Consider the following 1,121,096-nt stretch of genomic DNA (forward strand, 5'->3'; position numbering starts at 1 on the left):
AATTTGCTGTATCAGATCAGTGACATCATCATCTAATTAACTCCTTTGTATTTCTGCTGAAGCAAGTGCTCTTTCATTTATTGGTTGTACCTAACTATACGTGTCACAAGGCGGTAAGTTTTTACATCAGCAATTTGTCCACCTGAATGAAGACCATTTGTGAGCATATAGTTCACCAATGCAGTTACAAGATGATAGTGGAAGGATATATTCCAAAAAGTCATATTCCTGAAAGCCAGTGTTATCACATTAATCAGTTGATTCAACCTTGGAACAACTTATATTATTCCGTGAGCCTCAACTGGATTCTTGATATTTTCATTGGTTAGTTACATCAAATGTAACAGGATATCTCAGCAAGGTATGAACCAATCACCTCTTTCACATCCCCTTCCCAGTGGTGCCGCTGTGATCAAAAACCTTTAATTCTACCTCTCCCATTATTGTCACTTCAGGATTTCTTCTTGAGCTACTTCAGTTTGCACCACTACATTTTGAACCATTCTGTTGTTCTGTGCTCATCACTGTCTCTTGTATTTATTTTTACCATGTATACTGTTTACTCTGTGAACTTCACGCGAACAAGGAATTCCATTGCACCCTGGTGTGTATGACAATAAACTCATCTGAATCTGTAATGTCGAAGGTACAAACAAAGTTACAAGGTATCCAACCTTTAGGATCAGGACAGTGAGTCCACATGATGTAAGTAAATGTGAATCTCGTACTATAAAAATGCGAGACTTATGTTGGACAAATGAGGATGTTTTCTCTGGAGCAGCAGAGGCTGAGGGGAGACCAGGTAGAAGTTTATAAAGTTATAAGAGGCATAGGCAGGGTAGACAGTCAGAATCAGTCAAGTACCAGAGGACATGTATTTAAGGTGGAAGGGGCAAGTTGTTTTACAGAGAGAGAGTGTGGTAAGTGCCTGGAATGGGTTACCAGGAGTAGTGGTGGAGGCAGATACGATAGTGGCCTTCAAGCGGCTTTTGGAGGGAATGGAGGGATATGGATCATTTGCAGGCAGAAGGGATTAGTTTAATTTGGCATCATGATCAGCACAGAAATCATGGGCTGAAGGGCTGTTCCTGTGCTGTACTGTTCCATGTGCTATTTCTAAAATTAGTTTCTACTCCTCCCCTCCAAAAATCGAAGCCTCAAGTGCACAACAAATTTGTTTGCTTGTTCTTCCCACAACTGCATTGTTCGTGGTTGTGATTTGTTCCCCATTGCAGCTGCTTCATTCTTGTCAGCTGCTGTCACAATCCCACTACCGTGACTCTGTGACCTCCAGCTCTGTGTCCACTGCTTCTGAGTTTGTGCTGTGACATTCAATTGCTGCAAAACAATGGCCTCAGGTCCTTAAAACCAATGTGCCTCAGTTCACCTCCAACTCATGATATCTCCCTATTCAACCCCATCCACTTCCTTCCCCCTAATTTTACAGTGGTCTAGGGGAACATGTTGGTAGTGAAATGTATTATGTCTCAATCAGCAATAACTTTCCGTAACCTTATAAGGCCAACAAGTTTAAGCAACCAAAGATTAATGTTTTCCCATGTGTTCATTGACGTAGATAACCAGAGTCTTGTTCCTTGAGTGAGGGAGTTTAATCGAAAGGGCATTGGGTAGAGTCATGGTTATACAGCATAGAAGCATGTCCTTTGGCCCACTACATCAATGCCGAATATCATTCCAATCTAATCCCACTTGCCTGCAATAATTCTATATCTCTCTATGCTTTGCTTATTCAACTACCTGTCCAGATGCCTCTTAAATATTGTTATTCTTCCTGCCTCCATCACTTACCCTGCCAGCTCATTCCAGATGCCAACTAATCTTATATGAAAAGTTTACTCCTCAGATCTCCTTTAAACCTCCATCTTCCCACCTTAAACCTATATCCTCTGGTTTTAGACATCCTTACCATAGGAAACAGACACTCACTGTTATACTTCAGTTATACACCTCGAGCATGTCACCTCTCAGCCTTCTTCACTCCAGGGAAAATAGACCCAGCCTATCTGATCTCTCCTTATAACTCAAACCCTCCAATTCAGGCAATTGTGTATCTTTACTGCACTCTCTCCAGTACAATCACATCTTTCCTGCAGTGTGGTGACAAGAACTGCACACAATACTCCAAGTGTGGTCTCGCAAATGCTTTGCACAACTGTAATACGACATCCCAACTCTTGTACTCAATGCCTCAGCCAGTGAAGACATTGCCATCACCATCCTGTCCACCCGTGTTACCACTTTCTGGGAACTATGTGCTTGTATCCTAACGTCTCTTTGTTCCGCAACACTCCCCAGGGCCCTGCCATTCACTGTGTATGTTCTGCCCTGGTTTAACTTCCCAAAATGCATCATGTTACACTTCTCTAAGTTAAATTACATCTGCCATCCCCTTGCCCCCTTTCCCAGCTGATCAATATCCTGTTGTAACCTCACACAACCCTCTTTACTGTGCACTGTACCAAAGATTTTGGTGTCATAAGCAAGCTTACTAACCACTGCCAACTATATTCTCATCCAACTCATTCATATATATGACAAACAACAGAGGTCCAAGCTCCAATCCCTGCAGCACACCACTGGTCAGTTTTCCAATCTGAAAAACAACCCTCCACTAGCTCCCGCTGCGTCCCACCACCAAGCCACTTTTGTATCCAATTGATCAGGTCACCCTGGATCCCATGTGTTCTAATCTTCTGGACCAGCCAACCAGACAGGACCTTGTCAAAGGCATCGCCAAAGTCTATATAGATAATGTCCAGCTCCCAGCCCTCGTCAGTCTGCTTGGTCACCTCTTCAAGAAACTCAATCAAATTCGTGGGAGATGATTTCCCAAGCACAAAGCTTTGCCAACTATTCTTAATCAGTCCTTGCCTTTCCAAATGAAAATAAATCCTGTCTCTCAGAATCCCTTCCAATAACTTTCCCACAACTGACGGAAGGTTCACTGGCCTGTAGTTCCCTGGCTTATCCCTGCTGCCCTTCTTAAATAAAGGCACAACATTAGCTAACCTACACAATGCTAAAAATAATCTTAAATGGCAGGCAACAGAGTTAAGTGATCACACAACCAATGGATCAGATCAAAGCTCTGCAGTGCTGCCACAGCTCGTCATGAATGACTGCAGACAGTGAAATAGATGTCATTAGTTTAAGCTGAGAGTAGAAAAACTTAAGGGTGATCTGAGGGGCTCATTTTTGATACAGAGGATGATGGTTATATTGAAGGAGCTGCCAGAGAAGGTGGTACAGGTAGATACAATTACAGAAGTTTAAAGGCATTTGGACAGGTATTTGGATAAGAAATGGGTAGAGGGATATGGGTATAATGTGAGCAAATGGGAATAGTGCAGATAGGGCTCACAGCTGGCATGAATGAGTTGGGCCAAATGGCCCATTTCAGTGCTGTATAACCCTGTGATTCTGTGAATTCAGTTTTACTGAGATGCTTTGATGCTCCACTTGGTCAAATGCTTTCTTGAAATCAGTTGCAGTCACTCTCACATCACCTTTGGAATTAGACTCTGTAGTCCATGTTTCAACTAATGCTTTGATAAGATGTGGAGTCAAGTAGTCTTGGGGTGAAACTCTTGGGAGTTTACTGCACCAGACATCAGGCAAAACCCATGATACCATATTTTAACATGAGACAAACATTCCAGTATTTGGAAGAGATGAGGGTTTAATGCCTTTCATTACATATTAGCTTTCACAAATGTAACTGAGGATCATGGACCTGAAATATTAACTCTGTTACTGCCTCCACGTATGCTGCTTGACCTGCTGAGTAAAGCATTTTCTGCTTTCTTTTTGACTTTCTGCATCCACGGTACTTTGCTTTTGTCATATAAGTTTTCATTCAGGAACCTGAGGTCAGTAAAATATGTTGTTAAGGAAGAGAGGCACAAGAGACTGCAGATGCTGGAATCTGGAGCAAAAAAAAACAAGCTGTTGGAGGAATTTAGTGGGTTGAGCAGCATCGGTGGGAGGAAAGGAATTGTCGACAATTCCTTTCCTCCCCACAGGTTGGGTGCCAATCTCAATTTGTCATTGAAAAGCAAACAATGAATCGATCCTTCTTGAAGCATAGCAGTCCATGTGGTAAAGGTTTTTATTATGTGCCATTTGGTAGAGTTTTAGTATTTTGACAGAGCCATGACGAAGGAATGGTAAATGTAAACTGCGCTCCTGAACCAGATCACGGGCACCTAAGAAACCTCAAGTAAATGTGACAGGAAATAGTTGAGATTCCACTTAATCATTCTGGAGCTCCATAAGAACATTAATGCAGGTTCTTAACCTAAGGCTAGAGGAGAGTAAATATTATTCCAATATTCGGAAAGAAGTGATATATAACCTTGGGAATCTTGGATCTCTACAGTTAACAGTTTTGGAAAAATGCTCAAGAGCATGTCAAATTTAAGCAGATGTCAGCAAGGATTCAGAATCAATGACAAATTTGCTGAATTTTTTTTTCAGGATGAAAGATAACAGCGTGAAGTTAAAGTGCTGAAGTCTGTTTCTGTTGCTTGTGGTAAAGTGAGATCGGTGTGTCTGAACCTTTGAACGTGCAGGTGTGCTAATGATCAGCCATAATTTCTGGCAGTGGAGTTTTGCCAAGGAGTGTGCTTGGCACTTTTTCTCTTATGTTTGCAATAATGAGTGACCTAATCTTGAAGCTTCTTATTTATTTTGAGTTGGATAAGAGCTATTTTTACTGTATCTTTTAGTTTTCATATTTGCAGTTGAGTTTCATTTGTATTTGCAGTTTTATACAAGAAGACAGGACACTTTTTTCCTTCCTTCTAAATACAGGTGATATCTGCATTGCATTGTGTTGCAGAGAATTAAGTATGAAATGAAAAACCTCTTTACTCAGCATGCAGATGTGCTGGAAGCAGGTTCCATTGTGGCCAAGAGGGAATTGGATAAATACACGGTGAAGAAAAATTTGCAAGGCAATGGAGAAAGAACTGGAAGGTCAAAACAACTCAAGTCAACAAGTGAGTTGCTCTGGTCAAAATCCAACACAGACAAGAAGGGATAAATAGCCTTCTGTTCTGTCATCATTCTGTGATTCTATTCCATGATTCTGTGTTCACATCCATCATATTTTCTGACATCACTGTAACTTATACCTGTTTGTCTATTTGCTTCTTGATTTTGTAAATATTGTTTTCTCTCATTCGGCTGCCTCTTTCCCATGACTTTTGAAATTTTTATTTGATGACAATGGTAAAACGTAGGTCTGAATTACATTGGCCAGTTGTCTGAGCTGATGGGGATGATCAATAATATCCTGTGGCAGTTCATCAGCAACATTTGATTTTCTACTGAACTAAGTTCCCAGGACAACAGTCAATCCACTATAAGCATCCAAGGAATATAAAGGGCAATAGTTAGCCAAAAGCAGATTAAATCTCCTGATAATCACACAAGAACACAATTTATATCCTTCCCATTCATCCACCAATAAGACACCGACTGCTTGAGCATGATGGTCTCCGTTGTTGAACAGTCTTTGAGTCCTTATTGTACATGGTCAAATGAAGAATACCACACGAGGTCTTGAGAAGTTAGAAGGTCTTTTTATTTATTGGAAACTTTGCTTTGGGGTTATGCCAAATTCCTATCTTCTCAGAGCCCTGCGAATGGAAATCATTTCATACCAACGTCAAACAAAATACATCACACAATGCAGAAAAATAGTGAACTATATTATAACATCATATTCATTTTCAGATAAAAGTTAAGAGCTAACCATCTCAGATGTCAAAAAAATGAAATAGGATCAGAATATGAAGTCAACAAATATTAACAATTACCAGAAATAAAAACACAATATTTAAATAACCAAAAAAATTATGTCTGTGAAGCGAACAAATTGTTTCTCTTGAACATCTGTTGAACACTCACTGTAGACCTCATGCAAGGAGAATGCCAACTAGCTTGAGGTGCCAGTGAGCTGCTGGAGGTTCTGGAACCACATATGAGTTAGTGCTGGTACCAAGAGCAAAGTGGGCATTGGGGGAACAGAAGAAAATCACTTCAGCAAAGCACTGGAGATCTGCAAACACTCGGGTAGTCCAAATCTGAAATGAACCGCTGCCTTTGGGACAAGAGAAGTAATTCATAAAAGCTTGGAGGGCTGTGGTGGAAAGAATGACAGAATGTGCCTCATGTTCTAAAACCACTGATTATTATTCTAATTGACTATTTCTGCAGCAGTAAAACTAAACAATGATTCTACAGAAGAAATGTGAACGGGTTGTGTAAAAGATGACAGATTTTGTCAGAAAACCTTCCACCTGTCTCTACGACCATCAGAAAAAAAGAGTAACATCACTCTACTTTGTTCTTAAACAAAGAAATTGGTGATCGTAATAAAAGTCTGCTCAGCATGTACATCTGTCGAAAGTGAACTCGACAGATGAGAAGGGATCTCAAATATCAACCACACTCAGAGCCTAATTCTGGTGATTGCATACACTCAGTTGGAAAAACTGCATTCCTTAATTGGTATTCTAAATGCTTGAAAATCTTAAACGTTCCAATGATTAATGCATACATTTATAAAATAGAATTTAAGATTTATCAGCTGGGACAGGATGCAAGCACAGTGTGTTCAAGGGCAGCACTTTGGTTATATTTTCAACAGAGTTTCGTTTTCTTTCATATAAATTAAATAATATCAACCAGTAGATCTGTGATTTTCACATTAATTCAACAGAAACATTATTCCATTAGAGTATAGGTATCATGCACAATATATTTATCAGAGCTTCTGACTTCGAGTGACCAAAGAAGATGAATCATTATTATATACTCAGTATCCCAGGAATTTACTTTTACAGCTCCTCAGTTTTCTGTAAAACTGACCGGTGGCCTTGCCTATTCAGTTCTTATATACATTAATGAATAGTGTTTCAGATGTATCCAATTGCCCTTGTTTTGATTACTTATCTGTTTTAAAGCTGAAGATGGGCAGTAACATAATATGCAATGAGGTAATATGCACTGTTGTGGTGAGGAAGTATGATCAGGGAAACAAAGGATTGTAGATGCTGGAATCTAGATGTAAAAACAACAAGATGCTGGAAGAACTCAGCAGGCCTTACAGCCTAACAGCATGAAGATCGAATTCACCGACTTTAAGTAAACTAAAATCCCACCCCTGCAAACCATGCCTCTTCTTTTCTTCCCTTCCCTAGCCTATCTCTCTTTTCTTTCCTCACCTATATTTTTTTTCTTCCCCCCCCCCTCCCCCCCACCCCCCATGGGGCACCTGCCTCCTTATCTTTGACCCATCCGCTGGTGGATCTGTTCTCCCCACCTCCCCCGCACCTGCCTATCACTATCTCTTATCTGCACCTACCTCTCACCACCTTGTGCCCACCCCACCTCCCCTTGTTTGTTCACCTATCACTGCTCTGTTTTACCCTCCTATACTGTATATTGGGCTTTCCCTTTTCCTATCTTCCGTCCTGAAACATTGACCGTCTGCTTTTCTCCATGGATGCTGCCTGGTCTGCTGAGTTCCTCCAGCAACTTGTTGTTTCTTCAGGAAGTATGATCAGTTGTACTGTGTGAGAAGAAACTTTAAGCTTTGGCATCATGGTACAATTGTCAAATATTTGCAGCTTTGCTCCTGCTGTATACGTGGCCCAAATTCCAAGCCACAGCACCGACCACATACCTGACGCACATCTCCAACTTCTAGTGACCCAATTTTGGTAACTACCGAGGGGTCTCCCCACTGTCTGCAACAAGGAATGTCATCATCCTGGGTCCTCCTCAACAGCCTCCTCCCAGGAGCTGGAGTGCTGCTCCCTGAATTGCTGAAGGGATTCTGACCATCAGTCAGGAGAGGGGACATGATCTTCATCATACAAAGAAATCTACTTTATTGCTAATCTGGTAAAGATCCATGTCAAATGAAGCTGTGTCATTGCTGGGACACTTTTCTCAAGTTATCTCATTGCGATGTTGCACCTCACTTCCAACAGATTTCCCATGGGAGTGGAGCTGATCATCAGAACTAATGGAAAACTATTCAGCCTAATGTTACCACACTCCAGAACCAAGGTCACCCAAATTTAGTCAAGACTGAGCCCCAAGCCAATGTTGACTGAATCATATGGGAGGATGAGCCTAACACCCAACGCCCACCTGACAATTGTCCCCCATCAACCTACCTCCGTGACAACACACTTCCCTCCCACAAGGAAAATTCATGCTACGACCCTGGAAAACATGGGCCACTTTCTATATTGTGGGTCTCTTCTCAGGAAAGGTGGACATCAACAAGGAAGTTCACCACCTGCAATGTGCCAGCACAGCCTTTGGTTGACGAAGGGAAAAAATGTTTTTTGAAGATCAAAATCTCAGAGCAGGCAAAAAATATATGGTTTACAGGTGATCCCTGCCATCCAAAAGTTCTGAGTGCTGGATTACTTACATCAGGCACCTCAAGGCACTTTAAAGATACTCCCAATGTTGTCTCTGCACAATCATCTGAATTCACTGGAAGGACAAGTGAATCAATATTCATGAAACTTACATTCTGTCGTGAGCTCTGTCACAAAATAAGATCACCAGGAAGACGGAAGAAGGATAAAAAAAACGAGGATGCGCTCAAAATCTCCTTGACAAATGCAACTTCTCCACTGATTCTTGAGAATACTTGGCCCATGACCACTCAAAGTGGAGAAGGAGCAATCAGGATAGTATTGAGAATCTTGAGTTCATGCATTGTTGTGATGAGGGTGTATGAAGCAAAGTGTAAGTGGTGGAAGGAGTGCACCATCTCATAAACTATTGCCCCCAACCCTGTCCACCCTGTCAGCCAGCTCCTGCTCCACCTGTGACAGAGTCTGGAGTGCCCACGTTGGCTTCATCAGTCCCTTCAGAACCCACTGAACTGAAGCAAGTCATCCTTGATCCCAAGGGACTGCCTGAGAAGAAGAAGAAAAAGAAGAAGAACAATGAGAAGATTTACATCTTTGAGGTGGAGATCTTGGAAGTTAAAAAGAAAAATCAGAAAAATGACATTTGGGATTATCTCAATAGAGCATTCATTATATCTCTTCGCAAAGGGGTGGTCAAGGTTGACGGCTTTGTTTGGAGTCTGGGATCACTCGTGTTGCAAATTCACCAGAAATGGTTTGGAGTCTCCAGAAGTTATTGATTAACCTCCAGGATGTTGCTGGCAAATAACCCAGAGAAGAATTATAGAGGTAATAAAAATGTTTTTTAAAAACATTTTTCCTCAGTCATAAAAATATCAAATATGGTAATAAAAGGTAGTAACTGTGAAGAAACATCTAATCGGTTTATAGGAAGGAAAACTACTGTCTGTTTAGAAGTTAGGAAATAGTCTAACATGAGCATAGACATGGAGTAACCAGTGGTGGGATTGTGAGGAAGATCTTTGGCAGTAGATGTTTGTGTGTTGAAATCTCCATGATAATGTCCACTCAGAGTTGGAAACAACAGGGAATGTTGTTATTTGAGTTGTTATCGGATCAAATCAAATCTGAATTACTTGCCTTGTGTTTGGTTCATGGAAAGATTCAGAAATTCTCTGACTCTGGAATGCTCATTAACACAGGACTGCTTTTTTAAAAAAATATAGACTTTGACTTTGCTCATTCAAAAACAAATCAGCAATTTTTGCAACTTGAAAATTGGCTGCTTGTAACCAACATTTTCCACGAAATGGCTGAAATGACTTGGCTGGTTATCGGAAAATGTTCTGAGTCAACTTTTGGCAATTTATTTCCAAAGCAAGTTTTTTAGTATTTAAGTTGTATATTTAGCACTTAGCAGTTGTGTAAATAGTGTTTAATTATTTATGTATCTTCAATTTACAGATTTGTAAAATGGGACATTTTTCCTCACTTTTTCAACTTGATGCACTTCTAAAATTTGAATTCATGAACTTGAAAGTTTAGCTTGAAAATAAACAAGTTCACTGTCAGATTTGTATCCAAATAATTTTCAAAAATGTGTGGAGAGAGCAAACCAGTCACAAGAGTGTGGCTGAGGGTCTTCCACAGAAAGTCTCATATTTCAGTGATGACGGTGTTGGAAAACCTGAGCCTGTGATTATATTGTTCATCAGAGAGGTCCAGATATATCTGAAGACTCTCTATGAGTAGCCTCTTCAATGATGGACAGGTCTTTTCCTCTTGCCCAAAACTCCCCAACTCACATGAGTAGCTGCCCAGAGCCAAAACAACACCCTGGGTAATGAAACGCTGCCATTGGTGTCATCATTGAGGCATCCATGGAATAAGCATCCCAAAAGTTAAATGCTGGAGAGAGTGTTCAGTGTTTGCTGCGGTGCACTCTGTGAACTTAGGAAGGTGTAGGTGCAGCCTGTTGCTTTGTTGGCAGGTGGCCAGTTGGGTCACCCGATGTCAGCAGAGTATCCCTTTAAATAGCGGGAAAAAAAGCAACAACTTTGCTCCTTGTTTGTCTGATTCTGTATCATAGTGGTCAGTGCAGAATCTGGAACTCCAATTTATGTCAGTACAGGCAGCTCTGGGTTTTATACAAATAACTGCATTATTAGGTATGTGCCTGTTGGTGGGAAAATGTCGGGCCTGCTAATGTGAATAGCACATGAAGTGTTTGGTGTAGCTCTGCATCCAGCACAGGTTCACTTGGAAATGAACGATAGCACAATCTACGCAAAATTGGATTGCATGGTACCTAACAACAAAACACCATATGATCTACTTTCTGGGCAATATTGTTTGATTCAGCTATGATGACTGACCTATCTCCATGCAAAATCAGAAATTCATCTGTTAATTTACAGCAAAGGTCATATTCCTAAGATCTGTATTCAGATGCAGAGTATTTTAAAATTTAGTCTCTCCAGCTTGGGCTTTTTCCCCAGCATTCCTTCCAGCTCTTCCATTTTGGTACTTTAGTGACATATGCTCACATACATGTTCTGGCTGTCAGGTTGCCTCCAGCTGAAAGGATAACATGTCAGGGCAACAGTACTGAGTTGAAGCCCATAACTTTCAAATAAATAGTCTTCACATAAAAATATCAATGAAACTGGTTCAGAGACAAAACAGTTGGTTTGCAATTCTTTATTTTGATTGTAAAATATCTAATTCTTAATTAGCAACAGCCCAGAATTTTGATGGAGCATTGCAGAAAATTGCAATGTCATTGTTGCTCAGGACACAAACAACCATTTTGGTCACAGGGCCTGTGCTCCAATCCTCTGCAGTTTCAGAAGCATACAAGGCACCAGAATCGGCAATGCTCTTTATTCTCTGTGCACTCCACAGCAGATGAAGGAAAGCTTTCCATCCAGGACTGAGGATGGGCCTGGAGGACAGAGAGGCCCAGCAAATGTAAGTTGGATCTGGTCAGGCATCAGAGATTGATGCTCGTGTGGGTAGGGAAATGGTCAGACATCTTGGATTGGAACAGAGGGCTTGACATGTGGAGATTGGGATCTCTATTTGGAGCATTGGAAGGATTGGCAATTGAGAATGTGATGGATAATGAAAATGTCTTTTTGGCAGTAATACTCCATCCACTCCTCAAATGACTCCGGGTGTGTCAGAACAGCTGCATCAGTATCTGCAAAGCAAGTTTATGTGGGTGTCTGTTTATCAGGCACAAGATTACAAAACCAGCCAGATCCCAAGAAAAAGATGAGAAGCCCATCAAACCATCCACGGCACTTCTTTCATGTCTGCAAAAACAAAAATTACCACTTGCATTTATATAGCAATTCAATGTAGGAAGGTGCTTCACAGGAGCATTATCAAAAAACATTTGATATCGATCAACATAAGGAAATGCTCATAGAATTGTTGAATCATAGAATTGTACAGCACAGAAATGGGCCCTTTCAGCCCATCTCTTCCATGGAAACCGTGACACCTGTCAATATTAATCACATTTGCTTGCATTAGGCCCTATCGCTCTGTGCCTTTCTTATCTACGTACCTGTCCAAATACCTTTTAAATTTTGTAATTGTATCTGCCTCTATCACCTCCACTGGAAGCTTATTCCCGGTGACCACCAACCCCTGTGTGAAAAACTCCGATCTATTCCCCTCAGAATTGTCTTAACATCTATAAGGTCATCCTCAGCCTCCTACAAGAATAAACCCAGGCTATCCAATCTCTCCTTATAACTGAAGTTTTCCATTCCAGGCAACATCCTGGTGAATCTCTTCTGCATTCTCTCTCTTGCTACCACATCCTTCCTGTAGTGTGGTAACCAGAACTGAACATAATATTCCTAGTCATAGAATCATCGAGCCATATTGCTCAGAAAACAGGCCCTTTGGCTCAACTCGTCCATGCCGACCAAGTTGCCTACCTGAGCGAGTTCCATTTGCCTTCATTGGCCCATATCCCTCTAAACCTTTCCTATCCATGTACTTTATCAAATGTCTTTTTGGCAATAGTACCTTCCTCGACTACTTCCTCTGGTAGCTCGTTCCATGCAAGCAGCACTCTTTGTGTGAAAAAGTTGCCCCTCAGGTCCCTTTTCAATCTTTCCCTTCTCACTTTAAACCTATGCCCTCTAGTTTTAGATTTCAATACAATGGGGAAAAGACTGTGACAATTCACCATTTCTATGCCCCTCATGATTTGATAAACCTCTATAAGGTTTATGTGCAGTTGTTTTGTATATATAGTATATGAAACTATACAATGTTTTGTGTAGTTGCAACATGATGTCCCAAGACTTGTACTCGATGTCTCAGTTTATGAAGGCAAGCATACCAAATGCCTTCTTCACTACCCTATTCACCTGTGTCACCAATTACAGGTAGCCTAAGGTCTCCCATCCATCGCTACCCTCTACTTCCTATCATCCAGCCAATTCTGGATCCAGTTTGCCAACACACCTCAGATCCATTGTGCATTAAACTTCTGGACTAGCCTACCATGCAGGACCTTCTGGACTAGCCTACCATGCAGGACCTTGTCAAAAGCCTTACTGAAGTCCCTGTAAACCACATCTACCACTCTGTCTTCATGAGTTTTCTCTGTTACCTCCATCGGGACAGAGTACCAAAACCAGAGTACCAATTTTCAGAGGAAAATTTTAGAAGATGTCACAAAGAAGATGCGGTGAGGGAGGCAGAAAAGTTTGCGAGGGAAGGCAGCTGGATGTGGGTCACCAAATTGGAGTGTTAGAATTTGGCTGCAAGAAGAGATTGGAGTATTTTGTGCAATTCTGGTCGCCCTATTACAGAAAGAATGTGGAGGCTTTGAAAAGGGTGCAGAAGAGATTTACCAGGATGCTGCCTGGATCAGAGGGCATGAGCAATAAGGAGAGGTTGGATAAATTTGAGTTGTTTTCTCTGGAGCATCAGAGGCTGAAGGGAGACCTGATAGAAGTTTATAAAGTTATGAGGGGCATAACTTTATAAGGTTATGGGAGGGTAGACTGTCAGAGTATTTTTTTTCCAAGGTAGAATTATCAAGTACTAGAGGACATGCATTTAGGGTGAGAGGGGGAAAGGTTAAAGGAGATGTGCAGGGCAAGCTTTTAACACAGAGAGTGGTGAGTGCCTAGAACAGGCTGCCAGGTGTAGTGGTGGAAGCAGATACAGTAATGGTGTTTAAGAGGCCATTAGATAGACATATGAATATGCAGAGAATGGAGGGATATGGATCATGTGCAGGCAGAAGAGATTTAGTTTAGTTTGGCATCATGTTTGGCACAGATGTTGTGGGCCGAAGGGCCTGTTCCTGTGCTGTGAGAGATGTATATAAAAGATCTTAGATGGAGTTGGTCTGAAGAAAGTTCGAGGGATATGGAAAGGTTCAGACAAGAAAATTTTAAAATTTGAGAGAATGTCAAACTTGGAGGTCATGCAAGATGATGGTGAAAAATGATGATGATCATGTGAGTCTGCCTATAATTTTGGATGAGCTCAAGTTTGAGGAGGATGCAAGGTGGGAGGTCAGTAGGTAGACAGAAATGGAGGTAATCAATGCATTGCTCAGGACTTCAGCAGTGGATGAGTTGAGAGATAAGGCCAGAAGTTAATAATATTATGAAAGTTGAAGTACGCTGTTCTTGTGGATGAGAGAAAAAGAGCTTGGAAGCTCAGCAGTGGATCAAATGCAAACCGAAGGATTGGGATGGTCTGGTTCAGGTTCAAACAGTGGTCAAGGAGAGGGATGTTGGTGTTCAGGAAACATAGTTAATGGTGGGCATAGAAGCCAATGAAGTCACCTTGTAATAACTTCACTAAGTTAGTCTTTACCTCAAAACATGCTGTTTGGGTAAAATGGCAATTAAAAATATATATTTGAGAATGAAACAGAGGTCAGCGTTTGAGGATCTTTCTGAAAGATTTGACAATCATTTAAAAAAATTAGAATATGTTAAAAGACTGAATAGGAAGAAATCATTTCCCCTTTTGAGAAGTCAGTAAGACGTGGGTGGGTCATGAGCCAGATATTAGAATTGCAGAAACTTCAGGATCTGGAAGGAAGCCATTTGGCCCATCGTGTGTGATAGTCAAAAAAGGGCTACCCAACCTCATCCCACGTTGCAGCACTTGGTCTGAACCCCACCACTCACGCTCTTCAGATACACCTCCAAGTACCGTTTGCCTTGGGTATTTCTGTCCCCAACTGCAATACCCTTCCTCCATTTTGTACATCCAGCTGCAAAATAAATGTCGACTGTCTATTTCTCTCCATAGATCCTGCCTGACCTGCTGGGTTCCTCCAGCATTTTCTGCTTTGCTCCAGATTCCAGCATCTGCAGCCTCTTAGGTTGACAAAATATTCACGATGAACCCTGCCTTCGAACTCTGCCTCAACACATAGATTATCTTTTTGCATAACTTCTCAGTTGAATAAGATTGGCTTTACCCGTATTTAGAATTTTCACTTTTTTTTTGTGTTATTTTTCCTTAACTCCCCTAAATCACAAAAGTTCTCCTTCCAGTCTTATTGCTCAGGGCTAAATCCAGTACCCCCAATTCCCTCCATGAGGTTGCTACATGCTGGATTAGAAACTTGTATATATCTCAACACTTTGGATTCTTGGAACATGAATTGCTCTGTACAGTTGACAATGAAGATATTGCATCCAGTGTGAAGATGCGTAGTAGAATCTGGAGTCACTTGAGGGGATTGTGGGGAGTAGAAAATGGGATTAGTGGAGGTGGGTGGTGAGGGGCACGTTTCCGCGCTGTATGACTCTAAACTGCTGGCACGGTAGTGTAATGGTTAGCGTAACACTATTACAGCGCCAGCGACCTGGGTTCAATTCTAGCCACCGTCTATAAGGAGTTTGTACCTTCTCCCCATGTCTGAGTGGGTTTCCTCCAGGGTCTCCAGTTTCCTCCCACATTCTAAAAAAATGTATGGGTTAGGAAGTTGTGGGCATGCTATGTTGGCGCCGGAAGCGTGGTGACACTTGCGGGCTGCCCCCAAAACATTCTACGCATAAGATGCATTTCACTGTGTGTTTCGATGTACATGTGACTAATAAAAGTATCTTATCTTTTCTTATCTTATATATTTTCCAGTGGTCACTGCATAAGCAACAATCTACAGCAAAGAAAGGCACATTTATTTTCCACTGGGTCAGGATGCTGAGGCTAAACATCTTGTCTATGAAACCATCCAGCACGTAGGCTGGGGGAGGAGGACTTTGGGCGGGTCGTAACAGTAAATCTGGCCAAGTTAATTTTGTTAAATCTGCTCCCGAGAGTGCAATTTTGTTGAATGTGTCCCAGGAGTGCGGATTGTCTTCGGCGAAGGCTTGGGGGCTGGAAATACTTCGCTTTCATGCGCTTGGCGTTGGGAGGGTGGCAGTACAGGGAACGGCCAGAGTGCGGAGACACTGGGTGGCGCCTTGTCCGCTCCCTCGGCTCAGGCTCGCTCTCTGTGCGGGAACACTGCGCTCGGTTCCCACAAACAGGAACAGGTGGCCGCAGACGGGCAGGCAGAAGCGCCGAGCGTAGCCCGCTCGCACACTCACCATGGACCCCGCTTCACAGCACACGCGGAGGGCCAGAGTGGAATAAACACAGGCTTTGCTGCCCCCCACCCTGCGAAATCAAGAGAAAATTGTTCTTTATTTTATTGGAGGGGCTTGGATTTACGGTCCGAAGCGACCTTGCAGATTTATATATTATTTATAGCTACGTTGCTGTGGAAAGGGGGAATGAAAGTGACCGTCTGCTTCGCGAGAACCAGGGTGGTTGTCCCTTGCGGAGATGGAGCCATCACCGTGCACAGCCTCATCCAGCAAGCCGTCACCAGGTACCGCCGAGCCATCGCCAAGGTGAGTGCGGGAGGAGAGAGGTGGCCGGACGGAGCGGCTCGGATCCGGCTTCGACACAATGTAGCGAACGGCCGCCCGGGCGGGTTCCCTCATGTATCCAAGGAGCAGCCGGGAGCAACATGGCGCTCCTCGATAGTCAGGCTGGATACAAGGTTTCAACACTTAAGGACGAGTGGAGAATTTGGGGGGGGGGGGGGGATAAAAGTACAAACTGTAGCTTTTAAGTCTTCTTCCCCCTCCCCCCCCCTCACCACCACCTTTCCCAGCCAAGTTTAAGGCGGAAAGTTTTTAGTAACTTTGTCTCAAGGCTGGTTCTCCGTTTGCCCCTCCGCAACTCTGCTTTGTGAGTCTTTTGAAGTGTGCATTTTTGTGAGGTGAGCTGTGTGGTTTGAGGATTGGGAGTTGGAAGCAGGCTGACTCAACTCCAGCCCGAGGCTTTCCCAGGAATGGAGGCCGCGGAGAGTGGCTGCCAAGTGTTTTGACAAGAGTTGCTGGCCTGAACATTTTCAGGCGAATTATTAACCCTACAGGTCAGGCGTAATTGTGAGTTAAATCAAATTGCGCGATGCCCATTGTAATTACCGAGAGGAAAGAATGTTTTCTTTCCCATTTCGAAGGAAGCTTGTCACGGAGCCGATTAGATTAGCTGGACCTCCCAATCTTGTTTCTTGGGGTTCCAGGGCCACATTTTAAAGCGTGAAGTAAAATATTAAGCGAAGGTTTATCCTTGGCTGGCAACAAAATAAAGTCCTTGACGTGCTGGTATCGATTCGTAATTTACATTCGTCCCAATTATCTTAAGTTGATTATCAACATGAAGGAGAACCCTTTCAATGTGTGCTGCTGCAAGCATTGTAGGCCGGGGTCCACTTTGTAATTTCAAAAGTATGAAAAAATAAACGTGTACACCTCATTTTCACGTCCGTTAACAGACCATAACTTTTGTTCCAGTTATGAGATTTAAATGTTGTGGCTATTTCTTAAAAATGAAATGCATTTTTAAACCAAAATTGTACACCAATGTATGTTCGTTCTGGTGTAACCACGGCTATATGATTAGCTTCAGTAAAGCCCTGACGAATGTTGCATAATTTTCATGACCCTGTGGATTATTTTGAAACACTCTGAAACGTTGTGATTTGATATTACCATTATGTGCATTTTTTAAATCACTTGATGAAATAATAATAAATTTGGGCAACGCTTTTGCTTTACCATTAACGGCAATCTTGTGTTTTTGAGGGAGAGATCGGTGAGTTGGAGAAAGGAGGATTTTTTTTTGCTGACCAATCGAGTTCTTAATTTGACAAGCTGAGCTTGATATTGAGTTGAACTGGTTGAGGTTTGGGTTAGGATGCATTATTCATTAGTGGAAAGAATTAAATTACTTTATGAATGGTATAACATTTTGATCAATAGCCTAGATCCATAGGAGACTATAATCAGATAAGAGTAGAAGCCTGATGTACATCTTCTGTGTCACCGTAACAGTCCAAAAATAAGTTAATTAGCAAGCAGTTATGTCCCTGGATGAAAACTGTGATTAATTTTGTGAATGTTTGCATCTATGATTGCAGCTATTCCAGACTATGCTCTATAACCATTAAAACATTTACCTGTGCAAGAAACTTGTCAAAAGATTTTTCAATAATTGGCTGTTCTTTCACACCAAGTCTCATTGAAGGGCATATAACAAAAATTGTGTTTAATGTGGTCCATGAACATTTGAAAAGTAACTGCTGTTAAGGAAGAAAAAGGGGTTTCAAATCTAGATTTTTAATGGATGATAAAAGCTAGTTATAAAGAACAAATTGATTCCCAGGGTTTATATGTAAGGGCAATGAAAATAAATGGAAGGAGATGATAAATTGTGCTTAATATTGGTGGGGAAGGAAGGAGCTTGTTAAAATGTAATCTCTACATAAATACAGGTCTCCTGGGATGATTCAAAAACATTTTACCAACATTATTACTTTTGAAGTACAGCCACCATTGATAAGTTGGGAATGGTGGCAGTTTTGTGCACAACAAAGTCTCTCAAAATAGTGAAGTGTGCAATTTGTGGTGGTGAAGTTGATGAAGCGCTTTTGGAAAAATATTGGTAATGTCATTATTGAGGTTTGATTATACAGACTCTCCCACCTGAAAGTGATTGGTTAGTTGGTTACAGTAATTAACAGCAGCCATTGCAAGAGTGAATAAGTTGCAGGGCTACATGGAGAGGGGGAGTGGAAGTTGTGGGATGGATCTGCTGGGCCAAATCGCTTTCTCCTTTGTCACAAGTGACTCGCTCTTCTGAAAATGACGTCCTCCATTAATGCCATTCCTGTAATCTTCGTCTGGACAACCCAGAACGTACCAAAGGGAAGGCTGGGCTTTCAATAACTGACATGAGTGGAATACAATGTGCATTCTTTGTTACCATATTCTATGAAATAATTTGATCTCTGAAATAGATTCAGCTTTGATTCACTGGAGTGTCATTCAATTTTGAAACTCGGGGGAGGGGGCAGTCCAGTTGTTTCACTGGAATAAGGAAGGTTGCATGAATGTATAATTTTTTATGTAAATAGTGAAAGGCAGTTTCCTCTGACGAGTGAACTTGTAAGAGTGAAATAGTATTTTGAAATGGGGGGTGGAGTGAGTTTACATTCTGTATTCTTCTGAAGGAAGACCAGTCAGATTGACTGCTGCGCACTGTTGTTGCTTCCCTCTAGTTTCATCTGACATTTCATCTCACCACATCGTCATTCTCTTCAAGATGTTTAAACTGTACAATACTTTGCCACAAAATAGATTTTGACATCAATTCAGTGTCACCATTTCAGGGAAAATTAGACGAATGCTTTAAAACAAAATGAAAAACATTTATCTCCGTGTGATATGCAATGTGTGCAAGTAGTTTACCAGCACTCTCCAAGGCTAACTTGGGTTGATATCAGCTCACTACCAACATTATCAGAGAAATTGCTCAACAGTGGAGTGCCGTGCTTGATACTCATTTGAAGAAAGTTAACTTGAGATCAGGTTATTTGGATAAGCAGCAGAGGTGATAACTAAATATATACTCTCTGTTAAATTTTTTTTGTGTGAGTACATGTATGATCTTAACACTTTTTAAAAAAAAATCTTTTGTTGTTGGGAGCATAACTGTTCGCTAACTTGGTTTAAATGGCCAAAAACATAGCAAGCTATTCTTGTCAGCGTGGTGGTATTTTCCGGTTGCTAGGCAGTCCTAAAGTAAAATGATGCTTGTATTTGTATAATTGGCATCCAGAAGTTGAAACCCAGCTCTCTGCTAAGAATACATAATTCATCTCAACAGATTTGGTTTACTTCATGAAATGCATGATGACGTGATACCTGAACTGAAGATCCTTGTTCATGATGTATTGCTTTTATCTCTCTTTTGATATTAACTATGCTTGAAATTGCAGCTCTGCAATATTTATTCATGGCGGTTTCAAACTGCTCTCTCTGCCTGCTTTATTTTTACATTCCACGGTATCTCGTAACCAGGCATTTAATTCTAGGATGCAATACATTCATAGAGTTATCTTCTTGCCTCTTTATTTTTTGCTTATAATACCTTGGCTTCATAAAGCCAGCTGGTTGTTAAATGTACACTTCACCTGAAAAGTTATTTGACAGTGTAATGTGTGGATCACTCTACCAACAGATCTGTGCACATGAATTACACTTTACTTGCTTTGAGACTTGCTCCTTTCTCGAATGAATTTCTTCATTGTTAAGTTAATTTGTTTTCTATTAGTTGGTTTCAAAGCACATAGGTTATTTTAGTCTCCTAATATCCATCAATATATATTGCACATAATCAATATCCATTTTACACTATGCACTAACTGCTTGGAGTTGTATTCCAGTCCAGAGGGAAAGCCACAAGGCAAAATGACTTGTTGCCAAGTGGCTGCAGACCCACAAGATGGAAGAGTTAGTTGCCGTTCCATTCATTGGGGTTGCTTGTTGGTCATTGGAAGAAATAGAAGTGATCAGCACAAACTCTGATGCCAAAACTTGTTTCTGTTTTGCCTTAATATAGAGTTCAGTTATTATCTAACTGGATGGAGAACAGGCTGACTGGTGAATTCCTGTTCCCATATTCACCTCGTTGACACTGCAGTAACCAGAATGATGTTTTAAATCACAATGATGGGTGAAAAAATAGTTCCTTTTAATATTTGAAAGAATAACCAATTATTAATAATATGGATATTTTGAAGGCTTTATTTTGTTCCAATTGCATGAAATTTCTTGGTATATACTTGGGCACATAATTGTGGAACAATGATCCTATTGCTTTCAGTAAACGTGTCTAATTTCAACCAAGTGCTCTATCCACGTTCATTAAGTGTCCCAAAAGCCTCATTGAACTCCATCTCTATTTGTAATGATTTTGTATCTCGATACTCTCCCCACCCATCCTCCATCCGTCTACTCCTCAACCCAATCGAGACGCTTATTTTCCAAAAATTCTTCATTCGTCCCACTAAAATGCAAGCCCTCAGACTTGCATATTTTAAAGCTTATTTACCAATTGCATGCTTATTAATAGATATCCTTATTTTATCATAGTTATCCATGAAAAGATAAATTGAATTAAGCTAATTAAAACAACACACGTTACCAGTTAAAAATCAATAAGTAAAAAATTTAAGCTATATCCAACAATTCATTGAATAAGCATAGTGAAGTGTTCAAATACTGACCACATTTCTGAATCATTTTAATGGTATACTTGAACCGTGTTTCAAATCAGGAAGTAGAGTTAAAGGATAAACAGTCCAGTGGTCTTCCAAAGAATGTCAACTACTTTTTGTTCCTCCCTTTTTCATGTTTTGAGTAATTTGTGCACCTTTAATGGCTGTTGAGGTCTTGTTTCCACAGACAGCATGTTTTAAGAGGTGCAGTTTTTCCATTACTCCTATATATTATTTAAAAATGTTTAATAACTATTATAATGCAAATATATTGCCAGTAAAAAAATGTTGCTTGCATCTTCATGGGCACTGTTCATAAATCACTGTCTCAGATGCATTACAATGCATAGTATTTTAAAAATTAAGCAGTCTAAGTTGGCAACTACTAGATATAACTTCATATGGTCATTGGAGTCGTTAAATGCAAGAGAGGCAATTCTCTTCCTGCTTTGCTGTATCTCCTCATTTTCTCTCAAATGACTTTAGATTTTGTCATGTATATTGTTGATGGCTACAGGGAAGGAAAGAGTTTTTCTCTTTGGGTCACTTTAGTCATCATTTTTTGTGAGTCACTCATTTGCTTAGCATAGGCCACGTACCAGTTCGTGATCATTGAACACTGTCAGTCCCAAAAAGCTTATTCTGTGCCATTTTGTGGAGAGGCTGTTGCAAATCATGTTTGATGCATCGTTATATAATCATCAAAAGTACTGCGCAGTGGGAGGCTATTTGGCCCTTTGTGACCATATTGTTGAGGATTAATTTTGAAAATCCAGTTCAAATGGATTTGTTGGGTAAAAGAATTAGCCGTGAACTTGGTTGCATTGGAGTTAAAATTTTTCAATAAACAGTGTTTAGAGCAAACAGTATGAGCAGGAAAAAATACGTATGATGAAGATGCTTTTAATTCATGTACATATGTACAGTTGGAGTTCTGTGAGCGAGCAGACCTCCTCAGCAGTGTAAGCGGAGCTCAAGTTGCTAATGAAGACCAGGTTGTGCTGCAAAATTGCACTTACAGACTTAACTCTTTCCTTCCTATTTGCTGTCGCACGTAGCTGGAAGTTCAGTCAAGATCATTAGTTTAGATTACTCAACCATGAGTAACAGTGAAGGATTGTATTAATACTGCTTGTGCATTTTTTCTATCTAAACACAATTATCGCTATCTTGCTTTCTGTTTCCCCCCACTTGGAGAGAACGGCCTGGTTTCAGCTCTGTGCTGACCCTAAGTAACATGGATAAGGAAGTTAAATGTTGCTGAACAATGCAGCACATTCATGTGGACAGCATACTATGCCAAGAGTATTTCTTTATTATTATTGTTTGTCTTTTAATTAACCATTAAGATTGCAAATTGTGTTATCTTGTTGCACTGGGGTGTCAGTAATGTAGTTTGGCAATCTTCTGCACTGCATATGATGTATGTGCTCCTATGACCAGTTCCACCCCTTCCACAACATCCACAGTAATTCCAATGTCAGGAAGGCATCAACAGGTTGTGAGGCCGATTTTCCAGAGAATGAATAAGAAAGCAAAGGGGAATTTGTATATCATTCTTTGTGACTTTCTGAGAGATTCGTATGGCATAATTGTTTATCCTCTGACTCAAAAGTGTGAGAAGAGACATGTCTGGCATTGAATAGGGTGTGCAAATTGTTCACAATCATGGAAACAAAATTAGCTTGTAAAAAAAAAAGAATGCATCTGGCCAATGTATCACTAACGAGATAAGGCAAATGTTTTGAATTTGTATGTTGAAACCATAATGCATTGCTCAAAAGCTGATGCTTTGACTTTAATAATTCTTGTTTAAAGAATATTTTCATTCAAAAGCAGAATATTAATCAATTCTATTTTCTGTTGAATTAATATTTGAAAGCTGAATATCTGAAAAAAAGAACCATTGTTTGAGTATTTCATAAACCAAGCTGGTAGCTGAAACATTGCTGGTTTCATGCATTTTAAGGAAATCTTTTTGTTCTATTAGATTGAGATTTTATAATCATTATACCACATACGTAGAATATTTGTTTTTATGTTTTGTAGTCAATATTTTTGAAAGAGAGGGCAGTGGACCACTTCTCAGTTATCTGGTTAAGCAGATTGCCTCTCAAAATGACAAACAGAATTGTTGCTCAAATTTACTTTCGTATTGAAATATTGGTCTATGAATTTGTCACCAGGACAAGAGAGTTAAATTTACTCATGTACAAACCACTCACCTGAAATTTCAACTAAAGCAATAGTAGACTAAAAAGAAGCTCAGCTTATTTTATCTTGGGTGCATACAAGTTACCCTTTTGTTAACACTGTGTTTAAAAATAGAATTTGCATAAAATGCAACTGCTGGAGAAGAGTCTTCCTGGTTGTGCATTTGCCTGAAGCATGGTACACAAGGGATGGAGAAAGAACCTAGAACATTACGGCACAGTACAGGCCCTTCGGTCCCTGATGTTGTGCTGCCCTTTTAACCTACTCGAAGATCAATCAAACCATTCCTTCCCACATACCCAATCATTTTTCTATCATATTTTAAAAGTAGACTGCAGAACACTTTGAGTTAGGATTGTTGGAATATGTACTTAGCCACAGGAAACCTGTTATTTATAAACTTGCAACTTTTTAGTGGGCTGGTTCTTCTCACTATAATAACAAAATTGTGAGGGGTTTAAAAGGAATCCTGTTCAGGAATTCAAGTCTAAGGATTAGGAAGCCAAATTTAGCAGTTGAGAGCTTGAAGAATAGGCATCAAATGTACGTCATGGAAGGATCACCAATGATGTCTTTAGATGATGTGCTGTCTGTTGCTCAGTTGGAATTAGACCAGCACTACTTGGCTTTAGACAAAATGGCAACTTGAATCAAAACATGGATACAAGAGTTTATGCCTGGAGGAGAGGTGAGGATACCCATTCTCAATCAGAAAACAGGATTTGACTGAGAGTATCCTTTAGGGGCCCAATCAGAATAAAATGGGAAAACTCTAATTGGAATTGTATCCAATTCATGAAAAGCTGGTTTTGGTTGCTGGAAGTTGGTCATCATAGACCCAGGACATCAGTCCAAATGGCACTGCCTCTCTCCTTGACCCTGCTACCTTCAGTGCAATTGTGTTAGGAAGAGTGTTGGTGTGTCTTGACTGCTCAGCTTTATTCACAACCCCACCCACTATAATGTAATGTGTCTGAGAGAGCAGGATGGAGATTGAGTGGCTCACCACCTAATCTTGAGTGACTCTCTGCCTTCCACAAGTATTGAAGATTGGCTTGGTGCTCTTGTAACAATACTTGCGTAACTGGAAACAGCACTTTGCCGCTGTGTGAACAGTCATCAGCTCGTCAAACTTAATTGGACATGGTGAAGAGCAGCATCGCCATGGGAATGCTGTCACCTCCCTAGCTATATTGCCACACCAACCAACCAGGCTTCTATATTTATGCCAGTTTATTTGTTATCATTTGTGGAATATATTCTTGCTCTTTGTTTTGGTCACTTTTCTACAATATGGACCAAAAGTGCAGTTGTTAAAAGAGAAGGTGCACCACACACACCTCATGCCTAATCCCTGAGAACAATTATCTTTGGAAGTGCTGTCACCCTCAGTAACATCTCTCTAGTCATTCAGACAGATGAACCACAGCCGGTATTTCATTGGTGTGTACGACAGAAGCAACAAATGGCAAATTTTTGGATCAGCTCATCTTCCTTTCGCTGGCTTTTCCTTTATCAAGGGTCACAGTCTCGTCTTTCTGGCAGTGCTAATCTGCCTGAAGCCATTTGAATACTGAAACAGAAAATGCTGGAAACTTTCAGCAGGTCAGACAGCATCTGTGGAAAGAGAAACTGTTAACGTTTCAGGTTGAAGACCTTTAATCGGGAACTGGAAAATTGGGAAAGCAAGTTAGTTTTAATGCACAGAGAGGGTGAGGGAGAGATAGACAGGACAAACAGAAAAGCTCTGATGGGGTGGGGGGGGCGGGATGGCTCAGATTACCATGGTGATATGCTCTTATGAAATCATTTGATTGAAAGATTAATGACAAGAAGAGGGAGAGAACAAAATAACATGTAGAAGCTGTGAAACACAGGTCAGAGCTGTTGGATAGAGCTCAAATTAGAAGAATGTTGGAAATTCCCAGCAGAGTAGGCAGCTTCCATGGTGAGAGAAAATCTTAGATGGATAACCTTGCAGCAGGAACTGCAAGGTGGGATTGGTTTGGGTAACTCTTGAGCATGGACACAGTGGGTGGAATAACCTCATGTTGGAAGTTTGCTATGATAGTCCAATTAATTATCTGTCAGCTGCTGTGATTTTTCAACATCACTATGGCATGGAAATTGTAACTGAACCATCTTGCTGATGGCGGAGAGTGTAGATTTTGAATTTTAAAGCTTTTTGATGTCTCTTTATTGGTTTCCTATTTTTATTTCAGACTTAAGGCATCTGCATTTTATTGATTTTGAAATCTTAAACCTTTTTAACACTTGGTAGTGGCTTGGCTCCCTGGCAGTAGGCTGTACCTAGTTATCAGTTCGACAGTGACTATGACAGTGCGTTTAAATATATTATCTCAGAGGGAGAACATGAATAGTAAGTCCAAAAGACAAACTTCGAATTTGGTTGCAGTAACAAATATAAATGCCCTCTTTCTCTGTGCCTACTTGCACGCCTCGATCATTGTTTTATCTCTCTGGAAGTTAAGCCGACAAGAAGTTTGTGTTAATACATTGTAATTTCAGCAGAAGAGGTTGAGAAATTGAGGAACAATGTTACTATTTATAAGAACACTGCAAATCCTTGGCAGAATTTCTGGCAGATAACTGGGAGGTGCTTCATTGAAAATGGCTTTTTCTTTGCTCCCTCCTGCTTTTTGCACTTTTTTGCCCATAAAATAGAGTAGCAGAATTAATCTATTTGGCCCATGAAGTCTGCTTCGCCATTCAATCATGGCTGATCTTTTTTAATCTCCTTTCTCCCCATAACCCTTAACCCCCTTACCAATCAAGAGCCTATCAATCTCTGCCTTAAATATACCAAATATACCCCATGACTTGGCCTTCACAGCCCCTCTATGGCAATGAATTCCACAGATTCACCACCCTGTTCACATCAAATGTTTTCCATCTCCATTTTATTGGAAGCATTGACGATATGTAATGCAACGAGCACCATGTGATCAGATGACACTGAGTGCCCGTGAACTGTCTCAATGTGTAAGTCAGTCCAGCTGTAGTTGAACATATCCTTAGCAAAATTATTTCGTGAGTTTGCTATTCCATCCAGCAATAGCTATTGGAATTAAATTTCAAATCTGTAATGTATAAACTATTAGCACAGTATGTTTATCTTAACATTTTAAAAATAAAAATGTCTTTAATCATTTCTTGGCAAGAAGAGCATTTATTTATTGAGCCTTTCACAGTCTGAAATGTCCCAACCTTGATGTCAATGAAGTAAAAATGAATCATTTTTGTATTCCTCAACCTGTTTTTTTCATGTATCATAAAATATTCCCAATGTTGAGGTAATTAATGATTGTTAGGTCTGGATCTTAAATTAGATCATCCCAATGGGGACCTGCAGGTGTGTAGATCAGGCAATGTAAGGTGGGATTGGTTTTTGTAACAATTCTGTCAACATGAATCAATGTGATGAATGGCTTCTTGTGTTGCTATTTTTCGTAATGATTGTATGATTTGTTGACAGTTACATTGATGTGATTTCCAGTGTTACTAGTGCATGGAACTTGTAATCATGATCATCTTTCTTCCTGAAGTTATTTCATATTTTGATTAAAACTGATTTAGCACCAAGTGAAATATAATAGGAATAGAAGGCATTTAATCAGTGTGGAGACTATTGATGATGCACACTGCACTGTATAATACATTGATGATTATTGATATTGGTAAAGGAAAAGACTGAAATTTATTTTGTTTGTTTCATAACACAGCAACTGAGTGCTTTTGGACCACTCTTTGGATTTGGGGAAATAAGGCTGTCATTTGCAGAGTAAGATCACATAAACAATGGAAATGATATCTTGGTGATTTGGATTGAGAAATACAATGGCCAGGATTTCAAAATAGTGCAAAAGCATTACAGTATTTACGTTCACTTGAGAGGGTAGTTTAATGTCCCATATGAAATTAGAGAGAAACACTCCCTCAATGTCAGCTAAGGTTATTTGCTGAAGTATCTGGCACATGGCTTGACCCCACTATTTTTGATACTGAGCTCAAGATGACACTTTACACATTAAAAAAAAGTTATAAAACCAAGTGATTCGAGTGCCCTGACAAGTGATTCCCATCTTATTGCAATGGAGGGAGCATTGTTTTCTGCAGAGAGAGACAAGGAAAGACTTGATTCAAAATAAAGGTACTGATCGCTTAATGTTCTGGAATTTGCTTCATTATTTTGAGAATTTCTTAGGGCCAAATTAAATTCCATATTTATTGCATATGAACGATGTTACGTGACAGGGAAAGGACGGACTAAAACATGTTCAATATTTATCAGCGGTGAGATTCTGCAGTGTGTTAAATAATTCATTAGTCAGTTCATTCCAGGTGCTCTCTAGATTGGCATACATTTTGCTTTTGTATCAGCATGGAAGAAGGAAATAAGTTTAAGCTCTCTTGGTAACAGAAGGTCTTAATTAACCATATGTCAGTGAGATTTAAAATTAGTTTTTTTTTGGCCTCGGGCTAGGTCAGAATAATTTTGCTGCAGCTAGAATTACTTCATCCACAAATACTCAGGAAAGTTGTACATAATGAATTTGCCTGAACAAGTCTTCAGTTTGGGAGACAATTATAATAATATTTATGATTTTGCTTGATCAAAAATGCAATTTCGGATTGTGTTGTATTTATACATGGAAGAGAAAATACAAATGATTCCCTTTGTTTAGTAAGACAAGAAGAATCAATATTTTGACTTCAAAATAACTAGATTACTTCAAAGGAAATAGGATGTTTGTATTTTTGAATACACCATCTATGTCTGGCAGTTTCATATGTTGCAGATACACGCTTTGAATGCTCAAGGTATTCAGTGAGTAATTATCCAGTCCTAAAACTGAGCTTAAGCAATTGTATTTTACAATGAAACGACAAAATGATTGTATGTTTTACCCAAATAGACATTCATTTCAAACAGGACCATTATAATCTCTTTAAAGTACTGTTGTTAAATTTTTTTTGCTTGTGTGTAACTTTAAAGAAATTTGATTTGCAGATAAATGTGCACAGCGAATAGCTTTGCTTTGGTTTTAACTTGTGTCTGCTCCCCTGTGGAGCACCTTGGAATGTTTTATTATGCCAAAGGTGCTATAAAATGAAAGTTTCTCTAAGGGTTATTTCATCAAAGAAGAGCATTGAAAAGCTTAGGATATTGGACGAAGCTGACGATACATTAAGGTGCTTCCTCCCAGTGTTGCTTTCTCCTTTCAATGAGATTGTGAATTGTATAAGGTAGATAAAGGAGGGTGGTGAAGAAGACCGATGGCTTGCTTGCCTTGATCGGCCATGGCATTGAGTACAAGATTGGGACACCATGTTACAACATAGTTTTTGTAATTTTACAGTTGGTTAGACTGCACTTGGAATATTGTGTGCAGTTCTTCTCACCATGCTATTGCAAGGATGTGATTAAGCTAGAGCAGGTGCACAAAAGATCCTCAAGGATGTTGCCCGAAGTGGAGGGCTTGAGTTATCTGGAGAAATTGGATCAGCTGGGACTGCTTTCCCTTGAGCAAAGGAAGCTGAGGGGTGACCTTCGAGAGGTGTAGAAAATCATGAGGCGCATAGATAGAGTCAATAGTCCCGGTAATTTTCCTGGAGTAGGCAGTTTAAAACTACAGGGCATAGGTTTAAGGTGAAAGGGAAAAGATTTAAAGGTGATTTGAGGGGTAAGTTTTTCACACAGAGGGCAGTGGCTATGCAGAAAGAGGTGGGTACATGGATAGGAAAGGTTCAGAGGGATATCAGCATTCAGATGGGATTAGTTTAGGAAGGCATCTTGGTTGGTCTGGATGTGATGGGCTGAAGGGCCTGTTACTGGTCTCTCTCTCTCTTTTGCTTGCCCTCTCTCTCTCCTTAATTAGTAAGGTGTGTGATATCCAAAAGCAGATATCTGATGTTACCCAATGATCAAAATAAGTTAATGTGGCATTATGAAAAGTTAATCATGTTTGACAAATTTGCCTGAGTTGTTTTAGGATATCGTGAGCAGTGTCAATTGAGAGGAACCTATGGACGTGTTGAACTTGAATTTCAGGGGTTGGAGAGACCACAGCTGGAGTACTATGGTCTCCATAATTGAGAAAGTGAAAAGAAGCAATCTGATAAGGATTCACTTGGTTAATTTCTGGGATGTGAAGGTTGTCCTGTCACAAGCAGCTGTGGACATTAGATCTATATTCTTTGGGGCTCAGAATAATGACAGGTTACCTGAGTGAAACATACAAGATCTTAAAGAGGGCATGACAGGGTAGTTGCTGAGATCTTCCCATGTGGCAGAATCTCAAATGAGGGGAAGTAGTTACAAAATAAGGGGGTTGGTCACTTAAAACTGAGATGTGTAGGAACAACTCCTTGCAGAGGGTGGTAAATTCAAAGGGGGTATTTGAGGAGGAGGTAGATAACTGCTTGAAAGATCAGGGAATTGAGGGCTATGGGGATCTGGCAGAGAAGAGGAAATGAGGCTTGGGGCATATCATCCATGTTCATATACAGATATGGGGCAGGTTGGACGGGCTGAGTGGCGTTCTCCTGCTCCCATTTTCTGATGTTAAATTATTTCTATTAAATCCATTAAGAAAATTTAGAGTTGAAACTTGTGCCCAGAATTACAAAAGCTGCATTATGATTTGAGGTATCAGGTGGAAAAACTCCATTTGATATGGTCTGAATTATGTGTTGATGAACCATTTGTTGTTTAACTTTGGAATCTGTTTGTGACCTGGTACTAAGTCCATGAATGGAAAAATAACCAATGTTGTCTTGCCTGTCAGTCTTGGGCTTTGGGTGGCAGAGTATCTCTGTGGCAGCGCAGCTGTCTAACCTAGGTTTTATTCTCTTCTTGTGCTATATCTGGGGATTTCACGTGTTTTCCTCGTGACCATGTGGGTTTGTCCCAGGTGCTCCAGCTTTGTGTCAGCTCCCAGTGATATGCTGATTCTCGGGTTAATTGACGACTGTGGATTGTCTCTGTTGCAGCTGAGTGTTTGGGGAAAATGAATGGCATGTTAATAAAGGTGTGAGAGAATAGCTTGCAGGGAAAGAGAAGTGGAAATGGAGTTGGTAGGATTTCTCTGAAAGCTGGTTATAGACTCAATGGCCCCTTCTATGTCATAAGGGAATACATGAGAAATTCCTGGGTGTAGCCAATTCCAGCCTGATGTGAAGCTTTGTTTAAAAATTGTCAGGAAGTTTCTCAAATCTCCTGCCAAGTTGTCCAATGAAGTGCCTCATTTTCTTAAATGAAATCAGAGCAGTGATGGCCTCTCCTGCTCTCTTGTAATTTAAGCGAATGGAACGCTGTGTGTATGTCAAGTGTACACGGGGAACCTGCTTTTGATGTGAGCTGAGTTCAACCTGCAGCCAGTGGTTTAATTTGAATCTGTTGACAGCACATTGCAGCACTGTATATAGATATCATAGCAAAGCTGCCATCAGTAAGATAATGGCAGCTGTAGACACACACTCAGATGGAGGTAATTCCAACAAAAGGTCTTGATATAGTCTTAAACTGCAAAGGATAAAATAAGAATGCTTTAGAAATATCCTTGTAATCCGTGGATTGAATTACAATCTTACACTCAGTTCATTGTAAATGTCCCCTGCAGCGCAATCAGCTGCTGAAACCAGCTTGTGTGGAATATTGCAGGGTGTGCTGTTATGTGAGATTGTTGTAGAAGTTTGTAGTTGTGGAGTGCATGTATGTTGATGGAATAGTGGTAGTATAATTTAAGAAGCTATGAATGATAACTGTCCCCTGGTCAGGAGTCTGCTCAGCTGCAACGATGAGGTACTTGGAGTAGGTACCAGAGACTGGCTCACAATCATGAATTGTACCTCGACATCAGTCAGAGGATAAGAGGAAGTGCAAGGTGGAGGGAAGATGGGTGTGGTGTGAGGTGCAGATGAATGTTTAGATTATCCTCTTGATTTGGTACTGTGATCTGCTGAGTCATGGATTGTCAAAGTCAGTGAATGGATTACTACCACATGTATAAACCCAGAGAGTATAGAATCAAATAATGTCATTGCAAAATTTGTTCAATACACTGTTTCTCTGGTGGCTGTTTGGAAAGATGTTACTGTTCCTGTATTTCATAAAATACCTCAGCTCTGCTCTCTGTCACTCCAAAACATGTCTTTTTTTTTCTCTATTCTGTCCCACCTTTTAATATTTTTCTACTTTTGTTTCCTCTTTTTTATTGTTTGTCTGTTTTAAGTGCATTGTCATTGCCCTTCATTTCTATTCTTGTCCAACCATTTATCACTTATGGGAACATAAGCTGAATACATAAACTTTGCTCTCTCTTGAAAATCTCCCATTGCCTGATTCCACAGCACTTGGGTTCTTTACAGCTGGTTGAAGTTAGCCCTCCTCCAGTACTTGGTATTCTTCGATTGTACTTTCCTACAGCTACTCTCAGCCTAATGTTATGATTCCTGTTTCTTTTCTGCTTCAACATGTTCCATTCACCTGACTTCAGTTCCCTGGAACTAGTTTCAGCATCAATTCCTCCTTCATTGAGCTTGAAACATTGATCAAGAAACTTCTTGACACATTACAGGAATTGTGTCCTCTCTTTGGCCCAAGATTTTGTCAATTGCATGATTGATAAGATAAGATATCTTTATTAGTCACATGTACATCGAAACACACAGTGAAATGCTTCATTTGCGTAGTGTTCTGGGGGCAGCCCGCAAGTGTCACCACGCTTCCGGTGCCAACATAGCACGCCCACAACTTCCTAACCCATACGTCTTTGGAACGTGGGAGGAAACCTGAGCACCCAGAGGAAACCCATGCAGACACGGGGAGAATGTACAAACTCCTTACAGACAGCGGCCAGAATTGAACCCGGGTCGCTGGCGCTGTAATATCATTACTCTAACCGCGACACTACCATTGTCACTGCTTATTTCTGCAGTTTGCTCATAAGTGTGCTCCTTGATTCATGTGCCATCATTTGATGTCCAGCAGAATGTAGCTAGCAGATCAGCTCCTCTGATGCTTAATTCTAATCAAGTTATGAATTGAACTGTTGTGCACTGTTCTTATTTGAATGCTTTCTCATTACTTTAGACTCATTCCATTATGTCCGTCTTTTGCTGTGAGCTTTGCATGTTGACGATAATTTGAGTGTCCATTCCTCCCTTTGAACCAATGACCAAATAGAAAGAAGATAAATTGGGCTTTTTAATATAATTGAAGGCAGGGATTTAGAGCCAGCTTAATAGTTATAAATGCTTTTTTCTTTGCTTTTTTACTTCATTTCCCTGCATCAAATGACCAATATTTTAGTTCCAGCATTGTTAAATTTTGACTGCTCCAGTGAATTTGTAGAGAAGACATGATTTGCCACCTCACATTGATACAACATAAACAAAGGGATTCATTCATGCATAACTTCCTGAAATGTAACTAGGGTTTTAATGTGCCAAGGCCCCAAGCATTAAGTAACATGGGTATTATAGGAGTAGTTTGAAAGCATGAAGTCTTGTTCTTCTAAATGTTGTGGGTGGCAGGGTGGGGTAATATCACTAATGAAAGAACCAGTCTTCTATTTCTGTATTTTGTTATTCCCCACCATAAGCGGCGACAAAAATGTTGATGTTGATTGAACATCTTCGTGTAATGGAGCAATCAAAAAGAACCATCTGTAACCATCTGCAGCATGCATCAGAACACTTTCATTTCTGGAGCATCTTTCACACTTCATGCTTATGTCCATGTGCTTCCCAATCACTGTTGTACTTGTTGACATTTGGTACTGCTGTACTGCATGGAGCAAGGCACTCAATTTTGCAAATTGACTGAAAGTGGCCACACAAGTTGAAAGGGTGGTAAAGAAGGCGTATGGCTTGCTTGCTTTTGATTAGCTGAGTCATTGAGTTCAAGAGTCAGGAAGTTATGTTGCAGCTTCATAAAATTCTGGTTACGGTGCATCTGGAGTATTGCATTCAGTTCTGGTTGTCCCATTATGGGAAGGATGTGGAGAATTTGGAGAGGATACAGAAGAGGTTTACCGGGATCCTGCCCGGATTAGAGACCATGTGCTATGAGGAGAAGTTGGACAAACCAGGATTGTCTTCTCTGGGGTGGTGAGGCTGAGGGGAGACCTGACAGAAGTTTATAAAAACATGAGAGGCGTAGATAGTGTAGACAAACACTATCTTTTTCCCAGGGTTGAAATGTCTAGTACTGGAGGGCATACATTTAAGGTGAAAGGGAGAAAGTTCAAAGGAGATGTGCGGGGCAAGTTTCTTTTTTACACAGTGGTGGGTGCCTGGAATGCACTACCGGGGTGGTGGTGGAGGCAGATATGACAGAATGGAGGGATATGGACCATGTGCAGGCAGAAGGGATTAGTTTAATTAGGCATCATTAGCTTAATTAGTTCGGCACAACATTTTGGGCCAAAGGGCTTATTCCTGTGCTGTATTGTTCTAAAGCAGTCTTCTGCAAATATCAGAGTGAAAATGACCTGCTATGTCTTTGATAGTGAGTGATGGATAAATATTGGCAAGGACATCTGGCATAATTCCCCTGACATCAAAAATATTACCAGTATTTTTAGTCAAAATTATATTTTGATGTGTCTACAAATAAATTGTAGTTTGTTTTAGATCTTCTTGGAGATTATTATCGCAGGCTTGAAACTTGGTATTGAATAGAGACCAATTATTTTCTTGGCTAATCCTTAAATTAGTTCATTAGAAGAAAATGTGCAAGTTTACAAAATGTGTAAAGTATTAATGAAGGCTTAAATTTATATCCACCCATTCATTGCCTGTTGGGGAATGATGCAACGAGTTGTCCTCAAACGAATCAAGCTGTCGTTTTTTCCCTAACGAGTGCACAGCTTTCAGTCAGTAAATTGAATGATTCAAATCAACAAATTGACATTTCAGGTTGTCTCGTATGTCTTTTGAATGCTATAGAATTTGACCATGTGCTCATTGTAGCCAGATATGCACAGATTTTAATACAATTAGATTTTGGGGAGAGTGCTGCAAAGGCAGGTCATCGTTCCTTTCCCGATTCCATAATCCTCATGATTGGAGATGAATATAGTCTGTGCAGATTTCAGAATCGTAGGAGACTTCAGTATCAAGGGAAGTTTATAATTGGTGATGCGTTGCTGCTGTTAATTTCCCCACTGGAGTTGTCTCGAAGGCACATTTCCCTGCTGTGTTCCTCTTTTTTGGAATTATTTTTTATCTTGCTGTTATCAGTAAAGATAATGAAGACTCCGCTTCACTGTCCACTCGGGTTGAAAACTTTTATGTTTGGCCAATTCACGGTGGACTAGACCTGCTGCCTGGAATGGTAGTCACGATCCCCAAACAGCTGCATGTACCTGGGCTGGTTGTGGAGGGTCTGGTTGGTCCTTTCTGCACTAAAACCAGTGGTGTTTTACAGATGCCAACTGGGCTTCTGGCACTGCTGTGGAAGACTTGCTTGAAATGCTCTGTATGGCCTTTGACAGTGACAAAACTGGAATTGGAGCTTTGCCAATTTTGAAACTTATAAGTCATTTTAATAGTTTATACATCTCTGGTATTGAGGTATTTGAAATTGAGGAACATAATCAAAAAATATTAAAACTCTTTCAGAGTTAAAAAAAACTTAGAAAGCTACATTTAAATAATTTAAAACATTGAAGGAAAAGAATTTTCTTGCTTTTTGCCTCCAAATCTGTCTGTTTACAGTCTCCAATTAAACCAGGTGGTTTTGTTCCCATGTCACATGTGAGTGATATGATCTGGCACTGGATCTCAGAGTTAATTCCCCACAGTAAGTGGTGGGGAATCCCAAGAAAACAGAACTGTTGTTGGATTCCCTGGGGAATTTGGTGCAGGAGAAAATGGAAAGATTTGCCCAAGCCTTTGTGTTTCACAGGACACGTATGCAAATTTGTTGCTCAATGGCCACTTAAGTAGCTGAATGTCAGCAGTTCTGGCAAAACTCTGTGCAATCTATCCCATTGGAATAAGAAAGCAAATAACTTTCGTGTTCTTTTCATTTTTTTTGGACTTCCCTGAGAAGTTTACATCAATTATTTGCTTTCACAACCACTGACTGTTAAAAGCCAGGATAATATGGCAACTAAAGCAGAAATCTAAAGAACATGTGAATCTGGTCAATGATTTTTCAGCAGTAATGTAACTAAATATCAATTATTGGAATTGGTTTATTGTTGTCACATGTACAAAGACGCAGTGAGAAGTTTTTGTTTACATGCCATCCAGTCAGACCACCCCATACACAAGTACATTGGGGTAGTAAAAAGGAAACCAGAATGCAGAATATTGAGTTAAAGTTGCAGAGAAAGTGCAGTGCAGAAAGACAAATAAATTGTAAGGGCCATGAAGAGGTAGATTGTGAGATCAAGAGTTCACCTTTTAGCATTTGAGAGGTCGCAAGATGATGATCATTTGAAGAGATGGAGGATCTGTGGATCTTTTGCTCGGTAATGATTTGGAAGATAATTTTGACCAGGATACCTGGCAAACCCCGGTTAATTTTTAAATTTATGAAGCCTCACTGAGTAATAAAGTCTCTTTGATAACTTGTATCTTTCTTGCCATATAAAACGATACCTTGAAATATCCATTTTTAATTTCATGAGCTTTGCAAATTGTCACACCATCTTATAATCTTGCTCACAATGTGAACAAGTGCACAAGATATGGAAGCAGCCCCTTGCACTTGCATAGCCATTCAATAATAACTGACATTCATAGTCATACTGCACAGAAATGGGTCCTTTGGCCCACCACGTCCATGCCAATCTTTTCTCCCGTTTACATTAATCCCATTTGCCTGCTTTAGGTCTGTATTCTTTTATTCCTTGCCTATTTAGGTGTCCATCTAAATGCCTCCTTAAAAATAGAGATTGTATCTGACTCCACCATCTCCTCTGGTGTTAGTTCCAGATCTCAACCTCACTCTGTGCAAAACAAAAACCTTCCATTTAAGTCCCCTTTGAAACTTCTTCCTCTCACCTTCAAGCTATTTCTTCTTGTTTCTGATTGCTCAACCTTGGGGGGGGGGGGGGGGAATAATTTTGACTATTGACCCTATCTATTTCTCTAAAAATTTATGTACCTTTATCATATACACCACTAAAAAAAAGTTATATACCTCTATATTCCTCCATTCCCACTGTACCATTGTCACAATGACATACGTGCAGTTTGCATCTGCATTTATTGCATGTATTGAGATGCTAATGCATATGAGTTTCCATTCTTGTCTCAGAACTTCACTAAATGCTTTGACAGTCTTCAAAATATTATTTTGCAGTTTCATTGTCTGGAGTATAATCTTAAGAACCATAGGAAAAGCAGATCAGGATTCCCTGGCCAAGATCCTGCTTCGGAAACTGTTCAGTTGCAGTTCTGTGTTTCTCCTGCTTTATCATCTTTATTTCTGTGTTGTAAGGTAGTTCAATTCTCCAGAGAAGAAAAGTGCCCATTTTGCATTCATGCATGTTAAAATAGTTTGAAACTTTCAGACATAAATACTTAAAAATTCTCAACACTAAATTGTCTATGTTGAGCATGGCATTGCTGATTAGTTGTTTTTGTTTCTCTATCAATTTGGAATTACAGTTGAAACTCATTTTGGCATAAATGGTGGTTTTCTGTGTTCACAGTGAGGAGGAATAATGAGGGGCAGCCCATGAGATGTCTGGGGCAAATAGTCTAACAAAGCTGTTATGTTCATTCTTGTGGCTCCCAATTCGGCAAATATTGTAAGTGCCAGATCCGAATCTTTGGTAAATACTTTTCCACGTGTATGCCAATGGCAGTGATTTAGCAGCTAAAATCCTGAATCGCAACTGCAAACGTATATTAATGTGTAATACAAAGATGAATATTTCTGATAGGTTTTTGCATGAATAACTAGCTGAAAATCTGATGGCATATTAGTTTACCCTGCATGGACCACAAGATGAATTACTTATGGCAGTATTTGATTTGTGCTGTGTATCACAGTAAATTAGGATGGTGGTGCAGAAACAGCAGATTAATTACTTGTCATTCTAAAGGGGCTGTAAGTGAGGCCTCCAACAGTGTTCAATAAACGAGACAAATCATAATATCTGGAAATGACATATTAATCCCATTGGTAAACACAAGTATACGCCTCAGCATTGAGTAACCAGATGATGCAAAATTGTACTGATGTTTAATACTTAAAGGATTTAACGTTCAAATCTGTTTTTTTTTGCTTCCCAATATATTAAATGTATGCAAAATTAACTTGACGCTTAGATATAGGTAAGAAGAAATAGGTGAGATAATTTACAGACAGGTGGAGAGAAGCAAATGAGGGTTCACACCCATGTTCCCTCATCCTTTCATAGTCTCTTGCCTCCTTATTTTAAATAATTTGGCCTTGGTTTTCCAAGGTAATTGTAAGCTGGCCTTCAGATCCCTTCTGAGATTTGTGGATTCTGTCTTGGTAATTTTCAAAATTTAGCTGAGCGACACTGACAAGTCATTTGGGAGAGGTGATTTAATTTGCAAAATGTCTGGTGACATGACAAAGGCTATCCTGATTCTATAATAAGCACTGCTGTACCAGAGTGGCGAAACAGAGCAAGGAGGAGAGAAAACATGATCAATTGTGCTAAAAGAATGTACTTTCTAATTTTAATATGTACTTTAAAACTGGAGAATTGTTCCTTGTTACACCATTTTGTAAGCTATTTTGGAGTAATCCTCTTAGAAAAGCCAAATCGTATTCAGTTGCTGTATATTTTTAGCTCCTTTTATTGTCAGCATGCAGTTTATTGTGTTGCAATTTTAAATTAATGATAAGGCATTGGAGTTAGGTGTCCATGTTTTTCTTGCTTTTTTTTTCCTTTGTGTCATCAGAACCCCTCAGCAGATGGATTTACTCCAAACAGTTCTGACACTTTGAGACCCATCACTGAGGTTCAGAGAAGTGACCTGCACACTATAGCTGCTGGCTAGTTGCAAGGCTTTAAATGAGAATCAAAACAATGGTGATTTAAAATAAAATCCCGTCGTGTTTTGGCGAGATGAGGGAAAATTAATATTATTTGCACTGCTTAATTTAAAAAAAATAGTGGGGACACTGTATACAGATTCATATTCAAAAATGGATGAGCTGCAAGAGGGAACTGCTGAATTGGAAAAGGGATTTTTGGATCAGAAAACAATGTGCTGATATTGTGCTGGTTGCACTCACATGCTTTTGAGCCACTCAAGTATGTTTTCCATTATAATCAAGGAGCGAAGTACGATGATTCTGTAGCCAGCTGTGAGCTGCCAATTTATGCACTGCAATATTCAACAAACAGTGCTGAGATAAATGAGCTCTTTGGGTTTAAAGTGTCGAGAGAACGTTGGCCAAGGCACTTCCTTTGTCCTCCTTTAAAAGTGCTGTGGAATCTTCTCCATTCATCTGAGTAACAGCAGTTTTGCATGCATGTACGCTTCTATGGAGCAGAACATTATCAAAAAGTTTGATGCTGATCCTCAAAAGTGGGTATTGTGACATAAAATCAAAGATAAGTTTAAGAAAAATGGGTAGAGTTGAATAGTTTGGGGTATGAACTTCTCGAGCTTAGAGCCTCAGCTGTTGAAATCGTGGCCACCAGTTTCAGGGCAATTAAACTGGGAGATGATTGGAGGCCTGTATTATTTCATGGTTGTTTCACAGAGTTACAGAGTTGGACAAAATAAAAGATCTAATGTGGGGTAAGCTTAAGCAAGGATTTGGAAGTGTGGATAAGAATTTTTAAAGTGGAGGCATTATTTAGTCCAGGAGCCAATGGGAACTGAGCCAACACGCTGGTCGTGGGTGAATGGGATATTGCAAGGTGGGAATCAATTGCAGTTTTGGATGGCTCCTTGCAGGCAAAAGTGATTTGGAGTATTAGGGCTATAATGAAGAAAGTTGGAACAGTTAAGTCTTTTTAAAAGATGATTCAGTGCCTGACCTACTGCTGAAAGTTATCTTGCAACACAATCTCCAACAAAGAAAGACTCTGCTGGACACCTGGAAACTGCATTGTGTTCTTTTCGCCAAGAAAGTTGGCATGGCACCAGAGTCCGCATGTGAGATCTGTCCTGGAAGACTCTGTGGTATTTGACCTGTACGACCCAAGGTCCTAATGAGATTATCTGAGACCAAGAAGCACATCAGTGGAGTTTAAGGTTTTATTTGTGCCTTTCTTATTGAGGAACAGAAGGTGGTGGTGGTGAAGCTGCTGAAGGCACAAATGCAGAACCAGAAGTCGAAGTGAATCATCTAATTTTGTAAGGACATGTAAGTAAAATGCTAATTAAGAGGAATAAAGGTAAAAGAGACTATTTTAGCAGAGGATGTACAGAGGTAGTGACAGAGCTGGTTGATGTTTTGAAAGTGGACTGAGTGCATTGATGCAGAATAGTTGGTGCAGCTATGTGGTCCAAAGCTCATGTTGAGTTATATGACGTTGCAATAATCTGGAATTGTTTCATGCAGTTGTCACAGAGAGGGATAAAGTTATTGCCTGGGAAATGGGATGTGACAGAACAAGAATACAATGGCTTGGGTCTTTCTAACATTTCGTTGGAGGAAATTTCTGATCATGAAGTACAGGATCACTTTGGAAATGGAGGAGTGGTTGGGAAAGGGTTAAGTGAGATTTGGGATGAGTCTGAGGCTGGTACTTACACACAATTTAGGAAACTAAGTTGCGATTATTTGTTGATGTTTCGGAAGGGGTGTGTGATGAGAAATGGGTTCACCAGAGATCAAAGTGCAGGAATGGAAAAGGGGAATTGAAAGTGATTTTTTGGGTTAGAGCTTGGATCAATTTTAAAAATGGACCAGGAGATGATAAAGGTGAAAATTGGTGGTGAGCCATTGATGCAGAATAGTGTGGACCACTGAACCAAGGATGACTTGCTACATAGCTCCCTAATGTTGCTCTGTATTGGCATTTGCAGTGCCTCAAAAAGTCTGCTTTTTAACCAACAGGATTATGTGCATGGCCTTGTCCTTTTCTGACTGGTTCATTTAGTCACTTGAATTCTTGTCTGTCCAGGCACTTATTCTGTGGTTATAAAGTAAAGGCAAAAACAAAGCTATGTTTAGCATTGAGCAGATGCGGCAATTTAATGTTCTGGTAAGTTGAGCCATCAAACTGAATATTTGTAATTTAATGAAAATTGAATTAATGATGGGCCAGAAAATGAGTACTTTGATGTATTAGATCATTTACTATGCATTCCAATTTATGATTGAGTTTGAAGATTTTATTGTGAAATTTCAAATTTAAGGTAGTTGGGGGGGAAACTGATATCTCTTTTGGGGGGGAAAATCCATTCAATTAATATGATTTTAGTGAAGTCACTCTTTGTACATGAATGAATAAAAGTGCCTTTGCGTCACAAAACTAATGGCCCATTTATGCAAATAATCATTTAATAATGCTGATCCATGTTTTTGTTGCTGACATTAAATGAATTTAAAATGGGATCAGATAATCAATTAAACAATAAATACTACTTTGAGCCTGTACACTGGTTTCATAGTTTGCTGAAGAAGGATGGAATGTAGTGAGACTGTAATCCCTTGATGAATTTGGGTGCATTGGCATCTTATTAACAAGGAAGGCCTTTGGAGATTTAACTGGTTAACCAACTTCAACTGCACATCTCAAAACACCGGACCACTTTTGATAATGCTTGTGTTAAAATTTCCTGAAATTGCTTATCATTGTTTCTTCAGGTTTGCATTCGCTAATTACGTGAATCCAAATTCTCCTGACAAAAGCAGTTTTAAACCAGTGCATCTGAGCTCTGAATATTACATTAACTCGCAAGTCTTTCATTTTGATTCAGTCTAAGGCCACACAAACAGAGATGCTTATTGCCTTGGGAGAAATTTGATGCAGAGCTGTCTCCTGAATTCTAAATTGGGTCCATGTGATGGTGCATTATGCTGTTTTTATTCTAAAGGTCGTGGTGTTTTTTAAGTGCTAGTGCAGTAGATATCCATGGATTGTTAGCGATAGCGTCTCCATTTGGTGCTTGTAAATTATTTCAATCAATTTTGAATAATTCAGAACAATTATAACTGCACTTCTCCCTTCTTCACTCCCCTCCCCACCACCACCACCCACCCACAGCTTAATGGTGATAGATTGGGGAATTTGGACCTTGACCCAGTTTTCTTAATTTGAAACGGTTCCCTGAGATGCTTGCCAGACCTTTTTCTGTTACTTTTTCCATTTGCAGTACTCCCAATATTGTCTGAAAGTTTATCATTTACTCTGTTATAATTTCTCCCCTTGAGTTTTCATGTTTTTATTTAGGATTTTTAAAATCCCAGGCTTGCTGTTACTGAACCACAGTTATTTTGTTTACTTTGCCTGGATTCTATTTAGCCTTGATGCTATCCTGCATGAGAAGCTCGAGTTGCAGGTAAAAATCAAGTGGAAAACCATGGTTTTGTGCTGTCACAAGAAATAGGATATGGTAAATGTTATATGTTCAATAAATTATATTTAAATTGTGCGAACATGATTGTTTTTGTTGTGATTTTGTTCTACAGTGGATTAACATGAACTACTTATAACTGAAGCTTTACTGAATTCTGGACTTCACAGGGAACTTAAGCACGGACAATGTTACAGTTGTAAGGAAATGACAGAAATAGAAAGAATGAGTTGAGGTTGAGGACTTGCTCTGCAGCACCAGTCAACATATTAGAAAAATAAAACGAGTACAAAAGATCTGGAAATCTGCGAAGAATAACAAAGTGCTGTCGGTAGTCACCAGGTCAGTCAGCATCTGTGGAGAGAGAAGCAGAGTAAATGTTTTGGATTCATTGGAAAGATCTGCTGTAAAGTGTTTACTCATGTCACTCTTAATTCTCTTTATTTGGTACCTGTGATTTTAGTCTTCATTCCCTTCACCAATGGGACAGCCTCATACTATCCAGACGCATGTAGAAACTTGTTTCAAATCTCCCTTCATACTTCCCTAAAGAAAACAGTTCCAACCTTTCTAATCTACCCTTTTACCTGTAGTCCCTCATACTATTGATAAGGGAATTGGAAGTCGAATATGAGAGGTCTCGTGAGAAATACTTAAAAACAAGACCACGAATGCTTCAACAGAAGTGCAAAAAAGGGAATTCCTTTTGCTTATAGAATGGTTCTCACAGATGAGATGACAGCAAATGTAAACCCACTATTTCAGATGGGAAGAAGAAAGCCAACACTGAAGTTTCCACCAATTTTGACCAAATGCGGACAAATGGGACGAGCTTAAAGGGAATCTTGGTCAGCGTGGAGCGGTTGGGCCGAAGGGTCCGTTTTGTGCTGTATGATTTCGTGACTCTAAGTAGTCTGAATTTAGGAAAGGGAAAATGCTGAAATAAAAATGGTTATGTGGGATATAGTTAGTGTAGTATTTTTGGACTTGAGGCACCTCATGGAAGGCCTTCTTTAAAGGATTTTGAAACAAAATTAGAGCATTCTGCTGGGGGGATGATATATTGGCATGAAATAAGGATTGATTAACAGACAAAATAGCAAAGAACACACACCAATCCTCATTCAGGGGTCAGCGGTGGAAAGAGTGAGCAGCTTCAAATTCCTGGGCGTCAACATTTCAAAGGATCTATCCTGGGCCTAACACATTGATGCAATCATGAAGGCATGCTAGCGGTTCTACTAAAGAGTCTGAGGAGATTTGGTATGCCACCAAAGACTCTTAGGTATTTCTATAGATGACGGTGGAGAGCATTATGATTGGTTGCATCACAGTCTGGTCTGGAGCCTTCAATGCACAGGATCACAAAAGGCTACAGAAGGTTGTGGACTCAGCCAGCTCCATCACGGGCACAACCCTCCCCACCATCGAGGACATCTTCAAGAAGCGGTGCCTCAAGGAGGTGGCATCCATCACAAAGGACCCTCACCCTCTGGGACATGCCCTCTTCACATTACTGCCATCAAGGAAGAGGTACAGGAGCCTGAAGACCCATTCTTGATGATTCAAGGACAGCTTCTTCCCCTCTGCCATCAGATTTCTGAATGATTCATGAACAGTACACTATTATTCCTTTTTTTTGTGCTCTTTATTTATTCTTGTAATTCAGAGATTTTTATGTCTTTGCACTGTACTGCTGCCTCAAAACAACAGGTTTCATGTCTTACATCACTGATAACAAATCTGAATCTGATCAGAATAAATGGATCATTTTTGGGCTGGATATCTATAAATAATAGAGTGCTGCAGAAACTTGTTCTTGGTCGCTGGCTGTTAACAATGGTTGAGGGGTTCAAGTATAATATATCCAAGTTTGTCACTAACAGAGCTACATGGCTGTATGGATTGTGAAAAGAATGCAACAGAGCTTCAGGGGATATCAACAGATTGAAATTGCAAAGGCGTGTGATGGAATATAGAGAAATAGGATCTTACTCATCCATGCTGACCAAGGTGTAAACCTGAACTGGTCCCACTTGCCTGCATTTGGCCCATATCCCTCAAAGTCTTACCTGTCCAGATGTCTTTTGAAACTTTGTAATTATACCTGTCTCCATCACTTTGACAGCTCATTCCATATACCCGCCACCCTCTGTGTCGTTAAAAACTTGCCTCTTGGGTCCCCTTAAGTGTTTCCCCTCTTGCCTTAAACCTACACCTATTCTGGGGAAAAAGACTGTACCCATTCACCTTATCTATGCCTCTTTATTATTTTCTATACCTGTATCAGGTCATCTCTCAGCCTCTGACGGTCCAGTGAAAACAATCCCAGCCTATCCCATCTCTGCTCATAACTGAAGCCCACCAGCCCCAGCAACATCCTTGTGAATCTTTTCTGCACCCTCTTTAGCATAATCACATCCTTCCTGAGGGTATCACAACTAGAACTGCACACAATGTTTCAGGTGTGACCTCACTGATATTGGGTTCGGCTGTAACGTGACAACCCAATTCATTGACTTAATGCCACGACTGATCAAGGTAAGCATGCCAAATGCATCCTTCACCACTCTATACCTGTGTTACTGCTTTTGAGAAAAATGTGCTTGTACTTCTAGTACTCTGTTCTATTGTAATCTCCAGGGCTCTGCCATTTACTCTGTATCCTGTCCTGGTTTAACTTCCTAAAATGCATCACTTAGCACTTCTCCAAGCTGAAATCCATCTGATATTCCTTGGCCCACTTTCCCAGTTAATGTAGATCCTGTTACAACATTGGACAACCTCCTTCACTGTCTACCACACAACCAATTTTGGTATCTTCTACATATTTAGTGACCATGCCACCTACATTCTCACCTAAATGTTAATATATGTATATACATATACGACAAGCAACAGGGGACCCATCACTGATCCCTGCAGCACATCACTGGTCACAGGCCTCTAATCTGAAAAACAATCCTCTGACTTCTTCCACTAAGCCAATTTTATATCCATTTGGTGAGCTTGCCCTCGATCCTGTGTGATCTTACCTTCCAGACCAGTCAAAAAATGTTGAACCTTGTCAAAAGCCTTGTTGAAATCCATATAGACAACATCTACATGTGTAAATTAGTGCAGGAAAGCACAGATATTGTTAATGAATGGCAGAGCAAGCATTAGGGGGTGGGGGCTGGATAAATGGCTTGCAGATTCTATTTCTTCTGTTCTTTGATGTCCATGTACAGTGACACCCAGATCCCCCCAACACATTTCAATCTCTCTTGATAAATTTTTTAAAGTGTCGATTCTGTCCTTTTCCAGGATTCAAACATGGGCATTGTTCACTGGAAAGCAAATAGGAGTAGGAAATCTTGATTGATTTGTTTCTTTGTTGAATTATTCTTCCCGGAGGGTCACGGAAGGCAGTTTTCAGCCTGAGCTGAAGTAATCAGTTTGATAGTTAAATGCAGACCAGAGATGCCCTGGTCTGAATACTACACATCACTCAGATTCACAAACTCAGTATAATCCTGAATATTTGTTGCCAGATGAGACCTTTTAAACACTTGCACCAGACTCTGGTTCAGCAGTGAAATTGCCTGAAGCTATTGCCAGGCATGCTTCTGCAACATTTGAGATCACATGAGACAGCTTGTTCTTAATGGCAAGAGTTTCTGGTTACAGGTATGAGTGCTTCTGAGCCGATTCCAGGGGAGTATAGCAGCTGACGATGAGAAGTGATGGAGCAAGGTGATTTTTAAAAAAAAATCCAAAGATGTTTTGTAACAGATGCCCCAAGTGACACTGAGTGGAGGAGGCCAAGGCAACAGTAGCCTGCGGCATTGAGACAATGCTCTGCAGTAGGTGTGAAGACCTTAAAGACGCTTGAAGGTTGTTGCTGTATTATTTTGGTCCTGGTTTTAAGTGGAAATTTAGCAATGGTGATAGAAGGCATCTGGGGAAAAGGCTGTCAGTACTAAATGGGCCAAGCAGCATCTCTGGGGAGAGAGATGGTTTATGTTTTGGGTCAGTGGCGTTTTGCCCAAGCTCTATTCTGAACCCAGTCACAGAGTCATACATCATGGAAACAAGCCCTTCGGCCCATCTGGTCCATGCCGACCAAGATACCCATCTAAGTGCAACCTATTTGCCTGCATTTTGGTGCCTATCCCTCTGAACCTTTCCAATCCATGTACCTGTCCAAATGTCTTGACCAAAGGTTGTTCAACACGTTTAAACACCTCTCTCCTCCATAAATGTTGTCTGACTTGCTGGATATTTCCAAAACTTGCCTGCTTCATTTCACTTTTCCAGAGTCCACTCCATTTCATTTTGTGCACCTGAATGCAGTTTGGCTGTGTTGTGCAGTGCGGTCCAACTCCAGCTTGATATTTCATTGGTGAAGTATTGTTCCCTGTCAATTTATTTTCACATTGTGCACTCGGAGTTGCTAAAATCATTAGAGGTCTGTAGGCAACAAAATAAAAACACAAAATGCTGGAAATAGTCAGCAGGTCATGCCGCATCTTTGGGAAGCGAAACAGAACTAACTTTTTGGGTCGAAGACTCTTTGTCAGAATGTAGACCCTTCAGGGTCACAATCTGAAACCTTAGCCAAACCTGCTGAGGATTGCCAGAGTTTTCTGTTTTTATATCTGATTTCCAACATCTGCAGATTTTTTTATTTTGTCTTAACTGTGCAGGGAGCGATCTTCCTCAGTATAGAGAGTCTGATGTTTGGCTTGATGTTACTTATCAGTTCAGTGTATAAGTTGTAACAATTGGGTGAGGGCCACAGACTCATGAACTGTAGGACTTGCACTGAATATTGGTGCTCATGTTGCTGTTGAAACTCCTGTGTACCACTTTGCTCTGGCCCCACCCCTTACCTATTTATTGACTCTTACTCTTGCAACAGGACAGTGTGTCACTTTTAAATGCGATAAATTTGTAGAAGTTGCAGGACTGGTTTTTCCTTGTGTATTGAGGTGCCACCCCAACCGAGAATAGTGGAGGTGTGAAGCTGAAACTTTCACACAGCATAAAGAATTGAAGTACATGAGCCACAAGTGCAGCTTTGGAGGATACACTGGATGCTCCTCTTCTGCCTTGGCATTTATATATTGAGGGGTTGAAAAGGAACAAATTGCTTTTAAGTCTGAAGCAACATTTGTTGGGCAAGCTACAGGCACAGCTGGCTTTTATTTTGCTTCCTTTTGAGGTGTTGATGATGGACATGTTTTTAAAAAGTTGCAAAAGACACCATACGCCACATAAAACTTCGAGGTGTAAGTGTATAAACTGTATTAGATGCAGCACAAAGAGTGAGTTCAGTGTCTGATATGCAGTGTTTTAGTCAAACCTTTTGAGCTGTGCAGTTTGCCTCCATGTTCCATAGGGGCAAAGGATTCTTGTTGCCAATTTCTATTCAGTTGAAATGTGTTCGACCATAATGTGATGCGCAGTGAGCAGTTTGATGAGCATTATTGGAACTGTACTGCTGTGAGGATACTATATGCAGGAGAGGAGTGAGAAAGAAGCAACTTGCATTGAAATAGCATCTTAAAATGATCACACATTTTATGTAGGCACTGTAGCAGACGAATGTGCACAGGCAAGTTCACACAAAACAACTGAGATGAATCACCAGATAATTATTTTTAGTGGTATTGGTTGAAGAAGGAATGTTGGTCTGGGTAAGGAAACTTGACTAAAAGGGTTTAGGGATAAGTAAATGAAAGCAAATAGTTCATTCCAATTTCTGAATTGCATTGTTTCATTTAATTATCTGAAAAAACAGAGGTATGAATGTTCATGCTTAAATGGTAATTATCTAATTGACTTTAAGTGGCATTTAAGTTTACTGCAATGAATTTTTGATAAAATGCAAAACCTTTCTGTAAGTATTCAGGTTCAACCAAGGGGAGAATGGGAAAAAAAATTACTGTTTTCATGGCCTTTTAGGACTAAGGGGATCATCGCTCGCTGGTAATTTCTCAGAGTAGCCAGTGATCAAACAGAATAAGTAGCAGTAGGTTTGATACCTGGTGTGGAGGAAGCTCTACAATAGGACATGATGTAATAAATACTGTATGTTGACTCACTTTCTTCATTTGAATTTTAATTGGAGTATCAATTTATACAGCTGTAAATTGTGTACGCTGGCTTTTCACTGCATACCTTTGGAATGCAGTGAATACTATCATGTTGTTTCAGGAAATGTTCATCTCCTTTTGTATGGCAGGCACGGTAGCATAGTGATTAGCATAATTTTATTAAAGTGCCAGTGACTAAGGTTCAATCCGGCCACTGCCTGTAAGGAGTTTGTACGTTCTCCCTGTGTCTGTGTGGGTTTCCTCCAGGTGCTCCGATTTCCTCCCATATTCTAAAGGCATACTGGTTAGGAAGTTGTGGGCATGCTATGTTGGTGCTGGAAGTGTGGTGACACTTGGGGGCTGTCCCCAGAACACTCTACGCAAAAGATGTTTCTCTGTGTGTTTTGATGTACATGTCATTCATAAACAAATCTTAATCTTAATGTATTGCTTGTGTCTATTGCAAATCATTTCCCATTTCTAAATTTCAACTTGGATTTTTGGAAATTGAATACAAGAGAACAAAGGTTAAGGAGAATATTTGAAGCCCAGCTTTTATGAATAAATTAAAATTGTTTTTTCTATGTGCATTTTTTACAAAATTGAATTGGAATTGGTGTAAAGAAGATAACCTTTGGCACATGCAAATCTGCTAGAAATATGTTCACAACTTTTTGAAGTCAGTTATATTTATTTTGAAAACTGAAACAATTAACTGAACTTAAATACTGGAAACATTTTAGAGCACAGATTTTTGAAAAACACTCATGATTTGACCTCCACCTCTTTAAACAGCTGCAGATTTATCTTGATCAGTATTTTAAAAAAAACATGCTGGGCTTTGCTTTCTTGTGTTCTTTTAATCTGCATGTTTTATTTTGCTGGTACACTTAAACTATTGCGAGGTTACTGTCAATTGGCACAAAGTACCAAGATTCTAGTGCACACAGAAACATGGGCTGTGGCTTTCGCACAAAAAAAGTGAAAGATGAACCATGTACTGGCAAATAGGATTGGAAGAGATGGGTTTTTGATGGTTGGCATATGTGCGATGGGCTGAAGGACCTGTCTACGTCCATGGTGCTAAATTTTAAGTACCCAATGATTTGCATCCCAGGGCTTTATAGGTGCTCTGAATATTATATTCCAAAATTCTACAGATTTTAGTTTGTGGATTGGAGGGTAGTCAATGCAACACCCACTATTTATGAAAGGAGGGAGAGAGAAAATCTACAAGCCTACCTCTCAGTGTGACAACAGCAGTAAGTGGAACCCATTGGTGAAGGATATTAAGAATTGAGCACGAACGTGAGCCGAGCCAGCAAAAAAAAAATCGGGGCGATAAAATGTAGGGCTAATCTGTTTATTCAAGGAGATGATGAAGGGGGAAACCAGGGAATGTGGTGAATTTGGAATTTTGCAAGGCTTTTTATAATATGATGCTGAATTAAACTAATTCTCTTCAGCCTGCACATTATCCATATCCGTCCATTCCTTGCATATTCATGTGTCCATCTAACAGAGTCTTAAACGCCACTATTGTATCCGCTTCCACCACTACCCCTAGTAGACTGTTCCAGGCACCTACCACTCTCTGGTAAAAGAAAAACAACAATTTGTCCTTGAAACTTCTCCTTTAAACTTTCTCCCTTTCACCTTAAATGCATGTTCTCCAGTACTTGGTATTTCTACTCTGGGTTGGGGGGAAGATTGTGACTGTCTATCCTATCTATGCCTCTCATAATCTTAGAAAATTCTATCAGGTCTCCCCTCAGCTTCTGATGCTCCAGAGGAAACAATCCATTCCCTCGAAACCTCTTCTGCACCCTTTCCAAAGTCTCCAAATCCTTCCTGTAATGGAGCAAGAATGTAATGTAAAAGAATATAGATCTAATTTCTTTAGCCATTGGAGACAGGACAACTCCGTCATCCAAGCCAACAGAATCTCTCCTGGACTGCTTCCAATTTCAGTATATCCTTTCTTAAATAAGGGGACAAAAACTGTACATAATACTTAAGGTATGACATCACCGACACCTTGAACAATTGTAACAATACTTTGCGATTGATTTTGCAATTAAGGTCAATATACTATTTGCCTCTTGAACTGCATCTGTTTGTTAACTTGTGTTTCATGTACAAGAACACCAAGATACTTGTGTATTCCACTCATTTGCAATCTCCCTCCATTTAGGTAATAGAGAAGTTGAGTAAGTAGGCAAGAATATGGCAGATGGATTATAATGTGGGAAATTGTGAGGCCATCTGCTCAGCTGAGCACAACATGAAAGTGGAGTATTTGTTGCATGATGATAGACTGGGTAGCATTGATATTCAGAAAGACCTTGGTGTGTTAACTGCTGAAGCCCAACGTGTAGGTGAAGCAAGCGATTATGAGGGCAAAGGGTATGTTAGCCTTAATTATGAGAGGATTTGAATACAGGAGAAGAAAGTGAAATTGCAGTTATCCAGGGCCTTGGTGAGGTGGCACTTGTGAGTTTCAATGCCCATATCTAAGAATGCACTTGCTATAGAGAGAGAATGCAGTGAAGATTCTCTAGAAAAATTCCAGGGATAGCAGTAAATAAAAATGGAGTACAAACTGCAGATACTGGAAATCTGAAATAAAAATGCTGGACCCCAACAGGTCAGGCACCGTTTGTGGAAAGAGAAACATAGTTCATGTTTCAGGTTGAAAATCCTTCATCAGAATTTAATTGACGAATTTTCTGGCCTGTTGAATGTTTCCAACATTTACTATTTTTATTCCAGGGATGGCAGGTTTCCCCTGCAATGAGAAATTGAGTAGACTGGAACTGTATTCTCTAGTGTTCAGAAGAATGAGAGGTGATCTCATTAAAGCATACAATATTCTCGAAGGAGTTGACAGAGAAGATTGCTCCTCAGCCAGGGTTAACTTGGTCCAAAGGGCACTGTTTCAGAATCAGATGAAAGATTGAAATGAGGAAAATTTCTTCATTCAGAGTGTGGGAAGTTTTGGGAATTCTCTATCCTGGCGGGCTGTGGAGGCTTGGTTGTGTTCATTTAAAGAAAATTGATAGATTTCAGGATATTGAGGAAATCAAGGGTTATGGATTAATGGTGGAAAATGGTACTGAGATGGAAGATTCGCCATGAGTGGCTATGTAGGCTTGAAGGGCCAGTTAATGTAATCATGTTCCTACTTCTGATATTCCAAGAAGCAGAAAATACTGGAAATGCTCAACACTTCAGAGCATTTGCGAAGAGACAAAATGAACAGATGCTGGCAGACCTGTCAAAACTGCGAGCATTTCTATACTTTTATTTAAGTTTCAAGCATCCATAGTATTTTGCCATTTATGTCTTGAATTGTTGGTAGTTTTCTGATGAGGGTTTTCTGATGAGGGTTTTCTGTACTCTGGACCTGAGCTACAATTTTTGTGGTTAAAATGTCTCTCTTCCACTTCGCTCTTGTGAATATAATTAAGAAATCCAATCTTTTTCTTGTCTTGTTCAAATGTTAACACTTCCAACCATTGTAGATCTCTGTGTAGGTCATTAAGCCTTGCTTTGGTATCAGTTATGTCTTCTGCTTGTGTCACTCTAGAACTGACTTTTAGAACATACAGACAGAAGGATGCCTTGGGGAAAATTTATTTCAAAGATTGTGTCAATAGCCTCGAGTACTCTTCTGGACATGGAGTAGGAGGAGTTTGTTCAGATTGTGAGACGTGAAAGCAAGCTGTTGCCGTTCACAGTTGTGTGAATTACATTGAGTGGAATGGCATAGACAATAGGCTTCCTGATTTTGCTACTTGGTAGACAGCTCTCACTCTACTTCATCACGCCCCATCATGTTGTTCCAGCGGGAAAGATGCGAATCTAGGCATGCTATGGAACGTGAATGGATTGGTGGGGGTGGAGGAAGGCTTGCAAGTTACTGTGGTTGCTGGAGTTAGACATAGAAAATGCTAGAAATGCTTTGTTATGATGGAAGTTGTTAAATCTGCTGCTTATTCTGCAGATACGTCCTGGTCTTCTGAGAACTGGCAGCTATTTTTCCTTCTATTACAGTTAATGCTATGGCACTGAGGGTGCACATTCAATCCTTTCTGTATTAATAGGCAAAGATTTGATGGGCAAAGTTGTCTCTGCCAATGTCTCTCCAGAGTTGTAACTCAGATATTGCAGAGTATTCTTCAGTTCCAGAAATAATTACCCTGTGAATAGTTCTTGTGTTTTAAATTTGATATCTATTCCTATATTCTAAACTTAATTGCTGTTTTTTTATTTTTGCTACATTATTAATTGCCATTCTGAAAAGCTATAGATCATCTTGACAGAATAGAGAATTTTATATATTTTGTAAACTAAATTGAACTGATTTTGTTTCATTCAAATCAGCGAATTAGCTGCTGAGTGCCCTTTTATTCAAACTTATTTAGCACATAACACAACTCAGGCATGATGTCATCTTCAGTGGTAAAATATCTCTCTGGAGACTCTAGAGATGCAGATGCTGTAATCTGGAGCAAAAACAAACTACTGGAGGAACTTGGTGATTCAGGCAGCATCTGTGGAGGCAGAGGGATGGTTAATATTTCAATAAATGGATTTTCTTAGTTTTATAACCTATATTAAGAAATGAGCCATATTAAAACATAGGTGGCTAACGTTTATTTTCTGATTTTTGTGTTGTGCCAATGGAAGTGATTCTTCAGTGAAAAGATGAATTATTTTCCTTGAAACTTAAGAAATACTGAACTTTTCTTTCTATCAAGAAAACTGTTTCAATAAATCATTCCATGAGATGTTAAATTGTTTTGGTTGCTTAGCGTTTCCTTTGGAAGAGTTTTGAGCTCTGGATGAATTGGGTTTGATGCTGTCCATGTGTGGCACTGTATGACTGTCCATTAAATCCTTCAAATCTATTGCTTACCAAATTCTGGGGAATACATTCCAGAAGAACATGTAGACAGTTGCAGACTGATGCTGATTTTCTTTAGAAAACTGGTGATGTGAATTTAGAGCATGACTTTGTAAAAAAAAAACTGGCAACGGTTGCAGCAAGTTGATATCACTTGAATGAAATTTTGTATTTTGTCTTTAAGCAGATCTGGTTAATTTCTTTTTCCTCAAGTATCTTCTGGTGTGTCCTGCCATCAGAGATTAATTAAGTTTACCATGGTCTTCGAGTATTTTCAACATGACAGCCAAAATGGCAAGTTTTGCATCAAAGAAAATTTGGTTTCCCGTGAAAGTGGTTGTGTAGCTTAAAGCAGAGGGAGAAGGTGTCGGCAGTGAGAGAAGGCCAAACCATTACTGTAACCTGAATGCTCTTTGGGTCAAGTTGTGGGTTTACTCAAATGTATGAAGGATTGGGTTAAAAGGTTTCCTTTCAAGAACCATTTTTTTTACTTAAGAACCTTTCTCCAACAATTTTTCTGAAGTACCTTTTTATTCCACTCATTAGAGTTGAACCAGTTTTGATCTGGATTTGTTATGTTTAACTTGTATTTTTCTGCACTGGATAAATACTGACAGATAATTCTCAGGAACCGTTCACATCCCAGCCTGCCACATGTTCAAGACTAACAAATACAAGGAAAAATGGTCAGTTTTATTGGTTGGTAATGACAAATACTGCTTATGTTACTGAATGTAAACTAACTTGCAATTAGGTTAAAACACTGAACTGTTAAATATGGTAAACTGTTAAAAATATTTCAAGATTGTGTTGCAAAAATTAATGAGCTTCCTTGAGCTGCCAGTTCATTTTAAGTGCCATCATAAATAATACTACACCAGTCAGATCTATAAAAGATTGAATACATAGATTGAACAATTTCTCTCTCACCTTTCATACATGGCAAATTCAATAGCTCAGTTGGTGAGAGGCATCCCAGTTGAGACAGGTTCAAAATGAAGCTAATATTAATTAGTTCTCATTACGTGGATAGACTTGGAGCAGGAGACGTTCAAGTATGTTGTCCTTTGTTGTTTTCTAAAATCTGCATTTTAGTTTCTAAAATGTAGATTTGTATTATATCAGGGGCAGAGTCATGGGGGTGTCAATGTACTGATTGGGAGATAAGCACTTTACCAGGACTACCCAAGGACCAATCATCTTTTCTAAAACCTAAAAATTGCAAATAAAAACAATGCTGTAAATAATCAGCGGGTCGGGAAGCAGCAGTGAAATGTTATCTCTGCTTCTCTCTCCACAAATACTTGCTGATCTGAGTATTTCCATTACCTTTTAGTTGTTTTGTTTGTTTTGTTGTAACTGCCTATCAGTCAGAAGTTGCAGGTCTTGCACTAGTCAACCAACTTGTGCACAAAGAAAAGATCTGGCACCCCAGTGCATTGCCAATGGGGTGCTGCTTTGTGAGGATACCATCTTTTGGTGGTGGTTTGGTTAATATTTATTCTTGTGTCAACACAACCTCAGCAGATTAACTGGCCATTATCACATAGCTGCGCAGAAGCATGTAAGAGATTGTAAAGTGCTTTGGGCATCCTTGGATCATGAAAGGTGATATGGATAATGCATGTCTTAATCTTCTTTGTCATTTGACTTTTCTTGTGACATACAGATGAATGTTGATACCATTTGAAGCTGATGAAAGCTGCAGCAATGAAGTGCCAGCATGCTGATTATAAAGAACCATTCTTCAGTGGGAGAATTTAATTCTGTTCCTGGGTGTCTAGTGTCTTTTTCTCTCGATCGTGTGATGTAGATAATTTCTAATGTGAAGTTGCTCCAAATGGTTTGGCAAGACCAAGGATTCGGATACCTGCAAAAGAACTGTGGCCTTTTGACTTGATTCTGAAATTGTAATGCTGTCATTGACAGAAACAGTGTAAATGAAGACAAAATTTGATTTTTCATATATGAAAAATCATTCAGTTTTATCTAACTGCCTTAAAATCACAGTATGTGCTGATAATCTGTTGGCTAGTTCTGAGTAGATACACAGCCTTAAATGGAAGTGCAGTATGCAATAACATCCAAGATCAGTTGCTGCAGTTCAGAAAAGTCTTGGCTCTACAAGCTCTTCATGTGTGTGCACTAAGAATGCCATCAGTTTTGAGACTTCGCTTTTTTTTATTCATGGAAGTTGCACAGCTGGTGATCAGCCAATTTCTGACCTAACTCTGGTGAATCATAGTTCAACTTTGTGTGGATAATATTTCACGCTGTTAAGCAAGGAATAAAGAGTTTTTCATTTTACAAGTATACAAATGTCAAACTGATCTTTTCAAATTAATTGAGTTGCTGAAATGCTAACAGAAATGCAACAAATGCATAAGCACCCGCAACTCAAATGCTAGATATACTCTTGGTGGAGATAATTTCTCAAAAAAGAGAGATTGAACTGTGTTTAACAAAGGGGCAATGATAATGGGCATATGATTGCTGACCAGTAAGTTTTGGTGCCAGTACAGAGACTGATATAGCACAGAAACAGGCTCTTAGGCTCAACTCATTCATACCAACTGTGTTGCCCAGTGAGCTTGTCCCATCTGCTCAGATTTAGCCCATAGTCTTCAAAATCTCTCCTATCCATGTACCTATCTAGATGACTTTTAAATATTGCTCACGTGCCTGCCTCAACCACTATTTCTGTCAGCTCATTGCAAATATGCACCACCCTTTGCATGAAGACGCTGCCCCCGATATCCCTTTGAAGTCTCTTGCCTCTGATCTTAAATATATTCCCTGCCCTGGGAAAAAGACTGTGTGCTTTCACCCTCTTTATGCCCCTCATGATCTTGTATACCTCTATCAGGTGACCCCTCAGTCTCCTGCGTTCCAGGGAATAAAGTCCTAATCTATGCAAACTCTCCTTGCAAATTGGGCCTCCTAGGTCCAGACAACATCCTGGTAAATCTTTTCTGCTCTTTCTAATTTAATAACATCTTTCCAAAAAGAGGGTGACCAAAACTGAACACAGTACTCCAAGTGTGGCCTCACCAATGTCTTATATAACTGCAACATAACTTTCCATCTCCTATTACTCAATACCCTGACTGACAAAGGCCAGCATGCCAAATGCTCTCTTCACCACCCTATCCATCTGTGACTCCTCTTTCAGTGAACTATGCACTTGAACTCCTAGGTCCTTCTGTTCCATAACACTCCACAGAGCCCTACCGTTCACTGTATAAGCCCTACCCTGGTAACCATGAAAACCATGTTCCATGCTTTTGTATTCTGATAATGTACTTGCTTGTACAGGCACATTATAAATAATCTACACCTCATAACTTTGTGCATGGGTGTGTACCTGTAAGCATGTGTGGGAAATGCTTTTAGTTTTCCTCCTGTGGGTGCATGAATAATTCCCATTACCTTTTAATTTTGCAAAAAAGAGATTAAAAGAAAACACAGATTGGTGGAAGAGACATTTCCCTGAAATGTCGACCTGTTATTTTTGTCCGGTATTTGCTCTGCACTTTTTTTGTTATATTTCAAGTTTTATTTTGAATTTGATCCCACCTGCAATATTTGGAATTCAATGCATCTCTGTTTCATATGACTGAGGAATGTTCTGTTGTTCATCTTGAGCCAATGAATAAAAATGCCAAAGTGGTAATTTTTCTGAAGGATTGTTTGTGTACAGTTAAAATGCTTAACTTTCCCTTCAAACTAATAAGAAAAAGGTTGTATTGAGCAGACCGAATTCTAACTTGTCATAATTTGTTATATTATGGGTCCCCGTTGTTAGATCAGTGAGTCACTGGGGTTTACAAATCAGGTGCATCCCAATTTACAAATCTGCAATTCTGGCAGATGTTGTGGGGGCAGATATATTAGGGACATTTAAGAGACTCTGAAATAGACAAATGAATGATAGAGAAATGGGGGGCTACGTGGGAGGGAAACGTTAGAGAGATCTTAGAGCAGGATAAAATGTCGGCACAACATTGTGGGCCGATGGGCCTGCACTGTGCTGTAACGTTCTAAGTTCTATGAGTGCTGAGGTAGCTTGGTTGGTATTTTATCATTCACATCAACAACTCTGACCAAGAAAGGGACCTAAAAGCCAAGTTTCCCCACTTCAGGTTTGCTGCGTAACGACCTTTACAAAACCCTATTATCGCTTAAAGGTGAAGTGCATGGAACTAAAGCAACAGACAGAACACACGGATCAACTTCACAAAATCTCTTTGGCCTATGCTGATAAGGTGACGATGCTTGACTGCTGATAACTTATTGTTAAAGCTCACACATGAGGTATGACCAATAGGTCAAAGTAGCAGAAGTTCAACAGACTACCATAGTCCCATGCCTAAATCTAGTGCTCTCAGTGATGTTTTAAGTTACTTCAACGAAAGATCACCCTTCTGTTCCACAAAAACATGATGCTGCAGTTGTCTGATATTAGAAGTATAAATACAAAACAGTCAGAGTCAGACAAAATCCAGGGAGGAAGGAACACAATGAACTCCATCAGAACAGGAAAAAAGTTGGTGCTAAACAAATTTTTAAGATGCTGAGGAAATGGAGAGAGGAAAGAATCAAAATTCGAATTCTGTGCTTAAATAGAAAGTAGTTGTTTTAAGTCTGCAAGCATGACCCCATGCTTCCGGTCGCCTGTCACTTTAATTCTCCGTCCCATTCCCATTTTGACCTGTTGTTCCTCTGCCTCCTCCACTATTCCTTTGAGAGTTAATACAAGCATGAGGAGCAACCTCTCATTTTTCAACATGCCATTAACAGTCTTCGCAATCTTAACGCTGAGTTCAACGAAATCACATAATGATTTGGCCATTTCGATTGGCACCTCCTCTAAATCTATCTCTTGTTCCCTTATTTCTGCCTTACGCGTTGCAACTTTTTCCCAATTGTCATTGAGTCATACAGCATGGAAACCAGGCTCTTCGGCCCAACTTGTCCATGCCGACTGTGTTGCCCAGCAAGCTAGTCCCATCTGCCCAGGTTTGGCCCAAAGCACTGTGAACCTCTCCTATCCATGTACTTATCTAGATGGATTTTAAATGTTGCTAACGTGCCTGCCACAACCACTATTTCTGGCAGCTCATTCCAAATATGCATCATCCTTTGCGTGAAGAAGTTGCCCCTGATGTCCCTTTTAAATCTCTCACCTCTGATCTTAAACCAATGCCTGCTTGTTTTTAGCACCCCCTCCCTGGGAAAAAGACAATGTGCTTTCACCCTGTCTATGCCCCTCATGATCTTATATACCCCTATCAGGTCACTCCTCCACATTTGATGTTCCAGGAAATGAAGTCCTAATCTATGGGACCTCTTTTTGTAACTCGGGTCTCCAAATTCAGGCAACAACCTGGTAAATCTTTTCTGCACTCTTTCCAGTTTCATGATATCTTTCCCATAACAGGGTGACCAAAACTGTACATAATAGTCCAAGAGCGGCCTCACTAATGTCTTTATATGACGGCAACCTAACTTCCTAACTCCTATGCGCATTGCCCTGACTGATGAAGGCCAGCGTGCCAAACGCCGCCTTCACCATCCCATCTACCAATGACACCATTTTCAGTGAACTGTGCACTTGCACTCCGAGGCCCCTCTGTTCCATAGCATTCTCCAGGGCCCTACCATTCACTATATAAGTCCTACCCTGTTTTGATCTCCCAAAATGCACTACCTCACATTTATCTGGATTAAAAACTGTTTGCCAATCCTTTCCTGTTTCCATGGTATCATAAACCTTCCATTTTGCTGATAAATAATTCTAGGAAAGGATATCAAGTTTTGATGGACAGTCTTGATTTGGAGTATTTAATATCATTGAGACGTATTTCTAAGTCTGTGAAGAATTAGTAATTTTGATAGTTCAATGCCAAGAAACACTTAGGGCATTTTCTTGTACATTGCATTGTATTAACAATTAACCTAACAGTGTATTGCACTGTATCATTTTTAACACTTGCATTTGGTGGATAAAATTGGAAACATTTCTTCAGGAGGTTGAACAATACACAGATTTGTCCTCTGTATGGTCATTAATTTGGCTGCATATTTTGACTTCATATTTGTTTTGATCTTGATTCATCTGTTTGTTTGACTTCAGTTTAATGCCTATTACCTTGCAATGTAGGCTATGTTGCAAGTCATAAAATAACATGCAAAAATAGAAATTACCTTGCAATTTTCAGTGAGAATAAGCATTTACTCCATCTTTGATCTGAAACCCTAAGGGGTAGGCATTGCAATGGATGATCTATAGTTTTCTATATGTTTATTAAATCATATAGATTCGTTATTTTCCACTTTAAGGGTTGGAACTTCATGTGATGTCTTTGTATTCCTTTTTATTGTACTGAACGCAGGGTATAATTTTAAATAACCACTTAATTTTTTTGTATAGACTGCGGTGTGTAATGTCTTCCAATACTGAATCATCCTCTCAGATAATTTGAGTATTAACGCACAGATTACTGTTGATTAGGCAAATTATGGGGATTTTCATCTCTTCAGCTTTGCCAGCTAATCAGATACCAGTCGCCAGATGGTGAAATTTCCTCTTTGGTACTTTGTTTTTAAATGCTTAAAATTCTGACCAAAGAGCTTTAAACCAAAATAACTTCTGTGAAAGTGTACTAATTACTTCTTGATCGGAACTGCAAAAAATGCAGTGGATTGAACAATTTTGAAGTGCATGAAAGTCATAAATCCCTTTACCCCCTGATGTGACTTCAATCTTAATCATGTCTCTCTTCCCAACTCCAAACTATCTGAATGAAATTAATCCATGCAAATTAATCCACCTCTCCCCCTGTCAGCACTATTGGGGTGTGAGGTGGAATTCTGATTATTTATCTCATTGTCTCTTGCAATACACAGCTGTGCTTAAATTGATGGCTTCTGTCACCCCACAGATGAAAAAATACCATAATTCAGAAGTATTTGAGTTCTGGTATGATTTGGGATGTCCAGAGGATCTAAACACTTAATGAACAGCAGTTCTGTTTTTTTTTTGCTTGCCTCTCAACACCTTTTTCAGATTGGTGCTCAAACCCTGATAATCATAGAGCCTCTGAGTTGATAGGTGTCTGCCAAAAGACTCCCTTCCTCATTAGAACCTGGTAGCTCTTCTCTTTGCATTTCTGGTTTGGCTGCAGCAGGAGCTCAGAGTCTCAAGATGGTCAAATTTGAGTTATTCACAACCAAGAACCTCAAAGATTTCTTCAATCTCAGTCTGATCGCCTTCCCTGCCCTTCTGCACCCCTCTCTTCCTGGTTTCAGTCTTGGGAAATCTTGATCATTCTGCTGGACCCTGTATAAATGGAGCAGTGGCTTAAAGCCTTATTGGTCCATTTTTCATGAACTGAAAAATACGACACTTCAATAAATCTTTTTCTGAAGACTGTATAAATAGCATACAAAATTACAGACTCAAATCAAAAGAAGATTCATTAAACATTTATAATCTTGAAAAGAGATCATGTGACCCACAATGTGTAGCAGCTTTGATTAAAATTTGTTTTTTAAAAAAGCAAAATTTAGGTGACTAATGGCATAGAACATAGAATGCATAGTTTTGTATGTAATAAATTGGTATGCATGGATTTCTGAAGTTCAGTGTATAAAAGAAAACGGAAATGGGGGGAAAAAACTGGAGCTGTGAAAATTATCAGTAAGTAGTTGCAATAAGAGAGCATGGGTATCTTTGTCAGTGTACAAAACATGGGGAAATTGGCTTATATTGGAAAAGAATTAGATCTTCATTATTTCTACCAGATCAGTATTTATCTAAAGCAGAGGCTGCCAGAATATTATTGGGATGTGCACTCTTGGGATACTTGAAATACATCTGGAACCATACATGGGGGAAATTGCCTAATAGTAGATTTTGCTAATTACGGGAGAATCACCTGGAATTTTCCATTGATGGTGAATTCCTGTTCAATCAAAAACAATAGACTAAATTTTGGGTCCAGATGCAGCAGAGTTCTCTGAATTGTCAGACTGTCTGTTAAGTTTTCCATAGTTTCCCACAATTTAGGATGAAGGTATCTAACTTTTTTGTAATCACTTCGTCGGATGAAGGATTACTTGCACACTTGAGTAGAAAGCAACTTGCAACTCAAATTATTAACCTATGATTATCCAAACGATGTCATCCATCATTTCAAAGGCAAGTGGTCCTCTTTGAAGTATCATTATTTGAAGTTGTAACATTTTGTACAAAATGACAGGCCACTGATGGAATTAAAATATTAAACATACATAACGGTTGGAGAATATGGGCAGGACAGGAATGGGCAATAAATGATGTTTGAACATGTTTCTTCTAAGATATCTGTTTAAGAACCAACACTGAATGATCCAAACAATATGACATCAACTCACAGGGAGAGGTGTTTCTACCTGCAGTTTGTTTTGGGTTGGATTGGTATTTTTTGCATTGGATGCTGCCGCTGCTCCTTGTTAGTTGGGCAATTTAGGCATTTTATTGGCTATAATAAAATCCTGTTCTGATAGGGCTCAAAGCTAAGCATGAACTGTTTTGTTTTCCACAGATGCTGCCTGTCCTGATGAACATTTCCAACATTCTGTTTTTATTTCTGATTCCAACATCTGTAGTTTTTTTTAAATGTTCAATTTATCCATTGTATTGTGCTTCCTCTTGTTCATCCTGTGTTATTCATGAAGGATATTGCTCCCTTCTGCTTTCCATGTTCATGTGCACATTTAAATCAGATGCTGAGAGTGTTTCAGTCAAGTTTCTTGAATCAAAGGGAATAGAATCATTTGCAAATAGGGTAAGTGCACGGGAGATTTGAATTTGGCTTCCTTCTGAGGTGGTGAACATGTCTGATATGATGTTCAAGGAAGTATGGAAAAAGGAAAATCAAAGGTATATTTGAGAAAATGTCTAATCAAGGAAGATTAATCTAAGTAACTTACTAAATGACTTGGGTTTCACTTTTTTCGAGTGCTGAGCAATGAGATTTCAGCCATTGGACAACCAAAGAGGAGCCTGAGGCTTCATCGATCTGTATTACACTTGCCTATAATTATCGTGTTTAGCTCTGAGAAATTGCTTGCCTTTATTCTTTGACCTGTCAAACTGCTAAATCTTTGGCGTATCTTGTGACTGGTGATTTCAAGATTTGCATTTGTTCCTGAGCAAATAGGAGATGCCTTTCTGTGGATGTTGGGTGGATGAAGTATATGGAATAAATGGAATACTGAAGTATTGAAATTCACGGACTTGATTCTCTTGTGCTGCACAAGAGAATTGTTTGTTTAATAATTTAAATTGCGTTCCAGCAGATTACTTTGTAAAATCACAGAGTAATTTTCCAGAAAGCAGCTTAACTTGTTAGCAACAAAATTGAAACCCCAGTCCAAAATCGCTGCAGTGCAGGAACAGTGCATTTTTGGAAGCATTTTTAACCAATGGATCTCTTAATACTATTTAAAGTCGAATTTGTTCTATTTGTTTTCTGCTCAATCTGGTTTCATTCACTTGATTTCCAGAACTGATCAGTTAATTATTTCTGTAATTTCTGTGGACGTGATCTCACTATAAGTTTGCTTAAATCATGTAGATGACAGGACTGCAAAAATAATGGATGCATTCTGAAACTCTGAAGCTCTATGTTCTATTTTTCTCTTGATTCTGTGTTGGCAATAAGACAAGTTCTAATCGAATACAACCATTTCTTTCATTTATGCTTCTTACTCTCAGCTCGACAAATCAGGATTTACTTTTGCAGAGCAGATATGTGGAATTATATCCATTGAGACAGTAGTTAAAAATTAGACATGCTTTAATTCCATATCTCTAATTATAGAACTTGTAGTACAATTATAGATATTCTGACAGCTGAAATCTGCTTGGATTTACGGAGCCATTATAATACTGTGCCACAGTGATGGGCATTGGTCAATGCTGTTGGCATGTATCTTGGAGTTAACTATGACTTTGTTGATATTTTTACTCGAAGAAAGGAACATCTTTTTGTGTTTTGGATTTGTTTGCTTTGTGACAGTTAAGGATCATGCAACAAAATATTGAACATTGTTCAGTAACTGATTATGTAATGTAACTTCATGAAAATAGTCTTTTTTGCACAACAGTATAACTATTTTTAGCATGTGAACAAGTTGGCATTGACCAATTCACACGCAGTCCGCTCCATCTCCACTTATATTCTGGGGATGTCATGTGCTTATTAATCTGAACAATACTGCATCTATTCTCGTACTGATCCTCATGCTAAGTTTGCATCAGATTTTCTTCAAATAATAACTTGCTCTGCAGAGTTTCATTTTGTGAAGGTCGAAAATCAGTCTACGAGGAGGCAGAAATAGGTGTGTCAGCATTAATGATAAAATAAAAGGCGAACAAGCCTTACTCATTAGAACGGGATGTTGAGATTTGAGTTCTGACTTGTTGGTTTTGGTCCATGGTGTTTTGAAATGTCACAAATATTGGATATTACATGGAGTAATACAGCGTGGAAGTAGGCCCTTGGCCCAACTCATCCATGCTGACCATAGTGCCCACCAAGCTGCTCCCATTTGCCTGCATTTGGCCCAGATCCCTCTTCAACCCCTGATATCCATGTACCTATCCAGATGCATTTTAAATGTTGTTATTGTACCTTCCTCAACCACTTTCTCTAGCAGCTCTACGTGAAGATGTTTTGCCCCTCAGGTTTCTTTTTAAATCTGTCACCTCTCACCTAAACCTATGCCCTCTGGTGTCCCTCCCCTGGGAAAAAGGCTATGTGTGTTCACCATATGGAAAGCCCACCTGATTTTATATACCTCTGTAAGGTCACCCCTCATTCTCCAATATTCCAAGGTTTAAAGACCAAGCCTGGCCAACCTCTCCCTCTAACTCAGGCCCTCGGGTCCGGGCAGCGTCCTCATAAATCTTGTCTGCACCCTTTCCAGTTTAATGATGTCTTTCCTGCAACAGGGCAACCAAAACTGTACACAATACTCCAAATGCATTGTCACCAATGTCTTGTCCAACTGCAATACAACATCCCAACTCCCTTACTCAGTGTCCTGACTGATGAAGGCCAGCGTGCCAAACACTGCCTTCACCACCTTGTTTACCTGTGGTGCTGCTTTGAGTAAACTGTGTACTTGTACTCCAAGGTCCCTCTGTTCCACGACACTCCCCAGGGTTGGACCATTTACTGTCCACAGGATCCCCTATACCATTCCCCACACTCTAAAGATGCTGTTTTTCACTTTGGGATTGTGATGTTGGAGACGAGATGGAAAGATCATAGATATGCATTTCTTGATTTAAAGGCATGAGAAATACATTAAAATACTCCCTCTATAATGCAGTTCTTCCCAGCCCATTCTTAAGTGTATCTGCTGCTGTAATCTTCATTCATGCCTTCAGTACCTCAAGTCTTGACAATTTCAATGTACTCTTGGCCATCATCCAATCTTTTTTCCTCTGTAAACCAGGAGCCTGCCAAAACTGTGATCTAATTCAAGTCCTTTTAACTCCTGCTCTTGTGTTTAATGACCTGTATTGAATCTTGGTTAAATAGTGCACTGCTTTTCAGATTTCTTCATGGTGTTGTGCCTCTCTATCTACTTCTGACACATCTATGCGACAATTCTGATTGCTTTTACGCGCAACATGAATAACTCTGTCATCATGGCTATGCCTTCAGTTGATAAGGCTCTAAGTTGTTGAATTCTTTCACTAAACCTCTGTCTCTCCATTTCAGTTTCTTTTTAAGACCCCATAAATTGTATCCTTTCTTATCATCTTGTCTGTCTTAATGTTGAATTTTATTTAAAATTGTTTTGGAATTCTGACTAAAGGTCATTAATATAAAATGTTAATGTGGTTTCTCTCCACTGATTTGCCTGACTTGTACAGTTCCAGTATTTGGCACAATTCTCAACATAGCTCTTCATTGTTTGTTTGCTGATACTGGTGTGAAGCTCCTTAAGGCCTTTTAGTACGTTAAAGATGTGATTATAAGTTTAGTGTCAATATTATTTCTCAAATTTCAATTATGGAAATTGCCTTATTGGAACATTGAACAATACAGCACAGGAACAGACCCTTCGGCCCATGATTTTGTGCCAAGCTAATAAACGTAGTAATTAAATATCTAACTAAACTAATCCCTTCTAAATTTAAAAAAAAAATTATTTACAGCATGGTAACAGGCCCTTTCGGCCCACTGAGTCTGCGCCGCCCATTTTAAACCCCAAATTAACCTACCCGTACATCTTTAGAATGTGGGAGGAAACCCACGCAGACACGGGAGAACATACAAACTCCTTACAGACAGTGACAGGAATCGAACCCTGATCACTGGTGCTGTAATAGCGTCGCGCTAACCGCGACGCTACACAGTGTCCATATTCCTCCATTCTCCACACATTCATGTGCCTATCTAAGAGTCTCTTAAACACAATTGTATGTGCCTTCACCGCCATCCCTGGCAGCATATTCCAGTCACCCACCACTTTGAACTTGTCCCCTCTCACTTCACTGTGGTGATAATTTTGTTTTTCTGTTAGACACCTCAGTTTTGCTTATGCCATTCTCAAAGGCAAAATAGCGTTTCCTGATGATTTAATGGGCTTATACTTTATACACATTTGTTAAGTGTGGGATGGATTTTTGTCTTGGTTAACGGTGATTCAGTGACAAATGAATTACATAATTTCTGTTGGGTGGTCAACTGTCTTTGAAATAACTCCAAAGTGAGCTACTTAACAAAACAATTCAAGAGAACCATGATAGGAACTCAACTGATAGGTTAACATTTTAGACATATATTGGATCATACTCCTGTTACTAGGACTGACCACACATGCTGCTGCAAATGCCTTTGTGAATAAATCCATTAGTTTCTTCCATTGCCAAAGCAATATGGCCAATAATCATTCTGAGATTGAGCTATTTGATGCATTTTGTTTAATCTGGTGGCAAATAATTTATCCAATTTACCTTAATCTGGATCATTTTATGTATTATATCTCCATTTGTAGTTAGTGTAGTCTTACCTGTGATGGGGGTGGGTGGGAGAATGGAAGTCTCTGAAGAGAATTGAATTGGTAGGTCCTCTTGATTAGTCATTCAAAATTAATTATTTAAGGGAATATTTAATCTCCATTGTTAACTTTGTTATTTCTTTTCTCACTGCATTTTTTTTACTAGTCCATAGGGATTGTTGTCTATGTTATAGATTTCAGAGCAGGTTAGTATTCTAACCCGTCTACAAATATTGAAAATGTTAGGGATAGAACTGGACCCATTCCTATCACGAGGGATGTAAAGCAGGGTTGACCCACTTTCCTCTATTTTATTGTGTTCTTTGGAAAGGATGGTGCAGATTCTATTAAGGGTTATAGTGTTATTTATTGTATCTCTTAGCCTTCACTGACAACAATGCCCTTGAGTGACTCTCAGAGGCATATTGAACAACCTTAAGCTTGTTGAGAAACAATCTTGAACTCATTGATATAATGGCCAAGAACAAGATGGTTGATCAAGCAGCTTGTTTGAGGATCAGTGGAAACTTTTTGGCAGAACACAGAACAATAGCATTTGGTTATTTCTCTTCTAATGCGACACTCAAATCAGTGAAGATTATGTAAGAGCACCAACGCAGTATAGAAGAAATCCCAACTTAAAAGAACATGCAACAGTGACAAAGGCAGTGGGTAAGAGTATATTTGAACTCTAGGTATTCCAGGGTAGTGGTTGGAATTGTTAATAACAGATGGTTGCAATTTTGCAGGTTCCCAATCTATCATTTTTTTTTAAGGATGCAGTGAGTACTCCTTGCATTTGTGAGTGAACAAGCTTTCTAATGGAGTTGAATCGAAACTTGTAGTGGGGAGCAAGTCAACCTGTGTCACATCACTCCAGAGCTAATGTACCACAACCTTGGCAGTCAAATTGCAGTGGACTGATAGTGTTTGCTTATGTTCAGCTTCAAGTCATCATGAGCTGTTCAGTGAAACATCCAAGAGGGTGGTCCTTTTTCTTGATATCCATGAAACAAAGTCCTCTACCAACATTCTCCTTCAACAATACGAGTCTGAGACCCTGGAAAATGTGGCCAACCAGGTGGCAGCCTATGTATATTTCAGGTCTTTGGAGAACTTGTAGCAGGCAGCTTAAAGCACTGGAATCAATCAGGTTTATTATCACTAAGATGACATGAAATTTGTTGTTTTGCTGCAGTACCATGCAAAAACAATTACTATAAATTACAAAAATAAAGTAGTGGAAAAAATTGGAATAATGAGCTAGCATTCATGGACTGTTCAGACATCTGACAGCAGAGTGGAAGAAACTGCTCCTGAATTGAGTGTGCGTCTTTAGGCTCCTGTATCACTTCTCTGATGGTAGTAACTAGAAGAGGGCATGTCCCAGATGGTGAGGGTCCTTAGTAATGGGTGCCGTTGCCTTGAGGCACCATCTTTTGAAGATGTCCTCAATGGTGGGAAGAGTTGTGGCTGTGATGGAGCTAGCTGGCTGAGTCCAGAACTCTCTGTAGCCTCTTGTGACTCTATGCATTAGAGCCTCCATACCAGGCTGTGATGCAACCAGTCCAAATGCTCTCTACCATATATCTGTAGAAATTTGTTCATCTTTGGTGACATACCAAATCTCCTCAAACTCCTTATGAAGTAGAGCCACTGGTGTGCCGCCTTTGTGATTGCAACAATGTGTTTGGGCCCAGGACAGGTCCTCAGATGTTGACAGAGATCAAAGATAGCTCCCCAAAATTCTCTAGAATCAACTTGCAAGATTAATGAACCAAAATCAATATCCCCTTCCAGGTCAATAAGCTTCATTGTTCAGGTCATGTTGTCATGCCCAATGAAAGACTACTCAAACTGACATGATTTGGAGCTCTGTTGTGGCAAAAGATTGCCAGGTGGATCAAAGTGTCAAAGAATTGCTTTTGCTGGCAAGATCTAATTTTACTTTGACCATTCTATTCTGTCCTTCTTAAGAGAAGCCTTGTCTTGATCATAAAATAAGAATAGAAAATGCTGGAGAGACTCAGCAGGTCTGGCTGCATCTGTGGAAAGAGAAACAGTTAATGTTTTAGTTCAAAGACTATCTTGGAGTCAAGAGTGCAATGAAATACTCCCACTTGCTTAAGTGCAACTCCAACAACACTCAGTTTGCTTGAATAGCATTCAACTCATCACACTCCATAGAACACTACAGCACAGAAAACAGGCCATTCGGCCCTTCTAGTCTGTGCCGAGAAGATATTCTACTCGTCCCATTTACCTGCACCCAGTCCATAACCCTCCAGACCTCTCCTGTCCATGTATCCTTCCAATTTATTCTTAAAACTCAAGAGTGAGCCCGCATTTACTACATTAGAGATGGCAGCCTGTTCCACACTCCCACCACTCTGAGTGAAGTTGTTCCCTCTAATGTTCCTCCTAAACCTTTCCCCTTTCACCCTAAAGCCATGTCCTCTCCTACTTCTCTCCTAATCTAGGTGGAAAGAGCCTACTCACATTAACTGTCTATACCCCTCAATTTTGTAAACCTCTATCAAGTCTCCTCATTCTTCTGCCCTCCAAGGAGGAAAGTCTTAACCTTTTCAATCTTTCCCTGTAACTCAATGCCTGAAGACCCAGCAACATTCCAGTAAATCTCCTCTGCCCTCTTTCAATCTTACAAATATCCTTCCTATAGTTAGGTGACCAGAACTGCACAATACTCCAAATTTGGCCTCACCAATGTCTCATACAACCTCACCATAACATTCCCAACTCCTATACTCAATACTTTGATTTAAGAATGCCAGGATGCCAAAAGCCACCTTTACAACCCTGTCTACCTGCGATGCCACTTTCATGGAATTATGTATCTGAACTCCCAGATCCCTTTGTTCCTCAGTGCCCTACCATTTACTGTGTATGTCCTACCTTGATTTGTCCTTCCAAAATGAAGGATCTCACTTGTCTGCATTAAGTTCCATCTGCCATTTCCTGGCCCATTTTTCCAGTTGGTTCGGATCCCTCTGCAAGCCTTCCTCACTGTCCACTACACCTCCAATCTTAGTATCATCAGCAAACTTGCTGATCCAATTTACCACATCATCTAGATCATTGATACAGACAACAAGCAACAAAGGCCCCAGCACAGATCCCTGAGGCACACCACTAGTCACGGGCCTCCAGTCTGAGAAACAATCATCCACCACCACTGTCTTCTCCCACACAGCCAATTTCAAATCCAGTTTACAACCTTTCCATGGATGCCTAGTGACTGAACCTTCTGAACTAACCTCCCATGTGGGACCTTGTCAAAGGCCTTACTAAAGTCCATGTAGACAACATCCACAACCTTTCCTACATCTACTTTCTTGGTAACCTCTTTGGAAAAACTCTACAAGATTCATTAAACACAATCTGCTATGCACAAAACCATGCTGACTATCCTTAAGCAGCCCTTGGTGGTCCAAATACTTGTATATCCGATCTCTTAGAACACTTTCCAATAACTTACCCACTACTGATGTCAGGCTCACTGGCCTGTAATTACCTGGCTTACTTTTAGATCTTTTTTAAAAAAAAGATAACATGAGCTACCCTCCAGTCCTTTGGCACTGCACCCGTGGCTAAGGACATTTTAAATATATCTGCCAGGGCCCCTGCAATTTCTACACTAGTCTCCCTCAATGTCCGAGGAAATATCTTATCTGGCCCAGGGGATTTATCTACCTTTATTCGCTGTAAGGCAGCAAGCACCTCCTCCTCTTTAATCTCTATAAGTTCCATGACTCTGTTGCTTGTTTCCCTTCCTTCCATATCCACTATGCCAGTATCCTGAGTAAATACTGATGCAAAAAAAAAATTGTTTAAGATCTCCCCCATCTCCTGAGGCTCCACACAGACGACCACTCTGATCTTCTGGGGGACCAATTTTGTCCCTTACTATCCTTTTACTCTTAATATACTTGTAGAAACCCGTCGGGTTTACCATCATGTTATCTGCCAAAACAACCTCATGTCTTTTTGCCTTCCTGATTTCCTTTAAGTATTTTCTTACTTCAAGTACCTCATTTGTTCCTAGTTGCCTATACCTGCTATACACCTCTTTCTCTTAATCAGATTGCCAATATCCCTTGAAAACCAAGGTTCCCTATGCTTGATGACTTTAACTTTAATCCTGGCAGGAACATGCAAACTCTGCACTCTCAAAATTTTGCCTTTGAAGGCCTTCCACTTACTGAACACGTCCTTGCCAGAAAACAACTTATCCCAATCCACTCTTCCGAGATCCATTCTCATTTCCACAAAATTGGCCTTTCTCCAATTTAGAACCTCAACTAGAGAACCAGACCTGTCCTTATCCATAATTAACTTGAAAATAATGACATTATGGTCACTGGGCCCAAAATGCTCACCTACACATACTTCTGTCACCTGACCTGTCTGGTTCTCTTATAGGAGATCAAGTATTGCATTCTCTCTTGTTGGTACCTCTATATATTGATTTAGAAAACTCTCCTGAACATATTTGACAAATTCCAAGCCATCCAGCCCTTTCACAGTATGGGAGTCCCAGTCAATGTGGAAAGTTAAAATCCCCTACTATTACAACTTTGTTTCTTATATTGGTCTGCTATCTCACTACAGATTTGTTCCTCCAATTCTTTGACTATTGGGTGATCTATAATACAACCCTATTAGTGTGGCCATACCTTTCCTGTTCCTCAGCTCCACCCATATGGCCTCTGTAGACGAGCTCTCCTGTCTACGCACAGCTGTGATATTTTCCCGACTAGTAATGCCACTCCTCCCCCTTTCATCCCTCCCCTTATCACATCTGAAACAACAGAACCCCAGAACATTAAGCTGCCAGTCCTGCCCCTCCTGCATCCAAGTCTCACTAATAGCCATAAAGTCATAATCCCACGTGCCAATCCATGCCCTAAACTCATCTGCCTTACCTACAATACTCCTTGCATTGAAATAGATGCACCTGAGAACATTTCTATCATGTACAGACCTTTGATTTGTGTCGATACCTGCAGTCCTCGCATAACCTTTTTCCTCCTCCACCTCACTATCTGCCCTAACACACTGGTTCCCCTCCCCCTACAAATCTAGTTTAAACCCCCCAGAACAGCACTAGCAAATCTACCTGCAAGAATGTTTGTTTCCCTCCAGTTCAGGTGCAAACGTTTTGTTGGAATAGGTCCCACCTTCCCTGGAAGGAAGCCCAATTGTCTAGAAACATGAAGCCCTCCCTCCTGCACCAATTCCTTAGCCACGTATTTAGCTGTATGATCCTCATATTTCTAGCCTCACTAGCTCGTGGCCGCCTCCTGAGATTGCAACCTTAGAGGTCCTGTCCTTCAACTTTGCACCTAATTCTCTAAACTCTTTGCAGGACCTCCTCCTCTTTCCTGTCCACATCATTGGTCCCTATATGGACCACAACATCTGGCTGCTCACCCTCCCTCCTGAGATATAGAGAACTCAATCCGAGATATCATGGACCCTGGCACCAGACCATCCGGGATTCTCAATCTCTCCCACAGAACCTCCCTGTCTGTCCCCCTAACTATCAAATCCCCTATCACTACTACTCTCTTCCCTCCTTCCTGAGGAAAGGGTGTCATCTCAGTGCCAGAGACGTGACCACTGCAACTTGTCCCTGGTAGGTCATCCCCACCAGCAGTATCCAAAACGGTATGCTTATTGTTGATGGGAACAGCCACAGGGGTGCTCTGCTCTTTCAGTCAATACCCCTTCCCTGACAGTCACCCAGCTACCTGCCTCCTGACTTTTAGGGGTGACTATCTGCCTGAAACTCCTGTCTATTTCTGCCTCACAAATGATCCAGAGTTCATCCAGTTCCAGCTCTAACTTGGTTAGTCAGGAGCTGCAGCTGGATGCACCTTTTACACGTGTAGTCATCAGGGACAAGTGTGCTGTCCCTGACTTCCCACATACTGCATATGGAGCACACAACTGCCCTAACTGCTGCCATCACTGCCTATTCCCTAGTTAATTAAATTAAAGTAACTTACTAACCTTACTTCTCTGGGAGCAAGCTCTTCCTCAGCCCCTGCTCACCGAAGCCTCTCAAGCCAAAGCCTCAAAGCTCCACTCCTACCCAGAGCCACTCACACACGAGCTTTTCTCTTCAGTTACTCCTCCTTATATTTGTCCCTGCCGATTAGTTCAAGTGTACACTCCCTCTAATCAACCACTCAACACTCTGTTTAACCCTTCAGTTGCCCTCCACTTATTAAGCTTTTTAAATACACTCACCAGACCTGAAAGGGAACTGCTGCTCCAACGGCTGCCAGGCTGCTTCTGTAAAATTGTAATCACAATTTTATTTTTCAGCATTGTGAGGCAGCCTGGGTTCAAAAGGTGAAATGAAGTAAAAAATGCTGGCAATGCTGAACTGGTCAGGCAGCATCTGGAGAGGGGAAACAAATTTCTCTCTGCGTGGCCTGCAGCAGTTTGTGTTTTTCAAATTTCCAGCATCTGCATTATTTTCATTTTCACAAAAATGGGTTGTCTCCCATTTAGATCAGCTTTAGCCTTTGGTTCAAAGTCTGTACTGAATGTCATGCTTCTTTCTCTGGTGACTTGCAACCACAATGTTTGCATTGTTTCTTATGTTTGTATAATCAAGTCATATAAAACCTTTTGTGATTAACAAAAGAGCTCATGAGTGAGGTTTAATTTTGTGAGCAGCATTCTTTGATCCTCCACTTGAGTTCTAAAATGTAATCAGTGCTGCAGAGTTCTGAATTCTCTCTGAAGCACGTGCATGTAACTAAAGGAGAAATGGATGCATTGTCCAATTCACAAAACCTTAACTGGCTGAACTGCATTCCATGTGTGATACCAAGCCTGGAGCTTGGATAGTTAAGAGCCTGTTCACATTTTACGATCTCCTCCGACTGTCAGCTTTGACTCATTCCAAACACTTAGTTCATCTTTCTTAGCTGACTTTCCAATTCAACACCAAAGAAATGCTACACAGTCAGTATGTTATCTTTCTGAAGAAGTTAAACTGAGGCTTCACCTTTTCTCAAGTGGATGTGTAAGATTCTGTGGTACAATTTTGAAGATGACCTGCAATGTTAGCCATGCGATATTCAAGATTTCTAAAGTAGATGGACATAAAAGCATATTCCTAGTTGTTCTCACATTGCCATTGGTATAAGTTTGCTCTTCCTGCTTTATAACAATGATTGCACTTCAGAAAAGCTTAATTTGCTGTGAAACACTTGAGAATGTTCAGAACATCGTGTGATAGGGACAACTGAAATGTGGTCTTTTTTTTATTTAAACAAAGCATTACTGCATCATCTTGGGTCTCTGCAGCAGCTATCATTAAAAAAATAAAACAGGAGCAGGAGGAAGCCATTCACCTCCTTGACCCTGCACTTGCCATTCAGTGAGATCATGGGAATTGATTCAGTCTTGACCTTGATAACATTTTTCTGTGCTCTCCCCATTCCCCTTGATTTGCTTCTAGTTCAGATTTGTGTCAATCACTGCCTTGAATGTATTCAATGACTCTCTCCTCTCAGCTTCCTTCGGGAGAGAATTCGAAAGACACCCAGAAAAGAAATTCCTCATCATTTCCATCTTTAATGGGCTTACACTTCTTCTGAAACTAGACCCCCAGTTGTAGATGCCTGCATTAGGGGGAACATCCTCTTGACATTCCTCCTGTCAGTTTCTGTTGGGATCTTATATATTTCAATAAGATCTCCTCTCATTCTTCAAGGCTCCAATGATGATTGGCCCATTCTGCTTAACTTCATACATGACCAACAAACAATCTGCAGAGGAACTCAGCGGGTCGAGCAGCATTTGTGGGAGGAAAGGAATTGTTGAATTTTTTGGGTCGAAACCCTGCATTAGGATGAGAAAGAGAGAGGGTCAGAAGATACTGATGCATGGTGGAGATTGCTGGAACATAAGACATGGAGGGAAATCTACCTGGAGAAGTGGTGAACTGAATGTACATACCTGAGGTCCTGGCTTGGACCAAATTGGGAGGCCTGGAAACAGACCTGGAAGCCATGTGGGACAAAATAATGATGTGGGGTTTTGACCTGAAACGTTGACAATTCCTTTCGTCCTGGAGTCATAGAGTACTACAGCACAGAAACAGACCCTTCAGCCCATTTTAGTGCATGCCAACCTGATCTTCTGCCAGGTCCCATCTACCTGCACCCAAACCATATCCCTCTGAACCCCTCCCATCCACGTACTATCCAAACTGCTCTTAGATGTCACAAATGAACCCACATCCACCACTTCCGCTGGTAGATCAATCCACACTCTCACCACTCTGAGTGAAAAAGTTTCCCCTAAGGTTCCCCTTAAATATTTCACCTTTCGCCCTAAACCTATGTCCTACAGTTCTCGTCTCACCCAACCTGGGCGAGAATGCATGCAGACTTTTCCCTTATCTATTCCTCTCATAACTTTGTATACTTCCATAAGATCTCCCCTCATTCTCCGTGCTCCAGGAGATAAAGTCCTCACCTATTCATCACTTCCCTGTAACTCAGGTCCTGAAGTTCCGGCAACATCATTGTAAATTTTCTCTGCACTCTTTCAAGCTTATGATATTTTTCCTGTAGGTAGGTGACCAGAACTGCGCACAATGCTGTAAATTCGGCCTCACCAATGTCTTGTACAAATTGAGCATAACATCCCAACTCCTGTACTCAATGCCCTGATTTATGAAGGCCCAGGTGCCAAAAGCTCTCTTGATGATCCTATCGACCTGTGACGCCACTTTCAAGGAATTGTGGATCTTTATTCCCAGGCCCTTCTGTTCTACTGCACACCTCAGTGCCCTACCATTCACTGTGTAAGTCGTGCCCTAGTTTGTCCTCCCAAAGTGCAACACCTCACACTTTTCTGCATTAAATTCCATCTGCCATTTTTCAGCCCATTTTCCCAGCTGGTCCAGATCACTTTGCAAGCTTTGATAGCCTTCCTCGCTATCCACTGTGCCCCCAATCTTGGTGTCATCTGCAAATTTCCTGATCCCGTTTACCACATTATCATCTAAATTATGAATACAGATGATAAGCAACAATGGACCCAGCACCAATTCCTGTGGCACACCATGAGTCACAGGCCTCCAGTCAGAGAGACGACCATCTCCACTACCACTCGGGCTTCTCCCATTAAGCCAATGCATCCTCGTTTTGCATCTCATTCTATATATTAGGCCTTTGCATTTGGAATGGTTCCAGCTGGTGGGTTCCAGCTGGTGAGTCCCAGCTACTTCATGCCATTGACAATAGTTTCACTTGCTCAGGGTGATCAACAAAATTTTTTCTTGTGGAACAAAATGGATTTCATAAGTTCTTTGGATGAGTGAAGGAGCATAATAATTCCAGATTTTTTAAGAGAAATTTTGAAACAAATATGAACAGTTATAAAATTAAAGCAGTGTCAGATCCTTTTGATATTTGAAGCAGTCCAACATATTTTGAACAGCTACAAACCAGGATTTCTTAGATTTAATTCATTAAGAGCATAATTCATATCACACAATATACTTTAAGTAACCTTTTCTCACTTGAATATTGAAGACAGCACAAAGTGTGAGGCATTTTTCAAAAATGTCACCACTTTTTGCCTTTTCCTGGATCCCGTGCTGAGGTGTTCTCAGGATAGCATCTGGAAGGGTGATGGTCCTTTTGCAGATTGTGTTTGCTACATTGGTAAAAGGTAGCAAGTGCTGGATTAGCAGTCCAAACTAAGATCCTGTGATGTGTGCCTTAAAGTGTGGCTTCCAAAGAATACCTCATTCTTGATGTTTATGTCCTTTGTGACGGTAGGAGCCATGGGCTGGAGCGATGCTTTTGCAGTAAATTTGTGTGAAATTAACTGTAGGACAATATCTTAACACCACCTGAACATTGAGGTCTTAGAGTAAGAAAACTGCTTTTGTATTTTCTCTATGGTATCCAGTTTGTTATAATTTTAGATGAACAGAAATTTCTCCAGCAGGATATTAGGAACTTTAAGTATTCCCTTGAGATTTGCCATAAGCACTATTCACAATCTACTGACTCCTTGGCAACTGATCTCCTTGGTAACTATCTCAGGATGGATGAAACTTCAAGGCACCTTTTTGTCTCTGAAATTAAAACAGAATATATTGGGATTATTCAGCAAGTAAGGAAGCATTTATGAATAAAGAAACAGAGTTAGTGTTTCAGATAGATGACCTTTCGAAAATTTCCCAGTTGAGTTGTATCTGACCTTGGTTTGGATTTTGTCTGTGTTTCTGTCATTGATTTGATGATGCTGATCATTCAAGTGGTGTCTTTACGGTTCTGCAGGAGGTTTTAGATGAAGAAGTAGTCTGTACCGTGCATTGATTTGTTTGAGGCAGTTGTCTAGACTAATATAAACACTCGGTAGATTTAAGGTGTAAATGTAGTATACTAGACAACTGAGCTTCTTGAATGTTCAATTTACTATTCATATTTTGGTACATCCAAGATGGATTTAATTTGGCCTCTTTGCAATAACTTGTACCTTCCTTCTGTTATTCAAAGCCTGGACCTCATGGAATGTTGATGTGTTGTCTATTAAACAGTCCTGTAGTTGGTATGAGGTGTGCGAAATGGTTTGGTAATATATCAATATGATGCAGCAAATCCCATTGCTTTGTAATCAGGAGGCCCTGCTGCAGGATTATATATTCTTCCTTGATAACTGTGCTTTCACTAATGGGAGAACATTGAATGAGGGTACGTAGTTAAGAGATTTGGGGACAGCCATTTAAAACAGAGGTGGAAAGGAACATCTTCACACAGGGGTTGTTGAATCTCTGGAACTCTAGCCAGAGGATTGTGGAGGAGAGATCGTTTAAATATTTGAAAGATTAGTGTCTTGAGGTTTGTGGTGAACTGGCACAGAAAAGGAGATGAGGCATGATCATATTGAATGGCAGGGAAGGCTTGAGGGACTGAATGGGCGACTCCTATTTTTCTTATGAGACTCCATTCATATCACATCAAACTTTTGTGCCAGATTTTGCTTGGGATTTGATTGATTTTTTTTAAAATGACCATGTCAATGCGTCAAACAGGCTCTTTGGCCCAACTAGTTCATGCTGACCAGGTTGCTAACTTGATCTATCCCCTTTTGCCTGAGTTGGCCCAAATCCCTCTATACTCTTCCTATCCATGTACATGTTTAAATGTCTTTTAAACTTTGTTATTGTGCACACCTCTGCAACTTCATCTGACAGCTTGTTCCATTTACCCACCATTCTCTGTGGAAAAAGTTGCTCCTTTAAATATTTCCCCCTTAGACCTATGCCCTCTAGTTTTAGACTCCCCCAGTCTGAGAAATAGACCATGATCATCCACCTCATTTCTGCCACTCATGATTTTATATCCTTTTCTTCATCCTTTTTTTTAGGATGTGACTCAACACATCAATGAAGGGAGAGCAGTAGATGTAGTGTATATGGATTTCAGCAAGGCATTTGATAAGGTACCCCAAGCAAGGCTGATTTGAGAAAGTAAGGAGGCATGGGATCCAAGGGGACATTGCAATGTGGATCCAGAACTGGCTGGCCCACAGAAGGCAAAGAGTGGTTGTTGAAGGGTCATATTCTGCATGGCGGTTGGTGACCAGTGGTTCATTTTGGTAGGTCAAATATGATGGCAGAGTATAATATTAATGGTAGGACTCTTGGCAGTGTGGAGGATCAGAGGGATCTTGGGGTCCGAGTCCATAGGACGCTCAAAGCGGCTGCACAGGTTGACTCTGTGGTTAAGAAGGCATATGGTGTATTTTCCTTCATCAATCGCGGAATTGAATTTAGGAGCCAAGAGGTATCGTTGTAGCTATATAGGTCCCTGGTCAGACCCCACTTGGAGTACTGTGCTCAGTTCTGGTCACCTCACTACGGGAAGGATGTGGAAGCTATGGAGAGGGTGCAGAGGAGATTTACAAGGATGCTGCCTGGATTGCAGAGCATGCCTTATGAAAGCAGGCTGAGGGAACTCGGCCTTTACTCCTTGGAGCAACAGAGGATGAGGGGGGACCTGATAGAAGTATATAAGATGATGAGAGGCATTGATCGGGTAGATAGTCAGAGGTTTTTCCCCAGGGCTGAAATGGTTGCCACAAGAGGACACAGGTTTAAGGTGCTGGGGAGTAGGTATAGAGGAGATGTCAGGGGTAAGTTTTTTACTCAGAGAGTGGTGAGTGCGTGGAATGGGCTGCCTGCAACGGTGGTGGAAGCAGAAACGATACGGTCTTTTAAGAAACTTTTGGATAGGTACATGGAACTGAGAAAAATAGGGGGCTATGGGTAAGCCAAGTAATTTCTAAGGTAGGGACATGTTCGGCACAGCTTTGTGGGCTGAAGGGCCTGAATTGTGCTGTAGGTTTTCTATGTTTCTAAGGTCACCCTTCAGCCTCCGACACTCCACGGGAAATAAGCCACAGCCTATCCAGTTTCTCCTTGTAATTCAAGCCCTCTAGTCCTGATGACATCCTTGTGAATGTTTCCTGCATTTATTCCACCTTGTGCTGGGTATATTGGTTCTGAATGCCTCAATCCCACTATTGCATTAATGTGGGCCATTATTATTCGAATGTTAGTATGTCTCTACTAGATTTATGTTATTTGTCAAACTAAGATCAAAGTCATTAATGCACTTGTTACTTTGTAGAAAGGGAACTTTTCCTTGCAACTTCATTCCATCTTCTCTCTTCCCTCCTCTAAATCTCACCTGGTGAACCTATTTAAGATAAGTTCCATCAGATCTCTCTCATTTGGCTGTTCTAAGAGCTTTGACAGCTTCGGTTGATATAGAGCAGTTTGTGTTCTCTGCAGAATGATTGTGCCTGACAGCAAAATGTGCTGATTTAGAGTTCTTTTTGTTTTCGGAGGGCAGGTGAGCCATGATCCTGATGGAACTGTAAAAGTTGGACTGAAGTTCTTTATCAGCAGCTAAAGATCTCAGGTCTTAGTTTGCCTTTAAGCAACCCTGGAGGAAATAAGCCAAAGTGCACAATGATTAAGTGATGAAAGTGACTAAACATCATTCTGCATGTCAAACTGGTTCGTTTGGTAATCAGTGAAACTTCTGTTGTTTTAATCTGTTTTTTTTAAGGAATAGTTAAATTATTCACCACATTCGTAATGATAAGCTGTGCCTCATGTACCTTGCGGTCTTTTGCTTTGTATGTAGTCACTGTCTAGCCTAATGATCATTTGCTACCAGGTGATAAACAGGTTCAGCTGGATTCTGCAGTTCAACTGGTCTGTCATCTTTTTGAAAAGTTTATCAAGCAAGTCCAGTGGGAGTAGCATCAACAACTAAAGGTTAATTTTAAGATGGTGGTATTATCTCCTCTATTGTCTGAATAATATCCGCTTCCACACTGGTGCAGTGCTTTAACATGTTTATACATGATCTCTTTTTCTTTATAGATGTCTCAATTAGCAGCACAAGGGAAAAAACTGATTAATCCTTTTCACCTCTGCAGCATGTACGTTCATTGCAGAGATGAAGAGTTACCACCAATTCTTGGGCAGGGTTTCAGATGTTAACTTTGAATTGCGATACTATTCAAAGTGAAAACTGTAAGAGTTTTGAAGGGAAGGTAATGTGGAACACCATGACTACTTCCCCCTCAGCCATCAGTTCTCTGAATGGCCCATGAACTCTACCTCTTCAATCCTTTTTGTTTGCGCTATTTATTTATTTTTGTCATGTAAAGTAATCTTGTCTTTGCGCTGTACTGCTGCCGCAAAACAGCAAATTTCATGTCATACAAGTCAATGACAAATCTGATTCCGAATAGTGCATAAGGGTAGAAACCAATTCTTGCAGAACTGTTGGAATTCAGTAAAATTAAGGCTAGTTGCCAATTGCTAGCTTTATGGAACTGTTCATTTTTGCTTATGATCCATAGTAAAACAGATTGTTGTTCCTGAAGAGGAAAGATGTTCTGTGTTTGCACGAATAGAAGAATGGCACGAGGAAAGACAAGTTGGTCCACAGTCCCTCCAACAGGTGGGGACAGTCTTGCACCCCAGCCTAATTTTGTTGAAATCAAACTCCACAGATGGATTTGGAATTGAACATCCATTCAATCTGATGTCTCACATTTTGAATACTTCAACGATGTGTACCATAATTGAAGATGGATTCTGATCAAATGAGAAGAATTTTACCATGGTTTCTTTAATTTACAAAGTGAAGAAAGAAAGATGCAAATATGTAAGCTGCAACTGTATTCAGCAATGTATTGGAGCAGCGAATGGTTTGCGAGCAGAGAGTGGTTGAGAAAATTTGATGATAGAACAATATAATGATGCAAGACTATGCGGCAATTGTAGGTCAATGTGAATGTTTGGTATTGCATTAATGGTAGCAACTATAGATTTAGTGCAACAAATGGCTTCCCCTTCAGCAGAATATGTCTTCAAGTTGACAGCAGAAAAAAATGACATTTTGCAGAAAATTACTGTTTCAACTTGAGGAAATATGAATTGAATTTGAATTTTGAACATTTGCAGAAAATAGCCTCACTTGACCATTGTAAATGGATTTTTTTTTGTAATTTCTTGACAAGTACAACAAAAGGATTGCGTGAATTAGAAAATGTTAATAGTTTTACTTAGACTAGACTGGGTAGTTTACCATTGCGACACATTAAAAGGTTCCTGTCATTTACTCAGTTAAAAGTTCTTGCAGTCTTATGGGAACTTGAGATGAATACAGGATAGCTATATTTTTTGGAAGGTGAATTGAAATTCGTACATGTAAAATCCATAATACTGTGTGCTTTACCAAATGGGCAATTTGAACCTAATTAAGGCAGGGTTCTGCCTTTGTAGTTTTCCCATATTCAAGTGACTTGTCAACCTTGCAGTTAAGTTGATATTTGTCACAGTAATTTGAGCATTTGAAATATAATTGCTGCAAGAGGTAATGTCACGGTTTGAGGGTGTTATCAAAGTGAGATTGGTGACTTAAGTATAAATGTGCATGTTACATGGCTAGAATCATTGAAGTCCATTAAGCTTGCATAAATTAACTGCTGGTGATTTAGGAAGATTAAGCATCTAATGGACTCAAAACACGGTGCAAAAAAGATGGCTTTGTTTTACCCTGCTTATATATTCAGACCACACATAGCATCACAAATTTTGTAAACGCTGTTTATTGTGGCTTCTTTGGAAAATTAAATAGAGCACTTAATTTCAGTACCACAATTGCAGTACCACCACAATAAATTGACTGAAACCTGAATCTGTGATCCAAGAACAATCAAGAAAACCAGAAAATAGAAGCAGAAGTGGGCCACTCGACCCTTCAAGCCTGATCTGCTGTCCAATTTAATGCATGCTGGCCTCAATTCCTCTTGTGTGTGAGTTCCCCATAATCCTCAATCCAAATATTTATTTATGTCCACCTCGAATATATTCCAATGATCTGGCGTCTACTACCCTCAAGGGCAGAGAATTCCAGAAATTCGATATCCCTTGAGAAAAGAAATGTCTGTGTACCTCAGTTTTAAGTAACCAGTCCCTTATTTTGTAGCTGTGTCCTTTTGTTTGTAACTCTCCCACCAGTGGAAAATTATCAACATCTACCCTGTCAAGACCCTCCCCTGCCTAACTGTTAGGATCTTGTAAGGTTGAATAAGGTCACCCCTCATTCTTCTTCAAGGAATATATAGACAAACTTGCCCAGCCTCTCTTGCTGGGACTGCCCTCATTATCCGCGAAAGTAGCCTGGTGCACTGGTGCATCTTATTTGGACCACCTCCAAAGTTACGATATCTTTTTTTTGATAAGGGGACCAGAACTGTGTGCAGTATTCCAGGTGTGGTTTTGCCACACTCAGTACAACTGCAACAAAACCTCCCTATTCTAAGACTCCAACCACCTGCGCAATAAAGGCCAACGTGCCGTTTGCCTCAACAACACCTCATATTCCACCTTGGGAGTCTCCAACCTGATGGCCTCAACATTGATTTCTCTAACTTCCAGTAACCCCCCCCCCCCCCCCACCATCTTCCCTTATTCCTGTGGCCCCCTTCCTCCACCCATCTCATCTCCTCCTCTCCTCCACCCTTTATTCCACAGTCCCCAGCCCTCCTACCAGATTCCTCCTCCTCCAGCCCTTTGCCTCTTCTACCTATCACCTCTCAGCTTATTACATCTTCCCACCCACCTCCCTTCTCCCTCTCACCTGGACTCGTCTATCACCTGAATTCACCTATCACCTGCCTGTGAGTTCCTCTTCACCCCACCTTGTTATTTCTGGCTTCTGGCTTCTGCCCTCTTCCTTTCCAGCCCTGATGAAAAGTCTTGGCCCAAAACGTTGACTGTTTATTTCCCTCCATAGATGCTGCCTGACCTGCTGAGTTCCTCCAGCACTTTTTCATGCATTTCTCCAGATTCCAGCATGTGCAGAATTTCTTGTGTCTGCCTTAATTTGTTGAACTTGCTAACTTTTTGTGATTCACTCACTAGAACGCCAAGATTTCTCTGTATCCAGTGAGGATATCCATTGCTTTGCCTGACATCAACAGTGAACAATTTTTAAAAACTTGAGAGGCTAAAGGATACAGGGAGGACAAATGTCCAACTGCTTGACAGGTCAATAAATTTATTTTAACATAGCATTCAAAATATTAAAGTTATTTTAAAACTATTATTTAAAAGCTGGTGGATTGATCATTACTTGTATATAAAGGGAAGACCAAGAAGAGATCTGATAGAGGTCTCAAAATTTTGAATGAGTTGGACAGGTTAGTTGTGGAAACCGTGTGTGGAGACATTGTTGGAGAACCAAGAACTTGCTGCCATAAATAGACTTGAGGGGGAACTGAAAGGCTTTTTGTTACTAATGTAATTAGAAAGTTAAAACCATTATCACAGGAAGTGGTTGAGGCGAACTGCTGAAGAGCCTTTACAAGGAAGATATTGAATGGTTGAGATGAGGTGGATGGAACGGGAAGTATAGCGTGTTAGCACTGGCACAGATCTGCCAGCCCAAATGACCTTTCTCTGAACGTGTTATACAAAATAACTTGCATATTAAGCTGCTCACATTGAAATGAAGTGGAAATGAAAACCTCAAGTTGATAGCAATTAGATGACATGTCTAGAAAAAAGTTTGTGTTTTGGATTTATGTGATATTTATAGATAACTTAGATGAGGGGGTGGAAGGCTGGGTTAGTAAGTTGGCGGACGACACTAAGATCGGTGGTGTTGTGGATAGTGTGGAGGGCTGTTGGAGCTTACAGAGGGATATTGATAGGATGCAGAGCTGGGCTGACAAGTTGCAGATGGAGTTCAATCCGGAGAAGTGTGAGGTGGTACGCTTTGGAAGGACAAACTCCAGGGCAAATGGCAAGGAACTTGGCAGTGTAGAGGAGCAGAGGGATCTGGGGGTTCATATTCACAGTTCACTGAAAGTTGCCTCACAGGTGGATAGAGCAGTTAAGAAAGCCTATGGGATGTTAGCTTTCATAAATCATGGGATTGAGTTTAAGAGCTGCGAAGTGATGATGCAGCTTTACAAAACTCTAGTTAGACCACACTTCGAGTACTGTGTTCAGTTCTGGTCGCCGCATTATAGGAAGGATGTGGAGGCGTTGGAGAGGGTGCAGAGGAGATTTACCAGGATGCTGCCTGGATTAGAGCGTATGGAATATGAGGAGAGGCTTAAGGTGCTAGGGCTTTATTCACTGGAAAGGAGGAGGATGAGAGGAGACATGATAGAGGTATATGAAATATTGAGAGGAATAGATAGAGTAGACAGTCAGCGCCTCCTTCCCAGGGCACCAATGCTCAAGACGAGAGGGCATGGCTTTAAGGTTATGGGTGGGAGGTTCAGGGGAGATGTCAGGGGGAGGCTTTTCACCCAGAGAGTGGTTGGTGCATGGAATGCACTGCCTGGGGTGGTGGTGGAGGCAGATACATTGGACAGGTTCAAGAGTTTGTTGGATAGGCAGATGGAGGAATGTGAGATAGAGGGATATGTGGGAGGAAAGGGTTAGATAGTGTGAGGGTGGTTTGATGGACGGCACAACATGGTGGGCCGAAGGGCCTGTTTTGTGCTGTATGGTTCTATGGATTTCACTGAAGGCAACAGAGAAAGTTTAGAATAAGTTAAATCATTGTTGTTCAGGCATTCTGACAATCATGAATTCCCTTTTACCAGTGTTTCATCCCAGTCATGGAGTGTATACAAGATAAACTGTTCCACCTTAGTGGTTGATGCTGGGTTATTTGTTCCACACAAACCCTCAGTGACACTCCATATAAACCCATAGGTGTTCCTTTTTGCTTCTTTTGCACCTCATGTGGGCCCTTCACTTCAGCTGGTACTTTCTGAATAAATAAGATTTTCATGATTAGCTCTGTCCTCCTCCCCCTACTTTCCAAATGAAAACTTCCTCCATATTGATTAAAACAAAAAAAGTTCTGGATACTCTTAGGTTAGGCAACGTGTGGACAGAGGAACAGAGATGACCTTTCAGGTCGAAGACACTTCATCAGAACTGACCTGCTCAGTGTTTGAACCATTTTCTGCTTTTATTTCAGATTTCCAGCATCTGCACTTTTTAAATGATAATCCTTGATGATTATCAAATGATCACAATATATTAAAGACCTTCAGGTTATGCCCCAGCCTTTTTTGGAATGAAAATTGAGGTTTCAGGCTGAATATGCTTTTACAGATAAGAATACATCCCCTTTTCTGGTATCATCCCAAAAGTATTTTAATCACCTTCCCCAATTTCCCTGTATTCTGTGTTATATCATATCCAGCATTTATAATATTGTAATTGTATTTTGTGCCAAATATAGGAAAGATATTCCATTCACCTTCACTGAAATGTGTGCCCTTGTGGACTTGATGAGAATTGGATCAAGTTCAGGAGTAAAGTTGCCTACTGCAACCCAGTCTTTCACAAATAAAGATTTGTCACTTCTCATTGCCTGTGAAACTGAATTCACAAGAAGAGACAGGATTTTTAAGAGCAAGGAGTCAAATGTTACTTGCATCATGAATGAGCTGTAGTCATTTAACTGTACACTAATGCAGTCTGTGGGAACAAAGGACATTTAACAAATCTTGACACAACGGTTTAATGAGTAAACTTCATTCAAATATAACAGTTTACTGACTTATTCATTAACTTCAAACATTGACAAGATTGATTTTTATTTCTAATCCAGCATTATTCACCTCCCATTTACTTCCAAACAAAGTCTATTCACAAGCTATTAACCTCTGCACAAGCTCTGTTGAACCAGTTAGGATATTTGTACTCTGGACTATTTTTTGTTCCCATTAATGGCTTTCCCTTGGCTTTGTCTTGCTTGTGATAACATTGCCACTTAAGAACATGGGGAGCAGCAGTGCAGTGGCTATGTTGCTGCACTATTAGCCAGCAGCCTGGATTCTGAGCCAGAAGCACAAATTTGAATCCCTGAATTTAAGCGATTTAAGTAAATCTTGAATTAATAAACTGGTACCAGTAACTGCTGCTGATATTGGTACTCACAGCTGACCTTAGTTCTCCTTGTCTCAATTAACTCTAAATTTGGTGACCCACATTTCCTTTCAGTTAAGTAGTGAGTTAATTTCAAAACTTTCACCTTTGTTTTCAAGTTTATATTCTTGCTTCTCATTATTAATGTGATATCTTCCAGCCTGGGACCCTTAAATTTATGATTTCCCTCAAACCACACCCCCCCACCCCCCCAAAAAAAATTCCAGCATCTTCCCAACATTGAGCCATTAATGACACCTGTACCTTTAGGTAGCCATGGTCCTAAACTCTGCAATTACCTCAAACTTTACTGCCCCAAAAATTCCATTTTCATCCAATGAAGTTCATTAAATTCTACCTTTTCTTTATGCATCTCTTGTTCATCTGATGTGATATCTCCTTAACTTGCCACCAGTTTTTCTTTGATCATATGTCTGTGAAAAACCTTCTGGGTGCATTATGACCATTAAGGTGGTAAGTTATGGTTGTCAGTTAATATTCTTTCGGGTATGTTTTATTTGAAAAAATATTACAGAATCACATCTAAGTTCACTTGAGTGTCACAAGAGGCCAAGATGAAAAAGAGACAAGTATATAGAGCACACATTTGGTCCAAATTGATGCTTCAGTGAGTTACTGAGAGACAACTGTGTTGTCAGGGGTGCTGACTTTCAGATGACTGTGGGCTCTGCCACATTTGTTGGCCAGGACACAGGAAAGCCAAAGGTAACATGATAGAAGTACAAGGAGTTTATCTGATACACTGGGAACACTCCTCACTCAGCTGACACAAGAACAGCACAGTGGCATAATTCATAGCACTGCTGCCTCACATCATGAATGGTGTTGCAACAGCAACTTGCACCCACTGTCAGCAAGACCAAATAATTGATTGTAGACTTCAGGAAGGGGAAGTTGGGAGAACACACACCAGCCTTGATTGAGGGGTCAGCAGTAGAAAGGGTGAGCAGCTTCAAGTTCCTGACATCAACATCTCTGAGGATGAATCTTGGGCCCAACACATTGATGCAATCACAAAGAAGGCACACCAGCGGCTCTATTTCATAAGGAGCTTGAGGAGATTTGGTATGTCACCAAAGACTCTTGCAAATTTCTACAGATGTATAGTGGAGAGCATTCTGACTGGTTGCATCAATGCCTGGTATGGAGGCTCCGACGTGCGGGGTCAAACGAGGCTGCAGAGAGTTGTAGACTCAGCCAGCTCCATCATGGGCACAACCCTCGCCGCCATTGAGGACATCTTCAAGAGACGGTGCCTCAAGAAAGTGGCATCCATCATTAAGGACCCTCACCAACCAGGTTCTTGACATTACTACCATCGATGAGGAGGTACAGGAGCCTGAAGACCCACACTCAACGTTTCAGGAACAGCTTCTTCCACTCGGGCATCAGATTTCTGAACAGCCCATGAACCCATGAACACTGCCTCATTATTCCTCTTTTGCACTATTTATTTATTTTTATAACTAAAAATAATTTTCATGTCTTGTGTCTTGCACTGTACTGCTGCTGCAAAACAACAAATTTCATGACGTATCAGTGATAATAAGCTTGATTCTGATTTCGATTTGGATTCAGTCTTGAGCACCAGTGTTGTCTGCGTGGAGTTTGCATGTTCTTGTGATTGCGTGGTTTTCCTTTGTGTGCACCATTTTCCTCTCAGCTCAAAGACGTGGGTTGATGGGTTAATTAGCCACAGTAATTTACCCCAAGTCTGCAGCTGAGTGGTGGAATCTGGGGGAGAATAAAATGGAATTGGTGTTGATGGGTGCTTGATGGTCAGCAAAGACTTGGTGGGTTGAAGAGCCTGTTTCTGTGCTATTTGATTCTTGAAATTTGATTTATTTATTTTCTTGTGTGACCTTGTCTGCAAATTGACTACCTAACAGTGACTGAGCGCAACGATTTATGTTGCGATATTTGAGCATGATGAAGTGTGATATAAATGCATGTGGCTAATTTGATTTTGGTGCCCACTATTCCTCTGGTGAAACATAGTTTGCGTGTCATGTAAATGTTTTTCACATTTGTTTTCTTTTTGTTGGTTCGCTTTGATGTCTGTGGACAAAGCAAAACAAAATTACTGGCAAAAATTCAGCACAATTTCAACATTTAAAGTGGTCTGTGCATCGAACAGGCAAAAAAAAACCTGAGGAATTCTATCTATTTTGAAGTTGAGTTTTAAACATGCCAAACAATGTCAATTTCAGGAATTGCTGGTAAAAAGCTGTTCTTTGCTTTTGAGTGATTACTTTTTGTATTGTTTGACAAACACTGAGATTAAACAAGTATTGATGAATTTGGAGCTCAGAATTATGGTACTGCAGGTACAGAGTGCTGGTTTGGATTTTCTTAAAATACAGAATAATAATTGTGTGTGTGTGTTTAGACTTTTTCATATACCTTAAAGGGTGCCAGGGAAGTCAAACTTTTCCAATTTCTCCCAGAGCTGTTCTGAGTGGCATTTAAGATGTTACCGATGGTTTTTCTCTTGCCATCAAAAGAACAAAATTGATTTTGATCTTCATGCATTAAGTGTTACATACTCCACCTTTTTGTAAAATATGGCAGTCAAAGAGCATTGCTGAGTGCGATCTTCAAAAACATCGAATTAACTTGAATTGTTCTAAATTGGTCATTGTTGAACGACTGAGTAGAAATTCTACCATCTCACTGTGGGTCAAAATGGATTGTTTGTACCCCCAATTAAGCTTTAGGTTACGTAGTTTGCTCAGTTAGACATGCTTACCTTCTACTGTTGACAAAATGTCATTATATAAACCTCATTTTCAAGATGCATAAACTCATTATTGCTGCATGTTCGGTTCAGCATTTCATGAGTAGTGGCCTTTAAATTTAAATTGCTAGTACGTGGGAGATAGTTCAGCGACTTGGAACAATGATTTTCTTTTATCTGCCTGGCTCTATTTATCTACATGGTGATTATTATCTGTGAATCTGAAATGAAATGATGTGAGAAAATGCTGGAAATACTCACCAGGGCAGACATCATCTGGGGAGAGAGAAACATTACTGTTTCAAGTTGATGTGCTTGCATCTCAAAAATACATCGTGAAATTTGTTTTGCAGCAGCAGTACAGTGCAAGACCTAAATTTCTACAAGTTGCAGAAATAAATTGTGCAAAAGAGGAATAATGAGGTCGAATTCATGGGTTCACGGACTATTCGGAAATCTGTTGGTGGAGGGGAAGAAGCTGTTCCTGAAATGTTGAGTGTGGGTCTTCAGGCTCCTTTACCTCCTCCTCGATGGTAGGAACGTGATGAGGGCATGTCCCAAGTGGTGAGGATCCTGAATGATGGATGCTGCCTTCTTAAGGCACCACCTCTTGAAGATGTCCTCTATGATGAGGAGGGTTTACCTGTTATTATTGGTGAGTGGGTTCAGAATTATCTTGAAGTTTCACTACATGCATGAATCACCATTCATTAGATGTAATGCACAGCCTTTGGGGGGTCAGTGGTCATCTGGTCTGCTTTATCCTGTCTCTTCTAATATGCTCATGTGCACATTTATCATGCATCTCAAGTCGAAGTTGAGTTTTTATCATGTGCAAGATGGCAATCAGGAGCAGGAACTTCAAGATGTTGCTTTATTTCTCCTCCTTGTTAGTTCTGGGAGATGCATTGAGTGTCAATGAAGTACCTTTGAGATCAAACCAAACACCATGTTGGAAATCTATTGAATGATCTTTTCAGTGAATAATGTACACTGTTCTACCCCTCCCCATGAAGTTGTATACAGGTTCAGACATGTAAAATGATCTGTAAAGATTGAGAACAGCTTTTACTTAAATAGAGTGATCAGTCTCTGACATTTGGTTGCTGGCAAAATTGTGCCAACAAAATGTCTGGCATCACTGATTAAAAACGAAGCTAGATATTGTAATTGATATAGTGTAGGACTTTTTGTGCAGGACTGAGCTAATTGGGTTACTGATCTTTCCAGATGGTATTTATCATCTGATTGCATTACTGAGTTGTCAACAGAGCTCATACCTATTCTGCATATGCCAGTTAAATGGCATATGTTAATTTTTCATTCGATTCACAGTTATTATCTTTTGACATGAAAAATATAATAGTGGTTCTTCAGGTGATGTAGCCAAAACACAACAGGCTAAAAGGTCCCTAGTTATGACGTTGATCTCAACTGTGTGAACTCATTACCTTTCCTTAGTTTTGTTTAAAAAAAATGTATTACTTTTAAATTTTCTTGCTTCCCTTTGTCTGCCCACTTGCTGCTAACTTTTGAAGTTGAAATTGGTCCATTTTGAGCCAAAGAAAACTGAGTCGACCCCATTGCTTAGTACAGGTAGGAGCGTGACAGATATTGGTGCTCTCAGAATAGGGATGGTGTTTTGCAAAGGTTGAATACTTTGCCTTTTATAGATGTAAAGTCTTCAAAACTCATTCTTACAGACTACTTGATTAGTTTGACCGTGCTTTCTGAAATTCCTTTCGCACTGAATTCATGTTAATTCGCATGTCAATCTATATGTTTAGACAATAGACAATAGGAGCAGAAGTAGACCATTCGGCCCTTCGAGTCTGCACCGCCATTTTGAGATCATGGCTGATCCTCAACAATCAATATCCTGTTCCTGCCTTGTCCCCATATCCCTTGATTCCCCTATCTATAAGAAACCTATCAAGCTCCTTCTTGAAAGTGCCCAGAGAATTGGCCTCCGCTGCCCTCTGAGGCAGTGCATTCCACAAATTCACAACCCTCTGGGAGAAGAAGTTTTTCCTCACCTCTGTCCTAAATGGCCTAGCCCTTATTCTTAAATCATGCCCCCTGGTCCTGGACTTCCCCAACATCTGGAACATATTTCCTGTCTCTATCTTGTCCGATCCCTTAATAATCCTGTACGTTTCAATCAGATCCCCTCTCGATCTTCTCGATTCCAGCGCGTACAATCCCAGTCTCTCCAACCTCTCGGCACGAGACAGTCCCGACATCCCCGGAATTAACCTCGTAAACCTACGCTGCACGCCCTCTATAGCCAGGATATCCTTCCTTAACCCTGGAGACCAAAACTGTACACAATACTCCAGGAGTGGTCTCACCGGGGCCCTGTACAAATGCAAAAGAATCTCTTTGCTTTTGTACTCAATTCCCCTTGTAATACAGGCCAACATTCCATTAGCCTTCATCGCTGCCTGCTGCACTTGCTCATTCACTTTCAGTGACTGATGAACAAGGACTCCTAGATCCCTTTGTATTTCCCCCTTACCTAACTCCACACCATTCAGATAATAATCCTCCTTCCTGTTCCTGCTCCCAAAGTGGATAACCTCACACTTATCCACATTAAACTTCATCTGCCAAGTATCTGCCCACTTACCCAACCTATCCAAATCACCTTGAATTCTCCTAACTTCCTCTACACATGTCGCACTGCCACCCAACTTTGTATCATCAGCAAACTTGCTAATGTTATTCACAATGCCTTCATCTAAATCATCGACATAGATCGTAAACAGCTGCGGTCCCAGCACCGAGCCCTGTGCCACCCCACTAGTCACGGCCTGCCATTCTGAGAAACATCCATTCACCCCTACCCTTTGTTTCCTATCCGCCGACCAGTTTTCTATCCATGTTAATACCCGCCCCCCAGTTCCATGAGCCCTAATTTTACCCACCAATCTCCTGCGCGGCACTTTGTCAAATGCCTTCTGAAAGTCGAGGTATACAACATCCACTGAATCTCCCTCGTCTATTTTCCTGGTTACGTCCTCAAAAAAACTCCAGTAGATTAGTCAAGCATGATTTGCCCTTGGTAAATCCATGTTGACTCGACCCAATCCTATCATTGGTATCCAAATATGCCACTATTTCATCCTTAATAATGGACTCTAGCATCTTCCCCACCACAGATGTTAGGCTAACTGGACGATAGTTCCCCGTTTTCTCCCTCCCTCCTTTCTCAAAAGCCTCTGTCTGCCCCCATTACTGCTTCTGGTTTCGATACTGAACGATCCGAGTTTGCCATTGTTGGAATGAACTTGTAACCTATGAATTCCTCCTTTTTGTTGTCATGCCACTGAAATTAATTTGGTTGCTTGCCTAACCTCTGGATCTGCAGGCACTCAAAATGTGATCTTTTGGAAGCTTAACCACTTTGCTTTTCTATACTGACAAGACTCTGGTAACTTATTGCCTTTGCAGCAACAGCTGACAGTTCATTGAACTGTCCTTATTTTTCTCGTGATGGACCTTGCCACAACTGTCTGACTCTGGAGTGTAGCTTCCAGGAGTGGTTTGTGGTGAACAAAATTTTATACAATTATTGAATGCCATTTCTGGAAACACAGCAATTTTAAAATGTCAAGTCTTGTGTGCGCAAAAGTTGCCGCCTTGTGGCAGTGCCTCCTGTAGATACTACTGATGGTGAGGAGGGATGTGCCTGTGACGTATTGGGTACAGTCCACTACTTTCTACAGCTTCTTGCATTCCTATGTACTTGAATTGCTGTATTAGACCATGATGTAACCAGTCAGGATATTTGGAACAGTACATCTATAGAAGTTTGTTAGAGTTCTCTCATCTACTCCCTCCAGGTTCTACCACTCACCTATACACTAGCAGCAATGTAAAGTGACCAATTTAACCTAGTGACCCACATGACTTTGGGAATTAAGAGGAATCTGAAGCACTCGGGCGAAACCCATGTGGTTAGAGGGGGAATGTGTGAACTCCTTGCAGACAGTACACCCAAGATCAGGACTGAACCCAAGGTTCTGGCACCGATACAGCAAGGAAAGTCCTACAGCAAGGAAATGGGCCCTTCAGCTCAACTTGTCCATGCTGATAAAGTTGCCTACCTGAGCTTGTTGCATTTGGCTCGTATCCCTCTAATAAATCTTTTCTATCCATCTACCTGTTTGTTATTGGCAAGTCAGGTCATTTAATCTTGTTGAGTCCTTAAAATCCTGCTGAGATTGTTTGTTTAGGTCAGTGCTGTGACATTGTGATGAAGCAGGCACACCGCATAAACCTCCTGTCCAACAGAATTAATTTGTTCACATAGAATGCAAAATGAACATGAACAGTAAAATTCCAATCATCCACTGTCCAGTTTTTCAGAAAACCCAATGGTTCAGCATTGGATTTATTGGGTGCTGTTTCCTGTGCTTCCTTTGTCCTCACTGGGGCTGATTGCCACAGATTTAAACTCAGTGGGGCCCAGTTCCCACACACACAAATTCACTATGGCCTCATTTCCAAACTTCTTTTAAACTCACAGGGTCCCTGTTCTCAGCACTCCTTAGAAATTCTCCAGGGCTCTTTCCCCTGCTTCCTTTAAACTTAATTCCACTTCATTCTTGTGCTTTCTTGAAAACTCTCCTGGTTCACTGAATGGTTTATTCTGCTACTGTGTCATAGCTTAAAAAAAAGAATGAAATGTGGATTGGATGATGAACAGGGAGACATGAAGTTGTCCAGTAAATCTGCTAGTCTGGCACCACCGAAGTCCTGAGGGTGCTGGATTATGGGAATTTTATTGTACATAGTTACACTACATAAGGGAAAGCAAGCAGGGTTCCCATTCTTCACTTCCACCACGACAAGCTATGTGTCTGGATAGTGATTGTGGACTTGACTTAGATATGATGTAACAAATTGGTAAAAATGTCAAAACTCGTGTTGAAATCTAAAACCTTTATCCTTTCTTTGAAACCTAGTCTGTACTTCACTGCTGCCATGCATTTGAAGTCCAAATTTGAGCTAATGCACATTTTACACTGGAGTGAAAAAGAGTGAACTGGTTAATTGGTGTTTGGGAGGAGTGGGAGTGGGGGAGGGCTTGGCAGAAGTGAGGTTGAGTTGATGGGTATGACAAAGAAAAGAGATTACTGACGAAAGAAGTGAGAGAAGGGGATTGATGGGAGACTTGACAGAGGCTTGATGGGCCGAATGGCAGCCTCCTATGTCGTATAAAAATAGCATGTGATAATTCCTCCTTCATGATGCATAACTGTCAATTTGAGGATGGAAATTGGATGGGGGGAGGAGGATGTTGAAGTGCAGTGTCTTGGAACAAAGGAAGAACTTAAATAACTCAGTTACTCCAGGGTGTGTTTTGTTGTGGTAAACATTACCTCATGCTTTCAACCATATGTTTTTGTTTAAGCTGGAGATGATTTTCTCACACCAATTATCAGCTGTAGTTTGAAAATGATGTATGCAGTACTGAGCTACAACTTTCACTCTGTGGTGCTTTGGTGAGATTCCGAACTGATAGCATTGACGGCCTACGGTGTTAAAATTTTTCTCGTGTTGAATCCTTTTGCCTTAATTTTGACTAATATAGGAATAAAATTATGTTGTCCTAAAAGTAATGCCAGTCCATTTTGTGTAACAAAAAAAAAGCAGAATTTTGCACAATGCTCAATAAAGTGGTCGGTATTGATTGAATTTCCTTCTGCTTGTTCTCTTCCTTCTTGTGCCCCAGTGCGTGCCTAATCTGGAAATCATAAGATCCTTGGAATTAACACTTGGTCAAAAGACTGTCTGACCAATCATAACTTTCTGGTGATGAGTTGAAAGAAAATTCATGCTAAGATGTGAGTCATTGGAATTCTTACCGGGCTGAGTCCTAAGGTATACGTAAGGCTGAGATTGATAATACTGCAGTCTAGTAGTCTATGATTGTGTGGATTAGTTGAGAGAATAGAGATGAGAGTAATAATCAGATTGGCCACGATGAATGACAGAGCAGATGATCTGTGGGTGGCACAGTGACATGGCGAGTGGAGCTGCTGCCTTGCAGCTCCAGCAACCCGGGTTCAATTCTATGTTGAGTTTGCTTGTTCTCTGCATGACCACATTGAGGTTCTCTGCTCTTATCTCGCAGGTCAGAGACGTTTGGGTTGGTAGTTAATTGACCACTGAATTGCCCCTAGTATGCAGGTGAGTGGTAGAATCTGCTGAGAGTTGATGGGTGCTTGATGGTCAGCATGGACTTTGTGGGTTGAGGGCTCTAATTCTGTGCTCTATGACTCTATCCTTTTTTTTTGTTGTTCTTATGCCTTTTATCTGGTGCACCAGGCCAGCATCCTTTTCAAATAATGCATGAAACAACTTATCACCACTTTGTAAGTTAAAGGGTCTCGAATTTGGATGGCTCTCAGTGAAAAGAATGCTTCTAATTTGCTCTCTCGAGCTTCTGAGGTCTTTATGATGAGCATCTATTGAATAGGGGGAGATCATTTTGTACCATCTGCTTAATTAAAACATATCATTGTCAAGCAAGACAGAGACTCAAAAAATTCTGCAGATGCTGGAATCTGGAGCAGTACACAAAAAGTGCTGGAGGAACTCAGCAGGTCAGGCAGCATCCATGGAGGGAAATAAACACATAGGGAAAAACAGGTTTGTCAAGCAATCTTATCTTAGATCACTCCTTGTTGCTACTGGAATAAAGGAGATCAGTTTGTGTTAAAATTAATCTTCCAAGTCAGGATGGTATCTGGCTTGGAATGCAACCTTCAGGTGGTGGCATTTCCATGCTTTTGCTGCCCTTGTTCTTCTACCTGGTAGAGATTGTGGGTTTGGAAGGTGTTGTCTTAGAAGTCTTGCCAAGATGCTGGAGTGCATCTGATGGTGCAAACTGCTACTGTATGTTGGTGGTGAAGTGAGTGAATGGTTGTGGATGGGGTGCCTATGAAGTGGCTGCTGTGTCCTGTGTGGTGTCAAGCTTCTTGATTTGTTGCACCCATCCAGGCAAGTTGGAGAGTTCAGAGGTGAGTTACTCTCCACAGGATTCCTTGCCTCTGACCTGGTTTTGTAGCCACATTGTCTACGTGACAACTCCAGCTTGTGGTCAATGGTTACCCGCAGGATATTGATAGTGGGGCATTCAGTGATGGTAATGCCATTGAATGCTGGATTTTTTCTTGTTGGATATTGTCATTGCCCAGAACATTACTTGCCACCTATCAGTACTGGCCTGCATATTGTCCAGGTCTTGCTGCATTTGGACATGGACTGCTTCATTATCTGAGTAGTCACAAATAGTGCTGAACATTGTGCAGTTATCAAAGAACATCCCTACTTCTGACCTTGTGATCAAAGGAATTATAGTGCATTGATGAAGCAGCTGAAGATGGTTGGGCCTTGGACATAACTCTGAAGAACACCTGCAGACATGTTTTGTGGCTGAGATGATTGACCTTCAACCATCACAATCATCTTCCTTTGTGCTAGGTATGTTTCCAACTAGTGGAAGGTTTTTGTACTATTCCCATCAAGTCCAGTTGAGCCAGGGCTCCTTGATGCCATAGTCGATCAAATGCCACCTTGATGTCAAGGGCAGCTACTGTCTTGACATTAAGGTAACATGTGACCCAAGATATACAAGAGCTTTGCAGCAATGTATTTGGGGTGAGGGTTGCAGTAAACTGAAAAAGAGGGAGTTGTTTTACTTCAAGCAGAGGAAATTATGAACGTTTCAGGTAAAGTAAACAGTTTCCTATTGCTATAAAGCACCAAGGAGATTAGTAAGAGAGCCAGAGACACCATGAGAAAAAAATTATATTGAGCTTTGTGGCATTCAGATTTAGAGTGTAGCTTATAGGGCAGTGGATACAGATTTGATTGTAACCTTGCAAAGAAAATCTCAGGATATTGTTAGGGTAAAAAGGGAGTGTTATTAAGTGATTGCCTTTGGAAAAGGCCAGGTCAGTCCTTGTTGGTCAAAGAGCCTTCCACTGCATAGTATTTTCTGATTTTTATCAAGAGTGTTGAGAATGGAGAGGCTGCCATCTGATGCATAAATGGTTTTTAAGAGGGAGGGATTAAGTTCATGATGGAGAAAGGAATAGATCTGTTGGGGCTGTTTGATGAAGAACATGGTGAAAGGCTCAAGTGAGGAATGAATGACATTTGGTTTGACAAGACTTGATTCTGCACTGTTAAAGTCTGTCCAGTTGTATTTAAATACAAGTTGTTAATAAAGATACGATGTTGTTAATAAATGCATAAAAGTTTCCCACAAAGCTTTCCTAAATTGCACAAAGGAACTGGAGAAGGTCATGAAGCAAATTAATTCTGCTCTGCCATTCAATTTAACTGAGAGCTCATCTGCACTTGTGTATTTATCTGATGATGCTCTTAAATTTCTAGAAGAGACAAGGACACCAAGATTGACAAGAAATGAAGGAGAAATTGTAATAATTAAGGGAGTTGTTTTTATGAGCTCACAGTAGGAGAAAAATCTGTGTTCGAGGAAAAAATGTCAATTCCACAAATACCTGGAAACCTGCAGAATTATGGTTACTGTTCCCAAAGTCTTCCTCCACTGACTCTTCCATCACCTGCTCAGTTTAATTTCCTAAGATAGGTTGAATACTGAAAAAAAATGGCACTGGAGAGTGGTGACTTCTTGTGTGCAGCTCCCAAGAGGATCATCAAATACTTCAGTTTTTGCACTGCACTGCACTGCTGCCGCTAATCAAAAAAATTTCACGACATATAAGTCAATGACAATAACCTGATTTCTGAATACTGCTCTTTTCCAACAGGACTATCTACAAAATGTCTCAAATTTTTCTCAGATGCATTGAATAAATTGCACCCGACCTAATCCCGGCCAATACTGGGAAAATTAAAAGTTTTGGTGTCCCTTCGTCTCTGTATAGAAGAAACCAACATTTTTGATTTCCAAAGACCACAGAGTGGGGATTAACCAGCATAAATAGGACCAGACCATGCAGGAGTCTGCTTATCCTTGTGGCTGCACTAATTGTGCTGTTGGTGGAGCTTTGCCTACATGCAGACTGCACGTGACTGTCTGCAGTGCTCCATCAAAAACAGCTGTGTGGTTTATATATAAATTTTAAAGACCTGAGTTCATTTTAAAATGTTGTCCAATTAAATAAGCTTCCTAGCCTTCAGTTGCGCCACTTTTCTGATGATTTGAATGCATATGCTTCAAGCAGTGAGTCCTGATCTGCATCCTCTTAAAGTTTTGATCATTCAACATTTCTAGAAGTTAATTAGGAAAATCAAGCAGGAATTGAAATGGATGAAAATAAATTCATACCAACATGGATGTATTTTCTCTTCGATGTTCAAGTTGTATCAGGAGCAGTGATCCAAATTGAAAAGCATTGGTTCTTCAAATGCCATTTGCTTGCATCATTTTCAGAACAAGGGATAGAAGATTTTATTGTGATTTCCTCTCTGGTTGTCTTATTTCTTCCTCTCATCACCATATTTTTCTCCCACATTCCAGGGACGTATGGGTTAGGAAGTTGTGGGCATGCTATGTTGGCACAGGAAGTGTGGTGACACTTGCGGGCTGCCCCCAGAACACTCTATGCAAAAGATGCATTTCACTAGGTAAAAGAGTAGAATGATTATAATAAATGTAATGAATAGATCTGTTGAAGCCATCTTGCAAAAGAGTTGCCAGGCTCCGGCGTCGACTTGGAAATATTGATGGGGTTGGTGGTGTGGAGTAGTTTAATTTTGTAAAAGTTGAACTGACATCAACCCAAGTACAAATTGTGTTGTTTTTACTTTGGCCGATAGTTGAAGGAGTGCAAAGAAGTGACAACATTTACCACTGTTCTCAGTCCAAGTTACCCATAAGAAGGCTGTGATTTCTGTGGTTGTCTTTCATCTTCTCTGGTTCTGTCAGATGCCAACGATAGGGGAATCTCTAACGTTCAGCATCCTTGATGTTATCAAGGTATCCAAAAGAACACACAGGTTGATGAGAAATGAGGTTGAAGTAGCAAAAATTAAGTGATTCCAAACATTTTAATAAGCTTCAGAACATTGAAGAAGGTTTGAAGGTTTTGTTGCTTAAAAGAAAAATAATATTTATCTCTAGTCAATACATGGAATCCACATTTAAATACAGGCAGACAGCAAATGATGAAGTAAAAAAGCAACACTTTCATTGAGCTTGTAAACATTTTGTGGATAATGGAATTAATATAGGAGCATACGAGATTGAGGCAGAAGCTGCAACAACAAACTTAAGATTTTAATCACAGTAAACATCCAAAGATTTGTATATGAAGTTCGAAGAACATTGTACACTGAACAGTACAACACAGTAACAGGCCTTTGGCACATAATGTCTGTGCCAAACACGATGCCATATTAAAATAAATCTCTTCTGCCTGCACATGTTCCATATCCCTCCATTCCCTTCATTTTCATGTGTCTGAGTAAAAAAAACTCCTGAATGCCACTGTCATATCTGCCACTTTTTTTTTTGAAAAAAAAACTGGCTCTGCACAGCTCCCTTGAACTTTACCCCTCAACACATGACCTCGAGTATTTGACATTTGTACCCTGAGAAGAAGATTATGACTGTCTACCCTATCAATGCCTCTCATAATTTTATTAAACTTCTCTCAGGTCTCCCCTCAGCCTTAGATTCTCCAGAGAAAACAACCCAAATTTGTCCAACTTTTCCTTATAAGGATCTGCCAATCCTCCCATGCACAATTCTTACAGGGCCAAGGAGGTTGTGAAATAGCAATTTGGCTGTATATCCGTAAAAATTCAAGTTAAAACTAGTGCAATAAAACTTAACATTTCAGCCAGAGTTCTTCGATAATAAGTGGCGAATTGCACAGCAATAAGTTCGGGTTAATTTGACAAAGCTGTGCTGAAAATTATGTTTGATCAACACAAAGTTACAGCCAAAAGTTAGTCCCACCTTACCCTTGAATTCATTATGAAAATATCATACTACATTAATGCTTCAAAGCTTACCTTGGTTGCAGTTATAGTCTGCAGGTTTTAACATGCATATTGTCACCTTCCAAACATGTCCATTTCTTTGCAAAGCATACGGTTTAATTTTGGATGACTGAACTAAGAAAGAAGAAGAAAATAACATGTAATTTTTTTCTTGGATTATAAAGTTTAACATAAAATACTGGCCTTGTATGACACCATTGAGGTGGTGATCAAGTTTCACAGGAAAGAACTTTATCTCAAACTAAATAATTAAGGGGTGAATTATTTCTTTGAAGAGGCATAATTGTATTTACAAGTTGAAGGGCAAATAAAACTGAAGCGGGTCAGGGTTTTGTCGATTGTTTTTGTATTATTGCACAAAGCAAAACCAAGCGTTTTTTGAACTTGCAGCACCCATGATCTTTGGGTTATGATGTCTGGTTCATGTGGTCTTTAATGACTTTTCCATGCAAATGTTCCTAATGACAGAGTTTCTCGCTGGTCTTTTAAGTTGTATTTGTGTTCATTCAGTAGTTTGTAGCAGCCATTTGGATTTCAAGTTGTCCTTGTTTCTTGAATTCCTGAAGGAAAATCCTTTGCAATGATTTTCACTGTAGCCAAAGTACAGAAACGGGCTACTTAGCTATTTGGTCAGGATTTGTTGAGCAGTTCTGCCTGACAAGAACGCCAATCGTTGTCACTTCATCTCAGTTTACTGAAATAACCTTCTTTTCTGCACATCATAGAAAATTGTACATGCTGGAAAACTCAAAATACTGGGAACACTCAGCAGGTCAGGCAGTACCTGTGGTATGAGAAACAATAAATGCTTCAGGTCTGGGACTCTTCAGTTAATTCTATTCTTTCTTCTTCTTGGTGATCTTTCCTGTTTTTCCGTGGATCTGTAGTCGAGAAATTGATGTAAAACGGACCATCCTCTCTTGAATGTACTGTAAGTAAGAGGGTGGTAGTATTGACTGAAGTCCTTGGGTCTGGACTTTACCAGCAGTGTTCCACAGGGGACAGCATCCTGTCCTTTGATCTTTGTAATAAATAATCACTGAAATGTACCAAACATGCTAGGTTTGCAGATGATAGAGAAATTGGCAGTGTGGTTGATGTGAAGACAATTTTCAATTTGAGCAGGAAATGGATGATCTGCTCATTTAGGTAGAAAAGTGGCAAATAGGATTTAATCCAGGGAACTGGAGTTATGCATTTGGGGAAGTGCAGAAAAGTAAGGGATTATCAATGGGCGAATATTGAGAAATAGAGGAGCAGAGGGACCCTGATGTGCATGATAATTAAAGGTAGCAAGACGGAGATCAGTACATGGTTTGAAAAAGATATATGTGGGATGGTTTCCTTTATCAGCTTTGGCATAGAATATATTTATGGGGCGTATACAGTAGAATTACATAAAGCTTGAATGCTGTGCATGGTCCTTAACACCACATGATAGAAAAATGTGATTGCACTCAAGGTATTGCAGAGGTTATCTTTAAGGATGTTGACACAATTGGAAAATTTACGATTTGGGGAAGATTGGACAGTGTGTGCTTGTGTGAGGAACATCTGAGGTTGAAGGGAGATTTTCTTGTGTATAAAATTATGAGGGATGTCCGTATTATAATTATAAGGAAAGATCTATTTTCTTGGAGTCAAAAAGCAGTGGTGGGGTTGGGGTGCTGGATAATTGGTTGAAGGAGGGAAAAGGGAAGTTTATTTTAATTACCCCCTGGAAGTCTGCCTGAAAGAATGAATGAGGCAAGGCCCTTGCCACATGTTTTTTCAAAAAACACACCTGGATGTGTACTTAAGAATAGTGATCTTCAGGGCTCTGAGTGAAATGCTGGAAAATGGGATAAAGTTGGGCGGAATGAGCCAAATGTCCTCCATTGTTGTAATTTTTCTATCTTAGGCCATTGTGTTGGAGCAAAGGATTCTGGGAGGGATAGATGCTGAGCCATTTTAGTCTCAAACTGGAGAGGATGGAAACGGGTGCAAGTTAAATGATCATCCACTTCTGCACCTGGAAGGTTGTGAACCTTTGGCAGGTAGTGGATGCTCAGTTGCTGGACATTTTTAAGGCTGTGTTTGGTTGACTTGGATTGGATTGAAAGGAAGTGAAGGATTGAGCAGGAATGTAGACTTCAGGCATAGAATCAGCTTGATCATTCTGAAAATTCAGGGATTATGTGGTTTACTATCATGGAATATGATGTTTGGTGGAGCAGCATGACGTGGGCTGTTTAAGAGGCATGAGGTTGAATCATTCAGCAGGAAGTACAAAACCTTCTGCAGTCATCTTGGATGGCATATCACATCAAGCACTTATGTGTAAAATGTTTGTAATTTGTCTAATAAACTTGAAGTACTGCTCGGCAACCGTGGTATATTAGAAGAAGAAAATGAAGATGAAGAATGCTTGTGAAAGCATCAACATACCTTAAATTGCAATATTGGCTCAACTGACAATACTCCAATGAAGTAGTGTCTGAAAGAATCAATAAGTTCGGCTTCAAGATTGAAATGTTCATTCGTTCCTTTGTTACCCCAGATTGGACTTTCCTTGATCTCTTTGTCAAGATTTTTGTCTGCACTTCTCGTTGGCTTTTGGTCTGGCAGTGCTTTTTTTTAAACTTTTCACTCAATTTTTTCTGAATCCCTTCAAAGACTCTGTCTGTGATGCCCTCCTGTCCTGTATACCTTGGGTACCTGTGCTCCTCTGAATCAAGCCTTTGTGCTTCCTCAATTTTAATCTTTCCATCGCTCGTGGTACTGCCATATCCTTTTGGACTAAAAGTCTGGAATTCTCTTCCAAAGCCCCTTACTTAAGACATACCTTTATGATTAAGCTATCTATTCTTGCATGTGACTAAGTTAAATTTTGTTGTATAATGCTCCTGTGAAGCATTTTTGGACATGTATTGTGATAAAGGCTCTCTCTATTGCTTTGTTGGAAAAGGAAGTCCAAATCTTGGGTATTGTCAGTGTTAGGTTGAAGGCAGTGTTGAACATACCACAGACAAAAATTGTTGGAATGAAGAATCCATGCAGAGTGAGAGAAGATTAGAGATGGGACACAGTGATTCTGAGCAGATGCATGAACGCAGTCAAGGAGCTTGAGATTTAGCTTTCTTGGAACCAGTGTGGGCAGTTGACACAGTGATACATGAGCCAGATTTGCTGCATACTACAGTACAAGCAGTAGAATTTGAATGATCTTCAGGCATTAGACTCATCAGCAGAATGCAGAAGGTTCAGATGTAGGTTACACGTCAGTTGAGCTGAGATGGGCTAGAGAGGAGTGATGCCACTGAGCGAGAAGTGCAGTGATGAACCAAATGTGTTTCAAAGCTTGTTTTGGGCATCTAATAATTGTCAAGGTTGCAAGCAGTCTGACTTGACCTGAGGCACTTAATAGGAAGGGAAGTGGAGCTGATGAAGAAGGAATGGGATTTAAAATGAGCACTGAGTTGTTCTTGCAGTTGTTTAATTGATGAAAATTTGTCTTGTCTCTGACTAGATTTTAGGTAAACAGGCTCAAAACACAAGTGGTGAAGGGTGTGCAGATTGGAAGAGAAGCTGAAGCTGGATCTGCAATTTTAAGTTGTCCTTTGATAAGTGAGCTTGGGGCCATGTGTATAAGAGTATTTGGGTGGCAGTGAGAAAAGCCATTGGAGGAGGTTGCCCACACTTGTTCCAAGAGAAGCCTGGAAACAGTTGAGACTTGAGGGACTTGCAGTAAGGGGAATTGTAAAGCAGGAACCTTACCAGGTCCATCTTACTTCAGACCCATCTTGGGTGCACTGAAGGCATTTGCCATAATGTTATTGTTGGAGATCAACTAAGATAGGAATGCACAACAGTGGGTCAACCAGATGTTTCTTTGTGGCCTGCCCTGGAGTCTTCAACATTCCCACTGTCAGCAGGTAGATAGCTGTTCTTGCTGATCTTGAGGTAAAGTTAAAATCCAGTGGCAGTCCTGTTCATATTCAGTGGTTCTAACTTTTCTGTTAACTTGCACATAAACTTGTTGGTCAAAACTACTTCGTGGCCAAAACAAATAAATGTGAAGTATCCATGATGGGGAGTTTGGGAGTTTAAATACTGTACCTTTCAGAGCTTTAAAGTATATAGATGTTCAATAATACTACTACAAATTCAGAAACTGAAATAGCATTAACTTTAACATAAAGTTGAGTTTTTTTGAAGTATTTTCAACAAAGAAGCCATTTGACCCAAAGATTCTTTGCTGGCTCAGAGCATTCATATCGGTTCCATTTCCCCCTTTCATTTACCTGCAACACACTCTCTTTCACCTGCCCATCAACTCTTTCTTTATTCTCCTGCTGCCCTCTTATGTGAGGGGTAATTTATAGTAGGCAATTAACTCATCAAACACCTGTGTATGTTATCTTGGTATCACTGTTTCCCATCTCTAATCTCCTTTAGGATGTAGGGATAAAACTAGATGTAGGGATTCAGAGGAAATCCAGGCAATTGCTGGGAGAATGTGTGAGTTCCATACACACAGTAGTCGAGTTTAGGATTAAATCCATGTCACTGGAGCTGTGTGGTGGTGGTAGTAAAGGCTTTTAAACAATACATTGCTGGTTGTTAACAAACGTTGCTGTTGAACATCTGTAACATAACCAATTCCTAGCTTTGCTGAAATGGCAGTGTTTCATGTGGAAAGTTCCGGAGTCTGTCTGCCTTTGTAGAGAAAGCCACTGCAAGAGACTGTGCTGTTGTAAACTTTTTAAATAAAATGCACCTGTTAGTTCAAATTAATGAGTATTTTTTAATAGAGATGCCTGGAAACATTTTTTTCCAGAATAAAACAAGAGACTGTACTTCTAAATCTGTCCCACCACATAAAAATTATATGTAGGTTCTAACAGTAAGAAATGAAAGAGAAGCAAAGTTTTAGTTTGAAGTTTTCATATTTCATATGAACTGGAGAATAAGGAGATTTTCCCCCAAATATATGGTAACAAATATAGAACAGACATTCATGTAAGAAAGTTAAACCCATCATATTTGAAGAGATGAATGAATATTTATTGAAGAATAAGCATGTGGTCAAATGTAGTAAGATAATTGAGGAGAAATGATGGTAAGAAATTCAAATATTTTCTAAAAGAATGTTTAATTTTAAACACAGTGGATATTTTAAAATTCATGATAAGGCCCTGTTGTGATCAAAGAGCTAGACTCTTAGAAGCCTCCAGGACTGGTTCGGGAATTAAAAATAATTTTCTCTAAATAATGCTGTCAAAGGCAAACAAATAATGATGGTTCATGTAATTTTAAAGGAGAAACCCTGAGTGACTGTTGTTTGCTAATAAAAGGACAGAAATCAGGCTGTAATAAACTTTAGAATTTGTCTTCATGTACAGTGCTGAAAATAGCAATTTCTGCTTTTGTGTGATGAAGTTGAGCACTTTTCATGTGAGGTGCCTAGATTGTCAATCTTGATCTTCTTGCAAAAAATTTGATGCATGATTGGGCTGAAATAGCTTTCTGTCACGAGATATCTCACTCACTGATGGCTTGGTTGATTTAACCCTGTCACTCTCTTTATAAATATATAGCTTGTCATGGTTCATTATTTTAATTTAGTTTTGTCATTCCAGTGCTTCATGGGTTCTCCTGATCTTGTTTCTGGAGTTGGCTTGACGTGGGGCTTCAAGTAAATGTAACAGTTAATTATTTGTGGTAGACACAAATGACTGCAGATACTGGAACCTGGAGCAAAAATTAAACTGCTGGAAGAACTCAGGAGGTCGGGTAGCATTTGTGGAGGCAAAGGGATGGCCGATGTTTCGGGTCGAGATGCTGCACTTGGACTGAGAGAGTAGAGAGAAATTAGGCAGTATATTGAAGTGACAGGGAGGGTTGAGGCAGAGCTGGTAGGTGATAGGTGGTAACATAAGAAAAGAAGAAAAAAAATACACAGCATGAGCCGAGAGGGGCAAGGGTAAAAACAGGCTAGTAGGTAATAGGTGGAACCAAGTCAGGAGGAACCATGAGCCAACCCTCTCCCTCGGTTCACCTTTTCCAACTGCTCAACCACCCCCCCCCCCCCCCCCCCCAACCTCATTACCTGGACATCACTTTCCCCCACCCAGTTCTATTTGCCCACCAACCACCCCCTCAACTGGTTCCACCTTTCACCTACCAGCCTCTGTTTTGCCCCTCCCTCTCGCATCTCCATACTGACCATCTTCCCTCACAAAGTATCAACCATCCCTTTGCCTCCACAGATGTTGCTGGACCTGCTAAGTTCTTCCCACAATATCATTTGACTGACAGTTAATCAGTTTACAGCTGAATGGCAAACATTGTACAACAACGTTACCAAGATATATTCACCTAATACAGTGTTGTTGAGGGAGAAACAACCCAGCAACTTGAAAATGGCTAATTTCCTGATCAACTAACAGCCATGCACTGAAGTTGTCAGTTCAACTTGGTATTTGCTTGTTGTAAAGACAGTGTACCAGAGATTTGATATATTGTTGCTAAGAATGATTTTTGTACAACTAATGACAGTTTTATTATCTGATTACTTCTATGATAGTTTTATTGTATGATTGTAATTACCTTTCATCCTTATTGCATGGATTGTTTTACTTTGGACCAGAAGAGAAGCAATGAATTGAGTTGGTTGGCCAGCCAAGTCCTTTCACAAAATATTGAAAATGTGATGGCATTTTCTGTGCATTTATTTGTTCATCCACTGTTTAGTCAAAATGCAGCAGTGAATCTTCTATTCCACCTCTTTGTTGGGTAACAAATAAAATGTGGATGCTCTATTTCCCTTGGGCAACATTGGTTAATGGCTGCATGGACATGATGAGACAAAATTATTAACAAAGTACTGCAGTTGTTATGACATCAGTTAAAATTGCATTCATCTGCCCACATTGAAAGTAATGTAAAGTAGTCAATTATAACTAGTTATTGTGACTAAGTTGTTAAACCTGCTGTGATATGCTTAAAACATGAATTGGTAATCATTGTATGAGGGGAAATGTGTCATTACGGATTGAAGATTGATTATCACATTGAAGACAGAATAAACATCTTCAGGCTCTAAGGATGTAACAAGTGAAGAGCTTTGAGCATCAGTGCTTGGCTCTCAATGACCTGGAGAAGGGGGCAGAGTGTAAGGTATTCAAGTTTGCTGATGACTCAATATTGTTGGGAAGGCATGTTATGATGGGAGTATTTAGACCCTGCGACGTGATGTAGATAGGTTGAGTGAGTGGATGAACTCTTGGCAGATGGAATTTAATGGGTGAAAGTGCAAGTTCACACACTTGAGTAACAAGAATCTAAAGGCAGATTTTTATCTAAATGGAAAGAGACAGCAAATGAGTGAGGTCTGAAGGGATCCAGGCATTTTTGTGCACAAATCATAAAAAGTTAGCACACATATGCAGTAAGTAGTCAGGAAGGCAAATGACATTATTGGCTTTTTGGTAAGAGGTTTGTGGTTCAGAAGTAGCGAAGTGTTACATTTGTGCTGGGTACTGGTGAGACTGCAACCAGAGAACTGCACAGATTTGGTCCAATTACTTAAGAAAGGATATGTGAGCATTGGAGGCAGTCCAAAAAATATTCACTAGGCTAATTCCTGGGAAGAGACTGTTGTCCTATCACCAGTGCTATATTCTTTGGTGTTTAGAAAAATGAGGTGTGATCTTACTGAAGCATTGAAGAACCTTAGGGGGCATGACAGGATTGACATTGACATGCTTCCACAAGAATGCCAAATGCAGGGACATAGTTATAGGTTTAAAACTTAGGTGCACAGAAACTTCTTTTCACAGAGGGTGGTGAATCTCTGGAACTCTTGACCCTTGGGGGGGTGTGGAGGAGAGATCATTGGAGGTATTTAAAGAGGAAGTAGATAAATGTTTAAAAGATGAGGGAATTGAGGAATTGCTATAGAAGAGGAGGCCTGGAGCAGATCAACCGTGTTCATATTAAATGACAGGGCAGCTTGAAGGATGGCCATTGCTTACTCCAACTTTATTATGCTTTTATGTTGACATTGTATGGTAGATAATTGGGTGTACTTCCTGGTTCGTTTTCATGAACATTCCCCCATCCTTCAATTGCTTCCTCCCTTTAGTTAATAAGTGGCAGATTTTACAACTCTAATGAAATTGTTATAGAGTCGTAGAGTAATACAGCATGGAAACGGGCCCTTCGGCACAACTCGTCCATGCCTTCTGCGTTCCTTTTTGATAAAGGTAGACCAGGTGACCTTGTATGTTGAGCATAAATATGATAGATGTAATGAGAACTAGAAGGTGGATGATCTCATTGGACTTTGAGGTTCATTGCCGACTTGAGAGAATATTGATGTGCTGCCTCATTGTAAGTCGCTTGGTAAAATTGGTACCAGCCTGTGTTTGGACCGAGGGCCAATCTTCACTCTTCAATTGCACAGCTGCTGCTCTCGTAAAGCAGAGAATTCTTGATCTGAAGTATTATAGATTTAACTCCACTCCATGTAGGAGCATGCAAAATTAAGATGTTTTTGCCTTGTTCATCTTTTGCTTTTGACATTGCAATCTGGAATGCACTAGCTGAAAGAGAAGTGCCAGTGTACTCAGAAACAGTTGGAGGATGGTTGGGGAAAAGCAGTGGGTTTGTGCAACTAATTGGAGAGCTCTTGGAAGAGGTCTTTCGGTGGTATGTTTTTCTATTGATGCCTCTGCAATGCCTTAGTTCTCGCCTCCACTGTTCCTGCCCAGAACACTCTTTGATGCATTTCTTTCTCCAGATGGTCCACTGGAGATGGGGCATTATTTCAACCTCACGTGAGGAAATGAAACTGGGCAGATGGGGTCCACTTTGAGAACAGTGACCTTAATTATGTGAGCTTCATGGTAGTTATAGAAAGGGATGAGGTTGGTCCTCAAATTAAGGTTGTAAATTGGGGAAGGCTGATTTCAACAGTGTGTGAAAGGTGGTTGGGGGAGGGGGGGGTGGTAGTCAGGAAAAATGGGAGAGGTCCTAAATTAATATTTATTATCTATATTCATCAAGGAGAAGTGCCAGGGCCAGTAGGACAGCGAGTTCATGGAGGGTTATATGGATAATCTGGAGCACGTCAGTGTTTAGGAGGAGGTGGTAGTCGTAAATGTTAATAAATGCTCAAGGTTGCATGAGGTCTATGCCAGGTTGCTGTAGAAAACAAGGGATAGCTGGGGGCCCTGATACAGATTTCTGAATCTTTGTTCGTTGCATGTGAAGTGCCAGATGATTGGAGAATAGCTAAGGTTGTCCTTTGGTTTAAGAAGGGCAGAAAGGATAAACCAAATAAGCTGCAGGCTGGTGAGCCTTGTATCAATGGCAGGGAAATTTTTGGAGACGATTCTCAGGGACAGCTATTTGGTGCATTTGGAAAGGCAGGTACTGATGAGGGATAGGCAGCATTGCATTGTGCAGGGGAAATCCTGTCTCATTCGTTTGAAGATGACACATGAGACTGTAGATGCTGGAATCTGGAGCAACACACTGGAGGAATTCAGCAGGGCAGGCAGCATCTGTGGAGGGAAATGGACAGTTGAAGTTTTGGGATGAGACTCTTAGGACTGGAAAGAGGGGAGATAGCTAGCATAAAAAGGTGGAGTGAAGGGGTGGAGCAAGAAGTGGCAGGTGACAGGCAGATGCGGGAGTGGGGAGAGTGGGAATGATGTCAGGAGCTGGGAGATAAAAGATGGAAGTGACAAAGAGCTGAAGATAGAATCTGACAGGAAAGGATGGTGGAGCATTTGATTGAATTTATTGAGGGGGGAATTTAGAAGATGGACAAATGATGCTGATATGAACTTCAGTAAGGTATTTAACAAAGTCCTGCATGGTAGGCTGGTCCAGAGGTTGAAGAATCATGCGATCCAAGGTGAGCTGGCTGATTGGATCCATACTTGGCTTGGTGATAGGCTGCAGAGCATGGTTGTATTGGAATGCTTTTCTGACTGGAAGTCTGTGGCCAGTGGTATCTCAGAGGGATTGGTGCTAGGAGCCTTGTTGTTTGTGCTGTATCTTAATGAGATAGATTTGAATTTTGGAGGTCTGATTTGTAAATTTGCTAATGATATGGTGATGTTGTGGAATGCAAAGGCTACAGCAGGACAGAGATCGGTTGGAAAGTTGGGTAGAGCATGGTTGAAGGAATTTTAATCCCGACAAGGGCAAGGTGAGGTCATATTGAGATAGGACTTGTGCAGTATGTGGTAGGGTGCTATGGAATCTTGATGATCAGAGGCCTCTTATTAAAGATAGGCTGGGCTTGTTTTCCCTGCAACAAAGGTCTTGATCAAGGTATATCAGAATCTGGTTTATTATCATTGACATATGTCGTGAAATTTGTTGTTTTGAGGCAGCAATACAGTGCAAGATATAAAAATATTAAAAAATTACTGTAATTTACAAAAATAAATAGTGCAAAAATGAGGTAGTCTTCATAGACCGTTCAGAAGTCTGATGGCGGAGGGGAACACCTTCTATTTCTACCTTTTAATAATGCCTGCTCTTCCTCTGTCTTGGCTAATCTGCTTTAAAAAATCTCACCTGTGCCTTTGTTAACTCCAAACTTGGTTGTTCCTGTGTATTCCTGATTGGGCTTCCTTGTTCTACCCTTCATAATTTGTCACACACAAATGTGCTTTCTGTGTCCTAATAGTCAATAATCACCTTCAATCCTGCACTTGCTGACCTGTCTTAGTTCCTGGTTAAGCAACACTTTAATTTTTTAAATTTACAAATGTCTTCAAGGCCAGGGGGATGTGGTGGAAGCAGACGTGATAGTGACATTTGGACAGGCACATGAGCATGTGGGGATTGGAGGGATATGGGTCATGTGCAGGCAGATAGGTTTAATTTAATTTGGCATCATGGTCGACACAGACATTGTGGGCTGAAAGGCCTGTTCCTGTGTTGTACTGTTTTGTGCTCTAAGAAGCTGTTTCTGAAACGTTGAGTGTGGATCTTCAGGCTCCTGTACCACCTCCCCAATGGTAGTAATGTGACGAGGGCAAGTCCTGGGTGGTGAGGGTCCCTAATGATGGATGCTGCCTTCTTGAGGCACTGTGTGTCGAACATGTCCTCGATGGCGGGGAGGGTTGTGCCTGTGATGGAGCTGGCTGAGTCTACAACCCTCTGTAGCCTCTTTCGATCCTGCATATTGGAGCCTCCACACCAGGCGGTGATGCAACCAGTCAGAATGCTCTCCACCGTATATCTGTAGAAATTCGCAAAAGTCTTTGGTGACATACCAAATCTCCTGAAACTCCAAATGCAGTAGAGCCACTGGTGTGCCACCTTCGTGATTGCATCATTGTTTTGGGCCCAAGACCCATCCTCTGAGATGTTGACGTCCAGGAACTTGAAGCTGCTCACCCTTTCCACCACTCACCCCTCAACGAAGACTGGTGTGTGGACATACACACAGAACATTACAGCACAGTACAGGCCCTTCGGCCCACAATGTTGTGCCGACATTTTATCCTGTTCAAAGATCTATCTCACCCTTCCCTCCCACGTAGCCTCCCATTTCTCTATCATTGATTTGTCTAGCTAAGAGTCTCTTAAATGTCCCTTATGTATCTTCCCTCACAACTTCTGCCAGCAGTGTGTTCCATGCACCCACCACTCTCTGTGTAAAGAAAAACACATCCCTGACATCCTCCTTATATCTTCCTCCAATCACCTTAAAATTATGTCCCCTCATGTTAGCCATTGTCGCCCTGGGAAAAAGTCTCTGGCTGTCCACTCAATCTATGCCTCTTATCATCTTGTACACCTCTATCAAGTCACCTCTCATCCTCCTCCTCTCCAAAGAGAAAAGCCCAAGCTCACTCAACCTGTCCTCATAAGACATGCTCTCCAATCCAGGCAGCATCCTGGTAAATCTCCTCTGCACCCTCTCTAAAGCTTCCACATCCTTCTTATAATGAGGCAGCTAGAACTGAACACAGTACTCCCAAGTGCGTTCTCCTGACTTCCCTTCCTGAAGTCCACAATCATTTCCTTGGTCTTGCTGACATTGAGTGTGAGGTGGTTGTTGTTATAAAATGATAAGAAGCGTAGGTCATCAAAATAGTTTTCCCATGGCATGGAAGTCAAAAAAAAAAGTTGGCGCAGGTTTAACTTGAGTGGAAGGAGTTGTAAAGGGAATTTGAGGGGAATACAGAATGGTTGATATCTGGAACGTGCTGTCAGAGGAGGTGGTGGAATTGGATACAATCACTAAGTTTAAGAGACACTTAGGCAGACACTTGAATAGTGCAGGCAAATAGGATTAGTGTAGATGGGCAAAGTGGTTGGCATGTACGTGATGGGCTGAAGGGTCCATGTTTGTGATGGAAAATTCTGTGACTCAAAAATGATAAGTTTTAATTAAAAGATCAAGACACATCAGATTAGATTTCAGTACTCGCCACATAATTACAACTGTTTAGTGTGGTATGTTGCATATTCTGTCATTTGGGATGTCATAAGTAACAGCATATCAGCAATTCTTCCTGTGGGGAAAACCCACACGACAAGCAATTGTTTCTGTGCAGTCAATTACCATTAAAAAGCATTATATATTAGACCTATTCGAGAAGTACTTGTGTACTGCTGTCCTTGATTATCCTCGTCATAATGATTTATCCTCAGCAGTATTTGGTATTGGACTTCTGTGTCTCAATCATCTGAGTAAAAACTAAGTCTAATACCATCAATTGCTGTTGAATAAGCATGTTGGTATAAAGATGTTGATATAAGCCTTCTTTGTATTAAATGCATTTGTGTGAATATTTTGGATGTTTACTGGTATGTAACATATACAAAGACCACATTTGCTATTCTTTCTAACAGTGCTATCTGTACTGGTTCGATTCTAAACCAGATGAACAACTGATAAAATGAACAAGTGATGTTCTTTTGGAGGTGTGTAACTACTCTTTGTTCTACCCTGCTGGTGTACCATGCTTGGTTGTTATTGGAAAATGTACTTCTGTGAGTGCTGCGAGGCTTGTGCTACATTTCTCCATTCACTGTGATGAGCAACTAGAGCTGAATTTTTTTTTCCTTTTATTTGGAAATGTGTTTTATGATTTTTGGAGGTGGTTGAATCTCTTTTGAAACGTGTGTTATCAGAATCACACACATGGTTAACAAAACAGTAAGTGCTTGGCTTACTTAGCAGCTTCCTGACTTTTGCGCAAGCAGTTTGCGTGTTTAAGCACTTTCAAATACTTGAGTAGATAATTTAGACGACCACTTAAAAGCAATTTCAACATTTAAGGAGAAGAAGGAAAAAAAGAGATGACAATTTAGAAGAATGCTTGCATTCATTCGACCACAGTCACCTTGAGCTTCCAGTTGTATGCCTCTTGAATTTTCTGTCCCATTCCAATACTGACCCCTTATTACTCCACTACTGCAAGGATGCCCAATATAAGCTCAAGGAACAGCATTTCACCTTCTGTCTGGGCATGTTGCACCTTTTGGGAGTTAATATTCAATTTAACAATTTTGGGTACAGTATATATTTCATCAGTTTATTTATAGGTAATGTTAGGGTGAATATTTCAATGAAATGAGAGAATTATAGCAAGTGTATATGGAGCAATACGATATGGTTTACAATTGAAACCGGACGTTTCTGACTTGGAGAAATTGGCTCAGGGACAGTTCTCAGGAATGGAACCCTTATGCAACCTGTGGACTGCCTGTACTTGTTTTCTTGCATTTCCAGTTCTTATGAGGTCTTAATATGAAATATCTACCCTGTTAATTATGAGGTGCTTTGTCAACACCCAAGGATCTAATTAGATAGAAGTAAAATATGCAGATGGTGAAGATGGTTTAAAGAAATGGGGGACGATTTGTGGGGAGAGGAACAGTTAACTTTTCAGGATGCCAGTTCATTGTCCTGTGTCGTGCATTCAAAACCATTTAACAAGTACTAAAATGGAATAAATTAGAGTTTTAAAACATTTTCAAATGTAAATGTTACCAAAATGGTACAACTGGTTGTGCCTTTCCATATTAATCCCATGTCCTGGCACTTGTTCCAGAGCTTTCAACTTCATCTTGGCACTTAAACACTGTTCGTGACTTAATTTCAACCAGTCTTGAAGGCAGTGCCTTCCAGGTACTTACCACTCTCTGGGCAAAGATGCATCTCTCCCCTCTTGCCTGAAATCTCTGTCCTCTGGTTTTATTCACCTCTGATTATGTGGAAATGTTTCTTGCAGACTACCTGAACTATACCTCAGTCATATCCCTTCTTAATGTCCCCCACTCCAGGGAGGACAGACCTAGCTGCTCCAGTCTCTCCTCATAACTGAACTACCCCATCCGAGGCAACATCCTGGTGATTCTCCTCTGGACCCTCTACAGAACTATTGCATCCTTCCCATAGCATGGTGACCAGAACTGCATGGAGTACTCCAGCTGATGTCCCCTGCTTTTTAAAGTGATAGAACAGTATAGCATAGGAACAGGCCCTTCGACCCATCATGTTGTGCTGAACTAATTAAGCTGATGGCACCTAATGCTTTCTGCTTGTGCATGATCCATATCCCTCTATTCTCTTCAATATTAATGTGCCTATCTAAGAGCCTCTTGGACATCTCTGTCGTATCTGCCTCCACCACCACCCCTGGCAGCACATTCCAGGCACCCACCACTCTGTGTTTTTAAAAAAAATGCTCCCCACATCTCCTTTGAACCTTCCTCCTCTCACCTTAAATGCGTGCCCTGCAGTATTAGATATTTTGACCCTGGGGAAAACGATGCCAGCTGTCTACTCTTTCTATGCCTTGTGATCATTATCTCTATCTGATGACCATTAATCTTTTTCCTCAGAATTTTTTCCAGTATCTTCCCTCCCACTGATGTTAGACTGACAGATCTATTGTACCTAGGCTTTTTCTTGCTTCCTTTCTTGAAAAAGGGTTCATGTTTGCTGCCCTCTGGTCATCTCATACCTCATGTGTCCAGTTAAGCCCACTGAGGCATTGAGTACCTCCTCCTCTTATGGAGATCATCTCTCCCAGTTTCATGACCTTCTTGGGTCAGGTCTGCCGATGCTGACAGAATGAGTGAGTATTCTGTGGAGGCTCCAATGAATAAGGTGCTGATTAATTATGCTGCTGTGTTCTCAATCCTGATGACTGAAGCTGCACTGAGTGAGTTGCATGAATATTCTGTTAAAAAAAAAATCGATGGCTTGAATATTTCACGTGGTAGATATGTGTTGTGGAATTGAGCTAATTTGCTTCTTTCAGAGCAGCCAGTTTCTGATCTAGTTTTGTATCCACAGCACCTGATGTGGTTGTTTATTAATGATGTGGTCTGTGGCGACCTGCTAAAAACAGGTATTCCTTGATTTAGAATGGTCTGCTTTATGAAATGTTATCATTACACCATTGACTTTGGCATGATATTCAAATTGCCAAGTTATTTTTCATTATTTTGAGTAGTGTTCCATTCTCTGAGAATAAGAATACTTTGTTTCAAAAGCACCATAATTTATTTCACTCAGCCGCCTTAATTTGCAAAATTTTGCTTCACAAAATATTTTCCAGAAACTCATTCCCACTTGTAAACCAAGAACAGCTAAAAGTTGAAAGTGGGAAATGCAATAATGATGGAACGTCTTCCTTAGCCCTCTGACAATTGGCAGTCATTTCTCCTGTCATCTTCTGCTTGACCCCTTCCTTCCATGGATAGTCCATGCACAGTGTTTTATCTCCAACCTTCCATGGTCTTTTCTATTCAGTTTCAATATCTATTGCTCAATTGTCTTGATTTATCTGTGTTGATGACATTAATTATGTTCCAGTCATAGTCGTTATTTATAGTGATTAAAAGGTTGCAGATGCTGGAAATTGGAAATAAAAATGGAAGATCTCAGAAAGACTTGGAATGTCAGGCAGCACCTATGAAGACAATCACTGTTAATTTTTCATGTTGATGACCTTTCATCAGGACTAATATAGGTTAGAAATGCATACATGCAAATATATGAATTCAGAGCAGAATTAAGTCAATTGGCCTCTCAGACTACTCTGTCATTTAATAAGTTCAAGTCTGATCTGATGTAACCTCAACTCTCCCTTAAAAATATTCAATGACTCTGCTCCTCAAAGGGCAGTGGAAAGAAATTTACATAAACACTCAACCTTCTGAAAGAAAATAAATTGGTCTTGTCTCTGTTTAAAATGGGTAACCTTTTTTTTTAAATAGTTAGCCCTAATTCCTGATTGTCCCAGAAAAGAAAACATTCTCTCCACATCTGCCTTGTCAAGACTGCTTGGAATTTTCTCCATTTTGATCGGAGCCCTTCCAATTCTTATCAGATCCAGCAGTCCTTTTTAACCTTTTCTGAAATCAAATGTGTTTTAAGTCTCAGAGGAGGACAAGGCATGGAGAGATGGCTAAGGAGATGAGAAAAGACTGAAAGGCAGCAAAAGGTGATGGTGCTGGCTGAGGGAGAATGGCTTGTTCATTGCCTTGGGCATCAACATCAGAGGGATCTATCCTGGGCCCAACACATTGATGTAATCACAAAGAAGGCATGCTGGTGGCTTCACTTATTCAGAAGTTTGAGGAGATTTGGTATGTCATCAAAGGCTCTTAAAAATTTCAATATATGTCTGGTAGAGAGCATCCTGACTGGTTGCATCACAGCCTGCAATGCACAGGATCGCAAGAGGCTGCAGAGAGTTGTAGACTCAGCCAGCTCCATCATGGACACAACCCTCCCCACCATCGATGACATCTTCAAGAGGCGGTGCCTCAAGAAGGCGGCACCTATCATTAAGGATGCTCACCACCTGGGACATGCCCTCTTCTCGTTACTACCATCGGGGAGGAGGTACAGGAGCCTGAAGACCCAAACTTAAAGATTCAGGAACAACTTCCCCTCCATCAGATTTCTGAACGATCCATTAACGCATGAATCCTACCTCGTTATTCCTTTTTCTTGCACAATTTATTTATTTTTGTAATTTATAGGTTTTTATGGGTTAGATTGATCTTGGAGCAGGGTAAAATGTTGGCACAACATTGTGGGCCGAAGGGCCTGTACTGTGCTGTAATGTTCTATGTTCTATATCTACAGTATGCACTGTACTGCTGCCACAAAACAACAAATTTCACATCACACGTCAGTGATAGTAATTCTGATTCTGATCTGTCTGTTGGAGACGCAAGGAGAGAAAAGAAGGAAAAAGTTGCAGCTTTTTCCTCCAAACCATTCTCCTATTCACATCTCCTGTCAGTTTATCTGTGATTAACAAGTCTCAACATCCCTCCTTGCCAGCACCATCACTTCATGCTCTCATTTAATGTCTCTTCGTCTCTACCCTATCGCAACCATTTGTTTTGTTCAATCCACCCTCCACCTTCTCTGGAACAAAAGCATATTTGATTTTGAAATCTGTTCTGAAGAAAAGACATTGACCTGAAATATTAACGCTCTACAGATGCTGCTTGACCTGCTGAGCACGTCCCGCATTTGCTGCTTTTATTTTGTATTGGAATCTCCTTTGTTTCAATCAAGTGTTGATATGCAGTGAACAAGTGACTAGATTTGCATTGCACAAGTGATAGCTGCTCCATATGGTTTAAACTACTATTATTGAATCAACAAGGTGGAAATTGAGATGAAGGGAATTGGATGATTAGCATTGGCAGGCACTGGGTCAAAGTTTGCAGCAGCATAAATGTTGTAGAAATGGGGTCTTTGTAATGAATTCCACTTCTTCACTACTTGCTTCCATCTCTGTTTCATATTGTACATAATGTGGACAAACAAAAGTCGAAACTCAAAACACATGGCAGTCTCAAGTTTTTGGGGTTGTGCGAACCATCTTGGGTAAATTTTTTTATAGGAGAGATCTGAATGAAAATTTGCATTTAAACTTGGATGGTCATTGTTAGGCAGATGTTGGCATTGTGAAACATGGTTCCAGAACAGGATGTCTTACACCTGAAGTGAATGCTGAGGTTAGTTTATACAGGAAACCAAAAAAACTATTTCATGGTTTGTGGTAAGTGTAATGTTTCCATGCCTTTTCATCAATTGAACATTTAAAAGGAAGTATTTTGTTACATCCCTTCATGCAAATTAAATTCTGTTCCATGATTAAGTGTGCTGTTACTGTATCTGATTAACAAAAGACCTTGCAACCAACATGTTGGAGAATGGAGGATCACAATTATACTTAAATCAATCAAAACACCCTCTTGTGCTTCACAGCCAATCAAATGATTTTGAAGTGGTGCACGACAGAATTGTTGAAATTTTCAGGCAGCAGAGTCCCACCAACAGCAATGCAGATGATTGAATAATCTGGTTTAGTGAGATAGTGCTGTATTATGGAACCTTCAGTGTCTCAGGTATAAATGGGTGATTGACAGGCAGAATAGAAGGAGGAAGGTAGTACTGAAATCTCCTGTGGCCACACCTTCTCTTGCAGCAAAATCTTGATGCGGGGTCACAACCTGAAACGTCAACCCTCCCTTTGTCTTCACAGATGGTGCTTGACCCACTGAGTTCCTCCAGCAGTTTGTTTTTTGCTCCAGATTCCAGCATCTGCAGTCTCTTGTGTCTCCTCTCTCACAGATTTGAATACTGATGGAGATGATGGCTTCCCAGGGGAAGCCAGCAGTCACCATGTTTGTGGCACCAGGGGTACCCCTCACCATTGGAGGGAAAAAAAGGATTCAGTTGCAAAGGAAACAAGTAGGTATTTCTGGAACTGTAAATAAGATTACAGGATGGCACACTGTTTCCCTAGTGCCAGGGTGAAGGATATCTTGGAGCAGCATTGGGAGGGTGAGCTGCCAGTTGTCACGTTGCATATTGGTCCCAAGGATTTTGGTTTAAGAAAAGGGATGAGTTCTTAAAAACTGAACGTGGAGAGTTAAGAGGTAAATTAAGAGCTAGGAACTCAGGTGGTTATCTCAGGATCACTACTTGTGCCATGTGGAATTGAAAGTAGAAATGGAATACATAAAGTCAGAGCAATACAGCACACATACAGGCCCTTTGGCTCAATAAATTCAGGCCAACCACAGTGCCCACCCATCTAATGCCATGTTCCTGTGCTTGGCCCATATCCCTCGAAGACCCACCTCTACGTGAACCTATCCAAGTGCTGCTTAAATGATACTGTTGTACCTGCCACAACCACTTCCCAGGCAGCTCATTCCACATACCACCTTCTGTGTGGAAAAAGTTGCCCAAGTCTTTTTAAATCTTTCCCCTCTCACCCTAAACCTATGCCCCCCTAATTTTGGACTCCCCTACCCTGGGGAAAGATTGCTACCGTCCACCTTATCAATGCCCCTCATTATTTCATAAACTTCCATGACATCACCCCTGATTCTCCTATGCTCCAAGGAACTTGTCTGGCCAGCTTCTCCCCATAAGTCCCTCTAATCCTGGCAACATCCTTGTAAATCTTTTCTGCCCTCTTTTTAACCACAACTTTCCCATAACAGGGCTTGAGACGTGTGCAAAGGGAGAAATTCGAGTTGTTGGCATGGACCCAAAGAGCGGAATGGCAGCCTCCTGTGTCATATTAAGTGTAGAACTGAGGACTTTGTGCATCTGAATGCCTCCTGCAGCAAATTTGTAATTGAAAAGCTGTTCTTGTATTTGTTGACTTGCCTAAACTCAAATTAGATTCAAACAATTAATTTGCAGTTTTTAAGTGTGCTGATTGTATCATGGAACAATTTCTTCCACGGATTACTGGGACTGTCGGTAGGAGACTTAAATTAGCCCACATCCACTAATTGGTGTCTATATTTTAGGCAGTAATAGCTTCCCAACAATTTGACCCAATAACAACTTCAAGCTTGTTTTCCCATTGATTTCTTGTGCTCTCAATAATTTGCAGTAATGTAATCAAACTGACAAAATTGGAGGAATTAAACAGGATTATAAAGTATTGGATATTTAAAATAATTAAACTGGAGCTCGTTGGCTTGACATAGAGGGACGAAGCTTTACTCCAGAATCTGAGTACATTGATCTGAGCTGACACCATGTGCAATATTTAGGCAGTGCTGCATTGTCAGATGTGCTGTATTTTAGAAGAGACATTCGACAAAGATTGATTAAAGATATGAAGTCTTGTTGACTAACATGTATGCTTCAACCAAAAACAGCAAAACAAAATGGAGTGACCATTGGATTCGTGCTGCTTGCAATGAAAATTCACTGCTGTATTTTCCAACACAACAGCATGATTACTTCTCAGAAAAATAATTTATTGAATATTAAATACTTTGGGTTCAATAGGGAGTGTGCAGGAACTATTGCAAAAAAATTGCCCTTTTTTTTGGAAGAACAGTTCCTGGCAGCACTTAAAAAAATGAGGAAGTAATATGTTTTACTTGAAAGGCTGTAATAGTTTGCATTTGTATTGTGCTTTTATAGTAGAAGCTATCTTCCCAGTGATGTAATCAGCTGTAAATGGATACTGATACAGCAAAAGATATTAGGATCTATGATCAAAAACCTGTATTTTCAGGAGAGCTTGGTTTTATAGAGTGCTTTAAACATAGCACCATTGTAAGAGGCATATTCCGCAACGTAAAGTATCAAGGCTGAAGGGAGGGTGGTCATGAAAAGGTCATCAGAAATGGGATTTAAGGAAGATTTAGCACAATTAAAGTAAGGGACTTTGTTCATGCTGGAGCCCAAGGCAATTGATGTTGTCACTACCAACAATGGGATCAAGGGTGGGTACAACAAAGCCTTGAATTGGAAGTAAGTTTGAGAGCTTGGAATAATAATATGTAACCAAACAAGTGTCGGTTTTGATTCTGATGGAAGGGTTTTGAAATATAGTAAAACAAAGGGTTAATGTTGGAATATTCATGAAGCATTAAAGTTGACAGGGCTTTGAAATAAGTTAAGGTGACACAAGGAGATTAACTATTCCTAAAAGTTAGAACAGTTAATCGCTGTAGTCTGGGCAACTTTCTATGTGAACGTATTCTTTATGACGTGAGCTTGCGAGTACAGCAGACCCTCAATCTGTCTTGCTTGACTAGTTTCCAGTTATGCCTTTCAATGGATTGCAAATCTGGTTTGGTGGATGGGAAATCATTGGGATTAGTGAAAGCCCTGCCATTTCCTGGTCCTACTGTTGGGATTCTTTGTGGCACTTTGAATTAGTTGCTTTCTTCCCTAGAGTTAGTTTTTGTTTTTCTTGTCTCCTTCAAGCCAAATGTTGTCTTGTTCAGTCAATAGCACATTATTCACATCAACTTGGGTCAATGTAACAACTATCGGAAAAGTCTTCTTTGGAATCATAGGATAAAGTGGTCACTTTGCCAAAGATTGCTCATTGGGGATATAATCAGTTTCAAAGAAGGAAATCTAAGAGGGGAGACAGAGGGTTCTTGAAGGCAGTTCCAGATTGTGGGAAATAAAATGCACAACAGTGATGGATGAAGGTATATGGAGGATCAGGAAGCCGCTTTAGAGGTGGGTGAGGATGTGGAGAGGCCAAGGCACAAAGGGATTCAGAACATGGAAAACTGTTTGGAATGTGCAGTACTGCGAGACAGGGAGCCTGTTGAATTGGTGTTCTGGAATCTTGCTGTGCACAATAATCCTGCCATGATTGCCTGCAGAACAACAGTGATGATACTTGAAGTAATTTCTTGGAATTGGAGTGTGCGATCTCTGGAAGTTTTGTGGTTAATCTAAATAGAACAGATGGCAAAGAAGTTAAGGGAGAAGGAGAAAAGAACATAACAAATAAAACCAGGAGTGGACTATTCAACCTCGTGTACTTACCCAATAATTCAATAAGATTATGACTGAATCATAGAATGAAAAAGCATGGAGACAAGCCATTCAGCCCATTTCACCCATGCTGATGTGTGAGCACCCTAAAGTATTGATCCCATCTCTCCCCCCCCCACCCCCCCAGCCTTCTGTGCCTAACTGATTCAACTGCTTGTCTTGACACTTCTTAAATGCTGTCAGCAACCCGCCTTCAACCACTCTCTCAGGCAGTGATCTATTACCTCTTGCGCCACTTTTTCCACACTAACCCGTATTCCTTGATTCACTTCAAAAATGTATTGATTTCTATTTCGAACATACTCAGCAGCTGAGACTCCAAAACTAAGTTTCTCTATTCTTTGAGTGAAAGAATTTCTTCATATCTCTGCCCTGAGTGGCTAACCACTTATTTTGAGACAGTGACCCCTGGTTTGAAGCTTCCCAACTATCCTGTCAAATCCCAGAAGAAACTTTTAAATTTCTATGAGGTCATCACTCATCCGCCTCGCCTCATGAGTGCAGACACATTCTGCTTCATCTCTCCTTAAGTAACAAATCCATTATTCAATATCCCAAATGCAGTCTCAGCAGTGTCCAATTTATGTCTTTAAACTTTTACTCAAATCTGCTTGCAATAAAGTCCAATAAGCCATTTGCAAATTTCTTGCTGGACTTACATGTGAACATAAAGTGAAATATCAACCATATATAAATTTATAACCATTTGCAAAAAAACACCCTTCTCTATTTGCTATCAAGGCAGATGATCTCTCATTTTTCCACACAAAATTTCATCTTCTCTGTTCTTTCCCATTTACTTAACCTATCTCCATCTTCTTGAAGCCCCTTTACAGAACCTGCTTGCCACCTAGCTTTGTATTATCAGTGAAGATGGATGCATTACACTTGATCCTCTTGATCATTGATGTAGATTGTGAATAGCTGGGCCCCCAGATTTCTGTGGCATTGAATTTCTCACAGAATCCCAATTCAAAATTGACATTTATTCCAACTCTGTTTTCTGTAATTGTCAGTCCATGCTAGCACATTACCCCCAATATTGTGCAGTATAATTTTCTGTAATAAATTTGTAAGAGTCATCGGGGACATGCTGTATTTCCTTAGCCTTCTGAGGAAGTATATGTGTTTGATATGCTTTCTTGGCCATGGTGTTCACGTGGCTGGACCAGGTCTAATTGTTGGTGATATTTACACCTTGGAACTTTGAAGCTTTCAACCATCTCCACCTCAGCACCATTAATACAGACTTTTTGATATCTTCGGTGTTTGACTATGAGACCCAGCAGCAGTGGCAAGGCATTATTTATAGTGAAGAAGATCTATTGTTGAATAATTCCAAAGCTTAAGTGTTCCCATAACAGAAAACAAATGGTCGACGTGCAAAGATGGATTCTTGGGATGCAGGAGTAAACTTAGTTATGACATATTGGATCTGTGCCTTTCATCAGATTGAAGAGTTAGAAACCTGAGGTTGAAGAATTTGAAGGAAGAGCAGGGTAAGAGTGTGGTTAAAGGAAATTTTCCTGATGGAAAATGGGAAGGTGGTTTTAAAATTGTATTGATGAAAATGGCACAGGTGCAAATGGAGATGGTTTGAAAAGGCACTCAAGTCCTCCTGTGTAAGTGGTAATGCTGTCGAAGATGAAAGCAGAAGTTGGGAATTAGAGCAGATGTGAACTGAAAACTGTGTGAAAGTTAAACATTATGGATCAACCTGTTGTAAGCAGAGAGTAAGAATGAGTTGACATTTTGGTCATTGATTATCGCTCTTGTTGTCCTCTGATAACTACCAATGGAAAACAAACAAATTCCAACACCCACCCCCTGCACCTCTCTGTTGTGTGGTTGTGAACATGTGCAGTTTGAGAGAACTGCAAATAAGAGCAAAGATAGATTGAAATTTTACCCCAGAGCTTCATCCAATTGATCATAGATTCTTTCCAGCATTTCAAAAATAAACTTTTCAGTTATTTTGCAATTAAAGTGTACTGTGTAACCCTTGTTGACTTTTTTTTATGGACACAGTATAAACATTATTCAGAATTGGGTCTTCAAGTACACAATTTAGGCCAGGAATTTTTTCAGTCACTGCACCTGTCTCTCTGCTGCTCAAGGCTGTCAGTAGAGTAAAAACATTCTGGAGGAAATTCTTACCCCAAGTCATTTCGGTTTTCATAATGTTAAGAATATTTGCATGATGCTGCATTCACATTTGTCACCAAAGTACACAGAAAATTGAATGTCTTGATTTTAATCTTTTTTCTTCTGCCATGAGTTTTGGCTGGAAATGAAGTACAAATGGTAATGTGATGGAAAGATGTGTCTTAGTATGAGAACTGATTGGTTTTAGCTGAAGTATTGGAGTTTCATTTGAAGAATTCACAATATATTAATTAAGTAACCATAGAGTATTGGATCCAATCTGCTTTCTTGAGTGATAGACTAGTTAATATTTAACCCTTTGTTAAGTATGCCTGCTTTATGATGGTAGATAATGTTACTTAAATACCTAATAATAAACTAATGTTGGGTTTCAGTCAATAACCAATTTCATTCATTATCAATAATTTCTCTATATACTCATAAGGTGTGATCCTTTTAGCACTTTTTTTAAGTTCCTCCTTTGGTTTGTTATGTAATTTCTTTTCTTGCTTCAATTGCCCATGCATTTCTTTTTGAATAATTACTTAATACTTGCAGTAAAATATAAAATCAGGCAACCTTTTCAATACTAAATAATTAGGAGACTGCTGATTTAATTTGGTAACAGGTGATTTGTTGACTTGGCTTTAAATGATTTAAATCTGTTTATTAACTACTTACTCCAATAACTGATTTATGAAAGAATTTGCAGATTTGAGGAATGCCTTGTTGAAACTGTGTACATGCCATTGAGCTGTTGATTAAAGAATGTGGTTATTGACTGGGTTTCTGAATTAGCTCCTCAGCTCTGTATTCATCACACTTCTGTTCCTAGTCCTTTTAATCCTTAGCCATACACTCCACCTGCCATCATAATTCCAGAATTGCAACTGACTTCAAATCCAGTTCCCCTTTTTTTTGCATCTCCCTGACTCTCTTTATGGTACTGTACCCAAACTATCGGGCACCTGTTCAGTACCAGGCTATGTCTGTCTATGAGTTTGTTCCCTGGGCATTGCAAACTCCAATGTCCATAAGAAGTTTGTGGATTGGAAAAAGAACTGGAGTGGGGGATGGGTTTATCCATTGGAGAATGACTCCAGTGGCTTTGATGTGCTGTTTTAAAAATTTTCAGTACTTGTGAAACCAGAAAACCAGAAAGTTAGTTAGTGGAGGTGACATGCATGTCACCTAAAGGGTTACTGTTTCAGTTCTCGCAGAAGACCAGAGATACTGGTTCAAAATATCCTGCAGCTGAGAAGAATCAAGTAAAATGACTTTCTATTCTGCCATAATTTTTGGGAGGAAAGACATGATTAAAGCACCAGCAATTACCTCCTACGCTACTCATTAGTATGCTGACTGGAAATATGCCATACAAACTGCACACAAACAAAAAAGAACAATTCGTTATAATGCTACACTGCCTCAGTTTTGTGCATCATTCCACAGCTTGGTCAGATTTGTATGCTAATCCATGTATACCATGTACATAGACACATTGTGACAGTGAAGAACCATCCAAAGATGATCATTTCCATAGCAGCAAATAATAACGAGTCTTCTGTATTGTGATACATTCCACTTGGGTCGATTTGTCATCTGATGCTTATAATGTTTTTATGACTTCCTTTCAGCCTTCATTGTTTAAAATTCAGCAGACGTGAGCTTAATTGACACATGCTTGCAGATTTAGACAGTGATATTTTGTGGATTCGCCTTTTGCCTTAAGAGCCCATGTTTGAAATGCTACACTCCTTGGTGTACAAAAGAATGGCAGTATTCCGCAAAATTTGAATAGATTGCTATTTGTAGTCACTTCCTCAGTCCTCTTCCTATTCTACTAATTTGCCTGGCACAGTTGGAAATTAGCCTTATTTAGTGACGAACTGTGTAGCCTGCCAAAGCAAGAGTGCATTGTCAAGTACAGTCAACAGACCAGTTAAATGAAGCAAGAGGTTTGTGTGTCATCCGATAAAGACGTTTATACTGAACAGTCAGGTGTCTAAGATGGAAGAATACTTGCTGTCACATAATAACTTGTGGGTAACATGCAGATTGGAGATAACATTACTGCCAACTGAATACAGGCAGCTAGATTTGGGTAAGTGAGAAGATCCTGGAGGGTTTGAGAGATGATAATATTGAAATTGTGCATCTGGATATGTATGAGCCAGTGCAGGCTAGTGTGCACAATGGTGACATGTGAACAGGATCTTGTGGCATGAGTTAAGGTATAGGTGGTTTTGAAAGTTCTTGGCGAGATGAGAGATTCATCAGAAGGGCACAAACATATCAGGAAGTTGTTCTCAAACAGTATGATGTGCACTCAGATTTGCTCAAAAATTGCAGAAGGGGACAGAAAAACACTTCCTTATCAATTTTCCTTGTAAACTATGCCTTACTAGATAGATCAATTGAAGAAGATGAAAACAATGAGCTTGGATTGTCTGACCTTTTGAGGAATGGTTATGGGTACAGTTGCTGGAACCTACATTTTTTTTTGTTGGGGCAGAGATTGGCTTCACCAAGCCAGCCAATCTTTGTCCCAAAAAATATCCCCAAAGACCAACCTTCCAGTCTCCCCAGATATCAGTCCCTCATCATGGTGATGGCCTCCACAAAATCTCCAAGTCTTTCCACTGGCAGATGCTTTCTCAGTGGATCTGGTCTGCTGAACAGTCAAAGCTTCTGACGAGATGAGACTCCAGAAAGGAATGGAGTCGCTGTCTGAGTTTGGGACTTGGTGGTGGACTGGTGCTTTCTGGGGGTCAGGGAGGGGAGTGTATATTTTGTGTGTTGTTTATCTTGTATGGCAGCAGCATTGCGTAGTAAAAGATGGAGAGCTCTTTGATATTTGTAATGCTTATTTTCGAGCATTTGGTGTGATGAAAGAACTCATTGTATCTGCCCAACATGGCTTCTGAGAGGGACCAGTCCTGCAGTCATGAACTGGTTGATGATAATATGGGTCATTATATGGATAAAATGTTAGTTTGTCAACTTTTTTAATAGTTCCTGTTGTTATTTATTTTGAATGTCTTAAGTGAAATGTGTGTTTAAAAAAAAGTCTGCAGATACAGTAAATTTGAAATAAAATGTCCACATATCAAGTCCTGTCCTCACACATGCTGTCTGATCTGTCTATCTCCAGCATTTTCTGTGATCTGTGTTTTTGGATGTAATTTGGATGCGGTTTGCTTACCTGCCACACTACCACCTTTGCAATTTGTATTTAAAATAAGATGATGCTTCCCGAGCTTCAGTTTACTGAAGTCAAAAAAATAAATCTACTCCTGAACCACTTGATGTCTCTCTTTTGGCCATTCTTTGTAACATAATTAAGTAATGATAATTAAATCATGTGCGTGTGTGTAGGCTGATCACCTGCGCGGCAAGGATGATGAGAGGAAAAGGAACAACACACTTTCTGGCCAAAAGTACATTAAAAAAAACTGGCAAGTGTGATTGAGACTGGTATTCTGGGGAAGAAATTGACATTCACCTGAATTGAGTGCAGATTAATTAATGGAAGCACACTCTGGTTGTTGACGGCAAACAATCTTTAACTATCTTGTTGAAATTATCTTCAGGTCATGGAAGGCTCATGAAATAATGTAATTGATATGGTGAATGTGGAATTTTGTTACATTAGATAATTTGATTGAGGAATAATATTGCTACTGTTAAAATGTTTCTGTGAATCTGGCTTCGAGCTTGCAAAAGGCTATTCAGACCACCCACACATACTTGGGTTTAGCCGCAGTCCTTTTGCCTTTGGCTGATGCCAGCTGTTGAGATGTTCAGTGATGTATTGCACATTTGCTGGCAAAGTCTTTTGAAGTGATAAGATTTTAAAAGATGTGAATATCTTGCCAAGCTCAATGACAGCTTTGAATTTTGGAAAGCTGACTTGTGAACAACTGTGGTTTCAAGACGAAGTGAGTGCCAGCTCTATGAAGCACCTGTCAGGGAGTTAAATCAACCAGGTATCATTTGTGTATGAAGTTACTTGTGTGATCAGTGGTCTTGAAAAGCACTAACTTAAATTTGTCCGATGCCAATTTGTGCATGCAGGCTGCTTATTATTCTGAAGGACTATAATAAAGGAAATAACAATGGATAGTTGTCATTAAGATGGGTCATGTGACTGGTGGTGGGGTCTCTTATATTTCCCTCTTCTCCTTTCTGCTCTTTGGTGGGATCACTCGCGTGATGATTTCCTGATCTGCTGTTCCATCTCCACCCACCACTCCCAGCCCCATGGCACCTTCCAATTGGAGGATATGCATTGCCTATCAATTCACCTCTTCCCTTCACACCATCAAGGGACCAAAGCAATCATTCCAGGTGAAACAGGGATTCACTTGCACTTCCAATCGAGTGTACTGCATCTGGTTTTCACAATGTTGCCTCCTCTCCATTGAGGAAACCAGACACAGGTTGGGTGATTACTTTGCAGAGCATCTGTGCACAATTTGCACTCATGATCCTGAGCTTCCATTTGCCTGCTATTGTAATTCCCCATCCCACTCACACTCTGCCTCTCTATATGTGGCTTCCGGGACTGTTACAGTAAGGCCCACTGTAAGCTCGAAGTCTGGACACATTGCAACCAGCAGGATTTAGCATTGAATTCTCCAAATTCAGGTAACTTGCTCTTTCTTTGTGTTTGTATCAGAACTGGCCATTTGTCCTTGCTATTCTTCTCCCTTTTTCTGTCATTTGTATACTTGGGCCTGTTCAGCACATCCCAGTCGGCCACTCTATATAACATCACCAAGATTTCATAACATTAGCGACTCATTGCGCAAACAAAGGAGCTTAATTTTCCATGCAATTGGGTATCCAGTATTTTCAGCCTCGTATAGACGTTCCCATTGTTCCACCCATTGCCCTCCCTCACTTTCTCTGTTATTTGTATTAACTGGCTTTCTTTCTCAGTTCTGATGAAGGATGTCAGATCTGTGATATTAACCAGTTTCTCTTTCCACAGACACTGCCTGAGTGGCTGCGATCTTCCAGCATTTCTTTTGTGGTTTCAGATTCCAGCACCTGCACTTTCATTTGTTTGAAACTAAAGTTGACCTTGTTGTGCTAAGCTGAAGTCCTCTACTGCAGACCACAACTGAAGCTCAGTCTGCAACTTGAAACAGCAAACTATCACAAGCAATAAAAAGTATAGAACAGAATTGGAGAGGGGCAGGAGTGGGAGTCAAATGGTTGACTTGCATGGGACAAAATACCACTGTAAATGTGATCATCAGTGCACACTCTCCCTTGTTTCAATCATTGCATTCACTCCAAAGGAAAATCTATTCCCAAGTATGTCTTAAGGTGATTTGTAGAAATTTCAAACAAAACAAGTTGAACCTGGGGCACATAACAATGAGTGTGGGCCAGGTGGGCAAAGCTGTGGTTTAAAAAAAGTAGCCTTAAAGCAGTGCCTTAAAGGAGAAAAAGGTATGGTTGAGGGTTCAAAGTGCAGAATGTTAGAGAAATAAAGGACTGCAGATGCTGGAATCTAGATGAAAAACACTATGATGCTGGAGGAACTCAGCAGGCCAGGCAGCGTCCGTGGAAAAAAGCAGGCAGTCAATGTTTCGGGTCAGGACCCTTCTTCAGGACTGAAGATAGGAAAAGGGGAAGCCCAATATATAGGAGGGAAAAGCAGAGCAGTGATAAGTAGATAAAAGAGGGGAGGTGGGGTGGGCACAGGTTTGGTGATTGGTAGATGCATTTAAGAGATAGTGATAGGCAGGTGTGGGGGAGGAGGGGAGAGCAGATCCACCAGGGGATGGGTAAAAGGTTTAAAAAAAAGAGGCTAGGAAAGGGAAGAAGAAGCAGGGTCGAGGGGTGGGGGTTGTGGGAAGGTGGGGTGGGGATTACCTAAAGTGGGAGAATTCACTATTCATGTTGTTAGGTTACAAGGTTCCAAGACGGAAAATAAGGTGCTGTTTCTCCTGTTTGCACTTGGAATTCTCCTGGCAGTGGAAGAGGCCGAGGACTGTCACATCAGTGATAGTATGGGAGGGGGAGTTGAAGTGACTGGCAATGGGGAGATGAAGATCGCGGTTATGGACAGAGCACAGGTGGTCTGCAAAACGGTCACCTCATCTGCGTTTGGTCTCACCAATGTAGAGGAGGCCACACTTGGAGCACCGAATGCAGTAGATGATATTAAGGGAGGTGCAGGTTAATCTCTGTCTCACATGATAGGACTGTTCGGGTCCCTGGATGGAGGTGGTGCAGGGGGAGGTGTTCCACCTATGGTGGGGGCAGTGGAAAGTTCCTGGACTGGGGGGGGGGGTGGGAGGAGTGAACGAGGGAGTTGTGGAGAGAGCAGTCCCTGCGAAAGGCAGAAGGGGATGGGGAGGGGAATGTTAGACCTTTGGTCCTAAGTTTTGCACAGCATAGGAATCAGTGGTGCAGAAATTGGATTGGGTTTGCACAGAAAGTCAGAATTGAAGGAATGGTGATTTGTTTTTACATAAAGCTGAATCTACATGAGCATCATCTAATTTTATTTGCATCTTAGTCCTTTCTCTCCTTGCTAATTTCGAGTCTGGACTTGGCTGATTCTGGTTGGATTTCTTCAGTTTGATTTCTGACCTATGTAACGTCTTTAACCAGATTGATTGTGACTCTGGTTTTTGTTCCAGGTGCTCTCTGAGAGGGATTTTGTTGTGATTAAGCCCACTATCTTTCCCACCACCTCTCCTGGGCCAGCTTCAAAGAACGACTTCCCCACGTTTCCATTATTCCATACCTTTAAATGAGCATATCTCACAAAATACCTTCCTCAACCAGTGTCCCTGTTGCTGACATGTCCAATGAATCTCGCTCTGACTTTTTTTTCCTTCGTGTATATGCTGCTCTTGAGAATGTAATTGGAAAATATGCATTACCTTTCACATTTGTGACAAAAGCGACTCATGAGCTTGTTGACCAATTGTCCTGTTGTTAAGAATAGTTCCATTATTTTCAAATAGTCTGTGGTGAATTGAGTGCAGTTGGTTTGTGGCTGTGTATTGGGCTAAGGATTCAATCCAGAGGTCTGTATTTAAATGGGAATCTTATTCAGTATTTGTCTGGCAACATGGAGGAAAGTTAAGAAATGTGCATGAAAGCTTTGATTGTTGACATGTTTACAAAAAAAGTTACTGGTTCACTGATACCCTTCAGAAAAAGGGATCCTCCAATATCCATTTGGTGCATTAGCCCTGCATTACCATATGTAACTTTGGTGAGGCTGCACTCGGAGGATTCAGTGCAATTCTGGTCGCCCCATTACAGGAAGGAAGTGGAGGCTTTAGGAGAGGGTGCAGGAGACCTTGACAAGGATGCTGCCTGGTTTAGAGGGTATGAGCTGTAAGGAGAGGTTGGACAAACTGGAGTTGTTTTCTCTGAAGCGTCAGAGGTTGAGAGGAGACCTGATAGAAGTTGATGAAATTATGAGAGGCATAGATAGGGTAGACGGAATCTTTTTCCCAGCGTAGAAATGTTAAAAGAGGGCATGCCTTTGAGGTGAGAGGGGGAAAGTTTAAAGGAAATGTGTGGGGCAAGTTTTTTAACACAGAATAATAGGTGCCTAGAATGGACTGCCAGGGGTAGGAGTGGAAGCAGATATGATCGTGGTGTTTAGGAGGCTGTCAGACAGGCACATGAAGAAGCAGGGAGTGGAGGGATTTCAATCATGTACCGGCAGAAGAGATTTGATTTAATTTGGCACTGTATTCAGCGTAGACATTTTGGGCCGAAGGCCCTGTTCCTGTGCTGTGTTGTTCTATGTACCAGGTAGCAGTGATCTTCATCCTCCTATATTCTTCTGAGATAGTCATAGTTATACAGCACAGAAACAGGCCCTTAAGCCCAATTAGTCCATGCCAACCAAGATGCCCCATCCAAGCTAGTCCTATTTGCCAGCATTTGGCCCATAACCTTCTAAACTTTTTCAAACCACGTACCTGCCCAACTGTCTTTTAAAAGTTGTTAATTGTTTGTGCCTCAACTTTTTCCTCTGGCAGCTCATTCCACATGGACACCTCTCTGTGTATGAAAAGTTGCCCCTCAAGTTCCTATCAGATCTGGAAGATGTGCAGCAGCCACCTGAAGGATTTGGAAAGAAACTTCCAAATTCACTCAGAAATGTCCTCAGCATCTGGGCCCTAGTTATGCTCAGTTAGCCCTCCAGCAAGGCCAGAACCTTCATGTGTCTTACCACAGACTCCTGAAATAGGGAGTATTTTCCTCTCTGTAAGGGAAAGAGATAACCAGGAAGCTGTGGGGAAAAAATTGAATCATGTGCTTAAAACCTCCCTTTATTGCAACTCCTGGGCCTCATTGGACCATGAGCACTCAGAGTGGAGAAGCATCGAGAACCTCCAGGTTATGTATTGGCAATGGGCAGAAGCCCTGTGTAAGTTGGAGAAGGAGAGCCCCTTTTTTTTTACAAGCTTTCTAACTGCCTTCCCAGTCAGGCACCTCCAGCTAAATGTGGAAGAGTCTGCAGTTCCCATATTGGCCTTAGCAGCCGCCTTGGAACCCAAAAAACTAGAGGAAAAGGAAATCTTTGCCACTCCTGAGGGACTGCTTGACAAGAGGATGTCTTAGTTGATTCTTAAAGGATTTGCAATTATATTGGTAATTGGTTTATTATTGTCACATGTATGAGATACAGAGAAAAGCTTTTGTTTGCATGCCATCCAGACAGATCATTCCATACCTAAGTACACTGAGAGTGCAAAAAGGGGGAAAAATGCAGTATATTGAGTTATAGTTACAGAGAAAGTGCAGTAGACGAATCTTGAACTGTTCAGTTTTATAATAAACTTAGTTGAGATAAGTAATTAATGCAAGTTTCCTGTTTTGCCCATATCATGAGCAAAGTTTGAACTGGCACTGGTTCCTGGAGGTCCGTGATTCTTTGTTCCTGAACAACATTTGTTCATTGAACATTGGCCATCATGTGGTATTTGCCTTTAGTTTAGTTATAGATGTTATTGTTTCAGCCACAAAGAAAAATATAATGCCATGTTGAATAAATATTGTTTGGTGAATGCAGTTACATGCTTTATTTAGATAATTGAGTTTCAGTACTTCTGTATTTTTGAATACATGGCATGAGTGCAAACCTGTAAATTTCTCAATGATATTTTTGTAATATGTACACTGGCCTCTTGAAATCAAAATAAAAGATTCCTGACTGTTGGTCACAAATGACTGATGAATATTCTGTTGCTTCAGGTCCGAAGAGAAAACCGACTGGCTTCAAAATATTTTATTATTTGATGAACGAGCTGAATATGGCCTAGCTCTCTCCATCCCCCTCCCCACCCTGTATAAACCCTCAGGAGACTATTTTCAGTGAAGTATCCCTTTGTAACTTCAATGTGATTTTCTTTTACAAAGACAAAAACATAAACATAATTTGATGAGGGTGAATAATGGAAAGGAAGGGACAGAAGTATTTTTATGCTGGTTCCAGATGAGTTGTATTTGCAAGACCGAGTGGAAGATAAAGCAGATGTGTAAATGCCTGAAATCCTCATCATATTTGCCGCATGAGTAAAGCACTTGCTCATTGAACTGCAATGATACGTTTCTGAAGTCCATTCCTGCAAAGTTGGAATAGCTTTGGATAGCCTGCAATTGCTGACTCAAATATTTTTCCTTGTTCTTCATGAAAACAAAAGCAGCTGCACTAAAGCTTCATTTTTTTTAATGGTGAGAGTGTTATCATTTTGCTGACAAACAATTCTGTTTACTTGGCAACAAATATATTTCCTTGAGAGGAAATGTCGTCGTGAAATGGTTGCGATACAAGCTAAGATACTTGCATCTTTCCAAATGCTGGAGCTGTGTTTGTACTTAGTATTTTTGTTAATATTTTTGCCCTATTTTTGAAAACTTGTACTATATTAAGATGAGATATCTTTATTAGTCACATGTACATTGAAACAGCCAGTGAAATGCATCTTTTTGCATAGTGTGTTCTGGGGGCAGCCCACAAGATTGGATGTGTGCAGAAATATTTTCTATTCAAACTATTTTTTATATAATAGAAGCAAATCATTGAAAGCAAATGATGTGCAAGTTGGACAGTACCAACTAAATGTTACCCTGTAGGTGGAAACCAAGCAGCTCATCACAGTCATTTACATGTAAATTTTTTTAAATAGTATAGATTGACAAGGCCAATGAATGCTGTCATAGATTGGAACAGGGTACGGTATAATTAGTCTAAATGTCCTTCTCTGCATGGTGCATTTTAAAGTGGTATCCTGAGAGCAGCTTTCAATTGAAACCAGTTTTTTGGAAATGAGGAAAATATTTTGGTTGAAAGAGAAAGTAAGAACTTTGTACGATGATTTACGCCAAATTATGACCTTATTGGCTTCCTTATTGTCTTAGTACAAGAATAGAGTTAGTATTTGAGGTGCTGTCGTGGTTTCTGGGTATAATTGGTTGACTGCTGCTGGGTGAAGAATGGAGATGATCTCAGCACTCACAGCATTTTAAATTTTGGGGGTGGTTGTGAGAAAATAAAAGATTGGTGACGTATAAAATGTCAAATGTTTTCCTTGTGGATAAACTTAAGAGCTCTACAGTCCTGAGAACTGCTGTTTGCCTGAATAGTTATATTGGAGTAAGTCTCCCAGTATACAACCTACCCCCCCCCCCCCCCCCCCCCCCCCGCATGCCCACGATTAACCCTGGCAAGGTGAGTGGAAGATTGATTGTGAATTTATTTTCAGTGAGTTAGACTGTTAGTGCACTTCTGATCCTAAGTGCAAATTCTGGCCTTTTTATTCCTGGTTTTCTCTGCCTGGCAGGGTCATGGAACCCAAGGTTAGAGAACAGATGTCAGTGGCTTGAGTACACAAACTGTGTGTCATTGCCCTCCATTTTGATTTCTGTTCAAAGCTTCGTGCAGTGTGAGGGGTTATTCTTTTGGAAGTTAAAGCTATGTTCCCAGTGTTTCAAATTTCCTTGTTGGACACAGTGGCTTCATTGTCGTGTACCCTACTGACTATCAAACAGATTATAAACAAAACAGTTCATTATAAATCTATCTTGTGTACTCTATTGAATACAACCCCAAATATTTAATATTCACTTCACACCAAAACATGAGTCGATTTAAGCCTTAACTCATGGTGGAACCACTTGGTCCAACACTGTGGTGTTAAACTGGTTCCTACATCCACACTTGTGCATCGGAAACAAAATTGGCACCAACACTTTGGAAAGGAACATGAATTAACCCACAGGGACATCTGAAATCTCTGAAATCAATGATGCACATGAAATATACGCGTCTATGTTCATACACAACATGACATTTTTTCAGGTTGATTTTTTTTCTCACCTTTGAATCTTTCCAGTTTATGAACAGGAATTTGTATATGGCTTTTTACTTGTCGATGCCAAATACTGGTTAATTTTGGTCTTTTTCTACTCCATTTGATCTTTCGACACAATTAGCTTCATTTAGAGCAGAGAAATGTATTTTTATTTGTCTGAGAAGTCTGAGAATCTTTAAGAAGTCAACTTGGCTCTTGATCTTAAAGAAATGCAATTGATCTCACTTCAAAGATAATGAAGACTTAAGAAATATTGTATTCTGGCAGCTTGCAGCAAGAGGTTTTCTGATGAGATTTCCCTCTGAAATAGAGAGCCTCCTGTTACTTCAATCTCATCTTTTTATGGTCAATAGAATTTCAGTACATCATGCACTGAAATTCTATTGACCAGAAAAAGATGAGATTAGAGCTTCCTCCATTTAACTGCTGCCACTAAAATTTTTCTTTCCCTCCCTGTTAGGATCCAGGTTACTGGGTACAAGTGCATCGCTTGGAGCACAGCGATGGTGGCATTTTGGATCTTGATGACATCCTCTCTGACGTTGCTGATGATAAGGACCGAGTGAGTAACAAACCAACACTCTGCTTTTCATTCATAGTTAGTTACTGTGGCACATGTTAAGGGTTTTGGGCAGTATTCTTAATGTGGAAAATACTAGAAGCCTGTGGTTGCTTTGACTAATGTGGGAAAACTTGGTTTGTTGCTCATCAGTCTTAATGGTGAGCTCTTCTTTTAATGTGGCTAGCCAGATGAGGAAGATACCATGTCCTTGAGCCTGGTTTATGCTCAGCAGTCGGCTTCATCCTGAAGTTGAGTTTGCTTTGTTTTCCCTGCAGCGCAGGGGTTAATCTGCTGGAGTTTATTTTGGGTACATTGGGTGAATAAAAAATACTTTGGTGTGATCGACTCTCAATCCTTTTGATGCACTCTGGTCTGCATCCAACACGTGAAAAGGAATTCGACTGACAGTGGTCATTCTGAGTTGGTAAGATGGAGAGGAGGATGATAGAACATCAAGGTGTGAGTGAAAATGGAAACACAATCAGGAAGGAGTACTCCATATCAGTGGCAGCATCTATGGAGTGAGGCAGGCTGGGTTAAAATTTCAGTTTATGACTTTCCCTCAACATAGCTGAACAGTGTCTGTGGAATTGAGACATCTAGTGGTGAGAAACAAGCACTTCACGCTTTTCCCAGTGGTTTGTTTCCAGTTTTGATGGTGATTTGTTTTTGCAACTTCCTATTAAATTTGTGGATGCTCATAGCAGATAGCTGAAAGAACTTTGTGTTAAAGTGCTGAATGTGGGATTTCAGATCTTCCATCTTACTCATGCTAATGTTGGCAGGTGAAGCCAAATAAAAATAATTTTTTTGAATCACGATTGATAGTTACTTGGAGATGTTAGAAAATTTAAATTTTTTTTCTGGAATGAGGTATCATGAAATCAAATTTGTCAATCATTCTCATAATTGTTGCTTTTGCTTTGCCTATGTGACATAGATGCTTGGGACTTTCAAGCTGTCAGCTGCTCTGTTGATTTATTTCTCTTCTGGATTTCTTTTCAATGTCAGGATATGTGACATGTTAGTACCATTTTTTATTTTAAATGTGCATCGCACCCAGTTTTGTATTGAAAATTTTCAGAAGAGTGGGTTTTGAGCACTGTAGCAGTATGATGGAGTACTGTTGCATTGTGGGCTTATTCTGAAAGTCTTCCACTTGAGTCTTGGACAGTGTGGGGTTGATTTCATTTTGCAAGAACACTATGAAATTAATACTTCAAAAAGTTTCTAATAAGACATGTGGATGTTAATTATATTACCTTTTGCTTCTCTTTCGTAGTGATTACCTGCTCATGCTGTCCTTCAAGGATCCTTATATTCCTCCCTTGCCCATTGCACTATGACACTTCATCCTTGGTGATTTCAGTTGTAACATTAACTCAACAAGCCAGTGCTTCCTAAATCCTACACTGTCTCTCCAAGTCACCCAATATTTGGTCAGGTGCCACTGTATAGATGAATGAATCTCACCACACAGGGCCAAGGAGGTATTGAGAAGAGTAGATGTTTGCTTAGCTGCAAGGCACAAAAATGCAAGTCACCAAGACACAGTGACAGGATGGGGCAAAGTGCAGTCTCACAAATATTAGCTTTGTGGTACTGTTATTCATAGTTTTGGTTAATGATTTCAATTTGAGAATCAAACATGCTTTTAAGATTTGCAGATAATATTAAATCAGTAGGGTTAGTCAAATATGAGGATAACTGTCACAAATTAGCAACAAGACATGAATACCAGAATGGGCACCTTATTAGCAAATGAATTCAACACTGGCTTGGAGGTGTGATTAATACGTTTTGGAGAGCTGAGGGTAAGTTTTGCATCAACTGTGGCCTTTCTGTTTCTGTCATCGTTCTCATAGGTGGGGTCATCTCCCAACATGTCAATGCAAATTTCACTTTCTGTATAACCTTGCCTTCCAAAAACGCTGTATTTTTTGTATTTGCATCCAGGGAGGGGAAATACCCTTCAAGTTGTTTTTTGACTCCCAACATTCTCCCATTTGTCACAATGAATCTGGAACTGTTTATCCGTTCAAGTAGTCAATCACCTTAGCCTTTGTCCCTGTCCCCAGCGAAACCTTCACTGTCATGGGCACCTTCTCTGTGGACTTTGTCCACACTTCTCACTGCCTCGGTTAAGCACCCAACATAATCAAAGACCCCATCCACCCAGATATTCTCTCTTCTGCCCCCTCCCATAGGGCAGAAGATAGAAAATCCTGAAAGCACATACCACTCGGCTCAAAGAAGCTTCTATCCTGCTGTTCTAAGACTATGGAATGGTCCACTAGCATGATAAGATGGACTCTTGATCTCATAATCTACCTTGTTATGGCCTTGCGCCTTGCTGTCTGCCTGCACTGCACTTTCTTTGTAACTGAAACACTTCATTCTGCAGTTTGTTATTGTTTTAGCCTGGACAACCTCAATGTGCTGTTGTAATGAAATGATCCGTATGGATGGTATGCAAGACAAGTTTTTCCACAGTACCTCGGTACATGAGACAACAATAAATCAATTTACCAAAAATGTACCAATTTACCTCTTTCTGAGCACCATGTTAATACCAAATTTGAAGTCCTAAAGAGACAAGCAGGAATGTATCCAGTGCAAGCTGGTGAAACCATGCATTTGAAAGGATTGTAATGCTCACGTACCTGAATGTGTCAAACTCTCATACTTGAATGTGGCCACACCACATTGAAGTATGTGAGCATTACAATCCTTTGCCAGAATGAGCAACTGAATTTCCATGATCTAACATAAAGCAAGATGTCTTTTAACTGGATATCTTCAATATCTTGGTGATGGATGTGTTTAAGAGGCACTCAGACAGATGCATGAACAGGCAGGGAATGGAGGGATTTTGACTGCCTGCAAGGAGAAATGCAGTTTGAATTGACATCATGGTAACCATGGACAATGTGGGCTAAAGGTGCAGTTCCTATGCTGTACTGTTCGATGTTCTATGTTTTTGGGTCATGTCTCTTCGGAATATTTGCTGATTGATGCTCTTAAATGAAGCAACTTTTATTGTTCTTTGTATGCATTGTCATAGACTTAAATTGCATCATCTGCAGACGTGCAGGTATTGAAGTGAATTGCAAATACAATCTTCAGACTGGCCAACCCCAGTTTAGAGAGATGCTTTGGTTGGCAGCAAAGAACTTAGATGTATGCAGAGGACTAATATTACTTTTAAAGGGAAGTATCCAGGCAGGCCAGCACAAGAAAGCTATGTAATCTGCTTCATTCAATAGGTTGTTAAATTTTGAAATAAGATTCCAACCCCACCCAATTCCAGTCCAGTTTTATTCTTTGTCATATTTTCAATGCAATGAAAATCCTTGGGTGAAAGGTTTGATTTCATCTCAGAAGCAATTAAATGCTGTTATTGGAATTCTTAAGGGTGCTTTTATGTGGAGCTTGAGGGAATTGTTGGATGGATCAGCAAATTTGGGCTGATTAGCCTCTCTTGCTTGTGGTTTCATGATCACTTGCATTTTCTTGATGACAAGTTGGGCTTTAGACTTCTGAGATTTTATGGGATCACTGCAGCAATGCCCATTTGTTTTCACCAATATCCAAATATGCACATTCCATCAGGGTATTGTGAAAAAAAAACAGGGAGTCCTGTTATATTTTCTGCATTCACCTTGGAAACTGAGGACAGTTTCAGAACCTCACCACATTTGATCTGTCCTGTAAAGTCGGCAAGAGTTTCTAGTGCACAATGCATTTGACAAAAATGTAAAGTAGCTTTGACTCAGTGCAGAAATTAGTGCAGAAAGTTGAATTTGCACCTATGAAAGATGTAAAAACATCTCACAGTGATGAGAGTCTTGCAATGCTTCTGAATAAAAATTGGCCAGTTTTTTTTTACCTACAGTCTTTATTGATATGTGTGTGTGCATAGATATAAACATATATATATATATATATATATATATATATATAATATGTCTGTGTGTGTGTGTGTATATATAGATATATATATATATGTATATATGTATATATATATATATATGTATATATATATGTATATATATATATAATAAGATAATGCATGTTTTCTTGGATCAAGGAAGGTAAGATGTATGTGTGAAATAATGAACTGATCTATGCTTAGTTTGTTGAAAATTCTTTGAAAAGTAAGCATTGCAAGCATTAAAATAATAATTATAGTTTTGTTTCCTGAAGAAATAGTTGGAAGGATTTATTTAAGTTGATTTTCATTTGGACATTTCTTAACAATTTCTTCCCAATTTATCATGTTTGCTGTGATGCATTTCTTGCCCAGATGTAATGGTGATTAGTAAAATTCAGTTTATCTACTTCTCACAGGACCTTTTGATAATTGTTAAAGTTATCATTTGGGACATTAACATGTTGACAATGAAAGACAAGTAGTATGATCAGTCATAAAAATAGATGGAAAGCAAAGGTTTGACATGTAACTTTCAGATGCTACAGATTCTTGCATGAAGTATTCATGTCAAGTTTGAGGGTTAACTGGGAGGCCACAAGAAACCTGATTTATAAAGCCAAGAGTACATCAAGGCTGATGTCATGGATGGCAGGCTTATGTTTTCAACGTTTAATTCAATAAATGCCCTCTTCCTTGGTACTCAGCAGACAAACAGCATAATTGGTGGTTAGGGGAAGATGTTCATAGCTTTGCTGGGGATCTTGAGTTGCATTTCAGAAGCAGAAGAGGAAGATGTGGCGCATGAAATGGCTTGGGATTGGTAGAGCTGGGCAGACAGTCCAGATCAGGTCTCCAGCTCTTCTGACCCACAAGCAGCTTAAAAATGGGCAAAGTTCTGAATTTGATACTGGCCTTTTCTGACTAACTGTTTACTCCCACTGTGGTACTGGTGATGCAAACAGCCGTTGTGTGCATGAAGTATTTCAGCACCATGTTGCCTTAACTAAGAGATTCTTTGCTTAATAATTTGTGCAACACAAAATATTTACTCTGTTACATTTCAACTGGGTTGCAGACTTAAGGCTGAATCTCTGGCAAAACAAATTAAGTTTAATTGCCTTGTGTATTCCTGGATTCTGGATTTCATTTCTACTGTACAGCTGGGTAATTTGAAGGAAAGCATTTTTGGTTTGCTCGTTTTTCAGTTGTCTGGCTCAATTGTTGAGAATGGTTTGTAAAACATATGGGATCCTAGGATTCATAAATAGAGGCAAGGACTTCAAAGGCAGGGAAATTTCTTGTCAAACTTCTTAGAATAAAGGTCAGTCCACAACTGGAATATTGTGTCCTATTCTGGCCACCTCACTTCAAAATGAATGAGAAAGCTCCAGAGAGAGCAGAAAAGGTTGACGAGGATGGTTGCAGGGATGAAGGCTTCCCGGTCACGGGCACACAAACAGCTTCAGCTGTAAGGTAGGCTCCAGGTCTTGGTGCAAGATGATGTAGTTAGCCTGGACCATTATCTAATCCCTTTTTGCATGATTGCTTTATTGTAATCAAACTTAAACATTGGTTAAGTGATACCTAATTAACCCTAACATTGTGCTGAAATGTTAAGACCATCAGGTACGATAATCAAAATTAAATGTATTGTCTTGACTGAATAGGAGCTCTTGCATCATATTTCATGCAGTTTAACTTCTGCAATTACCGTTGTAATTATCAAATAGCTTGTTCATTTTAAAGAGCTTTCCAGGACTTATTTTAGTTTCCGCTAAGCTTTGACATTCTATAAATAAACTTGTAAGACATCAGAAGATTCCCTCTGATGTTTACTCATCATGTGAGCTTTGTTGAGCAGCAGTTGGGAGTTCTGTTTTGTTTTTGCCATAGAGAAATCTTGGTTTGGGTTAAAATTAGCAAGTGTGTTTTATGTTTAAGAAGAATTAAATACATACATTGTGGGGGTTGTGAGGAAACGAGAGATGTTGATGGGGTAGATGGAGAACAATCAGTGGAAGCTTTTATGAGTGGAGGCTCTTATGGAACACAAATAGAGGCAAGCATTATTTTGTCTGACTGTTTCTTGATCATAAATTCAATGCTTCAGCAAACAGGGTGAATTTTGCAGTGCAGCAATACCGGAAGATATGGATTAGAATTCAGAAAGGCATCTCTTAAGATTGCTTCAACTAATATCAGTGTTCCAATCAACTTTCGTATCTGTTATTGTTGGGTGGCCCAATCAATTCTGACAAGATGAATTATAGATTCCATTGTGTCTTGCAACTTGATGGGGGTGGGAGAAGTAGCTAATTTGATTGGCATCCCTTTAGCCCAGGCTCTGATTCAGAGCTGGGAAAGGGTCAGCGGTCAATCAACAGACCTGCTGGGAATGAAAGACAAAGCTCTGCAGTCTGGAAGCTGGTCCGAGATGATCGCTGACAGAGACGGGGGCAGGCCAAGGCTTCCTTAAGATTAAGGCAGTCTCAGTTTAAAGTAAACTTTGTTCAAAAAATACAGGTTAGTCTGTTGGTCAGATTATTATTTCCTTTACTGTGAATCAAGTTGCACGTGTGATATTTACTAGCTTATGTTCATTTATTGATAGTAAAGTAAATGAGATTGACAGTTTATAGCTGGCCTCATTTGACTGAAGTATTGATTGGTTCACCTTTTGAATCAGAGGAGAGTCTTGTGTGTGGTTACAGTACCCAAGGATGATGGGAGTCGTGCTGCAGCACTGCTGGAATGTGAGACAGTAAATTGTTGAGTTGTTTACCAAGACTTTGGGTGGGAGACATGAAATATGTGACCAGTGTTTATACTAGTTGGACGTTTCATCAGAACAGCAGATTTACAATTATTAGATAAGCCAAATTGACTGTTTTTATGGGTACTTTGGAGACTAAATTCTCTGACTTTTTCTTTGGAAGAGTGACTTGTTGTTACACATCTGTTTCATGTTACTGAGCACTTGGGTTTTTTTTAATCCATTTCTTCTTGAGTTGATTGCTGATGAGGTCAGCATTTATTGCTCATTCCTAATTGTCCTTGCAGGTGGTGGTGAGCCACTACCTTGAGGTACTGCAGTCCTTACTGCCATTGTGCTGTTGGTTAGGGAGTACCAGGATTTTGACTGACTGACTGACAATGAAGTGTTTCAGCGTTGGCCGAGCCAAAAGAAATGGGGAAAAGATGGGGTCATGAAAGTCTTAGAGAAGAAATAATTTTTTAAAATTGTGGCATTGATGGACTGGAATCCAATGGGAGGATGATAAGCAGGAGGTTCATTGGCTTATTGTGATTGGTGCAAGACTGGACAGAGCAGGATCCTAGCAACGTGGGAGCAGTGATCCACTCAACACACTTGTTAGAGAATATGCGGTCTTTTGTATTGTTGCTTTTATTTTGGGTTGTAGGCATTTATCCATGAATTGCCATCCCGTGTTACTGATCTTGGGCATGCAGCTTTGGAGGAAGCAGCCTAAGAGGGGCAGTTATTCATCTCAAAGTAATTGTCACATGTATAAATGTGTAATTAGTGTGGCATTCTGTGTTGGTCATAACAAAATAATTATGATAAAGATAGGTGACATGCAGGTGTTTTTTTGTGGTTTTTGTGCTTGTACTTGTTTGATGTGGCCTTGATGTTAAATTACCTGTCGTGACTCGGTGGCTTTCAACCAGAATAAACCCACTTATTTCCAGCATGCTATTGTCTGCCCGGGCAAGTATTCTTCAGTTGTTGACCTCTGTTTACTATTGTGCTGGATTTCAAGTACATTCTGGAACTTACTTATCTGAACGTTGTCACTTATTAAGATTGGAATAATAGCCTGTGATTGCCACTGACGCAACTTGTGTTGATCTTTATCAATTGTGGAAAGAAATTTGAATAGTTAGTTGGTTCAACATTCTGTACATTGCGGTATTATGGATTTTAAAGTGCTAAAAGGGAGTTAGGTTTCTTAATCAAGTCACTTTTCCACTTTATAGACAGACATAAAAACAAAATATTTCAGATGCTGGAAATCCAACATGAAAACTGAAAGGTTCGGAAGCCTTGGGTAGGTGGAGCAGCATTAGAGAGAGGAAGGCAGGGTTAATGTTTCAGGTCTTGTGGATCAGCCAGAATTTTCTGTTTTCCTTCAGATAAAATGGGAAAGCCTTTTAATATTATAGAGGAACATGATATTCTTTTTGAACATTTTATCAAAATACATTTTGAAGGTGTCATGTAACTTTTCTATTTATGGAGAAAATTACATAACAGAGTGCAGAAGTGGATGCAGTCCTGCAATCCCTCTGATCAATTCGAAAAATGAATGGGGGATAAAGAACACTGTTTAATGGGCATAAAATCAATCAGAATCAAGTTTATTATCACTGACTTGCATGTTGTAAAATTTGTTGTTTTTGTGAGAGCAGTATGGTGCAAAGACATAAAATTACTAGAAATTACAAAATAAATAGTACAAAACAAAAGGAATAAGGAAGTAATGTTCATGGAACATTCAGAAATCTGATCACAGGGGGAAGAAGCTGTAGGTAAATCTTCAGGCTCCTGTACCTCCTCCCTGATGGTAGTAACGAGAATAGAGCACGCCCCGGATGGTGTGGGTCATTAGTGATGGATGTTGCCTTCTTGAGGCACTGCCTCTTGCAGATGTCCTTGATGGTGGGGAGGGTTGTGCCTGTGATGGAGCTGGCTGATGAACCCTCTGCAGCCTCTTGCAATCCTGTGCTTTGGACCCTCCATACCAGGTGGTGATGCAACCAGTCAGAATGCTCTCCACTGTACATCTATAGAAATTTGCAAGAGTATTTCGTGACTTAGCAAATTTCCTCAAATTCCTAATGAAGTCGATCCACTGGTGTGCCTTCTTCGTGATTGCATCAATGTGTCGGGCCCAGAATAGATCCTCAGACGTTGATGCCTAGGCACTTGAAGCTGCTCACCCTTTCCACCGCTGACCTCTCAATGAGGACTGGTGTGTGTTCTCTGACTTCCCCTTCCTGAATCATTTCCTCAGTCTTGCTGACATTGAGTGTGAGGTTGTTATTGCGACACAACCAGCTTATGTCTCTCACTCCTGTACACCTCCTCGTCCCCATCTGAGATTCTACCAACAGCAGTGGTGTGATTGGAGAATTTGTAGATGGCATTTGACCTTTGCTTAGCCACACAGTCACAAGTGTAGAGAGAGTAGAGCAGTGGGCTAAGCTCGCATACTTGAGGTGCACCTGTGTTGATTGTCAGCGAGGCATTGCAGTGACAATTGCTCAGCAAGGCAGAAGCTAGCGGGCAATCTGTTCAGGTATACTGACGATTCCCAAATTGGCAGGATTTACCTTTTGAATCAGGTATCCAAACAGTCTTTCCAGATAGGATGGCGATTCACTTTCAGTTCTTCCAGTTTAGTGTACTGCATTCAGTTGTTCACGATGTGGCTTCCTTTACTTTTTGTCCACAGGACTGACATTTCCTTAGTAAAAAAATAAACTTTGTTCATAAATTTTATAAAAGAAAAAGCATGACATAATTTATATTCATAGTGTTGTCCAATCTGTATATTCATATTGCTATCAAGTCAATATACAAGTCATATTACTATCGTCAAGTTGATGCATGGTGTATACAGTACACCAATGCCACTCGTGGCCCCTCTGAACAATATACCCTTTGGGTTTGGGGAGGTTGTTGCACTGGAACTGGACCTTAAATGTCCAGCGATGGAAGGTCCTTAAGTTGCAGTCCTTGCTGACAAAGCTTTTGCATTGGCTGCACCAAGCTTCAGTGTGTCCCTTAGTACGTACTCTCGTAGCCTAAGATGTACCAGGTGGCAGCATTCATACCTTGTTGTTCTGGAAGACCAACAAGCTTCAGGTAGTGTGTCTTTCACCAAGTTGACAATCTTCCAGTAGCATGATACTTGTCTCAGTATGCGTCCCTGGGAATAGCCCATAGATCAGAGAGTGCTCTGTTATGCAGCTGCTCGACAAAGACCCTTGCATTGTTTTCCAGACCTCCTTGGCAAACGCACAGTCCATAGCGAGATGGACAATAGTCTCATCCTTATCGCAGCTGTCTTGAGGGCAGTGTGCGTTGGCCTAACCATATAGGAAGGATCTAATGGGCTGGGTCCCTTTCACTGGAGCTTGTTGGCAAGTTTTGGTGATGAGGCTGTCTGAGAGTTGGTTTTGACAATGATTGGGAACCATTTAACCAAATGGTTTTGGCAACCTGCCGGACATTCTGTACAGAGCACTGCCTGACTCTGAGCCTCTGCTTGCCTGCCATTTTAATTCACCATCCCACTGCCTCTCTGAGCTCTCTATCTGTGGCTTCCTGCACTTCACAATGAGGCCCAATGTGAATTCGAGGAACAATACCTCATTATTTTTGTCTGGGCATGTTGCAGCCTGCAGGACTCAGTACTAAATTTCTCCCACTTCAGGTAACTTGTTCTTTCTTTCTGTTGTCTCAGGACCAGCCATTATGCTCATCATTCCTCTTCTCCCCCTCCCCCCCTTTTTTATTTCCCCCCCTTTTTTCTTTTATGTGTATATTCAGGCCTGCTCAGCACATCGCAGTGGGCCAGATGATATAACACCACCTAGATTTCACAACATGAACAACACATTACCCAGACAAAGGTAGAGCTGCATCATGTCATCTGATTATAGACATTTCCTTTGTTCCACCCGTTGACTCCCACCTTCTCTGATACTTAGAGGAACTTGCTTATTCTCTTTCTTAGTTCTGATGAAGGGTCTTTGATCTGAAATGTAAACAGTTTCTCCAGCAGAGGAGACACAAGAAACTGCAGATGCTGGAACCAAGAGCAACAAACAACTTGCTGGAGGAAATGAGTGGGTTGAGCAACATCTATGGGGGGTGGCGATGAAGGAACTGTTGATGTTTCGGGAGGTGGAAGATGGCCAGTATAAAGAGAAGGAGGGGAGACGGGAGTCCGAGGTGCTGCCATCCTCCACCCCTCCTTGATCCACCAACCACCCACTGGCCCCTGTGTCATCATTCTCCCTCTCCTCTGTATACTGGCTCTCATCCCTCTGCACTCTCAGTCCTGATGTAGAGTCTTGATCTGAAATATGGACAATTCGAACCCCACCCCTCCCCCCCCCCCCCCCCCCCCCCCCATTTGATGCTGCTCGACCTGCTGAGTTCCTCTAGAAAATTGTTTATTGCTCTCTCACCACTGGTGCTGCCTGATTTGCTGAGTTCTTCCAGCATTTTCTGTTTTTATGTCTCTTTTGAAGCTGCTCGATCTCCATCTCTGAAATAGATTCTAAAATTTGACCGTTTTCCTGGGTTTTGGAACTTGTAGGAACATGGAACATGTTTTAAGTTCATTTGCTCCCTTAAGAAACTTAAACAGAATTTTCCTTGAACCTTGCTTTCAGAATAAATCATCACAACCTCTAAGGGTAATAGGGAAATTCCCTGGGCTGCTTCGAATAATTACTGGACATCTTTTATATCTGCCTAATGGACAGACAAATGCCTGGTATTCTTGATTGGAAAAGAGGACCTCCAATTGATTAATATTTAGGAAGTACTGCAGAGAGTTGCTGCCCAAGGTTATTTTCTCAAATCTCTGGGCAGCTTTCTGGAATGTAATACAGACTAATTTTGCCACTGTCTTATTATTTAAGTCATTGTCAACTTGTTCACTGAGAAGTACAAGAGAATGGATCTAAAACTTAACATCAGCAAAAAAAGACCCACTGCCAACTTACTTCGGATGCATAACCCTGCTTCCTGATGGTGAAGTTCCCTGCGGAAACCCTGGAAAATGTTGGACCACTGGTGGTATCTTTGGAGCCATCTCTCATGTAGAATATGGAAGTAAAACAGAAGCTGAAAAATGCTGAAGTATTAGTCATTTGATTGACTTGTTTTGTGACAGCTATTGCTTTCAGTTGGATAGGCTTGAAGAAAAAAGTGAGCCCGTTGATTGGATTTGCAGGTGTTGCTGATATGAAATTAGCAGCATTTACCTACCTGTCTAGGTCCATTAGTTTGGTTAACTTAACAATGGTTATTTGAACTATTCAGCTGTGAATGGGATTTTGCACGTGTTGCACTTCGAAGCAGAATGTACTTTCACATACATTATGGTTATGTACCAGCTGCAAGATATTAAATTACTAAGATAAACACAAGGCTTAAACAGAATTAGTGCAATTGGGAGTAACAAAATACAGTTCATTTCAGGTTGAAGGTTGCTTTCCAGCCAGACTTCAAGAAAATCTTAAACTATTGGTTTCATGTTTTCATTGCACATTCTTTGTTTCACCGTTCTTGCAGTCGTCTTCTAAGATTTCCCCTTGTTTCTGCATTTCATTGAATCTGCTAATCAGACCCAACTGCAGGGTTATTTTGGTTGATACGGACTTGGCTTGTGCATTGTACAACAGATGAACAAAGCCTATCATGTATACCCCTCTTACAGCTGCAGTGGCTTAAGTGTGGGTCCTTGGAGTCTGGCCAGGATCCCAGTATTTTGTATCTGTCTGCTTGTCAGCTTTAACCCTTGTTTGGATGGAATGTCCTGTTGCAGCTTCTGTTTGCGGGATTAATTTCGAAACCTCTCTTTATGACTGTGGAGCCATATTGCAGAAATCTAAATTTTCCTCCTGAATTATGGATATAAATATTTCGTCAGCTCTCTGGCATCTTTTCTTTGCCTGTAGAATAAATTGTCATGGTGATTGACTGCAAGGGGAGGTCCTTCATAACCATGCCAAATCATGCACTCGCCTAATTTCCACAAAAATTTGCTTTCCAATTATTGATTAAATGAATGAACTATTGATAACAAATCTCCAATGTTCTCAAAATATTGGTTGTACATTTGCATAAAACCAAAAAGGCAGAATTCTTCTCAAAATTATTTAATTAATACATATATATTGGTTGAGAAATGCTGCAGATTTTCTCGATGTTAGAAGGTTTTCAGGATAGCTTTTGTTATGGTCAATTACCATGCAATGGGTAGACTCTGTTGCCATGAGAGTCTAATCATAACTGTTCAGCTCACTTTCACACAGAAAAGCCAGTCTGTCTAGCTCTGAGTGGTGAACCCAATCCAGCTCTGCCATTTGCTTCTAAGCAGTTTCAAAAACACAAAGGTGGTTATTACCCAGAACAAGTAATGGAATGAAATTGACGCATCTCTGAAATGTAAAGTCAAAGAAAGTGAATAACATTTCAAACACTGCTGGTTGGATATTGTTTGTTTAGATTTTGTGCGTTAAAGATGTTGGGTGCGAACATTTTTACATTAATTAGCAATAAAAGGCTATTCAGAAAATCGTCTTTGCCATTCAATTTAGATTACATTTGCTGGTGAATGAATTTAGTTTAGCTGAATCTGGGTGGATTAGCAGCATAATTTTGCAGCTGTTAAATCGGTACAGTGTGTGGAAAGTGGCCTTACCACATAAGTCTAGCTCAATAGATGGAAGGCTGTCTTGGTTGCCATGCACAAAATAAACACAGCTTACCAGATCATGTCATTTTTTATACTTGTCAGTCGATGGTGCAGGAGATGTAAGGAGAGACTGGATAGGCTGGGACTGTTTTCCCCGGCGTGAAGAAGGCTGAGAGATGACCATATAGATGTTTATAAAATCATGAGGGGTGCAGATAAGGTGGATTGTCACAGTCTTTTTTTCCCAGGGTAGGAAGGGAGTCTAAAACTGGAGAGCTTAATAGGTTTAAGGTGGGGTGGGGGTGGGGTGGGGTTAGATTTAAAGGCGATTTGAGGAGCTGGTTTTTCCATACAGAGAGTGGTGGGTACATGAAATGTGCTGCCGGAGGATGTGGTGGAGGCAGGAATAATTACACTGTTTCAAAGACATTTGGACAGGTTTGTGGATAGGAAAGGTTCAGAAGAACATGGACCAACTGCAGGCAAATGGGACAAGCTCAGGAAGGCATCTAAGTTGGCATGGTTTGGTTAGGCTGAAGGGCTGTTTAACTCTCTGACTCTATTTCATGCTGCAACATTTTTATGGAAAAATTTACTGCCCATGGTCTGTAAATTTAAGATTTCAAGTTGCTTGAGAATCCTTCACAACATAATGGTTAGTTGATCACTGCATCAGTTCTCTACTAATTGAAAAACATGCATTGAATGTGAAAGAAATCTCCTTGAAAAGTAACAACAGGTGGACGATAGCATTTTCCCCAAAGAAAAATGTGCTTGCTTTGAAGGCTAACTTATTTTCCTGCTGAACTTCCTTTGTCAGTTCAAGTTTACAGTAATATTCTCCATTGTTATTTCTCCTTTTCCACTAATGATTAACATTTCATCTCTGGATCAGTGATGGAAATAGATTTTATTTGTAGGCTTGGTTACAGGACACGGTATACATTCTGGTTCCAAGTTGACCAGGATGTCTTCGGTTTCAGCTTGTTAGCAGGGATCTTGTGATGCCAATCACAGTGTAGTTGGCTGACAGTCATGAGCAGCCCCTCTGGAAAACACAGCGTTGTGAATATTGTCTTTGTCGTCATTCTTATATTGGGATCGTAGCCGATTCTTCTGCTATCTTTCCATCTTTCTGGCCCTGTTTATTGAGGCTATTTTTTTTAAAGTCAAGTGGGTATCCTTCATTAGTTATTAAAGTAGTCATGCTTTTGGTTTGGTTTCAGCAGACCTTCCAGCTATGACGAAGACTTCCATTCTCCCTGATATGGACAAGCACTTTTCATCTGAAATAGCCAGAGAGTAATTGGGAGTCTTGCCTTTCAGCATCACTACTCCATTCATATGCCCAGTTACGCTATGATCAATTGAAGTAACATTTCCTGTCACAAGTTCATTGTAGAAGAATAAGCCACTTCTGCTCGGCATTTAATTTTGAGACTGTGATGTGATTCATACAAAAAGGAAACCAATTGTGGTGTTACCATGAAAAAGTAGGGAAAAATGAACTAATTTTGGCATTTTTTTTGGTGGGGTTGGGAAAACTCCTTTCTTGGTTTGAGCAGAGAGAACAACCATAACAAAGCACATGAGAACCTGAAAATGAGATTCTTGAAAAATAAACGACAAGACTGAATGCAGTGTAGCTTATCCTGTGTCTGCAGACTTTGCCAATGTTGAGGCATGGTTTGCAGAATGGGTGAGTACAGTCTGTCCCACATTAACTCCAAAGTAAACTTTCCAATGTAAACTCCAAACTGGTCCTTGTTCACAAACCAGACAGAATATGAAGATTGAGGGAGTGGCTGTGGAAAACTTAGCGAAAAATCATCTTGCCTGTCAGGGAAGTAAACAATGGAGTGGATTTATATTGTGATCTTTGGAAAGTACTCTAATTGCATACAATGAGTGGATTATACACAACGCAATGAAGAAGCAGTTTTCTTGACTGGATGAGCTATCATGAGTAGAGTGACAACAACTGTAATAAAACATGCATTCTCTTTCAGTGCTGGTGAGGGAATGAATCCCTTTTTTATTATTATTGAACAATGCTTTTAAGGTTCGGGGGTGGGGGGGGGGATAGTTTAAAGGTGACGTGAGGGCAAGTTTTTTTATACCGAGAGTGGTAGTTGTCAGGAATGGGTTAGCAGAGGTAGCAGTGGAAGCGGGCAGTTTGATGGAGTTCGAGGCTTTCAGATCGACGCATGAATATGAAGGGAATGGAGGGATATGGATGATGCATGGGAGCAGGACATTTAGTATAAATTGTCGTCAAGATCGGCACAACATGATGGGTCGAATGGTCTGTCCCGTGCTGTTAGTGTTTAACTATTATGTTTTGCTGCTAGCATCAATATTAGCTTGAGGAAGAACTTGTTCCCCACAAGAATCTGTCGTGAAACAGATGCAGATTGCTCTCCATTTTAGTTCTATAAGTTTTTCCACTGTCAGAAAGGAAATTTAATAATTAGTTCTTACTTGGATCTGTATGAAGCAGCTGAGCAAGTTCATTGCTGCTTAATGAAGTGAAGACATTTGGTGCCCTCTTGTGGTGAACAGAAAATATTGCGGTGGCAAACTGAAGGAGATCTGTTCAATGTTAATGAAAGCATGGTTGCCTTTTCAGATAAGTCAGAAGTATTGGATCAAAATCTGCAGCTGTAACAATGGCAAGAATCTCTATCCGCCCCCCCCCCCCTCGCCGCCGCTGCCGCTCCCCCCTCCTTGCCGCCCCCCCCACTCACCCTCCCTCCCCTGCAACAAACCCTCACTGCACTGACATCCCCCCTACATCTCTCCTTCTCCCTCTCAAATCCTACAGATGATCAGCTTCTGGTGCCTGAACACGGGCAGTCACGTCCATAAATTTCGAAGTTGGTGTTGATAACATCTGATCCTCCTTCACTTGATATGCCCAGGCCCCACGCAGTGTGATTGTTCTCTTTTCTTAATCTGCTCATATTGTATGAACCACGGAACTGCTGTATCTGGTTGAATGTGTTGTAGTAGAGCTTTTAATACAGTATAAACCACAATTCCTGAGTCCTGTTTCCACTCCCTCCCGCCCAGGAAATGGATTTTCTAATGTCTGGTGTCATTCCCTGCATTCTACAATGAATATTTTGTTGGGCTCCTACAGGTTTTCCTGGGTTTTAAGTTGCATTGGAAAAAGGGAAATTGTCACCATAGTGCTCAGGAGATCAAACATGTTAGCTTTGACATCAGCGGTGAGCTTTTGAATATCCCATTTTGAGGTGAGAAAATTGTGAAATGACAAGAAAATGATTAACATACTACCCCCAACAAAAGAAAACTGTAGGTCAAGGATCACACAAGGACGTGCCTAGACTTGAAAACCCCTCCCTCATTTTTTTTTCCCAATTTGGTCTTTTTCCCTTCTTACTGTGACAGAACTGGAGAAGAATTGCATAATCCCAGAAATGATCAGTCTAAATCTTACACCACAGTGTCTCAAGTGACAAGGGAGTGCCGTTGTAGTCATGACGAAAATTTATTCATGAGCATGGATTGAATAAAACTCTGTCCTTTCACAGATTGTATTATGAGGGTATATTGCATGTTTGTTTCATTTTGTTAAATTCAAGTTGCTCCTGTTTCTCTTGTTTTCAGATCCAACAAATACTCCATTATAATCCTGGCCCACATGATTTCTCCAAATCTCCTCCCTCCCATTGACCTTCTCCCTCCTCCTTCCTACCAACCCCTTCCTCCATCGCTCCCCCAACCAGTGGAATAAGACTATTTAATGGTTCCACAGGATTTAAAAGTTAGCCTTCAAACCATTAACAGTCTTGCTGTGTAGCCTGTCCATAGTCCTCTAGACTATGCCCAAGACTCCTACCCCACCTAAAGCCATGGAGCCATACTGCACAGAAATTGGTGCTTCAGCCCATCATGGGCCCATCTGTACTTATCCCATTTTCCAGCACCTGGTCTGTAACCTTCTGTGCCTTGGCAATTCAAGTACTCATCTGGATAGTTTTTAAAGGTTGTGACAATCTCTGCCTCCACTCCCCGCCTCCACTCCCCTCTCAAGCAATACTTTCCAAACTCCAACCACCTTCTGGGTGAAAATATTCTTGCTTGGCTCCCCTCCAAACCTATCTTCCCTGGTTTTACACATCTCTTCTGTGGGGAAAGGTTTTCTTTTGGATCTACCCTATCTTTGCTCCTCATAATTTTGTATACCGTAGTCAGCTGCCCCCTTGATCTCCTCCACTCCAATGAAAATAAACCCAGGCAAACCACTGCCCTCAAACCTGATGCGCCTCATCCCAGGTGTCACCCTGATGTACCTCCTCTGCACACTTAATCACATTCTTTCTGCAGTGTAGCAATCAAAACTGTACACACTGCTCCAGATTTGTCCTAACCAGTGTTTTGAACAGCTGTACTATAAACTCTCTGTTGTTATATCTATACCCTGACTCATGTCAGCAAGAATCCCATATGCTTTAAACCTTCTCTTCTACCTGTCCTGTTGCCTTCAAGGATCATTAAACTTGCATACCACAATGCTTCCTGGGGCCCAACCATTCATTTTGTCTGCCCTGGCCTTATTAGTCCTCCTGGAATGCATCACCTCACACTGATCAAATTCCATCTCCCTTTGCTCTGACTCTAACAGCAGCTCCAGAAGACACTGCAGCCTGAGACTACCTTCCTCACTTTGAAGAACGCCACCAAGTTTCATGTCGTCTGCAAACGTAATAATTGTACCTCCTAAAGTCACATCCAAGTCATTAAGATCTGTCACAAGCAGTCCAGGTCCTAGCACCAATTCCTGGTGACAGGCTTCCAGTTACAAAAACAACCCTTCATCACTCTCTGCCTCCTATTGCCAAACCAATTTTGAATCCATTTTACCAATCTGCCTGAGATTGCATAGGCTCTAACCCTTCAGACCAGTCCCCCTTGTGGACTTTGCATGGACTTCAGTCATGTCTTTGACAGACTGCATCAACCACAGTGGCCTCACCAGACATTCTGCTGCAACTTTGAAAAATTAGTGGATTAGATCTCCCCCTATCGAAGCCACACCGAGAAGAAATTAATCCTGTCTCTTCCCCCCCCCCCCCCCCCCCCCCTTAATTTTGTCCAATAACTTCACTAGCACTTGGTTTCGACTTGCAATGACCTGGCTTATCCCCATTGCCATTCTTGAATAATGAGACACATTTGCTGTTCTCCAGTTATCTAGCACCTCAGCTGTGCAGGGAAAGATTTAAAAATCACTGACAGAGCCCCAACTGTCTCTTTTTCTTGCCTTCTGTTGCAGCCTGGGACAGATCTGGTTTGGCCTTGGGCATTTATCAATTTTGAAGCCTGCTGAAACATTTAGCAAGTCTTTTTAATGGTAGCTTGTTCCAGAATTTCACAATTCCCTCCTTAGATTCTCCAACAACTATACCATTCTCCAAGTGAACTACTAATTTTTAGCTGGTGCTATCTTTTGCTGAAAGCAGACAAGTTTTATTTACTAAAGAAACTTTATGAAACCGGTCGACTGTATAACTCTTCAAATCTGAAACCCATTTGACATATTTGTTTAAAAAAAATGTATGTGGGATATGCCAGAGGAGATTTTTTTTTAAAAGAGAAATCTTGTTCCGATTTACTTGGATCACGGAGACCAGAGATACATTTGTGCAAATAGCTGCTTGCAGAAACGCTGTACTGTGAAGTATTTGCTGCCTAGAAAAGTGAGTAAAATAAACTGCAAAGGCTATCTGTAATTGTTTAACTTGAATTTCATTCTTCATGATAAAGTAATCCTCAACAGCAGTATTGTGTTGAATCACATTGTGGGGAATCCAGCAGTAGACAAATTGCTTGCAACTCTTGACTAAAGTCAGATAATTCTCAGCACATTGGCACCAGACTAGTGATCAGTAACTGTGGTTACTCAAGCCTGCTTTCTCTGAAGGAAAGGAGTCCAGGGGTTGGATTAGGGTCAGTGTTTTCTATTTCAGCTAACTATGTAAGTCTTTGTCATATTGAGTAAAGTTGTGATTGAGTAAGTTACTGATTAACCTAGGCCATGGATGAAAAGAGTGACAACAGGAGGAAATTCCAGAAACCTGGGTGTTTTTCTTTCCTCTTTATTCATGAATCTATTCCATGCATTGATCATTCTGTGAACAGCTTGTTAACATCAGAGCTTTTGTGCTGATTTCTTACCATGAGTTCAAAGTCTGTTTCCTTTATTGTCTTCCCTAAAATTTTTCTTTGGAGAAATAGTTAAGGTATATTTTGGACTCCTTTGAAGGCTGGAAAAACCTTGAAGGGGAAGATTTTCCATCTTCCACACTTGTTTGCCTGGAAACTTTAACTTGAAGCAGGTAAACATTTTTGTTGGTTCCTTTCTGGGCACTTGTCTAGCATGTCACTTTAGTACTTTGTCCAAATGAAATTGCATTTCCCAGGAGATAGGAAGAACTACTTAATCAACACTACCGTTCAAGAAGGATTGAGACAATGTCGAAACTTTCGGCCATTTAGCCCAGTATTGTCATTGGGGAAAATCCTGGAATCCATTATTAAGGAGGTAATAGCAGGACACTGAGAAAATCATACAGCTATCAAGCAGAATCAGCATGGTTTTATGAAAGGGAAATCGCAATTAGAAACCTGCTAGAATTCATAGAGGATTTAACAAGTGGGGTGGATAAAGGGGAACCATTAATTGTAGAGGATTTTGGTTTCCAGAAGCCATTTGAAACTGCAACTATTGCATGTGGTAAGAGTGCACAGAGTTGAGGGTGATGTACATTGGCATGTATAGTGGAATGGATAAGAAACTAAGTATACTATTTATAACTATTCATAATTCATATCTGTGGTTTGAATGAAGGGACAAAGTGCAATGCAGCTACTTTTGCTGCTGATACAAAACTAGATAGATTTCTAAGTTGTGAAGAGGACACAAAAAGCCTGGAAGGGTTAAGGATGTTACCTGAGTGAGCAAGAAGTTGATGGAATATAATGTGGGAAAATATGACGTGGAACACTTCTGAAGGAAGAATGAAAAAGCAAGTTATTATTAATATGGAGTGGGAATACAAAATGTAATACAAAGGGGTCTGAGCATATAAAACACAAATGTGATCATGAAGTCACAAGTAGTGAGGAAGGCTGATAGCTGGCCTTCATTGCGGTAGAAATTTGGATGCAATTTTTCAGGCTTCTGGTGAGAGGGTGCATGGAGTATGGCATGCAGTTAGGGTCTCCGTATTTGAGGAAGGATATGCTTGCATTGGAGGCATGCAGAGAAGGTTCACTGATGTCATATTCCAGGGATCAAAAGGTATGAAGAGAGGTTGACGAGGTTGGGGCTACATTCATACAAGGAAGAGGTCAAACTCAAGATTCTGAGGGGATTGACGGGGTGATGCTGTTATCTTTTCTCCTTGTGGGATGTCTAATCAAAGTGGTAGTTTCAGAATAAGCAGCAGCCTATTTCACCTGGATAAGAATAGAAATAATTCTCTGAGGATTGTAACTCTTTGGAATTCTACAGAAGGCTGTGGAGATAGTCATTGGATTTCTTCAAGGCAGAAGTTGGGAGATATTTAAATTGTAAGGAATTCAATATGAAGGAAGATCAGGACAGTGGTGTAAAAGTCAAGGTTGGATCGGGCATTTTGAATGGCAGAGATGCTCAAGGGATAAACTGTTCGATGTCCTGCTTCCTCTTAAGCAGATCCCATCTAAAAATTTGTTTCTTTTCATTGCATTTCTAAGTCCACCTTGCTGATCATCCTTCTCATTACTTGTCCTGACCCAATCTTGAATCATTCCTCTGTTGAGTACTGATTTCTGCCACATTCTCAAGATTTACTTTGAACCTTCATCATTTCAGCTTAACTTTGTGCACAACTTTGAATACTAAATTGAAGTCTTGCTACTTTATATTACAGGATTATTTTTTTCTCTATAATTCACTCCTTACCAAGCCAAATTTGGGAAGCTTCATCCCTCCTTGAGAATTGAAACTTAATGATGCTTAACACCTTATGTTTACTGTGTTAAAAATGATCTGCCAGTTTATTATGATGTCGTGTATTGTCTTGTAAACAATTTGCTGTGTTTTCCCTGTGTACCTTCTCAGCATTGGTTAAATATGGATACAATATTAAATTAATTGTTACAAACTTCGAGTTTCCTCAAAGAAGGAAATATCAGTTTTTCTCTAGGAAGAGGAAGTGCATGCAATTGAATGGGTTGTCACATGGTATGTGACAATGGTATTACTCCTCTTGGCATTTTTACATTGAGTTGACCATGTCTCATCAAACATAAAGTCGATCAATAATTAGTTGTTTTTCTCCCCAAGCCTGTAAGCTTCTTCTCAGTTGTACCAAGGCGCTCAAGAAAGTGGCCTATCTTCTCAGTGCACCGAGAAAGGGCAAAGTGTATTGTAAATTCAGGAGAAAGTAGGTCTACGAGCTGCCCTTGCTTTGTTCGTGTGTCAGATGAAAGTCTATCCAAGCTCTTAGATTTTAGCCAAATGTGCCAATCAGTTCATGCTTGCTGTACTCTTCATCTATTTTCATGAATTGTCCTTGTTCCAGTGGAGGTGCTGCCTCACAGCACCAGAAACCTGGGTTCAATCCTGACCATGGGAGCTGTCTATATAGATTTTGCATGTTCCCCCATGACAACATGGGTTTCCTCCCAGGTGCTCTGGTTTCCTCCCATGTGCCAAAGATGTATGAATTGGTAAGTTAATTAACTGCTGTAAATTGCTGCTAGTGTGAGGGTGAGTGGTAGAATCTGGAGATAATTGATGAGAATGTGGGGAGAATTAAAAAAAAGGGATTAATGTGGGATTAATGTTGGATAGTGTGAATGGGTGGTGATGGTTGGCATGGGTTTAAGGTCTGATTCCATGCTGTATCCCTCAGAATCTATGACAGCATGAGAGGAATTCTTCCCCTAAGTTGTTTGTATTTTGGTGCAAATCCAGTTAAATTTTCAAAACTTAAGTTGTTTATATGGTTTTATCATTTCATTGTGTCTTTGGCTTTCTGATTTGCTTTCACAGTGCTCTTAAATGTTTAAAAATACCTTCACTGAAGTTGATCCAATATTACCATGAAACATTCTCTGAAACAATAGTGCAAATGTAATGTGGTGTGGTTTGATGTGGACAGCACTGTCAAGTGATGTCTTTGAAAACCGATCTATCTTGAATTTTGGTAACCAGTGTCCAGGCTAGATTTAGGCCCAGGAAATATTGTTTTTCATTGCCCTTGAAGATAATTAAATGCTGACAGGTAATCTGTTCTTCAAAGTGACTTTGTTTGTGGACACAAGTTTGGGCTTGTGTGCAGTCTCTTCAGAATCAAGTGGCTTGTTAAAATATTGCCAATGAATACTCTCAAAGAAGGGATATCAGGCTGAGCTTCGGGAGGGCATTTGGGTGCAAGTGAAACACTGCACAGAACAAATCGATATTTCTGGATGGGTGGTGGGGTGGGGGGAGCCTTTATGCACAGCTGGTGGATGGATGGGTGTTGTGGTGGTAGGGTATTGTAGCCTCAGGATACAACACAATCTCAGCAGGGTTTTATTTGCTCAGCAATAAATCTAGTTGGCAGTTCATGGCTTAGAACAAAAGTAAATTAGTATTTTAAGCACGATTTAAATTGACATTCTGCAAATATTTTCAAAACTAAGCACTCCATTTACTTAGATGCACCTAATTTCATACAAGGCAGTTTAAAATGACCATTCTGACTTGTAGAAGAAAACTGAATAATATTGTATGTTCACTCCATGAAGACTGAGAGCCTCCTTCACATAATTTGTGTGCGAGGATTATAAATGGTAAAGGTTAATTGCCACTTTTGTTTGGAGCCTCTATCTATTGGATTAATTTTTCCCTTTAAACCTTCAAAGCTAAATCATATTTGAGAGTTGTTTTACAAAATGATTGCAAGACAATTGTGAGTGCTCTCATTTTTACTGCCATATGCATTACTCAGGATCTTTCTAATTCAATAGAGATGACTCCATGTGGTGCTGTTGGTTTTTTACAAAATGAGACCACATTGTGCTAATGACAGTCATGACATAGGAATGGATATGAAGAAACTATACATCAGTCTATCTTTCTATCTGGCTGATGCACCTGTTTGTTCTGCCAGGACAAATAAGAGAGCTGACACTTTTGCACAGACATTGATAAATGTGGTTTATCCTGGATCATGGAAAATCAAGAATTACTCAGATGTCAGCATCATTATTAAACTTGTAATAAAAATACCTCTGGCAACTTGGGATCACTGCTTTGCAGTGCAGAGTGGGTGATGGTGTTCATGACAGCAAGCATCTTAGCTGTAGCACAAGCTTCAGAACAATATATGTATGCCTCTCTTCCACCTATGTATCTGATGTGAGGCAAATTCATGCTGTTGCTAACAAAATGTCTATTTATGACATTATTCCACAAAATGTGTTGTATAAACGCAAGATGAACTATATGCATATGCCACCTAAAAGGATACTTGCAGCTTGTCTGCTCTGACTTTCTTGTTGTTTCCACTGAAGCTGATGGTTGATAGAAATCTCTCCTGGGAATGGGAGTGTTGCACATTTGTGTGTGCTGAGTTTCTCCAAATTATTTTCTCTTATCTTCAAAACAAAAAAAAACTTTCTGCGTCAGTCATTCCTGGTGAATAGTCCATATGTTGTTTGCCATGTTAAGATGACAGTCTTATGGGTACACCCTTGTTAGTTGTGTGTGGGGCTATAATATCAGAATTAGGTTTATTATCACTGACATTGTCATTAAATTTGTTGTTTTGCGGCAGCAGTACAGTACAAGACATAAAGACATAAAAATTACTATAAGTTACAAAAAGAAATAAATAGTGCAAAAGAGGAGTAATGAGGTAGTGGTCATGGATCATTCAGAAATCTGATGGCAGAGCTTCTTCATGTGTGTAGAGAGTCCAAAAATTTAATGGTGGATGGTCTGATTTGAAAAGTTTTGTTGAATGTGGAAGAAATGAGCTCTTCAAGCATTTGGCAGCCATTTGGCATTTTTGGTGCCAACAGTCTTCTTTGAATGCTTACAATTTACTTCCACGGGCAGTGGTCAATGCTGATTGTCTTTGGAAAAAGTGATGAGGAGCAGCTGTCTTGAATGAGGGCAGTCTTTGCATTGTAGATACTGCCATAGTGCTGTTGGCAGAGGTATCAAGGACCTTTGACTGATCAACAATGATCAGTGTTAAGGTTCCAAGTCAGAATTCCTTGGAAGAGGAATTTGCAGGTGGTGGCATTCCCAAACTCCTCATCCTTTTGTCTTTCATATGGACAGAAGTCATGGATTAGGAACCTATTGGCAAGGTGCTGGAATGTTTTCGATTGATCTTGCAGTATTCAGTCATAGCAAACTATTGATGGACAAAGTTGATCATTTAATTATTCAAATGAGACTTCTGATTGCTAACGTACACCATCCTTCATTCCCAAGGAATTGTAATATGATCCCACAAATGGATGAATAATCTCTTTTTTCCATCTCTCCTCCCTTTTCCCAAAAATAAAATGCCCATGGTCGAAAAATGGTCTTCTGTTGTGCAGGTAAAGACTTAAGTATGCTAGACACTGCTCCCCCTTTCTCTGATACATTAACAACTGGATGGTGCTGCATTCAGCACCGACACAGAGCTCAAATTTCATCACTTTTACTACCAGTTTCCATCTCTGAAGCTTCTCTTTCCTTGTGGGTCTCTCTGTCTCCATCTCACGAGATAGACTAGCCACTAACATACTGTACAAGCCCATAGACTCCTGCAGTGATCTTAAAGTAGATATCCACGCACCCTCCCTCCTGTAAGGATGGCATTCCTTTTTAGTACATTCTTTACCTCTGTTGTATTTGTTCCAGTGATGAGGCCATCCACTCTGGTGCCTGTCAAGTATCCACCTCCTTTCCAAAATGTGACTTTCCCTCTGCTGCAGTGGATGGAGCTCTCAAATGCATTTCCTCTATTTCCTCCGTGTCTGCTCTCACCTCCCTCTTCGGGACAGAATAAAGGTACCACATCATCCACCCCATTACCCTTGGATTCAACATACTATCATTTGCACTTTCTCTGAGCTCCAACATGCTTCTACCACCAGTCGCATCTTCACTTCTCCCCTTTCTGCATTTCACCATGGTGGTTCACTTCATGTCTCCCTGGTTTTGTTCTTCTTCCCCTCTCACCAGTTCCCCCGTCCCATGGCACATTCCCATGCAACCAGAGGAGATGCACTATCTGCCCATTCACCTCTTCCCTTCCCGCCAAGCCATGGCCCCAAGCAATCATTCCAAATGAAGCAGTGATTCAGCTGCACTTTGTCCAATGTACTGCATTCAATGTTCACAATGTAGTGTCCTCTACATTGGGGAATCTAAATGCAGATTGAGTGATCAATTTGCAGAGCACCTGTGCTCAGCCCGCAGGAGTGAGCTTCCATTTGCCTGCCATCTTAATTCTCAATCCCTCTCCTGTTCTGACTTGTCTGTCTGTGCCCTCTTCCCCTGCTATAGTGAGGTCTCATGTCAACAAGAGGAACAGCACCTCATCTTCCATCTAGATGCTTTGCAGCTCTCTAGAATGAACACTGAATTTTCCAACAGCAATACACAAAGCGCTGGAAGAACTCAGCAGGTCAGGCACCATCCATGGGAGGAAATGGGCAGTCAATGTTCTGGGTCGAGACATGCCTTTGCCTGTCTCCATATAGATTTGTCTCCCCACACCCCAGCTCTGCTTTTAAACCGCAACCCCCCCCCCACCCCCTGTCACTGACCCAAAATGTCAACTGTTTTCTCTTTCCACAGCTGCTGCTTGACTGACAATTTTTTCAGCATTTCTGCTTTTGTTACTAAACACGGAGTTTTGTATGAGAGCAGAGCGGGAAAGTAATTTGGAGCTGTAATCTAACATAAAGATAATGTTAGCGATCACGTTCTTTGTTCACCCTCTGTCCTGAATTCAACTGTTTCTTCAGATATCTACAGCTATGTAATGCTAATTTGTAAAATATAAATCAAAAAGCTCTTTGTGTTCACACCTCATCTTAAATCCATTATTCAGCATTGAATTTAGGAAAAAAACACCCCTGGAAAAGCTCGCAGCCCACGTATTCCCTCCCACTCCTTGGCTCCCTTCTCATCCAAATGAGGTGATGATGACCACTGAAGAGGTGAATCCTATTAGCCTGCTGTGTACTGAATCACCTCCTCCTAATTTTCAAAGAAAGTTGACTGGAGGATTGTTTTATCATTTGAGTTTCTTGATTGTCATGTGGTGTTCCCACTATGTGTAATGAAGCCCTGCTGTGTTGGCAGATCGCCAGTCTGCTTTCAGGCATCTTGTCAGCAACACTTTTGTCACTGATTGCTTGGAAATGCACATTAGCCCAGGGTGACTTGCCCTTTGGTCTTCTCATCCTCCCTGTGGAGATGCATCTGTCTTGCCCTTGACAGTACAGCTTGGAAGGCAGATCTGCTGCGTGGGGAGTTGAGACTGTGAACTACTTGATACACAAAGCATTATAGCTTTATTGTACTACAGCATCACCTCACCCTACAAATTTCTGTTACCTTTGTTTTGTTTCAGATTGTAAACCTGGTTTGTATTGAAACTAATTGTCATTTGAAATGGAGGATTTAGTCCTGATTTCAGCAATGTTAACAATTCCTAGTACAGGGAGTGATCATCACTGAGTGGGGGTTCTCTCGGCAGGAGAATTTTTTTCAAAAAGTACCTTTTTATCTCCAAATGGGCAACATTAACATAAAATCTGCATATGGATTAAAATCTTTGCCACTTCAGTTGAAATACCATAGTTTTTTTTAGATAGAACAAAGATATTGGTGTAGTTTGGGATGACTTGAGGCACCAAAAACTATCACTTGCCCCAGAGAACCCATTGCGCCGCACATTATTTCTACAGCTTTGAGAGCTGTTTAATTCATAAATATTTCTTTGATGTTGTGTGGCTAATTGAGTTAATTTTGTAAAGAAACTGAGCGTCATTGAAAGATGTGGAATGTGACGGTTGGAATGAGGATCAAATATGTCAAGAAAGGGAGGAGAGAAAGGCAAGAAAATGGCAACAATAGTATGGTGGAGGCTTTTGTTTAAGTGCACATTTGGACATAATCGAAAGTTGGATAGTTTGCTTGGGCACAGCTGAGAGGTGGGAAATTAATAGACATGTACTTTTCAATAAAACATTCTTATCACTTGCTGTGAAGCATTTCTAAGCCAGCTGGTCCCCACTTCCTCTTGGAACAGCAGGGGATACAGACAGGATAACACTGCATCTGTCCTATGTGAAATCAGGGTGCTTTATAAATTTAGAAGATTCAGATGTGCTTGCTTCAAGTATTGTTCATCTTGCTTTCCCTTCACAACCCAGAGGCCCCAAAACCAGTTGTGACCATTTCCTTGTCACATTTTGTAAAACGAGTGAACTTTGGATGTGACTGAAAGCTTCTTTAGGAGCTGGGCAACAGACACATTGTTTCAAATGAAGTTGTCTTGCACTTGAAAGTCAAGGTCATGATGATAATGTGATGTTGTTTATTTTTCCCCTCCTAGCCCCAAGTTTTGAACTGAGACATTGAGCTTTCGGTTACTTGATAGAATAGGGCACAAACACCTCTATCAATCTTCATTTCATGCTTGCACCCAAATATTTATTACCAAGGAGATTTATTGTATAGTTGTCCTGCAGATCTGCAACCAAATGTGTTAGCTTTTTGTTTTCTCAATGTGGGTGACGCTGGAAAGGCAATGTTTATTGTCCATCTGATACCTTCTGATTGAAGTGCTGGTGGGTTGCCACCTTAAATTTACTGTCTTTGTTGAGATGTTGCTGCTCCAGTTGCTTTGGGTAGGTTGTTCCAGGATACTGATGTAACAATGAGAATAGTAAGCCTGGTGGATTAACCTGGGAGTTAAGATACATTGCATCGAAGCATCGCACAAGGAAGATTCCAAACTTGGTCTGCACAAAATTCACTTGAGAAAGGGTGATGAAGAATGTGCCACAATTACCTTTATGGACCTCTGGGCTGCAGAGGAGAAAACAATGAAGCCAGTGCTTCCACTCCCAGTCAAGATCCAGGGATCCTTGCTGGAAGTAGTGCTCTTATTTATTTCTGAGGGCAAAGAAAGGGTTCAGTTCTCAGCAGAACACACATTCAGTAAGCACAAATTCAACAAAATTAATGGCTGTGCATCATTAATGTAGAGAACCAGCTGTTATTATTGGAACTAGCCGTGCAAAGCAAGTACAACTAGTTGGAAGTTTACATACTCAGCTGCACATTGTAAAGAGAAAAATAATACAGTTGTTTTATTCATTACGCCTCCTCTGAAAAAGATACCCTATTATTCTCTTAAATGGGGATACAGGAGAAATGATGGATTCAAGTTGCTGAATGAAAGTTGCATAATGTATGGTTATCAACAGCATAAATTTTGAATTTAACTGTATCAGTGTGGTGCTTTGCCAGTGTATGAGTAGAATTAGCATGCTTTATGAATGTATCCATCACATTTGTACACACTCCTCCAAAGGTAGGTTTAGTTTAGATTAGTTTGTAGTTTTGTTTATAATTAACAGAAATGTAGCTTTTTCTTCTCCAGCTGATTGAAATGAAGACTCAGGACACCTTTAGTGACATTGTGGGAGTCTAATTCAAAGTCAGCTATTGAAGTCTTTCAAAGAATATTCACCTTCTTAACATTAGAAATTCTGTATTATATTTTTTTCAAAAAGTCTTTAACAAATTTGGCAAACAAGTTGGGAGGATTTCATAACCTCAGTGTCCCAATGCCTTCAGAACTTTTGAACTGATGTTATTGCTGTAATGCAGGGAAATGTGGCAAACAATTTGCACAAAGGTACCACAAACATCAATGAAGTAATAAGCAATAGATCCAGCTTTGATGCTGGTTGAAGGATAAATGTTGGACGGGACACTTAGAGAACGTGTCTGTTTAGACATTGTTTTTCCAGTTTAAAGAGGAACTGAAGAGTGCTGCAACTAAAAGGGCTTTGTCTTGTATGTTGTATGATCTTCAGCTGCTGTCAGAGCACAAATGTTTGTGGTGATTTGGGTTTGGGAGACAATTTGATCGGTTGGAAGACACTGATGTTAGTGTTCATTGTTCAGTTGTAAGCCGAGCTGGTTGGTGTCCGCTTGTCACTGAGGAGAGAGTGTGGGTGGCATCACTTAGTTGTTCCATTTGATATATAGTATAACTGTTCCAACAAAATCCTGAAATATAAAGCAGAAGAGTTGTTGGGTTTTGCAGTACTTGTTAAACAATGAGGGCATTGGATACTAAATTTGGAATGTCAAGTGATTCTCTGAGCAGAGTTTTAAAAAGCTCCCTGTTCAATGATGGTGCATCTCATTAGAACCATACACAGCTGCAGACACTGTTAATAAAGGATTAATGATAATGAAAAAAATATTTCTGTTCAGAATGAAAATGTACATGCATTTTGCATGATGACACAAAGATGGTGATTGGATTAAATCTGTACAATGTGTTGTTAAGTTGTTTTTGGATCATCTTTTTCAGTTGTGTTAATAACTGATAATTAGGTTGTTTCTTTTTATTTATTGCTGTCTCTTTCTTATTCTGCTCCTGTACATGGCTGGAGAAATGCAAATAAAAACAGACCAGTAAATGTGGATGATCGTTTGAATGTGCAAAGTCACATTTTTACCTTGATGCTGTTTGCTGTGTTGGGGCTTTTCTCCTTGAATACAACAGGCTATTCAGAAACAGTTGATGTTGGAAACAAAATAAATTCATGTCCCATGTCCCATGTGTTTTCAAACAATATTCTTTGAGACACTGTCTATCTTCTCCAAGAGCTCCCTCTGGTGGAAACTTGAGATTTGTTATTGAACTGTCACAAGTCAAAGTTCTAATTTACCCTCTTTCCACTGCAATTCCATTTTCTGTCTTTGTACATTTTGAACTAATTAGATATGGTCTGCTTAATTTATCCAAAAGCAAACTTGTCGAGATTTATTTTGACAATAGCTTGGAGCTGCAGCAATGCTGTCAAATTATTTCTAAACAATCCACCTGATTGAGAGGGGAAAACGAACTACACTCGCTTGCCAAAAAAAAGCAGTCCAAGATAGTCTGTAGTTTTTCCTGTTGGATACGGTTACCCTTGTACCATTCTTAGCCAAGGGCAATGTATCCTGCCTGCCTTTGTCTCTGCTGCTCTTTTGCTCTGTTAACTCTGCCCTGAAAATTGTGTATTGAATAAAGTTGCCTGCAGGGGTAATTCCATCTGAATAAAAATTGTGTTCAGTGTTCCTGTACTTGCTAATGATCCTAATTTTGTGCCCTTTGAATTTTAATTGCCAGCCACTCATCCTCAATCTTCCTTCTCTGTCCAATCAACCTTACTACATGTGCACCAGCTGGTTAGAGCCACTTGGTGGAGCACAAGAACACCGATAGGGTTATTTGGGAGCCACAGCTCCTCTCATTTATTGAATACCGTCAACATTGTAGAAACCACCTATTTCACAGAAGTGTCATCAAACAAAAATAACACTCTGACTTGGTAAATGGAGACACAGCTCCAGTTGTGCAGCAATTAAATTTGGGAATAATCAGGAGGCCAGATTTGGAGGAGAGAAGGTGTCTTGGCAGGTTATAGCACTGGAGGGAATTTTCGGGGTGGGGTGGAGGGAGATCACACCATGCAGGGACTTGGTTTTAAAATACTCATCCTGGTTTTCAAGTCGTTGCTTAATTGTGAGCCGGTGTAACCTGTTATCATGGGTGTGATGAGACATTGTGAACGAAGCTACAAGCAGCAGAGGTTTGAATTACCCCAAGTTTATAGAAAAGGCAGCAGCCAAGACATCATTGGAGAAGTCAAGCCTAGAGGCTTAAAAAAATTGATGAGAGTTTTAACTGAAAATGAGCAAAGGCATGGTCATGACATTGTGTACAACATAGAACAGTACAGGCCCTTCAGCCCACAATGTTGTGCCGGCATTTTATCCTGCTCTCAGATCTATCTGACCCTTCCCTTCCACATAGCCCCCTATTTTTCTATCATTCATGTGTCTGTCTATAAGAGTCTCTTAAATGTCCCTAATATACTTGCCGGCAGTGCGTTCCACGAACCCACCACTCTCTGTGTAAAAAAAAAACTTAGGACGGACATCCCCCTTATACCTTCCTCCAATCACCTTAAAATTCTGTCCCCTCGTGTGAGCCATTGTTACTCTGGGAAAAAGTCTCTGACTGTCCACTCGATCTATGCCTCTTATTGTCTTGTACACCTCTATCAAGTCACCTCTCATCCTCCTCCTCTCCAAAGAGAGCCCTAGCTCGCTCAGCCTATCCTCATAAGACATGCTCTCCAATCCAGGCAACATCCTGGTAAATCTCCTCTGCACCCTCTGTAAAGCTTCCACATCCTTCCTATAATGAGGCAACCAGAACTGAACACAATACCCCAAGTGTGGTCTAACCAGAATTCTATAGAGCTGCAACATCACCTCGCAGCTCTTGAACTCAATACCCCGACTAATGAAGGCCAACACTCCATACGCCTTCTTAACAACTCTATCGACCTGCGTGGCAACCTTGAGGGATCTATGGACCTGGACCCCAAGATCACTCTGTTCCTCCACACTGCTGAGTCCTGCCATTAGCCTTGTATTCTGCCTTCAAATTCGATGCAGGATACGTATCCAAGACATCACCCTGGACATGGGCGATGTTGGTGATGTCTTGGATATGCATCCTGGATCACTAAAGTTGGGAATGGTCTAAGTTTCGAACAGTTGCTGATGAAAAGGATGGAGTCAATGGTTAGTTAACTAGGTCTGTGATGGGGACTGAAAGTTATAACTTGGTTTCCCAATATTTGTTTGGAATGCATTTCTGCTCAGCCAGTGTTGGCTGATGGAGGTTTCTACCCACATCCCAAAAATGTGCACGTTTGTAGTTTAATTGGACACTCTGGTCCTGGGTGTATAGATGAGTGGTAAAATACGGGGGGGAGAATAAAATGGGTTATGGTAGGATTAGTGTAAAAATGCTTGCCATATGATTGGCGCGGGTCCTGTGGGCTAAAAGGCCTGCTTCAATGACTCCATCTATGACTGAGTAAAACAAACTTAATTTGGAAACAGGGCAGGATGGTGGTCATCAGTCTGCAAGAGGCAGCTATGAGATCCTTAAAAAAAAACTAGGATGGGCAAGATAGACCTTTGGAAGACACTGGGTATTTTCAACTTTCTCTGTATTGCCATTTTTAAACATCTTTTACAAATTGCACTCCAACACGATTCATGAAGTAGGCACATTGGAAAACATTGCATTTTCCTTCTGAGGGAATGATAGCAAAGGAATCCAGGCGCATGTGTTTAAAACTGACTTTGGCAGCTGGAGAATTAATTTTCAATTAAAATTTAATTACTTATTCTGGCCTGAGTGGGGGAAAAAATTAGCTCATGAAGTAATGCTGACCATGAAACTGCAAACGTGTCTGGTTGGGGAAGGAAGTCGGCCTTATTGTCCTGACCCAAATGTGACTTCAGACATGTAATAATGTGGCTGACTTGCAATTGACCTCTGAAATGGGCCAAAGAGCCAGTTCAGGGAGCACTCAAATGCTGCACCCTGCAGGTGTAACTTGCATTCCACGAGCCAATTAAAATAAGAAGTGTGTGTTGGAATTAAATGTAGTGGCTAGTGAAAAGGGGGATTGACCAAATTGATGCTGGATTTTTTTCTTCTCTCAGGAAAGGATCAGTCACTACTGTTACCAATTAGGAATGAGGAGTAAAGTCTTAAGCCAGTCCTTTGGGATTTTGGGTGATTTTTCTTTCACTGTGGTTTTGTGGGGTTTGAGTTGGCTGATGAGGCCAACTGCAAACAACAGACTTCCACTGAAGGGTACTCTTCCATTGAAGAGTTAGTTGTGAAGTGGTGCACCCCATCTGACACTTAAGTAAGGCTTCTGTGGGTTCCCAATGCATGATTCAAGATACTCAGTATCATCCCAAATAGTCCTTGAGTGATCATGGGCCAGAGATTCCCAATAGTCATTAGGATTGCAATTTTTCTTCCAAGTTTTGAGCATATTTTCAGATTTTTTTTGCTCTGCTCGCTTGGTAATCTATTTCCACGATAAGACGTGCAATAGAGTTTTAGGAGTCTGTTACTGAGCATGAAAATGAAGCGGCCTGCCCAATGGAGCCAACGACACAAATTCAGGCTTCAAAACTGTAGATATTGGCCCGGGAGAGGATTTTCTTTGTTCTTGCACTAGATTTGGAAAATTTTGCAGGGACAGCATTGGTGGTACCTCTTAAGTACCTTGTGGCACTGCAGGTCATCTAAATCTCAGAAGCAAACAGAAGGACAAAGACAATTCCTGTCTGGATAGACTTGAATTCTCTGCTGGCTTAGGACTTGATCTTCAAACAAGTTTCTCTTCACTCAGCCAAAGGCTATGCTGACGCATTGAAGGTAATGATGATCAATCATTGATGTCTGCCTTTACTGAGAATTAGTTCTGAGCTATTGAAAGTGATCCATTTATTCTTCAAACCTTCATTGTCAGGGTGTAGGTGTTGTAGAGTGGAAGCAGATGAGAAAAGGACCTTTACCTTGTGGATTTTGCCCATAAGGCCTATTCTCTTGTAAGTTTTGGAGCTTACCCTCTGTGCCCAAATGCAAGCATTGAACGTACACAGTAGGTTGACCTTTGTTCTGGAGTGTCATTGTCATAAGTTGAACAGCTTCCTGTTCAGTTCTGCTGATTAGCTCCACTCCCATGGGAAATTGGTTGGAGATGAGAGGAAACCATTATGGCAAAATGATCAAGAGATGTATTGGAGCATTGATGTTCTGTTTGATATGGACCTTCACTGAAATTTGGCTCTGTGCAGACCCATTGGTTTGGATCATGGCTCAAAGCAAAAGTAAGGTGGAGGCCCATTTTTGTGGCCAGACCAATTTAAGGAGGGTGTTCCAAAGTTCTTCCTCATTAATGACTTCATCAAGGTTGAAAAAATACAAATATACAGTGGTTGATGCTGCTCTCTGCATATTTCTTGATTTGTCACGTGATGAAGATCAAGTCCACTGTGCCTCTGCATGGACATATTCCACACTGTGATTTGGGAGCAGCTTTTAGGCCATTGGAAAGGCAGGTGAGAAGGACCCCAGCAATGATTTTCCCTGTGGCAGGTGGCAGATGGATGCTACGGTCTTGAAGATGGTCACAATTATACCATTTCTGAGGTCCCATGATATATTCTCTTCTCAGAGTGGATAGTGGGGTTGTTGATTCATGACTGAAGATCTTCACTGTTGAACTTAAGAACATCAGCAGGGATATGTTCTGCTCCTAAGTCTTATTTTGTTTATTATGATTATGCTTTTCTGACTATTTATTGGTGAGGACTGGTGACAAAGTAGGGCAGGGTAGGTTGCTCTGGGATGGAGACAAAGGTAGTCATGTCATGGATCAAGTTGCTGCTCAAGGAGATCTTCAATATGTTCCTTCCAGCAGGCATTGCTATCCCTGATGAGTTCACCCCCTTTCTTAGCACTCAATTGGGTGAGACATTGGGTGTTTACACTGTGTATGGTCTTGATACTGCTGAAGAAACTGTGCAGTCAAGATTGTCTGAGAGTTGCTGAGCCTTGTATGCTTTCTCCATCTGCTATGTGTTCTATAAATCCTGGGTTTTAAGTCTGTTGAGTTGGTTTGTTTCCCCTGCATAAAGGTTGAGCTTCCAATCTAGGAATATCTGACACGTGCAGTTAACTAGCCCCTTGAGAATGGTTATTGGTTGACTGGATATTAACCAAAACAAGATGGAGGGTTGCATGGCGATGGAGGTGTGGGTTGGTGTCGGGGGGTGCGAATGGTCAGGGAAGACAGCTGAAGTGAACAAAACCTAGGGAACACATAGATATATCCCTGCACATGGAAAGGATTGAGGAAGAATGATTCAATCTGCCAAAATGAACCAGGCATGTTGGATTTCATAATGGTGACTTGTTTAAAATGTGATTTGTGAGCCAAGGTTGGCTCCACTGAATTTTATGTCTTGCTTGTTGCAAAATATTGAAAAATGCTTCATGATAAGCAATTAAGTTAAGTGATTTGACAAACTTAAAGCTGAATGATTCTAAATCAAGGTGGAGATATGAAACGAAAGTGTTCGGCATACATTTCCTTATTCACAGTAATGTTTTCTGGATATCCCAGTGTAAACCAACAGTTAGCTACCAGGAAGCCAGTAAGTATATTTACAGGTCAAGTTACAATTTATGACAAAGTCAGTTTCATTGAACTCCACACTCGCTGAAAAGCGCAAGAAAATAACTGTGTCCCAGTAGAAGGTTAGCTGATACTTCACCTTGAAAAATGTTTCTTCGAGGAAAGGTGAATCAGTGTCCATTAACCAGGTAAAGATCATCTTGAACTCCAGTGAAATTGCTTTATTCACTGATTGCTAGCGATGTTCATATGCTGCTGAGCTGCAGGTGGTGTCACAAGAGGAGTGAGGATTTCTCACTCCAAGCCCTTCATATGCAGTAAAACAGGAAGAAAAACAATTTTTTTTGCAGATATCAAGTTCTTGCTCCTTGTCTGTGTTAACAGCTCTTGGAGCGGTAATTGTGTACCAGTCTCTGACAAATATGTACCATGTAAATCCATTCTCAGTGTTAACATCAGATGCTGCACCTACAGACAACAAATCTTGGCATGCAGTATTGCACAATACAGCATTTGGAGATGGGTGTTAATCTAAACTTCGTTCTACTACACAGTCACTTAAGATTTCCCTTGCGATTGCAGGTAGGAAGTGTTCTTTGACATTTTTTTCTGCAATAGATGTGGTCCTTCAGCCTATTAATAATGGTCACTCCTCCAGTGAAGTGGATGAAAGGACAGGATATGGGAGATGTGTTGAAATTGACAGCTCCCCTTTCTGTGCATTTCTGTACTTCGGATTTTGAGGCATTTTGAATTTCTGAGACTGTGTTTTCTTCACGTTTGCAATTTGTAGCACAGCTTAACATTTGATTGAAGGATTATTTTTTTCTTGGAACAACCTTTTAGCACTGCTGCAAATTAAAACACATCTCAGTTTATTTTTTAGGCACCAAAACTAGTTTCAGTCTTGAAGCCTGTACTTTGCTGTGTGTTTAATGTTTGCAAGTCTGGTTGCCCCAAGGGCTCAGTTGTGCAGATGGTTGAGTATTCTGAGAAAATGTGGTGGAGCTTTTGATCATCACCATTTTCAGTTGGTGTAGCTGCATTGTCATATTTAATAGAAACCTTTCATTCTGACTTCACGTGGATCTTGCACAAATGTATCATCAACTTTGGATTTAGTTTGGGTGAAAATATTATGCCTTCCAATGATTGGTATTCAGAGTTTGATTCTTTGTTGTAATAATAAATGGACATAAATAATTTTGGCCTTCTTACATCCATGAGGAAGCATGTTGGGTTTGTAGTTGGAAAGTGATCTTCATTGCCCAGGCTGGTGCCATTTTCATTAATAGTGGAGAGAAGCCCACATCTTGATGGGAATGTAGAGGTAATGGAGAATTTGGACTTGAACAAAGTGCGCAGCAATATCCCTGCAACACACCAGATCTCATTCTATCCTCCCATTGCCTCAATGTAAAAAAAATACATATAAAAGACAAAATAAATATCTGCAAAGAAACTGAAGAAGCAGAGAATTTGAAGATAATTTGAAATATGGAAGGTCAATCAGCACCTTTGGGAAGAAAATTTTGTTTTTGCACTATCATCAAAGAACAACAAAAGGTTCACAGCAATATGTTTCAGCCTGTTCTGTTGGTGGATGGTTCACTTCAGCTTCCTCCTCAGGTCCCCCCACCATCAGACTTCGGCCAATTCAATTAATTCCATGTAACGTCCGGAACTACCTGTGCCTCCAATCAACCTGCACCAGTGCAGTTACAACACTGGCAATCTGCCTGACTGTGTGCTCAATTGTCCTGGTGTATCTTATTCACAAAGGGTAGGAGAAAACCAATTCAGCCAACGACTACCCAATCAGAGAAGGGTCACTCTTTAGTGAAGGAATGGTAGGTGTTGTGGACTTGCTATCAATGGGGAATGAGTCACCAATTAGCTATTCACTGATGCCCAGTTTAGGGTTTCACCACGACCAACTGACTTGAGTACTTTTATCCAAACATGAATCAAAGAGTGAATTCCAGACATGAGGTGGGAAGGACTGCCTGAGACATCAGGGCAGCATTTGACTGAGTATGGCATCCAGGAGCCTGGTAAAACTGAAATCAATGGTCAGCACGGAGAAAGAACCGATGAGGGGATCCAAGGTACCTGTACATGGAGTCCAAGGTAAAACATTTTTGATTTTGAAACCTGCTGTATCAGTTGACAAGTGCATCACTGAAGGGCAGCATTTTGACTTTGTTTTGTTGGATTCAACTTGCACAATTGACAAATGCCAATGTGGTTCCACTTTTTCTTCTTTCCTGCATTTTTTCCCAATGTTTATTAAATTTATTGGCTCTTGCCTTTTGTTTTCTTAAGTACATAAAGGGTTGTGAACTGCCAGTATTTGGACATGCACAATTATAAGTCTTTTACTTTCCTTTGGAGATTAATTACAAATAAAAGTTGGCTTGCAAAGTTGAATTTTTACAAATAATGGAGATTTTTCTTAACCTCTCTTGTGGCTTCCCCTCTCGATATTAAAAATACTTTGACTGGACCAACATCTAAGCTTCCTTTTTATTAATGTAAAACAGCAGACTGTACTGCAGTTGTCTCCATTTGCCAGCATCTGGAAGCACTATTTGTTCTCATTGAATGGGAGCTGAACAACTTTATGAGAACCAGCAGGATGCAATGTCATTAATGACTGATAGACAATTGGAAGACTTCGATCTTAATCCAGTCATTGATTTCTGGAAATAGTAATGAATTCTTTTCATCCTTGGAGTTAATGTGATGGTCTACTGCTCTTCAATGTGGGGGCCTTTACACCACCTTTCATGAGTACTATTTTCTCGAGCATTGTGCTCCTTGCATTTCTTGCCGGCGATACAATTTTGTATAGGGTACCAGACTTCTCAGTGTGTTTACTTGGAAAGTGACTGTTAGTGGCTTACTTGAATGTGGGAGTCTTGGCAACAGAAGCACAATGTAACTTTCCACCAGGAATTATTGGATACTGACTGAGGAGCTTGGTCATTTCCTTCAAACTTCAAGCTTGGCAGCATTGAGCTAAATGATGCAACTCAGCTGCACCAGCTGATCTTGGTTAACTCAGTGAAAATGTCTCAGTGAACTTCAGGATTTTCTGTCTGTGAGCAATGGAATTCTCCAATGAATCATGAGACATGCCCTTTCTGAAGCACAGTGTTTATATTGAAGTCATCCTTTTAGATTGTGGATTATGAAGCCAAGCAAGGTCAGGATTCTGGATTTGTCTCATGCAGTGGTGCACATCATTTTGCAGATGTGAAGATATTTTAAAGGCAAAATATTGCACATGCTGGAAAACTGAACATGAACAGAAAATAGTGGAGGTAGAATGTCAAGCATCATCTGTGGACAGAGAAATTGAGATGATGTTTCAGGTCAATTACCTTTATTCAGAAACGGAGAAGTGAGAAGACAAACACATCTCACGTTGCAGAGAAGGTGGAGAGAACAAATGGAATGTCAGTGGTAGGAATCCAGATGAAGCAAATGCTGTACGTGCCACCTAAGAGAGGATGGTGAAGGCTCCTCAGTCAGAGCTAAACTTGTTTGAAGAGATGTAAATGAGTGAGGACAGGAGAGAAAAAAAATTACACTGGACCAATGAGATTTGGAACATATTAGTTGCTGTAAACTTGAAATAAGAAAGAACATTAACTCTGTCACACTTGCCACCTGATCCAGTGTCTCCGGTTACTTTGCCTCCTTTTATTCAAAATCAGAAGATAGATTGATGTCTTCAAATTTGTTTTTGATTATTTTAATTAGAGAGGGTGATTCAGAATTTTGCTTTCCATTTTTGAGATACATTGCATCCTAAGCAGTTTTACTATTGGCTGTAAAAGATACAAATTACACTCTTCTTTGTGCGATGTGGCACCTTTCCACTGTGCTGGTTATTGATTGCAAGGGATGTATCAGCCCTGCTGACATGCTACCAAGTCCTCGTACTTGATTTTCACTGTTTGGTTGATGAGCGCACCACAGGATGTATATCTGAGCCCTCAGATCACAAAGGTCTCACCTTTGTTTCTTGGCATGATGGGTGTAATCGCATGTTTCAGATTCTTGAGGATAGGAAGAGGGAAGTTGGGCAGATCCTGCTCAAAAGCATGATACATTGACTTGTTGTGGAAGTGAACATGCACAGCTGTGTGATATAAACTGGGGCTGGCTGTGAAGTGATGCACAGTGGGTACAAAATCATTGCTTGAGGAATTGGTTTCCATGGATGCATGGCTCAGTCAGAAAACTTGGGGAAAATCAAGAATGGGAGTAGAATGGAAATTAAAAGTACACATAATATCCTCTGGTTAATAAGGTGTGACAAGTCCACATTTTCTCAGGTTTCTCTGAAAGATGCTGTTTTGGATATCCATACATTTTGAACTGAAGTTGTGTCATAGTCTCCTGTGAAATGTTATTATTTGAACAGGTTTGTGTCACAAAATTCAAGTTTGAGTTGTGTAATTTAGATGAAATTTAGATTCATGTTTTCAAACATTTTTTTTGTTAAATGTCACTCTATTTGCACTTCACTTCTGTTCTGTCTGGCCCTGCCCTGATTTATGGCAAAATTTTTGAAATGTAAATTGTTGATGAACTTAACACAGGAATAAGATATTTGGAACATGCACGTTTAAGGCATTGGGGCACTGTTCACACTAACCAACAGGGTGTTGGGCAAATACCAGCGTGACTGACAGCCAGGTGACAGTGATGGAACGCATTTGCATGGTTCAGGAGGTTATTGTTTTGAAGGCTGAACTGGAAAATGTAAATTATCTGGAGCTCTTTAAATGATTCCAGATTATTTGAACTCCAAGAAGTGGATTGTTATTTTCTTGTTTATTTTCTTGGTGAGATTTGAGTCCAGAAATGTGATCCTGACTTTCCACACTAAGAGTTAAGCTCTCTGTGGTAAAATGTGAAAGCCACAATGAAGTGTCAGCTCTGAACAGCTGTTCTGGTTTGGGGAATTAGAGAAAGCCATTTGGCTGCGCTTGAAAATTACAATGTGTTACTGTGGGAAGATGTCAAAGATCATGGTGGGGGTTCTCAAAGGCAATCTGTTACTTCAGTAGAAAGCAATAGCTAATTTATTTTTTTTGTGGCGAGATGATGTCAGGAGCTTTCATTGTGGAGTTCATTCTTGCCTGATGCTGATGTGTTCAGGTAAAAGGGTTAATCAACAGATTACCATTCATCTCCCCTTCACCAATAGTGCAAAATGGAGTTCTGGGGTCAGTAGGTTGGATATGGAGCAAGATGGACGGTATGTTTCATGTTAAATGAAGGCAAAGTCACAGGCATTATGGATGGAATTTAATTAAAACATTTTCTAAAGCAATTGGAGTGATACTTTTCTCCCATGAAATGGATTTGAAAATCCCCAACATAATCTAAACAAAATTCATGCAGTAGTCAATTCATTCTGGGTAACATAGGCCATAAATGAGTGATCTCCACTTCGAAAGGAAAGAAGTTAGACATGGCCCAAAGAGTCTGGACTCCTTTTTGACTGTGAGGAACTCGGTGGGTCAGTCCCTCCACAGGTGCTGCCTGATCCACTGAGTTCCTCCAGCACCTTGTTTGTTGCTCCAGAGTATTTGTCTGCTTCCCGTTGCTTACACGTTGAGGGTCACTGAATTAGTCAGAATATTGATTTATATATATCTAGATAATGCTGTAAATAGTCAGCAGCTCAGGCAAGCATCTATGATACAATGTCTAATGACAGGCCATTTACCTGAGATGCTATTGCTATATGCACAGATGCTACCCGACCTGTTGGGTATTTTTTTCATTTTCTGTTCCTAATTCTGATTTTCAGCTTCAGTAGTATCTTGCTTTAGTGATAAGACGTGGGCTGAATGTTGCCAGATGAGAAAAGGGAGTTGCTCGTGTTCAGCCATTTAAACTGAAGTAAGTCCCAGACTTGGAACCGAGTGCTGCGAGTCCATGACTTGCTGAACCTGTTTACGCTGTGCTGACAAACAGTGGTGCATCAATTTGCTGGGATTTCCTTGCATTATGCTGGGAATTTGCCACTTTGATTCTGTGCCAATTAGACTTGGCATAAAATCTGATATCCCATTGATTTTGCAGACTTCCAAGCCTGCAGGCTTGGGGGCAAAGGGGAAGGTGGGCTTTATCATTATTCTAAGTGTTTTGGTATTTTTAATTACCTTTATATATTTAAAATTATTTTATTTTGTCCTGATTATTTACTAAAATTTTAATGTCTCTGAATGCCAGAAACATGCAAACTTTCTGCACTTCATTAGCAGCTTTGACAGAGAGCGAAGTCCACACTTGATTTTGCTTTTTATTGAAGCTGATTAGGAGCACAATCTCTTGACTTAGCTGTCTGGACCTTCTGCCTAACTTGGATGTGGAGAGCCAGTGATTATGGTCGACACAGTTCTGTCCAATTAAGTGCAGATGTGCCTCCATTATGGGCTGATCCAGCACAATTTGGGTTCTTAGACTTCAGTGTAAAGGAAACTAAACCACTTTGGTCAGTCATCAGTAGCATATTGTGGACATATTTTGATTTGATGCAGGGTATTAAATTGATTTTAGACATGGTAAAAAGCCATCCGGTGCACTAAGTTACAGTCATCTCAGCAACTGAAATAGAAGACTTTGCCATTCTCACCACCTGGTCTGCCAGGAAAAGGTTTCAGTATACAAGTGAATCCCATGTTGCTCTATCCTTATCTGGTGTTTCTTACAGAAGATGTAAAGCTCCATCAAGGTCCTCTGCTCCACAAAACATTACTATATGTACAGCGTAAACAATTTCACACTTGAGAAAATAAGTGAAAAGGCAAAATGAAACAGAGACTTAACATCTATTAAATTCATGTGTGGGTTGTGCATTCTCCACTGGGATAGACATGTTCCTAGTCATTTATGGAACTGAACACTTTTGTCTTGAGTTGGAGCTTCATATGCTGGAAATATAGAGACACAAAAGACTGCAGATGCTGGAATCTGGAGCAACAACCAATCTGCTGGAGGAATTCAGTGGGTTTAGCAGAATCTGTTTGGTGGGGGGAGGGGTCAGGTCAAAATCCTGCATCAGGACTGAGAATAGAGAGAGAAGATTGGTTTAATAATGTCACGTGTACCGAGATACAGCGAAAAACTTGATTTTATGCCGTCCATACAGATTTCCTCACATCAGAGCATTGAGGGAGTACAAGGGAAAACAATAACAGAATGCAGAATGAAATGCTATAGAGAAAGTGCTGTGCAGGTAAACAGTAAGGTGTAAAGCCATAATATGGTAGATTGTGAGGTCAAGAGTCTGTAGATGGACAATGTACAGAGAAGAGCCAGTATATCTCTCTACTCCCCCTCTCCTCTTTATATTGGCTATCTTGCCTCTCCACCCTCCTGATGCATGGTTTCAACATGAAATGTTGACAGTTCCTCCCACCTCCCTCCATGGATGTTGCTTGACCCGCTGTGTCCCTCCAGGAGATTGTTTGTTATGATAGAAATATCTTGTACTTGGGTTGAGAAATAAACTTTAGGAGTTTCTCTCTATCTGTGAGGAAAGTTGCAATCACCACACTGATCAAGATTGAAATTGTTATTCTGTACCTAGTGGTTTTAGAGGACATTCCAAAACTGATTTAAAGATTCAGCATTTGTCGGTCAAGTGGCTTGCTAATGCGTGATATCATTGTTCTGATACACATATCATTTTACAGTATGAGCTCCCTGTGGTAAACTTGTAACCTACTACTGTCAGAAGAATGGGGAAGAAAGAAGTAAGCTAAGTTTAGATTTAATACTTGACTGCAAGGAGTAAAGGGAAATCCATGCTGTCAATTCTTCCATGATTTATGGAGATGTTTTTATTTTTGAGTGCTATTTCCTTTATTTGTAAGGAAGGATTGGTATCACTGTCAAGCTCCCTTTTGTCACATGGTTTTTTTGGAATTGCTGTTATAAAGAACATGCCGAAACTTTAGCAGAGACATGGTATTCTGTAGAGAAAGAGCTCATAAGGGGTGAGGAGGAGAAGAGATTTGTGTGATCCAGAACACACTCAGCATGGAAGGCAGTTTGGCAATGGTATAAAAGTGGGCAGAATGGAGAATGGTAAGCCAAGAAGTGGTTGGCATGGAAATGAGAGTGACACTGGTCACTGGTGGAAGAGGCCTTTAAACTGTACTGAGGAAGATGGAATGACTGTTGGCGTCTGAAAAGTTGGTGGCTTGGAAAGAACTGAGGACCAAACGTGGAAGTGAAGGAAAAGATTTGGTGGGTTGAATTGAAAGAACTTGTGGCTTCCAAATTTTTAAGGCTATATTCAAAACAAACCAGCATATATTATTTTGACGACAAAATCCTAATTTTGTTGGGGTTAAAATGCTAAATGGAGAATAGAATTTTCAATAAATAACAGTCAACCTTCCTTTTAGGTGTTAATGCAGAATTTCATATTTAGCAGCTTACGAATTCCAGAAGTAATCAGAATCAGATTTATTACTGACTTACATAACGTGAAATTTGTTTTGTGGCAGCAGTACAATGCAGTCTTCTTCCTCCAGCATGGATAATTTGTTCAGACTTGTACAAGTTAGTTTTATTTCTTTCCTAGAAAGTGGTTTTGGTATCTTTTGCCGGTCTTTGGGATTGACGTTTGTGTCTTTGATTAAATCACTTGTCTGTTGATATTCCGGTTAATGACTAAAGAGCAGAATTGTGATTGAATATCAGCGAGTTATTTTTCTGAACTTTGAATCAGCAAAATGAACATGAGGAGAAATACGAGTAATTAATGATCATTGGCTCAAATAATACTGGTGTGGCTCCTGTCAAGAGGTTATTGCAGTGCGTGGGGTGGGGTTAGGACATTTATGAACTAAGTGTAATGTGCCTTAATTTTTATTCATGATGAATTCTTTTTAAAGGGTGGCTGAGTTGAATTTGCCAGTTAATTTGTTACTGCAGAAAAGTAGGGCACCTAGAAACATTCTTTAGATGAATTAAATTATTAAAGAGTGGTTCTGTTGATGTTCTCTTCTGTTTCATGTTGTGCTGGATAGCACCATGGATCAGCAGGAGGTATTTCAGATACTGTCATTGAAGAGGTGATGGGTAACTAAGCCTCATGAGGGAAGCTCTCAATAAGTTAAAAGCCAATAATGTCATGAAGCTACTGAATGTCCTTTCACTCTGACAGTGTGCAGCGAGACAAGTCTAATTAGTTTTTAAAGTTTAATAAAATGTCTCTGTTGCTTTGTCTTGCTTCCCTGCTCACCTCCACCACCCCCTCACCCTGTGACATTTTTTTTAAAAGTGCTTGGAAAAAAAAATTAACTGATCACCAGCTTGCTTCTGTTGCAATTTTTATGCAGCATCTGCTCACAGATATGAAGGTACAGACACGACCTAAATAAATGAATCAGTCGATTCAGCAGGGTGTAGCTCAGACTGGTTGCTGTCGTCTTTAGAAGTGACTTATTATTCAAATTTAAGTCTGTGGCATTATCCCCTATGTACATAATTAATGGCAAAGAGAAAACAGAAGTAGCTACAGCAGTGCGAAGATCCTCATTACCAGTCATTTAATTATTGTCATTATGAATAATTTGGAAATACCTACAGTGCTCTATAGAAGCAATGAAAATAACAGACTGAGTGCTGATCATGACAGATCGATTTTGAATACTTGGGGGAAAAAAAAGGTCAAAATTATTATTTTCATCCCTTATTGGGTACTGAATTGAAAACTCCCTCCAATCTTAATCTTGCCTGCTCTCTTGTGTCCTCTTCCTTCTCTTCTCCCTTCACTCCTTCCTCTTTTGGCCTCATTCTCATCTTTTTTCAGTTCATGATTGCAGAAATTGCAGGGGGTGGGGGGGAAGAATTGTTTGAATTTTCTGGGAACTGAAGATGCATTAGCTTCACTCCAGGTTGAGGTGCATTTAGTCAATATGTGCCTGCCCATTATGGAATCCGGTTTGTACTAATGGATGATAATGCTCATTGGGAATATATCTGCGTCCATTTGCTGCTTGACTATTTATTGTGTCCTGGAGCATATAATGGCAGGGGCAAGGAAGTCTTGTTTAATTCTTGAGCTAATGAAATATTGACCTTTGATCTGCACAGGGGAGGCAAATTGAATTCCTCGATGCTTTGGGAACCCTTGTGTCAAATTTTATATTGAAAACAGCTCATTTATCATTTTGAAAGTGAGTTCTAATTATGATGCAGCAGGCTTCCTTTCCTGCAGTGTTTTAATCATTCAGTTTTAGTTACTCAGTGAAATGGAAACTCATACAAGGAATAGATCACTGTGTGGCCGTGACTCAAAGACAACAACAGAATGTCGAAGTATTTACAACTTCAAATGAATTGACTGAACTTTATCTTTGAGTGATTGTTTAAATGCATTAATGTAATTTTACCTTGATCTGCTTAACTAAGAGAATTAAGACACAAATCATTCAAATGTTTCACGTACAGAAACAACTACTCCATTCCCCAAGTGCCCCAGTTTGATTATTTACTCACTTGTGCAGATGGTCTCTTGACAACAGGGAAAGTCTATGAGTTAGCAGGGGTGAGGCAGTAGTATACTTTGGATTTAGCGAACAAAGTAAAATATGTTCAGAGGTTGAGGAAACAACTCATGACCAAAACAACAGCAATGTCTCAATAAAAGCAGGATAATTTTGCCAGGAAAAGTGTTGTGCAGTTGAAAATAGCTACGTAAAATTTGCATGCACAAAATCAATCACAGTCAGTTGTAGCAACCTGGCCAACAAACTTGATTGACTGTGTTGAGTTTTCAACAATTGGCAGGTATGTTAGTTGTAAGAATCAGCATGATTTAGTAAATGATGACAAATGAACAATTCATATTTATCTTTTTCAATGCCACAAGGAAAATATCCTAAGCTGATAAATGGTTTAAATGCATGTTGACACAAATAAGCAAAAGTCTTCAGTGACAAAATGAATAATTGAATCTGATTGTCCAGGTTGACTTCACCTGTGACTGAATTACCTTTCATAATATAAGAGTGTGGTGATGATCTGAATCTTTCAAGGCTGTTTCAGCATGATATTTGCTCTGGTTTTGAAGCTGAGATGTTTGTATCTTTAGTTGTCAGGTGTGTAGTAGCTCTGTCATTCCTTGTGATGATCTGAGAAAGATTTAATTAAAATATAACTTGCCTTCCAGACGACACGAGGGCACTATCTGCCTATTTCTACTGCTGTGCTCATCATATTTCTTGGTACATGAATGTGAGTGTTTTACCCACCAACTGTGTGCAATTAAATCTAATTAAATCCTCAAATGTAATCATTGTCAGCCAGGTGGGCTTTGTCCACATTCGTCATAATATTCAATAAGTGATTAGTTTTGATGATTACTTTTGGTAATTGCTGTATTTTGAAAACGAGCTTTGTCAAGAGGTATTTACTTCACTGCCTGCAACTTGCAACATGTAGCATTTAATATAGGTCAGATTTCAACAGTAATTTTTTTCAGTATTGCAGTATTTAAAAGTTGCTTGTTCACTAATATCTAGTATATAAGCATTAGCCCTATTTCAATCTCTGTGGTTTCTCCTATTTCCAATCCTGCCTTTGCCCAAAGGTCCCACAACCCTCTGAGATACCTCTGGTCCTCAAATTCTGGTACATTCTTATTGTGGAATATAATCACTGAGTCATTGCCTCCTCAGTTTTGGAATTGCACTTCCTTTCTCACCCCTGGCCCTCCCCTCTCCTCTCCTCCGTTGTCCATTTACATTGTTTTTCTTCTTAAACATGCTGCTTCAGATCTACTGTAAGCAACCTCTCAATCATCTACCCTTGTATGTCCTTATGTGGCAACTGGAGAGGGAAAAGGCAAGAAAAAAATTGAGCCAATATCGCAGATGAGTTTTAATTTTTTTTCTTGATCCATTAGCACAGCTTAACTTGCTATTTGTAACATTGCACACTCAGCTGCCACCTTCAATCTCCCTCTATTTAACAACTCATCCCCACAGCAACACTGGCCTCACCCTATCACAAATATTCCTTTATCCTATCCATCTCTCCCCCATGTACTCTGCTATTTAAAACTTTGTTCCCTTCCACCCCCCCCCCCCCAATTCCAACCAAGAGATCTTCAACCTGCAGAGTTACTTTTGTTTCTCCAGCCACAGATGCACCCTGATTTGCTGAGTGCTTCCAGCATTTTCTGTTTATGTTACAGGTTTCAGAAACTGCACTTTTTCTTTTCATTTACCAGGAAATAATATGTTTTGTAATCTGTTTTGGAAATTGCTATGATTAATACATTTTCTGCTTTAAGGTTTGCTTCAACGTTGCCTTTTCACATTTGAAATTTGTCCATGTTACCTGAATTTCACTGGAACCATTGATAGTCTGGCTAAGTATTTTGTGTTCTCCTGACACAATTAACAGAAATGGTATTGCGAGATGCAAGGTCTGATTTTCTTTTGAAAGAGTGAGCTGCTTTGCTTACTAAATATTGCAGCAAAGGCCCGGTTCAAATGAATGGAATTTTGGTCAACTTATAAATTGAAGTTCATATCTGTAATTTTAATTGACACTGCTTACAACTGAACGGGTGAAACAATTTACTTTTATTGTTAACTGAGATAAAACAAAAAGTACAGAGGAACTTGCTTTTTATTCATGGCTTGCCACAGTCAATATGGTCAATTAAGCACAATTTTGACCCTTTGGTTAATTGGCGAGATTACATTGTTTCATCATTTTGCATTAATACTTCAGTATTCATTTGCCCCTGTGATTGAAAATGAGTAATGCATACTATTAAGATCAGTTTAAAAATGCATTTGCAGGGAAGAGAAGTTTGTTTGATCAGTGATATTATGTGTCACTTACAGAGAAGGGTATAGAATTTCATTTCATTTTCTGAGGTAATGCCATAAGATTTCTCTTTTGGCTTTTCTCCCTACCGTCCTCATTCCGTGCCACCTTGAATTTTCTCACATCTCTCATTGGTTATTTTGCCAATATCAAACATTACCATGTAAAGAATTTTGATTTGGTTACCTTATTTTGTATAATGGGATACCAAACCATTGCCATGATTTCCACTTTTACAACTCAAATTGTAAACTAAAGTAGACCCATTGCAGAATGCTTGCAGGTCCAAATATTTGTTTCGAGATGAGCTAATATTTGCTGTAATTACCGTATTTATGATGTCAAATTTCACCACCTTCCATCTGTTTAGCTGTATTTTGGGAGTTGAAATAGGAAATGAAGAAGGCATCAATCCTAATCACTTGCAGTACCCATGTAGGCATATGTTTCCCAATGGAATTCTTTGGACATGGGTCTAATTTCACCCCCACCATTCTTTGTGATGCTTCACAGAGGAATTTAGTCTATTTAAAAATGGTCTGTGTTTTGAGTAGGAATGTGCATCCAGGAATATGTGACAAAACAGTTAGCGCTTGTTGCACCATTCAATGAGGTAATGGCTAAAGTGTGCTAATGCTACCTCCCTTTATTTTTCCATTAAATACCACCATTTAACAATAAAACTAAATTTTGGGCATAAAATTAACAACTGTTCCTCCATGAATTACTATTTGTGGAGAGAGTTCAAAACTTAGACTGTTTTTCCATAGGATTGTTCCCTAACTTCATTTCTCACTCCAATTTTTGGCCCTACATTTGTCAAGAAGCAGGATTAGTTTCCCTTGATTGGTTAAATATTTCAATTAATTCATTCCAATGCTTAGAACGTCACCTCATCTCTTCAGGACACTGGCACCCACAGCCCACATCAATGCAATTTGTAATGAGCAGATCGACTGTGTCTCCTGGGCATGATTTTTAAAATGGAAAAATAGTGAAGGGGGGAGGGGAATATAAAATAAAGATCACTATTTTCAGATGAGGCAAGGTTGGGAGCAGGTCCATAAGTGCATATTTTTAAAATGAGGCAGGTTTAAATCATTTCTCCATTATCTTATCTGGGTGGTGGGGAACAGTATGCTTGTGCAAAGGTGAGTTACTGTGCAAATGACTACGTTCGGTCAATTCTTCCCTATTGGCATTTGCAACTGCAAATGAGGTCTTTATATAACAGGTGCTCTGATGATCTGTGTGCTCCACGGCCTGTAAAAGTTAACTTTTTGGAATTAAAAATGCATGTTTCTTAATTGATCCAATCAGCTTATGTTAATTATTGTCATTATTTAATGAGGTATCTTCAATATAATAGAATCTTCAAATGTAAGTAAAATATTGCTATTTAATTTGCATATTAATTAACGTTTTGCTGGATCTTTTTTGGCAAGCGACCACAGTATTTTGTGGTTTGAAACCATGTGGAAAAGTTTTTATACTTCTGTTGCTGCACTGTGCCCCATGGCATGTAAAGAATCAAAGTCAGTTGTGATGGTGATGGCATGATGATTCAGATCAGCCACATTGGTAATCACACATGCTGGCATTAGATGGCATCAGCTTCAGCCTTCAAGTTCCTTAGTTAAACAATCTGCTCCGTATCCATTTCTCTCCTCATGTAGAGTATGTTGGAATAAGGAATATAGTGCTGTTTAATTGTTTCCTGAGACAAGATTTCTTTATTAGTCACATGTACATTGAAACACACAGTGAAATACATCTTTTTGCATAGTGTTCTGGGGACAGCCTGCAAAGTGTCACCACGCTTCCAGCGCCAACATAGCATGCCCACAACTTCCTAACCTGTACGGCTTTGGAATGTGGGAGGAAACCAGAGCACCCACAGGAAACCCATGTAGACACGGGGAGAACGTACAAACTCCTTACAGACAGTGGCTGGATTTGAACCTGGGTCACTGGTGCTCAACATTTCAGGGAGTTTGACCTTGATTAAGTGCTAAGTTTTGATTCAGCTTCATTTTTGTCCATCCTGACCAACTTTAGCTTTTCCCCTTTTGGTTTCTCTGGTGATGTAAAGAATCTTACTCAAAGGACAGAACTACATGCATGCAATATGTTGTTCAGAGATGATTTAACAAGAACATATGGCAAAATAAGGAGCAGGAATTACCCCATGGCTCCTTGAACCTGCTTCGTCATTCACCAAGATCTACTGTCCACTATCCACAATCCCCAAATCCTTTGATCCCTTTAATGTCTCGTAATCTATCATATCTGTCTTGAATAAACTTAATGACTGAGCTTCCACAGCTATCTAAGGTAGAGGTTCACCATATAAAGGTTCACCATTCTCTCCTATCAGTCTTAAACACCATACCTCTCATTTTTACACTATGCCAGTAGAGATCCACTGGAACAAAACTGTGAGATTGCACAGCAGTCTGCAATGTTATGAGGCATTTCTCTCAGATTACATGAACATAGGCATCATTATTTCAGAAACATATTGGCTCTGGCATTCTATCCTGGAATCATTATGTATATCTCCTTTCTAAATTGATTTTCCCATTCTCTGTCTGATGATGTTCCCCTCCATCTGAATAACCAGCTTTGGCAAAATGTCCAAGGTTCATTAACCTTCTGTGCAAGAAACTTTGCTTTCTATTTTCCCTTCCTGTGAGGATACTGAGTCTGAAACCCTGTTCACTATTTATCTCCTAGTGAAATGAATCTTTTAACTACTTATCAATTGATTTATCTCCACTGAGCCAGCCATAATTTATCCCTGAACCAGCACAACTGAAATAGTTAGCAGCCCCTTATAACATAACTGTTTGTTGGAACTCACTTTCTACAAATTGACAGTCATGCTTCTCGCATTCTGACAGTGGCAGATTTTCAGAAGTTAGCCATTTACCACAAAGTGCTTTGCAACGTGCTGAAAATGATGTAGATAGAGTTGTATAAATGTAAGTCTTGTTGTATATTTATTTAACCACAAATAAGCCTCCAGGTTTCACATTGTCTGTCTTTTATTTCCAGTTCTTCATGGTGCTCTATCTGCTCATCAAGTTACTGCTGCTTGTGACTCTGCATGCAAAATTGATTCTAAGATGCAAACAATACCTCACTTCTTTTGAGTCTCCACCCATTCAGTTTCCATTCTCCAAGATCATACTTTCCTGGTCTTGTTCTGTTCCCCCAGCTCCTACTTCACCCTGCTGGCTCCCAATTATGATTGGCACACTGGTCATGATATTATGGAAAGAGCAGGAGGATCTGGAGATGTGTTTGGCACTGCTATAGCAGGTTAATTCACCCAATATCTGTCAGCATCAACATGGAGGAAATGCATTATCATAGGCAATCTATATGTGTGCAATTGTAGCTTGAGATAAGATACTTGAGATAAGGTTCTTCTGACATAAATAATGCTGCGAAATGCAGTTGCATTGGGAATCTTCCTTCTTCAGTAAAATGAGAGAATTCACACAAAGCAATGTGACTGATCCAAAACTGTTCCCCTTAATGCCGTGTAATTTCTCTGAAACCAGGGCATCATTACCTGGTTGTATGACCTTTGAAGCTTCCAGCAACTAAGAGACAGTAATTGTACCAGCACTGTCACCCATGATTCTACTCCACGGAAACATCTCCAATCTCCTTGGGAGCTTCAAGATTTTGTGCTGATCCACAAGATGTGGGTGTTTGCCATTAGAATAGTCCTGTTCCAGCCTTGTTTGTGATTTTCTTTTTGCCTGATTTGTGCGTGGTTTATCTCTCGTAACTTCAAAATGAGACTGAAGATAACATTTTCATTTCTGCAAAGCAAGAATTTTGGCGTGGATGCACTGTTAGTCTCCCTTGGGCTTCGTTAAGATGATGGTGGTGGCGGGGGACTGACAGTTGCTTCATGAACCACAGCTGGCTATTATTATGAAAGTTGTTTGTTAACACACTGAACAAAAGAATCCCCCACAGCTGTACGCCTCCTTTATCTCTTCTCACTTTTTCATTTAATGAAACTTGTGCTCTTGGGACAATTGGATTCAGATATTGATGCCAGGATATTGTGGCTCTGGAATAAAAGTATGAATGTACTTAAGTAACATATTAATTTTCAAACCACATATCCCACGTACATTTGTTCTTTAATGAGGTAATTACAAACGCTGCTTCCATATCAAGTTAATGTTGAGGGAATCGAGTTGATTGTGCAGCAAGTTCATTTAGGTCTTGTGGGAACATTTTGTGTGAGATTATTAGTTAATTATATTTTTGCAGAAATTAAGAGCACTCATTTGAGTTCATTGTAAATGAGAAATTTTAGCTTTTTTAAATGAATGGGTTTATGGAGTAGTAGATGCATCGAACTGTGTAAAGTGTTTGGAGCGATAGTTTGCGAATGCAGTAATGATCCAACACAGCAATTATGTTTGGCTATGACAAAGACAATGTATGGCGATGACTGAGGGACACTCAGTCTAGTAGCTCCCACTAGCCGCCATCTCGTAAGGTGGCACAGTTGGGAGAGTTGCTCCATAGAATAGAAAACAGTCTGAATCATACTGTCCTCTGCTCCTTCACTATTTTGGTGATGTACAATAGAGACCCAAAGGAGGTTGCAGCAGAATGGTCTAATTGCAAAATAACTCTTGGAATCTATTTTTGACTCAGTGCCATGAAATCTCACAGGGATCAGAACTAATGATTGCCATGAGGTTTCTCGGCATTTGGATCAAAAATAGATGACAAAACAATACCTCGTATTCCACTTGGATAGCCTACAACCCAATGGTCTGAGCATTGAACTTTCTAATTTCAGGTAACCCACACCCCTCGTGTTCCTTTCGCAGTCTGACTGGTCTACCTAGGTTCTCTCTCCCTTTGTTTACCTTTTCCATTCCAGCTCCTCCCCTGTTACCAAGAATCATTACCCTCCTCCACCTGGTTCCATCTGCCCATCACCCACACACCTGTCCACCTGGGTTTTTTCTCCCTTGGCCTACTGTTCTGATCTCCTGCCCCATCTGGTTCCATCCACTAATCATTTCTCCCTTCGCTGGTTCCACTTAACATCTTAGAGCCTCTGTCTCTACCTTCCCTCTCCCCCCCCCACCCACCTGACTGCATCTGCCCAATTTATTTTCCTTATCTGTTTTACCCCTTTACTCACCTTTTTTATACTGTATCTACATTGTCAGCCCTGATGCAGGGTCTCGACCTGAAACGTCGACCATCTCGTTGCCTCCACCGATGCTGCTTTATCCTCCAGCAGTTTGTTTTTTTTTTGCTCTGGCTTATCATCATCTACCACCCGACAACGTTGCAAAGGTTCAGCACCAGAGTCCCGGAAACAACTCCCAAAGAGCACTTGAGTACTTTCACCACAAGGCCTGCAGCTCTTGGAAGCCAGGACAACTTTCATTGTCTTCTTGAGGGCAGTTTGAGGTGGGAGTAATTCATGTCTTTGCCAGCCATGTCCACATTTAACGAGTGAACAAATATAATAAAAAATTATAAAGAAGCATTTCACCTCCACTGGTGCATACACAGAAATAAAAATAAACTTTATTTCTCCATGTTGTGGTTATCCTCATTTGGAACATGGTACAAAGTTGAAGTAATTTTCTCAAGTTTTACTTGGGGGATTGTGTACACCAAGGAATAATTAATCCCACAATGAAATAGACATTAGCGGGCATTTAGTAAGTCATGAGTGTAATTGGATTTTTACATTTACAGCTGCATCCAATTGGTGTAAAAACACATCTCCACCCCCCCCCCCCCCCCCCCACCACCACCCTGGTACTTAAAAAGGTTGTTTTGAATAACAAAACCCATGAGCACTTGGTTTTTATTAAATCCATCCATTCGTAATAATTCCAGCAGCTTTCACTTTATTTTCTTTCTTATCACTATTTAATTTCTAATGCTGATTAGAGGCGATGCTCTGCTTAACAGGATGAAAGAGGTGAATTAACATGCAGACGGTTGGAATGATGCACACTATGAAACATGCTGTTCTGACAGTGATATCTGCTGCTGTTAATACATCTGATTCCAAATGCTCAGCTCAGTATCTAATTAAATCTATTTTGCTGATTGTTCTAAAACATTGAAAAGTATGACTAATAGAAACATTGCCATTTTAAAAGATAGTTGGTGGATTAGTGTGCTTTTTGCAGTGGTGTGTTTTTCCAAATGGTTGCAAATGGTACTCCTGCATTTTAGGATTTATTTTATTGTCCTTCGTAAACTGAAAGCAGATCTGGTCTCTAATGAAAATGTATTGACAAGCCAAGCTAATTTTTTTTTGCTTGATTTATTTCCTGGCAGATGTGGTTTTGGTGCTCAATTCTGAATTTTTTTTCAGAAGTTGAGATCATAAAGCTTCATGCTAACAACCACTTCAGTCATGCAAAAAAAAAGCAACTCAATGCCTCTACTTAAAAATGACATCTGTTGCTGCCTCTATGAATAATCCATGAGATTTCATGAAGAATATGATAATTTGTACTATCGCTAGCCTTCAGTCTCATCTGCTTATATTGCTGGGTTAAAATGAAGTTAAGACTCTCATGATTGTTCTGTAATTATTTAAAATACAATGAAGATAATTGTAGGTATATAAATATTTAAATCAGGCACTCCTCCCTGTAATTGTAAATTGCCATCTTTTGGAATTTTGAAGTTTTGGTATTTTCTGTCTGCATCAAAGGTTTTGACACCCCTATTAATTGGGGCTAAATTAGACTTGATTGAAGTATTACAGAAGCTCTGCATTGTGTTATACTGAAATATTGCTGCTTTAATTCTGAAGCACAGAAATGATTCTCGCTCAAAGTTTTGAAGTCTGTAATTCTCTTGATCTAGGATATTGTATTCCAACATCGCAAAAAACTTCAGAGTAATCATGTTGCAAATGTATGTCATTGATTTTGGTCAGTCTGGTACATTGAACGATTCCTTGATACCACAGTCAATTGAAACCTTCAACCCACATCATTAACAAAGAAGGCCAGACTATCTGATTGATATTGCATTTCCATTGGACCTTGGTATGAGGAAAATTAATGGCCTCATCTCTCTCACAGCACTGACTACACCTGGCCAGTATGTTACTGATCTGAAGCTCTTCGGTTGAGAGTTTGTGAATTGCTGATCTGTTCCTTTTGAGCACCTCAAAGCATCGAGGAGAAAATACCAACGCTAACTGCAAAATCCATCAAATTGACTGGGATGGTAAATGAACCAATGTCATTTGAGTCAGGATGAAAAGTCAGGGCAAAGTAAGAATGAATGTTCTGAGGCCCAGAGGAGACAGGGCTGGGTATAACTGAGAGCAGGCAATGAATAGAGAAACTGACGTGGAGTGACAAGGATGAGATTTTGTCTTGTGTGTCAACCAGGGGGCAATGGATGATGCACATGAAATGATACTATCCAATTGCCTCCACAGGTGCTGCCCGACCCATTGAGTTGCTCCAGCAACTTGTGTTTTTATGCAGTGTTGGTGTTCTCTCCCAGGTCAACATTACCAGCAATGAGGCCATGATTACACCCGGTCACTCTGATGGGCAGTACTCATCATTTGCGCGTCTGCCAACAGACCCCTGAAATAGGCAAATTAGTTTTTCCTTCAGTCTTGACAAGAGATAACTGCATGGTCAAATTGTATTCTCAAAGCCGCCTGGAAAAAGGGTGACGTCCCTAGCTGGCGATTGACAGACTTGGCACACTTTTTATGACACAGGAGGAGGCCATTTGGTCCATTGAGGCCATGCCAGTATTCAGTGGAGCAATTCCATCACTCCCAAACCCATTCACCTTGTCTTCCCAAGTAATCTTCAGCCAGCATATGATGTCGTTGTCTGAGAAGGGTCACCTGGAAGAATTCTGCATTCTTAAACTGTTCTTTATCTCTGGGCTTAGAACGTGAATTGGAGTAATGGTCTCTGCATAGAAACACAACCACCTATTTTCTGAATCATTCTTTCTTTGTAAATCAATATTAAATGCAGAAATTGGACCTGTAAACCTTCCTGTAAAAGTCATAACCAGACCAAGGAATTTCAGATTTCATGTACTGTAACTCAAACTGTGCATTGAACTATAGCCCCCACGTATTCCAGAAAATAAAAACTGTAGTTAAAAAAAACTGAAGCACAGTTTGACAAGGGAAAGAATGGCAATCTGCTTACAGAAATAAAGTCTTGCATTTATACAGTGCCATGTGTTATTTTTTCATCAAAATAGTGCTTTGGGATCTGTTGCGTCCATCTGAAAGAGCAGATGGGGCTTCAGTTTAACATCTCATCCAAAGATGGAACCCTTGAATCATTAGTGTGGGACTTGAACCCATAATGTTTGATGAATAGGTGACAAGTACGCTAAAACCAAGCTACACCTGACACTTGGGGAGTTGGCGGCTTTCAATTTGATTGCCTGGGTTGTGTGATGCTTTGCTGCTCTGCATCCATTATTGCTTGCTTGTTGCTTCATTTACACTTTTATGTTAACTGTAAGAAATTTAAAACAAGAGCTTTCGGATGAAAGCATTGATGATGTAGCTGTTCAGTTGGATAACTGCTGCGTTGGTGTGTTGCTTCATTCACTTATCCAGAAAACAGTAGTTTCTCTGTTAGCAGAATTTACATTGCCACGGAGATGTGAGGAATTATTATTGGTGCATCTCCAGAGTGAGAATTTGTTCCTTCTTAAAAAAAAGTACTTTTCATTAAAAAGCTGATGAAATAAACAATTGAATATTCACTGTGATATTAGATTTTTTTACAAGCTGCTTCTGATTGATTTCTCCATGTGCAGAAGCCTACACAAGAATAAGGTGTTCAACTCCAATTTGCAACTGAAAGCCAAAATTACTGCTTGCATATTTAACTGCTTTATATGTACTCAATTGATTACACATAAACTTAAGTGTGCCCTCAGTGTGAAGCACTTAATTAAGTGTCAACAGGATGTTGGCTCTCAACAGTGAACAGGATGGATGAAGCTTAGCAATTTGCTGTGGTCGCCCTCTAAGTGGCCAATTGATAGCACCAGTGAAGAAGGCCCTTGAGCAGTGACTCTTTAGGATCGTAGTTATTTTCTGCAGGCTATGGGCAACAGGCATAACAGTCATATTTAATGTCCCCATCATTCATATGAAGTGTCAAGAATGCCACACACTTATTGTCTGAAATTTATTCATATCCTTTTTCATTAAAACTCAGCATTTAAGTTTCAGATGCTGACTTTGAGGCATTAAGTGAAATCCCTTCGTGAAACCTGTCAGGTGTGTAAAGATATGTGGTCAAGGTAAGGCCTGAAGTGACATCTAGCCTGGAGTCAGGATAAAAAGACAGGGCAAAATAAGATTGAATGTCCTAAGGCACAGAGGAGACAGGACTGTATATAGTTGTGAGCAGGCAATGAATAGAGAAATTGATGTGGAGTGAGAAGGATGAGGTTTTTGTCTTGTGTGTCAACCTGGGGGTAAAGGACGACACACATAAAATGGTACTTAAGCTGCAGCTTGATGTAGATTTTTGTGACCTGTGACTGATGTCTCCCCTGTCAGTCTGCATGAATATCACAATTGCAGTAGGATTTTGCTGTAAATGCTATCTAGCAGTAGATGCGTTCCCTGCGTGTTCAAATGGCAAAGTCTGCCTCCAAACCACAAGGAAATTCCAAAATTGTTTTAGATCTACAACATCTGCAGTTTTTTTTATTTCTTTTTTCAAAATTCCAAATTCAATCTTTTGACAATTTCAAGTTAACTGGCTGCACCTGGGGCGGTGATGTGGGCACTGCAATTAGATTTGGTACTTCAGGATTGGCAAGGATGAAAATGAAAAAGGAAATAAGAATTGAAAAGCAGAAAAAAGCCACTGATGCTGGATTTCTGAAATAACAAAAAGAAATGCTGGAAGTGCTCAGGAGAACAGATAGCATCTATGGAGAGAGGAACAGGGTAAATGTTTCAAGTTCATTGATCTGAAGTGTTAAATGTTTACTCCTCCATGCAGGTTGCCTGACCTGCTGAGTATTTTAAACATCTTCTGTTTTTATTTCTTAAGGGATAGCTAGCCAGGGACACTAATTTGTGAGTAAACCTGTTGATTGAATTGGATTTGGCTTGAGATGGTGATTTGCTTGTAGTGGTCACTTTGCCTTTTAGTGGAGTATGACTATTTGTGGGAGATTGTTAGGCCAGCCAATAATCTTATAATAAGATAAGATGAGTAGCACGGAAGGATTAGTTTGCACCTTTGTGGAAGAAAATTGAGAAAGAAATTGGAAAAGGTATTGAGTACACCTGTGCATTATGGTTGTAGGCTGTGTTGACAAGTCTGCATTTATGCCAATTTCTCGTCACAATATGATGGGACTGGGTGTGTGACCTGCGCCAAACCATGTGATTTCTGACTATTCTGTGTGTATTTTTAGGGGAGTAGGAAGAGAACTTGGATTCTGCCTACCACAAACTTGCACTGAAGCATTGGGTTCCAATTGAAAACGATGTATTCAGCAAATATAAACAAACCCTACAGGCATTTATAGATTTCTCATTACTTTGAATTTGAGGCTGTTGAATGTGCTGATGGATTTTCACGCATTTCAGATAGTTGGCTGACCAAATGAAACGCCAGTTCATTAAAAATGCCATCACATTGAGGAAGGATTACAGTACGGCTTTGGCTTCAGGATTAATAACAAATAAGGAATATCTCTTTATTTTCTTGAAATTTTGTGGTGTATTGTGTTTAAGAGAACCAATGAATGATTAAGCACTTCTACCTTGATGGTAAAGAGCAGAAGTGTGCAGATTCATATCCATCTCTAGCATTGGATCTCATGCAAGACACAAGCCAAATATTGCAGACACTGCAAATGCAAAAAATACTGGACATAGTCATGAGCCATTTTAGGGGAAAAAGGTTTTTTATTTCAGGTTGATGATTTTTGGATCAGAACTCAGCAAGCCTTTGGTACTGCTTTACTGGTAGCCTTGTATCTCTTCAGAGAGGGAAAAGTTTGAAAGAGATGGATAGGATTGTGATGTGACGTGTTGTGATATTCTTCACAGTGATGTTGCCTGGCAAAATATACTGTGGAAATGTGAATGAAATTACAGTGAATTGGACAAGAGAACAGCAGCAGTGTTCTTGAGTATGGATTTAAATGCATCAGTTTTAAATTGGTGCATTTAAAACTGTACTCAGGAACACTGCACATGTGAGGAATGAAAAATTTACGAGAGGAAGTTAAATAAAGTCTCCTTGTGCTTTGTGAACTGGGTTAAGTGTTTATTACATTGTATTCCCAAATAATTTTATGTGGTGGGTCACACTGAGTTGAATGGATCAGAGCTCTGAATGCAGCCCCACAGAGGAGTGAGTAGTGAGGGCAAAGGTCACTCTACTTATGCCGGTCAGAGCTGAAATAAAAACACAAAATGTTAGGAATATTTGGCAGATCAGACAGTGTTTGTGGGAAGAGAAGCAGAGCAAATGTATCAGTTGAAGACCCTTTTGTCAGAAGTGGATTAAATGTTAACTCTGTTTCTCTTTCCACAGGTGCCTCCTGACCTGCAGAGTACTTTCCAACATATTCTTTTTTAAGTTCACGTTTCCAGTATCTGCAGTTTTTCTTGATTTAAAGTCAAAGTCCAGTTTAAAGCGAAGTTTATTGTCATGTGTACAAGTACATGTATGCACAGGTGCAATGGGAAAACTTGCTTGCAGCAGCATCACAGGCACATAGCATCATATAAGCAGCATTCACAAGAAAATCATAATTTGCAAGAAAAACAAAAATTTGCATTAAGAATTGAACTGGTTTTGAAGTGAGTTTGTGATATAAAGCTGCAGTTGGTACCCCTATGCAACACCAGAACTAGGACACCAAAACATGTAAATGCTGCATTTTAAGTAGTAAATCTGTTAATTTGTGCAAATCTTCATTTACAGCTGCTGAAAATGTGACAAATATTGTGCTTGGACAGGTTAACCAGTAGGGGTCACTGTAGGGTTATTGATGAATGGAGAGAGGTTTCTCCCAGACATAATATTCTTACAGCAGTTACTAAGCAACAGCTTCACTTTGCTAATCTTGGGCTTATTCTAACAAAATCTCAATGTCTTCTGTAATTTTCAGCTTGAAGCACAGTTTTATTGGGCTTTATTAAGCGTCCCTCAAAGTGACTGCAGCAAAGGTGTACATTGAATGATTTGGATTCAGAGAGGACCAGTAGTTGATTTCTAATCTCTGCTGATGACACGTGGGGACTGTTTGCTCTGGTATTGGGATAGATAAAAGCCACTGTCTGGAGTGTGTGTTAATTATGTACAGAAAGCCTGGATGCATTAATTGTGGAGAGTACAGGTTCAGCTGTGACTTTTCTCCCTCTGCTGTCCACCATCTCTCCCTGCTTCCCTCCCTCCCCCCAGCCTCACCCACCTAAACATGGCTGATCATGACTTCGACTAGATGCGTACATGCAAAAACTATTCACAGATAAGCCCTTTGAGATGACCAGCACTGCAGGATTGTGCCCTGAAGAATTTCTTAAGGAAACAATGCTGCGAAAATGATGCACTTGCTTTATATAACACGTTGCAGTGAAGGATGGTGATGGGGTCAGGATGAATTCAAAGTGAAATGACAAATATAAACTTTCTAAATTGTTGAAGATGTTATTTGTTTGAGGTACATTTCCCAGTTGGTTTAAGAAAAATGGGGTAAAAGTTGAAAACAAACATTCTGTGTGAGTGATATTTCATTTTTCTGATGAATGAAAATATATGCTTATTCTCCAAGGAGAGTTGTTAATTTGCTTTGTATCTTAGGAATCTGTAAAAATCTGTTGATAGATACAAAGAACTCGTCAGTTGTTCTTGTTCGGTTGTGTTGTTTCATCGGGATGGAGATGGATGTTCTGCTTTCGTCTGTGCTTCTGGTTTGTCAGAAATGTTTCAGAGCAGCTGATGCCAATTCTCCTTTCTTTTGCATAGGTACATAAATTAAGGCTTGTGCCGTGTGAAATTTGCAGAGGGATTATAGAATTGGGAATTTTCATGCTCTGTTGAACACCATTTCTGGAACTGATGACTTGTATTTCTTGGGTTACTGTGCCTGGGAAACAACTGTCACTGATTTGTTTTTTATACATCAGAAAGTGACTTGCTTAGACGGTACATGTTGCAAGACCACAGGACTTGATTTCTTTAACCTGTAACTGATGCTGCTAACATTTTAGTGACTTGGCAATTTGAGATAATTGGATACTTTTTTGCAAATTTCCAGCTGGGTTACAGATATTACTGCAAAAACTGATAATGACATTCAGGTTTTTAGGGGGATGGGTCTGAATTCTGGAAGATCGAATTTAAAATACTTGGTTTTAAATTGAGGAAAGCCGATAATGCTTTGACACTATTAACTACTTAAATCAAAAGCTCTTTGAAACAAAACATACTGAGGATATTTAACATATGGCACAGCTGCCATATTAACTTTAAATGTCCTTTCTTGTTTGTATGAAGTGAAGGCAATGGTTTGACGTGCCAGCTGAATGTCAACACCTCTCATGAAGTCAAATAAACTTGCATTGCAAACCGAAACATAATTATAATAGTATTTCAGTTGACTAATTAGAAATGTAATGCTTATGTCAAGGAAAGGACTTGGTCAAGGGGCATTTACGTTGGACAGACCAAGGCAGGTTAACAAATGGGGAAAAATACAGACCAGAAACACAGACTCATGGAGTGAATTTTGTCTTCTGTGGAGAACAGCAGAGTTGGCCGAGTCTGCTGTGGTGAAGGTTATTGATCATCTAATTTTTGTAAGAGCCTGTTACACAGATGAGTAGACCTCAGCAACCCCATTTTTCAATGTTCTGTGTCTGTCTCTCCCCAGATTAACTACAACTTTAATTTCCGTATACTGCAATCTATCAAATGTTGGCACATTTGTGAGACTCTCTGCAACCACACTAATCACACCCATCCCAGTTCCAAACGTTTGTACAGAATAATGTATTATAAGCTTCAATATGATGTGATAATATTGTGAGCCATGAACTGAAGAGCTGTGCAGTGTCTGAAATGGAAGACAGAGTTAATTTACCTTCAAAATAGAGCAGTTAACCTCGTATCTTGGAGGTCACAAAATGGAGTAGATGCTCGGGTTTGCACACAAGCTGTGCCAGATGCAGGATGTGCAATGTTCTTGAATCTGTGGAAAATAATTAGCATGGAAGAGATGGCTAGTATCGTATTTGTGTACAAGTGAGTAATTACATGATTGCACAGAGATCTGGATTACTTACATTAGGTACCTCAAAGCACTGAGAAGAAACTGCCAACATGGTCTTTGTGAAATTCATTGGAATGACAAGCAAACCAATGTCAGTGTCCTCTCCAAGACCTACACCCCCCACACAAGGTTAATTTGACTGTGTTGAGAAGGCCATGTCTGACATTTGCTCTGGAAACAAACTGTGTTCCAAGCTCTGTATCACAGGAAGAGCTTATCAGGCAGACAGCTTGAAGGATGTGCTCAAATCTCCTTGGAGAAAATGCAGCATCCTCACTAATTCTGGGGAATTCCAGATCCATCCTAGCTCAGACCAAAGGAGGAGGATTGGAAATGGTGTTGGGAATCGTGAGTTCATGTATTGGCTGTTTGCATATCACTTCACAAACCACACACTTTTCACCTTCTCCAGCAGCTCTTTCCCCATCTGTGGAAGAATTGGTTGTTCCCGCATTGGCTTCATCAGTCAGCTCAGAACCTACAAAATTCAACTGATAGCAAGTCATCCTCAATTCCAAGGAACTGTTTAAGAGAAGATTGAGAGCAGTTTAGATTTTGGCAAAGAAGGACAAATAATCAACTAGGAGAGCAAAACAGAATGGAGAGTAAACTTGCAGCGAACATAAAAGTGGACTGTAAAAGCTATAAATAAGTAGGAAGGAAAAGATGAGTGAATTCAAGTCAAGTCCCATGCACTCAGAAACAAGGGAATTCATAATGGGGAATTATGGGATTGTTTTTGCAGATTGAAGCATAACAAATGTAAGTCTGCTATTTTAAGAGAGAGAGAGAGAAAACACCAAGAGGCTAGTGAACTTTTGGAATATCCTACCATGCAAGGCAGTGGAGGCCAAGTTCATAAATATATTCAAGAAGGAGGTAGATATATTCTATAACAGCATGGGGATCAAAGGATATGGTGAGAAGGTGGAACAGTATTAAAATGGATGATCAGCCCATCTGGTCCATGCTGACCAAGATGCTTTGCTGAGCTCGTCTCATTTGCCTGCATTTGGCTCATATTCTTCAAAACCTTTCCGATCCATGAACCTGTCCAGATGTCTTTTAAACCTGGTAATGGTACCCACCTCTCCACGTCCTCTGGCAGCTCATTCCACATACCGCCCTCTGTGTGGAAATATTTGCCCCTCAGGTCTCCTTTTAATCTTGCTCCTTGCACCTTAAAACTATGCCCTCTAGTTTTAGACTCTCCTGCATTGGGGGGACAAAAGACTGTGACCATTCACTTTATGCATGTCCATTTGGGTTTTATAAACATCTGTCAGGTCACCCCTCAGCTGCCTTCACTCCAGGGAAAGCAATCCCAACCTATCCAATCTCTCCTTATAACTCAAGCTCTCCAGTCCCAACAACATGTTTGGAGGAAGTAAAAAGGACACTTTTTCTGATTTAGGATGATAGTTGGTTTAAGACAACTTGTGATTTATAATGGCTTCAATACAGGTTCTATGGTTACAAGTGACTGACTAGTTTGCTTTTTATTTTCCATGTGGTATGTTTTTCCCACACAGAAAACATTGGATGCCGGACCTTTCCCTGTATTTTTGTTCAGCTCTTGTTTGTTCAGGTAGCCAGTTTGTTTCAAACCCTGCTGATTCATCCTGAACCATCTTCTGGTGCCAACTTCCCTTACAATTATCATTGTCCCGTTGTCATTTGAGATGCAAAACTTTGTTAGATGGGTTTCCAGGCAATCTCAACTTCCCAGAGACTAATAATTTTTCCACAAGCTGTGGCTCATAATCTCAAGCAATGTGGTGCTTTCTCAACAGAGATCCTTTCCATTGGAGTGAACCTGTGACCGACATTGCTACTATTGAGTGGCACATGTGGTTTTCTGGGGCATGTTGGTAAACAATAAGGCTGATGATGAGATCAGTTTTCTTCGACAAATCTGAAAGGTGGTCCCCAAATTTGTGGGTTGCAGGAATGGCATGTGCATTTATTTAGGGTTGCTTGGAAAGCAGTGTCAGTAGATGAAATTTACAGAAGTATTCTCAAGCAAAGACTCTGAACCACACGTGGACTTGAGAGCAGGTTTGATGAATGATGAGGACATATTCAATAAATAAGAGCTTCTGAAAATATTCTTCAGACGTCTTAGTTTTAGACTGTATGCAGCAGAGATTGTACAGTTTGCCATCCATTCTGTCCTGTGATGAAATTGTCATGTTTAAGATGTTGTGCTTGCACTAATTGAAGGAGCAGTTAATTTTGGCAGCAACTTTGGTCATTAATCCTGCAGAAAAGATGTCAAATCTTGCTCAATGGTAATTCAGTGTCTATAGGCTGAAGGTTTGATACAAGAATAGCAAAAGAACAGAAAAATAAGAATGTTGTCATTGGCTACTTCAACAACATCTTGCACTTCTCTGCATTTGCTGGAAGTATGATTTGCTCACGCAGCTAAGATGTACAGTATAATTACTTACAATGCTTTTTTAAACAAAGAAAAACATTTTCTGTTTCTTTTGCTGTTCTCAGTTACTGATCACAATTTATCACATTTGAGAGCCAAACAGATTTTGCTGCCTTGTTTGCTCTTGGGTGGTTCTTGGTAGCCAGAGAAGAATAAGAGCATGACAAGTTACTCCAAGTAATTTTCTTCCTTGGGGGGAAAAAGAAATCTGCTTTAATTATTGAATGGGTGTTTGTTTTGGTCTATGCATGGCAGAGGACAGAAAAGTGTACCATCCGTTCAAAAATGTAATTTGCATTTCTTTATCAAATGTAAACAAAGAAGCCAACAAGGTGGGTACTAATCACAGCCATGCTTGAATGCATTACAGACAGGGAAGAAGTTGAAGTTTTCATTCAGATTTACAGGAGTTCATTGGAAGCTTATCTTTCAGTGTGACACACAACACACTTTGACCTTTTATTTTAGAACGACAGAATGGATAACAGAATCAATCACTTTTATAATGTTGTTATCGTTTCCATTAATAGGATGAACCAAAGCTTGTTTTTTCTATTCACGTACTGGACTGACACACTTACATTGTGGGGGAGGGGGTCAGCAAGGATGCTGACTGTATGGAGTTCCTTCCCACATGCTTTGATAGGATTTCCTTCACAAATGCAGTACATCTACTAATAGTGATTTGAGATAAACATAATGCAGTCAAAACAACAGACTCTAAAACATTGCTGTACAAATGGCACAGGGAGGAATATGGAAGTAGAATCAGAATTGGGACACAGATTTGATTCTCTGGGAGAAGGTCAAATGCCAGCCCAATTTGGGCTGATTTAACGTCTTTTGTTTTTAAATCTGAGATCCCTGCATAGAGTGGTGGGAATTTAATTTCCCTGGTGGTCTATAAATGACCTACATCAGATTTTGCTGATACTCTAAAAGGATTGGCTATCTCTTGCTGCATGTGTCCCAGTCTGCTTTGTTTTGAGACTTGAAATGAATTTTAGATAGTTTGAACTTGAACTTCAGTTAATCCTAAGAGATGATGAATTCTACATTGAAGTTTGAAGTGAGAAGTTGGATTCATATTTTGGCTTTGTAAAATGTAATGAGGAAAATTAATAATGGAAATAATTACTTTCCAGACAAAGTCAATTGAAGTTTGAATATTATTTAACCTTTTATCGAGAAACTTATATTTCTGAATTAAGGCACAAAGTGTTAAGATGTATTTCTTTTAATTTGGCCTTGTTTTAAAAAAAACATTCAAAGGCCATTCTGTTATAAACATTTTATGGCTTTACATTTCATTCTTTCTGAGGTTCAAGGTTAAATGATCTCATTTCCAAAGTATTGAGTTTCCAACGATCTTGTATTTTCCTCCATTTGTTTTCTTAACATCAAGAGATTGAAATCAGGAGCCATGTGGTTCATTTAGTAATGGCACTGACCCATACTCTTTAACCCATGTCCAAGGCTCCCTGACTGACAGCAACTGGAACGGAAGATTATGGACAAGTATTAAAGCAAATCTGTAGATGAATAATGAGATATTCCGCAGTCTGGAAAATAAAGGATATTGTTTTGGAATAATGTAATTATTTTAGCATTTAAATTTTTTTAGGCAGTATAATACTTTTCAGGCATTGTAAATCCTCTGGTTCTGTTTTATGGAGGGTGAAAGCAATATTTAATGCAAGTTATACAATTAAGATGCATTATTAGAAGAACATTTGCAATGTTGTTTTCTGTTTTCATTATACATTTATCATTTGAAATGCATTTATGCTTCTGAAATTTCTTCACACCAATGAATAGTAGTTTAACCTACAAATGTCAGAAGAAAAAAATTACAAACTATGTGACATCTCTTAAAACCTCAGATGTTGCACGGACACTTAAGTTATTTTGACTTGTTTTATCTTTTGCAATTACAAACATGGCTGCCAATATTTTCACTGCAATTTGTTGCAAAGATTGATCTGAACAAATAGGTAATGTGTCTTTAAAGTTAATTAAGGTAATAGTGTTGGCCAGGTCGGGGTGAATTCGTAGCTCCTTTTCATATATTTTTATGGTGTTCATTTGAGAGGGAAGATGGGGCTTTGATTTTAAATCTCATATGAATGATGACCAGTTAACCATGCTATCGCATCTTGAGTTCAAACAAATAGTTACATTCATAGAGTGATACAGCACAGAAATGGGCCTATTGCCTCTCCATATCCATACTGACCATCAAGTACCCATCGAAACTAATTCCATTTACCAGCACTTCGTTCATAGCCTTCTGTGCTTTGGTGATTCAAGAGCTTGTCCAGGTACTACTAAAATGTTGTGATACTTTCTCCATGATCCACTCGGTTAGTGTGTTCCAGATTCCAACCATCCTCTGGATGAATAAGTAGTTCTATTAAATACATAGAAGAGTACCACCCACAGAATCCAAGTTATTATGCTTTTATTGATTTGTTCCAAAGAAAAACATGAACCTTCATAACTGCTAATCGCAAAATTCAAGTTGTAATCTCCAGTTAAATATTTCCAAAGAATTGTTACGACTTTGTTAAAACTTTTTTTTCTGCTACTTGCAAAAGTCTTGAACAACTTTCTGTTCCTTGCTAAGTCACGAAACAGCTAGAAGCATTGTTGTTATCTTTTTGTGCAAATCAGATTTGACTTTTGATCCTTAAAAACATATTCCACATTCCGATAGCTATCCACTGATATTCTGACACTCCAGATATGGCTATTTGCCAATCTATCTTCAGATGTGATGAAGTAAAAGAACGTTTCCTGAACAAAAAGATAAGGACACAGTGGTCCCTGACGCTGCCCACAAACTACTGTTGTCAGAACAGAGAAGGAGATGCTGAAAGGTAGTTTATGTTGCACAGAGCTGAGGAGGGATGTGTAGGGCCAAGTGAATACCTGTTATTGGGTGAGGTTGGGTTGCCATGAGAATAAGTTGTCGAGGTTATAATAGTAAATGGGGGGCAGTTAGAGAGGTGGGGATAAAAAGAGAAGGAAAGCTGTGAGATGGAGAATACTCACCTCGTACCAGACAATAAAACATTAGTTGTGAAATGCAGGGCTGCAGGACATGTCCAGCACTTCAGGCTGTGCTAATGGGAAGAGAAAAACTGAGCCAATATTACAGATGGATACGACTTGCAGCAGAAATGGCAGGTTCTGAGGAAAAGCTCACCTGCTTTCTCACGTTGATGTGGTTTCAATGTAAGAATTGAATTAGTTCACTGAACATCATTTTAAGTCTCTTTTTCTCTTCGATATCATTCTTTTCCAGAAAGAATGAATGTCCTATGGTTACAGTAATCAATCCTATGTTTGCTCCACGTCATAATGGAGCCAAGCACAAGCATTATAAAATTGGGTGTGTGACTTTGAATTCTTATGCAGAAACACAAGTTCAGTATAGATCAGTGTTTTTAAATATGTTACAACACCATATAGATCACTGCTTTCTACATATCCATATTTGTTTAACAAAAGGATTTGTTTATCTATACAAATGTGAACAACTTAAAAATTGTGTGTGTGTTAGTTATTTGAACAGGTACCTTTAGAAGTGATAATCTGCCATTGATCCTTTGCTCTGCATGTCTTGGTTTGCTGTATATTTGGTGACTTGACCATGAGCAGGCAGAATGTGATGTGATCCAAGTGTGGCCATTCAGAAAATTACAGGGAAATTTCAGAAAAATAAGGAAGACATCCTTAGGTTCAACAGCTTTGTACTTTTCTGTGTCTTTGAAAGCACACATTCTTAGCAACTTCAGGCCAGTCATTTAAAATGAACAATCCTGTTACTTTATTTTCAAAGATCTGTTCACTTAAAAAAAATGCTTTCTTCCATCCCTTTCGCAAGTAGTGAATTCTTGTGGGAGATGGTGAGTCAGACTGACTGGCCACCATGGACCATCCTGGACCATCTTCAATTGTTAAATCGCCACTAGTTTGATGAGTTATTCCAAGTAACTTGGTTTTCAAAAGAGAAAACTGCATTATAAATGAAGGCAGGTAATGTTTGTTTTTAAAAAAAAGTGTCATCAACTATCTTTATAAATGTCAAATACAGGAACAGTCCATTACTGCTTGTATAGTTACTGCCATTTCTGCTGAGTTTATGATGTGCATTAAAGGTCACAATTCGTTTAGTTCATTTTTAACATGATTACTCAGCTTAAGGATGTTATGGAAATTGAATATTGTTTTTTTAATAAAAATGAATCTAGCCATGAGCATCAACATCACCAGAATGGTTTCTATGCCTTGCTGTCCCCTCATAATATATACATTCTCTTGTTATTAGTTGGGATAATTTCCATGCACCTTCCTTTTCTTCCCACTTACCCATTCTTCTGAATAGATGATGAAGCCTGTGCACCTGTTTGTTAACATTTGTAGGGTAGTTTTGTGGTAGATTTCTCTGGAGGTCCAAAGCATACACTGGTTTAACTATGAATTTGTGCTTCCAGTTTTCATTTTAAGCAGTTACAGATCTTAACTAGATGTTGATGCAAGTCGGTGAACCAGAAGCAAGCAAATAGAAATAAGTTGAGGTGTTCTGTGCATGGGGAAATGAAATAACTGAAGTGCTTTCACTGCAAACGTTTCCATTTTTGCAATGGAATCCATTCTCTGAAGGCTAGTTTTCTATATTCACACCTCAGACCTAACTAAGCGTTTTACTCTTCGTTCCCACCAATTACTGAAGATAGACCCGGATGAAAGAGTAGCTCAGCAGAATTAGAACATAACCAGTTATTATTGAAACTGGCATTGAAACAATTTAATCTTTGTAATTGGAAAGATTGGGAGGAATTTATTTAAAAATATCCTGGAGTCTTCAATATTGTACATGAAGCTTTGTTTTTTTTCCCCCTCCACTAATGTAAAATACATTTGGTAATTTCTTTTAAAAGGAGGAAGGAAAAGAAAAGGCAAGCTAATTGAAGCTGCCATGTTATGTTGTTTTGACAGTAATAGAAACAAGCTGTTTTGATTTTAAATTGCACAGGAAATTGCTCAGTAATGACAGCTAACAGTGGAAAACTTTTTCAACTTGTGTTGCAGAGTAGGGAACTCAACCTTAAGACATTAAATACTGTAGGTGTTTGCTTACTGAGAAAAGCTGAGGGGAACAATGTTTATGTTATTAAGAAAATGTTTGTTGGTTACATTCATTGCTGTCACTTTGAGCATGGACATTGATGTTGCTGTGTTTCTTGGGTTGAGCTACCTCTCACATTCAGCTATACAATCATTTAACTTAAAATATTTAATATTTTGCATTCGATTAGTACCAATACCAATGTGTGTGTTATTGAAAGGACAGCAATTGATGTCCACCTGTACTAACCATTGAGAAGCTGGTGGTGGACTACCACCTTAATTACTGGAGTCCATATGGTGGTGATGAGAATTCCACAGTTTTAACCTTGTGACCAATTCAGGGTAGTTTAAGAGTTGGACGAGAACCAGTAGGAATGATATTCTCTGTAGTTTTTGTCTAAATTGTAGAGGTTGAAGTTTAGATTGTAAAAGACCTGAGGTATTGCTGCAATACGTCTTGTAGACAATAGAACATAATGGCCACGGTGGACAGAGTTAATGCTTAGAGTGGTGGATGGGGTGCCAGTTGAACAGGCTTCCCGGGTTGGTTTCAGGCTCTTGATTTGCCAGAGCTGCATTTGATGCAGTTTGGACATGTCAGGGGATTGAGCATGATCAGAGCCTTGATGCTTGGGATGTTGACACAGCAATATTAGTGCTTCTCCGGTGCTTTGAAGTGGCCACACAGAGTTGCCCATCATTCTGATGTATAACAGTGGATCACAATTATATTGGTAATATCACAGTATGTATTGGCCTTCAAATACTTTATTTCACAAGTGACTGATACTGGCACATTTCAAGAGAGTGGTCCATTTCATCATTAATTTCTGTCATTCTTGGAAGATGCCTTCTGAGATCAGGGAACTGACCCATATTAACCAAGGTCTCTGCATGGATCTTAATGCATGTGATGTTGTGTGGCAGGGGTGGGTTGATGAAGAACCTTGGTCTTCAGGATATTTCAGAATATCTGTATCAGAATTTTTCAGTCCCAATGAAAGGTCATCAACTTGAAATGTGATTCTGATTTTCTCCTCACTGAGGCTGCCTCTCTTGCTGACTATCTCTCACATTCTTCTTTACTTTACACTTTCAGGATCACCTTATCACAGACATTTCCCTTTTCTGATGGCAACTTCAATATGTGTGGTTTCCAAGTTTTTCTAGTTTGAATGAAAGGTTGTTGACCTGAAACATTAACTTCCTTTCAGTGCAAATGCTACCTTACCTTCCGCGTATTTCTACCATTTTTGTTCTTTTTGCTCCTTTTGCTAACATTTGGCCTTCCAAACATCAAGTATGAGGTCTGTCTATGCTTTAGTGAAGGAATAAAATATGGTTAAGATCTTGACCTCTGCTTGTGCTTATGCACAAGTATTGTCTGTGTGCAGTAACTCTTACTAAAGTTGATGTGATCTTGGTTCTGAAATGATGATAACAGTTGAAAGATCTCCCATTTGTCCCACAGTTATTTTACACAAATTATGTGAACTTGGCTGGTATGATGTTCCAACGAAGATTAAACTGAAGTAGATAGCATGGGGTTGGGAATCAGTTGCTCTGTTCTTTTTCAGTCAATGCAGTATTGTAAACATTTGGTATTAACCAAACAGATCCTTAATGGTATTTCCTGTTGAATTGTAATGATAAGATTGCAATTTATGATGACTTGCATCCAGTCAGATTTGACGAAGAAAAATAGTCCGCAGTTTCATTTCAGCTCTTGTTGAACAGGATATTTGGTTAAGGTGTCAATCAGTCTGCAGTCTTAACAAGCTCTTAAAGTAGTGTGTTTTGAAACTTAAGTGAGTGATTTGTGATGTTCAGTCTCAATACCATGGCAGTAATTGTCTCCATAATAAGGCTTGGAGTCACTCTTTGTTTTTGCTGACAGTTGACACGATATATCAAGTGTTCGAGGTGGAGCAATGGTATTATGACATGTCCACCTCAGAATACTAATTGTAATCAGTTCGGTCCCGATGACTCATCAAACTGAATTACCAGATGAAAAATCACATGCAGTGCAGCAAGCAAAATAAAATTTTCATGCAACCTTGTGCATGTATGTAACCTGGTCAGAATACTCAGGAAATTATATAAAATCTTAGAGTAAATTTCTGACTGGTTGTGTGCACACTTGCATGTGTTCATATGCCTATAACTTAAGGAAAATTATCTATTTAATGATCCTTTTGCCAAAGGTAGTATTGTAGCACTATTCGAGTCATGTGATAGATAATTATCTATTGATTTATAGTCCAGAGAATATGACTTTACATACATCCCATGACATTTCAGAAACTGAATTTGTCTTTTCAAATTGAAACTTCATGTCATCAAAGATGAATATAAAGTTGAAACAACCAGAAAAACATGACTGGTTCTCTTGTTGGAAATTTGTTGAAAATCAGGCCCAAAATGTCAACTGTTCATTTCCCCGCCATAGATGCTGCCTGACCCGCTGAGTTCCTCCAGCATTTTTTGTGTTGCTCCAGATTTCCAGCATCTGCAGTCTCTCTTGTGTCTTAAGTTAGTAGTCCTAACCTGGTCTGGTCCATGTGTAACTCTGGACAAAGACCAATGTCGCTACCTCTTAACCACCCACCAAAATGCCTGAACAATATACTCAGTGGTATCAAACTATTAAAATGCACTGGATCAAAAAGACTAGCCATCAATTTTGGGAAACTGGAGATAGACATTTAACATTTGGCCTTCAAAGCATTGACCAGGTCACAAGAATAAGCATGTTGTTATGCTGGAGAGGGCGCAGAAAAGATTCGCAAGGATGTTTCCAGGACTGCAGGGCATATGTTACAAAGAAAAACTGGATCAGCTGTGTCTGTTTTCCTTGGAGCGAAGGAGGCTGAGAGGTGACCTTGTAAATCAAGGTGGATGGTCGCAGTCTTTCTCCCTAGGTAGGGGAGTCTAAAACTAGAGGGTATAGTTTTAGGGGGAGTGGGGAAAGATTTGAAGGAGACCTGAGAAGCAAGTTTTTCATACAGAGAGCAATAGGTATCTGGAGCAAGTTGCCAGGTGAAGTGGCAGATGCAGGTATGATTAAAACATTGAAAAGACATTTGGACAGGTGCATGGATAGGAAATGTTCAGAGGGATATGGCACCAATGCAGGCAAATGGGACCAGCTCGGGAAGGTACCTTGGTTGGCATGAATGATTTGAGTCAAAGGACCTGCTTCCATGTTGTGTTACTTTGCCTCTCGTATCTTTGGTTAATGAGACTGATCTTTAAAGAATGCAGTGTTTGTGATTCTAGTATTGACCCAAAAAAATCTTTGGATAGCCCAAGTGTTTGTCAAACCTTATCATTTGTTTTATTATTATTAGTATTTCCTGTTTAATAACTTTTTTTAACCTTGATGCAATTTGTGAGTGAAATATTACAGGTAGTTGATTTTTTTTTACTGTTGTCTGTACTGTACGTTGCCTGTGGGAACTTGGAAATATGCATTAATCATTTGTGATTTACAGTCTAATCCAGGAGCAGAAAGGCAAAATGTAATTTAGCTTTGAAACTGGAATTAATGTTTTCTAATGGGTAGAATGCTTGCAATAGATTTATTAGTTCCACTGCTGGAGATTTTGATAAACATAATGGGCACTTACAACTGATGGACTGATAGGAAGCAGAGCTAAAATAATGCCCTTCTGAGAAGGATACAACAGCACTTATTTGATTTGTAAGTGTGTGTTTGCTCGTGGGATCATGCTGTGGGGCAATTGTGAAAAAGCAGCCCTGTAGAGGTGTGCTTTTCCTCACAGCAAATTTCGATCATCTTAAATGTACAATAAATTTGTGATCTGACAACTCAGTGCCCTTCTGGAAATAATCCTGTTGTTTATAATAAAACAAACCTTTTTAAAATGACTTAAACATTAAAAAAAATTACAGGTTATCATCCTGGGCTGATTCTTATTTGGGGGTATTTTCCCTGTTTTCTTATTTATGAGAAATTGAAATCTTGATTTTTATCAGATAAACATGGTCTCGTATTTCATGAAAATCAGAAGAACTGTTGATGTTGAAACACTAAAAGAAAAAAGAAAAAAATGCTGGAAATACTCAGCAGGTCAGATGGCTTTTGTGGGGAGAGAAACAAAGGTGATATTTCAGGTTGAAGAGCCTCCATCAGGATTCTCATTATTTCATTGCCTCAATAAAACAATTCTTTTGGTTTCCTCAACTTTTTTGCATCAACACTGTAGGTGCAAAGAAAGTGCAATTGTGCTTTTGAACTTCCAGATGCAGATTTTGGACACCAAGGACAGGTGAGAAAGAACAAGTTCAAACACAAGTTTTCAAGTCATAAACACTCACCGGAGCTGCAGCCAGTTTCTCAAGTGATGTTTTACATTTTATAGTCCCTTGGAAGCAAAACTATTGTTGGATTTTTTTTGTATTATGAGCTCAGATGATTTGCTCCTGAATTTTGAACAACAGATGATTGGAATTTTGTTTTTATCGAGTGTTGTTTAAGTCCTTGTGTGGCTTTCAAGTATACAACATCAGACCAACAAAGGTTGTATGCAGTCTTACCAAAATAACCCTGTTGTGCATTATTTTTATTTGCTTCATAGGTGTTCAAGTTGCATACTTGAATTGCTGCATTTGTCATTGGCTTACCTCCTTTCTGTTAAATTAAAGCTATCCAGCCCTCATCAGTATTATGCAAACATGGCTTACAGTTCCTTAACTGAAAGACGATGTTACAACAATCTACATTGAAAGCCGACCTATTTTGAGACCTGTGTTGCAGTGGAAATAGATTTGTACAGGTTCTTGAGTGAAACATAATACTGTATGTTGTAGAAGATAGGAGATGCTAGACTTGGGTCACTCTTTTTAATGATTGCTTCCTACTTCTGTTTTGCAGGAAGGCCCTGAAATTAAATTTGTTTGTTGAACTAAGCAAAGACTAACTCCATTTCTTGCTGAGTATGGCAGAGCTGACAGATGGAAATGGAAGGGATGATAAGATCTGTCCCAGGCTGAAAGACTGCAGTCTGACATGTACTAGACAAGATGATAGCCCTCTCTAAAGATCATTTTTCATGCAATATGTGGCTTTATCCAATTATATTTATTTATGCTCTTTAGAAATATGGTTTTGAAAAGGAATTGGTCTTGAGAATGGGACATGTAAAATGATTAGAGTTCTTGCCGCATTCATTCTATTCATAACTAAAGTAAATAGAGGTCATTGCTTAGCTACCTTGAGGCAGTTAAAAATGATTACCAAGCCATTCTCCTGCTTTTCAATTTGAAGATGACGGTATTTGTAGCAGAAATACAGTTTATTATAATGATCTGACAGAAGTAAACCTATTAGAGTAACAAAAAGAATAAGATGCTATGTTGAGCAAAAGCACTTGAACATAAGTTATAATAAGTTTCATTTAAAAAAAAATGCTCTGCTCTGAATTAATCTGGTCTTTGTACTGAAAGGTCTTTGCGCTACTAGTGTTTTGTACCAACACAGATTTAAATGGAAAGATTTGAGGAACTCCTGAAACGGGTTTATTTCATTACAATATATTTTTGACAAGTTTCAGTTTAAAAGGGATAAGAAGAAAATTATTAATTAATCAATTACAATCCTAGGCCACTGAAACAAAGTGATGCCAACTTGTGATTTTTGTTTACAATTTAGATTTCACATTTTACTTTTATTATCCCATTTGAAGCTTCTTTCAGCATTTGTTCCTTTGTGTGCAGTTCTCCATAAGATGCTTGTTATGGCACATGAAGATCACTGCTGCATTGTCATCTCAATTACTACTCACAATTTTGTAGTAATGGTAAAACCTTCATGTAGAAACTTGTCTATCTAAATATTTATGCAGGCCTGTCGGTTCCTTTGCTCAGCTGCCAACAGTCACAAATTAGTCTAAGGCAGGTTGTGCTTTAACCTCCCAAAGTACCACAACATCGACTCTATAATGGTAAGGCCTGTTGTCCGAGAACCACAGTTTATATACATGGAGTTCCTGTCAACACAGAAGAACATAAGATATAGAAGCAGTTGGCTGGTTGGCTCCATGCACCTGCTCCACTGTTGACCGTGGCTGATTTTTCTTTCATCTCAGCAACACTTTCCTGCACTGAGCCCATGTCACTCAATTTTTTTAAAAAATTGCAAATATTTATGGATCTTTTGACTATAGAGCAGCTGAGCCTTCACAATGATTCACTGTCCTCTGGTTGAAAAGATTCCTTCTCATCTCTGTTTTCAATGGCTGACCCCCTTACTTTGAGATTGTGCCCTTGGTTTTGGACACTCCATCCAGGGGAAACGTCATCCCTGCATCTCCCTTATCAAGCCTTGCAAGAATATTTCAAAGAGATTACCCCTCTGTCTTCTAACTATAAGGGAATATTGCCTCATCTGCTTAATCTTGCCTCAAGGGTCAAGTTCAACCCACCCCACCTCACCAATTTGATCTGATGAACCATTGTGACACTCATCAGAATATATTCCTGCTTGGTCAGAGAGATCAGACTATATCCAATCTTCCAGGTCTGGTCTCCCCCAGGGCTCCAGATAACTACAGTAGGATGTCTTCACTCTGGCACTCAAATCCTGATTATTTGCTATTTCTGAACCTTAAGTTGTTGTGATTTGTTTGCACAGACACTAAGGTCTCACCACTTAAAGATTACCCCCCCCCCCCCACCTCCAAAGTGGATGACCTTGTATCTTCTTTACAATTTAGTCCATTTACATTGTCCTTGACCATTAACTGTGCCTACCCGTGTCAAAGTCGACCCGTGCTTCTGGAAAGAATCAGATGGGAGCAGAACCAAAGGACTTACCATAGAACAGTACAGGACAATACAGGACCTTCGGCCCACAATGTTGTGCTAACCTTTAAACCTTGCCTAAGACTATCTAACCCATCCCTCCCACATATCCCCCTATTTTAAATTCCTCCATATGCTTATCTAACAATCTCTTGAATTTGACCAATGTACCTGCCTCCATCCCCACCCCAGGCAGCGCATTCCATGCCCCAACCACTCTCTGGGTAAAAAACCTCCCTCTGATATCTCCCTTGGACTTCCCACCCATTACTTTAAAGCCATGCCCTACTTAAAGCCATTACTTTAAAAGCAAAATCTATAGTTAAGTGCAGACAATGTACGTCTATTTCTTTGCCAACTTCATATTTATTCACCAATGCAATGTTTTCAATAAATGCTTTATTAGCTTTCGCTAGCGGGAGTGAGAAAAATACAGAGACAGAGTAACCATGTAACTCTAACTCTATACCGAGACCCACTCAAAGAAGGCTCGGCTGCAGCGTATTTTCATACCCTTTTTCGTGGGAACGCTAGGTGAGAAACTACTCTTACACAGGCAATTGTTTACATAAAGTTTCGAACATGACGAGATATAAGTATAAAAACTACTTCTTCCCACTTGCACCTGCTATTTAAACTAAGCATAACTAAATCACACCGTAATGAAATCATTCTTTACCTTGAAAGTCCTTTCACAGTGAGAACCATACTAAAAAGCATACTATTAACCCTTACACTGCCAGTCATTAACCCTTGCGTTCCCAGCTGTCTTTCACACCCGTGACCCTTTGAATTCTCTCTGCATCCTCCCTATTACTCACGCTGTGACTCAGTTTTGTATCATCAGCACAGTTGGTTATACTAGACCTCCCCTTATCTACATGATTGCTATAGATTGTGAACAGCTGGGGCCCTAGCACTGATCCCTTCAGCAGCCTACTAATTGTAGCCTCCTAATCCAAAAATGAGCTGCCTATTCCTACTCTGTTTTCTGTCTGATAACCAACCCATAATCTACGCCTGTCCCTGTACTATCGTTATCTTTAATGATCTTTCGTGTAACACCTTATTGATGATAAAATATAGCACGTTCACCGTTTAGCCCTCATCTCTTCTGCTTGTTAAAAACCACAATAAAATGTAACAGATTTGTTGAACAATATTTTCACGACTTAAATCTGTGCAGAATAATGATTACTTCTCTCAGTGTCCTACCACTTCTTATTAATCAAAGATTCTTGCATTTCCCTTATTACTGATCACAGACTAACTGGTCTGTGGTTCCCCATTTTCTCTCTCTCTCTGTTCTGTCTAAAACAATGGGGTTATATTTTCTAGCTTCCAGATTGTGGGAACGATTCTAGTATCAGTGCAGTTTTGGAAGGTGTGAATGTTTGAATCCACTATTTTTATAGCCACCTCTTTCAGTGCCCTCAGATGCAGGTTATGAGGTCCTGGAGATTTACCTGCTCCCTCCATTATAAGTTTTCACTAGTGCTCATTACCTTCAGTTTCTCATCCACTCTGGACCTGTTGTTTGCCATTATGTCTGGGAGCTATTGTGTGAAGACAGATACAATACTTGTTTAATTACACTGATGTTTTATCATTCTCTTATATCATTTCTCTTGTCTCAGTCAGTAAGAAACCCACTTTAATTTCATTTTATTAATTTTTTTACATAGCTAGAGAACTTTTATAAGTTGCTTTTATGTACTTGCTGGATTACTCTTGTATTCTACTTTACCTTTCCTTATCAATTTCTTGACTCTGCTGAGCTGAAATCTGAATTTTTCCCAATCTTTTGGCTTGCTAGTCTTATTGGCAATGTTATACATATTTTCCTTTGATCCAATGTTGTTTTTTAATTCTATCACTCATGTACATCAACAGCTTCAGCGTAGTTTGTGATTCCTATGCATGACCAATGTAATCTCTGACTGTCAAAGAATGGAAATGATTTGGAAAACCAATTTTGAGCAGGAGATCATGGAAAAGGTAGAATTAGATATGTATCACGGGCCAATAAACTTGATTTTCTCACTTAAAGGAAATGGTGTGAATACTTTGGTTTAGGAGAAACACTGCTGGAAACGTTATGTTCTTGCCAATGGTTGTAAACCTACTTGGCAGAGATTACCAGGGCCCAGAAAATCAGAAAACAAGTTGCAGATGCTGGAAATCTAAAACAAATTCAGAAAATGCTGGAACTACTCCACAGGTCAGGCTGCATCTGGGAAGAGAAACAGAATCAATGTTTCAAGTCGGAGACATGACGGAGTTCTGATAAAGGGTCTCCCACCAGTAACGTTGACCCTGCTTCTCTTCCCACAGATGTCGTCTGACTTGCTGAGTATTTCCAGCATATGCAGTTTTTATTTAGATTACCAGGGCCTTGCTGGTCTCCTCATCAACCTATTCAGACTAACAATTTCATTTACTGCAATAAGATGTGTAGTTCATTCAAAATCTCCTGAAGTTCACCGGACATTAAACTTAAGGAAGATTTTGCAAATTGCATATTATGTACTTGCTTACAAGCTTTGGAGTTCTGGATATTGCAGCATTCTGCAATGAAATTCATTCATGAAATAGGTGCTTTTAAGCCTTTATTGAACCCTGGGTTCAATTGATCTATGTCAGGCTCCAAAAATCTTGAACAAAAAATGGAGCTTGCATGTTGGGGGTAAGCTGTGAGAAGACCAAAAGGAAAATGACAGGGAGTGGAATTATAGCAAGCAGATGAGACTCAAAATGGCTATGTTTCATTCATTAATAGGCTAAATAAATGTGTTCTTAATTAGTCAATGGGGAGAAAGTGCTGCAGTTACTTAAGTATTTTATGATTAAAAATTGAAGGAAGAAAATAGATATTGAACTCTTAGGAAACAGTAAAAGTACTGAAAGGTGTTCAGTAAAAATACAAGGAAGGAATGTTGGCACTTTGACCTGCTCAAACGGTATCGAATGGTTCATTTAACTTTCAGCTGAAATATGTATTTATGGTATGATTGTAGACATGAACAACATACAGCAAACACCTCAAGGCAATGGAAAGAAACAGTGTTTCTGCAAAACCCTCCAAATGCACTGGAAGGTCAACTCACATTAGCGTTCTCTCTCAGGCCAATTATCTCCATCAGATAACAGATATTTCATTCCAAGAAATGTGATTGGAAGAGATTAAAAAGTGGACAGAGGAAAAGATTCAGTGATGTGTGCTCAATTGCATCATCTTGACTGACTCCTGGGAATCTTGGCCACTGAGCACTCAAAGAGGAAACGCAGCACACGGGATTGTATTGTGAACCTCGAGTCCATGCTTTGGGAGTACCCAGAAGCCCAGAGTCAGCAGTGGAATGACTCAATCCAACTTTTTCCCACCCAGGCTGCTCATTTATCTCAGAACCCACAAAACTGGAATTGAAGCAAGTCATCTTTGACCCTGAGGGACTCTCTAAGAATGGTTATGTTTGTTTATAATCAGCAGGGCAATGGTTTAGATCCAGCTGCAGAAAAATGCTGCAGGTGAATATTGAGGAATACAAAATAGCATGTCCATTGTGCACTGATAGTTTCACTGAAGTTTTGTTTCTTATTGAAAGACATTTTTTGGCATTCATGCCTATTGGCCTGTCAATTGGATTTAATAACATTTGTGAACTTTCTGCTAATTCTTATCCAGCAGCATGGTTCTAAGAGGTTAAATCCTCAAACTATTTAACCTCTAACATGAATATGCTGATCTATCAGTTGTAAGAACAAGGCTATTGGATAAAGAAAATACTTTTATCTACTTAAATGCCAGGAGCTGGGTCATTGATGCCAGTTTGCAAAATCTCCAAATTAAAAGACACCAATACAAAAGCAGCTGCAGTTTAACTAGCTCAGCAAATATTGTCGGTCACATCTGGGACCCTCTTGTCCTTGGGCTTAATGTAGCATGTGGTTTGTTTTCACACCAGTCTACTGTGGGAAATGAGGTGTTTCTTGACTTAGCAGAAATCACAGTAAAATATTTGAATAATGGTTTTTGTTGTGTTTTTTTCTAATAGATCTGTGTAACTGTAGCTCATGAACTAATTGGCAATTCTAATGCCAAGCAGGTTGAAAAGACGAATTCCACTGGGTAAAAATACATGATTCTGAATGGTCAGGGTATTTTAATTGATAGCAAGAGATTCAAACTGTGCACTTTGAATGCAATTCAAAGTGTTCTTCCTGGAGATTATCATTTGGCTAAATGAAGATAGAACACTCTGTAACTTCCTGGAAGGAGGCTTTCTTTTCCTGGTACAGTACATGTTTGACAGTTCTTCAAAGATATAGTTAGTACTAAGATAACTGCAGTTTTTGTCACTATATCCAAATATTTCAGTGCTTCACAATGAATTTCTGCTTGCTGCAAATACAGTTATCTGTTGTGAGGGCAGCTATTGTACACCAGCAGTCTCTCACAAGCAGCAGTGAAATGAATGATCATTTCTTGATATTGTGTGGAGTGAATTAAATTGACTGAAGACTGGCTTCTGTGATGTTGGGATCTCAGGAGGAAGCCGAGGTGAATCATCTGTTCAGCACATCTGGCTGATTGTGGTTGTGAAGGTTTCAATCGTTAGGATGGGAATATTTTTGGAGCCTCTGACGGTTGGAATTTCAGTTGTCCACCACCATGTGGAGAGATTGAGGGGAATGTGGAGGATAGGTCAAGTGAGTCTGAAAGGATGGACAGGTAGGGCCAGGTTAATGAAAAGGGTGGCACAGATAGGCTGAAGTGCATTTATTTCAGTGCAAGGTGTATTATGGGTAACACAGTTGAACTAGGAGCCTGGGTTGGTACATGGAACTATGATGCTGCAGCCTTCACAGAGATTTGATTGAGAGAAGGGCAGGACTGGCAGTTGAACTTGCCAGGGTTTTAGTTGTTTTTAATGTGATAGGGATGTAAAAGAGGTGGGGGAGTTGCAGTACTGATGAGGGAGAATGTCACTGCAGCACTTTGAAAAGACAGCCTGGAGGGCTCATCCAGTGAGGCAATATGGGTAGAGCTCAGGAATAAGGAAGGTGCAATCATTATGATGGGATTATACTATAGACCTCCCAATAGCCCACGGGAGACAGAGGAACAGATATATAAGGTAGGGTATGGAAAGATGTGAAAGCAACAGGATTGTCATAGTGGGTGATTTTGACTTACCCAGTATTGACTGAGACTGCCTTTGGACCAGAGGCTTAGATGGGGCAGAATTTGTCAGGTGCATTCAGGATGGTTTCTTGAAACAGTATGTCAATAGCCCAACCAGGTAAGGTACCACACTAGCCCTTCAATTGGGAAATGAGCCTGGCCAAGTGATTGAAGTTTCAGTGGGGAGTTAAACCACGGAAGGACTTGGGCAGCAAATGACAGAGCTTGGGGAGTGTTGTAGAACAGAAAGACCAAGGGGTACAAGTACATGGTTCCCTGAGAGTGGCAGTACAAGTGGACAAAGAAGGCATATGGCAAACTTGCCATAATCAGATGGTGCTTTGGGTACAAGAGTTAGGATGTCATGTTACTGCTGCATAAAACATTGCTGAGACTGCACCTGGAATAAAGGATGTATACAATAGGAAAATATTCTGATAAAAATGCTGAAGGATGTCACTAAGCTAGAGAGGATGCGGAAAAGATCAACAAGGATGTTCCACTACTGGAGGGTTTGAGTTGTGAGGAGAGAATGGATAGGCTGGAACTGTTGTCCCTGGAGTGCGAGATGCTGAGAAGTGACCTCCTGGAGTTTTCTAAGGGGCATAGATAAGGTGAATGGTCAAAGTCTTTTTCTCAGGGTTGGGGAGTCAAAATCTGGAGGGCATGGGTTTAAGGTGAGAGCAGAAAGATTTAAAGGGCACCTCAGAGGCAAGTTTTTCATACAGAGGCCGGTGGGTACATGAAATGAGTTGCCAGAGGAAGTGGTAGGGGCAGGTAGAATCACAATGTTTAAAAGATATTTGGACAGGTATATGGACAGCAAAGGTTTAAGGTGATATGGGCAAGATGCAGGCAAATGGGTTTAGCTCAGGAAGACGCCTTTGTTGGCAGAGACAAAGGGCTTATTTTTGTGCTGTGTAATGCTATGACAGGTAGTCCTAAATTGCTGGTTCACTCAACTCACACTTAATCATTGCGAGGTCTGCCTGGTGCTACTCTCAGGATGTCTGTGGGCACTACTCTTTGAAACAGGATGAATATCTCGGCTTGACAGGAATGGTAGAATAAAGGATATGTTCGACAGTGAGTTTACAGATTCCAGTGAGGTACATTTCTGCTGCTTTTGATGGTCCGTTCCATCTTGTCCATTCCCAATTTTGAGCTGCAAGACCTATTCTGAAGACATGAGACAATAGATGCTGGTTTTTGTGATGGGCTGAACTGTGTCCATGAATTTATGAAATTTCTTGTAGTCTTGGGCAGAGAATTGCCAAACCAATCTGTGATGCATCTGGATAAGATGCTTTCTATGATGCACCTATGAAAATTGGTGAGAGTCATCGGGGGTATGCCAAATTTCCTTAGCTTTCTGACGAAATAGAGGTGCCGATGTCCCTTCTTGGCTATAGAGTCGACGTGGTTGGACCAGGACGACCTATTGGTGATATTTGCACCTTGGAATTTGAAGTTCTCAACCATCTCCACGTCAGCATGATTGATGCATGCAGGGGGCATGCACTCCACCCTTATTGGAATTATCCATTCGTTGTTCAATTTGTAATCTTATTACTCTAGATGCTAGAATAGGAGTGTTGTTAAATTATCTACATCCCCAAAAGTGCATTAACAGTTTACATTTGAAAGAGACATAATTTTTGAGATTGTGATAAGGAAGCCCACCTCACTCACAGGAAGCTGAAATGAAGTAAAGTATTTGTGTTGTTCTGAGGCTATGATACAATAAACATTGCTTTGCCCCTAACTGCTTTTGAAATGGAACTAATCTTCCACACCTTTTACAGTGTTGCTGCAGTGGCAGGGTAGAAAAAATAATGTTTTGCACTGGAGTGTTGACTATCAGGTTACATTGCTAGTTAGGAAGTAACTTATTGCAAGCAAGCATTGTTCTATTGCTGTGTGTAATAACTCAACTGTTGGCTCACCCTGAATTCAACCACAAAGTGAGTATTTCTGCATTCAATTAGCATTCAAATAATTCTGTAAATGTTGATGGCTTTATAGGAGGCAATCATGACATTAGAGAAAAGAGTTTGTGAGGCACTGGGCTTAATATTTTTGATGAGAAATAGCTTTACTGTAATGTTTGTCCAAGAGGCCATGACTAGAAAATCCTTGCTGGTTCAGAGACGCAGACACTGCCAGGTTGGTCATTCAACCATTCAAGTCAGGATGGTGAAGGGCACTGTTGGCTTTGTACTGTGGCTGGAAAGTCTACGAGGTATGGGGAAAATATATTGTCTGTCTACGGTGCAGTATTTGAATGGGTGCTTTGATACTTGTGATGAAATGTTAAACAGGTAAAAGAATGAAAGGCTTACGTATATGGCACTTTTATGTCAATTTCAGAACATCTTAAAGTGCTCTTTTAAAATACTTCTTAAAGTGCACTTATTGTAATGTAGGAAATGTACATAATGTGTTGGTGTTGTCTGGCTGTTGTGTTATGGAATATAATTCATGGCAGAGAATGGAGTTTTATTGTGTTCTTGTCAATGTTCCTGCCTTTATCTGCAATAAGTTTATAAGAGGCAGGGGAGAAATTCTGAGAATTATGTTCCATCATAATGCTTTGTGTGTATCATGCACATAATTATATAACAGTCTGGGAATATTTGTCAAATGTCCACATCTATTCACTATTATACGTGATGAAATTTTGAAATGCATGGTATGATTCATTTTTGTATATCATCTGTGGCTTGCTTTTGAGTCAGAAGGTTATGTGCTTAAGTCACAATCAATGAACCGAGGCTGTCACTTTCGTGTAGTTTTGGAAGAGTGCTGCATTGTCAGAGATGTTGACCTTCAGATGAGGAACAAATTGATGTTCCTCAATTTGTTCCTCATCTGACCGCTCAATGGTTTTTACACACTGTTTTAAAGATAAGCAGGGGTTTTATCATGAACCTGTGGTCATGTTACCACAGTAGAGGTTGCTCAACGAAGATTTAAATGTTGCTGTCCTTGCACAACTTGCATGGTGGGCTCTCATTTATGTGATGTATAATATCTAATAACTTATCCCACTATGGGTCAACAATTGGAAATGGTTTGTTATTGTTACTTGAACCGATGTGCAGTGAAAAACTTGTTTTGCATACCATTCACACAGGTCAATTCTTTAGACAGTGCATTGAGGTAGTACAAGATAAAACAATAACAGAATACAGAATGAAGTGTCACAGTTACTGAGAAAGTGCAGTACAGGTCATAATAAGGTAGATTGAAGTCAAGAGTCCATCTTATCGTACTCTGACAGCGGGATAGAAGCCGTCCTTGAGCTTGGTGGTACGTGCTTCCGGGCTTTTGTATCTTCTGCCTGACAGGTGGGTGGAGAAGAGAGAATGTCCAGGGTGGGTGGGGTCTTTGATTATACTGGCTGCTTTACCGAGGCAGCGAGAAGTAGAGACAGAGTCCATGGAGGGGAGGCTGGTTTCCATGATATGCTGGGTTGTGTCCACAACTCTGCATTTTCTTGCGGTCATGGGCAGAACAGTTGCCATATCAAGACGTGATGCATCCAGATTGGATGCTTTCCATGATGCATTGATTAAAAATTGGTGAGTGTCAAAGGAGACATGTCAAATTTCTTCAGCCTTCTGAGGAAGTTGAGATGCTGATGAGCTTTCTTGGCTGTGGCAGCGATGTGGTTGGACCAGGACAGGCTATTGGTGATGTTCACTCCTGGGAGCTTGAAGCTCTCAACCCTCTCGACCTCAGCATGGTTGATGTAGAAAAGTTTCTAGCAAGCAATACAGTAGATTTATAGCTTCGACAGATTGTTATTTTGGTCCAGTTGTATATAGTTTTGTTCAAATTATTTTAAATTCTCTGGACTTTGTAAATACAACGTCACACATTTATTTTACATGTTACTGGTCTACTTTAGAAGCTGAATGTAACAAAGTTTACTGTAGAGTATTTGTACTATTGCATGTGCTGCGGTTCTATAATTGTGTTGTTAAAATTCTAATTTTACTGTAGCTATTATTATGTGGACAATAGGGATGTAATTCCAATTGGTTCTGGTTCGTGATCAATTTGACCAGTGGCCCAAATGATGAGTATAATGGAGTAATCATCACATCAGGTTCCCACTGTTATTGTGGTTTAGCTGTTTAAAGTACTGATTAGTACTGATTTGGCAATGCATTTAGCATGCCAGATTGGGATTGTCAATGCAATCAAAAACATTTGCCAATATTAACAGTTGAATTGATATTTAAATCACTAATCTTAAAAAGAGTGAGTGAGTAGTTCGTTAATGAGCTGTTTCAAATGTCCATTAGAACTGAAGAGGTCTCAAAAATTGCTGCTCCGTGGTGGTGTCACAGAGTGGGAAATAGCAGAGCCATATATTTCCAGCATTTGTTTACCCATTCAATGAAAGGAGTTCGATATTAACCTGCACTGATTGGAGAAGGGGGAGGAAGGAGTCTGAATGACCTTGTATACCATTATTTTCGGCATTATACATTGATCAGTTGTTTACTGTTGAGAACTTGTTACAAACACTAAAGAAAACCTGCCTTTTGCTGGTGGTGCTTCTGTGTCATTTGATATGTTTAGGTTGGACCAGGTCTTACTGACCCAGCCTCAAGTGCAACCCTCTCTCCCCCACCCACCTCCTGAAAAGAATGCCGTTAGAGGGATGGTTACGGATGGCTGGATCTTTGGCAGCCTGAAGAAAAGACCTCACACAGAAACTGAGATGAAAGCTTTGACAGCCAGCAAAGCATTACGCTCATCTTTGCTGGCAGTAAAACCAGCGAGTGAGTTCTTTCAAAAATATATAATTTTTTTTTAAGTGTCTCTGACGTTGTACAACTGTCCTTCCAGTCATTGATGTGTGATTTCCCCAGCCATAACTGAATCTGGGCTTGTATAATATTTGGATACTTCATCTTCAGTAGTGCTTTTGCACAAACATGTTGTGTAGAATGCTTACGAGATTCATGAAAAAATACATATATTGAATATATTTCCCTTCAGGGAATGTATTCCTCCTCCAGCAGTGTGGGATGCATGCTAATGTTTAAAGAAGTTGTCAGCAATACAAAATACTATTGTTATTTTCCCACTCTCTTTGCTTCACCATTTTTTGTAACCAGTCTGTTTCTCAATTGAATGAAAGACAAATGAAGCATGTAGACATGAGATTCTGGCAGTACACATTACCATTGACTGCACCTGATAGTAATAGTTGCCAAGGAAACAGGGGAGCGTTCACTTTCAATGCAGACACAATTATTTTTAAAAGCCACCATAGAGGATGTTTAAGAAAAAACATCATGATTTATTGGGAATGATGAATCTAGTTGTTGTCAGAAGAGATTAGGAAAATCTTGACTTGTTCTGAACATATCTGCATGTGTTTGGTCTAATGTAATCAAAATTTTGAGGGAGGCTGATTTTGAGTTAATGTAACATCCTTGCACGCAGGTGATTCATGAAAATGTCAGAACATCGCACAAAATATCTCAAGTTGATTTCATTCAGAAAACCCAGCATATCAAATAATTAATTCTAGGCAAATAGTGTTTTATATTGTGTCAGTCTGCTTGCTTTTATTTTGATGCTACTGCTTCATTAGTTCTTTTCCATAAAGGAATGATCTTGTATCTATGTGGCCAAAAATTTTGTAGGTTCAGATTGCCAACTGTGATTGAATGTATTCCTGAAGGTTTTATCATATGATCTGCTTACAACTGCTCCTCCTCCACATAGACCCATTGGTTGCCTGCACATCCATCCATATGTATTGACCTATTCCAAGTCAGTTGGATAGCTTAAAAAAGTGTCTTCATTTTGAAATAGAATGATTCTTGTCTGTTCGTAAAATGAACAGAATTGTTCAAAGAAAATTTATTAAGTATGCGAGTGTTTTATCACCACAAAAATTTCTCTCCTTGACTGCTCATATCTTGGAAATTAATTTTCAGTTCGTGAAACTTTCATGTTTTTCCTGGGGTGTTAATAATTTTATAAGCCGAGGAAAGGCAGCTATGAGCAGCTACAAAGCAGAAGCTGGATGTGAAATTTTAATGACAAAGTGAAGCCAATTTTGGTTTGAAGAAAAAGATCACAATCAATTTGTTTCCTAGTATGGTTGAAACTTGATACTGGCACAAACACAACTTGCTTTAAAACATCAGAGCGAGACGAACACTTTTTTAGTCTATCTTTGCCGAATGTACTTCTATGATATAGGCGAGGAAATGGGTGGGGTGTGGAGCTGAAGAAGTATCTAGAGAGATGTTCCCACTGAAAAGATGGTAATTTTATGGAAACTGACCAACAGCTGAAAGTTCAAAAAGAAGGAACTGTTTTGCTTATCTATCCATTTAATATACATAGGGATGCATTAACTCTTGTACACTCAGTACACTGCAATTAGGTTGGAATGGCCATTGACAGTGTTGGCTGTGAGAAGAAAATTTGTTTCCATTCTTGATGCAGTACCAGTGAGATTTGCTTGTAAGTGTTTTTTTCTGGATGCATTGAGAGAGAAATTTGCAGTTATAACTCCCTTGTTAGTTTGACAACTTTGACTATTTAAGGATTGGCATAAAGATATTAGGGTCAGAGCACAGGTGAAACAGGGCTTATGAAATGTGGCAGGTATTGGTATTCCAGGGAGAGGAAGAGAGGGAAATATTACTTAGAAATGTAATGTCTCTAATTTGGAGCATGGCTTCTCTACTTGAAACCAATAGAATCTGAGTAAAAAAGGATCATCACTAACTTTCACTTGGTAATGGGCAGATAAGATCTCATCTTTTTTGGTTCTGTTGGTGAATAAACAGCTCTGATTTTATTCCGTGCTCTGTAGCCATTCTTATTGTGGTTCCTTGATACACATGACATAAAGTTGCATAATATACAAGTTGTGTAATGTTAGCATAGGGCTTTGATTATTTTTTGCCTTCAGACTGAATATTGCTTGAATTATTTGGAATTCTTTTGAAATGGCGTCATACTGAAAATGGGATCTCAGTGCAAATCAGATTGGTTTTCTGAAGGTTTGAGTGATTTCAGAATAAATGCAGCCAAAAATGTGTATCATACATTTCTCAACGACAGAGAGTGAAGTAAGTGCTTTGAAAAGAAACGAGACATTTCATCACAGCTCCCTTGTTTAGACGGTAAACACAAGACTGCAGATGCTGGAATCTGGAGCGAAAAACAAACTCCTGGAGGAACTCAGTAGGTCAGGCAGCATCTGTGGAGACAAAGGAATGGTTGAAGTTTCGGGTCAACTCCCTGCATCAGGTCTTTCGACTGCAGTCGATTGTTGGCAAAATGTTCCCATGTGATATGATCATTGGCTCTATATTAGCTTTGCTCGGAGAAAACTGATTTCAGATTGTCATGAAAAACTTTTGAGAGCAAAGGGGTCAGGATGGTAGGAAACAAGTTGCTGCATGGCTCTGCTGAAGCAGCAGAAGTTCACATAACTTCACTCTGGACATCAAACTATTTTAATTGGTGAAGTTTTATTGTTAGTAATCATTGATTGGCATAATTTTACTGCCCTTAGATAAGGAAAACTCCATGTTACATTACAGTAGTCTAGCCTGATTGGTATGTAACTGCTTGTCCCTTTTATGGAGACTGGTTCTTATTTATGTTTTTGTGGAGATCTATTGTGTCAGTGTTGCATCTCATCAGGAAAAGCATGTTTTCATTAAGATGATGCCGCTGCAATATTAGTCATGCTTCTAAAGTTTGGAGAAAATCATTCCAGTCACAGTGTGAATAGTGCAGGGCAGCCTGACATGAAAAGTCACGCTCAGGGGAACTGTGCAGATTTATCCCATGTTAGAGAGCTGAAAATTTCTGTGCATGGTCCTTGAGAACAGATGGACAAACACAAGCACACCCTCAACTTTCTTTGAGAAAACTGATCACTTCTGCCTGTTAACCAAGTTGTAGAGAAAGGAACAGGCCCTTTGGCTCACTGAGTCCATGGTCACCATCAATCACCCATTAACACTATGATGCAGGGTTTTGACCCAAAGTCCACATCCTCCCACAGATGCTGCTCGATCTACTGTTCCTCCAGCAGATTGTTTGTTGCTCCAGATTCCAGCATCTGTAGTCTCTTGTGTCTCCTGTGACCCATTTACACTAATTTAACATGCATTCCATTTTTTACTCACGTTTTCTTCTCATTGACTCACCTAGATTCTACCACGTACAAGGGGTATCTTCCTGAATCTTCTGGTAGTATTATACTATAATCTTATATTACAATATATTTCTTGTATCCTCTACACTTGGGGCAACTTAGAATCGACCATTAGCCTATGTTTGGGATGTGGGAGGAAACTGGAGCACCTGGAGGAAACCCACAGAGTCACAGGGTGAACATGCAAACTCTACACAGTCAGCACCTGAGGTCAGGACTGAACCAGAGTCTCTGGAGCTGGAGATGTTTGCCTAAGATCTTGTATTTCACCTTGGCTGAGTCTGAATAAATCCTCTTGCATATGTTTGTTTTCTTTTGGATCTGTGGTTAGTGATAATAACAAGTAGTTGGAAGGGCAGCATAATCCACGAAAGCTAAAGCTATGATTTGTGAATATAACGCAAGAATAAGTGGCAGGAATCACCAGTCTCATCCTCCAAACAGTACAGCTTCCAGTCAATTCCTGAACTTGGTTTATGGTTTGCTTTGAAATTCAAAAAGAAAATGTTGGTTTTATCAGTCTCCAATGTTAATGTGGTCTACAAATTTGTTGTCTTTTCAGCTAAACTCTTTTGGATGATGAGTTTTTATTCCAACTTTTATCCTTTGAAAACTTAATATTTCCCTTATTTTGTTTTTCCTCACAAAGCCTCCACCCAAACTCTGTACTTCCAGCCCACCCGCCAATTCATTCTTGTTCTTGCTGAACTGCATTGATTCCTTGAGTCTCTGTGCACAACTTTTATGTTCTTCCTTTTTGTATGTAAATCTCTATTGCTTCTATACTCTTCATCCTACTAGTCTATCACTTTCAAAATCTACAGCAAATCCTTTTGGTAGAACACATTTTTCCTAAATCTGTTTGGTTGCTATGTTTCACTCAAGATTTACAAAAAGACATTTTTTCAACTTTGCTTTAAGTGACTTCTGATCACTCTCCTCCTTGTTTATGAAACTTTGAGAGAATGTTTTATGATAACTGAAAAATAAAAATGTAAGCTACATAACTTAGAATCAACTGCACAACTCTGGTATGTTATAAAAGCCTCAGGCAGGAGGTGAAAAGCTCAAAGGCTATCTGCACGTGGAAAGTGCTCACAAATTGTTGCACTAAGCAGAGTCTTTTGAAGAAATACAAATGGAGTTGTGATTTTGGAGTGCATGCTAAGCCGGAATGCTGCACTGGTCTTGGCCATTGGCATCAAAGACGCATTCTGTAGAGTTTAGTAAATTTAACCAGGCAAGACAGAAATGCACTGCATGGTCAGCCAGTTTTTATTTAACCTGGAATTTGGAAACAGTTGCAAGGCTACCAAAAAAAGGTGCATGGGAGTGGGAATAATTGGATAGCTGTTGGAAAAAGGAAGAAGTATAATGGCTGAATGGACTGCAGTGATGTTTAATCCTATTCTGTGATAAAATGCAATAAAGAAGAACAGTATCAATTTGAAGTGTATGATGCACTATGTTTGCCTCCAGAAGCACAGCACGTTATGTCATGTGTCAAAAACAAATGGAACATTCAGCTATTTTGCATTAATAAGTGAATGGTATTGTCACATGAGGGAAATATACTGAAGTCTGCATTTCACTGAAGAGAGACCAAGCAGTTCAGTGGGATCCCAGTGTTAAAACAACTTGGGTTGGAGTTCAGGGAAGCAGAGAAGTTTCAGATATAAGCTAAAGTACTCAGAATGAACTGAAGTTTAGATGCTACTCCATCCTTGGAACTACCTTGATGATGAAATTTGCTGTCCTGCTACTTGTGCTTTGACACAGTGTTTGGCCACTTGAGATGAAGATGTCAAACCCAGCACAAAGCTCATGGTCCACCAAAGCAGCAATCCCCACCCTCAGTTACACTTCAAAGACATGAACAACCTATAGCGGATATCTCAAACAGGTGGCACCAATGTTATCTCCACAAAATCTTCCAAATCCAATGGGTGATAGATCTCTCATTGGTCAGCATCTCCATCGTTGGAGCGCTGATTATGCTTAATCATCTCTTACGGACAAGCCACTTTATTTGCATGCCTGACACCAGATTTCCAAATCAGGCACTCGACCTCAAGGTCCATCATGGCAAGAGATGACTGCATGAGAGGAAACTATTTGGAAGATTGCAACATCCCTATGAATCCATGGGAATCCCTGGCCCATGATGGTACTGATCTCCCTGAGTCACTGTGCTCAGCAAAAACGACAGAAGGAGTCTACCGCTTCCCACACGAAACATTTGCCTGTCCACAGAGCACCTCCTGCCTCACCTGTGGCAGGCAGTTGATCCAACATTGGCCTCATCAGGCATTTCAGAACCCACACAACTGGAGTGGAAGCAAGTTTTCCTTGACTCCGAAGGATTACCTTTGAAGAAGGTGATGAAATGTGACTGCAGTGAAGTTTAAAGACTGCAGATATTGCACAATGTGTAAAGCAGCAAAAGTCAAAACTTGCAGATGCTGGACATGTGACATTACAAGGGATAATGCTGGAAAGACCATGCAGTTTCTGATGAAGAGTCTTCAACCCGAGACATTAACTCTTTATCTTCCAGCACACTTCCTGTTAAAATGAAACTCCTGGTTGCAAATGTTAGCCTGGGCACTTCCTGCCCAGGCTAACATTTGCAACCAGGAGTTTCATATTAACTTCCACTATTCCTGGATACTCAACTCAAGTTATTAACCTGTAATTCACTCCCTCTTTGAAGTGGGCCAACATTTGTAATGAAATTAAAATTTACCATTTGTATCCAAACTTAACAGAATGTGGTTTAAGAGTCGAAAAAATCAGCAAATGTTTGCAACTTTTGATACAGTACTCAGATTTGCACTCACAGGTGCCAATCTACTATTTCCATTTTGGTTCTGATAATTAAATGTTTCAACCCTGTAAATCAAGTATATCTAGCTTCTGTAAGTAATACTGATGTTTATTCTGTGGTCACTAGTTCTTCCCTGGGAACACATGCTGAAATAAAGCAGTAAGTGTGCAACAGCCAATTGTTAAGAATTTAATCTTGTTGCTATTGATCTTATTGTTGGAGCAGTGCTAAGTTTAATTGACATTTATGTTGTTTGCACAAAATGCCAATAACTGTATGTAACCCAACAATGTCATTGATGCTGTGTAGAGGTTCTAATTCAGCCCATGCAGGTCCTGCAGCTTTTATTAATGTGATAAATAATTTTATTCTTGCATACTTGCTTGCCCCGAAGGCAGTGCTGTCTTGTTGCTGACACACATAGAATTGACCAGTTAAGAAGACCTATTTGATGCACAGATCAGCTGGAACTTTTAGTTTACAATTACTACAAAACAATTGATGGAGAAAATTTTTCATATCTTGAAGTTATTTAAAAGGTACAAATGTCTTGGGGAATTGATTTTTGACATTATCGTACTGTTCTACTCAATAAGAACAAAACTAGTTTCTTGAATTCCATAGTCAGTTTGTCCATTTCCATTTGAGACTACCGAGGCAAATTCACAAGGAAGCCTACAGATTTTCAATTTAAATTCCCCAAAGTATTGTCTGAACTGTGGAAAATGTCAAAAGAATTTCCAATTTGGCAGTGAAAGATGTCCCAAATAGATGAATGACAAATTAATAAATTGAATGTGTAAAATGCCTGGGAAGTTCATTTTAGTCATGCATTTATACCACCCCTGGCACATCTTTTTATTGGAAATGGTTTATTATTGTCACTTGTATTGAGGTACAGTGAAAAACTTATCCTGCATACTCTACATGCAGATCAATTCATTACACAGTGCATTGAAGTAGTACAAGATAAAACGATACAGAATAAAATGTAACAGCTGCAGAGAAAGTGCAGCGCAGGTAGTCAATAAGGTGCAAGGTCATAATGAGATAGATTGTGAAGTCAAGAGTCCATCTTATTGTACTCGGGAATCATTCAATAGTGGGATAGAAGCTGTCCTTGAGCCTGGTGGTATACGCTTTCAGGCTTTTGTATCTTCTGCCGGCGGGTGGTGGGAGAAGAGAGAACGTCCAGGGTGGGTGGGGTCTTTGATTATTTTGGCTGCTTTACCGAGGCAGCGAGAGGTATAGACAGAGTCCATTGAGGGGAGGCTGATTTCTGTGATGTGCTGAGCTGTGTCCACAACTCTGGAGTTTCTTGTGGTCATGGGCAGAGCAGTTTCCATACCAAGCAATGATATTTGAGATATTTCAATGTTGAAATCCAGTACTAATGGCGTGACAATTACTGTTCACAATGTGGATTGCTGAGTGAGATATATGGTGTACAATATTCTGTCAGGTATGATGTAAATGGAAGTAATTGCTAATTCAGTTTGGATTTAAAAATCTTCCCCTTTGCATCATTCTCCACTGTTGTCAATGAGCAGAGTTTTGTATCCTCTGCCAACTCTAATCCAATATTCTGAATCTGTCAGTAAGTTAGGGACTTCTGTGTCAAAGGCAGATGTTCCTGACTTGCTTCTGTTTCAACAGATAAATGCTGACTCTTGACTGCCACCATGTACCAGCAAAATGCAGACCCAGTTTTTTAAAAATTAAATGGTCTCATGGTATCCTCCCAAAAAGAGTAACTCTGTCTTTCACTTTCATACAACAAAGTTACAGAATCTTGGTTTCTTATGTCCACCGATGGTATCATAATTTGAAGAAAAACACATGCTCAAATCCATAATTCTGGAAAGAACAGAAACCTACTTTGTTTGAAATCCTGAATTGCCTCGTGAAGTGGCATATTGTTGATACATACAACTAATAATTTTATTTGAAGTCGTGACTCGTTGAAAGCTTTTGAATTTGCTTGGTTTTGTTTCTTTGAATGTGAACAGTTGCTTTGATTGGCGAGTTCTATTTTGGGGCCTTGAGAAGAAAGGGAAAACAGTTTATGGTGGGATATTGCTGGGCAAGGAAGGCAGGAGAGTGGAATTAATGGAAGAAAGTGTCTTTGGTGTTGAACTGCATGCTGGAGGATATTCAGTGATGGGAGAAGAATGGGCAGGGTGTGAAGGGATTCAACCAGGAGTTTGAGAATTTGAAATCTGATGGACTGCAGTTGAGTTGACACAAGGTCTGCAGCATTTCAAGTTAGGTAAATTCTGTTGCCTGATTAAGCTGAATGATGCAAATTGATGAAACAAGCAGATAGTATCTGCTTGTTGCTGAGCCTCCTGCCGCTGGGAACAGTTTATCCAGAATTATTCTGTCAAAACCTTGGCTGGCAATGCATTCTACATTTATGAATTGTGGTTCAGGGATCAGAAACGTAGAGAGATGAACTGAAAAGAATGACTCAGGAGACCTTAGAAAAGAAAGGAGAGAATGCCTTCCTCACCAAGTGAAATAAAAGCATAAATGCTAGAAAACTGAAGTGAAAACAAATGCTAGAAATTCTTAACAGATCAGGCAGCATCTGTGGGGAGAAACATATTTGATGTTTCATGTCACAATGGGAAGAGTGAGGAGAGTGTTTTTAGTCACAGAGTGGCTGGAGTGAAGAGAACAAGGGGGAATGATGGAGTACAGACCAAACCAAGGTTGTGAAGCTGACGCAATAATTTGAGAGTCATATATAGTCAACAGACAACACACACACACACACACACACAGAGTCATATATATGAGAGAGAGAAAACAAGAAAAAAAGTATCTGCTGGAACTGTTTATGACAGGACACTAGAGATATGACAGGACATTCAGCAGATTAGAGATCATTAGTGGAGGAATCACAGAAGTGACCCACTCGCCTGTCCCTGAAGACACCACCTGCCCTATCTGTGGAATAGTCTACGGTTCCCACATTGCATTCTGATAAAGTCGCAGAACAGGTGTCATCCTTAATCCCAAGGGTTTGCCAAAATCAAGGAAGTATCTTGTGACAAGTGACAGTCTGGTTGGAAATTTGAATCTCTCATTTTTCCCAGATGTCGAAATTAAATCTCAGTTGTTAAGTTATGAGAATGAACTTCAATGTAAATTAATACAAATATGTTTTAAATCCAGTTATCAGATAGAGAATGGCAGAGACAAAAAGGGTGTGAGGATCATTCAGAAGGGTGTGAAGAATGCAGTGTAACTGTTAAAGTAATTCTTCTCATTCCATTGTATTGACTGGTTGGCAAGTTTTGTTAAATTTATACTTAACATGCAGAACATGATGATGGAGCTCCTTGAGATTGTACCACAAAGCACCACAGCACCCCGCTGAAGACCCAATACGAGAACTGCAGAGGTGAGAAGATGAGTCTTTCTCTCCCTGCCAAAAATGGTTAGTACACTTTATCAGAGGCCTGGGAGCAGGAAACATGCTGCTCCATCAGTGAAGAAAGACCTTCAATAATGTAAAATCTATCTTTTTTTTCTATCATTTCAAAATGTCTTTAATAATAATCTCCAGTTTTCAGAATAGGGCACCATTTCCACAAGCTTCATTCACAACTCAATCAGACTGCTGTTGGAACTATTCTGTGTGCTTGATTACAATGAACGATGACATGACAGAGATACACATTCCTGTCTCAGCAAAACAATGCATTCACTAGGCAAGGTATCAATCTCTTTTGTGTTTTCTGATCTTTACATCTGAGTTATACGATGAAACTTGATTGGTGATTTTTATTGATCAGAGCATTGCCAAACACAATACCAACAGTTAATTGTTACGAGATTGATTCATCTCTTTGTATTGCTTCTTCCCAGCTCATGGACATTTGACGGAACTGGAATTCAGTGTGTCTGGCCAACTTGTTGGAAATTGAAAGCAAATCCATTGCAGTTGCTGGGTCTTGGTTTGTTTAGCAAAATTGTCCAAATTAATAACTTATGAATATGTGCATTGCATCTCCATTTTAAAAGAAGAAAATGTTTGAACTATGTGATCTCAAAGAAAAAAATGTCTGGTTTGGATGTAGATTTTCTCTGGTGTGCCTTATAAACCTGTGGCGGAGTTGTATTTGCATTATAGTTAGTCCAAAACAGCTTAGATGTCGATGTGATTTGCCTTGCTTGGCATTTGGAGATTTGGGAAAGAGAAATGAACCTGATATTATGGAATAAACACTATGATTGACAAACAAATCAAAAAGAGAGTTCAGAATGTAGCACAGTGGACACAAGGTCAAGCTTGTGAGAAGGGAAATTTAAAACTGGTATTAAGAAGATTTTATCACAGGTTTGAAGCATTCTGTCAGCTGCGGTGGTCCAATTGTGTGCCTTGACGAACAAATCAGAGAGGTGTCCAAAACTTTGATCTCATTGGCTGCCTCAGTGTTTACCATGGGCTCTCACAGGTCATTTATCAAGTTTAAGTCCATTCATTTGCATCTGCCACTTGCTCTCAAAATGAATAGAGAGGTCATTTTGGGTTTATCCATGAAGGGAATAACAGCGCTGTTCCAAGACTCTGTTGCAACAAACTAACGTAACAATGATCATGTCCAAATTCAGTGGGCAAGCAAACTCGTGGATTCTCTGGGAGGGAACAACCCCGCCATAATTGATGGCACCTGTTTGCTATTGGTGCAATGAGCCAAATGGTTTCCTGTGTATGTTAACAGGGCATAATTTAATCCATTGCATGTGAAGCACTTGGAAAAGTAACATGGTGCTTTAAAAATCTGTTAGTAATACTTACAGTTACAAAACTGACACTGTGGTTTGAAAATATCATCAAAGGAAAATGAGTGTTAATACATACTAATTTAATTTAGTTTAGAATTAATTTAATTTGAATCTCTGAGAAGTCTGTTTATTGACTGAATGATCTCAGAGTTATCTGGAGCATTAAAAGCATTTGGTTGAAAATGCAGAGATCGTTTTACAGAATGTCTGATAAGTTGGCTACATCAACAGTGCTGTAATCCTATGCAAATTCAACTCTTGGAAGTGGTGCATAGTGCTGAAATATTGAATCTCCACAAGTAATCTTGTTACAGTTAATTGAACACTTTTATTAAATAAGTTATAAATAAACCAGGTTGTTATCTTTCTTTCTCAACTCATTTTTACGGCTGATTGAGTATCAGTTTCAGAGCTGCCTCTGAGTGGGTCAAAGCTTTAGTGCCTTATAATCTGAAGACTACAGTCAACAGAGTTCCTATTGTGGAGTCTAATCACATAAGTGCTGCCCTGTTGATCTTTCCATTGACTTTATGGATGAGCTGCTGCTTCTCCCCAGAAGTTGGTCAGTGAAGTTTATTGGCATGTGCTTAACATTTAAAGACAGATGTTAATCTCTGGCACCTACAACTGTGTGGTTGAAAGGTTTGCTATCTGATAATGGATTGCCAGGTTTCAGGGATATAAGGTATGGGTACAAATTCCTTTCAGTGAGCATTCTGGTGTTTACCGGTCAAATAAAATGTTGAAAGGGACGATTGAGGAAAAAATAGTTTGGCGCTCCCATCCTCTCACGGGATAAAGGAATGGCCTCTCTATTAGCAAACAGAAATTGGAAGAGCAGCATCTCGTAGTCTGCTGGGGTAGCTTCCAACCTAATGGTTTGAATATTGAATTTTGCAGTTTTAGGTAACCCACACCTACTGTGTTCTCCTCCCACACACACTCACCCATCCACCTAGTTTTCTTCTTCTCCCTTTGTTCACCTCTCCCATCCTCCCCCATCTGGCTCCATCTGTCCATCATCCCCTCCCCATCTGGCTCCAGCTATCACCACGAGCCACCATCCCACCTCCCCCACCCCTTGCTGCTATATATTGGCTATCTTTCTTCCCTCTCAGTCATGATTCAGGGTCATGACCCAAAACATAGACTTGATCCTTTTGCCTCCACGTGTGCTGCTTGACTCAGAGTTCTTCTAGTATTTTTTTTGTTCCAGATTCCAGCATTGCGGTCTCTCTTTTGTCTTCATGCAGTTATCATGTCTTTAGAGATAGTTTAAAATAAAAGCTACATCAAAGATTCCATGTAACACTTCATATTTCTGTTCTCATCATGCTTGTTTTAGACTCTTGAGCAACCCTTCTTGTCTCCATCATTATACAAGACTGGGTCAACTCTACATTTTTCTTTGGTAGTAGCCAAAATTTCTCACCAGTTCTGCTGCTTTCCAACTTCTAGTCAGCATGAGACAGTGGCAGCAGACAGTGCAATTACCATCTGAGGTTTTGAGTTTCTCTGTTTCTCTATGGGGGCCTAATTACATAGAACATGTCAGCTCGCAGTGCGCTATCTTACTGTTAAGTTTATTCAGAAGGGAAGAAAGAAGGAGAAAAATTATTTTCACATAGTGTCTTTCAATTCCTCTTTTATGGTTTGAAGATCACAGCCAGTGATGTTTGCTTGAAGTGTTGTCACTCTCGTAGGAAATCGGGGGTGGGGGGGACGTTGCTACTCAATCAACAAAAGAAAAAAGTTAGCTGTACATCATCAAATTTCTGTTTCTGGAACCTTACTATGCAAAATTGGCTGCTTCCTAATTGCATTTTCAACATAATGTCAGGCAACCCGAGAGGGCGGCTTGTCATTCCGAAGACAGCCTCTCTCAAGGTCCAGCCTTTCTTAAATATGGTGCAGTATGTATTGGCCTGGGTGATGTTCTCAAATCTTTGAAGGTGACCTGAACTCTCATCCTCCGATTCTGAGACGACGAAGATCAGAAGGAGCACTGCACACCATTCGTGTAATTGTATTGCAGAAGATTTCACCCATGTGTTGTTGTGTTTCTGGATGACTTGATGCTTCACCAAGGGCCCAGGTTTGGTCAGAGGGAGTTCAGTGGCATCATTTGCTGGTCATACCACTGCGGTGAGATTCTCTGAGCAACCCAATTTACACTCTCAGCAAGACACTGATGTTTGAACTGTCGGTGAGAGCAGTAAAAGCTTCAGGGCAGTGTTGGCTTCATCTGCTGCATTCAGATAGATTGCAGTTTCTTCTGTGGGAACAGAAAGGGCAAAGCTTCAAGGGAGTCGTATTGATGCTGAATCATTAAAAGGGGAGGTTTGCGTAAGCATCGATGAACTGAACAACCTTGTATATCCTTGATTCTCTTCCATTACATAAAAATGGGACTCAAGTTATGTTTGGACAGAAACATCAGTTTGGACAGATTAACACATTCGGCTTTAATTCCTTAGTCAGACTTCTTGCATTTTGCAGCCTATTTTAGATTGCACTGATCAATCTGTTGGGAATGAATGAAGATGTATCAAGTTATGCAAGTTACAAAAGCTGCCTGACACCTTGTTTGTGCTTCCCTGCAGAGCGCGGATCCATTATGTTGTTCTCAGTCCTCCGGTCCGAACACACTGCAGTACATATCCCTGTATCTTTTGAAAAAAAATAAGCCTGCGTTCTGCTGCAATGACACCCTGGTGCAAATCCTTGACCTTTTGCAGTGTTCACCCAACAAAGGGTCACTATGTGGCTCAGTGGAGAGGCAGCATCTGGGGGATTGGTGTTGAGTGAGCTTGGCAACTGGCGCAGTCACTTCATGTTGAGATGTGGAGCTCAGGGCTGCAACTAGGCTGACACGGAGACCTGGCTGCCCTTGCTGGGGACTGACGGTGCTTGTTCTATGTATTGACACACTGTCTTTCTCGAGCCCAGAGCTAATGGTGCAGCCAATCACAGAGAGTGGGGGAGGCAGCAGCTTCCATCACATCCAAATGGAACTGCTGATAGAAACTATAGGAATCCTATTCAACATAGGGAGCAAGCACTGCCAGTCCCCAGCAATGACCCACATTCATTTTGGTGGCCAGGGTGCAGCTTTGAACAGGCACATCGCTAGCTCATGCCCACCAACCACCAGCCAGTTTCTCCACACTGACCTGTGGGGCAATTGATCGCTGGCTTCGTGCCAGTTTCCCAACACACCAGTGGGCAGCAGTGGGGAAGGCAGGGGTGCGTGCCAGATTCTTGGCATACCAGTAAGCAGGACAAAAGTTCGTTTTTGGGTTAGCAGTAAAGCAGCAACATCAGTAATGCATCTCTCTGGATGCAATGCTATAAAATGACTCCCTTCAGCAGTAGTGCTCTCATCCTCAGTGCTGAGTGAGATAGCAATATCATATTTTTACTAGTGAGTTAATGAGCTGCCATCAAAATGCACTGCAGATAAAATGAAAGTTTACAGAGATCTACAAAGAGTGGGACTGGCTGCGCTTCCAAACAGGATATGCAGATTTTCTGTCTTCAGTTTGATTATTGGATTTTAGTAACAGTTGCAAAAGGATAATGATGCTGCTTTGTATCTGGAAGATGTATAGCTTATTGTGTTATTTTAGCTTGCTAATGATGCTTACATTGTTGCTCTGCATTTTGAAAATGTTAAACTTTCAATGATCAAACAAAGTTTGCCAAGTTTAACAGGTTTCATTCGGCATAGTTTGTTCTGCAATTACACAAAAAAAAATAAATGCACGTAATTAACTATTTTTATTTCTCTGAAAATTAGTGTTAGAAAACGAGACCTCTGGTAGAAAGCAGCAATGTAAGTTTGGGGATCCAAAGTTTGGACTGTTTTCCATTTGCTATAAGCTTCAGTTAATGCTCGATGCACCATCCAGCTGTTATCTCATGACATGTTTTAAATTGTGTTCATATTGATAACTGATGCATCAGTTCCTTTTCCTAAACTGGTTGACCTATGTTTTTTGCATTTGGGCTTTTCATGTTAATGAAACAACAACATTGCCTGTTATTTTGCAGTGCTGAATTCAGTTTGCAAGTTATCAGGTAAGATGCAAATGCATTTTCATGAGACTGCAACAGATTTCATGACAAAATGTATGCACTGCATCGTAAGTGCACAATTGCTGAATTGAATGGGATGATGTCCAACCAGTCCTCATTAGTGATAAATTGAGCTCTCTTAAATAATTTTGTTGTTGATGACATTTTGAGTAGGAAGCAAAACACAAATTATTTCTCAGAACATGCTGGAATTCATGTAAAAAAAACAGAGCCACCCTGACCAAAGAAACGGAGAGTTAGCAGCTAAAAGCTGCAGATGCTGGAAATCCAAAACACACAATACTGGAAGCACTCAACAGGCCAAACAGCATCAGTAGCGAGGGAAACTGAATCAGCATTTTAGGTCAAGGATTCTTCAGCAGAGGTAGAAGAGTGAGATAACAAGTATGTTTTCACTTGCTCGAGCTGAACAGAGAGATGGAATGCATGTTATAGAGTGTAGACTAAGTCGTCAAGATAACAATCACTTCTAAAAGTGGGCAGAAAAGCAAAATAAAAGAAATTGAGACAAAGTTGCAGCCAAGTTCATGAAAATAGAGAGAGAGGTGTTACCTGAGGGTTGTCGCATAGCCAAGACAAAAGCTGAGGTGCTGCTTGTCCTACTTATGTTGGGCATTGTTGCAGACCTGAGTGGGAGTGGGAATGGGGATGGAGAACTGAAGTGACAGGAGACTCAAAGCTCAGCATTGCCCTTGCAGATTGAACATAAATGTTTTGCAAAGCAGTCATCCAATCAATAGTGTTTTCTCTAGTGTAAAGGAGACTGTATAATGAGCACAGAATGCAATACTCCAGATTGGAATTGCCACTACATGTGGAAGTACTGTTTGCAGGAAGGATGGCAGGAAGGAATGAAGTGAAAGAGCAGATGTTCACTCCCTGTGATTGCATGGTAAAGTGCTGGGAGAATGGGAGTGTTTGGTGGAGATGGGAGAGGGGATCAGGAAATCTTGGGTAGAACAGTCCCTTCAGAATGCTGCTAGGTATGGAGGATGAGTCAGTGGTGGAATCTTGTTGGAAGAAGTGGAAATTCTGGATGTTAACCAGTGTGGAGGATGCAAGATGAGATCAAGAGGAACTCTCCTTGTTCCAACTGGGAGGGAGAGAGCCGAACTGTGAGAAATAGATGAAGTGTTGTTGAGAGCTTATTAGCTGTTGTCAAGGGAAAGTCACGATCAAAGAAAAAAAATGTAAACCCACTGGTGTACAAGGTCTTGTCACCAGAACAGAGAGGATGAGACAGAAAACTGGGAGAATGGACTTGGAGTCTTTAGAGGAAGCAGAGTGGGAGGAAGTGTTGTTGATGTTGCTGTGAGGGTTGGTGGGCTTCCAATGGATTTTGGTAGTTAACTTAATTTGGAGACAGATGTCAACAAATGGAAGAGAAGTCATGTGGAAGCTGGTTGGAAATTAGAAAGAAAGGTAATGACATGTTTTCCAGGTCAGGATGATAGGTGACTTGCAGGGAAAATTGCAGGTCATGGAGTTCCTGTGGACCTGTTACCCTTGACCTTGGTTGTACAGGTCATGAACTTGGAGGTACTGTTGGTGAATCACTGCAATGCAGTTTGTAGATGATACAGAATGCAACCACTATGCAATAGTGAATGTTGAGGGCTGTTGATGGGGTGCCAGTTAAATGGGCTACTTCCCTATGGTGTTGAGCTTGAGAGTTTTGAGCATTACACTCATCCTGGCAAGTGGATGGTATTCCATCACACTCTTCTCTTGTGCATTGTGGATGATAAAAAAAGCTTTGGAGTATTCAGTGGTGAGTGACCTGTTCTTGCAGCCTTAGTATTAATGTGGCTCATTCAGTTGAGTTCCTGGTCGATGGTGACTTCGAGGATGTTGATGGTGGGGGACTTGGTGATGATTATGACATTGAATGTCAAAGGTAGGTGATTAAGTTCTTTGTTGTTGGAAATGGTTGTTGCCTTGCATTTTCAAGGCGCAAATATGACTTGGACTTTTTGGTTCACTTTCCCCTTCTCAAGGCACTTTCCCATGCAACTGTGGGAGATTCAACACCTTTTTAACTATTGTCGGCTGTCATCCAGGCACCCAAACAGTCTTTCCAGGTGAGGTTAGCAATTCTATTGCAATCAGTGTACATGATGTGCACTCCTCTACATTTGATTGGGTTGCCACTTTGCAGAACACTTCCATTAAATGTGCAAGCGAAACTCTGACTGAACAGTGCTGTCATTTCTCCACCCCACTTCCACTCTGAGCTCTGTCTTTGGTCTCCTGCATTGTTTCATCAACACGCAGAATTGGCTCGAGGAAAGGTGCCTCAGTTTTTGTCCCTTGCATTGGAACTAACAGGGCTGAATAATGAATTTCAAAACTTTAGGTAGCCCTCTTTTTCTCTCTTGACACAGATGTGACTGTAGCTTTCTGTTCCAACATGTTTCTTTTTTTGTGCAGTCCCCATATAACAGACATACCCCTGTTCTCTCCACCCTTCCCCCTCGCTACAACTTAAAATGCTCATCTTCTCACTTTTCAATTCTGATGAAGGGTCCTTGATCTGAAATGTCAACTGTTACTCTTCTCTTGCTTGACCTTTAGAGTGCTTCCAGCATCATCTGTTTTTTTAAGGGAGAGTTAAGCACCTTGAAATGGGACAAAACCCCATTTCCTCCAAGTTGTGTCTGGCTTTGCTGTCAGAATTTCTTTGTTTCTTTCCTCTATTGAAAAGTCAATTATGATCAGAAAGATGGTGTCTGATTTGAATGCCAATGCCAAGAAGTCATGAATTCATACTTTTTATTGAGAATGAGTTGGGGGTGGTGGAGGTGCTACCACGAAAAAAGTTATAAAAGTGGCATGTTTGAGCATGGCATGTTTGTGATGGGCTGCTTGAATGGCAGTAATGTCAATTTCTAAAGTTATAGTAGAGAGACATCTGACGGTATATGCATAAGCAGCATATTGGTGGCGGTAGTTCAAGCCTGGTCACCGTGTAAACATTGGATTCTCTTTTATGCTTTAAGTGTTTAGGGCTGTAAGTCAGCAATGAAGGAGAAAGTTTATTTTATTTGTTTAACCTGGTGTGAATTCCTGCAGTAATCTATGAACGTATTTAGACCTATGTTCCTGATCTGAGTAAAGCATACTACGACTCAAATGAGTTTTTAGTTGGGAAAAAAAATGTAAATGAGTGCTTTATTTGACATTACTGACTCTCGGGCCAGGTCTGTAACTTGGTGACACAAGAGATTGCAGATGCCAGAATCTGGAGCAAGACAAAACAAACTGCTGGAGGAGCTCAGTGGGTTAAGCAGCATCTGTAGAAGCAAAAAATGGTCAATGTTTCAGGTTGGGACCCACTGATTTCCTCGAGTACTTTGTTCTGTGTAACTTGGTCTCAGGGCATTGAACCATTGACCTCAGAAAATTGTTCTGGCAACCCAAGTATTCAGTTTTGGTAAAGAAGTATTTCCACTTGGACGCTGATGTTGCATTGATGATATTGCTCTTCAGAAGGCAGTTTAATGCTTCACGCATTGTTGATTATTTTGCTGTAAACAGAGGACCTCCCTGTGTAGCCATCTGTATTGCGCAAGTTCTAAAAATTTTGCTGTGCATCAGTGTTTAGTTTATTGTTATTGAGTGCAATGAAATTCTTCGTTCACACGAAGCTTGTAGAATAAACAGTATACATGGTAATAATAAATACAAATACGAAAATAAGTACAATGATGAGCACAAAAACAGCAGAATAATCATTAAAATCTTTGGCTTCAAATGTCTTTGACCTGCCCTGAAATGCAGTGGCTTGTTTTTCTGTAGAATATAGATCGGTGAGGTATTTATCTGAGAAAAAAATAATGACCACAGTGTGAAGTATTGCAGCTATGCGATCGGTTTCATGCTCTTGGGGTTTTATCCCTTTGAGTTTTGGACTGAACAAGATAACATTGAAGGAAGCACCTTTCCTGATGCCATCAGTTGTCTTGTGGGGGGCACAAAGCCAGTATTGCTGCATGGGTGAACAAACCTGAACTGAATTGCAGGGAGATTCACCAGGACCTTGCCTGGATTGGAGGACTTACGTTATGGGGGGAGATTGGATAGGCTGGGCTTCTTGGAGCAAAGGAGGCTGACGGTGACCTGACAGAAGTATATAAGATTATGAAAGGCCTAGATTGGGCAAACAGTCAGAATCTTTCTTCCCATGGTAGGGGTATAAAACATAGAACAATACAGCACAGGAAGAGGTCCTTTCTCCCATGGTATCAGTGCCGACCATGATGCCATTTGAAACACATCCCATCTGTCTGCACATTGTCTATATCCCTCCATTCCCTGCCTGTTCATGTGCCTGTCTAAATTCCTTGTAAATGTTGCTATTGTATCAAAAACTAGGGCACAGGTTTAAGGTGAGTGGTAGGAGATTTAAAGGGGATCTTGTGGGGAATATTTTAAACATTGGTTGATATTAAAAACATGCTGCCAGAGGAGGCGGTAGAATTAGATTCATTTACAACATTTAGGAATCACTTTGACAGGCACTTGAATAGGCAAGGCATAGAAGGATATCGACCAAAAGTGGGTGAATGGGATTAGTAAAAATGGGATTAGTGAAAATGGGCAAAAAGATTATCTGTAAATGGTGGGCCAAAGGGTGCGTTTTTGTGCTGTACAACTCTGATTCTATGAGCTCCCCAGTGGATCTGCTACACTTAACAGCTTTCTTCTCAAATACTCATTATAAAAACATCAAACAGTGCAGGTAGCCTCAAGATCTAATGAAGCTTCGAGCTTCCCATGTCATAATCCAAGAAATTGAGACTAAATATTTTGGATAAAAAGAAATGTGCATCAAGCAAAGCAGAGAATGAAGAGCAAGGACAGTGCATGGCATTATTCTTTTAACTTCATGTGGTGTTGTCTGGCTCATTGGGGATCAGATGGAGAAAGCAGCATTGTCATCTTGCACAAGTAAAATTCTGTTGCAAACTTCGAGATGAAGACATGGAGGAGAAAGGTCCTGTATATCCAAGAGAAAGAACTGGAAAAGTTATGATTGTTCCTCTAAGTTGGTTGAATTCGTTGATGCAGTTGGAAAAGAATGGGTGGAATGTTTGTGATTTTTCAAATAGTGAAAATCCTGCTCTCTTCAAGCTTTTAATATTATTAATGATCAGTGATGGCTTTAGTCAGTGAAATCAATGTGCAATATGACTTGCTAGACAGTTGAAATCGATGGAGTCTGTGCAGGGTGTATTGGAGCAACACACAAAACGTTGGAGGAACTCAGGAAATGGTAAGTTTCCCTCCATACATGCTACCTGACCTGCTGAGTTCCAGCAGCATTTTGTGCATGTTGCTCCAGATTCTCAATCTGCAGAATCTCTTGTGTCTCAGCATGTATTGAAGTGTCATGGAGACAACTAAAGTTCTCTGGTCACTTGCAGCAAAAAACAAACTGCTGGAGGAACTCAGTGGGTCAAGCAGAATGTGTGGAGGCAAAGGGATATTTTGAGTTGAGACCCTGCATCCTGATTGGACCGTGCAAGCAGTTTGTTTTTTGCTCCAGATTCCAACATCTCTTGAGTCTCCATTCTCTGGTCACTTGATGGTTCAAGATTCATTTGCCTGGATTTTGATCTTTTTCAAGTAATGAGCTGAATCATGCGAAGTCATCTAAAATATTAATTAGTGATCAAATAATGAGAAAATTATTTTTTAAGAACAGTCTGGTTCCAGCTCCTTTAGTTAGTACAGTTCTGATTGTGGAAATAAGATGCAGGTCTGGAAGAAAGTGATGGAACTTTAATTGTTACAAAATGTAAGAAAGTGAAGAGAAAAGGCTGTTTGAATTAGAAAAGCTTAATAAAGTGATCTCATTAATCTCAAAACTGAACTCATGTCAAAATTTAGACATTTGTCTTCTTAAACTGCAGAATGTAAAGTTAAACTACTCACTATGTTCTCTATACAATCACTACTGGGTTTTTTTTGAGCTCGGATGGGTTGTTTACTGCTATTTTCAATGAAACTGGCAGGTCCTGGTGGTGCTGAGGAGAGTGTGAGGGTCAATGGAGATTGTAATGCTTAAACATGTTCAAAACTGTGATTTGCTGAAGCTTACTGTAACCTTGTAAGACATGCAATGTAATACATCAGTCTTCCACTGTCCACTGTTGATGGTTGATAGTTGATCAATTGTTAATATGACTGTCAGTTTAAAAACTGCATGATTTGGTAATGAAATGTTTAATGACATTTTATGAATGTTAAAATGAATCCCAGTAACAGAATTTTATTCCCAGATTAAGAATTAGTGTTGAGGACTATTTTCAAAAGATAGGCAGACTAAAATGCAGCACTCCTATTGATGTGTGTTTTAATATTCAATGTCCTGTCCATTTCAGCTAGTCTGAGGTGCCTATGCATACACCATATGTGCAGGAATCTGTTGGGAGCATCTGTGTCCCAAAGGTCTTGTCATTCTTACTGATTTATTGTTTGCAAAGGATGCATTGGAAAAATACAAAGTTTAAAACATAGACATCTGCAGAAGCTTTATATGAAAATTTAAAAATAGGAATGAATACATTTCATAAGAAAGTAAGTGGAGCATGTATTACTTAAACATATGGTACATTAGACTGAAGTCTCAAGTTTATTGTTCAAATACCCTCCCTGTTTTTTTTCAGAAAGGCAGAACGAATTGTCAGATGAAGCCAGCACTTTGGAAACGTCTGGCTGGTTAAATTGTTCTCTGTGGGGATAAAACTCATCTAAATATTAAACATTTTAGTTGAAATGTACTTGAAATGATGTTGGTTAAAAAAACTTTTCAAGGTAATGGTGTCATATAGAAAATGTCGATTCGTATCTGACCCTTGTAATAAACTAATGCAGATATGCAACAAATAAAGAAAAAAGGTATAAAAATATGGTTTTAGTATTTTCTTACTTGTTATTTCTACTTAGTTAAATTCTACATATTGAAGAATATGAAAGATATTGAGGAATCAATGCATGAAAATTGGGCTGTTCTTAAAATTCATTCTTCACTTTATAACAATTTATGTTGAGGAGAGGGAAAACAGTAATGGCCAATGACCTACAGAGACAAGTTATTGCAATTAAGTAAGGAAAACAGTGCTTCATTCCAAATTGCAATCAATTTGCTTGCCTCTGTCACTTCTATGTTTGGTTGCCATTTACCTTCAAGTTTTGCTCAGAGATTTTGACTGGTTGGCTGATTATTTTCTGGTGATTTACAAATGAAAAAAGAAGCAACTTTCTGTGCTTGAAATAAAATTAAAAGATGTCATCGAAAAGCTTTTGTGCTGTGGTTCAGTAATATGTAAACAGTGTTTTACCCCATCTTGAATAAATTGACATTTTTGCCCCTTGGGTATTTGGTTTGAGAGTGGGACAGACATAGTTATGTTGAATTAGTACTGGTTTCACATGGCTCTGAGGCCAAGCAAAGTAGGAACGGTTCATGTCGATACAAACTTACTGGAGTTCAGAGCCTATTGAAGATTATCGTGTACAATTCTGGTCACCACGTTGCAGGAAGGATGTGGGAGCTTTGGAAAGGGTGCGGAAGAGATTTGCTGGGATGCTGCCGAGATTGGAGGGGATTAGAGGTTGGACAAACTTGAATTGTTTCCTCTGGAGCGTCGGAGGCTGAGGGGAGACCTGACAGAAGTTCATAAAATTAACTAAGAGGCATAGATAGGATAGAAATTCAGAACCTTTTTCCCAGGGTAGAAATGTCAAGTACTAGATGAGATGCATTTAAGGTGAGAGGGGGAAAGTTTCAAGGAGATGTGAAAGGCAAGTTTTTTTTTAAACCAAGAGGTGGTAGATGCCTGGAATGGACAGCCGGGGGTTGTGGTGGAACCAGATAAGATGGTGGCACTTAAGAGGCTGTTAGATAGACACATAAATATGCAGAGAATGGAGCGATATAGACATCTGCAGGCAGAAGAGATTCAGTTTAATTAGGCATCATATTCAGTGGAGACTTCATGGGCCAATGGGCCTTTTTCTGTGCTGTACTGTTCTGTGGGCTGGTGTGCAATCAATAGGACAACAACTTTTTGCCCATATTCAAACAAAATTTAAAAATGAAGCTTAAAGAAATGACTCTGCAGTCTTCTGGTGAAACTGGAGTGAGATGACTCCTTAGAGATTTTCTTTTCTCCAGAGGCTTTTCTTTTCCTTGCTGGTTTTTTTTCCCTTCTCTCCTGATGGATAGTAATTAATTTTTTTTACTGAGATATGATATCCAAGCTAATCCCATTTCACTGCATTTGGCTTATGTCCCTTTTCTATCCCTGCACCTGTCTAAATGTCTTTAAAACATTGTAATTGTACCTGCCTCTGCCACTTCCTCTGGCACTTGTTCCATATACCTACACGCTTTTTGTGAAAAAGTTTCCCCTCAGGTCCCCGTTAAATCTTTCTCCCTCGCCTTAAATCTATGTCCTCAGGTTTTAGACTTCCCTACTCAGGGAAAAAGACTGTGAGCATCCACCTTATCTTCTCCCATCGTGGTTTTATATACCTCTATAAGATGTCGCTCCTCAGCCTCCTACACTCCAGGGAAAAAAAAGCTCCATCCTATTCAGTCTCTCCTTCTAACTCAAGCCCAACAGTCCTGGTGACACCTTTGTGAACCAAAGGAAGCTGTCTGTCCTTTGCTTTCTCTATTGCTACGGAGAGACCAAACGCAAATTAGAAGAACAACATCTCATTTCTGCGCGGGTCGCTAACGAGCCGCTGAGTTATTCTAGCTTTGTTTTTTTTATTCTAGTGGATATATCTTTTGTGCCAGCTATGAAGTCTTGATCTGCAAATCCTCTTTCCCTTCGTTGACCAAAGGCTGTGCTGGTACATTGAAGATAGTGGTGAATTTCATCAATGATCTGTCACAGCAGTCACAAGCAGAAATTTGCACCCATGTTCTTCATTGCAGTTTGAAGCTATTTTTGGTTCTCTTTAAACTTCTGTATCAGTTAACAATTTGTAGAAAAGAGAAAACATTTTGGATTTTCTCTCCATGGATAAATTCACTGTGTTTGATGATAATAAAACATTTGACAGAATTCTGTTCTATTCAATTCAGTTCAATCTATGACTTCATTCTCATGCATTCTCATTTATATTGGTGTAATGCCAGAATGGCTTGACATAAACAATGATTAATGTAATTGGGTTGTAGATCTATCCTTTTATGGTAAGTTTGGAATATTGTGTGATTCAGATTTGGGCAATTTCATAATTAGTTGAAATGATTAAAGTGAGGTTTACCGCTGTGTATCCATTTACATATACAGTATGCTTAATTACTTGTGTCCAGTTTTGTTGCTGATGCTGCTTTGCTCTATAAGTTTCAGATTTTTGAATCTGAATGCTTAACCCTAGTGTGATGAATTCCTTTTGCCTTCTGCTTTTAGTAATGTGCCACGGTTCTTGATTGTTCCTATTTCTGTGTCCTCCTCCATCCATTCAACTGTCTGATGTCTCAGCATTTAAAGCTGCATCACTGGTAGATTAGCCACTCATTTTATCTTTGGAATTCCCTGCATGAACTTCACCATTTATACTCTTCTATCTCTCTTGAAAGTGCTTTTAAACCTACTGACTTGACTAAGTTTTGCTGTTCTTTTTGAAAACAGTCTTGAAAAGTCTTTAGAAAGGTAAACATGTTATAAGACCATAAGATGTTGGAGCAGAATTAGGCTGTTCGGCCTATCGAGTCTGCTCAACCATTCGATTGTGGCTGATTTTTTTTGGTGTATTAGGTGTTGCATAAATACAAGTTGTTCATTTTATGCAGTGTTACGGACTCAGTGAAAGTCCCTTTAAGATAGAGAGTGTGTGTATGTGTGTGTGGGGCGTGCTTACGTCAATATAGAAGATAAAGGACGTAATGACGTGGTTGAAGAAGCAGAAGAAGAAGAAAGAGAGAGAGAGAAGGGAGAGAGACACCAGCCTGCTAGTTTTCTCTATCGATGGATGAGAAACTATAACTGTGTCTGCCACTGAAATCCATGTGTGGAAGTTGGAAGTAGTCCGGTGGAGTTCACTTTGTTGCTGACCTGTAGACGGAAACGGGTATTTGTGTGTGGACGACCACGATTCGGATGCTTTTCGGGGTGAGGAAGTCACTACCGAGTAAACACTGAAGTGTCGTTTGGGTTCCATCGTGGAACATTTGGATTTCGTATGTACTCTCTCTCTGTTTTTCTACATTTACGTCTTATCTTCTGTCAACGGTGGTTGTTGAAGAAACCCTTGCTCATGTTTCACCTTATGGCTTGCGGAACTGAACTTTAAGAACCATTCCAGAACTGGGAGTTTTGGACTTTGCCACACACACACACACGAAGAGTTTAGTTTTGGGGTTAACGTTCAAGGTTTAACATTTTTGAAGTCTAACATACTAACATTTTTACTTTCATTTTATGTATTATCATAAGTAGTAATTAATAAAATAGTTTTTAACACTGAATCATGCTCAGTGTGTTTCTTTTGTTGCTGGTTTGTGACAGCAGTATCTATCGGAAAATCATCAGAATTGTGGATAAGGCTTGCATTTAATTTAACGTTGTTCCCAGGTGAAGAATGCTTTTGAGAGACATCTGTGAACTGCCTTACGGAATTGCTCTTCCTGCTATTGGAGTCGTTAGGCCCAGCTTCCGTGTGACATCACTGCCTAATGTTTGCTTAGCAGCCAGTGGCTGAGAATAATAAAGCAAACACCATTGTTAACTGCAATCCCACGACTTTCCCAACACCAGGAAATTAGTGTGTAGCCAAGGAATTATAGATCCAATTGTTGTATTTGACAATTTCTTTCCTACTGAGTCCTATATTTATAAAATAATTGACATTGCAGCTTTATTTGCAGAACCCACCATCAGGGACTTTGTCATGTTTAGTTTTTTTACACCTGATAAGTCTTCATTAATTTGCTCCCTGAATTGCTTGAACCATATTTTGTTGTGTAAACCTTTATCTTCAATATGTGCTTAATTTTAGCACCTGAAGGAAAAGCTTGCATTTAAGTTGCAGTTTATTGCAACTCCAAAAAAAAATGTGGTACTTTATGACAGTTATATTTTTAAAGTCACCTTGATGTAGATGGTGTGTTTCTGTTGAGCTGTATTGGAAGACTTTTTAATTTTGTTACTACTCTTTGAATAGTACCAAAAGATCTTTAAATCTGCAAAACAAAAAGACAGGTTTAGCTTGTATATTGTTTCTGATGCAAGGAAATGCACCTGCCAATATAGCACTTGATCCGATGATCTTCACGCAAGTATCAGTTTATTAGTTAATGTACTGATGTTCAGAGGTGGAATTCTTAACCTTTAAGCTACACTGACATTTCTATACAGAAGCCTGAAAAATATTGAACCATTGAATGACTAGATTATGGGCAATAAGTTTTGTCATGAGAACTTGTTTCTGTAGTTAGGACACTTTTCTGGTGGACTTAGTGTGGAGTTCTGCACAATTTCAGCATTAATTCTTTCAGCTTGTAAGATATTGTTTTGGCCAATTAGTTTATTGTTCTCTTTTGGTTGATAACCATTGCAAAATTTTATGGCATTGATTCCAGAGCCTGTAACTTTGTCTTGGCATTATCATTCTCGCCCACAAATAAGAGCATCCGATGGGCTTGAATGTATAGTCCAATCTTATGACTAATTACTATACTGAGGCAGTGCTATTTTAGCTGTGGTGTCATTTTGCAGCTGGGATGCTAAACCGAGGCCCCATTTACACACAACTGAGGATGTAAAAGATTATATACCATTATTTGAAGGTGATCATGGGAGTTCTGCATATGCCTGGGGCAGCATAAGTTGCTTAATCATCAGAAAATCCAGTCATTTTCTTAATTTGTGTGGGGAAATATAATGCGTAAAATTGGCTGCTGCATTTCCAGAAACAGTGTTTTTGTTTTGAAAATAACATTTACTCGGCCATTAAGTGGCTTTGGCTGCCCTGAGATCATGAAAACTGCAATTGAAGTGCAAGTCTTAAATTTATTGTTCTTGAGATCTTTTTCAATCTCAGTGCTTGGCTGTGTTATTGTAATCCACAGAGCTCCTCTGTTATCTAATTTTTTCATTGGTGCAGTACAAGATACTTTATAAATAAGTAATGATAAAATATACTGCAAGCACGTTACTGCACTGAACAAGCTTACTGTTAGATTCACGCACTTTCCAGATATATAGTTCGGGAAGTGTTGCCGACACGAGAACACCTTGGCCAGAACTTGATGCCCGTGCTCACAGCTGGCCTTATTTTGGATGTATGGAGTTGGGGGTAGCACATCCAGCAAGTTTGGAACTCCTGTTGTTACGGGTGGTATTTTGAGGTTCCTGATGCTTAAGTGCTGATATTTAGATGTTGAGGTCCGAGCAAGTTTGTGTCCTTGTACGTGAATTTGGCTTAAATGTGGCTTACAACCAGGGGTAAGTTAGTTTTTGGCTAAGCACCAGAGTTGCAAGGCCACTCATCAAGAGACGCGAGTTGAAATCCCACCACAGGGAGCTAGTAATTAAAAAAGCATGGAAATTAAATGAAAAACTCATTTCTTTGCTTATTACCATGAAAAATGGCATTGTCATTAAAACAAAATCCACAAAGGAAATCTGCTATTGTTACCCAGTGACCCTAGACTTACCAATGTTGTTGACTCACCATTGCCACCTCAGTTCAGGGGAAGTTAGAGATGGACAATAAATATCAACATTGACAATGATGTTCCCATCCCGTGAATCAAAATAATGACAAAGTGAGTACTCTGTTGATTTCTTTTCCAAGATCTGGAAGTTGATAAGGAGTTGATTTGCCTTCAGATGTATTTCCATGATATTGGGATGTATATTTTTATTTTAATGTGAATGAAGCACTGTGGAAGTGGAGTGATTGTTGCGATGTAGGAAGCATGCCTGATTTACCATCAAGAGGCTCCCAGAAATACAGCATGCTTCTGACCGTGATGTGTTTTAATGATGTTCATTGAAGGATAATTGGCAAAGACCTCTTTGAAATGATGCACTGAGATCTTTTACAATCATCTGAGAGAGCAGAAAGAGTCTTGGTTTGCATCCATATAACAGTGTTTCCAACAGTGCAGCAAACCCTCAGCAATGGTTTTTGTGCTCGAGTGTTTAGAGTGTGACTTTTATTTTGTGATAATTAAATGTTCACTGTTACAGTGAATATTCCTATCAGGCTTCGACATTTTTGCTGCTTTTGTCTCTTTGTGAATTCCTTACTCTTCTTGTGCATTGTGACTTCGATTATTTGAGGTAAAGGGTGTTGAATAAAGGGGTATTTGAAGATCAAGACCTCAGACCTGACACAAAACTCCTGGTCTGTTGGGTGGAGCTGATCCTTGCCCTACTCTGTGCACTTGGGATCTGTACAATTCACAGTCGGCACCTTAAGGTGCTGGAAAAATACCACTAATACTGTCTCAGCAAAATCCTCCAATTGCACTGGAAGGATAAACAAACCACTGTCAGTGTCCTCTCCGAGATGAAATCTCCAGCATAGAGGCCTTAGTTTCCATCGAGTCCTCTGTTCTCGGTGAATGTCCTCTGTCCATGTCCTTTGCATGCTTGACACCAGACTTCCAAAAGGGACACTCAGTTCCGAACCCTATCACAGGACGAGGTTCCACTCAGATGGAGAAAAAGATTGCAGGACTTGCTCCAAGCTTCTTTGAAGAAATGTGTTGTCCTCATCAACTGCTGGCAATCTCTGGCACTTTACTGGTCAAAGTGGAGAAGGAGCATTGAGGATGCTGTTGAGAACCTTGAGGCCAAAAGCACTCGAATAACACGGAAGCCCTTGTAAGCAGTGGAAAGAGCAGACCATTCTGCAAACTGCACACCCGTCTGCCCCATTGGCCTCATTTGTAGAAGAATTTGCAGCTTCCATATTGGCCTCACTACCCAGAGTGAAAGCATGTCATCCTCTGGTCCAAGAAATGCTTTAGGGAAAGAAGATGTAATGATTAACCAAAGTGGAAGGAAGCAAAAGGGTGGACACTATCAAGCTCAGAAGAAGGCCCACGTTTGGCCCATGTCCCACTAAATCTTTTTATCCATGTACCTGTCTAAATGTGATTTAAACATTGTAATTGTACCTGCCTCTGTAGCTTCCCTTGGCAGCTTGTTCCATATACTCACCACTGTCCATGTGGTAAACTTTTCCCTTTAAATCTTTCCCTGCTCATAAATTTATGCCCTGTGGTTTAGACTCCTTGAACCTGGCAAAAAGACCGTGGCCATCCACCTTATCTGCATCCCTCATGATTTTATATACCTCTGTAAGGTCACTGCTCAGCTTCCGATGCTCCCAGGAAAATGTCTCAGCCTGTCCAGCCTCTAATTCAATCCTTCCAGTCCCAGTAGCATCCTCGTGAATATTTTCTGCACCCTTTCCAGCTTAATAACATCCTTCCTTTTGCTGGTTGACCAGGATGAATGGGTTTTAGTAAACGGCAACAGTCTATTTTGTTATGGGGCTAGAATGACATAATTTATCCCTACAAATGCTTTCAAATAGCATTTTTACTCCTACCTGGGTCAAGAAGTTTCAAGTTCAAGTCTCAATCTAAAGTCATGACCATGAAATCCAGGCTAGCAATTTTTTTTAGCATTGCTGCAAAATCAAAGATATAATGTTAACAATGAATTGTTGAATCGATGTTCCATCTTGCCTCTCAGGATTCATTGGCACCATTTGAAGAAGAGTAGATGTATTCTCTTAGTATCCTGGCCAATAGTTACAATAGCTAAAACAAATCATCTGGTTACTTATCTCATTTCTATTTGCGAGACCTTGTGTGTATATTGGTTGCTATGTTTCCTTCATTGTGGTCCATTAACTGCAGGCACGTTGTGAATTGCTTGGGGATGTGATGAATTTGTGGGAGTCTCCAGACAAATTAGTTGTTTCATTTTCCTCCCACAGGAGTCAATTGGATTTGGAGAAAAAAGTTACTTTTCACTTTTCTATTCTGGCAACCGCTAAGATAGTTTCAGCATCTTTTGATGAAAGTCTACATCACGCAGCAAATATATATTCTTCATGCTTGGTGTTTGTGTATCCTAAGTTTTGAATGAATCTTGAGATCACTACACTGATTATTTTTCTTAAAAATATCACGACAAGCATCTGTCCAATCTGGACACTCCCCCCTCCACTCTCCCATTCCTGATTTTGTTTTGTAAAGCAGAAGATTATTCTGAAAGAGCATCCCTTGCAGATCTGGAATCTACACATGAAATGCAGATGAATGCAGAGCATTTTGGTTTACACTGAATCACTTGACAGATGTTATTGAATAGTGATAGATGCACAGTGAACATGAATTTGTTTTCTGGACATTTCCTCTTTTTCTGTAATTTAAGTAGTCAAAAAGCAAATCTTACCCTTGTGTGTATGTTGTAGATTCTTAGTGGAATGATCATTAAGGCACAAACAATACATTGTTAAAGGAAGTGCCTAAATCATTGGTCATGAACCCTCATGGTATGCAGCATTTTCCTTTAAACTTAATGTAAATGCACTGGTTATAACAGATATCGTTAGTACCCAGCACTTCCCTCGTGCTTATAATTGCTTGGAAGTATGTTGCTGTTTATTTATGAAGAACTTGGTGATACAAGATAAAATCAGCATTTCCTTCTGGAGAAATAAATTCCTGCATTTGTGTGTAGCTCCCTGGTACATTGGTTGTGTTGCATTAATTGTATCCTTATTTTAAAGATAGAAGGTAGCTACCATTAGACAGAAGATTACTCATGATCTTGTATTACTGAGAGTTCACCTTGTCTGGTGAACTCTCAGTAATATTCTCCCTAGAGCTATTTTATTGCTCTGTCTAAGCATTTGATTTTCCTCAACTCATATAGTTACAAGGTTGCCAACATGGCTCATTTTGGCTACTTGTGTGATTCTGCCGAATTGATGAACTTCTAAAAGGTAGGTTATTGACAGTTTTGGATGAGAGAAAGCATCTATCTGACTGCTTTTGCTGTAAACCTTTCACTGGGCATGTTTGCTTTTGAATAATAGTTATTATTGCCTGCACACACTTCAAAGGTGCATTAACAGAGAGAGTGCCATATTGTATTTGAACTCTGCCACTCACTGGAAGAGTACTAGGTTTAAAAAAAAACAAAACAGCTTTTGTGCTGTGCATTTCTACACCAGCTCAAACCCATGATTTTTTTAAAATTTGAAGTACAATGGGCAGATTTTCATTTTATTTTCAAAAAGAGTAAAGGAAAGTCTTTATGAAATTTTTGGTTGCAAGATTAAGATTGCCAGCCATTATTTAAATTATTATATTTTTGCATCCAATTTCGTAGCCATCTCAGCATTGTGGACTTGAGCTTCAAATTGAGATAGTGACGGTTATACAATAGACTGGTAAATAGCCATCCCATTAATTGCTATGAAAAAGACAAATTTACAATTAACCTGAAGCCAGGAGCAGGGTCTCGGTTCATGGAACATTCCTCATTTTTGCCCAAAGATAAGCTGAAAGCAATTGTGATTCATTTGTTTGCACTGGGTTCTAGTCAAATCTGTCTTTATAATTTATAACAGTCTGCCAAAGCATGTGATAGTTACAGCTGGTTTGAAGCTCATGGTCTGGGGTAAAGTGCAGCTTTTAAGCATACAAGAGGATTCTTTATTTCTCCAAGGAAAGTCCTTCAAGGCTGCACATATTCCATTTATGTATTTTCTGGCTGGACTCTGCCCTATAGCCTGAGGTATTCTAAGCAGTTTGTTGTGCTTGGCGGTGTGTTTAGTGCTGAATAAGGAGCTAAACTTGTCCTTGGTTAACAAGTTTCCAAAACTGAAGGAGATCTGATATTAACAAAGCTGCAATATTAAAAAAAATACTTACATTTATGTCAACAAGCAAAGGTGACCTGTTCTATGAGATTTGTCAGCAAAGGGCCTTGGCATGTAACTCTATTACAACTGCAGTCCTGCCGACTTGCCTCTCTTTTGGAGACTCTTCCAGTTGGTTGAAATGAAAAGTATGCCTGCATAAGTAGTTCATTTGAAAATTAGTATGTAGCCATGCAACAGCAGCAATAAATACAAGGCATCATTGCATTAGCATGTCCTCCCATTTGAACAGTGGGCAGATAATAGGAGGAATAGTCTGAATGCTCCACATTTTGGTCATTGTGGTATCCATGTCTGATCTGGTTGGCTGCATTTTGGCTGACACCTTTCCACAGATTGCTTAAGACTACCCACTAACATCGCGGTAAGTCAGAGTAAGGTAGATGTTTTATGGGGTCATCAGTGAGAGGTGCATCCACTTGGCCTGACTCTGTCCATGTTGTCAGTCAAGATATCTGCTGATGGCAAAGAAATGTCAGAAGGTTTGTTGGAAAATGACAAGTGCCCGAATGATGTGGCAGACTGGGTTAGAGAGAGTTATATAGCACAGCAACAGGCCCTTCAGCCCAACTCGTCCATGCTAACCAAGAAGTCTATTGGAGCTCGTCCCATTTGCCCGTGTTTGGCCCATTTTCCTCTGAACCTTTTCTATCCATGCATCTGTCCAAATGTCTTTTAAACATTCTAATTGTCCCCACTCCACAGCTTACCCGGCAGTTCATCCTATAAACGCACCACTGTCTCTGTGGAAGAAGTTTCCCCTCGGGTCCCTTTTCAATTTTCCCTTCTCATCTTAAATCTATGCCTGCTGGTTTTAGTCTCCTCTGCTCTGGGGTGGGTGGGTGGGGGGAAGACTGACCATCCAGCTTCTCTATACTCCTCATGATTTTGTATATCTCCTTCAGATCACCTTTCAGCCTCCTACACTGAAGGGGATAAAATCCCAGCCTCTCCTTAGAATTCAAGCCCTCGAGTCCAAGTAACACTCACATAAATCTTTTCTGCACTCTTTGCAGCTAAATGACATCCTTCCAAAAGCTGGGTGACCAGAACTGCACACAATATCCCAACCGTGGTCTCACCAATGACTTGTGGAGTTGCAATGTGACATCTCAAATCTTGTCCTCAATGCACTGACTGAAGAAGGCAAGCATGCTAAATGCCACCTTCACCACCTTGTTTACCTGTGTCACCACTTTCAGGGAAGCATATACCTGTACTCATAGGTCTCTCTGTTCTACAACATGTTCAAAATATTTGTTATCAGCCTGTATCTCCAATTATGGCACGAGCAGTAGTAAGACGAAAATGATGAAACAGGTTTGTGAGAAAGAAGGCAGACAATAAGAAAAAAGGAACATATGGGTCACATAGGAATGAATGCCGTTGTGCTTATTCTTGCTGCTCTACTCCTGTTTGTGGCTGTTGTTCAATCACGATTCTCTGCTCCTGCTTTAAATTCTTGTACTGCAGAGCCCTGTAATACTACATCTATGTTGTGGTGGTGCTTGTGGGACAAATCTGATCTAAGAGAATCTAAGAGAATTGGGTGTGCCACCCAATTTGATCTGGCTATGGACAGGCAGAGCTCTTAGACTGCCAGCACAGACCAACTTTTTAATACTATCATTCAATTTTGGCTTTGCTGGCCTGCATCGAATCATCTCTGCAGTCAGAAGCATTAAGTTGTGAATGCAACATGAAGCAATCATTCATGTCTAGTCTTAGGCGCAATTGGTTTAATGTCACATTATTGAACATCTGTGCAGCTGCGAAACAACTTCCAATGGCAATTGCTGAGCAATGGAAGCAAGCTAGCAGGTACAGTACTCAGTCTACATTTTTTCCGTTTCCTTGAAACGAACACAGCAAAAGATGGCTTTTTTGTTGCTTGATCCTCAGCCTCAGTTAGACAATGCCTCAGCCCCATTTACAAAGCTTTTCTTTCATTCTGGATAACCTTGCTGAAAAAATGTGCAAACTTCAATGGGCTTAAAATGTGCACATTGGTGATGGTAGCAGGGGAGCGAGGAAAGCAAGTTTCAGATTTCCGTTTTCTTTAAATGTTTTCCTTATTTTTGTTTTGACTAACCTGAATATGCATTTAGTGTAATACTTCCCTCTTCTATCAAGGAAAAGGTTGATGGGCCTGATTACAATAAGTTGCCTTTTCAAAAGCAAATTTAAGTTAAAATGCATTATTATGTTTGATTTATATTAATTTTAAATCCTAATTGCCATTTCCTTGTTGTTGAAAGTCTCCTTCCTGTTTTTTTAAAATGGTGCTTTTCCTTGACTTGTAATCATTAGCACAATCTTGGACACAAGCCTAAAGTACTGATAAGGTGTTAATTGGTGTCTGAGACTGTTAATAGAAAGGAATAATGCAGTTAAGTGAACGGGTATTTTCTGAAACCACACTAACTTTCTACATGTTCATAATGAATTCAAGTTAACTGCATACATGTCAAACTAATTAGCAGAAATCTTTTGATATGTTCCATAAGGCTTTCATAAAATAGTTTAGGTAGCAGGAGACCACTTCCGATGCCTTGCTTTTAAGTTTCCAAATAAAAATGCCTTCACAATTTGTTTACGGCAGCATTTCCTCATATTTTAGAAGTGCTGTGTTGGTTTAAAAAACTGTAATACTTCAAAAGAAACCTGCTAAGAAATCAGTTAATACTTTCTTTATTGCTGTGTATGTGAAGTTGTGAATTAAGAATGAGGACACAATGTACTTTCACTTGAATTAAAGCTTGGTTAGTTTACTTCGCTCTCCTGTCGATCCTAGATGCAAAGTATTCCACTGATAAAGTTCATGATAACTCTTCCAACATCTCCTAAGCTCTTTCAAGACATTTCTTGATATTAGCTGATTAACATTAGTCTGTATTGAATTATTTCAGATTAAGAATTGTTCTGAAATATACTAGATTACTACTACAGCACATCTTAAAATAACCTCTTTTCATCTACTTAGGGAGCTTAATGCATAATTATACTTGCAATTTAGGACAAAATTCCTTTTGAAGTATTCAAATCTTTGCCCATTTTGAGAATGTTCCTCATTTCTCTTGTCAGTTCTTGACTATCGAAGGACATAACCCTGTGTTGGTGTTTGGGGCTGCAATAAAATCCAGTAATTCCACCTGCTTCCATGGTTGCCACAAAGGATTTAAATTTATTTCTTTGTGTGTGATGCAAAATGGAGTATATGTAGACCTAATCAGATTAGCTTGCATAGCCTTTATATTCTTCTCAATTATTCTTTTGCAGTAGCAACTTGAGAATTCCATCCCTCGACCTTGTTTAACAAAAAATGTTTTGTGAAGTGTTTCATGTACTGCTGAGTATGACCAAACTGCAATTTAGTTTTTCTGTTTGTATGGAAAATCGACAGGCAATACTTATTTAGGCCAGCGTATTTTTAATCTTGTAAACAGCCGTCATATATTTTCATTCTTTCAGTTTTGGTGGTCATTAAGAAATTGTTGAAATTTTAATTGACAAACAGAAATTTATAACATCTGAGGAAAATTCTCCAATTCCTAATTAATATTTCAATTATTTCTTGTGTTAATTTTTGTCACAGTGTAACTGCAGTACTTGTCATATTAAAAGTCATGGAGAGAGGGACATGTTTGTGTTGATTGTATGGTTGGATTTTATTTTTGAAGACTGAAAATGGCTAACTTTTCCAGGATTGATTTACAATTGATATGTAGTAGCCATGCTTTGGGGAGTGGGTCATCGTAATCACTGCTATCACCACCTTATATCATGTGATGTGAAGAGCCTTGTAGTGGGAGGTCACTTGTTCATATCTCAACGCCCTTCCAGCTTTAGTTTATAACAATGTTTACAATGGAGTTTTTGATACCAAGCCAATGCTGTGTCAGTAGTTGGGTGCTTAAAATCAACCTAAAGCTTGTGTTGGGGAATGAGCAAATTGGTTAGGTAGTCACGTGAAATGGCTTTCCATTGACTCCTGGTCAAGTGCAAGTGTTTTGTCCATGGGATCCACTGAGAAGTCACCTGTGGTTGAGTAGCCTTTGAACCTTAGTCTCAGGACTCTGGCACAGAAATCAGTTACTTGGTGAGATATTGGTTGATCATTTTTGATAGAACTGTATCTACACAGTAAGTGGAGAAGATGGCAAGTGATAAGGGGATGGATTGCCTGTTAGTGCACTTTGACTGCCAATGAGATAATGAATGTTGCCTTGTTTAAATGTGAAAAGTCATCAGTTTTGCTTTTCAGTCTAGTGTCCTTCTACTTTCAGATTCGGAAACCTCAGTATGTTACCTCTGGGGGGAGAAAAGGTAGTTAAAATGTTGTTGCATCTGAGCCTGTTCCTGGCTATCGGTGGTGTGCTGCCTTAGCCTGTGCAATTTTAAGACTTGGTGAAGAGATAGAAGCACACTGGAGAGAATACCCACTATCCTCCTCTGAGTATTGCAGTGGGATCTTTTATGTTTACTTCAGAGGGCAGATGGGAACTCAGTTGAAAATCCCATCTGAGTGATGGCCCATCTAATGGTCCAGAACTGCTTCAGTACTCCATCAGGCCATCAGTTCAAATGAAATGGTAAATGTTATTATAAATTGCTTTTGGGGCCTCCTTCCTCTTAGGCTCAGCTGGTCAGACAGTGGTAGCAATCTGTTGGCTGTTTTATATGAACTATGTGCCTCTCTAAGTTCAGCCTTCTGTCAAGCAAGTTGGATTATCTTCATATCACAAAGGAAAGCACCATTCCTGATAAATTGGTGCATCTGTTGCTGCCACCTAATCCTGGATGTAAATAAACAACTTTAATGTAGTGATTTTCACCAACTCAGGAATGTCATAGAACACTTGGATAACTTGATATGAAAAAAATCTGGCAGCCATTTTACACGCAAGAAAATTTCACACAGAACAATGAGCTAAATGACCAATTAACTCGTAACAGTATTGTTAAGGCTTAAGGATGCATGTTTGCGAGATAAATGTCAACTTGCATCCTGTGGCAACTTCTGTTCTTCAAATTGTAGAGTGGAATTTTTTTTAACCTTGAGACAGCGGATGGGGACTTGGTTTTAGTACTGTACAGGCAGCTGCAACCATGCAGTAGTTATCTGGTGCTACCCTGGAGTGTCACTTTCAGTCATATGATCAGACAAGATAAGGTATCTTTATTAGCCACATGTACATTGAAACACACGGTGAAATGCATCTTTTGCATAGAGTGTTCTAGGGGCAACCCACAAGTGTTGCCATGCTTCCGGCGCCAAAGTAGCATGCCCACAACTTCTGAACCTGTATGGCTTTGGAACGTGGGAGGAAACTGGAGCACCCGGAGGAAACCCACACAGACACGCAGATGCCAGTACAAACAATGTTGTGGCCTCAGAGAATTGCCAGGCTGAGGTATCATTTGGATCCTCATCTGAAAACATTTTGTGCTGGGAGTGGTTGATGTCATCCTCCGACTGGTACTCCTCCTCATTCTCTGACTGGTACTTCTCCACATCCTCTGACAGGTGGTACCCCTCCTCATCCTCTAGATAGTTATAGTACCCTTCCTCTCCTTGCACCAAATCATTCAGTTCATTAGTGAGAGGAATGGTATAGTCCTCACACTTAGCAGAGGTGGCCAATTGAAACTTGTTGAATCTGGTAGATTACTCAGAGAAATTCTCAAACATGTTTCTTCTGATTTCTTTCTCTTAAGATTCAATGCCGATACGTATAATCTTCTGGATTGAGACTTGAGCCCACAACTTCTGTCTCAACCAAAAGAGCAACCATTCAGCCATGAGCGATACCACTGTTTCAACCTGTCCATGCCAGGGATGCAATATTCCGATTTTTGTCTTCAGTTAACTTTATGCACACAACCATATAGCAACAAAAAACTAAACCACAGTTTTAACCAGCTGTTCAGTTGGTCTGAATTCTGCTTCATGTTGTAAATGAGATATGTTCTCAGGATAAGAGCCAACAAATATATTGCAAAAATGGCTCTGTGATTTGTATCACTTAAATTGATTGGATGGCTATGATTATTGTAATTACATTTAAATCAGCAAACTGTGGAATATGAGCAGATGAAGTCAGAGTCCCTTCTGAAAATGGGTAACTCAGCAAAACATTATGTAAAATTTTCCTGAAGATATCAGCTTGGTAATTATAATTATTGGTTAGGTTTTAAACTAATGATTGCTGATAGCTTCGGGAAAATGTATCCCAAGTGCCATTGATAAAATGGGATAATGAAGACATTCTTTTCTTGTGCAGACAAACTGGAGTGAGCTTTGTTGTTGCTGTTGGTGAGACTCCATATCCTAATTGTCAAGGAGGCCTTGGATTTTTTGTGTGTAAATATTGCCCATATTTATCTTTGACACCAACAGCCACCCCTCTCCATTCAAATGAATGGAAAAGCTTTCTCAATACCAGTTCTAACCTGGTGTGGGATACTTCGGTAAATTTCAATGTATTATTGTTGGTCTATTGCCACAAAGTTGCACTTAACATTTTGATTCCTTGCAGAGCCTGATGTTAGATCACATTCTTGAAATGGACTCTGAACCATTCACAGCAAGTTGGTGGTCTTTGCATTTTTGTGGAAACCCTGAAGTTGTGGTCATCTGCAAAGGAAGCTGTTCATATTTCCCTGCAAAAATTTGGTTCTTGATGTACAAAATGCAATTTTCCCCACGAACCCTAAGCTGGAAGACATGTCTTATCAGAAGAGCAATCAGGAAATTGATGTGTAAGATGTAGAGAATGGAATGAAATATGAGACCCTGGTGGGCTTCCAGTCAATATTCGTAACTGTGACTAATTTATTTGAAATGGTTTTTGCCTTGACTTGCCTCAATAAATATGTTGATATGAGTTGCCATGGTACACTTTTATTGTTCCCTTCTTTCAGAATTGACTGAAGATCTTTCTAAACAAAGAGCCACAGATATGTTTCCCTTGGTACTTCCTTTTGAGGTGTGTTTTCGGAGGTGGTATTTTGGGGATTGCATTTTATGCAGCTGACTTGATGTTAGTGTCCTATCAGCCAAGCTTAAGCAGCCAATTTAAAACAAAAAGGTGATGCTTTCCACAAAATAAGAACACATTGTATAAATGACATTTTTTTTCTCCATTTTCTCTGCTTGGTTTAATTTTTGGCATCCACTTAAAGCCATGTGTAAAGCTGGAGATGTTTAATTACAAGAAGTCTAAAACTTGAGAGTTTGAGTTTTTTTTGCTGCACTTGTATAAATTGCTTTTACAACCATTGTAATTACTCCTTGCTTTCCTTTCTGCAATGAGACTTGGGTTTAAATATAGTTCAAATTTGATGGGAGAAGGTCCCCTCTCTCAGTGCACCAAATCTAAATGAAATGCATTCGGAGCATTTCACTTCAGCTTATACAAGGAATAAATGAAGCATTTATATTTTTCAAACATGTATAATTCAGCAATCCTGCTTTATAGGAGGCATAACAATCAATAGAAAAAATGTACAGTGGAACTCGGTCTGAGCTGGAGTTGGGGTAGTTTGTATTAAAATTACAGGATGATTGACAAACGATTCATGGAATATTTGCATCCTAAGAGGGATCAGTTTCTGATTTAGGTGAGATGTCATTTAAAAAAAATCAAATCTGAACCCACTTTCAGACTTATCAGTCAAGTTGGGGTCAGGCAGTCAATGAAGTTCCAGAAAAGGGTTGCTTAATTATGTGGTGTTGCTGGATTGCTTGCTGCAGCCCAGTATTTCAGACCACTCTGTAACCCTAATATTCTAATCCTATTGAGGACACCTCCCTGCTTTTAAGCACAGGCATCTGCTGCACTTAATTTTACATTTGTTTTCTTACAAATGATCTGTTTTAAATATTCTGATCTGACAATGATATGAGTAATTGTGTGCCCAAATACTTCATCAAAATTCATCCATCAGAAATGCCCTTTTCACTTGCTGCACCCTTGGGTTGTTCTGTTTTCAAGGTACCAACCTGGTGGTTACTTTGATAATTTTTTATTCATTCTCAGAATATGGGTGTCATCTCCAAGGACGAATCCTAGTTGCCTTGATAATTTGCTAAGCTGTCCAAGCTGTCATGGTCAGTGTAGTGATTTTTTTTCCTGTTGAAAAATAAGTTGTTTTCAGTGCCAATGTGTCTTGCTCAGCCATTTTGGAAAGCAGTTCTGAGGCAGTTTAACACCATTACCGACTAATGCTGCCATTTATTGGCCCAACCTGCCATCAATAATTGATCCCCCCCTCCCCATTCCCCTCCCCATTCCCATGTTTAACCAGTCCTGATATGGCAGGCTTACTGACCCAGTGATGTGGTTGAGGTGGTAGCAACTCCTCCAACACTACATTGTGAAGGTCCCAGCTCCAAAAATTCCCTGAAAGCTTTGACAGTTGAAGCTGTGGCATCTGCTTTGCATATTGTCAAAGCTGTGTTATTTTAATGGTTTTTCAATCCATTGAAATTTTATTGAAAATGAAGCAAATAAAAACAGTTCAGATAAATTAATGAAACTTGAAAGCAAAATAATTTTGTTAAGTTTTTAAAGTAAAATATCTGCCTACTCTTATGTATTCACAGCTGTACAATACCCAGTGAAATCAATATCATATCAGATTTGGATTTGCGGTGATTTCCCCCAGTGTATCCCTGAGAATTGTTTCCATTTACCAAGAAGTCTTGGGACATATATTCATTTAGTTAAAAAGTCATCAAAAGTTATGAGGCATCATGATGTTGAGATAGAACAATTGTATTGAATGATGGAACAGGTTTGAAGGGCTGAAAAGCCTCCCCAGTCCTCTTCCTCGTTTCTGATTCCCCGGGGTACGTGGTGGGGTTTGAATTTGTGGCCTCCTGATTGTTAGTGCAGTGAGATTACAGTAATTGTACCACATCCCAACTCTGTGTAATTTGGTATTATATCTAATGGTCCATTCTTATTGTGGAAAATATTGATGACTTCTAATTAACTCATCATTAAGTTGGTCAATTCTTAATCTGAAAGTGAAATCTGCAGATGCTGGAAGTCTGAAATAAGTAGAAACCGCTGAAAATGGCGAAGGTCTGGCATCAGCTCCGTGGAGAGAAAATGTTCATGTTTCTTGTTTCAACTTTCGTGAGAACTCTTGCTGCTTGTTAATTTTATTCATTACCTCACGAGAACACTTAGAAGTCCTTTTGAGCTTTCGGTGTTAGTAAAAGAATTTGGGACATCCCGAGATGACAAATACAATTTTTTTTCCTGTTAATTGAATGTGGTAATCATTAAGAATTCTTTTGCCCGTTTTCCTTCATAGCTGAAGAACAATTTTTACCAGTGTCCTAAATTGTTCATTTCACCACAGTACCAAGTGAAGAGTTTAAAATATTTATTTTAATTGTGCAAGATCTTTTAGTTTGTGCATTACTTTCAAAGCTAAGTATACACAAACATTGCAATTCACTTTTGAAGTGCAGATAACTGAAACTTAAGCCAATTGGGTACATTTTTCTTCTGCGTTAATACCACTATGAACAATTATATTTACACCCATGTTGTGTAGTTTGGGTGAGCTATGAGTTGATGTGCCATCTCTAATAATGCAGTTGAGTAACATAAAATCAATCCACAGTTAATTATTGCAGCTTTCAGTCATTAAGGCCTGACATAAATTTCTTCTCAACATTTGTCCTCGCTTTCCCGTCATGTTGCAGCAGCTGGCAATAGATTTTCAATGCAGATACAGTCATGCTACTGGTGGGGAGGAAAGTAGAAGGATACATATAATTAAGAGCATAGGACTGAGCAGGGCTGTCTGACCCGGAGCTGGCAAAGGTGCCATGTCCTGCTCTTTTCTATTGTGTTTTCTATTTTAATTTAAAATATGACCGCAGAACTGATGTTCCATTTAAGTAAATTATTGCTAATTAACACGTAAAGATTTGCACTAAAAGCATTTAAAAGAAAGCTGGTATTGCTGTGGAATGTTGAATAAGTCGAGCTTGAGCAATTAGGGAACCCTGTAAAAACAAATATAGTGCAGTTTTGTGCTTGCATGTACCGTCATTAGTAAGGTGTTGCATGAAAGATGCGTACAACAGCTTGGAAGTGTTCCAGCAAATGTTCATCTACAGAAAAGTATGAGCTGATTTTAATTCGATAGCAATGATAAGCTAGTTGGCACACAAAAGCAATGTTATCGATTCATTAACTATTTAAGTCATTTGAAAACCAAGATTCTCAGTTAGGGGCCTTCAATATACCCTTCATTACACATTTGTGTTTTGAGGACCAATCTCAGGAAATTGAATTTGTGTCAGAAGTGACATTTCTGTACAGTTTGCTGTAGGTGTGATCCTTAAACTAGACCTAATGAGTTTAAAGATAATGTTGCACTATTTCAAGCAGAATAAGTTCCCTCCTGTTGCAAACAACATCAAACACCATTCCTTATAGGATCTTTTGGACCAAATGAATTCTGCATTTGAGAACAAGTTGGTGTGTTTCTAAGCATGCAAACTGTTATGAGCTGTTAGGGTTGTGATAAAAGTCTGAATTTATGTATTACATAGAATACATGAAGTAATTCTTTTTTGCTGACATGTTTTTCCTTTTTCCACAGTTATTGGTCTTTAAGAACAGAAGACCCACATGAAATAGCTTACTTCCACCAGTTAGTTTAGGTTAAACTAACTTTAAACTAACTGGCATAAGTAGTTTTAATTGGAATTGCTGTAACACTGCAGTTTTTATTCTAATTTATTCAGAGGAATATAGGAGAATTACTGTGTTCATTTCATTGTGCACGTGTTGCCCAGCATCATTTCCTATGTTGGACATTAAGTTCAAAGACGTATTTAAATTTATTATAAATGTGTGTATTTTTCTGCCTCCACTCAAACATGCCAGCAGTTCCCTCCACCACCCCCTCTCTGTTTGTTTTATGGAAATTCAGACAGAAGCCAGATGTGGGAAGATTCTGAAAATTAAAATTGCAGCTGTGGGAAGTCTGAAATAAAAACAGAAAATGCTAGAAGTACTCAGCAGGTTAGGTGGCCTCTGTGGAAAGAGAAACAGGATTAACAGTTCAAGCTCAAGACCCTTGAACTGACATTTGGACAGGTTCATGGTAGGAAAGGTTTAGAGGGACATGGGCCAAATGGAAGCAAATGGGACTAGCTCAGGAAAGCACCTTGGTTGGCATGGATGAGTGGAGCCGACAGACTTGTTTCCATGCTATATAACTCTATTACTATATGAGAACTGCTGAGTGTTTCCAGCATTTTCTGTTTTTACTGGGGGCAGGTCTTGCTTCCCTCAAATGTCCCTGTGATGACACATCGCACTGGCTTTGCTGGTTTATGCATGATAAATGGCTTTTTGGCTGAGATACTGAAATACTGCCTATGTGCTTGGAACTGTCCCTCAGCATTAACCACTGCTGTCAAGAAAGATCACAAGGGGAAACTGGATGTAAAAAGCAATAAAGAGCTTTTCAAGCACAGGTTAGGAAAATACCTGTAGAATACAATAGCATGTTTTTTTGCAACTGAACACAGGTGAACCTTGTATAATGACAAGCAACCTTTCAGCTTGGTTGTTCATTATAATTAGGGAATCATGACCTTTAATCTTCAAGTTCCATAGGGATCATTGGCATAGTGACACTTTGCTTTTCTGCTCACTTAGGTTCAAAGCTGCACCAGCTCTCCTCCAATTATGTACTTCCTGATGTCAGGTCACTTTCAGATTCTAACAATTCTAATGAGACAAAGTATATTAACTGTTAGAATTTAGCTGTTCGGGTAGGAAGCCATGATCATTGTTTATTGTCGCATTAAGTCTTTTGTTAATCTCAGTTGTAAACATCTGAGGCCAGGTGTGTATTTAACACACTGAACAGTTGAAAGCATTACTGCTTAGTCATTAGCGTGCTGTCTCTTCTGGCAAATTTTTTTTGCCTTATTAAATGAAGAATGCTCCTAACTAGTTATCCCAGTTTCACTGAACTCGGTTGCTGCAACTCTGCTGGCCTGTTGGATGTAGCACTAATTTGCAGCAATATTGTGCACTGACATAAAGATTCCTGGAGGCTTTATGTAAAAATGGCCAATTTGCAGCATTTGTACCTCAGCTTGCTCAATCATTTGATATTCAGTGTAGCTTAAAGTAAAATAAATGTGATGCTATTACTTGAAGGAGAATTCAAAAGTGAGCTTTTACTAGAAGGTGTTAATGTGAGAAAGAACCACTGTCTTAAATTGAGACTTGGCTGTGATTTGATATTAAGTGTACTGAACATTGGAACATGATTAATTGAGAAGAATTGTATGCTTGAATAAGGATGATGCTTATAAGTGCTAATATATCTGGTCAGGGATTTTGTATTGCAGAAGTGACAGGGAAGGTTTATTTCATCAGGGTTGAATATTTGAATTAAATTTCCTGCAGTTTCTTTTAAATCAATATTCTGGAAATACACGATGTCTTTAAACCTATAAGGAGAAAAAATAATTCGGTGTACATTCATGAGACTTTTCAATCTTTCAGATGTCAGTAGACTCCCTATGTATTTGCTTGCAGCTTGAAACAGAAGAAGATTTTACTTGTTGACCAAGGTCTGTTGTTAGTCATTTGGTACCAAATTATGTAATGTATATGCACAGTACAACAGTAGAAAATATATTTTTTAAAAGTTTACATTTTAGTTTATATCTTTTATGTTTGTAACTTTTAAGTCTTGACAAATCATTATCATAAACAAGGTAGAAAAGCAGGAAACAGCATGTCAGACAAAATTAGTTTAAATGACGCACCGAAGTAATGTCGCATGGTAATACAGAAACCTCAATTGAACAAAGCAATAGGAATTAAAAGGCAAGTCAGAGTCTCTTGAATATGTTTGAATCTTGTCCATTCCAATAGTACCTGGCAACCAGACTGAAACATTTCCCAGAATCAAGCTGGTATCTTTAATATCATTCCCTTCTGTCTGACAGCAGGATTTCCTTTGTTACCTGTTCTCTGCTTCTGCAAATTTAAACTAGCAGTGCCACTGTATTGCGAGATGCTGTGCATTGTTTCTCTGATGTCTGTATGCAAGACCTTAAATTAGTTGGACCTTGTTTATCAGCTAGTTTCCTAAAGCCTATAGCAGCTTGTATAAAGGCAAAAAGGTGACCGAGTCTACGGGACTATGGGGGAAAGAGAATGGGACTAATCTTTCTTTTTCAATCTTTTTATTAGTTTTCAAATTAATACAGATTAATATATAACATCAATGTTTGTACATGAAATACAAAGAGATCAGGAGAACAATCATGGCATAGATAATCATAAAGAACAATAAAATATAAAAAAAATCTGTAGATCCGACGATCTCTTAGTAAATGAATATAATATAAAAGAAAGGAAAGAAAAATGATTTATTATATAAATAAAAAAAAAGGAAAAAAATCCCCAAATCAATAAGAAAAATTATTAGTCTCCGCTAACTGTATGATTGCCTTTGTTACATTAATGGCCAAACAATCCATTTTGCTTAAATGGAAGGATCCAATACCCCCTACTACTTTTCAATGGTTTTCTCAAACTATATCACGTTTAAACTTGGAAAAAATTAGGAGTGTTACTGTTGATCCTTAAATTTGAAGATATTTGGAGTCCATTTATTCAATATTTTCACATGATATAGATCCCCTTTCAGTAACTTTCCAACTTAGAGGAATGGAGTTGATGACATAATATTGCTCTGTTTCTACTGAGAAATTTTAGTCCAGTCTTTTTTTTTGAAATTTTTCTGTTCAGTTTGGTTTGATATATTGTTTATAATTTTTCTTATTGATTTGAATGGGACTAATCTGTTCTTTCAGTCATGACAATGGTCATTTACATTTATGTCATGCTTTTAAAACTGTATACTGACCCAAAGCTCTTCACAGCAATGCAATCAAACAATCTTGAAGGGCTGGTACAGAATGCCAGCCTTCTGCGCTGCATCATTCCTTGATTGTCTAATGACCAATCAGAATTACAACACTAATAGTTGAATTGTCTAAAGCATTTATAAGCAATGAGTAGCTTTTAATAAAGAAGTGGTTCACCACAGTGAATGGAATGTTCAAGCAGAATGTCAAGGACATACACGCTCTGTCCTTGTGCATCAAGGTACAACTGCTGGAGTAAGGAGCTGCACACCAGGGACTAGAAAAAAAATCTTTGAAGTTTCTCATCTTTGTCCCCGATGTGTTTTTTTTTAATTGTCATCTTCCAGCTTTGTGCATACCATTATGAACGAAGGGTGACCACAGATTGCCAAAAAGAATTGCCTCTCATTCCAACTCTAAAATTTTCAGGTTTTTTTTCAAAATATGGTGATTACAAAGATGCATATGCTCTCAGGGATTGAATATTTAAAAATTATTCAAATAACGTTAAACAGTGATCACAGCAATATATGTGGTGTTAGAATGTTAATTAATTGTACATTTTATAGTTTTGAACCAGAAACTGACTAAATTACTGAGGCAGAGATGAATGAAGTTTTGAATCAAGGTAACTAAAATATTTGACAGAGATTGGTGGCAGAGGTTGGTAGCACTGTGGATAAAAACCTGTGGTTGGTTTCCAGAATGCAACACCCACAAGTGTATAATTTAATCCAGTGTAGCATTTGAGATTAAAATCAGCGTCATTGTAGTCCCAGTTAAAAGAAGAGCAGCTGTGTTTATGCAGTGGTAGGTGTATGGTTCTATATACTTCAAGGGCATTAAAAATATCTAAGTTGTACCAAAATTTCCAAACAGTTGGAGATTCACATTCAGTTGGATCTCATGTTGTTGCTCACTTAAACTTAGATTTTTAATGGTGAGGTTTATTTTCTGGCAGAGTATTGTCAAGGCAAAAGAAAGATTTTTATTTCTGTAACACGTGATTAGCTTCCCAAAGTATATTGCAACTAATGGAAATATTTTGCAGTGCAGTTAATATTGGGCTTAACAATGCACTGATCATCTCTGCACAGCAGATAAAATGAAAGACCACCCATTCTTTATCTATTGTTAACGTTTTCCAGAAAATAGAAAAACTGTCAAATTGTACTCTCGAATCTTTTCTATCTTCCTGAATGACTGGAATGAGTGATCAGGGTTTTGATTACTCCAGAACCAAAAGCTCATTAAGTGGCATTATATTCTGAGGAATGCTTCCATGTACTGCCTTGGGATAATGGTGGTGTAAGCCATCATCTTTATTCCATTCTCCTCAAGGCATGAACTTTTTAATATATCAATACAGCTAATGTGCCCCGGCAACCTTGTGCCAATACCATACAAATCTCTTGCTCTTCATAAATCTGATGGGTACGTGGTCAATGCTCAATAAGAGCTTCATGCAGTAAAACTCCAATAAATGTTCAGAAATCCCAATGGTTCGGCACCTGGCTCATTTGGTGCCATTTCCCACTCTCTCTTAAAACTCACCAGGGCTTCTTGAAGCTTACCATGTTCACTGGAAAATGTATTATATTACTATTTGATATCTTTTTTTAAAAGAAAAATATGAATTAAAGGTGAGTTTGGGCATTAATAGGAGTAACATGCAATAGTCCAGAAAATCTGCCAGTTCAGCAGCACCAAAGTGCTAAGGGAGCTGGGTGACTGAAGTTTAACTGTACTGTTTGCATTTAACCCAAATGACAATCGAGGGAATGAAACAGAACATGTCAGGTCAGGCAGCATCTTGAGAGGGAGAAGCAGAGTTCAGGTTCCAGGTTGATGACTTTTCAGCACCTGAGTTTTGTCAAGTTTTGCACTGAACAGAACAGAACTTGTGTGAGGACCAAAGCACCAAAGGATTTCATTTGGTGTCACTGGCTTTTTTGACTTGGTATCTTGTGGCAAACAGAGTGAACTTCAGCCTCTGGGTTTTCTCAGAAGGATTTTCAAAATTCACCAAGGACACTGGATTTGGGGCACTGACAGCCAAGAAATCAAGGAAACATCAATTAAGGTACTACTAAAAAGTGTTGTCATCGATTTTGAGTGAATAATGCTAGAATGTACAAAATGGTACTCTACAGTGAGGCTTTGTGGCAGTCGGATTTCAGATTTCAAGCATCTTCAGTTTTTTTTTGATTTTCATGTGTTGATTAATTGTTATGTTAGGAAGAAGTGGGAAAATTTTATTCCCAATGGCACTACTTGATTTAAGTAGTGCATTTAATGAAGCAAACTTTTCAAGGCACTTCACGTGTTATCAAACAAATTGTAATAATTAGCCACAAGGAAAGATTGGAATCGGGCATAGTTATGTTTTAAGACCATGGAAAAAGAGATGGAGAGGTTTACAAAGGGAGTACTGTCACTTGAAGCTTCGGGAGCCAGCAGGACACCCATCTATGGTAGAGAAATTCATATCTAGGGTCTTTGAGTCAGAAATTAGGGAGCATGAAGATTTTGGGTGGTTGTGTGGCTCTAGGAGAGAAAAGAATAGCTGAGACGATGAGAGTGTTGAAAACAGGTGAGAATTTTAAGATCTTGGGCACTGGTAGATGAGGAGGCAAATGAGCATCAGGGTAATTGGTGAACAGCAAAGCCTGAAGAAAGCTGCATCAAAGATGCTTATGGAGAACTGAGATGAACTTGAAGAAAGAGCAGCACCTGGATCAGTGTAACATTGTAAAGTCCTTTGAGAGGGGAAACGTTCCTTGCAAAAATTAGGGTCTTCAAAGTTGTTTGAGTTCTGAAAACCAATTGGAAATAGATCATGGGGCTGTCTTCAAAGACAACAATGAGCACATGATCATTTTCTGATTTTTTTTCCCCTGGGAGGTGAATTCAAGTCCACGATCCATTCAAGGGAAGATAGAAACTTACTGAGCCTGTCTTCAAAGGGACATGAGGCACAGTTGTTTGTAGTGAAAAATTGGCATGTTATTTTAGCCAGTGTTTGGAGTAAAAGGCAGCTGGACAATCACCATGAAACAACAGGATAAAAAGCTTTAGTTACACAATACTACTCTTAAGTTCCCAGTGTAATCTGATGGAAGTCATTTTGATCAATTTAAGGCTATTATAAATCATTTGCCATGTAATTATTTTTGGAGACAGAAATGAAGGTTTACTGCTACAGTAATATTTGAAGAATTCTTCAAAGGCTTGGCACAAACCAGTCCTAGCAGCATTCCCATCTCAATGACTTGGGCAGTCACTAAATAAACTGATTATTTTGGAAAAGTATTTATTTTGATATGAGAATGAAGTTAATACCACTCAATAATAGGCTGATAGTTGGTCTGTTGTTTTTGTGAATATATTCAGATATTTTTTTTGTTGTCACAAAAAACCTCCACTAGCTGGCAGAGTTAGGCTGTTTGGGCTCCTGTCTTCTTGACTGTTGCTCAGTGAAAAAGTGAGCAACCTATTAGACTATCTTGTTCCCCGTAGCAAAAATCATTTGTAATTCTGATTGCTAATCAAACTTTGACACTTCAAGAGGTTGCAGTGTGCTAGTGTGTGAGCAGAAAAAATGCACACCTCTGTTCTCAACTTGAAGGCTTTGTTTTTTAGGGGAATCATGGAGGTGGAATTTGAACACAAAGTTGAATAAACTCCACTCCTCTGGCATATTTGTCATTCAAGTTTTCAGTTTAAAATTGTTGTATTTAGTGCAAGAGCTTCCTCAGGCCCAGATTTATTACCTGAATATAACTTGACTGGAATGCTTTTTAAAACAAAATATCAGCCTATGGAAAATTTAGTTGACTTCAAGGTTAAATTTATCCTGTTGTTTAACCTATAGGAATAAGGATCACTGTAGGTCAGGGCAAAGCAGATGGGTAAGCAAGGCCTGGTCATGGGGATAACTTGATAAACCCGATTTGAAGTGACAGTGTTGCAGAAACGGAATCATCTTTGATTTCTAGCATTCATGAGTAAATTTATATATCACAGAGGAAAACTGAGTCTTGATGTGTCCAACCACACCTCTGCACTCAACCTTGTGCCACTGTATTGACTATTTCTCAGTATTAGTCCACTTTCTTGTTGAACTGCATAAGGAGTCTAAAATTGAACGAGGTCTAAGCACCTTGGATAATGGTTAGGTTAGTTCTGCCTTCTGTTTTCACCCATGTTTAACCACCACTCACATCACACATCCATAATTGCAAAAGAAAGTCCAGATTTTGTTTGCAAAAACATGGTGTTTGTGGAAGTTGTGCACAGACTGGTAACAGTACTTTCAATATCAAAGAGGGACTAGATTAAAAGCTGATAAGAGTTCTGTCAAAATACTTGGGGCATCTTGGTGGTGAAAGTTTCAGCACTCTCTGGAAGGTGATGTGAACTGAGAGAGCCATGCATTTTTGGTTGGCATCCAACATGTTCTCAGTGAATCTATGGAATGAAATGCATAAGCTTGAGGAACACCTGCAAAGATGTTGTAATGAGATGGCAAAGCCTTGAATCATTCATTATGAATTTATGTTTTCATGCTGTGGAGAGGTTCAATTCAGCTCATTGGATATGCCACAAGAAGCCAAGTTCTCATTGAATGTGGAAAGTTGTGCTGCATGAAAGGTTTTCCAAAAGTTCCAGTACCAAAACAGACTATTTGGCCCAACTCGTAACTGCTTAGGGAACTGGTGAATGACTTGTGTGCAAGCTTCAAAAGTTCATCAGTTTGCTCTGAGGGCAATTTTAAAAATTGGAGGGCAGTTTGTAGTGATTCCCATTCACTGCAGTTTTGCTGCATTTGGTAGAAGCATAATAATATTGAGTTATTTAATGGGAGCTCAGAAACCATTTTATTTAGCATACCCTCTCTGCAGGCAATTTGTTTGAGTAGACTTTTATTTGTTGCAGTACTTTAGCTTGTACACATTGACAATTGATGTAATTATTTAATAGATCTCTGCTAGCAATGAATTCATTGGTGTGGGAGATTTTATTCTATTTCAGATCATTTTGTTTTCAACTGTCTGGCAAAAGGCAAGTGCTCAATATTTCTAACTTGCCTTTGGATTTTTTGCAGCATGCACAATGAAACTGCAGGTGTTGGATTTGATTTTATTGAGGTCTGATATTCCCACAGTTTCTTTGGAAGTAGCCAATAGGAAACATCTGCAGTTTGCATTAATCTAAATGCTTATAGAAGCTGACATATGCTACATCAGAATAGATGGATTTCCTGTTGCTTCATTAAAATTATAGCATGACCTTGTGCAGACAATAATGAGCCAATATGCATTTAAAATAGCCGCACAAGTCCTCTCTTTTCAACAAAACATTAGAGAAATTTTAAAATTAATAGAATTAATTAAATTGTACAGGATGTAAATTTACTGACAAATGTCCAAAGTGGTAAAATTCCAAGGAGGCAGTGCATCTCATTAAAATCCAGGCTAACAGTGGCCATGCATATAAAAGAGAACTCTCAAAGGTGTAATTAGAATGGTGATCAGAAATAAGCAGTGATATTATTGTCATGATTCATTTACTGACAACTGTCTTCTAATTAACATCACTGATAACCTAATAGAATATGTATGCTCTACAGTCTAGTATGTTGTTTATTCTGACTTGATCTAAGCACACTATAAATCCATGAGGGGGATGAGTGTTGTTCCTTATTTTATAGTGTTGACTTTTGAGCTGAGAGCTCTAGAGATGTAAACATTTGTATTTGTGTCTGCATACTTTTACATGCACTCGTAGGCCATTGTGCACTTTCTGCTTCTCAGACCCAGTTTGAAAATTTTAAAATGACTCTGCCAAGAGCTGGGATAGAACATTGTGGTTTGGGAAATGTGACTGCAAACATATTAAATGTTCTGTCCAAGTTGATCTTCAATGATGTTTATTGAAGTGTGCTTAGGAATAGAGATTCTGAAAATTAAGAGTCTGGCCTGATTCCAATCGTCAATATAAACAAGTTTTGCAATGATCATAACTTGATGTGCCTTTTGTTTGAACTGAAAAGATCACCACTTCAACCAGTTAAATAATAAATGCTGTTTAACTGTGATATCTTTATTAGAATGTCAAACCTTCATTTCCATGGAAATTCTAATTATCACAACAGTTTTGTTATATTAAGGATTTATTTTTATTTCCCTTTGTACCATTTATATTTTCGCACTGTTTTCTATGTTGGCACATAAAGATTCTTGGCAAGGTTGTAATTGCCACAGGTACTTGCACTGTTAATATATCACAGATGGTTTGTTATCATATGTGCATTCAATGTGCCATGCTCATATTTATATTTACCAAAGAATATTAACGGCCAAAAAGTTGGTCTTTTATGCCTGTCTCATCATGTTCTCACAGATGATCATGTGAATTTTGCACTTGTGTTCTCTTTGCTTCTAGGATGCTCTTTGTTTATATTTACCACATAGTATGCAATGCCATCCCACTCCCAAAGCATAAAGTCTCATTCACAACCTCTCTCTGGATTCTAGTTTTGAATGACAGGGGATTGGAGTCTGCTTGTAGCAGACTGGTAAGTAACTCTGTCAGTAGCATATTCTCTTAATTCCTTGGTTTGCTGTGCCTGTATGCACAGAATAATTGATATGGAAATAGATTTATTTTCACCTGTACTTGCACTTTAGATGGAACTGTGTGTTTGCACCTCAAATTCCACCCTTGCCTTTTCAGTGTTGATCGAGCATCGTGCAGACACCTTAGCAAAAACCTTTTTGAAAATCTGAATGTGTGGATTGTACACAGCAACAGTGCCTGTATCTGTTGTATAACTTCATCAAACATGCCTTGCTTTCCACAAACCCAGTTGTTGTCCCCAACTGACCCAGAATTTCTAATTTTATCTCAAAATATGGACACTTAAGATCTTGGCTGTCACCACAGTTTGGATGACTGAACTGTGGTGACCCAATTTTTCTTTCCAATTTTGGATAAGTAGGATCAGTTGTCTATCCTGCACTTCAAGTGTACATTTTTCTCTTGAGGGATGGAATGTGCGTCTTTTGATTTCTTCCATTGCCCTGCAGTGCATGTTGACAGTGCTCAGAAACTCTTCCACCTTGAGGTCCATGAAATTATACAAAGATATTTTCTTGACCCTTGTTGGCCCAATCTGAGTACTTGGACATTTACTTTATTGCCTGAGAAAAAAACTGCTGCTAAGTATTTTAATTCCTATTGTGTTGCATTCCCTATAATTATATTCTATTCTTTATCACTGCCTTTTTAACAAATCATTTTATTGCCTTGCAATAATCATTTTGGTGAAAAATCAGTTGCTTTATTCCCCTTTATTGCTCTTCACTTCCTTCTTACCTCCCTACAGTAATTGCTTTATACAGCATTACCTTTAATATTGTTAACCAATATTAAGTGTAACAACTGCTGCAAAATCTTGGATTTTTGCAGCATCTTTAATGCAATAGAATATGCCAAGGAGTAGTTATCTTACCGAATTTGGCAAGGTATTGAGAACGTGGAATGTGTTGCCAAATGGAGTGTATGAGACAAATAGTACCAACGTTTTCCCACATTTGCTTGGTGTGAGGAGGCTCAACTGGGGCAGAGATGTCAGTCGGGAGTGAATGGGCCTGATGCCTGTTTCTCTGCCTGATAACCTATCTAATCCTATCACCAAAGATATTGTGCCAAATGGGTGAAAGCTTGATCTGGAGGTTTTAAGGAATTTCTTAAAGGAGAAGAGAGAGGTAGTGAGGCAGAGAACACAAGGAGAAAACCCCTGTGTTTAGGGTCTCAGCAACTGATGGTATGACTGCTGGTGGTTGAATGATTGAATTCAGAGAAGTGGAACATGCCAGCTGGCAAAATGAGGATCATTCAATGCAATAGCAGTAGAGGTCTGCATAATGTTAGTGAACGGAAGGCCTTTAAAGTAAATATTTCCAGTAAGTCTTAGACTAGTTTAACCTTTCCTATTTATTCAAAGAACTCTCTTTTGAAATATTCCGTTTTTCCTGGTAGGAATATGTTTATTTTTAATTGATGTATTTGATGATTTCTTATTGACAAACTGTTCAGTTGTTTGTTTTTATTTTGCTTTTAAGTTAATTTGGACCATCTTGCTTGGTGCTGTTCCAGATTTGCTTTTAAAAACTATGCATTGAATGTGGGTTTGTGTCCTGGATTATTGTGATCTTTGAATTACAATATTTAAAGCTGTTCTATACACAGTTCAGCTGTTGATATCCTGCACCATTACTGACACTCAGTTTTGAATCGTTACTTGTCATTAATTTCTCACACTTGCACAACATTTTCCAAGAGAAGATAAGCTTGTGATGGAGACTATGTTCAGTCCTCGCAAGTGCTTGTTACAACTTCCATGTGTATCCCTGTGGCAGTTTGATCAGTATGGCTAAGATCAAGTTTGTTACCTAATGTTACCTCCCTCAAATCCATATTTTGTTTGAGAACTTTACTCTTTTTGACTTTGTCTTGTCTACCTATCTTATTCTAACCTACATGGTCTCCTTGTTTCCCAGAGGTTTTGTTTTAAAGTTTTCATACTGTTATTTAAACCTTCACAGACTTGCACATTCCTGTCCCTGATTCCGACCCAGTGCCAATTCTTCAACCTCTTCTCAGATCATTGTTCTTCTGACTTTAGGTATGTGTATGTTCTAAATTTCCTTTCCCTCCACCATCGGCAGCTGGTCCTTCAATTGGCTGTGCATTGTGTTTTGGAATTCAGAGTCTCTGTTGACATCTTGCTGTCATCAAATAAGTTTCACTCTTGGTCAGTGGAGGTGGGCTGGATCTACTCATCTTTCTTACGAAGGAATACCAAAGAAAACTGCCAACAGAAGGTTCTGTTTTAATATGGTATTCAACCATATAGTCTATGGTGTCTGCTTAAGAAGAGTCCCTGTGAACTAGAGAAAGGATGATTCCCATTCAAAATCGTAGCAACTTTTTCCAATAAGAGTATAATGACTGTTTTTAGAAAGATATCACGAGGGGATAGGTAATTGCAGATTCCGTGCGTAATTTTGTCTGCAAACATGGTTGATTAGGAAGTTAAGGATAATTAGTTGTTCCTGTTCATATGCAGAATAATCTTGGACCATGGAGTATGAGAGAAAGAGAAGATGGTGGGGGTGATTGTGGGGCAGGTAGTTGTGGAGAGGATTGTGTTGTGAAGCTGCTCAGTGGGGGTCAAGGAGATGATCTGGGAAAGGAGGGGGAAGTGGGTTGGTTGGCAAATGGATAGAAATGAGAGTCGCTGCAGTTAGGGGGATAACTAATGAGAGGCGGTTGATGCGAGACACAGTTGGGAGTGGGTTCCTGAAGACATGGTTCCCAAAATCCTTTGTTGCCAAACACCAACAATTTTTTAACCAAAGGTAGACTCCATAATATTTGCAGCTTATGGAACTCAATCTTGTGCTGAATATCTGACAAAAATTGCTGCACTTCTTTCCCCAACATATTCCAGAAGGAGATGGATGGCTGTCATGCCCATGCTCGACACCCTGAGAACAGCTGTGCATGAAGTATTTGACAAAGCAAACCCTTCTCATCATTAACCAAGTGAGGTTTTGGTGGTCACTTGAAATTCCTGGTGATGCGCATTCTCCGAATGAACTTTTGATGGTCTGCTCTTGGACCCATCTGACGGGATTTCCTTTCTCCTTTTCCTGAAGATCCTCTCAGACCACTGGTAGATTGATTGACTTGTGCACCAAGTTGGCAATCTGTACAAACTTTTCTGTGAGGTACAGCTATCACTGCCAAGCTGAAAGTAATGTTCTACAGCAGCATGGCTAGACCCATCCTTTGCAATACTGGGGACTGATGGAACCCTGGCATCTGGTGACACTTGACACTTTTGACATATAGAGTAGGCACAGTTTAATGCCTGGCCATGATGAGGGCACATTGGGTACAATTTTCTTCCCTTTCATTGGAATTGCTGATCACAGCTCCCGGACTGACCTGGGTTCAATTCTGACCTCTGGTACTGTGTCGAGTTAACATGTTCTCCCTGTGATTGTATGGGTTTCTTCTGGATACTCCAGTTTTCTCCAACATGTCATTGACATGTGGGTTAGTATGTTAATTGGCCACTGTAAAATGCCTTCAAACCTTCAGTGATTGGTAAAATCTGGGGGGAATTGATGGGGATGTGGGGTGATAAAATGGGGTTCATGAAGTATTTGTGCAAGTGGGTGTTTGATGGTCAGTGTAGACTCTGTGGGTGAAGGGTCTGTTTCCATGTTGGCTGATTCTGTGACCGCTCTGACAACCTTGACCTTAGTTGAAAGGCAGCAAAATAATTCATCTGGCGCTGCCATGGTCAAGTGAATTCATATGAGCGCTTTCATTTAATTTTTTTGGGAACTTGTGACTAATTGGAAAGTTCAGCACAGAGCTGTAGTCTGGAGCACTGACAGAATTGATGGTTCCAGTCACAGTGCCTGAGCAGTTGTTGTATTTTAGCCAGCCTTTGTATATTCTAAGTCACATATGGTTTCTCATCAAAGACGGTGCTTAAACATTAATGGGGAAATGCTAACACTGTTAAGCTATTGGCTGCTTGGCGACTTGTAGAAGATCAAAGAGGATGCATGAAAGGAGATGTTTGTATCAAAGGAGATGTTTACATTCAAGGACTGCAGAATCTCGTACAGCAGTAGTGTTTGGTGTAAGTAATGTGGAGAGGGAGCATATTTCAAAATTCAAGATAGTAGTGGTATTAAAGGCTTCTGGGATGTTCAGTGGAGCAGTACCCAGTAATTTAAGGGAATTAAGCATGAAATTCAAATCGCAAGGGAATTGTCGACTGTTTGTAGCGTCGTGTCCGACAGATTCAAAGTAGGCTATTTAGTCCCTCAAGCCTCTTTTACCACGAAATGAGATCAGGGCTGATCCCTGACTAATTCTTGTTTATTTGCCTTTTTCTCCATAATCCTTCAATATCTCTGATATTGAAAGTTTTATTTGTCTTTAAAAATAACAAATGACCTACCGTGAATTCCAATTTAAGGAAGTGAGTTCCTACCACGAGGCATTTGTTGGACTGACAAAGAGCATTGTCTGATCCATTGCATTAAATTAACCTCCAAGAACTATGGATCCAGTCTTGGAACTCCCGAGATTTGACCATCCAGAATGGCTTTCGTACTAATTTGCCCTGGGTTTAACCCTGCCATTTGCTCTCTGTGGACAGAGTTGTGGAGTCAGGCTCACAACTGTTTGCCAATTTACTGTCTCCCCTTGGCCAATTAATGTTAACTGCATAAATGCCAAGAATCAACTTCAGGGTCCTGGGTGATGGAATCACTGTTCAAAGAAGAGCAATTTCAAAAGCTTCAGTTGTACCCAAGTGTTTGGCAAACACTTAATTCTCTGCATGGAGAAACAAAAAGCATTGAAAAGCTTGGTTTTCTTATTTTGGTTGAATTTTTTTCTTTGATATAGAACATATAGAGCTATCAAATATTAATTTGAGTTCAGACACACAAAGCACTGGAGGAACTCAGCAGGACAGGTAGCATCTATGGAGGGAAATGGACAGTAAACATTTTGGGTCGAGACCCTTCAATGGGACTGAAAGACAGAGGGAAGAGGTGGAGCAAGAGCTGGCAGGTGATGGGTGTGTTCAGGTAAGAGGGGGTGGGTGATGGGCAGATAGGGGAGGGGAGAGTGGGAATGGCACCAGAAGCTGGGAAGTGAAAGGGAGAAGTGATAAAGGGCTGAAGATGATGGAATCTGATGGGAGAGGAAGATGGCGCATGAAATGAAGGGAGGGAGGTGGGGAGGGCAGATGGGAGTAGTGGGGGAGGGGAACCAATGGGAGGTGTGTGTGGGTGATGGGCAGATGGAGAGTGTGGAGGAAGTGAAAAAAGACATGGTGATGGGGGCCAGGTAGATCAAGAGGAGAGAGATGGAGGGGGAGCAGTCACTGGAAATTGGAGAATTCAATGTTTATGCCGCCGGGTTGTAGACTATGCAAGTGCTGTTCCTCTAGTTTGCGTTTAGCTTCATCTTGGCAGTAGAGAAGGCTGAAGACAGACATGTTGGTGTGGAAATGGGGAGGAGAATTGAAATGGCTGGCAACCAGGAGATCCAGACAGCCATGGCGAACGGAGCGTATGTGCTGGACGAAGCAGTCGTCCAGTCTGCGTCTGGTCTCTCCAATGTAGGAGGCCACATTGGGAGCACTGGATGCAATAAATGACAAGGAATTTGTTTGTGGAAGACTGCCTCACCTGGAAGGGCTGTTTAGGAACCTGGTTGGCAGTGAGGGGAGGAGGTGTAGAGACAGGTGTTACAGTAATGGGAGAATGCCTGGGGATTGAGGGGATGGGTGGGGAGGGTGGACCACAGAGTCACAGAGAGAGTTATCCTGTGGAGGGTGGGGAGGGGAAGATGCAGTTGGTGGGATCACGTTGTAGCTGGCAGAAGGTGTGAAGAATGCAATGCTGGATGCCTCAGCTGGTGGGGTGATGCGCAAGGATCAGGGGAACTCTATCCCCACTATCCCTGTTCTGCTTGGGGGGAGGGGTTGGGGTTTTGAGTAAGAGCAGACATGCGAGAAACAGAGGAAATGTGGGTGAGGGCTCCATCAATTGCAATGGGTTGAGGGGGAAACTGTTTTCTGAAAAAAGCACGTCTGGGCTAAATTTGAATTTAGCGGGTTTGCTGTTTTATTGTGAATTGGCAGCAAATGGCATATGTACTCTTCTGCATTTGAAGAATAGTCCTGTGCATTCCTTCTTGGAGCACATTGACATGAAGTTGAATGTTGCGTGAGATGCAAGAGGCAAGGTGGAAAGCTGAGGTTGGGGCTCAATTTTAACTCGTGAAACTAACTGAGTTTCTGAAGCTTGGTTTGGGTTGGCAGTGCGCAAAATATAAATGTAGTGTGGCTTCCGACCTGACCAGCAAAGTGCTTGGTGATCTTGCAAACACTTTTAGAACTCAACTTCATACTGCTCAGTTGTTCAGAGAGCAGAAATATTCCTTTTCCCATTTTTATAGCATTTAATTCCTAACTGCTTGGTGAGAGGCTTTGCACAGATGTGTATGTAGGCACATGCAGGCAGGGTTGTAAGAGTTCTAGGCAATGTTAACATTATTTTGCCTGACTGGAACACAAACTGCAGCTGCCAGTCTCCAAGTAGCAGGCTTAAGCTGTAGTGTAAATGCACCCTTAAACACAGGTGCAATGATCAGTGAAATATTCGTAAGAGACTTACTGTGATGTTGGCACACAATCAACGTTTCACTGGTGGTCCAGTGCACTTGTATGGATATTCTTTTAACTGCAGACATGGTGGCTGATTATCTATTAGTCAAGTGTGTGACTACATCTTGAGCCGCTTCATGCTCTTGCCCACGACCAGACTGATGTCTGTTTGGCTTAATTTATACCACACATATTTATGCATTGTTGATCAACATAAAATGTTCAGGGCAACTTCCCTTTTAGTAGAAAGCACTGCTGGTACTTCCAAGAAAATGTTAGAAGTTCTGCAGCAATTATGTCAGTAACTGATCCAATTTAAAAGATGAATTCAAATTGGAAAAATTAATTTTCAGTCTGATGTTATTTGTTCATTCAGTGATAAATCCCGGTGTGCTAAATAATGTTGAAATTATAGTTTTGGTGAACTGCAGGAAGTTCTTGAAACATGTTACAGGGGTTATGCTGCAGTTTTTTGTTTGCAAAGCAAAGGCTGGAATGTGACAACTGAGATATTCGGTTGAATTATTTTTATATTAGTTGTGCTCCTTCGCTACTTTAAACAGAGTCCCACTTTTCAACCTTCCTTCACCACTGCTGATTGACAGATAGCCAAGCTAAAGGGGACACTTCTTGACAGATAGCCAAGCTAAAGGGGACACTTAACAACTCCTGAAAATGAAATCTCTAGGTCTAGCTAGAATATAGGTAAGAATACAAATTGCTGGAAATAGTCAACAGGTCAGGCACCATCTGTGGAAAGCAAAACAGAGTTAGTCTATCAGGTTGAAGATTTTCCAATTCTAATGAAGGATCTTCAAGCTGAAATATTAACCCTTTTCTCTTTCGAAAGATGCTGCCTAACCTGCTGAGTGTTTCCAGCTTTTTACTTAAGGTTTCCAGCAATATGTTGATTCATTGAGCACATGATAGAGATTCTTGACAGTTATTTGATAGTGGTTCATTCCAATAATAGAAAAGTTGTAACACAAATGATCCACAATGGTGAATTAATTTGATATGCATTCAACATTTTTAATGTACTGTAATTATGATATTAATTATGCAGCATTTGTGCTATAATTGTTACTTTATACAATGAAGCATTTTACCCAAAATACTCTGGTTTTGACAACCTTTTGGGGGAGGGTGGGGGAAATCAGAGGATGGATTTATGCTGGTGACACGGTCAAATGCTTCAAAATACATCCAAAGTTAAACTAATATTCTGAATTTGAACTGTTGTTCTTCTTCCCGACAGCTTGTTGCCATCTTTGAAGAGCAAGACCCCCACCATGCTGGCGATGGTACCAGTGCTAGTTCAACTGGCACTCAAAGCCCTGACATGTTCAGCAGTGAATCTGCACCCAACTCCTTATCTGCATTTCAACCCTATCAAGTATCAAGTGAGATTGAGGTCACACCTTCTGTCCTTAGAGCAAGTAAGTTTTTTTGTATGCACTGGTAAAAGGATGTTTTGCATTATTTTTTAGGCACTTATTTGGCAACATTGTTATCCTGTAAATGTTTTTGTTTGATATGCCTTTAAAATTTTGCTGTTTTGTTTCACATATTTTCATTTTCTTCCTTGTTGTATGGCACTCACTTACTGTTAGGCACGTCTTTAATGTTTGCAACCAGGGATAATATTGGAGTGAGTCATAGAGTCAGAGTTGTACAGCATAGAAATGGGCTCTTTGGCCCACAACGTCCATGCCAATCATTGGACTTATCTACACTAATCCCAATTGTCTGCATTTATTTCATGTCCCTCAATGCCATGCTCATTCAAGTACCAGTCCAGGTGCCTCTTAAATGTTGTTACTGTTCTTGTCACTTTCCAGTGAATGTTGCTACTGTTCTACCACCACTTCTGGCAGCTCATTCCAGACACGAACCATTATTTGAGTGAACTATTCACCCATCAGATTCCCTTTTAACACCCTCTCTCTCGCTTTAAAACTGTGCCCTCTAGTTTAAGGTGCACCTTCCATGGGAAGTGGAAAATGACCATCAACCCTCATTTTGGATACCTCCATCAGTAACCTTTCAGTCTCCTTCATTCTAAGGAAAACAGAACTAGCCTATCCAGTCTCTCTTGATAACTAAGCCTTCCAATCCAGGCAACATCCCTGTGAATCCTTTCTGCACTATCTCTATCTTTATCACATCCTTCCTCTGGTATAGTGACCAGAACTGCACACAATATTCCAGGTTTGGTCTCAGCAACATTTTGTACAGCTGTAACATGAGGTTGCAATTCTTGTACTCCGTGCCCCGACCCATGAAGGCAAGTGTGCCATATGCCTTTTTTACCACTCTGTCTCCCCATGTTGCTGCTTTCAGGGAACTATGTACTTGCACCCCTATCCCTCTCTGTTCTACGGCATTCCCCAGGGCTCTGCCACTCACTGTGTTTGTCCTATCCCGGTTTAACTTTCCAAAATGCATCACTTTGCATTTGTCTGAGTTAAAATTCATCTGCCATTCCCTTGTCCACTTTCCCAGTTGATCTATGTCCTGTTCTAACCTGAGACAACCTTCTTCACTACCCACTACACTAATTTCGGGATCTTTTGCAATCGTGTATTCTCATCTAAATCATTAATATATATGATAAACAACAGAGGACCCAGCACTGATCCCTGCAGCACACCACTGGTCACAGGCCTCCAATGGGAAAACAACCCTTTGCTTCCTTCATTGAAGCAAATTTTGTACCCAATTTGCTAACTCACCTTGGATCCCACGTGTTCTAACCTTCTAGACCAGCCTACCATTTGGGACCTTGTCAAAGGCCTTGCTAAAGGCTGTGTAGGCAATGACTGATGCCCTGCCCTCATTGATTACCTCTTCAAAAGAAAACTCAGTCAAATTCATGAGACATGATTTCCCATGCACGATGCCATGCTGACTATCCCTAATCAAACCTTGCCTTTGAAGATGCAAGTAAATCCTGTACCTCGGAATCCCTTCCAATAACTTTCCCACCACTGATGTATGACTCACTGGCCTGTGGTTCCTTGGCTTATGCCTGCTGCAACTCTTAAATAAAGCCACAACGTTGGCTATTCTCCTGGCTTCCAGTACCTTACCTGTGGCTACAAAAATTTAAACCAAGGCCTCAGCAATTTCCCCTCTTGTTTCCCATAACATCTTACCTCACTTTGGAAAGCCCTCTTTGAGCCCAGTGTCCCTTTATTTGGAAACAGCCTCTCCGAATCAACATTCATCCAGACCGTCTGCCATCCAAATTGACTGTGCATAATCTGTGTTAGGCCCATGTCTCTGCTGCTAAATTCTGTCTAATAATTTTTGGTGGGGCACATTATAAAGCAATCACTTGACCAGAACCTGTGGAGGTTCTTAACCTAAGACATGGTTGCATAGAGAGACCAGTTAGCAAGGAGGAGTAAAGCATTAAATATTTACAAATATGAAACTGAATGATGTTTTATGATTAAACTCTGATCATGTTTTTATATTATGGTGTCCTTCTCTGATTCAGCTCAAGCACTCGGAGAAGTTCAGGTATTTAAATTCTAAGATAGCCTGTTTAAAGTTTTAACCTTTCTATCTGCAACCACAAGGGCTGTAGATTCCCTCACAGTATAATAGGAGTAACACCAACTATAACAAATGCTGCAGGAGGTATAAAAGACATTGCCGTAAACATGCAACATGTCTTGGCATTTCCTCTCTTCCCTCAACTGCCCTGCTGTCAAACATATCTTACCACATGATGGTCAAATTAAGAAAATATATATGTGGTCAATACTTTATGCCAAATTTGAGTTGCAGTGATTTCCTGAAACCATCAAGAATCCTTTACCTTGATGGTTCCAGAAATTCAATGCAGGTATCCAAATGGAACCCTGATATTTAACTTTTTTTTACAAAAGAGAATTCACAAACAAAAAAAGGAACTTCCTGATAAAGAACTATTTTCTGATTTCAAGTTATGTTTTTAACTTCTCTATGAGCTGATTTGTCTAAAAGACCTTATATTCCTGATTTTTTTTTGCCACAGGTGAATTTGCTACAATGAGCCAGACTGGGCTGCTCTTTATAATGATAGGAATGTGTTTTACAATGCCCAAAGTACCTGTTTTTACACCATTCAACTGGAACTAAATCATTTTAGTAAGGGTGTTTATAGATTCCTTGATACTTTTTTTCCAGGACACTTTTTTATCGACAAAAATAAACCAATAGTTGACTACAGATGGCTTCATTTGACATTGAGTAGTTTTGCTTGCGAGAAGCGAGATGGATGCTCTTAAAAGCTTTTGATGCTTTTGTATTTGTGGATGTTTCAGCTTGCGGGGAGGTCAGGACTGAATGCCATCGGGATAAAATGATGGTAAATCTTATTTGGGATTCAAGATAAACTTTATCTAAATTGTTTGAATGTGGAATGATACCACTTGGAGTAATTGAGACTTTTAGCATTGATATAATTAATGGAAAGCTCGGTGTTGATCTGGAAAATGGAATAAAATGATATGCTAACAATTGGTTAAAGTGGAATGAGTTTTGTGTGGAACATGATCAGTAACACAAACTGTTAAATTGAATGTTTGTAATCTTGTACAAATTGTATTCTTGAAATAGTTACTTTGACTCGATCATTTATTTTTGCAGAGTTTCATTTCAGCCTACTGCTTGGGTATATGTGCTTTGTAGCATGATATTTTTGTTTAAAACCTCCATGTGATGCAAATAATGTTTTAATATTAAATTGACACCCTTCTGGTGGATGACTTGTACTTCAGTAATGATGACTCAAAAACATGTGCCTGAACAAATGCATTTCAGTTATATAAAGACATGCAAAATAGCTATAAATCATGTATTTTTTTTTTTGCTAATTGCAGTGGTACCAGTGTACCTATTAAGAACAGTGCATTGTGCTTGTAGAAAGTTAAAATCCACTGCTGATTGATTCTTCCCCAGATAGTTGTAAATAGTGCCTTGAAGCTGAATTAATTTGTTCAGGTGCTTTCATTGCATATTCCATTAAGTGATTCACAATATCATTGCTGTTCCTGGTAGTTACTAACATTTCATGAAAATTTCAAATATGTAAGGGCTAAAGGTCTTTCAAGTTTAAGAATCATAAACAGTGGCTCTCCTTTTTTAATTTTTGTAAAGACTATGAAAAGTTTTGTTTGCAAGATAGATTCACTGATTGGAAGAGAGAATATTTTTTGATTGTGTGGTACATGACTGATTCGATCATGTGATGTGATAGTTTGGTGGTTGGCATTGTACCATTGCATCAAACTGTTCAGAAGTCATGTTTGGTAAGCAAGGTGCAGTAAAACTACAATTACCCACTATCTCACTGTTCAGGCATCCTGCTCACCTGGCACCGTTTGTATTCGCTTTAAACTCGGCACCATTCCCCATGTGGCTTTAAAGTTCACCAGGCCTATTTCATGTGATCCCTTTAAAGTATTCATGCTCTGCTTCCCACATTCCGTTTTAAATTTGCATTGTTCACTAGAAGATTTGTTGCATGACTGTGTAACATCTTCCTAAAAAAAAGTGATTTGAAACTATTTCACTATTAAGTGGGATCACGTGATAGTCTGTAAAATCTGCCAGCCTGGCATAACCAAAATCCCAAGGTTACTAGATTATCTGAGTTTAAATGCAATTTTCATTGCCTAGTGTTTGAAGACATATACTCAATTTCTTGTTTGGTGAAGTTGTATACATGTATAACCTCACCTTTTACATTTTTTTTAATGTGGTAATGGGGAGGGGCATATGCCCTTGCTTTACCCTCTCTTCCCCCATGCCCACCCCCTTTGCACATGTTTGTGAGTCATTGGGAACAGATTAATAACATGAGAAATAGAAGCTGAAGCGAACCGTTTGTTCCCTCAATGCCCATCATCAAATGAGGTTCAGAATAAGCAATGTTCAAGGCCTGAAACTTAAAGCAGTCAAACTCGACCTGCATTGATGGAGCAAACATCAAGTAATCAGCTTGATCCTGCTGTGCCATTTGGAAAGGTTGTTGCTGATCATTTATCTCAGTGCCATGTTCTTCCACAGATTTGTGATCCCTTAATTCTCTGAATATCCGAAGTTCTATCCATCTGCCTCCCCAGTCTTCCATAGCTGAGTCTCCACTTGTGTGGAGACGCAAGAGACTGCTGATGCCAGAAGTGTGAATCATTTCAGAACTCCTTTCTTTAACTTCATGTCTAATATATGATCCAGCCTTTTAACTCTCCTATTTGCTTTGCCTATTGTATTGGAGGAAGTTAACAGAAGTAACACCATTTTCTGCTGGTTCCTGCTTGGGTTTGGTTTCAGAGCACTTCCATTCTGTGCTTTTTCTCACCTGCATTTCCTCCTCCATGTTCTGTCTTGGTCTTTATTTAGTGAGACAGTAACTCTATAGTTCGAAAGAATGCAGGTGTTATATTGCAGTATAATACAAGAACAATAAATGACTTGTCTGTTATAAGTAGTTAAAGGTTGATGCATGAATCATGCTCATCTTCAGATGTTTCTTCCATAACATTTTATAAATTTACACCTTTAGTTTAACAAGTGGTTGCTGTAATTATTATGTTTGTGTTTATTATTTTTTAATTTGAAAAGTAGATTGCCAGCTCATAATCAGTTATTATGAAGTACTTTTGTGTCACTTTTAAACATAATTCTTCTAGATTGATTCACTTTGTGCAAAGGCAACATCAGTTTCTTTCCCGAGACTGTACATTATTATTCTCCAATTTGCAAGGCAGAATAAATTGTATTTTATATATATATATAAAGTAGGTTGCTACTTGGTCATACAGACTATAAATATTTCAGGTTTGGCCCTGATTTTTACAGAATTATTAACTCTGGAGTGATAATATGATCTATGGTTACCCTTAGCTTTTTCTCATCATGAGGGCAAAAAAAAAACAGCTTAAATGATGCTTCTCACTGATGGTTTATCAGCTGCAAGCACTTGCTGCCCAAGTACTTTGAAAAAGTGTGAGAAAGTTGCTGCATATTGAATTTTACTTCATCATTTCCTTAAAAAGAACCAAGTTCAGGAAGAACCTGAGTGCAGAAATCAGATGGAATATTATAGAACAATTCCCAATTTAAACAAAATTGTTCCCTAATTAGAGCAGGAGTGTTATGATTTTCAGTGCATTGCTTAAATTTGCTAAGGTACATTACTGTACATGGAAACCTCATCATATTCATTGCCTATTATAATGTGACACTGTTGCATTAGAAATTCATTCACCACAATGGACATCTCAAGTGCTGAAGGAATTCTATTTGCCTTTATTCTGAAAAGCTCAAATTGCTAACATGGTGAAATAATGATGGCAAGCAGTTCCTTTCCCATTCTGCAGCAATATACCTCCCACCTCTCATTATACTGAGATTAACAAATATCACTTTGACTGATTTTCTAACCACATCAGCACAATGTCTTAAAATCGTGTAACATGGTCCAATATTCCAAAGTGTTGCGTGGGTAGGGTCAATCAAAGTTTGAGATCAAGCTTCAAAAAAAATGATGCTGGGGCACATGACCCTCACCATGAACACTGACCTGAAGGTGAGGTTCAGAGAAGCGATTCCAAAGCTTGGAGCCGAAGAAGAGGGATTGAATTGGTGGCAAAGGAACAGACATTGTGGTGTGTGACTGGCTTCTGTTTTCCCAACATGTAATTTAAAGTTTCTTTTCATCCATTAATGGAGGTCAGCTATACAGTGTGATATGTTCAGAAAATGAGTTGGATCCAACATAACATAAAATACAGAACAGTACAGCACAGGAAAAGGCCCTTCGGCCCAGGATAACTGTGCTGAACATGATGCCAAATTAAACTAAATCTCTTCTGCCTACACATGATCCATATCCCTTCATTCCCTGCATATTCATGTGTCTATCTAGAAGCCTCTTGAATGCCGCTCTTGTATCTGCTTCCACTGCTCCCCCCAGCAGCCTGTTCCAGGCACCTACCACTCTCTATGAGGGGGAGAAAACTTGGCCCGCACATCTCCTTTGAACTTTCCTCCTCTCACCTTAAATGCAATGCCTCGAATATTTGACATTTCTACCCTGGGGAAAAGAGTCTGACTGCCTACCCAACCTATGCCTCTCATAATTTTATAAACTTCTATCAGGTCTTCCCTCAGCCTCTGTTCCAGAGAAAACAACCCAAGTTTGTTCAACCTCTCCTTAAAGCTCTTACCCTCTGATCCAGGCAGAATCCTGGTAAATCGCCTCTGTACCCTTTCCAAAGCCTCCACATCTTTCTTGCAATGGAGCGACCAGAATTGTACACAGTATTCCAAGTGTGGCCTGACCAAAATTTTATTTAACTGCAGCATGACTTCCTGACTCTTATACTCAATGCCCTGACCAATGAATATGCCTTCTTTATCACCCTATTTACATGTGTGGCCCCAAGATGTCTCTGTACATCAATGCTGTTAAGGATCCTGCCAATAACTGTATACTTATCCCCTTACATTTGACCTCCAAAAAACGCAATACTTCTCAATTGCCTGGATTAGACTCCATCTGCCATTTCTCTGCCCATATCTGTAACTGATCTGTATCCTGTTGTATCCTTTTACAACCTTCTTCACTATCCAAACTACACCAATCTTTGTGTCACCTGCAAACTGACACACCCACCCATCTACATTTTCATCTAAGTCATTTATGTTTCTCACAAATAACACTGACCACAGCACTTATCCCTGCAGAGCACCACTAGCCATGAACCTCCAGCCGCAATATTCACCATCCTACAACTGCTGTCTGTCATGTTTGGGCAAGCCATTTCTGAATCCCAACTGCCAGGTCACCATGGATCCCATGCATTTTAATCTTCTGGATGAGGGACCTTGTCAAATGCCTTACTAAAGTCTATGGAGACAACATCCACTGCCTAACCCTCATCAGTCACCTTCGTCACTTCAAAAAGAACTCAATCAAGTTCGTAGGATGTGACCTATACCACACAAAACCATGTTGACTGTCCCTAATTAGACCATGCTTTCTGAATTTTTGTAAATCCTATCCCAAAGAATGCTCTCAAATAGCTTTCTCCCCCTGATGTGAGACTCACTGGCCTATAATTTCCTGGATTATCCCTATTTCCCTTCTTGAACAAAGATAGAGAGATGGATAGAGAGTAGTTGTGCTCAAGTAGAACTGGATGTCGGTGTCATTGTGGAACCTGATGTGATTTCAAATGAATTGCTGAGGATAGATCCACGGGAGCCTTCAGAAGTTAGGATGCAGAAATGTTTGTTCCTTGGCCATGACTCCATAGAATATAATTAAACTGGGCAAGGGTCCTCCAATTTGAGGAGAGCTCTTGGAGGAGAATGGTGTGTTCAGCTGCATGATAGGTTGCAGATATATCAGTAAGGATTGGATAGCATTATTTACCACAGTTTCAAGCTATAATTTGTCATATGTGATGGAGTAACATCCTAAATGAAGGAAGTAATGCATGGCATTGTTAGTCTTGAGAGGTAAGGAAGTTTGTAGATGGGATGCCAATTAATGAGGGTCACGATTAGGAATGAGGTCAAGAGTGATTTTATTTGAGGAGAAGGATAATGTTGGCAAATTTGACAGAACAGTGGGGGATGGTACATGAGAAACAGTATTCAGTAATTTTTCTAAGTCTGTACCCAACTCTTGTCTGTGTTCCAATCCTATCAAGTATCAAGTGAGACTGAGGTCACACACCCTCTGTTCTCTGAACAAAAATTTGCATTGCTGGCCTGGAATATGCACAGTTCATGCATGCAAGAGAAATGACAGCCAGTTAATTAGCACTGCCATACCACTTTGTTTGTCGGCATTGGCCTTGTGCCCCTTGTAGAAGAAGAAAAATTATCTTTTGAGATGTTATTTCACATTGTGTTTAATTAGTGGACCACTGTAATTAAAATCTGATGTTAGTTACAATGTCTAGATGAAGTTTCAGGGGCTGTGTATTGTTATCATCCTCAAGATCATCATCTTGTATCTAAATATCTCCAGAAGATCATGCAAGGCTTTGAAGAGAATTTCAAGAGAGATGCGTCAATCAAGTTTTTGGTTTTCAGATACTTTTATGCAATTAACACATTTGATTGCATCAGTCTGTGTTGTAAAACTGTATTCTGTAGATGCTGAACAAGAACTTGAATTGGAATAAAGTCCATTTGATTCTTTTGTGGACTAGTGCAGATCTTGACCTCATTTTTAAATGATCCAGTTAATATAAAGGAAATGAAAGTTTTATGACTTCTGGGGGAGGGGCAGGGTGTGCAGCCATCAGAGTGATAAAAGTTAAACACAAGCTTAGAACTACGAAATATGAGACATGCAATTTTTTAAAAAGAGTAAAGTTAATGCTATCAGGGAACTTGTAAAATCAAGTAGTTTGGCAAAGTTTGTTCAGTAATATAATTTTGAACTAATAGTTAGATTTAAAAGTATAGAACTGAAACAACTGGATTTCGGGAGTTCCTGAAATACATAAGTGTTAGAAAAAGACATTGGCTCAACAAATATTGCAGAGAGAAATAAGAAAGAAAGAGTTCACGGAAGTGTGAATGTGAGGAGAGCCAAAGAAAAGGGGTTAATGTAGGATTAGCGTAATGGATGGTTGGACCGTGAGCATGGACCTGGTGTGCCAAAGGACCTTTTCACTGGCATAACAGAGTTTACATATCCTTTTGTGAATTTATACATTTTTCTATTTTTATTTAACTTGCCATATCCTTCATTGGCAACATCCTGGCAAAGGGGATTTCAGACCAACAAACACTGATGTTAAAGCGTGAGCCACGCACCATTTGATATTGCTGCATGTGATTGATGGTCAGCATGGAGTCGATGGGCTGAAGGGCCGGTTTCTGTCCTGTTTTACTCTCTCTGATTCGATATCTAGCCGTTTCAATGGATCAGTTGGTGAACTCCATGATATGATGTCAAAATAATCTTTTTAAAAAAAAGGATTTTAGATCTATATGGTGGTCAATCCATAGTCAAGCATTGTGTCCAGTTGTGGTTGCTGAGACAAAAGAGAGGGATTTTAAGACTGTTGATTGAACAGAGAAGAGCCTCAAGTCTAGTGCCTTATATTAGAGCAGAGTTAGAAACAATGACAGAGAATCCGGGCTTCACTGCTTGTGAAGGTGATATTTGAAACAAAATGTGGGTTGAATCTGGTGCTTTTGAACTTTATTTTATTAAGCTCATACGTGAGGTTCCTTTCAATTGAAAAAATCAGCAAGATTTGGGAAGACATGTCCTTAAAGCATTGAATAATTTGAACATTGTATCCCAAGCACTTACCATAAGTGCCTTTAAATTACTTTTTTCAATTATGTATTGGAAGTTAAACTGTTCATTGATGTTGATAGTTTTATCTGACTTCAGTCAAAGATGTCCTGTTCTTAAACTTGGCACAAACAAGATCAGTTTTTTTTACAAATTCTTACATGCATTGATAAGCTCACAAGTGTTGATAAATCCTAAAAACCTCCACAAAAATAGTACATTCAACTTTGCATATGCAAGACATGAGGGATGCTGACCCACCAGTTATCTTGCCAGCTATGAAGCTGTGACTATCAACAGATATGATGTGATGTTGTGTTAGATGCAACTTTGACAGTGCCACCACCTCTGAATAGTTAATATCAGCGCTCAAGACAGCCAAGAATTTGGGCTTATGGAAGTTGAGGAGCAATAGTTCAAGAGTGGGGTTTTACTTCATTGACGTATGAAATTCTTTCTGAAATCACTGGGCAAGGCTGGTTTCTCTTGACTGTGTGAGTTGTCTGATGTGAATTCGTCAATGCAGAAATTTGTGCTCTGGAGTATAGTCTGGGCAGTTTCACAAACGTTTCATTGACATTAAGAACCGGCATTTATCAGTGATGTGTGTACATTTTCACAAAGACCATCATATCAGGCATGCTATTGTTGAATGTCTTGCTATTTTTGTGTTATCATGGTAAAAAAAATCTTCTCGACCAGCACCCCTCTAGGTCCTGTCCTGATCCTTGCAATGTGCCATTGTTTTGAAAATGCTCTTGGAAGTTTGTTTCAATGAAGTCAGTGACAAACACTAAATTTTGTTGACAAAATTTATTGACTTGACTTCAGAATATCCCAAAGCACAAATAAAGTCACTGTTGTAAATATGGGTAAACACAGCAGCCAATTTGCACACAGCATGACCTCACAAACAGAAATTAAATTAGTTGGCAGTTAAAATGGTTTTGGTTCTGTTGGCAGAAGGACGGAAGACTCTGGCCAAGAGAGAAGAAAGGCTCCATTGATAGTGGACTGTACATGATATTAATTTGCTCTCCCTTAATGGTTGCAAAAGGCATTCAAAATATGGATGCAGATTACCCTAATTTATTAGCGATGGGGCAGGGGCAAGGAAAGGGAATTGTATTGATAAGTGAGGATATGGAATTTATGGCAGGGGCCAGAATATCGAATTTGGTCTTCCTAATGTTTAGGTGGGGAAGTTGTGTTTCATTAAATCTGGCAAGCAAGGGAGTCTGGATGAGTTCTGTCAGATGGAGACTTGCATACAGGGTATATATGGAATGTGAAACTGAGTTCTCAGATAACTTTCACAAAGAGGTAGAAAGTAATTGTGGTGAAGGAGGAGACAGTAAATGTAAGGTCTTTGGGGAATGGAGATGGAAAATGCACTATTGAAAAGCTCTGGCTACGATTAGACTGATCAAAATGAGAGGGCCCTCTTTGTGCTAAACATTTGAGGAAAGGCTTTGAAATGGGTGATGTCAAAGAGTGCAGAGAAGCTGAGAAGATTGATGGTGGATACAGTACCAAGGTCACAGTCATGGTGAACGTCCTGACATTGTTAAAAGCAGTTTCTAATAGGCATAAATCAAATTGTTGTGAGAAAAATTGATTGGATTTGATTTATAAAAGAAAGGGCTTGCGTTTATAAAATGCATTTAATGACTTCACAAAGTCTGAAAGTGCTTTATGACCAAAGAAGTACTTAGAGAAGTCATGCTGTAGTGTACAAAGTGGAATACAGGAGCTTTAAGTAAGACAGCAGTTTTGCTCAAAGCAAGGTCCAAAAATAGTAATGTGATTATGACTTGATAATATTTTTTCTTGATGTCAACCATGACAGATTTCGCTCTCTAACAAACAATGGTATTGGACCTTGACCAAGTGCCTGAGAGAACAGAGGGTCTAACTTTAATTCGATTGAGAAAGATTAAAGGATGTCACTTAAACATTTAGGAATCATGGAAAGAATGGTTGAAGTGGAACATCAGTTTTGGGATTGAGAGGTTGTGGGTAGGTATTTCCATGGTAGGGGATCGTTAGTTTTGTACAAAAGAGACATGGTATCAGAGGTGAAGGAATCAGGAGCCAAAAGGACATATCATGGGAATACAGTGGACAGAGTAAGAGAAGTGAGCCCCTTGAATAGGATGTATGTAGTTGGGACTTAAGGAGAAAAGTGAGAGAAGGACATGGATTCTAGTGCTGGCATGTGGGGAGGAAAATTGAGGGAAGTTCTGCAAGGTAGGTAAAAGGATGAATTTGGGGAAAGAGATGGGATAGATGTCTCTTAATGGTTGAATCTCAATCCAAGTGGTAACAAATTCCATTCAACTACTTACACTAATTCAATGGCACAGAACAAGAAAATTTGCAGTGAACACAAGCTTATTGTTGCATTCCTTGCTGATCCTGGAGTAAGATAAGGGATTGATATCAAGTGAAAAACAAACTGCTGGAGGAACTAAACGGGTTGAACAGCATCTGTGGGAGGGAAAGGAATTGTCGATGTTTCTGGTTGAGACCCTGCATTCGGGCCAGTGTCATCCTGATGAGCTTAACCATTGGTGCATCAGATATGCTCAAGTCTGTACCCCTTAGGTGGGAGAAAGTTGGGTCCATATGTGAAGGGTGATAATCATTGGGGATGAAACTGTGCGTTACAGGGGATGTCAGCAGCAAAGGCTAAGGTCAGTGACTAATTTTGAAGATTGGTGGCAGAAATATTGTGGTAAAGGCCAGCAATAAGGTAGATAGTTGGGAACTTTAAAAATGTTGCTTTATGTTATGTGAGAGAGAGTTATTTTGCTTGTGGTTGAGGAATTGTGGAAGGGTTATAGAGATAAGAATGATGAGCAATAGAAAAGATGTGATCAGAGAACGGGCTCATCTGCAGTTGAGCTCTGTTTATAGACCTGTTGCTTAGAATGGAAGATTGAGAGTGGCCATGAATTATACTGGCAAATTGGTGACATTGGGTCAGGGAAGGTATGCCCTCATTGTTTACACAGGGGAAGCAGTAAATGATGTTGAACAACTGAAATTTGAAGTCAGCACTTTTGAGGTAGAGGTGAACTGTAGACAGCATAGAATCAACTTTGAAAGTAGACAAACTGTCCAGACTTCAAATACTACTCTGGAAGTCGTGAGCTGCTTGAAGTACAGAGTGTCAGTGGGCAACTGATGGAGAGTTTGCAGAACAGAGAGGAGGTGTACAGAATTGACCAGAAACTACCATTGGTTGAATCAGAGGTCCATCAGAAGAAACTACTTTGTCGCCTATGTAAGTGGAAATCAGTGCCAAGGTCTGGTGGAAGGTTAGCCCATGGCAACTGTGCAGGTGAAGGAACCGGTCATTGAAACAGAGGTGTAGTGTGTGAGAACAACACAGATCATGAGCAGCATTGTGTCTTTAAGAATTGTTTCAGACCCATCCATCCAAGGGTGATGAAGGAATTCTGAGCTATGAATGTAGTCAGCGGCCACAGGAAACAAGTGGAAAGCAAAAGAACTGCCAGACAGAGGAGACAACTGAGCAGAATGAGAACCAGCAGGAACAGATCAATGCCAGCTCCCTGTTGAGTTAAAATTCCCTGGCATAAGAGCAGAAAACTGACAACATTGGAGTGCACCAATTACTAGAATAGAGGCAGTCCAGCAGAGAATATCGTCACTGTGGTAATCTTGGTAGTTCAAAAACATCACAAGATCGCAAGACAAGGGAGCAGAAGTAGGCCATTTGGCCCATCAAGTCTGCTCCAAAGAAAAGGGGAAAAAGAAAAAAGAAATGAGAAATGGGGGGGGGGGGGGGTGGGAGAGGAGTCTGTTCCATGAGCAAAAAAAAACTATTCTAACCCCCAATTTCCAGCCTCATCCCCATATCCCTTGATACCTTGACTAATTAGATATCTACCTATCTCCTCCTTAACGCCTCCAATGATCTGGCCTCCACTGCTGTATGTGGCAAGGAATTCCATAAATTCACTACCCTCTGGTGAAAGAAATTTCTCCTCATCTCTGTTTTAAACCTGTACCCCCTAATTCTAAGATTGTGCTCTCTGATCCTGGACTCACCCACCAAGGGAAACAGCTTGACCACATCTACTCTGTCCAGTTCTTTCAACATTTTAAATGTTTCTATGAGGTCCCCTCTCATTCTTCTGTACTCCAAGAGCAGACAAACGCTCATCTTATGTAAGCCCTTTCATTCTGGGAATCATCCTCGTAAATCTCCTCTGAACCCTCTCCAACATCAGCACATCCTTCCTAAGATATGGGGCCCAAAACTGTAAACAGTATTTCAAATGAGGCCTCACTAGTGCCCCGTAGAGCCTCATCAACACTTCCTTACTTTTATACACTATACCTCTCGAAATGAATGCCAACATAGCATTTGCTTTCCCTACCACTGATCTGACCTGGTGGTTAACCTTTAAGGTATCCTGCACAAGTACCCCCAAGTCCCTTTGTACTTCTGTACTTTGAATTTTCTCCCCTTCTAGATAATAATCTGCCCGTTTATTTCTGTTTCCAAAGTGTACAACTGCACATTTCTCAACATTGAATCTCATCTGCCATTTCCTTGCCCATTCTCCTAAACTATCTAGATCTCTCTGCAACCTTCCTGTCTCCTCAATACTCTCTACTCCTCCACCTATCTTGGTGTCATCTGCAAACTTAGCCACAAAACCATTTATTCCATCATCCAAATCGTTAATATACAGGGTAAAAAGAAGCGACCCCAACACCGACCCCTGTGGAACACCACTAGTAACCGGTAGCCAACCAGAACAGGATCCTTTTATTCCCACCCCTTGTTTTCTGCCAACCAGCCAATGCTCCACCCATTCTACTATCCTACCTGTAATTCCATGACCTCTCATCTTATTAATCAGCCTCTTGTGCGGCACCTTGTCGAAGGCCTTTTGAAAGTCTAAATACACAACATCTACCGCCTCTCCCTTATCCACCCTACCTGAGATTTCTTCAAAAAACTCCAATAGGTTGGTCAGGCAGGATCTTCCCTTCACGAAATCATGTTGGCTTGGACCTATCTTACCTTGCACCTCTAAGGATTCCATAACCTCATCATTGAGGATCGATTCTAATAATCTTCCCACCACTGATGTCAGACTAATAGGTCTGTAATTTCCTTTATGCTGCCTCCCACCTTTCTTATACAGCGGAACTACATTTGCGACCCTCCAGTCCTCCGTAACCATGCCGGAGTCTATCGATTCCTGGAAAATTATCACCAATGCCTCTGCTGTTTCTAAAGCCACCTCCTTCAGAACCCGGGGATGCACCTCATCCGGTCTGGGAGACTTATCAGTCTTTAGTCCATTTAGCTTTCCTAGCAGCTTCTCTATAGTAATCTTAACTGAACTCAGTTCCATTCTGTGAGACCCCTGACTATCCAGTATATTGCTGATGTCCTCCACAGTGAAGACTGATGCAAAATACTCATTTAGTTCCTCTGCCATCTCTTTGTCATCTATTATAATCTCTCCTGCACCATTATCGATTGGTCCTATATCAACCCGTGTCTCTCTTTTACTCCTTATATACTTAAAAAAAACTCTTGGTATCCTTTTGAATGTTATCTGCCAACTTCCTTTCATAATTCATCTTTTCTTTCCTAATGACCTTCTTAGTTTCTTTCTGCAGGTTTTTAAAAGTTTCCCAGTCTTCTGTCTTCCCACTAATTTTTGCTTCCTTGTATGCCCTCCCTTTTGCTTTTATTTTTTATATATTTTATTTACAGCGTGGTAACAGGCCCTTCCAGCCCAATGAGTCCGCGCCGCCCATTTTAAACCCCCAAATTAACCTACCTGTACATCTTTTAGAATGTGGGAGGAAACCGGAGCACCCGGAGGAAACCCACGCAGACACGGGAGAACGTACAAACTCCTTACAGACAGCGACAGGAATCGAACCCCGATCGCTGGCGCTGTAATAGCGTTGCGCTAACCGCTACGCTACCATGCCGCCCTCCTCTCTCGTTATCCACATTTGTGCCTTTTTTGCATTCAAAACCTTTTTTCTTGGAATATATCTATCCTGCATTTTCCTTATTTCTTGTAGAAGTTCCATCCAGTTTCCGTCCCTCCAGCTAGCTTACACTTCCAATCAATATGGGCCAGCTCCTCTCTCATGCCACTGTAATTTCCTTTGTTTCACTGAAATATCCATACACCAGTTACCAGCTTCTCCTTCTCAAATTTGAAACTGAACTCAATCATATTGTGATCACTAGTTCCTAATACAGCACCCAATCCAAAAAGCCATCCCGTAGACATTCCACAAACTCACTCTCCTGAGACCTACTGCCTTGCTGGATTTCCCAGTCCACCTTCATGTTAAAATCCCCCATAATTATCTTAGCGTTGTCACTCTGACATGCTTTTTCTATTTCTAACTGCAACTTATAGTCCACTTCCTGACTGCTATTAGGGGGCCTATATATAATTGCTACTATTGTCCTTTTACCCTTGCTATTTCTTAGCTCCACCCATAAGGATTCCACCTCTTCTGACCCAATGTCCTTCCTTTCTGTTGATTTTATATCATTACCAACCATCAGGGCCACACCACCCCCTCTGCCTACCCGCCTATCCTTACTATACACTGTGTACCCCTGGACATTTAGTTCCCAATCACATCTGTCACAAAGCCATGACTCGGTGATTGTCACAATATCGTATTTATTAATCTGTAGTTGTGCCACTAGGTCATCTACTTTATTCCGAATGCTACATGCATTTAAATATAGTACATTTAGTCCAGTATCTGCTATTGATTTTGGTGTACTTCTACTGTTCAGCAAATTATCCTGACTTTTCACCTGCCTGTCCTTCTTGCCATCCTCACTGCACACTGTCTTGGACTTGTTTCTGTATACCTCCTCCCTCACCCTAACATCTTGTATCCTAACATCCTGGTTTCCATCCCCCTGCCAGATTAGTTTAAACCCTCCCCAACAGCTAAATTAAACATTCCTGCCAGGATATTGGACCCTTTGGAGTTTAGGTGTAACCCATCCTTAGCGAATAGGTCATGCCTCCCCCAAAAAAGGTCCCAATGATCCAGAAATCTGAAGCCCTGCCACCTGCACCAGTCACTCAGCCACGCATTCATCTGCCAGAGCTTTCTATTCTTACTACCGTTAGCACGTGGCACAGGTAGTAATCCTGAAATTACCACCTTAGAGGCCCTACTTCTCAACTTTCTTCCTAACTCCTTGTATTCCTCCTTCAGGACCTCTTCTCTTTTTCTACCTATGTCATTGGTACCTACATGTACCAAGACTTCTGGCTGATCACCCTCTCCCCTCAGAATATTCTGGACCCGATCTGTGACATCCCGTAACCTGGCACCAGGGAGGCAACACACCATCCGGGATTCATTGTCGGTTTCGCAGAATCTGTTATCCGTTCCCCTCACTATAGAACCCCCAATAACCACTGCATTACTCTTTCCCCGCTGGACCACAGTACCAGGCATGGTGCCAAAGTCCTGGTTGTCGTGGTCTTCCTTTGTCGGGTCATCCTCTCCAACAGAATCTAAAATGAGATACCAATTTTCGAGGGGGACTGCCACAGAGGTACTCTCTACAAACTCTATAACTCCCGTCTATTTCCTACTCGCTCTCCCTTTGTAGCTGAAGGTCATCGAGCAGCTGCTCCAGACTCTCAACACGTTCCTTGAGGAGCCGCATCTCGGTGCACTTGGTGCAGATGTAGTTATCAGGGAGTCTGGTAGTCTCCCAGGGTCCCCACATCTGGCACTCCAAACATAAGACCAACCCCAGATGCATACTGAAGCCATACTGAACATTGAAGCCTTCGGGATTTCCTTTTTGTGAAAAACCTTGCATGTGCATTACAGCAAATTTGCTGAAATGTTAAACCTTGGTCAAAATATTTTGGAAATGAATCAGAGCAAAATTTGATCTTTTTGAATGTTTGCCTTTCAAAAAAATTGATATTTTTCTGGTATTTTATATCAGGAAATAAATAAATATTACTTCAGAACAATAATTGGCACTCCATGCATCATGGGGGGGGTCTGTTATCTCCAAACAGTCCGTAGAGCTGAGCAGTTCCCAGCAGCATCACAACACAAATGGTGTTAATGTGGCATTGGGATGGTCAGCCCGACAAGGCTTCAGTTCTGCTCTGTTCTTCCCTTGGGTACCTGTGCTCTTTCTGTTTAAAAAAAAAATTCTCTGATCACTGGAGAGAAAGATGAGTCAAACAATTTGGTTAATTTTCAGAAGGATGCCAATGTCAAATACATTACCTCATACCCTGCTTTTAATTCTCCATCAGCATGTGTTGGAGTATACTTGTCAGCAAAGCTTCAGGAGACATGAGTTGAAGTAATTCCTGTGTTGTGGTCTATCTTTTAAAATTGGCAGATTTTTCTGAAAAGGATGGCCCCTTTGCGAAATAGCTTTGTCAGTTTGCACCGTGCCCATCAGGTATGGAATGTTTTCATCTTGGTGACTGACAGTTCTGAGCATTCTGCTTGTAAGAGAGCTGAGCTTTGAGAACACTGGCAAATGGAGCAATGTACTTCAGTTAAATAAAAGAAACAACAAAGTTTATCTTCTGACCTATCTAAAGGGACATATATTTAGATTCCATATGTGTGGCATTGCAATGTGGCATGTATTTAAAAATAATAAAAAAGGCCATGAAGGCCACAATTTGTTTCAATTACCCCGTCTCCTTTCAATCTGTCAAATTGATTGTGATTAATTAATAATCTGAAACATTAGCTGTTTTGCACCTTTGAGAGAAAACATTTGGAAGAGATAAAATTAGTGCATTTGCTCCACACTTGGAGACTTACGTGAAGTGGAATATTAAATCGTGCTACTGGCTAGTTACACACACTTGTCTAAAGTCGAGACAGTTGTTGATCCATGTTAAATAGCTCCTGTAGAAGTGCAAGCCATTTATTTTCACATTCATTTGAATAAATTTGTGATTGAAACAAATCTTCCTTTTTTTATTGTCCACATATCATTTTAAGAAAATTGAAAAGGTTATGAGACAGGCTGTAGTTAAGCTGTTGTCATTTTGCTCAACCAAATAAGACAACTTCATTTTCTTGAAAATGAATGCAATGTAAATGCTTGAGAAGGTCTATGAGTGACCCTCTTGGATTGTTTTCAGCTTGGGAACTTGGTTTGTTCTTCTTTCCTTCTCTTTCTCTCTCTCTACCAACGATTTAAATCATTTTTAAAGTTTTGTTGTGCATCATGCTTATTATTTTAATCAAAATTGTTATTTCTGTCAAATAAAGTAGAATAGATTATCATAGTATTCAAGTCTTCGTGATGACCTGGCCATGGACATACACTTAATGTATTAAACTGGCAAATGAGGCAACCTATTTGCACACACAAGGGACCCAAAAGCAGCAGTGACATGAATGACCAGTCATTAATTTTCAATGTAGGATTTATGTAGATTTCCTTCTACAATCCACACTGTATCCTTTCCACTCCTACTCAAAGTCACTTAACATTTGTACTGTCAGTTCCACTTCCTAACATCATGCAAATAATTTGTAGAGTCTTTGGCTGATTTAAATAATAGCTTTGATAGGATTAAGAACACTTTGCTGCAAGCTTTCTCCTGCTTCATCCAATGTCAGATCAGAAGCCCAGCTGTGGAGGGACAATTCTTGCTTTTGCATGGGGTTCAGAGAGTTGAGTTCCCACTTCTACAATCACGATGAATCCAGTGCTGTGTGTGGGGAATCCACCTGATAAACAGCAGGACTGAAACCATTCAGCTTGCTGAACAGCCAATAAGTTTAAAGAATTGCAGGACATGAAGACAGGAAGCAAAATGCACGAATTGCAGTATTTTGTTAATGATTTGCTGAAATCAGAATTCAACAGGGGATTAAGGGAGAGACTGGAATACCTCAGTGATTTTGAAAATTTATAATTTTGAAAATCTTTGTATTTTTTGGTGTTATTTTGAGGAAATTGCATTCCTCACATGTAAAATTAGTTTCTCAGTACCAGCGAGTTTGTTTAGCACTGTATTATTGGAAAAATTCAGGAGTAAGACTTAAAATGTTATGGGGTTTTACATTGGCAATAATACACAATGATGTTCAACATTACATTCTCTCATTGTTGATTTTATAGCGAAGAATGTAGGGGCCAATAACGTACCATAAACAGGGTATAGCGAGTGGAACTTCATACTGATTACACATTTGCGGGCACAGAAACTTATCTGTTTGACAGATTAATGACATCAAATACCAACAGTTACAATTGCAAAGTTCGGACCCTTGAATATTAGAACATAAAGAAGGCCATTCAGTCCTTTGACTCTGTGCTGGTTCTTTAAAAAAGGAACCCAGTTAGTTCATAGTATTTTATCACCGTGCCTCTGTTGGTTGTTAGATTTTCCCTGCTTCCAATGTTGAGCTAACTGGTGTATTTAATCTTGCTTCTCCATCCATTTTTGTTGAGTGAAATTACATTTCCAGTTTTTGCAGTCACCACTTTTAAAATGCTTGGAAGTAGGTCAGTGGTGTGATGTAGGTAGCCCCTGCACACCCAAGGTTCATGCTTGCGTCAGTGTAGAGTGAGCCTCCGCTCCCGCCCCGACCCCCCACCCCCCACCCCCCACCACCCACCACCATTTGCCACTGCCCAACCTGCGCTTACCTGGAGTAAGCTGCTGATTGGTGAAGCCCAGTGTGGTGCAAGGCTTTCAAACTGTAAGTAGAAAACGCCAGAAATCCTTTGATGATTAGTTAAGCCACAACCCTAGGCTGATTGGCTAAACCGTATGATATTCATAAACACTGCAAATGTTTATATACAACTAAAAATTAATCATTCTATTCAACTTTTGGAATATATAAAAGTAAAATGTTTCATGTCAGAACACAAATGAGGTAGTTAAAAATAATGATTTGACTTAGTTAAAACAAAATACTTCCATTTCTCGTGGTGGTTCCTCTCCATCAAAATGCTGTTCTATGAGTCCAAGAAATGTCCTGTGTTGGAGCACTCTCATGACAGCAGCAAGGGACTCTCAGGAAGTTTGGAACAGAGTTCATATGAGTGGCCCACAGAAGTGATTCAGATTGTCCATCTGTCCCTCTCTGCAGTTGTTGTGTGCCACTGATGTAGTTAACATATCCAAGGGATTTAGTACTGATTAATGGAAATTAAAGCCTGTTTCTTCACCAACTAATATCATCAAATTTGTCTTTCTTTCTTGTCACTTGGTTACCCACTATTTCTGGAATGTTTATTGTATCTTTAACTCTGAAGACTTAAGCAAAATATTTGATGAATGTTTCTGCCACTTCCTTTCTCCTCTTCATAATTTTGCCTGTCTTTGCCTTTTAGTGATCCACTTTTTCTGAACAGAATCTTTTTGTTTTTATCATCTGTTCTGTCTTTTGTTGTTATACTCTTATATCCCATTTTCTTCATCAGTTGAAATCTTGAAATTTAAAATTCTTCAATCCTCAGCCTTTTATGAGAACATTATCAGTATCTTTGTTTAACCTAATAATATATTTAACTTCATTTAACCAAGATCAGACCACTTTCCTCAATATTTTTCCCAAGAAAGAATCTATATTTGCTGCAGGTTGTGCATTATGTTTAAAATGTTACCCATTGCTTATCTGCAGCCACATCTTTTTATCTAGTTTTTCAATCTACCTTTCCCGTGATTGGAACACTTTACCTGTAGAGTTCATAATCCCTGAAGGAGCAAAATCCTAATTCAATCTTGTTTGAATTTCTCCCCACAGCCTTTGGTCCCTTCCTTAAAATGTCTATGCTGACAGCTATTCGTAGTTAATAAGCAGCTTTTTTCACTAAGGGAATTCCACTCTTCTGTGGGAAGTGAGGACTTGTATATTTTGTACTATTTTTGTGAAGCAAAATCACTGTAGCTAACAAAATCAATGTTTCTACTGAGTGCTCAGGTAATATTTATGACTGGATGAAGAAACAGTGAATTAGCAGTTTAAATTTGTAGATGGCATGAAATCAACTGGCTACCTTAGTTGTCCCCCAAAGATCCCCTTTAAAATTCCTTCCTCTCACCTTAAAACCATGCCGTCTTATTTTTGATACCTATATCATGGGAAAAAGAATTTGATTATCTATCCTATCCATGCCTCTCATAATTAAAGTTGAACAGAGCATATAAGACATAGAAGCAGAAATGAGCCATTTGGCCCCTCGTACCTGCTCCACCATTCACTCAGATCTGTCTGATCCTTTATCTTGGTGCCACTTCCCTGCAGAAACACCATACGCCTCAACTCCCTTTAAATTCAAAAAATCTATTAATCTATCTTGAATTTACTTTGTGACTGAGTGATAGTTTTCAACTGCAAACATGAAGTCTGCAGAGTTCCAAAAAGACGATTGGTGCTTTCATCCTGAAATATCTGTGTGATAGGGCATTAACCTTTTTCAAAAAAATTACTGCAACTAAAAAAAAGTATTACAAATTTAATACTAAAAGTATAAACTGCATCTTTTACGAATTGTTTAGTCAGAAAGTTCTCAATTCCCACTCTAGAATTTGGGGTTAAATGGCCAAGATCTTGTTCTTCTCAGAGAAGCTTGGAAAGGTATTCTTGTGTCCTGATCAGCACTTCAGCCAGCATTATTTAAATATGGTTGCACACTTCTGTTCATGTAATGTCCATTGTAATCAACAGCTGCATTCCCTTCAAACCCATTAGTTGTTAAAATCACTTTGCACTTTTTCTGAAGTATGTATATGTCTGCTCTTAATTAATGGACAAAATGTTAAATCAAGAGACCCTTTGACAAGTAGAGGTACAAGCAGTGAACAGAAATTCTCCCTTGCATCTCACTGAAAATAGTAAAAAAAAAAGTTTAAATGGTCCATATCACATTGCCGTTTGTGGAATCTTGTTATGAGCAAATTGGTTGCCAATTTTACTATACATTTGAAAATTTCAAATTGGCTGCCAAACTTTTTAGGAACAGTGCTATATGGGTGTAAGTCTGTCTTATACTTTCATTGTTTTCCTTCTTTTCCCCAATTCTTTTTCTTAACCCTTTCTTTGATTCCATTTGTGTCTTCACAAATTAAGTAAATGAGGAAAATATTGTCCTGCCACTTATCTCTCTTTTTTGGTTCTCCTTTGCCACTCCTGAAGATGATAACTCCTTCCAGCTTCCACATTGGTTACTTTAGTGTATGGTATGGAACGCTGCTTAGCATTGCTTGACTGAATACTGCAGAAACATGGGTGCTTGTCTGCAAGCAATGGGCAATGTGACTACAGCAGGTGGTCATTCAGCTCTGGAACCTATTGCACAAACATGAGTGGTCTTAATGTCACTTCTATCCTGTTGTATGCACTATTTGCTTTGATATTAACAGAAACAAAATTGCATAATTACCTCCAGATACACACAATACCTCATATTGACACAATCTCTGTGTTTCCAGAGGAAAAGTCTTGCTGATGAGAAAGGTGTATGAAAACAGTCAGGACCATCATGTTGAAATCAGTGGTTTGGGCTTCTTGACGTCATTGAACTGATTATTGATTCTTTGGTATTGTAAATGAAATAGCAAAATGCTTCACCAGATTTTAATGGTATATTTTCCCTGTCATCAATCAGTATTTTTCAAGAACTTAGAGCATGTTCACACATCTTGAAAAAATATTACATCATTTTAGTTACTTAAATGTGCTAAACATGATGTTAAGTTAACAAAGTTAACAAAGTCCAAATGTTTGTTACTGCTGCAAAGCATAAACTGCTAACGTATTTTCTCAATCACATTCCTGATTGCCGAAGTGGTTTTCCCAAATCAGAAGTCTCAGAGGAGGTCAAGTGGCACTGTCGCAGAATGGTTGGTTGGATGTTTCTTCCTATGTTGCACACTTTGTGATCTCAGCTGCCAGCTTGCAGAGTGCAAGTGAAATGCTTTCTTAAAAAGGAATGTAGAAAATCTCTGTCAGTCTGTAGCCTCAGCATATGCTGCAAAATGATTGGTTACAGAGAGTGAGTTATGGTAGAAATTGGAGCCTTTCCTGTGTTACTGTGAAGAGAAGTAAATAAAAATGTGCCAAGAAATATAGAAACTCAATCTAAGTGCCTATTTAAACATATTCATGCAACTGTCACTCTCCACCTCTGTAATGTCCCAGCCAATAACTCCACCCATCCTCCCCTCATTATGAGTTTCTTATCCTCTTGGCTTTGTGCGCACTGTTGTCCCATTGATAAACAGTCATGCACTCAGTCCTTGAGGTTTTGATGTTTAATAATCCCCTCCACAGATCTACTTCCATGTTTTCTGTTTCTCCTACCTGATTGTGTTACCCTGCGTTTATCTGTGCTGAACTTCATTTGGCAAATATTTGCTCCTTCAAGTTTAATATCGTCCTATAATTTGTTGCAATTTTCCTCAGGATTAGTATTGTGTACAAATTTTAAAACTGTGTTTTTGATTCCAAATTCTAAATTGTTAATGTAAATCATGAACTGTAGCGGTTGCTACCGCGGAATAAAACAAGACTCTACTCGGAGGATTGCCAAACAGAACTGGTTTATTTCCCCGCCTTGTGCGGGCCCTTTAAGGGAGAAAAACTCCCGCCCAAAAAAACCGGCAATGACGTAAGTCCTACGTCATCAGGACTTTCCCATGCGCGGGTTCTCCCCGTCGCTCGGAAAGACGAGGCCCGCCGCCATCTTGGGCCTCGTCGCTCCGACGCCGCGCGACCCGACTGCCGAGCCGGTTCGCCCGACTAGACGGTGAGTCGCCACACAACCCCCCCCAGAACCGGCGAGACAGTCCCCAAGGTCCGTGGGCTGTGCCAGCTGCCGCTTAGGGGGGCGGCCTCTGCGTCGTGGCGTGGCAACCTCGACAGGCTGTTGCAGATCCAAATGGGCCGGTTTGAGGAGGTCCGCCGTGAAAACCTGTTCCCTGCCTCCAATGTCCAAAATAAAAGTGGATCCGTTATTCCGTATGACTCGGAACGGTCCCTCATATGGTCTTTGCAATGGCGCCCGAGGTGTGCCCCTGCGAACGAAAACAAACTTACAGTCCCGTAGTTCCTTGGGCTGGCAGGATGGGGCTTGACCGTGCCATGAGGTGGGAATCGGGGCCAAGGCGCCGAGCTTCTCGCGCAGTCTTTGTAGAACTGCTGGGGGTTGTTCCCCTTGGTCCCGAAGGGCAGGTATGAAATCCCCGGGGACAACTAGTGGCGCCCCGTATACAAGCTCAGCTGACGAAGTGCGGAGGTCTTCTTTGGGGGCAGTGCGTATGCCGAGCAGGACCCAAGGCAGCTCGTCAACCCAGTTAGGACCCTTCAGGCGGGCCATCAAGGCCGATTTTAGATGGCGGTGAAAACGTTCCACCAACCCGTTTGATTGAGGATGGTAGGCCGTGGTGGTGTGCAGCTGCGTCCCGAGCAGGTTCGCTAATGCAGCCCAGAGACTGGAAGTGAATTGGGTGCCTCTGTCTGAAGTGATGTGGGCCGGAACGCCAAAACGTGAGACCCAAGTTGTGAGCAGCGCTCGGGCGCAGGAATCAGTTGTGATGTCAGTCAGGGGGGTTGCCTCAGGCCACCTCGTGAACCGGTCCACGATGGTAAGGAGGTACCGGGCTCCTCTTGAAACCGGCAGAGGGCCGGCGAGGTCGACGTGTATGTGGTCGAACCTCCTACGGGTAGGCTCGAACTGCTGTGGTGGGACCTTGGTGTGTCGCTGGATTTTTGACGTCTGGCAGTGCGGACAAGTCCTGGCCCACTCACTGACCTGTTTGCGCAGACCATGCCAGACAAACTTGCTGGCGACCAGTCGGACAGTAGATCTGATGGACGGGTGCGCCAACCCATGTACCGAGTCAAAAACGCGTCTCCGCCAGGCTGCAGGGACAATAGGGCGGGGCTGACCAGTCGCAACGTCGCAAAGTAGGGTCCGCTGACCTGGACCAACCAAGAAATCTCGGAGCTGCAGACCCGAGACTGCGGTTCTGTAGCTGGGCAGTTCGTCGTCGGCTTGCTGTGCGTCAGCCAGGGCCGTGTAGTCGACACCCAAGGATAGGTTGTGGATGGTTGGTCTGGAAAGTGCATCAGCAACAACATTATCCTTTCCGGAGACATGTTGGATGTCAGTTGTGAACTCGGAAATGTAGGATAAATGTCTCTGCTGACGAGCTGACCAGGGATCGGAGACTTTGGAGAAGGCAAAGGACAGAGGCTTATGATCGGTGAAAGCGGTGAAAGGCCTGCCTTCTAGAAAGTATCGGAAATGCCGGACCGCCAGATACAGCGCTAGAAGTTCCCGATCAAAAGCGCTGTACTTCAGTTCGGGCGGTCTAAGGTGTTTGCTGAAAAATGCCAAGGGTTGCCAGCGGCCTTCGAGTAGCTGTTCCAGTACCCCACCCACCGCGGTGTTGGACGCGTCTACCGTGAGGGCAGTCGGGACGTCAGTCCTAGGGTGTACCAGCATCGTGGCGTCTGCCAGGGCGTCTTTGGCCTTAAAGCAGCCGCAGCCTCGTCAGTCCAGGTGATGTCCTTGCCCTTACCAGCCAGCAGCGAGAACAGAGGGCGCATGATACGGGCTGCTGCAGGGATGAAACGATGGTAAAAGTTGACCATCCCAAGGAATTCCTGTAGGCCTTTGACTGTGTCGGGGCGGGCAAAATGGCGGATAGCATCCACCTTGGCGGGTAGGGGTGTTGCCCCTTCGCTGGTGATTTTGTGGCCGAGGAAATCGATAGAGTCAAGTCCGAATTGGCACTTGGACGGGTTAATCGTGAGGCCGAAATCGCGGAGGCGGGAATACAGCTGGCGGAGGTGGGAAAGGTGTTCCTGGCGGTTACGGCTGGCGATCAGTATGTCGTCCAAGTAAATGAACACGAAGTCCAGGTCTCGGCCTACCGCGTCCATCAGCCGCTGGAAGGTCTGCGCGGCGTTCTTAAGGCCGAACGGCATCCGAAGGAATTCGAACAGGCCGAATGGGGTGATAATCGCAGTTTTGGGGACGTCATCCGGATGGACCGGGATTTGGTGGTATCCCCTAACGAGGTCCACTTTGGAAAAGATGCGGGCCCCGTGTAAGTTCGCTGAGAAGTCCTGGATGTGAGGGATGGGATAGCGGTCCGGGGTGGTGGCGTCATTCAGCCTGCGGTAGTCGCCGCAGGGCCTCCACCCTCCGGTGGCTTTGGGGACCATGTGCAGTGGGGAGGCCCAGGGGCTGTCTGACCTGCGAACAATCCCCAGCTCCTCCATGTGACGGAACTCTTCCTTTGCCAGGCGGAGCTTGTCTGGAGGTAATCGTCGTGCTCGAGCATGAAGGGGTGGCCCTGTGGTAATGATGTGGTGTCGTACCCCATGTGTGGGCCGAGAATTTGTAAACGAAGGTGCCAAAATCGATGGGAATTCGGCTAGGAGCTTGGCGAAATCGTCGCCAGAAAGGGTAATGGAGTCCAGGCGCGGGGCTGGTGGGCTGATTTCTCCCAGGGGATAGGTCCGGAGAGTGCTAGAGTGGACTAACCGCTTCCTTCGCAGGTCGACTAACAGGTTGTGGGCCCGAAGGAAATCGGCTCCTAGGAGTGGTCGGGCGACGGTGGCAAGGGTAAAGGTCCAGGTAAAACGGCTGCCGCCAAAGTGTAATTGAAGCGTACGGGTGCCGAAAGACCGTATCGTTGTACCGTTGGCGACATTGAGTAGAGGACCTGGTGGCCTGTCACGAGTGTCGCGGCCTGTCGGGGGCAAAATACTGACCTCCGCTCCAGTATCAACGAGGAAATGCCGTCCAGATTTCTTGTCCTGAACGAAGAGGAGGCTCTGTCGGCGGCCAGCTGCCGTAGCCATCAGCGGCGGCTGGCCCTGGCGTTTCCCTGAAACTTGCAGGGTGGGCGGCATCGACGGGCCTCCGCACCCCACCTCTGATGGTAGAAGCACAGCTGGTCACCCGTGTCGTCGTCTGCGTTCCTGGGGCGTGGCTGCTCGGTTGCTGGGGCCGGGCGAGGCAGGCGTTGGGCTCGCGGCCTGGTGATTTGACTGACGGACGAACCGCTCTCGCGCTTGGCCCTCCACAGGACATCTGCCCGGCCGGCCACCTCACGGGGGTTGCTGAAGTCGGCGTCAGCTAACAACAAGTGGATGTCATCGGGGAGTTGTTCGAGGAAGGCCTGTTCGAACATCAGGCATGGCTTGTGTCCCTCGGCCAATGCCAGCATCTCATTCATTAGGGCGGATGGGGATCTGTCCCCCAGGCCGTCCAGATGAAGCAGGCGGGCGGCGCGCTCACGACGGGAGAGGCCGAAGGTCCGGATCAAAAGATCTTTGAAAGCCGGGTACTTATCTTCCTCCGGAGGCGACTGGATGAAGTCTCCAACCTGGGCGGCTGTCTCCTGGTCCAGAGAGCTAACCACATGGTAGTACTTCGTGGAGTCGGAGGTGATCTGCCGAAGGTGGAATTGCGCTTCGGCCTGGTCAAACCAGACGCTGGGCCGAAGTGTCCAAAAGGTGGGCAGCTTGAGGGCCACTGCGTTGGCTGCTGCGCTGTCGTCCATTTCGCGGGTCCAAAAGCCGTTTGGACCGTCGGGGTCACCAATGTAGCGGTTGCTACCGCGGAATAAAACAAGACTCTACTCGGAGGATTGCCAAACAGAACTGGTTTATTTTCCCGTCTTGTGCGGGCCCTTTAAGGGAGAAAAACTCCCGCCCAAAAAAACCGGCAATGACGTAAGTCCTACGTCATCAGGACTTTCCCGCGCGCGGGTTCTCCCCGTCGCTCGGAAAGACGAGGCCCGCCGCCATCTTGGGCCTCGTCGCTCCGACGCCGCGCGACCCGACTGCCGAGCCGGTTCGCCCGACTAGACGGTGAGTCGCCACAGAACAATGATTCCAGCACTGGTCCTGGTAGGACACAATAATCCACCTTCTTCCACTTAGTCCCACTCTCTGCTTTCTCTCTTGAATAGCTGGCAATCTTATGTAACTGTCTTCCTCTTTGCAATTTATCAGAAGTACTCCATGTAGCAGCAGGTTTTGGCACTTCTTCATTTCCAGAAATGCTTATATATTACTCAGTCTTTTTCATTCTTTTGGTCCTAGCGAAGGAAAACACTCATTCATCTTCTATTTACTCTCTTACTATTTGAAGCCTGTTTCTTCTCCTGTAATTGTCATGTATTCCAATGGATAATCCCTTGTTTAATGTTCATAATTTTGCTCATGGTTACTCTTCCTCTGTGCCTGATGCTTGATTTCCTCATAAGGGACAGATTTTTTTAAATTCCCTCCTTTTCATGCATTTTATGGACTCCTGACCTTTATCCACTCTCTAGGATACTTTGTGCAAATCTCGTCCTGAGAAGTGGGCTAACCCATACAGAGTATTGTACATTTGTTTCAATGTCATTATTTCCATGTCTGCAGACTCTGCAGTCCTTAATGTTGATTCTTCAAGTAGCATGCATGACTTGTTAAACCTAGTTAAGTGAACAAAGCAGTGCATTCAGAAGAAAGTTTTGAATTAATCAATTTCGTATCGCAACTAAACACAGTCCATATACTAGAACAAAAAAATACAAAAGAAGTTGTGGAACAAAATTGGAAGCATAATAACCGTGTGTTTTCAGAGTAGTAGGTCTTAATGTACAGGTTCCAATTTAGTCAAGGAGTGAAACAATTATCGGTCATTTGTTTTCCTTGCATTTTGAGCATGCCATCAAAATCTCCCCGTATTTCTGCATTGTTTTTTGAAGAAACAAATTGTTACGTATGTCTGCAGTTCCCTGACCTTTTCAACCATCTGGATTGATGATATAAAATCAATTTGATTAGAAGTAAAGCATACTGAAGTGAAACAATGATTTCATATTTAATAGGCTAGTTATTTTATTAAACCAAACGATATTGAACTCTAAGTTATTGAAAAGGTTATCCAAACAATTATTTTTGCCCAAAGCTCAATCCTGTTCAATTAAAGGAATTATACAATTTCTCTGCACTGCACTTATCCCAATAAAATCTTGTATGATTGCAGAAAATCTTGCTTGACTTCACAAATTTCAAAGAAGTGCTTTTGTTTTGAATTTTTACATATTGCAATAAAGCCTACCCAGATTATGGAGATTTATCCAGAACTTTAAAGTCTTTGTCTGTTTTGAGGTTGCTAAAATGTTAACAACATGTTTGTTATATGCATATTCATGTGCCTTAACCTTATTTTTGAAGGAATAGGCCTGTCATTTTTGGCCACCCACCCTTCTTGTCACTGGAAGAATGCCGTTAACATCTCTTTTCTAACCGTCTTGTTGCTGTGATGTGTCTCATCTGCTGCCAAACAACCATGCTTAAAGAGGGTCTCTAAATTATGTTTAAAATGGTCACCTTTTTGAGTAACTTCCAGAGATGATAGTGATATGATGTTTAATTTAATGGAGTTTATGTTTGCACTTGAAAGTTTTGGAGTGTTGTCTCACTTAATGTGGGCACAGGTGCTCAGCATATTCAAACTCTGCAAGAATTTTTTTTGGAAGAAATATTTTGTCATCCTCAGAGCAGAAAAGCTGAAAATGAGTATAAATTGGGCACTTGAAAAAAATACAATAACTTCCTGAATAGGAAGTAAACAAAACAAAAGTCAATGAAATCTTTCACCAAAATGAATTAAAGTAACCAAGTAGAGTATATCTGGGTCAGTGTTCCAAGTGATGCATCTGAGATCAATTCCTAGATTGATATCTTCTGTTAAAGTTCCTATTTGTCCTCAAGAGCATTCCTGACAAAAATATACCTCTAATTTGGGAGCTTGCAGGTGACATTGTGATGTCTCTGTAAAACTTTGATGGATCCAGCACTGAAATGGCCTTTGTGTTCCTGGCCCATTTGTTACACAAACTGGAGGCATGCTGTGTTGCTCCTTCTGAAGGTGCAATATTTTGTACAGTTCTGCATTCCCTTGTTTCACTGTCTCATGAAAACCTAGTTTTGAGAAACCTGAATGTAGTCTGTCTGCAAGAGATTCCATCGGGCATTTAAATTTTTATGCAGTAAATACTTCGGAGGTTATTTGTGCATGGCTAATCATTTGAGGTATTAATATTTTATTACGTGTTCAAGCACGAGATATTTTGGGGGAGAAGCAGCATGCACTTGAAGTAATGGAAGTATCAGTGAAGTGAATACTGCTGGTTGTGAATAAAACACTAATATGCCCCAATTATATTTGTGATCAAGTCATTATCACAGCCTTTCTAAAAGAGTATCAGTTTTATCTAAAAATATTAAGTTAGTTATAAAAATTGTCTTTCTAAGTCATCAGCCTGGCTCATTAATTTGATCATCATCTCATCAAGAAAGCTGAAACTACCCAGCAGTGTCTGACTCAGTTATCGGGTAATATGGGGATAGATGTAACAGGCTTACTGTGGTGTGATTCATTTTTGCTGACCCAGCCTAAAATCTTCATTGTTGAGAAAGTGTTTGCATTAGATCTGGAAGAACTTCTTTTGCAAAATATTGCTTGGTGAAAATGAAAGAAACCTCTGTATTTTAAGGCATATATAGTTTATAGTTTAACATGGAAATCCCAGGGTTGCTGTCAAAGATTCAGTGCATCACCATGGGCTGCTATGTTTGTAGCCTTCTTCATGCACTCATGGGAAATGACTAAAGCCATTGTGAATTTAAGCTAATTATGAACTAATGCTGTGAAAAAATATCCAGAAAATCTTACAGTTAGCTACTTGAGGTCCAATTGATTATTTAATGGCATACTAAGCCATAATTACTGCTTAGCAAACTATCTGGCCCTAAGATAAACATTATGTGTAGCTAGTGTAATTACATTGTGTGAATGTTTCAAAGTATTAGGGATTTTAAATAAAGGCAATTTTTGTAAAAACCTGACATTTATTCACATTTCAGCCTCTCCTTAAATCATATGCATAATGCAATCTTTTTAAGCAATATATAATGTTTAAAAAGTTAATTAAAACCACTTAATTAAAAAGTTAATTAAATCACAGTTATTAGGCACCAGGGATCATGTTGAACTGATGCCCAATAGCAGCAGGTGGTGTTAAAGAAGTTCTATCCACAAAGATACAGTAAAACTCTGATAATTTGTCATCTGACTATTCGGAACTATCAATGGTTCACATCTGGCTCACTGGGCATGATTCCCTTTCACCCTTTGTGCTCTGATTCCCACAATCTTTTTCCATTCACCAGGGCCCTCCAGTTCCTCTGCTCCTTTTCACTCACTTGGGCCCCCGGTTCCCACCTTCCCTTTCACTCACTGGGGCTCATGTTTCCGTGCTCCCTTAAACCTTGCTGGGGCTTTGTTTCTCCATGCTGCCTTTACACGTAGCACCAAGTTCACTGGAAAATGTATTATTCCACGTTGTAATATCCAAAAAAAAGTATTTTTTAAGTATGCTGGAGTATTAAAAGAAGTAACATCCAATGGTTTGGAAAATCTGCTAGTCCGGATGCACCAAAGTCCCAAGTATGCCAAATTAATTGAGTTTTGCTGCAGTTGGGTCACTGTGAGTATCTTTCTGTGAGGTCAGTGGGGGAACCATCAGTTGACCGGAAATTCCGGGCCTTTAACACATTCATATTTGGTGTTTCAAATTTTAAAACATTGCTTTTTATCTTTTGAAGCTTTCGAAGATCTTCTGTTATCACACTCCCTTTTGCTAACACCCTCATCCCCACCATCACCCGGCTCTATTCCTGCTCCTAATCATCTTGGGACTGCTCTCACCGATTGTCGGGAAAATGAGCATGCTCCATCTTCTCCACACTACTAATGTGGCATTCTACCACAGCAACATACAAAGTACAAAGCACTGGAGGAACTCAGCAGGTCAGGCAGCATCTATGGAGGGAAATGGACAGCCAATGTTTTGGGTTGAGACCCTTCATCTGGACCCAAAACATCGACGGTCCATTTCTCTCCATAGATGCTTCCTGACCCAGCGAGTTCCTTCAGCACTTTGTATGTTGCTTCAGATTCCAGCATCTGCAGTCTGGCATTCTAACCAGTGTGAGTGCAGTGTTTAGTCAATCTGTGAATTGGTTTGTTTGGTGATGAATTATAAATAATTTGATGAGCCATTTAGGTAGTTTGATTGCATTAAATATGCATTGATGAATGGATTAGTCACTACAGTGAAGCATTGTTTTTCTATACTTAGAGGGAAAGTCCTCTATTTTTAAATAAAGTATGCTTTGATTATGCTGTTCTCCATCTTGTGTTATAAGGGCCTTGTGCATTGTGGTGGAACTTGGTATGGATTGATAAAACTGTATTTGTCCATGCAATCCTTCAGTTATGACCAAAATTGCCTTTGTATCACTAGATTCGTGCAAGCTTAAAATAAACAGTGCATTAGGGAACTTTTTATCGAATGCAAAATATTTCAATGTGAATCACTTATTTTCCTGTTCCTTCATCTTTAATCTCAATGTGTCCCGAATCTTGAACAAGTTGACTATTAATGACATATGATTCACCCTTAAGTGTTTTGTCTTGGTGATGAACCATTCAGTGTGAGCAGGTTAAAAGACTGGGAATAATCCATCCTTTTCCTCCCTGACATGATGTCCTTGTGCATTTCAGGTTGAGGTTTGGAGCAGAAATCCTGGTTAGTTTTCCTCTTGCTTTATTTTGGGATCCTGATGTCGGTTGTGAAGTGTTTTAGCTGAGACCAGCTAACTCAACAGAGACACAAGACACATCCTGGTAGTGTTCCTGTGTCCAGCATGATGAACGTAGATGAAATTTCTAGTTTTGTAGTTTGCTGTTGATGATCTGTGGCGAAACATTTCCAGTCAAGGATCTTCATGCTGCAGACCCCGTTGTGCCTAATGGCTCCCTTCTAGAACGTAGAACAGTACAGCACAGGAACAGTCCCTTTGGCCCATGAATTCTTCTAAAAGGAACATCTCCACTGATGTGGGTAACAACTCTGCAAGTGGACACCTCTTATTCTGTGGGTGTGGAATTGTGTCCTTCCCAGTTTCATATGCCAGTTGTTATAAAACTAAAAATAGCATTTGGGAAATATCCAGTACTAACGTCATTTTAAAAAGTCATTGCAAATGATTTAGGAACTTTGATGGAAATTGATATGAAAAGAAGAAAATCAAAAAACAGTAGATCCTGGAAATCTAAAATAAAAAAATGCTCAGGAGACCAGGCTGCATCTGTGGAGAAAGAAAAACCAACTCTGTTTCACTTCACTGACCCCTTCCATCAGAAATAATGGACATAAATTTGTTAAGGAAGAAGATGCATTATACTGAAGTCATTTTTCTTCTGCATTCTCGAGAAGATAGCTTACATTGTCTACAGCTCTTTGAGATCACAGAATCTCAATGTAGCAGTTGCCAGTGACTTGCTTTTGAAGTTTACTGATGGTTATTCATAGCCTTTTGCTGATTGTCGTTTTTAAAATGTTAAAATTGCTGCTGCCCTTTTCTCCCATTAGATATGCCACTCCATGTGCGACGTAGCAGTGACCCTGCACTGGTTGGTCTTTTGTCCTCGGTAACGGGACCTAATCTTAACTCGGCAGAACCATCTCGCAAGAACCCTACACGTTGGTCAACAACATCAGGCTTTCCAAAGCCTAGCCAAACATCAAGTAGTCTTGACAGAAAAAAGGTGGGTGTCCGCAACCTTCTCTTAATACTGTGTTTGGAAGTTTTGCATTGTTCAAGACCTTTCACAGCCTGATTATGTCTCAAAGCACTTTCCTCCCAATGGAGTGCCCGTTTTGAAACGCTGTCACTGTTAAAAATGTTTCTGTTGGAGTGAACGACAAGACTGGCAGGATAACGGAACCCTGGTTGACGTGGGATGTTAGGCTCTGGTCAGGAAAAAAATGGAGGTAGATGTCAAGTATAGGTAGCTGGGATCAAGCAAATCCCTTTAGAACTACAAGAAATGTAGGAGTACACTTAAGAAGGAAATTAGGAGGACAAAAGAGGCTGAGAGATATCATTGGCAGACAAGATCAAAAAGATTCTATACGTATATGAAGAGCAAAAAGGTAACAAGGGAGAGAATAGGTCCCTTTTAAGGATAATTGTGGTCATCTGTGTGTAGAGCCATAGGAGATGGGTAAGGTCTTAAATGAATACTTCTCATTTGTGTTTACCTTGGAGGAGATCATGGAAGCTAGGGATCTCAAGGAAGAAAACAGTGATGTCTTGAAACATATCGCCATTCCGAAAGAGAACATGTTGGTGGTCTTGAGGCAAATGAAGGTGGATAAATCCCTGGGGTCTGACCAAGTCCATCCTAAGACTTTGTGGGAAGCAAGGTAAAAAATTGCTGGGGCCCTAGCAGAGATTTTTGTGTCTTTCTTAGCCACGGGTGAGGTATTGGTAGACTAGAGGGTGGCAATGTTATGCATTTATTTAAGAAAGGCTGGTGAGCCTCGTATCAGTGCTGGGAAAGTTACTGGAAGGGATTTTAAGGTACATGACTTCCATGAATTTGGACTGATTAGGAATTATCAGCATGGCTTTGTGTATGGGAAAGTGTCTCTCATGAACTTGATTGAGTTTTTTGAAGGGGTGACGAAGAGGACTGGCGAGGGCAGGTGGTAAGTGTTGTCGACATGGACTTTGGCAAGGCCTTTGCTAAGGTTGATCCGGACGATTATATTACCTGAAATCCAGGGTGAGTTGGCCAACTGAATACAAAATTGGCTTGGTGGAAGGAGTTGTAGGGTGGTTGTGGAGGCCTGTTGTTCAGACAGTAGGCTGGTGACCAGTGGTGTGCTGTTGCGATTGGTGTTGGGTCCCCTGTTTGTCATATATATTAAAGATTTGGATGAAAATGTAAGTGGTATGATTAGTAAGTTTGCAGATGACACCAAAACTGGTGGTGTAGTGGATAGTAAAGAAAATTGTCTAAGGTTACAACAGGATCTAAATCAACTGGGAAAGTCAGTGAAGGAATGGCAGATGGGAATTTAAATCGGACATGTGTGTGAAGTGTTGCTCTTTGGGAAGTTAAACCAGGGCAGGATGTACGCAGTGAATGGCAGGGCTCTGGGGAGTGTTGCAGGACAGAGAGACCTAAAGGTACAAGCGCACAGTTCCCTAAAAGTTATGACACTGGGAGATAGCATGGTGAAGAAGGTGTGTGGCATGCTTGCCTTTGTCGGTTGGGGCATTGAGTACATGAGTTGGAACCTCTTGAGCACTGGAGTCATGTTACAGCTGCACAAGAGTCATGTTACAGCTGTACAAGACATAGGTGAGACCACAGCTGGAGTATTGAGTGCAGTTCTGGTTGCCGTGCTGTAGGAAGGGTATGATTAAGTTAGAGAGGGTGCAGAAAAGATTCCCAAGGATGTTGCTGTGACGAGAGGGATTGAGTTGGAAGGTGAGATGAGATAGTCTGGGGCTGTTTACCCGAGAATGAAGAAGGCTGAGGGGTGACTTTTGTCGAGGTTTATAAAATCATGATGGCCACGTTCTTTTTCCCAGGGTATTGGAAAACTGGAGGGCACAGGTTTAAGCTGAGATGGGAAAGATTTGATGGGGATCTGAGGGGCAATTTTATCACACAGAGGATGGGTATATGGAATGAGCTGCCAGAGGAAGTGGTAGCGGTAGATGTAATTACAATGTTGAAAAGACATATGGACAGGTACATGGATAGGAAAGGGTCAGATGGATTTGGGCCAGATGCTGGCAAGTAGGACAAGCTCAGGTGGGCTCCTTGGTCAGTATGGATGAATTGGTCTAAGGGGCCTGTTTCTGTGCTGTATACGACTCTATGACATGTTATGAAAGAACCATTGCCGCTCCATTTTCTTGGGCTTGAGTATTGAAATTTTAGGTGAACTCAGACTAAATAAAATTAATAGAATGAAAACACCTGTACGTATGTCCAAATAGCGTTTTGACTGAGTAAGAAAATAGTGAAGCCTGCATTCTCCAAGGACAAGGGAATGAGACCATGTAATTTACTTAACTGCAAAGACTGATTTATAGGACTGTGGCAATAAAACATTGCCTTGAAAATGGCAATATGCTAAATTGTTGTGAAGATGGTTCAGTAAAGTGATGCATATTGACCCTTTTATGATTAATTTACTTTTTAAAAATATCACTTCTGTAGTCCTGTTTCAATACATATTATCTGTCAATGCAGACTCTAATCTTGCACAATGATTATTCCCTTCACTAAATGGCTGCTATTTCTGAACTCTAATGGTGTAAACCTTTAATTCAAATTATTTTTTTTAATTTACAATCTTCTAACTGAATCAAATGCTATTGCAATGGAATGTTTCACAGTGATATTTGTAACTTAAGTAAAAATCTAATCATAAATCTACTTTAAGTGCCTTAAGCTATGTAACAAGACAATCACTGGAAATTTTCAGAAACACTAAAATTTCATATGTCTGCAGTAAAAATGACTTGAGTATTGTTATTTGGTGCTAAAATATAGAGGCTTAAATGAGGTAGTGAGGTGATTCTGAAATACTTAAGATGATTGAGTATGAACTCCATTATTTATAATGGGAGTGGGTTCTATTTGGGGTTTGGCTTTTAGTTGGTTGGAAAGAAATGTTTGCTGCAGGAGGCTGTACTGTACCCAACAGAATGCTGTAATGTTTAACTGATCAATATATGAAATATAGCTGGAAAATGATTGTATATCATTTGGACTGTGATGGAAAATGCTTTTTCATCTATTCTGTGGAGTAGTTATCCAATTGAGTTTGAAGGAAAGCCTGCCCTTGGATTGTGGATTATATTTTTTTCTAGCCTGGTTCATAACAACCTTTGAAAATGTATTACAGAAAGAGGCCATTCAGTCATGTTGTGATGTCAGTTAAACAAATGCCTAATTACATTCCTCTGCTCTTCCCTTCCTATATATTATTCTTTTTAAGATATTTAACCAATACCCTTCACGCTAAAACCTTAGCTTCTGTGGTTGCTTGGGATCAAACATTCTATGTTCTGGTAACCCTCTCTGAGAAAAGAAATTTCCTAACTTTCCCATTAATCTTCTCGTGATAATCCTCATTCTCGATCTATTTCTTGTTGATTTATCACTCCATGATAAACAATCCTTCACAGTTTAGTCTTTCAAAACTTTAATAATATTGAAAACTTGACAGATCTCCCCTCATATTTGTTTTGTTTCAGTGGATAAAAACCCAAATAATAGATTCATTTTGAGACCCAACTCATTTGTGTTGCTCTAAACAGACTGGATTATTGGATATGTTTGTAATTCTGAGGTCAGCAATATCCATATGACAGCTTTGGTGCAGGCAACCGATTTTGAGAGTTGCTCTTGTAAAGTTAACAGCCTGAGTCCCCTGCCCTCTCACATTCTTGTTGAATACATTGTGCTTTTACAATGGTTTATATATTAGTTTCTTTAACTATCTGTGCATGCAGGAAAATTGCTCTTTTTCAAACCGCCTGCTGCCCCATCATCCACAACTTCAGAAATTCGTAGAACTGAATAAATTGTCCATCATAGTGTGGTTGCAGATTTACGCATTAATGAAAATTAAGCACATCTGTAACCACACAATGAGGGACAAATGTTCATAGGATTAATTTTTCTTAACCTCATTCCCCTTTGGGAGTTGGGTAGGAGAAATTCAAATGGTAGGTCCCTTTGGGCCATAAGTTGACAGGAGGGAGGAGCAAAACAGTTGCGCTCAATGATACAAACTTTGCTCGTTTGCTCAGAGTAGCAGCTCAAAAAGTACTAAAAATAAAATGGAGTCCATGTGGAAATAAAAAATGTTGGAAGTGCTCAGAACCTCAGGCTATATCTGTGGGGAGAGAAACACAGATAACATGTATAGAACAGTGTAGCACAGGAACACATACTTACGCCCACAATGCCTGTGCTGTATCCCATACTGAATTAAACTAATTCTTTTCTGCCTGTATGTGATCCATTCCTCTCCATGCTCTGCATATTCATGTGTCTATCTAACAGCCCCTTAAACGCCTCTATTGTGTCTGCTTCCACCACTCCCCCTGGCAGCCTGTTCCAGGTACCTACCACTCTCTGTGTTTTTAAAAAAAAGATCTTTCATGAGAAGAGAAGGCAATTGATTGGTGTTTCTCTCTCCACATATGCTGTGTAACTCACTGAGGATTTACAGAATTTTCTGTTTTGTGTTTACAACATCTGCGGGATTTTGCACTTGAATAAATGGAAAGGAAGTCTGCTATTTTGACAAGGTTTTACTATATTGCACTCAGCTGCAACAGAGTAGTAAAGGATTTGTTATGAGGAGTCCATATTTATCTTTCCATGCCAGTCTTGGCTAAAAAATAGTACTCAAGCTTCAAAATAGGACAGTTGATTGAACAGAAGACAAACGTCTGCACATACAGGAAATCTGAAACAAGTATAGAAAGTAATGGCATAATTGTTATTTAGGGAAATGAAGATAACCAGTTAATTTTGGATGGTGCAACAGTGTAGAACCAAGTGATGTCTGGTATTAAAGTGCCTGTTCTCTTTGGTGATTTGGCATTGCCCATCAGCTCAACTTATTCCTCTCAGATTGTGAGATCTTTTCTTGATAGTAAGAGATTCCTGGGAAGTTCTAGGCTTATTCTGCAATCCATCTATAATTTGTGTCACTGTCCTGCAAAATACTGGCAATAATTTCTTAATTGAGAAAGTTTGCTGCTGTTGCGAGAATGAATGTGATGAGGAGAATTGTTTCTGCTTTCTGTCTATGTTGACAAAATCAAGTTCTCTAAATTTTGTGACATTCATAATTAAAGGGACAAAGAAAATTCCAGTCTGTTTGAAATTATGCATGAATTGTAATCTTAGCTGAGTGAACTTGCATTGTATTATGGCATGTGGATTGACTATTTAAGTGTCGAGAAACAAAATAATGCTGTCTCTTTCTGTCTACCATGTTGTGTAGAAGGAACTGACTCAGAGGAATCCAGTGAATGGACAGGACAACTACAGGAGTTTGCCAAGAGATGCAGGCCATTGGTCAAATCAGTTTCAACGAGACAATGCCCGATCTTCTTTAAGTGCCACCCACCCTATGGTTGACAAATGGCTGGAACGGCAGGAGCAGGTAATCTGATGAAGTATATTCTGTGTAAAGATAAACAAGTTAAACAGAAAGTGAATGTCTGCATATGCTGGAAATGTGAAACAAAAATGGAAGGCAGTGGAAACATTTGACAGTTTTGTTAACATTACAATGTTGATCCTCAATCGAATTTGAATTATTAATGTTGGCACATTACATAAATTCACTCGAGAGGGTTCAGTTCGCAAAGATGCATGTGAGAGGGCCATGATTGGTGATATCTTCAAATGCCATTTTTAGAAGTTTTTTTCCTTGAGTAGAAATCCTGGGGGAAACTTCAGCTTTGTAAATATAGAAAAAACAGCCTCTGTTGACAACATCCTTCCATTGGTGTGAGGAAGTGCTGGTTATGTTGTTTATTGTGTTATGTAACTTTATAATTCATTCAGAAGCAAACTGTGCATTAATGTCATCCTGTCCAGAGCTCATTCTTGAAATAATTAAAAGGTATGCTCATTGTCATAAAGGAAGTGGAGTTTTAAGATCTGGGTTTCTGCAGAGCTTACTGCTGATTTCACAATGTTTTGTGAGCTAGCTACTGCAATTTACTGTTCTTATTTTATAGCAATGAAAGGTTGTGGCAGACATGTCATTGATAAGGATTGCACACTTAAAAAAAATGGCTATCTTCATGATACACTACCAGGTTCAAGAACAGCTCCTTCCCTTCAACCATCTGGTTCTTGAACCAACAACCTAATCACCACAACTTGGTAACACAATGACCACTTTGTGATCACTTGGCACTAAAATGGACTTTTGTTCTAATTGTGTTCTTTCTTGTAAACAGTATTTGATTTATGTTTAACTTATGTTTTTCTTGTGAATGAATGCTGCTTATATGATGCTATATGCCTGTGGTGCTGCTGCAAGTAAGTTTTTCATTGCACCTGTGCATATGACAATAAATTTTATTTTGACTTTGAGGTACATGCATACCTGCAGACAGCATAGAATGCCAAATTGTAATTTTATGTACACATTGTCAAGGAATAAATTTGTCCTGTAACTCAGACTTGCTAACTTTATAAAGTGAAATGGTAACTCCTCCTTATTTTAAGGCTTGTTGCAAGTTATAGGAACATAAACATATGGTACCATGGCAGAAGAAGTTTTGGGTTAGATTTCTCTATTCTTCTTGTTGTAGGTTTCCTGATTTCAGCTTAGAGGCTCAGAATCTCTTTCTCAGTGTGACTTAAAATAACCTTGATGTTTTGTCTATCGGGACCTGTGTTCTTAATGAACATACTGTTTTATTTATTGTTAATCTCTAATTTACCCTGAACTGAGGTGGCATTTAGAAGGCAACTGCATTGGTGTGTGTCACATAGAGGCCAGAAGATTTAGTTCCCTGAGGGCTTTAGTGAACCAGGTAGGTTTTATAACCATCTGTTGGCTTCATGGTTGCTATTATTGAGTCAAACCATTTTTAAAATTCCAGGTTTATTTAATTACTTGAATTTAAATTCCTTAACTGCTATGGTGGGATTTGAAACCATGTATCTGGATCAAACAAACAGAATTCTGGCAAAATCACTGTGTGTACTGTACCACTGTAATGAGGCCCTGTCAGAGTTTATCTCTGAGTAAAGGAGAGTTTTTATTGACCAGGGGACCGTACTGTACAGATGGAGACCATTGTATCTCTGGGACTTTGCTGGCTCCCTCACCTTTAACTGTATTCTCTCAACCAATGTCTAATATATTTCTCCTTTGCAAAGATTTGTCCCATTTCTTTTTGAATTGTGTTCTTGTATCAATCTCATTAGCCATGGTCTGGCAAATATTGTTTCTAAAACCTTCCCTATTTCCCCTTTCCTCATTCATTTTGTCTGAACCAATATTCTCCTCTTTCTTGGAACCACTTGTAAGAACACAAATAGGAGCAAGTGTACGCCATGCGGCACTTAGAACCTGCTCCACAGTTCATCAAAATCATGGTTGATCTTCCATCTCAGTGCCATATTCCAGCACTATTACCATATCCCTTTCCATAATGCCAAGAAACATTCTGATATCTGTTCTGAACAGTTCACCATCCTTAGAGTGAAGTAATTTCTGCTCATCTCACTTGCCGAATGGCTGGCCTCAAATTGTGCCTACTGGTCCAAAACTCCTCAGTTTGGGGAAACATCTGCCCTGCATCTAACTGCCATAAAATGAAACAGATTTGTACTGTTGCTTGGCATGAAATGCAAGGCTGGACAGATGAGGAATTTGCAAATGAGGCCTATTTAAAAAATAATCCCCTTAAATGTTGCATTATGTGAATCCCCCTCCAAAAAAAAAAACCAAACCATGGAAGAATTCTCTCCTCTCATTTTTAGAAACTCAAAAGAATACAATCCCAGTCCACTCATTCTTTCCAAGTATTGTAAACCCTCCATTCCTGGGAATAGTCTAATGAATTTTTCTTTTAAGCCACATTCTCCTCCATCTATTCCTGCACTTCCACCCCCCCCCACCCCCCCAGTCTTAGACTCCCTCTCACTCTCCTAACATCCATTCCACAGTTCCCCATCATATGAAACAGGGTGCTCGCAGCAGTGCCCGAGAGATCCAATGACAGGAGGCTTTCCAGGAATCTTGGAGGGTCTTCACATTTATTGACTAGTTAGACTTTATTGACTTCACACTTATTGGGTCTTCACACTTATTGACTCGATCCAATCATGACATTAACTGAAACACTTCACTGAATTCCAGCTCCCCTATCCACAAAGCCACAGGATTATCATTCAATTCCAAGTGTAAATAATAGAATATTTAGTCCCTCTGAGCACTTACAAAAAGCCGATCAGCAATATTTTATGTTTAAGTAAGTGAAATGTGAAAAGTATGCACATTCCAAATAAAATATTTGTACAAGGAAATTAGGTGACAGTGAGTGAAACTGAATCCACAAGTGCCAATAATTGAACATAAATGAATTTATTTTTTGGCACAGAAATATTATGGCAGCCTTCAATTTTATGGATGTTTGGTTTCTTGATTGATTCCATTCCCTGGTCTTGTCAGCTACTTCAGTTGCATCACTTAATGTGAGTATTAAAGTCAGAGAAACATATGCCTTGGAAACAGGCCTTTTGGCCCAACTTCTCCATGCTGACCAGTGGGCACCATTCTGTATTAATCCCATCTCCCAGTACTTTGTCTGTGGCTTTCTATGCCTGGGCAATTCAAGTGCTCATCTAGACATTTCTCAAATGTTGTCAACCGCTGCATTCCATGGGCAATGCACTCCAGGTACTTATCATTTACTGGGTGAAGAAGGTCCCCCTTAGATCCCCTCTAAATTTCTTCCCCCTTGCTCTAACTAGCTGAAGATAGTTTCAACCTTCTGTGTGTGTGTGTGTGTGTGTGTGTGTTCCATGTAACGTAATACTTAAGAGGATTTTTTTTTACAATTGGGCCTTATTTGCAAATTCCATATCTGTCTGGCCTTGCATTTTGTGCCAAGTAAGAGTATAAATCTGTTTAGTTTTATGGCAGTAAGTTGTTCCAGCTGGTTTGCTTGGACTCGCTGACAAAGACAGCGTGGAGAAATTACACACTTAATTTTAACTGGACGTGTTGGAAGTCGATGTGCTTTTCTATCAGCTGGGCTTTGTTTGTAATGTTTGGTTCTGACCAGCTATCAGAATTGATGGTTCCTTGTGAATGAATGACAGTCTATTGTGGATCCAGTACTCGTCATTATTAATAATGTATGACAACTGCAGAGTTTCATGGCTTCAGTCTCGCTCACTGTCACTTGACTTCCATGTGCAAATATTTTATTTGGAATGTGTATATTTTCTATGTTTCCCTTACTCAAACTTAAAATATTGCTGATTGTTTTTTTAATAAGTGCTCAGAGAGAAATAAACTAAATGTTATTATTTACACTTGGAACTTAATCCTATGGTAATTGTGGACAATGGAGCTGGAATTTAATGAAGGGTTTCAGTTCATGTCATGTTTAGATCTTATGAAGCCAATACGGTCAATAATTCATAACTAAAACCAGTGAGGTGAGGGCAACCTAACTCATAGTTTAGTGTTATAGGATTGCTTATGTTATATGCATATTACCTGCAGCATAGTTTCAAAATTTAGAGCCTTATGGACATACCTTACCTCAATTCCCACTTCAACCAATTTTCTAATGATCTTCTGATCACTTCAAAATTGATAGGTCCAAGGGATGAACCTCATTTTATCTATGTGCACACTTCCTCTGTGTGGTTTATTTGACAGAGTCCTGAATTCAGAAATGATTATTATTTCATCAAGATCATTTAACGGTTATCAGCAGTGGAATTGCTTCTTTTTAAATATTGTGTTGCCTGATGCTGTATTTAATTAAAAGTTTATTCTCATTAGTTAGCCAATGACCTATTGCTGTGTGGAAGAAGGACATAATCTTCAAGGTTTGTTTTGTTTGTTCACTGGATAGGGATAAGTGTTTTCCATTCCTAATTGCACCTAATCTGAAGAATAAGTAAAGAATCAACCACATTGGTGAGTCTGGAGTCGCATGTAGGCCAGACCAGGGTAAGGGTGGCAGTTTTGCTTTGGTGAAGGAAATTTATGGATCTGATTGGTTTTTAATGACAATCCAGTACCCATTGTACTTTCAGTTTCCGTGACTAGCATTTTTTAGTTTCTAGATTTATTTAATTACATGAATTTAAATTTCCCAGCTGATATAGTGAGATTCAAACTCATACCTCTGGATCAGTGATCCAAACTTTTGCTGTTTACTCTGCAGTGCCTTACCCTTAAGCTGCTAGCTTTGTCATGTGGTTTCCCTTAAATCTGTTCATTCCGAGGTCTCTAGATCTCATCTGTGGCTGATTTATTCCAACGTTGGAAGCAGTTTTGTGTACTTGTTTGCCAAGTTAAAGTTTTTTCCCTCTAAATAAGCCAGTTTAAAGATGTACAATTTTCAAAACATTGTTATTAAACTTCACTTTTGTTCTTTAAACAGCACATTTACCTTCTGCATTTCTTAGCCCTTGCTTTGCTATTTTTGTTTCATTTTGAGTAGTTCATCAATACCTCTCTGGTGCTGATTAGGTTGGATAAGGCTGCAAAATAATGCTGGCGGAAGAACCGCAAGGAACTGACTGCACCTTCTGGGTCTCTGCAGCTTATGTATGTGTGTCTTCTTTGGATGTTGCTGCTTTGATGACAAATGCTGATAACCTTACTGCTAATACAATGACAAATTCTGGGTATTGATTGTCCAATATGGTTTTGATTCCATTGACTTTTCTCTGTGCCAGCAATCAGTGTGAAAATGTGCTTTAACTATCTTTCCCAATGAATGCCATCTAATGTCCTGTTATCAGATTGATACATTTCATGTCTGTGTCGTCTCTTTGCATGAGAGTTTATGTGATTATTGTGCTCATTGGGGAAATCTCCAAATTATACAGTTTCTAAGCTTGATTTTTACTTCTGATTTTGCCAAGAAGCACACATTTAACTTCCATAGCATGGAGCAATTTTGAGGTTTGCTTAACAACAGTGCAGGAGTTGATGTGAACAGATTTGGGTTATGTGCAGAGATGCACCTTGGGCTGCTTAAAAACTTGAAACACCAGTCCCAATACTGTTCGTGTAAGTGATCCGCATTTGAACAAGGACTGTGTTGATTCATTTGGTTAATACTTGGTAACATCCTTACTGCTTTTGGTGACCTGAAACAGTTGTTCTTGGCTTGGCATGTAAGTCAGTTCTGATAGCATGCTATGACTCCCATCTTAGGAATTTTGCCATTTTATTGAGACCTCAGTTAAGAGAAACGAAAACTACTTTTTTCCCCTTTTCATCAGTCATTCGCTCCTCAACTGCTTTTGTTTTCAGGTTGAAATAATTAGTCACATTAAGATTACATCCTTGTTAAAATGGTTATCATGGCCAGCTTTCCAAAAGGAATCCTACTTCTCAATCAGGTTTATTATCATTCTCTTATATGATGTGAAATTTGTTGTTTTGCAGCAGCAGTACAGTGCAAAGACATAAAATTACTATAAATTACCAAATAAATAGTGTAAAAAAAAGGAACAATGGGTAGTGTTTGTGATCCATGGACAGTTCAGAAATCTGGTAATGGAGGGGAAGAAACGTTGAGTGTGGGTCTTCAGGCTCCTGTACCTCCTCCCTGATGGGAGTAACAAGAAGAGGGCATGTCCTGGATGGCGAGGGTCCTTAATGATGGATGCTCTCTTGAGGCACTGCTTCTTAAACATGTCTTCCATGGTAACTCGTACATAAATGGTGGAGCTGCTGACTGTTACTGTGAATGGTTATCTTGGTGGTGGACTGAAATGAGTATTTATCACTTCATTCTAATTTGGAGATAGGGCTTTCTTTACAAAATATTCATTTAATGGGATGTGTTTAGCTGCCTCCTTGAATTGCCTCTGTCTTTCCAGTATTGGTAATCCCACAATGCGCATGATTAGGGGTTTGCATAATTTTGACACCTTACTCTGTACTGTTATTGTTTTTACCTGTACTACCTCAATGCACTCTGTCCTAACTCAGTGTTAACTGCATTGTGTAATGAATTGACCTGTATGATCGGTTGTCAAGACAAGGTTTTCACTGTACCTCAGTACAAGTGACAATAATAAACCAACACCAATGTTTCAAGTCAGGATGGTGAAGGAGAACCTACAGGCCTCTGGCATTCTCATGAGTGTTGGCTTGGTTGTTGAGTTTGCAGAAGTGCTGCCAAGTTCATCAAAGGAATAATTTAAATACAGCCCTCGTGCCACTGAATTCCAGTTCCTGCTGCCACCCAGTACAGTAAATTCAGCAACCATGCAGAATGTGGTCTGCTGGTCCATCAAATATGTTGGTTAGTCAAGAGTTAAACATGTTTTAACATGATCAGTAATACTCAAAGTTGTCAAATAAGGGAAATTAAATGCATTATCTGTTGCACTCATGAAGGAATTGGCAATCAGCATTACCCGCAGACATGATAAAAGATGAGCAATGCATAGCAGTAGTGGATGCCTGAGTGCTTGTTACTGGAAAGCACTGTTTAGTGAAGTGCCAGACAACCGAGCTTTGACTGTGTTTGGATTTGTCTTGGGTTTAGCAGGACTTAAAATATGTAAATCATTTCAAGTGAAGTCCAGATGTTGAAGTTGGTTGGGTATCTTATCAGTCCAGACTTTGTGAAAGTGCCAACCGCTTCAGGGTTTAAGTGTATACAGATGCAATCCCCTTAAAATCAGGGCTTTAATCACTACTTTCCTCAACAATGAAACAAATGCCAGGAGAACTATATGCAGCACTTCTTTTTTCATCTTGGATTGATGAGTAAGAACCACTCGTTATGCAAAGAAATGATTTCCTCCATATGAGTTTCACCAGTATACTTCATTACTGACTTTGAATGTTCTGTACCTGCATAATCCTTAACTGAATCCTCTTTCTGCTGCTCAGTTTTTGATCCAGTTTGATGCCACGTTTTTGTGTGTGACCAGAATGAATCCTCCTTCATGAATGGAAGGATTCAATGATTTGCTGAAAAACTTCCTTGAAGAAATGCAACTTCCTCATTAACTCCTGGAAATCTCAGCTTTTTGACTGCTCAAAGGGCAAAGGCACATCCGAGATCACATTTAAAACTTGAGACCGTGCATCAGGAGCACACTGAGGCCTTGTGCGAGTAGTGGCAGGAGCAGACTTTCTCACAAACTACCCACCAGCCCTCGTTATCTGTGGAAGAGTCTGTAGTTCCTGCATTGTTCTCAATTGTCGTTTCAGAACCCACAAAAAGCTGGAATAAAAGTCATCCTCAATACCATGGGACTGCTGAAGAAGTTTAGTTATACTTTAGTGTTTGAAACAAAATGGGATTGGAATGAAATGAAATTTGGTTTAGTTTAAATGTGATTTTCAGTGTGAAAGACATGTAAATTTAGAGGGCCATAAATACTGGATCCCACAATACAGGTTCAGTCACTTAGCAGCATTTGAAGAAGTGCACGTGCTTCTCCAAAGTACTGAAAAGCTGATGTTTCATTGATGCCTTATGATCCCAAAAGTTGTTTACCAATGTGCTAGGCTGTACAAGCAGCAATGTATTTACAATAAATGCATATTTGGGAATATTATGTTAAGAATGTTCTCACATTACATTATTTATATTGGACACTCTCTCCACTCTCTTGACAACCACCTCTCACCAACAGCTGCCACCAACCCAAAAAAATGGGTGAAAATCACTTCAAGCAATCCTGGCTCATTATTTAGCCCACTTGTATGTAACATTGAAAGACAAATGTGGCATTGGCTCAAATGTGGGTTTCCTACTTTAGTTCCACGTTTACCATTCCATTTTAGAATGTGTTCTTGAATATTTTCCGGAATTCTTTGTTGGATGTGAGCAGATTAGTGCAGTGGTTATTAAAAAGAAAATCAATTCATTGATCTGATAACATTGTATCCGACTATTCAAGCAAGAAAGCGTTTTGGTTATGCGCTCAAGGATGCTGTTGCGTTTGGGTGTGCCTAATGTATACCGGAAGTTGTAGCTGGTAAGACATGCTGGTCGTTTGGAATTGGTTTGTGTTTGAAGACTTGAGAGGCAAATGTTTGGGGAAAAAATATTAACAAGCAACAAACAATGTGCTGGAGGAACTCAGCGGGTCATGCAGCATCTGCAGGAGGAAAGAAATTGTCGACGTTTCAGGTCGAAACACTGCACCAATTCTGATGCAGAGTTTTGACCTGAAATGTCAACAATTTCTTTCCTCCCACGGATGCTGCTTGACCTGCTGTGTTTCTCCATATTGCTTGTTGCTGCAGAATCTAGCACCTGCAGTCTATTGTATCTCTTTAAAACAAAACTAACGGTTTGGTACCTCAGTGAAATAGGTTCAAAATGTTTTATATTGATTCTAAATTGTATACAACTTCATTGGTTCATCATCTTTGTAGGGTATGTGCAGATGTTTTGAAATGTACACATTTGAGGGCAGAGTCATGAACCAAATGATAGTGGCTGCGTCATCACATGAAAGATTTCCATAACTTTGAAAAAACCTTGTGTTTTAAAGCTACTTCTGTTTAAATGGCATGAATGTTTATAAATTTCATAGCAATGAAGGGAATCTCGCAAAATAAAATTAAATTGGATAATGATAGAAATCCACAACAAACTATTTGGTCACAAACATTCTGTTCACTTTTGATAAAAGTGGTGGCTGTTGGGATGGTTCTGTGATTTCATGTCCTGCTCTGGTGAAGAGTGAGAGTTAATGAGTCATTTGTCATTCATCATGCAAGAATGAAAGTAACATGTAGTAACATTGACAACAGTAACTATGGGTTAGTTCATCCTTTTTTGTGGGAGGTCCAGGTGACACTTACGGAGAATTTGCTTTGGAAACAAGGAGAAATCTTTAAGGGCACATTAGCAAAAGTAATCCTATTTCATGGAGGTCTGTCGACCAAATATGCAATTATCTAATATGTTTTTTCTGTTTCCCTTAATATATTCATAATTGCAATCATCACTTGCTAATCTGACAGTTGGTCACATTGGAATTAACACCTGGGTATTCCTGTACACACAGCAATCAGTGAGGCTGCATTTGTGGCAAAGGAAACAAAGTTGATGCTAATCATAGACTTGAAAAGTTAATTCTGTTTCTCTCCCCACTGAAACTGCATGATCAGCTTTGTATTTGAAATACATTCTGATATTATTTCATACATTCAGTATTTGGAGTATTTTGCTTTTGTTCAAATATTGTGAGAAGCAGTACGGAATTATATCTCAATCTTAAATAAAAGACTTAAGTAGTAACTTGCACAGACTTAATGAACTGAACTGTTTTCAGCCAATATAGTCCTTTTGGTTATTCTTGCAATTTAGGCACGGATGCAGTAATATTGGGGCTGCATCGAAGTTATTGTATTGAACTACAATGTTATTGTACAAATGCAAATGTTTGTATTATTTTTCCTTCACACCTAATTTTGATTGAACCACTCCATGCCACCTCAAGTAGGAGCAGTTCACCTTTGATCAGAGGTCCAATTTGCACCTCAATAATTTTCCTTTTTGTTGAAATCATTGAGCGTGGAACTGGGCAGTCTGACTCAAAATTGCATGACTTGCCTTGAATTGATAAAATAAAAACTTTGATGTAAGGAGCATTTTTAGATTAATTCAATCCAATGATATGGGTGTGAAATGATTCTTTGTATCTAATTGCCTTTTTCTGTTAATATTGATTTTTGTTACCACCTCACTGTATGGTAAATGAAAATATTTGCCTCAACCTACCTCTTGTTACCAGGAAAATTTAACTCATTGCAAGTACTGTGTGCATTGAGTTGTTCCTGGGCTGCGTTGGTTATTTATATTTGTGCAGAATAGGTGGTGACTGGTCTTAATGTTGACCAAATTTTCTCAAGCTACTTGAGTATTAGTGTTAGATCGACATGCCGCTCCCAGTCGTTAAAACACCACGACTGAACAACAGTTATTTAAATAGGAGGCAGTGAGGTGATGTGTGCCAATGTGGTAGATTGCATGATGCTCGCTGGGCTTGAAAATGCTGATAAAGTCAGCTTGAGTTCCTGCAGTGCAACTGTATTGAATTAATGGTAGAATGTGTATTTTGAAGCCATGTTGTTGTTTCAGTTAAAATTTAGCTTTCACTGAATCCTTGGGATGGTGATGTTGGCATCAGCAATGATGATTTGTTCATGGTCAGAAGCAGGTGATGGGAGATATCTTGTTTGAATTGATCATTGCCTGCCAATTAGATAGCGTGAGTATTGCCTGTCACTTGTTCCTGCTACATATCGACATCGGTTGTTCCTTCATTGGATGAGTTCATGTGATATGTGTTGTATGAAGCCAGGACACGAGTATTTTTGTAGTCATATTGCATTGTGTCATTTGACTTTACAGTTATGTGGATTGCATGGCTTGAGAGATGTGTAGGAGGGAGGGTGATTTGTTCTGGGGCATTTGGATTGTTCTGTGGGACCTGTATAGGGTAGATAGATTGTTTACATCTCTGTTGAGGTATAATGCCCTTGCAGGAAGATTAGCTTGTGGTTAGGAGTGGGAAGAATGTTGGCATGAATTTGGCAGGAAGTTGAACACAGGAAGATTGCAATGAAATGGAAAAAATTACACAAAGGATTGGGAGAGAGAAATTGTACCCGGTGAAGAAACAGAAAATTCTTATGCAGGACCAGACCAAGAGAGTATATGAGAAGGACTTGGATAGGTTTATTGTGCATGTTTGGAGAAGTAACAAACTTAGTGTGTTGAAGATGCAGTCAACCACATGGGATTTTGATGTTCTGGCAACAATGGAGACCTGGATGATAAAAAGAGCAGGAATTCATTCTAAATATTGTTGGATACATCGTGTCCAGGAAATTAGGAAGGGAAGAAAGGGAAAGGAGTGGCAGTATTGATTACAGGGAGCATTGCACCCCCTCCCCAAGCCCTTCACTCCCATGAGCCATTGCCATGGCACTAATTTTCTTTGCACAGGATATGAAGGAGAGGTCTCCTTCAAGGTTCACTCAGTTACACCTGAACTCTTGGGCTTAGGACTCCTATTTCCTGATGACTGCCTCATGACCAATGCTTTGGCCCACTGTATCGTAAATGTTTAATGTGACTCTGCTTGAATTTCCAGGCCAAATTCTTTCAATACGGTGCTGTGAAATCTTTCTGTGTATATCCCATTTTCTCTCTTTAAAGTTCAGGATACTTCTATCAGAATTCCAGAAATGCAAGTTCTAGTGAAGTTGAGATTTAAGTTGACTTAAAGTAGGTGCAATTGAGAAAATGTTTGTTTAACAGGCTAAATTGGCCCTGCCAAAATGTACAGTCACAATTTAGTGCTTGCTCACTTCAAAACAGTTTAAAATAGAAATGCCGAGTAATTAGGCAATGAAAACATCCAATGGGCAGAGATGGTGGAAGGAAGTTCATTATATTTCAATAAAATCTATTTCAGTCCAAGTGACTATTACAGATGTTTACATGCGGTGGTATATTGAGGTGGAAATCCTGTTTTGATGATTTTACTTTGCATTTGGATCATACTTGTGCTGGTTATCTTTGTAACTGAAGAAACGTGCAATTGCTCATTCTTTATTAAAATAATTCATTGTTATGTTTTGATTTCTGAGTCCCAGAGAGCTAATCTGAACTGTTTGACTAAGCTGCAGGAAAGGTAGTCAGGAACTGTTCAAGATAGCAGTTTGTTGAAATTATTAATAGTTTTGCTGCTCATAATTGTCCTGGAGTTTGGCAAAACTTTCAAGTAATGCAGTGGTTGTTAGAAAATATCACAATGCAAGGATACCATTGCTCATGCTTTCAAGCCTCTATAAGCTTTGTGATACAACTATGAATATGCTTTATGTCTCTTAGAAGACTGTTCAATGACTCCATATAGTTAACCATCCAGTGAACTATCTTCTTGGCTAAAATATGTGTCTGCAAAACAGAATTTATAAATTTTTTGGTGTGTGCAGCTTTGTCAATGTACCAAAACCTTAACATCATGAAGTTCTTGTGTGCATCCTTTGGCCTGATGAATGATGGGAAAAGTTGCTGTTGCCCTAGGGTGGAAAAGAGAAAAACAGATCGCTGTAGTCAAGTGTCCCATTAGCTCGTGCTGTTCTAGTGCTGTTGCCTCACAGCTCCAGGGCCCTAGGTTCGATCTTGAATCTTTGGTGTTGCCTGTCTCTGGAATTTGCTAATACTTCCTATGACTGCTTGGGTTCCTATCAGGTGGTTTGTTTTCCTCTCGTGCTGGTTGATTTAGTGACTGACTGTTACCCATCGCAGTTGGTAAGTGGCTACAGGGAAGTTGATGGGCATGAGAGAGAGAGGCTGAACACAAATTAGGAGACTACTGGGATTTCTTTACTGGGAGTTGGCATGGATTTGATGAATGAATTGCCTCCATCTGTAAATTGGAAAATAACCTGTTCCTGACTCTCTTCCCTGCTACGAGGCACCAGATGAAGGTAAATGATTTGGGTTCGTTTTTTGTTCTTTATGGTTAATCCATTATCCAGGGATAGATATGGAGGATGGTAGGAAATTCCTTGGTAATTCTTAGCAATTTGTGTCTCCAACTGAGGATTAGTTTTTTTTATCATTGCTGATTGCATCGGAGTTCACCTGCACTGTCAACCACGATCTTATTGAATGATGGAGGTGAGTCAAGCAGCCCTGTGACCTTTTCGGGTGCACTGATGTTGTCTGTACTGCTGAACGGAGCTGGTTTTGTTCTGAGCTTGTTGCATATTTGGCTCTTTTTTTGGTTGTTGAGCAAATGAAAGTGATTTGTGAAAGTATTTCACTCCAAGGTTCATGCTCTGTAGTTAATGATCACGACAAGAAATCATGCCAAGAACTTAGGAGGTCACACACCAGTGAGTGTGGGAACTTGTTCACATTTGCTGAATGTTATTATCTGAAAATGTTAATTTGGTTATTGCTTTCTATTTATGATCTTCTGGTTAAGTTGATCAAAGACAAAATTTATTGCTCCATTGAAAATTCGTGAAATTTTTTCCCAGACTGTTATAGAGTACATTTAGCTTGAAACTCGCCCAAATGTGCTGAGGGCAGTGGTTCATTTATTTTTAGAAGGCTGTCACGAACCAGCAACAAAAGAAACACACTGAGCATGATTCAGTGTTAAAAACTATTTTATTAATCACTACTTATGATAATACGTAAAATAAAAGTTAAAAAAAAATGTTAGTATGTTAGAATTCAAGAATGTTAAACCTCGAACGTTAACCCCAAAACTAAACTCTTCGTGTGTGTGTGTGTGACAAAGTCCAAAACTCCCAGTTCCTGAATGGTTCTTAAAGTTCAGTTCCGCAAGCCATAAGGTGAAACATGAGCAAGGGCTTCTTCAACAACCACCGTTGTCTGAAGATAAGATGTAGATGTAGAAAAACATAGAGAGAGTACATACGAAATCCAAATGTTCCACGATGGAACCCAAACGACACTTCAGTGTTTACTCGGTAGTGACTTCCTCACCCCGAAAAGCATCCGAACCGTGGTCGTCCACACACAAATACCTGTTTCCTTCTGCAGGTCAGCAACAAAGTGAACTCCACCGGATTACTTCCAACTTCCATACATGGATTTCAGTGGCAAACACAGTTATTGTTTCTCATCCATCGATAGAGAAAAACAAGCAGGCTGGTGTCTCTCTCCCTTCTCTCTCTCTCTTTCTTCTTCTAACTTCTTCAACAACGTCATTACGTCCTTTATCTTCTATTGACGTAAGCACGCCCCACACACACATACACACACACTCTCTATCTTAAAGGGACTTTCACTGAGTCCGTAACAAGGCACTTGAGACTACTGTATCAATTGTAACATTGGCGCACCACTTCAAGGAGAATTTGATTTTGAAGGAATCACTTTTACCAAGACCTCTTATGGCCCATTAAAGCTGCATCTTTGCTTTGCTATTGTGTGATTAGGTTAACCAAAATTAAACCAGTTGGCCTGGCCCACTGTGCTACATGAATACAGACACTGAGACTTCCTTGTTATTATTCATAAATGAAGTGGGCATTCTTGAATACCCTAGAATTTCATGCCCTTCTCTAACCAAGAGATGGTAATGAGCCCCATTTTGAACAATTGCAATCCTTGTGATAAAGGACCCTCATTGGATATTCGTGGGATTTTGAACAAATGATTGGTGAAATAGTGATGCTCTTTTTACATTCAGGAAGCTGTGCTGTTTGGAGAGGAACATGTCTGTGGTGGCATTCTCATGTGACTGCTTCTCTTGCTTTGGAGGATCAGCTGGAAGTTGTTGGTTTTGGAGGTTCTGTTGAAGAAGCCTTGATGAGTTGCTACATTTTACACTGTGGATTATAGACATCATATACACGGAGCTGTGGCGGAAGGAATGTATGTTCAGCATGATGGATTCAATGTCAATCAAGCAAGTTGCTTTACTCTGAGCTTTTTGTGCATTGATAAATCTGCTTTGATCCAGGGAAGTGGGGTCCCTGAATTGTGACTTGGAGATGGTGGAGTGATTGTGGGAAGTTGGGAGATGAGTCACTCTGGCCTGTTCTTTTAGCATATTTAGCAGAGAATAATGATTCGAATCATGTAGATGGTGGGGATTTGGGGATGAAAGACACCCTCCCATTGGAAATAGTCATTGCCGGCGTTCTAAGGTACAAATGTTACTTGCCACTTGATCAGACCAGGCCTTGACATTGTTCAGATTGATATTGATGCAGTGCTAGCCTACAGCACAATGGGTTTGTGATTGGAACAGAAAACTGCCATCATCAGGGAGCATGCACACTTCTGAGTTTATGATGGAAGGAATGTCAGTGATGAAGTAGCTACTACTCTGTTGTACCAAACAGCAAAATGTCAATGAATAATGAAACTGGATAGATCACCTGCTTTCCACTCGCGTCTAAACTGGTGAATTTTAAGGTAACTCTTCAACCACAGTCTGATGAGTTTGCACTAAAACTTAAAAGTACATTCAAAGGAGATCTGCCAATAATTTCCATCCAAAACGCCTCAGCACATGAATCAGTAATCTTCCATTTTAGAGGGCACTTAAGAGCCAGCTGCGTTACTGAGAGTTTGATATTGTGTAACAGCCACTCCAGATAAGGACAGCAGAAATCCTTTCTTGAAGGACATTTGTGAGTTATCGCCATGTTTATATGGAATAAGGTTCAAGGCATTTTCTTTCATTAGTACAAGGTTGCCCAAATTCCTGTTCATGATTTGCCCTTGTGTGTTTATTTTTCAAGGGGATATCTGGGATCTTCAAATGGTTATCTGTTGGGAAATGACTTCAAGTACTTGAGGAAAAAATTCAAAGAAGCTTAAAAATTTAAAAAAAGTGCAAGCAGTTAAGTTTCTCTTTTACAACATTGACGGTAGCTTATGAGATTAGTTGATGGATTATTACTGTAGAGCATGTATAAGGCCAAAGTTTCTGTTGAATTTTATTTCAAAATCTAAGTCATTGCAGGTCAATTGTTCATTTGGAGGTGCATCAATGTTAAAAACATGTGCATTTTAAAATGTTAAACCCTTTGGTCATTTGGCAAAAGGAAGTCCTTTACTTGTCTATTTCAAGAAGTTTTTGTGAGCCAATGCTGACGTTGTTCTGTGGTTATTACTGGGCTGTGTTCTTGCAGAAGTCAGCTCCTTCATTGGCAATGCACAACACTGTTAATCTTATGATAATTTTGGGTCTCTTGCTTCTTCAGCTGCCCATTTTTATGTGATTCTCTGTTCTCTTTATGTTTCTTTTATATAGTTTAAGTTCATCAGGTGTTTTCTAAGGATGTGAATTCACTGTTGATGAAGGAAGCCCATGTTTCATCTGTCTGCAGGTTACCAACTTTTATGTGGTATAATAAAGCACAAAATGAGCCTCTCTGTCCATCATGTTTGTTAAGCTACTTAATTTGTCCTTTTCTCAATTTTTTTTTGCCATAAATCACCAAATTTCTCTGTTTCAATTATCCATCCAATTTCCCTTTGAAAATTACAGTAGAATCTCCTTCCTTTTAGGCAGCGTTATCCTGGTCATAATATGCTGTGCATAGCATTTCTCTTCATTAAGAGATCAGTTTTATATTTGTTTTTCCATACTGATAAATTAAACATCTGAAGTTAAGTGGGTGACAGAGGTCACTTCCAAGACCTTTGCCAGTTCTCGTCTCCAGGAAGAACACTGGTTTCCTCTTGTATGGAAGCAATTTACTTTTGTTTGAACCTACCGTATTGAAATGACTAAGATTAGGTACTCAGTTGTACAGGGGACTTCAGACTGTTTGTCAAAGTAGAGGTGGGATAATAGTAAGTATTTACGGTATTCTTATAATACTTGGCCTGCTTGTATCCTTTTTCATACATGAGTGTGTCAAGGCCATGGATGGATGGAGAATTTTAAAATTGAGACTTTACTGGACCAGGAGAAATTTAGCTGTCTTCAGAATGAAATTTCCTGCTCCTTGTGATAAGGGACGATTTGTTTCATGTTGGTTTTTTTCATAATAAAATGAAAACCTGATGGCCTTTGTTTCCTGACCTTCCATGACCTTCAATTTTACTAATAGTGAAGCTGCAGAGTCATCTTTGACATGCAGACTAGCTGAAGATAGAATCTGGTGTCAAGGGATATTGTTATTCTTGACTTGTATTGTCAACTTGTACAAAGAACATTTGAGAAGGACATCAAGTTGGCAGCGCAGTGGCACTGTTTGGATAGTTACTACCTCAAAACTCTTGAGATTCAGGTTCAATCCTGACCTCCAATGGTGTCAGTTAGAGTTTTGCATAGGTTTCCTCTGGTGTTCCAGTTTTCTCCCACATGTTAAAGGTGTGCAGGTTAGGAGGTTGATTGCCCACTGTAACTTGCTCTTCATGTGTAGGTGAGTAAATTAATCTGGGGAAGTTGATGGGAATGTGGGGATAATAAAATGGGATTAATGTAAATGGTTGGTGCAGACATGTTGGCTCGAAGGAGCTGCTTCCAAAGTGTATGACTCCACAACAAATTGCATGTTTAGTTAGCTCAAAGGAAAAATGTGATTACATGCAAAATAACATAAATAAATCCCCAGAATGAGTTGTCACAAACCAGCAACAAAAGAAACACACTGAGCATGATTCAGTGTTAAAAACTATTTTATTAATCACTACTTATGGTAATACGTAAAATAAAAGTAAAAAAAAATGTTAGTATGTTAGAATTCAAGAATGTTAAACCTCGAACGTTAACCCCAAAACTAAACTCTTCGTGTGTGTGTGTGACAAAGTCCAAAACTCCCAGTTCCGGAATGGTTCTTAAAGTTCAGTTCCGCAAGCCATAAGGTGAAATATGAGCAAGGGCTTCTTCAACAACCACCGTTGTCTGAAGATAAGATGTAGATGTAGAAAAACATAGAGAGAGTACATACGAAATCCAAATGTTCCACGATGGAACCCAAACGACACTTCAGTGTTTACTCGGTAGTGACTTCCTCACCCCGAAAAGCATCCGAACCGTGGTCGTCCACACACAAATACCTGTTTCCTTCTACAGGTCAGCAACAAAGTGAACTCCACCGGATTACTTCCAACTTCCATACATGGATTTCAGTGGCAAACACAGTTATTGTTTCTCATCCATCGATAGAGAAAACAAGCAGGCTGGTGTCTCTCTCCCTTCTCTCTCTCTCTTTCTTCTTCTAACTTCTTCAACAACGTCATTACGTCCTTTATCTTCTATTGACGTAAGCACGCCCCACACACACATACACACACACTCTCTATCTTAAAGGGACTTTCACTGAGTCCGTAACACCTCCCACCTAAAAAAAAATTTTCCCAAGAAAATTTTAACCGCGCATACAGTTAGTAATGTTAATAATTATCATGCTACACAACTACAGACTATCAGATTAGTACAGATACATGTTTCCCATTTAACATCGAGAAAGACAATCAGCAATCACATTATCTTTGCCTTTAATGTGAGTTATCATGAGATCAAACTCTTGCAAAATTAAACTCCAGTTTAACAGCCTTCTGTTCTTGTTTTTGACTCGGCTCAGAAACACCAATGGGTTATGATCTGTATACACAGTCAATGGTTTCTGAGCGGTGCAAACATATACACTGAAATGTTGCAAGGCTAAAACAAGCGACAGTAATTCTTTCTCTATGGTGGAATAATTCTTTTGATGCTCATTAAATTTCTTTGAAAAGTAAGCTACAGGATGGTCAATATCATCAAGGTCACCCTTCTGCAACAACACAGCTCCTGCAGCTTCATCACTGGCATCTACTGCTAATGAAAATGGCTTTTCAAAGTCAGGTGTTCTGAGCACAGGATGGTAGCATAAAATGGCTTTCAGCTTCTTAAATGCTTCTTGACAAGAATCTGTCCAAACAAACTTTACTCCCTTCTTCAGAAGATTAGTTAGGGGAAGAGCAATATCAGCAAAATTTTTACAAAATTTTTGATAATATCCAACCATTCCCAAAAATCTTCTAACAGTCCTCGTACCTGTGGGAATAGGGAACTCAGATATTGCTTGAACTTTTGCCTGAACAGGAGCTTGCTTGCCTTGACCTACAACATAACCAAGATACGTCACAGTGGCATGGCCAAATTCACTTTTAGCCCAGTTAACTGTAAGGTTAGCCTTGGAAAGTCTTTCAAACAACCTTTCTAACGCAGAGATGTGATCCTCCCATGTATCATTCCCAGTCACTAAGTCGTCAATGTAGGCATCTGTATGTTTTAACCCATGAATCACTGAATTAATCATTCTTTGAAATGTTGCCGGAGCATTTTTCATTCCAAATGGCAAAACATTGTATTCATACAATCCAGAAGGGGTTACAAAGGCTGAAATTTCCCTTCCTCTATCTGTTAATGGAACACACCAGTACCCTTTTAATAGGTCAATCTTTGTAAGAAATTTTGCCTTTCCCACTCTGTCTATGCAATCATCCACCCTAGGAATAGGGTAAGCATCTGACTTTGTTACAGCATTCACTTTCCTGTAATCTGTGCAAAATCTAACAGTTCCATCAGGTTTAGGTACAATAACACAGGGCGAACTCCAATTTGAACTAGAATGTCTAATAATATCATTTTCCAACATGTATTTTATTTCCTGATGATCAAGTTTACTTTTTTCCACATTCATTCGATATGGGTGTTGTTTGATTGGTTTTGCCTCCCCAACATCAACATCATGGGTAATTATCGATGTTCTGTTTGGAACATCTGGGAACAGATTTTTAAATTTTAAAATTAATTCTCTCATCTGTTGTTTTTGTGAAACTTGTAAATGGTCCAACTTCGTTTCAAGGTTCTCCATGATATTTTGGTTTTTCAGTTTCGATGGAACAATATTTGGTCTAAATTGGCCTTCCTCAACATCAACATCAGGCATTCTAGAAACAACCTTTACACCATCCACCAAGGCCACAACTGAATCCCTCTCATAATAAGGTTTTAGCATGTTTACATGACAGAGTTGTGTTTTCTTGCGTCTATCTGGTGTTTTGATTATATATGTTAGATCAGTCACTCGAGATTCAATAACATAGGGTCCAGAAAAACGAGCTTGCAAGGGATTATTTTGGCTAGGGAAAAATACCAACACCTTTTGCCCCACTGCGAATGTCCTAGGCCGAGCACGTCTATCAAAATATGTCTTCATTCTTATCTGGCTTGTTTTCAGATTCTCTCTCGCTAGCTGGCAGACTCTCTCCAACCGAGTTTTAAATTTTTGGACATAGTCCAACAGACTCAAGTGAACTTCCTCATTAACCCATTGCTCTCTTAACAACTCCAAAGGTCCTCTCACCCTATGTCCAAACACAAGCTCAAACGGACTAAATCCTATTGACTCCTGGATCGATTCTCTAACGGCAAACAAAAGTAAATGGATACCTTCGTCCCAATCCTTGGTGTTTTCAAAGCAATAAGTCTTCAGCATATTTTTGAGAGTAGAATGAAATCTCTCCAGAGCTCCTTGAGATTCTGGGTGATATGCAGATGATACAATCTGCTTTGCTCCCAGCTCATAGACTATTTGTTGAAAAATTTTTGACATAAAATTACTACCTTGATCAGATTGGATTTCTTTTGGCAAACCAAACAAGGTAAAAAATTTTACAAGAGCCTTTGACACCGTCTTGGCCTTAATATTTCTAAGGGGTATTGCCTCTGGAAATCTAGAAGTGGCACACATGATGGTTAACAAATACTGATTTCCAGTCTTAGACTTTGGTAAGGGGCCAACACAGTCCACAATCACCTTCGAAAAGGGTTCACCAAAAGCAGGAATTGGTTTCAAAGGAGCCACAGGGGGTTTTTGATTTGGTTTACCTACCATCTGACATGTGTGGCAGGTTCGACAAAACATCACCACATCTTTTCTCAAACCAGGCCAATAGAATTGTTTCAAGATCTTCCCTACAGTTTTATTCACACCAAAATGACCACCCAAAGGCATACTATGGGCCAGGTTTAAAATCTCATCCCTATAAACTTTTGGAACAACAACCTGATGAATAACTTCCCATTCCTCATTAACAGGAACATGAGGAGGTCTCCATTTCCTCATTAACACTCCATTTTTGACATAGTATCCAGTTGGCACCTTTTCAATCTCCTCACATGAGAGTGCTTTTTCTTTCAATTCTGTCAACTCAAGGTCCTTTGTCTGTTCCACCATAAAATCCTTCCTTGACAAAGACAAATCTTTAAATTCAGGCTCACTATAAGGATGTTGATCCTCCAGTGAAGATAGAAAAGTCTCAGATAAGGCATCATAATTTTCTTCCTGTTTAGGACTGTCACAAGGAACCACATCAGACTGCACCGAACTGTCTGTCTTGGCTAATTCTCTAGCTCTAGCTCGAGTCACCGCACATGATGGGTAAACATCTTGATCATTCTCAGACTCATCAATCCTTGGTTTGGTTGTTAACCGTACCACAGGATCACTTTCTCCATTTGCAAGGTCATTTCCCAATAACAAAGAAACTCCTTCCACTGGCAAACTAGGTCTTATCCCTATCTCGACTGGTCCTTCTACGAACTTTGACTTTAAAATCACCCTGTGAAAAGGGACAGACATGGTCTCACCTGTAACGCCTCGTACTAGATTTACTTCACCAGTGTCACTTTCTTCACCAAAATTTAAAACACTGTCCAGCAAGAGAGATTGACTAGCCCCAGTATCTCTAAGAATTTTCACTGGCACCTGGGGTGACTCATCATTCAGTGAAACAAAACCCTCTGATACATACGAACGGAATTCCTTTCTCACCTCCTCCAACTTTTCCGCTTTTCCCTCTTGCAAGGACTGATCTTTAACAGCATCTCCTAAACCTTCTTGATTTTTAATTGCCTGAAAGCAAGCATTGGGCCCAGCTTCCTTCTTTTTCTTCAAAAGGGCACAATTAGATATCACGTGGCCAGGTTTCCTACAGTAATAACAAGTACGCTCAACAGGTTTCTCCAGCCCTGGCTTCTTTTCATCTTTTCCTTTTTGATTACCTCCCAATTTAATCTCTGGTTTACCTGGATTGTCTTTGTAACTCTTTTGAAAGGTTTTAGGTTGTCCCCATTTGGATTTATGGGTTAAAGCATAATCATCTGCCAACCTAGCAGTTTCTTGTAAAGTTTCCACTGCCTTTTCATTTAAATATGTTGTTAATTCAGCTGGAACACATCTTTTAAAGTCTTCCACTAGTATCAATTCTGTCAATTTATCATAATCCCCATCTACATTTTTAGCCAGGCACCATCGTTCAAAACATATTCTCTTTCCATTGGCAAATTCCATATAAGTCTGATCTGCAGATTTCCTCAAGTCTCTGAATTTTTGTCTATAAGCCTCAGGGACCAATTCATAGGCCTTCAAAATAGCTTGTTTTACCTTGGTATAATCAGCTGCATCCTCAACAGACAAAGCAGAATAAGCTTTTTGAGCTTTACCTTTAATCACACTCTGTACCATAAGAGCCCATCCTTTCCTTGGCCAGTTTGAACTCACAGCAACCTTTTCAAAATGTTGGAAATACTGATCAACCTGATCTTCTTCAAACGGAGGGACTAATCGAACCTCCCTGCTGGCTGAAAAACCATCATCAGAATCAGATTCCGAACTCCTACGCTTCATTTGTAACTCATGCTGCCTCTTTTTCTCCTCGTTATCCAGCTCCATCTGCTTCATTGCTAGATCAGCTTCTATCTTCATCTGAGTTATCTTTTGTTCAGTCTCTAATTTCTTTTGTTCGGCCTCTAATTTCTTTTGTTCTCGTTCAGCTTCTATCTTTAACTGGGTTTGTTCTCGTTCAGCTTCTATCTTTAACTGGGTTTGCTCTCGTTCAGCCTCTATCTTTGCCAGCTGCACCTGTGCCTCAGAAATTGCTATTTCACTGCCAGGAAACTGTTTTAACACTTCCTTCTCAAACACCTTCTTTTCCACATAATGGCCAGCTATCAATCTCTGAATATCTGCCTTTCTCATAGACTGCTTTACTTCTGTAAGGTTTAGCCTTGTAGCAATCTTTATCAAATCATCCTTTTTCGCCACCTCCAATCCCTTTTGGGTTGGTGACTCCAAAAATGCCTTAATATCCATTGCTGCTGGTTTCCACACACACAAGCCAATTAAAAAAGAATTTATCAGACCTCCCTCAAAAATCTTTGGATTGAATCCCGAACAAATCTCGTCAATCTGGGGTACAATCCCAGACGACACTCGTTAACCTTGGGAACTATCCCGGACGAGCCCCCAATTTTGTCACAAACCAGCAACAAAAGAAACACACTGAGCATGATTCAGTGTTAAAAACTATTTTATTAATCACTACTTATGGTAATACGTAAAATAAAAGTTAAAAAAAATGTTAGTATGTTAGAATTCAAGAATGTTAAACCTCGAACGTTAACCCCAAAACTAAACTCTTCGTGTGTGTGTGTGACAAAGTCCAAAACTCCCAGTTCCGGAATGGTTCTTAAAGTTCAGTTCCGCAAGCCATAAGGTGAAATATGAGCAAGGGCTTCTTCAACAACCACCGTTGTCTGAAGATAAGATGTAGATGTAGAAAAACATAGAGAGAGTACATACGAAATCCAAATGTTCCACGATGGAACCCAAACGACACTTCAGTGTTTACTCGGTAGTGACTTCCTCACCCCGAAAAGCATCCGAACCGTGGTCGTCCACACACAAATACCTGTTTCCTTCTACAGGTCAGCAACAAAGTGAACTCCACCGGATTACTTCCAACTTCCATACATGGATTTCAGTGGCAAACACAGTTATTGTTTCTCATCCATCGATAGAGAAAACAAGCAGGCTGGTGTCTCTCTCCCTTCTCTCTCTCTCTTTCTTCTTCTAACTTCTTCAACAACGTCATTACGTCCTTTATCTTCTATTGACGTAAGCACGCCCCACACACACATACACACACACTCTCTATCTTAAAGGGACTTTCACTGAGTCCGTAACAGAGTGTCTAATTTGTAAGGGTTTCCACAAAGATAAGTGTGAGATGCTGTGTTTTGGTCGGAAGATTGTACAATAATTTTACAAAGAGAATCCAATTGGGTACCTGAGCATACAGGTAGAGTACAGACTAAGTTAGTATAAGTAGCAGTGCAGGCAAAGAATGATTTTTTTTGTCAAAGAATTACATTTTTCTTCAAACTCATGTACAAACTGTGAAGAATTTCTTCTGTTCTGAGGAACCTATAAATTATGATAACATTCACTGAATTCGATTAGTGTAGTTTGAGCAATGGTAAGCTATCCATAAAATTGAGTAAAATGAATATTGAGTTCAGTTTTCACTTGTAAATGCTAGACTTTCTTGGGTCTAGGGTAAGACATCAAGGAACAATAATTGTAAGCCCTTTTGCTTAATTTGCTCTGGAATTTTTGGATTATTGACACTATTTATTAATTACCTTGGACTATTTCTGGACTGAAATGATCTGGAAAAACAACAACAATGGGAATAGGATAATTGAACAGTTGAATTGAATCAGATTTGCAACTATTTTGATGGGATATTATGTTTGGGATTGCAACCCATTGATGGGGGAAATAGTCCATCCTGTAGTAACCTTTTTACGTAATTCGGAAATTCATTTCAGTTTTATTAAGAGGATAATGATTGTAAAATCTGAATTATCTTTCCAGATTTTCCTGAAAAATGGTGACAGTTCTGTATGGTTCCATGACATTTCCCCATGTAACTAATCACAAGTTTGGGACTGTTGCATAACTGCTTAAATTCTGAATTGCTTGGGAAACTTCTGATAGAAATTTGTCAGCTCTGACTTTGGACTCGTCCAAAAGTTATGTCAACTTTCTGCAGACCACCACACCAACCCCGCACCCCCCCCCCCCCCCCCCCCCCGCAAGCAGTTATACTGAGAAATTTACCTGCTGAACCTTCATAAGATTGTTTGTTTCATCGATGAGCAATTACTGAGAGAGAGCAATGCATAATTAACGAGTCCATTTAACTGTTTTTAATTGTACTTAATTTTTTTTCCTTTTTTAATATTTTAAGACTTTTTATCAGCTTTTGAATTTGTGAGCATCAGAGACATTCAATTTATTTGGCAACTTCAACAGTTGATCAAGCTTGGGACTTAGTGAAGCATTTCTGTAGGATTTACAGTTGAATTATTGATCAAATTGGGGCCAGCTTTGGAGACCGATTTGAGTCATAATTATATAGTGAGGAAGCGGGCCCTTCAGCTCAACTCATCCATGCTAATGAAGTTGTCTACCTGAGCTAGTCCCATTTTCCTCCGTTTGGTTCATATCCCTCTAAACTTTTCCTATCCATGTATCTGTCTAACTATATTTTATACGTTGTAATTGTATCCACCTCTACAGCTTCCTCTGGCAGCTCATTCCATATATCCACCATCTTCTGTGTGGGGGAGAAACTTGCCCTCAGTTCCCTTTTAAATATTTCCCCTCTCACCTTAAATCTATGCCCTCTAGTTTAAGGCTCCCCTACCCTGGGGAAAATGACTGTGATCATTCACCTTGTATATGCCCCTCATGATTTTATAAACTTCTCTAAGGTCACACCTCAGTGTCCTACATTCCAGGGAAAAAGTCACAGCCTATTCAGCCTCTCTTTGTAACTTCCAGTTCTGATAACATCCTAGTAAATCTTTCCTGCACCCTTTCCAGCTAATGACATCCTTGCTATAGCTGGGCAACCAAAAAACTGCACAATACTCTGTGTTGTCTCATCAACGGCTTGTATTGTTGTAACGTGACAGTCCAATTCCTGTACTCGTTGCCCTGACTGGTGAAGGCAAGCATGCCAAACATGTTCTTCACCACCTTGTTTACCAGTGTCCCCAATTTCAGGAAACTATGTACTTGTATCTCTCGGCTCTCTGTTCTACAATACTCTCCAGGGCCCTGCCATTTATGTGCAAGTCCAGCCCTGGTTTAACTTACCAAGTACAACACTTTGCACTTGTCTGAGTTAAATTCCACCTGTCATTCTTTGGCCCATTTCCGCAGTTGTTCGAGATCCCGTCGTAATCTTTGGTAACCCTCTTCACTGACCATGATACCACCAATTCTGGTGTCCTCTGCAAGCTTGCAGAGCAGCTCCCAGCTCCAGGTTCTGCTGTTTATGTCTGTGCAATTTTATTGTGGACAAACCATTTTGAATACTGCCGAATACTTTTGTTTGAGTAAGGAAATTTTTTTGCAGGCAGAAGGAATAAGTAATTGTTTGATATCTGTCAGATTTTAATTTTTTGCCTCACAATAAGAAACCTAGTTGAAAGACAAACCTTATATTTCATGTCTTGTAGTAAGAAGAAAAAAATGGAACAAAAATCCCTCAGTAATGTTTAACTTAAACTGTGCTTCTGTTTTGGAGAAATGTAGGATAAGGATATAAAATGTATTTATTCAGGACTTTGGTAACCTCAGCATTTTACAGCCTTCTGTGTATTATTGAAATACAGTTATTGTAACATGGGAAATTATTGCAATCAATTTCTGCAGTTCATCCTGTAAACAACAACCTGTAACCTGTTTTAATAAAATGGAAGAAAGGATAATTATTTGCCTGGGCACCAGAAAATGTGCCATTTCCTCTTGGAAAAGAGCCCTTGTATTTTTCTTGCCTTCAGGATCTGGGACTAATTTCATAATTTAACACTTCACTTGAAAAACAGTAGTTCTAACAGTAGTGCAGGGTTCCCTCAGTACTGCACTGAAATATCATGTTAATTTTTCTGTTCAGAAGTTGGAAAGCTGGCTGGAGCCATGGCTATTTCTTTAAAAAATATAGGTGGGAAGAATGGCTTTTAGAGGTAAGGTCATCTACTTTTCAGAGAAATGTTTGGCTTGGCTGTTCACGTTGAATGTTACAGACTCCTGCTTGAGACTTGGTAATTACACTGAGTCTGAGATCTGGCAAAAGCTTAAATATACACCTCAGAAAGGTCTACTTTCTGTTTGATCATTTGCATGAAAGTCAAGATGAGATGTATCCTTCTGTTCTGCTTAATTTGGATTCTTTGTTCAGATATTAGTTGGAAAGAAGGATATTCAACACACTTTCATCTTCTGTGCACACAGCGTGGTTTGAAATATGGAGCCTTGACAAGAGTAATTTACCACATTGACTGTTCTGATATGTGGTCACCATGTTAATATTTCTCATGCCTCTTATCATGCTCAAATGTGAGGTCCAATGTATTGATATTTGATGGATTTGCAGTAAAATCTGAAGATATACTGTTGTGGAAGTGTGCTCTGAATTAATGAATATCACAATTTATGGCTCTGCCTTGTGCTTCAAAATGGATGCTCTGTGAAACATTTTCAGTGGGATGTCCAGAGAGTTCCTTGCAAGTAGGAATAAAGGAGTGGCCTTTTTACTGCAAAGATTCTGTGATTGCACGGGCATTGATTCTTCTCAATATAATTAAATGATTTGCAGAATTTACCTTTGTCAATGGCCTTGTAACTAAGGGCAAATCTGAGTCGAGGCTGATGAAGGTTCAATTCTGCCACTGTCTGTAAGGAGTTTGTACGTTCTCTCTGTGTCTGCATGGGTTTCCTCCCATATTCCAAAGACATGCAGGTTGGGAGCTGTGGGCATGCTATGCTGGCACCGGAAGAGTGACAACTCCTATGGGCTGCCCCAGCATATTCTCAATAACACAAAAAGATGCATTTCAGTGTGTGTTTTGATGTAATGTGACTAATAAGTAAATATCTTCTAATATTTTGAATCATCAAAGCATAACTCTTCACAAACTGACGATAGTTTAGATAAACTTAAAGCTCTTCTGTGCCTGGTTTGTCGTGCTTTTTTCACATGAGGCTTGACAGTTCATTGGAGCCTTCTCTGGAACCCAAGTGTTCTTTAATGTCTTTTGAAGTTTTCAATTTATAGTTTATAGAGATGTCCTTATTAGCTTGTGATGTATGTGTTTTTTGTTACGGTGGTTGTCTGGCAATGTGTATTGCAAGCTTAGCAAAGATAGAAAGTGATTTCTGATTTGCGCCATCCCTGAGTTTTAATATTAAAATCCAGTGCTGGGATGCAGCTGGGTCCAGGGATTAAGTAAAACAATGTCTCCTGGAGGTTAAGACTCATGCTGTTTAACCTTGATCCTGCACTCCATCCACCACCCTAACTACTCACTTGCCCCACAACTGAAGGTTGCGGTATGCAACACCTACAAAATACGCAGCAATTATTTTCTCAGACTTGTTCGATAGAATCATGGAAGACTTACCACTTGGGTGTAGGTGAGTCAGCCCATGGTGTCCATGTTGATGGAAAGAGAAATCCCCAATCAAATCCCAGCTTCCAGCACTTGCCCTGCAGGACACGGCTCTTCCAAGTGCACATCCAAGTGCTTTAGATGTGAGCACACCTTTTAAAAACTACAATCCCTATTGCTAAGAGGTACAATGGGAGCAAGCACATTGAAAGAACACACATTTCCCTCATGACGTATGGTATCCTGGCTTGCTAAAATATTATCATCGCATTGTTGTGTCTGGGTCTGAATCATGGAACTCCTGACCTTGCAGCACTGTGGAGTTACCTTCTCCTGACAGCAGCAACAATTTGAGAAGTTCATTTGCCACTACTATCTGAAGGGCAGTTGGTGAAGGGCAACCAATGCTGTCTTTGCAGTGTGGTTGGTTAGACCAGACTTGGAGTATTGTAGTTGCACAAAATGTTGGGTGGTCATGGAGTATTGTATGCAGTTTTGTCGCCGCACTATAGGAAGGATGTGATCAAGCCAGAGAGGGTGCAGAAAATATTCATGAGGCTCTTGCCTGGATTGGGGGGCTCGAGTTATAAGGAGAGATTGGATAGGCTGGGACTTCTTTCCCACACGAAGGAGACTGAGGGGTGACCTTATAGAGGGATATAAAGTCATGAGAGCCACAGGGCAACTAGTCTTTATCCTGTGGCAAGGGAGGCTAAGACTAGAGGGCATAGGTTTAAGGTGAGAGGGGAAAGATTTAAAGGGGATCTGAAGGGCAGGTTTTTCACACAGTGGTGGTGGGTATATGGAACAAACTGCCTGAGGAGATGGTAAAGGCAGGTACAATTCCGATGTTTTTGGACTGATACGTGGATGGGAAATGTTTAGAGGGATATGGGCCGAACAGACAAATAGGATTAGTTTAGATAGGCATCTTGGTTGGCATGGATGAGGAGGACTGAAGGGCCAGTTTCTGTGCCGTGGAACTCGCTGAATCAATGAACTTACAATGTATTCAATGTATATTCACCCAACTGAGCTTCTTGTTAAACCTGCTTGACATTAATTTAAGTTCTTATAATATTTTTAATGATTTAATGATCACACTCAACGATTCAGAAACAGCTTCTTCCCCTCCGCCTTCAGATTTCTCAGCAGTCCATGAACACTACCTCATTACCCTTTCTATTTATTTATTTATTTATTTATTTATCCACCCATTTGTTTATTTATGTGATTCATGGTAATTTTATGTCTCTGTACTGCTGCTGCAAAACAACAAATTTCACATCACCTAAGTCCGTGATAATAAATCTGATTCTGATTTTTGCAGTGTCTACATTTAATAACCATTTTTGTTGTCCCCAAATGGTAGCAAATGTATTTAAGACAATGGGAACCTCTGCCAGTCCACAATTATGTCTTTTTCTTTCTTTCTTTCTTTTTCAATCTTTTTATTAGTTTCCAAATTAATACAGATTAATATATAACATCGATGTTTGTACATGTAATACAAAGAAATCAGGAGAACAATCATGGCATAGATAATCACAAAGAGTAGTAAAATATAAAAAAAAATCTGTAGATCCCATGATCTCTTAGTAAATGAGTATAATATACAAGAAAGGAAAGAAAAAGATTTATTGTGTATATAAAAGGAAAAAAAAATCCCCAAATCAGTAAGAAAAATTATAAGCAATATATCAAACCAAACTGAAAAAGAATTAAAAAAAGACCAAGAAAAAGAAAAAAAGGAGACTGGACTGAAATTTCTCAATAGAAACAGAACAATATTATGTTGTCAACTCCATTCCTCTAAATTGAAAAGGGATCTATATCATGTGAAAATATTGAATAAATGGACTCCAAATATCTTCAAATTTAACCGTACCACTCCTAATTTTTTCCAAGTTTAAACATGATATAGTTTGAGAGAACCATTGAAAAGTAGTAGGGGGTATTGGATCCTTCCATTTAAGCAAAATAGATCGTTTGGCCATTAATGTAACAAAGGCAATCATACGGTAAGCGGAAGCAGATAAATGGCCAGACTCTATCCTTGGTAATCCAAAAATTGCAGTAATAGGGTGAAACAATTATGTCATGGTATTTTTATCCTAAACCATATCTGTAGCTGCAATGTAAATACACCCCTAAATAATTCAAGCAAGATTTCATCCGTCTAGCTGTAACCCCATGCCAGCAGCATATTCTTGAAGTGTTAGATCCAACGTCATTTGGGCTTGTGAAGTTAAGAGTTCTTAGTGACCTGAGACCATGGTTCACCAGAACCTGATTATCCAGAAAATTCAACTTTTGATGGCAAAGTATGGTTATTTTTGATTTATTGGCAGCATTGAAGATGAAAGGTTTTTTTTAAATAAAAGTTTATTTTTTTTGAAAAAGTATTTGCCTTTGACTGCCTTTGGCAGCTGTTTTCATTTCATCACGTTTATTATCATCTTGCCCCACTATGTACGAAATTTGAATAGGGGTATGTCCTGATATTTTTTCTGTGGAGCAGATTAGTGTGCCAGTGAGGATGAATGTGGTCTTGGCATTTTACTGACTTGCAATTGAACAGTGGGGCAGAGGTTTTCGTTCAGCGAAGACCAGATGCAGGGAAGCAGACAAAGCATTCCTGGGATTTTACTTTCCTCTCTCTCGTTCTAAGTTGCCTCTGGGCAAATTACTTAATAATGTCATTGGCAAAGGACTGATAGACTTGCCCATCTGTTGTCATGGCCTTTCAAAGAACATGGGAACTAAGAAGGAAATCCATTCTTCCCACAAGTGCTTGCAGTTTATTTGTATTTTCAAATACTGTTGGGTGACGTAGATATTTTTGAGATCAATCTTTCCTTGTTATGGAGTTCACCATTATTGTAGCCTATTGTTCATTAATTAATATGAGGGTTTTAAGGTGTGCGAAGTGTGGAAAGATGCATCCTGTTTGGACTTGGTCATGCGTACACACTTCTGTTTCTGCTCATCCACAAATATTACATTCAAAGAGAAAAGATGTGGAAAATGACTGGTGTTTCTCCAGTGACTCAGCAAATACTGACATGTTATTTAATTGAATCTCAGAGGAACTTCAAAAGTAATATTTACATAAATGACATTTTATTAAGTGTGATTGGGAGTTGGGCAAGATAATGTGGTTTACAAAGGTGAAAGTGGTGACCTGCTTCCTTTAATGCTATAAACATTTGTGTATGCTGTAATTGCATTGTTAGAGAAATTAATTTTGATCTGAATTTGAGAGTACTTATCCCACTTACATTTGAGTTTTCACCTTATTTGAAATTAACAGCAGTTGATTTGAAGACATGAGACTGTAGATGCTGGAATCTGGAGCCAACAGAGAACTGCTGGAGGAACTCAGTGGGTCAAGCAGCAACTTTGAAGGCACAGGGATGTTCTTTTTGCATCCACAGATGCTGCTCAACCCCCTGAGTTCCTTCAGCAGTTTGTTTTTTCAGCAGTTTATTTGAACTTAGCTATGTCTTTTAACTTAAAGCATCCTGATGTAGTGCATACATTAAATCAACCTGAATTGGTTCAGCAATGTTGAGTTTCAAATACGTTAAGGACAACTTAATCTTCTTGTTCAGCATTACGAGGGTTGAGAGAATTGTAGTGTTGATGATTTCAGGACAGGAGAAATAAGTGTATTTCACAGGAGATGAGGGAAGATTAAGATAGTTAATCTGTATCACTGCAATCAGTCAAGCACACCACCTCAGGTTGTGTCTTATTCTTTGTTCCAATAAAGGTAACACCACAGCAGACATCTGCATGAACAGATGGACCTGGAGGTCCAAAGCATATATGTTCCAACTGTTCTTAAATAGAGTACAAAATCAGGGAAATTTATTGAACCTTAAAGTTCTGGTGAGGCCACCATTGAAGTACTGCCTCCAGTTCTGGTTATCACACTTCAGGTAGGATGTAAAAGCCCTTGAGAGGATTTGGATGATTAATGGTAGAATAAATCCAGGGATGAGGGATTTTGGATAAAAAGTTAGTTTAATGAGTCCAGGATAGTTTGTCTCAGTGCAAAGATGTTTGAGAGGAGATTTGATGCATGTGTACTTAATTATTACAGATTTGTGTATGGTAGATAAAGAGATGCTGTTCCCATCAGTTGATGATTCAAGGCCCAAGGGTAGATATTGGGCTAAGGGATTCAGGGGTATGTGAGCAAAGCACCACAACGAATACTGATAGCCTAGAACATACTCCCTGTAAATGTGGTGGTTGTGGGGATGATCAATGATTTGAAAATGAAGTTGGATTGGCATTGGAACATAATAAACTTGCAGGTTCATGCTGATCGAACAGGGGAATGATGTTGACCTGATTGCTCTGGGAAAAGCCTTCATGGACTTGATTGGCCAAATGAACTCCTCCTTTGCTATTATGACTCTGTTCATCTGCAGAAATAGGATAAACGCCACTGACATTAAACAGAAGTGCCAGTCAATGATAATCTTCAATATGAGTCTGAACCACCAATCCCTGACATTCACTGGTATTATTTTGGTTGAGTTTCCAACCATCAATATCCTGGAGGGATTACCAGTGAGTAGAAGCTTAACTCAACCAACCATATTAAAACTGTAACTATGAGAGCGGGTTGAAGGCTGGGTATCCTGTCGTGAGTAATTCACTTTCTGTCACCCCAAGTCTTTCCAATATGTACAGGGCACAAGTATTAAGCATGATTGAATACTCTTTGCTTGTCTGGATGCATGCAGGTCCAACAATGATCCAGGTGCTCAGCACAATCCAGGCCAAAGCAGGCCACTTGACTAAAACCTCATCCATCACCCTGAACATGCAGTCCTTCCACTACTTGCATACTTCAGCAAGAATTTGTACGATCTAAAAAAAACTTGGGCAGCTACTTTCAAATGCATAAATGCTGCCACCAAGGAGGACAAAGGCAGCAGTACACAACGTTCACAAGAAAAACATAAATTAGCAACATAAATTAGACAAAATTATACAAGCACACTTCCAAGTCACACACCTCCCTGACTAGAAAATATTTTGTCAGTCCTTCCTTATCACTTGGGATAAAAAAAGATCTGGAACACCCCTACCCAATGGCAATGTTAGAGTAGCTTCACCAGAAGGACTGGCTACGTTTCATCACCACCTTCCCATGGGCAGTTAGGGGCCGGCAATAAATGTTAGTCTTGCCCCAATGCCTGCATTGCAAAAAATGCAGTGGGGGGGGGGGGGGAGGGAGGAGGAGATTAAGGTCTCATGGCATTATTTGAAGAAAGCCTTAGGGCTTTTGTAATTTTCTTCCCATCATCACTCACAACAAAAGAACTAATTTGTTTTTCTTTTTAACTGACTGGTGGAATCTGGAAATGTGCACATTTGTCTTCCTGCAAGTGGGGACTGTTTTCAAAGACAATTCAAAATAATGACGAAGAGCTCTCGAAGTACAAACCTATTCTTTTATCGGATCCTTCAGCTGTTGGACAGCAAATTTCAATGCCACTTTAATAAATGCATTTCCTTCCAATTATTACAATGAGTTAAACCTTTCCTCCTTGTATTTTTGCCAACTGCTTTTACATCGAATTTAATGAGTTTCTGATACCGTGAGTTCACAAAGCAAAATTCTTTGGCTGGCAAGCTCAAAATAAACATGTCAGATGCAGCATGGTTAGGTGCTGGTGAAGGCCATTGGGCTGATACTTGTTACAAAAAAAATCAAATCCATTGTTCATTGTGCTGATGCCAGCTGCGCAAGACCTGACCCATGTGTTGGTAACTGCTGGTGCAAACACCTGCCTAACGTCGATATAATGACAGCTTCAAACAAGTAATATCTGATGGAACCTCAAGTCAATTCAATGGGTCTTATTTTATACTGAATGATTTTACTGGCCCTGTTCAGTGAGGGGAGTCGGGCTGATTTTTCTTGCTGCACAGTAGCAAATTGATGTCAAGGAGCTACTGCATTTGTGGCTTCACTTGGTTCTGCCATGTGGATTTGGAAACTGAGCCAGATGATGATGAGAACAAGTGAGGTCTAGAGTAAGAACTGTAAATCATTAGCTGGGACTACTAATTTGTGGTATGACAAAAGAATGTAGTCAGGCAAATGTAATTTCCTGATGTGCACTGTGCTAATGAGAAAAGCAATCATGGAAAATTTAGGAGAAATGGAGGAGAAAGAAGTGAAGTAAATTAGGTGTGGTTGTAAGGATATTGGAAGAACAAATGAACTTGGATTGTCTGGATTAACTCCCAAAATGCACGGCTCTGGGTATATCAGTGTAAATCACTATGCATGAAGATAATCATAGGACACAGAACTTTAGGTGAGCTCTGGAGAGAATTGCTAATGTGTGTGATTGTGTTACTCATGTTAAACATGCTAGCTGTGATACACCAACCTCAAAGCAATTATATTAAACCGACTCAAAATTAAGCTGAATAAATCAGACACCAGTTCATAAGAAATGCTTTTCAAAATTTTAAAGTTGACTGATGATTGGATTATAGTGCAGATTGTTTGCCTTCGTGTCATTTGGCATCTTCTTCGTCACTTTTCAGAAGTAAATGATTGTAAAATTGACTGCTATTCTTTGTGTGAAAATAACTAATAAAAATATATTTTGATTTGTTTATCTTTAATGATTACTGTTATGTAGGCATTAAATTTGATACTGCTTGTCCACCATACTTTATGGGCAATGTTGAATGATTTTTCCAGTTGTAAAAAATAAGATCAGTTGCAGCTATGAACATTAAACAGAACCTTGAATTATATTTCAAATTGCTCAGACTCTGCACTCCAGCTTAAAGGATTTGATAGGATAGAGAGGGAGAAACTATTTGCACTGGGGCACTATTCAGGACTCGAAAGCATAACTTTAAAATTATAGCAAAGTCTTTCAGGGATGATATCACAAAATACTTAATCACACAGAGGTGTATTTGAATCTGATGAATAGTGTCCCCACCAACTGTTTGTTGGGAGTAGTTGGCTAAAGACTTAAAATGGAAATGGATAGGTTTCTGTGAAGCAAGGGAATTGCGGGAGATTACATCAAGGCAGGGAAATGAAGTTAAGATGTATATTGCCCACAATCTTATAGAATGGTGAAACAAGCAAGAGAGGTTGAAGGACTCCTAATCCTAGCTCTGGATGCAGTTTTATGTGTTCTTATCCAACTCATTTTAGATTTTGAGAACAGTTCCACTTTCACTGAGGAATAGGGTAAGAGCTTGTTAATTATTCTACAAATTAAAACTTTGTTGCACTACAGAGCTTCACTAATGACTGAAAATCAAAAAATCTGCAGATACTGGAAGTCTAAAATAAAGACAGGATAAGCTGTAAATCGTCAGCAAGTCAGGCTGCATCGACTTGAAACGTTAACTCTGTTTTTCTTCCCACAGATGCAGGCTGACCTGCTGAGTACTTCCAGCACTTTTTGTTTTTAATTTCAGTCATGAGTCTTGTCCTGAATCAATAATTGGTCTCAATTAAAAAGGTAGCCTTGTGAAAAATAGTTACATGGTACTTGGCAAAATGGCAATGATATCAGCATGTTTTACTCCATCGCCAAGACCGTTGAAGTGGACTGGTTCTGCAATAATAACTGTCTCAGCCCATTTGCTGCAGTAACATGAATCCATGTCATCGTTACCTTCAGACTCATTACTTCTAATACTATCCACATTAGCTTCTCATTTTTCCAAACTTCATAAATGCTACCAAAACTATGGTGCTCGTGGGAACCAAGTCCCATTTACTCATCACCTCTATCTCTTCCAAGGCAGTGTCTCAGTTGTAAAATTAATGAATTTACTCTGAAGTCTCTCAGTGGCCTCACCCCTCTAGTCTCTGTAACTTCCTTGTCAGCTTTGTGGATCCTCCTGTTTTAGCATGTTGCTCATGCATGATTTTCATTGTTTTGATATTTGCAGCTCTCTGTGTCCAAGTTCTGGACTTTGCAATTCCACTTCTTTGTCTTTTTCCCTTACTGTCGGCACATAATTAAAGTCGTCTTTGGTCATCTCTCCAATGTCCTTTTGTATAATTCAGTGCAAGATTTTGTCTGATATTACTGTTAAACATCTTGGGATATTTGCCACAAAAATATCACAGAAGCACAAGGTGTACAAAATTCTGACAAGGCTACATGCCTGAGGGATGTTTCCATTGACTGGGATTGGGTTAGGAACCAGAAGTCACAGTCTCAGGATATAGGATAAGTCATTTAGGACTGAGATGGGGAAAAAAATCTTTACTCAAAGGGTGGGGACTTGTGTAATTGTGGAGGCCTTATCACAATATATTGAAGAAGGAGATACATTTTAGACACAAAAGGCATCAAGAGGTATGAGGAAAGAATGGATTATGATATTGAGGACCAACCTTTATCACACTGAATGGTGGAGAAATTCAAAAGGTTGAAGAGCTGCATAGGCTACTCCTACTTTTTTTATGCTTTTACATTCTAAATGTTAGTAAAGTATAAATGAAAGGTGCCAAAGAGAGAACATCAGCTTGTATTGCACTTTCAAAGTCTTAGGAGACAATATAAGACTTGCAGCCAATGAGGTGCTGTATTTTGAAATGTCAGTGCTGTTCCAATATAGGAAAATATATCAGCCAATTTGTGCACAGTATGTTCTTGAGTGGTAATGGTGGTAACTAATCTGTTTTAATGATGTTGTTTGATGCACTCACGTTGGCCAGAATTGCACAATGTGAATCTGTAAATGTGTGGGGTAATCTGATGCTGTGGTAACTTCAGAAAAGGGATTTGATATGAACTTAATTGACATGGTTATGATCTAGAAGCAGAACTGTGGTGTTTAAAACTAGGTTGGCCATCCCTTTCTGAGCACTGGTCCAATCACCATGGGTTGAATGGAATTGATGCTCTCAGATTATATGACTCTTGGTCTTTGGGAAATCTATCTTTCCTACTTTTAATAATGCCATGTGATTACTGAATCCATGTCAGAGGATAAACCAGAATTCAGTTTAATGTCTCGTCTGACAATTACTCCCTCCTTGCCCGAGTGCACTGAAGTGTCAACTAGATTAGGTGCTCAGTTTCCTGGATTGGGTCCATTTACGCAACACTGAGGTGAGGTGCTACCATAGGGGACACTAACTTCCGATATACAGGAGATGTTTACTTTTATTAAACTTAAAATTGTTCACATAAAGAAGTCTGGTCATGATCAGTGAGCTTTTGTGAAATTGAAAGTCAATTTTACTGCATAATCTTGCACAGGTGTTGGTTAATTCCTGCTAATCTTAGGTCTGGAATATAAGAAAATTGGCAATGATTTAGAGTGTCATCACTTTGCTACGTGCTTCAGCATTATGACCCCTCTAATCTGGCATTTTTCTGCTTTGTGGATATTGTCAAGCATATCCTTGCATGTCAACACTTTTAACGAATGTTCTTGTTTTGCAAGGGGAAGCATATGGCTTCAGTGAAGAGATAAGGATGTTTACAATGACCTACGAGCTATGTATGTTTCTAGGTATTAGCCTTTTACTTCCCCATGTACAATTTAAAATATTGTTGTATTTCATAGCACTGGATTGCAGCAAGATTGTAAATCCCAAAGTCGATTTATTATAAAACCCTAATATATTTGTTATTAGTATTACAGAAAATGAATGTATATTTGGATCTTGAGACTACAAAAACAAGGGTTGAATATTTTTCTGATGCTGCGATGGGCAAGCATAAGTTAGTGCAATCAGCATGTTGCCTGTTGATTCTTGAAGTTGAATAAAACTATGTCCTGGTCTGTGTCCATCCACCTGATAAAAATGCAAATTTTAAATGAAAACTGTGGTGATACATGTTGCTGATAATGTCCCCAGCATCAGCAGTTTTATATCATGAAAATAATAAATTCTTCACTTGTTTTCCCAAAGTGTTCCATGCTGCCTTGAAGTGAACTTCGAAATATTTAAATGGCCATCACTTTTCATTTAATTTTCTCATGCACATATGCATGAACTTTATTTTATCAGCTTTGTATTGTTCAATAATGAACCTTCACTTCAGTTTTCAGCCAGTTAGTGTGTTTGTTATTTAAAATATACACAGTGGCAAATCAGTAACCTCAGCCTTCCCATAAGGGCAATGCACTGAATAGATTTTCACGGAGGAGGCGTAAAACAAGCAATGCTTGAATAACCCTGCGTTATGCACCCTGCCAGGTATTTCTGTGCCATGAAAATTAGGCTGATTTGTACAGTTGACGGACGATCTGTTATTACCTGTCTTGGGTCCCTGCTGAAGTTCAAAATATGGGCAGTGATCCAACTTCCAGCTCTTGAGGACAGAACTGTTGTCAGTTGCATAAAAAATAGGGAAAGTACTTGTGTATGATGTCATGCATGTTAGAATCAGAATGATTTGTTCTGATTATCTGGATCCCTGATCCTTGTGGAAGCCACAAATGGGTCTTCAAACAAAGCTGCTGAACGCAAGCTGTGATGGATTTTATGTTTGGCTGTTGTGGAATGCAGAGTGCCTCTCTGCATGATTTGTATGAATATATCCTTGAGATCAGCACAGAGAACTGTCATGGGGACAACAAAAAGCCAAGGCCCCAGGTTGCCAGTGTATCCATAAAAGTATTTGTGTGTTTTAGCTGGCTGAAAATCCCTCTGTTGTTTGTAAGCTGTTGCCATCCTGCTTTAAAAAACGAAGTTCCAACACAGAATAATGTTAGTTGGCCTTGTTGGTCCAAGGGGAGGTTTACCTTCCATATGAATCATTGTCATCACTCTTACCAAATTCTTTGTTTTCCTTCATCTTGCTGTCTTGTCTAACTTTGAATGCTGATAATGATTTTGCCTCCATATAAGCAATCACAGCCTTGCAGTGAATACTACAGCCTAAAACCTTTGTGTTTTTAAAAAAAATGTTTCCTGTCCTCTGCTCCAAATATTTCCTCTTTAATCCACTTGATTGATTGGTTTTTCACCCCTTACTTACAGAATAAACCTGCTTGTTGTCCCATTCTTTTGTGATTTTAAGCATTGCTCCCTACTTAGTTTTGCTCTTCTGACAAAGACCATTTCTCAATTTATCCTCGTACTTGTACTTTCTTACTGCTTCCAACAGAGCAATCCCATTAACCCTGCAGCATGAAAATTTGTGGTGTTTTAGATTGCAAGAAAGATTGTACTGGCCAACAACATGGTAGTGATCAGCAGGGAAATTGGATGGAGCAATGGCAGATGGGATTTAATCCTGACAAGTGTGAAGTGATGTGTTTTGGTTTATCATTGTCACTTGTATTTAGGTACAGTGAAAAACTTGTCTTGCATACCGTTCGTACGGATCAATTCATTACACGGTGCAGTTACATTGAGTTAGTACAGACTGCATTGGGGTAGTACAGGGTAAAAATAATAACAGAATACAGATTAAAGTTTCCTAGCTATAGGGAAGTGCATTACAGGTAGAGAATAAGGTGCAAGGTCAAACAAGGTAGATTGTGAGGTCAAGAGTCCACCTCATCGTATAAGGTAGTCAAATAAAGTAGGATGTAGACAGTAAATGACAGAGTCCTATCAAGTGATGATGAACAGAGGGACCTTAGTGCACAAGTCCAAGACCCCTGAAAGTATCAGTACTGGTAGATAGGTTGGTGAAGAAGGCATGCAGGATGCTTGCCTTCATAAGCTGGAGCATGGAATATAAGTGCAGGGATGTAATGTTACGCTACACCTGGAGTATTGTGTGCAGTTCTGGTTACCAGGCGGAAGGAATGATGTAATTACGTTGGAGTGGGTAGAGAGGAGATGGACCAAATGTTGCCTGGATTGGAGCATTTTATTTATAAGGAGGGTCTGAATAATCTGGGTTTGTTTTCCCTGTAGTGGAGGAGGCCGAGAGGTGACTTGATAGTGGTGTACACAATTGTGAGGAGGGGGAGAGACAGGGTAGATGCTAAAGATCTTTTTCCCATGGTAAGGAGGTTTAGAGTGGATCTGAGGAGGAATGGCTGCGATGTGGAACACTGCCTGAGGACATGGTGGAGGCAGGTACTCTCACAGCATTTAAGAAGCATCTAGACAAGCACCTGAATTGCTAAGGCAGAGAGGGATAATGGACTAAATGTGGTTACAGTATGGTTGACGTGGACAGAGTGGCCAAAAGGCCTGTTTCTATGCTGTGCAACTCCATGACTGTTGTTCTTTCTCACTTGCCATCCAGTGAAAGTGAGAGAGGGTTGATGGTTGAAATTCAGAAAAATGTTTCTTCCTTAAAGTAAGTAATTAAGTTATTGTTTCACTAGGTAAGTGAAGAAACTTTAAGTGTATTGACACATCACACATGCTTTACTTAGTTCTTGATCTTTTAAAATTCTGTGAAAAACTGTTGTTTGATAAGATTGAAAGTGTGATTAACTGTCATGATAATTTCTCATGTTTTCTTGAGGTGTATGATAAAAACCTATATTTGGTATTGGTATTGGTTTATTATTGTCACTTGTACTGAGGTACAGTGAAAAACTTGTCTTGCATACTGATTGTACAGGTCAATTCATTACACAGTGCAGTTACATTGGGGTAGTACAGAGTGCATTGATGTAGTTCAGGTAAAAAAAACAATAACACTACAGAGTGAACTGTCACAGCTACAGAGAAAGTGCAGTGCAACAAGGTGCAAGGTCACAACAAGGTAGATCGTGAGGGCATAGTCCATTTCATCGTATAAGGGAACCGTTCAATAGTCTTATCACAGTGAGGGTAGAAACTGTGCTTAAGTCTGGTGAGGCTCCAGTCATTTTGATTCTTTTTTCTCTGTTAAAACTTTTGGCATGCAGGATGTCCAAAATGATAAGGAGTTCACAGATAAAGCAAGATGATTTTCATTTAATTCAAGTGTCTCTGTACCTCAATGTCCTTGTAAATTGATCCTTCAGTTTCTGGAGGACTGGCTTTTTTCTCCACTTAATTCCAGGTTCCTCCCCATGACCATTTTATTCCAAGAGCCTCTCGTTCAATTTGACTAGAACACCTTTACTCACAACTGCTTCATTCCAGCACTTTTCTTAATGTCTCAATCTCTTCACCTTTTCAAAATCTTAAATAGAATGTAGATACAGACTGGAAGCAGTTAAAAAGGTTACTCTTGTTAAACAGAGTCATAGAGATCTACAGCAAGGAAACAGGCCCTTCATCCTAACTCATCCTTGTCGACCAAGATGCATTCCTGAGCTTGTCCTTTTTGCCAGCATTGTGCCCATATCCCTCTCAACCTGTCCACATGTCTCTGAAATGTTGCAATTTTGCCTGCCTCTACCACTTCCTCTGACAGCTCATTCCATATACCCACCAAACCTATGGCCTCTAGTTTTAGATTCCACCACCCTAGGGAAAAGACTGTGACCATTCACCTTATCTATGTCCCTTATGATTTCATAAACTTCTGAATGGTCACCCCTCAGCCTCCTTCACTTCAGTGAAAATGGTCCTAGTCTATCCAGTATCTTCTTATAACTCAAGCCTTCCAGTTCGGGTACCATCCTTGTTAATGTTTTCTGTACCCTCTCCAGCTTAATCACATCCTTCTTGTAGACAATATTCCAGGTGCAGTCTCACCAATGTCTTGTATAGATCTAGTGCACTGTTGCCAATTCTTATACTCAATGCTCTGTCCAATGAAAGCAAATAGAAGGCTTGGGATGAACAAAAGTAACTTCATTTTATTATAAAGTTCTTAGAGAACTTAGTATAAAAGTTTGTCACGAATAGAGACTGACTCAACTAAAATAATTACATTACAATAATAGAAAGGTGGTTGACGTGCATCCTCCACATTCTGCAGGTGACAACTGAAGTGATAACTGGCAGTTGTCCTGTTAAATTATTTAGGACTTGCTTTTCATGTCTTCAGAACATTGATCAGTAGAACTAACTTTACCAACAGCATGAAAAAGCATCCTCGCACTCCAGGTGGCATGTTGAATTCTGTTTGCCCGCAGATGAGAAAATGTGGGGAAGATGTTTCACTTATCTGGTCAGCACATGCTTTTTGCTTATATTTAGTTAATATTTTCAAACCTGGCATGATAAATAGTTGTTGATAATTCAGGTGAGATCTTTTTATCCAGTGAGTGATCAGTATGTGGACCTTGCTGCTGCATCAAGCAGCTGAAGTGAATAACATGTTGATGTATTAAATAGGTACATGACGGAAATAGAATAGCAGGATGGTTACCCAAAATGTTTCAGAAGGAATGTCATATGGTGTAAAGACCTGTTGGTCCAAATACATGTTTCTATGCTGTAAATGATTTATAATTCCCTTTGTCATTTAAATGTAGTACGGTATTTTTCTGAAGAAATGTACTTGCCAAAACCAAACTATCATTGTCACACTTCCTTCTCAGCACTCCTTGGTTCCTTCGAGAGCTGTTATCACCCTTCTGCAGAAAATTGATGACTTCTCAAATGGAGCTAAAGATGTGAAGAGCGGCTTGAAGAAAAACCCCCAAAAGCCAAAGGAAGATGATTAATAATTACAGTGCTCTCAAGATATCACAGATAATTAGAGATTATTTAATCTATTGAGGCAGCTACTTTGAATGGCAGCAGATATACAGATACCTTGGGGGCCAGAAAGCATGTGGCTGATAATGGGACCTCAGGCAATAAGACGTATTTTGTGGATCTATAAAGGTGCTGAGGAGGCAATTGCCTCAACAGTTTGCTATCCCTTTATTACAAATAAAGCTTTTTCTTTTAGAAAGCTTTGAAATTTTATTTATACAGCGTGGTAACAGGCCCTTCCAGCCCTCACCACCCAATTACACCCCTGTTAACTAACTTACCTGTATGTCTGTGGAATGTGGGAGGAAATTGTAGCACCTGGAGGAAACCCATGCAGAAATGGGGAGAACGTACAAACTCCTTACAGACAGCGGCGCAGGAATTGAACCTCGATCACTGGTGCTGCAATAGTGTCACGCTAACTGCTACACTACTGTGCCACCCAAATAAAGTTTGGGCAAGAGTACCAAAACTTTATAGACAAAAGAACTTGGAATATTTTTTTGAATATTTATTTGTGGACATGTACCTCATTTCAACTTAATGTTTTGACCTGTCCTCTGGCTGGTAAAAGGTAAAGTTGGTAGAAATTTAGAATGTTGTTCATGTCTTGGCAGTAGCAAAGGAGTTCTGAGCATACCTGTTATTAGGAAAAGGGATAAATTAGGTAATGAAGTGCCTTGTAGCTTGCTTGAAATTGCTTTCATTCAATTCTATCATGCACTAATGTTGTGGACACCCATCACCTATGTCCTCACTGACTTGCACCATGAGAAAATTCTGATTCTTTTGTTTAACTCTTACCATGTTCTCACATCTTCCCATTTCAGTACTAAACTGTGCTCGAATTCTCTTTTCCCCTGACTTGGACTTCCTGTATACCTACTATTCTTTGCTTCACTGCCTTCAGATTTGGAATTTTCATCACAGTTTCTTTCACCATCCATTTCCTTCATTCTCCTTTTATTTATGATGACTTTGACCAAATTTTCTTATCCCTGCAAACAACATCTCCTTTCCTCACTGTCATAAGGACCCTATTTTTGTTTAAGGTACCATGACATAATAATTGTGTTGTGAGTGGTAACTGTAAGAATTTCCCGTTAAAGCATAATCATACATAAAATACATGTAAATGGAGAAAGAAAGACTTGGCCAGAGTAGTTGAGGCAATAATTTCGCAAGGTAAAGGCTGTTTTGCCCTAGACTGAGACCATCCATTGCAATGCAAGTAATAACTGAGTAATCAAAATAATATGCTAAATGCAATCAGTTTCTACAACTGAAGGATTTATGGAATTCAAGTAATGATTAGTTGTAAATCCTTTTCGTCAAACATGTTGGTAACAATTGATTTCCAAACCACTTATTGTTTTTGTTTTGTGGCAGTCATTGTCCAGCCACTGATACAGTATCGTGCAATTAAGATTCAAGTATTGGATAGGTTGAATTAATTTTTGAAGGCAAGTGAAACTTGTGGATCCAAGGTCATATGATGAACTGTGTTGAAGTTAATCATGTGCTGGTTGGTTGCGAGTGCTGTGGATTATATGACACATTCAATGTCATTCTTTTTAGCATCTTTCTCAATTCATCAGGCAAAGCAGACAGTCAAAAATAGATCCCATTTGCCCACCACTTATTCTCTCTTCTCCCCCCTCCCATTGGATGGAAGATACAAAAGCCTGAAAGCACGTACCACCAAGCTCAAGGACCACTTCTATCCCGCTGTTATAAGACTATTGAATGGTTTCCTGGTATGATAAGATGGACACTTGACCTCAAAATCTACCTCGTTATGACCTTGCACTTTATTGTCTAACTGTACTGCACTTTCTCTGTAATTGTAACACTTTATTCTGCACTCTTGTTGTTTTACCTTGTACCACCTCAATGCACTGCTATAATGAATTGATATATATGAATGGCATGCAGGACAAGTTTTTCACTGTACCTTGGTACAAGTGACAATAATAAACCAATTTAATGGGCCACAATTCTGCAGCTGCCTCCTGCCATTCTTTCCTGCCTTCTGCATTTTTTCCCCACGTGAGAGTTAAAAGGATGGATTTGGTCAGAGAAGTATGTCACCACCTTAATTCATCGTCACACTCACTTAATTCTTACTGGTTAGTGTGAGAAAGAATTCCAAAATCTTGTTCTTACTTCCAAGTTCAGTACTCATTCTTCAAAAAAAAACTCATTTTTCAAGATCTGGCCAGCATTTATTGTTCATCTTTCAATGCCCATCAGAAGGTTGTGGCGAGCTGCCAGCTTGAAATTTTACCATCCTTGTGATGCTCTAGAGCAGGGATTCTGGGACCTAGACCCAGTAATACAAAAGCGCAGGGCATATATATCCAAGTTAGCATGGTGTGTGTCTTGGAATGGAATATGGTGCACCTGCAGTCCTTAACCAGGGTGGTGGAAGTTGCAATTTTGGGAGCTGCTGTTGGAGTAACCTTGGTAACTGCAGTGTGTTGTCCTGCTTTCATAATATATCATCCATTGCATAGTTATGGTTATTTAAATTTTAACCCAAAAGGTTTTGGGAATTGTGAGCGCAAAAACCAGGGCTAAAACCCCAGTGTAGTCACTGAGTGAGAACTGTGCTGTCAAATGCTCCATCTTTTTGATGGAACATTACAGAGAGGACCTCTTCCCTGGTTCTAATTTATCCCATGGCAATAGTAGAAGAGGAGTATTCTTTCTGGTGGTCTGGTCTTCAACAAACATAATTATAACAAGTCATTTGGTAACTTGCCTGATATTCTGTCTGTGAGACCTTAATGTGTGGAAAAAGCATTGCAACAATTTCAACGTTATAACAGTGACTGCATTTCACGAATATTTAGTTGTCTGAGCTTCCTCACGGGCATCAAGTAAAAGAGATCCAGAAAATGAAATCTTATGTATTTGGACAGATCTTCACTGACTTGCTGCCTCTCCATGAGTTGTACTTTATTTAAACAGTTTGCTTCGTCCCACTGAGGCCTTGTAACAACCCCTTCCTCTGTCAGGCTTATTGGCTGTCAAAACTGTCACCATTGTTGAACGTTGGCGAATATTAGACAATCACAACATTTAACATCACTTGGGAACTGTTTAAAGAAAGTTAGAAAGTAATGTTTAATTGTTTTCAAATGTGGAAGTCAAATGTATGGATACACTCAGACAAAAAAGATTAAAGCATTTAAACTTGTGTAACGAAATCAAAATAAGAACTCAACTTGCTTTTCTCCTGCCAGCCAATTTCTTCCACTCATTTTAATTAGACAGGTGGACTTGTACCAGATCTAACCTGCTGCTGGCTGGGCAGGCTGAACTTCTGGTCTGAGGGCTGTGATGTCTGTAGTAATTAGCACCCAGTCCAGTCCACCTACACAGCACAATTGTCTCAGGATCTGCATTCTCCTGCCTTCATGAATTATAAGGCCACTTAGGGCTTGTCTGTCAGCAGATTTGGGCTGATCTCATTGGAAGATCTACCCCATTATGGTGACTCAGTAATGTAGCATGTGTACAAGTGACTTCACTTCAAGAAGTTTATATTTTAAGTGCAGGGCAATAGAGAAGATCTAAGTAAATTGAAGAGACATGTCATATAAAAGCAAGTACCCTTGCACAGATATTTTTACCTTAGCATCATCTATTCAATTATAGATTAGTATTGAATCTTGAAAAAGGACAAATGTAGGTCTTAATATTTGTCTTGGTGGCTTGAGCTGCTGTAGTTGCCCAGAGGATTACATATTATCCTATCAATTCTTATCAGACAGAAAGGCTAAGAATAGAAAATGTAATGGATTTTGCCAGCTCACAGCAAAGTTAATATCATTGTTAAATTGTATTTAACCCATGTTCAACCTTCATTGGATTAGATTTTTTCCTTCAGTTTTCTCTCAAGTTTTTAATAAAAACTATTACAATTGAATGAGAAGTCATTTTATACGTGTTCCTCAACTGAGCATGTTTTTCTTTGAAAGTAATGTTCGTGTGAAAGTGCAATAGCATGTCAACTCCTGGTTGCTTTCTTGTTTCAATAGCATGAAATTTATATTTGTTATTGAAGAATTTTCTTTGTCTGAGGTTGATGGATAAATTGATTTGGCAAGCTTTTTCTTTGCTTATCATTTCAAGTGGCATGGGCCAAGGGTGCTCCTTACTATTAAACCACTTTCAAAGATGTGTAGTGATTCAAATTTGTCTTCAGTATTATTAGACAGAGTTAAATGAAAGCAGAAAATTCTGGAACTGCACAGCAGGTCAGGCAGCATCTGTGGAAAGGGAAACAGGAAACAAGTTAGCTGATGGGGGTGGTTGTGGAAGAAGGGGAAGGATGGATAGAGCAAAGGGAGTATCTCTGAGAGGGTTGGGGCCAGGGTTACCCTGCTGATAATATGCTGATGAGGCTGTTGATAGATTAATGAGGGCAATTAGATTTAGAGATAACAAAGGGATATATAAAAGTAGTGAAATGTCGCTCAAAGCTCTGGGAAATGCCCAGCATATCTGGCAGTTACAGTAGAGAGAGAGAGAGAAATTGAGTAAATATCATATGGATAATCTGCAGCAGAAATGGCCAGTTCTGATACAAACAGAGAATGAGTTATCTGAATGAAAGCTGTTTGCATTGTCATTCGAACAAATGATGGATTTTCTGTTGCTGGCATTTTTTAATTAACATAGGGTAAAATCATGCACCCACGAGTAAAGCTGCCTCCTCTTAGCTCCAGCGACCCAGGTTCAAATGCTGACTTCAGGTGATGTTTGTGTTGAGTTTGCATGTTCTCCCTTGGACTATGTGAGTTTCTTCCACGTGCTCCAATTACCTCCCACATCCGAAAGATGTGCAGGTTGTTTGGTACTCAGCCAAGGTAAATTGCCCCTCGTATCCAGGTGAGTGTTAGAATCTGGAAGAGGTTGATGAGAATATTGGGAGAATAAAACGGGATTTGTATTGGATCAGTGTAACTGGATGCTTGCTGATTGGTGCACAAGGTGGGCTGAAGGGCTTCTTGAAAGTCATAGTTCTTGCTGCTGCCATTTTACTTGGTTCTCAGTAAAAAGCAACTTTACCATTTGGAAGATGAAAATGGGAAAATAATAAATGAAAATAATTTAATACCTAAACTTCAAGCAAATCTGGGAACTTCTCTTTTCTCATTTCTGCAACCCCCATCCTCATCTCCTGATTTCTGGTGTTTATTTTATTACATTCCAAAGTAGTAATCAATGATTCAGGAGTCATTTCTGATGGGAACATATTCTTTTGGCCTTTTCTTTTTGTGGTTTGCTATTTTAGATGGCAGTTTTATCAACAATGCTGTATAATGGGAACCAATTTGAAAACCTTGGTATGTATGAACTGAAGTTTAAAGTTACCATTGTAGAATGCAGGATCATTGTACAGAGCAGATTTTAATGTAGCAAAATGGGCTTTTTGCCCAGTGAGGAGAACAATTGCTTTTGATTTCTTGTGTGGTGCTATTTTCAGATTTGTTTCTAAGTGTTCATAGCTTTGTTAAGGCATTGATTTATGGTCCATTGTTTGTGCTGCTCATTGAATGTAAGAATGGGAAGGCTAATACCATGCTTGTGGAAATAGGATTAACTGAAGTTTAGAATTTTCCCTCAAGTATCAGCCTTTTTCTATTTTTGCACCAGTGACCACTTGAATTTTATGTCATGATCAGTGACGTTATATACCCATTTATCCTAAGTGGGATAAAATATTCTATTTAGTCTATGCTGTTCATTGAATAGCTGAATTGCATCTTTTGTTTTCCAATTACAATTCCGTTCCATCAAACCCAGCAGAATCATCAGGAAAGTGGGTATGTAATTTCATCGAGCTGATTCCGCCTTGAAAAAGGGACAATGAAAAATCATATGTTTACAACTGTTCATCTTCCATCCAGTAATTCTTGCCATATGCTTCCAGTTAGCAACAGAGGGACCCTAAAATCAGGCCTTATTTATTGTTGCCCTTGTCTTCAGAAACACTTCATTTGTTGTGAAGTGTTTTGGGACCCTGAGGTTGTTTAGGGCACTACATAAATGAAAACTCCTTTCATATGAATAACAGCTTTTAACTTGACTTTGATGCTGTACAAGGTTCATAACTACTTAAAAATCATGACTCTTGCTGTTGCTACATCGTAATGTGTGTTTATAATCCCAAATTAGGCACCACACTTTGCTGGAACATCTCAATGGATTTGAGAACTTCAAAGCGTTGAAGAATAATGACTACTGATAGGATATCATGTTTGCAATAATGCAGAAGGATAAAGATGGTTAAAGTTGTTCTTTAAACAATTACTCATTCAATGAACTATCTCTTTTGTGTTTCTTAATAGCGCTCCCTGTAGTTAAAGGAAAATATCACCAAAGTTTTTGAAAATGAATTATGCAAATGGTCATTTTCTTCTCCCTCCTGTTTTTTTATTTATTTTCCTTCTGTTCTAAATCCCTGTTGAATTTCTATTCATGCTGTATGAAATGGCCAAACAGAGCAGATTGAAGAAATAAAATCTGTATTCCACCATCCATGCCAAAGCATCTCACCACTTCATTATCAAGAATTCTCCATTGCTTGTCTCCCATAAATTGTCTGCAGTCTAAGGAATTATTAATTGCCTGCTTTAAAGTGGTGCCACACTTTGAAGCTTTGCCTAATCTGCCATGCAAAGTCCCCTTGTTTTAGGTGCGCAAGTATTTTGCTGTGCCAGGCTGCTGCTTGTTATTTTATTTCAGCATCAGCTGTCAGCATCAGCTGTCAGCATCAGAAGGCATCCTGCCATTCCCAGCATTGGCATGCATTGCTGCATCTCTCAAAATTTAATGGAACTTGCGGAAGGTTGAGGCTTAAACAGTTTTTAAGAGGCAATTTAAAAAAAATATTTTGTGAGCAGCTTTAGTTGATGTCAGCACCGGTCTTTTGCTTTGCCACTGACCACAGAATCCAATTTCACAGTATTAAGTTTGCTGAGTGAACTGCTATTGGACTGACCAATTTTTAGACGTGTTCTTTGGAATTTTCCAGAGAAAATTGAGAGAGTCACTCAGAAAATACAGTGCAGATTGTGGTGTGTCGTTGGATCAGTTTGCTTGTTGAATCCTTATCTTTAAGGCAATAATACATGAGTGATCATGTCACCTTATCAAAATACTCTGCAGTTTCCTTACATTCTAATTATTTTCAGTGTTTCCTAGTTTTATCTATAGACAGAGGCCTCCGGATCTGCATCCAACACATGGGTGTGGACAGAATTGCACAGAAATATGCCACAGAGATTGGTCAGTTGGTTTGTGACCATACTTGTGCATAACATAATCATTCTCCCATTTTAATTCATCTGAACCAATTAGCAGAATCTCTTCTTGTATTTATCTTGCTTTCCTAACAAGATAAACCAAGTGGTCCCTGAAAAGAACCCTGTTGAATACTGTCACCGACACTTGTAATCATTTGGAGTAACTGCCCTTGATTTTTGCCCTTCATTTACTCCCTTTGAACCAGACATAATTCAATATAGAAAATCAAGAAACTGCGGATGCTGGAAATCTGGTCATGTTCCACAATACAAGCGTGAGGAACAGCTCCTTATCTTCTGTCAGGATACATTGTAGCCCTCTAAGCTCAATGAGTTCTCTAATTTCCAGTAACTTGCTCTTTCTGTCTATATCTATGAGAACTGGCTGTTTCTACCGATCATCATTTTGGTTCAAAGTTTCTTTTTCTACAGGGCTGCTATTAACAACACTTTACATAGACAAAGAAGCATAATCTGATCCTAATTGCTTATCCAACTGCTGTGTGAATTCATCCTATTAAGAGATTTCCCCTTGGTTCTACCCATGCCTCCCCCACCTTCTGTACTATGAAAAACAAACTTGTGTTTCTCTCTTTTCCAATTGTGATGAATGGTCGTCTTGTGGCTGTGAGAAAGCCACATGGAGGCTGCAGCTGAGAGATATGAAAAGTTTTTATTCAACACAGCAAATCTTCTGGAAAATCTACTTCTCTCCCCCCACTCAATGGGACAGTGATGTTTTCAACCCTTTGAACACAAAGACAAAAGTAAGTGATTAACTACAGTTTCAAAGGCTCTATTTACCTGCTTAGCTTCAACATTTTGAATGTAAAGAGGTAACTTGTGGCAAATAACATATTTACAATGGGAGCATATCCTAACTGGGAGAACCACTTTGAATATTCAAATACTGGTGGGTGGTCTAAACTATTCTGAGCACAAACTCCAGACACCCAAAATATACCTCTTTTGTTACAGTGTTGTGGGATGGCTCCCTGAATATATGAACAGTTAGAATATTGTGACAAAACAGACATGTCCTGAACTGTTCATGGAGTGGCAGGGATACGTCCTTAACAATATGTTAATACAGGAGATGGCCACTTAATGGCTTGCCTAATCTCATCATGGTTTCAGTGAGCGAAAATTAACATGAACAATCTATTGTCCTTCCTTGCGTAATTACAATTGTACAGAATCAGAATGTCCCACACCCAACATTGGTTTCAATGGCCTTAAAAGGTCAGTGGAAGTTGAATTGTTAATGTATTTTATTTATGAAGACCTGTGCTCATTTTAATTCGTGCTTGCTTTATCCACATAAGATATCTTTATTAGTCACATGTACATCGAAACACACAGTGAAATACATCTTTTGCGTAGAGTGTTCTGGGGGCAGCCTGCAAGTGTCGCCACACTTCCGGTGCCAACATAGCATGCCCACAACTTCCTAACCCATACGTCTTTGGAATGTGGGAGGAAACTGGAGCACCCAGAGGAAACCCACACAGACACAGGGAGAACATACAAACCTCCTTACAGACAGCAGCCGGAATTGAACCCAGGTTGCTGGTGCTGTAATAGTGTTACACTAACCGCTACGCTACCATGCCTGCCCTAGTTTCATAACTCCAGAATGATCTCACAGGTCTCAGTCCTGAAATGTAAATTGTTCCTCTTTCTGCAGATGCTGCCTGACCTTCTGACTGACTCTCTCCCCAATCCCATCCCAGTAAATTTTCCAGTCATACACCATGTGAATCCTTCAAAACAAAAATCCATGAACACCAGATCCATTGAATTGCCCTGCCCAGTATGCATGTTCAATGAACTGCACTGCATATGCAATCTTCATTGAATTTGCCTTGTCCTTTACACCATGTTCATTGTCTTTGCCAGATCTACCATATTTGAACTCCTTAACTTGCTTCTCAGGTTTTTTAAGCGCAAGTGCCTTTATGAAAAGCAAGCTGGCTGTACTTAATTTTTTTCCCCTCTTCATAGAACATAGAAAAACTACAGCACAAGTCAGGCCCTTCGGCCCACAAAGCTGTGCCGAACATGTCCCTACCCTAGAAATTATTATGCTTACCCATAGCCCTCTATTTTTCTCAGCTCCATGTACCTATCCAACAGTCTCTTAAAAGACCCTATCGTATCCGCCTCCACCACCGTTGCTGGCAGCCCATTCCATGCACTCACCACTCTCTGAGTAAAAAAACTTACCCCTGACATCTCCTCTATACCTACTCCCCAGCACCTTAAACCTATGTCCTCTTGTGGCCACCATTTCAGCCCTGGGGAAAAGCCTCTATCTACCCAATCAATACCTCTCATCATCTTATGTACCTCTATCAGGTCCCCCCTCATCCTCTGTCGCTCCGAGAAAAGGCTGAGTTCCCTCAACCTACTTTCATAAGGCATGCTCCGCATTCCAGGCAGCCTCCTAGTAAATCTCCTCTGCACCCTTTCTATGGCTTCAACATCCTTCCTGTAGTGAGGTGACCAGAACTGAGCACAGTACTCCTAGTGGGGTCTGACCAGGGACCTATATAGCTGCAACCTATATATCTCTTGGCTCCAAAATTCAATTCCCCAATTGATGAAGGACAATACACCATATGCCTTCTTAACCACAGAGTCAACCTGCACAGCTGCTTTGAGCGTCCTATGGACTTGGACCCCAAGATCCCTCTGATCCTCCACACTGCCAAGAGTCCTACTATTAAGACTATATTCTGCCATCATATTTGACCTACCAAAATGAACCACTTCACACTTATCTGGGTTGAACTGCATCTGCCACTTCTCAGCCCAACTGTGCATCCTATGTCCCTCTGTAACATCTGACAGCCCTCCAAACTATCCAGAACACCCCCAACCTTTGTGTCATCTGCAAATTTACTAACCCACCCCTCTACTTCCTCATCCAGGTCGTTTATAAAAATCACAAAGAGTAAGGGTCCCAGTACAGATCCCTGAGGTACACCACTGGTCACTGACCTCCACGCAGAATACGACCTTTCATCTTTGATATTCAGTCATTTCAGCTTTAATTAAAAATTCCAATATTTTATGAATTATATTAACTGGCTTGGAATTATTGAGATTAGCCTCCTGAAAATAGGCTGTTCTCTAAACCTTCAGCACTCAATAGGATCTTGAATTGTAATTTGTAGGGCTTCTGTTATCTACCTCTTGCTTGTCCTCCAATTTTCCTCAGGATCTTTGTCCATACAATGGTACTTCATCCTGATTTACCTTGGATTTGCAGTCTCACTTTTAACATATGTTCATTTCATAAACAATATCCTCTTTTGTAAACAGTAATCCAATGTATTTCAAAGTGCTCCATTCAATTTCTTCTCCCTTTTCTCACTCTTAACAATTTTCTTTTGCATGTCAAATACTTTTTTCTTAAAGACAGCTTTTGATATTTTCTCATTAATATCCATACTTTCCAACAAACTGCTTGTGCGCTCAACTCTCTTAACTGACCACAAATTAACAATGGGCAGGGGTGAGACTGCGTGTGACAGATTGGTGGGGAGGGTGGAAGAAGGGAAGTGAAACAACTCTCAGAGAACCATCAAGCTGTGGCATCCCTCTCCATCTCCCTTGCCCTGTCCCATATCCAAATATCATATAACTCTTTCCTTCCACTCACAATGCTTCCTCATTCTGAAATGACCATCTCCTCCCACCCTCTCCCCTGATATATACACACAGACACAGACACACACACACACACACACATACCGACACACATATTCACACACTCACATACTTCCTCCATATCTGCTTCCCAACACATCCTCCATATCTGCTTCCCAACACTTCCTCTCTGGCCTTTCCCATGCCTCCCAGCATCACATCCCCAACAACTCATTTTCCTCCTGGTTGTTATCTCCTTTGCAATATGTGATCCAGACAAATAGCTTGTTCATGCAGCAGAACCTACCAGGGCTCCCAAGGTGAATCAGACAGTTTGACCAAAAGCGGTAGGATGTTGAAGTCCATGGACAGTATTTTTATAGATAACAATGAGCAGTTTAACTCTGAAACAAGAACAGAATATGCTGGGAACACTTAGCAGGTTAAGTGGCATCTGTGGAAGGGAAATGGAGTTAACATTCCAGGTCCATCAGAACCAGAAAGGAGAGAAAATAAGTTTGTTTATATTATTGAATCCAGAAGGCTGCAATGTGCCTAGGCAGAAGATGAGGTTCTGTTCCTCCAGTTTATATTGGCATTATTATAACAGAGCAGGAGGCTGTAATCAGATAGGTCAGAGTGGGAATGGAAAGGAAAATTAAAGTGGCAAGCAAAGGGAAACTCCTGTGAACTGAATGGAGTTACTCCACAAAGCATTCACCCAATTAGTTTCTCAACATGAAGAAGAACATGCAGTGAACTTCAGTGAATGCAGTAGATGGGATTAAGGGAGCACTTCACAAGGGAATCATTGCTCAATCTGGAGGGACTATTTGGGTCTCTGGATGGTTGGAAGAACTAAAAAGTGTTATCTCTTGTTGCGTCTCCTGTGGTTACCAGGGTGTCGGTGGTGAAGAGTTTTCAGGATTTTAGATGTGTTCATATGAAGAATGGGGAATTAAGATTTATTTGTGGGGTGAGATCCATGGAGAAAATGAGTTGCCCATGATTCTGTGATTAAACATTATGTAGTTGTATTTGTGCATGTATTTCTAAAGTAAGTTAAATGATGTTGTATTTAGTGTAATTTGTAGAAAAACAGTCATTAATTTTTGCAGAACATTGTATTTTTTCTGCATCAAATTTTGGATTTTACTCTACATAATTCCCTGAAGTATTTTCATTCCCACTGCCTGGATAGTGAAGTTCTGCTGTTCTTTGGCCACTATCCATGGATTGAAGCTAAATTCGTAAATTTGAAGCTTGGTTTTGGAAGTTTTTCTAATGTTATGATCAAGATGGCAAGTTTTTCTTACTGTGAACAATTTGCCAAGTGATCAATTCCTTGCAACCTGGACCGTGAACATTCCTCAGGGAAGCCAGGGAAGTTTTGCAAACATCTTTTCAAAAGCCGAGGTCAACAAAGGTGGAAGCTACTTATACGGTGGATTTTATGCAAATTACATGGGAATTAGCCTCACTGTGATGGGGCGGGAATGGGCAAATTGTTGGAAAACATTTTGAGACCAAGTATGAGTCATTGTTTGGAAAGCTGCAAGTTAATCAAGGACCATTGGGAAGCATGTGTTAAGAGGAGGCCATGCCTTGCTAACTGGATGCTGTTTTTTGATGAGATCATAAAGAAGGATATGTTTTTGATGTAGTCCAGAAGGAATATAGAAAGTCTTTTGACAAAGTCTCAAGTGGCATGCTCATCAGAAAACGAGAACTTTGTGGGGTCCAAGGGAAATTAGTAGGTGTGGATCCAAAATCACTTGAGTGCAGGAAACAAGAAGTAATAATGTTTTGTTCACTGGAAGGCTGTGTGTAGTGAATAAGCTTTCACAGGACTCTCTGTTCTTTGCTATTGTGATTTGTATCTTTAGAAATGAAATGTTGAACCTTATGTGAGTTTGTGGCAGACACACAAAACGGATGTGAAACAAGTATGGATCTCATTGACCATGATTTTCAAAAAATTCTTCAATGCACTATTATAGCAGTCAGGTGTGCAGAAAATGGGAGTGGGCAAAAAAGCTAATGGAATATACAAAAAATGGTGGCGTATTGAGAAGTGTCAAAGAACAATAAGCTTGTCCTTGAGTCCCATAAGGCAAATAAGATGCATTGAGACATGGAATACAAAAACAGGGCAAACATGCCAAATGTAAGGACGACTCCATAGGCCATCTCAACAAAAGGCCATAGAGAGAGAGAACTGGGTGCACTTCTGGTCACAACATTACATAAAGGTCTTGGTTATACAGGAAAGGGTGTAGAGATGTATAATAATGCTGCCAGGACTGGAGAATTAAAGCTATGTGGAAAAATTAGATAGCTCTCCTGGGATTTCCCTTTGGCATTTTTACATGGAATACCTGGCATTTCCACAGGAATACCTGGCACATGACTGCTCAAATTGAGGAGCATTCAAGATGGAGGAGTACTGAAGTCCATTTGCCAGGAGCACTCAGAAGCCCTGCATAAATACTGCAAGTACCTTTTGCCTTAACTGTGGCAGGGTTTGCAGCTTCAGTCATGCCCTCAGAACCTCTTCAGAACCCATAAAATTGGAGTGGAAGCCAGTCATCCATAATCCTGAGGATTTATTCAGAAGAAAAAGATCATGGGATGTGTGCCTGTGACTTATTCTGTGACAGTGTCTGAGAAAGAAACAAGGCAGGAAATTCATCTTTGAACAGAAGCTTTTTTGTTTGAAAGAATGGACTTTAAAAAGTTCTTCATTGGCGATGTGCATTGATGAATTGCTTGAGTTTCAAAGTTGCCACGCTGACAAGTGACCACTTTCCAATGTAAATATCCCTCTGAATTCTCTTCTTTGAAATTCAAGCTCTTGTTATTTGAGGCTCTATTTTTCAGTTGAGCAACTGAGACCACCACAGTACTTAGATTCCTCTATCTCAAGGAAGGAGCAACACCAACTCTCGGTACAGAAATTTATTTCCTGTTGGCTGATTCATGCTGTGGGGATGTTAATGCAATGAATTTGCCTTCCCAGTGTCAAAGAAAGAGTGTTGACTAGAGATGGTTCAGCCATTAAAACAAGGTATTCTAAAGTCCCCCCTGCCCGCCCCCCCCCCCCCCGCCAGTTTAACATAGTTGTAACATCTTTTTTCTCCTGAGTAATCATTTAGGATATAACTAAAGAAGAATATTTGGACTGTGATGAGAGTAAACCACTTTAAAAAAAAATTCACTTTGTTTTTTTCTTAATTATCATTCAGAAACTATACGTTACAGTTCATTAGTTTTTATGTTTTGATTTAGCTTGTATCACAAAACTTGCAAAGCCAATCAACAACATCACCATCAGTAAAGGCTATTATTTACAGATGATTGCTTTTGGATCTATCACAGTTTTAACCTTGCAGTTAATCACAATGAATTAGCTTTTACAGCTGATGATACACGTGCATTTTAAATAGCGTTAACTTACTGCTAAATATCCAAAGGACATTAACACTTGGTACTTTAATATGCGTAGGTCGCAATGGAAAAACGTCACTTTGGCTTCAGTGATATTTTTTCTGAACAGGAAGATGACTTTGTGCAATTTGAGCTGCCGTCAAGACACTGATGAATACATTTGTTCCTTTCATTTCAGCCGTCTGTTGTGAAATTTTCTCACTTAATCTGAGAGCCAGGTGGCGTAAAATGAAGGGAATATTTTATTCCACATTTTCCCCCAAGTAATACGATCTTGATTCCACTGCCCTAAGTGTAGTAACTTTCAAAAGACTATTGGATAAATACGTGATGAGAAATAAATTGCAGGGCTATGGCGAAAGTTTATTGGACTAATTGGGTAGCCAACATAGGCACAGTGGATTGAGTGGCCTCTTTCTCTGCTGTTTGAGTCAGTGATTCTATTGTCCTTCACTGACATTCATCTTCATACAGCATGTGATCTGAGTTACTGCTGCCATTTTCTGGAAATTGGAGTTGTCTGTCCATTTGCAAAGAATCTGCTGGAATTAGCAAATGCTAATACAGTAAAATCTTTGTTATCCAACATGTTCTAGTAACCACAAGGAACCACAAAGAAGCATTGCTGCAAAAAAGCAGATAGGCAGCTTTTCTCAGATGGAGCCTCACAGACAACCTGTCAACTCCCAGTTTACAGGAGCCACAGAGTGTCTATTGCTTATGAACTGCCCTGAAGTCCACCTATGAAGAGACTCTTATCTTTTCTCCCAAGCAGAACTAGGACTGCTTTGTTATCGAGTCACCCAGCACATAAACAAGCCTTTTGGCCCACCGTGTCCATATTGACCATTAAATAACTATCTGTACTAATCCCATTTACCAGCACTTGGTTTATAGCCTTCAGTGCTTTAGCAATTCAAGTGACTTGGTAAATGTTGGGAGAGTACTTGTCTCCACCACCCACTTGGTCAGTGCATTTGAGGTTCTACTCACCCTCTGAATGAGAAAAAGTTCTTCCTCAGACCCTCTTTAAATGTATCACTCTTTCACCTTAATCTATACAAATGTAAGGTGATTCTGGAGTGGAAGTTCTACCTTTTGTTCAAGGGGAAGAAACAAATGTTGTAAGCTCCTGAAGGTTGAGGACCAGCAGAATTTCAGTAACAGATAGTGGATGTAGAGAACAGCTCACTAATAGCCATGTTGTGCATGAGTTCTTCAGTGCTGTGAAAACCATTTGTGATCCAAACAGCCAAGGCTTCACCTCACTGCGAATCAAGTAAAGATGAACTTGTGCTCATCAGGGACAGAGAGGCAGTCAACGCCCACTGGAAGGAACACTTTGAAGATACTTCTACTATGACTCTGTCCTTGGCTTAAAAGCTTCATCTCACAGCAATTTATGTGGGCCAAACTTGCTGGCACTCATGACCGACAAGAATTTAAGAAGATCATAGCTAAACTCAAAAATAACAAGGCTTCAAGAGCAGACCAAATCCCTGCTGAAATCCTAAAATGCAGTAGTGAAGGGTTTCGGTCACAAATCCGCAATCTCCTTATCTGCTTCTGGGAAGAGGAGGCTATACCTGGAGACCTCATAGATGCTGCATTTGTGACCATTTAGGATAGAAGTCTGTCTACAAGTCTGACAGTGGTCATTAGGTCTCACTGCTGTCTGGCACAGTGAATGTCATTGCTTGGGTTCTCAACTCCTCCTCCCAATGGCTGAAGAGCTGCTTGCCAAATTACAGTGTGGATTCTGTCCACTTGGAGACATTGAGGACATGATCTTAACTGCATGCCAATACTTAGAAAAATGCAGGAAGCAGCACTCCAATTTTGATCACACCAAAGCCATTAACTCCAATAATTGGGAGGAGCTGTGGAATGCCCTCCTCAAATTTGGTTGTCCACAGAAATTTGTCTCCATCTTACATACTTTGTACAATGGCATGTTAAGTCGTAATTCTCACCAACAGTTCTGCAGAGAATCAAAATGAAAACTAGTGTAAAACAAACACTGTATCATTGCCCCAATATTTTTCTCAATCTGTCTCACAGCAGATTGGTACTTCACCTCAAACATGTCATCCTCTGGAATTGGAGTTAATCTTCAGAATTAATGGGAAACTGATCAACTTACGGTGACTGCATTCCAGAACCAAGGTTATCCAAACCTCGCTCGCAGAGCTAAAGTACGTAGATGATGTTTATGATTGTGAATGCTCAGAGACTGAGTTCCAAGACATCAGCAACTCATTCACCAAAGCATTTGAGAGGGTAGGCCTTGGTCTTTGATCAGTCTGCTCTGCTGCACCACACTGCCTGCTGACTGTGAAGGTTGCACCCACCACAAGGTTCTTGAAAATCATGGACCACTTTTCATATCTGGAGAAACACCTGTGTGTGAAAGCGGGTATTGTTGATGAAATTCACCACTGCCTTCAATACACAGTCTTTGCTCAATTTGAAGATCATGCCCTCAGATATGGCACATAATCAGCTTTGATTGCAGCCCTCCAATGTGCTTCTGAAACCTAGACTACCTGCAGCTGACATCTCAGGACACTGGAAAAATAGCACCAGTGATACATCCAGAAAATCCTCCAAATTCAGTGCAAGACAAGCGAACCAACAGCAGTGTCAGTGACCCCTCCCAGGCCAAAGTCCCCAGAATTGAGGCCCTTGACACTCATTTAGCGAGGAGTTGCCATGCCCAACACCAGAATCTTCAAATAAACACTTAACTCTGAGCTCAGTTGCAGGAAGAAATTAAAATGCAGGCAGAAGTAAGATCCAAGTACTCCAAACTTCATTGAAGGAGTCAACATTCTGATTGGTGCATGACTGCTCAAAAGTCAGGCCACATCTGAGGAAAGAGAAACCGTTATAACATTTCAAGTCCAGACCCTTCATTGGAACTGGGAAGGAGAGAAAACAAGTTAGTTTCGGTAGCAGATACTGCCTGCTTTGTGGAGTGTTACAGGCATTTTCTGTTCTGATGAAGGGTCTTAGACCTAAAACCTTAACTGTTTCTCATTTCACAGATGCTCTCTACTGACTGAGTATTTTCATCATTTGATATATTTTTTTCAGATTTCCAGCATCTGCACTCTTTGTTGATTTTCTTTTTAAAATCCATCACTATAAATATCAAAAGAAATATTTCCAGAAATGGCTGTGAATAACATTGTCCATGAATTAACATTTTATAATGTGTAACTATGAATCAAAATCTGATGGAAGAGTGAAAAGCTTCTTCTCATACTTCCATATTATTCAAAGTATAGCATTTCTGTTTGCCTGTTCAAATCATGAATTTTTGCTTTCAAACCATTTTGCTTTCAAACCTCTTTGTGGTTTGTGTTTTTTGATTTACAAAGCTGTTTTTTCAGTATATTGAATAACACACAAGATTACGAAATGCTTGTAATGCAATTCACAATGTCTCATGACATCCTCCCATGCCGCTGTGTTTTACATAGAGATTGCAAAACTCTGCTTGTTATTGCAATTTATCACAATTTATTTTGTGCATTCTTCAAGCTGGCTTCAAAACATCATCTAAAGATGGCACTTGTGCTGAGAAATCACATCAAGCTCCAGCAATTACTTCTAAGCTGGATTTAATTAATAGTTGTAAAAATGGTGGATGTTTTCCTTGTCATGAAAGCTTGAAGTATTGATTGTGCATACAAGTTTTAGCAACGTTGACAAAGTAAAAGTTTCTGCACTGCCAGTGGGAACATTATGAGCACAATTTACAGAGGGGCAGAGATGTTCCAATGGAGGGGTGGAAAAAGGTTTAGTTAGGCATGTGGCTAAAAGATCAGAATTAGCAGCGTGTGCCCATATTTGGTGATAATTCAGGAAAAAGCGAGATCATTATGGCAAGGTTTGAAAGAGAATGAGGGGTGTGCTTGATCTTCTGAAAGTGCTGATAGGTCCATGTCAAGGCATAGCTTGTTTGAACATTTTCAAGAAGTGTGCAGACCTGCTTAATATTTGTCTTGGGCAGGGGTTTGGGGGTAACGATGGACAAAAGACAGCAAGTGCAGATTGTTTGGTGCCAGAAAATCTTTCCAAGAAACTGAAACAAATTTTCGAGGCAGATGGCTTACCTCCTCAATAAATGCTGAACACAGGTGAGGCAGGGCTCTGTTGGGAAGTATGTGCATCTTCAGTATGAGAAAACTGTTACTGCCTTCGAGGCAGTCAAACATTGCCGTAGTCCTCCTTGGAGACAATGCTGAGGGTGAAGTAAAAATAAGCCTCTCATAGTCTATCATCCAAAGAACTCGACGAAATGGACATTCATAAGCTTACCTTGGTGTGGGTTGGTGACTTCACAGAAGAGGCTGCAAACACCAACATAACATCGCCAAAACAGCTCAGTACAAAAAAAGTTATTTGAAATCAAACATGATAACCATTTTCAAAGATAATGATCCCAATGTGGAACCCAGCATTAAATGTGCCTGCCTGATAGGAAATGCCATGATTTGCTATAAGGAGATTGATCATATGAAATACAAGAAAGATGTCCAGATTTTTGTTGAAACCTTTTTAAGCCTCATTCAATAGCCTCCTTGGAAAGGCCACATGAAGAACTCTCGCCATCAAGGACATTGGCGCCATCGAGGACATTGGCGCCATCAGGCCAAGATTCACCACCACCACCATCTACACGCCTGTAATATTTCTGCCTCTCGCATTCCTCTCTGCCATTTCGACCTGCATAGCCACCACTATGTGAATAACCTGAAATAACCTGAATTAATATTTTATTATTTTACATACTTATATTGATGCATACTTATGTGTTTGGATTGTTTTGACTGAAAATTTGAGCTTGAGAATGCAACCTCAATTTTAAAATTTTTACAATTTATGAATTTTGCCTAACAAGGCATTTTCTGGTAATGCATTCTTTTTGTAAATTGAGGAATGTGAAGAATAAACTTAAAATGTCCCTCCTCCCTTGATGTTCACAATCCATCTCTTGTGTTCCGATGACCTGGTCGGATATGTAGGGAAACAGTTCTGAGAGTGGAGTGGGAAGGGAGTCTTAATGAGAGTTCCCACTGGTGCAAATCCTTCGCAGGAGGAGCCAGCAGCAGCACAGTGATATAAAAGCATTTTCAGTTAGCTTGGGGATTACGTGGACTGCCGACAAGGATGGCCCATTGTAGTTGTCATTGGTCTTGGATTATTATTGTCAAATGTACCGAGATACAGTGGAAATACTCTGTTTTGCCTGCCATCCATACAGATAATTTCATCACATCAGTACATCGAGGTAGTACAAGAGAAAAGCAATAACCAAATGCAGAATACAGTGTTACAGTTACAGAGAAAGGGCAGTGCATGCAGACAACAAGGTGCAAGGGCCATGATGAGGTAGATTGTGAGGTCAAGAGTTCATCATTAACGTACAAGAGGTCCATTCACTAGTCTTACAACAGCAGGATAGAAGCTATCCTTGAGGACGTGCTTTCAAGCTTTTGCATCTTCTGCCCGATGGATGGTGGGTGAAGAGAAAAAGTCCAGGGTGGGAGGGATCTTTTATTGTGTTGGCTGCTTTTCCAAGTAAGCAAGATTTGTAATTTCTTCCAGTCTTGGGCAGGGCAGTTGCTTTGCCAAGAAGTGATGCATCTATGAAAATTGGTGAGGGTCAACAGGGACATAGTGAATTTCCTTAGCCTTCTGAGGGCATGAAACTGCAGAGAGTTGTGGACACAGCTCAGCCCATTATGAAAACCAGCCTCCCCTTCATGGACTATCTCTACACTTCTTGCTGTCTCGGAAAAATAGCCAGTGCAATCAAAGACCCCTCCCACCCTGGACAGACTCCCTTCACCCCACTTCCAGTGCTCAAAGTTTATCAATAATGCACTCCAATCAACTGCATACATAAGGTGATAATTCTGGGCACTTTCATATGTCCAGCTGGTTTTGGCAGCCATGCCTTCAACAAAATTATTATAATAGTTAGACATTTGCTGACTATGGATTCCAATGTGCTGAATCAAATGTTATCCAAGAACTCCAGAGTGGATTAGAAATGAAAGTCCACATCGGACCTCACCACCTTGTGCAAGATTGAACTCCCTTGATGAGTGGGGTGGTGGAGCAAAAACCTGAGTGATCAGAATTGTGGAAAAAAAAAGGTGAGATATTCAAAAATTAAAAAGCAGCAGATTCTGTAAATCTACAATAAAGACAGAAAATGCTGGAAATACTGAGCAGGTCAGGCTGCACCTGTGAGAAGAGAAACAGAGAGAACTTTTAAGGTCGCAGCACTTTCATCAGAACTGGGAGGAGACAAAAGAAGCTTCTTAAGCTGCAGAGAGGGTGGGTGAAGGGGGATGTCTCTAATAGCGTAAAACTTGGGTGACCATTGGGATAAGCTGTGAACAAGGTTATCTGGTCAATGAAAGAATGGTGGGGGGGAGAGAGAGAGGAGCTGCAAGAGAGGGGGGCTGAGGGAAAGGATGTGGGTGTGATTTGTGTGTGTGCGTGCGCACTCATGCTGCATATCTCTGGAACAAAGTCTGTTCTCAAATCGGCTTGGATCTTGTTGCCATTTGGCAAAGCCACCCCATGTTCAGGATCAACTATTTTCCTGCAGACTTCAGGTTCTTGAACCGACCTCCACAACCCTAATCCTACCTCAGCAACAGAACTCTACAGACCACCTCTTGCACTACCATGGACTTGACTCTGATTGTTTTTGTTTTGCACTTTTGTCTTGTTGTTCTTAATGTCTTCTTTTCTCTTCACTCTCTTGTATAATATTCTGTGTATTGTTTGGATCTGTGTGCAAGTGATGTTGCTGCAAACAAATTTTACATTGTACCTGTACACGTGACAATAAACTTGACTGAAAGAAAAATAATGCACCAACATCTTCAAGTCCCCAGAACTTTAGTGGAAGCAGATCATCCTCAATCCCGTCAGATCATCTTCAATCCCGTCAGACTGCTTCAGATGAAGAAGATGTGTCCTGAACCTCTATATCTCCTATTATGTCCCAAACCTCTATATCCTCTATCTCCTATTTACAGAGGCTCCTTAAAATCTTGCTTTTCTCTCCTGATGCCTGGCATCCAATTATGTTCAGCAAATTTAATATGAAGCATTTTGTAAATGTAACTGCACGTTATTATTGTTGTATCACAATTCTAAGTTCTTGTTGCAGGTGATGAACTCCATGGCATCAGCACATTTGAGCAATGTTCTATTTTACACAAGGCCTTTATAGGCATATTAGAATATAATTTATAAAAATATGCAGAAAATTCTTTGTGCTAAATTATAACAATCCATTGCATAAGTGGGAGAAATGGTGGTATTACTTGTACGGACCTGGGGGACAAGCAGTCCAAAGGGAGAGAGCCCTTCCTCATGGTTATTGTTTTCTTTTTAAAAAAAATTAATTTTTTTTGATATGGCCAGCTTTCTGAGCATGAAAAATAATGACATGACTGCTTAGACTGAAGCTTCATCTGAGTTCCTACATTAGCACTAACCTTTATGCCAATCTGTGAAATACTGTCAGCGGCAGAGTTTGTGTCAGCACATAAATATTTAAGTATTATGACAAACGCATTATCAAAGTATGTCTGGCATGAATGAGTGACTAGCTTGCAGGCAGCCTTATCTTTTAGACATTGAGTGAAGACATTTGTTTAAATGCCTGATTTTTAACTTGGTGCACAGTGAAGGACTGTGATTATTTTTGTAATATTTGTTGAAAAAGCTTTAATAAAGTTCACCTCAGCATTTTATTTGGCCTATTTTATTTGAGGTTTGCACTTGTACAACTTTAAAAGCACAGTCTGACCTCCAAAAATTCCAAGTTGCTTGATTCTTTCTGCTTGACAGATGGAACAGAAATGAATGCTGGTATTCATGAAAGAAAATATCATCACCCTGAAGTAATAGAGCTTTCGTGGTTTTTTCCTTTTTTTTCCCTTTTCAGTTCACTGTCCTGATGTATAACATTGAAGAAAAAAATGGTAGCGGCTTAGTACAGAGTCTGAGTGTCAAAGGTTTTGTTCTTCAAGCTTCTCCGAGGAAATTTGCATCAGTGGTTATATCCAGTTTATTCTTTGCTTTAATATCCTCCCGCTTATTAAATATATTGTCTGTTGCTGTGTGCCTGGCTCATAACCCATCTCTTTTCATCATTGTGCTGACTGATGCCCAAGCCCATGGGTAATGCCCAGTCTAAGCTTGCTGATCTCTAAAATTTGCTGAAAGATATTGCATCTCAGCTTTTAAAAGAATGCAATGAAACGTTTTATGGGAACATAGAGCACACAGTAAACTAAGTTAGACTGAATGATTTGTTGAAAATATAAAAAACAAAATGAGCATGAAATATTGAAATAACATTTCTCTTATTAAAGTCATGAATAATTTTTCATCTGTTATTCTCATTACCAATACTGCATTCATCAGCTTTTCTTCAAAGTCCCCTTCATGTAGAAGAGTGCAAAGACATGAATTACAGGCATCTTTGCTCCTTGCAACTACTCCAGGGTCAGCTGACTAAGTATGCAGTTCAGTTGTTTCATTGCCATTGATTTTCCCCAATACAGAAGGTGACACAACACTCTGTCTGACAGCCTGGCATTCCACCTGATCAGTGGAGGATAGGATTAAGTGTTATGTATTCTTGGCTGTGTCAAAAGATTTTGTGTTTCATTAACCTAATCTGCAGAGGATCGCAGAACATTAGCATTATCAAAATTAAGTCCAGTATTTTCAATCAGTCATTTTTTATAATACTGTTTAGATATGGGACCATAACTTTGATAAAGGAAACTTGGCTGTTATTTTTTGTTAGTTGAACGATGTGAATTTCAAGGCTTCAAATTAACGTGAACTAAATTGGAGAGTAAGGATGAAAACGACAGTAATTGACAGAGCTCTTTGCATGTTTTTTAATTGATAGTTACCAAATTTCAGTTCCTTTTAGGAATAGTGAATGCAGACTTGTTATGCTGTCTCAGTTTGCGCAATGATCTAAGGATTTAATTGGGCAGAATTGTTAGAGTTTATATTGAATTGTTTGTCTTAAGATGCTGTCAGTGGTTTGTCATTGCTAGAGGGAATTTAGTTGATGAAATCTAGTTCCCTGTTTAAATGTCTACCCAGAGCATTGTGTTACCATTATTAAAGCTGTACTGAAAAAACAGCTGTGGACAATAAAATGAAAGGAGGAATTGTGAGTTAACAATGATCTTTTATCTTGACCCTGATGATTAAATCATAGCAGAAAGGAATCCCAGAAATTTTCCAGTCAGGACCTTATTTATTTTTGAGCATTGTGGTTGCACTGAAATCCTTTATTAACAATAAAATATTGAGTTTACTACTGGCTCTCGTGTACATTGTTACAAGTTCATATCAGAGATTTCCATGCATTATAAGAGAAATAAAGCTTATTGCGTTGTGGTTTAAAATGGGAACCACAGAAAAATAATGCTGTTCTTGTGCCAGCAAAAAGGTGGACCATAGTGTAAATTGTGTTTGGTGCAGCATTATATCAGAAGCATTGTGACTATATCTTTCATGCACTATGGAGAGGAATTCCACATGGACTTGGGGTGCTACCTGAGTGTGGTGCACCTTATTGAAGTGATTACTCTTGTTTTTGTGACTGGAGTTTCTTTATTTCCTCTAGGAGGATGAAGGGACGGAGGAGGAGAACAACAGGACTGAGCCAGTTATTCGTGCTGATTCTTGCCTTGAGCATGGGCAGAATTTTTCACTTGGGTACGCTCGCATGAGTAACATATCAATTATTGAATGCTCTTTTATTTATATGTTGGTAGTCCACAAAGGATCAGTTTATAATGGCCATTGTGCAGATAAGCAAATTTATTATTGGACAGTAATACCTGCTGATTCAAAACTGCCTAAATAGCAGCAAAAATTACATTGGTACTAAATCATGTTTATTTAGTACTGTAGGAAACAACAGCATACAATTGGTGGCTGAAGTTTGTGTTTCTATTGGTATAATTATTATTTGTTGGGTGATATTTTTGCTAGACTTTTATGTACATTTAGCTCTACTCAGATAAAACATTTTAATAATCTCCAGGCTTTAAAAAATGAGCAAAATTCCCCAGAAAATCCTGAAGACCAAGCCCATTATCCTGAAGGCTATGTCAAAATGAGGCTAACTTTTCATCCGAGTCCCTTCCTGACATTTTTGACTACTGATGCCTCTGCTATACAAAGCAGCATATTTTGTTTGTAATTGATACAATTGTTTTCCTTCAACCAAATTCAAGGAGACCAGCCTATTAATAACCAATTATTCTAGTGAAGAAGCTTTTCTGATAAGTTTTAATTCAACAAGGGATTTTGATCGCTGACGTTTTTCACCTTAGATTGGTGTTGTCAGATAATTTTCACATTATGTTTTCATATTTATTTTATTAATTTTTAAAAGTTTTTGCTCATTGACCATTTTTCTCATGTAATTGGATTAATACCCTGTATGTTATGCATAAGTTGTAAGGTATCTTTGTTTTTCATTTGGGTCATTTACTTCACATTATGTTACTTCATTCATCATTGTCTCACAGTGACGTGCTAAAGCTGGTTGAAGTCTCCAATGATGGAGGACCTTTGGGGATCCATGTAGTGCCTTTCAGTTCCACAGGTGGAAGGTAAAGTAACACATTCTGCATGCTTTTTTTTAGTTTTTATAATTGCATTTGATTTCAGTTAAATCTGCAGTGTCTAATAAATATTGTGGTTAAAATAAATGATACATTTGGAAAGTTCTGTGCTCGCATGTCAGAAATGATATTTGAGTGCATTCCTTTATTTCGAGTAGTGGTATTTTACTTTTAGTGTTTTTTTATGCTTTCCTGAAGATTTGTTAATCAAATTAGAAACAAGGGACAAAACAGCAATAATGTTGTTTCCACTGACATTAAGAAGGTATATACCCTTGCCTTGGGTTTGGAAAATATCCTGGGTGAAATAATAACAAACACTGCAGCTTTAAATTTGATACCCTCATGAATTCATCAGTTTCTTTGTGCTTTATCTTGGGAGCTTTTAGGTCACGCATATTATTGCCATTCTAACTCCTATGTGACAGACTGTCTGCGTCTGAACTGGCTTGAGAACATAGACATAGCAAAATGTTTTTTCCTACTCAACCCACATGATTCCTTTTAAACAGCAGTCTCTCTGAGCTTTGATCACAAGAGAAGCATTCATTAAAGCAGTCTTGAGGCAGAAGCATACAATTGATAATGTATGTCAAGTGTAAAAAATGTAGAAATATTACCAAAAGAACTTCAGTGCATGAGAATAATGTCAGAATTGATTGAATAATGCCATGCTAAGATGGATAGATGGTGCTGAAATCCACTAATAGGGCTTGTTATGCTCAGTGTTTTGCCCCTATGAGTTTTGATGTTAGGTCTTTCTCAGCTCATGAATATCAAACAAAGCTTTAAAATCAAAATTGCAATCCAAGCAAACTACCCCCACCATGTAAAATTTTGCAAAGAGAAATGTGGCTGGGAATATCATTTTCATAACAAGTGGGTTTCCTCTAACTTCTGAAGATGCTGTTGAATAGAATAACCTCATTTTGAAATTATATTCTCAGAAAAACTTTCAACTATTATACCTTGAAATACTATATTTAGACAGCAACTAAACCTCATCTGTTGTGCCAGGTTGACTTGGATGAAGTGGTTTTGGTTGATGAGTTTTCCAATTTGTAAGAAATTGTCTCTATTTGTTTCTTTGTGTGACTGAGCAAAACTGGTTTTGTAAATGTACATTTTTAGTAGTAGGAAAATATATGTTATTTGCATTCTAATAATGGGGACAACTGCAAAATAAATCTTTTCCGGTGATGCACAAGAGCTTACCACAGCTTTGATAACTGAAAGCATCTGTGCAGTTCCACAAAAGCCTGAGCCTGGTGTTATATATATGTACTGAATATTCAGATATTGGTTGTACCTTGTCATTGGTGTTGAACCTTGGAAAGGTCAGGAAAGTTATTTAGTGACAAATACATCAAGAGTAATGCAAGGCGAGCAGAAAGAAAGTTATAATCATCAAAAAGCCTTTTGCCTGTGTATAATTGTTTTTCTGCATGAAATTAGATGATAAAAAGATACAGATTGGCCTTTTATGAGTTCTTTGATTTAAAAATTTAAGTACAGTAAATTATTAGCTTTTCTTCTGAACTTCCCTTGAAATTAGAAGTTGCATGAAATTTTTCATGGGCTTATCTCTCTTTTGTCGTTGTTGGAGCTAATGTAATACAGTTTCCAGCATCTGTAACAACACTTGCCTTTTTAATGCCAAGGTTAAAACAGAAAAATGACTTAAGGTGCTTCATGAGGCATCGGAGATCGTGACAAAAGAACAAGAAAGGAATTAAGGATAAACAAAAGTGATCAAAGAAGCAGGTTTCAGGATGATCTTAAAGAAGATGGAATCCAAGTATCGAAGCCAAGGCTTTATATGATGCGGCAAAATGGATCATTGCACAAAACTAGTGTCATTGGGTTTTTGGAATTAGACGTGGGAGCTCGGAAGTGTGGGGAAATGAATCTGATAATTCAGGAGCACTGTAGACCAATGAGAGCAGGGGTGATGAGGAGCAAGATTTGGTGCAGCAGTATTGCAACCAGCTGTAAATGTTGTAGAGAATTTGATGGTTGCCGAGAATAGCCTGAAACTGTGGAATAGTTCCTTCTTAAAGTGACAAAGAAAAGGATTGATCAATCATTAATGTGAGTTAAAGGACAAAGGCAATGAGGCAAAGATGGGACTTACAAAACTATGGAATCGGAAGCTCAGCTTATGATTATATAGATTGCTATTGTTATGAGCCATCTCATTTTGCCTGAGATGATGATCAGAGAAGAAGTGGGATCATGCTATGGTGATGGAATTTGTGGTCGGTCCAGAGAAACTGGCTACAATCATCCCACAGTTAAACTGGAGGAAATTTAGTCAATTTGAATCTTTTTGTTGACCATGCACTTGAGAACGCCAGGTTGATGGAAGGTAAATAAAAGATTGTGGAAAGGTACTTTGCATATTGTACATCAAAAAGCATATTGAACCCAGACTAGCAGACTACACACACATAGAAGTGGCAGCCAAGTGTGGGGTTATACTATTAGGGGATTTCAGTTTCCCCAGCGTTAATTGGGATTTACATCATGTGAAAAGTTTAGATGGGGTGCAGTTCTTCAAGTGCATCCAAGACACCTTTTGAACCAATATATAAATAGAAGTGCAAGAGAAGGGGCAGTGCTGGAGTTAATCACAGGGAATTCAGATAGGCGAGTGGTTGAAGTGCCAATGGGAGAACATTTCAGAGATAGTGACCCAAACTCTATGTTTCAAGTTAATTATGGAAATGGATTTGAATGGTCCAGAAATTAAGGCCCTGCATTGGGGGAAGGCTGAATTCAATATAATACAGGACATGGCAAAGGTTGACTGGGAGCAGCTACTTGCAGGTTGGTCAAGACACAGCACTTGGGAATAATCCAAAAGTGAAATAGTGAGAACTCAGGGCCAATATGTTCCCGTAAGGGTGAAAGTTAAGGCCAACAGGCTAGGACTTTATTCCTTAGAGCATAGGAGACTGAGAGGTGTATAAAATCATGAGGGGTATAGACAGGGTGGATGCACTCAGTCTTTTTCTCCAGAGTTGGGGAATCACAAAATTAGAGGGCATAGGTTTAAGGTGAGAGGGGAAAGATTTAAGAGGAACTTGTGGGGCAGCCTTTTTATGCAAAGGGTGGTATGTATGTGGAATCAGCTGCCAGAGGAAGTGGTTGAGGCAAGTACAATAACAACTTCTAAAAGACTGTTGGACAGGTACATCAATTGGTAAGGATTAGAAGGTTATAGGCCAAACACTGGCAAATGGGACGAGCTTGGATGGGGCATCCTGGTCAGCATGGACCAGTTGGATCGAAGGGCCTGTTTCCATGTTGTACAAGTCTATGACACTATGAACAAGACTAAAGAACCCTGCATGCCAAGGGAAGTTAAAAGTTGGATTAAAAAAAAGGAAGCTTATGGCAGTTATAGAGAACTGAAAACAGGGGAGGCCCTTCAAGAAGATAGAAAATGTAGGAGGGAGGTAAATTAGGAGGGTAGTTGAAGAATTCATGGAGAGGATCGGTGAAATCCTGGAACATTAAGATTAAAAAAAGGAGCTATTGGAGGTTTTGATGGGCTCTGAGACCTTCAGCAGCTTTTATGCAAAGGGCAGCAACAGTTAAGTATTTACAGGCCTTTGAGTCAAATACCAGTGGTATGAAAGTTATTGGAAAATCTTCGAAGAGATTACATTATTCTGTACTTGGACAGGCAGGAATTAATCAAAGGTTGGTACAAGACAGTGCCAGTGCTGGAATTTGGAGCAAAAAAACAAACTACTGGAGGAACTCAGCAGTTCAGGCAGCAACTGTGGAGGCAGAGGGATGGTCGACGTTTTGGGTCGAGACCTTACACTCCTGTGCCATCACCGTCAAGGATCATTGGACTTGTATATCATGGTCCCTCAATACTCCCAGAGATCCACCATTCATTGAAGATCCAACACTGATTAGACCTTCCAAAGTGCATCACCTTGCACTTGTCAGGAATAAATTCCATCTGCACCATGCCTCCACAGGGCTAATCTTGAATGCTGCTTGCTCCTTCAAGGTGTAGATTTATAAAATATTGTTCCTTATAATCATTTCTATCTGTTACCTTGCTCTTTATGTCAGAATAAGTTCCTCCGATGTTACATGTCTACAAGCACCCATTTTTCTGAAGATTGTTTGTGTCACTTTCACCCAAAACAGAAGATTGAAAGTTAGGATCCTCTCCGGGCTTGGGCATGTGATTAAGACACTGGAATATTGATGGGTATTTAGTTGCATTGTCTGAGGTCTGTCTTCCAAATGAAGTGCAAATGCAAGCCTTCTTTTAATTGTTCAGGTACGAAGAAGTTTCCATGTCACCATCCTGAGCATGAAGTCCTCTCAGTTTTAGAGAATCTTTCAGCTAACACCTTTTAATAAAAATATAGTATTCCATCATTCATTTACAATTTCTAAATTTTGACCATGTTAAAATTTCATGCCTTTGTATAAAGCAGTAAATGCACTTCATTGATTTGTTAATAGTGAAATTGGTATAAATTGAAGTTACATATTGATCAGGTTATTTTTTGTTCACTTTGACAAATAAATAGTACACAAATTACACCTTTTAGGTTTGCAAGATACTTGTTTAATTTGATGAGTAATGAAGTTCAAGCACATGTACCAAACAGGTGTGCTAATCAAGTGCCAAAAGACATCATGGCCAGCACTTGGGAACAACATGTGGGTGACTATAGCTGGTTCACCTGCATTTCTACAGAATCACCATTCTTTAAATTGCACTTGACAGCCTGAATTGATAGCCATGAGGTATTGAGGTGGATTAAACTGGTAGTGATGTGTACAAATGCCGTGTTACATCCAGCTGTGCGAAACATCCCAAGTATTGCTACAGTCCCAGCTTGCAATCATTCACTGCAGTGCTCCTATCACATATCGTACTATTTACCTCGTGTCATCATTTATGAAGATGAACTGGAATCACTTTACTTTGGTTAGGCAGTTAATTTATGTGACTCGCACTTTTTAAGCCTTGGCGTCTACCTCGGGCAATTCCAATCCTTATTTAAAAAAAATGTTTCAATTTCCTGGCACTAACTGCTGTCAGCAGAAATAATTTGTGTGAATTGTTAAAAGTGACTTGATATAGTTTACACTAATTAAGCTGTAACACTAGCTGCCTGCTGCACTAGTTTAGAGTAATTTTACAGGATAGGAAATATCAACTGAATTAAGGGTCAGGACTTTTTATCTTCTGTGTAAGGTGTTCAGTGAAGTACTCAATAAGAAGGTGCTAAAAATAAATTCTTAGCTTTTCAGAAATAAAGTTATAGTTCCTTTCTTGTACTGGTCATGATGTTGCCTCTTCCTGTTTTCACAGAATCCCATATGATTGCAGTCCCAAAACAGGCCCTTTGGCCACTCAAAGCAACTCTGTGCAAGGGCAGGCCAGCTAGTTCCACTGCCCCATCCTTTGCCCAGAGCCCTGCAAATTCTTTTCCTTTAGATCTACACCCAGGTCCCTTTTAAATATTGCAACTGAACTTGCCTCCAGAACTGTACCCTAACCAAACTCCATATAAATTGAAAAAATATCCTTGTTAATTATGGTTCTTTCATTTTATATTCCTTGATTCTTGATACTTTGCAGATGGGAAGAACTTCTATACTATATATTTTGTGCAGGTATCCGTTATACATTTACTGCTTATGTTGAAAGTAATTATTTATTCTTAAGGGTAGAGATATTGCTATAAAGTAATAATTTGTCCTTCCTACCATACAAACTTAAATCTAAATGTACAGATTAGTATCCAATATATTTATTCTGAGGAATGGCTTCAGAAACACTTTCCTGTGAATGAAGTGTGTATTTTTTAAATATGCAGAAGACTGATAACTAAATTTACCAAATGAAAAAAACAAACCTGAAATGGCAAAGAAGATCATTGCTCAGATGCAATGTCTTCTGGATGTCTCCCAAGACCCTTAGAAACCATGAGTTGCACAAGTTACGGTAAATGAAACAACAAATGAAATGCCTATCTTGTTGATCCATTTTGAAGGTGTTTGAAGAAGGAATGTTATCTGAACACCTGGAGAAGCCCTAATCTTCAAACAATGCTCTTAGATCTTTTATGTCCACCTGTACAAGCAGATGTGATCTCAATTCAATTAAAAATCAGCACCTCCAAAAACACTGATTGTAAATACTGTTGTGATGTACAAGCTGAAGTTGTGTGCTATGGGCTTGGAATTTGACTTAATTAAATAGCTCTTATATTCCATGAGTCATTTATGAAGCCATTCCTCACAAGGAGTGAACTGGAAATTCTGCTGTTCTGTGTTTTTAGATTTAATTTTGTGTGATATGAAGGATTGAAATGTTTTTAACCAACTTGGCTTGAAATTCTAAATTTAAGTAAGCTGCAGAACAGCAATAATTATCTGCATCACTTTAGAACAAATAGAATAGGTTGTCTTTAACTTGAGACAGTGTTTTGGCAAAAATGGTTTTGTCACTGGTACAGCATTACTATTTTAAAGCATGTACAAAATGTAGATTTTTTCTAACTGATAACATAGTTCAATATACTTATCATAGACTGAGATGAGGATTGTGTCACATTGGAATGCCCAATCTCCCTTAATGTAACACGGTTTTCAAAAGCCAAACTGAATGTATATATTGATATATTGCCATAACTGGAGAAAATTTTGTCTAGTGTTTGATGTATTGTACATTCAAGTCTTAAATGAAGAGCTGTAATCATTTTCTTGTAGGACCCTGGGGTTATTGGTGAAGCGCCTAGAAAAAGGTGGCAAGGCTGAGCGGGAAAAACTGTTTAATGAGAATGATTGCATCGTCAAAATAAATGGTGGTGATTTGCGAAATATAAGATTTGAACAGTACGTATCTACATGGTGTATGTTTAAATCTAATTCCTATGACAAGGTAGATCCATACCTTACATATCGTTCAGTTTAATTAATTGCACCTGCTTTTATCTTTCAATATAATTTCACCTTTATTTAATGTGCATTAACTGGTACCTGACTGCTAATCTCAAAGCGTACATAAATATTAAATGTCACTTATGTAAATAAAAGTTCAATCAATTTAATATTTAGCGAGTTGGTGCATTTGCATAAAAAGCCTTCCATACTACATAATTAAAGATTGTAATTATGTTAATAATCTCCATCAAGACTGACGGTCTTAATTTGTTAATTTCTCTTCTTTCCTAAATCCAGAGCGCAACATATGTTTCGCCAAGCCATGCGTTCACATGTTATTTGGTTCCATGTGGTCCCTGCAGCAAATAAAGAGCAGTATGAACAACTTCCTTTGGGTGATAAAAATGCCAGCTATTCCAATCGAATCAATATGGATACTCAGGGCAATGATCGAAAGAGTGCTATTAATGCAAATCTTGATGAAACACCCCAGAGGTTGTCTCGAACAAGCAATGAGGCAGATCAGACTGCTTCTTATTCTCACCTACCTCACAATCAGAACTCAGTGTCGAAACCTCCAACAGGTCAGAACCTGACTCCCCAAAGAATGAGCTCCACACCTACCACAAGCTTTAGCACCAAAAAAGTTGGGAAGAAACTCAATATTCAGTTGAAAAAAGGTAAGAAACTGATAGGCGCTGTACTGCTTATAACCTCAGTATTGAAGAGATTTTGCTTCTGTTGAATAAATTGAAAGACACCCAGAGATTTTGTGAATTGAAAAACAGATGCACACTGTAAAGCTGACAAGAATCAATTCAAATGGCTGCATTAAAGATGCAATGAATGATCAGCTTTTTCTCTCACTGATTCACGGGAAGTTGATATTATTGGCAATGTTGGCATTTCTTACTCGTGTCTAATTGTCACTGAATTCTGGGGATGATTAAGAGTTAATCATATTAGATCTGCAGCCACATATTGGGTTGATGTTTTGGGTTGGTGATCTTCCATCAGAACTGGGAGAAGTTATGAATGCAACAGGTTTAAAGCTGCAAAGAAAGAAGGGCAGTTTGACTGGGGAGAGAGCAAAAGGGAAGCTCTGATGAGGGATTGAGTGTCACAGATGGTGTTGGTGTCACTGGAAAGACCCTGGTGAATGTGAGTGAATAATGAAACGTATATCTCAAGGAGGTTTAAATAGGACACAAGTAAAATCTGAAATAGCAGTAAAGGAGAGGAAAAGAAAACAAAATGCAAGAAATATATGATACAAATTTGGAATCGCTGATACCTTGAAATAGTTGAATTCAGTCTTGAGCTTTGAAGTTTGTCATGTACCCAGTCAGAAGAGGTGCTGTTCCTTGAACTTGATTGAAGCCTTTTTGGAACAGTGCAGAGGTTAGAGTTGGGAGTGGGACGGATAATTAAAGTGCTCGGAGAATAACTTAATATTATGGAGTTGGCTGTGGTAGATTAGAAAACCACATGAAAAGGTATTACAGTAAATTGCCAGTGGCTAACATTTAAAGAATTAGTGCACAGTTTGCAAGTAATACATATCCCTTTGAGGCAAAAAAGCCCAATAGGAAGACTGGTCCAGCTGTGGCTATCATGAAGGTTTAAAGATAGAACTTGATCAAAGGAAAAAGCTAATAATGCAGTAAGCCTAAGGATTGGGGAAATCTTAGAGTTCAGCAAAGGAGGACGAAGGGAAGTGATATGAATATAGGCTGGTATGAAAAATGATTGAAAGTGCTTCTGCAGATATATGTGAAAAGGAAAAGATTAACAAACGTTAATTATACTGGGGCAAATACAGAGAAATTAAGCAAATCATTTGTGCCTGCATTCATGGAAGGAGACAGAAAAACTGAGGAGGGCTACAGATCTAGAGTGAATCTGGAGGTTAAAGAAATTAACATCAGTATAAAACTAGTAATGGAGGAATTAACAGGACTGAAAAGTAATAGATTCCCCAGTACCTGATGACATGCATCATCGGCACCTCTTCTCTCCTGCTTACCTCCATCTGCCCACCTCCCCATCACCTGCCCTCCCCCCAGCCCCCTCCGCCATATCAGTTACCCATAGCCCTCCTCTTTCCTCTTTCTCTCCCACCCCCCCCATTGAAAACCTACCTCTTTCACCCAGTCTTTGTTCATCTGTCCTGTTCTCTCAGCTGCACAGTTGTTTAATTCTGTTCGTTGTTCCAGCTTTGTCATGCCAAAATATATTTAAGGTGCCATGCAAATCCATGTTTTTGTTAGAAATATGGAAGTTGGTATCCAGCTTGTCTCCTTTTCTCTGATCCTGCTCCACTTATGACCATTCGCCTTAATTCAGACCTCAAAATAACATCACCTGCTGTACAAGTGTGAGAATTCCTTTCCCCACCTGAACTGCAGTCAGAAATTGGTGCTTAATTACTGCAAGCTAGACTGATGCTGTCCAAATTAATTTCATAGAAGAACCTGGAAAGATCAGATGGAAAAGATAGTTTATCTTCTGACATTGCATTGAAATCCTGCAATATACTTGTAAACCAAAATAAATTCCAGTTGCAGCAGAATCTGCCACTGACTGAAATAAATTCAACTTGAGTGGACAGTAATCCTTGTTTAAATGCCTTCTTAATATACCTCATATCCACTTCAAACATGCTTGTTAAACTATAATAAGGACTTTGTTTTAGATTAAAACATGCTGAGCTGTGTTTGTAATTGTTATAGATGCACCATGTTTGAGTTTTTCATTGGTATTTCATGCAAGCAATCATCTTGCCAGAAATTCACATATATTTATTCTAATTATTGAATAAGGTCACTGATCCATTTCAGTCAACATGAGATGTTTACCTGCCATGATGGAGGGTAATTGTCATTCATTTGTCTCATAGAAAGGTCAGATTGTGAACTTTATAGTTTGCAGATCTTTGAGCTGTGCAAAAGCATTTGCTGTTTTTGAGTTTGTGCATCTAATACAAGTTACATAGCCTTTTCAAAAACTCGACAAAATGTTGGAATAGCTCTCCTTCTGCCTCTTCATCTTCTCCTATTCACTTCTTGCCAAATTGTTAAAATCAATAATTTGCATTTAATTTTTCCTTCAAACTTTACCCCATTCCACAAACTTAACAACTTGGATAATTCAAGATTTCTTCAATCTTCATGTTTTAGAGCACATTTGTGACTTAATCACTAACTCGTTATCTTTCATAGTTCTCGTAACTTTGTTGGGACCCAACAATGTCCAAGGCTCTTGTGCATCATCTTCCAGGTTTTTTTTTGAAGTATAACTTGATGTTTTACAATTTTGTTGACATTTGTACAGCGTGTAAAAGATGGCTGGCAGCATGCTGTGATCTAAGCCATGTGCCTCCAAAGTCTGAAAATAAAAGTCAACCACTTGCAGTGAAAAAACACGATAGTATAACCCAACAACAGCGAACAACTTTCTGCATATGTTCTGAAACTTTATTGAATTTTGCCTGAAGGCCAACAATGTACTTTCCTTTTTCCTCTCATTTAACATATAAGAGACATGGTACTAGTAAATGCATAGATTTTGTACATTGCTAAAAATTGCGGGTTTGTATTTTTCAGAGAGAATTTATGTTCCACCATCTAGAATTTATATTTTTATTCTATTATTAATGATCATTCAATCTCCTCTCCAGGAAAACATCAAACTAACATTTCTGTTTTTCTCTGTCAGGTCCTGAAGGTCTTGGATTCAGCATCACATCGCGTGATGTTCCTGTTGGTGGTTCAGCACCAATTTATGTGAAAAACATCCTTCCGAAAGGTGCAGCCATCCAAGATGGCAGGTTGAAGGCAGGAGACCGTCTTCTAGAGGTGGGTGGATGCAAAAATTCACTGCCAGATTTTTACTTCAAAGCTGATTGTGTCCCAGGAGAGCTTTAAGCATGTCCATTATTCTGTAGGTGGAGCTAATGCACAAGTAGAATGTGTGCAGAGCTGATTCTGGTATTCAGCTGCATGTGATTTGGGATGTGTTTTGCACTATATATAAAATCAACAAAAAATTTAACAGCAGTAGTATATTTTGTGTATTTTATGATTTGTTGGTTACTGTTATTATGCAGTTGTATATTGTCTTCTGTTGTTAACTTCTATTCTGCAGTTTTTTCAAAAAATAATTTTATGATTTTGTTGTGTATTTATGATGTGTTGAAATATAAACAGCATTCATATCTCTACAGTGTAATAAGATCTGATGAAAGCAAACAAATTATAATTGTATTGAATTTTTTGAAAGGATTGACTCGACTGTCAGCTTGCTTTTTGATGGTTAAAAATTATACCAACTGCTTGTGTGCTATCAGTGAGGCTCTGTTTAATTTTACAAAAGAATATGTCACTGGCAGTCGTTCTTCAGTGGTATTCTCCAGATGTGGATTACACCTATTGACCATTGTTGATTATCCTGAGAGGAATATGTTAAGTCACTCTTTTGAACCACTTTCATACTTTGACCAGGCATGTCAGAGTATATTTTAAAGATTCTCTGGGATTGGAATCAAGCTTAGTCCTCTACTGGAGTAGAGCAGAGTGAGCACTGAAAGCCTTTTCCCACTCCTGATTGATGCTGATCTGAAACCAGTGCCTGTACTGGAAGAGCATAACACAAGTTTCTAATAATATGAAACCAAAAAGACTGCAAATGCTGGAAATTTAAAATGGAAAAATAAAATGCTGGGAAAGCTGATCACCTGAGATTGTTGAATTCAATATTGAGTTTATCAGGCTGCCATGTTCCCATTTGGAGGTTGTGTTTGTGTTCTTGTAGCTTCCATTGAGCTCTGTTGGAACAGATCACAGAAAGATCTGATTGGGAGCAAAATGAAGTTGTTGCATTCCCATTCTGACATTGTCTCTGGCCTTCGACACTCAGGAAGCTAACCTACAAGTTTAGGCGTAGGACCTTATCTTCTGACTATCTACATTACAGCCAGGATTCTGTGTTGTATTTAAAATAACAATTCTTATCATTAGTATTTCCAACATTTTTATTTTGTATTTTTAGTATTTTCTTATAATTTCAGGTGGTGTCTGTTTCCCCTTTGAAGTACAGATCTCCTCCAGCCAGCTTTTTATTTTATTGCTTGTTACATACCAACCCTCTTTCACCTGGCACTTTTACCCCTTTTGTAATTTAATCTGTCCAGCCTTTCTCCCAACACAGATTTTCTCTTTTTCTTCTCTCCTCCACTGCCTGTGTTTTCATCTCTTGAAATTGTTTTTCTCTAACTTTTAACCTTTGAAAGGTCATTGACCTGCAATGTTAACTCTGTTTCTTTACAGATTCTCCCTGACCTGCAGACCATTTGAAATATTTCATACTTTTATTTCTATAAAACTATTACCTTGTAAATTATGAACCATATAAGAGAAACATATGGAGAAGAAGGCATAGGTGCTGTTGCTTTTGTGTTTGCAGCAGCCATGTTCTGGTGATAATTCTTTGAAATTGATCCACATTACTTTGAAAACAGCACGTTCTCTACCCATCTGTATTCTGCACTGGACTAGCTTGTAAGCAAGTTCATGTGACTGCACAAGATACATGGGTGAGATATCAAAAATAAGAGCAAAGAAACAAAAACACGTTGTTGGTTTCCATGGATATACTGATGGATACTAGCCCCACCTTCCCTTATCATCTCGACTCCTCCACAGGACTGCTTGTATGATATCCAGTACTGGATGAGAAGAAAGTTAGTGGAATAGCAAAGCTCTTGCTTTCAGCCCCTGTTACTTCTCTTTTCCTGCCATTTTTGAAAAATACTTTAGATCTCGGCAACATTTGTACCATAACTGGTGCAGTGAGCATCAAAGTACGTGTTCTTGGCATCACTTTAACTGATAATTTCCACACCACTAATAACTCCATCCACATTTCATCTACTCTGCCTAACCCCGAGCCACTAATTGTGACCTACGTCAGGCAATCCACAATCCCCCATGCTCTCGTATTCACCCAGTTTTTGTGTCGATCTCTTGCCTGTCCTTTCTGACTTCATAACTCTTAAATCATCTTTTCACTCATGTTTCCACAAACACTCTGCAGAGCTGGGATTATTCCAGCCCTGTCTGCTTTAGATTTTTGCCTCTGCTTGTTCATCTTTAACTTGGTCGTATTTTCTTACTTAAGTTATAAAAACAGAGACAGTAGATGTTGACGAAGTGGGTTGGATTTTGGAATAGAATTCTCCTATCCTTGAGTTTTTAATCCTTCTGGGAGAGAGATTGCAAATGAGTGCAGTATTGAGGGCTCTGTGTGTTCCTGTGCAGGACTGGTACATGATTGGCAAGCAGGTGCAGCAAATAGTTTGGAAGGCAAATGATTTATTGGTATTTATTGCAAGGGGGTTTGAGTTTGACAGTAGTGAATTATAAAGGCCATACTTGGAATATTGTGCACAATTTTGGTCCCCTTAATTAAGAAAGGATATACTCAAATTGGAGGTAGTCTGGAAGAAATTCACTTGGCTAATTCCTGGAATGACAGGATCATGAGTGATGAAACAAGTTGGATCTGTATTCTTTGGTGTTTAGGAAAATGAGAGGTGGTTTTATTGAAAATTGTGAGATCCTAATTGGGCATGACAGAGTAGATGTTAAAATGTTTTCACAAGTCTCAAATGAAGAGACATGGTGACAAAATAAGTGGTGATGTTTAAACGTGAGCTATATGGGAAATGCTGCTTGCAGATTGCAGTAGATCTCTGTAATTTTCCACCTCAGAGGCTTGGAGAGGCTAGATCATTGGAGGTCTTCAAAGAGGAGTTAGATAAAGCTTTGGAAGATTGAGAACTGAGGGCGATGTGCAACTGGCACAGAAGATGAGTTGAGGCCTGGGGCAGATCAACTATGATCATATTGAATGCCAGGGCAGGCTTGAGGGCAACTGCTGCTTCTACTTTCTTGTGTCCTTATGTAAGGGAATCCTACAGGAGCTGGGAACTATGATTACCTTGCATTGGAAGAGTCCAGGAATAGACCAATATATCAAAGGATTAAACTATTTGACAAACCTCTAACACCTCCACCTTTTCAATGAAGGATTAATTCAAAATTCTTAGGATGACAAATTTGAAATCTGATTAAATTTGGCAATTGGATTTTGTTTTGGCTGGTCGAGTTCAAATATTAATAATGAAAATACCCTGGAGTAATCACAAATAGTCATGAATTTAAGAAAATCTCAGTGAAGAACAAAAATAAAACTTTTGAATTACCAATAAATTTTCAAGGTTGAAAGACGTTGTGCAATTTTTGTTTCAATTTGGCAGAAGGTTTCTCAGTCTGTTTTGAATGAAAGATCAGTTTGTTGAGCAAAGTGCTTCCAGTCCAGCTTCTTGCTCCTGCAGTAACCCACACAGCTGGCATTGCACTTTTGCTGTTGAGATGTATTTTGTTATCTTGTCAGTGGTTCAAAATATTTTGAAATGATGCAAACAAAAAGAAATCCTGGTTATTCCAATCAAACTTCCACTTGGATGCCAATGTTTTGAGAAATCCCAGATGAACTGATATTAAGTGGAAGATAGCTTGTAGAACTAATACTAATAAGGAGGCAATGCCATAAGCAAATGCATACACTGGTTTTGTGGCTAATCTGGCTGCAACAGCTCATTTTAATTACCAACAGTTTTCAAACTGCAGTGAAAAATAGAGTCATAGAGTTGCACAGCATAGAAACAGGCCCTTCAGCCCATCGCTTCTGTCAGTGCTGATCTATATTAGTCCCACTTGCCTGCATTGACACCGTGTCCTTCTATGCCTTGCTCATTCTGGATACCAGCTACTCTTCGTTTTAATAAAGTTACCCCTTAGATCCCCTTTAAACATTCTGCCTCTCACTTTCAACCTGTGCCCTCTAGTTTTAGACACACTTGCCATAGGAAACAGTGTCTATTTCCCTTGTCTGTGCCTCTCATAATTGTATATACCTCCATCATATCACCTCTCAGCCTCCTTTACTCCAGGGAAAACAGACCCAGCCTATCCAATTTCTCCTTACAAGTCAAGTCTTCCAATTCAATATCCAGTCACTGCTTGTAACTCAAACTTTTCAGTCCAGTGTGGTGGACTAGTCAGTGATTGCTTTGAGGACTGTGACATTTTATGCCATCGAAAATTGGAAGTATATTGTAATTCTGTTTATCCCATGAGTTATTTCAAGTTAAGGAATATGTAGTTCTGTCTATTTTCCCATTTTTGTAAAATAAGACCTGTATTGTCTCCACATGCCAGATTACAGTTGTGCTTAACACAAGTACAATATTTTAATGATTGAATCAGCATAACAAACTGTGAATCACCTGTTGAGAGGTTCAGATGTGGTCAATACATGATGGAGTTCACAGATTCTGGAGTTTTGGATCATGCCTGAACCTGTTGAGTTTTCCTGCCAGATAATGTATGACTAATGGATAGCAGGTCATTAATGAAATGTGTATTGAAGCAGAAACGCGGGAATTGAAAGCTTCTTATGATGTCCTTTTTCCATTTTAGTTCTCTTTACACTAGAAATAGTTACTTTTCAAAACAAAAGTGTACAAAATTTTATAGCCTGCTATGAGAAATTCACCAATCAAAACAATAACTTATTGGTTTATGTGTCTTTGTAAATACTGGATGTGTTTACTGGCTCGTGTAATTTCAGGTAAATGGTGTTGATTTAACGGGAAAAATACAAGAAGAAGTGGTGGCCCTGCTGAGGAATACGAAGATGGGTGGTAGCGTCACTCTGCTGGTCCTCCGGCAAGAAGAAACCTTCCTCCCCAGAGAGCTGGTGCGTAGAACACCTGGTAGCTTGGAGAAATGCCAAAATATATGGGTGCTTTTTTGCTGTCTTTTTGCCTTTGCTGATTGACTGGATCCATCTCCAACCAGTGGGGGTGGGTAGGCAGCTCTCTTTCTCCTTGTAACTATATTCAGATTTCAATGTCTTTGGCATCTTCATATTCTTGAAACTATTCAAAGCAGTAATGTCTCAGTGGGTGCGAAATTCTATTTGATCGCTGTGTGTTTGCAAACTTAACATGCTGCAATGGCTTGATTTAGTCTTTCAAGTGCATGACAACAATTGAGGATGTAAACTTTTGCGCCTGGTGACTTTGTACAAATTCTAATCTAGATCAAGATTCTCTGTCACATTGATTGCTAAACTTAAATTTGTAGGACTGAGTTTTTGTCAGTCATTGACACATACTTCACAGAGATCCATAATTGTTGTCATGGTAAACCTCTTGGAAACCAACTGTTTTCTGCTAAATTAAAGGGTGGTCTAAAAGTGCTTGGTTATTGTGCAGTCAAATAAATGGCAAAAGAAGAATTAAAACATTGCATTAAGAGCATAAATGAAGCCTGCAATGTGATATTAACAAGTCAATTTCTGCAATTATTGTCAATACCCTGCTTACATTTGTTTCTTAGGCTTCATAAAAATGATGTGAATGTGCGTGCATGCTGAATAAACTCATTCCTCATGCATGTACATTATAAATTCTTGAGTACTCGTATTGATGAATAGAATTCCAGAAGCATTGCAGGAAAAAAAGCACCAATCCTTTTCATCTTTAAAAGGAATTAAGCTTTGCTTAATTGTACTACAGGGTTGGCAGTGTGTGGAAAGAAACTGTAATGCTTTTACACAGCCCCCACTATACAGTCCTTTTTCAACAGAGAGGATAGAATAGCATGCGCTAAAGATTTGTGCTTGCCACTTTCTTGTACAGTGGATGAAGGATATGCCTTTCAGAGCCTCAAATCCCCCTGCCAATAACTCCACCCCCCCCCCTTGAGATGTAGTTTTCTGGTGCTGTAAGCCACTCCAACCTGCAGCACAGCTGAGAACCAGTGAAACTTGCCCATGGGGTCTGAGATCATACATCCCAATCACAGCTGGAGTTGAAACTCTTTCTTTGGCACTGAAATTCTTGAGCTGTCACACTGAGAATGCACTTATATACTGAATTTTTTTGGATCGGTGTGCTAGTTTTATTTTGGTTGGTGAATATTCTAAAATTGCAAGACAGTTTTAATTTGTCTTATTTTGTGCCCATCACAGAATAATTTTATTATTTTGATATAAACACATCACTTGTTCTTATTAAATTCCTTACAGCCTTTTGACAATTCTTAAAGTATAATTTAGTTTTCTCTGACATGATGAGTTTTTAATTTAGTTACAAAGTAATGAGCTTCCTAATGTTAAAAGAAAGTTAACTAGTCAATTAAGTACTGCAAGTTTTTTAAGTGAATGGGAAGAAGGGCTTTGTATTTCAAGCTATTTCTGGGAGAAGAGGGTGGAATTGCTTCGGAACATCACTACAGTCTGAACCAGTTTTCCTTGCAGTGCTAGTCATAGAGTTTGTTTGGTGGGCTGAAATGAATCAGGGTGCATTTGTTATAATTTTGTCTCAGATAACCCAACTTCAAAATTTTTCTGCCCAATATTGACAAACTAATTTTAATTCCACTGAAGCCCAAGTAAAGTTATTAGTGACATATCTGATCTGGATGACTGTAGATTGTCATAAGGCCATTAAAAAATTTAAGGGTGCAATTACAAATGCAATTTTAACACAAACAAACAAATATGCAAGTGCAACTCGTTAACATTTCTAATTTAATTAAATAGAAATAGTTATCAAATAAAATCTGTAAAGCCATTTTGATGTCTGTTCAACACATATTTGAGACCATTAACCTTCAAGTGAATTGAAAAAAGGATTTTAAGATTTTGGAAATTCTTGGATCTATTTTCATCACCATAGTAATTGATCTCAGCTATAAAACATAAAGTATTCAAGGGCATCTTTCACATTCAAACACGGGTTGCCTTTGTTACTTTGTTCATCTGTGTAGCACACATGCTAGTGCCTCTTACACCATGTGTTTTTATTCTTTGTTATCTCCACTTCCAGAAAAAAGAATCAAGTCAGATGCAGGGACCAAGTGACTTGGTAAGAGTTCTGTGTTTTTAGCCACACAAATTGATGGGGAACATCTGACACTGAAGCAGAAGATCAGTTTTGCAGATACACATCCTGAATGTATTTTTCTGAAGTGTAGTCTCAATTTCTTACAGATTTTAGCACCACAACTGAAATGGAACAACTAAGGAAGTCAATGCATTCAATTTAGCATTCCTGATTAGAAATTTGTTGTTCCACATTTGACAATAGAAATCTCTATCAGATCACTCATAAGGGTGCTAACAAAAGTTGTGGGTGTAGCTGATTTTTTTTTATATATATAAAGGCACATTTTTTCTTCCAAGGCAGCAATGTCACAAGCTGCTTTGTAACTTGAACTGAAATTAGTGATTATTTATAATGCTTTGTATGTTTGTAAGGAGATGCCAGACCATTTTCAGAGTGAAGCATATTTCATTTATTTTCCAGGTATTTTTGATTTGAAATTTTCTAACTTTTCATCATGTCCATACTACTGACTACTGTGATTGTTTCACTGAAAAACAATAATGCAGTTCGTGTGGTATTTGTGTGATGCATATTAGTTCAATGGAGGTTCATTTAAGAGACTGATTTAACTGTCTGCTTTGTAAATATCATTTTGTATTATACCTTCTTGATTTGAAAATGGGTTGCTAATTACTTTTAGGTGCTTAGTTTGCAAAATATGTCTTTAATTATTTCCATTGTACAATAGACCAGATGGTGCATGAAAGTGGAGAGAGGAGTGGCAACCATACTTAAATGTTCATCATGTTTCTTTATTCCCCCCACCTCCCCCAAATGGTCCATTAGTTGAGTGAAAAATGTGCTGCATTAGGTGTTTAGTCAGACCGATGGGAAGAAATGTTCAATTCTGCTGGTAATACTTATTTGTATTGTCACTGAAATATTTGCTGAATTGGAAAATCTATTCATAGGTTCCACTATTTGATCTAGGTATAGTTTGTTTTAATTTTTAATTAAAACAAAATCACCATGTACCACACCAAAATGTACTTTCCATTGCAGTTTTTGTCCCAGTTAATCATGTTATTTTTTGAATCAGAACCCACTTGGTCATTAAAGCAAGGTGAACATAATCTCAGATATAAATGAACTATTTACCAAGTTTATTGCAAATACTGATTGGCTTTTTATGACTATCTGTTGGCCTTTTTGTTGTCTCTCTCCTGCAGAATCAATCATAGTGCAACTAGCAATGAATGCAATGTACTGAATATCCCAGCACTGTAGTGGCAAGAAACTGTGTTTTCTGTTATGCGACCATGCAATCTTGGAAAGCAGTGTAGGGTCCCAAACCAGAGTTGAGGTGCCATACATGTGGAGAAAAAAAATCCTCCGTTTTTGTTTTAACATCAAATGTTTCAAAGTCACATGAAGGAAACCAAAATTGAAAGTTATAGTTACTCTCAGGGATGTAGCACATTTGACAATTTAGTAAAAGCTGCTTCTAAAATGAGCTGATCCCTTGTAGCATTGCTGACCAGTGGTTTTGAGCACCTTGCTTGCCTGAATAGAAAGGCAGAATATTTTTGTAATGGTCAGAGTCTGACAGGTGTTGATGTTTGGAGGGATCTGGATGTCCTTCTTTACATATCATTGAAAGTTAATGTTCAACAACCCATGAGGAAGTCAAATGGTATGTTGGCTTCCATTGCCAGATGATTAGTGTAAAAGGGTAGAGAGGCCTTGCCCAAATTATGTAGATCCCTGGTAAGTATGTGGATTGATGGGTCTGGACTCCCTACCTTTGGCGGTGCAGAGTGTGCAGCAAAGATGCATCTGATTGATTGCTGGAAAGGTTAGTTTGCTTTATGAGAAGAAATGATGCAGACTGTTTTAAGTTTAGAAGAATGAGAGGTGATCTCACTGGAACATATTAAATCCTTAAGTGTAGATGCAGAGTTGAAGATTTCCCCTGGTTTGGGTGTCTTGAATGAGGAGTCACTGTTTCAAAGTAAGACGTGGGGTGTTCAGGACTGAAATGGGAAGAAATTTCTTCACCCAGCAGTTGATGAATCTTTGCAGTATTGTACCCAAGAGTACTGTAAAGGTGAGGCCACTATGTATATTCAATGCAGAGATGGATAGATTTTTAGATATAAAAGGAATGAAGGAATATGGGATTGTTGAAGGAAAGTAGTGTCAGCTAAGAGATCAGCCATGGTCCAACTTAATGGCAGAGAAGGAACAAAGGGCTTCTCCTTCTGTGCTGTTTTGTTCTTATGTCCTGTTGACAATAACAGCTGAAGGTGACCAATACAGTCTGTTGTGAATTACTGAAAATACTTTTGTACAGCATTAAGTCAAACTCTTAAACATAAATGGAAAAGCTTTTTCTGCTTTACCTTTAGTAAAACATTATGCCTGTAAATTCAGTTTCCTGTTTGGAGTCATTGAGTTGGACAGCATGGAAACAGGCCCTTCAGTCTGACATGTCCATGCTGACTGAGATGCCAATCTATGCTAATCCCATTTTCCTGTACTTGGTCCATAACCTTTCTTATTCGTGTACCTGTCTAAATGCTTTTTTTTTAAGCACTGTAATTGTACCTGCCTCTACCACCTTTCCTGGCAGCTTGTTCTGTATACCCTCTGTGTGGAAAGAATTGTCTCTCAGGTCTCCTTTAAATATTTCCCCTCTCCAATTTCTCTCTCATATTTCCAATGTCCTTTAGTTCTCAACTCGCTTACCCTTGGAAAAAGACTGTGACTATCGATATCCTCATGATTTTATAAACCCTCACGAAGTCGCCCATCTTTCTCCTGCACTCCAGTGAGAACAATGTCAGCCTATCCACTCACTCCTTGTAATGAAAGCCCTCCATTCCAGGCATCATCTTGGCGAATCTCTTCTGCACTCTTCCTAGTGCTATCTCATCCTTCCTATAGTTTTGTGACCAGAACTGCGCACACTATTCCACGTGTGACCTAAACAGTGTCTTGTACAGCTGCAATATCCCAACTCTTATTACGCTCAATACCCCCCATCTATGAAGGCAAGCAAGCAAAACGCCTTCTTCAGTACCCTGTCCACCTGTCTCCCCATTTTCAGGGAACTATGAACTTGCACCCCAAGGTACCTCTGTACATGAATGCTTCTGAGTTCCCTGCTGTTGACTGTAAATAGTGTTTACTGCCAAATGCTGGCAAATGGGACCAGCTTGGATGGGCACCTTGGTTGGCATGCACCAGTTGAACCGGAGGGCCTGTTCCACTCTGGATAACTTTATGACTCTTTGTATATATCCAGCCAATATTAGATGACTCACAATGTATTACCTCACACTTGTCTGGATTAAACTCCATCTGCCACTGATCCGCCCAGCTTTCCAGCTGATCTGTGCTATGTCCCAATGTATCCTAAGGCAAACATCTTCACTATCTCTGACTCCACCGTGTGTTATCAACAAACTTAGTTATCAGACCACAGACATTCACATCCCAGTCATTTATTTACGTATATTATATGACAAACATCAAAGGCCCCAGCACTGATCCCTGCAGTACACCACTGGTTACAGACAGCAGAAAAACAACCCTCCTCTGCCTCTATCACCAAGCAATTTTGGATCCAGTTTGACAAAACACATTGGACCACATGTGCCCTAAGTTTCTGGACTAGCCTACAGAGTGGGACCTTGTCAGAAGCATGGTAAAGTCCTTATATACCATGCCTAGCACCTTGTCTTCATCAATTTTCTTAGTAACCTCCTCAAAAATCTTAATCAAATTTGTGAAGCAGCATTTCCACTCCACAAAAGCAGGCTGACTCCACCTTTTCCTGCCCTACCAAATAATCATTAAATCTTGACCTTAAGAATACTTATCCAATAGTTTCCTTACTACTGACATAAAGCTCACTGGCCTGTAGCTTCCTGGCTTGTCCCTTTTACCCTTCTTGAATATGGGGACAACATTAGCTACTCTCCATTCTGCAGGTACCTCACCCTTGGCTAAGGATGATGTGAAAATCACTGTCAGAGCCCCTGCAATCTCCTCCCTTGCTTTCCATAACACCTTGGGGATAGATTTCAAGACACCTAGGGATTTGACGGTCCTCATGTACATCAATATCTCTAACACTTCCTCTTTCCTGATACACGTTTCAGACTAACAGCATACACCTTCCCTAACTGTCCAACCAGTATTCTTGTTGAATACTGATGCAAAGTATTCTTTCAGGACACCACACGTATCCCCTGGCTCCACAAAAAGGCTTTCTTTTTGGCCCTGAGGAGACCTACTCATTTCCAAGCTACCCTCTTCTAAAAATAATTATAAAAGGTATTGAAATTCTCTTTAATTCTGGCCAGGGCTGTTTCATGTCCCCTTTTTGCCCTCCTAACTGCTTTGTTAAGCTCTCTCCTATATCCTCTATAAACCTCAAAGGACTCATTTGACAATAATTTCCTTGACCTGACATGGACTTCTCTCTCCTGACCAAGCCCTCAATTTCCTTTATAACCAAGTTTCCCTAATCTTAACATCTTTGCTTCTTCCCCTTACAGGGACATGCAGACTCTAAACTCTCCCTATTTCGCTTTTAAATGCCTTCCACTTGTGGGATTTTGTTTTTTCCCCTCCAGCAGCAGTTTATTAAATAAATATTGAAAATGCTGCATTATGTGCATCCTGAAAAACTGACCTGTGCATTTATTATGTATATGTTCTCTTTTGTGAATAATAGTAAAACAATTAATGAGTGGGAATTTACAGTCATTGTTAAGCTGCTGAATTCCAAAATACACACACACTAACCTGATGCAATCTTCCCCAAGGGCAGATTCTTCATGACAATTGTTCATGTTGTAGGGTCTCGGAGCTTAAAGGAAATGGGGCTCATGGAATCACACCCACAAAAGGCATAAAGCATTGGCAGAAGGCTGATCTGGGCCCCTACTTGAACTAGATTCTAAATACAGAAAGACATTATTATCTGAAAGGAGACACACGAGATTTTGCAGGTGCTGAAACCTGGAGCAAAACACACAAAATGCTGGAGGAACTCAGCAGGTCAGGCAGCATCTATGGAGGGAAATAGACGGTCGACGTTTCGGGTTGACGCCCTTCATCACGACTGGGAAGGAATCGGATGGAAGCCTGAATAAGAAGGTTGGGGGGGGGAGGAGGAGGAGCACACACAGGCAGGTGATAGGCGAGTCCAGGTGAGAGGGGGAAGGTAGGAGGGTGGGGGAGGGGGGAGATGTAAGAAGCAGAGAGGTGATAGGTAGAAGAGACAAAGGGCTGAAGAAGAAGGAATCTGGTAGGAGAGGACAGTAGACCATGGAATAAAGGAAAGGAGGTGGGGAATAGATGGAGTACAGGAACAAGATTGTCTTGCTGCAGCTCTGCACAGCCATCTGGACCTTATGTGCCACTTTGGTCTCTATTTCATGCATTTTCAGGAAGGCACAGACCATGATTACTGGCTGTCGGCTCTGAGCACAGGAAATTCTTTGCATGTGTCATTTAATAAATAAATGTTTTATATGTTTGTTCGTAATTGTATGACTTGGATGAGAAGGTACCTGGTAAGAATAGTAAGTTTGCAGATGAACCAAATTGTAGATTGCGAAGAAGGTTGTCTGATGATGCAGCAGGGCATCAGCTGGAAAGTTGAACAGAGCAGTGGAATTTCATCCAGGTATGTGTGAGGTCAAATTTAGTAGGACATAAAGAATAAATGGCAGTGATTTCAGGAGCACAGGGATGCACAAAGACATATTGCATGTCTATTGCTCTCTGAAAGTGGCAACACAGATGGATGGAGTAGTTAAAAACACTGCTTTTAAAACAAAGTGTGCTTGTCTTTATAGACTGAGACATGGAGTGGAGGAGTTTGGACGTCATGTTAAAGTTGTACAAAACATTGGTTTGAGTGCACTTGGGGATTGTGCACAGTTCTGGTCACCACACTATAAGAAGGATGTGGTTGCAATAGAGAGACCGCAGAAGAGATTCAGCGGGATATTGCCTGGAATTGAGCGCTGTAGATATAAGGAGAGAGTGGGCTTATCCTCAATGGAACATGGGAAGTTAACGGGTGACTTTAGAGTGTTTTATAAAATTATGACAGGGGTAAATAGGATAAATAGATTTCCTTCCAGAACAGGGGAGTCTAGAGCTGGAAGGAATAGTTTTAAGGTGAGAGGGGGGAAAGTTAAAGGAGACCAATGAGTAAGTTTTTCACACAGAGTGGTGAATATCTGGAACAAGCTGCTGGAGGGGGTGGTAGAGACAGAACAATTACGATGTTTAAAAGGTATTTGGACAGGGACTTTGACATTAAAGGCATGCAGGCCAATGGGATTACCATAGATAGGCATCACAGTCGGCATGGACAAGGTGGGCCAAAAAGGCTTGTTTCTGTTCTGTTTCTATGATTCTCTGTGTCACCTCTTGATCAGTCACCTCTTGATCAGCAGTAGAATAACAACAATCATGGAACAGACTTTTCATGGAAAGACATAGCAATATATTCTTCAACCCACTTCTCTTGCCATCGTCGTCTGCATTTGATAAGGTTCCTCATGGTAGGCTTCTTCAGAAGGTCAGAGGCCAAGGGATCCAAGGAAGCTTGGCTGTGTGGATTAGGAATTGGCTTGCATGTAGAAAGCAGAGGGTTGTGGTGGAAGGAGTGCCCTCGGATTGGAAGGCAGTGACTAGTGGTGTCCCGCAGGGATCGGTTCTGGGACCTCTACTTTTTGTGATATTTATAGATGACTTAGATGAGGGGGTGGAGGGCTGGGTTAGTAAGTTTGCAGACGACACTAAGATAGGCGGTGTTGTGGATAGTGTGGAGGGCTGTCGGAGCTTACAGAGGGATATTGATAGGATGCAGAGCTGGGCTGACAAGTGGCAGATGGAGTTCAATCCGGAGAAGTGTGAGGTGGTACACTTTGGAAGGACAAACTCCAGGGCAGAGTACTGGGTGAATGGCAAGGTACTTGGCAGTGTGGAGGAGCAGAGGGATCTGGGGGTTCATATTCACAGTTCATTGAAAGTTGCCTCACAGGTGGAAAGAGCAGTTAAGAAGGCCAATGGGATGTTGGCTTTCATAAGTCGCGGGATTGAGTTTAAGAGCCGTGAGGTGATGATGCAGCTTTACAAAACTCTAGTTAGGCCACACTTAGAGTGCTGTGTTCAGTTCTGGTCGCCTCATTATAGGAAGGATGTGGAGGTGTTGGAGAGGGTGCAGAGGAGATTTACCAGGATGCTGCCTGGATTAGAGAGTATTGAATATGAGGAGAGGCTTAAGGTGCTAGGTCTTTATTCACTGGAAAGGAGGAGGATGAGAGGAGACATGATAGAGGTATATAAAATACTGAGAGGAATAGATAGAGTAGGCAGTCAGCGCCTCCTTCCCAGGGCACCAATGCTCAAGACAAGAGGGCATGGCTTTAAGGTTATGGGTGGGAGGTTCAGGGGAGATGTCAGGGGGAGGTTTTTCACCCAGAGAGTGGTTGGTGCACGGAATGCACTGCCTGGGGTGGTGGTGGAGGCAGATACATTGAACAGGTTCAAGAGCTTGTTGGATAGGCATATGGAGGAGTGTGGGATGGGGGGATATGCGGGAGGAAGGGGTTAGGTAGTGTGAGGGTGGTTTGATGGATGGCACAACATGGTGGGCCGAAGGGCCTGTTTTGTGCTGTATGGTTCTATGGTTTTATGCTGCCAAATCTCCACTTTCCTGCTTCTGCTGTCAGTTCTGACGACATGTTTCAGACCGAGATGCTGGCCCTGTTTCTTTTTCCACGGATGCTGCCTGATCTGCTGAAAGTGGAATAAAAACAGTATTTTCTGCACATCCATAGCTCCCTATAAGCAGCAACACAAGTGGATAGGGTGGTAAAGAATGCATGCAGCATGCTTGCCTTCATCGGTTGAGGCACTGAGTACAAAAGTTGGGAAGTCATGTTGTAGCTGTATAAAACTTTAGTTTGGCCACATTTGGAGAATTGTGTGCAGTTCTGATCGCCACAGTACAGGAAGGATATGGATGCTTCAGAGAGGATGCGGAAGTGATTCACCAGGATGTCGCCTGGATTGGAGAGTATTAGCTGGAAGGAGAGGATGAATAAACTCGGATTGTTTTCTCTGGACCATCAGAGGTTGAAGGGTGACGAAATAGAAATATATAAAATTATGAGAGGCACAGATAGGGTAGACATTCAGAGTCTTTTTCTCAGGTGGAAATATCAAATACCAGAGGGTATAGGTTTAAGGTGAAAGCAGGAAAGTTTAAAAGAGATTTGTGAGGTTAGTTTTTCTTACACAGTGAGTGGTCGGTACCTGGAATGTGCCGCCAGGGGAGGTGACAGAAGCAGATATGATAGCAACGTTAAGGAGGCATTTAGACAGACACATGAGCAGACGGGATGGAAGGTTACAGACCATGTGCAGGCAGATGGGATTGGTTAGATTGGCATCATGGTCAGCACAGTGGGCTGAAAGGTCTGTTCCTCTGTTGTACTCTATGTCCTATGGTGATGATGTCAAGGTTAGTGGTTAGTCTTTCACTTGTTGGAGATGGTCATTGCGTGTCATTTCTGTGGCGCAGATGTTACTTGCCATCCCCTGCCTTAATGTTTTCTTGGTCTTGCTGCATGCAGACATGGACTCCATCCTTTGCTGAGGGATTTCCAAATCGAATTGAACATTATGCACTGATGACTGAGCAGCATAGATTATTAGCATTGATGCAAGCACTGCCATAATGTGGCATTACAGCCAAGTGCACTGTCAGACATTGGGGAATATCGGGCACAGTGCAGTATAAACTGGCAAAGAGTTGGGGGAAAGCAGAAGGCAAAAAGCTCTTATTTAACAACAAGACAAACCATGCCTTTCCTGATTTTAGATGAGAATGTTTAAGCTTTGAGTCTGGAAGGTTATAGCCCCTGAATATATCAGGTGCTGACATAATGAAGATGAATAGATTGCTACAGTGGGCTTTACAAATTGACTGTGGCAGATAGAATTTCTGAAAGTATCAACAAAATAAATTTTGAAAAGAAAAGGCTCTCTTCTTGACCTACATTGTCGATTGATTTTAGGAGTTTAGTTGAACAGGGAAGAGGCTTTGCTGTTTATCAATAACAAAATATAGCAGCTGAATAAGTCTCTCATGTACCAGCTTATTCCACTCACATGTGATTGATGTCACAGCAGAGTGGAAGAGGTAAATTTTAAGCAGTGCCACAGCTTCAACACTGGACGTTGGTGCCCCATCCATTGTACCACAGGTGTTTTATATTTCACTCATCCTATTCAGTTCCATAGAAATATTTTGAAGTCATCCAAAATATTTACAGCTGCAATTTAAATATACTGGAAATCAACTTTATTCTTTTAATAAGTGTGCTAAGAATTTATTCCTGCAATAATTTCTGCCCGGGTGCTAGTCATTGCTGCAGGAGCTTTAATTTATCATCGTGCAGTCATGTTGTTGCAGTTCTCGAAGGGCTAATAATCAGAAATTTTTGAAGTAAAGTATACATGAACTCTGCTGCTTGAATACAAATAGGAAAATAACTTGGCTTGAGAGTGTTCGGAAGTTATAACATAATCATATCAGGTGTGACAAATAGGCTTCATTTTTCATCTAGTTCATAAAATATTCCTGAAAGAAAGGTATATTTTTTCATAAGCTGTTTGTATTAGGATGCATTAAGTGAAATACATCAGAATGGGAAAGCTATTCAAGAATGGAATGTTGACAGCACCATGATAATGAGACCTGATCTCTTGTTCCAGAAACTCATGGCGTGAAAATAGAAAATTGGGGGCCATGGCCATTGAACTATAACACCAAAATAGATCAGCTGCGGCAACTTTGAACAAAACGTTCTTACCACATTGTGGTGGCACTGTAAAGAATAATATTTCAGCCAGGCACATTATGATATATTATGCCGACTCAGAAAGATGGAGCATGTGGAAATACTCAGACTTCTATGTTTTAAACTGAAGTCCAGAGGAAAGAAAATGTGGTTATCATATGCTTAGGCAGTTTGTCTTTGGAGCTGGTGTGGAAGTTATTTCCCTTTTGTGTTCTGCATCCTGTGTGAAAACTAAATATAGATGCCATGGTAACCAGTAGTTGTTGGTGCAATTTTTCTTGTTGAAATGTTTCTATACTTCCAAACTGTTTCAGAAAAATGCTAAAATAATATAGAACACATCTGTTGAAACACCTTTGTAGCTCTAGAACAGCTGACTGAAATTGAGTTGGAACACTTTGATATGCTGCTTATGTAAGATCTGGCAGTGCCCTTAACCCTTTCTTTACATCTCTCATTCCCTGTCAAATTTTTTCTGAACTCAATGAATGAAAAGATGGCCTTGTGTGGTGAAGTGTTTTAATTTGATTAAAAAATAATACAGGCACAATGTTGAGGCCCCATTTTGTGGCTAAAATTAATCTTTCAGTGATAAATTTGTCAGGCATACCGAAAGAAGTTGATAGACTTCTCACAGCCCATCATTTCAAGTGAAAGGGGCGAAATCTGTGTTTTACCTATGAGTACAGCTTTTCCTATATTTGTGGTTGTGATGAAGTTTGCCTTGCATTTTATTTCAAACTATTAAAATCAAAATTAGATTTAATTTGAAAAATTCTGTTTGCTTCAAGTGAAGTATTTTAATTTGAGAATGGAGAAGAGATGCAGTTGCCCAATGTTCATTGTTATTAGGACTAATTCAAATTCCATCCTGTACAATTGCTGTAATGTGCAGTACAGTTTTTCATTTTTCTGTCCTTAGTTTTCACCCTTAACTTTTCTCCTGTATGAGTGGAATCCATGTAAAGTTATGGTGCCACAGAAGGAGTAGCCCTTCTGCAAGCCACTATCCTTTATTTGACAGCACAGACAATATTGGCAGGTTACTTGTGACCATGGAGGAAGGAAAATTAGAGCTATGCCAAGGGTAGTTCTCATCTGACATCCTCCAAGAACTATTTTAGCAGCAGATAGTAAGCAGGAAGGCCTGGTTCAGTTTCTGGTCTGTGCATGCTGAGATTAATTGTTGCACCTTTGCCTTTGCCCCAGATGAAATAAGCAATCCAACTGTCAATTAATCCAAAGAATTCTTCATAAACAGAACGGAAAATGTGAGTGTGCATCAGGGGCAGCATACTTGGACTCTTACAGGAGAAAGACTTGTTTGAATTTGGTGGTACCGTATATTATTTCTTAATTACTTGTTAATCTGTTAATAAATTCAGATTTGCACAAATATAGGTATGTTTTTGGGCTAGAAGATGAAATTTCATAATGGTCCACTTCTGTTTCATTTTGCCTGTTTCATAAAACTTGGGGAAATTTGAAACAGAAATTCCCTTGATGATTTTTCTTTTTCCTTTGGACTTGCTTGCTCTACATTCTCTTGTGCAAGTTAAATTAAAATGAAAATGGCTTTAAGGGAGCAGCAATAGATGTGATGAAGAGAAATGGAAATGGGTAAAATCCTTGGTAATGTACAAAGATGAGAGAAACAAGTTTGATAAGGGGGGAAAAGAAATGTAAATAAATTGTGTAGAAAGAAATCAATGCCGAGAAAATCAGAGGCTTGTGCATACTGCAGATTTGAATGTTATTTAACTGAGCTTCAATCAAAAATGTTATCATACCTTGTCGATCAGATTTGGTGCTAGCTTGCTCTGACCTAGATAAATGTGGAATTATCCATCAGAGTAACAGCAACATCAACTTATAATTGCATGTTGCATGGAACAGTGTTGAAAATGGTTAAGATGTACAAAGATCTCTATGTTGTAGTTCACAGCTCTCTGAAGGTTTATCACCAACGCAGTGTAACCACTTTCAAAGCACTTTCAATTGTGTTTATGGCAATTTTGTAGTATAAAATAGAGTGCACCATTTTGCTGTTGTTCTTGACTTTGCTAAGATACCATTTAGAATACTTTTGGGCCTCTTATTCTTTTTGGTAGGGCATGAGGAGTTAGTTTAGGGAAGAGTGAGGGGTATGCTGTTCATGAGTTTACAGTTTTTGGCCGAGTACATTTCTGTGCTGCTGATGGTTTAGAATGGCTTATGGATGCCCAGTATTGGGTTGTCAGCTTAGAAGTTTGTCCAATTAGCATATCATTAGTACTAAAACAGTGGAAAGTATCCGCACAGTGAAGATGGGAATTCATTTCCATAAGGACTCTGTGGTGGGTATTCCTGCCGGTGTTGTTGTGGATAGATGCATCTTGCAAAACCTAGATTGGTGAGAACAAGGTCAAGAAACTCTCTGTTGCATCACCAGTCTGGGAGCTAGCTCAGTCAGTGGTGGTGCTGCCAAGCCACTCTGCTCGAATGGACATTGAGCCCTTGCACAGAATACATTCTGTACTTTTCAGTAACATTCAGTGCTTTTAAGAGTTGTGGAACAATATCTCGCACTGATTCATCAGCTGTGGATTGTTGGTCAATAGTCAATCAAGAGGAGATTTCTTAGTCCATGTTTGACTTGATTCTATGAGAATTCTTGGGGTCTGGAGTCAATGTTGAGAACTATTCTCATTACATCCTCTCTGACCTGTTGGCCTCTTTACTGCCACCTATTGCTGGGTCTGCCCTTTCTGTGTGATAGGATGTAGCCAGGGACAATGATGGAGGAATCTGGCACATTGCCCAAATGTGTTTGAAGAGGACTTTGCAAGGTTACCTTGGTTGGGACTGACTTTGACGTGTTGGAATTCAGTGCGAGGTACTGGTCGTATCTTTGTTCTATTTTAACATAGCAGTGATGATACAACTCGATGGCTTGCTGGACTATTTCAGAGGGCAGTCAAGAGACCACCACTGCTGGAAGTCTGGAGTCATGTATAGGGCAGGTTGGTTAAAGATGGCAGCTTTGGTACCCTGGATGGTATTTGTGAACCAGATGGATTTTTATGACAATTTGGTAGTTCAATAGTCATCATTACAAAGACATTGTTGTTGTTTAAATTCCAGATTATTTTTAACTGAATTTAAATTCTACCATTGCCATGGACAGATTTGAATTCCTGTCTGTGGATTTTTAGTGCAGGTCTCTGGGTTACTAACATGGTAATTTAGTGACTTGCTGCCAGCCTGCGCTGTTCCAAGAGATTGTCAGTGGAATGATCAGTTTCATAGATATTTAAATTATATTCCTTCCTAATTACATTCCATAGTTTTGTCTGATAAAGAATCATGTGAGCAAATTAGATTGTGTATGCTATTCACTACTGTGGATGCCAGCTTCAATAAACTAAATGGTATTTTGCCTCAATGGAATGTGTATTTATAAGATGTAAGGCAACATCTAAATTTAACCAAAATGATGAATGCTGCATTATCTTATTTTAGAAATAATACATATATTTGCTGAGAAGTATGTAAATGTACTGTTACCCATCAAATATTAATTGGTAACATGAGGCAAGAGTGCATGTTTGTGACTTGTGATCTTATTGAACCACATAATGATCCTGTGCGATTTGGCAGAGGACATGTTCTTGGTTGCAGTGTGTAGAGCAAAGGATCACTGTCTCAAAATATGGGATCAATCATTCAGGATTAAATGAGCAGAAATTAGTTCTCCTTGGGAGAAGTCAACTTTTTGAATTCTCTGCCCAATAAAGTTGTGGCTGCTTAGTGGTTGAGCATATTCAAGGGAGAAATTAATAGATATTTGGATATCAAGTTCGTGCCAGAAAGTGACATTGAGGCAAAAGATTAATCATGCCCTTATTGAATGGTAGAGCAACTACAAGGGGCTTTCATTTCTTATCTTCAAGTTCAAATTTCTTGTCTAAGGCATACATACCCAGAGTATAAATGTCATGAAAATTAGCTTTTGCAGCAGCAGTACATTACAAACACGACAAATATGAATTGCATGAACTCAAATTAACATAAAATTATGTCATCTGTTTGCTGAAGCAACCAAAGCTAATTTCTCTTCTCTGCCTTTATCTCATGATTCTGCATGTTCTTCTGCTTCAAATATTTTAACTAGTTTTCCCCAAGAAGCTACAATGATCTCTTGTGAAAAAGCAGTCAGCACTCCAACAGACCTCTTAAGTAATTTCTTCTAATCTATTGCCTGATCTGTTTACAAATAATTTTAAAGTGATAAGTTCCTTATCATTGAATAAACAACCTAGAACAATAGTCTATCATTTTTTACCTTATTGAAATCTCTCTATTTTTTTAAGAAGCTTTCACCAAATCCCCTTTTGTTCTTGGAAGAAAAATAAACATATTAAAAGTTGAGCTTTTACTTTCATCTTCCTTAAATTACTTTATCCTTCTAGGAATGTTATTTTGGTGTACTTTATAATTCTGTTTGAAAATTTGGTGTTCTGGTTTTATGAGGGATGGGCAATAAATCTGCATCTCATAAATAATTATTAACAAGTTTGTATATCAGGATACCCACAGAAATTTTGCATATAATTTAAAATTTCTATTCACCCTGTGGAATTATAACTAAAACTTTTAATGTTTCCACTAGTGAAGATAGATTTAACCCCTTTATAGTTCAGACCTTTGGCTATGATTGCTCCATTAGACTTGGATTACCAGTAATTGGACAGGTGTGTCTATCATCTCAATGTGATAGAGGAATTGTATGCAAAACAGAAAACCTTCATTTCAGGAACAGTGCTAAAAATATATTTGCTCTATGTTGGCAAGGACCAAATGGAATGTTATTACAGGAAGGCAAGGTTTTGGATTTTGCAGTATATTTGTGGAAAGTTTATTTTCCCATAAGTGAACCAGTTGCATGGTCTACAGGATGTGAGTGTTACTGATGTGTAATATACTGGCTGATGTCATCCATTCATTTACTCTTGTGATAGGGTTGCATTTAGAATTCAAAGGTTTTACAGTCTGCCTCCAGCTGTGGCTGTCTTGATCAGAACTGCTGCTCGCTGCACTCATTAAGTGTAGTTTTGCTGGTACTTGACTGAGTTGCTTGATGGAACGCTACATGAAAGCAGAACTTCCCATTTAAGAAAGTACAAAAAAAAATTGGTGAAATCCATTCCATTATGCAGAGCACAAGTTACACTCTCTGTCATGCCATGGTGTGTGACCATGCCACTCACACAGATTCCTCCTAACTGAATTGAAGCTGAAATTACTGCTGTGTTAAAGTACTGTCATCATTTCACTAAAGGGAATGATGAATTGCAAGAGGAAAATATTTATCAACCTTTATTGTGTATAATCAGATCTTTCCAAATGTATATATGCTGAAGAAAGAAGCACATTGAAAATGGTAACCAGCAGCATTCAAATTTTTATTTTTAAATCCAGCTTCCAATGGGAAAAACAGTGTTGGTCAAAAAAAACCTAACACACATGACTGCTCACTTACGATTTTTCCAGCTAGAATAATGCAAGTCATTCTCTGCCTGTCCCATTTACTATACATGACCATCTGTATTTCTTTTGCATCTCACCCAATTGCATTTGTATTTTTCTCTTGAGACAGAACAAATATTTTCTGTTCACCAGGTTGTGTCCACTTTCAACCTTGGAGGTTTAATTATTGTGTTTGAACAGGTTTCAAGTTTTGACGTGATCTCTTTAACCACTGGATCTTTTCCAAGTTTCGGCCTCACATATTGTCAGTGGCAGAAAGATTTTTCACCATTGATCCTAAACTGATGGTGTCTTTTGGACCATAACCTCTTGTCATGGAAACTGGCTAAGATTTTCAGATTGGTTGAGAGGGCTCATTCTACTGTAATTGGTGAAACAAGCATTTTTTGATCATCTTAAAGCTGTTAATTTATTACACTTAACTACTTTTTCCTAATACATGAGTAAGTATTTGTAAATATCTCAAATGAAGCAACCTTAATAGTAATTTGAACCTTGCTAGAGAAAGACAATAGTCATGGTAATCCACTCCTGCTGTAGACATCATTACGCCAACAGTTCAGATTCCCGAAATGGCTTATCTTTACCATGTATGTACAATGCTTCTTCACCATCATCGCACATCAGGACAGTCTGAGGGCCCTCAGCTTCTTCCTTGAAACAGTTCCCCGCTGCGATCCCACTCACTTGCTAGGCTGAGCTCATTCTCACATTGAACAACTTCCTCAACTTCCTTCACTATCTCCAGAACCAAGATGTTGCTGTGGCACTTGGCTGGGTCTTTGTGTAAAATATGGGAACTCAGTGGAAGTGCATGGAGTAAAGCAGATCTCACGTAGAGGCTTTGAGGAAGGAGAAGCAGGGTATAGGGTATAAAAGTAGCAAGGTGGATGGGCTAAAGTGGATTTACTTAAATGCAAGAAGCATCAGGAATAAGGGTGATGAACCAAGAGCTTGGATAAGTACATGGAACTATGATATTGTGGCTCTTGCAGAGACTTGGCTGTCACCAGGCAGGAATGGAGACTGAATATTCCCAGATTTTAGTGTTTTAAAAGGGATGGGGTGGGGGGAGAAGAGGAAGAGGGGTGGTGTTACTTGTCAGGGATACTATTACAGCTGCAGAAAGGGTGGATAATGAAGAAGGATCCTCTCTAGAGCCAGTATGGGTGGGTTAGGAACAAGAAAGGAGCAGTTACTCTACTGGGAGTATTCTATAGGCCCCCCGGTAGCAGTAGGGATACTGAGGAGCAGATGGGGAGGCAGATTTTGGAAAGGTGCAAAAATAATAGGGTTGTTATCATGGGAGACTTCAACTTCCCAAATATTGATTGGCACCTGCTTAGTATCAAAAGTTTAGACGGGGCAGAGTTTGTTAAGTGTGTCCAGGAGAGATTCCTGTCACAGTATGTTGACAGGCTGACTAGAGGGAATGCCATATTAGATCTAGTATTAGGTAATGAACCGAGTCAGGTGACAGATCTCTCAGTGGGTGAGCATTTGGGGGACAGTGAACACCGCTCCCTAACCTTTAGCATTGTCATGGACAAGGATAGGAGCAAAGAGGACAGGAAAATATTTAATTGGGGAAGGGCAAATTATGAGGCTATAAGGCTAGAACTTGCGAGTGTGAATTGGGATGTTATTTTTGAAGGAAAATGTACAATGGTGATGTGGTCATCGTTCGGGATCTCTTGCAGGATGTTAAGGGATAAATTTGTCCCAGTGAGGCAGAGAAAGAATGCAGGGTGAAGGAACCATGGTTGACAAGAGAGGTGGAACATCTAGTTAGGAGGAAGAAGGCAGCATACATGAGGTTGTAGGCAGCAAGGATCAGATAGGCCTCTTGAGGAATATAGGGTAGCAAAGAAGGAACTTAAGAAGGGGCTGAGGAGAGCAAGAGGGGGGCATGAAAAGGCCTTGGCGAGTAGGGTTAAGGAAAACACCAAGGCAGTTTTCACTTATGTGAAGAGCAGATGGATGACGGGAGTAAAGGTAGGACCTATTAAGGATAAAGGTGGGAAGATGTGCCTGGAAGATGTGGAAGTGGGTGAGGTCCTCAATGAATACTTCTCTTCAGTATTCACCAAGGAGAGGAGCCTTGATGATGCTGAGGACAGTGTTGGTAAGGTTAATGTTCTAGAGCATGTTGATATCAAGAGAGAGGATGTGTTGGAGCTGTTAGAAAATATTAGGACAGATAAATCCCCAGGGCCTGACGGAATATTCCCCAGGCTGCTCCGCGAAGCGAGGGAGGAGACTGCTGAGCATTTTGGCTAGGATCTTTGAGTCCTCGTTGTCCATGGGAATGGTACTGAAGGATTGGAGGGTGGCAAATGTTGTCCCCTTATTCAAAAAAGATAGCAGGGATAGTCTAAGGAATGAGAGACCAGTGAGCCTTACGTCTGTGGTGGGCAAGCTGTTGGAAAGGATTCTTAGAGGTAGGATCTATGGACATTTAGAGAATCATGGTCTCATCAGGAACAGCCAGCACAAGCCTGATAGTGTTCTTTGAGGACAGACAGATTGATGAGGGTAGTGCAGTAGATGTGGTTTACGTGGATTTTAATAAGGCATTTGACAAGGTTCCACATGGTAGGCTTTTTCAAAAGGCCAGAGGGCATGGGATCCAGGAAAGCTTCGCCATGTGGATTCAGAATTGGCTTGCCTATAGAAAGCAGAGAGTTGTGGTGGAGGGAGTGCATTCAGATTGGAGGGCTGTGACTAGCGGTGTCCCACAAGGATCGGTTCTGGAACCTCTGCTTTTCGTGATTTTTATTAATGACTTGATGAGGGGGTAGAAGGGTGGGTTGGCAAGTTTGCAGACGACACAAAGGTTGGAGGTGTTGTGGATAATGTAGAGGATTGTCGAAGATTGCAGAGGGACATTGATAGGATGCAGAGCTGGGCTGACAAGTGGCAGATGGAGTTCAATCCAGAGAAGTATGAGGTGGTACACTTTGGAAGAACAAACTCCAAGGCAGAGTACAAAGTTAATGGCAGGATTCTTGGTAGTGTGGAGGAGCAGAGGGATCTGGGGGTGCATATCCATAGATCCCTGAAAGTTGCCTCACAGATAGATAGGGTAGTTATAAGTCGAGGGATCAAGTTTAAGAGCCGCAAGGTAATGATGCAGCTCTACAAAACTCTGGTGAGACTGCATTTTGAGTACTGTGTCTAGTTCTGGTCGCCTCATTATAGGAAGGATGTGGAGGCGTTGGAAAGGGTGCAGAGGAGATTTACCAGGATGCTGCCTGGTTTAGAGAGTATGGATTATGAGGAGAGACTAACGGAGCTAGGGCTTTACTCTTTGGAGAGAAGGAGGATGAGAGGAGACATGATAGAGGTGTACAAAATATTAAGAGGAATAGATAGAGTGGACAGCCAGCGCCTCTTTCCCAGGGCAACAATGCTCGATACAAGAGGGCATGGCTTTAAAGTAATGGGTGGGAAGTTCAAGGGAGATATCAGAGAAAGGTTTTTTACGCAGAGTGTGGTGGGGGCATGAAATGTGCTGCCTGGGGCGGTGATGGAGGCAGGTACATGGGTCAAATTCAGGAGATTACTAGATAAGCATATGGAGGAATTTAAAATAGAGGGATATGTGGGAGGAAGGGGTTAGATAGTCTTAGGCGAGGTTTAAAGTTAAACATATGTGGCACAGCCTTTCTTTCAGTCCAACTTGAGCCCTCTGCCTCAACACTTTTTCTGGTATATTAATTACTGCATTGGTGCTGTTTCCTGCCTTTATGCATGAAATTTGCATTACTTTTGCAGGCAATTTTCACCCTGCTAACCTTCATGTGGTCCATCTGACTCTTTCCTTCCCATCTTGGATCTTTCTTACTGCTCACCACAAACATCCATTACAAATCTACAGACTCCCACAGCTATCTTGACTATATTTCCTCCCATCTTGTCTCCTATAAGGTCTCCCAGTTCCTCCTCCACCCTGGTATTTGCTCTGATGATGAGGCTTCGCACAGGTGTATCCTGCAATATCTTCCTTATTCCTGAATTGTGGCTTTCCTTCTGCTATAGTGGACAGAGCCCTTAACTGCATCTGGTCTATTTCACACACCTCCACTCTCGCCCCTCATTTCCATGAAAGATGTGTTTTTTTTTCTATCTATCCCATACCCACCTCCGCAACTTAAAATTAACCTGATTTCTCCCCTTCCCATTTCTGACAAAAGGTCTTCAACCTGAAAGAGAGGCTGCCTCATCTGCTGCGTGTTCTTTACAGTTTCTGTTTTTGTTGTGAAGTTCATGGTATCTGCATCATTTAGGCAAATGTATGTCGTTCTTTTCTTGGGGTGAGGGCGCTGCTGCAAAAGCAGCAATTATTGCTCATTTAAAGTTGACCTGAAGGCATTAATTCACCCTGGTGGTGTGGGACTGAATTTGCACACAGGCACTTGTAGGGATATCATCACTACACCATATCCAAAGGGCATTAATGAACCGGTTGAGTTAGTAAACCAGACTTCACAGTCGTTATCCAATTTATAGAATTCAGCTTCACAATAAATTGAAATGGGATTTAATCTTCATTGCTGGTTATGCAAGTGCATTAGGGATGGGTGGAGTGATGGGTGAGAATCTACTGAAGCAGCACAAAATCTGTGAATTTTTAAAATTTAAGCTCAAGTTTCTATTATGCTTTTTTTGACTCCACTTTCCAGTCAGCTAAATCTGGTTTTATCCTTCAGATTGCTCTTGAAATTGTGAGATTGCTGGCGCTTCAAACTGTACTAATTTTTTTAGGTGCACAGCCAGTAAGATTTGCTTTTCCCCCTGTCAATAATTTGCTAAGAATGTTACTGTACATCAATACAGCCATTACATGGATAAGTGTCATTTTTATAAAGTAATTTTCTTTGATATGAAATCAGATTGCACACAAGTGGAGAATTGAGCATCATTGGTAAAGTTGCTTAATTTCGTGAATAAACCCAATGCATCTGTATTAAAAATGCAGTAAGGTCCCACGCAAACATCAAGGCATGTTCTTCAGTTGAAAACCAAATTAAGGAGTGATTGCATTCTGGTCTACTGTACAATTGCACTGATTCTGGGAAGATTTCTCCTTTGTGAAGGATCTTTCACCAAAACTTGGTGTTTTACCCGTCCATTGCAATTCCAAGTGCATTTTGGGAATTTTTCCCCAATTATATATTAAACAGAAATGTCACACAGTATTTTCCTATCGACGTTGCCTGAGTTACACAGTAGTTTCTGTGGCATTGTTGAGCATCCCTTCTCTTTCCTTGCTCAACCTTTCTTGCAGAAACCAGTGATGAATTTGTCATAATGTGACAAATCACTGGGAAGTCTGAGGCCATTATTCTTGACAAATTTGCTGACCACCTATCCCTTCTAATTCCTTTTGGCTGAGAATATCCTTCCTTGTATCTGTTTTCTAAACAGAAAAATGGGTTAGAAGTTTACTTTAGCTGGACAACCTCCCATGCATAGGCTGATTAGGGACAGTCAGCATGGCTTTGTGAGGGGCAGCTCATGCCTCACAAGCCTGATTGAATTCTTTGAGGATGTGACAAAGCACATTGATGAAGGTAGAGCAGTGGATGTGGTGTACATGGATTTTAGTAAGGCGTTCGATAAGGTTCCTTATGGAAGGCTCATTCAGAAAATCAGGAGGTATGGGATCCAGGGAAACTTGGCTGTGTGGATTCAGAATTAGCTCGCCCATAGGAGGCAGAGGGTGGTTGTAGATGCAGCGTATTCTGCCTGGAGGTCGGTGACCAGTGCTGTTCAGCAGGCATCTGTTCTGGGCCCCCTGCTCTTTGTGATTTTTTATAAGTGACTTGGATGAGGATGTGGAAGGGTAGTAAGTTTGCTGATGACATGAAGTTTGCTGATATCGTGGACAGTGTAGAAGGTTGCTGTTGGTTATGACAGCACATTGATAGGATGCAGAGCTGGGCTGAGAAGTGGCAGATGGAGTTCAACCCAGAAAAGTGTGAAGTGATACACTTAGGACGATCGAATTTGAAGGCAGAATGCAAGGTTACTGGCAGGACTCTTAGTAGTGTGGAGGAACAGAGGGATCTTGGGGTCCACGTCCACAGATCCCTCAAGGTTGCCACGCAGGTCGATAGGGTTATTAAGAAGGCCTATGGTGTGTTAGCCTTCATCAGTTGGGGTATTGAGTTCAAGAGCTGCAAGGTAAGGTTGCAGCTCTATAAAACTCTGGTAAGACCACACGGAGTATTGTATTCAGTTCTGGTCGCCTCATTGTAGGAAGGATGTGGAAGCTTTAGAGAGGGTGAAGAGGAGATTTACCAGGATGCTCCCTGGGTTGGAGAACATGTCTTATGAGGATAGGTTGAGCAAGCCAGGGCTTTTCTCTTTGGAGAGAAGGAGAATGAGAAGTGACTTGATAGAGGTGTACAAGATGATAAGAGGCATAGATCGAGTGGACAGCCAGAGACTTTCCCAGGGTGAAAATGGCTAACATGAGAGGGCATAATTTTAAGGTGATTGGAGGAAGGTACAGAGGGGAAGTCAGAAGTAAGTTTTATTTTTACAGAGAGTGGTGGGTGTGTGGAACACACTCCTGGCAGAGGTGGTGGAGGCAGATACATTGGGGACATTTAAGAGGCTCTTAGATAGCCACATGATGATAGAAAAATGGAGGTCCTATGGGAGGGAAGGGTTAGATAGATCTTAGAGCAGGATAAAATGTTGCCACAACATCTTGGGCTGAAGGGCCTGTGCTGTGTTGTTTCATATGTTCTATGACTTAGTACAGACATACCTCCCATATTGGTGACATTTTGAGGAAATTAATACAGAATAGTTGAGCAGTTTGAGTAGATTTCTGGCCCTATTCTCCTCAATGTAGACTTTTGGATTGGATTTGTGCCACTGGGTCCAGTGTCTCACTGCACTTTGCGTTGGCTTGAGAATTACAGTGTCAATTTTCCACCAAATTTAAGCTGACTGTACACGTGAATTTTTGTAGCTTCCTTATGTTATCTTCACAACTTACTTTCTCACAACTTAAATTTGCTGATGACTTAAAGTTAGCAGGCACAGCATCAGAGACTTTAACCAAGTCATTAATGCAAGTTGCACAAAGTTAAAGCTCCCACACTGTCCCTGTGGCACACCACGTATTGCATCTTATAAACCACAAAAAGATCAATTATGCCTACTCTCTCTTTCCTGTTAGCCAACCAATCTTCTGTCTACATCATTTTGTTACCACAATGCCTTTCATCTGTTCTCTTTTATCCATAGCACATGTTACTTCTTGGAAGAACTCCGAATAAATTGCTCAAACATTCCCCTTCTGCAAAGCCAGGCTGACTTTGATATGATGACACTTCCTGCTGAATTTCGGGGGGTGGGGGTGGTGAGGGAAAAGCACTCTCCACAAGGACAGGACAGTCTTTGTGGAAAGGTTGTTTGTGGTCAGTGATCAGTTCATGGAAATCCTATTGTTTTACTTTGTGAGGTAAAAACCTACCTAGCTGAGCCCCAATTATGTCAAACAAGAGAAAGCAGAGAAAGCATTATTTAAATTGTCTTTTAAGCATGATGCAAGTTGCTAAATGAAACTTGAAACATACAGATAATTAGAGGATGAAATATCGCAATGAATAATTTAAATATTTAATTTAAGATGACTTTTTAAAGTAGTCATGCAGGGAACTTAGAGTACAAGTTTTCTAAGTGAATTTTCAGAGCCAACTAGTTTACTGAACATTAGTTATAGCTTTTTCACATCATTTAGAAACTTACTAGGACCCAACAAAACTGAGCGTAACAGGATATTTTACAGCAGGACTAACTATTAAAACGCTTAAATTGCATTTATTCAAGTGAGCTAAAACAAACTGCTGGACAAACTCAGCGGGTCAAGCAGCATCTGCAGAGGCAGAGGGATGGTCAACGTCACTGATCTGGGGTCTCAGCTCAAAACGTCGACTATCCCTTTACCACTGCAGATGCAACTTGACCTACTGAGTTTCTCCAGCAGTTTATTTTTTGCTTCAGATTACAGCATTTGTAGTCTTGTGTCTTCATTCAAGTGATTTTAGTTTGATTGTACTGGAGAAGGTTACAACTAGTGCAGCCTTTGAATTAAGGCATGTTGGATCATTGAGTGTAATTTCAAGATTGATGTACTTTGTGATAATGCTGGAAAATTCCAAAGTTGATGTCAGTTGCAAGGTGTGGTGAATGTGAATATCTGGGCTGATATTTTGCTGGTTCAGGTGTTTGATGGGATATAATAGAATTGCATGCTTTAAACTTTAGTAAGATTCATAAAATGTACTCGGAAAAAAAAGGACAACTGTTTGCTTCTAGTTAATTGTTCTTCCCTTGTGGCTGTAGCTAGTCGTTGATTCATAAATGCAGGGGATTTCTGAATTTGATAAACTATTTCTTCATACTTGTGTCATAAGTGCTCTCATTTTTTTAGGATCTGAAAACCTTCATTTTAAGCTTCATTGGGCCATGAACTAATACTATGGTATGCTACTTCTGTTCCAATAGCTCTTGAAATAGTTGTTGTCTGCTGATAAAGTGCAGTATCAGAAAAGTTGTTAATCTGCAGCATTTATGTCCATGTGTGAGTCTTTATATGATAGTATATATTCTATCTTGTGGTTTTGCACAGTGTTTCAAAACAGTAGTCTTTAAATGAGGTTTGATTAGAGGGCAGTGAATAAGTGGACTTGGAGATGCAAATAGAATTCAGGCTCACATTAAAGATCCTATTTTTATACTCCCAACATAACTTCTTAAATCACATCAACCTCAAAAAGGTAACATGTTATAATTAAAACCTTGCATCACTAGTGGTGCTGCATTGGCAGTTCGACACAGCAGTGGAAATTTCAAAGTCTATTGAAATTCAGATGCAAGTGTAAAGACTTTTGAGCAGAAGGCATTCATTTTTCTTTCATCTTGACATCATAATATCGAAGGGAATAGTTGATGTGAAGCTGTTCTTTTGTCCAACTTAGATCTTCCAGAATCTCAGTTCCTGTTATTTTTGCATTCCAACATTTAGCTGTTTGCTGGGAGTGTTGCCCTCATTCACTGTTATGAGCATCCTATTTTCACAGTTGCAAATAAAGTTGTGCACATAATGAAAACACTGTCATTATTTCTATCATAAATGAAGTAGCATTTTCATTTATAAAATTAAAATGGACTGTTTAACAGCAAAGTTTATAAAATGCAAAGTACATGCATTTCATGTTTTGAATAATTATATCTCTTAATGTTAGATGTTAATTTGTTGCAGCATTGAATATGAAAGAGTGCTTTTCAGTGTCCTTTTATGATTGGGCAATGATGGAAGATCTGGTCTTGATTCAAAACTGATGCAGTGATAAACAGCAATGTTTTCATTAATATAACTTGCTTCTCAAGTAGCAACATTATGTGTCTTCTATTTTAGAAAGCAGAGGATGATGACCTGGTCCTTACACCTGATGGCACCAGGGAGTTCCTGACTTTTGAAATCCCTCTCAATGACACCGGATCTGCTGGCCTTGGGGTTAGTGTCAAAGGAAATAGATCAAAAGAGAACCATGCTGACCTGGGCATATTTGTGAAGTCTATCATCAATGGAGGAGCAGCATCTAAGGTAGGTCAATTTTGTACCTAGTCTCTGAATAATAATTATTATTTATGAGAGGGCAAATGATTTTAGGGAATAGAAGCTAAGTAGGTATTGAAGTCCTTTGATATTTTGTGTCTCGGGTCCACTTCTGTGCTTTACCTCTGTTCTCTGATTCATTAATGTTCATTATTCTACCAATCTCATCTGTGGATGTGCTGAATGATTTAGCAGTTACAGGCCTTTGAGGCAGATAATTTCCAAAGAATTTGTAACCGTTAGAGTAAATAAAGCCCTTTTTATCCCACTCCTCAGTCAGCATCCTCTAAACTTGAACTTAGCTCCCTCATTTGAGATGCTCAATCCAGGTATAGCCTCTTGGCATCTTCATATCGATCCTCTTCAGAATCTTGTGAGTTGTGTTGTGTAACAATGAGAAGTTCTTACAAAAAATAAGAGGTCAATATAGATGTTATCCTCTCTCCAGAGACCACTGACTGTCAGGTGAAAGTGAGGCAGTAGCGACTCTCTGGTACTTCACTCATTACTATCAGTCATGCATGTCCTGATAGTGCTTTTCATTTATTGAATTGCTCGGAAATTAGGCAAGGCTGGTCCTATCCTCACAAGTGATTTGTGTAAGTGTGGATCCTGTTGCAATCACTGTGGAAAGATGGGTGTTACACCCTGACTGATTTTCTCATCTATTCCAAGGTAACTGAAATCAGTTGGAGAAGCTTCATTGTTGGAAATACTGACAACAGCAATCCAGACCTTGAATCTGTATCCTATGTGGTATAATTTCTCACTGATTGAAGCAACATCACAAAATATTCCATCAGCAAAATACAGTGGATGTTAATCAGACAATGGATTAAGATGGTAGAAATCCAAACCATACCTGGCAGCTACTGTGCAATAAGCAACAAAAAAGGATGGATGTACTCAGTAGGTCAGGCAATATCTATGGAGAGAGAAAAACAAAATGATTTTGAATTTTCTGAGCATCTTGTTTCAGACAAATGAATTTTAATTGGAAGAGCCCACTGACCAACTGGTGTTAAACTTAGTGAAGATTTGAACAGTGAGGAGATCCTCCTGCGTTGGTTTAAGGATCTGTGCTTCATTATTTTTAAGTTTCATGGAATGTTTTGGCTTACTGGAGCATTTTTCTTCTTCCCGAAGGAAATTCATTATATGCCTTAATTATACATATTTAACATGAAAATGTCATGATTTTTTATCCAGAATTACAGTAAACAAATAAGAACAATGAATTAACAAGCTAGTCAGATGTGAAATCTGATATAGAAAAAAAATTACCTTTTTAGAGCCTGTAAGAAGAAAGATGAAAAGGTTCATTGGAATATGTTTAAAACATGCAGAAATATGTAAAAGATTGACTGAAAGTATAAAAGGGAAATGTAATTGAAGACACAATCTTAATAAACTCATCCAATATCAGGACAGTCACTAATCTACCAGGTAAGTGCCTTTTCAAAAAAAAAAGCCAAAAAGACAAAAATAAATGAGGATAAACATGAGAACTGGAATATGATCCAAACACATATCACTGAAATGGTCAGACAATACAAGTGGAATTATTTTGAGATTTGTCCCCAGCCAGTCGAAAAGGACTCAAGTTAAACATACAGATAAAATCTGGGGAATGAATTACATTTGTCCTTTGAGAGTATTAAGGAATTAGTAACAAAGGCCCAGGTATATCAGCTGTTCTAGGATCAATCCTATGTAAAATTATGGAATCGGTTATCATTTGATTTGGAAGCTGGTTAATGTGAGCCAACGTGGATTTAGGTTCCTCAACTTATATCAAAAATGCTTTTCTTAATGAAGTGTATGTGAAATGGTGTACTTATAGAGATTAATAGATAAATCTTTTTCGATTTAAAATTAGTGTTGTGCAAATTCTGGGATAAAACAAAGAGCTGGCTAAGAAAGCATTTCACGGGTAGGAAACTGTTGGCTTCATCTTAGAAAGGTTATGATTTGATTTGGGAAATATTCAGGGGTTTCCTCACGAGGGATGTTAGGACTTTTACCTATTAAGGGAATTGTATTTTTCTCTCTCCGGTTTCTGACCATACTGCAATGTGTTCATAAATGTTTTAAACTTATTTCAATGAACATTTTCACCTTTCTTCTTGCAAGATTTAAAATGTTTATTTTTTTTTTCTTCAGATTTCAAGGAATATGAGATTAGTGCGGGAAGGTGGCACTGAAGTGAAGTTGTTTCCATTAATGTACAGGTTTATGAATTCAGGACACAGATTTTAAATTTTCTACAAAAGATACAAGGGAAAGTTTTTTCTACACAGACTTCTGATGATCTCAAATTCTCTACCTGTGGGAGTAGTGGGGAAAAAAATCAATCGATGCCTTCAGCAAAGAGCTGTGAAAGAATAATTTGCAAAGCTGCTGCCTCCTTGTCATCCGTAACAACTGAATGATTCTATGAAACTCATCAAAACTTTTTGTTCCATTTAGGATGGAAGACTTAATGTGAATGACCAACTTATTGCAGTAAACAGTGAATCATTGCTGGGGAAGACAAATCAAGATGCCATGGAAACACTCCGAAGATCTATGTCTACGGAGGGAAATAAAAGGGGGATGATACAGTTGATTGTTGCCAGGAGGATAGCAAAACACAATGAGGTAATGATTAATGTAGAATTTAATAATTACTGAGATCACCAATTATGAATCACCATTTACTCTATTTCTTGTTTTTATATATAACAATGCACTTAATTCCAATAATTCATATTTTGTTATGTTTTTAATTCTGAAATGTTAATTATGCGCTTGTCTATTATAGATGTCACTATAGTTAGCTAGACAATATCAAAGAGTGCAGCAAACAGGCATTGGTAGAGAAATGTGGCATTCACTCTATAGCATGAATAAAATATGATTTGAAAGGCGAAGCCTGTTCCATCTTTATTGCAGATGCTAATATGCATTCAAATATAGGTCAGACGAAAATGTAGTCCCTGGGGGTGGAGTATTTTTTAATTTCCATTTTTGTTGAATGAGTTACTTTGACTGCCAATTGTAGAAGGAAGCATGAATTAAAAAATAGAATTATTCTGTTACTGTTGTTTTCTTTTCAAGCTTCTAATATCTTCACGCATGCATCTTATGGTCAGTTCTTGTTTTAATTTATTTAAAGTGATAATTAGAGTTGGCCTAGTTTCACAGAATTCACCCTAGTGTGGTTGGTAGAGTTGGTTTCACAGAATTCGCCCGAGTGTGACCTCATGATTCTGAATGTGACTAGCATTCTCTCTCATGATTTCACATCAGAGTGCCTTCTGCAGTTGGTGAATGTTGCTAACTGGTCTCCTAAGAGCATTTTAAAAAAGTGAAGCTAAGGTGTTTGCAGGGTGTACAGTTTTCTCATGTAAGTTTACAAGGCCTACTACTCAGGCTCAGAGTACTTCTGCTCTTCATGAGTTAAACTTAAAAAGGAACTGAATTTTAACAAAGACTGACGCAGAGATTCTGCAGATGCTGGAATCTGGAGCAACACACACAAAATGCTGGAGGAATCCAGCAGCATCTATGGAGGGAAATAGACAGTCGACGTTTTGTGTTGAGACCCTTCATTAGGACTGGAAAGGAAGAGGGCAGAAGCCAAAATCAAAAGGTTGAGGAAGGGGAGCAGCACAAGCTGGCAGGTGATAGGTGAGTCCATGTGAGATGGGGAAGATATGTGGGTGGGGGAGGGGGGATGAAAGGGATGATGCAAGAAGCTGAAAGGTGATCGGTGGAAGAGGCAAAGGACTGAAGAAGATGGAATCCAATTGACCATGGAATAAAAGGAAGGAGGTGGGGAATAGGAGGGAGGCAGTGGGCAGGTCATGAGGATGGGGAGGGGAAAGAGAAGTGGTGAGGGGGCCACAGGAATGAGGGAAAACAAAAGGGAGGAAAAGGGGGGTAGGGAAAAACAGAGGGGAAGGGTTACCAGAAGTTAGAGAAATCGATGTGGATGCCGCCAGGTTGGAGACTTACAAGGTGGAATATGAGTTGTTGTTCCTCCAACCTGTATCAAACTGCTATGCAATTCTGAATCCAATTCAGCAATTGGATTTATGGATCTGAGTTCTTTTGGCTTGCTATGTATAACATTAACCATCATTTGAGATTGACCATTTCTTGCAGTGGTGTAAGATTGCTGAACTACGAAGTCCCAAAGATAGAGTCCTGTACTGTGGAGTCCCTTATGTTGGATTATAGAGAGTCATCTCAGTTAAGATCTACTACTTGGCTTTGAGGAATGAAATTCATTGGCTTTCTTTGGATGAGATTTTATGTTGGCTCACGATGTGGTGGATGATGATTAAGCCCGGTGTTCTGTGCTGCTCTGCATCAGGGTATTTTATTTCAGGTCTACTCTCACCTGGGGGAAAGTGACATGCCTGTCTGATGTTCTCAGTAGAGTTATTTTGCAGCTTAGAGAGGTGTGGGAAAATGTACTGTTGCATGTGTGCTTTGCGTGCATCTCTTTTGTGAATCTTGGGCCTTCCAAATGTAATCATGCACAAACTGAGCATTGGTTCCTGCAAGCTTGTGTCACAATGACAGTTCTTAAAGCACTGGTTCCACAGCAGAACTAGTGTTTCAAATGATGGGGCTACAATGGTTAGGTTTGCCTGGGAGTGGCAAGCAAGTTCTGTTGACAGCATTGTGGATCATCATTGTACATGATAAAGTTGAGTTTTAATGTCTGCGTCAGGAATCATTTTCAGAACCTCCCACCAAGATAGGAGGACTCATTGGGGCAATGGGTGACTGCAAGACAGTCCTTGAAGAATCCTGCTCTTCTCACTCTATCCTTCTCTATGCCCTATGAAGGTTCATGGGTCTAATGTGTCCTTTATTTAATACTAGAGGAGGTCTTCACCCTCCAGTTAAGGCTCACTCATGTATCCCTGCTTCAGTATTGCAACAGTGACATCAGTTGCGCAAATCACATTGATTGAGATCATAGCTACCCACCCAGTGATCTCTGTGTAACCTGTACCTGAGCCAGAGTGCACAACATTAGCACAGATTTGCCCAGTTCCTTCAGTGAATGTTTTTAAGATAATTAGAAAAGTTTGCATTATTCTGCAGAACTGCCAGCTAGTTTTTTTTATGATTTGTTGACTGTTATTGATTGATATTGTTGTTCTAAAATAAAGGCATTATTGTCTCGCATTTTGAAATTCGTTGCCTGCAGCACTTGCCTGTTTTCCTGGCACTTGTGCAAGCCATATCCAGGACAAAACACCTTTGCTTCATTGCAATGGGTTGCCACAATCTGTGATTACCAAATGTAAAAGGAATTCTGTGCAGCTGCTGCAATTGGTTTCTTAACAGACGTGTCAGATACGACTAATTTAAAAGTGGCAGGAGGGAAGCTGAAATGAAGGCTGCCAGATTAAAGGAAAAGAGTTGATTTTGTTGGCAATATCAAAGGTAGTGTATGGAAGCACCGTTCATTGATTTTTTCTGCAAGGAGTTATCAATTGGCTTGGCTACTAAATTATGTTTTATAACTACTGATGGAGACAATCAGGAGAGGGCTCCACTTTTTCACATGCTCATAATTATCATGGTCTGTGAACTTTTTGTGTGTTTAATGAACTGCTCCTTTTAAAAATATATTTAAATGTGCAAGTTTTCTTGCACAAAGAATACTAATTAATAGTATATTGCTCATATTATGATTCATTATTATGTTATGAGAAGTTGAGCTAAAAGCAAATCATCTCAAAGCCTTCAGTGTAAAAGATAGAGCAACAAAAGGACAAATGTGATCTGAGGACAGAAATTAATATACTTTTGACTTGATTTGTTTCCCAAGGAAATGTCATTTCAAGCTTCTAATGTAACAATTGATTAGAAAAGGACCAATTTAAATATGCTTTCAGTATTACCCTATTTGTGCTGAAAATGATCCTGTCAATTCATAATTAGATCTTCAATGGCTATTATAATATTGGGTGAAAGTTGATTCTTAAAAGATGGATCTTATTCTGATTGACAAGTATAGTCTGTATCTGACATATTGTGGATGAGTTTAAATAAGGAGCTGTGCTATTTATCATTTTTAAAAAATGTGCTTTAATGTAATCTGCAGCAATGTGTCATTTAAATTAATTGTCAAAGATAGGATTGAAGACATTTGTCACCTCTTAATTCCAAATTAAACTATTAAAGAAATCTCTATTTTATGCTTTAAATCTTTGAATGTAATTAACTTAACTGCAAGCTTCTACAATATTCTTGCAGCTCTTGTTGGCTCCACCCCACCACCACCAGTCCATTCATTTGAATAAATAATGTAGGAATGGACCAGATAAGTCTACACTTTGTACTTTCATTAAATAACCTTCTTTATATTGAACAATACTTGAAACAAAAAAATATTTTTGCAAGCATGTGACCTCCCCAGACATCTGTCTCATATGTTTGGAACGTGGTATGATTTTTCATACCCCCTCGAGTGCTGATGGCATTTGGCCAACTTTCAAATGTCAGGAGGAATTAGTCCAGTGTATTGACTTCAAAGTCTTTGTCATGAAGGCTTATTTCAGTTTGCTGTTGGCCTTGCCTAGAAGCTGAAAGAGTAACTGCACTATATCACATACACTTAAGATATTTATTACAGAGACTACTTTATTGCTGTTCAGTAATGCAATTTGTTCAACATTTTTTTTAACTAAAATAAATTCATCATGTGCTGAAGGAAAATAACCCTTCACAATTTTAAGCCATAAGCTCTTGATTTGGACAACTAAAATATTAGAATATCAATGTAGTAGATATTGAACTAATTTATAATAAAAATAATATATTAATCTTTTCTCTTCTGGGCACTATCATCTTTCAGATTTCGAAATGGTGCAGATGGGCTTATCTTGACACTTTACTGTGGAATAGCATAATTGGTGTTAACGAGAATTTGGAATGATGTATCTGTGGTATTTGATTTGGCTGTCATTCTGATAGTTCAAAAGCTGCTCTCCTCTGAAACTTCTAAGCTTTACAGTGACCTTTCATTCAATATGGTACCCACCCTGTTTTGATCATTTTGAATGTGAAGGCTCCCCCCCTCCCCCTCTCATTCTTCTCCTCCTCTTCTCAGGTCAGGCTCTTTCAATTTGTTTTAATAGTTTCATTATCAGAGATTGCTGCTTATTATCATATCCAGAATAAGCTCCGGAGTAAAATTATTTTTTATGGTAGGTGATGAATAAAATTTTGTTTTTGAATGTGATTTAAATGATGTTGCAATGCTCAGAGGTTCTCAGCCTTATTTAGCTATAAAGCACTTTAAATTATTTTCTGGAAAGAATAACAATTTTGGAGCAAGTGGGTATGAAATCAGTGAATGAGGATGTAATGATTATGATGATCAGTGTTAATTTGCATGCATTCTGTTTATTTCAGCTTTCTCTCTTTTTCTGTTGAACACAGTACTTGGTATGAGGTTGAAGTGCTGTGGGTGACAGCCATCATCTAGTATTTCAGCCAAAATGGGTGTACCTCAAGTGTGAATTTGAACCAGCATTGTTAGTAATGTACTCGACTGTGGGATGGGGTGTATCAGAACTGAGTATCTGCCTTTGTTTTCACCTGATGATTCTCCCACTGTCCTGGTAGGTATACACTGATTGACTCGCTGGCAGGGTTGCTGGGTAATAAACAGGGTTTGAAATCCTCCTGTATTTGACCATTTGTCCAACTCAAAATTTGATCTTTTCAGCCACGTTTCTCTCTCCTTGAAATTCTCTTACCAAGCTCATGAATTGTGATTCTGATGCTTTATCAATGCTGACCCTGTTGAACCATTCCTGTGACTTTCATCAGATTTAGGCAGTTAGGATCAAGTGAATCCTTCAGTAAACATAAGAAGTGTAGGAGGGAAATCAGGAGGGTAAAAAGAGGGCACGAATAGATCTGACAAGGTTAAGGAAAATCCCAAGAGATTCTAGAAGTATATTAACAGTAGAAGGGTAGTTCTGGAGATAATAGGTTCCCTTAAAGATGAACAGGGCCATTTATGTTGGAGCCACAGGAGATGGATGAGGTTTTTAATAAATATTTCCCATCAGTTTTTACTGTGGGGAAGATCAGAGAAGGTAAGGAATTGAGGCAAATGAGTGATGATGTCTTGGACCATATACAAATTATTAAATAAATTGGTAAATTGGTTTATTATTTTCACATGTACCGAGGTACAGTAAAAAAAACTTTGTTTTGCATGTCGTCCATACAGATCATTTCATGACAATAGTGCGTGGAGGTAGTACAAGGGAAAAGGTTAACAGAATGCAGACAGTTGCAGGGAAAGTGAGTGAAGATGAGGTGTTGGCAGTCCTAAAGCACATTAAGATGGATAAATCCCCGGGGCCTGACCAAGTGCATCCTTGGACCTTGTGGGAAGCTTGGGAAGAAATTGCGGAGGACCTTGCAGAGATGTTTGTATCATCTTTAGCCCTGGGTGAAGTTTCCAGAAGACTGGAGGATGGCTAATGTCATACTGTTATTTTAGAAGGGCAGCAGAGACAAGTCAGGGAACTACAGGTTGGTGAGCCTGACGTCAGTAGTGAGTAAGTTACTGGAGGGAATTCTGAGGGACAGTGATCTATCAGCATTTGGAGAAGTAAGAACTGATTCGGGGTGGTTAACATGCCTTTGAGCATGGGAAATTGAGCCTCACAAACCTGTTACATCTTTTTGAAGAGGTAACCAAAAGGATTTATAAAGGCAGGGCAGTGGATATTGTTTAAATGGATCTTAGCAGGCTCTTTGACAAAGACCCACATGGAAGGCGAGTCTGGAAGGTTCGATCGCATGGGATCCAGGGAAAGCTAGATAAGTGGATACATAATTGGCTTGATGGAAGGAAGCAGAGAATGATGGTGGAACGTTCTTTTACGGACTGGAGGCCTGTGTCTAGTGGTGTGGAACAGGGTTTGGTGCTGGGCCTGTTGTTGTTTGTCATTTATATAAGCGATGCACAAGGCATGGTTAGTAAGTTTGCGGCTGGCACTAAAATAGATGGTATCATAGACGGTGAAGAAGGTTATCAAAAATTACAGGGAGATAAGGTATCTTTATTTGTCACATGTACATTGAAATACACAGTGAAATGCATCTTTTGCGTTGAGTGTTCTGGGGGCAGCCCGCAAGTGTTGCCACACTTCCGGCGCCAACAGAGCATGCCCACAACTTCCTAATCCGTACGTCTTTGGAATGTGGGAGGAAACCGGAGCACCCGGAGGAAACCCATGCAGTCATGGGGAGAACGTACAAACTCCTTACAGACAGCGGCCGGAATTGAATGCAGGACCCTGGCACTGTAATAGCGTTAGGCTAACCGCTACACTTCCGTGCCTGAGGTGATGAAGATGTTTGATGAGGCTAGGGCAGCAGATGTTGTCTATGTGGATTTAATTGAGGTATTTGACAAGGTCCCTCAGCACAGGCTAATCTTGAAGATCAAGACGTGAGATCTCTGGTGACTTGGTAGATTGGATTACAATTGGCTTGGCCATTTAACATGGAGGGTAGTGGTGGAGGGGTGTTTGATCAGTTTGGTGCATGGGCTCAGGAGTGTAAATGGTTTTCAATTCAGATAAGTGTGAGGTGCTGCATTTTGTGAAGCCAAACCAGAGTAGGACTTTCACAGTGAATGATAGGGCCCAAGGAAGTGTTGTGGAACAGAGGGACCAAGGAGTACTTAGTTCCCTGAAAGTGCCATCACAGATGGACAAGGAGGTGAAGAAGGTACTTGGCACACTGGCCTTCATCAGTCAGGGCATTGAGTGTCAGAGTTGGGATGTTATGTTGCAGTTGTACAAGACGTTGGTGAGGCTACACTTTGTGTACTTGAGTATTGTGTACAGTTTGGGTTACACTGTTATAGGAATGATGTCATGAAGCTGGAAAGAGTGTAAAGAAGATTTATGAGTATCTTTCCAAGACTTGAGAGCCTGAGTTTTCAGGAGAAGTTGGGCAGGTGAGGTCTTTAATCCTCGGAGCGTAGGAGACTGATAGGTGACCTTATGGATGTGTTTAAAATAATGAGGGGCATAGAGAGAGCTTCATGGTTGGAAGCAGAATAAGATAGGTCAGCATGGAAATAGTGGCCTGAAGGTGCTGCTTCCTTGCTCGTAGAGACTATACAGCACAGAAACAGGCTCTTCAACACACCACGTCTGTGCCGACCATCCAAGTACCCATGTACACTCTGCTGCCAGGACTCAAGGGCCTGGGTTATAGGGAGAGGTTGTGCAGGCTAGGACTTTATTTCTTGGAATGTAGGGGACTGAGGGTTGTCCTTGTAGAGCTGTCCTTACAAAATCATTAGGGGCATAGATGGGTGAACGCACAGTCTTTTTCCCAGGGAAGGGGAACTAAAAACTGGAGGGCATAGGTTTAAGGTGAGAGGAGAAAAATTTAAAAGGGACCTGAGGGGCAACTTCTTAATGCAGAGTGTGATGTGTACATGGAAAGAGCTGCCAGAGGAAATGGTTGAGGCAGGAATAATAACAATATTTAAAAGCCATTTGGACAGGTACATGGATAGGAAAGGTTTAGAGGAATGTGGGCCAAATGCAGGCATATGGGACTCGTTAGATGGGCATCTTGGATGGTGTGGACAAGTTGGGCTGAAGGGCCTGTATTACTCAATGTCTCTAAGACCTATGACACAGTTAACAGCGGCATCTTTTTCCAACACCAGTTGATGGGTCTACCTATTTATGGTTTCACTTTTATCATTATCTTTTCCCATCCTCGCGCTATCATTTCAAATGAGTTTCAAGGATTAATAGTTGGTATATTCCTTTCTAAGTCCATGTTCAATCCCTTGACAGCATTGTCCATCTTATCATCATCTGCAAAATCTGCACAGTGGCATCATTAGCAACCAGTGCCTGAATTAGTTTCACTTTACTCCGACTAAGTATTTAGAATGACAACAGAATATGTTTCAAAAACTGAGCAGGTAAGGCAACAAGTGTGGAAAGAGAAACACTTAATGTTTCAGGCTTACCACCCTTCAACGGAACTGAGAAAAAGAGAAACAAGCTTGTTTAAATGCAGAGAGGGTGGGGTTGGGGGGGTGCTGATGGGTGGAACAAAGAGAAAATTTTTGGAAGACTGAAACCATTGCCTTTTCCACTACAAACTTAACATCTACACTTACTATAGTTTGCTTAAACCTCGGAGTCCAACTTAACCATAGATCATCTCCATTACCAAGTCTGCAACATTACACGTCAGCCTCAGCCTTGGCTTATCTGACATGGAAATTTTCATCCGCATATCCCTATATAATTTTTTCAAAACTTTACCAGGTTGCATCTTATCTCTTTTTTATGCTGAAATTTCTACTCCATATTTCCCCCTGTCCAATCATTCTTGTCCTCACTAACACTCGTTGCTTCCAGTCCTCAATTTCAAACTCTACATCATGCTGCTTTTCCATTTATGTAAATTTCTCCGGCTCCAAAAGTCACTTTTCCTTTGACTTCACCATCCCGTGTAGCACCTCTCCTGTCAATGGTAGCAAAGCCTTCAGCTACCTAAACCAGATTCTGGAACTCATTCCCGCAATCCTGTTGCCATTCTACTTCCTTTCTATCCTTGAAATGCTAATTGTATCTCATTTGATTTGGATTTCTCTTTTTGTAAAATAATTTGCATTTATCATTTTTGTTAAAGTTCAATAGAATTTATTAACTTCTTAAAAACTGAGTTCATTGGTCCCTCAAAAGTGAATTTGTTGCTGTGATTTCCGATTGTTCATTTCTCTTTTTTTAGTCCTGCTCTCAAAATGGACAGGAATTTAACTAAATCCTATATGAAATGTTAATCCGCTTAGAGTGAAGTAAAAAGTGAGAGTATTAAAGTTACTCTGATTACAGCAACTGTGGAATTGTTGTCCATGACATTTAGGTGCAGCACTGATTGTCTCAGCACACAACCAGAATATTTAATGAAGCTCAAACACCTAATATATTTTGATGTAAGGAATGAAAATAGATTTATTGTTAAAATGATACAATGTGGTTATTTTTCCCTGTGAGGCATTAAGAATGAACTGATCAAATGCTTGGCTCTTGAAAATATGCTTTGGCAATCTTGTTTGACACTTGTTTGATAAATGCAAAGCCCTGATTGCAAAAATATTATTCCATTATGTAAGTTTGGAATTAGAATTACTTCTCATGCAATCTTCGTTTAGTGGCCACCATCTGTGAAACTCTCAGAGAATTTAGATTGACATCCCTTAACTGATAGTGATGCTACATATATCAAGCAGACTTCAGAGTGCTGTCACGTCCATCTGAGAGTTGATGCTTGTTTTTCCTGTTCACATTGTATCGCATGCTGTTTGTTGTAAGTGACTATTCATGGGCACGGATGTGCTACCAGTTTGTTATTGTTGTGACATTGTATGCCTATGCCCAGGACTGTTAAAGTCTGGGAAAAGCATCGGTTAATCTCTTCCTGTTCCGCTTCCCATATCCTCTTCAGATCCTCCAGGGAACAGAGTGATGGATTGCTTTGTTGCACATGTAATTGAATGACGCCCCTTTTTTTTTACAAATAGGTCGTGTTACAGCTGGAATATAATGTGGGGTTCTTAACACTTTATCCATCTTGAGCAATAACTTGAAGAGCATCTCTGCATGGGTGGTCTTAACTTTCAAGCAAGATGAGGTGAAAAGCTTCTCAAATTAAAATGGCAGTTTTCTCAAATATTTGTTTCAAAAACCTTGACATCCATTTATGGAAATCCATATAATGCATTTGGTAAACAAATAAATTAAACATGTTTTCTTTTGAGCCATAGTAATGGAGGTCTATTGAAAAACAAATAACAATTTTTGGAAGTTTTACATTGTTGGGGGGGAGGTGCATTCTAATGTTCTGTTGTCATCAAATAAAGAAATGAGCAATAGAATACATTACAATGCCTACTCCAATATCAACTGCAACATTTCATGGACAGAATCCAACCAGATGTATGCTGTTCTATTTATTGGTGAGATGCATAAAGATTTCAATCAAGTCCTCTTGAACTTTGCCTTTTGTATCCTCTCCTATCTGGTAGCTGATCCTCAACATTCAGATCCTCAAAGTGTACACTTCTGAGAGGTCTCTTGGGATGTTTTACATTGTGTGCAAATTATTGACTTCTGAACAGCCATGGATAAGTTATTTTGAGCCTGCAAAAGTGTACTTCCATTGTGGAAGTTACCTGCTGCAGAATTGATTTACTGACTGTTAGCAAGAGTTTTTCGTGTTGTTAATTTGTATTTATAGGATATATTTCAGGGTAGCTGGTACATCTTGTGTAAATGGGTATAAGGAATAAAATTTCAATATTCAATGAATGAACATTTTATTCAGACTTTTGGTTTGCCAATGAAAATATGCAAGTTTTTGTATTTGAGGTCATAACTATTTTCCGTAAGCTGTAACACTGTGGACGCATTGGACGTACATCACCAGTTTTCATTATGCTTATTCTTCACTGGATCAATGAAAATGAAGGCTACCACAGAGTTACTAAGTACATAACTACTCCAGTTACTTATACAAACCATGTCATCAGTCATATTACCAGATTCCCAAAGGTCAAACCTTTTACCAAGAAATGTCTACATCCACCTGTTTGGAAATCTGTGACTTATCCCATAATATGCATCCAACTTATTTATTGTCTTTGAATAATACCAAATAAATCTCTTGTTTTAAAACCTGTCTGATTCTTGTTAATGCTGCTATACTCACAGATACTAGCTACTGCTGACCACAATGGCAGAAATCTAATAGTAGTAAATTGTAAATGGTGATATGCATGCACAGGAGAACATTATGCCATCTGTGCAGGAATAGCAAATATCACACTTCTAAAAGGATGTTATCCTTTTGAAAACAGATGTCATTCTTTTCAAAGGGGAGAGGTCCTCCTGAATCTAATGTAATTTGAATCATTCGGATTGCTGCCAGTTCAGGGGAGAGATCTAGTGTGTTCGTCGCCCATGCCGGTTAACTATTGTATAGCTGTGAATTAAATTTAATGTAAATACAATTCTTGTGCTTTTTTTGAATTTGGATGTTCGAGTTGAGGGACTTTGTACTTCAGCCACTCAGTTTAGAAAGGAGCAGTAGGATCAGATGCAGCCAAATGTTACATTTTCTCTGTGCTTGCAATGTCGTCCAGTCCCACCCTCGGAAGAGCACCTTTGTGGCAAAATCTTTTTGCCACCAAATTGCCAAACTTTTGGTTGCAGTGAGTGAGGTGAGTTTGCCCAAGCTCATTTCATGAAGGCCTGTTGCAACAAGAAGACATAAGAAACTCTCATCCTGTTAAATCTCTGCTGGGTAACTCAGATATGAACTGCATGGGTTTAATCCACTCCTCTCATCCCTCCTGAGATAATGACATCTACAGATTGAATAGCCAGCGTCCCACTGGAAAGAGCGGCTTGCTACTTATCATAAAACTCGACTTTTAATCTAAGAACAATGATATCCTGTTGTTTAGAGTTGCATGGATTAACTTGAGTGACATATGTCAATAACCCAGAATTTTCTCAGTCCAATAAAAATAAGCCTATTTTCTGTTTCAGAACCAAGCTAAGGCAAAATTTGATGAGCTTTAAACCTCAGGAAAAAGATCAGTGTTTGATTGCACATTCTGTCTCCATTATACAGTGACTTATTTCTGAAAACAAAAATCTGTGAAACCTTGTACATTTTACAACCTTTTGCATTTCCAGTGCCTTTTTTTATTTAAAAAATTCACCGAAACAGCCAAAAGGCAGCTTTTAATTTCTGTATTCTTTCCAGTGTGTTGAAATCTGACAAGGCACCATGGGAGGTATTGTACAAAGTGGCATAGAAAGTTAGTCATTAAGCAGGACTGTCATAGCAAATTATTTTGAACCTTGGTGAGGAGTTCTAGTTCATTGGGTACCCAGTTGGGTGCAGGCCGAGGGCAACTCGTTGCATTCCCCCATGCTGCTAAATAGTCCTTCAATGTAGATTTTCTCTCTCTCTCCCTCCCCAGCTCGAGACACCTGGGAGTCCCCCTGGGCCTGAGTTGCCTATTGATGCCGTGATGGAAGACAGGGAACGAAGGATTTCACATTCACTTTACAGTGGAATCGAGGGGCTGGATGAATCACCCACTAGGAATATTGGGTTTAACAGGTCGATGGGTGAGTTCATTAACCATTTCAGCAACTTCATTCTTTGCGAAGATTGTCGCAGGATATTTGGTTTATTCAGACTTGCTAATGCACGGACATTGAAACAGGGTCTGTTTTTAGTTTTCCAGTTTTCAATGACATGTTAAAAATAACAAAGCGAACATATAGTAAAACTGAAGTAAAAAATCTTTTTGGACATGGTGAAAATTTAACTTCATGCAGCTTGAGGCAGCACTGTTGACACAACTTCCACTGGTTATTGTCACCTCCCAAGAGATGCTACAGAATGCTTAAGGAAGCATCTTAATAATAAAGGTTGTGTTAGATGTTAGATTTTGGGTCAACACTGGGCTTAGGGAAACATTTTCATTCATTAAATGAATGAGTTGCAAAACCTTTTTTTGGAAATTCAATCACCCATTAGACTTGGTACTGAGAAGGGTGTAGATACTTTACTGTTGTTGAATTGCCTTGTGCCAAGTATCCGTCTCAGGACTCATTTTTGATAAAATTTCAACTAACTTTACAAAACTCTGAAAAATGGAGGGTAAGAGTTACATGTTTAAGTGAAGGCTAGTGGAATTTCTATGACTATGGAAGTAATAATTAAGTAATCCAAATTCTGTGTTTTTTTTAACGGGGCATTTGTTTGATGTTCCATTGTTCATTTTTGCAATCAAAGAATTTCAAATTATAATTTAAAACCAAAGAGGATCTAAGGGGATCTTTTTCACCAGAGAGTGGTGAGTACTGTATCTGGAATGTACTGCCAGAGAGAGTGGTGGAACCAGTCACTAACAGCATTTGTGAGGTGTCTGGATGAGCACTTGAAGAGTCATGGAAGGCTTTGGGCCAAGTGCTGGAAGATGGGATTAATACAGATGTGTGCCCACTGGTTGGCGTGGATGTAGTGGGCCAGATAGTCTGTTTTCATACTATATGACTGACTCTAAGATCAATAAACAGGCTAAACTATATCATCAGGAGATTGTAGTGCTTTTAAGTTTTTGAATATTATAGCTGGAAATTTTGTATTTTTGAATATCAATGGATTTTTTTCATGGAAGTAAAATTATTCAGCTGTATGTTTTGAGAATTGTATCTGGCATGGGAATGGAAAATGTTTTCTGTTTACTTCCTTCCTTATTTCCTGTTGTGAGGCCTGGAGAACTTTGCCTTGGAATTCTAAATAAAGACATTCATGCAGATTAGTTTCTGACCTATTTGACAGACGCTGTCTCTGTTACTCCACATCAATTCTTTGTGCTTTGAGACTGACTATTAACTTTTGGCAAACTTCTTACTTGGATAAGTTGTTACATTCAAATTTGGCCATTTCTTCAGCAGCGATCTATACAATGCACATTCAATGGAAGGTTATTTTTTAGTGAAGAACATTTACAATGATTCACAATTTTTATTTTCCTCCACTCTGATCCCGGCATGGCCTAATTCAATTGAGTTTGGATTAGGTATTTAAATGTGCAGTTGTCAAGACCAGTGTGGCATGATACTGCATTTTGATATCTGGAATGTGGAGCGATCAGTTGGCAGCTTTGTGAAAGACTTGCAGTTATCTATTAGTTTTCATGAGCTCAGGATGCCTAGAAGCAAACTGTAGGCGATGAAGTATTTCCAAAATTAGTCACTGTTGCAGAAGCATGGTGGCAAGTTAATAACGTGCCTTTCTCAGTATCCAATTAACAGCATTAAAACCTTGGTGATTTTGGTTGGAGGATGTATGATCACACCACCAGGGATAATTCTCCTGTAGTCTTTTGACTAATATCATGGTATCAGCTGTGTTCATCTGAGAGCTCATGCATGTGAAAGATATATCTTTTGACACCGGTCTCTCAGTATTGCACTGGAGAGTCAGCTTTGAGTTGAAGTCTGAGTCTCTGGATGTGAATTTTAAACCATTTGACTCAAATGCAAAAATATTACCCACAGCACCATGACTGACATATATGGTTTCTCCTTTCCTCATCTTCCACTCCACTAGTCTCCAATTCAAATGATCATTCTTCATAATTTCCATTGAGATCCCAGCAATAGATCTGTCTTGCCTCCCCTCTGCTTTCAGTATTCCAAAGGATCAATTTCCTCCATGACTCCTTGGTCCACTTTTCCATCTCCACCAACCAGTCTCCTTGTCATTGGACTTATCCTGTGCGGATTAGATGTTTACTTTGCAAAGCATTTTTGTTCAAGCTGCAACTTCCAGTCACCTGTCACTTTAACGTCCTGTCCCAATAGTGCACTGACTTCTCTTCAACCTCCTACATTGCTACAGGGATGACCAACATCAACTCAAGAGTCAGTACCTCAACTTTCATCTGGTATATGACAGCCATTGGGATTTAATATTGAATTTAACACTTTCAGGTAGCTCCCTTTTATCTCCCTCTCCACATATATAACTCTACCTTTTTTTTGACTCCAGTGCCAATTGTTGCTGAAAGGTCCTTGATCCCTCTCTTCAACTGTTCCTTGTCTTATTGGTCACTTGACCTGCTCAACAATATGAGCATTTGCCGTTTTTGTTTTGGATTTCCATCATCTTCTCATCTCATTTGCTCGTCACAGTATGATGTTCTGTTCTCTGGAGTACAAAGTCAGTGTAGTATTGTATTCCATCCAACCATGGGGCATGTATGAACCAAATGTTCAAGAGACATAATTCTGAGCTTCCTGGTTCTTGGCTTGGTCTTGCCACTGGCTCATTTCTGTCATTCTTCTTTGGGCATTTTTCTTTGTTTGCATTCTGTTACCTCACTCATGGACAATAGCTCTTTGCTGTTGTGCATTCTGGAAACTTTTTTGTAGATGTAGGAGCCCATTGCTGTGAAGGTTTAGGCACAGCATGATAAATTCTGAAATGCAGAGGCGGTTTATGTTCCCAGTACTTGTTAAATTTTACGCTTTCTTCATTAACATAAATCCATCTCTCTTGATCTTTCTTTATCTTGCCTATAACAGGCAGTTTTCTAATTCTGCTTTTCGGTTTTTTTGGAAGTGTGGAGAAGTGGTACAGTGGATTATGTTGTCACAGCTCTGCTTTGGCATTATTTGTATTTCCAATAAATGTTATCCAAGTAAAAAAGAAATGAGTATAGTCACATTTGGTTGTGTTTGTGTTTTTTTCCTCCTATTTTACATCTCAAGAAGGTTTTATCTAGAATTAATTAATGTTGTTTATTTGAGTCTAAGTCATTTTCTTTGTTTCACTGCTGCAAACTGCTCACAACAAATGATTATTTCAAATTGAGACTGAATAAGGAAATGTCTTTGTGCTGCATTGAACAGTTATTTTCGTCTCTTTTTTAATTTGTTGTGACACTTTCCATTTCCATGGATAAACCTTTGCATAAACTGTATGAAACTGTCAGGTGGATAAATTATTTTAGCTATGGCAGTGATAAGAAGTGAATCATACTTCAGCTGCAGCCAGTCTATTTATAAGACAGTTACACATCAATATTTCACATGTTGAAGTATGACTATCATCTTTGGATTGGCTGCCTATTCGCATTTTATGGTCAGCTTTCAAAACACCGTCAGTTCCAACTCTTGAATGGTTGTCACGGCAGCCTTTGTGAACCTGAACCACTTAAGAATGAAAATGAGAATGGTTCAGCTTCCTTCACCTTGCTCTTTTACTTCAGGAAGCAATGGATTCATTCATCTCAGCACCTGGGTTTAAATAGAGGTCCCATAGGTTAAAAAAAGTAATGTTGCGTGCTTGTAGGCCATCCAGTTGGCACTCAGTGTTTAAACCTGCTAGGAAATGTATTTATTTGTTTTGTAATCATTTCTTCAGTTCTATAAATAATTAACTCTCCAACAAGATGATCATGTAGGAGAACTGTTACCACATATCTGTAACTGACCACTTAAGAGCTTCCTAAAACTAATCATTATCGTGCATTTGAGAGTTCACTGAGTTACCCCTCTCGTGTGTGAGTGCTTGCTCTCATTATTTTTTTTGAAGTATGAATGCTTTCTCTAACTGATTGCAGTGAACGATCCATATTCTCAATCTTCTAAATTTAAAGAGGTGTCCAGCCATGTGAATTTTTATATCACTTGCAGATGTTTAAATATGCAAATGTACAAAAGAGGTTTCCATAAGACTCTTTCATAAATGTGTGGTATTTATGATTGTTGTAAATATTGGGAAAGAAAACTAGAAAGGATCTTTGAACCATTGGTCAGTTTTATTTTTGTTCACAAGGAGGTTGAGAGATTGATTTCAAGTCAGGAGCAAGCAGTGTATATCAGCTTAAATTTTATTTTTATTTCTTGAAACATTTTAGTTGTTAAGTCTGAAAAATCTGACTTGTCAATTCACATTGCAAATTTTCACATGCTTTCTCCAGATCAATACTTATAATCATGTATGCAACTCCTTTGTTTTATAGAAATTTCAGGGAATCCAATGGAATTGACATTCTATAATCCAAAACCTGCAGACAATGCAACTCACTTTGATGTTAATCATAAATTTTACACAATTATAGTCAGTTTTATTTTAAAAGTGAACATTATTTTAAATAATGATTTTGCTCTGCTGGTTATAAATCCATAATCCCAAAAATAAAAATGCAACTCATTTAATTAACTTATTTTTGATTGAGTATTTGTCAAGGGTAAAGTAGAAATTGTATTGCTCTTGGTGTAGTGATGTGATTAATTGGTACATTATCAAGTTTTACCCTGGAAAGAGAGTGAACTTGGAACAGGAGTGGGGCAGCATCCATGGTCCTGTATGTTTTTTTTTGCCCAAAGCATTACCCAACAAAGAATGTATTTAAAATAAGCAGTAGTATAATAGGAAAACTGCAGTTAAACAGTGTGGGTGTCGCACAGTCTACTGAAGGAACTCAGTGGGTTGGGAAAGATCTCTGCCCTACTCCTGTCACCACAGTTTTTATTGAATGATCCAACTGAGCTTTTGGTTATTGGTGATCCAGGATGTTGTTGGTGGGGGAACCTGACATGAATTTCAGGGGTGGTGGTAGAGGTTGATGTAATAGGGACATTTAAAAGACTCTTAGATAGGCACATGGATGTAAGAAAAATGGAAAGTTATGAGCTGTGCAGGAGGGAAGGGGTAGATTGATCATGGAGTACATTTATATAGGTTGGCACAACATTGTGGACTGAAGAGTCTGTACTGTGCTGTACTGTTCTATGTTCTATGAATGTCATGGGTAGATGGTTGTCTCCATTGTTGCAGATGCTCATTATCTGTAAATTCTTTGGCATGTTTTACACCACTTTTATAAGCCCACGATTGAATGTTGCCCAGGGCTTGCTGCATGGACTGTTGGAGTCATTCGCTTGCTGAGGAGTTGTGAATAGAATTAAATATGGTGCAACCATCAACAGACATTCCCATTTCTGACATTATGATGGAAAGAGAGTCGGTGTTGAAGCAGCTGAAGGTGGTTGGGCTTAGAATTCAGTCCTGAGTAATGTCATGGGACTGGGGTGATCAACTTCGAATAACCACGACCATCTTCCTTTGTGTGAGGTATGATACTGTTTGCACTTTGGTGCCCATTAACTTCATTATTACCAATGCTCCTTGATACTTCACACAGCCAAGTGATCCTGGGGAAACCCATGCTGGCCGTCAGTTATTGAGTCATGGAGTCATACAACACAGAAAGAGGCCCTTCATGCCAACTAAGGAGCCTACCTGAGTTAGTAACATTTGCCTGCATTTTGCCCATATCCTTCTAAACCTTTCATGTACCGCTTAACTGTCTTTTTAACGTAATTGTACCCACTGGTACTACTTCCTATGGCAGCTCTTTCCATATACCCAGTACCCTCCATGTGAAAATACCCACCACCACCTGTGCCGAAAACAAACTGCTGGAGGGACTCTGCAAGTCAAGCAGCATCTGTGGAAGCAAGGGGATAGTCGACGTTTCAAGGTTGAGACCCTGCATCAGGACTGAGAGTATAAAGGGGAGATAGCCAGTATAAAGGGTGAGACAGGGGCTGGCAAGCGATAAGTGGTTCCAGATGAGGAGCGGTTGATGGACAGATTGAGTGAGGGTGGGAGGGGTGGAGATAGTGACGGAGGAGCTGGGAAGGTGATAGTCAAGATGGCAAAGGGCTGTAGATTATGGAATCTGATAAAAAGGGAAGGTGGTGAGTGGAACCAGATAAGGACGGGATGCTCAGCAAAAGGGGAACGCGGAGAGGAGGGGGTAGGGGCCTGAGTGGGTGGAGTATGTGGATTGTAGGTGGGGGGAGGGGAAAGAAACTGGGAAACCGAGAGTTGGGGGTGGGGTTGGGTATGGAAAGAAGGCGGGGTGCGAGAGGACCTGGGTGGATCAGGAGGAGAGAGAAAACAACGAAGGAGATGTGGGTTACCTGAAACTGGAGAATTCAATGTTCATGCCTTTGGGTTGTTGGCTCCCCAGGCGGAATATGAGGTTCTGTTCCTCTAGTTTGCATTTGGCCTTACCCTGACAGTGGAGGAGTCTGAGGACAGATAGGCTGGTGTGGGAATGGGGAGAGGAGTTGAAATGGCATGCAACTGGGAGCTCAGGATGGCCATTGCTACAAAGTGCAGGTGTTTGGCATTGTGGTCTCTTCTGTGAAACACCCTCTGGTGAGTCAGACACCTTCTATAACTTTGTTGTTTGAGAAGCGATTGATTGGGCAGTAATGAGCCTTATCAGTCTACTATTTCATAAGACAAAAATAATACTTCATTGATTTATTCTTTGTACCTTACAGTGAAGCCCAGCTTTCCATTAACCTTTGTGCTTGAAACCTAGCTTTTAATGACTCGTGCTTCTCTGCCACAAATCCTTTGTTCATTAATCCCACCCTCCACAAATTTTCAGATGATTCCAAAATGGCATTTTTGGATCAAATGCCTCTGTTATTGTTCTGTGTTCTTCAGAATTTTGTTTCACGTCTTCATAATTTCATGTATAAACCTCAACTGCAGACCACTTGCTTACAGTGATCTCTGGGGCACAGATGTTCCTGCTTGCTCGTTTAAACAAACAAATGAGACTAAGGTGTCAAGTTGGTCAGGTCCAAAAACTAAACCATTTATTCAGTTTTCTCTTAAAGCTTTCCTCAAGATTGAAGATGACTTCAGTGACTTGATTACATTTCAATTTTGTAGGTGATGGGTTCTGCTGTGGCTCATAAAGCCAATGTGGGATCTGCAGTGTGTGTGCATGCTTTTTCTGCCACTTATGCTGAACTTCTGTGTTCTCCCAATGAAATTGTCTCAAGGTTCTCAATGTCATCTTGAATGTTCCTGCTTCCCTTTAAGCAGCCAAGATTCCCATGAATCAATGGGGATATTGTCCTATTTCAAGGAGGCTTTGAGAACATCCTTGAATCATCTCCTTTGAGTCAATTTTCCATGTGTGGTGTAACCCAAGCCCTTTGTCATTGCAGTAAGTGATCTCTGCTCTTGTATATGCCATATCCTTTCCCATTCACTTTGCCTGTCTCGACCCATTGAAGCCTCTCCATACCACTCACAGCTCACTCTGCCATGTAGCTTTGTATCATCATGTTAAAAATGTTCAAAAATTTATATTTCAAAAAACTGCAAATCTAGTGCATGTTCCAAAATAAAATAATAACCTTGAAACTAAAATAACGAATAAAAATATAACTATTTACCATTCTTCATGGTCTGGTACGAATAAGGAATGCCCGTGCTTGCCTAGTAGATTTAACCTGGCACAGGGTGAGGGCAAATGTCTCAGCATGACAACTAGAGTGTCTGAGGTAGATTACACTACGCTGATGGACTCCTTGAGGAGTCCACTGGAGTTGCACACAGGTGGCAGCTGCACCCAGTGGGGACTAAAAGAAAGATGCCATTGCCAACTTAGGCTGATGCCAGTGCTAGATACATCTAAATGCTCTGCCATTAGCTTTGGTTTCAGAATGGAAAACTTGCTCCAATGTCAGTAAACTGGAAGTTGTGGAGAATGTCGTCGGAAGTTCACTCCAGGGCCAAAGGAGATGCCAAATTTACCAGCTGGAATTCAGCTTGAGAGTGTGACCAGGGAGAGGATTTAACTCTGTGGTGTGGATCCAGAGGCTAAGCAACTTGAATTATGCTTAGCTTGTGGCTTTAGCATGATAACCCATTCCAAGTCATTTCACAGGAGTATTATCAAACAAAATTTGATTGTTGTTCCCCTTATACCTTTTAATCAATCTCTGATCCTTTTTCAAAGCGTAGTCTGAATTTCCAGTTTTGTGTTTAATTAGTGTTGCCATACTGAATTTCAAGAATTCTTAATTACACAACTGCCAGAGGACTAGCCGCAATCCATTCGTCGCAGAGAGATAAAGCATGGAAAAAAGACCTTTCAGCCCACCAAGTCTGCGCCAACCATCAACCACCCACTTACACTTACCCAACATTAATCCTGTTATTTTTATTCTCCCCACATTCTCATCAACTCCCCCCTAATTCCACCACTCACCTACAATCTACAGACAGTTTACAGTGACCAATTAACCCACTAACCTGCGTGACTTTGGGATCTGGGAGGAAACTGTAGCGCCCAGAGGAAACCCACGTGCCCACAAGAAGAATGTGCAAACTCCACACTCTACCCGAGGTCAGGATTGAATCCAGGTGCCTGGTGCTGTGAGACAGTGGCTCGACTGGCTGCTGTGTGAGTTGTCACTTGTTCAAATAAGTTGAGAAGGTTAGATCCAAGCTGCTCAAATCCTTGGGATTTATTTGAACTGACCTCCCCAATTCAAGGTATTATCTGTATAGCTTAATAATGTTGTTTCTGTTCCAAGTCACTTATGTAACGGCAATGATCAGGGAAGGGCTGCATGGCTTATACTTGAACCTCGAGGAATGGTGTGAGAATAGGTTGACTTTTCTAGCTGTTTCTTTTTCTCTTTGGAATAAGATGGGTTGGGTAGAAATATGGCAAAAACTTTTGACAATGATTAAGATTTGGACAATTGGATGTAGTGGGTTTTACCACCGTGGACAATAGTTGAGCACATGTGAATCAAATTATGTACAATTTAAGAGACTCACAAGGGGAATTTCTCCATGACAGGAACAAGATTTCTTAATTGGGTTCAAGCTTGGATTCTGGTCAACTTCTTTGTTTTGTTACCGAAACATTGTGTTGTGATGAGCTGAATGTACTGAAGAGCCTCTTCTGCCTGAAACTGTTACTATATTATGTGTAATAACATAGATAGTTACAATTCCACTTGCACAATCAGACATGGATAAATACTTTTGTGGTTTATGATGTCAAGGAACCAGTTATGTTTTTCCTAATGTGATATGAGCTATTTACTGTTATGTTAATTACACATATAAACCTGTGGGTGATTATGATATAGTCAATTCAGTTTATAATTCTAAATGTGCCCATGAAAATTCTTGGGGGCAGGATGGTAAATGGGCAAATAACAATTTTATTTTGAGTATTTACTGCCGAGATCCTGATTATCACTGGCAGCTTGAGGAATCTTAGCACTTGTTTTGGCAATTGACTGGAAGAATATAATATGCATTAGCAACAGTGTGTTTTAAATAACTACACAGTGAAGAATATTTCTTCAGTGTTAACTTGTACAATGTACTATAATGAATGGCATGTGCATTTGCCTAATTATAAGAACTGACAGGAGTGATGTTAGGAAGACAAATGAACACCTTGTATACCTTTGAAGAGATGAACAAAAGAAACCTGTGGGAGAGGGTAATCAGGCAAGTACATAATTACAGTGAAGGAAAGAATTTCATGTGTTTTTCAGAAGCAGCAGGTTATAGTGTTATTTTCCTTGCTGAGTAATACATGCAGTATTGCACACCTCTGGATTTGCCTTTCTATTGCTGGTATGATGTTGGCAATAAGCACTCTGTGCCCATGTTGCCAACAAACAACATTCATGTAAAGGGATTGCAAAATTGTGTTTATAGGGTAGAAATCTGCAGCAAAATTATTATAGTGGGTTGAATTGTCATTTGAGTCAAGTGTTTTACATTGCTAGTTCCTTCCTGGTTCGCAGGAATGAACTTAGAATTGTCTCCAAGCAAATCTATTTTACCATTGAACCCTCTTCCACCAAATCACTTCCTATTGTGCAGTTCATATTAGTGAACTGCTTTTGGTGCCCGGGTTTACAATAAAAACAAAAAATACTGGAAATAATCAGCAGGACAGGTAGCATCTGTGGAGAGTGTCACATACCAGTAACAATAGAAACACACTGAGTCATGTACAAGTGTTAAAAACTATTTTATTAATAACTACTTGTAATAATAAGAAAATTAAAAACGTTACATGTTAAACATTAACCCCAAAACTAAACTCGAAGTGTGTGTGTGTGTGTGTGTGTGTGTGTGTGTGTGTGTGTGTGTGTGTGTGTGTGTGGCAAATTCCCAAACTCCAAGTCCAGGAATAGTTCTCAAAGTTCAGTTCAGCAAGTCATGAGGTGGAACGTGAGCAAAGGCTTTTGCAAAACCACCCTTGACTGAAGAGAAAATGTAGAGAGAATATAGAGAGAAATTACAAAATCCAAATGTTCCATGATGGAACCCCTATGACACTTCAATCACTGATGATCTCCATTTACTTTGTTCTGAAGTATCTGCCACCCCAAAGGCATTCGATACATGGCCACCCACATAAATACCTGTTTCCCACTACAGGTTAATGACCAAGTGGACTCCACTTGTTTCCTCCAAAAATCCATACATGGATTGTATGTGACAGATACAGCTATTGTTCTTCATCCATTGTTATGGAGACCAGCAGTCAGTCAGTCAGTCCCCCCCTCCCCTCCCCTCCCCCCTTGCTTTTCTTTGACTCACTGAGCAAAAAGCAGCCAGCACATAGTTATTTTGCTGTTGTGATGACACCACACACACACACACACACACACACACACACACACACACACACACACACACACACACACACACACACACACACACACACACAGCTACTCTACTGTCCAGGTGCCTTGAAGGAACATTCACCAAATAGCAACCTGGCCCGTAACAAGAGCAAAACAAAGTTGATCTTTCTTCAAGAACTTCAATATTTTTAATTCAATTTTCCAGCATTATTTTGTTTCTGGTATGCTGTTTACAAAGCCATTTGGAATCCTCAAAATTATAGCTCACAATGTAGGCATCACACCAGTGCTGCTGAAAACCCTTCAACTCTCAGCTTAATTTGCTCTTATCTCTGACATGTATTTATTCTTGCTTTTCAAATATTCGTACTATTTCCTTCCATCACAAGTTTACAGTCTCTGCTTTAGTGTTCCCTTATATTCTAAATTCTAATCATTGTTTATCTCTTTTTTTGAGGTCATTGGAGTAATTGAAGGGATTTTTGAGAGAGGAAAAGATTCCCAATTGTTGCTTAATAGGCGCAAAAAGGCATGGAATTATTGCTGCACAGAGGAAGATGGATATCAGAAAAATTTTCTTGCATAGTTTTTGTTTTAGATCTAATGTTACTTTTGAGATGCTGTATTTTCCAGTCAGCAATTGAAGGGATAGAATTTTGCTGCTGACCTTGAAGAAACCTGCCCAGAAAGCTTCAGCAATATCTAGATCTTGGATTTCCTCTTTCTTTATGTCAGTTGCTGCAAAGTCACTTCTTTTTCATCTATAGCACCCAGCAACAAAGATGAATTCTAAGGCTGTAATTTGGAACATACACGTGGATTTAACTGGATGTTGAAATATTGTAAACATTCTTAAATAGACTGCTAAGGGAATAGCAATTTTTTAAATTTGGTCAAATTTTGAAATACACACACACACACACCACACACACACACACACACACACACACACACACACACACACACACACACACACACACACACACACACACACACACACACACACACACACACACACACACACACACACACCTCACAAAACCCCCACACATGCAACCAGATTGTTTTTCATTGGTATGTTAAAAAAATTAGTTGTAGCTCATCAAACTTCACAAAGTTTTCAGTGTTTTTAGGGTGAGAATTGCACACAAAGGATTTAAGTTAATATCATTGTTTCAATCAAGTTGTTAATGCTGTATTGATTACCTCAGCAAATACTGCAGTAGGGGATTGCATGAGGAGGAAGGTATTACTGACAGCATCTTCTGGATTCAGGACACCAGAAGCTGCTGTTATTTTCACAGAATATTGCAGTCATTCAATTGCGAATTCTTGGACAGTCCCAGTTGAAATTAAGGTAGAAAGTACTTGGATATAGGAAGCTTGTAAAGAAATTGTGTAGAAGAGTTCAGGACTTGTGAAGGCACCTGTTGAACATCTAACACTTTTGCAGCAATGGTGGGCTGAATGACAGCTTCTCACCTTTCATTCTCATTTAATTTGTTCCAAAGAGTGATTGTTAGATTTCAGAAAGAATTTCTGAAAGAAGAGCTGTCTGCATCCTGACTGTACTTAATGACATCTTTTCCTCTCCTATGATTCATTTACATGTGCACCCAAGCCATTCAATATTTGATGTGGTACTTTCTGTTGATCCTCTGCACTGTGTGATGTATTGAGATATTTCTCAACATCTACTGCTGGAGTGTAGTGGCTTGATGGTGACTATTTTAAATAAATTCACCTCTTTCATTATTCTCATTTTGATGTTCTGCAAACTAAATGGAGTCATTGCTTGATTGCAGCTGAAGATGGTGTGATCATTTTGGAAGCTCAATTGTTTTTGGTTGCTAAATATCCTAGTGTTCTGAACACCTAATTGCTGAATGTATGGTTCACAGATGATACTACACATATTTATCAGCAAGCTACATTTCAGAGTTGTGTAAAGGAATGCTCATTGAGTAAATCATTATTTGCCAGGTCTGTTATGCATTTATCAGGATCCCAATATATCAAATAATATCCAATCTTGATTTGAAATATTGGTGAAGGGCTATGTGTCAATGAGATTTTGAGAGAATGGAAAATAGTAGTCAGTCCATGGGTACTGTTGTCTGTTTATATTTAAAAACTTGAAATCTTTTCAACAAATTTGTGTTTAAAAAATCATGTTTGAGATAATGATGGAAGACTTTTTACACTGTGTGTCGTGGGGTGGTGATGTAACATCACTGTCAATTTTGATCTTTATCAAAAGTGAAGCTCTGATAATCTGGCACGCTAGGGATTTTGGTGATGCTGGGCTTGCCGATTTTCCAAACTATTGGATGTTGTTCCTAGTAATACTCAAACATATTTTTATTTCAATATTTTTCCTGTATGATACACAGTACAATCATAAATTTTCCAGTGAACACTGTGGGTATACAGGGAGCGGGAAAAATACAAGACACTGGACCTCAGCTTCAGCTACAAACCTGCCCACAGGACCTATTCCTGATCCTTGTGCTCCAGACACCGACCGAGGGTCCAGTTGCAACTTGGCCCACAGTTTGGACCCCAGCTCTGGCCACACACCCCACTCAGGCTCTGGCCACTGCCTCACACTCCAAACTAATGATTGAGCCAGATGCTGAACCTGTCAGGTGGCAATTGGATGACTGATTATATGAGTTTGAAATCACTGGTCATGATCAGGAGAGGAACCTTGGTTTAGGTTGTCCGCACAAATTTAGCACACACCAGGAATAGAAAGTGTATGAGTAATTTTAAACAACAACCCACTTGTTTGTGTTTGAGGAAATCTCAAATGATTTTTAAAAGCTCTCACAGTGAGTTAGTGTTTACAGATACCTTATTCCATATTCCTTACAATTTGAAATGTCAGTTTGTCCCACCAAAGCTATCCCAGCTCACAGAGCAATCCCACTCCCCACTAATTTTTCCTGTAATCCATCCTCCCACATTCCCATCAGATCACCCTTGATTCTGCCACAAATGAGGGGAAATTTACAGTGACCTGTTAACCTACCACTTGCATGTCTTTGGAATATGGGAGGAAACTTATGTGGTCACAGGGAGAACATACAAACTTGACAAAGGCAACACTAGAGGTCAGGATTGAACCCTGGTCTCTGGTGTTTTGAGGCAGCAGCTCTGCTAGCTGTGCCCCTGTGCTACCACTTGCATGCAATACTGGTTCCATATGTGGCAGTGTGAAAGGGTCCAGTTGTTTCGTAATAGAAAATTTATGGGGTCAATTATGGAGTCCATGAACATGTCTTGATAGATTTAGGAGATGTTTGCATAGCCATGTTGGAAGCTGTACTGGGCCCTTAAAGTTTTAACGCAAAGCTGATGATTTCAAAATTACAGTTGAGTTAATATTTCTAATTATTTGGTGGAAAAACATGATTTGATCTATGTCACTTTTGTACAGTGTTAGTAGGGATGTTTGAATCACACAATGGCAGGTGATGAGTTTAAAATTCAGGAAATATGAAATAAACCTGGAATTTGAGGAAAAAGAAGTTTGTTTCCATTATGGGCATGAAGACACTACTGGATTGCTGTCAACTCCCATTTGATTCATGAATGTCCTTCAGAGGAGGAGATCTGATGCCCTTAACTGCACTGGCCCGTATTGTGACTGCAGATTCATTAATGTGGTTGATTCTTAACTGTCTCCTCGGTGCAGGAAAAATTAGGAATGAACAATACATGCCAACAATGCCAGTGATATTCATATCCTGTGAACAGATTTTTAAAAATTAATTGTTCATCATGCAGTTGTGCCCAAGAGGAGACTTGCATCCTACATTCTTGTCACTGCAAGATTTAGTAAGTGAACAGTTTCTGTGCTGGAACTGCTGGGAAATGTTTTAAATTCTATTGTACTTTATTAATACAGATTCACTTTGTCTAACTGTCCAATTAATTTTCTTCACCCCAACCTCTTGGAATGCATTTATTCAATTTAGTTTTAGTTATTTAGTGATGTAGCCTGGAATATCATCAGAATCAGGTTTATTATCACTGACTTGTATGTTGTGAAATTTGTTGTTTTGTGGCAGCCAATTAAAAGGAATTACCATTTTCAGATGATCCAATCCTGAATATGTTAATTTAAAACATGTTTCCTTTTTGCTAATTTTTTTGCTAAAAATGACAACTCACACTTGTATTGACCCTTCAATGTACTAAAATGACATAACATTCTTTACAGGAGTGATCATCAAACAAAACTTGACACCATTGGGACAAGTGATAGGGAGTACGTTTTAAAGCTGTGTCTTAAGTGAGGATAGCGGGTGCAATGTGGTTGTGGGAGGAAATTTCTGAGCTCCAGGCCAAGGCTGTATCAAGATGCAGCAGCCAATGGCAGAGCAAAGAAAACTGGGGATATACACAAGGCTAGAATTGGAGGAGCGGTATTTGTGCCTGGAGGAGGTTACAAAAACAGTGAAGCAAGGGCAAGATGACAATTTTTTTCAGCTTGGCTGGGACAAGAAATTAATTTTCAGTTTAATGGTGCTATAATCAGTAACATGTTGTATTTTATCATGCATTATCTCACTTTTTTTGGAGAGCCTACAAAAAATAAACTGAAGATCTTTATACTTAGTTGTGCATATAAGGAATAACGTGGAGCTGCCAAAATTGCATTCCAACCTGCAGGCTCTTAGGTGAGAGTTGAAAATTGTCCATGTTCTGCCAAAGTGTTAACGAGATTATAATCTGTGCTTGGAAACTCCTAAACTGAGTTGTATAAATGTTTGTAAGGCGAGCGTTCTATTAAACCAAGCTGAATGAAATCAACAGTTCAAGAGGAAACGGTTGCATTTGAACTGGAGGGGGACCATTATCCTTGTGGCGAGATTTGCTGGTGCTACTTGGGTGGTTCTAAACTAGTCTGGCAGTGGGGTGGGACCCAAAATACGGGTCTAACAGGTGAAAGTTGAAGGAAATTAACAAGTCCATTTGGCAGGACAGGCAGGAGCAGGAAAGGTAGTGAGGAAGGTCTGATATTATAAACTGCATTTACTTTAAAGCAAGAAGCCTCTTGCTTACTTTATCAGCAAGAAGGTAAGGCAAGTGAACTCAGGGCATGGATCGGCACATGGAATTGTGATATTACAAATGTGACGGAAATCTAGTTGAGGGATGGGCAGGAATGGCAGCTCACTGTTGGTTATGTCACACTCGGGTGCAATTCTGGAAGGACATGGTTAAGCTAGAGAGGGTGCAGAAAAGATTCACAAGGATGTTAGCTGGATTGGAGGGCTTGAATTATCAGGAAAAAATGAATGGGCTCAGTCTGTTTTCACTGGAGCACAATTTTTCATACAAAGAGTAGTTGATATCTGGAATGAGCTGCTTGGGGAGGTGGTGAAGGCCGGAACAGGAACAACATTTAAGAGACATCTTGACAGGTAGTTGAACGACCATGGCACACAGGGATGTGGTTAATGCAGACAAGTGGGAAGAGTGTAGATAGGCATAATGGTTGGCATAGACAGGGTGGGCTGAAGGGCCGCCTTCTATGCTGTACTACTCTATGACACTATAAATCAAGTTGGCCCAAACAAATTTCCTGATGAAAGATTCTTTAGTTGTCACAATCTTGATTTTTTTTTGCTGCAAGGTTACTGGAATTATTCTCTTTGGTGCTAACGACATTTGGAGGAGAGGAGTCTTGGTGTACAAATCATGATAGACTTAAGGTTAACAGAGTGAAGCTGCTCCCATGAGTGGAATGTTCAAGTACCAGGGGGCACAGATCTCAAGTGCTGGGCAAAAGGTACAGGGGGGTCATGTGAGGAAAATGTTGTTTATGCAGGGAATTGTTATGAACTGGAACTTGCTGCTTTTTAATGATGTCAGAACAGAGCCAGTCTTTCAGAAGGGAATGAGATGGTTACTTGGTGAACATAACATCCAGGGCATTGTGGAAAGAGCAGGTGAGTAGATTGGTGCAGATAGCTGGCATGGATTCGGGACTGAATTTCCTTTTTTTAAAACTACATTGTGATTCTGAAGAGATTGTTGCCCCCAAAATCATTTTAAGCTTAACGGTCGGGTTACACTTATTCCTACTTATGGTCTTATTTATTTCTCTTCCTTTAGAATAAGTACTGAAGTTGTCACCAATAGATGCCTTGGCATTGTTGGTACCTTAATTCCCTTCACACAGAATTGTGCTGGTACCTCATGTTCAGGGCAGTATATTTCTCCCTTGCAGCAACCTCACAGGACTCCATAAAATAGCACAGCTCTCATTTAGTATCAGGAAATATGTGTGGAATACCACTTCATTACTATCCAAACTCCTTCACTTTGAAATCAATAATTGCCAGAAGTTAGTTTCAGCTCATTTGGGTGGAATGGTCTGGCCTCATGTTTTCATGGAGTTAAATCCTCAGATTCAAATGCATTACTGTGACCCTTAAACACATGCACTACCATTTTTAAATGACAACATAAGAGGAAAGCCGGTCTCAAACCCAATAACTAAATTCATTGTGGAATGAGTTAAAATAACTAGTTCCATTTGGAAAATCAAGACAAATATTTGGGCCTTGTGCTAGAATGGAAATTCAAGCTGAAGCCTGCTTCAGGACATTTTAAGTTTGAGCATCCAGAATTTTATTTCCTTTATAGATGCCAAACAACATTATTGGCAAAGAGAAGCAAAAAGTAACCTGTTCTCATGCTGTTCCTATTATCCATGGAAACTAAAGGAGCAACTTTTTGGGAAATATTCATTTAATATTGTTTATTGGATTGGCAGTACTTAGTGTCAAATTTGTCTCCTTTCAGTGCTTCAAATAAGCTGCTCTCATGCTTTTTCTTTTTCAATGCATCAGAATTGATGAGAAAGGCTGTTTGAAAGTGATTAACTTGTTTTGGCTGAATGTAATTTGGAAACTCTGCACAATTCAACCATTCATAGAGTCATACAGCATGGAAATAGGCTCTTCAGCCCAATTAGTTTATGCTGACCAAGATTCCCATCTAATCTCGTCCCACTTCCACACATTTGGCCCATATCCCTCTAAATCTTTCCTATCCATGTATCTATCCAATTGCCTTTTAAATGTTGTTAGTGTACCTGCCTCGACCACTTCCTTTGGCAGCTCATTTCATACACAGACCTCCCTTTGTGTGGAACAAATTGTACCCCAGGTTTCTACTAAATTTCTCCTCCCTTACCCTAAATCAATGTCCTCTCGTTTTTGATTCTCCAACCCCGGGAAAAAGACTCTGCGCATTCACCCTGTCTTTGCCCCTCATGATTTTATACACCTCTCTAATATCACCCCTCATTCTCCTACGCTCCATTGAATAAAGTCCCAACCTGCTCAACCTCGCTCCATAACTCAGTACCTCAAGTCCTGGCAACATCTTGGTAAATCTCCTCTGTACTCTTTCCAATTTAATGGCATCTTTCCTATAGCTGGGTGACTAAAACTGAATACAATATTCCAAATGCGGCCTCACCATCATCTTGTACAACTGCAACATAACATTCCAACTTCTCTCCTCAGTGCCCTAACTGATGAAGGCCAGCGTGCCACATTCATGTTTGATTTATGTCGTGTAATTTACATTAACCCAAGGGGCTTTAAAGCATTGGGTCACAAGGACATGCTATTGTATTGTTGCATGCAAAAGGAGTGCCTACTCAGATAGGGGACACTTTGTCCACTGGCATTTGTGGACTAGGTGGACTCTTGACCTCACAATTTGCCTTGTTATGGCCTTGCACCTTATTGTCCACCTGCACTGCACTTTCTCTGTAACTGTAACACTTTATTCTGCATTCTGTTATTGTTTTACCTTGTACTACCTCAATGCACTGTTGCAATGAAATGATCTGTATGGACAGTATGCAACACAAGCTTTTTTCCACTACCTCGGTACATGTGACGATATCAAACCAATTTAAATTGGAAAATTACATTGGTAAATTGGTTTAGCAGAGGTTAAGAGTCCATCTTTTCATACTAGGGAACCATTCAATAGTCTTACAAAAGCGGGATAAAAGCTGTCCTTGAGCCTGGTGGTATGTGCTTTCAGGCTTTTGCATCTTCTGCCTGATGAGAGGGGGGAAGAAGAGAGAATGTCCGGGGTGGGTAGGGTCTTTGATTATGCCAGCTGCTTTACTGAGGCAGCGAGAAGTGTAGACAGAGTCCATGGAGGGGAGGCTGGTGTCCGTGATGTGCTGGGCTGTGTCCACAACTCTCTGAGGTTTCTTGCAGTCTTGGGCAGAGCAGTTGCCATGATGAACCAAGCCATGGTGCATCTGGACAGGATGCTTTCTATGGTCCATTGGTGGAAGTGAGTGAGGGTCAGAGGGAACATGCCAAATTTCTTTAACCTCCTGAGAAAGTAGAGGCACTGATGAGTTTTCTTTGCTGTGACGTCAATGTGGTTTGACCAGGACAGGCTATTGGTGATGTTTACTCCTAGGAACTTGAAGCTCTCAACCCTCTCGACCTCAGCACCATTGAATTAAACAGGAGCACGTGCACCACCCACCTTCCTGAAGTCAATGACCAGATTTTTTTATTTTGCTGACACTGAGGGAAAAATTGTTATGTCACCACGTCACTAGGCTCCCTATCTCCTTCCTTTTCTCTGACTCATCATTATTTGAGACACGGCCTACTACAGTTTTATCATCTGCAAACTTGTAGATGGAATTAGAACAGAATCTGGCCACGCAGTTATGAGTGTATAGGGAGTAGAGTTAGGGGGCTGAGGACGCAGCCTTGTGGGGCACTGGTGTTGAGAATAATCCTGGCAGAGGTATTGCTGCCTATTCTTACTGATTGCGGTCTGTTGGTCAGGAAGTCAAGGATCTAGTTGCAAAGGGAGGTGTTGAGTCCCAGGTGTTGAGCCAAAGGGCCTGTTTTGTGCTGTATGGTTCTATGGTTTAGGAGTAAGGAGATGAATTTGCTTGGAATTATGGCATTGAAGGTGGAGCTGTTTACCAATTTTACCAAGTTAATTTAAAGTACCAATTTCGAACACACCAAATGGTTTTACTCTGACATTACAGACTTGGGCATCGATTTTAACTCCGCCTCTGGAGCACTGAATTTTGAATATTTAGAACAAATGCTGGCAAATTACTCCAGTTCTGTCATTCCTGTCACCCAGCCCCCAGACACATTGAGTTACTTCTGAAGACCGTTGAAATAAAAAAAACTGTTTGGTTATGAGCCTATTAGAATTTACGAATAGAATGTCAATGAATAAATTGAGTTTTCAGAAACATGGATCAACTGCATCCTTTTTATTTTGATGTAATATGCAATATGCAGGTACATTGGAGTTTTATTCAGAACACTACCTGCTTATTACATGCAATCAATCTTAACATGGCAGGAGAGAACAGAGATTTAAAATCATCATTGGATCATATTGTAGAGAATGTATTCCATTCTGCTGACATAATATGACTTTTGCACTTTAGTGCGGCGACCGAATCTGAGTATCGCCCAAAGTGGCATCTCTCCCATTCTCAATAGGCAGGTGGTCATTAAGTAAATAACGTTGTTTATAAGGGTATAGTATTGTCTCAAGAATAATAGATTTCTGTGTGGATTCAACATGTTTGTATCTTCTGATTCCTATAGCTTCACATCTGTTGAGGAGGGAAGAGAGAGAGAGAGAGAGCATTTCCCCACATCTGTTGGTCATTTAAACCACTAATTAATTTGAATTTGTACTAAGTCTGGCATATAAATGTTTGATTTCCTCAGTTGTTTTTTCTTCAGCACTGCAGACTTGAGTATCTACTTTAACCCACCAAAACAAATGTACATAATTCGGTTGTTACAAGCCTTTTTAAATAATTGTTTAATGATTTTAGCCAATTTTATTAGCATTTAATAGTTCATGTGATATGGGCATCATTGACATCACTACTTACCCCTGAACTGAATGACTAACGGTGCCATTTCAGAAGGCAGCTAAATGTCAAGCACATTGCTGTGGTCTGGAGTCGCATGCAAGTCAAACCAGCTAAGGATATTCGTGAACTAGAAGGGTTTTTACAAGAGCCTGTTGGCTTTCGTTTTAAAAATTGATAATTGAATGTGAACCATTGCTAATATTTGCTCTTCATCTGAAATTTAATTAATAACTTGCATTTAAATTCCAAAGAACCTGTGGCAGGATTTGAACTTAGATTTCCAGAAGAGAAGTCCATATACTAGTCGTAGAGTAATACAGCAGGGAAACAGGCCCTTTGCCCCAACTTCTCCATACTGACCAAGATGCCCATCTAAGCTGGTGCCACTTGCCTGAGTTTGGCCCATATCCCTCTCAACCTTTCCTATCCATGTATCTGTCTAAGTGCCTTTTAAATGACGTTAAGGTACTTGCTTCAACTACTTCCTCTGGCAGCTCATTCCATAAATGCACCACCCTCTGCATGAAGAAGTTGCCCCTCAGGTCCCTTTTAAATCTTTCCCCACTCACCTTGAATGTATATCCTCTGGTTTTTGATTCTCTTTCCTTGTGAAGAAAACTGTGTGTATTCACCCTTTCTATGCCCCTTATGTTTTTATACACCTCTATCAGGTTGCCCCTTAGTCTCCTTCACTCCAAGGAATAAAGTCCTAGCCTGTCCAACCTTTCCCTGTAATTCAGGGAAGTCACCTGTTGGTCTATTTTTACAGTGCACCCCAGCTCCTAACTTTTTGTTTTTGTTTTTCCTTTTCCTCCCTGCGGAGAAATGTCCAGCTGCTGTTCCACAGCTCTCCCAGTAGTACACACAAGATCAAAAGTCTGGTATAAAATGCATGCAGCCTTGCCTTCATTACTACTTTTAATATTTTCAAACTGGAGAAGGGATTTGCAAATTCATTCATTGAAGGGAAATTTGTGTTGATCATCAAATGAGCTTATGAGATTCAGTACCAAAAATGTAAAGTACATTCTCATCCTTAATTAGGACACTGGGGTTTTAGCATTGCAAAAAAAGTGACGGGAATGAAGAGTAAATAGAAAATTAAATATCTGTGCATTGTAGAAATATTTTATAATATTATAATGATGCATAAAGTATAATTCATTATATAACTCTTGTGCTATAAACCTTATATTTCTGTAAACAGGTAACTACCAAATGTCCCCAACAGTGAACATGACCCAAGATGACATAGTTATTATTGAGGATGACAGACCACCTGGCAATCTTCCTCGACTGTCTAATCAGTCATCTTTGGGTTACCATCAAGAAATGAATTCTGTAACTTCTTGTCTTTGGGTGAAAGAACCTGATAAAGATAAAACAGATGGGTAAGTAAAGTGTTATTTTCCTTCAAACTATTTTACTTCTGTTCTATGTTTGAATCATGATTTGAAAAAGAAAGTAGGAACCATGAAAGCTGACCATATGTGCCAATGGCTTTCTGTGATGCTTTTTCAGTCCTCTCCCACTCCACAATAATTCCAATTTTATTTTCCTGCAAACAGGTATTGAAACACTAGTCATCAGTTACTTGTTGGTTGGATTTCTGTTCTGTGTGAAAATGCCACAGCTGAGTTTATCTGAACTATGATCTCCAGTGCACTGTACATGCTTCAGGAGCCACTTGATAGAGATCAGAAAGACATTTTGCAAACTATTATAAATTATTTGTTTTTGCTATTCCAATTCTTCACCAATGTTTGTCGATGTTCTGGTAACTCAACCTGCTAGCATTGTTCCCACTTAATTACCCAAATGGGCTAAATCAGTACAGGCTGCGAACTGAAAACAAGCCTTCTGGACAATGGGGATTATGACCACAGTAGCTGCAGCTTTTCCATAATAGTTTCATTAAAATTTGATTTTGGAGTCCTGATGAGAGGTTTTAAGCTCTGTTTTTTTTTGTTAATTATCATTTTTATTGCACTATAATGTGTGGAATTCTATGCACATTACAGATCAGCTATCGGTGTCACTTCTGACTTTTGTAGACCCTTCAACTAGCATTATTAGGTTGAATTTTACATGAGTTGTAATGTAACCACGTCTATTAAATTTTCCGAGCAATTATATAGGAAGTTGAGTTATATATCATGACTGTCTAGAACAGAGATAGTTAATTTCCCTTTAGACATCACCTGCTAATTTGGGTACATGATTCCATAAGCAATATAGTACTTTAAAAAATGTTTTTTAATATCTCTGAAACACCAAGTAAAGGCCAATTAGGTTGTGCCAGCACAGCATACTGATGCACTGGTGTGTCATAGTAGCACATTTGATAGATACTCCCACATTGTTGACTTGCTGATTTGAGACACAGTGGCCCAGTTGGTTTGAGCTGTCACATAAATGATTTTAGCTCATGATGTCAGGTTTAAAACTAGCCTTCAGCCACAAGAGCAATGTAACCCTCAGCAATGAAGCAGGCAAGGCAATGCATAATGAGATGGGCGAATAAAACTACCTCAGATGATTGCCTTGAGTCTGGAGAACATAACTCTTGACATTGTTAATTTGATTGCTTCACAATAATTTCATACTGCGTGTAAAAGAAATTCTTTACTCATCAAGCCATTGGCTATAAAGACTCAGAACTCTGAAATTCAGATGAAGCTTCATTAGCCATTAATTTCAATAAGAGAGAGATGTATTCACTTTTTAAGGCCAAAACCAGTTCTGCTGCTATACTAACAACATTCTCTCATGCCTAAGTTATGTGAAAAATGTCCATTCCTGGCTAGACTGCATGTTTACAACTAAGATGGAATTTGGCCTTCTGCTGAGATAGTCAAAATCTTATATACATAATGCACAAACTCAATTTTCAGCTAATGGCAGCTGGAAGATGAAATGCTTCAGAAAGTTTGGACTGACTTACATTTCTCAAGAACCAACCATAAAAAGTTTGATCTTCAGCTTAAGTGTGTCGATTCTGACAGGTCTCATTATAGGCTGTGTGCTTGCATTGGCTTGAGGATGATTTTTGAAACACTTGAGCTCTGCTGCATTCACAGAGGTATGTCAACTCACTAAAGAATAAATAAGCTTCACGTTCCACACCTTGCTTAACCTTAAATTGTGATGTGAAGTAAACTTGAATTCCTGTAAATTTGGGTGTGAAGCAGGCATTAGTAAATCAGTGCAACCTTGCTTGTGGAATTCCAAAATTGCAATAAGTGTGAAAAGGTGAGATCAAAGGATTTTTAAAGGATTTATCGGTGCCTGAATCACACCATGAATTCTTATCACATTTAGATTTGTTTCTTCAAATTATCTAATCCCTGTAAGCATCACTTTGTGAACCAGTTTGCATATTTTTGTATTTTTATTGTGCATTCAAGAAATGGATCATTTATAGAGTCCTACAGCACGTAAAGGACCCTTCGGCCCAACTGGTCCATGCCGACCAAGATTCCTATCTGAGCTTGTCCCAGTTGCCCACATTTGGCCCATATCCCTCAAAACCATTCCTATCCATGTACCTGTCCAAGTCCCTTCTCAATGTCGTTCATGTACCTGCCTCAACCACTTCCTCTGGCAGCTTATTCCATATACTGACCACCCTCTTGGTGGAAAAATTTGACCTTCAGGTCCCCTTTAAATCTTTCCCCTCTCACCTTAAACCTATGCTCTCTATTTCTTGATTCGCCAACCCTGGGAAAAAGACTGTGCGTAATTAGATATGGTGCATATCTAATTAGATTCATTGATGATGTTGCATGTCTAACTAGATTCATTATTGTTGGTGCCTCTCATGATCTTGTGCACCTTGATAAGATTACCCCTCATTCTCCTACGCTCCAATGAAGAAAGTCCCAAGCTGCACAACCTCTCTCCATAACTCAGTCCTTCACGTCTTCGCAACATCCTTGTCAATCTCCTGTGCACTCTTTCCAGCTTAGTGGCATCTTTCCTATAGCAGGGTGACCAAAACTATACACAATATTCCAAATGCAACCTTACCAATGTCTTGATGTCCTTTTCTTCTCCCATCCACTCTCTTGAGGATACTGCCACTTTTAAGCATCCTCTTGTGCCTCACAGCATTGACCAATTTTAAATTTATGAACCTAGACAATGAGTGTTAGCAGCTATTTCATTGTGAAAGCCATCATTGGTTTTACAAATGCTACCTTCATCTGACAAAGCAGATTTTACAAAACATGTATCTGGATAATGGAAGATTTTTTGTATCCTTTGTACATCAGGATACTGAGGACATGTCAACTATTGACTTGGCTAAGATAAACTAACAATACAGACTCGGCAATGAACAAGGAAACTTCTGGTGGTTTTGATCAGTACTACTCTAATCCCTCTGTAGAGCTGGATTTGAAAACTTAGAGCTTTTAAAAAGAATGTTTATTGGAGAGTTCACAGTCCAAAGCTTGCGAGGAATTCATAGGAAAGCTACTGTTGCTTTTAATTTCCTGTTATTAATGAAGGACATGATGAAATGAAGGTAAGTGATGGGATTTGCCACCAAGTATTGGGATAATCATGTGAATTTGGGCAAAGGGGTTAGATAAACGAGTGACATCTGTTCTAAATTTCAAGAGGAGATCGAGCCCTTCAGAGGGTAATGGCAGTTCTTTGAAGAAAATTCTTTTGTAATTAAAGAGTAAGGCCAAGGATTAATTAAATAGGAATAAATCAAAAGGAAGAAAATGATTGTAATCATGCTTCATTTGCTTAAAAAAAGAATCTGATCCTTCACATTGTGCACTTATACATTCTCACTGCTGCAAGGTTCATGTCCATAAAAATTCAACTAATTCACAGTTCAACTTAAGGCATCCTTTGCTGACATTTATATATTTTTTTATTTTCCTGTGAAGTCTTTTTATCAACTGCAGATGCATCTGCTCAGCAATACTTGGACCTCAAAATGGCAAACTGTGAAGCAAACATTTCTACTGTTACTTAAAATAAGACATCTGAAAGGAAAATGGTTGAAAGCAAGCAATAGATTGCCTGAGGTGATCAGTGATAACGAGTGTGTTGGCCCATGGTGGGGTGTTGTAATAATGGGCAGATTTTCTAACCTGATGCCTGAACATTACCTAAAGTTGAAGAATTTGATAGTTAATCCTGAAGGATGCAGCATGAGGTATCAGAAGATGAGGTATTATTCCTCAAGCTTGTGTTGGGTCTCATTATAACAGTGCCAGACACCACAAATGTGAAGGTCAGAGTCGGGGTAGGATGATAAACTAAAGCGGCAGGCAATGTTCAGTTCTGCAGACTGAACACAATTGCTCCCCAGAATTTTGCCTTGTGTTTGGTTTGTCCACTGTAGAGGAGGCCGCATTGAATGTAGTGTGCATTGCATTGGAAAAAGTGCAAGTGTATCACCAGATGGTAGGAGGGGAAGACAGGTGATTGCTTGGGAATGTGCCAAATGACAGGGATTGATAGATGAGGGTGCAAGAGCAGACCAGTGAGTAGCAAAGGGAGCGATCCTTTTAAAATGCTGAATGGCAAGTGGAATGTGATGGAATCCTTTTGGAGCAGCCAGAACTTGTGAATGCAGAGGCTGGTGAGGTGGGAGTTAAGGACCAGGATAACATTGTTCTTGCTCTGTGCAGGAGGATAAGGTTCTGAGCAAAGGTATGGGGAGTTTATGAGATATTTCACAGGCACCTCTATGGAGTGTCTTATTATTGGAGAAAATGCCCTGGAGGAGGAGGAACTTTGACAATGGAGTACAGACTTTATAGGAAGCAGGGTGGGGGGTGTGATGGGGTGGGGAAGAAGTATAATTAAGTTAGCTGTAGATCTCTGTAAATCTCTTGATTTCCTTGGAGCCAAAAATCTATTAGTCCTGATCTTAAATGTGTTTTATGATTGAGGATCCTTAGTGCTTTGGAGAAGGGAATTCCAAGCATTCATGGCCTTCTGAAATCTCATCTTAGTCCTATATAATTGACCCCTTTTTCTGACGGTGTCCCATCTGGACTCTCAAGCATGAGCAAACTTTCATCAGTTTCTACACTGTCAACTCCTCTTATCTGATTCGGTGAGATCATCTCTCACTTTAGAACCATAGAACACTACAGCACAGAAAAACAGGCCATTCGGCCCTTCTAGTCTGTGCCGAAACATTATCCCGCTAGTCCAATTTACCTGCACCCAGTCCATAACCCTCCAGACCACTCCCGTCCACGTATCTATCCAACTTATTCTTAAAACTCAAGAGTGAGCCCGCATTTACTACATCAGATGCCAGCCCGTTCCATACTCCCACCACTCTTTGAGTGAAGAAGTTCCCCCTAATGATCCCCCTAAACCTTTCCCCTTTCACCCTAAAGCCATGTCCTCTCGTACTTATCTCTCCTAATCCAGGTGGAAAGAGCCTATTCGCATTAACTCTGTCTATACCCCTCATAATTTTGTCAACCTCTATCAAATCTCCCCTCATTCTTCTGCGCTCCAAAGAATAAAGTCCTAACCTGTTCAATCTTTCCCTGTAACTCAACTCCTGAAGACCCGGCAACATTCTAGTAAATCTCCTCTGCACTCTTTCAATCTTACTGATATCCTTCCTATAGTTAGGTGACCAGAACTGCACGCAATACTCCAAATTTGGCCTCACCAATGTCTTATACAACCTCACCGTAACATCCCAACTCCTGTACTCAATACTTTGATTTATGAATGCCAGGATGCCAAAAGCCTCCTTTACAACCCTGTCTACCTGCAACGCCACTTTCAGGGAATTATGTATCTGAACTCCCAGATCCCTTTGTTCCTCTGCACTCCTCAGTGCCCTACCATTTACTGTGTATGTCCTACCTTGATCTGTCCTTCCAAAATGCAACACCTCACACTTGTCTGCATTAAATTCCATCTGCCACTTTCTGGCCCATTCTTGCATTTGGTTCAGATCCCTCTGCAAGCTTTGAAAGCCTTCCTCGCTGTCCACAACGCCTCCAATCTTAGTGTCATCAGCAAACTTGTTGACCCAATTTACTACATTATCATCTAGATCATTGATATAGACAACAAACAACAATGGCCCCAGCACAGATCCCTGAGGCACACCACGAGTCACAGACCTCCAGTCTGAGAAACAATCATCCACTACCACTCTCTGTCTTCTCCCGCACAGCCAATTTCGAATCCAGTTTACAACCTCTCCATGGATACCTAGTGACTGAACCTTCTGAACTAACCTCCCGTGTGAGACCTTGTCAAAGGCCTTACTAAAGTCCATGTAGACAACATCCACAGCCTTTCCTTCATCTACTTTCTTGGTAACCTCCTCGAAAAACTCTACAAGATTCGTTAAACACGATCTACCACGCACAAAGCCATGCTGACTATTCTTAATCAGCCCTTGGTCGTCCAAATACTTGTATATCCGATCTCCCAGAACACCTTCCAATAATTTACCCACTACTGATGTCAGGCTCACTGGCCTGTAATTACCTGGCTTAATTTTAGATCCTTTTTTAAACAACGGAACAACATGAGCTTCCCTCCAGTCCTCCGGCACCACACCCGTGGCTAAGGACATTTTAAATATATCTGCCAGGGCCCCTGCAATTTCTACACTAGTCTCCCTCAATGTCCGAGGAAATATCTTATCTGGCCCAGGGGATTTACCTACCTTTATTCGCTGTAAGGCAGCAAGCACCTCGTCCTCTTTAATCTCTATATGTTCCATGACTCTATTGCTTGTTTCCCTTCCTTCCATATCCACTATGCCCATTTCCTGTGTAAATACTGATGCAAAAAAATTGTTTAAGATCTCCCCCATCTCCTAAGGCTCCACACATAGATGACCACTCTGATCTTCTGGGGGACCAATTTTGTCCCTTACTATCCTTTTATTCTTCATATACTTGTAGAAACCCTTTGAATTTACCTTCACATTATCTACCAAAGCAACCTCATGTTTTCTTTTTGCCTTCCTGATTTCCTTTTTTAGTATTTTCCTACTTTTTCTATACTCTTCAAGTACCTCATTTGTTCCTAGTTGCCTATACCTGCTATACACCTCTTTCTGTTAATCAGATTGCCAATATCCCTTGAAAACCAAGGTTCCCTATGCTTGATAACTTTGCCTTTTAATCCTGGCAGGAACATGCAAACTCTGCACTTTCAAAATTGCGCCTTTGAGGGCCTTCCACTTACTGAGCACATCCTTGCCAGAAAACAACTTCTCAATCCACTCTTCCTAGATCCTTTCTCATTTCCACAAAATTGGCCTTTCTCCAATTTAGAACCTTTCCTAAGCCACAGTGGATATCCACCAATCCAATGCTGATCTACTTGGTTTTTCTTCATTGAACCCCTCGTTCTAGGAATCAATCTTGTCACACATCTCCAAGACAAGCCAGTCCTTCCTAAATTACAGAGACCAGAACAATTCACAGGATGAAGTCACACTAAACCCAAGACTTGCTTGACTTTATGCTCCACCCCGGCATTGAACATTTAATGTACGTGCACTTTTCTAGTTACTTGATGCAACCTGATTGTCAATTTTCCACATTTCATGAGATTGTATTAGATTTATCAAATATGATTTCCCCATTTTTTCAAAATAAAACCGTGATACTATGTAATCTTATTGAACCAGATTTTCTGCTGATAAATCAAGTCACCTGAGTTTGGCAGTTGACTGCCCCAGAACCTGCTTTCTCGTTGTGGCCCCTGGGTGCAGTCTTGTGCAAAGAAATTGACACCCAGCTGATTGAACATCCTTCTTCAAGCATAACTGACAGGTCTGACCCCAGGCTTGCTGGCTGTCAACGTTCTTGTTGGGTGGAATGTTTGTGTATATCTTTCAATGTTAAATATACTTCTGAACATTCAATCTCAAAATCACTTAAAAATTGTTTTAAAAATACTTCCAAATAATGTTAAAATTAAAACACTCATGAATGCTACAACCCAAGTCAAGTCACTAAATACACTTAATTGAACTCAAATCAGATATCAAAGGAAGTCACTGTGTCCTTCTGTCAGCAGTTATATTTCAAATTGAATTCAAAGGACTCTTTAGACTTGGTTAATCTGGTTCAAATACAGTGGAAGAATTTCCAGAACAGAGGGTGTTTTTCCCCAGCCCCCCACCCCCTCTCTTCATCATTTTGTGTTTATAATGTATCCTAGGATGGGCCATAGACACTGCTTGAGTTCTGCTAAGTTCTACTTGCTGTACTGATTGCAGAACACAGGAGCTTTGAACATCAATGTTTGTTTCAACTGTTAAAACGAAGAACGTGCTTCATACGCATATTTAACAATACATTGCACTGCTTTCCCACTTTGAAGTGGACCTGTGCAAATGGTGTTCACAGTTATGCACAGTTACTGTTTCTTCAGCTTGTTGAATGGTTTGGTCAGATGGTTTAACTTCAATCATGGACTCATTTCTGATGGTGAGGAACTTGCAACATCTTGACTTGTTGGGTTCTGTGACTCTTGAACACTAATTGACCCTTGACTTTTCAATTGATAATTGGAATAGATTAATCACTGTGCTTCATTTCATTTCCTTCAGCTATGTCTCTTGCTGTGATCATCTGATTTTGCTGTAATTTCCAATTGGATCAGAGTACTTTTTTGGGCTGCAGATTTGGACTGCTTCTCATCGCCATGTCTCATACTTTCTCACTAGTCTAATAACTCTGACTCTTTCATTCAGTTGAAATTACTTTCGCCTTCCCCAAAGTGTCATTACATTGCACAAAAGTCCTAAATAAACGTGAAGTGAACTATTGGGCATTATTTCTATCAATAATTCCATGCATGGCAAAAATCCATCTCAATTCTTCAATGGTATGTTCCATTGTTATACATGTATCTACATGTCTGACCTCTAAGCATTTTGAATGCATGTTGATGAGCAAAAGGAAATGATTTAATCTACTTTTGACTAATAACCATGGGCTCCATGGTCCTAATGATGTCTTAGCTGGTATTGCTTTGCTTTTGGGAGTTGTCCTTTGAATGTAGGATAGCATAACATCTGGCATTCTTCTTGGTTGCCATCTCCATGCAAATTGCAATCCTACACGCCGCATCAAATGTAATGGTTTTTGTTGCCTGATGGCTTCAGCTGAATTCTTTTGTATTCTTAGCCATACACAAATCTTTTTTAGAATGGATAATCCAAGAGCTCTCCAAAGTTCCAATACCCTTGATAGGTCTTTTGAGTGCACTGACATTATCATTCACTATTTCTTACAACTTTTGATTGCACAGACTCTTCACTATTTCACAAGATTCTAGATTGGGATATTCTTGCCAACTCTAGACTACCTCTGCATATGAAATATCCTCATCTTTCTGCAGACCTGTGAATTTAGAAATGAATTTTCTTTAATAATGCTATTTTGTTATGTTCATTCACTGCAGCATTTTCAGCTTTGTTTTCCAGCTCAAAAGTAATATTGGTCATGGGAAAAGAACTCCAAGTTCCTTCTGTAGGATGAGAATGACTCACTTGCCTTGTTGTACAACCCATGTTGTTTGAAGTCTGCTCGTGCTTGAGCTGCCATTTTCTTAATTTTCCTAACAAAACAGTGTCACAGTACTCATGCTCCCTGTATTTCCACTTTTACTTACAGCTGGTTCTATGATTTGAAGCCTGACATTTTCTTCCTTGCTTTAATTTTGCTTGAAAAACATTTGGCGCAGCTTGCTGCTCACTCCAAGCGAATATTTGGCTGTAGCTCTGTTTCCCTTTGATCTGACCCTGGGGACCTACATATTGTGGCCTCATTTGGCCTGTAGTCTTGAGCTTGAACCTTAAAGGTCCATTTTCTACCCCTTTTATTTGCTGTTTTCTGTTACTTTTCCACACATTTTTAAGAGTACACAAGGTCAACACTTTTTTTCAAAACTTTTTTTGGTTTTTTAAAAATCTGTTTATAAAGCTTTTCAGAACTTTGACAATTGAAATTAATCCTGAGGTGGACCTTCGATACTGATGCATTTTGATGCATTTTGCACACTGTAATAATTACTTGGAACAAGGATGTTTGTTTTAGCTTTCACACCAAGGACTTGCACAACACATGGTGCTTACATCATTTATAGTTTATGCCAATCATCGGTGATGTTACCACATCCTTTGACCACAATGACTTACTTACTTAAATCATCGTATGCACATACACGAAATATATCATTTATGTTTCTAAATGTAAAATTCACTGACTGTTCATTTGCTGACCTTGGTCACCGTGCAGCCGCATCTATGTAACAGCTGTTGGGTCAAACATGTTTGTCTCTGTTTCGGCTGTCAGTTCCATTTGGTAAAAATGCTTCATGCATTTAGATGCAATGTGTTCAGTTTTAGCTTGTTATTGTCTTTCCTTTGCATTGACTTTGTTTCCCAATGCATTATTGCCATTAAACTCTGTTCCTTCCTGTTCCACTCTGCTTATCATTATCCAAATAGCAGCTTTGTTTTATGGATGCACTTTCTATTTAAATCTATCATTTTTTCTCTAACTTTATCAGTCTGAAGTCCTGTCTGAGGCCCAAATTATCTGATGCACCAGGACATGAACTCTTGCAGAATAACTTTCTCTTCCTTGAATTCTGGTGCCAGTGTGTTATTGATTTGACAGTGAATCAGTTCAAATCAAGTTAGAACCCTTGTAATATAATTTAAAACAAAAGTATTGGGAATGATTAAAAAGCTGATATTTGGACTGGGGAGTCAGGGGAACAATCGGCCAGTGTTCCTGTCCCTTACTGCAAACTAGTAAACTTGTGTGTAATAAGTGCTTCCATACTGATTGTTATAAAAATGCCTGTTTTCACATTGAGCACACATTTACTTTGCATTGTTACCATAATACTGGCAGCATGCTTGGGCTGCCTGGATGCAGGAGAAAATCGGTAGAATGCAAGTTTGAATCTATTTTTGATCCAGTTTAGGATTGTAGAATGGTTATAGCACAATAGAAAGCCATTTAGCCCATCATGTCTATGCTAGCCCTCTACCAGAGCAACTCTCTAATTCCAGCAAACAGCCCTTTCTCCATACTGTTAATTTTTCACCACTATATTTATCAAACTCTCTCCTTTGTAGGCCAGAATAGAACCTCCAGCTTCCAATCAAATTGCAACCATGTGCTGCATGGAAAAAAAAGTTTTCTTCGATCACTCATAATTCCTTCCCTTTATTTTCTTCCTTTGTCCTCTTGTCCTTGCCCCTCCACCTCCAGCCTCCCATTGTCCATTCTTCACTCTTTTTTATTTTATATACTTAATCACATCTTCCTTTGGTCTTGTCTCCAGAGAAAACAGTCCCAGCATCCCTAATCTATACTTATTACTCTTGTCCTTCCTCCCATGAAGCATTCTTCTTTGTTTCGTACCAGCAACAATAGAAACACAACGAGTCATGTTTAAATGTTAGAATCTATTTATTAATAACTACTTATAATAATAAGAGAAATAAAAACATTAGATATCAGACATTGACCCCAAAATAAACCCAAAGTGTGTGTGTGGCTGGTTCCCAAACCCCAAGTCTAACAGTTCTCAAAGTTCAGTTCAGCAAGTCACGGAGTAGAACGATGAGCAAAGGCTTTTGAAAACCACATTAGAATGTAGAGAGAAAGTGTTTACGAATTCCACAAGTTCTGCGATGCAACCAATACGACGCTTCAATCACCAAAGATCTCCATTGCTTTGTTCCGAAGTATCTGCCACACTGAGGGCATTCGACATGTGGCTGCCAGAGATATACCTGCTTTCCAGTACAGGTTAACGACAAAGTGGACTCCACAGATTGCTCCACAAATCCATACGTGGATTTTACATTGATAGTCGCAACGGTTGTTCTTCATCCATAGATATAGAGACCGGCAGTCAGTACTGCTCTCTCTCTCTCCCCAACTGCCAGTATGCTCCAGTTATAGTCGTTTTCTGTTTCACTCGCAGTAGTCAGATAAAGCCACACACACACTACCACACTACCGTCCGGGTGCCTTAAAGGGACACTCATCAAGCAGCAACCTGGCTTGTAACATGTATGAATCCTCTCCTATACCTTCACATCCTTCCCATAGTGTGACGATCAGAATTAAGGTCCAGTTTCAGCTGAATCAATGTTTTGTAAAGGTTCAGATTTCCCTGCTTCTATACTCTATGCCTCGATTGATAAAACTCAGAATTATGTGTGTCATATTAACTGCTTTCTCAACCTCTCCTGCCACTTTAATTTAGTCCTGCACTGCTTATAGCACAGTTTACTGTATTGCCCCTCCTCATTCTCCCTCCTCTCCTATTATCTCACAGTAAACTTCAGCCATGTGTCTACTCATTCCATCAGCTTGTTTATATCCTGCTGCAGTTTATTGCTATCCTCTTCACAGTTCACAATACTGTTATGTTTTATGTTATATGAAAATTCAGAAATAGTGGCATGCACCCCCAACTCGTCTTCACAACAAGAAAGCAATGGCCCAAAACCAATCTCTGGGGAATGTCACTATTTACCTTTCTCCCATTAGGAAAATAACCATTCATCAGTCAGCTTGATATCCATGCTATCAATGCCCCTTTTATTCCATGTGCTTCACCTGGTATTTCAAACCGGTCTCTTCTATGCAGGCTTCCTTTGTTTCTTTACCATCCGGGCAGCTCTGACTTTGTTCTTCCTTTGCCCCTCATGGAATGTACATCATTTGCACCTGAACCAACTCTTCCTTAATGTCTGTCCATTGTCCTGTAAAAGGTTATGCCCAAGTCAACTCACTGTTTACCTAATTGTTGAGTAATTATTCCATAGTATTATGTATCCATAGTTTTCCGCATTAGCTGCCTGGACAAAGTCCTTATGCTCTTGGATATGTTTTTACCAGGAGGCTTACTACTGAGCACGTGAAGAATTTATTTGCTTGAATGCCAGCACTTGATGGAAGATTCTGATGGTTTATTTGTCAAGTTATGCTTTTGAATCTAATCATACCTGAATCAAAATCAAATATCATAATCAAACTTGTTCAATGCATATTATCAAAAACATATTTACCCCATGACTTTCTGTGCAAGTTTTTGATAAGAATGGAAAAATGTTAGTCATTTTAATGTTGATGGTTTTCACTTCAGACTTAGAATATTACTTAAAAGAACAGGACATGTATTGATATGTCATGTGTCCTTTAATACAATGTTTTATGTATTAGAATTACAACTACCACATGATTTGGAACCAGATATTCTGTATAACTCTCTCCCTCCTTAATTTGCGGAGTTCTGTAGTAATGAAAGGAATGGGGGTATCTTGAAGCACTTTGTGTTTATTGTGTTGCTGGGAGGAGAATCATTTGAATGGTGCGAGTGTTGTACATATTTTAGTCAGTTGATTATATGAACATAAAGCCCACTTCTTTCACAGAACGTGTAATCAACCAAATCATGTCCTATCACACTCAATTAATCAGTTGATGGAAAATTCTGCATAAATACTTGCCAGTCACTAAGGTAACTGAGCAGTTCACCACAGTTTCACACATCTCCATGATTCAACACTGGCACGCTGCATTTCTCAAATTGCCGTCCCACTCAACAAGCTTATGTTTGTCCTGAAAAGATGGATATCTGTCTTTCCTTCTGTATGCATCTCTTTTGTCTAACCCATCCTTATTGTCTGCATCTCTCTTCAGTTTCGTAAACTCTCACTCTCCCACCATCCAAACCTATAGAAGAAATGAACTGCAACTTGTGGTTGTTAGCCCCTTGAACTAAACATGGAAGTAGCCATTTATTTCTTTCAGTTGTTGAAGGATGTTCTGCGGTGATTTAATTTAAGTTTATGTTTACTTGAGCAGAATTCTTTTCACAAAAGGTCAGCGTCATAAAAAAGCATTGAATTTCGCAGGACATCTTCATTTAACGTGCAGTGACAGGATATTCTGTGATTGACATCACAAGTAATCACACGCGAATTCAAACGCAGCAAGCCACTTTTCCTGCAAAGAGTGAAAATGACATTTTCAACACTAGTTTGTGCAGTTTAAGGACAGGAGTTTGTCTATTAAATCTGGTTCACTCGGTGCTGATACCGATGAGCAGCTTCAACATTTTAATTCCTTGTCCCTTTCTGAGCCAATTTATTTGAGAAAGCACAGTATAAAAACGCTCTATCCTCAGTGAGGCAGTGCCTCTTAGGACTATGACCCCCTGCTGCTGCTCCCAAGTGTTAAGAGTTATCATACTGATTCATTGTTTGTTGTCTTTTTAAAAGGAATTGTCCTTTTTTGTTTTTCTAGCGCTTTAAATTCAGATGTCGATCCTGCCATTGCCTTTCAGCGAGAGGGATTTGGACGTCAGAGCATGTCTGAAAAACGTACTAAGCAGTTTGGAGATGCCAATCAGCTGGACTTTGTCAAAACACGGAAATCTAAGAGCATGGATTTAGGTAGAAATCACTATTTTGTATAGATGTAATTACTTTTTTTTGTTAGTAGTTCACCTCAGTATCCCTGCTTTGATCAACAGATTGGTGAATGACAGGTTTTTATGCTACTGAGATATAAAAAGACACGTTTAATTAATTATGAATAAGAAATTTATAATAATTTGCCAATTTTGAACATTTTATTGTCGTCAGCTAAAGACGATTCAGATAGATTTCCTTTGTTGGTTCACTAGAATTGTGCAGTGATGTTCTCCTCTTGTTAACCTTGTCATGGGTTTTCATTATTGACAGTGACATAACACCAGGAAACACATACCAGAAGTTGCTGCAGTCCATTAAGCATATATCAGATAGATTTTCTCACAATTGTGAAAGCCCATTTTAGGCAATGACTTCACACCTGAATGTATATGGCAAGTATACTGTAGATGATGTTGACACGTCAACCTATTTCATACAGCAGGACCCTCCGCATCAGGGCCCCGTGAGTCTTTGTGACTGTTAATCCTGCTATTGCCATTCACTAAATAAACCAAAACCAATGTGTTCACCAGTGAAAGAATCCATGACCTTGCTGGACATTTACTGGAAGTAGCAACAGTGAAAATAACATGTCTGCAGCATAACTACTTGGTATCCCGACCAGAGGATTGATGTCTGGTAGTTTGACCTGTTTGACTGCACACTACCAGGGCCACAGAATTTGCTTAAGTTCACTCAAAAAACTGAAATATCAAACATAAATGTTCAACAGTTTAATTCCACTCTCTTTTACTGCTCCCACCTCCCACTTGGCCCAGCTCTCTGTGGTTCCCTGCAATTTATAAGACCTGGAGAATTTCCAGGTCATATTGTGTACAAATAATTTTGAGTTGGGAAATATTTGTGTATATGAATATTAAAATACATATGAATCGTGTACCTTCATCTGATCTATGTAATGAAGTGTGTAGATGGCAAAGGTCTATAATACTGAATGACACCAAACAGATAAGATTATAAATTAAATTTATCAAAATATTTTGAGAGAAACATAGAAAATACAAATGGAAGTAGGCTATTCAGCCATTGTGAGCCTGGTCCACCATTCAATACGATCGTTGCTTTATCCCGCAAGCCCTAATAAAAATACCGAACATCTTTTTGAATTTATTTAATGATTTGGCCCTTTGGTTTCCGTGGAAAAGAATTACACAGGTTCATCACTGTCTGGGAGAAGAAGAGAATCCTCATCTCAGTCTTCAGTGGTCACCTCTTATCCTCAGATTGTGACCATCAGGTCCTGGACTTCCCACAATCAGGAACATCTTGTATCTAATCTGACCAGTCCTGTTTGAATTTTCTGGAATTCTATGAGATCTCCTCTCAGGCTTCTAAACTCATAAGCCAATTCTTTTTGTATGTTAGTCCTGCCACCCCAGGAATCAGTCTGGTGAACCTTCCCAAAACACCCCTCCCAACTCCCATAGCAAAATCATCCTTCCTCAGATAAGGAGACAAGAACCAAGATGCACTCTCAGCAATGCCCTGTACAAGTGCAGCAAGATATCCCTGATCCTATATTTGAATAAAATTGTACTTAAAAGCAATTTAAATAACATTCCCCAATCTATCACAGCCATCTTGCATCTCATGCCTTTATCGTTTCCTTTATTTGGATTCAAAACCCTAATCTCAAAGTCTGCTCTCTTGCCTTCCGTCTTTGTGAGAAATTCTATTCTGCTTTGATTGTAATTCCCCAAGGAACCCTGCACAACAAGATTCTTTATTATTCCTTTCTCAATGCACAGTATCCTGTCTAGGATGGCCAATTCTCCAGTTGATTATTCAAATTGTTGGACTAAAAATGCATCGCAAGTGCACTTCAGAAGTTCGTCTCCCACAGTATTATTGCTAATTTGGTTTGTACAATCTCTATGTAGATTGAAGTCACTCTTTGTTAGTTGTACCCTCAGTACACACATCTCTTACTTCCCATTTAATGCCATCCACTACTATGTGTGGAATGCCACTAACATTTCCAATCTCTTCAAGTTCCTTAACTCCACCAATGTAGATTCTACACCAGGTTTCTCGGAGCTAGTATCTCTCCTTTTTCTTGATTTCCTTTTTTTATAATGAACTACCTACTCTTCCTGTTATTTTTTTTTGCCTGCCCTTAATATCAGGTACCTTTCAATGTTCAGTTGTCATCTGTGTGTGTGTCTCTCTCCATTTCCATTTATTTACACAATTAATTTATCTACCTTACTGTGAATACTTAATGCATTGAGATACACTGCCTTCACGTTTGCCTCTTTAACATTCTTAGTCATCTTAACATTATTTTGCATAATGGCCCTGCTTGCCTCATGCCCCTAATCTCTCTGTCCTCCATCCATGCCCTTTAGTTTCCTGTCTTATGTTTCCATTCTTGTTCCCTCCTCAGTCGCACTGCTCAGTTTCCCACCAACCCTTCCCCCACCATTCTGGTTTAAGCCTAACCCAAGTGTGCTAGCAAATACCCCTGTGAGAACATTGGTTCTGTTCCTGCCCAAGTGGAACTGTTCCACTAGTACAGGTTTCACTTTCACCAGGACTACTGCCAATGTCCTGGTCATCTAAATCCCTCCCTCCTGCACCACCTTTTCAGCCACACATTGACTTGATCTGTTCTCCTGTTCCACTGCACACTAGCATGTGGAACAGGAGAATCCTGAAATTACTTGATTTTGAGGTCCTGCTTTCTGGTTTTGTTCCTGACTCTTTAAACTCACTTTGCTGCACCTCATCCTTTTTTATACCTTTGTCACTAGTCTCAACATGTACCACAGCCACTAGCTGAATATCCTGCAGCCACTCTGAGATATCCTTGACCCTGGCACCTGGGAGGCAACATTCCATCTTGGAATCTCCCTTGAATTTCCCACCATCGTAGCTCTTCCAGTGTGGATGTAAAACCTTTTAATCAAGTAAAATGACATGATAGAACTGTACCCAGTACTAGATCCATTGTAATGCAGAAATTAGATATTAGACAACAGTAATAGTTCAGTAATCTAAGCCATCCGCTTTCCTGCTTTGTGCATCATAACATAGGAGAGACGACTGACTCCCCATTAGATTCAGTTTGAGTTGCATCCTATGGGAATGGAGTCAAGAAAAAATAATGGCCTCTAGGGATTAATTGGAGTTTTCAAATTTCTGGACTTTTTTTTTGTCTATCTGGTGCAGTGCAGGCTATGAGTGGTATAAATAAATCCATCTCACTGATACTTCCAGGCAGTTACCCTCGTTGGCCTTGAATGAACCTTTTGGAACCACTTATAATGAGAGACTCCTTGTGCCCATTAATGGATTGAAGCTTTATCTCTACTCAGCATCACCTGGCAACTAATGTTGAGAAAATAGTAGAACGGGACCTCATCAAATAGTGTATTTGGAATCACTAAGTTTAATGGTTACATTTAAAGATAGATTTGATCTGAATATCTTGGATCATGTGATTCAGAACAATTGGTAACTCCATTCAGTCAGGACTACAGTGGCTAAGACAAACTGAATGGATAGTGAATTGAATGGTACACTTGAGAATGCTTGGTTCCATCAATTATGTTTCTGTTTTGCTCATAAGACTTGGTTGATATGTCAATTAACTTTAGAGAATTAGTATAGTAATCGCATTTTCCAATTTCAGGTAACGTGCACACCACTATGTTCCTTTCTCTTTCCTCTTGATCCTCCTTTTTCAACTTCCCCCACACTTCCTCAGTCCTCCATCACCCAGTTTTGTTCCCCTCCCCCACCTGGTTTAAATTGCCCATCATCTCTCCGTTATCTGGTTCCACATCACATTCCAACATCATACTCCACCTCCACCGTCCCCTACTGCAGCCTGGCTCCATCTGCCCTTCTTTTCCCCTCTCTCCTTATCTATCTGTACCTATCACCCACCAGCTGCTGTCTCCCAATTTCATCTGCCTCCCTCCCCCCAATCTGGTTCCATCTGCCCATCTTCACCTCCTCATTCCCTGCTCATCTACTTCCACCTGTCACCTACGAGTCCCCGCTTCACCCCTCCCACTCACCTCTTTATACAGACTATCTCCCCTCTATGCTCTCGGTCCTGATGCAGGGTCTTGACCTGAGACATCGACCATCCCGCTGATTCCACCTGGCTCTAGTATAGTAATTGATCTGACTCGTAGCACGAATAATCATGAGTCCTTCCAGGTTTAATGCTTCCCGACTTGAATTAACCTTTTCAGTAACTGATTAATCAGTACCTCATCCTTCTTTTGCTGCCAGTACTACTTATAACTGTTGCTCTTCACTCATTGATATCCCTGCCGCCTATGATCCAATAAACCAGTGTTCCACTTCAGTGATTTAAATCCAAAGCTTCTGAACAGCACTGAAGAAGTGGTACACACTCAAAACTTTTGGATTAGGCATTAAATTGTTTACCTGTCGAAATAGATGGAAAAAAATATTTTCAAAGAAAATCACTTCAAAGGAAAAAATGTCTATCGCTCTCCAAGCCAACATAAATCATTCATCCATTATCACTAAAACAGACCTTCTCATCTTTTACTCTTTTGCCTGCATGTGTGCATACTTACTCTCACTAGCCTGCACTCCGATAGTGTCCATGCTTTAAAACTACTTAATTGTAAATCTTTTTGGGACATGAAAGGCACTTTATGTGATACTTCATTTGACCGGTAGTTGATATCCCAGCCTTTACTCCTAAGTCAGCACATCAGTGAAGTTTAATCAGTTCCAGTGATGATGAGAGGGTGAGTTGCTGATTAATCAGTTGATTCAAGTGCCTTTCAGCACTGAGGAACCAGATAAAGGAGTGCAGGAATCCAAAACAGACTCAATCACACAGCCACACAACTGCAAAGCATAAACAGGTCACAGTGCAATTATATTGAGTGAAGTTTATTTTAAGGTAACTAGTGGTCTCAGATGCCTCTACTTTTTCCAAATGAGTTTCACAGATTTTCAACAAATATGATTGGTATCTTGTTGAGCATTCACACATTCTTTGGGCCATGGGAAGATGAAAATGGATTTTTGAAATTGTCCCCATGTTGAATTATTGCAACTCAGTGCAAATAGTGAAATGATAGACTGCTGATGTCATTGTCAAAACTACAGAGATCTGTGTGTGGCTTAAGCTTGAATAATGCTCTAACTCAAAGCCATCATTTTCAGATTAAGCTTAAAAAATCTGCAAATAATGCATGATGATGAATAAACTCCTGAAAAATGACAATTATAATCTAAATGCCTGCTTGTCAAAGGATGTGATCTGCATGTAATGTAACCTCTAGAATATCTAACTTGAAATATGGGGATTTGGAATCAAGCACGTGGAATGGGGATACTAACCTTATTAATTTTTGACCTTTTACCTTTTGGCAGTAGCTGATGAGACTAATCTTGATTCCTTGGCTGAACAGATAACCCCAGGTAAGGATTGTCAATAACAACGCAGTTGCTGTAGTGATGCAGCAGAAACATGGTTACCGTGGCTACAGCAAACAGTCATTGAAATGCTTGAGTTGTGCATTGTTTGTGTTTATCACCCCTGCCGCCTGCTGAATGAGTTAGTTCACACATACTGATTTTTCACTCATTTCAAATAAATCATAGCCAAGGGGGAAAATAAATTTCTTAAACTACAAATTGGCTTATTGATTGCGAAAGTTAAGGTAATTTTTTTGTCTTTGTAGTTTTGTATGTTAATCAATTCCGTCAAACCAAAGTACTCTCCCACTTCACAATGAAGTTTGTAGTTGACACCAAAACTGGTGGACAGTGGAAAAGGTTGTCCAAGGTTACAAGAAGATCTAGATCAACTGGTAAAGTATGCAAGGGAATGGCTGATGGAATTTAACCCAGGCAAGTGTGAAATGATGCATTTTGGGGAAGTTAAACCAGGGCAGGGCATACACAGTGAATGGCAGGCCTGGGGAGTGTTGCAAGACATTGGGGCGTAAGTACATTGTTCCCTGAAAGTGGTGAAGAAGGTGAATTGACATACATGCCTTCATCGGTTGGGGCATTGTGAATATGAGTTGGGATGTCATGCTAGAGTGGTATAATACATTGGTGAGACCACACTTGGAGTGTTGTGTGAAGTTCCAGTTGCCATGCAGAGAGAGTACAGAAAAGATTCACACAAATGTTGCCTGGACTGGAGGACTTGAGTTATAAGGAGCATTTGGGTGGGCTGGAACTGTTTCTCCTGGAACGTGGGAGGCTTAGGGGTGACCTTAAAGAGGTTCATAAAATTGTGAGGGGCATAGAAGGGGTAGATAACCACAGTCTTTTTCCCCCAGAGTGGTGGAGTCTAAAACTGGTGGGCATATGTTCAAGGTGAGAGGGGAAAGGTTCAAAAGGGGGTCTAAGGGACAAGTTTTTCCACACAGGTGGTGGTATATGGAATGGGCTTCCAGAGGAAATGGTAGAGGCAGGTCCAGTTACAATGCTTAAAAGACATTTGGACAGGTACGTGGATAGGAAAGACTAAGAGGCACGTGAGCCAAACACAAGCAAATGGGACTAGCATAGATAGACATGGATGGGTTGCGCTGAATGGCCTGTGTCCATGCTGTATAACTCCATGAATCAATTAATTCATAATAACTTAACTATTGAGGTAAAATATATACATAAGAATCATTTGTGAGCATTATATTTGTTATGAGACTGTTATCAAAGTTACCAATTTATTCATACATCCTTTGAACAAATGGGAAATTGGTGAGGTGCATTTCCTCAGGCTGTAACATTGGCACAAGTTCAGCAGAAGCTTTGTTCAAGGCTGCAACCACAGTTTCTGCCAAATCAGTGTGTCAGGGCAGGAGAAGCTCCGAGCAACTCATCTCCACAAGTTCGTTCAATAATTGGAAAATATTCATGAATGTCTTTGTCAATTCCAGTCTTATTTAAACATTGTATTTACTCCTGACATAATCTTATAATTTGGTTCCCTTCAGGATAAAAATGAAAAGCATTGCTTTTGAAATAGCCTGACTCTGTAGGATTTAGAGAAACAAAGTCGACGATTCAACCTACTGGGTTTGAGTTCTTCAAAAGGAGCTGGAAAATCAAATTTCCTGCAATTAGCATTTAACTTTATGGGCATATGCTTTGCAAGTCCTGATGAAGAACACACAGGAATGGAATAAAATTGGAGCAGGAGAAGGCCACCAGGCCCCTCAAGCCTGCCCCGCCTTTCAATATGACTGTTGCTGATGTATCTCAATTCCTCTTCAGTGCCAGTTCCCCATAACACTCAATTCCTCAATCTTTCAAATATTTATCTATTTCCACCTTAAATATATCTAATGATCTGCTCTTCATCACCCTCAGAGGCAGAGAATTCCAGAGATTCTCTACCGTCTGAGAGTAGAAGTTTCTATGCATTCTCACTTTTAAATGACCAGCCCCTTATTTTGCAGGTATGTCTTCTTGTTCGTGATTCTCCCACTAGTGAAAATAATCTCCACAACTACCCTTTCAAGCCCCCCTAAGATCTTACATGTTTAAATAAGGACACGCCTCATTCTTCTTAACCCCAAGGAATACAGACCCAAATTGTCTAGTCTCTCATGATAGAACATCCCAGGGATTAGCCTGGATGAACCTCCTTTGGACCGCCTCCATTGTTACTGTATTTTTTTTTGGATGTAAGGGGACCAAAACTGTGCACTGCATTCCAAAAGTAGCCTCAACAACACCCTGTTCAAATATAACAAAACCTCCCTATTCTTAAACTCCAACCCCTTCATAATAAAGGCCAACGTGAAGTGAGCCTTATCCACTTATTTAACCTGCTAACATTTTGTGACTTATGCATGAGAGCACCTAGATCTTTCTGATTATGACTCGTTTGCAATCTCTCCACACTTGGATAATAATCTACCTTTTGATTCCTCTTACCGAATAGCATGACCTCACACTTCCCCATGTTTAAATTCCATTTGCAAGGTTTTCGCCCAGTCACACTATCTATCTGTATCCTGTTGCAGAATCACAATGTCCTTGTCACAACATGCCCTTCCACCCATTTTCATATCATTGGCAAATTTGAAAACCCTCGCCCAGGTATTAATGTAAATAGTAAGCTGTTGAGGGTTTAGAGATGATTCCTGAAGTACCCCACTATTTATATCCCTTCAGCCTGAAAGGACCTATTTATTTGAACTCTTTGTGACAGCCAGTGTTCAATCCAAGCTAACACATTTCCTCCAATGCCTTGGGCTCATAAAGAGACACCGGCCTCTTACCAGCCAACTTGTCAAATGTCTTTCAGAAATGAAATGCACTACAATTAGAGGTTCCCCTCCATCAACTCTCCCTTACACATCCTCAATGAATTTGAGCAAGTGTATCAGATGTGATTTACCTTTCATAAAACCATGTTCATTAGGTTTGATTCCATGATTATTTATGAATAGGCTGTTTTCCAATCTTCTGGTATCCTCCCAGAATTTATCAAGTTTTGCAGAATTTGTACTAATGGGTCCACTTTCTGCAGCCAGTTTCTTTAAAACTCTTGGGTGCAGGCCATTGGATTTCAGCGAATTGTCCACTTTTAGCCCTGTGAGATTTTAATATGTTCATTCAAGTGACCTGGGCTTCATAGGCTGAGCCAGCATTTAATTGCCCATCCCTATTTGCCCCTGAGAAGGTGATGGTGAGCTGCCTCCTTGAATTGCCGCAATCCTTCAGGTGTGGGTCTGTTTTGGGAGAGATTTCTCCCAAATGCTGTTTGGGAGAGATTTCCACTGTTTTGACCTAGTGACAGTGAAGGAATGACGATACATTTCCAAGTCAGGATGGTGTATGGCTTGGTGGGCAACTTCCAGGTGGTGGTCTTCCCATGCTTTTGCTGCCCTTGTCCTTCTGGTTGGTAGAGGTAATGGGTTTGGAAGGTGCTGTCTCAGGAGTCTTGGTGGGTTGCTGCAGTGCATCCTGTAGATGGTACAAAGTGCTGCTACTGTGCATTGGTGGTGGAGTGAGTGAATGGTTGTGAATAGGGTGTCTATCAAGGGGGCTGCTATGATCTGTATGGTGTTGAGCTTCCTGAGTTTTGTTGAAGCTGTACTTATCTATGCCTTGCAATTGGGAGTTTTACAAGTTCCTCCCTGCAATTTAAAATTAGCCCATCTGTTAAGATTGAGCTATTTGTAGTGTCCTCCATAGTGAAAACTGATACAAAAAATTGACCTCACATACCTACCATTTCTTTGTTTCCTGTTAAGTCACCAGTCTTGTTCTCTAGAGGTCCCAGACATACCATTGCCGCTGCCTTCCTATTTATCTATCCATGGAAGCTCTTACTGTTTGACTTGATGTTCCACAGATGTTTGCTCTCAGAATCAATTTTCTCCCTTGTTATGAGTTTTTTAGTCTTTCAGTGCTGGATCTGAAAACTTCCCCATCCTCAGACTTAAAACCAGCCCTTGACGCTTTGTATGCCCGACTTTTCAGTTTATCGTTATCCTTGACTTCTTTTGTAAATGATAGATTGTGCCTCTTTCTCATGGAAACCCTCACTCTAATTGGGATAAATTCATGCTGAATGTTTTCAATCAACGGTTTGAATATCTGCCACTGTTCATCTACTGACCTGTCTCTTAGCTTATTTTCCCACTCCACCTTGGGCAACACCACCTTCATACCATTATAATTGTACTATTTAAGTTGAACACAGTGGTTCTGTGATGTTCACCCCTGCATCTGCAATTCTCTCATTACTGTAGTCACTACCTCCTTTGAGATCTTTAACCACAAGGTCTTTTATTCATTCTTCCTCATCACTCATGATCAAATCTAAAATAACCTGTTCCTAGGTAGGTTCCCTAACATACTGTTCTACGAAGCAATTCCTGATGCACTCCACAAATTCTTCTTCAATACTCTGGCCAGTTTGATTTGCCCAATCAGTATGTAGATTAAGATCTTCCATGACGATTGCAATTCCCTTCAAACATATGCTAGATATTTCCCCATTTATGCGCTGCCCTATTAAGAGGCCACATTTTGGGAGTCTGTAGACTATTTTCACCCAATTCTTCTTTCTCCTGCTGTTCATAATTTTAACCCAAACTTATTTAATATTACTGTCCATTGCCTCTATATCATGGCTCAACACCACTCTGATACCTTCCTTGAATAACAATGCTACCCTGCCTCCTTTCCATTTTGGCCTGTTCTTTTGGAACATCATCTGACATGGATTATTCAACACCCAGTCCTGATCACCCTGCAACCACAGATCCATAATAGCAACATAATACTCTTGTGTTGCTATCTGTGCTGCCAACTCATAAATTATTGCAAATGCTATGTCCTTATTTACATATTCATAGCAAGTCTTACAGCCTATTTTTATGTTTCTAACCAGATTACATTCATTTTCTGCTTTTGCTTTTCTTAATGAAGTCTTGGTCTGCCTTTGCTGAATCCTGAAATTTTCCACTTCTCAGGGTTTTGTTTTGGCAGCATTGTATATCTTTTTCTTATTTGTAACTGCTTTTAACTTCTTTTGATGACCACAGCTGGATTTCTTTTCCCTTTAGTTTGTTTCTGCCATTAGTTCTAAACTATGTATCAAATCTTTAAATGTTGGCCATTGGTAGGTTATTGTCTTACCTTTTAATATACTGTAGTTTCCCAGTCTGCCATTGCCACCTCGCTTCTCTGGTTACATCACTTGCTTTATTAAGATTCTTCTTTTGTATTGAAGTTAGGAATGTAAAGAGGAAACCTCTGAGATTAATTCTAAATGTGCAGAGATCAAATGAAAACCCGTGTTGAGGTAGAATGTCTATGTACAGCTCCAAGTGAATTCTTGGTGTCTCTCATCATAGAGTCATACAGCACAGAATTGTGTACTCATGTCCATGCCGACCTTTTTGTCCATCTACGCTATAATCTCATTTGCCCACATTAGCATTGTATTCTTCTGTGCCTTGCCTATTTCAGTATCTGTCTAAATGCCCCTTGAACCTCGTCATTGTATCTGATCCCAGAACCACCTTTGGCAGCACATTGAGTCGCCAATGTTGTTCCTTTGTTTAAGAAGGGAAATAGGGATAATCCAGGAAATTATATGCCAGTGAGACCCACATCAGTGGTAGGGAAGCTGTTGGAGAGGATTCTTAGGGATAGGATTTATTTCCATTTCGAAGAAGATGGGCTAATTAAGGACAGTCAGCATGGCTTTGTGCAGGGCAAGTCACACCTTACAAACTTGACTGTGTTTTTTGAGGAGGTGACCAAGGCAATTAATGAAGATATGGATGTTGTATGCATGGACGTTTGTAAGGCATTTGACAAGGTCCCTTATGGTAGGTTGATTAGAAAGTTTAAGATGCACAGAAGCGATGGTGAATTGGTGGTTTGGATTCAGAATTGGTTTGTTCATAGAAGACAGAGGGTAGTTGTGGAGGGGTGTTACTCTGGCTGGGGGTCTGTGACCAGTGGTGTTCCGCGGGGATCAGTGCTGGGACCTTTGTTGTTTGTGATTATTTATATAAGTGACTTGGATGAAAATGCAGATGGGTTGGTTAGGAAGTTTGCAGACAACATAAAAATTGGTGGTGTCGCAATAGTGAAGAAGGTCATCAAAGGATACAGCAGGATATAGATTAGCTACATTTAAATGCAGACAAATGGCAGATGGAATTTAATCTGGACAAGTATGAGGTGTTGTATTTTGAAAGGTCAAATGTAAAGGGAAAATATACAGTTAATGGCAGGACCCTTATAAAGAGAGATCTGGTGGTCCAAGTCCATACCTCCCTGAAAGTGGCAATGCAAGTAGATAAAGTGGTAAAGAAGGCATATGGCATGCTTGCCTTCAACACTAAGTGCATAAAATATAAGAGTCACGAAGTCACGTTGCATTTGTACAAAACTTTGGTTAGACTGCACTTGGAGTGTTGCACGTGGTTCTGATCGCCCCATTACAGGAAGGATGTGGAGGCTTTGGAGAGGGTTCAGAAGAGGTTTACCAGGATGCTGCCTGGATTAGAGAGTATTGGCTATGAGGAGAGATTGGACAAATTTGGGTTGTTTTCTCTGGAGCGTCGGAGGCTGAGGGGAGACCCGAGAGAAGTTTTTTTTAATTCTAAAATAAACTTTATTCATCATAAAAAGCAAACTATATACAACAATAAAACAGTGTATACATTCGTATATGGAGCCATCATTAGTGTTACCTTTTTATATAAAACACAGCACCGATGTCACTCGTGTGGCTCCCTGTGAGAGAAGTTTTTAAAATTATGAGAAGCATAGATAGGGTAGATAGCCAGAAGCATTTTCCCAGGGTAGAATTGTTGAACAGTAGAGGGCATAGCTTTAAGGTGAGAGGGTGAAAGTTTAAAGGGGATATGTGGGACAAGTTTTTTACACAGACGGTGGTTGATACCCAGAACACGGTGCTAGAAGTTATACTCAAAGCAGATATGATAGTGGCATTCAAGTGGCTTTTAGATAGACACACGAATATGCAGGGAATGGAGGGACATGGAGATTGTGCAGGCACAAGGGATTTGTTGAATTTGGCATCATGTTTGGCACAGACATTGTGGGCTGAAGGGCCAATTCCTGTGTATGCTGTTCTATATATTCCAGATATCAGTCAGATGGCTATTAAACTGACATTGACATTAAGGAAGAACAATGTGAAGTATTGCTAATGATAAACAGAGAGATTACGTGAAGGACTCAAGTATTTTTGGAAGTGAATACTATTCTTAGATTTGCAATAGGTATTTGATAAGGTGGGTCATTAAAGGTTGTGGTGTCACAGGTAATGTTTTGACCGTAAGATATAGGAGCAGAATTAGGTCATCCGGCCATTTGATCAACTCTGTCATTCCATCATAGCTGATCTTTTTTTCATCCCCGTTCTCCTGCCGCCTTCCCATAACCGTTAACCTCATTACCAGTCAAGAACCCATCTATCTCTGCCTTAAATACACTCAACAACTTGGCCTCCACAGCCCTCTGTGGCAATAAGTTCCACAGATTCACCACCCTCTGGCTGAAGAAATTCCTCCCCATCTCAGTTTTTGATGTCCCTCCATTCTGAGGTTGTGCCCTTGGATCCTAGACTCTCCTCCATTCAGGCCTTTCAGTATCCAGAAGGTTTCAAAGAGATCTTCCCTCATCCTTCTGAACTCCATCAAGTACAGGCCCAGAGACATTAAATGCTCCTCATAGGTTAACCCTTTCATTCCTGGGGTCATTTCTGTGTATCTCCTCTGGACTCTCTCCAGGGCCAGTGCATCTTTCCTTAGATATGGGGCCCAAAATAGCTCTCAATATTCCAAATGTGGTCTGACCCATGCCTTATAAAGCCTCAGCATTGCATACTTGCCTTTATGTTCCAGTTCTCTTGAAATGAATGCTTACACTGCATTTGCCTTCTTTATTACCAACTCTACCTGCAAGGTAACCTTAAGGGAATCCTGAACTGGGACTCCCAAGTGATAAGGTGAGAGCGGAGAAGTAGGAACTGAGGGGCAACTTTTTCTCACCCAGAGAATGATCAGTATATGGAATGAGCCACCAGAGGAAGTGGTTGAGGCAGGTACATTGACAACATTTAAAAGGTACTTCAACAAGTACATGGATAGGAAAGGTTCAGAGGGATATGGACCAGTTGGGCTGAAGGGCCTGTTTCTGTGATGTATGACTCTAAGTCCCTTTGCACCACTGATTTTTGAATTCTCTCTCCATCTAGAAAGTGGTCTACGCCTTTATTCTTCAAAGTGCATAATCCCACACTTCCCTACACTATATTTTGGTGTGAATAGAATGGTTTGTCAACAGGAAATGCAGAGCAGATATAAATGGGCCTTTTTCTGGTTGGCAATATGTCATTTGTGGTGTGCCATTGGGTTGGTGCTGGAGTCTGTACTTTTCACAATTTATTAAAATGGATGAAGGCACCAAACGTACTATTGCTAAATTTGCTAAATACACAAAAATAGGTAGGAAATTAAATTGTGAAGAGGACATAAGGCAGTGACAAAAGAGTATACATCGATTGAATGTGTGAGCAAAGATATGGAAAACAGTATGAAATTATTTAAACTATGGTTTATCCAGAGTTTAATTCCTCAATTCGGTTTTGGTCATCACACTATCGCACAGGGGATAATGCAGAGGAAATTTACAGGGATGTTGCCAGAGTTACAGAATGATAGTTAAAAGGTGAGACTGATTTGGCAGGGGTTTTAGTTTTGGAATATTGTACCCCCAGGAGAAATTTAATTGACATGTGCAAAATGATTAGAAATGTAGGCAGGGGGAGCATGAAGGACCAAATTTTCTGGGCAGAGAGGTTGCTAGCGAGGAAGCTAAGACTTTGGAGAATTGATGGAAGAATTAGAAGGGAGTTGTGGAAAAAGGTTTTTCACAAAAGGCAGTGGAGCACTTGAATTCTCTGCCCAAAAGGCTGATGGAGGTTTAAAGGACTAACAATGGAATTTTTTGAGAAGGTTGGTGAGTGCTTGAGGAGCCATATCCTACAAAGCTACAGACTGAGAGCTGGGAAAAAGGGAGTACTCTTAATACAATGGGCCAATTGGCCTCCTCTGTGTCATAAATGTCCAGATTTATTATATTATAGCATACAGCTACATTTGGAAAATCTTTGCCTCTGCTCTCCTGCTAGGCAGATTTATCCAAGGCATAATTGCTTTCCCTGAATAAAGAAATATTTAACCAATAGCTGCTTCAAATTTACTTTTCACTAATATTCAGTTGCCTTGTTTATTTTTTCTTGCTTTGAAGTAATAATCTTGTTTTATGCTAAATCTCCAACCTTAGTATTTTATAGACTATGAGATTCTCACATTAATTGTTTTCTTTCTTGTATGTAATGCTTGTGATTTTCTAATGTATCCTCTTTCGTTAACCTCTTGAGAACAGTGTTGCTCTTCTCTGCTACCTCTAATTCAGGCATACATTTGTTTGATGATGGTTCAGAATTAGGCCTCGTGTATGGTTAATAAAGAAGGCTGTTGAGGAGATATATTGGATGAGATGAAATATTAAAGTGGCATAAGATAAACCTGGAATGATGTTTCAAAGCAAGGCAGAAAAGTAGGACAAAATGATTTGAATATAAATTAGTGAAAAATAAAATTAAAACAGATACTTGGAAGAAGTTTTTTTTTCCAAAGAGTAATTCATGTTTGGTTTAATCTGTCAGGGATGTTAACAAATTGTCAAGTCTTAGCATAAAAGAACACTATTCTGACTATGAACTTTTTAGGTTTTCTAACTCAGTTATCTGCATTCATTATTCTATGCCTGCCACCACTTGCTAAGCCTCTTTCTAAGCCTGCCCTTTCAGTTCCACGTGTCTGCTTACAGCAGATTTTTTTTCATCTTATGTGTGATATTTTACATTTAAATTCAGTTGCTATTTGTCTCATCTAAATCCTTCACCAAATCTTTTAAGTCACATCTCCCTATTTCTCTCTTTATTTTAGTGTCTTCATCAAAATTTACATACTTGTGCTCCTGTTTGATTTCCTGTTCATTAATGTGCATTAGAAAAATTGGAGATCCAACTACTAACTCTCTTGGGACTCCACTTAATAACACCCCCTCCAACCAGTCCCTCCACCTGTCATGTCTCATGAGTACTCTTTCTAGTTTTGGTGTGCAAGTTTGTTGCTTGCACCTTTTCACTGTAAAGGACAGTTCTGTATTGAAAATTCATCATGGTTGAAGGAAAACCACTCAGAATCTGAAATTAATGAACTTTTTTGTTTCCTTATTATCAACGTTGATTTGAATGAACAACTGAAAAAAATGTGCTGAAAGCAATTTCTAAAATCCTGACTTAAACCAGTTTTGAAGCTCCATTTGTTTTATTGTTAGTAGTTTCAAGCAAATCAGATTTTCTGTTGCACATTGTAGTCAGCCATTTAAAAAATATTCTTGTACAGATACAATTTTTATTTCTTTTAAATTTAGTTGTAGTGGTGTTCAGCTGTGTGCACACCTTTACTTGGTGATGATCTTGGTGAAGCTGATTTCATGTTCAGAGTAAGCCATTCAGTGATATTTGTGTGCTGGGGCTGATGTGAAAATCATTACCAATGGCGAAGTGATTACTGTAGTGAGAATAAAATAATGGGGGAAGAGAAATGACTCTCGTGAAATTCAGTAAATATTTTAAAGGCTATAGACCAACAGAGTTTGTTTTAAAGGCACACATTTACTTATTGTATCACTTGAAAGCTATTTTGTGGTCACTCTGATATTTAACTTTGTCTCAGTGATTCTTGTACTGGTTCAAAGGTGGCTTTAGTTCCACATACAGTATGAGCAATTGGAAGAAAAATTATTTATTATTTAGTCATGTAAATCGCTAAACATCAGTCATATATGGCAAAATGTTTTGTTCCTACTAAAGTTATAGAGGGATACATCATGGAAACAGGCCCTTCAGCCCACTGAGTCTGCGCTGAACATTAAATACCCACTTACAGTAACTCTACATTAATCTCATTCTCCCTACATTCTATCAACTACCCTCAGATTGTGCTGTACATCTGCACACTAAGGGTAATTTACAAGTGGCCAATTAACCTACTGACCCACACGTTTTTTTGGGATGTGGGAGGAAATTGGAGGAAACCCACGTGGTCACAGGGAGAATGTGCAAACTCCACACAGACAGCATCCGAGGTCAGGATTGAACCAGGGTCTCTCACACTGTGAGGCAGCAGCTCTATTAGCTGCGGCACTGTGCCCTGTGTTAACAGCTGAAGCAGGAGCAGGAATCTTGCAGTTCATTTGTTAATGCGGAAGCTTTCATTTGAGTTGTGCAGGAACATTTGCTTTGAGTTTAAGAAATTATAACTGAGAAATTCACATGATCCTAAAGCACCAATTAAAAAAAATTACATCCAAAAAGCCAAGTGTTCAGGTTGTGAACTAGTCTTTTATAAGTTCTTGCCTCATTCCTTCAGAGATTTGAACTTGAATGGCCAGAGGTCATAAGCCGTGCCCTTAACCACTAAGCCACCTGTGTCTTCCAAGATAAATATTTAATTTCAGTTTTAGTTACAGGAAAAGGATGAAACAGATGTATTGCCAATTTGAACAGTGTTTTGTGCAACAGTAGTGCATCCACTATAAGAATTAAAAGACCTTTATTTGGCCCTTGTTTAATAAGTGCATAATTTTTTAATACATTGAATAAAGCACAGGTATGCAAAGCAAAACTATTTTGTAAAATTATTAAGAAAATAGTACTCTGATTTAAATACTTTTTTTCAGGAATATTTTTCCTTAATCCCTTAAATTGCCAGTTTTTTTTGAAGTAACTCCAGACAGCTTTTGTTTATTATCTTAGTGATTGAATTCTGTTTTACTTACATTTCAACAAAATGCTAAAGAGCAAACTTACTGGCACTTGAACACGCTTCATTTAACACTTTACGAAAACAAATCCAGGTGTCATGGCCACATTAGATTAGCTGTTAGATTGTTGCTTGTTTTTTCTGTGGCAAGTTTCTTTTGTGGAAGAAAGTGAGGATAAATGGGGCAGTAAGTGGGATCCACTGACTTCAGATCCACTGATTGGCACTCGTTATGGTTGAGACAGAGTCTGCTCTTGTGACAGTTAAGTCAATACGTGTGTGTAAATATTGTTTTTTTTAAACTGCTTGTGTTTAGATCTAGTCAAAAACATAGAATGAACTGTTTTCCTAGATTGTTGTTTTTGCATAAGTTACCAGCTCTCAACTTGTGGAATTTCCTAACATCTGCTGTGCACCTGAATGTAGAAGCCAAACTGCTGATGCCAGTCGTATGCAGCTTCTGTAGATTAGTTTGGCAACTGGTTCCGATGATTTGTTGACACCATGCAAAATGAAGCAGCGTTTATTTTTGTGCTGTAAGATGACATGTTAAAATAAGAAAGTACAGTGAAAAGCACTTTTACTGCTGCCCAGTGGCTCTGTGCAAATACAGATTAGCGACTTCGTAATGTTTTAGTTGAAAACTTGATATGTGAGTTTAACTTTTTAAGACTTGTGCGTGACATGGGAGTGAAGAAACAAGGCAAGCTTAAGATTTTCTGTGGTTTGTCCTTTCTATAATAAGATTTCTATGTTACATCAAAAACACTGTCTCACCTGCCTTCTAAATTCAAACCACTTGGGTCTCACTGAAATCTCAGAGTCTGAGTTCATCACGATCCATATTTTTGACTGGTCAGAAATGCAGGATTTCTCTTCTATCCTTAACTGGTTTCCTGGATTGAAGTCTTTTTAATTGATGGGAATATGCTTATTAAAGGCAACGAGGCGGGTCTGTGCTTTGTGAACTTGGCCACAAACAGGTAAATTGACCCGCAGCTAGGATTTCATCCTCAGTGAGACTGAGGTAACAGGCTTCTCAGCAAAACTTAGTTTATGGTGAGAGGATGGAAATAACTAACCTATAAGTTAAAATGACTTGATTGCTGATGTTGCTGCTGTAACCTCATAACTGAGATTAATTAACTTCCCTAATGCAATTTAATTTGGTAATTCTAATTACTGTTTATACTCTAAATATTTATTAAAATGATTACCTTTACCAGTTACCAGACATAAGGGAACATTTTACCCCTTGCTTAGATTGGACTGGAACTCAGATTCCTTTGGTCCATTTTAAAATGAGCACGTGTCCTTATTTTTTAAATGCTCTGCACGTCCAGCTGGAAATGGCACTTACTAAAGGTGGGGAAATGGCTAAAGATAAAAGTAATGAGTTGAAAAGTTTTAGAGATTGCAAAATACTGAATGGATAAACTTTCTGGTGGAAGCTGCACCTCTTTGAAGTGGAGAACATGTGCCCCTGTACTTGTAAAGGTCCATTGGGAGGTGAGAATGACATGATGATAATTTAAGTAACTGTTGGACTTGGGTAGAGGCAAAAGCAGTCATTAGAAAGATGGAAATAGGCAGTTTTTAAAATAAGAAATGTGCAGTCAGAAGAATGACAAAATACTGTATAACAAAAAGCTAAGTCGAGGATCATAGACCATTTGGTCCAATGTGCCTATGCCAGCAATTTGGAACTGCTTGATAGCTCTGTCACACACCTTTTCTTTCCTCATGGTCCTGCAAATCATTATGTTCTCATAACGTGTGGCAAGAGAAATAGATTAATAAAATGCATACAGTTTTGAATTTTTTTTTCTCCCAGGCCCTTCAAACACACATGCTCCACATAGCAAGGAGGAGATTCTGTGCTTTCCTATTGCCCCCTGTGGAAATCATCAAGTTGACATTTCAGCTCCTCTGAATGGCTGTGTTATTGAAACATTGTGTGGGAGCTGAAAACATTAACTGAATGTTGTATTGCCTGGAGACAAAAGCAAAAGATATTATCCCACATTGTAGATCTATTTTATAATCATGAAGCAGCATAAAACATCCTTTTGTATTATTCAACGTAACAATCAACTTCTCCCTTTCCTGCTGGTGCTAGCTTCAGATTTTAAGTTAACTTTTCCCTCCGCCCCCGACCACACTACTGAAGGTGCAACAAGTGGGTTAATGGAATGACTCCTTTTAAGCAATAGATGACATTTTTGGAAGCCTCTTTTAGTTGCACATGATATCAATCAAAAGTAGCACATGTAGAAAATAATTTCAGCAGGTTTCAAAGTCATGTGCCAATGTACAAATATAAAGCCAAAGCTGTTTTCAAATCTATGGTCTTGTAATGGATCAGATGTAACTGCAAGGTTTTTGAGTGAAGATGAGGGGACTTACAAATTTTGCTTGGTGTCCACATCAGGATTTTTGTAAAGGCACTGGCCAAGTATAGAATGTCCTAAAACTACAGACTGAGTTGTAATCTCATACCCTGTTAATCTTTCTTCCCAGCAAGCTGATTTCAGTTTCTCTGACATTCATCATGTGCTGCAGAAATAGTACATATGTATTTTAAGTCTAAAACTTTGTTGATCCACCTTCATTTGGGGATCCAGAAGGCAGTTTTCTGTTATACCACAGAGGAACCTCTGCCTACGACCACCCAACTACAACATTACCATGCTTACTTATATTATCCATCATTGGTTTTACTCTCTGCTGGGAGCATAAGTTCATAATCCAAATGAGTGTCCCTATAGACTACTGTGACAAGTATAAACATGTACTTTGACTTGAAGTTCATGTTCCTGGGAAACTCCAGTTACTGAGTCCTCATAATGTTTGCATGGACTTTAAGAAAACTGGTGCCATTTAACTGAGGCCAGACTTTAATGGAGGAACAATTAATAGTTCAATTAGCCAGTGGACAGGTATTTTAATGAGTAACCAAACACGAGGGTAATGTCAAAGGTTAACTTTTGCAAACTTTCCAGTGGTTTATATCTTGTGAGCAATAACTGTCAAGCTAACTTTTTAAAGAAATCTAAACAAGGACTTCAGTCCCAGTGTTCTGTGTTTGTCTGAACTTTAATGATACAGCACTGCTAAACTGTCACATTCAATGATAAAGACCCCATATCACTTCAGAGCAATGAACCTATAGAAGCCCGCAAATGAATGCAGTGAACGTTATCCGAATTATGTGTGAACAACCCCAGGGAATTGCATGTCAGTGATGAATACCAAATATCTAGACTTGGTCCTCAATTACCAAAGCAAACTTAATTAACAACTTGCATCTTGACCTCCAAGGCTCCTCGACCAGGGATGTTGGGCCTTCATTAGGGCTGAAGAAATCAAGCTCGTTAGAAAGTCTGCAGACAGCAGTTGCTGAAGTAACTTTGAACAGTGATATTCCTTTTCATCGCCCACGACCACGCATCATCCGAGGAAGAGGTTGCAACGAAAGTTTCCGGGCTGCCATTGACAAGTCATATGACAAACCAGCAGAAGATGATGACGATGATGAAGGAATGGAAACATGTATGTAATAAAACTGGTTACAGCAATTTACTCTGTAGACTAATCAGAATGATCATTAATGCTCATATCTATTTAGATCCACTGAAAGAAAAATTTTGAGGTGTTTTTTACTTGGAGTTTTAATTAGCATTACATAGTATGCTTTGTGCAAGTTATATTACTGAAGAATTCCTTGAGACAATTTTTAGTTGTCAGCTTCACATTTTGTGCTGCAAAATAGCTGGCAATTGTAAATCAGAGGTGTGGCTAAGGAGAAAATTCATTGAACACAAGCGCGTAATTGGGCAAGCAGTGTACCTGGCTTTTTCTGCTGGGAGATTGTTTGAATGTGCAAACCTTTTTGTTGGAAGCCTTTGTTTGCTGATCTTGGGGTGAAATGGATGCGTCATTCATGCTCCACCTATTCGTAGCAAGTACTGAGCAATATGACTACTCAAGCAGGAGTCTCAAGTGTCCATCAAGGACAAATATCTTCACTCAGAGAATGGTAACGGTGAATAGTACAGAGACATTAAAGGGGAAACCAGATAGATTAATGAGAGAGAAAGGAACAGAAAGTTCTGGTGAAAATGACGTAAGATAAAGTAAATGGGAGTTTGCCTTTCTTTGACATAGCAACTTGAATTTTGGGATCACTCGTTAATAAGGTTTATTCTGTGTTTTCTTTGGTAAAACTGAATAAGTAAATTAGTAACTTTTATTCCAAATTATTGAATATAGTCTTATCACTGAAGATACAATTTGTGATAATAATCATGACAGCTGAAGTTCATTTTAATGTCATTGTACACTCTGGATTGTAGCCTGGTTTTCAAAATGTAAACAAAATCATATTAGGCTGTTAGCCATAACATTGAGAGAAAAGCACTGTCACATTATTGTGCTGACAGAGTCAGTTTTAACGTAATTATTGACCGATCATAAATGTGAAGTGGCTAAGAGAGTAATTTGACCCTTGCAGTGAATTCTTGATGCCCAGGACGCATGAGCAGAATGGTACGAGAATTTTGTTGGGCTCAAAGATTATAATTTCCCCTTTCAGTCCTCAAGTGTGGATTAAATGATAATGCCACCTGTCAGTTTTGCAAAATAGACATTTTTGAAGACTTGCTCTCCAGTAACATCTGAGTGGGCAGCAAAGGAGTTGTCTGAAGCTTTAAAATATTTCCTTTTAAAAATCCTTTCCTGACTGGAACTTGTCCTTCGATTAAATGTAAAGCAGTAAAATAGATCCCATGAACTAAATGCTGTAATTGATTTTTTTTTGTATTTAATACTTATTTTGGAAAACGCTTAAAAGTTAGCATTTATGGTAAAAAGACATGTCTTACAATGAGCAGTTATAGCATGGTAAGGTTTTGAAACTAGTTGTTTGGTGTACTGAAGTCTAAAAGTTCATTGATTAAGAGGCTGTTTAAAGTAGCCAAGGAACCATGAGCATAATGTAACATTTTTAGTGGACACCAAATCTTATCCTATTGAATCTTATCCTATTGAATACAGATAATATTCTGTTTGAGTTTCACTGTTTCATTCTTTATACTGGCGGTGACAGCAGTTACCAGGCGAATTATTGTATCAAAGTAGGAGAAGTGTTTGCCCTTATACAGTACAAGAGCCCCAAGAGAGATGAGATTACAATTCCTCGCATTACTTGAGAGCAAATCATTAGGATCAAGAAACATTAGTGAGATACTGAATCATTAGGTTCTCATTTCCAAATGTTCCAAAATATGTATTAGCTGAAGCTTAAATAACATTGTACATGTTTTACTTGGTTGTGTATCCGTTTTATCAAAACAAATGAGAACCTCAGAAAAAATGACGTGTTGAAATGAAAGTGAAAAAATTGTAACTCCTTAAACAAAAAATGCAACTGGCTGAGATGCAAATCTTACTTAACATGGAATATATAAGTGATTAAATTATGAGGGTTTTTTATTCATAAACTGATGAGGGCTTCAGTTTGACAGTTTGATTCTGCCCAACCAGTGCAGTTCATTCCTATAATGAGGATTTTATATCCTTTTGATTTATTCCTCTCAAAGCAGTTTCTTTGACATTATGCTTTGGCAGTGCAGCAGGTCTGTTACTTTAAAGTCTGCGGCATTTTATTACACTTCTGATTGATTTGCCTACTTCTCACACTTTTTATGTTGATTTTTTCCCCAGTTGCATGAAACTTGGACAATGATTTGTTGCCGTCATCATCTTAAAGTAATATGTTTCTTTGCGGTTCAAAGTTAATGCAATCCTAACAAAAACCAATACTGTTTAAGACTGAAAGCTGATGTAGAGCTGAGAGAAGGGAGATCCTGAGGATGACGGAAGGTGAAGAGGCAGGGACTGCAGCTAGGAATTCCACCTGGGAAGCTGGCAATAACATTGTAAAGAGTTGCATAAAACTGGGGAGGGAAAAATGATGAATTCCAGTGCATAATTAGAGTGGTGAAGATGGTAGTTGGGTTTCAGAGATGGAGGGATGAAGGAGGGGTTGGTGATGCACTAGGGCAAGGTCAATGAGGGATTTGAAGACGAGGACAAGGGTTTTAAATCTCATGAAGAGAAAGCAAGCTGCTGGATATGAGCAGAATTTTGGATAAATTGGTGGTCAGCAAAGAGAGTATTAATAATATTTTAAGTGACCAAGAAATAATCCCTGACTAAAGGTACAAACACAAAAAATGAGATTGTTCAGCCCTCCCACCCAGTTCTCATCAGTCAAGTTGCTTTCAGAATCCAGTGCAACTTTTTAAAATCCTACCCAAACATAATTCTGTCTGCTCCCTGGTAAATCTGAAATTGATCGAATTCTCTTTTGAATGCTTCAGCAACTTGGAATTTACTGTTTTTACAGGCAGTCTATTCTAGCAGTTGATGATTGAGTGTTCAAGTTATTCTTTATTCTGTGTTTGTCTTGTAGTTTTCCCACCTGGTGCCTCAGTTATATTTGCTGCTGGTGGTATGATGACTTTCCACAACAAAATATCTTCACAGTCATCCATTTGATTCCTGACACTTGGAAAAGCTTTGATTATGCTGCTCATTTTAATCAAATTAAAGTGCACCTTCTGATGTTGGCTTTGTTTGTATCTCAGATTTTAATCACTCTATGACTCCTGGTTGTTCCCTGAGCAGCTGGGCCCAATCTCTGTAAATTTTTCCCTTTCCCAGTCACTGTCTCTCCACATCTCTCGTGCTTTTTAGAAATTCTTTAAATTCTGCCTGTGAGAGCAGGCTTTTGATTAACCTGTTTTTAATATGTCCTTATGGAGTTCAGTATCGTTTTTCTTCATTAACGTTTCCTGCAGAGCAGCTTAGATGTTTTACTTTGTTTAAGGTCCATTTATAACATTGGTGATGTTGGCTTCCCTTCCATTATGAGTATACAGAAAGATCTTCTTTTGTTGGTTGCCCTTGGCTTAGTTTTATAATGCACTTGTGCCCTTGTTTGTAACAGCTTATCACACCTGGGTCTTGCACAGCCAACTCAATCATTACTGTAAACTTATCAGGATTCTCTTGAGATCATGGTCAGGAAAATGCACCAGTGCATTGGGTCCATTATATTATTGGTTTCCCCGAAAGTTTATTTTCTGGTATTATCTGAGGAAAATTTGGGCTTCAGAAGCAATTGGCATTCAGATGTGCCCTACTGCAATGTAAAATAAGCTCTTCTGAGCCTGTACGAACACTACTTTGCTTTTGCCAGGTTAAATAAAGTACTGATATCACAGGAACAGTGTTTCAATTGCCAGTTTGTAGATAGCAGAAAACCATAGGTTGAAGAGCAGACTGTTATGAAGTATGTGTTGAAAGGATGGGTTAAGAAAGAAAGACCTTGCGGTTTTTTGGTATTTCAAGAAACTGGACCCAACAAACAATGCTGGAAACCTGAAATAAAACAGAAAATGCTGGAGATACTTGGCAGGTAAGGCAGCACCAGTGAAGAGAGAAACAGAATTATCATTTTGAGTTGATGAATTCTGATGAAAGATCATTGTTTCAGGTGTTTCCTCAGTTCTGATGAAAAGTCATTGACTTGAAATATTAATTCGATTTTGCCCTTCACAGATTCTGCCTAAGTGTTTACAGCATTTTCTATTTTATTCCAGTGAGCCGAAGATACTTGTGTTGTTAGAAAGATAAATGAGGGGAAAAATGTTGGAGAACTCCTGATCCTGTTCAGTTGGTACCACAGGATCTTTGACCTCCCCCAGTCCAATAGAAAGAGCCTCCATTTTATGTCTAATTTGAAGAGCAAACCTGTTCAGTCCTGCACACACATCCTGCACACACATCAGCCTAGACTTTGGGCAAGATCTTGAACCCATTACCCTCTGGTACAGGTCAGAGAGTGAGGCACTCGTACAGCAGAGTTGCATAGTAAATTTCAGGCCCAGTTCCCTTGCTGAATTCGCAAGGGTAGGAATTGGTCCTGAGTTCCCCAATAGGAATGTAAGTGAGACTTCCCGCTGCTGGCTATTCTGAAGTGACACTCTATGACATGTTGAGCAAGGAAAAATTTGAGTGCCCTGGGACATCCCCTTATCGTCATTTAACCTGCCAGCACCACCTTAGCAGTTTCATCATTGGTGGTTTCTGGAGCCAGTGTTTCTGAATGATCATAACTTCAAAATCTTGACATTTTCAAATGAACATGGTATTGGTATTTTTTTCTAAGTTGGTCTCAGCTTGGGTTTCAACACTTTTACTAATATTAATGTTCTACATTTCATTCACAGTGGAGGAAGACACTGAGGAGAGTTCTAGATCGGGTAGAGAGTCTGTATCAACAGCAAGTGACCAACCATCTTTGGCCAGTGGGCAGCTGTCGGGCACAATGGAGAAACAGGTCAATGGTTCAAGAACCAAGGAGGACAGAAAGAAAGAAAAGCCTGGAAAAGAGAGAGAAAAGAAGAAAGACAAAGACAAAGAGAAGGAAAAGGACAAAGAGAAGAATAAAGCAAAGAAAGGGATGTTGAAAGGTCTTGGAGACATGTTCAGGTAAAGGCACTCTCTTGTAATTAATATTGAAATGTGGGTTATTGCTTTTGCAACAAGTGTTTAGCCCCATTTCATGTATTTACTGTGGATCTTCAAGAACTGAAGTGATTTCTTTGCAATGCCCTTAAACCATACAGTGCATGGAGAAATATACTTGGAAGCACCATTAGTTGTTTGACTGCCAGGACATCAGTGAATTTTAGAGCGCACAATGGTCTGCCATTTCATTTGGCATGGAGGAGGGAAGCTAATTAATATTTACTCAATTATTCATTTTAAAAATCTATGTCCAGCTTTGTATGATAAGCGGCAGCAAGAAATGATCTCTGCAAATGGGAACTAATATAATGAAATTAAGAACTTTTTGAACCTTGCATTCTTTGATGTCACTTTTTGTCTGTCTGTATTGAGATAAGTACATGTTTATTAATATATATTATGTCTGTGTGTAACAATACTGAACTCAGAAATGCTGTCCTTCATTTACTTGATGTAACCTGCTTTGCAATTAACAGAACAAATGCTCGGTTTTCACAGATTTTATTTTTTAAATGTTTCTCTTTGATGGCTTTAGATTATGTACTGCCATTTGTTGGAAATGGTGAATGGATTTAGATTAATTCTTAAGGATTCAACAGCATTGCATATATATGATAAGTTCCAATGCTTCACAAGACTTAAGCCTTTCTATGTAGAATTTCCGGATGACTAACTTGTGTTTACTGTGGACAGTTCCTGATTGTGGTTTGTCATTTATTGGAACAGAGGAAAGCAGCGGACCACAAGGAAAGTGATTGCATTAAAACGTTGCAGTTAATGATCTATATCGAAAATTCATACAATCTTTACAAAACATACATATTCCTCTTTGTTCAGACTCTAAATATCTGAACAGCACTTCTACTATGCACTGTTAACTGGTTTATTTAGGCAAATAATTTTTTATTAATTTTTTAAAGAATTTCTTAAGATGGCTTCTAAAGGCAGAATTTTTACAACTACTAGGTTTTGGTTAGGACCTGTGTTTTGCCGAGGGACTCTTTATATAGTGATTGAATTTGACAGCTTCTATACATGCACCCACATATTGTGCTGAAGTAAGTCTTCGTTCCTCAATTAAAATCACAGGTTTTTGTGGTCGGATCTTCATTAAGTCACGGTATTAGCAGCTAAATCCCAGTAGAGGAAGCATGATACTGTGCTCCCACTTTAGCTCGGAATCATTATTGTGAGTCTCCCAGATGGATTTGCTGGAAGACATGAAGGTATAAACTTGAGAAATGATTATGCTGTTATTTTGCCATTATGATGAATTTTCAGGAAGGCATGGAATGAAGCAAGCTCAGGGGGATTGAAATTAATTGCAACCAAAAAGAAAAGCTGTATTAGACATTTTAACAACATTGCCAGAACACCTGTACTTGCCCATTATTTTCAGAAGACAAGTGATTGAAGCACTCAAGTGAGATGCAGTGAGCACATTAAAGCTTTTATAGCCTAATCTCTTCAGCGGCAGAGGACAGTGAACTGTCAGTGCAATATACATATTGCCATAAACAAGCACCGTTTAGTTTGAGCGAAGGACAGAATAAAAGCCAGGTTACAGTCATCTTACTTGGTTTGGTAAAAAATATCAAATATGTTTGCCCCCCCAGTTGCCATGTTTTTTTCCCTGTAGTTGGGATTTTCTGAGATGTTCATTGCACAATACTTCCTCCCAAGCCCCACCCAAAATCAGTGTGACAATAATTCAATGAAGGGAAGAGTGCCCACCTTGCCTTTAAAAAGATGCTCCTGGATGATTTTGCACAGTTTTGCTTTTAGAATCTCCCCCAGAGTAGTATTTTCAGGTAAGAGTTGTGTTAATCCATTGAGGTCTTGAAAATAAAAATGCATATATATCCAGCTTTTTACTAATTTTGTTGGCAGTCTTAAACTCAACTTGTTCAACAAAGAACTCTCTTTACAGTTGCAGTCGCTATTCCTGGTGAAATTTTACTATCCCTGACTAAATTGGAGCATTGTTCCAAAGTATCCAGGGTAAATGAATGGCACTTGAGTATATTGGGTACAATCTGCCCATTCGCACTGTCTGAAACTACTTTCAGGTGCTCAAAGGTATTCCTTGCTCACACACTGTCATTACTGAAGATACGTCACAGTCAAAATCCAAGTCAAGTTTATTGCCATTTGCATAAGTACATGTGTGCACAAGTGCAATGAAAAACTTACTTGCAGCGGGATCATAAGCATATGGCATGATATAAGCAGCATTTGCAAGAAAAACATAAATTAAACAATTTTAAAAGAAAGAACACAAGTATAACAAAAAAAAAGTGTTGCTCAACTGTAGGTGATTAGGATTGTGTCGGTTGAAGAGAAATAGCTGTTCTTGAACCTGGTGGTGTGGGACCAGGCTTCTGTATCTCCGGCCTGATGGTAGCTGCAAGAAGTGAATGTATAAAATTCTAATGGAAGCTAGGATTTTCCTTGTGATCACATTTTAAGATAGATTTTCAAAATATATTTCTAAGACTTATAACATTGGAGCTGTTTTAAGTGCTCTGGACAGGTGTTGATTGAAGGATAGCCTTGAACAGGGCAGGGATGCTTTTATCTTTATTGAATTGCTCCAAATTAACTCCAAAGGTGCTTCAACACCATACAACTTATGCATGCATTTCAGTTTCTTTTGTTATTGTGATACAGCTGCTCAGTTGTTCAGTCTTCTCTGACAGTACCAACTTGAAGCAGCTTGATTACTTTGATGCAAAAGGGGGAATATAGTTGTGAGTTAATAATCACATTTGTTGTGGAGCAGTTATGCTGCATAAAAGAAGCTGCTGAATGACAAGAAAAATAAATTGGATACAAAACGCATTTAATTACAAAATAATATCATTATAGCCAGGGGAACATGGTGTTCATACAGGTTCATTAGGTGTGTGTTACCAGTCCCTCTTCTGATTGGTTAAACTGATGAATATCCATGGTGATGACCAGGGTTGCCAGCTTTGACTGGTGGTTGCCATGGAAATCATGTTGATCTGGACAGTAAACTAGCTGATCAGCACGCATAGTATCTTTGTGCACTATTGCGTTTTTATTATCTTATTTCATGCACAAAGACTGCTAATTTTTCATGTGAAGTATATCCAATTAATACAAGTCTTGTCAGTGATTAATTGAGATGTTTTTAAAGGGGTATTTGTTTAAAGGATGCTTTATTTTCATACACTAATTTCATTATACTTAGCCCAGTAACAAAAAGGAAATGTGACTTTTCCTACGTTAAAGTTCTAATGAATAGGGTTCACAGATTTAAAATTATGCTACAAATAAGAGCTTAAATTTTGTGTGTAGTTTACCCACGTGTGTGTGTGTGTGTTTAGTGCATTTATGCTGATGTAATATGACCATTATGCAACCTAAAATTATAGGCCAAAGTTCCATGATGAGTACCATGTGGATACAATTAGACATACATCCATTTGCAAATGAGAAAAGTTCAAGCAATTTGCTTTTAGTTTGTCGATTAAAATATTGCTGCAATTCTGAATTGGTATTGATGAGCTCGTCTAATAGGTAGATGGTCTGAGAAGTAGTATGACTTCTCTTCCAACACAGCTCTCCAATTAACTGTCTTCAGCTCTAATTAGAATAACCCTCCTTCCTATTTATATTGGAAAATCGCCTGCACTTACTGAGAAGTATATCTTGGCAGCTGTAAACTGAAAATTTTGACTTGAAAGATGGGTTTCAGCACTTCAGAATCATATTGAGATGAAACATAGGAAAATGAGTTATTTAAATTTTCTTTTGTTTTGCTTGTTATATGATTGGTTATGCACCTTTTGTTTAAGAAGTATTTGGAATTACCCGTGTAATTATACTTGAGGTTGGGCAGAGAGGTGGTGGAGGTTGCTGCTGTCTATGATTGATTTATCCATGACATGTTAAAAAAAAGAGTTTGTTTCCAGCAATGTGGAGACACATGCATAGTGGCTTTTTATTGCTTATCTGTAGCTTCCCTGAGGATATTAAGTGTAAACCATGAGTTCACATTTAGGCCAGATCAACCAAGTCTCTGTTCCCTTCCCAAAAGAACATTAGTAAGCCAATGGGTTTTGACAGCTTTAATGGGAAATCTCCTTTGGTGCTGCTAGCTCTAGATTTATTAAATTCAGTTTTACGATTTCTCACGGTGAGATTTGAACTCATGAACCTTTGGATTGCTAGTCTAGTAATCGCTGTTTGATTATACCCACCTTTTATTTGATCTAAACAAAGAGTAGTTTCACTCAGAAGGAGAGAGGTGGCAATGAATGTTTTGAATGGAGATTCAAGCAGCAAGGAACTCTCATTCTCCCAACACTGTAAATGCTGTTTGGCATAAAACTTGATGTGGTCGATAAGATAGCATAAAATATTTTAATTTTCTTCTACTTCATCAGTTTAAAGAGCAGAAGCCTGCAGTATTCTAGTCCCACCTTTGCATTGAACATTGAGAGTAAGCTGTTGTATGTGGATTGGGCTCAACAGTGGAATACGAAGACCCAAAAATGCAGTTGTGGGAGTGAGCTTCACACATTTACTTCGCAGCAGGATGGTCATGAACTGGCACCAGGCTCATAGACTCACATTTCTGTGGGTCTGCCTTCAGCTGTTACACTTGGGAATGTGGCCAGTTGAAAGAACACTGCATGACTGCTTTCTCCTGAATGTAACAGTGTGAAAGCTAGACTCTGTAGATTCTGTGTAACAAGGAGCAGGTGGGTGATAAGTGTTGATTTAAAGAGCAAAAGGAAATAAATTAAGACCAAGAGAAAAAAGGAGACAGCTGGAGGTGGAAAGTGGCACAGATATGCTTTAAAGAAAACAAGTCAGAAATTAACTAAGGAAAGGATAACAAAATGAAAGAAAGAGCAAGCATCAGAAAACAATTGAGAAAGGAATGGTATGATAATGTATAAAGTATGTAGAACACCATGGAAAATAAAAGCTGAGAGGGAAAGCTGAGCAAGTTGGAAATATTCAAAATTAATATTAAAAATAAACTGAATAAAGGTTTCTCATATGAATGCACTTTTAATTACTTACATTAGTTGTGTGATGATATAGCGAATGAGCTTACTTCAGTTTTTCTCTTCAATAATATTCCTCTTGATATGGGAATTAGATCACTTCGGTGGAAAGCTGGTGGGAAAATGTTAAATGGGTAGTGTTAGCTGATTTTTGCATTGAGCAGAAATTGTTGTGTATTGCAAAAATAAACCTTGACCAACTGAACTGTTGACAACAAGGGGACAAATAAAATGTGAGGAAATGAAAACAGAAAGCCTTGGGTGTACAGAGAAAGAGAGGAGAGGACAGTGCAGAGAGAGAGAAAAAAAGAAAGAAAATTGTGTGGTTCAAAATCTTTCCCAGAAGTGACAACCTTTTTGAACTAAGTGAATAGAGGGAGGAAGAAAATAGGTGAAAATTGCAGGTCAAATATACTTATTATACCTCTGTACTTAGAAAGCAATTATAGTGGGCTGAATATATTGTATGAACAAAAGTAGGAATTTAGTTAAACAAACTTGAAAGAAGAAAATCTGTGCTCATTAAAGTAATAAAAAGAAACTGGGAACACTGTCTCTTCTTTTCCACTATTGAAAATGTAAGAATATTTATGTTAATGGATTGTACTTGGAACCAAATTCTCTCATAAAAGAAGAACACCGTGTAAATAATTTCTGATGAGACATTATCTAATGAGTTCAGGTAAAAAGGGTAAGGAAAATGAAGTAATAAGTATTTATGATATTACAACTGAAAGTTGATTGAAAAAGAGAGCCAATATTTACAGTACACTACTTCTATCTTTTTGACATATTTGTGCTTTTAAGCATCAGGCTCATTTTATTGCTGTTAGACCATAAAGCCTCTGAGGAGCTCCATTAACTGTTTGGAGACAGAAGGCAAAGTGCTGAAAGTTTACCTTATTTGTATGATTGTTGGGGGAGGCTTGTTTTTAATGAAGAGTTTGAAATTAAAGCTGATACTGGAGATAATCGAAGAGATGGAATCAAACTGAGGATGTGCGGAAGTCACACACAAGACTAACATGTTTCAGAGGTGTGAAAATCAGGGGAGTGAAATCAGGCCAGGTTTAGACTTGACACAATATAAAATACAAAAAATGGATCAGATTTTGAACACTTGACTTTAAAGCCTGTGGAAATGAGCAAAGTTCAAAGCTGTGAGGTTTTATTAAACTTCCTAATTGCATCATTCTTATTTCCATGAGCCAACATATATATCAAGTATGGAGTGTGCTGCTATAATGATCTGTAAATTTTGTGCTGGCTTTTGTTTCTTGCCTGTGATTCTCCTGCCATCACAACAGCAGTTCTGATGCAGGCTGAGAGGGGTTTCAATGCCAGAATGAAGTTGAACAGTTATTGATATTGGAACAGTTGTTCTTGATAAATCCAAACCACAGTTTATACTAACAGCCATCAAATGTGATTTAATTTGCAGAGACTGAAATTCCGTGTAGGATCCCTTCACTACTTAAAAATAAATAATAATTGCTATAGTGACTCTCAAACTTCATTATGAGTCATCCTATTATGGCGATCAATGTTAAATTCATAAGTCGCGGGATTGAGTTTTAAGAGCCGCGAGGTGATTGATGCAGCTTTACAAAACTCTAGTTAGGCCACACTTAGAGTACTGTGTTCAGTTCTGGTTGCCTCATTATAGGAAGGATGTGGAGGCGTTGGAGAGGGTGCAGAGGAGATTTACCAGGATGCTGCCTGGATTGGAGAGTATTGAATATGGGGAGAGGCTTAAGGTGCTAGGGCTTTATTCACTGGAAAGGAGGAGGATGAGAGGAGACATGATAGAGGTATATAAAATACTGAGAGGAATAGATAGAGTAGACAGTCAGCGCCTCCTTTCTAGGGCACCAATGCTCAAGACGAGAGGTCATGGCTTTAAGGTTATGGGTGGGAGGTTCAGGGGAGATGTCAGGGGGGAGGTTTTTTCACCCAGAGAGTGGTTGGTGCATGGAATGCACTGCCTGGGGTGGTGGTGGAGGCAGATACATTGAACAGGTTCAAGAGCTTGTTGGATAGGCATATGGAGGAGTGTGGGATGGGGGGGATATGCGGGAGGAAGGGGTTAGGTAGTGTGAGGGTGGTTTGATGGACGGCACAACATGGTGGGCCGAAGGGCCTGTTTTTGTGGCTGTAATGGTTTTATGGTTTGGTTCTAAATGCACAATGCATCTTGTAGTATATAATACCAACATTACAAGTTCCTGTCTCGAGATCAACTTGTGTTATTTACTACACAATATTTAATTACACTTCTGTTTTAAAATTGAAGTACTAATAAAGATAGTTAAATTATTTGTCAGTTTGTAGTTTAGTGTTTGCTAATTGGAAATTAAATCATAGAAGTAGAATGATAAGGTAAATGGGTCAAATGGCCTTCTTCATTAGGGTCTTGATTCAAAATGTTGATTGTCCATTTCCTTCCATTGATTCTGCCTGACCCGTTGAGTTCCTTCAGCATCTTGTTTATTGCTTCCGATTCCGGCATCTGCAGCCTCTTGTGTCTCCATCCAACTTGGATATCTATTTCACCAGGAGATTTAGTGATAGAATCACTGACATATAATTCTGATACAGAAGGACCAAACCAGCTTGCTACAATTATTTAAAATGAATCTCATGAGGAGGATAACTCCTTTGTAATCTGCTTTGACTCACTTTTTAAGTGGGGGGAAGGCTAATGTTTTGTCATTTTCTTCATGCAGTATATGAAGCAGTTTCTGAGGCTTACTTGCATTATTTACAAGATACAATGCGTTCATTCCTATTTGTTGACCTTATGATGGTATTTTGCAGCCTAACCCAGACAAAGTTGTAAATAATCTTAGGTCTGGAATCAGCTGCCTTGAGGATGCATTGTGTACTTTATTTAACTCTGCAGTTTGCAACTTAAGTTAGCATTTGTGGCTTGCAAGTATGAAAGCATTGGTGTTGCTGGTTATCATGTGTTCATTGCCATATTAACTAATGATATATGAGTACCATAGCGGCTAACATAAAGTACATTCAGCAGTCAGCCTGTGATTCATATTATGATTTCCAAAGTACTTGGTTGCAAAATAAATAAGTTACTGTAAAGCACTGAGGTTATCCATGGATGGACCTGCTTTCCACCCCTTATTTTCCCTTCACAATCCCAAAGGAGGCACTTGTCTAATTTGTTCTAATGATGGAGAAAGAAAGACATCGATGTTTGAATTTGGTAATTTGTTTAAAGTAGACCAGTATAATTCGTATAAATTCCATTTATGCATCTTGAGAGATGGCTTTCTCAAATATTATGGGGTTTTAAATAATCAAGTGAGTGAGAAGTCCAGATAAAATCCCAGAATGAGTAGAATTTGCTTAAGTGAGTTATGAACATTAATTGTCGAGTCCGTCAGCTGAGGAAAAACCTCTTACCATGTGATCTGATTTTGAGTTTCCAAATGTACCTCATGTGGATGAGAATTATGTTGATCTTGCAACATGATGTAGTTATCCATTTGACACTGGCATATAGTAAATGTGCAGTATTAACTATTTATTTATAATGTTCTTTTTCCCATTATTTCTTTGAGCAATGTTGAAAGTACTCCTGTAGTTTTATTTTAAAACTAAATGATTCTCAGTTTGTTCCTAATAGTAACTAGAATGATTTTATTGTTCCTCTTGTATCTTTAAGCATGGAACTGTGGACATGAGTGTGTTCATATTATGATCCCATTGGACAGTAGAGTCATATGCTGTACCTATCTTTCATTATAACAGTTTCACAGACAGTCTGGAACACTTGGTTTGTAGCAAGTCTTAAAGTCTCAACGTCCCAGGTTTATTTGTAAGTCAATAGTTTGCTGCCTTGCAAATAAACCTGGACCTCTTCTGGATATGTCTTTGCTTTGTTGGAATGCATTCTCAAGACAGAGCACAACTTGCCCCGAGAAGCTGGGCTGCTCACTTGGACCATTTGTCGTAGTTTGATTGAATTACTGGTTTACTTGACCTCTTGAATGGTAAATAAGAGTCAATTGGGTGGAAATCAGACACCAGTCCTAACAAGTAAAGATGGCAGGTTTCTCTCTAAAAAGTATGCTAATGAATCACTTTTGTTCTGAAGGCTTTATTCCTGGTCACTTTTTTTTGGATTTGAAAACAAAATAAGTTCTAATTCACAAACCTAGCAAGACTTAAACTTGCTTTCTCTGGATGATTGTCCAGGTCCCTGGATTATTACTTCCATGGAATAACCACTACATCGCTGGCATTTTTCATCCAATTGATGTTCATATTAATAAAAAGTAACTCCTGAGAATCTCAGAACTAGTTTATAAATTCAATCTTTTTGCTTCTGCTCTTTAACCAAAGGTCCTGGTAGGGTAGAGAGCATTTTCCATTGTAAATCCAATACAAATCTAATATAGATGTATTGGCATCAAAATCTAACAGTGTAATTGCATTTTGAGTTATTGGGGTTAGTCTCCTGGCGTTATGTTTTACTCAGTCCCGCAAAGGAAATCCTTAATTAAATTTTTGGTCTTATTTATATGAAATGGGATATACTGTCCACATTTGTGCACAACTGCTTGGTTGTGTTGAACATGCTCTGTGTATTTTAGATGGCTTTAACTCACAAATGGTCCTAATCTTATTTGTAACACTAAAATCCATCATTCTTGTTTATTTGCTATATTAGCCATCTGACATCCCCAGCTCTACTTGCGATCTTTCTGTGTAAATGCAGAAGTTACTGTGTATCTGTTGCATTATTTCTTTTGATCATGGTTTGTAAACAGCCAGTTGGGCTTTAATGTAGTAAATATTTATTATTTTGTAAATAAATTAGTTTGATGTTTATGCTGAATTCAAGCTCGATGAAGCTTAGCTTTTTTCAGCCACTAGCATTTGAATGAGTGTTAACATTATTCTGGAGCAATTAAGAGATGTCGTCTAGTATTCTATCAATGGCTAATCTTCCGGGGAGGGTGGGGGTAAAATCCCTGGTATCATTTGGGAACTATTAATCGTCTATGTTTTAGACTAGCTTTTGACCCTGTTTACTGTTCTCTTTACCTGTAGGTGAGGAGCTCTATTTAAAGATAAATCTACGCACAAGATCAGGTCTTTCACAAACTTTGCCTTGCGTGCATCAAATGTGGCAGTCTGACAATTAATACCCCACACTGCAAATTCCAACCTTGTCACATCCCTGCTCACAGACACATTATGATGAAACTGCAGCCCAGGAGGTTTTGTATCACTTTTATTACATTTGGAGTGAATGCAGTCACTTTTGTAAATGGATTAGGAGTCTCAAAACACAAATAGGGCTTTTAGCTGCAAAATAGCCTGTTAAAATTTTGTGCTAATTAAATGATTTTAATTCTGATCAGGAGTTTGGTCTGCAATATTTGTGTACATATGCTTTATATATGCTGTCTAGATTTTGCTACTTGAATCTTTCTGATGCTATCATACTGAGTTTTATAGTTTCATCTTTCCACTTAGTTTTGTGTGTAAGTGTGTGAGATGTCGTCATGCAGATGCAAACTGTTTAGCTTAAATTTCTAGCAACGTGAGAGGTTGTCAGTTGGCACTAATTTGAAGTAGTAATGCACAGCGTGTGGGGGAATGTAGAAGTAGGCGGAATTGTTTTAGACTGAGCGGCCACCCATTTAAGATGGAGGTGATGAGGAAGTTCTTCTCTGAGGATCTTGAACCTTTGGGATTCTCTACCCTGGAGATCAATGGAGCCAAAGTAATTGAATATATTCAGGCTGAGATAAGGCAGATGTTAGTCCACAGTGGACGTGAAGGATATGGGGAACAGGCAGTAGAGCTGAGCTGAGGCCAAGATTAGATCAGCCATGATCTCATTGAAAGGCATGACGATCCATATGGCTTATCCTTGCTCCTGACTGTTATGTTTTTTATGCAACCTGTGGGGTACATCTGGCCTACAAGATATTTCCAACTAACTTGCCAGTGTAGGTAGTGAATAATCTATTCTTGTCTGCTCTCCTAATGGCACTTAACTGAAACAAATTCCTAGAGCCACCTCCTGATCACAGTGTTCTGTGAAGTAGATGGCCATGTTGATGTAAATGACAGTCCATAGTTCTAGAAATGGTTTTATTAGCAGCTAAGCTACTTACCCAACAGCTAACTAGCTGTCAAAATTGATCATTACAAATTCTAAAAAGATAAAAAAAAATTAAAACACTTAAATATGCCTAACCGTTTTCAAACTAACAATTAAATACATCAGCATTAACTCAATTACGTGATACTTGGCTTCATCTGTCATAGTTGTTCAACTCCATTAAACTGATAGGAGTCATTGAACCTGTGTAGGTTCAGTGAGCAGATATGCATCACCTTTTTTATTCTGGTCTCCGCATTGACCAATTGTTACTTGGGGAGGTTGAAGTGAGCCTTCAACAAAAGTATCCTTGGGGAGGTAATGGCCACCATTCCACAACAGTCATTGTAATAACAGTCTAAGAGAGATTGTGTGCCATAGTGGTTAAGGTAGTTTGTCATAGCACGCCACCAATAAATAGAAAGATATTTGTGCAAGTAACTTTATAAAAAGAAATGAAGCAGTTTTTGAAAAGGAACTAATTTTCATTTAGAAAGGAATGGCATTTTGAAAAAGAATAGTATTTCACAAATGAACCTACGTCACTCTTTGGAATCTGTCAACTGAAGTCTCTTAACTTATATCTATTGTGCTTCGTTATCCCTTTCTGTCTTTCTGTCAATATGCTCATCTGTGTGTATGTTGTGGGGGATTGATTCATTCATTTTCTATTATTGCTTCTGTCTTTTGAGAATAATAGATTTTGAGAGTTTTTTTGCATTCTCCAATAAAGGTCACAAGTATATCCGTTCTCTCTGCTTTCTATGTCTTTTATATTTACTCCTGTTAACATACTCATGATCCTGGTGTGATCTGGACAAAACCTTCTGTTTGGTATGCCTGATGTTTGAACTTGTGTGTGATCCTCTTGGACAGGTGCTGGCAGGGCAACTTCAACTTTCTCTTAAACTGAGGACCATGAAGTGGTAATGATCATGGCAGTGTTAGTCATTGCACTGTGTATATTTTCACTTTTGGGTCTTCATTTCAGTGCCTAAAATCAGTAACAAATATTCAGTTGGTAGAACTACATTGAACTACTAAATCTGCTGTTGGTTTTCTTCCTGTCTCAATTGAAACACAAAAGAAATGCTTGATATTCTTGAAGGAATAAAATTGAAAATCCCACCATTCTTAAATCACTGGAAAAGATGCAGTTAAAGTGGCAAAATCAGTCTGAAATACGTATGGGATGGTCTCAGTGGAGGAGCAGTCCCAATATGAATGGCAAGCCATCCAAAAAATCGGCATAGTGACATGTTTGTAGATGTGAGCTAAATCCTCAGAGTGTAGTACTATGAGCATTTAAGCAACAGGCTTTCAGGTTTGATTCTTGATCTTTGATGAATTGGCTGATCTTAGCGGGCATTAGTTGAGAGAAACTACAGAGAGTTGTGGACACAGCTCAGTACGTCACGAAAACCAGCCTCCTCTCCATGGAGTCTGTCTATACTTCTCGCTGCCTCAGTAAAGCAGCTAGAAGATACAAAAGCCAGAAAGCATGTGCCACCAAGCTCAAGAACAGCTTCTATCCCCGTAATAAACCTATTTAATGGTTCCTTAGTCCGATAAAATGGACTCTTGACTTCACAATCTACCTCATTATGACCTTGCGCCTTATTATCTACCTACTCTGCACTTTTTCTGTCACTGTTGCACTTTATTCTGCATTCTGTTATTGTTTTACCTTGTACTACCTCAATGCACTGTGTAATGAATTGATCTGTATGAACTGTATGCAAGACAAGTTTTTCACTGTATCTCAGTTCGTTACAATAATAAACCAATTTAGTGATTCAAATTGAAAAGTGTAAATTAGTGGATGCATGATGCGATGGAGGTTAAACTTGCAGTGGCTTAAGGCTCCATAACCTGCTAAAATATATATTGGCACCAAAAATAAGAAAGGAGCACTTGGGTAGAATACTGGAAGGTTGTTCGCTTCCTTGAACTGCCATACCCAGCAAGAGTTGGCTTGATCAACAAATGGATACAGCAGAGGAAAGCTATTGTACTAATCTTTGTTTATCTTTAACAAAAGTCACAGTCTCCTATCTCCATATTTTACCATGCAACTGCTTTATCTTAAATTGTGTTAGGATTTTGCCTCCACTGTCTCAACGTAGAAACCTATTCACAGGTGATTAATCTTCGTGTGGAGTACTTCCTGATGTGATTAAGTTTTCTGTTTTGTTAGGTTTGAAGTAGTGCCACTGCGTTAAAGCAGTGTTCTGCACTTAGCATTTCTGTAGCTTTATGTACATCAAAGATCACCTTTGTGCACCTTCCTTTCTGTGCCTAAAAACATGAGCTTCTCTGATCTTCCTTCATAACCCAATCTTTTGACTACTGGACATTAATTTTGAGATGCTTCTGTGCATTGACTATAGTATTGAATTATCTTCTGAGTTTTGGTGACCAGATTCAAAATGATAATCAAGATGTGATCCAGTTAGAAGATATCTTTATTAGTCACATGCACATCGAAACACACAGTGAAATGCATCTTTTGCGTAGAGTGTTCTGGGGGCAGCCTGCAAGTGTCGCCACGCTTCCAGCGCCAACATAGCATTCCCTTCAACTTCCTAACTCGTACGTCTTTAGAATGTGGGAGGAAACCAGAGCACCCAGAAGAAACCCATGCAGACACGGGGAGAACGTACAAACTCCGTACAGACAGTGGCCGGATTTGAACCTGGGTCGCTGGCGCTGTAAAGCATTACACTAACCACTGCACTACCATGTAAGCTTTAAGTGATTTGGAGAATCATAGTGCCGGTGAGACTAAATTAGGAACACTTTCTCTTGCCTTTTGATGTGAAACTTGTGCACTCAAGTTCTACATCAAAGACTTGAATAGAAAAATTCAGCCTATTGCTCCAGTGTAGTACTTAAGGAATGTTACAGAAGCAAAATACTGCAATGGCTTCGAATCTGAAACAAAAAATAAAATTTTGGAAATAGTCAGTAGGCCAGGCAGCATCTCTGTAGAGAAAAGCACTTAATGTTTCAGATTGGTGACCCTTCTCAGTTTTCCCAGTTCTGATGAAAAGTCATTAACTGAAAATTAAAACTGATCTCTCCTCAGATGCTTAATATTTCCAGTCTGTTTATTTTCTTTTGAGGGGTGTTTGGATATCAAGCTGCCATTTTCCCAATAAGAAGTCAAAATGAGACTTCCTCTGCACTCTTGGGTAGAGCAAAGCCACTCCTGATCATAGTTATTCCTCATTCAATCATTTCAAAAAGAAAATTGCAGATTCAGAATCATTGTTTGTGGGATGTTGCTGAGAGCAAATTTCAGCTTCTGCATTTTGTATGTTACAGCATAACTGCCAGGATGTGCATGGGTCATGAAATGAGATGAATGAAGGCAAGATTTTATAGAATTACACAACAGTCTGTCAACTTTTTTTAAAAAAGCAAGTGCAATTTATCCAGCTTTCTGGCTCCTCTTTCACATCCCTGCCTTTTTTTCCTCATTCTGTTGTTTATCGAATTTCCCTTTAAAAGCTATTTCCGGGTCTGTTTCTACCATCTATTCAAGCAGTGCAACTAAGAGGAGCTGGAGTAATGCCATGGCTTTGGTACACTATGCCGACACAACCTCAGCAAATTGTTCAAATGCCAGAGGAAACAGACTATGGAGACCTTCCACTCAAGATGGGATAATTTTTCCAGAAGAATGCAGTGATATATTAATTATGTGCATTAAAAATCAATCAAGCTCATTGATTTATTGTGTGGTGGTCAACAAACTTGTTTGACAGGAGTATCAACTCTCCACTGGGGCTGACCATAGTATTATTACCTCATGTGACCATTTTCTCTTTTTTTAAGAAAAATGTGTCCAGTGTCTCGTTACCTTAACTAATTAGTTTGTTGACCTGTCTTGCTGCCTTTCCCCAGGTGTGCAAATTCCCCCAGGTCTTTCTGTTCTTGCATTGCTTTTAAAATTGTATTGTCTCTTGCTTTTCTTCCTACTAAAATGCATTTTATCATACTTTCCTGCATTGAATTTCACTGTCTGGTGTCTGCCCCCCCTAAGAGCCTGTATATTTTTTCTTTAAATGCATTACTATTTTCCTCACAGTTCGTAGCTTTGTGATCATCCTTGCAATTTCTCCAGTTCACACTTCTGACTATATAATTTGACAATATGCTTTGGAACCATTCCACGCTACCATATCCTTTTTCATTCGCCCTTTTCTACTCTTCTCCCCTTCCTCTGTGTTTTAAAACTTGCTTGAACTGTTTCCAGTTCTGATGAAGGGTCATCAAACTGAAGCATTAACTATAAGATTGTCTCTTCACAGACTGACCTGTGTTTTCTCAGCATTTTCTGTTTCTAATTCTCCTTTCACATTGATTTTTGTTTGCAGTGATTGCATGTCAACTTTGAGTGTCAAGTGTATTCATATCCTGCTTGCAACTTCACCCCCCTGGCTATTTTGACACCATTCATGTAACTTAAGTTACCTATGTTTTCTTTCTATGTTCCATACTTGAAGCTTGTTTGTATGGAACTCTATCTGCCATTACTGTTTCTTCACTGATCTTGTTCAGATTTGCAGACTTTTCTTCACCGGTAAGCCTGATCAATTTATGTAGAGTGTCTGAATGTGAATTTCCCCATATAAATTAGAAATTGTTGGAAAGGAGTGACAAAATCATCGGCCACTATAATCTTGTGGATTCAATTGGAGAATAATTTGCACATCTCTTGTTCACTGGACCTAATAGCTCTGGTCTCTACCTACCCAAGTACTGATAGAAACCAAAGATACCATTTCATTTTGAATTAACATGGTCATGTTGTCTCTCTTGTAATGAAGGACATGGAAGTGTAGATGAGGGACTGTTGGTCAAAGCAGTTACGGCACTATGATTTTATCCTAATCCACAAGGCAGGAAAGTAGCAGGATCAGATTGACCATCCAATTTGACATGCTGGTTGACTTAACTTTTAGTAAGTGAGGGAAAGAGAAATGGAAAACTGGATGTAACATTTTGAAATGTATGTATTGCATTGCCATCTGTTAAAGTTTACATATCTGATTAATGCAGAGTATATTTAGTGGAACAAAGTGCTCACAAAGGATAAGTACACAGGTGGCTTGGTGGTACTGTATATAAATTAAGGGAGGTTGGCCCCAAGCCAGACATAAGAGGAGGCAAGGTTGGAGCATTGTGTGTATTGCCATATGGGTTTCATTGTGTTTTGGTCGAGAGTGGGGAAGTGATAATTCTGTTACTCTTGATCTTCCTGGGATAGAGTTAGGTAATACTTCAGAGCAACTGAATGTTATGGGGGTGTGGATTCTCAGATTTTTGAGACCATTTCTTCCAGTTATACAATGCTAGACACACTCTCAGTTTATTCATGTGTTTGTCCTCTTCTTATATTTGGTAGAGGGGTATTTACAGTGGCAAAAACAAACAAGTCAAAGTTGGACTGTGGTTTATATCCAAAGGCTTTTATTGTTATGAATGGTTATCATTTAAGAACGTATAATGAAAGAAAGCGCCTTAGCTGCAGTTATTTGACATGGGGATGCATGGTAGTGTAGCGGTTAGCGTAATGCTAATACAGCGCCAGCGACCCGGGTTCAATTCCTGCCGCTGTCTGTAAGGAGTTTGTAGGTTCTCCCCGTGTCTGCGTGGGTTTCCTCTAGGTGCTCTGGTTTCCTCCCACATTCCAAAGACATACAGGTTAGGAGTTGTGGGCATGCTATGTTGGCGCCGGAAACGTGGCGACACTTGCGGGCTGCCCCAGCACATTATCACTAATGCAAAAAGGTGCATTTCACTGTGTGTTTCAATGTACAGGTGACAAATAAATAAATATCTAAATATCTGATTTTGCCAAGGTGCTACTCCAGCAGATGGACAGAGGAATTCACCAATAAGTATTGGGAAAGCAACATGGCAATTTTCTCCTAGCACTCAAAGGTCACAGGCCTGGCCCATTGCACAACAGATGTTGAGTTATTCACTAAGCAACTACTTCTGTGCCACTGGTTCCTGCCTATCAGTGCTACTGCTGTACCAATTATTTAAGGACTAATTACAGCATAGCAATCCACTATCAGAAAATGGTACAACTTTCCTTTTTATTACCTCATTGCCTATGCATGTATTGCATTTAATAAATTTGAAAATCACTTCGATTTTCTGCATTTGTACTTTTGTTTTCCATGAAATGCAGTTATCATTAAGATTTGGTCCAATCATTCAGCAAGAGAATGGCTGAAGCAAAACCTAACAAAATACTGATTTCTTCCGGGAAATTCAGTGGCCCTTTGTGGGAGAGAGGTTGGCTGGGGATCTGGTGGCTGGATCATCTGCTGTCTACATGACCAGCCTTTTTGGCAGAATACACTGGACAACAACAGGAGGTGAGGATTTTTTAATTGCTCCCAAGCACAGAGAGGCAATATACAGGAGGGAGATGTTTGTCACAATTGTACTACTGGGCCAATTGAAATCAGCTGAAAACAAAGTCGAAAGAATTGCAAAAATACAATGCTTTTCACACTCCACAGAATATTTTGCAGTCAGTGAAATGGATAAGATATTATATTTATGTATTAGTCACATGTACGTCGAAACACACAGTGAATATTTTTGAAGAGTAGTCACTGTCATCTTGCAGGAAAAGATCTGTTTTTAGTGACGAAGGGAAAATATTGACTGGAACCACAGTGATAATTCCTTTGTTATTCCGCAAAAGGTGCCAACTGAGAAGTGCTATGCTGAGTAAACTTCGAGTTTCAGTCTAGGACTTGAGGATGATATTTCATCAGTGCATTTTGGGGGATATTGCTTTTGAACTTGGCATTAAGCTGCACTTAAGTGAAACAGGACGCAAATTGGGCAACATCTGTGGAAAGAAACATGGTAAATTTTCTGGATTAAAATTGGTGTGGTGACTTTCTCTTTTATTCTCTCCAGCCCTCTGTATCCCCCATTCTCTGCAATCTGAAGCTCATTTTACTTGTGCCTTTTTCATTTCTGATGAAAGATGAGTGATTTGAAACATTACCTCTGTTCCTCTCTCCATACATGCTGCCTGTCTTGCTGAGTATATCCAGCATTTTCTATTTTATTTCAGGTTCCCAGCATCAACATTATTTTGATTTTGGGTTAAACTGTCCTTTTGTTCTGTAACTGGTGGTTGTTTAAAATTTCCTGCCCTACTTTGAGAACAAAGTTCTGTGTGTGTGCTGATTGATAATCCACCCACTACTTCTCAAAATTGCAGCCATATTCGCGATGATGCACTTAAAGTAAAATATGTGATGAAGTATGTTTGCAATGCAATGCAATGCAAATGCAAGTTTATTTGACTAACAAAAATACTTGTGAAATGTGTAGTAATGGTAATTGGAAGTATTCTTTTTGTAGAAATGCAGATCTTCGTAGAAATCTCGTTTCACCTTTGAATCCAGCATCTAAAAAAACAAATTTCTGTGATTTGTTTGAAAATATGGAACTAAATGTATGTTCCTTTTCCATCTCATTCATCCATTCTGCAGAGATCTCTTCATAAGTCTTTGAACAACATTTAAATTTCCAGGTGATACTAAGAATTATATTCTTTCTTAAACTAGGACCTCTTGTACTCCTGTACAAATAGGACATTCTGACGATCAGTAATTTTGCTTTTCCACCAACTTCTTGTTCCATGCCTGATGTGATGTGTTTAATGATATGATCACACTCTCTGTCATTTAAGTATTTGAGTGTGAGCGAGTGAGTAGATTTTTGTTCAAGTCCCATAGTTATTATATAATGAACATTTTTGTATCTTAAGGCTACACTTTGTAACCCCAAGTGCATTTTTGGCCTACTTGAAGATCCACCATTGATTCTCTTACAGCTGAGATCTCTCGTCTCTGTCTACCCATCTATGCGCTGCATATTTTTTGTCAGGGCATGCGCAGTAATTGCAGTAATAAGCAGTGAAATTTGGCATGGGCTGACTTAGGGGAAAGTGAGGGGGGTGTGATTTGATAAAATGGCTTTCTTATTGTCTGTGATAAACTAGATTCAAAGTAAGCAAAAAGTATTTTTGGCTGTTTCTGCAAACCAAAGGAAATGTGCAAATTTTTCTGGCTAATATTTATACATTTTAAGGCAAGTACGTATTTGTGTACTCCATGGATAGATTGGGTAGATAGTCAGTGTATGTTTGCCATGGTAGGGGTGTCTAAGAGTAGAGCGCATAGGTTTAAGTTGAGAGGGAGAAGGTTTAAAAGGGATGTGAGGGATCATTTCTTCACACAAAGAATAGTTGGTAAAGCTGCCAGAGGATGCAGTAGAGGCAGAGAGAGTAAAAACATCATGAGGCACAAGAGAGAGTGCAAATTCTGGAAAAATGGAGCGAGAGCACACAATGCTGGGGGAACTCAGCAGGTCAGGCAGCATCTATGGAGGGAAATGAACAGTCGATGTTTCGGGCCGAGAAATGGTATTGATGAAGGTTCTCGGCCCAAAACGTCAGCTGTTCATTTCCCTCCATAGATGCTGCCTGACCTGCTGAGTTCCTCCAACATTATGAGACATCTGGAAAGGTAGTTGATTGAGCAAGGCGTAGAGGGATATGGAATTAATGCAGGCAAGTGGGATTAGTGTGAATGGGCATGATGGTCGGCATAGACATGGTTGGCAAAAGGGCCTGTTTCTGTTCTGTACAACTTTCTGACTCTGTGGAGATCTATCTGAATAGTTCTTTAAAATATTGTAGATTCCTGAAACAAATTATCCCAGTTAACTTGAAATGCCCAAAGAAATGACAACCTGGGGTTCTTTGGGGATTCTAGGTGTAATTGTCAGCCGTGGCTGCAGTGAAGATGTGGTTAAGTCTGTGAGAGGGAAGAGCCAATAATTCTTCGTGATCCTAATGGGCAGCTCTCTGGGCATGAGCTTCCGATTACAAGTTTATGTTTGACTGCTTATAGTCTTCTTGCCATCAGTTCTGAGCCAGCAAAGGAACTGGATAAATCAATGGCACTGTGATTGTTACTTGCTCTGTAAAAAATTGAGTGGCCTCACTTTCAAGTTAAATAAATTTGCCTCCTGGACTTGTGGGAAAAAAAACACCATTAACTTGGGAAACTGAAACTGTTGCATGAAGCAGAAGTGTCCTTAATTATTTTATATATCACACTTCAAATATTAAAAGCGAGGGTGTGATTATGATATTAAAACATGATATTTTATTGAATTTGCAAAAAATTGTTCATAATATTTCAGATTTATGAAAAAAAATCTCTTCCCACACCCTCACCAATTATGTGGTCCTTTTTTGTGTATTAATTACTCGCCTCCTCTACGTATTTCTTCCTGCTCCTCACATAAAAGAGAAAATGTTAAGATATGTCAGGAACTCTGCTGTCATTTTTTCATATTGGATGTACATGTGTCAAAGGTTTCCCTTTAGTCAAAGAAAAGCACATTGAAGAATATGAGTTCAATGATGAATACTTCTGCAGTGTAAGACATTTGTGTACCTCCACATAAATGTCAATTCTCAACTTCAAATCAAATTTAGCAAAGACCAGGTAGTTTAAGCTGGAAGAATAATGAGTATTGAAAGAGAAATTCAAGGTACATTTCAAGTGTGCTGCTGTTTGTCTTTTTGACTAACTACAGCTGTCAACTACAGTTGATGCTATTTAAATTCATTGACCTGATAATTAAGTCAATTCCTCTGCTATGTAATTCTATGCTTCATTGGGTCATTTATTGTAGTTTCCATGTACAGTATATACTTGGTTGTTCATTAAATATGCACAACATTAATTTATAATATAAAAAGAGTTAAATGAATGATTTCTTTGAGCAATTACTCCTTAGCATATTGAAAGTTAAGAGCTGATGTACAGTTTTATCCTAATGATATTCTGCCAAAGTCTCTGATAGTGGACTATTGAAAAACCTATTCCACAAGCAAATTGTGAAATACTGAACCATTTCTGACTTGGTGAATGTCTCTCTCTCTTTGTTGTTTCAGAGCTAATTTTCTCCTTGACATACTCTTGTAGTAGTGTCAGTTGGGACCATTTCACAGTTTAACAGGCCATATTGCACTGAGTTTTAGCCAATGCTTCCACAGAGAAATGTTGGCTGCCTGCAGTGCAGGTACCATCAGTGTACTGACCGGTGTGCGTTAGGGGACTGGTACTGCGGCCTCAACTTTTCACAAGTTACAGAACAGAATATAAAATTGCACTTTATTTGTCCACCTGCATTGCATTTTCTCTGTAACTACAACACTATATTCTACATTCTGTTTACTTTATACTATCTCAATGTAAATATGAATGGCATGATCTGTCTGGATGGCGCGCAAAACAAAAAGCTTTTCACTGTATCTTAGTACTTGTGACAGAAATAAACCAACACCAATAATTTAGATGAAAACGCTGAAGGTATGGTTGATAACTTTGCTTATGCCACAAAGATAGGAAGTTAAATAAGTTGTGAAGAGGAAGTAAGGAGGTTACAGAGGGATATGTAGAAATAAAGATCTGGATCATGGGATGTAATGTTGGAAAATGTGAAATTGTCTATTTCAGCAGGAAAAATAAAACAAATGAAGCATAATATCTAGAGCAACAAACAATCTGCTGGAAGAACTCAGTGGGTCGAGCAGCATCTGGGAGGAAAGTACTTGTCGACATTTCAGGTCAAAACCTGCATCAGGACTGAGAATGGAGAGGGAAGGTGGTCAGTATAAAAAGTAGTAGAAACCACAGAAGGGGAGCAATGAGTGAGGGTCTCACAGAATTCCCATCGGAGACAGTTGGAAAATTTCTTCAAAGTCAGCATACCTTGAAGAGACTTTGCAGTGGAATAGTACAATGGAGACACAGAGACTATTATCTAAATGGTGATAGATTACAGTTCTCTGAGATTTGGAGGAATTTTGTTGGCCTTGTGCATGATTAGTAAAAGGCTGGCTTGCAGGTACTGCAAGTAATTTGGAAAGCTAGTTTACTTGTGCTTTGAGGAGGAAGATGTGAAGAATGGTATTCTACAAGTAGATAAATTAGCATCTGTTTGATGGTATGAGGCACTATTTTCCTACACTTCAAAAGTTCTTCATTAGTGCAATAGCACTTTGGTATATCCTGAAAAGGACGTGAAAAGTGCCATATGAATACAAATTGTTCTGTGGTAATATAGAATTAAGTTCAACTTTTTTGTCCCCAAGTATATTGTAGAAACTTGAGAGACTAGCAGATACTTTGTGCCTTTCAATGAATATGAGGTGCATTTATAACTTGTAGAAGAAATTATTAAGGGAAGTACTGACACCAAGATTCTGCAAATTTACCTTGGCACTGCTTCAGTTTAAAAGAGGTGTGATGAATCTATTGTTGACCCAAGGAGAAAACTTCCAGTCATCCATTAACAATCAGTTTACGATGTTCAATAAAATTTACACAGTGGTAAATGTTCAGCTGACATCTATTTGGGAAGCACCAAATTCTGCAGGTTTTTCAATTCATAATGGGAAGTCTTTCCCCTGGACCTATGCTAGGTTAGAAATGGTCCAAGAAAGGTTGTCTCATGAAAATGAATAGGGGAAATTCAGCCACTGGTTGAACATTTTGTTTGATTTAATTAAATTTGTGTGTGTGTGTGCGCGCACGTGTGCGTGCACGCACTTAAATTTTTTGAAATACACCAATAGTGTTCATTTTAAAAAATGTTTTCTGAGATACTTCAAGGCCTTTGACAAAGTCCTGCATGGGAGGCTGATCCAGAAGGTTAATTCACTTGGTATTCAGGATGAATTAGTCAATTGGATTCAACGTTGGCTTAGCAGGAGAAGCCAGAGAGTGGTAGTAGGTGGTTGCCTCTCTGATTGGAGGCCTGTGAGTAGTGGTGTGCCGCAGGGATTGGTGTTGGGTCTGTGGTTGTTTATCATTTATATTAATGATTTAGATGATAATGTGGTAAACTAGATCAGCAAATTTGCAGATGACATCAAGATTAGTGGCGTAGTGAACAGCAGGGAAGGCTATCAAAGCTTGCAAAGTGATCTGGACTGGACCAGCTGGGAAAATTGGCTGTAAAATGGCAGATGGAATTTAATGCAGACAAGTGGGAGGACAAACCAGGGTAAGACTTGCACAGTGAAGTGGATGGGGGTTGAATTGTAATATTTAAGAGAAATTTGGATAGGTACGTGGATGAGAGAGAGGTATGGAAGGCTATGGTCCAGATGCAGATTGATGGGATGAGGCAGACAACCAGGATGGCATGGACTATATGGGCCGTAGGGTCTATTTCTGTGCTGTAGTGCTCTATGACACTTGCAGAGGTTTCGTATGTTTTTATACACTGGATTCGTTTGTGAAAAGGCATTGGAAAAAAAATGTTGCATATTGTTTGTAAATATTAAAGACCAGAAATGGCAAATTTTCTATATGACAACAATGCTTTCACAATAATTTCTTTTGATAATCTTTCTATGGCAGAAATTAGTTCAGTGTCACAGTGTAAAGGGATGTTTGGCAAGTGCTTTGAATTCCTGTGGAGCTTTTCAGAGTTTGTTAGCAAGAGCTTTTTCACAGTTAGCCTTTCATTGTGTCAGAGCTGATGTCTTACAAGGAAAAGATGTTGCTTAGTAACGGCTGTGTATAATTTTTTTATTGGTGCAGGCATTATGTCCTTGTTTGGAGGTACAGCTGAAATATTTACTCAGCTGAGACAGTTGAATAACACATTTATTCAACGCCAGTGAAATATATGATTATAATGAGGATTTATCTGCACTTGAATTTAAATGTTATGCTTGCTGGAACTCTGAAATATAAACAAAACAGAGAAAGTGATTCAGGGGTAGCTATTTGTAGTAGAAGGAGATGGTTAGAGGTCTTCCCCAAGGAGCTGTGCTAATCTCAGCATTAATGACCAATGTCTGGAATCAAAAATACTCGTCTACCTTTATGGATGAAGCAAAAACTTCAGGAAGAGGGGAATTATCAATGCTGAGATGACTGCAACAAATTACAGGAGGACATTACTAAATTTGAAGAATCAGTAAATAATTGACAGAAGAATTTCAACACAGATAAATGCAAGCTAGTGCTGAGAAGTAGAACTGAGACATCACTTATTATGCGAATTCAGGTGGGGGTGAAAGAACAAAGGGGTCTCAGATACACCAACTACTCATGTTGTGCTATGGGTTCGCAAGGCAAAGCCATAAAATGCAAACAAAGCACTGGGTTTATATTTAGAGGTATAGAATGGAAAAGCATGGAAGGATGAACAAACTTTTTAAAAAAAATGAGGCTGAGCATCAACCAAATACAGGTCTTTCAAATTATGAATGGGTTTCATCTCAAGAGCCTTCTGCACCCAAAAAGGACCAAAGAGACAAAGAGCATTACGTCACAAACAGAACCTACAGCCCACCATGTCCATGCTGACTATCAAGTTCCTTTCTACAGTAATTTCATTTTGCAATACTTGGTCGGTTGCCCACTCTGCCTTGCCAATTCAAGTGCTCGTACTGATATTTCTGGACAAGCACTTACCTCCACCACCTTCGCAGGCAATGTGTTCCAGATTGCAACCACCTTCTAGGTGAAAAAATTCTTCCTCACATATCTGAACCTCTTCCTCTAAACCTTCTGCTCCTCCCCTTCAACCTGTGCTATCTGGTCTTGGTTAATGTCTGCCCTGGGATAAAGTGTTTTACTAACACCCTACCTATGCCTCTCATAATTTTGTGCACCTCTGTCACATTCCCCCTCAGCCTCCTCTGCTCCAAGGAAAACAAACTGAGCTGATCCAATCTCTCCTCGTAACTGAAACATTTCATCCCAGGCAACATCCTGGTGAATCTCCTCTGCACCCTCTCCAGCACATCATGTCTTTGCTATAGTGTAGTAATCAGAATTTTACACAATATTCCAGCTATGGACTAAGCAATGTTTTATAATGGCAGGGGGTCATATAGCATGGAAACTGGTCATTTGGCCCACCATGTCCATGGGCACCCATCCGTATTAATCCGATCTTCCAGCATTTAGCCTATACTCTTCTGTGCCTAGGCGATTCATGTACTCATCTCGACACTTAAGTGCCGTCAGCAACTGTTTCCAAGTACTCTCCACCCACTGGGTGAAAAATGTTCCTCTCAGATCCCCTCTAACTCTCTTGCCCCTTACCCTGAATGGACAACGGCTTCTCCAGTCTTCCCTCATAACTGAACTGCTCCGCCCCAGCAACATCTTGGTGAATCTCCTTTGGACCCTCTCCAGTGCTGTCACATCTTTCCTCTTGTGTGGTGACCAGAACTGTGAGCAGTACTCCAGCTGAGGTCTCACTAATGTTGTCTAAAGTTGATAACATATCAATGTCACCCTGTAATCTCAGTCTACCCTCCACAGTATCAACAACTCCGTCAATTATCCTGTCACTTGTGAACTTACTGATCATACCTCCCACATCCACATCCAAGTTATTCACGTATATTACAAGCTACAAGGGTTCCAGCAGTGATCCCTGCAGAACATCACCAGTCACAGGCATCCGATCACATAGACAACTCTCTACCATCACCTTCTGTCTCCTATTACCAAGCCAATTATGGATCCAATTTACCAACTTGCCCTGGATCCACTGAGCCCTAATCATTTGGACCAGTCTCTCATTTAGGACTTTGTCAAAGGCCTTACTGAAGTCCATGTAAACCACATCTAATAAACTGCCCCCATCAATACATTTTGTTTCCTTTTCAAAAAAATTCTATCAGATTGGTCAGACAGGATTTGCCCTTGACAAAGCCATGCTGGCAATTTCTGTTCAGTCCCTACCTGACCAAGTGATCATTAATCCTGAATTTTCTCTAATAACTGCTACTGATGTTAGGCCCACAGGTCTGTAATTGCTAGGAGGAACAAAATCTGCTCGAGGTATTCCAGCATCTGCAGTCTCTTGTGTCTCCACTGTAATTGCCAGGTTTTTTTCTCTACTGCCCTTTTTCAAAGGTGGGTGGAGGTCACATTTTCCATCGTCCAATCATTTGGTACCTCGTTTGTGGCCAGCAAAGATTAGAAAATGTCGGCCAGAAAATGCTCTGATTAGTCAGCAAATCAGGCAGTCTCTGTGGAGAGTTCATGCTTCAGGTTGGTGATCTTTCATCGGAAATGGAAAAGAGAAAACTGGGATGTTTTAAGTTGCAGTAGAAATGAAGGGTGGTGCAGAGATAACAGAAGGAATGTCTGAATGATAGAGACCAAGATTGTCCAGGGGAGAGAATTGCTGTTGGTGCTGCCTGAAAAAAGGGTGGTGAATGCTTATTAATTAGAGCTGATCTATCTGTAGATAGAGGAAGATGAATGTGGGCTGTAGAGAAGAAAAAACACTGAAAATGTGAAATGCAGAACAGAGCATTTGGTGGGAATACTGAGCAAATTAGCTAGCATTAATGGAGGGGAAAAACTGAGATAATGTTACAGGTGGATGATCTTGCATCAGAACTGGCTCATTGTGACACAAACAGAATGGGCCGGTCATCTGAAATTGTTCCATTCAGTAAAGTCCTGAGAGCTGCAATGTGCGTGGATGGATGATGTTTCTCAAGCTTATCTTGGGCTTTGTTGAAGCAGTGTTGGAGATCAAAGACAGAGGTAAGAGTGGGACAAAATTAAAATAGCAGCTGACTGGAAAGTCAATGTTGCTTCTGCAGGCTGAATGGAGATGCGCTGCAAAGTGGTCACCCAGCTTTGCATTTGGTTTCTCCAACGCAAACGAGACCACATTGCAAGCATTGAATACAGAATGCTAAATTGGAAGAAGTACAACTGAATGTAAAATATGTGGTCTGGTAATATGATCCACTTCAAATCTTTGTGTCAACCTTGCAGTGGTTTAGTCCTAACAAAAGAAACTAATAAAAATGTATCAGTAGACCCCTGATAATTCAGGCTGCTTGGAGCCCAATTACTTGCAGCCATCATCATCACAGCTATTCAGTTAAAGATAGTAATGGTATTATTCTTCTGTTCACTTCACGTGCTGAATGGAATGTTGCAATTTACTGCATTGTGTACCTTAACAATGAATGCGTCAAACCGGAGAAAGCCAATAATTGCAATATGAGTCTTCTGGGCAGACAAGATAATGGAAATGAGATTGTTATTTCAACTTTATTTTGGGTGATGTGATTTTATTAATAGTTGACCAAATGTTGGATGGAACACGTTTATAAGATTTTCTGAGTGAGCTTTTAACTTTTTGTAAGTTGTCTGGTATTTGTGAAAAGATGCTTTACCGGGATCATTGTAACCATTTCTGTTTTTTAAGGTTTTTTGTGGAGTCTATTGCAGTTGTAAAAAAAAGTGACTTCAAAGATTAGATGCCTGTGCTGCATGAACTCTGAGGCAGGGAATTGATCTGATATTTCCTTCTCCACACTTAAAATAACCTCTTTTCAATGACTGATTAAACATCGCAGTTGGTTCCTCTTGAAGAGTAATTCCTGGTATTTGAAGTCGTAAGCTGATATATTTTCTTGCAAAGATGGCTGTTTTCTTTTCAACGGAATGACCTAGAATTTGTTTGAGCACTGTGTGCCCAAAGAGTTTGATTGTTCTCCTGCCATTTATCTCAGAATAACTTGCGACCAATGAGATTTAGGGGTTGAGAAATAAGCAAAGGAATGAAAGAGTAGGAAATAGGGCAGTTAGAGTCAAATTGGCTACAGAGAGGATTAGAAATATTTGATTGAGAGAGAAAAGAGACACGCACGACAGAAAATTTGGAATTTTAAACATAAATTTTTTAACATTCCATTAAACATTTACTATCCAGAGGTCTGAGCTGTCACAGTTTCATTTTTATATTTCTAGGTGGAAGAGCTTGATCAGAACTGTAGGACCATTAATCCTTAAAGAGGTACTTAAACCTCGGAATTGGTTAACACCCATTTTTCATTCCAAATTGCACAAAAACTGATTTATCTCCTCAGCGAAGATCGCTCTCATGATTTCTGAGTGAAGTGGTGCTTTTTGTGGTATCAGGCACACACCTGTTGGTGTCACTGTCTGTTTAATGTCCTTTTCCGTCCTCACAAAAGTGAATGGGAACTTGGAGGTGCAATCTGCTGGGGTGCAGCATCTTTGTGTGCAGTAGAACAGTTAGTAACTTGTGCAATCCCCATCTGCTGATGGAGAAATGCAAGCTGCACATGGGCTGCATCACTGTTCCTGAAGAGCTTCAAGCAGTTTCAGCTGTATAGAAGCAGGAAATTTTCATGTGGCCTCCACAGTGTCTGTCAACTGAAGCACAGTCACTGTGTGATGGTTTCTTTCACTGATTCTCAGTACAGAAGTGCCCATGACCTCCAGTTTGAAGGTCATAGTCTCCTGCCTTCACACAATCTCCTGAGAATGCTCAGAGATGAACTCCCTTAGGCATCTTGTCACATTGAATGAAGGAGGCCTGGCAATGTGTGCACCCTATTGCTGTGTCTTCACCCTGGTGACGAGTGTGTCCCAATTGTGTCTTCGCCAGGGGTATAAATGGGCCTTCCCTACTCCTCCTGTGAGATTAGGTGAATGCAGGTGCTTAGAAGCAAATGTTTGCATGGGAGAGCAACATTTATTTTGATGTTGAGCTCACTTTGAAATATCATCAGTTGATAATTTTTTTGCACTATATTTGCTTGGTCTGTGGATTCTGATGGTAGCCCTGATTGGTCACCTGCCCCCAACCCAATTCACAAGCCATCCCACTTGCCATATATCCCACGTGAACACTTTCATGTCCATCTCTGCAAATATGGGAGCTCTCTCCTACTCCCCTGCAGCCTCTCCATCCTCCTTTCCAGGCAGTGTGTCTTTTTTCATTGTGTCACTCCATGGGGAGTGTGCCTTTAAGGGCAGGGGCCTTGCAAAGACTGCGGCACAGCTAAGTGCCAACAACATGGTCATGTCAGGAATGGTTCAAGTTGTGTTTTAACCCGTGTCCCCATGTGGTAACCATCATAATGTCATTTCAACCCTTTTTATTTTGGTCAGTGTCTCTTTTTTCTGGATTCCTGTATTAGCACTCCATGCAAAGATGGCTAAACACACCAAAGGAGGGTGAAATTCAGCTTCGAGGTATTAGACCATTTTATCACAACCGTATAATTGTCATGATCTTAGTTGTTAATTGATGAAAGAACATCAATCTGTGACTAAACAAAATTATGTTTCACAGCAGGGGAGTGTGGAGACAAGGAAAGTTGGAGTGATTGGAGACTTGATGGTCCAGGGGACAGACAGGAGATTCAGTGGCTATGAATAAGACTCTAGGATGGTATATTGCCTTCTGTGTGCCAGGGTCCAGGATGTCTCTGAGCGGCTGTACATTATCAAGGGGGAGGGGGAGGAGCCAGAGGTCAATGTATACATTGGTACCGATGACATAGGTTGAAAAAGGGATGAGGTGCTGCAGAGTGAATATGGGGACATAGAAGGTTTAAAAAGGAGCACCTCCAGGGTTTTCATCTCTGGATTACTCCTGGTGCCATATGTTAGTTACGGTAGGAATAGGAAGGTAGGGTAGATGAATGCATGGCTGAAGAGATGATGCAGGAGGGAGGGATTGAGAGGATGTCATCTGGGGCAGAGGTGACCTGTACAAGAGGGGCAGATTGCTCCTGAATAGGAAGGTGGGGGGGTGGCAATAGCATGGCAGGGAGATTTGCTAGTGCTATTCAAGAGAGTTTAAACCAGTCTGGAAGGGGGTGGGACCTAAAGCAACAGAGAGACAGATGAGAAAGTTGAGGCAAATATAGAAGTTAGAGCAAGCAAGTTCAGTAGGCAGAACAGGCACGTACAGGAGAGAAAGTGAGGAAGATCTGATCGGCTGAACTGCATTTATTTTAAGCATGACAGGTAAGGCAGGTGAACTCAGGACATGGATAGGTACATTGGAATATTATAGCTGTTGAAGAAACATGGTTGAGGGATGGGCAGGACTGGCAGCTCACTGTTGCAGGGTACAGATGCTACAGGCATGATAGAGGTGAGGGTAAGGCAGGAGGTGAAGCTGGTGTTTTGATTCGGGAGAACATCACGGCATACTTAGAGAGGATATTCATGGGGTATTGCCCAGTGAGGCTCTATAGATGGAACTCAGAAATAAGAATGGAGCAGTCACTTTGATTGGATTGTACTATGGGCTCCCAAATAGTCGGTGAGAATTGGAGGAGCAAATTTGTAGGGAGATTGAGATGGCTGTAAAAGCAATAGGGTTGTAATGGCAGGTGATTTTAACTTCTCTAATATTCTCTGGGACTGCCATAGTTCTTAGGACTTGGATGGGGTGGAATTTGAAAATTTTCTCAAGCGATATGCAGATGTCCCTGCTAGAGAGGAGGCAACACTGGACTTTCTATTGCCAAATGACGCAGGGTAAGTGACTGAAGTGTCAGCGAGGGAGCACTTTGGGACTGGTGGCCATCATTCTGTTTGTTTTAAAATAGTTATACAAAAAGGTAGGACAGGTTCATAAGTTTGATGGCATGGGGCAGGAACTTGCAAAGGTTGATTGGGAGAGGCTGTTTGCAGGTAAAGGGGTGTTGGGCAAGTAGGAGGCTTTCAGAAGGGAGATAGAGTTCAGGGCCAATATGTTCCTTTCGGAATGAAGGGCTTCAGACCTGGACCACGCACTGCGTGGAGAAGATTTTCCTCACATCATGTTTGTTTCTTTGCTAATTACCTTTATTCTATATCTTTTGGTTCTTGACCCTTCTGCTAATGGGAACAGATTCTCTCTATCTACTCTGTCCATGCATTTAATCGTATGAAATATAATTTTAAATATCAGATCCTCTTGCATTTTCTGTTCCAAGGAGGTCAACCACAGCTTCTCCATCTGCAATAGCTACAGTCCCTTATCCTAGGAATCATTTTAGTAAATCCTTTCTGTACCCTCTATAAATCCTATGCATTCAACTTCAAGTGTAGGCCCAGAACAGGACACATTAATCCGAGTTGTGGTCAAACTAGGATCATCTTACAATATTGTCTCGAGCAGCAGTAAGCCTGAGGTTTGGGAAAGTTGTAGAAATGAAGACAATTGATAAAGAGGAAGAAAGTATAATAAAAATAAGCCAGCAATGGCTTCTGTTTCTATGTAAAATGGAAGTGATCAGTTAAGGTCAGAAGAAGTTATAATGGGGAATGAGAAAATGCCTGAGAGGGCAAACGTATATTTTGTACCTGACTAGGAGTGTAAAAACAGGAAACAAAACAAGAATAGTGGGGCAAAATATTCTGTTGAGAGTAAGGAGCAAAATAATCAATGTTATCTTAGAAAAAGTACAGCAGATTCTAATAGAACAAAAAAAGCTGGTTTCTCCTCCAGATCTGATGGCCTACAGCCTATGATTTTGAAAAAAGGTACCTTTCGAGATGAGGACATTTTAGTATTGATCTTCCATAATTCATTAGGTTCAGAAACAACAGTGGGAAAGCAGCAAATGCAGCAGAACTGTTCAAGTGAGGAATTTAAAAAGGAACCGGGGTACATAACTGATCTGTCAGGAAAATGTTGGAATCTGTAATTTAAAGGTATGATTTCCAGAGAATGTTATGACAATATCATGAGGTAGAGTCAGTATGCAAGATAAATAGTGTTTGACTAGTTCAATTGAGTATATTTCTTCAAAGTATAACTGGAAGGGTAGATAAGAAGGAATTAGTGAATGTGGTATATCTGGATTATCAAAAACCATTCCTAGAAATGCCACACTCATTGTTGAACTAAGTAAGGGCTCATGGTATTGGAACTGCCATTGGAACTGTACATTACCGTGGATAAAGAACTGGTTGAAGGTCAGAAAAGAATATAGGAATAAACAGGTCAGTTTCAGGTTGACAGGCTGTTATTAATGGATTGCTATGTGCTTCAGTGCTTGGGGCCTTGGCTGTTTCCAATCTATATTAATCCGTTGGATGTCTAGTATGTAATGTAACCAAGTCTTCTGACAATGCAAAACTGAATGGTGAATTGGGTTCTGAGGAAGCAATGCTGAGGTAAATGCAGGTTAAGTGAATTGTTCGGAAGGCGGTAGATGGAATATAATGTGGGTAAATGTGGAAAAAGGAAAAACACATCAAGTGGTAAGCAACTTGTAAACACTGGTGTCCAGAGGGATCTGGGAGTGCTGGTACATGAAATACAAGTTAATTTACAGGTACAGCAAGCAATTTGGAAAGCAAATAGTCTGATGCCTTTTATTTCAAAGGAGCTCCCTTCACGTGTAAGGAAGTTGGTGCAGTTATACAGGGCTTCATTGAGACCACATTTGTGGTCCCTGAACTACAGCTGGAACCTGACTCAGATTCACTCAATTGATTTGAGGTATGTTGAAAATGTATAGTGAGAAAAGATTGAGCAGGATGGGAAGGTTCTCTCGAGTTTTGGGAACTGAGGGTATTGTTGAAGAATATGGGATCACTGAGATTTGACTGAGTAAATGCTGAGCAGCTGTTACTTTAGGTTGCTGAGTCTGGAGGTAGGCTATAGATTTTGCTATGTCTTTTTCCTAACCCATAGATTCCTCTCCATCTCGGATGGCGGTGCCCTCAATTCTGTCCATTCTGTTTGTGTTCCTCTGCTCTCATTTCTTTTCTCCTATCCCAGAATGGGGATAAAGATCCCCTTGCCTGCATTTTGCACCTCCTCAATGTTCATGTTTAGCAGATCATCCTGCACAGTTTCCCTAACCTTGAATGATACCACTGCCTGATGCATGTCCCTTTGACCTGCTTAGGATTCTGAAGCATTCCCTCCTGCATGCACTGGTTCACTCTTCTACCTCCAACAACACTCATTCTCTTCTCATACAATCATAGAACATACAACATTTGCACTTCTGCATTCTCCCTTCTCACCATCCAGGGCCCCAAATGCCTTTTCCACATGAAGCAGTGATTGGCATGTATTGTTTTCAGTTTGCTTGCACATTTTTACAATGTGCTCTCCGCCAGCCTTGGGAGACCAAATGCAGATTAGATGACTGCTTTGTGAATTGCCCTCAGTAGATCTGTAAGCATGACCATGAGGTTCTGATTGCCTGTCACTTAAATCTCCATCCCACTCCCTTTCTAACTTTCCTGTCCTCTACCTCCTGCACTGTTCAATAAACCTCAATGCAAGCATGAGAAATATGATCCTGTTGTTTGTTATGGTACATTACAGACTTCTGGCCTCATTGAACACTTGAGCTCAACAATTTCATGTAATCAGCATTTTCCATTTTTAGTTCAGGTTTCATGCATTCATTTTGCCTCTGGTGAATTCAGATAATTATTCTTCATTTAAACTTGGCCAGTCTGACCTTCTGTTCCCAATCCAACCACCTTCCACCATGCACCATCACCCCTGCCTTCCATTCTTCCCTTTGGCTCTCTCCACCTTTCTCTTTTCTCTGCATCTTAATGCATATTTTATCTTTAATTTTCCAGCTCTGATGAAAGATTATTGACCTGAGACGTCAATTCTGTTTCTGTCTCCAGAGAGGCTGTCTGACCAGCTGAGTAATTTGGGCATTTTCTGTTTTTATTTCATAATCTCAGTCAGTCAGGACATCTCTTCAGTTAGAAAACTCCGAAGGTTTGCCATTATTTAACGTAGAAGCTGTGAATGCACAGTCATTAAATATATTCAAGGCTGAGATAAAGGGTTTTTAAGGACAAAATTTGTCCTTGGTCACGTGTTAAATGACCAATATGGTTAAGGCTCTGTCTTACACTTGTCAAATTTGATGTAATTGTTTTAAGTGGAACTGAATTTCCCCTTGGATACCGAAGGAAATTGAGTAAGTCCTCCTCTAGATACCAGCACGAGAACAGGAGTTCTGCCCCAGTGGTAATCTTGAGACCAATTAAATTCAGTGCCTTTTCTCAGCAGATTCTGGGCCAGTGATTGCAAAATACCAGCCAACCACTTATGTTTTACTGAGAATGGGCGGCATTAGCTCTCTTCTTGACTTCTCATGTCTTGTAAGCAAACCCTTGCTGCTGCCACTGGTATTGAGTTGAAACTGTAAATAAAAACAGAAATGCTGGAAGAACTCAGCCAGTCAAACAACATCTGCGGAAAATGCAAGCAGTTAATATTTCAGGCCGAAGAACATTCATTTGAACCTTAGAGCTGTAACTAATGAGTAAATGCAACCTATAATTGCACCAAAACGGAAACTGCTTCGCAGGTGTCTGTGGTCAGAGAAACAGTTAACATTTCAGGTGCGGAACCTTTTTCTGTTCTTATTTCAGATTTCCGGCATCCACGGTTTGTTTTATTTTCAAATTATGCCACATTTCATTATCTCTCTTGCAGTTGCCTACTCTTTAATCCTGAATGTTATTATTTTCATTGGTGGTATGCTGAACCCTTATTCTAACAGTCAAGTACTGAAACACTGCTCATCCTGTGCCCCAGTAATATCTCTCACTTTCCTGATTTTAAACTCAATTATTTTTAAAATGTATTTTGAGTTTAAAGATAGACATTTGGATTAGCCTAGTGACAAATTGTTAAATGTTTTTACAGCACTTTATGACATAGTTCTGGGGACTGTAGATGAGGAAATGGACTTCAGTTCCAATTTTGAATAAATTATGCAAATTGAGACAAGGGAGAGATAGCGAAATACACACTACCTTCAAGTATCCACAATTTATTTTCTTAAAGCCCACCTCCAGTGTAGCATATCACCAATTGATGATGGGCTCTTTTGCTTTTTATTCTCCCCGTCTCTCCTTCTTTTTACAGTACATGTTTTGTTGTGTGTTCCTTTTAACTGTCTCATCATCACAATCTTCAAATGAACTTTTCGTGTTTTCTATCTTTCTCCCATTCAGGTTGATTTCCTTTGTTATGGATGCAAAGTCAAGACATTCACTAAGCAGAAAGCAGAAAATATAATCACCAATGGGCTCTGGAAAGAAGAAACAAAACTGAACACTGAAAACAGCTCAGTCGATCTCTGTAGAGGGAACAGCTGAGTTAATGATTTCAGTGTGTAGCCTTTGTCAGAACAGAAAGATATTACCAATTAATATGTACCAGAAATTGCAGCAAAGGGAAGGGGTGGAGAAAACACATGCATGCATGAACACATGAAGAAATTGAATGACCCTGAAGGGTTCTTGTGAAGAAAATAAAATGGTTAAATGGCTTAAGTAGCATAAACAACAGATAATAGGACAGACAGGAGAGATTAAAGACAATTATGAGAATGCATGAACAGGTGAGGATCATGGAATCCTGCAGCTCTGAAGGAAGCTAATTCAGCTCATTGTGTGTATGTTAGTTCTTTGAAAGCTACCCAGCAAGTGTCACAATCCTGCTGTTTTTCTAACAACTCTATAAATTTCTCTTTAGATACATATCATGTCAAATTATATTTGAAAGTTAGTGTTGAGTCATAGAATAATACAGCAGGCCCTTCAGCCCACTATGTCCATGCCGACCATCAAGTACCCACCTATACTAATCCCATTTACCTGTACTTAGTTCATATCTTTCTATGCATTGATGATTCAAGATCATCTAAGTACTTGTTCAATGTTGTGATTGTACTTGCCTCCACTGTGCACTCAGACAGTGGGTTTCAGATTTCAACTACCCTCTGGGTGGAAAAATTTTTTCTCAGATCCCCTCTAAATTTCTGACCCCTTACCCTAAACCTATGTCTTCTAATGTGAGACACATCTGTTACGCTTGAACCTGACACTGCCATGCTTTCAGGCAATACACTTCAAATTGTAACTATCCACTGAGCATAAGTATTTTCTCTGCCCTGGGACTTTTGAAAGTGAAATGTGACTTGAACTTGATGCAGGTTTGGACATGGGCAGCTAAGTTTTGATGACCTCATGTTTGTAGAGAGTGGAATGGGGTAGACCAGTGAAGAGTTGATTGAAATGATAATCTCTTCAAAGGTCTGAATGAGGGTTTCAGCAGCAGATGAACTGAGATAGAGGTAGAGTCAGACAAAGTTATGGAGGTAGAATTAGAAAGCTTTGACATGTAGTCCAGAGCTTAATTCATGGGCAAGTATTACATCAAGGAGGAATAGACCTCATTTTCCATTTGGGCATGTTGCAGCTTACTGGACTGAGCACTAAATTCTGCAACTTCAGCTAACTTGACTTCTCGGTCTGTATTAGTCATCCACACACGAAGGATCTTAACCCGAAATGTCGACTGCCCGTTTCTCTCCACAGATGATATCTGACCCTTTGAGCTCCTCCAGCAGTTTGTTTCTTTTATCCAGCATTTTCTGTTTTTATTTTAGATTTCCAGCATCTGCAGGTTTTTATTTTGATTTTTCACTCACTAGTGAACTGTTTCAGTTTCAGACAATTGCCACAGGAGGAATGGAGCTGGTGACTGGAGAACAAAGTATGTGATGGGAAGTTAAGATAATGGCTTTGGTTTTTGAAATGTTGCGGTAAATCTTTGTTTGTCCAGTATTGGAAGTTAGAACTCGCTGTTAACTTTCAGAGAAATATAGATACTTGGAGATATGGATCAAGCTACAGTCAAGTTCAGGGTTCCTGCATTTGCGGCAAAATGTGAAAGGTTCTGACCTTGTCATTTTTTGGCATTTTCCCAACAACATGTCTATGTTGGACTCCAGCAGCAGAACACAAAAGAGCAGTGATTCCACATCATTTACACTGAGGAAGCTGCCTGAGCATCCTGTGCCAGTTTAGAGTTGACACTGATTTTAATGGAAAGCAAGTTCTCCAAGGGACTAACTAATTTAGTTAATTTACATTTCTTTACTTGTTTTGGTTTGTTTACTTGTTTTTTTTTACTAGTCTTTTGCTCTATTTTTAATAATTTGGATATGTATAATAACTTTCAAACATTTTAGTACATTTCTGAATCTCAGAAAGGCTCAAAAAATGGTTAAATAGTTTTCTTTTGCAGCTTTGACATCTGGCTAAGCCAAAGGCATGGCATAGGTGGTTGTCAAAGGTATTTTTTTTCAACACTCACATGACAGGACTTATGCCCAGAAGGCCCTGCTACTGCGCAAGGCCTTGCTATTGAGGACAGAGCCAATTTTGTGGAGCACATTGGCCTCAAGAGATCCATCTATCTAAGTATGGATTTTTTTCTGTCAGTCAGCAGTGAGTTCAGGCCACCATATACAGTCCTCTAAGCAAAAGATGCTCTCACACACTTTACAGTAGATTTAGTAATAATTATGTGTTGTACACATTTAAAACTGCCCTGACACATATGCTCTTCGAGATAACGTATGCACAGCTTTTGCAATCTTGTCATCTTTATGAGTGCACTAAATGTTTGAGATGCAAGGGATTCTTAGAATGCTGAAATAAAAGCTGAAATTTCAGTAAACCTGTAACAAGTTGACCAGCATCTGGAAGAGAAAAATCATATTTTTGTTGGAGAATTTATCAGAACTTCCCACTGAATATTCTACCCAAAGCAGTAAACATTTTTTTTAAACCCACTGATCTGTGCATCACTGATATTAACTTTTGGCAGATATTGGCAGATTACTTCTTTCCTTGTTCTCAGTGCTTCAGGTCATAACTTTGGTTTATATTTTGTGTTTACAGAGTCATCCATGCAGGTGCTTAGTTTGTTATTAGCTTCCACATAATAGTGGTATCATCTGCCAAATCTGAATGTTAATTCTCAGCCTTTGTCCATTTCATTCCCAGATGTTTTTCATTTGTTTTTCCCCAGTATATCTGTGCTATTACAATTTAAGCACACCAGTGAAAGAATATGTTGTTGTTCCGCTACAGTTTTCCTTCAGTGTTTTTAGACCATGTTGCATTTTTAGACCACATGATTACATAGATATCTTCTGGTGGTTGGTCAGTATTCAAAATTTCCCATCAGATTGTTTAATGTATGGAGTTCATTGTTCTTATATAAAATCCAGAATGCTTCTGAAGATTTGACAGATTCTTGACTACTTGATTCTGTAGCCTGTGCTGGTATCTTCTGAATTTGGACAGGTACCGTTTTGTGATAGTTGTGTAAATGTTAAGGAATACTGAAAGTCTGATTCTCTTTCCAGAATTATGACAATGGAGTCAATTTAGATGCAATTGTGAATGGAATGTTTTGGTGAAGAAACAATGCATTCAGTTTATCAAACCTATGCTGGAACTTTTCTACTTGATCCACCTAGCCCAAACTTTATTCTCTTTTTTGCTTTCCATACCCTTTATTTATTCATGAGGGTTATTTTGACTTCTTGTAATAGTATGAAACTCTTAAGGCGAATCATCAGCTTGTTTTACATTTGTTCCTTTTTGTCTACCTCCATCAGATCCTAGAGATCGGCTTTCATAATTCTGTCATGTCCAAAGGTGTTTTATGAATAATGAACTACATTTTGAGGTGCATTTTTTGTTGGAATGTGTAACGTGGTAGGCAGTTTGAAGATCTCAATTGCAATGGGCAGTAACCTGTTAAAATATAATTGGCTGTGTGCTGTTTGTTGAGGGAAAATTCTACAGCTGTTCTTCAGAATTTTCTATGCAATAAGGCCTCAGTCTTATCTGAACGAGACCACTTTCAACACTGTAGCACTTGCTCTCGTGCCACACCGTAGTTTCAGACCAGACAATGTTTTCAGGAAATGGAGCTTAAACTCAGTCTTCTGACTCTGAAAGATGTGGTGATCTACAGAACTACAGCTGATAACTAATATTGTGCTGTTTGTGTTTTTTTTGGTCAGATAAATGTCTAATGTACTTTTGCTACTCAATCTAGGTGTTTGGAGCCATATCCAGATAATTCTCTTATTTGTATGCACACATTTTATTTTCCTTTGTTCCATCTATTTTTTTAATTCTTTTAATTCTGCTTCTGTCATAATCGCACACCTGTTTGTGCCTTGTATTTGATAGATTCATTTGTTTCCTTTAAGTGTGCAGAAGTGCAGAGACCCCTGAGGCAGGATTTATCTTCGTTCACAGAGCTCTTCCACGTAGGACAAGGTTAACTGGGGTTGCTGAATACTTGTATATTCTTCCTCCAGCTGAATCACATTCTTGAATCCTTCCTTGTTGTAACTAATGGTGAGCTTTTTTTTCAGATCTCAACTTCTATTTCTCTGTGATGTTCTTGTCCTAGAACATGCAACAATATCCTAAGTAAACATAACACAAATTCATAAATATTAATAATTGGTCTGTGGCATCCTGATATAAAGAAGGGCATGAGATATTAGTTGGCTATTCTCAGTGCAATCCTCTTGTAGAATTTTCTGATGTGTACTATAAGTGCTAAGTATTGATTCAAATGTCATGGAAATTAAACACAGAATTTATTCCTTGTTGTAAAGTTCTTCCACTACATCAAAACAAGTGGCAGTAAATGTCTTTCAAACATTAAATGCTCAATTTGACATGAGTGTCCAAACATAGAAGTCATCTTTTGGTGTCTTGAATTCTTGCTCTTACTTATGTATTCATGAAAATCTGACTCTTCCACTTCCACCGTCTCATTCACTCCCTGACTGTGGCACCTCTTCATCTCACTGCTGATTCTGTTGGCTCTGCTGGAAAGAACGATCCACCACCACCACCACCACCAGTCCTTGCAATTTTCCTGCTGACTGGCTGCTGCTGGCCTACTTGATCTGGAGTCATACAGCACAGAAAATGGGCCCTTTGGCCCATCACATTCATGTCAGCCTTTTTGCCCATCTGCACTAATCCCATTTGCCCGCCATATGTCCATATTCCTTCTATGTGTTGACTATTTAATTGTATATCAAAATGCAAATGTATTAATTGTCTCTGATTCCACTATCTCTGCTGCCAGTATAATCCAGATATCAACCACTCACTGTGTAAAGGAGCTTACCCTCAGATCTTTAAGACTCCTTCCTCTAACTTATACCTATGCCCTCTTGTTTTTGATACCCCTACCAATTCACAGCACTGAAGGGCGTCATTCAGCTGTTTATACTATTTTAGGCTAGACTGTTCCCAGCTCTCAGTCATAGCTCTGTAGGTTAAGGAACTTCAAGGCCTTACCAATTTTTTTATGAAATGTATTGAAGGATTTTGATTCCATCATCAGTTCAGGCAGTAAGTTCCACATCCTAACCACTGATTTGAAAATATTTTTTCTCAACTCAACACCAATTTTTCTACCATTTACCTTAATTTTTTTGTGTCCTGGTAGTTGACCTCTCTGCTGAGGCAAATAACAACTTCTTGTTCACCTGATCTTAAGCCTCTCATAATTTTAATTCAATAAATGCCTCTTTATCATTAAGGTTTTTAAAATTTTAAAGTAGTAGCTTCTAAACACTTAAGTCAGCAATGGCTGCAGATTGTTTGGCAACATTGACCTGCCACTCAGTTTACAGCCTCTACGTGCCATTTTAAATTTGGTTTGACTGGTGACCAAAGCTGCCCTGGAAGTCTCAAAAAAATTCCAAAGGCCTTGCCCATTTTACAAATTATTTCTTCACACCTTCAGCACAGTAAAAGTGATATTTCCTGTGGCTGACCTAAATTAGAAGAAGCTTTTTTTGGCTCTTGGTTATCCATATTTTAAGGAAGTGATTCAAGCCTAGAATTAGGTTTTCAGTTACTCTATTGAAAATACAGTCACTTGTGAAACTGTCAATCTTAATCACTTGTATCACTGTTGCTTCACAAGTTTCAAGCATCCCTTGTGTTCTCAGCTGGCAATTCATTTGGCAATCTTAATGGTACCGAGTCTTATATAAATTTATACCACAGAATGACATTGGGCCCATTGTGTTCATCCTAGCAGAAAGGGATTTAAGATTAATATATTTCCCAGCTCTCCAACAGTAGCCTTCTGTCTATAACACTGCAGTTTATTGCTCTTCAGGTACTTATTCAGATAACTTATAAACCTTCAGAGGGTTTCTGTCTCCACCATCTTGACAGGCAGTATGCTCCAGACCACCATGATTCTCTGAGTGAAATAAATGAGTCAATGCTTCTCTAATCTTTCTCCCAATTTCTAATCTGTGGCTGCTTATACTGACCACACTGCTAAAAGAAATGGGTCTTTTCTGTTAACATTGCTTTGGTCTCTTATAATTTTGCATGAGTAATGAATTTACTTTTGTCTCTGAGGTTATAACACAGCACAGATGCTTCATAGTTTTTTTGTTTTTGTTTTACTAATTGTTTATCTTCCATCTGCTGTTTTGATCATTATTTTGCACAGAATCATGTTGATTGCTAGAATAATTTCTCTTCTCATTTACTTTTAGAATCAAAATAACCTTTAAACCACTGCAGCACCTCCCTCCCTTCATTCCATGCTCCACCTTGCTCTCCTATCAGACTGTCATCTTCAGTCCTTTGTCACTTCTACCTATTGCCTCCCAGCTTCTGATGCTGTTCCCACTCCTCCCTCCCCCATCGGCCTATTAGCACCGCGCCCCCCCCCCCCCACCACAAAAAACCTGGGTCCTGCCAGGTGTAGCTCCACGCCTTCCATCCACCTTTGTATACCAGCTGTCATATCTTTATCTTTCAATCCAAATGAAGGATCTCGACCCGAAATGTCTACTATCCCTTTCTCCCCCACAGACGCTGTCTGATCTGCTGACTTCCTGCTTTTTGTGTGTTGCTACAGCACTTCACCATCTTAAAACCAGATGATTAGAAGCACAAAAATGTATCACTTAACCAAGAAAAAGAAACTCAAGTGAGGTGGAGTTCAGAATGGAAGAAGACAGTGATAGACCCACGCACAGTGATAGACTCGGTTCCATGCTGAGTTTAACTTTGTATAAAGCTTGACAGCTTTTTTAAAAAAGCAGTGGTAGAAACCTGAAATAAAAACACAAAATGCTGGAAACATTTGGCACATCAGGCAGCATCAATGGAGAGTACAACAGAGTTAATGTTTCGTATTGAAGGGTCTTCAACCTGCTTAGTGTTTCCAGCATTTTCTATTTTAGCTTCAGTCTTCATTTAAAGCTTGCCTGTGCAATGCAAAGACAATTTTTTGTCAGTTGATGTATCTCTGGGGTTCCAGTACTTCCGAGTTTGTTGTCTTCCTCGATATTATCTATAGAAGTAGAAGAATATGCCACGCAGTTGAAAGGCACAGGGACAGGCCAGAGCAGGACTTGAACATCCTCTGGCTGCCCAGGTGCACACTTGCAGTAAGGTTTGGATTGGCAGGTTGCTGACTAATGCAACCACACCATTATCACCTCCATCCTCCTGCCTTGCAGCTGTCCTTCTATGAATACTTCAGCCCTCTGCCTGGTCCCCCAAATCCAGAGCCACATGTCCCCAAGGGTAGATGAGGGAAATCAATTAATCCCTCCTCTCGACACTCCAAATTAAATGCTTCTTCCTCACACGTGTATAAGTAAGAAACGTTGAACTAATTTGGCCTTTTTTTCACATGTTATTACGTGTGGTGCACAGTGGAAATAATTTCAATGGCACTCATTTACGTATGTTTTAATATTCTTAACCTGCATCAGATTATATCAGCTTCATTAGATTCTGACTTTTTAAAATATTTTTTCTCAGTGCCATTATTATTCAGGCCATTAGTTACTGATTATTTCCCATTACTATTTCAAATAGCATGCATGCCAAGGCATAAGCTGCAGCATTGCACCAGAATCAGCCAATAGTTGAGATGCTGTAATGTGTGCACACTTTAAGTTATTACTTGCATCTCTGAGTCCGATATAAATCTGTGCACAACATTATGAAAAATCCACAAGTAGACAACATCAAATTTCTTTGAAAGCACACAGCCACAGATGTTGTAAATCTGAAACAGAAACAAAAAAATATAGGAAGTGAGCTGCCAGAAGAAGTGGTAGAGATGGGTATAATTGCAATGTTTAAAAGACATTTGGGCCAGGACATGGGTTGGAAAGGTTTGGAGAGATATGGGCCAAATGCAGGCTAGCATTTTGGTTGGCATGGCCGAGTTGGGCTAAAGGGCCTCTTTCTGTGCTGTATAACTCTGACTCTATGAAATATTCATCAGATCAGTCAGCATCCGTGGAGAGAGCACATCAGTATTTCAGGTCAATGAAGTTTCATCGGAACAGTTCAGACCCTAAACCCCTCGCCTTGGGTGCCTTGGATGATGCCAAGTGTCCATTGTCATGCTTTTGAAAATGTATATAGTAGATGAATACCATGAATAACACTGATTCCCAGAGTTTGTGTTGACCTTTACAAATGTGTCTTGTCAAGTGATGAGTCACTAGAAATCTTAACTGTAGAATAGACAGGTTTCTCTGGATGACTTTAATGTTGCACGGGTTTATTTGCTTTTACTGGGAAGACAATGTTATCATGATGTTCAGTGAAATTTGCAGTCAAAACTTTTGAATTTGTATGTGGAGCATTTTATAGTTTCTTGAGTGGAATATGATATTGGTCTTGAAAATTGCAAATTCACTCTTGGTAGAATCACTGTTGAATGTTTGGAACTGTGGAAGAACACAGGTTTGCCCCATTTCCATATTTCCCCTAATGTAGAAGGAAGCTATTTTGGACTACTAAATTGTGCCGGCTCACATTGCAATCCCATTACCCAGCTAATTTTCCCTCTAGCCTACTCTCACCACATCTCTATCAACTTTTCCCCAGATTCTACTACTCACCTACACACTATGAATAATTTACAGTGTCCGATAAATTTACCAACCCATCACATCTTTGTGACAGCCCACGCAGTCACAGGAAAGACATGCAGACTCCACACAGAGAACAATAGAAAGTCAGGATTGAACGTGGGTCAGTGAAGCTGTTAGGCTGCAGCTCTACTAGTTGTCCCACTGCACTGCCTGTAACTCTTAAGTTAATTGTTAAATCTAAGATAGGTTAGCAGAGGCAGACCTGCTGCAATTAGTATCTCATTGCCAGAGGTGGAAATATCTAGTTTGCACTCATTTTGTTTTTGAAATTTTTAAAAAAATTTTATTTACAGCATGGTAACAGGCCCTTCTGGCCCAACGAGTCCGCGCTGCCCATTTTAAACCCATATTAACCTACCCGTATGTCTTTAGAATGTGGGAGGAAACCGGAGCACCCGGTTTCTCATATTGCTCCTGCTTGAAAGTGTGTGTGCATTTTTGACAAGGATTGGATTTGAGGTTTACAGCAATTGGGGTTTACTGAAGTCAATAGTCTTGGTGCAGAGAATGTAAGAAATATCTAAGTAAAGTGCAAAAATTCATTTGGAATAATGGAATAATGGAATGAATAACTTTGGATAAACTCTGGATTTTTTTATTTTCAGTTAATAAAGTCAACTTTGTCTCAGAATGTGAAAACATTCATGGATGTCAATATTAAGTAGCTCTTTCCTTCAAAAGGATTTATTATGAGGAAAAAGAGAGACTTCTTTAGTAGGGAGACTTAGTGGATTAAACTGCTGAATATTAATATTGAACTATGAAATTTCTGTGACCTGAAGTGTTAACTCTGTTTCTCTTTTGGCAGATGCTGCCTGACCTGCTGAGTGTTTCCAGCATTTTTTGATTTTATTTGTGAAGATGCATTTTTGGGTTTATTCTGAATTTATTAAGCTTAGGTGAGATAAGGTTTGAAGTTTTCTAAATGCTATCTTACAATTGTTGCAGCACAGAAAGAAACCACTTGGTCCATGAAGTCTGTGCCAGCTCTTTGTAGAGTAATTAAACCAGTTCCATTCCCCGTGTGGTCCTTTAAGAGTTTTATTTTCCAATCCTTATCTAATTCCCTTCTGAAAGCCGCAGCTGAATTTGTATTCATCACAGTTTCAGGCAGTATTTTCCCAATTATTCTTCACTGTGTAGAAATAAAACAAAATTTCCTTGTGTCAACCATGGATAACTTGTAAATGACTTTAAATTGGTGTTCTCTGATCCTTGTATCCTTTGTTAATGAGAGCATTTTCTCTCGATTTCCCTTACCTAAATCTATCAGTGTTGGATACAAATCATCCCTTAATATTCCGCTTCAAAGAGAATAATCCCAGATTTTCTTGTTTGACCTTGTAACTTTAACTCATCATCCCTGGAACCATTGTAGAAAATCCTTATCCCTGGAATCATTCCAGTAAGAAACATCAGTGTTCATGTGGATAATGAAGGGACCAGAGAGTAAAGGATAGTGTTCAGAAGTACAACTTCTTGTGAAACCCTGATATTATGAGCCTTTGGAGAATGTGTACTACCAGATTCTGAATGGAGGAGGAATAAGTTGAGTCGCACCAGAAATCAATTTTCTGTACATTTGTTTGACAGGTTTGTGTTGCAATTTGGAATTGAGAAAATTATAATTAGTGCTTCTAGTCGAGATCTATTAGGACAACAAAAGGTCTTCCAAACCAAATTTGAAGTTTCCACAGCAGGTACCTGTGAAGATAATGAATATTATATTATTACAGTGCAAATTATGAAGGAATATTTCAATAGACGAAATGTTTCCTCAAGATAATTATTTTTCTTCTCAAATGCTGCGTTTACGTTTTAAGAGACAGAATTAATAAGTTCACTGTGCCAGCTATTGATTAACCTTCATTTAGATCATTGCATATCTTGTTCCTTTCCTTGGTTTTAGTTTTAAAATATGAGCAACACTGGGCTAAGCATTGATAAACAGAAAAGTTAATATCTTATGAAAATTCTGTCCTGCCTTTGGTAATTTCTTTGCTCTGCAGAGCTTGTGTTCATAGAGATATTGGAGCAATTTGTGGCGGAGGGGTCAGAGTGGAAATGGGAGGGTGAGGTGAAGTGAGAAAGTGCCAAATAGAAAGAAGCTAGAAGCAGGGGTCGGGAAGGAATGAATTAAGTTATTACAGAGTATTCACTCCTTGCTGTTCCCCATATTTGGATGGCTAGGTTCCAATTTCATAATACCTCCATCATTCAGCAAGTGTGACTCTGAACTTCCCTGCCCTGTTCTTGTGGCCACAGTACTTATGTGGCTGTTTCAGATGAGTTTCTGGTCAACGGTGACTCAGTGATGATAATGCTATTGAATATCAAAGGTAGCTGGTAATATTGGAACCTACATTCCTCATTTCAGCACTTGCTGCAGACAGGTATGGACTGTTTCGCTGAGAAAGAAGACTTGCAATCATCACTGAACGTCCCCACTTGAGACCTGATGGAAGGAATTCTTTAGCCAGAGGGTGGTGAATTTGTGGAACTCCTTGCCACGTACAGCAGTGGAGGCCAGATCAGTGGGGGCATTCAAGGAGGTGATAGATAGATATCTAAATAGTCAGGGTATCAAGGAATATGGGGATAAGGCCGGAAATTGGGATTAGAATAGTTTTTTTTTTCTCCCCATTCCCCATTTCTTTTTCCCTTTTCCTTGGAGCAGACTCAATGGGCTGAATGGCCTGCTTCTGCTCCCTTGTCTTGTGATCTTGTGACTAAGCAGCTGAAAATGGTTGGGCTATGGACATTGTTCCAAGGAATTCCTGCAGTGATGTCCTGGGGCTGGAATGATTCAACAACCACAACAATCTTCCTTTGTGAAATGTTCGACCAGTCATTGGAATGTTTTCTCCTTGATGTCCATTAACTTCAGTCTTATTTGGGCTCCTTAATGCCATGCTTGGTCAAATGCTGCCTTGATGTCAAGGACAAACACTCTCACCTTACCTTTGGAATTTATTTCTTTGGTCCATGTTTGGATCACAGCTGTGATGAGGTCTGGAGCCAGTGAATCCCAAACTGTGCATCGGTGAGCAGGTGTTTTTAAAGTGCTGTCTGATAGTAGTGTCCACGATACATTCCATGACTTTGCTAATGATTAGGAGTAAGCTGATTGAATGGTAATTGGCCAGATTGGATTCATCTAGTTTTTTGTGGACATTGTTAGGTAACTATACTGAAACAATTTGACTAGAGGCAAAGCTGGTTCTGGAGTGCTGATTTTCAATCCCACTGCTGGGATGTTGACTGTTCCCATAGCCTTTGCTGTACCCAGTGCTCTCAGCCATTTTTTAATGTTATATGGGGTGAATCAATGGGTGGAAGGCTGGCTTTAGAGAATATGGGAGATGGAGCATCCACTTGGAACTTCTGCATGAATGTGGTTTCAGCCCCCTCTTTAGCGCATTTGTGTGCTCAGTGCTGCAGTTGTTCAGGATGGGATACTCTTGGTTCCACTTTCTCTTGTTATCTGTTCAGTCATGATGAGGTATGGCTGGACTGCAGAGCTTTGATAAATGGGATTGCTTGGTTCTGTCGGTTATATGCTGGTTTTGCTTCAGATGAATATTTCAGATTTCTGGTCTTCCACTTTACACATTTATAGAAAGGTTACAATTGGGTTGCCAGTCTTTCTCAAGAATGTGACTGAGCCACAAGAGATGCTGGTGAGTCAGGCACATTCTCATGTTCCTATCAGTCATGTAAAAGATGCTGAAGGAAAATGTTGGTTTTCAAGTACATGTATTCCCTAAGGGTTTGAATGGCAGATGTCTTGGAGAAAATACAAGAAATCTTTCAGAATTGAAAGTTAAACTGCCTCAGAATCTTTTCACTGTTGTTTGTGCTGGAGTTCTTATTGTATTTTCCACAATGTCTTAAAATAACAGTGAAAAGATTAGAAATGGTTGTGAGGGTGACTCAGCTATCCAAGTCAATAGCTGAGAGTGGATGTCCCAGCCTATTTGAGGATTAGACTGTGTTTGCAGCTGGATTCTGCATTGATCTGTGAAAAATTGATGCCATAGAACGTTCCTCGAAGGAAGAGAGCTTGTTTAGTTTCTTGGGAACCTGAGGATGGTGCAGAAAGATGGGTGTTTATTTTGCGCTTAAAATTCACCATCAGAGATGTACAGCAGAAAAGAGAGCATGACTTACTGTCTCTTTATCTATACGGTTCATCTGGAGGCACTGCTAAACCCATCCATTAATATAAAGCATCCATGAGCTTTTTTGACCTTGAATGTTGTTACTAAATGTGACATATTTACATATAATGTTCTGACTCATTTTATATCAGAATCTCCTGTAATAGATGACCTGATTCTGTTTGCAAATATTGTGCATCTGAGCAGAGTTAAACTGATTCCTAATTGAAACTACTCTATGTTAAAGTACTAATATGGCTGCCCTTAAATGTTAGGAGAGCAATGTGGTCATCCAAGTTCCCTCTGCCTATTCTTAAGCACCTTTTAAAGCAACCATCAATCCATTTCTGTGCTTCAGATCAAAGTTGACAATGTGCTTAGAATCCAAATGATACAACACAGAAAGAGGTCAATTCAGCCTGATGTGCCCATGTTAGCTTTCTGAAGGAACCAGCCAATCTGTGCCATTCTCTTGTTATTTCCCAATACGCTAGGCCTATTCTTCTCCTTCAAAACTCATTAGTTTCTGGCTTGCAGGCTGATAATGTCTAATGAGTCATACATGGCGTCATATGTCACAAAAACAGGTCCTTTGGCCCGCCACATCCACGCTGATCAACAAGTACTCATCTATGTCCACCTGTGCTTGGTGTGTAGCTATCTTTGTCTTGATGATCAAGTGCTTATCCAGATACTTTTTAAATGTGCTGAGAGAACCTGCCTCTACCGTCTTGTGTTCCAGATTGCAACCATCCTCCGGGTGGAAAAAAAAATTCTTCAGATCCCCTCTAACCCTCTAACTCCAAACCTTAAACGTATGCCCTCTGATTTTGGATATCTCCAATTTCATTTCATGTCCTCTGTGCCCAGCTTTCATTTAGATATCCCAGCCACCTCATTGTTTAAGTTCTTAAACAATTGTTTTCCTCACTTCACCTTACCTTGCAAGTTAATCACATTCACAATGTTCCCTTAAATATATTTAATATTAAAGCGACCTATGAAATCACCAGATTGTTATTAAAATTCAACTGGTTTACTACCACCCTTTAGCCAAGGAAATGAGTCATCCTTAACACATGTTACCTTAGCAAGCTTCTCCAACTTTGTGTCTGACTGTATGACTCTCTTCCAATGCTTCTCAGTCTCACAAAGCTCCTACACTGTTGGCAGAGAGCCATCTCTGCTCTACTCTGTGGAGCTCCCTAGGTGGAGTGTATTGCCTGATTAGTTTGGAAGTCTCTCGTAAATGAGAACTTTGATCATCTCTCCTGTTCTTGGTATTGCAAAATGCTGTGTAGCATTGGGTACTACACTACTGAATGCAGGTTCCAGTGGTTAATTACAAGCTGCCAATTATTATTCCTGCTTTTGTTTGGTCAAGGATTAACTGAAATTGCATACAACTGCTTATATAAACTTGATCCTGCATTATGATGTATCCAGCTCATAAATAGCCAGCAACCGAGAAATTGTCACATTTTATTTGCATATGCACAGATTGGAATTAGTGTATCGGCTAACCTGGATGTCAAAATTCAGTGTTCAGTTTTCCAGTTCTTCCTTTTCGATTTGACGTTCAAATTCCAGTTTGGCATAGCTAGCGGTAATGCTAATCATTTGCCTTGATGTAAGGTCCAGGAACCCAGATGGCTCACAGATCAGTGGTGAAGAGTCTGAAAATAATGTAATATTCAGCACCACTGTGTCCTGGGATATAGTAGATTCCAGGCTACAAGCCTTGACAGATCTTCAGCCAAGACCTCAAGTATGTGTTTCCACTACAGAAATTCAGCCAATTGTAGCGGATTCAGAACAATACCTGCTATTTCAGATCAAGATTTTCTCTTTGGGGGGGGGGGGGGGGGGGGGGGGGGGGGGGGGGGTGGGGGAGATGAAGGAAATGCAATGAATTTTGGAATGATTTCCAGTTTCTTCCTTAAAAGGAAAAGCCTTATGATTATTAAATATCTCTTTGTATTTGTTCTTCTAAATACCTGCAGAGCCCAAACATACTTTGCTTCCAGATCTGCTCAAATTGGTTACAGTTGAATTAAATGTGAATGGAAGAAGCACTTGCTTTTATCTGGCATATTTCATATCACGACTGGCCAAATACTTATGAAACATCAGTACCATTGTTCATTATAGGAAAACAAGGAAGTCAATTTGTGCTTGGTAGATTGGCATGAACAGCAATGTGACAATGACTAAACAATCTCTCACTATTGAGGGTAATTTAAGGAAAAATATTGGCCAAGTCACCTTGTATACTTCCCTGCATCTGTATGGAATAATGTGTGAGATCTTTCGTGTGTATCTGAGAAAAACATGCACACGGCTGCACATAAAACATGGAATCTATAAAACACCAATTCCGATAAAGCAGAAGCGACTCTTGTTGCCTCCGTTGAAAGTAGTCACATTTCAGAATTGGAGGTTTGTGAGTTCAAGTTCCACCCCTGTAGATTTGAGCATAAAATGTGGTACTTCATTTCACAGTAAAGAATTGTGTAATGAGGCATGAAGTATGTGACACAGTGTAGAATATAAATAAATTTTAATACAGCTCATCATTTTGGAGTTGCGATATAAAGGATGACTCGAAAGCTGTTAAGGAAATTTATAATTGGTTAATAGTAGAAGATGCTGGAAATACTGAGCAGCTCAGGCGCAACTATGGAGAGGGCACAGATGGCAAAAGAATAATTTAGTTTTATGATAGGATAGCCATAGACTGCATTACTATCTACTCTTCATTTGGTACTACACTACTAATTCTCATTTGGTAAATTGCAGATGGACTTAATCCTGATAAGGGTGGGATGATACACTTTGAGAGGACTACTAATGGTAAAATGTGTACAATGAATGATAAAACATTGAGGAAAAAGGAGACATCAGTAGTACAAGTCCAAGGTTCCTTGAATGTGGCAGCACAAGTGGTGAAGGAAGGCAACATGGAACTACTTGCCTATCCATTAACTGTGGCCATAGAATATTTAAGCAGAGGGGTTATGGTACAACTTTATAAAACTTTGGTTAGGCCACCAAGTGGAGTGCTATGTATATTTGTGGCTATTACACTGCAAGAAGAAAGTGATCACACTGGAGTGGGTGCAGAGATACTTTCCCAAAATTTTACCTGGAATGGAGCATTTCAGTCGTGAGGATGGACTCAGTCACCTGAGTTTGTTTTCATTTGTAGCAGAGGATGAGAGGGGGTGTATGTTACATTATGAGGAACACAGGGTAGATCGTAGGAAATTTTTCCCCTCAACAGAGGTATCTAAAACTTCAGCGCATTAGTTTAAGATAAAAAGTAAGAAGTTTACATGGGATCTGAGGAAGAACTTTTTTTATCCAGAGAGAAGATGGAATCTGGAACATACTGCCTGAGTAGGTGGTGGAGACCATCACTCTCAAAACTTTTAAGAAATATCTAGACAAGCACTTAAATTGTCAATGCTTTTGTCCAACTCCTGGTACGTAGGATTAGTATCGATAGATATTTGAAGATTGGCCGAAGGACCTGTTTCCATTCTGTATGATTCTATGACTCTTTAGCTCTGGCCAATGAACTTTTATTGGTTCTGATGAAGGATCTTTGACATCAATTCTGTTTTTCTATCTACAGATGCTACCTCACCTGCTGAGTACATCTAGCATTTTCTGTTCTTATTTCCAATTTTCAGCATCTGCTGCTTCTTGCTTTTCATAAGTTAGTTGGTTGCTTAACTTTATATGAAAACTTCAAATCTAAATGATCCAATTGATAAAAACAATCCTTATTTCAGAACCAATATGCCAAGGTTCAATTTCTAGTCTATGTTGCATTAACCAGTTTTGTCTAGGCATTGTTGTAATAATTGACTCTGGCATCCTCTGAGCTATGATGGATGCAATGGGGTTTGGATAGTTGGGTTGAAGTAGTTGAGCTTTCAGCTGGGCAGAGCATACAAGTCAGTGTTCCAATTTGACATGCAATGACCCCTTGGATGCTTGCCAATTAAATTGGGTGTGCTTTGTGAAGACTTTGGCTCTACCAGTTGTGGCATACGTCACTCTTAAAACTGGGAATGTTGGCCTGGGAGACGATCCTGCCATTGATTCACATGTCCTTCCAGTGAAGTTTGTGGAGGCAGCATCTGTGGCATTATTCCAGTGCCTTGAAATGTTTGCAGTTGATAGTCCACTCTCAGAACCATGCCAGACAGCAAGGATCACATCACTGATGCTTTCACTGAAACATACTAGAGGTTGGGCCTTACACTCAACATCAACAAGATAAACTACTGTCTAGTTTAAAGCGAATATAGATAACTTTTATGCACAGAAACCCAACAGGGTCCAGTGTGCAAGTCTGAAGTTTGGGAGTATTTCAGAATTCAACAAAGGAAAGAAAGTTGAACATGCAAGTCATCTGCTGAGAAACACAAAAATCAGATGTAAAGGCTTCTGTAAATATGTAAAAAGGAAAGAAAAACTATCACAAATTAACATAGGTACCTTGGAGACTGAGAAAAGAAATTATCTTGTGTTAAGGATATGCTAGAGTGAATGAAAAGTGAAGTGAAGTTAGCAATAATAAATAACTAATATTGGAGAAATTAATAGGACTGACCTTCCAAGAATCCAATCACCTGCATCCCAAGGTTTTAAAAGAGGAATCTATGAAGACAGAGGACACATTGATTGTGAATCAGAGATTAGTGAATGCTTGGAATTCTCTACCCAAGAGGGATGGGGGTTTCTGTCCTTGAGCATGTTTAAAAAAGAGATGAATAGATTTTCAGATATTAAAGGGATCAAGTCATATAGGGCTAGTTCAGAAAACTGTTGCTGAGGTACTATCAACCATGTTCTTATTGAATGGTGCAGCAGACACAAAATGCTGAATGGCTTACTTCTGCTTCTGTTTCCTGTCATATTTTACCAAAATTACATTGAACTAGAATGGTTCCCATAGATTGCAAGGTAGCAAATGTAATTATTTTATAAATAAATATAAAGGTGGGAAAGAGAAAATAGGTAGCTGTAGTCCAGTTAGCCTGCTATTAATAACAGGGAAAATACAAGAATCTATTTGTAAAAAAGGGCACTTAGTAAATAGTAGTGGGACTGGGGAGAGGCAACATGGATTTAGCAAATTGAAGTTGTTTGACAAACTTCTTTCTTTTTTTGAGGTTGCAACTAGCAGAATAGATGCAGAGGAACCAGATGATGTGGTGAATTTGGCTGTTCAGCAGGCATTTGATAAGGAATTGCACAAGAGGTTATCAAAAAACAATTAAAGTCATGAGATTGGGAGTAATGTACCAGCTTGGATTACAGCCACATTTACTGATGATAGAAAGCTCAGTAACAATATGGGTTGTGATTGGGATGTTCTGGTGTTCAAGGCGACAAAGGTGTCCTTGTACATGAAGCACTGAAAATTAATATTAAGGTACAGCAAGCAAAGAGTGTGTTCACCTTTATTGTCAGAGGATTTGAATACAAAAGTCAAGACTATTTACCAGAATGTAGGACAGATCTGGTTAGACCAGAATGTTGTGTACAGGCTTAGCTTCCCTCTCTAAGGAAAAACAAAAGTATGCTGGAGAGAATGCAATGAAAGTTCACTGGATTCACAGATCTGAGGATAGGGGATCAGCTGGTTTGTCCCATGAAAGATTAAGCAGAATAGGCCAGTAATCTTGAATGAAAGGTGATCTCATTGAAATATGCAAAATTCTTCTGGGGTTGGTCAAGAGAGATGAAGGCATGATGTTTCTCCTTGCTTTGCGTGTCTAAACTTGGGGTTCAGTGTCTCAAAATAAGGGGCTAACCTGTCAGGATTAAGATGAGAAGAAATTTCTTCATGCAAGGGGTAGTGAATCTTTGGAATTCTTTACCCAAGAGGTCTGTGGAGGTTTGAAGGGCTGAACGTATTCAAGACAGAGATTGGTTCACTTTTGGATATTATGGCAACAACCCAGACTGTTTACTTATTTCTTCTGGCCTGTGCGTGACTTCAGTTGTGTACTGTCATGGTTGACTGGCTAGCTGAAGAAGCTACTCAGCCTGGGCATGTAGGTATTGGCAATAACTTCAGGCCTTGTTTCTGATGCCTACATCTCAGGAATAAATAATTCCAAAAAATTGTGCTGTTCCTGTTATTCAGTTAATGACTAACTTCTTTCCAATGTGATTAAGATTCATTTGGAGTTGATAATTTCCTGCTTTGTTCATTTTACACTAACTTTGAGGTCTCAGATCTGCAGAATTATATTTACCAACAGAGAATAATTTATTTTTCTAAAACAATGATAGCCGCCTTCTGGCTGATATGTGAATACATCTCGGGGGCATAGGAGGAATGAAATATCTTGTGTATTGGTGTTTGCTTCAGTTGTTCTGAGAATAGGATAACGCTTCTAGTACCATGGGATGCCCTCTGTTAAAAGATTATCTTGTTTTTCTCAAGTTATATAAGGAAAGTGTCTCACAATAGTCTACCTGTTTTCAACATAAATATATGTATACAATGTAATGGAAACATTTTTTTATTTTACCACGAATGCAAGTCTTTTTCTATTTAGTTGCACTTTTTTTTACAATTTAAGTGTTAGATTAATCTGTTTTGGCTGCTAAAATTGGCATTTATACCGACATATTAAGTAGTTACTGCAAAATACAATATAAAAGTGTTTTTTTTAATCTAAATACATAGCTGAGCTGTCAAGTGATGTAACTATACAATCTTACAGGACCTAAGGACCAATTGGTGCAGTGCGTCCTTTGACAGACTTTTTGATCAGTCTCAGACGACTGTCCTTTCACCACAACCCTAAGTTCTTCCATTGTTTGCGCATGTATGTTTTCCCCTGGTGTTTTTTTTTTAACTTTGGTGGCTAGGTAGTTTGGGGGAAAGAATTGACATATTCCTCAATTATTCCTGGCCCTTGCTGTATGTAAAAGGCATAAAGAACAATTCTATGATGCTCTATTATGCACAGAAAAGCACTTTTGCCTAAATGAGCATTCAAATGATGGAATAGCAACACAGCTATCCCACCTCAGTGATGGGCAGTTGTAACACTGGTCCATGACTCCAATGGGAAGGTATTATTAGAATTAAGCTTTTTCTTAATGAAAATGCAGTGAAGTGCTTAACTCTATGAAACTGAATCCAAGAAAGAATGCATTCAGAGTTGTATTCAAAGAGCAGTTTGGACATCCTAAAGCAATATACAACCATTTGATACACCACCAATGAAATACCTTTGACTTTTACCCATTGTTGAGGTGTGACATGAATCTTTCCATCAGCATCTTTTATCCATCAATTGCAAGAGGGTACATTCAGGAGTTTTGTAATACTTAGGTTTGTAAGATGTCTAAGCACTTAGATTTATCACCAAGGGAAAGAAACTTCGTCCCTTTCCAGAAGATGGAATATTTACTTCATTGATAAGTCTATGTAGGAAATTCAAACTTAGATGTATCGAAGCATATGAAATCCCATCAAAAAGTTCAATTTATGTACCCACTTATTAAACAAAACTGTTCACGCTTGCCCAATTTAGTCAATGGTCTTTTTAAATACAGTATAAAAAGAGACAGTTGTCGTCATCTTCCCAGGCAGTCCCTTGGGATCAAGGATGGCTTCCTCCTGCTCCAGTTTTGTGGGTTCTGAAGTGGCAAATGAGACCAATGTGGAAGTCACAGACACTTCCACACATGGGGCAAGAGGTGGCTAACAGGACAGGTGAGTGTGTAGGGCATAAGCTCCATGTGCTCTCTATGTCTGGTTGTGAGATTATCAGTACCATCTTGAATCTCCCCTCTGCCTTTTTATTTTGAATGGTCATAGTGCAAAGGTTCACCAGATTATGTGGATGTGATGCATTTCTCAAGGAAGCTTTGAATGTGTCATCAATTTTATTTTTCTCTGTCTGCCTGGAGTTCTCCTCCCACAAGAGAGTTTGGAATAGATCATCTGTTTCAGGAGTCTCATATTGAGTATGCCTGTCAACATAACCATCTGGAGTAACAAGGGGCTCAATGATGGGTATGTTGGCCAGGGAGACGATACTTAATTCTTCCAGTAAGTTTGGAGGATTTTGCCGAGATAACATCTGCAACATTTTTCCAGTGCCATGAGATGCCTACTGAGTTTGGAGGATTTTGCCGAGATAATATCTGAAACATTTTTCCAATGCCATGAGATGTCTACTATAGGTAATTCAGGTCTCAAAATTACATGGAAGGACAGAGATCACTGCAGCCTGGTCGACCATGAGTTTTCTGCCATTCCTGAGGTCTTTTTCTTCAGATGCCCTTTAATCTATCATGGCTAATGGCTGTGATTGCGTATTGAAGGCAATGATGAATTTCACCATTGATGTCTACCTTCACCAAGAGAATTGGTCCACATTTAGAAAGTGTGGTGCAGCAGGGCCAAGCTGGTAGAAGACCTTACTCTTGTGGATGTTTGTAACACTCCATTTTCATTCCAGATGAAAACTGCAAAGGGATTAATACCCAGCTTAATCTGATGACAATTTAGCAAATGATATTAAGTGCATCAACATTTTTTTGCATATTTAGTTGAAATATTTTCTGCACAGAATAATAGAAATTTTACAGCACAGAAATAGGCCATTCAGTCCATCATGTCTGTGGCAATCTAAAAAGAATCCGAAAGAAGCCTAATCCTACTTCGAACACCATGCCTGCAGCTCTGCAGGTCATGGCTCTTCAATTACACATCCAAGTAGCTTTTAAATGTAGACACAAGAGACTTGCAGATGCTGGAATTTGGAGCAACAAACAATCCACTGAGGAGTCCTGATGCAGGGTTTTGACCCGAAACATCAACGATTCCTTTCCTCCCACAGATACTGCTTGGCCTGCTGAGTTCCTCCAGCAGATTGTTTGTTGCTGTAGTTTTTAAATGTTTTGAGCATTTCTGCTTATGATAATGTTTCATTATTTCATTAATGCAGCTACATTGACAGAGATTTTGCCCTTCAATAAATGAGCTTTGCAGGTTGCCAAGAGGACCAATTAATTTATGTAATTCACATGTACATGTGGTATAAAATTTGTGTGTGTGTGTGTGTGTAAACACGCATATGAAAACTCATTGGGCATTGGCAAAAATCCCAGAAGCATTCAGTGATATAATTCTTCTAGACAGCATATTTTACAACCCAAATCTAAAATGGGATTCCTTTAATTATAGATTATGTTATTGAACAAAAGGGAGTATTTGTGATAAATCAAGTAACATCAAACTATATCACCAATTCAGAATCAGAAATAAAAACAGAATGTTGGAAATAGTCAACAAATTGGTTAACATTTCAGAAGGGAGAAATGGGTCTAGATGTTTAAGATCAATGACCTTTCATCAGAAGTCAAACCATGTGTCCCTTTAGCAAGGAGCAATTAAATGTGCCTGATTTCCAGTTCTATTTTTTTTATTTGTTAATCGTTCGTGATCTGGGCATTGTAGGCACCTTGTCCTTCTTGGAGGTTGAGTTTTCAGGTTTGGGAAGTGCTTTTTGAGTAGCTTAGGCAAATAACTGCAGTACTTTTCATATATGATGCACACTGCAGCTGCATTGCACTTGTTGGTGGAGGAATGAATATTTCAAGTGGTGAATGGGGTAGCAGTCAAGTGGGCTGCTTTGTGCTTGATGGTGTTGAGCAACCTGGGTGTTGTTGGAGCTGTACTCATCCAAACAGATAAAGGGTATTCCATCACAGTTCTGACTGGTGGAGTATCAGGTGATGAGACACTTGCCACAGTATTAATGTGCTGATCCAGCTGAGTCCCTGGTCAATGATGACTTTCAGAATATTGATGGTTGGGGATCTTGGTGATGGTAATGTCATTGAATATCAAGAGTTGGTGGTTAGACTATTTTAGACATTGTCATTGCCTTGCACTTTTGAGATGCAAATGCTACTTGCAATTTTTCAGCCCATTACTCTAGTCCCTTAAAATTGTAAAGCATTCGAAAGTGACTTCAGTGGAGCATTATTTGACTGATTCCAGGAGGGGACAGCTGGATGGGTGACCAAAAGCTTGGTTAAAGAGATAAGTGTTGAGGAGTATTTTAGGGGGAGGTATTCAGTTCTGGGTGAAAAGAACTTTCTCCCAACGAAATATTGTGAAGGCCAAAGCCACCATCTTTCCTGCCACAAGTGCTATTCCCTAGTCACTGATTCCATGTCCTTCCCAATGAAACTGCTGGAAACAGAACCAGAAAGTATTCCGTTTTGGTATCTTACGTGACCCCAGGTTGCGATTTGGACCTCAAGTTCATGCATTGATAGGTACTTACTTCTACACCATAACATTGTGTGAATCTGTCCCTGCCTCAGATGTTCTGCTGCTGAAGCCCTCATCTATCCCTTTGTTACCTGTTGACTCAGTTATTCCAGTACACTCCTGACCGAGCTCTCTGTGTTTACGAGAACTCATCCAAAATGATGTGATCTCTCCATGACCTCACCCCTCTCCTTTGTCTGCAATTTTGTTCAGCCATACAGCTTTTCCAAATAGCTGTACTCATCTAATCCTGACACTTGGAGCATTCCTGAACTTTAACAGTCCACTATTAGTGGCTGTGCCTTCAGCTGCTAAAACTTCAATGCCTTGGCCTCTTTGCCCCCCCCCCCCCCCCCCCCCACTGCTTTTCCTTCTTTAAGATACTCATTAAAAACCTCTTTTGTTATTTTTTTTGTTTGATAACGCTCCTCTGAAGCTTTGGGGAATGTTTTTCCTCTGTTGAAATGTGGCATATAAATGCAAGTATTGTTGTGAAAGAGGTACAATGGTTAAGGGAGGAAATTCCAGAGCTTGGGGCCTGGATGGGACGAGGTAGAAAGAACAGAATGAATGCAGTGTTTTTCAACAATTGAAGGCCATAGTGTGGGAGAAACTGAGGAGCAACTTGACCATGAGGATGAGCGTTCTAAATATAATGCATCTGGGGACACAAGCCAATGTGGGTCAGTAAACACAGGTGTGATGGTTGTGTTCAGATAATGGGGCCAAAGTTCTGGTTGAGTTTAAATTAATGGAAGGAGGAGATGTGAAGCTGACCTGGAAGATGAAGCTAGTCTCTATTTTGACATGTTTGGCCTTTCCCTCTGCATTTCATCCCCTAGAACTGCCTTTGGACTTCTCAGGTCTTAGTTCTTTCTTGAATGGAAGCCCACCCAGTCGCCACCAGTATCACCAACCTCTTCTTCTTCTTCTTGTGTTGACCAACATAAACTTCCAGCACATTGATGACCATGTCACTGCTGACTCATGTTCTCATCCCAAATTAGAAATTTCCAATTTCCAACCTTGCCTCATTTTCAAGTGTTGCAGCTCCAACTCTTTCCTTCCTTTTCTTAACTTTTCTTGCTCTCTCCATTTCTTAGGGTGGGCTGCCACCTAATTCCTACAAGTCCACTGTGTCTCAGAAGGCAGGAGGATAGTAAACAACAAAAGGATCCCTCCATTCCATTCTACCACATTTCTTCCCTTTCAAGCTCTAGTTCTGTTCATGCCTTCCCACTTTATCTGATCTTACAAGTTGCTTTTCTCCTACTTTATTTCAGTACCACTGGAACATTTTCCCCACAGGTGCCACCTGATCATTTGAATCTTTACAGCAATTTTAATTTTTATACCACGTATTTGACGTCAAATAAACCATGTACAAGGTGCAGTAGGCATTTTGTTCAGGTGAGGTTGTACTACAGAAAAACTGTTATATACTGGGACATGAAGGACCAAATACCACCTCACTATATGTGCTGATCAATACTGAAAACTGTATTACATTATGACTAAAGACAGAATTACATGAATGGGTCTTTCATGTATACTTTCTTTAATGGTCCCTTCACCTTACTGCAGCTCCCCAGGTAGTTCAACACTGATTGAGAAAAGGCATTGTTTGGAATGGATGCAGAAAATTTGATGACAAGAAAAGTATCATAACAGAGAGCAGATTCAATGTGCTTGATGTTCCACCCTTCTACATAAGCTTCTGGCTATCTGGTTTTCCTTTGAAATGAGCTTGTAGTCAGAAAGAGAAGGATGATTGCATTCTTGGAGTTGGTGCTTATTGCTATTTTTCCACTATTTCCCTGTAGGATTGTTAGCCCCTTTCTTTTCTTGATGACTAGTCTTTCAGTTTATTACAAGTCTGGTCTTTCATTCTGAGATTTTAACAGGCAATTATGCCAAGGGGTAATTTTCTTTGTCTCCCATTCCTGAAGTACTGCCCAACAATATCTTTTGTAAGATGTTTAATTGGCAATAAATTCTGTTTTGTAATATCTATTGTTTGTCTTGCACAAGTTGGACCTCTCTGTTGTAAAACTCCACAAAAATAACAGTTGCTGAAGAGAAAGCAATTCACCATATTTGGGTTCATACCCAATTCTTGGAAGATTAACTGGAATGGATAACTGCATAGTCCACTGCAAAAAAAAGATTCTCTGTCAAAAACCTCTGCATCCATTCCAAACAATGCCTTTTCTCAATGAGTGTTGAACTACTTGGGGAGCTGCAGTAGGGTGAAGGGACCATTAAAGAAAGTACTCATACATGAAAGACCCATTCATGTAACTCTGTCTATAGTCATAATATAATGTAGTTTTCAGAACTTATCAGCACGTATTGAGTGGTGGTGGTTGGTCCTTCATATCCCAGTATATTACAGTTACAACACACACAAAATGCTGGAGGAACTCAGCAGGTTGGGCAGCATCTGTGGAGAGAAATAAACAGTCCTGATGAAGGGTCTCGACCTGAAACGTCGACTGTTTATTTCTCTCCATAGATGCTGCCTGACCTGCTGAGTTCCTCCAGCATTTTGTGTGTGTTGCTCCAGATTCCAGCATCTGCAGAATGTCTTGTGTCTCCATATTACAGTTACAGTTTTAATCTTGGAAGTGCAATGGCCAAAATGCACACAGCAAGCTCCTTCAAGCAGCAATGGGATAATGATCAGATAATCTGCCTTAAATGATGTTGGTTGAGGGACATAATTGCCGGCCAAGACATTGTAGAATCATTGAATAAAATAAATGCATTACAAACAAGAGGAGTTCTAACATGCCAAGCAATAATTCGAATATATTGCACCCTACAGATTTGGGAAATATCGGAAAGAAGAAAAAGTTGGAAAGCTTGATCGTAAAGGGTCAAACAAGGGCAAAGTGGAAGAAACTCAGTCATCTGAGGATGAGCGGATACGAATGAGGCAGGAGCAGGAGAGGTATGGTACTATATTTGAAATGAGAATCTATTTGTTTTAATACTTCCTGTAAAAACTTCAAAAACATTTGCAGGGTTTATGAACTCATGCAAAATGGAATATCTCAAAGACAACATAGCAGGTTTTCTTGCTGTTATAATTCCCCAAGCACACAGAAAGTAGTGTGGATTGTATCCATTGTTTCATGACCATTGTACATTCTCCTCGCAATCTTTAATGGATTGGAAGAAGTAGTCACAAGGTTTTATTGCTTGTTATCTAAGGTGGCTTTCATACCTTTTCATGTCTTTTTGAAATTCCTGGATGTTGGTTCAGAATCAGATATATTATCACTGACATATGACAATTTCACAATTGTTGTTTTACAGTTGCTCATGTTGACAAACAATTAGGCAGATACTCAAATGTATTTTGGATTTCAGATTTTGAGAGACCAATTAGGATTAAACTTCCAAATAATTTCATGGAATACTCAATGGTAGTTCACATGAGGGAAGAATGAATCAGTGTTCTGTGCTCAGATCTTAACTGTATCTGAAGTGGCTTAGCAAACCATTTGGTCTCATCACCAACTTCTCAAGTAACTTGGGATGTTCGTTAAATGCTGATCTTACCAACAAAGCCTGCTTGTGAAGACACCAGGATCTACTTCAAGATATGCTTTTGTTGCCTGCCTCAAAAAGCTGATGTATATAACTCTTGCTAGCCTGTGTATTTGTTTCTTCTGACCTTGGGGAAAGTCAAGGTCTGGATTAACAAATTAACTTTGTTCTGAGTGTCTGTACATACAAACTGAAACATTTACAATTTCTTTGAAGATTTATGACTCTAGAATTGTTTTATGATGTACAACAGCTTTGGTCCTTCTGGTGACTTATAACTATACACATAATGTTATGAGAAGAGCCGGCCATTTTATCTGAATTGTCAGCTTCTTGTGTGGGTGAGGCATTCTTTCAAGGCATTTGTTTTTTTTCCCCAAACATTGTTATCTACATCAGTCAGTTGTTTCTTAAGCTTTTGAGTCTAAACAACTTGAATAATCAGAGGCTGACAGTTCTGTCAACCACATGACTTGTTTTCCTGCCTGCATGTTTACAACATATACTCAATTTGGCCAGTAATAACTAATTTGGTAAAACAGAAGATATGTCAACTCATAATTCCTCTAAGATAATATAACAATTAAATAATCGCTGAAGCCATTAGTTCTCTAACGACTTACTGCCAGCAATGAAACAACCAGCTTCATTAGTGACCTATATGGAAAATCCAAACAAACTGGATCTGCTGGTTTCATTGCCAAAAGATCTAAATTTTGGTAGGGCATTGCATGATGCCCTCATGTCATGGACCAGGATGGATCCTACCCATGAAACAGCAGAAAAGGCTTTGACAGTCAATGAAAACATAGACACCGCTGAGCCAACTGTCAAAACTATTAAGGACTTTGAAAGCTTTCAAAAGCCCTTGACATTTAGAAACATGAAAATGTTCAAAACAATTAAAATCACTTTAAAATAAGCCATTCATTCTAAAATTAAAATGGTGTCAGTCCTTTGCAGTCTAACAAATTGTAGCAAGTTCACACTCTGCTGCCAGATCCCATGCGGAATGCATGAGGGGAGATGCTCGCAAAGTATTGCCATGTGGTTTGGAATTTCTGCACTTGTGCTAACTTTTGCTGAGAAATGTTGGTGTTTCCCAGTAACTTCTCACCCACAGTTAATGCACGATATGGGTGACGTAGTTGTGAGGTTACAAAGCCTCTTTGTATTTTTACCAAGATTTTGATAAGTACTCAATTGAAATTTGTAACTTTGCCGTTAGAGAGTCGCATGTTCTGTACAAATAGTTGCAAAATTCACTCTAATGAAGTTAGCTATAACAAGTTGGGATGCCACATCTGGTCTCAGTCAGGGAATGGAAATGTCATTTGGGTTTCTTCACCTTATAACTGTCGCTAGACCCTTGCCTGAAAGTGCATCATTCAGCAAACACAGATTTAGGTGGAATTGATGTTGTCTTTATGCTTGGTATTCAGATCAAAGTTGCTCTCAGAACTCCTAGATATTCAGTATCTGTATGTATATATGGATATATGTGTTAGGAATACCAAGGTCTTAAACATATCACTGTCAAGAAAGGGGAAAGAAAATGCAATTAAGTGGTTAACTCTTGTAACGGACCCATAGGTACAAAAGACCAAATGGCTCACTTATTTAAGCCTGTTGAAATCAGCTGTTCTTGCCAGTAGATCCATGGCTCAGCAGGTGTAGATGTTTCTCAGGAGGGAAGAATAGTAATGCAAGAAAAATGAGGGAGAAATTTTCACTCCTGTGGTTCTGTTGAGTTGAGGTGTTTATTTCTACAGCAGCATTACCTTTCAGACTATCGGACAAATTTTTCAAGCACATAGGAATGAGCTTGTAATGCTCAATTCACTTTTCTTGTTCCCAAACATTCTTGTGCTCTTATGGCTGGAATAGTTTCAGTTGTTCCTTTGCCACCCACTGCTCAAATGGTTTAAAACGCTTGATCAATTTTTTCATGCATTTCAAATTTTTTTGTTTTTTTTTGTGCAGTTTTCTCACGTCTGACACCATCTGTCTGAAATCATCAAAAATAATAAGTATAGTATTTATTTTCTATTACCTGAGAAGAATTTTAAGTTAAAATCAATCTAATCAAGAGAACACATGTTGAAGGCTTATGGAAGAAAGATAGCTAATGTTAACTGATCCAGCAGTGCTCTTGGATTTTGTGCTGAGTACAATTTGGTGTTCCATTAATTACTCATCTCTAATTTTATTCTGTTTATCAGGAGTTTCAAATTATGTGAAGATCCGTAGACTTCCACTGCATTAAAAAAAATGCCCATTATTTTTACCGTCTGATCCACTTTCCGTCTATGGATTGAATACCCAAACTCACTATATTTTTCCAGATACTTCCCACTCTTTTGCAAAAGATTTTCTTTTGAAACTAGTTTTCAGTTCGTTTATACTAATCCTATTATTCTGCCTTACCTTTGAGGCTGTATCAGGATTTATGTTCATTTGATACTTATGTACTTCATTAAGGTCCCCGTTAAGTTGTTCACTTGCAGCTTCTTTCCATTTGGATTGATTCCTGCCACCCTTCAATTCTCCAAAGTTTCCACATCATTTTGTAGCATCCGTAAATTGAGAATCAAAGCCTCATTGGATGTATTCTTTGGCTAAATAAATGCAACAAATACAGAAGAGAATATTGTGTCATTCCAATTTTTTGGAAGCTGTTCCACAGGATTTACACTTCAATCACAGGATGAAGCATTATGTACAAATTAGAATTTCAATGGAGAAATTTCATCTGCATAAGTGGAAGTAAAGACAACAATACCAAATGACTCCTTTTAAAGGCAAATGTGTACTATTTTGATTTCAGTGGAGAAACCATTTTGTACTATTCATGCACATGTGTAAATTAAGCAAACTTCATTTTACAATAACTAATATTCCTCTATATTTTGCAAGCACTTAATGTGTCTTTTGAGCATTTTGAATTTGATTATTTTGAGTAATTTTAATTGCCATTTTCAAGTTGCAGAGTCATTCTAATTCCCACATTGCATCTCTCAAAATTTGTTTTGTTCACTGTTCCAAGTTTCAGGAAGAAGAGAGTCGTAGCTTGTGAATTATTTCTGAAAATCTGATGATGATTAGCCACCAACACCCCATCAAGATAGCCTGTACTTTGCTGTATTGAAGGCAACCAAACAGATGTTAAATTGTACTGTTTAAAAGAAATACAGTGGTCAAGATAACTACTAAAGTAGATGACAATTCTTCCTGTAATAAAATTACAGATTTTAGGTTAAATATTTTGCTGCAAAAAGAAGTATCAAGTGCTCCTGGGTAGAGAAATCTGCTTATGTAATAGCAATGATGAAAAATCAATCACAAAAAATTAAATACTTTGCTGGAGCTTGCATGGATTCAGATGCTCCACCAGCATTACACTCAGAAGGGTCGGCATTAAGTGCTTGTCATAAGAATGATTTTTTTTAAAGAATGGTTCCAAATGCTGGGGTAGAATTTCCACTCAGCTCCATGAGTAGTGCCTGCTCAATCCAAGCAGAATTGTAAGGGTTGGTGAAAAGGTTGGTGAATTCTAAATTCAAGTTCCATCCAAACTCCATCTGTATTTGTTTTTCATGATCTTTTAAAATGGCTCATTGTTTGATGCAACCAAAACTGACTCCACTCACCAAACCATCCATGCACATTGTCAGAATTGTGAGAAGCTGACCATCCTGAATGTTCAGAAAGTCTTCTCCAATTGTTCTCGTTTCTTAGGTGGACATGCTTTTAAGTTGATTAATTAGATGAAAAAGTGGTTACTTTTCTAATCAGCTGTCTACCATACACCAACACATTTGGAAGAGCATTAATGTCCTTTTCAGTATGATTTTCTGTACTTTTAATTTATTTCATTTTTCAAGATCTGGATGTTGTTGGCAAGGCAGGCATTAATTACCTGTACCTAATTTCTCTTGAGCAAATGGTGGTGAGCCATTTGTAACTGATTGGCTTGCTAGGTCAGTTCAAAGGGCATTTAAGAGTCAATTCCAGGGGGTGGGTCTGAAGTCACATATTGACCAAACTTGGTAAGGATGTCTGAAGGATGGGTTTTTACAACAATCCAGTAGATTTTGTGACCATCATTATTAATGACTAGTGCTTGCCATTTTTCCAAATTTGAAATTTTTGACAGAATTTGAATTGCACAGCTGCCATGCTAGGATTTGCTTCATGTACAGCCCTCTGGCTTCTGGGCTGTACATGCAGCATTCAGAATAGCTGGTCCAGTAAATTAACCACTTTGACTCCATACCACACAAAATAAGTAGTGGAGTGAAATAAAAATGTTGCTTTAAAATCCATTTCTTAGCATGTCAATAAAACTGCACCAGATTACCACTTGTAAATAAAGGAAAGATTACTTACTAATCATTGGAAGAAAGCCATCTAGCCTTTTGTCCCTGTGCCTCCTCATTATCTAGTTAATCATTTTTTCTTGTTCTCTTCTTAACCCTGCAACATTTCCCCATTCAAATATTTATCCAGTTTTTCTTTGAAAGTTATTATTCATTTTGCTTCCACCATTCTTTCAAGGATTGCATTCCAGATCGCCATATTTTACAGTCGAATAAAATGTTTTTCTTTCATCTCCTTTGGATTTTTTTTGAAGTCTTCTTTGTGCTTTGTCCTCTGGAAAGAATTTTGCTCGTTTTACTCTTTCAAAATTCGATTTTGAGCATCTCCCTTGATCTCTCTCTATTCTTTTCTGCTTTAAAGAGAATTCCATTCTTTTCACACAACAGTTTTCTCATCTGGTTCTCGTAAATTTCTTCTACATCTTCCCTGAGACCTTGACAACCTTCTTAGTTTGTTTTGCCTGGAAATGACCATCGCATTCCAACAAGGCATTTGTTCATAAAGCCAAGCTGCCCTAATAGTCATCATATCTTGCCCTTATGTCGTCAATGACCTGCACGCATAACTCGCAGGCCTCTATGTTTCTAAACCCCAGTAAAACTGTATTTGGTTTATAATGCTTCTCCTTGATCTTGTCAACAATGAATTTTTTCACACTTCTCTGAAGTAAGCTTTATCTGTATGTGCCTGCTCATTTCATCAGTCTGCCTCTATCCTCCCGAAATTTGTTACTGTCATAGAGTCATGCAGCACAGTAATAGGCCCTTTGGCCCAAATGATCCATGCTGCCTAAGATTCCCTGCTAAGCTAGTCCCATTTGCCCACGCTTGGCCCATATCCCTCTCAACCTTTTCTATCCATCTACTGGTCCAAGTACCTTTTAAATGTTAATGTACCTGCCTCAGCCGCTTCCTCCTCAGAATTAACTGCATTTGGGCTTCATTCCATTGCAAATTTTGAAATTATATCCAAGATTTTAAAGAAGAGTAGACGCAACACAGTCTGCTTAGAGGGTCCCACCCAGTTTAAAATTACTATTTCCTACTGCTCTGTGCTTTTAGTCTTTTAATCATTATCTTATCATGTAGCTACTATCCCTTTACCTCCATGGATTTTAATATTATTTATACTTTTGCTATCTGTGGTACTTTGTGAAATATTTCTTGAAAGTCCATGTACGCAACTTAAGTCACACTATCCTCATCAACTCTTCTTGTTACTTAATCAAATAATTCAATCAAGTTAATTAAAGATAATTATTCTTCAAGAAATTTCTGTTGACTTTAAGAGAACATAGAATGGTACAGCACAGAAACGAGCGCTTCAGCCCACAATGCCAGTGCCAACAATGATGCCAATTTAAACCTTGCATCTGCCTGCACGTGCCCTATATCCCTCCATCCCAACATGCATGTTCACACACCTATCTAAATACTTGTTATATGTTGCTGTCATATCTGCTGCCACCACCAAAAAAAAACAACTTGCCTCGCAAATCTCCCTTGCATTTTCCCCTCTCAGTTTAAAGCTATTATTTGACATTCCCACCCTGGGAAAAAGACTCTGACTATGTATTCTATCTATGCCTTTCATAATTTTATATAGTTCTATCAGGCGGTAACCTGTATTTTTCCAAGTGCCAGTTAATTTTGTCCCAAGCTATCAACTCTTAAAGTTTCCCCTCGGCCAATATTAGGCTGGTTGGTCTGTGGTTATTTCAGAGGAAACTGGAATTCTCTACCACAGATGAGTATTTGCTCATTTGCTCATCTGTGTATTAATGGCTGAGATTGATACATACTTAGATCGTAAAGGAATCAAAGGATGACGAGGGTGGACTTGAGGCTGAGGATTCGAGAGTCTCTCCTGTTTCTATCAAGTTTATGTACAGTTTTGTAACATTTGTGATCACATAATTTATGAGGGATTAGACTATTGTGGACTATTGTATTCAGTTTTCCTCTACCATTTGCCTCCACCAAACATCCTGGCAAGCCTCCCTTTCTTTAATGTTTCCTGTCCCATACCATTGCACAAGCTCTACTCATTCATGAAATATGCACTAATTATGCATAACAGGAAACTCTTCAGTATTTCCTTTTGTTTCAGAGACATTTTAGGTCAGTAAGCAACTGCATAGCTGTGTCAGCAGTCAGGGAAGTGCAAATGCAATTTAGAAAATTACATTGTTCGGACCAACAATAGCTATTTAGTCAAGAGTCTACTTTGTTAAAGTTGAGCATTAATAATTAAGAAATAAATCTAGTAAATCATGGAGAAGTGGTTAAAAAGCTCACCTTGGGCCTTTTATGGTTTTGAGTTGGTCCCAGTGGGGACTTGGGTCATTTCCCACCTCTCAACTGGTGTTGGTTTTCTGTGTGAAGGCATAAATGTTACAGCCATTGGTCTTCACAGAAATGTTTATTTTAAGCCATGAATGATTTGTTATTGAATTGTCATGTTTTGAATTATAACTGTCTTCAATCTGATGTTCACTGTCTAAAAGAAATTGTTTTAATCTTTCATTTCATTTTCCTTTCCTGTGTTGCAAATTAGTCTGGATTATTTCTAGAGTACAGTTGAGTGCCACATTGTGGGGCCAAACCAGTTTAGTTGACACATCCACTGTATTGCTTGGAGCTCTTGTACACCCCACAAGATCCCAAAGTGAGGAAATTTAGCAATGCTCACTAAATTGCAGAAATATTCCAGGGCTGACCAATGACTTGCTTTAAACTGTACAGTTCCTTATTCTGTAAGTAGCTATTTTGTGCACAGCTATATCAGGAACCCAGCACTGTGAGGAGTCTCTATCAATGATTTGGATGAGAATATACAAGGCATGATTTCATGAATTTGCAGATGACACAAAAATAGGTAGTGTTGTTGTCAGTGAAGATAGTTATCAGGATTTACAGAGGGATCTTAGTCAGCTGGGTAAGTGGGCCCAGGAGTGGAGTTTAATTCAGAAAAGTATAAGGGGTTGCATTTTGGGAAAACAAATCAGGTTAGGACCTTCACAGTGAATGGTAGAGCCCTGGGTAGTGTCGTAGAAAACAGAGGAACCTAGGGGTACAAATAGAGAGTTCCCTGAAAACGGCCTTGCAGGTACACAGGGTGGTGAAGAAGGCTTTTGGCATGCTGGCTTCCATCAGTCAGGACATTGAATGTCATGTTGCAGTTGTACAAGATGTTGGTGCAGCTGCATTTGGAATATTGTGTTCAGTTTTGGTCACCCTGCTATAGAAAAGGTGCCTTTAAGCTGGAAAGAGTGCAAAGGATACTTAGAGGATGTTGGCGGGACTTGAGGGACTGAGTTATGGAGAAAGGTTGAGCAAGTTGGGACTTTTTTTCCTTGGAGTGTGGGAGAATGAGGGGTGATCTTATAGAAGTGTATAAAATTATGAGGAGCATAGATAGAGTGAATGTGCAAGGTCTTTTTTCCAGGGTTGGGGATCAAGAACTAAAGGGCATAGGTTTAAGGTGAGAGGGGAGAGATTTAATAGGAACCTGAGGGGCAACATTTTCACCCAGAGGGTGGTCAGGAAATGGAATGAGCTGCCAGAGGAAGTGGTTGAGGCAGGTACATTAACAACATTTAAAAGGTACTTGGACATATACATAAATAGGAAAGGTTTTGAGGGAGATGGGCCAAATGTGGGCAAATGGGACCAGCTTAGATGGGAATCTTGGTCATCATGGACCAGTTGGGCCAAAGGGCTTGCAGATGCTGGAATCTAGATGAAAAACACTATGATGCTGGAGGAACTTGGCAGGCCAGGCAGCATACATGGAGAAAAGCAGGCAGTCAACGTTTCGGGTCAGAACCCTTCTTCAGGACTGAAGATAGGAAAAGGGGAATCACACCCTTGAATTGAGCCTTGTAGATGGTGGACAGCGTTTGGAGAGTTAGGAGGTGAGTTGCTCGCTGTAGGATCCCTGGCCTCTGACCTGCTGTTGCAGCCACATACTGTATATGGCTACACATAGAATCATAGGAAGTACAGCACAATACAGGCCCTTCGGCCCACAATGTTGTGCCGACCTTTAAACCTCGCCTAAGACTATCTAACCCCTTCCTCCCACATATCCCTCTATTTTAAATTCCTCCATCTGCTTATCTTGCAATCTCTTGAATTTGACCAATGTACCTGCCTCCACCACCGGCCCAGGCTGCACATTCCATGCACCAACCACTCACTGGGTAAAAAAAACCTCCCTCTGATATCTCCCTTGCTGCTCCAGTACAGTTTCTGGTCAATGGTAATCCCCAGGATATTGAAAATGAAATGCTTTACCTCTACATTATTCACCACCCCATTGTTTATTTGTTAGCCTGATTACTGTGTTTCACTGGTTCCTTTTTTGTTCCACTTGAAGCTGTTACTTGTTTCTTCAGTTAAAGCAGCTGAAAAGCTTGATTGACTGCTATTGCAATTAAATGAACGGAACTTGGATGCCGTTTCAGTGAGAAGTGAAGCAGAATTGACATTTCATAATCTTTGTTGCTTAGAGGCTTTTGGCCATTGGCGTGTTATATTGAATCTTTGCAGCAATAACACACATTCAGTGTTGGGAGAAGGTACGTAGATCCCAGGGATGAAAATGGATTTTTTGTAAAAATTTTATTTTCTGGTCAAGAAAGCTATCAGCCCTGGTATTTGTTAGAGTCAGTGATCGTTTCACCTTGAATGAGGACAAAACAATGCCTTTAAGGGAAAATAAACAACAACATAGCAAATGATGATGGTGCAGCTTGCATCCAGAAACCTAGATTAAAAGCCTGAGTTCAAATCCTGTGATGACAGCTGTTAATAATCTGGATATTTTATCAAAAAAGACTTTCCATGTAAAAGTGATCACCACAAAACCACTAGTTTGTCTTAAAGATCCGTCTGGTTCTCTAATGTCTTTAAGGAGAGGAAATGTTCTATCCTTACTGGGTCTCAACTGTCTGTGAAGGCAAGCTCATATTGTAGTTGACTTTCGAATGACCGAGTAATACTGTCAAATGTTGAAATCTGCTGTGTTTACAGATTCTGGATTCCTTGTGGGATTCAACTAGTTCAGCTGAGAGCAGTCCAAACTTTGCCTGAAAGCTTAGAGTTTAGCTGATGGGCCAAGCTTCCTATCCTTGGCATCCCTTTCTCCTACCTTTTGACCTTGGCTAAATCGATTCATCCTCATTTAATGCTTTGCCCAGGAAACAGATGAGGTACAAAATAGACATTCTGCTGGTGCTGGATATCTGAAATAAAAGCAGAAAATTCTCAGCAGATCGGGCAGTATCTGTGAAGAAAGATACTGAGTTAATGTTTCAGGATATGGTAGATGTTGTTGTAGTCATCTCTAAAGCTTATAATGGATTCATATGTCAAGATATTGCTGTAAAATATATGAACAAAAACCTAATCCTGGAGTTAATGGTTGTGCTCCTTTGGTAAATTGCTGGCTTAGGTTGCTTAAAAAAATCAGACACATTGATAGTATGAATGGGCTGATTTCCTTTCAATATAGTCAAATGCAATTCTGCACACACCCATTTTTGACAAGAGTTTCAATACATGACATGCTTTTGAAACTGCCTTCAGTTGTATGTCGCTGTTTACAGTGGCTAATAACGTTTCATTGTTACTGGCACACTACATTGCACTATGGAGGAACTACCTGTAACATTTGACTCTAGTGCAAACAAAAGTAGTGATTAAACTGGTGCAAACAATATCCATCACTTTTCATCTTGTGCCTAAAGAAAGCAAAGTTCTGTGAACTCATAAAGTTTGGAAGAGGCGAGCTTGTTTGTGAAAGGTATTTTCAGAACATGCGTCACAAGCTCTTTTGCTAATTTTTGCAGGTAGTGTTTCAAGGATGTTGCCAATTTGCATTGAAGAGACTTTGTATTTTCTGAATGAAGTGTTGAACTGTCAAAAAACAGCAAAACGTTGTCAAGTGCAGATTGTGTTGGAAATACTCAGTAGGTCAGACACTATTTGCAGACATAATGTTATGTTCAGCTCAATTAAAAAAGCATAAGACATAGAAGCAGGAGTTGGCCATTTGGTCCCTCGTGCCTGCTCCCCCATTCAGTAGTGATCTGGAATATCTTTTACCTCAGCACCACTTTCCTGCACTTAGACTTCATCATTTGATTCCCTTGGTATCTTAAAATTTATCGATCTAAAGATCCACATCTGAAACCAATTTTCTTTTCCTTCTGCAGATGTTGACTACCCTGTTTCCATGACTATTGTTTGTCTTTCAGTTTGTCTGCATTTGCAACATTTCAGTGAGATTTTGTTTAATGATTATTGAGAGGTTAAGTATTAGCATGTAACAAATAAACCAAAAAGACAGAGAAGTGGTAAGGTTGTTCAAAATAGTGACTATTCTCATTGAGAAGGGGATTTTTTTTCATAGAGATAAGGACACAGATGAAAAGTGAATCAGTTGAGAGTCCAGGTGCAGAATTGCTGTAGACTAAAGATGTAGCAGGGAAGTGGTGATTGATTTTTATGTCCAAGAGACAAAATTGATGAGCTCTGCTTTAGAGAAATTAAACTCGGTGCTGTCACAGTGTTGGCATTTTAGAAACTTTCGGTGAAGTAGTTTAAGTATAAATCTTAATGCCTTATGCTATTAAAGTGGAAGGGGGACCCCCACCCCCACCACCCCCCCCCCCCCAAGTAAAGTGTGCATTGCAAAAGGAAATGTTTGAAGTTGAATGAAAGCACTGGAATTTCAGCTTTGAAAATAAATGATAGAATAAAAGAAGTAGTTGAGGATATCAAAAGAAAACTTAATTGGTGAGATGATGAATAGGCAAGTGAATATGTATAACTTGTTACAAAAAATTGATATTCTTATTTTAAGTCAAAGAGACTGAAGCAAATAATTTAAGATGGTGACCAGAGAGTGAGATGACTCTACCCTTTCTTATCAACAACTGTGGCTGTATTAAAATCCGGATAATGATGGAGGAATGTTGCAGGAGGAATGTTTGCTTATAGAAACAAATCTTATGTACAAGGAGATTAAACCGATGGCCCAGAGTTGGTTGCCGGCAATGAAATAATGGTGCTATTCATTATCATTATACTTGTTCAGAGACTTTCTGTGGGCTTTTGGATGAGAACTTTTACAGATTATAAAGCCATTTCACTGCATGGCCCCTCATAGGGGATCAGTGACCTGAGGGGACAGGACCATATATCTCCTTATATAAAAAAAATTGAAGAACTAACAGAGACACAGATGGCCTCAACAACAAAGGTAAGTTTGATCATTTAATTCATGCAAAATTATAGAAGTAAAATAGAGAAAATAAAAGAAAGATGAGATGGAGAAATAGAAAAAATACATTTTGTTTTAAGAAAATTATATAACTGCAGGTAAAATCTGGAAGGAATGAGATGTCACAGTCAATTTTTAGTGCCAGAGATCCTGTAATTAAGAATAATTATTTACCCTGGAATGGACAAACCCCACTTTTTTTGGCATGTTTTTGGGTGTGTTTACAGCAATCTCACACCCTTCCATATATTTCAGTGCCAAACCTTTCTCCGGGGTCCTGGTTTCGCAAAGCTTCTGGAGGAGCAAGGAAATTTTGACAGCAACTTCCTGATGTCCACATGAGCATGTATTTGTGTGATTGCTGAAAGTTGCTGTTAAGTTTGCACAGTAATAACTAATGTTGTTGGCCTAATTGTTACTTCAACCACAAAATAAGAAGATGATATCAGTTCTGAAGTTGTTGGAAATGAGGAGGGATTTGAGGAGTTGGCAAGAATTGTTTTTACCAGAGGGGAGCAGCAGGTATTTTCAAGGAAAAATTATTAAGGGAAATTGGTTATTTAAGAAATGAGGCCACTGTGGCGACTCACTGTTTAGTTGGGCGAACCGGCTCGGCAGTCGGGTCGCGCGGCGTCGGAGCGACGAGGCCCAAGATGGCGGCGGGCCTCGTCTTTCCTGAGTGACGGGGAGAACTCGCGCGCGGGAAAGTCTTGATGACGTAGTACTTACGTCATTGCCGGTTGCTTTGGGCGGGAACAGTCTCCCTTAAAGGGCCCGCGCAAGGCGGGAAAATAAACCACTTCTGTTCGACAATCCTCCGACTAGCGTCTTGTTTTATTTCGCGGTAGCAACCGCTACATTGGTGACCCCGACGGTCCAAACGGATTTTGGACCCGCGCAATGGCCGACAGCACAGCAGCCAACGCAGTGGCCCTCAAGCTGCCCACCTTTTGGTCACTTTGGCCCAGCGTCTGGTTTGACCAGGCCGAAGCACAATTCCACCTTCAGCAGATCACCTCCGACTCCACGAAGTACTACCATGTGGTTAGCTCTCTGGACCAAGAGACAGCTGCCCAAGTTGGAGACTTCATCCAGTTGCCTCCGGAGGAAGATAAGTACCCGGCTTTCAAAGACCTTTTGATTCGGACCTTCGGCCTCTCCTGTCGTGAGCGCGCCGCCCACCTGCTTCATCTGGACGGCCTGGGGGACAGATCCCCATCCGCCCTGATGAATGAGATGCTGTCATTGGCCGAGGGACACAAGCCATGCCTGATGTTCGAACAGGCCTTCCTCGAACAGCTCCCCGATGACATCCACCTGTTGTTAGCTGACGCTGACTTCAGCAACCCCCGTGAGGTGGCTGCCCAGGCAGATGTCCTGTGGAGGGCCAAGCGCAAGAGCGGCTCGTCCATCAGTCAAATCACCAGGCCGCGAGCCCAACGCCCGCCTCGCCCGGCCCCAGCAACCGAGCAACCACACCCCAGGAACGCAGACGATGACACGGGTGACCAGCTGTGCTTCTACCATCAGAGGTGGGGTGCGGAGGCCCGTCGATGCCGCCCACCCTGCAAGTTTCAGGGAAACGCCAGGGCCAGCCACCGCTGATGGCTACGGCGGCTGGCCGCCGACAGAGCCTCCTATTCGTTCAGGACAAGAAATCTGGACGGCGTTTCCTCGTTGATACTGGAGCGGAGGTCAGTATTTTGCCCCCGACCGGCCGCGACACTCGTAACAGGCCACCCGGTCCTCTACTCAATGCCGCCAACGGTACAACGATACGGTCTTTCGGCACCTGTACACTTCAATTACAATTCGGCAGCAGCCGTTTTACCTGGACCTTTACCCTTGCCACGGTTGTCCGACCACTCCTAGGAGCTGATTTCCTTCGGGCCCACAACCTGTTAGTCGACCTGCGAGGGAAGCGGTTAGTCCACTCTAGCACCTTCCAGACCTACCCCCTGGGAGAAATCAGCACACCAGCCCCGCGCCTGGACTCCATTTCCCTTCCTGGCGACGATTTCGCCAAGCTCCTAGCCGAATTCCCATCAATTTTGGCACCTTCGTTTACGAATTCTAGGCCCAAACACGGGGTACGACACCACATCATTACTACAGGGCCACCCCTTCATGCCCGAGCACGACAATTACCTCCAGACAAGCTCCGCCTGGCAAAGGAAGAGTTCTGTCACATGGAGGAACTGGGGATTGTTCGCAGGTCAGACAGCCCCTGGGCCTCCCCCCTGCACATGGTCCCCAAAGCCACCGGAGGGTGGAGGCCCTGCGGCGACTACCACAGGCTGAATGACGCTACCGCCCCGGACCGCTATCCCATCCCTCACATCCAGGACTTCGCAGCGAACTTACACGGAGCCCGCATCTTTTCCAAAGTGGACCTCGTTTGGGGATACCACCAAATCCCGGTCCATCCGAATGACGTCCCCAAGACTGCGATTATCACCCCATTCGGCCTGTTCGAATTCCTTCGGATGCCGTTCGGCCTTAAGAACGCCGCACAGACCTTCCAGCGGCTGATGGACACGGTAGGCCGAGACCTGGACTTCGTGTTCATTTACTTAGACGACATACTGATCGCCAGCCGTAACTGCCAGGAACACCTTTCCCACCTCCGCCAGCTGTATTCCGGCCTCCGCGATTTCGGCCTCACGATCAACCTGTCCAAGTGCCAATTCGGACTTGACTCTATCGATTTCCTTGGCCACAAAATCACCAGCGACGGGGCAACACCCCAACCCGCCAAGGTGGATGCTATCCGCCATTTTGCCCGCCCCGACACAGTCAAAGGCCTACAGGAATTCCTTGGGATGGTCAACTTTTACCATCGGTTCATCCCTGCAGCAGCCCGTATCATGCGCCCTCTGTTCTCGCTGCTGGCTGGTAAGGGCAAGGACATCACCTGGACTGACGAGGCTGCGGCTGCTTTTGTTAAGGCCAAAGACGCCCTGGCAGACGCCATGATGCTTGTACACCCTAGGACTGACGTCCCGACTGCCCTCATGGTGGACGTGTCCAACACTGCGGTGGGTGGGGTACTGGAACAGCTACTCGAAGGCCGCTGGCAACCCTTGGCATTTTTCAGCAAGCACCTTAGACCGCCCGAACTGAAGTACAGCGCTCTTGATCGGGAACTTCTAGCACTGTATCTGGCGGTCCGGCATTTCCGATACTTTCTAGAAGGCAGGCCTTTCACCGCTTTCACCGATCATAAGCCTCTGTCCTTTGCCTTCTCCAAAGTCTCCGATCCCTGGTCAGCTCGTCAGCAGAGACATTTATCCTACATATCCGAATTCACAACTGACATCCAACATGTCTCCAGAAAAGATAATGTCGTTGCTGATGCACTTTCCAGACCGACCATCCACAACCTATCCTTGGGTGTCGACTACGCGGCCCTAGCTGACGCACAGCAAGCCGACGACGAACTGCCCAGCTACAGAACCGCAGTCTCGGGTCTGCAGCTCCGAGATTTCTTGGTTGGTCCAGGTCAGCGGACCCTACTTTGCGACGTTGCGACTGGTCAGCCCCGCCCTATAGTCCCTGCAGCCTGGCGGAGACGCGTTTTTGACTCGGTACATGGGTTGGCGCACCTGTCCACCAGATCTACTGTCCGACTGGTCGCCAGCGAGTTTGTCTGGCATGGCCTGCGCAAACAGGTCAGTGAGTGGGCCAGGACTTGTCCGCACTGCCAGACGTCAAAAATCCAGCGACACACCAAGGTCCCACCACAGCAGTTCGAGCCAACCCGTAGGAGGTTCGACCACATAGACGTCGACCTCGTGGGCCCTCTGCCGGTTTCAAGAGGAGCCCGGTACCTCCTTACCATCGTGGACCGGTTCACGAGGTGGCCTGAGGCAACCCCCCTGACTACATCACAACTGATTCCTGCGCCCGGGCGCTGCTCACAACTTGGGTCTCACGTTTTGGCATTCCGGCCCACATCACTTCAGACAGAGGCACCCAATTCACTTCCAGTCTCTGGGCTGCATTAGCGAACCTGCTAGGGACGCAGCTGCACACCACCACGGCCTACCATCCTCAATCAAACGGGTTGGTGGAACGTTTTCACCGCCATCTGAAATCGGCCTTGATGGCCCGCCTGAAGGGTCCTAACTGGGTTGACGAGCTGCCTTGGGTCCTGCTCGACATACGCACTGCCCCCAAAGAAGACCTCCGCACTTCGTCAGCTGAGCTTGTGTACGGGGTGCCCCTAGTTGTCCCCGGGGATTTCATACCTGCCCTTCGGGACCAAGGGGAACAACCCCCGGCAGTCCTACAAAGACTGCGCGAGAAGCTTGGCAACTTGGCCCCGATTCCCACCTCACGGCACGGTCAAGCCCCATCCTGCCAGCCCAAGGAACTACGGGACTGTAAGTTTGTTTTCGTTCGCAGGGGCACACCTCAGGCGCCGTTGCAACGACCATATGAGGGACCGTTCCGAGTCATACAGAATAATGGATCCACCTTTATTTTGGACATTGGAGGCAGGGAACAGGTTTTCATGGCGGACCGCCTCAAACCGGCCCATTTGGATCTGCAACAACCTGTCGAGGTTGCAACGCCGCGACGCAGAGGCCGCCCCCCTAAGCGGCAGCTGGCACAGCCCGCGGACCTTGGGGACTGTATCGCTGGTTCTGGGGGGGGGGTGTTGTGTGGCGACTCACCGTTTAGTCGGGCGAACCGGCTCGGCAGTCGAGTCGCGTGGCGTCGGAGCAACGAGGCCCAAGATGGCAGCGGGCCTCGTCTTTCCTGAGCGACGGGGAGAACCCGCGCGCGGGAAAGTCTTGATGATGTAGAACTTACGTCATTGCCGGTTGCTTTGGGTAGGAACAGTCTCCCTTAAAGGGCCCGCGCAAGGCGGGAAAATAAACCACTTCTGTTCGACAATCCTCCGACTAGCGTCTTGTTTTATTTCGCGGTAGGAACCACTACACCACCAATATATATATTTTCCATGTCAAAACAGCTTTATTTTTAAATAACTTTATGAAGGAAGCACTTCTAAAGTGCATAACCTTATTATACAATGATAAATATTTGGACAGCAGCTTACACCCCATCAACTTTAACTGCTGAGGGGAAAGGAATATCATGTTATGGGAACTTCCCTCCAATACACAAAAATCTTGACTTTCACATCTGTTCGTATTTTGTGTTGATGCCGGTCAATATCCATTATCCTCTACTTAGTACCATTGTGGGTGCACCATCAGCAAAAGGGCGGTATTACTTCAGGAAAAGACTCACTGCTACCTTATAAGGGCAACTCTGGATGTGCAGTAAATGTACCTGTGCCATTATTCACCTACACAAATGGGGTAGCGGAGTCACTGCCTCAAAGTGCCAGCAACCTGGGATCAATCCTGACTCTGATACTGTATATATGGAGCTTGCATGTTCTCTCTGTGACCACTTGGATTTCCTCTGGATGCTCCTGTTTCCTCCCACATCCTAAAGACTTGCAGATTCGTAGGTTAACTGGCCACTGTAAATTATCCTTAGTATGTCAGTGAGTGATAGAATCTAGCGGGAGTTGATGGGAATGAGGGGAGAATAAAAATAGGATAAATGTAAATTTCAAAGTTGGCATGGACTTAGCATTGAACAGAACAGCACGGGAGCAGGCCCTTCAGCCCACAATGTCTGTGCCGACCATGATGCCAATTAAACTGATTCGAATCTGCCTGCAATAGTCTATGTCCCTCTTTTGTCCTGCCTGTTCATAAGCCTGTCTAAATGCCTCTTCAAGCTTGCTATCATATCTGTTTCCACCAGCACCCATGGCAGCGCATTCCAGGCACCTACCATCCTCTGCGTAAAAGTAAAAAAAACTTACCTCATTAATCTCCTTTAAACTTTCCCCATCTCACCTCAAAGCTGTGACCTCTGATCTTAGATAAAAGGTCAGCCATTTTAGGCCTATGGTAAGGGAGTGTTTCTTTGCTAATAGAGTTATGAACCTTGGGAGTTCAATGACCCAGCAGACTATGATGCTTTGTTACTGAATGCAAGATTAAGATTCACAAGGATATTTCTGGGACTGGATGGCTTGAGTTACAGTATGCGAAAAGATGAGATAGACTGGGGCTTTTTTCCCTGGAACATAGGAGGCTGAGGGGGTGACCTTATAAAGATATACAAGATCATGAGGGACATTGATAAAGTGAACAGTCATAGTCTTTTTCCTAGTGTAGGGGAGTCTAAAACTACTTAGAGGGTATAGTTTTTTAGGTGAGAGGGGAAAGATTTAAAGGGCACCTGAGGGGGAAGCTTTTCCCACACAGTGGTGGGTATATGGAACAAACTGCTAGAGCAAGTCGTAGAGGTGGGTACAATTGCAATGTTGAAAAGACTTTCCAACAGGTACATGATTAGGAAAGGTGAAGAGGTAAATGGACTAAACGCGGACAAATGGGATTAGCTCATGTAGGCACCTTGGTCGGTATGGATGAGTTGGGCCGAAGGGCCTGTTTCCATGCTGTACAACTCTATGACTGTATACTCAAGGCACAGATGAGTACTTTTCATTCATTAAGGGATAGCAGGCTGGGGAAGGAAGGTGGGTCATTGATGAGTTCTGAACTGAAAATGATACTTGTATTTGTGCAAAGAGCCAATGCATGAGGAAAAGTAATTACTTACTTGATGTGCTCCTGACTACCAGAAAGTCAGAATTATTGTTGAGTAAAAGGACAAGAACATTAAACTCATAAAAGGAGTACGTTCTTGTTCGTATTATTGGAATTCAGCTCTAGATGCAACAGATGGAATCATAAAAGGAACACCAAGGTTTATAGGGATTCACTGTAGGGCTAGTTTTTCCTCTCTGTGTCATGTGAGATTGATCAAGTGTTTAAATATTAGTCTGGAACAGCTAATTAACTTCAATGTAGGGAATGGGAAATAACATTTTTGTTGATTTTGGCAGTCTGTAGACTCTTCTAATCTGGTTAAAATGAAGAGTAAAGTTAGCTTGTCTGAGCAGTGGTTGTCAGCACACTCCAATAGTAGCGGCAAAGTCCAAATGTTATTGCTGGTGACACTGCATTGGATACAGCTCAGATAGAAAGGGGACACCAGAACCAGGCAGAAAGACGGAAATTAAAAGCCTGGCAGAAAAATAATTCATTCATTACATGAAAGAAACTATTTTTAATTATAAGGACAAGGACAATGGGACAGACGTGGAGAGGTTTGAGTCCAATTTTGGGTTCACATGTTAATTTACAGGACTTGGACAATGGAACAATTCATACATAATTACATTCTGCTCTACGCATTTGCTAGATATCAACATTATTATTAATGTGCAACATTTCCATTACCTAGAAATAGTGATTTTAAAAGAGATAAGGTGAAGTGTGACCTGTTATCTCTAACATTCCAGTTTTGTTTTCATTGAACAGATAGCAGAAATTGTTAAAAACCTTGGCAAGTGGTCATCTGTAATCCATTGACCTATCTATGACCTTGCTCATCAGTAAAGGCTGAGGGATGGTGGGATTCACTACCAATTTGTATTTAAAATATGCTAAGATTGGTCAATCGTAAGGGACAAACCTGGAGATTGAACAGGGTGCCTTTTGTTAGTTACTTTTCTTTAGGGTGCAATCACCCATATGTCAACGACAGAAGAATTCTCTTTGTTACTTCAGCAACATTGGTTTGGTGTACTAATCAATGTAAAAGTAAACTGCAAATGAATATCAACACTGCAGCAGCAATACAGTGCAAGTATTCCCATATTATACACCATCCTTTTTAATTAGGTAAGCAGTGGCCTACATTGCAGTGTATGTCAGAAATTAACATCTTAAATTGATGCCAGCTTGAGGGGTCTTTTAATAAAAATTCATTGACAAGGAAGATTCGGAATCTCATTATATTTTGTGAATCGAATTTAAAACAAAACATTAAACCAGAACAAAGGTTAACATATTGTGCAGAGACTTCTCGTCAGAATAAATTCTGGCGAAGAATATTTACTGTTAAAGTTAACCCTTTTTTTCTCTTTCCTTTTGAGGTGTTGGCAGAGCTCTGTATTTTCCTTTTGATTTTTTTCTGACAGAGTCTTAGTGGGTAGTTTTTTTTGTTTGTCTCATGACTTCAGATTGATTGTAAATTGTTTTTAACATTTAAACATAAACTCGGATCCCCTGTATTTTGAGTGTATTCCTTTGCAAAATGCACCATGCAGGTACTTTGTGACCCCATAGGTCATACCAAAAGAAAAATCGAGTATAGTCTTGCACTAAGGACCATCTGGAACTACTAAAGATCAGCTGGTCTATTAAGGGTCAAGCTGCAGGAAACCCCATCAGTGTCCTTGGAAAGCTCCCTAAGAGAACCTAATATTATTATTCTAAAGTCTGTGCTTTTGTCCCCAGTGTTAAATATTATTTGAAATATAGCCACCCAGCTCAACAGTTTACAGAATCTAATATACTCTGTCCACATCCACATTCAAATTCTTTCATTTTAGTTGCAAAATCTATCCGTTAATATTATTCTTTAAAAGGAGTACTTCAATTTGAAAAGCAAATAGACAATTAATTATTAAACATAACCAAAGAACAGTGCTGTGGACAAAAAAACCTTTAGTGGCCTTAAAGATCCCAAACTCCTGTAAATTCTTGTAATGTTCCTGTTAAATGATGATGTTCTCCTCAAACAGTCAAAATGAATTGGAAATAAGAATATATTTTCATGATAGTAAACCTGCACAAAATGCCCTCTAAGAAGCTTATTGCATGCTTTGGGTAGGGAAGGCTTAGACTTGTCCAAGATGGTTCCTGCCTGCTGTCATTAAGCTGCAATTGGCCAGCAAGAAATGTCCTGAGATTGCAGCAGAACATAGGTGTCCATGCTTCACTTTAGGATGAAGCCTCATGTGTTGCCAAGCCCCACTTTCTGTGTAAACTGATGAAATGCAACTGCAGCATTTTCAGATGGTTCACGTAACTCCTGCTCTTAAACCCCTGAATATCTGATGATGATGGATCTAGCTGTTCTGTTATGCTGGATCTCAAGAATGCATTGAAAATAAATGTTACATAAAGGTGCAAAACAGCATTGTTGTCAGTGCAAGGAAGGCCTCTTGGCGTCCTTGTGTATAAAGCATAATATGACTGATCAACATGATGTTTGAACAGATAATCAATGTTTATTATGTGTCTGACTTCAACAGAATTTAGTTTCTTATTATTAGAAATAATTAAATTAACTATCTCAGTGAGAATTATTTGCTTAGTGCTTCAAATAATTTAATAGTTAAACAATGGATAATTGTGAAAAATGGATTTGAAAATAATTTTCATTTTGTTTTAGATTGCTTGCAGCTGTCCTGAGAGAACTGTGTTAATAACTGCAGAGAAAGAATCTGTAAATGAATTAGGGAGGAATATTCAAGGTGTCTTTTCCAGCCATGTGCATAAGACGTTGTTAAATTATTCTTTGGAGAATAATACAAGATTACATTCATATGACCTTTCAGGCTTGACCTTGATGGTAAAGATGTTATTTTAGATACCAGTTGTTCACATAGTTTGGGACTGAATAAAATTATGACGAGTAGCTCCTCAAAAGGGGCTATCACATTGAGTAATTCGTCCAAACAGGCAACTTCTGGTGACTGTAAGAACTTGCAAATTATGGAGGATAATTTTGCAATTCTGGTTTGTGCTTAAAAACCTTGTCCTTAACTCAGTGCAGGTGACCCCCACATTATGGCTGTTCGGGTTATGGAAATTCGCCCTCAGAAAATTCACAAATCACTACCCAAAAATTTGAGAGTAGGAATAAAATTTACTGTCATGGAGTTTATGTGCAAAAAAGTAAATAAATCAACACACAACTTTTTTTCCTCAATGCATTTCTTGATGCATGTACAGATGACACAGCTTTGCATTATGGAAAATTGTGATACGGTCTGTTTTCTAGGAACACCCCACCCTCCTGTAATGCAGGGATCCCCATAATGCATTTCAAAGAATAATTTTGTGCCAGTAACATTATTATCCTCTGTATGGTGAAGGATAGATTGGATGGGATTGCAAGGTGTTGATTCCAACATTTACTATGTATGTTCGTTTAAAAGAAGAAATAGGTACAACTTCAATTGTTTTCCTTACCTATACTTTCTGTATCACCTCCACCCTGACAACGCTTCCCCCAACCACCAGTGAGAGGTCGGCCTGTCTCAGTTTTTTGGTGACTGGCATCTGGAGTACTCCAAAATAAATAGTAGTCGATGGACTGCAGGGTTGAAGAAACCATCTTGCTTGGGATTTATATTCTTTCAGGTGATGACATTGGTTTTCATTGGGAAATACTTCTTTTTGGAGCAGAAACAGTCATAGATGATAGACAAGTTCGAATGTATGAGGCTGAGAATTGAACCTGGGTTCTTCAAGACATTGCAAAGTTCTGCCACCAATTTACCCTTGATATTGTTTTTAATAAATTAGATTTTTTTAAAAATCGGTAATGCTCTGGGCACCACAAGCAGAGTGCTTCAATTTGACATGTTTGTGAAGACAACCTACTTGTCACAAGATGATTTGATGTTCATGAATTTTACAGAATCCAGGCAAAACACCGGGAAATTCGGGAGCGGCAGGCCCGGGAACGAGACTATGCTGATCCACAAGATTTGAGCAGAACCTATGGATCTGAGGAAGACCCAACGTATGCTGGCATGAGTTGGTATGAATCTTCTGCAGACATTGGACGTAACCTGATTTTAAATACTAGACCACAGAGTGCAAGGGAGGAAACACAACCAATGGAAGCGGTTTATGCTCAAGTGAATAAACCAAGAAATGGGAAAATTCCAACTAGTGAAAGGTAATTGGATGTATTTTTATGCCTGCAACGTGCTCTGCAAGGATTCCTGCAGGATGTGCTTGCTTCCTTAGTACTTTCTAAAGTACTGAATACTTTCTAAAGTAATGAAGTTTGGTGTTAAGCTTCAAAGTACAATTCTGGTATAAGCCAAGATCTCCAATATACTTGATGTATCAATTTTCTGCCAATCCTTGGTGTAGATGATGCATATGAAACCATTATCAGAATTGAACTTGAAGATTTATAAGGCTATAAACTGGATGCACATTGATGTTTTCTGCTTTTGAAAAATAACCACAATTCTTGTGTGTTTCACAGCCTAGTTATCTTAACATTTTCCATATTAGGACACACTGGAGAATTGAAGAATCCTAATCTTTAGTTTGCTTGAAATCATAGTTCATTGGTCACTATTTTTTATTCTTGCCAGTTTTACCTCTCTCGCTCTTGTGAAGCTAAATTCTTTCCAGTGATAGAATTCCAGGTGCTGACCACTTTCCAGTACCTTGCTCAAGTGAAATGTCATTGTGTTCTTTTACTTTGGAAGAGAATGGAGGAGGATTGGGGATGTGGTGTAGTAAGTGATATTGTATCTCAGATTTTCACTCTGGATTGTTCGTGGGTAACCGAGCAACAAAATGCAGTTGCACACTTTTGGCACACATGCAAAGGAAATATCATCACAGCACAAAAAATCAGAACTGTAACAAGTATCAGGGGGTCAGATCCCTAGTGGACTTGGTTGCACAAGACCTCTAGACTGGCAATGAGTACAGTCCTCATCGCAGCAAGAAACAGATGGCTATCTTCGCATGGCTTATATGAAACAATTGTGTGGAAACACAGCATGAATTTTGCTTCTGCTTCTAACCATCTGAAGTTCTTGGATTTATTCAAATTATTTTTTCAGAATCCAAACTATTCCAGATTTGAGCCACTACAGATGCTCTCCACTCATTTTGGTCACGTACTGAATTAAACTGAATACACATCACTGAAAAATTGCTTGGTGAATATTGGTAGAAATTGGTAAAGTTCATAAGGGACTTAAGAATAACCAACTAAAGCAGAAGAAGGCAGCAAGCCAGAAGAAGTTGTAATCAACTTCGATCGTGCAATATCCAAACACTGTGGAAGTGAAATAAGGCTGTTTCTCAGATAGTATCAGGTATGGATATAGCTTATCAAATATACCACTTAAGACTCAAACTGAGGACAACTCTGTGGAGCAAAGTTTTCAATTGGTTAAATGTATGATTTTGGCCAATATCGAGCACACCATAAAGAACCATGTGCATAGCTGAACACATGGTTAGATAAAAGATTAGAGGCAAGGGCACTTGCATTATTTGCTAAACTATTACATGTTCAATGATGGGAGTTTACAAGTTCTCTCAGGATGCATGAAATCAGGTATATTGAATGGCCTAACACCTGCTTAATAATCTTGTAAAAAGGTAAACAGAAGTGCACCTTTCAAATGATGTACTATCATCTGATATTTATATTTCACTATGCTTGCTTCACTTAAACACAGGTAATACATTAGAGAAAATTACCTTAAGATTATGAAAATGTTCCTTTAAAAGGAAAAGGGGTGGAGAAAATACCAACAGACCTGTATGTTTAACTCCGCCTCACCTGGCAATTGTGATGTGAACTAATGCATGTTCACACATTTACTGTAATTATGTATGCTTTATTGATATTGTAACTGGTGATTAGAGTGTTGTTTTTTGTTAAGTTGGAGATAATTTCATGTTGCTCCCAGGATATTATAGTCAAGTTCACTTATTAAGTTAGTGCTGGGCAGGCACTCAAAGCTAGATTTGACTTTATTTCCAGAACTTTCCACTTTATTTATCCAAGTTATACTAGATGAAGATTATAATTAAGAGTTGTAGAATTTGGTTTCTGACATCCTCAATTTATGGAGTTACTTTTGGGGAAAGTGATCTTCATTTATTTATGTAATATATTTTCTGCCAAGTAACCGGAAGCTTCCTTTTTCACCTTGTGTTCTTATTTATATGTAAGCGTGCGTGCGTGTGTGTGTCTAAAAGAAAAAGGTCTAACATGAGATAATGTAGTTACTTAGAAATTCTGATGACTTGCCCATTTTCAAAAACTTAAACAATCTTTGAAGTGTTGGAGCTTTTGTTTTTGATTAGAGAGGAAGAATGCACAGGAGATGGGATTGAGGAAATACACTTCCTATCAAGGGCCATGAGACAGGATATAGGTGGGGACCCACCCAGGAATAGAGAGCTATAATAGTTATTATTGATGTCTACATGCTTGTAAACAGACATCAATTTTGCTTTTCTTTTCTGTAACCTAGTCCTATGTCTTGCAGTTTTCTCATGGACCTTTTAATACTGTGATATTTTCCATGTATAACATGCAGTGATTCCTGACATGACCTATTGAATTCTGTCAAGTTCCGTGACACCAACTTGAGAATGAAGTCCCAACCAGTCACTGTAAACTCTAGCAGTATAAAACCAAAGTTAAAAAATATGCAGATGGTTGGCTGCTCTGCCTTTACATTATTAATAATGGCAGGAGTAACGAGTTCACCAATTTTTTTCTTCCCTTTGTTTAAATAGGCTTTACTGTGCTTACACCACCGCCAGGATAATTCTGCATTGCTGACTGCAACACCAACATAAGTGCTAGTGTATAACTGTAGTAGAAAACTTATCTTCAAGATTACGGTTTATAGTTGCAGAATGTCTTTAGAATATCTAGTTTTGCGATTATCAACAACAGAAATGTCAATAGTCTTTGGAATCATTGAACTCTTTACTTTTCCCTCCAGCCTGTCAATAATTAACTGGCAAGTTACAAGTCTGTGTCAGAATTGTACAATGGGCTGTTTAATAACCTCTTTGACCTCTGATTTCAAAATGGTATGTCTAATTAATTTGAGTACTGCATTGCACTTGAAAATTTTCCAGTACTCTAATTGGAGGCAATAGTCTTCGCCAGACCAAAATTGAGAGAGATAAAATTAATGAACTGTATATTTTGTTCCTAAATTTTTGTGGCTGACCAGATAATCTAAAATAGCACCATGACATTCAATTTCAAGTGTAGGTCTATTAATAATGAGTGCAGTTAAAGATCTTCAGTCCAAATATCCATCATCCAAATAGATCCAAGATTCAAATATTCCCACATTCAGGATTCCCTCTGGAATGGCTCATGAGTTGCCAGAGATTGCCCCTCAGTTTTCTGTACTTTTGATGACTCTAAAGATTGAGAACAATTGATATCTGCAATCCAGACAGTCATACAGTTTTTTTTCAAGGAATCCAGACTGGAGGCCTTGGATCATACTACTTTACGTTTAGTGAAGGTATATTGCTAGTAAGTATATTGTTAAACTTTTTAAGTCTATATCTGAGTAAATATGCTGGTGACCATTATTTAACCTCCATTTCTCCATTTCAAGTTGCTTAGCTTTTTCCTGGAAAGAAGGTTCCCCTTCAGTTCAACAAATTTTTAAATTATTTTGTCTAGTCAAGTAATTAAGTGATACAAAATATTTGTAAGTATTTGCCTGATTTCAAATTATATTTTTCTTCAGAATTCTTTTAATTTATTGACACATTCAGACCATTCAGTATGAACTGATATTGTGTGACATTTCTGTGCTTTGGAACTGTGCTGCACAGTAGTATACCTCTAAAATGAGCCTTTGTAAACAGCACTAACAGTTGGATTAGTTCCAATGTCATTTTCCTTTCATGCCCCATCTGTTTTTTGGCAGAAGTCAGCTCTGATAAAGCCAGAGCTTTCTTTCCATTGAAAGGTCATTTTGAACCCTTCGCTTGAAAATGACATTTGTGATAATAGCTCAGTAGTGAAGTTCCATGGGGCTTTAAGTGTTAAAAGTGCACAACATCCCTGTGTCAAGTCTTGTTCGTGTACAAAGAACAGAACTGAAAGGATTTTAATTTAAAACTGTTGTGCAGGCACATTTTTGCAAAAATGTCTGTTGCTTTATTTTTTTCTCTAACGTGACAAAGCAATTTTAGATGGGCACCATAAGATAGCATAGATGAACAGGCACGGCAGCGTAGCAGTTAGCATAACACTATTACAGCGCCAACGACCCATGTTCAATTCTGGCCGCTGTCTGTAAGGAGTTTGTACGTTCTCCCCGTGTCTGCCTGGGTTTCCTCCGGGTGCTCCGGTTTCCTCCCACATTCCAAAGACGTATGGATTAGGAAATTGTGGGCATGCTATGTGGTGCCAGAAGCATGGCGACACTTGCAGGCTGCCCTCAGAACACTCTACGCAGAAAGGTGCATTTCACTGTGTGTTTTGATGTACATGTGACTAATAAAGATATCTTATCTGATCAAAGTGGTTAACTTACTGGTCTAACATCTTTAGTCCAGACATTGAGTTTGAATCTCACCATGGCGATTGAGGTTAAATAAATTTGAAATAAAATGCTACCATTCTTAACAATGGCTCTGACACTACCAGATCATTATAAAAATCCAACAGGATCACAGATACCTTAAGGGGAGGAAATGTGCCAATCTTATCCAGCCTGTATGTGACCCATAAATGTGGTTGATTCTTAACTGCCCTCTAAATTGGCCTTGCATGCCATTCAGATCAGGGCCATTTAGGATGAACAATAAATGCCAGCATTGCCAGAAACATCCATATCCCATGAATTAAATAAAATATTGTGTGACTGAGGAAGGAATAAAAAGCCATTTGCACTTAACAGTAATGACTACTGTCAAAACAATTAGGCTGTATTGTTTTCAAGGAAAAATCAACCAAGAATTATTTAGGGTGAAATATTACAGTTAACAAAATAAAATGATGTTTCAACATAGTTTTTGTTTTACATATAATTTCTAAGAAAGAGCTGTTTGCAGTGTTTGTTGCATAGAATCTTAGAAAATTTACACCACAGAATGAGGCATTTCAGCCCATCAGGTCAACATCAGTTGAAAAAGCGTAAATTCTACCTTCTAGCACTGGTTTCACAGCCCTGTAGGTCATGGCTTTTCAAATATACATGCAGAGAATTTTTCATTGTGATGAGGTTTCTGCCTCTTCCACGCTTGCAGGCATGAATTCCAGACTCCCATCCCTCTCCCTGACTCCCTCTGGTGAAAGAACCTGTCTTGCCTCTAATCCTTTATCCTTCTGCCAATTACTTTAAATTTCTGCCCCCTGGTTTTTGACTTCTCCTGAAGGAAATCAGTCCCTTCCATTTACTTCATCTGGGCTCCTCGTGATTCTCTACACCTTGATTAAATCTCTTCTCGGCTTCCTCTGTTCCAAAGCAACCAACTTCTGCCTGTCAGGAGTTGAAGTTGACTCGAGGTTAACATTTTCCCGTCCTGGTAACATCCTTTAAATTTCCTCTGCAGGCTTCACAATGCATTCACATTTTTTCTGTTATGCAGTGACCAGAAGTGCAGATCACACTCAAGCTATGGCCTAACAAGTGTTGTATGTAGATGTAGTGTAACATTTCTGCTCCTTGCTAACAAAGGAAAACATCCTTTGTTACTCTTTAAACCACCGCCATGCCCAACAGCTTGCAGGAACCAAGGAGGAGACGTCCAGGATACCCTTTTTATAAGTCCTGTTACCCTTCAGAACATGCATTCCAAGGTCACCATGGTCTTCCACATCTCCCAATATCCCCCATTCCTGTCGGTTTTCTTGCATTGTTACATTTCTCCAAATGTATTAACCCATCCTTTTCTGGATTAAATTCCATTTGGCAGTAACTCACCTCCTGGCTCCCCAAAGCCTGTCCGGCTTCGACAAGGCTCAAGTTAGATGTGTGATGGAATACTCTCCACTTGCCTGGATGAGCGTTGCTTCAAGAAGCTCGGCACCAGACAAGACATAGCAGCCGGCTTGATAGGCACCCCATCCATGATTCATTCACTCCGCCACTGATGCACAGCAGCAGCAGTTTGTACCATCTACAGGATGCACTGCAGCAACTCACCGAGACTCCTTGAGCAGCACCTTCCAAACCCACGACCTCTACCAGCTAGAAAGGCAAGGGCAACAAAAGCATGGGAATGCCACCAGCTGGAAGTTGCCCACCATCCTGACTTGAAAATATATCGCTGTTCCTTCACTATCACCGGGTTGATAACCTGGAACTCCCTTCCTTGCAGCATTGTGGGTATACCCACACCTCAAGGACTGTGGCGGTTCAAGAAGGCAGCTTACCGCCACCTTCTCAAGAGCAATTAGAGATGGGGAATTAACTGTTGGCTCAGTCCTCATCCCTTGAATCGATATTTTAAAAAAAACAAATTGTTATAAATGCAATAAAATAATTCTTTTACTCTTTTGCTTTCTTGATATCCATTTCATCTGTGAATAGTCTGAATCACTTTTAGGACTATGTAAAGAAAGCTTGTTGATTTGGGTGGGGTATGACACTGTCTGGTTCTGAAAATTCAATATATTTTTTAAGGAGTTTAAGTGCATTATTGCCATTTATTGTTTTCAATGTATTAGCCAGTTACAGATGTTAATGTAACAGTTTAGACTGAAAGGAACAGTGAACTTTATTGTTAAAAATTCTATCTTTGAGCAGTGGAGACAGGATTGCAAATAGATTTTGAGGTTCAGAGCTCAGTGGTGGATGTTTTATTCGCATATGGAATGAGCAATGTCAGGCAACAGACATGAAGTCACGCCAAAATACAATGATGCGTCACAACAGAATCCCATTGCTTTTTGCTGCTTTCTTTGCAATTCAGATATGTTCTACATGACAGTCACAGTCAAGACAGGAAAATAATGAAATCCACTGTCAGAAAAGATCTTGGTGCTTTAGGGGTGGGGAGATTGTTATCCTATCATTGTGCCCAAACCCATAAAATGAAGGCTATTGTTAATCTGTCACAATGTGCAAGATTATAACAGCCTTACAGAAAATTGATATTGGAGGTTGAGCATTGCTTTCTTAAACAGCCTCACAAATGAAGGACCATCTTCATTTGGTTTTAAGTTGAGAATTCAGAAAATACACCACCACAGCTGTAATGTTTTTGTTTGCACTGTGATGTATGTGGTTTCCAATTTCCCAAATTAAACATTTGTTTTGCTTACCAGACAGGCACAAAAATGCACATGCATCTGGCAGTGTTTGAGCTCTTTCCGGCTGCAACATTAAATAGGAAATGACAGGCCTTTTAAGATGGTAATACTGTATTAAGCTGTAATGCAATATACAGTGAAACAGTGCTTCCACAAAGGCACCAGTACAAATGGAGGACAAAGCTCTTAATGACATCAGTGAAAAACTGTTGTGCTTCTCTGTTTGAAAAAATAATTGCATTAGTGATAACTGGTGTTCTGTAGTTATTGATGGACACTAATGGCAAAATGATACCATTGGCTCTCAAGCTTTTGAAATGAGTTTATATCCTGGCCTGCCCCTCCAGGTGAGATACTGATTATATGGTTTATGTTTTTTTTCCAGATTTAGGAATCAATGTGCAGAACCAAATCCTGTAGTGTTCAGAAAAAATGAGGTGAATCATCATGTCGTGGTTAGTCAGTGTCAAGTTTGGCTTCTAGTTCTGGAATTGTAATACAGTTTCATCCAGCAGGTGTGAAAATTAGCTTGAAAGTACTAATTAAGGAGTGGAATCTGGTTAGTTTCTCCACTAAAATGGGAACAGAATAACACAGAAAATTAACTGTAAGCAGAAGGAGGACCTTGGGTATCAAATCCTAGCTGGTTTTAGAGTGAGTTTATATAGGTTTAATCTAAAGTTAAGATCTCCAAGTTCCAGGCACTTGTTCTGTTTCTTTAGTTCAACAAACTATTTGCAGCAATTGTATCTTGAAAAGCAAATGTTTTTTTAATTTTTTTTATTTTTGTGCAAATATTTTAACATCTGCCATCACTTTTACTTGGAAAGTTAGATGCTAAATGTGTTGATCTTTCCATCAGAGTTTCTGAAATCACTGCTTAAATTTCTACTGGCCATTACCATATTAGTCCTGTGACAGTTTTCCCTTAATTACATATGTAAAACTTATGGTTTAGTCTGTGAATTCTTTTCACTTTAGTATTGATTGTTATCAAATTTTCCAGTATAATTCTTTTGATATATTTGTTTAGGGTCTGTGGCATTTACCACAGGATTTTCCTTGACAAGAAGGACATTAATTAGATCTTACAGAAAAAAAAGTGGATGTGAATTTCATGGGTGCTAAACCAGAATTGTTCCTCTTATTTTACACAAAAATCAAAATTTCCACCCATTGTATGATTATTTATGGGAATTAAATCGCATAGGTTACAATGTCTTGGTGTTCACGTTACTGTTTAGGTACTAGTGGTGTCTGTACTAATGATCTGGAGATGTATGTTGAAATCCCATTATTGCGACAAGGATATTTAACTTCAGTTAACTAAATAAATCTGGAATTTATTCCAAAAAAATGGTGATGGGAATAATGGCCATGAAATTACTAGATTGCTGTAAAAGCTCATCTGGTTAAGTCAAGCCCTCAGAGTTAAATCTAACTCAGTCTGCCCGATGTGGCTTCAGACCAAGAGCAATGTGGTTGGATTTTAACTGGCCTCTGAAAGCGCCTAGGACTCCATTCATATATACCAAACAATTACCATGTTGAAGAATATAGCTCACCACCATCTTCTCAAGGGCAGTAGTAATGGGCAATAAGTGCTTGTCTTGTCAATGACACTAATATCTGATGGATGAATGAACAAAAGTTGCTAATACAACTGTGGGAGAGAAAAGAAGAATGTTCATTTCCAGTTCAAAGTTGGTGGCTGTGACTTTAAATGCAAGTCTGTAATAATTCACAAAAGAACGATTCCTGATTTTAAAAATGCTAGCCATACGACTAACAATGTGGATTAAATTTGCATTGTTAGGATAATGGTAAGATGATAAAGTACGGTATGCCCCTGAAGCAGTCTTATTTCAGGCAAAAAGAATGAGTTGTTCAGATTATAATCTATTTACAGTCAATTTGAAACTCCCGAGACAAAAAAATGGTTTGAGTTTTCAAGTAGGAGTATAGATTGATTAGGCTCCCAGAGTGGTTTTAAACCATCAAGAAAAGGAAGCACCAATAACCATAATTTACAAAGTGGTACCTTGGTTCTTGGAGTTGTAATCTAATTACTTTTATCCATGTGAGCTAGTTAAAAAGGATGTCTATTGCAGTTCTATACTGTGACACTTCATAATTTTCCTAATGTATTTGTTAATTCATTGTCTAATTGGTCTTGTAAATTTTTTTTGCAGTCTTTAATATTTGGTTTAAGGCTTTATAAAAGTAAAGAGAAAGTCCAGTACTGAATACGTTCACCAAATAGGATTTCTTATTCAATTCCCAGGCACATAACCAAATCTTTACCTAGATTTCAATGCAGAGAAGATCTGAAAAATGCGGGGAGTTGGGACTCTCTCATGGGAGTGCTCTAGCATATGAAGTTTGATGTATCTAGGCCAAAAAGTTTAAATACGATTCAGAAATATATGATGCTAGATCACCTCTTTTCAAAAACATCCCCAAAATGATTCCTCATAATGAGGTAACACATGCTTGCTAACAGAGATGAACGTCTTTTTCCATTGTTTATTTTTAACGTGCACATGGAGGGCTACTGAATTCCAAAAGGGACAAGACCACTCCTTCCATCAAATTATCTCTTTGTTCACTTGTCAACTGTTGTTTTGCGAAATATGATCTGCAGCTCCTGAATTTGTTGCAAGTTTCTTCACATTAGCAGCCATAATCCATTTGTAATGATGTGTAATGTGTTGAAAGATACCACAGAGTGACAAACCTGTATCAACTTTCCAAATCCAGGTTCAGCAATTGTGATAAAAGAATGAAGTGCAAGGGCAGTAATGTATCTACTTTTTAGTAAACACTTGTTTACATTGTCTTTAGGCGAGCCCATTGCAACGAACAATCAATTTCTGAAAGTTTCAGGAATATTTTTATTTATCTTTTAAGTCCCAATCACCAGTTTGTCACCATCACCCATTCTCAAAACTGTGGGATTACATCAATGTACTTCTTTTGAGTTCCGAAGCATCTCCTAATTTCCAAAGCACCATATTTCAGCATTGAGTATTTTCAGCTGTTTCTTTTCTCCTTTCCCATTTTGTGCAATTACTATATTGGCAATTTGGAGGTGCGCTCAGTGACTTAATTGGTCTGTTTTTATTCAATGGAAACTAATTTGGTTCAGATGTTCCCTTTCTTCGAATTCTTTCGATTATCAAAGTCAGTTTGTCACCAGGTCTTCATTTTATTCCTTTTCTATCCTCTCTGTCCATCTGCCCATTTAATATTATTTGTAACACACCCCTCTGGCATTTCCTGATTAAAATCAATGAGGGCGCAGACAGGATAATAAAACAGTTTATGGCCCACCCTTTGTGTTTCAGCACTGAATGCAGTGACTATCCAGTGATGAACCAGGTCACAAAACCATGTCTTTGTGGCGAGTATTCATTGATAGAACCATTTTGGCTGAAAAGGTGAAAGTTATTTAATCTTTGCAAGTGTCATTACTCTGATACAACTTTACAGAAAGATTTTCAAGGTGTCACAGAAACCAATCAGACTATTAGATTAACCAATATTTTCATTACTGCAATAGAAAACTTAAAAAAAAGTCAGTCTAATTAGTGAATTCATCAATTACTCTAATTACTAAATACATCCATTCATTCTCTGTAACAGGTTAGATGGTCTATAAATAATTTATGTTTGTGCATATAATTTGCTTAAGTTGTATGTTGGGAAAACAGCACCCAAATCAAAGTAATACTGCAATTCCAATCCCCAACAGAAAAGGGAAATTAACGCATTTTCCTGTAAGTCTTGCAAGAAACAGCTCCTCTGTTTCCACTGCAAATTAGGAACATTCCTGAGATTTTTCACAATAAAAGTCATTCAGAATTTTTCCTCAAAATTTAGTAACTAAACATTCAGCTAATAATTGACGACTATGTGCAACACAGTGGTTCTTACTTGAATTGATGCTTTGACTGTTGTTCTGAGAAAGGATGCCAGATTGTTTGGTGGAGTTTAGCGTTCAGGAATAAGCTCGTCAAACGATTAATGCTTTACATTGGATGAGAGTATCATAGTTCTTTTGTGCTTCATAATAGAGCACGCAAACAGCCCAATTTCAACATACCACTTTAATCCTGAAAATCCCTTTAATTCCTAAGATTTATTTACCTTTTATTGAACAATCAGTGATTAGTAATTTTAAAATACTTTAATTAAACTTCCCAGGTTAAATATACTTATGTTTTTACATCTTACGAGATGTACGTTAATGCAAATTTTGCTTTCTGTTTTGTAGTCCCCACAGATTTTTACCAGCATTTTTTAAATGAAGGTAGAACGGGAAGCACCACCAACAAATGCAATAAGTTCTTAAACGTGCAGGTTATATGGACTAAATAGAACAGTGCCTCTTTCACATTGTTGCCCAATCCAGCTCTTGAACCATCTGGCACTATTTGGAAACAAAAGACTGTAGGAAACAAATTTGCTCTCAGTACTTAAGAGTTTAAAAAAAAAACTTGTATTCTAAAAGGTATAATGTCTTCAGTGAGATGTATTGAATTTTCTCTCAGCTGCTGGGGTTGTAGAATGTGACCTCAACATCTGTCAGGTCATGTGATTCCTTTTGCAAGTTGTTTTGAAACCCCAGTAACTGGTGTTTTGTTTAGCCATCAAAGATAACTTTATTTATTGGGTAGAGTTCCCATTTAGGTTACACCAGTGCTTTAGATTCTCGCACAAGTTCAATTTGTTCAAGAACTGTATCCGTACACATGTTACCTTCAAACAGCAGAGATGCCAAGGTCAAGGCAGAGCTAGGGTGAATTTCTTTTTTGTTTGAATCTTGCTGTGTTTGCAGTGTGACTATTCATCAACACAATATGTTGCTGTTCAGTAAATATATTTAGGAACACAAATGTGTATTGCACATCATTTTTTAAGTTCCACAGAAAGTCAAAAAAACATACTTTGAATTTCAGATAGGTTTCCTACATTTTGGGTGTAAATCGTGTAAATGCATTCATTTTCCAAAGTCAGGATACATTTTACAAATTTTGATCTTCTCACACCCTCCTAAGTGCATGTGGATTTGATTTAGGATGTTGTCTCTTCTTTACAGAACTTGGTTAAATTTGCAATATAAATCATACAATTTATTGAAGGAAAATGTAGGAAAGCATAAGATGCACCATAGAAGTCTACATTATGAATCAGCCATCCATGAATTTTTTGCAATGGTTTAATCTAAATCTGTAAATTTTCTTTTTTTTTCTGTTTTTAAGATGCAGAAGTGGCTTTTAATTTGAGAAATTTGAATTTTTGCACTTCTTCAACATAATTAAGCAGTCAGTATTTTCTACTGCTTCAAACTGTTTCCAACATGGGTATTCATAATAGAAAAGGAAGCAATTCAGTCCATCTTAGTCTTAGTACTATTTCCGCTAAAACAAAACTAATCTAGTCAACTATTTCCACTCCCACCGCTCCACCTGTAGTCATCTCATCTTCATCTACTTGGCATATTTATTCAGCTCTCCCTTAAAGTTGCAATTATCTCCTGTCTCACCCATGCCTTAAGGCCAAGTATTTCATGCTCCTAAAATGCTCTGCATCACAACATTTTTCATAATCTGAAATTGATAATCACTAACTCCCCAACCAGAGGAAAGAGTCTTTCCCTACTTGTTCTAATTTTAAGAATCTCTGTTAATTCTTAACCTCTTTTCCTCCAGTGGAATATGTCTTATTACATCCAGTCTCTCCTTCTAAGAATTGTGGAATGATTCCATCCAATATGCTCGCAAATGGCTTTTTGTAAAATATATCCCATTACCCTGCTCTTTCCATGTTGACCTGAACATATTTCCCCTTCAAGTACTTATCCAATTCCCCCTTTGCAGGTTTCAATGAATCTGTTTCACAAACCCTTTCAGGTATTGTGCTCCAAATCTTTACAACTCGCTGATTAAAATCACCTCTCCCCTTCTTACCTTTGCTTCTTTAGCTATTTACCTTAAGTATCCACCAGGTATAATTCCCCCTCCTTGGAATCAGTCTGATAACTTTCTTTTCAAGATGATGCCTAACTATCTATTTAAATGAATTATCACAGTTATAAGGAAAACTGGCTTCATTTTCCATCAAAATAAACACTGAACATTAATTGATGAAAGGAAAAGTTGCCATTAAAGTGATTGGTGAGGTACTCATGTGCAACCTGTCCTCACAAAGTACAACGCAAGTACTTTAACATAAGGTTAGTACAAAATCTTACACTTAGAGCATAGTCTTAGTGTAAACAGCTGAATAAACCAAGTGAATGTTTAGCTATAGAGCACTACTTACAGTCAAATATGCTAGTGACTGTAATAAATTTCTTGGTTAGTATTATTTGTTCGCACAAACTGTCATCTGTAAACTTGTTGAAACCAAAAATATTTTTTCCCAAAATACAAAGTGACAAAACAGTTGAGAAGACATACAAGTGTGAGTTTGATTACAGGGTTTACTGACCAGAAACTGAGTATCATTTTCAAAGCTATCTTGTAATCACTTGTCTGACAACAATCAGTTTGTGAAAATGCTGATTTCCTATTTGCAAAATTTCCTTCAACTTGTTGAACTTGTTTGGAGTTTAAAATACAGTAAATGTAAGGAATGCCTGCTGCATAAAAAACATTTCCAGGTTGCCGAATTTTTTTTTATTGTTTCACCTGCATGTGAGAAACCCATTACATGTGTTTGTTTTGCTGCCATTTGGCAAACTTTTTAAAACAGCCAGTGTACTAGATAAGCATTTAAAGCCACTGAGGATACTGTATTCATCCTGCTTCTGAAGAACAAACCTCTGGTCTGTTTCCTGCTACAGAGGATTGACACTGCAACTGTGTTGTGAATTTGGCTCTCTCAAGATGGGATAGAATTAGATTAGGTGGCTTAGTGTTGACATGTCTATTGATCTAAGTTGAGAGTGCTTTCCTGTTTCTGCCACTAGTTAGATTGGTGTGTACACTAACAGAGCAGACTGGTTTATGTGAAATTTGGGACCTGGAGCATCAATTATACTGAGAAATCTATGTCATGAAGAGGTATTGTTATGCAGCCCTCTGTTCCTTTGGTCCTTTTAAAACTCAGAAATACATTTCTGAGCTTAGCGAATAATTAATCTGAGGAGCTGCACTTTGCATATCCCAAAGTGCAGCTCTTCTTCTGTATTCCCCATTGTTGCTTATAGCCACGTTTTTCTCTTACATGTCTGCTTTGAATGTGACCAAGCAATAATTTAGAAGTGTGACTGGAAAATGAGTATGTGTCACATTCCCTATTTCTTTCCACCACCTCCTCAGTAATACTGTTCCCTCACACTTGTATGAGATAGTTTAGCTTGGATGAAATATTTCTGAAAGGTATGTGTTAAATAAGGGTACAAAACCATTAATCATTTTAAATATTCAACACGTTCTTTTACACGTGAACAATCACAACCATGGGAAAAAGCTGGTAAAGATTGTGGGAGAATACAAGAACTGTTTGGGAGAAATAAAGTGGAACTTGTATTTATGTTTTCACACCCTCATGACTTCTCAAAATGTTTCATGTGCAAGGAATTGCTTTTAAGAAGTAGAGCATGATTAGGCTGTTTGCCTCATCAAGCCTTATCCACTAATAAGATCCTGCCCATCAACTCCACTTTTTGTCCCATCCCCATGTCTCTCGATTCTCCTGTATCCAAAAGCTATCAATCTTATACTTGAAAGTTCTCATCGACTGAGGATCTGAAGTCCTCTGGGGAAAGCATTTCAAAGATTCACAATGCTTTGTGTGTAGAATTTTCTCTTCATATCTGTCTTAAATGATCTCTTCCTTATCCTGAGATTATTGTTTCTAGTTCTAGACTCTTCAGCCCGGAGAATCAGCCTCATAGCCTCCAGCCTATTACTCATGCTGAGTTTATCTTTTATCTTTCCTTCTCATACTTGTAGAATCCAATGAATATGGGCACATTTCATTTGGAGGGATATAGGCTAAATGTTATCAAATGGCAAATGGTGACCACCTTGGTCGGAATGGATGAGCTGGGCTGAAGGGCCTGTTTCCTTGCTATATGACTACGACTCTAATATCCACTCATAAGGGTTATCTTAAGAGTCAATCTGGATATGTCAGGTCTCAAGTTTGCCTGCTGTATGGGCAGCATATCTTTGTATGGTTATGGAGACTAAAACTATACACAGTATTCCCAGTCTAATCACAACCAAACCTTGTATAATTGCAGCAAGATTTCATTACTTTCCTGCTGCAATAACTGAATTTATCTTCCTAATTGTTGGTTGCATCCCCATATTAACTTTGTGTGATTTGGACATAAGCATCTTTCTAAATCCCTCTGAAAGGCAAAATTTACTTGATTCTCACCTTCCTAAATAAAATTTGCATTCTCTTTCTTCCTACCAAACCGAATAATTTAATTCTTCCATGCATTATGTTACATCCGCTACTCTTGTTCAATATCTTACCTGATCTTTATTGCTTTGCAGTCTTTTTGAATCCTCCTTGATTTCTACACACAAGCTGTTGTGAATTTTTGGCATACTTCAGCTTTGCATTTGAAAACGTTACATCTTGTCCCTTCTAAGTCATTGATTCAATTGAAAACAACTGAGGTTCAAGAGCTAAATTTTATAGAACTTCACCAGTTGCATCCTGCCTTGTAAGTTACCTATCTCTGTTTGGTAACTCATTTCTGTTTATTAACTCATCCTCAGTCCATGCTGACATTTTGTTCACTCACTCCACAAACCCATATCTTCTAAAGCATTCAGAACGTATTACAATTAAGTGAAAAGAATCCAGGAAATAACAACTGGATAAGATCATTTTAAAACACCGAAAAGCACTTAGAAGTATTCTTAATATAAGAGTAAACAAAATTTAAACTAACAATTTATTCTTACCTTTCATTCTCATAACAAAATAGCTGTTAAGATAAATGGGCTTATGGATCCAGCACCAAGTCTAACCTCAGCCAGGATCCATGAGCAATGTTCCCAAGTAATTGGTGGGGGATCTCAGCAAGTTCATGTTCCCGCTGCTGGTCTCCATACAGTCCAGTGATGAAGCATACTGATGAACTCACTGGCTGGAACATGTCAGCAGCAAGTTCATATACACGTGCTGAAATCCTGCAATCACGAGCATTTGCATAAATAAATCCTAACCGTTTACTGTGGAACTGCTGCCAGTTTTCAACAAGCTTTCCCCCACCAAATCTCAAAGAGGTAATTTTAAAATGTTACCTGGCAAAGCTAAGGCAGGAAGTTGAAGACAGCGTAACAGTGCTGCTTCAGACAATTCAACACATGTTGTAATGTCTCTCAGATAACTACAACCCCACAGCTTGGTTCTGGATGGTTGTATTTGTCATGAGCACAAACGGGACTCAGTTGGTGGACAAAGCAACCTGGTTAAGATAACAATTATAATGTTGTGTACAACAAGCCACGCTCTCCACTTATGTATTATTTGCAATTTTGAATATCAGTCGTACATCCAACATCATCATGATTTTCATCTAGATTCCAACATCCTTCAATGAAAGATGTAATGGTGTACATTAAGTTCTATTTAAAAGGCAATTGCCACTCTGTTTTCATTTTGAATCTTACTCAGTTTAAATAAAGCAGACTTACATTGCTCTGGTGAACGAGACTGAAAAGAAATCACAAGACATTGCTTTCCTGCCATTGCAGCATTGAGGCAGCATTTTAGAAGTAATACAGACAGGAAAGATTGATGAACCTTTAAGTGCCGTTCCCTCATGCATTTAAATGTCTAAGACAATAACAACATCCTTCAAAGTTACTGAAGATCTGCAAGTTCATTGCCTTGGCGTGGAATGATAGTTTTTATATCTGTGATATTCATGCATCAGCGGTCATTACTCCGACTGCACCCCACCCCTTCACTGCCAGTCATAAATGATAAAAGCCATATTTGGCTATTTTTGTAAAGTTATATAAAATGATGTGAAAAATGCATTTCTCTAAATAATATTTGATATTCTGGCTCACGCAATGAAAAGAAATTCTCTCATAGTTAACATGTACTGTTTTCCTGCTACTTTTATTTCCTTGTGAAGTGGCAGTATGCACCAGAGTTTGTCCTGACTCTGGAAGGAAAACAAGTGTTAAACTCAGATAGAAAAGGACCTATGTGTTGGGACCTAGCTACTTTAAAAGTACCACCGCATTCTTTGAATCTCTTGAATACGTAATAAATGCAGACATTTATTGTTGCAAGAAAATGAATTCTTCCAACTGTGCTCTTAAATATTTAAGACTTAATGATTGAGAATGGAGCTGTCTACACTCCCATGAGAATTCGATTTGGAGCTTGGCAGTATGAAAAAGGTAGTAGTTCTGCAGCTGCTAGTGCAAGCATACCCTTGGACATCCTCTGAAACACTCTCTAGTAGTGTGCTGGCTTGTAACTCCCCTTCTAGTAAAATAATGATGTTATGGGGAGGTGAGTGAAATTAATGACTTCCCACGAAGCAACTGAATGCCCTGGTGCAATGAGAATTCTGGCACTGACATAATGGCCTAGTGAAGGGGTTAGAAAGGGCATTTTCCATTTTTTTATTGGTCTGGTTTGGCTGCTTGCCAGGACTATTAACAAATTAATCTATTCTAAAATTTCCTTTGGAAAAGTTCCATGCAGCTGCCTTTTTTTAAAAAAAAGTCAGAATACCAGACTATTCGGCAGATCCATTATAATAATTCTGGTTGCAGCGTTTTCTTCTCTTTGTTTTTAAGCTGGATCATACAAAATAAAAATAACATTTTACATTTGCCAACCCCTGTGACTTTTGATGTTGCCATGTGGCTCATTTTACAGAGAAATGGATGAAACTACGGAGTAACCTTTAGCTTGTAATGCAATCCCCAAATTAATTATCTTTCATTATTTTATTCTGAATTATTGTTGTTTATTGGGACATCTACCTGTGTTAAAAGGATAGAAATAGCATATCTGTGGCATATTGCGAGATCAGAGATCCTTTTAGTGTCTACATATGATATGCAATGAGGAACGGTGATCTGGAGGATGATAAACTTCCAATTGACAAGCTTCATAATTCATAATATGCCTGAAGCAGAGTGAATTAAAAAGGCTTGACTCACTCAGTGTTTTCTTTCTTTCTTGGGAAATTGCCATATTTAGGTGTCTCCTTTATATCAGCCTTTTCATAAAGATATACAAGTTATATGACCAAAGAAATCCAGCCATATTGCATTGTGGTGACTTATCATTTCTGATGAACTCAATTCCTTCTATGACTTCAGTACTCTGAACATAAGGTAGAATTTTTAAAAGAACCACTGCGATAGTTAAGAGTCTGTGGTGGCAGGAAGGGACAAGGTTAATCTGTCATTGGCTTCTTTTTTAGAAACTATTGTTTTTATAGTTCCTGTTGAGCTTCACAATAGCAAACTAAGTTTACCTAATGATAAATGAGACTGTGCAGGTTTGAAGCCTCAAAGCTTTGATTCTTGAATCATTCTGCATTAATTAACATCACCTATAAACTATGATAAGGACATTTAAAAATGACCTTGGTTGAACCAGCCTGTGGAAGAGGGTGGGAGGAAGGATTGTGGAAATGTAGGGTTCCAAATTCTTCCTGAATTTGTCTGCATGTGTGGTAAGGACAGGAACTGACTGAGCTTTGTTGCGCCACTAGATTAAACATCCCAAGTGCATTCACTGTTACAGCTCACACAGGGCCATAATGCAACAAAAGGTGAATGCTATCAGGGAAAGAGCTAAGAAATATGTTGAGAAAATACGTTTCTTACTGGCAGTGTTGCGGTTCAACTGCAGCTGCTTAACACCATTCTAAAGTACTGTTTGTCCTTTTAAGCATGACTTTTTGTGTGTGTGTGTATGTGACTTGTATTAATACTCCAGAGTGCAATGATACAAGTTTGATAAAAGCAGCAGATATTTCAGTGCAGAGGACAGTAAAACAATCGCACAACAGAGAAATTGTAACAGTAAATGCCTCCAAAAGAAAACTGTCAGATCTGAATACTTCGCTCATTCCATGCCTTTAGGGTGTGTTACTGTAATATTGTTCATACCCTTGTTACACAGTGTATAACATTCCCCATACCAAGCTGTGCTTGCTTTGCTTACTAGGCGTCTGGTTAAAACTTAACACTGATGTAACATTGAGTTATGACTTTAAAATGTTGGTTAATCTTGGGAACCATTGTGTCAGATTTATACACGGATGTCGAGTGGAGCTGGTGGGCAGGACAACCCTATTATTGCTTTGCCTTAGAACATAGAACATTAGAGCACAGTACAGGCCCTTCAGCCCACAAAGTTGTGCCGACATTTTATCCTGCTCTAAGATCTATCTAACCCTTCACTCCCACAGAGTCCTACATTTCTCTATCATTCATGTGTCCATCTAAGAGTCTCTTAAATGTCCCTAATGTATCTGCCCCCACAACCTCTGCCGGCAGTGCATTCGACGCACCCACCACTCTCTGTGTAAAAAAAAAACTTACCCCTGACATCCCCTTTATATATCCCTCCAATCACCTTAAAATTATGTCCCCTTGTATTAGCCATTGTCACTCTGGGAAAAAGTCTCTGACTGTCCACTCGATCTATGCCTCATCATCTTGTACACCTCTATCAAGTCACCTCTCATCCTCCTTCTCTCCAAAGAGAAAAGCCCTAGCTCACTCAACCGATCCTCATAAGACATGCTCTCCAATCCAGGCAACATCCTGGTAAATCTCCTCTGCACCCTCTCTAAAGCTTCCACATCCTTCCTATAATGAGGCGACCAGAACTGAACACAATACTCCAAGTGTGGTCTAACCAGAGTTCTGTAAAGCTGCAACATCACCTCGCAGCTCTTGAACTCAATACCCCGACTAATGAAGGCCAACACACCATACGCTTTCTTAACAACCCTATCGACCTGCAGGATCTATGGACGTGGACCCCAAGATCCCTCTGTTCCTCCACACTGCTAAGAGTCCTGCCAGTAACCTTGTATTCTGCCTTCAAATTCGATCTCCCGAAGTATATCACTTCACACTTTTCTACGTTGAACTCCATCTGCCACTTCTCAGCCCAGGTCTGCATTCTATCAATAACCTGTTGTAATCTATAGCAACCTTCTACACTATCCACAACACCACCAACCTTTATCATCAGCAAACTTACTAACCCACCCTTTCACATCCTCATCCATGTCACTTATAAAAATCACAAAGAGATTATTTAAATGTGTGGCAAAGCCAGATGAATGGCTGAGGGTCCCAGAATCCTGGAGTTTACATAATATTAGATACTAAGTTGTCTTCTGAGATGGTTTTTGGTTTTAGCAATTATGTTCATTTACACATTTATTAGAATTGAATATGGCCAAAATAATAGTGCTGAGCACACTTTCTAAACATTGCCGTTTAGACAGTAGTTCAAGGGCAGTAAGAGAGGCTTCAGTAATTTTTAAAATAATTGTCATTTTCTTTTCCAAAGTATATTAGCTCAGTTGCATTGATCGTGAGAGAATTTAACTGAGTTCTGCAAGTAAAAATATCAAATTATAAGCTGCCGTTATTTCTTTTATCCATCCCATTAATGTCTCCACAACCAGTAGTTGCATGAGCAACATTTGGTCAAATCCTACAAAAAAATGGTACAAAGATTTTAAGGAAGGCAACTTGTAGTATCCATCCTTGTCCATTGCCAAATCAATATTCTGTTTAATCTGAAAACTAAAGCTTCTTTGATTTAGAAAAGAGCTGCTGAAATATTTGTTAAATTAGCACTACAATTGGTAGCTGACCTATACTCAAGAGAGGTGGACAAACAGCTCTATATAGCTGTATATTTCTCTGTATATCTTTATCAATATCAGTTAATTTCTCTCTCTGTATATTATACATGTATTTACATATCTCAATTTCTACATAATTACATATCAAGGTATCTTTCAAAATCTGTGTAACGATAATAGAATAAGTAATTTAATGTAAGCTTGATGGACACACACACACGGATACACACACATACAGGAAGTCCCCGGCTTACGAACCGACCTCCGAACGGGCGGTTAGTACAGTTCAGGCCCTCACCCGTTCCTGCGTGGAGCATAGAAATGAGCAAATTAATGAAAACGGCCAAACAATTCCTCCAGGTATAACTGGGCGACTGTGGCAGCTTCTTCAGGGATCGCTGCATTTCACAGAAGTTCTGCCTTTGGAACAGAGCATGGCGTTTTCCAGAGGCCTCCGCTTATTCCAGTCGCTGACATTTACTCAGGCTGGTTTTTGAAGATTCCCCTTACTTACTTGATAAAGTAAAGAAATGCTAATAACTGCTCCGCGTTCGGTTAACATCATCCACGACCCACTGAACCTTAACTCGCTGCATCCCGCACGGAATAAAAAAAGAAAAGTAACGAAAACCGTCGAAATGGGTCCGTTTAACTTGAATAAATAACAATTATAAATACTGTACTGTAGTTACATTTATTATCATTATTATTACTGCATTATTATATTTATGATGTTTTAGGTAAAATATATACTATATACTAAGACAAACATTTGACTAATTGACGCTAGATGTGAACTGTATGTAACTGTTCCGACTTACATACAAATTCAATTTACGAACAGACTCAAAAACTGAACTCGTTCGTAATCCAGGGACTTTCTGTGTGTGTGTGTGTATATATATATATATATATATATATATATATATATATATATATATATATATATATAAGAGACCTTATTGGCAAAGATGTTTTAAAAATAGTTCACCTGCTCTTTTCTAAATCAAGCAAGCTGTAGCCTTCATAATTTCGAACACCTTTATCTCAGTTTATTAAAATATGTTGATTTCTGCAAAGATTTGGTTATCTTCTTCAACAGAGAAACCCTCTAGCAGGTTTGTGTTTCTCTTCCTATTCTGGGAGCTGAACAGTACGTGATATGAGACTAGAACAGCTATAAACCTCTGCCAGTCATTTAGTTTTCTTGCATGTAATACAACTGGAACTCTCTGTGCCTTGCAGTGTAAAAAAGATTACAGACCACATTTATACCCACAGAGAAAAGTGTAATAGCCAGATCTGAAATGTAACCCAGAGGAGATGAAATAACCCTTTTGGAACAGGTTTGTATCAGTGATTTTTAATGTACATTCCGCACATTGAGATTTTTTGTTCATTTGACATAATGGCTTTAAGAATGGAAGTTGTCACTGTTTTATTAGTAACAATGTTTTTCAGATTCTGTATTCAGCAAGATTGCATTACATTCCTTCTATAAAGAGTATCTTCCTCCATTTTTTAGTCTAACACAACTTTTCATGGTTTTGGCTGTTCTTAGTTCAGATATAGAAAAATAACAAATATTTTTCCCTTGATTTGGCAATTGGCTGGCAGGAGGCAGATTTTCACCTGAGGGTGCATGTGCTGAGTCTTACCCTGTCATTTTGTGTCTTGGTTCATGGCAAGTGAGCTGTGAACTAACAGGAAAGCTCATCAGATGTGTGTAAGATGGGTTGAAATGTCAATGTCTGCAAGACCTTGCACCTCTTCATTGAGACATGAGATAAGACCCTTGCATGTTCTTCTGTTTGTATAGATGACAGTCAAATAGCTAGGGTTGTTTACTGTTTACAGGCATAATTGGCTAGCTTATTAGGCCAACTAACCACTATGAACCTATTAACTGGGTTACAGTTACAAAAATTCCCATTTGGTACTGTAAAACATGATGTTATATTGCTAAGTTTGGATAGTCTCTGCAAATTCTGCCTGAAGAGGAATTGTGGAGTTGAATTCATCAGTCATATTGCTGTGCAATAAAATTGATTTAAACAGGCTTGTTCTTGGAAAGAGAAAGCAATGGTTTTACATTGAAGTGTACTAAACTGCATGAATCCCCTTAATAATATAAAAATAATTACACCATTTTGATGGAGCAGTGGGACTTGTGTCTAAGTCCAGTTTTGAGGATTCTGCATGAAGTGTATTGAGGCGGTTTCAACCTTATTATTATCTAAATCGTTATCGATTTTTCCTGTATCCAAAATGCTTTGGGAATTTGATGACTATATAGAAATACACCTTGTTGCAGACTAACAACACACGGTACCAATAATTTGACATCAAATTGATTACCCATGCTGTGATTGCCGTAAGAATAATTGATGAATGAATGGGAAAAGTTCACAGTAGTGAACATAGCTCTTAATTTAGTGTTTGAGGTGTTAAGTTTGCCTGCCATAGGACGTTTATGTTTTCTGTAATGCTATACTTAACCTGCATGTGCTTAAAGTTGACTCTGACAAAATTAAAATATGTTTATATTGGTAATAATACCCTACGTCAATTAGTAGCAAAAAGAAAGTCGTAGTAAAATAGCTGTTTTTCATTTTTTGTTGTTCAAGAAATACAATTTGAATCTGAATAGTAATATTTTTGAAATTACAGTTTATAGAGATAGCAGTGAATAAATGTAATTGTCCAGTTTAGCTGTATTGGGGATGAGCTACCATGAACAATTTACTGAGACTTGATATCATTGATAAGAGATGTTAAAATTTGGAAATTAATTTTTGTCCAAATTTCATCTCGGGAAGAAACTGATTTTTTTGCAAGACAGAGATGGATATTAACAGAGTTGATTTCTTCTGGCCAACCTCTCACTGGCTCTTGTTTCAGTTTCAAAAGGAAGTCATATTAGGGATTTCAGATTGGTTCCAGAAAGGTTGGACACCAATATTGTCTCGAGGAAAATAATTTGGGGCATTCATTATTTTTAACTTTTGAGTGTAAAAAGCATGATTTGAAAATCATCCAGAGTCTTTCTGCCAATTCTTGGGATGAAGCCAAATATATGATAGTGGGAGAGAAATAGGTTAGGACAGAAAGCAGCAGCAGCAGCAGTAACAAGTCAGTTGTTAATGCTGCAGAAATGATCCAGTCTGTGCTGGGAGGGGATGTGGCAGTGACATTGACAATGAGAGCATTAGCCCAGTGGGAGAGTGAACATTGGTGACTGATCAGTCCAAATTAATGCCAGAAGAAAAACAATCTACTCTAAATATTCTAGCAGTTTGCTTTCCATATTTGATATGTATTCAGCAAAAAAGTCCAGAAATGGCTGATTGGTAATGTAGTACATTGAAGCATGAACTCCTAACATGAAGAGAGGTAGTTCTATTTTTAATTCTCCAAGTTGCCAATTGCAGCCAAGCTGTGTTGGGGCAAGAGGACTGGGAGACTGATGTGGATTATTTGCACCAAGTGGACCAGATGGAATATTCCTTTGCAGAAACCTGGAAATGAGTTGCTCCTCAGTAGGAAATCTGTGGCTTGGGAGGATCTTAATACAGCAGGGAAAAGAAGTTGGAGTAAAAACGAGCTTAAAAGTAAAATGATCGTTAAGTAAAACAAATGTGAAAATTAAATGTGAAGTAGCATTTGTCTGACAGGTTCCTGTGTCACAAACCTATGAAGAAAAGAGTAAGGTTTCACTTTTGTGCAAGTGGTTGACATGGACATTGTGGTGCTGTACAACTCTATGACTTTAAAATATACCTTTTACTCACTGGTGTGGAGAACAGTAAAATTATCTCTCTCAATAAAACCACCAGAATAGTACCAGAATAGCGAATCATATGATTTGCTCCATTTTAATTGTTTTATTTTGGAATGTCTTAGTACTTCAAGTGGGATGGTACTTCAAGCCAGATGGTACTTCAAGCCTACCATGAAGGACTTTGTCAGAGGCCTTACTAAAGGGCATGCAAACAACATCTACTATCCTGCCCTCACCAGTCCTCTTCAAAAAAAACTCAGTTTAATTCGAGAGAGACAATTTGCCACACACAAAGCCATGCTGAATATCCCTCATCAGTCTTTGCCTTTCCAAATGAAGGTAGATCCCATCTCTCAGAATCCCCTCCAGTAACTTTCCTACCACTGATGTTAGCCTCACTGGCCTGTAGTTCCCTGGCTTGTCCTTGGATGTTAAGAAAATCATGCAGTCCTGCTGCAAATAGTGTCCAAAATTCTGTCCGTTTTTATTTATTTCCATATACACATTGGACATTGAGGGAAGCAAGGTAAGAAATTGCAGGGGGCCTGGCAGAGATTTTGGTATCTTCCTGAGCCATGGGTGAGGTACTGGAAGACTGAAGGGTGACTAATGTTGTATCTTTATTTAAGATGAGCTGCAAGGACAAGCCAGGGAACTACAGGCCAGTGAGGCTAACATCAGTGGTAGGAAAGTTACTGGAGGGGATTCTAAGAGATGGGATCTACCTTCATTTGGAAAGGCAAAGACTGATGAGGGATATTCAGCATGGCTTTGTGTGTGGCAAATTGTCTCTCTCGAATTAAACTGAGTTTTTTGAAGAGGACTGGTGAGGGCAGGATGGTAGATGTTGTTTGCATGCCCTTTAGCAAGGCCTCTGACAAAGTCCTTCATGGTAGGCTGTTCCAGAAGGTTAGATCACATGAGATTCAGTGTGAGCTAGCCAAATGGATACAAAATTGGCTTGGTGGAAGGAGTCAGAGGGTGATAGCAAAGAGTTGTTTTTCAGATTGGAGACCAGTGGTGTCCTGCAGGGATCATTGCTGTGTCCAAAGTTGTTTGTCATATATGTTGATGATTTGGATGATAACATAGGTGGCATGATTACTTAAGGTGAGGGAGGAACGTTCAAAGGAGATTTGTGGGGCAAGTTTTTTTACACGGGAGTGGGTACCTGGAATGCATTGCCAGGCATGGTGGTGGAGGAACATATGATAGAGACGTTTAAGAGGCACGTGAGTAGGCAGAGAATGGTAGGATATGGAGCATGTGTAGACAGAAGGGATTAGGTGTCTTTAGCTTAATTAGTTTGGCACAACATCATGAGCTGATGGAGAGCCTGTTCTTGTGCTGTGCTGTTCTATGTCTACGATTAATAAGTTTGCGATGACACCAAAATTGGTGGTATAGTGGACAGGGATGAAAATTGTCAAAAGCTACAACAGGATCTAGATCAAGTGAGAAAATGGGCCAAGGACTGGCAGATGGAATTTAACTTGTCTAAGGGTAAAGTGAGGCACGTTGGGAAGTTAAATCAGGGCAGGACATGCACAGTGAATGACAAGGCCCTGGGGAGTGTTCTGGAATACATTGTTCCCTGAAAATGATGATGCAGGTAGATAAGGTGATGAAGAAGGCATATGCCACCTTGGCCTTTATCGGATGGAGCAATGAGTCCAAGAGTAGGAACGTCATGTAGCAGCTGTACAAGACATTGGTGAGACCGCACCTGTAATACTGTGTGCATTTCTGGTCACCATGCTATTGGAAGGACATGATTAAACAAGAGAAGGTGCAGAAAAGATTCACAAGGATGTTGCTGGGACTGGAGGGTTTGAGTTAGAAAGAAAGACTGGATAGGCTGGGACTGTTTTACCTGGAGCTAAGGAGGGCTGAGGGGTGACCTTATCGAGGTTTATAAAATAATGAATGAGGGGCATGGCTAAGATGGTTTGTCAGTCCTTCTCCCAGGGTAGGAAAGTCTAAAACTAGACGGCATAGGTATGAGAGGGGAAAGATTTAAAAGGAATCTGAGGGGCAACTTTTTCACACAGCTGCCAGAAGAAGTAGTAGAGACATTTAAAGGGCATTTGGAAAGGTAAATGGATAGGAAAGGTTTACGGGATATGGGCAAAATAAAGGCAAATGGGACCATTTCAGGAAGACACCTTGGTCAGCATGGACAAGTTGGGCCAAAGGTCCTGTTTCCATGCTGTATAACTCATTTGCATAAACACTAAATCTGCCTTGATCAGGAACCTCTTTAAAATGTTATTTTTTAGAACTAAGATTTTTCTGCAACGTATGCTGTGATCTAATTGACTTGACGGTAAGCTTGATTAATACAGTCGAAAATCGGTGTAACACAATAAACAAGCATTTTAAATTGCAGGTTAATCTGCTACTTGGGGAGAAAAATGCAAATTTAAATGATTGAAAATGCCTTTAAAGATAGGTGCAGAGTGGTTTTCTGATTAGGATTCAGTAAAATCTTCCCCTGGTAAACATAAAACACATTCACCCAAATCCTTTCAAAGCATATCTATCACTGGCCTTGCAGCCAATGTTCCTGCTTAATACTCAGAGCCTCCTTGAAGGCTTGCAAACTAATACAATTAGCAGAAACTCCTGATTGTGTGTAATTCATCTAAGAACACAGCCAATTTTGTCATGGGAATGGGGGCAGCACATGTTGAGGTTTCTAAACCTAGCTACATGTTTTTAAAACTTAATTGTTTGTCGAGCCTGTGTACAGTTTGCTCACTTTGCAACAGTGACTACATTTCAAAGTGTAATTCATTTTGCAAAATGTCCCAAGGACATGATAAAGATGCAATATAAATACAAGTTGTTTTTTTTTCTTGTTATCAATCTATCGCCATTTCTGAATTTGTATTGTTTAATTACACACACATTTTTTATTTGGGAAAGTGAGATGGAAAATCCCAATCCCCAAACATGAATGTATCCAAACTGCTTCAAATGTCGTCTACATAGATGAAATGATTGTGGTGATGTATTATTTCCAATTACAGACATAGGAAGAGGGAACAAAGGCAGTGTAACAGCAAAATCTCTCAACCTTCATGAAGAAGATGTGATTCTGTGCATTATCACTGCCAGATTCAAGTTGACAGCTGATGTAGGATCCAAGGCAGAGCTGGGAATTTCATCTGTTTTATTCCAAATCATATTTTCATCAAGCCCAGGATCGTTTAGTTGTTGTTGCAATAACAATCATTCCAGCTATTTCTAATTCCTACTTAATACAGTTGTATTAAAGAATTGCAGTTGATTTCTTTGCAGTTATTAAGTGGTTTAAATCTTCAGGGTGACAGTACTAAACTTCCTATAATGAGGTGTCTTGACAATCCTTGCCTCTAGATTTAGATATATCTAGCATAACATAGATTCAATGAAGTAATAGCTATAGACTGAGTAGAAAATATGCTACAAAATGCAAACTGCACAATACTATCTATGGTAAGAACGTTTGATTAATACTTAATTTTTGCTCTATGTCTGTGTAATATCCCATGTGAAATGGCTTTCTGCTTGAAGTTGACTGACATCAGGATATAAATCAGGAGATTGGAGTAATTCACAAAGCATCATTAGCTCACAGCTTAAAAGCACGGCATGGTTAACAGTGGAGTGACATCGAAGCACAGGAAAACTGTTTGGGATAGTCTGGAGATCAAACAGTTGATTCTGCCTTTCTCAGCAAGGCATTTTTCCTTTAATGTGTTGCCTGCTGTTCTGCACAATGAATGGGGAAAGGGATCCGGAGAGATGGTTCTTTGGATTGGAAGCAGCTGTTTCTCTATCTGTTAAATTTCAGGACAAGTTCACTGTGAGATAGTAAACAGATTCCTTGAAATTATTCTATGCATCAACTCTTAACTCAGTTAGTAAAGAAGACAATTTTGAATTTTAGCTCAATCACTTTGATTTCTGCTGCAGATGTTCTTGGAAAATTTAATATTTTTAATTAGATTACAGAATCAAATTGGTGCAAGTGATTTGGATGTGCACTAAGGAGGATCAACCTAAGACTTAAGCAAGGCATTCAAAATGCATGAGAAGGTGCTTTGGGTTAGTGCAGGCTGCAGTGCAACTCAAAGGTACAGGTTAAATTAAAGAAAAGTCAGATGTTGCAGTCTTTTCTGATTCTTTCACAAAACATAAACATCACTGGCAAGGCCAGTATTTACTGTCCGTCCTAGTAACCCTGTACTCATCAGTTTACTTGGCCATTTTAGAGGTCAGCTATGAGTTAACCACATTGCTAAGGGTCTGGAGTCACATGTAAGGTAGACTGAGTAAGGATGTAAGATTTCATTTCCTGAAGGGTATTAGTGAGTCAGAAGGATAACTGTGAAAATCTGGTCATTTCATGGTCACCATTACTGATACTAACTTTGGATTCCAGATATATTTTATTTACTAAATTTAAATTTCTGGCAGCTAAGATGGGTTTATTGGTTTATTATTGTCACTTGTACCAAGGTACAGTGAAAAGTTTGTCTTACAAACCGATCATACAGGTCAATTCATTACACAGTGCAGTTACATTGAATTAGTACAGAGTGCATTGATGTAGTACAGGTAAAAACAATAACAGTAGAGTAAAGTGTCACAGCTACAGAGAAAGTGCAGTGCAATAAGGTGCAAGGTCACAACAAGGTAGATCGTGAGGTCAGAGTCCATCACATTGTATAAGGGAACCATTCAATAGTTTTATCACAGTGGGGTAGAAGCTGTCCTTAAGTCTGGTAGTACATGCCCTCAGGCTCCTGTATTATCTTCGCGATGGAAGAGGAGAGAAGAGAGAATGTCCCGGGTGGGTGGGGTCTTTGATTGTGCTGGCTGCTACACCAAGACAACGACAGGTAAAGACAGAGTCCAGGGAGGGGAGACTGGTGTCCGTGATGCGCTGGGCTGTGTCCACAACTCTCTGCAGCTTCTTGCGGTCCTGGGCAGAGCAGTTGCCGTACTAAGCCGTGATACATCCAGACAGGATGCTTTCTATGGTGCATTGGTAAAAGTTGGTGAGTCGAAGGGGACAAACCAAATTTCTTTCACCTCCTGAGGAAGTAGAGGCACTGGTGAGCTTTCTTGGCCATGTCATCTATGTGATTTGACCAGGACAGGCTGTTGGTGATGTTCACTTCCAGGAACTTGAAGCTCTCAACCCTCTCGACCTCAGCACCATTGATGAAGACAGGTGCATGTACACCGCCCCCTTTCCTGAAGTCAATGACCAGCTCTTTTGTTTTGTTGACATTGAGGGAAAGGTTGTTGTCGTGACATCATTCTACTAAGCTCCCTATCTCCTTCCTGTACTCCGACTCATCGCTGTTTGAGTTACGTCCTACAACGGTGGTATCATCTGCAAACTTGTAGACGGAGTTAGAGCAGAATCTGGCCACACAGTCATGAGTGTATAAGGGAGTAGAGTAGAGGGCTGAGGCCGCAACCTTGTGGGGCACCAGTGTTGGGAATAATCGTGCCGGAGGTATTGCTGCCTATCCTCACTGATTGCAGTCTGTTTGTTAGAAAGTCAAGGATCCAGTTAGAGAGGGAGGTGTTGAGTCCTTGGTCTCGGAGTTTGGTGACAAGCTTGCTTGAAATTATTGTATTGAAGGCAGAGCTGTAGTCAATAAACAATAGTCTAACGTATATGTCTTTACTGTCCAGATGCTCCAGAGCTGAACGTAGGGCCAGGGAGATGGCATCCGCTGTAGACCTGTTTTGCCGATAGGCGAGTTGCTATGGGACTTGAACTCTTGCCTCACCAGCCCAATGGAATAACCACTCTCTACCATATCCAAACCACGGGTGAACCAATATCCAATAAAAAGAGGGTTGCAGTCAGAGTACTTGGAAAATTTGTGATCACTATTTGAGTGCAGGTCAAGCACACAATTACAGGCTCCATTTTTCAATATACCTCAGTGCTGCTTAAAAACCTGGGTCAATCCACGTTAAAAAAAAGGGTTGTAATGGCTGATAATATCATTCAGATGTGAATCACTTGTTGGTAACTGGTGTGTCAATGTAGCTTAAGTTATTTCTTTAAAGCAAATGTTTCTTTTAGCTAAAATTTAGATTGAATTGCACACATCCTGAGATGTAAAGTGCCCATCTGGAGATATGCATAGTTTTGTTAAAGCATACATTTTCTAATCAAGGGTAGTGATCATGTCAAAGGAGATTCCTGCATGTACTTTTCTCCCTGATTTCACTGTTTATGAAATGATGTGCCAGGCAAGAAAACTTTCATAGTGGGGTTTGGAGTGAAATGAAGCCTTGCGACCTGAGGGACATCTCCAGTAAAATGACCTCTCTGTCAGAGACAGTCCATTCAAATAGTTTCAGCAATCAGATCAAAAGCATTTTCTGTATTAGCATCTCATGACTTTGGCTTCTTAAACCCAGATTCAATAGCAGTGTGTTTTTAATTTGTTACGATTTATTGCTCTGAGATGGTGTGAAATGGAGCACAAATCATTGAGACAGATCCTGAAAACTGAATGCTCAAGCTTGAAGTTTTTTTGTGAGCCAGACGCCATAGTATTTTGCATGTATAATCAGACTGAAGGAAACCTTTGCTGGAATTTGGAACTTTATCACTGAAGGAATCTTGCCTTTTTTCAGTGAAAAGTGTGAAACTGAAAAGAGGGAGTTCTTTGTTACATTGCTTCCAGCCCCCTAATTTAAGGTTTAAGTTCTGAATGTGAATGGCCTCTTCAGTCCTTTCCTTAGATCTAAGTGGTATCCATCTTATTTGCTTACTACTTTTAGTGTCTTTCATTACATCATTTTGACGACGCTTTTGTTTTATTTAAATAACCCACAATTCTGCACAGATGAGAGTGACATCACTCTAAGATGTTATTTAATGAGCCAGGACATTTGACACAAGGAGCTGCATGTTATGCTAATGGCCTGAGATACTGCAGTCTGAAAAATAACATTCACGTCTGTTTAGACTGGATTACTTCCATTTTTTTTAATAGATACAACACTTTGTTACGATGTGCAAAATATAAATCTTATCAATGTTTCAAGAATTTTTAGATACAATCAAATTACACCAAGCTCACATGGGTGGAATTTTCTTTGTTCAGTGTTTTAAAATACAATTTACATAAAACGGTGCAGTGTTGGGGGAGTTGATGATATATACAATATCTCAGCATATGACCACCAATGTCATTTGGCTGCAAAGAGTTGAATGTCTTTAGAAAATTCAGCTGTGTGCACTGTGAAGGTATATTTATAAATGCAAAACATTTTCTTCCCATGAAGGAATGGATATCAGAAATCCAGTATCAGCACTCAGGGTAGCTGTATAATTCATTACTCAAATAACTATTCTCATTTCTGTTTTACTGAAGCTTTAATCCTGATACTGATGGGTTGACTATAACTCAAGAGCATTTTGTGTGTGTTTGATAGGATTCCTTGCTAAAAATCACCCTGATAGACTGGCTTGGCTTTACGGGGGAACATTGCAGGGCAGGTATGAGGTAAGGTGGCCACAATTCCTAGGGTCAGAACAGGGGGAGTCTGTTTCCCAAGTTGGGTTTCAGAAGGGGTAGAAAATAAGGGGCTCTCTGTTGAGTGGAGGAAAGGGAAGCCAATCCATTGGGAAATGGGAGGAAATACTGTGTTTCTCCTGAACGACAAGTCATAATGCAAAGCTACTTGTTCTTTCTGCACAGCTTTTGTGAGAGCATAGAAATGAAGAGATAGTTATCCAACCCCTTCAAACCTGCTTTGCCATTCCATAAAATCATGGCTAATCCAATCTTTGCTCCAACAACACTATCCCACTCTCTCCCGTAACCCTCGACTCCTTTGTAATTCAAACATCTGTCTGCCTCCAGTTTGAATGACTCCACTTTGCATTTCTTTAAGGATTCTCTAAAGAGTCACAACCTTCTGAGAGGAGTTCCTCCACATCTCCATTTTAAATGGGCAACCGCTTATTCTGAACCTATGTTCCCTAATTCTTAATTCTCCACTCAGGGATACTTCCTCTCAGCATCCACCCTGTCAATCTTCATAGGCTTCTTATGTGTTTTCATAAAATCACCTCTCATTCTTCTAAATTCCAATGTATACGGGCCCAATCTGCTCAACTTTTATTAATGCCTCAACCAGTGAACCTTCTCTGCACTTCCTCCAATGCTTGTACATCCCTTGAGCAGCTTAATATCCTGAGGTGTGCCAAATCTGTTCACCAAGGTTAAATATAAATGGAAAGTTAAATGAGAGATTTCTAGACTCATTACAGTATTTAAACAAAAACCACAGATGCTGGAAATCTGCAGTTATTTAATTATCTAAATTTTTTATGACAAGAAATGCTGCAAGTAAAAAAGATGTGTATTTCTGCATTGCCTTTTTTGACCTCAAAGTCCCAATGCACTGTACAATCAAAGACATGTTTTTCAGGTTACTAACTGTTGTAATGTAGCATACTCAATAGCAAAGTTCAGCAGGAATCAGGGACTGTTTGATTTGAGTACAGTTCTTAGTTGCTATAGCGTACTGTCATTACACTCTCTCTTGTACTTATTTTCCATCACAAAATTAGAATGTTAAGAATTAAGAAATGGAGTGAATCATTGAATACTATCGCTGGGCACTTTGCTGAGAGGATTTACTATGTGACAGATACATACGTGAGGCAGTTGACCATAGCAACAGTGGATAATGCCAAATGATGTATTCCCAATTATTGAATTTAATGAGCATTCGTACAGGAAGTTCCATTGTGTAAAGATTGAATGGGTTTTCCAATAATTTGCAGAAAGGGTGGAAGGTTATGGAGTAGCATTTCATTGTAGTTCACTTTAGGATAATGCTAATAGTAAATACTGCAAGAAACATCAGAACTGCAAGAAATTCTAAGTTTAGGTTTTCCATACTTTCTGAAGAGAAGTATATGATAACAAGCAGCAGGACACATGAATTAACTGAGCCACTGAACTGTGGTTCATGCTACCTGTAGAATATAAATTGCACACCATTAACGCCTCTTTATATCCTCTTAATTCTCTTCATGTTAGTTTTGCACAGTGCAGAAACAAGTATTCCTCAGAATGCCCTCAAATGAGTGCTCATCTCTGTGGGACATCACCAAAAAGAAAGTCTTTGGATATAGTTTCAAAAAAAATGTAACAAGTTTAAATTATCTCCAGTTCACATATCTGCAATTTAGATGAAATAACTAAAATGAAGTCCATCCTCCAGTCTTAGTCCACAGGCAGGTATGCAAGCTGCCATCGCCCACAGTGGCCTGAGGAGCACCATACACATATCAATGGAAATGAAAAGTTTGAGCGTTTTGGTTTCATTTGTACCATAAGTACAAACAGACTCTCTGAAGGAAGAAGGTTTGATTTATTACAGTTAAGATTCGTGGTTTAACTGCTGTAGTCATTTCAAATTGGAAGGACCTCATTTGAGTCCGAAAACACCTGTGGAAGAAATTTTATGGTTTATAATATTTTTGTATTCTGAAGCAAAGATGATCTGCTACAATCTTACAGGAAGTAAAGCTTCACATCGTAGAAAATAGAACAAAGATAATCATGAAGCCCATTGTATCTGTATAACTGATGTTCTTTAACTGGAACTATCAAGTTTCTTCCACAGGTGTTTTCCGACTGAAATCTTTAAGGAACAATGTAGATTAAAAGCAGTACTAAATCTCATCACCCGAATGGATTAGAAGCTCAGTCAATCAATAACTTTATAATATAATTTTTTACTCAGAAGCAATAGGGGATGTGCTACAATCTTAAGGAAAATAAAGCTACATAGAACAACTGAACAAAGGTAGTCATGCAGCCCATTGTATCAGTGTATCCGATGTTCTTTAACTGGAATTATAAAGTCATTGTCCGACTTCTAATCCATTCTGGTGATAAAATGAAGTGCTGCTTTTAATCTGCTTTGTCCCTTTAAGGGTAAAAGATCTAATTGCTCAAAATACACACATGCTGAGGTTGTTTACAAGGTAAGTGTGGTCAGGCAGAATGATTAATTAGGAGCTAATGACTGCCCATAAGTACGGCATACAAACTTGTATAGAAGAGAAAATGTGATGGGCACATTTCTCTATAAAAGTATACATTGAAAATGGATATTGAATTAACAGATTTCAATGCCTTCTGACTTCAGCTTGAATTTTCTATGAGACAATGGAGAAGGAAGGTTTTGGATGTACTGTGTTTGTTATTTGAAGCAAAAGCTGCTTTTCTGGTCCTTCCATTGTCTGCTGTGTTCTCAAGCGACAGAGATCAGAGATTCCAGGCTAAATCCTCACTGGTATCAGTTGCAGTGCTATTATAGGTGCTAAACTTGTTCTCAGAGCCCATGGGCTTGGAAGGAAAAAAAGAACCAGGCAAGTCTCATGCTTTTGATCAGTATTCCCAGACCTCTCCTGGGTAGTCTCGGGTGAGGGTATGATCGGCCAAAACTACAAAGGTCTCCTTGGCTGAGTTGCCTCTCGACGCTCAAATATCTTTGCTTGCACATGAATAACATCTTGCCTTGACTCGGCTGCTTTGCTCCTGGCACTGAATCTTGCAGAGCTGCTGTTCCAAGGATGTCAGCAACCCTCTGGTACTTGGCCTAAGCCTGCTGAATGATTTCCAGAACCAACATTATCAGTTTTCACAGTGAGGTAGTTTGATGCCTTTTCAAAAAGAGAAAGGAGTGAAAATAAGTGGGAAAACTCTGTCTCTGGCAAGTTTTCAAAGGGAAGTGGGTTAACAGAAAATAAGTGTTCACAATTTTTTGGTTCGATATCCAGAGAAGTATATTGGGAGAACATTAATTGTGAGAGCACAGCACATATCATAATGTGAAACCTATTACAGGTGGTTTGTGAAATTGATGCAAGTTATTTAGGGAATATCTCAAAGAGCTGTGAACATCCCTGGAACTGTATCACTTTGTGAGTGAATCTAAAGCAAAGAAAAGGGGAGACAATTAGAGGAAGAGGAGTTTTGCTTCAGAAAAAAGGAACAGCGGATATTTGGTCAAAAAGAAAGTAAATATGACTGTGGTCTTTTATTCAGCACATAAACTACATGCATCAATTTTAAAAAGATTCATCCCTATTCCTCTGAGGTGCATTGAAAGATATTCCATTACTTTTGAGACATTTTCTTGGAATACAGTTATATTTCTTCCAATGCTAGTTGAAATATTTATCACAAGTGCATTGCTGCATCCAAATGTGTAGTTGTTAAAATCACCGATAGCAGCAATTGAGAATCCTATTTAAGTATATCGGGTACAAGAGAGTGCCCAGGGAAAGAGTGGGTCCCCTTTGGCCTAAGGGGGTAATTGATGTGCTGAGCACTGATTCAGGTGAGGTCCTAAATGAATACTTCTCACCTGTATTCACCATGGAGAAGGACATGGAAAATAGTGAGTTCAAGGAGGGGTTCATGGATAATCTGGAGTAGGTCAATATTAACAAGGAAGAGGTGTTAGATGTCATGGGATCTCATAGAGGTTGATAAAGGGCCAGATGAGATCTATTCTTGTTAGCCGCAGGTGAGGTGCTAGAAGACTTGAGGATAGCTGATGTTTTTCCTTTATTTAGAAAGGTTAACGGATGAGCCAGGTAACTATAGGCTGGTGAGCCTTACATCAATGATTGTGAAATTATTGGAGAACATCCTAAGGGATAGGTTTAATGGACATTTGGAAGGGCTGATGCTGATCAGGGTTAGTTAGTAAGGACTTCAGTAAGGCATTTAACAAGGTCCCATGTAGTAGGCTGTTCCAGAAGGTTAAGGCACAAGGGATTCAAGGCAAGCTGGCTAATTGGATCCAAAATTGTCTTGGTGATAGGAGGAAGAGGGTAGTGGTTAATGGTTTTTCTGATTGGAAGTCTGTGATGATGTCTTCACAATTGGTTGCCACACTACAGGAAAGATGTGACTGGTCACCATGCTATAGGAAGGATGTGCTTGAGAGACTGGACTGAAGGACTTTAGTTATTGGGAGAGGCTGGATAGGCTGGGTTTGATTTCCCTGGAGAGAAGGTGGCTGAGAGGTGATCAGATAGAAGCATATAAGATTGAGGAGCGTAGATAAATGGTCAAAATCTTTTTCCCATGGTAGGAGTATCAAAAACAAGAGAGCAGAGTTTTAAGGTGAGAGGAAGGAATTTTAAAAGGGATTTGCGTCTAATTTTTTTTTACATAAAGTGTGGTTGAACTCTGGAACTTGCTGCCAGAGGAGGTGGTGGGATCAGATACAATCATTACGTTTAAGAGAAATTTAGACAGACACTGAAATAGGTAAGGTGTAGATGGATGTGGACCTAATACAGGCAAATGGGATAAGTGTAAATGGGCAAAAAGGTGGCATAGATGTGGTGGGTTGAAGGGCACATTTTTGTGCTGTATGACTCTATGACTCTAATATCCTTGATAATTAATTGTTGCAAAATCCTGGCATGTTATGTGATGCTTGTAGATGCACATACGGCATTGATGAAGCTTGAAATCTTTCAACCTGAACATTTTGTCAAGAAGCATCAAAAAGCATAACCTTGTAGCAGATTATAGCAATTGAGGCTCTGTTGCACATGAATGACATTATAATTGGAACCTCCTTGTTGTTCCAAATTGCAGACATTTATGTAAAAATGTCCTAAATTAACATTTTTGGAAGAATAAATACATTCAGGGCATGCACTTTAAAGCTATAGATCTGGATTTTATTATCTGTTGTTTGTATTTATTTTAAGCAAGTGGCCTGGTGTCTTGAGTTTATTCCCCAAGTAGTTGTCTGATGTATAGAGGTGTTATGATTACAGATATTTCATGTTTGTGTTTGCAGTTGATATGTTCAGTAAGTGTCTTTTAACCTGAACAGCATTTATGGCTCTATCAGAATGGAATGTGTATCAAGTGCAGTTTATGGGATACACTTGTACAAAGTGTATTGCCCCTGATAATAATGTTTCATAGTTGGGTGAGTTTCGCCATTGTTTTGAAAAGGACAGCACATAAAACTGCATTTGAAACCAGGAACTATGTATTCCATGCTGCTACAGTTTTAGAGTTTAAAATTTAGGTCTTTTGTGTCATACTTACTGTATAAATGAAAAAAAATCATTTCTAAGAATCCTAAGAATAATCAACATAATATTGAAATATGACTGCCCAAATATTAAAAGGTAATTTCCTTGTAATAACTGCCTAGTTTAAAAGTGCCTGATGTTTAATGTGCATATGCTCGATAATTTAGGGAAATAACTTATGTAGGAATTATTCTTGTATTGAATTAGCAACATATGAGAGAGGTTATGATGGTTCTGGTACTTGTATAATAAGCTTGTACCTTATGTAATTTCTGGCTTCAGGCCCAGCAACCACTAAATCATAACAATGAAGAATAGGCTTGTGTTGCTGTTACTGGTATGTGGGTGGATTTTTATGCCGTGCATCCTTCAGTTAAGACCCTGGGGTTCGGAGATGGGACTTGCTGAAGATTTTAAAAATTACAGCTTTTTTAGTGATACAGTAGAATAAATGTCCATTTCCTGCTGTTTTATTGAGTTTTGCTAATTAGGTCAGAGTGCTGGAAGGAAATGACAGCACAGCTTCATTCCATCTACATTTAATTAGCCAGTGGAGAAAAACTCACTTTGGCAGTTGCTTTGGGTTGGTTTGGCAGAGCAGGGGGTTGTGAGGGGGACTTGCTTGGTGCTGGAAAATGAAGTTTCAAATTAACAGATTAAGGGCTAAATAATCCAAATGAATCGGTTTTTGTTTACAGAGCTTTAAAACTATTTTTTTCATGTTTGTTAAATAATCATAAAACTTTCACTCCTTTGATATTTCAATACAAGTTGCAGGCATTTTTGTGTAATTTTATTAAAAAGTAACAAATTATTTCATATCAGTTCTTGGTGTAATGTAATATTCAACTTGTTTGAGCCGTGACATTATTTTCTTTAATCACTTGTATAATTCTTATCCACAAGTCATTTAAATAGATGCAAACCTATGATAGTTATGTTAAGAAAAACTTGAAAGTTAATTTACCACTTTTTATCTGCATATAGTGTAACATTATCTAACATCTGGAATTCTGTACTTCGGTGTTCAGCTTGCTCTCTCTGTCTTGCTGCTCTGCTCTAGCATCTGTTGCTATGTGACGCTTATGGCAAGTTGTCATCTAAGTGGAACAGGTTTGTGGAAAAAATGAGGAACAGTTTTTAGATGCTGCCACAGAGCAGAAAGCTTTACTCTAGTGGTAAGTGGTTTGCTTGCCCTTATTTAAAATTCACTCTTGTCATTTCTGAATATTTCAATAAAAATGTGATATTTTTAAAGATCCAGTCCAGAGACAGGAGTTCAAATCCCACCAAAGCAGCAGGGAATTTACAGTTAATGAAATATTTTTTTTAATGGAATAGAAGGGTAATCTCAGTAAAAGTGACTGAAACTACCACATTGTCTGGAAGAAATACATGATCTTCTGGTAAAATCTGCCTTCCTTTCCAAAATTAACCAGTAAGTAACCACAGACCCAGGGCAGTGTGCTTTGCTCTTAACTGCCCTGTAAAAGGCCTCAAAAGCATTTCTGTAAAGGACGTGTAAAGGTGGCTGGTAAATCCTGGCTTTGCTAGCAATGCTTGGAACCTATGAATGAATAATAGTAAGGATACGTAAAATGTGCTTGGATCACTTGGAAATAAGGTTGCATTTCTTACCATCTACAAAATGTACTGCAGTTACTCACTTAGGTTACTCCAACAGTGGCTCCCAACCCATGTCCTTAATGGCAGAGGCTAAGGGTGCCTGAGAATGTACTGCCTGCACATTCCCCTCCAAGTCACACACCATCCTGACTTGGAAGTATATTGCCAGTACAGGTCCTCCCCAGGGAAATCCATATCACCAGTCTCCCAAATGCTTATTTATGTGCACGGGCTGCATGTAAGTCAGGCGTTCATAAGCTGGGGAGGACCCATTGTATCACTGGGTCTAACTCCTGAAACTCCTTATCCAACAAAGCTGAGGGAGTACCTTCACCAGAAGAACTGCAGTGTTTCAAGTTGGTGGCTCACCATCACCTCCCCAAGTACAATTGGGGATGGCTCAGAATCACATTGATTATCGCTGACATATGACGTGAAATTTGTTGTTTTGTGGCAGCAGTACAGTGCATAGACATAAAAATCTATAAATTACAAAAATAAATAAATAGTGCAAAAAAAAAGAAATAATGAGGTAGTGTTCATGGATCCTTCAGAAATCTGACAGCAGAGGGAAGAAGCTGTTCCTGAATCATTGAGTGTGGGTCTTCAGGCTCCTGTACCTCTACCCCGATGGTAGTAACGAGAAGAAGGCATGTCAACAGTTCAGCTTTAAATGAGCATCAGCTGGAAAATTTGTCCAGTTTTATCAAAGCAATGCAGAATTATGGCATAATGATAGATGCCACTTTCTTGAGGCACCGCCTCTTGAAGATGTCCTCGATGGTGGGGAGCATTTGTGTCTGTGATGGAGCTGGCTGAGGTTCTCATCCTCTGCAGCCCCTTGCGATCCTGTGCATTGGAAGCTCTGTATCAGGCTGTGATGCAACCAGTCAGAATGCTCTCCACCATACATCGAATGAAATTTGTAAGAATCTTTGGTGACATTGGTGACATACCAAATCTCCTCAAACTCCTAACGAAGTAGAGCCACTGGTGTGCCTTCTTCATGATTGCATCAACGTGTTGGGCCCAGGAAGGATCCTCTGAGATGTTGACGCCCAGAAACATGAAGCAGCTCACCCTTTCCACTGCTGGCCCCTCAATGAGGACTGGTATGTGTTATCCCAACTTCCCATTCCTGAAGTCCACCATTGGTTCCTTAGTCTTGCTAACATTGAATGCAAGGTTGTTATTGTGACACCATTCAACCAGCCAGAGTCCTAAAAAAAAGAATTAAAAAGAAACACAGGTTCATGTCTTTTCTGTTCTTCAAACAAGCAAGATGGTTATTTTAAAACATAAGTCGAAATTGGGAACAGTTTTCACACCATCAGTTTTTCAATCATGGCTTGACATTTTCGAAAGCAACCACAGCTTGTGGGAATGAGTGAAAATAATTCAGAGAATTACATTTCTGGCAGATTTTGAAAGAGAAGTAATGATAGTAAGTGTGTGACAGAGCTTTTAGATTGCTTCCAGAGAAATGAGTGAGAGCATGATTGCAAATTATGTGTTTTCAATGAATTTTTAACCTCTAAAAAATCCATTGTAGAGTACAGACTGATACACATGAGATGCAAGGAACTCAGACAAAGTGTGTGTGGTTAATTCAAGGGTTCTTCACAGAATGACTTTGGAACCTTCTATACATGTTGTTGCAAGACACATAACAACCCTTACACAAAAAGTGCTGGTAGTACCACCTTCTTATTCTGGCTTCTGCCCTCTTCCTTTCCACTCCTGATGAAGGGTCTCGGCCCGAAGCGTCAACTGTTTATTTCCCTCCATGGATGCTGCCTGACCTGCTGAATTCCTCCAGCACTTTTTGTGTATTGCCCCAGATATATCCGACATCTGCAGAATTTCTTGTGTCTCTGTAGCATAACACTTAGGGTGACAGCCTTAAAGCAATAATTACCTTTACAACTAATGGTACATGTACTTCATGATCTTTTGGACTTTTTAGAAAGAAGTAGGCCGTTGTGAATCCTGATTTTAAAAAAAATGCTTCCTGAAATTATGTCATTATAAGCTAAAAGAGCTGTCAATTAAATTTAAGAGTGTCAATATGCTTCAATGCATTATTGCTTGTTTTATAATCATGACAAAGTGGTAATCAATCCCAAGTTATGATATACAATGGTAAGATATAATTTTGTATCCAGCTTTTCAGAGTTGATTTCCATACCTGGGAAGGATGAAGGGAAGCTGATAAGACATTGTCATTGGGTGGAAATCTAATAGATGGATTTCTGTTGTCATTTTCATGTTACTGCAGTGGTTTCTGGTTCTTATTGTGAAAACAACATATGACACTGTAGCCTTTTCCTAATCTAACGATAGCCTCTTGGAGATGCTGTCTGATGTTATTGTGTTTGACACCTCGTGGGGTACAACTTCAGTGCAGTGTCAAATTGGATTTTAAAAATGCTCAAGTCATACATTGGATTCCTGAACAATCTATATACTTAGTTAAATGTCCTCACCATGTTAAGAAAACAAATTTATCAGCTGAAGCTTAGAAATGTATGGTTGGAAAATAAGGCTGTGCAAGTGAATGTGAAGTGCTCTTCTGGTGGTCAAAGTGTGGTTTTTAGCCAGATAACAGTAATTCAGAGATAACAGGAAGTGCTATAAACTTGAAGCAGATCAGAATGCATTTTTAGGAATGTGATATAGAGGTAAGATTACATTTGGCAATAAATTAACTGTTCCACTATGCACTTAGCTGATTTAAAATCTACATATCACATTAAGGATCATTCAATCTGATTAGTTAAGGAGGTGCATTATTGCTTGCCATAATCACAGAAGTCCCTGATCCCCTGAAGATTAGTTATCAGACATTGCAGGACAAATGTCTACAGGCCCAAGGGCAGGTGTATATTGAACAGTGAGCACTTTGGTTTTGGTTCCGGAATATGAGTAAGATATTGTGGGGGCATTAGTAGTGATCTTTCAAGAATTACTAGGTTCAGGAATAGTTCCAGAGGACTGGAAAATAGCAAATGTCACTGTACTCTTTAACAAGGGAGGGAGGCAAAAGACATGAAATTATAGGCCAGTTAGCTTGACTTCAGTGGTTGGTAAGATGTTAGAGTCCTAGTGAGGGAGTCCCTAAAGATTAACTTGCAGGTTGAGTCAGTAGTAAGGAAGGCAAATGCAATGTTAGCATTCATTTCAAGAGGACTGGAATATAAAAGTAAGGATGCAATGCTGAAGCTTTATAAAGTGTTGGTCAAACCACATTTGGAGTATTGTGAGCAGTTTTGGATCCCATATCTAAGGAAGGATCTGCTGGCATTGGAGAGGGTCCAGAGGAGGTTTACAAGAATGATCCTGGGAATGAAAGGGTTAACATTTGGGGAGCATCTGATGACTCTGGGCCTGTGCTTGCTGGAGTTTCGCAGGATAAGAAGGGATCTCATTGAAACCTACTGAATATTGAAAGGCCTGGACAGAGTGGACATGGAGAGGATAGAACAGCACAGAAACAGCCCATTTCGGCTCACCTTGTCCATGCCAACTGTGATGTCAATTTATGCTAATCCAAGTTGCATGCATTAGATCCATTTCCCTCTATGCCTTTCCTATCTCAGTACCTGATCAATTGTGTTGTATCTGTCTCCACCACCTCCTCTGGTAGCTCATTCTAGATATTCACCACCCTCTCTGTGGAAAAACTTGCTATGAATTTGCAGCCCAAGATGTCTCTGTACATCAACACTTTTAAGGTCCCTGGCATATATAGTGTGTATGTCCTTCCAGAATTCGACCTCCCAAAGTGCATTACTTCACGTGTTTGGATTAAACATGTTTCAGATTAGATGTAGCACTCACATTTACTGTGATGAGGTGCTTTGAGACATTGGTCATGGCTAGAATTAACTCCTGCCTGAGCAAGGACCTGGATCTGCTGCAATTTGCCTACCGCCACAACAGATGTAGAGCAGACGCAATCTCACTGCTCTCCGCTCACCTAGACAACACCAAAACATACATCAGGCTGTTGTTTATCGACTACAGCTCAGTGTTCAACACCATCATCCCCTCAGTACTAACCAACAAGCTTCAAAACCTGGGCCCCTGTACCTCCGTCTGCAACTGGATCCTTGACTTCCTTATTTGGAGACCACAGTCAGCACAGATCGGTAGTAACATCTCCTTCTCGTTGACAATCGACACAGGCACACCTCAAGGATGCATGCTTGGCCTACTGCTCTACTCTCTCTATACTTGTGACTGTGTAGCTAGGCACAGCTCAAACACCATCTGTAAATTCGCTGATGACATCACTATTGTTGGCAGAATCTCAGATGGCGGTGAGGAGGTGTATAGGAGTGAGATAGATCGGCTGGTTAAGTGGTGTTGCAACAACAGCCTCGTACTCAATGTCAGCAAGACCAAGGAACTGATTGTGGACTTCAGGAAGGGAAGGTCGGGACAACGCACACCAGTATTCATTGAGGAGTCAGCGGTGGAAAGGGTGAGCAACTTCAAGTTCCTTGGTGTCAATCTCTCAGAGGGTCTATCTTGGGCCCAACACATTGACGAAATCAAGTAGAAGGCACGCCAGCAGCTCTACTTGTGGACTCAGCCAGCTCCATCATGGGCACAAGCCTCCCCGCCATCAAGGACATCTTCAAGAGGCAGTGCCTCAAGAAGGCGGCATCCATTATTTAGGACCCCCACCATCGGGGACATGCTCTCTTCACGTTACTACGATCGGGGAAGAGGTACAGAAGCCTGAAGACCCATACTCAATGTTTCAGGAACAGCTTCTTCCCTTCTGCCATCAGATTTCTGAACTGTCCGCGAGCACTACCCCACTATTCCTCTTTTGCACTTTTTTTTTTGCAATTTACGGTCATTTTTATCTCTTGCACTGTACTGCTGCTGCAAAACAACAAACCTCATGACATATGTCAGTGATAATAAATCTGATTCTGATTCTAAGTTGCATCTGCCTCATTCCACTCGAAATTCCAGCTGATCTATGTCCCATAACCTTCTTCTGTATCTGCGACTTCACCAATTTTTGTGTCATCTGCAAAATTACTGATCGTACCCCCTCCATCCTCATCCAAGTCATTTATATTACAATCAACAAAGGTCCCAGCACTGATCCCTGCAGTACATCACTTGTTACACATTTCCAGTAAGAAAAGCAGCCATCCACCACTGCCCTCTCCCTCCTTTCACCAAGCCAATTCTGGATCCACTCAGATCCCTTGAGCCTCTGCCTTCCATGTAAACCACATCTATTGCTCTGTCTTCATCAGTTTTCTTAATTACTTCCTCAAACACTCAATCAGACTTGTGAGGCATGATCTTCCCAGCACAAAACCATGCCGACTCCACCTAATCAGTCCCTGATTGTGTTGACTTTAATGATATTAATTATTTATAGGTGTTTTTAAGTGATTTGCATTGGATTTAATTAATTCTTGGGTTTTTTGGCATTGGCAGTCATCAAAGTTTCTGAGCCATTTCATGTTCAGGGCTTGCTCTGCATCACAATAACTGCTCCACCCACCCCCAATCTCAACAAAGTGGCAGAAGTCATGAAGTGATGCTGTGCAGGCACTTCACCAGTCAAAGTCAAGTTTATTATCATCTGCACAAGTACGCGTATGCACAAGTACGCGTATGCACAGGTGCAATGGAAAACTGACTTGCAGCAACATCACAGGCACATAGCATCATATAAGTAGCATTCACAAGATAAACATAAATTATACACAAATTTTATAAGAGAACGTAATTAGAACAAAAAATCACAAAGTCCATTTTAGTGCAAAGTGATCAAAGTGGTAATAGGGTTATCACTGTTGTGATTAGTGTTGTGCCAGTTGGTTCAGGAACCGAATGGTTGAAGGGAAGTCACTGTTCTTGAACCTGGTGGTTTGGGACTTCAGGCTTCTGTATCTGCTGCCCAATGGTAGCTGCAAGAAGATGGCATGGCCCGGATGGTGGGGATCCTTGATGGATGTTGCCACCTTGAGGCAGCATGTTCTGTAGATAGTATGGATGGTGAGGAGGGACGAGCCTGTGATATATTGGGCGGAGTCCACTTCTCTCTGCAGCTTCTTACATTCCTGTGCATTCGAATTGCCGTACCAGACCATGATGCAACAAGTCAGGATACTTTCAAGAGTACACCTGTAAAGATTTGTTGGAGTGATCGATGACAAGCTAAACCTCTTTAACCTCCTAAGAAAGTAAAGATGCTGGCACGCCTTCCACTGTAGTCTGGCACACATAAAACATGTCACTGTGGTCGGTTGTTCAATTTTTTTTTTGCAGAACCTACATAATAGTATTCAAAGTACAGGAAGTCCCCGACTTACGAACGCCCGTACTTACGAACCGACCTTCGTGGTTGGTTCGTAAGCGGGCCCGGCCCCCGATCCTACCACAGTGGCGGTACACCTTCTTTGGCCCAACCCCGGGCCAAGTGCGCATATACGGCCAGGGAACCCCAGGCCAATTGTGTATGTGCGGCTGGGGCCATGCGCGGCTGCGATCCCCGGCCCAAGTGCGCATGCACGGCCGCAATGCACGGCCCAGGTGCACATGCATGGCCGCGATCCCCGGCCCAAGTGCGCATGCGCGGACACTGTTCCGAGTTACATACAAAATCAGGTTACGAACAGTCTCAAAAACGGAACTCGTTCGTAACCTGGGGACTTCCTGTATATAATATAAATGAATTATAATGCTCTCTACTGCAAAGGACCTAACTATTTTGGGTCTGGACTTCTTCAGCAAGTTCAGCCTTCAGGGTAAATGCACGACTAATGTGCATCTATGTGGCGTGCGTATCTAGCAAGCTGCACTCCAGGCCATTTTGCTGCATTAGCACACCACTTGCTAACAATATGCCACACTTATTTCAAGCCCCAGTAAGCACATTCATTGTTGAATGCATTTTGAACAGTCACCCACAGTTTAAGCTATTTATTTGTGTGTTGCCTTGAGAATGAACAGAAATTTTTGACCCCCCCCCCACCATAACTACTCATATGGAAGGGACTTGCAGCCTGTAAGATTTGCATTGCTGTGTAATTTTTCATTTACCATGGGTCAAGCATGATGAGAAAGCAATTAATTGCTATTTTTGGAAAAAAGCAGATGAAGGACCTAATATATCAGAATTAACAAATTCTAGAAGTAGCAATCATCCAATGTGTTGTTTGGTACTGGGATAATGGATTAAGATGTTTTTATTGAATATTTTATAAATGTTATACAGATGTGCTAATTATTAACAAGATTGATCACCTGACAGATGTTAAACATACAAGTTCCCTAATGAACCCATAGTGTACTACAGTTGGTTCATTTTAAAACATTTATAATATTAGATATGACTACATTTATGTGCATTTCCAACAGTTTTCCAAAGAAAGAACTACTTCTTCATAGTAAACAAGATTGCTTTATTTTGTGTAAACAAATCCAGTATACTCCCCAGCATCTTCAAAGGATTCAAACATAACAGTTTCTGAGACATTGGAGATGCAAAAGACATGTTTCTCACACAAGACTACATGGCATCTCCTAACGTATTCACATGGCCCACTCCTTTGGTGTGGTCAAAATGTTGCTGCAGATATTTTTGATGTAATTTGAACTCCTAAACTTGCTGCACAACTAAAGATCATCAAATGTTTCCCTCTGCAATGCATAAACTAAGGCAGCTGCCATCCTGATCATAAAATAATAAACCACTAGCAAAGCAAAGCCTTCCTAAAACATTTGATCCAGATCACCATTTCCTTCCTTCCCAGCCACTCCCCCCTTTGAAAGAAAAACCAAGTGAACCTACACACCGGCAAAGCCAATCAAGTGCTTCATGTACTTGAACCTTATTAAATTTGCAAATACTGATAATTACCCAGCCAAATCCCACAAGATGTACATCATCAAATAAGCCCACTGCCCAAATAGTACACAATTCACTGATGTGTGTGCACAGCATAACGCCTTTTGCTGTGACCCAATGTATAGCCTTGTAAGTAACAAGTAACATACGAAGGATGTCGAGGCTTTAGAGAGGGTGCAGGGGAGGTTTACTAGGATGCTGCCTGGATTAGAGGGCATGTGCTGTCAGGAGAGGCTGGACAAACTTGGGCTCTTTTCTCTGGAGTGGCGGAGGCTGAGAGATGATCTGTTGGAAATGTATAAAATTATGAAGGGCATAGATAGGGTGGACAAGCAATATCTTTTTCCCATTATTGAGCGATCCAACACCAGAGGGCATGCATTTAAGGTGAGAGGGGGTAGGTTCAGAACAAATCTGAGGGGTAAGTTTTTTTTACTGAGAAAGTGGTGGATGCCTGGAACGTGTTGCCTGATAGGGTGGTGGAGGCAAATTCATTGGGGGCTTTTAAGAGGGGCTTGGATGGGCACATGAATGAGAGGAAAATGGAGGAATATGGGCATTCTGTAGGTAGAAGGGATTAGCTATGTCGACACAACATTGTGGACCAAAGGGCCTGTTCTGTGCTGTACTATGTTCTATCTGTACAGTGATGGCACAACTTTTATTTGAGAATGCTCAGCAGGGCCATCTAAATAATAAGGAAGGTTAATGACATTTTGAGTGGGAAGCCTTCATCCTTTAATTGTTTGAGGATTATTGTGCCATTTATTTAATAAGAATAGTGGTTCATTTTAAGGTTTGTTTAAAGAACTAATCAATCATTCCTTAAAACAAATAACCAGAAATTTTTAGTGCAACAAGAAAGAAATAAGATCTTTCTTTGAATTAATCTTTCACTATTCAATAACATTCAACTAAATCTTAGATTCAATTTAAATTTGATTTAATTGCCATGTCTGTCTATTTTATGAAAAAGTGAACAATGGAGATTAAGCAGGAGTTTAGTGATAAGTAAATCTTTAATCAAACATATGGAGAAATTCTTGAAATGCGGCAAGACAATGTTTTGTTCCAAAAAAGTGTATACTGCTTTAAAATTGATCCATGCCTCAAAAAATGAAATGGAAACTTTTACCTCAGTCAAAAGAATGAAATAACAGTTGAAAATTCCTGAAGTTCCACCTGACCTGCTGGCATTTACCTAATTAACTGTATGGAAATTTGTGACATAATACAGGAGGAGAGATCATGTCCACTCCACTGTTAGCAGAGAACAATTAGTTCAGAAGTAGGAATGAATTAAGAATCACATAGTTCATCACTTGGAATTCCTGAACATCCACACAGCTGATTGCTGGAAATTCTTTGATTGTGCTTTGATGTTTAACTCCTCATGGTGTCTAACTGTGGAACATGAACTTCTACAGATTTCCCAGCACTTTCACTGGGAAATTCTCCCATTGTTCCCAAGCCAAAATAGACCTGGCATTAGAACAGAGAATTCATTCATTTGAATGGAGAAGAATAGATGTGAGAGGGAAGGGTAAATAGTCATTTACTTTTTAATTGAATTAAAATTAATGTATGCAGTTATTTGAAGGTTTTTATGATTGATTTTTTAATTTAAATTACTGGTAAAGTTTACTGGTTTTTGGATGTTTCTGAATCACAAATGTGATATCTGACAGTTAAGATAAGATATCTTTATTAGTCACATGTACATCGAAACACACAGTGAAATGCTTCTTTTGCGTAGAGTGTTCTGGGGGCAGCCCGCAAGTGTCGGCACGCTTCCGGTGCCAACATAGCATGCCCACAACTTCCTAACCCGTACGTCTTTGGAATGTGGGAGGAAACTAGAGCACCCGGAGGAAACCCATGCAGACACGGGGAGAACGTACAAACTCCTTACAGACAGCAGCCGGAATCGAACCCGGGTCGCTGGCACTGTAATAGCATTACACTGGGACATGGCTTAAGCAGTTGTCAAAGGAATTCTGTGGGCACACGTTAATACATGGTCAGAGATTTCTGCATTGTTTTGGACTTCACTGAACAGCTGTCCCAGGGAAAGTTTGCACAGGGGACTTGCAGGCAGCAGAAGACTGGTAACCATCAAGTACAATGGTATAAAGTCTCTAGAAGTCATTGTATTGGAGCAATTGTGAAATTGTGGGCAGTTCATGTAGATTTTCAAATCATTGCTTCAAACTGAAGGTTTTTAAGTAACCAGAAATCTAACAGTGGTGCATACCACATCACTCAGGATGCCTTCTTATTAATCTCTTCATTTGGATCTTTTGATTCTTATTTAATAGGTTTGGAGTGGGACAGAGCAATGGCTAAGCAGATTAAAGATATTGCAAGTGGATTTATGAAACATACAGCTGGGTGATCAGATCGCCCCGAAGAAGAAAAGACTCCTTGAAAACTTGAGCTCTTAATTCACTCTCTTGTGCAATTGGTCCCTTCTTCGAGGGAGGTTCACTTGTCCTGAGCTGAGCCATTTAAAGTGTTCTTCTGTGGTGGAGTTGCTGACAAAGGGCAGGTGGCAGACTATGACCAAAATGTATCCACTGCATAGAGCTAACAATTAATTAGGGAATAGGAACGATTTTAAAAATCAAAGATGTCAGGACTTGTCTTGTCCCATCTCCAACACAAAAAAAAGCACAAAAGCAGTTAAAATTTATACAATTTCAAAATATCTTCTGCTGCAAAAAGTTTTTCCCAGCACACATTATTAGCCAGGTTGACTACTTTCTTCAGATACACAAGGATCTGGGTCCATTCTGGTCACCATTTGTGATAAATGCAGTAGTCGGGAACATTCTGTATGTCTGTCAGGGTCAATGCTTGAAAAAGGTGTTTTATAACTATGTCTTTATTTTGTTTCTTATTGTATACTTTCAGAAATAATTGCTGTGTCCTTGGATGGTTATTATTGCAGCTTGTGCCTTTGTGATAGCCATAATGAATCTGGCAACAGAGGACTCTTTATATGATCACATTCTGACCCAACAATCATATGTTTATGTTGGATTTAGTCATTTTATTTACTTGGATGAGTTGATGAAGAAATATCAACAATCACACTGCTGTATTTGCATGATCATAAACATTAAAGTATTAGATACCAATTGAGTTAATAATAATTGCTGCCATATTGTCGGTCTCTATTAAATTAATTTAAAAAGTTAGGGTTATTTACAAATGCTGAAACTTGAAAGGTACTTTGTTTCCTTGTTACATTTAGTGGTTTTGAAATGAAGCCATTGCGGATACACTGAGGAAGTAACTCGCCACAAGCCAATGTTTTGTTTTTAGATTTGTTCGTGTGATGTGGGAGACACAGGCCAGGCAATATTTATTAAATATCCTTAGTTTGACAAGCTGGTATTGAGTCTTCTCCTTGAACTAGTTGTTCATGTATTGTCGATGCTGCTGCAGTTTGAAGGTGCAAAGCTTTGACTTGGAGATACTGAAGGAGCTGTGAGATGAGTCCAGCTCATGATGGAGGAATTCGTCCAAGTTCCTGCTATCTTTGTCCTTCCAGCTGGTAAAATTTTGAGGAACAAAGGTGCTGCCAAAAGAAGGCTTTAAAATGCTGAAATGCATTTGAAGTGCTGCAGTACATGGAGTGGACAGCGCGCAGTGGGATGTAAGTTTAGAGTGGAGAATGAGTTGCCCATCTAACTACTTCACTCATAGTGGAATTGCTAATATTGGAGAAATTGAGCTAAATAACAGTTAAAAGAGAACTAGATAACAACGTGAAGGAGAAAGGAATAGAATGGTATATTGATAAGCTGGAAGGCAACTTATATGGGACATGAATATTAATATAGACTGCTGGGTTGTAACTTTTCTGTACTTCTATGAACCATAGGAGTATCTGTTCAACCATCTTATTTGATGTTGATTGAGAACTGTGGAATATGCCATACCATGAGGTTACATTTAGTGTGGTTCAAATCTCTTCCGAATAGCCAATGGCCAAATCTAGGGTTGCCCAGATTTTCGTGGATTCAGAGGTGAGAATACTTTGCCACATATACCCATATAAGATTGAACAGGGCGGTGGCATTGATTTTTTTTTCTCTCAATGACTTAGAGTAGTAGAACAGAGTGCACATGAGAAGGTGTAAATTTGGGAGGCCATTCTCCCTCACAAGCTTCAGGAGAACCTGACTTTTTTTTAAAAAGATAACTTAAATTTAAGCCCCTGTTATCTTAACCGGGTGAAGTGCTTCCAAACTTCAGTTCCAAAATTACACCTCCCATTTTGACCTGAATTCTCTTAGCTTACAGATTGATTTAAAGCTTTAGTTTTCTCCTTTTATTCTGCTTATTGTCACTTAGCCCCCACCCCTTTTTAGAGTCTCATCTTGAGTTTAAAGAGTTTTCTTTTTAAGGTTCATCTCTGGAGCTTGGTACTGAAACTGGGATTGCGTCTACTGGCCCTTCTCTGTACTCCCTAAGGGATTTGGATATTTTCCTGATGGTGCTGAGAACTCGACGTAGTATTCAACACAGTGGCATTTTCAACATTTCCAAAACTAATCTGTTAACTTCATTAACAAATGCTCTACAATGACTGAGTATGCTTGGTAATTAGACTTATTATTTTCAGATCTCTTTCAACTTTAACTGTGGTTTGTATTCCTCTTGTATTTTTTTCAATGTTTATACGAATTTAACTTGCAGTTGTTCTGTCTCATGAAATAATACTTAATATATCTGTGAATATTACATTTTGTTCAGAATCAAACTCATTCATGTCCAAAGGGCCAGGATTGTAAAAATCTATTGGGAATGAGGAGAGAGAGAATGAAGAATTCCAGCTGATTATCACAGCTTTCAATTTAATACATTTTCCCAACTTGCCATCACCAAATAGAGCAAAGATTCTTCCTCGATTTGTTCTGTGCCTACCTTCCTCTTGTAAGGAAGTAAAATGCTCTGATCCTTGTTGAAGAGAGGAACTGAGATCAGGAGTTCACCTGGGAAATTCCATGTACAAAGTTGAATGTTGCCACTGTAGGCTGCAGTCTGGTGGTACATCTGCTCACCAAGCTAATGTGTTGCCTAAAAGACTTGAAATTGGCTTTCAATTTTGTAATTGATATCTGCTGTTCAGCCTATCTCCTTGATGAGCAATCTTTCGGGGTTGCAGATCAGTACAAACGACAACAATTTATTGCTGCCTTTGGAACAACTCTATGACTAGATGTTTCATTCTCTGTCCAAAATTGTTATCAACATAAATTAACATGTCACGCAACAATACTCCATGAAGTACACCCATTAGATCCCAGATCATTTATATCTGTTCATGTACAATAACTTAAAACAGAGAAGGTGTTTTGTAAAAGAAAGCTCTAAATTCTAAACTTGTGACTAGGAAAGAGATTATAATATTCAGAAAGGTCTTTAATCTATATTAACTGTATTTATAAATTTATGATAGAGCAAGATTAGTGAGGTGTCGTTTGTTGTCAAGATGGGTATTGTAAAGACCTCTTTCAGTCCAAGCTGTACCATTAGTCAGATGCTAAAAGCCCTTCTAAAATTAAATTGCAGCATTGTCCTTTCAAAAATTACTTTGAAAAAGCTTTTATAATTGTTGTCTTTGATCTGTAGGTTAACGCTGCATGGATCTAAAAATGTTTTAGACTTTGATAAATATTTAATTCACACTGCCTGCATTTACAGTTCTATTGAATTAATTTTAACTCTTATAAAGGGATTAAATCATTGTATCTGTTTGCAGTTGACTTGGAGCTCCTTCTTTGCATAATTTAGCTTTTGTGGCTATGGTTATGAGTTTACCATGAATAGTTAGGGGGAACTGGCTTTCCTGGAGAAATTAGCATCTGTTGTTGATTAGTTGGTACGCAAATGTGTGCAAAAGACATTTTTACATTTAGAATTAGAGCAATCAGGCCTTTATGCAAAACAGATCTGTGAAGGACATTGCCAGTTAAAATGTAAAAACTGTCCTAAGAATTAAAGAAAAATGGAAAGTGGAGAGTAGACAGAAGGAAAAGGTTTGATGTGTTTTCCTCTGAAGTATTAAAATGCATTTTAATGTGCTTTGAACACACAGTTAGAAGCAATTCCAAACAGGCTGCAAACTGGGCATATGACACCAGGAAGGTGTGTAATCTCACATTCCAGTAGGTAATCATAGAATTAATTTTCCTTTCATAATGTCTTTACACTTGTCTTATACAGTTAACTATTTGAGCTTTGCATCATATTTTGCTAATGTGATTATTTAACATGGCCCAAACTTCACTGGTAACTATGTGCCCCAATTATTTTCAATACTCTGTTCATTTTACTTTGTAATTTTTTTAAAAAAGCATCTGTTAATGATTAGGTAACATTTTTTCAAGTTCATCTAATATGAAAATGCACTGTTTCAGGCAACCTGTTAACAGTATTTCCAATACATCGTAAATAATCAACCCTGTTTTCAGTTGCAATAATTATCAGACTATGGCTTCCAATTATTTCTAAACTTTTTTTTGCTGGGAGCTGCTCTATCAATCTTGCACGTCTACATTTTCCAAACAAAGATCTTTTGCAAAATAAAAAGACACCAACACTTTCCAAAGACATGAACCTAATCGTTTGAGTAGCTGCCTCTTGTTCTACCTTGACAGTATTTTTATGTCTCGTCTGAATGTAATCTATTCAACCTGAACAGCTGTTGCAGAATAGAAAATTCACGACAACTGGAAAAAAAAGTCAGCAATTTTTTTGTAACGTTCTTCAGGAATCTGATAAAGGGTTCCACCTAAAATGTTAACCTTTATTTTTTTTTCTACAGTTCTGATATGCTTACCTTGCATTTCTATATTTTTCCTTGTGTATATATAGAGCAGCTCTGTACTATTAACAGCAGAAAGGAGATGTTTGAAACAATTTTTGGACTCTCAAGTTATTAGAAGATTGAATATGTTACTTCAAGATAATTACACCACTTAAATAAGGGCATTTATTTGGGAACTAAACTTTTGGAAAGGACATTTAAAGGGCACGAGGTAAATGCAAAGAAATGGGATTCCATTAGTTATATGAAACCACCTCTCCAGAGTTTAACACTTTAATCCAGGCTGGCACATCAGTTGAGTACAATGCAATGCATTGTTGGGTGTGTTCCCAATTATTCTCTTTCAATTATTTTCCAATTTTCAGTTTGCCTTTGCCTGTGTATCTGTGGAGATGCATTTCTCATTCATTTCACTGAGAAGTAACATCTATTAAACCCACATATCTTTTTCCAGACAGTTTTTACTGAAACAGAAGTTCGAGTATGTTCACAGTGTTGACCAATTCACTCATTTGAAACCAAAAAACAGCTTTGTTCATATATCAATGTGTCCCCATTTGACGGGTAGAGATTGGGCAGTAATGTCCAGAAAAACTGTGTGGGAGGCTGGCGGAAGTAGCATTTCAAAGACTGGTTTTAGGATCACTGCTTATTGCAACATGTTTGTTGGTGGCAACCATTAGGTACCATAATCCATTAGATTCCAGCATCTGTAATTTTTCTAAGTGTACTCCAGTTATTTAATTAAGTAACTACTGGGCAATGAATACATTACACAATCCATTCATATGCTTGGGGGTCCAGGATATGTTTTTCTCTTGGCCCGACCTTTTTAGTCCTTCAACGTTTTGTTGTATAAATATTACTGTAGTAACTTTCTAACAATTATTATTTATATAAAATACAGAGTCAATCTAATACACTCTTTAACTCAGAGTGCAGAATCATAGTATATTTTAGTGGTTAACGCCACTAGTTTTTGGCTGGGTTGCAAGTTAGTGGAATATCAGCATGTGCAATTCTATACTTTGTTGTATTTGGAGTACATTATTTGAAATTAGAGTGTGGATTGTTTATTGTCCTCCAAATGCTCTTTTTATTCCTTCTGTTTTGTCATGGGCCAGTCAGATCCAGATACAAAATCCTTGAGATCCTCTGGAAAATTGTAATTGTGGAAAAGGAAACATTTTAGAATGTTGCAACATCAAAGGAGGCAAATTGATCCAGTTCTGCTCTTTGCCACATCCTTTCCTCAATATGAGCCACTTGGCCTCATGTTTTTTTAACCGCTTCAAATATCCCCTTGAGCAAAATTTTAGACCTTGCTTCAACAACGGTGGGCAAGAATTCTACACATTAGGGATTGTCTGTGGACAGGATCCTTATATCCCCCTTAACATAGTTTGTGATTATCAGAAAATACAGTACTGTAGCCGCACGCAACGCGCTACTAAAGGAACACGGAGGCAGAGAGCGCTGAACTTAAAAATCCTTCACTGATTCCAAAGACGTGCGCTTAAATCTCCCATCCCATGGGCCCCCGCGATCTGCGGGGCGGACGTGATGTCCGACTGTCCCTGGAGGGTCTGCCCCGAGCGGGTGGTTCCAAATGCGCTATGCGTGTCTGCCCGCGGCTCCCAATGGCGGTTCAAGTCCTGCGTGTGCGGGCTGCCACACCACCTCCCCCCCCACCCACCAGAAACGTCCATTGAGGGAGTGGAGCCCCCAGTCTGTGTGGCTTGCCTGGGTGGCCGGCCTTGCTGGCGCAGTGCGGGTACCTTCACTGGTTGCTTAATGTTCAAGTGCACCGGTTTGAGGCGGTCCACTGTAAAAGTCACTTCCCGGCCACACACCTCCACGACACAAATGGATCCATTGTGCCGGATCACCTTGAAGGGTCCCTCGTATGGCCACTGTAGAGGTGACCTGTGCATGCCCCTGCGAATAAGAATGTACTTACAGACTTGGAGGTCTTTAGGGGTGAAGGATGGCGTGGGACCATGCCTGGAGGTCGGGACCGGTGCCAGGGTCCCTACCTTGTCCCGCAGCCTCATTAGCACCACTGCTGGAGTTTCTTCCGAACCTCAGGCCTCTGCTATGAACTCGCCAGGGACCGTCAGGGGGACACCGTAGACCAATTCCGCCGAGGAGGTGCCCAGGTGTTCCTTGGGGGCTGTGCAGATGCTCAGTAGGACCCAGGGAATCTCATCTGTCCAGTTGGGTCCCATGAGGCGTGCCATCAAGGCCGACTTGAGATGCCGGTGGAATCGCTCTACCAAATCATTGGACTGGGGATGGTACGCTGTGGTGTGATGCAGCTGGGTGCCCAGGAGCTGCGCCAGTGCTGTCCACAAACCAGACGTGAACTGTGCCCCTCTGTCGGAGGTGATGTCTGTTGGGAGGCCGAACCTGGCGATCCAGTTTGCAATGAGCGTCCTGGCGCAGGACTCAGTGGACGTGTCTGCGAGCGGTACGGCTTCCGGCCATCTGGTGAACCTGTCTATCATGGTAAAGGTATACCTAGCGCCCCGGGAGACTGGCAGGGGGCCGACGATGTCCACGTGGATGTGTTGGAACATCCTGTGCCTCGGCTGGAACTGCTGGAGGGGAGCATTCATGTGCCGCTGGACTTTGGCGGTCTGGCAGTGTACGCGGGTCCTGGCCCAGTGTCCGACCTGTTTGCGCAAACCGTGCCGGACGAATCTGTCCGCCACCAGGTTGATGGATGCCCGGGTGGGTAGGTGGGCCAGGTCACGCAGCGTGTCGAACACCCGGCGCCTCCATGCTGCTGGTACCATGGGTCGGGGTTTGCTGGTAGACACATCGCACAGGAATCGATCTGCAGCCGGGCCGATGGGGACGTCCTCCAACTGGAGCCCCGAAATGGCAGTGCAGTAATCCGGGATCTTGGTGTCCAACCGTTGTGCTTCCACCAGTGCTGCGTAGTCTATTCCTGAGGACAATATGCCCGCTGAATGGAGGCAGGGGCAACGACGTTGTTCTTCCCTGTGATGTGCTGGACGTCCGTGGTGAATTTTGAAATAAAGGACAGGGGTCTCTGCTGCTGAGCCAACCATGGGTCCGATACCTTGGCCAGTGTGAAGGTGAGGGGCTTGTGGTCCCTCAAGGAAGTACCAGAAATGCCGGACAGCCAGGAAGAGCGCCAGCAACTCTCTGTCGAAAGCGCTGTACTTCACCTCTGGTGGCCGTAGGTGCCGGCTGAAGAAAGTGAGTGGTCGCTGCTGGCCCTCGATGAGCTGCTCCAGGACTCTGCCGACTGTGAGTGCCGTGGGTACATCGACTCTTGGGTGCACTAGGAGGGCCGCCTTTGCCAGCGCCTCCTTGGCCTGCTCGAACGCCTCCGTGGACTCCGCGTCCCATGCCACCTCTTTGGCCTTGCCGGCCATCAGGCTGAATAAAGGTGTCATGATGCGTGCCGCTGCCGGCACAAACCAGTGATAAAAGTTGACCATCCCTACGAACTCCTGCAGGCCCTTGACCGTGCTGGGCGGGGAACTGCGCCATGTCGGTTGATTCTGTGGCCCAAGAAGTCGATCTCCGTCAGCCTGAACTGGCACTTTGCCAGATTGATTGCCAGTCCGTGGTCACTCAGGTGTTGGCAGAGCTGGCGCAAATGTGCCACGTGCTCTTGGTGCGAACTGCTGGCCACCAGGATATCGTCCAAGATGAAAACGAAATCCAGGCCGCGTCCCACCGAGTCCATGAGCCTTTGGAAAGTTTGGGCTGCATTCTTGAGACCGAAAGGCATCCTCAGGAATTCGAACAAGCCGCACAGGGTGATGAGGGCTGTCTTGGGCACGTCGTCGGGGTGCACTGGGATCTGATGGTATCCCCTGACCAGGTCGATTTTTGAGAAGATGGTCGCTCCGTGCAAGTTCACCGTGAAGTCCTGGATGTGGGGTGCCGGGTATCTGTCGGTGGTTGTGGCGTCATTGAGCCTCCTGTAGTCTCCGCAGGGCCTCCATCCTCCTGCGGACTTGGGCACCCTGTGCAGCGGGGATGCCCACGAGCTGTCTGAGCGGCATACGATTCCCATCTCTTCCATCTTACGGAACTCTTCCTTGGCAAGGTGGAGCTTGTCGGGTGGGAGCCTGCGAGCTCGGGCGTGCAGCGGCGGTCCTTGCGTGGGGATGTGGTGCTGCACGCCATGCTTGGTGTTGGCCATGGAGAGCTGCGGGGTGACTATGGAGGGGAATTCTGCCAACACCCTCGTGAATTCATTACCTGGAGGGTCACGGAATCCAGGTGGAGGGCTGGTAGCTTGGCTTCCCCGAGCTGGAAAGTCTGGAACGTCTGGAACATCCCGGCGTGGACCAAACGCCGGCCTTTTAGGTCGACCGGGAGGCAGTTGGCTCGTAGGAAATCTGCCCCTAGTAGTGGCTGTGACACCACTGCCAACGTGAAAGTCCAAGTGAAACGGCTGGACCTGAAATGCAGTGAGATAGTTCGCGGGCTGTACGTCCGAATACTGGTGCCATTTGCAGCGGTGAGTTCGAGGCCTGGGACCATGTTACGAGTGTCCATGTTCGAGGGGGGAAGTACGCTGACTTTGGCCCCGGTGTCTACCAGGAAGCGCTGCCCGGAGTGTCGGTCCCAGAGGTACAGGAGGCTGTCTTGGTGGCCAGCTGTCGTAGCCATTAGCAACAGCTGGCCCCAGCGTTTCCCAGAAAAGCACATGGTGGATGGCAGTGGCGCGCACCTGAACCCCATCTTTGGTGATAGAAACACCATTGTTCCGAACTTTCGTCTTTTTTCCCCGTGGGTCTCGATGGCTTTGGTTGCGGGGCCTGGGCTTTGGGCTGCATGCTCATGGCTAGGCCAATGGAGGCTGCTCCATGTTGCTTATTCTGCCAAAGGACGTCTGCTTTAGCTGCGACCCTATATGGGTCGCTGAAATCCTCACTCACAAGGAGGAGGCGAATGTCCTCTGTTATTTGCTCGAGGAACAACTGTTCAAATAAAAGGCATGGTTTATGGCCGTTCATAAGCGCCAGAGTATCATTCATGAGCTCAGATGGCGTGCGGTCGCCCAGACCATTCATGTGTAGGAGCTGCGTGGCCCGTTCGCGGCAGGAGAGTCCGAAGGTACGGATCAGGAGCGCCTTAAGCTTAGTGTACCTGTCCTCCGTTGGTGGCTGGCGTAGGAAGTCGATGATCTGGCCTGCCGTGTCCTGGTCAAGCATGCTGACCACATAGTAGTACCGCGTGGCGTCGGCTGTAATGTCTCTGATATTGAACTGGGCCTCAAGCCTGCTCGAACCAAACGTGGGGCTGAGTGGCCCAGAAAGTCAGGAGCTTCAGAGAGACCGCGCTGTGCGAGTTGCTCGAACTCATGGCTGGTCGCTGAGTCACTGGCTTCAGATGCCGTCTGGAGCGTCGGGGTCACCAATGTAGCCGCACGCAACGCGCTACTAAAGGAACACACAGAGGCAGAGAGCGCTGAACTCAAAAATCCTTTACTGTTTCCAAAAACGCGCACTTAAATCTCCCATCCCATGGGCCCCCACGACCCGCGGGGCGGACGTGACATCCGACTGTCCCCGGAGGGTCCGCCCCGAGCGGGTAGTTCCAAACGCACTACTGCGTGTCTGCCTGAGGCTCCCGATGGCAGTTCGAGTCCCGTGCGTGCAGGCCGCCACAGTACCATTAAAGAACCTTTTAGCCAGCCAGGTCCCCTTTACGTACACAGACCACTACCCATTTTTCTCAAGTGATTTTCCTGCCAAGTGCCTGTCCAGCTCATGCTTGAAATTACTGATTTTGTATCACTTCTCTGGATAGTTGGTTCCAAACATTCACCAATATTTGCTAAATAGTTAGAATTGCTCTGTCCATTTGTAGCCTTTCTCAGAGCCATGGGAAGCAGTTGCTCACGAAGAAACTTGTCAATATTATTAATGATCTGGAATACTTCAAGAAGATCCTTTCTCAACTATTTCTTATCCAGTGAAAACAGGCACAAATAATTTTAGTCGCTTAAATCTGTGCCCTCTTGCACCTGTCTTGTTGATGTGATAGCTGCCGCCTTCCTCTTCCTTCATCTGCCAAAGTCATGGATCCTTCCATTGGCAAATGGCTTATGGTAAGTAATGAGAACAGGATCAGCAGTCAGAAAGCTTCCATGGTTGTGACATGGATTTTAACATGATCATGTCCAAACTTAGTAGAACTCTTCTTCCAGAAAGTCCATTTAAAATCAATCCCACATTTCAGTTATCCGCTTACTAAAATAGCTTGGCTAACTTTTCTGTTTTCTTTGATTTCCTACATTTTAAACCTATATTCCATAATATCTGAACCCTGTGCACAATGGAAAAGCATCCTGAAATCAAATTTTACAAAAACATAATAAAGTTGTTAACAACTCAGCCAATAATGGCCACTCTCTTCCCCCTGCTAAGTTAGATCAGGGCACTTCCACTGACTTTGCATCTCCTTTGTTTCTGCCTGATTGCATGCTGTTTTGAATTGTGCCACTTCTTTTCATTTTGCCTGCCCAGATTATACTGAAGAAAATATTATTAATCACTTGGATCCAATTTAACACAATGAAACAAACATCAATTTTTCAGAGCATGCTGGAAAACTCAGCAATTTCGGCAGCATTTGTGGAAAGAGAAGCAGACTTAAATGGACTACATTGTTTTGGACTCTATCCCATAATGGGACAACTAAGAAAATTGATGAAGGCAGCACAGTAGACGTAATTTACATGGACTTTAGCAAGGCTTTGACAAAGTCCTGTGCAAGAGGCTGATCCGGAAGGTTAAGAGACATGATATGCAAGATGTGTTGGCAAACTGAATCCAAAATTGCCTTGGTGATAGGAGGCAGAGGGTAGTTGGTCGAGTGGTGCTTTTTTGACTGGAAGTTTGTAACTATTGATGTACCACAGGGATCTGTGTTGGGACCATTGTTGCTTGTCATGTATGTAAATGACTTGGATGATTATGTGGGTAGACTGTGATAAGTTTGATGATGACACAGAAATTGGTGGAGTAATAGATAGCAAGGAGGTTTATGAAAGGATACAGAGGGGCATACATCAGTTGGAAAGTTGGGTGGTGTAGTGGCAGATGGAATTTAATCCAGGCATGTAGGTAATGCAGTTTGGGACTTCAGGCATTAACAGGACATATGCAGTGAATGGCTGGGACCTCGGGAATGTCGATGTAGAGAGGGAAGAGGAGTCAAGTTCATAGTTCCCTAAAAATGGTGACACAGGTGGATAGGTAGTGAAGAAGGCATTCAGTATGCTTGCCTTTTATAGGCTGAAGTATTGAATATAAGAGTTGGGATGTCACGTTGCAGTTATACAAAACATTGGTCAGGCTGCATTTGGAGTTTTATGTACAGCTCAGGTCGATGCACTACAGGAAGAATGTGATAGTATTAGAAAAAGTGCAGAAGAGATTTACCAGGACGTTAAGGAAATTACCAGGATGTTAAAGGAATTCACCAGGACGCTAAAGAAATTTGGCATGTTCCTGCTGACCCTCACTAATTTTTATGGATGCACCATAGAAAGCATCCTATCTGGATGCATCACAACTTGGTATGGCAACTGCTGCCCGAGACCACAATAAACTGCAATGGATTGTGGACACAGCTCAGCACATCACAAAAAGCAGCCAACATAATCAAAGACCCCACCCACTCTGGACGTTCTCTTCTCCCCCCTCCCATCGGACAGAAGATACAAAAGCCTGAAAGCACGTACCACCAGGCTCAAGGACAGCTTCTATCCTGCTGTTATAAGACCATTGAATGTTCCCCTTGTATGATAAAATGGACTCTTGAGCTTACAATCTACATCGTCATGGCCTTGAGCTCTGTAACTGTAAGGGATGGTCAACTTTTTGGGTCAAGACCCTGCATCAGGATAAAGAATTCTTCCAGCAGGTTGTTTTTTCCTTCCAGATTCCAGCTTATGCAGTTTGTGTCTCCATTCACCAGGATGCCGTCTGGAATGGAGGGCTTATTTTATAAAGGGAGATTGGGTAGGCTGTGTTTATTCTCATTGGATTGTAGGAAGTTAAGGGGTAACCTGAAAGAGGTTTGTAAAGTTATGAGGGACATAGGTTTAGTAGAAAGTCAGAATTTTTCCAAGGGTCTGGGAGTCTAAAATTAGAGGTCACAGGCTTAAGGTGAGAATAGAGAAATTTAAAGGAAATCTGAGGGATACATTTTTCGTACAGAGGGCAGTGGTTAACTGGAACGAACTACCAGAGGAAGTGGTGGATGTAGGGTACAATTACAGTGTTTAAGAGCCATTTGGACAGGTGCTGGGATAGGAAAGGAAGAGAGGGATATGGACCTCATGCAGGCAAATGACAGGCATCACAGTCAGCATGGATGAATTGGGCCAAAGGACCCATTTCTGTTTTCCACCTCAATGACTCTCATGCCCCAGTGACCTTTGCCTCTTATGATCATGTGACTCCCTACATCCTGCTGGCCTCCCTCACACACTGTTCTGCAGGATGGAGCAGGCTGTGAGCTATCAGAAGCCTTTTCTGAGCCAGAAACAGTTGAAAAACACAAATAATTAAAAAATTAAAAAGTCAAAACAAAATTTAAAACCACATTCAACATGTAGAATTATTAAAAACATTAAAATAAAATTTAAATTAAAAAAGTTTCTCCGTAGCCTTCTTGATTTTAATATCTCTATCAGATTCCCTCGCAACCTCTGATCCAAGAAAACTATCCCAGTTGCTCTAATCTATCCATGTAACTGAATTCCCTCAACCCTGGTACCAATTTGGTAAATCTCTTGTGCTCATCTTTCCTAAAGTGTGGTGTTCACTAGACTCTATTTGTGGTGGGTCCAGTTTTTTTTTCTTAATATTCATTGTGACTTTCTTGCTCTTGTACTGTATGCTTCAGTGTGCTCTTTTCACAGCTTTCTTACACTGCCCTACTACTTTCAATCAACTGTATACAAATACTCCCAGATCCGTCAGTTCTTCTATCCCTTTTTGAATTGTGCCTTCTAGTTTATATTGCCTTTTCTTATCCTTTCTATCAAATTGCAACACTTCTCATTTCTTGACATTTGAATTTTATCTGCCACCTATCTGCCCATTCCACCAGCCTGTCTGCACTGCCCTCAAGTCTGAAAACCAATCTTTCAATACTTTTGTGTTACCTAGCCAATTTTCTATCCATATTATTACAGCCCATTTTATCCAATGGGCTTTGATCTTGATGGGAAGCCTATTATGTGGTTACCTTATCATTCACTTTTTGGAAAACCATATATATCCCATCAATAGCATTTCCCTCATCAATATCAATGGCTTTTCTCTCAGTGACCCTTTCTTGTTACTTCGTCCACATACTTTATCAAGTTGGTTAAATACCATTTGTCTCTAATAAATCCATGTTTACTTTCTCTTAAAAACGCAGTTGTCTATGTGACTGCTGATTCTGTCCCTGATTATTGTTTCTCAAACTTTCCCCACCACTGAAGTTAAGCTGATTGGTCTGCAGTTACTGAGTTTATTCCTTCACACTTTCTTTGAACAAGAATGTAACATTTGCAGTTTTCTAGTACTGAAGCACCACAACACATCTACATGTAGATGTTTTGAAGACTATGGCCAAGACATCTCTAATTTCCTCCATTACTTCCTCAGCAACCCACCTGGATCAGGTGATTTATTGTGGTTAGTATGTCATGTTCTATTTTCAGACTATAACACTATTTCCTGTGCTGACACTCCAACAGTGTTCTTCCTTAACAAATGTTGATATAAAGTACACATTTAGAATCCATGCTTCCCTGAGTAGATTTTTTTTGTCAGACCCAACTATTCCCTTATAACTCTTTTCCTGTTTATATGCTTGTAGTGTGTTTTGGAATTACCTTTAATGTTTTTTCTCACGTTTTCCACCCTCCCTCCCGCTCTCCTCCTCCCCCCCCCTCCCCTTCTCTCTCTCTCTTTATATCTCTCTCTCTTTATCTCTCTCTCTCCCCCCCTCCCCCATCTTTCTTATTTTCCTTTTTACTTCCCTTCTGAACTTTGTGTAATCTTTGTTAAAATGCAACATTTAACATTCCTCAACATGGTTTAATCTTCAATCTATCTACGCATTTCACTGGTCTGTCGACATCTCCTTGAAATCTGTTGTTGACTGACACTTGTTAAAAGCTTATATTTTCTGCACTGTTTTATATCGTTGTGGTCTTCAAGAATCTCTGCCTTTACTTTTCCTACTCTTCTTCCTCATGTCCATGTACCTCAACTGTAGCAGAAACATTATCACCTTCAGGACCCTCCTTCATTCAACTACAGTTTTGACTTGATAACATGAATAAAGCTATGCTGGATAACTTCAATGCATTTATTTTCATGTTCTCTGAAAACATTGCATTCATCAATTTCAAAATTTGATCTGATATTCTGATTACTGACCCTTTATTGCTTACAAGAATGTAATTGGTTGGCCAACCAACACCTGAGGGACATCCTGGAGGGTGATGTGTCATTTTCAAAGCGATGTGTCAGTGGCTAGCCCCGCTTATACCACATGTGTGAAGGGAGAACCTTAAGGAGAAAAAAAAAGGTTGGGAAGAGATACAGTTCAACTTTTCATTGGCGTTGCAATTATTATGTAGTTATCCTGATTAAGTACTGCCTCTCCAGCTTGTTACATTTTATGAGCATGGCTTCACCTGATATCAGTATAGCCAGTAACATCCACCCTGAGGAAGCCACAGAACCCTTGTTGGAGCATTTATTCTTGAATTCAAAAATATATTTGCTGATGATTGGGGCAATGTAGCAAACTCTCATAAGAACTCATTAAAGCAATTGCACCTCCTGTTTACCCCTTGAGGAATATAGTGTGGAGTCTGGTATCAGGAATAGGCCATTGGTCTCTCCAGCTGTTCAAGTTTTCAATTGGCTCGTGGCCAATCAATACTTGGTAAATAGCTGCAAAAGAAACTAGTCACAATAAAGGGTCTACTGAGTGCATATTATTTACATAAAATAGGAAACAGTTTATGACCTATTATGAGAAAATAATTATTCTTAAAAATTTAAGTAATGCTTAACTTGAGCTTTGAATATTTTAATTCCTGTTTTTGTCTGCAACCGAATTTTGTTTTATTAATTAGATAATTAACTTTAAATATCTGAAGTGATTGATGACTTTGTCGCTAATCTGCTGTATTGACTTCCGTGGGACACGATATACGCAAATCTTTTGATCCAGAATTGAGAGGCTTTCCAGGTGAAATGGGGAGCAAATTAAAACTGGTCCTGTTTTGTTTCCTGTGGAGAATTACTGCTTCCTATTGGAACTCTTTGGTTATGTGGTTACCTTGTTCAGCAATATTAAATTATACATATGCAAATATATCTGAGTGGTTAATTTCCCTTCACATGTAGGTGCTTTCCCTAGTATCTGTGATTGTGATAGATGGAGAGAAACTGGAAAGAAGCAGATCCTAATGACAGCCTCTTGCCAGCTGGTTCCCTCTTTACTTTGTCTGATTTACATGGCAGTAAATTAAAAGTGAAGTCTCAGTTTGGTCAGCCTTGTGGTGAATTGTATTACCTCTGCCTAATTCTGTGTTGCTTCACATATTTCAACAATTTTTACCTTTACCTTTTCTATTCCAGTAATAGACTGGCTCCAAGTAACCACGATCGGATACAGAAGCTAAGAAACGAGTTCCAGCAAGCAAAGCAAGAGGAGCTTGAGGACCGGAGACGAACATACAGTTTTGAACAGCCTTGGGTGAGTGTTTAGACTGTGACCATCTGGGGACGGAGGGCAATGAACTTTGATTAACAGCAGCATCTGCAAACATTGACGCTACCCCTGGGCTTCTATGTGGTAAAGACAGTGAGAAGTCACATTTATTTGACCACTTCACTTCTAACCTCTTATCTACATCTGCGGTGCATCATTGATAATCTCATCTCTCAATATCAACCCATCATTGCCTGATTGGCATCAGTTTGTGTGGAGAAACCTGGTACTTTTCTGATTAACTGGACTAATCCATTCTTCTTCTGGGACAAAGCTATGCTTGAATGAAGTAATGAAGCTCACTGCACTCCAGACTGGGTGTGTTTGGACAATGTATTTGTGCTCAAAGGGGTGAGGGGAGCAGAAGAGAGGAGGGAAGGAGTTCATCAGATGGTTTGTCATTTTCATAATGAACTTTGCTCACAGCAAGCATGTATGAAAGGACATGCAAATGATTTTTTAAAACATGAACTAGGCTTCTGTTACATATAATGAGTACTTATACTTTGTTGCATTACAACGTGCCTGCCTGTGCAATTGACAAATGTGATTGCTTATACAAAATAATTATGTATAAAATGTAAAGCGTGTTTCTTTATAACTTAGCCTGTATTGATTTAGGAATGCTTTCATCCAATCATGACTGTTAGTTATTTCAATGCTGGCATGATTAAAAAATAATCACTGCATGCTCACTGCTTGCTTATACTGCTGGTTCCTGCCAACTTTCTTCACTTATTACGGGATCTTTAGTTTTAGCTATAGAATTGGTGATGTCTGGAGTCAGAGGAAAATGGATGCAACCAACTTGTGATACAAAATGGCAGCTTGCATGCAAGTGGACGATTCCAGTATACATGCATGGCAGCCGATTGCCTATGATTCAAAGTGCCTTATGTGGAATGTAAGCTGTTCGTTTTCTTGCAAGACAGTAAACCAGTCCTCCTTAAACATTCCATGTCAAGCTTTGTCCAGTCCCAATGAATGAGCAGCTGAGTCAATAGTACAGTGCTGTGTCCCTATATATTCTTTAAAATGGATCTTTGGAAACTGTGATAATTATGAATTTTTAATGGTACAAGGGACTGTGTATTCTTGTTATCTTTAGAAGTTGGGTTCCAAAACCATCACTGCATTGTGTGTGTCTATATGTGTAAAATTTGTTTTTGAACCATTTTTTGACAACATCACTACAGCATTCTGACTTTTTAAATTGTTGATTGTAATGTAAGTGCCAGTATTCTGCTTTTTTTTGGATCGATCAAATTAAAGATAAAATCTGTGTTTCACTTGTTAGAGTCTGGGCTTTTGTTTCCATTGAAAAGCAACATTGTTTTCCTCAGTGGATGTCTGTGCCATTTTCCATTGTGCGCAAATATTTTGCTAGCAGATTTCCGGTTTATAAACTGTCGCTTATCATATTGGGGGAGGGAGTGGTTGGGGTGGGCAGTAGTCGGGGTGGGGGAGGTGCAGGAGAAGGAGAAGCACGTGGTCTGGGAACGAGAACTGTGAGAAAAGGTTGGACTCTGAAAGACTTGGAACTTAACCATTGTGGGTCAAAGGGCAAACCGTTGTGTATTTTAATTTTATAACAGTTATAAACAGTTTCCTGTAATGAACAGCCAAGTTTTTGAAGGACAAGGGACCCAATTACCTTAAGGGATAGAATGATTTTCCTAAATTGCAGGTTCAGTAGTTTAAAGTAGTTGGCAAATAGCAGCTCGCAATCAAATGTGAACATATTGAAACAACAAATAAATATTAAGAAAGGAACTGTTCCCAGCTCCCCATTGAAAAGAATTGTTTCCAAGACCAGACTTGACGTTTGCAAAACCTGTGTAATCTAAATGTGGTTGCAAGTCTCATGAAAATCCAGGTATTTACATTGATTAATAGTTCTATGGAAAGCATGTGATCTTATTTTGATTATTTTTGTTAAATAGTTTACATGACCATTTTAATTCATCATCCATATTTCCATATTGTTACTGTTCCTGTTACTTTGGATCTTTTTTTTTCCTCCCTCACTGGTGTTTAATTTTTTCAGCCTGTGAAAACTGGTTAACCGTAAATTGTACTCCAAGGGAATGAGTTGGCACAGCATTTTCTCATCTTTGGATTTGAGCTTTGAATTCAGAAAGAAAGAAAGATTTCTGTTTTCTGTCACGTAAGGGACTTTGGCAGGTGTTTGCTTGGAGCCTGGCAATCTTAACACAGAATTTTACATAATTCAGCATAAATGGGCACTACATTTGAAGTTGTGATAAGGCCATAGGTTAATTCTTCTGGGGTATCTCCACTGTCATTCTGTTGGCCGGGACTGCACTTGGCTGGTTTCATTGTTACCTTTCCAGTTATACACTGACATTCTCCAGCAATGGCTTCTCTTCCTATGCCAACACCATTACCTTTGTTCTTTTTGAAGGACCCGAACTTGGCATTGTCCTATTTCACCTGCACATGTTGCTCCCCAATATTGCATGAAAACCCATGCCAGTTTCCATATGTTTCTCTACCCCTCCACTGCCTCTAAATTGTCGGACTGTTGTCCAGCATGCATTAGCAGATGAGCAGAAGCTTTCTCCAACAATGTGTTAGACTCCTCCATCACAATCCTTGGGTGGGTCTTGTCCCACCAGCAGGACAGGCACCCAGAGGTCTCAGCACAGCTGTATATAGATAAAAGTGAATACTCCTTGGATTCCTTAACATTGGTTCTAAAACCCATGAAGTCTACCAAACCAATGACCTCTACCACGAAGAAAGTCAGGGACGAAACACACATGGAAACATAATCACCTGCAGCATCTCCTCCAAGTCTGTCACTATACTGATTTGGAAATAATTTGCTGATCCTTTTCATTGCTGGATTTAAATTCCAGGACTCCCAACCAAAGAACACTAATGGAGTACCTTCAAATGAAGGTTCAAGGAGACAGCTCAGCATCACCTTCAAAAAAGGAAATTTTTGATGCATTAAATGCACAGATCCAAAAAATGAATATGAAAAATTTGGGAATACCTCAACCCAAATTCTGTTCCCTAGCTACCAACTCTCCAAGACCTGTAGTCTGAAATTGCAACTTTTTCAAATTTTGACCCAAAGTTGATTTACATTTCTATACCATCATTAAGATTGTATACTTCCAACCCTGTAGCATATATCACCATTCTCTGTCATACCTGGTCTCACGTCTCCCTACCTGTCTATGTAATGTCTTCCAGTCCTATATGTCTCCTCTGTTTTCAGCCTCTTGCTTATCCGTGGGTTTAATCACTTCTGCATTGGTGCTTTTGACAAAACCTTAAATTCTGGACTTCCATACCTATTTTCCATCTCGACCTCTCTCTCATAAAATATTCTATAAACCCTGCCTCTGTGACCAGCAAATTTTTGTTCATTTTCCCCAGTATACTTTGGTATAACTTTGAGTTTGATAATGCTCCAATGAAATGTCTTGAGACAATTTTGCTACATTAGATCCTGTGTAAAATGGAAGCAGTTGTTGCTGCTGTCAGTCATGACACTCAATACAACCGGACAAATGGTAGGAGCAGAGCAAAGATTTAATAAAATGGCACTGTTATCAGAGTTTTTGGGTATGAAGGAGGTCTGAAATATTTGCTTTATTTTTGTTGGAACAGAAAAGGTTAATGAAGGATTTAATATAACTCTTTTGGAATTATGACAGATTTTAATATGTTCCAAAAATGAAAGATCATTTCCTCTGGCTGGTGATTCAGTAATGAAAGGGAACAGAATCAGGATTAGCATTACAACAGGAACAAAAAGGACGTTAGGAACATAATCTTTTCACACAGGTTATTAGACCATGAATGCTTCAGCACAAGTGGCTTTTGATGCAGAACTATAGCATAATTTTAAAAATGAATTGGATAATTTCTTGAAAAGGAAGAATATATATAAAAATGTGGGAATAGCAAGGAAATGAGGTTTAGAGTAGAGAGCTCAATTAAAGAGTTAACAATGGCAAACACTCAAAAGGCTGAATGAACTTCTGTGCTATAATTTTTGATTCAAGTTTCGAATAAATGGATTAAAGTAATTACATAATTAAAATACTTTTCGGTTTGCTTAAAACAGGATAATTATCATATCCTGACCAAAATAAATGAATGTTTGTGCCATATCTCTTCCTGTCCCAGGTTTTACAGTTTGAATGTTCTCCAAATTTTCTAACTTTTATTTTTCCAGGTCAATGTTCATTCTCATGCAAGTAAATTCATCTTTGCATTTAGAATTGATAAATATTACTTGGAATATAGATTCATCGCCTCCCTACTGTGTCCATTCCTGGCTCTTGCTCCAACACCATCTCTGTCAAGCTCGTGTCTTTGACCTATTTGTTTCTTAGAGTTTTAACCGTCTCACCGATTCACGTCCATCATGCTGAGAATATTTCTGTTTTATAATGCTTTGCAGTTTCTCAGTGTACTTTTAAGACCTTTGAAGCTGGAAATGATTTTCATAATTATGCATCACTTGTAAAATACAATGTTTGTGCAGATGTTTGTGCTCTTTTAAGGAATGTGTCATATGGGAAGGGAAAAAAAAATTCTGATTTCTGAATGTTATTGAAGCCAAGTGTATCAGATTGTGTTTCCACGGTATATTGGTCAGCGTTAGTATAATATGTTCTCATGAGAACAGCCACTTCAATACGTGTCCACAATTTCATTCTGCAGAATGTCACAACAATGCTTAAATCTGTGGTGTTCCATTTTGTGACTCCTGTAGATTTACCTTTAAGCAGCAACAGCTTAGAAATAGTCGTCCAATCAGCAAACCTATAATAACAATAAAACAGATAAATATATATGAGGAAAGGAGGTAATTACAGAAATTGAAGGTCCGGATATTATTGCATATAACCTTTAATTTATTTCCAAGAAATAGTCGAAAAATGTATATCAGGTCTTGCACCAGATTCAACAGTTTGACCTGAAATAATGTTAAGGAAATTGAAATTATTTTTCTATTATTATAATGTGCTTGACCAGAAATTAGAAAAACAGATCTGACAATTAAAAGCAAATAGCAATATCAAGAAGCACTGTGACCTTTTGACTATCTGCTCATGTTTGTACTCTCCAAGCCTCAGTTGTAAAGGTGAGTGTCACCTTTATGTAGGATCAGCTAGTCAGTCAGTCTAGAATTGTGAAAGAACACACTTCTAATTAATTCTTTGCGATCCTTCTTTAGCCCAGCTCCGGCCCTTACGCTCAAAGTGGTCGACACTCTGTGTCTGTGGAAGTCCAGCTTCAGCGCCAGAGACAGGAAGAAAGGGAGAGCTTCCAGCAAGCTCAACGACAGTACAGCTCATTGCCAAGGTAAGATCACCAAAGCTAGGTGTTTTTTGCTAAGCCAGGGACTGCTCATTTAATTTTATACCTGAAGCCATAAAAAGTAATTGGCAGACAAGCCTACATACAAGGTATGCATATTAACACTGTTGAATAATGAATTTAACTTGCAGAACTAAAGCACTTTTCCTCATTGGCTTGAATGGTCTGTAAATCTGCAGTGGTTGGAAAAATTAAAATTCTAATCGTCAAAAAGGAGAAATTAAAGTTAACTAGCTGAAGGTCATTTCTTTGGCTTAATTTTGACAGAAACACAACTCAATTTAGTGGAATTGTTTTCTTTTTTTTTCAAAATAAATTGGCACAATTATATTGCTGCAGTTCTTGAATGGCAAAATCAAGAAAAACATTAGCAGGACAGGACAATGCAAGTGAATATGGAGACAGCTGTTTCCTAGTATATCTAAATTCACCCAACAGTGCACACAAGGATTGAAAAGTGTCAGGAAAAAAGGCAGCTATTCAGGGGCTTGCAGCCATATGTCTGTCGTCAGGCTGCTTTGTTGGCAGTAGTCTATGTAATGTTGATAATTCATCTACTTCAGTTTAAACAACTTCCAGTTGTTTTAATGGGTCAGACAGGTTATTGGGGAGCTATTTAGGACATTCTGTAAAAGAAAGATTTAAAATAATAATAAACTAAACAAAAGTGGGTTCATATGGAAGGTTATTAAACAAGGAAGTATACAGTGGAGCTCACTTATTGTGAACTCAAATATTTTGACATTTTAATTAAAAGAAAAGCCCCTGTATTTATTACAAACATTTATTACTTCAAAAAACTTGCATTTGTTTCATCACACTTACTTCATTGTTTGGATATGTATTCCTTCTATCATGTAACCTCTATGTCTATGAACTGGCCTGAAGCAATCCAAAGTCAATACATTTGAACCACTTAGTTGGGGAGTCTCACGTTCTATCAGTCTGGATTTAATTTAAACCAAGACCCAGAGAAAATGTAAATCACTGCACCCTTATTTTAAATTTATATTGTTTTTAGTCACTCTTAATTTCCTCAGCAGACCTTTCACCCATCTGCTAATTGATAGGGGAACATTTTACCTGATCTTGAATTTCTGCTGATGGAAGAAGCGATAAGAATGGCTGGCACAGTGCAGCTTCCAAGAGATGGGAATTCTGCTGAACATTTCTTCCTGACTGGGAGATGGAAAACAGAAGAATTGAGAGGGCATTTGTATATTTATGTACCTCAACACCCTATTATCCTCGACTTGAAACATTGACCATCCATTTCCCTCCACAGATGCTGCCTGACCCGCTGAGTTCCTCCAGCAGTTTGTTTTTTACTCCAGATTCCAGCATCTGCAGTCTCTTGTGTCTCCAACCTATTATCCCATCTGCTGCTAAAACTGCCCAGCAGCATTTCTGTACAATATCAAACTGTATATAGCATAACTGTTTCCATGGAATGGACTATGTCTTGATAGCCCAAGGAACTTAGTACACTGTAGTTACATTTGTTTTGTTAACAGATGGCAAATTGTTGGTTGTCTAATTCTGACATTACCACATCACCTACCTTCCAAAACAAATGCATGTGTCCTGTATAATTACATTTATCAATAATATATGCAAAATTATGAATGATTAATGTTGTCTTGGCTGTTGTTTAGCAGTATCCTATATGGCATTTAGCATTTTGTATGCTCCCCTCCAACAGGTGAGAAATAATCAGTTTTCTATTCTCTTATCTCTGCAGGCAAAGCAAAAAGAATTCCAGTTCCATGACTCAAGAAGCATGGGATAAAGGCTATACCCCTGGTGAAGGGTTTCAGAGTGCAAAGGACAATCCCAGGTATTCCAGTTATCAGGGTTCTCGGAATGGCTACCTTGGACATGGAGTCAATGCACGGGTCTTGATGGAGACACAGGAGCTGCTGCGCCAAGAGGAACAGCGGCAAAAGGATCAGTCGATTGCAAGCAAGCCCGTGGAAGGGCGTAATAATTACGACTCTTACAAACCCGATCCAGCCTACAGCCTTCCGAAAGGTCCTTACAGGCAAGATGTTCCTCCATCCCCTTCTCAGGTAGCCAGACTGTCCCGGTTACAAATGCAGGACAAAGGTCGGCCCTTCTATCCCTGACCCCAGAGTAAGAAGGTTGATGTACAAGGCAATAAGTCACTTTTTAAGTCACTTTCTTCTGAATATCAAAGGAGAAGAACTTCCAATCTCATGCAGGTTTTTGCAGCATTTTTCTATTCCAGTGCCTTCAGTAATTTGAGAAAAGACTTACTGGCCTTAACCTGCCTCCTTCTGTCTGTCACAGCCATCAGCTGATAACACAGAAAGACTTTCTTACAGTTTGACAATCAGGTGGAAGCTGAAGAAGTCTGTTGTCATGAGGATCTAATCATGTGATTCTTCTCCAGACATTATGACTGATTTTAGCTACTTAAGGCTGGATTTATTCTGCTGCCTTCCCAGTGCTCTTGTGTAAAACTGTATTGTAAGGGATCATGGTTATCCATTTTCCCCAAATGTATACAGCTTGGCATAAATTGATGCATTCAGGAATATCATTACGTTAGTCCCATGGGGACACTTTTAAATGTGAAATTCACTTCAACATCGACTAGAAAATTTCTGTATCCTTTCTCCACAATTTGAATATTTCCTAATCAGAGAATTGTTGTTTGTGTTTTTGGATGGAATATGTCACACTTCAAAAAAAAACAAATAAATTACAATGTACTTTTAGCCTACATAATAATTCAAATCTGACTGAGAAAGCCCTGTGGAAATTGTGGAGCTTGATAAATTGTAGACCATACCATACCACTGTTTATTGTAATCCATCTAGTTCATTGATGGAGAAGAGAATCACTGCCAATTTCATGATTCTTTCACATTTTGGGTTCGATTTACAGTCAGTAACCTACGCAGAGGGAGTGTTAGTCCAATTTGAAAGTCTTGCCTTGTTGTATGAGTGTCCTGGCCACTGCAAGCCCTGAGGCCAACAAGCAGAGCAGAGCAATGCATCTCATATCAGGCCATTGGGAAATGTGGGGCAAAATAAAGAAGGGAAACTCGACTGGTTTTCATGCAAGTCTGTAACACTGCAAATCTGTTAGGTCAAGTAGGAGACTGCTAATGCTTCCAGTTCTCATTATATCTTTTTATTGTACCAGATGTGAGTGACTATATAGTAAACAATGATGTCTGTGCAAGTTCAGGAAGAAAAAGGAAGAAACAATTTTGTTTTATATATAAAAAGACACACAAATAAGTGACTAATGTTTTATTATTGCTTTTAATGTGATACCCTAGTGTACATTTGGGAATTTGGAAAGCTTTCCTTTAAATAATTTCTTAAGTGCTTATTTGGAATACGGAGGTTGGAACAATTAAGTGCCTGCAGTTCCAGATGTGAGAAAGAATGAATTTAGGTCAGTTCTCACACACTAGCTGTATCGGGCACTGTGTGAACCTGGAAGACCATGCCTTTTTCTTTTTAGGACTTTTTTTTATTTCTGTTGAGCTGTTTTCAAAATATGAGAAAGCTCTTTGCAATTATCGATGTCCTGTTTGCTTGTTTGTTGCCTTTCTTTCAATTTTACTACGATGTTTTAAACGAAATGTAAGCACAGTGCAATCAGTTTTTAATGGCTCTTTTACACAGTGTATAAAGCAATGTAAGACAGCTTTCTTGTACATATCACTTTAGAATAAAAAGGCTGTTTCATCCTGTTTGCAATATAGTCTGTGATATTGCTGGTTCATTTTCGATGTCTGTAAAGAACAAGTTTCACAAGTGAGTAGGTAGCATTACTGGAGAAAGTGATTGAACTGCTTTTATAATAAAAAGGTTAACATCACAATGGTAATCACAAAGCAAAATCAAAAGTGCAGATGCTGGAAAGCTGAAATAAAAACTGAAAAAAGCTGGGAATACTCAGCAGGTTAAGCAGCAACTGTGAAGAGCAAAATAGTTTCATTGAAGGATACGGACCTAATGCAGGCAAATGGGATTAGTATAATTGGGGAAAGGATAGGCATGGACATAGTGGCCAAATGGCCCATTTCTGTGCTGTAAAACCCTGTGACTCCAGAGCAAATGTTTCAGCTGGATGACATTTCACTGGAACTGAGAAAAATTAGAAATTGAACTGAGGTTACAGAGAAGGTGGGGGGGTGGGGGGAAGTGGAGAAAAGAAACTGTCTGTGACAGGATGGAGACCAAGCGAGAGTGAATGTCAGCAAGAGGTGGTACTGCCACAGCTGAGAGAGGGTAGTGGAGGTTTATTAATCACAGCTGATCTATCTTGGGGGAGATATAAGTAGAGGGGAGCGGAGGGAGAGAAAAAATCTCATTCATCTCCCTCTATTTACATCTCTCCCTGATAGATCAGCAGCAATTGTCACGACTTTACCACCTTCTCTCAGCCAGCAGCACTACATTTTGTTGTCATTTAGTATTTCTTAGTTTCCAACCACAGAAATTCCTTTTGCTTTCTTCATCCCTCCTTTCCTGCAACATAAAACATGTTTGATTTCTGACTTTCCTTCTTCCAATGAGCCACCATTGATCTGACATGTTAACTTCTTTCTACACAGGTGCTGCCTGACCTGCTGAGTGTTTCTGGCATTTTGAGTTTTATTTCAAAATTACATCGGTGTTAAGTTATAGAATGTCATTCTTCAATCCGTGCTGGTATTGAGAAATAAACAGTTGCAACACTTTGAAACATCCATGAATACTGAAGATTGCCAGTAAATTTTGCAATCCAGTTGCACAACAACAGCACTGTTGTCATGTGGAATTAATTTAATTTCACTTCCGGTCTTTCAGCCAAAGAATAACACAGACTTGATGCTTTGCACGTAAAAGCTTGAGACTCCATATAAGAAAGACTGACATTGTCAACCATTCACAGTGCAAGGATCATATTGCCACACTTGAGTGCATAGAGAGATTCACAAGAGTCAAATGAAGTTTCATTGTGTGCATTTTGCTTGTATGCATTTCCTACCTACCGCATTCCTGGTGTCATTATACTGCTTGCTGATGTAATTGGAAACAGAGATCATTGTTTGTAAATTAAGGGTATGTTTGTTATTGGATTTTCTTGTAATTTTGTACTGTGTTTTACTCATTCATTTGGAGAGCAGAATGGCAGTTTATTAGCACCAAATACAAATGATGATAATTCCATTCATTAATTATGTTTAATGTACCATGGATGAAGTAAGACTGACCATTTAATGGAGCTTGACCAGTTTTCCTTGTGCCCAAAGAGCACCATTAATGTGGTTGCCTTCCAATTTTTCCCACCATGAAATCTGTGCAATATTCTTTAAGCTTGTGTGAGGGAAATTTTCTTCAATGATATCCAAATTTCATTGTTTTTAGAGTTGCATTCTCCATTTTATAAAAGTGTCCAGAATATTAGTGTCAATTTAGACACTTAGGACAAAGTTCATCTCTTTGATTCTAAATCAAAGCCTTAAAAAAAAATTATCATAATGTGCTTTTAAATGGAGACTTTGACATAAAAAGACATTCCAAGGTGCTTCACAGAAGTGTAAGAAAGTGATGCATGGAAAGCAATGGGCAAACTCCTGGTCAAAGATGTTGGCTTTGAGAAGAATCTCAAAGGAGGAAGAAGGTTGAGGTGTGAGAATCTGGGGAGGAATTACAAACTGCAAGGCCGAGGCAACTGGGAATGTCTGACTGTGATGAAAAAGAAAAGTGATGTTTGGCCCTTCAAGTCTGCTCTGCCATTCGATTATGGCTGATTTATTTTTCCCTCTCAACCCCATTCTTCTGCCACCTTCCCATAACCTTTGAAGCCCTTACTAATCAAGAACCTATCAACATCCACTTTAAATATACCCAATGACTTGGTCTCCACAGACGTCTGTAGCAATGAATTCCACAGATTCACCACCCTCTGGCGAAAGTCCTCATCTTTGTTCTAAAGGGCCGTCCTTCTATCATGAGGCTGTGCCCCCTGGTCTTAGAATCTCCCACTACTGGAGACATCCTCTCGACGTCCACTCGATCCAGGCCTTTCAATATTCTGTAGGTTTCAACGAGGTCCCCCCTCATCCTTCTAAACTCCAGCAAGTGCAGACCCAGAGCCATCAAATGCTCCTCATATGTTAACCCTTTCATTTCTGGCATCATTCTTGCAAACCTCCTCTCCAACGCCAGCACATCCTTCCTTAGATATGGGGCCAAAAACTGCTCACAATACTCCAAATGTGGTCTGACCAACGCCTCATAAAACCTCAGCATTGCATCCTAGCTTTTATATTCTAGTCCTCTCAAAGTTGCATTTGCCTTCCTTACTACCACCTCAACCTGCAAGTTAACCTTTAGGGAATCCTGCACTAGGACTCCCAAGTCCCTTTGCACGTCTGATTTCTGAATTGGCTCCCCATTTAGAAAACAGTCTACGCCTTTATTCCTTCTACCAAAATGCATGACTGTACACTTCCATCTGCCTCTTCTTTGCCCACTTTCCTAATCTGTCCCAGTCCTTCTGCAGACTCCCTGCTTCCTCAACACTACCTGCCCCTCCACCTATCTGTGTGTCATCCGCAAACTTGGCCACAAAGCCATCAATCCCGTCATCCAGATCATATGTTTAGGGCTTACATGTTTCTGTTTTACCAAATTGAAAACTACACTCAAAAGACCACCTGGAAAATTGATTTTTGTTTTCTATAGGTAAAACTCTGTACTGGCCATACATGTCCAGCATGCAGCACTTCAGTATTCATTCACTTGTCTCATAACTGTCACATGTGGCTTTCAAGTATCTCGTATTGACTACAGGCCAGGCCCAATTGATGAGTGATGTGATGGTTGTGAAAAAGGCTGGAAGAGTAGTAGTGCAGGGAAATGGAGAAAGGAAATATCTGTAACTGCATGAAAGGAAGTGAAGATTTTGTTGAAGAAACGACTGAGGTAAACCCTGATCTGGTCTGTGACTTATTATTGATTTTGATTTATAAGGGCTAAAGGCTGATACATCACAAGAACTTTTTTTTAAATCCAAAGTTTTGCCAAACACAAATAATGCAAAAAAAAACTTGTATTGAACTAAAAAAATTTAAAAATTCAAGCTTTAGTAATAATGCGTAAGAGATTGGAGTTAGGAACAACGAGTGGGGAAGAGGATATGGGGTGAAAGGAGGTAATCCAGATAAAGAAGGTGAGGCTGGAGCAATTTAATCATGAAGGCAAATACTTTAAATTTAAGACTTAAGAATGTTAGCATGCAGTGGGAATAGTGTCAGATGGGGTCCGAGCAGTAGATTACAGAAGGTGGAAGGTAAGGGGCTAGTGAGATGGAGTGTAGTAAACCCGTAACTTTCACAGGGCTAACGTTCCAGATGTAGCCGCCAAAACCACTCATAACATCCATTCCCCACTGACTTTGGGAGATAACTTTGTGGGTGGGATTAGCAGAGCTGAAAGAGACTTTTATTTGCTGGAAGCTTTGTCCTGAATCCTCTTAAGGAATAAGTCACATAGAACCAGGTGGAGACACTAACCCTTCTGTTCATGGGACATTTGATACTTTACTAGAAGCTTATGCCTGGGTGGGGAGGGGAGGTTCTTTTCACCAAGAATTTCATAAATAAAGGAGACCCCCACCCAACCCCTGGAATCATCTCCAGAAGGTCAAATACATTGAGTTACATCATTTAATAGAAGAGTTATAAATTATAAAATGGGGGAATATAAAGCATTTGTTCCTGGACAAATAGTCAACATTTGTGATGAACAAATTCATGAGTTGGTGATGCTTGTGATTGGCTTTAATGTTAACAACTTATTTATCACATAGAGCATTTAGCTAATTATATTTTCTTTATCCTGTTGAACAATTCTGATGCTCTACATATTCTTCTGGAGAATCACTGAGAGTTAAAAAAGTGCAGTTAGTTATGAAACAAGGAAGGGATGCTCTACTTCTGAGTGAGATTCTATGAATGAGCTTGAAATTGCACTTTGTAACATCCACTGTGATGCATGATCTGTGGGAGGTCATAAAGTCCTCCTGCTGCATAGGGTGAGCTATCCTATTGGATGATGTAAAGATAATCATGGTCATGGAAGGAAAATTTACATTGTTATTTGGTTGAAGATTTTTCCTACCAATTCCCACTGTTTTCAAAGGAAGAGTGTAGAGTTTTGAGGCGGAAGAAAATGAAGATCCTTGAAGTGACTGGAAATTAGCTTCTTATTATGAAGCATAGAATCTGGGGGCTAAAAATAGTTGGCTTATATGCTTTAAATTAATAGGGTTCATTGTCCACTTCTCCCACATTGTGATTCAAACCACATGAAAGTGGCGGAGATGAGCAGGGAAGGGATAACACATTGAAGCAGTAATGCTATCTGCTGATGCAGGGTCTTGAACCAAATTGTCTCTTTGCCTCCACAGATGCTGCCTAACTGCTGAGTTCCTCCAGCAGTTTGTTTTCTGCTCCAGATTCCAGCATCTGCAGTCTCTTGTGCCTCCATGCCATCAGCTCTGCTTTTGGATACCCTGCTATAGCAGTTGTTCCCTTGAGATTGAAGGGAAAGGGAAGTGTGTCATGCCTGCACACTGCGCTTACACTGCTTTTACTGAAAAATACATCAAATTAATGTGTATGAAATTCTTGTTGCCCTTCTAGTTATGTGATGCACTTAAATGCTGGCCAGCAGGGTCACATGTAGAATGCATTGTAGGGCAGTTAGTCATTTATCGTTCAAAATAGCTCAGTTTTGCTCTACTCATAGTCAGAGGAAGAAGACACTCAGTAAGGTGATATTTAAGAGAATTAAGAGATATACGGTTAGCGCTGAGGTAAAAATAATTTTATTGAATGACAGGCTGAACACGGGGCCAAATGGTCTACATTTTTGCTATGTTCTTAAAACCCGTATTCCCATTTCAATATTTAATGGAGCTAATTGGTGTTTATTGCTTTGGTTTGCCTCGGCTGTGGAACGTGTTCACCTCCAGCTGAGAGCAGACAGAATTTCAGTGAGTAAAGATCTCTCAATCAGACACCAAAAGACACTGCATCGGTTTTCCAACAAAGGTGATAACTGCCCAGCACATTCTGGCCAATAGTTGGAACCTAAGCTCTGTTCTCTGCAGTGCCAAAATACAGTGGAAAATTAGTTTCTCTCCATAGATTCCTGCACCTTTTGATCCACAGGTGAATTTTTTTTTCACGTGGAATCACTTATTTGGCTTGATAATGGTATCATGTCAAACAAGATCTTACACTTGAGGCAAAGTCATCAAACTGAAATCTTAACTCTGTCTTTCCCTCATCACAGATATTGCCTGACCTGAGAAGTATTTCTATTTTTTTTCCTGTTTTTACATCAAAGTTAGAGTCTTGGAGAAAGACGGTATGAAAACGCTGAGTCTACGTTGCATATAAAACCACCCATTTACAATAACCCTACATTAAATTCTTTCTCAATTCTACCCACATTCTCATCAACTCCCCCCAGATTTGGCCACACACCTACACACAAGTGGCAATTTACGGTTCTGATTAACTGACCAACCCACCCGGGAGAATGTGCAAAAACCTCTGTACCTCCCTCTGCAACTGGATCCTCGACTTCCTCATCGGAAGACCACAGTCAGTATGGATCGGTAGTAATGTCTCCTCCTCACTGACAAATCAACACAGGCGCATCTCAAGGATGGGTGCTTAGCCCACTGCTCTACTCTCTACACTCATGACTGTGGCTAAGCACAGTTCAAACGCCACTTGTAAATTCACAGATGACACCACGGTTGTTGGTAAAATCTCAGATGGCAACAAGGAGGCATACAGGAGTGAGATAGATCAGCTAGTTGAGTGGTGTTGCAACAACAACCTCACATTCAATGTTAGCAAGACCAAAGAATTGATTGTGGACTTCAGGAAGGAGAACACACACCAGTCCTCACTGAGGAGTCAGCAGTGGAAAGGGTGAGCAGCTTTAAGTTCCTGGGTGTCAACATCTCCAAGGATCTATCCTGGGCCCAACACATTGATGCAATCACAAACAAGGCACACTAGTGGCTCTACTTCATTAGGAGTTTGAGGAGATTTGGTATGTCACCAAAGACTCTTGCAAATTTCCACAAATGTACGGTGGAGAGCATTCTGACTGGTTGCATCACTGCCTGGTATGGAGGCTCCAATGTACAAGATTACAAGAGGCTGCAAAGGGTTGGAGACTCAGCCAGTTCCATCATGGGCATAACCCTCCCCACCATCGAGGACAACTTCAAGACCTCAAGAAGGCAACATTCATCATTTAGGACCCACACCATCTGGGACATGCCCTCTTCTCGTTACTACCATCGGGGAGGCGGTACAGGAGGCTGAAGACCCACACTCAAAGATTCAGGAGCAGCTTCTTCCCCTCCACCATCAGATTTCTGAACTGTCCATGAACCCATGAACACTACCTCATTGTTCCTTTTGTTTTTGCACTATTTATTTATTTTATAATTTATAGCCTTTTATGTCTTTGCACTGTACTGCTGCCTCAAAACAACAAATTTCATGTCATATAAGACAGTGATAATAAACCTGATTCTGATACAGACAAATATCTGAGGTCAGGATTGAACCCAGGTCTCTGGCACTGTGAGGCAATGGCTCTACCAGCTGCAGCACTGTTGCTGCCCTTCAAGAATATAGCTGATTGTTTTCATTGCATTCAATCCTCCTACTTCTGCCCACTCCACCTCTATATTTGCACCATGAAATCCTAACAAACTCTTACATGAGGCACTTAAGCTTCTTATGGCACAAATTGTTATTTACTGTATTAAGCTGTTCTATTGAAATTGGAAATCCTGCTTTATTTGTTTTATTTCCCCCGATCTCTCCCTTCCATCTATGACAATGCACTCATTCCATTCCCTCAAACATGAGGTGCATTTGGTTTGTGCTTCGGGTCTCATTTAGAGCCTTTGAATGCAGCTCACAAACTGGGTAAACCATAATCTTATCATGCAAGGCATGGTTACATACTTATGAATGTGTGATCTAGAAATCTTTGCTTTAATGCCATTGACAGTTTAGAATACATGTCCTTGATTTACGAATCAATTTTTCATACGCCGCGGTCTGTAAGGAGTTTGTACGTTCTCCCCGTGTGTCTGTGTGGGTTTCCTCTGGGTCCTCCGGTTTCCTCCCACATCCCAAAGACGTAAAGGTTAGGAGTTGTGGGCAAGCTGTGTTGGTGCCGGAAGAGTGGCGACACTTGTGGGCTGCCCCAGCACATTCTCAGTAACGCAAAAAGACACCTTTCACTGTGTGTTTCGACGTACATGTGACTAATAAATAAATATCTTATCTTATATCTGGCATTCTCACCCAGAGGAAAACATTGTAGTGAAATACCTGTAATGCATTTCACCTGCACTTTTTGATTTATGAAATTTTGCTTAATGAAACATTTTCCAGGAACAGAACCCATTTGTAAATCAAGGAATGGCGATATACCAACACTAGAAAATGTTGATCTTGGTTCAAAAGAAGCCAGATATGTGCAAGCAACCACTGAGGCTTCGTTCAATTCATTTAAACTGAACACTTTTTAAGAAACCTCTTTCCATCATTCATTCAAGGTGTATGAAGTCATGACTGGTTGAGATGATAGGAACCTCTCCCATCAGCAGATAGTTCAAGAATCATGGTATCAAATAATTACTGTTTTGGGCAAAAGACACATACTAGATGTAAGGGAAAACTGTTTTACATAGTATTGACCTGGAACTTACTGCCTGTGAAATTGGTAGGGAATTGGATGGGGGGAGTTGTGGAAGTAGAAACAATTGGGGCTCTCAGAAGGGAATTGGAAAGACACTTAGTGAAAATAATTTCCAGGGCTATGGTGAAAGGGCAGGGGAATACAATTGTATAGATTGCTGCACCAAGGCCGAATGTAATTTTATTTCCTAATGTTTTGAATTTAAGTCAAGTCTTAATAGCTTTTTCCATGTACAGTTCCAATTTGAGCAATGATTACTTCCCGACTTGCATTGTTTTAGCTCAAAACTTCTGCACTCTTCGAATATGTTTCTCACTTACAATATTAACAAATGGTTGGGAAAAATACCACACTGTTAAAATTCTGTTTTAAGTTCCAACTATTAGTAATTAGACACTTTCATATCAGTACCTCAGTTATTAGACTGGAGTATGAACTGTTCTTCAAAAATGTTAGTTTGAAGCATGTTAACCCCTGTGTCAGCAGATTCTGTGTTCGATCCCACTCCTGACTGACACTTCAGTGAAGTGATGAGGGAATGCTGCATGTTAGAGGTTCTTTCTTTCAAATGAAACGTTAAGCTGGAAACCCCCACTCTACTCCCGCAGGTGAACATAACAGATCCTTTGGTACTATTTTGAGAAAAAAGGTGTGCACTTATCCATGGTGACCTTGACTGTCTTTCTCACTTAACAGCACAAAAACAGATCGTCATGTTGCTCTTTGTGGTATCTTAGTGTTCACAAACTAGCAACAGCATTTATTCGATTAAGACTGTGACTATACTCTTAAGCTACTTCCTTGGTTGCAGCCTATTTTGGGTCATTTTAAGATGCTTTCTAAATACAGATCTATCTTCATCTAATTCCTTTTTGAAAGCCAGATAGGTCTTTCCAGCTTCTAATTGCTTATTACATAAAACAAATATCAGTTTGGTGGCTCTAATTCTTTTTGCAAAACAGCACAGAAGTGATTATTGGTGTGCCTGCCAATAGTTATTGCTCAATCAACATCACTAAAATAAATACATATTATTTGGTTATTCAAAAATAATCCTGTGGGAGCTCTCTGTGTCCTGATTGGCTGCTGCATTTCCTACTTTATAACAGTGGTAGGACTTCTAGACACACATCATTGGCTGCAAAGAACGTTGGGTCCTTCCAAGGTCATGAGAGTCATTACATAATTACAAGTCTCTCTTTATTCCTGTCTTTCTCCATAAATCCAATCCATCATCCCTGTTACTATTCTAGCAAGTTGCAGACAGTAAATGCAAGTGACACAGAACAGCACTGACTCACAAAACAGAAGTAAAAAAACAAGGAAAGGATTGTGGCCTACCGTCATAAAATCATAGAAATCTATAACACTGAAGGAGCACATTCATTCCACTACGTCTGGGTAGGCAAAAAAAAACACTATTTAGGCTATTCCCACATGTCTATTCTCAGCCCCTCTCTTTCCACTTAGAACAAGGACAAGGTTCCCCTTGCCCTCAACTTTTGCCCTTCAAATTCAATGTTCATTTTTCTGTCATTTCTGCCAACTTTAACAGGATTCCGTCACCAGGCTACCTTCCGCATTCCGAATGGACTGTTATACCTGCAACTCTGAGCTTCACTCTTTCGTCTCCACCAAGTACCATCCTTTTTTTGGTACTTTCCCATTGTAACTGGGTTACCTCTCCCACTTCCATCTCTAGATGGTTCTTCCAGTTGAAGAAGAAATCCACTTGCCCTTCTTCCAATTTAGTGTGTTACACTTAGTGCTCACGGTGTGGTCTCCTCTACATTGGAAAAACCAAACAAACTAGATTGGCTGACTGTTTTCCAGAACACTTCTGTTTATTTCCAGTAACCCGTCACTTTGACTCTCCATCTGACATCCCCTCTGATCTCTCTGTCTTTGGCCTGCTACTCTGTTTCAGTGAAGCCCAACATACACTTGGGGAAGAGCACCTCATTTTCTTACCTGGTATGTTATAGCCCTCAACATTTAACACCGAATTCAACAATCAGCTTTTCCAATGACAATTTAAACTAAAACTATCTGCCTGCACATAGTCTATATCCCTCTGTTCCCTGCCTGTTCATGTGCCTGTCAAAATCCCTCTTAAATGTTGCTATCGTATCTGCTTTCACCACTTCCCCTGGCAGCACATTCCAGGAAGCTGCCACTCCGTGCAACAAAAAATTGCCTCACAAGTTTCCTTCAAACTTTCCCCCTCTCACCTTAAAGCTATGCTTTCTAGTATTTGACATTTTCACCCTGGGAAAAAGACTCTGACCATCTACCCTATCTTTGTCTCTCATAATTTTATATCAGGTCGCCCCACAGCCTCCAACACTCCAGAAAAAACAATCCAAGTTTGTCCAACCTCTCCTTATATCTAATACTCTCTTGTCCAGGCAACATCCTGGTGAACCTCTTTTGCACCTCTCCAAAGCTTCCACATCCTTCCTGTAATGCTATGACAAGACACAATATTAGGATGCAATACTCCAAATGTGGCTGAACCAAAGTTTTATACAACTGCAATGTGACTTCCTGACTCTTATACTCAATGCCCTGACCAATGAAGGCAAATGTGTCATATGCCTTCTTTACCACCCCATCAACTTGTGTTGCCATATTTGGGGAGCTATAGACTTGCACTCCAAGATCCCTTTGTACATCAGTGTTCCTAAGGGTCCTGACACTTCCTGTATACTTTCCTCTCACAATTGACATCCCAAAGTGCAACAGCTCACGCTCATCAGGATTAAACTCTATCTGCTATTTCTCTACTGATACTTCCAACTGATCTATATCCATGGACAATCTTCCTCACTATCTGTAACTCCACCAATTTTTGTGTCATCTGCAACCTGACTAATCAGCCCACCTACATTTTCATCCAAATCATTTATATATATCACAAACAACAGAGGTCCCAGCACTGATCCTTGCAGAACACCAGATTAACACCCCTCTGCCACTACCCTCTGTCTTCTATGGCCAAAACCTTCAATCTTCCAATTGTCCGGACCAGCCTACCATAAGGGACCTTGTTGAAAGCTTTACTGAAGTCAATGTATACAACATCCACTGCCCTAACATCATCAATTATCCTCATCACCTCCTCAAAAAACTCAGTTAGGTTTGTCAGACGTGACTTTCTCTGCACAAAGCCATTCTATCCCTAATAAGTCCATGCTTTTCCAGATGTTAGTAAATCCTATCCCTAAGAAACTTCTCCAATAATTTCCCTACTACTGACATAAGGATCATCATCCTATGATTACTTGGTTTGTCCCTATTGCTCTTCTTCAACAAAGGAAGATTGCTGTCTATTCTCCAGTCCTCTGGGACCTCCTTCTTGCTTCCTTCATATTCCTCATGGACATTACGTATGCTTCCTTTCTTCTTTTTGACTAAATTTACAATATCTCTCACCATCTGAGATTCCTGAACCCTGCCATCCTTGGCTTTCTTCCTCACAGGAACATGTTGGCCTTGAATTCTGACCAGCTGGCCTTTAAACGACTCCTACGTGTCGGATGTGGACTTGCTCAATAACAGCTGCTCCCAATCTACTCTCCCCAGCTCCTGCCTTATACTTTTGTCATCAGCCTTCCCCCAGTATAGCAATTTTTCCTGATGTTCAGTCTTATCCATTACAATCTGAAAACTTACAGTCATGATCAGTGTTCCCAAAATGCTCCCTCACTGAAACTCTGATCACCTGGACAGGCTCATTTCCCAATACAAGTCCTAGTATGGCCCCTTCCCTGGTTGCACTATCAACACACTGTTTCAAGAAACCCTCCTGGATACAGCTTACAAATTCTGCGCCATCTAGCTTCTGTCACTGGGTTCTGCAGTTTTGACTTTTTCCTTATCTCCCATGAGCTATTGGGAGGCTATAGTATAACTCCATCATTGTGATTTTGATTTTGATTTTCTGCATTCTAATAAAAGGTCATCCAGTCAAAAGATAGATTCTGTTTCTCTCTCCACAGAAACTGCCTGATCTGCTGAGCATTGTTGGTGTTTTATATTTTTACTACAGATTTCAAGCATCTGCTTTTTGATTAGAGAAATGAGTCTAGGTAGGACTAAGGTTTTGGATGTATAAAATATTCGTTACCAATCCAGCAGTTGGAATACAGAAAGATCCAGATACTCTGGAACAATGTGTAAAGAACTGGAGGTGGTGATGTTCTCAGTTATTTACTAGGATGCTTCAGTTGTCCAACAAGTAGTTTGTTCAGAATGGCAAACTCTGAGAGCGAGCCAAACTTACAACATGTCAATAAATCACCAGTTGATTCATTTGAATCATATTCACTGAAGGCTCCTGCGGAACTTGTGTGCTCCTTAAATGATGCTGAGGGATCTTTAATGTCCACTTAAAGTGGGCAGATAGAATCGTAGTTTATCATCTCAACTTGAAATCACTACTTCCTTCATTACTGCTTTCCTTCACTCGTCTTCGCATGCTCAAGCCCTGGAGTGAGGCTTAAACCAACAACCTTCTGAATTGGAGGTAACCCACACGTCTTTGGGATGTAACAGGAACAATAGATGACTTGTACTGTGGGGACCGTAGGGGGTTAAGATCTGTTTAAAAAAATGTAACAGACTTCTTGGGCCTAGCAACCTTTTCCAGCTCCAAAACATGTTGCCTCAGAATCAGTGGCAGTACACCTGCCCCTGCATCAAAAGCTCACTAAACTGAACTCCAGAGACTTGTACTCAAGATTCCTGGCTGGCACTCCAGTGTAGTACTGAAGAAGCCTTTCTTTCCTCTCTCTTTTTGGAAGTCCTTTGGGGTACCAGATGTCTTGCTTTCATTCCAGCTTTGTGGAGTCAGTTGGCTGAAGAGGCAATGTAGGTTTTCACAGACTCTGCTACAAGTGGGACAGGAAATTATTAAAATGGTGGGTGGGTACGTTTGGTGGTGGCACATTCCTTACACTATATTCTCTGGGCTTCTGCATACCTCCAGCTGATCGGCTCTGGTTCTCATGCATCCCAGATGCTCCTCTGTTTTGATCAATCACAGGCTGGGAATTCCCATGAGTCAGTAAGGATGAATGAGTCAACAACGACTTGGAGCTCTGCCTCTGGTTGTGCACATATGTAAGGGTTTTCTGCTGACTACAACTCTGTGATAGGTTGGAGTGACATTGGTAAGGGAGAGGAGCTGAGTTGCAATATCGTGGCAGGAAAGATAGAGAAGAATGTGGGAGCGCTGACCACTTGCTTGACCACTCTCTGCACTGGCATTGGTTCTAGGATGACCTATTGGTTAGGATATGGCTTGCATGATATCATGTAGCAGATGTAGAATGGAGAAGAAACTCTGCCAAATTTGGGAAAGATTCTCTTGAGTCCCTTTCAGTTGACGGAATCAGAAACTTTGCAGGTTTGAAAAAGGTGGTGTATAGGTTGATGGTGTCCCCTTAATTTTTCTTGGAATGAAGATCACGTGTCCATTGTTCCTCTTGAAGACGGAATCCACAGTGCAATCCGAGAGCAGCTCTTCAGCCACTGGGGAGTGCAGTTAAGGAGGAACATCGCACTGACACTCGAGATCCAGCAACTAACCAAAAAGCATTAAAGTCTAGTCTGTTCAGAGTTAAAAAGAAGGAGAGCTTATCAAGGACAGAGAGGAAGTCAGTGTCTGCTGAAAGGACAACGTCAAGAAACTCTTTAACTGAGACTGTCCTTATCGTGACTCCAACACTATCCGGTCCAATCTCGCTGCCAGACCAGAGCAACAGGAAGTTGAAAAGGTCATATGGCAACAGAAAAACAAGCAGGATTAGGGAGCAGATGGTATGTATCCAGGTTGAAATTCTAAAACGATGGAAGGGAATTTTTGACAGAAAATTGCGGTACATCTCATTCATCTGGGAAGATGAGACGGCACAGTGATACAGCTAGTAGAGCCCGCTGCCTTACCGCTCCAGCAACTCAGATTCAATCCTGACCTCTGGTGCTGTCTGTATGGAGTTTGCACATTCTCCCTGTGACCACATGGGTTTCCTCCGGCTTCCTCCCACAAGCCCAAATACCAGCAAGGTGGCAGGTAATTGACCACAGTAAATTGCCCCCTAGTTTGTTGGTAAGCAGTAGAATCTGGGTGGAATTGATGAGAATGTGGGGAAAATAAAAAATGAAATTAATGTAGGGTCGGTGTAAATGGATAGATGATGGTTGGCATGGACTCAATGGGCCGAAAGGCCTGTTTCCGTGCTGTATTTCTCTATGAACCCAAGAGAACGTGCTTGAGGGTGCCGTAATCATGACCTTCTTCTGGAACGGAGACAAATCTGATTGCAGCAACTGCAAAGGGTTCCCCTGCTGTCTGTCATAACCAAGGTGATGGAGTGCCGCACCGTCGGAAGTACTTTCTTTTGGATGAGATGCTAGATCCAGGTCCCAAATACTCTCTCAGATGGGTGTAAAAGATTTCTCAGTATTGTTTCAAAGTAGAGTTGGGGAGTTACCTCTGTTTCCAGGGCAATATTTATCCTTCAAACAGCTTCACTAAATTCAAACTATTTGATAATTACAACATTGATGTTTGAGAATTTGCTATGTACACATTATCTGCCTAGTTTCCTATATTAAAAGCACTCCAGAAGTTTTTCACAATTAGCAACATTGTTTGAGGATGTGCTGAGGTTATGGAGTGGGAAATCTGAAATAAAATCTTTTTTTAATTTTTGTGCTTTATTGTGGAAGATGTCTTCACGCCAGTAAAGGAAGAAATATGTGGATGTAATATTTAAAACACCAAGAATGTTTTGTTATATTTAATTTAAAGCAACAGAGGTAGTTTGTGTACTGTTTTTCAGCAAGTTTTGATCTGACTGTGGTTGCAATGACTTTTCTTTCAGTCATAGTCAGGATCTGTCTAATTTACTTGCAACACATTCCAGATGAAAGTATTTAAAAAGGATAGGAGGTTGGAAAAACAAAGCAACTACTTGAGCAGGAATGTGATAATGCAAAACCTTAGGGAAAAAAACTAAAGAACAAAAAGGCAGTAACATGTAAAATTGGATTTACAGTGTTCAAAAGATATCAAATTGACATACTATGTCATGTGCAATTTTGCATATTTTAAGTATTTCAAATTATGGTCTGCCACAAATATTAAAAGGGTCCTAAAAGGGCCGTGGGAATGGCTGAGACAGGAAATTGGCAGGACAAAAACTGGTTCCTCTGCTTAGCTTCCAAAAGTTTGACGTGTTCAGCACTTAACCATAAAACTTCTTTGCAACCGTACAAATGTTTTGATCTTTGCAGTGCTGAGTCACTAAAATAGGAAAGGAATATATTTAAAAATAGTGAATAATTTTCCATTAAATGCTTGAACAGACCTTATCATTTTCCACTTAGGTTTTAAGCAATTTCCATTTTTACAAGTGATACAGAGAAAATGTCTCTAATGGTGAGGTATATATCAAGAATTATGACTAATAGATGGGACAAGCTAATTTTGGTAATTCATGGCTCAACTGTGACAATTAAGAAGAATTTCATTGAATAGAAAGTAAAACAATTTCAGCTGACAAACAAATAATTACAAATTTTCAATGACTTGCTGACAAGTTCTCACCATTTAGCAAATAATTTATTTCTCCCTTTGGTTGTTTGGAGGAAGGTGTAAAAGTCACAAAGATGGTATGAAATGCACAGTACAACATAGGGCCAACTGGTCCATGCTGGCATTCATATTTCACGTGTGCCTCCTCCCACCCTTTCATCTAACCCTTCCATTACTTTGTTACTCATACCTATGCTATTCTTAGAGTCATAGAGTTATACTGCACAGAAACAGGCCCTTTGGCCCAAATCCTCTATGCCAACCAAGTTGCTTATCTGAGAAAATCTCATTTGCCCGCACTTGGCCCATATCCCTCTAAACCTTTTCTATCCGTGTACATAGAACATAGAACAATACAGCACTGGACAGGCCATTCTCCCCACAATGTTCTGCCAGTCTTGATGCCAATTTATATGAAATGTCCTGTATCATTCATATCCTTCCATTCCCTTCAGCTGCCAGCCTAGATGAGTACGTCACCACCACACCACCATCACGGACTTTATCAGCAAGTGTGTCGAGGAATGTGTACCAAATCAGGGTGTTCCCAAGCCAGAAACCGTGGATGAACCAGGAGATCCATTCCCTACTGAAGTCCAGGACTGCAGCATTCAAATCAGGTGACTCTGACCTTTACAAGAAATTGAGATACAACCTCCGTAAAACTATCAGAGATGCCAAGAGACAATATCAGTCCAAAATAGAGTCCCAGACTAGCCTTCAGTTGTGACAGGGCTTACATGCTAGAAGGGGCTACAAAAGGAGGTCGGGCAGCATTGCCGACAACAACAACACATCCCTTCCCGATGAGATTACCACATTCTATGCATATTTTGAACAGAAGGGGATTGGATGTCACCACCCTTCCTGACAGCCTCCAATGCAGCTGAACCAACAGTCACCATTTTTCAAAAAACGATGAGTTGGAGTACACGAAGGAGATAGAGAGCTTAGTGACATGGTGTCATGACAACAACCTTTCCCTCAATGTCAGCAAAACAAAAGAGCTGGTCATTGACTTCAGGAAAGGGGGCGGTGCACATGGTCCTGTCTACATCAATGGTTCTGAGGTCGAGAGGGTTGAGAGCTTCAAGTTCCTCGGAGTGAACATCACCAATACCCTGTCCTGGTCCAACTACATAGATGCCACGGCAGCTCACCAGCACCTCTACTTCCTCGGGAGGCTAAAGAAATTTGGCATGTCCCCTTTGAGCCTTTCCAACTTTTATCGATGCACCATGGAAGTATCCTATCTGGATTCATCACAACTTGGTATAGCAACTGCGCAACTGCTCTGCCTTGGTCTGCAAGAAACTGCAGACAGTTGTGGACACAGCTCAGCACATCATGGAAACCAGCCTCCCCTCCATGGACTCTGTCTATACTTCTCGCTGCCTTGGTGAAGGAGCCAGCATAATCAAAGTCTCCACCTACTCGGGACATTCTCTCTGCTCTCATTGGGCAGAAGTTACAAAAGCCTGAAAGCATATACCACCAGGCTCAAGAACAGCTTCTATCCTGCTGTTATAAGACTATTGAACGGTTCCCTAGTACAATAAGATGGACTCTTGACCTCACTATCTACCTCGTTATGACCTTGCACTTTATTGTCTACCTGCACTGCACTTTCTCTGTAACTGTGATACCTTACTCTGCATTCTGTATTTTATCTTGTACTACCTTGGTGCACTGTGTAATGAATTGATCTGTATGAACGGTATGCAAGACAAGTTTTTCACTGTACCTCGGTACAGGTGACAATAGTAAACCAATTCCAATTCCAATTTATATTCATGTGTCTGTCTAAAAGCCCTTTAAATCCCAAATTGCCTGCTTCCACTATTACTCCTGTGACCTATTCCAAGCACCTACCCATCTCTGTGTAAAAAAACTTGCTCCTCACATTGCCTTTAAACTTCCCCCCTCTAACCTTTAAAGCATGTCTTCTGGTGTTTGACATTTCTACCCTGGGGAAAAGATTCTGACTGTCTCCCCTATCTATGTCTCTTCAATGTCTTTTAAATGTTGTAATTATACCTGCATCTACCACTTCCTCTGGCAGCTCGTTCCACATATCCATCCTCTGTGTGAAGAAGATGCCCCTTGGGTCCCCTTTAAATCTTTTCTCTCTCATCATAAATCTATGCCCTCTAGTGTTAGATTCCCCTTATTTTGGGAAAGAGACTGTGACTGCACTTCTTGATGGTGAGATCCACACTCTCAGAATCTACAAGGTGGATGAGGATGTGCTGAGGTGCAGGGCATAGGGAGTGGAGGAAATTTGAAGGAAATCACATGTTTGAAGTAGTCTGCACAACTTTAGCTGGGCTTTTGTCCAGGCCTCATGTGGAAGAATGGCCAATGTACAAAAAGCCTGTAAGGTCCAAGAGTAAGTGGCAAGTTGGATCATCCAAAACTGGCTCCACATCAGAAAGCAAAAGCTAGTAGTTAGTGGATGTTTCCAGTGGTTCTTTGACAGTTGCTTGTAGATCGCATGATTTTTGTGGTATATCTTCACCTGCCCAAATATTTGCTCCCTCCACATCCATCACACCATGAGTGCAAATCAAAATCAAAATCTGCAGATGCTGGAAATCTGAATTGAAATCAGAAAATGCTGGAAGCATTCAGCAGATCAAGCAGAAGCTTTGGAAAGAGAAACTGAACTAATATTTCAGATTGAATGCTCTTTTAACCTTTTGTCCTGCAAGGTTAACCACCATTCTCCTTCCACAGACACTGTCTGAATCTTTCCTGTGTTCTCTAGTTTTACAACCTGGCTGCGAGCTCTGACATCTACACAACGCATTGCAGCTACCTGCCTGGGCTACTTTGGCAACTCCTTCCGTATCTTCAATTTCTTAGAATGAAAGAGCAGCAAGTGCATGGAAGCACCACACTGCTGCAGGTTCCTCTCCATGTCATGCACCACCCTGACTTGGAAATGGATATCGGTACCACACATAGCATTACCCAGTGGAGCGCCGATTCGTTATAGCTCTCTTGGTGCTGGAGACTGAACACATTGATATGTAATCCCTTGTATTTAACAACAAATCCCCTTGGGCTGCAGTACTGGGAACCTGGCGAGAATTCCTGCCATCCGAAGGTGCTGTTACAGCAGTGACATGGTGATCTCATTGCTGCTTGGCTTGGTGCAGAGTGATCCAATGGGGCATTGTGCAGACACTGCCTGTGATGGGTTGGTGTTGGCCAGGCTGGGGCGAGCAGTGCTGAGCTGTGAGATTCTGGTCAGTGTGGTGAGTATGGGCCACTGCTGTGCACGGGCACCATCTGCCCCGTGCCTTGACAGACCTGCCTGAGTCCACAGTGTTTCTCCTCACTTCCTATTGGATGTGATGGAAGCTGCCACCTCCCACCTCCCACCTCCCCCACCCCTCTGTTTGGCTGCATAGCTCTCCTCAGCCAAGAAATTTCTCTATAGTAACAAGTCCAGCAGTGGGCACTAGCAATTGAACTTGTTACCATAGAGAAATATTACTCCCAATCACACATGATCTTTTTTTTAAAATAACCTTTTACGTGGCACCTTATCGAAGACATGCTGAAAGTCCAATTGCATTGCATCCACTGGTTCATCTTTATCTATTCTGCTAGTTTCAACCACAAACAACGTGAACCGATCTATCTTTCAACAAACAGCAAAGCAAATTATCCATTTGTTGTTTACTTCAGTGCTGTTTGTGAGATTTTGCTGCACATAAATTTTGACATTTGCATTTCCCAATCTTGCAATACTGTCTGCATTTCAATAGCACATAACTGTCTGAGATGCACCTGGGATGTTTTGAGGTTGTGAGAACTATATCATTCATAAAGAGACAGGAAAACAATTTTGTTGAGATAATTCTTGATTTCAACATTTGCTGTACAACAATTTCTAATGTAAGTATTATTGTACACCTAGTCCTTTGCTTCCTCAAGCTGAGTTGTAGCAATGGGGACGACAATGATCGGTTTAAAGAATTAAAGGGATTGAGGGCATTTACACCAGATCAAGAGATGAGAGTACTGGAGACCTTCCTCAGGATAATGACCTGCTATCATTTTAATATTGCTCGTGATAGTTTCTGTTCTCTCATCAGGAAAGACTTGGTGATGTTTGTAGAAATTCCATAACCAAAATGGTTTTCCTTCTCTTCCCATTCTATTTTTCTCTCCCTGCTTTTTCTCCCTCCTTGGAAGCAGGCTGATGGGAAGCTGTTTGAATTCATAGACATCAGCAGTTTACCATGACAGCCATTGCCCTTGTGCAACCTCCAAACGTGCACTTGCAGCAGAATCAAATGCTGCCTCCCTTTCCAGCCCTTATCCCAGGCTGCTGAGGATGAGGAAGTATCCTGGCTGAGCTCCATTATCTTAGCAAACTAGTGCAATTAAATCTGACCCTTCCTGGCTCATTTTGGCTCAGACCCATAATTGGCAGTGTATTTATTGAGTTCTTGTGGAAATGATGGGTAAAGCACAGAAAAATAATAATAGTCTCCTGAAAGGTATTGAGAATGGATTTTTTTACAGAGGTTCCAACTGCATGCAATCAGAATGAAATTGAATTATGTTTCAAGTTATTCATCATGTTTCCCAGTGATGGAAGTTGGTGATTACTGAGATATTTAAGAAAATCAAAATAAAAGGCAAAAAAAAACATCTTCCAGTGTATTCCATGTAAAGATCATGGGGATTCTGCTCAAGTCCTTCTCTTGAGAGATGCTGCCAAGGCAGGGGAAAATACAGCTGTGTGCAATTTGCCACAGTCTACAACAGGACTGAGGTTTTCTAGAAACAAATGATTGCCAGAATAAACAAATATGCAGTTGGAATAACAAGAAAAATACCTGTTTGCCAGAAATCTGAAATTAAAAACAGAAAATATTGGAAATACGTGGCACGTCTATCAGCATTTGGAATCCTCGGCTAACATTTTGGCTAGTTTCAGCATCAGAATGCTTCAGCCATACCGATACTTTATTTCTGGAAAACCTCAATCCTGATGAGGACCATGGCAAGATTCTTTTCCCTACTGGACTTGAGATGTCAGAATTGTTATTTTTTATATCAGCTCTATCTCATAATACCTCGCACAAGACCCTTAGCCACTATGTGAGCGGAAAGCAAAGAAGACCTTGACACAAGTAGGTTTAGGCTTTTCTTCAAGCAGCATCAAAGAGCTATTGAATGCCTCAATCTGTGTAACAAACACACACTCATTCGACAGACTGCAAGGTTCTACCCTGAAGATAATGTTCACCAGCACCATTTCTGAGGACTATTTTCTTTCTGTTCATGGTTCCCTGCATTCTGATTTGAACCTGGGTCACCAGAGCAGCAATATAACTCACTGCAGAGGGCCACCGTGACAGCTCCAATGCCCTCTGACATCCTTGCAGTTATTGAATGAATTTATCAAAAAGATGGTCATCAAAATATATTTTTGCTCCTTTTTTTGTTATATTTACCGTAATGGACAGTGACTATGGTATTTACTTATTGCTATCAGAGCACATGGAACCCAGGTAGCTTGTGTATTACCTTGTGAGGTCATGGACAGAAAATGATGAGGCTTACCATTTCCTCATGCATTCATTTCTGGCTACCCCATTATAGGAAGGATGTGGAGGCTTTGGAGAGAGTACAGAAGAAACTTACCAGGATGGTGCCTGGATTAGAGGGCATGTGCTATAAGGAAAGGTTGGACAAACTAAGGTTGTTTTCTCTGGAGCAGTGGAGGCTGAGGGGAGACCAGATAGAAGTTTATAAAATTATGAAAGGCATAGATAGAGTAGACAGCTGGTATCTTTTTCCCAGGGTCAAAATGTCTGATACTAGAGGGCATGCATTTAAGGTGAGACGGAGATGTGCGGAGCAAGTTTTTTTTTTACACAGAGAGTGGTGGGTGCCTGGAATGTACTGCCAGGGGCAGTGTTGGAGGCAGATACGATGGAGGTATTTAAGGGGCACATAAATATGTAGAGAATTGAGGGATATAGCCCACATGCAGGCAAAAGGGAATAGTTTAATTAGGCATCATTAGCTTAATTAGTTCGGCACAACATCATGGGCCAAAGGGCCTGTTCCTGTCCTGTACTGTTCTATGTTCCATAACCCATAAAAGGCAGGCTGCTTTTTCCACATGATTCAAGGTTATGCCAGCTTAACAATGGACTGCTCTTAATAGTTGCCTGCTCCACCTCTATCACTGACAAAATCATTTATCCACTCCTTGACAACCCCACCAGAAGTATACCAGAAGTATACATTCATCACATCCACTAGTCTCAGTGGATAGACTGTTCACTTGAGTGCTTGGTAGGCGAGTGTCAGGAATTTGTGACATTTTGTGCTCCATCCCCATCGAAAGTGCTATTTTACCAAATGTCAGAGGTCCCACTACTGCCCTGCTGAAGATTATTAAAAAGCAGTGTTTAAATCATTGGCTTTAACCCTAGCACGTCAGCAACTCTAGGGCACAGTATGATAAACTGCAGAAGAAAACTGATGCTGGGCTGCTTGTGGAGGTGGGATTGTGGGGGAAGGTAGATTGTAAAATGCTTTTTTTGCCAACATTATATAAATAGGAACCTGCAAGGAGAGGTCCTACCTCATGCTGCACTGTCAAACTTTTCTGTCTCAAATCCAAGTTTAATATGAGGACAAATTTTTATTACCAGCAACAGTCATTAGAAAAGTTATTAGGCCAATATTACTCAACAATTTAAGCATCAAAAGTCTCAGCCATAATTTTTAATTTTTACACAGCCACCTCATTTATGTGTTCATTTTCCTATATAAAAAATAGTGGAATAACATTGAATGATAGAAGTGAGTTGTACAACATAGGAATAGGCTTCATATTTTTTATTAAACAAGAGTTTAATAGCAATAACTAGTCATTTAGTTTATATGCATAATATCCAATTGAATTAACATAGAAGCAATTTAAGTATTAGGACTTGAAATGTTTACCTTTTCAATCCAGCCTGGAGTAATTAAGATCTTTTTTATGCATGCACAATATAAAGTCGTTGTTATTAGGAAGTATTGTGGATGTCAATGAAACTGTTATGTAGCACAGACTCTGTGGTTTCTCTCACTTTCTAACATCCAGCTGTCAACTGAATGCTGTACACCTCTGGCTTCACATTACTACACACATCAATCTTTAATTGTGATTAATTATTAGTCATTTGTGATGTGACTACATTGGGCATCACCTTTGCTGATTGTGGGGTTCAGCAGCTTTCTGTTGACTCTACTAATTTTTTAATGAGGCTGAATTCTTGGAGCATAAGGACCAAATTACAAACATGAACAGAATCCTTTGTGCAGTAAGAATTGTGCAAAGCACTTCCCTGAGGAAAATATACTGGGGTTTGATTATAGCTGCTTTCATAACTATGATGTATACTGGAAAAAAAATCATGTGGTTTTATATAATTGTCAATATACCTTGCAATTTTTAAGCAGCACAAATTAATTGTATTTAAAAGCAAATACATTGATTGTATTCTTCTTTTATTTGTTTTCCCCAGGAACAAAATGTCAAAGAGCAAAGTACTGCAGAGTGGGATTTAATTCCTTACATTATTTCAATGGGATGAAAATACAAGTTCTGTAATGGCTGGGTGACCTACCAAATAGTGAAAGGCCTGGATGTTTCCATTAGTAGGAGAGTCTAGGATCCAAGAGCACAGCCTCAGAATAATGGAACATCCCTTTAGAACTAAAATGAGGAGGAATTTCTTCAGCCACAGAGTGGTGAATCTGTGGAATTCATTGACACAGAGGGCTGTGGGGGCCAAGTCATTGGGTGTAATAAAGGCAGGGATTGATAGGTTCTTGGTTGGTAAGGAGGTTAAGGGTTATGGGGAGAAGGCAGAAGTGTAGGGTTGAGAAAAACAAACCAGCCGTTATTAAATGGTGGAGTAGACTCGATGGGCTGAATGGCCTAATTCTGCTCCTATATCTTATGGCCGCATACTGCCAAATTCTGTCTGGGCAATGAAGGCAAAGTTTACAATTCTGTGCTTACCCTGATTTGATTTTCACTTATATGTCTGTAAAAACAAGCAGAAAACTGAAACACCGTCACTAAATGTTCAATTATTAACCATTGCCCCACCACTGCCCACCAAGATTGCACTTTTATTAAGATGGAGCAGCCCACCTCCCATCTCTGCAGTTGGATGTTAAAAGCTTTGTAGAGATTGGTTTTTCCTTTTGGGGCCTCCCAGTAAATTAAGCAATAGAGACGGGAGGTGAGAGATGGAGAAATTCAATTCTTTATTTCTATTAGAAAGCACCAGCCTGCCAACTGGCATTCAGCCGGCAGTTGTGAAACCTTATTCCTTACAGTTCTCCACAAAAGCATTTTTGAAAAACTACATGATCTTTGCAAGGATATTTGAGTAATAGCCACCAGGTTTGGCGCATCCTTGGGCTTGTTTTGCACAGTCAGAGGAGGAATTTCTACCAGAGATTTCCAGTGGGTTTTCATGCTCTTCCATGATGTCATGGTGGTTGCAGGAGGAGGGAAGCAGATGACAGGCAGATTGCAAGTGATGAGTCCAAAAGGGAAATATTGTTTTGTCCCGATTGGCTTTTCTCATCCTTGATATATCCACTGTATGCCATATGTGTGATTAATACAGTCCATCTCAGCTCTGTGATCATGAATTCTGGATGGAGAAAACTAATCATTATATCCTTCTCAATCCTTCTGTTCTGGCACATAAACATTTGTTTGAGCATCTCCTAGAACTAGCCTACCACTCTAGGGGAGAGTCAATACAAATTTAAGCCAAAGATGCTCCTGGGAAGTTATTACTAAAGATTATATTGCATACGCAAAAAAAAGAGGCTGATTAGACACCTGTTTCTAATAGTTAAGTTTGCAGCAAAGCTTGTAACTGTCCCACATGGTGGACATGGTCATAGAGACCAGGAAAGTTGCAGATAAGATCTCAGACTTAATTGATCTTAGACAGGACACCAATAGAAATATTACAGTTGGTAGTTCTCTTGCTGAGGAGGGCTGGGTTCCTACTGTTCGTTGCTATGTGGTGCCTTCTGTTGGAAAAGATAAGTGCTAGGGCATAAAGTTGATGGAAGTTTATATTCATCTGTGATGCTCACCATGAAAGCATGAGAGCAACATGAAGAACGGTTCTGTGGTTGATGTTCCCACAGGAGACAAGTACCTGTGTTGCTATATTACAGTGCCTTCTGGGGAGGGCAGACAATCTGTGTTTATTATCAGAAATGGAACTTTGGTGATTTGGTCGATAATGAATAAGATATGATAAGGCTGATTGATAGGCTTTCTTCTGTTGACTTAAGTCTGCTACTTTAATTCATTTCTAATGCAGCACTTGTGTTAGATGATTATGTAGAAAAAGTCACAGTGCTTAGAACTACCCACATAAGGCATGAATCTTTCATTAGCCCAGCTTAAGCAGCATAATTGGAATTATCTAGGTGATCTCATGGTTCCCTCAAAAGGTCACACAAGGGAGAATTCATAAGGAAGATTAAAAGAAAACAATCCTGTTTCTTCTATTACTTTATCTGTTTCCTAATACAGTATAAACCTTCACAGGGCGGGATTACTAATCATTTATTACTCAGTGACACTTATATTGACTACATTTATCAAGGTCTACTTTATTATTTTCTTTCCCATCTTCTCTGTTCTGAACAGAACTGTTCCCCAATGTTTAGCAGCCTGCGGTGTTTTGCCCTTGTAGTCCATTATTCATTGATGAGGACATAAGGTGAGTACGAGAAACTTGTTAGACTAAGTGGGCCTTACAACCAAGCTTGATCACATCCACTAAAGGTGCGCTGCCTGTAGGATCCGATGTACAGATCGTTGAGGCTATTTTGACTGCAGCATTCTCTACCAATCTCTACCATTTTAGAAGACAAATTTCAGGAGACCAAAGCCACGACTAAATGTCAGTCCAAGTCAAAGACTTCCATGCTATATTGGCATTTTTAATCACTGCTCATTCTCATCAGGTCAAAGGCTTGGAATTCTTTGTCTGAGAGAGCTACAAGAACTTGTCATCCATCCCTGCCTTTGTGTTATCATTAGACTATCAGAGCACCAAAGTAGCCCTTAACCATCTCATACAGGGCATCCGATTTGATCATTGATGGATTTGCCACAAAGGTGAATTTTTGGCTATGCATCTGTATTCTCATCAAAACTTTCATTGTGTCATCACCTGATTCCCCTCTGCCTCAGCTCATCTGCTGCTGAAGGCTTCTTCCATGATTTTTGTACTTTTGTACTTGATTATTCAAAGGATCTTTTGGCTAGTTTTCTATTTCCTACCACACATAAACTTGACTTTGACCAAGGCTTTGGCTATCTCTCCTAATATCTCTTTATTTAAGTCAGTGGCAGATTTTACTTGATAATGAAGTGACCAAGAGGATTGATGAGGGCAGATGGTAGACGTTGTCTATGTGGATTTTAGCAAGACATTTGATGAGGTCCCATGAGATAGGCTGGACCAGAACTCATGGGATCCAGGGGGAAGGAGCCAAATGGATACAAAATTGTCGTGGTGGTAGGAGGCAGAGGGTGGTAGGGCAGGGTCATTTTTCAGTTCAGAGTCCTGTGACCAGTGGTGTGCTTCAGGAATTGGTGCTGGGTCCCCTGTTATTTGTCATATATTTTAATGATATGGATGAGACTATAGGTGGCATGGTTAACAAGTTTGCAGATGACACCAAAATTGGTGGTATAGTGGACAGTGAAGAGGGTTGCCTAAGGTTACAAATGGATATTAATCAACTTGAAAGTGGGCAAGGGAACTGCAGGTGGAATTTAACTCAGGCGAGTGCAAAGTGATGCATTTTAGGAAGTTAAACCAGGTCAAAACATACAGAGTAAATGGCAGAGCCTTGGGGAGTGTTGTTGGACAGACACACCTAGGGGTACAAGTGCATAGCTCTGGTCACCCAACTAGAGGAAGGACGTCATTAAGGTGGAAAGGATGCAGAAAAGATTCATGAGGATTTTAGCAGCACAAGAGGGCCTGAATTATAAGGAGAGGCTGGTTGGCTGGGACTTTTTCCCCTGGAGTACAGGAGGCTGAGGGATGGCCTTATAGAGGTTTATAAAATTATGAAGAATGTAGAGGGTCAATAATCAGTCTTTTTTTCCAGGATAGGCGCATTTAAAACTAGAAGGTGTAGGTTTACGGTGAGAGAGAAAAGATTTAAAGGAAATCTGAGGGTAAGTTTTTCACACACAGGGTGATGGGTATATGGAATAAACTAGAGCAACAAGCAATCCGCTGGAGGAACTCAGCGTGGCGAACACCACCTATGGGAGGAAAAGAATTGTCGATGTTCTGAATCGAAACCCTGCATTAGAGCTCATGCAGGGTTTTGACCGAAACATCAATAATTCCTTTCCTCCCACAGATGCTGCTCGACCCGCTGAGTTCCTCCAGTGGATTATTTGTTGCTTCAGGTTCCAGCATCTGCAGCCACTTGTTTCTCCATTTGGAATAAGATGCCAGAGGAAGTAGTGAGACAACATCTAAAAAACATTTGGACAGGTACATAGATAGGAAAGGTTTAGAGAGATATGGGCCAAATACATGCAAATGGGTTGAGCTCAGATCGTCATCTTGGTCAGTATGGACAAGTTGGGCAGAAGGGCCTGTTTCTGTGCTGTGTAACATTGTAAATTTCTGAATGCTTTTGTGAAGTACCTTGTGGCTTTTACAGGTTAAATGTGCTCTGCAAGTTGTTGTTGGGGAAGCTATGGGAGTCTTGTCAGTTTTAGCCACATTCCAAGTACAATGCTTGAGAATACAGGTAATCAAATAACAAATGGTCATGCACAGATCATGAGGATGAGTGAGATGACTGCGTGTTATTGGGTACAGCAATGGGAGACTTCATTTAGGAGACAGAAATTCTTGAAGAGTAGTAATTCCATTCCAAAGTGCTCTGAGCCAAATTAATTCTGGATATGAGGCCAGAAAACTCAACATTGAATTCAATTGGTTCCATGGAATTATGCCAAACAAATTTCTTGTTTTAACCACAGATGAGAATGGATTCCTGTTAAAATTAGCCACTTAAATCTCAGTCTTTTTTGACTGAATAGTTTCTCTTTTCATTCAACAAAGTAGGGGTAGCATAAAAAAGGTTCCAGAGGGATTTCATTCAACTGGGATCAGTTTGACTTGAGTGCGATACCATATGACCACAACATTTGTTTAAGAGTACAGTTGGAAAGAGAACATCTTGTTTAATTCTAGCTCTAGTTTTTTTCCTGGCATTTGATTACTCTTTGGTAGGATTTAACTCAACTCCTGAGCCTGCTGTTACTGCAAGTCCTGCCTCATCAGAGTCATAATTCAGATGAAGACACCCACAGGCTCATTCACGAATTCCATTGTAACTCAGGCCCCTCGCAGTGCTGCAAATATCACATAATTACCACCACCGGGAGAGTTTAAATCACCACCATGTTACCCTTTAGGAAAATTTAGGCCTTTTGCCAGCTTTCAATCAGAAAAAAAGAAGAAAAACATCATGTGTTGTCTGGAATCCGTTTACTGGAGAAACAGCAGTGATTAACTTCAAGCAGTCTGTTCACACTGCAAGCTATCTATTAGTGGAGACTAATTGCGAAAGAAATTATTGTGCCTAATCCTCTATCTCCGTCCCATTACCATACATGAGAGCAGTGGCAATAATCACTCTCCTATGGATCAAGCAAAAATAAAGGATTGGCACAAAATGGTGGTGGGTATTGTTTGGAAATTCAGGGGACATTTTGTTGTTCACAGAGTAAAAGGAATTAGCTTTCTTTTCTTATTTTCACTTAAAAATAACTTATAATTCATTGTACTGCTGAGGAAGTGCAGTAGTTTTGTAGGCTATATTAAACAAATGCCCTCTGTGTATTTTAAATAGAAATAGAAAATCCCATTGTTTAAACTGGTGCAGATCTCTCAGTGTCCTGGCCAACATATATTCATTAATCAATAACACAAAAATCTTGCAATTTATGTCATTGTTTATGAGTCTTTGCTGTGTAAAATCGTAAGTCATAGACATTTGCAGTCAGAGAGTCATACAGGGACTGTTCTATGTGATAATTGGTTGCTGTATTTGCCTTTGTTACAGCAGTGACCACACCCCAAAGATAATTAATGGCTTCAAAGCATTTTTGGGAATCTGGAGGATGTGAGAGAGTCTTCCTTTATTTCAGTAATTGATCGTGCTACCAAATAAAATAACACTTCACCCATTTTGAATTTGTGAAGCTATCATGTTTATATAGACTAAAGCAGCAACTATTATTACACATGATCAGACTCATCAAACAACAATCATATGAATGGCTAAGTGGTTTATTTCCAGTGGTTTAGTTGAAAGTTGGAAAAGAAATTCCCTCTTCTTTAACATCTTTTACACCTTGTTGCTGTAATAGATAGGGTTGAGTACAATGTGCTGATGTACATTAATGACATGAAATTGGGTGTGAAGCACATATTTTGTAACTTTGCAGATGGCCCAAACCACGAAAATGTAATAAAAAGTTATGAAGATAACAGCCAACCTTAAGAAGGTCATTCTGATGAAAAGTTGGCAACTTGAAATGTTCTTTGCTTCTCTCTTCACAGATGCTGCCTGACCTGCTGTTTCTAGCTTTTGTTTCCATCTCAGGACAGTGTTGTCTTTTGAAATGGGTAGGTACATAACCAACGAATTGAACTGGAGAGAGGAGACCTGTTTTGATTTTGTAGAATGAAGACTGGCAAAATTAACTGAATGATGTACTTTATGGAGTGATACTAGGACAAAAAGATCAGGGTGCATATGTACACTGATCTTTAAAAGTCTGGACAGGTCGAGAAGACTTTTAAAAAAGCATATGGTATCCTCAAGAAACAAGGGCAGGGAAGTTATGCTAAACCTTTATGAAATATCAGTTATAAATCAATATTGTGTTCTATTCTGAGCAACATGCTTCACAAAGGATATCAAAGCCTTGGAGAAGATGTGGAGGGATTTATAAGCATGATGCCAGGATTAGGAACTTCAGAATCAGATTTATCATCACTGACATATGACGTGAAATTTGTTGTTTTGTGGCAGCAGTACAGTGCAAAGACATAACAATCTATAAATTACAAAAATAAATAAATAGTGCAAAAAAAAAAGGAATAATGAGGTAGTGTTCATGGTTCATTCAGAAATCTGATGGCGGAGGGGAAGAAGCTATTCCTGAATCATTGAGCTTGAGTCTTCAGGCTCTGGTATCTCCTCTCTGATGGTGGTAACGAGAAGAGGGCACGTCCCGGATGGTTTGGGTCCTTAGTGATGAATGCTGCCTTCTTAAGTCACCACCTCTTACAGATGTCCTCAATAGTGGGGAGGGTTGTGCCTGTGAAGGAGCTGGCTAAATCTATAACCCTCTGCAGTCTCTTGCAATCCTGTGCATTGGAAGCTCGATACCAGGCTGTGATGCAACCAGAACTTTGGTTATTTGAGGAGAAGGGAGAAGCTGGGCTTGTTCTTCTCTGAGAAGCATTGAGATTTGATGAACGTATTCAAGATCATGAGAGATTTTAATTGAATAAATAATGAGAAATTGTTTTCAATGGCAAAAGGTTGGGAACTAAAGACAGTGCTGGAGAGAGTACAGAGGAGATTCACTAAAATGTTGCCTGGATCAGAGGACTTTAGTTATAGGGGAGAGATGCATAGGCTGGACTTGTTTCCCTGGAGCAAAGGAGACTGAGGGAATGACCTCATAAAAGTATAAAAGATTATGAAAAGCTCAGCTGGGTAGATAGTCAAACATTTGTTCCTATAGTTGGGGTTATCAAAAACAAGAGGGCATAGTTTTAGGGTGAGAGGAAGGAGTTTTAAAGGAGATCAGAGAGGTAACTTTTTTACACAGAGAGTGGTTGATATCTGGAGCATGTTACCAGAGGAGGTGGTGGAATTAGATACAATTATGATGCTTAAGAGGTATTTAGACAGACACTTAAATAGGCGAGGCATAGAAAGATATGATCCAAATGCGGGTGAATGGGCAAAAATGGTTGGCATGGACGAGGTGGGCCAAAGGGTTCATTTCTGTACTCTACGACTTTAAGACACAAAACTGTGTGATTGGAACATGAACAAAACTTGCCCTGAGGAAACTTTTCTTAAATGCCCCTTTAGTTGTTTGATTTGGAGTGCACTGCTTGAAGGGGTGGTGAATATTCAAAATGGAATCGGATGCAGGGAAAAGAAACAGTGCAGTGGGATTAATTCACTAGTTCCGTTCAAAGAGCCAGCAAGCATAAAGGGCTAAACGGCTGCCTTAATACAGTATCATTCTGTGGTTTGAAGAGCCGGTAGTGTTTAGTGTCAGGCAAACAAGATTACAATCCGTGTGAATTTCTCAGTGGCTTGTTTAAAAACATCCTTGAGATTGAGATTGATATTAGACACCTGGCTAATAAAAATAAATCTAGATTACACTCATTGACATTAAAGATCTGGGAATGAGATATTGTGAACCCTGAGTTGACTTCACTTGCATATTCAAAGTTAATCCTAATCAACATATTTTAGGTACCAATTTTTACTAGAATGATTGCTTTCCCCAAATATCCCAAAAATAGAATTACAGAATGGGGTGGGGGAGTTTACTTAGCAATTAATTGCATTTGTGTACAAATTAAACTGATTTAGCACAATCAATCTGAGGTAATGTCTCAAATCATTGATTCTGATTGAACACAAAATATTGAGCATCTTGTGTATTCAAGATCAGTTAGCAGCATAGTACTTGGTCTATGAGAAAAGATAGCTAATGCAAGCTTAGGGTTAGTTAATTGAATTTTTACTGGCATCTGCTGTAAACTCAGTTCAAAGAGCAACTTGGCACTGAGCTTGAGTCTTGAATAGCACTGCGGGACCCAAGAAATACCGTTTGGTCTTCAGAGTTCATTGCAGGAAAGTGGGGCTGTGACTATTAGTTAAAAGTACAAGAAGGGAGAAGGAGAAGAATTAGAAGCAGATGTTGTACAGCAAGGTGGAAAGCTGACGCTCCTGCATGTAGTGGGCATTTTGCAAAAGGGAATGTGTTCAGCTAATTGAAAGAGAGGCAATTACAAAAAGCTAGCAGTATTGATTGCAACAGTTGGTATTAGCCAGCGAGGTAAGTCCACATTTGTTCTACTAGTATAGAGGGTAATGTTCATCTCGGCAGCCTTCTTCCTGCTCCCCAAGTTTAGAATTTTCTTAGAATTAGAATTTAGAAATATAAATAATGGTTTTTAAACCTGGATTACATCTTTTTGATGTGTGTAATCAATTCCAGATGTCAGTATAATTTTTCATGGTAAACGATTGCTATTCGTAAATGTGACTAATTTGTACTTTTGCTGTTCATCTTTTGACTGGAAACATTGGTTTTAGTGGTTTGGTTATGGTCTGTATTTTATAATCCTGGTTCATATTGCTTCAGTAATTGAATAAAAATCAACAAAACCTCATATGCATAATTGGGTAGCTAAAATGTGCATTCATGCTGTTTTGTGGGTTATACTAACACATATATGCCACTATTAAAGAGAAAATGAAATTCGCTGCCATAAACTTGATGACATTAAATGGAGTCAATGCCTCGCATTATAGAACCATAGAATGGTTCTGTAATTGAGGCTGACTTGATAAATCTTGAATGGCTGTGTTACCTAACATGAGTCCCAAACTAAAGTTAGGAGGTCAAAAATGATGTGGATTGAATAACACTACACTAAAACAGGGACATATATATGCAATGAATTGCTCACTTCAAGATTAAAAATTCGTCTGCAGGAATTTTAGCCACCATAACATGTCACATCCTAACAGTCTATCTGAGATAGAGTCATAGTAAAGGATGGAAAAAGGCCCTTTGGCCCATGCTCGTCCATGCCAACCAAGATGTATATTCAAGCTAATCACATTTCCCAACACTTGGCCCATATACCTCTAAACTGTTGTCATCCATATACCTGTCCACATACTTCCTAAATGTATCTAATGTACCTGTCTCAACTACTTCTTCTGGCAGCTGGTTCCATATATCTACCAGCCACTGTGTAAATAAAGTTGCCCCTCAGGTTCTTATTAAACCGTTCACCTTTAACCCTAAAACTATGTCCTCTAGTTTTCGATTCCCCAGCCCTGGAAAAAAAGACCACTTAACCTATCTATGCTTCTCATGATTTTATCTACCTCTGCGAGATCACTGCCCAATCTCCTACGCTCCAAGGAGTAAAGGCCCAGCCTGTCTAACGTTTCCCTACAACTCAATCCCTCAAGTCCTGGCAACATCCTTGTAATTTTTTTTTGCTGTCTTTACGGTTTAATCACATCCTTCCTATAGGGTGACCAGAACTGAACACAATCCTCCAAGTGTGGCCTCACCAAACGTCTTGTACAATCGAAACATTACCTCCCAACTTCTATATTCAATGCCCTGACTGATGAAAGCCAGTGTGCCAAAAGCCTTCTTCACCACCCTGTCTACCTGTGACTCCACTTTAAGGGAACTATGCACCTATACTCCAAGGACCCTTTGTTCTACAACAGTACCCAGGGCCCTTCCGTCAATGTAAAAGGCCTACCTTGATTTGTTCTTCCAAAATGTAACATTTTGCACTTATCCAAATTACATTCCATTTGCCGTTCCTCACTCCACCTACCCAGTCGATTAAGATCCCACTGCAATTCTTGATATTCCTCTTCACTGTCTACCTCACCACCTATTTTAGAGTAATCTGTAAACATACTAACTATTCCTCATATATTCTCATCCAAATCATTAATATAGATGACAAATAACAATGGGTCAGCACCGACCCCTGGGGCATACCACTAGTCACAGACCTCCTGTCCTGAGACACATCCTTTCACCATTACTCTCTGTTTCCTACCATCCAGCCTATTTTGTGTTCTGTTTGCTAGCTCTCCTTGCATGTCATGCGATCTAACCTTCCAGAGCAGCCTACCATGCAGAACCTTGTCAAAAGCCTTACTGAAATCCATATTTACTACGTCTACTGCCCTCTCCTTGTTAACCTTCATCAAAAAACTCAATCAAATTCATAAGACAAGATTCCCCACGCACGAAGCCATGCTGGCTACCCCTAATCAACCCCTGTATTTCCAAATGTAAGTATATCTTATCCCTCAGAATTCTTTCCAGCATCTTACCTACCACAGATGTTTGGCTAATGGGTCATTAATTACCAGCTCTATCCTTACAGCCCTTCTTAAATAAAGGCACAACATTTGCTATCCTCCAGTCTTCTGGAACCAGGTCAGAGGATTGCAATATTGTAAATATCTCAGCGAGGGCTCCCACAATATCTTCTCTAGCTTCCCATAGTGTTCTTGGATCTACTTCATCTGGACCTGGAAATTTGTCTACCTTCATATATCTTAGCACATGCAACACCTCTCCTACTGTAATATGGACTCCTTCCAAAACATTTCCATTAACTTTGCCAGGTTCCCAAGTCTTCACATCTTTCTTCATGGTAAAACCAGAGGAGAAATAATAATTTTCCTTTCCATAACTATTTTATAACTAATGGAACTATGGTCACCGGTCCCAATGTGCTCCCCTACCATGACCTCAGTCACTTACTCTTCCATATCTTCCAGGAGTAGATCAAGGTTTGTTCGCTCCCTGGTAGGGCCCTCTATATGCTGCCTGAGGAAACTTTCCTGAACACACTGAATTCCACCCCATCCAGACCTTTAACACCATGGAAATCCAAGTCAATGTTAGGAAAGTTAAAATTTCCTACGATGGCAACCCTGTTATTCTTACAACTCTCCCCAATCCCCCTGCACATTTGTTCCTCTAATTCCCAAGGACTACTTGGGGGCCTATAGTACAATCCCAACAATCCCTTTCTTATCTCCTAGTTCCACCCATAAAGTCTCACCAGATGATCCTTCAGTAATGCCATCTCTAACTACTACCATGACATTCCCCTTAATCAAAAAAGCAACTACATCTCCTCTCTTCCCTCCACCTCTATCTAACCTAAAGCACCGGTATCCTGGAACATTAAGCTACCACTCCTGCCCTTCCCTTAGCCATGTTTCCATAATGGTTATAATGTCCCAATCCCACGTATCTATCCATACCCTAAATTCATCCGTCAGACCTGTCAGACCTCTTGCATTGAAGGAAATGCAATTTAATCCAACTGATTTATCTCGCTCTTCACCTTGCTCCTTCCTGTTCTGCCTGTTCAACTTGCTTTTGCTATCTTCTCTGTCACTATCCTGCCTCTCAATTGCCTCACTTTGACTTAGGATCCCATCCCCTTGCCAATCTAGTTTAAACCCTCCATAGTAGCACTAGCAAATCTGCCCACAAGGACATTGGCCCCCCTCCATTTTAGGTGTAACCCGTCCCCCTTGTACAGGTCACGTCTGCCCCAGAAGAGCTCCCAATGGACCAAAACTTTAAGGACTGTGATGCAACATTATCAGATGGATCTTGTTGGGGATGGCAGCATGAGGTTCTTCGAGTTTTTTGGGTTTTTTTGTTGAATATTATTCAGAACTTAACTTGATCATCATTATACAGTAGAAATGTCTGCTTGATTACTCCTCCAAAAATTCAACCTGTCGACTCTTACCACACTCTTTACTGAAGTTTCAACACTTTCCAGAATATTTCCGGTTCATATTTAGTTTCCTCCATTTAGAACCATTGAATCATACAGCACGGAACCAGCCCTTTGGCCTACAGAGTCCTTACTGACCTTCAAGCACCCACTTATGTTAATCCTACACTAATTCCATTTTATTCTCTCTACAACTCCCCTGTATTCTACCACTCACTCACACACTAGGGTCAATTTAAAGTGGCCAATTAACCAACTGACCCACATGTCTTTGTGATGCGCGAAGAAACTGGATCACCTGAAGAAAACCCAATTGGTCAGGGGAGAATGTACAAACTCCACAAACTCATCCAAGGTCAGAACTGAGCCTGGGTCACTGGAGTGTGAGGTCGCAACTCTACTAGCTGCCATTGTAAGTCATTCAAAATTGCATGGGTTAATTGAACTCAAATTCCTGTGCTGTCAGAATAGCTGATTTATCAGCTTTGGCAGCATTCTCACCTCTGTACCTGACCGTTGTCGGGATTAAGTCCCTTTTTTGATTCATTCGTGAGATGCAGGTGTTCATCACCAATCTCTATTTCCACTAAATAAAGTGGTGAGATGTATTTCTGAACCATTGTAGTGCTTCTGGTGAAAATATTTGCATGACCCTGTTGGGTAGGAAGTTACAGGATTTGGATCCATTGACAATAAAGGAATGGTGTGTGGTTTATGGGAGAACTTGCTGGTGCGGATAAGGCAACTATCCACTGACTGTTCTTGGCCTTCTAGATGTTGGGCTTGGAAGGTACTGTCCTGAAAAGGGAGGCCAAACAGCTTCTTGTGCCTGCTCTGCCATTCAATAACATTATTGCTGATATTTCACCTCAGCGCCATTTTCCTGGACTAACCCTATATTGTTTGATGCACCTGAAAATCTATCCATCTTTTACTTGCATATACTAAACATCCACTGCTTTCTCAGCAGGAGGATTCCAAAGATTCCCAACCTGCTGGATGAAGAAATTTCTCCTTATCTGTCCTGAACTGCTGTCCACTTATTTTGAGTCTATGACTCCTAGGGCTGGACACCCTGTCAGGGGAAACATCATTCATAGATCATCAACAATACAGCAAAGGAACAGTCCCTTCAGCCCACGATGTCTGTGCTGACCATGCCAACTTAATGAATCCCACCTGCCTGCACAAGGTCTATATCCTTCTATTCCCTGCCTGTTCATGTGTCCGTCCAAATGCCTCTTGGACATTACTATCATATCTCCTTTCACCACCTCCCCTGGCAGTGCATTCCAGGTGCTGACTACTCTCCATGTAAAAAATTTACCTCATAAATCTCCTTTAAGCCTTCAATCTCTCACCTTAAAGCTATGTCATTTAGTATTTGAAATTTCCAGCTTGGGAAAAGGACTCTGACTATCTACCCTATCTCTGCCTCTCATAATTTTATATATGTTTGTCAGGTTGTCCCTCAGCCTCTGATGCTCCAGAGAAAACAATCCAAGTTTGTCCAACCTCTCCTTATGGCTAATACTGTCTAATCCAGGCAACACCCTTGTGAACCTCTTTTGTACCTTTCCAAAGCCTCCACACCCTTCCTGTAATGCTATGACCAGAATTGCATGCAATACTCCAAACAGAACTTAAACAAAGTTTTATACAGCTGCAACATGACTTTTATGCTCAACATCCCAACAGATAAAGGCAAGTATGTCATATGCTTTCTTTACCATGCTTTCTACTCGTGTTTGCACTTTCATGGACCTATAGACTTGCATCCCAAGATCCCTCTTTAATTTCTCATAATGTTCTCAAGGGTCCTGCCATTTACAGTATATTTTCCTCCCACATTTGACCTCCCAAAGTGCAATGCACTTGTCCCCATTAAACTCTGCCATTTCTCTGCCCACATATCCAACTGGTCTATGTCCTGCTGTATCCTTTGACACCATTCACAACTCTGCCAGTTTTCAGGAAGGCACCTTGGGCGGTATGGGCGATTGGGACGAATCCATGACTTTAAAATGCTGGAACCAATCAATAGATCCACAGGTAGAGAAACAGAGTTAACATTTCACATCAAAGAGTGTTTTGTTTGAAACAACCAGTTACCTAGTTGCCCAGACAAAGGTGAGTATTTAGAGTGCGGTGGTGGTGAGGTACAGACTGAGTCGCCTGCTTTGTTCTGCATAGCATTTAACTGCTTGAATGGTGTTAGATCTGAATTCATCCAAATAGGTTGGGAGGATTCAAGAGTATCTTTTGTCTAGTTGATGATGGAAAGACTTTGGGGTGTGGCTGGACGACCAGCTGAATTACTTGCTGCAGGATACTCAGCCTCTGACCTACTCTTATAGCTGCAGTATTTATGCCATTGCTCCAGTTAAGATGTAGTTCAGTAGTGACCCCCAGGAAGCTGATGGCGATGCACACTAAATGTCGGGGATAGATTGTTACACCCTCTCTTGTGGGAGATTGTCATTGCCTTGCAGTTGCATGGTGTGAATATTACTTGTCACCTGAGTACCTAATATAAGGGACACTAAAGCTTCTGTTACACTGTTGAAAATGCCATCTTTCAAACAAAACATTAAACTGATACCCTGTCTGTCCACTTAGGGATGGAAGAGCTCCCACAGCATTATTTGCAAGAAGACCAGTGGAATTTACCTCCTAGTTCAGACTAATATTTATTCCTGAGACAAAATCATTAACTCAGCTAATCTGATTATGATCTCATTGCTGTGCCTAGGACCCTGATGTATGCAAATTGTTTGCTGTATTTCCTGCATTTAGGAAGAGTGATATAATAGAATTTGGCACTGATAGAGCATTTAACTCTAAAACATGGGCCCTGAACTTAATTAAAGCCAAGGGCATAGGTATGGGTGGCAAATTGGGTAAAGGAGATTAGGAAATCAGTTCAAAAGGCATGACGGTAGAAAGTTAAAAAAATCGTAATCCTATAATGTTGTCTTGGGGACTGAGATTTGGGAGAAACTCGAAAAAGAATAACCTAAAAGTTGTTTAAAAAATAAGTAGAATATTAATATAGAGTTAACTGATGCGAAATATTAAACTTCAAAAGATTTGTTTAAAGAAAGAGATTAGTGAAAGTAAATGTGAGTCCCTTGGAGGCAGAGGCAGGAGAAATTATAATGGGAAATAAAGAATTGTCAGAGACACTAAACAAGTGCTCTCGGGGCACTTTAACTCTTGGGAGTGGATGGGCTTGGGAGAGGCTGGAGGGTTAAATACACTAGAAACGATAGGGTGCCTGAAACCCAATGATAAATGTACCTTTTATGTTTAATCTTAGTGTTTCCATTTATGACCAGAAGCTTGGAGGCAGCAAGGTTCTATTTCAATGCAATAATCTCTCAATTACAGGAGCATTAGCAACAGATGTTCATGTTGCTCCATTTAATAATGCTCTTAATATGACTGGAAGCGCACATGGGTTTCCTGAGCTCTCTGGAAACTACTAGTGAAATCTAGGTGGCACCGGAAGGGGCCAAGGAGCTGACAGAGCAAACAATCAATAAGCAGATCATCCTCCCTTTGACACTGAAAGGTTTACTTCATAGTCAATGTGCTGAGTGAATAACCATGGAAATAAATCTCAAAGCATTTTACAGAAATTTGTCGTCTTTAGTTGTTTATTTGCAACTTCTGCTGGTGATCACAACTGACAGACACTTTGCCACTCTGCAGTCAAATCAATATGGTGCTGTTTATACTCCCAACGTTTGGGACCCAGAAGGTCCCGTCGCTGTCTGTAAGGAGTTTTTACGTTCTCCCGTGTCTGCGTGGGTTTCCTCCGGGTGCTCCGGTTTCCTCCCACATTCCAAAGACACACGGGTAGGTTAATATGGGTTTAAAATGGGCGGCGTGGACTCGTTGGGCTGGAAGGGCCTGTTACCACGCTGTAAATAAAATTTAAAAAAAAATTTAATTTTAAGATGAATTTGGACCTAATGTGGGCAAATAGGTTTAGCAATAGATAGGCATCCCAGTCAGCGTACACGAGGTGGGCTGAAAGGGCCCACTTCTGCACTGTATGATTCTATGAAAGTCTGAGATAATAGTATTTACAGCAATGCAATAAGGCAAGGGAATATACACTGAATGGAAGGATATTGAGTGGTGTGGAAGAACAGAGAGACTTTGGAGTGTGTGTCCAAAGGTTGAAGGTAAGACAGGTCAGTAAGATAGTTAAAAACTAACTAATAATTAATTACAACATTTAAAAGACATTTGGCTAGGTTAACGAACAGGAAAGGTTTAGAGGGATATGGGTCTAATGCAGGCAAATGGGACTACCTTAGATGGGCATCTCGGTCGGCAGGGTGAGTTGGGCCGAAGAGCCTGTTTCCATGCTGTATGACTCTAAAAAGAAGCCAAACTGCAGCAGAGCCTTACAAACACAGCAGGGTGTTCCCCGAATACATGTCACTGCACCAGAGTGGGGAGAAGTAGTTAATGGTATGCACTACCCAGTGTATGGGAGATAAAGCAGAAGATAAGCTTCCTTATCATGCTTGAACAGCAGTGCCTCAGGAGTATTAGGGTCAGAGACATTTGTAGCCCAGAGGCACAAGACTTGTTGCCTGTTATGCCCAATGGCCACACTTTACCCATGTAAAAACCACCACCAGCCTCTGTTTCTATACCTACAAGATCCTCTGCTGGAGACATTTTCAGGATTTAGCAGTTGGCACCACACAAATTTGAAAGGTAGGTCAAAATTTCCATGTTTTAGAAACATAGAAACATAGAAAAACTACAGCACAATTCAGACCCTTCAGCCCACAAAGCTGTGCCGAACATGTCCCTACCCTAGAAATTACTAGGCTTACCCATAGCCCTCTATTTTTCTCAGCTCCATGTACCTATCCAACAGTCTCTTAAAAGACCCTACTGTATCCGCCTCCACCACTGCTGCTGGCAGCCCATTCCACTCACTCTGAGTAAAAAACTTACCCCTGACATTTCCTCTATAGCTACTCTCCAGCACCTTAAATCTATGTCGTCTTATGGCCACCATTTCAGCCCTGGGGAAAAGCCTCTGACTATCTACCTGATCAATACCTCTCATCATCTTTTATACCTCTATCAGGTCCCCCCTCATCCTCCATCGCTCCAAGGAGAAAAAGCCGAGTTCCCTCAACCTGCTTTCATAAGGCATGCTCCGCATTCCAGGCAGCATCCTAGTAAATCTCCTCTGCACCCTTTCTATGGCTTCCACATCCTTCCTGTAGTGAGGCGACCAGAACTGAGCACAGTACTCCAAGTGGGGTCTGACCAGGGTCCTACATAGCTGCAACAATACCTCCTGGCTCCTAAATTCAATTCCACGATTGATGAAGGACAATACACCATATGCCTTCTTAACCACAGAGTCAACCTGCACAGCCACTTTGAGCGTCCTATGGACTCAGACCCCAAGATCCCTCTGATCCTCCACACTGCCAGGAGTCCTACCATTAATACTATATTCTGCCATCATATTTGACCGACCAAAATGAACCACTTCACACTTATCTGGGTTGAACGGTATCTGCCACTTCTCAGCCCAACTTTGCACCCTATCTATGTCCCTCTGTAACCTCTGACAGCCCTCTATACTATCCACAACAGATCCAACCTTTGTGTCATCCGCAAACTTACTAACCCACCCCTCCACTTCCTCGTCCAGGTCGTTTATAAAAATCACAAATATTAAGGGTCCTAGTACAGATCCCTGAGGTACACCATTGGTCACTGACCTCCACGCAGAATACGACCCTTCAACAGCCACTCTTTGCCTTCTGAAGGCCAGCCAGTTCTGGATCCACACTGCAATGTTCCCTTGGATCCCATGCCTCCTTACTTTCTCAATAAGCCTTGCATGGGGTACCTTATCAAATGCCTTGCTGAAATCCATATACACTACATCTACTGCTCTCCCTTCATTGATGTGTTTAGTCACATCCTCAAAAAATTCAATCAGGCTCGTAAGGCAGGACCTGCCCTTGACAAAGCCATGTTGACTATTCCTAATCAGATTATACCTCTCCAAATGTTCATAAATCCTGCCTCTCAGGATCTTCTCCATTTGCTTACCAACCACTGAGGTAAGACTCACTGGTCAATAATTCCCTGGGCTATCTCTACTCCCTTTCTTGAATAAGGGAACAAAATCCACAACCCTCCAATCTTCCGGAACCTTTCCTGTCTCCATCGACGATGCAAAGATCATCGTCAGAGGCTCCGCAATCTCTTCCCTCGCCTCCCACAGCAGCCTGGGGTACATCTCATCTGGTCCCGGCGGCTTATCCAACTTGATGCTTTCCAAAAGTTCCAGCACCTCCTCTTTCCTAATATCTACATGCTCAAGCGTTTCAGCCCGCTGCAAGTCCCCACTACAATCCCCCAGATCCTTTTCTGTAGTGAATACTGACGTAAAGTATTCATTAAGTACCTCTGCTATTTCTTCCGGATCCATACACACTTTCCCACTGCTGCACTTGATAGGCCCTATTCTCTCGCATCTTATCCTCTTGCTCTTCACATACTTGTAGAATGCCTTGGGGTTTTCCTTAATCCTGCCCACCAAGGCCTTCTCATGCCCCCTTCTGGCTCTCCTAATCTCCTTCTTAAGCTCCTTCCTATTAGCCTTATACTCTTCCAGATCTCTAACATTACCTAGCTCTCTGTACCTTTTGTAAGCTTTTCTTTTCCTTTTGACTAGATTTATTATAGCCTTTGTACACCACGGTTCCTGCATCCTCTCGTGACTCCCCTGTCTCATTGGAACATGCCTATGCAGAACTCCACACAAATATCCCCTGAATATTTACCACATTTCTTCCGTACTTCTCCCTGAGAACATCTGTTCCCAATTTAATCTTCCAATTTCCTGCCTGAGAGCCTCATAATTCCCTTTACTCCAAGTAAACTCCTTTCTAGTCTGTCTGTTCCTATCTTTCTCCAGTGCTAACGTAAAGAAGATAGAATTATGATCACTATCACCAAAATGTTCACCCACTGAGAGATCTGACACCTGACCAGGTTCATTTCCCAATACCAAATCAAGCACAGCCTCTCTTCTTGTTGGCCTATCTACATATTGTGTCAAGAATCCTTCCTGAACACACTAAACAAACTCCACCCCATCTAAACCCCTCACTTTCTGGAGATGCCAGTCGATGTTTGGGAAATTAAAATCCCCCATCACAACAACTCTGTTGTTACAACAACTCTGTTATCTGGGTGAGTAGTTACAGTAATTTTGCCCCTGATCTGGTGAATCAGAGCATGCTGGGTTCCTGTTGAACATTGCTCAGGAATGTTCTTAAACCACAAGGACATACGCTGCATAAGCATGCAGCTGGTGTACAACCACAGAAAAGATATTGATGCAGGTGTGCCCAGAAGATCCCTGGCAGCTGCTGTTGGCCTCAGGCATTCCACCATTCTGATTTATTGGCACATTGAGGCCTGGTTACCAGCTGGCTGCTTGGAGATAACAAATACCTACTTAAACCATGGCTGATGAGATCAGTGTAGAACAGAGGCAGTGAGGCCCAGGAGTGATACATCCAAAGCCATCTGACAGCCATATGTGTTATTGAGCAAATCATTGGAATGCTGACAATGTGTGTCAGGTGTCTGACCCATTCTGGACACCTCCAATGCACACCGGCCTGGATCTGGATCCTGGAATGTTCACAGTCACTTACACTGCATTGAGGGCTGCATCCAGTGGAAGCTCAAGTCACAGAACACACAGCCACATAGAAGGGGAGGGGTGGGGGAGGCTGCTGTTGATGCCAGGCTGAGACAAGAGGAGCAGGCTGCATTTCCGATTGAGGATATCCAAGATGTGCTGATCATGGCAAGGCTCTCTGAGGCTCCATCAAACAACACGGAGAGGCCAAACTCATTTCCTCACTTACCTTCCTTTGCACACGTATCCATTGCACAAGGACGTTCCACACCATTCCACACATGGAATTCACCATTCCACACATGGTCCTCGTGCATTAGACCGGAACGGTGGGCATCTTACTGCAGATTATTTGGACACAAAATGACCAGGGCTAGCAGCTTGTGTATTCATTTCAGTGTGGTATTCAAGGTGTGCCAGCCCACAGTGGTAGCCTGTAGGCATGATCACACTCTTGGCTCATGCAACCATGGACAAGGGTGAGCACATACAGCTGGATGCCTAAGGTAAGAACTGAAAATGCTGGAAACACTCAGCAGGTCAGGAAGCATGTGTAGAAAGACAAACAGTAAATGTTCCAACTCCAGGAACCTTCATTAGAAGCTAGATGTCTATCTGTGGATCATTCTTTACTGCTGCTTCAGTTGCATGCAGTCTGCAGTTGGCCCCCAAGATGCAGCACCTGTACTTGGTGGAGCAGAGCTTGAAATGTCCTGTACCCTCTGACAAAGACTCCTCAAGCCTGTCTCTGTTTCCATCATGCACTCCTAGGATGAGTACACCACAAGTGCTATCTGAATAGAACATAGAACATTACAGCACAGTACAGGTCCTTCATCCCACGATGTTGTGCCGACATTTTATCCTGCTCTAATATTGATCTAATCATTCACTCCCACATAGCCCTACATTTTTCTATCATTAACGTGTCTATCTAAGAGTCTCTTAAATGTCCCTCTTAAATATCCCTAACGTATCTGCCCCACAACCTCTGCCAACAGTGCGTTCCATGTACCCACCACTCTCTGTGTAAAAAGCTTACCTCTGACATCCCTCTTATACCTTCCTCCAATCACCTGAAAATTATGTCCCCTTGTGTTAGCCATTGTCGCCCTGGGAAAAAGTCTCTGACCGTCCACTCGATCTATGCCTCTTATCAACTTGTACACCTCTATCAAGTCACCTCTCATCCTCCCCCTCTCCAAGGAGAAAAGCCCTAGCTTACTCAACCTATCCTCATAAGACATGCTCTCCAATCCAGGTAGCATCCTGGTAAAGTTTTCCTCTGCACCCTCTCCAAAGCTTCCACATCCTTCCCTATAATGAGGTGACCAGAACTGAAACACAATACTCCAAGTGTGGTCTAACCAGAGTTCTATAGAGCTGCAACAGTTACCTTGCGGCTCCTGAACTCAATACCCTGACTAATGAAGGCAACACACCATATGCCTTCTTAACAACCTATCAATCTGCAAAACCTTGAGGGATCGATGGACGTGGACCCTAAGATACCTCTGTTCCTCCACACTGCTAAGAGTCCTGCCATTAACCTTGTATTCTGCCTTCAAATTCGATCTTCCAAAGTGTATCACTTCACACTTTGCCGGGTTGAACTCCATTCGCCACTTCTCCGCCCAGGTCTGCATTCTGTCAATATCCTGTTGTAATCTACAGCAACCCTTCTACACCATCCACAACACACCCCAACCTTTGTGTCATCAGTCAAACTTACTAACCCACTCTTCCATAGTCCTCATGCCAGTCATTTATAAAAATCCACAAAGAGCAGGGGTCCCAGAACAGATCCCTGCGGAAACACCACTGGTCACCATCCTCCAGGCAGGATACGCTCCACCTACCACCACCCTTCCGTCTTCTATGGGCGAGCCAATTCTGAATCCACACAGGCCAAGTTTCCCTGAATATCCCATGCCTCCTGACTTTCTGAATAGCCTTCCATGAGGAACTTTATCAAACGCTTACTAAATCCATGTCCACCACATCCACTGCTCTACCTTCATCAATGTGCTTTGTCACATTCTCAAAGAATTCAATCAGGCTCGTGAGGCACAACCTGCCCCTCACAAAGCCATGCTGACTGTCCCTAATCAGCCTATGCTTCTCCAAATGCCCATAAATCCTGTCTCTAAGAATCTTCTCCAGTAATTTGCCCACCATTGAAGTAAGACTCACTGGTCTGTAATTCCCTACTCCCTTTCTTAAACAAAGGAACGACATTTGCCACCCTCCAATCATCTGGCACTTCTCCTGTCGCCAGTGAGGACACAAAGATGATCACCAAATGCTCAGCAATCTCTTCCCTTGCTTCCTGTACATTCAGCACTCTCTGTTTTTATTTTGCTAAGCTCTGTTCAGTCTTTGAGATACGTTGTCCCTCCAATTTTGTTCCTATAATTGTTTTTTTGAAGAAGTTTGATACAACCAAATGGTTTGTTAGGTTGTTTCAGAGGATAGTAAAGCATCTGCTACATTCCTATTGGTCTGGAGTCACATAAAGGCTAGACCAGCTAAAGGTAGCAGATTCTCTTCCCGAGGGGATATCGGTGAACTAGATAGGTAATTGTCAGAAACTGATAATTTCATAGTCATTCCAGATGTTAGATTTTTATTTATGTTTAATTAAATGAATTGGTATTTAACAGGTGAGGTCAATTGGTGACTGTAAGTTGTCCTTAGGATGCAGGTGAGTGGTAGAAGCTAGAGGAAGTTGATGGGAACGTGGGGAGAATAAAAATGTGATTAGTGTAAGAATAATGTAAATGGATGCATGATATCAGCGTAGACTCAGTGGGCTGAAGGGCCTTCTTCCGTGCTGTATGATTCTGTGACTCATAGACAGCTGTCCTGGTGAAATTTGACCTCATTTGTATGGGTCTCTGGATTACTGCTACTTTCAAAGAATGCTATCTCTCTCTCACTAATTATCAAACTCCTTACATTTACCACTTTATTTTCCACTTCTCCCCCTCCAACTCCCATTGGACAGCTTCCTGCTCCAGAGTTAAGCAGTCAGTGTTCTGGCTATCTTTTTGAAAATTTCCATCCTCATCCTCAAAGGAAGTAAGTCTGTCAGACCTGTTGGATTGCTTTAATTTGTGTGCATTTTCACCCTCTATCTCACTTAGGTTTCCCCTTCCTCTGTCGGTCACACCAGCACCATTCTGATCCTACATTTCCCAAATGAACTACAACTCAGGCTGGAGCTAAATGTTCAATTTCTCTTTTTCCTTCCTCTTCAAACAGACCAAATAAGCTGGAAAGATTCAGGACGATGACACATACTACAGACATGCTCATTCAGGATAGACCCGACGTCCACTGAGTCCAATTTTCTGCCGTCCATCCACGTAATTTGTTCTCTCAATCTTGACCTGCCTTAATTATAACTACTACTAAATCTGAATTTCTTTCTTTATACACTAAAGTACATCAGTCACCAAAGCATTGGGAAAAATTTTAAAAACTTATTGCCTCAAGCTCACCCAGAGCGCTACAAACATTGGAGGGACAAAGCAGCACCTTCCTACATTGGTCCTTTGAACTTCCTTGGACCATATGCAGAGTAATTCCTGCTTAAGAGTAACTCTGCATGTGATCACTCTGTATGACCACTCTCAGGATGGGAAAGCTTGGGAAGTGCAGTTATCAAGCTCACTGGAAAAGCTCAAATCTGCAAACATGGGTTTCCTCAACCTGAGAGTGAACCAACTTTAAGCAGGACAGACACTGACCTCAAGATCTCAGAATGGAGTCCAGGTGGGAACTTAGCAACAGTTGGTAGAAAGGGTTTCAGTCCTTTTTACATTGAGGGCACCATACATAGGGAATAGGCTTGCTAGATTTCAAAAATATTTACCAAGCTGTATTGTTAATTATAATGTACAGAAATAAGTTTCTCAGGACATTAAAATCCCATCTGAAAAAGAAAATCCTGTCCTACTTCCTGCTTGGAATATCATTATTTCATTCTGAGAAACCTGCTTTGTAAGAAAATCACTTTTTAAGGACAGCTGTAAAATCAGTGGCATGGCATAACATGAATTCTGGAGTGTACACAGTTGTATGAAAAGGTATTGCTATGGTTACCACGGAATGGAGCAAGTGAGAGGAATTAGCATTAACAAGATTAAGTAGGGAATGGTTTCGTTGAGAAAGGAAGAGAAAGGCCATGAAGCAACAAGGAAACCAAATTTTGTGGATCTTTCCCTGGCTAATCTGGAATTGAAAGAGTAGATAAGCAACACTGCTAGTAATTGTTTAGAAGGGAGAAAACTAGAGGAATTCTAATGGAGCTCAATTGTTTTTTAAAGAGTGTAAGTAGAATTATATGGATTATACAACATGAAAGCAAACCAGTCAGCCCAGACTTCTTCCAGTCAAGCCTTCTTCCTTGCCCTGCTGCAAAATCCCTCTAGTCCCTCTCTCCCACATGTGTATCTAACATCCCCTTAAATGCATCTTTCTTATTTGCCTCAGCTGCTCCACAGATATTTAACTGTTGAGCGAAGGTGGTAAGAAAGGTGGAAAGTTGACTCAAGGCTACATTCAAGGTAGTAATTAAAATCAGGAGCAAGACTAGCTGGTTATTGTCTCAGATGAGATGGTCAGGGGAAGAAATGGACTTGGAAGATATTAAATACTTGGAAAAGCGGGTAGCCAATCATGACACAAAGTTAATATAAACCTAGAGGTGAACTGCTTCCCTGAAGACAGAATTGCTTACATGCAAGAAAGGCCTGAAGCTTAGTTTACTGGTGCTGGGTTGTGATTGGTGGTAATGGTGCAATTGGGAATGATGGGGGTTAGGTGAAAATATACTAAAAAGCCTCGTATATTAAATTGAATGATTGAAAGTCTAACAAATATCATATCTTGAAAAATAAATGTTCAAAAAAGGGATGAATCCAGGTGCTCCTTGCTGCCTTCTTCTGGTTTTCAGAACTCAATCACTTTCTGAGACAAGTAGAGGACTACTTCTATGTCGGCTTGTAACTTGAGAATTAATTTCACTCAACAAAAGCAAAGGACCTTGGTATGTATTGAATTAGAGCACTCACTAAAGGGGCAAGGTTGGCAGCGAGCATATCCAATTCCAGTTCAGTTCAGTAATGGAATGACCCCTTCAAATACAGCTCCATGTTGGTAACAGACCACTTAACATTCTACCAGATACAGTAAATAGAAGAAAGTCAGACAGGGAGGATCCTATGCTGTTATGGTTGGGGAAGAAGCAGGAAGGCAGAGCTGAGGCAAAGAAATTCAGATCAGGCATGATCTTCAGAGTCATAGTCATACACTTTCCTGAATGGTAGTGTAGGCTCAAAGAGCATTATGGTCTACATTTCTCTTTCATATGTTATTATGCTCTTAGCTCGATTTCTGCCGAAATGGAAATAGAATTGTATGGGATGATTAACTCTATTCACTCAGGAGATCCATTATGGAAACTCCTGAAATAATGAAATGCCTCCACACAAAATGAGCATCATCCCGTTAGCTGCATAACTTAAGGAGAGAAACATTTTAGTTATTGTGCACTGGAGAGAAGGGCTTTGAAGAGGATTGCAGCGAGGCAGGCAATTCAGAGAGAGGCGCAGGAGAGTTGGACGGATAACCTGGGAAGGATGTGGGGCTGACCAGATAATGGAGGATTAGAGTCAGGAGGTCTTTACTTGAGTCAAACCCTGCAAAACCAACTACAGTCTGTTAGTTATTTCCAAATAGTGATGGATATGAAAAAGCTTGTGGAAACCAGGCACAAATCTGCTTACTTGTTCAACTAAAAAAGGGATACCAAGCCAAAGCCAGTGTGATTTCTCATCCAGGATAGATATAGCTGATAGTCAATAACTCTGTATGAAGTAAATAACAGGTTGGGTGCCATTCTTGCCCAAGCCTCTCCTTCCCACCACCAACACATCCCTGAGCGACACACATCTCTCATACAAAGTACAACTGTATGTCTCTATGATTCTAAAGTAGAGCATGATTAGAACATAGAAATAGCTAAGGCACATCAAAGTCCATCTCATCACATACTCTGTCAGAGGCCAAGGGATCCAGGGAGGCTTGGCCATGTGGATTCAGAATTGGCTTGCCTGTAGAAAGCAGAGGGTTGTGGTGGAGGGAGTGCATTTGGATTGGAGGGCTGTGACTAGTGGTCTCCCACAGGGATCGGTTCTGGGACCTCTGCTTTTTGTGATTTTTATTAATGACTTAGATGAGAAGGTGGAAGGGTGGGTTAGCAAGTTTGCAGATGACACAAAGATCGGTGGTGTTGTGGATAGTGTGGAGGGCTGTCGAAGCTTACAGAGGGACATTGATAAGATGCAGAGCTGGGCTGAAAAGTGGCAGATGGAGCTCAATCCGGAGAAGTGTGAGGTGGTACACTTTGGAAGGACAAACTCCAAGGCGGAATACAAGGTAAATGGCAGGATTCTGGGCAGTGTAGAGGAGCAGAGGGATCTGGGGGTTCATATCCACAGATCACTGAAAGTTGCCACACGGGTGGATAGGGTAGTTAAGAAAGCTTATGGGATATTAGCTTTCATAAATCGTGGGATTGAGTTTAAGAGCCGCGAAGTAATGATGCAGTTTTACAAAACTCTGGTTAGACCACACTTAGAGTACTATGTCCAGTTCTGGTCACCTCATTATAGGAAGGATGTGGAGGCGTTGGAAAGGGTGCAGGGGAGATTTACCAGGATGCTGCCTGGATTAGAGAGTATGGATTATGAGGAGAGACTAAAGGAGGAAGGGCTTTACTCATTGGAGAGAAGGAGGATGAGGGGAGATATGATAGAGGTATACAAAATATTAAGAGGAATAGGTAGAGTGGACAGCCAGTGCCTCTTTATCAGGGCACCAATGCTCAATACAAGAGGGCATGGCTTTAAGGTAATGGGTGGGAAGTTCAAGGGAGACATCAGAGGGAGGTTTTTCACCCAGAGGGTGGTTGGTGCATGGAATGCGCTGCCTGGGGTGGTGGTGGAGGCTGATACATTGGTCGGGTTCAAGAGAGTGTTAGATAAGCATATGGAGGAATTTAAGATAGAAGGATATGTGGGAAGAAGGTGTTAGATAGTCTTAGGAGTGGTTTGAAGGTCGGCACAACATGGTGATCTGAAGGGCCTGTATTGTACTGTATTATTCTATGGTTCCATGGTTCTATCACCTGTCAGCCTGACTGATAGAGTCAGTGAGTTATACAGCATAGAAGCATGCTCATTGATCCAACTCCAAGATGTCTATCTGAGCCTGTCCCATCTGCCTGCGATTGGCCCATATCCCTCTGAACCTCTTCGATCCATGTACCCTTCTAAACGTCTTTTAAACATCATAATTGTACCCACCTCCACAGCTTCCTCTGGCAGCTCATTCCATACACCTGTGTGAAAAAGTTTCCCCTCAGGTCCTTTTTTAAACCTTTCCACTGTCACTTAAATCTATGTCCTCTGGTCTATCTACACCCCTCATGATTTTATTTATCTCTAAAAGGTTACCCCTCAGCCTCCTATGCTCCATAGTAAGTCATAGTAAGGAAAATTCTGGAATTTATAATAAAGTATGTGAGATTAAGGCACATAAAATAATAATATGAGCTAAATCAGCATGGATTTTTGAAGGGGAGATCACTTTTGACTAATCTGTTGGAGTTCTTTGATGATGTACCGAGTAGAATAAGTGAGGGAAAACCAGTGGATGAGAGGTATTTGGATTTTCAAAAGGCCCCACACAGGGGATTGGTGATCAAGTAAAATGCATATGAAATTAGGAATACTACACTAGTCTGGATTGAGAGATATTTAATGGATAAAAAAAAAGAGTAGGAATAAACTGATCCTTCCTCAATTTGGAGGCTGGGACTAGAGAGGTACTTCAGGGATCAGTGCTTGAGCCAGAACTATTCACAAGCCATATCAGCAAGTTGGTTGCGGAGGACCAAAGAATACATTCTGAAGTTTGTTGATGAAGCAAAACTGAATGGAAAGATGAAAGGTGACAGGGATGCAAAGAGGCTTCAAGGTGATATAGGTAAGCTATGCATGGGCAACAAAATGGCAGTTGTAGTACAATATGGAAAAATATGAGGCCATCAACTTCGGTAGAAAAAAAATGGATTTTTTAAAATGGTGAGTGATTGGGAATTGTCGACGTTCAAAGGGGCATGTGTATCCTTATATATAATTCACCAAGATTAGTGAGGCAATTGCTTTGTGGGCCTTTATTGCGAAAGGATTTGAGTACTTCATTTATCCAGGGCTTGGGTGAGATCACAGCTGGGGTTTTGGTCTCCTTACCTTAAGCATATTATTCTTGCTTTAGAAGGAATGCAGCAAAGATTCACCAGGTTGGTTCTGAGCTGGCAGGTCTGTTTTATGAAGAGAGATTGATAAGACAAGGCCTCTATTTTCTAGAGTTTAGAAGGAGAGCTGACCTTATTGAGACATACAAAATATTTAAAGTGGTCAACAGGACAGATGCAAGGAGGATGTTTCCCCCAGCTAAGCAATTTGGAACTAGGGTCATGGTCTCAACGTAAGGGATCATGAAATTAAATTCCTTCAGTCAGGTGGTTGTGGATTTTTGGAATGGAGGGTTGTGGAGGCTTACTTAGTCATTGATTACACACAAAACAGAGAATGAATATTAGAAGAATCAAGGGGATTGGGGACAGTTCTGTGTAATAATCTTGAGTTTGGAGATTGGCTATAGTCTTGTTGAATGGTGGAGCGGGCTCGAGGGGTCAAATGGGCTACCCATTCCCCCATTTCTTACATTTTTATCTGATACCAGTGCTGAAAATGTCAAACAGGGGTTTTTTTTGGCTGAATAATTGGTAACTCGGTAAATTGGTTTATTATTCACATGTACTGAGGTATAGTGAAAAACTTGCCTTGCATACCATTCATAAAGATCATTTCATTACAACAGTGCATTAAGGTAGTACAAGGTAAAACAATAACAGAATGCAGAATAAAGTGTTACAGTTACAGAGAATGCGCAGTGCAGGCAGACAGTAAGGTGCAAGACCATAACGAGATAAATTGTGAGGTCAAGAGTCCATCTTATCAAACTAGGGGTCCGTTCAATAGTCTTATAACAGCGGGATAGAAGCTGTCCTTGAGCCTGGTGGCACGCGTTTTCAGGCTTTTGTATCTTCTGCCTGAATGGAGAGGGAAGAAGAGAGAATGTCCAGGGTGGTTGGGGTCTTTGATTATGTTGGGTGCTTTACCGAGGCAGCGTGAAATGTAGACAAAGTCCATGGAGGGGGGTCTGGTTTTTGTTATATGCTGAGCTGCGTCCACAACTCTCTGCAGTTTCTTGCGGTGATGAACAGAGCAGTTGCCATACCAAGCTGTGATGCATCCAGATAGGATGCCTTCTATGGTGTATTGATAAAAATTGGTGAACGTCAAAGGGGACTTGCTAAATTTCTTTAGCCTCCTGAGGTGCTCCTCATTTTTGTTTGTGCAATAATACCCTGTAGGGATTTAAAATTTTATGATCTGATAGCAGTATATATATTTGACGTGTTCTATAATTATGAGGAAGGAAGTACCTTAACACATTTTGGTAAAGGAACTAACATTTGAATTTATTTTGTGATGTAATTTGTTGTTCAGTTTCCAAACCCCCACTCAAGCAATTAAAATAAACTCTTGCTTAATACTGGTAGATTTTTATTCCCACATTGCTTAATAATGGAGAGGATTCAGGTGTTATAAGTTGACCATGAAGTTGACAACCAAGTCTTTTGTTGGTATGTCTTTAATGCTGATGTCATCAGCGCCATGACAATTGGTCACGTGACCTTCTGCATGTGCTGATGAGATCAGCACGGCATAGACTTTTTCAGAGGGAGAGATCACTGAGCATCGCCAGGAGTTTAGTAGGGTCGCCAAGAGTTCGCTGAGTGGTGTGAATTGTGGATATTATTCACTGGCAGGTAGTTGGTGAACAGTGGATCAGATGAACCAGTCTGATAAATTTTATGGCAATTGTCTTCCTGGCTGTGTCATAGGACAAGTTCAAATTGAGTATGTTATAAAAATGATATGAAGGAATAGCAAAATGCGAGTGTGTTGACTTCCAGTGCTAAGTAAATGGATGAGAAAGCTGAGAAAGTTAACAGTTGGTTGAGTGAATTGTGCAAAAAACAGTGTATGTCAATGATTGTTTTGGGATGGGGAAAGGCAAGCACTGCATCTAAATAGAGCAGACATCCAGAGACATGTGAAGAACATAAAAATAGCTATGGGGCATGATTTAAATGAAATGGGGATGGGTCACGGTGGGCCAAGAACAGGCAGGATAATTGGAAGTGAACTTGTCAGTAAGAAGAATGTAACATCATAAGGGATATCATGTTATCCAGACAGTAAAGGCTTGACAACCAGAAATGGAGGCAAGTAGCAAAAATATTTAAAGTGGTTGAAGAGAGGCATGAGTGACAACTGATAATCATGATGTTATAAGAGTCACAAAGGTACAAGTAGTCAGAATGTAGGAAAGGATTATGACTTTTAAGGTATTCAGAAAGGACAAGGAAGACAGGAATGATTAAGGGTTGCTTTATGCCTAAGAGACACCTGGAAATCTGAGATGGTTGGATCAACATTGCAGAAATAAGCAGCAGAATAAAAATCTCAGCCTACATGTGCATAAGAAGTTAAAAACTGTGACAGGGGGTTACCTTGGGGGTGTGGGAGGGCTAATGCAGTTGAAGCACCCATCAAGGCAGGAAGGAATAGGTCTTCCCAAGTGTAATGGCCAGATCTCACTGTTAATTTTTTCCTATTTTTCCCTCCTTGCACATAACATCATTGCTAGTCTTGGTGCAGGTTTCGACCAGAAACGTCAACAATTCATTTCCTCCCACAGTTGCTGCTCGATCTGCTGAGTTCCTCGAGCAGATTGTTTGTTGCTCCAAATTCCAGCATCTGCAGTCTCTTGTGTGCTCATTGTCAGCCTGGTCAAGTGTTGGGCGGGAAAACCAATGGCAGTGTAATTGACAGGGCATTTTTCCGAGCATGGCTTCAAGTGTCAGGAAGCCAGCCACGATTAAACAATATAGGGTAAGCTTTGAGTCCATGGCTTCTGGCTCTTTGCCTGTGCTGCAGAGAGAGTGGCAAGGTGAAACAAATCGGGACATTTCTTTTTAGCCAGGATGATCGGACAGTGATGAGCTACTTGCATTTATAATTAAAAAAAAATACCTTTCCAAAATGTGAAGCAAGTCCTATGAATAACTTGTGCAGGGGCTACTGAGGTAGTATATGAGGGAGACCTTGGTGGTGTTACACTTGTTCCACCAGTGATCACTTTGACTTCAATATGTGTTAAACACGTGTGCTCATCGAAAACACATATGGACTTTTTTGCAAGAGGCTCAGAGAGTTCATCATGGGAGCAATTTTCACTAAATAAAATTATTTAGTGGCAGTAATGAGAACCACTTACATTTATAGCAAGATCTTATCAAAATTTATGAAACTCCAACTTTGTAACTCACAATTCAATGTTGAGTATGCTGGAATCCACCATCCCAGTTCTATAAATACTGTCTCCATGGAAGCTCACGCCAGCTCCAGCTCCAGTTGTGCATCCTTAGATCATTTTTGGCAGCTGTTTTCTAGATTTCCTGAAGATAATGTTCAACTTCTTCAAATACTTAATCGGAAATTCGTCATGTCCCCGATGACTCTCAACAATTTTTACAGATGTACCTTGGAAAGAATCCTATCGGGATGCATCTCAGCTTGGTATGGCAACTGCTCTGCCCAAGACCACAAGAAATTGCAGAGAGTTGTGAACACAGCCCAGTCCGTTATTCAAACTAGCTTCCCCCACCCCCCCCATTGACTCCATCTACATTTCCCACTGCCTTGGGAATGCAGCTAACAAAATCAAGGACCCTTCCCATCCTGGTCATCCCCCCCCCCCCCCGTCCCTCCTCCCCCCTCCCGTTCAGCAGAAGATACAAAGGTTGAGAGGACATATCACCAGGCTCAAGGACAGCTTCTATTTCATGGTTATCAGACTCTTAAACAGACCCCTCATACGTGTGATCTCCCAATGAATGATGAACTCATGATCTCCCAAACGACCTTGTTGTGGTCCTTGCACTTTATTTGTCTGCCTCTACTGCAGCTTCTCTGTAAATGTAACACTATATTCTGCATTCTGTTTTTTTCTTTTTACTACCTTGATGTCCTTATGTAGGGAATGATCTGTCTGAGTGGTAGCAAACAAAAACTTTTCACTGTATCTCAATACATGAGATGATTATAAACCAATTACCAATTCCAATTCCACTGTTCCAGCTTCATCCATAGTGGATTTCCTCCTCCAGCAGTCTGCAGGGATCTGGGACCTCATTTGGGTCCACATTCAGGAGCTGGTACAGAAAGGAAAGGGGGCAGGAGTGCAGACAACTTACTGCAAACTTACTGCCTTGTGTAAGTGAGACCTATGTGTGAAGCATCACACTACAGAGGGACTTTGTAATCATCACCAAAGTCAGGCAGCTCTTCCTCACACATATCTCGGCCCAGCCCAACGTAAGTGAGAGAAACAGCATCACAACTTCCTTCTAGGCATGTTGCAGCCTTCAACACTCAATATCACTTTCTACAATTCCAGTAAAATGGCTTTTCCTGTTTGTATCAGAACTGGCCAGTTCTGCTGTATCAATCTGTAATACTAAATCAGTTTCTCTCTCTCTCCACATATACTGCCTGATGTACTGGGAATTTCCAGCATTCTTTTGACCTCAGGTTACAGCAACAGCTCTGGCCTGCATTTCACAGCTTTAATGTCACTTGGTTTACTCGCACTTGAACTTCCCTCATTAATCTATTGACCAGGCAGCTTTGTAAACATTGAGATTATCTGGGCAACTCCTGAGAGAATTTCCCTTTGTTTTATCCAACCCTCCCTAACCTTCTCTGCAACTTAAAACTACCTAGTTTTCTTGGTTCTGATCAAGGGTCTTCAAAATGAAATGAAAACTCTATTTCTCTTTCCATGGATGCTGCCTGACCTGCTGAGTGTTTTCAGCATTTTGGTTTTTACTTCAGATCTCCAGCAGCTGCATTTGGTTTTCAGAAAATGGGGATGCTGCATCAGGATAAACCAGTGGAAGGTAAATGAAAATCCCTCAAAAATATTATGTCTAACATTGAGGAGAAGCAAGTATGAATCAAATAAAAGAGAGCAGTGTGGAAACTAAATGGGTCATTAAAGAAACAACAAATACAAGTTTGTGAAATGATAGGACACCTATGCACTGATTAAATACCACAAAAAGGCAGTAAAAAGAGGTTAAAAAGTCTGAAGAAAACAGTTAAGAGACATAATGCCAAAACAAATCTATAACAGTAAGAGCACTGTCGGGAATATGGTTAAAATCTAAAAGGATTGTTATAGAGCTGAAAATGGAGATAAACATGATAAATGACTAATTTTGTGAAGTTTTATTTTACCAGGAAAGATGCTAAAAGTGCATCATTTGTCATTCCACACACATTGTGTGTACTTTAGGGCCTCGACACTAGCAAAACAGAAAACCTGGAGAGGCTCAAGGGGCTGAAAGCTAATAATGTTGTGGACAGATTAATTATACTCCCCCATGCACTGGAGAGACAAGGTAGAGAATGTATGACGTACCAATGGTCATTTTGAGGGAATCAGTGAAGCTGGGGATGTTCTGAGTTTGTGAAACCAGGAAGAATCTTTCCCATATTCCATGTGACCAATGGAAGTGAGTTTGGCTGATGATAAATGATGAGAAATAAAAGTTATAAATGCTGTAAATTGGGAATAACAACAGAAAGTGTTGGAAGTACTCATCATACAGAAAAGGGTTTTAATAAAGACCTGGTTTTTAGAAAGAGCCAGTCACAAAATGTCATGCTGTCTTCTTTTCACAGATGCTGACAGCCATAATGTGTTTTTCAGAGTTTTCCGATTTTAGTTCTGGCAATTACACACCCATTAGCCAGACTTCAATAATTGGAAAACTAATGAAACTATAATCTAAACTACAGCAGAAGATATTTTTAGTCCTACTTATAAATAACCTAATCAATGCCTGCTAATGCATCTTCCAAAGAGACAGATCTGACCAACCTCAAGGATATTTAATTTAAGGTGACTATCTGGAACATGGCAATGCAATTTACCTATATTTCCCGAAAGCTCCTCATAAATTACTAAACCAAGGTCAGTGCATATCTGAGGTTTAGAGGGACACATTGGGTTGTTGTGAATAATAATTCTCCATCCGTCCTGGTTGTGCTGGTGATCCACTAGAATCACTGATAAGGTTTCTGTGATATGCAGCAATGAAATACATTTTCTTTCCAATTTTCTTATGATGTAGAAGGGGGCTAGTTGGCCCATCAAATCTATGCTACTTCTCTCCCATCAAATTTAAGCTATTTCTCAGAGGATTCTCATCAATCCCCTTTGCTCACTTATTTCCCTGTAACCTATTCTCTCTCATGTGCCTGCCAACTTCCCCTGGCTCTTGTACCACCCATCTACATTGGGGGTAATTTACAGTAGCCAATTAACCTACCAGCACACTTTTGGGCTGTGGGAGGAAACCAGGGTACCTGGATACAGAGAGAACATGCAAACTCCACATAGAAAGTACCTGAGGTCAGGATCAAGTGCAGGTCGCTAGAGCTGTAGGGCAACAGCATTACCTGCTGTGCCAATGCGCTGCCTACCTTAGTACTTGGCGCTCTTGAAGACTCACACCAAGACTTTAAAGTGCACTCTTCAGTCCCATTGAATACAATGAGCTCAACTCTAAATATGCTTCTCTATAAACCCTCAAATAACGATCCTTAAAGTAACACAGGCTGGTTCCTGCTACTCAGGCCAGGCTACCAGAGTATTACTTACGTATCTGTGTTTCATTTTCACCAGGTGAACTGTCAATTGGGCATCCCTTGGGCACTGACATCTCCTGTGTCTGTTTTACGTGCTTGGTGCATGGATATGTCACATGTATGAAGCCTGCAATCTCAAGACCCATTATGTTTTGTGCACAGTATAAGGTCATAATTGTGGTTTTTGATGACTTATGTTAGAATTAAGTTGTATAGCACCCAAAAAGCATTTGCTACGTGCTTAATTATAGACTATCAGCTCCAATTCTCTCCGCATAGATGCTGCATGACCTGCTGAGTAACTGCTCCATTGATTTGCTGCTCCACTGTGAAGTCTCTTCGAGGTATCCCCACCGTGAAGAAGTTTTCCTCCTCTCTCTTTTGTCTCTATTTACTTTCCATCATCCACTGCATTTCTCATTGGTTTCCGTGATGGCTGTTGGAGCTTTACCTGCTGGGCTCTTTTGCTGCAAATCCAGCAATGACAGGTAGGAGTTTTGCATAACGCACATATCTGACCTGAAATGTTAATCCTGTTTATCCTTCCAAAGTCCAAGGTCGAATTTATTGTCATATGTACAAGTCCATGTATGCACAGACGCAATGAACAACTTACTTGCAGCAACATCACATAGCATCAGATACACAACATTCACAAGAAAAGCATAAACTAAACATGAATTATTCACAATTTTTACAAGAAAGAACACAATTAGAACAAAACAAACAAAGTCCAAAGTGAAAAGTGGTCAAAGTGGTCATAGTGTTACCATACTGAAGTAGTGATTAGGGTTGTCAGGTTGGTTCAAGAACCAATGGTTGAAGGGAAGTAGCTGTTCTTGAACCTGGTGGTGTGGGATTTCAGGATTCTGTACTTCCTGCCCGAAGGCAGCTGTGAGAAAATGGCATGGCCCAGGTCGTGGGGATCTTTGATGATAGAGGTTGCCTTCTTGAGGCAGAGCCTCATGTAGATACTATCGATGGTGCCACATATACAGGCAGACCCACTGAGTGTTTCCAACACTTTATGACACACAATTCACCATGTACTGCCTCAGATGGATACTTGGGGCCCATCAACTATCTGAGTTTTCCTGATAAGAAGTGGGACAGCTATGTATTCTGTGATCATCAACTATGTCCAAGATGTTGCAGCCCCTTTGTATCAGGTGGGAGGCCTCAGAATCTCCCCTCTTGGAGGAATTCCATTAAATATTTCTTTTCATTGAAGAGGATGAATAGCTGGAAAGGATTTCCAGGAACAAAGGCTGAGGCCAAGTCATTGTTGCTGCATTGAAGAATTGGTATGATTAATATTTGGAAGGGATGAAATCAAATGCAATGAATTACTACCCTCATTGGAATCTGTCTTTCCATCTTGTGAATGAAATAATCCAGAACAGATGTAAGACTTTGGGAATAATATTTGGTATTGGAATGCCTGTGCTGGAAACCACACGGATACTGATGAGCTCTTATCTTAAAGTCAGTTACTTTAACATCCTAAGCAAGTACTGATGTTAGCAACAAATACCATGGGATAGCAGTGGGAAGGATTCAAGGAATGACTTCTTTTAGGGAAACTGTGTACTTGAGACAATTTCCCAGGAGACAGATAATATAACTTTGAGAAAGACATTATAAAATGAATGTTACAGGGATCAGAAGCAAGCATCTTGATGTCAAAGTTTTAGTGAAATTCAGAATGTGAAGGATCTGGTGAAGAAAGAAAAGGAAGAACTTTCAGGACCTAATCACCTTGCAGCTTCATGAAGTATCATCACTGCTACAATCTATTAAATGCAGCTGCCAATTTGTGTGCAGCAAGTTTCCAAAGCAGCAATGTAATAATGACCAGATAATTTGTTTTTTTTTTGCAAGGGATAAGAATTGGCCAGGGTCTTTCTCATTCATCTAAGGGGGCCTCGGCTTAGCATCTCATCCAAAAGTCAGCAACAACAGCAGTCCCTCAGTGCTACACAGGAACGCCAGAGTCAGTTTTTGTGCTCAAACTTCTGGAGTGGGATTTGAACCCGTGACTTTCTGACTCAGAAGTGAGAGTTCTACCAATTAAGTCACAGTTTATAGCTGTGAAATTAATCTGATGTATGTCATAGTGACCAAACCATTTGGGAACCAGAGCTGGTTTCTTTACCAAGACTGTCTAAATTATTGTCAGAAGACTGAAATATGTGAAAGGAGCTATAAGGGGAGTTAATAACTGCACCATGAAGACAGGTGTGAAGGTGGATTTAAAGCAGTTATTGGAAACAGCTTTGGCTAAGCCCCAGAATAAACAGATGCTGGAGGCACAGAAAGACAGCAGTTGATGTTCCTTTTCAATGTGTGCTTAACAGCTCTAATAGTTGTTTCACAGAAGTTACAAGTTGAGGTAAGATTGTCTCGGAACGGCTCAGACCGATTAAGGCACTGAGTGGGAGCACTGGAATTTTGATGACACAAAGCTGGTTTGATTGTGCCAAGATACAGCTTTAAATGTGTTGAAAAGCACCGAGGAAGGTATGAAGCTGCCATGCCAGCTAAAATAACACCACCCACTTCTCTGGCACAGATAGAGGTGTCAAAAGTAATAGTTGGACAGAGGGAAGCAATACTGTAACTTACTCCAAATGAAGTTACAGGGAATAAAGTGCGGAGGGTGAGAATGTCATCAGGGTTGCCATGGGGATGGGGCACAACAGTGATTTTTTATTTCTTTGTTTTGGGATGTGGGCATTTCTGGCAAAACCATAATTTATTGTCCATCCATAATTATCCTTGAGGAAGTGGCAGTGAGTAACTCTCTTGAAATGCTGCAGTCCTTCCGTTGAAGGTGCTCCTAAAGTGCTGTTGGGTAAGGAGTTTAAGGTATTTCAAACCCAGAGATGATAAAAGACTGGTGATGCATTTCCAAGTCAGGATGGTGTTTAACTTGGAGGGGATGTGCAGGTGGTGTTAGTGCTTCTCTGCACCTGCTGCCATTGTAGTAGGGGTCATAGGTTTCAGAACGAGTAGCTTAGGTGAGTAACTGCAGTGCATATTGTAGGTTGCACAAACTGCAGGCACTGTATGCCCATGATAGAGGGATGAATGTTTTGGGGTGCAAATTAAGTGGCTGCTTTGTCCTATATGGTGCTGAGTTCCTTAAGGGTTGGTAGAGCTGCTCTCCTCCAGGCAAATGGAGGGTGTTACATCATGTTCCTGACTTGTGCCTTGCTGATGACAGAACGGCTTTGGGGTGTCAGGAGGTGAGTTTTGCCTATGGGATACACAATCTCTGACCTGAGCTTGCAGCCACAGTATTTATGGTCAATGGTGCCACATGATAACACGGTCAATAGCATCTCTTATCACTTTGATGATGATTGAGAGTAGACTAATTGGACAGTAATTAGTTGCTTTGGATTTGTCTTGTGTTTTGTGAATGGAACATAGCTGAACGAATTTCCGCATTGTCAGGTAGACACAGTGTTTTCATTGTACTAGAATGGTTAGTTCTGAAGCGTGGGTCTTTAGTCCTACAGTCCGGATGTTGCTACATTCAGTGCTCTCAGCCATTTCTTTGCATCAGGTGGAGTGAATTGAATTGTCTAAAGACTGGTTTCTGTGACAGTGCAAATCTCAGGAGGAAGCTGAGATGGATGATTCACTCAGAACCTCTGGCTAAAGATGATTGAAAATTCTTCAGCTCTCTCTTTATCACTCACATGTTGCAGCCAGCCATTGCTGAGGAAGGAGATGTTCTTGGAGCCTTCCCCTCCTGTTTGTTGCTTAATTGACTACCATCTTTCATGAAAAAATGTGGTAGGATTTGGAATTATCATGAGGCATAATAGATATAATGGATGGAGTTATTAGAAGGGGTGATCAAAGGCCCTTTTTCAAACAGATTTTGTGGAGGAGAGCTTTGACAAAGAAAAAACAGGATATAGGAAGTTGGAGACACTAGAGACTGAAGATGCTGGAATCTGGAGCAACAAGCAATCTGCTGGAGGAACTCAACGAACCGAGCAACATCTGCGGAAGGAAAGTAATTGTCAATATTTTGGGTTGAAACCCTGCATCAGGACTGATAGAAAGTTGGTGGTTGAGAAGGAATAGTCACCAATTCTTGGGTGATTGGAACAAAGGAGCAAGTTTATGATGTGATTTAACCCTAACAATAAGAATTTCATATTGCAGCCACCGGAGCACACAGGACAAGGGCTCTTGACAAGGTCAAGTGAGGTGGGTGAGTTGGACTCAATGGGAGATGACATATGGGCAGTGGAGTTTTGAATGAAGCAAAGCTTAGGATGTGGAGAATGGGAGATTGTCTAGGACAGTAATGGAACTGAGAGACTTTGAGGAGATTTGAACTGTAATGAATCAGGCAATGCATCTATCCTGTAATACCAGACCCAAATGGGTAGGTACAGTGAAAGAGGTTACATGGGAGATGAGGAAACATAGATGAAGTAGCTGAACTGGTCAGGCATACAAAGATTGACTGACAAGGTGCAGTGACTTACAATATGAAGGATTTAATATTAGTACCTATCTAACTAACAGAGGATGAAAAATAGAGCCCTTGTTAATAACAAACATCAAAGTTTCCAAAAATATTAATTTCAAGGGAGGTGAGGTTACAGCTGATAGAATGACACAACACTGGCACATGTTGGGAGAGTGATAAAAAGAGCAGATTGAATATGTAACAGAATGACAAGAGATTGTTGTTAGATGATTCAATCCAACTGAGACAAATGCATACAGCCTCTTAGGGTGCTGGTTGCTGTAGAAAATCCTCTGAATGGACTCGGGGACTGAAGAATCAGTGTTTGGTGAGATGGCTTAATATAAAATTGATGTTGTGAAACATGGCAAATGTCAGGGAAGGGCTAACCATTCTTAATTGAAACACACAGCATCTTCTGTATATAAACAAGCTATTGCACCCAACTAGTCCATGGCAGTGTTGATGATGCACACGAATATTCTCCCCCTTTTATTACCAGTTTTCTAGCTTCCATATCCCTCTATTTTCTTTTTTACTTCTCATATCTAATTAGAGTTATAGTCCACAAATTGTGCCATTTTGACCACACCATAACATGGAATGATAAGGCCATCTGTCTGTGCCAGTTATTTAAATGAACTAACTACCTAGCCTGGACCACTCATTCTTTCCTCATAGCCCTGCAAACTTTTCTATTTAAGTACGTGTATATATCAAAGACGCGTACAGCATGAAACAGGCCCTTAGGCTTGACTTGTCCTTGCTGACTGTGATGTCTATCTACACTAATCCCATTTTCCTGAATTTGGCCCTTATCCCTCTATCCCTTTTCTATCCATGTACCTGTCCAAGTGCTTTTTAAACACTGTGATTGTACCTGCCTCTATCACCTCCTCTGGCAGGTACAATCACAGTGTTTAAAAAGCATTTGGACAGGTACAATCTTGTTCCATATATCCACCACCCTCTGCGTGAAAAACTTGCCCCTCAGGTATCCTTTAAATATTTCCCCTCTCGCTTTAAACTTATGTATTCTAGTTTTAGACTCTCCATACCCTTGGAAAAAGACCATAACTATCTACCCTATCTATGCTCCTTTTAATTTTATAAAGCTTCATAAGGTCACCCCTCAGCCTCCTGTGCTCCAGTGAGAGCAATCCCAGCCTATCTGATCTCTCTTTGTACCTAATGCCCTCCATTCCAGACAATATCCTGGTGAATTTCTTCCACACTCTTTCTAACGTTACCACATCCTTTCTATAGTGTGGTGATCAGAAATGCACACGATATTCTAAGTGTGGCCTAACAAATGTACTGTACAGTTACAACATGATGTCCCAACTCCTATACTGAATAGCCCTGACTATGAATCAAGCAAGCTAAATGCATTTTTCACTTCCCTATCCACCTGTGTTGCTACTTTTAAGGAGCTATGAACTTGCACCCTAAGGTCCCTCCATACATCAACACTTCTATGGTCCTTGTTGTTTATTGTATATGTCTGGCCAGCTTTAGATAATGCACTTATCTGGATTAAATTCCATTTCCCACTGCTCCACCCAACTTTCCAGCTTATCTGTGTCCCTCTGTATCTTTAGGCAACCATCCTCGATCTCTACAACTCCACCAATTTTTGTGACATTAGCAAACTTACTTATCAGACGAGACATTCACATTCTAGTCATTTATATATATGATGAACAACAATAGTCCCAGCACTGATGTCTGCAATAAACCACTGGTTACAGACTACCAGTCAGAAAAACAATCCACCAAGCCCAATTTTGGATCCAGTTTGCCAAAGCATTTTGGCCACATGTGCCCTAACTTCCTGGACTAGCCAACATGCAGGACCTTGTCAAAAGCCTTGTTAAGGTCAATCTATACCATGTATATCACCTTGCCTTTATCAATTTTATTAGTATCCTTCTCAAAAATACTGTCAGCTTTGTGAGGCAGGATTTCCCCTGCACAAAGCTATACTGACTCCCCTTAATCAGTCCCTGCCTTTCCAAATGATCATAACTCCTGTTATTAAGAACTTACTTCCAGTGGCTTCCCTACTACTGACATAAGGCTCACCAGCCTGTTAGTTTCCTAGCTTATTCCTACCACCCTTTTTGAATACGAGAACAACATTAGCTGCCCTCCAGTCTTCACCCATGGCTAATGATGATGCAAAAATCTCTACCAGAGCCCAGCAATTTCCTCCCTTACTTCCTATGACACTTTAGGATAAATTTCATCAGGACCCGGGGATCTGGCCACCTTAATGTGGGCTAATATCTTTAACACTTTCTCTTTCCCGATACATGCATGTTCCAGACTATCTTGTACATCTCTCCTCACTCTCCATCTTCCCCATCCTTCTCTCTGGTCCAAAGTATTCATTCAGGACTTCACACATATCCCCTGCTCCACACAGACTGCCTTTTGGTCTCTGAGGGGATCTACTATTTCCCTAGCTCCCCTCTTGCTTCTAATATATTTATGGAAGGTTCAAATATAAAAGTGTGCATAGATTTTGGAAGTTATCAGTGAATCTGCTGCCACCACCATTTGCTTTTCAGATCATAACAAACTGCATAAAAAAATTTCTCCTCATGTACTTCCTGGTTCTTTTTGGTATTTATCTTAAATTGGGATCCTTCGGTCACTGATGCTATTGTCAGTGGAAACAGTTTGTCGCCACGTTGTCAAAACTCTGCAAACTTTTCAGCTCCACTTATCCAATTAACAAGGTCACAAAATAGCTACAGCAAGGAAGGAGGCAATCAGCCTGTCAAGTTAATACTGGCTCAATGTGAGAATAATTCTCACATCTCACAAGCAGGTTTCTCTCCCTTGCCCTCTCCCCATAGCCCTGCAAACTCTTTCTTTACAGTGAGACATTAGGCTTCTGATCTGAATTTGCAAAGGCGGCAGCACCTGTTTCAGGTATAATCACTGCAGTGTCACATAGTCAATGATGTTCCTGACTGCCATAAAGAAGGCTCAGGCTACTTTGCTGTGGAAGGACCTGCGCTGTGTGATCACAAGGCCCAGGCTTGGCCTTGACCCCTCTAAGTTCAGCTGATTCATATGGTATCTGTTTTTGCTTATTTGTAGTAATATCCTTCCTGATTTTGTTTATCACAGTCATTCCCTCTTTGTTAGCCTTTTCAATGAAAACGGAGGCAGAGATTTAGTGTCTCTGCCATTAAAGTCTCATTTCCTGAGGGACTTTCTTGCTTATCCGTCAGTGGTCTCATCCCTGTCTCAATTCTACTTTTGTTATATTTTTGCCTGTATTTTAATTTAGTTTATTCTTTTAATACACTTTGGTATTTTCAATTGTGTGTTCAGCCGATTCTAGCTGTGTGAGAAGGTATCAACAGCTGAGAGCTGTTGGCACTCACAACAGAGTTATTAACGCAGAAGAGAGCTGTCAAAATTTAAATCACTGGCCTCATTTCATGACAGTTGGTGCCAGCAGGGAAGGGAAGGGTGGAAATCTCTGCTTTCCTGAGAGTTGCGGAACCCTAGGGTGGGAATGAATAGAAATTATGGACAACCGGAATAGCAACACTGGTAGGCAGGAGTCATAAGTTACTGGGGCTACCACTGATGGAAGTGGTCCCCAGCTTGGGGGAAAGAGAAATTGTGTGATTGGGTGAGGCCAGGGAGAGGAAGCTGGAGGCTGTTGAGATCCAAACTATCCATGTGAAAATAGGAGGAGAAATCCTGTATCTCGGAACCTTTAAAAATAACAAAAAAACTTTACCTGAGCCTTCAGCTGCCAGGACTTTGCCTGCATTCGCCTTTCAACTCTGTGCGGTTAAAGCGGTAACTGAGGTTTTCCATTCCAGTGGAAATAATGGCTTTTTTCTGCCTACATTCATGCAGGTTAAGAGAGTAGTATTAGAATTTGCCAGGAATACAATACAAGCCCTTGACTTGGAGGGTGTGTGTGTGTGTGTGTGTGTGTGTGTGTGTGTGTGTGTGTGTGTGTGTGTGTGTGTGTGTGTGTGTGTGTGTGTGTGTTGGGGAAGATATCTTCTCTGTATAAAAGGGGATGACACCTAGTTAAAGGACGTTCATTGTGGATGGTCGATAGAAAGAGGTCACGAGGAACAGAAGTTTGATAGAATCAAGCAGCTGAAGTGGAGAAGCTGATTGACCTGAGGAGAAAAGGGGAAGGTGGATCTATACATGGTGAAACAAGGAAGAAATAGGGAACAGGAGAGGAGGGGATTTCTTCTGGCCATGTCTTCCTACTCTGGATTTTGCAACTCCTACATCTTTTATCTATGTTCTTCTGTCTATGTTCTCACTCTCTAATTGCTTTCATTCACTCATTGACCAGATAACCTTGTTCACAGCTTATCCTCATGTCCACCCTGGTTTAACTATATTAGTGACAGATCCTCTCCCTCACCCTCCTTGCAATTTAAGAAGACTTTGACAAACTTCTGCAGATGTACAGTGGAAAGCATTCTGACTGTTTGCATCACAGCCTGGTATGGGAATTCCAATGCACAGGAATGTAAAAGGCAAGAGACAGTGGTGGACTCAGTCAGTTCCATCATGGGTACAGCTCTCCCCACCATCAAGAACATCTACAAGAGGCAATATCTCGGGAAGGCGTCATGAATCTTCAGGGACTCTCACCATCCAGCCCATGCCTTCTTCTCGAATGTTGCCATCAGAGAGGATGTCCAGGAGTCTGAAGACCCACACCTCAAGATTCAACAACATCTTCTTCCCCACTACCATCAGGTTCTTGAACCGACCTGAAAAACCTTAGCATTACTTCAGATTATATTTTCGTTTCTCTCTCTCAATCTTGCTCTAGTGTCATTCTGTTTATTTCATTTTTATTTTGCACATGATAGTTATGTATAATTTATGTTTACTTAAGTCTGTGTTAACTTATATTTGTCCTCATAGTGTAATGTACTGTGCTGCTGCTGTAAAATGCTAATTTTCATGGCCTTTATATCCAGTGTATGTATGCCTATGACAACAATAAACTTGAATTTGAACTTGAAGCTTCTTTTTTTCTCTTTTCTAGTTCTGACAAAGGGTCTTTAACCAGAAATATTTGCTCTGTTTTGCTTCCCACAGATGAGTATTTTCAGCGTTTTCTATTTTTATTTCCTACTTCCATTAATCCCATTTTATTCTCCCCACATTCACAGCAACTCCCTCCAGATTCTGCCACTCACCTGCACACATAGGGCAATTTACAGTGGCCAAACTTGGAACACCTGGAGGGAACACATATGCAGTCACTGGGAGAATGTGCAAACTACACCAGAGGTTAGGATTGAACCCAGGTTGCTGGAGCTGTGAGGCACTGTGCCAACCTTAACTAATATGGAACAAGTTGACTTTCCTGAAATAAGTGCCATCTAAGCTTTTCTTTACTATCCAACCAACAGTGGTGAAGACATCTCCATTGCAGAAACAAATAGAGAATGCATAAGACTGATTCTGCTCTGAAACCAGAGCATTTTAAGCAATTTACCTCAAAAACATCGATCACCAATTTTCTTGACAATCGCTGATGTGTTTAAGACCATAAGATATAGGAGCAGAATTAGGCTATTCAGCCCATCGAGTCCGCTGTGCCATTCAATCATGGCTGTTTTTTTTCACCCGCATTCTTCTGTCTTCTCCCTGCAAACCCTAACCCCTTTACCAATCAAGAACCTATTAACCTCTGCCCTAAATACACCCTCTGTGGCAACGAATTCCAAAGATTCACCACCCTCTGGCTGAAGAAATTCCTTCTCACTTCAGTTTTAAAGGAATGTCCCTTTACTCTGAGGCTGTGCCCACGGATCTTGGACTCTCCTACTAATGAAAACATCTTCTCCATGACTAACATTTCTTTGAGCATCTTCTGTTTTTCATTATCGTTTTTACTTTCTATCAACCTTAGACCTGATGCTTGATTGTTGAGACTGTATACTGAGAGAAGGGCATTTGGTACAAAAATGTCAAAGTCATGCTGTGGGGCAGATCAGAATAGTGAATCCTTGAATCCAATTGTTGGTGATTATCTCATGGTAGTGCTAAGATCAAAGTCAGATTTCAAACTGAAAGTGACACTGCAGGCCTATCAACATCTGAAGAGAGGGAAAGATGGATTCAACCAAACTGCCTAGGCATCACTACATGAAATATTAATCTGTCTTTTTTCTTTTCAAATGTTAGTGGATCTACTGGGCATTGCCAGGATTACCTCAGATTTGGAGCTTTGCTTTTTATCTCTCAAAATTCGATTTATCCTTCTTGCATGTCATAGGGTCATTACCTGCTTAAGCTTATTAATGTTGCCTTTGGAGAATGTAATTCAGCCTTTTTCAGTTGAAGAAGCTGTAACCAGTATCAGAGTCTAAAAATAGAATTAAGTTCATAGGTTTGTTGCTCTGTAGTGAGAATGAGTCATTGCTTGAGCAAAGATTTCTTCTCTGCATCATATGTAACAAAACCATACATCACTAATGTAACACACTTCCCTTGCTAAGTGTTTAGCAATGATGTTATAGTCTCACAGATCTTTTCTTTTATTTTCCCCTAGAATTTTATGCTTGAATCCTCCTGATCTCTGCCCCGCCACTGCACCAAGCCCATCCAAGTGAAGACGGGAAATGACATCTTTTGTGACAATGATCACAAAGCTGAATTACTCCTCATCCATGATAGGTCAAAACACCACTCTTCCCCTCCCTTTGGCTGAGGAAGGTCATGTAGAGAAAGACAGGTGAAGTCTGTGTTCTTTCAACTCTGGGCTCTTAAGCAAGATCAGTGCCCCAGTCCCCGCATCAATCCCCCAACTAATCCCTTTACTGCATGTCTTCAGCTGCAGAAACTGAAGTTCTGGAATTCCTTTCCTCAACCATTCCAACTTGTTCTTCCCCTTTGACCATCTGTCCTCCTTTGCCTGAATGTTAACTAGCGTAAGATTATACTACATTACTCTGATGTCCCGCAATGGCCAAATTAGGCCATTAGAATTAGGCCAGCAGAATTGCCTTCCCACAGGACTTCAGAGAACAAGGTGGGTTTTTACCGATGATCCAGTGGTTTGTGGCCACCATTACCAATTCCATTTTTTAAAATTCCAGATTTATTTATTTAAGTGAATTCAAAAACTTCAACTGCTGTAGTTAACTTTGAACTAATGGCACTGGGTTCCTGATCCACTAATATCACAATCGTCCTTCTTAATCCCCAAATTAAAAAGAAAGAATTTGCATTTAGATAATAGCAGATTTTACTGATGAGATGGATTACATTGTGTGTGATCAGAAAAAAATCAAGAAAGGGAGGTAATTCACCCATAATCTTTGGAAGAATTATGAGGCATTATATGCTATACCCTACTAACTCCTGGGGATCTCTGTCCCATGACTGCTCAAAGTGCCATTCAGGTTGGCATTGAGAACATTGAGGCCATGTATAGGAGCACACAGGGGCCCTGCACTAGTGGTGGAAGGAGTGGATCTCCTCCCAAACTACTTGGCCCATCAGCCATCTCCAGCCCATCTGTCGAAGTGTCTGTGGTCCCCACACTGGCCTCATTTACCACCTCAGAACCCACAAAACCAGAGTAGAAGGAACTCATCCTCAGTCATGAGGTTGTGCCTAAGATGAAGTGCTCAAGGAATTGGTGTATAAAGCTAGGGTCCTTTGCTATAATGGAGTCCTGATGCAAGGTCTCTATCCAAAACGTCAACCTTCTCTCTGCCTCCACAGATGCTGCCTGACCCACTGAGTTCCTCCAGCAATTTGTTTCTTGCTTCTTTGCTATAATTCCTGACGTTAACTAATACTTGACAATGACCAGAGAAAATGTGCATTTGTAGTCACAAGCTACCCTTCAGGAAATGTTGACAATACTAATTCTGATAAAATAGCTAGCATGGAAACCCAAAGATGTACCTGTGTACTTCTTCATTTTGTGGCAGTCTGTCTGCTCTCAATTGTATCCGGGTATTTGTTGCCCTTCCCTGGTTGCCCAGAGAAGATGATGACGGGCTGCTTACTTGAAACATTCAGCCTGTGTGGTAAAGATGCACCTTTTTTGTAATTAGGTAGTTCATCCCATGTCTTTCAGGCCATTGACAATGATAGAACAATGATATGTTTGCAGGTCAGGATGTGAAAGGACAGTTGAAGCAGCTGAACTGATAAAACAGGAAATTCCAAACTGATTTTTTTCCCCTTTTTTCCGTTCTGGGTCTGTAAGGCAGTATTCGGCACAAGGTCAAAAAAGTTCCATCCAACTAGTCGGATGACTGTGATTTTAATTAACTTTGCTACCAACGTTGCAAAGTGTGAAAAGCCGACTTCTGGACAGAGAGATGGACTTCAAATTGGTTTTGGCACCTGACTTGTATATCAAATAGCTTGGCTCTGATATGAAACTGCCAGCTTATGTTGCATTAGCATATCAAAACCATCAGGCAATATCTGATACAATTGATTTGTAAATATAGACGATCGACAGCACCATAGGGAATTGACCAGCACATTCCCTCAAAACCGACAGCTGTTCTCTGGACAAATTTGTATCTTATCTCACTTCCCCACCACACAAAGACAAAGGAATTCCTTTCAGCAAGCGGTCAGCAGAGATTTAAATTCACAACATATTGCCCAATGCACAATTTTAAAGTTAAAAAATCTTGAGATTTAATAGCTTGAAGCAAGGAGGGGGTTCCTCTTCCGCCACAAATACACTGTGAGACACTCAACATCAGACTGTACAAAGAAGCCTCAGATCAAGTAATGTTTCTGCAAATCAGTCCACGTCCGAGCTTTAGTCAAGGTCTTTCAGTCCTCTTTCATTGCTAAATAACCACTTATCTTCTTCATCTAGAATAAACTTCACCAGTGAGTGACCTAATAACAACAGATCTCCAGGAAGTATTTAAAAAGAAATAAAATTCTGCCCTTCTTTGACTGGCCCAGAGGCTGTTTTAATTGCTTCAATATTTTCCCTTGCTGGTTCTCAGCAAAATTATAGTTGGAGACTGGGAATCTGTCAAGATTATTTCAGTTGTGCAGAGGCTCAGGACTTGGCTGGGAATAAGGGCCTCTCCTAAGCAGAGGTGTACCCTCATCCTCAACCATATTTCCACTGGTATTTCAGTCAAGAGATGAACCTAGGTTCATATCTTTGAGAAACTCAGAAAGATCTGCCTATGTTTATTAGAAAACTGTAAAAATCAGACCCTGTTGTTAAGTAGATTGCCCCATCACATTAAAGTACGTGTGGAAATTTGTTTGAAGGTAGCTATTTTATTTACATAGCAGAAATGCCATTTGCACAGGTGAAGTGCCAGAGTGTCATTGTGCTTGGTTATGAATTGTGTGATAAAACACACCTCATTAATGTATTCTCAATTAATCAACAAATAATTTGCCTGCAGAGCAATTTCTGTTCAGAGACTCAACATCAGATTGAAAAGGTTCCTGATTAAAGTTGACAGTAGAACTGGGGACATTCTAACCCGTGAATAAACTATTTAACATTTCTCACATTTAGTACATGACTAATTAACATTGAAAAGCTGTCATTCCTGTCATAAATGTTTTCTGAAATTTGAGAGAACATTTTCAATGCATAAATTTCAAAGTACCAGTGAGTCTTTGCATCTGAAGACAAACTCCAAGCATCCTTGTTGCTGTTGGCAACAGAGCAGACAAACAGTACTCTGTTTGATTGGTTGATTTACAACCACAGGCCTCTAGCTATAGAAATGTAATTTAACAAACTTACATCTAGTTCTGCTTTCACAACATTGTACTCAATCTGATGACTCTTTTGAATAATTTTAGAATTTTAAGAAAATAATAAATGAAAGGATATAATAAATTCAACAATGTAATGTGAATGCCCAGCCTGGTAGCTTAGGGTACGAATATTATCTCCAAATAGGAAGGTCTGAGTCCCACAAGTGCCTGAACATAAGAAAGCAATGAATGATAAAAGCCCATTTATCTCATCAAATCACACCATGAATTCACCTTGAAGCAGAGTGCTACAAATTTTCTCCCTTGCTCCCAAAGCACATCTGCACAATTCATGTAAGTACTTACTCCTTCTCAGTTGCTTTACTCAGATGAAAGTTCCATGCTCCAGCCCTTCTAGTAACAATCATGTTCCAAGCTGTCTTTGACCTTTTTTTGACTTGACATCTCAGTCGATCTCATTCCTAAACAGATATTCACTTACATTTTAGAAGCATTATGATCATTTATTCGTCTTAAATGAAATGTTCTTAAGATACAGTTCTGCTAGAATTACTCATAACTTCACTTTAGAAATTGAACTGAATAGTTAATAATCACATCCAGTGCCTTTTCTCTTTGCTTGTTCTGATGGGCGCCTTTCCATTACTAACTTGATTCATGTTCGTGTGTGCGTGTGTGCGTGTGTGATGGTGTGTGTGTGTGTGTATCTGTATGTGTCTGTCTGTATCTGTGTGTGTGTGTCTGTATCTGTGTGTGTGAGAATGCGTATTTATCTCCAATATTCTAGGGTGTTTTTGCCATTTCTCCAGAGGAATGATGAGATGATGAGGAAAGGTTACACTTAACTTGACTATTTTGCATCAGATGACCTGATAATATTCCTTTCTTGAATTTTCTTCATGGACAAATGCTATAGGTGTTTCCACCTAACTGGATTAACTCAGAATTCATCACCGTTACTTATTTATGCAATGAAGTAATTTAATGAATCTGTTTTTTCCTACAGAAACTTTCATTCCTGAATATACTAATCCCATTCACCCTCACATCCGTGTGATTTCACAGAATCACAGAATGGTTACACACAGGAATCCATTTGGCTAATTGAGTCTATGTGGCTCCACGTAAGAGTAAACCAGCTAGTCCTTCTCCACACCACATCTCCATCCCTCCCCACTGACCTGTAAATTCCAGACATCTTTATTTTTTTCTCTCTTGAGAACTCTATTTGGACACTGAAATGTTCAAAAGAGGCACATGGCTGTTGTATTTGCTAAGATTTCCTTTCAGTCTTAGTTTTAGTGCTTTAGGCAATGTATATCTGGGATTTGAACCATATTCAGTTAAAAATTGTTTGTTGATTTTTTTTACTGCTGTTAAAGATGTGGGATCGTTGGCTTATAAAACAGGCATGGAATATAAAAACAAGAAAGTTATCCTAAGCCTTCCAAAATCATTGCTGGGCTTCAGCTCGAGGACTGCTTCCAGTTCTTGGCACTGCACGTCAGAAAGGATGCCATGGGCTAGAGAGGTACAGGAAAGATTTACTGGTTTGATACAAGGAAGGAAGGACACATGTTGTGTGGATAGGCTCTTCTTCTTGGGCAGTCCTTCCGGTTGAAGGATGACTTGCTTCTATTCTAGTTCTGTAGGTTCTGAGGAGACCTCTGTGGGACTCACAGACTCTGCCACAGCTAAGGGTAGTCTGTGAAGTGGTGTGCTCCCATTTACACTGAGTCTCTGGTGCATTGACTTGAGGTTCTCAACAGCATCCTGGTGCTCCTTCTCCAATGAGATCGGCCAGGGAATCCCAGGAGTCAATGTAGATGTGACACATTTTCAATGAGGTGTTCAAATCAGCCTTGAATTTTTTTCCTTTGTCCAACTGATAATTTCTTGCCATGACAGAACTCAACATTGTGTCTGTTCTTAGACATAGCTGTAAATTAAGGGCCTCGTCATTTAAAACCATGGTGCATTGAAATTTCTTCTCATAGTCATACAGCACGGAAACAGGCCCTTTGACCCAACTCATCGATGCCAACCAAGGTGCCTTCCTGAGCTAGTCCCATACGCCTGCATTTGGCCCATATCCCTTTAAATCTTTTCTCTTCATGTACCTGTCTAAATACTTAAACATTGTAATTGTACCCACCTCCACCATCTCCGGAAGCCCGTTCCATATGACACTACCCTCTGTGTAAGAAACTTGCCACTAAAGTCCCCTTTAAATTTTTCTCCTCTCACCTTAAACCTATGCCCTCTGGCTTTAGAATCCCCTACCCTGGGGAGAAGACTGTGACCATCCATCTTATCTATGATTATCATAATTTTATATACTCTGATGAGATAGCCCTTCAGCTCCTTCGCTCCAGGGAAACAGTCCCAGCCTATCCAGCGTCTCCTTGAGTTATAAGCCCTCCAGTCCCGGCAACATGCTTGGATCTTTTCGCCACCCTCTATAGTTTAATCACATCCTTCCTATAGTTGTAGTGACCAGAACTGCACACAATATTCCAGGTGCCATCTCACCAACGTCTTGTACAGCTGTAATATGATGTCCCATCTCTTGTACTCAATGGCCCATGCCAAATGCCTTCCTCACCACTTTTTCTACATGTGCAGCCACTGTCAGGGAACCATGCACTTGTACTCCTGGGTCTCTCTGTTCTACAGCACTCCCCAGGGCCCCATCATTCACTGTGTATGTTTTGCCCTGGCTGAACTTCCCCAAATACCCCACAATGTACATGATTGATTTAAATTCCATCTGCTATGCCTTTGCCCACTTTCCCAGTTGATCTAGATCCTGTTGTAACATTAAACAACCTTCTTCACTGTCCACTATACCACCAATTTTGGTGTCATCCACAAACTTACTAATTATGCCTCCTCCAAATTGTTAATATGTATGACAAACAATAGGGGATTTTTAGAGAGGCATGGTTGGGGTAAATAGTAAGAAACTTTCCCTCGTGGCAGATGTGTCTAAAATACAAGGGCATAAATTTATGATGAGGGGTAAGAGGGGATCTGAGGAAGAATTTTTTCATCCAGAGGGTGGTTACAATCTACAATACCCTGCCTGAGAAGGTGGTAGATGTAGGTACTCTCACGACATTTAAGAAGGATCTGAATGAGCATTTGAATCACCAAGGCATAGAAGACTATGGATCAAGTGCTGGTAAATGGGATTAATACAGAAAGGTTCTTGATGGTCAGCATGGATGTGGTGGACTGAAGTGCCTGTTTTTGAGCTTTATGACACTGTGATTTTATGATTCTAAGGTCTCAATTGTGGCTTCTCAGTGGCCCCATGGCCCTTCAGAGAATTGGGAGTTGAAATTGTGGGATATGTGACTGAGGCTGACCCACTTTGACAATGAGATATAGAAAAGGTAGTGACTCTGGAATTGTTCTTCTTTGAACCCGAAGTAGAAATTTAACATAAGTGCTCAAAATTCTGAGAATTTTCAACAGAATGTATAAGGAAGAATGGGGATCTAAATCTGATGATCCCTGAATCAGGGGCAGGAACTGGGATGTGCGTTCACCACCTGCTGTTTAGTGGTGTTCAAGCAGCACAGTAACTTCATCATGAAAGATGCCAAGTGTCGAGACCAGGTGCTGGCAGGTCTTTTAGAACTGAAATTGTTCTGAGAAACTGAAGACACAAGAGACTGCAGCTGCTGGAATCTGGAGCAACACATAATCTGCTGGAGGAACTCAGCAGGTCAAGCAGCATCTGTTGGGGGGGATGGAACTGTTGATGTTTCAGGTTGAAACCCAGCATCAGGGCTGCTGTGAAATCAGGGAAACTGTGTAAGCTGACGCAGCATGGGAGAGAGTGAGCTGCATCATGAAGCACTAACTTGACGTAGATTTAGAGTAAGGGGTAGGAGATTTTGAGGGAATATGAGGGGCATCTCCTTCACCAAGAGAGTGGTGAGTATCTGGAATGCACTGCCAGAGAGAGAATGGGGAAGCAGAGTTGCTGTCAGTATTTGTCTAGATGAGCAATTGAATCACCTAGGCATAGAAGGCTGGGGACCAAGTGCTGGAAGATGGGGTTAAAGCAGATGGGTGCCTATTGGTTATGGTGGACCAAATAGCCTGTTTCCATGCTATGACTCTATGGGATTATGAATCAGAAACTTGATCAGGGCATTACTCCAATCCTTTCCAGAATGGAGTTTGTGGTAAACGCTGTTGCACATTTTTGGACACCATGGATTGCTGTCAAATATGATTATGGGACTCTATAGTTATGTGGGTCATTTCCCTGCCTAGTGCTTTACTACCAACTGTCAGCTATGGCTTAGCAGTAGCACTCTCTTCTTATGAGGTCAGAGGTTTAAGAGACTTGAGCATAAAATCCAGATGCGGGGATTGCACATTGTTGGAGTAACAATGTTTTGGATGAGTTGTTGAATCAAGCTCTCCGTGTCTTATGAAATATTTGTTCCTCAGCTGATAGCATTAAAAGAGATTATCTGATGATTGTTGCATCATTGTTTGTGGGAGTTTGTTCTCAAACCAATGGCAGACTGTGTTTACTATTTTCTAGCAGTCATTACACTTCAAGAGCACTTCAAAAATGCTTTGGGACTTAGTGAGGTTGTAAAAGATGATATATAAATGCAAGTATTTTCTCCTGTTTCTTGAGAAAATTCACATCAGTTGTTTTGCTTGAAATTTATTTTGGAAATTTAGTCAAGAATGCACCAGCAGATAACCGTCCATTAAAGAAATCTTTGCCATTGTCACCATGCACAATTCAAGTGATTTGTTCCAATTTAGAAGAATCAAAGGTTACTATGTTCACAGCATCATTGCAATTGATTTTTATCGTTCATTTTAACTGATAATTTTCAAAATGTATTTTTCCCTTTACAAATGCAAAAAACAAGTCAGAAGGTAAATTTGTTTCTCTGATTTTGCCCATCAATAATTCTTCCCTTCATACATTACCTTCGAGAAATGGAAACTGTGCAATCTGCTGCACCATAATTACCCAGTTTGTTTCAGAATGTGACAGACGACCTTGCATGTTTCAATCATTTTTAAAAAGTAAAATTTGCATTCAAATGCAATTTTGCAACCAGCTTGGAAGTGAAACAAACATTTCTTTCACTGTAACTTATTACAGTTTCAATTGTTTTAGTACAGAACAGTTTATAGCAGGTACCGGTAGCTGGTAAAATGTTTGCCCTTAGCTTTGTAAGGCTGAATGCTTATTACCTCACACCAAAAAAAAATTAGATTGCCTTTGTCTGATGCATATTGATGACACAGCCTGATACGCAGTACATATGTAATTTGTACCCCTACCAGGAAATAACAAAAAGGTGTTAAAACACCTCCCACCTGCAGTTGCTGCCACTGCCATTTTAACAATTAAACAAGATCAAGAGGGCTTATTTTGCATTATTTGATTTGCTTCAAGCAAGGCATTGAGAAAGTTCCTTCAGATTCATTTCCTTTCGGGTCTTGCAACACTCATTCGTATTTCCACTCTCGTGGTGAAAGTCATGTAGGCTGCAGATGTGTAGAGTTAATTGTTGTTAAAAAAAAAGGATTGACAAAAATATAACATTTATTTGTTATCTTAACAAATATATTGCTTTTGTTGATAATCCTGTGAAAATGTTATATTAGTCCTATCAATATTATGTATCATCACTATTTGAACATTACTTTCATTTTCTTTTCTCCATTTAGGTCTTCCATCTTGTTTTTTTGTATGGCGAACCAGATTATCTGCACTGAAAGCTTTTATTTAGCATGATGGAAGAGGAATGTATTCATTCCTGACACTATCAGGAAACAGGTCAAATGATCAATGTGGAACAGTAGCAATATGTACTAATGGGGGCAACTTGTGTGAGTTTTAGACTGCTGTCTGTGATGGCATGATGTGGGAGACTTGGTAAACAGTAAAGGGCATCAGGGTGATGCATTTCAGCAGAATGGGCAGATTGATCACCAATATATTGGTATGGTTTATTATTGTCACATGTATCAACAAGATACAGTGAAAAATTTAGTTTTGCAAGCCATCCATGCAGATCATTTCAAAACAGTACTTTGAGGTAGTACAAAGGAAAAACAATAACAGAATGCAGAATATAGTGTTATGGTTACAGTGATAGAGAAAGTGCCGTGCAAGTAGACAATAAGGTGCATGGGCCACGAGGAGGTAGATTGTGAAGACAAGAGTTCATCTTTAATGTACAAGACGTCCATTCAAGAGTTTTATAACAGTGGTATAGAAGCTGTCCTTAAGCCTGGTGGTGAATGTTTTCAAGCTTTTGTATCTTCTGCCCAAAAGAATGTAATGTAACGTGGAGAAATCTGAGGTAATATATTCTGGGAGGAATGACATAGAATGGGAGTGTATGCATAAATCATATTGACAAATACAAATAAACAGAAGCCATTGGACTTGGGACCAATGGCTTCTGTTTATTTGTATTTGTCAATACAAGCTAATTCCATCAATTCCAAGCTAAACTACTGATATTCCTCAGAATCAGATTTATTATCACTGACAGATGTCATAAAATTTGTTGTTTTGCGGCAGCAGTACAGTGCAAGACATAACAATTACTATGAGTTACCAAAATAAATATATAAATAATGCGAAAAGGGAATAACATGGTAGTGCTCATGGGTTCACGGACCGTTCAGAAATCTGCTGGCGGAGGGTAAGAAGCTGTTCCTAAAATGTTGAGTGTGAGTCTTCAGGCTCCTGTACCTCCTCCCTGATGGTAGTAACGTGAAAAGGGCATGTCCCGGGTGGTGAGGGTCCTTAATGATGGATGACGCCTTCTTGAGCCTCTTGAAGATGTCCTTGATGGAGGGAGAGAGTTGTGCCCGTAATGGGGCTGGCTGAGTTTACAACCCTCTGCAGCCTCTTTCGATCCTCAATGAATGTGCCACAAGTTTGCAGTTCCTGTGTAGATGCAGAAATCCTGAACATTGTAGCTGCTTTTCCCAGTCATGTTTCGACTGTACATCAATGTTGTCCTCCTTGTGGAGCCCAGTGGTGGAGGTTAACTTGCTGCAATTCCCTTTCAGTTCCACTGAGGAATATCCCTGCTGAACCTGCAATGGAGAGGAATTAATATGAGATAATTTACATCATTTTTTAATTAATTGAATTTACTTACATGTTTTTGAATTATTTAAAGTGTTTTCTTTTTACTTATTAGTAATTCTTAATTCTTTTGTTGAATTTTAACAGTTCTTGAATTTTGAATCTTTCTGAATGTCAAGGCCTTGCTTTTTTTTGGCAGCTGGTTCATCTCAGCAGATGTAGAAAAGGTATGTTTGTGCTTACCTTGTAGGTTAGCAACAAGTGTGGGCTGCTTGCCACCAACAGCATGTCCTGGCCCAAAATATTCTGAAAATATGTGTGCAGAAAGGTAAAATCACAAAATAAAGGGCAAGATTTTTTTAAGTGATTTGATTGTAAGAGTAAAAATGTAATGGGAACTTTGATCGAAACTTTGATTGGGTTGCAGTTGGAGCATTGTGTATAGATTTGGACATGCAGAGGACAGATCTGTTGGAGTTCTTTGAGGAAGTAACAGCAGGATAGACAAAGGAGAGCCAGTGGATGTTGTTTACTTGGATTTTCAGAAGGCCTTTGACAAGGTGCTGCACATGAGGCTGCTAAACAAGATAGGAGCCCATGGTATTACAGGATTGAAGACTGGCTGGCTGACAGAAGGCAAAGAGTGGGAATAAAGGGGGCCTTCCCTGGTTGGCTGCCAGTGACTAGTAATGTTCCACACGGGTTGGTGTTGCGTCCGCTACTTTTCATGTTATATGTTAATGATCTGGTTGACAGAATTTATAGCTTTGTTGCCAAGTTTGTGGATAGTACAAAGATAGGTGGAGGGACAGGTAGTGTTGAGGAAGCAGGGAGTCTGCAGAAGGACTTGGACAGGTTGGGAGAATGGACAAAGAAGTGGCAGATGGAATACAGCGCAGGGAAGTGTAAGGTCATGCACTTTGGTAGAAGGAATAAAGGCGTAGACTATTTTCTAAACGGGGAGTGAATTCAGAAATCTGAGGTGCAAAGGGACTTGGGAGTCCTAGTGCAGGATTCCCTAAAGGTTAGCTTGTAGGGTGAGTTGGTAGTAAGGAAGGCAAATGCAATGTTAGCATTCATTTTGAGAGGACTAGAATATACGAGCAAGGATGTAATGCTGAGGCTTTATGAGGCGTTGGTCGGACCACATTTGGAGTATGGTGAGCTGCTTTGGGCCCCATATCTGAGGAAGGATGTGTTGACATTGGAGACGATCCAGAGGAGGTTTACAAGAATGATCTCAAGAATGAAAGTGTTAATGTATGAGGAGTGTTTGATGGTTCTGTGCATGTACTCGCTGGAGTTTAGAAGGATAAGGGCTGATCTCAATGAAACTTACTGAATATTGAAAGGCCTGGATAGAGTGGACATGGAGAGAATGTTTCCAATAGTGGGGGAGTCTAGGACCAGAGGCACAGCTCCAGAATAGGATGTCCCTTTAGTGCAGCGATGAGGAGGAATTTCTTTAGCCAGAGGGTGGTGAATCTGTGGAATTCATTGCCACAGACGGCTGTGGAGTCCAAGTCATTGGGTATATTTAAAGTGGAGATTGATAGGTTCTTGATTAGTAAGGATGTCAAAGGTTACGGGGAGAAGGCAGGAGAATGGGGTTGAGAGAGTAACATAAATCAGCCATGATCAAATGGCAGAACAGACTCAAAGGGCTGAATGGCCTAATTCTGCTCCTATGTCTTATGGTCTTATGGACCTAAGGATGTTATGAAGGGATTCAGAAAGGTTAGGTGAGGGGGCAAAGATCTGGCAAATGGAACATAATGTAGGGAAATGTGGAGTTGTCTATTTTGCAGGAAAAGTGACAATGAAACATATTATCTGAATAGTGAGAGACTAGAGAGCTCTGAGGTGCAGAGGGGATCTGGGTGTCCTGGAGCATGATTTACAAAAAGGCTGGTGTGGAAGTACAAGTAATCATTAAAGCTATAATTTATTGAGAGCAAAATTGAATACAAAAATAGGGAGGTTTTGCTTCAATTATATATGGTATTGATGGGACCACACTTGGAATACTACATAGAACATAGCACAGCGCAGGAAGAGGCTCTTTACCCCATGATGTCTGTGCCAAACATGATGCCGAATTAAACTCAATCTCTTCTGCCTGCACATGATCCATATCCCTCCATTCCCTGCATTTTCATGTGTTTAACAGCCTTTCATACACCACATCTGCTTCAACCACTCCCCTTGGTAACCTGTTCCAGGTACCTACCACTGTGTAAAAAAACTTGTCCTGCACCTCTCGTTTAAACTTTCCCCTCTCACCTTAAATGCACGTCCTCTAGTATTTGACATTTCTACCCTGCAAGAAAGATTCTGACCATCTACCCCTGAAAATTTCTGAAAATGAATGGATTGACTCATGAGGAAAGGCTAGACACTTGAGTTTAGAAGAGTGAGAGGTTACAATTAAAATACAAGATCCCAAGGGTTCTTGATTGAGTGGATGTGGAGAGAATGTTTCCTCTTGTAGGAGATCCTGAACTAGGGCTCACTGTTTAAAAAGAAGGGGTCATTCACTTAAGGCAGAAACAAGGTTTACTTTTTTTTCTCTTAGAGAGTAGTCATTCTTTGGATCTCTCATCCTCAAGGAGTGGTAGAAGCAAAGTCTTTAAATACATTCAGACCTGTAGTTAAGTTTCAAGTCACACTGATTCATGTACACTTGCTTTATGTAACACGACTAATGTTCCAACTCGCATGATACCCTGCTTCATGTTAGTGCAGTACGCATTAGGGCAGTTGTTGAATTGGCAGCAAAATCCCAGTTAGTTGGCTTTCAGCTTCCATACTTGTCAAACTGGCATTGAGAAAAGCTTGTGATGCTGTGCCCAAAAGACCTTGTATGTCTCCTCCCTGATCTAGAATGGAAATCCTTGATAAGTTAGGCAATGGTGCTGTGATGATTGCTCACTAATATAATTTAAATGAAGTGACTGAGTACAATTAAAACAAGTGAGCAAAAAATTAGCAACGCTGTGAGAACAACTCCAGTCAGTTTGAAAGCATCACTGATGACAAGAATTCCTCATTTAGATAAGTTTGAGAAACACCTCAATTTTGAATCAATGACACATGCCTGAAAGTGAAGGAACAAGTAGTGATGCCAAGCCATTCATTGCCTGCAGGGGCTGGCTGTGGGATGTGTTCAGTGCTAAGGCAAAATGGGGTCTGCTGATATCAATGTTGCTAATAATTTTAAGTGAGTTTTTTGAACTTTATTAAAGATAAAGGCTATAATCCTACTCAAGTATGAAGAAACAGGGCTTCAGAGGCTTCCACACTATTGACACTGAAGACACTTTTGTTGTGAAATGGGGAGGCATGGAATTTGAAAGGATCAAGAATGGAGAGGTGGTTGAGCTCATCAACTGCCACCAACAGGATCCAATAAAGAACATGTGCAGTGTCGCTGCACCCAAAAGCGATATTGAGGAAGAAGAAGAGACAGATCCAGCTAAACTGACATTTACTGCTATAGCCAGTCAGGATCCATGTGTAAGGCTCCAAGTTTGAGTGAAGCGATTGTGAACCTTGTCCCCATCATGGAAAAGAGTCTCAACTTTAAGAATGGTTTCGATCAACTTCGTTCATGTTAGAAGGTGCTCCACATGGAACTAACCAGGAACATAAAGCAGTAAAAGATCACTTGCTTTTTTAAGGCGCAGCCTGCCTCTCAGCTAAAGTTAATTTCTAATTTCATCAAATCGTAATTTGGGAGCAAAGGTGCTCATAATTAATTCCATTGTTTTGTGTTTAAATATTCTTCTGTCATGAAAAGGATCTTGGTAACAAGTTGCTTTCCCCCTGTGTTCCATAGACTTATAATGCCTTGAGTTACATGCTTTCAACTTACGTGGACTTTTTCAGGAATGTATCACTGGCATAACTAAGGGTTCAGCTATATTTTTAAGGCAGAGCTAGATAAGTTAGAGTCATACAGCACAGAAACAGGCCCTTCAGCCCAACTGGAAAAAAAAGGAAAGGAAAAATGGAAAGAACTGGAAAAGAAAAGCTGTTGAAAAGGAATGGGGTGAAAGATTACAGCGATAATTGTGGAGCTGAGATTACAATCATATCAGCCATGATCTTCTTAAATGGTAGAGCAGGCTTGAGGGAGTCAAGTGGCTAATTTCTGTTTGCTAATTCATATGACATTAAGCCATGCAAAGTACACAGCAAAGCTTTACTCGGATAATGCCAGGAACAAAAACAAGACTATCATTACAAGAGGCAGTTGAGATCCTGGAACTGTTTCTATTGGAGCAGAGAAGGTTAAGAGCAGATTTAATGGAAGTTTTTAAAATTTTGAGCATTTACAATAGAGTCATGGGATAATTTCCTCTGGCTGAGGAGTCAGTGATGAATGCTCATTAATTTAAAATTACCACAGAGAAAATGAGGAGAAAGGCTCAAAGACATTTCTTTGCATGAAGTGTTATTAGAGCATGAATGCTTTGCCACAGGGAGAGAATGAGACACACACCATTATATCTTTTATCAGTAAATTAGATAAACATTCGGAACAGAAGAATATACCTGAGTGGATTTAGTTTTGGATTGCTCTAATATAATGATGGGCTTAATGACATCCCTCTCTGTTGTAAGGTTGTGTAGTTAAATATTAATCAGATGAAAGCAAAAAAAACAAGGGCTCAGGAGAAATGCTGTTACCTCTGTTCTGGTAAGAGCAAGTGCTCAGTTAAAGGAGATTATGTTAATTTTTTAGAAAATTGAAAACTGTTTCATATTGCTAACAACATATGATTAAGAACCTGGGAACTGAGTGAAATCTTCAAACACAGAGCAGTTAAAAAAACACATTATAAGCTGGGCTGGTCAGGAAACACAGCCCTTCCCCACTGCACCATCCTACATCCCCAACCCATGCCAGAATTTTTAAAATGTATGAATTATACAAAAGGACATAGGGGAAGAAAAACATTTATTTCAATAAAAAGGCAAAACCAAAATAAAGGTCATTGTGGTTCCAACTGAGGATACGTTAACCATGCTATAGCTTGCAGATGCCCTTGTGAGAGAAATCACTGCCTCTTCTGTGGAAAGTTCACTGATGTCTACAACGTCCATAAATTAAGCAGAGCGCTTCTTTGTAGACAAGTCTACAGAATACCTAAGTGCAGCTGTTTTCCATGTAACTCTGACGCAATCCAGTCAGTGCTCGCCAAGTTCAGAAGGATAATCAAAGGAACATTTTAAGCCAAGGTGTCTATTGAGAAGGGCAATGTTGGGTCTTCTGCTAAGCCTGGAGATAGCAGAAGAATTGCAGCTGCTGAGCATAAATGGTACTATAAATAAAGAAAAAAGGAAGTAGCATTAGTAGAAGTATGTAAGGAATTGCAAACGTTTCCAGATTCACCATTAAAAAAAGGGGCAAGTGAACATGCTGCCTATTGCACAATGTCATGGAGATTGTGCTGAATGGATGATCCTTTTTGGCCTTCTCCATCCTGTCTTTTTGGCCTGTCTTCATCCGGTTCAATTCACTCCATGTTTTATCAAGAAGTGATGGAGTGCATTGCACAGATCTTGACAAATCCAGTTGTAGTGCTGGAGGCTTGCACTCCAGAACAAGCCATCCTTCTAGTTAAGCTTTTCCTGGACCCATCTAAAAAGGTGGAAAATTGCCCAGGTATGTCCTGCCCACAGAAAGAAAAGCACAGCTGCCCAATTAGTGCTTTTCAGTCCACTCCCCATCATCAACAAGGTGATGGAATGCAACATCAATAGTGCCATCAAATGGCATTCACTCACCAATAATGCCCAGCAATTGACCTGAATTGTGACTCTCAGTTGCGAAGTAATAGTTTACAGCAGGACGATATTTTACATAGTTTGACATAGGCTTCTTGATAAAATTGAAGTCATTGGGAATGAGGAGAACTCCCTCCAATGACTGGGCATACCTGGCATGAAGTGAGATTGTTGTTGTTAATAAAGGACAGTCATCTCAGATATTGCAGCAGTAGTAGTTCAGGACAACATTCTAGGTCCAATGATTTTCCACTACTTCATTAAAGCTTTGCCCTTATTGTAAAGGCAGAAAAGCACAATACTTGAGAATGAATCTCTAGCATTCAACTCTGTTCAGAATTTCTCAGATAATCAATCAATTCTTGCCCATGTGCAGCAAGAACGAGACTTCATCTAAGTTTTGGATGACAAATTTCAAAGAATAGTTATCTCCACCAAAGGACAGCCTAACCACTACTCCTTGACATTAAGTGCCACAGCTGCAGTGAATACCTCACCTTAAACATTCATGTTGGTAGGGGAGGGTAGTGAGGTGGGGTGATAGGAGAGGGTCACCATTCATAAGGCTTGACTGGACTGACCGTATAGTCACCATGGATACAGGAGCAGGTGAGAGGCTGAGAACTTTACATTGATTCTCCACCATCTACGAGTCAAATTGATGGTGTCGATGTGGGGCTTGCATATTCTTCCAGGGACCATGTGGGTTTCCTCTGGATAATCTGGTTTCCTTTCTCATCTCATAAATGTGCAAGTTGGTAGCAACAAACAATTCGCTGTAGGCACTCGAGCAGCATCTGTGGCGGGGGAACTAATTGTCGACGCTTCAGGTCGAAACCCCGCTTCAGGACTGAGAGTGGAGAGGTGAGATGGCCAGTATAGAGAGGACAAGGGGAGTGGTGAGAAAGTCTGAGGTGGCTGGTGGACTGAGGAAGGGAGGAAGGTGACAGGCAGGTTGTGCCAGGCAGGGGAGGGGAGCAGGGTGGACTTGGGAGATAGCGGCAGATGAATGATAGATGGAGGCAGACAAATGTTGGTAGGTTCATTGGCCACTGTAAGTGGCCCCTACTCTGATCTCTCAGTACATGCACTGACCATGTGCATTTAAACTCACTAACATATATACCATGTCACATACTGTTGTGGGAGTGTCGGGGGGAAGGGGTTAGGCTCCCAGGGGAAAACTGCTGCAACAACCTAGTTCGTAGCACCATGGCAGGCAATGCTGTAGAGAAGGGGGGAACCGGATTGGGAGAGCGATAGTGGTAGGGGATTCTACCATAAAGAGGTCAGGGAAGTGTTTCTGTGGCCACATAAGAGAAACCAGGTTAATATATTGCCTCCCTGGTTTTAGGGTTAAGGATGTCTTAGAGTGGCAGCAGGACATTCTGAAAAAGGGGATGGTGAACAGCCAGAGGTCATGGCACATGGCACAGTACCAATGGCATGGACAGGAGAAGGAATGAGGTCCTGTAACATGAGTTTAGGGAGCTAGGTAGCTGTTTAAATAGCAGGACCTCAAATGTTGTAATATCTGGACTGCTTTTGGTGCTACAACTAGTGAGTATAGGAATAGAAGGATGGGTCAGATGTATGTGTGGCTGAAGGTATGGTGCAGGAGAATGAGGTTTGAGTTTGTGGCTGAGTGGGACAGTTTCTGGGGAAGGTGGGGTCTGTATAAGCAGGACAGGTGCACCTTAAGCAGAGTGAGACAAACAGCCCTGCTGGGAGGTTTGCTAGCGCTGTTGGGGAAGATTTAAACTGAGTTGGCAGGGGAAGGGGGCTCAGAGTAGTTGCTCAGATGGAGAGATACAATCTACACCTGCAGGAGAAGAAGTTCATAAGTCCAGGAGGCAGAATAACCAAGTAAGTGAACATCAAGGGAATTCAATGGTGAACTGCATCTATTTTAATGCAAGGAGTATCACTAGCAAAGTAGATGAACTGAAAGCTGTAATTAACACAGGGATCTACAATATTGTTGTCATCACTGAGACATGGTTGAAGGACAGGCAAGACTGGCAGCTCAATATCCCAGAGTATAGAATTTTCAAGCAAGACAGAGGGGGAAGTCAAAGGGCAGGACGTATTTCATTGGTTTTCACAAAGGAAACATACTTTGTAGTTGGAGAATTCAGTGAAGGGGTAGGTGAAATTCCAGAGCAGATCTCAATGCGTTGGTGGGATTAAAGGTGGATTAATTCCCAGGACCGAATGGGATTTATCCCAGGCTGCTATGGAAGGCTAGAGAAGGGATTGTTAGGGTTCTTCACTGGACACAGGTGAGGTACCAGATGACTGGAGGACAGCAAATGTGGTCCTCCTTTCCAAGAAAGGCAGCAGGAAAAAGTCTGGTAACTATGGACCTGTGCACCTAACGTCAGTGGTGGGGAACATACTGGAAGAATTCCGAGGGTGAGGATTACTGAGCTCTTGTAAAGACAAGGATTAATCAGAGATGGTCAACATAGCTTTGTCAAAGGCAAACCCTGTCTGATCAATTTGGTTGAATTCTTTGAAAAGATGACAAAGTGTATTGATGAAAGCATGGCAGCAGATGTGATAACATGGACACATGTAAAGCCTTTGACAAGATCCCATGTGGGAGACTGGTTGTGGATGTGGGTGTGGAAGGCAAGATCAATAAATTCACAGATGACAAGAAGATTGGTGGAGTTGTTCACAGTGTAGAAGGTAGTCTTAGGCTGAGAGAGATATCAATATGTTGGTGCAATGGGCTGAAAAATGGCAGATGGAGTTTAACCCAGATAAATGTGAGGTGATGTATTTTGAGAATACTAATGAGGCCAGGGCATACACCATGAATAGTAAAGTTTTAGGGAGTATTGATGAACAGATGGCCTTTGGAGTAAAAGTCCACAGATCCTTGAAGGCCGTCACATGGTTAGATAATGTGGTTAGGAAGGCATATGGGATACCGGCCTTCATTGGATGGGACATTGAATGCACAAGTAGGGAGGTTATGCTTCAACTTCATAAAACATTGGTCAGACCTCAGCTGGAGTACTATATCCAGTTCTGGTCACCGAGGTGTGATAGTGCCGGAGAAGGTACAGTGGAGATTCACCAGGATATTGCCTGGGATGGAGCAGTTCAGTTATGAGGAGAGAATGGAGAAGCTAGGTCTGGAGTAGATTGTTAAGAGGGGACATGATTGAGGTGTATAGATAGGGTAATCTGAAGGAAACTTTTCCCCATACCAAAGGTGGATAAAATAAGGAGACATAGATTTAGGGTAAGGGGGAAAAGATTTAGAGAGGATATAAGTGGGGTCTTTTTCACCCAGAGAGTATTAAGTACCTGGAATGCATTGCCTGAGAGAGTGATTGAAGGCAGGTCGCTGATAGCATTTAAGAAATGTCTAGATGAGCACTTAAATCACTGAGGCACAAAGGGCTATGGACCAAGTGCTGCAGTGGGGTTAATACGGATGGGTGCCCACTGTTCGGTTTGGATGTTGGACAGAACGGTCCATTTCCATACTGTAAAATTCTATGATTTTCAAAGAAAAGTTTGGAAGAAATATTCTTGTGGTTGATAAGCTGAAAAATAATGCAAATTCAGCAAACAGAACTCTGCTTGTTTTGACTTGGTACAAGGAGAAACATTGAAATGAGAAATGCACGGTTCACGCTTTATGTCTAACCTCATCACTATCATAGAACCACAGTAAGAACTAATGTGAAGGCTGCAAAATTGCAGTGGGAAGACAAGCATGACAAAGCATTGTAGTGGTTGAAAGATTCACTTTCTACTGATGCTGTTATGTCATGTTCCAGTATTGAGAGAAACACGGAATTGTGGATGGATGCATAGCCAGTTAATATGGGCCAATGGTAATTCAAATTCATAATCAAGAATGTTAATCGTTTTCTGTCTCCCACAAAACACTGATAGAGTCAGGCTAAACAAAAGTAATTTGCAAAAGTTTAGACTGTACATCATCCACTGAAAGTTATTGCTGACTAGAAATCCCTTATTATTACTCTTGATAAAATTACCCAGAATGGATGGATTTATTCCTGGGTACTCAGAGGAAACTAGTGGAGATCTTTGAGCAAAAATGTCAATTATTAAAGTCAAAGTTGACTCAAGGTCAAAGTTGAGTTTATTGTCATATGCAAGTTGATCGGAAACTGGCTAATATACATGTTGAAGAGAGTTACCGTAACTGACCTATTAATTTTAATTCAATCAACTAAATAATGGAATGTATTAACAAGAGTTCTTTGAGGATTATTTTCATTATATGGCCTTGATAAAACCAGTCAACAAATTTCAGAATGGGATTGACCCATCACTTCAATTTCGTAAAGTAATTCGATAGTAATAATTCAGTAGAACAATCCAATAGTAATGTAGAAAACCTATTATGTATCTAAACTTAAAAAAACATTTGACAAAGTTCATCTTGAAGGGATACCAGTTAAGCCCAAACAGGTGGAGACTGATAAGAAACTGCCTGCAGGATAGACAACAGGAGTTAGTTAGTGGAGTTTAGGATGGGATGAAAAACTTAATAAGATATCTAAGGATTATTGCTGGGACCGGTATTATTACAAATTTGCATCACTGACTTGGTTTCAAAAGTTCAACATAAATGTGTCAAATTTACCAAGCTAGGAGGAATAATGAAATCATAGGAAGCATTTCAGAAGTTGCAGAATGTTTTTGATAAGATGTGGAAAGGCAATAACAAGTGAAGGCATATATGTGGAAGGTCGAAGGTAAAAACGTTCCTGATACCAGCTCAAAGTTAGCTCACTGACTGTAACCTTTACATAATTGTGGGATCTTTTATTCCATCTACTCATCAGGATCCTTAATTTTATTTTGCCTTCCAGGAGAAGCTTAAACTTTCTTTGAATTCTGGTAAATATTCATTAACCTGAAATATTAATTCAGGTTTTCTCTTCACATATGTTGCCCAAGCTCCTAATTCCAGATTTTTTTGTTCTTATTTTGGATTTCCAGCATCTGCAGTTTTGTTTTGCTTTTGCATTATTTCCTTCCAGGCTGTAAGGTTAGGTACATGTTCAGTCCCCATTTTTATTGAAGGTACTTTGATGCTTTCATGATTTGCCCATTATGTTCAATGGGTGATTTGTTTTCTCCATCTGCAAAACACCTGGGGATAGATCATGAGCTTTCGTGTAAAATGAGTGAGAGCAAGTCAATGGCTCATTTAATATCTCTCCTGATTCTTCTTTCCTCTGAATTGGATGGAAATTAAGATCAGAAGAGATGTAGAAATAGTTGCTCTGCACATTTCTGAGGAGTCAAAATCATCTACCGCTGGATGTTCGGAATGAAGACTCTGAACCACCAATAGAATAAAATAAATGTAGATCTGTGAGGTCAGAAAGCTGAAAAACAATGGTGAGTGAAGTGTAGTTCTGTGGATAGTTGGTAATATTCACACTGCAGTGGAGATGAAAGATTGCTTACTTGCTACTTTGTACATTGGACCTTAACAAGCTGTTATTTACTTTGTTACTGCAGTCAGTGCTGAGTGATTGCACCTTAATGAGGTGTGAACTACTGAGTGAAAACCTGTTACTGCCAGGAATAGCCAGCACACTTAGCAAGCCATGGATAGAGAATATTCTGTTGCTCCATACTTATCGGGTTGATACAAAATGTAAAACAATGCAGATGCTGGAAATCTGAAATAAAGATTGGATGCACTCTGCAGGTCAGGTAGGATCTGTGGAGAGAGAAACAGAGTGAATGTTTCAGGTCAATGACCTTTCATCAGAAATGGGCTGATTTCAAGTTGGTGGCACATTGATTTCAATGTATGATGGTAAGTCCTTTTCGGTTCATTTGCATAGTGCACAAAATAAGAGTGGTACCTTTATTCAGGAAAGGCAATAGGTGTGAGCCAGGTAATTAGAGGCTAGCTAGTCTAACACTAATGGTAGGAAATTATTGGAAAAATATTCTGAGGGACAGGATTAATGGAAAAAGTATGGTTAGTAAGTTTGTAGATTACATGAAAATTGATAGTGAGAAGGGTAGTCCTAGGTTACAGAATGATATTGATCAACTGGTAAATTGGGCAGAGAAATGGAATTTAATCCTGAGATATATGATGCAATCTAGGAGCCAGAAAAGGGTGGGACATACACAATTAATGCAGATCCTGAGGGAGTATTAAGGAACCAAGTCCCAAGATCCCTGAAGATGGCAGCACAGGTAGGTTAGATGGGTCAGCCTGTGAAGCCCACACATACATATATGGGATGCTAGCTTTCATTAGCCAGGGTGTAGAATATAAGAGCAGGATATTGGTGTTGGTACAACTTTATAAAATATTGCTTACGCCACAGCTGGAAAAATTGTGTGTGGTTCTGGTTGCTACATGAGAGCAGGAATCTGCTTGCACCGGAGAAGCTGCATAGGAGATTCACCAGGAAGTGCTATATGGCTCTATGATTCTAAGGGTGTCCACTGATCATTGTGATTCCATTTCACACAGGCCACAAGAGTTGAACAGAGACAAAGAAATCATAGAGATCATTGAATGCCAGTGAAATTACTGAGGATAAATTGAGACATAGAAAAAAAATACAGACATTGTAATACAGAAACCCATTTTCCAGCTCAAGCACTCTGAAAATTAATACATTCATTAAATTCCATATGCCTAAGCAATGCAAAGCAGTAATCAATAAAACTAATAGAATGTTAAACTATGCAATTCATAGGAAGTTGTGATCATCTTTTACTGTTCACCCTAGTACGATAACAATTGTTTTGTTGGGATATGATTACCACTTTCCTCCTTGGGACTTTGCATTAAACAACTTCTCATCTCTGGTCATCTCAACTCATCTTTTCATTTCTCCTTGAAGTTCATTGTCCTCATGCCCTTCCTTAACCTTCCCCTCCCTGAAAACTCCCTAACCCATTTTGTCAGTCATCTCTTGGGTCTGACATCTCATATGGCCCTTCTACCAGCATCATCTCAATCACTGTTAAGAACATCACTAATCAATTTCTTGGATCATTCCTGACCCAAAACTCCATTCTTTCTCTCATTACTGTGTTTGCCCTCGGAAAATCTCTCCCCAATTCAATTACAACTTGAATTTAAAAATTTCGGCCTCAGTTCTGCAATTTCTTCAATATTTCTGTAACTGTCCATCTGCTCAACTAAACTTGTGCCTTCACATTTGATACTCTAGTCCCCAGTAAACATGTTACCCTCTTTTATCCTTGCCAAACCCTCTGTACAGCCTTATCTCTGCTACTTTCAATCCAAGGAAGCAGAATTTGAAAAGATATGTATGTCTGAAACCTGATTTAGCTATTCCTAATTACTTCCATCTACACTATTAAAAGTAACTCCGGACTCTGTTCTCACCACTCCTTGATAAATACTTACTGAATATACACGAGAATGTAAGAAATAGTAACAGGGATAGGCTATCTCACTCCTTGAGCCTTCTCCACAATTCATCAAGACCAATTGACCAAACTTTTGATCATCTTCCTTAATAATTTCTTGCTCCAATTCCCTGTCACTTTTCATTTTGTTAATGTCCATCTACAGTCCCTAGAGACCTTTTCTTTATGTGTTAAAAGTACAATATAAATTAAAATTATTACTAAACTGAAGTGTTCCAGTTAGTCACACATCACCTCTAATATTATGTCTTATATTGGTAACCAAGATACTACTGCTGGAAGTCACTCAGGATCATTTTAAGTAGGACATGTTGGTTGTTTTTCCTTCTGCCAACTGCGAGATTTCCTGTGTGTGAAGTTTTAGACAGTAAGAAATCAAGGGTGATTAGTGCAGGAATGTTGCTTTGAGACTGAAAATCAGTCATAATCTTGACTGGTGGAGCAGGTCTAAGGGGTTGAACAGCCTTCTCCTGCTTCCATTTCTTATGGTCTTATGTTCTGATGTATGGTTTCAGTTGGACCATCATGGCCTATTTTGGCAGAACTGGCATCAACTCAGCATTCCATGAGGACTAGCATCTCAACTACTTACTCAGAATATTCCTGGTGTGTGTACATGATGTAAGCACAATTCACTGAGTAGTGCAATTCATGCTAGAAATGTACACTTGTGATCACAATTGGTTGCAAATTGGCACCTGTGATGCTGACTGTACCACTTTGATAGTAAATTATGAAATTGGAAAGCTCTTGCACATGCTTAAATCATTCAAGAATCAAAGATACTTTTGCAAGCTGTGAGACTCACCGTACAGATAAATTGTTAAAAAAGAACAGGAGCCACACACCAGGAGAATGATGGCTAACTGTGAATTCTTTCAGAAATGTCTTTAATGTCAGATTCTATTATATTTATATAATTGCCATTAAAAGTTTGAAGCTAAAAATACGTAAGGAAATTCAACATGGCTTTGTTGTTTACACATGCAGCTCACTCCACAGTTTAGTGTGTTCAGAGGAATGAATATACGAATGTGCTATCTATTCTATTCAAGGCACTTGGTATCACATGACATTGAATAAGGACAGTAGAACCCATATTTTCTGTTTAAGTTTTACAGTCCTTATGCATTTATCTTTTCAAGGACAGAAGTCATTGTTGTGATTGTGCTACAGATTATCTTCCTCTGATAATTCCATTCTTTTCCTGGTCGCTGTCTCAGGCTGAAGCAAGACAGCTGACAACCTTGGCATCCAGTTTGACCCAAGCCGAGATTCTGGTCTTGAACCTACCCCATTATATCCCAGCTGCCGGATCCCATACACACTGTCTCCAGGCTCATCTAATTCCATGCTCTTCTGGATACAATATTGCCAATGGGAGACCAGCTGGTCTCTCTCCTGTGGGCTAAGGACCAGTTACTATCAGCATTTTGTGGCTTGTGCATTGCGTGAGTCATAGCCATAGAGTCATTGTGAGGAAATAGGATCTACAGCCCACCAAGTCTACACAGTCAAGCATCCATTTACACTAACACTACACTAATCCCATTTTATTCTCCCCATATTCCCATTAACCCCACCTTTCCAGATTCTACCACTTACCTACACACTCTGGCCAATTAAGCTACCAAACTGTACTACTTTGTGATGTGAGGGAAAACAGAGCATCCTGAGGAAACCCATACGATCACAGAGAGAACATACAGTCTCCACACAGGTAGAACCAGAGTCAGGAGGTGGGTTTAAAAAGAGTAAGAGGCTGGGACAAAGAGCAGAGCTGAGATGGAGATAAGACATGGGCCTGGCTGGTTGTTAATGATATCACAGGGCTGACAGCTAATTGTAGCTGTAGTGTCCTGATGCAGGGTTTCGACCTGACATGTCAACAATTCCTTACACCCCCACCCCCACATCCACAGATGCTGCTCGACCTGCTGAATTCCTCCAGTGGATTGTTTGTTGTTCTAGACTCCAGCGTCTGCAGTCTCTTGTGTCTCCAGATGATTAATGGGTATTTCCTCCCTGTCTCTTCTGATTTAAATTGGGGCATTAGTATAGCTAAGGAGTATATGTCTACAATAATTAAATCAAATCTAATTAATTAACCAGAACAGGGATAGTCGGGCAGGTGATGCATTATAGCTGCAATATGTAGTAACGGTGGTTCACAATGACTGTATCTGCAACAAGTGTTGGCTATGTGGGGAGTCAATGAGCTAGAGTATGAGCTTCAGACGCTGCTAGACATTGTGGAGAGGAAGAGTTACCTGGACGTTGTGCTCCAGTAGTCAGTCGCCTTAGATTAATTGTCTCAAATTTGATCTGTGGCCAGGGACAGGATATTGTGACCATAAAAGAGGCAGGTGGAGGGATCCAAAGGGTAGCTCTGAAGGATCCTTAGCCCTTCCCCTCATCTAACAGGGATACAATGTTCTTCATCCCTGTTTGGACAAGGATGTTGATTGCCAGGAGGATGTCCTAGCTGCCATAGCACAGATGGCCATTCAAGTGAGGCTACAAAAGAGAAATATAGTAGCATAGATTGGAGAACAGACAATGTTCTGTCCACCAAAGATATAAAATCTCAGACTGTGTTGCCTGTCTGGTACTTAAATACACATCTCCTGGGTTTGAGGTATAAGATCCCCTTGTCGGGGTCCATGAAGGTACCATTGTTGTGGACAAGACTTGGAAGGAGGTTTGGTTGAGGAATTATGAAGAGTTTGGGGCAAAATTGAAAAGCAGAACCACAAGGGCAATAATCTCTGTAGTATTACCAAAGCCACCTGCAACTTTGCAGAGGGTAAATGAGATCACAGATTACATGTGGCTCAAAGTTTGGTGTGGGAGAAATTGGTTTCAAATCATGGGGCATTAACACCACTACTGGGGGAAGAGAGAGCTGTTCTTTTGGGTTGGGCTTCATTTGAACAGTGGAGACACAAGAGACTGCAGATGCTGGAATGTGGAGCAAAAGACAATCTGCTGGAGGGACTCAGTAGGTTGAGCAGTATCTGTCGGAGGGCGGGGTGGGGGGGAGAGGACTTGTTGATGTTTTCGGTCATAATCCTGTATCACTCCTGTTTTTTTTGTTTCATTTGAGTTGTGCTGGGACCTGCGTCCCAGCAAATCGCAAAACAAGAGTTTTGTACTGTTTTGGGGGGTGGTGGGAGGGTCCTAGTCATGGGAAGTTTAATAAATCAATAAGGAATGAGAACAAAGGCACTGGACAGTGGAGGGGAACATGAAATCAAGGATATACAGGAAGGGGCAGAGAATGTAAGTAAAAGTATGCAGAGTAAAGTGAATATGGAATAAGTAAAAATTAGAATAAGTCAGTTTAAAACTCTATATCCGAATACAAGTTGATTGTACAAATGGAAATAAATGAGTTTGATTTACTAGTTATTAAAGAGGTGTGGTTGCAGGGTGACCAGGACTGGGAGCTCAATGTTCCAGCTTATTATTAACAAAAAAGAGGGAAAGGAGATGGGGCATCCTGACAATCAAGGAAGGTGTCAGTGTGATATTGTGTAATGATATAGATACAGTAGATCATGTTGTGAAGTTGGTTTGGGTGGAAAGAAGTCCATAGGCCCTCAAAGTGTTTCCTCTCAATAGAATAAACCACAATTAGGAAATATCAAAGGCATGTAAGAAAGGAACTACAATTATCATGGCTGATTTTAATCTGCGTATTGATTGGACTAATCAAACTGACAAGGTACCATGGAAGATGAATTTGTAGGGTGCATCAGGAAATGTTTCTTAGAGCAATATTTTATAGAACCTATCTGGGAATAGGCTATTTTTGATTTGGTCGTGTGTAATGTTAGCATAAATAAGAAAACATGTAGTTAAGGATCCTTCAGGGAGTAATGATCACAGTTTGGTCGAATTTCTGAATCAGTTTTGGAATGAACACCTTGGGTCCAAAATTGGTCTCCTCAACTTAAATAAGGGCAAAAACAAAGGTATGAGGAAAGAGAAGAATAGAGTGGACTGGGAATATAGACCAAAGGAAAGGTTAGTAAATGAGCAATGGCAAGTATTTAAGCAGCTATTTCATAATGCTCAGCAGAAATTTATCTCAATTAGAAATAGGTGTTCAATGAGAAAGATAAACAAAGGAGGTTGAGCAAAATATTGAAGCAAAAACTAAAGCATACAATGTTGCAAAAGCTAATGACAAACCAAAAGACTGGGAATTTTGCAGGAACCAGCAGTGAGAGACTAAAATCCTTATAAGGAGGGAGAAAATTGATTATGAGAGAAAACTGGCAAGTAATATCAAAACAAACAGCAAGAGCTTTCATTGATATGTGAAGAAAGAAGAGGGTTGCTAGGGTAAGCATGGGACCCCTGGAGGATGAGATTGGGGAGTTACCTAGGAAATAGCAGACTATTTTTAAAAAATACTTTGCATCAGTCTTCACAGTGGAGAACACAGCAAATATTCCAAACAGGCTAGTTTCAAATATCATGGATGAACTTGTCACAATCCCATCACGAGGGTCAAAGTATTGGAAAAACTAATGGGACTCAAGATAGACAAGTTGCCAGAAAGTTTTAAAGGAAATAACTGCAGAGGTAATAGAGCCATCAGTTATAGTTTTTCAAAACTCAGAGTTCTTGAAGGGCACTGGTGAATTGGCAAACAGCAAATGTGACTTTCTTGTTCAAGGGAGGAGTTCCAATAAACAGAGAACCATGGGCGTCTTGATTTACCATCTGCGGTTGGGCAGATATTTGAGTTAATCAATAAAGAAACTTAGAGAAGCTGATGAAGGATCTCGATCTGAAACATTGACTGTTTATGTCCCTCCATAGATGCTGTCTGACCTGTTGAGTTCCTCCAGCATTTTGTGTATATTGTTGATTTAGAGCAGCTTATTGCAATCAAGTGAATTCAACATGGTTTTATCAAAGGAAAATCATGCTAGCATTTTTTGAGGATGTGACAAGCAGAGTCTATAAAGGGTGACTTGCAGATGTCATTTATTTGGATCTCCAGAAGGCCAGAGAAAAGCTGGTGCAAAAGGTAAGAGTTTTGGGAGAAGTGTGTTAAGATAGATTGAAGACTGGTTACGTGGGGGGGGGGGGGGGGGAAAGGTATTTTTCAGGATGGATATAACTGGTGGAAAGCCCCAAGGATCAGTTCTTAGCCCTCAATTATTTATCTATAGAAGTGTTTTAAGTTATGGATAGGAATGGTTTAGAATGATGTGAGACTAACTTGGATTGGCATTTTGGTTGACATGAAGAGGCTGGGCTGAAGAGCCTGTTTCCGTGCTGTATAATTTTATGACTATGACTATATCAACGACTTGAGGAGGGGACAGAGTGCAACGCAGCTAAATTTGCTGATGATGTAGAAATAGGCAGGAGAACATGCTGCAGTGAGCATATTTAGATTCCGCAACAGTATATAGGTAGGCTGAGTGAGTGGGTGAAATATGGCAAATGGAGTTTAATATAGGAAAGTATGAGCTATGCACCAGTTGGTGGAATCAAAAGGCAGAATATTATCTAAATGGAGAGTGATTACAAATGAGTGGAGTAGAGATGGATCTAGATGTTCTTGTTCATGAAACCTAAAATGTTAGCATGCAGAAGGCATGCTAGGAAGGCATATTGACTATTATTGCAAGGGGTTGGAGTTCAGAAATGATCACAGTTGTGGAGGGTAGTGTGAGGCCACACCTGAAGTACCATGTACACTTTTGCTCTCCTAAAGAAAAGATATACCAGCATTGGAGGCAGCCCAGAAGAGATTCACTGGGCTAATTCCTGGGATCAGAGTTGTCCTATCATGACAGGTGAAAAGAAAATTAAATTTGTATTCTTTGGAATTCAGAAAAATTAGAGGTGATCTTATTGAGGCCTATAAGATCCTAGCAGCATGACAGGATAGACGTTGAGATATCTCCACTTGTGGGAGAGTCCCGAACAAGGGGGCACATTTACAAGATAAGGGGTGATCATTTAACATGGAGCTGTGTAGGAATTTTTTCTTGCAGAGTGTAGTGAATCTCTGGTGAGGTTGTGGAAGCTAGAACACTGCAGGTGCATTTTTGAAAGATCAGGGTATTGAGAGCTGTTTGGAACTAGCACAGAAAAGGAGTTGAGGCCTGTGGCAGATCAACCATCATCATATTGAATGACTTGAAAGGCTTGTGGGGCCAGTTTGTCTACTCTCCACCTATTTTCTTGTGTTCTTGTGAAACCGGGTCACTGGAGCTTTGAGGCATCAGCTCTATTAGCTACTCCACTGTGTCTTCACAGCACAGTGGCTCAGACCAATGACTAGGGAAAGCAGTGATTCCATGCTCTGGTATTTTTGCAGGGATCAGTACTAACAGGAAATACAGATGTAAAGCCCATGGTATGTTGCCTGTTAAGGAATAATGAATGAAAATCTACTGGATGCACAACTACAGTTTTCTGAAACGTGCTGCCAGCAAGGTCCAAGCTGGATAATCATTCTCGTTTATTTAGTAGTCATTAGTTTGCTTCATTAGGGAGCTGGAGCTGGATGAACCCTGGATCATTTGGGAAACTGAGGAGATGATGGACAGGAGTTACTGGGAGGCAGTTACACCAAGTCTGAAGGATGTAAGTAGCGGGGCGACTGTCAGGGGAGGGAAAGGGAAAAGGCAGTCAGTGCAGGGTACTCCTGTGGCTGTTCCCCTCAATAACAAGTATTCCATTTTGGATACTGTTGCGAGGTTGGGGGGGGGGGGGGGGGGAGTGGTATGACCTACCAGGTGAAAGCCACAGCAGCCAAGTCTCTGGCATTGAGTCTGGCTCTGTGATGTAGAAGGGAAGTGGGGAGAAGAGGACTGCGGTAGTGATAGGGGATTCATTGGTTAGGTGAACAGACAGGAGATGCTGTGAACGAAAACAAGACTCCCAGATGGTATGTTGCCTCCCAGGTGCCAGGGTCAGAGATATCTCAGATCAAGTCCACAGCGTTCTTAAGGGGGAGGGTGAGCAGCCAGAAGTCGTGGTACACATTGGTACCAACGATATAGATAGGAAAAGGGATGAGGTCTTGAAGAGGGAATATAAGGGGTTTGGAAGGAAGCCAAAAAAAAAGGACCTCCAGGGTGGTAACCTCTGGATTGCTGTCTGATCCACGCACCAGTGAGGGTAAGAATAGGAAGATGAATGCGTGGCTGAAGAGTTGGGGCAGGGGTTCAGATTTGTGGATGATTGGGATCTCTTCTGGGGAAAAGGGACGGTTTACACCTGAACTTGAGAGGGACCGATGTCCTTGCGGGCAGGTTTGCTAGCGCTGTTGGGGAGGGTTTAAACTCGTTTGGCAGGGCGATGGAAGCCACAGTGTTAGGTCAGATGATGGAGCAGCTGGTGGAAAGGTAGATGCATTGTGCAGAGAGACTGTGAGGAAGGATAGGCAGTTGGATAGGTTGAAACATCTTTAATGTGAGAAGTATTAAGAATAAGGGTGATAAACTCTGAGCATGGATCAGTATGTAGAGTTGCGATGTTGTGGCCATAACAGAGACTTGGCTGTCGCAAGGGCAGGATTGGCTGCTTGATGTTCCAGGGTTTAGATGTTTCAAAAGGGAGAGGGAAGGAGGTAAAAGGGGGGGGGGGGGTTGGGAGGGGAGTGGCACTGCTAATCAGGGATAGCAACACAGCTGCAGAAAGGGAGGATGTTGTGGAGGGATCATCTACTGAGTCAGTGTGGGTGGAAGTTAGAAACAGGAAGGGGGCAATCACTCTATTGGGAGTATTCTATAGGCCCCCCAATGGCCACCAGGACACAGAGGAGCAGATAAGTAGGCAGATTTTGGAAAGGTGCAAAAATAACAGGGTTGTTGTCACGGGAGACTTCAAATTCCCTAATATTGATTGGCACCTCCTTAGTGCCAAAGGTTTAGATGGGTCAGAGTTTGTTAGGGGTGTCCAGGAAGGAATCTTGACTCAGTATGTGGACAGGCTGACTAAAGGAAAGGCCATACTGGATCTAGTACTAAGCAATGAACCTGGTCAGCTCACAGACCTCTCAGTGGGCGAGCATTTCAGAGTTAGTGACATTTAGCATAGCCATGGACAAGAATAGGAGCAGACAATATGGGAAGGTTCTTAATTGGTGAAGGGCTAATTACGACAGTATTAGGCAGGATCTTGGGAGCATAAATTGGGAACAGATGTTCTCAGGGAAATGCACAGAAGAAATGTGGAGGCTGTTTAGGGAACATTTGCATAGAGTTCTGGATAGGTTTGTTCTGGTCAAGGAACCATGGTTGACAGAGAGGTGAAATAGTCAAGAGGAAGAAGGAAGCATACTTAAGCTTTAGGAAACAAAAATCAGGCAGAGCTCTTGAGAATTATAAGGTAGCCAGGAAGGAACTTAAGAAGGGACTTGGGAGAACTAGAAGGGGACATGAGAAGGCCTTGGTGAGTAGAATTAAGGAAATCCCCAAGGTGTTCTACACGTACGTGAGGAACAGGAGGATGATTAGAGTGAGGGTAGGACTGCTCAGGGATAAAGGGGGAAAACATGTGCCTGGAGGGGGAGGAGGTATGGGAGGTCCTTAATGAATACTTTGCTTCAGTGCTGTCTAGGGAGGGAGACTTTGAATGTGAGGTCAGCGTAGAACAGGCTAATGTGCTGGAGCATGTTGAAGTTAAGAAAGAGGACAGTGTTGGAGCTTCTGAAAAACATTAGGATAGATAAGTCCCTGGGGCTGGACAAGATATACCCCAGGCTACTACGAGAGGCAAGAGGTTGACATTGATATTTGCATCCTCCCTGGCCACAGGAATGGTAACATATGATTGGAGGATGGCAAATGTTGTTCCCTTGTTCAAGAATGGTAATAGGGATAATCTTGGGAATTATAGACCAATGGTGGGCAAGCTATTGGAGAGGATTCTTAGGTTCAGGAGTTATGAGCATTTGGAGAAGCATAGTCTTGTTAGGGATAGTCAGCATGGCTTTATGAAAGGCAGGTCGTACCTCACGAGCCTAATTGAGTTTTTTGAGGAGGTGACAAAACAAATAGATGACGGTAGAGTAGTGGATGTGGTGTTTATGGACTTCAGTAAGGCGTTTGACAAGGTTCCCCATAGAGAAAGTCATGAGGCATGGGATCTATGAAGACTTGGCTGTGTGGATTCAGAATTGGCTTGACCACAGAAGGCAGAGTGTGGTAGCAGATGGAGAATATTCTGCCTGGTTGGTGACTAGTGGTGTTCTGCAGGAGTCTGTACTGGATGACATGAAGGTTAAAGGGGTTGTGGATGGTGTAGAAGGTTTTCGTAGGTTACAACAGGATATAGACAGGATGCAGAGTTGGGTGGAGATGTGGCAGATGGAGTTCAATCCAGAAAAGTGTGAAGTGATACACTTTGGAAGACTGAACATGAAGGTGGGGTACAAGGTTAATGGCAGGATTCTGTGCAGTGTGCAAGAACAGAGGGATCTTGGGGTCCAAGTCCACAGATCCCTCAAAGTTGCCATGCAAGTTGATAGAGTGGTTAATAAGGCATGGTGTGCTGGCCTTCATTAGTCAGGGGATTGAGTTCGAGAGCCATGAGGTAATGTTGTAGCTCTATAAAACTCTGGTTAGACCACACTTGGAATATTGATTTCAGTTCTGGTCACCTCATTAAAGGAAGGATATGGAAGCTTTAGAGAGGGTGCAGAGGAGATTTGCCAGGATACTGCCTGGATTAGAGAACATGGCTTATGAGGAAAGGTTGATCGAGCTAGGGTTTTTCTCTTTGGAGCGACGCAGGATGAGAGGCGACTTGATAGGGGTGTATCAGGGGCATAAATAGAGTGGACAGCCAGCACTTTTTCCCCAGGGCAGCAATAGCCAATACCAGAGGACAGCCATTGAAGGTCAGAGGAGGAATGTTCAGAGGAGATGTCAGAGGTAGGTTCCTTACACAGAGAGTGGTGGGTGCCTGGAACGCACTGCCAGGGGTGGTGGTAGAGGCTGATACAATAGGGACATTGAAAAGGCTCTTAGATAGGCACATGGAAATAAGGAACATGGAGGGTTATGGACTGTGCAGGAGGGAAGAGTTAGATTGATCGTGAAGTGAGTGTTCATATACTTTGGAACAACATCGTGGGCTGAAGGGCCCGTACTGTGCTGTACTGTTCTGTGTTCTATACTCTATTAGAGTGGGATTAGATTCCTGCTTTTTCAACAAATTCATTTCTATCCTCACCCCTTCCCATTCCTCTCTCTTCTGAACGATTTCTTCTATGGGTTTGGAGCCTCCAGGGAATCTTTGGGAATAGGGAATCCCGTCTGATTTCTTATCTTTCCCCTCTAGTCTCGGGTGTTGAAGCTTTCATCTTATTTTTCTCACCATTCTCCATGATGCCAGGTAACTGTGGGGATTAAAAATTGCATCTGGTGAGTTCCATATGAGTGGCTTTAAAAATACAGTAATAGTATCAGGTATTTGTAGTATGAAAGGCCAGGGGTCAGATGACAGTGACAACACTACTGACCCCCATGGTCGGATGATAGCATTGCCTATCAGGTCGGAAGCTATACCACTGTCAATCAGGGGTCCGGCTCCGCCCCATTAGGTAAACACCTTTGTCTTGCTGGACCACTCGGATTGGTCTGTGCGAGCACCTTTGTTCCTGGACACATCTACTATTGGCCCGTTTAAAACACCTTTATCCTTGCTGGGCTACCCAGCCCCCCAGCAGCATAAAAGTGCTGCATGTTTGGTTTTCTTTCTCTTTTTCTGTCTCCGAGGATGTTGAGGTAAGCTGTGCACTACTTCAGGGCAGTTAGTTAAGGACTCCCGAGACCAAAGAGCCAATGTTTGTCCAGAATCAGGGTGTCCAAACATTGTATAGTTTATTCCTTGATCATTTGTACCCAGTTATTGTGTGTGTGTGTGTGAACCTCACCCTCTGTCGCTATTTCCCTCCACATTCATGATCTCCTGCTTGAGAGTGTGCGAGTGTGCATCTGTTCCCGTTCATTCTGTCCTGTGTTTGTCTTTGTTAATAAACCATTTTTAAATTACAAAGACTGTGTGTCCAGACCTTTATCTTTAAGATACCAAAAGAACCTTTCTCCCAACAGTATTGACACAAAGGAAACTTATGGAAATGAGAAGCAACCTGATGCTTACTGAAAACTCTTCATTCTGAACTACATTTTTTGGTTTTAGCCGGGACTACCTTGCAATCCTTTCACTTCATGTTAATACAACCTGTTTGGTGTTAGCAGTGATGTTAGATTGACCACACTGTTTATTCTTGCTATTTCAGACTATTACCCAGTTGAGATTTAAAAGACTCCTTCCAGATGGGAAGGCTAAAGAGTGTTTTTCAAAACATTGCTCTGCCTTGCCTTTCCTTTCGCACAATGTTTACTCGAGCGGACAATTCAAGGAAAAACCTTATTTTCGAACCTAATCACAAGATTGTTGCTTGGGAATGAGCAATTATTACTCTGACTACTTCACAGAGTAGGCTGACAATGTGACAGACTGGACCACAGATTTTAAAGAGCTCCTTTAACATGGAGTTGACTCCATTTAACCTCATGACAGTCTTTGCATTCTGTTCTTGAAAGGATTTTGTTCATGTAGTGAGGGAATCACATTGTCTACTTTCACAGTCTTTGGAAGTATATAATTCAGTGATTCAAGCAGGAGATTGCAAAGACTTTGATAATATCTTCATTTTAAAAAGAAATTCTATTAATAGAAAATAAAAGGTTATTTTTGAGCTTGTTTGATATCAGTTGTCAGCTTGGGACTCAGTTATCTTTCAGGTACACTGCAGCAATTCATTAAGGCTTCTTCTATAGCATCTCCTGAATCTGTGACTCTTCCACCTAGAACAAGAGCAGCATTTACAGTGCAGTATCATCATTTCTAAGATCTCTCTCAAGTCACACAGCATCCTGACTTGGAAACATATCATTGTTCCTTTATTATCAAAATCTTGATATTCCCTACCACGGCACTATGGGAGTACCCTCATCACACAGACTGAAGTAGTTGTAGCACAGGAATAGGACCACCAACCCAACCATGATGCCAATCTAAACTAATCCCATCTGCCTGCACATGGTCTGTATCCCTCTATTCTGTCTGTTCATGTGTCTGTTTAAATGCCCCTTAAACATTGCTATTGTAACTACTTTTACCACCTCCCCTGACAGCATGTTCCAGGCGCCTGCCACTCTCTGTGTAAGATGAAAACACTTGCCTTGCATATCTCCTTTAAACTTACCCCCACTCATCTTAAACCCATGGCCTCTAGTATTTGACATTTTCACCCTGGAGGAAAAAGACTCTGTCTACCTGCCTTATCTATGCCTCTCATAATTTTACATACTCCCCTCAACCTCTGACATTCAAGAAGGTGATTCACTACTGTCTTCTCTAAGGAAATTAGTGATGGGCAATAAATGCTGATCTTGGCAGTGATACTGACGTGTCATGTATTGATTTAAAGACAGATTATTCAGATTAGGATTTTCCCCAATTTAGTTACTGGTCTGTGCTGAATTAGTTGATCTTGATCAGTCCTGGATAAAGTTGTTATAGTTGGTCATCACATCGCCCTGAATTAGGAAAGGGAGAAAAATCAGCCATCGTTCCTGTTGGAAATTGCTTTTGTGGGGAAAGGGTGTCACCATGGTTGAAAAGCCTGGTGATATTGTCAAATGTAAATAAGCACAGCTAAGGTGACGTGGTGGAGGTGATGATATGGAACAAGGTGGGTTGATCTTTTCAGCAACAGTAACTGAAAAACAAATAGAAAATATTGATTGCATGCTGGTAGATATATTACATATGCACGTATTTCTTACTTCTAATCCAGAGTACATTGAGAAACAGGAAGAGACATAAATGCTGCACAAACATGGGCAACTGGTTTATTCAATCAACTGACTATACCGTGCTTATATGCACACAAATAGCTGCCCCATATACAAACATAAGAAGGTGGGTCAGAAGTAGGCTATTTGGCTTCTTGAGTCTACTCTATCTTTTGACAAGTTTGTGGCTGTTCTTTTACCTCGGATACTACTTTCTTGCTCTGTCCCTTTTACCTCGTCATTCCTCTAATATCCAGAAATCTATCAATCTCTGTTTTGAATGCAATTAATATCTAGGCCTGCACAGCTCCTAGGTAGAGAATTCCAAAGGTTCACCAGGCTTTGAGTGAAGAAACTTCTCCCTGTCCTTTAAGTCCTAAATGGTCTACCCCTTATTTTGAGACTGTGGCTGCTTGTTCTGGCCTCCTCACCCAAGGCAAATGCTTCCAAATGTGTAGCTCTCCTCAATTTTCTATGGTTTGGAATTGATATAATCCTGTAACTTTTGTAACATTTTGCTAAACAAAACATTATTTTCACTTTTTATGGCATCTAAAGATTTGTTAACAAAATCTTTTTCAGAATTCATTTGAGTTAGTAGGATGTATTTCTTGTGCTCCTATGAATCATTGTTTTGTGCATGTACACTCTCACCATAACTATCTAAATCCACCAAGTTAGTTGCTTTAAAAACATTTCCATGCATTGAAAGGCGCATACCCTCTATGTAACCAATATGACTCTGGGCAGCCATCTTGTGGTAAACCTGCCAATTCCGACGGAGATTCTGTTCATGAAATATGCAACATGTCCTATTTCTCATCTGCTTTCTATTGTGTTATTGTTGCTTCTTGAAATGCAGTGTATACTGCTTGCTTGGACTAACCTCTTCACAAGGTTGAAGATGAAACAAGTGGGCAAAGGCTCTGGGCTCACCTGACAAACTGTTCACTCATGCTTTTTGATGGTATCAGAGTTTGTTCTTTTTTGTTATGCTTTTGCCTTTTCTTGTTAATCTTCCATCTTCATCTTCAATTTGTTGTGAATTTGATGGGCACACATTCCTCAGCTGGGCAAGTCAGGGCATATAGATAACGTGAAGCGACTATTTGAATATGTACAACTGGTCCATTCAATCAACTAACCATACTGTGCATATGCACATATATGTTTGACGTATACATCGTTCATTAACACTACAATATAAATCACAAATTTCATTAATTATCAGTCGGAGATTTGGGAGCAGTAAGGACTAGTTTGCTTAAATTATCTTTCCAAATCACTGGACAGCTGTCTCAAATTTATATTTTATCTAAGCTAAATTAAAATAAATTAGACAGTTGTGTGGTTATTTAGTAATCACATATGTTAATCCCATTCCATTCTATGAAACAAACAGATGTACTCCCACACTTGGCTAAACAAAATCTGATAAACCATATTGCGAAGAATTATTAATTGTATTTAATGACTATTCATTTTCTCTGGAAGTGAAGGAAATGGTTCTTAACATTATGGATGTTACAAATCCAGATTTACGGAAGTTCATTCAGGCTATGGCTATCGCTGTCTAGGACCTATTAGTCATCACAGATATGCCTAGGATCACAGCCAATTTCTCTATTATTTTGCCCAAGTTCTGCACACTCCAGAAGATGGAGGAGAAGTAAATCTAACTGCTTGGAATGTGAACCTTCTACCATTAGCTCCTTTCATGCTCGATAGAGTGGGAGCTTGAAACAACTGCATCAACAAAACCTGTGGCTTTGTTCTTTAAAACATTTGCTTCCTGTTGTTTGTGCAATATGCATTCACTGCACACACCAACAGGAGGGTTCTTAAACCAAGCCTGCTGTGGACAAAACATCAAAGGGTGGAAAGACCTCTGTATGCTATTTTTGGCATCAAGTTCCTGTAGTGACCACCTTAAATAAAAATGCTAATGGGAGTTCAAACAAGATGCATAAGCCTGTGTCCTAAACATGGCAAACAGTTCCCAGATGCCAACTATAGTAGTGAATGAGTTAAAGCCTTATGGTTCTATACATGCCTGCTGACAGCTATCTTAAAGAGAGAACCACAACCCAAATGATGAAGTCATCTCTTTCACATCTTTTTTTTCTGATTGTTGGATGTAGTTTTTTTTGGCAGTGGGATGCTTTTGTGCATTTTTGCTCAGTTTGGGCTTTCAGGAAATTTACTTTGGCTAAGGAATATGGACAAATAATGCCTCACAGAACTCATGATTCCTATATCAAGTAGATCCTTGGGATAGCTTTCTCATTTAAGTCATAGACTGCTCTTGCGTGCAATGGAGACCTGAGAGGTCTCATAACTGAGAAGTGGTAGTTGGTGTGTGATATAGTAGGGGCTAAAGAAAGGGAGGAACTTCCATATAAAATGGGGAACTGAAAATGAATGACATAATAAAACATGGCCTTACAGGAACTCAGCATCCTTAATGATGAGTAACTCTTGTCCTGAGAACAAATGCAAAAAAAGCCAAACTTGTTTTATTCTTGGAAGACTCAGTGATTTGTGTAGAAGTTGTAATGTAAAAAAAATCTAATGACCACAAAGAAGGCTTGGCAGAGTTGACACAACTTGCATTGATCACAGGAACAGAACCGAGTGCAATCACAATAATTAAATGGAGGGAAAAGTGAATAACAGAATGGAAGCAGTGACTTCGCCATTGGGAATTGTCTTATTAATGGGAGTACTGTTAAATGAGAGCAATTAAAAAAAAATCTTTTATTGCCGACTCCATTACCATACACATTTGGTTGGAATACATTTTCAACACCGCCTCTCCCTCAGGCAGACTATAATATACCACTATGCTACAGTCTGAGTGATCTTCAACAGAAAATCTTCATCCCAGTGATCAGAAACTGTTCTGTGGCTGTCATCACCCTCTGCTTCACACACACTCAGCAGTGAATGTTACACCTAAGGATATCAAAGAGGAACCTGGCAGAGCATTTCTTAGGATCCTTGTCTGTCTGCAGCTGAGACTTCAGTGAGATGAAATGAATTCACCTGTAGAGAGGGATTTTGAGAAATGTAAGACCAGCATATGGGTAATGTTTTCATCTAATTTCCTGAGCCTGACAGAATATTTTTGGAATGTGTCTTTTCATTTATTCCCAGGATATGGGCTACATCGACACTCACTCAAATTCCCCGTTACCTCCTGCCCCTAAGAAGATGCTGATTGGCTGAGCAGTTGCTTCTACTAAGTGGCCTTCAGAGGATATTAAGACACAATGTTGTTGTGTGGTACTCTGGTCAAGTGTGGGCTAGACTGAAATCAATGGGATGCGAATCAGGCAGGTTTGACAACAGGCAGGCAATCCACTACAACAGATTACCATTCATGTAGTTAGCTCTAGTTGGGCATGTTCTTGGAGGCTTCATCACATGACCCCTCTAACTCAATAATCATGTCCAGCAGAACCAGCCCCTCCCCTCCTCACTAACTACTCTCCAACAATATTATAACCATGAGTCAAAAATGACACATACAAAATTTTTATTCTGTGGCCCTATGATTTTTATTTTTGCTGGGGCTGTTTGCATCAGTACTGATAGATTAATCTTTAATTCGTGTAGTCTACAGGCAGTGCTGGGGGTTGGTCATTATAATTATTGACTAGGCAATGAATGTTCAAATTTTGTTTCCGATCCTTTTCTCTGAAAAGTTCTCTGCACCCAGTAGGTCTGTTACAGTATGCATATCGCTAACACCATGACCTTCATTGTGATCTCTTGCCCTTGACTTGCTCTGTTTGTTTTCAGTGCAGTCCACCAGGCTCACTGAATATATTGCCTTGTGATTATTGACAAGTTCCTTTCTACTGCATAGTTCCATGAGTTCAGATATTGTATTAAATTATTAATATTTAAGCTATATTAAATTATTTATTTGATTGCAACAGTCTGTTGTGTGTCCACAAAATGGATCAACATTAACATCAAATATTATTGCTTGCACAAGATATAAGTAGTGCAAGATGCAATGTTAAGTTTACACTGTCCATAAGGAATTCAACCTGATTTAAATCTAGCTTTGTGTCAGTGAAAGAATAAATATGACGTATAGCTTAGCAGAAGGTTTTAATGAATTGTGATGTTACCTACCAAAAGTAATACTCTGAGGAAATATAGCAGTCAAAGCACTTGAGGTACTCTTTATAACCCCTTTTTATGCTGTTCTAAGAATGCAACAAGCATTCTCTATATTTAAAAAAAAACAGGGACAGCTATTGGTTAACCTAGCAGACTTGTAATTTCCCTGCTGATTTGAGATGTCACATAGAATGTGACAGTCCAAGAAGTTGGCACACCAACATCTTCTAAACAAATTTAGGGAACTCAATAAATGTCGACCTTCCTAGCACACTGACATCCTATGAATAAATAGAGCAATAATTAGCAGAAAAAAATTACAGTTGAGAATAAAGACAATGGACTGAAATTCTGGTATATGTTTTCCTTTATTCAAGATCTGAGCTATGCTTATATATTTAAACATCAGTCTTAGCCCAGTGCTGGCACAAAATTGCAAGTTCGATCCTTAATTCAAAGCCTGATAGCAGAGCAGTTTTGAGGCTGAGATGCATTGTTGCTTGGGCCATCTTTCAGATAACATTTTAAACTGAGCTGCTGTCTCCTCTTGTATATCCAATCAAAGAAAATGAATAGAGTTCTTGTGTTGTCGTGGGCAATGATTATCTCTCAAAAAAAAACAGATTTAGCGGTGAACAGCTTTGCTAAAACATGTCTTTTTTTGCAAATTTTGACTGTAATGTTCACCGTATAGCATTGATTAGACTTCATTGGCTCTGAGATGTCCTATAGTCAATGGCCTACTGTATATTGACGCATGTTCTCTGAATAAATAACAAAAAGCAGAAGCATATTACCCATTCTATTTTCAGAACACTTTCTCTGTTCTTAAGTTATAGAAGCCAAGAATTAGGTAGATAAATGGAGAATTAATACTTATTTGAAACTTGTAATGGAGCCAATAGATTAATGATGGCTAATAGTGCTAAGTTCAGTTGTGTTTAGTATAATAATGATTGGTTGCAATAAAGTGGCAGATAACATCTAATAAAATGCTGTACATTTCCATATGAATGGATTTTAGACTTTTAAGTTGTCCCTCACTCCTCCCAGTAAAATTCAGAATAAATGCAATAAAAATACAGTATTAGGTGAGAGAGAAGAAATCTGATGAAAGATTATTGTATAAAATCATGAGGGGCATAGGTAGGGTGAATGCACCCAGTCTTTTTCCCGGGGTTAGGGAATCCAGAACCAGAGAGCATAGGTTTAAGGTGAGAGGGGAAAGATTTAATAGGAACTTGGGGGGGCAACATTTTATTTTGCACAAAGGGTAGTATGTATGTGGAATGAGCTGCCAGGGGAAGTGGTTGAGGCAGGTAAAATAACAACTTTTAAAAGACAGTTGGACAGTTACATGGATAGGAAAGGTTTAGAAGGTTGTGCTAAATGCTGGCAAATGGGGCTAGCTTGGATGGGGCATCTTGGTTGGCATGGACCAGTTGGGCCAAAGGGCCTGTTTCCAAGCTGTATGACTCTATGACACTATTATTATGTATTCTGAATTCTATTTCTTTCTACACAGATGAAGCCTGAGTCATTGAGCATTTTCAGAACATTAAGAACATAAGAAATAGCAGGTCGTCTGGCCGTCACAGTTGCTCTGCCACAAGATCATGGCTGCTCTATTATCTTAGCTCCATTTTTTCACACCATTCCTATATTCCTTAACTCCTTTAACATCCAGAAATCTATCAATCTCTGTTTTGAATACAATCGATGAATGAGCCTCCCCAGCCTAAAGGGGTAGAGAATTCTAAAGATTCACCACGATCTACATGCAGAAATTTCTCTTCTCAGTCCTAAATGGTCTACTCTGTATTCTAAGTCTGTGACTCCTTTTTCTAGGCTCCTCAACCAGTGGAAATATTCTCACTGCATCTATTTTGTCAAACCCCATAAGAAGCTTTTAAGTTTCAAAGAGATCACTTCTCATTCTTCTAATTTCTTGAGTGTGCAGCCCTGGTCAACTCGATCTCTCCTCGTATGGCAAATCCACCATCCCAGCATCCAGTTTGATGAATCTTTGTTGCACTCCACAAATAGCAAATACAATAAAACTATGATAACCTCAAATCCTATTATTCCAAAATCCTGATGGTTTGATATCTAGTTTACTCATTAATCCAGAATGTGAGCCAAGGGTCCAGAGTGTAAGTAGGGTGTACAGCCACAACTAGGGATCAGGAGTGTGGCTGGAGCCAGGCTCCAGACTGTGAGCCAGGAATATGGCCAGAACTGCGGTCGGGGCCTAGAACACCAGGGGTCAGAAATGTGGGTCGGGTTGCAGCCAGAGCGGTGTCTGGAATGCTTGTAAATTTTCCACTGCCTTTAAACTCACCAGGTTCACTAGAAAATATTTTATACTACCTTGTAACAGGTTTTTTAAAAAAAAGTAATGTAAAAGTGTTTGGGTATTAATAGGAGAAAATAGTCCAGAAATCCTGCTAGTCCAGAACCACCAAAGTCTCCAGGGTGTTGGACTATTGGAGTTTTACTGGGCATCCTTTGCTCATCTTTTTTTTGGTGTGTGATTTTTTTTTTGTTCTCAATTCAAATTTTCAGGTTCGGGAATATCCACAATGAGAAAACATTATTCAGTCCCACAAAATGTGCCATTGTGCTTAGGAATTCCATTGTCAACCCCCTTCCCACACTTTGTACTTTACAAAACAAGAGCCTCCCTCCTTCCCTGGTACACCTTTTCAAAACCAAGCTGGCAAATAGAATGAAATAAATCTCAACTTGCCTCTCAATAGGAATTCCTTCTTGTTAAAAAACGAATTGACCCAAAATTCAACACTTCGGTTATTCTGTGTGAATAAAGATCTCTAACTTGCTCAAGACATGTGAATATTATACTTAATAGCATCCAAAGAAGTTATCTACTAGAAACTCTTCTACTGATTAAAAATGGGTGTTAAAGAGACACTGTGACAGAGAACCTTTGCAAGGCTGTGATGAAGCAATATCCTAATGCATGCAATATTCAATGTGTTTTGTGTTAGGATCATGAACTCTGGGCCCTCAGCATGTAAGTGTGCATAAAATGTGCATTAACAGCAAAGTTGCCCAAGAACTATGAACTTTACTGCATGATTACGCAACATGATGAGAGCTCTTAAAACAGCTGTTCCCAGTGGGAAATACTGTTTCAGCTAATGGAGCTGATGTGGAGCAGAGCTGTTCTCGAATGGCAGGTGAATGATAGTGACTGGCATCACATGCCTGTGGGCAGCAGGATCTCATGCTATCAGATGTGAGAAAATAGGGCAGGAAACTGAATAGTCAGAGATCCCCAGTTGTCTTCCAGAATTACAATACTGAGTCATCCAGGATGAATCAACTTTCATTTCTGGAATCCACAAAAGAAGTCCAAATATAGGCAGCCCTTTTAATGATGCAGCAGGGCCCAGAGTTCACCCTTTAATTATGTGTTCCTGAGTTCAAGACCTTCCCTGATCATCATGTACATAGCCGTGCTGTAGCATTAAAACTGTGACTTCAGTTCTAAGTTACCTCTCCATAAAACCTTAAGACTGTAGAAACAGGAAGAGGCCATTCAGCCCCTCAAGCTGGTTCACGATTCAGTAGGATCATGGCTGTTCTGACATTCCTCATGTCCACCTTTCTAGCCTTTCTTCATAACACTTCCCTTGCCAATTGGCAATCTATCCATCTCAGTCTTAAATATGCCCAAGGACTCTACCCCCACAGATCTCTGGGGCAAGGAGTTCTAAAGACTCTCAATTGCCTAAGAGAAGATACTTTTCCTCATCTCAGTCTTATATGGATGCCCACATATTCCTAGTGAATGCCCTCTAATTTTGAATTCTCCCATGAGAGGAAGCATCCTTTCAGCATTCAGGCTGTCTGGCCCTCTAAGAACCCTATATCTTTCAATAAGATTGCCCTTCGCTCTTCTAAACTCCATTCAGTAGAGTTCTAGCCAGTTTAACCTCTCCTCATAGGACAATCCCTTCATACCAGGCATCATTCTAGTTAATCTGCTCTACATCATCTCTAATTAAATAATATTTTTCCTAAAATAGGGGAACCAAAATTGTTTGAGCATTCTAGATGTGGTCTTGCCTCTGCATCAGTCAGATGCGGTAAGGCTTCTCCACCTTTGTACTCCAACCAGCTTGAAACGGGCTAACGTTCCATTAGTTTTCCTGATTTCCTGCTGCATTTCTGTGCTTGCTTTCAGCCTTTCCTGCAATAAGGACCCAGAAATCCCTTTGTGCTGTAGCTTTCTGCAATTTTTCTCTCCTTGAATAATACTCTGCACTTTTGTTCTTCCTTCCAAAGTAAACAACTCAATAGTTCCCCGTGTTAGGCTCAATTTGCCAAGCTTTTGGCCACTTACTTAACCTATCAATATCTCTCTCGTAAATTGTTTGTATCCTCGCAACCTGACTTCCCATGGTACATTTGCTTTCTTCCTCCAGGTCATTAAGAAGTATTGCAAACAATTGCTATTCCAGCACTAAACCTGTGACATCCCACTAGCCTCAGAATCATACAGCACCAAGGCAAGCCCTTCAGCCCACCATGTCCATGCTGACCATGGATGTATACTAATTCCATTTCCTGTAGCCTTCTATGCCTTGGTGATTCAAGCAGTTATCTCCACTCACAGAACATAGAACAGTAAGCACAAAACAGGCCCTTCGGCCCACAATGTTGTGCTGACATAGCTATTCCCTCCTACCGACAGAATGCCCATATCCCTCTATTTTCCTCGCATTCATGTGCCCATCCAAGCCCTTCTTGAAAGCTCCCAATGAATTTGCCTCCTCCACCCTATCAGGCAACGCATTCCAGGCATCCACCACTCTCTCAGTAAAAAAACGTACCCTTCACATTTGTTCTGAACCTACCCCCTCTCACCTTAAATGCATGTCCTCTGGTATTGGATCACTCAATAATGGGAAAAATGTATTGCTTGTCCACCCTATCTATGCCCCTCATAATTTTATACAACTCCAGCAGATCATCCCTCAGCCTCTGCCGCTCCAGAGAAAAGAGCCCAAGTGTGTCCAGCCTCTCCTGATAGCACATGTCCTCTAATCCAGGCAGCGTCTTAGTAAAACTCCTCTGCGTCCTCTCTAAAGTCTCAACATCCTTCCTATAGTGAAGTGACCAGAATTGCACACAATACTCTAAATGGAGTTCTACAGAGATTTATGCTAAATGTTGTGACTTTCTCTGTCTCTATTACCCCCTTGGGATTCCAGACTCCAACCATACTCTGGGGGTGGGAAAAATCAGATCCCCTCTAAACTCATTACCTTAAACCCATGCCCTCTGGTTTTGTATACCTCTGCTACAGGGAAAAGTTTCAGACTATCCAGGTATCTAATCTTCTCAATCAGGTTCCAAACAGCTTCCTCCACTCCAAAGAAAACAGTTCTGACTGTTGATTGAAGACCTGAAATATTGGCTATTTCTTTTTCCACAGATACTGACTGATCTGCTGAATCTTTCCAACATTTTCTGTTTTTGTCCCAAGGAAAACAAGCCCAGCTTAATCAGTTTCTTCTCATAGTTCAAATCACTTTCCATGAGACCACAGAGGTGACCAAGAGTATTAACAAGGGCAGGGCAATAGATATGGTCTACATGGGCTTTAACAAGGCTTTTGCCAAGGTCCTGCCTGATGGTAGGCTGTTCTGGAAGGTGAGATCACATGGGATCCGGGATGAGCTAGCCAACTGGGTACAGAATTGGTTTGGTGGTAGGAGGTAGAGGGTAGCTATGGAGAGTTGTTTACCAGATTGGAGTCCTGTGACCAGCAGTATGCTGCAGTGATCGATGCTGGGCCCCCTGTTGTTTGTCATATATATTAATGATCTGGATGGGAATATAGGTTAGGTGATGTGATTAGTAAGCTTCTAGATGACACCAAAATTGGTGGCATAGTGGGCAATGAAGAAGATTGTCAAAGGTTACAAGAGAATATAGATCAACTGGGAAAGTGGGCAAAGGAATGGCAGTTGGAATTTAATCGGGACAAGTGCAAAGTAATGCATTTTGGGAAGTTAAACCTGAGCAGGACATATACAATGAATAGCAGGGCCTGCAGGAGTGTTGTTGAACAGACCGGCCCAGGGGTACAAGTGCATAGTTCCCTTACAAATGGCGACAGAGGTAGACATGGTCATGAAGCCATGGCATGCTTGCCTTCATCGGATGGGGCATTGAGTAAAAGAGTTGGGGTGTCATGTTTCAGCAGTACAAGATGTTACATGGAACATAGACCAGGACAGTACAGGAACAGGCCCTTCAGCCCATTATGTCTTTGCCGAACACAATGCCAAATTAGATGAAATCTCTTCTGCCTGTACACAATATATACACCTCCATTCCCCTCATGTTCACGTGTTGACCTAAAAGTCTTTTAAACACCTCTGTTGGGTCTGCTTCCACCACTACCCTTGGCAGTCTGTTCCAGGCACCCACCATTCTCTGTGTGTAAAAAGAAAAACTTGCACCACACATCTCCTTTAAACTTCCCTCCTTTCACCTTAAATGCCTGTTCTCTAGTATTTGACATTTGTAACCTGGGGAAAAGAATCTGATCATCTACCCTATCTATGCCTCATAATTTTATAAACTTCTATCAAGTCTCCCTTCAGCCTTCGACACTCAGGAGAAAACAACCCAAGTTTGTACAAGCTCTCATTATGGCTCATACCCTCCAATCCAGGCAGCATTCTGGTAAATCTCTTCTGCACCCTATCCAAAGCCTCCACATTCTTCCTATAATGGGGGTGACCAGAAATGCACAAGTGTGGCCTGACCAAAGTTCTATATAGCTCCAATATAACTTCCTTCCTCTTATGTTGTAAGACAACATTTGGAGTATTGCGTGCAGTTTTGATCGCCATACTATTGGAAACTAGAGAAGATGCAGAATAGATCCATGAGGATGTCACCCAGACTGGAGAGCTTGAGTTATAAGGAGAGACTGGATAGCTTGGGATTGTTTTTCCTGGAGTGAGGTGACCTTTTCGATGTTTATAAAATTGTGAAGAGAATAGATAGGGTAGATGGTCACAGTCTTTTTCCCAGGTAAGGGAATCTAAAACTAGAGGGCATAAGGTTTAAGTTGAGAGGGGAAATATTTAAAGAGGACCTCGGGGTCAAGCTTTTCATACAGAGGGTAGTGGGATATCTGGAATGAGCTACCAGAGGGAGTGGTAGGCAGTTACAATTACAATGTTTAAAAGACATTTGAACAGACACACTGGATAGGAAAGCTTTAGAGGGATGTGAGCCAAATGCAGACAAATGGGACCAGCTTAGACAGGCACCATGATCAGTATGGATAAGTTGGGCTGAAGGACCTGTTTCCATTGCTATATGACTCTATATATCTGAAACATTCCATCCCAGGCAACATCCTGGTGATTTTCCTCTGCACCCTCTCCCATGCAAACACATCCTTCCTATAACGTGGTGGCAAGAACTAGTTACAGGTTGCCAATCTAAATGTGAGCCCCTTATTTCTACTCAGTGCTTCCTACCTGTTACCCAATCCTCCCTCTATCAGTATGTTAGCTCTTACACCATGAGCTCTTGTCTTTAAGTGCAGCACTTTGTTGAACACCTTCCGAAAACCCAAATATAGCTACTGGCTCCCCTCCATCCGGCTAAGACCTTCCACAATGAATTCTAGGACATTTGTCAGACACTGTTTCCTCTTTATGAAGTCTTGCTGACTTTGCTTGTTTCAATTATGATTTTCCAAATGTGCTGCTATTGCTTTCTTAATAATTGATTCTTACATTTTTTCAAATAGTAGATGTTAGGTTAACCAGCCTATAGTGACCCACTTTTTGTCTTGCTCCCTTTATGAATAGGAGTGTCACATTGGCAGTTTTTCAATCCTTGGGCATTTCTTCAGAATCTAAGGATTTTTCAAAGATTATAATTAATGCATCCACTATCTCTGATCCTAGGGGTGCAAACCATCCAGGCCAGGGGACACATCAGCTTTTAAAGCCATTAGTTTGCCTCTAGCGTCTGGTGATCATACTTAAATCCCACCTCCCCCTCCCCCACTGCATAATTCAGCACATTTAGAAGTCTCCATGAGTAAATATATCATACAGAGGATCGTAATCCAATTTTCTAAAGAATATTTTGCAAGCACCAATTGCAATTAAGTCTTGGTTTTCAAGTATAGTTCCATTGCATTGAATCAAAATCCGATTTATTATTACTGACTTGTATGTTGTGAAATGTGATGTTTTGTAGCAGCAGTACAGAGAAAGGTTATAAAATTACTATAAATTACGAAAACAAATAGTGCAAAGAAAAAGGGAATAACGAGGTAGTGTTCATGGGTTTCATGGATCATCCAGAAATCTGATAGCGGAGGGGAAGAAGCTGTTTCTGAATCATTGAGTGTGAGACTTCAGGTTCCTCAATCTCCTCCCCAATGGTGGTAATGAGAAGAGGGCATGTACCGGATAATGAGGATCCTTAGTGATGGATGCCATCTGCTTGAGGCACCGCCTCTTGAAGATGTCCTCGATGGTGGGGAGGGTTGTGCCCGTGATGGAGGTGGCTGAGTCTGCAACACTCTGCAGCCTCTGTAATCCTGTGCATTGGAGTTTCCATACCAGGCGGTGATGCAACCAGTCAGGATGCTCTCCACCATTTGTCTGTAGAAATTTGCAAGAGTCTTTGGTAACATACCAAATGTCCTCAAACTCCTAATAAAGTAGAGCTGCTGGCGTGCCTTCTTCATGATTGCATCAATGTGTTGGGCCCAGGATAGATCATCCAAGATGTTGACGCCCAGGAACTTGAAGCTGCTCACCCTTTCCACTGCCGACCCCTCAATAAGGACTGGTGTGTGTTTTCCCGACTTCCCCATTCCTGAAGTCCACAATTAATTCCTTGGTCTTACATTGAGTGCAAGGTTGTTGTTGCGACACCATTCAACCAGCCAATCTGTCTCTCTCCCGTACACCACCTCACTGTCATCTGAGATTCTGCCAACAACAGTGGCGTCATTGGCAAATTTATAGATGGAGTTTTGAGCTGTGCTTGGCCACACAGTCATGAGTGTAGAGAGAATAGAGCAGCGAGCTAAGCACACATCCAGGTGCGCCTGTGTTGATTGTCAGCGAGGAGGAGATGTTATTATGGATCCGCACTGACTGTGGTCTCCCAATAAGGAAGTCAAGGATCTAGTTGCAGACGGAGGTACAGAGGCCCAGGTTTTGAAGCTTGGTGATTAGTACTGAATATAATAACAATGTAATAATAACACCCCCTCTCACCTTAAATACATGCCATCTAGTACTAGACATTTCGACCCTGGGATAAAGATATCGGCTATCTATTGTATCTATGCCTCTCATAATCTTATAAACTCCTATCAGGTCTCCCCTCAGCCACTCCAGAGAAAACAATCCCAGTTTGTCCAACTTCTCCCGATAGCACATACCCTCTAATCTAGGCAGCTGGCACTCTCACAGCAAAGGATCACCCAAGGCTCTGTTTGGAGAGGGCTGAAGTTGGGCAGATGGGTGAGTAGTATGGCTACTCAGTACTGAGATGTGAGTTCAGGCCATGGCTGGGGTCTGGCAGCACCTGCCCATGTATTGAGAGACTGCCCAGACCCTACAGTCTCTCTGATTGGTCTCTCAACTTGGTGGGTGGGTGCTACCAGTCCCTGGAAGTGGCCAACACTCGCCGTTCCAGCCAGAGTGCAGCCCCGAGCCCCACATTTCAGCAGTGAGGGGCAGCAGCACTTGGTCACAACCCAGCCAACGTTAGCGCACAGAGGCAACCTCCCCACACTGAGCTGTGGGCTCTTCATCGCTAGCAATCTTTTAGCACTCTCATTCCCAAGAATGCATTCTGAATGCTTTGCAAGGTACCAGTGCAAAATATTACTTAGATTAGTTTTGATACAGTCTTTCAACATTTCCAGTTGATGAAATTTAATTATTGTTTTGAGAATGTTTCATATTTGTTACTGGGAAACACTTTATTTTTGCCTTCACACTAAAAAGGTGTCAAAACCTCAATGGTTTTAACAGTGTGCACTACACTAAAAGACCTGTATATTTACATGGTTTTAGTATTTGGTTCTCACATAGTAACATCAAGTCCTAATAAGTACTTGGTAATATCAGCCTTTTATACTTTGATATGCTTCAGGTTCTAACAAATGAGCTCTGAGGAACCCCGTGCCTGGAATATTTTAAAACAGCAGCAACTCTATCCCCATAAAACATCCTTTCCACTGGAAGGGATCACAGGGTTGATGCAGATTAGTCTTTTGAGTGCTACATGAAGGGGTTGGGGGAATGGTTGGTGCAGTGTAAAGTAGGTTGGTTGCACAAGGATGATGGTAAGCAACTTAGCTGACAGCTGTCCAAGGCTGGTACTGTGCTAACGCATACAAACGTACAAATTAGCAGCAGGATTCAAACCTCTCTGCCCTTTGAGCCTGCTCTACTTTTCAATGAGATCATGGCTGATCCAAGAGCAGGTTGTCTTGGTAGTTCTACACCATAGGGGCCCCCAGGGTATTGTGGTCCAAGTTCTCCTGCAAAGCTCCAAAAGGAACATTGCACGAGAAATGATATCATCATGTAACTCCTTAGGTGGGAATCAAAGCAGGGTCACAAATGTTAGTAATAGTTCAAATTTTGAATTGATGTGAAATGACCCAGAAAAGGTCTTTCATTACATTGTTTCATTCTGGGAAAAAAGAATTGATTTTCAATTGCATAACGCAGGGAAAGAAAGCATCGTACAATTGAATTCCCAGACGCATAGATTTTCAAAATCGGGTCCCAGGGAGACCTGAAGGAAAATCTCAATGTCATGATAATGCTGGTTATCTATAATTAACTTGTTGATTATTTTGTCCTGCATTTTTTGTCTTGCTATTGAATAATCTTCTGTATACCAGCAAATACTTCCTGCATTGACAGACTCTCAAACAAGCTGGAAAACCACTTTTAACATTGAATTAAAGTAGTAATTCGTACTGGTTGGATAGCTTAATAAGACTGTGAATCACAAATACCATCCCTGCCCAGAAACAAATTTAGCTGATACTATTGATAACCTCTGGCATGGATTGAGAATTGGCCATTGGGCAGAAAGCAGTGTTCTACAGGTTGACAGGCCATGACTAGTGGGGTGACGCAAGGGTTAGCTCTTGGGCCATGGCTATTCACTGTCTTTATCAATGATAAGATATCTTTATTAGTCACATGCACATCAAAACACACAGTGAAATGCATCTTTTTGCATAGAGTGTTCTGAGGGCAGCCCACAAGTGTTGCCACGCTTCTGGCCCCAATATAGGATGCCCACAACTTCCTAACCCGTACGTCTTTGGAATGTGGGAGGAAACCGGAGCACCTGGAGGAAAGCCACACAGACATGGGGGGAACATACAAACTCCTTACAGACAGTGGCCGGAATTGAACCTGGGTCGCTGGCGCTGTAATAGCGTTACGCTAACTGCTGCACTACAGTGCTTGCCCTTTGATTTGGTTGAGGGGACTGGATGTCATATTTCCAAGTTCGCTAATGATACAAAGCTTGGTGTGATTGTGAATGGGATGGAGGATGTATGGAGATTTCAAGGGAATATACACAACCTGAGCAAATGGGCAAGAAATGGGCAGATAAAATAGGGAAAAATAAAGAAAACATTTTTTTCAGAGCAGAGTACTTTTTAAATGTGAGGGACTTGAATGTGGTGATATTCAAAGGAATCTGGGTATCCTTGTACACAAGTCACTGACAGCCAACATATTGGTGCAACAACTGATTAGGAAGGCAAATGGTATGTTGGCCTTTACAATGAGATGACTTAACTGCAGGAATAATGATGTATTACTGCAATTATATTGGGCCTAGGTGAAACCACCCCAGGAGTATTGTGTGCCGTTTCACTTTCTTACCTGAACATCATTCTTACATCAACATCACAGAGAATCTATCTTGGGCCCAACATATTGATGCAATCACAAAGAAGGCACGCCAGTGGCTCTCCTCCTTTCAGAGTTTGAGGAGATTTGGTATGTCACCAAAGACTCTTGCAAATTTCTGCAGATATATGGTGGAGAGCATTCTGACTGGTTGCATCACTGCCTGGTATAGAGGCTCCAATGCGCAGAATCGAAAGAGGCTGCAGAGGGTTGTAGACTCAGCTAGCTCCATCACAGGAACAACCCTCCCCACCATCGAGGACATCTTCAAGAAGCAATGCCTCAAGAAGGCAGCATCTATAGTTAAGGACCGACCCTCAACACCCGGGACATGCCCTCTTCATGTTACTGCCATCAGGGAGGAGGTACAGGAGCCTGAAGACCAACACTCAACTTTTCAGGAACAGCTTCTTCCCCTCCGCCATCAGATTTCTGAACAGTCCATGAACCCATGAACACTACCTCATTATTCCTATTTTGCACTATTTATTTATTTTTGTAACTTCCAGTAATTTTTAATGTTTTTATGTCTTGCGTTATACTGCTGCCACAAAACAACAAATTTCACAACACACACAAAATGCTGGAGAAACTCAGCAGGTCAGGCAGCATCTATGGAGAGAAGTAAACAGTCGACATTTCGGGTCAAGACCCTTCATCAGGGCTGGAAATTAAGAGGGCAGAAACTGGAATAAGAAGGTCGGGGGAGGGGGAGGAGTACATGCAGGTAGTTGATAAGGGAGTTCAGGTGATTGGTGAGTCCAGGTGAGGGGGGGGGGAAGGGAGGAGGGTGGGAGAGGGAGGAGAAGTAAGCAGCGGAGAGGTGATAAGTAGAAGAGGCAAAGGGCTGAAGAAGTGGACCATGGAATAAAGGGAAGGAAGTGGTGAATAGATCGGCAGGTTATGAGGGTGGGGGAAGAGGACCATAGGAAGGAGAGGAAAAAAAAGGGGGAGAAGAGGGGAGGGGTTACAGGAAGTTAGGGAAATCGATGTTGAGGCCATCAGGTTAGAGAATACCAAGGTGAAATATGAGGTGTTGTTCCTCCAACCTACGTCTGACCTCAACGTGGCAGTAGAGGAGGCCATGGATAGACATGTCAGTAGTGGAGTGGGATGTGGAATTGAAGTGGATGGCCACCGGGAGATCCTTGTTTTTGTGGCGGACGGAACAAAGGTACTCGTTGAAGCGATGTAGAGGAAGTTGCACCAGGAGTGTCATTTATTGCATCCGGTACTCCCAATGCGGCCTCCTCTACATTGGTGATAGGTGGACCTATCACTGCTGTGCTTTTCCCTCTTATATATTGGGCTTCCCCTTTTCCTAGCTTCAGTCCTGAAGAAGGGTCCTGACCCGAAACGTTGACCGCCTGCTTTTCTCCACGGATGCTGCCTGGCCTGCTGAGTTCCTCCAGCATCATAGAGACTGATAATTTTCTGGATTTTAAGGGAATCAAGGAAAATGGGGATTGTGGAAGAAGACGGAGCTAAAGTAGTAGATCAGGTATGATGTAGATGAATTGCACAGCAGCCCTCAAGGGCCAAATAGTTTCATCCTGATCCCAATTCTTATGTTCTTCTATTTGTAAAAATAAAGCACAATTGTTTCTACTAGGTACAACAATGATAACCATTTTAAAGTAGAGGAAGAAAATGCTGAGGATACTCAGCAGGACAGTTGCTAGTCTCTCCCAGACACTGCCAGATCTGCTGAGTATCCCCAGCATTTCTTGTTTTTATTTCATATTTCCAGCATCTGCAGTCTTTTTTCATAGTTTTAATAAGAGGCCTACTCTAACCAAATACATATTGCAGACAAAACTCAGCATATAGATGGAAACATCATAAAATCAGAAATTTACAGCACAGATGGAAGAAATTTGGCCTAATATTCATGCCTGCTGAGAAGGAACTATTTAGACTAATCCAACTTCCCAGTTCTGGGTCTGTAGTTTTTGTAGCCTGCAGCATATTATATTCATCCACATACTTTCTCAATATGATAAACATTTCTGTCTCCATCACCCTCTTAGGCATTGAGTTTCAGATGCCCACTGTCATTTGCCTGAAACCTTTCTTCCTTAAATCCTCTTGAAACGTTCTGTTACCTAAAATCTACTTGCGTATGAACACATGAATTAACATCAGGAGTAGGCCACTCAGCCCCCTTGAGCCTGCGCTACTGTTGAAGAAGATCAAAAACTCAACCCTGCATTCCTGTCTACTCTTGGGAACCTTTCACCCTCTTGCTTATCAATTATCTATCCATCTGCCTTAAAAATATTGAAAGTCTACTTCTACTGTCCTTTGAGGAAGACAGCTCCAAAGACTCTCAAACCTCGAGAAAAAATGTAGCCCCATCTCTGTCTTATATGAGTGACCCCATGTTTTTAAGTTCTGACCCCTAGTTCTATATTCTCCCACAGGAGGAAACATTGTCTCTAGGTTCACCCTGTCAAGATCCCTGAGAATCTTTTATGATTCACTCAAGTCCCCTCTCTTCTAAACTTCATCTTATCCAGCCTTTCCTCATAGGACAACATATTCCATGTATTAATCTAGTTAAGCTTCTCTGAATTAGCACTCTTAACCAAGTATCAGATCGGGGTGATAGTGAGAGATGATATAAGATCTAAGGAGCAGAATGTTGAGTCCATCTGGGTAGAAGTTAGGAATAGTAAAGGGAAAAAAAATCACTAGTGTGAGTTGTCTATAGGCCACTGAATAATAACATTACAGTGGTACAGGCAAAACAAGAAATATTTGATGCCTGTAAGAATGGAACAGCAGTTGTCATGGGGGACTTTAACTTCTGCATAGATTGGGCAAATATAGTTGGTTGAGGCAGTCTTGAGGAGGACTTCATAGAATGCATCCATGACAGCTTTCTTGAACAACATGTAGGTGAACCTACAAGGGAAAATGCTATCTTAGATCTGGTCCTGTGCAACAAGACAAGTGAAATTAACAATCTTGTAGATGGGGATCCTCTTGGAAAGAGTGATCATAGTATGATTGAATTTCTCATACAAATGGAGGGTGCAATAGTTCAATCTAAAACCAGTGTATTATGCCTAAACAAGGGAGACTACAATGGGATGAGGGAGAAGTTGGCTAGCGTAGACTGGAAACACAGGCTATATGGTGGGACAGTTGACGAACAGTGGAAGACTTTCAAAGAGATTTTTCACGGTGCTTAACAAAAGTATATTCCAGTTAAAGCAAGGACAGTAAGGGTGGAGAGAGCCAGCCTTGGATAACTAAGGAAATAAAAGGCAGCATTAAGCTAAAAGCTCATTCATACAAAGTTGCCAAGAGTAGTGGGAAACTAGAAGATTGGGAAATAACTACTAAGTAAGCAATAAGGAAAGGGAAGATAGATTACGAAAGTAAACCAGCACAAAATATAAACACAGATAGTAAAAATTTTATAATTATATGAAGTGGAAAAGGGTGGGTAAAGTGAATGTAGGTCCCTTGGAAGATGAGAAGGGGAAATTAATATTGGGTAATGTGGAAATGGCTAAGCCCTTGAATGACTATTTTGTGTCAGTCTTCATGGTGGAGTACACGCCTAATATGCCAAAGAGAGATGTAATGGGTGTGATGGGAGGTGAGGACCTCGATATAATCGCTGTCACGTAAAAGGTAATGATGAGCAAACTAGTGGGCCTAAAGGTAGACAAGTTCCCTGGTCCTGATGGGATGCACCCAAGGCACTGAAAGAAATGATGGAAGTTATAGTAGAGGCGTTTGTGATAATTTACTAAAATTCTCTGGACTCTGGGCAAGTCCCAGTGGATTGGAAGACAGAGAATGTCACTCCATTATTTAAAAAAGGATGTAGGCAAAAAGTAGGTAACTATGGGCCAGTTAGCTTAATGACTGTAGTTGGGAAAATGCTTGAAGCTATCATTAAGGAAGAAATATTGGGACATCTGGATAGAAGTGGTTCCATCAGGCAGACACAGCATGGATAAAGGAAGGGCAGGTCCTGTTTGACGATCTTACTGGAGTTCTTTGAGGATATAATGAGCGCAGTGGATAGAGGGGAACAGGTGGATGTTGGATACCTGGATTTCCAGAAGGCTTTTGATAAGGTGCCGCATGAAAGACTTATCCATAAGATAAGCATGCATGGAGTTGGGGGTAATGTATTAGCATGGATAGAGGATTGGTTAACCAATAGAAGGCAGAGAGTTGGGATAAATGGGTGTTTCTCTGGTTGGCAATCAGTGGTGAGCGGGGTGCCACAGGGGTCAGTGCTGGGCCTGCAACTGTTCATGATATACATTAACAATTTGGAAGAGGGGACCGGGTGTAATGTATCTAAATTTGCTGATGACACTAAATAGTGGAAAAGCAAATTGTGCAGAGGATGCAGAGAGTCTGCAGAGAGATATAGATAGGTTAAGTGAGTGGCTAGGGTCTGGCAGATGGAGTAGAATGTTGGTAAGTGCGAGGTCATCCACTTTGGAAGGAAAAATAAAAGATCAAATTATTATTTAAATGGTGAAAGATTGCAGCATGCTGTTGTGCAGAGGGACCTGGGAGTGCTTGTGCATGAATCGCAAAAGGTTGGTTTGCAGGTGCAACAGGTTATCAAGAAGGCAAATGGAATGTTGGCCTTCATTGCTAGAGGGATTGAATTTAAGAGCAGGGAGGTTATGCTGCAACTGTACAGGGTACTGGTGAGGCCACACCTGGAGTACCACGTGCATTTCTTACTTGAGGAAAGATCTCCTGGCTTTGGAGGCGGTGCAGAGGAGGTTCACCAGGTTGATTCTAGAGATGAGGGGGTTAGCCTGTGAGGAGAGGTTGAATCCCCTGGGACTCTACTCACTGGAATTCAGAAGAATGAGAGAGGATGTTATAGAAACATATGAAATTATGAAAGGGATAGAAAAGATAGAGGCAGGAAGGTTGTTTCCACTGGTAGGTGAGACTAGAACTAGGGGATGTAGCCTCAAGATTCGGGGGAATAAATTTAGGACCGCAACGCTATTACAACGCCAGTGATCAGGTTCGATTCCCGTCGCTGTCTGTAAGGAGTTTGTACGTTCTCCTGTGTCTGCGTGGGTTTCCTCTGGGTGCTCCAGTTTCCTCCCACATTCTAAAGAAAAAGACGTACGGGTAGGTCAATTTGGGTTTAAAATGGGCGGCGTGGACTCGTTGGGCCGGAAGGGCCTGCTACCACCCTATAACTAAAATGTTTTAAATATTTTAGAAAAAGACGAGGAACTGCTTTTCCCAGAGAGTAGTGACTCTGTGGAATTCCCTGCCCAGGGAAGCAGTAGAAGCTACCTCATTAAATATATTTAAGACACAGTTAGTTAGATTTTTGCATAGTCGGGGATTTAAGAGTTATGGGGAAAAGGCAGGTAGGTGGACCTGAGTCCACGGCTAGATCAGCCATGATCTTATTGAATGGCGGAACAGGCCTGACGGGCCAGATGGCCTACTCTTGCTCCTATTTCTTACGTTCTAACTGCTTCCAAAGCATTTACATCCTTCCTTAAGTAAGGAGTCCAATCTTGTGAATACTACTCCAGATATGGTCTCGCCAATGCCCCATATAACTGAAGTATAACCTTTTGTATTCAATTCCCCCAGCAGGAAAAGATAGCATTCTGTTAGCTTTCCTAATTACTGTCAATATCTGCATACGAGCCTTATGTGAATTTTGCATGAGGACACTCGGATCCATTCGCATCTCAGAGTTCTGCAGTTTCTCACTATTTAGATAATATGCTTCTTTTTTGCTTCTCTTGCGTATATTCCTTTATTGTCTCTTTATACCCTCTTCACAACTCGCTCTTCACAACTCCATCAACTGCAAATTTGGCAACCATTCTGTGTCTTCATCATTGATATAAATTGTAAAAGTTAAAGCCCAGCACCAATCTCTATAACACACTTCTTGTTACATTGATACAGCTGCATAAAAACCCATATGCCTACTCTCTGTTTTCCATTAGGCAGCCCTTCATTGAATATTTTGTACAGATGTGCAGTGATTGTTGGGGTAGAACCAACTGCATCTCTTTTGGGGAAATAATTGAAGCAATGCAGCAATAAGGAGAAGAGGGGGAACAGTGGGATTATTTGCCCCAGCAGTGAGCCCCATGATAGGTCTGCTGAATGCGAGAAACTGTATGTCCTCTGAAGTCTGCATGTTGACTATTTAATGCTATCTTTTGATTGGTAGTTTAAGGTTCAACCCTAAGCATCCAAATTACCCACTCTCAACCCTGTTAAAGAATTCCGTTGCCTTCCAATCTCCTGCCTTGATTAGGGGGTTAAGCCCATAATAATGGCCCGGTTTTACACACTAGTTAAAAAATTATATTCTCATTGCAAAAGGAAGGCCCTCTAAATCCATTAGGTCAAAGCAGATGAATGGAACTGAATGAAGATTCAGCACAGCCAGGATTGTGTAAGTGTCTCCCTCAGCAGGGTACAGTTCTACAGTACATGGTCCTCTGTATGTGATACCTTCACCCACCATACCCTACAGACCCTCACACGGCAATTAATTTCTGCAATCAAAAAGAAAGAAACGGCTGATGAAACATTAATTGTTATTTTCTCCAAGGATGGTGCCTGAACTGCTGAGCATTCCCAGTTTTTCTATAACTGTGATCTGCTAGTTTATGAGATTTGCCCATCTGTAAAGAGGGTTGAGATTTCACACAACTGTGCGTGGAGATTGTCATTCTCCATTCTTTCTGCAGAGATCCCATCTTCATCCAGAAGAGATAAACCCTAAACAGTTTTGCACAATAACATCAATTCAGATCATGAATATCAACATGACAGAATGATTTCATGTTTCTTAAACTTAGACCTCAAGTACCAGGGGCCAGGTTCCATCCTGAAATGTGGTGCTCTCTGTGCGGAGTTTGCAAGTTTCCCCTGCAACCATGTGGGCTTCCCACAGGTGCTCCAGTTTCCTTCCGAATCCCAGTGATGTGTTGTTAGGTTAATTGGCTACTGTAAGTTACAATATAGTTAAATAAGTGGTAAAACAAAAGGGAGACTGGATGGGCATGTGAAAGAAAATAAGTTGCAGGGCTACAGGCAAATAGGGAGAGTGGGAATGTGAATGGAAGCCAACATGGACTTGATGGGCTGAATGACCCCCTATTTTGTCATAAAAAGTAAGGAAATGCCATCACGAGATTTTCCAGTTATTGCCCTCTCTGTCATTTAATGTTATACACCTCAATTAAATCTCGCCTGAGACTTTATATAAAAAAATACAATTCTACTGTAACCAGTCTCCCCTCATAATAAAGCTTATCCCTGTAAATCTCCTCTGTATCCTCTGTTGTGTCATCATATCCTTCCTGTCATATGGTGACCAGAAATGTACAGAGTCCTCAAGCAGTGGCCTTACTAATTTTTTAATATAGTTTTGATAGTCTTGGTATGGCCTCACTGCTCTTGTGTTGGAAATTATCCTGTATCATTTCAGGGATCTGTGAACATGCACAGATGTCCCTGTGCAATCTCCTTAATCATGCCCCCTATATTTGTCTGTATCATTAATATAAACCGCAAAAAGAAGTGAACCAAGCACTGAGCACAATGGGGCTCCAGGGTAAAATTACCCATCAACTATTACCCTTTGCTTTTTGCCACTGAGCTAGTTTTTGTTCCAGTCTTATAATTTTTGTTATATCCCATGGATAAGGCTTGATTATTCTTTTGTTTAGGGGTGTTTATTTGGCAAAATTGGGTTTATTAAAAAACTTCGGTCAAAAGGCAGATCAAAGTTCAATCTTCCCTTAATTATTTCTTCACCAAAAAGCTTCATTTTCTTTCAAGAAATCGTGAACATCTTTGTTTAACACCCAACCCCACTGGTGGCTCTACTGTTCCACACTTCATCACCAGATCACCATTTCATGCTTCTGAACTGAGCATCCCACAAACAAATGGGCTTAGTCAGTAAACTATATCTATACTTAGCAAGCCGCATGCAGCATTTATAAAGCAAAATGAATGAAAATGTAAATTCTACATGGTTAACATTCATTGTCAGTAGGAAGTCATGGGAAAATGGATTCAGAGCAGCCAACTTAATCAAAGACCCCACCCACCCTAGACATTCTCTCTTCCCCCTCCCACTGGGCAGAAGATACAAAAGCCTGAAAGCACGTACCGCCAGTCTCAAGGACAGCTTCCATCCCGCTGTTATAAGATGATTGAATGGTTCCCTAGTATGATAAGATGGACTCTTGACCTCACAATCTACCTTGTTATGGCGTTGCACCTTATTGTCTACCTGCACTGCACTTTATCTGTAATTGTAACACTTTATTCTGCATTCTGTTATTGTTTTCCCTTGTACTACCTCAATGCACTGTTGTAATGAAATGATCTGTGTGGACAGTATGCAAGACAAGTTTCTCACTGTACCTTGGTACATGTGACAATGATAAACCAATTTACATTTATCCTATTCTGGTAGGAAACTCTGGATCTTGCAAAGTTGGCTTAGTAAAGCCTCGGAGATGTCATGTCTGATGCCAAAATTCAGTGCAAATGCTGCTGCTTTTCATTTCCTTCAAAGACACTGCCTGTCAGAATCTGCATGGGCCACAGATGATGTGGCCACATGCTCCACAAAGGGAAGGTGCTAGATGACCCACAGTGCAACTGTGGTCACGAATCTTGAACCATGGAACACATTGCATCAATCTAACCATTCCTATCTGTTGTGAGTGGCTCCTCATTCAAGAAGCCATTCATGTATAAGGCTTTTCATGTTATCCAAAAGAAAGAGAAGAGGGAGAGGGGGAGAAATAGTTGGGGAAAAGTTTGATCAGCAAAAATAAATAGGCTTTTTCTTTTTATTGATTAGAAGTAAAATTTTCAGGTCACACTCATGGGCTTTTATTTTACATCAGTTTGCCATAAGGGACATCTAGCTAAAATCCACTTGCACTACATTAAATTCATTACCTCATTGACCCTCCTTGTTACCACCTCAAAAACTTCAATCGTTAATCAACCACAGTCTTCCATTAACAAGTCTATGCTGTCCAGCCTTGATTAATCTGTGCCTTTCTAAATGATGATTTATATTATCCCTTAGAATCTTCTGAGTAATTTTCCCATCACCAAAGTTAGCTGACTGGTCTGCAATTACTCATTTTATCCCTTTCTCCCTTTTTAAATAACAGGATCATGCCTGAAGCCAGAGGTATAGAGATTGGTATTCAGAACCAAAGATATTTCCTTTCTTGCTTCTCTAAACAACCTGGGATACATTTTATCCAGACTTGGTAAATTATTTACTTTTAATGATACTAAATATTTACTCTCTATATGCCATGTCTAACATTTCATATATTTCCTCCTTAATGTTAAAGTCTAAATTGTCCCCTTTTTGAAGACAGGTGTGAATTATTATTTGGAAAGTAACTGTGTTTTGTTCTCTACTTATGCCAATTCTTTTCATTGTTATCCTTTTGTTCAATGTGTACTTTGGGTCCTCCTTGATTTTCACATGCCCATGTTTTATTGTGTACTTCCTTTGCAATCACATAGAGTCATAGAGAGAGACAGCACAAAAACGGGCCCTTCAGCCCACCAAGTGCATGCTGCTGTCAGGTATCCATTTACACTAATGCTACTTTAATCCCATTTTTTTATTCTCCCACCCCACCCCCATTCACATTAATTTACTCCCCCACCCCCCAGATTCTATCCACTCATTTACATACTAGGGCAATTTATAGTGGCTCTGGGATGTGGGAGGGAACTGGAGCTACTGGAGGAAACACATAAACTCACAGGGAGAACTTGCAAACTTCATACAGACGGCACCTGAGGTCAGGATTGAACCTAGGTCTCTGGCTTTGTGAGGCAACAGCTCTTATAACTGTGCCACTGACTAATTACATTCATATTATTCTACTAATGTTGTCATGTTATTACAGTAGGATTTAATTCTGGAGCACCTCTCAATTATGCAGCAATGCAAGTTGATAACGTTGCAAACAAAATAATGTAGATCTTATCTAATAGCTAGAATACAAAAGCAGAGGATATGGTAAATTAGATCACACTGTCGGTCCTATTAATGTTGGCCTCCATTCCACAAAAAAGGATACTAAGGCACAGGAGAAAATGGAGAAATGCTGCAGCTTGCCTCCAGTAATTTTCCTTTATGGAATGGAGTTAATCTACAGGAATAATGGGAAACAGTTCAGCCTGCAATGCCTACTTTCTCAGACCAGAGTTATCCCCGCAGTTGAGCTGCAGTGTGATATACGATGCTTACATTTTGCGTGTTCAAAGACCACGCTCCAAGACATTGACTCCTTCACTGAAGAGGATGGGTCTTACACTCAATATCCGGAAGACAGAAGTCCTCTACCATCCTTGACCTTGGTAATAAATGCTCACGGAAAGATGCTGGAAAGTGTGGAACTCTGTCATGGGGAGAGATTACCAGGTGAACAAAGGTTTTAAAAAAAATTAAAAGATGTCCTCAGAGCTATCTTGAAAAAATACAACATACAAATACAAATAGTGTGGTCATGGACTGTATCCAGACTACACAAGAGGAGGTGCTGGCTGTCTTGAGGTGAATTAAAGTGGATAAGCCCCCAGGGCCTGATGAGATGTCCCCTCGGGACCTTGTGGGAGGCTAGTGCATAAATTGCAGGGGCCCTGGCAGAGACATTTAAGACTTCCTTAGCCACAGGTGAGGTGCCGGAGGACTGGAGGATAGCTAATGTCATTCTGTTGTTTAAGAAAGACTCTAAGAATAAGCCAGGAAATTATAGGCCAGTGAGTCTGACATCAGTCATGGGTAAATTATTGGAAGGTATTCTGAGGGACAGGATATATAAGTATTTGGATAGACAGGGCCTGATTAGGGATAGTCATCATAGTTTTGTGTGTGGCAGGTCATGTCTAACCAATCTAATAGAGTTGTTCGAGAAGGTTACCAGGAAGGTTGATGAAGGGAAGGCAGCGAACGTTGTCTACATGGAGTTCAGCAAGGCCTTTGACAAAGTCCCGCATTGGAGGCTGGTCCAGAAGGTTAAGTCACTTGGCATTCAGGATGAAGTAGGCAATTGGATTCAACATTGGCTTAGCGGGGGAAGCCAGAGAATAGTAGTAGATGGTTATCTCTCTGATTGGAGGCCTGTGACTGGTGGTGTGCCGCAGGAATCGGTGTTGGGTCCGTTGTTGTTTATCATCTATATTAATGATTTAGATGATAATGTGGTAAACTGGATCAGCAAATTTGTGGATGACACCAAGATTGGGAGGTGTAGTAGACAGCGAGGAAGGCTATCGAAGCTTGCAAAGTGATCTGGACCAGCTGGGAAAATGGGCTGAAAAATAACAGATGCAATTTAATGTAGACAAGTGTGAGGTGATGCACTTTGGGAAGACAAACCAGGGTAAGACATACATGGTGAATGGTAGGGCTCTGAGGTGTGTGGTAGAACAAAGGGACCTGGGAATACAGATCCATAAATCCTTGAAAGTGGCATCGCAGGTAGATAGGGTCATAAAGAGAGCTTTTGCCACATTGGCCTTCATAAATCAGGGCATTGAGTACAGGACTTGGGATGTTATGTTGAAGTTGTACAAGATGTTGGTGAGGCCAAATTTAGAGTATTGTGTGCAGTTCTGGTCACCTACCTACAGGAAAGATATCAAGAAGCTTGAAAGAGTGCAGAGAAAATTTACATGGATGTTGCCGGGACTTGAGGACTTGAGTTACAGGGATATAGGTTGAATAGGTTAGGACTTTATTCCCTGGGGTGCAGGAGAATGAGGGGAGACCTTATTATGAGGCGTCTAGATAGAGTGAATGCATGCAGGCTTTTTCCCGTCAGGTTGGGTGATTCTAGAATGAGAGGACATAGGTTTAGGGTGAAGGGTGAAAGGTGAAATATTTAAGGGGAATCTGAAGGGGAACTACTTCACTCAAAGGGTGGTGCGAGTGTGGAATGAGCTGCCAGCGCAAGTGGTGGATACGGGTTCAATTGCAACATTTGAGAGAAGTTTGGATAGGTACATGGATGAGAGAAGTATGGAGGGCCATTGTCCAGGTGTTGGTCAATGGGACTAGGCAGAAAACCAGGCTGGCATGGACTAGATGGGCCGAAAGGCCTGCTTCTGTGCTGTTTCTGTGCTCTATGACTCTAACATCCCCACTGATTCCTGGGAATTCCTGGCTAATGACCAACCAAAGCAGCTGAGGAGCCTTCGGAATGGCACTGTTAATCTTGAGTCCATTTGTTGGGTGCATACAGAAGCCATGAATAAATGGTAAAAGAAAAGCACCAGCTCACAAAGTACCCACTCACCTGTCCAAGCAGGCATCTCCTGCTCCATCAGTGGGAAAGTCTTCAGTTCCAACAGTGACCTCAGTCAACACTGCACCTGCAAAATCAAAGTGGAAGCAAGTCATCCTCAATCCTGAAGGACTTAGAATAGTAATAAGACCAAGAATGTTACCAGGATTGAGAACAGTTATCAGTCCCGATTGAGCAGATTGGGAGTCTTGCTCTACAGGGAAGCAATGATCTATGCCTTCCAATGTGCTTCTGAGAATTGAACGTGATAGTTATCTTTAAACTTGTGAAGACTTTTAATAAAGAAATGTATAAAAGCAGTTCACCCTTATAGTTAAGTCTAGATCAAGGAGATGCAAAAATATTCTGTGTTCCATTATTGTTTTACCCTATACTACCTCAATGCACTGTTATGAATTGATCTGTATGAATGGTATGCAAGACATGTTTTTCACTGTACTTCGGTACAAGTGACAATAATAAACCAATACCAATACTAATATGTTAGCCACTAACAGATTACATAAAGAATTTAGCAGGAAGTTCTCCACACAGAATATAGGAAGGCTTAACACATTAAAGTTGGAAGAGTCATGTCTGGAACATGAACATCATCACAAATCAATTGACCAAATGGGCTAGTTCTGCCTTCTTGCTATCATTCACTTCAGATATTTGTCTCTCCAGTAAAGTTTCAGGTAGTGATTTTCCAATTTCTGCAGAGGATTTAGTCAGGGTTCATAAACCTTCTGCTCTCCTCATAGGGTGTTCCAACCTTTCTTCTACATTCTGCTCTATCAGATACAGTTCTGCATCAGAAGGTGCATCATTCATCTACTTTCATCCTGTGCCAATATTTCAACCCTGGTCCCAGTCTTTAATGTGAATCAAACATAACATATTACTGGAGGTTTTAAGACCTATGGAAACAATCTAAATCTGTGGTTAAACCTACACTGGAAAATGTGACTGTGCAAAACCTGCATAGCTGCATGCGCAGCATGCTGTTTTCTGGATAGCCATAAGTCACCATGAAATAACTAACACTTATGAAGTGACCCTATGTTTCCTGAGGAGCCATATGTCATATAATAAATTATGTTAAACTGGACACTTTGTTGTATTTCAAGCAGCCGTGGCAAACTGAGCAAAACCACGTTTTACGAGGGAGGGAATGACCCTTGCGGTACTGAGCTCCAATTACAAATTTGGACAATATTGTTTTGTTTTAGTCACTCGCGGAATGTGGGCAGTGCTCCCAAGACCAACGTGCATTGCCTTTCCAATAAAATGTATTGAATGACATGGCCATTTCAGAGGATAGTTAAGAGATAACCACATGACGGTGGATCTGGAGTCTTAAATAAGGCAGATTGAGCAAGGACAGCAGGTTTCATTCCTTAAATAACATTTGTGAAACAATTGGAATTTTATGGCAATCTGCTAGATTTTTATTATCATCATCTTAGCTTTTTATCCCAGGTTTTTAAAATTAAATGAAGTTAAATTCCTCAGCTGGCCTGCCTCATAAAATCATAATTACACAGAAGGCCAGTCAGCCCATCAAGTCTATGCCTGCTCCTTGCAGAGCAGTTCAGTCAGTTCCATTCAGTCTTATTCCCTATTGTTCCCCATCGCCTGCAAATTATTTCCTCTCAAGTGCCTATCCAATTCCCTTTAGAAACCCCTCATAGACCCTTATCGACTAAAAGGATTTCAGCTCATATTTCAGGATATGAAACCCATATTTCCTGATGGTTAGTCCAGCCCCTGAATTAATAGTCTATAATTTAACTATGCTGCTACTGTTCCCTTATGGGTATATTTTCAAATATGTAACATTGCCAAAATTATTAGAAGAATGTTTCAAGAATTAGAATTTTTCCCATTTTCCAGCTGGCAAATGAAATATTAGGATTCAATCCTACATAGACAAAAGTGTAATCTAGATATGTTTCTGTCTCTGAATAACAAGTAAAAATCACTACTTTCCAAATTCTTCACTGCATCTTAACCAAACTTCACAGGTCATTACTGTGAATTACTTGGCATTATTACATTATTAAAAATAATTATCACAAGATCACAAGACAAGGGAGCAGAAGCAGGCCATTGGGCCCATCGAGTCTGCTCCAAGGAAAGGGAAATAGAAATGAGAAATGGGGAATGGGGGAAGAAGAAGAAGAAAAAAAACTATTCTAATCCCAATTACCGGCCTTATCCCCATATCCCTTGATATCCTGACTATTTAGATATCTATCTATCTCCTCCTTGAACGCCCCCACTGATCTGACTTCCACTGCTGTACGTGGCAAGGAGTTCCACAAATTCACCACCCTCTGGCTAAAGAAATTTTTCCTCATCTCTGTTTTGAAACTGTACCCTCTAATTCTAAGATTGTGCCCTCTGGTCCTGGACTCACCCACCAAGGGAAACAGCCTAGCCACATTTACTCTGTCCTTTCCTATCAATATTTTAAATGTCGCTATGAGGTCCCCTCTCATTCTTCTGTACTCCAGCGAGTACAGTCCAAGAGCCGACAAACGCTCCTCATACTTAAGCACTTTCATTCCTGGAATCATCCTCGTAAATCTCCTCTGAACCCTCTCCAACGTCAACACATCCCTCCTAAGATGTGGGGCCCAAAACGGCGCACAATATTCCAAATGAGGCCTCACTAGTGCCCCGTAGAGCCTCATCAACACTTCCTTACTTTTATACACTATACCTCTGGAAATGAATGCCAACATAGCATTCGCTTTCTTTACCACCGATCCGACCTGGTGGTTAACCTTTAAGGTATCCTGCACGAGTACCCCCAAGTCCCTTTGTACTTCCGTGCTTTGGATTTTCTCTCCTCCTAGATAATAATCTGCCCGCTTATTTCTTCTTCCAAAGTGTACAACTGCACATTTCCCTACATTGAATCTCATCTGCCATTTCCTTGCCCATTCTCCTAAACTGTCTAGGTCCCTCTGCAACCTTCCTATCTCTTCAATACTCCCTACTCCTCCCCCTATCTTGGTGTCATCCGCAAACTTAGCCACAAAACCATTTATTCCATCATCCAAATCGTTAATGTACAAGGTAAAAAGGAGCGGTCCCAACACCGACCCCTGCGGCACACCACTAGTAACCGGTAACCAGCCAGAACGAGATCCTTTTATTTCCACTCTTTGCTTCCTGTCAACCAGCCAATGCTCCACCCATTCTGTTATCCTACCCGTAATTCCATGACCTCTCATCTTATTAATCAGTCTCTTGTGAGGCACCTTATCAAAGGCCTTTTGAAAGTCTAAATACACAACATCTACCGCCTCTCCCTTATCCACCTTGCCTGCGATTTCTTCAAAAAACTCCAATAGGTTGGTCAGGCAGGATCTTCCCTTCACAAAACCATGTTGGCTAGGACCTATCCTGCCCTGCGCCTCTAGGTATTCCATAACCCCGTCTTTGAGAATAGATTCCAATAACTTTCCCACCACTGACGTCAGACTAATAGGTCTGTAATTTCCTTTATGCTGCCTCCCTCCTTTCTTATACAACGGAACTACATTTGCGACCCTCCAGTCCTCCGGAATCTATCGATTTCTGGAAAATAATCGCCAATGCCTCCGCTATCTCTAAAGCCACCTCCTTCAGAACCCGGGGATGCACCTCATCCGGTCCGGGAGACTTATCAGTCTTTAGTCCATTTAGTTTTCCTAGCACCTTCTCCCTAGTAATCTTAACTGAACTCAATTCCATTTCGTGAGACTCCTGACTAACCGGCACATTGCTGATGTCCTCCACGGTGAAGACCGATGCAAAATATTCATTCAATTCCTCTGCCATCTCTCTATCGTCCATTATAATAGCTCCTGCACCGTTATCAATTGGTCCTATATCAACCCGTGTCTCTCTTTTACACCTTATGTATTTAAAAAAATTCTTAGTATCCTTTCGAATGTTATCCGCCAACTTCCTTTCATAATTCCTCTTTTCTTTCCTAATGACCTTCTTAGTTTCTCTCTGCAGGTCTTTAAAAGCTTCCCAGTCCTCTGTTTTGCCACTAATTTTTGCTTCTTTGTACACAGCCCCTTTTGCTTTTATTTTAGCCTTCACCTCTTTTGTTATCCACACTTGTGCCTTTTTTCCATTAAAAACCTTCTTTTTTCTTGGAATATATCTATCCTGCAATTTCCTTATTTCCTGTAGAAATTCCTTCCATTTCTTCTCTGCCGTCCCTCCAGCCAGCTTACTCTTCCAATCAATTAGGGCCAACTCCTCTCTCATACCATTGCAATTTCCTTTGTTCCACTGAAATGTTGATACACCAGTTACCAGTTTCTCCTTCTCAAACTTGAAACTGAACTCAATCATATTGTGATCACTGGTTCCCAGTGGTTCCTTTACCTTTAGTTCCCTAATCACCTCCGGTTCATTACACAGCACCCAATCCAAAACAGCTGATCCCCTGGTGGGGTCTTCAACAAGTTGCTCTAGAAAAACGTCCCTTAGACATTCCACAAACTCCCTCTCCTGAGTACTACTGCCATTCTGGATTTCCCAGTCCACCTTCATGTTAAAATCCCCCATAATTATCTTCACATTGTCACTCTGGCATGCTTTTTCTATCTCAAACTGCAACTTATCGTCCACTTGCTGACTGCTATTAGGGGGCCTATATATGACTGCTACCATTGTCCTTTTACCCTTGCTATTCCTTAGCTCCACCCACAAGGATTCCACCTCCTCTGACCCAATATCCTTCCTTTCTATCGATTTTATATCAGTACTAACCATCATGGCCACACCTCCCCCTCTGCCTACCAAAAAAATTTACAAAAAAAAATACAATATTACAAAGAGAATGAAAGGTATTTAATCATCCAGGTCTAGAATTTAGCTGTCCCATTTTGGAATTGGCTCCCAATGCTTCATAGGTAGGTGATTTGGGACCAAAGGTCAGGAGTAAAGATCAAGGGCACTGATCACATGGAGTCACTTTGCACTAAAATGGATTTCATTTTTTTCATTCTAATTGTGTTCTTTCTTGCAAAAAATGTGTAAAATTTATGTTTTTCTTGTGAATGCTGCTTATTCGATGCTATGTGCCTGTGATGTTGCTGCAAGTAAGTTTTTCATTGCACCTGTGTGTACATGTACTTGTGCATATGATAATAAACCTGACTTTGACTTTGAAGGTGACCGACAATTGGGAAACGTGGGTGTGGGTCAAAACCATGGCTTTGGAGCGGCAGCCAGCATTTATAAAAGGTGAGGTTGCAGGGGGGTGCTTCTGCTCCATGTTCAGGAAACTAAATGTATTATATATAAAAAATTGTCTTTAGCATCCTGGGGAAACCTCGAGGTCTGGTTTTATTGAGAAAAATATACACTATCTTGGGGAACCAATGGGTGTTGGGCTCTGTTATTTGCTGATGCAATGGGCCTTATGTCTGCTTCAGGTGTAGGCTAAAGAAAGGCCTGTTATTTTTCCTTTACCAATACAAATTTGGCCAGAAATGTGCGTGCACATCTTGTCTGACAAATCATTGCAGAACACCAACATTTTATGTGCTAATTATACAAATTTCTATTTGCCCAGAGTACATTGAGCCAATGATCATTTTCGTTTGACCTGTTCCTGGCATCAGGCACACACCAAGTGACATCATTATTCATGTAGCATCCATTTCCTTCTGTACTGGTGTAAGCTGGAGTTCAAGGCTCCACACTGCTGACTGGGCAGCTTCAGATCCAACTTTGGGCTGCTCAAACATCACCAAAGTCCACAGAGTGCGCTTAAATTAACAAGGGGTCTTTTCTCCAGCTTTTAGCTACTGAGTACTCATTCCATAGGTGCCTCAGTAGTGACAACACTGACTGCTTCCTCAGGACAGGGACCACAGTGCAGGAGACAAAGATGTGCCCATCAACAAAGAGTCTACCCCCACAGCATCTTCAGAGGCACCACATCATATTTAGGCCTCTCGATTGGGCAATGCATTCACAGGCTCAGGTTTTCCAATATAGAACAGTGCAGCACAGGAACAGGCCCTTCGGCCCACAATGTCTGTGCCAAACGTATTGCCAAATTAAAATAAATCCCTTCTGCCTGCACATGATCCATATCTCTCTATTCCCTGCATGTTGATGTGCCTATCTAAAAGCCCCCTATTGTATCTGCTTCCACTGCTATTCCTGGCAGCTTGTTCCAGGCACCCACCACTCTCTGTCATCTCCTTTAAACTTTCCTCCCCCTCGCCTTAAATGCATCTCCTTTTGTATTTGACACTTCTACCCTGGGAAAAACATTCTGACTGTCTACCCTATCTTTGCCTGTCATAATTTTATAAACTTCGATCAGGTCTCTCCTCAGCCTCTGACGCTCCAGAGAAAACAACCCAAGTATGTTCAACCTCTCCTTATAGCTCATACCCTCTGATCCAGGCAGCATCCTGGTAAACATGCACTCTTTCCAAAGCCTTCACATCCTTCCTGTGATGAGGTGACTAGAACTGCACACAATACTCAAAGTGCGGCCTATCCAAATTTTGTATAGCTGCCTCATGACTTCCTGACTCTTATGCTCAATGCCCTGACCAATGAAGGCAAGCATGCCATATGCCTTCTTTATCTACTTGTGTGGACAGCATCGTCATTGCTGAGATATGTAACATTCTGAGGGAAAACCACTGGCCATACTTCTCTGTCCATGGGATTCAAGGTCATGTTGACCCTCATCACATGATCTTTCAAAAAGCTGCGGCAAAACTCTGTCATGTTATTGCTCACTGGTGCATCAGAGAGGTCACTCAGGCACTTTGGAAATCAAAAAAACTACAGGTGCTGAAAATCTGAAATAGGAACAGAAAATGCTGGAAGTACTCAGCAAGTCAGGCGGCATCTGTGGCATGGTAGTGAAGTGATTAGTGTAACGCTATTACAGCGCCAGTGACCCAAGTTCAATTCCGGCCCCTATCTGTAAGGAGTTTGTATGTTCTCCCCGTGTCTGCATGGGTTTCCTCCGGCTGCTCTGGTTTCCTCCCACATTCCAAAGACGTACGGGTTAGGAAGTTGTGGGCATGCTACGTTGGCGCTGGAAGCGTGGTGACACTTGCGGGCTGCCCCCAGAACACTCTACGCAAAAGATGCATTTCACTGTGTGTTTCAACGTACACGTGACTAATAAAGATATCTTATCTTCTGATGAAGGGTTTTGGACCTGAAATGTAACTTTGTTTCTCTTTCCACACATGCTGTCTGATCTTCTGAGTGTATTCAGCATTTTCAGTTTATATTTTACACAGGCATTGCATTTGCAAAGAAATGATTAAATCTCCTTTGATTTCAGTGAGGAGCAGGTGGCATATCTGGCACTGAGGCACTGGGATTGGCCAGCATTGTTGCTTTCCATGAGTGACAGGCATTGACTGCCTCCCATAATAATAGGCTTCCCTTAATTGCCCAGACCTGTTCATGAATGGGAAAGGTTTCCACTCTCTCAGTGTGCAACTTGTCAGCTGTGAGAAAGTGGTGATCACCTCATGGTGAACACCATGTTTCTCGGAAGCAGGCTTGACTCCATCATCTTGAGGCTGTCTGCACACAAGACATGTTCAGCAGCCAGTACTGCCTTGAATGAAGGATCCTAATGCTGAGGGGTGTCCTCTGCTACCTTGGCTGCCCATGTCCGTAAAATGTCCAACCACAGCAGCTGAGCAGACATACAATGAGATACAAGAATGAGAATTGTAGTGGGAAATGCCAACAGTCTCCTCAAAATGAGATTTTGTTGTGGCATTATTCCAGAGACATCCTGCAGTCCATGCCAACCAGACTTCATCATAATGCTGAACAATCTTACAAACTGCAGATAGCAGCCGGTGCCAGAAGAAGAGCAGCGAGGAGGCCCAGAGTCTGAGAACCAGAAGGTGAAGCTTGAAGAGCAGTAGGAGCCAGAGGAAGGGCCAGGCTACCGAGGGTGTTTCCTTGCTGAGGTTTCACAGTTTCCTCCCCCATCTGAGTGGAGAGGGAAGCGTAGCTGGCATGGGCTAAATAGGACCAAAAGATAGGGAAACACTGCAAGCATATGCCTGCTTTAAGCCGGAGCAATTGCACCTCATATCTCACCTTGGCAGTTACAACCTTTGAGGCTGAATACTAAAAGCAACAATTTCAGTAACAACAAACGATCTACTGGAGGAACTCAGCGGGTTGAGCAGCATTTGCGGGGAGAAACGAATTGTCATCATTTCAGATCAAAAACAAAAACGTTGATAATTCCTTCTGCACCCCCCCTGCCCCAACAGATGCTGCTCAACCCGCCGATCTCCTCCAGCAGATTCATTGTTGCTCCAGATTCCAGCACCTGCAGTCTCTTGTGTCTCCAGTTTCAGTAACAAACCCTGTTTATTTTCTCCTTCCACAGATGTGGTTGTACCTTTCTATTTCAATTTGTTTCTTTTTCCGCTTCTGTCTCTAACTGTTGTTTTTCAAAGTAATCATTATCTGGCCAACTTTGGCCTGCACTCTATCATAGACGTTCTTCTGTTCTTTCCTTCCCTCCCAATCTCAGCAACTTTAAACTTTTTCTCACTTCCATTTCCAATGAAGGGTTCTTGACCTGAAATATCAACACTGTTACTCCCTCACTTGACATGCTGAGTATTTCCAGCATTTTCTATTGTTGGTTTGGATTTCCAGTGTCTGTTGTTTCTTTCTCTTCCAATGGTGGCTCCTGGGTCCGCTGACCTCTCTGGCACACAAGGCATCCCTCCTGACTTGTTGATATCTCTTTGAGTGAATATCCTGCCTTTTGCTCCCCTGTAGCCCCTGTCTCATCCCTGGCAGTCGAAATTCATGTTGATGCTGTGTGGTTACAATGGTGAGAAGGGCTTTAAGGATGGATGCCTTGCTTATTCTCGTGGAGTGTTAGCAGTTGTGATGATTGACATGAGGTTCAATGAGGAACTGTGCAGGTCTCATTTTGGTGCTTAGTTCTTGTGTAAACCACCCTCACGATCTACCTTGTTGTGACCTTGCACTTCATTGCACTGCACTTTCTCTGTAGCTGTGACACTTTACTCTGTACTGTTATTGTTTTTACCTGTACTACCTCAATGCACTCTGTACTAACTCAATGCAACTGCACTGTGTAACGAATTGACCTGTACGATCAGTATGCAAGACACATTTTTCACTGTACCTCAGTATAAGTGACAATAATACACCAATACCAATACCAAAACTGTTTCACACTGGAGTGGCTGATTTTGCAAATTTTGTGGGGAACCTGATCTGGCTGTAGTGCTAAATGCAATGTTGTTTTAGTTATTATCCAACTGAAAGCTTGAATAGGCACATGGGACTATAATACTGTGGCTCTTGCAGAGACTTGGCTGTCACCAGGGCAGGAATGGATATTGAATATTCCTGGATTTCAGTGTTTTAAAAGGGATAGGGAGGGGGGCAGAAGAGGAGGAGGGGTGGCGCTACTGGTCAGGGATACTATTACAGCTGCAGAAAGGGTGGATAATGTAGAAGGATCCTCTCTAGAGTCAGTATGGGAGGAAGTTAGGAACAAGAAAGGAGCAGTTACTCTACTGGAAGTATTCTATAGGCCCCCTGGTAACAGCAGGAATACTGAGGAGCAGATTGGGAGGCAGATTTTGGAAAGGCGCAAGAATAACAGGGTTGTTATCATGGGAGACTTCAACTTCCCAAATATTGATTGGCAGCTGCTTAGTACCAAAGGTGTAGATGGGGCGGAGTTTGTTAAGTGTGTCCAGGATGGATTCCTGTCACAGTATGTTGACAGGCCGACTAGAGGGAATGCCATATTAGATCTATTATTAAGTATGAACCGGGTCAGGTGACAGATGTCTCAGTGGGTGAGCATTTGGGGGACAGTGACCACCGCTCCCTAACCTTTAGCATTGTCATGGACAAGGATAGGAGCAAAGAGGACAGGAAGATATTGAATTGGCGAAGGGCAAATTATGAGGCTATAAGGCTAGAACTTGGGAGTGTAAATTAGGATGACACTTTCGAAGGGAAATGTACTATGGAGATGTGGTCGTTGTTCAGGGATCTCTTGCAGGATGTTAGGGATAAATTTGTCTCGGTGAGGCAGAGAAAGAATGGCAGGGTGAAGGAACCATGGGTGACAAGAGAGGTGGAACAACTAGTTAGGAGGAAGAAGGCAGCTTACATACGGTGTAAGCAGCAAGGATCAGAAAGGGCTCAGGAGGAATATAGGGTAGCAAGGAAGGAACTTAAGAAGGGGCTGAGGAGACCAAGAAGGGGACATGAAAAGGCCGTGGCGAGTAGGGTTAAGGAGAATCCCAAGGCGTTTTTCACGTACATGAAGAGCAGAAGGATGGCAAGAGTACAGGTAGAACTGATTAGAGACAAAGGTGGGAGGATGTACCTGGAAGCTGTGGAATTGAGTGAGGTTCTCAATGAATACTTCTCTTCAGTATTCACCAAGGAGAGAGGCCTTGATGACACAGAGGACAGTGTTGGTAAGGTGAATGTTCTAGAGCATGTAGATATTAAGAGAGAGGATGTGTTGGAGCTGTTAGAAAATATTAGGACAGATAAGTCTCCGGGGCCTGACGGGATATTCCCCAGGCTGCTCCGCGAGGTGAGGGAGGAGATTGCTGAACCATTGGCTAGGATCTTTGAGTCCTCATTGTCCACAGGAATGGTACCGGAGGATTAGAGAGCGGCAAATGTTGTCCCCTTATTCAAAAACGGTAGTAGGGATAGTCCAGGGAATTACAGACCAGTGAGCCTTACATCTGTGGTGGGCAAGCTGTTGGAAAGGATTCTTAGAGATAGGATCTATGAGCATTTAGAGAATCATGGACTGATTAGGGACAGCCAGCATGGATTTGTGAAGGGCAGATTATGTCTCATAAGCTTGATAGGGTTCTTTGAGGAGGTGACCAGGAAGATTAATGAGGGTAGTGCAGTAGATGTGGTCTACATGTATTTTAGTAAGGTGTTTGACAAGGTTCCATATGGTAGGCTTCTTCAGAAGGTCAGAGGGCATGGGATCCAGGGACACTTGGGCAAGTGGATTCAGAATTGGCTTGCCTGTAGAAAGCAGAGGGTTGTGGTGGAGGGGGTGCATTCAGATTGGAGGGCCGTGACTAGTGGTGTCCCACAAGGGTCGGTTCTGGGACCTCTACTTTTTGTGATATTTATTAATGACTTGGATGAGGGGGTAGAAGGGTGGGTTAGCAAGTTTGCAGATGACACAAAGGTCAGAGGTGTTGTGGATAGTGTGGAGGACTGTAGGAGATTGCAGAGGGATATTGATAGGATGCAGAGCTGGGCTGACAAGTGGCAGATGGAGTTCAATCTGGAGAAGTGTGAGGTGGTACCCTTTGGAAGGACAAACTCCAAGGTGGAGTACAAGGTAAATGGCAGGATTCTGGGCAGTGTGGAGGAGCAGAGGGATCTGGGGGTTCATATCCACAGATCACTGAAAGTTGCCTCGCAGGTGGATAGGGTAGTTAAGAAAGCTTATGGGATGTTAGCTTTCATAAGTCGGGGGATCGAGCCGCGAGGTAATGATGCAGCTCTACAGAACTCTGGTTAGACCAAACAGAGTACCGTGTCCAGTTCTGGTCGCCTCATTATAGGAAGGATGTGGAGGTGTTGGAAAAGGTGCAGAGGAGATTTACCAGGATGCTGCCTGGATTGGAGAGTATGGATTATGAGGAGAGACTAAGGGAGCTAGGGCTTTACTCTTTGGAGAGAAGGAGGATGAGGGGAGACATGATAGAGGTATACAAAATATTAAGAGGAATAGATAGACAGCCAGCGCCTCTTTCCCGGGGCACCAATACTCAATACAAGAGGGCATGGCTTTAAAGTAATGGGTGGGAGGTGCAAGGGAGATATCAGAGGGAGGTTTTTCACCCAGAGAGCGGTTGGTGCATGGAATGCGCTGCCTGGGGTAGTTTTGGAGGCTGATACATTGGTCAAGTTCAAGAGAGTGTTAGATAAGCATATGGAGGAATTTAAAATAGGGGGATATGTGGGAGGAAGAGGTTAGATAGTCTTAAGCGAGGTTTAAAGGTCGGCACAACATGGTGGGCCGAAGGGCCTGTATTGTGCTGTATTGTTCTATGGTTCTATTAAAAATAAGGGCAATCCAATTAGTGTTTGATAAGCCAGTTAGCTCTCACATTTATAATCAGTGATTCTTTATCACGGATCGTCCGTGACATGGGTAGAACTTGAATAGGTACTTGAATATGAAAAGAAATGGGGAAAAGGCTTAGATCCTCATTCTGTACCTTTTATTCTATAATTCTATTTCACTGCATTCCAGTTTTTCCTCTTTCCCTTCATTTAGGAAGGCCCGACAATCTGATGCCCACCTCTGTCTATTGCCCTCATGGAAAACAAAAATTTATCATGTGGAAAAATACCAGCAGGGAATTGTGATCTTCCTCAGTACCTCGTGCCTCTGTGTGTGTTAATAAATCATTGCACTTTGCTGCAGGACTGATATCAATTGCTTTTTCACAATATTAACATCTTGATAATGCATATTCAACATCCACAAAACACCATGAGCATTCTGAAGCCTTGAAGGTTTAACAGCCTGTTTCCAAACGAGAACACCAGGTTTTTTTTGTGAAGCAGCTTGGAAGCTGAAATTAATGGAAGTCTGTGCTCACCAATAGGATCTTGTAAAATTGCTGGGTATAATCACTGCTGAGCAAAGGCGTGATACTGTTATTCAGTAAATATCTGTCAAATGTGTTCAGCTCCTCACATTCCGACTCAGTGGGCTGGATTACAGGTGCCAGTGTCAGGATTAATCATAACCTGATCAATGCAGAATTATTGGATCAGAACCTGCTCCCATTGCTGATTGCTCATTATTCTGGCAGAGATGGTAAACTCACTGGTCTCCAAGCTAGGTTCTTCATAAGTTAATCATAGATGAAATCTTATGCCTAGAAATTAACTCTCCCATTGATAGCACTAAATGTGCTATATAGTCCCATCAGTGCATTGTACTCTGCTTCTGAAATGCATTCCATTGAAGTCAATGGAATGGATTTCGGAGGCAATGCTAAACATGCTGATTCAAGCATACAGCACATTTAGCACTGCTAACCGAGGATGAATTTCTAGGTAACAGAATCATAGAGTGTGAATGGAAGCATTTGGCCTAACATGTCCATGCTGTTTCTCAGAGTTATCAATTAGTCCCATTCCCCTGCTGTTCCCCATGCACTGCAGATATTTCTGTTATGAGTTTATACTCCCTTTTGAAAACTAATGTTGAGTCTGCTTCCATTTGGCACACTTTCAAAAACTGTTCATAACAACTCACTGAGTAAAAATATTCTCCCGCATTTCTTTTCCCGGACTTTATGTCAAATATATTAAGCCTGTGGTTACTAACCTCCACCAGTAGAAACACTTTCTCCCTTCCTATGCCATCAAGAACCTTGTGGTACTGATCTTCTGCCTCACAGGCAGGCAATTATGGCAGTAACTGGAGCTACTGATTTTTGTTTCTGATTAGAAGGTGGCTGGATCAGTGCAGTCCCTCAGCAACTGCCGAACTTCCAACCTTCCAACTTCCCACCCATCAAGGAATCAGCTCCCTTGCTGATCCCTCACTGTGCTATTGGGAGTTTAATCTCCTGACCCATACATTAGTGCACAGCCTCACTATTCAACAATCCAGCCTGCCAAGATTCCTTGGCACACCTTACCAAGTGAGTCCCCACACAGACTACGACTCAGGGGAAGGGGTGAAATTCAGAGGGGCTGGTCTGGAAGTCTGCAATAGGAGGTTGGGGGGGTTGGTCTGGAAATGAGTCAGGGAAGGACTGTAGCGCTGAGTTATTGTCTCATGCTGATGCATTCTGGAATAAGATAATGTAGACTGCAAAATTAACGTCTAGGACCAAGCAATACAAATGACATTCCCCACACACTGATGATTGAAAATCTAGGCCATAGTTTTGATATCTGTAGAAATCTCACCTTAACTTTCCTTGCTATTCAGAAAACAAAAACAGCTTCTCTGGTTTCTCCACATTACTATATTATTCTGGTAAATCTTCTCTACATCCACTCCAAGGTCTTGACACTATTTCTAAAGTAAGATTCCCATCGCTTGGTATCTGAAGAACCAGACCTGGATTGCATTGCCTGAAAGGGTGATGGAAGCAAATTCTATTGCACTTTAAAAAGGGAATTGACACATACTTGAAAAGAAAATGTATTCGGGGCTACGGACAACGAGTGAGATTAAAGAAGCAGCTTTCAAAGAGCCAGCACACATCTTCGGCTAAGTAGGCTCCTTCTTTGCAGTTAGGGGCCACAAAACTATGAATTACAAGCTGATCCATTTCAAAAGACTTATCTATTTGCTTTGAATCCTGCAATCGTATGAAATGATAACTAACCTCTAAATTTATAAGAAAAATGTTATACTGGTAATCAGATGAACTGACTTGCAATAATAGAACATATTCCATTTGCTCTCAACAAGGAATTGAGTCAGAGATGCTCCTAAGATGGTGCTTCAATCCACTTTGTACTTAATTTTACATCCTTCCTTTGAAGGAGATAGTAGCCTCTTTAAACTGAACTCCACAACAGACATATCGCCTTTATATTATTGGATTGGCCTGTGCCAAAGTAAATAAGAGAAAGAGCTTCCCAGATAGAAAGTTGAAAAAGAGAACCATCTATATTTTGTAACCTTTTGTTTTTGAGAGAAATCTTAGTATATTTGACATAAAATCTTAATCTAACACCCTGGGAATGAGGCTGAGGCTGAAGTTTTGCATCATCAACAACAGCTCCACATTGAAATGGAAATGTGCGGTATTCGGCACGGTAGTGTAGTGGTCAGTGTAACACTATTACAATGTCAGCGACCCGGGTTAAATTCCGGCCACTGACTGTGGGAGTTTGTACATTTTCCCCGTGTCTGTGTGGGTTTCCTCCGGGTGCTCCGGTTTCCTCCCACATTCCAAAGACGTACAGGTTAGGAAGTTGTGGGCATGCTATGCTGGCACCGGAAGTGTGGCGACACTTGTGGGCTGCCCCCAGAAGACTCGACGCAAAATAATGCATTTCACTGTGTGATTCGATGTACATGTGAATAATAAAGATATCTTAAATCTTAAATCTCTTAAATCTGTAAGACTGAAGTCAAGTGTCATAGTGTCATAAATTTGTACGGCAGAGAAACAGGCCCTTCGGCCCGACTCATCCATGCTGACTGAGATGCCTATCTATTAACATAATAAAATATTAATCCCATTGGCCTATGTCCTTCTATATTTTTTCCTATTCATGTACCTGTCCAAATGTATTTTTAATCGCAGTGATTGTACCCGCCTCTACCACCTCCCCAGCAGCTTTTCCCCTATACCCACCACTCTCTGTGTGAAAAACATGCTGAAATAACTCTTCCATTCTTTTCCAACCCACTGTTACCCTTTGATCCGATGTGCATAGCAGAACTTGAGAGAGAATAATTTGCAGGACCATGGAGTATAAAGCAGGGGAATCTGACTTGAAAGTATTGTTGTACCAGGAGCTGGCACAGACTAATTGGGCCAAATGGTCTTCTGTGCAGTAACAATTCTATGATTCTATTATTCATGTTAACCACAATTAATGAATAGTCTTTTCGTACCAGTCACTTGAACAAGAGCAACAAACAATGTTGGAGGAACTCAGCAGGTTAAGCAGCATCTCGAGGGAGAAAGGAATTGTCGACGATCAGGTCAAAACTCTGCATCAGTACCTGAAGCTGGGTTCCAACCCAATATGTCGACAATTTCCCCCCTACAGATGTTGCTCCACCCGTTGAGTTCCTCCAGCAGATTGTTTGTTGCTCCAGATTCCAGCATCTGCAATCTCTTATGTCTCCACATGAATTAGGCCTGACTGGATTTCTTCATCTGGTTTATTCAGACCACTGTGCCACTTGTCAATATTTTAGTAGTCTGATATCTCTGCACAGTGAATTTGTGGTATTGTCCAGCTAGTCAAGAAAGACATGGCAGCTGGAACCCCATAGTGGAAAGTTTGATGTGCAACAAGAAGTACTTGGAGCAGATGGTTACAGATTAGCAGAGGCAGAAAGTTAATGATAGAAGTTCCTGTAGGCGATATTAACAGATGGACTCTCAGTGCATTTGCATGATCTTCCACTGTAGCAGAGGTGTTAACCTATTTAAAGTAAACTGTGTTAAATAGCCAACAGAGAACAGTTAAGCAAAAGAATTAAAAGTGATTTCCAGCCATTAATGATGGCGAAGGAGGATTTTTTTTTAGTTTCAATAAACTTCAGTTAATTTCCATAAACATCGTACTATTAGTCAGCAGGGCCCAGCTGAAAAAATGGTCACACTCGGATTTCTAAATTCACCTACAAGCAAGAATGAATCACCTCAGTAAAAAGCAGTAGCAAAATTCAGCAATTCTAAAATCTGTAATAAAAAAAACACATTTCTCCTTTGGATGATTTGCTTTCAAGTATATTTCTAAAATGATTCAGCCATTCTGCGAACCTGTAAAAATAAGAAATCCTACATAAAAGCAGGGAGAAGACAAGGAGGTTGGTGCTGCGAATATAGTGATCACTGGGGTTATGAAAGTGAGGGCTTTTTTGCTTTTCACTACCATTTTCATGTCTGTGTATACTTCCTTCTCATGACGTTTTGAGTGCTTTTTCAATGATTTATACAACCTTCTCTGTCAGCACCTTTCAGGAGGGGAATTTTTATGAGCGCTGCTGATGGTTCCAGTCAATGCTGGTGCACAATTGCTACTCCATCCTCAAAGGATTACAAAAGATAAGACAGAAATAAGAACATATTAGAAATCCAATAGGATTTTTAAATCGTGCGACAAGTGCTTATTTTTAAAATCAAATCAAAACAAGAACACATAAAAAGGAATATGGGTCTTTGTAGTCCTTCATTTCCTTCATATACATCCAATCCTGTTAAGTGGTTTCAGTGATGATTGGGAATATCCAAGTGCTGATTGGTATGGTTTGATGCACAGTAGGAGGTGGCCACCTCCCCCACACCCATCACAGGTATAACAGGAAGCTGTGGGTTGCAGAAAATAAGCTTTGAGCGCAGTCAAATTCTTGACAGCTTTCACACTGATACCTCCTTTCATGTGCGAGAATTGAAAATCGATTGGTTGCTCTGCTAACACAGGATAGGTGAGATTTTAATTTTCATCTGAAAATAATTTACCGTATGTACATTGTATTTTACATTGATACACAAAGAGGATGTTTCCATTGAATATAGATTTTATACAATGTACATATTTTGGAGAAAGTTAAATGGCAGAGCACAATTGCAGTGGGAGTTTCATGTACAGCCCACACATAATTTCAAGTTTCAGCTTATCTATATTCCACGGATCTGCAATTGCTTCCTAGATACTTGCTAATCTTTAAGTTAAGAAGACCAGTAAATATTCTTTTGTCCTTTTTTTGTTGCAGTAACATGGAATACTTGCTAAACAATGCAAGAAGCAGGTGGCCATGTATTGAGATGCATGGCAAAAGGAAGAGCAGCACTAAGATCCAACATGGATTCAAAAGCCAATGTTAATATCATCAGAGATGTAATGATTTCTTCTTTTATGCATCAATTGGATTTTTCAGCCAGTGAGATCAGTGCTTTAACATAGAATGGGATATATGGTGGTGCCTGAAATCAGCCTTAGCGTCTTTTGCAAGATTGCAGCTGAATTTACAATAGGCTTTTCCTTTCATTTCCATGGGTGTCTCAAATGACAAGTTTCCACGAGAGAGGACAACTGCTACTGCTCTGTGGCTTGTCTGACATCAGCTCATGCGCCTTCATCTCTTTCTCTACTGTTCTTCACCATGTATCCTGACAATGATCCCTTTTAGAGTCATGGAGTCATACAGCACAGAAACAGGCCCTTTGGCCCAAGTGGTCTATGCCGACCAAGATTCCCATCTAAGCAAGCCGCATTTGGCCCATATCCCTCTGAACCTTTCCTACTCATGTACCTGTCCATGTACGAAAATAAAAAAGTTAGAAACAGGAATAGGCCATATGCACCTCGAGGCTGGTCCCCATTTCAATAAGGCCATGGCAGATCTGATCTGGCTTTCCTACCCATATCCCATGACTCTCCAAATGACCAAAAATCTGCCTATCTCACCTTGAATATATTAATGAGTTAGCCTCCACTGTTCTTTGGGATAGGAAATTCCAAAGATTCATGACCTTCTGGGAGAAGAAATTTCTCCTTATCTCTGTCTTAAATGGCATCCAATTATTCAGAAACTGTGCCTGCCGCTTCTAGGTTTCCTCACAAAGAGAATCATTCTCTCAGCACCTACTGCATCAAATCCCTTCAGAGTCTCATATAATTCAGTACGTTTATCTCTCGTTCTTGTAAACTCCAACCATCCTGATCATTCTTCATAAGAGGAACCTTCTCTGAACTGCCTCCAAGCAAGTATATCCCTCCTTAAATAAGAGACAACATTTTTATGGCACACTATTGTTAGGGTCACTCTACAGTTGTACCAACAGTTCTCTAATTATGTAATCCATCCACTTTAAATTAAGGCTAACTTTCCATTTGCAATCCGGATAACTTGATGTATCTATAAGCTAAGTATTGTGCTTCATGCATGAGGCACCCACATCCCTTTGTACAGCAGCATCCTATAGTCTCTTTTCATTTAAGCAATATTTTGTTTTTCTATTCTTATTATTCTGGTAACTTCACATTTCCCCATGTTGTACTTCAGCCAAATTTTGCCCACTAGTTTAACATATCTATATCAGTTTGCAGACTCTTTGTTTCCTCCTCACAACTTTCTTTTTCTTCGGTATCCAATGCATTTGGTGGTACCTGACACACAAAGCCATTTCTTTCTCCTTTTCACCTTTGTATGGGCTTTGTATCTATCCTCCAAAGCAATTTTTGGTTCAAAATTCTTGAAATTTTGAGGACCTTCCTTTTAGATCAGTGTAAAATGCTTCTGCATGTTCTCAGCAAAGGTATTCTAATATGGAGATTTGTTTTAATTAACTTTAGTTGTATTTTGTCGTTTCTTCATGGGAAATGTGTAGTGCACTCAGCTGCACTGTGATTGAGGCACATAAAATTATGAGGGATATAGACAGGGTAGACTGCAGATGACTTTTTCCCACATTAGAGGAAGATAAAAATTAGAGGATATAGGTTTAGGGCAAGGGGGAGGAGATTTAGAGGGGATATGAGGGGGATCTTCTTTACCTGACAGAGTAGTTGAAGCTGAGTCACTGACAGCATTTAAGAAATAGCTAGATGAGCACTTGAATTGCTTAGGCACAGAGGGCTATGGACCAAGTGCTGGATGATGGGATTAATATTGAAGGTTGCCCACTGGTCTGTGTGGACAATGGGCCAAATGGCCTGTTTCCATGCTATACGATTCTATGATTCTATGAATTTAGTTGAAAGAGAGAGGAAGAGATCTGTGCTGCAAAATGTCACAGATTCAATCTGACCCCACAGCAAGTTAAAGATTAACAAGAAAGCTTCCTGCACACAAGAGCCCAAGAGCCCTGGGGAAGCAGGGGTGAGAATTACATGAAACACAGTCCCAATTTATTGCAGAGTGTTCAGCAGGAAAAGCCCCTTAGGTCAATGCATGGTCCATGATAGTTTGCTTAATCAATAAGCAGCACTGGTGGGCTTGCGCAGATGTGAACAGTGAATTTCTCTGTCATCACATGTGGACCTTGCTGGGAGCTTTGGTTGGACCCAAATGATTGGCCCCAAAAGACCCAAATTATTATTCCAATTGGCCAACAGCCTTCCTTCATGTGCAGACATCATGGTGAAGACTGTTACTCTGGTCAGCAGCCTTCTGTTCTTCCAGTGCTCACAGCACATTCTCCTTCTTGTGCCTGGTATTTTAATTCCCTTCAAAAGCTATCTAAATTCCCCTGGGTGGCTGTAGCTTCATTGGTACTTGGAACAATTGGAATAAAAAGTGCTGGATATCATGAGGCGCTGAGCTGCCTGCTTCTTGGTAAATGATGAGAAACGTAGCTGAGTAGATTCCTTTCCAAATAATACTAACAAAGCATGTGTATCATAATGTTGTGCTTGAATATGTTTCCCTGCAAGAGAGCAAATGAGTCGGGAGGGGTTAAGACAGTAAAACAGGATAAGGATAATACTTTCCCTTAGCTTAAGGAAAAGTCATATTCACCATCTATCAGCTGAATGTCAGCTGTGGCACCTCTAATGGTCCTGAGTCAGAAAATTGTGCGTTCAAGTCCTGCTCTTGAGAATAGGCATAACATTTATTTTCATTTAATAGTGAGGGAGAACTGCACTGTTGGAGATGCTGACTCTTGGATAAGATATTAAACTATGGCTCATCTGCTCTCTCAGATGGAGATAAAAATCCCAAAACATTATTTCAAAGCAGAGTAGGAGAACTATCCCCTATGTCCTGGCAATATTTATCCCTCAATCAACATCACAATAAAACAATAATCTGTTTATTATCACATTGCTGTATATCGGATCTTGATGTGCACAAATGCGCTGCAATGTTTCTTGCTCTTTTTCTTCGGCAGTTCCTTTGAGGCAGACTTGCTTCCACTCCAGTTTGTGGGTTCTGAGGTGACTGATGACGGCAATGTAAGACCAACAGACTCTTCCACAGATGAGGTAAGAACTTACATGATGACAGTGATATTTCAAAAGTCCTTCATCGACAAAGTCAAAGTCGAGTTTATTGTCATATGCACAGGGACATTTATGTACAGGTGCAATGAAAAGCTTACTTGCAGTAGCATCACAGGCACATAGCATCATATAAGCAACAGTCACAAGAAAAGCATAAATTATACACATTTTTTACAAGAAAAAAACACAATTAGAACAATAAACACATGGACTATTTTAGTTCAGAAGGTGATTGATAAGCTGCCACAGAAAAGACTTATCCATAATATAGGGATGCATGTTGGGGGTAATGAATTGACATGGATAGAGGATTGGTTACCCAATAGAAGGCAGAGAGTTGGGATAAATGCAAGTTTCTCTGGCTGGCAATCAGTGGTGAGCAGAGTGCCACAGGGTTCAGTACTGGGCCCGCAATTGTTCACGAAATACATTAATGATTTGGAAGGGGGCACCGAGTATAGTGGATCTAAGTTCCTGATGACACTAAATTGAGTGGAAAAGCAAATTGTGCAGAGGATGTGGAGAGTCTGCAGAGAGATATAAATGGGTTAAGTGAGTGGGCAAGGGTCTGGCAGATGGAGAACAATGTTGGTAGATGCAAGGTCATCCACTTTGGAAGGAAAAATATAACATCAGATTATTATTTAGACGGTGAAAGATTGCAGCATGCTGTTCTACAGAGGGACTTGGGAGTGCTTGTGCATGAATCACAAAAGGTTGGTTTGCTGGTGCAACAGGTTATCAAGGAGGCAAGTGGAACGTTGGCCTTCATTGCTAGAAGGATTGAATTTAAGAGCAGGGAGGCTATGCAGCAACTGTACAGGGTACTGGTGAGGCCGCACCTGAGAAATGTGCAGTTCTGGTCTCCTTACTTGAGAAAAGATATACTGGCTTTGGTGGTGGTGCAGAGCAGGTTTACTGTGTTGATTCTGGAGATGAGTGGGTTAGCCTATGAGGAGAGATTGAGTCCCCTGGGACTATACTCACTGGAATTCAGAAGAATGAGAGGGGATCTTATAGAAACATAAAATTATGAAAGGGATAGATAATATAGAGGCAGAAAAGTTGTTTCCACTGGTAGGTGAGACTAGAACTAGGGGACATAACCTCAAGATTTAGGACAGAGATGAGGAAGAAATGCTTTTCCCAGAGAGTAGTGAATCTGTGGAGTTCTATGCCAAGGGAAGCAGTAGAAGCTACCTCATTAAAATTACTTAAGACACAGTTAGATAGATCTTTGCATAGTCGGGGAATTAAGAGTTATGGGGAAAAGGCAGGTAGATGGATTTGAGTCCACAGCCAGATCAGCCATGATCTTACTGAATGGCAGAGCAGGCTCAACGGGCCAGATGGCCTACTCCTGCTCCTATTTCTTATGTTCTTATGATCAGAGTGGTCATAGTGTTGTTAAATTGTAGGGGTGATTACGGTTTTACAGGTTGGTTCAAGAACTGAATAGTTGAAGAGAAGTAGCTGTTCTTGAACCTGGTGGTGTGGGACTTCAGGCTTCTGTACCTCCTGCCCAATGGTACTGCGAAATGATGGCATGGCCGGATGATGGGGATCTTTGATGATAGATGTTGCCTTCTTGAGGCAGTGCCTCCTGTAGATACTACCAATGGTGGAGAGGGATGTGCCAGTGATGTATTGGGCAGAGTCCACTACTCTTTGCAGCTTCTGACGTTCCTCTACATTTGAATTGACGTACCAGACCATGATGCAACCAGTCAGGATACTTTCAATAGTATATCTGTAGAAGTTTGTTAGAGTGTTTGGTGACAAGCCAAATCTCCTTAACCTCCTAAGCGAGTAAAGACACCAGGCGCTTTCCTTACGATTGCATCGATGTGCTGGGCAGGACAGGTCATCCGATATGTTAACGCCCAGGAATTTAAAGCTGCTGACTCTCTACACTGCCAATCCCCCAATGTAGACCGGTGCACGTTCACCCTCCTTTCCCTTCCTGAAGTCAACAATCAGCTCTTTAGTTTTGCTGACATTGAGGGAGAGGTTGTTGTTGCAGCACCGCTCAACTGGGTGTCCTATCTCACTCCGGTAAGCTGATTCATCACCACCTGTGATTCATCCAACAATAGTGGCATCATCGGTGAATTCGTATACGGCATTGGAGCTGTGTTTAGCCACGCAGTCATGTGTGTATAGAGAGTAGAGCAGTGGACTAAGCACACAACCTTGAGGTGTACCTGTGTTAATGATCAACGAGGAAGAGATGATACCAATCCTCACTGATTAAGGTCTTCCGATGAGGAAATCAAGTATCCAGTTGACAAGAAGCATCTTTGGTGTCTTCTGAGACTGTGAAGGGTGTTAGATAAATGAAAATGTTTTCTTCCCCTTGTTGAATTTACAGGACTGCAATCCTTTCGAAAGGGTATACATGTTTAAAATTTGGGGGCCTACCTCCTTTGTTCATTTGTTTCCCTGTACATTTGCAGCCCACTCTGTATTGGAGAAGAGGATTTGAAGGCTGTAGTCTTTGATAGTCATGCACCTGAACTTGTGTTTGAGGAAATTGATTGGCTTTTTGGACAAGCATTTGTCAATGTGAGCCTGACAATAGTTCCTATTTTTAAGTTGTAGTTCGAGGTGTGCCTTACTATGATGTGAATAACTACCCAAAACTTGCAGAAACTGTAAGGTGGTTGGAGTCCTTTGCATCAAGATATAGCAAGTTCTGGCAGCCATTGAGGTCCATAGAGACCAAAGTGATGTTGCAGTTCTGAGAGTGATGTCAGCCATTCCATTTTAAATACACCATCATTTACTTTAACTCTGTTCATGGTGAAGAGACATTGACATAATCAATCCATTGCTAGCATAGGGCTGAGTCTAGGGGCTGCAGTGGGACTTAGCAACCTGTTTGATTTCAACATTCTCTAGTAGAGTAAAGATCTTCACCTTTTCAACAGCCAAACTAAATGTACCCTAACAACAGCCTGTGATAACTCTGTACATGATGCTAAACAGCAAGAAATCTCCTCCTGAGATCCCCAACATACAGAAGCCAGTTCTCAGACAATTCAATTCTCTCCATGTGATATTGAGAACCAGCTGAAGCACTGGATTCAGCAAAGGCCCCAGGACCATACAACACCCAGGCTCTAGTGCTGAAAACCTGCACTTTAGCCAAGCTGTTCTAACACAGTTACAACATTGGCATTTACCCAACAGTGTGGAAAATTGTCCAGGTTTGTCCTGTTCCCAAAAGCAGGGCAAATCCAGCAAGGCTAATTACCTCCCAATTTGTCTATTCTCAGTTATCAATAAAGTGATAGAAGATGTTATCATAGAAACGTACAGCACAGGGCCCTGTGCCCTGTTGGCCCACCTCATCCATGCCAACCATGATTCTATCTACACTAATCCCATTTGTCTGCATTTGGCCTGTGTCCCTCTATGCCTTCTCTATCCAAGCAGATGACCAACCACTTATAAACATTTTAATTGTGTCTGCCTCCACCACCTTTTTAAAGTGAGAGGAGGAAGATTTAAAGGAGACCTGAGGGGCAACGTTTTCATACAGAGGGCAGTGGGTATGTGGAATGAGCTGCCAGAGGAAGTGGGAGTAACTTCACCACCAAGCCTGCAATCCTTAAAGAAGGGTGCTGAACATTACCGTCAAATGGGCAGCTAGTGATGGGTGATAAATGAAGCCCTGATACAGTAAAATGAATAAACATTTAAAAAATCCTTTCTCAAGGTGGAAAAAAATCACTCACAGCTACCTGATGAAGGCAGTTACTAAGATGAAGACAAAGGCCAATGTAGCAGAGTCTGGCAAGTACAAGCTGGAGAGGATCAGTATCAATGCTCTGCATGTTAGCAATAGCCCTTGTATGCATTGTAGCAGAGTACTTCTACTACAATATAAGAACACAGGACATGGCCCTTTGATCCTGCTCTGTTATGGCTTATATGTTCTTCCATTTTCCCACAGTTGATATCACAGACCTGTTGATACCCTTAGATAAATTCCAGAAATCTACAGATCTTTATCTTGAAAATGCAACCTGCTCATAACTAACTGAACATTGCAACACGGGACATTACTGGAACCCTCAGGTTGACCCCATTCCTCCTATTGGCTGTGCTGTCACACATTCTCATCTCATCCATTCCTGCCTCATCCATTCACAAGATTCTGGAGAGTTGAGGGATTGAGGAAACTAACATTGCCCTATTGACCAGGCCTACAACAATGTGCTGCTTTGCATGGTTTAGATCACTTAGACTTACATTCTTCTAAGAATTCCACCTCAAATGAGGCATTGGAAACCAAAAGGGATTATTAAAGGCCACAAACATCTGACATAGAACTTTGCTCTCTTTGATTTTCCACAAATGCCATGGGCAACACTAACCTTGATTTACCCAAGCCATGGTAGATTTGGAAACGTGATGTATGAATAAAAGTTGTGTTTCTGTGCTCAATCAGGGTAGAAAATGAAAAGAAATAATGTTAAATTCCCACTTATGGAGGAATACAGGGAGCACAGCAGTACAGCCTCACAGCTCCAGAGTTTTGGGTTTGATCCTCACCTCTTGCTGTCTGTGTAGAGTTTGCATCTTCTCTTGTAACAATAAAGGTTTCTCCTGGGTGCTTAACTTTCCTCCCACATCCCAAATTCATGCTGGTCAGTCAGTTAATTAGTTACTGAAAATTATCCCCAGTGTAGGCAGGTGTTAGGGGAATCAGGAGGGTGTTAATGGGAATGTGAGAGAGAATGTTACAGGGAAATAAGTGGAGGAATAGGATTGATGGGATTGCTCTGAGAGCTGGCATAGACTTGATGGACTGAATGGCCACCTTTCACATCTTTAGGAAATATGAGAAATATGGGGAATATAATGTGAGATGTTTCAGTGATATACCGAGCCATGCCTGATACAGTTAACTGGCTCACTCACCCAAATGCAAAATAATTGCTGTTGCTTCTCATCCAAATCAGTGATAAGAAAACTGCTGTGAGATTCTGCTTTGCAGATCTGGAATACACTCCAATATTTGGATAAAAATGCCTGTGATAATGTCAGCATTCTCATTTATTTTAGATTCCAGTAAGAGGCACAGATTTAGCAGATTATTTTATTTGTCATTTCTCATTTGTGATTTTTCATTCTGACATTCATAAGCTGATAGATATACCATTATAACAGCAAGAAGTTAAAAGAATTATTCAATGATTCAGTGTCTGCCTAATAACCTGATAAAATTAATAAAACTGAATCAGCTCATGTTTGTTTAAAATATGAAAGTGCAGCACTCTGCTTCACATTATCCAGGAACAGTTTCTTGGGGAAAGGGCAGGAAAATGAGATGACTTGGACAGTTCCTTCAGAGAGCTGGCACAGGCATAATAGGCAACTGGCTGTCTTCTGTGCATAAGCTCCAGATCTGGTTTTGCAGTTCTTGTGCCTGGGTGGAGTTTATATTGGTAGCACAAACCATTGGGGAAGCTGCCCTATTTCCATCCATCCAATTAGAAGGACAGAAGAGTGTGCGAGTTCTCTCTTTGGCTTGATTTTTTTAAAATTTGATGCAGCCTGGCAATCCAATATACCCTTCCTAAGGGAATGGAGAAGTTGTTCTTCACATTCTGTGGACCCACTTAGTGGGAAACAATTAAACTAGTGAACAAAAATTGGAGTAGAAGCAAACAGCTTGTCTAGGGGATTGGTGCAGGCACCTGCTCCTTTTCCACTCTGATACCAGTTGTGACTTCAAGCAACTTAAAATAATAGCTCGGTATCCATAGTAGCACCATTATTAAAATGATGATAGTGTTGTTGCTATAGATACTAAATATACAGCATAGAGCTAAGAAATACAGCCAGCTAATAATGAAATATACAATTCACTCAAATGTGTGCATTTTGATGTTTATGCGTACATACAGTTGTGAATATCTGAAGCAGTATCAGTTTGAATCGAGCTTTAATTAAATGCATTTCCTAATGCTACATATGGTTGTTTATATCTTCACGCCAAGAAGTTAGGAGCTGTGGTACACCTCTGCTGAGAACAACCTAGTCCTTACTCAGTGATCTCATTCACACTTTAACACGCATCGTGTGATATTTGAGATTCATGTTGCTCTACAGAGCTCTGTGAGTATCTGAACACTTTCAGCAGCTGTTTGAAAGCTCTAAAGAATTTCCAAATATTTCAGGGTTGAAAACAAGAATACCTGGTGGGAATCCCAAGTCTATTTAAGAATATGTAATGATAATGATAAAGAGTAAATTGAATCACTTAATAAATTTACTCTATGGTGATGTAGTTATCCTTTGTGAAACTGCTTCATTTTGATAAACACTGCTAGTTATCTTGAGGGCTTTCAGGCCACACCCCGCAATTAGGTAAAATTACACAAAATGGATCTGATTTGATGAAATCCATAATAATGACAAATGACAGCGTCCAGGTTCATCTCTGCCTTTTGAGTTGTTTATTTTGCAAAAGGTTTCTTAACATGTATAATGACAAGTGTGGTATGATTGTAACTCATGATAAGCAGGTATCAATGTGTATTGTATGTGAACTCATACCAGAAATCTTTTTTGTCATTGTTCAATCACTGATCAATTGTCTAATCAATATAACCCTTCTATGCCTGTCTGTCCATCAAATTTCTCAATATCCATAATCCAATGATCATTAATAGGTATCAATATTGAGACTTCCAATGCAAGATTGAAAAGGTAAACAATTTGAGGTATCATCTGTAATAAAATATGAATGCTGCATGATACATTTTATAGATTGCAAGGGGATAATGGGTGAAATTGTGTTATCTTGTATGAATGGTAACTCGGTTTTCCTCAGAACAATATGATCAATTAGAGATTGGACAACAGTTATCCAGTACTTTGACAAGTACAATCAATCACATGATTACAAATAATATCAAACTAATCTTATTGCAGATCCCTATGGAAACTAAACTGATTGACACAGTGATTGATAGTATCTGATCTGGATGTGAATAATCTTGCCTGCTAAAGACACTTTGGCCCCTTTAGCAGCATATTGCGTTTATTCAATATATCACTAGTTTCCCACCGGTGTTCAGTTATATTAGAATTTCTTTCATTTTATCATTTAGTTGAACTTATAACCTTTCCCTCCAAAAGGTGAGGAATCATTCTTTGCTATTGAAAATAAATGAAGTTGTTGACATTTCTACTGGATGGAATATTTTAGTAAAACCTTTAATGAAGCACACCTGTACTAAATTAGGTACTTATCATCTCATGGCAGATGTACTTCTAACAAAACCGTTTAAACTGAATTTCTGCCTAACTAATATTGACCACCAGGAATAGCTATTAATGGGGAGAACTAAAGTTATGGTGATTGCTGATTGCTGGTCCCTCTTGATACTGCCTAACTGCACCCCTCCACCCTAACCCTCCACCCCCAAGCTGCCCAAACTCAGAGTTTACAGCTTGCTACACAAAATTAATTATTAATTTACCTTTGGGGTAAGTGGCCCATTGAGGCAGAACAGGTGCCAGCATCTTAAATGGAAGATTCAATCAAATCTATGGATTGATGTTGGCCTCTAGTTCAAGTGTGCATTGCTCCTGTGAGAGAAATGAACCAATCTAGGAATTGGAGGGCTGATAACAGTGGGGGTTGAAGAGATTAGACAAGACGGTGGAGCTAGGCAATGAATGGGTTAAATGTGTGGATGATAATTTAAAATCTGAAGTCGTCAGGATTCAGCTCCTAAAGTAATTCAAAAAGGACAGGGGCAATGGACAAATAAGGTACAAGTTTAAAATAATCACAAGAAGAATTCACATCGCACAACTTGTGCTAACTTAGCATCTTTAGCGCTGTAAAATGGCCCAAGGAGATATTTAGTTACATTATTAACAAAACTTGACCTTAGGAGGTAATATCATAGAGTCATAGAGTACTACAGCACAGAAATAGGCCCTACGGCCCATCCAGTTCATGCCGACCTGATCTTCTGCCTAGTCCCATCTACTTGCAACCAGACCATATCCCTCCAAACCGCTCCCATCATGTACATATCCAAACCTCTCTTAAATGTTACAATTGAACCTGCATCTACCACTTCCGCTGGCAGCTCATTCCACACTCGCACCACCCTCTGAGTGAAGAAGTTTCCCCTCAGATTCCCCTTATATATTTCACCTTTCACCCTCAACCTATGTCCTCTAGTTCTAGTCTCACCCAACCTTAGGGGAAAAAGCCTGCATGCATTCACCCTATTTATACCCCTCATAATTTTGTATACTTCTATAAGTTCTCCCCTTATTCTCCTGCGCTGCAGGGAATAAAGTCCTAACCTATTCGACCTTTCTCTATAACTCTGGGCCTTAAGTCCCTGCAACATTCATGTAAATTTTCTCTGCACTCTTTCAAACTTATTGATATCTTTCCTGTAGGTAGGTGACCAAAACTGCACATAATACTCTAAATTCGGCCTCACCAACATCTTGTACAATTTCAACATAACATCCCAACTTTGTAATATTGTTGGGCGGCATGGTAGTTGGGTGACACGGTCATGTAGTGGTTAGCATAAAGCTATTACAGCGCCAGCAACCAGGGTTCAATTCTGCCTCTGTCTGTAAGGAGTTTGTACATTCTCCACGTGTCTGCATGGGTTTCCTCCGGGTGCTCCGGTTTCCTCCCACGTTCCAAAGATGTACAGGTTAGGAGTTGTGGGCATGTTATGTTGGCGCTGGAAGAGTGGTGACACTTGCGGGCTGCCCCCCAGCACATTGTCAGCAATGCAAAAGACGTATTTCACTGTGTGTTTCGATGTACATGTGACTAATAAATAAATAAATATCAAAATATCAAATATCAAAGGGTTTGTCAAAGAAGAACATTTTAGACAACATTTTAACAGAGGCAAGAGCAATAGAGAGGGAGGGAAATTTAAGGAGACAATTCTAGGGCTTGGGTTTTGACAGTTGAAGGCACAATCACCAATAAGGGACTGATTAAATTTGGAGACGTTCAAGAGACTAGGATTGGAGGAGCAGAGATATCTTAGAAGTTGGGCGGGAGGACGTTGCAGAGGTGGAGAGAGCTGAGGACATAGAAAGACTTGAAAACAAGGTTGAGAGTTTTAAAGCAAATTGTTGTCTCACCAGGAACTGATTTGGTCAGTAATCAGGGAGGTGATGGGTGAATGGGGGTATCTCAAGCTTATGCAGATTTGAGGGTAGATTAAAGAGCTGATTGATTAACAATCAGTTGATTAGTTATTTCTTGTGCTGCCACAAATCATGTTGAGTCCAAACAAAAAAGAATGAGATAATTACATGACAAAGTAGAATAGGTGAGAAGAATTGTGTGGCTTGTGTACAAATGTAATATCTACATCTGTACTGTAGTCTATTTCTGTACTGTAATGTTCCATTAGTGATATTTCTTCTTTATATTTCTATTCATATTTTGTGCTCTTTGTCTCTAATTTTTTTCCCATCTGGATAGGGCAATGTTTTCCTCATTTTTAAAACTTTATTTATACAGCACGGTTACAGGCCCTTCTGGCCCAACGAGTCTGCACCGCCCATTTTAAACCCATGTTAACCTACTCATACGTCTTTGTCTCTCTGCTACATGTAATTACAGATCAACATTTCCTTGATATGAAAATGATTATGTCAACATTTCTTCAATGTATTACAAAGCTCAGAGAAACTGGATTTCTACTAATATGACATGTTAACAATTGACCGTGAGAACAACCTTCCTGATCACAATATCAATAGAGCCTTCACATGTGTCAATAGATGCAAGAATGTTGTAAAATCTGGTGTAAACCCATAGGCTTGATGGATTTTCCTTGGTGGCTCTGTGCCAGAGTCTATAGATTTCAACTTTATCTATCAGTCATTAATGTCCTTCGGAAGTGAGCAATCAATTTGAAATATTATGTGTACAATAAAACTTGCATTAACTAAATTCAAGAAAATAGCCACACCTGTCATTTTGTGTCAAATTTACAGAAACAAATCCTCTCAAAATGTATTGAATAGATTATGGAATCCCCAGCTGTTTCCAGTTATTGGTGTTCCACTGTTTTGCCTGCATTTAACAATTTAAGGCTGTCATTTCCATTGAGATAATAATGCTATTATTCGGTTGTTGATACTCATTGCTATTTTTGCATCTTATACTTATTTCAACAGCTGGCAATGCCTGCAGTGGAAATCTGCAAAGATCATCTGTGTCCTGTCAGTCTGCAATAATAATTCCATCAAAAGAGCATGAGGAAATTAGAAAGCTTCCTTCATATGTTTAGGAGTTTAAGTCCAAAGATTGAATGACACAGTCAGCTAGCACCAAAAATGAAACAAGAGGATGAACTCCACTAGTTCTCAGTCACCTCAGGCCATTATTTTATTCATTAGCTTGTGTCAGTCGATAGCACCCTCGCACTTAGGTCAAAAAGTTTTTTTTTTCTCCTTAGGACGAGCACCCTTTCTCAGTTTATACTCCACTGCAGTATATTAATAGAAAGCCGCATTGCTGAAACCCTTATCCTTCATCTTGACATCGGCCAAGTCATGCTCCCTGAGGACCCGACATGTTTCAGTAAGATCACCACTCATTCTAAACTCCAAAGAATATAGACTCAACCTCTCCTGATAGGACAATCCTCTCTGTCCAGAAATTAGCCTGGTGAATCTCTTTGGACTACTTCCAATGCTACTATATCCTTTCTTGGGTAAGGGGACCAAAACTGTGTGCACTACTCCAAGTGTGACCTCACCAACACACTGCACGATTGCAATGAAGGCCATATGCAGTTAGCCTTCTTAACTACTTGCTGGACATGCCTGTTAACTTTTTGTAATTCATACACATGAACACCTAGATCCCTCTGTACTTCACTTATTGGCACTATCTTTTCCATTTGGATAACAATCTGCCTTTGGAGAAATCCATTTTAAATCTATAACTCAGCTTCTTCCCTGTAACCTTGCAAATCAGCCCTCATCAAGAAATAATGGGAGCTTGTAACAATGTTAATGTAATAATCATGAGTGACTTTAATCTTCATATAGATTGGGCTGATTGATCTGGCAAAGGTAGCCTTGAAGACAAGTGAAGCTTCCTCGAACAAAACATTATGTATTCAAAAGGAAACCAATCATATGTATTGATGTGAAATTAGTAAAGTCATAGTAAAGGACCTTCTGGGAGAATTACACTTTTAATTTGAGAGTGACAAGCCTATGTTGGAATTGGAATCTTAAGTTAAGTAGAGGTAAAAACATAGGGATGAGTAGAGACAATTGGCTTGAATAAATTAGGAAAGATGTATGATTGATAAGTGGTGGGAGACATTTAAAGAAAAAATTCTCAATAAAGATAACTTCCAATAAGAAATATGACACATAAAAATGATCTCTTCTTGCAAAACTGAAGAAGTTAAGGATGGTCCAAAAGTAAAATACCACAGACATTGGAAATAGCAAAAGCAAAACAGATGACATTGAAAATACCGAATGGTCCAACAGCAACTGTGGAGAAGGTAACAGACTTAACCTTTCAAGCCAATGGCCAGAAAAATGGAAGGTAACTAGAGAATCCACCACTGTGCTGGAAAGTCCAGGTTTCCCAGGGATGCCCAACGATGAACATTTCTGGGGCAACGTGTCTATGTTTCCCCACAATACTCCAAAGGATGCTTTGCAGGAGAATGACATCATTGTCAATGCAGAAATAATGTGAAGGGCTAGAGTGGCTTACAGCTGGAAGATTCCTGTAGTATGTTCAGAGTGATGTGAAACCACTTGAAAATGCCATTTATCACATTTCACACCAGAAATAAAAGACTTTCAGTCACATGTAATAAAGTTCTATATAACTGAATTTCCAGGCTTAGGAGATTGCAGAACATTATTGGCAGGTTAAGTTAGTGGTTAAAAATATATCAGAATATAAAATAGAGAAGTGTGAGAAAGAATAAATGGAGAAGTATACCACAAAATGTGGGTGATAAGAAAGATCTGGGTGTTCTAGCACAAGAAATTTGGCATACAAGTAATTAGGAAGGTAAATGAAATATTGTAGTGGCTGCTACCGTGATGTGAAAGCAAGGCACTAGTCGGTGGGCTGCAGAACAAAAACTGATCTATTTTCCCGCTTTGCACAGGCCTTTTAAGAGGAACAGCTCCCGCCCACCAAAAACGGAAATGATGTATGCGCTACGTCATCAAACTTTTCCCACGCGCGGGTTCTCCCTGTCACTCGGGGAAGACGAAGGCCCAACACCATCTTGGGCCTCACCGCTCCGACGACGCGCGACCCGACCACCAAGCCGGTTCGCTTGCTCGGACGGTTAGTCACTACACGATCCCCCCCCCCAGAACCGGTGATACGGTCCCCAAAGTTCACGGGCTGTGCTAGCCATTGCTTAGGAGGTTGGCCTCTGCATTGCAGTGTTGGGACCTCGACCAGTTGTTGTAGATCTAAATGAGCCGGTTTGAGGCGGTCCGTCGTGAAGACCTCTTCCTTGCCCCCGATGTCCAAAATAAAGGTGGAACCATTATTCCTGATGACCCGGAACGGCCCCTCATATGGTCATTGCAACGGTGTCCGGGGTGTGCCCCTGTGAACGAAAACGAACTTACAGTCTCGTAGTTCCTTGAGCTCACAGGATGGGGCTTGACCATGCTGCGAAGTGGGAATCGGTGACAAGCTGGCAAGCCTCTCGCGCAGTCTTTCCAGGACTGCCATGAGTTGTTCTTCTTGGCCCCAAAGGACGGGTATGAAATCCCCTGGGATGACCAGCAGCACCCCATACACGAGTTCAGCTGACGAAGCATGGAGATCTTCCTTGGGGGCAGTGCGTGTGCCAAGCAGGACCCAAGGCAGTTCGTCAACGCAATTAGGACCCTTCAGGCGGGCCATCAGGGCTGATTTTAGATGGTGGTGGAAATGTTCCGCCAACCCGTTTGGTTGAGGGTGGTAGGCAGTGGTGGTGTGCAGCTGCATCCCTTGCATGCTCACTAATGCAGACCAGAGGCTGGAGGTAAACTGGGTGCCCCTGTCTGAAGTGATGTGGGCCGGAACACCAAAACGCGTGATCCAAGTTGTGAGCAGCGCCCAGGTGTAGGAATCAGTCGTGATGTCGGATAGGGGGGGTTGCCTCTGGCCACCTCATGAAACGGTCCACGCTGGTAAGGAGGTACCAGGCTCCTCTTGAAACTGGCAGAGGACCAACGAGGTTGACATGGATGTGGTCGAACCTTCTACGGGTAGGCTCGAACTGCTGTGATGGGACCTTGGTGTGTCGGTGGATTTTTGATGTCTGGCAGTGCGGACAAGTCCTGGCCCACTCACTGACCTGTTTGCGCAGGCCTTGCCAGGCAAACTTGCTGGCGACCAGTCGAACAGTTGATCTGATGGATGGGTGCGCCAACCTGTGTACCGAGTCGAAAACGCGTTTCCGCCAGGCTGCAGGAACTATAGGGCAGGGTTGACCTGTTGCAATGTCGCAAAGGAGGGTCCGCTGACCTGGACCGACTAAGAAATCTTGGAGCTGCGGGCCCAAGACTGCAGTTCTGTAGCTGGGCAGTTCGTCGTCGGCTTGCTGTGCGTCAGCCAGGGCCACGTAGTCTACACACAGGGACAGGCTGTGGATGGTGGGTCTGGAAAGCGCGTCAGCAACGACATTGTCCTTTCTGGAGACATGTTGGATATCCGTTGTGAATTCGGAAATGTAGGACAAATGTCGCTGCTGACGAGCTGACCAGGGATCAGAGACCTTGGAGAAGGCAAAGGACAAAGGCTTATGGTCAGTGAAAGTGGTGAAAGGCCTGCCTTCTAAAAAGTACCAGAAATGCCGGACCGCCAGGTACAGTGCTAGAAGTTCCCAATCAAAAGCACTGTATTTCAGTTCGGGTGGTCTAAGGTGCCTGCTGAAAAATGCCAAGGGTTGCCAACGGCCTTCAATTAGTTGTTCCAGTACCCCACCAACTGAGGTGTTGGATGCGTTCACAGTGAGGGCGGTTGGGACGTCTGTCCTAGGGTGTACCAGCATCGCGGCGTCTGCCAGGGCGTCCTTGGCCTTAACAAAGGCAGCCGCAGCCTCGTCATTCCAGGCGATGTCCTTGCCCTTGCCAGACATCAGCGAGAACAAAGGGTGCATGATACAGGCTGCTGCAGGGATGAACCAATGGTAAAAGTTGACCATCCCCAGGAATTCCTGCAGGCCTTTGACCATGTTGGGACGGGCAAAATGGCGGATAGCGTCTACCTTGGCGGGTAGGGGTGTTGCTCCTTCGCTGGTGATTCTGTGGCCGAGGAAATCGTTAGAGTCAAAGTCCAAATTGGCACTTGGCCGGGTTGATAGTGAGGCTGAAATCACGGAGACGGGAGTACAGTTGGTGGAGGTGGGAAAGGTGTTCTTGGCGGTCACAGCTGGCGATTAGTATGTCATCTGAGTAAATGAACACTAAGTCCAGGTCTCGGCCTACCGCGTCCATCAGCTGCTGGAAAGTCTGCGTGGCGTTCTTAAGGCCAAACGGCATTCGAAGGAATTCGAAAAGGCCAAATGGAGTGATAAGCGCAGTTTTGGGGACGTCATCAGGGTGGACCGGGATTTGGTGGTATCCCCGGACGAGGTCCACCTTGGAGAAGATGTGGGCCCTGTGTAGGTTCGCCGCGAAGTCCTGGATGTGAGGGATGGGGTAGCGGTCTGGGGTGGTGGCGTCATTCAGCCTGCGGTAGTTGCTGCAGGGCCTCCACCCACCGGTGGCTTTGGGGACCATGTGCAGGGGGGAGGCCCAGGAGCTGTCTGACCTGTGAGCAATCCCTAGCTCCTCCATGCGGCGGAACTCTTCCTTTGCCAGGCAGAGCTTGTCAGGAGGTAGTCGTTGTGCTCGGGCATGAAGGGGTGGCCCTGTGGTAATGATGTGGTGCTGCACCCCATGTTTGGGCATCGAATTTGAAAACTGAGGTGCCAAAACCGATGGGAACTCAGCTAGGAGCTTGGTGAACTCGTTGCCAGACAGGGAAACAGAGTCCAGGCACGGGGCTGGTAGTCTGGCTTCTCCCAGGGGGTAGGTTTGGAAAGTTCTGGAGTGCACTAACCGCTTCCCTCGCAGGTCGACTAACAGGCTGTGGGCCCGAAGGAAATCAGCTCCCAGGAGTGGCCGGGTGACGGTGGCAAGGGTAAAGTTCCAGGTAAAATGGCTGTCGCTGAATTGTAATTGAACTGTATGGGTACTGAAAGTCCGTATTGTTGTGCCGTTTGCGGCATTGAGTACAGGACCTTGTTGCCTGTTACAAGTGTTGCGGCCAGTCGGGGGCAAAATACTGACCTCTGCTCCAGTATCAACAAGGAAACAACGCCCGGACTGTTTGTCCCGAACGAATAGGAGACTGTGTTGGCGGCCAGCCACCGTAGCCATCAGTGGCAGCTGGCCCTGGCATTTCCCTGAAACTTGCAGGGTGGGTGGAATCGACAGGCCTCCGCGCCCCACCTCTGATGGTAGAAACACAGATGGTCGCCAGTGTCGTTGTCTGTGTTTCTGGGGTGTGGTTGCTGGGACTGTTTTAGGTAGGCGTTGGGCTCACGGCCTGGTGATTTGGGTTGCTGAAATCGGTGTCGGCCAACAGCAGGTGAATGTCATCGGGTAGTTGTTCGAGGAAGGCCTGTTCAAACATTAGGCAAGGCTTGTGTCCCTCAGCCAAGGCCAGCATCTCGTTCATTAGGGCCGATGGGGGTCTGTCCCCCAGGCTGTTTAGATGAAACAGGCGGGTGGCGTGCTCGCGACGGGAGAGGCCAAAGGTCTGAATAAGAAGGTCTTTGAAAGCCAAGTACTCATCCTCCTCCGGAGGCGACTGGATGAAGTCTCCGACCTGGGCGGCTGTCTCCTGGTCCAGAGAGCTGACCACATGGTAGTACTTTGTGGAGTCGGAAGTGATCTGCCGTAGTTGGAATTGTGCTTCAGCCTGGTCGAACCAGACGCTGGGCCGAAGCGTCCAAAAGGTGGGCAGCTTGAGTGCCACTTCGTTGGCTGCTGCATTGTCATCCATTGTGTGGGTCCAAAATCTGTTTGGACCATCGGGGTCACCAATGTAGCGGCTGCTACCGCGATGTGAAAGCAAGACACTAGTTGGTGGGCTGCAGAACAAAAACTGATTTATTTTCCCGCCTTGCGCAGGCCTTTTAAGAGGAATGGTTCCCGCCCACCGAAAACGGAAATGACGTATGCGCTACATCATCAAACTTCTCCCGCACGCGGGTTCTCCCCGTCGCTCGGGGAAGACGAAGGCCCAACGCCATCTTGGGCCTCGCCGCTCCGACGACGCACGACCCAACCTCCAAGCCGGTTCACTTGCTCGGACAGTGAGTCACTAAAATATCGTCTTTTATTCCAACAGAGATGGACTTCAATAGTAGAAAAGTCTTGTTAAAATCATTTAGGCCTTTGGCCGACCACACCTGCAGTATTATGTACAATTTTGGTCTCCGTTTCTATGGAAGGATGCACTTGTATTGGAGACTGTTCAGTGAAGATTTAGTAGATTAATGAGGAGCTTGACTTACAAGGAAAGACTGAGCTGAGTGGGATAACGCAGTCCATAGTATAGACAACTGACAGGTGATTTTCTGAGAGTCATGACAGAGTAGACGTTGGACATCTGCAAGACAAAGGTCCTCAACCAACCTCTCCAAGCTGTACACTCCTGCCCTCTGACAAGAAAGGTGAGACCCTGAAAAGCATGTACCACTTCCCATATTTCAGAAACAACCTCTCAGCAAAGGCAAACATCAATAGTGAAATTCACCATCATCTTCCGTACATCAGCTTGAGCTTTGGCCAGCTGAAGAAAAGGGCGATTGAAGATCAAAACTGCAAACCTAGCACAAAACACAAGGTTTACTCATGCATTTTTTCCTGTCCCTTCTACAAACTTGTGAGACTTGGATTTCCTACTGTGAGCACCTCATGGCACTGGAAAGGTCCCATTAACGCTTTCTCCGCAAAATCTTCCAAATCCACTGATGGGACAAGTGAACCAAGATCAGCATCCTCTCCTAGGACAACATCCTCAGTACCAAGACCCTAATTACAATCAATGCCTCCAAAGGGCCGATCATGTTGTCCTCGTGCCTGACACCATATTCATGGAATAGACACGTGTTCCAAGCTCCTCAATGGGAAGAGATTACCAGAAGGCAGCTAGGGGAAAAGATTCATGGATGTTTTGAAAGTCTTCTTGAAGAAGTGCAACATCTGCACTGACTCATGGAAATCACTGACCCATAACTGCTGAAAGTGAAGCAGCAGCATTGGGATGGCACTGAGAACCTCAGGTTCATGCACCAGAATCACACAGAACCCCTGTGCAAGTGATGGAAGGAGACAACCATCTCGTGAACTACCCACTCGCATGCCCCATCAGGCACGTCATACACTATCTGTGGAAGAGTCTGGAGCTTCTACATTGGGTTCATCAGCTATGTCAGAGCCCAGAGACATGCAGTGGAAGCAAATCATCCTTGATTGCAAGAGACTGACTAAGAAGAAGATGCTGTGAGAATATTTTTCCCTTGGTGGAGCAAACTAGAACAGGGGGTGGAGGGAGGGCAGAGTCTCAGGATACAGAGTCAACATGCTGTCTAATGTACAGAGGAGGAAGATTTTTATTTTCTCAGAAATTTACGAATCTTTGGAATTCCCCACTTCAAGAACTGTGGGGACTGTTGTTAAATATAATCTAATCTAAAATAAATCTTTAGATTAAGAAAAAAGGCAGGAAAGTGGAATGAAGCCAAAGACCTGATCAGTCATGATCTTTTTGAATGGCAGAGCAGGTTCAATGGGTCATTTGACCTTCTGCTGCTGCTATTTCTTCTGTTTCTTTGTTCAAGTACCTTTTAAGGTTCCTTTGGAATCCCTTGCAACTGCCCTTTCACGTGTAGTTTGCAAGATCTAAGAACCTCCTACACAAAAATGTTTCCTTTCCTCTTTCAAACTTTTGCCAACTATTTAAAAACTATGACATTTAGTGACTGACCAGCTTGCCAGAAGAAACCATGTCTCATCACTTGGTGTTACAGAACAATTCATAACTTTGACTGCCTGCATTATGACTCTCCTTATCCTTTCTATTTCAAGGAGAATGATCACCACTTCTACAAAAGGTAGATGGAGGGCAACTAACCCGGGACCAACATCCGACAAGTGGGGGTTCTTCAAGAGGGAAACAATTTCCATAAGGGTAAACGGTAAGGACAAGTCCATAGAACCCTTGATGTCAAGAGATATATATTGGGTTGGATAAAAAAAGGAAGCATATGGCAGGAATAAAGAACTGAAAACAGGGTAGTCCTTAGGAATATAGGAAGTGTGTGGGGGCATGAACTCAAAAAAGAAATCAGAAGGGTAAGTAGGGGGTGAAGTATATTACTAGTGGACAAGGTTAATGAAAATTCCAAAGCATTTTCTATATATATAGGACCAAACATTAACCAGGGAAAATATAGGGTCCAAGAGGGACCAAAATGGGAATCTGTGGAGCCAGAGAATGTGGATGAGGTCTTAAGTGAATACTTCTTCATCCGTGTTCACCAAGGAAAAGACAATGCAGTCAGGAAATTCAGGGAGAGAGACAGTGAAATACTACAACACATTATCATTAAAAAAGAAGATATTAGATGTTTTGTCAGGTTTAAAGGTGGATAAATCCACAGAACCTGCTGAAATGTATTGGATGCTTCTATGAGAGGCAAAAGAGGAGATTGCTGGGGCTTTGACAAACATTTATAAATCTTCACGCCACAGGTGTGGTACCAGATAACTCAAGGACAGCAAATGTGGTACCTTTGTCCAAGGAGGGCAGCAGAGATAAACCAGCCACTTATAGGCCTGCAAGTTTAATATCAGTGATAGGAAAGTTACTGGAACATTTCTGAAGGATAGGATTAATCTATACTTTCAAAGGCAGGGATTAGACCAAAATAGTCAGCATGGCTTTGTTAAGGGGGAGATCCTGTCTGATCAATTTGATTGAATCTTACAAAGAGGTAACTAAAACCTATTGATGAGGATTGAAGTTGTCTGTATGGACTTCAATAATGGACTTTGACAAGGTCTTGATGGGAAATTGGCTTGATAATAGGAGGCAGAGGGTAATGGGGTAGGTGGGGAGGGATGGCTTTGTTTTTGTGATTGCGAGCCTGTAATCAGTGCTAGGACATTTTTGTTCATACATATTAACAATTTTGATGTGAATGTAGGAGGATGATTAGTAAGTTTGCAGATGACACAAAAATTGCCAGTGTTGTTGACAGTGAGTAAGATATTCTTAGGCTATAGGGTGGCAGTGATCAGTTGGTAGGCAAGTGTAATGACAGGTGGAATTTAATCTTGATAAGTGTGAGGTGATGCATTTTGGGAGGATTTATAAGGGTCTGACAGACTCATTGAATGTAGGACTCTAGGGAGTACTGAGAAACAGAGGGACCTTGGTATACAAGTCCAAGGATTTGTGAAGGTGGTAACACAAGTAGATAAGATGGTTAAGGAGGCATACAAGATACTTGACTTCATTAGCTGGGGTAGAGAATATAAGAACAGGGAGATTATATTACAGTTTTATAAAACATTGGTTAGGCTACAGCTGGAGTATGATATACAGTCCTGGTCACCACATTGTAAGAAGGAAGTGATTATACTGGAAAAGGTTCAGAGGAGATTCACCAGGATGTTGCCTGGGATGGAGTGCTCCAGTTAAAAGGAGAGACTGGATAGGCTGTGTTTATTTCCCTTGAGGAAGAGGAGGATGAAGGGGGACCTGACAGAAGTATATGAAATGTGAAGAGCACATAGAAAAGGTGTCAAAAACCAGGGGGAAGAAGTTTAGGGTAAAGGGTAAGATGTTTAAAGGGGACCTGAGGAAGAACTTTTTCACCCAGAGTGTGGTTGGAATCTGCAATACTTGCCTGAGTGGGTGATGGAGGCAGGTACTCACATAACATTTAAGAAGCATCTAGGGAAGCACCTGAATTATCAAGGCACAGTAGATGTGGACCCAGTGCTGGTAAATGGATTAGTATAGATGGGTACTCAATGGTTGGCATTGAGATGGTTGGCTGTCTGACCCTATGGCCTCCGACTATGACCAGTTATATTGTGGATTGGAAAAATCTGGCCAGGGGATTGGGTTGGTAGAGTGGTGGTTGGGTGGGGTTGGTGGAGGTGGGGGGGAGGGAGTGGGTGTTTTAAGAGCTATTGTGAGTTCGAGAAATCAGGAAAACCAGGTTTCCCAAAGATCCCACGGATGTCCTTACCAGATTATAGTCAAAGGCTGAAAGATGAGAAAGGACACAGCACATCAATCCTCGGGTGGTTTAAGCTGAACTTTCCACTGTGTGGCCATGGCTATATTTAAGTCTTGATTCTCAGATATTTGCCAAGCGTGATTAGCAATCCAAATTAAATCAGGCCATGCATGTTGATAGATGTGGTGTTAAGGGCTGCTTTCCTTCTTATCCATTTATAGTTGTATGGTCTTACATTGTAAACTTTGATGATTAATTTGTTGATAATATCTCCTCTAATGGCTGTGTAAATACATTTTATATCGTGCTGCAAGTCGAATAACAAAAATTTGCATTTATATAGCAAATTTAACATTGTAAACAACCCAGGGCACTTCACAGGGATGATTACTGGACAAAATCCAGTACTGAGCAACATTAAGTTATATTAACACAGTTGAGTGAAAGTGTTTGAGAGGCATCTGAAAGGAGTAAGAGGAATTTCAGAGATTAGGTATAAGGCAGTTGAAGGCATGGCTGCCAGTGATGAAGTGCACAAAAATTGGGTTGCCCTAGAGGCCAGAATTGGAGGACTGCTGAGTTCTCAGAGGGCTGTTATTCTGGAGGATATTATGGAATCAGGGAGAGGAAAATCCATGAAAAAATGTACATTTGGTGAAATTCTCCAATCTCACACTTCTGCTGGACACTCTGCTTGCCAGGAGCGTTGAAGAAATAGCTGGACGCATTGTAGGTAAAGTTAAATAGTTGGAAAATCAAGTGTGATTGTGCACCTAAATTTACGAGATGCATTTCTGATAAATGAGACTTCCTGACAGAGATGAGATGTGAACAAACGACCCCTTCAAATCCAGAATGTTCTTTAATTCTTTGTATGTTACTTTACTATGACATACCTTTGCAACAAGGTAATTGTTTTTCTTTATTCTATCAACCTCCAGATTTTATTCCTTGCTCTCTACCAGAGACAAATACCAGGAACTGATAAAAAGCAGAATGTTGTGGTGCTCCCATTGCATTTCAAAGGTCTGTGGAGTGTATTGTGGTGAATGCTGTTCTGAATTAACCACTGACTTGGATTAGGATCATACTTCCTTGTTACTCTTTCTCTTCCTGCTTTGTACCATCGTGTCTTTTATCCTGTAACTTTGTAAAAATGCTGGCCACCTTTCCTGCAGCTGCAATTTTATGTGTGTGCAGGTGTGATAGAAAATTCATACAAGATTTGAAGCATGTGTGTAAATTATCCAGCAAAGAAGCCTGTATATGCATAAAGATTTCAAATGAGAGCTTCTTAATAAAACTAGGACAAATTGAATATCCAGGGACTGCATGATTATTTATTCCATGCCTAAATGCTGTTTGGATTAAACAGCAACAAAAATATGATTTAGAACTAAGTCTGCTTTTCTGATGTACAAATATGGTACTGTTTTCCAGAAGGAAGCTCGAGGCAGTTATTGGATCTAACCAAGGAATTCCTTCCTAATTGGAGGCTGAGGGCTGTATTAATGAATCTTGCAATGTTTGAAGCATTTTTAATTCACTTACATTCAACTTCTGGCATACAAATGTTTATTAATGCTGCCCTAGGAATATGCAATATGCTAATTTTTTAATGTAGAATAAAGCCTAGAAGGACTACAGTAACATATGTACATTGCAATAAATGTAGAAAAGTGATTAATACTTGGAAGAGTACCTCATAAACTAAATGTTTATGCAGCACGTTTTGACAATAATATTTTAAAAGCAGTTCAAGTGTGATAAGTATAGAAACCCATGAAAATATAATTGAATTGGCTTATTTTAATACTTTTACACATAATCATAGTTTTATTTATAATAGTGCTGATTCAGGTGTCAGAAATTAGTGGAAAAACAAAAGTAGAAACCATCAGATTGATATAATGGTTTTTTGGTTGTGTTACTAGACTAGTAAATCAAAGTGTTCAGGAAACATGAATTTGCTCAGGGGAATTTAAATTGAGTTGGTTGAATAAAATTTAGAATTAAAAAGCTGGTGTGAAGTAACTATAATGTCAAATGAACTCATCTAGTTCACTTGTGCCCTTCATAGAAGGGAATCTGCTGTCATTATGTAGTTTGGCCAACATGTGACTCCAGTCACACGTTGATATAGTTTAATTGCACTGTGAAATGGCCTAGCAAACCTCAAGGTTGGATCAAAACCTTTAAAACCTTTGCCACATGGACTGCAGATGTTCACTGCCACCTTCAAGGGCAATTAGGAATGGGCAATTAATTCTGCTTTTGTCATTGACACCCAGTGCCAATGATTTAGGTAAAAAACCATGGGTCAGAGGGCTACAGATTCAACCTCAGCATTTCCCTGATTCTGTGGTTTTAAGCATGTTGCACAATAGGCATCTCATTGTAAAGGGGAAATAAAATCAAAGCATGCTGTTGTAGCTATCTTTTTTTCATTGATTATTGACATTTCTGACAATTTTATTGCCTGTCCTTAATTGCCCTTGAACTCAATACCTTGCTGAATAATTTCAAAGGGAATTTAAGAATCAATCATTATACGATGGGTCTGGAGTCACACATAAGGTGAGGACAGCAGATTTCTTTTCCCAAAGGGTACCAGTGACTCTGATTTTTTTTACATTTATGCATGTTTAGGATCTGGGAATTGCTAGCTAGGCCAGCATTTATTTATTATCCACAATTACCTTTGAGAAGATGGTGGTGAGCTGTGTATTGAAACTCTGCAATCTTTCTGCTGTTGTGGAGGGGGTTCCAGGATTTAGACCTAGTGGCGAAATGAAGGAACAACAATATATTTCCAGGTCAGGGTGCTATGCTACTTGGTGAGGAAAATGCATGTGGTGGTGTCCCCAATGGGCCTGAAGCCCTTGCCTTTCTGGGTGGTAGAGCTTGTGGGTTTGGTTTAGAGTACCTGGGCAAGTAACTTCAATGCACTTTGTAGATAGTACATACTGCAGCTACTGTCTGCCAGTGGTGGAGGGAATGGCAATCATCAGAGAATGTCTCCAATTCTGAATATAGGATGGAATGAAGATCATTGTCAAAACAACTGAAGATACTTTGGCCCAGGTCACTGCCTTGAGAAGCTCTCGCAGCATTGCCCCAGGGCTGCAATGATTACCTCCAACTATAACCTTCCTCAAAAAGTAAAAACTGCACATGCTGGAAATCTGAAATAAAAAACAGGAAATGCTGGAGATACTCAACAAGTCAGGCAGCATCCATAGATAGAGAAACAGAATTAATGTTCTAGGTGAATGACTATTATTAGGACTGGAAAAGTGAAAATTCAAATGTTTTATGTTGCAGATAAGGGGGGAGAGGTGGAGAAAAAAAAGAGTGATAGGTGGATGTCAAGAGAACCGAGATGATACAATGCTATTAGTGACATCCAAGTGACAGTAGTGAGTGCTCGTTAATTATAGCTGATCTGTATGAACGAGCTGTAAACAGAGGATGCTGCCTCACAGTCTAATGATTCTTCTGCTTTTCCGCCAAGCTCCAGTGTTAACCTGCCAAGGGCATACATTTTTAAGCTTATGGTCAAGACATCCACAGGTCATTTCACCTTCCTGATCCTTCCAGATTCTCATTAATATTGAAGGAATGTGGGTAAATTATGTCCATTATGTAACTGAATAGATTTAAGGGGCTGAATAGCCTGCTTTTTTTTCAATTTTGACTTTACATTTTTCCATATTATTTAATCTTTTACTCAAAAAAGTCATTCTTTCAACCTCATATACCGCATTGTTATGTCCTAATAAACAATAAACATCAAAGAAGTAGTGATTTATTTGCACGGATTTTCTTTAATTATGTACGCATTGAGTCTTCATGTTCATTCACAGTACAGATGCATCACATAAATATCATCCGCATATATGTCCATGTATTGAAATATATTCACTTAGACCACCTCCTCAAAAACAAATCACATATTATTTTCTAATTAACCATTGAGATTTTGATTTAGAATCACCACAGGCTTTTGAATTCTGCTTGATCTTCTCACAGGTCTAATCTCTTCTACATATCAAAGTTCAGAAGAGATAATCTCACTTCCAAACCTGTGGTTCTGGTTGCCACAATATAGGAAGGACAGTATTACACTGGAGAGGGGGCAGAGGAGATTCACCAGGTTGTTGCCTGGGATGGAGTGTTTAGTTATGAGGAGAGATTGAATAGGCTGCGTTTGTTTTCCTTGAAACAGAGGGGGCTGAGCGGTACGTGATAGAGATCTGAGAGGCATAGATAGGGTAGATCGTAAGAAATAGTTCCCAATGGCAGAGGTGCTAAGAACAAAGAGCATAGGTTTAAGGTGAGGTTCAGAAGAGCCTGAGGAAGAATTTTTTTCACCTAGAGGATGGTTGCAATCTGGCTGAGAAGGTGGTGGAGGCAGAAATGCTCACAACATTTAAGAAGCATCTGGATGAGCACTTAAACCACTAAGGCTAATAGGATATGGACCAGGTATGGGACCGGTAAATGGGATTGGTATAGATAGGTACTTGATGGTTGGCAATGGACATGGTAGGCCAAAGGGCCTGTTTCCATGCTGTATGACTCTATGATTCTGTGATTCTACAACTGTCTGAACTACTATTTTTAGTAAACTCATTTTTTTTGAGAAACACTATCACCTGTAGTTTAAATAGGGAATGCTACAGATGTTGATCATTCTGAAGATTCTGGTGATTGTGATGTTTTCATGCAATCTGTTTTGGGTAATGAGACACAATCTGGCACGTCATTTAAATGTGACTGCAAAATGCAATGCAATTGAACACACTGATTTTGTCAGCAATCTGGTTGAAATATTGCTTGGAACCATGAACAGTAACAGCTGTCCCAATTCCCCATTTGCTTGCCTTCCTTATATAAGGGGGATTCAACACATTGTCCTGAAGTCTTTGTAGAAGCTGACTGAAAGTGCTCTTGACATTCTTGTTTCTGTCCATTACTACAAGTAAGACTCAGTTGTATGAAACTCAGTCTCACTCTAAATCTTCCTTTCATAAGAAGTTCTGCTGGTGCAGGATTAGGTAACCTTTGGCCCACAATGTCTGTGCCGACTGTGATGCCAATCCAAACTAATACCAGCTGCTTGCATATGGTCCTTGCCTGTGCACGTTCCCGTCTAAAAGCCTCTTAAATGTTGCGATCGTATCTGCTTCCACCATTTCCCTGGCAGCACATTCCAGGCACTCACCACTCTCTGTGTACAAACAAACTTACTCATAAATCTCCTTTCAACTTTTCTCACTCACTTTAAAGCTATACCCTCTGGTATTTGGCACTTCCACCCTGGGAAAAAGACTCTGAACCTCTACCCTATCTATTCCTCTCATAATTTTATATATTTCTATCAGGTCACCACTCAGCCTCTGACAATTCTTGACCTCCCAAAATGCATTGCCTTGCAGTTGCCCAGAATAAACACCATCTGCCATTTTTCTGCCCACATTTCCATCTGGTCTATATCCTGTTGAATGCTTTGACGACCTTTCTCACTTTTCATAATTCTGCCAATTTTTGTGTCATCTGCAAACTTACTGTTCAGTCCTCCCACATTTCTGTCCAAATCATTTATAAATAAACAAACAAAAGAGGTCCCAGCACTGATCTTTGCAGAACACCACTGGTCATAGACCTTCAGTCAGGATAATATCCCTTCTCCCACTACCCAAGCCAATTTTGAACTGAATCTACCTAGTCTCCATGGATCCCATGTGTTTTAATCTTCTGAATCAGCCAACCATGAGGGAACTTGTGGAAGGCTTTACAAAAGTCCATATATCCACTGCGCTTTCATCATCAATCATCTTCATTGCATCCTCAAAAGCTCAATCAAGTTTGTAAGACATAAACTCCCCCATACAAAGCCACACTGACTACCCCTAACAAGTCTATAATTTTCCAGATGGGTGTGGATCCTATCCCTAAGAATCTTCTCCAGTAATTTACCTACCACTGATGTAAGGGTCTTTGGTCTATCATTTGTTGGTTTGTCTCTACTGCGCTTCTTAAACAAAGGAACAACGTTAGCTAAAGAGAATACAAGGATCTCTGTCAAGGCCCCAGCAATCTCCTCTCTTGCCTCCCTCAATAACCTGGGATAGATCCCATCATACCCTGGGTACTTATCCACCTATACCCTGTATTATTATGTGGAATGGTTCTATACTACAAGGTATTTGCTAAACAATATTTCATGGAGTATTTGCTCTTTTAGCCATCTCTGGTGATTTTGACAGAATGTTCAACAGGTCTGTTGGATATCAGGTGATAAGATGTGTTTAATACAATTTTTCACCAAAAAAATACATTAAAAAGCCACAAGCAAGACTGTGGTCTATTGCCGGAAAGTTTTCAGTAGACCATGGCATGCAATTACTGTACTGAAGTTAGCTAATGTATGTTGTGTGTTGGTATAACTTCCAACCTCTGGCAATGACTGTCAGAGAGAACTAAAAATTGTCATATCTCTTTCCATGGAAATTTACATGTACTCATTGAAATTATTACTTTGGCCATGTCCACACTAGCAATGGTGTTTTTACTGCTGACAAATAGTTTATTGATTGGTTAGCTCATTGTGACCACAATCCAAACCTGGCCAAAATACAAAAGAACGATTGCCAATCTTTGCATTCATGATGATGCTATAAACGATATGACCCACAATTGCCAGTAATGGTTTGTGATCTGTTACCACAGCAAATGGTCTTCCAAGAGGAAAAGATGAAACTTCTTGATGCCAAATGAGAGGGCTCTGAAAGCAAAGCAACTGCAGATATTGAAAACCTGAAATTAAAAGCATGTCCTTTCATTGATCTAACATGTTAATTCTGCATCTCTCTGAAGAGAGTGAAAATCAAAAGCAAACAGCAGATGCTAGAAATAAAATAAAAATAAAATCAGAAAATGCTGGAAATGCTCAACAGGTCAGGCCACATCTGTGAAGAGATAAACTGGGTCAGATTTTTGTATTGATGATTCAATGGAATACGGAAGGATATTGCTCATCATCCACATATTATGTGGCCTTTATGTTGTAATCGCTACAGAGCCTCATTGACCTTTTGGTATTAATAAAAAGAAAACAGAATGCAGAATCTTGGCTCCAAATAGAGCATTCTGCAGCAGAGTTGATCTTCATCTTTATATCCTTGATGTTGATCAAAATCTATATCCTAAGTCTTGATTCACCTGGTCTTCATTCAGCTTACTTACTTCATACATACCATATGTACAAATTTCTTCATCACTCTAATCAACTTCCACACAATGAAGTTCAACATTAGCCCCTGGCTTCATGTTTGGTTTGTCTTTAACTAGTAAATTGCTGTAATCTGACCATTTATTTGGCACTTGGCTGTTTTGAATTTACATTGGGTGATTGCCATTATATCTCCTACAAATAATTCATGTAGACATATTCCCTTCTGATTGTTTAACATTATTGGTCTGTACAATAGTCCTGTGATGATGTACAGCATTGACCATTTGGGAGAATGAAGCTCTTTTGTATTTCATGATTCCATCTACATTGAGGTTGCTATCTTAAGGACTTACTCAAAAGTAAGTGCAGACAAATTGAGTAATTTGGACAGAATCTTCTCATCAGTCAATCCACAGATCTTTTCTCTAAGACCCCTGTTAAATAACTTCCCAGAACTGCAATGTAATGTGAAATTCCAATTTTAACTCATTGAAGTCTCCTTCCTCTCATGAATTGCCTTATTTTTACATTCTCTACTGTACTTCTGTGATGTTATTGGCCCTAACAACATTCACACACACTAAATGCATGGTAAAGGACTCTGAATCCTTGTCGAAAACTCCTAGACTCCCAGTGTAAGAAGACAAAGTAGCTAAATTGCTTTCTTTTTTAGCCGCTGTTCCCACCAAAACTGATGATGCCACCAATGCATGCAAAGCTTTCCAGCCATTTTGCTGCCTTTCTTTTTCCCCAACGGTTGCATTTTCTGACTCATCAAACCACTTTTGCTGTCTTTTTTTTAGCATGATTCCTCGCTCAAACTCACACACACGCATGCACACATGCACACACACAAACACCATTCCATTGATGGCACTATATGTGCCTGCTCTTATCTCATCTGAGACAATAGTGAAATTTGCTATTTTGCCCTTTTGTGTGGAGTTTAGCCAATACCTTTTCCTATATGCATGCTTGCAGGTACCTACTTGAGTTAGCTACTATCACACTCACCACTGCTACCACCATACATCCACTGTGTCATGTAGCAGTTAGTATCATGCAGTTTCTCTCAAAACTGGCGCCAAGAATTTTCCTTGCTTTGTGCAAAGTTCAATCTCACATATTTATCCTTGTGGTGTTTTAGCAAATATATTGTCAATAATAAACATCAAAGAAGTAGTGAAAACAGGTTTCCTGCTTCCCAGTTCCGTTGAAGGGTCCTGGACCTGAAACATGAACTGTTTCTCTTTCCACAGATGCTACATAGCCTGCTGAGTGTTTCCAACATTTTGAATCCCCACCATTTGCAGTTTTTTAAAATTTTCTAAGTAGTGGTTTATTTACAAAGGCCAATGCTGAAACTTTGTCCTTCAGCTCCTTGGAGAGACTGCTCTGGCTACTCTCATATAGCTACGACACAAGTACATCACATGCCTACCATCTAATCAAATACAGTATGTCTGTATATGGAAATAAACAACACATTGTTGTCCAATTACATATATGGAAATGGACTACACAAATAGCTGTTGCCAACTTGCATAAAACCCTGTGGATTTATATTTACACAGGGTGATTTCATCGGACAAGCTTAGACCCTCCAAAGCAGTCATAGAGAAGCTCACTCATCATGGATTTCTCGACAGATTGACTTGGAAATAGTTGGGAAGAACAGTGGATTTCAATATAAATTTTCAGTTGATGAAAACAAAACTAGTGATGAAGAACCAGAGACAGTAAAAGGCTGAAGTGATTGAACTTCTTTTCAATCGAAAAGTGAATACTGAGAGTTAAGTTAAAATTATGATGTTCTAACTGGATAGACATAGAGATGTTTATTAAGTCATTAATTAAGCCAATATGGAACTTGAAGCAGAAACTTCTTCAAATAAACAATCCAAAGTTGTTGTGTTGAATCACATGAATACATTTGAGCAGGAGAGAGTTAAATACATGAAGGGGATAAGAAAAGAATATATAAGTGGCATGGGATGATTTAAGATGGGAGGAAGTTTGTGCAGTGATTAAGCACTGGCAAGGACCTGTTGAGCCAAATGGCCTCTTTTGTGCGATAAATTGTTTGTAGTTATATGACACAGTAATACTAGTTGACTGAGGAGCTCAAGAAAGCAGCTTGATCTCTTGGACTAACCATATTATTTAATGGCACTTATGAAAACATTTAATATGGACAGGTTAGATCATAGATGCCAAACTACACAGAACTGTTTGGTGCATAACAGGTTAAAAATCACACTACTGTTTACAGTTTAAATGACATAGAAACAACTGCCAGGTGCTCAGCTAACTGGCCTGAAGAAATTCATTGACTTTCCTCTTTTGAAAAGTACATATTATAAAAAATTGTCATTTATTAAAGGTTATAGACAGTAAATGAATTTATCATGTATAAAGCCCCAGGCAGCATGCATGTGGAATTAATATGAGTTCTGCAATCCTCAGTAGTACAAGAGGTTTCAATGTACCATTCTTATTGGTACTTCATTTAAGTTTGAATTAGGCTTGATGAGTTTTACGTCATGTTGATTAACTTGAAAACTCGTCTGCACCATGTATGTACCTGCGGGTTATCTTTGGATTTCCAAGTTTCCCAGAACATTGCCATTAACTATTGTCAGGTTCAACGGAAAATTGTTCCGACTTCCAATGAATGAACTTTGATCTATTCAATAACCTGGGTGTTGTTACTGCCTGTTTTCATCATCAAGAAATGCTCAATGAAAACAAAGCATGTGAATCAAAATTTGAAATTTTCAGAACATTTCAATAGGGCCACCAACATTTAGCAAGATGGAAACAGCAACAACTTGCATTTACATTGTTTCCTTAATTAGGTAATAAATGTCACAAAGCACAATACAGAAGTGCAATCAAAGATCAATGGCTAAAACTTAAGAATGCACAGTGGCGTGGCCAGGAGGGTTACTGCCTCATAGCTCTGGTGATCTGAGTTCAATCTTGATTTTGGGTGCTGTCTGTGTGGAATTTGTGTGCTCTCCCTGTGACTGCATGGCTTTCCTCCAGATGCATGGGTTGGTAGGTCAATTGGCCACTGTAAGTTGCCTGTAATGTGCAGGTGATTGGTAGAATATGGGATGGGGGGGGGGGGGGAGGAGTGCAGTGGGGGGAATTGATGGGAATACACGAGAATAAAATGGGATTAGTGTAATGGGTGCTTGATGGTCAGTGTGGACTCATCGGGCTGAATGATCTGTTTCCATGCGGTGTAAGTCTATGATTATCTATAACTCCCTATGCAAATTAATAAACTTGGAGATTATCATGCTGTTTTATAGAAGATTCTTTTAGGTTCAGGCAATGTTGATTCAGTTACATTCTAATTTTATAGCCCTGAAATTCAGTTGCATAGTGCCCACTTCTGGTTTGATACCGAACTGCCCCACCTACTTCATTTTCACCTCAATTCACTCAGTACCTAATTCCTGATTCCCTCACCTCTCTGAACTCCCTAAGAACACCCCACCCCACACTCTCTAAGCAAGGCCTTTTAAGAATGTGCAGGATTTTATCAAAAAATTGGAATTTCCTTATTTCTTCTACATCTACAAAATACACCCGAGGTTTAATTCATGTTTTGACATTTAGGGCTGTTTGAGAATTGTTCGTGTTTGTTATTATTATTGTCATTGATTGATATTTTTCATCATTCCCATTGGATCGCATTCTCAGTTAATGCATCAATGTCATATTTCCCAGAGATTTTACTAATATGTCACTAATTGCGCTGAAAAATGGTGAATGGTCCCATCACTCACTGAAAAGTTCTGGCTTGATGTTAGGTTGGGTTGACAGAGCAAGCCTGAATGTCCTGGTCTCACTTCCTTTGGTCTTGGGTTCTTAATTGAAGTCCCAAACTACTTTGCTGAAAGCAGCTCTGTATCTGCATGTGTGCAGCGAATCAGTTCTTGTCTAGTAGACCACTGTGGAGTAAATAAGGTTGTCACAGTGGAGTGCACACACTGACTTAGCAGCTGTAAATGATTACCCTCTTTATGTAGAGAGGGTGTTCTTTACACAGAGGGTGATCAACAGCTGGATTGGGCTGCTGGGAAGGAAGAGCGAGGTCAGAACATTAAAGTTATGTAAGTAGTAGTGCAAGGGGTAATGGTGAACTAAATTTTCTGGAATATAGTTCTTCTTTATCCTTGTATATTATCATTGCTAGAGGTGTTTGATAATAGAATTAATCTAATTTTTTTATGTAACGGGGAGTAATTACAAGCTGACGTTTTACATTGTTTACTTGGTTAAGGGGATTAAGTGTGCAACTCTTTTCACACTTTGTATCTTTTTTTGATAAAATTACTGAAATAGAACCTGAAATTAGTGTGCAGGAGCAGAAAGTAAAGAATTACTAAGAGTTTCCAGTTAAAAGCAATTTCCTTTTAAGCTCCACATATAATTATGTATTACAGAAAGATATGAAAACATCACATCATCTTCCATCCCACTGTAATGATAATGCATCATTCCTCACTGGTAGGCTAATTCCAACTTATTTTATTTGTTCAAAGATAATGCGTATGAAATTTGTAATAAAAGGATATTTGCACTGAAGATGAGAAATCTAACAATGGTGTTTTGCAGCATTGTAAAGTAATGATCATTTCAACAGCAAGGAAATATAGCTATGCTCTCAGACAGCTACTGAGTGAATATGAGCTCCAAAATGGCATGGAATAAAATCCATCAAACATTAATAATGTATTTCTCAGCAGGCAGTCCACTGCTTCCTGATTTAACCATCCAGAAGTAATGTGGATTCAGCAGCCAAATATCATCTTAGCTTTTTGTTCAGTAAATTCCAGATACAATTTATTTCTCAGAATTCCAAAGACACACAGCTTTATGTGCAAGAGTACAGAATTAGAGAGGAGATTCAGTCTTAAATAAAAATATAAAGCACCTTACAGTTTTCTATTGGCTTATATAAGAGAAATAAGGAACTTGTTCATATGAAGTATAAAGGCTGGCTGTAGGTGATGGTGCATGTAGTTTTTATTTGCTGTATTAAACTGATATATTCAGCAACAATCAGCAATAAACAGAACAGTAAATCCCATGCAAACCTTCTGCATCCTATCTGCAGGTTCTTCAAAACATTCTTTCTTGTTTGGAGAAATGAAACAATTCATTGCTCACATCTTTCAGCAGTGCACTTCTACAGCTTTAACTTTTGATGTATGAATGCCATAAGTTATACTGGAAAATGATTGAATTTATTTGCAGCAGGTAGCACCGTAGGTGCTCAAAACTGAGACAATTCAGTAGCTCCCTAATCCATTATAACAAGGTGTAATTCACAAATATTGGCGACTAGCCTCATGTGACACCCTGAAAGTGGATTCTTTGATCGATTCTGCCGCCAGTAATGTAAAGCTGATTGTGTTTTTTATTAACTAAGGTAATCAGTGAGCTACTAAATTAACTGGGCCTCAGCTGTGGGCAGCAATGCTCTTGCTTCAGTATCAGACTAAGACTTGAACACAAAAGCTAAGGTGACACTTCAGTGCAGTGCTTAAGACTGCTGCAAAGTTGGGGATGTCATAGTTTGTTTACTGTATTTGCCCTGCAATCCTGTTCAATATTTATTCCTCAACCAGCATTACTAAAACAAGTGATCTGGTCATTAGCCCAATGCTTTTGGTGGGATCTCTTTATGTGAAAATTGTCTTCCATGTCACATACTTCCCAACAATGAATGCACTTAGAGAAATTGTGAAAGGTGTTTTATGGATAAAAGTTCATTCTTCTTCATAGGACTTACTCTGAGAGTGAATGTATGCATGCAAGTGTATGAAAAGGAACCCATGGAAGTGACAATTTCATTTGTTTCTGAATGAGAATGAAGTTTGGGTCATGGGTAGCAATGCTACTAGGGAAGGATGGTTTCTAATGGCCTCTCGTATTGCTGCTTGAAAACATGATAATGGCTGGATCGTGCTCAAGATCATGCTGGTTCGAGTAGGCAGCTCACCACCACCTTCTTAAGGCCAATCAGGGATAAGCAACACTGACCAACAATACCCAAATCCTGAAATGAATAAATAAAAAAAATGCAACCCATGCCTCGCATTTGCCTCTTACTGATGCCCATGGATGGACCAACTTTTTGCGGCTGCTGGCTCCTAATGTCCTGTTGGCCTTACTGCTGCAGCTCTTCCACAAAGTAGAGTGGGTCACGTGTAGTGGAACTGAGGCCACGCCCTGATGGCCTTCTGACAGCTTGTTCTGTCAAGGGCCTTTTCCACTGTCTCTAAATGCCTCTAGTCATCATGGACACATAGAAACAGTTGAATAAGCATTCAAATAATTAAAAAGGTTACAAAATATTAAAGTTATTAAAAACATATTTGTGTGTTTAATTAATTAAAATAGTAATTAATATAAAATATTAATTAAAACATAATTTTATGCTTACTTTCACTGACCTTTTTAATAAGAGATTGGTGGCCCCATTCAAGTGTGCTGCCATAAAGCTGAGGGACCAGATAGAAGCATATTTGGGCCCTCAGTTTAGTGCTCACCTCCAAGTCCAGGGACAGTTTGGGGAACTGTACAGGAGTCCAGATACTCCCAGTACTGTGTCAATTGCAGAGGGAGAGATCAGTTGTTCTTGCATCTAATCCCCAGCGCATTGCATACTTCCACATTGCAACACTCAGCCACTCAAGACTGGAACTCACGAACGTGAGCACTGCAGCTAGCTGGTGGCTCTCAATGGAACTACGGGTCAGCTGTCAGTTCAATCCAGCCCATTGTCTTTCTAATTGAGCTACCTAATTAGAATTCTTCAATACATTTAACAAGTTTTGAATTGACTCTCCAGCTGTCAAAATAGAGCAATGGATTTATTCTTCATTCTATTGTCACCTTTTCCCAATCCAGAATTTATAAATAATATTTATTTCTATTATACAATATGGTGATGGCAATAAGCTGACATTATTAATAGTTTGCTAAAAATCATGACAGGCTCTGATATTTTAAAAAATTCTTAAATGTTACCAACTAAAGCAGTTGCTTTTCTTTAAAACTGTCTCAGCCAGAAATATAAATTAGGAAGGTAAGTGCAGACTTCTTCCTTTTGAGTGGTTTCATTGAGAGTGAGAGCATTCTAGATTCAGATTTTATTGATAAGTAATATAGGGCTTCAGGGTTTTTACAAAACAAAGCCGTGTACTTAGTACCTTAGTATAATTGAGCACTTAGGTCTGAACAAAAATGTCATGGGTTCAAGCCCCTTTGACTGCCTGTCACTCAAGTGGTGTTGTCTTTAGTAAAGTGCAATTTTATCAGTTTATATTGGGCAGCTATTAGGCACAGTGTGAGGAGGAGGAAGAACTGGCATTACTTTGTCTAAATCATGGTTCCTTTTGGTCTGTTATTCAGGAGCATTGGCCAATATGTGCAGTGTGGACAGACACACTTAATTTCAATGGCAAAGCCATAATGGAGTGAGTAAGAAACATAATTTTTGCCGGTTCTGGCAGATGGACTATTATTAAAGTGCCTATGACATGCTTAAAAAAAAGTCAGCCTCCTACTTCCCCTGCTGAAAGTAGTACCAATTCAGATTGGTCACCCATGTCATTCTTGTTTGTGGGATTTTGCTGTGCTGAAATGCTTCCTGTGAGTCCACAGCAAAGTCATTTCTTGGAAGCGATGGCCTATGAGGTGCGCTGAGAGATGTGATAGGGCGTTAGTTAGCAGCAAAAGTCTCTGTAAGTAAAAACAAATCCATGCATTCTTTCGGCACCCATTGAAGTGTCAAATGCTTAAGCTCAGCAGTTGATCTTTGGTACACTTTGAAGTGCTTTCCTTTCCTTGAGAAGGTAGCTTGTTTGGCTGGGCATGGAATCATTAGGCAGTGGCATTTCAGAATCTAAGGATATATTATTAGGGCTTGACATTCAACCTTTCTGGGCTTAAAGATGTGGGAGTGGGTGAAAGAATGTACACTTCAACAAACAGGCTTCTTTATTTTTGAGAAGGAAGAGGATTAAAACAAAGCTGGAGTAACTTTGCTTGGGTGAAACTATGCCCGAGGCACCAGTAAGTCAAAGACTTTATGTGATTCCATAAATTCTGACAGCTGCTCTAATGGGACAAGCTCATTTACATTGCACGTGCCTCAGGAAACCTAAGTACACCGAGGAACAGTCGTCAGGAATGCCATTGAAAAATCAAATACTGCAGGTGCTGCAAGTCTGAAATAAAAACAGGAAATGCTGGAAATGTTCAGCAGGTTAGGGAACAGGTGTGGAGAGAGAAAGAGAGTTAATGTCAGGTTGATGATCTTTCATCAGAACAGCGATGCTATTATTGCAATGAAAAATCTTAACGTTAATACAACATAATATATTGCATTAATTGCTACATACTTTCATTTTGGTTATTATCTGTTGCTCCCTTAGGACTAATTTCACCATACTTGTTCCCAGTCATAGGACCAGACAAGATCCTGACCTTTGCCAGTGCAAATTCCTTGTGTAGATACTGAAGGGTCATATTTCCCTTCTTTACAAGAGGGAGAGGGAGGAAGAGAGGGAGGGAGAGAGGGAGAGAGAGAGAGAGTTCATAGAGTCATGCAGCGTGGAAACAGGCCCTTCGGTCCAACTGGTTCATGCTGACCAAGATGTCCCATCCAAGCTAGTCCTATTTGTCAGCGTTTGACCCATAACCTTCTAAATCTTTCCAATCCATGTACCTCTCCAACTGTCTTTTAAAAGTTATTACTGTATCTGCCTCAACCACTTCCTCTGGCAGCTCATTCCACATTCATACCACCCTTTATGTAAAACAGTTGCCTCTCAGTTCCTATTAAATCTTTCCCCTCTCACCTTAAACCTATGCCCTCTACTTCTTGATTCCCCCACCCTGGGAAAATGCCCATGATTTTATGCACCTCCATAAGATCACCTCTCAGTCTCCTACACTCCAAGGAATACAGTCCTAGCCTGTCCATTCTCTCACTATAACTCAATCCCTCAAGTCCTGGCAACATCCTTGTAGATCTTTTCTGCACTATTTCCAGTTTAACAGCATCTTTCCTATAGCAGGATGACCAAAACTGAACATAATACTTCAAGTGCAGCCTCAAGAGTGCCCCATACCAAGACTTCCCAACCTTTATATTCAATGCCCTGACTGATGAAGGCCAGCATGCCAAAAGCCTTCTTCACCCCCCTCTCTACATGTGACGCCACTTTCAGGGAACTATGTACTTGTACTGCAAGGTCCCTCTGTTCTGCAACACTCCCCAGGTCTCGCTGTTCACTGTGAAAGTCCTACCTGGATTTGACTTTCCAAAATGCAATGCCTCGCACTTATCTGAATTAAACTCCATTTGCCATTCCTCAGCCTATTTACTCAGCTGATCAAGATCCCCCTGTAATTTTTGATAACCTTCTTCATTGTCCACTATGCCACCTATTTTAGTGTCATCTGCAAACTTACTAACCATGTCTTGTACATTCTTATCCAAATTGTTGATATAGATGACAAACAACAATGGGTCCAGCACCGACCCCGAGGCACACCAGTAGTCATGGGTCTCCAGTCCAAGAAACAACCTTCCTTCATCACCATCAAGCCAATTCTGTATCCATTTAGTCAGCTTTCTCTGGATTCCATGTGATCTAACCTTCCAGAGCAGCCTACCATGTGGAACCTTACCAAAGGTCTTATTGAAGTCCATATAAACCATGTCTACTGCCCTGCCCTCATCGACTTTCTTGGTTAGATCATCAAAAAACTCAACTATTCTTGAGACATGATCTCCCAGTCACCAAGCCATGCTGACTATCCCTAATCAACCACTGTCTTTTCAGATGCATGTATATCTTATCCCTCAGAATCCTCTCCAGTAACTTACCTACCGCAGACGTCAGACTTACTGATCTATAGTTCCCAGGTTTTTTTTTGCTGCCTTTCTTAAATAAAGGCACAACATTTGTTACCCTCCAGTCTACTGGCACCTCACCCATGGCTAATGATGATGAAATATCTCAGCCAGGGATCCCACAATTTCTTCTCTAGCCTCCTACAGTGTTCTTGAATACACCTGGTCAGGCCCTGGAGATTAACCTACCTTCATACCTTTATCCAGCACCTCCTCTACTGTGATGTGGACTATCCCCAAGACTTGCCCATTTACTTTTCCTGGTTCTGAATTTCTGAAGTCTTCATATCTTAGGTTATCAATTTATTTATGTTTTTGGAAGTTAATATCTACCAGTTGGAATGTTTGAATTTGATAAACACAGTAATTTGTGAACTTGGTGGAGGTTAAATATTTGTTCAAATTTCCTACATCTGATAGAAATATGGTGAACACGGAACCGAAGGGGTGGCTGCATATCCGCTCCATCTTCACACTTCTCTTGATGTTCTGCCAGCTGTCAAGGTGCCTCTCTGAATCAAGCAGAGGCAATTCAAGGACTTAGATATCCAAAGGGAACCAATCAATGTGAATAGTTTACTGCGAGGATTGTGCAGAGTGGACAATGTGCTGAATTAAAGCAGAAGTATCCTGTTAAAATGAATTCTATGAGGTCAAGAGGAGAAAGAAGAATTGGAAACTTGGGTCTGTGGCATGCTCTGTCCCCTTCCCCAGCTCTTCCACAGTTCTATCATGGTACATAGCCTTCAATCCTGGGTCATGGCAGGTGTTCTGCAGATTAATGAGGCTCTTAAAGTGTGCCTTAATAATATCGCTTACTTACCGTGCATTTACGCCACAGTGACGTCACTGTTAAACAAAAAGTGCGCAAGCGTGTAAGTTTTGGATTAGTTTTGATAATTTTGTTTATCAGTAATAGTAATTAAACTGTCCAGCATGTATTGCTGAGTATGGAGAAATTTCCGAAGAGAAAAGCTGACCAGAAACCAGAAGATTCTGATGACGAAGGAGATAAGGGTGACCGAAAGAGAAAACAACGCAAGTACGATCCAGAATACATTTCATATGGCTTCATCGCAGTAGGGACAAATGCGGACCAACCTCTCTGTGTTGTGTGTTTGCAAACACTGTCCAACCAGCGAAATTGAAGCGCCATTTAACAACAGTGCATCCAGATATTGCCAGTAAGCCGAAGGAATATTTTGAACGGCAAAAGGAGCTGTACCTCAAGCAGAAAGGCAAAATGACAACCTGAGCCACTGTAAATGAGAAGGCTCTTCGTGCATCATATTTGGTAGCATTACGAATAGCACGTTCCAGAAAGCCTCACACAATCGGAGAAGAGCTTATACTGCCTGCAGCAGTAGATATGTGCGAAATTGTACTGGGAAAAGAATCCAGACAAAAACTGAAAGCCATTCCACTGTCTGATAACACAGTAAGCAGAAGAATTGGTGATATGGCGGAAGATATACAGAGCCAGCTGATAGCACGTCTTCAGCAAGTCAGATTTGCGATTCAGCTCGATGAAAGTACTGATGTTGCCAGTGCTGAGCAGTTGTTGGTTGATGTTCGATATTGCTGGGAAGGAAAGGCTTCAGAAGACTTTTTGCTTTGCAAGGCGCTCCCAGGGTGTACAATCGGTGAAGAATTTTTCCGTGTGCTTGACACTTTTTTTGTACGATCGGCATTAGCGTGGACACAGTGTATTGGAGTATGCACGGATGGTGCTGCCGCAATGACGGGATGGAAGTTGGGTCTAGTCGCATGAGTAAAAGAAGTAGCTCCACATATAGCAGATACCCACTGCATGATTCACCGTGAGGCTTTGGCTGCAAAGGATATGGATGAAAATCTTGCGGATGTGTTTTCCACGTGCATTAAAATCATTAACTTTATCAAAGCCAGGCCGCTCAATCATCATTTGTTTGAAAACATATGCCGTGAAATGGAAGCCGAACATAAGCGTTTGTTGCTGCATACAGAAGTCAGATGGCTGTCACGAGGCTGCGTTGTGCAGCGTGTATATGAATTGCGAGATGAACTGCTCATTTTTCTGAATGAGTATAAAGGATCATTGGCATAGTTCTTGACAGATGAGATGTGGGTTGCCAGATTAGCTTATCTTGCAGGTATTTTCAACAGTTTGAACAGCTTAAATCTATCATTGCAAGGACCTGGCTCAAATGTTCTGAAAACGCATGACAAAATCAATGCCTCCCAGAAAAAACTCTGTATCTGGAAGGGAAGATGTGAGCAAAGTGTCTATGATATGTTTCCGTTGCTGGCTGACTTTCTGACAGTGAACGAGATTAAGACAGAGGCCATTGTGAGCACCGTTTTGAACCATATTCAACAGCTGTCACATTATTTCCATGAGTATTTCGGTGACGATGACACAAGCACATTTGATTGGATTCGAAATAAATTTGAATGCATGCTGACTGATTTAACTGGACGTGAACAAGAAGAATTGGCTGAACTGTCATCTGACAGGACTTTGCGCTTGCAGTTCTACCGAATGTCATTGTTGCCGTTGTGGATAGCATGTTCCCAGGAGTATCCACTGCTGTCCAGCAAAGCCGTCAATGTTCTGTTACCATTTGCAACCACTTACTTGTGCAAAATAGCATTTTCTGCAGTCACTGCCATGAAAACCACATACAGATCAAGACTGAATATTGAGGATGACATATGCGTATGTTTGTTGCACATACGACCACGTTTGGACAAACTCTGCAGTGCAAACCAGGCACAACCTTCACATTGAACTGAACACTGAAAGACACCGCTGGTAATTATCAGTGATTGAAATAGTCACTATTTCAATAGGGCCTATGTGCGGTAATTTAAGTGTTGTATGCATGAATTATCGATTGTTTGATTTTGTGGACTCTGGGGGTCTGCCATGTAACAAGGACATGTTCTGGGGGTCCGCAGCATGAAAAAGGTTGAAAACCACTGGGTTAAGGGATGTATTGATTGGGATGTTTAGATTCTCTAAGTGGTTGGTTGAGGAGAAAACCATTTCTGCTGCTGGGAAGTCTGAAAGCAGAGCCAGGATGTTTAGGATGAAAGTTAGGAAATATTTCTTCATGCAGATGGTGAAAGGGTGGTACTCTCTTGCAGAAGAAAATGGTAGATGAGAGATCAATCAATGATTTTATATTTGATGCCATAGATTTTTGCTAGCCAATATTATAAAGGAGTATGGAGCCAATGTAGATCACTCATGATCTCACCGAATGGCAACAGGTGCAGGAAACTGAATGGCTGACTCATGTTCTTCTGTTCCTACATGCATGAGGTAGGATCCCATATCTAATGGTCGTGGGCTGCTGTTGCATATTACTCTCAAGTTCGCCACTGCTCCTGCTCACCCACTGCCTCTTCCAATCCCACTGCCACCACTAATTCCCTCCAATCATCACTACCATCGAAACTTGAATCAGCACCTCCTGTTCTTCATTGGCCCAATGGCTGTTAACACTCCCCTCCAAGCATTAGGCTTCTCATCACTCTCTACCCTAGTCACCACACTTGTTGGCTCTTCCTCTTCCCAGTCACTGCACCCCCCGCCATCTCCCTATCTAACTTCCAACATCTAAATAGCCATCTTCCCATTTCCAGATTCCTCCCAGCGCAACCATGTTCCTCTTTCAAATGGCCCTTTGTGATGTTCACTGCACTTCCTGGCGACCCCAGGAAGTTTGGCCACTTCTCCCTTCCTAATTTTGTGTAGTTAAGGCAGAGATTGATCAGTTTTTGATTGGTAAGGGGATAAGGGTTATGGGGAGAAGACGGGAGAATGGGGTTGAAAAAAAAATCAGCCATGATTGAATGTTGGAGCAGACTCGATAGTCCGAAGGGCCTAATTCTGCCCTTATATCTTACAGTCTTATGGGCTAATCACTCTCCATCATGTTTTGTCTCCTTTTTGATCTCCAGTGATACATGAAAAACGTAGGGCAGTGGCTATATTACTGGACCAGTAATACAGAGGCTGGAGTAATGACCTGGAAATATTACTGTTGTAATCTTATTATAGTAACTGAGGAATTTAAATTCAGTTAATTGAGTGGCAGCAAGACATTCTGAGGGGAGAGGATGAACAGCTGGTAGTCATGGTACATATTGGTGCTTACTACATTGGTAGGAGAAAGGATGAGATTCTGCAATGTGAGTTTAGGGAGCTAGGTAGCTGTCCTAAGAGCAGGGCCTCAAAGGTTGACATCTCCGAATTGCATTCTGTGCTTGAGCTACTGAATATAGGAACAGAAAGATAAGAAGGAATGTGTGACTGAAGGTATAGTGCAGGAAGTTGGGCTTTAGGTTCCTGGGATCATTGGGACTTTTTCTGGGGAAGATCGGATATGTACAAGCAGGCCTAGTTGCACCTAAACAGGAACGGGACCAACATCCTTGCTTGTGAGATTGGGGAAGGTTTAAACTGAGTCACAGGAGAAAGAGGCTCAGGTTCATCGTTCTGAAGGGGAGGTACAGTCACCTAAAGTTAGTAAGTCCAGTAGGCAGAGAAGTCAGGTAAAGGTGCATGAGGGGAATACAAAGCTAAATTGCATCTATTTTAATGCAAGGAGTCTAACTCATAAGATTAACCTTATCTTGGGGAATGTGGCCAGCCAAATGGAGAGGGTGTCAGTGGGGAGCTTTCTGGAGATGGTGACCAAAATCCTGTATATTAAATTGGGGGAAGGCCAATTTCATTAAAATGTGACAGGACCTGGCAAAGGTAGACTAGGAGCATCCGGTTGCAGTTAAGTCTACATTTGCACAGTGTGAAGCATTCAAAGGAAAAACAAGAGTTTCAAGAGTTCAAGGCCAACATGTCCCTGTAAGGATGAAAGCCAAGTTCAAGTTCAAGTTTATTGTCAGGTTCAAGCTCAAGTTTATTGTCCTGGTGGGCGTAAATGCTGTGAAAATGAGCTTTCTGCAGCAGCAGCACAGTACATTACAAACATGACAATCATAAATTACGTAAACTTAAATTAACATAAATTAACATAAGGGTAGCAAGTATAGTTTTTTTACTAAGAATGTGGTGAGTACCTGGAACACACCACCTGGTCGGTGTATACAAGTTGGGCTGAATGGCCTGTTTCCTTACTATCTGGTTCTATGACTCCAATTCATTAACCAAATCAGAAATTAAACCTTGGTGATAATACTAGTGATTATATAATTAGCAGATTAACATAAAAACCCATCTGGTTCATAAACACCCTTTAGTTAACCCTTACCTGTTTTGGTTTAAAATGGCTCCAAAATCACAGCAAAGTGTTTGCCTCTTAACCACCCTCACCTTGCACCAAATCATTGCAAATAGTTCAAGATGGAGACTCACCACCATCTTCTCAAGAATAATTAAGGATGAGTAATCAGCACTTGCCATGTTAGTGATGCCCAGATTTCATGCATTTGTTAATTAGAATTCCCTGTAGTCAGGTACTAGTATCAGAGCAGTTGTGTGGCCCTTTGCATGTCATCAGCCAGAAGCTGCTGCAATGTGAAGCTCGGCAGCTCAATGGCAATGTGGTCTGAAGCCTTATAATGGCTGCACCTCAAGCCCTGCCCTTCTAGTCCAAGGACTATTAATGGGTGTGCTTGAATTTCTTGGCCAAAACATTATTTGAGAAGTTGGGAAAGAATCTCTTTGAAGGCAACAAAAAATTCTAACATGCTGATTCTTTTGTTTGCAAAGTTAAGAGTCATCAGCCCATCTGGATAGATAAGGTTAAGAGCAGATATAATAAATGTTTTCTAAATGATAAAATGTTCTAATCTGTAGAAGAAGAGAATCAGTGAGTCACCAACTTCAGGTACAAATTTAAGATAGCTGTCTAAGGAATGATGGGACCATTTAAAGTAAAAATAGTGATCCATAATCCATACCAGCTTTTAAAAAGGAAGTGGATAAATATTTGGAAAAAAAGAACTTGAAAGAACATAAAAATATGCAAAAGAAATATAATGTTTTCTGTTGGGCACCATGGAGTCTTTCTGTGTTGACTGAGTCCTTTAGGAAATCTTCCTGTTAACTATTCATCAGAGCCATAATTTGTACATGCTGTATTGAACCACGTTCGATTGTTCTGTACATTTTCTATTCACCCTGTGATCCCAGCAGGCTGGGCTGTTGAAAATTACCTAAAAGGAATTTTGGACCAAAATGGTATTCTGAAGATAAACGTTATGGAACTGCCAATTTTAAATCAGTTCTGTTTGTCTTGCCATGATGCATGGAATAAATTAAGCTTGGTTGAGTATGCTTAAATAATTCTTACAAAATTATATTCTCTTTTTAATCAAGCACAAGTTTGGTGTTTCTTTCTGAGATGTACTTCTTCTAAAAATTCTGGAAGGAAAACTCAAAGGGCCTTGCCTGCCTTATTTGCTCAATTAACTCTTTGTTAACTTGATCTCTGTCATGCTGTTCCATAGCACTTGTATCTGTAAATAACTTTACCCATGAATAAGCTTGCTAAATAGTTTAGGCTGTCACAAAAAAATGCCTGGCTTGAGCCCTGATAAAGGACCTGGGGTGAGTAAGCATTTAAACAGAAAGTGAAGCCAATTATAGTAGTATGTTTTATCAGGGTATCCACCATATGATGGCAAAGTAAAATTAGCTGATAACATTTGGACAATGTTATCAGTAATTAATATTAAGCAAATGCAGCCCTGCTACAGGCAGAAGTTGGATGGTGCCATTGGGTTACACTCCTCTTTCCAGAGAAGAGAAAAGCAGGCAGTGTTTCTGTTGCTGATTGCTTCTCAGCGAAAAGTCTTTGTTGAGGAAAGGTGAGGATAGGATCGAATTTTATAGACAAGGGATCATACAGCATGAAAAACTAGCCCTAACTTCCTCTATGTTTCAGCTTTTTCTGTCTTGAGTCAGATCTGCAGCAATAACAGTTATTTGCACTAAGGAATGGACATCCTCCTGAGATGTCCTCCCTAAGGTCACACTGCTTGTCTTGCCAGACATTTTTCTTCCTTTGTACAAAAACTAACACAGGCCCAACATACATGCTATGCCACAATGAAAATTAATTATTTTCTTGGAGACATGCTGTGCCTTGCTTAAAACTGAACCTTGTCCTGATTTCTTGGTCTACCATGAAATGTTTGTATTGTACAAACTCTTTCCTAAGCCTCTGTTCTATGAAAATCTTTCATAATCTCTGTTTCAGTCAGTTTTTGGAGAATTTATAAACAATCTGATTATTTAAGGTCCAAAGTAAACATTATTTTACTGCTAACAGAAAGGAAATTGTATCATGTATTTTGAAACTAGATGAAGGCTCTTCCATGAAATGCCAATCAGAATAGCACAGTAACAGTAAGCTAGAAAAATATATTTTTAAAAGGCATCAATGCCTCAAATCCTTTAAAATGCCCTCTAATGCACACTGTTTCCTTTTAAGTTAGAGAAGAAAACACCCCACCCAATCTCATCATAAGCAAACAATGAAATTGTGCTCAGCTTCAATGTAAATACATTGTTGTGCTTATTGAAGCTTTGACATATTTTTGACACTGACACTTTAAGCCATTCAAAAGCCCCTGCTAGAATATTGCACTTAGCATTAAAGTGGCACAGATTGAGTTATGTGGATCTGTGGATTTCCTGGTCCTCGAGCACCTGCTCCACTCCAGCACCACTCACCATAGCAACCAGAATATTTATCCTAATATCAAAACTGATCCTTTCCCTGATGAGCACTCCAAGGCAAGTTTTATGATTTGGTGCTCCCAATGCAAAGCTTTACACGGGGAGCACAATTTTTTAATATCTATCCAAATATATCAACTGAAGCAAAGGCCTGCAAGATTTAACACACAGTTGCAAAAGGAAAAGGAAGCCTGACATTTATGAAATGGCTTTCACACCATTCATAGGATCTGCAAAAGAGCTTTACAGGCAAAGACATACTTTTGATGTACAGCTACTGTCCTGACATAGAAAACATGGCAGTTAATTTGTGAACATCAGGCTCCCGTAAACAACAATACAACAAAGGCAGGGCCGTTTTCTTCCAGAAATATTAACTGAGGGATAAATATTGGCCAGGTAGCCAGGGATAAGTCCCCCTGCTCTTCTTTGAAATAATGGCCTGGAACCTTATACATCTGTTTGAGAGAGCAAATGGTGAATTGACTTAATGTATTTTCCCAAAGATTCCACCTTCAGCAATGAAGAACTCCCTCAGTTATGCACTGGAGTGACAGCATATTCTTTTTTTGGGCTTAAGCCCACAACCCATCTATTGTGCTCTGTATCTATTAAGCCATCTGGAGGTATGTACATCATCAAACAGCATGTTTTTCTTAACAATAAGATGAATAAGTGAATAAATTTTAAAATAAACATAGACCAAAGAGTTGAGGTGAGAGTGGCAGGTAGAACTTGACTTAATCCAAATGAAAGGTGTCGACCCAAAATGTTGGCTGTCCATCTCCCTCCACAAATGCTGCCTGACCCACTGAGTTCCTCCAGCAGGTTATTTTTTGCTCCACATTCCAGCATCTGCAGTCTCTTGTGTCTCCAGAATTTGACTTAGCACAGCACCTAAGAGCCCTGCTAGATTTAAAATCAATGGGCATTAACAGAGCAGAATTTCAATGGTTAGACTCATACTAAGGACCCCCTCCAACAAAGCAGAGTCTAACCACCTACCCAGACCTTCAACGCATAACCAACACTGAGTACCCCACCATCAACATCGTAGCAGTCACCATTGACCAGAAACTCAACTGAACCGCCACTAAATAGCATGGCTACAAGAGTTGGACAGTAGTGCAACTAGTAGAATTACTGTCTCACAGCACCAGTGACCCAAGTTTAATCCTGATCATAGGAGCTGTGTGCTTGGAGTATGCACCTTCTTGCTGTGACTACATTCGTTTCACCCATATCCCAACGACATGCAGGTTGCCTGGTTAATTGGTCACGGGTAAGTAAGTGAATGGTAGAATCTGAGGAAGGAGGTTTGGGGTTGAAGGGAGAATAAAAATGAGATTAGTGTATGATTAGTGTAACCAGGTGTGTAATGGTTGGCACGGACTTGATGGGCCAAAGTGCCTATTTTTGTGCTGTATGACTAGATGAGTTGAAAAGCAGGTCGGAGAATGGGCATCCTGGAGTGAGCAACTAACCTTCAGCCACTACAAAGCGTTCCCTTAACTACAAGGCACAAACCAGGAGTGTGACAGAATACTCTCTGTTTGCCAGCTTCAACAACTCTCAGGAAGCTCAACACCATCCAGGACAAGGAAGACCACTTGAACAGCACCCTATTCACCACGTTCATTCCCTGCATCACTGCTGCACATCTACACAATGCACTGAAGTTACAGGCCTCGGCTACTCCAACAGCACCTCCCAAAGCCATAACATCCACCACTAAAAAGGCCAAGGGCAGAAGGTGTGTGGAAACACTACCAGTTGCTATTTCCCCTCCAATTTACACATGATCCGATCTGGAAATACATCATCGCTGGGTCTAAATCCCAGATTCCTCTATTCAACATCAATGTGGAAATGCTTCCACCACACAACAGAGGTGGTTCAAAAAGGCAGCTCCCTGATACCTTCTCAAGGGCAATTAAGAATGGGGAATGATTGTTGACCTTCCCAGTGATACTCAGATCCCAAAAAAAATTTTAAGGAAGGATTGGATGCAAGTCCAAAACTCACAACGTTATCTTCAGCCCTGTTGATAAAACATAACAAGTCGCGTACATATTCTTCAACATCATCAGAAATTTATAAAAACATATATTCCATTATCACCTTTCCAGCACAACTACTGCCATAGTAAATGCAGATGCTGTGAAGGATAAATAATACTGAGCACCGATTTGGACCAGACAGGCATTTCCTGAGTGCCCAGTCAGTGTTTCCATTGTGATCTATGATTAGCATCCAACTTCTTCCTTGAAATTCTTATGCCCTTCTATGCCTCTGGCTTGACTATAGCAGCTTTCATAAAATTAACCATTTATGAGTCAAAAATCCTGGTAACTCTCAAAAGCAAATTGGATAGCTTTCCTACAAAAGAATAATGTCATGCAGTAGAGTATTTGAGTATTTCAAGACATGGCATACGGTGACACAAGAGACTGCAGATGTTGGAATCTGGAGCAACAAGCAATCTGCTGGAGGAACTCAGAGGTTCAAGCAGCATCTGCTTGGGGAAAGGAATTGTTGACGTTTCAAATCAAAACCTTGCATCAGGACTGAGAGTGGAGAGGGGAGACAGCCATTATAAAGAGGAGTGGAGGAGTGCTGAGCAGGATCCTGAGGTACTTGTTTCCCCTAATTAGGTCACAGTTAGCCTGACATGTGGTGATTGTGGCCTACTTGGGAGGAACAGGTATCTTAGAACCAATGGTTTGTATCACAAGGTTTATTGGTCTCTTGTCTTGACCTTCTCTGGTCCACTTGATGGAGATTGATCACTATGATAGGGCAGCACTTCCATTTTTTGCTGTATGTTGAGAATTTTCCTTTTCATTTTCTCAGTAACAGCTTTGAACTCATGCAATACTGATGGAGAGCTTATGCATTTTCAGCTGCCAGTAAACTACGGCAGAATGCAGCTTTTTCTTGTCCAGCAATTTCTACCTTCTTGTGGTGAAGTTTATATTCATTAAGAAACAGGAACCTCCTTGATTGTTGCTGCTGACCTCTGAGATATCAACGGTAACAAAGCCCAACCTTTACTGCCACACCAGTTCATGACTGTTTTTTACTTCATGTATCTCAGAGTAGAGGCAGCTGAAATGAAGTCGCTTGTAAGAAAACTCAGGAGGGTGGGGTGTAGCAGGCAGACAATACACTATAGCACATTTTACCTATGTGTTAATATTATTTTCTAGCCCATTTATTGACAGCCAGGAAAGAGCTGCCAGAAGACATCTGGGTGGTCAAAATAACATCTACAGTTGGATTTAAAACCATTGTCTGGCTATGTTTCAGTTGCAAATTTTGAAATAACAAAGGTCAGGCCAATATAAAATCAGCTACAGTTAAACATCCAAACTGGACTTTTGTTTTTATGGTATGCAGCTGCTGCTGAGCCCAGTAATTTTCTAAGGCTGTGTTTAAGTTGTTAGCGTAGTCTCAGTCTGCGTTCAATGGCTCTCAATAAGCTTCACAACATCCACTTCTTGTTCAATAAGACTACTCTGTTGTGATTTTTGAACCACCCACAATCTTTTGCACCCCTGGTAATTTGCTCATCCCTCTTCCTCTGAAATACAGAGAATGACAGATACCACGGAAGAATCAGAAATTGAAGCAAAGAATACTGTGGAAAACAATCTAGCAAAAAGCAAGAAAAATACAAATGATGGAAAGGGAGATATTGAAGAGGTAACTGCAGAAATACAAAATGCAATCATAATATAGTAAGACTTAGGAGAAATGCCATATGATTAGAATAAAAAATAAGATAATGGAAGATAATGACTATAATGATAATGATGTTTGCAAGGTATTCAAGATTCACCATACAGTGCACAAAAGTAGGCTGTGAGTTCACAGCATCCACAAAAGTAAGGAACTCAAAACCAGGACAGCAGTTATCCTGGCATTCATTGACTATGGGGTTCAATTGCTGGATATCTTGAAACAATCTCCTAACTTTCTAATGTGAAGAGAGGTGTGGGGAAGAAGAATGGTGGGGCTGGTGTAAGGAACAATAGGATTATTCATAATGATAGATGTTTCTTATTCTGCCGTTGAGGTGCATAAATTAGTAACCAATCAACGTCATTCAATTCTGTCTTGAGCTTGTGCCTTCAGATCATTTAGTTACACATGCACTTCAGCTCCATCTGTTGTTATTCTGTTACAGGGAGTTCCTCTTGATTGACTGGTATCTTTGTTCCCTCATGTTTTCCATCTCCATATTTGCTTAGAGATACTTTCAGACTGTGGCAAATATAAATTCATCTTTTCTCTGTTCAGTGTTTGTGTTCTCTGAAGCATAATATCATTCTTTCTTGATGTTAAGGAGCCAATACCAGCATGCTCAGAAAGAGGTGTTTATATCCTTTGTTTGGGATTGACTGATCCAACACAGTCAGCACATTGATAAACAGTTTCAAAGTTGCTTTTATCTCCAATTACATTTGAAGTCCAGATTGAGTGAAGTGTTTGAAAAACTCTATCAGATCTTACCACATTCGTTTCAATTTCTGGTATCAGTCTGCAGCATCTTGCGCCACATGGTGAAAGGATGCACCGTTTGCTCTCCTTCACCACCCAGCTGTTTTTCTCCACCAGACCCAATGTTACTTACATGATCTGGGCTTTTGAAAGTAACAACATAATTTTTTTTTTCATTTGGAGATTGTTTGTCTTTCTTTGCACATCTTCTACATTTTTTATTAATGCAGCAGATGCCGTCTGCAAAGTGCAAGTCCCAAAGTCCTCCACATGTCCATGTAGTGCATGCATTGCTGGATGAATGTCTGATCATAACACTAATCATAATGCCAAAAAGCATGGGGGACAAGGTGCAGCCTTGTCTGATGCTAGTTATGATATTGAATCAGTCAAAGAGCTCATTGTTTATTCCCATTGTACACTGATTATTTACACAGAATTTTGATGATGTTAATGACATCCCAAGATACTCTATGCCCTTTAAGAATTTGTTGTTTTGAATTTTTTCCATGTTGCCAAATGATCTCTAGAACTCACAGAAGCTACCACCCCCGTTAACCACCAATATTGGGTCTGTTCAATTATATTGTGAAGGTTAAAGTTCTGGGCATCTGAAAATTTGTTCCAGTGGAAGCTAATGTGCTTTTCTCAGTGTTTTCCATCAGTTACTGCCTGATTACATGGAGGATTTTGTTATTAAAGGTTTTGACAGTCGCACAGAATGTTCTAATACCACACCACTTGTCATTACTTCTGTTTTCTTTTTGGGAAGCTTGAAACTGATTCTTCTTGTTCTAAATATTGATTATATTATCATCCAACATACAATTAAAAAGATGTAGAATGGTAATCATGTTTTCATCTGTTTTGCTTGAATCATTGCACAACAGTTTGATTCTCTGCATCTGACCTGCTGTTCTATAAACTAGCAATAGCAAATCCCAGTGATAACTTGGCCACAATGTGGATCAGTTCAGGCAACTTGTATCATCCATTTTTTTCTGGGTCTCCCTACCACAGGCACTCTTTTTGTTTTCTCCACCTTTCATCTTCTCTGCAACTTAAATATGCCTTCTTTTTAAAAATTTCGTGGTTCTCATGAAAGGTCATTGACTCAAAACATTACCTCTGTTTTACTCTCCACAGATGCTACCCAACCTGCTAGGTATTTCCAATATTTACTGTTTTATTATTTCAGGCAATTTTTGTGCCTGACCTGCAGCGGGTGAATTTTCAACTCAGTTGGAATTAAAAATCAAGACCTGTGAATCAGATTTTTGTGTCTGAGCTGCCAACTTCACAAAACATTTTGATTCAGAGCCATATTTTAGACTTAGCAAGGCTTTGCTTGATTTTGCATATGGTTGCATTGCATTGATCTACATCTCTGACACTTGGCAGCATATTTGTTACAGAATGGTGATCTTTCAGGTGATCTTTCACTCTAGTTTTTATTCCAAGCAAGCTGAAGGTCTGTGCATGAGTTGGCACACCTAACAAAACAAATGAACCGGCCCTATTGATCTCATTTTTATTTTCACAGATGTGCACACAGGAAATTTAAGAGAGATTCTACAACTATGCAGCTTACCTTCAAATTTTGTTCCTATTTTGAGCCTGAATACTGAATCTGTTACCCATTTTGTTTCTTTTAGTATTAGGCTTTGTAAATCAGAAATATAAAACTATGTTCATTATTTTGAGTCAAACATATGCTCCTTGAATTTAAAAGAAGTGATCTTGTGAGCTGTGTATGTTTTTCAGTATCTACACACACAAAGGCTGGTTAAATTACACATGGTTTTATTTGAGTAAGAACAGGGGAAAGGAGCTATAAATGATCAAGTTAAGCATCTATGAGCTAATCAATGTCCAATGATAAAACATGCAAGTGAAGCATTTTGTATCATCTTCTCCCTTTCCAAAGACATTCTTATTTTTTCTGCTTGATCCACATTTTTCCAGCCTTTATCGTTTTTTCTACTATGTCCTGGTTATATCATCCATCAAATTTAGAACCATAAGAGCTAACCAGGGAGCAATGTGTGTAAGTGTTGGGAAACTCGTATAGTTCACAGGATCCACATGAATTTGACTTATTTTGATAGCTCCATTTTAAATTTAAGTACTGTCTGTCTGGCCTGATGTACTGAAGGAGCTTCATTTTTTTTTCTTTTAAACTTACCTACATCCCTGTGGGGCTGTCAAGAATTCAAACACAATTTTCTGGTATAAGAGTTTCCAAACTAATTTTTCTGCTTTGTTGAGTATGTTCTCTGTGAATCCCTAACATCCATTGAAGTCCATTTGCAGTGTCTGCAGATAAATGAATGTGAATTACAAGGAGCTCAAGGCAAGGTGTGTCGTCTTCATTCAAGACCCCTCATAATCTGCCACTCTGCCGATGACAAGCCAATGGTTCCACTGAGAGAGGTGTTGGCTAGTTGCAGTGTGCATGTCAGCCCATTCTGAACTTCTATGCCTCTGTACTGCAGTGTGATTCTACAGCATAAACTGGAGATTAGATGTGGGTAGACCTGACTTACTGTTTTGCTGAGATGTGGGTAGACCTGATTTTCTGCTTTAGTGGTTCTTTAATATTCTGAGATAAGGTGTCAGATACTTTTCGTGTGTGGCCCCTCACTTTTACACCAGCCATGGCTGGTGCATCTTGCATGATCCCTTTCATTTGGATAGAGTCAGGGACCTTCACTAAAATAATAGGTGAATCCAGGTGATTTTTTCAAAAATTTATTTTAATTAATTGTGATGTTTAATTAATTCACATAAACTGAATATGGCTTAAATCAGTATATTATTTGTAATGCTTTATTAATTTCAAAAATAGTTAGGTGTACATCAGAGGCATTTGGAAACTATGAAATAGCCATTGTGACATCACAAGTTGCCAGAAGGTTATCAGGATGGTTCATGAGCAGGGCCTTAGTTCCAGTGATCTTGTTTTATTTACTCATTTTGCTGCCAATAACTTTTAACTTTATTTTGTTATCATGTTCCTTTGTTTATCACCACTAGTAGTGTATAAAGTATTTAAAATGCATTCCTCACATTGTTCATCCTTCACAACGTTGTGTAAACCTACCTTCTATGATTTTCTGCTTTAATTGCTTCCTTTCTATCGGGACTCTGCTTGACCACTACTATTCTGGTTCATTGTGTCTGATTAGCTTTATATACAGGGGTTATGTGCCCTTGCTTGCAACAATTAAAGCACTTTGCAGCTCTAAACCACATGCTTGAGCTGATGGTCCCCATGGCAACAGCAGCAGTGCTTCCCACCATCATGGTTTTTAATGCCACTTGTGCTCACAAGACCTTGACTTGATGTTGGAGGTGCTGCCACTATTCCTGCCATTGGTTCCCTATATTGTGTTTACCCCATCATGTTGTACTGGCCGAAACTCCTTTGCATTTTGACAGGACATTCTCCCTGATATGGCTCTCCTGTGTGTCCATTCAAATGTTAGATCTTGCACATGTAGTAATTTGGACTACATATATTTATCCACATGCCGACATATCTCTTAGTCCATGATCCAAAAATGCAGCATAATGACAATGTCACAACATGTTTTTCAGAACATCTACGTAGTTCCTGATCATCTCCCTGAGCTCTGAATTTGTGTCCTGAACTTTCACAACTTGAACATGATATTGGATGGTAGTGAGTTGAAGTAGCTTTGTGACTTCTCTACTATTTTGTTGAAAAGGTCATTATTTGTCCTAATATTGCAGAAACATCTGCCCTGTTTCTAACATCTGTGTTCCTGTGTTCACATGTTCTTGCCAATGCTTCAATTAAATGATTCACCCCAGCAACATCTCCATCCTTATAATATGTGAATTGTAGGGCCCCAGCAATTGGTCTGAGCCTCCAAGATTTCCAATATACCTGGTCCAGGGCTGGTCTACCATTTAATACTGTCTACCACTCCAGCAGTTGTGAGGGTGTTTTATTGATCGATTTTGCAGCACTTCCTTTTTGGTATTTGTATTTGTTTACTATTGTCAATGTAACGAGATACAGTGAAAAACTTTTGTATGCCATCCTGATAGACCATGCCATACATAATTACATCAAGGAAAACAGAATGCTGAATATAGTGTTACAGTTACAGAGAAAGTGATGTGCAAGTGGACAAATAAAGTGTAAAAGAGCCATGATGAGGTAGATTGGGAGATCAAGAGTTCATCCTTTAGTGTATGAGAGGTCCGTTCAAGAGTTTGATAACAGTAGGCTAGAAGCTGTCCTTGAATCTGATGGTTTGTGCTTTCAGGCCTTTGTATCTTCTGCCTGACGGGAGAGGGGATTGAATGGGAGGGGTCCTTGATCATGTAAGCTGCTTTCCCGAAGACAGAGTCAACGGAGGGGAGACTGGTTTGCGTGATGGATCGGGTTTCCCTTTCCCTTGTAATAGGCTCTCCACCTCATCTCATTGTGATTCATGGAGAGTTTCCCAGACTCATCTTACAATGTAGAATAACTTTCTCAGTTTTGATGGCTGTGATTCTCTGTCATCCCATCCTCATCGTCAGTGTGTGTTTGCTCTGGATCCCTAACATTCAGCAACATCCATTAGCGGTGTGTGCAAGCAAATAGTCAAAGTCAAAGTTGAGTTTATTTTCATATGTACAAGTATATGTATGCACAGGTGCAATGAAAACTTGCAGCAGCATCACGGACACATAGCATCGAATAAGCAGCATTCACAAGAAAAACATAAATTAGACATAAATTAAACAGTTTTGACAAGAAAGAACACAATCAGAACAAAAAATAGTGCGAAGTGATCACAGTTGTCATAGTGTTGCTAAACTCTTGTGATTAGGGTTCTGTCGGTTGGTTCAAGAACTGAATAGTTGAAGGGAAGTAGCTGTTCTTGAACCTGGTGGTGTAGGACTTCAGGCTTCTGTACCTGCTGCCCAATGGTAGCTGTGAGAAGATGGCGTGGCCCAGATAGTAGGATCTTTGATGATGAATGTTGCCTTCTTGAGCCAGCGCCTCCTGTAGATATTGCCAATGGTGGGGAGGGATGCGCCCGTGATGTATTGGGCGGAGTCCACTACTTTATACAAATGCATGAGACAAACGCATTTCAATGCAAATAGTGTCTTCTTTATTTCATGGCTCTTTACAGACTGTCCCCTTTCAAACTTTCTATAAATAGTGTTGCATCCTGCAGAGCAGCTAGTCACATGATACAATCTTTAAAGAAGGTTCAGCCTTAAAGCAACAAATACGGTTCACAACCAAAGTATAACATACATTATATGCATATTTCTCTTTCTCCCTGGTTTACTTTATTGCTTCTTTTCTACCATTTCTTAAAATATTTTTCATCTCTGTAAATGAGTCTGGATGCCACTTAGTGATCGTTTAACTTTCTCATCAGGTAATTCTTATAATGCATTATGAATGAATACAGTAACAATGAGTGCTTCCATAGAGCCATTAGTTCATGTTGTACATCTTTCTTTAAAATATTAAGAGGAATATTTATCTCTGGGTTTAGTATTGATGGATTGGACTAATTAAGGACTTAAAAGAGATAATGAATGTTTTTTTAACTTCATCGCATACTTTATAAATTCACTTCAGATATTAGCAAGGTTAAAAGTCATTGCTAAGACACAGAATATATGACATGTCCTTTGGCAGGACATGTTCTTGTGCATTAGTAATGCTTGACATTTAAATGAGTTCTCATCAGACTATCAAAATTCTCATAACAGTTATAATAGCTTATGTCTGTGCATGTGTACGTAGAAAAAAATATAATATATAAATAAGTCATTAAGCCCTTTGCCCCTCATGAACCGATGAAGTTTGATACTTAGCTCTGTTAGGTGCCTGAAAAAGAGTTTACTTCAAATAGAAACATTTATTCCTGGTCCAACTAAAGAGCCCAAGAGAACAGGGAGAGAAATAAAGGAGATAAACCAACGACAACTGATAATAGATTAATAGTTACAGTCTTGAATAACTACACCATAAAACTATCTTTGAATTCCAAGCAGGTCTATTGGGGCACAGATACATCTAAAATCAAATAGCGATATTAAAAGAATTTTAATTGCATCAAGCCAGAAAAAAATTACATGAAGTTAAACTTCAGCCATCAAAATAAAGCAAACTCATCCAGGCCTGTGAGTTTTCGGGCATTAACATACATTGGTGCCTGGCTAAGTTTGACTGATATGCAGCTCTGAAGTTGTAGAAATGGAAATCAATGTAGACTGGTCCCAGTTTTTCCATTACCTTGCCTGTATGTGGTTTATCCCAAAAGCAGAATAATGCATTAGAGGGGCAGTATTATAGAGTCAGGAAGGAATACCCCTGGGCATTGTCAGTATGGATTCCAAATCTCATGAGCTTTCATGTCATCAAGTCAAACCTAGGCATAGAAACCTTCTGGCAGTTACGACTTGTTGTCCTCTCTCAGCTGGAGAATCAGCAGCACTACATAATGAACACCATTTGGAAGAAGTATTGAGGGTAGACAGGGCACATAATGTAATCTGGATGAGGTCTTCAGTGTGCATCACCCCAAATTACAGGAACACCAATATTGACTGAACTATAGTTTTTATAGCTGCATTGAGTCTTGATGGACTAGCAACATGAAGGGAAAATGTTAGGAATGACCATTGCAGTGTCCTTGTGTTAAACAGTTCCATCTTAACATTGAGGATAGTTTCCACCATGCTGCATGATAGGTTATTATGAATAGTCTTAAGTAACCATACCATAAAATGTGACAGATTCAGAACAGCATAAACTGTGCAAACTTAGAAATCCACAAGGCAATGTTGGCCCTCAGTAGCTGCAGAACTGTATTCAACCACAGCCCGCCACCTGATGGCCTGGCATATTCTTCACTCTGTTATTAATGCCATCAAGGGACTGATCCTAGTTAAGTGAGGCATATACATTCATGTCAAATCCAATTTCAATTCTAACAATTAAATAACTAATAAAACGAAGAGGCTCTTTGAACTTTCTCAATGATGCCAGAGCCCAGCACGTGTTAAAAGCTGAAAAGTGAAGCTTTTCAGGACCACCTTAAGTCAAACGTGCTCTATGTATAAATCATCTATGCCTCCTCCTGGGTCCCTCACCACCTCAGATCAATCTTCAGCCAATTCATTTCACTCTACATAATATCACAAAATAACAGAGAACCCTGGATACAAAAAAAAGGTTATGGACCATGGCAACATCCTGGCTGGGGCAAATAATCAGTGTTCCAGAATTAGGCGTATAGCTACGAAAATATCAGCCTATCAACAAAGTGGAAAAATGTGTCATACGTCCTGACAACAAAACAGAGGATGAATCAATCAGTCCAATTACTGACCCATCATCTAATTCTCAATGGTCACCACCAACATGCTGAGGGGGTCCTTACTGACAGGAAACTTAACCCAGTGAGTTACCAGAGATGAATTGGTTATAAGAACATGTCAGAAGCTGGGTATTCTGTGGCAAGTGACTTACAATCTGATTCCCCAAAACTTTCTCACAAGACACAAGCTGGAAAAATGATTGAATAGTCTCCACTTGCCTCAGTGAGTGCAGCACCTGAAAGGAACTTGAAGCCAACAGGGCAAGATAGCCTCTTTCATTGGCACCCCGTCCAACCCTTTGAACATCCACAATCTCCACTGGCAGAATGTACTTTGGCAATATTACAAACCTTTTTTGACACCACTGCACAGGGATCTATAACATTAAATAAGTACTGTTACAATCGTCAGCAAGGTTACATAATTAGGTTTGTTTATTTACATTATTCCAGAGAGCTCTTGAATGCATCTTTGTAAAAGCAGTGAACAAAGCAACCTGTGTAATGGATGTCTCTCTGAATTTTATGCAATTAGTTTATTTCACTTTCAATAAAAGTCTTTGAAACAAATCTCAGTACTCTTATTGAAGAGCAAACGATACATGATGGGAGGAATGGCAGATGTGATTAAGGCAACATTCACTGGTTTTAGTGAATATCTTGAAGTTGGTCGTGTTTGTAAGTTATTTGAAAAGGTAATTTCAGGAAGTTCTCAAAATACATCATAAAGTATTCCTGAAAAGTGGAAGATATTTAAGTTAGATTGGTGAAGTTCATTCCCCTTGGACACATTGGACCGAAAAGGAAGATAGTAGTTCTTTTGTGGAAATTTTCAGAGTATGGACAACCAAGATAACATTCCCTATAAGACATATAACTTTAACAGGAGATAGCAAGATATGGGTGAATAACATAATCAATATATGCTGACCTCACTAAAACAAAACTTTGTTCCCTTTTCCCCATTTATTGTTCTGGTTGTCTGTCTGCATCCAGAATACATTGTGAAAACTTGCTGAAAGTTGTGAGTCTCATGCAGCCAACCCAAAACAAATATTCAGAGACAGACTAATCATCTTTCAAAGAAATGCCATGGAAAAAGTCATCTGGACATAGTCAGAGAACCAGAACAATAGTTGAGGAACTGGGAACAAAGTTTTGTTTCAGTGAGGTCAGTGTGTAACTTTGGCTGATGAGTGTGTATCCTTTTAGTTACAGTGTGGTAAGCACTGAGAGTCAAAGTAGAGATGGGAGACCAAAGATATTGCAGAAGTGGAACCATTTAAAATTGTGTTTATAGTTTTTGGTGGCATCATGACACATGCGGTAAATAGTAACCAAGGAATGCTTAATGTAAAAATAACCTCAGCTGTGAAGTGATGGAATAGGAAATAGTCTTTCACAGTGACCAATGGGTCATAGGTGTAAGGCACAACTCCCTACTGCAGTTACAGTGTTACAGACTGGATATTCAACTAAGGAAGAGGCTTTCTGAAATACAGGTCTCTGGCAATTCCCCAGCTTCAAAACAAGATATATTAACTAAAACAACAGTTGCAAATCCCATAAGTTAAATGCTGCTCTCTGAGTGTTTATCTAGAAGGTAGCATTGGATGCCAGTGTAATTAAAGGAAAATCAAATAACTGAAGATGCTTAAAATATGAAACAGAAAAACCCAGAAACACTTAGAAGGTCAGGAGGCACCTTAGAAAGAGTTAACAATTCAAGGTAACGAGACAGGTATCTAATGTCGTTCCATTGTTCAAGAAGGGAAATAGGGATAGTTCTGGAAACTATAGACTGGTGAGTCTCATGTCAGTGGTAGGGAAGCTATTTGAAAGGACTTTTAGGGATAGGATTTATGAGCATTTGGAAATCCCTGGTCTAATTAGGGACAGTCAGCATGGCTTTGTGCGAGGCAAGTCATATTTTACTAACTTGACTGGGTTTTTTGAGGAGGTGACGAAGGTGATTGGTATTGGTATTGGTTTATTATTGTCACTTGTACTGAGGTACAGTGAAAAACTTGTCTTGCATACTGGTCGTACAGATCAATTCATTACACAGTGCAGTTACATTGAGTGAGTACAGAATGCATTGATGTAGTACAGGTAAAAACAATAACAGTACAGAGTAAAGTGTCACAGCTACAGTGAAAGTGCAGTGCAGATAGACAATAAGGTGCAAGGTCACAACAAGGTAGATTGTGAGGTCAGAGTCCACCTCATCGTATAAGGGAATCGTTGCTGTGGATGTTGTCTGCATAGATTTGACAAAGTCCCTCATGGTAGACTCATCCAGAAGATTAAGATGCATGGGATCCACGGTGACTTGGCCATTTGGATTCAGAATTGGCTTGGTCATAGAAGACAGAGGGTAGTGGTCAATGGGACTTATTCTGGCTGGAGGTCCATGACTAGTGGTGTTCCGTAAGAATCCGTACTGGGACCTCTGCTGTTTATGATATACAGTATATATATAAATGACTTGGATGAAAAAATGGATGGGTGGGTTAGTAAGTTCACAGACAATACAAAGATTGGGTGGATAGTATAGAAGATTGCCAAAGGATACAGCAGGATATAGATCAGTTGCAGATATGGGCGGAGAAATGGCAATTTAATCCGGCCAAGTCTGAGGTGTTGCAGTTTGGAACATCAAATGTAAAGGGACAGTATACTGTTAATGGCAAGACCCTTAACAGTGTTGCTGTACAGAGGGATCTTGGGGTCCAAGTCCATAGCTCCCTGAAAGCGGCTGTGCAGGTTGCTAGGGTGATGAAGAAGGTATATGGCATTCTTGCCCTTGTTAGTTGAGGCATTGAGTTCAAGAGTCAGGAAGTTATTTTGCAGTTTTATAAAACTCTAGTCAAGCTGCATCTGGAGTATTGCATACAATTCTGATTGCCCCATTATAGGAAGGATGTGAAGGCTTTGGAGAGGGTGCAGAAGAGGTTTATCGGGATGGTGCCTGGATTAGAGAGCATGTGCTATAAGGAAAGGTTGGACAAAGTTGGGTTGTTTTCTCTGGAGCGGCAGAGGCTGAGGAGAGACCTGACAGAAGTTTATAAGATTATGAGAGGCATAGGTAGACAACTGATATCTTTTTCCTTGGGATGAAATGTCTCATACTAGAGGGCATGCATTTAATGAGAGAGGGGGTAAGTACAAAGGAGATGCACGGGGCAATGTTTTTACACAGAGAATGTTAGGTGCCTGGAATGTGCTGCCAGGTGAGGTAGTGGAGGCAAATACAATAGAGGCATTTAAGAGGCTCTTAGATATGCACATGAATATGCAGAGAATGGAGGGATATGGTCATTGTGTAGGCAGAAGGGATTAATTTAGTTATGCATTTAATTACTAGTTTAATTAGTTCAGCACAACATTGTGGGCTGAAGGGCCTGTTCCTGTGCTGTACTGTTCTATGTTCTATGATTCTGGTCAAAGATCCTTCATCATTGTTTTAGTTAAACAAAGATGCTTTAGAGGAGATAGCTGTAAATGTGTAATGGTGTAAAAACAAAACGTACAGTGTTCAGTGACTTCACATGATCAGGTTTGTTTATTACATTGTTCCACAGAATTCTTGGGTGTCTCTGTGAAATAGCAAACAAATTAGTTTGCAAGATGCTCATCATTCTGAGTTTGATGCAGTTATTTTACTTCAAATAAAAGTCAGTTTTTTTTCTTTGTAATGTACCTAAGTACAGATATAGTTAAAGAGAAATTAATATAACCACTTCTTAAATTCATCATATTCACCATTCAGAAGGACAAGGGGATGGGTCAATCAGAGTGTCACTATCTCTAAATTCTCATCCAAGCTACACATGATATTGACTTAGAAATTTAACACAGTTCCTTCACTATGGAACAGTGAGCACTGTCTGACTAGCTTTAGCTGTTGGAGTGCAACTGTTCGAGAGTGTTGTTTCCCACTATGATCTCAAGGACATTTAAGAATGGGCAATAAAAGCTGGACATCACTGTTGCCACATCTGATGACAAAATCAGAGAAATAAGCATAAAGGTAAGAATAATCTGAGCAGAGAGGCAGAAATATGAAACAATAAATTCCCATGAGTGCACCTGTTAAACTCTAGATATGTGCTTTTCACATATTAGCTAACACATTCTGAGCAGATTCCTTAATTGCCTCTTTTCCCATTACTTTCACAAATGTATTAACCAATATATTAAAGTAGCAGGCAAAGAAATCACATACAAACATAGTAAGTATCGATATGCTAATATTTGCACAGGGCAATAACAAATTTCATTTTCCCTGTGGGGAACTATGGTTGAAAAAAATAATGACTCCAGGATAGCACTGCAAAACATTCTCTGAGCTGCTTCCTATTTGAGTGCCGAGCCTCCAGATCACCGATTATCTTAAAGTCACTAAAAATCAATTTCCGATATATTTTTAGGGGAGCCCATTTTAATATATAATTAGGAGATGCATTTTCTCAATGTAATTTTACACTCTGTTTGCTAATATTCACTACTTTGGAGAGCATTTGATGATAATCTACTGAGTCTTGAAGTCCCAGTGACCATCTGAATTTAAAAGCACACTTCTTCTATGGCACTGGAAGAGTTAATTATTTCAAGGATATATCAGTCAAACCTATTCAGCTTTTAAATAGTGCTGTGTTATATAGCTATAAATTTAAACCAGTACATATTGGAACAGATAACTTTTAGTTCCTTTTATGTGCAAACTGCTGGTGAGTGTATAAGAAATGTGAAAAATCAATTATATGCTCATTGTAAAAACATCATAGTGGGAAAATGAAAGAGATAAAACAGTGACAGAATGTTAAAGTAAATTACATGCATGTGGAAAGGAATTCTAAATAAAAGTGAGACCGAGAAAGAGGATGGGAAATTTATAATTAGGATGGATATACAGTGTACGGCCTAAAGCCTTAAATAAATGGTGACAGCTTGGTGTTTCAGCCCTGCTGTTGAATAAATAAATATTGTGGCTCTATTTAACTAGTGTAATTTATAAGAGCAATGTAAGTGAAGTGATTGCTTTTATACATCTGTTACTAATGCTCTATTATCATAGCTGAAAAATTCAGTAAGTATTTCTGTGCTCAGTATGACATTGTGGTCTAGAAATTATCATAGGTGATATTAGTCTATGAATGCTTAATGTGTTTTCCTAATGTCCCTCTGTTATTTTAATGCAGGTGTTAATGTATTTATTTTAAATGGAATTGCTTCTTGACTAAAATAGAGACAGAAGGACGCACCAAGCATTTGACCATTAATAACTTCTAGGCTCATCTTTTATTTTAACATAAGAAATCATCATGGTATTTCCAGAACTTGTCTGTTTTTTTTCTTGAAAGAATGGTAGTTTGGTTGAACATTATGCTTCAGTGAAATAAACAGACTGAGCAATTGGTTTCTGCTGAAATGCCTCCAATGATAAATGATGTACTAAAATGTAAAGTTACAGCACATTTTTATAAATTTACTAGAAGTTAATAAAATGCCTTAGTTTTAAGCATCCCACTAAAAATAACCATTAAACATATAATTGTGTACCATCATACCAGATCATCATGAAGTTCATTGCCTGTATCAGTAAAATCAAAACTGTCTGACAGTAGCATTGCAGTAGCATTGACCATTATTTAAGAAAAAGGAAATCTCTTTTTGAAATTGCTGCTTGGTGCCTCTTTTGCATCAGCACAATCTTTAATACATGTGCGGCAGAGGCTGATAGATTCAATTCATAGACCAAATGGGGAATGTTGTCTTATGTTAATTAATGATACCACTCTTATAAATTCTGCATGCCTAATCAGCTTTTCCTTTTGATCAAAAATATGACAAGCTTTGAAATTCCTCTAGCTGGGTCTGGCTTTCTCTTCCAATCAACAAAAAAGTAGTCTTCATCACACATTCCTGCACTATCTACTCAATTTTCATTTAGATTGTTGATAGGAGTTGGGAAAAGAAAAATGTTCCTCCTGATTAAAAAGGTGGTGAGCAGAAATATAATATTAAAGCAAACAAACAGGGGAAAATGACAAGCAGATGTGTTGAGAAGCTAATTGTCTATCAAAATCATTACATTATAATGGGGTGAAATGATCTGAAAATTTTTTACTGGAAGTTTTACGCTTTATTAAATCTTATTGTGTGAACAATAAACCCATTCATGCCTTTTAAGAAAAATGAAACTGTGATGTTTTGTTCAAAGGAGAATTTCTTTCATTTAATACGTCACATGTTGAGAGGTTGGCATCAACTTGAATCAATGTAAGCTAAACTGCATATTATCTGCCAGGTTTTTTATTGATGGTTACCTAAATTCATTTCAGGCACCAGTGATATCAGATTAACAGGCAGATGCATGAGCTGAGTATTCATGTGTTGGCAAAAAAAAGTCAGGGGATTCACATAAGGGTTTATGAGCCTGATGTCAATCTTGTGCCTTGCAGCCTTGTACAACTTTGAGGTCAAGAGGTTTATCCCAGGCTTGGAGTGCAGCAAATAACTCTGCACTGGTTATGTTTGATTATCAACAATAAATTTAGTTCCAAATTATATGGAGCCATCTGCACAGAAGAAAACACAGATTCTGAAAAGGTGTCCCAATATGAATATTGGCTGTATCCCACCTTCCAGCACATAGGTTCCAGAAAATATCTTTCTAGTCCCAAGGAGGAGTTAAAAAAACTTGAGATTTCTAGTATGGGCTGGGACTTTTTTCCCCTTCAGCATAGGAGGCTGAAGGGTAACCTTATCGAGGGGAATAGATAAGGTGAATGGTCACAGTATTTTTTTCCCAGGGTAGGGGACTCTAAAACTAGAGGGCATAGGTTTAAGGTGAAAGGGAAAAGATTTAAGAAGGACCTGAGGGGCAAGTTTTTCACACAGAGAGTGGTAGGTATATGGAACAAGCTCCCAGAGGAAATTAAAGAGGCCGGAACAATTACAATGTTTAAAAAACATTTAGACAGGACGTTTAGACAGGTACATGGATAGGAAAGGTTTATAGGGTTATGGGCCAAATGCGGGGAAATGAGACTAGCTCAAGTAAACAGCTTGGTTGTCATGGACGAGTTGGGCCAAAGGGCCTGTTTCCATGCTGTATAACTCTATGACTCAGAGCTCTACAGCTCTGCCATTAAACCCTGGCTGGAACTTACCAAGGATTTAACAGAGATATAGCACAGAAATCTTCCTGCTGCAAGGAGTATTTGATTATCTTTGCTCACACTTATCTACATAAACTTATGAAAGGGAAGGAGATGGAGAGGAAGTTGTTAACAAATGGGATTTGCAAAGGCACTGAGTGGTCGGGACCTTAATGTAGGGGTGGGTTCCAGGGACAAGTTTCGATTGACGCAAAATAAAACTGCTGGAGCAGCATCTGTGGAGGCAAAGGGATATTTGACATTTTGGGTTGTGACCCTGAGGGTGTAGAGGGGAGATAGCCAGGTGAGAGGGAGGGGTTGAGGCAGGGGCTGGCAGGCGATAGGTGGAACCCAATGAGGAGGGGGCTGATGGGCAGATGGGCCCAGGTGGGGAAGGAGGAGAGGTGGAGTTGAGAGACAGCAGCTGGTGGGTGAAAGGCAGAGGCAGACAAGTAGAGAGAAAAGAAAGGGGCATATGGAGCCAGATGGGGGGAAGTAGAGGCAGAAGCTGGAAGATGATGTGGAGACACAAGGAGCTGCAGATGTTGAAACATGATGAGTAAGGAAGGTGATATATGAAACCAAATAAGGGAGGGATGATGGGCGGATGGAACCTCTTGGGGGAAGGAATGGGAAATCGAGCTGGTATAGTCTGTGGGTGATGGGCACTTGGAAGCAGGTGGGAGAGGGCAGAACCTGGGTGAATCAGGAGAGGGGAAGGAGCATAGTGTGCTGGTTACCTGCAAATGGAATAGTCAATATTCATACCAACTGTGTTGTAGACTACTCCAGCAGAATATGATGTGTTGTTCCTCTAGCTTGTATTTGGCCTCACCCTGGCAATGGAGAAGGCTGAGCACAGATGGGTCGATGTGGGATTGGGGAGGGGAGATGAAATGTCAATCAACTGGGAGCTCAGGATGGCCATTGCAGACAGAGCGCATGTGTGTCCTCTATCTGCCATTTCTCTGCCCAAATTTCCAACTGGTCTATATTCTGCTGTATCCTTTGACAATCCTCCTCACTATCCACAATTCCTCCAATTTTTATGTCAGCCAATTTTAATAATCGGCCAATGTACATTTATATATATTACAAACAGAGGTTCCAGCAATAATCCTTATGGAACACCACTGGCCACAAACCTCCAGTCAGAAAAGCACCGCTCCATCACTACCCCCTGTTGTCTATGACAAAGCCAATTTTGTATCCAATTTACTAACTTGCAGTGGATTCCCTGTGCCTTAGTCTTCTGGATCAGCCTTGCATGAGGGACCTTGTCAAATGCTTCACTAAAGTCCATATAGAGAAATGCCACTGCCCTATCCTCATTAATCATCTTCGTCATCTCTTCAAAAAACTGAAACAAATTTGTGAGACAAGACCTCCCCCACACAAAGCCATGCTGACTATCCCTCAGAAGTCCATGCTTTTCCAAATCTGAATAATTCCTGTGTCCTGAATCTTCTCCAATAATTTCCCTGCCACTGATGTAAGGCTCCTTGCCTTGTAATTTCCTGAATTATCCCCGTTGCCTTTCTTAAACACGGGCTATTCTCCAGTCTTCTGGGACTTCGCCTGCGGCTTAAAAGGATACAAAGATTCTTGGTTAATGCCATCAAGCCCTAGGGACTTAACCACGTTAATGTTTTTTCAAGACACCCAACACCTCTTCCTTTCTAATATGCCCTAATGTGTCAACGGACCCCTCCCTGGTCTCACCATCATCCATGTCCTCCTTGATGAATATTCATGTGAAGTACCCATTAACAACCTCACCCATTTCCTCTAGCTCTACGCATAAATTCCCTCCTTTGTCCTTGAGTGGACTTGCCCTTTCCCTAGCCACCCTCTTGCTCCTAATATAAGTATAGAATGCCTTAGGATTCTCCTTAATTCTACTTGCCAAGGACATTTCATGGTCCCTTTTAGCCCTCCTTATGTCTTATCCTGATTCTGACTCCGACTCCTTGCCTGATTTCAGCTTCCTGAACTTTACATATGCTTCCTTTTTCTTTTTGACTATACCTACAATAACTTTTGTCATCCAAGGTTCCCAAACCTTGCCATCCTTATCTTCCATCCTCCCAAGAACATGCTGGTCCTGAACTCTAACCAGCTGGCCTTTAAAAGACCCACATGTCAGATGTGGATTTATCCCCAAGCAACTGCTCTCAATCTACTTTCCCCAGTTATTGTCTAATACTGTTGTAATTAGCCTTCCCCTAATTTAGCACGTTCGCCCAAGGACCACCATATTCTTATCCATAACTATCTGAAAACTTACAGAGTTCTGATCACTGTTCCCAAAATGCTCTCCAAATGAAGCACCAATCACCTGGCCAGGATCCTTTCCCAATACAAGGTCTCGTATGGCCCTTTCCCTGGTTGGACTATCTACATATTTTTTCAAGAAACCGTCCTGATTGCACTTAACAAATTCTTCTCCATTTAAGCCCCTGGAACTAAGGAAGTCCCAGTCAATATTGGGGAAGTTAAAATCCTGAGTAGCAGTAGCAAACCTCCCTTCAGGAATATTGGTGCCCTTCCAGTTTAGGAATCTTTGGAATTCACAACCCAAGCAGGCTGTGAAGGCTCAACTCTGGAGAGGAATTTTGGTGGTGATCAGTACAAGAAATTTGTGTGAATAGCCTTACCTGTGATTGAGAAGATGGGAAGATATGTGAACTCCCAACTGCCCCATATGAAATTTCTAGTGCCTTGCACCATCATCCCTTTTTCATTTACTTTGCTCTGTTTCCATACCTCCAAAGAACTTCCCATTCTGCATTCCTGTTCTTTTCTATGCACTCCCTTAATCTACATCTTAAGACTTGTTTTATTTCTATTTTATTCTAGTTCTGATGCATTCATTGAGCTGAAAATATAACTTAATTTCTACATTTTTCCACCCATATCTGTAACTGATCTATATTCTGTTGTATCTTTTGACAGTCCTCTACACTGTCCACAGCTCCACCAATCATTGTGTCGTCTGCAATATGGGCAGCAGAGTCTTGGACCAGTGCCCATTTAAATGGAGTAGAAGATACGAGGCCAGCCAGAATGATCAAGCTTAGAGTCAACAAAGGTGTGGGTAAGGGTTTCAGCAGTAATGTACTGGAGTAGGGACAGAGATAAGCAAAGCTACAGAAGTGGAAGTGATTATATTTTTAAAAGCTCACCCCACACAATACTGACTCTGTCGGCAGGCTGGCCTGCTTTAATTGGTATTGGTATTGGTTTATTATTGTCACTTGTACCGAGATCTTGCTCAGATCTTGTGCTAATCAGCTGGCAGAAGTACTTGTGGACAGATTCAACCTCTCCCTGCTTCAATCTCGGGTTCCCTCCTGTTTTAAGAAGACCACTATCATCCCGGTACCAAAGAAAAGCAAGGTAACATGCCTCAATGACTACCGACCAGTGGCTCTGACATCCACCATCATGAAGTGCTTTGAGAGGTTGGTCATGGCACGCATCAACTTCAGCCTACCAGACAACCTGGACCCATTGCAATTCGCCTATCGCCGAAACAGGTCTACAGCGGATGCCATCTCCCTGGCCCTACACTCAGCTCTGGAGCATCTGGGCAGTAAGGACACTTACGTTAGACTATTGTTTATTGACTACAGCTCTGCCTTCAATACAATAATACCAAGCAAGCTTGTCACCAAACTCTGAGACCTAGGACTCAACACCTCTCTCTGTAACTGGATCCTTGACTTTCTAACAAACAGACCACAATCAGTGAGGATAGGCAGCAACTCCTCCGGCACAATTATTATCAACACTGGAGCACCTCAAGGCTGCGTCCTCAGCTCTCTACTCTACTCCCTATACACTCATGACTGTGTGGCCAGATTCTGCTCTAACTCCATCTACAAGTTTGCAGATGATACTACCGTTGTAGGCCGTATCTCAAACAGTGATGAATCAGAGTACAGGAAGGAGATAGAGAGCTTAGTGGAATGGTGTCATGAATGGTGTCTTGGACAGATCCTGCCCAAGCTGCTGAATATTTCCAACATTTCCTCTCTTTATTTGGGATTTTCAATACCCCAGTATTATGGTTTTCGATTTCATCTCTCTCCCTGACAACCGTCTTAAAGCAGGCCAGTCTGCCGACAGAGTCAGTATTGTGTAGGATGAGCTTTTAAAAATATAATCACTTCCACCTCTGTAGCTTTGCTTATCTCTGTCCCTACTCCAGTACATTACTGCTGAAACCCTTACCCACACCTTTGTTGACTCTAAGCTTGATCATTCTGGCTGGCCTCGTATCTTCTACTCCATTTAAATGGGCACTGGTCCAAGACTCTGCTGCCCATATTGCAGACGACACAATGATTGGTGGAGCTGTGGACAGTGTAGAGGACTGTCAAAAGATACAACAGAATATAGATCAGTTACAGATATAGGTGGAAAAATGCTAGACGGAGTTTAATCCGAGCAAGTGGGAAGCGTTACACTTTGGGAGGTCTAAGAAAAGGGGAAAGTGTAGAGATAATGACAGGACCCTTGACAGCATTAATGTACAGAGGCATCTTGGGGTCCAAGTCCATAGCTCACTGAAAGTGGCCATGCAAGTAGATAGAGTGATAAAGTGCAAGGTAAGCTTGCCTCCATTGGTTGGTCATTGAGTACAAGAGTCAAGAAGTCATGTTGCAGTGATATAAAACTTTGATTAGGCCCCATTTGGGAGTATTGTGTGCAATTCTGGTTGCCCCATTACAGAACGATGTGGAGGCTTTGGAAAGGGTGCAGAAGAGGTTTACCAGGATGCTGCCTGGATTAGAGGGTATGAGCTATAAGGAGAGTTTGGACAAACCTGGGTTGTTTTCTCTGGGGCTTCAGAGGCTGAGAGGAGATCTGATAGAAGTTTATAAAATTATGACAGATATAGACAGGGTAGACAGTCAGAATCTTTGTCCTGGAGTAGAAATGTCAAGTACCAGAGAACATGCATTTAAGGTGAGAGGGGGGAAAATTTAAAGGAGATGTGCAGGGCAAGTTTTTGTACACAGAGAGTAGTAGCGGCTTGGAACATGCTGCCAGAGGGCATGGTGGAAGCAGCAATGATGGCGGCATTTATGAGACTGTCAGATAAACACATGAATATACGGGGAATGGAGGGACATGGATCATGTACAGGCAGGAGAGATTTAATTTAATTCAGCATCATGTTCAGAGCAGACATTGTGGGCCAAAAGATCTGTTCCTGTGCTCTGCTGTTCTTTGTTCTATATCTTAACACACAGCAAGTCCCATTCACTCATCACCTCTGTCTGGTAATCTACATTGGCTCTTTGTCTGTCAATGCCTCAATTTTGAAATACTCATCCTTGTAAACAAATCACTCCCTATGTCTCCATCTCCACCCTTGCAAGACTTTGGGCTCCTTTTCTGGCATCCAATTCTGACTTCCCGAACATCTCTGATTCTAATTGCTCCATCATTGGAGGTTGTGCTTTTGTCACTAAGCTCCAAAATTTCCTTCCCAAATTTCTCTGCCTTTCCACTCCTGTCCCGTGTTCCTCCTGTTTTGTAGCTGTTCCTTAAAACATACCCCTCTAACTATGTTTTTGGTCATCCATCTTAATAATTTTGAATTACACTCAAAGTTTAGGTTGGTCATATTTTAGTGATGCAGTGTGCAATATTTTCCATGTTATAAACTACTTTCCTATCTCTAGCAAGAGCATAAGAATAAGTGAAATTCAAAGGCATTTGGTTTTGTTGCGTTGGCACTTATGTGGCTTAATTTAGAACCTGTTCCGAATGGACACTTTTCTTCATGGATTTGAAGCAAAGGCAAATTACAAATCTTTTAATGAACGACATGCAAAAAGCATTATCCCTTAGAAAGTCAACATTGACAAGAGTTAAAAGAAAGTGTTTAACTCTTAACTGTATTGATTCTCCACTAAGAGCATATAGTATCTTGTTTGTTGTGTGGGGATAGCAGGCTTACCTAAAGTAATGAGTGTGCAATTGATTGTAATTCGAGGTAGGTCAGATTCACATTGATTATTCAAGTTGAAGGTAAACTGCTATAGCTGTAATGTAGCCGTAATAGTCATTCACTTTTGTCGATTGTGCTTGATTGTTTTCTGATTTCATATATTCCCAATGTTTTCAACTGATCGCTGATCATAACTGGATTATTCTTCACAAATGTAGTATTCTTGATGTGCAATAAACAGGATGTGAATTTATATTTTTGTAATAATACTGAATCGTGTTTCTTATGCAAATGGAGTTTTGCATCACCACAATTAAAAACGGCAGCTTCATGAATGAAGATAACACCAGCATTGCAATTCAGCAGTCATCAGTCTGGCAAGGGGCATGTCTCCAAATACTCTTTGGCAGCTCTGTTCCTTTAGCATCTATCAAACCATGTTATTATTTTGGCAACTATCAGTAATCAGTACTGATGGTATGAATGTCATTGTTCAGTTGACACAGGCAAATGTCTTACACCATTTCTCAATCTTATTTGCTTCTACAATGGAATCTTCCCTTTGTGTGTTCCTCTTTTATTTTAGGCAATAAACAAGTTGCAGTGAGAAATGGTTCTGCACTTCTTCACCAATCCTTTGAAGTTCTGCACTTACCTGTACTGCAATAGTAGCTGAATGTTCTCTACCCGCCAAGACCACAGCCCCTCCCTCACACACACAGTGAAATAATGACTTTGGTCTAGAAATATTCTCAAGGTCCCATTTTGAATTTATTTAAATACATCTGCAATTAAAGCCCTGCAGTTCATTAAAATGATATTTTAGATAGCAAAGGAATAGAGCTGTCAAAATACAGAAAAGACCCCTATGACCTAACCACTCAACAGGAAACAGAAGGGTTCCATTTGAGTGTCCATTGAAATCAATGAAGAGTCAAACCAGAGGGGGATATAAAAGTGGATGGTTGAACTGACCCTTTCACATTTGTGCCAGGCTAGTTAGGATCAAATTACCCACAATGTCTCTACTCTGGGTAAAGCTGAATAATTTAACCAAACTTCCAATGTGAATCAGCTTGTTACATACTTGTGTAGATTTTTTTTTAGCTTTAAATTGAGCTCTGAAGGAGCATAGTCACAGATGTATTAAAAGAGGGCCTCGGCATGAAAGAGGTAATTAATTAAATTCTAAGTATAGTGACATAGAATTGGCCTGGCCTAACCAAACCTTAAACATAGTAGTACGTTTATCACAATGCTTATGAAGGTTCTCTTACAGAGCATCCACAGTGACCGTTTTTATTCATGATATTATCATCCATGAAGTACCTAACATCCTCAGGGAATATGCTTCCTGGGAAATATTGTCCATAACATTAGTATCTTCTCCACTCCAAAGCACATGCACTGCCTCTTAGCTTAGCACATCTGGTGTCTGCTGGATAAGCAAATGCTGAACATGGCAGCAAGTCAGTATTAGTTATCACCAGTAATTTATTCAGTATATGCAGTTATTAATAATGTGAGTATCCTGCAGTTCTTATATCATCCAGCGAAGTAATACAGAGCCTTGCTTGGTAGGGTGCTCCATAAAATTCTCTTAGATCTTGTAGAATACATACCCATGCAGGCTAAAGGATTTGAAGTTTGCTACTTCGACTCTACAACATCAAAGTAAAATTACTATCATTCTCCACGAGGCTAAAATAGCATGTGTCTGTCTAAATGTCTCTTAAACGTTGCTATGGTATCTGCTTCCACCACTTTCCCTGGCACTGCATTCCAGGCACCCACCACTCTCTTGCTTCATAAATCTCCTTTAAACTTTCTGCCTCTCACCTTAAAGCTATGCCCTCTAATATTAGACTTTTCCACCCTGGGAAAATGACTCTATCCACCCTATCGATGCTTCTCATAATTTTATACACTTCTATCAGGTTGTGTCTCAGCCTCCAGTGCTCCAGAGAAAACAATCCAAGCCTGTCCAACCTGTCCTTATATATAGCGAATACTCTAATCCAGGAAACATCCTGGTGAAATTCTTCTGCACCCTCTCCAAAGCCACCACATCCTTCCTGTAATGTGGCAACCAGAACTGCACACAATACTTCAAATGTTGCTTAACCAAAATGTTATACAGCTGCATCACGACTTCCCGACTTTTATACTCAATATGATGGAGGCAAGTATGCCATATGTCTTCTTTACCACCCTACCCACTTGTGTTGCCACTTTCAGCGAGCTATGGACTTGCACCCCAAGATCCCTCTGTACATCAATGCTCCTAAGGGTCCTGCCATTTACTGTATGCTTTCCTCCTCCATTTGACCTCACAAAATGCAACACCTCACATTGTCCAGATTAAATTCCATCTGTCATTTCTCTGTCAGCATTTCCAACTGGTCTATATCCTGCTGAATCCTTTGATAACCTTTTTCATTACCCACAACTCCACCAATCTTTACGTCATCTGCTAACTTGCTAATCAGCCCACCTACATTTTTGCCCAGATCTCTCTCTCTCTCTCTCTCTCTCTCTCTCACACACACACACACACACACACACACACACACACACACACACACACGCACACACACACATCCGTCTATATGGATAGATAGATAGATAGATAGATAGATAGATAGATAGATAGATAGATAGATAGATAGATAGATAGATAGATAGATAGATAGATAGATAGATAGATAGATAGATAGATAGATAGATAGATAGATAGATCACAAACAATGGAGGTCCTGGCATGGATCCGTACAGAACACCGCAGGACACAGACCTCCAGTCGGAACAACATCCCTCCACCACTACCCTCTGTCTTCTATGGCTAAGCCAATTTTGAATCCAAAGTCTTCATGGATCCCATGTGCTTTAATCGTCTGGATCAGCCTACCATGAGGGACCTTGTTGAAAGTTTTACTAAAGTCCATGTATACAACATTTAAAATTTACAACAATGTCGCCTGGACTTGAGGACATGAATTATAGGGAAAGGTTGAATAGGTTAGGACTTCATTCCCTGGAGTGCAGGAGAATAAGAGGAGATCTTATTGAGGTATACAAAATTATGAGAGATAGAGATAGGGTGAATGCACGCAGGCTTTTTCCCCTAAGATTGGGTGAGATTGGAACCAGAGGACATAGGTTTAGGGTGAAAGGTGGAATATATATGGGGAATCTGAGGGGAAACTTCTTCAATCAGAGGGTGGTGCAAGTGTGGAAAGAGCTGCCAGTGGAAGTGGTAGATGTGGGTTCAATTGTAACATTTAAGAGAAGTTTGGATAGGTACATGGTTGGGATGGGTTTGGAGGGATATGGTCCGGGTGCAGGTAGATGGGAATAGGCAGAAGATCAGGTTGGCATGAACTGGATGGGCTGAAGGGCCTGTTTCTATGCTGTACTGCTCTATAATATCCACTGCCCTAACATTATTAATTATCTTCATCACCTCCTCAAAAAACTGAATCAGGTTTGTAAGACATGACCTCCCCCGCACAAAGCCATGTTGACTATCTCAAATAAGTCAATGCTTTTCCAGATGCAAGTACATCCTATGCCTAAGAATCTTCTTTAATAATTTCCCTGCCACTGATCTTAGACTCACCAGCCTATGATTTCCTGGGTTTGTCTCTATTTCCCTCCTTAAACAGAGGAACAATATTGACTATTCTCCAGTCCTCTGGGAACTCACCTGTAACTAAAGAGGATACAAAGCTCTGTCAGGGCCCAACAATCGCCTCTATCAATGACCTGAGATAGATCCCATCAGTTCTTGGGGACTTATCCAGCTTAATATTATTCAAAAGCCCAACATGCCCCTCCCTGATCTTGCTTTCTTCCATGTCCTTCTCCTTGGTGAATACCGATGCAAAGTACTTACTTAGTACCTTGCCCACTTCCTCTGTCTCCAGGCATAAATTCCCTCCTTTGTCCTTGAGTGGTCCTACCCTCTCAGTAGTTACCCTATTGTTTTTAATGCATGTATAAAATGCCGAGGGATTCTCTCCAATCCTACCCCCAAGATATCTCAGGGCTCCTTTTAGCCCTCCTGATTTCCTATTTAAGTTCTCTCCTGCTTCCTTTCTATTCCTTAAAAGCCATTTCCAATTTCAGCTTCCTAAACCTTACATACACTTCCTAACAGCCATCACTGGCCCTTTTGACAACAAATAAAATCAAGAAAGGGAAAAAGATAAAAAAAATCTTTCCTTGCCATACATAAATGTTGCTGTTCACCTTCCTCGCCCTTTTACAGGCACAGTATCTAAATATATGCTCTCGCTGAATTTTGGTAATCACTCTGATATTGATAGTGGGGCACTTGTTGATGGAAAAGCTTGAACAGAGGCATTGCTAACTCTGGTGCAAGTCTTCAGTTCTACAGCCAGGCAGTTGTCTGGCCCCACAGCCATTACTGTGTCTAGTTCTCTCAGCCAAGTCTTGATTTCACATGGAGTGAATTAAATTGGCTTCTGAGATGGTGGGAACTTCACGTGGAATCTGAGGTTCAGCACTTCTGGCTGAAGGAGGTTGTAAATGTTTCAATCATTTCTTACTTCAACATCATTGTCACAGTTACTGGATATTAAACAATGGAAATGGCATTGAAAGAGAAATGTATATGGTTAGGTTCTCTCTTGTTTATTATTTATCATTATCTAGCACTTGTCTGGTGCAAATGTAACTTGCCACTTAGCAGCCTATGCCTGAATGTTAATTACGTCTTGCTGAAAACAGGTAGAGGGTGCTTCATTTGCTGAAGAGAATTGAACATTGTTCACCAACATTCCCACTTTTGAACTTATGATGGTAGGAAAGTCACTGGTAAAGCAAATGTAGGGCCCAGGACACTGCCGGGAGGAACTCTTGTGGTGATGTCCTGGACTGGGAGGATTCACCTCTGACATCCACAATCATCTCCCATTCCTCCATGATGCCACAGTTGTCAAATGCTGCTTTGATGTCAAGGGCAGTAACCCTCACCTCATCTCCGGTGTTCAGCTGTGATCAAGTCTGCAGTCCAGTGGTCCTGGCAAAAGCCAAAATTAAATAAGCTGAGCATTGGTGAATAGGTTATTGATGAGAAAATGCTGCTTGATGAAACTATAAACAACTGTGGCATCACTTTGCTGATGCTTAAGAGTAGACTGATTGTGCAGTAATTAGGTGGATTGAATTTTCTTGCTATTGATAGACAGGACATACCTGGACAATTTTTCACATTGTAGGCTAGATATCAGTGTTGTAATTGCATTCAAACACCTTGGCCAGCAACTCAGCTAGTCATGAGTCTTCAGTTCTATAATGAGGTGATTGTCTGGTCCCATAGCCTTTGCTATATCCAGTGCTGCCAGTTATTTCTTGGTATCACGTGCAGTGAATCAAATTGGCTGAAGACAGCTTCTGAGATGGTGGAGACTTCAAGTGAAAGCCGAGATGGATCATCCACTCAGCACTTCCAGCTGAAGATGTTTGTCAATATTTCAACCCTGCCTTGCTGAGAAAGTTACTAGAGCCTAACCCATGACAACCTTTTTAATAAAAGGAACATAAGCACAGCTTTAGCACATGCTAAAATGGTGTGAATAAAATGGAATGAGTGTAATCAGGTGCTTGTATGTTGGTGTGGGCTCATTGGGCCAAAGGGCCTGTTTCCATGCTGTCTGATTCGATGAATGTGATCTTATATCAATGCAACATTTCTGTAATAATACATCAGAGAACATTACACATCACTTAACCTGCCATTAGCATTTTCTTAAAACTTTTATCCCTGTCCACAGAATTTGAAATATAAACCAGGTCTTGCTAAAGCATCTTAGACCATAGAAATTCAATGACTTGAAATAGAACACAATATATATAATTTCTTTGAATTTTTATACCAGCCACCCCAGTCTTCTTTCCATGGAACCTTTGTGGACACATGCCTATTACATATTTATATTGTATGTGATACAAAATAGAAAGCCTTAAAAGTCTACAAGCTGGATATATTCAGAACAATTTATTATCTGATGGAGGATGAAAGAAATATACGGTGGCATTTAACTGGATTTAGCTTGGAAGAAAAGCTTTGGACGAGATTGCTCAATAGACATTTTGAATCACAAATTAACTGAACTAACCTTTCTAAATATAATAAGAAAAATTCAAGGCTAATTGCACCAAGTTAAAGAACAAGCTGATATTATTATTCCAATTTAAGTAATAATGGCTATTGTTACACTGTAGAAGTAAAGACAGGATTCATATAAGAGAATCTGCTCAAGTTAAAGGACACAAAAAATATATGGGCAATTCATAGGCTTCTAGTGATTACCTATTCAATGCTAAATAATTGGCAGAAATTTAATTTGACACTTCCAGTGAAATTGTCAAGAAGGACAAATTAAGTTCACCCATCATCTCCAGCTACATGGCAACCCTTTCCAGTTACCTCTTCCTCTGGGCAAGGGCAGAAATTTCTTTTCATTGGTAGCGATGTCAATTATCAACTATTGTAGCCTGTTCCAAGTTCTGAATATGAAATACTATTAAGGTCATTCAGCACTAATTTTTCTCACTCTGCAACCAACTCACAAACATCTTAATTATCAATAATCAAAGTAAAAATACCAAGATATCAGCAAGTTTCTAAATAAAGTACTATTGATTTCCACATGGTGTACAGATGGCATTTTTCTGGACATTTCAGCTATATTGAGATCATTGTTCCCTGTGATTTTTTCTATTGTAATGATTTCCACATGGTTAAAAACTAGTTGCCAGCTTTCAAAACTAACATAGGCTTAGTGTAGCTATAAAGTGGAAATGCATACATTTACTTATTTGCCAATAGCTGGGTATTTTGTGACAAATGCTCTCTCTTCAATGTTACTGCCCTCTTGATTCCCCGAAGCGTCCTATATTTACCATACAAGATGGAATACTGTCTAATTGCCTGAATAGCTTCAGTTCTAACAACAGTCTATGCTACCAGAACCCCCAGCTATGGCTTAAATATTTATTGTGTTCCATCTGCCTATTGTGCATGTGCTCTTTACAGGATGTACTGCAGTGACTCACTAAGGCAACCTACCCCACACTTGACTTCCACCATTTCGCAGAACAAAAGTAGCAGCTTCATGGAAAGACATCACTTCTAAGTCACAAACCTTGTGCATATATATCACTATCTCGTCACAGTGGCTGAATCAAAGTCATTACTTCCTACCTAGTAGCACTGAGCAATGCCCATCACCATCATCCCAAGGATAACCAGGGATAGCCAAAATGATACTGATGCTGGGAATCTGAAATAAAAGCTGCAGGAGTACGTGCTGAGGGATGCACTGAAGCTTGGTGCAGGCAATACAAAGGCTCTGTGGGGAAGGACCACAGTCTAGGCTTCTTCTGCTTCTGCCCATGGAGGGACTGAGTTGGGTAGGGAAGCCCCTCAAACAATGAAAGGGTGCATCACCCCAGGGGGCTACATAAGTGGTGATGGTGCTATAGTTTTAAAAAAAAAGTTAACACTACTGAATGGAATGACCATGAATGTAAAAGCTTTGCACTGTTTCTTCTTTTGTATATATTTTTTATTATGAATAAAGTTTATTTTTGAAATATAAAAAAGAAAATCCTGGCACTACTCAGCAGCTCAGTGGCATGTGTGAAAAGGGAAATAGAATTAACATTTCAGGTCAATGACCTTTCATCAGTTCACTTGCAGCATTACCTTGGCCTTTCCTCTCTCTGCAGCTGCTGTCTGGCATGCTGAATAATCCCAGATTTTCTGTTTTAATTTTCAATTGGCAGTAAATGCCAGTATTGACACATTATCAAATGACAATTTACTTCACCACTTGAATCATGAAACTGTTAACTTTGAAGTGCATTTTTAAAAGTATGGATTAAATCCAGTTACCTCAACTGAATAAATACCATGCCTCACATACAAGGTAGAGAGTTAGGTGTATCATTCACTGGACATCTCCGGAAAGCTTCACACGTTTCCCTGTAAAGGTCACTGCAGAGTGATAGGAAAATGAGATACTGGTTGATATTTTCCCATTTAACACAGGGGTCTGAGCCAATTTACTATTCCCCACTGCCTGGTGACTAACATTAATAAGTTCATTCTCTTGCCAGGAACTAAATCTTGGACTTTCTAGTCTGTGTAGAACAGTACCTCTTCAGGAAGTACATTCACTCACTGTGCGTTTGGGTGAGCTAGAGGAAATTTATTTCAAAACAATGTTAAATGGTCTAGACTGAGATGACGCTGCAATATCTGAATCCCAAGACAGCCTTCTGATTTCCAATAGCCACCGACCATTTTATATATTGCGATGAGCTGTTGGTTGTTGCACAGATCTGTTATGAAACAGGGAGAAATGTTTAAAATTTGTGAAGGAATGATTTCGGTACTCTCTTGAGTCTGACGAAAAGGCGAACAAAGAAGTCGACAAACTTCCACAAGAGATAAACTGACATTCGCTCGGTACTTAAACGTACATTTATTGTGAATAAATGATAGAAATCCACCTAGGAACCATAAGTGTCTTCACGGTCTCAGGGTATGCAGAACATTTTCGGCAAATGAATAAACACGAAAAAAGGCATTGGGATGATAAGATTAACGTCTTCAAAATTAAGTGAGATGAGCGTAATTTTGTAATTGATTATCTCAGAATATTTTCCGGTTTTATACAGAACATGGAGGTGCTGTCAGCTCTGTGAGAGATGACAGGGGCACCCTGTTGGTCTTCAAGCCTTTTGCTAGTCTTTTTTTTAAATTTGTAAACAGTGAGCGTGGACACGGGTGGACAGTACAGATCCCGGCCATGTTGGCTGAAATAGTCCCATCCAGTAGTTCTGTGAGACTGCCAATGCAGCCTCCAATGTGCCTGGTTGAAGGGGAGCCGAGAGTGAGTGCCTGTGCGCGTTACATGGGCTGAGGGAGGCTGCCGGGCTGCACCTCCTGTTGGCTGGCACCGACAATACCGTCGGCCTGGAAGCCCCGGGTAGGGCTTCAGCTGGTTTACCCACATAAATAAACAAGGCCATGTGGGGCAAGGTCACTGGGTACAGCAACGAGCGCATTGGGGAAAAATGAAACAGTTTGCCATCAGTTTACAGTAACATTTAACATTGTTGTTACTTGCTTTTTTTTACTTTACTCAGTCGGGGCGTGGCGACCGTGCTTTGGAGCCCATTTCAAGGAGGGGAGGGGGTGCGTTTATGCAGTTCTTAATTCTCACTCCACCTCCCATGCTTCTCTTTCGCGTTCCCTAATCCCGAAGCTGGCTGTAAACTGTTGAAACACAGCCACTCGGCACAGTGCAAATGTCAAACTGCCTCACATCTCCAAGGCAGCATCTCCTGGCTGGAAGTCGAACACTCCTTCCTTTGGAGAATTTGCTCTTGAGGTCTGCATTTCTGAACTTGTTTTCTTCTGTGTGTGTGTGTGCGCGCAGTACTAGAATGCAAACCTGAATGCCATTAATTAATAAGTGCGTGTGTCTTCGAGATGTGTACACAGTAATACCGTGAATATGGTGAACGCAAAGCGTGCACAATACCCTGTGCAACTGCGTGAAGTGTACACTGCTGCCTCCATATGTGTGGGAAATGTTTACTGAGTGCACAGTAATATGTGTGGTGTAACACTGCTTTTAGATGAAGTGCTCAGAGCAACAATGTACGCTTGTGCAACATGTGTTTAGTAACACGGTGGATGCGAACTGTGCCCATTTTTACTGAGTGTGCATGCTAATTTTACTCAGTAATATTATGTGTGAAATGTTCACAGTAATACTGGCAGAAAAATACCAGCCATGTGTGAGAATATGGAGTGTGCGTGGTGTCTGTACGTAGTGTGGAAAGACACTAATTCGTTATTCTCTGTAAATTCATTCTCATACGTCTTTATAACTGGGAATTGAAAGTCGGACTTCCAAACCTCCTTCCACACGCTGGTTAAACTAAAACAAAAGCTGGCAGGGTGTGACGAGTCTTCCTTCATTTCGCCGACTTCACAGTGCTGGTAACGGGACTAGTAGGCGGACGCTGGCCGGCCGTGTGTGGGTGTTTGAGGGGGACCCTGCCGTGTCCTCGCTCAGTCCCTGAACTCCTTAAGAGTTTGCTGAGCTGCCGGAGGCTGGGCGTATCTTTCTGATTCGGTGAGCTGGGCGGCCGGCTGATCTTTAACACAAGTGCTGTTGCGGGAACTAAACCTTCACTATTTTCGCAGCTGAGTCTGTCAGCGAGAGACGCAGGAGCGTTTTGAGTGACTTGCGCCGTCATCACTTGGAGCGATTCCCCACCTCTCTCTCATCCTGTGTAGACTTCCAACCCTGTTCCATTATACTGAAAGAGTTACGCCAATCTCCCTTCCCCTGTGAGAATACTCTTAATAGTGAACCTCAGCCACCCTAGAGTCAATTCATATCCATTTCTGAGTGTGGATCTGGAGACTGGAGAGCGACTAAGATCAGAGCGCTATCAATCCTGCTGAGGTTATTGAAATACTTCGCTTACCTTTACCGGAACTAATCGTCCTGTGTGTTAATATTGGTACTTTTCTACATAATACGAACGTGAGCAGAATGTTGTTTTGCAGCCTCGATCTACATACATAATGTTTAGGGTTAGTGCTTAACTTGTACATTAGGCTCATGTCTGTTACATAGATTTAATGCAGAGCTCTAACTGTCTTGTCTTTTCTTTCCTCTCGGCAGAGACTCGTTGTGTGCCTCCGCTGTGTGATCGCCTGTTGTCTGTGAGGACTCTTCCCCCCCCCCCCCCTCCCCTCTCTCTGTGGAGTCTGTGGAAAGCTTTTATTGGCTCGGGATTTTAGGAAATGGCAACGCCAGACATTGGAACAGGAACCGTGTTATCCGTAAGCAGCGAGAGGAAATCGGAGCTAAATGATTAGGATGCAAGTCGCTCAGATCTCCCAAAGTAACCAATTCCGCTAAGCGTAGGATTCCCTCCTCTTTTTTCTCCCCCCGCTATCCCTCCTCTCTCCGCACGCAGATTTTGGTAGAACCTCCGAGTGTCATGAGGAAGCACCGGGTCTTTCTCCTGCATATCCTGGCCGCAGTCATCGGGCTGTGCAAAGCGCACAGGAATGGTGAGTAACGGCCCTGCTCCTTCTACTCAGTGCGATGTCAGCAAGTGTGATTCCCTCCCCGGGACTCCCGAGCCCGTCACCGCCGGGGAGCAGCCAGTTAACATTAAGCACCTCCAACCAGGACGCCGGGGTCAGATCAGGTAGATCCAGCGAGATAGCAGGACAATGTTAGTCTTGGAGGGCAGCGGAGGACTGACAAGCGCAGGGAGCTCAGTGACACTGGGTGTAAAGCGGGGCAGCGTTCGTAAATTAAATGAAGTTGGACACTAGTCTGCCAAGGACCGTCTCCGCTCGGCGGGACGGTGGGGTGCGATCTGAACACTCACTACAACTCATTTAGAATAGCTTCGGTGTGAAAAGGGAGTGAGTCGGGTGCCCCTAAGAAATGTTTCGTTTGCTCAGAGAACAAACCAACAGTGCGGGGCGAGAGCGTCGTATCTCCCTCTAAGGCGAAAGGGCGACTGTACTGCATTTCGCTCAGTGCTTTGCTGTCTCTTTTAGGACGAGCCCCAGCTCTGGTCCAGGTCAAGTGAGCCACGACCCCAGTCCCACCGCTCCCTGTGTACGCGCTGGTCTTACTGAGCGCCAGCCTTTTCCCCTTTGCCACTAGTTGCTGCGGACCGCGGCGGCACAGAGGCGAGTGTCTCCTTTAAACTTAAACGGAGCAAATGTTCATCTCGTTGAAAGTGAGTGGGGAGCGGAGGGCTCCATACTGATGGGCATTGCCGGCGTTACAGTGGATAGGGCGAGGTATATATCCCTTCCCCTCCTGGTATGTGATGCCTATTTTAACGTGTAGAACCACGGATGTGAAGGGCCACGGCGGAGATCTGCGGAGGAAGACACACTGGCTCCGTCTTATCTCCACAGTACCCCAGACTTGGCCGGTTCATAAAACCGCTTGGCTGTACTTTTTAAGACCTGCCGCCTAACATATTAACCTTGTCTGGAGGCTAACAGCCTGTATCTCAGACTGATTTTTATTTATTAAGCTTAACTTGACCATGTGGAGGTGTCGCTGTATCCTCCCCGCCTCCTGACCGGGGTTGGTTTGAGATAGTACAGAGCAGCTTCCTTCTCCGCCGCTCCCCGTCATGGAAAACCACTGACATCTCCAAACTCAGCTGTCACTTCGCCTCCCTGCCTGAAAAGCAAAGGGGTGTGGGGGGGGGGGGGGGTGGACGTGCAATAAACTGGCCTACAATAGAAAGAAAATATTCAGACGTGCCTTAAAATAATGGATACGGGGAAGAAGAAAAGTACAGCGATGACATAAATCACAACATAGAAATTAAAAGTTCTCCCCCCCAAAAAAAGTTAATTGCAAAGTATCCGGTCTTGTATTCGTCGAATGCCAGGTCGTAATTATAAAACTGGAGCCCGAGAAAGGGAGGAGAATGGTCTGAAAATCATTCAGATGGAGAGACGGGGCCTCGGTAATAAAAAATTAAAATGTGTTCAGGATGAAGACGTGGAATATTAATTGAGAGAAGGAAGTTTAGGCTTGTGCTGGAGCGAGTGGCGCTCCACAAGTCACACACAGGGTACGGACGGCCCCGGCTGTTTTCTCGGCGTCGCAATCGCAGCGGTTTTCCGAGGGGCCAAGACCCAAGGTGTCCCTGGAAAGGATTAATTCAGGCCAAACTCCTTCATTCTGCGCTTCGTGCGCCAGTAATTTCACTTAATTTGGTTTGGAGGGGGTGGGGTGGGGAGAGAGAACCACTGGGCTCTTTTACCTGGCATGACCAATGTTGTTGAAGACAAGTGAACATGACTTACTGTCCTTCTTCAGATGGGAAGGGGCCGAAGGGAAATTGGGAAAGACAACCCTTCCTCAACCAGCACCATGCAGGGCGCTGCGGCGTTCGACTGGCGGGCGGGGGGTTCAAAGGAGACCGCTGTCCTAGAGCGAGTTGAATCTGTACAAAATGAGCAGGCAAAGGGCACAGGCCTTTTATTTAACACAAGGAGAGGGGCGATATTAAAAACCTTTCCACCCTGCGAATCTTCCTCCCCGCTCACTCCTTGCCTGGTCACTGACGTTATGTTAGAGTGAGCGGAGACTTCAGAAAATCAGGTCATTGGGAACCACACTTTGATCTGATGCAAATACGAATCCTTCAGGTGACGGCTGTGTGCTTGGAAAACCGAGGATCACAAAACCGTGGAAGTGAATTAGTTGGTGACTGATTTCAAAGTCTGATCAAGTATACCACAGAACGGGGTAAGATTCGAATAAAGGACTCTACAGATTGAAATAAAATTCTGACGAAGTATTATGGGTGATAGAGTAAGATTCTGACCAAGTACCTCATAGAATAGGGTAAGTCGCAGAGCCTGTAATTCTGAGCAAAACAGCTGTATCCATGTTGAGATAAAGATGTGCATTGTAAGTAAATCACCAGCATTGGTTTGGTTTGATTAAATGTGATCTTCCTTTGTAGATCGATGTGGGGTTACTATACAAATCACAAGTCCTGGGTACTTGAATTCTCCTGGATATCCAAACTCTTACTATCCGCGAGAGAGTTGCGCCTGGGTGATCCAAGCGCCCGAACCTTATCAGAGAATAATGATTAATTTCAATCCTCACTTTGACCTGGAGGACAGAGATTGCAAGTAAGTCACACAGGTTTCTAATTTATGTACAGTGACCTCTAGTGGTAACAAAATACATACCGGAGCTTGCTAAGTGGGAGAAGACAAATACTGCTTGCTGTATGAAAAAGGTCAATATTCCACTTCACAAATACCTGGGTACAGAATGTCAGATATTTTAAAATACCTTTTATGTCGGCTGTATTTACTGCGAGTTTCTATTTATAACAACCACTCGAGAATCAATGAAGAATGTTGCAGTTTCAGAAATCGGGATTCATTCATGGTTGAAAGCAATCAGACAATGAGGCGAAAAGATTTCCCAAGGAGGCAATAGAAATGAATATTGTGTCATTGTGCTTGTAACTCAAATAATGAGAACACAATTCTGGTAAAGCCTCATGCGACAATTGATCATCATAAGCTTTACATATTATTACCTATGCAATGTGAAGCGAATAATTGTTCTCACTTTGTCAATTAGATGGTATTAAAGCTATAGAGTTTATTGAAATTTAAAATAAACGATCAGAATCCCTAAGATTAACCTTTATGTAAAATATTACAACAAAGAAACAATACATTTCATCAATAAAGACAAAATGTTTGAATCCATTTCCTAGTTTATATTAATAATTCTGACACTAATTATTTAGAAAAATGTCATTATATAATAATACTTAAATATGTTGCATTGAGAATAAGTGGCATTCAAAGAAGTTTTCAAGCCTTGTCATGTACAGTTACATTCTAATCAGTAGCACCAGCTGAGGATCCAGCGAGTTGTGGCAGACTCTGTTTTATGCAATACCACAGTACAGGTTATAAGTAGCATTTTGACAGTTTATGCTTTTAAATTTGAATGGTGTTTAATGCATCTTTTATATCTTCAATTCAGAATGGAGCACTTCAAAGCTAGAAACACAGAGATCAGATTTTGTGTTTTGCTATCATTTTCTACATAAATGACTGTTGTCTGAGATGTTTTGAATTTAGTCATTTTGTTATTCATTCTTTATTTTGGTCCTTTATTGCTGTACTGTTTATTGATACAATCTACATTGTTATGTTCCATAGGCCTCTCTGCTTTCATTGTGGGTTGTGATTTGTATGAACTCCAACTGTATTTCAAACTATAGACTAATTGACTAAAGCTTTCTTCATTCATATTAATAATTTAAAATAAGTTCAAAGTTAAAGCTGTTAATTTAGTATTGCATTTAGATACTTTCTGCAATATTTATTCTGGCTGCAATTTTCCAATTCATTAGAATAGAACATCAAGACAAAGCTGGGTACCTGACTAATTTATAACAATAAGACTTTACAGAATTATTTCTCGCATGTCTTTAAAGGGAGTCTACCAATGTCAGAGCAATATTTTCCAACTGAAAAGCCTTTAAGAAAATTTAGTTCAATTGATTTTCTTGCTCTTGATCGTATGTTTCATATTGCTGATAGAAGGAATTATATATTTTTCATAAAATATACTGTAATGTCAGAAAGCAAATCAGAAAATTATTACTGGAGTACTGTTCATACTGTGCACTGCCAAAGGAACTGACTGAAATGAGAAATACTGGCTCTGAAAAAAGATTAAAGTAATATCCTGCAGGACTTGGCTGTTGATTTTGGTTACCTAATTAAAACAAGTGTGGTATTTAATTTGAGCATAGGAGGATTGCTAGAAGTCAAAGCCACATGGAAATTCTTTGTTTCGCTGAATTTGGGAGCAGTTCAGGTTATACCCATACTCTAATGGCATTCCTTAGTGTGCTTACACATGGGAAATACCTCGTGCAAATTAAAATATATATATTAAAAGCAACACATAATAACTGAAATCTGCTGTATATGTCATTTTCATAGGGTGAGTGGGTTAGTGTTTTATTTTATTTGGAGTTAGTAAATTTTATATCAAAACTTGAAAAAGTCTGTGGGAAATAAAACATGTTACATGGGATTGCGAATCTGATCAGGAAAAACTTTTAAAATATACCAATTGGAACATCAGCTGATACACAGTCATCGAGTCATACAGCACAGAAACAGGCCCTGTAGCCTAACGGGTCCATGCCAACCAAGATTCCCATGTAAGCTAGTCCCATTTGCCCATGTTTGTTCTATATCCCTCTAAACCTTTCCTATCCATGTATCTGTCCAAGTGTCTTTTAAATGTTGTTAATGTTCCTGCCTCAAGCACTTCCTCTGGCAGTTCATTCTATATACAGACCACCGTCTGGGTGAAAAAGTTGCTCCTCAGGTTCCTATTAAATCGTTCCCCCCTCACCCTAAACCTCTGTCCTCTAGTTCTTAATTCCCCTACCCTGAGAAAAAGACTGTGTGCATTGACCCTATCTATGCCCCTCAAGATTTTAAACACCTCTATAAAATGACCCTTCATTCTCCTACACTCCAATGAATAAAGTCCCAGTCTGCTCAACCTCTCTCTATAACTCAGTCCCTCGAGTCCCGGTAACATCGTCGTAAATCTCCTCTGCACTCTTTCCAGCTTAAACACCTGATACATTTGGTAAGTTTAGATTGTATTTTTGTGGGTCAAGTTTAGGAGTTTTAAAACCCTCCTGACCAGAAGTACATAATTGTTGGGACTGAGATGGTTGGAATATTTCGCTCTGTACATAAAGATAAAACACAGGTTAGTACCAGCCTGGGTTTAGGGAGCCTTAAGTGCACAGATAAGCTTCATAGGGAGCACTGATAAACTTCCTGTTGCTTATCTGGCTGCAGCCATCCAGTCCATTAGGGCATTTATTTTGCCTCCAGGGATATTTGGACTTAAATGAGAAAAATCTCCTGCACCCCACCCCTCCAGGACCAAATGCCCCTCAAAGTGCCAGAAATAATTTAAGTTGGCTGGTCAATCATCAGTAGTGTCCTGGTGTATTATAGACTCAGCTCTGGTTACTGCTACAGAACTGACACAATTTCTGCATTCCTTTGTGAGGCAGAAGGCAGTTTAATGTCGAAGTACTTGTTAAGCTCCGCAGGAAGATTACCTTCGAGTTGGTCATAAAACAACTAACAAGGCAAGCTTCCAGCTTGCTCTGCTGAGAGTATAGGAATTGATTGTTAACACCATTACCCTGTATTCAAAGCAAAAGTCCTTTGGCATGTTCATACCATTCACAAAATATAGAAAGATAGCATTCAACATGTTAAATTTGTTGAGGTCCCACAACAATTATTTGTGTTTTTGCAACCCAATCATAATAGGTACTGAACCTTCGATATTTTACCATACCTAATGCCCATCTTTCAGATATTATTTCTCAGTAGCTATTTTTATCAAATTTGGTTTTGATACATCGGATAACTGCTTTCAGTAATAGAGAAGATCCTGAGGTGAATATCTTACTGAGTGCCATCCACCTTTATGTCCTGGATACGCCAAGCTTACTCAGCACTAACTGGGAACCTACCTCCACTAATGATAAGCTTTCTTGAAGTGATGAACTTACCTTGTGGTTGACTCCCCCCCCCCCCCCCCCCCCCCGCCTCTTCTGAATTGTTGACTGACAGGAAAATGAAGACCAGAGCCCTCCTTTCTCCCATAAATCCCTCTTGCAAATTGATCCTGAAACCCATAAATAGAGTGAAAATATGCTTAAGCTACTTGCTTTGAAGAACTCACCCAGAATATTTTGGAACTCCAAGTGTGCTTGTATGAGGATATATTTAAGACAGAGGAAGTTCTGAACATAAGAGCAGGAGTGCCAGCTGTGGTCGATAGTTCTGAAAGAAACCACCAACATGCAGATGCTCGTAAGTTCTGGGCTTATGTAGACTGTCTAGAACAAGCTGAGTGACAGATGCCAGAACATCTGTCACTCTGCTTTGTTGCTGAGGCCCAGACAGTTACAGCCTGAGCAAGCTGGTATTCCCCAGCACTATGCCAGGGAATCTGCCTCTGAGATCCTTTGCTCGGGCAGACCTACCATACGATTGGAACCCTCATTCATTTAAATGGAGATTCCTAATTTGGGGATGAGGAAGAAAAAGTTAGGTCAAAATATATATTTTTAATTTATTTTTTAAATTGTTTACAATGATTTCTATTTTTTTACCTTATTTATAGCAATTTTAATTGGTTTTAAAGGTAAGAAAAATTTTAAATCTGCTAAAATTGCCTCTCAGCCTTCTTCAGAGATGAAGGTCAACGGGTGTAATCTCAATAGTACTGCAGGCTTGCTTCTCTGTCCTGCTCCAAGCGGTTTTGAGTCAGTTCACTTGGCCCTCTTGTCTCCAGCCCAAATAAGTGTGGGCAGGCAGGGGGCAGCGGTGGTGGTGGTTGAGGGGGAATTCAGCCCAATATCTTCACTGGAACATTTCACTCTGCTGTTTGACAAACCTTTGGGAAGGGGTGTCACTGAAAGAAATAGTAAGAGAGGCCTAGCAAATAAATATTGTGGAGAGTTTACCTGAACAACTTAACCTTATTATTTAAGGTACCTAGTATTTCTGATCGAGCATATAACAAGTTTTGGGTAATCTGAGCCACTGACATTGTTGCTGAATCCACTTTGATTCAGAATCAATTCTAATTCATGCTCCATGGAATGTAATGAGAGATTCTACAGATATTCAACTACTTTTCCAGATTTTGCTGTGGAATTAGAAGGTCATGTACATTTTCAGATGTAGTTTCCCAATTCCCAGGCACTTTGTTCTAAATTCAATAATTCATAGTTATGGAAGCCAGTGAAATTAGAATTGGAATTGGAATTGGTTTATTATTGTCACGTACTGAGGCACAGTGAAAAACTTGTCTTGCATATCGATCATACAGATCAATTCATTTTACACAGTGCATTGAGGCAGTACAAGGTAAAACAATACAGAATGCAGAGTAAAGTGTCACAGCTACAGAGAAAGTGCAGTGCAGGTAGACAATAAGGTACAAGGTCATAACGAGGTAGATTGTGAGGTCCATTTTATCATACCAGAGAACCATTCAATAGGCTTATAATGGTGGGATGGAAGCTGTCCTTGAGCCTGGTGGCACATGCTTTCTGGCTTTTGTATCTTCTACCCGATGGGAGAGGGGAGAAGAGAGAATATCCATCATAATCAAAGACACCACCACCCACCCGGGATTTGCTGCTTAAAACTTGTATTAATTTCATAATAATGGGATCTTAAGCTTTGTTCGTAGAGTCATAAAGTAACACAACATAAAAACAAACCCTTATGCCCACTGAGACTGTGCCAAACATCAAGCACCCATTTACACTTATTCCATTTTATTCTCCCCACATTCCCATCAACTCTGCCCAGATTCCACTATTCACCTACACACTAGGGAGAATTTATAGTCACCACTTCACCTGTTCTAATCCACCAAGAGCAAACCTGCAGTTCGGGTGCATGTGGAATAATTTATGTATTTACAAACATTGTCTAGAGATCAGTTTCAGACCAATGCCAATTCTGATGTGTGTAGATCTAATCCTCTTGCTAGACCCAAGCCCCAAACCTCTCCTGCTGTTGCAATTGTTGAATCGTTCAGTTCCAATACTACAACTATCAGTCCATCTTTCATTTCTAATTCCTATTGTTTAGTTTTAAAAAAAATCTTAATTTTTAGGAATTATTAGTGCATGTAATTCATGTAGTGATCACTAATGAGAGCACATAACACATTCAACCAACCCTCTCCCATTAAAAATATCAATCAAGATTATATAACATTGGTCTAAACCACATGACTTACACAGGCCCTGCCATTTTATACAAATTTCCTTTGACTTTTGTAGTGAATGTACTGAATATTGGCTGTTTTAAGGCTGTAGCACTTTAAGAACAGCTTCCTGGATCGCAAAATTGTTCATTGTGGAATTGCCAAAAGCAGCCTGTCTCTGTGGAAGTAAACCAAAGCAAGAAAATGTGTTCCTGATGCTGTCAGCTTTTCTTGAATAACTTGCCGTTAGGTTGTATTACTATTTTTCTGGTATCTTATGAAGAAATATAGTCATGGTGTGAGGAGTGCTGAAACTACAACATTTATTCTCTGTGTCTGAATCTGAATACTAAATCCCGAGTGTGATCCCTGCCAATTGAGATAACACATTGTTATGGGCCAAGAGGTATGGAGCTGTGTGATTCAGTTGAGATTGCACAGATAGAACAAATAAAGTCACCTAAACCAGTGAAATTGCAGACGAGTAATTTGTCTGAAGAACAGAGGCATGGAGAGAAGAGTTTACAGTATATACCGAGCTGCATGGAGCAGATAAACCAGAGCAGACAAAAGTAAAGATATTATTGTATCTCATTGGTCACAAGGGAAGAGAATTGTACCATATCATAAAGCCCCAAAGTGAACCCTGGAGAATGTATTAGGTGCATAACAAGCATATTGCAGCCTGACTGGAAGTAAAACTGTTGATGGTTCTTTACATGCAGCCAAGAGCAGGGGACATTTCTTTCTTAATGGAGATAAGACTCTAAGCAGATAATTGAAGTTTCATTGATTTGAAGGGCATGCCCATCAAAGATCAAGTTGTTTGTGGAATCTAGAAGACAGAGGGAATGAAAGGGTTAACCCCAGAAATGTGCACACAGACATCCAAAGCTGTGGAGCTGTCCAAAGTCAGGCTAGAATCGTTGAAAGGCCAACAGCAGGAAATACGTGCAGTGAAGCAGGGCAGAAAAGAGAACGTACTGCCAAGATCATTAAAGTGTTGCAAGCATTGTGGATGACAACATGAATGGCTGAAAAAAAAGGATTTTTCTGTGTGTGGGAATAAATATGTCTGATGTGGATTGGAAAATTGTTTCTAGAGGTTGTGCACGATGTAAAGACCATCAAATGTCCATGGAGTGGATGAGCTGAACCATGTGGGAATAGAGACAGGGTTAGATTCAGAGCACCAGGTAAACCCAAAACCTCTCCTCCTGTTGCACTTGTTGAATCTTTCAATGTACTTATACCAAGGTTTTGGTGCAAGAGTAACCAGCAATATTTCAACTTGTTATGTCCTCCTAAATCAAGCCACCAATAGTGAGGCAGTGCAGTTGAAACCAATGAGTCATGTGCTATCAATGTACAGCAAAGCTACACTGAAGCTAGTTGGAAGACACTCTGAGAAGATAGTGAGCCCAAAGAATCAAGGTAGATAAGAGTTGGATTTCATTGTAATAGACCTGAAAGACGGCATGCCTATACTTTGAAGGATATAGTGTTACAGTTTCTGCTGATACAGATACCCCATCACTAAATCATGAAGGTTGGTTCATGTAGCAGTCTACTTATGCAGTTCACAAATGAATATCCAGTTGGCTTTCATGGAACTGTTTGATGAAGTTGAAGGTCTCTGTGGGGTAAAGGCCACAGCAGATGACATGATGGCTTTTGAAGAAAAGGAAGCATTGGAAAAGGAAGAGTTAGACCATGTGTGAAATCCGAGAGTTCTGATGAGTGGATGCAGGGAGAAGCAAATGAAGTTGAAGATGCAAAAACTGAAGCCCAAATTGAAGGAAGTCTCCTTCATGGGACACTTGAATACCAAAGACTGTCTGAAACTTGTTCCAGCCAAAACCAAGGCAGTCAAGGAGATAGTAACCTGAATGGATTTTCTGGGGTACAGAATCTTTTGGGTTAACAATCTGAGCAAGTTCAGGTTCCATCTGGGTGAGATGTGTGGGACAGTCAGACAGCTGACTAAGAAAGATGTGGAATTGTGTTGGCTTGGCATTTATGCATGATGTCTAAAAGATCAAGGAGATAATCATGCCAGGACCTGTGATACGATACTTTGATGATAAGAAGGAGTTCACACTATAGGCAGGTGCCTTAGAAAATGGCCTTTGAGGGAGGATCACCCAGTCACATACACAAGCAAGTCTGACAGATGTGAAGATGCATTGTACGTAAATTGAGAGGGAGCTACTTCACCATTTGGTTACTTTTGCCAATATATATTTGGGAAATCTGTACATGGGCACAGTCATCACAATCCACTTGAGCTCCTCCATAGAGGATGTAGATGTGTCATGTAAAGAGTTGGTACTGTTCATGCCAAGACATGCATGTAGTTAACATGCTCAGCTAAGTCTATCTCAAGGGCACAAAAGATTCTGAAGATACTGAGTTTGAGGTAGTCAGTGTGGCAAGACATATTACATTCCCTCAGACGCTAGTGCAGGAGACTGAGGAGAACACGGGATGAAGTGATAGAAGGAGGCTCAGCCAGACCCATACTTCTATCTAAGCAATGAGTGGCTGCTTAAGGTGATCTGGTCTCCAGAGGCAAAGGGATAATTATTTCCAAGCTACAAAGGAATGAGATGATCATACTTTTTCATGCCTCCCATCTGAAGTAAACGGTTGCCTCTCTGGAGGAAAAGGAAATACCTACTGGTCAGAAATAAATGGGCATATCTTCATTAAAAAAAAAGACAGATCCTCATCAAGTCCCAGACAGACCTGTGCAAAAGTCAGTTCAGGGCTGTCTCAAGTAGGCAGATGAAGAGAACAACCACTAATCTATGTCTATTCACAAACTTAAAGGATATTTTGCCAGATGTGACATACCTGAGGTGCTGAACAGGTCTAATAATTCTCAGTTCACAGCAGACAACTTGCTGACGTTCTGAAAATTTGATCACCAGACATCACCTCACTTTCCAGGGATTAGTGGGAAGACAGAGAAAGCAGCCAATGAACTGCTGAAGGAGGCTTAGTTATCAAAGTCAGACTCCGTCTTTGAACATCTCAAATTTGCCCAATGGTCTAATCCAAGGAGTGATAGGCTTAGAGTCAGTACGGCATTTTCTTCCAGAGAGGCAGACAGGGACATGGCAGAAGCCAATGGTACTTGACACACTCACTATGTTGCAGATCATAAGAGGTCATGGCAGGGGGAGATGACCTATATTCAAGGAACAGACATCATCTCAGGAATACCACCAGAGGCTTTTTTGAAAGGAATAGGTAAAGAGATATCAAAAGGATACACAACTGACCTCAATGAGTGAAGCAACACTGCCTGACAATAGGCCTGAAATAACTACAAACCATTAGGACTAGACTAGGAAAGATGGTATCCAGGTCACTTTCTGTCAAAGTAAAACTCATAGAAACTGTACAGTTACTTTGGATTTTATCTTATTTTGTTTTGGCTTTCATTATTAAAGGAGGAATATAACATATGTGTCAGGTGTAATATAAGGTGTTAACAATCATAGCCGTTTGAAAGCTATTTCACTTTATGGATTGTGTCATGCGAGTGATTGCTTTTAGGAGCATTGTTTAGTATAGAACTTTCCACAACTTGTCTGCCTCTATGGAAGAAAATGCTTTCCTGACTCTAAGCTTATCTTGTATTTAATAAAAAATCCCTTGTTGTTAGCTTGAATTACCAATAAATCACAAAGAAGTTAGCATCTAGCGCAGTAAGCGGTTAGAAGGGCAAATGGCATATTGGCCTTTTTTTGCAAGAGGAATGAAGTTTAGAAATAGGAAAATATTGTTAGAGTTATGAGGATACTGGTGAGGCCACATCTAGAGCAATGTGCATAGTTTTCACCCCCTTATTTAAGAAAGGATGTACTGGCAGTGGAGACAGTCCAAAAGAGATTCACAAGGCTAATTCCTGGGATGAGGGAGTTGTCCTGTAAGGCTAAAGAAATTGGATCTATATTCTTTGAAGATTAGAAGATCCTAAGAGAGCATAACAGGGTAGCTGTCAAGATGTTTCCACCAGTGGGAGAATTTCAAATGGGGGATATAGTTACAAGATTAAGGATGGGTCATTTAAAACTGAGATGTGTAGGAACTTCTCGAAGGGGTCATGAATCTCTGAAATTGTTTACACTGGAGGTTTGTGGAGGCTTGATCATTGGGGTTGGGGTGGAATTTAAAATGAAGTAGATATATTTTTGAAAGATCAAGGGATTGAGCGCTATGTGGATCTGGTGGAAAAGAGGAGATGAGGCCTGAGACAGATCAGCCATGATCATATTGAATGATGGGGGAAGCTTGAGGGGCCGAGTGGCTTACTCCTGCCCTTATTTTCTAATGTATTCCCTTCTTATGTTCTTATTTTTCTAGCATCTTACATAGATTTTCTGAGGCAACTATGATATGTATCTTTCAGTGGAACAGCAGGTAGAGTTGATGCCTCCCAGCTCCAGCAACGCAGGTTCAGTCCAGTCCTCCAGTGCTGGCTGTGTGGAGTTTGCACATTCTCCCAGTGACTGCCTGGATTTCCCCTTGGTGCTCCAATTTCCTCCCACATTTTAAAGATGTACTGGATGGTAGGTTAATTGTACTGGATGATAAGTTAATTGGCCTTTGTAAATTACCCCTAGTCTCGATAGGTGGTTTGAGAATCAGGATAGTAGGAGGGAGAACGGGTTGTAGGGAAATTGGTGGGGGAATGCAGTTGGTTACATTGAGGAAAGCTTGCATTGACTCAAAAAGCTAAATGGGCTCCTTCTATGTCATAAGAATATATCATATTGTGATATCTATTAGCATGGAGCAAGGCAGCAGTGGATACCTACACGTACTGTTACAATTGGGATCAAATGTCTTCAGTAAGGGAGCGATAAAGTTAAAAAATGTCAAGACAGGAATTCATGGAAGAACTCAATCCACATTCAGGGAACCGGTGAAAGGGTCAGAGCAACTGAATGTATTTTAAAATTTATATCAAGACAGTGAACGTCCTTCAGCAACTGAAGTCGGTCATGCCAAGTAAACTATTTTTAGTTCAAAGCAATTTGCCCCCAGTTTTGTAAGTATTAAAAATTTTTGACATTAATAATCATTTTCCTTACTGAAATGCTTATTTCTGTCTGAATCATTGAGTTACTGGAGAACCTGCTGAATGGAACAGCTTAAGCCAAAGACAAATAGTAGCAGAGGATACCTCAATGCGCTATTACAATTAGAATCAAATCCTCAGTGAGGAAGCGAAGAAATAAAGCTAAATTCACCTCAGTAGAAGAACCAAGTGTTACATTCCCTATTCTCCTTCTATTTGTCAAATGTCTTTTAAGTCATGTATGTTCACCCACAAAACCCACTGTATGATGGTCTGTCCTGGAGAAGGGAGCACAGAAGTAGTCAAAAGTAGATGGCAATCTATAGGGATGCACTTGGTGCAGGAGTGAGGCCAGGAAAATGTCCAGAAAGCTTTGCATTGAATAAAGATAGAAACACTGACGGTGATCTGTACTGTGATAATTGGGGCGAGGTGACTGAAAGCTTGAGTAAAAATGTGGGTTTTGAAAAGGGTTTTTAAGAAGTGAGGAGTAAATTGGAGTGACATTGATTTTGAGCAAGAGATCCGGAGAGAAGGGGTTGAGAGATCCTGAAGGTTCTGATACCAACACTGAGACAGAGGAAGGGTCTACAAAAGACCTGATTTGGAGGATAATGAACGTGTTGGGTTCTAAGGCTGTAGATACAATGTCATTTGGTCTTAGAGAATTTGAACGCTGAAGATCTGAAGTATAATGGAAAAGGCATAATTTTGGAAATGTAAAATAGAAACTGAAAATGCCAGAAGATGACAGGTCAGCCAACCTCTGTGAAGAGTTAACTGGCATGCTGTCTGTTTCCAAAATGTTCAGTGTTTTTTCTTTAAACTTAACATGCTGGGAACACGGAACTTCATGGGTCAGCAAGGATGGGATGTTGGGGGAGTGAGATATAGTGCTGTTCAGTGCATAATAACAGGTGGAGTTTGTAGAGAATGAAGGATGGAAGGTCAGAAAGAATAACTTTAAATTGAATCTAATGCGGTAAATATTTCAGTGGGGGTGAAAGTGGGGCAGGGGTCAGGATCGGGGTAATGGAGAGGTGCAAAATGGTTATTTTGGTGATATATAGGATGCGGGTTTGAAGATCAGCTCTGAGTCAAACAGAAGGCAATGGTTTTGGCTTTTTTTTAGCCTGGTAAGCACAAGGGAGCAGGATGGAAACAGTTTAAAATGAATAGAATTTGTGGCAAGGATCAAAAGTGATGGCTTCAGAATTTCCATCATTCAAATGGAATTTCTTTTGTTCATCCACAATATGACGTCAGAAAGATATTCTGACAGTGAAGAGATCTGTGGAACTGGCAAGGAAGTATAGTTCTGATCTAAATCTGGAGTGCAGCTTTGGAGACATTCCTGAAGAGATCGTATTGCACTGCTGGGGCTTGACTGCATTGTCAAACATTGCTTTGTGTGTGCATGTAAGTTTACACGTACATTGCTCCTTCATAGTGATGGGCATAGCATTTGTTTACATGTAACAGTATAAATTTGATTCTTCTAATTGCAAACCATTTTTGTGGTCACTAACTAGTAATGTGATTTAGCCTCAACGTCAAAAGTATAAACGGAGCTACTGAAATTAATTTACTGAACTGACATTAGATTCAGCACCATTACCATGCAAATCCAATGTAGATTTAGAATACTGCGTGGGGTAATAGAGTCATTAACCTGTAATGTTTCACTGGCAAGTGAATATGTTAATTCAGCTCCTTTCACAGTCAGGTTCAATGGCTCCTCTATGCCAGTTCCTTGAACAATATCGGTAAATACTTAAAGTGTGCTTTACAAATAACACGTATCTTGAAATTACACCATTGAATATTAACATATAATAATTCATATTTTGCTCTCCTTAACACTGCATTGTCTGCATTGTCAAACATTGCTTTGTGTGTGCATGTAAGTTTACACGTGTATTGCTCCCTGTATGGCACGGTAGCGTAGCGGTTAGCGTAACGCTATTACAGTGCCAGTGACCCAAGTTCAATTCCAGCCGCTGTCTGGAAGGAGTTTGTACATTCTCCCCATGGCTGCGTGGGTTTCCTCTGGGTGCTCTAGTTTCCTCCCACATTCCAAAGGCGTACGGGTTAGGAAGTTGTGGGCATGCTATGTTGGCGCCAGAAGTGTGGCGACACCTGCAGGCTGCCCCCCAGAATATGCTACACAAAAAGATGCATTTCACTGTGTGTTTTGATGTACATGTGACTAATAAAGATACCTTATGTTTGAAATAGATGAGTTAAGTCAACCTATAAACTAAAAGCAACAAGATTTTCAGTCAATTGTGTGCTGGTATCACATGGAATGACTGAGACCAATAATTTCTACTTATTGTAAGGATGGCTTAGGATTATTTGTGTTTAAATAATTATGTTTTATTTCCCAAAATATTTAACAGTAATGGTTTATGACTTGCAGGATATCACTATATCAATGTATTCATAAGAATAACAATTGAATTTAAAACGAAAACCTCTACAGATATGTTACAACTGATAACTCATGACAAAGGCTAATATATAGGCTATAAAGGTTTACTAAGGACAGGGTCCTTCCAGCAAAGACTAACTCTAGCTTTATAGCCTTTGCTAATTGAGTTCAGCTATAAATCATATGAAACTGCTACAGTTAGCATTCTTATGATTTGCCTGGCATGTTGGCCCCTTGAAAGCAAACTAATGCATGACTGCACATCCTTCAAGGGAATCGTCCTTGTTCACAAAGTTTAGGTGCTCTATTTAGAAAATGACACTGTTGATTCCTTGAACAAATTTAGGCAAAACTAATGCTCAGAGCTGATCTTGAGGATCTATCAGATTCATTGGATTAGGAAAAGATGTTTGTTCACCACGTTAAATAAATAATAGAGAAGGTCACCTTGATATTATACAAAAAAATTAACCAAATGCACCAACAAAGCAACTTTTTCTTAACGTAATACCATTGATAGGCCTGATTCATCTTATTTAGAGCCAGACCTTTCAGGAGGTTTCAAAAGTTACACTGTTAAGACTTTTGTTAATTACATCTTCCTCTCTACATGGACCCTTCTTTTTCTAATCATAATTGTCAAGATAGATGGATACTTTAATGAAAATATAAAGTGCTAAACATACTCAACAGGTCAGGCAGTATCTGTGGAGAACAACAGAGTTAGTGTTTCATCAGAAAGAACAGACCTTTCTGATGAAAAGTTATCAAAGAAAAACGTTAACTCTGTTTCTCTCTCCACAGATGCTGCTTGACTTGTTGAGTACTGCATTTTTGTTTACATTTCACATTTCCAACATCTGCAGTTTTTTTTGTTATTCAATTACATGGATGTTTTCCCTATCTCTTCCATTGTCTTAAAACAAAGAAACATCTGATACATAATTTCAACAACTTGAACATTTAGCAACACCTCAACAAGTTGAATTTATATTGAGCTTTAACCCATTCAGGACTGACATCAGTCACAGAACTGTTTTCAAGCAAAATTTGTTAGCGAGCTACAATAGGCCACTTTAAGGTAGATGGCCAGTATTATAAATGGGAAAAGAGAGGTTCAGAATTTTACAGAGTGAATTCCAGCAAGCTGGCAGTTGGCAACCGGGGCCATAGCCACTGGTGGTAGAGTGATTAAAAACAGGGATGCCAAACAGGTTAGAAATTGAAGGATATTACAGAGAGAGTGGGGGTAATGCCATGGAGGATTTTGAAAACAGGGTTGAGAATTTTAGAACTGGGGAGTTACTTTGTAGGTTGGAATTACAGGGATGATGAGTGAACAAGGACATGATGCAAATTAGGATACAAGAGTTTTTAATGAGCTCAGGTTTCTAATATCCGCTGAGGTACAGTTGACAAGAAACATGCTTAACAAGGATGAAGTTGGTTATCTGTTGATATTTTGGCTGATTTGGAGACGTTACCTTGAATAACCCAGTTCAGAATCCATTCAGCATTGTAGAACAAGCAGTTTACTGTCTAATACACTAGTTGGCTAACGTTTATTCCCAATTAAAATTTGTTTAAAACTGCTTGAATTGTCAGAGAGATGGATAGAAATTACCTTTAAGTAGATTATGTGATCAAAGTATAATTGGGACTAATGCATTAATAAATCTTCTAGGACTGCTAATTAATTTAACCATTTATAATAAGCCGATGATTAGCTTCATGAGATCATGTGGAATGTGAGGAATTAACTAACACAAAAATCATGAACAGGAGAACTGTGACAAGCCATTTACTTCTATAGAAACATTGGTCCCACATAACAAAGCAAACCAACAGAGAGGATATAACCACGATAGTATTGAGAAGAATGATAAATAACATAATTTTCCCTGGATATTTTGACATTTCCAGTCCTACGGGTGTTATTGCTCCTCATCAGGTCAATAATAAGCATTTTGAGCACCAGTAATGGCTATAATGTGTACCAAGTGTGAGGTTAGAGGTCTTCCAGAGAGACTGCACAATGGGTTGGAGAAACTCGGCATGAACAGAACAACGTAAATCTTGCAAAAGTACAAAATATACATCACTTACAAAACCATTCAAGAACTTCATTTACAAATGGACTAGCTAACTGATTCTTAGCTGGTGAATCTTCTGTGTTTTGATCCATTATTTTGATCCATTATTTTGCTTTACTTGCTTCTCAGTTTTGCTCTAGGTAAACATATGTATTGTTGGTCATAGAACGTTTGATATTTGCCAGCGGTAGATGTACAGGAGAATATCACCAACATATTATGTTCCAACAAAGATATTCCCTTACCTTGTAGAATATGGAAGAAGAGGTCAATCAGCTTCAATGTATATGAACCAAAAACCTGCACAACCACTATGTAATTCAATAGTGTTGTAGCATTGCATTTCTATTCATGAGGAAAGATTCATAAAATCCTTGGTCATTTAGGTTCTGCAAGTGTATCTTTGTAGGGAGTACAGTGAGAACCCTGTTTATGCCACACTTCCAGGGAAGCTGGTGGAGATGTAAGAGCAACTCTCAGAAAGTGCCTGGAAGAGGTGGGATTTTGAGTGGCCTCTGGAACTTGTTGTGCTTAAATTTGTGTTAATGATTCATTAATACCTACAAAGTTCTGGAAGATAATTGTGAAAAAAGTGATAGGTGCCTGCTACTACTGATATAGCGGTGCTAGTTATACACAAAGTTTATAATTTGGCATCACTGACTCTGACATTGCTGTGGAAGGCTTTTGGAAAAGAACTGTAGATTAAACGGGAATCATTGGTCTTCTAGCTAGTGGAAGCATAGTGCCATTTCCACATTGTGCAATACCTGAGTTAGAACAGGTAGAAATTTCAAACATTGTCCTCATGAAGGAGGAACTGACTGATTGCTGTCTGTTATATATTTACTGTTTGTGTAGTGAGATAGCCTTCTTCAGTCTCTGATTGTTGCATTTTGAAAGCTGTTTGCAATGTAGTCGATTGCATGTCACTGAACATTTTAACAAACAAAAACGTTTCTTGTAAAAGCTGGCATCAAACTACCATGTTCGTCTACCTCTAGTCTCAGTGCTGGAACTTGGCTGACTTTCAAGTTTCCTCAGACTTTAATTATCAGTTGAATTGGCTCTTAATGACATTGACGATAATCATTACTGCAAGCTATCAACCTGCACAGCAAATGCAAACAGCTGGTAATTCTATCCAAACACCATCACACATAAGAACATCCAACTCTAAACATTTCCATGTTTTCATGTATTAAAATCTGTCGAAGTATTCCTCTGATCCTCCAATTTCACCAGTATTCTGGTAAAAGGCTACAAATATTGAGGGGAAAGGAAAAGACTTTCTGGGCAAGGGATAGGCGACTGTAGAAAGAATAAAGAGGTATTTGAAGTTCATGAACTTGTTTGCGATTCAGTGAAAAGTATCAAAATCTATAGGCGCTGTGTGCTGAATAATGTTAAAACACATCACTTGAAGCATTGGCAATACCATGGTTTATTTTTACCAGTTTTTCAGTGTGCTTCAAGGAGTTTTATTTATAAGAGACAGGCAAAATCCCCATTGACATTCAGTAGCATGATCATCACTGAATTCTCCATCAGTAACATCCTGGGTATGCAGTGACTAGTTACTTAAATACTGTGGCTACAGGAGCAGGTCAGAATCTGAGTATGCTGTGGTAAGTGATTCACCTCCTAGCTGCCCAAAGACAGTCTGTAGACAGTAGCTGATCAGGATGAATAGTGCAGCTATAGTGCTCGGGTTTTGCCCGATTTGCTTTGTTATAATGAATTTCACAATCACCTCTTTCACAAGTAGTTAGCTGGAGTACTTTCCACTTGACTGCATGAATACAGCTGTAACAAACCTCCAGAGGCTCACAATCATTCCAAATAGATAATCCATTTGATTAGTGTTCCTCCACCACCTTAAAGATTCTGCCCTTCCACCACTGCATATCATGGCTGCAATGTGCACTATCCTTTTTACTCACCAAGCTTTCTTTGACAGAATCTCTCAAATTTGCAAACTCCATTGTCTAGGACTAGGGCAGCAGACAGCAGAATAACAGCTTGACACCAGCCATATCTGATGCATCCAGCATCCCTTCATTCCTTTCTATGGGGTCATAACCTTCACTAAAAGAGTAAGTAATAAAGATAATTCATCGAAGTTTTTTTTTAATAAGCCTACATAAGTTGAATGAATGTATTAGAGCCCAGAACAGTACAGAACAGGAACAGGCCCTTTGGCCCACAATGTTGTGCCAAACTAATCAAGCTTTTTTTTTATTTTGTAAGTTTTATTATACATTAATGACTTACATGGTTTTTACCTGTTTTTAAAGACCCTGATGATCAGAAACATTTAGAAACAGTGGAAAAGGCCTTCAGACAGCACAACTGTCTAATCATCAGAGTGGTCTGGAGACGGGGTCTTAGTTGTCACATCCCAGTCAATACCTGTGGACCTCTCTGCCTCCAGGAACAACCACAGCAGTGAGGTCAGCAGGACACTGACTGCTGCATAGTCAGGGAAGAGAAGTGTGACCACGAACATCAGGCCATTGAGTAGCATAGGCCGGGTCTGCCAATCCAGCCCACGAGGACAGGTGACTGACAGCTTTTTCAGAGAGGTAGCTTTTAAGGAGAATAATAGAAAAGGGAAGTTTCCTGCAAATCCAATTAAAAATCATATATAGAGACAAATCAGGGAAAATGATAGGAAAACAATATCATAATGGTTACCTTTTTAGAACATTAAACCTTTTTGCTGCTGACCTATATTAACCCCTGATCCACCAACAACTTGAATTTAAAATTCTCATCCTTATGTTTAAATCACTCTGTGACCTCATCCCTTTATATTACAATAACCTTCTTCAGTTCCATAAGTCTCGAAGGACTCCTTGCTTCTTTCAACTTCTGATCCCCTGCATGTCCCTGACTGCCTACCAGTGGCAGCTGTGCCAATAGCTGTTTAGGTCCTAATCTCTGGAATTCACTTAACCAAGTGTTTTGCACCTAACAGGCAAAGTTTGAACAGCTGTCCTAATATGTCTGTATGTGGCTTGTTGTCAAAATTTTTTCCTGATAATGATTCTGTGGCATCCCTTGGGACATTGCATATATTAAAATTACTATATCAATTTAAGTTGTTGTTCCTGTTGACTGAACAAAGGTAACACACAGGAGTGAAGTGTAAGGACTTCAAGTATTCCTAGGTGAAGAAGTTATATTTCCATCAGTGGAACATGATATTATGTGCTAAAATGAATATTTAAATGTAGAAGTGACAGTGTCTGAAGCCGATCACATGAGTTGTGAACTATAGTAGGTCTTTTAAGCCGTGTATGCAAGGAATATGGTTGGAACAATGGGACAATTACCTGTAGACAGCAGCTGAGCAGAATGAATAGTGCAGGCAGGCTGTATTGCTCGGGGTTTTGCCTGATTCCCTTTGTTTTAATGAATTTCACAATCTCCTTTTCCACAAAGTGATACCTTAAATCTGTTCATCTGTAACACAGCATAAAATGGAGAATGTACGGCAGTGCAAGTTTATGCATAGTCTGACAAATGGAGTGGGTTCCCAGGTCAACTGACCTTCTTTTCTAATGGCCTCATGCACTGGCAGAAAATAACATCTTTCAGCATTTTTAAAGCATACAGGGAAATATTCACAATACTCTACAGGCTTTTTTTTATTACCTCATTAAAATTCATTAAAGTGGTAATTGATTAAGAGCCCAGGTCTTGGTCGCTAACAACGATGGCTTCCTTGCACGACCTATTTCTGTTGGGCCCCAGAAGTCCTTTATTTTTTGCTCAGAGTTAAAAGGGTTCTGATTGTGTATAATCTTTTTTGTACTTGTTACTTTCTGGCTGATGTTTTACATGGAATAAAGAAATAATTTGGAGAAGCAAACTGTTGCAGATGTTGAGAATCTGAAATAAAAATGGAAAATTTTGGAAATATTCAGGAGCTTAGGTGGACATTATAGAAAGGGAAATAGAGTTAATGTTTCAGGTTGTTGAGAGGTGACTGTTCTGAAATGTTTGCCCTGTTTATATCTCCATAGATGCTGCCCCGTCTGCTGAGTACTTCCTGCATTTTCTATTCTTAATTAGTTTGAAGAAGTTGGATTTGATTTAGCGTGGGGCTTGTGTGCCCCATGAGGAGAATTTGTACAGGTTGAGTTGGGATAGACAAAAGCATGACTGGTGAATTTCTAGGTTTATGATTGTCTCAGTTGTACCTTTTGTGCTTCAATAATGAAAAATTGTAACTCTTCCCTAAGCCACATCTTAAGCAAGCAATCAGTTGTTATCCCTCAACTTTCTATAGGCATCAATCTTGCATCAAGGAAAGCAGCTGTTTTTTTTAACCAAGTGATAATTGCAGCTTATTATGGTGTTACTTATTTAATTGTCCCTATTTATATTACCGTTGATGACAGGCAAGGATTTCTAACAGCGTTGTATTACCTTATGTAAATCTCCAGTTTTCATCATCAGCAATAATTAAATAATGTAAGACTGAATGATAATTCTTTCATTAGTTTATTTCTTTCATTTGTGAAGTGTTTCCCCAAACCCCACCTCCACCTCTCCATCTACCTCCCCTCCTCCCAAGCTAAGCCATTGAGTTTACTTGAAAGAAATATTGGGAAGGTACAATTTATGTCACTGTTGATTGAACTGGACTAGTCCACCTTGGGCAGTGACTGTTGAAATGGAATATTTCAACATGGAAGACAGTTAAAAGTAGCTGTGAATAAGGCTGTTTCTTGGCTATTCACTGGAAAAAATTCTTTTAAAAAGAATTGCATTTAGAATGTTATTTCGCTGACATTAAACCTGTGAAAAAAAATTAAATGGCAATTATGGGGCAGTGTCATTGCAATGCCATTATTGCCATGGTTACAGCTTAATTTACAACTGGGATTAGCTTTCAGATTAGGGGCACATTTTCAATTGGAGAATTTTCCTATTTTTGGTCTCCATAGTGGTCTGTGTATCCTCTTTGTGTTGTTTCACTGCATGATTTTAATTAGAACATAATCAGAATATTTGGTGGCTTCGCATAAAATCTTAAAACAAAGAGAAACCTAAATCAACAGTTGCTTCCTGTTCTATCTGGCCTGCAGCGTTGCTACTGCTTTACAGTAATACAACAGAAATAAGTGCCCATTGGACACTGAGAGTCCTTGACTTCTTGGTCCAGCTTTATGGATTCGAGTGCATCAATTATAGAAATTTTCCATACTCTTTGTATTTCCGTCAGCACCTGGGTCCCCCACTGACAATTCATTTGAATGCCATTGTGCAGGTTTAAAAACTATTAGCAGCAATGCCTGACCTTTATCCTGCAGAGCATGGCACCCTGTAGAGGCAAATAACACACAAAAAAAGTGAAGAATAAGATCAAAAAGGTAGAAAAATGTCAAGTGACTAGGCCACATTTAAATTATTAAGTGACACTTTCTGTCACTGTTTGAATAATAGCAGGGTAAACCAATAAATGCTCCTTCTCTTCCTGTTTTCTTTCAAGGTATTTTGAGTTATTTGGTGATATTTACAGCAATTCATTCACATTATAATAATAAAAATAGGCTTGCTTCAATCAGGGCACAAACGCTTCTTAAAGTCTGCAGAAGATACACTGAGAGGATACAGAGTTAGCTTAAGCATGATAGAACTGAATCAATTCTGACTAACCTTGCTGCTGCTCACCATTTAATGAACACAACTTTCAACTTCTTGGCATTAGATATTCCTGAATTTACACAAGCAAAATATATATGCGCAGGTAGAACAAAACAAATATAAGTTTGTGTGTTTCTATCCTCTTTGGGATGGGGAGATGGAGGGTTTTGGGGTTAGGGGTGGGTGCAGAGAAACAGAATTAATGTTTCAGGTAAAAGACTCTTTGTCAAAACTGAAGTGAGAACATTAGTTAGTTTAAGTTGTAGAGAGCATGGATAAGTACAAAGGGAATATCTCTAATTGGCCAACATCAGCATCACCTGGGCAACATTGGCCTCAACCTATAAGAGATATTCCCTTTGTTCCATCCTTCCCTTCTGCATCCTCTCTGCACTTAAAACTGACTTGCTTTTTCACTTGTTCTATGAAGGGTCTATGATCTGAAACATTAACTCTGTTTTTCTTTCCATAGATGCTCCCCTTCAGCTGAATACCTGCCATATTTTCTGACTTTATTTCAATATTCAGTTCAAGCAGGTTTGGAGAACATACACTTGGAGAAAGATAATGGAAAGTGATAGTAGTGGGGGAGTCAAGAATTGAACAGGAAGTGGACAAGGGGAGGGATAAAGTGTTGGGGAGAATGGATGGAGACAGAGCAAAGGCGAGGATAAATAGAGGGAGATGGAGAGAGGGAACAGAGAGGGAAATAGGAGGAGATGGGTAAAAGGTGGAGGAGGGTAATATTAGGGGTTGCACAATAGGGTTTTTAACAAAAGTTAGTGCAATTGCCAGGGATGAGCGATGTCCCCGAAAGGTACCTCTGGGCCAAATTCAGGCTGTATCCTTGGTGGACTTTTGGTAGGACTTTTGGACAAAACTGATACAGGATTACCTTTCAACTATGAAAATAATAAAAAAAACATAGTTGAATATGAAGGTGCTATTGGTGAACACGATACACGATAGTGGGCAGGGAGGTGGGATTATAGCAGAAAACTTGCTTGCTTAATGGAACTTTAATCAAGTTAATGCCACAAAATATTATGCATCAATGGTACCTGTAAAAGCATTACATTGGAGTGGTTGTGAATGCCATTACATTTAACACATTATATATATATATATTGCTATACCACTTGGATTTTAGTCAGGGGAGAAAACCTAATGAAATTCTTATGAGTATCTCCCCAGCTGAGATGAGAAACACATTTCTTTTTACAGATGATATTAGATTTTGTCTTGAAATATTGGTAACTGGGATAATTTCTTTTCACCAAGTTTCTATTCTATTTCCCTGCTTTGTGTTGTTTGTGAGACCATGAGCACAGGGAAACCTCTAACATCTGAGACACCCAACCAGTGTTAGGTTGAAAAATTATAGAGTGGTGCAAGCTAACACCCTTTCTGTTTTGGTACTATCCCATGAAGTTAGTTTTAAGTTCCAAATCTAACGATTTGGCACTCGACATGACTAGATGATCAATAAATTAATTCTTTCTGGAGCTACTAATTCCTGGTAACGGGGATAATTCTGTTTTAAATTCTTTGCAATCCCATGGGTTTTAAGGTACATTTCCATATACAATAGCAATGAGTGAAAAAAGCAGGTAATATTTTGGATGAGTTAATGAGTCCTGTGGAAAAGTGTAATTGTTGCCCCATCTGAATAAATTGCCCAATTAAGAAACTTCACCTCAAAAAATAATCATTATTGTTACTAACTTAAGGATAAGGGATAGAAGGACTTTTCTGAGAAAATTATAATTGTGTTCATGTTTTTCATTGTTAAGTTTTCAAAAAAAGATATGCAGGGAGAGTGAGGAGGTGATAGAGAGGAGTTATAGGCAGGTGGTCACGCCGGGAACATTGGAATCAGGCAATTGGGTCACAGTCAGGAGGGGGAAGGGAAAGGGGAAGAGTCAGGTACTAGAGAGTACCCCTGTGGCTGTACCCCTTGACAATAAGTACTCCTGCTTAAGTACTGTTGGGGGAGACAGCCTACCTGGGGGAAGCAACAGTGGCAGTGTCTCTGGCACAGAGCCCGGCCCTGTGGCTCAGATGGGTAGGGGAGGAGTGAGGAGGGCACTAGTGATAAGGGACTCTATAGTTAGGTGGGCAGACAAACGATTCTGTGGACGCAGGAAAGAAATTCAGAAGGTAGTTTGCCTCCCAGGTGCTAGGGTCCGGGATGTTTCAGATCGCGTCCAAGATATCCTGAAGGGGGAGGGAGAACAGCCAGAGGTCGTGGTACATATTGGTACCAACGACATAGGTAGGGAAAAGAATGAGGTCCTTGTGGGCTGAAGGGCCTGAATTGTGCTGTAGTTTTTCTATGTTCTATGTTCTAGGTAAAATAGTCAATTAATTGAAATACAAAAGCAGACATAAAATTTGAGTTCTCTTATACTTGTCCTGAGATGGCTGAAAAGATATTTTGTCTTTAGTATTAAATGAAATACAATAAGTAAATTTGGATGATCATTCAATTAAAGTCATGACAGCAGAACAGGAGGTACAAATGGGAACTAATAAAAGGTCAACTTGGGACAAACCACAAAATGAAATTGTTCAGTGATCAGCTTTTGGAGTTGTCGTTGGGTTAGGAAGGGAAGCAACATTTTGCATGCAGCCTGGACAGAAGCTAACCAACAGCCTGAACAAGAATGCAGGCCTATAATTGCTGAAACAAGCACTTACCTTGTAAACTCTGCTGTGTAACTCAGATTTTGTTTTTTTTTAACTTTTATAGGAGGCAATAAACTCCGAATTTTGCAGATCAGAGGAGGAGAGAAGTGGTTAAAACAAAATAATTCTTTTTATGTACAGTGCAGAAGTATGCTCCCTCAGAATATTTTTGTATTTTATACAAAAATCACACATTTTTTTTTAGCCTTTTTGCTTCCCAATTAATAGGTTTTCAATCCTAGGGAAAGAGAAGTAAATGACATCTCTGTTTTCAACAGCCCAAGCCATACTAAAGTCCATCTCACCAAAGGTGCTCCAGCTATTCTTGAGATGACCTCATGCAGTTTCAAATTATGGAATATTGAGAGTGATCTTCTGAGAATAAGAAGGTTGACTAGGCCTCCAAACCTTCCTTGGCACAAATGGCTTAGCTTGTGTCTGTATTTCCACTGACGAAGAACACAATTCCCTATGGTCAATGCCAGGTAGTGTGCCATATCTTGAAGACCTTTTAAGTGTCATTCTTAACAACATAAGTCAATCAGACCATGATGTTGCTGATCACTCTTGCATGCCTTTTAATACAGAACCACTGAGAAGATGGCATGGAAGGTATCCACATCATCGTATTTACTTGGGGCTAAGAATCTTAGGAAAACCCTCACTTTACTGTTTCTGGTTAGATAGAAATATAATTATTTTTGCCAGTTGTAAAGTTTATTCAGAAAATATTTCATAGTGGAAACCTTCAGACAAGATGTAATTATGATCTGGAGTAAATGGCTTGCAAACAGAGAAATGGATAGATACCAGAAGAGAGAAAAAAAAATTACAGACCAATGAGGAAAAAGGAGGAGAATAGAACCAGTTGGCTACCTCTCTCAAATGCTCACACAGATATGTTAGACTGAACAGCCTTCTATACAGAAAGATTCTATGAAATTAAGGTAGCTAAGTTTCATTGTATCACCTTTCTTCCCAACTAGTGAGAAAGATCCCTCACAAAATGACTTAAATAACAACAGAAAACACTCATAGTATCAGCAGGTCAGGCAAAATTTGTTGAAATAGAAACAGAGTTAATGTTTCAGGTCAAGGACCCTTCAACCAAGCTAGGTCTTTGACTTGAAACATTAACTCGGTTTCTTTCTTAACAGATGTTACATGACAACCCGAGTTTTTCCAGCATTTTCTGTTTTTATTTCAGATTTTCAACGTCTGCAGTTTCTGTCTTCAGCATAGTTTAAGATTGGGAGTTCATTGTAAAGGCTCTGTGTCCTGTTACTACTGGCATTTTGTGTTAGAGCATAACACTTTAGATCTTTGGCCTACTATCACATATATTTTGATTGTTATTGTGATATCTTGGTGAAAAATGAAGAACTGTTCCCCATAGCAATTCAGCGGGATCTGATATCAAACAGGACTATGTACACTGGGCTGTAGGTATTACATGTTCATCAATTTTCACTGTACTACTGACTTGAAGAGAAGCTGACCCTTCATTTTATAATTACAGACAATCTAAAAGTCTAAAAGTGCACTTTCTATTATAGTCAGTTTTGGCCTCTTAATAAACTGAGCTGCTGGAACCAGAAATTGTGCACAGTCACCCCACTGTTACACACAGGATAATAGATGACTGGCACTAAGTTACAAGATAGTAATTCAATCAAGCAGTCCCAGTGACATCATAAACCATGAGAGCAAAGCTCAAGCAATTTTATGAAGGTCAACATAAAGGCAGAGATTGAATTACAACCTTAACCAGACCAGAAGCTACTTGTTATCATATATAACATATTATGAATAGATTTTAGTAATTAAACTTTTTTTTGTTTTTATATGGAACTTAAATTAGTAAAAAATTGCTGCATTTTTCACTTTATGATGTTGGTACACTGGCTACTGTAATCTTGCTTCTTTTCTAATCTTATGTTCCACTTGTTAAAAAAATGTTTTTATTCCTAAGGAATGGAAATGCTGACATGGGTGAAAAGGGACTTATAATATTAATCTGATGGTAAAAGTATGTCACATCCCAGAACTGGTTACTTATAGGGGGAATTTTGAGCTATTGAATAAATGGCTATATCATGCTGATAAGATGTTTCATGTTCATGCAACATTAGTTGGAAAAAAAAGATGTGGATGTTTAGACAAGCATCTGTCAGTAGGGCTACAGAATCAAGATTTGGCAATGTGTTTATGGAGATTAATACCAGATGTGCAATGCCGCAGACTGTCTGTTTGGCATTAGTTTAAGGTCACTATCACTGAAACCTGTGCAGTCTATCAGTAGTATGTTTGTCCATATCAATGAGAAGGGAGTTCCATAGAAGAGAACCGGAGAGTGGGAGACACTGCCATGACTGTAGAGTGAAGGGCAAGAAGAAATGGAGACTCCACAGAAGGCCAGAGTCAAAGGTCTGAAAGATGCAGGGAGGGGCTATAAAGCATTTGGAGTCAGGGAGTGCAGGTAGAATTCTGAACATTATGAACAGTTGGGGTACAGAGAGCCAGTGTAAATCAAGAATTCAGTGATTCTCCATTAGGATACATGAATATCCTCATTCTCAACTATGCTGGATCCCAATGAGGGAGTACAAGACATGGGTCACGTATTTAAAATTCCCTTCACAGAAAAGTGCCAAATAGAAGAATCTACCAATGTATCATTGTCAACCCAATTCAGCTCACTCCACATGGCATAACAAAAGAGTCACTGCACAAGTCTGGGGTATTGCATTTGCCTGTTGCACTATTTCAGGCAGTGTGATTCAGACCTCTACCACTCTCTGGAAGGAAAAACATTTCTTCCTCTCCTCCCTAATCCTACCAATTTCTTTAAATCTGTGCCTGCTGGTTTTTTGGCCCTAATGCTAATGGAAATAGCTTATTCCTATTTACTTCATCTGTACACATCATAATTTTACACACTTTATTAACTTTTTCTCTTTCCATAGTTCATGAGAATGTGGGGACAATTAAAAAAAAGCGATATAGAATTAGTGTAAATGGGTGGTTGATGGTCAGCATGAGTTTGACGGGCTGAAAGGCCTGTTTCTGTGCTGTATCTCTATGCTGCCTGACTTGCTGTGTTTCCAGCATTTTCTGCTTTTATTTCAGATTTCCAATATTTGCATTTTGTTTTGATTTTCAGCAATGTAATTATATCTGTTGTAGTCTTCTTGTCATACCTTCTATACCCACGTCCTGGTTTTGGAACCAGGTTATGTGCCTGGTCTGATCATCACACTGTTGGCTATGTACTCAGAACAAATTTGGAAGAGGCAGTTTCAATGATGCCCATTATTTGAGTTTTACTGCTGCAGTTGATTTGAGTTTTTATCAATGCAAACAACAATCATAACTTCCTTATCCATCTTATTATCTGCTTCAGGGCTGTGCATGTACTGCATGAGAGATGTAGTGCAGGTACAGGTTCTATGGGGTGGGTAATGAGGTCTTTGTTCAGAATATTGTTGTTCCATTGAGACCTCCACTGCAGTTAAACAAATCCCTCCTTTGGCAGCTTACTTGATCTGAGCTGCAGTCTAGACAAGTCTTACATTCAGTCGTGGATTGGATATGAGGGGTTCGTAAGAATTTGATTGATGAAGCAAGCTTTAGAAGATTTCCCATTAATATCAAATGGAATGATGTTTGGCTGTGTCAGGAGCTAGATGTAGGTACTGACTTTAGTCCTCTGACAAAGTCACGCATGGGCAGGTTTAGTTGGACCTCCACTGTCTAGGTGGGTGACTGTACTTAGAGTGGACAGGACTTTATGGGGGAATACATCAAGGCCAAAGGAGCCATATGAAGTTCTTTGCTTCTCCTTTCCATGTGGTTCCCATAAGTTTATGTAGAATTTTTCGTCGCATTTTTACCTTCTCTCTGGTCATTAAACAGGTGTGCATGTAGGTAGTGCTGACGCATGCAAGGACGCAGGTTCAATCCTGACCCCAGCTCTTGCCCATGCCAGTTTACACATCCTCTCCATGTCCACATGGGTTTTGACCAGATTCTCTGGTTTTCTCCCACATCCCCATCCTAAAGGGTTGGTTAATTGGCTGCTGTAAATTACCCCTTAGTGTGGGATAATGACAATAAGGGATTAAAGGGGAGCTGAAGGGCAATATTGAGGAACAATAAATTTCAAGGGTGCAAGGAAATAAGGAGGGAGGAATGGGACTAATGAAATTGTTCCCCTGGGGGTTGGCATGGACCAAATGGGCCAAATTGCCTCCTTATATGTCATTATAAATATAGGATAAGATAAGGTCCAGCATATTCCAAGGTACTTCATAGATTCCATGTATTCCTTCCTGTCCCCGCAGATGCTGATGATTAGCTATTGTACTTGGCTTTGTCATCAAGGTAGAACACTGTTATTTAGATTGGATTATAATTATCTGTTATAATGATGAAGTGTTATCACTCAGCATGAAGTTGTTGGTCTTTCCATCACTGCTACCTGAATTGCTGAGTATTTCCAACATCCTTTGTTTTACTTTTGCTTCAGTAATCTTGATTGAGGGATAGACATCAGCCAGAATACCAGGAAAAAAACACGGGATCCTTTACACCAGCTTGGGAGAGCAGGCAACGAATCAATTTAACATCTTTTCTTTCGCACCCCTTGGGAAGTACACGGGTACTTATATTTTTATGCTCAAGTCTCCTTTATAGGACTCAAAGGCAAGAGTGCTAGCAACTCAACCACAGCTGGCAGTTTTTATCTGCTTCCAAAGCACCATTGTGTGACTAATAGCTTGCCGTCTGATGTTCAGAGTGTCTTCTGCCAAAGCTAGCTCACAACAGACCTCATGATGACCTTGGTGCAGATGTGATGGTGTCAGTGCTGAACGCCTGAGAAGGGCAAGAGTAGCAGAAGGATTCAGACCAAAATATAATATGAAGGAGTTGTGGCAAAGCTGTCACTAATATGATCATTAAGCTTTTGCACAGTGCCTTATCAATATATTTCAAGTTGCAAAGTATTGGGATATTTTATTACAGAACTGACAAATACATAGATAGCTGTTCCATAATAGAGACACAGAGATGCTGCAGATGCTGGAATCTGGAGCAATACTCACAAAATGCTGGAGGAACTCAACAGGTCAGGCAGCATCTATGGAGGGAAATAAACAGTCAAATGTCGACAGTCTATTTTCCTCCATAGATGCTGTCTGACCTGCTGAGTTCCTCCAGCATGTTGTGTGGATCGCTGTGGCATGGTATGACTGAGGTATGGGCAGAGGGTGGCAATTTTGCCCTGGTGCAAAAGAGTGAGTCTTGATGATGGGTATGATCTGAGGTTGTGAGGTCAGCCAAGATCACACCATCAGATATCACTAGCGTTATCTGAGCTTAATTGCAGTCAGCAGAAATTGCAGTATTTGCTGTGTGTCATTTCTCAAGTGATAAAATCAATGACTTTATCCAGAAGAGCTCCTATTATTGACTGCAACAAGTGTTTCATTCATTAGTTTCCATAACAGAAGTACATTCTGTTTTATTTTGTCCCCTTAAGGCAAAATTGACGAAGGATCCATATCCTTGTTAAGCCTCCAGGTATTCCTTGCCACTTACCTCAACCATGTTCAGTACCTCAAATGTTCATAACACTGTTCTAGTGTTTGGTTGAAGTGTGTGATGAATACAATGTGCTGTATTGAGTCCGTCACTGATGAAGAAGTAAATTTATTTTTTTGGACTCGTGTGGTGTAAATTTAGGCTTGGTTGTGCACAGGAAACAGGTGGATTTTTTTTTACTGCTTGTTTATCTTCCAGCTGAAACTGAAACCTATTGGATATCGGTTGAAAAATATAATGGGCAATGCAGTATAGAATGAGTTCTTTGATAATGCCAATATATGTCATTTCCTGACAAATGCAGAGTATTGGAAAATCAGGGTCGTTGGTACAGTATGAACACATATCTGTGTTAAACTGAGAGGATTGTCAGTTTCATGAACTTCAGCATTCCCAGACTTGGACAGCCTCCCAGCCTGTAATCTCCATTTATGTAAAGGCTTTTGATACCGATAACCACAATCTGTTGCCACTGGCACCTATTGAAAGCCTTCTTCATCAGTGAAGAAAAGAATACCATTGCTTGAATGAACATTATGCAAGAAGGAAAGGCTGCCCGTGTATTTTTGACTGGTGTAAGAAAACAAAATATCAAATACTTTGCCAATTGCAGCTGGAACAGCAGGCTAAGTATCTTGTACTTGTGTATCTTGTGTAGTTACAAGATAAAGGGACAGTCATTTAAAACTGTAGGAAGTGAATCTCTAGAATTCTCTACCCCAGAGGGTTGTGGAGGCTAGGTCATTAGAAATACTTAAGTTGGAAGTAGTTAGATAAGTTATTGAAAGATCAGGGAATTGAGAAGTATGGGGTAGAGGAGTTGAGCCCAGTATAGATCAGCCATGATCATGGGGCAAATTTGAGGGGCCAGGTGGCCTACTATTTTCTTGTGTTCTTGTTAAGAGTTTTTTGTAGGCTTAAACCATATTCACAAAATACATTTGTCCACTGTGTGATTTTTTTTAACATATTATGGGATTCTGAAACATCCTGTCTTTATTACATGCTCCATTTTCAGCATGTTAGTGGTTAACATTGTGTCTACAATAGTCCCCTTTGATAGTATTCATGCAAACATGCTTACACTCATAGCCCTCCTGGTTAGCCACATTGAGCGTTGTGGGATAATTGATTGCCCTTATAAATAGAACTGATAGTCATTTACAACACTGAATTTGGCACTTTACTTCCTGCAGTCACTAGCCATGGCTGTTGGACTAGTTGTATGGAGCCTGGTCTTCAGAGCTGTAGAAGACATCTGTGCATTTCTGTTGCTATCGGTAATCACAATAAGTGGCTCATCAGTGAAATAGCCTTTTGGCAGCTGATTCCTTCTACTAGCACTCCAACATGTGCACTCCATAACTGGACAGATGCACTTACATGTCCATTAAGATAATTAACAAGTGATTCAGTACCATTATTGCTGATGCATCCCGAGCAGCCATTCACTTTTGCAACTTCCAGCAATGCAGCAAGAATAACCTTGCTTGTCCTGCAAGTGCACCCAGAAATGAACTCTCATTAATCAATACATTGGCAGTGCACTGAGTGTATTGACCCATGGAGTCATTGTCAAACAATATAGTTCTATTTAAGCACTTGCCTTTTACAGGATATAAACTGATGTATGTTTACTTTTTATATATGTCTACTGTTTCAATGGAATAACATGTTTTAGATAAACACCTTTCTTCTGAATTACGGCATACAAATTACAATCATGTTGCTTTTAACTGCTTTGTAAATCTTGCTGAGCATTATCTTCATGAAGTATCTTCAGGAATTGTTATGCCATTTATAAAATGATTTGCATAAATAGCACCAAAAATGTACTGCAGAATTTGCTTTTGTATTGTATATCATCCCAAATCCACCAGTGTACTTGTCCTTCAGACCTCCTGCTGAGAAAGCATTCAGGCAGCCTGCTCCCAGACTGGTATCATTAGTGCCTCTGTAGCTAGTTACCAGGTTGCTTTATTCCTTTTGATGACTCTCCCTCTCCTCCTCTTCTCCAGTTTTGATGGAAGGAGTGATAGCACAGCCCCTACGAGGCACAGATCAGAAACACAGATAGCAACAGTCATCTCATTCTGAGACAGTGAGAGTTCATGTACATGGTAAATCCAGCTAGTCTGTTAAAGAACTGGTGTGACTTGTATTGTTAGCAATGAAATGAACATTTCCTCTGTCAATTTTTTTCAATTAAAATAGATTTGAAATTACTTAAAACCCATCAACATTGTGAAGGAGAGGGGTTTCTGTGATGACAGCTTAAGTGTTTTACAGTCAAAGCTTTTGGATCACATGATAGCCTCAAATATTCTCATAGCAGCTTTGCACAAAACATTCTTCTAGTCATTCTGTATCTCCTGTAGCCTCAGAGTTTGATGTGCTCCTGGCTAACATCTTTTGCCACTGAAAGTTTGTGCTTTGGCTTTAAGACTCTGACTTCTGCCACAATTATCTCTACTCCCCCAGCTCAGCAGCATGACACAATCTTCCCTTGCCATGACCGATTCCTGTCTCCTGTAGCTCATATCTCATGCCTTTTTTGAGTTTTCCTTTTGTTGTCTCCAGCTCCAGCTGATGCTGTGGAGTTTCCTCCACACAGCCTGCGTCACGTGACAGGAATTGCCAATTGAATCATGGCATTCAAATTAAATAACTGTCTTACAAACCAGTCCTGGGGATAGTCTGCAAATTAAAACATGGCTTATTTGGAATTGTTTTGATCATGTGCATTATTATTTCTACCATATATTTATGTACTTGAGGGGTTACAGATAATTGTGTGTGCAGTTTGTGAGGTACGAACCGAGGAAGTGGTCTAGGCTTGTGATGGCAAATCATCAAGAATCTGTCATTGTATATAATGTGCTCAATTCCCACCACAGCACTCCCTGATAGACCATAACATGTGACATAGTGGCTCTCCCCTATACAGGAAACAACACCAAATGTTGCAGCTCTGCACCAGCATTCCCTGCTTTAGTGTGCCTTTTGCACAACCTCTAACAAAGGTAAAATTAGATGATCTGCTGCTTTTAAGCTTCTGATCCTTTTTTAGCTTGTTGTTTAGTAATGCTCAACTTAGTTGCAGTGCCCTTTGCAAATTACCTACAGCCCTGTTCCCTGCAGCTCACATTTGATTTTATACATTACGTTTCTGCTTTAGTACTTCCGGATTACCAAGCAAATACTTGCAGGGATTTGAGAATGTTCCTCCATTTTACTGAGGCCATCATTATTTGAGCACAACTACAAAATGAAGTAATATGCTGTGACTTTTTCAATAGCTGACGATGTTCCAAGGCACCAAGTCAATCAGATCAGATAGCAATGTATGACAGTCACTAGGGTGCTACTTTGCTATTTTTCTCTGTTGCGTTATCAGGCATTTCACTCTGGCCTATATATATTGCAATTCCTTCTGTCAATACACAAGAGTAATTGCTGAGAGCTGTTAGTATGTGACTGGAAAACGTCAGCTTAGTATTTTCACCCTATTTCTATCAAGCTGCAAAAGTCACCACTTCCTTGATGTATATTTTAGAATACTTAAGGATTTGTTCCTGGCAAGCTGTTCACCGCCAGCAGTGCATATCAGGAATCTGGGCAGCCCTCTCATAATTTTCTTTCTATGAACAGTGCAAGTGTTCTCAAATATCACCAACACACTCCCAGCAGGCAAGGCTGAATTCCTGGGGTTCAATTTTGCAAGTAAGCATATATGTGCAACAAACAACATTTCCTTTTTATTATACTGACACATGTACATAGATACAGGCATATGTGCGCATGTACATATATATATATATACTCACATAAGTACATTGTGAGAGCAATGTTTTTGCATTGTGACCTTCACAATGCAAGTATAATAACTAGTTCGGTCTCGTCTTGTAAAATATTGTTTAAATTATTTAATTTTTTATTGACATTGGAAAAACAGGTGTAGAGATGTCCATAAAAGGTGCTGAGCTAATGGATGAGAATTTAGCAGTTACACAGAAAAAAGACATTAGTAACTTATCATATCTATAGAAAAGTAGCTCATGCTTAATTGCTTGGAAGGATAGTGACCATTGTGTAGGCGTTGTAGCAGCCATTACAGTAATAACAATTTACATCAATATTGTTCCATTAGCATAGGAAAACATCTTAAAGTACTTCAGAGAAGCATTACTATCAGTAAATCGCCAAAGCATATGTGATAAAAGTTTGGATAAAGAAGAATTTTAAGGACAGTCTTTAAGGCAAAGATAGAAATGGAGCGTTGGCTTGGGGGAATTCTAAAAACTCCAAACAATCAAAAAGGAGGGCTGTGAGTTGTGATGCATGGTGATGGGTGAATACACCAGAGGCCAATGTGAGAGGAACATTAGAATTCTCAAAGGGATGTAAGGCTGGAGAAGATTACAGAGTTGGGGGTGGGGGGGGGGGGGGGGTGGGGGGGGCGGTGAAAGCAAGACCATGAAAATTTGAGCACAAAGGAAACCAGCAAACATGGACAGTGATTGAATGGGACAGTATAAACCAAAGTATGGGCAGCAGATTTTGGGGTAAACAGTAGAGTAGGAGGTCCAGAAAAAAATGGGAATAGTCAAGTCTGGAGGTGAGTTTCAGGCATGGTTGTGAGTTTCAGCAACAGATGATCTGAGCCAGGAGCAATGATGATGATTCTATGCGTGGCCTGAAAAGGTGCTCTCAGTCAGTAATAAAGAAGGCCAGAAGAAAATCTTGTCACCTAGGGCTCTTTGCTCTGGCTTCTGATGTTTAGTGTATGACTAGTAAAGGCAGGATGTTAATCTGAAATAAAACAGAAAACTTCTGGCAAGTGAAGGCAGGGGAATGAGGTAAGAATGTAGGAACTAGTAATAGCAGGAGGCCAGCTGGCCCCTTGAGCCTGCCCCACCATTCAATAAGATCGTGAGTGATCTGATCTTTAGCCTCACTATTTTCCTGACTGATCCCTTTGACCCTTCAGTTGCCACAGCAGAAAAATCTATCTTAGCCTTGAGTAAACTTAATGACTGAGTTTTCCCAGCTCTCTGGGATGGAGATTTTCAAGGATTAATACCTCTGTGAAAAAATAAATTCCTCTTCATATCTGTTTTAGTGGATGACTCATGATTCTGAGACCATGCATTGCTGTTCTAGACTTCCCACAGGGGATACGTCCTTATAACACATACCCTCCCAAGCTCCTTCAGAATCCTGTATATTTCAATGGCATCATGCTCCTATGCACTTAAACTCCGGAGAGGATAGACCCATCGTGTTCAATCGTTCCGCCTAATACAAATTTACTCATACCTTGAAGGAATCTGGTGAATCTTTGCTGTATTGCCTCTAACGCAAGTACATTCGTCCTTATGCAAGGGAGACCAAAACTGTACATAGTACAACTGGTGTGGTCTCACCAAAGCCATATATATTTGTGTAAAGGCTTTGTTTCTCATGTATTCCGATTACAATAAAGACCAAGCTTGCATTTGCTGCCTTAATTAGCTACTGCACCTCCGTGTCCCTGGGCAAGGAGAGGAAAGATCAGTTCAAAGATCCTGCTCCATTGCTATGATATATCATCCTACAGATATTGCCGTACTCAGCACAGATAGAAGACCATACTTGCAACCTTCCAGGCCCACATGTCAACACATACTGCATTTTCCTTGCTAGAATGTATGTTTGAGTGGATGTCAGGAGGAGGAAGGGTTATGAATTTGACATTCAGGAGGTCAAATTAAGGAAAAAACAAAATTATAATTTCCTTTCATTTTCTATTGTTCCTTCAATCTCAAGAATTCAGGAGTCAACATAACAGATATGTAGAACTAAAATTAAAAAGAATAAAGATTATTGAATACGTTAATAGCAGAAATCTTAAATTGAATTTCCTATATTTTTGCTCAGGTACGATTATGTGGAAGTACGAGATGGTGGCAACGAGAAAGCAGCATTACTGGGAAAATTCTGTGGAAAAATTGCACCTTCACCACAGATCTCCACGGGACCTCTTCTTTTTGTAAAGTTTGTCTCTGATTATGAAACACATGGAGCTGGCTTCTCCATTCGCTATGAAGTTTTCAAAACAGGTTGGTTGAACTGGCTTTATTGTATTACTCCAATGCCTTTCTGACGTATCTGAGTTGTATCAATTGGCTGAAAGAACCAGTATTAGTTCTACATGGTTAGTACTGTCTGTACATTGTTAAATATCTTGCATAGTGTTGCATTTGCTGCTGATATACTGTTCCTTCCGGTTGAATTATAATTCTATCTCCATAAGCACATTTCCACTTGCACTGACAAATGTAGTATTGAAGTGTAACAAAACAGATTGGTGAAGTTCTTGACTTATTATTTAATTTTGTAGTCTTTAGGTCCATCCTCAGTTTGCTCAGCAGTGAGGTAATGCCAAAGGAAGAACAAGATGAAAATATGTTTAATAAACCCTTTACAAGAGCTTTGGAACCACATCTTTTCCTCATTCACACAACATCTGTGATTGATCAGAAATACCAGAGGAACCTTTATGGCCACTCATGCAGCTAAACCTCTGCTTCTTGGCACAGATCCTTCTTATTTTTACATTCACCTTGGAATGGCCTCTCTTCTCATATTCCTATGGAATTAGTTCAATGGTACATGGGTTGCATTTAAAAGGTATTGAAAACGTACCATCAAACTTTTTCACCTGTCTTATTTTCATGAAGAACATTTATGTGCAATGTGCAATGTGCACCAGCTAATCATTAACCAGCAGACAGGAATATCTTTTTAAGGAACTAATATTTGGGCACTAGTTTCCATCACTCAGCTGGACTCTCAGCTGGACTGTCAGAAATATTTAGGATAGCTGTAAGAATTCAGAGTAGTGTCACATTGTAATCTCACTTGAAGCGAGAATGAGTAAAATGAAACCAAATCTTTCTACATAATTTTCTTAAGCACCAAGCCCTTCATATCCACTCAGTTTCTGTGTTTCATGGGTGTGCTGAAACCTCGTCCTCTGAACCTCAAGGTGAGCAAAATACAGTCTGCCTCCTGTGGAGAGTTTGAAGGCACTGCTTTCAGTACAAGTCTCGTCCATTGAGAGCTGAAACCTCCCTGGTGCTCAATTAACTTTAAGCTCCATGGTTTTGTGTCCTGCAGTTTCTCATAAACAGATGTATAATCCAACATGGTTGCTGATAAAATTTTGCCTGTCTTGTTGCTATACAGCCTTAATGAGTTCCTGCAAGTATGCAATTATACTTCCTGCATAAAACTCCTGCTGTCAGGGATGGGTTAATGACTTTAATTCCAGGACATTTATAGGACAAGGCTCTAAGAACTGAATTTAGTGTAAGATATATTTTAATAGCCTGCCTAATAGTATCATTTGGATAAAAGCACTGTTTTGGTTACCATGGAGGTGGCCCCATAAGAGGCCTGTACTGTACTGCTTGTAACAGTTCATTGAAAACAATGATGTAAAGACCATTTTTATTGCCTCATATAAATTACCTTGCTATGCTGGAGCTGAGCACACGAAGCTTGGAGATGGCCTGCTGGTGACAGTGCTTCCTTTCACGTTTTCTTTTCCCTGCTTGAGAAGTCTGGAGCTTGTTGCAAATTTTTTATAACACGGCGGTCAAAAGGGGATGATGTCTGGATCACAAATGTTTCTTAGAGGGTGGCACAGTGGTACAGTTAAGGATGGCAGAGAGTTGCAGCTGGTAGAGCCACTGCCTCACAGTTCCAGTGGCCCTGGTTCGATCCTGACCTCGGGTGACATCTGTGCGCGGTTTGCACATTCTCCCTGTGACCATGTGGGTTTCCTTCAGCTTCTCTGGTTTCCTGCTGCAGATTGAAAGGTTAATTGGCCACTGTAAATTGTCCTGGATTTGTAGGTGAGTGGTAGAATCTGAGGGGAGTTGATGAGAATTTGGGGAGAATAAAATGGGATTAGTGTAGGATTAGTGTAAGTAGGGTAGATTGCCATTGCGGACTTGATGACCCAGAAGGTCTGCTTTCATGCTGTATGACTGATTCTAGTTTGATTCAAAATTTGATTATGAGGCAATTATTCACATTGATGTAGATTTAAATCCTGAGGGCCAAAACATTTTATGGACATGAGTCAGGGGTCCATTTGAACTGTGGCACTTGAACTGGAGGGGAACAGACCAGTTTCTAGCCACTGCATCTTTCCTTCTTCAAGTCCCAAGGAAATGCATGAGGCACCAGGAACAAATAAAATTACATTCATGTAGCGCCATATTGTGTCCTCCACTTATTTCAAGATACCACATACAGCGAAATAAAAACACTGACTACTGGGAACACTCAGTATAAAAGTCATCGACCTGAAACGTTAGCTCTGTTTCTCCCTCCTCATTTCGGTCTACTTGCTGAGTATTTCCAGCAGTCTCTGTTTTTATTTCAGATTTGTTGCATCCGCAGTATTTTCTGTTGGACTACATCAGATGAATGATGTAGGCGGACACGACAGGCACTTTGTCCATAGGAAGGCCCCACAATCTGCAAATTAGATGAATATTTATGGTAGTGTGTTTTGAAGGAAAAACATGGGTGAGGACTGTGAAAGGAATGCTTCTCCTCCTTCGAATTGTAATGTGGGATCTTTTATTTCTACTCTCAGGCGGATAAGCCCTCAGTTTAATTAGTCTTCTAAAAGAAACTAGGCAAATCCCTTCAGCAGAACAATGAAGTTTCAGTATTCAACTTGATATTAGCAATTTGTAATGAAACCATTTATCAACCTATGATTAAGGTAGAGGGAAGGAAAGGGTCTTAGTTTGAAACCTCATCCAAAACATTCATGTCTGGTCTCCTTCAGTATTGCACTGAAGTGTCAGCCTAGAGGATCTGTTCTTGTTTCTGGAGCTGGATTCACAACATTCTTTGTTCAGAGGCAAGGATGCCAGCACTGAGTAATAGCTGTGGAGGGCATTAAGGTAGATTTGCCTAGAAATTGAATTTCATTCACCTTTGGTGAACGAAATAACTGATGCATTTCTCCCTAATGACAGATCAGGTCACAAAAAAAAATCACAATAGTTCCATACTTGGTTAAAAGATAATTCTCATGGTTTCCTACCTTTTAAGAAGTGCTACATCCTGACACATGATTAAGCAGGCAGATGTTGCATCAGGCAGCCATGGAGAAGAGGGGAAATCAATGGGTTGGGATTGTGGTGGAATTACAGATAAAGGCAGGAGGAGGTTGTAAAAAACAGAGAAATCATGTGGAGAGATCCAGTTACGTACAGTGTCACGGGTGGGACTCAAGCCCCATGGGCAGGGGCTGCACAAGGCTCACATGCATCTGTGGTCGGGAGAGATCAGTGAAGATTCTTTGATCTATGCTCTACATTGAAGTGACTTGGGGAGGGAAAAGCAAAGAAGTGCCTTACACAATTTTAATTTCACTTTTAATTTGACCTCCTCTGCAATGGTAACGATGGGGCCTCCTTTATATTGGTGAAACCAGGTGTAGACTAGGTGAGTGTTTTGCAGAGCACCTGCAGTCTGTCCACGACGGCCATTCTGAGCTTCCTGTTGCATGTCATTTTAACTCTCCTTCCCACTCCCACACCGACCTGTCTGCCCTTGACCTTCTCCATTGGCACAGAGAAGCCAAACACAAATTGGAAGAACATCATCTCATATTCTGCTTGAGTAGCTTACAACCCAATGGTGTGAATATTGAATTTTAAAATTTCAGGTAACTCATGCCCCCGATGTTCTCCCCCCCCCCCCCACACACTCATCTGTCCACCTAGTTTCTTCTCCCTTTGTTCACCTCTTCCATCCCCCCCTCCCCACCTGGTTCCATCTACCAATCATCCTCTCCCCATCTGGTTCTACCTATCACCTGCCAACATCTATCCCACTCCACCTGCACTGCTATATACTGGATATCTTTCCTCTTTCCTCTCAGTCTCGATCCAAAACGTTGACTTACACCATTAACCCCCACAGATGCTGCTTGACCCACTGAGCTCTTCCAGTGTTCTTTATTTTACATTCAGTGTGACGTACTTCTTGATAGTTTAATATGAAAGTCTTATGTCATGCACTTTTAATCCAATTTCCGTTAATGAGTTATGAACAGGCAATCTCATGTTAACGTAATTATCATGAGTCTGATATAATACACGGAAATGGCACCAATATGATGGTGCATTGCAACAGGAAAAACCCTGTTCAATTTCCCAGTAGCCCCAAACTCAACAGGAAATGTACGATGCTTTTTATGAATGATTTATACACCAAAAATGGCCCACAGTAGGTTTAATTTCTATGCAAATATGTGCCCATGTTTCAGGACTAGGTCTTGAACTTATAATCTTCTGATTCAGAAGTGAGAGTTCTAAGCTGAATCATTTCAAAACCATCACAAGGTAGTGATGAAGATTGGGAATCTTGCTGATTTTTCCAAGAGTGCTGAACACTGTTAATCGTATCCCTGTACTGCCACACCTGCTGAAATCAGCTCACTGGGCAGAACCATGAATCAAACCTTGGACCACCCTGGTCTAACAGTCTGTTGCACTGTGATGAGTGTTCTAAGGCCCAGCAGCTCTGTATTGCTTCTCATGAGCTTCATCAAAAATTCCATGACATTTTTAACGTTACTGGTTGAGGGAATGGAGAATTCCCCTCTTGAACTGCCTTTACTAAAATCTAACCATGCACATAAACTTTTAACTTTCAGATGCCTGCCCTTTAGTTATCTGTTTACTGATTTGTCAACCACACATGATTGCTCCTGTCCCTTTGCTGCATGCACACAGACACCAACAAGGCCAACTCCTGAACATCAAAACGCTTGATGTGCATGTGAAAATTGCGTAATGACAAGGGCTATTTCCTGATGGGTGATTGACTGAGGTGGTCATTATTAAATGAGCTATGCACAGCAAGTAGGACGAGCAGTGGCAGCCTGCAGCTGAACGTGATTCTATTTAAAGGGCCTATGGGTTAAGTGCAAAGGATCGCAGGCACATTTTGGGAGTCACAGTGATTGTACACGCAGTTCACATCCAGACAAGAGCTCTTTGTATATGGGTATTACAGTTCAAAGTGCAAGAGTGACTGACAAGCTTTTGAAGGATAAATGATAAAAGTACCCCTTAAGCATGCTAAAAGTTAATCTTAGTCTTAATTTGATTTTCTGGCACCTGGAGATGTGATTAACATTGCATTACTAACAATGCAGAGAGAGAGTACTGTCAATGAATATTACATGTCAAGATTCATTTAGTCAGAGTGCAAGTGGAAAGTTTAATTTTAATTCAATAGTAATACAAGCTTTCTCTTTGAGTATTGTCAATTAGAACAAATCACATTTGTTCTCTATGCAGCTAATCTCTATAATTTCTTCCTAATTACCTAAAATTACTGGTCAATAGTCCTGAATGCAATTTACTTGCTTTGAGAATTATGGCACATACTTTGACAATCAAATTGTGCTGTTATCACTTGGATGTACAAATGTCATTTTACATGCATAATCATTGTCAACGTATTTCATTTGCAAATATATAACCAATGCACATACCCCATATGCCATGTACATTTTAATATTCTTAGCCAATGCAACAATACCTTTCATATGCAGGAATAAGCTGTATTTACATACCTTGTGTACACGAATGAACATCACCTTCACCTATCTCACATGTATAACCTATAGATTCACTGCTTACACATATAAATATGCTTACATTTTCTGTACTAACATACATCATCCTCATTTACATTTACAAGGAAAAATCAACCATGCATTGATCACCTATGCAACCATTAATGTCGAAAATTCAGCTTGGAAGTCTTGTGCAAATCAACATACAGTATGTCTGTCACATGTCAAATTAATATTTTCAAGTGACTCTTGTAATCCTGTAAATAAGTGGCATGCAGATTATCTGACAGGCCCTTCTGCTTGTGTCTATAGGCTTAGAATTGCAATTAAGTTGCAACTGAAATTAAAAGTGTCCCAAAGAATCACAGGGATGATTGAAAGGGGACTTTGTTACGTTTCTTTAACCCAAAACTAGTGTTTTTTTTGAAGAGTATAGCAACATAGATCAACCTACATCATTAAATAACACACAAACAGTTTCACTTTAAGATGAGGTCCCCTTTGTTTATTTCCCTTTTCCTCACTCAGGCCTCTTTACCACACATCATGCTTGGCCAAAAGATAATGCAGACAAGTATCTGTACTGCACCAAACCCCTGCAATTGCTGAGGCAACTTTATCTTCAGGGTCCAAGGTATAAGGAACAGGGTGAGCAACTTGCGTGCATTGCTTTTCCCTGTTTATTTTGTCAGCTCAAATCACTTAGTAGAAAACGAAAAGTTTGAAACGAAAACAAAAAATGCTAGAAGAACTCAGGTCAGGTCAGGCAACATCTGGGAGAGAACATTCATTCAAAACAAAGCAGATTTGTTGCTCCAATGGAAGATAAAGTGTCCTGCTAATTAGTTCCAATTTGGTTTCTTTCCTGGGATGTAGGCAAGATGGTCAAAGTGGCATTAATTGTCCATTCTTACTTGATCTGAAAAGATGCTAGGCTCTGTCTTCTTTCCACTACTGATCTCGTGGCTATGGCACACTCGCGTTTGTGTTTGGGAGAAAATGTACAAAGTATTGATGAAATGATGGAATCATGTTATGCTTCATGTGTAAGTGCTTTGAAACTTGGAGGGGAACTTAATGGTGCACTGATGACATTACTTCCTGGTCTATCTTCTTGATGGTAGAGGTTGCGAGGTTGGGAAGGTTGGGAAGGTTTATGTAACTTTGGTGAGTTACAGCTGTGTGTCTTGTAAGTCATACCTACCAGAGCCATCATGCTAATGTGGAGGGGTGGATGAAGTAATGTTTGGGAGCTGAACCAGCCAACTGTTCCACATTGATCGTTTTGAGCATTAGGGACACAAGAGCAGGAGTTGGTTATTTAGATCCTTGAGGATATTCCACTACTTAGTAAAATCTTGGATGATCTGTGACATGAATTTATTTATTAACTTTCCCTCTCCCTCACAACATTTAACATGTTTGTTTAGTAAATATCTATCAATCTAATACTTAAATTTAGTAATTGACCAAGCATCAACTGCCGTTTGCAAAAGTGAGTTTAGAATTTTTATTCCACTTTGCTTAAGAAAGACCTGGCTGAATTTGTTGTCTGTCCTAACCAGGGTGAAGTTAGAAGGAGAGATTGCATACATTAGGATAATATTCCCCAATATTTAAGGTTAAGAAGGTATTTTGATCTTTGAAACTAAATTTGAATCAACCCTTAACTTGTCAAATTCCAGCGAACACAATCCTAATTTATGCAATCTCTCCTCCTATGTTAACCCTTGGGGCCCAAATATTATTCTTGTCAACCTAGGCCATACCTCCTTCAAATCCCCTGCATCCTTTCACGTGGGTGCTGCCCGTGACAAACACCTTTGCCACATGGTCAGTATGTTGGCAGCAGACAAGCTCTCAGTGAGGTGAAGGTTCATCTGTTATGTTGATGGCCCCTAAGAAATTAGAATTAATCATTAATCATCTTTTTGGCTTTCTCCTCCAAGAATGCACAGGGCCACCCAACAGTGTTTTCCTTCAATAGCACAATCAATACTGGTGGCCAGGGCCTGGAATACACTGGGTGCATAACCTATCTTGTGCTGTCTTGCAGGGTTTCTGTGCTCTAATCCTTGGGCCACCCTGCATGAAGCTTACTTTCTTTAGGTTTTAGGTTTTACCGATGTTGATGAATGTTTTGTTGATGATGTAATTTATTCTGTGGGAGTTCTTGCTCATTTCACAGCATTGGAACATGATAATTAACTCCAGCAAGAATGAGAAATGATAACCGACTGCATTTGATTATCGCATTATGTTTGCCATCGTGGGATGCATCCAAAACATGTTTAGAAAAAAACAAATTTCAGATTCTCCGATAGCTCATCGGGCAAGTATGTATTGCAGTATGGAACAGAGCCATCCAGAGCAGGCAGAGTCCTGGGTTCAATCCCAGCCTTTCAAATTAGCCTCAGTACCCTCGTCAAGGAAAGCAAAGAATTCAGGAAGAATTCCCTCCCTGTTCCTGATTGCCACCTACTGTCTAAAAATGTGATCGTATGCATATGTGAAATCAGATGAGAAGAGATTCATCTCTTGCTGTGAAGTTCCTCATTGCCTCAAGAGACTGTTGACATTCTACTTTTGGGCCTTGTCTATGAAAAATTAGCTTTTGGGTGGGATGTTCGTGGTAGGCCATTGGTTCCCAAACTGCAGCATTCGAGACCCAATGTTTTCAGGAATGAAGGGAACGTCTGGAGTTTGCACGTTCTCCCTGTGACTATGTGGCTTTCCTCTGGGTGCTCTAGTTTCCTCCCAATTCCCAAAGTCGTGCTGGTTGGTAAGTGAATTGACCAATGATAAATTGTGCCAAATGTGAAAATGAGTGATAAAACATGGGGGAACTTGATGAGTAAGAAATAAAAAATGGGATGAATGTAGGATTAGTGTAAATGGGTTGTTGAAGGGTGGCCACATCTCTCTATAACTCTATGAAATTGGACAAAACTGAGAAAGCAATTGGAGTTCCACGGAATAGAGAAGGGGCCAATCCCTGGTCAGTGTGAAAGGTCAGTAACAGTTGAAACTGTTAGGTTATAGAGACACAAAGATCTTCTGATCCAATAGTACCACTGCTGGTCTTTATAGTTAAATGGAAATTGCTGGCTCAAAGCACTGACATTTTTTAATATAAAACTTACGACTTGCAAGCATCAGGGACTTACTGATACTTGGAGCTAATTCTGATAAAAGTGAAGAGGCTTTGTATCATGAGATAAGAACCTTTTTCTTTCCAGTGTTGCTTAGAATAAAGAGGAAAAAATATATGCTTGTGTGCAAACCTTGTACTAACTACTGTTATGTATCATTTCATTACAACACTTTATAGCAACACCTGTGTCAACACTGTTCAACCTGGATCCCAATGGTGGGCACATGCTGTATGCATTAACTCTTCTACCCTGTGTGTCAGTGCATGATAGGTCGCATCTGGTGTACAAGCAGAATCACTCCCTGTGGAAACATACACCAGGACTCCCTCAGCTCGTAGAGACTTGTGTATCCCATTGGTGTTAGTAAAATATTGCCATTTGCACATAAAACCTTCTTTAAAATTTAAATTAACAACAGGAAGGGTGCAATTACTGTTTCTCCAGTGGGCAGCTGAAATTCCTAAACCATACACTGTGCAGTATCAGGAATGCCATTATATTTAGTGCTGGAAGTCACATAAAGCCAAGCTATTAAAGCTTAAAAAACAGGCTTTTATGTCAAAGGCCACAATTATTGTTACGCGAGATGACTGCATTGGTCTCTGTTTGATCATTATGTTCTCCAATTAATGATGAGTTGGCATGATTACCAGGTGTAGATTACTGAAGTTACTCCATGTATTTTCAATAATCCAGTTTTGGCAGCAATAGCATCTTACGTCTCACCTATTTTCATCCATGCTACCCACTGATTAAGTGCTTCAGGTCATTGCTTACTGCCTGTTTCCCAGCAGGGTTGTTACTGTTTACATGTGGCAACAGTTATGGGAATGAAAACCCTGCCAATTGTTACCTTTTTTAAGGTAGGTGGAACTTGATGACACGCAAGACTGACTGTTCAACATATAAGGCAAAGAAATTATGGCAAACATTCACAAGGAAAGCATAACACACATGTAACAAGTATTCATAACTTTTGGGATGGAAACTGGCTTAAAGTGACACACACATTTACTATAACTAATATTAGTCTATTAACCTGGCCCTCCCAAAGTATCCCCTCTGTATGTCCACTGGGACTTCCAGTGGAGGGCTTGCACAGTCAGATCCCAACATTCCATGAAGTTTCTGCAGGGCCTTGAGATGCACAGAAATAAAGTCTCAAACATTTGTTTCTAAATTTAGGATTTAGAGATGCTTAGCTGAGGTTTTAGTTGGAGAATATAGAGGTTTATCAACTCACGGAACACACCTTTTGAAAGCTGTAAACATTATCTTGATGTACTCTTTTATTTTAGGGAGGGGTAGTTGACTGTGGGGGTTAACCCTAGCAGGGAAGAGATCCTGATGAAAGAAATTTTGGAGTAAAATTAATCTTGGGCAGTAACATATCAACTACCTAAAATATGTCCCTCCCTACATTGAACCACAATGTAACACTAAATCTTTTGTTCTGTATTTCAGGTCCAGAATGTTCCAAAAATTTCACTGAACAAAGTGCAGAGATCAAATCACCTGGATTTCCTGACAAATACCCAAATAATTTGGAATGCACATATATGATCTTTGCACCAGCCATGGCAGAGATCCTTCTGGAGTTTGAAAGCTTTGACCTGGAACCGGATAGCAATCCACGAGAAGGAATGTTATGTCGCTTTGACAGACTAGAAATCTGGGATGGTTTTCCAGGAGGTAAGAAATGTAATTTTTTTCCAGAAACTACTTACTTCAGCAATTTGAAAACTTGAAGCCACATACGTAACAATGCACTAATTAGTCATTAAACTCAAGCATGGATGTCATTATATATTGCAAGTCATAATTAGAAAGTTATTGTTAATAAAACAAGAGATTAAACTGGATTTAATGGAACTCATTCATAATCTGTTAGATCATCTGGACTGGAAAACACTGCAAGTTAGAAGTTATCACTTTTATCCAACAAATACATCTATGTTTCTAAATGAAGGAAAAATTGTACTTAGTACTTTATGTACTATCTTGAACTGATACAGCCTTGCAAAACTTCCATGTTTTTTTTAATTAAGGTAAGTTTTGAAAATGGCAAACATTATATCTAGTTAAAACAATGTAATTTTTTAAAACAAGAAACCCATTGCCTCAAAATCATTTATGTATTTTAATATCAAGAAAACTGGATGGCAAACAGGAAGAAGGTTGAAACAACAATAAATAGTTAAGCTCAGACGAGGCAACCGCTTTACCGAGTACCTGTGCTCTGATCGTAATGGCCATCTTGAGTTCCCTGTTGCAAGTCATTTCAACGCCCCTCCCCATTCCCACACCGATCCGTGGAGAAAAGCAGGCGGTCAATGCTTCAGGTCAGGAGCCTTCCTCAGGACTGAAGATAGGAAAGGGGGAAGCCCAACATATGGGGGGGGGGGGGGGGGGCGGAGCAGAGCAGTGATAGGTGGACAAATGAAGGGAACCTCAAAACAGAACCTTATTTTCTGACATGGAACCTTGCAGCCTAACGGCATGAACATTGAAATCTCCCACTTTATGTAATCCCCACCATCCCCCACACCCACCCCCAACCATGCTGCTTCTTTTCTTCCCTTTCCTAGCCTATCCTTTTTCCTACCCCCTTCCTCATCCTTACCTTTGACCCATCCTCCAGTGCATCTGCTCTCCCCTCCTCCCCCGCACCTGCCTATCACTATCTCTTACCTGCATCTACCTATCACCACCTTGTGCTCACCCCGCCTCCCCTCTTTTGTCCACCTGTCACTGCTCTGCTTTTCCCTCCTCTATATTGGGCTTCCCCTTTTCCTATCTTCAGTCCTAATGAAGGGTCCTGACCCGAAACGTTGACCGCCTGCTTTTCTCCACAGATGCTGCCTGGCCTGCTGAGTTCCTCCAGCATCATAGTGTTTTTCATCTAGATTCCAGCATCTGCCGTCCTTTGTTTCTCTTTCCCCACGCCGGTCTGTCCTCGGCCTCCTCCACTGCCAGGGTGGGACCAAATGCAAACTAGAGGAACAGCACCTTATATTCCACCTGGGTAGCTTACATTGAATCCTGCATCTTCAGGTAACCCGCACCCCCTCTGCTACCGAGGCCCTCTCAAACACATCTTTTTTTTCAAACCCTTCCACCCAGTTTATATCCCGTCTCCCAGCTGATTCCATCTGCCTATTATCCACACACTCAACTCACTGGATCCTCTATCCCCACCCCCCACCCAATGTTTCCATCAGCTCACCATCCCTCCCCCATCTGGTTCTACTCATCACCTTCCTTTCTTATCAGATTCAACAATCTGCAGTCCTTTGTTGTCTCCACATCACCTCCCAGCAGCTGTCACTACATCCACCCTTCTCTTCCCTGACTGGCTCCCTCTGCCAATCAAACCCTCTTCACGGGGATCTACCTATCACTTGTCAGCTCTTGCCTTACTTCCACCCCCTCACCTCTTTGTACTGGCTATCTCCCTTTGAGATTCTCAGTCCCGATGCAGGGTCTCGACCTGATATGTCAATATCCTTTTGCCTCCACAGCTGCTGCCTGACCCACTGAGTCCCAAGAGCAGTTTGTTCTTTCTCCAGATTCCAGCATCTGCAGTCTCTTGTGTCTCCATTTAAATAGCAGTGTGGTAAAACTTCCCAAGACACCTCTGAGCAGTCCAATTAGATTTAAACTTGGCACCAAATGAGACATTGAGAGCAGATCGCCAGACACAAGAAAGAGGTATAATTTCTATCCAAAAGTAAATGAGTGATAAAGAGGTTTGGAAAGGAATCTCAGAGGTTGGGGCCTGAGGAGCTCCATAGCTGGAGTGAAGGAGAGGCAAGAGGTTAAAAGTCTGAAGAATGTTAAGAATAAAAAGAAGGTGCTGGAAATGAAGTGGTGATTCAGTGATTTCAAGCTTGTTTCATAAGCTGAAGATTCAAGGATGGGACAATTGAGAGGGTCACATGACTTTGTATTTTTGAGGTTACAGGAAGGAGTTAAAATTGGTCAATTTATGTGATGAGTTTCCTTCTGGCTGGAAGTGTTTTGGCACACCTTTGGATAGTACAGAGACCAGTATGATTGGTTCTTCCCCCCAAGCTGTGGTGGACTATCAAGAGAACTCCCACAAAAATGTACCAATTATGTGTGATGAGTTTTAATTTCAACACAGTGAAAATATGAAGGATTGGTGGTAGGGGAGAAGGCTTTTTAGGATGATAATTTGAATGTGGGAAACATTAATCTTGAAAATACTGATACAGTGGAGAGCTCAGGGATGTTATTATGAGCAACAGACAGTTCATTAATTTTGAAATAATAGTTCTCCTTTGGATCTCTGCTACAGTGATTTAGAATCTTATGAATTGTAGAAATTACAGCGTGAATTTGGTTCATTGCTCTTCTGTTGCTGTTAACTCTTCATCTGAAGCTATCTTCCCTCATCTACTATTTCTCTGTCCTTCCCCCATATCTTTCAACATGCTTCCTTTTCAAGAATGTATTCAATTGCCTTCTAAATGATGTTAGATTTTCAGCCTCGATAGCTACTTGTTCATATTATAATAATCCACTACGTTTTATAATTGCTTCTAACCTGTCTCTTTGTTCATCTAGTGCAGATCTTTGTTACCGGTTCACCAACCAGTGGAAACAATTTTCAACTATTTACCCATTCAAAACCTTTCATTACTTTTCAGTTCAAGAGAAGAAAGCCACAATATTTCAAGTCTTTTTCATAACTATAACTTTTAATTCCTGGTATCATTCTAGTAAATCTTCACTGTGTTCTTTCCATAGCTCCAATATCCTTGGCATTAATGGAACGGTTTGCATTATTTGAAAGAGGCATTCAGCCTCTCTTCCTTGTCTTTCTATTTAATGCCCTTGTGTATTAATTCCAGGATCCTATTTCTCCTTCTTATGACTCTGCTACCTCCATTTTCAGTTTTAAAGATCTATCTATGCCCACCCTCAGATTTATGTTTCCTCATTTTAATAAGTATCTTGTCATTTGGTTCATACTTACCATCACTATTCTTTCTTGAAACATACAGTAGATGATCCTGAAGAGACATGACAGGGCAAATGTGGAGATGTTTTCACCAGTGGGAGAATCTTGAATGAGGGGATATAGGTACAGATTAGGCAGCAGTCATTTAGAGTAATTGAATCAGAGAGTGGTACAGCACAGAAACAGGCCCTTTGGCCCAGCTCTTCCATACCAACCGAGTTGTCTACCTGAGTTTAGTCCATAACCCTCTAAATCTTACCTACCCATGTACCTGTCTAAATGTATTTTAAACATTGTAATTGTACCTGCCTCTACAGCTTCTTCTGGCAGCTTGTTCCATGTACCCACCACCCTCTGTGTGTAAAAGTTGCGCCTCAGTTCCCTTTTAAACCTTGTTCCCTTTTAGACCTAGTGGCACAACTACAGATTAATAAATACAACATTGTGGCAATCACCGAGTCATGGCTTTATGACGGATGTGATTGGGAACTAAATGTCCAGGGGTACACAGTGTATAGGAAGGATAGGCGGGTAGGCAGAGGAGGTGGTGTGGCCCTGATGGTTAGTAATGATATAAAATCAATAGAAAGGAAGGACATTGGGTCAGAAGTAGAATCCTTATGGGTGGAGCTAAGAAATAGCAGGGGGAAAAGGATGATAATAGAAGTTATATATAGACCCCCTAATAGCAGTCAGGATGTGGACTATAAATTGCAGTTAGAAATAGAAAAATCATGTCAGAATGACAACATTAAGATAATTATGGGGGATTTTAACGTGAAGGTGGACTGGGAAATCCAGCAAGGCAGTAGATCTCAGGAGAGTGAGTTTGTAGAATGTCTACGGGACGGCTTTTTGGAGCAATTTGTTGATGAGCCCACCAGGATTGGGTGCTGTGTAACGATCTGGAGGTGATTAGGGAACTAAAGGTAAAGGAACCATTAGGAACTAGTGATCACAATATGATTGAGTTCAGTTTCAAATTTGAGAAGGAAAAGCTGATAACTGGTGTATCGATATTTCAGTGGAACAAAGGAAATTACAATGGCATGAGAGAGGAACTGGCCCATATTGATTGGAAGAGTAAGCTGGCTGGAGGGACGGCAGAGCAGAAATGTATAGAATTTCTACAAGAAATAAGGAAAATGCAGGATAGATATATTCCAAGAAAAAAGGTTTTGAATGGAAAAAAGGCACAAATGTGGATAACGAGAGAGGTTAAGGCTAAAATAAGGGCAAAAGGGAGGGCATACAAGGAAGCAAGAATTTGTGGGAAAACAGAAGACTGGGAAACTTTTAAAAACCTGCAGAAAGAAACTAAGAAGGTCATTAGGAAAGAAAAGATGAATTATGAAGGGAAGTTGGCAGATAACATTCAAAACGATACTAAGAGTTTTTTTAAAGATATGAAGAGTAAAAGAGAGACACGGGTTGATATAGGACCAATCAGTAATGGCGCGGGAGAAATTATAATAGATGATAAAGAGATGGCAGAGGAACTAAATGAGTATTTTGCATCGGCCTTCACTGTGGAGGACACCAGCAGTATACCGAATAGTCAGGGGTCTCAAGGAATGGAACTGAGTTCAGTTAAGATTACTAGAGAGAAGGTGCTAGGAAAGCTAAATGGACTAAAGACAGATAAGTCTCCAGGACTGGATGAGGTGCATCCCTGGGTTCTGAAGGAGGTGGCTTGAGAGATTGCGGAAGCACTGGTGATAATTTTCCAGGAATCGATAAACTCCGGCATGGTTCCGGAGGACTGGACGGTCGCAAATGTATTTCCACTGTATAAGAAAGGTGGGAGGCAGCATAAAGGAAAGTACAGACCTATTAGTCTGATATCGGTGGTGGGGAAGTTATTAGAATCGATCCTCAAGGATGAGGTTATGGAATACCTAGAGGTGCAAGGCAAGATAGGTCCAATCCAGCATGGTTTCATGAAGGGAACATCCTGCCTGACCAACCTATTGGAGTTTTTGAGGAAATCTCAGGTAGGGTGGATAAGGGAGAAGCTGTAGATGTTGTGTATTTAGACTTTCAAAAGGCCTTCGACAAGGTGCCACAGAAGAGGCTGATTAATAAGATGAGAGGTCATGGGATTACAGGTAGGATAACAGAATGGGTGGAGCGTTGGCTGGTTGGCAGAAAGCAAAGGGTGGGAATAAAAGGATCCTGTTCTGGTTGGCTACCGGTTACTAGTGGTGTTCCGCATGGGTCGGTGTTGGGGCCGCTTCTTTTTACTTCGTACATTAACAATTTGGTTGATGGAGTAAATGGTTTTGTGGCTAAGTTTGCAGACGACACCAAGATAGGTGGAGGAGTAGGGAGTATTGAGGAGACAGGAAGGTTGCAGAGAGACCTAGATAGTTTAGGAGAATGGGCAAGGAAATGGCAGATGAGATTCAATGTTGAGAAATGTGCAGTTGTACACTTTGGAAGCAGAAATAAATGGGCAGATTATTATCTAGAAGGGGAGAAAATTCAAAGTACAGAAGTACAAAGGGACTTGGGGGTACTCGTGCAGGATACCCTAAAGGTTAACCACTAGGTCGTATCGGTGGTAAGGAAAGCGAATGCTATGTTGGCATTCATCTTGAGAGGTATAGTGTATAAAAGTAGGGAGGTGTTGATGAGGCTCTACGGGGCACTAGTGAGGCCTCATTTGGAATACTGTGCGCACTTTTGGGCCCCATATCTTAGGAAGGATGTGCTGATGTTGGAGAGGGTTCAGAGGAGATTTACGAGGATGATTCCCAGAATGAAAGGGCTTACGTATGATGAGCATTTGTCGGCTCTTGGACTGTACTCACTGGAGTACAGAAGAATGAGAGGGGACCTCATAGAAACATTTAGAATGTTGAAAGGACTAGACAGAGTAGATGTGACCAAGCTGTTTCCCTTGGTGGGTGAGTCCAGGACAAGAGGGCACAATCTTAGAATTAGAGGGTACAGGTTTAAAACAGAGATGAGGAGAAATTTCTTTAGCCAGAGGGTAGTGAATTTATGGAATTCTTTGCCACATACTCCAGTGGAGACCCAATCATTGGAGGCGTTTAAGGGGGAGCTAGATAGTTATCTAATTAGTCAAGGTATCAAGGGATATGAGGATAAGGCCGGAAATTGGGGCTAGAAAGGAATAGTTTTTTTGGCTTTTTTTTTGCTCATGGACATTCCCCCATTTCTCATTTCTCTTTTCTTTTTCCCCTTCTTTTCTTTGGAGCAGACTCGATGGGCTGAATGGCCTACTTCTGCTCCCTTGTCTTGTGATCTTGTGATCTTTCCCCTCTCACCTTAAACCTCTGCCCTTTAGTTTTAGACTCCCCTACCCTGGGAAAAAGACTGTGACCATTCACCTCATCTATGCCCCTTATGGTTTTATATACCTCTTATAAGGTCACCCCACTGCCTCCTAAGCTCCAGGGAAAAAAATTCCAACCTATCCAGCCTCTCCTTATAACTCAAGCCCTCCAGTTCTGATAACCTCCTCATGAATGTTTTCTGCATCCTTTCCAGCATAATGACATATAGCTGGGTGACCAGAACCATACTCCACCTGTGGTCTCACCAACGACTTGTACAGTTGTAACATGATGTCCCAACTGCTGTTCTCATGCCCTGACTGATGAAGGCAAGTGAGCCAAATGCCTTCTTCACCACCCTGTCTACCTGTGTCTCCACTCAGGGAACTATGTACCTGTACCCCTAGGTCTTTCTGTTCTACAGTATTCTCCAGGGCCCTACCATTTATTGTGTAAGCCCTGCCCTAGTTTATCACACCAAATTGCAACACCTCGCACTTGACAGAATTAAATTCCATTTGCCATTCTTTAGCCCACTTCCCAGTTGATCTAGATCCTCTTGTAATCTTAACCCTCGTCACTGTCCACTATACCACCAATTTTGGTGTCATCCACAAACTTACTAACCACGCCAACTACATTCTCATTCAAATTGTTAATATTGTTGACAAACAACAAGTGTTGAATCTCTGGAATTCTCTGCATGTGAAGGTTGAGGAGGCAAAATCTATGGGGGTATTTAAGGAGGAATTAGATACACTTCTGAAAGATTGTGGAATTGAGAGCTGTGTGGAATTGGCATGGAAGAGGTGAAGCCTGGGGCAGATCAGCCTACAACTGCTTCAATTTTGTAATGTTCTCATGATGTTTTCCTAAAATGTGCATCCTTTACCATGTGCCCATGTCCTTATCATTTGTATGAATGGAAAACAAAGGAAATCCCTGCTTAAAACTATGGAGTACTGCTTTCACACTACTAACCCCTGAAACATTCATTCATTCCTACTTTCTGTTTTCCATCATGTATCATCAATTGTCTAAATATAATTGAGACCGTAACTTTGGCAGACTTCAATGAGAAAGTAGGTCAGAACTCAGGGACACCATTGAGTATATTTTTACAAAACTTATTTGATGGACAGGATTAGTACAATTACAATGAATGCATGGTCCATTGTGGGCAAAAGCAATGGATCAAACAATTTTCTAAAATTGCCTTTCTAAAAATAACTTGAGATAATTTATTTCATTGCAACAATTACTTGCGGCAATTAATTTATTAAGATATCATATCTTTATCTGAAAGTGCCAGAATCTGTAGCAATTGCTTCAAAATAATTTATTTCTTATTCTGGTTAAGAAATAATACTTTAGTAATCTTTCAGACATGGTCTGTACTTTAGCATGGTAATTAGCCTCTAAATTGTGCTGTAAAGGTAATTTGAACTATAATACAAAGGAGTGTTTGATAACATTAGGCCTTGTTGTCTTTTGAATTAATACTTACTTGACTTGTGTGCGGATTGGAATCAAAGGCAATCTGCCCAGTGCTGGTACTCTACCAAGCCAAGTCCTTCCTACCAGCTCAGGCTGGGTTTTCACTGTGAATTCTTACATGATTATGCTCAAACTATGTGCCTGATATTAAAGCCAAGGTCATTTGGCAGTGAAAAAAAATAGCTATTTAGTTTTATTTGCAAAGTCAATCAGATTTCAGTAATCTAAAATGAATTATTTCACTGTTAGTGTCAGAAAGATAACTTTACAGGTGTGTTTGATTCATTCCTTATCTCCTGCTGTGTGTGAGATGTTTATTGAAGTGCTGGTAATGTATTCAGAAAATATTAACTGATTGGCATTCCGAAGCACAACTATTCACCCTTTGTTTTCTTTACTGACTCTAACATTACAAGAACTGGCACTACATCAGGTTTCAGACCTCAATCATTTGTCTCCTGAGGCATCAAACCATTTTTATACCTGTGCCTACTCAAATAGTTCTACAAAATCTGCAATTTAGTCCGGCCCAAAATAAATATTCTTGATTAGCAATACTATGGTGGTAAATCTACCAAGAGCTGAGAGCATATTAAAAGGATGGGAGATAGAGGAAGAATGTCAATGAATGGATATCTGGAGCAACTGGTCACATGATGATTTCAAGGTTACATATTCACATTACACCTCACAACACTGTATAACAAAATTAACTACATGTATAGTATATACTAACAGCTGGCTTGGATCATGGATTTGCACATGTGTAACACAATCTCAATGTCAAGATGCCTTTTTAAACTGCTGGAGCAGTTTCTGTGGTTTATAAAGTAATCCAACCCCCTCTGTGGAGCTGCAGTTACAGCCTTGTTAATACATCCAAGTGAGCAATTATGGAAAGCAAAAAAAAAATCATATTTGGATTTTCTGTTGCAATAATAAACAATTTTCAAAATCATAATGCATGTGCTTCTGAAGAAATCACTGCAGAAAACACCAGAGATTTTTATTAAATGATATGTCTGAAAGCAAATTTCTGTGAGACACAACTATTTCTGTATATCTGAGAATGTGGAAACATCATCTTAAGAAATATATGATGGTTACATTTCTTTAATGATGGTTAATGTAAGGTAGAATGGATATTCAATGGTTCTGTGCACTTTTGGAGCCAGGCAAAATCAGCAAGGAGTATTTTCTTGGGAACTAGAATGAATTGGGTGGAATCCCATGAAGCCATGGGATTGGAGAGTTGGATGGCTCGCTCTCTATCTATCTCTCATATATTGTGCTACTTTTAGTGGCATCAGTCCTATTATATTCCTTCTTGTTGTTTCACTATGATTTAGTACTCTTTTGCTGAAATGAAGGTGGGAACTTGATAATAAATGGCAACAGCAGTTGATAAATTATTTGTCCCCAGAAGTATTCCTGGAAGCATCACAACATAGCAAATTACTCCCTAACAACATGAGAAGGAATAAAAATAAAGAGAAATGAGATATAGAAATGGAGTTAGATAAAGACAGAAAAGATATTGAATAAAGAGAGAGAAACTGGTCTCTCACAAAAGGGTAAACATCAATGAAAGAACTGTGGAAAGGACAAAGAGTGGGATAAAATACATATAAACAATCAAGGATAAAGAAACCTTGTTTGCCCTTCCTTCTCTAGTCCACCCATCCCAATGATGCAAGGTGGTTTGCATACCTTTTACCCTATCACTTCATTCATATCTGACATCATATATCAACCATTTTTATTGTTGTAAAACACCTGAATGCTTTTTGAATAGCTGCAGTTACACTGAAAGAAAGGTAATGGAGAAAAACAAACAATACAGGCACATAGGGAGGAACAAAAATAGAAAAAAATAGAAATAAAAGTAAAGAAATGAAATGTGAGTGTCTGTCTTGTTTGTATATAAAACATTTGTCATCCTCCTAAAAGCTGCTGATACCAACATCTTAGCATCCATCTCAGTTTGTTTGTGTCATCTCCCGCTTGCTCATCAATGAATTCATTTCAGGCATACATTGCTTTGAATGGAAGAATAATTTAAGACTGGCTTCATTCTGAGACCTGAATCCATTAAGACCCAGCGATCCTTTGGATTTCTTGAACTTTTGAAACATTGTCAAGAATCTTTTCATTGTGAAGTGATAGTAGATATTCTTGCTTTTTTTTTAAATTGAAAGCCAATCACCTGGGGAATTGTGTGTCCAAGCCTGCATGTCTAAAGGTCTCTTTGTTAGTGACTCAGTGCAACCCGTAGAAAGGCACAATCAATAATATTACTCTGTTCTGGCAACTGCACATCAAAATTCATCGTAATACAGAAAACCTTAGAAGCAGATTAATTTCCATCTTACACTATCTCTGGCAAATTTGGGTCAAGCTTGTGAACACAAAGTTATTTCACAAACTAAGTAAAATTAGTCATGAAAATTAAATTATTTCACAGTCGCATGATATATGCTTCTTCAGAAAACTGTTCTGGGGAGACATGCTGGCTGAGTCAATTGCTAATTAGTCCAATGGGTGGGGTGAGGAAGGGTGAGAGGTGGGTGTGAGGAGAGGGACTGCAGTATTGGATTGCAGGCTGCCTACTCCTCCAACTGATGACACATTTAGAACAGCTCTTGAAACACTGTCTAGGACCTTGATTTGCATACCCTTTACATTTGGAAGTTACTGGTTTCCAGTTTAGTAGATAGCATAATTGTTGGGGAGATTGGCTTTGTGTAATCACAATCCAGAATTGTCTCTCCCTTTCTCCACATGCTAATGTTTAGGCCAATTTTTTTTCTCTTAGATTCTATTCTCCTACTATTGATGAACAATTCCACCTTCTTGGCTCCATGCCATTGTACTGTAATCGTCCTTTGTTAAAATCATCTTACTGCCAGTGCATGAGCCAGATCGTACTTGATTGAGCCCATGCTCATAAGTTGGCCTTCATGCTAATGCTGTGGCCCCTCTTACCTGCTTCAGGTTGCGGGTGCTACATTTCCTCAAGCAGGAGCCAGCAAGAAGTGGCGACTAGGTTTCAGGTGGCGGAACCTGAGGCTCTGCCCCAGCACCACCAATGCTCTCTGATTGACATTTGTGGGGAGATGCTGGGTTGGAACCTAGTATGAGGCAGCCTCGTCCTCCATAGCTTCTCCTCCGAAGCTCTCTCTGCTGGCCCCTGTCTTGCCATGACCAGTGATGGTAACCAACCTGATGTGCTATTTGAAACCTCTGTGTTTTTTAATCCCAGTTTACACTATCTGAAAATCAGAACAAAGAGCCATTATGTAATGAAGACAGTGGGGTCTCCATTTGTTTCCTTGGAATTGGCATACACTCCAGAGTGCACTGCCTTGCACTGAAATGATCCATTATTGTAACACAGGTGAAATTTGTGGATTCTTAAGAATGGCCTTCAGTATTTCAACCTCTTGCCAAAGTGGACACCAACAGCATCACCCTCCTGTTCTCAGGAGCCTCCCTTTACAAACAGACAATTAAGACCGATGTCCCTCATCTCTTGGGGGCTTATTTTCCTTTTTGCCTTCATTATCTTTTGTGTGCTAAGTGCTGGCATTGTTATTGTGTGCAATTGGGATGTCTACTAGCTGAACTGATGCTTTGGTGGTCCAGGCAATGCTCCTTTTGTACAGCTAGTGAGTGGGAACTAGAAGAGGTACTGTAAGAATAGAATTTGGACCTAAGTGCAAGCATTGGTGACTGTTGGTGTATGTGCACATAACCGAATCACAGAAAAGTTACAACATGGAAGGAGGTCACTCAGCCCATAGAGTTTGTGGAAACTCTATGCGAGAACCATCCAGTCAGACCTATAACCCTACTCTCTCCTCTAAACTCCTACATTTCTTCTACTTTCAAATAATTATTCAGATCTCCTTTTGAACATAACAACTGAATCTGTCTTCCCCACCACCAACCCTCCAACACTCATGTTAACAAAAGATCTTATGCATATCACTTTTAGCTCCATTATCACTTACCTACATTCTATATCCTTTGGTTCTTGACATTTCCACCAACAGGAACAATTTCTCTTGACAGTCTGCCCAGATTGGTGGGCCGAAGGGCCTGTTTCCGTGCTGTACAACTTCATGATTCTATGACTCTAAACCCAGATCCCCTCTGAACCCTCTCTGTTTAAAGGAGGATGACCCCAGCTTCTCCAATCTACCTGCACAGCTAGTATCTGATTGTTTGAATCATTCGAATTAATCTCTTCTGCACTTTGCTCTAAGGCCTTCACATCTTTTGTACAGTGTGACACCCAAAATCTGGCACAATACTCTAGTTTTGGCCAAGCTAGTGAATTACTAAAGTTCATCTTTAGCTCTTAGAGTCTGTTTCTCAATTTATAAAGAACGGGATCCTACATACTTTAAATGCTTTCTCAACCTGCCCTGCCACTTCCAACATTTTATGCACTTATACCCCAGATCTCTCCATCCTGCACCCTGTTTAGAATGTAGTATTTTCCATTGCTTTTCCTCATTCTTCCTACCAAAATGCAACATATCACATTCTTCTGCATTCATATACCCGAGGAAAAGCAATGGCCCTAGTAGTACCCCATGGGAACACCAATTCATATTTTTCTCTTATCCAAAAAATAACCATTCATTAATATTCTGTTCTCAGTCACATAGCTAACTTACTATCCACACTGCTGCAGCTCCTTTCATTCTGGGGGCTTCAAGTTCAGTGACAAGAGCTACTTTATCAAATGCCTTTTGAAAGTCCATTTATATCACATAATCTGCATTTCCCTCATCAACTCTGTCTGTCACATCATCAAAAAACTGAAGCAAGATAAAGCAAATTAACCTTCTAGGGTTCAATGCGGTTATTTCTGAAACATTACGCGAGGTTGAAGAGGGCCCTTCAGCTCACTTGATCATCTCCTTACTGAATATCAGCCATCTTCCCATTGCAGTTTAGAATATGTTTCCTAAATAATTCCAGCATCCAGACATGATCCCCTTCTTGCAACAGTTTTTGGTTGCCGTTCACCTTCTGTGCAAAGATTTCATCCAATCTTTACCATCTTTACCAGCCCTTCACAAGTATTTCAGAACAATTGCCACCTTGAAATGTGGGTGATACAATCATTGCAGACAGCTTGGCAAAGACTCTACAGCGTGTCAGCAAGCTGGGCTGAAGCACTTCACTTAGTCCTTTTTTTAAGGTTTCATGTTTTCATCTCCTTGTCTGACTGAGGAAAAAATTTCATAACATCGAGTGATCAGCCACTGACTGTTGCTATAGAAATTCTCGTAGTTGTAGTTGTGGGGAATTCCTCTTTGTAACAAAAGAATGAATAAATACAAACTCCCCTTCTTGTCACAGAAGCATCAGTTACCCGGGTGATCACCACTGAACCAGTTGCTGAAAATCCTCCAAAGATTATTTCAGTTAAAACAGAAGTACGTCACCATGATTACGGTCTTTGCAGTTTAAAAACCACAGGAAAGCTGCTAAAAGCAATAAAAATAGATTGGCACAAGACAAGCCATTAAAGGTCGTTAACCCACATCACTTGCAATAATTAATTATGATCAAGCTGACACTTTCTTCCACATCTGAGAAAGTCTGATGCTGTTGTAAATTCACACTCCATTTTAAAATCAGCAGCAATGGTGCTGGTCTTATGTTCTATTGTTTTCTGGTGTTGCTTGGAGAAGACAAGAGCCCCTGGAGTGAGGTATTTCAGGCAGCAGACCATACCTTATAATGTGGCAGCAGGAACCCCTGCTGATTTGCTGTATTGAAGTGCATTGGTAATTGCTTGGTATTACAGACCAGTGGTTAGGAGGATTGTTTTCTTTTCTTAAAACTGTCTCCCAATTTTTTCTGATACACAAGTTAAAAATGTAATTTGTAATAGCTCTCTTGCTGTGAGATTCTGATGCATTGTGGTATGTACATCCATAATATACAGCCCCAGAACTTACTGCAGCAGACAAAGGATCCCAATAAATACCAAATAATTCTGTTGACTCAAATGTTTTCCTTTTAATGTAACATTTTAGCAAATCATGTCCAGATTGTTTAGGTGTAATGGAATTGACAGCACAAGAAGAGCGAGCACTTTGAACATCTCAACACTACTGTTTGTAAAAAATGTAGCCTTTCTGCTCGAAGTTGTGTAATAAATAGAATATTTCATGATATTCAGAGTGAGAATAAAAACAGTGGGAGAAGCTGATTGCTGTTGTTTCTGTGCGTCAGCACAGTTTCTGACTGAGAAGCAAATTTTCAAAACACCGAGCGACCAGCTACTGATTGTTGCTATGGAAATTCTCACTGGGGGTGAAATTCCTCCTTTTTAACAGAAGAATGAAAGTACCTCTGTTTTTTCTTTAATTAATGACTCATTCATATCATTGCATTCCCAGAAATTGCTCCCTTCATGTTTCTACATTCACAGATAGTGGAGAGAAACAAACACTCCACTAATTTTCTTTATTTATTAACAGGAGGAATTCCAAGTCTCCAGCCTCCCTCGCTGCTTTTATTCTCACTCTGAATATCATGAAATATTCTATTTGTTTTACCATTTCAAGCAGAAAGACAACATTTCTTACAAACAGTACAGCGATATCCTGATGTTCAAGGCACTTGCCCTACTTGAGCTGTTAATTCCATTACACCTAAACAGTCTGGACATAATCAGCTAAGATGTAACATTAAAAGAAAATATTAGAAAAAAAAGAATGATAACAGCCACTAAACTGATGGGACAAAATCTGTCCTGCAAAATCACCATGTATCATTCATGAATACTCTATATGGATTTTGCCGATTTGTTCACATGTGGCCCCTCACTATATACTATGATCTAATGTCTGAATTAACTCATAGATGCCAGTGAGTCAGCAGAACAAAAGTCAATGCCCATAGACCCTTCCTTTTAAAATGGAGTCTAAATTTCCAGCAGCAGTAGGTTTTATGGAACAGATAGGAGACTGTCAACTCAACCATAATTGATTAGTGCAAATGAAGTAGGTAAGTATCGTCCAATGGCTTGCCCATGCTAATGCATTCTTATTGTTCTTTATTGCTTTTCATTTGCTTTTAACATGCGCAGACTTGTTAATGTGCAGTCTGTAAAATTAATTAATTTTAAAAGAAATGGGAAGAAGTTTTATGTGACTGCATGTACGAATGTCGCAGTGCATGCTTTCAATTCATTAAAGGCCATATTCAGGGTTCTAGGTAGGACAGCTGGTTCATCTAATTCACTTATCTGAACATATTGTAGACTTAGGTATAAAAGGAACGGTGTGACATCTGTGCCCTTCTGGTGCACTTCATTTGGAGCAATGCTAATTACTATTTGGTGACTTTGGTTCTACCTAATTAGTGTGCTATGTTTTGGGAAATACTCCCTACATTTTCTCCCACATCTGATCAAAGCAGTAATGGTCATTGGGGTACAACTCCACCTGTCCTCTGCACCCTCTGGAATCCAGCCCAACTGCCTGTTCAGTCCAGAGGACAGACAGAACAAGCAGATGCTCGTATTTTGTCCACACCTTGAATTCATTGACCTGGGTATAATTTAATCAGCGTTAGGATGAAACTACTGCAATCTGACTAATTTAAGGTCAAATCTGATACAGGTTTGCAACTAAAACTCCACTGTGGCTAGGAGAGAGCAGCTGCTAACCCTACTTCTGGCAAGCTTAAAGAAAAGTATAAAGGACTAAAAGTTTCCCCGTTTGGTGCAGAAGAAAGAGATAATTTTTTGTCAAATTATTTTTAAAATCTGTTGGCTTGGCCCTGTGCTGTTTTGCAATATGTTATCATCTCTTGATTTAATAATTACATGTTATTAATACACAAAGAGCTGCAAATCCACATTTGTCAATTGGAAGCAAACATAATGCAATAGACTATGACCTAGAATGCAGCCTGCATTACTGCATACAACACGAGGTAACTGAGCAAGCAGAAGAAATTTTAGTTAACATGGACAATTAATAATTGAGGATCATTTGATTACATCAGACATTGGGTGCCTGAACTTATGTTGATCCATGCTCTATTTCAGCCTTCTCTTTAACCTTTTCATTTCCAGAGCTGCACCAACAAGTTTGCCACTTTTAACAAAAGATGAAATCCTGATAATTCCTGCCGACAAGTGTACCTTCTCATTCCAACAGCCACTGGATCATTTTCAAATAATATATAACTACCTAAAGACAATGTTTAACAGTATGTTGTTGTTGTTGACACTCTATAGTGGGAACTCTGTATTTTTGCAGAACTGAGCTTTGCTGAATGTGTGTCCCTTTCAGTTTCTGTCAAATAGGAACATTTGCTTTTTTTGTAACTGAGGAGGGGGAAGGGCTGGTTGATCTTGTGAAAGCAGTATGTTAATATCGGCTAAAACTGAGATTTTAAATTTATTTGAATGACCCTACCAAAAAGGATGCAAGATCATTCATTTTGCAGGTTGCCTGCCAAAACAGCCAAGACAGATCCTGTTTGCAAGCACCAAGTGCATTTTTGACATGCCTTTTAACTGCATACATAATAAACACATCCAGTATTGTTGAAGTGGCTTTCTTTGATATCCTTTGTAATGAGTGTATGTAGGGAGATGATATCACCATGTCCCATGGTCAAGTAACAAGATGTGGCCAGACATGTGACATTGTTTTCCTGAAAGTTGAAATAGACTACAATGAAAATCTTGTTTTAGTTATCACCAAAAATGCTCGCAGTAAAAATACTTGGTCCACTTTGTATGGACTCATTTGGCTGGGACACAAAAGTTTAAAAAAAATTGAAATGAAAGCAGCTGTTGGAACTGAAGCACAGAACTAATCGTAACTGCTGAAAGAGCTCTCAAAACACCAATAAACTTCAATTAAGAATAAAACATTGCCAGGGATTAGAAGTAGTTTCGGGACACAATCAAAAGTTTAATAATGACTGCCATAAAATAAAAGAAGCCGCTTGCTTTCTCCAGTTTCAATGGGTTGCCATTTGGCAGTTGTAGAGTTTCTCAAAAGTAGCTGCCAGCAATTGTAAAGCAGAGAGGAGACAAGCAGGACTTGTCTTGGTTGCTTATACATCCTGATCACACAACAATTCCAATTTCAAATCTTTGTAGAACACAAAAATAAATTAATTTTGTGATTGGATTATTTAAACCAATTGAATTACAATTTAAGGTTGATGTGTATATTTTATTTACCAAGACAAGGAAAGTAACAGGATGCAAGAGGGTTGCAAGTAGTTTCAGGACATTGGAAAAGGGTTAATATTATTTGAAATGAAAACAGAAAATGCTGGGGATATTCAATAGGCCAGGCAACATCTCTGGGCAAAGAAACAGAAATAAGGTTTCAGGTTGAAGACCTTTTATGTTCCAATGAATCATTGATGAACCCAGTTTCTTTCTCCACAGATGCTGCCTGACCTACAGAGTATTTACAATACTAAATGCTGATTTCCAGCATTTAGTATTTTTCATATTGATAGTTTTTGATGTATCTTGTTACAGAATATTTCAACCTGGTAAGGTTTTCACTCAGTCACTGAGAGAGGGAGAGTATTCCTATAATTTCTTCTGAAGTGTCTTTCAGCTTTGCAGAGTTCACCATTCAGTTTTCAGGCCCAGGGCAAAGCGCTCCTCTATCTCAAGTTATCTTCACCCTGTGGTACTATTTCAGTGCAAGGGGATCGGCATTTAACAATGAGAAAATAATACCACAAGAAAGAAATAAGGGAGGAAGAATATGGTTTCAAATAGGAATTAAATTTGGGGAGAAGCGTGAAGTAATCTCATTGGAAACATTTACGTTTTCTACAACTTTTTGCACTAATGAGCTTCCAAAGTATTGCATAGAAAATTAATTGCTCATGTTATTACAATTGACCTGTTGACAAACATGACAGCCAATTTTCACCTTGCAAGATGAATGAGGCAAATAGGCTGCAAAACAGAAATACCCTGAGGATTAAATTGGTAGCATCCTTGTTTCTTATTGGAGAATGTCTTGTGATATTTTACATCAACCTAAACAGGCAGACGAGGTCCTGATTTTACTATCTGAAAAATAGAACCTCAGCAATGCGGCAGGCATTGGCTAATGTCCTGAAATGTCCCACCACAATCATGGAGTGAAGTTTTAATCCATGACCTTCTGAGTTCAGAGAAGATGGTGTTACCCTAATGCCAGGCAGATTGACGAGTCGGTTTCCAGGTGCTTTTCCAAGTCTGATTGCATTAGTTCACTTCCTGTCATTGCATATTTATATCATTCCCACTTTTTAGTATGTCTAATATTTTATATTTGTCAGTGTCCAATTTTGTTAGCCATATTTCTGTCCAAATGCTTCATCTAAAGATCCATAAATTTCACCGAAAATTGAACCTAAATGGAAATACTAATCATCCAATACAAAAATGCCTTATGAAAGTATCCTAATATGCTAGTTAACATGGTTTTAGAAGGCGTAGATTTTGCATCGCCTATGAGAGTTTTTTTCTGAGTATGTGACAAGCCCTCCTGACAGGGGGAAGGTATTTCATATTCCGTACCTTAACTTCTGAAAGGTCTTTGATAAATTACTGCATGGGAGACTAAGCTCAGTCGGTATCAAGGGTAGGACACAAGCATGAATTCATAACCGGGTAATGGGAAAGAAGTAGAGAAGTCCCAAGGGCAGATGCTCGATTCTCTTCTATTACTGGTATATAGAAATGATTTGTAAAGTAATTAATTTCACATGCCACACATTTGGGGGTGGGGGTGGTGTGGTGTGCAGGGAAGGCAGTGGGAATAGAGAAGGCAACTGAGAATTTACAAGGAAAGATTGACAAAATTGCTGATCAGTCATGAATAAAGTTTAAAATGCAAATTGCAATGTACCACATTTTGGAAGTAAGAATAGGTTGATTAGTTTGCTTTAAATGGTATTGAAGTCACCCTCCATTTCCTGCTCAGTTGCCCCCATGGTCTGATTTCAATACCACCGGTTTTTGGCTGTAGTTATTTATCCTCCTGACTCACGTGAGGGCCTTATGCATTAATATGGTCCAATAATGTTAATAGAACTCAAACTGCATTGTAAGTGATGTCAGAGCAAAGAAACTGGCACTTGCCAGAATAAATCAGTTCAACAGCTAATGAGAGGTCAAAGACCTCTTCAGGTAAGTGGAAAATTCTCCTCTGTAGGGGCTAGAAGAACTGGTGTGCTCCTAATAAGTCTCTTAGTGTCGTGGACTACATTCAACAAGCTTTAATTATTCCCATCTTGCTGTAAGACTTTACCCAGACAGTAACTTTAAAACCAGCCTTTCTAAAGGCAATGATAACTATATGCTATGGGATGCCTCTCATTGAATGTGGTCTCTCATTGTGCTTAGTGCAATGTTCAAAAAGGCATTAAGATCATTAAAAATCTATTCATATAGTTGGAATGAAAAGACCAAAAGTTCTAACGAGATTAAGTCCCATGCAAATATTTCAAGGTTAAGTGCTGCTGTGTTCCAACTGACTTGAAGATTAGCAACCTATACAGTAGAGAATCTTTTATTATTAGAGACATGCAAAGAACCAGGGGCTACAGTCTGTAACTCATCAGCAATCATTTCTTCATTATAATTACACTCTCCAGTCATTAATAATTACTGCTTTTCCTTGTGATATGAGAGCTGATTGAGGAGAAAGAATACATCATGACTCCTTATTCAGCCTTCTTGTCCATGTTTCTTTTTCAGGCTTTAGACAAGCTCCTTCAATAATTCCATAAATAAAATCTAATCTTACTTTGTGAAAAATGTTGTGAATTCCTGTATCTTTTTCCTGCAGAAATTATTCCTTGCATTGACAGTCAACAGAGTCTCAGACATATTATTTTATCTTTAAAATATCAAATCAATCCATTGAAAATAATGGAAAGGAAAATTGGCTGCTAGTATAGGTGGTTTTTCTTCATATTGCTAAAAGTTAAAATGACACCTTTTTTGTGAACTGCAGTATCACAATTGTTTCAGAAGTACTTTTTATTCATTCATTATGGGTGTCATCTATTACCCATCTTCAACTGAAAATGAGAAGACAGCAATCACGTTGCTGGGTCTGGAGTCACATACACACCAGACTAGGTGAGGATGGCAGATTTTCTGCCCTGAAAGACTTTAATAAGGCTGGATGTGTTTCTTCAACAATCAGGTTCCTGGACCTGAAATGTTAATTGCTTCTCCTTCCAGAGATGCTGCCTGACCTGCTGAGTGTTTCTAACATTTTCTGTTTTTATTTCAGATTTCCAGCATCTGCAGCATTTTTTGAGTTTTCATTCACTGTAGAATATACTGCCACTTCTCTTCCAGGAATTCCAACCTTGAAGAAGTTCTCCACTGCCCTCTGGCAGGGCTTCCACCTGTCACTTTTGCCTGGTTCACCCTCAGTGGTTTCTCAGGAAGAATTCTAGACCTGCAACGTTAACAACTTCTCTTTCCACAGATGCAGCCTGACCTGCTGAGCATTTCCAGCATTTTCTGTTTTAATATACAGCAGTCAGTAGTTCTGGGCTTACTTTTATAGAGGTTAACTTATTTTAAAAATTCCAGATTTAATTAACAGCATTTAAATTCCCCAGCTGCCAAGATGGGAATCAAACTCATTTCCGTGAATGTTAGCCCAGTAACTTAACCATTACGCCATTGTGGCTGGATCAAGCTCTCCGAGTCCTCTCTTCTCAACATGTTACATCATTATGATGGACACATTGTATAATACATGGTAACCTCCTCCTCCTCTTTTGAGAACAATGGGCTCATTGAGTTTCCACATCTGCTCCTTGTGCCATTCTCAGAACTAAACTGGTCGCCCTGGATGAATTTCCAGTTTCACTTCACCCAAAATGCTTTAACTTTTATTCAGCACCAGGCTGACTGCACATAAGATCCCAATCTCCAATCAAACTACAGGAGATGCATAAATCCAAAATCTCCTCTATCCACCCTAGGTCTTTACTGATGACATGCTGTGATGATCAAAGGAACCAATGGAAGAATCACTGATACAAGCAAGATTCCTGGGGAATCGCTTCTTGTCAACGAAAACTACATCTGTGCTCACAACTAGCCCCAAGCTAAATATCATTCCTCATCCCTAAAATTACTGGGATATGGTGGAGGGCAATTATAACATTGGTAACATTGGTTTATTATTGTCACATGTACAGAGATACAGTGAAAAACTTTTGTTTGTGTGCTGGTCATGCCATACATAAGTACATCAAGGCAGTAAAGGGAAAACAGAATGCAGAATAAGAATATGAATATTTTTCTTTTAGTTAAGACTCATAACAAAAATCCTAGGAGTATATTTTCCTTCAGTCCACCTTCACTAATTTCAAAAGCATCTACTTCTTTGCTAGAGTAAAAGAACAGGGAAAAGTAAGAGAGAGGCTGTTGCAGGAAATAGATGGCTGATTAATAATGAACATCAGTGAGCTAATGAAAATTGTGTCAAGTAAATTATAGGCCCACACCTCTACAGACTGACATAAGGATTTGGGGTGACACTTGACCTGGACCAGAATAGGGTCTCTGAAAACGCACTCTAAAACATTTGAGGAGACACAAGAGACTGCAGATGCTGGAATCTGGAGCAACAAACAATCAGCTGGAGGAACTCAGGGGGTCGAGCAGCATTTGTAGGGGGAAAGGAATTGTCAGTGTTTTGGGCTGAAACCCAGTCCTGATGCAGGGTTTTGACCCGAAATGTCGACAATTCCTTTCCTCCCACAGATGCTGCTTGACCCGCTGAGTTCCTCCAGCAGATTGTTTGTAAAACCCTTGTGTTTTATTTACTTTCTGCTTCTTCAGTTCTGCCAACTACAGGAGGAAAACGTACTGCAGAGAGTTACAATTAGTTTTTCACTGATAACTATGTCTTGCCTAGATTTTATATATAGGTGCTTAATGTATAACTGAAGTTAAGAGTACTGTAAGTCAGGTTGAACAGGTTAGAGGGTAATGGGAGAATTGTACTCAAGTAAAGGTGGGGACAAGGTGGCAGTTGGGAAGGAGACTACAGGAGAGAGATGGAGATGTGTAGAGAGGGGGAGGAAGAGTAAATGGCTGGACAGGGATGAGAGTGGAAGAGTAGACAATGATGGGGTATTTGTTAATGGCTTGATAGCTGCTTCCTCCCAATGGCAGGAGAATGAAGAAACATGAGAGGAAGTGGGTGAGAAGGAGAGGGGGCAAGGGTAACTTGAGACTGGAACCTGCTCAGCTTCCTTCTCAAATGGAGGGTAGTCGGTCAGGGTGAACCACTCTGCGCCAGTGCTCAATACCATTTTCAGGGATTGGGGGGGAAGGCAGGGACAGGTGGAGTGACACTTTTCTCCTTTGGTGGCCAAGAGGAACGTTAAAGGTTTTTCTCTGAAGGTGAGGAATGGTGCCGAGCGATTTCTGGATGTGGTTCTTGTCTCGGTATCTCTCTCTAAGATACTGGAGGACTGCGGGAATTTAAACCATCAAGGACTTACAACGTGCAAAGCAGTATTCCACACAGTGGTTTACTCTGAAGAGACAGACAGCTTTTGCACAGGCAAACAGGCAGACTTTCTGGCAAGCTATCCACTGAATAATTGTATCAACAACACAGAGGGAAGTTGGTCACATTTCACAATTCTTAAAGTGGTATCAGCAGACATTGCATGCGTTAAATCTCCATAATAATGAAAAGAAGGGAAAATTGACACCCAAAGTAACTGTCCAATCTCTGTGTTTTACGTTAGCACAAAGTCCCCTGGAATTGCCCATGAAATTTGGCTTCTTGTCTATTCCTATGACATGGAACATTCTCTTCCTTTGTGATGTCTTGTGATTTCTGGTATGGTGGGTGTCCAGTGACCCTGCCTTCTGCCAGGTCTGGCAACAGTATGATATGGGTTTCATCCTCACTGTCTCTCTAACCCTTAGCAATGGCAGCCCATTGGCACCAGTGGCAGTTCTGATGCAGGGTTTCAGCCCGAAACAATAACCATTCCTTTCCTCCCACCAATGCTGCTTGACCTGTTGAGTTCCTCCAGCAGATTATTTGTTGCTCCAGATTCCAGCATCTGCAGTCTCTTGCATCTCTGTAGTAGTGAACTTTTCTTTTATAGGCCACCTCCGTTAATCTGCCTGCACTTTCTTCCACTTCTGGTTTCCCTGTTCTGTGATTAATATCTGCATATTCATTTGTGAGTTATGTAGTTAAACCTTCCCACTCCTGTCATGTTGTACCTCTGTCAGTCTCTGCTGCTGGCCTGCTACTCAAAGTACAGGTATGAGATCTTTCTGGTCTCTACAATGAAATCTACCTTGTATCACTCTTGATTCTGTGGGCTCAGGAGCTTCACAGAGCATCTTCCAGTTGGCTTCACTATATTCTTGTGATGCATGAACAGCACATGACTCATTGATTTAACTGCTGCACTTCAGGACAGATGGTTTGTTTTGGCTCGACTCGACTTGGGAGCAAGTACATAATGTTCAACTGATGCTGTGAGTCTGACCCTGCCTCTGTCCCTGTAGATCTCATCTCAAGCATTCCACAGATTTGTAATATTCTCCTCATCGTACACAATTTGTAGAAATGATTTCCAATCCACATCATGTGCGCTTCATTGTCCCTGTGCTTGCTACCCCTCAGCCAACTTGGCTGTGCTCAACCCATTCCTCCTTTTGTTCCCCTGCTTCACCACCTGCACTTCCTTCTGTTTATCATTCAACATTTCTAGCCTGGCCTTGAAAAGCTCTGCAACTTTGTAGGTCTGCATGAACTTCTCTAGACTTAATTCTATCTTACATAAAGCTGTTTCCTCAGGCTGGACTCCAGATTCCATGAATTATCTAATAGCTGAAGAGCAAATCCTTCGTATCTGTGAAACTTTAATCATCTTCTAACAGAGCTAAAACTGTTAAGAAAATAAAAAAGGATTCCCCCTGCTCCAAGTGGCATGCAAAGACCTGGTAATAATCAATGGTTTCATTTGCAGATGGGCTGCAGTATGCTTGTAATCCAGCAAATGCATTCTCCTGGGTCTCATTTGAGGGCTTTATGGTTATAGTACGATTCTCTACTCTTATGACCAGTGGGATACAATAACATCTTTAATGTCTGTTCAGGTTTATCCAGCCTTATACAATTCAACATAAAATGTGAATTCTTCCCTGCACTGTCTCCATTTTTAAGACGGGTTACTTGCTGCAAGATTCAGCTGTTTGGATGGCTTTATTTGCTGCATCATGTCCTCTCTCACTCGAATCGCACAGCTCCGTGTTTCCAAATGCAAGTTCACATTTTATCTCAACTGAGTGGGATCACACCTGGAGTTCAGTGTTCTGATTCAATCACGGCATCCAAATTTCATAGCTTCATCAATCTGCACACCTGTTATCTTCTTTCAGGATTTCTCTCAATTGGTGGATAGTCAATAATTTAAACTAACAGAATTCTATTTCTAAAATCTTATATTCTCATAGAGAGATACAGCATGGAAACAGGGCCTTGGCCCACCAAGTCTGCACTGATTAAGACTCTACCACTCACCTACACACTGGGGCAATTTACAATGGCCAATTAATGTATCAACCTAACACATCTGACTTATAATTCTACAAAGCAACATTTCTTACAGTGATTTTGTGTACAGAGACAGTACTTCTGGAGGCTTTTACAGAGGCAGGCAGGCTTTCTGGCAGCTTCTACACCCAAAAATATCTAATAATAATATAATAACTAATATATAAAATAATATATAATTAAGAGCAGTTACCGCATTTAACAAAAGTGGTGCCAACCAGGACATAAGTAACAATTCTTGAATTGACACAAATTGTTCCTTATTGAATAGCAGAAGGAACCAGGGAGTGACTTCCTCCACTGGGGAGCCAGGGAGCGATACAACAATGTTCTAACATGGGTGCAAAGCCCAACCTCAGATGGAAACTTGGCATTTCCCATCCCACACTCAGCCCTTCCATACAAATGATTCCTGCAGGAGAGCATGCTTACAGTGTACAAATGGGCAATTTGATGCAATTGTACTGGAAAGGCTTTTATACTCCACATGAACCTTTGCCCATTCTAACAGTTTATCACATCCTTTTTGTCATGTATTTGTCTTTTCCCCGCATGTTTTTTACCTTACACCAAGTGTCAGCAGGCTTCACATAGAGTCATAGAGTTATATAGCATAGAAACAGGCCCTTTGGCCCACTGTGTCTATGCTGACCATTATGCCTATCTATGCTACTTTCCATCTACTTTCCCAGTTGATCTATGTACTGTTGTAACTTTGGACAATCTTCTTCGCTGTCCACCACACCACCAATTTAGGTGTCATCTGCAAACTTACTAATCATGTCACCAGCATTCTCATCCTAATCATTAATATATATGACAAATAACAGAGGACCCAGCACTGTTGCCTGCAGCACACTGCTGGTTACAGGCCTTTAATCTGAAAAACAACCCTCCTATTTTATCCAATTGACTAGTTCATCCTGGATCCCACATGCTCTAACCTTGCGGACCAGCCCACCATACGGGACCTTGTCAAAGGCCTTGTTAAAATCCATGTAAACAACATCTACCGTCCTACTCTTGTCAGTTTTCTTGGTCACCTCTTCAGAAAACTCTATCAAATTTGTGAGACATGATTTCCCACACTCAAAGCCATGCTGACTATCCCTAATCAGTCCTTGCCTTTCCAAATAAATCCTGTCTCTCAGGATCCCTTCCAATAACCTTCCCACCACTGATGTAAGGCTCACCAGCCTGTAGTGCCCTGGCTTATTCCTGCCGCCCTTCTTAAATAAAGGCACAACATTAGCCATCCTCCAGTGTTCCAGTACCTTACCTGCTAACGAAGATACAAAAATCTCTGCCAGGGCCCTAGTAATCTCCTGTCTTGCTTCCCAGAACTTCCTAGGATATGCCTGATCAAGCCACAGGGATTCATCCACCTTTATGTATTTCAAGATCTCCAACACCTCCTCCTTTATACTGTTCCTATGCTCCAGGATATTACTGTTCCCTGAACTCTCTAGTTTCCATGACTTCCTCCATGCAAATACAGATGAGAAGTATTCAGTTAAGGACTCTCCCATTTCCTGTGGCTGACACATACATAGATGACTACACTGATCCTTATGGGGACCTACTCTCTCCCTAGCTACCCTTTTACACTTAATATACTTTACCTAATCTGCTGGGGATATCTCAAGGCCCCACATTCAATGGACAGTATGGCCACATGGACCAAAGAGTCCTCCTACACAAAGGTCAGTTTTACTGTGAATTTACTGCCAGCTTTTATTCCTTCATTCAGAAACATTCCCAATGATCTCAATTGTCCTCTGCAATATTTTAGGGTACATACTTTTATGTAAAAGGATTAATTTTGCCTTATGTGAGCCTTGGCCTGGAAAACCTTAAAGATTTGACAAGGTTCGAGAAGGAGGCTTTGTAGTAAATGTGTTTTATATTGGATGAGATAGGAACCATGTGAAAAAGTAATTGCACAAGGGGTCTTTAAAAAAAAGTTGGCAAAAATTTTTGAGTAATAGTATACATCAGACTTGCCAAATCTGGAGAAAAATGCTTCAGTGATCATATCTAATAACTGGTATCTGCATATGGATTTAATTAGAAAACATAAGCAAATAAGCAATGACTTTCACATGTATAAAATTACTACAGACTGTAATTTTTTCACTTGAACAGGTAATTGTTGAGTTTGCTGTGTCTGGTAAATACTCTGCATCCCAGCTGCCACACATTGCAGGATCTTAACAATGCAACAGCTGACACTGTGCTGTAGATCTTCCGAACATTTTCCTCTATGGAACCCAACCTAGACTGTTTTTTGTGCCAGTATCAGTCTGAAAACAGTTTGGATGGTAGATTCCAGTAGCACCAAAATTCTTGAAGTGGAAAGGGACAAGACAGGAAGGAAATGGGAGTGGAACCTAAATCTGTGCAGTTGCTTCTGTGAAACCTCAAACCTTCAGTCGGTGGAGTAGGAGCGAGGCAGCTGATCTGGAGCTAGGAATTCCAGCCAGAAGACCATCTTCAGGCCAAGCAGATAATAGCAAACGTGAATTTCATATGGGAAATGAAAGACCCCAAATACTGCAAAACAGATAAATTAATTACCTCTGATTTAAAACTTACATTTTTCCCTTTGGAAAATATTAAAACTTTAAAATTTTATTTATACAGCATGATAACAGACCCTTCTGGCCCAACAAGTCTGTGCTGCCCATTTAAACCCATGTTAACCTACCCGTACGTCTTTGGAATGTGGAAGGAAACCATAGCACCCGGAGGAAACCCATGCAGACACTGGGAGAACGTACAAACTCCTTACAGACAGTGATGGGAATTGAACCCCGATCGCTGGCACTGTAATAGCATCATGCTAACCACTACACTACCGTGCCACCACCGAAGATGTCAGGTGTAAGGTTGTCAGGATCCTCTTTGAGCTGTTAAAAGCACCTTGCTCCACCTAAGATTCCTGCTAGGCACCGATGTCAGGCATCTTTGTCCTGTGAGGGATACCAGTTTTAAATCATAGGCATGTGTATTAAGCTTTACAGAACAAAGGCGAGGTCCAAGTCAGTCATCATCTGCTTGTATGGTGGAGAGACTCGAGGTGGAGAATGGCCTCATCCCTTAGAATTATAATGGCCCATTCCTTTGGATTCACAATGGCATCAGTGGCTGGATACTCAGTGGTTGCATTTGCTGCACTCAGAGCCATCTTGAGATCTGACTACTTCAAGGGCCAACAAGTTTATACTGACCATTAAAGGATGGATTTATGCAGTTGTCTCTAATACTGGCGTTAAAGGAGGTTGGAATAAACATTCTCATTGCCTTCTCTTTCTATACTCTCCTTTTCCAAAATGCAGCTTCCTGGGTAATAAAAGCCTGGATGTATCTTTTATGGCCACTCATGGTCCAGAACACTTGCTGGGATTTGCATCATTGCATTTGTCTAATTGCACTGACACTTATTGCAGCAGATAGCTTCCTCAGTAATACTTTCAAATTCACGTCTTTTAGAGTTGATTTCTAATTTATAGCTCTTGGGACTGCTTTATAGGACCCCTGAGGAGTTCCTGAGACACATGAGCTGCCAGCCACGGCGGTGTCTTGGATTGACACCATGCACCGTCTGACAGTGGGTTAAGGCTGTCACTCCTAATTGCCATTTCTTAACTTGATAATACAGGGCATATTATTCAACACGTAGAAGAATTAAAGCCAGACCTGCTGTGTACTCTGGTGCTTAAGGCATGCTGATGATATACAATCAGCTATGTGGTCGGTGTAGCTGTGAGTGAAAGCTCACTTCCCCATTTCCTCCCAGCTCTCTTGACCCACTGTGGTGTGATGCCACAGGTCTCAGTCAGGTCTGATACAATATCCAAGTAGTTATCTCTTTGCATGGAAACATGGAAAATTTAGTTACTAGTTTGGCACAACATTGTGGGCCGAAGGGCCTGTTCCTGTGTTGCACTGTTCTATGTTCTATCACCATGACAGGTGTTGTGGCCTAGCTCAACACAACTGAAGTGTACATAGTTCATTCCTGCAAGGGTTATTGAGTGGCCTTAAGGCGGCTTTCTCTCTTTTCTGGATTATTTTATTCTTAAAAGACATGGTTAATTGACTCCTCAGAATCAAGCAGGAACTCCCTGTTGTGACATACTGGTCGTAGCCAGAATATCTTCGTCCCAGTGAGTGTTTGAACCGTTTATTTTCTGCTTTCTCTTGAAATTATTCAGGAAGAGCACCAGCGGACTTGAGCTGCTTTAACCCTACGGCATTTCTCTTGCCTTTCAGGAGAACAGGAAAATAAAAAAAAACATTCGGTCCTTCGTGCTTGCTCTGCCATTTAGTAAGATCGCATAAAACCCATGCATCTAGTTATTTCACCATTTCTGTCCATTACCTTAGTATGCTACATTTGTTAAAGAAGCTTGTTGAAATGAATTTTGTACACAATTGTGTGAGGATGAGTAGGCTAAGACAGGCTATAGAGCAACAATGCGTGGGTTTGACTGGTTGTCATAATGGGATTATGAAATTGCACAATTTTCACCAAGCCTGGGGATGTGACTATAAATTGGCACACATCATTATTTTACTATAATTGGATATCTTTAGCTGTGTATGAAAACATATTGATCAAGGAGGAATTAAGGAGAAATATGGTATCATATCACAAAATAATGCAAATAAGCCGATAAGAAGAATCATCCCAAATGACAGAATCTAAGAACGGCAAGATAAGCAGTTATTTTAATATGGAATCATATCTTATCATTATAATAATTTCTCCAGCCCGGTGCATACACAGACTTTCAATAAAAAAAGTGCAGACAATCATTGTTACAGATTGCCTGCAGAAATTTTGTCTGATGTAGCCCATGAGTGCAATAAAACCAAATAGTTACGACTTGTATTCTGCTGGCTGTGCCCTGGGATTTCCCTGGGGGCTCCTGCAATCACCTCAAATGTACAATAATGACCAGAATAGCTGGTGACTGGTTAGTCTAGCAGTGTTCCTGACAGTATTATCGCAGCATTGCTTTCAGAAATGCTACTTTTCACAGGCTCGTGGTGGCTCATATTATTTAATGTGAGCTCAGATGATAAAAACAAGATGGTATTCAGAACAAAAGATGCAAGAAATCAGGTCATGTAGCCCTGTTTTTGGGTGTTATGTGATTCAACTTCAATGAAAAATCATTCACAAAGAAAAATTGTGGACCTACTGCAAATCTCATAAAGAGCATATTTGCTTTCAAATTCTCAATGTATTCAAAGTGTTAAGGCACAGGAAGCTCAGTGCAATTGTGTGCATTGCACATCTGGAAGCTGCTTCAAGGATCTTAGTCAATTCCATTGTGGCTTACATACAATTCAGTCTGTTCATGCATAAGCAGGTTTTCACGGCACTTGAGGACTGCTTCATCAGCGGAGCAGGTCCCAGTCACTGAGACCATTGCTGGGAACCATCTTTAAGTAGGTCTTTGTTAAGCGGTATACATTTAGCATGTATCCCCTTCAGCTCATTGATCTCAAGTTCAACCATTTATTCTCCACTGTACCAATCTCCTGGCCTGACCCTCACTCTGACATACTGACCCAATTCACACCCCAGTCTCCCTAGCTGATCATCAAGCACTGATAAACACTAACCTGCACCCCCATCACCAGTCATTCTCCCCAATTCCTTAGCTCCCAATTTCCACCCACACACACAGTCAAAATTGAACCCTGCAAACCACCACCAACCACCATGATCCCCACCTCCCCCCACCACATCCCCAAGTGTGGGCTTAATTAGACCTTTTAAACAGTTAATGACTCTGGATTGGGCAAAGGAACGTCACATAAATATCTCATAAGAACGTATTTAGCAATCGTGCTAATTCTTGCATATAGCAATTTCTATGCTTCACTATTTCTGCTGTGGAATGTGCCATCTGCTTTAAATGCACTAGGTTGATTCAGGACAGCAATGGGTGTGTAATCTTAAGCAATACCATTCTTCATAATTGTTCTGCTTTCCATCAGTAGTTCAACACATGCTTTAAGAAAAAAAATTGAACTTGTCCTACTGGATTTGCTTGGTAATTTCAAATCCCAAGTAAGAAATTAGAGCAACTTTCACTTAAATTGAGTGCTTCTGAAGAATCTTTAATCTAAGCCTTTTTACTGGGAAAAGGAGGGGGAGGATTAGAATTCAAAGGGACTGTGAAGTATTTTAATAAACTTTCAGGCAGTGCTTTCCAAGCAGAACAGTACGTGACCAGAACTATCAGTGTTTGTTTTTCTGCAGCCCTGAATCTCCAAGGCAGCTTTGCTCTTTGGAGCCTGTCTTTGGCAGCCTTCAGTGTGCTGCTCTGATGTGACATAGCTTCTCTTGAGTCCTGAGAGTTGCCCACAACATAAGTATTCATGTTGCCCTTTTCAACAAGCATTGCACTTATATTCTTGCAGGCCAGGTAAAATCTTTCAAAAGCCCATAAACCTTTCAGGTGATGCCTTTACTGCAGATGAAACAAAAGAGCAGTTTGATAGCTTTTGCGTCCATACTACCTTACTGGAAAACTACCTTACTGAACAAGCATTCACAAAACCATTGCTTTGTGGTTTATATGAGAGCTTCTAGACTTCAGTGATCTTAAATACACTCTTTTCATATTTCTGGTGCATTCCTATGCCCTCTGCAATGCATGGAGAAGTTCTGGGGCATTAACTGATTTCAATGCTCCTTTCTCTGTTATTTATTCCTTTTTTTTTGTCTGGGTTATGCTCCTGTCCCTGAATGGGGGTGTGGCACGTGATTATTTTCAGTCCTCTGCCTGTGTATTAGAATCACAGAGCGGTTACATCATGGAAGCATGCCATTCCGCCCATCTGTTGTGTCTCTAGAAAATTCTCCTGATTGTGCATTAGAGAGAGATCCAAGATGATGCACTGTTTATTTTTCCTTCTTTCTCCACCTTACTTCAACAGCAACACTCTATTGATTAATCAGAGTTCGTGTTGTCCAAGAGGATTTTGAACCTTAATTAGACTTGGTTGTGCCACTGGTTATCAACACATGACCCCACCTCTAGCCACTAATTTCATCTGCAATTTCAGTTTGTAAAGATTGTGAAGTTTTTCCTGTTTTACTAACCTTGACAGAAATGTCTATTATGCACAAGCTCAAACTAATTACTGGCATGTTACTCACCAGATAATTTCACTCTTTAAAATTTTTCCAAGAAAATTGTAAACTGTGCACCTCCTTAAACTCATTCCATTTTCCCTCCTGAATCTGATGCTTCTAAAGGGCAAACACAGTATTGACAAGGAAACACTTCATCACACTTCTCTTGGCCTAGGTATTGGATCTCGTCACATTTTCTTCTGTGCAGTGGGATGTAATGTGGATAGATAAGTAACAAATGGCAGCTGCAGTATCTTTTGTTGTGTTTAATGCTATGTTGGAAATTTGACCTGGTACTTCTAGTTTTTCTTGTCCTTGTGCCAATCAGCTGATCAGCATAATTCACTGATGTTAAAGTCATGGAGTTGAACAGCATAGAGACATGTCCTTCGGCCCACCACTTTTTGCTGATCTACACTAATCCTATTTGCATGCACTAGGTCTGTATCTTTCTTTGCCTGACCTGTCTAATGTTTCTTAAATGTAGTACTTATTTTTCTCCTCATTACTAAAGTTCTCCGATCCAGGCAACATCCTGGTGAATCTCCTGGGCACTCTCTCCAGTATGACAACATGGTTGCTATAGTGTGGTGACCAAAACTGTACACGATACTCCCAAGTGTGGGCTTAGCAGTATTTTGTCAAGTTACAATATAATGTCCCAACTTTTCTCTTCTATATCCTGACCTATGAAGACCAGCGTGCCATAAGGCTTCTTCACCACTCTATCCACCTGGGTTGTCACTTTCAGGGAACTATGAGCTTGAGCCCCGTGGCCCCTCTTTTCATCAACATACCTCAGTGCCCTACATTTACTGTATATGTCCTACCCCAATTTGACTTCCCAAAATGCATGACCTTGCATATCAGGATTAAATTCCATCTGCCAACACTCTGCCCAACTTTCCATCTGATCTCTGTCTTGCTGTAGCTTTAGACAATCTTTTTCGCTAGCATACTCCACAAACGTAATAATCATGCCTCCGACATTCACATCCATTATTTTGCATTCAGTGTTCTTTTTGAAATGCTGCAAGGGAAATTGAATCTTGTTCCAGGAGTGACTGTTAATCCACAGTCAGTGGTCACTCCTGGGACAACATGCTTTATTAACGCTACACTGGAAGGGACTCACAACACCATGACGGTACCTTTATAAGTAGGACTGCAGCAGTTCAAGGTGGCAGCTCACCATCATCTTCTCAATGTCAACTAAGAATGAGCAACAAATGCTGATAAAAATAGTCTGTCAATCTACCTTTGTATTCAGGTCTGAACTTGCACAAACCTTACCCCCTCATTAACTTTCCAAGCTTTTACCTCCAGCTCCAGACTCCTGATTCCTGATCCCAGCCCAGCCTACAGTCTCAATCATAACCTCACACAGAATGAGAGCCCCTATTCCCTGTGCCTGGAAGCCCTATCAACACCTTGTCCCTCAGATGCCAATCCCCCTTCTGATGTTTATTTATTAAAAATAAATAAAATCCCAACAATAGGACCATAACAAAAAACATGATACACCCATCACATTACGTTCTTTGTATGCTATTTCAACTGCATTCTCCAATATCTAGTAGTTACTTTCTTAACCTTTAAAACCTTATGTTAATCACTCAAAGTTTCTCAAATAGTTCCAGACATTTATTTCACATTCAGTAAGGACTATGTGATTACTAGAGGACAATTACTCAAGGAAGAAAAGGAAATGATCAGGAGGTGACTTACAGAGCTCTAAGTTTGTGAAAGGTTTGATACTTTGGATGTCAAATAGTCTTCATGTAAGAAGCAAAAGTAGTATGGGCCATAAAGCTAGTTACTCATAAATCAAATACACAATTTAGGAGAATTCCTTGCCTAGAGGGTGATTGGAACTTGCTACAACTCCAAATGCTTGGGATAAACATGGATAAATGCAAGGAGATAACTGCACAAGAGAAAAGGGTTGAAGATTTGTGGATAGGGTTGGATGGAGAGGTGGGAAGAAGCTGAAGTGAAGTGTAAACTGAACCATGTTGGGCTGAATGGCTTGTTTCTTCACTATACATTCTTTTTTAGTGCTTGGTAATCAGACAATTAAAGAAAGGCGATTCCTCATACACTTATTGGTATCGAATATGTGACTGATGAACTCTCCCAGCAGTCCTGCAGGAAAAGCTCACAGTGAAAAGTTAGAATCTGAACTGCTGACTTACTCTGGTCTTTTTCTCGCCCTCTCTTTCAGTTGGGCTTCATATAGGACGCTACTGCGGCCAGGTGGCTCCTGAACGTATTCAGTCCATCACGGGCATTCTGTCACTAACGCTGCACACAGACACTGCAATCGCCAGGGATGGCTTCTCTGCAAACTATTCTATTGTCCAGAAGAACTTATCAGAAAGTGAGTAGAAACTGAGTGACTGTCATCGCTTGGTATGGATGGGTTTCTTTGTTCATTGAAGATATCAAGCACATTGACATACTGAGTAGAATTATATGGAGCACCTGCTACTCTAATGTTTATCCTGGAAAATGTGGATTCACTCATGTTCAACAGCATTCCTTACAGACCCAAGTTAGTCAAATGTTGCCAGCAGCAAGACAAAATAAAAAGCAATCCTCAATGACATCTTGCTTTCATATAATGCCCCAATGTGCTTTACAAGAGAATAATCATCCAAAAGTTGATAGAGACATTGAAGGAGATATCAGTAACTGGAATACAACATAAAAGGTATAGATGGTACAGTGTTCCAAAACAGCAGTTTAGAAAACTCTTTTAGCTATAATGAAGCAAACATAATAATATCAAGGGAGGCAATTCTGAACATAGTTCAAGAGAATGAGGCTGGACTGGTGGAAGGAATATCAGTGGAGAGGATTTTTGTGGCAGTGATCATGATGCAGTTTGATTAGTAGAGTCATGGGAAAAGACAAAGGCAAAACAGGAATAAAGGTTCGAAAGCCAATTTTACTGCACTGAGGCCATTTTAGTAAAAGCAAACTGGAAACAGCTACTTGTAGATAAATGAATCTGGGAGCAATGGGAAGCATTTAAGAAGGAGATTCAAAGGGTTCAGAAGTAGAATATTTGCACACAAAGGGCAGCAATGAATTCCAAATCCCTCCCACGTCCCACCATATGACAAGGTCCATAGAAAGTAGGTCAAAGTAAAAGAAAGCATATGTCAGACTTAATACAACAGAAAGCCTGGCTGAGGATAAAAAATGTAGAACTAAAACCAAAAAGGGAAATTAGGAAAGCAAAAAAAAGAACAGATATAAAAATATTGGCAATCATTGTTTTTTTAAGTCCCTTTTTTTTAAAGATTGAGAGGATAACTAAGGAAAGAGTCCAACCTTTTAGGGACCAAATAGATGATTTGTATGTGGGGATAGGTAATGTGGATAAGTTCTAAATTAATATTTCATGACAGTCTTCATACAAAATTGAGATGATGCCAATTTTGCAGCCATTGTGAAATATTGGATGGGATAAATTAAAACAGGAAGTCAGGGGTTTATCATCTCTGAAAAACAATCAGTTCTCAGGCCCAAATGAAATGCTGGGCCTGAGCTTATTACAGGCCCTCCCCAAGTTACAAATGTCCAACTTCAGGACACCCTGTACATTCAGACAAGCACTTGGGAGACTGGTGGGATGGATGGGGATGGATTTCCCATCCATCCCCATCGAGCCGCAGGCATCTTCTGCTGAGTTGGAACGGGGCGTTTCCGTGTGCCTGCTCTCCCCCCACCCCACCCCACACACACCCTCCCCCACCCCCGAGCTAGAACAACTGGGGGGGGGGGGTGGCTGGGTCAAGCCAAGCAGAGCTGAGACAGCTGAGCAGGCTCACTCACTCACTCCCTCAGTGACGCTGGTTGGTGGCCGCTCTTCCTGTGGCTGTTTCCTCTCCTGTCACAGCCGTTTCTGTCGTCTTCTTGCACACATTGTTTTTGTTCATTTCCAATTTACAAACATTTCGGGTTATGAACAGTTCTTAAGAACAGAACCCTGTTGTATAGAGAGTAAGGTAGAAAATTGCAGAGGCTCTGACTTCAAATTATCAATCCTCCCTGGAGAGGGTTCAGTCAAGGAGAGGACGGTGGTGTCAGGGAGAATGATTGATGGTGGAGAGGGTTCAAAGTCAAAGTCAAGTTTATTATCATATGTACAAGTACATGTATGCACAGGTGCAATGAAAATCTTATTTGTAACAGTATAACAGGCACATAGCATCAGAGACACAACATTCCCCACAAAAATGTAAATTAAACATAAATTATAGAGAATTATACAAGAAAGAACAGAATTAGAATGAAAAAAAAACAAAGTCCATTGTAGTGTGAAGTTCACTGCAATTGTAGTTTAGTCAGAGAGAGAACGGCATTGGAGATGTGATTGGAATTGTGGTACAGGCGATTTGGGGTAATGGATTGGTTGAGGAATGATTGGGCGTGTTGAGGAGATGATCAGTGATATGGGAGAGGATTGGGTTGGGCTTAAGGACATTGGCAACAAGGGGCATATGTGATTGGTCATTAATGAAAAGGAGCACTTCTAGGAACACGGATGCCACCAGACTCCCTGGCAACATCTCAGGTGAGGTTGGGACTTGCAACAAAGCAAAAAGCAAACACATCCAGGAAAGTGTGTGGGTGTGAAATACAATATTAAACTTGGCTGTGATGCTGCCCTTAATACCCCACTCCTCAGCTAATGTAGAGCAAGAAAGTAGCTGAGGAAATGGAAGAAAATAAAAATGAAGAATAACTAAAATGATAAATTCCGGTTTGATCAAGCTTGACCTGTCTCTGTGGCAATGTATGTTTGTACATTTTAAGCAATATGCTGGAGGTAATGCAAGTTTTTATAATAACTGTTTTTAAATGTTATCATCTTTGATTTTGAATTAAATCACCTTTTTTGATTTTCTGTACTACTGGGGATGGAATATTAATGTATTGAGATGAAGAGTTTTATTGCTGATCTCTTAATTTAAGTTTGGATGGTAAAAATTGAATATTGTATTGTGGGGAAGATAAACACACCCCATGACCATCTCCTCGTGCTCAGTAGCAGAACCCCATAATGGGCCTGGGGCAACTTTCTCTTACGCTTGGTGTACATTGTATAAGTGTCCCCGATTAAAAAGGGAGCTTTCATTTATACTATATCTCATTACTCCAAGAGATATACAAAGAGAGTCAGACGCAACACATTAATTTCTAAAGGAAGTATCCAGTCATTGTTGGAAAGCAGGGCAATTAATTAGCAGGAAGCAAGCTTTCACTACGAGTGAATGTGATGAATGGGTAGTTATTCTGCTTTCGGTGATATACATTGAGAGAGAAATGGTAGTTTGCTTTTGCTTCCTGCAATGGAGTTTTTTTTCACATCTATCTCAACGGGACTTGTTAGATGTCTCATCTGAAAGATGACAACCTCTAGCAATGTAGCATTGTCTTGTCGAACACCTTGGGATATTTTGCCTTTATGTTAGTGCTTTAGTGCAAGTTTTTATTGATTTTTAATGGAAGTGTTCAAATGGAAGCAGGGTTCATTTGAACATTAGTGCAAGTGTCCATTTTTCCTGCCTTTGTCATGATGCTCTCCATCTAGTGTTCCAGAGAGGATTGACAAAAAGCCTCTTAATGTAGGCCAGATCCAAATAGGAGTGAGATTCAAAGAGGAAATTTCAGGCAGAACGTGTGAAGTTTCAGATTCTGACAGCATTAATTATGACTTTTATTGAACAAAAATTATAGTGAAAGCCAGAACCAAGAAGGACTGCTTCTCTTCTGACCGCCAGCAACATAATGGATCACGTCGAGGTGACAGGAATGGTGCAAATTGTATAAACTGCCATCTCTGATGTCTAAACGTCTGACAAGCCAGCTTTTTGAAATTACATATGGTTAGGCATGACAGTTTAAATATGTACCTGAGGCTGTGTCATTCTCAGTACTGTCAGAAGGTTAATATTACAGCACCATGTGGAGGATTTTAACATTTATCCTTTAATTCTTCCCATTTGATATTGTTGGTGCTCCTCTGATCAGAACAAAGAGTGTTGCTGACCATTTTACCAAATGTGGCTACTGAGCACTATAACTTCCATCTGTTTCTGCCATTTTACCACCCACCATAAAACTCAGTAACTTGGAAGGATGCTTGGCAAGAATTGTTGACAATTGTTAATAAATCAATAAAGAATGATTCTGTGAAATAATGTTAAAAGATTGGAAGATGAAAACCTTACATTACTGCTGGCAACCTGGTGTGTGGGGTTCACCTTTTAAAGCCTTTTCTGAGGAGGTGCTGTCAATTGCAGAGATAAACTAAGAAATGCCAAAAACTTCTGAGCAAAGATAGATTTGAGATTTGCACAAAGGAAGGAACATTTCTTTTTATACAATTGTCATGTACCAGCAACAAAAGAAACACACCAAGTCATGTATAAGTGTTAAAAACTATTTTATTAATAACTACTTATGATAATAAGAAAAATAAAAGTAAAAACATTAGAACATCAGAAGTAAAAACGTTAGATCTTAAACATTAACCCCAAAAACTAAACTCAAAGTGTGTGTGTGGCAAATTCCCAAACTCCAAGTCCAGGAAAAGTTCACAAAGTTCAGTTCAGAAGCCGTAAGGTGAAACGTGAGCAAAGGCTTCTGCAAAACCACTATTGACTAAAGAGGAAATGTAGAGAGAAAATAGAGAGTAATTACGAAATCCAAATGTTCCACTTTGGAACTCATACGACACCTCAATCACTGATAATCTCCATTCCTTTGTTCCAAAGTATCTGCGACCCCGAAAGGCATCTGAGACATGGCCATCCACACAAATACCTGTTTCCTTCTACAGGTTAACGACAAAGAGGACTCCACTGGATTATTCCAAAAATCCATATGTGGATTGTAGTGACAGACACAGGTCACAGTTATTGTTTTTCATCCATCGATACAGAGACCATCAGGCTGGTCTCTCTCTCTCTCTCTCTCTCTCTCTCTCTCTCTCTCTCTCTCTCTCTCTCTCTGTGACTCCGACTGTCTGCTCCAAACAACATCATCACGTCCTTATCTCCTGTTGTTGTCATCATCATGCCCCACACACACACACACACAAACACACACACACACACACACTACTCACTACTGTGCTATGTCTTAAAGGGACATTCACCAAATAGTAACCTCATCCGTAACAACAATACTTTAGAAATTCTCCAGTACTGTTAAATACATTTTGCAACCTGAGACAGAATGATTTGCAGTTAATCTCCAGGGGATGTATTGACTGATCTCAGCTGGGTCAATAGTAGCTGTAGAATTATTGATACTTAAAAATGTTACAGAAGGAGACCATTCAATCCATTATATTTGAAGCTGAGAAAGGCCTGCCCAGTATACTAGCAACTGTCAATTTTCATCGGCAGTCCTATGTCAACACATATTTTGTTAATGCTGAAAGATTTCTACCTCTAAATTTGCTTCAGGCAGTAAGTTCCAGACCCACAAAACCCGTTCAATGAAAAATAAAACTCCTCAGTCCCTCGCTAATTTTAAAATCTATGATCCCGTTTATTGAACTCTCAGCTACAGGAAATGGATACTTCCAGTGCATTCTTGGGCACAATTTTATGCACTTCAATCAAATCTCTCCTTGGTCTCCCATGTCAACAAGTATCCAACATCTCTTCAGAGTCAATGTTCTACAGGCCTGCCAATATCCTTGTAAATTCTGTACCCTCTCTGGTTTGTCACTTCCTTCCAGTAATGTGGTGGTCAGAACTGTAAGCAGTACTTGGCTCTGGCCTAACTAGTGTCTTTTTGTTCCATCATGTCCTTTCTGCTCATACAGTCTGTGCCCCGGCTTATAAAGAAAAGCATCCCTAAAGCCTTCTCAACCCCATTGGTCTACAATTGACTTCTATACCCTAAACTCAGATAGTAAAAGCCATACAAGGTTCCTGCTCTTGCTTGCTATCCAGTCTTCCCTCAACAATATTTAGACAGTGCTGTTAACATAAGACATTCAATCCACACAGGATTGACACAAACCAAAGAAGGAGACATTAGAAGAGGTGGTGGAGAGTTTTATGGAAAGTCTCGGTTGAAAATAGGCACAAACAGCCGAAGGCATGATTGCCAATCTCAGGTAATCGAGGGATTCACAACACAGAGAAGATGAAGTTTATGGAGGGCAGAAGAAGAAAACTCTCCCTTCCTGGGAGTATGTGCCTGGTGATGATGGATGCAAACAAATTCCTCACAAACAAACAATCAACCAACACACATTCAACAGGAATTTCCTTGGAATTTCACTCACTCTATTAGCATTACATTGCTGGAAGCAATCCATGAGGTTATCAATATCCTCCCAGTGAAATAATCCCAGCAGACTGAGAGCAGCCCCAGGACTGAGAGCAACAATACTGTGCCCCAGCATTGAGGAGGAGAGAAGAAGTTGAGAAGGGACAGAGGGGGTTGAAATGATAACTGAATTCAAATTATATTTCACATTTGTCCTCACATGTCCTCACATTTCATCCCACCAGCCTACGCATCCAACATGTCATTCTCCGCCACTTCCGCCATCTCCAACGGGGCCCCACCACCAAGCATAACTTCCCCTCCCCACCCCTTTCTGCCTTTCACAGGGACCACTTTCTCCGTAACTCCCTAGTTCACTCCTCCCTCCCCACCTATCCTGCTCTTTCCTCAGGGACTTTCTACTGCCCCCGCCATGGGTGCAACACCTGCCCCTACACCACCTCCATCCAGGGATCCAAACGGTCCTTTCAGGTGAGACAGAAATTTACCTGCACCTCCCTTAATATCATCTACTGCATTCGGTGCTCCAAGTGTGGCCTCCTCTACGTTGGTGAGATCAAACGCAGACTAGGTGACCATTTCGCAGAGCACCTGCGCTCTCTCCATAACTGTGATCTGCATCTCCCCGTTGCCAGTCACTTCACCTCCCCCTCACTCACTATCACTGATATGTAAGTCCTCGGCCTCCTCCACTGCCAGGAGAAGTCCAAGCGCAAACTGGAGGAACAGCTCCTCATTTTCCGTCTTGGAACCTTGCAGCCTAATGGCATGAACATTGAGCAATCCCCACAACCCCACCGCCCATACCACCCCCCAACCATGCCTCTTTTCATCCCTTTCCTAGCCTATCTCTCTTTTTTCTACCCCCCCTTTTTTCTTCCTTACCTTTGACCCATCCCTCAGTGGATCTGCTCTCCCCTCCTCCTCCCCCACACCTACCAATCACTATCTCTTACCTGCATCTACCTATCACCACCTTGTGCCCACCCTGCCTCCCCTCTTTTGTTCACCTATCACTGCTCTGCTTTTCTCTCCTATATATTGGGCTTCCCCTTTTCCTATCGTCAGTCCTGAAGAAGGGTCCTGACCCGAAACGTTGACCGCCTGCTTTTCTCCATGGATGCTGCTTGGCCTGCTGAGTTCCTCCAGCATCATAGTGTTTTTCATCTAGATTCCAGCATCTGCAGTCCTTTGTTCCTCTTATATTTCAGAATTTTTTACAGCAAATTTAAACATAATAATAATACAAAAAAAGGCAAAGAATCAGTTTCAGAGGTACAATCGTGCAAAGCATCTGCTTCCTCTATTAGTCACAGTAATAAGAAGAGCTTATATTTGTGTGTTATCTGTTTTTATGTCCAGATATTCACTGTAATGAATCACTTGGCATGGAATCCGGCAAGATTCACGCAGATCAAATTTTGAGTTCCAGCAATTACAATTTATACTGGTCCTCAGAAAGATCAAGACTAAATTACCCAGAAAATGCATGGACACCGGCAGAAGACTCCAACAAAGAATGGATACAGGTAAACACAATCACAAGATTTTCCTTGGCTCAGAATGTCATTAGTAAACCAAGGTCTCTGTCCCTGCCGTCATTTGAGAGGCTTGCAGCCGAGGAGAATTTCCAGCTTTGAACTGCAAAAGAAAATGTCTCTAATCCAAACATCAAAGAAGATTTCTGACCATGTAATTTTTTACAATCACAGTCACAAAACTGAGACCAATGAAAAATGCCATATAGCATGCTGTCATCAGTTCCATCATCTTTCTGTCTGTTTTAACCAGCAGAATTTGTGTCTGTCATGCTGAGAAATCGGTGCTGGGGATGGGTAACCCAGAATTAACATCAAGCTCCCCCCACCCCTCAGCTACTGGGAGAACCCTTTGACACTAATGATATCTGCACGTACTCTGCTCCAACTGTGTGACATTTTCCATATCACTGCTGGGGAAACATGGCTCTGTAGTGACAGTGCATGTGTACAGGCAAGGAGTACGTTTATGGGTTCATCACACACTGCAGTCAGTGCAATTTTGTGGAGGTGCTGACAAATCATCATATTCACCCCAATTCCATTGACCTTAATTCTACTATTTTGTTTTTATTTGATAAAGGGAAGACTTTGAATCCGTAACTATGAAATTGTCTTGAATTTAGAAAATAACAATAGCATGTGGATTTTAAAAATGCCAGTTGTGCTTAGCAAGCACCATAAGAATTTGTTTTGAAGTTGTAACAGGCACGGTAGGAGGGAGAAACTGATTGAATAAATTAGAAGGAGATCATTGGAAAAGATTGAGGAGTAAAGGGGGCAATTCTCAAAATTGAAAATAGGAAAAAGCAGATTGTTTCCAGGGTTAGGAATTAACGGAGAAATATCTTTGTTCGGAATGAGAATGAATAGATGGAAAGGTCATTGATGGAAAGGCAGATGAAGGAAAATGGAGACAGGTTTGATAACTAGGATTTACTGATGTGGATGATAAACAGTATGAACTAGTTAGGCTGATTGAGCTGTTTCCTCATTGTTACTTGGTGAAAGATTACACTGGTTATAGGGTAGTACTAATTTGATCTATTGGATAATTGGATACCTTTGCATCTTTACACATGCAATCCACATAGAAAGAGAGTGAAAAAAATTGTTCTTGCTAAGCAACATTTGAGTGACGCAGGACAGTAAACAGTTGCAGCAGTGAGGTTAAGACCTGAGGTGAGACTGACCAGATTTATTGCTGAGATTTGAATGCGATTATAAATAACGGAAGCCACTGTTATAACATGAAAGATTAAAAGTTAGGGATTTTTCCGAAGTAATTTGGGTAGTGAAGTGTAATTCAAAAGATGAAAGGATAAAACATGCCTTTGGAAAAGAAAATTATTTCCATTGGGAATTGTCAGACAGAAAATGTTTAACATTTTACAGACAAATGCAAATGTGTTACTGGGAAGTCTGTTGGTGTCCATATCCTTGCTACTCAAACTTCAGTACTTCAAAGCGCAGAATGAACAATATTCCAGAGGGCTCATCCCAAGTTTTGACCGTGACTGTGACACACAGCCATGGGGACCCCTGAAGGATGGTCTAAGCACTGCTAAAGCCACTTTCCTAGAGTTTACAAGAGTCTCGACCAGTCAGCCGGGAGAGACCCCTTGGAAATCATTTCCCCAAAAATCTTTGAGCATTTTTATTGATAGAGGTAACAGCAATCATCATATCACTGTTTGTGGCTTGGTCTCAGGATTTAACTTTTTAAAATTATAAATACAGTTGGAACAATTGATGTCTTCTGATGCCTCCTGAATTCACTTTCATTTCTGAAGTGCCAGGGCAACAGGACCAGGCAGCTGTTGGCTGATCCCGGAATTCAGCCTGGTCAGAATCTTCCCACTGGAGTGACAGCGGGCTTTTAAATCATTTTGCAACAGCTTTGGAGTCATAAATACTGCAATTATAAAGTGTGCACAGGCAGGCCATTTTTTTTTAAATCAAGTCAACTAATTTCACAGGACAAAATAAATGCATATCCATCTCAAAGAACAAAGAACCACAATGCTTCTAATGTAATAGCAGGCCTAATCCCCAGAACCAATCAGCTGTCAGGGTAAGAGGTCCCACATCTGTTTTTAGTCTAAGGTCTAATTCTGCTTTTTGTATTGACTTTATAATTTAGAGCTCCATTATTATTAATCTTATAGTAGAGGCCCAAGGAAGGATAGACATGAAATTCATTACTGAATTATGCTATATTGATTCTGATTAAAGGCCATTCTTGAAATGCCAGAGGATTAGCATTTCTTCGCTGTCAGTTGTTTATGCTGCATCTTGTAAAAAATACTTTTTTAATTTGTTATGTTCTTCTCAGTTGCAAACTTGTTCAAACCATGTGGCTTTGGAACTGCATTTTTCCACCTGGAGCCAAACTGATTTGAAGGAAAATCATCTTCTCGAAAAAAAAAATTGTTTGCTGAACTCTAGAAATAAAAACACCCAGAAATGATTGCAACACTTGTATTTTTGAAAAAAGAACTCTCATTTTTTGAACGTCAATGGCAAGACTTATATTGGTTACCCATTGCCATGAACTCAAGAAGATAGTCCCCCTTTCAAGTACGGTGGTCCATGCAGTGAAGGCTGCCAAGTGACAAGTGCCAGTACTTTGACCAAGTAACAATCCAACAACATGAAACCCCTCTTTTGATACTTTTCCCTAGTTCATTAGCAAAATGCCTCTTCACAAGTAGAGTGTGTCTTAATATTGAAAAGATGGGATCATGCTTGTTGTTAAGAAACAAGACTAGAGGCCATCGTTCTTGAATATTGATCTGGAGATGTGAATTAGAATCCCCTCATGGCAACTGCAAAATTTAGAATTGAATAATTCAATAAATCTGGATACCTTTTAAAGCAAATTACAGTAACTGTAACCATTACTTAATAAAAACGTCCGATTCACTGATTTCCTACAGGGAAAGAATTCTGCCATCTGATCCCAGTCTGTTCTATATGTGACTCCAACGTGGTTCACTCTTAACTGCTTCCTCAGTTCAGAGGCAGTTAGAGATGGACAATAAACATCGGCATTGCCAGTTACATCCACATCTTGTGAATGAACATAATATAAAGCACATCCAAATCATTTCCTTTCATCCAGAACAACCTGAAAGAATTCACTTTCCTTTCATCAGCCTGCCTGTATATCTGTACAGCTCTAAGTGGCAGCAACAAATGCAATCCCCTGTTTCAAGTAGTGCTTAGAAATGCATCTATGTTGTATAGCTTCAAAGGGTGGTTGTTGTTGCTAGGTGAAAGATACTGATCGTGCATTGATCAGAAGGAACACGACCTTTGCTAATGGTGTAGGTAGCATTGTGAGATCAAAGTAGTATGAATCTACTCCTCGCTATTTGCCCTAACTAGTTTTTGAATTCGGATATCTCTACACATAGACAAGTTGTGCTTTAATCTAAAAACTAATTAGAATATTACTTTTTATTCATTTTTTAAAAATCCATACCTTTCATGAGCTCCAAGAGAACCATTAGAGTTCTCAGCGAGCCAGACCTGCCATCTGCTGAACTCTCTATAAACTAGCTTACAAAAAAGCTCTCAATTAATACGTGACAGGGACCTAACAATTGTCTTAGGTGGCCAACTGAAGTGCCTGCAAACCTGCCTCACAGGTACTGATTGGCTGCGGAGGTTTGTGCCCCCAAATTAGATCGTTTTTGATTTATTTTGTTTATTATGGGTTCTTCTGTACTGTACTGAGTATCACTGAGACTCATTCACTCACTTAGGCATGGAGCATCAATTAAGCACAATTGTTCATTATGGAGTCGTAGAAAACTTACAGCAGAGAAGGATTCAATTCAGCTCATTGTGTCTTCTGATCAAAAAAACCCATCCTCCAGCACAGGTCCAAAGCCCTGCTGCTTGCTGCTCTACAAGTACACATTCAACTACTTTTAAATGTAATGAAGGTTTCTGCCTCAACCACCTCTTCAGACAATGTGTTCCCAGTCCTGCTATACTCTGTGTGAAAAGAATTTCCTTATTCCCCTGTAATCCCTCTGCCAATTGCTTTAATCTGTGGTCCCTGGCTTTTGCTTCCTCTAGGCCCTTCGTAATTTTATACACCTCAGTTCAATTTCCCCTCAGCCTCCATTGCTTCAGCCTATCCAATTTTTCTTCATAACAAAAATGTTCCAGTCCTGACAACATCCTCATAAATCTACTCTGCACCCTATTCAGTGTAACCACATCTTTCTTGTAATGTGGTGACCAGAACCGTACTCAGTACTCTAACAGTTTAAGGTGGCAGTTAGAAGTTGTGAGCAAGTTACACAATGCTATAATCATTAACCAGGTGGCATAACCACTGATATTGTGGTGACCCCATCATTCTTGACACAGGTCTGTTGTAAGTTTGTATGTTTACTTGCACTACAATGTATAACCATGTAAATCTGCTTACATGCAAGAACTTTTATACACAATAACTCATTATTGTTTCCCTGTACTCTGGAGACCCTTTCATGATATCCCTTTGCCCTACTTCTCTACTATACTCTGGAATGTCCTGTAGATCTGCATCATGATGTACTGAGTGACAGACTCTCTTGTCTCTTTGGACACTTCTGGTGAAACCTGCACACCCAAAGCATTCATTTGACGGACTTCTGTGCTCTCTGTTCTCTGATGTTTACTCATCTTTTCTGACTCTGGTACTTACTGTGTCAGCCTCATTTTAGACTTTGTATTCCGTGCAGCTACCAGACCTTGGTTGCAGTTCAAAGTCAAAGTCAGAGTTTATTGTCATATGCACAAGTATGTGTATGCATGTGCAATGAAAAACCTACTAGCAGCAGCATCACAGGCACATAGTATCAGATGCACAATATTCACAAGAAAAACATAAATTAAACAACTATTTTATACTGATTAGTTATACTGCATTTGCTCCAGTTTAGCTGAATTTGGAGATTGCCCCCTTCCTTTCTGTGTCTCCAAACTTGACCAAGTCCAAGAGGACCTTACTGAGAAGTTCCATTCTGATGTCACAGACGATAACTCCATTTGTATAATACAGCTTGTTTATCCCAGCTACAAAGTCCCAGACTGAGTTTCCTGATAAGGATTACTCAATGGCTTTGTGTCGTCACACTGTTGTGTTGGCACCATCGGTTTTGATTCCAGGTCACACCATATTGTACCTCTCATTAAACAAACGTACAGTTCTTGAATGGTTTTCACACTATCAGTGCTGTTCTTATGGTCATACCCTAATCTGGACTGACTCAAGGCTTTGCTTCTAACCCATCCAGAGACCCTAGTCTTTGCTTTCACCATTGACTGCTTGGGCTTCTGCTATTTTTCCTCCCTACTGTGCCAAATGAAAGGCAAAGCTAGATCTTCTGGAGGGAAGGACCTTTGCACAAACTTTGCACAAACTATCTTTCCTTGCTTTAGCATATGTTGATTTTGAATATATTAGCCTCAAGTGTTCTACCAGTCCCTGCTCAACACTATTGGTGTCTGGGTGCAGACTACCCTCATTAAGGGTGCCATCTTCGGCTATGCTCCATCTCATTTTTCCCAGTGTTTGCAACACTTTCTGTGTTTGCAGCACTTTCCCCAGTGTTGCAACAAATCTCCTGGAGTTTGCAACATTCCTCATGTTTATAGTGCTTCTCGTGGTGTTTGCAACACTTCTTCCTGATATTTGCAGCTCTTTTCTTACTGACTGTATACAGTTTCATCAGACATTAGAACATAACAGTTAATCATTTCAGTATTTAAAATAATGTGGTTGTAGGATGGAAAAAAGTGTGATAACTTACAGACTATTTATTGCATTTTTTATATCCTCTATTACCATGTCTGCTTGGATAAATGAATGACAACTTGTAGATCTTAGAGCAAGACTAAATTATCAACATGCATTTGAATGAACGAACAAAAGTGGAAGCACACGATTGAAAGATTCTAAAAGTGGGAAATTACATTCAAAATGTAATTAAGTGTGTGTATCCGAGGATTTCTGTCGGAAAAGCTATTCTATTGTATAAATGCAGGTGTTGACTCAGAATTAAACAGCAACAATTGTAAGAAGGAAAAAAGAAATTAAAGAAGTCAGGTGGAGTTCAATCCAGAGAAGTGTGAGGTGGTACACTTTGGAAGGACAAACTCCAAGGCGGAGTACAAAGTTAATGGCAAGATTCTGGGTAGTGTGGAGGAGCAGAGGGATCTGGGGGTTCATATCCACAGATCCCTGAAAGTTGCCTCACAGGTGGATAGGGTAGTTAAAAAAGCTTATGGGATGTTAGCATTCATAAGTCGTGGGATCGAGTTTAAGAGTCGCAAGGTAATGATGCAGCTCTACAAAACTCTGGTTAGACCACACTTAGAGTACTGTGTCCATTTCTGGTCGCCTCATTATGGGAAGAATGTGGGAGCATTGGAAAGGGTGCAGAGGAGACTTACCAGGATGGTGCCTGGTTTAGAGAGTATGGATTATGAGGAGAGACTAAGGGAGCTAGGGCTTTACTCTTTGGAGAGAAGGAGGATGAGAGGAGACATGATAGACGTACAAAATATTAAGAGGAATAGATAGACAGCCAGCGCCTCTTTCCCAGGGCACCAATGCTCAATACGAGAGGGCATGGCTTTAAAGTAATGGGTAGGAAGTTCAAGGGAGATATCAGAGGAAGGTTTTTTACCCAGAGAGTGGTTGGGGCATGGAATGCGCTTCCTGGGGTGCTGATGGAGGCAGGTACATTGGTCAAATTCAAGAGATTGCTAGATAAGCTTATGGAGGAATTTAAAATAGAAGGATATGTGGGAGGAAGGGGTTAGATAGTCTTCGGCAAGGTTTAAAGGTCAGCACAACATTGTAGGCCGAAGGGCCTGCATTGTACTGTAATGTTCTATGATTCTATGATTCTCTCAGCGTTTGCATCACTTCTGCTGGAGTTTGAAACAATTCTCCTGTTTGTAACACTCCTGGTGTTTGCAACACTTCCTCCTGAAGTTTCCAACATTTCTTCCAGTGTTTGCAAAATTTCTCATGGAGTTGACACTACTTCTCCTAATATTTGCACTTTTCCTGATACTTGCAACACTTCTCCCAGAGTTTGCAACATTTCTCCTGGAGTTTACAACACTTTCCAGGAGTTTGCAACACTTCTCCCTGTATTTGCAACATCTCTCTTATTATTTGCAACATTTCTCCTGGTGTTTCCAACACTTCTGGTGTTTGCAAAACCCATTACTAATGTTTGCAACACTTGTCAGTGTTGTTTGCAACACTTTTCCCCAATGTTTGCATCTCTTCTCCCCATTATTGACAAACTTCACTCTGGAATTTTCAACACTTCTTCCGGTGTTGACAACACTACTTCCTAATGTTAGAAATGTTTCTCCCAGTGTTTGCAGCACTTCTCCTGGTACTTGCAACACTTCTCCCTGTGTTTGCAACACTTCTCCTGGTACTTGCCGCACTTTTCCCTGTGTTTGCAAAAGTTCTCCCAGTGTTTGCAACCCTTCTCCCTGTGTATGTAACACTTCTCCCAGTGTTTGCGACACTTCTCCCAGTGTTTGCGACACTTCTCCCTGTGTATGTAACACTTCTCCCAGTGTTTGCAACACTTCTCCCAGTGTTTGCAACACTTCTCCCTGTGTATGCAACACTTCTCCCTGTGTTTGCAACACTTCTCCCTGTGTATGCAACACTTCTCCCTGTGTTTGCAACACTTCTCCCTGTGTATGCAACACTTCTCCCTGTGTTTGCAGCACTTCTCCCTGTGTTTGCAACACTTCTCCCTGTGTATGCAACACTTCTCCCAGTGTTTGCAACACTTCTCCCTGTGTTTGCAACACTTCTCCCTGTGTTTGCAACACTTCTCCCAATGTATGTAACACTGACACTGATGTTTGCAACTCTTTTCCCTGATGTTTGCAAAACTTCTCCCTGGTGTTTGCAAAACTTCTCCCTGGTGTTTGCAACACTTCTCCCCACTTTTACAGCACTTAACTGGAGTCTGTTGTAATAAAACATGGCTTGACATTGGTGGGACTTGCCAATATTATGCCTGTGACATCTCACCCGATTGCAAGCCGTCTGCTGCAGCATCCACACTCATTACTATGTCCAATCCATTTATATGAATGGTAGTCTTAAATCACTGCAGCCTACAATTATGTCACCAGCAGTGGTGTAGATGATGTTCTACCTGCATTCCTCTTTGTCATTGTTAACTTCAGTGGTATTTGGATAACTCTTTGTCTGTATTTGATAGGCTTATTTCTCCGCAATGTTTCAGCCATGTTCTGTTTCCTTTTGAAACTTAGTGCCAGATTTTAAATTTTCTTACAATTACAATGTAGGCTGCTTTAGATGGACAGATAGAAGCTACCTGGTATCCCTGACATTGGTAATGGACCTTTGTCCCTTTGCAATCATGTGCCCCATTGTTTTCGCACCTCTTGGGTTTCTGTGGTTAGCCGGCATCAAGCCGAAACTACCCTTAATGCCCAATGGTCCAGGACTTGATGGAGAAGATGTGGCTAATACTGCCACTACTGCCTGCACATCTGCACCTTGAGCTGCCAAAACTCCTTCACATTTCCTTTACTTAACAATTCTCTTTGCTTTTTCAAAAGTATTGACTTGTGTGTTTGAAAACTTTGGCCTGTATTTGCTCATCAATTCAACCACAGATTAATTCGTTCTCCAAAGCTATGAGCAAGAATGTTTCAAAATTATACCGCCTTACTACGTCCTTCAGACCAAAATTGTAATCCCCAGTTCCCTCCTTGAGTATCTGATTCTGAGCACCAAAATTATAATTTCAAAATATTTTGATCAATGCTGAGTTGAAATGCACTTTTAGCAACCCAATAATCTCATCGAATGGTTTATTCTTTTGAAAAATTGGTGCCAACCAGTTTTCTAGTAGTGCATAAATATCGGAGCCTATCTCTACCAATTAAATGCCTCCAGATCCCGGCACTTTGTTCTCTAACAGTGTCACCTATGGCCTCTACAATGCTATCAGCCCTAAGAAACATGGCTAAATGCTCCAAGTAAATGCAAACACCCCTAGCATTTTATCATAGATTCCATTTGTGGCATTTCTGCCATCTCTTTCTTGGCTCCGTTTTGTGTGTGTTAATCATATAACATTTTTGAGGACTATCTCCTGGTTCCTGATGCCTTTTGCAAATTTGCAAACCCTCCTACTTTTATTGTCTACATTTTGGGACTTCCACATCTCCCAATCTAGTCACCAAAGTTGTGGATTCTTCTGAACAGGTCTGAAAAAAAGCATCACTTTCACCTTCAATCACTCACACAGGCAGGGAACATCAGGTAAAACACTCTGGCAGTCAGTCTTCAACCAAAGCTGTTAGCATGGTACAGCAACATTTCAATGACTGATCAGGTGATATCGTAATTTAGGTCAGAGCAATCCCACCATCCTTAAATTAATAGTTACCCTTGCCGCTTTTAGACATGCACCACAATTCTGAAACCAGGCATAATAAGGATCACTTTCTACCTCAATGTGTTTAAAACTCTCTATTTTTAAGTATCTCATTACAAACCAATTCAATATTCTTTCAACTGCAAATTCTCGAAGTAACTGCTCCCTTTCTTTAGATAAAAGTTATTTAAACATCTTCAAACGTCAATTGGAAACTTACGATAAGTGGAAAAGGAAGACTGATGTTAGAGTTTGATATCTGATAGCTTCTATTTCTAGGTTGCTCAAAAGGGATGTTGAATCTTTAAAAGGCATGTAAGATGAGCTAAGGACTTTGGAGGAATTCCATACAGCTGGAACACTTTCCATAGAGTGGGATGCTGGAAGTTTGCGGAAATCCCACATTGATTTATTCTGACATCCAGATGAATCTTATTTCACCACAATAGCTGATTCTTGAATAGAATAAGACTTTCCTCATCAGACTTTATCCCTCCACATTATTTCCCAGGCAGTTTTACTCCTACACTGGCTCTGGCAGGCACTTGTGAATTCAATCCTAAGAGGGTTAATTCTGCAAGTCAGGCACCCTGCTATCTTTATTTCCATCTCCCCTGGGTCCCCACGCATTGTTTTCACTGAGCAAAGGCCCACATTCACTTCCCTTGCATGCACCAAGCTACTTTCAGTTGTTTGCTGGGAAGTGCACAAAAACAGACTTGTTGGCATGCTCACTAATTTTCTATCTTTTCAATAACCAAATGCCTGGCCTCAAGTTCAAAGCTTTAAGTATCCTGTGGGATCGCAGATCTTGGTCTCAACACAAAATTTGTGGAATAGTGTGATGCTTTGGTGAAATTTACACACAACCAAGACGTGATGAAATGCAGAACATGCCAATTGTCCTAAAATGTTGTATGATTAGGTTCCAACATAGATTACGAGATGCTGGAACAATTTGGTTTGCATTTCTATTGTTTGAAAAAAATAATTCCAAGAAGTTTTTGTCTTTTTGGTTCAGTAATATAAAGGTAAATATGTCATAATATATTCATTTAGCCCTCCCTGGTGAAAACGCTCAATAGTCTGTTAACATTGGTTTATTCTTGTCACGTGTACTGAGATACAGTGAAAACCTTTTGTTTTACATGCCATCCAGACAGATCATGCCATGCATAAGTACATCAAGGCAGTAAAAAGAAAACATAATGCAGAATATAGTGCTACAGTTACAGAGAAAGTGCAGTGCAGGTAGACTGTTTTAATCCCAGATAGAGAAATTTGAAGTCAAAACCCAAACATTCGACTGTATCTGGTTTACTTTACCATCAGTTGAACCATTTGATGGAATGTAATATGGCATTTTAAAAATGCAGTTTTTGAAGTGCTCACATAGATAAAGGATTTTGGAGAAAATGGACAGAAATAAAGAAGTAGGTAGTTAAAAAGGCTTCATGATTATGGAATCAAAAACTCACACAGCACAAAAGGAGATCATTCAGCCCACATGACTATGCCAGCTCTTTCAAAGAGCTGAGCAATTGATCCCGTTTCTCTGTTCCTTCCCCATAGCTCTGTAAATGTTTCCTTTTCAAATATATTGAGAGTTATTCCCCAACCTGCTTCTTCAATTTATTCAGGCAGTGTATTCCAAATCAGACCTACTTGGTGTGTAAAGAAAATCCTATCCAGTTTCCCCTTTGTTTATTTTGTTGGTCAGTGAACTGCCAGCATTACCTGCATAAATGCCAGAGAGTTTGAAACCTCGATGCTTAAAGATTGGAACACACAAGTCCTGAAGTTGCAGAGAGATTCCTGCCAATGAATCTGTCACTATGCTTCACTGCTGGACACCACATGGAGTTCAACTGTGACAAACTTGCTGAAATTCCATGGGATTTATGCTGGAAAATCTGCCGTTAGGCTCTTGGAGGGTCCTTGAGTTTATTTATTCAACAACGTTTTTGAATGCTTCTGAATGTTGTGGACTGTTGGACCACAACCAAGCATGGCAACACTGCTTGCACAAGAACATGCAGCAGCTTAAAGAGATGCCTATCAGCATCTTCTTTGGTTAATTAGGTGCTGGGAACAAAGTGCAGTTTTGTTGACAATATTCACACCCCAAATGCAAAAGAGAGAGGTTCTTTATTTAAAGCTGCAGTAGAGATTTACAGGCCATGATGTAAAAACTGTGGAGATATGGCTCCAGCTGTGTGAACAAGGTTGTAATGTCTCCCTGAATGGTTACGCAGCATGGAGTCCTCAAACTCCTACTAATGTGATAAGACCCCTTTAACACTTTAATCCACACACTGGATGTATGGCTTGTTCCTTATTATATGGTCATTAAGTGGAGGAGCCTTGAGGACAAAGTGCCCATGCAACTCCTGTTGCATTTTGGAACTGCAGAGAGGGGTCAGGAAGCCGAAGGGGTTTCTGTGACCTGTTCATCCATACACCCAGCTGAAAAAATAATACATTTGTTCATTTGGCTGAGGTTATTAAGAGTTAACAATACAGAAAAGTAATGCAGGCAACGTTAAAAGAGGTGTATTGCTTTAATTGATTTCAATCTTGTTTTTGGAGTTCCTTTTTTAAATTTTCAAACATATCTTTGAAAATAAATGTAATAGGCAGATTGGATTTTTCTGCAATCATTCATGAAACTAATGGAGTCCAGCTCCATATACAGTGACTATATAAAAGCAAACCACTGTGCATAGTCATTAGATTAAAGCTCAGTCCCCACTGTGCAAAGGTGATGGATTATCCATTTGTCCTAACCACAAATAACTTTATTACCTCTAGTTACTTAGTTCTTAAAATCAGTTTCCCTGCTGTACAAAAGTTGAAGTCCGAAGAAAACATCTCTGGTCTTGTTGACCAGCCTGTGTGCTCTCATAAGGTCCGGTTGGTTACCAATATGTTACATCCTGAACCCTGCAAAGGGAAGGAATTGGTAGCATTTATGTTTGATTTCCCTTGTATGTGAATCCAAATCATGACCAGATGTGTGCCTCACAGAGCCCTCCAGCAGTAAGTCTCCCACTCAGCTCCTTCTAAGGGCAAATTTCAATTGCACTTTCTTACCACTATTTTAATTTCACATCAAATTGTATGTTCAGAATTTCTCAGTCACAAGTGAACCATAATGCAGAGGAGACGGTGAATGAAAATAAACAATAACTAAACAATACTCTTCCATCAAAATACTGATGCCTCCTGAAAGGCAACTTGGGAGCTGTAACTGTTGAACTCGAGGTGTTGTTGATGCAACATGGCATGTTTCGGCATTCTAATGTGTGTTTAATGTTTCCCATTCACTTACATAACCACATTTCTTCATATTCCTCTTCCTCTCATCCCAAGCTGATCAGAAGTAGACTTCTCTGTAACTTTTGTTATTTTCTATTTTTCTTATCTGCTTCAAAGAAAGATGTGAACTTCGATTACTTCAGCAGCGGCTATCTGTCCAGCCTTTTGGAATGTGTCTTTCATTTTGAGTTCATGAACTGCTGCAACTTTAGTTGAACCAGATAACTGAGCCAAACTCCAGCTGCAATTCCTGAGTGACCTCTTTGCATAAGTAATCCAGGAAGATTTAGTCTACAGCACATTGATGTCAGCTATGGAAAAAGGGCTTGAAGCACCCACATATCTGACAATCAAGCTAACAACTTACAAATAAATTGATGCAGGGTGTCCCGTGAATGAATTGTTCCATTAAAAAAGCACAAAATGGATACAGACGTTGTACCAGAGCTTGCTTTAGGCCAGATAGTAACAAACATCCATCAAGAGGTAATCTTATTTTGTAATCTAAATTTCATTTGACGACTTGGTCCCATGCTTTCCACGCTAGGTAGCTGGTATTAAGGCATGATAAAATAAATTATAAACATTCCTAGCAAGCTCTGTGTGTTTTTAATCCTGCAGGTAGACTTGGGATTCCTACAGCACGTCTCTGCAATAGCAACACAGGGCGCTGTCTCCAAAGAAACCCAGCGGGTGTATTTCATCCGGACGTATAAAGTTGATGTGAGTTCTAATGGTGAAGACTGGATCACTGTGAAAGAAAAAAATAAGCAAAAGGTAAGACATTGGAATGAAATATCTCTCACATTAACTCTTTTCCTCTCTCTCCCCAGATGCTATTGAAATTTCCTGCATTTTTATGTTTTTATTATCTTTTACTTCAAACGCGTTCATAACATTCTTTCTTGGAAAATAAATGTCTGGTAAATATTGGTGCAATGTAACACTCTGGCTGCCCTTCGACTTTTAATTTAAAATGAACAGGTGGCAAAGTGGTGCAGCAGTTAGTGCTGCTGCCTCACACCACAGAGTCTCAGGTTCAATTCTGACCTCAGCTGCTGACTGTATGGAGTTTGCATGTTCTCTAAGTGGGTTTCTCCTGAGTGCTCTGGTTTCCTGCTCTCAAAGACATGCTGGTAGGTTAATTGTCTACTGTAATTACCCTGAGTGCAGGTAAATGGCAAACTTGTCAAAGGGAATTTGATGAGCATTTGAGGGAGAACAAATTGTTCTCCCTCAAATGCACGGTAAATGCGCAGCAGGCACGGTAGTGTAGTGGTTAGCGTAACGCTTTTACAGAACCAGCAACCTGGGTTCAATTTGGGCCACTGTCTGTGAGGAGTTTGTACGTTCTCCCCATGTCTGCATGGGTTTCCTCCGGGTGCTCAGGTTTCCTCCCACATTGCTAAGACGTATGGGTTAGGAAGTTGTGGGTATGCTATGTTGGCGCCGGAAGCGTGGCGACACCTGCAGGCTGCCCCCAGAACATTCTACACAAAAGGTGCATTTCACTGTGTGTTTCGATGTACATGTGATTAATAAAGATATCTGATCTGATCTGATCTGATCTGAATTGCAGGAGTAGAGGAAAATAAGGAGAGGGGATTGGGACTGATGGGATTTGTCTGCTGTGGGAGCTGGTATGGAGCCAAAGGGCTGAATGGCCTTCTGTGTGGTAATAAATAGGTGAGCATTCATTCACCCACATCTGTGAAGGTAGCATATATTACTGGTGCTGAAGTAAAGTGCTTCCTCAGAGATAGAAATCTTGCTGTAAGCCAAAGCTGATTGGATGGAATTCTCTAGAATCCCACATTGTAAACAATAACAACTTCAATTTACATAGCATTTTAAAATAGCAAAGACGTCTCGGGATGCTCCGCAGAGCTGATGTCAAACAAAGAAATTGACGGTGGATCACATAGGGTTATGTGAAACATGAGGGCAAATGGCCAAAGATATGGTCAGAGCAGTGGGCTTGCAGCAGCACGTTAAAGAGAGATTGGAGGCAAAGAGGTGAAAAGATTATGGAGGAAATTCAAAGGCTTAGAGATTAGGCAACTGATGCATGCAGTATAAGGGGACGTGCTGAGGGATGCACTGAGGCTCAGTGCAGCCGTAGCAAAGGACTTCAGTCTATGTCCTGCCGCCACTGGACACTGAGGGTTTGGCCCTGTGTAACAGGCTCTCAAACACATCACGGGTGCATTGTTTAAGGAGGAAATGTGAATGGAGTTGATGCTTTGGAAGAGAATGTATTGAATTGATGATACAATGAATGAAAGATGCATACTGATTGTATTACTGTGATCATATTATGAATAAAGTACATTTTTGAAATGAAAATATTACATTTGGTGAGTTGCAAGGCTAGAATGCAATGAGTACTGAAATCTCATAGAGCTGGAGGAGATTATAGGGATGGGGAGAAGGGAGACCATGGAAGGACGAGAATTTAGAAATTGAGGCAGAAAGCATTCAAGCAATTTTTTGATTAATGGTTCATGAAGAAGTGACTTGCATGAAGTTAGGGGATTAGATGACCCTTCCATCCAACCTCTTGCACATACTGAGCATGACAATTACCCATAAATGAGCAAATTATAATTTTACTACTAATAGCTCTTGTATCCCATTAATTGTGAAATATGAGGTAAATGGAAATATATATAATTCTGTAGAGATCGTAATTGAAATAAAATGAAAACATAACATGCATTGTCAGGCAAGAACCTCCCAATAAGCAGGAATGAGTAGCCTACACTTTTCTATTGTTATATTTGATCTATTTCCTTCAGTGGACCATTAGCGAGGTCAGTATTTTTAATGGGGGCAGAGTGAAGTGGTGCATACGTCAGTCATCTGTACCTATTAAGCTTGTTCTTGCTCTTTTCTGCACTCTTCCATTATTCTGTAAAGGCTACACCCACAAAATCATTTTTAACTTTTGTTTGTCCCCTTGAGTTGGAACTAATTGCATTTGAACTAATTGCATTTAAACTTCTGCAAATACTTAAACCAGAGATTCAATCCTTCACTCCTCAGGGTGATCAATAATTAGACTCTGAATGAATTTCAAGTTGAACTCAAAATTATATTCAGAAACCCTAAATCCTGACATCAACTGCAGGACTGATTTTAATTGCTGATGTTCTCAATTATCCAGTCTTTTCCACCAGCCGATCAATTCAAATGCCTTCAGCTGCCAAGTTGCTTCCTCTGGAATTCTCTCCTTAAGCCAGTGTGGCACATTATCTCTCTCTCTCCTTTTGTAAAATGCTCCTTAAACTTTACTCTTTGACTTAGCGACTGGTTGCCCTCCGATGTTTAGCGTGGTGACAAAATGTGTCTGAGTGATTCCATTATGAGGAGGGACTGGATAGGCTGGGTTTGTCTTCCCTGAGTGGAGGAGGCTGAGGGTGATCTTGATGGAGGTGTATAAAATTATGAGATAGAGTGCTTATTAGGAAACTTTGCCCATAGCAGATGCAGCTAAAAACTTGGGCACACATCTAAGGAAGGGCTAAATTGGTAAATTGGTTTGTTATTGTCACTTGTACTGAGCTACAGTGAAAAACATTGTTTTGCATGCCATCCATACAGATCATTTCATCACATCAGTGCATTGAGGTAGTACAAGAGGTTTAGAGGAGTACTGAGGAAGAACTTCCTCACCCAGACAGTAGTTGTAATCCGAAATGCACAGTGTAAGTGGGTGGTGGGGACCAGTACTCCCATAACATTTAAGAAGTATGTAGATGAGCACATGAATCACCAATGCATAGAAGGCCAAGGACCAACAGCTGATAAATAGGATTGGTATAGATAGGTTGGCAAGGACAGGGAGGGTCTAAGGGCCTGTCTCTATGCTGTATGACTCCATGACATATGGGGCTTTTGCAAAAACGATGGCTTAATTGTAAGCAGTCACACCTCTGAGTTAGAAGGTTAGTAGGTTCAAGACTCACTCCAACAACTTGAACGCAAAAAAATCTAGGCTGATACAGCGGAGCAGCCCTGAGGGAGTATTGTACAATTGGAGGTACAATTCTTTAAATGCAATGTCCTGCCAAATAAAAAGTTGTGTGGAACTGTTTTGAAGAAGGGCTGGGATTTATTCCTGGTGTACTGGCCAGTATTTATCTCTCGACTAACATCAGAGAAATGGTGTAATGTGGAAACCTGCTGTGCACAAATTGACTGATGCATTCCGTACATTATGACAATGAGCATACTCATTGGCTGTAAACTCCTCTGTGAACTATGAAAAATGTGATATAAATCCAAATTCTTTCCACTGAAACACCTGATGTTTTCAGTATATGTTGTCTACAGATGACAACACAAGCAGTAAACATTAAGAAGGTGAGGCAAAGGCTCTTGACCTTAGGATTCATGTCAATACTCATAACGTATAAATCTAAGCACCACGGAGATCTTAGCATTTTGCCTGAGATGTGCCTTCTTAAACAGCCAATGACTGCCACATCAGGAAAATATTGGCTGGTTCCTGAATTTGCGGGTGTACCTTCAATAAAAGGCCTTGCTGGCAACTTGAGAATCCTAAAAGGTAAATTTAAAAATACCTTTAGTTCTTCGGGCATCATGTGCCCAACGTGACACCAAGATGCCCTACCTTCCAATCTTCACCCCACAACCCTCCAGTTGCAGTCCCAGTGCACAAATTCACCATTCTCACTCCTGACTTCCCAATTGGCCACAGCCCATGACAGAGGCCCCACAATCCACCAACCCGGCCACTTACCACATCACTATTAACCTCCCACTTTCCCACCCAACCCTTCCCAGATCACCTTTCCCCTCACCCTTACACTTCCCTGACCTCGAGCCCCTATCCATTCACTTTCCTGATGTCCACCCACAATCCCAGTCCTGAGCTTACAATCCTCTCTTCCACTCTGCAGGCGTGATCTTGCCTGCCAAAGTCAAAGTCGAGTTTATTGTCATATGCACAAGTACACGTATGCACAGGTGCAGTGGAAAACTCACTTGCAGCAGCATCACAGGCACATAGCATCAGATACACACCATTCACAGGATAAGCATAAATTATACATAAATTATACAAGAATTATTTAATCAGTCCCTTCACTACCTGGGGCATGTACTTGGTTGAACTACCCAATTCCAGGACCCAGTCCTCCAGCATTAGCCATAGGCCTCTCTCTCTTCACACACCAACTCCCCAACTCAGCTTTACAACTGCATTTCACCCTTTCAGTAGCACTCAAGTCCTGCTACTGAAATTTGCACCAATGTAGCCCACAACCAGAATGGTTGTTCATGTATCATTGCTACAACCATCAAGCGCACTCGGTACAGTGGACTGGGATTTCAATTTCAAGGCCTTTTCTTTTACTGATCAAAGATGTAGCACCATTTTATCACAGCTCTTCCCTAGCATGGAGATTAGATCAAACAAGTCTGATCCTTTAGTGGTAGTATATTGGCCTTTGGGCTTCTCAGTGCCCAATTAATTTAAAGTCCAGCTGTTGTTGGCTGGGTGTGGGACATGGATGTTGGGCAATCAAGGAAGAACTTCACAAGTTTAAACATATATTTCAAAAAGACTGCTGGAGCTGCAGTTTTGTTTACTCTAGAGATAAGGATATAGATATGTCATAAGTTTACACAAAAAAATTATTTAATTTGTCAGGATGTTATTACCAATGTAATTTTCCCTTAAAAGTGTGGGTATAAAATGACTGGCTCATTGATGGGCACTGGAAGGTTATTATTACTTTGAGTGGAAGTCAACGATTAACGTTTGCAGTGGAGAACCGAATCAATTTAATGCACTCTTCCTTGCCACAGACCAGGATCCATCAGATTACTATAAACGAGCAGATAACGATATTAACAGAGAAGATTTATTAAAGAACAGGCTGCTGACTTAAACCTGATTACATCTCTGCAATGTATACCTGGATTTGACAGTTGTTGATATGAGTTCAGGGGTACCTAATGCACTCACATGACCCCCTCCTCTGGTTGCTGTTTCAACAGATGTATTAACATATTTAAAATTATCTCCAAATCTGAATAATTAAGCCACTCATTCTTTAACATTCTTTAACATGAGTTTATTCATTCTTTTGAAAGAATAAACTCATGCCACCTGTAATGTCTTAAATATAAGAAAATGGATGGTGGTCTCAGCTGAAAATTTCTATCATAGAATGATAGGCAGAATGAATCCTAAAAGAGTTTAAGAAGTCATGTTGCATATTCTCAGGTATTAATAGCTTTCATGTAAAGCTCAAAATCGCTTTTCGTGTGAGAAGACTCAGAGGGACCTATTTAATCAATTTAAATTATTTTCAAACATGTCAACATTAAATGGTAATTGTTTCAAACAATCCCTGAGCACAGCAATTTGCTGTGAAGTACATGTGCCATTTTTATTCTGCTGTCTGTCGGGAAACATGGAACTACTGTATTTCTGCTATTTCACTGTTGGTTGAGGAAGTGACGTGAACAAGAAAGTTTGAGAACTCTCTGTGCCTCTTTGAACAGTGGGGTCTTCCTCACAAAGAGGCAAGTGGAACCTTGGCTAAATATCTCTTTCAAAGGCAGCGCCCTAACACATCCTCTCCTTCACACTGCATTGAAATATTGGCCTGCGTTACAAACTGAATTCCTGTGATTTGGCTTAAAACCAAAACCTTCTAAATTCCCAGTGGAGATTTTGATCACCCACTTGATGAGCCAACCAACACAGAGTTAACTAATCTTTGAAAAAGTAACTTGAATGAACAAGTCTGTCTGCAGTAATGTTTTTGTCTTCATTACTTGAGCAACAATCTAATGGAGTGAATCTCCTGGCCATTCTGGAACCGAATTTTCATTGTAATAAAATCCAGACATTAATTGCCCATCCCTAGATGAGGAGTGTCTTGGTTGAACAATCTGGAGTCAATCAGACATGGAATGAGGTTGGGGACACAAGTGTAAGGGTGGCAGGTTTCAATTCCTGAACATCATTTGTGAACTAATTGGGCCCTTGCCACAGTTTAACAGCTGTATGGTCACTCTTAAATAATGTTAGATTTTTAATTTCTTTTTCTTTGTAAATCAAATTCTCAAACAGAACTCAGATTCCTTTGTCCAGGTTTCTAGATTGGAACTGGTCCAGTAACATAACTATAATGCTACCTTACATCAAAAATGGAGTACAAACATAGTAAAGTCCAATATAGCAAAAGCTTTCATTCCATGTTCTTTGAGGAATTACTTCACTGCATTTGAGCAGACTCTCAATTCCATAGTCTTGTAGTTAGTGCAAAACAATGTATGGACTAAGGTTGCTCATTTATTAAATTCTTTGGTTGCTGGAGAATCTAGAACTTGGTGTCATCCATTAAAAATAAGGGGTTGCCCATTAAGACAGAGATTAGGTGAAAGCTTTTCTCTCAGTGTTATGATTCTTTGGAACTTTCTTTCTCATAAAGACGTTAGAAACAGAGTCTTTGAATATTTGTAAGGCAGAGCTAGATGGATACTTGCTAAATGTGTAGGTGAAAAAATTAGATTTATCAGATAACACCATTCTCCCCTCTGGAGATAAAAATTCAAATGAAGTCTTAATGGTGACTGATAAAGATCTAATTTTTTTATCTATCAGGGGTAAGGCAACCACTGCCTCATCCTCCTATCAAGAATGAATCAATAGTGTTCAAACTCCTTTACTCCTCTTCAGATGACCTATTTATATCTATTTCAATATTACAGTTAATTTTAGCCGCTTCATTCGCTGAAGAATTTCCTAATGAGAAAACAAGCAATGATGAGCTGGTTTAATATACAGTGAAAGCGACTTGTACGTTGCCAACGTGATTGCTCTTGTTTTATTGAATTAGTGCTTTTCCTCAATACTGCTGCGTCATTTACATCTGGACATAGGAATAAGAATGTACTGTTAAGTGCCTGGAGTTACTTGCATGTCTCCACAGGAACACAATTAAATAGAAATAGAGATCTTTATCCAGTTGGGATTTAAGTTCACCACAGCTGATAGCAGACAATATATCTTGAAGTAATCACACTTCAGCAACATACTAAAGATATGAAAGATGTTGAGAATCCTCAGTACTGATTGTACAAAGAAACTATTTTAGTCCTAAACACCGTTCTCCCCTCTAGAGACAAAAATTCAAATTAAGCCTTACTGGTGACTGATAAAGATCTAATTTTTTATCACTGACTGTTAAGGTTCTCAGTCAAAAAAATCTGTTAGCCTCAGGGTAGACTTCAATTGATTTTAGTCCAGAATGCAAAATTGAGTCAGCTGAGATACATTTAGAGTAAAAGATTGAGATTATCAAAGAGTTATTTGCTGTGTTGAAGGGCATTCTTCTTAGTCATGGCTAGAGGCTTTATAATCCTCAGAGCAACTTTGGGACAGTCTATTATTGAACTCAGGGAATCTAACAGAATGGTCATAAGGGTACAGTGGTATAGCAGTTGACTTACTGGGCTAGTAACCAAAGGCTTAGGTGTTTGATTTGGAGCCATGAGTTCAAATTCCGCCATGGTAACTGGGGAATGTAACTCAAGTAATAAAATAAATCAGTAATAAAAATCTAGCGTTGGTAATGGTGACCAAGAAACTAGGGGACTGTTGTTTAAAAACACATCTGGTTTCACTATTAGACTAATGTCCTTCAGGGAAGGAAATCTGTCATCCTTATCTGCTCTGGCCTGCAGGTGACTCCGGATCCACAGTGGCTGGGCCCTTAACTTCCCACTGAAATACCACTCGGGGTAAATTGGGATGGGTTATAAGTGCTGGCCTTGCTGATGCTGTGAATGAATAAATAAATTAAAGTTAGTACCATCACTAACTTAAAATTGAGTCAAATTAATCCTGCTGTATCACTGGGCTCCTCTCAGGGTTTGTTCAGCGAGCCCTGATTGCAGTCTTCCAGCATGGAGGAGTGTGGGGTAGGGACTGCCTCGGTGCAGATGTCTGCTCTAACCACAGGACAGCTACGACAGCTAGTGAGGGCACACCCCCTTGCCCCCTCCCTGCCCCACCCCAGCATCTCCTGTTGCCAAAGCTATCCCTGGTATTGGGGCCATTATTGTAACACTTTTGAGCTGTTAAGAAATAATGTCGTTACGTTTAAACACACTATAGTGTACAAAAACGTGTTATAGACTGAAAAAGGATACTGGATATGTGAATTAATGGATATATGGGGAGAACAAAATGGGATTAATGTGTGATCAGCGTCAATGGCTGCTGGTAGATATGGACTCAGTAGTCCAAAAGGCTTAGCTTGTGCTATGTGATCCTATGAGCCCTTAAAAACAATTAAAAATGGACAGTCGACCCAAAACATCAACTGTCCATTTCCCTCCATAGGTGCTGCCTGACTCACTGAGTTCCTCCAATGCCTTTTGTGTTGCTCCAGATCCCAGCACCTGCAGTCTCCTGTGTCTCTCTTAAAAATGTTTCAACTAAGTGAAATAGACTAAATCCTTTTCTCCCGGCGGCTGTTCATTTGGATAGACACTGCTGTGTTTGATTAGTTTGAGAGTTTGAAAGCCTGTAGGAGTTCATGCTACCCCATTGGACTCCATGAGGAGTCTACCAGTGCAGCACAGAGGCAGCCAACAGCACAAGCAGCAGGTTTGAAACGCCAGTGCCGGTTACTGCAGGTGTTGGCTGAAACATCTCTTCACATTCAGACATTGTAATGCAGAAAGTTGATGACTCTCAAGCATTGCCAAGACTTTGGATGCTACATAACATAGCATTATGACAGGTGGACTGCTAACTTGAAGAATTATTGGTTTACATTTTGAAAATATTTGTGATTTTGTCCAAGGCTGATTGTGGTCTTTAATATTTGCAGGTGTTTCAAGGCAACAGCAATCCCAATGATACAGTTATTAGGCAGTTTCCTCAGACAATCCTGACCCGATATGTTCGGATAAGACCACAGTCATGGGAGAATGGTGTTGCACTTCGCTTCGAACTATATGGATGCAAGATCACTGGTAAACAAATAGCTTCCGTGAAAGCTGTTTAAAATATTTTGTTCACTCCAATAAATTAAAGACACTGCTAATACTACTTCTGTTTATTGCAGTTATCTTTTCTGCAACTTTATTTTTTTAATCAATTGAATATCTGCAAAACAAAGGATCATCCTGTTTAAATCTTTCCAACAGTCTCCTGGGAAATACGCAAATTTGGAATTTATGTTTGCCCAATACAAATTCACGTTTTCTCCCTATAGATATGTTTCCTTCTTACTTAATTGAGTGGTCTCAATCCAGGTTGGAAGAGCCAAGAATTAGGGAGGTCCATTTCAAAGGACACTGCTGGATTTAGCAACCTAAAAATGCCACATCGAGCATTGAGAAGCATCTCTGTGCTTGCCTAGCCTGGATCAACTTTCATGTATGCAAGGTTACTTAAAGTTGAGTGGAAAAAAGTATTATCCTGCAGTTGTGTTGTTGAATATTTTGAGAACAGTGATATTTAATTATTATCTTAATATTTCAGAAAATTGTTAATTTATATGACTGTCTCAGGGAGTGACCTCAGTGATGCAACACTTAATGCTCAAAAAATTAGCTCCCAGCACAAGTCACGACATCTGATCTGTCTGATTTTTGTAACTGAATCTGAAGTGCTGTATGGCTGCACCCTTTGTTTGTAGAATTAGAAAAATGTCCTGGATGATCCAGCTGCACTTTCATCACTAACTTAATCACAATAGTTGCATTTTTGCTTCTGAACCAGAAGCTTGTTTGTTCAAACCCCTTACCAGGGGAGTGATCACATAACCTAGACGGCAAGTTCATTGTAGCACGGAGGGAATGCTTCCCTGTCAGACGTACCATGTTTTGGATGTGGTGTAAAATACACATCCTGCCTATCCTCTTAGGTTCTTCCATTGTCATGGTTAATGTTTACTCCTCATTGCCTTGGGGTACAAAGTAGCACAAAAAGTGGTCGTCACATTTCCTGACAACATCAGTGACTGCCCTTCTATGGCTGTGAAGCACTTGGAGAATCTTTTTCCTTTCTTAGACTCCTGGTTCAAATCTAGCCTGGTCCCACTGGGATAAAAATCTTCTTTGTCTGCCAAATGTAAATGTACTAAAAATTTTATAGATACCTGCAGAGCAAATTCACATGGTTTCCACAAAAGCCTACACAGCCAAAAGAAAAGTTATTAACTCCAAAAAAGATCTGTAACTCAAAAAGAACTCAGAGTATAACACACCGTCACTTTCCTTCTGATTTATTCATTCACAGGGTATGGACATTACTGGTGAGGCCAGTATTTATTGTCCTTCCCCATTTGCACCTAAACTGAAATCAATTTCCAAAAGCAGTTAAGAATCAACCTCCTTAATACATCTGGAGTCAGATATCAGTTTGCCTGGATAAAGTCAGGTTTCCTTTCCTGATCAGCATCAGTGAAAACATTGGGGATTTGTGACAATCCAGTGGTTTAACTGCCACTTTTACTGTTACTAAATTTTTATTCCAGATTTATTTAATTTCTTGAGGTTAAATCTTCCAAATTCCATGGATGGGATTTGATCTTGTGCCTCTAAATCAATAGCACAGTCCTGTGGTTGTTAATCTAGCAAGTGAAAACAATACTACCCAAGAACCTGGAATTATACACATGCATATTCAAGATTGCTTTGTAATCCTGAGGGAGGAAAAGCACGACAGTGTGAATCTCAACAGAGGTTCTTTTGCCCATTAGCCATATGGTGTTCAAGCAAGAGCACTCCCACAAAAATTCATGCCCAGTGTCTTATGAAATGCAAATCCATGGCCTATACTGGTCATCTGTGCGAGATGTAAATCGTTACCAACCTTGGGCTCCAAAAGGTCTTGGATATGTTGCTTGTGGGAATGAGGGCACAGAATAAAATTACTAGTACACAAAAGAAAACTACCAGCAATTAGGCATAGACTGGAAATCTCAATTAGGTTCTTGCAGGGTGGCAAATGAGAAATCAGACATTTTTAGATCTTGGGAATTGACAATTAAATTTTGAATCTGAGAAGAGATATTGGAACCAGACTGAAAGTAATTTGATCTGGTCATGCAATTCAAAGAATGTGGAGATGATTGAGGGGAAGGAAAGAGGTACACGTTAGGTTCATATTCAGCAGAGAAATGCATGAGAACAGAGAATAAAAGCAGGATTAGAAAAGGCAACAATCAGAAAAGAGGAATAATGGAATTAAATTATCAAGGAACAAAAAACAATATATGTTACAGATTCATCAATAACAATGGAAGTTTGGGATGGGAATAGGACCATTAAGGTATGGACAGAACAATACCACAGTGAGTGAGAGGGAGACAGCTGAAATAGTCATAATTTTGCTTCCACATATACCAGGGAGAGACAACGGGTGAACATGACAGTGGATGATGAGATGAGTAATGAAATAGGTGCATTTAAAGTAGAAAAAGAGCAAAGATTAAATAAGTCAACCAACTCAAAGAGAATAAAACCAGATGGATTGCATCCATGCATTTTAAAATAATTTAAGGAAGAGATGGCAGATGCACTGCTGCTCACATTTAATAATTCATTAGGAAAAGGTGTAGTGCCAGAGCACTGGCAGATAGCTAATGTAGTATCTATTTTTGAGAACAGAAATTGAACATGTCCAAGGAATTATAGAGCAGACAGCCTAACATCAATCATTGCCAAAATATTAGGTTTTCTACTAAAGAAAATGCAAGAACACCTAGAGTTAAAAAAGTATAATAATCAACAGTCTTTAAAGATTTCAAAAGGGAAAATATTGCGTGACTAACCTAATTGACTTTCTTGAGGAGGTAACAGAGAGAGTAGACAACGGAATTAAGTAGATGTAATTTTTCTAGGTTTTCAAAGCGCCTTTGATAAAGAACCACATCACAGGATGAGGCCAGAGAATGTGAAGTCAGGGTTCAAGTAATAGAAAGGATTGCTAGCTGGCATCGGGACAGTATAAACAGAGAAGAGCAATAAAGGGTAGCTATTTGCAAGGGAGGAGGGTGGTTAGTGGAGTTATGCAAAGCTCAGTGCTGGGACTACTGCTCTACAAAATTTACATTAAAATTTAAACTCTGGAATTAAAAACATAATTTCTAAATTTGACATTAGTATACATTTTGGTGTGGGGTGGAGGTAAGGGGGGTGGCACTGTCAGTATTGAGGAGGAGTATATCCATGAACCCAGGAACACTACCTCGTTATTTCTCTTTCGCACTATTTATTTAAATTTGTAACTTAAGGTAATTTTTTTGTCTTTATGTCCTGATTCTGAGTCTGATTCTGACTTACAAAATAATTGGTTAATGATGTTCTACACAGATAAATGTGTTCTATTACACTTGTTTAGAAGAATAGGGAGGTTACTTATTTCTTGAAAGGTACAAGTCTAGGTGGGTCAAGAAACAAAGTGATCTCAGAATACCAATGCACCAGTACTAAAAGTTACACCACAGATTAACAAGACAATAAAAAAGTGCAGTACGATTTATTACTGGTGGGATATAATTGAAAAGTAGGGGACTCAGAATCAGATTCAGAATCTGAATCAGGTTTATTATCACTGACATATGTCACGAAAATTGTTGCTTTGCAACAGCAGTACAGTGCAAGCCATAAAAATTACTATCAGTTACAAAAATAAATAAATAGTGTAAAAGAGGGCCTTAAGTTAAACCTGGATCAAACCTTATTTAGACCATGCTTCGATACATTCTGACTATGCTACATGCAATTTTTGTCACCATATTATACAAAAAGATATAGAGAGGGTGGAGATATTTACAATGATGATACCAGATATATATCAGGAAAGGATGAATAGTAAGGGTCTCTTTTCTCTTGAGGAGAGAAAATTGAAGGGTAACGAAATAGAGCTCTTTAACATTATGAATGGCTCTGACAGAGTCTAGCAGAAAGAATGGAAAGCAGACAGAACACTTCCGCTTGTGGGGAAGAGAGAAACTAGAGGTCATCATTATAAGACAGTCAAAAGAAATCAGCGAGTGGAGACAATGTGGAACTCACTACTACAGGGAGTGGATGAATTAAATAATATAGATACATTTAAAGGGAGGCGAGGCAAGCATATGAGGGAGAAGAGAAAAGAGGGCAACACTGATAGACAAAGATGAGCAAAGATGGGAGCAGGTACAAATAGAACATAAATGCTGGCATGGACTAGTTGGACCAAATGGCCTTTTACTATACTGTTTATCCTAAGGATTACTTGTCTGTGTATGGACATAAGGGATATTAATATTATATGTATGTATATTTTACATATAGTATATGTATTTAATTTTAAATGTGCATACAGAACAGCCATGGTATAATTGATTAATAATAAGTTACCATTTATCTTGTAAAATCCATCATGATTAATCACTTAAACAGCTGCAGCTCTTCGAATAATGAAACATTGTCATAGAAAATGACAGTACTCAAAATTTAATAAAGTGCACTTCAATCCGCTGTCACAAGTGACAGGATGTGGCGCAAACTTGCTAATGTCTGAGATGGTGAAGGGTGTGGTAGCTCACCATTCTGCCACCTCCGTGGAGTCAGAGACCAGGGTCAGGAATGGAATCTCTTCTGCAAAGCCTTTTTGCTGGTTGCCTCCCATTTCTGCCTTCGGTTAGATGTTTACTTACTTTGCATATTACTTTCTAACTAACTCCTCGGTGCAGTGATTTATCATAGTCGGCTAGCCAATCAGAAACTTAAGGACTTGCTTTGCCCAGTATTAAATATATATCTCCCTGTCCTCAGGTAATCTCCACAGATGTGAAAGTTATCAGGAATACACTTTAGACAAGCAACTCAGAAATCAAAACCAGAACTAACAATATAGTGTACTTGGCATATGTAATTCTTAACCATGCCTGAAGTATCGTGTTTGAAAACAAAGCTCGATTGTTAGTACTTAGTCTTCAAGTAAGTGATTAGGAAGTGATACCATGCCACAGAACTGTACAGCAGAAGGTGTCATCCATTTATTTGCCATTAGGACTGTGCCTTGCTTTAATTCAACAGTATTTTTTTTGCTTTATTTAGATTTTTCATTCCACAGTGCAACCAATACATTTTTCTCCTAATCATTGTAAGTACATCTTCATTAAAAAAAGCATTACCTCATTCCTCACTAATGGCCATTAACTTGTTGACCTGTAGATTACCCCTGTTCTGGAATGCTAGGAATGGTATCTGGACTCATCTCTGATAACCAAATCACAGCCTCATCCTCCATGGATCGTTACTGGGGTCCTGAACATGCTCGTCTTCTCACCAGTCGTCAAGGCTGGGCATTACAACCGGTCCATCGGCCTTACAATAATGAGTGGATCCAGATAGACCTGGGAATGGAGAAGGAGGTGCGGAGCCTGATCATTCAGGGTGTGAAGCAGAGGGATAATAAAGTATATATGCGGAAGTTCAAACTTGGGTACAGCACAAATGGATCAGACTGGAAGTTGGTAACAAATCCTGGCAGCTCTAAACCGAAGGCAAGTAGACTGTGATCACAGCTTTGGACATGAATATTTCTTTTTGAAATGGAAGCGGGACCTCTGAGTTCAGCTCTTGCCATTATGCTATCACTAGAATTAATGTCTCAAGTGCTACAGCACAAAAAAACCGAAGCACATAAGCAGCACTCTGCCAAGAGTCTGTTGTCACATTTGTAACATGCAACTACATGACTATTTCCACATTAAAAAATTAATAATTTCTATTCTGTCCTCCCAGTCAGAGCGTATTAGTTTCAGATTTCCTTGCAGCTAAACATTGCTACCACACAGAGCAAGCATTTTGTCTTTGTTAAGGACACTTAAAATGCAAATATGTTTCTTGAGGATGTTTGTATGACAAACAGGAAAACTCGAAATCAATTAAAATGCAAAGATCCTCTGCATAGAAGAATGTCTGGAGAATGTTTGTTTGGCAGACAGGTTCCAAAATATTTTCATCCTGGTTGCATTATGCATTTGGCACAGACTGTTGCAGTTAAATACAATTTGCACCACTGGGCTGTAAGCAAGTAAAGAAGCTTTGTCTTCCCTTATTCCTGTGGCTCCCTTGCCCCACCTTGAAGACATGCCCATCTCCTCTTCTCCCCTCCCCCATCCATCATTCCATGGTCCATTGCCTTCTCCTACTGGATTCCTTTGTCTTCAGCCTTTTGCCTCTTCTACCTATCACCTCTCAGCTTCTTACATCTTCACCCCCCCCTCCCCCACCCACCTATCTTCCCCCTCTCACCTGGACTCACCATCACCTGCCTGCGTGTGCACCACCCCCCAACTTTCTTATTCTGGCTTCTGCCCTCTCCCTTTCCAGTCTTGATGAAGGGTCTCGGCCCAAAACATCGACTGCTTATTTCCCTCCATAGGTGCTGCCTGACCTGCTGAGTTCCTCCAGCATTCTTTGTGTATTGTTCAATATAAAGGCACTTCAATGTAAAGGCAGAGTCCTTGCAGCAGATTTTAGATAGTATGATGCCATTTAATTTGGATGACATCTGTATGGAAGTGGTGCTCTGCTTTTAAAGCTCGTGGGGTTAGTTTACCTTATTACGTAGCTCAGCCCATAGACTTGGCTCCAATAATTGCCTATGGACATTCCAATAGTGGCCTGAAAAAGAATGATTGCAGGGCAAACATATAAATTTCATTTAAACGTTCTTAATACCTATCCCCTTGTGAAAAGATATGCACTTAGGTCACTTCATACAAAATCTAAACCTCTTTTTCCAATAGCTGGCGTGATTTCATGGCTTTGATGACTTAGGAGTAAATCTTTGTGGAAATTCATCACGAGTCCACGCTGCTAAACAGGCCATATAGTACCTTCACTTGACCTAAATGGAATGAATTTTGGAGATAGAATGTAATTCACTAATACGATAATTTGCTTTTGTTTCCATCGACTGGGGATGAATTTCTTGTGGTAAAATTTTTGTGACAGTTTCTTAAATCACAGTAAGTTCCCATTGATTGAGATGGAAATTGGTATGTTTTGCCCCAGTTTTTGGATGTGAGATTGGCACAGAGCATTGAAAATTTAGCAGGGGCTGCATTGGCTCCAAAATTAAATTGTTGGGATATTTTATTAATGTGAATTTTTAACAGAATCTTGAATATTACACAGAGGCATAGTTCTTCCATAAGAAATATCAAAGAGAAAAGCCACTGTTTGATGCATGACCTGTCTCCTCATGGTGAAACACAGTTTTCAGTTTACTTTGATTTATCCTTAGTGGGAAAACCCCATGACAAATTTCAAAAAGCTCTACTGAATTATTATGCATTCCTACACTTATCGTACATAATTCCACAGTTTGGCTTCTGCTGTCAATTTTTGAATTTTCAGGATCAATGTTATAATTACAAATGTCACTAGGCTATGAAAATGGATTGCATATTATGGATACAACTAATTAAACTTAATTTGAGGAGTGAACATATTTTGTCTGTGGTGTGCATTTCTGTTAATGGATTTAACTAACGTCTGAGTATTTTTTCCACATTGTCTAGATATTTGAAGGAAATACCAACTACGATACGCCGGAAATTCGGAAGTTTGAACCACTTTTGACAAGATACATTCGTGTCTACCCTGAGCGAGCATCACCTGCTGGGTTGGGACTACGCATGGAATTGTTGGGATGTGAAATCGAAGGTACTGTATCTTTTAAAATGATCTGTGCTTCACTGTTTAGTGTATCTATCAATAGTAATTGCCCTGGAGGGGAGGTGGAAGATTGAAACAAGACAAGACCCCTGAAATCAAAACTTCCGCTTGCTGTTAAATCTTCATTTACTATTTTTTGAGTGTCAATAAGGGCTGAAGATTTGCAATCTGTCTTTATCATTCACCAATTGTGGTGTTCCTTTGGGTTGTCCAGAGCACATGTGTTTCAGTAGATTTATTTTAATGGTTACAACATTGCTATATGAGTAACCATATAAACCTTATTAATAGATTAGAGGAGATTTGAAAACCAACATCTGGCTTAGATATAAAATATTTGTGACTTTTAATACTATAATAATTTACAATAGTGAAAGAAGTACAGCCCATGATCCAGCTTACATCAATATAAAAATATCTATTTACCGATAGTAAGTGAAAATTTTACCCCCATTATTTGTGTGTGATGTCACTGATGGGATAAAATTTCATTCAACATAAAAAAGCATGAAATTCTTTTAACACTATTTTAACAATAATATGTTTGAACTAAACAGGTTAATGCCCCCATTAAAGTAGCAATGTGATCTCATCCCATTAGACTGCTTACTGCCAACGGGTTTAACCACAGAAAGGTCTTTGTGACTCACTAATTAAATTTACCCATCTAACGATTACGAGAGAAATAGTAATATTTATATTTATTTTGTGTTCCTCTTCCCTGTTGTTGAATGATAAAATGACAATTCTCCAAATCCAATATTAGATGCTGTGATTTAAAAAGATCGGCATGGATGTGTTGGGCCGAAGGGCCCATTTCTGTGCTGTACAACTCAATATGGAGGCCTCTTCTTCATTCTTCTTAGAGGTGTGCCCTCCCCCCACCACTATCCCTCATCCCGTGATCTTCTAAAAAGAGATTATGTGTGCTTATGAGCATGTTCACACCATCACCATATAACATTGAGAGCACATCTACCTGCCCTTCCAATGATGGTAACTTCCTGCGCATGCCCAAATTTGTCTGGTAAAGATGGTGATCGTGCATCTCCTTGTTACACTTCATCAATCAGCGGATGCAATATTAGACTAATTACTCTCAAAGTTTTTACTAATTAGAAAGTCTGTTTTAGAATTTCTTTAACCTTCTCCGCAACATTGTAACCGAGTATTTACAACCTTTTTGATAATGTCAGCACTTGTTTAGCAAGAGATCACATGGCTCTGAACACATCTTTAGGTTGGCCTGACATTTCAATGCAGTACTGAAGGACTTGCACTGTGGAATGTACCATTTTTCAAATCAGTTGGTAAACCAAAATTCTGAACTCTCTCGGGTATTAAAAGATTCCACTGCAGTATGGGGCTCGTAGGACATCAAGGACAGTGGGGGGGGGGGAGTGGAGGAGTTGTGGGGTTGGGGTTGGGTACAGGGTAATTTCCCCCAGCCAAATTTCACTGTACTGTCATCTTGCTAATGTTCTACCTAAATGAGGTACCCAAAACTACATGCTCCATTTGCAAAACCTAGTACATTACATTTCACTAGATTATATGACCAAGCCATGCATATTTGCTTGCAAATTCAATATTCAAGCAACAATAGGATTGCAAAATCTATAGAACTAAAATCACCATTAAAGTAGACTGAAACATAACTTAGTGAAGAAAAGAGATTAGTTTATTTCCCTCCATAGATGCTGCCTGACCTGCTCAGTTCCTCCAGCACTTTTTGTGTATTGTTCCGGATTCCAGTATCTGCAGAATTTTTTGTGTCTTTATTTTTATTTTTCATTTATGGGACTTGGATTCTGACCTTCTTTTCCTAACAGGTACAATTTCCTAACAGGTACAATGGCTAACACAAGGGAACATAATTTTAAGGTGATTGGAGGAAGGTATTAGGGGGATGTCAGGGGTAAGATGTTTACACAGAGAGTGGTGGATGCATGGAATGCACTGCTGACAGAGGTTGTGGAGGCAGGTACATTAGGGATGTTTAAGAGACTCTTAGATAGACACATGAATGATAGAAAAATAGGGGGCTATGTGGGATGGAAGGGTTAGATAGATCTTAGAGCAGGATAAAATGTTGGCACAACATTGCGGGCCGAAGGGTCTGTACTGTGCTGTAGTGTTCTATGTTCTGTGTTCTATGTATATTAACTCCCAACAATCAAAGGGTGATTTTGAGGCGCCTTCTTCAACTTCCCCAATCCAAGTGGTGAATGTTTTGGTTATTGTAGATAATGGTTTAACTCTTGTCTGCAGTGCTCTTTGCTGGCACATGTGTAACGTAATGTTGTTTGTTACTTATCAACTGAAACCTGAATCCAGCTCTTGGGGTTAGGCTGCTTCATTGCAACCAAAATATTTGTCCAAGTATTTACCAACACATTTAATATTTAGATTCTATGATGCAAAGACAATGCAAAATGAATTTTGGTGGTCTCTTTTGCAGGGTGGGGCAGGTGGGAGGGGAATTCTGAAAGTTTTGTCCTGCTGACATTTGGTTATCCAGTTTCACCTTATTGATCTACTTTGAAATAGTGTGCAAGCATGGTAACATTTGGTGACATTTATAAGTTCAACTCCCAATGCTGATTTTAAATTTGGCTTCAATAAGACTAAAATTAAAATAGGAGCTCCTCAAATTACTTCTACAGCTTGTAGTAATTGAGACAAAAAAAAGCACAGGTACTGTTATTCTAGCTGTCAATACTTCCTGCCTTACTATTTTAAAACAATAAAATAGGTCAGCAGCTGAACGTCCTACCTCCTTTCGATATGTTTTGATAGACTTGTGCAGCCACCATTATTTATGGCTCAGCACAATTATTGTAGCCATTAAACCTACAGATTTTTTACCATTATTTTCCATACCTTTAATCCAAGCTGATATCAGAACACATTCCTACGTGAGCTGGGTCCTTAGCACCAATGCTCACTACACTGAGCTTTGCATCACTGGAATAATTGTGTAATCCAAGCCTCTGGAGGATCCTTTTCTTTGGAGACCTACTCGAGTGAGACAGTGTCGGAGAGTTTTAGTTGCAACATGTTCCGTTGGGGAAGTAGTGTGACTGTCTCCCAGGCACAGTTTGTTGGCCTATTTAATGAGAACATTAACATTGGCAATTATGAGGAGATTAAACAGTGAAGTAACAGTATGATTGCAATGCACTCACTCTAACTCTTTACCATATGGTTTGTTCCACCAAAATCTTAAAAAAATCTACTGCTGTATCTACATGCTGGCATATTTCCGACATTTCAAAAGGCAGGTACAATTTAACTCCCAGCAATCAAAACTGTCTGCCGGACTGAACAGTCTTTTGGACCAATACATCTTTAAACAATGAAGCTTCTCAAGTGTGAAATGTTTTCCAATGCCACTTCCTTGATCCTGATCAATGACACCCTAGCCAGTTTATATTTGGGACCATAACTAGAGCCTCAAGTCCAAAAGGCTTTCAAAGTTGAAAATGAGTGTGCACATAGAGCACCAAAGACTTGAATTCAACCCTTTTGATTGGAAGTAACTGGCAGGCACCACTGACGCTGACGAGTTAACCAGTGACCCATGCAGATCAGGGTAATTTTAGATTTGATTCTTGATCCAGCGAGTTAAACAGCAAAATGCTGTATTCAATCACAGAATGAGAATGAACTCTTCAGCCTGATGAGTCTGAACTGCCTCTGTGTAAGGATAATCCAGAAAGCCCCTCTCACCACCATCTTTCCATAGCTACGCAAATTCTTTCTTCTCAGATATTTGCCCAGATCCTGTTAGAAAATGAACCTATGTCCACATATACCCTTGTAGGGCATTCCAGATTCTAACTACGCACTGCACAAGAGATTTTTTCTCTTGTCACTTTTTGATCTTTTTCCATGCCTTATTCCATGTCCACTGGTTCTCGATTCTTCAGTCAATGGGAATAGTTTCTGTCTGCCTAAACCCCTCATGAGCCACACAGCAAGCTTCCCAATAACAGCGGTGTGATAGTGAACAGGTAACCTGATACGTTAGTGTTTGAAGGGTAAATTTTGGCCTGGAGACCAGAGAGAACTCCTCTGCTTCTCCGCAAAACATTGCAGTGAGGCCTGTTAAGACCAGTTGTGATGGCAGTATTGGTGCAACATCTCACTGAAAGATGGCAGCACCTAGAGTGCGGCCATCTCTTCACACCACACCAAAATGCTAGCCTAGGTTTTGTGCTTAAGTCTCTGAAGACGGTCGTGAACTCACGACCAGTTTATGGGAGTGCTGAGCCACCAATGACACCTTGGTTTTAGTTCTCCTACAATAGGATGTATACCATAGTTCTTGTTCCTGCTTGGCAGTGCTAATCCTTGTTAAAGAAGGCCTTTACAAAGAGTGGATGAGGATATTGCTGTGCCTGTGGTGATGCCCGACTGCTCCTCATCAAATAGCTTGCCTGCATTCACCCAGAAGGCTCATGTGCTGATAATATCCACTTAGACAAGGTGAATCAGTGGGGAAAGAAGAAACAGTGTTGAAAGTGGCTAATGCCACCTATGGTTTTCAATTACATATAATAAATGCTATTAAAATGCATGTAAGTTTTGTAGATCCTTAATACATTAACCTTTCAATTGTAGTCCCAACAGCTGCTCCAACGATAGACACGGATGAGTGTGATGAAGAGTTTGGAAACTGCCACAGTGGAACAGGTGATGGCTTCGACTTTACAGGTGCATAAATCATCCTCCTAACACCATCACTAACCTTCTTCATTCATTTCCTTTATGCTATATTATTAATGAGCCAAGAATCACTAAGTCTATCATCCAACTAACATCCAGTTTATCCTTACAAATCTGCTACTATCAACACCTTCCTTCAGTTAATTGGGACTAATTCTTTGGTGTTCATTCATCCTTATTGGGAACTGCAACACTGCTTTGGAAGAATAAATAAACAAGCATTAAACTGAAAGTGAATCATTTGGTATAGTCTTACCAGCAACACGTGGTTTGCATTAATGTTAACATGTAGTCGAAGCATGCAATCCAAATGAGTCTGAATTCACATGAGAGTTTCATGGGAGAAATTGACCTTTGGTCATTGGTGCTAAACTCACAAAAGGGTATTAACTGCTGCTTCATAGAATCATAGAAACTGGCAACATAGACAGAGACCATTTTACCCGTTGTGATCATGAAGTTCATAAAAATGAATGTGCATAGGTGAGTATGACCAGCTGCCAATATTCTTACTTGTGTTTAGCATTAGCAGCTAAAGCAATCTTTCAGATCTCTCATCTAACTACCAATGTCAAATTCTGCATTTCAAGTGGAAAGCTTTGTTTGCTATAAAACACAGTTTTTACAGAACAAGCCTCAAGAAGTAATGTGGCCTGGTGATATTGTTCAATCAGTTTGGATTAGTCTGGAGCACAGAATTTAATTAACCCTGACAAAATAGTCACATCTCTATTAATTTTCTACTTTGTGCTTCCAGCAATCACCGGTGTCATCCCTGTGAGACCATTCCCTCTGATTTACCTTTGTTACAGTAATCTCAGTCTGTACTCTTTTTATGCCCCCAATATACACTACAAAAATTCCAAATTGTGTGTTTTGTTATGTCTGTCATCTCAGGCAAAGTGTTAGAAAAGGGTGGGGCTTGGATTAAAGGAACACTGGTTGAAACTGTGTTGTTCTCCTCCATTTGTAGTTTTGGGTCTGCAACCTGGTCTGTAGATAAGTTGACAATTGCTTGCTTGTTTTGCAGTTTCCCTGCTGTGGGGTAGGAATCTCTCCTCATCTGTGAAATGTGGCATGGCAGAAACTGAGATGGATTTATTTTTTAGTGCTGTAGTTTTGAAGGTATCACTTTGCTGGCAGGTTTGTTGGCAGCTGACAGCAGTATTGCGCGGCAGCCAGAGTGAGTGGTTGAAGCAGCTTAAGGTGGTATTGCTTCAGCTTTACACAGCCATAATCTGTAGCTGCCTGCAGAGCAATTGTATGTTCAATAAATATTTCTTCTGCAGGTATTTATTTTAGCAAGTTACAGAATGGCAAAAGAAGGGCCAGCGCATTGTAAATCTGTTACCGATTTTTTCCAACCCAGGGTGTAGAAACAAAGGGACTGCTTCAAAATTCTTCAAATAGATCATTGACAATTCAAAGAGACTGTAAAATCTGGAGAAACTGTCCTGCACATCATGTCCAAATAGCCCGGTGACATTATTGAAATACAGACTATTTTTACTAGGAGTTACAACATTGATATTACGCATGTATACAGAAGACTGGAACTATTGTTTCTTTCATCTGTGCACTAAACTAAGCCGGAAAATAAGCAAATGGGAAGAGTTTTAAAGATACCTCTTTTTTGCTATTATCCTTTTCTCAAAATTCAGTGTGTTAATTAACACCACTCCTAACCCTCCCAGTTACTTGCTCTCCTCCCCGACACTAGCCCCGCTTAGTCTTTGTTTCTGCATATGAGCTAAGTTCCTCCAATCCGATGCAGCTATTGAATTGTCCAGTGATAATAAAAATCTGAGTGCAAAAACACAGAATTCATTCCATAATTATCCTTAACATCTATGAACAGGATAACCTTCAACCCCTTTCTTCATTGTGGTTATGGTGATTTAGAATACAAATCCGTAGAGAAACAGATTCTGCACAGAGGAAGGGAATCACTACAGAGTTTGACAAGCATTGGCTCCAGAACCGTTCACACGCTCTGCATCTGATTTGAGATCTTATAACTGTTTTGCAGGTGGCAATACTGCTGTAGGGACAGAGGAACCAACATTACCTGAATTACCACAGTTCCCAGGTATGTCGCAGCTTTGGTCAAGTTACTGCAGTTAATAGAAATGGTTTGGCATGCTCTTAGAAACACATGTTTGTAAGTTCATGGTAGAAAAATGTCAAAGATAGAATTAACATCTCCAAAAAGGTATTCAGGACTGAAGGAGGTTTTGTCAGCTATTACACAATCTTAACATAACCGTATTGAGATAATGTCTCCAGAGTTTGGCAGGTGAAGTGTTTTGGAGGTTCCCTTACTCCAGTGTTGCAGTCTGAGCTGAAATTTGGTAGAAACCCACTTAACATGATTGAATGAAGTTTCCTCTGATCTTTGGCAAAGATTAAAGCAGAAGTATTCTGGGAAAATACACCCTTGGTTTGGGTGTAGATTTAGTTCTTTCAGCAATGGACACTCCCTGTCACTATCAAGGACTGGCAAGGTAAATGCAGCATGTCAAAAGATGAGCAACGTTCTTCCTTTTCTGTTCTTAACAATGAACTTCCATCCCCGCATGGCCAGGTTGTTGACTCTGTTTCATAGATCTATTTATAGTTATAGGAAGAAGCAGGAGTCCTGAAATACTATTGTGATGGAGTAATGACACTCATGTTACCATGGTTAGAGATTCAACTCCTATTAGAGTCTCAAACTAACTAATACAATATTATGTGACCTTCACTCATTCATAATCAGGTTTCTAGCAGGAACATTTTGGAAAACTAAATCTTCACTTCTTACTCCATGGAAACAGGTCTTCTCTGTCAAATTGTAGAATGCTAGACTCTCAACAAACTGCCAATTGACACATTTAAATCCACGAGATGTGTGGACTTTGTGTCACATTGGCTTTATCAAATGTGATTTACTTCACAAGAAATAGAAAATGGATTAAACTTAATACTGAAAGTAATTTTAATTAAATGATTCACAAAGTGAGCTCTTGTTTTCTTGTTTATTTGTCACTTATCAGAATAAAACTGCTTCCGGTAATGGGTCTGATTTAAACAGGAACCTTAGTATGGCAAAAAGAAATCTTTGATCTTATTGCCTGATATTGCAAAATGGGGTGAGAGAGTGAGTGAAGAAAGAGGAATAAAACAAAGAATAAATCGCATTTTACAGAACATAACATGAGAACATAAGAAATAGGAGCAGGAGTAGGCCATCTGGCCCATCGAGCCTGCTCCACCATTCAGTAAGATCATGGCTGATCTGTCCGTGGACTGAGCTCCACCTACCTGCCTTTTGCCCATAATGCTTAGTTCCCCTACAATGCAAAAATCTATCTAACTGTTTCTTAAATATTTTTAAAGAGGTAGCCTCTACTGCTTCCTTGGGCAGAGAGTTCCACAGATTCACTACTCTCTGGGAGAAGCAGTTCCTCCTCATCTCTGTCCTAAATCTATTCCCCTGAATTTGAGGCTATGTCCACTAGTTCTAGTCTCACCTACCAGTGGAAACAACCTTCCTGCCTCTTGTCTTTTCTATCCCTTTCATAATTTTATATGTTTCTATAAGATCCCCTCTCATTCATCTGAATTCCAGTGAATATAGTCCCAGGCAAATCAATCTCTCCTCATAGGTTAACCCCCTCATCTCTGGAATCAGCCTGGTGAACCTCCTCTGCACCACCTCCAAAGCCAGTATATCTTTCCTCAAGTAAGGAGACCAGAACTGCACGCAGTACTCCAGGTGCGGCCTCACCAGTACCCTGTACAGTTGCAGCATAACCTCCCTGCTCTTAAATTCAATCCCTCTTGCAATGAAGGCCAACATTTCATTTGCCTTCACAATAACCTGTTGCACGTGCAGGCCAACCTTTCACGATTCATGCACAAGCACTCCCAAGTCTTTCTGCACAACAGCATGCTGCAATCTTGCACCATTTAAATAAAAATCTGATCTTCTATTTTTCCTTCCAAAGTGACCTTGCATTTACCAACATTGTAAGCCATCTGCCAGATCCTTGCCCACTCACTTAACCTTTCTATATCTCTCTGCAGACTCTTTGTATCCTCTGCACAATTTGCTTTTCCACTCAATGTAGTATTATCAGCAAACTTAGATACTCTACACTCAGTCCCCTCTTCCAAATTGTTAACGTATGTCATGAACAGTTGTGGGCCCAGCACTGCCCCCTGCGGCACCCCGCTCACCACTGATTGCCAACCAGAGAAACACCCATTTATCCCAACTCTCTGCCTTCTATTGGTAAGCCAATCCTCTATCCATGCTAATACATTACCCCCAACTCCATGCATCCTTATCTTATAGATAAGTCTTTTAGGCACCTTATCAAACGCCTTCTGGAAATCCAAGTATACAACATCCACCTGTTCCCTTCTATCCATTGCGCTCATTACATCCTCAAAGAACTCCAGTAAGTTCGTCAAACAGGACCTGCCCTTCCTTTATCCATGCTGTGTCTGCCTGATGGAACCACTTCTATCCAGATGTCCCAATATTTCTTCCTTAATGATAACTTCAAGCATTTCCCCAACTACAGTCATTAAGCTAACTGGCCCATAGTTACCTGCCTTTTGCCTACATCCTTTTTTAAATAATGGAGTGACATTCTCTGTCTTCCAATCTGCTGGGACTTGCCCAGAGTCCACAGAATTTTGGTAAATTATCAGAAGCTGGGGTTAATAGCGAAGCCACTATGAATTTCAATACTCCTATTTATGCGCACTGTAGGCAACTCTTAAAGGCACTGCAGTAACTTTTGCATGCAGTGAATAGTTTCTCCAACAGAATTTACTTCTATGATTTTAATTCACTGAATTTAAAGAAGATCTTGATCCACTAGATGCTGTCCTGTTGCCGTTGTACTATGCTCACTTCACAGGTTGCCAGCCACAGATCATCTTTCCTTCATTTAATGGATAAAGGGCAGTGCTGACAAGGCCAGCATTTATTGGCCATCCCCAATTGCCCTTTGAGATGGTGGTAGTGAGCCTCCGTCTTGTACTGCTGCAGTCTGTGTGACACAGACAGCACTAAGCTGGAAGTAAACTCATTGCATTTGCAGTTAGATCTTGTTTTTCATTAAAAATATGTACAACTCTTTGTGCAACGATCAGGCCTTTAGATCATTTTGACAGGGGAAGAGTACGACAAATGGCTGCGTGTTCTTCAGCCTGAAGGAACCACTAGTCCATGAGGACCTGTGGACAGCTCAGTAGGACAGCATTCTTCAGGCAGCCAGCCACCAGGGAACCAAGTGTGTATGCCTGGGGGTGAACTGAGGTGGGAGGCTGAGAATGTCACCTCCTATCTGTGTGGCTATTACATCAGTTACATTGACGGGGAAAGCCCCAGGGGATTTTAGGGCAGCACATACATTAAGAGCAGGGACATGATTTAACAGATCTCCTTGAGTCTCAATAGGAGCTCTGGTGCAGGGGTACATTGTTACAATGACTTAAAGTGATGAGACAGCTTCATCTCTCACAACTGAAGGGAAAGGAATGTTCTTTCTTAACAACTCAGTGAAAAGCAAATGAGCAAGTCTCTATTTATCTATCACATAATTTGTTGAGTCAGTGGTAGGATTATCACCCATGATCTTTCAGACAAATTGCACTGATGAAAGAGCAAACGGGACTAAAGTCAATGTGACTGATCAACCCCAGCAATATTGTAGGCAGCTGCAGTTTAGTATGGAAAACCATTACCTCTGATGACCATTTCCACCTATTAACTCACAAAGGCATTTTCTCAACCTTGTTTTATAAATCATTGCAGCATCCCAGACTATTTCTGAACATCATCAAGTCCTGAGATGGCTCAAAAAATAATCAGACTTCCATACTTCCGTAGCCCTTGTTCTATCATCTATTACAGTACTTCACTGAAGAGCGGCTTATTATATTACTAAGCCAAACACTGCTTGAATATAGCCCACTATGTAATATAGATGAGGAATCCAAGGCCAAGGCACATCACACCACAGGCAGTGTTACCTTATGTTGTCCAGTGCTGGCTATGAGTTCGTCTGTGTTTCCTTCCTGTGTTTTGAATGATTTACGCAAGCTCCTCTTTCAGCACCTTTCACAATGCGTGGCCCTCACGTTTCTAACCCACACAGTGGAATGCAGCTGGTAATTTGATCCAGCCCAGTTGGAACATTTTTTTCAAAGGTCTGGCAAGGAGACCATAGGTGAGCTTGGGGTGAAAAGTAAACATTGACACAGTAATGGTAGAAGGCTCAGAGGAATGCACTTCACAATGAGCTGCTGCCCCTGTCTGCCTTAAAAGGAGTGCCTGTCACAAATCTTATCTCTGCACTGTTTTCCCATTCTGGCTCAGTATTATAACTTCTTGAATACTAAATGCAATCACAGCCAAATGAAAGGATCCCCTAATCTGCTCTTGTTTAGAATGAAAATGATGAAGACCCTCAACCACCTTCACATAAAGGTATTCAGATCAATTTAATATATTGCACTGGTTTTCCATATTTTCTGAATGTAAAATAACTCAGACCCGCTTCACTGATTCAACTGATAAATGTACTTGCTTTAACATTGACGTCTACAACAATGCTGTGAGACTTTTATCCAAGCTGTAAATCTCTTCAATAGTGTTCCATTCATTTAGAGCTGTGTGATGCCTCAATCTCATGTTATTAGCCAGCCTCCCTCTGTTGGAAACCTGCTATTAGAGCCAGTAGGTGTGTGCCTTTGTGCAAATTGTTTTTTGTGGAGAGGACTGGTAACACAATGGTGCTAATAGAACGAATGCCACCAATTTGGTAGGTAGGAGGTTTCCAGAAACCACACTTTAATTTTCACCACGGCATGCACAACTGAAGCCTCACAATCTTTTATTTTCTTATGTGAATATTCCAGATGGCTACAAACTGTAAAGCTCCGATGTTTATTGTTCAAATCCGATGCCCTTTTGAAACTCAGGGGTCAGTCTTCTCAAACACGAACAGAGAATTAGTTGATCAGAATAATGTAACTTATATATTATCACTTCATATTTTGATGTTCATCCTGCTGCTTTGGACTAGATTTTTTCTTCAGCAAACCCCAGGCATTTTTACCAATAGAATGTGTGTGTTTTTAAGGGATGTGGAAAAGACGGGCCATTTCCCTAATTACTATACAACAGACAGCTGATGTTGTAGAGTGATGGAGTCACAGAGTCTTACAGCACAAAAGCACGCCCTTTGGCCCAACTGGTCCATGCCAACCAAGATGCCCCATCCAAGCTAGTCTCATTTGCCTGCATTTGGCCCATATTGCTCTGTACCTTTCCTATCTATGTACTTGTTCAACTGTCTTTTGATGTGGTTAACCAAATGCTGGAGCAAGCTCAATGGGCTGAATAGCCTACTCCTGAACATAAGGGTGATCTGCCTCCTATAGAAACTAACTTGCCCCCACTGTGAAGGGAGCAAATGGAACAAAACCAGCTAACAGGGGCATTTATGTACAAACAGGACCAGAACTAAGGTCCAGGGCACCTCTACTTTTTGTGATATTTATTAATAACTTAGATGAGGGGGTGGAAGGGTAGGTTAGCAAGTTTGCAGATGACACAAAGATCAGTGGTGTTGTGGATAGTGTGGAGGGCTGTCAAAGCTTACAGAGGATATTGATAGGATGCAGAGCTGAGCTGACAAGTGGCAGATGGAGTTCAATCCGGAGAAGTGTGAGGTGGTACACTTTGGAAGGACAAACTCCAAGGCAGAATACAAGGTAAATGGCTGGATTCTGGGCAGTGTAGAGGAGCAGAGGGATCTGGGGGTTCATATCCACAGATCACTGAAAGTTGCCACACAGGTGGATAGGGTAGTTAAGAAAGCTTATGGGGTGTTAGCTTTCATAAGACATGGGATCGAGTTTAAGAGCCACAAAGTAATGCGATGCAGCTTTACAAAACTCTGGTTAGAACACACTTAGAGTACTGTGTCCAGTTCTGGTCACCTCATTATAGGAAGGATGTGGAGGCGTTGGAGAGGGTGCAGAGGAGATTTACCAGGATGCTGCCTGGATTAGAGAGTATGGATTATGAGGAGAGACTAAGGGAGCTAGGGCTTTACTCATTGGAGAGAAGGAGGATGAGGGGAGATATGATAGAGGTATACAAAATATTAAGAGGAATAGGTAGAGTGGACAGCCAGCGCCTCTTTCTCAGGGCACCAATGCTCAATACAAGAGGGCATGGCTTTAAGGTAATGGGGGGGGGGGGGGGGGAGGTTCAAGGGTGACATCAGAGGGAGGTTTTTCACCCAGAGAGTGGTTGGTGCATGGAATGCGCTGCCTGGGGTGGTGGTGGAGGCTGATATGTTGGCCAAGTTCAAGAGATTGTTAGATAAGCATATGGAGGAATTTAAAATAGAAGGATATGTGGGAGGAAGGGGTTAGATAGTCTTAGGAGTGGTTTGAAGGTCAGCACAACATGGTGGGCCAAAGGGCCTATATTGTGCTGTATTGTTCTATGGTTCTATGGCATAAAAATGAATCACTAATCTGAATCACAGGATCACAGAAAGATTACATTACAGGCGGAGTCCATCCAGTCCATCAAGTCCATGCCAATTCTGTGCAACAGCAATCCAACTCATCCCTTTTCCATGCCCTCTCTCACTAAGCCCTATTTGTTCCTGTCAAATGCTTGTCCAGTTCCCTTTTGAATGCCATGATTTAATCTGCCTCCACTGCTCTACCTAGCAGTGTACTCCTGATTCTAATCACGTTTCCAAAAAAGGAATTTTTCCTTATGATTTTAATACCTCTATCAGATCTTCCACTGTTCCGAGGAGAGCGATCCCAGCTTCTCTCGTAGATCCAAGTAATTGAAGTCCTTCAACCCTGGAATAATTTCAGTAAATCTCTTCAGTATCTGTGGTCTTCATTTGGTCTTGAAGTGTCTCACCAGAACTGGGCATAATACTCCAGTAGTGGCCAAACCAGTGTTTTACACAAGCTCATCTTGACTTCCTTGCTTTTGCAGCTTGTCCATCTATCCATAAAGCTCATGATCCCTTATGCATTTTTAACAGAAATTCTCAACCTGCCCTTACACTTTAAACGATTCATGCACATGTATCCCCAGATCTCTGTACCTTTGCTCTCTGGTATCTTTTTGTCCTACCAAAATATATCACTTTGCATTTTTCTGCATTAATTTTCTTTGGCCCCTTCTCCTCCTGTTCCACCAGCCTATCTATATCCTCTTGAAGTCTATTGCTATCCTCTTCACAGTTCACAACGCTTCCAGATTTTGCTAAGTGACGGGTTCCTACTTATGAAATAATCATCCCAACAGTGTCTTGGTTTTGCCAATGCAAGTGTCTAAATGTCACGGTAGATTTTTAAATCAATTTCATAATAGAACCATAGAACCATAGAACAATACAGGCCCTTCGGCCCACCATGTTGTGCCGACCTTTAAACCATGCCCAAGACTAACTAACCCCTTCCTCCCACATATCCCTCTATTTTAAATTCCTCCATATGCTTATCTAACAATCTCTTAAATTTGACCAACATATCAGCCTCCACCACCACCCCAGGCAGCGCATTCCATGCACCAACCACTCTCTGGGTGAAAAACCTCCCTCTGATATCTCCCTTGAACTTCCCACCCATTACCTTAAAGCCATGCCCTCTTGTATTGAGCATTGGTACCCTGGGAAAGAGGTGCTGGCTGTCCACTCTATCTATTCCTCTTAATATTTTGTATACCTCTATCATGTCTCCCCTCATCTTCTTTCTCTCCAATGAGTAAAGCCCTAGCTCCCTTAGTCTCTCCTCATAATCCATACTCTCCAATCCAGGCAGCATCCTGGTAAATCTCCTCTGCACCCTTTCCAATGCTTCCACATCCTTCCTATAATGAGGCAACCAGAACTGGACACAGTACTCCAAGTGTGGTCTAACCAGAGTTTTGTAGAGCTGCATCATTACCTCACAGCTCTTAAACTCGATCCCATGACTTATGAAAGCTAATATCCCATAAACTTTCTTAACTACCCTATCCACCTGTGAGGCAACTTTCAGTGATCTGTGGATATGAACCCCCAGATCCCTCTGCTCCTCCACACTGCCCAGAATCCAGCCATTTACCTTGTATTCTGCCTTGGAGTTTGTCCTTCCAAAGTGTACCACCTCACACTTCTCCGGATTGAACTCCATCTGCAACTTCTCAGCCCAGCTCTGCATCCTATCAATATCCCTCTGCAATCTTTGACAGCCCTCCACACTATCCACAACAGCACCGACCTTTGTGTTGCCTGCAAACTTGCTAACCCGCCCTTCCACCCCCTCATCCAACTCATTAATAAATATCACGAAAAGTAGAGGTCCCAGAACCGATCCTTGTGGGACACCACTAGTCACAGCCCTCCAATCTGAATTTCTACAGGCAAGCCAATTCTGAATCCACATGGCCAAGCTATGTTATCTTCATGGTGCAAGATACCTGAAACTATGGATAATGTGTAAGAAAATGTGTTTGTTTATCACTAGACCTATTAGCTAATTTTCTGGGTGTGACTAAAACAACTGACTCCAGTGTAATTACACATTTTTCTGAGACTAAATACAATCAGCTGACAATGCAATGGCATTATGATTAGAAAATCAGTGGGAGGATGGTTTCCTTCCATGAGTTGAGTGGTTCGGGATTAAGTAAGTCATGAAATTTTACTCACCAAGAATGACATAGAAGCATAGAATACAAAAGTGAAGTGCATTAGAATTTAGACATCATTGGTTCAGTCTTATTGGAGCTGGAGTGTTGTGGATAATTTTAAGCAATATAATTCAGGAAAGATAAAAAAAGACCTCAGAAAACGTATAGAGGAAGCTTGCCAGGATATTACTAACAAAGAGGGACTTCAGATGAAGAGTGTTTAGAAAAATTAGGACAGTCCTCCTTTGACTAGCGAAGATTAATAGCAGCTTCCAAGACAATTAGCGATTTTGAGAGCATTTATAGAGAAATACTATGCTGTCTCAATATTACAAAGAATAATGATTTAAATACACTGATGGAATCTATCCAGCGGGCAGCTGACTTTATTTTTTACCCATCAAGGTCCTGGGATCTGATAATGCATTCTCTGGAAAAGTGGTGCAAACTGATCCCATAAGTAAGCTTTAAAAAGTGGATGGATAGTTAGTTGAAGTTGAGCAACCTACATGATTATGATCAAAAAGCAGAGGTCTTGGGACTTAAGTAACTCTTCCAAAGACACAGCACAGGCATGACTGGCCAAGTACCTTCCTTTAATCTTCTATGTTTTAATGAAGAAGGCAAAAGAGAGTGATTGCTAATTTTAACATCCTGTAAAGCGATAGAAGGTGCCTAATAGACAGATATACTTTGGAGACATACCCAAGTTATTCCTCTCAGCAGAGAAGCCACATTGAGTTTCATTCTTGAAATGAGTCCCGACAGAGAGTGGCAGTCAGCTGCTTTGTGCATTATGTGTTTACAGACATTGCAGGTTTGTGTTTATGTCGTAACATTTACTTCTAAGGTCCATTGACCAATTCAATCCCATTTAATAAGTAATGCCCCTCTGGTTATTTGGAAAGTGTCATAAGCCCAGTTGTTGCATTTGTTCTGCAATGTTTGAGCGTGTCAGGGGACAGGAGAAGAGCAGGGTGCAGACTGGGCTGATGGTTATGCTTCTGAAGTTTCTCATCCAGCTAATGAGAAAAGCTTATTAAAGGATGTGTACAGACTTTACCACACATCAGATAAGATTGCACTGTGCAGTGTTAGTAATAAAGAACTTTGAATAACTTAATGTGTTATCAGACAGAGAAATCTTAAATCAGCACATCCTATTGTTACCATTGTCACATAAAAAGAACGTAGTTCCAAAGTGTGTTTGTCCATCTGAACCCCAGCAGTAACCCCTTTGGAATGCAAAGGTTCATTAATTCCTATAAGCTAGTAAAAGTGAGAATGTGCCTGATAGCTAGCGAACCACCCCCAACCTTAACTGAGTCCAGGTCATTAAAGGGACATCAGTGTGCCTTGAGGGAGTTTGGCTTTGTTCCTGGAGTTGCTGCCCATTGCAAAATACAATTACCGCTGTCATGCTGAATGCCAGGAGAGCTCCTGCTGCAACGTATGTGGAGTCTGCTGCACACACACTGTTCTGATCATCTGCCAGTCCTTATATTTTAAAGCAACTATGTTTTGAATGCAGCTACAGTCCTGCTATTGTGCATCTCTGTCTACAAAACTAATAAAATGGTAATAGACTTCTTGTAAGCTTCTGAAACATTAGCCAAAATCAGAGACTTGGACAAAGAGGATTAAATGACAATTTATGCAGAATGCTAATCAAATGAAAGAAAAGAGGAAAGATTTGCATTTATGTAACCCTTTTGTCAAGTTCAGGACATTTTAGAGGCTTTGTTGCCAATGTTGTACTTTTAAGATATAGTCACTTTGGCAATGTAGGAAATGTAGCAGCCAATTTGTGCACAACAAGCTCCAAAATACAGCAATTTATATGAATCAGCTAATCTGTTTTCACTGAGGGGTCAATATTGGCCAGCTTGCCCTTTAACTCCTCTGTTGTTTAAAACACTGGCACAGTATCTTCTAGACCTCCTGACATCTTGTGTAAATGGCAGCACCATGACAATGCAAAGCTCTTTCAGCACTAGAGCTTAGACTTCTGGGTTTCGAGTTTCTAGGACTTGAACCTACAATTTTCTGGTGCAGAACACAAGAGCTCCAGCAACTGAGCCACTAGCCAGACATTATTTAGCCGGCTTTGTAAGTAATGGTTGACCCTCCCCTGCCCTCTCATTTTGGGAAGTGTTTTCAAAGCAGTGCAATGTGAACGAAGGATTTTTCTTCAACCTACAGATCAGGACGTGGTCAAGAGCTTATACTGGGCTCATAAAACTGTTTGATCCAAATACTGAAGTGTTTGTATGAACCACACTTCTGAAGTGTCTGATTAGCTGCAAGTCAGTGTATCACTGTCATTAAGGAGTTAATTCTCTATGCCATGAAACGTTCTTTTTTATATATATTTGCCACTTGTCACTGATGTGCCAGAAGCATCAACTGTGTGGTTGGTGAGATTAAAGTATCACTCCAGGCACATTCAAATTTCAGTAAGCAAGACTCACCAGTCATGCAAAGTAGTCTCTCCCATATGTCTAGCTCCTTGTTTTAGTTCGGGAAGCAACTGCTTATTGAAACATGCAAGCACAGCCTCAAGTCAACCCCCATTCTTTCAATAGGAAACCATGGCGCTGCCACTGGATTCCAGCTCTCCAATGCCCCCTAGTGTACGGGGAGAGACAAGCCATGGCGTTTTCCCCAAGGACATGGATGAGCGATCCTGCTAATTTGAAAATTTATAACAAGATACATGCAATTCTCAGTGCATTAGGGGAAGAAAGAACCTGCACCTGATAGTTATTGTACATAGAATTTTTCATTGAAATTTCCTTCAACATGTTGTTGACAGTTATAATTAAGGGTGTCAAAAATATTCTTTGCAGCAGGGAATATACATTTAGAAATTATCATCTTTGATAACTAGCAAACACACATTTAACAGGTTTGCTGACATTTCTCTGCCCTATTTATGAGGCAGGTGGTAATGTTTTTAATGGCTGTCTGCCTCCACCACAGAACAATCATATGAATCTCTTACCAATAAGATCATCATATCTCCAATACCATAGAAGTCAGGTCCACCCTATATATAGGTTGCAAGTACAAATGGAATGTAGCATTATGAACACTAACGCAGTATTGGTTATTTCATGCAGTCTATATATGCTGGCGTTTTGCATTGTTTCCAGATTACATAGAAACCCAACAGTCTGTTTAAGGGCCTCAAAATCAAACCATTGAGAAGCTTGTGGAGCTTCTACTTACCTGATATGAAATATGTATTCTCACACAATAATGCATTGTTTTTCAAGTCACAGTCTAGAGACTACAACATAATCTCAGGGGTCATGAAGCAGCACATTTCTGTCTCTCTGTCATCAGATTCCTGTGTTTATTGACCTAACTAATAAGGTCTACTAATAAGTCAACTTGTGACTAAGCAGCACTGCTATCCTTTGGGTAGCTAACTTTTGTTTTGGAAGTTAGGCCAGGGTCCTCTGGAATGCTTCAGTGTTTTTGGAAAACCTGCTAACACATCTACATTTGAAAAACATGTTAAAGGGTGCTCCCCTACTTAAGACCGGAGGGTTGAAGGCAATGTCCTAGGTTTAGGGATTCCCTCTAGTACACCGCTTATATTTAACCAGCTCAGCTCACAAGAGTACAGTGAGCTAGAAATTCCGTTGCACCTATTTTTTTGTAGAGTACAACACCCAACCACGTCCCCTGCTGAAAATGGTGAAACCAGTTAAAAGGCACTTGAAACAGCTCTAGGGTGCTTTCCACCAAGAAGCAAGAGCCCAAATGGGACCTACACACTTCCATATGGATCTCACTCAAATTTGTGCAGCTCCCAACACTTTGACATACTCCTGTGATGACACAGAGGCATAGCTAGTAGAGGTGCATTTTGGGAAATTAAACTAGGCAGGAGAGATACAGTGAATGGCAGGGGATTATTGTCGGACAGAGAGACCTTGGGGTGCAAGTACATAGTTCCCTGAAAGTGGCAACATGGGTAGACAGGGTGGTGAGGAAGGCTTACGGTATGCTTGCCTCCATCGGCCAAGGTATTGAATGTAAGAGTTGGGACATCATGTTACAGTTGTACAAAACTTGGGTTAGGCCGCACTTGGAGTATTGTGTGCAGTTCTAGTTGCCACACTATAGGAAGGACCTGATTAAGCTAGAGAGGATGCAGCAGAGGTTCACAAGGGAGTTGCCTGGATTAGAGGGCTTGAGTTGTAAGGAGAGATCGGATAGGCTGGATCTGTTTTCCCTGGAGTGAAGGACGCTGAGAGGTGACATGATAGAGGTATATTGGTATTGGTTTATTATTGTCACTTGTACTGAAGTATAGTGAAAAACTTGTCATGCATACTGATCGTACAGGTCAATTCATTACACAATGCAGTTACATTGGGTTAGTACAGAGTGTATTGAGGTAGTACAGGTAAAAACAATAACAGTACTTTTATACAATTTGAGAGGCATAGATAAGGTAAATAGTCAGAGTCCGTTTCCCATGGTAGGAGCATCTAAAAGTAAAGAGCATGGGTTTAAGATGAGAGGTGGATGATTTAAAGGGGATCTGAGGAGTACATTTTTCATGTAAAGAGTAGTTAGTATCTGGAATGAGCTGCCAGAGGAGTTAGGAATAGTAACAATGTTTAAGAGGCACCTGGACAAGTATTTGAATGAGCAAGGCATAGAGGGATATGGAATTAATGCAGGCAAATGGGATTAGTATAGATAGGCATGATGGTCAGCAGAGACATTGTGGGCCAAAGATCCTGTTTCTGTGCAGCACAACTATAACTTTGACTTTTGGTCCTAGACAAGCATCATGTGATAATATTGGTGAATTAAACATAATTGATTACTTTTTCAGTAAAGAGTATATTTAGATGAGTTCAGACGACCTTTTGTTTTCATTACTAAAAAGGGGAGGGTAAGTGGATACCGGATTATTTTACTGCTGGCAGCAGCAGTCCGACAAGGAATAAGTGCACTCTGGCATAAGTTACAGTGATGTCTTAGTTTGTATAAATTTATAGAATGTTCTGTGTCATCGTTCATAGATTGAAATAAATTAACTAGCTGGAGACAAACAAAGAGACTGTCTGACTGGCAGGGATCTCGGTGGGTGGATAACTCACTCTGCCTGGGGGGAGCTAGGCCAAAGGGAAGGTTGGCCACGTCATTACAAAGCAGCATTCTCTCACTGGTCTCCAACACCTCCCACCTTGTCACAGGTTGAATAGGTGGCAGAGACTCATCAACACATTTCTGTTGGGGTTCCATTACATCCTGTTTTCCCTGCGTACCAGGAGGAGAGTTTATTATGCACATCCTGTTCATCTGAGGCTGTGAGCCAAGAAGTAGAGCTGTAAAAAATTACTTGTGTGGGGCCAGGAGGAGAAGGATTGCACAGGAACCTGGCCTGCTTCCCTCACTACCTCCTAGCGCCCCTCCATGACTGGTTCTCCTTCTCATCTCCCACATCTCCCTGGGGCCAGCCATTGTTGCACTGGTATGATCCAACGGGCTGCAAGAGGAGGGCCATTAGTGTCAGCTTGTTCACTGATGATGTCTAAATGAGGCCCAGCCTTGACAATGTATGTTCAAGTGGCCATCAGCTCAAAAAATGAAATGCCTCTGTACAACCATAAAGTCAGGGGATTTTTCAGCATAGAAAGAGCCCGATCAGCTGTTAATGCCAGAACTCTGCTCAAGCACCCACTGGATCTGCTACCCTATCCCCATCCAATCTATTCATCATACAACAGCACAATCAGCACAAAATGCTTGGCTTGAGTTGGTCTCTAAGCCTCACGTTTTTCTTATTCAGAGCTGCTGCTGTGAAATCAGTGGAAACAAAGGCAGTGATGATAAACCCCTCCCACTCCTTCTGTTGCAGCTAGTGCCAGTCATGATTCCCAACATCTGGCTGCCGACCAGATATGAGTGAGCACACCCACTTCCTGCCCACTAAAGCAAGGCTACAACACCCTCATGCTGGTGATTGATTCAGTAAACCCATGTGTAGATATTTTCACACAGATACTTCTTCATCTAAGGCACATTAATCCTAATCCAGTGGAGTAATAGCACTGCAATGTGAATTCTTCGATTCATTATAGAACCATAGAACCATACAGCACAAAACAGGCCCTTCGGCCCACCGTGTCGTGCCGTCCATCAGACCACCCTCACACTACCTAACCCCTTCCTCCCGCATATCCCTCTATCTCACGTTCCTCCATATGCCTATCCAACAAGCTCTTGAACCTGTTCAATGTATCTGTCTCCACCACCACCCCAGGCAGTGCATTCCATGCACCAACCACTCTTTGGGTGAAAAACCTCCCTCTGACATCTCCCCTGAACCTCCCACCCATAACCTTAAAGCCATGACCTCTCGTCTTGAGCATTGGTGCCCTGGGAAGGAGGCGCTGACTGTCTACTCTATCTATTCCTCTCAATATTTTATATACCTCTATCATGTCTCCTCTCATCCTCCTCCTTTCCAGTGAATAAAGCCCTAGCACCTTAAGCCTCTCCTCATATTCAATACTCTCCAATCCAGGCAGCATCCTGGTAAATCTCCTCTGCACCCTCTCCAACGCCTCCACATCCTTCCTATAATGAGGCGACCAGAACTGAACACAGTACTCTAAGTGTGGCCTAACTAGAGTTTTGTAAAGCTGCATCATAACCTCGCGGCTCTTAAACTCAATCCCGCGACTTATGAAAGCCAACATCCCATTGGCCTTCTTAACTGCTCTTTCCACCTGTGAGGCAACTTTCAACGAACTGTGAATATGAACCCCCAGATCCCTCTGCTCCTCCACACTGCCAAGTACCTTGCCGTTTACCCTGTACTCTGCCCTGGAGTTTGTCCTTCCAAAGTGTACCACCTCACACTTTTCCGGATTGAACTCCATCTGCCACTTGTCAGCCCAGCTCTGCATCTTATCAATATCCCTCTGTAAGCTCCGACAGCCCTCCACACTATCCACAACACCGCCTATCTTAGTGTCGTCCGCAAACTTACTAACCCAGCCCTCCACCCCCTCATCTAAGTCATCTATAAATATCACAAAAAGTAGAGGTCCCAGAACCGATCCCTGCGGGACACCACTAGTCACTGCCTTCCAATCCGAGGGCACTCCCTCCACCACAACCCTCTGCTTTCTACATGCAAGCCAAGTCCTAATCCACACAGCCAAGCTTCCTTGGATCCCTCGGCCTCTGACCTTCTGAAGAAGCCTACCATGAGGAACCTTATCAAACGCCTTACTAAAATCCATGTAAACCACATCCACCACACTGCCCTCATCAATCTTCCTGGTCATCTCCTCAAAGAACTCTATCAGGCTTGTGAGGCAAGATCTTCCCTTCACAAAGCCAGGCTGGCTGTCCCTAATCAGTCCATGATTCTCAAGGTGTTCATAAATCCTATCCCTTAGAATCCTTTCTAACAGCTTACCCACCATAGACGTGAGACTCACCGGTCTATAATTCCCTGGCCTATCCCTATTACCTCTTTTGAACAAGGGGACCACATTCGCAACCCTCCAATCCTCTGGCACCACCCCCGTAGACAACAAGGACTCAAAGATCCTTACCAGCAGTTCAGCAATCTCCTCCCTAGCCTCTCGAAGCAGCCTGGGGAAAATCCCGTCAGGCCCCGGAGATTTATCTGTCTTAATATTATTTAACAACTTCAACACATCCTCTCTCTTGATATCAACAACCTCGAGAACATTACCCCTACCAGCACTCCCTTCCGCATCATCAAGACCCCTCTCCCTGGTGAATACCGAAGAGAAGTACTCATTGAGAACTTCTCCCACTTCCGCCGCCCCCAGGCAAATTCTCCCACCTTTGTCCTTAATCGGACCTACCTTCACCCTAGCCATCCTCCTACCCTTCCCGTACTTGAAAAAGGCCTTGGGATTTTCCTTAACCCTACTAGCCAAAGCCTTTTCATGTCCCCTTCTAGCTCTCTTCAGCCCTTTCTTAAGTTCCTTCCTCGCTACCCTATATTCCTCACGGGCCCTGTCTGAACCTTGCTGCTTATACCTCACGTATGTTACCTTCTTCTCCCTAACAAGTCGTTCCACCTCTCTCGTCACCCACGGTTCCTTCACCCTGCCATTCCTTCTCTGCTTCACCGGGACATATTTATCCCTAACATCCTGCATAAGATCCCTGAATATCGACCACATCCCCATGGTACATTTTCCTTCAAAAAGGACATCCCAATTTACACTCCCAAGTTAAACATAGAACCATAGAACAATACAGCACAATACAGGCCCTTTGGCCCACCATGTTATGCCGACCTTTAAACCTTGCTTAAGACTACCTAACCCCTTTCTCCCACATATCCCCCTATTTTAAATTCCTCCATATGCTTATTTAACAATCTCTTGAACTTGACCAGTGTACCTGCCTCCACCACCACCCCAGGCAGCGCATTCCATGCACCAACCACACTCTGGGTGAAAAACCTCCCTCTGATATCTCCCTTGAGTTATAAAGTCATACATTTATGGAATAAGGCAACATGGAAACAGGCCCTTCAGCCCACTGAGTTCGCGCTGACCATCAAGCACCCATTCACATAGATCCTATACTAATCCCACTTTATTCTCCCCATATTCCTATAAACTGCCCCCAAATTCCACCACTCCTGTACACACCAGGGGCAATTTACAATGGCCAGTTACTAACCAACATGCCTTTGGGATGTGGGGGAAACCAGAGTATCCAGATATGGTCATGACAAGGCTTTGTTGTATGACCACAGACATGGTCATACAACAAAGCCTTCAAGTACTCTCTGCAACCACTAGCCTTGCTTGCCTCTAATGGTAGAAGACGCAAACTCCACATGGATAGGACCAGAGGTCAGGATTGAACGCGGGTTGTTGGAGCTGTAAGCCAGCACAGTCTGTGTCCCTATTGTATTCATTTGTATATATTTAATTGTAAGTATTTAGCGAAACAGTTAACAGAGCAAATCTTCACATTCATAGTTACATCCTGAGCAGTAGAATCCTCACCATCAGTCAGTAGGTAGACTAGTGACTCAATCAGAAATTCTGGGTTAATGACCCACAATTTTAGTTGATAGTACTAGTGGACTGTTGAATAATTAAACCTTCACTGATGTGCTCCTGGTACTGCACCACATAATGACCAAAGGAATTTTCAGTCCAGTCTATGGTCAGTTTTCCTGGTGGTCCATTAGCAAATTGGTTTAGATTTATGAGTCTGCACAACAGGAAACTACTGAGCTATCCTCATGATACTATCGACAGCCCAGGAAGCTGTAATCACTAAAGGAGAGAAGGTCAAGGAAGATCTAATTAGGTTTTGAACAGAAAAAGTGAAAGGTATTTTCCCCACTGATCAGTAAATCAGCAAAGGGTGTGTGGGATGCCATAAATCTGGATCACTTCTAAATGTAGTAAAGAGGAGGTTAGTAGATTTTTTTGTTTCTCACAAGCATTTATTAGAAGCTGGAATGAATTAACATCAGTGGCCATCAAAACCAAGACATCACAACATTTAGGAGGAGATTAAATAAACAACTGATGGAGAAAATTAGTTCCCTGGTTTCACTTCTGCTTTTGCACCAGTTATGATCTGGGACTCCTGGTTGCAAAATATTTGGTTTGAGTGAATATATACAGAAAAATTATGCTTTAAAACAGCTGTGACCACATTGTGAGTTGAATTCTGGCTTCTTTAGACTGTGACACAATACAGCATTTGGCTGAACCCTAGCAGAATACAACAAAGCCTTCAAGTACTCTCTGCCACCACTAGCCTTGCTTGCCTCTAATGGTAGTTACTGAGAGAAATAGTAAAAATAACCTCACACGTCAATGGAATATGGTGCATCGATGCAAGGAAAAGCCAAGTTTGAACCTCCAATGAAAATCGATGAGAATCTATAAAACTGAATTTGTACCATGGATCCATTTGTGGTTACCATGGTAACATTTGACATTAAAGTCACAAAGCCTCCATTCTTGTGAGTTGACTGAAATCTCACACCTTGATTGAGCAGTGTTTACAAAATAAAATCAATAGCTGCTGGAATCCTGGGAAAAGCTTGCGGCATTCCCTACAGGCAGTCTATCAAATAGAATGCCTTCTCTTCCCATTGCAGCCCTGGTGTTGCTCCAGGTATTCAAGGTCGAGTTTAAGATATAAGATATAAGATATCTTTATTAGTCACATATACACGGTACAGTAGTGTAGTGGTTAGCGTAACGCTATTACAGCATCAGCGACCCGGGTTCAATTCCCACCGCTGTCTGTAAGGAGTTTGTACGTTCACCCCGTGTCTGCGTGGGTTTCCTCCGGGTGCTCCGGTTTCCTCCCACATTCCAAAGATGTACGGGTTAGGAAGTTGTGGGCGTGCTATGTTGGCGCCAGAAGCGTGGCGACACCTGCAGGCTGCCCCCAGAACACTCTATGCAGAAAGATGCATTTCACTGTGTTTCGATGTAAGACAAGATTTCTTTGTTAGTCACATGTAAATCGAAACACACTGTGAAATGCATCTTTGCGTAGAGTGTTCTGGGAGCAGCCCGCAAGTGTCGCCACACTTCTGGCGCCAACATACATGCCCACAACTTCCTAACCCATATGTCTTTGGAATGTGGGAGGAAACCGGAGCACCCGGAGGAAACCCACGCAGACACAGGGAGAACGTACAAACTCCTTACAGATGGTGGCCAGAATTGAACCCGGGTCACTGGCGCTGTAATAGCGTTATGCTAACTGCTACACTACCGTGCCTATTATTGTCATATGCACAAGTACATGTATGCACAGGTGCAATGAAAATCTTACTTGCAGCAGCATCACAGGCTTATTGCATCATATAAGCAGCATTCACAAGAAAAACATAAATTAGACATAAATTATACCCAATTTTTGCAAGAAGGAACACAATAGAACGAAAAAAAGTCCATTTTAGTGCAAAGTGATCAAAGTGGTCATAGTGTTGTAGTGATTAGGGTTGTGCCAGTTGGTTCAACAACAGAATGGTTGAAGTGAAGTAGCTGTTCTTGAACCTGGTGGTGCGAGACTTCAGGCTTCTGTACCTCCTGCCCGATGGTAGCTGTGAGAAGATAGCAAGGCCCGGATGGTGCGGATCTTTGATGATGGATGTTGTCTTTCTGAGGCAGCGTCTCCTGTAGATACATCTGTAGAATCTGTAGAAGTTTGTTAGAGTGTTGATCTTGTATCTTGATGTTTTGAGGTACTGTAACTGCCTGCTTCTTCCAATTGCATGAACTATGAAGTCCTGTCTGTCTTGCAGACCGCTTCTCTCCTTTCAATGAGGTGCCCGGTTTCAACTGTAAGTTTGGGAGCACAGCCCGGGAAAGTTTCTGTGACTGGCATCATGATGAATCCGCTGACTTTAAGTGGGAAGTCCACTTGGGAAAAGGAGAATCCACCATCACAGGGTCAGATGGAAATTATACAATGGGTAAGAAATGTGAAATGACATCCTTTCTAAAGCATTCCATTGAATACCACTTGTTACACAACTGGAACATGAGAGAGAGGGAATCCCAGGAATGTTCAGAACTGTGGATCTTTCTGTGACTGAAACAATCCATTATTTGCTACTTCAAAACTTGACCATACAGGCCATTTTCCTGCATTTTTACCTTGCCCTACTTCTGTAAACTTGAGTTCATCCAAAACTCTGCTCCCAGTGATCTAACTTGTAACAAGTCTTTTTCTCCCATGTGTTTACTATGGTTTCTGGACTAGGATCACTTCACTTTTAGAATTCTCATCCATGACTTTAGTCTTCCCTTTTTCCTCCATCCCTACAACTCTCCAAATCCAATCAGGTCGACATTCATGAATTGAATTGCTTCACCTTTAGAAGCAACAGTCAAGCCTGCAAGATCTAAAATTCGCTCCCTACTATTCCATTCTCCTTTAAGATGCTCCTTAAAACCTACCTGTTTGATCAACTTTCCTAATATTTCCTTCAGTAGTGTGATGTCATTTCTTCTTGGATAATGGTTTTTGTGAAGCAATTTAAAAATGTTTTACTTTATCAAAAGTGCTCCATATAATGAGTTTTTTAACATGAACTTCTGACTGAGTTTGGACTATTGTTCTATGTTAATATTAAATGTTTTGTTTGTTCATGGAATGAGGTGTCACTAACAAAGCTGACATTTATTGTCTATTGCTCTTGAACTGACAAGGGAGCTACGAATCAAGTAGATTGGTGGGTTCAGAGTCATAGAGTTATAGAATTGTACAGCACAGAAACAGGCCCTTCAGCCCACCATGTCAATGCCAACCTTTTTGCCCATCTACTATAGTCCTATCTGCCCGCACTAGGTCCTGATCCATCTATGCCTTGCCTATTTATGTGCCTGTGTAAATATCTCTTATACATTATCATTGTATCTGACTTTACCACTTCTGGCAGCAAATTCCACTCTCTGCATAATAAAAACCTTTCCCTTCAAATCCCCTTTAAAACTCCTTCATCTTATCTTCACCTATGCCTTCTTGTTTCTGATAGCCCTACCATGGGAAAAAGATTCTGTCTATGCCTTTTATAATTATATATACCTCTTTTTTTTCTTTTTCAATCTTTTTATTGAATTTAAAATTAATTCAAATTGATGTACATAATATTAATAATTCTACATATGATACAAAGAGATGGGGATAACAATAATGACAGTTAATATTTATACTCACAAGGAGTAAAATATATAATCTAGACCTCCCGCATTCTTGGGGGGAAAAAATTGAGAAGAAATTTAATTATATGAAGAGAAAACCCCCAAATCAAAAAAAATATATAATATTAAACAAAAACAAACCAAAGAAAAAAAACTGGACTGATATTTCTTCGATTAAAAAAAAACACATTCTTATGTCATCAGCTCTGCTCCTCTATATTCAAAGGTTATTGAAGGGGATTCGATAAAGATCTGTTCATATTGAATGGAAAGATTGAATAAATTGATTCCAAACTTCCTCAAATTTAAGTGAAGGATCAACAGTACCACTCCTAATTTTTTCTAAGTTTAAACATGTTATAGTTTGAGAAAACCATTGATATGTAGTAGGGGGTATAGGGTCCTTCCATTTAAATAGAATGGATCTCTTGGTCATTAATGTAACAAAAGCAATCATATGACAAGCAGAAGCGGATAAGTGGTATATACCTCTATCAGGTCATCCCTCAGCCTCTTCTGCGCCAGAGAAAACAAACCCAGTCTACCCAATCTCCACCCATAACTGAAGTCCTCCAAACCAGGTAACATCCAGGTGAATCTTTTCTGCACTCTTTCCAGTGCAACCACATCCTTCCTGTAGTGTGGCAACCAGAACTGCGCACAATACTCCATGCAGTCTAACCAGAGTTTTGCCAAGTTGCCGCATAATATCCCAACTTTTATTTTTTAGGCCCTGACCTACAAAGGCAAACCTGCTATGTGTCTTCTTCACCACCCTTTCAACATCTGTTGTCACTTTCGTAACCTGGGGAGGACCTGTACAATATTCCAAGTTTGGAACACATATCAGCAAAACTGGGCAATAGTAGCAGATATTCCCAGAAGAACAACTGTGAACCAGATTATTTTTTTATGATGACCAGTTTTACGGTCACCAGTATTGACATAAGCTTTTTATTCCAGATTTATTTAATTATACGAACTTAAGTTCCCCTAACTACCTCGTTGGATCAATTCTCCAGGTTTCTGATAATCACTATGCTGCTGTATCTTCTGTCACCATGGAACAATCAAGAATAATTGGTCACAACGTGCTCAACTTCATAATTTTCTATTTCACATTTGTGACACCTGAATTGAGATGATTACAGGTTTTCAAACAGCTCGTTGCTGTTGGCAACTAGCTGAAAGGAACTTTATTGCATTCTTTTTTAAATTCAGTATTGAAGTGAAAGGATTGTTATTTTGAGATGTGTCAGCTGTTCAGCTGGATAAGGAATTGGCTGCTTCCCACAGATGTCAGGTTTGATCTCTGCTCCTGCCAATCTCACCTGAGAAAGTGGAAGCAAACCTCTGTGCACCCGGGTCATGAGGGCAGTAATGGCCTGGTGGGATGAGGAAGGGTCAACTCTCGCTGGGACGCCCCCTCGCCTCAAGGATTATTCATCCCCCAGTGAATATAGAAGCTCGCAGCTCACAGAAGCAGAATGATAACTTAGGAGGAGGTTTCCAGCAAGCAGTTGCCACCAGTGGGACCATAACTCAGCTAGGAATAACCTTCGGAGACAGGGAGGGAGGAAAATATTGGAGAGAAAAATAAACTTCAAAATAACTCATCAATCCCCCTGTGGCAATGCCTGGGGGAAGGGAAGCAGACAAAAAGAGGGGAGGGAGAGGAGAGCTGCCTTCTGCTTTTAAAAAATGAATATTTTAGGAAAAAATAATAAGTAGGACTGCGGCCTGCACTTTTTTAAAAGTATATCAGGTCACACAGTTTCTATGTGTCAAAGTGCACAGTCCTTGGCTGTAGAAGCAGAGAGAATAGGAATAAGAGTAGTGGGGAAGGGATACGGACTGACCTTGTAGAACTGCAAACTGGGAAAGCTGAACATCTAACATGCAACAAAATAAAAACAACTTTCCCTGAACTGCTTCCAATGCATTAACAACCTTCCTCAAGTAAGAAGACCAATACTGAATGCAGTACTTTAGTTGTGGTTTCACCAATGCCCTATATAATAGAAGAATAACCTCCTTACTCTTGCATTCAATTCCCCTAGCAATAGGTGATAACATTCTGTTAATTTTCCTAATTTCTTGCTGTAACTTAATACTAGTCTTTTGCAAATCATGTGCTGGATATCCAGTACTCTGCTGCCTCATCTCACCATTTAGTTAATATGCTTCATTTTATTTTTCTTGCCAAAATGGAGAATTACACATTTTCCCCACATTATCTCATTTTCCAATCTATGCCCTCTCACTTAAGCTATCTACGTCCCTTCATAACTTATTTTTCTACCTTTCTTTGTCTCATAAACAAATTCAGAAACCATATCTTTGGTGCCTTCATCCAAGTCATGTCCTTAAATTGTAAAAAGGTGAGGCCCCAGCACTGATTGCAGTGACATGTCACTTCTTGTCAAACAGAGCAAGATCTATTTATGCATCTTTTCTTTTTTCCTTTTAGCCAGTCAACCTTCCATCTACACCAGGGATTTAGTCAGTGTTTTAGATTCCAGAGACCAAAGTCTGTGATTACAAAGGTGAAGCAGAGGGAGGGGAAAGGTACAGCTGACGCAGATCAGATGAATGAGTGTTGAAGGAACTTGCAGACATAAACAGCACTGAAGCCTAAGAGAGATTTATAAGTTCAAAGGAGCATTATAAAATTGATGTGTTCGAGAAGTAGATGCAAATTTACAAGTGAGGCTAGGAAAGGAGGATTTAATGAGAAAACACCCAACAAGAACGGCTAAAGGTACTGATCAAGACATAAGTAGGTGCAAGGTATCAGGTCGGGAGCAGTGTTGAAATTTACAGTGAGGTAGTTTATTACTCCAATGAAGCATTTTGGATTTATTTGGCTGAGATGGAGAAAGGAGAAATTTTGCCTGTGACAAACAATGGACCTGGTCTGAATGGTGAATAGCTGAAAACAAATAAATGTTTTGGAAGTTTAGGTATCATTTAATAATGGCTTAATTAATAATATACAGTGCTGATGAACTGGCTTGTACAGGTGTATAGAAATAAAAGCTGGGTTAAGCCGTATATTTATTTCTTATTCAATGCTTCCTTTATCTATCATAACTGAAGTGTTTTTCTGTGTCCACGTAGGAAAAGACCATTTTATTTATACTGAAAAAATTGGAGAAAAGGAAGAACAATTTGCACGGCTATGGAGCCCTTCATTGCCACTTGCGAATTATGGCCATTGTTTGGTTTTTTGGTACCAAATCCGCGGAACTCAAGGTAGCAGTTTGAATGTGATTCAAAGAAAGCTGATGGGTGGCTTCCCTACAAATGTCCTTTGGACTATGGGTGGACCTCAAGGTAGCCACTGGCAGGAAGGGCGAGTGCTGCTCCCACAATCATCACATGTCTATCAGGTAACATCAGCAATTCATTAAAGCATTACACAATGACTTGAAATCTATATATAATTTAAATATCTTTAAATCACACGATCAAAGCATGATATAGTTCAAATATTTATCTGCTCAGATCAAAGTCAAAGTGGAGTTTATTGTCATATGCACAAGTACATTTACGCACAGGTGTAGTGAAAAGCTTACTTGCAGCAGCATTACAGGCACATAGCATCAGAGACATTCACAAGAAAAATATAATTTAAACTTAAATTATACAATGTTATACAAGATGTCAAAACTCTTCAGTTAAGGGAAACCTCCAGTGAGAAATGCTGGAATACACAAGATTGAGATGGGACATGATGATAGGTCAAAAGCAGAAGCATAGATGTTGGGAAGTTTTACCTCCTTCCTGTATATTGGGCTTCCCTCTTTTCCTATCTTCAGTCCTGAAGAAGGGTCCTGACCCAAAACGTTGACCACCTGCTTTTCTCCACGGATGCTGCCTTGCCTGCTGAGTTCCTCCAGTATCACAGTATTTTTCATCCAGATATTCCAGCATCTGCAGTCCTTTGTTTTTCTAGTCGTAATATAATTTTTTCATGGATATGGACAACACTGGCAAGGGCAGAATTCATCGTCCATCAGTTGGATTGCTGGGCCATTTCAGAATCAACTGGAGTCAAATGATGGCCAGAAGAGATAAGGATGGCAGATTTCCTTTCTTGAACAACTTTAGTGAACCAGATGGGTTCTTGCACTGACCTAGTAATTTCATAATAACCATTACCTGGTCTAATTCTTTTTATTCCAGATTTATTACTTGCATTTAAATTCTGCAGTGACATTCAAAGTTGTGCTTCTGGATCAATAGTCTAGATTCAAGTCCAATAACCTGACCACTATGTCACCAGACTGCAGGTGATATAAGGCAAAACAAAGTTGAAAAGTAAAAACAAATTGAAGAATGTTTTTGTATAGACATGTGAAAGTAAAATAATAATATATTATAATATATGTTATATATTAGTATAATAATAAAAATATACAAAGTAGATACTGCATTGATAAATTTTAAGAAGTTGTATAAGAATTGAAGATTATAAGAAGAAGTATGAATAAAAGTGAAGGCAAACTTCTTTAGTTGTCAGCCCACTGGAGTACAATCAGTTCAGTTTTGAGTAACTTAAGCTGGAATACTGTGCTGATTTCTTTGGTTAGATTCAGGAATCAAGATGAAAATCTACCAGAATTCTCCATCAACACGTGCAATACAGTTTGAATTTGACCATTTGATTTTAGATGAAACCATCAGTTTGTGACTCTGACTTGGTGGCTGTAACTTTGCTCAAGCCTTTAAAACCTTCTTTCTCTAAAGGTCGGCCTGGAAGTAATAGTTGGAAAAGGGAAGAGAGGAGAAGTGGCAGTGCACGATGTGGAGGTAGTGAGCAACCAGAATCCAAACGAATGCATGGGTGAGTTCTCTGCAACGTCTGCTACTCTGCTTTATATTCTTTAAAGACTTTTCAGGTGAAATTCTCCCAGTACCTTCGCAACTGCCAGAGCTTGGCACCCAGCAAGAAGTTCACCCGGGAATCAACAATGTGATTTTCCATTTAATTCCTTTTGTTTACTTATGGGATGCAGAGTCACTGGCAAGGCCAGCATTTACTGCTCATCCTTAATTGCCCTTCAGAAGGGTGTTCTGATCCACCTTCTTGAATTGCTGCAGTTGCATAGCACTGAAATGGTGGTCTGTGCACATATGATTTTACAAAAGCTGTCCGCAGCACATGATTTTCATGGCCACAGTCAGGACTGGACTCTTGCTCTGTTCTCAGTTAAATGTAACCTTGTGCACTTCCCTGTTGATCAACAACAATAAGCTCCACTGCCATATCCACAGATCAAGGGTCAGAGTTCCATGTTGGCCCTTTTATTCCCACCTTAGTCTGAAGCATGTAGCAAGCATTCACACTATGCATAGTTAATCGTATTCCATTTGTTCTTCCTTCACCTTGTTGGATGAGGCTGATTCTTGATGCCTTTTATTTAATTTAGGGAATATGGGCATTGCTGACAGGGTCACTTTCAATTACCCAGTTCTATCTGTCCTTGAGAAAGTAGTGAAGAGCCGCTGCCTCGAATGACTGCAGTCTCTGTCATGACAGTACACCCTTAGAGCTTTCAGTTCAGTAGTTCCAATATCTAGACCCAGCAGTGAGGAATTAACAACAAAATATTTCTAAGTCAAGATGGTGTGCAGCTTGAAGGGGAACTTGCTGATGGTAGTGTTCATTTGCTTTGCTGCCCTCATCCTTCTTGGGACCTCTAACCCTGGCCTTTAAATGCTAGACCTTAGGGAAAAAGACACTGCTACTGGATCCTGAAAACCAACACATATAATTCATGAGAACTGACTCCCCACAAATAAGGCTGAACTTGTTGAATGACCTCCTCAAAATATCAGGTGGGACCAGGATTAGATTAGAGGTAAATATGGCCTAAAACTAAATAGTCCTCCATAGTGAGATGAAAAATTGTAAATCTAGAAGACTGTAGGCCAGGTCTGAATGCCTTGGAGGTGAGGTTAAATGAATAATCCAGAGGTTTTTCCTGCAAATCTTTGTGGATCAGGGAGTATTCCTGTAGAATATAAAATCAATGGTGTTTCTGTGGATTGTACATGAGTTGCATATAAAAAGAATATTACTATGTGAAGTCTTCGCCAGCACTAATTTAGTTGCTGAATCAGAGACTCGCTCTTGTGGACCTTTTTTTGAAAAGTGGGATGTAATTAGATATGTATATGTCGAAATAGATGAAGTGGTTTTGCAGAAAGGAAATTTGGGAAAAAGTGCTTTCAGAAAACCCTTCTTATGCTGATCAAGTATTTTAACTTTCTATAGCTCCCAGGGATGCCTTTCCAGGTTCAGATGGTTTTACATCAATTTTTCCTACTGGTAAGTCCCTTTAGTAGTTGCTACAGCAAATGAAGCAGAACATTAGCATGTTTATTATCACAAGCCATGAGCAGAACAAGATGAAGATTTGCACTGATGGTGCTTAGAGAATGGTTTTAGATATTCCTCAACACATGGCCAGTTGCATTTTCTTTAGCTTGCCAACCTTAACAATAGTTACAGGAAATTAATTCTGAAAGCAATCCTACACTACGTCTTAGACCTGGGGGCATGGTAGTCAGTAGGGTAGGAAAAAGCTGCTGTGAGCCTTACAGCAGTGGGGGAAAACTATTTTGTGGAGAAAGCCAAATTTATAATCAAAACCACTTCCATTTATGAGAAGCATGTTTTATTTTCACCATACACATCCAAATCCTTGCTGGTCCACTCATCACAACCCTGATGTTCGTTTCTACCAGTACTGTACCCCAGTGTTGTGCAGTGGCAGATCTGTACCCACTCATGCTCTACTTATTTTATAATGACTGACCCATGCTAGTCAGACAGCACATCTAGATCTAGAGCTGGTTATGAACCTGGATCTGGGTCAGAAGATCAGACCAAGCCTGACATGGACCACAGGTTGTTGATCCCTGGGAACCACATCCCTGGCTCTCTAGTCCAAGGATATCAGTACTGAGACCTCAGCTACTTAAAGTCCATATAAATGACTTGGGTGAAGGGACTTAGTACATTGTAGCCAAACTTACTGATGATACAAGGACAGGCAAGAGAGCAAGAGAAGACAAAGAGGCTGCAACATAAAAGCAAAGATGCTGGAAATACTCAGCAAGTAAGGCAGTATCTGTGGAAAGAGAAAAAAAGTGTTAACATTTCAGGTCATTAGCTTCTCATCAGAACAAGGTCTTTGACCTGAAACATTAACCCTGTTTTCTCTTTCCACAGATGCCACATAACTTGCTGATTTTTTTCAGCATTTTCTGTTTTATTTCAGATTTTCAGCATCTGCAGTCATTGCTTCTATTTTAAGCATGATTTAATATTTGGAGTTCATTGGGCATTTGTTACAATGGTTCTGTATCCTACTTAGAACACAGAACAGTACAGCACAGTACAGGCCCTTTGGCCCATGATGTGCCGACCTATATAAACCTACCCCACAATCAATTTAACCCTTCCCTCCTACACAGCCCAGAACCCTCCATTTATCTTACATCCATGTGCCTATCCAAGAGTCTTTTAAATGTTCCTATTGTATCAGCCTCTTCCACCACCCCCAGCAGTGCTTACCTCTGATATCTTCGCTAAGCTTTCCTCCACTCACCTTAAATGGATGTCCTCTGGTATTGGCTATTGCCGCCCTGGGAAAAAAGTGATGGCTATCTACTCTATTCCTCTCATAATCTTATACACCTCTTTCAAGGTGCCTCTCATCCTCCATTGCTCCAAACAGAAAAGCCCTAGCTCGTTCATCCTTTCCTTATAGGACATGTTCTCTAATCCAGGCAGCATCCTGGTAAATCTCCTCTGCACCCTCTCTAAAGCTTCCACATCCTTCCTATAATGAGGTGACCAGAACTGAACACAATAATCTTTGTGGTCTAACCAGATTTTTGTGTAACTGCAACAGTACCTCACAACTCTTGAATTCAGTCCCCCAACTAATGAAGGCCAGCACACCATATGCCTTCTTAACAACCCTATCAACTTGCCTGGCACTTTGAGGGATCTATGGACTTGGATTCCAAGATCCCTCTGTTCCTCCACACTGCAAAGAATCCTGCCACTAACCTTGTACTCTGCCTTCAAATTCCATCTTCCAAAGTGTATCACTTCATACTTTTCCAGATTGAACTCCATCTGCCATTTCTCCACCCAAATCTGCATCCTGTCTATATCCTGATGTAACCTATGAAAACATTTTACACTATCCACAACACGTCCAACCTTCGTGTCATCTGCAAACTTACTAACCCACCTCTCCACTTCCTCATCCAAGTCATTTATGAAACTCACAAAGAGCAGGGGTCCCAGAACAGATCCCTGTTTAACATCACCAGTCACCGACCTCCAGGCAGAATGTTCTCTGTCTGCTACCAGCCCCTGCCTTCTGTGGGCACGTCAATTCCAAATCCACGCAGCCTAGTCTTCATGGATCCCATACCTCATAACTTTCTGGATGAGCCTACCATGGGGAACCTTGTCAAACATCTTACTAAAATCCATGTACACCACATCCACCGCTCTATCTTCATCAATTTGTTTTGTCACCTCCTCATAAAACTCAGTTAGGCTCATGAGGCAAGACTTGCCCCTCATAAAGCCATGTTGACTATCCATAATAAGACTATGCTTCTCCAAATGCTCATAAATCCTGTCCCTAAGAATTTTCTCCAATAGTTTACCCACCACTGACGTAAGACCCCCTCGTCTATAATCCCCAGGATTATCCCTGTTACCTTTCTTGAAAAATGGAACAACATTAGCCATCTTCCAATCCTCTGGTACCACCCCTGTGGCCAGGGAAGATGCAAAGATCATCGTCAACACCCCAGCATTCTCTTCTCTCACTTCCCATAGTAGCCTGGGGTATATCCCATCCAGCCCCGGGGACTCATCTGTCCTAATGTTTTTCAGAAGCTCCAACACTAACTCTTTCTAAACCTCAACATGCTCCAGCACATTAGTCTGTCCTATGCTGACCTCACATTCGTCCAAGTCTCTCTCCCTGGTGAACACTGAAGCAAAGTATTCATTAAGGACCTCCCTTTCTTCCTCTGCCTCCAGGCACGTTTCCCCCTTTATTCCTAAGCAATCCTACCCTTGCTCTCGTCATCCTCTTGTTCTCACGTACGTGTAGAACACCTTCAGGTTTTCCTTAACCCTACTTGCCAAGGCCTTCTCATACCCCCTTCTAGCTCTCCCAAGTCCCTTCTTAAGCTCCTTCCTGTCTACCAATTACAAACTACAAAATACAAACCCTCAAGAGCCCTGCCTGATTTTTGCTTCCTAAACCTTAAGTACACTTCCTTCTTCCTCTTGACTAAATGTTCCACCTCTCTTCTCAACCACGGTTCCTTCACCCTACCATCCTTTCCCTGCCTCAGTGGGACAAATCCATCCAGAACCCCATGCAAGTGGTACTTCTGGAACTATATAGTACTTTCGGACTTAGAAATGAAACAAGCATTAACTTGCAGTGAAATGAGAGAGGAGCAGACTAAATAAAAGGGAAGACCAGAAGGCACTGGATTGTTTTAAACTTGAATCAAGAGTCTGGGGAATGGGCAGAAAAATATAGCCGAGGTCAAGATGAGATTATCCATGATCTTATTGAACAGCGGGTTTTCCATTTCTCAGTACTGCCATACTTTGCCATTAACAATGCAGAAATGCGACCCCTTACCTCCCCACCACCATTTCTCAAGAAACTGGAAATATTTCTGCTGAATTCTTATTCTTCTCTACAAATTTGAGCATAATGCACACAATCATAGTCCTTCACTGTCCTAATTATGTATTGCTAATGTAGAAGCGAGCAAATAACCCTGAAGAGCAGGCTTTTAAAAGGCTTTTGGATGTACTTATTGCAGCTGGGGACCCTGAGGATTCCACTGACAAAGCATTCTATGAGAACTCTGGAGGTCCTGGAAACATGCTGAAGACCCTCGACCCTATTCTTATTACAATCATAGCTATGAGCGCCCTGGGAGTCATTCTGGGGGCCATCTGTGGGGTTGTCCTGTACTGTGCCTGTTGGCACAGTGCACTGGCTGACAGAAATCTATCTGCACTCGAGAGCTACAATTTTGAACTTGTGGATGGGGTGAAACTGAAAAAGGATAAGCTGAACTCACAGAACTCCTACTCAGAGGCATGAAAAAGAAGCACTCGGAGGGCTTAAATGGCTGAGGAAGGTCGTCTGGAACTGTGGAATTTTTTTTTTGTAATTGTTTGTCTTTGGACAGACAAGAAGAGCTCTGGATAATGCTGGTCTGTGACTGAGCCAAGCTTTTCTCAGGAGCAACTGTTAAAGCAATCAAACGGGATGCTGTGTAAAAAGAAATGAATTATGTACAGTCTGCTTTTTAATTTTTAAATTAAAGTTTTAAATGAACAAATGCTGGTGTTGAGACCAAGTGAGATCATTTTACAAGTATTTATCATTTTCTGTAAAGAGTTATAAATTTGTATCATTCTATTTGTATAATGACTTAGCTTCACAGAATATGTTTCCAAAGGGCTTTAAATACCTATGTTTTTGTATATTAGTCCAGATTTTATACTTTGAGTATGCAGTATTTTGATTTTTCCCACCCTGTCCCATTTTGAAAACAATTAGCATTAAGCCTCACTGGACGCTGAGGGGGGTCATATCCTTTATAACAAGGGTAAAGACTATGACTTGTTAACATGCTACACAGGGCAACTGCCTGTACGCTGATAACATTGTGATTGGCTCCAGGCCAGTGGCCTGGATTAACAATTGCTTGCACTGAAATACGCGCTACAAGGTTGATTTTTCTTTTCTTGTTCTCCTTTAGATGAGTGTGCTATAAGAACAGTGTTGGAGAGATTTGATTTTATTTCTGTTTATCAGTTTAAGTAAAAAAGAAAAAAAATGTTATTGAAAAAATAATTAATGAAATCTATAATGATACAGTTGATCAACATGTTTCTTGTATTGTTTCATGTTTTGTATTGCTGTGAGAGTTTCTCTTCTGAATTTTTTTCCTAAACTTTTTTAATGGCATTATTGCTTGTGTAATGTGTTGCTTTAAAAATGAACAGAAGAAAAAGCCTTAACTCAAAATGTTTGTACTCCTGACACACAGAAAGCCTAGACAATTCATACTGTTGTGTTGTATCTTGTACTCAAATCTATGACTACTGCCTTCCAAAGATTCAATTAAATTTAAAATTTTCCTACAGTACTTTTTTGTGGTTTCTTATGATGGGACCTCGAAGTACAATCCACTCGCGACCTGCAGTGTCCTATAATTCCCAGTCTTAACCATTAAGACTGTGTCAAAAACCACAGCAGCCTTGAGCAATTCCTGTTTATTCTGCATTTCCTGCTCAGTCAGCAAGGGCAGGGTTCATGGTGTATGACAGTAGCACTGAGCCATTCAATCAAAATAAATGAGCAATGGAAGCAATTGCTAGATAAATCATTCATAAACAGCAAAACTGCTGTGATCCCACAAATCAGTATTCAAACCTGTTAAATATGTGAATAATAAATTGGACAATGAACCTTAAAAGTACAACAGTATCTTTTTTTTGAAACAACTAATTATGGAGCACTGCAGACTTAGATGAATAACTGTCAGTTTGTCCTGTGTATACACAGACAGCATTTCTGTAATGACAATTCAGATCCATGGAATCTAACAGTGAAATTCCTGGTGTATTTTATGGAAGGTTTATAGCATTATAAACCACTGTGTACTACTATCTCATCTCATTAGGTGAATGGCAAGAATCAGAGTGAGATGTATGGTGTAAATTAGAAGAAACATAGGGTGGAGAGAAAGGTATTATTTATTATTTGCAACTTAAGGCAGTATTAAAATAGCATTCTGTAGGATTCATAATAGGAGCCCATTAGTGCTCTACTTCACTCCATCTGCATGGAACATGGAAGACCAGCAAATTCATATGTCCATCCCACCACTAATGGCTTAAGTGACTGATGAATGTTGAGAGAGCTGAGTTCAATATTGCTCTCTCTCTCCCATCACCTCCCCTCCCCTGTGCCCCTCATCATCCTAACACCACAACCATCACTTTGCAGTGAGTGAAAGCAAAGAAATGCATTAGGAGATGGACTATCCAGTCTCCATAATGTAATCGAGGGGTTCCCTCCGGGAAAGTGCTTGACCTCGATCTTATAATTCTCTACAATCTGAAAGTTAGCTTAAGGAGAATCGTGAAAGAGGCTTCTGTCACGTGACTTTGTGGTGTAAAACTGGCCATTGAGCAAAACCCTACTTGAGATGATTGTCCTTAGTAGAAAGCTAGTAAGGTACATTGAGTTAATGGGAAATACCACTATGAGTGGAAAGGAAATGGCTCTAAGAATTTCCATTGATTTTGCAGATATCAAAGGGCCAATTATGTTTTATTTCTAATAGCAACTTCAACGTGATTAGTGATATAATTCTGAAGCAGAATGGAAATCATTGGAATGCAACATAAATGCTTAGAGTGAGGTAACACTCATTGGAAATGTAAAACCACAGCCCTTCTATATCTTAATATGATGTTCTCACAATGAGTTTGGAGCGATAATGTAACAAGATAATGAAAATGCTGTTCTCACATTAAAATGCTTTCCTACTCAGTTTTGAAGAAAATTGACTAGGAATTTTCAATGGAAATTGTGGAGACTCCTGAGAAAGTTTGGATGTAAACTTTTGAAACTATCTTTGAAAAAAAGTTGAGTGTTCTTTCTTTCTTTGTAATTTTCATATTTGTTTGTATTTTATCAAAGGAAGATCTGCTATATGTATATATTTCTATGCTGTGCATTAAACAGAAGGGTTTTCACAGTGGTTTTCCTGCCTTATATTTATTCAATTGCATGCTACGTATACTTCCTGGAATATTAAAATGATATTGCCAGATGACAATTGTTGATTTGCCATTTTAACTAACAGAAGCACAGTGCTGACTAATCATGAAATATTGCCATTGTTCCATGCATGCCCAGAGTCTCATCAGTGGAGATTTCTGGTCATCGGGCATCTGATCCAGTGCAGGGCCTTACCAGGGGATCCATAACATTCAGTCCAGATGAGGGTTGTTGACCCAAAATGTCAACTGTTCATCTCACTGCACAGATGCTGCCTGACCCACTGAGTTCCTCCAGCATTTTGTTTGTTGATCCATAACATCCGTGCACTGGAAAATCTTACAATCAATGAATGAAAAATCCTCCCTGTGCCACATGGACTGCAAGCTAGGAAGTAAAAAGCAGGAGATATAAACTTTGTTTAAATCATTGTAAAGGAAGCAAAATAATGATTGGCACCATGGAGACGCAAAAGATTGGAAACTGAAGCAAAAAGCAATCTTCTGGAGGAATTCAGTGGGTTGAGCAGCATCTGTGGGGGGAAAGGAGCTGTGGACCCAAAACATCGACAATTCCTTTCCTCCCACAGGTGCTGCTCAACCCGCTGAGTTCCTCCAGCAGATTGGTTGTTGCTAATGATTGGCACAGGTATAATGTAAATGGTTGCTTAATGGTCGACATAGACTCAGTGGGCTATTTCTGTGCTCAGTGAATTCATGGCTCTGTGACTCTAATATCCCTCTATTCACAGCATTACAAAGAGTTTCTTCCAGACTCTGTAAACAAAGAGTGCATTAGCACACCTCGAACAGGAGTGGGATATTACTGACAGCAACTCCCAGGTTCCTACATTGACTTGCCTATGTGCAGATGCTAGAAGTTGCTGTCAGTTTTACCTTGCACTAATGGCAAATGCTGACAGCTTCACTATTATTCCTACAGCAAAATCCAGACTAATGGTTCTTTTCTGCACCACAAACTAGTGGTGTATTTTAATGTTATCCTCAATGGTCATGCCTGCCAAGCAAAGTGGTGGCTGTTTGAGAGTTTGCTGCCACTGAGATATCTGACAGCAGAAGTGTTAGAAAACTAGCAGTCACTTAAGATAGGACTCTTCTCTATCATTAAATTGTTTGTTGATCTTAGTAACAGACAAAGCAGGAACACAAGAGACTGCAGATGCTGGAATCTGGAGCAACAAACAAAATGCTGGAGTAACTCAGCGGGTCGGGCAGCATCTATGGAGGGAAATGGACAGTAAATATTTTAGGTCGAGACCCTTCATCTGGACTAAAAGATAGAGGGGAGATTGGTATCGGTATTGGTTTATTATTATCACTTGTACCGAGGTACAGTGAAAAACTTGTCTTACAAACCGATCTTACGGGTCAATTCATTACACAGTGCCGTTACATTAAGTTAGTACAGAGTTCATTGATGTAGTACAGGTGAAAACAATAACAGTACAGAGTAAAGTGTCACAGCTACAGAGAAGGTGCCGTGCAATAAGGTGCAAGGTCACAACGAGGTAGATCGTGAGGTCATAGTCCATCTCATTGTATAAAGGAACCGTTCAATAGTCTTAGCACTGTGGGATAGAAGCTGTCCTTAAGTCTGGTGGTACGTGCCCTCAGGCTCCTGTATCTTCTACCCGATGGAAGAGGAGAGAAGGGAGAATGTCCCGGGTGGGCGGGGTCTTTGATTATGTTGGCTGCTACACCAAGACAACGAGAGGTAAGGACAGAGTCCAAGGAGGGGAGACTAGTGTCCGTAATGTGCTGGGCTGTGTCCACAACTCTCTGCAGCTTCTTGCGGTCTTGGGCAGAGCAGTTGCCATACCAAGCCATGATACATCCTGATAGGATGCTTTCTATGATGCATTGGTAAAAGTTGGTGAGAGTCAGATGGCCATTATCTACCTTCATCTCCTATCAGATTCCATCAGTTCAGCTCTTTGTACCTCCACCTATCACCTCCCAGCTTCTGTCACAATTTCCACTCTCCCCTCCTCCATCTGCCTATCACCTCTTCACCTGGATCCACATCACTTGCTAGCTCTTGCTTCATCCCTTCCCTTCACCTTTTTATACTGGCGATCTCCCCTCTATCTTTCAGTCCCGATGAAGATCAACTGTCCATTTCCCTTCAGAGATGCTGCCTGACCCCCTGAGTTCCTCCAGCATCTTGTTTATTGAAAGGAGGAGCACAGCATGTTGTGAGAGCAAACTGTTCCCACATGAAGATTCCAATGTTTCCCACTAGGCTTTCCATGTGGAATGAATTCCAATCCAAATACAGTAAGGAAGGAAATTTTGTCCATCTCATAGCTTACATTCGGGAAAAGATTACTGCATTTATACAAACACCTTAACATAAAGAATGTTTGAAAGAGCTACACAAATAGACAGACAAGTTAATGCTGATTCAGGAAGGGAGCCATTAGGAAAGGCTAAGAGGCAACCAGGTTTTGGTTTGGCCAGGTGGTTGAAGACTTTACTGCTGATAATAGCATTAAAAGAGTTGCAATCCACAGCGAAAGTTAGTGGTGTTGCATACTCAGTTTGGACAGAGTTCGAATGGAGTGAAACGATGGAGGGACTTAAAGATGATTAGAATTTTAAGTTCAATGGGTGCAGAAACTAATGCACATAAGCAAAGATGGACTGATGAGTGAGCGGGTTATTGCCAGACTGGAGGCATGGGAAGGACAGCAGTCCCACGAGCTAAGTGTCTATGGAAGGTAGAAATGAGAGGCTGGCAGAAAAAAATCGCGATAATTGAGGATGAGGATGATGAAGGCATGTACTATGTGGAGATGTTAGCAGTGGTGGCGGAAGTGTGTAATCTGCAATACCAATTTTGAAGTGTTTGATTAACCAATAATTCCAGTTTCTAGTTTCTCTGGTCAATCCAGGAGCCCGCCTCACAGGGAGAACACTATTATTGTGAAGAACTTCCTGGTATCATTCCTGAGTTTGAATTTTACTAGTTTGAACCAGTGTCACTTCATTCCTACTTACACAACTTATTCTGTTTGGTTTAGAGCACCTCATAGAATCATACAGCAAGGAATCAGACCCTTTGGCCCACCATGTCAAGGCTGACCATCAAGCAGCCAATATTGATCTCATTTTCCAGCACTCACCTTCTGTGGTTTGGCATTTCAAGTGCTCACCTAAATACTTATGAAATGTTGTGAGAGTACCTGCCTCCACCACCCTTTTAGGCAGTGCACTCCAGATTCCATCCATCCTCTCAGTGAAATTATTCCTCTTTGAAATTAATATTTCAGGTTTGGAACATTTCAGGTTTGCAATGTTTCATTAAGAACTAAGTTAGCTTCCAATAGCAGTGAAGGGTTGGGGGGGGGGGGGGGGGTTGGGGGGTTGGTGGGGAATGGTCAAGCCAAAGCTGATAAGCAAGTCCAAGTAGATTAATGGGGGCAATTACCAGCACCTTAAGCTTCTTTGTCCATGTAATCAGCTGTAAATGACAAAGCTGTGGGACATGCAGAGTAAACTATGCTATATGAATAGAATAAGCTGATCCAAAAATAGCAGATGGCCAGTTTCAATACAGACAGAAAGAAAGAGTGATCTACCTAAAGTTGGTGGATATTCAGTCCAGAAGGTTGCAATGAGGATCTGAATTATGTACCATTAGGCATCAGGATGCAAACTCTAAAATGGAGACACAAGAGACTGCAGATGCTGGAATCTGGAGCAACAAATAATCTGCTGGAGGAACAGTGGGTTGAGCAGCATCTCTGAGACGAAAGAAATTGTCGATGTTTTGGGTCAAAACCTTACATCAGGACCCTGTGACATCAACAATTTTTTTCCTCCCACAGATGCTGCTCAACCAGCTGAGTTCCTCCAGCAGATTGTTTTGTTGCTGCGAACTCTAAAATATTGCTATCTTCAGCACAAATACAGGCAAGTTGAAAAAGAGAAGGGTGACAGAAGAATCATTTGTAGTTCTTAAGACCAAGGATGCTTAGATAATATGGATCATGACAAGCTCCATCATCTTTCACAGAACAGTACAACCAGAAGGTTCAACATCTGCTTGAAGTGGGTGGTGGGGGGAGGTTAATTCAAAACTAATTTGCGGAAGTATTATTTCAGTAAGCAAGTGGTCAATGCATGGAACAGTCTCCCTTAGGAGATGATGGAAGCAGTTAGTATTGATTCATTCAAATGCAAATTACATTCATTTCTTTCAGAAAGCAACATTTGAAGATGGAGTACATGAGCAATTTGAGACAGGACATATGGTTAAGCACACTTGGAATTAAAAAAGTCGTTCTCAAAACTCTCAACCAATAGGGTTATCCTCATCTCATTTCCAGGTCGGTTGTAGACTAATTGATGAATATTGATTGTTGAGATTCATCAAGCTCTCCATTATCATATCATTCGACTTCCGGATAGTGGAAGGTGAACGAGATGTACTTTGGTCTTTTTCCCTCCAGCAATCTCTACGATACAATCAGAAGCAACAATTTTCACTGCCTGCAAGTCCTGCACTAGAGTTCAAATGTTGAACTTTGCATGATTTCTCATGGAAAATGATGCCATAGAGAATCACTTAGCTTGTTATTAAATCCATGCAGAGGATGATTTAAACTGTATCAGAGCTTATCCATATTAAAGAATGGATTTTGGCTTTGTTACAGATGACAGCAGGTGCCATTCACAGAGACAAGAATATTTCACTTAGTCTCCGCATCATAACAATTGTCTTCTAAAGCTTTTTGGTCATTTCCCATTCCGAAGTCATGAGAAGTCATAAGTTGCCAGCTGGACAGAAAGCAGACTACATGCATGTTGTCAAAATTTTTATATGATACTTGACTGTTGATGGAAACAATTGCATTAGTTTGTTGTAAACAGGACTGTTGAGTGAACCTTGAGATCATAGTCCAGATCCAGTGTAATACCTAAACTTGCTGCTTGCAATGTTCACCATTGTCCCTAGCCTCTGCACTAACAGGTTACAGATACTGAGAACAGAAGAGACTGCAGATGCTGGAAATCTGGAGCAACACACAAAGTACTGGAGGAACTCAGTGGGTCAGGCAGCATCTATGGAGGGAAAAGGACAGTCACCATTTTGGGTGGAGACCCTTCATCTGGATGGGCTGGACAGTTACTGAGGACTCGTTAGGCTGAAGCTCTATAACAGAGAGGTGTCTCATTGAGCAGAGTGGGTCACGTACAGAACCTAGGCCTTAGGTGCATGATCTGAGCCCACATCTCATGATGTCCTGATAGCCTTTTGACAGTTCACAACCCACTCACGGCCCAATCAAGTTTTGATAGTATTGCTTGTTCTGCTGCTGTGTGGTTTAAGGAAGATGTCAGTGAGAAGAAATCTTTTAATAACTTACCAGTTCTCCTTCTGAATCCCCAACCAACCACAATACTAACTCCTACTTCCCCCAAGACCATGACCCTCACCTGAAAACCTCACCCATCAAACCACCCAATACAACTCATCCAACCCAATCCAATAATGGCCCTGCCATTAAATGTGATTTGGAATGTGTTAAGGTTCTAGAAATGTATTAAAAACATTAAGGTAAAGTAAAATAAAGAACATTAAGTAAGCTACTTACCTGCACATCTGTATACTCAGAAAATTTACCAGATTAATTTCCGGGACAAGGGTGTTGTCTTATCAAAAGAGGCTAGAGAGCTTGGGAATGTGTTCCTTGGAGTTTAGAAGAATGAGGAATGACCTTGTCCAAACATATAAGGTCCTAAGGAGGCTTGACAGGTAGATGTTGAGACGTTTTTACCAGTGGGAGAGTCACAAACAAGGAGACACAACTGCAAATTAAGGGGCCGGTCACTTAAAACTGAGGTGCTTAGAAATGTCTTCTCTCAGAGGGTAAAGAATCTCTGGAATTCTTTGCTCCTGAGGGAGATGGAGGCTGGATAATTAAATATATTTCGGATGATGATAGATAAATATTTGAAAGAATAAGAAATTGAGTGCTTTGGGAAACTGGCACAGAAGATGTGTTGAGTCAGCATAGATCAACCATGATCAAATTGAATAGCAGGACTGGAGGATTATTCCTGCTCCTATTTTCTTGTGTTCTAGTGTTCTTTTGTTAGTGACTCCGTTTAAATAAATAAGGTTACACCACTCGAGCCAGCTATCCATGATGTCAAGCCAAGAAAGCAGCAAACAAGCTGGACTACAAGGGGTAGTTCACCAAGGATTTCATAACATGTTAGTAAGGCAAAATTGGTTATTCTAACTCTGTTTAATTGCATATTTAGCATTTTACAAGCATTCCAACAATAAATATTTATGTTGAAAAGCATTCTTAGAAAATAGAATTACAACTTTTTAAAACTACAATAGTGTGATATTAATAGGGAATTAGTTGATTGGCTAAGTTCCTCTGTTTTTACATATGTGGCATTAATGTACAAATGAGGCAAAGCAGTCATTAAAATAGTGTCAGATTACAAATGTTAAATTGTAGAAGAAATAGTTGCATTTCTGTGATTTTTCAAAAGTAACTTCCTGAAGATTTTTCAGAAGTAACTTCCTGAAGTTCCAAGTGCACAGTATTGCTTGTTACAAAGAATAGTTCCAAACCTAATGCTGCTTTGATACACTCATTAATTAGTTATGTTCCATTATACCTGGATTGATTGATACTCTCAGACAGGGTGACACCTTGCACTCAAAAAGCAGAATGGAAATTCCTAACAGTATTTTTCATTTAATAAAAGAATTGCTGGCACCGGGAAGACTTTTTTCATTCAGAGTCTCCTATTCTTTTCCAACTTTGAAAAGAGACTTCCTGAGCTCAGACAGAACATAGTTGGCCAGGAGCAAATTGTTCCATTGCTGCTAATGAGACACTGAAGAGGATAATTGGTTGGCCTGACATTAGTGTCTCTTGTGTGGACAACCTCCATGGGCCCGACTAACCTCAAATTGAACACTGAAGTGCAGAAAGCAGACAACTAGAATTTTTCATTCCAAATCTCTGTGAGTCAATTCTAATTCTGATATAGTGTGGGTTCTCACTTCCTGCTTTAACAGTCAAGTCCCTAGATGTAGTGGCATCGATCTATTGGTTTATTTATTTTCAAGCTTGAAGTTGTTCTGCATTGTCCTGTAATTTCATCAATATCTTAAAAGCAATTTATCTTCATAAAGACCACTTTGTTCTGGCAATATTGAATGATTGAGGGCACATGCATGAGCGTTTGCACTTGGAATCCCGTGAGTGCATCAGACTTTCTATACAGCAGAGAGGGGAAACGTGGTCTTGTTTCAGTCGCCTGACTACCTTTTTGCTCTACACATAAATACTAGTGGCATAGCTGACTTTATTAATTGATCCCATAACATTTGACCAAGGCTTGCCCCAAATAACGTGAAAAGAGTTTGCATTGTGTTAACTGGACTGCAGTGTTGATCAATTCCATGCATTCTGAAGAAGGAAGGAACTAATATCATTCACATCCTTTGGGACGACCCCCAAACAATCCACATACAATTGCTTTAGGACCGTCAGCTCACTTGCTATTAGGCTAATGGTGCAGAAATTTACATACCATGAAAATCTTACAAATATTAATCTAAGCTCTTTTGATGCTCTTGCTGAAAGAGAAAATAAAATTCTGTCTGTGTTTCTTGTTTAACTGTTGCCACAGAGTTATTAAATGGTTACTTGACAAGGCCAATGGGACAGTGGTTTAATATCTCTCGTAACATTCAGATCTTCTAATAATATAGCATTTCCTTACTATAGCAATGAATTGCCAGCTGGGAATATGTTTTCTGAAGTCCCCAGAGTGGGATTAGATTTGATGGCTGTTTAACTCCAAGGTAAAAATTTGACCACTGAACAAGTGATAGTGGAAAGATCTTAGTTGAAATAAGTTGACGCTGCATTGGGTAAAGCATTGGACTGGACATTAGGAACTTTCTTTTCCATGGTGTTATACCATGCTGATGTTTATGTTGATGTTGTGTACTCTAGAGTCAAGTACTTCATTTCTTAAGCAATACCATTCCACGCATACAGATGTAACCCACATCCCTGATCATCCGTTACTGAAGAGTTTGCCTCTTACTAAAGCTAAACTGTAAATGCTGAAATCTAAAATCAAATCAGAAAATGTTGATCTTGCTAAGTATCCACAGCAGTTGGAAGAAAAAGATTGTCTAACATCCCTTCTGTCTTTTGGCGAAGCAACTGTATTTTATGGAGACAAGAGAGACTGCAGATGCTGGGATCTGTAGCAACAAACAAGATGCTGCAGGAACTCAGTGGGTCAGGCAGCATCTGTGGAGGGCCTTTCTGTGCATTTCCCTCCACAAATGTTGCCTGACCCCTTGAGTTCCTCCAACATCTTGTTTGATGCTATATATTTTATTCCTTGTGTTTATTATATTGTTTACTCTGATCTTGAACAACTTTTATTTTAACCCACCTTCAAACCTGCAGCATAGAATCAAAGAGAGATACAGCATGGAAAAGATCCCTGGAGTCCGTTCTGACCAACAACCACCCACTTACACTAATCCTATATTAATCAGACAGAAAATATAAAAGCCTGACAGTACATACCACAAGGCTCAAGGCCAGCTTTTATGCCACTGTTATAAGACTTTTGAACAGTCCCCTAGTACGATAAGATGGACTCCTGACCTCACAGTCCACCTCTTATGACCTTGCACCTTATTGTCTATCTGCACTGCACTTTCTCTGTAGCTGTGACACTTTACTCTGTATTCTGTATTGTTTTACCTTGTACTATCTCAATGCACTGTGTAATGAATTGATCTGTATGAACGGTATGCAAGGCAAGTTGTTCACTATACCTTGGTACATGTGACAATAATAAACCAATACCAATTTCAATTCCATTTCCAATCTTTTTTTAATTCTTCCACATTCTCAGCAAATGTCCCCCTCCAGATTCTACCACTCATCTATACCAGGGGCAATTAACAGTGGTCATTTAACCCTCTAAGCTCACATATTCAGGATCTGGATGGAAACCAAAGCACCCAGAGGAAATGCAGTCACTGGGAGAACATGAAAATTCCATAAAGACAGCATCCAAGGTCAGGATTGAACCCAGGTCTCTGGACCTACAAGGCAATGTCTCTACTAGCTGTGCCACTGTAATGCCCCCATCTTAAGGCAAAACTTATTCTGGGCACAGTCCAGTGAACTTGAAGTCCACAGATTTAAGACCCTTTATAAATGTGTAAGCATGTACATGGGGGATAAGAACCACTGTTTATGTTGGGGTGAGCTCCAGCATGGAGCAGTTGAACTCAATGGCTTGTTTAGTGTTGTGACCTTAATGCAAGATAAACCACTTTGTTAAAGCTTTTGCATGGGATGCTAAGCTTAAACCCTCTCTTTTCAAGAAAGGTACTTGAAGAAAGATATTGTAAGGTATTAACCAACATTTATCCCTGATTAAACAGCATCAAGAAGTCAACCAAGTGTATGCAGATTATTTGCCATGGTGGTTTACAAAATATCAGGGACTATACTTCAAAAGCAAGTAATTAGCTGTGAAGTGCCTAGGGAAATGCAGAGAGTATGAACTGTGCTTTGTAAATCAATAACCTTTTTCCTGAAACAGATCTCATTTGATCAAGAATGGGAATGAAGTTATTAAAGATATTGCATGATAAAAATATATTTGTGACAGGACCACGATACTACTGAGACCATCAGGATATCATCCATGGAGTGTGATGTCAGGGATGACTAGCTACCTTGATATTCTAGTGTTTATTCAATTGGCCATTCAATTAGATAGAAGTTTCAAAGAGATTTATCTGAGGATTTAGCCAGTCTTATTTGTCTTTCTCGGGATACTGAATGGGAATGGTAGAGTTTATGATAACATAAAATTGTATCTAGTTCGTATAACAAAGTTTTGATAAGCTTTCCTAATGTATTCTTTTGAATCAGTTAGATGACACTTGTCTTTAATTTGCTGTAATACAGTATCTAATGCCACCTACTATTGGTTATAATTTGCTCATTTGTACACTTAGGTTTTAAATTTTTTGCACAGAAAATTGCTGAAAACAGGGCAGTAAAACTTAGAGGGCACTTGGACCTTAGGGCATACAATTTTGTATCTCGAACCAACCGTATTGAAGAATTATGAAATTAACAACAGAATGATTGAGAAACTGGGGTAACTGTAAATTGATGAGGGTGAATTCAATGTCAAATAAGGAATAAAATTAAAGAGGCATTAAAATTTGATTAACAAAAAAGAGACAAATGAAAAGCTTCAAAAATACATTTTAAATTTCTATTTTTTTATATCTCCAACTACAATTATAACATTACAAAATGAGACTCCAATCTTGTAAAATTAATTTTCAATCCCAGAGAGATCGTGTATCAATTATTAACACATATCACATGATTAAAAGATTACAGGAATGGATAAGACAGCATACTTAGAGTTTAGTCAATGAAAATACTTAGGTTTATGTTATTCAATGCACTTCAGTCATAAGGCCAGACAGAGCTAATGGCTGAATAGTATAATTTGGTCATCAACTTTTGAATAAGCTTGTTTTACTGCACATCATTTTTTTTTGGCCTAAAGTTGCCATACCATTAAAGCATAACTAATATGAAGTCCCATGTTGGCCTGAACATTATTACAACAGCATAATCTGGGCCAATATTCATCTGACATAATTTAAAACACAAATCTCTATACAATATTTTATTAATATAGCAAAAATAGATGCTCATACTTGCAGTAATAAAACAAGTTTCAGCATGGACTAGATCAGCCAGAACAATCCTATGGTTTAAGGAGAGTTAGTAGAGAAGTGGAGATACAGTCAAACATCACAGCAACAGCTCCTCAGCCTACAAAGTCCACACAACCATCAAGCACCCATTTACACTAATCCCATTTTATTCTTCCCCATATTAACATCCCCCCCCCCCGATTCTACCGCTTCCCTACACACCAGGGGCAATTTGTATTTGTTTGTGTTGGGGGAGCAAACTGGGTCACTGGGAGGAAACCCACACGTCATAGGGAGAATGTGCCAGTTCCACACAGTCAGCACCAGACATCAGGTTGAACCCAGGTCACTGGATCTGTGAGATAGCAGCTCTAATAACTGCACAACTATTCTGCCTATCTCAAACAGAACACAAAGGAATTCCTCACCCGAGGAGCTCCCAGTTCTTTCAGAGTCTTCAATCTGAAACATTAACTTTGTTTCTCTTCCCACAGCTGAGGTATGATTCCACCTTGGAATTATGCTGACCTGCTGAACACTTCCAACATCTTCTGTTTATGTTTAAGATTGCCAGTACTTGCAGGTTTTTTTTTATTTTCACAGATTTTCAAAATATCTGCAAATTTTATATTTTTTAAATTTTGTTTCCTGAAGTGTAACATACTGTTCAAATCAAGAACACATTTCCAATGTATTTGAGCTTATTTCTTTTAAATTTATGACATCATTCAAATATTATGGCCATTTATTGAGAGATTTAAATAAACTTTTAATATACTTCAGAAGACTGGATTATTGATGTTATGATGCTGAAGAAGATGCAGTGTGAGAAAAGGCATTCAGGAATCTAGTCTGTTCCTTGTATGATTACTTTATCACATGTTTCTCTTGCATATCACTTGTAAAATTTATTCTGGGGAACTCTCAGTAGTTTCACAAAGCCAGAAAAAAAATTATGGTGATTTTGTTAAACATTTCGTTAGAATCTTCAATCCCAATTTCCAAATCCTTTCTAATGGTGATAATTAACCATTGCTCAGAATCTAGTCAATATCTTCATCTTTCTGTGAGCAGATTATTTACTCTCTGATCTTGAAGCCTTATCATCCTGAGTTCACTGCCCAAGATAAAAATCTTGGTAATCACCATCTTATCTAAGTCCTTTTTTCTATCCCATGCCAGGTCTTACTCTATCTTTATTTTTCCAATCAATATTTTAGCTGCTCGGTCAACCTTGGAGACATGCTGACCACTTGTTTCTAAACCCTGGCCACCAGTTTAGATGCCTACATTTTTGTTGAGCTAGGATGAATTGAAAACAGTAATTTAGATGCTGCAAGGCTCCACTATGTTGTGAGGCTCCCTGCTTCAATCTCAGGTTCCCACTTGTTTTAAGAAGACCACTATCATCCCAGTACTGAAGTAAAGCAAGGTAACATGCCTCAATGACTACCGACCAGTGGCTCTGACATCCACCATCATGAAGTGCTTTGAGAGGTTGGTCATGGCACGCATCAACTCCAGCCTCCCAGACAACCTGGACCCACTGCAATTCGCTTATCGGCAAAACAGGTCTACAGCGGATGCCATCTCCCTGGCCCTACACTCAGCTCTGGAGCATCTAGACAGTAAAGACACCTACGTTAGACTATTGTTTATTGACTACAGCTCTGCCTTCAATACAATAATACCAAGCAAGCTTGTCACCAAACTCCGAGACCTAGGACTCAACACCTCCATCTGTAACTGGATCCTTGACTTTCTAACAAACAGACCGCAATCAGTGAGGGTAGGCAGCAATACCTCCGGCACGATTATTCTCAACACTGGTGCCGCACAAGGCTGCATCTTCAGGCCTCTATTCTACTCCCTATACACTCATGTCTGTGTGGCCAGATTCTGCTCTAACTCCATCTACAAGTTTGCAGATAATACCACCGTTGTAGGCTGTATCTCAAACAGTGATGAGTCAGAGTACAGGAAGGAGATAGAGAGCTTAGTGGAATGGAGTTATGACAACAACCTTTCCCTCAATGTCAACAAAACAAAAGAGCTGGTCATTGACTTCTGGAAAGGGGGCGGTGTACATGCACCTGTCTACATCAATGGTGCTGAGGTCGAGAGGGTTGAGAGCTTCAAGTTCCTGGGAGTGAACATCACCAACAACCTGTCCTGGTCAAATCACATAGATGTCATGGCCAAGAAAGCTCACCAGCGCCTCTACTTCCTCAGGAGGCTAAAGAAATTTGGTTTGTCCCCTTTGACTCTCACCAACTTTTAACGATGCACCATAGAAAGCATCCTACCTGGATGTATCACGGCTTGGTATGGAAACTGCTCTGCCCAGGACCACAAGAAGCTGCAGAGAGTTGTGGACACAGCCCAGTGCATCACGCACACCAGCCTCCCCTCCTTGGACTCTGTCTTTACCTGTCGTTGTCTTGGTGTAGCAGCCAGCATAATCAAAGACCCCACCCACCCGGGTCATTCTCTCTTCTCTCCTCTTCCATCGCGAAGAAGATACAGGAGCCTGAGGGCACGTACCATCAGACTTAAGGACAGCTTCTATCCCACTGTGATAAGACTATTGAACAGTTCCCTTATACAATGAGATGGACTATGACTTCACGATCTACCTTGTTGTGACCTTGCGCCTTATTGCACTGCACTTACTTTGTAGCTGTGACACTTTACTCTGTACTGTTACTGTTTTTACCTGTACTACCTCAATGCACTCTGTACTAGCTCAATGTAACTGCACTGTGTAATGAATTGACCTGTACGATCGGTATGCAAGACAAGTTTTTCACTGTACCTTGGTACAAGTGCCAATAATAAACCAATACCAATACCAATACTGACTCAAAAGTCTTACTGGAGTTGAATAGATGCCGGCACAGAATGAGTGTAGAATCATGGTCACAGTAACAGTGCAGACTCTTCTTCTAAACTTCTTCCTTTCCTGCTCCTTCAGACTCTTCCCCCATCTTGCTCTCTCCTCTCCTTTTCAGTTATTCCTCATGTCTGCTGCTGACATTCCCAGCCTCAGTCTCTACATCCTTGGTCTCACCAGTGAACCTTTAAGTACATGTTCTTGCTGCTGTGGTCATACCCACTGTCTATCATTAAACTTGCCAGATATCCAACTTATTTTTTGTGTACTCTGCTGAATATAAAGTAGTTGGTAGTGAGTTTAAAGCTTTCTGTGGGAATGGGTTTTGCTCTTCCAGCCTATGACATAATCAGAATCATAATCACTTGATCAAATTACACCTTTACCGGCAGTTCTATATTATCCAGTGTTTCCAGTAATTCTGTCTGACAACCTCTCAGGCTGATTGCTTTCTGTAGACAGAATGCACTAATTGGTTAATTTTTGCCATTAATAATCATCAAAAAAATCTTGCAATCTCTTTAATCAACTGTCAAATAAATAAATCTACCACAATCCCAAAACATTAATTCAGGCTGTTTTTCTTCAGTTAGCATCCAATTTTCCACCAATCTTTTGGGTATGGCAATATCTGTCGATAGCTTTGACTCCACAAATGTGGCTGTTCTATTTTTTTTAACATTTTCCATAAAGTAAATCATTTGTTGATTAAGTCATTTTTATCAAAAGTCAAATGAATGGTAATACATAAATACAACAAAGAAGAGGGAGAGGATTTGCTTTGACAAATACTTGTGAAAAATAGCATAAACTTGTTCTTTCAGTGTGCTGCTGGGAGGTTGTTACAGTTGGTACAGAGAAGAAGCCTCCTCCTGCCCTCCACCAAAAGAGTTCATTTTACCATCTAGTTCACTCCACAACATCTCACTGGAAATTTACTGTTTCTTGCCTCAGGCAGTAGAAGTCTTTAAAATAATCTCATCAGAGTCCAAAGTAACATATACATAAGAAACAGGAGTTACTGTGCCATTTGAACTATCTCTGCCATTCAATTAGATCTTGGTGCTGTAATCTTGGCTGCAACTCCACTTTCCTGCTTGTTTCCCATAACCTTTGACTTCCCTATGGTCCAAGGATCTGTTCAGCTCAACCATGAATATATTCAATGATTCGGCCTACACTGTTCTCTGAGGTAGAGGATTCCAAAGATACACAACCCTCTGAGAAAAGAAATTCCTCCTCATTTTTGACTTAACTAGGCAATCCCTTCTGAGACTATACCTCTTCGTTCTACATTCTCACAAGATGGGAAGCTTCTTCTCAGCACCCACTCTCTCAATGCCCTTCAGAATCTTGAAATTTAGATCTTTCTTCTTAATTTCAAAGAGTATGAGACCAACCTGTTCAACTATTCGTCACGAGACAACCTACTTCACCCCAGGATTCATCCTAGTGAATCTTCTCTGAACTGTTTCCAATGCAAGCATATCCTTCCTGAAATAAAACAGACCAAATCTGCGCATAGTACTCCAGGTACAACCTCACAATGCACTGGGCAGTTGTAAAAAAGCCTCCCTTCTTTTATATTCCATCCTCCTCATAATAAAGGCCAACATTCCATTCACCTTCCTAATTACCTGCTGTTCCTGCATGCTAACTTAGTGTATTCTATTCATGAGAACACCCTCATCACTGCACAGCAGTGTTCTATAGATGCTCTCCATTTAAATAATATTCCACTTTTTTATCCCTTCTACAAAAATGCATAACCATACATTTCCCTACATTTTTCTCCACCTGCTAAATGTTTGCCAATCACTTAACTTATCTATATCCTTTGACTGATTCTTTGCATTTTGTTTGCAACATGCTTCCCCGCCTTTCTCTACATCATCAGCAAATTTGGTTCCTCCTGGAAATCCAAATATGTTACATCTATGGTTCCATCCTTTTCATTACTTTCTCAAAGAACTTTGATGTGTTTGTCAAACATAATTATCAATTCATAAGACCATGTTGTTTTATCTGTTTAATTGTGCGATGATTTTCAACTGCTACCACTTACTTAATAATGGATTTCAACATTTTCCAATGATAGATGTTAAGTTTGGTGCCTATGGTGCCCTATATTCTGTCTCTTCAATAGTACATTTTCAGTTTTCCAGTCCAGAAACTTGGAAATTTTGGAAGATTACATCCACTATCTCTGCCAGCTATCAGGATTAGTTGAGTTGTCAGCCTTTAGCCTTACTAGTTCCCTAATACTTTTTCTCTATTGATCACGTTTGTTTGAAGTTCCTTCCTTCACACCCTTTTGCCCTCTGATTTTCTTTTATTGGAATTTTTTCAGTGTCTCCTACCATGAAGACAAATGCAAAATATTTGTTCAAGACTCCACCATTTCCTTATTTCCCATTATTAACTCCCCAATCTTGTCCTGTAAGGGACTAATGTTTACTTCAGCTACTCTCATCCTTTTTATATACATGTAAGGGCTCTTACTGTCTGTTTTTATATTTCTTGCTAGTGCATACCCATAACCTATTTTCTGCCACATTTTTTAATCATTCTTGGCTAGTTTCTAAAATTATCTCTATCTTCTGGCCTACCTCTAATCTTCACACCATATGCCTTTTCTTTCAATTTGATGCCAAATTTAACTTCTCCAATGGAGTTTGTTTATTCTCAGTGGAATATGTCAGTTTCATACCGCTGCAATGTATTCAAAACACATGCTGATTTATTGGGAGAAGAGATGAGGAAGAAGTATGTAGGAATGAAATGGAAACCTAGAGACTGACACCAAGCTTCAACTGGAGGAAAAAGCACTTGACATTTTAGGAAACAGGAAGGAGCTCATCTCTTCACTTCCTCCTGTAGTGCCCCAGTTCAAGGCCCAGAGAAGACGTCCATTCCTCTTTAATGTCTTCATTCACTTGACAGGTTCCAGTTACGTTATCTGAAATGAAAGATGTATCCTTGTTGAGGAGAGGAGAAAGCATTCAGAAAAGATTGAGGGATGAGAGAGGGGTGATTAAGTAAGGAGATACTTTCTCCAACAACTATTTCAGAAACTGTACTGGCAATGCTGCTTTCCATGGTGGTCAGCAATGCCCCCCTCCACAGAGATTAGAACATGCCCTTTGCCTATTGTTTGCTAGCTGCCTGCTATTATGATTAATGGTCTGTCTGGTATCTCTATCAATCAAAACTTAAACACGTTACACAACACACACTGACAGGAAGTGTACAAGCAGACAGAGCAGGAAGTAAATGGAATGGTGCATCTGCATGTCTAATCCCATGAAGGTGACAGGACTATGCATCCTAGGAAGGTCATTGCTCAGGCTGTGCCTGAAAACGCTGAACGTCATTGTATTCTCATGACTCACCCTCCATCGGATATCTCAGTCCACGCTCTCCACTGCTTTATAAGCTTCAGTAGATGTAAGCAGCACCTCCTGCTTCTCTGCACCCCAGCTCTTACGGTAGTGTAGCGGTTAGCGTAATGCTATTACAGCGCCAGCGACCCGGGTTCAATTGCAGCCACTGTCTGTAAGGAGTTTGTATGTTCTCCCCATGTCTGCGTGGGTTTCCTCTGGGTGCTCCAGTTTCCTCCCACATTCCAAAAAGAAGCATGGGTTAGAAAGTTGTGGGAATGCTATGTTGGCGCCGGAAGCGTGGTGACACTTGCGGGCTGCCCCTGGAACACTCTACGCAAAAGATGTATTTCACCGTGTGTTTCAATGTACATGTACATAAAGATATCTCAATCTTAATCTTTATCTGTTCACTTAAAATATTCCAGAATATCAAGCTGGCCCAGCATTGGAGGGGCATCATTCAGTTTGTCACTTGCAGGCAGCAACTGACATATTAATTATCTCAGCAGATAGAGTACAAATAGAACCTGCACATGGTAAAATAGCAGACACACGTGGCTTGGAGCTGGAGGAAAAGGTTGCATAGGTGCTAGCTCACTGGAGGGCAATCTCCCACAGGAGATCTGCTGCAGTGGGCCCAAATGCGAAGCAGCCACACAACAGCTTCAACTGCTGCTGCCAAGGTGGTGGCTTACAACAGTGCAGCAATCTGTCCTCCAACCTGGGTGCCTCCCCAGCAGATGGGCAATGTCTCCATGGAACGCAAACCTGCAGTCCTCTGTCAACAAGTCAACATTCGTGATCCCACGACTTCTTTAGTTAGGCCCCACTTGGAGTATTGTGTGCAGTTCTGGTCGTCCCATTACAGGAAGGCTTTGGAGAGGATTCAGAGGTTCACCAGGATGCTGTCTGGATTAGAGAGTATTAGCTACAAGGAGAGGTTGGACAAACTTGGATTGTTTTCTCCGGCATGTCAGAGCCTGAGGGGAGACCTGACAGAAGTTTATAAAGTTATGAGAAACATAGGGTAGATAGCCAGAATCTTTTTCCCGAGATAGGAATGTCAAACACTGGAGGGCACAACTTTAAGGTGAGAGGAGGACAGCTTAAAGGGGATGAGCAGGGCAGATTTTTTTACATAGAGAGGGGTGGGTGCCTGGAAAATGCTGCCAGGGGTGGTAGTGGAAGCAGATACGATAGTGGCTTCCAAGAGGTTTTTGGACAGGCACATGAATGTCCAAAGAATGGAAGGATATGCATCATGTAAGGGAAGAAGGGATTTAGTTTAATTTGGCAGCACATTCAGCACAGACATTGTGGGCTGTAGAGCCTGTTCCTGTACTGTGTTGTTCTGTGTTCTGTGTTCTTCTCCTCCACTGGGGCCCACTGATCAGATTGCTGCCACTCCTGTCGAGAAGGGGCAGCCTAAAGCCGGCCTTCGTTGCCCAAAACTGCTCAAGGCCTTTCTTCATCGTGATCGGCATTCTCTCTGAAGACAAACAGCTGTCCACCAGCCATCCAGCAGGCAGAGGGGAAGCCCTCCACAGGAGGCTCAAAGGAAGGCAAAGCCACACAGAAGGCAATGCAGAACGGTGACTAACTGACAGCTCCGTGGAATACGCCATAACTTTATTTGTAAATTGGCTTGCATTGTTTTATCCAGTAATTTTGCACTGTGGCTTGTGTGATAAGGAGATTTGAGCAGTGGATGGTTGACAAATGGGCAACTAGGGTCATGGTTACTAGAATCAAAGTCTAACCAGCACTGCATGGACACCCCATGCAAAAAAGGGTCATTTAGGATACCTCGTTCCATCCCTGACCTTCTCCTCCTCCTTTTCTCATCTGCACATGATGTACGCATCTGCCATGGATGCCATTTTTGGATCATGTGATACTTATCAGGCACTGCCAAATGAATTTGACACTGAAAGTCTCCACAAACTGGATGAAAATGAAATTGTAACTGAAGTTACAATTAAAACTGAGTGCCTAGAAATTAGCTTGTGCAATAAACCATTGTTATGATTAGTGGCAGCGCTCTTTCAGGTTCTCTGTCAAAAGTTGTCAAATTACAGAAAAACATAAAGAGTGCATGAATTAGGGGAAGAAGTCAGCCATTTGTCTCCTTGAGCCAGCACCGGTTTTCAATAATATAATGGCTGATATAACTGTGACCAAAACTCTGTATTCCCACCTATCCCTGGTAACCTCTCACCCCTTGCCTATCAAGAATCTATCTCCTTATGCCTTAAAACTATTCACTGCCCTTTGAGAAAGAGAGTTCCAAAGACTCACAATTCTTTGCCAGAAAAAGTATAGACTTATCTGTCCTGAATGAGCAAACTCTTATTTTTTAAACAATGACTACCTATTTCTAGATGCTCCCACAAGAAGAAACAGTCTCTCCACATCTACTCTGCCAAGACCATCAGGATCTCATATGTTTGAATCAAGTCCCTCTCACGCCTCTGAAACATAGCCTAGCCTTTTCAAACACTCCTCATAAGACCACTGTCCAGTCAAAGTATCAGTCCTGTAAATCTTATGTGAGCTGCTTCCAAGCATTAATGTCCTTCCTTCAATAAGGAATCTAATGCTATACACAGTAGTCCAAATAGGGTCTCACCAATGCCATACAAAATAAAGCATAAGCTCCAGAATTTTGCATTTGATTTCCCCATGCAATAAATCAAAACATTCTATTGGCTTTCTGTAATTGCCAGCTGTATCTGTGTACAAGCCTTCTGTGCTTCTGTGAACCATGCACCAGATCTCTCTGCATGTCAGAGTTCTGTAGTCTCTTATCATTTCGATAATATGCCTCTTTTTATTTTTCTGGGCAAAATCAACAACTTCACACTTTCCCACCTTTCCTTAGGGCAGGCACGGTAGTGCAGCAGTTAGCATAACGCTATTACAGCGTCAGCGACCTGGGTTCAATTCCGGCCACTGCCTGTAAGGAGTTTGTACATTCTCCCTGTGACTGCGTGGGTTTCCTCCGGGTGCTTCAGTTTCCTCCCACATTCCAAAGACGTATGGTTTAGAAAGTTGTGGGCGTGCTATGTTGGCACCGGAAGTGTGGCGACACTTGCGGCCTGCCCCCAGAACACAAAAGATGTGTTTCACTGTGTGTTTCGATGTGCATCTGACTAATAAAGATATCTTATCTTACTTTCCTACCTATCATTGCAGCATCAGCAAATTTAGCTGGTGTAACATTAATGCCTTTAACTAGGTCATTTATACAAATTGTAAAGATCTAATGCCCAGCACTGTTCCCCAAAGCACACCATATATTACAGTTCCCAACCAGAAAAAGGCTTATTTCTGCCCCTTCTGTTTCCTGTTAAGCCCACCCCCGCTGGCCTCCCTTATCATCCTGCTCGTCCTGCTCCTGCTGTTCTCCAGCCCATGCGTCACATCCCTCAGACCCTCGGTTGGAACACTACTCCTCCTCCGGCACCAGCAGCAGCCTTGATTGGCTTAATTGTAGAGCATGCAGGACACCACGATGAAGTCTCTGTAGTGGCTGAGCAAGTACTGCAGGGTGCCACCAGACTGCAGAACCTATTTTAAGACAAGTGCTAATTTCCACTTCTATCCTCATACTCAGGTCTCTCTTGTTGTGGTGGAGCTCAGCGGCTACAGTGTAATCGGTGTAAGGGACCAGGGAAACTGAGGGCTGCTCCCTGGACAGTGTGCTTCCCAGAAACCTTCCTTTCAGAATCAGGTTTATTATCACTGACATATGTCGTGAAATATGTTGTTCTGCGGCAGCACTACAATGCAAGAGTTAAAAATTACTGTAGGTTACCAATACATAGATAGATAGATAGATAGATAGATAGATAGATAGATAGATAGATAGATAGATAGATAGATAGATAGATAGATAGATAGATAGATAGATAGATAGATAAAGTGTGCAAAAGAGGAATAACAGGGTAGTGTTCATGGGTTCATTGACCGTTCAGAAATCTGATGGCAGAGGGGAAGAGTCTGTTCCTAAAACATTGAGTTTGGATCTTCAGGTTCCTGTACCTCCTCCCTGATGGTAGTAACAAGAAGAGGGTATGTCCCAGAGGGTGAGGGTCCTTAGTGATGGATGCCACCTTCTTGAGGCACCGCCTCTTAAAAATGTCCTCAACGGCAGGGAGGGTTGTGCCTGTGATGGAGCTGGCTGAGTCCACAACCCTCTGCAGCTTCTTTTGATCCTGCACATTGGAACCTCCATACCAGGCGGTGATGCAACCAGTCAGAATGCTCTCCACCATACATCAATAGAAATTTGCAAGAAGAAATTCTTTTGATTTGACCATGATTGTGAGATTTAAGCATGAGGAAATTCTTCTGATGATCCACAACCAGCTGAACACTTAGGGGAGTCAAAAGCTTTCCAGCTGAGGAAAAGATCCAGGCTAATAGCCAGAGCCCTTATGGGCCAATGACTGCCTGCACTCATAGTAGTTAACAATATTGGCAAATCCCAGTGAAACCGGCTCCTCACTGAAATCAAAGTAGATGAAATTCTCCCTCTGCCGTTACAGTGTGAGGTAACCTCACTAATGTGTCAGCAAGTTGAGAGAAGTGGCAGATACCTGTGAGGCCAATTGCAAAGGTCCTGTGGTGAAGAGGGTGAAGGTGACCTAGACTTCCACAGAGATAACAGTCCAGGCTTGTGAGTGTGATTGTGAGATAGGATAGACCACAGGGAATTTTTCCCTTTGCCAAAGGTGAATAAAACTGGAGAACGGTTAGGATAAGAGGTAGGAGATTTAGAAGGGGTCTGAGGGGAACCACTTTCACCCAGAGAGTGTTGATTACCTGGAACGCACTGCCAGAGAGAGTGGTGGAAGCAGAGTCACTGACAGCATTTAAGTGTCTGGGCAAGCACTTAAATGGCCAAGGCATGGAAGGCCATGGGCCAAGTGCTAGAAGATGGGATTAATTCAGATGGGTGCACACTGGTCAGTATGGACATGGCTGGCCGAATGGCCTGTCTCCATGCATGAGTCTTTGGGTAGCATTTCACATCTCTCTGATGGCAGCCTTGGAAACCTGTGAAGAGAGAGGACAAGATGGGATGGGTTGTCGCTGAAGACCCTGTGTGATAGGTTGTTCACTGATGGGCATGCCTTTGCCTCCTGTTCTGAGATCCCTGCCACCCTCTGAATGGCCAGTCCAATAATGGATTACTCCTAACGAAACCATTACTGACGCGTTCATTGAGTGAGCAGCTAAGCTACCAAATGCTGGACAAAACACTCCCTGTTAGTTGTAGCATATTCCTTTGCCTGCACTCTACACTGTGAAAGGTGCCTGAGCAGCCTGTAGTGAATTCTGAAGTTTCCACTGTCTGCAGTGTCCTTTTTAACTTTTCCTTTTTCGTAGGCAGTCCCACAAAATCAATGATGACTTGCTTTCACTTCAGTTTTGTGGGTGCTGAAGTGGTTGATGAGGCCAACATGGGAGTGACAGACTCTACTACTGATAGGGCAGGAGTTGCCTGATAAGGTGGGCAGGTGGACAGTTTGTGAGGTGGTGTACTCATCCTGTTGCTTACGCAGGGCTTATGTAAGCTCTGGATGCATGGTGTTGGATTTGACTGTTTTAATTAGTTTTTTAACATGTATAGTGTTTAATACACCACAAGTGGCTGCACAAGGAATGGCCACTTCCTAGCTTATTAGTTCATCTATCAGGTGAATATGTGTTTTTTCATTAGTTGGTTTGGCCACAGGTATCTAATAGGTTGCCTGATTGGACTATTGTTAGCTAAGGAGTATCTCTTATCTCAGGTATAAAAGGTGTCATTTTTGTTAATCACTCTATTGCTCTCTTCTCCCCAACCACCCCCACCCCCACCCCCCCCACCCCCAGCTCATCTGTAGTTCTTTTTGTCTCGGTTCATCTCCCAGTAGTAAGGCTAGTGCCATGTGCTCTGTGACTGTTTCTTTGTTTTAAACTTTTCCAATAAAACTTTGTGAAGCACCAAGTTGTTTTCAGCTCATTCTTGGACTCCTGAAAGAACCTGCGGATTCAAAAATAACCGGATCCAACAATGGACTCGAGATTCTCAATACCATCCTGAATCCCCTTCTCCACTCTGAGAAGTCATGGGCCAAAGATTCTCAGGAATCAGTGGGCATGTTGAATTTCTTCAAGGAGGCTTTGATGGCATCCTTGAACCCTTCCCTTTGTCCACTTGGTCATCTTTAACCATTGCAGAGATTGGTATAGAGACATGGTACAGACATGGTGTCATGACAACCTTTCCCTCAATGTCAGCAAAACAAAAGAGCTGGCCATTGACTTCAGGAAAGGGGGCGGTGTACATGTGCCTGTCTACATCAATGGCACTGAAGTCGAGAGTTTTGAGAGCTTCAAGTTCCTTGGAGTGAACATCACAAATAGCCTGTCCTGGTCCAGCCACGTAGATGCCACGGTCAAGAAAGCTCACCAGCGCCTCTACTTCCTCAGGAGGCTAAAGAAATTTGGCATGTCCACTTTGACACTCACCAACTTTTATCGATGTACCATGGAAGGTATCCTATGTGGATGGATCACAGCTTGGTATGGCAATTGCTCTGCCCAGGACTGCAGGAAACTGTAGAGAGTTGTAGGCACAGAAACCAGCCTCCCCTCATGGACTCTGTCTATACGTCTCACTGCCTTGGTGAAGCAGCTAGCATAATCAAAAACCCCACCCATCCGGGTCATTATACAGGAGCCTGAGGGCACATACTACCAGGCTCAGGGACGGCTTCTATCCCACTGTGATAAGACTATTGAATGGTTCCCTTATGTGATGAGATGGACTCTTGACCTCAGAATCTACCCTGTTATGACCTTGCACCTTATTGTCTACCTCCAATGCACTTCCCTGTAGCGGTAAAACTTTACTTTGTATTCTGATATTGTTTTTACCCTGTACCACCTCAATGTACTGTGTAACGAATTGATCTGCATGAACGGTATGCAAGACAAGTTTTTGCACTGTACCTCAATACAAGTGACAATAATAAACCAATACCAGTACCAATATAGAGTGTCTATTTCAGGTGTCTGGTGTCAAGCATGCAAACGACATCATCATCACCAGTTGAGTGTAACTAGGGTCTCATTACTGGGGAAGAGGGCCTTGTAGAAGCCACTGGCATTGATTCCCTTATTCTTGCAGTAGATTTAGAGGGATTTGTGGAGACAACTTTGGTGGCATCTTTCCAGTGCCTTGAGGTGCTTGCTGTAGGTTGTCCAATCTCAGAAGCATTTAGGAGGGCAGGAATCACCGCTGCTCAGTAGACCATGAGTTTTGTGTCAGGTCTGAAATCTTGAGCTTCAAACACCCTTTTTACTTAATCAACTGAAGGCTTCACTGGCACATTGAAAATGATAAAGATTTTCATCAGTGATATCAGCCTTCGCCAAAAGATAGCTGTTGAGTTATGAGAAGTGATCCTCATTTTCCAGACCCTCAATCTGAATCATTATTGTTGAACTGTAGCATGGCTATCGATCTGTTCCTTTGAATTTGATAGTGCCATCCAATTTGTTTCACTCCTGCTCTTTTCCCACAGCGCTGCAAATTGTTCCACCTCAATTATATGCTCTTTCTTGAAGTTATTGTTGAATCAGCTTCTACTACCCTTTCAGGCAGTTCATTCAAAATCAAACAACTGTTCAGCCTAGGGATCTTAATCAGTGATTTTAAAAGGAAAATTGGAGTCCCAATGGCATTTTGTTTGCATTGTAGAATTTGTAAAATGAGGTAGCATATTAACGTTGCCTCGTGGGCCAAAGGGCCTGTTCCTGTGCTGTACTGTTCTATGTTCTATGTACCCCATGCTTCAGTTGATAATAAAGGCAGAAGATGTTGGAAACACTCAACAAGTCAGGCAGCATCTGCAGAAGGAGACGTTAATGTTTCAGATCTGGGATGCTTCATCAGACCTTTCTCCTTCTGCAATACTGCTTGTGTTTCCAGCATTTTCTGTTTTTGTTTCAGATTTCCAATTTTCTTGATGCAGTTTTTCTTGATTTGCTGCTAATGACAGTGGTACCAGTCTCACCAGTCAACTCCTTCCCTCCTCAGCGTTGATCCTAATAGTTAATTAAAAAGAATCTAAATTGGAATCATTATCCAAGGAGAAGCCTGTGTTGAGAAATGACACTGCTCACTGAGTCCTGATACAGAACTGATTTCTATTAATGTGTTGTCCAGAACATTAGTTTTAAAGTACAGGTGAAAAGCAGCAAGCCAAGTATAGAGGAATTTTCAAAGGGCCTTCATACCCTGGCTGCCCTCAACAATGCCCATCAATGAGCCTCAGTCATGCAAAGATTTTGTGCCAGCTTCAATACTGAAATACTTTAGATCAATGAGAATAGCATGCATAGAGAAAGGAAGTGTAGCCTGGGATGACTGTTGATTGAATGCCTCGGCTAGATGTTGTTGTATGCTCCATTGCTTTGTATGGTTCTGAATGCTAGATATGTCTCCAGAAATGACTGCAGTTCTGAAAATACCCCAGTGCTAAATCCCCAAAGCTATACACAAGAGAGGTGTAATAAGGGTCACATTGTCAGCAAGCTGATTGTACATTCAGCATTTTAAAAATGAGGTTTCAATGTTTCAGCTTCACAGGGGATAGTTAACAGCACAACCCTGAAACACTTCAATTCCTGTTACATCCAACACTGCATTGCAACACTCCACAGTGTGCCTGTCGACCTCTGCAATGATAATAATAGCAGATGGATGATGGACATAGAGGGTCAAGGGGCATGAAAGAAAAAGATCATGTAGCCACCAGGCGACATACACAACACCATGGGTCAGAATCATTTTTCCCGAGTACGAGCGGCCACTCCTGTCACATATTCTCACACACACTGAGCAATGCAATGGATAAGGGCAATAAGCTTATACATGCAGACTATCATTGTCATACATCTCCTGAGGGTATAGCCATTAGCTCTGATACATGCTGTTATAAATTCTGAAGGAAAAGAATAAATTGCACAGGTTAAAGCAGCAGCTTTGTTGTTTTATTTTTTGATTTACAGATTCAGAACTGAAATAAATGCATACATTATTTTGTACTTAAAGCTCTAAAATAAATGAGCTTTAAATATACAACAACCTTTGTTTTTGTCATACATTCAGTAGAGCTATAATCAACATTAAAATCCCAAAGGGGTCTCTCAACCAGTGTAGCTCGAGAGGACCGAGCTTCTTGTTCTAAAGTGACACCAGAAACACCCCCAAATTCTGGTCCAAACTGCTGAGGAAATACTTGCTTTGTCCCTTGACACTGTGGAGAGGAGGCCCTGGAGAAGGCTCCTCATCAATCCAAATGCACCCGAATGAGTAAACAAGCTCCTTAGGGAAGGGAAGAGAAGATAATGATGCAGAATCATCTTCCTTCCTTAAACTTATAGAAAGCCTTTTTCACATTCCTCAGCAAATCTCATAGCAGCTCATGGGATACAGAGGGTAAAACAGCCAGTATGATTGGGAACTGCCCAGCCCAGACAATGTATAAAACCTCCCACTGCTGATTAAAGGTGATCAACCTCAACACTTGACTTTGTTTCTTTCTTCACAGATGCTGTATGACCAGCATTTACTAGTCTTGTTTCATATTTCCTTTATCTGTGGTACTTTTATAAGATATCTTTATTAGTCACATGTAAATCGAAACACACAATGAAATGCATCTTTGCGTAGAGTGTTCTGGGGGCAGCCCGCAAGTGTCGCCACGCTTCTGGTGCCAACATAGCATGCCCACAACTTCCTAACCCGTATGCCTTTGGAACGTGGGAGGAAACCGGAGCACTCGGAGGAAACCCACACAGTCACAGGGAGAACGTACAAACTCCTTACAGACAGCAGCAGGAATTGAACCCAGGTTGCCTGCGCTGTAATAGCCTTACGCTAACCGTTATACCACGTGGTTATTTTAATATAACACAGGTACTCCATGGAGGTGGATCAGCAACATGAAGAAAAGAAGCACAAATAAACCACAGGGCCCCTCAAGCCTGCTGTGCCATTTAGTACCATGGCTAATCCTGTGCTCAGTGCTGGTCTGTTCCTTATAGCCTGATCTCCAACAGTGTCCAAATATTTGTCCATTCCAGGCTTATGTATTTGTTTTCTTTTTTGCCAGTTGCCCCCCATATTTACTTACTGCATCTTATGAACCAACCTAGCAAGATCTCTCTGCACACCAAAGTTTCTTGATTTCAGTGTGGATCCCACTGCTGCTCTCTGTACACCAACATTTCCTAGTTTTGTTGTGGCTCACTGCCGTTGTCATTCAATGTCCACAAATATATTACTTGCCAGTACTTCCTTGACTGCATCAAGAGCAGTAACCCTCACAAGACCGGTCTTCCCATGTGCAACTGTACAAAGCTGTAATTAGAAAACTCAGTAATGACTAAGAATTCAAGCTCAAAACCTTATTTCTTTTTGTGTCTTAGCCATCTACTATGGTGCCTTTCCCCAAGACTACTACTCAGGTTTTTTGGGATAACCATGGTTGTCACACTGAAGTCCAGCTGTCCTTGAGGACAAGAAGCATCTTCAGCTGAGGAGTTCTCTCATGCAACACCAGACATGGTAACAGTTAAGCTATCCCACTGTGGTTACAGGAAAAATGTAAGAGCTGTTGCAGCTGCACAGAATGCTAAATCTAAGACTTCACACAATACATTTACAGGTTCTTTCAATAGTATCCTCCCTGAGAATTCTGCTCCTTATATTAGAATGAAGAATTAGTCATCAGTCTCATGATTGCAAGCAAATGTGTTGGACTGTGGGAAGTCTATGAGTCACCCTCCATGCCCTTGTACATCCTTTCAAACTCTTTCTGCATTTTTTGTGCTAATCACTAGCGTCAAACACATGTTGAGTGATTTGACTTTTAAGTCATTGCAGATGCTAAAACAAAGATGGGAGGGAACTCCTCCATTCAGTCTGCTAGAATGACCCTGAACTCCCATTTGCTTGTCACTTTAATTTTCCATCTAATGCCACTCTAACATCTCCAAGGACAACGTAGCACAACATAAGTTCAAGGAACACTCCCTCACCTTCTGACCAGGCACATTACAGCCTTCCTGACTCAACATTGACCTTAATAATTTCAGTTTATCACACCTTCCAGCTGTTGCATTTCACATTTTCAGCTTTTATTGTTCTTTTCTCTTCTGGTTATTTCAAAAAATTATTCATCTTCTTCTATTAAAACCTCCTCCAGACTTGCATTTTGTTACTCACTTGACTAACCCTTCTTCACCTTGCACCATTGCCCCTTTTGTCATTTAATCTCTTCAGCTTTCCACCCGATGACAGTTCTTCCTTTGTGTTTTCTCCCCACTTCACCACTCTCTCCGAACATTAAAGCCTGCTTATCTCTAACTATTCCCAGTTCTCATGAAGGATCAGTGACCTGAAACGTTAATTGTATTTCTCTCTCCGGAGATCCATCCATCCAGGACAAAGCAGCCTGTTTTATTGGCAGCCCATGAACTACCTTAAACATTCATTCCCTCTACTACAAACTCACTGTGGCTGCCTTGTGCGGCATCTGCAAAATGCACCTGAGGTTAATCGCCCGGGTTACTCCAACAGCTCTACCACCAAGATGGACAAGTGTAGCAGGTGCTTGGGAGTGTCACCTCCGGCAGGTTCCCCTCCAAATCACATACCAACCTGATTTCGAAACATATCACATTCCTTCATTTGTTGATGGATATAAATTCTGGAAACCCCTCCCCACAGCACCATGAGGTACCTTTACCAGTCCAGATGAAGGGTCTCGACCCGAACTGTCGACTGTCCATTTCCTTCCACAGATGCTGGCTTACCCGTTGAGTTCTTCCAGGTTCTTGCTCGTTTCGCCAGAACTTCAATGGTTCAAGAAGATGGCTCACCAGCACCCTTTCACGGGAATTAGAAATGGCCAATAAATCTGCTACTAAACTATGTAGCATCCAGATTAAAGTATCCACTCTTGCTTCCCTCGTTCTAAGTACTCCTCTCCCCACCCCCATTGTCTTAGGTGCCCCTCTTCCCAGTGCATTTACCTTCCTTCCTGGGCGTTTGCCAGAACGCCATCAGTAGTAGGGCTCTCCTTTCTGCCTAAGAGAGATATTCCTTTCATTCTGGTTGTGTTTGCGTAGGAGTTAGACCTGTACTATGATAAGCTGTATGGAGTTATGATGACCTGTGCCTTATGTTGGTAATTCAAGGTAAGCTCACTTCCCTGTGCAATCTCTGACCCCATTAAAATCGGGGGTTATATTGCATAGGGCTCGGCTCCACTGTGGTGTCATCCTGTGGTCAATGCCTGACACCATGATTTAGTTCACGCTTAAGAATAAAAACTGGGACAGTTCTGACAAAGGGACTTGGACCTGAAGCCTTAGCTCTGGTTCTGTTTCCACAGATGTTGCCTGACTTACTGAAGGTTTCTAGCATTTTCAGTTTTTGTTTCAGATCCCCAGCATCAGCAGTTTTTTTTTGATTTTCACACTGAAGAATAGATAGTTGGATGAAATGCGGTGAAAGTGTCTGCATCATAATTCAGTATAAGATGTCGTCATCCCCTTCAGAGGTGATGTAAGTAAAAGTTCCAGAGAGAAAATGGTGCATGTTGATTGTCAGAAGCACATTAGGATACTCAGGAGAATGTAATATTCATGTAAGCGATACTCAGTTTCATAGAACTATGGATAAACAATAATGCATATGAAATACAAGTTAACAATTTAAATATATTTGAACTGCAACTGAAAAATTGTGTAACTCCAGAGGTTTGGCACGTATAAGCCAAGAGAAACTTAACACGCAAGTCATCTCTAGGTCAAAACAAAATAATCAGCCTGCACAAGGCAGTAACACCAAGCAAACAAGGCATCTGGTAACAATAAAAAGACAGTCTGTAAAGCACGGAGCTTTTCCTCTGTAATGGAATGAATTGTTACTAAAGGAGACAAGTTGGGCTGGAGGAAGTTACAGTTCATGTATTACCAGCTACAAAAAAAGTTGATCAATGTCACCTTTACAGAGGCTGTGAAGTTATTAACTGTTCAAAGACATAAGGCTTTCATTGTAAAACAGAGCTTTTATATTTCTGAATGAGTGAGTTTTACATTGTGCTGATACAAATGTGACTGAGTTGCTCTCGCTGAGTTACGCTTCTAGAAATTAAAATCTGTAGTTCACCACAGACTTATCCCAGACAAAGGAATTGTAATTACAAACACAATTCAGATATTTTCTTATGCTCCATTTTTGTTTATTTACCAAATGTACTTGAAACAAATTTGAGAATTGTGATAATAAAGATTGAAGTCATAGAGTCATATACAGCACAGAAACAGGCCCTTCGGCCCGCCATGTCCATACTGACCATCAAGTACCCATCCACACTAATCCAATTTATCAGCACTTGATCCATATCCTTGTCAATTCAAGGGCTCATCTAGATGCTTTTTAAATGTTGTGAGAGTACCTGCCTCTACCACCTCCTCAGACAGCACGGTAGCATAGTGGTTAGCGTAATGCTATTACAGCGCCAGTGATCTGGGTTCAATTCCCGCTTCTACCTGTAAAGAGTTTGTATGTTCTCCCTGTGTCTGCGTGGGTTTCCTCCGGGTGCTCCGGTTTCCTCCCACATTCCAAAGACGTACAGTTTAGGAGCTGTGGGCATGCTATGTTGGCGCCAGAAGAGTGGTGACACTTGCGGGCTGCCCCTAGCACATTCTTAGCAACGCAAAAAGACATATTTCACTGTGTGTTTCGATTTACATGTGACTAATAAATATCCAGTGTGCTCCAGATTCCAACCACCCTCTGGATGGAAAAAAAATCATTTTGGTTGTAAACAAATGTAATAAATGATGTTTAAATTTTTGCACACATTTTGTTGACATTTTCCCAGATGCATGCGTTCTCTTTTATTTCCTTCCTGCACACCTGCAATGTCCTCTCCAGCACTGGTTTGAACCAGGACATTACCCATGTATTTGACCACCATAGTAAACAAAGGACGCTGGAGAATGGATAGATGAGCAACTCGGCGCTCAGCGTACATCGCAAGGATGAGAAGTGGGCGAGGAGGGGGTCGAATTAAACAGCTGCAAAAGAGCTGAAGCCTTTTGATGTGAGATGATGTGACAAAATGTCAGAAGTTGAAGTATCAGTAACAAGTATTAACAACAGTGGTACTGAGATGGAGGAGTAGCAAAAATAGGGAGGGAACCGTGTGTAGCTGTTGCACCTATTGGCCTGTCCAACTACCTTAGAGGATCTGTAGATGTACACTCCAAGGTCCTCCTCTTCCTCCACACCACTCAGCATCCTCTGACCCCTGGAATTTAATTACTAAGTACGGCAGAGCTGAAAGATCATCTGTGATTGAGTCCTTCTGCCTGCTCACACCTGTGTTTGTTGACTTACTATGACTATGGACTTGCCACACCTCTGTTTTCAAATCCCCTCATAGTCTTGCTCCATTATAACTCTGTGGTCACCTTCAGCCCCACAGCTCCCGAGATATCTGTACGCCTCTTGCTTTTCCCTGATTGTAAATGCACCATCACACACTGCTATGCCTTCAGCTGTTAAACCCTGGAATCAGAGAATGGTTTATGACACAGAAAGAGCTATTGTGCCTGTTGTGGTTGAAATAAGAGTTCTCTAGTCTAATCCCATCTTCCTGTGCTTAGTTCATAGCCCTGCAGGTAACAATTACCTTAATCTACATCATCTTGGTTTTTGACCCTTTGCTGAGAAGAAAAATAAGTCTATCCTATTTACTCTACTGAGTGCACTCATAATTTTAAATACATTGATTTAGGCTTCCTTTAACATCCCTGGCTCCAAAGAAAACAAACCCAGCCTATCCAATCTTTTCTGAAATTTTCCAGTCCTGGCAACGTCCTCCTAAATCTCCTCTTCCCCACTGCAGTGCAATCACATCTTTCCGGTAATGTAATGACCAGAACTGTACAATGCACTCAAGCTGTGGTCTAACTAGTTTTAGATGCAGTTCTAGCACATCCTCCCTGCTCTTAGATTCTAGTTCTCAGCTAATACAGGAAACCACCCCATTTTTTTTCTAAATCACCTCGTTGACCTCTCCAGCTCCCTTAGAGGATTTGTTATACATACTGGAGAGACACAGGAGACTGCAGATGCTGGAATCTGGAGCAACACACAAGTTGCTGGAAGAACCCTGCATGTGGGGTTTCAATCCAAAACATCGAAATTCCTTTCCTCCCACAAATGTTGCTCGACCCGCTGATTCCCTCCAGCAGATTGTTTGTAGCACTGCATGCATTCTCTCCAAGGTTTCTCTCTGCCTCCACACCACTCGTTATCCCTCAGCCCCTGAAATTTAATTCCTAAACCTTTCTATCTTGCTACCTCACTTTCCACCTTAGATCGTCATTCCTCATAACTCCTTCTGATAACACTCTTGTGAAGTGTGCAGAAACATTTTATAACGTTACAGTCACTCCTATAAGTGGAAATTATCTGGTTGCTGTGGGGTGCAATGAGAGTGGCATTAACAATTAGAGGAAGAGCGAAAAGCCTGGCAGTCATGAGCACTGACTGCGTTACTGCTGGATGGGAGAACATGCGTGTTAGCTCATAACAGGGTTGACGGAGCACTGGTTCAATGTGAGCAGAAGAGAAGCATGTGCAGAAGGGAAGGGAAGGGTCTGGCCTGCAGTGACACAATCCAGTGCAGAGAAATAGAGACAGCCATACCAGCATCTCCCCATCATTGCTCTGGTCAGTCACTGAAGTTCCAGCGCATTTTTGAAGCATAATCTGGGGTTATAATACTCCAGCTGCCTCCCTCCAAGCTTGGCATCGAGACTGTTTTAGGGATACGATGTGTTCAGGTGCCCTACCTGATTGGAGGTGTAACATCACAAAGTGCGGCAGAAACTACAGAAACATCACTCCTGGAATCCTGGTACAGCTTTGCCAGTAGAAGAGGTCTCAGGAAATGCCCAAGTAATCTCCTCTGGTGACCAATACAACTCTACAGCTACAATTATCATGCTTAATCTCAGAGTATATTCCTGCTTGATCCATAAGAATTAGATCACTTGGTGCAGTTTATCCACCCAGTAGAATGTAAGCTGTTTAACATGATATATTCCTAGGGTGGCAAGGTGACACAGGAGTTAGTGTTGCTGCCTTACAGCTCCAGGGAACCAGGTTCAATCCTGACTCAGTGCACAGAGCTTGTATGTTCTCTCTGTAACTGCAGGTTACCCTGATTTCCTCCCACATCCCAGAGTCACGCTGGTAGGTTAATTGGCCACCCCTTAGTGTATGTTGATGGCAAAAAAAAGCAAAGGAGAGTTGATGAATTTGTGTGAGAATGAGTTGTACTGTACTGGGAAATAAGGATAGGGGCAATGGGACAAATGGGAATGTTCCCTGGGAGGTGGCATAAAGCTGATGGGCCGAATGGCCTTCTACTGTCTCTCCATTAGTATAAGATTCCCAGAATACATTGCATAAACAGATATAAGAGCTCCTCCCAGTGGCATGAAACTGCACTGTTGCAACTTGGATTCATGCAACACAACACTTCAGCAGAGAATTTTTATATCTACACACAAATTAATAAAATGTTTTGACCGATGTTGTTAAAATAATTGTTACAAATGATCACTGGTGAACAAGTATTGCACTTGCTGAAATGCACATGGTTCTAAATCATAAATGAAAATGACTACTTCAGGTAGAACATGTGGATACATATTTCATCTACGCCTTAACTGGTAGTCTCCTGACCCACATACTTCTGCTAATTGTCATGGGTAGTAAGTGATATAAATAGAATGAGACCCTCATTCATTCAAACAGACCTCCATTGATGATAAAAAAATTTCCATTTACATCAACGGATGATTGTTCATAAGAAGAGAGGACTTGTTCATCAGATGATCTATGAACTCAGTAGTTTTGTGCCTAACAGTATGGATAACTTGTACTAGTTCCACTCCAGTAATACAATGTGTATACTGTAAATACTGTTTGAGTGTGTTTCTGCTGATCTTGAAACCAAAGCACTGTATTTTGTAAATAATCATTGTTGTACATGCACAACCCACCAGTATGTTGTTTCCCCCAACCTTTCTCCAGGAACTAATCCCTACGTAATCTCAACCAGCTCACAGCAGTTTGAAGGAGCAGCTTCTGCATGATCCCAGATTAGCTCTGAGCCCTCTGCATACTTGAATAAATCAATTTTCTTCCGGCTGTCTAACCGTCTGACAACACTGACTACCTCTGTGCATGTTGTGAAACTATTGTAGAATTGGAGTTTACAGAACTTTCCATTCAACTAGTAAGTGCTTAACACAAGCGGTCCCACCCTACCTCATCCGACCCAGCTGTATAAGAACTGGGGTGTGTTGATCTTGTGGTTAAGTTACTGGGTCATTGATCTGGTTGCATGAGTTTGGATGCCGGATAAGAAAGTTAAATCCTCAACTTATATCTTTTCAAATAAGCAAGTTTCCAGAGCATTAAACTAGCAGATTGTTATAAAAATCTATCAGCACCACTTTTGCCTTTCAGGGAAGGAAATCTGCCATCCTCCCCCGGTCTGGCTCCAACCTCAACAATGTGAGACGATCAAGGAAACAGTATAAAGCCTATTCCCATCCCTTGCATGTGCTTTGCACACTTCATATTTTATTTAGGTCAGCTGTACAATGTCATAACTGGTTGCACATTTTCACAACTCAAGAGTATAGAACATCCTCTTGAATCCATTATTGGTATTTCATCACTTGTAGAGTTCCTTCCACATATCAATTTATGTATCTTATTTATTAGTGAGCAATAAACTGCATCAGGTTTAAAAATGCACTTAGGTCAGTTTGGATATAGATTGGTGGGAAAGCGTATGCAGCAAGTCCATGCAAAAGTTAAACTGCAGGAAGAACTCAACAGCTCAACAACATCGGTGCAGGTAAAGGGATGGTAGATGTTTTAGGTCATCAAGTTCTTTCTCCCTTTGTTCACTTATTCCATCCGCCCCCCCCCCCCCCCCACGTTACCTAGACTCATTACCCTCCCCCACCTGGATCCATCTGCTCATTACTTACCTACCTATCCACCAGGGTTTCTTCTCCCTTTGTTCATCTTTGCTATCTCCTCCCCCTCCCCGACCTAGTACCATCTGCCCATCATCCCTCCCATATCTGGTTGCACCTATCACCTTCCAGCTTCTGTCTCTATCCTCTCCCTCTCACTTCTATAGACTAGTTATCTTTTCTCTACACTCTCAGCCCTGATGCAGGGTCCCGACCCCAAACATTGACCATCCTTTTGCCTCCACAGATGCTGTTTGACTGTTGGGTTCTTCCAGCAGTTTATTTTTTCTCCATATTCCAGCATCTTGCAGTCTCTTGTGTCTCCATGCAGCAAGTGCACTCTTCTTCATAAAGGATATACAACTAGTAACACACGTTGAAATATTGTGCAATTGAGTTGCTAAAAGTAGAAGCAACTGAAGGAGTTAGTTTAATCTATTGAAGAAAAAAGACGTACCATGTGTGATCCAGAATATGCTTTCTCCATTTTCCGACAAGAGCTGATTGGTCTTCCTAATTAAATTCTGATTAAAATCAATACCATGAAATTTGAATGTAATAATGATGCATTTAACTTCTGAAAGACCTTACGATAGTTATTCTGTAATGATGTGAGTAATTAATTTAATTTGAAGTTAACCATGACATCACTATAAAATTATAAGTTTGGAATACAATGTATGTACTTTCTGCTAATTTCTGGAAACTGGTAAATATTTTTTAGGGACAGGATGACATAACACAGTAAAGTTGCACTTTTATTTTTTAAGTGAATTTATTTTTAAGTTGTAATTTTACAAGATCAATAAATTCTCATTTTCTAACCGTTTTGCTCATGAAGAAAGACTTGCATATCTATAGCACAATTCAGAGCCTCACACCACTTTATAGACAGTGAAATGCATTTGCAGTACTGGTGGCATCTTCCCTGTGCCTTGAGATGCCTGCGACAGGTATCCAGGTCTCAGAAGTATATGGGAGGGCAAGGATTACTGCTGTCTGGCAGACCATAAACTTTTTGCCAGGTCTTGATCTTCAATCAACAAAAGACTGCACTGGTGTATTGAGTGTGATGGAGAATTTCCTTAATGTTGTCTCCCTTTACTGACCAATGCCCCCAAAGATATGGAAATGGTTCATATTTTCCAGGTTCTCACTATAAACATTTATTGTCAAAGAACAGTGTGGGGCAGGTGGAGGACCTCGGTCTTGCTGAAGGTAAGGTTCATCCTCTCATATGTTTTTGTGAACAAGTTGACAATGTCTTGGAATTTGGCCTCGCAAGTCTGTGCAAGCTGAAGCATCATCTGCATACTGTAGCTCAACTACTGAGCTTCAGATGACTTTGGTTCTGGAGTGTAATCATTGTGGGTTAAACAGCTTTCCATTAGTTCTGAAAATTAGCTTCACTCCTGCAGGAAGTTTGTTGCATTAAGACAGACTGAGTAAAGTTTTGGGGCAATGACCCAGCCTTGTTTGACACCAGCCTTCATTGATATGGGTTCTGTTACAGACTTTTGGTTAGGATCATGGCTTGCATGCTGCTGTGGAGCAAACGTAAGACGAAGACAAATTTCTGTGTACAGCTGAATTCAAGGAAGCTGTTCCACGGTCCCAAATGATGAAGTCAAAGGTTTGGTGAGGTCAGAAAAGGTCATGGATGGTGGTTGGCTCTCCTCACTGCATTTTCCTTGCAGTTGTCACATGGTGAAGAATATGACCTACGTGCTTCTAAATGGACGGAATCCAAACTCTGATTCAGGGAGCGGTTCTTCAGTCACTGGGAGGAGGCGGTTGAGGAAGACCCTGGTGATGACTTTCCCTGTTGTAGATAGCAGGGAGACCTCTCTGTAGTTACCACATTCAACTTGTCTTCTTCCCTGAAGATAGCCATCAGTATGCCATCTCTGAGTTTTGCTGGCATTTCCTCCTCTTCCCAGACATGGACAATAAATTGGTAAATTCGTTTATTATTGTCACATGTACCGAGGTACAGTGAAAAACTTTGTCTTGCCTGACATCCATACAGATCATTTCATCACATCAGTGCACTAAGGTAGTACAAGGGAAAACAATAACAGGATGCAGAATAAAGTGTTACAGTTCAGAATAAGAATCAGGTTTATTATCACTGACATATGTCGTGAAAGTTGTTGTTTTGTGGAAGCAGTTCAGTGCAAGACATAAAGACATAAACATTACTATAAGTTACAAAAATAAATAAATAGTGCAAAAGAGGAATAACAAGGTAGTGTTCATGGACCGTTCAGAAATTTGATGGCGGAGTGGAAGAAGCTGTCCCTAAAACGTTGAGTGTGGGTCTTCAGGCTCCTGCATCTCCTCCCTGATAGTAATAATGAGAAGGGGGCATGGCCCAGGTGGTGAGGGTCCTTAATGATGGATGCCGGCTTCTTGAGGCACCGCCTCTTGAAGATGTCCTCAATGGCAGTTACAGAGAAAGTGCAGTGCAGGCAGACAATAAGGTGCAAGGCCATAAAGAGGTAGACCGTGAAGTCAAGAGTCCATCTCATGAGAGTGGATTTGTGACTGAAGTTCTTCCCTGCCAAGTTCTTTTTTGGTTCAGTGGGGATGCCATCTGCTCCCAAGGCCTTGTTGTTTTTGAATTAGGATATGGCCTTCTCAACCTCTTGTCAGTCAGTAGTGGCACCAAGGCTGGCCCGAAGAGGTTGATGTAGGATGGAGTCACACCACTGCTGTTGGTAAAATCTCAGATGGTGATGAGGAGGTGTACAGGAGTGAGATAGATTAACTGATTGAGTGGTGTCACAACAACAACCTCACACTCAATGTCAGCAAGACCAAGGAATTGATTATGGACTTCAGGAAGGGGCAGTCAGGAGAATACACACCAGTCCTCATTGAGGGGCAACAGTGGAAAGGGTGAGCAGCTTTAAGTTCCTGGGTGTCAACATCTCAGAGGATCCATCTTGGGTCCAACACATTGATGCAATCACGAAGAAGGCACGCCAGCAGCTCTACTTCATTAGGAGTTTGAGAAGATTTGGTATGTCACCAAAGATTCTTGCAAATTTCTATAGATGTACAGTGGAGAGCATTCTGATTGCATCACAGCCTGGTATGAAGGCTCCAATGCACAAAAATGTAAGAGGCTGCAGAAGGTTGTAGACTCAGCCAGCTCCATCACGGGCACAACCCTCCCCACCATCGAGGATTAATTTAAGTGGTGGTGCCTCAAGAAGAAAGCATCCATCATTGAGGAACCTCACCCTGGGACATGCCCTCTTCTTGTTACTATCATTGGAGAGGAGGTACAGGAGCCTGAAGACCCACATTCAGTGATTTAAAACAGCTTCTTCTCCTCTGCCATCAGATTTCTGAATGGTCCATGAACCCATGAACACTGCCTCGGCATTCCTTTTTTTGAACTATTTTATTTGTTTTGTAATTTATAGTAATTTTATGTCTTTGCACTGTACTGCTGCCGCAAAATGAAAAATTTCACAACATATAAAACAGTGATAATCAACCTGATCCTGATTCTCATTCTGATTCTCATTCAAGTGCATACATGCCCAGGACAAAATTGGGGTTGATGAGATCTTCGAAGTGATTCTTTCAGCAGATGTTGACTGGCTCTCTGTGCCTGAGGTGTGCACTTCAGTTCCTGGCTCTCAGTGGGATAGGGCCCTGGGTGTTTAGACCATGGATGGCTTTTACAGTGCTGAAGAACTCATGCATATCAGGGGTCTCTGTGACTGGATGAGCCTCCTGCATGTTCTCCACCCTCCACCCTTGTCTTCCCCACAAAGGGGAACCAGGACTGGTTTGACGCGAATGACAAGGAGATTGCGGAGCTAATTAACTGTAAGCATTGATATCGGGAGTTGGAGCTTCCTGGGTTAGAAGCTGCAATGTTATTCATGGGAAAAGAAACGGCACTACAGGCTCCTGAGGGCAGAAGTTCAGATGGTGGATGGAGAGAGCAACTGTTGTAATCCAGCAAACCAGGAAACTCAGCAGCCAATTTGTACAGAGCAAGATCCCACAAACACAAACGAGGCGATGCTGGATGATCTGTTTTTGTGATGTTGAATGGGGATACTGAGGAGAACCCTTTTTTTCTTCAAAATGGTACCATCGGATCTTCCTTATATACAGCTGGGAGAGTAGGAGAGGCCTCGGATTAACATCGCTTCTGAAAGACAGCATTTCCTATAGCATTACACTGAAGTGCTACACACAGGCAGCATCTATGGAGGGAAATGGACAGTAGACGTTTCGGGTCAAGACCCTTCATCTGCCAGCTGAAATTTTTGGTGGATGGGAAGAGAGCATATGGTTTGGCCAATTGTTGAGAGTCATGACCAGTGTGGGTCCAGAGAGGACTTAAACACACAACCACACAGTCAGAGTCATCTTCTCAGGGTAGAAATGTCAAATAATGGAGGACACGAATTTAAGGTGCGAGAGGGAAAGTGTAAAGGAGATGTGTGGGGCAAGTTTTTTTACACAGTGAGTGGTGGGTGCCTGGAATGGACTGCCAGGGGTGGTGGTGGAAGCAGATACGATCGTGGCGTTTAACAGGCTGTTAGATAGACACATGAATATGCAGGGAATGGAGGGATGTGGATTAAGTACAGGCAGAAGAGACTTAATTTAATTTGGCATCATGTTTGGCACACTCATTCGCGGCAAAGGGTCTGTGCTGTACATTTATATGTTCTATATTCTGTCTCAGTGGTGAGAATACTATCAAGTGAGCCATAGCCACCACTTCCCAGGCAGTAGGGTAGTCTCAAAACACCTCTCTGCCTATTGGGTACTTGTGGGGGTTAGGCTTTTTTCAAATTCTGGACAGACTTTTCCCATGCCAACTCTTTCTTCTCCACCCCACCAGCTGAGACTCCAGTTTAATTCCTTATTACAATGCAATAGGAAGCCATTCAGTCCATTCAGTTGATGGTGGCTTCCTACAGTTCAATCCCATTCCTTTTTAATTTAATTTTTTTTTAATTTAAATTTTATTTACAGTGTGGTAACAGGCCCTTCCGGCCCAACAAGTCCACGCCGCCCATTTTAAACCCAAATTAACCTACCTGTACGTCTTTGCAATGTGGGAGGAAACCGGAGCACCCGGAGGAAACCCACGCAGACACGGAAGAACGTACAAACTCCTTACAGACAGTGACGGGAATCGAACCCTGATCACTGGCGCTGTAATAGCGTTGCGCTAACTGCTACGCTACCGTGCCGCCTATTTCCCTATGGCTTGTAACATAGTAGCTCTCAGATGTCCAACTTATCTCCTTTGACTCCCTATGTTACTATAGTTCAAATGCATTCTACTACTTTAAAGCATTGAAGAATATCCTGAAAGGGATGAGAAAGGTGCTATTTGAATGCAAGTCTTTTTTGTTTGGATGACTTTGTTTCACACTATCAAATTCATAAACAATCTGATCGATTTTTTTTGTACACTGGAGGGCATTGGAAGAGAGAAATTGAAGCAAAACTGTGGACAAGAAAACATGAACATCCCCAGCGTAGTCCCCGAAAGTCCACTTTCTGTAGACGTTAAACACAAATTATATCAGCAATGATAGTTTGACCAATTCCCTGCAGCCAGTAGATCTCTCTTCCTCACCCTCCTCTATCCCCACATTTAAAACAATCAAAATATGCAATTAAATAGGTTTATTTCCCTTGTAATACATTCTCCCTTTTCACTCAAAAGCAACTGTAATAGTGAGCTCTAGGTTAAGATAATGCTAATCAAATAGTAGGAGTTTTACCTTGACTTGGTTTGACCTTCCTGCCATGCATTTGATGGAGAATTTTGGCACATTCATTATTCAGATGACAGGACTTAATTGTGCTTGGTTTCTGCCAGGAGCTGAATCCATCACAATGAGGTGTGAACATTACACACCAACATGACACAGGTTATTGATGCTTTCCTGTTCTTTATTTCAAACTATTTTCACATTACAAATATTTGTTTTGTTGCCTTCAGGTTTTACACTAAAGTAACATGGGAAACATAATGAAACAGAGCCCTTGGAAGTAAATAATGACATAATATTTTAGACAGAGCATCTTCAAGGAACTGTTTTATATCAGCATCAAAACTGGAAGGAAAACACATTCTTCAGTGTGCACTAATGGTCAGCCTGACAATATCTGGACACAAAGCAATGACAAGGGCCTAACAGGAAGCTATATTGCACAGGGAATCCAAGGTTTGTTTCCTTTTGTTTGGAAAACACGTCTCTTTATTTCCCATTGGCCTCAAGATTCCCACAGTATGGCCACCCACAGGCTCTATAAGCATCAGCAGTTTGGCAGTGCTGAAGACAATCCCTGTCTCCATATGCATGTGGCAGGCTCATGAAATATTTACATGTAAATTTGTTTGGTGGGAAAATCGTTTCTTGTCAGGCAAGATAGATCACCGACTCCAACCTTGTTGCATACCAGGCCTGACCTTAGGAGAGGCTACAATGGAGCAAAAAACATGCACTCATATTAAAAGAAAATCAGAGCAGGAGTAGGCCACTCAGCCCCTCAATCCTGGCCTCAATCCCCAGGCCTCAAGTCTTCCTCTGTGCCTGCTCCATATAGGGAGGGCATACAAGGAAGCAAAAATTAGTGGGAAAACAGAAGACTGGGAAACTTTTAAAAGCTTACAGGAAGAAACTAAGAAGGTCATTAGGAAAGAAAAGATGAATAATGAAAGGAAGTTGGCAGATAACATTCAAAACGATACTAAGAGTTTTTTTTAATATATGAAGAGTAAAAGAGAGACACGGGATGATATAGGACCAATTGAAAATGGTGCGGGAGAGATTATAATGGATAATGGAGAGATGGCAGAGGAAATAAGTAAGTATTTAGCATCGGTCTTCACTGTGGAGGACATCAGCAATATACCTGACAGTCAGGGGTCTCAAGGAATGGAACTGAGTTCAGTCAAGATCACTAGAGAGAAGGTGCTAGGGAAGCTAAATGGACAAAAACAGATAAGTCTCCCGGACTGGATGAGATGCACCCCTGGGTTCTAAAGGAGGTGGCTTCAGAGATCGCGGAGGCATTGGTGATAATTTTCCAGGAATCAATAGACTCTGGCATGGTTCCAGAGGACTGGAGGGTCGCAAATGTAGTTCTGCTGTATAAGAAAGGTGGGAGGCAGCATAAAGGGAATTACAGACCTATTAGTCTGATCGGTGGTGGGAAAGTTATTGGAATCGATCCTCAAGGATAGGGTTATGGAATACCTAGAGATGCAAGGCAAGATAGGTCCAAGCCAACATGGTTTCGTGAAGGGAAAATCCTGCTTGACCAACCTATTGGAGTTTTTTGAGGAAATCTCAGGTAGGGTGGATAAGGGAGAGGTGGTAGATGTTGTGTATTTAGACTTTCAAAAGGCCTTCGACAAGGTGCCACACAAGAGGCTGATTGATAAAATGAGAGCTCATGGGATTACAGGTAGGGTATTAGAATGAGTGGAGCATTGGCTGGTAGGCAGAAAGCAAAGGGTGGGAATAAAGGGACCCTGTTCTGGTTGGCTACCGGTTACTAGTGGTGTTCCTCAGGGGACGGTGTTGGGGCCACTGCTTCTTTTTACTTTGTACATTAATGATTTGGATGAAGGACTAAATAGTTTTGTGGCTAAGTTTGCAGACGACACCAAGATAGGTGGAGGAGTAGGGAGTATTGAAGAAACAGGAAGGTTGCAGAGAGACTTAGATAGTTTAGGAGAATGGGCAAAGAAATGGCAGTGAGATTCAATGTTGAGAAATGTGCCATTGTACACTTTGGAAAAAGAAATAAACGGGCAGATTATTATCTAGGTGGGGAGAAAATTCAAAGTACAGAAGTACAAAGGGACTTGGGGGTACTCGTGCAGGATACCCTAAAGGTTAACCACCAGGTCAGATCGGCAGTAAAGAAAACAAATGCTATGTTGGCATTCATTTCGAGAGGTATAGTGTATAAAAGTAGGGAAGTGTTGATGAGGATCTGTGGAGCACTGGTGAGGCCTCATTTGGAATATTGTGTCCAGTTTTGGGCCCCATATCTTAGTAAGGATGTACTGATGTTGGAGAGGGTTCAGAGGAGATTTAGGAGGATTTCCTGGAATGAAAGGGCTTACTTATGATGAGCGTTTGTCAGCTCTTGGACTGTACTCACTGGAGTACAGAAGAATGAGAGGGGACCTCATAGAAACAGTTAGAATGTTGTAAGAACTGGACAGAGTAGATGTGGTTAAGCTGTTTCCCTTGGTGAGTGAATCCAGGACTAGAGGGCACAGTCTTAGAATTAGAGGATACCGGTTTAAAACAGAAATGAGGAGAAATTTCTTTAGCCAGAGGGTAGTGAAATTACAGAATGCTTTGCCATGTACAGCTGTAGAGGCCCAATCATTGGGAGCGTTTAAGGAGGAGATAGATAGGTATCTAATTAGTCATGGTATCGAGGGATATGGGGATAAGGCCGGAATTTGGGGCTAGATAGGAATAGTTTTTAGTTTAGCTCATGGAGCAGACTCAATGGGCCGAATGGCCTACCTCTGCTCCTTTGTCTTGTGATCTTGTGAGCCCCCGGTTTCCTGATAAATCTTAAATGTACCTACTTCCTCTTTAAATACTCCCAATAATCTAATCTATACAGTCCTTTGGTGTAGATTATGTCAGAGTCATCACCCTATGGAAGAAGTCCTACACACTCAGCTTTAAATGACCAGCCCCTAATCTTGTATCATCTTCCCCGATCTGCTCACAGGCTTTTGAAACAATGCACTCCTTCCCAAAGTGAAGTCATAAGGATAGAGACACTGGGTCTCAATCCGCCAGTGTGGCCACAGTGGATCCCTGATCTAGATGGCCACTACTTAAACTTGGACCTCAGGCCCCATCTGAGTATTTGCTGGTGGAGCAATATGCCCTTGTGAGATAAAGGTCTGAAGAAGGGACGGGTGTGGAAGGAGAGCTCAATCCTGGTCATCAAGTGCTGGTAGTAAGCAGGGGTATTCTACCTGTTCCCTGGGTTCCACCTAGTGGTTCTTAAAATGAGACTTGGCCTCATCCATTGTTGGTGCCTCGTCGGTAAGCCTCACATTCAACTGAAGGTGAATGGAGACAGCTGGTATCTGCTCTTCTCCTCACCACCCCAGTTTCCCCAAAGGAGTCTGAAATTTGGTATTGCTGTGTTTTATGTTCTTGAGTCCCATTTCCTATTTTCAAATTAATGAAAGACCTGAGAATCCAGTTATAATGGCTTTTGGTGGAAGACCATTGACTTGGAAACCTAAGTCCTTTGTTTGGTCATGCCCCACTCTGTTTATGCCAAATTTCGCATGGGTGTTTTAAAACTGGTGCCCAGATTGCATTAGCACATCAGAATGGCCAACTATCTACTTAGGGCAACACACACAAAGTGCTGGAGGAACTCAGCAGGTCAGGCAGCATCTATGGAGGGAAATGAACTGTCGACTTTTCGAGTCTAGACCCTTCATTAGGACTGGAAAGGAAGAGAGCAGAAGCCAGAATAAGACCCACCTACCTTCCCCCCTCACCTGGACTCACCTATCACCTGCCAGCTCGTGCTCCTCCCCCTGCCCCAACCTTCTTATTCTGGTTTCTACCCTCTTCCTTTCCAGTCCTAATGAGGGATCTCAACCCAAAACATCTCCATAGATGTTGCCTGACCTGCTGAATTCCTCCAGCACTTTGTATGTGTTGCTCCAGATCCCAGCATCTGCAGAATGGCTTGTATCTCCGATCTACTTAGGGCAGGCAGTCTAAATCAAATCCTCCCTCAACCTGCACCATTCAGTCCCTCACCTTGAATATCAAATGACTTACTGCCATAAAGAAAGTCCACTAATGAAGGCAGCTGGCAGAGTGGTATTGTAAGTCTACATGAGGCAGTGTAATGGGTGTAGGAGGAACAACTAATTTATCCTTAGTCATTAGAGTCTTGCAGCAGTGAGGATGTTTGTGTTTTGCAGAATCATATGTGTGAAGAGATTAGGTGGTACTTTGTTAGCAAGCAGGAATTTAAAACAGGATGTTTCATGGGAACACATTAGCTGGGAAGAGGAAAGCCTTCCATTGTCCAAGTTTCCTGTTACTATCGATTAGAGGTGCAATAGTGTTACCATCAGTGCTTGTCATAGAACGATGAAATCTTACAGCATGGAATGTGGCCATTCAACCTATCACACTGATGCCAGCTCTTTGAATGAACATTCCAATCAGTTCCACTCCACAGAAGATTTGCCATAAGCTTACAGGTATTTCTCTTTCATATGTTTATCCAATTTTGCTTCACCATCTCCTTCAGCAAGATTACAGATCTCCTCCAGATTATGTTAGACAATTGTTTGACTGCAGATCCACCTTCATTACTATAATTCCAAGCAAACTCATCACCAAACCCCGAGACCTGGGACTCAACACCTCCCTTTGCAACTGGATCCTGACCAACAGACCGCAATCAGTAAGGATAGGCAGCAAAACCTCTGCCACGGATATTCTCAACACTGATGCCCCACAAGGCTATGTCCTCAGCCCCCTCTACTCTACTCTAATCCCTATACACTCATGATTGCATGGCCAGATTCTGCTCTATGATATCACTGTAGTGGGCCATATCTCAAATTACGATGGGTCGGAGTACAGGAAGGAGATAGAGAGCTTAGTAATATGGTGTCAATGACAACAACCTTTCCCTCAATGTCAGCAAAACAAAAGAACTGGTCATTGGCTTCAGGAAGGGGGGCGGTGCACATGCTCCGGTGCTGAGGTCGAGAGGGTTGAGAGCTTCAAGTGCCTAGAACTGAACATCAGCAATAGCCTGTCCCGGTCCAACCATGTAAACGCCACGGCCAAGAAAGCTCACCAGTGCCTCTACTTCCTTAGGAGGCTAAAGACATTTGGCATGTCCTTGTCGATCCTTACCAATTTTATTCGATGCACCATCCTATCTGGATGCATCACGGCTTGGTATGGCAACTGCTCTGCCCGTGACTGCAAGAAACTGCAGAGAGTTGTGGACATAGCTCAGCACATCACGGAAACCAGCTTATACTTTTCGCTGCCTTGCTAAAGCAGCCAGCATAATCAAAGACCCCACCCACCCTGGACATTCTCTCTTCTCCCATCTCCCATTGGGCAGAAGATACAAGAGCCTGAAAGCACGTACCACCAGGCTCAAGGACAGTTTCTATCCCGCTGTTATAAGACTATTGAACAGTTCTCTAGTATGATAAGGTGGACTCTTGACCTCACAGTCTACCTCATTATGACCTTGCACCTTATTGTCTACCTCTTTCTCTGTAGCTGTCACACTTTATTCTGAATTCTATTATTGTTTTACCTTGTACTCCCTTAATGCACTGTGTAATGAATTGATCTGTATGAACAGCACGCAAGACAAGTTTTTCACTGTACCTCAGTACACATGACAATAATAAACCAATTCCAATTCCAATTCCATTGCATCATAATGGTTTCCTCACTTCTCCTGTTCTTTAACTTATGTACTATGGTCCATCAGCTCCATGCCTGTTCCCAGCCAAGCAATCTCAACATTCCCATTAACCCTCTCTTTATTTCCCTGTACCCCTGAAACGTATTCTCTCCCACATCCCCATCAACTCCTTTTTGATTCTTTAGCCAGTTAACCTACATTAGGGGTAACAACTAATTAACCTAGCAGACCATCTATGGGATGTGGGAGGAAACTCACACAAACACAGGGAGAATGTACTTACTCCATACAGAGAGCACCCAAGGTCAGGATCGAACCCTGGTCCCCAAGTCTGTGAGGCCAATTTCTTTAAAAGAATTCTGCCCCGGTCTATCCATTCACCCTCCAAAATAGTGAGGAATATGTGATTGCCTTAAGAAAGCAAATAAGTCTAACAAAATGATTTCTATCATGTAGAACTGCAAAACTTGAGCTGCATTATGCATTTGACATTTGCAATTGCTTTGGCTCTGAGGCTGAGTTCCAAGCCATTGTTGACTCATTTACTGAAGCAAACAAGCAGATGAGCCCTACCTTCAAAATCCTCAAAACAAAGATCCTCTTTCAACTTACCCCCATTGTACCCCACACTCCAACAACAAAGGCTCATTGTGAGACCCTGGAAAATGTGGACGACTTCCCATATCTTGGGAGCCATCTCTCACTGAAGGCAGACATAATGATGACATTTACCATTCAGTGCGTCAAACTCATCTGGTCAATTGAGAAATTTGATATTTGAAAATTAAGACTCAAACCTGGCAAAAACTCATGATCTACCTGGTAGCAGTGATATCTGCCCTTCTATATGATTCTGAGACTTGGACCACCTTGGATCATCACTAGGCACTGGAGAGAAACCACCAATACTATCTCTACAAAATCTTTCAAAGGATAAGTGAACCAATGTCAGCAGATGTCCCCAGTATTAAAGCCCTAATTATACTCGATCAGCTCCTTTAGGCAGGCTACATTGTTTGCAAGTCTGGTACCAGACTCCTGAAACAGACACTCTATTCCGAATTCTGTTACGGGAAGAGTAAGCAATCATCGGAATAGGAAAAAAAGAAGAGAAAAAAGAGGAAAATATATCAAGGATATTCTGAAAGGCTTGTTGAAAAAAATCCAACATCCCCACCAACTCCTGAGAACACCTGGCTTATTGGAAAAGGAGCATTCAGGATGGATTGAGAATCTTGTATTCATGCATCAGGAATACACAGGAGGCCAGCATATGAGGTGGAAGAAACCTCACAAACTACCCACCTGCACATCCTGACAGGCACCTCTTGCTCCATCTGAGAAAGTGCCTGCTATCCTTCACAAAGGCGTCAGCAGCCATCTCAGAACCCATGGAACTGGATGGAAGCAAATTATCCTCAATCCTGAGGGACTGACTAGGAAGAAAGAAGAAGGCAACTTGAAATCGATAAACAAGGTTTACACTAGCACTGTTAGATGAGCAATTCCCTTGAATTTCATCAGTTTTAGACAGAAAACGCTAGAACTTGGTTCAGACTCCAATCATTAATAATGTATAAGTAGTCTTTGCAGGCTGTTGAAGCTCTGAATTTGTCCGCCAGCTAAGAAATTCTGGGCCCGGAAGCAATATTATGCATTGCTGGTACTGCGCCAATATGTCAGCTTCATCGCTAACCTTTAGAATAGTTCTTCTCACTGAACCAGATGACATTTCTGTTCTCCTTTCTATCTATTTCCTTTTCATTCTGCTGAAGGTCAAGAAAAGTCTCGTTTGTAGAGTGTCATGAAATGTCTGCAGGACTGTATGATCTGTACAGCTGTTAAAGATGGTGATCTCGAGTCTGAGCCTCCAGGCGATGTTCAAACAGATCCCCAGAGACTGCTGCAGTGTTCTTGGCACTGCATAGGTATTTTCTTTCTTTAAGTTTGTTAAAGACCAAAGCATAATATGTATATATCACAGTGGGACCTCCAGCTGTGGGACAAATTTAGAACCTTCTGAATCAGTGAAAAAGCCCCTTGTGATAAACAACAAAATGTAATACCACGTGGGTAATTGATTTACTACATCTGAACATTCAGGACAAAGGCACCAAAGAAAAGAGGTTGTACTCATTTTGCTGTTCTGAAGCTATGATGAATGTAACATTAATATGTGCATAGTTAACAGAAGAGCAGGAACCTCACATATTGAGATAATAAGTTCATTAAAGAGGTATACAACTGAAGTCAAAATTCCTGTGGCTCTTCAGGGTATGCTGATCAGTTTTGCAATCCCACTCTACATAAGGTTTATGCTGGAAGCTGCCTGCTGAAATGTCAATATGTGTGGGGCCAGTGCTCATTGTTCTGGTGCACTTGCAGGCTCTGTTCCTCCAGCACTGTTGGATGAACAGAGCAAGTGCTTAATCTGAATCTGTTGTGCTTTTTTTAACATAGTACTCAATAACAGGAAGTAAACCTTCCCTGGTTGACGTAATGGTGGTGTTTGTTGACTACAAGTATTGTTGGAAGTGGTTGTGTCACTTGGTGAGAAATCTTCATTAAAAAATGACAGCATACATGGGAGCAGGTACTCCATTTCTCCAACACAGCTCTCAAGATCCTCCTGGAGGAGGTGGACTTCAGAAGAGAGGTCCTATGTGCTTTGTAACCCAGGAGACCACCTACAACAGAGAAAAGTGGAGTGGGATGGGATGGCCAGGGAGGTCAATGCAAAGGGTGATGTCCCATCCTACATACCCACAGTTGTTTATCATGTGTTACAGTCTGGAGTAGATAACAGCACTCTTCATAAACATACATACAGATGAAAAACATATGAAACACCAAATTTAGTAAAGAATTTATTTGGCAATAATGAATTTTTTTAAATTATGAAATAAAAACTTAAAATATTGAAAATTCTCAGCAGGTCAGATGGCATCTATGGAGAAGAAATAGAGTTAATGATACTTCAATGACACATTGCCAGTCAGCTATCAAAAATGTTGTCTCCCCCCGTTCCTCTCTCCCTCCCTCCATAGAAATACTGAGTATTTTCAGCCTGGTGTCTTTATTTGGAGCAGTAAAACCATGCACTACCTGAAATTCCTCTCTGCCATTTTAGTGGTGGTGATAACTGTCACAAACCAGCAACAAAAGAAACACACTGAGCATGATTCAGTGTTAAAAACTATTTTATTAATCACTACTTATGATAATACGTAAAATAAAAGTAAAAATGTTAGTATGTTAGAATTCAAGAATGTTAAACCTCGAACGTTAACCCCAAAACTAAACTCTTCGTGTGTGTGTGTGACAAAGTCCAAAACTCCCAGTTCCTGAATGGTTCTTAAAGTTCAGTTCCGCAAGCCATAAGGTGAAACATGAGCAAGGGCTTCTTCAACAACCACCGTTGTCTGAAGATAAGATGTAGATGTAGAAAAACTTAGAGAGAGTACATACGAAATCCAAATGTTCCACGATGGAACCCAAACGACACTTCAGTGTTTACTCGGTAGTGACTTCCTCACCCCGAAAAGCATCCAAACCGTGGTCGTCCACACACAAATACCTGTTTCCTTCTACAGGTCAGCAACAAAGTGAACTCCACCGGATTACTTCCAACTTCCATACATGGATTTCAGTGGCAAACACAGTTATTGTTTCTCATCCATCGATAGAGAAAAACAAGCAGGCTGGTGTCTCTCTCCCTTCTCTCTCTCTCTTCTTCTTCTTCTTCCTTCTTCAACAACATCATTACGTCCTTTATCTTCTATTGACGTAAGCACGCCCCACACACACATACACACACACTCTCTATCTTAAAGGGACTTTCACTGAGTCCGTAACAATAACCAATTTAAAATAGCGAGAGCAGAAATGGGAGACAAATTTAATAAAACTTCTTAAACTGGTATCCCAAATCACATTTTAATCCCACATATCCACCTTCTCAACTATTCTTTAATTTTCTTTCTTCCCCCATAACAGACGGGCACTGAAGTAATGCATCCATTGGAAAATTTTCCCCACCTTGATATTTATTCTCATCTAAGTTACTCATCTTAATGAGAGTTCCTAACTATTAATGACTTCTTTTACATGTACCCTCCAGCAATTGACTTCAATCCTTGCATTGGATGAACAATTTTCCTCCATCCGTTTTATTATCTTGCTGTATAAACTCTATACATTTTTATAAGACTTCTAATTCAGTGATATGATTACATGCCAACTGCTTTGTCTGCCCCTCCTGACAGTGCCCATGGACTAATATTTAAAATATTCTGGAGACTGGGCGACTGTTTAGCAGAAGACCTGAGCTCCCGGTTGCATGCCATTTCGGTTCTCCTTCCCATTCCCACATCTATCTGTCTGTCCTCAGCCTTCTCCACTGCCAGGCTGAGGCCAGACATAAACTAGAAGAACCACACCTTGTATTCTGCCTTGGCAGTCTAGAACCTAGTGAGATGAAGATTGAATTTTCCAACTTCAGGTAACCTGCACTCCCTGTGCTCCTCTCTCTCTCTCTCCTCCTGATCCAACCAGTTTTCCCCTCCACCATCTGGTTCCATCTGCCCATCACCCACACATAATACCTGCTGGGTCTCCTATTCCTCTCCCCCAAGTGGTTCTATCTGTCCATCCTCCTTTCCTTATCTGGTTCCACATCACCTTCCTAACTTATCAGATTCCAGCATCTGCAACCTCTTGGGTCTCTACTTATCACCTTTCAGCCTCAGTCTCTACCTCCACCCTCCCCTCCCCCACCAGGCTCCATTTGACCCTCCCCCTTTTTTTCCATCTATTTCTACCTATCACCCACCAGCCACTGTCTCCCAAGTCCACCTCTCCCCCTCCTTATCTGGCTCCACATATTGCCTGCCAGCCCCTGCCTTAGCCCTCCCTCTCACCTGGTTATCTTCCCTCTACAATCTCAGTCCTGACACAGGAATGTGACCTGAAATGTCGACTGTCCCTCTGCCTCCACAGGTGCTGCCTAACCTGCTGTGTTCCACCAGCAGTTTGTTTCTTTTGCTTGAAAATATACTGGAAGGGACACAAACTGTTGTAGCCTTATTTGTAAGCATCAAGCAGAAGGCTTCAAAGAGCTGCACACACTCTTGTCTGGATTGTTTTCCTGATCAGATCGCAGTGACTTTATTTCATTCAACATACCTTGAGACCATTACTTCATCTGAGGGCCAATAGTCTGCCAGGACAAATAAGCCGGTCTATTGAAGAGCCAGCCCAGTTTTCCAGTTATCACATCCTCTGATTGATACCTATGTGCTCCAGTCTCACTCAGAAAGAATTTATAAAGACATTTGAACAGATACATGGATAAGAAAGGCTTAGATGGATATGGGTCGAACACAGGCAAGTGGGTCTAGCTTAGATGGGCATCTTGGTCGGCATGGACAAGTTGGGCCAAAAGACCTGTTTCCATGCTGTATGACTCTATGAAAGCACCACCTCACCTCTCCAGGCACCTTCTCATTTTGTTTTCAGATTTCCAGCAGCCAC

At 40.3% G+C, this 1,121,096-nt stretch overlaps 2 protein-coding genes, 1 long non-coding RNA gene and 1 pseudogene across 17 annotated transcripts; 3 read left to right on the forward strand and 1 right to left on the reverse strand.

Annotated features, from left to right (window-relative positions):
- Window positions 1-15,882: 15,882 nt before the first annotated feature.
- Window positions 15,883-671,241, forward strand: pard3aa (par-3 family cell polarity regulator alpha, a). Of its 11 annotated transcripts, none has more exons than XM_052015672.1 (25): window positions 15,883-16,324; window positions 134,941-135,042; window positions 282,941-283,121; window positions 317,536-317,711; window positions 322,996-323,157; window positions 390,214-390,305; window positions 391,127-391,210; window positions 397,982-398,107; window positions 398,453-398,835; window positions 401,873-402,012; window positions 406,850-406,978; window positions 409,116-409,154; window positions 433,986-434,174; window positions 436,656-436,826; window positions 449,257-449,407; window positions 471,442-471,625; window positions 485,549-485,697; window positions 491,113-491,157; window positions 506,421-506,651; window positions 511,397-511,658; window positions 572,903-573,028; window positions 595,897-596,160; window positions 662,033-662,150; window positions 667,390-667,517; window positions 669,274-671,241. In XM_052015672.1, the coding sequence occupies exons 1-25, from the start codon at window positions 16,205-16,207 to the stop codon at window positions 669,656-669,658; spliced, it is 4,137 nt and encodes a 1,378-aa protein (XP_051871632.1). In that variant the 5' UTR covers window positions 15,883-16,204; the 3' UTR covers window positions 669,659-671,241. The 11 variants fall into 11 exon arrangements, with proteins under 11 accessions (XP_051871632.1, XP_051871635.1, XP_051871630.1 ...); XM_052015670.1 differs by having other exon boundaries at window positions 15,901-16,324; window positions 491,110-491,157; XM_052015679.1 differs by having other exon boundaries at window positions 15,901-16,324; window positions 491,110-491,157; window positions 595,897-596,019.
- LOC127570290 (60S ribosomal protein L34-like) lies at window positions 39,253-39,575 on the forward strand (annotated as a pseudogene).
- LOC127570292 (uncharacterized) lies at window positions 576,090-613,088 on the reverse strand. Its single transcript, XR_007956330.1, has 3 exons — window positions 612,942-613,088; window positions 583,165-583,258; window positions 576,090-576,248 (listed from the first exon to the last, which is right to left on the reverse strand). It is a non-coding gene; the product is annotated as an uncharacterized LOC127570292 (long non-coding RNA).
- Window positions 671,242-905,357: 234,116 nt separating the features above from the next.
- nrp1a (neuropilin 1a) lies at window positions 905,358-1,068,850 on the forward strand. 5 transcript variants are annotated; one of them, XM_052015684.1, is made up of 18 exons: window positions 905,358-905,488; window positions 906,800-907,194; window positions 909,639-909,813; window positions 944,982-945,163; window positions 955,344-955,571; window positions 989,683-989,838; window positions 997,146-997,312; window positions 1,010,719-1,010,874; window positions 1,019,979-1,020,123; window positions 1,025,323-1,025,654; window positions 1,027,683-1,027,827; window positions 1,032,466-1,032,558; window positions 1,034,600-1,034,659; window positions 1,054,605-1,054,775; window positions 1,059,127-1,059,398; window positions 1,060,759-1,060,855; window positions 1,062,290-1,062,343; window positions 1,065,898-1,068,850. In XM_052015684.1, the coding sequence occupies exons 2-18, from the start codon at window positions 907,122-907,124 to the stop codon at window positions 1,066,182-1,066,184; spliced, it is 2,793 nt and encodes a 930-aa protein (XP_051871644.1). In that variant the 5' UTR covers window positions 905,358-905,488; window positions 906,800-907,121; the 3' UTR covers window positions 1,066,185-1,068,850. The 5 variants fall into 5 exon arrangements, with proteins under 5 accessions (XP_051871644.1, XP_051871646.1, XP_051871643.1 ...); XM_052015686.1 differs by lacking the exon at window positions 905,358-905,488 and adding an exon at window positions 906,396-906,708; XM_052015683.1 differs by lacking the exon at window positions 905,358-905,488 and adding an exon at window positions 906,396-906,577.
- Window positions 1,068,851-1,121,096: the final 52,246 nt, after the last annotated feature.

This window comes from Pristis pectinata, chromosome 5 (assembly GCF_009764475.1).
Source record: "Pristis pectinata isolate sPriPec2 chromosome 5, sPriPec2.1.pri, whole genome shotgun sequence".
Taxonomy (NCBI): domain Eukaryota; kingdom Metazoa; phylum Chordata; class Chondrichthyes; order Rhinopristiformes; family Pristidae; genus Pristis; species Pristis pectinata.

Excerpts from the sequence above, each read along its gene's own strand:
- pard3aa (XM_052015670.1), top strand. The coding sequence starts at position 16,205 with ATGAAAGTGACCGTCTGCTTCGCGAGAACCAGGGTGGTTGTCCCTTGC. Across the intron at positions 402,013-406,849 it reads CAGGAGACCGTCTTCTAGAG|GTAAATGGTGTTGATTTAAC; the intron begins GTGGGTGGATGC and ends GTGTAATTTCAG. Across the intron at positions 406,979-409,115 it reads CCTTCCTCCCCAGAGAGCTG|AAAAAAGAATCAAGTCAGAT; the intron begins GTGCGTAGAACA and ends CTCCACTTCCAG.
- nrp1a (XM_052015684.1), top strand. The coding sequence starts at position 907,122 with ATGAGGAAGCACCGGGTCTTTCTCCTGCATATCCTGGCCGCAGTCATC. Across the intron at positions 1,020,124-1,025,322 it reads ATATGGATGCAAGATCACTG|ATTACCCCTGTTCTGGAATG; the intron begins GTAAACAAATAG and ends GTTGACCTGTAG. Across the intron at positions 1,032,559-1,034,599 it reads TGATGGCTTCGACTTTACAG|GTGGCAATACTGCTGTAGGG; the intron begins GTGCATAAATCA and ends ACTGTTTTGCAG.